This window comes from Myiozetetes cayanensis, unplaced genomic scaffold (assembly GCF_022539395.1).
Source record: "Myiozetetes cayanensis isolate MyiCay16 unplaced genomic scaffold, myiCay2020 scf1, whole genome shotgun sequence".
Taxonomy (NCBI): Eukaryota; Metazoa; Chordata; class Aves; order Passeriformes; family Tyrannidae; genus Myiozetetes; species Myiozetetes cayanensis.
The window spans coordinates 34,604,234-35,668,006 of NW_026086604.1; the positions used below are offsets into that span (position 1 = coordinate 34,604,234).

General features: G+C 38.6%; 7 protein-coding genes and 1 long non-coding RNA gene across 13 annotated transcripts; 4 read left to right on the forward strand and 4 right to left on the reverse strand.

Moving 5' to 3' along the window:
• The first annotated feature begins 66,345 nt into the window (after nt 1–66,345).
• Nucleotides 66,346–791,042, forward strand: LOC126647092 (aspartyl/asparaginyl beta-hydroxylase-like). The gene is made up of 13 exons (XM_050329005.1): nt 66,346–66,421; nt 742,497–742,538; nt 755,170–755,255; nt 757,342–757,428; nt 759,192–759,342; nt 760,396–760,532; nt 765,953–766,051; nt 766,733–766,822; nt 770,262–770,399; nt 776,369–776,504; nt 777,366–777,457; nt 782,240–782,373; nt 786,709–791,042. Exons 1-13 carry the CDS (start codon nt 66,349–66,351, stop codon nt 786,857–786,859), a joined length of 1,416 nt encoding a protein of 471 aa, XP_050184962.1. The 5' UTR covers nt 66,346–66,348; the 3' UTR covers nt 786,860–791,042.
• Nucleotides 72,776–167,971, reverse strand: LOC126647196 (uncharacterized). Of its 2 annotated transcripts, none has more exons than XR_007630526.1 (2): nt 167,413–167,971; nt 72,776–73,360 (listed from the first exon to the last, which is right to left on the reverse strand). It is a non-coding gene; the product is annotated as an uncharacterized LOC126647196 (long non-coding RNA). The 2 variants fall into 2 exon arrangements; XR_007630524.1 differs by lacking the exon at nt 167,413–167,971 and adding an exon at nt 109,841–109,929.
• Nucleotides 190,979–214,178, reverse strand: YTHDF3 (YTH N6-methyladenosine RNA binding protein F3). The gene is made up of 5 exons (XM_050328955.1): nt 213,827–214,178; nt 211,807–211,831; nt 206,565–206,650; nt 203,700–205,292; nt 190,979–191,952 (listed from the first exon to the last, which is right to left on the reverse strand). The coding sequence occupies exons 1-5, from the start codon at nt 213,848–213,850 to the stop codon at nt 191,929–191,931; spliced, it is 1,752 nt and encodes a 583-aa protein (XP_050184912.1). The 5' UTR covers nt 213,851–214,178; the 3' UTR covers nt 190,979–191,928.
• Nucleotides 237,687–256,133, forward strand: TTPA (alpha tocopherol transfer protein). Its single transcript, XM_050329088.1, has 5 exons — nt 237,687–237,930; nt 246,233–246,386; nt 247,459–247,652; nt 251,288–251,398; nt 253,351–256,133. The coding sequence occupies exons 1-5, from the start codon at nt 237,691–237,693 to the stop codon at nt 253,528–253,530; spliced, it is 879 nt and encodes a 292-aa protein (XP_050185045.1). The 5' UTR covers nt 237,687–237,690; the 3' UTR covers nt 253,531–256,133.
• GGH (gamma-glutamyl hydrolase) lies at nt 256,331–271,766 on the forward strand. Its single transcript, XM_050329064.1, has 9 exons — nt 256,331–256,509; nt 257,363–257,477; nt 258,829–258,879; nt 261,788–261,872; nt 264,895–265,033; nt 265,902–266,008; nt 266,106–266,196; nt 267,468–267,605; nt 269,716–271,766. The coding sequence occupies exons 1-9, from the start codon at nt 256,377–256,379 to the stop codon at nt 269,835–269,837; spliced, it is 981 nt and encodes a 326-aa protein (XP_050185021.1). The 5' UTR covers nt 256,331–256,376; the 3' UTR covers nt 269,838–271,766.
• Nucleotides 290,367–620,927, reverse strand: NKAIN3 (sodium/potassium transporting ATPase interacting 3). Of its 2 annotated transcripts, XM_050329112.1 has the most exons (7): nt 620,644–620,927; nt 465,484–465,621; nt 455,745–455,825; nt 375,397–375,594; nt 313,413–313,473; nt 294,945–295,028; nt 290,367–291,377 (listed from the first exon to the last, which is right to left on the reverse strand). In XM_050329112.1, exons 1-7 carry the CDS (start codon nt 620,695–620,697, stop codon nt 291,364–291,366), a joined length of 630 nt encoding a protein of 209 aa, XP_050185069.1. In that variant the 5' UTR covers nt 620,698–620,927; the 3' UTR covers nt 290,367–291,363. The 2 variants fall into 2 exon arrangements, with proteins under 2 accessions (XP_050185069.1, XP_050185079.1); XM_050329122.1 differs by lacking the exon at nt 294,945–295,028 and having other exon boundaries at nt 620,644–620,924.
• LOC126647101 (aspartyl/asparaginyl beta-hydroxylase-like) lies at nt 680,663–739,013 on the forward strand. 4 transcript variants are annotated; one of them, XM_050329017.1, is made up of 17 exons: nt 680,663–680,802; nt 697,643–697,792; nt 698,534–698,578; nt 699,796–699,864; nt 719,925–720,014; nt 721,309–721,383; nt 721,868–722,029; nt 723,656–723,715; nt 725,241–725,297; nt 725,792–725,836; nt 726,587–726,622; nt 729,824–729,862; nt 730,805–730,849; nt 730,961–731,002; nt 731,971–732,021; nt 732,992–733,036; nt 737,152–739,013. In XM_050329017.1, the coding sequence occupies exons 1-17, from the start codon at nt 680,742–680,744 to the stop codon at nt 737,157–737,159; spliced, it is 1,080 nt and encodes a 359-aa protein (XP_050184974.1). In that variant the 5' UTR covers nt 680,663–680,741; the 3' UTR covers nt 737,160–739,013. The 4 variants fall into 4 exon arrangements, with proteins under 4 accessions (XP_050184974.1, XP_050184980.1, XP_050184990.1 ...); XM_050329023.1 differs by having other exon boundaries at nt 731,974–732,021; XM_050329033.1 differs by lacking the exons at nt 719,925–720,014; nt 721,309–721,383; nt 721,868–722,029; ... (8 more) ...; nt 732,992–733,036; nt 737,152–739,013 and adding an exon at nt 705,644–706,719.
• CLVS1 (clavesin 1) lies at nt 791,035–892,692 on the reverse strand. Its single transcript, XM_050329053.1, has 6 exons — nt 892,512–892,692; nt 881,718–882,339; nt 859,235–859,409; nt 810,232–810,342; nt 808,879–809,114; nt 791,035–792,306 (listed from the first exon to the last, which is right to left on the reverse strand). Exons 2-6 carry the CDS (start codon nt 882,104–882,106, stop codon nt 792,219–792,221), a joined length of 999 nt encoding a protein of 332 aa, XP_050185010.1. The 5' UTR covers nt 882,107–882,339; nt 892,512–892,692; the 3' UTR covers nt 791,035–792,218.
• Nucleotides 892,693–1,063,773: the final 171,081 nt, after the last annotated feature.

The window sequence follows — 1,063,773 nt, forward strand, 5'->3', positions numbered from 1 at the left end:
TTTTTAAGTATCAGTGATGCCTAAGGATTCTACAATATATGCTGTTGACTGGGAAATTTAATTGTGCTATGTCGTGTGCAATTGAGAACATATCACACAAAGTTGCTTTGACTGACTGTTAGGTACTTTCTGTTGGTGTTATTATAACCGTGCTAACGTAGTTGTCTTTGTGTTGTACAGAAATGAAGGAGTACAACACGGAGGGTGTTATATATTTAGGGGTTCACAACTGTGTAGTTCGCTTTCATGGTTATTCAACATCTCTCATTCAGACAGACTATACAAGCTTGCAAAAAATCATATATACCCTGCAGACTTTAGTATTTGGTAATGAAAGCCTAGTCTGTTAGCAGAGCTGAGAGTGCTAGTATTTCGTATTCCCCAAAATGTGTTCGCTTGACTTCATGAAAGCCCTATTAAGTGGCATCAAATGAGAATCCAGCTTTGTGTGCACTGTCCCCTGGGAATGTCATGAGTTTGTTACATGAAACCCATAAATCACTTTGATATTATCTGTATCTCTATTATCATAGGAACCATATAGGCTGGTAAAATCTGCTTCTAAATCATGTAGAATCCACTTATTGCTTCTGGGCATTGAGTCAAATATTAAGACTGCACCTCATTCTGCCCTGAAACACTTATTACGTACAGCATGGGAGCATATGCAGCCAGAAGTAGGCCATTATCCATACTTCGATTACTCTTCCATTATATCTTTAGACTGCTATACTGACAAATTTTACTCTTTCTGTTTAAAAACATAAAAAAAGCTGGGGAGCACTTACCACATTTTTACCCTTTGATATTTGAAGATTACACTGAGGCGAGAAGATGAGCAAATAATAAGAAATGCTGCAGTCCGTACAGGAAGACTGAGAACTTTTAAGTGCCTGGACTAAAAGGTGGCAAATACAGTTCATTGATGATAAGAGAAAAATTATGGGTTTTAAACAAACAGTAAAAGCAAGGAAATATTTTCTAATTGTTAAGAAACTGTGCCATGCTGAACATAGGAAAGATTGAACATTGCTGAAAAATAGCATTTTTGTATCCCCGAACCCAGAGTTCAGGCATAAGGATGAATTCCACCAAGATGTGGAGATGAAGCCTCATAAAAAGATGTTACAAATCAAAGGTAAAATCGCAACTGTGTAAGGCACTGAGCCGGAAGCTGAGGGTGTGGCATCATACTAGGCATAGTGTTTCAGGAAAGAGAGCAAAGAATCTGAAGTCTGGGCATCTCATAACGTACACACACACACTGGAGTGCAAAATGGGACTAGAGAATAATTACCAGAGAAAACAGTATGAATTAATTGCACTGAGAAGGAACAAAAGGAAGAATTCTTAATCACACCATTAGGTACCAAGAAGATTGAAAACAAAAGCCTTGGTACTAAAATTCACTTCAGGAATTATTTTTCCCTTAAAAATTCACTGAAGTGTGAAGCACTGCTGAACTTAAGTGGCTACATGATATTCGGAACAAAGGAGACACAGAGAGCTGCATGGGAAGACAAAAAGTCAGGAGCAGAAAACAAAGAGATAGAAAGGAAGGAATAACTGTAATAACATTTTAACACCTAAAGGCAGAAGCAGAAACTGGGAAGAGATAACCAGATAGTGAACATATGCAGAACAAGAGGCAGACTTTTTAGCCAAAGGCATGCAATTTGAATCCTGCTGCAAATTCTAAACAAGTGACTTTATGTACAAAGTGCATTGTGTCCTTAGAAGGTTCTGATAAATGCTCACTGCTTTGAAAATACAGCTATGGGAGTCAGATTAAAAACTTATCAGAGCACCAGATCTGCAGATGTATCCATGCTTCTGACTTTGAATGTCTTGGTATGAACACCCCATCAATTTCTGTGGGTCTGCTTGCCTACTGAAAATAAAATTCGTGGTGCTGGTGCACAGATCTCTAGTTCCAATTGCTGGTTTTGAAAATTGTTGTTCCTGACCTTATTTAAAAGATGAGAGCAATGTTTTCTTACAAAGACCTACCCGCTCATGAATACCTAATAAAAATTGCTGCCATAAAAACCCCTTATTTGACTCAGTGTAAGAGATTAATATTATGTTTAAATCCAGTTTCAAACTGCAGGAGAAATATCTTAATTCTTTGAAAAGTCCAGATGAAAGCCTTTTGTTTAACTTCTTTTGTTCAGTAAGGAACAACTCAAAGTCTGATGTAATTGCACAAACCAAATGTTTTTGGTTCTCAATTCCAGGTTAAAAAAATGTAGCTTAAAGCTTGTTTTGACACAAGTCTAATCAAAAACCATGAAAGACAATAGAAGATCTTTAAAATGCTTTGTAAACAGGCAGGGCTGCTACCCTCTGGGTCCAGCAGTTAAGTTTTTCTCAAACAATTTTTGGCCTTCTGGTCACTAAACAGTTGCACTGAAATCTCTTACATATTTCTGATTTTTTCTTTTCAAACTCTATGTTTTCTAAGACATTCGGAATTAATGAATGAGAGTACCAACTTATTTTTATTACACAGAATCTGTTTCTTGATACTTCAGAATATTTCTCCTCCTTTGGTTACAACTTTTTTTTTTTTCAATGTTGTTCTTAGCAGGGTTGTTTTTTAGTGAAATCACGGGAGATATTAGTCAGATAACAGAACTGGTTTAAAATTTGTGCTGTAAAATATTTCTAATTCTGATCTACAATAATAACAATTATTCTTGTGCTTCAACTTTGGCTGTACTCATTACCACTTACCTTCTCTTCCACTCAAGCATTTTTCACCTTGTTAGACTTTCCTCCTTTAGGCAAAACCTTAGTATATCAAAATACTCTAAGACTTACTATGTAACCTAATGTAACACAGCTTCTGGAGAAGACTGATATTCTTAGCATGAGCTGGGTTATTTTTTATTTGTTTGTTTGCTTGTTTTAACATAGAAAATCAAGCCCACAAGGGCTCATCTTCCAGTGCGTATCCCAAACCATTAATTCAAATACTGCTATTCAGACAAAATGAATTTATTAGGCAGGATTTGTTATAGTCATTACACGTTTTCTTCTGTGGGTTTCGTGTCTCATTGTTTATTCAGTTTCATAAAGAAAAATAACAGTACTTTAGTTTCCAGAGTATAGAGATTTGACTTAGAAGTGGATTCCTTAAATATATTTAATTTGCAGTAACTCTTCATTATTACTGTTAAAATAGCAGGTGTCAAAAATGCCCTGTTCAATGTCATAAAGACTGTTCTGCTGTCTCTTCATTATCTTCTGCTTTTATTTTTGTTCTATATTCATAGAATCACAGAATGGATTGGAAGGGACAACAGCGGGTCATCTGGTCCAACCTCCCTGTTCAAGCAGGGTCACCCCAGAGCACAGTAAATAGGATCACATTCAGGTGGTTCTTGAATATCTCCAGTGAGGAAGACACCACTGCCTCTCTGGGCAGTCTGCTCCAGTGCACGGTGACCTGCACAGTAAAGAAGTTCTTCCTCATGTCCAGGTGGAACTTACCATGCATCAGTTTCTGTCTGTTGCCTCTTCTCCAGTTGGCATCCTCTTGGCATCTCCCCTTTAGATGCTTATATACATTGATGAGGTTCCATCTCCATCATCTCACTGTGACTCTGAACAGGCCCAGATCCCTCAGTTTTTCTTCATAAGAGAGATATTATATTTATATTAATAATATTTCATTCCTAAGTCCTCAAGGCATGCAAAATGCTTTCTGCCCTCCCCTCCCCAAAAAACCCCCACTCACCCTGCTTTCCAGAACAGTCTTTAAATTGTCTAATAGTGTTCTGAAAAGAGGATATAATTAGGAAAAAAAAAAAAAAAAGTCTATTTCTCTGAAAAGAAAGAATTCAAAAAGAAAAGAGGATACACATAGCATTTACAATGGATTGTGTCATTTGCCTGGTGTATCCTTATCTTCTCATGGAGAGAATTCATGAGTGAAAGCAGCTTCTACTGGAATGTCAGTATCAATGTCAGTTCATGGGCTACGACTTCAGCAGAATTTCCTTGTGGTGTTGCTGTAAATAGATTGTGTTGATTAGGCTTGTTGTGCTTTGAATTTTCTGTTGTCTGAGTTAATTACAGGTTGGAAGCATAGCACAAAGTAATGCATGTGAATTACTGAATTAGCTGGAGTTTTATTCTTCTTGAGCCACAAAGCCATAATCTGGTTTACTTTTCAGATGGAGGGATCCTGCAAGGAATACTTACCACATAGTAAGCTATAGCTCCATCTCTGCATGGAAGAGGAGGAGATATGCCTTGATAGTTTTAAAGATGGAGCTCACCTTTAATCACAAATGCTTTGTTGGATCATGGCCAGAGGGTTTGTTCTGCAGATTTAAGCTGCTGCATTCAAAGTGAGACAGGAAACTGCAGAACTTCACAACTGAGAGATCAAAACTCATCCTAAAAGATAACTATGTTTTAATTCATGCCATATGACAGCTTCCTAGTATGATTGTAACATTTTTAGGTTCTGATTGTAACATTCCTAGTATGATTGCTCACATGTGAAATCAAGTTGTTACCACATAAGCACGCAGGAATTTTTTCATCAACTTGGATGGTACAGGCTGATGATCTGTACCAGTTGCTTTAGCTTAAAGATGAAACTTTGGCCAATGATGAGAATAAACTTATGAGTTCATATCCTTGTTTAAAAACTGACCCTAAGAGTTGTTTAGAAAATAAAATTAGAAATAAATAAAATAAAAAAACCCAACAAGACACTTTACGGTATAAACCATAAAGCCAAGGCTGATAATTAGTGTGAGAAGTTATTTTACTATTCTTCTTTCCTTAGTAAGCAATACTTTTGGTTTTGTCTTCATTACACAGCTGATAATACATCAGTTTGGAATATGAAATACCTCTGTGTCAACTCATCCTGAACATTAGAATTTTTTTTATCTGAGTGATCAGTTATTTCTTCTAGGAAGGAAAAAGTTACTTCTTTGAAACTAAGCTCCATACTGCTGTATTAAGCTCCATATTGCTGAACATGGCAAGAATACTTTGGCAACATATTTTTCACAAATGTGAGCTATTCTGCTTAAAAATGTCAGCTCTTGGAACAAGGTAGGTATTCCAGTAAAGCTAATTTCTTTTATTATATATTTATTTTAATTTAACACTTACAGGTTCATTAGCCTCTACAAGCTTTCTCATAACATGAGAGTATCTCCAGTCAAAGCTCTACCCATAGAAAAAATCCAAACTACTGTTTCTAGCTAAGACCTGCCACAAACAAAAGGAGATAAAACAGACTTAAAAATGAGATATAGTTACCTTTCTCTGTCAGGTATTCTTCCAACAATAATTTAAATCAGGTTTATTCCTATCTTAATCTCTTTCTGAATTCTCTCTTATCCTTTTTCTGTTTGTTTGTGGGTTTGCTTCAGCTATGCAGAAAAAGCTTATTCCAATGTGCTTCTGAGAAAATTTCTTTGTTTCTGTAAACTCTGCTCATAGCACCTACACTCCTGTAGTAATCCCTTTTCCTCATGTTTTACAGTTATCATCCCACAGCTTCTGGGAGGAAACTTTTCTTAAACTATGACTGTGTTACCTCTGGAGCTGGTGTTTATAAAGTGAGTCTTGGTTCTAAACTCTCTCCTCCTGTGCATGCACCACTCTATTTACTCAAGCCAGCGTAGTACATGATCCCACCATTCATAGGCCTTACCATCTCTCTCCCTCCTGCTGTGTTATTGTTTAATATAGAATATTCTAAACTTTGTGTGGGGCACACCTTCCTTATTTCAATGCTACAGAAGTAACTAAGACTTCTTTTTTACAGGTGTTCCCTTATAATTTTTCTCTGCCTATATATGTGTTTGATGTAAATTTGTTTTAGAGAACCCAGAGTTTTAGGTTCTGTCTTCTGCATTACTTACTGCTCTTTTTTTTTTGGCTTTTTTTTTTTTTGAGGGGGGGGTGATTTGAGGGGGTGTTTAGTGTGTTAATTAAGAATTACTTAAATTTATTGCAAAAATTTAAGTTCTCCCTCATAATTCTCCAGTGAAACTTAGTGAGCATCTCCAAACAACAGAGCAAGAATCTGTAAGCGGCTCTGGATTTACTTTCTTTTATCTGAATTCTGCTTTAGATTCTGCCATAATTTCTTCTGACCATTTTTATTCCTAATGACATCCTAATTATTTCTTCCATCCTTACATGCCAGAGTTATGATATCAGAGCTTGCATCCTTGGTTTTATTCTTTCTGATATAGTCAGTTACCTCACATTCAAGATATTGCAGTCAAAGAAGAAACTGTTTACGAGTATAGATATTTCCTTTTTGGAATCCTTTTTTTGGACAAGGAATATTTTCCTTGTAAAGTTCTGTTTTTCTGTATGCAGAGGGCATCAAAAAAGAAAATGCTTTTGCTCTACCAAATCTTTCCAAATTTTTTTCCAGGCACAGTCTCTCTTTAGTTTTCACTCTTGTCTTTCTCTTTGCCTTATGCCCCCTCTATGTTATTAATGTTAGAATGCTAACACAAATTTAATAAGAAAATTCAATTAGCAGGAGGTGTATTTATTGGTGAATAAAAATTATTCAGTTGTAAAGAAAGAAGAGGTTCTTTTGCTTGATTTAATCAGTTAAGATACAGGCATACCTTGAAAAACATGTTATCTATGTCATATATATGTTATATATTATCTACTGTATCAAAATCTGATTTATACAGGTGAAAGCATTTTGTTGGTGCTACAAATTCTTCTTGAACCACGTGTTGTTGTGTTTTTTTCTTTCCTGCATGTGGTCATGAATAAAAATAAACCTACAAGCCAAGTACCATCAACTTTGCAATTGGATGTGTTATCTTTATGCAGAATGGTCACATTTAAACTAACTTAACAATTTTAACTAAATATGTTAGCACGGGGGATTTCAGCTTGATCATGGACTTGTACTGTTGTAGAAGTAAGCAATCAAAATAAAAATCACATTCCAAAATATGCCCTCTCTTTAGAAAAGAAAAATTAAATTATTAAAGGCTATTTGTGCAACTGGAAAAGGTTGAGAAAAATTTCAATAATCATTGCTTTCTATTTATCAAGAAAACAATACTTTCATAAACTTAGTGTGAACAAAGACCACTGTGTTAAATCCAGAATAAATAAACTAGCTGAATTCAAAAGGTTCTGCAGTGAGTTATTTCAGTGTAATAGTTTTATGCTGGTCTCTCGACACTCAGGGATTTAGTACTTTGTAAAAGAATTGGCATAGCAATCAGTGAAGTGAATGATGTCATTTCCCAAAAGAACAATGCAGGTTCTCCTTTTCCAGATAGATACTGTATGCTCCACTTTTGTTCTTTATTAAATAGAAATATGTAAACCTCAAGAAGATATTAATTTCAAACTTTCAAGTATAGTTAATACTTGAATTTCATAATTCTAAGGTTAAGTTTTCTCTATGAGTCTGATCTGGCTGAGTAGACAAGGTAAAAAGAACAATTAAACCCCCCCTATAATCTTCTGCCTACTCCAACATTTTGCTTTGGCTTCATTCATCTCTCCCTTTTCATTTACATTTTTCTTTCATTCTGTTTATGACCATTCTGGTTTGCAGGCAGATTCACAGACCTTGCAGCTGTTCTTTGGTTGAAACAATACAGAAAGGTAGCTTTGAAGAATTTTCTTGGTAAATTTCATAATTTTCTCCTTCTCTGAATCACTGTTGACAAAGACAAGATTTAAGATTTAACATTAATTGATCAATTCATCTTATTTGAGGTACAAGAACAATGAAGATACTTCAGATTGTGTTGTCCTGTGTGTTGAATTAAATATTAAATGTAATATCATATACATGTATATAAATATGTGCATGTATATATATATGTGTGTATATATATATAATATGCATATATTTTTATATATATATATATATGTTCTATAGTAAACATATAGTATATATGACCAGATCAGGAATTCAAAGAAGTACTTAACTATTATATCACTTTCAGAGAGTCTCAGAGCAATGTAGCCAAGATCTACAGATGGATGCCAGGTTCATCAGTATTTTTGTATGATCTATACATTCAGATTCAAAATATGTGGTGAAAAGAGATGAATAATTAAATAGCTTCATCGTTACCATAGTACTTGTAATTGGTTTAATTTCATTAATTTATTTGCTGCTAATTTGATTTACTTTAGCTTGTCTTGCTTGGCCTGGATCAATTCCACTGCACATTAGTCTGTGCATCCTAAGATACACTTCCAAGAGCAGTGAGATGAATCATTCTTTGGAGGTAACTGCTTTTTCCTTTAGCTATTGAGGTAGCCAAGACAACTCACTTGAACTAGGTGAAACTCCATTTGCTGCATAAAAGGACCATTGCCCAGCTCCGTAATGCTATCACCTGCTGATCATGAAAACAAAATTTGTATGCTGGGACCAGGTCTGTTCCTAAGCTAAGCATTCATTTCTAGGAAAATTCCTTTCTAGGGTGAATGCATGCATACGTGAAAGTACCTGTATGACATGCCCCCTGGACAAAGGGTAATCACTGCAGAAGTACACCTTTCCTACCAATAAAATAAAGGCTTTATTGAAGCCTGGTGAGGTCCTCAAAAAGACAAAAGCCTTAGCATTTTTCCATATTTTACTTTGAATTTGAAGAAACCCCGGGGAGTGGGGCTCAAACAAATTTGCTGTTGCCCGTACATCCACTCACACGGAAGGGGTGTCAGCTTTGGGTATGTTCCCACTAAATATACGGGTTGGGGACCACTACACTGAGCAAAACATTTTGCAGCTGAAATTGCTTTGGTAGTTGAAGCTGTGTGCATTCAAATACAGAAATACAAGAATGTGGCCACTGTTGATGCTCTTAATTATTCACTAGTGCTTGGTAACATCGTGTGGTCATAAAATAACCACTGATTGCAGGCCTTCCCTCTCTATTCTTTTGCTATATTATGTTATGTATTTGTTATGTTAACAAGTTGTTGACGTGATGGTGAGGAAAGTGTCAGTGATTACATGAAAGGGGAAAATTGCAACATTGAGTATGATAAGTGATGCAAAACTTTAGTTAGATGTTCTGATAGCTTATTGTACCACTCATTTAAATTTCAATTCTCTTTTCTCATGCAGAGCTAGCATTGGCATATTCAATTCATATTTACTGTTAATATAAAATTCTAGGTTTTTACTATGAGATTATTTATTTTAATACAAGAGTTTTCCTTTAGTAATTTATAAAGTGACAAATAGCTACTTGTGAGGTTGAGAACTGGCTTTTGTCTAGAGATAAAGCCAGGGAAATAGAGGAAATTCAGAGGAATAATGCTATGCAGCAACTTAGCATTAGAGCAGGCTAGTTTTCAACTACCCTGTCTTAATTATATATTGAGCTTAGTGTACACTCCTGAACTGTGTTGCTGCTCCCCAAGTAGCAGTAGAGTTTGAAACACCAGCTAGCAAACAGGGACCTCCATTTGGGATTCTAACAGTGTGTGTTCAAGCTGCAGAGGGGTTTTTCCCCTAGATTTCACCCCATATAATTTCTGACCAGAATGTAAATTTCAAAGTTATGATGGTGCCATCTCATTGTTAATGGGAAAATGCCTGTCTGTCAGGCTAACGTGAGGACAAGGGATCAAGCCATCCAAGAGTATCAGTGTTATCCATTTATATCACCATGTCTACGGAACAACATGAGGAAGATGCCTTGTAGGTTCCATTTGGTACCACCTTTGGAAGGACATTACAGGGCAATGGCCCAAGAGGATGGTGAACATATCTGGACTATAAATTACTTAGGGGAAGTTACAACCACACACAGCATTTTGCAAAAGATTTGGAAAGCAAACTACTTTCCCAAGAAGGTTTTCTTTGAGCAAGTGATCTCTGTTTATGGAAAAATAAGTTATGTACTTCATATATTCTTTATAAAATTTTGAGAATTTAGTATCTGTTAGAGGATGGTAAGGTGAACATAATTAGATTTAAACAGGGAAAAGAGATTTTTACTGCTAAATTTTGAGTAATTTTCAAAAGAAAGTAAAGCAAGAAAGTGACTTCATTTTTATTGGAAATATAATTAATTTTTATTATTTATTCTTCATATAATTATACAATACAATACAAAAAACAGTAAAAACTTATTTTAAGTCACACTTTAAATTTTATTTTTAATGGTTGTTCTCTTTATATTTTCCTTTCAAGAAATATTACTGTATAATAAAGCTCCAGGTCTCAACATAAAATTACAACTGAACTATAGTTATTACAGTGAAGCCACTGTAATTATTCTGTAGTTTATTAAAACTATAGTAAATCATTCCTAATAATAGTAAGACTACAGTAATCATATTTAATAATAGCTGCAAGTTGTTATCTCTGTATTTACTATTCTATTATAATAATTACAGTTCAATTATATGGTTTTATTTAATACAAAGCCCAGATTTACCATTGTAATGTTATTCAAGTTTCTTCCTCTACATATTTACTGGAATACAATAAATATAACTTCCAGTTTGAACTATGAAAGCTTCATATTTATTTTTTAAAACTGTCATTAAAAATATTAATAATTAGACAATATAGTTTAAAATTAATGAATTTGGGGACTTTTTTGAATGAAAGAAAAACTCCCTTTTACTGTGGTGCATGCAATTTTTACAATGTGATGAAACTAATTTGTGAGCATGAAAAAGAAAGTAAACTATTTGTTTAAAAATATTTGATACATTTATTTTCTTTAAAATTCTCCAAATATTTATTAAAGAGGCAGACAGGCAAAACTGTCTTTTTTTCTATACTATCTGTGGTAGTAATATAAAAGTTGCACAGTGAAACTGGCCAGAAAACTGGATAGGTTCTGTATGTGTCAATGTGTACATATACAGGAGATTGTACAATTGTATAAGAATTTTGCTGTTCCTGTGCTTTAATGGGGAACAATGCCAATTATTATTTTGAGAGCTGTATGTGTCTCTGTGTTAGGTATTTCAGTTTCACACATTCAGAGTCTCATGACTCTCTGTAAGACCATTTGCTTTTCTCATATTTAGCTTCCATATTCTTACAGTTCTTGCCAAAAGCCCACTGACACTATTTTTGTACATCCCACTTCTTCCTGCATGTTGCCCGTTACAGGTTGTTTTTCGGAATGCATTGAAGCCATCCATAATGACCTGCTCTCTGATAAGACAAAAGCATCTCTCAGTCTATGAGTATCTCTTGAGACTTTCAAATTGGGGATTTAGAGAATAGTTAGTTCATTGCTGTCTCACTAAGTATGATTCATAAGAATGTCCACCCACAACCTGTCTCCCACAGGCCCAGTGGTTAAGCTAGCAGGTCTGTGTAGGTCTTCCCCACTGAGCTTGGAGAGTTAAACCTATAGAAGCAAGAAAGCTTTTAAAATTCCTGGGCTAGAATCAGACTATTTATGATCTCTCTCTTCTGAAGATGGATGAGGTAAACAAGCAAATAAAGATGGAAGAAGTTCACACAAAAGCCTAAGTGCAGGCCATTTCAAACTCATGGGATGAAGGCAAGACCCTTTCTCCAAGCAGGACACAAGTCAGACAGAAATCTATGTTTCCTGAATGTTTTAGTTATGTCAGGAAGAATAAGGTATTTGTTAATGTCTTCTATCTCTTTCACACACACAATGTCACTACGCATCCAGCCTGTGACATACCTTTCTTAGTGTAAAGAGGGAACTTATGCTGTAATGAGAGGAAAAATGGTTTAAGCTTGCCCACCGAAAGAAAACGGGATTTTAAGGTTAATCAGTCACTCTATTAATTAAAGATTTAGCTTTTTAGCTAAGAGTAACAATGACACTATATGGTCAGTATTTAGTATGCAATTGCAATCACCATCACTTCCAGAGAACCTAAATCTGGTAGAAACTAAAGTTCCTGAGTTATCTAGAGTTTAGCAAAATGCATTAACAATAAGTTTCAGAACACCTGCCTCAAACCTCTAACATACACATCTCTGTGAAAATACCTTACCCTTGAAAGAGAAAAGCCTTTTTTTTAATAATTTAATGGGAAAGAAAATGCATAATTTGCTATATAAGAAAATTTCTGGAGGTCTAAGATTTGTGGATGTCTAAAACTATTTGTTAACATGGGAAATAATAAATAAAATAATATGAACTGATACATACATTGAACAAAACAAAAACTGAAATTTATTATGTTTATATCCTGAATTGCCTGTCATTCAAGTTTCTTTAGTTTAAATATTGAGTGGATTTTTTTTTTTTTTTTTTTTTTACTTAGCACAGAAAACACACTTTTTGCATATATCAAATTATGGAAAATTTAGTCAGTAGCTATACATATGGGATAAACAGCTCCTGGTTAGAAATGCATGCACATGCAAAGGTAATCAATGTCAACATGATGGGAAAGAACAAGAAGTGGAGCTGTGGGGAGTTCTGACTCACAAAGAAGCAAGATGAAAATATGGCTATGAACAGTCTGATTAAGACTATGAGAAAGAGTTCACTCTACCATGACAAAAGAAATCACAGGGGAACATGATGCTTGCCAGCACAATGAAATCTAGCAACAGGCAGGAGGTGAAAGTCAAGAACTGATGTATACGAGGGGTCCAAAATAAATTTCATTCAGAAAGCGACAGGAAACTTCCCCCAAGAGGAGACCTTTGTTTTACGTTATCACAGAACAAGCAGAGACACAACTGAAGGGGTTATTGCTGTGTTTGCCAACTGGAGGCCAGTCACTGGAGCAGACTTAACCATTAAACAGGATCCTCCATCCATTGGCAGGCTCTGATGGACCAAATTCTCAAAAAACACCTTGTGATTGTGTGTTCAACCAAGGGTGCAGCTCCACAAGATCAGCCAGCTGTATGGCATAATATTATGATGAAGATGACTTATTTATTAATTAGATAGCAGTAACAGACATAAGCCTCCACACAGACAAAAACTCCTTTTGACATCGGCCTCTAGAAGCACACAGGGTCTCAGAGTGGGCACTGAGGAGCACGGAGCATATAAGAGGCCTCATCAGGATGTGCTAGTTTATAGGACAGATACAAAAGTACAGTTTGTTGCTTTCTGCATGTTTTTTTCCTCTTCTACGTCTGCAGTTGCACATGGGATTGCTCCAGATAAGTCAAAAGCATCCAGTTCCTGCCCATGCCAGCAGCATTAACTTACATGAACTGGAAGCTGTTCCTTATTAAAATGGCAACTCACGAGGAATGCTGAAGGCTGCAATGTATAACCTTGAAGGTACCAGTAGCAGGCAGTGGAGTGGCTGTGCCATGGCATTGTCCTTCCAGCGGACCAAACACACTACTTGAATGGCATTCCTCCCTGCCTGGGCTGCTGTGCCAAAGCACTCATGCTACATTTGGTAGTCGTCCTTTCTGAATTTGGGAAGATCTTGTACACAGGTAAGGTAATGTGTAGTAAGGTAGTGTCCAGGGAACAGAGCAAGCTTAAACTATTTTTCCTCTCATTGTAGCAGAAGTTCCCTGCACCAGTTCTCCGAAAAGCATCTTGAACTAAATGTTCAGGACCTTAAATTACCTCTTAGTTTACTGAATATATTAAAATAATAACAACACTCAACGTGGCACAAAGAATGTAGAGGAAAAAGACTGGGATAACTGGAAATTCCCCTGCCACAAGCATTTCTATTAATGCTCCCCCCCAGACAGTGTCCATCCACATAGACAGCAGAAGGAAGGAAGAAACTGATTTTCCAGCTTCAAAATGACAGAATGTCAGCAATAAATCACATTTCTTGTTGAAAGAAAAAAGAAAAAAGATTTTATAGTGCAGCTTGGGTATCATATTTTCTAGAAAGCTATTGAAAATGTTTTATCGCATCAGTGTTAGCAGCCAAGTCTTTTTACATGAGAATGTAACAACAGCTGTTCTTGGTTAGATGAAGGGTTTATCTAACCCAGGTATCTTGTCTTTAACAGTGGTCATCACAAAATGCCTAGGGAGAAATATAAGAGCAAGACACACAGTAATGCTCTGTGGGTATGTGCTTTCAAGCACCAGAAATCCACAGCTCAGAGACATCCTGACACAGAGGTGTTATCTCTATGTTTAGTAGTCTTTGGTAGGTTTTCTTCTATGAATTAGTCTAACAGCTTTCTGAACCCCTGTCAGCTTTTGGCATTTTAGTACTAAAAAAGCAGTAAAGCAAAGGGAAAACCAGATGTGAAAAACATTTTTATAAAAGGCTCTTCGTTTTAGCAGAGGCAAGAACCAAAAGACTGAGCAACAATGAGAGGCAGCCTCATGTTCAAAACCACAGTTTTGAATTTAACAGTTTGTAAGCTGCCCCAGAGTTCCAGGTCACTGTATAGGATTCCTGAGAACCCAAATCTTCAGGACTGAATCAGCAAACATATAACCATTATTGTAACTGAGTCACCAGCAAGAACAGTGAAAAACCCATAAACACAGCAGGCCAAACTTATTCATTTTGGAAGCAGAGGGATTTATTGAGAAAAACGTTTTTTTTACTGAAATTTCATAACAGAGTGCATTTAAGGTAAATGCACATTTATATGGGCACCAGATTCAATCCTAAGGTTATCATATCTGATAATTGAGTATCTAGGTTCTTGATATTCAACAGCTGTATCACAAACAAAGGCAATTCCCGCCTTCTAAATGAATGTTTTTAAACAACATTGGAGCAAAACTTGTCTTCTACAAAGAGACTACATCAAGCCAAATTCATCCTTCTAGTAAGACTTTGGCCTTCAAAGAAGATAATTAGGAAACATTTACACACAGTTAAATGCTTTCCCACAACTTCTTTGGCATGTGCAGGAATGACCAGAAGAGTCTCCTGATCCATAACGCGTGTTCTAACATCACCATCGGTGCTCAAATATAATATACCTGTAGCATCTAACTGGTTTTTTAAGCAATGCAGAGCTACAAGCAGTTCTAAATGGTCCTGAAATGAATAACACAGAATTATAGTTACCTTTTTACTCAGAAATCAAGTAACCACCAAAATCAACAGCATTCCACAGATTAAAAATACAAGTCTTGTAATGTTGAGCAGCTGCATATGAAGTCACTAGAAATTATTTGCTTTAGAAGAGAGAGTTAGAATCAGACCAGGAGTGTCAGTAAGTATATTTCTTAAATGAGAGTCAAGCAAAGAGAGAAATAAGCCAGCAAACCAAGGGGGACACAGGAAACCCAAATATCCCTATATCGTATTCAAAACAATAAATAATTCAGTTGAGTCCCACTATGTCATTTTCTCAGTGGATTTAGTAATCTCCCATGCAATAACATGCCACAGTACATTTTGATCTGCATCAAAATTAATAGTCAGCCACTTTATGAAATATTATCTTTGTTAGCTTTACCACTAACAAAAATACACTTTCAATTCTTCACATCCACATAGCACATCTATTAAAGCAATCTGGGAAATTAGTTTGAGATAAACTGTACAGCAATTTTATTCATAGCCTCCCTGTATCTCACACTGTTAATCTGCATCACAGCTCACTAAATAGTGCCTAATGTTTATTGCATTTAACTGAATGTATACGATTCTGAGGGTACGCCAGGGACCGATTATCATAATTATACATGTTTCTATGGAAACCCACAAGTCTATCAGTTTTGATTCATTATATTGTTATACCTTCTAGCACTTTCTAATTATTAGGTGCCCATAAAAAAGTCTCAGTCTTGCTGTTACTATAGAAATGAGCTATAGACAGGCCTCAATTGTTAACCCTTGCAGGGTGGGAATGAAAAAAAGGAAGAAACACAGCACTGGAGAGAGAGTATCTGTTTTGATAGGATAAAATATAAACTATTTTAATCTGCAGTCTTAACTTTCTGTAGTGGCTTCACTGAACTTCCCCATTTGTTGGGGAAAAAAAAAAATCCAACTAGGAAAACAGAGGAAAAACATGACTGTTTGCCACACAGTCCTGGATTTGGGATGCTATAGTCGTACTCTGTAAATGCTCCTCAACAAGAGTACAAGATTCCTTTGAAAGACAAAAGTGTCATTAACAGACTAGGAAAAACATTGTAATGTTTGGTCATTAGAAATCTATACAAAGTCTGTTAAACTTAACAGGAATATTTGTGCTCTTCTCACTGGCATTCAGGTTAAACATGGCCTGAAGTGACACTGGTGGTTGAGTGGAAGCTTGGTTTCAGTGCTGGGAAATCACAGGAAGCCAAGATTTCCTCAGGTCACTTCCAATAAGTAAGAATAATCCAGGAAAAAATGAGTTATAATGAAAATAATGAAAACACCTAATTCTGATATGGTTATTTTAGTCTGTTAATACTATTGCTTACTTTGACATATAATAAACACATTTTCCTCCTCTTGCTGTATCTTCTGTCATAGTCCCATGAAATCTGAAAGGGACTGAGTGGTTTCACTGTTTCCCTAACCCTCCTACTATTACAGTTTTCAATTAGAAGTGCCTTTTAATTTAGATCAGCAAAGCTCTCCCAAAGTGACAGCTTGTCGTTCTCACTGCATATCTATTTATTTCGGAAATCAACACACCATTCAATAATCTGAGAACAGACCTCATTGCTATGCTAATAGTATTCAAAAATATGTTGACACCAATTGAAACAAGTAAACTAGGACTAATTCATAAAGTCAATAATAAAAGAGGAAACATTCTTACTTCTTTAGCTGAAATTTTAACTTGCAAGTTTCTGTCTTCTCCGAGAAATGGCCACAGCACAGTTAACACACTCAAATTAGATTTCACCTAATACCTCATTGTTTCTATCTGGAGCTGGTTTTATGGGGTACAGTTAAAAAAAATGGGAAAAAGAAAGAAAGCAGAGAAACAATATCACTGTATATCCATGACATTGTGTGATGGTCATGGCACAGCACTTTTCAGCTCAAAGTTAAATAATTTTTCTTCTGAGTTAGGGGAAAAAGTTGGCAATTTTAAATAAATTCCCATATTTTAAAAAGATCCACATTGTGTATTTAGCTGTAATCTACATATTAAGTTCTAAATCAGACTTCCACAACTTCCAGTCAATTAGAGCTAAATCACATTACATACAACAATGAAAGAGATGTACATTTGCATTTATAAGAACTAGCATCAAAGGAAGTGAACAGAGTGTCATTCTATATAAAGGTCTCAGATTTATACTATATTTTCTAGCACCCTTCTGCTCAACTCTTATTTTACTATTACCATGGAAAAACTAGATTTACTGCTAAACAAGCTAAGCAGTTAAAGAGAAAATTTAATCAGATAATTTTTAAAAATCCACTAATTGGTATATTAATATGCAATTTATAATATGTAATATGTTCAGCTCGATTAAAATAAAAATCAAACAGTGGAGAATATGAATATTTACACAACTTAGCTTTTCAAAATAATATGACAACTCACAGGTCCAGATCCTCAGCTAAGTTCAATGGAATTGTGCCAACCTACACAAGCTGAAGACTTTGCATAATATCTACTTATTCAATTCAGTTGCTCATGACTATGCTGTCTAATTGTTATGAACTACAGGTTACAATAGCATGACTGTGTGTCCAACAGTGTGCTGATGTGGGGAATGAACATGACTGACAGTGTGAACCACTCACACCTCCCAGCAGAGCCACTCTCACCCTCCCAGCAGTCCCATATTTGTAAGCTGATTTGATCATTCATTTCCCGTTTGTTTTAAGGTGAGTAACAGTCCTTCTCAGAATATAAGAATCAATTCTACCTTACAGGTGAAACTGGACCTCCCATGGTGTTCTCAGTGACATTGCCTTTGTGACAGTGTGGCACAGGATTGCTCACAGTATTGCTCTGGACATACAGTCAAGTCCCACTGACCTTTATTTTCAGAGATTATGAGTGCTGGAAATGAGTCTATTAAAATGAATTCAAATGAATGAATTAATAAATCAATCAATTAATGAATTATCTAATTAATTATTAGCTATTAGGTAGTTCATTGTTCAAGAAAATGTCTTTCAGCATTTATCATATACACAGTCTAGGGCTACAGGATTACGTTATATTTGCTACCTGATACATACCTTTCTTAGTACAATGCTAAATATCATTTCATAAGCTGTTGAAAAAGGCTGTACCTAGTTATTTCTGTTCCATCTAAATATCAAATTCTTCTAAGAAACATAAAAGCTTTTCTTGCATTTATGTGAATTAAGAATGCCTAATAGCTGGTACATCTGTGGCACCAAAAAGATGGCTCATGTCATTGCTGTTTAAAGCAGTATTTTTGTGAAATCCCAAATTAAAAGGATTTCCTTGAATCTACATAAAAACTTGTGTTTTATGAGGTTTTTTTGATTGTAAAATATTTCCTATTTACTCAATTAAATAAAAACACCATAAAATCAGGTAGTTAAACCTACAAGAAAAAAGCAAGGGGAAAAATCAAGGGTAGAAAAAAACCTGGATGGATCAGTCGCAAATGTTAGATTATCACAGACACTGAGAATCATACAGAACCACTTGACAGAATACTTACTCATTTTCAAAGATGTTGAGTTTACAGACACAAAGTTTTAAGTTGTTTTTAGAAGTTAACTGAGGCTAGCTAAAGCTACTCACCTGAAATTTCTTTAGCAAGGATTTTTGCTTATGAATATGTATGTTGTTTTGAACAAAGAACTTTACCAACTGCAGGAATATTAGTATGAGCATATTCACATCAGTTCAAGTCTTTAGCTTCAGTAGCTGGTTGAATTGGTTTTGTAGTGTAAACTCCTCAGGGCAGGAATCTTGTCTGCTGCAATGTCAGTACAGACTATGATATGACTTTCCCTCTCCTGCCTTATCAGGTTCATTGAATAGAGTTTTGAAGATCATACAGACCTGTGGTTTTTTGCTTGTTTGTTTTTGTTTATTTCTGATTAGCAGTAGTAGCAGTAGTAGTAGCAGCAGCTGCAGTAGTAGTAGTAGTAGTAGTAGTGATGGTGGTGGTGGTGGTTTTGTCTGGGTAGTTATTAAAAAATGGATTTAGAGAAGCTAGTGTTCAAAAACTATTTTTTCCTTAGTTACATGGATTCAGTTCAGCTGTTATTTTATAGCATTTGTTATTTGAAAGGATTTCGTAATCAAACAAGGGAAAAGTTTAGCTAAAGAGTGACATCCTTTCCAACAAAAAGACTTTTGGATAAGAAATGCTCAGAATTTAATGCTCAAAATTTCACCTTCTCCACAACTGATATGACTGATTAAGTTATTATTCTTTTTTATTTTTCTCTGTACAGCTATTATCTTGACCTGGAGTTTCAGATCATGGAAGTTTTCTTAATATTGATCTCCTAGAGCTTGGCTGAATACCCAATGGTAGCTTCAGTATCTTTGTCAACAAATTCCTTGATTCTGCCAGTTTTTGATAACTCTGAGTTCTCTTCAAATGGCAACACAGAGCAAAAGAAATTCAACCATAAACTGCATGGACTGTAAGTAGGACTTTTAAACCCATGAACACTAAGATTTTCCTAAATATATCAATTATCAAAACACTAGTTTTTATGTAAGTTTATATGAATGGTTTTCCTGGAATATGTTTAACTTTTTTGCTTAAAATTATTCAGTGCATTTGTGCTTGAACCAACATTGGTGGTTGGATAAAAGTGTGAAAATTCATCAGTTGCTGCAGTTTTTTAATGAGATTCAATGCAAAGAGAACAAAATTAAATTCCAAGTTTTCAGTGTTCTTACAGTAACTAAATAAAGACAGGCCATTTATTCATGAATCTTTCATCTCGCTGTAATTGGCAATTGAATCAAGCTGTAATGGCAAGGGCCGTAGTTCTGTGGCAGATTTGTTTGTGTATGTGGAGACCTCTGTGCACGGTGATGTTTGCATGAGGTTAACATTATCCTCTTTTTTTGTGCAGTGTGTTAAAAAAAGATGTTTATCTCTGAACCATGTCTCCCACTTCTGCTACAAGCAAGGAGCCGTAGTCTGAGGACGTCCTGAGGGTTCAAGATGCTCAAATGTCTCACCTGTCTATGTGTGTATAGGGGGGTGACCAGGTGTGGTTAAATTTACTTACACTTACACGATGAATGAAATTTTCAGTTTCAGAACTGTTGGATGTTATTGACCCACACATAATTGCCAAGCATAAAAAGAGGGAGACATATTTGTCATATTAGCGTACAACCCTTGCACTCCAGACTGGATTTCACCTCTGAGCCTTTAAAACTAAAAACATGTTAAAAGTGGAAGACAGTTGAATAATGATTTGTACAGCTGATAAGAGTTACAATCATTATCACCTTAACTGCAAGTTAAACAACCAAAGAAGCCTCAAAACCAAACCTTGAAGAAGAGACAACTACTGTGAACCTAAGACCAAGGGACAGGCACTTGAGAGGTAGATGAATAATGCTCACCAAAAATACTAGCTCTTCTTTCAAGGGGAAGATAGAAATTCTTGCACTCTTTTGTAAGCAGACCAAAGACAGGATGTGCATAGCAGAAGCCTTTGGTAGCTCTAGGTTCATGATGCGTTTCCAATACATGTTACCCTCTTTTGCAGTGGTCACCTGCAGCTGCCCTACTGGCCTTCAGCTTGCTCCCCCACGCCTTTACCACATGCACATTTCCTTGTTTAAGTCTGTTTTTCCCTGAGCTCTTGGTACTCTTTGAGGGTCCAAGGCTAACTGCTCCTTTCTAAGCCCTCCATTGTCTGCCACATACAAAACTCCTTCTCCTACAAGCCCTACAGATCTCCTTCTGCCTTTGTTTCTAGCTGTAAGTCTACTTAACTCATTCTTCCAAGTCTCTCTCCCCGTCTCCCTCTCATGGATTTCTTTCAGTCTGTTCTTTGCTTTAGGCCTCATTCTTGCACAGTGTGGTCTCTGCCTAATCAGCCGTGTGGCTCATTACATTCAGGATCCCTTTGTTATCTGTTTGGGTTTTTGTAAAGTCTCCTGTCACCATGGTATCTTACTGTATTCTCACAACTCTGTCTACTTGCTATTTTTTTGTATATGCATACCTAAGTGCGTATTATAATACTTGGTACAAACAAGCAAGGTTTGCTTGGGATATTTGTTTTTTTCTAGACCCTCCTCGATTTCTTGTGGCTGTATAGATAGAGCTCTGCCATCCACGCATGCATTTTGAGTCTTCATTTCTGTTCTCCTTGTCATCAACATTCATCTGTCCTCATCCAGAAGTTAAGAGAGCATTTAAGAATGAAGGAATTGTAAAACTATTAATTATAGCAGCAGGAAGAATGACAGCATAATTAATAAAGGGGTTCAAGTGAAATATTTAAAATAATTTTTGTTGGATAATTTGGTCTTTGTTGTTTTGACAAAACACTCTACAGGAGTGCCACTTTACCTCGGATTGCTATTATTGCTTCTTACGTGGATTTACTTCTTCTGTACCCGTCCCCTTGCCCTCCCCCACTTGATTCCTTCCTGTTTGCTCTGCAACCATGGCAACTCTTTGCCACTACTGAAGGTTGGACATTTGGCCACTATCATTAGCTCTGCTCCACTGAATCAGCAGTTAAAGTCAGGGAGAGAGGGAAGCTCACATCTGGATGGCGTTCCCTTTTATGCACACGTATGTCTGCTTTACCAAATTCTATAATCCCAGGAAAACCAAAAGGGAAAAGGATCTTTCTCTCTTTCCTTCTCTTTCCTTCCCTTACTCCCATCCCAGAATCTAGAGTATTTGGCTTGTGAAAATTCTTCAGGCTGCTTCAAAATTTAGCAAACAATAGTCAAAAGATAATTGTTTCTTTGGCTTATGTCATTTCTAAGGGGGGGATAAAAGACAACCATTAGCTTAAAAAGGGTCATGTTTCTGAAAGCATCAATGCAACTTTTCACTGAAGGATCTTTAAATAATTTCTATACAATTAACTAAGTCTCACAACACTGCCCTGGAGCTGATGTTATTGTACAGATGGAGAAACTAAAGGAGATTAAGTGACTTGTACATTGTTATGTAAATCTGTGACAGAGCCAGTCACAGAATCCAATATTTTTCTTTAAAGTCATGTGACACTTTATTTACATTTGTAAATTTTACATTTTTCTCCAGGATTTCATTCATAAAGTTCAGTTTTAGATTTTACTGCTCTTCTTTCACTAATTGTCTTCCTATTCAACACAGCACTTAAGCACATACTCCTATTCGAGCATGGAAGTTGGCCTGGTTAAGAGATTTTTGTTCTAGTTATTCCACTAAAACATTTGATCTAAAGACAATTATCTACTTTTCAAACAAAAAAAAAAGCTTTGTCAAAAATTTCCTATGAAACATTAATTTTAATAGATTAACATTCTCAAAGTAAAAAGCAAAAAAATATCTCAGAATGTATATGCAGCTATATTGATCTTTTTTCTCAGCACAAGACAGTCTATCTAGTCAACTCTATTTTTCTTACTTAGGCCTTATGAATCAATAAAGAGCAAAGAGCTCCATTCTATGCTGGTAGCCAAAGGCCAAAATACAACATTGTGTGGCCCTACTGTGTTTGAAGTGAAAAAAAAGTCACTTTCAATATGCAAAATGCTAAGTCAGTAAGAACTGAGGGGCTTGAACATTTTTCAGGTAAAGTGTTCAACACCAAACAGAATTAGAAATAAATGAGCATACAATGCTGTGCTTGTTTGACACATTGTACTATTTGAAGTTTATCACCTAAGGTGCTTTGAATTTCATATTTAGCAAATTCTGGGCTGTACAGTAATGCAGCATGATACTTCTATGCATCCTTCTAAATATTTATTAAAAATTAATTCTCTTATTCAGCTGATTAATTATTAATTATGTTTTCCACTTAACTCTCTTTATGTTACCACTGTTATTCCTACATTGTTCAACTGCCTGACAGAAATTGTTAAAGGTGCTGAGATAATTCCAACCAGTGCAGCAAGTTTCAGAGTAGGGCTACATATATGTAGTTATGAATGTATATATGTATACATATACATGCTTTCATATACATCTCTGTGTGCATATGTCTGAACATAGCAGTAAGAGAGAAAAGTAAAAAAATAAATTGTTTCCTTTTCTTCTCACTGAGTTACAAAAGTCATCAGTGGGATGATGACTCAAAGGGAGAGAGGTCAATATAGAGCTTACTCAGTAACTTGAGATAATTAGGGAATATGTTTTAAGGCTTGTGTAGCTTGCTGTTTCAGGGGGAAGACTTTACTGCAGATTACTTTGATAATCTCTTCAAACGGGTCTTAAAATCTAGTTGAACCCATTCAATTTGAATAATTTATTTGAGACTTATTTTGACATTTTTTCTAAGAACTAGTACATACTTTTCCTTAACAAAATTAACAGAAATCCCTGTGTCTATGATATTTGAAAATATTTGGTTTTCATCCATCAGAGTAACCTCAAGACTTTTTTTTTTTCTTTGATGGTCTGACAGACATCTTTTCTGTTAAAGATCCTAGATAGTAACAGGTCTCTTGCTTTTATATGAGCTATGGGTCATTTTTCATTGAACCTGAAACAAAAGGTAAAGGAAACGTCCAAAGCCCGTCTCAACCAGCTAATGTTGATATGCAGTTTGAGACCATTTCTGGAATGCTGGTCTCAGTACAAGAGAGACATGGACATATTCAAACAACCACAGTAGAAGGCCACAAAGATGATGAAAGGACTGGAGTGCCCCTGATATGAGGAGAAGAGGAGGGAACTGGGCCTGTTCTACTTGGAGAAGAAAAGTCTCACAGGGAATCTTGTCAAGGTCTCTGAATACTTGATTGGAGGCAGTAAAGAAAGTGCAGTCAAACTGTTCTGAGCAGTATCCAGTAAACAGACAAGAGGTCATAGGCATACTGGAATATAAGAAATTCCTTTTGAACATAACTAAAAGGCTTTTTGCAGTGAGAGTGGTTAAATACTGAAAACATTTTCTGTGAGATTATGGAATCTGTCCTCAAAGGCATTCAAAACCTGACTGGACTCAGTCCTGGGCAACTTAGTTGACTTTGCATTGAGCAAGGGGCTGGACCGGATGATGTCCTTTCAATCTCAACCTTGCTGTGATTCCAACAATTTTCTTGTAGGTCAGTGGCTCCAGTAGAAAGTGAGGTTATGTATCACTTCTCAGAAAGAAGTGCACTGTGCTGCACTGACAGAGCACTACATTGGGTGCATTAACAATGAATTGCACGTAGTAGTTTTGAGTTGTTTGTGTCTAAGCCTAAATTCGAATGCACTTTAAAAGTAAGAGTGGCCAGAGAACTGAATGTGGACAAGTTGTCACATATTTTTCATAATCAGCACAAGAAAATACCTGTTGGCAGCTTATTCTGCTGCCATGAATGCAGACCTAGAATCTTGAGTGTCTGGCACCTTGATCTACTCCACTGCCTGCAGTGCCCACAGAATAGCAGTGCCACCACCAATAGCAGACTCATGCAATGTCTGAGCTGCTCCTGTCTATCATAACGTGTCCAATCCTGCCCAAACTGCTTCTCCCTAAAGACCCCTACATCTTGAAAGGACTATTTTGAGAAATCCTACCCCTTTTGATGCAATGGCCTAATTCACAGTAAAACCTTCTATCAAACTCTGTAAATCTCTGTCTCCAGAAAATCAAATCTCTAAAAGCTGATAATGCCCACTCTAAGGACCAACAGGTAATAACAAGGTTAGTGTACCACATTTGCATCTGATTTGCTTCTAGTTTTAAAGGTTGAAAACAGTAGATCCTGCTTTAGGAGGTTCTGTCACAGAAAAAACAGTGACACATTCCTGCATGAATCAGCAAAAGGCTACTTTTTCAGTCTTAATTCAGTGCTTGGTGACAACAACTTATATTTTTCTAGAACAAACACTAGAAATTTCATCTGTCTTGGAAAAGTCTAGTGTCAAAAAGTAAAATTCTTTCTACACTTAACAAAAAAATCCATAAGAAAGTTCATCTAATCTGTTGTGAAATTACTCCACATACCCATACACCGACCCCCAATTACCTAATTTCTATGTTACATATTAAGTTATTTCAATATTTTTGGTAGTTTTTGTTTTCTAAATTTTTTTTTTGCTCTCCTGGAAGCATAATAATACCTAGGAGCAAAATAATAAGTTTTAGTAATAATGAATAAATTAAGAGGATTATTCACTATTGTTTATACATATATTCTCATACAGTGTTCTCTTTTTTCACTGTATCATGACATTGGTGACTCATATTCAGTTTTTGACCCATTATGTCTCCCAGCTCTTTTCTGCACAGCTGAAACCTAGTCTATTGTTTCCTGTCTCATATTCAGTTCATCATGTCTAAGAGAAGATTTATGTATTTCTAGTTACTGAATTGTGTTCAGTTTTTTCCAGATGATTTCTGCAGATCAACTTAACTTCTAATCCCATTCTCTGGCATGATTGTAGCCCCTCCCACAGTAGTGTTCCCTGTAAATTTAATAAGCAAAAGGCTATCTAATGCATCTTCCAGATTAATAATGAAAATGTGGAGTAGTACCAAGCTGCTAAGTACTCAGTATAGCTTTTTCATCAGTTTTGTGTGTATATGGAGCCAAAGGGTTTCAACCAGCATCCTTATGAGATGTTTGTGTGACACAGTATTTATTAAGTCAAGAGCAGTAGTGTCTACTGCTTCTCTGATATCCAGTACACTGTCCAGTACTGTATCAGAGGTGGACTGGTGTGACATGATTTGTCTTTGAACCATTCTGACTGCGTACCTTTTTATGGTCTTTGAGGTGCCTATAAATAATTTTTTTTATTATCCAAGACCGCTTCTCAGAGAGAAGTGAACCTGTTTAGTGTACACTTTCTTGGATCTCTTTTAACTTTGTTGTCATAGTCTTTACATTTGCCCTTCTCTTATTCTTCTGTAATATCCCCTCTGAAAATATTCCAAAGTTTCTTTAGCTACACCTATAGTAGAAATTTCATTAGACCCAGGCATTTGAGAATATTTGTGTTATCTTCATACTTTTCCTAAACTTTTGTCTTATCCTGAGATCTCATAACTTTGCTCGGTGTTAGTAGTACTAACTTCCTGCCTGCTCATAATATTTATGGTGCAGACATAAGCAGAAACAAATTAAGTGTAATAGTTTCAATCTTTCAGTTTCTGTCAAGTAGAGGTCTTAATTTTCCTTGTCTTGCTCTTACTATAACTGCTTTCTTTTTACCTTTCTTGTACCTTGTGAAAAGTTTCTTGGTTTGTCCCTCAACACTTCTGAATTTTTCTTTTTTCTACTATTCTTTCATCTTCATCTGTAGTCACTTGAACTACTTCCTACTTTTTGGATTTTTTATTTTAGATTTTTAGGTCACTGAATTGCTGAGGATTTTACCAGATTGGTCTCTCAATATAGTTCCCACTCTTCCTCTATATTGGAGTAATTAATGTTAATTTCTTTATAGAAAGTTATTTCCTTACAGAATTTATTTACTTTGGTTTTTGTAAGCCTTGTCTTTCTCTAAAACTATTAACATCTCCCTATTTGAAATGCATTATGTTTATATTACAGGGTCATGTCTCTTCTTTCCTTAAAGATCTTGCACTTTTTCACTGCATTTTCTCCACGTTTGTATCTAGTCCTTTTTGAATGATCAGAACCAAATCTGTAACAACCAATTATTCCAGATACCTCTTTTTCCATAACTTGCAGACAAAAAGATATGTAAAAGATACTAAGAAATTTCTGAACCTCATAAGAAACTGCTTGGCTTTTAAGAATAATTATACAATTGAAGGTCACAAGTTAAGACGGTCATCTTCTCCCAAGGAAAGTGCAATAGCCAGTTGCTACCACTGGACTGGTTCCTCAAGAACCCCACCACAACCTGAATTGGTACGGTAATGAATTTCTGAGCATCTATACTTCATGATGAAGATCATAATGGAGATTAAATCGATATTAGCATGTCTGTGGTCTATCACAGCCCCATGAAAAGTTACAAGATATAAATATCGTATGAGGCTAAATATAAATTAATGGGGTTTGTGCTGATAATATAGCAAATATGATACAGATTTTTGTGCAAAATTTAAGTAAAATAAAACAACCAAATTGCACTCCGGAGGCTAGATATAGTAGTGGTATGCTTGGCACTGACTTTAACATAGTAGATAACATTTCCATGTGTAGAGGCAGAGAACAAAGCAAAGCTTGTATTGATAAAAAGTGAATATCAGCAGGCTAAAAAAGACCTCAGCCTCCCATTTGGTAACAACTGGGACCAGGTCAGATACCCTCAAATTCTTCTCCCTTGAGGCATTAAGTAAAGTTGATAATTTTATGGTCTCATGTGTCTGCATATTTTCCTTGGACTTTTTCTAAAGTACTTTGCATAACAACTTCATTTTTCCTGTGTCCCAGTTTAAATGAGACAAGGGTCTTTTGTTGAGGATGGATTAGGAGAAAAAACCCAAACTTCTCTTTCTAAGTAATTATAAATCCAAAATTAAGAGGCTCTGATTGAAAGAAAACAAATTATGGAAAAGGGAAAATAACAGCCCTTTATTAAAAGGTATGTGTGTATTAACAGAAACACGGAAAAAAAAACAAAACCAAAAACCAAGTAAAACAACCAAGCAATACTCCTTTACCCACCAATAATCCCCTTCAAGAATAAAACTGATAAACCGGCAAAAGGAAAATTAAACACTTCAATTTTTGCACCCTTTGGTGCAATTCCAACCACCGTCAGCAGGGGGCACCGTCAGGTCACTGGAGATGCAAAACTTGTAGTGTCCTGTACCATTCACCAGGTGGCGCTGTTGGGTCACTGGAGCTGCAGAACTTGTAATGTCCTATTGTAGTCACCAGGTGGTGTTGTTGGATCACTGGAGGAGCAGAACTTGTAATGTCCAGTGCCCATCACCAGGCGGCGCTGTGAGATCCCTGGTTGCCGCCAGGTGGGTTGGAGAAAGGGGAAAAAGCAACACCCCCCAGGGTACATCAGAGAAAAAACAAACAAAAAAACCCCTCAATTCCCCTTTCTTTCCCACACTGGGAAAAAGGGGGGGGGGGGATGTGAAGGGGGAAGAAAAAAAAGAGCAATAAACCAGAAAGTTCTCCCAGTGGAAGAAAACTCACTAACTTCAGCTGGTCAGGATTCACTTTAAGCAGGGCCTGCAGCCAGCAACAGCTGAGAAGAGAGCAGCAGCAAACTCCCCTCTGACAGGAAGATTAAAAAACAGGCAGCTCTGCAGCTTGCAGCAGGTCCTGAGCCCACCGGCACACACCAGCCTCTCCTCCCCACCTCCTTCCAGCCACACACTAGCCCCCCTCCCCCCCCACTCCTACCCCTTCGTTGTCAAGGAGACTAATCTCTTGGCCATTAGTGGACTGGGTCTATTCTTTTGATCACTTGATGGCCTATACACAGAGCACACATGGCAGGGGGAAGTGGAAGAAAAATTCCTTGCTAAAATCGGAACTATGACATCCTGAATAATGGCATCTGCACAGTCATGTTCTCATTACTTCTTGTTTCACCATTAGGGACCCAAAATACCACTTATTGAATGAAACACCATTTTTCTGTGTTTTCTGTGACACATTCGAGATAGAAGATTTTACTTGTATCTGCTGCTGTATACCACTTTTAGAAGACAAAATAACTGAACAATGCAGTCATTCTCAAACTTTTTGTCAGAGTAGACTTTCGGAGACATTGTAGGTTCTAGTGGACACTAATACATTATTAACTTTACTTTTTGGACTTGAGAAGTCTATTAAAATGCTATGGTCCTGTAAGCCATTCTCTTATTCTTCACAGTCTCACCAATAGCCTGTTAGGATGTCAGTTTGGGACACACAGCTTAGATGGAAAGGGAAGATTAAAAGATATATCTAGCTCCTGACTGAGCTATAGGTATCTTGGAAAATTTAGTCTTAAACTAGCTAACTCTGTAGCTGACTTTCAATAGTGGGAAGCATTAATCCTGGGAAGATCTTGCTGATGCCTCTATGAATAGGGATAGTACAGAACGAATGGGATGTCAGTGCAGGAAAATTAAAGAAAATACTGATTCTGCATTGCATGGAAAGAGAGGCTACTATTCTAAGTTAAAATACAATTTATATTCCTCTCCAGAATGCCTAGCTCTTTCCAGGGTCTGATTTCTCTTCTCTGTTAATTCTTGATAATTTTATACCTCCTTGACAAGAAGCAGAATAGATATCAAACTCCTATGTATTATGCATCTCAGCATTTTTATATTCAAATCCAGATACTGTGTTCTGAATTTCCACTTTTGCTGTATAATTGGGTCATCAGGTTTTCCATTAAAATGCTTAACAGAACATTACAATTAAACTGTAAATCTATTACCTCTTGCCTGAGCATGTTTATAATGTTCCTCTTTAGTATCTTGGATGAAAACATTTTTTTTAAATAAAAGATTAATTAAAAGAATAAGATACGCTTTCTATAGTAATTCACTAAAATAATTTTTAAATGCCATGAACACCATAAAATTAATTAAATTCATCCTGCTACATTTTGAGAAATATACATTAATCCAAAATGGCTATATTTGTACCCTCCTTTGAAATTGGTAGCCATATATTATTCTCAGAGTATTCAAGTTTCTTAATCTAGTTTGGAGTTGACTGACCATTACAATTAATCAGCAGTTCGCTATTTTAAAGTTAAAAACTGGTTAGAAGGCTTTTGTAGGATTTGCATTATGACTAGCAGATATTTTTTTACCTTACAGGGATGATATGTTTGCTGCTGTTGAAAATGTAGGCTATTAAAGGTTGTTATTATTATTAGAAAGGGAGAACACTTAGTTAAACAGCTTTGAAATTCACTGACAAAGTCTGTCCTTTCCCACAAGACGAATGCGTGGACACCTCAGTAGGAGTCTGCCCAAGCCCCCACCGAGTGCCCTGCAGCTGTCCACAGGAAGGTGCTGGGAAAGGAAGAAGCAGATGGCCAGGTACACAATTATTTCAGCCTGGAATATAGCATAATAATCAGCCCATGTAAGAACATCATTAAAGTAGATCTGTTTTGGAGACTGTGAAACCGAGGGTGCAAACCATCTTTCCATCAGTGTGGGTTCCCATCTAAAAAGAGAGAGGCTTTACCAGATGACAAATGTAGACAACAAAGAACACTGGGTTGCACACAACCCCTGAAAAAACTTCAAGTCAAAGGTGAAAAACATGTAGGTTAGAAAAGGCACGTAGACACTTTGTGATCCTATGACGACTTTGAAAAAAGTATGTATTTCACATTATCATTTGTACAACTTACAGCTGCCGTATTCTTACCTATATAAATTGCATAAGTAGACATGTATGTACATGCATACATGTGAATATATGTGTAGACTGCATGCATCTCTGTCCAGACACGTGTGTGCAAGTATGGGAGAGAGAGGACAGTTGTAACAGAAAAAACCAGAAAGGTTTTTTTACTTTGAGTTGTTTATTCTCAGTAGAATAACCATAGAAATAAATGAGAGGTCCATAGTTTTCACAAGATATAAAAATTGATTTTCAAATTTGTGGTAAAGAGATGGGGCAATATTTTACAATCAGATTAAAAGACAGACACTCCACTGGCCCCAAAAGATTCCAAGGAAGATGGGCACTTGTAGGCATTGCCTCAAAATGTGGATATTGAAATACCATAGAGGAAACCAGAAGCACCAACCAGGGCCCCCTCAGTCTGTAAGCTTTTCACACTAGGTATGCAGTTATTGTTTTGTATTATATGTTATCTGAAATTATACAAAAACATTTTGCTAAAAAAGCAGCCACTGTTTTTGTGCTTAACACCAGGATTACAAAATGTGATGTAATGAATTATTCATTTCATTTGACTTAATGCAATAATTTTCCTCCCTATGTAAAGCCTCTGTAAATAGTGCCCTATACTGCTACAGCTTTGAAGAACTTAATACTAGGGGAAAAAACACCTGGCATTAACTGACAGTGAATAAGGATCATTGTCACTTAGAAAAAATATTTTGGCAATTTCATCCTTGATCTTCTGGGTATCCCAGTTTCAAAGAGCATTTGTGAAGTATACAAAATGTATGGACCTTGAAAACAGGAAATAAAGATGGGTGGATTTTAGGCAGTGACATTGAATCCGTCTTTCTGTTGCAAGCCCAGTTGTAATTGGAAAGCAGTTCTGGCTCTTATAAACATTCAGTCAGAGAATTCTGATAAGCTTTCATAATTTACTCAGATCAAACCTTTCTACAAAACTACAAGCCTCAGGACAATGGTCTTGTGAAAATGCATGTTTCTCAGTGTAGTGTTCTTGCCAACTTACATGCTAATTTACTTTCTTGTTAACATGTGAACGAAGAAGATAAAATGAAAAAAGATTTGCCAAACCACAGTGTTTGCTGAAGGATACTCACTTTAATGACTCAAAGTTATCAGAACCAATGTCAGAACTATAAAGAGCAGTCAAAAGACATTTACTGGACCTCACAAAGAAGCTTAGGCTATGCAGTAAAAATAGAGCTCTTCACATTTAAAATGGGACCCTTGGACAATATCTACTGATACCAAATCAAAACATAGGCTTCATTTATGCTGTTAATGGATGACTTCATTTTCCAGTAGTATAATACCAGCACATAAACAAATGAACTATCTTTTTTTTTTTTTTTTTTTTAACATAGTTAGAGGCTGTAGTATATATAAATGGCAATAGAATCTTGAGTCTTTTCAAAGCCTAATTGCTCTTAACACAAGCACAACCTCAAAATAGCAGCAATAGAAAATACAGGAGTGACAGCAAAGAGGAGTGCTTCTATGAAACTCCTATGCTGTTTATGACAAAATCATAACATTGTGTTTCTCTGCTTCACAATTTGCTACATTACTGTAACACTCAGGAGGAGAAAGTTGACAACTCATTCCTGTATTCAGTGTTTGCAACAGTGCACTGCAGTGTCCACTCCACAAAACTACAATAGCATTTTCAAATCAAACTGTCCTCAGGTGGCAGTATTTACTATATATTTTGTTTCCTGCCATTTCTCTGAGATTCCCATTCTTTCCTGCTCTGCAGCAGTCTGGGGAAGCACCAGTTCGGCCATCGTCATTATTATGTACTTTTATTTATTAATCACATTCATGATGTATTTGAGCTACATTCCAATCAAAATTGTGAACTGGCCCAGAAGATGCAGCAGTCATGTCATTTTGTATCAGCAGCTTCTCTTTTATTCCAATACCACTCTGACCTTCAGCAATAGTGTCATGTGCTTCTATAATGGTTCTCATTGCCTCCTTTCTCAAGCGCCGCAGCTCCCTAGAGACTATCTGCATGGGAAGATAACTTTAGGAGCCTCAAGGGGTCTGCTTTCTGTTTGCTCCTATACTGGCTAAAAAACAGTAAAAATCCCATTTGTCCAAAACCAGACTTTTTCCTTTTTTTTTTTTTTTTATTTTATTTTTTTTTAATTCAGGAGCACAGAGCAGCACAGCCTCTGCTTTAAGTTTCTCAGCAAAGCTACTGCCTAATTACTGCCTGCTGAGTAGCGCAGTTAAACACAATCAGTCAGAAAGCCTTAAAGATACAATATCCTTTTTCATGAACTGCCTGCTTGTCAATTCGAAGTCGCCCTCCTGCTTTAAATCAACCAACCACAGAGCTGTTATGAACAGCAACTGATTTTCCATGCAGTGCTGCAAAACAAAATCACACCGTATCCTATTTTTAATGGTCACAGTTTTTCAACTGCATAACAAGAGGTAGCTGGCACTGCTGAGCTGAACCATATCAAAAATGGGTTCAAGTAGAAATAGCACAGAATCCTTGAAGAATACAAGTACAGACCCAATTACAAGTGCATTGTGATGCTCAAAGCCAATTACAGGCAAATAACAGTGGAGCATTGATTCCACCTTCATAGCTGCATTGTAGGTATTGGTTGTTTTTATTTTTTGTTTCTACAAGATGCAATGAAATAGTTTTTAAGGCTCACATCCTAAATATTATTTTATTAATCCACTGTGTATTTACACATAAAGGCTTTTAAAAACAGAAATAGCGAAGGAACACCAGCCTTTGTCAAGTTCACATCAGTGTGGGCAAGTGTAACAACTTTATACTTCTGTAGGTATTTTTCTATTTGAACTTCAGACGCATCGGTATTAGGAACACATACAAGGACACAGCACATAGAAGCACCACCATAACCTTTTAAAGACTTGGCAGAATGTGCAGTTTCTAGCACGCTTGGGACTTTGGATAGGTACGGTTGTTTGCCAGTTCAGACCTGTTCTCATCCACACAGTTAAGCTATAAACCTCTTGGTAACTGGAAATTTTCTATTAACTTGATAATAATTTTAAATATAGTGAGTGGAAAAATTAAAAAATATACTTATATTGATGCACAAAATGCAAAAGGACAGTACACTTTCCACACTTAATACTGTCAGTGTTGCTACGATTTTCAGATGTACTCTGTCAGAGTTGTTTTTGCACCACTCTAGGGATGTTGGTCACTAACAATGTCACAAGCATCAGAACACATTTAAACTTTTTAGCATTTGTCAGCTTAATTTAAATGATCTTAGGAAGAAACTTTTTTTATCTGCGTGAAATGTATTTCTCTTACCATTTGCTCTCACAGTACTATCACAAAGCAGAGTAAAGAGTTTGCCCCCTACAATGGGTACTGTTTACAACATTATTTCCACATCTGTAGTATTGACTGGGGCAGAGGTAGGAGGAAATGGAAAGGGAAAATGTGGAACAGACATTCCACCATCAGACTGAATGGAATAAAATCTGCACTAATGGCTTCAACAGAAGTCACTGAAAGTCCTCTCTTTCACCTTGCATTAGTTGTTCATTATTTCACAAAAATCTGATTTTCTTTTAAGAATAGCCATGTTCTTCAATTTCTTAAATGTATAATGTCAGATTTAGAGATAAAGAAAACGTATTTTTTTCTCCTTAAAATGCAGATTTTTTTATTCTTATATATCTCAACCTCAAATTGATTTTTTTGTTCTCAATCTTTTCTCAATCTCAATCAATCTCAAAAAAACAACTCAAAATACTCAGCCTTGCCTCCATGGTAATATAATATTATGTTAGGAACGGCACCTGTCCAGAACTTCTTAAATATTTCATATAACAACAAACCTAAAGACTCACATAAAATTGTAAAAATAAAATAATATTTACAGTAATTTGTAATCAATGCATTTTTGCATTAATGAATTTTGCATTAAAATAGTTTTAACAGTAGATCTGCCTATATGAGGTACAAAATTCTATGAAATTAGGAGGAAGGGTTTAATGCAAACCACACAAATTTGGAGTACATTCATATATATGCATTAATTGATTATGAAAATTAAACTTTAGAATGGAAAATATGTAATGTGTCATTCATTTTCACGGATCTTGACTGAAATATTTCTGATCTACTACTAAAACTAGCAAAAATAAAGTAAAAACTGTGGATATTACTGCCATATAATCAGCTGGAAGAGTTGTTATCAATGTGCAAGCACAGAACTAATATTAAAACATACGTACAGAAGAAAGTATGGTTTTAGAGGAAAGGCTTGGAAAACTGATGGGTTTCCTTACACATTCACAGAAATGCACTTACAGTAGCATACTAATAAAGAGCAGCAGTAAAGAGTACTGTCTAAAAGACTTGTAATAATCTGATTTTGTGGTTCTGGATCAAAATAACTTTGATTTAAATAGCCATTACTTTTAGAAAGCATTTCAAAGGAATGAAGCATACTATTAATATTAAGAGTATACCTCCTTCCAAGCAAGACTATTTTCCATATTTGCTTAAATTTTTCTCCCTGAGATTTCTAATTTTGCTAAGGGTATATACGATAAGAGGAAATAAACAAGCAACCATCACAAATACGTTTCCAGAAACTTTTCGTAGGATGGTTTTGGACTTTCACAGACCCACTATAAAGGAAGACAGGACAGCCAGAGGGCATCTCCCATCTACTCTGAGACAACAGAGGCAACAGGCAGAATAAAGGGGACAAATGCATTGACCAATCTGTCACTCAGTATGCAACCAGTCTGTATCAGCATGATAGAATAGTTTGAGTTTGAAGAAACCTTTAAAAGCCATGCAGTCCAACCCCCTGCAATGAGCAGGAACACCTTCAACCAGATCAGGTTGCTCAGAGCCCTGCCCCTTGAATGTGTCCAGGAATGGGGCAACATGAGTTTAGGTGGTGCACTTCAGACACTAGGACGATTATGGAGGAAGAGAACAGTTTGGATGACCTATGGTTTGGACCACCTAATAGTTTGGACCATCCTATGTTTTCTGCATGAAATACCACTTTGGAGATCTATGGTTCTTTTGGATACTCATGGGGCTCACACCACCACTGAAGAACAGTTCTCTAGTCATGTGTCTCAAGGGCCAGTTTACCTGCCAGGGAGAACTCATGAGATGTTCTTTCAGACTTCTTCAAACCACAGCTATGGCAACTAATAAAGTCACTGTACTCAAATTCTGAAGAAAAGCTGTCCTGAATTACCCTTCTCCATTTAGAGGTTACCTAAGGATGCCTGAGGCCTATATGAGGATGACAGCTTGATAGAACAATCATTAATTCTCTTAATTGCAATCTCTGTTCCTAAATCAAGACCAGGAAAAAAAAAAGTTATTTCAATCTGTATAAAAACTCTTCAGATTTTGCATTATTGTATTGTCACTTGAGACAAAAACAATGAAAGGCTGACACAAATGTAAAATTTTGCAAAATACCCAATTTTAACTTGTAAAATTATGATTAGATTGCTTTTGAAGTTGCACAGTACTATTTATCAAGGATGAGAGATGTAATTCAGGGCAATGAAGCTCTCTTACCTTCCTTGAATTCTAGTTTAAAGCAAAAACTGCAAGAATCTTCTTGAGCCATGGAGACATGGAGAGGAAATGTGTGACAGAAAGGTTTCAGGAGCACAGGAAGTAATTTTGAATAAAATATTAATGAAAGAATATGATTAAAAATAGGACTATAATATTTTTAAAAAAAAGGAAATAAAAATGCATGCTTTGAAATTGTACAAGAAACTACAGTGATTTCCTAAAAAAAAGGTATTTTGAAGTCTAGAGAGAAAAGAAGATTACCAGGTTCTTTCCTTGCCTAAAATTTACTCTTCAGTCATGCAAGACACTGAGCAATATTTTTCTTATCTGTAAAAGCACTTAAACTGGAGCTTATCCTGAAACATGTGAGAAATCAATAGGAAATGACTATTTAAGTGCTTGAAGGTAAACAACTATTAACGTGAATTGCTAAATAGGACCAAGGTGCTCAGATTTTTGGAGCATAAAGTTTCCATGTTATAACCAGAAAAGTCTTTCCAAAACATTATCCCTAAGTTATAAAAGTAATGGCTTCTGGGATCAAAACAAATGAATACTTGTCTATCAGTTTTCAGAGGTCTCTGCTCTCCCTAGGTAATGCTGTCTGGTGGACCCATGGACAGAGATTCTGAATCCTGGTGTTAGGGAGACCTTGGATGAGTCCTGAGACTCTGAAATAGGTCTGTGAAGTCATTAACCTTCAATCAAGTAATTATACATCTGTAAAAAGAGTGATGAGTCAGGTTTACTTTTGAAATTAGTGAAAACAAGAAAAGTCCAATAGCTGAGTTCAAGGAATCAGAAGTATTACTTCTCCTGATCTTAATTTACAGCAGCTCCTGGAAATGAGATTTGAAAGGTAGCTGCTCATTTCCTCACTCATGCTATGATCATACTGGATCTTGATGGTTGTTTATGACACATTTACTCATCTACACACCATATAGGAAAAATTATGTAATATGGTGGTAATAATTAGCTTTGACTGCAGGCAAACTCCTGAATAGAGGGTTGTATTCATGGCATTAAATAAATGAGGGGAGCTGCAACCTTTTTATAACTTACTGGGGTAATTTTAGTCTTCACAAATAGTTATAGCTATTAAGGAAATATTTCTCATACACTCACTTTCCTCTTCTTACTGTGGGTGTTGGTGCTACTATTTAATTTCAGACAGAGCAGCACACTGATTGCTAGGCACATCAAAGAGGACAACGCATATTGAGATGAGTAAGATTACTGCCATTATCTTAACGACCTGCTTACAAGATGCACAGAGTTGAAATCAAAGGAATAATAAAAAAGTCAGCAATTGCATGTTTGGACTTGTTTTAGGTTTATTTCATGAACAAATGGGGTTCCTGTTTAAAAACACTGAGAAATTAATGACTATATATGTAGATAAATATTTATTTTTCTTTGAGATTTTAAGACTGGAACTTCCTGAAAATCAGATTATTCTATTTCCTACAGCTGAGCCATTCTTCAAAAGAATTCATCAATTGCATTTAGATTTACATGTGAATTGTCATCCTCGGTCAGAGTAAGGTCCACCTGCTATCATATACTATTTGAAAACACTTAGTACTCCAGAGGGAGATTTTAAAATCCTGCAGCAGGCTCATAAAAGTTATCTGCTTCATATTCTAAGTCTTTTCCTAATTAATTACAGAATCAAGACTGCTTTTATCTTAAAGTGTAAAGTTTAACACTCATTACATCCCATGCTTATAGCTAATTAGCCTGACACTGGACTGCTCTACTTATGAAGTTTGATTCCTTTCCTAATTTTGCTGAATTCTTGATCTTTGTAACATCAAGCAGCAATGGGTTTCCCAGTATTCATATGGTGAAAAAAGTACTGTAACTTTCTTTAATTTTAATCTTATTGAATGTTCTCTTGTGTATTAGAATAGAAGCAATGAAATCGCGTTCCACCTCCTCTAACCGTTTGATATTTTATTCACTTTTCTATTTCTTACAGGGTTACAAGTCCATCTGTCAACATCTTTGCTACATCGGTGCTACAGGAAACTGTAGGTCTGAAATTGCAACATCTTCTGTGGAGTTAGTTGTTATGAACGGATATGAGGTTGAGCAGTATAGTCAATGTACATATGTCTCTTCATTCTGTTTTTATAGTTTTAAGAACTCTTTGTAATTCATTTCCACAGAAGGACTCAAGAGCTTCTTGCATCAGGAAACTTCCAACTGCTTTTGCTTTCAGTCCTAGAAACAAGAATATAGAAAACCTATATAACAGCAGCAGAAAGAAAAATAAAACTACCAGAGCATTTAACTGTGGACTGAATTTATGCAGATAATGAAAACTGATGTGGAAGTTCCAAGGTTGAAGATAACTCATATCCTGTTTCACGCACTACTTAGTGGCTCATATAAACAGGCCTCTTCAACTGTAATAACGTTGTCAGTTCAGAAACAATTAATAATATCGCATCCTTTTTCTTGGTCACAACCTGACAGATTAGGGTGGATATAAACCAGAAGTGTTCACAATGTCGCTAAAGGATGTTCACAGCTGTGGTGAATCCTTTGTCTACCATTACTGACTCAAAGGTTGCATTCTTTCTAGAGGACATCAGCTTCCAGGACAATAAACACAGGCTTTCATGAGTTCAATATTCTTTAATGATTTTTTTTTAAACAATGATTTGAAATTGAAAATAAAAATGGAATGTATTGAGTGAATGCTATAGTTACAATAGGTTGCTTTATGCGGGAAGGACTATTAGAAAAATATGAAAGATGAGCCCTTTAGATCCCTTCAGATGTGAATATATCCAGGTGAATAAATGCATTATGATACATGTAATTTCGTACAAAAGGACTATAAAAAAAAATTCCACTGTAGAAAAATGTGACATTTTTTCTAAACACTTCAACTGAAAGAATGTTATACAGGTTTTGCATATGAGCCAAAACTGGAAAGCTCTTGCCAAAAGCTTTCTGGTCTCTTTACTGGCACTGTAATCGCAGTTCCAAGCCTAGAATTCATGTCACTGAATTTTTGATGTGCTGATTTCAGACTGGCCCTATTTCGAGAGGGATGTCTTTTGTGAAACTTTTGAGATAAAACATATGCAGATAAGCCCTTTAGGAAGATGTATTCAGTGGTGGAGTGATCAGTCAACATTCATTTTGTGGCTGGTTACGGTACTAATTTCTGCATTAAGACCAAATTCTTGTTTAAATTCAGTGTTCCAGGCAGTATTCATACACTGACTCACTGAATGTTAAATGAAAGACTAATTTGAAAGCAAATAATAAATCTTCATAAATTTACTCTGATTCTTATTCTACATTCTTATCCCATATTTCCTACCAAATCCTTCCTGGAGCTTTATGGTTTTCTGTTTGTTTAAAAACGTTTCTATACAGAATTTTGTACAATTTGCTGTAGCATGGAGAAGGTATTTAGGTTTCCATTCCTGATGATACTGGTAGCTACCATTCCTGTATCACTAAGTGAGAATATGACTTTAGATTGTGAATGTCTGTGAAAAATAAAATAATTAACCTTTAGTTTATATCCTAAAATGCACTGCCAGTTTATAACCCCAGCTATTTTGGTGGAGTAAAATCATCTTTCTTTAACTTCCTGAGGATGAGAATCCCCAAAACAGCTGCTTAAACCTCTCTCTGAAGGATGATGCGCACATCTCCATTTATGAATCATATTTATTATCTCTGTTAATAGGTTTGATGGTGCCTTGGACTCTCTTATACTGTTTTAAATCCTGTCCATTCTCTTTTTAGACTCAGTTGTGATAAACAGCCAGAGGCAACAATTAGCTATTCAGTCCTTTCATATGCCCTTCCTAACCTGCAAATTCCGTGGACAGTCTGCATGCACTGCAAATTGCAGCCAAGTGGATGCAGTCAAACCAACAGGCAGGAGACAGGAGACGTGCAACTTCCCCAGTACCACCCTGGCAAGCAAGGGCCATTCCTCCTCTTAGCAAAGCGAAGTCTCACGCAGTCTTTTCTATTTACTCCTCTTTGTTCTGTTAAAGGTCATTTCTTTTTACACATGATTTGTTATTCCCCTCTGCATCTAGTATATTTCCTTTAGAAATGACCTATTTATAATCATAATAATGCATTTCGCTTACATATTATTATCCAATAACGGCGTGCTTTGGGGTTTAACAGCACTGCTTCTTTCGCTTCCTGTCCAACAACTACTGAGGCGTATCTCTATATTAAACTGTAACATATACTCCTCTTTAATACCCTGTTGTTTGAGCAGCTTCAGATAAACTGCATACATTACCTGACTTCTTATACATTCAAGGATAATCTCATGAAACCTATGCTGAGTGGAGTGCAGTACCTGCCTGTCGTGGTGGGGAGGAGGGAGAATTTGGAAGAAAGAGGAAGGGGAAGGGGGGAAGGTGTTTGTTTAAGACTGTTTTATTTCTCACTCTCTTAGTTTTATCTTGTTAGTAATAAATTTAAGTTTTATTCCCTATGTTTCATCCTTGTCTATCCTCATGAATTCCTTGCTGTTTTTTTTTTTTTTCTCTCCTCTGCTACTTTGCAGAGGGAGGGTGAGAGAGTAGCTTGGTGGGTATCCTAGTATCTGGCATCTAGCTGGGGTCAAGCCATCATACTACCAGGAAATATAAACCATGGAAAAGTGCTGACTTGATGACATCCTGATTTCAAGATATCATGATTTTAAATATTAGAATTTTCTTCTAAAGAACAACAATGCAATTTGAAAAGAATTCTGGGACCTAAAGCATCTGAAAAGATGTCAGAGAAACTGGTCTTCAAATTTTCTTCCAAAGAAGAGAAAAAATGTTATGTATCCAAAGATGTCTCTGTACTTGCTAGTCTGGTATTTAAAATATTGGTTACTCTATGAGGTATTTGGGTGAAACAGAATATTGTGATGTTTTTTGCTTTTTCTTTCCTAAACCATTTTTCTTGTTTTTATATTTCCAGATAGGGTAAAATTGAAGCCATTGCTCTTGACAGGGAAAGGAGGAAAAGTGAAACTATTTAGAGGACTCTGAGGGGGTACTGAGAGTTGGTAAGGCTTACAAGACTTATATTTTCAGAACACATCATTTAAACATAAGAGAGTACCAAGATTGGTCACTTGGAATGAGCTGTCATTCTTACTCTGTTTGTACCATCAGTTCAGACCAAACATTTAAAGAACCTACAAAAGTAAATCTTTTCCTCTTTCCATTAATTTTTGAAGAATCAACACATTTCACAAGATTTTTCTTTTTGTATTATTGAGCTAACCATATTATAAGTTTCCAAAAAGAACAGTATGCAAATTAAAAAGATACATCTTCATCCTCTTATAGGCATATTTTCTCACTAGATTTATTTCTATCATTAATTAAATGGTTTTACCCACTGCAGATTTTTTTATATCTAATTGTTTCTATACAAGGAGTTAAAAACAAGCAAACAAAAAACATAAAGGCTTTTGAGATACAAAGATTTTATGAAGAACCCACAGGAATAAAAGAGCCATTAAGAGATATTTTACAAGAGTACCATAGAGGATCTAACCAGGATGCTCGAGCAAAAAAATAGATGCCAAATGTATTTAAGTAGAAAGAACATGGACTCTCTAAACTCATTTGCAAGAGACACTAAAGTGTTCTCTGTCCATGCTTCACATAATATAACAAACATATTGGGTACCACTAAGTTCAGAATCCTCTATTCTTCTGCCCCTTAAGGGTGAATAGGCTACTGGTACTTTCATTTATAAAATGTAAAATATTCCCCTCTCCTCGACAGCACAAAATCCACAAATAAGATTTTTGAGGCAAACATAAAGCTCTCCCATTCATGCGTCTTGTACACCTTGTTGGCTCACTATAAAATATTTTCTGAAAATCCCCCCAGTTTTAAACATGCTTATAAACAATTATGATGGTTTTCTTTTGGAGTTGAGATATCTCTGTGTTCCTAAATACATATTTATGTGGATTGGGCTTGCTATCTTCTCGAATCCCAACATTTAAACTCCTTGCAGTCTCAACCATGACATCCTTAGGTTTCAGAAAAAATATAATCAAGTCCATTCCCAGTTGTTGTGCATGTAAACTTGTACATATTTAAAAGCCTGGATCCTTTCAGTAAGATCTAGAACCAATGTTTTGCAAATTCTGCTTCCTATTTTTATTTCCTTTACAGATTTGGAAAAAAAAGGCCTGTCTGTTTTTTTACTTCTCTTGCATGGCCCAGAAGAATAAAAACTGTTTATATTCTTACTTTTTGATCCCCTCATAGTGAAGCTGTAAAAAGATCTGGACCTAGAACCACACTCCTTCTCTAGAAATGTCAAGGAAGGACAAATGAGAAAAGATCTTCCCCTTTCCATATTCATTCTATTTTCCACTCTGTTTCCTCTGGAGTATGTTGTCAAATCATATACTTCCCTTTAGGGACCTGGAAAAAGACTAGTCTGAGCTGCAGTCAAAACCTGCAGTTTTCTGAATTTCTGAGCAACACATTACTGTAAAACTTGCCTTTCTCCAAGTTGTCTCCTAGCTTTTACTTGGACTATTCAGCATCTTCCTCTCCCTTACACATATCTGCTGGGAGGTGCAAAATTTGTTGTGATAGGTCTCCACTTTCAGTCTCTCTGCATTTCTCTCTCTACTCCTACCCAGCCTATTTAGAGAACACAAAGCTTTTTGAATCTTAAGACATAAGACTGAGGCCTATTTTGAAAATAAAACTAAAGTAAATAAAAGTACCTATCTGTCTCCAGAATAAGTTAACAAGGTGTTAATACAGAAACAACAATGGAACACCTGCTGCTTTTCAGAGGATATCTGTCATGTCACCAAACCTAGATGAGGGTAGGAAGTTAATTTCTGAAGGGAATTGTCATTTAGTGGTGTTGGGAAGAAATGGAAGTGTTTGAAAACATTAATTTCATCATTAGTGTAATTTTTGTGTATCGAGATATCCGAACACTAGTGACTTCTTAACGTAGCTATGTCCCTTACAATGAGTTAAAAGTAAACCTCTAGAAGCAGCTCACTAGAAGTCAGAAGTCATCTAGTGCATGTTTCAGAGCTAATTACGATCCATGATATGTTTGTAGATTTTTATGGGACGTTGGGATAAAAATTATGAGCAAAACGGAAATGAAGAAAGGAAGACAGAGATATTTTGCTGTCACTAAGACATTATGCCCATGTATGAGGAAGCAAGACACATTGTCCTACATGCTTCTCCTAAATACCAAGGAACTCATAGAAGCACTTTGCTTCCTTCTACTCTTGGGATAAAATATTTTGCACTTTCAAGGCCAAGAAACAAAGAAGAAATATCTTTATAAAATTACTGAAGTGCCCCAAGTAAAATTTATTTGGTCTCTATAAGTCTTGAGTAACATGAGAATAAATCAATAAAAAGTATATATAATGCAAAACCAAACTAAAAATGCTACCACTTCCTACAAATCTTGCTACAAATATTATTTTGATTTGACTTGGGAGACATACAGATAGATTATCTGATTTTCCTCCAGAACACTCAGATTTCACTTAAAGGTGACTTCTAAAAGAAGCAAAAAATTTTCTAAACAGTCACTCTTCAAAAAATCTTATTAAAAACTATAATTTTAATTACATTTTTAGTTCAACTTGTCCTGCAGGAAAGGAGCTGAATGCCAAACAAGTCCAACTGCTTACATACTTGAAGAGGAAAGGGGCTAAGGAGAAACAAAAATATACTTATCCCTAGCTAAGGAAAAGAGAGCTAAGAGCTGATCAGGCACAGGTTGCTGAATGCATTTATTTGCCTAATAATGATTTTTACTCTGTAATCTGTCTCAGCTCTAGAATGAAGGACAGAAAATAAAGTCCAGAAAATAAAGTTTTCCTTGTGACAAAAAATTAGAACTTCTCAAACAAAATTCTTCCATTTTATTGGCCTTTGTCTTGTTTCCATTGCCTTTATCTCCAGGTTTTAGCTTTTCTGACAAAAATCACTAACTTCAAAAAAATTAACTAAGAAGAGCTGCACTTCCCAAGAGACTGAACTACCAGCTTAAGACATATATGCTAAGATTTGGAATCCTTTACCTTGTGCTTCCTAGCCAGTAAGAATCATAAGAAGCTTAATTATTCCTCCTTTCCTCACTACCTTCAAGTTGTATTGATATTTATTTCAAGTTCTGAAAAATATAAGCAACATTCTACTCATCATTCTTCTTAATAGCTAAAAAAAGTTCCCATATTGCCAGTCAGTCCAGAGGAAATTTCTTTTACTCTTTGAGGGAAAGAGCTCTTGCTGATTCCATCGATAACGTAGGAAGAAACTTATTGCAGAACAATTTGGAAGACCCATTTGTTTTGCAAGGAAAACCTTGCTGTTTCGAGGCCTCCTCAAAAATTTTAAACATACTACATGTAGAATATACAGTTATTGCACTGTACAGGTACAAGATATAGTTCTACATATTAGGTAAGATTTGACACAAATGATGATGACAACTTCATACTCAACCTTCATCACAGGTCTTAATCCAATTACTTCTCTTTTCTACCCATGTTAAGTACATTCAAAGTTTATGGGAATACTTCAAAATGACCAAGAAAGTGAGGAAAGGTTCTTGTACTGCCAAAAAAATTTATAAGACTGCACAAATAAACCAGAGTTGTAAACATAACTCCTCTGTTTGCTTTTAGTACATTCATTATTTAACAGGGCTTTGAAACAAATACTTCTATTGCTGTCTAAACAATTAAATAGTTTTGAAACTTTTTCAGCTTTTTTGTACGATGTAGGTTTATCAGCTGTCTATCCGAGACCCATTAGCTATTTTAAGAGCCTAATTCCCTTAGCATATTTTATGTGTTAGCAGAATGATATATATTACATTTGTAATTAATTCTGAGCTGGCATAATATTAAGAAGAATTCTCTCACATAATAGAGATAATAATTGCAAGACCTTAAATAAGGACATAAGAACCTTATGTAAGTTTTTTTAAACTTCCAAACTAAATGCAGTTATGCTTTTGTTCTATTATTACACTCAAATGACACTGAAAGATTTGTATTAATAAAAAGTAAGAGATTACACAGACAGACATAATATAACATAGTTGTAATTTAAGAATTAACCATTTATTACACATTCCCTTTCAATTCTATGTACATACATAATTAGTTTACAGAGGGATTTATCTGAAAAAAAAGTCTTTGAAGATAAATATTTTTTAATTGATCGTACTTTTAAAGGGGTGCAATGTTTTAAATTAAATTACATTAAATGCTTTTGTGTTTACTCTGCATTAATCCCTATTTTATTTATTGTCATCTTCCCAGCATGGTCTCATCATGGTTGAAGAGGACTGCTAATGCTATTTATATTATGCTGCACTGTCCTCTAATTGACCTTGTTTGTGCAACGGAATGGCTGCCTTTCTCAAGCTGCCAGCTCTTTATTGCTGCATTTTGACCATGCACTAGTGGCTCTTTGTGCTGCTTTTGAGTTCAAGAATCAATACTGCATTCCCCACAGCCAATAAAGGAAGCTGACAGCATGAATTAACTGAGTGTAGCCAGTTGCATGGAGGGCCATTGTCTTTAAGGAAAATCCGGACGATTACAAGCCTCCATTGCTTAGTGGAGATTTTAATGTGAAGCGCAAGGTTGCTGTAATTTAATTTTGGCCTGCTGCTCTGACACACTCCCCTTTGCTACTGCTTCATGGAGTCCAAGCTATTAACGGCTGTAGACCAAAACACACAGGGAGACAAAGGCAAATAGTCACAGTCTCACAGCAGCAGCAGTTACTTCTGATTTAACAGCAATATTTCTTTTGCACTTACTGGAATTGACAGGAACTCCTTTTTTTCTTTTTCCTTCCCAGACTGTTCCCTGTTGAATTCCTACAGGTAAAATAAACTATATGGAAGCAAAATATTTCAACTACAGAACCACAAGGTGTCATGTCCTGAACTGTCACGTAAAGGAAGTTTGAACATGGAACAAAACTGGAAATATATGCAGTGTCCAGGGTTCTCTCCCCTCTAGTCTTACTGAATCATCTAGTAAGGGATGCTACTCAGCCACAGCTACTGCAGTAAAGCGTTGCAAAGAACTATCCACAGAAAAGGCATTTAAAGTAAATGCAAAGTTAACAGTAGGACTTCTGCTGCTAAGAGCAGAAATGAAATGCTTTTTATTAAAAAAAATATAATGGTTTCTATTCAAGATGCTTTGATATTGAAATCTGTACTTTCTTATGACAGACAGTATTGTTGACTCAAATGGATTCAAGCTCAGTTATTTAAGAGGACAATGTGTTATATACAAACCATTTAACTCGAGCTTTTAACTTGTTTTCTCTGTTGACAGTAGTATGAGAGATTGTCTAGGAGGTAATCTTTCTAAAGTAATGCCAGAAAAGTTTCATTCACTTAAAAATTCCACAAAAAATCCAAAGCTTATGATTCCTACTGTCTGTTTACCTTCCACCTAAATGTGTCAGGAATTTACCTGAGATGAAGAGCTGAGGCTAAGCTTGATTTAAAGTGTATCTCTTCTAGACCACAGGCCATGGAAAATAATAGACTGGATTTTCTCTTCTGTCATTATCCGTCTTGGCCATATAAGAGTTAACCACCTAGTCTTCCACAGTCAGTGAAAAGTAGGAAGCATTTCAAGGGGATGAATCACCCCATGCCAAAATAGCAGTTGGAGACAGCTGATGGACTATGATCTGAAGATATCTATTTTTTCTCCACTGACAATAGAGAGAGCATGGACAATTAGCTAAGTTAACTTTTAGAATGGTAAAATGAGGTGAGATAAATCCCAGATTAACTTTTTTAAAGTATGCAGTGTCATAAATAGAATAAATAATAGTCAAGAACTTGGCTAGGTATTTATTTACAGTTACTGACATTCTGTCTGCTGCAAAATTGTGTGAACATCACTACACACAAATAATGTAGAGGTGCACAAAAGGTGGGGCTTACAAAGGCATATTTTCTGTGAAAATGCAAAACCCCAGGGGACCTATTCCATTAGCAAAACCAAGAGGTGGGAACTTACAGAGCTCTGAAAAGAAGGAAGTCATTCTCTTCATCCTTTAGATGGGATCCAAGAGCTGGTCTTATGATTTAATAGATACACATGAATGCTCAGAGTAATTTTCCCTGAATCCTCATATTTAGAGGTCTTTTACTAACTACTTCCCAACTTTTCCATGGCTTCACATCTTCTACTGATGTGCCATAGCTCTTCCTCTCTGAAAACACACCTAAATTACCTTTCAAGAGATCCTTCTTGATAGACCACATTTTTCCCATATTCACAGAGCAGAGGCAAAAGTAATCCTACAATTTTTCCTGATGTGAAAAGTTGAGAAATTACCAACTTCAAACTCAGTTTTTCTGCAGTATAAACATCTTATATAACTATTAGAAAGAACTAAAAAAAAACCTCTATAATTTAAATAATTTGGAGAGATCCACAAGTGATCATTATCCCTTGTGTTGCAAAATGATGAAACTGAAAACTGATGGATCTATGGAGGAAAGGATCAATAGATATAAGTAATAGTTAAGCACCTATAAAGGAAAGTACCAAGGTGTCAATAAATATAAACTAGGCAGACAAGCTGACTCCTGGGGAGGAACTTGATTCTGTACATAGTATGAGCTTGACCCTGCTCCAGCCAGCAGTAATTAAAATGATCTGACTGACACCAGAAGGAGGTGACCTGGACCCTGAATGAGTTTTGAAATACTGCTGTCACCATAGCACCTGAATATTACTGAAGTTGCACGCTGAGAACATTTAAGCACGTTGAACTAGTAGCCAAGTTTGGCACTAAGATGCCCAAATACATTTCCCCCGGACTACAAACAGAGCTACTTTTATGTACTATTGGAGGGCAGAGCAGGGTACAGGCTGTTGAAAAATATCGTCAGTCACAAATGATCAAAAGTTAACTCTATTCAGAGAAGATTATTTTTTCAGGCTAACTTAATAATAAACTTGAAAATGCATTTCAGACCTTGCAAAACTGTTGACAGCTAGGAAGTTTGGAATCGTTAGCAAGACCCAGTTTTCAGGTAGAAAACAAGGGCAGAGCACGTCTATATTTCCTTTGAAAATAATATATTATTAGGATTAAAACTAGCAAATGATATGGAACTAAGGTAAACTTAATTTGCATTCTTCAGTTCAAAAGAAATGTTGCTTTGATACCACTGCAGTATATTTACAGCACATACATGTTCTCCTGGGAATAAATGTTTATTAAAATTCTATTTCTCTCTTCTTTTTGTCTTACTGTATGCTTTTTCCCACAGTCACGTTTTCAGTAGCAAAGCTATTTCAAGTGCACTTTATGGATAAAAACACTGTTGTGATTTAAAAGAAAGAAATTAACATGGAATTTGACAAAACAGCAATTTTATAAATGCCAGTAGTCACCACTAAATTCTGTACATTTGTAACAGGACAGAGACATTTCTCTTTCTGCCACTAATGAAAATCAAACCAATGATTATGTTTGCATGCATCAAATAATACACAGTAACTCAAACTATGTTCATTTTTAAATCATAAGCAAATTAAAACCTGTGTTTTGCAGATGTGTTGATTATTTGTTACTTCTTGAAATCTTTGAAGCTAATATTAGCTAATGGAGCAAAAAATATTCTGTTAATACGTCAAACTTTTTACCTATCTTACAAATATTGATTTTGCTTGAATATGCTAGATACAGTACAGATATGCAAAAACGGGTCTCACCTCAGCTGCTGTGCAGTTTTGGTGAGTACATATAATGCTTAATAGAAAGCTGGAAAGCAATATTGGTACCTGATTACTACATCATCACAAAATTCTTAAATTACCAAGAGTACCAAGAGTACATAAACTGTCAAATTTCTGAAAGTCAATGCAGCTGAATTTTGTGAAATCTGAAGGGAGTGTGGTGAGGTTTTGGTACCCCTGAAGTGGAGCCTTTCCTCAATAAGAAACTGCCTGGAAAAAATATTTTAGAATTTTTGATTGAACTTTTAGATATCTATCTTCAGATCCTAGTAACTGTAATTTGATATCTGATTTGGTTCAAACAACTGTATTAATATTTTTAAATATTCTCTAAAGTGCAAATGAAATAATAATAATTAATAATAATATAATAGTAGTGGTAGTAATAGTAGTGGTAGTAGTAGTAGTAGTAGTAGTAGTAGTAAAAATGCTGGAATCTTCTCCCAGTCAAAAGTTAGGGCTTTATTTCTTTCAGTATATAGATAAAAGTGATTTCTTATTTAATGACTTCTCTGTCAGGGTAGATGGGAAGAACATATTATGCATATCAAACAATGTATTTTCTTAAAAGAATTTATAAGCTTCAGAGATAGGTTACTCATTTCACTCGCTAGCAAAATGGAAGGCAAGGTAGCCATATGGTGTGAGTAATACTTTTACAACAAATTTTAGGAATGGAAAAGAATATCTTATCACATAAAAGCCATGGAGAATTTAGGAAGAGAGAATATGATCAACTCATTTAGAATTTGGAGAACATATGAGGGTTAACATCTCTAATGATAACTGCCACTTGAGCTTTCATAATCAAATGCTTCAATTTTAGGTCTCATCTGAAAGGCAGATCACAGAGAGAATAGTCTGAAACTCTTTAATTGCCTTGTATAACAATACACATTTTTAAGTAAGTGAATGCATTACAGCTTTGACTTTTGTTCTGATCATTTTGTGTTACAAATAGAAGCACACCCATCGTTCTTCTCATCAGTTAGAAATTTTAATGTTGGTGCATAGGATATTCAGTCTGCATAATTCCTTTTCCTCTTAATAGGAAATGTCTGGTTATGCCTTTATACACAGAGAAGAGAATTGAAGCCATTGTCCTTGAAAAGACTGCCTTTGCTTTGGGCAAAAAACTATATCAGTGTGAACTGGCATTTGTGTCCTTTGCAAATTACAAAGCACAAGGTATTTGAAAAAAAGGTGTATCTCAATGGCCATTGTCCACTTCTGACATTTTATGTTAATAAACTGGCCTGCACACAGCTCTTACTTATACCTTGGTGAGTTGCATGAATTGTATTAATATCAGGAGAGTTACTCCAGATGTACACCTACAAAACTGAATTTGACTTTGTGTGGGGATATATAGCTGGTGCTATGTAGTCCTTTTGTCAGAAGTTTTAGAGCCCGTACAGAAGAAATGTTTAGAAGAAAATGAAGCGGTAGGCAATCAAAGGCTGTCCCTTTAAGAGGATGGCAAGTCTAGCAACTTGACACCAATAGCAAAGCTCAGACACGAGTGCTGTTTGTTGACTTTAGCGGTGGAGTGCCACTCACCTTTTTCTGGCTGTTTCCCATGTGCTAACTGAAGATACTGCCTCCTCCTTCCCCGAGATGCTGTGAGATTTAATTAATGGTGTTCTAAAGCACCAGAATCTTAGTGCTGCTGGAATTTGTCCACTGAATACATTTGGTATTTTGAATCAGCCACAAGTATCCTGGTATCCACATTTCTAATATTAAAGGTAACAAATTATTACAGGGAAGGTACCAGGAAGTAACAGTTTTGGGAGTCTGCCACAGAATCTCACTGATTTATAGAGGTATCATGTGCCTTTCCATAGATTTACAATCTTCTCTTCCTTACACTGCTTGCATCCATCTAAATAATGATGGGGAGCATATGGCTTTATTTTTAAACACTGGCACAAATTTCAGTCAAGCAGCTCATAGGTTATAAATCACAGGCTATATCAAGTTCTAGAAGACTGATGACATCAGCAAGCCAAGGACTTCTTTTGGAGGAGCAGAGGGGGGCATGACAACCATGATCCTAGCTGGACCTTTCCTACTGGGAGAAACTTTTCCAAAGGCAGTGTACATCCAAGAGAGCAAGCAATATTCAAAGTATCAGGAGACTTCAAGGGCGTTTTTGGGGAGAGAAAACATATACGATCTTATTGTCTTGTAAGCCAGAAACATAAAGGTCATTGTGATTTCTACCCCAAAGAGCTTCATTCAGATCAGACTGAAACTTTGCAGAGATGGAAAGGTAGAGATAAATTGGGATAGATGCTTGCCTACCAGACTGAAGAGAGAGACACACATTGCAAGAGGGTAAAGTTTTACTTATGATATTCAAAGTACATAAACAATAACAAAATAATACATTAGAGCAACGTTAGAAATAATTCAAGCTTATAAATATAACCTTCACTTCTAAATGCTAACAAAAACTTAATTTCTTTAACAAGCTTTCCATTGTAAAAATGAAACCAAAGCTTCCATTAAAAGATTAGCTTTCCAGGCAACAGACAAAATCTGTAATCTGAAAAGCTCATATTAACAAAGTGTAGTGGTTTCTTGCCTTGTCTAGTCTTCCAGAAACTGTTTTAATATTTTAAAGAAGGCTGTTTCCCTTAATGATAGTGATTTTGGTTTGCATTACATCATGTAGTATTGATTTTTATTTTTTCCCATGACTGTGAGCCAAATTCTGTAATCTTGCCTTGTTATTAAACAAACACTTGTGGACATCCTTCTTGAACTAAAATGTCATGTGGTCATTTGGTTTCTGAGATTTTTAATAATACATTTTAAGCACAGAGTATGTTGGACTGGGGGATTCTTTTGTGCCACTATTTTGTTATTGCCTTTTGAAGCAGAAAAAAGGGTATCAGTATTTAATTGAATATAGGGATCCATGCTTTTGTCCATGAATATGCAAGGCAATGATGCAGAGTCTTGTCTCAGACAGACTAGTGTCAATGCTGTCAAAACCAATGCAGCACCTCCAAATACTGGCAGTGAAATGAAGAGCAGAAAGCTAGGTCAAACACATTTTTCTTGAAGAGTGTACACTTTTCAGGCTTGCCTTTACCCTATGCTATCTTCCATGAGCACCTGGGAAAAAATGAGAGACAATTTCAAAAGCAAAGAAGGCCTTTCTAAGAACACTGTGAAAGAAGTTTCCATGAGCTGCCAGAGTTGCAGAACAACAATAGAAAAACAACAGATGATTTTAAATATTGATTTAGAACTTTAACGCTTGTGATTTGTATCTGAAAATGTGAACTTTCCCTTCTTTAAGTGGAATGAAGGTTAGTAATTCAAGCTATAACTATGACTCTATGTGTACACAATATTGCATTGTATTCAACCACAAAGAACAGGCAGGCTGTTTACTGTACAAATACAATACATAACAACTCTCTGCCTGGAAAGGCTGATTATTTACAGTTTCAGTCTTTCTTCATGTGCTAAATTTTACAGATTTGAATAGTTTCACTGGAAAAAGAAATACCTGCTTCCACCTTTGCCAGATAAGGGCCCAGTTCTATGGATAATATTAAAGTGAGTGGTTACACAATAAGGAGTTAAGAACAGAGCAGGGCTCCAACAGGAAGACACTGCAGCCACAGTAGGTGCATATCAAGTGTTTTATACATCAAACACATGGGATGAAGAGTCTTAAAAAATCAACACGTGCCTATTGCTGCACAGTCTGTGATTTTACATGTTGTACCTGAATACCTGGTTGCACATCTGGATCAGAAAGAAGCAAGTGCAGTCTAAGGAAGAAATCATATACCAGGCAGGATTGAAATTATCTTTGACAGAAGAAAAATATGTAACAGTGATGCAGAACTGTAATTCATGCAACATGACCTAATTATTTTAAAGGAAATGCTAGCAGCATTTTAAAAGCCTGTGGATACACAATTGTTAAAATTTAATGCTGGTGTTTGCATGTATCAAAATTTACGGAAATTTGTGTGGAATTTTCACTCCTATTTCATTCAGGTCTCCTCTGAAATAAGACTGTCACCTCAGTAGGGTTATTCAACTTAATAAAATTTTAAATAAGATAAATAAGTAATGTCAAGTCATAGCTCATTTGCAGGACATCAATCATATATTTCTAACTTGTGGAATAAGATTAAATAAATACAAGGAAGGAAAAAATAGCTCAGGGCCATCAGAATTCAACATTTAAAATTTGTTCTATTAATGTCTTATATGAATACAACGTATTTTCTCAGCCTATAACTGCGAAATAACTTTGCACCCATCCACAGGTGCAACACAATTCAGTGAGATAAACTTTTCAGTGTCTTTTTTAATCTAACAATAGATGAGCAGAAAATATCCAGCATATCACCTTTACTCAAGTTGTTCTCTCTTTGAGATACATTGCTCCCTCAGGCACCTCTCTGCAGAGATGTGCTTCATGATTTGGTTCATCTGAAACCAATGAGAAAGTGGTGTGAAGTGCCAGCTCACCAGGTACTCTCTGACTTGTCCCTGCATGTTCTGCACAGACCTGCAGGCCCTCCCTGCCCTCTGTGGGTGACATATTTCACTGGCTCCAGTGGAAGAGGCAGCATGTCAGAGATATCACCTTACCTGCCTTTCCCCTACCTGTAAACTCCTCTTTGTGAATGTAGAAGGAAGAAAACTTATCTGATAAAGTTTTCACTGTTATGGACAATGTCTCACAAACAAAATCTTACCTTCATGGAAAAGACCTGTAAAGGCACCTGGATAATTGAGAAGCTGCTCAGGCTGGCATAGCAATGGAATTCAACAATGCCTTTCCCCTTTAGCTTTAATGGCTCCTACCCAGCAAACAGAGCTAGGAAAAGAGGGAGGGAAGGAGAGGCCAGGACACCACATTATGCAGTGCTTCTGTTTCAGGTTGTAGAACTATTTTTCACTTCAACCATTTCTGTCACATTTTGAGAGCCCTGTGTGGAACTGGTGACTAGATTTTATGCTCTGAGATAGTTTGCTTCCATCATCCATGCTCTTGCAGCCATCTGAAATGACCAGCACTCCATGGTGCTAAGGACACTGTGTTGTCCGTTGCCTCCACTGGTGACACCTGAAGGATCATGTCCTCCTCTCAGTCTGAAGACAGAATGCCCTGGCAGGATGGAAATGGATGTGACTCCTTGTGTCAAGGCACAGACCAAAGTCAGTGAAGTACCTCTTCTCTGAAAGAGAGAGCAGATAATAAGTAGTAAACATTATTGTGATTTTTTTTTCCTTACCCACATTAATCCAAACACTTCAGCTGGAGAAGATCTCTTCCCAAAATTGCAACACTAATAATATGAGCTGAATATTGAACCACATGCCTACAGCTTGTCAGTGTGCATACCCAGCTCTCCTCTAGCAGCAGAAGCAGTAAACATCATCCAAAAAGCAATGCCATGTCAAACAATGCTACAAGGTTGTATCTCCTCAGAGATGGGAAACGACTTTCGGAGCTTCTCTTTGTTCCCACGCATTAGTGGAAGACCTGAATCTGGCCAAATAATGGCAAACAAAATAGAAAATAATAAACGGAACACGAGGACCTGTCAACTTAGGCCTTAAAATGACATCCTTTTCTGAACTCACCTAGTAGTTGGAATTACTGATGAACTGTACTGATCTGACTTTTTCCATTCAATATCTATGTCTTTTCCATTATTCACCCTTAGGGCTGTATTTAACTAATCTAGAGATTTTTAGTGCTCCTGACAATGAGAGACAGATACCCATGGCTGTAGTCAGTCTTGGTGTAGCAACTGCCCATGAATTCTGTCTCCAACATACAGGTCAGTTAGCATCAGCTTACAGATTTCTGAGCTTTAATTTATTTATTGAGGCCAAATGACTCCAGTATGAGCTGCAGCTATTCAACACTTCTCAAATCAGGTAATTTTATTTAGAAGACTAAAAAAAGGATTCAGTATCTGTGCTTTAGGAGTTGAAGTTTTTGTATGCTGAGAATGAAACTGGCAGCAGTAATTAAGAAAGGCATTTTACTCTTGGTTCCACAGTCTTCTGCTAATCATGCTCAGGTCTGACCTGTACCACACTCCACAGTTGACTCAGTATTTGGAATTTCTTGACGTAACTTTGCCAGATTAAAGCTGATTTCTACTGGTTGTGTGGTGAACATGTTTTTCAAAGGGAGCCAGATTGCATCCATAATGCACTGAGACAGTGCCTGCCATTTGCAGAATGCAATGGGCCATGCTGTCAGTGGCCAGGGTAAGAAGGGCATTAATTGTATGGCAACCACAGGGTGTTGAATCAGTGGCATTGTTGCTTTACCAATGAATTGGTTAAGGAGGAAAGATTGTGGCCCATATTTCCCAAAGCATAGTCTGCCCTTGGTGTTTGCAGCTCTGGAAGAATTGTTGAGTTTAGCAATTTAGTCATGATTAATCCTGCAAGCAAATATATGCAAAGTAGAATTACGGAATCATTTAGGTTGGAAAAGATGTTCAAGATCATCAAGTGCAACCATTAATCTAACACTGTAAAGTTCATCACTAAGCCATGTCCCCAAGTGCTACATCTACATGTCTTTAAATACCTCCAGGGATGATCACCACCATTTTCCTGGGCAGCCTGTTTCAATATGTGGCAGCCACTTCAGTGAAGCAATTTTCCTAATATCCAGCCTAAATCTCACCTGATGCAACTTGAGGCCATTTCTGCTTGTCTTATTTCTTACTACTTGTGAGAAGAGACTGACCCCTACCCTGCTCCAGCCTCCTTTCAGATAGTTGTAAAGAGAGATAAGGTCTCCTCCCAGCCTCCTTTTCTCCAGGCTGAACAACTGCAGGTCCCTCAGCTGCTCCTCATAACACTCCAGCTCCTTCCCCAGCTTCGTTGCCCTTCTCCAGACATGCTTCAGCACCTCAGTGCCTTTCTTGTACTCAGGGGCCCAGAATGATACATAGAATTGGAGGTGAAGCCTCATCAGTAGGTACAGGGGGAGATCACTGCCCTTGTCCTGCTGCCCACACTGCTTCTGATACAGGCCAGGATGCCATTGGCCTTCTTAGCTATCTGGGAACACTGTTGGCTCATGTTTAGCCGGCTGTGAACCAGAACCCCAAGGTCCTTTTTGACTGGGCAGCTTTCCAGCCACTCTACCTCAGGCTCGTAGCATTGAACAGGGTTATTGTGACCCAAGTGCAGGACCTGCATTTGGCCTTGTAGAATCTCATAAAATTAGTCTTGGCCCATCGATCTAGCTTGTCCAGATCCCTCTGTAGAGCCTTCCAGCCCTCCAGTAGATCACAGTCCTACCTGACTTGGTGTCATCTGCAAACTGGCTGAGGGTGCACTCAATCTCATTGTCCAGATCACTGATAAAAATATTAAACAGGACTAGACCCAAGACTGAGCCCCAGGGAACACCACTTGTGATTGGTTGCCAACTTGCCCTTGGAAGGATGTAACTCCACTCACCACCACTCTCTGGGTCCGGCTATCCAGCCAGATTTCACCCAGGAAAAGGTGCATCCTTCCAAGCCATGAGCAGACAGTTTCTCCAGTAGAATCCTGAAAACCCATGTGAAGGGAATCCAAAATACAAACTACAAGCTGGAAACTGTTGGTCTTCTCCTTCACTTCGCTTTTTTTATTCTTGCTATTATGATGTGAAAACAACATAGATGAATCCATTTTAACTGACCTTAAGATTCATTCATCTTTCTGAAAATTATAACACACATTTATGCACACACATTTCAACTAGTTTAAAAATCTTTCCAAATAAAAACTGGAGAGAAAGTACTTTCCTCTTTAAACATTTAGAAGCAGGTTCATTTTTCTTCCCAATTATAGCAACTACACAAAAGAGTAATAAGTCTCAGAAGATTTGTCACAAATCCTCCAAGTCCATGACACCAGTTTCAAAGAAAACCATTGGTTCCCTTCAAAGCAGTAGTCTGCAACTGCCTGATAAAAGGCCACAACCCAGTACAAGGTAATCATTAGGCAGACATTATTATTATTTTGCTAATTAGTCAAAAATCATTGGATTTCCTGTGGCTTCTTCCTGCTGAGCAATCATTTGATCTTGCTTATGTTGACAAACACACAAGTCACCAATTGTGCCTCATTTATCATTCGACAAAGACAATGTTTACTTTTTCTTTTGTGAAGAAGACTAAGAACAAGAAAACAGGCAAGACGATTCAGAATATAATTGTCCTTTCTTTTTGCTTTAACTGATACAGTGACAAAGCCCACCAAATAACAGGATCTGCAGTGAGCTGTAAAGCTGCAGTTCAGATCCTGGGGAGGAGCGTTAATGCAGAATTCCTACAATGAACTTTGTATAAAATAGACTGGAAATATTCCTACTTCAACTGAAATGTAGAGAACTCCATGTTCCCAAAAAAGGACCCCACAACATTCCCCCTGCAACACTGTCTAACTGTCAAAATATGGCTAAATTTAACTGAGAACTCTCGGAGGGGCGAGGAGGGGGGAATTATTTTGTAAAATGTAAAGAGTGAGATAAATTTCTACAGTTCAATTCCCCAAAATTTAATTTAAAAGACATTTCAAAAATCAGCTACATAGGGAGTATTCTTTTAAAGAATGCACAGGAAAATCTGGCATAAGGATATGTATATGTGAAAGTTTATTTATAGTTATTGCTAGTGACGGGTATGAAATTTTTTTGGTCTAGATATTTCTCTTTCAGTAATCTGATCTTTAGGCTGCTCAAACATTGTCAAAAAAAAAAAAAAAACACCACAAAAACACCATTGCAAAGAAAACTGTTATATCAGTTCTTGAATATAAAACCAGGCACTATACTGTTTCTAAGGGAGTTGCAATATGTTTTTAAAAAAATTTTATTTGTTGTTGCATTTCAGAGCATTATTTGTCTTAATTCATTTTATGAATTAGTATTAGCATCGCCCCAGAGAAGAAATAAATAATGGAATTCTGATATGGAGAGAAAAGAATCATGGTAAGCATGAAGGAATAAAAACAAAGCATTTCAAAAGATGTAAAATAGGTGATTTTCTGTATAGATCATTTGGAGGAAGACAGACAGGCAAGTATCTTACTCAGTTTCTATATATGACTTTAAGTAGACAAGGGAAGCTGCTGAATTTATGACATTAACATCTGTGACATCAAGAAAGCTTCTATGTCAACCTTTAATGTCTTTATATCGAGGGGTTTTCCTTACCTAAGGAAAATAAGTAAAAACAAGAACGGGCAGGGATGTGTGTGAAAAATAATGCATTGCATCACTTTTATAGAAAAGGACAAATGTTTCATCATTAAAGATTGTGCAAAAAACAGATTGAAGTGCACCTTCACTATTTGCTTAAACATATATTTTTCTAGGGAGATAATAGTGATTGCTTGACTCTTTTATTTACAGGCAGTTTAAATTACCTCTCAAAAATACAGTTTATAGGCTGAATGATCTCAGCTATTTTGCGAAATTACTGATATGTTCTTTTTATTGCGGCTTACATATCCTGCAGCAACAGTCCTACCATCTCTTCGCAGCTTGCTATACTGCTGCTAGGAATTTAGAAATAGACATACCAGTTTTAAAGAGACTGTATTTTTCCCCTGCTTTAATAAATCAATCTTGTGCGGCAATGTTGGCACTCCTTTAAATGGGTCAGGACAAAGTGTGTCCTTAGTTCACCTCATGCAGCCTGATTGCTGATCACCAATAATTTGATCATCCATGCCACAAGAAATGATTTGGTTCAATAAATGTAAACATGACCAACCACATCCAAAACACATCAAAGTTAAGAGGACTATTCCTGCCCTCTGACTTCCCTGGAGCCAGAGCAGCCTGTCAGAGGACTGCGCCCCCAGCTCAGGACATCCTGTCCTCTCTGCCTTCAGTAGATGATTTGTCAGATGAAAGAATCTGAAGGGCTGAAATTTTAAAAGAGATATGACTACACTCTGACTTTAAACACAAATACAAAAATCTTTCCCAAACAAGATAATTAGGGCTCTGACTAGACAAACTTTAGAGAAATTATAGCCCACTGAGTTCAGCACCCAACCTGCACTGCCAGGATTTCCTCTTTGACTGTTTTTTGTGGTGGGTACTTTTAAAGAATTTGACATTTGCAAGCACATTCCTAATAGTGGTCAGACATTCAGTCCAGGGATGTAAGGATTTTTTTTTTCCTTCAAAATGCATTTAATTAAAGATTGATTTAAACAGAAAAAGTGAGGAAAGCTTGCTCAGTGGCTTTGGTGTTTTCCCTTCTCAGGCAAAGCCAGGCTTGCAGAGATGATGACAGTTAATTTCCCAGCTTCTCCACTGAGCATGTGTGAGAAAGCAGAGCGGAATGAAACGTGCAGACATTATACAGGGGTATTTATTGGCGGACTGGCTTAGTTTATTCTGTCCATCCTTCACACCTTCTGCACATTCACTCCTTGTACACTGGGCTGTATTGGCAAGGTTTGATAAAGCACTTAAGGTCTTTGCTGGTACAGCTGCTCACAGAAACTTAATTTCAACACTGCATAGAAGAGTATATATGTTCTCTTACATTTTTAATTTGCTCAGGCAAGTATTTGGGTTGGAATGGTTTTGTATGCTCAGCCAGGGATACAAAAAGAGTATCATGAGATGGAGTTGAACACCAGTAGTTAAGCAATGCATGACAGACATCAAGTGTTCACCATGACATCAGAGAATAAAAAACTCAGAATTATTTCAGTTTAATAAATATATGCAAAAGGTTAGTTTAAGGAAATAGCAGTTTGCTTGTAAAGACGTTGCTATCTAATTCTTGGAATAAATTATTCATTTCAGATTATTAGCCTAGATGGGAGCAGCGGTAGAGATTGTTTGTTAAAAGGGGAAAAAAGTGCCAAAGAAAAAAGCATTTAAACAAGAACAAAATAGAAATAACTTTTCTGACCCAAACAAAAGTAAAATTTTATAGACTGTGCCTTACCACAAGATTATTCATTTTTATATTTTCCGAGTAATGTCACAAGCTCACTGTTACAAAGACAAAGTGATGACAAAATGCTTATATGTAAGAACTCAGGTTAGAGAAAATGTGTATGAATGTCCCTCTGCTTCTCTTTGCTTTGAAATTCCACATTTCTCCCTTTTGTTTTTGTTTTAGAACCTTACTAACTTTTTAAATCCTTCTTATATTTTCATACATGGGTACTTTGGCAGAGGTAGCTCAGAATGCGGAGAACAGTGGAACACTGAGTTCCTAAAACAGCATAATTATGCATCTTAAATATGATTGAGTTTAAGAACGCCAGAAGGACATGAAAGCTCTGTTTCTATCTTGCTTTACAAAGAATAAAATTAATAGCTTGGATGAATGCAGCATAGCCACAAAAGACAATCAGAGTAAATCTATAATGGGCTAAAATTCAGTGAGAGGAATAAAGGGGTCACAGTGGTTTGAAGGAAATGAGAAATAACTTCAATTCTTTTTTTTTGAAAAATAAAGAAATCTATAATGACCTTTTCTCTTAAAAAGATGTATGTTTACTTTTGTATTACTTTATCTGATATTACTATAGCTGTTTCACTGTCCTTCCTTACATTGCAATGACACACATTTCAAGTACATCATTGCAAACAAAAGAAAATTATTTTATCTATTTATTCCCATCTGCAAGAACAATTTAAACAGAAATACAGGAATTAAGGTAATGGCAAGTAGGATATGGTATTTACCATAGGTGGATCTTTATTCTCCACATAAATTTGTTTCACACCCAGTATCAAGGCATGGGATATCTGGGAGGTCTCAGAGCTTCAAGTGTCACATTTTATTCCTAAAGTGGGACAGAGCTCTTGTCAGGGCCCTTGGCAGCCAGTCAACCATCTGCAACAAGAGTCCAGTGTCAAAATTGCAGCTATCAAACCCCCAGGGAAATCCCTGCCCCGCACCCCAAGGCAGTTTTGTGAAGGGTTTTGATGAGCCTGATTTATCACACACATCCCCAAACAGTAACAGGGGGCACATCTATGGATACTTTAGCTTGTGTGCACCTTCCACATTCTCATGGCCCTGTCTTCACATCATGGGCATTTCTGATCCTGGTTATCCTCACTGGGCGTGATCCTGATCCCCACACACAGACCAACATCCTCTCCCTCAGCCTATCCCCATGGAGGTGCCTCATATCCAGGGCTGGGCCTCCTGGTCCCCTCCTACTGCCCTGTCCCTGGCTGGGATGAAATGGGATGAGCTGCCAGGGCCTGCTCTGCTGCCCTGGGGGGTCCTTACTGCTCCTGAGGGAGACCACAGTGCCCAGAGTGCCCGGGCACACTTGCATTGTAGCAAAAATAAACTCAGCGTGTGTGATTCATGTTGAGGGTTTCAAGGGAGGTGATTCTGCTCCAGTGAGACCCCACATGGAGTGCTGCATCCAGCTGTGGGGCCTCCAACATAAGGATGGGGACCTGTTGGAATGAGTGCAGGGGATGGCCCCAAAGACAATCAGAGGTCTGGAACACCTCTCCTATGAGGGAAGGTTGAGATGGGGTTGTTCTCCAGGAGAACAGGAAGAGGAGAAGAGGAAAGACCTTAGAGCAACCTTCTAGTACCCAAAGGAGGCCTACAAGAGAGCTAGAGAGGGTCTTTTTCAATGTATGTAGTGATAGGACAAGGGGCAATGGTTTTAAACTGAAACGGGGTAGGTTTGGATTATATATTAGGAAGAAATTTGTCCCTATGAGGGAGGTGAAACATTGCAACAGGTTGACCAGAGAAGTTGTGGGTGTCCCACCCCTGGAAGCGTTCAAGGCCGTGTTGGATGGTGCTCTTGAGAAACCTGGCCTAGTGGACAGTGTCCTTGGCCATGACAGGGCGGTCCCTTCCAACCCAACCTATTCTATGACCTTTTGAAATGTCATCTGAAGACACTGCCAGGATGTGCATGAAATGGTAGCCCCTACACTGACAATGCTGTTGGGGCAGCAGGATCTGCAAGTGCCTACAATACTAAACGTAGTTTTCACTGAGTTGGATATGGAACTGGCACTCTACTCAGGCAGAGGTTAACTATCCTTCCTGTCCGTCTTGGAGACTGACAGCTCAGAGGATGCCTTTTGGTAGCCTGCCTCCATTTTCCAGGCTCCCACACTGCCATACTCTGCCTCCCCACCTGTGCCATCAAATCATGTATGGGAAGGGCAGAGCAGACCTCAAATCCACCAAAGGTAGGTGACCACCAGACTCCTTCCTTTCCCCAGCAGCATCTGAGCCACCCGAGCTGGGACTAAGCCTGCACCAGTGCTGTGCAATTGAGGCAGCAGACCACTGTAAATCCTGAGGAATGTGTTTTGCTTGTGCAGTCATGCATCAGAAGAACACCTGCAGCAAAATGGTGTAGCAGAATACCAATGCTGACTGTTGGTCTTTAGTCTCTATTTGAATAACACACTGTGCTCATACTATGCAATGTATTTAGACAAGAAAAAAGTGGTTGTTAGTGACAAGAATTTACAACCTGGTAGAAGTCCATGAGTTGGATGAAATATAGCTTATGGCTCTTTCTCTAGTGCTCTCTCTGACGATTTTTCATCAGAAGTCCAGGATTAGAATTTAATAGAAACGTGAGACATTGTCCATTACACACCAGCTGCAAAGGACCAAAGCACTAAGCAATTGGCACACAGAGGTGTACTCAGGCACAGTACACACAAATGTGCATGTATTTATGTCTCGCATAGAAGACAGTTATTATTATTTAAACAACGGATAAGTTGCTGAAAATTTTGGGTTTTGCTTGTTTGTTTTTATTGTCTCAAAGGGATGTCAGCAGTAAATATGACCTTTAAACTGTGCAGCTGACCTTTATGCAGCTCTTAAGATGGTTGTGGAATTAAGATGGAATTGGACGGGTTGAAAAAGAGCTCTGAGATCATCAAGTCCAACCCTTGATCCACTACTATCATCAGAGAGGTAAAGGATTGGTGTTGAGGCATATAAATGAGATGATTATCTCACGATTATCACTGGGATTTTTCCTTATATACCCTCTTTAATAACTCAAACACAAAAATTTGAAAATTATCCTCTTTCTGTGTTAATGGTGGTATCCATCCAATTAAAACACTTGCTAGATTTCATAAGCAACTACAGCTCCCTCAGTGTTGATATGAAGTGATTTCACCAAAACTGGATCAGCTATAAACAGCAAGGTCATGTCTTGCCAGTGTGAAGAGAATAGTTGTTTCCTCACAAACTTGGATTTACCCTATAATGAGCAGGGAAAAGACAAGATAATAAAAGACAAATATGGCTTAGTTCAATGGGACTGTACACAGAGAGGTAATAAAAGCATATCTGGCAATTTGAATGGTGCTAGATAAAAAAGATCCGCAGATCTGTGATGCCTGGAAGATCTACAATGCCCTGAAGAAACAATAGGTCAAATTGCTAGCAAGTAAAAGGTCAGAATGAAGAAAATCACTGGGAGAAAAAATGCATAAATCTCTCAATTCCATACTTACCTGTGAATTGACTTTTAGGCATATCTTTTCAGTAGACAAAGGGGAATAAGAACAAATCTAGCTCTATATATTATAGATCTTTAACGCAAAACAATATACAAAATACCTGGATAATATGAAAATGAAATCAAATCTGCTTTGCTAATAATAATTTGCTAGTCATTCACCAATGTCAGTGAAGTGTCGTCTTGGACCCAAATAAGTCACACACTTGGGATTTTGTTTATATTTGTTCTTGTTTTTCAGTTGTCTGCATGACTACATAATTTCTTTCATAAACTTTCTAAAACCTATCTTAAAGCAATTTACATTTCTTGAGTGAGGTATGCTATTTGGAAGACTACTAGAATTTTTCTCCCCTCCTAATCTAAATTTATTAATGATAAATGAATGTTCAGTCTGATCTTTGCACCACACTTTTCAACCAGAAATTGGTCTTTTTGGAAACACTGAGATAAGACTATAAATTAGGCTTGTTAAAGAAAAAATCTACACTGGAAAGCTATGAGACTGTTGCTAAAAGTAGACAGACAGGCTTTCCAAATATACCAAGAGAATTGCACAACTGTTTTCTACAGAGAAGCTATGGGATTTGAGTACTTTTTATGCTCTGAAAACTCTGAAAATTTTTTCCATCCCTCTAAGGATGTACCTTATCTTTACCACCTCTCTGAGGAACATCCTATACACAGAGAAAGGGAGAGGCAAGGAAAAATCCACAAACGTTTCCACAAGAGAAAATGTTTTGTGAAAGAGGCTCAATTACCTGTCACCATCTCCTGGTTCTGTTTTTTGAATTCTGAAAGAACTTGCTATACTCTTTACTCTTTCTGTGTCATGTAAATAGGTCACAAGCCTCTTCTATGTGACTCTGGCATAAGCCACAGAGGGAGGTCAAGTCATTTGAGTTTTGAGGTTTGGTCCTAACTCATTAACTTGAACGAAGTCATCTTAAAACTGGTCTCAAGTCCAGCTCCTAATGGGTCAAGATGTCTCATCCTGATCATTTTTGTTGTCTCCAGTTTCTCAGTGGATTAACACTATATAACTGCAAGACCACACAATAACAAAGCTGCTAAGGTCATGCCAGAAGCACAGAAGGAGGCAGACATAGCTGTACAAGGTGATTCACATGGAGGTCAAGACCAAACTCAGGCAATTAGAAAGCAGTAAGCACTTTATATGACCTCTTACTGCAAAGTTGCTTTGTGAGCTACCGGTACCATCTCGCCTGGCCATCCTATTGGGAGTTTGTAAGGAGGTGACTTGCAAATAGGTCTTTCTACAGGGCATTCACATATACCCCCTGTCAGCTCAGAGGCTGACCCAGCTGAAAGGACCTTTAGTATGACACAGCCCCAAATATCCAATGAAATTACGTTAAAATAAGAAACTGGGTCATCTCTGCAGTCATATTCGTATGACAATTGTTATGCACTGAGGTAAGTGTCGTTACAGGAATGGACTATATTCATGAGTAAGTGTTTGAAATTCCCTCCCCAGGAGAGCAGGTGCTTCTCTCTTCTTCTCCCTGGGCCTCTGTTTGGTGTAACACACGCATATACTGAACTATAAAGCCCACCTTTCATGTGATCTGTTCAATTTTCCGATTGACTTAAAATAAAGGTCTTATTGAAGACACTATAAGAGGTTTGAACTCTGTCAGGAATGCCCCCTGTGAGTTCAAATCATATTACTTTGCCCACTAGGCTCATTACAAAAAGCATGTTGAACCTAGGCTTTCTGAATTCACCTGAGAAGTCAAGATTGGACCACAATAAAGAAGGGCAGTGTGGTTCTCTTGATAAGCCCAGGTACAACTCCCTTAATATCCGTCAGGAGTTATTGTGTATCTATAGATAGAAGAATTCTCAAATGTAGTGCCTAAAATTCAGGTGTCTGTATGTCTGTCAACTTTAAACACTACATTAAAAATAGCTTTATGTGTCATGTGTCTAAATTTAAACACCCTAGTTTTAAAGATGAACTTATAAAGAGGGCAACACATATCTAAGAGAAGACAAAAATGCTCACTTAGAGTATTTTTTACTTCTTAGAAATAGTTCTTAATGCATTACAAAAGGCCATGGAAGTATTCTTCCTACCTGCCTATGAATTAGAATATCTAGTAAGAATAACGTTATCAGAATTTAAGGGGGTGATCTTTATTTTCTATTTTAGGTCAATTTAACAAAAACATGTTCTTGATGTGCATAATATCGTAAATAGCACTTCCTGAATTGTTTTCATTAGACAACAGGATTACCAGCAAATGACTTCAATTACAGTCATCACAAAATAAAACAATGTGAAAGCAATAGATTCATCACAGCCTTGCACATTACGTGTGCAAAGAGGCGGGAAACTGCAACCAAATCTGGACAGTGGTACTTTATACCTTTTTTTATATGGTTGAAAATACCTCATAAAGTACTCAGCTAAATCATGGATAATTAGGCTTTGTTGTTTTAATTCAGCATAACCAACACTATTATATCACTTCAGCATAACTGGTCAACTGGCTTTGAATCAGTGCAGAGTCACTGCTTAAAAAATGCAAATGAGAAAGCAATCCCATCATGTGGAGCCAATTCAGAGTATTTTGATTATTATAAGCAGAGTAGATGGAAATATTAAGAAGTGTGAGATTTATCAGGGAACAAAATCAAATCAAATACAGGTCCATCCCTCCATCTGTGGGTGTGTGTCTAGAGAGGAGGGTTGAAAACTCCATTTTTAATATTTCTGTCTCGTAAAAGGAAAGCATGAGCCAAGTACTGATCTCATCTGTATTCTCACATCTTACTGACTCGCTCAAACTCTTCTGCAAAGTTTGCCAACAAAAAGCTGACATGCAAGACAAAACTTTAAGAAAATCAATGCCAAATAATTGCCCAAGCTATAAGAAAGAATAAACTTGCCAGTACATTATGTTCCACCAACATTGCGGAGAGTTGTAAACCTTAAATTCAGGGGAACTAAACAGCACTTATTGTGCATAGTAGACTTTATATAACAGCAGGCAGCACAAATCATTTCTCCACTGCAGTTCAATAGCTAGTCATTCCTTCTCTTCTAAATTCAATTCTGCAGCAGAGCCATGACTTAAATGCTGTGCTGCTGTCAGTTAGTTGGCTGTCCTTTCCTTGGCTGCCAAAGGGGATGCTTAAAAATGAAGCTAATAATAATGGCCAGTCTTCGCGAGCGAAGATCCGGGGAAGGTCTTTCCACCTTCCAGCCTGCGCATTGGATTTTTTTAGGTGAGACACAGTGTGCGCGGAACTGAGCCCACCCTTTAATCCTAAGGTTCATCTGCCGGGGCCAAGCGAGCTTGGACGGTGGCAGCGAGGTCCTTAGGACGTAGGTGGGTTGCCTTTAAGGGCTAACGAGCCCCACCTGCCCGGGAGTGGCCCTGACCGGGAATCGAACCCGGGTCTCCGCGGTGATAGCGCGGCGCCTTTACCACTGGACCACCAGGGGCTCCATAAAAATGAAGCTATTGTCCCAGTAATCAGGCATCTCCTGGTGGGACAGTATATGATAAATTTTTAAGGACATGGCTGCAGCACAAAACATGCTGTACTTTACATCAGACATTGTCACACAGGGATGTGCTTCTTTTTCATCACTTTTAAGATTCAAACATTGTGGGAAGATTAAAAAGTGGACACTATGTCAGAATTATAAGAAACCCAAGGTGTATTTTGTGATGTAACACCATAGGTTTATGGATAATATCAACTATAAATTGCAAGGGATATGGAAAACCTAATTCCTTTAAAACAAGTCTAAAGGTATACTGAATATTGATAGAGTTTATTTATTTGACTGTACTTGCCCTAAAGATATGGATTAGTTTTTACTCTATTCTAGGAAAATTTTAAAAATGACTTATCCAAAGCTAAAAGTCCTCTCATACTTAAGGACAAGCAAAAAGCTATGGTTTGACATGTGTGCATGGTTTAATTGGTATTTCAGGTGCAAGTCTAACACGAGGTAACTTATTCTCAAAGAAAAATGCTGAAAACTATGAAAGACAAAACTCACTTGAAAGTCAGTATCTCTTTCAAGGAATGTTCATTCCAAACATGAAAGCAAGGCCCAGACACTGACTTTCTATCTCCATGAAAGCCAGAGAATCATTAAGAGTGGTTAGGTTCCATAAATATCAGTCCCTCCTCATACTCTTAAAAGCAATTTTACCATAAACCACCTTTTCAAAGAATGTTATTTACCAATAAATAAAACTCTATTGTCAAGATCACCTCAAGCTCAGAAATAAGAGCTGATCAACTTATTCAAGTAAAATGGATCAGGATACAGAAACATAGAGGGTAGTCAGTGCCTTAAATTTAGCCAGTGTTGGAAGAAGCATATTATACCAGATTATGCTGCAAGAGTCCCATGGTATCAGCTCCTGCGAGTTGGTGAATATAACACTTTTCCCCACTTTGGCTTAGAGATAAGGCAGTCCACTAGTCCTATGGTATTATAGGAATATTTACTAAATTTCATTTTCCTGTAGAATGGTTTTCTGAATCATGAGGCACACCTACTGAGACTTTCAAACCACACCTTTAATTCCAAAGCATTTTCTTCTTAGGCCAGCTATTATTGCAGATACATGGTAGTGATGTTGTGGTTCTTGTCTTATTGCTTTATGAAAGTATATTACAATATTTTTCCTAGTAAATTTTTGCTAATAAAATGCTCCTCTTTTTTTTTTTTTCTTTATCATCTAACTTTGGCCCTTGCAGATTGACTGGTCACTTCAGATGGTTGATTTTTTTTTTTTGCTGTCTACAAGCACAAGGCATGACAACTGGAGATTTCATCCACTAAGAGTGATGAATAGCCATTAGGAGCTCATGTGAAACAGCACAGAGTTGTCAGGAAGAGAGTTGTACCTAAAACTGAGCGCTGGTGGTCCAAACTGCTGCTGAAAGACACAGAGGGAAAGGAGAAAACTTTGCTGTGTGGGATAAGAACTATCAGTACTCAAGAGATGCCAGCTTCATCTTCCAGGAGACTCGATACAAGACTCTAGACAGAGAACAACTTAAAACATATACACATGAATATCCTAATTTTCCTCAGAGCATATATGCAAGCATAATTTTACATGGAGAATCAGAAAACTGAGACCTTGAAAATTCTTACTTGAAACAGAAGCAACATTAGGAATAGCTCCACATGTTTAGTGACACTAATCATAACTACATCTGGAAACTTTTAAAACTTTTATTTCGATTTCTATTCAACTTTCAGGTCGACTTTATGGCTCAGTCTCTTCTGACTAATGTTTTCTCATGGTCCTTTCTTGTGGTAACTATATGGAAAGACACTGATTTAATTCTTGACTATTTTCTGATTGCATTATGGTGCTGAAAACTATACTGATAAAAATCTCTGTCCTCTCTTTGGCCACACCATCTGCATGGCAAAAATTTCTTTAAAAAGATTATAGAAGCAAAGATTTTCTCTGCATCAACAAGTAGAAAAATTATTTTGTGATTTTCCTCTATATATTTGCTGCTCTCTGATTAAACCAGTAGATGTATCTTTGAATTCTCACAAGAATACCAAAGAGCTTAATAATGCAGCTACATCTGGGTTATAAAAGACAAAATATTCTTTCAATATGTGCTGAAATAAGTTTCACCACTTCTTCTAGTTACTTCCTACAATTCTTGGCCACCACAAGTTTACAGAGAAACTAGCTTATTCATGCTAATGGTCCAGGACAACTGTGTTGAAAGACATACATCCATTAGGTTAAGCACGAACTAAGACAGGAAGAGAAGAAACTTTTTAATAGACAACCTACCTTTAATAATGAGTCTTTGTAATCAAATAGCAGCATATGAACACTCTTACTGACATTCTAGTTCAACATCTCAAATATGACAGACCAAAGACATAATTTATTAACAGTTGGCAGTCTGGCACTGACTGGGGTCCAACTTTTACTACAGTGTGCTCTGATTTTTTTTTCTTCAGCTTATTTTGACTTCTGAGAAGAGCTTTTTCAATTGCTAGCACACTACTCTAATTCCAGACTTACTCCGAATTGCATATTAAATACACTACATACACAATTCAAAAATATGTTTTAAATATTCCTGTAACAATAGGTAGAAATAAGCAATCTTAGGCAAAGCTTAGTTCTTGTGTCTTAGTTTCCTCTCTCTTAAAAGGACTAGTGTTTTTGTCAGACTTCTCATCGTGTCCAGATAGATTCAGTTTGTAATTCAAATAAAATTATTTTTCAGTAACATTCCTACTCAAATGTTTCAAGATGTTTAACCTTGAGAATTATGGCAACCTACAAGTTTGTCAAAAATAGTTGATAGTGGAATGCTACAATTCCTTTTTTCCCCTACTAAAATTAGTGTTTAAGCAGTATCTCAAAGAGAACAGTAGGATTATTAAGTGAAACGAGTATACAGATGAAAATCCTGAACTAGATAAGGACTGAGACTCTTTATGAATTTACTGCCCTAGCCAAGCAGAAAAGATCAGGTAAACAACCTCTCATGGGACAGGCTGCTATCATGATAGCTCAATATCTCCCCATAAGTGTGGAAGATCCAAAGGACTTTAGAGTTTCAGAAGATTCTCCTTCAGACTAAGAAAATGCTTTTTTTCCTATGAAAGGAGAAGGAGTAAAGATAGAGCTTAAACTATGCAGCAAACAGAAATACAGGAAAGAAAAAGGATAACATTTCTTTCCTTCAGACGCCACATTCTTTCTAAATTAGAGGGTACCAAAAATTCAGTTCCTAAGTCCTGAATTTGCCTTACCACAAATTTACTCACCAAACAGTTCTCAGAGATCCTAGCAGTGCCATGAGTTCTTATATTTTAGCAGTTAAGAATAATAAAGCCAAGTGCAGATGAAATATACATGAGTGATAAATTCTGGATTTTCCACTGTGGAAGCATATTGCTTTTATGACTCAGATCCAGGTTACTTTAAGCCAGGTCATTTCAATTCAGTTTGCAGAAGAAAGACTGTGAAAAAGACTGTTAACCTATTTTTCTATACTGATAGAATTTCTCTGTACTGATAGATGAAATGGCTTTGAATCAACAAGTTTAGGACACTTTGATTTGATTTCTTTTCATTTTACAGGGAGGGAGCAAAGAACATCACCACTGACTTGGAGTGAGGTGGATCAATACAAAACAGTAGGCCAGGTCCATTAAATGTTGGTGGTTCAAATACCTATGCTTGAAATATCAAGGAGCACCACGAGAGTGAATGATACAGTGAACATATAAATTAAAATGCTCTGGTTATATCAAATGGTGGCAAGACATCAGTACTCTCCTCATTCAGTATTTATACTTGATTTGTGTTATCTTTTTTACTGGGTGTACCTTTCAATTGTTTTTTAGTGAGACATATTAAAAAATATTCATGAACACCAAGTAGGTTGAAAACCTCTCTGTAATAAACAGAATTCAGTCTCAGTACCCTCTGAAAATCCCCTTTCAAGTCCGTTAACCATGAAATTTTTTTGGCTGGGGGAGAAAAATTCTTGAGAAAACCATAATAGCTCAACCTGTGCACAGCAAGACTATGCTATCTACTGATGTACAATGAACCTAGGGGATGCTTGGATTAGTCAGTCTTGCTAAAGCCCATTGGTCTTGGTCATCAATGCTTTCTTTCAATTAAAAGTTCCATGTAATCAAAATCCTCCTCAGTGACCCACTGCATAGTGTAGTGCATTGTTCTCTCGGAGGGAACAACTGCTCTCTTACTGTAATGCATTTCCCAACTTGGGAAGCTTGAACAATTACCTGCTTTAATGCAATATATTTTCCCCATCTTCCATCAAAAATATGATGTTCAGAAACATACTTGAATAGTAATTTATTGAATGTTACATCACTACGAATATACCAGATTTAGAAAGCCATTATAGAGGCAGTTCCCAGTGTGGTGACATGGTACAGTGTGAGTGATGCAAGTAAAAAAGTTTCTATCTTAGTACTCAACAAAAATCAGACATAGCTCAGTGAAGTCACACTCTTGCTATCTAAGGCAATATCAAGAATGTGTATGTGCCCAAGTCTCTGTGCTCAGCCGTCCATTCATTTTTCCATCTGTACGCAGCGTATTTACATCAGTGGTGGTTGTACACCCCCAGGAAGTAAGCTCTCCTAAAGTTTGAATAAATCACAAGACTTCAGTCAGAATTGCCATCTATGAGCTAAAAAGCAGATCTCTGTTACTAGTGGAACACAAACTATGCATTAGAAATCTGCACCACAGATAAAGGATCTGCAGTATAGATGGAAGAAGAAGTGCTATCTTCATTAGTTCCATATATCATTTATTTTAAAATATAAACACACTTTATATTTTCACCTGATCAAGTCTTTGAAACTGAGATTTAGGTCTGATAAGTACGCAGTTGTAAGCAAACATACCAACAAATATGTTTTTTTCAGGTATGATTTTTTACAGTAATTGTCTTTTAAAAGCATAGCACACAAAAAAGTATTGTATTTTAGATTTATCTCAAATTTCACATTAATATTGCAAATGAAACCTGGTTTGAACACAATGGAAACATCTACTTCTTGCAGAATAGAGGGATTCAATTATACATATATGAGTGTATAAACACACAAACACGTTGGAAATTTCTCTCATATGCAAAGCTTTCTAATGTGTTTCTTTATGATACACTGTCTTGTGACAAATCAGTGTATACTTACACATTTTGACAGTACAAATGCATGGCCTTAAAGTAGAGATTGTACAAGTAGCAGAGATATTAAGAGGTGGAAAAGATCTCAGCCATCCAGTCCACCTGCCAGATGATACAAGATTACTGCCTGTATCACATTTTCTCATGTCTCCAAGTCCAGCTAAATATCTTTCCACCACATGCTACAGGTTATTACACTTCCTAATGGACATCACTCAAGTTTTAACTTTGCAGCCAGCCAACTTCATCTCCCACTTTGCTCATTTGTGCTACTCAATCTCATCCTGTCTTCAGTAACAGAGAGTCTGTGTCCTTCTTTCTTTTCTTTCTTCTTTTTTCCCCCTCATCCCTGCATCAGTTCCCCTTTCTCTACGGCGTCATTCATGACTTTGTTCATTCCCTTTCAAGTCTTTCACAGCCTGTGCCCTGGCCACCCTGTCATTTTTCATTCAATAAAAGTGCATACTCTGTTTCTTCCAATCAACATGTGGTGATGGTCTTCAGCACCAAATTATTAAATTTTTGAAAGGTTTCCATGCTTTCTCTCTTGCCTGATTCTCCCTCTTTTTAACGCGCTTGGAATGTGCTTCGCACAAACAGAAAATCCTCATAGATTTCCCTCCTTTAAGCACTCTTTTATTGCCAGACTGAAATAAAATGTAGTTGGGAGATGTGCTGCGCTGACTGATATAGTTGCCTAGTGTGCCACTACTGTCTTTATAATACTCTGTTCCCATGTCCCTCTCACCCACACCCCTTTTTGACAACCTATGGCCCATGTTACCTCTTAGCTGTTAAGGATTTCACGGCGAGATCAAATTTTTTGCTGTTTCTCTCACTGGTTTCTGCCGCAGCCCGAGTGGGAAAGGACTGACAGCACTCAGGGGGTTCGCAGTCTGCAGCAGGTTTATTGATGGTACAGGAGGCGTGAGGGCACTTCCTGGCGCTGAGCCGGGAAGATGCTGCCCAGAACAAAGGGCGAACAGGACTTATATAGGGTTAAGGAAGGAAGGGTCTAGAAACTGGGAGGAGTATGTGATTGACATAAGGGGAGAACCAATAGGGGAGTAACAGAGGGAATACATTAACTTTTAACCTATAGGATGATCTGGGGGGTGTGGTGAGACTGCCTTACTGCGGCAAAATCTCACCAATCATAACAGGGGACTGAACAACCAATCAGGGAGGAGAGTTCATGAGGGAAAACTTATAAGGGAATAAAATATGAATTTACAACTGGGGTACAATGGTTTTAACATGCATTAACATTACTAATGGGGGTGAAACAACATTGTCCATGTCAAGCAGGTTCAAAGGTCTGTTCACAGATGTCCATTCCAGTGTGTAAGTCCATAGTTTTAAACTTCATCTTCATTATATCCTTTGTAGATCTGTCTCCACTTGTGGTATAGTCTCTGTTTCTGTTTGGTGCCTTCCACAGGTTTCCTGGTCAGCAACCAAGGCTTCTAGGCACTATGACAACATAAAATAGAAACTAGTTATTAATATCAACTCTCATGTATTTGGAAACTTATTCTTGAGTTCAAGTCATACTTACCATGCACTATATACAAGACAAAATGTCTCATCCCATTGATACCAGTAGGATAAATCTAATCATCTTAAATTATAACTTTCATACCTAAACTAAGGAGGTAAAAGCTCATTAGTTATCTTCTTTTGCTTTTGTTGCCCTTATATCCATTCCTCTAGACCCTTTGAGGGAACTTGCCAATTCTTTTTTGTTCCATATTGACTACATTCGGCCTTCTAACCTGAACACCATTAGTTTAGCTAGAGAAAATCCAGGAGAAAAAATATTAGAAATTGCCAGTAATTTATTGCAACAGGGAACCTTCTCTCCTCCTAGCCTGAAAGAAAATCTAACCAAAGGCATTAATAGCATCATCACTGCTTCCCTCAGAGAAACTGGAAGTGATCACTCTAGTGATAGATGTAAGGGGTTATTTTTATTAGGTCAAGGAAACTTTCACAAAAGAAAGTCTAGCTGGACTAGAGTGTAGGTGTTACTTGGACTTCCCACAAATACTACAATTCACATCAGTTTTGAAGCTGATGGATCAAAAAACCATCTTTCATTCAGGTTAAATATAACTAAAATTGTTGCATGATCTAAGGTATCTGAACCAGAGCGAGTCATTTCCCAAGGTCATGCAGGGAACTGTATTTGAGGAGTATGCAATAACACCAGAGTCAGATTTGAGAAAGGTTATGTGGGCATGTAAAATAGAAGGAAAGCTGGAGAGATGTACAACCATTAAAAAAAGCTTGTGTAAAATCAGCAAGAGATGTTACCAATAACATGGCCTTGATTGGAAAGGCTTATAAAAAACCCTGGAAGAGAGTGCTTTTGGGCAGAGCACTGGGAAGAGCAAGTCTTGAATCATAGAGAAATTATCTCCAGTTGTTATTTCTCCCATGTTTAAAAACCCAGAGCTTCACATGTGGTAACATGTGGCATAGAGATAATGCAGGTAGAATGACCGAGAATGAAGTTCTACTTAGGCAATGTAACTCCCCTGAGATTAAAAGGATCGCGTTAAAATTGAACTAATTTCTTTTTTTTTCTTCTTTTCTTTTTTTCTTTTTTTTTTTCTTTTCATTTTCTTTTCTTTCAGTGAAAGACACTGCACATCACACTCAGCATTGGCCAACCCCTGAGGATGTTGTGAGTGGTGATACTATGTCATATTGCATGCTTTTACAATGCCTAGCACAATGTGGCCCTCAACCCTAAAGGAGGCTTCTAGATACTACCTAAGGATAAATAAATTATAGTAAATTCATGTGAATAATCAGACACATGATTATGTTTTTTCCATCTTAAAAACCTTCACTAAAAAGTATTTTGAACTATTTTCAGATTTTTACTTCTTCCTTTCCTTATAAACAATATCAGAGACCGTCTGGGAGATGCTGCTTGCGCTATCGTATTTCCTGTGATAGCAAGGGAATGCTTTCTTTTCCTGCCCTTCCACAGCCTGTGGCAGAGTGGCTTGTAGTGTTTAGCAGGAAGGGCAAAAAGCGCTTCGAATATGGCTTTCGTTTTTTTAATTATGCACTGCATATTGCCTCGTGCTCGCTTGTCTAAGGATGCAATATGCAGAACCACTATATCATAGTTTCAATATGACACGTTGTGAACCTTCTGGCTTCTAGTCCAGGAGCCAAATGGCATTGTGTATTCCCTCCATTTGGCCTCATTTTCATCTTCCCCTTTTGCACCTGGGCTGACAAGAGGAGCATATGAAGCTTTCTCTGGCTGCTGCATCTTGACCTTGACCTTACAGCTTTATAAAAGGGTACTTGCATGCGCAGGGCTGCTGTTGTCTGCAGCCAAGTTCCACTTTCTTTTGACATTAAGAGAGTAAAAGGCCACGTGATGAAGTCGCTTCGCAGCCCCAACATTTCTGTTCTGCTTTCTCCTTTGCAAATGTTTTTGTACTGACTCTTTTTTTTCCTCAGGTCAGGCTTACAGCATCTTTTTTTTCTCTCTCTGTTGTTCCTATCCCCCTCTCCTTTTCCTACGCACATACAAGCGCGCACACACGCAGCCACACGCGCACAGAGACCCACACACACACAGAGAGGAAAATCTATATGTGTCAGACATTCAGCAAGGGAAAGACAAAGGCACTGAGTTAATTACCCATCATTTACTGCTGCTGAGAAGAACAGATGGTAGCAGGCGATATGTAAATGGCAAGGGGCAGTGAATTATTCGATTTTTTTAGATTAATCGTCGATGACAAAGGAAGTGATTACAAGCTGTGACATTTATACAAATGTATAAAGTACATAATGCTAGAAAAAAAAAGGGCTTAATATTACTATGAGGATGTCAGGCATGTGAACACCATTGTCATAATACAAAGCAACACATTTTGTGAGATCCAAGGATCCGCTTTTCTTTGATTTGCAAACTTTAGTAAGTCCTAGCCTCTGGAAATATATATTTCCCAAAATGAATCCACGTCTGACAATCACAGAAAAAAAAAAAAAGGTTTGAGTGTTTTGCATATTTCCCACAATGCATAAGTCTGCCTAGGCTGAACAGTAGAGCTTACAAGGGATGAAGCTGATGTCGAATCAGTGTGGACTGTAAAATAGAAAAAGGTGCTAATAAAACACATAGGCACGAAATGGAAAATAAAATGAAAGGTGGTGTTTAAGTTGACAGGCCCTCGGTGAGGACAGGAGGGCAAACAGTGAGGTGGAAGTGAAGACAGAAGAGAGTGCTGTTTGTTTACTCTATGTCTGAAAAATAATTGTTTTAGAGACTTTGAAGGTCAGAATGACATAATTTTCAGGCCATGCCTTGGTCTTTTTACAGAAACACCCAAACTGCTCATCTTCAAGGTAGTCTACTGTATTTTCTGCTGTATAAATAATTAATTGGTACATGAGGAAAACAGATGCTTTCTTTTGCAGATCATAGAAACCACTCCATCATCAAAATGTCTTCAATCACCTAATTATTAAATCTATACGGTGCTAATAATACAGATGGGAGCCGAAGCCACTGAGCTGCAAATTTTGTTCCCTTTGAAGCATCCCAGCCTACTGTATTCCTTGTTTGACATCTTGTAGTGAACTACTCTCTGCAACGTCAGCAAGGCAAATAGAGGGGAGAGCTTGGTGGCGAGCTTATTTATCCTCCTCAGAAATACTTTCCAATCAAGCAAAACAAAACATCACCAAAATTACTGTGAAACATTCCACTGTTGTGCATGCTTTGTTGATTACAGAGGGGTGAGGAAGGGACAGAATTACATTATATTAGTCAGCAACACTGGGTAGTACATTTAAATCTAGCAATCCATTTCACATGGATATTTTTTCAGGAATGAAGTGCTGGCTGTACCAATCTGCCCTGGAGAAAGAGAAGGATAAAACACTGCAGCACACCAATATTTCCTGTGTGGTATTATTAGAAGCCAGATACTCAAGCCCCAACAGCTAAGATATTGGTTTCTAAGCTGTTTTTCTTTTTTCTAGATAATACTACCTTTATGAGATGCAATTAATGCAATAATATAGTTTCTACTCTCTTCATTGGTGTATATGCAAGGTTGGTTAGTATATTTGTCTTTCTCTAGGCAAACACAGCTTGGACCCCAAAATAAAAGACATATGGAGTTATTGAAAGAATCAAGATGTATCCATTTCCCCAGACCACAGAGACTAAACTGAAAGTATCCCAAATCAGTTCACATTGCATGCAATGTCATGTTATCTACTTATTTCCTTGAGTTGGGGGGATCATGAGTTAAAGTTGTAACCTGGGTAGGATGACAGGCAGTCATTTCTCTCTTACAAGGCTAGAAAACAGTACAAGATTCCCCTTTCCTGAAAATTAAGAGAAGGAAAACATCCCTCCTGTTGAGGAACAGTGAATGGGACATGACGTAGTAAAAATATCTAGGTAAGTGTCAATGGCTGTATTTCTTAGCCCTCCCCAGACAAGATGAAATGGTTCCAGTGAGAAAATCCTCACTCCCTCCTCCTCCCCCACATCTTTTTTTTTTTTTTTTTTTAAACAAAGGAGAGATGATTTATGACATGGACATAAGCTTATACAGCTTTCTTTTACCTATAGATTCATATTTATGAGATTTTTTAAAAAATCATAGGTAGACCATACATTACTGCACATTTTCCATTGTTATAGTGTTAATGCATTCCAGAGGACAAAAAGCAACATAAAGAGGGAAACATATGTTTTTATTTGGAGAAAATGGCTGAATCTGAATCCACACCATATCTAGCCATCTAATTATACAAATTCCTGCAACACAACAAATTCATGAGGGAAGAGAAACTAAAATATCCATGCATTTCCACTGCTTTGGAGATATTTATTTATGAAAACCACAGGTAGTCATTATTTATAGTCCTGATCTTTTTGTTCTTTTATTTTTTTTACTAAAACAAAGATGAAATTGGAATTGATTTTTTGAGGGACCTTTATACTGAGAGCAGAATCATTTTATATTTTTGCAAGTTGAAGTCTGTATTCATTACTAGGAAAAAATGTAAGAACAACAAGCTAAAGAATTTTCATTTGTGACCCATTTTTATTTTATAGGAAGCTTGTCACTGCATCATTGCATAAAAATGGAATTTAAACTATGCTTGCACAATAAAATAAACTTTATTGCACTCTATTCATACAGATTGAAATTATGCACTGGATATATATTTTTCTTATGCATGTATGTATGTAAACACACATTTATGTAGAGAGGGTTTTTTGCTTGGTTAGCTGAGAGTTCGTGTTTAGGCAAGCGCACCTAATAATCAGAGTCTTCCATTAGGAAGATATGCATATATAATATTTATATGCAGATGTGTATGCTTGCCCTCATGCATCTATAAGCATGTTTGTTAGTACTGTTCTCATTTTTTCTTTTCAGTGCTGTCCACATTAAAATAACTGTGAATTTCATCTGCTGTGCATTATAGAACATATACACTGCAGCCTATTAAACTGTGAAAGCATGAATATGCTGTGAGACTAGAATCTTTTCAGTCCTTGAGAAGTGGATAACAGTAATTAAAAAGTAGAATGTGAAGGCCTATTGTGACAGTGAAGAGGTGAGTCAGGGCATCAAGACCTTGTTTAGTGGAAGAGGTCAGGCACTGGGTAGCAGTTAAACACCCCAAAAAGACACTAGGTTATTTTTCAGTTTACTGCACAGCCTCCTACAGCTGAACCAGTAACATGTTCAGTCTGAAGTGGGATATAATAAAAACCCTAGCTATCTAGGAAAGCAAATATATTCCCTTAAGTAACTTTCATGTATATTGATATGGATTTTCATTTTTTCACTAATAAGTGCGTGTATCTTTGTGTGTTATGCTTAAAAATATACATCATAAGAGCAAATATGTCTAAAAAATATTTGGTAAAGCAGATACAGACACATAATTTAACTTTTGGTTGGTTTTAAATATTGCAGGTCATTTAAAATAATCTCGCTGCTAATATCTTCCTATTCCTAAAACACCTCACAGTGATCTGGACTGTGCCTTTCCGAAAGCAGATAAGCAAGTCAGCCAGCATCAGTATTCCAAAATACCAAAACAAACCAACAACAAAACAGATAGAGTAACACTTAAACGATGTCCCTTTAGGCATTCCTTTCAACTCACTTCGGCTGACTCCACTTTTGTGTAGGTTATAGGATTTACTATAGCAACCTAACCTCCCACTCCAAAAAAAAAGAAAAAAATTCTAGCTCCCCCTTCTTTGTGACTTAAATCAAACCAATAGAGCCCTCTATTGGTAAAACCTCAGATAGCTACAGATGCTTCTGTGGAATAAGGAGGCAGTACTTGTCATAGCCTATGCCATCATGTTCCAGATGAAGTCAATAGCAGATGTTTTTGGACTTAGAATTAGCAAAATGCTCTGAGATAAAAGGTCTGTCTTATTGCCCAAGTACAAATTTTAATTTTTTTCTTAATGTAATAGCTTTACACAAGTGATAACTGTTTAATTTGAGCACAACATCACCACACAAACCTGTAACATGTCTGAGAGCACTTTATTCCATTAAGAACATTTCAGTTTCTGGAAAGGAATATATATATTTCTGCAAATATATTACTTCTATACTAGATTCAATATTTCTATTTTGCTAAGTACAGGATTTTTGACTCAACTCTCAGAAGCTGTTTGGAACATCATCTTCTGTACAGTCCTACAAATTAATTAAGGCCTAAGTTGCATTATAATTAAGGGTCCTAAGGCCAAGTCACCTCAGTAACCTCAAAATGCATGACTATTTTCATTAATAGACAAGAGAGTGTATCAGGAGCAGTGTATCTCTAAAGAAATGTAAGGAGCTAAAACCAGGAAGTCTTTACAGAGGAAGGACTGTTAGAGACTTCAAAGAGATTTTTCTCAGTCCAGACTGCCAATGTTGAAAACAAACTTTGATTAATCCTTATGATTTGGCCCATAACTTCTACCTCACAGCCCAGTTCATGACAAAACTTCTGTTTGTAGCCATGTGGATACAGGTACCTAAAGTGTTGTTGACTTCATAGATCCCTTCTTGGTGCAGGCAGGAGGCAGAAAGAGATTTTGTCGGAAGATAGACTGTAATAAATATCTGAGGTTTTGATAAGGTTACTGTCCATATCTTGGCTTCAACATACTGGGACTTCACAACCCCCTTACCTACGTATGTATTTACATAAAATTATTAAGATTAACTTTGTGATTATAAAGTGGTTGTATTTACTGTTTTATTATTGAGGAAAGTCAATGGCCTATTCAAAGTAGAAAACTATTATTTCTATTTTGCATATGAAGAACCAAAGGAAAAAAACAGATTTAGGCTGCCACCAAAGTGACCTGTGTGTCCTCAACATGGCAAGACCTGTCCTCCAGTCATTGCAAATGGGACCTGGGAGGAGTACAGGTTTTTCCCCAGAGCTTGAATGGAAGGAGGTTGGTGCATACCAAGGACTAACCCAAATATGGATATGAGGTCTGAACATGTCCAGCACACAAGCTAAAAATCTTGGAACCTTCCTGTGTGTCACAGCTGAGATGTAGTCTAAGGTCAAGGTCACAAGGGAAGCCTGTAGCTGATGCAGCTCCTGCAAACAGACAGTGAAGTCTGGTACTTCCAACTGTTTGGCAGCCCACGTGGCCTGTGGCTCCTTCTGCCAGTCCCACATGCACTAGTCTTGTTCTCACTGACTCCCTTTCTGAAAGTCAAGCATCAGTTTTTCCAGCTGTCCTAGAAAGTTGATCTGATTCATGGAAGTAGGGCCTGGACCTGCGCTAGGGATGCACAGGAAATATTAAACCAGCAGCAAACTCATCCATCTTCATGTCTCTGTGAGTCATTTCTTCCTCCTTTCATGTCACTCATGCATCAGTGAGGATATTTTCTCTACCCTTAAGGTTAAACCATGGTCTCTCACCTGTTTTCACCATGTCTGTTGCTTTTACTCTACTTTCTCTGGGCAAGAAGGGGAAAAAAAAGAAATCCTGTATGAACAATTCTAAATGTACAAATTATATACAACCATCTCAGTTGCTCAAAAGGTACAGAAGTTTCTTTTTTTTATTTTTATAGTTTATGAAATCCATTGAGCAGCAAGAATTAAATGTGGAAAGAAATAAAATAAATACATTTAAATGTGCACAAATAATGCCTCCTTTCAAGTTACATTAAGATTGTTGCATTTGCAATGTCTTCCAATAACCTTTTTGCATGACACAAAGATAAACTACTTCTGGAAGGTGCGTGGGAGCCCCTGGGGCCTACCAGAAAAGGTGACACTGTCAAAACATGAGAAGTCCTCCACTGAACAATTTCTGCCCTTGTTACCTAATAATTTATGAACACCCTTGTATGTTCTGCATAACAGGCATCTCTGTAAAACTGTGTGACTCAGTGGGAATTATTTAAATCCTATTTCAGAAAGACAAGGCCCTACCATACTTCTGTCTGAGGGAAAAGGTAGAAGAAGAAGAAGTCCTTGTGAACTATAAGTCAATCTGCTATAACAAATCAATCTACTAATTTGCTTATCAGGTCTTGCAAGCACTGTTTCAGTCAGAGCAGGTTTCTGTACATTTTTCTGGGCATGGGATCTCCTCAATCTGCTTGGCAGTACAGTGGATGCGACCAAAAAGGGAAAGAGAGCAGGAGCCGAACTGATGGGTCTCACTGCATTTTTGCTCTTTCTTTTAGATGCTGTTTATTGATTTTCCTTTCTACATTTGCCAGACAACATAATGGCCTTTAAAACAATTAAAGTCTTGGAGAAATTTTTTTTTTTTTTTTTTAATTCATGAGCACCTCCTATTTAACTAGGTAAAGACGCATAATTCTTAATGGAGAAGCAATGACTTTCTAAAAATGATGTTACTCCACGATTAAACAGGAGAAAATGCCACTGTGTTAAAAACAGCTTGCCTCACACTCCAAAGCTCTTGGTGCTATAAATAGAGGAGGCTGGCAGCCTACAGCTCGCCATCTTCCACTGTGCTGACACGCCGTAGTGCTAGCGAGGGATGCGATTGCTGCGTTCACCTGAGGAGTATTCTGGTGTCTCGTCAGTCTCTACTGAGAAAGAGCTTTCAATTGGCTGATTTCTACTCTGTTAGGAAAATTGCAGCTGCCCTTGTTAAGTCTCTTCCCTTCTTTTTTTGCCCACAGTGGCACAGGTAACAAGTTTAAATGGATAAAATGTGGGTGTGACTACCAGGGATATGAGACAACAATGACATTAATAATTTCATATCTACAGTCTTACAGGGAAAGAAATAACAGGAATAAAAATAAACTAATGCAAACACAACATATAACCCTGGATCTATAATGAACAAGAAAAATAATTTAAAAAATAATTGCAGGACACAACCTTACAGAGGAAGATACTAAAATTATTCTGAAATTGTTCCATTTTGTGTATAACTGATAAAGTTACTGTTTAATCTGTGGAAAAGAAAGGTGACATGAGGCACACACTGCAAGATCGTACTTGCCCCAGGATAAAATGAAAGAAAGGTGTTGCCAGGTCTGCCCCCCCGCCCTCACCCAGAGTATTGTGGAACAAATAAAGGTTGAAACAAGTCACCTGGATAAGATGTGTGCTCAGATCTCACCTCTGTCTGAGTGCAGGAAGGCTCATGCGCTCCAGCAGGCATAACCCTTATGCTCAGACATTGCCAGTAGGGTGCCGAGAACTGGGACTAGGATGGGGACTGTCTGGGAAGATGCATCACTAACCCCCACCAGATATGGGCAGAAAGGTCCTCAGAGCAGAGCGTGCCTACACCTCCTTCTAAGGAAGTCCTGACCCCTGCTATCATTCCATTTGTTTGCAAGGGGTTCCAGTGCTGCCCTGTTGCCCTTCTCTTCCATACACACAACCTGCTGGCATGGGTGTGCTGGTCCCTTTTCTTCTCCCAGGTCAGGAGTATAACCAGCCTCAGAAGGATTAGTCACATCAGTGTCAACGAAATCCAGGAAGAGTCAGAGCTTTGGTGAACAATTTATTGAGAGCAAAAGAAAATTCTCCTTACTAAGTGCAGTGACAGAGCACCGGGCAGAGGCAGCAACTGAGCTGCAGATTTCTTATTTGTGACACAGCAGCAGCAGCGCGACTCAGCCCCTCTGCACCTCCCTACAGTGTTCCCTGTCAGGGTCATGCTGCAAAATATGGCTGCTTGCAAGAGAGGACAGGAGCAGTCAGAAAATCACAATAGAATATAGAATTCCCCCTCGGATCCCAGGCAGTTTATAATTGCCTGTTGGTAGGTAGGTTCTTCCACGGTGTGCATGTTGTTTAAAGGTCAGTGCACATTGCGCTTAAAATTTCAGGGCACATTTGTGTTTTACTGCATGCTTTTTATTTCTCTTAGAAACTAGCACAGGGAGAGTAGAGCTGATTTTAGGCTCTAGGAGCAGTGCCTGCACCGCACATGCTTACTTTTTCTTTTTTTTTTCTCAGGCTGGACAATTTTCATTTCCAGTTTCCCTAAACTTTCGGGAACCTTCAGGTCAGCTTAACTGAGAAGATAATAAGATGGCAATTTTTCCCTGCGACTTTTAATAGTTTAGATTGAAATCAACATTGCTTTAACATGTTAATGTTGTTAATATACTACACTGAGAAGTTGAGAAGAAAAAGTTGAGAAGAACAATGACCAATTCACCTGCCAGCTTAATAGCCTGTTTGGATAAGGCTAAAAGCAAACTGTGGTTTTGACTGTAAGCAGCGATATCCTCAGAGCCACAGATGTTATGACATATTTGTGATCAATAGATGTTGCGAAGCAATGTCATTTTTTTCTGCTTTAACCTCTGGAAGGTGTGTAGCTCCAAAACACTAAAATAAGTCACAATATTCAGAATTACAGCTTCTAAATCCTTTACCTAACATGGCTATAGTGTGAATGCATAAAGCCTAAAATTCAAATAATCAACAAGTAAAACAATCAGAAAAATGACAAATTAAAAGAAATCACAAAGGATAGCCCTGAATCTGAGCTTACAGCAAATACAAATTGAAGTTACCTTGAAGCTTGGAAAGTGTAGCAGCCTGTATTCCCTGTTAAAACAAAACTATTGATATGACTTTATGGCTTACCAAACATTTTGGACAGATCACTCTGGAAACTCTCACCTTCTAATTGTCTATTAAAACTATTCCTATTTAACCACTAACACACTGAGAGCTAAGAATAATTGCAAGAGGAAATGGATATTTATATAAAAATTTTTATTTTAAATAATCTGTTTTCACTGAAGATGAGACAAAAAATCTAACAGAAACACCAATGATTTCCTTGTATTGGCGTTGATGGTCTCCTTTTAAACCACCTTTGCCTTTATTTCCATAAATCTGTCCTTTTTTCCTGCTTCCAGTTCTTCTTCAGAAAACACCACATATTCCAGCATTCTGTAGTTTTTCTACTTCTTCATGAAGAGCACAAACCATTTATCCCCATTAGCTGTCTGTGCAGCTCCCATCAGCAAGGTTTAGACAGACTGAAAGGCTCCAAATCCCATTGCCAATTCGTTAAGTTATCCAGTGCCAACTTCTTTCTGTCTCTAACTTTGCTACTCTGTTTGGTACTAGCCTGTAATTTTATGGCCACATACAGGGCCAGATCTGGAAGAAATAAGAACAAGTAGGTCCACAGAATATAAAGAATATTTATAAAGGTATGATGTGTCAAACTGCTTAGACTATTTTCTGGTACATAAATTGTGTTCTTTTTCTTAGACAGTGTTATGATAAATTAAAGCTATTACTATGTGACTACATATACCACATTCTTATAAAATTCAATTGTCACTTTCCAAGTGATATTTATCTTCTTTTGTTTTATACTGTCAAGGAGACTTAAGCAAAGGCTGCAGTGCTTTAAATTCCAGCTTTTACTTTGGGAAAATACCAGCAAAAAGACAAATAGAGTTCAGTAAGACTGCAGATATAAGTGTCTGGAGCATCCAGGTGAGCTGTGCTGCTCCATCTGCACTCTGCTCTCTGTGCCAAGTTGCTTGGCAGGGGAAAGGAACGGACAGGACCCTGCTGTCCAAGCATTGCAGAAGACATGAATCTTGTCAATTTTGGATTGAATTCCATGCCAGTTATCAAGTAAGCAGCCAGCAAACTGCAGCACACCACACAGCAAAATGTACACCAGCCTTTCTACGCGTCACTGCCTCCCCTGGATGGCACTTGTTAAGGCATTTCCATGGGCTCTCTGTCTCCAGGTACTGCAGAGACCATCACCAATTCAGAAGGCTGAGTGTATTTACACCAGCTGAAACACAAGCCTATGTTTGCATACAGAATATCTTAGAGCAGCTTTGATATGTGATAAGAAATCTCTTTCTCTGGACAACATTATAGGAACTATAAGCTGGTTTCACAAAGGTTCAGATTCTTTGGATTTCTGTTGCTTTAAGGTGCCACACTCTCTTCCAAGAGATTTTATCACTGTACACTTCATGTTAGGCAGAACTGTAGTCATATTCAAAGCATACTGTGGTAGTCAACAGGAAAAAAACCCAAACTAAAATACATATTTGTTTGTTACTAACAAGAATTTTTTTTGTTGGATTAAATTCATATTTGGCAGCTAGCAAAGACGTGTTATTTGCTTTTCTCTTAAAATTCTTCTTTTCAGCATCCTGATTCCCTAAAGTGTCTCCATTTCTTTTCTCCTTTAATTTTCTTATATTCCTTCTTCAGTTTTGTTCTATTCTTCAGCTTATCCACAGCAATTTCTTCCAGTCAAGATATGGATCAATAACTAGAGCCTTTCAAAAGCAGAGAAATGTATTTAAAGGTGGGACAGAGGGGGAGGGGGGGGAGGAGAACAGGTAAAATATCTTGCAGTTGTCATTTACAGATTATATTCATCCAATTTCATCAGCTTGCAATCAATGATCCACAGGTATGAGAGTTTACACATAAGCTTATCTTAATGAGGAGAAAACCAGAGAGCTGAACTGTAACATTTTTACTACCTCTAAAGATGCCTGATTAGAATAGCCCCAAACAACATGGATTCCCTGGGAGTCTCCGTAAGGGGGTGTGTAAAGCTTAGATTTGCTCACAAAGCTGACCAGACAGTTGCACTCCTCCTCTCAGATTAATTTAACTAGATTCTGATGATCTCCAGAGCTGCTATCTAAATGGTCAGGGACTAAGTAATCTAAGTGTCAGTAATCCTACAGCTGGTTCAGAAAGCTGCTCCCTGGAAGCTCAGAAGCAGCAACTGCTGACAACACTTCACCCTTGAGCCTTGGCCTTATCCCTGGCTCCAAATAGGACTCTATGGCTCCTTCATAAAAGAAGCAGTGTCTTCAAGATCTTTTATGACAGTGACCTGGGGTATGTGAGGTCTGTAGTACATGTCCACATTTGAGGAGCTTACCTGCCTGTTGTTTGTTGGCTGAGCTACTGTAATCACTGGTAGATGGCTGTGGGCATACTGTTAGCCCTCCCAGGTGTAAAGTGATGCGACTTAATAGAAGCCTTTCAATTTAAAGTTAATTGAAAGAGGTTCATGCTAAACCATATTATCTCGCAACTGGAACAGGCCAAGAATGGAAAATTACTACAGCTCAGCAGATGGGCAACAACTTAGTAAACCCTCTTAATTTCATTTTGTTCTCAAATCTATCTGGCCCAATGAGTGTCATGACTTCACACAGCAGCTATCTTCCACCAGACCAAGGAAACCTCTGCAGTGGAAAAATTTTTAATGGGTAAAGTTGGACCATTAATGGTTTACCTACCTGCAGTTTGTTCCTACAGGACTCCGGAGTAGCACAATAAGCACACTTATAAAAACACAGTACAACTCCAATTTCTGAAACCAAAGCCTTCCCATGAATCTCAAAACAATGACAAAAACTGATAAGAAAAGCAGACCCCAGACACCACTCCCAGTCCTGTTAAAAAAATTTAGTTTGAGGCCTTGAACACTTGTAGGTTTTTTTTTTCCTAGGAGAACTAGTGACATGATTCAATGAAGAAACATGAGCATTTCTGGGAAAGATCCATTTACTAGCTTTTGGTTGGAGTCTGAAGCTATTTTGTTATGATGCTGCAATGCAAGCAATCATTTAATTCATAGGCTTTTGTCCTGTACTCACATAGAACATCAAAGCAAGCTTAATGTAATTTGAAAGATCATAATCTAAACTAGAAGATTTAAAATGAGGCCCAAGTCGACTATATATCCCAAGAAGATGGAGGAAAGTGTGATCTAATCAGCTGGTTGATTTTTAAAATATTTGTTCAGCATTTTTTCTCCTAATCAAATTTACCAGTAGCAAGGGAATTAAAATAAAAACTGTCTGTACAGATATATATCTTGCTTATCCATATTTTCATGAAAAATGACATTGATAGCAGAGATTTTGTGAAAACCCAAAAGAATATTAAGGGCATTAAAATAATAAAAAAGACCCTACTATCATTATACAAGTACCGAGGTTCCAAAACAACTGTATGAGTCAAATGGTTTTGTTGGCACATAGCCATGTCAGAGCTCCTCCCAGAGGAGAAGACATTCTGACTCAGGGAGCAGTTCAAGGAAAGTCAGGCTTGTTTATGCTGCTCCTGTCTTCCTCAGAGAGAAACTGTGGTGCACTGTTAGGACCATCAGCACAGGATGGGCTGTGAGCCTTCTTCCTACCAACAGTAGACAGATGTGGCTGTTTTGTCCAGTCACTTTCCTCAGTCTGTCACTTTTCCCAGGGACCATGACCATTTGCAGTAGCCTGACGCGAAGGTCACGCAAGGAAATAGAGCTGTGCATTTGAATTTTGTTTTTAATTGGGTCCCATCAGGAACTGCAGAGAGTTTTTTTGTCTGTTAAGTTTGAGTGAGTGAAATCACCCCAGATGAAGCTACATACACAAAACTTGGATTTGATACTGAAAACAGGCACTGGGGAATCCTTCAGATCTTCTGTGCTGCTGGAGAAGTCACATGCAAGCTGGGAAACGCTATTGCTTCTCAACTCCTGGCTGCCCTTTCAGTTCTGGGATAAACACAGGAGAGAAAAAACACAAAGACTTCTCACTGCATTCTTAAAATCCAGACATGCGCTGTATGATAATGCAGTGAGGGGGCAAGATTGACAAGCATGTTTTCAGACAGGAAGCAATGCAGGCTTCAAAGAGCCTACAATATTTTTTTTAATTAATAAGAGATCAGTAGCAGACAATTAAATCATGATCATTCAAAATAGAGAAGATTACTTTGCTTTTTTTCCTGTGCTGTTGCAGAGTCGAGACTTAAATTTGTGAGTTCCTCAAAAAAAAAAAATTCTCTGCACCTTTTCAAATTACTTTGCTTTTAACAGTCACAATTAAGTGACAGTTAAGAAGCAAAGAAAATTTTTTATTTTTCAAAGTTTAAACTTTAGTTATGTGGGAAAAGTTTACATTGTTGGGCTTTATAAGGGTACAGGGAGCTAACACTTCAAAACATATTTTGCTCACTACCTCTAAATATGTAGACTGGCTTATTGACACTCAAATAACTTGATGTCTTTCTCATGTCATATTCAGACAACAGGCAGCTTAGGAAAAAATAACCTAAAAAGTGTAGCTCCAGTTATGTAGTCTGCTTCAGCATATCAGTACTCTTTAAACAGTAATCTATAATATATTCTATCAGTCAAATCAACTCTCTCACCTTTCCCAGGCAGAGGCAAGCTACCTGAATTCCTAAAAAGGAGAGCTTTCACTCATGCTACCTTCAAATAAACAAATTCAGCCAATTCATTTTAATTGCCTTGGAGTGATCAGCTGTGCATCTCAATTCTGAAATGAGGCTTTTCTTCATCACTGGAGTTACATTTTGAGCCACTCTCTTTCTGTGAGGGAGGGGCTGTAAAAGACACTGCCTCTGACCCTGTCTTTCAGCCTGGGAGCTTAGGAACTGCTCTTCTTTCCTCTACACTTTCTTTTTGCCATTCCTGCATCATTTCTGCCTATCACTATCATATTCCTCCATTCTCTGGAGAAAGTAATGCCTTTGCACTTCCATTCTTGCTAATATTTAATAGCAGGACAATCAGGCTACTTTCCCAGGCTTTTGTTGACATACTGCTGCCTTCAATACTCCTCTTGGTCAGACAAAAAAATCTGTGTGTTGCCAGGCTTGTGTTCTTACTTTTAATTCAGGAGTCTTTCATTTTAAAATATGGGTCACACAGGAGTGCTGTCTGTCTCTCAGCATTTCGCAAAGTCATGAGCTCCTCTGCTTTAGCAAAGTGACTGTATCTGCAATGTGCATTAGAAAGGGGTTTATAAAAATAGGGGACTTTTAGATTCCATGCTCATTTCGCTTCGCATTGCCTCAGAAAGTGACATCGGAGAAAATCAGCAGAGATGGCTGTTGACTTCATTACACATCTGTTAATTTCAGAGATACTTGCTGAGAATATTCCTGGTTTTAATTGCCTCCTTTGTTTATATAATTTTGCTCCTTTACCACTTTTACAAATACTAATTAGAAGGTTTGTCCTACACTTTTTTATTTCACTGATCTTTTTAGGGAGGTGGACATACTACCTAGTAACAAATATTTTTTCTGGTGTCCCATTGCCCTAGGGCACAGGACATAGTCACATGTGTGGTCCAGTAGAAAGGTGACTCACATGCTGCATCATTTCTATTCCTCAATTATTTTCCCTCAGGAAGCCTGAGTAAATTCACATGACTTCTTATGTTCCATTCTTAGGATTATTTCTGTGTGTAAAAACATGAGTATCAAGGAGCAGGTTTCTCCTGAATTACCTAATAACCACAACTGTCCCATTTCTTTGCTGTTTCAGTAAGAGAAAAGTAGTAGAGAGAAAAGGGAACTGTGCCAGCTCCAGTAATATTCACAGTAAATGTCTTTTTAAAAAGTACTAAAGTCTGCTGACTGCGGAATTTTTTTAAAAGCCTGCTGTCAGGCTGGCTATGGACAAAGTCCTTCTCACTCTCTCAGATGCACACTCACAGCCCCAGGGGATGAGGTGACTAAGCTTCACCTCTTTAGGCCTCCACTCTTGGATCTGACCTTTACCAGAATCATTTACAGATGGAAAATTAGTCATTTCACTTCTAAAAATGAATAGTATCAATGAAATTTGAAACGTATGTCAGAGTGAAGAGACTAAATATCCTGAAAAGACACATTGTAAGAATGAACATTCTCACAGTAGCTTTTGTACATTGCTTTCTTTATTCTCCTGAAGTGATTAGGATTTTCCGTGTGAGTTTTTCAAGTCTTTCCACTGGGAAACACTAAAAAAATATTTTTCCTGACTCTCAATTTTCCTTTTTAATCTAGAACAGATCCAATTACATGACCTCTGCAACAAGTGGCCTGGCTACTGAAATGTGAACCACTTTGATGGTGGTGAGAAGAACTCAGTAGAGAGTTTTAATAATTGTAATATAAAATGTCATAAAGCAACCATTGCAATTTCCCACTGCAGTTTTTGTACTACACTTTTTGAGTCTAGTTCTTCAGAAAATAAAAAAGCTCTTTGTGATAGGGATTATCTCCATTATAAGGCTTAGCAGTGAAGTAGTTAACCATGTTGATTTCTACAGTGCTATATTTCAGAGTTAACATCCCTCTGAAACAAATAGAGCTGATTATTCTTTTTAGAGCAAATTTTTCTTGTTCTGCAGACTGAGGTATTCTCTACATTAAGAACATTTGCACCATTATAACTACTCTAATTTTAGTCACATCAATCCCACTCCTTGATATAGACAAAGTGTACCTAACCACATCAGATAAAACACTATTTTATGGTTGTTCAGTCTGCTCATATTAGGCATTTTCAAGAAAGAACAATCAAGTCCCATTAGTGCAAAGTTTCCCAAATGGAGAAAGATGATATTGCATCATTTTGCACTAGTTTTACACACACACATAAAAAAAATAAAATTAAAAAAAAAAAAAAAAGATGCTTTTTTTCTCCTAAGGAAAGGGAAGTAATAATACTTTAAAACAAACAAACAAACAAAACAACAACATAAAAACCCCCGCACATAAAATTATGCACCTCCTTGGAGCAGTCCCAGCCCAAGACTCTGAGGAACATAAATTCCTGCTGCAAACAGCTCTCTGTTTCATAGATGTGGGTGCATGGTCAAAGGCTATCTACTTTCAGAGCAAACTACTAATACATCTGACAGTGCAAACCACTGCCTTCCACATCACCAACCTCATGCTAAACAGGCTTATGTTCCCTTGAGAAGGAACAGATATTTTCTGTTTGCATACTACCTAACACAGGAGGGTCAGCTACCACAACATAAATATTTAATCCTAATAACTAGGGAGGTAATATCAAGGGGATGTGTTAACATGATGCCTCTCCAAAGTTCATAGTGAATAAGCAACCACTCTGTTTTCTTTTTTAAGAGGTAACAGAATAGGGGTCAGACTTTCAAAATAAATATAGAATCAGAAGGTGGCCAAAGCCTGGATTTCCATGTCCATTTATGCTGTAGCCAAAGAACCAGATGTTTAGCATAAGGCATAACACGCGACAGTTTCTCCAGTGTAAGGAATCACACAATGAAAAAGGGGCTGGCAGCGGCAGAAATGGGGTTTTGCCTCTCTCTCCCTCCCCTCCCCCTCCCTGGAACACAACATATTTCTATCAGGAACAAAAATAAATAAATCCTCAGTTGTCTTGCTGTGCCCAATTAGTATTCCATCCATGAACTGTCCCATCAGGGAAAAATGCTTTCCTCACACACGTGTTCAGGATAACACTGATGGATCTGAGGGCCTCTCCAAACACAGTGACCATCTGCTAGGCAAAACATAGGGGTCTGACAAGCAGGAGCCATTCAGCCCTGTTGTTGGGCCACATTATTACATATTTGACAAGGGTAATGAGAGGCTGTCATTAACCTTACATGACAGTCTCCACAATGACACACACTAAAGCAAGAACAAAGAGCAGAACTCAGTAAAAAGGCACCTACTTCTCATTTAACCCCGAAATTGTCAGACACCATTATTGCTAATGGAGGCTGGCGGTCCTGGGGTTAATTTCCATCTCAGTGCTCTGCTTGTTCTCTTTTTGAAATGTACTCCTCATATGGTTAAGGAAGCAGTTTTATCAAGGCTATTGGGAAGGCAATGCATTATTTATCATAACACACTGAGATGTAAGAACAGAGAGGGTCTCCTGGAGGAATGAACAAACAGACATATTTCATGAACTCTTCTGACGGTCTGAAAAACTCCACATTTCTGAGCTCAGTCTCTGATATTTAAGGTTATCATTGCCTAAGTGTGTGACATTTCTCTCATCTGCATTTCCTGCCAGGTTTCTGTCAAGCTTAAAATCACAAGACTGTTTTTCCTGGTGACCTTGTCACAGTCACCTGGCTTTATAATCACAGGGAAATCCCACAGAGAAAGTTAATCGGTCGCCTGACTTTTAGTTGAACAGCAGATGTAGGGTGAGACAGCATTTACAATTTCAGGAAATAAAAGGTCATCTGAATATAAAATCTCTGTCTCAGGTGCAATGATATGGGTTACAGTTCTCCAGCAAGTTATGGAGATCTCGTAATAGAGCTGATTGCCACCTCAGCTAGCCAAGGAATACATCTATTTTCATGGTGACCTACGGGCTTAGCCTAGGACAGGGGGCTCTGGGAATAATTGCAAGCACTTGTTCAGATGCTTCGGCATATTAAGGGCAAACGATAGAAGTGAAAGTGAAGATTATATCTCACTGCAGGAGACTCAGAGACGGTACAGCTGGGCGTGAGCTCACAGGAGTCACAAGGTTTGGGAACAGCTCGAGCCAATGAGAAAATAGGACATCAGGTGGTGGGTAGCAGCAGTACAAGGATGCTCAGAGCCACTTGGGGGGAGGGGATGCCATCTCTGTGGAGAAGCTCTCTATAAATAGCATACAAAAAGCAAATCACTTTCTTTCCACACAAAAAAGCAAATGCAGCAGCACGAAGCCAGCCTTCCAGAGACACTGGCTGGGAGAGTGAAAAAGAAACTGTATGAACAAAAGATTAATACTTGCATGGAAAAAGTGGAAGGTAAAAACTGTCATTAGGAGACAAACTATGCAAGAAGTGAGTCCAAGCCAGACTGTATTTTTAATTCTGATGGTGAATCAACAATCACTGAATGCTTACAAGGCTGTTCACTACTAGAAAAAGTAGAATATGTTGTACTAGCGCATTTCAGCTTATTGATTGCTTTTCCAAATTTATTGTGGTGGTCCTTTGCAGAGTTGGATGCCAACTTCATGTGCTATCTTTTCTGCTCTCTCACTGGAGAGTGTTATCCTCCCGAGCCACCCACAGGGGAGTCTGGTGTACAATTAAATGTCTTGTTGCCATTAAATAAAACCTCTTTTGCTATCTAGCCATCCAGAATTCATTTTCCATTAACAGATGCATGATCAAACCATTGTTTTACAGCTACTCTCAAAGAGCTACTGAAAGGAAGACAAAATACACGTGAAACTCAGTTGTGCTTTGAAATGACAAAAATGCCAGTGAAGCGTTTTTCCTTCTTTACTCAGCCTGTCATACAGCTACAGCTATTAGCATTCAGTGAGTAGTGGAACTACACAACCCACTTGGCCCATCTCTTTATCATGGATTAAGGCTAACCAGCTAGTGCTCCTCCCCAAGAGATCTTCTTTCTCAGTTAGCACAGGACTCCATTCATTAATTTCTTCAGTAATTGTGCATGTCAAACCTCTAAGGATGACTGAAGCATTTGTGCTGCAGTACCATCAATATATGGATTGTACACTGCTCTCTGGCTTTCCATCTCTCTCCTTCTCTGCCTCCAGCCCTTACCCACCTCCATCCACTCCTTCTTGTTGTTCACTTAACCCTTAGTCTAAAAAATTCTTGGCTTTAGTTCAAGGCAGAGTAATAGGAAAGTCTACCTTTATCATCTGAGTTTAAATAGACTGGCATGATCTCTAATAATGATTGTAAAACTATATTTTAGGAACTACTGATGGCAGCCTTAAGAAGTATGACTGCTTCTCCTAGCACATACAATGAGAATGAAGTCAAATTGCCCCTGATAAGGATTTGCTAGGCTAAGACTGGTGGAGATACCTCTGCTTAGTTCAGGCTCTGGCCATATGCCTATGGACAAAAGGAGATGGATGTAGTTTGAAAGACAGTAATTTCTTGCTAGTTTTTCTGAATATTTTATGCACTAACCTTACGGTAGACAAAAATTATTTGTGAATGTAGAAATGCCATTGCTCCTAAGGAAATCATCAAATGGAGCACATGCATAATATTCCAATGACTTTTATTCCTGTGGAGAATTTGAAGAGTCTGTGTTATCAAGATCCCCCAGGACAACAAAAAAAGGTTTGATATATCTTTCCTTAAAGGGAATTTTAAAAGGGTTCTTTAACTCTAATTAGCAAATCTACTTGGGAATTCTCAGAAATAGTATTCCATACTCAAAGATGAAGATTACAGAATAATTTTTAAAAAAACCCCAAAGTTGATTTCCTGTTTTAAGAGCAAAATTCAGACTGTGTTAACATAGAGTGAGTTCCCTCAACACATCCAACCTTTAACCTTTTATGAACAGGTCATCACATTTACCTGTAAGAACTATTTCCTTACAAATTCAATTATTTATGGGCCCATTGTCCTTGTGAGGTTATATGAACCTATTACATTTTCATTTAATATTATACTTGGCAATTAAATGCCTATACTATTAACTACAAAAATTTCTCTTCATTTTCTTTTTCTGAAGCTGAGACTAGTTGCTCTTTCACTTCACTATTTTGTCAGCTACCCTATTTTGTATAACTTTTCAAGAGATACATATACTGTGTAAGATTCCTCCTGTATTATGATATTAAGGAAAGATCACCTTTATATAAATAGTGAAACTGTACTGCACTGCACTCACTTAACATTTTCTAAATCTACAGTCCATTTGCTACAAAGCCAGGAAGATAATAATAGAGTGGTTTGGGTTGGAAGGGACCTTAAAAATCATCTAGTTACAACCCCCCTGACATGGGCAGGGACTCATCAGACTAGACCAGGTTGCTCAATAATATCTAATACTGTACTCTAACTGGAAAACAAATGAGGAATACTAATAGAATTATTTTTATCACTTGCCCAAGTCACTGTTACATGCCCAGCCTTGGACCCACAGATCTATTATGTAGATCACCGTGTATGAAATAGATGTGAATGAAAGATTTACAGTACAACCCTGTATTGCTGCTTTCAAAGAAAGAGAAAAATTAAAAAGGAGGGGAAAAAAAAAGAAACAATCATCAACCTGAATTGATGAAATATCTGCTATCCCAGAAAAAAAGGAATCTGCAATCTTTGGAATATAGAACCACATGAAATGGTTCGTATTCTAATCGGGAGAGGGTTCATTCTACATCCTTGTCATATGCTGGTAAGTTGTGCAAGTATAATGTTCTGCCTTTAAATTAGCTGCAAACACTATTACAGTCAGACTAAACTACATTTAATCAGATGCCTGATGAATTATGAATGGGACTACCAAGCAATTGGACCATTAAGCCTTAGATGAGTGTATAACTGCCCCAGATGTTTCACCTAGGGTAAACTCAAGTATTTGTATTTGAACTTTCTAAAAGTTGAAAGACTTAAAAACTAAAATTTTTTAATAGCTTGAGAGACCCCAGGACTGAAAATTTTCTTGCATAAAGCTAAAACAGGAATTGAAGATTTGAAACATGAAAAAAAAAAAAAAGGTGATATATGAAAAAATACACATAATCTCTGACAGAAATAACTTCACTACAATCTGAATAACAGAGTTGCAATGAATTAAGTGAAGCAGGTAGCCACCTGAGCCAGAAGTTTCCTCAGACCACATTTATTAAGGAACATAAATGTTCCTTAGACCACATTTCCACATAAAACTATGAAAAATAGCATCAATTTTGAGCCAGGAAGTTCTAAGACAAGACAATAAAACAGCACAGGGATCCTGCCAGGCACTATTAAAAGATTAGTAAAATAACTCTGTCACTAAAATCATGTGATTTTCATTATCAAAAGAGCTGGCAGCATTCAGTATTCTCAAAGTCAGAGGTAAAATGCCTGATTGACAATGGAAAATTCTGACCTACCACTGTGGTGAACAATGACTGCAATGGGAAGAAACTGATCTCACCATCCCAGTGTCAGGGCAGCGTTTCATGAAAGGCTAGTGTAAGCAGCCTAGAGTCTAAGCTGTATTTCTGTCATTACTCTCACGGCCCACAAAGGACTATTAGCTTTTTATAGCAAGGAGCTACCAGCAGTATTTCTGCTGCATTCAGTTTCTCAGTCTGTGTTGACATAGGGAAGACAGACCTGCATAAGACCTAAGTACACCGAGCTAGGCAAGTCAGTATGGCAGAACTTATTGCCTCTTATGGTCCTAATATATAAGATTCAGACATGCAAATATAAAATAATTAGATGCTGTAGGAGTGCCTGAATTCAAGGCTGTGACGAGGGAAAAACAGGCAGGAGCCCCAGCAATTGACTGGAGAGGAGCTGTGCCTTACTATTAATGAATTCTTTATACTACTACTGGACATTTGTCCTGGAGGAGGAACTTACTGGAGAATTCTTTTATAAATCATATCACTGCAACTGTCCTGGTTCCCACAAGCTATGCTGAAAGCCCTAGAGGAAGGCATCACATCCCCCTTTCACTCTCCATGTGCCTCCTTGTTAGCCCGTCAGTGACTTGTTTCCTTCTTACACAGAGGTCTGCAACATTACACTCCCTTTCCAAACACTTGCTGTGTTTGCAACAGCTCATTGCAGTTTCTCTCAGCATAGTCAGGTGTGTTCTGACTCTTCTGATTCTCAGGAAAGCTCCCTCCGGCTGCACCCTCTCACCGTGCATCAAGGAGGAGGAGACTTTTCATGCCAGTGGCACCTCAGTCAGCAGGACCTGCTGACAATTCTTGGCTCACTGCTATGCTAAAGTCAAGAGTAACAAATAGCTTCTCTTGAGGAGCTATGCCTCTAGCCCAGTAGCAGCCCACAAGGACACTGATACTCCCTGCTCTTTGTGTTGGGAACTCTGTGGGCTGCAGGAATACCTACAGCAACACAAGCCTGCATGAAATTTTTCAGCTCTAGGTAAAAAATCAACAAGCTGATCTGTTGAACTCTGTGGACATTTCATAGGAAATATGCTCTCTGGTGTTGCCTGCCAGATAAAGGTTTTAGCGCATTGTGATCTTTTAGTTACCAAAAGCAGTGGTCTCTATCACAGCTGAAGTATACAGCTGGAAAATATCACAAAGTGATGAAGAATCAGATGGAGGCTAATAAAATGTTCTAAGAATTTCTACATTGCACATACAGGATACAAATGTGTTTGAATTATCAGGGCTCAAGAAGGGGCCCACAGCCTCCTCCTCTGGCATACCACAGAACTAGATAGCTTATTTGTGCCCAGAGTTTTTCCTTTCTAAGAACGATAAAATGCTACAAGGAATCATTCGGTTTCCAATAAATGATGGGGCTTCCAAAGGCAGGTAAGCATCATTTTCTGCTCATGCTCATGTTTCTGATGGAGGTCACTGTCCTCTGTGCTTCGACAACTCTGAAGTCCTGTTGTGGAGTCGCAGGCTGTGCTGGGATAGGTGTCTCTCATCATGAAATCAAGAGAAATACAAAACATGCCTTCTAGAAATCAAGACCAAATCATTGCAGTGGTCAGAGGAAAAATCTCTCTCCCACTTGTTTTGATAACTGTCTTTCAGTCACTAACACTTCCTTTCACTGGCAGATATCTCATTTCTGTTCTGGACACCTACTCATACTGTACTTTCGTTACTAAAGTACTGGTTCTTTATTGATGATATTTACACATCTTCCTGCTCAGGACCACCTCCTGAGAGATGGAGAGGCCCATCCAAGTAGTGACACACCGCACCAGTTGAACAAATCTGTGGCTGTGCTAGTGAAGTACTGTCCACAATTGTTCATATCCTGAGGAAGGCGTGAATGGTTGTGTTGTATTTCCTGTCCAGTCACAAAGAGCAAAGTAACCCTGTACCATCTCAAGATCATAGGTGTGAGCTGCTAAATCTATTCTCTTAAACCTAATGACAATTCACATGTTGAAGTAGTGAGTTATCAGCAGTTCCAATTGCTTTGAAAAAGAGAGCCAGTGTGCTACTTCAACTCTGTCGCTATTTCATAAAAGACTCTAACAATTAGGCAAACAAAGCCTGATCTCTTTGCCAAAAGCCATCTAGTACTGCAGAATAAATGCTGGGACCACAAAGGACCAACAGAGTTTTCAGAAATTTATTTTGCCTCAGGCTTCTTGTAGGAATCTTCTCAATTCAGTACCCTTCCTTCCCTCTTCACCTGACCAGAAAAATCATTCAGAGGATGAGTGTTCAAGGTAATACAGGAATACAGACACCAAAACCAGAATTGGAGTGTTGACACTAAATAATTGCTCTCCAGAAAGGCTCCGCTCAGTTTCATTTTCCCTCATGGGAAAGAGATTTGACTTTGACATTGCATCAGATCTGCCTCTGTGCATCCTCCACAGCCTTCACAAGCCTCCACAGGCCTGAAAGGCTGAGCCCTGGAAGAGTCAGAAAGCTGACATACTGCTCCCCAGACTACCCTTCACAGGGGCTCAGTCCAGCACCCGCTTTCAGAGTTCAGCTAATTTACTCCCAGTTGACTTGCATATAGCAAAGAGTTACCTCTGGGTTCTTTTAAGAAGTGGTACAAGAATGGTGCACACACACCTGCCTGTGTGAAAAGCCCAGGGGCTAGAATGCTGATTCATCACAGGCAAAAGCTGGTCTAAGGGGACAGGACCCATTTCTCAGAAGTTCTCCTAAACTTTGCAGCAGTGAAAGGTAAGAAAGCATTTACCAAAATCATCTTGTTTAAGCTCTGTCATCATTCAGCAGTGAATGTAAAATGCACTGTGACACTCTCTGGCAAGACAAACTCCCTGAGCTCTACTGTATAACTGATTTTGCTTCAAACTGGTTTCTTGGATTACAAGTAGAAATTTTTCTCATGTAAAGAGATAAAGGCAATCTTTCTTTTTAGTAGCTAAACAAATTCTTAGCACACGCAAGAAGGTCTGGTACCCTCATTCCTCAACTTTTATTGTATGTTTGTATGTTCCTTTCTGCCAGTAAAGCCCTGTAAAGAGAAGACGGTTGTAATCAGATCATTGGCTAAAACAACTGATCAATAGCAACTGCATATGCTGCAAAGAGCCTTTAATGGCACTTAATCCCCATTAGGCTGAGCTGGAGGAAGTTGAAGGGGAAACTGCATCACGTTTCAACCATTTATAGCAGCATCCTGGTACTTGAGCAGCTTTCAGGGAATGGGAGCATTTGTTCTGAGGTGCTCTGGGACAATCATCAATAGGATAGGAAACTATTGCATCATTATTATCCAGGAAATGCTTTGGGGACTCTCCAGGAAATGGACTCCAAGGGTTATAATTTTTTAACAAGAGTTTACATTGGGTCAACCAGCAAAGAAGTATCATGTGAAGATTTTTACCCATTGGTAATTAAACATGTCTTGGGATGTATTTGACACTATTTATAAAATCAAAAAGGCCAGTTTTAATAATGTAAGCCACCATGCTATCTTTAGGAACATCTCCTTCCAAATAAACATTATTCATCCTCCTAACGTGTTATAATGCAGCTACATAATGATAGAAGTTTCAACATATTTTTGTTTGCTTCCTCACAAAACCAAACAAAAAATCCACACCAAGTTTTACAGTACACCTGTGGGTAGCTAGAGAACATATTTTTTTGTGTCCCATGCCACTCCTCTGTGCTGAAACAACTCTACATGCCCACCTTTTCAGCCTACACATTTTGTTTTGCAAAGAGAAACGACCAACACTAAAGATAAGGACCTAAAATCTGTATCACCCATTCCACAGACACTAGGTGTTATCACAGGATTCAACATGAATTCATAATGAATCCAGTGTTTAGTTTACATGGTGATCTATCTCACTGACTCTGAGAAACATAAAGCCTTTGAAAACCAAATTAAGTTGCAAGCCACTTAACCTGAACTGTCTGCTGTGGGCAGTAGCCCCTGGGAATGATCAGTTTTGATTCCAGTTGCATTTAATATGGTAAGTGGGAGAAGCTAGATAAGCTTGTCAGGGCTGTGACTGAGATAAAATGTTGAAGAAACTCTGCTCCACAGGCCAGGGTTCCGTGCATCTCTTCCCCCTACGTATACTTGGTATGTATGGAGAGAAACTCAGCAAAGCCTATTTCACTGATGAGATCTAGAGCTGTACTAATTGCAGAGAGAGAGAATTTTTAGGAGCAAGTGGACTCTGAGAACATCTCTGAGTCTTTTGGTGGCTGGGGTAAGTCTAGTGTTAAATGATATCTTTTATAAAATGGCACCTCTAATGCAGGAGCGTTGAGTATTGCTTAAAAATGACAGTATTGAAATAGCAGCTGACTCTCTTGTTCTCAGAGGTCTGAGTTTTGCTCATCTTCAGTGTCTAGAAGAGTGCAGGATATAAAGAGTCAGCTCTGCATCAGTGCAACTCAGCTGGCACTACAGGCGGGAAATCACAGCTGATTGAGCTTACCTTAACTATCATCTATGCTCAAGAGGCCCCACCACTTTCCTGTGAATTGATTTTGCAGCTGGTAGGTTATTTCACTTCACATCTCCAACCAACTTAGAGATATCATCAAACAGGTATCAGCTTTAAGAAGAACGTACATGCTTCTGGTTTCCTTAACAGTTTACAGAAAAGGGCCTAAGACCAGAAAAAATAGCCAGTTCTGTGTTTACTTTTTAGGCATAAAGATGTTAAGTCAGTCTGTGGTGTCAAAGGGTTATATGGTCTGTTAGTGAAATTTGGCCATTGTATCGTGTTTTTCAGACCAATTACACAAATGTGATGCTTAAAAAAAAAGGGACTCCAGAGAGCCATCACTCTAGAGCAACTCTTGTGAAGTCATACAGTTCATTCTTCTGAACTTTCAATTCCTATTAAAGTCTTATAAAGTCAAGGAAAGTACTTTCCAGTGGGCACTCACTACAATGCAGATGAGAAGCACATCCTTTATTGAGCACATTGGCTTTCTTCAGAAACTGAATGATTCAGAAACTGAAGATCTCAGTGCTGCTAAAGCTTATACTGGCAGTTTTACCAGTAAGACTAAATATAGAATTCTGTTGAACTGAGCCTTATTCTTAAGGCTTCTTGTGTGTCATTTAAGCTTCTGATGGCTAAATAAAAGCTGCAGTAATATAAAGAGATTACAGAAAAGCACCAGCCACTGGAACCAAAGAAGTTATCCCATGGTGATGTTTTGCAATTTGCTTCATAGCTGCCTCATGAAGTTCTCTGCCTTCCAAAAGTAATATGTAATTTGTATTCCAGACACATGCTTTCTACTAGCAAATGGGAATAAAGTATAGCAAAATTCTTCAAGAATGCAGATTTTTTTTTTTTAGTGTTTTTCTATTTTGAATCTTCAAAATGACATGTGCTTTGTCAGAGACTTAGGAATCTGGAAGGAGGTTTGCACAGGAGAATGAAATCGTATCTTTGATCCTTCTGTATTCTATCCTCTTCAAAATAAGTACTTGTGCTTGCCTTCTTGCAAAAATCAGTACAATGCCAACTCACTTTTTGACAGTTTTATATAACATCCTGCATTGTGGAAATATTTTGAAAAGTTTATTTTGGTGTTGTATTTCTATTAGGCTAATCAAAACAGTTAGGCATTTTAATAAACATGACTGAATAAAAACACACATCTGTCTGAAAACACCAGTGATCCGCAGTACTGTCTGCAGTTTCACATACCAGGAATTGAAGACAGTTGATAGAGTAATCCTCCAAAAGATAAAAAATAGAAAAAGCCTTTTCAGATAAATAACATATTCCCAATTGTTCAAGCTATTCATGTTAGGGGCTTTATTTGTTTAAATGACATCCTCTGTAGTGTGTGTAGAAGGGATGACTGGAGTCTGTAACAGTATAAAGATACAAACTCCAGTCTTCTAGGCTCAGCTTGAGCTCCTGAGAGTAAGAAATGTCTCTAAAAGCTGGGCTGCAAGGTTGCCTGGTGCTCTTGCAGAGACTGAGACCAGGAAGACAAGCTACCTGTCCACAGGTGGTGAGCACTGTTGAGGATCTGTGTGGCATCAGAGGTGAGGACAGAGGCCTCCTGGATCTTATTCTGAGTTGTCACAAAGCTCCAACCCTACCTCAGTGGTATGACCAGAGCTGGTGATGCATGGCATCACATGGCAGCACTGAGGGAAGCGCCAGGGGTGCCAGTGTGGAACAGAGGTCCCTTTGCTGGACTGATCAGAAGTCCAGGAAGTTTTGCAACTCACTGGGGGCTTGGATGTGGGACACTGTGGAGGCTTCTCTGGTCCTTGTGCTAGAAGCTCCACTGCTCTTGTACATAGGCACCTACAGCACTGTCAGATGAGGTCTGGATCATGCCAAGAGGGCTCTGGGGAGAGGGTCAAGGATAAAGAGATCCTTTTTTGTGCCCTTTGACCTGCTGTAGAAGGAGAACTCAGGGAGGAGTGGATAGATTCCACAATTCTGTGCATCAACAAATGTTTGCTGAGCTGGGGTTGAAAACACAGATTTCAATTTTAGGACACTGGGATCGTCTTTGAAGATCAAGAACTGCCAGGAAAAGACAGGATCGACCTGACCAAGTAGGGAATCTTTGCCAACAAGCTGGCCAACTAGTTGAAGAGAGCTTTAAAGTGAGAGTGAAGAGGATCATGGTGATGTCGTCCCCTGGAAGAGGTGGACTAGTTTGATAAGCAAAGGATGCAGAATGATGTGGAGAAGACTTCTAATCATCAAAACAGGGCCGAAGGGAGTCCACCCTAAGTACACACAGGTAAGGAAGTAACTACAGGGTATGGAGGAAATTCTCATACCTCTTTTTGGGAGATCAGCATGGCTGAGTGTCTCTCTAGAGTGCTGGTAAACTAACACATGCAGGATGAGGAACAAACAGGGAGATTTAGAGGTCTGTGAGCAATTGTAGGATTATACAGGATTACATAGATCTCACTGGAATCATGGAGACGTGGTGAGACAGCTCATATTATTGGAATGATGCTGTGACTGAATAAAGGCCTTTTGGGAAGGACATGCCAGGATGGTGAGGAGTGGAGTTGCCTTGTGCATGGGAGAGGAACAGGAAATCATTAAACTCTGCCTTGGGATGGATGAGGAGCCAGCTGAGAGCTTATGAATTTAGATTAGCAGGCAAATCAACATGGGCAACGTTCTCGTGGCTGTTTGTTACAGAGCCATGATCAAGAAGGAGTATTATGTGAGTGTTTCTTCAGAAAAGTGCTTCATATTTGCAGGCCCTGGTCCTCATGGGAGACTAACCAATTCAGTATCTGCTAAAAAGATAACACAGCAGGGCATAAGCAATATAGAAGGTTTCTGGAGTGTGTTGATAGTAACTTCTTGACACAGGTGATCAAGAAGCCAGTGATGAGGTGTGATCTGCTGAACCTCATAATTACAAGCAGGGAAGAGCTGGTGGGTGATGTGAAGGTCAGGGACAGCTTTCGTTGCTGTGACTGTGGGATGATGGAGTTCAGGATACTGCAAAAACAATTGGAGGGAGGTACCAGAGCAAAATGGGGGCCTACCGTCTGGAAAGTAGGTCTGCAAAGAAAGGCCTTGGAATCCAGGTGGACAACAAGCTGACCATGAGCCAGCAAAGCACCCACGTAGAAAAGGCAGTCAACAGCATCGTGGGCTGCATTAGGGAGGGCTTTGCCAGCATGGTAAGGGAAGTTATTCTTCCTGTCTGCTCAGCACTGATGAAACCACATCTGCCACACTGGGTCCAGTTCTGGGCTCCCCAGCACAAAAGTGACATGGATATAATGAAGAGACTTCAGACAAGGGCTACAGAAATTTATAAGAAAATGCAGCATCTGACATACAAGGAGAGCCTGAAGAAAGGAAGTCTTAGCAGGGGGATCCTAACAATGTGTAAAAGGCCTGATGAAAGGACAAAAGAGGATTAAGCCAAACTCTTCTCAGTGGTACGCAGCGAAGAGACGAGACAACAAGCATAAATTTTAAAAATAAAAACCAAGCTTTTTTTTGGCCACAAGAGTGGTCAAACAGTAGTACAGGTTGCCCAGACAAGTCATAGAGTCCTCATCCTTGGAGATATCCAAAACCCATCTTTGCCATGTTGTAAGAAAACTGGTACAGCTGACCCTGCTTTGAAAAGGGGGGCTGGCCTGTAAAGTCTCCACAGTGCAGTCCAACAAGTCATTCTTTGAGTCATTAGTGTGATGGTCATTAGCCACTTTTTGTCTTTTGGGAGGAAATGTTACAGGGACTGTAACTGTACTGTAGTCACACCTAAACTGACAGACCCAGGAACTCTTCTAGGATCCCAGTTCTGTGTGCATACCCTGGCAAAGGCTTGCGTAAGGAAATGCTCCTGCATTCTCTGCCTTGATTTCTGCTGGAAGGGAGCCACACTGCAGTACAGCCTGGTTCCTGTGAAGTAAATTCTCCCTTGAGCACCTATGATCTAATTTTTCTTCTAAATCAAGAAGTTTTTTAGAGGGTCTTGGTTTGCTTCCCCAGCCCAATATAATCCCCTTGAAAGTCCCAGGTGGAGGGGCAGAAAGAGAAAATTTCGATACAGCTCTTTTTTCATCCCACAGAGAATTTGACAAGGCTGAGAATCTAAGATGAGTCCAACACAGACAGAAAAGCACCAGACTGAAGTACACACAGCAAACAGAAAGCTGACAAGCTGTTGCATTTTGTAGCAGATGCAACTCTAACAGCGTATGTGGCTTCATTCCTGGATATAATGAGTTGCAAACACACACTGGGAATGCTGTTTTTGTTCAAAAAATAACTCGTCAGTTAATATACAATATGTGCACTGTATGAATGTGTGCTTCTATTCCCATAATGCAGTGAGAGATCACAGAGAGGAGCTGTCACACTTTGCTGGACTGATACTGATTATTTTGGCTGTTCATGTCATTGCTGTCTATTTGTCTACTGAAAAATACAGTTAAAAAGCTAATGTTCAGAAATCAAATTAAAGGATGTCTCCTCTACCTCAAGAAATACAGTTCCAGGCTTTTTAAAGGGATGGATATATTCTGCCTGAGTTCGAGCTGGTGGGATGTACTCACATTTTCTGTGCAACAGACTGGAGATGAAGTCATGTATGCACCAAAATGCAGAAAAATTGTTGAACTTCTGTGTACTCAAGCAAGGAAGCAGAAAGAAGAGGGAACAGTGACCACTCATATTGGGAGCTCTAGAATGGATTAAATGTCATCAAGAGGGTATATAGAAAGAAAAGTTCTTCCTTCAAGACAACACAAAAGCAAATTCACTAACGAAACATGAATGTGATAACAGGGCAAATAAACAGCACACTCGGGTAGATATCCAAGCACCTACGTAGTTCTGTTAATTTCATTACACAGCATTAACCTATGAATTACAAGCTCCACAAGCTTTGAAGACAAGATGTTCAAAGCAAATTTAGTTTCTAATATAGAGTACAATGAAATATGAAGGAAGAATTGCTATCAGAAAAAATGTTGGTGAGAAGAATGTCTGAGATATTAAGTATGTATACACTGGAATCAATATCAAAGAGGTAAGAAAATAGCAGATTAGTAAACTGAGAAAAGTGACTTCTTTTTTTTTCCTTCAGTTTGAGGGTCAAGAAGATCACAGGCTGAGCAGCAAGGCTCACTATGTTACAAGTATGTCCTCAGCTGCAGCCTCTATCTCAATGAATAAGAAAATTGTTTGAGGCACTAGCAGTAAAGGGAGACAAGCTGTGATCATAAACTTGTTTTCAGTGTTACCATTAGTGTTCAGATATTGAATTTTTTATTAGTTTTTGTAAGCTAATAATGACAGAATTAGGCTTGCAGTCTTTGACATAGGATGCCGTATTTCTGCTGCCACAACAAATTGCAGAATCATATGCCTGTTCAAGGTGCTGAAAGGATCAAAGTAAGTGCAACTTCCTTGACAGAAGCAACTTTCAAAATCAGCTTCTTAAGGATATACCTCCTACTGAGCCCTTTATTTCAACTACATTTTGCATGTAATTCTGCCAGCTGTCCCATTTTAGAGCTTGCTAGTGGACTCTGAATCAGATTAAGAGGTCTACCCAGTACAGATGAGAAAGATGGAAGAGGAAGAAACTAGGTAAACATTTAAATTCCTGGTCTAGGGCTACTAAAAGATACTGATAGGTCAATGAAAGAAGACAGTTGTGTTTTGCAGCCTAAAGTCTCTGCTGATTCTGAGAGAGGGAAAGGAATAATGGGCTTGATGTGATTGCAGAAGAGAATTTTTTTTTGAACTTGGAAAACTGTTGTTAAGAAGATAAAAAACCCACCACGCTATTGAGGAGTTTACAAGGTGAAGAACTCAAAGTTATGAAATACCTCAATCTATGTCCATGGATAACCTACAACCTGCACAGACACATGTACATTATTAGAGTATATTTAATTATACAACTTTATGTGATAAACACAGCCTATCACGTTCACCTGCAGTACTTCTGCCTCATGAAATTTACTGGACAGGTCATGCCCTAAGGATGCATCAAAGTGAAGGGGACAGTTATGCGAAGGACTCCCATCTCTGTCTGGTTTCTGAGACAGGGACATACGAGGTGAAACAGGATGAAAATTTCCAGAAGGAAAAATGTCTTCCTGATTAAGTCCCTTGACTATCATCTTGATCTCTGATTTTTTTCTCTGTCTAGATCATGGTTTTTCTGTGTGATACTGATCATAGCATTTGTGCAAACTCTTTCTCTGTGATCACTCCTGTTTCATTTTCTGAGTACCCAATCTGAAACAGCAGGAGTGTTGAACTCTAATAATTGTGAAAGTTTGATATGAACTGTGCTCTGAACACATAAAAGGCAGCAGAATGTACTGGAAAAACTAGGCTCTAGTCTTGAAAATTAGCCTCTAAAAATGAATTGATATAGGGCAATTTTGGCTTCAGTTGCAGCGCCTCTGTTGCCAATTTACAAAACTGAGACACCATCCTATTACTTGGCTGTTGTGTTGTATAAATAAATTCATTAATATCTACAAAAAAAGACACAGACATCAGGATCAGATAAAAGACCCTGAAAACGAAATACATTTGTGCTCAGTGTAGCCTTTGGATATTAAGCATTAAATGACATACAGGACCACTCACCAGAAGAGGATGAAGAAAAACTGTTGTGGATTATGTAGATTAATGACTTTATCATAGTACACGCACACATTTAGCAGACACAAGACTGTAAGGTACTTTAGCTCAGGTATTTCCTGACTGTCAAGCTTCACCAGTCTTTTCAAGTAAGATTTTCTTTTTTGTTTAGAGATATTTGTATATCTATAAATTTCTGAAGTTTCTACATGGGCAGTTAAGAGCCAGATATATAAACCCCCAGTACATGGATAAGCATTCGAATCTAAGCCCTTTGAATCTAGAAGGAGAAAAGAATATAAATAATTTTAAAATTCTATATTTTTTTTACTTTTTTTTTTTTTTTTTTTTTAAGTAAATCAAATTCCCAAATTACCGAGATTAAGGGGACATTTAAAAGAGAATTTTTTTAGATTATCAAATGTCAGCTACAGAAAACATGCCCTGGACATGCACAGTTTTTTAAGAGATTATGATCTTTTTTCGTGATACCCTTATCCAGCCTTCCATATCAGAAGAAGTGCTAGTCATGATACAAGAGTCTGTCTACTGTATAGTTCTAAAATATTTCCAAGACAAGGGGTCCAGAAAATAATACAGATTTGCTCTGCTCTATTCGCTTCTCCCTGAAGTCAGGTCAGAGCTTATTTTCAAAGCCTTAAATAGACTACACTAAAATTTATTCTTAAAATAAGTCTTATTTTTAGGTGCCCTTGGCCACTTCTGAATTTTCATGAAAGGAATGACGTATTCATATGCATGGGAACAGCAGATGTCTCAGCAGATACAGATCAGAAGTGCATGTCACTTCAGAAGGCATGCAAAATTCTCTTTTTTTAAACACAACTACCTAAACTTGGTGTGTTTGCATGTCTGCTGTATCATTAACATTTCTGTTAAAAGCAAATGTTTTTGAAAATGTGTAGTTAAACTGCACCAAGAGATGAAATGTGGACTTTGGGAATGGCATGACAACTACACAGCAACAAAGTGTTGAGCATTGTTTCACTACATCAGGACTGAAGAGATCAGACAAAAACAAGAGGGGCTACCACATCCTACCAGAGACCACTCAGAATAGATTTCCTTATATTTGGCCCTCAAGTAACATCACAGTAGCTAGGGAAAGGTTTCAGAGCTGTGATATAAATAAATAAACTGTGAACAAGACCCATTTTTCTCCATCTGAAAAGTAACTCCTCTCAAAAGGGCAACAAATCCTTGCCATTAGATCAAAACCCATATTTGATTAATAGAAAATAAATAAACAAACCAGCATTCTTGATCTGTTTTTCTCTTTTTTTGACTCATTTTTCTATTTACGCCTGACTCTTTTCTTTACAGAGCTTTTTACTTGATATTCTGTTTTCTCTGCTGAAGTTCAGGCATATACAGTACCTGTTTTATTAGTGTCACTTGGCTTTTCATTAGACAAGGAAAATGAGCCTCTACAGCATTCAAGGAAGAGACCAATAAAGATATATTACTGCCACTTCACTCAATAAGAGCAGATGGGTCATAATAGTATGTCTGATACCAGTGCATTTGTAGAGTAATTCTTTCTTATCAGGCAGTTAATGAAATGAATTTCTATCATAGCATCTTTAAAATATAATACTCTCACAACTGTCTTTAAAGACCTATTTTGAAGCAAATATGTTATCTATCAAAGTATTCATTAAAATTAGGTGCAGGCCTACAGGAAGAGAAAGATTGAATCATTGAGGCATCTGGGCCTCTTATTCCTCTAATGTGACCTCATTATATCATAATTTGTTATTGCAGAAATTTAATTTTCTGATGCCATGGAATTATTGAGGGTCTTCCCTTTTCCAGCATTTTTACTCTACCTAATTGTAAACTTCAAGATCATTTGGTATTTGATACTGGTTGGCTCCAAGATTGGATAGGAAACCAATAGCCTGTAAATGAGGAAGCACTTAATGAGGAAAACGTGATGACATCTATTGACTATATTCTGAGATAAAATAAATAAATAACACTTTCACTGGAGATGTCCTCAACTTCTCCTCAATGCATTTGTTAACTCTGTTCAGAGCAGATGCTTCTTTGCTTCAATATCAAGTAAAGAGGGAGGTTCAAGACTAACCATGGCCACGAGCCTACCAGCACTACCACTGAGCATCACTGATCCAAGGGTTATGGAGGAGAAATTCCTTTACATGTAAGCTTGACAGCTGGACTTTGAATATCACAGGACTGACATGACAAACATTCCAGTTAAGATACGCTCCCACAAGAATTCTTCATGCAATTCCAGGGTTCTTCACTTGGACACTCTTCCCTCCCAGTGAAATGTACTGGAAAAGCAAATTACTTTCATGGCACTCTATTAATCCTCCCCAGTTGAGGTATGACACTGGAAGACTTCAGAGTTTCCAGGAATGCATAACCGAAGTTCTACCAGCTATCAGTTCTTTTACGGCAGAAAATCTCAGGTAAACAATGTGATGATGCCTCCCTACAGAGAAGGATCTGTAAATTTTGGATACCCCACAGTTGTTGTATGTGGGACGCAAAAACAAAACACCTGTTAATACACACAGCTCCACATTCAAAGCTATTGCAAACTGGAGTAGAATAGTAAGTACATACCCTCAGTGAACAGTATTCCAATGTTCCTATAGTTTCCCACACCAGTCATAAAATGCACTTCAAGGCTTGATCAAGGTACAGCTTCTCCTCCTGCTCTGAAGTTTGAAAAACCTTGTGCAAGACCAAGTATTAAAGAACTTCCCCTTCAGATTTAAAACAAAGTAGCCTTAACTAAGCAATTTTTAAAAAAAGGAAAAAAAAAAAACCCAACAAAAAAACCCACAAACAAGCAAGTATGAGCAACTGAACTGAGTTCTCTACAGGTACAGCAATATGAAGAATGCATCCAAATTGCATGCAGCTTTGTCATGTACTAATTTACACATATACTTGTGAAGGCCAAAATGAAAAACATTAAGACAGTTCTAAATCAACACAGAGTGGGCTAGCATCAATATTCACATATAAAATTTGGCCACGGTATTCAGCTTCATTTTCTATGAATACATCAAATTTTAATTCTTTAGTGGGTAAATGAAACTACCTTTGTGATGGTGTTCCAGATTACAAAAGATCTTATAATACATTGTGATCTTACAATACAGAGGTTAGCACTTCATGACCTCAACCTACAGAATAATAATTTGGAATGTTCAATTGCTTTAATGTAAAGAAAACAATCTTTTGTTTTCTAGTCTGCAAGTGGAGTACAAGAATTCTAGATGTTAAAAAGAAAAGAACCCAAAAGACATCATATGCATGTAAACTCCCTGATGTTTAAGTGTATTTAAGTAAAACCACTTTTCTTAATTATCTTGTAGTTCAATAATCTAATAATAATTAATTTCAGTAAACCCATAAATATAGCTTAAAACACAAGCTCCATTTTTAATCAGTGAAAACTGCCATTTGTTGAAAAGGTTTCTTGAGTAATAACTTTGCATTCTTATTAGTAATGTGGATTTATAGGAAAATCAAAACTGTATTAATTATACCGTATTCTCATTAGATATTAATAGACTCAGAAACCAAGCATTTTGTGCCTTGCTGACTGAGGTGTAATATTTATATGAGGCTTTGCAGCAGCAGCCAATGTGGCACTTAGTTCTAATGCACCCACTTTAGAGTATTGACTTGGTGCCCCTGGGACACATGAGCTCAAATCCCAGCCGGGAATGCAGATATGCTGCACTGAGCCTCTAGAACAGTGTCTTGGGGGTTCTCATTTCTCATAAGGGGATGAATTTTGTTAATGGATGCAGTTTGTGTTTTGAGACATCAGCTTATGAATGCAGAACATGTGTCTATTCCAAGCAAGGCCGTGGAATTCTTGTGCTTCAGTGGGAGAGAGACCTGAGAAGATGCAGCATCTCAAGGTCAGCAATATGCAGCTCTGTAAGCATAGGCACACACAACCCTTGCACAAAGCTATGAGCTGAAGTAATATCTCATCCTCAGAGCACAGTAACAGGAGTGCTGCTTCTTGCACTGCACACAATGTATTTGCCCGGCTGTTGGGATCCAGTGTTTGGGTTGTTTTTTCGGGGTATAATCTGAGAGCAGAATGACTGATCGATTGCATCTCCATGACAGCAGCTCTTGTAGAGCAACGGCTTAAGTCAGATGTCAGACTTTTGACACTACTTGATCATCAGTGGTTTCTGTAACTTAACAGAGTTTGCTGTTTTTTGATCTAGTTGTTTCGTGGTCCAGATTGTTTATTTTGAAGGCTGCTAGAGATGACTGAAGCTGCCAGACAGATGTTGAACTCCATTAGCATCCATATGAATCATAACTATGCCGGTCTACCCTGTGAACGATTTCTGTACTTACCCCAGCGCCAGGATGCTCCTCTGAGAGAGATGTTGCTCAAAAGGGCCTTTACATGAAACCACTTTCCCTTGAGCACTGATCTGTTGACTGATGCAGAGGAATGTAGAGGGCTCCTAAGAGAAGCATTTGCATGTAGTTTGCCACATCACTACCCCACCATACACGGGGATGGGCACCCATCATATCACTGGTTCTCCCTGCCGTATGCTTTCCATATCTGTGAGTGCTGTCACATGCCTGGTCCACAGTGGCCTTGTGAGATCTCAAAGGAAAGAGAGGTCAAGAATATGACCCAGTCCTTCTGCTAAGCCCAGGAAACTTAAGGAAAAGCAGAGACATTGCTGGAGTGAATTGTTCTGTGGAGCATGAGCCCATTGGAAATTTCCACAGTGACCTTGTGGGCCCATTAGCCCCAACTACAGGCAGAGCCTAATAAACCATGCTCAGATGGAGACTTCAGCTCTCTACCTTACAGTGTCCTAACCCATTAGCAAAGCAGGGAGTGATGCTCCTGTGAAGAGAATTAATTCCTCCCTCCCACAAAGGAAATGGCAGACGTGCCTAGTGACTATTCTTCGTCTCTTTTTAGCTTTTCTAAGTTCATTTTCTTGACTTCACCATCCTCATAAGTGTTTGCAGCTCAAGCTGTGTCATCTGAATATGTCATTAGTCACTGAATAGGCAAGTGAGGAACAGTCAGCTGGGGAGGATTTAGGACTATATAATACTGATCTCTGCCCTCTGTGGATTATAAGCATTTTTCTAAGTGCCTCTAATTTTAATCTCCCAAGCTGTGGCTTGTACAAAAATATATTCAATGGCCTCCTCTCTAGTATAATATCTTTATATTAAGGATTTTCTCTTTCACCTCAGGAAGTCAGCTTTGTGGCAGGCCATCTCATTTAAAACGTAGTGAAACAACAGTGGCATTTTTCTGTGGAAAATTGGAAGTACCACAGGTGATAGTCCAGTTACAAGTGTTGGAGATGGAAAAAATAATTTTGAAACACACTGCTGAAAGTTCAATCTTTTCAGTTAGTGAAAGTAAGTAATTTACTTCTGTCTGCAAGTAATAATTATCTGTATAGAAACCATAGTGATGGAGAAAGACAGCCCAGCAGGGTAAAAGGAGAATAAGAAATCTTTGAATTTTCTGAAAGCCTTCAGAAGAATCAGTAAGCAAATTCTCTGTACCTCCTTCCTCCTTCCTGCCACTGTGCAAACAGGAGAGGAACACAAACGAAAAATTAATAAAAAAATCAATAAAATAAAGCAGACACCTAACAAGCAGACACTTAACTCTCTTGCGATCCAAATAAGACCAGTGGTTAGAGATGGGATTCAGGTGCAAGGAATGGGAAATAGGTAAGGGGACAGAGTCAATGTGGGTTTAATCTTGCTTTCAGGAGAGTCAGACTGTTTTGGGCTTTCTCTGGGGTTATGCCCATGTGAAAACATCAGAGCAGATGTGAATGAGTCAGACCAAATTTTCAGAAGTGTGGATCAAGGGCTTCTACCTAAGTCCTGGCTGAACTTCTGTCCTGATTTGTTCATTTCTGTACTTCTCACTCAGCAAATCACAAAGTGAAGGAGCCTTTTCATAAGCTTCTTGTGCTTGCTGACCTGCAGGTTGAGAAAGTCCAGTGGCTTCTGGTGACCGTCAGGAGTATTCGCACTTCTCTGCTTTGTTGTATGCTAGGACAGATCACTACTTGTGTGATTTCTACCAGGTCCGTGGATGGCTTTAAGGAAGCTTATTTTTAGTGGATAAACATCACATCCTTGTTTTCTTTTCCTTTTTTGTCACTCTCTGCACTAGTTTGGTTATTCAGCAACATGCTCCTTTCAGACTGGGCAGGGACTGTAGTTTCTGAGACTGGAAAGCCAGTAGAGAAGCGAGACATAAGCAGAAGCTTATGGAAAGACCTTTAGAAACAGAGCAAGCATATGAGCACTTCTCAACTATATACTGACTATCTCATATTTTGCCAGTGCTTTCTCCCAAATGTATTATTTTTTCTTACTGTCTGTGAGCAATTTTTCTTCATTAGGCACTCCTATTTTTTAATAAATCATTACATTTTTCTGCATTTACCCATCCTTAGACTTAGAGCTTTCTGTTCAGTGCCTTAATCAAAACATCTTTCACATTGCTGGGGCTTCCTCCATGAATTGTTTCTGATCGGCAGTACAGCTTCATCTGCAGTCAGTGCCCTGAGCACTCTGCCTCCCCTATCAACCGTTTCAGGCAGGACTGAAAACACACCCTATCCGCCTATGATACCCTCTTTATTTCCTTGTTGCAGCCCTTTTCATTTCTCCCTGGCTGTTCTCTGACAGCTGCAGCCCAGGCTCCAATCTGCTGCAGGTGGCTCTTTTTGCCCTTCAGGCTTTCTTCACCATTGTGATGCATTAATGAAGTAGAGCTCCCTGTCAGACTTCATCAGCAGTCTTGTGAAGGCAGAATGAAATCACTTCTATTGACCCACTGGCATATTTATAGGCTCCTTCTTTTTGCTGAGTATGGCAGTTATCACCTTTCCATCCCCATGTTGTGTTTATTCAGCAGAAAGCTAAATCACATCTGTGCACAAGTGGAACATTAATCAGTAAACGTAAGCCACTCATAAAGACTGCTGAACCTATCTAATTACCAGTGCTGGGATAGCTCACAACACCTACCCCTCAGAGGGGTTCACAACCCCATCAATCCACAGGCCTCTAAACAGAGCCCAGCAAGCTCAGAGACTTTTTCAGCTCTCCTCTTCCTTGACTGTCCCCAGAAAGCAGCATTTTAAAGTTTTCCTGGAGTTGTTCCTGATGCTTCTCTTTTTTCCTATAGAAACAACAAACCCACTTCAAAGCAATTTTGTTTCACTTCACTATGGAATTTTTTTCTTTTACTTTATCACTGTTCTCCCCTTTCTTAAATTGCTAAATATCAAACTCAAACACCATTTGTGGTTTTGGGGTTGGAGTTTATTGTATCAGTTCATACTATATTACTAGATGAAGCATAATTCTATATCAGTATGGTTATATTTTCAGTAATGATGCATAAACATCAAAAGCATTTAATAAACTTTGTGTGAAAAGAAGTTATAAGCTGTATGTATACATGTAATGGAAAAAAAAGATGCTGTCTGACAAAGTTTTTATTATTTTCTAATGAGACTACAAATTTGGCTGTCCAAGATATCTCTATGGATAGATATATATTAGCTTCTAAAAAGTTTCTAACACAGTCTTGATTAATTCTGATGAAATTAGTAGCTCTCCATTGGAGTCTCAGTTAACCTCTTTATTTTCTCAAATTTTTATCCACTTCATCTACAACAGATTAAATGAATTAAAAAGTGATAAATCTACAAATCTTTAAATAGGGAAGCATCATCTCCTGGGAATATTTCCAGATTGTAATTTTTTTCTTAGTCCAGTGTTACATTCAACAGTCAAGAGGAAAATCTTGGAGGTAGATTTTGCCAATGGCTTATTTCATCTATATATATTTTAATAACACTGAATCCAAGAGTCAGGATAATAGATGATGTTTATGAGGGAGAAAAGCAGTTCAGAAAAGGACTTCAGGGTCAGAACAATCAACACAGTGTTTCATGGAAGCAAAGGAAGTAAATATGGCCCCTGACTGAGGGATCAAGGGAACATCAGCTGGAGAGTGAGAGCGGTTTTACACTACAGTGACATAATCAGCAAAATCCTCTAACTGGCAATGGCCTCTAAGTTTATATGTGAGAATGTAAAAAGAGACCTCCAAGAATGATTTCAGTAACTAGAGAACCTGATTACTGTGAGAAGATACTCAGTTTAGAGTATAATGTTCAGTAGGAAATATGATCAAATAAGTACTCACAGAGGATGTATATTTCAGATCTAGTAAAGTTATTTAGCTAAGGAGATAAAAATACAGCAAGAGGCTGAGCTTGGTCACTTCTGCTGAATCAATGCAGTGTTAAAATAAGATCTAAGATAAATTTAAAATAAAGCAAAACAAAAATAGAGAAAAGTTACTTATATCTGCATTGGTTTCTCTGTCTCTAATTTAAACCAAGAGAATAAATCCTCCAAAAATAGATGTTGTTTTTCATCCAGAAGTTATTCTATTTGATAGAGAAATCATTTTGTATAATTTTAGGTTATATGATTTTATACCCAAATGGGTAATAACTGAGATCCTTTGGGGGTGGCCTTTTCATACTGAACAATGATCTGTCTTCATGTCCACTAATAGGCCTCACTTGAACTCCTGAAAATTTGACTGATGGTAAAATGGATAATTAAAATTTTAGGGGCTTGCCTAAGCTATTAAAGAAAATTATTAGGCCTGGTAGGAGATGGCTGAGAAATTCATATTCACATCACTAGAATCCAGGTCAAAAGGGATCAGTTGCAAGAATCACGTAAATTGTACACAGTCAGAAATCTAACAAACTCAAATATAGATTATTCAAAAAATTGTTCAATGGATGTGCAGTCTCTTTTAATTTACATGACAGCAGTTTTAAGGAAACCCATGGTTCTAATTGAAGAAATAGAAATACAGAGAAATTCTGTTCAGCAACTTTATTATCTACGTACTGAGATGAACTTTCCGCTCTTTTAATTTGAAGGAAGTCATGAGACCTAGTCCTCATGAACTCTTTCTGGTTAATATATTGTTTCAGTCACATAGACATAGTTTGTTGCCTTTGCTGGGAAGTTTCACTGAACTATAGTTAGAAAACATCAAATCACCATGCTCCATCTGAATGTCCCTCCCAAATAATCACTGCTGGTAATTTAACGTCAGTAGATTATAAGGGTCCTCACCATTAGTGTTTATTTAACAGGTCTTGGTTTTTTTATCCACAGGGAAAAAGAGTGGTCTTGCCCTTGAATGACACTAGTTCAAGTGATTTTCAAGCTTCAGCCCTGTTTGTAAAAAGCTTTAGATATTTCCTTGGAAAGGTAAACTAGAAATCCAAGATAAGCGATAATTTATGGCATCTGAAATCTTTCAAATACAATAGCCTGGTAAGTATGAATTAACCTGACTTTATTGTGAGAAATAAGATTTTTCCAAGAAAAGCCAAAGAAAACTAGAGGATATTCCTCTGGGATCTGAGTACTTAAAAGAAGCTCATCATGTATGAGAAATTGATTATAGTGTGTTGAAACAAAATGAAAGAATCAAACAATGCATATATTTTCAGGGGGAAAACCCAGCAGTTTGCAAGATGACTGTGATCTCAACATTCATGTCCTCTATATAGTATGATACTTTGGCTGCCTGCTCCCACTGGTGAGGGTCTATTGAGCAGTGGAACAGATACAACCTAAGATTATTTACATTTCCTTTCCTAGCAGATAACAGAAGGGAGACTACATGAATGTGTATAAATACAACTATAGAATCAGAATCCTGGAAATGTCTTTGCCATCATATCACTACACAACACAGTCACCACAAAACCAACGAAGACTTTCCTAGAGGTGATGCCAATTAATTCAGCTTTCAAAAAGTGAGGATGTCAGGGAGGCAGAGAAGGCTCCAAATGAAGATATTTTTTAAGATTCCTCATTTCCCCATAGGTCTAAAAATCATAGGACCATAAAATCATTAAGGTTGGGAAAAAAAGCCCTGTAAGATCACCAAGTCCAACTGTTAACCCAACACCATCGTGTTCACCTCTAAACCATATCCCTAAGTACCACATCCGTGCATTTTTGAACACTTCTGCTGATGGTGATTCTACCACTTTCCTGCACATCCTGTTCCAATGCCTGACAACCCTTTTCAGTAAAGAATTTTTTCCTAATATCAAATCTAAACCTCCTGTGGCCCAACTTGATGTCATTTATGCTTTTCCTGTCACCTGTTTACACCTCATTACAATCTCCTTCCAGGTAGTTGTAGAAAGAGATAAGGTCGCCCTAGAGCCTCCTTTTTTGCAGGCTAAACAATCCCAACTCCCTCAGCTGCTCCAGACTCTTCACCAGCTCTGTTGTCCTTCTCTGGACATGCTCCAGCACATCAATGTCTTCCTTGCAGTAAGGTGCCCAAAACTGAACACAGAATTTGAGGTGCAGACTCACCAGTGCTGAGCGCAGGTCTGAGTACAGTGCATGTATCCACAGATGCTACAGTTTTGGTATTGGAAGTAAACCTTCCACTGCATGCTTTCAGAAGACCACTGAAGAGTGGCTGAGACCAGGCACAATTTCCTGGTCTCACAATTCCCAGCTACCAAGACAAGAGTGAATGTACATATGTATATGCGCACATGAGCTCAAGAATTCTTTTGCCCTGGTGCCTCACAGTTTCCAGCATGCACTGGAGCAATGAATTCAACAGTTCCCCTCTTCCCTACATAATTCAAGAGAATTGGAGACTTGGAGTGTTTTCCTTGTTCTCATTTAGTTGTGTTCTCTCTAACTTCCATCTTTAAAAAAAATGCCAAAAAAAAACCCTTTAGCGAGGGCTTGTACTTCTCAAGATTAGGTGACTGAATTTATCTTGTCAACACTCATTTTACCTTCAGTAAAACAAATACGTCTTTAGCAGTACCCTACAGACTCCCTACCCAGTTTGCATGGCCTCAGCTCAGAAGATCTGGTATTCCTCTTGCCCCAGTGACTGCTCTGCCCAGTATATCCCGGTTGATCTCACATGATGCAGCACCCTATTATAGCTCTGTGTCTTTCATGGACTCCTCCAAAGCCTACAAATCCTAACACTTCTATTATTGATATACATACTCCTCATAACATAGGCTCTTCAAGGGGCAGCTTTTCTTCCATGTCTTACAAAGTCAAGCAGCCACTGAGGCAGTGAGGGTTAATGGCATACCAGGCATTTTGACTAAAAGGGGAAATACAATGGAGGTAGAAGGGATGGGAAGAAGACAGAAGAATAGCAAAATCTGACAAATGCTTTTCTCAGCATTATGTCAAACATGTTTACAGAATTGCACAATTAATAAAAAAACCTGCACTAGAGTCCCTAATTACTATTCTACACAGGGCAGAACACTTCTTCATTATCCCTTTTTGAATTGATTGTGTACATCAAACAGTCAAGATATAAATAAAATATGCCTGCATGCATAATACTCTCACATTAAAGCAGAAGGCAATTAACCTATGATTTTTCATTAATTAAATTAAAATAGCCCTCTGAAAAATGTCTCAAATCAAAACAAGTTCCTTACAGAGTATTTTTTTCTTTCCATGATGCACAGAGCCTGCTTGTAAAATCATTGGTCCAATGCAATTACAATAAACCTCCCTAACGTTATCAAAGTCTACCAATTTGCTTCTGTGGCTCAATTGATCAAAGTGTTAATCCCAAATACAATATTGGTTTTATTTTTCCATCTTTAAAATAATATTTACTGATTGTCCACTATTTAACACATTGTTTACATTTTATTTTTGCTAATTATATTGATGTGCTTTACAGAATTACAGTGCATATTGATCTGATCAGAAATTTGGCAAATAAGACTTCGCTCTAGGAGTGGGTTACTTTTCTTTTCTTAAATTTATATAGACAATAATAAACTCGATTAGTGTAAGGTTTTATTAGCACTTAGTGGTTATCTCCAGTTAACTGAGTTTAGTTTATGGTGTCGGAGAGAGGTAAGAGTCAGTCAGCTTCTTGACCCGTAACAAACATATGCTGTTTCAATCATTCTATTCAGATAAATTGAGTTGTACTAAAGACACCTTCAGGTGTCTATTTGCTTTGTGGATTGTGAGGATGTATGATCATAAAACAAAGGGAAGACATGCTTCAGCCAAGAATACTCACTGGACGATAAAAAATGACCAATGCAAAATTGCTGCTTCTAAAGTACATCCATTTCCATTCCTCAGATTTAAGGGACATCTGCCCATAGAGGCTATCAGGGTCACAGATCTGGATGAAAAACATGACTGAGTCTTGGTTTGTTGGTTTTTTTGGTGGTTTTTTGTGATACTTGAGGTTAGAAAATTTCAGATATAGGTATTCATAAATGTTTGATAATAAAAAACTACATGTTTGTTGCCACCTAAAATTAAATCATCACACTTTAGAAATGTTGAATTAGGTGTCTGTCTTAAAAGAGGCAAAAGACATTTTTAACTACAGAATATATGAAGAGTGATGCTACAGCAGCAGTGTTTTTTCTTTAACTCAAAAGTCACTTACCTTTTTAAGAACTCTGTAAATTTTGAATTTACAAGATTTTGGCTCTTCAATAATCATAATAATGACTTGTTATGTTAGCAACATTAAAAACCAGCCTTTGGAATGCCAGCATAATTTCTTTGGTAGAGATAATACATACCAAGGTAGCAGAAGGAGGAAAAGGTCATGTTCCCTTTCCCAAGTGTTACTGAGAGCCTGGAGGCTGTGGACAAAAAAAGAGAGCAGAGGGCACTTCTTCTGGGGAGGGACCCTTGAATGCTCTGGCATTTAAGCAGAATCCAGCACACATGTATTTACAGCACATGTGTGGAAAGTTGTATACTGAATTATAAGAACATAAGGGCAGATATTTTGTTATTTCTGCAGTTTCAGACATCACAAAAGTGAAATGTTTTGCCTGAGGGAAGGGAATCATCTTGGTCCTTTTGTCTTTGTCCATAAAACGGGGACAATATTGACCTCATACAAGTGCTCTGAAAAGACACCTATTAGATTCAAATGTCTTTTTTTCCCAGCTATATGACTTGCTCTAATAAAAGATCTTACTTCTCCCACATATCCTCCCTTGTATTTATTACTGTAGAAGAGTACAATCGACATATGGTTTTCTATTCAAAACCATTTCCTTCCCAGAGTAAAAAATAAATACAAACTCTCACCAGTCTACAGCGGAGGTCCAGTCAGAAAATAGTTCTACTACCCACATGACTAAGGAAGCTATCCTATTTTAAAGCTTGAATTCTTGCACCATTTTTAAAATTAAATTGAAAAAAATCAATGTTTTGGGAAGCACAAGGTGTTAGAATTTGGCCAGAAAACTCTATCAAGCACTGCCTTCCCCATCTAGTTATCAGATATTTTGTCTAATTAATTTAACTCATTCTCCCTTTACAAAAGTCCTACAAGATATTAATTCATTTTTCTTATGGAATACAGCTTCAGCTCCAGAAAATTATGTCTTCATAATTTTATTCCTAACAAGTAAATTGAGTTCTTTTCTTCATCCTAATATTCTCTGGTTTTACTCTTTAGCAGTATGAGCCCACAGTGTCAGAGAAGATCTATAGACCTGTTTCAGGTCCTTGGCTGATGCTTTCATGCATGGCAACTGGGCATTCCTACAGAATATTAAAACTGGTTACATATCTCCATTTCTCAGTCAAAATGCATGTATGAGTCAGAGTAGATTACATTAGAGATTCTACCATATGGGGGAGGGGGGAAAATAGCAGATTACGGAGTACTCTCTTTTTTTCCTTCAACCACCCAGAGTCACGTTACAGCCTCAGCTTCATCTCTGCACCTGTGTTATAAATACCATTAGGCCTGGAAAACTGTGAACAGAAGGGCTGTGCTTATTGCACTTCTGAGGGATTTGGGAAGAAAAAGCTTTTTGTGTTTGTAAACTCTAGGAATTATTTTTTTTAACCTAGACAGGAAAGATTCAAGGGAGGTCGAAATGTAAAGATACATATTTCCATCGCAGATCATCCTTAAAAAAACAAACAAACAAACAAACAAACAACAACAACAACAACAACACACAAGCCAAACAAACAAAACCACCATAAAACCCGATTAAAATGAAAAAAAAGAAAACCTTACAGTAACTTATAAGCAGGACATGGGCTGGGTTAGCATTTTTCTTTCAGTTACCTGGAAGTTGCATTTCACTTCCTGTAACACTTTCCTCCTCCCATCACTTTTTTCTTTCTCTTCAACTACTCATTTCTTTAAAGAAACCAACTTGAGAAATTGTATTTTATACAAGGTTGTGATATGTAAGTATCTTTAAGCAGTGAGGTAAAGCAGTTGAAGGCCAGTGCCTCGGACACCACAGGTGATAAAGAAAGAGCGTGTCATTCTTGTTCAAAGAGAAATGGAGACTTTTGGATTTACTCCAAGCATGTGAACACTGTTGTGTTTTTTGTGGAATATTCGTTAAAAATCTCTATAAATTGCCTCCCAAAAATAGATGTTTTCCCACTTTTATCCCCACTCTTCCAAAAATAAAAGAACTTTTAAAAATGTATTAAAAACGGCACACTGCAAACCAAATGCACACAGGGTAAACTCTTTTTGGCTTCAAAATGCTCCTTCACCAAAGTCTCAGAGGACTTGCATAAATACAGAAAGTGGAATTGCAAACAGCTGTGGTGTCATGGGCTATCACATTCAGTCTGTGATTATCACCTAAACAGACAAACAAAAGAGAAAAGGACACCGTTATCAAATTCCGAATGGAGGAGGGGGGAGAGGGACAGACTCTGCCTGACGTTTTTCCTTAAAAGAGAACCATCACAGCAGCCTCACCCAGAGAAACTCCAGGGCGTGAAACAGTCAGGGTAAGCAGACAAATTGCATTCCAGGGCACTAGCCTGAGATTTTCTTTTTTATGTCACAGCTTCAGATACTTCAAGATGAACTAAACATTTTAGCAAGTTTATGAATTACAGGCAGATAGCTGCACTGCATTTCAAACACTCCTTTTTTGTAGACTGGAAAGAAACAAGGAACATAACGTAGACTGAGGACACTGGTTATGCAGAATTTACTTGGGCATGATTCTGAAGATTTGCCATAAAACACTCCCTATTTTTTCAAGGCCAACAGGAGCCAGGAGAATACGCCTTAAAATAACTGCCACCATAAATCATTTCTATAAGCATGGTGGTAGGGGAAAGCAAGATTGCAAACACATCTAAATAATTTTAAAAATAGTAAATGTATGTAAAAATTACATGAAACAATGTGCTGGATTATCATGAAGGCGTGCCCAAGAGCTCCCTGGATCAAAAACTGACCACAGCATCTGAGAAAGCCACGCATAACTTCTGCTCAATGACAAATTGCTGCTGGCTGGACAGTTACTCATGTAAAGTTTCCATCTACAAGCTCTGTACTGGATTTACTGCTAAAAAACAAATAATGGATCACTGGCATTTCTTCATGCTACCCATTTTGTCATGAGAAGGAGAAGAAAAACATGACAGATATGAAAGTGTTCTAGTATGAATAGCCTGAACACAAACTCCTGTCATCCTGCTACCTGTCAAGAGAGGAGAAAAGAAGTAAACACTAATTTAAGTTAGTTTAAGCTGCCTAAATAAAGAAATAAATAGATATGATTCCACCAAACTGTGCATTTATTAGATCTGTCATCTGAAATCAATGCATTATATGCCTCTGCAGTTTGAGAAAAGCAGAAGTGTGGGATTACAAATTACAAATTCAACTCACGTAATGAAACAGATATATGTGTCTTTTCCACCACGAAGGATTGTGATAGAATTCAAAGCTGTTAAATGAGTTTAATTCTCGTCTCAAGCTCTAAGGATGAAACCCAGTCTGAGTTGAGAGCAGATCTCTTGGAGGATTTGAGTGTTGACTTTCATAACCTGAGTGGTTTGTAGCCTATTCCAGCCCCTGTTAGAGTGCAGTCAGATGATGTTCAATGTATTTACACTGAAATATGGTAGGTCCAAGCTGCAGATATATATCAAGTGGTGTTTTATGCAGCAATGCACCCAGTGTTATCACTCCAGAGTACATAAATGAGAATTAAGACACACAGTGAAGTGCTGACAGTGGTGGAGTATCCCACTGCAGAAAGATCTGCAGCTCACCCTAAACATACAACTTGCATATAAATAACATGGGAATTAAACTAGCCTGCTCTCAGAAGTCAGGCTGGACCCTGTCAGCTTAGCAGTATGGATACATGCTAAAAGGCACAGAGCTCAACATGTATTCCAAGGAGAAAGGAAATTATTCATCCCTTAAACCGCTGCCATGACTTTAAAATCCAGAACTTCACTGGTCATCTCTAAAATAATTTAAGTTACTCTGAGGGTATAATGTAATTTACGTCGAGTAGATTCTCAGGAGGCAAGTAGAGCTTCTGTAGGAGGGGACTGCCATTAGAGTTCAAAGAGAGCAGGCAGCTGACAGCGCACAGTCCTCTTTGGGTAAAGCAAGGCACTGGGAAGAGAGGAACAAACAGCTGAAGGGGAAGACAGTGAAACTGGAAAGCAAACAGACTAGAAACTTTCTCTGTTGTGACAGATCTGCTGCAGGACATTTCTAATTTCGGTCCCCAGCTACTCCTTGCTGCCCCTGCTACCGCTAGAAATTTCCAGGCTTTTGCTGTGCTGCTACAGGACTTTGTGCAACTGCAGCCAAACCTACCACTGTGGTGGGTTTGGGTGGAAGACAGACACTTGTTTTTAACAATCATGCTTGGTTTAACATCAGCTATACATAAGGGGCAAGATTACAAGTCTCAGTACTGAGGTGCACACAGGCAGATTCAGGCCCCAGGCCCCCATTCATTACATGTGCTCTATGACCTGAGCCTAAACACATCCATAGAGCAGAAGCTGCAAGGACTATTTCACTCTATAAGCAGGAATTGGGGTAGCTTTCATGAAAACACTCTTGGCAGATATCAGCCCTCCCCCACTCCTTGACTTTTTTGCATTGTTCTTTACTTTGCCTCACATGTAAATTTAATAAATCATAATACAGGGCCCTGAAAATGCAAATGCCTAAAGGTATTTAAAGTGTACAGTCATTGCTGGTGCCATGGAGGCAGCATAAGATGGGTGTCCTCCCCAGAGAGACTTCCAGCACCTATGTGCTGATTCACACAGACTGTATGGGGGGGGTTCAGGACTTCATTCCCCCAGTTAGGACAGTAACTCTGTGTTCACATAATACCTGCTCCACTCTGCTCTCTGATAAAGGAGCACAGAGTCTTCCAAGGAAGAGAACTGAAGGGTTTGCTCTGCAAAGGACAGGTCCTTGGACAGGAAGGCTGTCCCAGGCTCCTTTTTGTAGCACATTTCAGCTCAGGGTTATTGTTGGGTGAGAATGAACGTGTTCTGTCTCCAGGACTCTAAAACCACATGGGAGGGCCAAGCTGGCTGCTGCCAGTACTGAAGGTGAAAAATTTTGTAGAAATTACCACATAATGGTCTGAACAAGAGTACAGGCTGTGCCCAAGTGCAATGATGTTGCTTGAAGATGCTCTGCATAAGCGACCTTTACAATAGGGGGATAGGGTTGGACTAGATCAATCTGCAGACAGGCTCAGCTCAAAACCAAGCCTACAAAGTGGAAAGAACCTTGATATTTTCCACAGTGACAAGAGTAGGAAGGGATGTACCTGTGCGAGCGTAAGCAGGAGTTATAACTTTGGGAAGACACTAACAGAGCAGAGATAACTGAGGCATGGAAAACAGACATAGTGACCGTGAGTCACTGACACAGAGGCAGTTGTTGTAATGGTGCTTGTAGAAGATAGACACAGAGCGAAATAAAGGCAATCTGAAAAACAAAATTAAGGAATCCTTATCAAAAGCCCACAAAACCCAAAACCAAACGAACAAAAACCAACAACAGCAACAAAACAAACCATGAGAAGATGTGTACTATATCATAGGGCAATCACAGTTTGTAAAGAATCCTCACAAACCTGAGAACTACTGAATAAACATGTTCTGAGAACAGTCAAATTGTTACGTTTTGATTTTTTTTTCTGAGGGGGAGGAAGGGGAGAGGGAAATCCTGTTTTCTCCATAAGATGTTACTTCTATTACACAAATATATGCCTGCTGACCAAGGTCTTTTTTTCCCAATGAAACAGAATTTCTCAGAGAACAAAACACCATTTTCTAACTGGATCTTCATAATATTATCTTCAGGATATTTCCCATGCTTATGTAGGTGTTTCTACAGCAACAACAAAAAAAAATGCAAAATGCCTGTGTTATAAATAATAAGTGCGAATCATACACATTTAATTCCACACTACTGCAATTGTTTAGGGCTTTTTAAAAAACAAACAAACAAAAAACACCAAAACAAACCAACAACCAACAACAAAACTGTATTAACAAATGGCATTAACTGTCACTTCAGATACAAGCACACGTAAGTTTAAGAATTTTCTCACCACCCCATGAAAATGTCACTAGCTCCAGGTGAAACCAGCCTATGGACAGCAGATGCAAATTGCACTGCAGCCCAAGCTTAGGCAGAGAAGTAATGATCAGCATGAAATAGTAAATAATAATGAGAAATTCATTGCTATCAAAGAGGAAAATATCCAGGTATCTGGACATAAGAATGGTTTAAACGTAAGCAAGAAATAAACTAACTTTACCTAGGGTTCAAAGTGCCCAGCTAGTGAAATTAGAGGATTGCTTCCTAACCTCTCACAGTCCGTTCAAAAATTAAGAGTTTGGCAGAATTAAATCCATCAATTGCACACACACACACACACACACACACACACACACACACTTCCTTACCCCTGTTCCATATAGTTCCTTACAACGAGGTCAAATGTAAGATGTCTAGATTGCTTGGACAGAGTCAACAATGATTACTTTACTCTTGGCTACCATTCTTTGAAATTTATCCCTAATCTGGCATGTTGTCTTCATGAAGTCTTTTATGGACATCTGTTGAAATGAATTGAAATATTTTCCAAGGATGCATGTAATGCAGAAGCAACAGTTACAGTGTTAAGATCCTAAATATCTGTCAAAAAGAGAAAGGCCCGGGAACGCCTGTATTAACTGGTGTGATCAGGTCTGATTCAGCCTGGAAAAGGACATTCACAGGTGACAAGGGAGCATTGTAACAAGAAATCAGTAAGGTAGACAGCCAGGGCTACATCTCCATCATGACAGAGTTCATGTACTACAAGGAGTAGGGAATGAACAATGCCCACTTTGCAACATGGACAAGCCTCTATTAAAACAATCTGCAAATTATTCTGTATTTTTCCTACATCTCAATGTTCATTCTTCTGTGTGGAAGAAGGAAACAACTGAGGGTTTACATGCTGTATGCCTTTTGGAAAATATTTTGTGTTTTATGACATTTAAATATAATTTATGACTCATCATGTTGAATATACAAAATGATTTTTCAACTACAACTGTCTTTCCCCCAATTTTTTGAATAAGCTGACTTACCTACCTCTCAGATGAACTAAGCAAAAATTTAGTCTTTCTTAACAGATCCTTAGAAAGACAGCAAATTGACAGAAAAAAAAGAGAGAATGAAACTAGTGTAAGCCAGTCATACATTCTGATACTTGAAATTTATGCTCAACTAACCAACTAACAGTGTTAAATTTCTTCTAAATAGTTGGACATATTTAGCTGCTTCTTTTGTTTGAAAATAATTCACTGAAAGATTCAAAGCTTTGCAGATTTACTTGTCAATAAACATTAATCTGCAAATGGTTCATGGAAGCATCCTGCAGCCAATGGGCGGCTCACAATCTGTTTATTGCTCCTATTGCCTGGTAGCTGTTATCACTGCAACTGCTTTCTCATACAATGACTCCTAAAGAGCTTCAAAAGGCCACCAAACACTTTAATTCAGATAAACATGCAAAGCCACATATCATGTTTGCTTCCCACTAACACCCTTCTGAACACAGATTCACTCAGCAAATATTGATGGAGACAGGAGAGCTGTTTCTGAAGCATTTGCCTAAGGCCAAAAATTTCAGAAGTGACTAATTATTTTGGGTACTACATTTTCAGTGCCTCCCAGACAGACATCTGCAAGGGATCTGTGTACAGAGTGACGGAAATCCTCAATAACTCTGGATCAGACCCTTTGAGAACATCTCCAGGTGGACAGCCAAGAATCAAGGTGTCTTACATCCTTAGGCAGTTTTGAAAATTCTAGTTTATTGTGGGAGTATTTTGTACTTTTTGTGAGTTTTTTTTTGGTTTCGGATTTTTTTGTTGGGATTGGGCTTTTTTTCCTGGCAGAACTTGAGTGTTTTTTCTCAGAGGTCTTCTCTTGGCTTATAAAATTTCCATAACATAAGATTTTAGGTTATCAACTTTCAGTTGCAAATAAATTCAGATAACTCATCTCTGTTTGTTTGTTTGTTTGTTTTTCTTGAGGATAAAAAATTTATGGTAAAAAGGAAAAGAGGGGTAAAAAGGGGACTGTGCATATTAAACGACAGGGCAAACTTTCAAATTGCCATAGATACAACATTTATATCTTTCAAGGTCATGTGTCAAATACAAATGAAATAGTGAACCTTTGCTACTCTGTGGTGTTCCCTGTCAGGCAACCTAGGCATTAGCATCAATACAACAGCTTTGATGAACTGCACTCCTCTGCCCTGCTGCTCTAACCTGGAAGTTAAAAAGGTAGCAATTAAGTTTTCTAAAAAGGTGCAAGAAAACCAGAAAAAAAATGGGGCTAAGGTTTACCAGTATTCTTAGTTGCAGAATAGTTACTTAGTACAAAACCAAAACAACTTAAAATGTGCAGGCGGAAGGTAAATGGCACGGAACAGGGATGTTAATGAAAAGGTTGAATAGGCTGCAGCTACGAGATTCACATCTGCCCCATGAGATACTTCAAGAAAACAAGGTGGGAGTGTAGCTGGTGGGGGGAAACAGTAGAGGTGGAGGAACTGTTATTTACACCCCTATGACGCAGTGCACAGACAAAAAAAATGCATCAAATCTATTCTTTCAAAAGACATGGGACTGCATGAAGAAACTCTCTCCAACTTTGATGATTATGTATTTTATTCTAAACTATGTAACTGCAGTGAAATCACATGGTGGCTTCCAGAAAGGCAACTTATAGTTAACTATATACTGCAAAGGAGGGTGTTATATATTATAATCCAATTTAGGATATGTTATATTGTAGCATTAGAGAACAAAATATCTTAATGCCTCTTTCTCTTCTCCTCTCTCAACATAGCATAAAATGAAGCTATGGGGTAATATTTCTGTTCCATGTGCTTTCCCAGGAAGTATATGTTACTGAAAATGTAACGGGTGACTCCAGAGTTTTATATGTTAGAGTTATATCTTGAAACCAGTCATTTCAGGAAATTATTAAAATTTTCAGCCATTTCACAAAACAGCTCTTTCATTCAGTGAAATAAGATAAAGTTTCACACCTTTGATGAAGTTTGGGAAACTAGTAAGGAGGCATCATGTAAAATTCCTGATACCTTATTACTTGAATTAATCTAAAGAGACAACACATGAGATTATTTTTGTCATTTATTTACTTATAAAGCCATATGGACTTCTATATTTATTTCTGAAATCTTCCAGTCACATACACCACCTGCCAGAAACAAACATCTTCATAACTAAGGGAACTACAAGATCAGTATTATCTCTGTTTTGCTTTTCAGTGTTTTCATCCATCTGAAGAGCGTGCTTTACTAAGAGCCCTGCCTGCAAAGCTGGCACTGCCCAGGCTCCTTCCCGCTGGCCAAGACTCCTGACAAGGACAGAGGGCAGCACATCCGGCAGGATTTTGCAGGCGGTGGTTGGAAAGCTGCCTTAAAAGGGAAGCACCAGTTAGCCCATGGGTACTGGTGGACAGAGAATTTGGTGGATCTGGATGACTCCTTCCTGACAGAGCTTGAGCTGCAGGAACAGGTCTAATCTTTCATTTAGCTGTGCTCCCATTTCACCGCCTAGCACTGTATCAGAAGTGGGGAGCAGCATGACTGCCGGGTACATGGATGCACCAGCCATCAGAACGAGCACTGATTGCAGATTGTGCTGACTCTGGAGGTGGTTGATGATCCCTGATAGTAGAGAAGTTGAGTTATACTCACATTTGGGATTGGTACTGAATGAGACTGCATGCAGTGTGCAGTTTATTACAGACTGATGGGTGATGCTTTTGAGAATGGGACAAAGCGAGTTCCCACTGTACAGTCCCATAAATTATTGCCTACCATCTATGCTAGGAGCATGTGCTTAATATCCCCTTTGGGAGACACCTGGATTTGTGGATATCTTACTTTTCCATGCACCAGGCTAAGTGGAGGCCATGGTAGCTTCAGTTCTAGGATGACTTCAGCAGCAATTTGAGTCCTTTTATCACTCTGCAACACAACACAGATACCAAGTAGGAGAAAAATATTGAAAAACTTGATAGCCCTTTCTGGTGTTCACTCTGAAATAAGGGCTCAGAGAACACAAAATCTGAGAACATGGTCTTGGTACTCATTATATCCTTGAAATTTTCTTAAGATCGAGCTTGTGGACCAATAAAGTCGGCTTGTCCTCTTGATGGGTGTTCATTGCTTATGGTCAGTTTTATACCAACACCATTAGTCAAGGGTGTCGGCACACAAAACGGGAAAATCTGAAGAACTCAGTAGCCTGTCTTGTGAAGTTTGCATATTTAGATGATACATGCTTTATAACAAGAATATGTAGTAATACTTGCTTTTCTGAAAAAATCATACTTCAGTGTTCACGTAGTATATGGGAGATGTTTCTTTAGTCCAATTTTTTTATTAGCTTCTTCTTGTCACCACATCATAGAATTTCACACCTATGGGCAGCAGAGGAAATAAAAAAAACTAAGTAGCAATTCCATAACCAAAGAGAGAAATTATGATGGGAGCATGGGGGGGAAAAAAAAAAAAAAAAAAAGTAGACTGTTCTTTAAAACTTACTCTACAAACAGGTAGTGTTAAAGTCTTCAGTTGAGCTTGGGATATTGTCTTGCCTTTTTGATCTCAGTGATAGCTGCACTGTATCCTTCCCTTGGTATCAAGCATTTCGAGCACTTCTCATACTTGTTGTAAAGTTCTTTCCTGAAGCTGCTTTCAAAATACAGAGTCATCTCTAGCAGTCACTGCAGAACAAGCAAAGGATCCTTATCTATTAACATCCCTTTACACAATATGCCTGTTACTGGGTGAAACAAACAGTCAAATAGTCTAACAGAATATGCAGCACGTCAGGCATTGCTTAGAATGCATGAAACTTTTAGTTATTTTACCAAGTGAGTGACTGAAGGAGTCATTTTGTAAAATGACTGAAAATTTCAGTCATTTCAGGAAATCACTGGTTTGATGATACTACTAACATACCATGTGCTGAAGGGAAAGCTTAGACTGAAGTGGGAAGCAGATCGTGTTCTTCAAACCCCCTCTTGTGGCTGTGGGGAATAGCGCCGTGAAATACCGCATTTTACCGTAATCTTTTGTTTAAAGACTGCGGTGATTGTTGAAAAAGGAAAGATGCATGGGAGTCCTTGTTTTGCAGTGGAGTACATTCTGATGCTTCATATTCTTCCTTGAAAATCTCTGACAAAGGAGGTTTTTTAGGTTTTTTTCTTAAATTCTTAAGCAATAGTACATGGCGTTTGAGCTGGATGTCTCTGCAGAGGTCCAGGACAAAGGAGTTGCCAAAAGGGTTCCATAGGGGTGAATGTACTGGCTATTTTATGTCAGCTGAGACTGTTTAGTTTTAATATAGCTGTATAGGTCTTATATAAAAATACAACCTTCTTTTTTTTTTTTTTTTTTTTTGTGAATGTGTCTAGAGAATACTTTCTTAGCAGCTAGTTAGCAATGAAGAAGCTTTCACAAATGCGGATGAGCAGCTATTCAAATCCAAGCAACTTTGGACAAAAGCTGTATGTAAGGCAAAACTCCTTGTCTTCCTAACTAGGAACCAAATAATTGATCATCTGGTAACATTTGTTGGACTTAAACAATGAGCAGACTTTGTAACTTAAGTCCCGTTGTAAAGGAAGACCAGGGTAAGGAGAGAGGTATGAATGTGATTTACTGTAAAAATTCCTGTTTAATTCCTTAAGTGCTTTAAAAATAGTGATGCAAATGATGGCAGAAATTTTGGTCAATGCCATATGTCTGTGGTGCTGCATTCCTGTAGGAAATGTGCTACTTGTCTTTTGGAAATTGGATGCTGAGGACCCATTTGCAGAAATAGTACCACCCCTTGAGTCCCTGTCAAAAAGATAATGCCAGAAGGAGAGTTAAATCCATCAGATCAGATCATTACTTGATTTGGAGCCACTCCAAACAAGATCAGTTAAGGTATCCTCTGTAGGACTTCATCACAAAAGCCTTTGGACACCATCCAGGTCTGTGATACCTCATTTTGCCAGCATTCCCCTCTTCCCAAATCCCGTATACTTCCTCTCTCTTCCACAATTGTTTCAGGGAATTATTTTTAAATAAAGTTTCAATCCAGTGTAAGTAAACATTTTATTCAACATAACTACAGCTACTCATTTCTGTTTTATCTTTTTTTCATTTATTTTAATTTTGTTTTGACCGTGGTATTAAGGATCAATGGACATATACCTTCTAGCCTGAAAGAATCTGCTGGAAGTCTATTTTATTGTGCATTATATTGTGGCACACTGAAAGACTACACAGATCAACTACAAAAGTACTTCATACCAAAATTTAGAGGAAATATGTCTGATCTAATGAAACAGAAAATTACTGAGCTGTATAATTTAATATGGGCTTACATATAGTGTGAAACACCCTAAGCAGATCATAGTGTTAAGATATAATAAGGAAAAACATTACTTAATCAACAGAAAAGAAATAAAACAATTGGTTGTGCTCTCCTTGGGTTTTCCTCCCTCCCTATATAAGGTGTCCAAAATGCTGACCATAGCTAAGTTCAATATACTTAATTTAATGCATTAGGGAAACAGCTCACTGAGTTTGTCCTACATAGGTCTGTAAAAACTAAACAGAAATGCCTTTACGCATGAAAAATTAGAGAGCCTGTGTTAGGGAAATATTTAAATATTTCATTTTGGAAATGCAATTGTAAAATCAGCTAGAAAACATTATTTTTCCCTAGCCAAAACTGTCCTACTTCATAAAAAAACACAGCATGAACATTTGGGATGCATTCTTTTGACAACAGATACTTCAGCAGAGTGGTTTTACCCATATCTCTATATATTTAAAGACCTCAAGGTTTGGTTCCTGGCTCTGGCACAGTTTTCACAAGTATGTTAGGTCAAAGAGAGGACTTATAACAGTGACTCTGAATCTGCTTGAATGTGTCAGGGTTTGAAACCAGTGAAATTCCACTGTGTTCCACTTCAGTATGTCCTGATGTGCCTCAGCTCCCTAAAAATATCTTTCTGAAAGGCAAAATTTATTGGCTTTGTGAAGCATCCCTTATGCTGTGACAACAGGGAACAGACAGGAGGACAAGGGCAAATGAGGACTGGCCCCAAACTCCTCAGCAGGGCAGGACAAATTGAATTTTTTGCATTCTTTAACTCATGTCATACTCACAGGTAGTAGCACCAACTTCTCAGTGTAGCATCTTTCCTAAATGACCTACGGCATATGCTGGCCCAGGGAAAGACCAGGCAGCCTTCCTGGGAGACAGTAGCAGGCAGAATGGGAGCCTGCCACCTCCTCAGACACCTGGGGCTCAGCAGCCTCTGTCCCAGTCACATCACAGCCCCCTGCAGTCCCTGCTTTCCTCTGGCTGCAGGAGGCTTTGGCCTCACAGAGGGTTATGTGGGTCCTTGAAATGTTTACTTAAACCTTGCCTTGACCAGTGGCATAGGTTTCAGGGCTTTATAATGACAAGGCACAAACTTTCGTGGAACCTGCTATAAACCTGAATGAAACATTACACAACATTAAGCGTTTCCATCCCAACACTTTTAATTAAGCCAACCAGTTCATACTACACATTTATCACCATTAAACTCAGTATTATTTGCTGAAGTGAATGTGGACATGCAGAGGAGTCAGGTATTAGTAATTACTCTTAAAGCGTACTATACATACACAGCTAGTCTATTGATTTCCAATATTTAATATTCCACAGTGACCAGCACAGAGCTAGCTAAACTAATGAAAATACTAGTATATTGTTCTCAGTCCCTTAGCCAAAATTTGAGACTTTTTTTTTTTTACCTAATACTGAAGAAAACTCTATCTCTAATAAATTTATCCAAGTGAGAAACTACTTTCAAAGACCGAAATACTTTGCAGATACATGATGCAAAAACTATGTTTGAAATGTTACTTGTCTACTTTGTTCATGTGCTACTTTTAAAATATATTTTAAGTATTTTGTACCTGCGCTGTATATTTAGTATTTTTGCACTATCAGCTTGCAGAGTGGATGGTTTCATTGTTAGGCTGAGAAATTTTGGGCTGTTTCACCTAGACAAGAAAAGGTTTCTTGGAGACCTCATAATAACCTTCCAGTATCTGAAGGAGGCCTACAAAGAAGCCTGGAAGGGAATCTTCATCAGGAACTGTAGTGATAAAACAAGTGGGAATGGCTTCAAACTGAGAGTAAGTTTAGGTTAGATATTAGGAAAAAAATACTTACTGTGAGGGTGGCAAGGCACTGGAACAGGTTGCTCAGACAATTTTTGGGTGCCCTGAACTCAGCAGTGTTCAAGGCCAGATTGGCCGAGGCTTTGATCTAGCTGGTTTAGTGGGAGGTGTCCCTGCCCGTGGAAGAGGTGGGGGGAACTAGATGATCTTTATGGTCCCTTCCAACCCAAACTATTCTATGATTCTGTTTTGTGGTTGTGTTGTGCTGAGACACACTGTTGTGATCACCCTTCTGCAACAGAAGCATGACAAGTTGGCGCTTCTTTCCTTTTCTTTTGCTTGTTCCATGAATATGCTTCTACTAAGTTAAATTAATTTTATTTCATTTCTCCAAGGTATATAACTGGCAGACTTCTAAATCTCTTGACTTATCAGCTGTGTATTTCTGAAAATAGTTTGCTAGGGAAGGGACCAGACCTTGCCTGTGCTAGTTTTCAAGCTTTATTATTATGGGATTGGACTTCAGCAAGGTAGATTTTTAAAGAGCACTTAATTTGAGTTGGTCCAACAGATACCAACTTTTCCTGTGAATTCCACCATTGGTTTCCACATGAGCAGCTTCTGGTGAAGGTTGAGTACCTTTGAAACTCATCCTTCCACTCAGATGTTTTTCATGTGTTATCTATGACCAGAGGGAGCCAAGCTGTGGGTTCAAGGCCTGTAACCACTGTTCATTTGGTCAAAGACTCCGGCATTGGTAGTAATTACATAATAGACAATAAAAACTGCAATATGGAACAGATTGTAAGAACCAGAAAAACACAGTTTTGACATGTTTAAATACAACTATAACTGTATAAAACCATTCTAGGGCAAGTCATTTCACTAGAAGATACAGTTCCTGGTTTTCTTAACCTTTCCGTAGCAGGAGAAAACAGCCAGCTGAGTTTTTTCATCAAAACAGATTTAGTGAGCTGAGATTTTCCAGTTCTAGGTCTTCTAAAAATTGTATCAAACTGACATTAGTTGTCTATCACATTCACTTACCAAGTAAGATCGTCTTGGCATTTTTTCTGTAGCAACTTACAAAAGTATTTAGTCCAGTTATCATATCTATTTCTTCTAAGTTTTGTTTCTGTCATTTCATTTAAGACGTGACACTAAAGACCCACACTTCCTCAGAAAAATAATGCTTCAAGGTACAAACTGCTTCCTGAAGATCGGCTGTCTTTCAGGCTCTGATGTTACTCCCAGTTGCACCAGCCTTCTGTCCTACCTCCTGCACCTTCAGTAACAGACAACACAGGGAGACTTTGCAAAACATTTGGAAACTAATCATCATGAACTGGATTTGTCTGACCATAAGAAAAATTCTGGAGAGCTACTTGTTTGGCTTCTCAACAGGGAAGCTGAAGAGCTGAAGATGTCCTAAAGAGATCTATTTTTTAAACCTTAGTATGTTTAAAATTCACATTAAAATTAATGAGAATCACTTTGTTCTTACTGTCGATAATTAAGGAATCCAATGCTTTTGAGTGTGAAAACAGTCAAGTCTCAAGCAAAAAGTGACCTTTGCTGCAAAACGAAAATTGGAGACTTTAAAATATTCTCAACCTTTGCTCCTGGCAAAGATCATATTTTACCACACGGGGGTCAATTAAAGAAGTGTGAAAAAGCTTGCAATTTGGCTTTCTACCTAAATTTAACATGTAAAAATTAGTTGTTTTGAATCATGCCAAGATGGTCAAGTTTTTCTTGGGACGTGGAAAACTATGGAAAAAACTTTCAAAAAAATTTTTTTTAAATTTCTCTCTTGACTTTTCTGTCAAGCAACTTTAACAAACTTATCACAAACTTACAAATGGTTTCATCTGACCTGCCCTCACATTTACAGCAGAGAAATCACTCGAGCAAAAGGCATTCATCACCTCTGGGAACAACGTGCACCTTTTTTCCATGCAGCTTTCCTGAACAGTAGTAAGCCATTAACCATATTTGCTGCTTCCTGCATTCAATTACCAAACACAATGCGTTTGCCAGACCAGATTTTCCACATGAAAGTATTCAACATACAGGGTTTGTTTTTTTTTTTTTTTGCAATTCCTGTCTATTCCAACAAATAGTTTTCTTTTCACCTGAGCAAGGAGTGGGGTCCATTATCAACCATGAGAAATTCTATTTCTACATGCTAAATGCAAAAAGCTTGAAGGACCCAAGATCTGTATCCAAATTATAGCTCTCAGAATGATTCTCAAGAGTGCTGAAGTGCAGGTTTTTTCTGTATTTTTAATTTAAAAACAATACCCATATTGTATAATTGTACTCTTGTTTTTTTCAGAGCTACTGTTTCAACAGCAGATGCACTCAAGCAATGACAAATACTTTAAAAACCAACAGGAAAGGTACTTTAATTAATTAATGCACTGTTAGAAGCAGTTTTGGATGCAGAATCTATGGGGGAAGTTTATGAATATTTTGTCTGAACAGTTCTTCTGTTTCCCAACAATTCTGTAAATATTTCAATAGTGTAGCAAAAATGATGCATCCCTGGTGAAAAGTTAAGAGATGGGCAAAGGAAAAAAAAAGTGTTTTCAACCTTTGTACTACTTCTACCCCAAAATAGGAGATGTAGCCCCGGGCCAGGCAACTTCAACCTTGTTAACTGAGCCATGAGCATTCTCCTAGGAATGACTAGAATTCATTGCAGGCTCACCAGAGCCCTGTAATGGATTCAGCATTAGCCTTCAAATGCAAGGGTTGAACTCAAATGGGCCTGCAAAAGGCCTGGGCTGCAAAGCAGGAAAGAACAAAAGCTCAGGATGCAAACTCCTTCTGCTACCTTTAGAAACTGTTTTCTGTTGATTTTTTTTCCTTTCTGCCAGAAAACCACATCTTTCAGGATACATTGCCTTCCTAATTCTAATCAAATGCGATAAATTCTTTTGGGCGAAGGGACATATGACAAGGTTCAATATATAGCTGTGAAATAGTGGTTACATTACTGCTTTTGCACTTTGGTTTGGTGTGATTGGGGTTTTTTTTTGTAGTTTTGTTGTGCTGTTGATGCTGATTTTTTTTTTTTAAAGCCTTCCATTCCTATTTCCTTTTACCCCTCCTGAAAAAGGTTTCCACTTTTCAGTGCCTGGTTTCTGAAATCCAGGGAGGAGTGTAATTTTTTATGATATCTGAGTTTTCTGGAAGGCAATAGAATATTCTCTATTAACCTCTACTGTGTCCATGGTAAAAAACCTTATGGCAGCTCTCCTGTTTTCATTTTCAATCTGCTCTTGCTGGAAGGGATAATCTGCTTAGTCTCTGATGGGAGCCTGGGAGTTTCCATATGACTTCTTGTCCTGCAGGATCTTGGTGTTTTCCTTTCTTACATTTTGCAGGGTCCTGCTGAGAGGATTGCAGAACCCTTATCAAAATCCCCAGTTCTCACCTGCTATGACACAGCACTAAATCATCGCATTTACTTAAATCTATTCTCTGGCACCATTCAGGGACTGCCCTCTGCTCGGTCTCGCACTACCTGAAGCACTTGCTTTTCCTTCTTGCCTTAAACCACTGTGAGAAACTACAGACAACCAGGGAGTTTTCTTTAGGGGGCAAGTTATTAGACATGAATGCTGTAAATATCGGACTCCTAAATCCCTCCTCATTTTTTTAAACACACACATACACCCCCTTCCCCCATATTTAAAAGCATTGCGAGAGGCGGCAGGTCAGCTCTCTTTCAAGGTTATTTGGAAGGTCTTCACTTTCCCTAGTGTCAGCAACCAGGCGTGAATCACAGCCTTCAATGAAGGAAGGGCTGCCTGTTGGCTAAAGCATTACAGAACACTCCTTTCAGAGTCATCCAAAGCACTGTCAATGTCTAATATTAAATCCCAGTGATAAGCAATAGTTGAAATTAAACAACACGAATGTCAAAATCAGTTGGATCTGTACAAAGGCAAACCCAGTGCACTTTGAGAAACACTGAAACAGTAATACCAGGGGAAATCAGTGTGTGAGTTCTCTGACCTCTTTTTTTCCCTCCATTCCTCCCTCACTCTCTTTCTCCTCCATCCCCAAAGGAAGTTAAAGATGCTTTTATAATGTGGATGATAGAGACGACTGATCTGCATAATGAAGCTGAAAACAGCCTGCTTGTGTTGAAGCTCCTCCTCTGCATGTTACATGCCAGCAGAGATTTGCTGTGAAACAGAAGGAGAGCTGCAATGCAGCATTTTCCTCTGGAACTTTGCAGCTGTATTACAGTTTCAAGCACACCACAAAAAGACTTTTGTTTACAGTATTTAAATTCAATTTAAATGGTAGCTGTTAAAAGTAGGCAGATGAATCACTTCACATCCACTAACACTTTAGTGCTCACCCACCCTAAGGCTATTATGCTTAACTGAATTACTTCATGTTCTTCAAAATTACAATTAATTTTCCTATTGTTTTATGGTACCGCCTGCCTCTAATAATTAGTCTTCCTTAATACTTGGCTATTAGCAGTCCTTAATACTCATCTAGAAATAAGATGCCTGGGTGAAAAAACAGACTCATAAAGCAGCTCAAAATACACAAAACCACTAAGTAGGGATGATAAAGGTAGTAACTTCAGAAGGCAGAGAAACTTTAAGGAAAACTTCATATTGAAACCATCTCTTATTTTCCTCAAGCACAACAGCATTAGTTACTAATAAATTTCACAATTCTGCTCTCCAAACTGTACAATGTCATTAGAAGGTCAGTTGGGATGGCAGTATCTTACTTCCAAAAGTCAAAGCTGCAAACATTCAATAGCTCCCATCCTAGGCAGAGAAGTAGCTGCCTTTTCTCCTTCAAGTCCATATTGCTTAAACATTATCTGAGCATAGCAAGGCAGGATGTTGTGAGGTCATTTCCAATATGCTATCCTTCATCCCAAGCCCCAAACCACTATTCCAATTTACTCATGAATCTAAACTCCAAATAACCTGGAAAAAGTTAATGTCTTTGTCCAGCTTCTCCCCTCCTAGCTCCTACACAGAAGTATTAGTTTAATGCACCAACATTTCCTTTACAGTTTCAAAATATACTGCAGTTGCAAGTGAGAAGAATAACAGTGCTGTTAGATTAGTTCCCCCTGGAAATAGTCACCAAACCAGTCAGCATAATTATCAGACTCCAGTGAAGAAAAATCCTGGATATCAGTGAGAGTGATAAAATTCAGCTGATGAAGAACTCTGACTGAGCTCTGGGGGGAAACTATTCCAATACTCTCTTGCTTTTGACATGATATGAAGATAATTCATATAGAAGAATTATATTTGCACAAGGTTAGTAATAAGAAATCTGAAATTGGATTTCTGCTTTTTTTTTTTTTTTAAATAACAACTTCCTACATGCTGGATTTAACCGCTGATTTCAATAAAGCCAGGATTCAACTCTCATTGACTGCAATGCAGCCATTTCTCCCTGAGCCTGAAAAATACTTAGCTTCCCACACATGTACACGCAAACAGAACAAAAGAGCAGAAACTACATACCCACGTGTCTCCTGTAACATCTTATATCAATTGCACCTTACAGAACGACAGCTGCAAGTGTGTTTTGCACCAAGCTTTCACAGTATGTTTGAAGTTATAGCACACAGCATTAAAGCAATTGCAAACAGCTATGACTGTCACAAATGATAGAAGCATCTCCCCCCTTCATCTTTCTCCTGCCATTTTGCTGGTGAAGGCAGTTTTATGATGGGTCCTTATTTGAATGATTATACTCTGATTTTCTGCATCTTCTGTTGCAATCGACTGAAGATCGATCAGTTGTTGATAAGCACTGTGAATGTTAAAATATGTCACTCCAGAAAGAGGGATAGATTTTTCTATTAGCTGTGTACACAGAGCCCAAAATAGCAGACTCCCTCTCCTTGGAAGTACCTACACATTGCTGTACTGCAAATATTGAACAGCAATGAGTTATTTATTGTCTGGTCAAGTCCTCTTACTCCTGAACATCACAAACTCTATTACTTTGCCTGAACTGACCTCTGGTGAAACAAAATTAGTCACTGTTTCCACAAAGACTGTACAGATGTTCAGAGTATGGGATCTTCCTTGATATTTTATTCTTGTGCTGAGTAGAGCACTGAACTGGATAGTCCCTAAATTACTGAGTGCTGAGAAGGTTTAGCAGGGGAAGGATCACTCTTTATGTTCCTATACACTTCCCCGAGTATCTGCTCTCACTTACTGATAGAGACAGAATATTAGGCTAGAAAGAGCTGTAGCCCAACCTGTGTCTTCTGATTATAGTCACAGTTTAAATGCACAGTACAGGTTTCATACCAGAATTTGCAGCTAATTTATGCTGGTCCATGGTAGGAAGAGAATGTACTAGAAATCCCCCTCTCCCCTCACAGACCTTGCACTCACACCACCGGGTAGGGTCTGATGGTAGGGGCATATGTAACCTTTCAAAACTTCCATCAGTCCCACAAACCACATCACAATTAAGGTCAGGTGAAACAACAAATTTCAAAAGTGTGGAAAATTACTCTGGATTTGAGTGTAACCTCTTGGAGCTAGCTGAACTAATATAATAATAATAATGGCCAGTCTTCGCGAGCGAAGATCCGGGGAAGGTCTTTACACCTTCCAGCCTGCGCATTGGATTTTTTAGGTGAGACACAGTGTGCGCGGAACTGAGCCCACCCTTTAATCCTAAGGTTCATCTGCCGGGGCCAAGTGAGCTTGGACGGTGGCAGCGAGGTCCTTAGGACGTAGGTGGGTTGCCTTTAAGGGCTAACGAGCCCCACCTGCCCGGGAGTGGCCCTGACCGGGAATCGAACCCGGGTCTCCGCGGTGATAGCGCGGCACCTTTACCACTAGACCACCAGGGGCTCCAGCTGAACTAATATAGCTGCTGCTCAAATGCTGAGCAACTTTGATTCTGCTCCTTAATTGAAACTATTCAACAAATGTTTTCTGCAACTGTAATTCAGCCAACTGATTGTTTATAATCTTTGCCTGTGACTGCTGTATTCAGTATAGAGAGAGTTCTCTTTTCCTGTACTCATTTACATAGATTCATAGAATCATGGAATCAGCCGGGCTGGGAAAGACCTCTGAGATCATCAAGTCCAATGCTTGATCCACTACCACCACAGTTACTGGACCATGGCACTAAGAGCCACATCCAGTCTCATCTTAAAAACCTTCAGGGACTGAGAATCCACTACTTCCCTGGGCAGGTCATTGCTGATTACCCTCTCTGTAAAGAATTTCTTCCTAATATCCAACCTAAACCTCCCCTGACAGAGCTTGAGCCCATGTCCTCTCGTCTTACTGCTGGTTGCCTGGGAGAAGAGATTGACACCCACCTGGCTACAACCTCCTCTCAGGTAGTTGTAGAGAGTGATGAGGTCACCCCTGAGCCTCTTCTTCTCCGGATTAGACAACCCCAGGTCCCTTAGCTTCTCCTCACAGGACTTGTGCTCAAGTCCCTTCACCAGCCTGGTTGCTCTTCTCTGGACCTGCTCCAGTACATCAATGTCCTTCCTGAACTGAGGGGCCCAGAACTGGACACAGCACTCCAGGTGTGGCCTCACCAGTGCTGAGTACTGGGGAAGAATCACTTCCCTGGTCCTGCTGGCCACACTGTTCCTGATGCAGACCAGGATGCCACTGGCCTTCTTGGTCACCTGGGCACACTGCTGGCTCATGTTCAGCTTCCTGTCAATCTGAGGATCAGCCTTGCAAACAAGGCTATTTTGGTTATCAGAACATTCAGGAGAAAATATTAGAGGGACAAATCCATACTTCCATACTTCACAATTACTTCTCAACTAATTGAACAACATATCCTCAAAATCACCAGTGACCACTGATTTCACATGACCAAGTATTTAAGCCCAACCTAGAACTTTGCCAATTACAGGGCATAATAGCTGGGAAACATTAACACCTTGTGATAACTATAATGTCAGTGATGAGCTATCATTAGTGAAAAATGAAAATTCCCACAGGAAAAAAATCCTTACTTGCCACTGCTTTGGAACTACTTAACATGTACTGCCTCAATATGAGACTTAGAACATGCATTAGTGAACTCCAACCTTGCTGAATACTACAGTCATAAGTTACAGTATAGGGATTTTATTACAGAGGCCCCTATAGTAGCTCTAGATATCATACCCTATAGATAGAGTGTGACCCCAGTGGTAACAAATCATTAAAGAAACCTTCTTTTTCACCTATTTAATCAACTTTGAACCCACAAATTATGTAGGTACTGAAGAATACCAGAAAAACAAAGACATGTGCAATCAAAGTGTTGGATGGCTTTATTAGCATGGTCACAAGACAAAAAAAAACCAAAACACACAAACCAAGTAGTTATTTCATACTCGAATGCTACTTTGCCTTTATTACTTTATGTTGTTGCAATTAAACTGCAGATTACTATTTAATTTCCTTAAATGGGACAGTATTTCACAGAAAATTGTTGTCCTCCTGGATCTCTGTACTCTTCAAGATGTTAGTTCTTCAAAGAGTATTAAATTACCCTGCAGCAATAATTGCTCAGCCTCAGACCTAAGCTGTAAATGGCAGTAAGGGAAGATTCCACCACCACCAACCCCACCACCCAATATTAGTCCCTAGTTTTAATATCTGCATTGCTGATTAGATTTAGGTTTTTGATGGCTTGGTACTACTCGTAATTTGGGTGAACGGAATATGGTTAAGAAGAGGAGGGATGGGGAATATGAGGGAGGAATATGTCCTGATCAAGCAAGAGGCAAATTTAAAAAGTCTTTATTCTACTTGCAGAAAGTTCTGCTAGTTAAACCATATAAAATCAAGTTCTAATCAAGTCAATATAACCTAATACACAGGTATGAAGTCCAGCTCTATAATTTAAGGAAACGGCTTTCTCTGATTAAGTGGTCAACTACCTGGAAAAATATTGACATTGTCAGTAAAATTCTTTGACATGAGATAAGAGAAAATGCCTGTTTTTTTGAAATGAAAATAAATAGCAACCCCTAAACACAGGCAAACATTGCGTAATAGAAAGACAACGTCAATAGAACTGAATGTTCTGACAGGACAATGATACTCTTCTGACAACTTGAGTTTCTTTGTTTCCCTGTGAATTTCTAATGCTTAGTTAAACCAAAGACATCACTGTAAAAGCCTTGTGACTGCCTTAAAATTGTATGTTTCATTTATCTGTGTTAAGGCACAGATGTGCCAGACCTTTAATTCTTCACTCAGAAGGAATAAAGATATCCCTTACTCAGGGCTGCTCCATCACTTAGCCAGAAACAGCCAGTTCTACAGTACAGTACAGGCCAAATAATAATAAAAATTCATGCTTCTAACCCTTCAACAGTCACAAGTTTCAGGATGTAAAAATAACACACTTGAGATGCATTAAATGCTCATTAAAATTAATGAGAATGATGTGATTCTTACAAAAAGTACAGCATTGTCTAGTGAAGGAACTGTTTAGTCTCACAAGTGAACTGAGAGTGTTAAGAAGCCTGGTTGTACCAGATAAAATACATGACAAAGCTGTATAGAAAAATTCACGTGGCCACCTGGAAAAAGAAAATCACATTTCTGTCAGCTCTATTTTACCACAGATTTTGTTACTGTTTCCACATATATTGAGAGCAGTTTTCACCCAGTACTTTGTGATTTCTTTTTCCTCCTGTCGTGCAGCACAGCCTCTCCTCTGTGTTTCATGACCTAATTTTACCTCTTTGCCCTTGAAAGTCTGAATTCATTACCAGGCAAAATAATGGCAAGGAGTAACAAAAGTACCATGCTACAGTTCTCATGGTTAGATGTAGATATTGATAACTTGTGCTCTGCTCCAATTCTGAATAGTATTTAAAGCCCCCAGACCTAAAATCTCGTAAAGTATAGTGCAAGTAAGTTAATTTTTCAAGGGAAAAATTTAAGCTCAAAAGTGGGGGTTCCAGGATTGTGGGAAGCATCTAGAAGGCATAAAGGAGAGTTGAATTAATATTAATTATGTTGACTATAACCAGAGATCCCTAGAAATTGTCTGCAGAATTAATTTTAACTCATAGTTTGGCTAAAGTGAACGCACTGTAAACATGTAAGAACTCTACACAGTCATTCAGACACCCCGTTCCTCACTGACGTTCCTGCTGCAGTTTGAAAAACTATTGCACTAAAACAGCAGGGGAGAGGGTGGAGTTTGGGGTAAAGAGTAGGAGGTGGGGTCTGTCTCTGTTGGTATCAGCGAGGTGCTCTCGGTGTGTGGAGTCTCCCTCTGCTGCCTTCCCCACTGCTTGTCTGGTCTCTCCAGCCTGGGCACTCACCAAGACCAGGTGACCAAGGACTCTCCCTCGACACCAGTACACAGATTGCTTAGTTCATTCAAATGGTGCCATCTCAGACAAGACCTCAAGGTAATAATTAATATAAAAAGCACCAAGTGGACAAGGACAGATTCCATTCAAGTTAATCATTGCTTAACAGGACGAGGATTCACCACAAAGAGTCGTCTCCTAATAAACCATGCCAATATGAGAGAGTCTGGCTGTTTACTGCAGTTCCTTAATGGCAACAAAGCAGTATTAATACAGTCAAGTCCTGTTAATTTGTGGTGCAGTGAGAACCTTAACAATTATTGAAAGGTGTAAAAGAGCAATAATTAATATGGAAAAGAAAAACTAGAAATATAAAAGAAATACATTTTCTGTAGAAAGGATTCAAATGTTTTAGGCATTGCAGTGACATAGCCTGTGTGTTTTACCTAGGGCAGGTCTGCAGTAATTGCAAAATCTCAGACCAGACTGCAGCCAGATTAATCCTCTCCTCTGAGTCACTGAGATGTACTAGAGATTTGTATCCTGAGATGATACCTTGGGACAGTCCCATCGTACAGCTGATGTCAAGTTACCTGATAGCCCAGCAAAAAGGGACCGTCAATAATCAGATCCCTGAAAGAGAAGCAATAGCATTGAAATGATGAAGCACAAAAGAGCTTCAGTAACAACCATTCAGAACATCAGAAAGCCTGAGGAAAATGAGCAGAAAAAAACCCCAACAACAACAAAAAACAACAGCAGCAAGTAAGGCTTGTGCAAAGCTAAATGGAAAATTACTAGATTCAGCAGTTGTCTTACTAGGGTATTAGATTTTATATTAAATTTCAAAAGCTGTATTATCATTCATATCTGGATAAAATTAGGGAAAAATCCAAATGTAAATAAAATAATACTTTTTTATTGCAATCTATATGGGAAGAAAGACTGATACACACTGCTTATTTTCAGTCTTCCTGACATTTCAGTTCCCACTCTCAGTTATCTTAACCCAATGAAAAAAATCAGCTACTTTAAAATGCTGAAGTAGAATATACTAGCTAAATTCTGTATAGGAAAACAGGTCACAGAATGCAATCCCAGCCCACTAAATCTGCTTAACACAGACACGCTCCTTTCCCACTTTGAATCAATACCATGATTTTCAGGAGATATGCAATGTTCTGCTGCTAAATAAATGTCCTTGCATCAGTAATGCTGAGATCCTATTGCTTCAAGAAAGTCCTGAAAGATATATAAGATATGACTTTGCAGGACCAGGGCCAAACTGCCTGAATGGATATAAAACATTAAGTCACATTATATACATAATGAAGACAAATGCATACAATGAAAAATTCTGAAGGAAAAGAAGAATCAATTATTTTCTCTAAGCCCTGCAGTTTTACTATAGATATTCCTATCTTCCCAGAAGAATGCAAATTGACAGTACTTTTTTACCTTGACAGCTTTCCTTAAAATACTTTTTTTTTTTGTTTCAGATTCTAAGGATGAAGTAGAAAAAGGATTGGTTTATGCTTCAGTTTGATTTTTTTTTTTTAATTTCTTACTCCATAATTAACTTTGAAATGAGGAGTTCATGGCAACAGGAGTGAACTCTAAATCATCACAGGGGCATTACATAAGCTTTTAAAACCAATTTTAGAATACATGTTATTACCACATAGTAACAAAAAATTCTCCTTTTTATCAAGGAGCCTGTATACTCCTGTGTACAACATCCACAGTCACACAGGGATGTAAACATCACCATGGTTAACAGTCACATTGCCTAGAAATTATGGCTACAGGTCTAGAACTGGGATTGACCAAAGTCAGAATGCAGAGCAGAACACCTGAATGGGAAATAAAAAGTGCTGCAGGGCAGAAATGGGGTAAATCCTGGGAGCTCTCCTGCAGTCCTGAGATACTCAGTTGTGTGAGGTATGGATGCCAAGCCCAGAGCTTCTTTCTGCAGCCCTTGCACCAGGTAGAGGAGGTTCTCCAATGTGAATGCGTCTTGAGAAACCACCCCTGGATATGTGACCAGAATACAAGGCCCCAGGCTAATAGGTCAGGCTGCCTCTTGCCCATTCATATGTGGAGATGCCTTCATCTGTCAGTTCCATAATTTTGGCTTCCTTGACTCAACAGTGGCCTGCTGTCAATAAATAGAATAGAAAAAAAAACAAAAAAAACCAAAACAAAAAACAACACAAAAAAACCCAAAAAAACCCGCAAGCTAGGCCAGTTAATAGTACAGGTTAAAATATTTATTTGGAAAGAGTCTCCATTAAGCCATGGAGAAACTTGTATATGTACCTTCTATTTTAATCAGGAGCCTTCTGTATATGCCTTATCACCTTCTTCACACCCAGCTACTGCAATTCTGATTTTAGTAATCAATGGGTTATTAGGAAAGACGCATGACAATTCTGCATATGCTTTTCCTTGAGTTATCTGAATTCCCAACTTCAGTATATGGTAACAAGGATGCTCTTGAAGAAGTATATTCTGATACTTCAGCTGCATGAACACAGTACATGCAGTGGCTGCCATTTCTTAAAAGGCGACAAAGGATCCAACCACTTAAAGAAATTAAGTGACAAAGCCTGGGTCTTGTTCAAGCACTAAATGAGGAGCCTGTGGTCTTGCATTTTGTATCTGTCCTGCATAAATAGGGGAGAAGGTCAGAAATGTTGGACTAGGTTCAGTAAAGAAATTAGTATTTGCCTTTATGGTGCCAATAGAAAGAGAAGCACAGCAAAAACACCTCCGGTTCTAACATCATTTTAGGACCACAAATAAAATGAAATACAATGAACATTCTCTAAGTGTTTCTATGGCACACAGACTTTATTTCTGATTTCATCGAGCTTTTAATTCACAGCAGTCACTCTGTTGATAAAATTACCTAGCCTGTGAATACCATTATACTATGAACAAGTGAGTAGTGCTATGTAAATTCAGTCTTTACAAATTATTTCTTAGTCACTGATTGAGAATATGCATCTTTTGCCATGTGGCCCACAAGAGTTAACTAGCCCTCAGTGAAAAAGGCACTAAACAATTCATAGACAGGCATTAACCACACAGGAGCTGACCTACAGGAAGATGATGCACTATCGCAGCTCACAGTAACTTGCTTTCTGACCATGATTTAAAAACCGAGCATCAGAGACAAAGTACCTCTCTGCAGCATTTCCTGGCCGTACTGTTACATAGAAAAAAGGCAATAACCATTCAGGATGTGTATGCCCTTCCTCTTTTCTCCAAATTGCCTCGTAGAAGTTAAGCACAAGACCTGCGTTACAGGAGCAGGTGAATGTGAGGGCAAGAAACACACAATTTGAATACATATTGATACATCCTATTGGTGCTGAGAAACAAACAATAGTTTGATTTGCTGAACATTGTCTATGGGGGAACACTACTAGTGGCCATCTCAGTACTGCTGCAGCATGCTTGGCACTTTGCAAAATCAGAAACAAAAAAATCATGCTCATCCCAGATAAGAATCATCCCATCATTCTCACTTTGCAGTCTCTGAGGGGATCAAATGCAGATGAGAACAGGAGAGATCAAATGCACAAGCAAAATGCTTACCAAGCATTTATAAAAGTGAAAGCAGAGCACATTTAACATCACCTGTCCAAACTTCTTTATCTGTTGGAAAAAAAACCCTACCTACATAGCTGTCACAGTTTCACCCCAGCCGGCAACCAAGCCCCACACAGCCACCCGCTCACTGCCCCACCTGCAGGATCTGAGAGACAATTGGATTGGTAAAAGCTATAAAATTCGTGGGTTGAGATAAAGACAGTTTAATGAGAAAAGCAAAAGCCATGCACACAAGCAAAGAAAAACCAAAGAATTAGTTCACTGCTTCCCATGGGCAGGCAGGTGTTCAGCCATCTCCAGGAGGGCAGGGCCCCACCATGCATAACAGCTACTTGGGAAGACAAATGCCATCACTCCAGATGTCCCTCCCTTCCTCCTTCTTACCACAACTTTAAATACTGAGCATGATGTCATATAATGTGGAATATTCTTTTGTTCGGTTGGAGGCAGCTCTCCCTGCCGTGTCTCTTCCCAAGCTCCCATGCACCTCCAACTTCCTTGCCAGTGTGGTAGTATGAGAAGCAGAAAAGGCCTTGGCTCAGTGTAAGCCCTGCTCAGGAGTAACAACATCTCTACACTACCAACCCTGTGTTCAGCACAAATCCAAAACCTAGCCCCATAATAGCCACTGTGAAGACAATTACTTCCACCCCAGCCCAAACCAGCACAATAGGAATGGATTGAAGGCAGGATTCTGACTTTCAATATGATCATCCCTAAAAATAACAATCGGCACAACCTTTCCCTATTCTGAAGGGAAGATACTTATATCTCACCCAGGTAAGATACCTATTCTTACAGCTACCTAAAACCCCAAATTAGGAGCCCTCTGTCACAAAAGCAGCAACACAGAAGAAAAGGGAGAGCCTGGGCTGTGATATGACATACAGCATGCAGATTCACTTTAATTATCTTTCTACAAATTAGTACCTCTGTCTCTCAGATCTCCTCAACACCACCACTGTCACTGGACTGTAATTTAAGGTGTATCGTTGCTGTTCTGCATGACATTTCTTCTAGATACGAAAAAGGCTGTAGAAAGGAGTCATATCAGACTGCAGCAAAAAAAGAAACAAAAAAACAAAAGTATTTCTTATACTACTTCCTGTGAGTAGTGGTATTATTAATAACAATAATAATGGTAATCATCTTACAGGACATGCATACCTTTATTTATTTAATCTGAATAGTCTACTATGGTTTTCTCAAACCTGTCAATATAGCCAGTTCAATTACTGAAATGCTTTCTGTTAAATTAGAAGCAATGTACTTCTCAAGGAAATCATCTATTATTTTAACTAAAAGGCAAAGAAACGTCTAACCCACAATGCCTTTACAAAATCTTAGAGCTGAACTGTTAGACTGTAAACAGAGCCACGTTAATGGACTCATTCTATAACAAAATACTTAAGATAGCACAGCAACAACAATGGTAGACGCTAAACTGTTTTAATAAAAACACATATTCAAGCCATTCATGAGAAAATGTAAGATATATAAGTGAAATTTCTCTACTTATAAGCATCACAAAAATGTCTTGTGTGGGATTCAAGTATAGTTTATAACCTGCCTCCCCCAAATTCTTACTCTAGAGAGGAGAAGGTCTGATATTTATTGACTCCTGCTATAATATACTACATATTTAAGAGGCAACAATCAATATTTGTCTCACAGTGAGGGGAGAGGAACTTTACTCCTGTTTTATAGAAAGAAAAAAAAAAGTAGAAATCTATAAATCTTTTCAGCACCTAAGAGCCAGTGTGAGAGGTTTCTGTCACTGGTATTAGCCCAAGTTTAGGCCCATTCTAATATATCCTGCTGAATAAAAAGCCAAGGTTAAGGGGGTTTACTGAAACTGTTAATTTTCATTTAGAAGAAGAAAGTGAGTCAATTCCTTGGAGTCTGACCAAATAAGATGACTGTAAGACGGTTCCTGGAAAATGCCTGGGTATAGCAGTACATTGTGGGAGGGAAGACCTGCTCCTAAGACTCTCATTTGTCTCCAAACACTTCATCCTTTTAAACAGCAAATATGAAAACTTAGAAAGGAAAGCTGGAAGAGGCCTCCATGTTTCATCTGGTTTATCCCTTAGCCTGATACTCCTATACTGCTTCAGACAGATGGCTTCCCAATCTCTTACATGCTTCTTACAACAAGTTCTTACAGTTTTTCAAGAAAACTGCTTCCCATACTTGGCTATTCTTACTATTTTTCCTTGAGTCCTAATTGAAGCATTCCTTGCAGTAATTTAAAGTAATTACTTTTTACTTTACTCATACTGGAAAAGCCAATTGGAACACTAACCCACCTCAAACTGCTTTTTAAAAATTATTATTATTATTAATAACAATAACAATAATAATAGTATCATCATAATTTTATTTGAAGACAAAAATCAAAATTATTCCCTGGAGAGCATTTTTTTTACTTCAGTATAGTCATTTTTTTGAGAACATATTATTTGCTTTCCTTTACCTCTATCTTGTCAGGCAACACCTTTTCCAAACAGAGTGACCAAAAATAACAACAGACTGTCCATGTTGCAAGACCACATCTAGCAGACAAGATTTATACATCCCAGCATATTTACATTTTTTTTTTTACAACAGCAGCTTGACTTATGCAATTTGCATCCACTACAACCTGTGGATCCTTTTCTATAGATGAGCTTGTTCTTCCTCTTGTATTTATGCAGCTGATTATACATGGCTAAAAGTAGGGTTTGAAGAAGTGAATTGTATCTTACTTTTTCCCTTAGCTCATTTCAAATTCCAGTTCTCTCCTCTGGGACATTTATAGGTCTTTCCACCTCAGTGTCATCTACAGATTCAATAAACATACTTTTTATTCCATTAGCCATATAATGAATTAAAATGTTCAGCAAATTGAAACTCAAGACAGGAATGAAAGGAGTACCGAAACCAATGCAAAAAACCCAATGTTCTGTCTTGAAAACAAACTACTCTCAGCATAATTTTTCCATGTTTACACCTGCATTAGAGCAGTTTTATTCAGAATGTGAACCTGCAGCTTACTTTTAAATGTCTTGAAAGTCAACATCAGAAGCCTGAATCCTGAAAGCTAGAGTATCTATGGTTTTCTCTCTTCCCAGAATATCTGTCACTTTAACAGAAAGATATTGGACTGATTTGATGTACTTTGTTTCCAACAACTCTTCTTGATTCCATTGCATCTCATTAATTTCTAGGTACTTGCAAATAGGTATATTGTAATTTTCTGTTTGTTTGCTTGTTTATTTTTCCAGGAATTGAAATGACATTGGATTCTAATTCACAAACTCCTTCTTCCTGCCTTTTGAAAACAGAAATCTAATTTGTCCTTTTCCAGTCTTCTAAAACCTCAAATAATATTCACGAGATTTCAAAGGTAACCTTTCACTCTTCAAAATTTGCTTCATCGTGCTTTTTAAGGAGCTTTGGATAAACATTATGTATTTTCAAATTGTATGAATCTGTCTTCTGAATATTCTCTAACCTGTACTTTTTTCAGGTCAGTCAAGTATTTCTGGTTTATCATTCAGTTTTGTTAACTGTATTAATAATCTGAACACTGTCATTTTTTGGTGAGAACTAAAATAAGGAACTTCAGAATTTCAGGCTTCATCACATTTGGTAGGTTTCCCTCTGTTTTGAGCAGTGACAATTTTTTCCTTGACTCTCTTCTTACTAACAACATAATTTCTTGTTATCCTTTACAGCCTATGTAATATGCATCTTTATTTATCGATCTTGCCCTTTTGTCTTTGTACTTGCAGGCAAACTTGACTGTTTTACACTTATGTTTAGCAACTTGATCTGTTTTCTGAATCCACACAGGTCCTTCTTCTGCTCAAGGTCATTTTAGTACTCAGGAGTTGGCCATACTTGCTTTTTTACTCCCTAGCCTCCCTCTACTTTCACTGGTAGCCTTGGAGTAACTTCTTTAAAGGTCTTCTGTCTCTCCTGAGCAACATTTTCTTGAGACTTATTTCTATGAAATCTTAGCAGTCAGTTTTCTGAGTGACTGTGTTCTTCTTGCCTTACTTTTCTAAGTTGCTCCAGGTTGTTTGTACAAGAGTGCATCATAAATCACCAAGAAATATTGACTCATGATTTTGCAAGGCTTTGCTATAATGTTCTGCCAGTGATGAATGTGGCTTTTTTTTTTTTTTTTCCCTATATCTTTCCTGGTTTTGTTTTTTGGGGGGTTCGTGGTTTTGTGGGTTTGGGTTTTTTTTTAGTCAATTCTTTATGCTATACAAAAAAACCCCAGAAATGGTTATGGGCAAGGAAACAGCAGGATAAAGGATCATTTTGGTGAGCATAAACAAGAACCCTCTCTCTCTCTCTTTGCCCACTTTCACAGGCAGGATGCAGTTTAGAAGGAACAGATACTGAAAGGCATAAAAGCAAATTGTAAACATGTCAAGGAAAAGGTACCACATTAGCAGTCACAGCTAGAAATGGACTCATGCAATCAAATATATTCCCTTAGACAACTCATGAATACAGACAGCTCTCAGGTAGTCTGCAACAGTCCCTTTCACGGTGTCATCCATACAGCTACTTGGCAGAGCAAGCAAACACCTCCAACCAACTCAGGCTTTTGGTACAGGCACACAGAAATCCACCCCAGGAATTCTGCAGCATTTCAAGGTCAGTCTCCGTGGCAAGGGCAAGAGATTTCCGCAGCAAACGTTCGTCAATCCTGCGGCTGTAATAACGCGGTGCCATCTGCAGCCCCACACCCCCGAATCCCCTGTCAGCCTGCCGCCGAGTCGGAGGAGCCAGGGCTTTTCGTAATTCCGCGGTCACACGCACGCTGCCCAATTTATTTAACCCTTTCTCAGCACTTTGCTATTGAAACGGTGACAAAACAGCCTAAACGTAGAGAGCTCAGGAGGGAATGTAAAGAGAGCTGAGCAGCAGAGGTGAGTTCTCACTGGTCCAGGCACAGCTGAACACTGGCAGGATGGACTAGGGGCAGGAGGGAGCCGTGCCATATGCTCAGAGCACAAAACGAGCCCCTATTGACGTGGGAGAGGCTGCTGGGTCCCGGGGCCTGCTGAAGCCAACAGCTGACACCAGTTTGTGAGTTGTTACCCCGACAAGCCCATGCTGCCAGGTTCAGGCTCCAGTGGCATATCACAACTGAGGAGAGAAAAGAATACTAGCAGAACAACCAGGTTGTTGGCTCTCTTTCCAATCTCTGGCATTTCTCAAAAAAAAAAAAAAAAAAAAAAAAAAAAAAAAAAAAAAAAAGGCATTTTGTTCTGCTCAAATCTCTCCTGGCTTGTGTTTCCATTACAAATTTTGCATCTCCAGTGACCCGACGGCGCCCCCTGCTGACTGTGGTTGGAACAGCACCAAAGGGTGCAAGAAATTGAACTATTTTCTTTTTGCCGGTTTATTGGTTTTGTTCTTAAAGGGGATTATTGGTGGGTATAGGAGTATTACTTAGTTATTTTACTTGGGTTTTTTTTTTCGTGTTCCTGTTAATACACACATACCTTTTAATAAAGGGCTGTTATTTTCCCTTTTCCATAATTTGTTTTTCCTTCAATCGGAGCCTCTTAATTTTGGATTTATAATTGTTTGGAAAGAGAAGTTTGGGTCTTTTCCTCCTAATTCATCCTCAGCAAAAGACCCTTGTCTCATTTAAACTGGGACAATTATGTATTTTCAAATTGTATGAATCCGTCTTCTGAATATTCTCTAACCTGTACTTTTTTCAGGTCAGTCAAGTATTTCTGGTTTATCATTCAGTTTTGTTAACTGTATTAATAATCTGAACACTGTCATTTTTGGTGAGAACTAAAATAAGGAACTTCAGAATTTCAGGCTTCATCACATTTGGTAGCTTTCTCTCTGTTTTGAGGAGTGACAATTTTTTCCTTGACTCTCTTCTTACTAACAACATAATTTCTTGTTATCCTTTACAGCCTATGTAATATGCATCTTTATTTATCAATCTCGTCCTTTTGTCTTTGTATTTACAGGCAAACTTGACTGTTTTACACTTATGTTTAGCAACTTGATCTGTTTTCTGAATCCACACAGGTCCTTCTTCTGCTCAAGGTCATTTAAGTACTCAGGAGTTGGCCATACTTGCTTTTTTACTCCCTAGCCTCCCTCTACTTTCACTGGTAGCCTTGGAGTAACTTCTTTAAAGGTCTTCTGTCTCTCTTGAGCAACATTTTCTTGAGACTTATTTCTATGAAATCTTAGCAGTCAGTTTTCTGAGTGACTGTGTTCTTCTTGCCTTACTTTTCTAAGTTGCTCCAGGTTGTTTGTACAAGAGTGCATCATAAATCACCAAGAAATATTGACTCATGATTTTGCAAGGCTTTGCTATAATGTTCTGCCAGTGATGAATGTGGCTTTTTTTTTTTTTTTTCCCCTATATCTTTCCTGGTTTTGTTTTTTGGGGGGTTCGTGGTTTTGTGGGTTTGGGTTTTTTTTAGTCAATTCTTTATGCTATACAAAAAAACCCCAGAAATGGTTATGGGCAAGGAAACAGCAGGATAAAGGATCATTTTGGTGAGCATAAACAAGAACCCTCTCTCTCTCTCTTTGCCCACTTTCACAGGCAGGATGCAGTTTAGAAGGAACAGATACTGAAAGGCATAAAAGCAAATTGTAAACATGTCAAGGAAAAGGTATCACATTAGCAGTCGCAGCTAGAAATGGACTCATGCAATCAAATATATTCCCTTAGACAACTCATGAATACAGACAGCTCTCAGGTAGTCTGCAACAGTCCCTTTCACGGTGTCATCCATACAGCTACTTGGCAGAGCAAGCAAACACCTCCAACCAACTCAGGCTTTTGGTACAGGCACACAGAAATCCACCCCAGGAATTCTGCAGCATTTCAAGGTCAGTCTCCGTGGCAAGGGCAAGAGATTTCCGCAGCAAACGTTCGTCAATCCTGCGGCTGTAATAACGCGGTGCCATCTGCAGCCCCACACCCCCCGAATCCCCTGTCAGCTGCCGCCGAGTCGGAGGAGCCAGGGCTTTTCGTAATTCCGCGGTCACACGCACGCTGCCCAATTTATTTAACCCTTTCTCAGCACTTTGCTATTGAAACGGCGACAAAACAGCCTAAACGTAGAGAGCTCAGGAGGGAATGTAAAGAGAGCTGAGCAGCAGAGGTGAGTTCTCACTGGTCCAGGCACAGCTGAACACTGGCAGGATGGACTGGGGGGCAGGAGGGGAGCCGTGCCATATGCTCAGAGCACAAAACGAGCCCCTGTTGACGTGGGAGAGGCTGCTGGGTCCCGGGGCCTGCTGAAGCCAACAGCTGACACCAGTTTGTGAGTTGTTACCCCGACAAGCCCATGCTGCCAGGTTCAGGCTCCAGTGGCATATCACAACTGAGGAGAGAAAAGAATACTAGCAGAACAACCAGGTTGTTGGCTCTCTTTCCAATCTCTGGCATTTCTCAAAAAAAAAAAAAAAAAAAAAAAAAACATTTTGTTCTGCTCAAATCTCCTGGCTTGTGTTTCTAAGCCCTCAAGCAGAGAGAGGCTATCTCACGTTTGTTTCTAGCACGTGCCATCCTGAAACCTGGAGCTGGGAAGTTTGCCCACTTCTCTGCAGACCCTGCAGAGCACAAGAAGCAGCACGTAGGTTTTACATAACCTTAACCCAGAGCACATCCACTCCAGGTTCATAAAGATGAAAGCTATTCCACAACTTGCCACAAGCTGGTGGTGTGAAAATTAGAGGTGGAGGTACAAGGCTAGCATTCAAAGCCACAGCTTAGCTCAGGTTTCCTTACAATTTGTATGGATGCAGAGAGGGATGTGGATGAGGGGTGGGAAGTTTGTCACACAGACAGTTATGAGACACTAAGAAATGGTTCACATCTGGCTTGAGCCAGCAAAAGGCTCAAATTTTCCCATTCTCAGGACATCATCCAAAGGCAGCAAGTCTGTCCAGCTGGCTGGGAACAGTTCTCTGCATCATTCATCGTTCATCGCAGTTTCAATGCTTTTGCACTTGCATCAGCCTGGCAAAATTCAAAAACCTCTGAACTGACATCAGTGTGAGCATGGAAGTGCAGAGGGATAAGCGAGGGAGAGTAGGAAGCCTTGTTGCTCCACAGTTAAGTACTTCTGTCTTCAAAGCATTGCCTTAGGCTTGGCTGGGGCTTTAAATGTGGCCAGATATTTCCAGTCTCACTGCATGGCCAGTTCATTTCAGCTTGCCCACTAAATACACAAACTTTAACAGCATTATTCCACTCTCCAGCCCAAGCATCTCTACCTCTCACTTGGTTTGTCACTGCTACAAAGGAAAACAAGGAAAAGTTTCTTTTAATAAGAGGTCTTAAATATCACAAATTGAATGCCATTCAGGACAAAACTTTTGAAAAAATCAGCTCTGATATAAGACAAGACCTGGCCTAAATGGACACATTTTCATATACCCTAGATTTTCTTCAGTTCCTGAATATTCTTTTCTTTTCAACTTGATGACAGTTCCTGAAATAGCATTTACTGGTAGTAAGTTCTCCTAGATTATCATACCAGCTATCGCAACTGATCAATTTAATTTTGACTGATATGTTAAAGTGATTATAGAAGGACTAGGCTCCTGAATGTAATTGAATTTCAATAGAACTGTGGCACTTAGTTCCTTTCAGTATGTAGAAGATTCCAGACTCTAAGACTAATTATTAAAGCTGCTTAAAAAAAAAAAAAAAAATTGCTACAAAAAATTTCCAAACGACCCCTTTTTTTACTTCAGAAACTGCTCCCAGGTTTACATCATATTTCACCACAAAAACCCCCAAAACACCCAAAAAACCGACCAACCAACCAACCAACCAAAACAAAACAAAACCCACAAAACAAAACCAAAAAACCCCAAACATTCCAAAAGAAAATCATAAGAAACCAGGGAAAGTTTTTATTGAATATGATTTATGAAACATTTTTTAGCGGAACTCATATAGGCCATCAATTTTCACATTTTTGATTAAAAATTCTCACCTATTAATGAAAAATTAACAGATTCCTGCTCTAAATGAATTTAAAGCTAAGACTAAATATTTAATAATTATCATAACATACAGTTCTAGGATTGTAGATGTTTCAGAGCTTTCTTTTTCTATCACATGAGCTAATGCAGATTAACGTGGTTTCTTCAGCACTTAAGAAAATTGAAAATAATTAATCTGTAATGGCAGTGATGGAAAAAGTGTTCAAAATGTCAATAAAAGTGCTGCTTTAACAGTACTTCAAATAGTCTACTTACGCAACTTAAGAGACACATTATCTGCCAGACTACACACTTCTCCATTAAAATCTATGAAAATCTGCAGGTGTTTAATTACCTGCTCTCCCATTGTTCCTTGGCTGCAGCAGGAGTAGTTTGAACACCACGTAAAAATTAATGTACAATTTAACATAACAGTTATGCAGATTAAAACTTTCCCTGGTTTCTATTTCGTATGAAGAGTCTTGCACAGACAAACCATAAGTCGCTTTTCACCAGAAAGAGTTGTTTAATTATTTTCATTATTTTCAAAACATTTCTGACTTACAGAAAGAGTTTTGTTATTGCAATAATCAACATAAGACTATAAAATACCTAGGGAAATACTATGAGGAAAATTATATCTCATGAGAACATGAGTTTAAATCCATGCTCCTTTTTCCCAAAAGAAGGCAACTGTTCAATAAATTCTTAATTCAGGAGATCATTCAAGTTTTCATGGAATTGAAGCATGGTTGAACTTGGAAGGGACTTCTGGAGAGCATCTAGTCCAACCCCTGTGCTTGAGCAGGGCCACGTAGACCCCATTGCTCAGTACTACATCCAGACGACCTTTGAATATCTCCACAGATGGGGAATCCACAACCCCTCTGGACAAACTATTTCAGGGCTTCATCACCCTTACAGTGAAAAAGCATTTCCTGGTGTTCAGAGGGAACTTCCCATGTGCCTCTGGCACTGGACACCACTGAAGAGAGCCTGACTGCATCCCCTTTGCACCTTCCCTTCACATGAGATCCCTCTGAGCCTTGTCTTCTCTAGGCTGAACAGACATCACCCTCTCAGCCTCTCAGCTTTTTCTCATACAGGAGATGCTTAATCATGCTTGTGGTTATTGTTGAACTCTCTCTGGTATGTCCACACCTAGCTTGTACTGGGGCAGCCCAGAGGTGGACCTGGCCTTCCAGATGCAGCCTCACCAGTGCTGAGCAGAGGGGCAGGATCCCCTTTATCTGCTGGCACTGCTTCACCTAATGCAGCCCAGGGCATCATTTGCTTTCTTTGTTGGAAGGGTGCATTTCTGAGTTGTTTTCAACCTGTCTTGCCCACCAGGACCATGTCAAGCTGTCTTTCCAGCAGGGTGGTCCCCAGCATGTACCATTGCATGAGGTTGCTCTTCTGCACACATAGGACTCTGTACTTCCCCTTGTTGAACTTCACAAGGCTCCTGTTGGCACATACCTGCAGCTTGTCAAGGTCCTTCTGGATAGCAGCATGACCCTGTGGCCTACCAGTCAGTTTGGTGTCATCAGCAAATTTGCCGAGGGTACACTCTGCCCCACTGTCCTGACAATTACTGAAGATGTTAAGAGGACTGGATCCAGTATTGATCCCATGGGATCACAGCTAGTCACTGGCCTCCACCTAGACACTGAATCTCTGATCATCACCCTCTGGGCCCAGGTGTTCAGCCAGTTTTCGATGCACTTCACTATCTGCTTATCCAGCCCGTACATCAACAGCTTCTCTATGAGGACCTTACAGGTGATGGTGTCAAAGGCCTCACTGAAGTCCAGGTAGACAACATACACTGCCCTCCCTTCATCTACCAGTCTAGTCACTTTATCACAAAAGTTGATCAAGTTGGAAGTCAGCCATGCTGACTACTCCTGACAATTTTCTGGTACTTAATATGAATGAAAATGGTTTCCAGGATTAGCTGGTCCATCACCTTCCCAGGGATCAAGGTAAGGTTCAGTTTGTAGTTCACTGGGTCTTCCTTCTCATCCATCTTGAAGGGCTTCTGAGTCTCTTCTGATAGAGTTTCAATAATGTCAGAAGGACTCAACAACACAGTTCAATGTTTTTGGCCAAGAACATTTAGTATCCTAGATCTGAACAAAATGCAAAGTCAAGAAATCTGGGATTCCTTCTGGCATTGGCTCAAGATGCAACCAGCTTTTTTGGCAGGCTTCTTAGTTTTCTGTTTCATGCCTCATCCTTTCAAGGTAGACCCACAAAAGGCAGCAAGTATTCAGCTGTCTAGTTCATGAATCCATTAAATATCTTTACACATATACACAAGGTTCCAGAAGGGCATTCCACTACACCTTCATTAACTCTACCCATTGCATGGTCTTTGGTACCACGCTTCACCCAAGATTAACAGTCCAGGATCCACTTCTAGGAGCAGGCATCTGAATTCTTTCCTTACAGAGGAGGCCTCTTCTCTATTTCTAAAGCACTGTAGTGTGAAAAAAACCAGAGAGAAGACAAGCCACATTTTATGGAACAGCTCAGTGGTTAAATATTCAGTTCACAGCTCAGTGATGCTTAGTTGCATTCACTCCTCAGGTTTATATGTTAAATTCAGAGCATTGCTCTCCAAGCCAACAGGGGTTGTGGCATTCTCCACCCTTGCCATTGAAGCTATCCTACACTACAAATGAAGAATTAATTAGCAATAGGACAAAGGAAAGAGGGAGCGTGGATAACAATATGAAATAGTCTCCAGGACTCACCTGGACCTCTCCCAAGGACAGTAATTTTACATGTCACTCAGTGGTCACTTTTAAACACTTTTATCTAATCAAAGTGCCCTAGGATTTTGCAATCTTATGAGATTAGCAAAGCTATCTACTATCTACTTTCATCTCAAGGGAACGGGATGAGATCCCTGTCTAAAGAGATACAGCTCATTTCTGGCAGTCCCAGCTCCTTGATGCAATGGTGAAGAACTATGTTATGTTTCACTTGCCGTGATACTACACATGGTCCCATAGCATCTTGCAACCCCAGTCCCAAAGGTTATATTCTTATGCTCTTCCTGAACCCTTCAAGATAGAGATTGTTGCACCATTTCATCTGCATTGCAGACAGACAGGCAATCTGTACCTTTTATAATCCTTCGTGAAAACAGCTCATCGCTTTCAAAGTATCCTGGAATATATTTTACACTATTATTGCCTCTTTAGATAAAAGAGCACAATTAGACCTTTCACTTAGCAGATATTCCTTATGTGGAATTTACTCTCCAGCTCTCAAGACAGCAATGGCCAACAGAGGCAGATCATGCCAAAACTGTTGCAAAAATTTGAGATGGATGAGAACAACTGCTTTGTTATCCTTGTAGTCGTTCTGATCAAGGTACTTTTTCCCTGTGTAGAGATCACGACATGCCCCATCAGCGCCATTACAGTTAGTGATGCTACCTTTAGTTTTATGCAAGTTATTTATAGCTTTCCACATTAGCGCTTAGGAATTGTAGAAGTTCTACTTTCCTTGTTTCAAGGCAAATTTACGCTTGTTCTGTCTATGCTCCAGACCAAGCAAAGGACAAAAACCCGGAAGCTGTGTAGTCCTATTAGCAGGGGATTGCACATAGGCTAATAAGTTGTGTACAAAAACCTCCAAAAGACAAACCAGATACTCCCCAATTTAGGTTACTACGATATTTTTATTAAGTTTCTGGAGGTGGAAGTCACACGATCTTTGCTGTTTGAGGCTCAATGTCATGCTCTATCCTGAAAAGTGGTAGTCCCAGGCTTCCCCACATGTCTGGCAGCACGTGAATGCTGCATGAGGCAGTAGTAAAAATCTCACAAAGGGAATTTCCTTCCTCTTTTACCTGCTGCTATTCACCACCATCCCTGACCAGCTGAAAAGACATCATTTCATAGGGGGTTACCAGATTTTGCTGATTCTGCTGAAGCAAATTGGCTTATGTAATTTTGATATTTTCACAAAGCTAAAAATACCAAAATAAGGAGTGGAAGGGAAGTGATGAGGGAATCATGTTAAGAGCTTTAAATATATAGAACTAAGAGAGCAATGCTTGTATTTAGTATCTGGAGGAACCTTTCAGAGCATGAGAAAGAAAGAGAGAGACAAAGACTTAAATTCAATTCTTTTCTTTTCCTATTACGCAGGAGTGCAGCATCAACAACCAGCAATTGAGAGGAGAGATACATCATTAAACTTATTTATAGCATTAACTACTTTGCATTCATCCACACAAGTAAAACTGTAAAAAGAAGAAAAAATTATAAAGGGAGTGTGTGGTTCTTTCATTAGCTTGTCTGTAATGTTGGATTGGTCCATAAATTAATGTGTAAAAGAGGACAGAAAAAAAAAAGAATTCAAAGCTTTGCCATTGTAATTATAGCTCTTTAAATATCAAAAGACACAAAGAAAGATTCCTTTTGAAAAGAGCACCGATTCTCTTGGCAAGCCACTATTAAATACTTGCATAAATCTACAGTCTGTATCCTGTAAGTTGAGGTGACATTGCTATCATGGCTTACAGGTCGCTTCACGTGACCATTGGTGCACTTCAGGATTATTTATATATATTATCAGGACACCTTGAATAGATAAGACAACTCCCCTACTGTCAACAGTGAAGGGCTAGGAAGTAGCAACTGAGAAAGCTAGCAAGAAAAAGAGCCTTGATTGAAGGTCACCTAATTGTCTTGGGCTGTTCCAAATACAGAGAAAGTCTCTTTGATACAACTCAGACATTCAGGTGCAGTTTCATCATGGATTTACCAGTGGGTCCTCCATAGCATGTCCCATATGCAAGTACCATGTCACAGCAGCATACCTGTAACTGCACTCCTCTGTCTTCCCCAGATGGTACTTGGCCCCAGAAAGCCACCAAAACTAACAGTCAAAATATAGTAATAAAACATTCCCTATTATGAAGAACAAAGTGGATTGCTAAACACTGCAATTTCTAAATTAGTTGCCACAGAGCTCAGTTCTCACCCACAAATCGCTCCCTCGCAGGCAACCTTTCCTCACAGTCTCCCAGTGAGACTCTGTCTTTCGAAGGGTGCCACAGAGAATGGATCTCATTCTTGACACCTGCCAGGATGAATCAATGTCCTTTGGTCCTATACACTTCACAGATTGCAAGCCCCCTCAGGTACAAGTCCCATATCAGAGCAGCAGCACCAGATATTTTCTAAGAAGACCAAATCCCACATTGCATGGGGTCTCATAGACTAAAATAGTCATGCACTACTCCTGAAATAAGTCAGGGGTAGGCTTTTTACAAAAGTTTATGTGCTGCTCCCACAAGGCTGCTTTGTGAGCATCTAAGGGTGGTGTTTCAGGGGGCTGGCTGTTTCCTTAGGCTGCAGCCTCACAGCTCTCAGGCTGCCCAGAAGTTGCCCTGTTGATGCTCAGTAGTCACAGACAGACCTCACACGGAGTGCAACAGCATTAAGCCTTGGTAATAGCACAGCCTGTCTTCTGATTTAACACTTTCAAAAAAACTCCAAGACATGGCTCATCAAACGCAATAGAATGAGAGTGTGTTTTAGTGAAACACAGTAACTTTTCCACAGCTGCTAGAAACACAAGCCAATGCCCAGAAATGGGCACTTGCAGGACAATTTTTATGAAGCCACTGAACTTGGGTGCTCTCCTCTTCTTAATCCTCAAGCACACAGTGAGAGGGACCATCCTTTCTCACTTCCAGGTATTAATGTTACTTTAAAGGTAATCCAGCTGAAGAGAAGTGTGACTCAGCTGGTCCCCCAGTTGGAACGAACTGGACTACAGGACATCAAAATAGGAATGGACCATCTCAGACTTTGTAACCAGGACATGACAGAAATGTAGACCTCAGAAGCAGTGTGGGGCACACCACAGAGAGCTTCTTCCATTAGCTTATATTGAGATATTGTGGGTGAAACAGCTAATTTCTAAGTGCAATAAACTTACAAAACCAGCTATGCAGTTTGGGCAGTATCTCTGTCAATGGTTCATTATTTGAAGCAAACTGTGATTAAGATTCAGTGGGAAGAAAAGCAGTTGCTATCGCAGATGCCCTAACCATCAAAAACACCCAGTACTTTTTCCACTGGCGTGGCTGCTAGCATGGAAGAAAAAGTTCAAGAGCAGACCCCTGAGATACGTTGTACTGCCTTCTTCTAAGATTGACTTGACACCGCTTAATACAACCTCTACTCATTCTTCTCCATGAGCTAACAAGCCAATTAATTATGAAAGGCAACAGGTTTTGGCCTAAAGCCAAATTACAGTGGTGTCATTAGTCTTTGCTTTGAAGCAAAATCAAGAGTCCTACCTGGATTACATTCTCCGAACTCTTCAGTTCAAGGATACTATGCTGTAGAACTCCAAGAAGGTGCTGACACTTACACACACATCTTAAATAGAAGCCACAATTACAGCCATAATCATCTATATTCGTAAAGGATTTTTCACCTTTATGTGTTCAGAATCTCTTTGTAAAAAGTGTGAGCTCAAACAAATGCCTTTAGCCTGGAGGATGCTTATCCACCAGCAACTCTACTACCCCTAACCACAGCTTGTCCCTGCTCTCAGTACTGCACGCCTCTGAGTGCCTATACCTTAGATTTTGTGCAGATTATACCTACAGACTGCCCACAAATTTAATTTCAAGGAACAGTATTTTTAGAAAACAGCTGAAGGATGTAGATGTGACAAATATTTTGTTTCAGTGAAGATACTTTAAATTAGAATAATACTTATACTAAAAAGCAGATCTATTAGGTATACAATATATGTTTTAAAACTATACACATGCAGGAAAAAAAATCAGTAATTTCTGAAGCAGAGACAATTTCAAGTACAATGGTGTTCCCCTAATGATTTTGCCCAATTAGGCTGCACCTCTACCACAACACTTTAAGGTCTTCCTCCTGAGATATCTTCACTTTCCACCCCATTTCATCACTCAGCATTGCTGTGCTCACCCCTGGAGTCACTCGCTGAATTGCTGAGCAGGCTGGAGAAGCTGCCATGAGCCTCCCTATCCATCAATGCACCATGCATGGCCCAGTGACATGAGTGAGCAAGCAAAAGCAAGTCAAGCAAATTGCTTTATTCATATATTGTAAAGGCTTGGTCTGAATCTCATTCAGTATTATTTATTATGAAGTGCTATACTTTAAGCTAGCAGGATCAATGGCTCATTTTATCAGATTTCTGTATAATGTGAAACAATGGGAATTCACCCTGTGACTTCCGTGTTGCTGCTGTTGCTGTTGCTGCTTCTGATAAAATATTATACAAACATATTAAGGAAACCAATAGAAAACACCTGAGATGTCTATCTATGTTAGTTTTATTACTTCTGGGATCTCAAAAGGCTTAGGAAACATCACTGAACATTGTTTCATACGTACTTGTGAAAGGGTAACGTAATAAAACCAGGTCAAACAACACTGAATATTAAATTTAATGTAAAGTATGTAAAAAAAAGAAATACTGGAGATGTTGGATGAATTATTAATACAGAAGGAACTGTACTTGTGATTGTGGGGTGTTTGGTGAGGATTTTCTGGGGTAGTTTGCTGGTTTTTTAACTGGCACACAAACTCATTTTACATCCAAAGAAAGATGCAATTAATTTTCTTCATTTTTTTTCTGACTAAATTTGGAGCAGCTGAGAGGTTGGTTATTTCTATCTTTAAAAATGGACTTATTATGTTGCCATCTGTTGGCACATGACAGATATAGCATCCCCCAATTCCAGACAGACTCACAAAGATGCAGAAATTTAAAGAGACAGATGTGAGAAATACATGCTCTCATTTGTTTCCAGTGTTCACATCTGTTCTCCTCCAAGATTTTTCATTCATATAAATCTGTCCTCAGAAGCTAGTACCTTGAAATGTTATGGCATTTCTGGTAATCATAAAAATCATATTCTAGTAGAGTTTACTGCATTCCAAAACATCACTGGATTCATAAAAATCTGGTCTCCGTCAACAGGACACAAAGTACATAGCAACGTTACTTGTTTGCTTAACTTCCCTCTCCTTCACAAATCATGAGCAAAAGGGTAGGTGACTCGTGCAACTGTAACAGCACTGCAAGAACACAGTTTCAACAGGTATCTGCAATAATATATGTTTGCACAACACCTACAAAGCAAATTGACATCTCTTTCTAATGGTCACTGTACATTGTTGCCCTGTCCCTGTGGGGGTCACAGAGAGCATGATCCTTCTCCTGCTGGTGTAAGTGACATTTCCTGTCACTGAAATTGTTGCCTACCAATGCAAGCACCTGTTTTCATTTCCAACATTACTCATTTCTTTGTACAGTGCTTTTGACAGGCTGTCTGCTAATGCTTCCATCAACTATCAAGATTTTTCCCTCTCCATGCTTCCCTGTCCCAACCCCTCTACTCACACGGCACCAGCCCCCTGCAGTCCCTTCACCAGCTTGGATAGTATAAGACCTCAGGAGATGAAAAAAACCCACAAAAACAGTCACACGGTCTATTGCTCTTTGTTCTACTACCTTAATTTTCTACACCTGTTACCCATTTTCCTTTGAATTTGAACTTTCCTTATCATTTTCATCCAACTAGGATGAGGAAGTATATAACCTACTCCCTTTATTCTGTTCATGGGAGTAGGGACTAAAGGGTACTTGTGAGACACATACATACGCTTCCACAGGCAAACCTGTACCTCCTTTTTTATTTGTGGATAGGTTTTAATGGTGAATAGAGAAATGATGCTTAAATTCTTATTTTGTCTTGGATACTGTGAACCCTTTTTCACCTTTAATACAATACACCTCCTTCTCTGTAATACACTACATAAAATCTTCCTCAAAATGGCAGAGCCATAAAAAATTAAAAGGTATACTACAAAGCAAACAATATTGGAGCTACGTAAGCATGCTTATTATTCACATGAACAGTTTTTGGTATTTACAGAAAGCATTGACTGTTGCAGTTCACCGGTCCCATGAGCAGTATGTTAAATCATTAAAGTGTGAGCAGTCTTTATTTGTATTGCAATAATATTCTGTATCTCCATCCCAGAACCCCAGTGCACTCAGCGCTTACAAACAACCACCAAGTCACGGTGTGCATCTGAGAATTAATTTTTTCCTTTAAGAACTAATTTAATCTTTGACAACTCCTCATTTTTCTACATATTTTCAATTATTTTGAAGCATAAAATGACCTGCAGGCTACAAAATGGAAGACAGAATTCCCCCATGCGGTTCTTACACGAAACATTGAAATAAGTAGAAAATCTTAACTATTGCATATTCCAGAAAGGCCACTAACCTATATAGCTTTCACAAATCATAAGCAACTACATGCTTGGCTTCAGTTGATAAGAGATAGTTGACAGAAGTAACAATAACCTTCTTAAGTTTCAGATGCCAGTGAGCAGTAGGACCAGTTACTCAATATCCCTTCTGTGGGTTGCCCTCAGCTTAAATCTTGTGGCCACATCAGAGGGCCATGTTTAGTATTGCCATGAGAAGCCAACCCAGGGAATAAAGAAAATATGGCAAAATTAAATAAAATTAAAGCTGTCATGTCTAATATGGAGCTCTCAGAAGCATTTTGTCTCATATTTAATTACACTTAAAAGTAAATTAGATTTATATACTTAACACAATTCAGTCCGAAAATGGGGTTAGGCTAGGATTTATTAGGAGAAATGTGCACTTGCACATTGTTGATCTACAGTTAGCAATGTCTTTTTTCTTGTTCTCTTCCATACTGATAACTCTCTGCAAGACATCCCACTTGAGTCAATTATTTATACAACTACTTGTCACTAAAATTCCTTCTCTGAATAAGTTTTTTTTTTTCAAATTAACTCTAGAGCTCTCAGGAATAACTACACAAGCTAACTTCCTTCACTGAAAATGCTAGCTGTAGTAGAGATTCATATCACCTAAATTTAGTCACCTGACCAAAATCCTACACTGGAAAGTCTAGATGCAGAGGCTAGAGACTAGTAGTTTTAAACTTTTTTACATGGCTAAACCTAAAGAGCCTCTGGGATTTGTTTCCATGTTCTCAAGACCCTAGTCATGACTGGAGACAACCTGCCTCTTTCCCTGCAGCAGCTGGGAAGCCAGCTCCTGACCAGGTGTGGTGAAGCTGAGCTGTTGACTTCAAGAGCTTTTGAGAAACACTTAGTGCACTTACAAACCAAGGTGTTACATAAAAAAAGAATCACCATGATATCAGGCTTCAGCTGCAGTAAAAAGAAGAGCAGAAACAACAACCAAATTTGTGAGTCACCCTATTCTGTCAGTCTTGCATCTCATCCATTAGGCTAGGTATATCAGCAGAGAAATGGTCAATATCCTGAATCCCAAAAAGGCTCAAGTACAAATAAGGTAGTGGGGTACTTGGCACTTGCAAAATGAAAATGGTTCTAGCCTTGCATTTTTATAATTTTTAATTAACATACAAAATCAGTAAACTTGTAGAGTGCAGGTATATTTGGGTTTAGACAGCATTTGAGCAGGGAGTTTCAGTGTGAGACCGAAACACTTACCTTCTGTCATCTGTGTGCTGAAGGGCATGACTCATCAGCAGAGTACACTGTGGAAACAGGCATCCCCCTCCAGCTCTGACCTGAGTGGGAGGAGGCTCTGGAGTCAGAACTGCAGATGGAAGCAAGACCCATATCCACTCACGCAAACAAGGGGTTAACAGCTCATTATATACCCCTCCAATAAAGCCACTTCTGATAAATGCAGAGCGATGCATCCTTAGAAATTAAAAGTTACCAAAACAAATCGATTTCAAATCCTGCATCATGATGCAAACAGCTTTTTTAAAAAACAAATTTACAAATCAGAAAATGTTCACCTGACAATTTGTAAAAGGAAAAACACTTGAAGATGCTCAATGATCCTGTGTCACTAGGGAAGGGCCTTGATGTGAAAAGTACTTCTGTTTATTGCATTAGCATCCATTTTCATTAATACCCAAGATGGTATCATTTCACACATTAGAAAGCAATTGCCAAAAACACGCTTTCAAAAACGTATCAATTGATCAGAAAGTGCTGATGAGATGAATCAACTTATGCAGACCAAGGAGAAATATGTTCATAATCCCCTCGTAGCTGGAAGAGACGGAGTGCACAGCAGCTTGAAACAGCCGTAGCAAAGCCCTTGGGTTTTTTATGGTAACGCTTAACACTCCTACACCACTGCCATCTGCTGGCAAATAGGAGAGTACAGGTTTCAGTCTAAATTAAACTAAGAAAAAAAAAATTAGTAGTGCTTTTAACCATGGAGTGCTAAGGCTGCAAGTAATGCATTTGCAAGGTCCGGGGCTGCAGCAAGGCACTTGTCTTCAACTTGCCACTGGAGACACCACAAGCTTGGAAAGCACATCACCTTATGCCAGCAGCATTGGTAGCAGTAATTAATATTACTGCTCCCTTTTTGAAAGTATTCTCTTTCCTACGAGAAAAATCAAGTCTTAAATGTTTCTTTATTAAAGACAATGAGAAAGCATCCATTGACTATGGTGGGAGCTACAGAAGACATTTAAAAAGCACTGTTGGATAATAGTTTTTAAAATGGTCAATCTATGCAATCAAAACAGGAAACAAAAAGAAAGTGCAATGCAAAGTCAATACGCCATAACATTTTCTTCCTTTTGCTAGTCAGTTTAGGTTTTGCATGAAATCCAGAGGAGTCTTTGGTGACAGGCACAGCAACACATGACACAGACCTCAACAAACCTTCCTGCTAGCTTTTTGAGTGACAAAGTTGCTACATAATTTTCACAAAAAAATTTACAGTGCAGTTTCTTTTTTTATTTTCCCTGGCCAAAGGGTGGATCAGTTGATCAATACAAATTGGAACACCAGCACTGAGCTGTCCTGTGCATTAGTTTGCGATTAACTGATTAGAAGGAAAAACATTCAATTCTGAAAACTCAGGTATCAGCCCCCAAAACTGAGCATCTTTCACAGCTCTAGAAGTGGTTACATTTTTTCAATTAAAAATTAAACTTTGTAGATAGAATAAATTAATAATAGCAGTAACAGCAAACAATTTGCTGCCAACTTGGTAATGTTCTTTTAGAAAAGAACATGGAGTCTGTGATTTTACGAGTCTTCAGAATTTTTCCATAGAACAAGATCATGCCTTAGGAAATTAAAAAAAAAAAAAATCTTTGTTCTGTAATCATCACTCTGTAAACCATAACTCTATAAACTTTAATCTATAAATTGATACATCTACATTATTCATGTTATGACAAGATCTAGCACACTTGGTCATGGAGCATGACTCCTTTCAGCAATAAGACTATATAAGAACCTATAAGGTTTCTAAGATAACAGAAGAAGAAATACAATGAAGTTCACAAATAGAGGATTTCATCCATCAGCTGGCCAGGGAATCATCCTGGCAGCAACGACAAGAAGTTTCTCTGAGCTGCCTATGTGACTCACATCACAGAATGCAGCAAGTTGCCCTCATGCCTTGCCATGGACAGTAGGCACTACTTATGAATGACTCCTTTAAAACAGGCAGCTGTATAAAAGCCAGCTGAACCTCACCTCATGGTGAGGGAAGTACAAAGAGTTGAGCTGCTTCTGGTCAGCGTCAGCCTTTTTGGTCACATCATTTAATAATCCTTTATAAATGCAGAGAGAAGATGAAGATTTTGAAGGAGACTACTGAGATAAGATGGTAGCATAGAAAGAGAATGATGGTATTTGTATGAAAATCAAAAGATAGAAAGAAATTAGCATCTTCAATTACTTCAGAGGAAGAAGTTGGCATAGTCAAAGTGGAAATGGTGGGTAGGCTGGGAAGGAACTGTGAAATGAAGTTTTTGTGCAATGTGCTGAAGAAGTGATAAAGTCTAAGCAATGGCTTGAGGGGAAAAAAGAATCTTGACAAAGTTGAAAACTTTGTCCGGCACATTTGAATAGGGTAAGGCTGTAATTCCTGTGCCAAGTTAGATTATAAAATAACTGACACAGAAAATTAGGAAAAAATATTACCCGTGCAATTGGATTGGAAATACCAGAAAAAGCTGCAACAATTGGCTGTAACACGCAAGAGAGGCAAAGACAATACCCCAAAATAGACTGCCTTTTATAATAAAGTACAGTTTGTTTTCTTTTTATATATTATACATATCCTTTTATATACATGTATGTGTGCATTACGAAATAAAACTTTTGTATTTATATAAATACACAGGCTATAAATGTAGACCATTTGGGGACTTCAGTTAGTGACTGGCCATTCATGAAAAGATATCACAAGAATGGAATGGGGGGCCAAGGATGGGGGTGAGAAAAATGTAGTTTGACACAGAGAGTAAGTTTGCAAGTATAGAAATAATACCAATCTCAAAAAAAATACAACTCAACAACAAAAAAATTACAAACCAAACCAAACAAACAAAAAAAAGGAGAACAGAGGAATCAAAGCTGAAATCAGTCTGGATTTCCAAATACATGTAGTCAAGGTCAGTATTATCACTGTTAAGAACTAGAAATTATCAGGAGCTCGTGAGAATCACTTATGGGGAGCACAAGGGAAAGAAGTAGGATAGGAAATGGCCTAGCACAAAATTGGAACATAACATAACAATGGATAGGACTTCCAGTGATCCTGGAGAAGCAAAAGAGAGGAGGGAAGGGGAAAACCCAGGAGCCGAAAACAACACTGAGAGATGAACAGTTGGAGAATGAGCAAGGGAAACAAAGCATGAAGTCAGTACAGAGTGGGTATATGATGCTAAATTAAATCTGAAGTATTAATTCACATTCAAGTCAGAGGAAAGCATATCTATGGTTTAGTTTTTTGACCTATGATCTAGGCAGTCTCAAGAGATGAAGCCTTCTCTCTGCCTAGGAATTCAGCCTCCAAGATAAAATATTAAATTATGTGTGATATGGAACATAACTAGATAAATGGAGCATCATAGAGAAGTAAACAAGCAATATGGCGTTGAGCACAGATCTTGCAAATGAGACGAAAAATATCAGCATTTTCATTCAGTTTGGATTTGGAATCTATCCTGAATTTGAATTAGGGGTGAACATCAAACGTGAGTGTAGTTAATTATTTAAAGATATGCTTTGGGGGAAAGCCTTGTTTTTCTGCTTTTTTTGTGGCTAACTTTTAATCTTTAAATTTTCTTTTTTATTACACTTTGTTGAATAATATTTTAAGCAGTGCATCCTGTGAAGTTCCCATGAGCTCTAATTTGAATGTGGTAAATAACATGAGTTACAACTCACAAATAGTCTTCCATATTCCAAATATTATAAACTTGAAAGTGCTGGAATACTTTTCCTCCCCCTCCTTTGTGGAGTTTCTTTTTCTTCTTATAACTTTGGGGGACTTCTTTGGTTGTAATGGAAAATACTGTATCTCACTTGTTGTCCACTCAAGCCCCTAAGCTCTATACTTAATAGAAGAACAAGTACAAAACTACATCCTGTATTTTGAAAGTGTAATAAACACTACAAAGGCTTGTCTAGATTAAGTATACTTTTCTCCAATTCCTTATCAGTATCAGAACAAGTATGGACTATTGGTTTATTATCTAACTTTTCATTCAGAGGGATTAGCTCATTCCTCAAACTGTGTGTTGCCATTCCCATTTAAGAAGCAGGCCTAAGACAGTGAAGAAATAATGCCATGGCAAATCTAATGTACAAACTGCATCTCACAACATTTCAGCTTCTACTCTGTCCATTGGAGTACATAACCCAATATTTAATGCAATGCAATTCACTGCATCTCTTCTATCCCACTTTTCAAGAAGTTCTGTTTTACTATTCTAGCAAAAGGTCCTTGGATCAAGTATTTAGAAAGCAGCCATCCTGACTGAATATGATCCATATCCTTTTTCAAGTAATTATTATGAGATATCTACTGCAACAAGTATAACAGCAATAAGTAACATCAGATGCGTGATAAACTCTTCAATAATAACTGGTTTATAATTATTATTTGTAATTAATCAGAGAAAGAAAAAGAATTTCTGAAGGCAAAAAGTATCCTATTGTGCTTGGCCAATGGAAAACCTTCTAACTTAGACGAGAACTTCATCACTACATGTGGTTTTATACCTACAAATGGTAGTAAAATTACCCCACTACAAAAAACCTCAAAATTCTTTGAAGACAGAATGAATCAAATTACTACAAAGTTGGTTGCAAGCAAATATTTCAATGCTGAACTAACAGCACACTCTGGGAGAAGTAAAGAGATTCTAACTTCATGCAACTGTAACTGAGGTAAAATTCAGCCTCCTTTAATAACATTAAAGTTGAAGGATATAAAAGATTACATGGCCTGAGCAATAACCTCTGAAAAATTTAGTTGCAGGCATCAGCAACCTTTGATATCACTGGCACAGAGGAGATCTCAGCCTTTCTGAGAAGCAGCACAGGTCTTCAGGCATCAGTGAAGTATTCTATTTCAGGCATGAAGATCTATCTCCAAGGGCTAACAGCCAGCTGCAGCTCAATATCCACAATCAGCAATCACAGCTTACACACCACAGACTACTTCCATAAGGGACTGTACTCTGGAGTGGACTCATACTTCTATGCATAACACCAAACAACATTATTCTGAATACAGCCACAAGTTGGTTTGCTTGGGTACTTGTTTGGTTGCCTTGTCTTTTTAGCGCCTTACTAATAAACAGTTAAGTTGTCAGAGTTCACAGAGTGACTTCAACCTCATGATCTCATGAGTGTACATCTGCCCACAGGAATAAAAGTGCCAAGAAGATGAGCTGTTTATCTCTGGGCCCCAGTGGCAGAGTACAGCTATGAAGGTCAGACATTACATTTGCAGGAAGTGACAGAGTTTCAGCATTAACTTCATAATTTTAGCAGCTGTAAATGAGAACTATCTAAACATGTGAATGGCAATAAGGAAGGACAACTACATATGGGAAGACGAAGGTCGTTGTAGTGTATAATACTGTGCTGTCATGACAGCTGGAACTTAAGAAGGTCAACTTGTCTCCAAAAAAAAAAAAATCTTAACAAAGTAATTGAAATGGACAGATGTGTCAGAGTGCCCCAGCTTCCATTTGATGCTGTGTCTAGGAATTCAGGATGTCATTATTAGTTTGCAAAAAAGAAAGAATTATATCAACAAAACTACTGAAGTAAAAGAAAGGTTAATTCTACTATATATTGGAAATCTGTATATTAACCTAACAGTTGTTAAAAACAGTAATCCAAATTCCTCAGCTTTTTTTACTCTCCTCATTTTTTATTTCTTTTTTAACTTACATGTTTAAGTTAATTGCAAGTTTCTAAAACCTCAGGTTATTAGATTCTTCCATTTTAGACTCAGGAGTTGTTTCAAATCAACTATTAAAACTCATAAACAATGAATGATGGCCATAATTCTTCTAAGAGGAAGACAGTAACACAGCCAACCTTCCACCAATAAATGGATAATTTGAATGAGTGAGTGGGAGCAAGAATGAAAAACAAACCATAAGGATGGTGTGAAGGTTGTTTTAGTTGTAAGGATTCTCTTATGCCATAAACATACATTAAAATAATATCTAAAAACTTCTTTTACAAACCTCATTCTTATTAACAATAGAAAATTTTAAAAATAAAAACATCAAGGAGATTAGGAACATCTGTAATGACTCATAAAAGGTCCCAGTGACCTTCTGGAAAAATAAAATATGCTTCTTAAATGATACTTTAAGTAAAAAACTGATAATCTCAATTGAAGAATTAGCTGGTATAACAGGATTTGAAATGTAATTATTATACATAATGCAAAGTTTAATTTTGATTCAAACGGGGTCTTAAACCACAGTTTAAAAATTAATATTTCTTTAACCTAAAATCTAATGTCCCCAGACTTTTACACATCCATCTGAATGAACAGCAGTGGAAAATCTGTTAAGGCAGATAAATTGTTGCTATTAGATTTCAGAACGGGAAGTCTTTAAAAAGGAGAGAAGCTTACTGTTCCTTCCTTGCTGTCCAATGCAAAATCCCATCAAATTACAGCTATGGAACTTATTGAATTAGAAAAATGAAGAAACCACTCCTTCTGTTCAGTTCTAAATTTTGATAAGCCTAAATCTCAAGATAAATCTCAAGATATTAGATATTAATTCAATCTTTTAGAATATTCAAAAGAACACATCCATGTTCTGATCTTTCAATTTCACAGGAAATACCCAAATCCAGGTAAAAGACAAGATTGTGGTTTTATTTTTATGTCAGTGTGGGTACTTATAGTACTAGAAGACTCTGTAAATGCCCAGAACCTTGCTTTTAATTGCCTGTGTCTTCTTTACAGAGTTCCACATATACAGATTTTGTCCTGGAAGTGTCATTTTGTTGTTTAGACCAAGAACTAATAGATTCATCAAATCAAGAAGGATTTCTATCATTTCTGTTTAAAGAAAGCAATCATCTTTTGTGGGTACAAAAGCATTGCAGGGTCATTCCCAATAGTACACATCTCATTAATTGTATTGGAAATCTCTTGGCAAGTGTAAATTTCTCCCCTTCCCTAGTGATTTGTTAACACAGATGTCAGAGCTGGACTTCTGGATTATTTTGACTGTACATGACTATTGTCTACTTTAGGATACTTTCACTTGACAATTTCTCAAGTTAATTTAGATACACTCAATACAACAGATACTACAACATACAGTATCATGTTTGGGTTTCTCAGCTGAGTCATATCAGACACCAGCATCAAACCAAGCACTCGGCTTGTATATGCAGCTCTTTTGCAAAGGAGACTGTAAGTCCTACCAGTTCCATAGCATACTAACCTTTTTATTCACTTTTCTTGGGTTCGGGCTGCCACCACTCCAACTAGATACAGGTGTTCTGTAGTTATGTTACTTATCATTTACAACTAAAACCCATTTTGGTTTCTTCCTCCATCACCTTGTATTAATCCTTTGGTTCACACTATATTCAGAAATTGCTTGTTCTCGTTCCAAATGCAAAACTATACAGCTAACCCACAGATAAACCCATGGTCTCGTGGCTACCCATTTAACATTTGATAGAAATCACTCCTGGGTGATCTGGAAAAGTCTAAGATTCCCAGTATCAGAGTACCTGATGTTTCCCTTCATCTCTCTTGCTATTTTCCTACTCCTGACAAGTTTATAACGTAAATTCTGAACTAAATTTATCCTCAAGCCACAAGGACTTAATTTACTACTCTTTTGAGCAGCAGTTTACTCCACAATTAGTGAAATCCAAAGCTGACAGAGGATGCAAACATTCTCTATAAAATAAACCTGACTACAGGTTTATTTTATTATTACAGACTATCTTCTTGCAGATTTTCACCTCAATTAGCAGAAACCAAACAAGTTACGTTATCCCTACTAGAGAGGTGGTTTGATGCACCTCAGAAACTGGCATAAGCAGGACCCTGGCTGCCCAGATTTAGATACAACACATTACAACACCACAAAGGCACAGGTTGCTCTGAGAGCAATCCAGGTACAGGAACTCTCTAAGAAAGACCAGAGACCAGAACTCAGAGAAGGATTAAGACAACACAAATATTACTTAAAAGTTCTCCTCTTTTTACACCATCTCTTTGCAGCAGCAGATACCTCATATCATCTACTGCACAAGGGCTTTCCACAAATCTGGAAGTTGCAAATACCAGATTTGATTTTATAATGCACTTCTAAGAGCTCTCGTTATGTATAAACCCTTTGGTAGCTTAGTTTACCACCTAATTTTCTGTGTTTCAAAACTACTGTCAGCACCAACATACAGGGAGTTGGCCACTGCACGGAAGTGAGAGGGTCAGCAAATGCGTCCCTCTTCATGATACATTTAGTTCTACAGCTGGTATAGCAGCAGCAATGCTTGAAATGCAGCATAAAAACATATCAGGCAGTCTGGCTGCAGTTAGGGCTTCTAGTGTGTCCGTGAAGTCTCACTTCAATATGAGTGTAGTCTCTGGACTCTCATTTTTGTTCGTGTACATGAGAAGTCTGGGTTTGTTAAACTGAGAACATAGGCTTTAGTACCAAGCACATTTTTGTCTTCAGCTAAATCTCTTTGTGCAGATGCCTAACAACCTCCAGTTAAATCTTGTATTATTAAAGAAACACTTAATAAATTGCACTGAACTCCAACAGATCTATATGAAACTCTTGCACCAAAACAATGACTATGAACCATCATTTAAACAACTTAGAAGTTTCCCTTCTTCCTCCCCAAAACTGCAAACCTTTGGTTCCCTTTGATAACAAGATGAATCTGCATTCTCTCTGGCCACACAGGCAAAAAAAAAAGGTACGTTGAGGTCTGTTCCAGCATCTGTATTTGTCAGAAAATATTCAGTGGCTCTAGAAGCTACACCAGAACAATTGCCAAGATAAGCATGATATTAAAATCTCCCCTCAAAGACACAAGGCGTGTTCAAACGTTGAATCAGGATTGCATCTCAGATGTTTTCACAAAACAAACAACCCCCACACCTGTGAACCGAAGAAGAGCTGCTTTATAAGACTGATTGATGTGCATGCAGGATGTAAGTAAATGGGAGTCATCATTAAGAGTATACTTGAAACCCTTACTACTGCTGTCCAAAAACTAGATAATGGGTATTGCATAACAGCAGAGTCTGGATGCAAACTAAATGCAGTAAGCGTGCTAAACACTGCTGCTAATGCAAACATTATCACCTAGCTCTAGTTTACAGGAGCTACGATGCCTGGAGTAATATCTCAACTGGCACTGATCTGCTGTAGGCAGCTAACTTAATCTTCCCACCTCCACTTTCTCCTCCCACACCACAGTTTACGCCACACCTTTTGATTCCGAGACCACATGCCTCAGTGTTTTTGGGGACAGAGTGTAGCACTGCGAGCTATCGCTTTTTCGTTGTGGTTTCTAGCAAGTACCAGGAAGAGTCAGTCATAAGAATTTAAAACTCCTTTTTCTTCTTAGCCAATTGCTGCAGTCTATCTGTTAATAAGACTTTTGAAAATACAGAAACACATTTTGTGCACACAGAGCTCGGTTTTGGGAACTTCTGCTAACATTCTTGCAATGAGCACACAGCTTCAGGCACTGTGCAAACATATGGGAATATACAGACTGATATAAACACAAAACAAAAGAAAGAAATATTAGTAGATGTAAAAAATGAGGCAAGTAATAAATGCAGGTTAAAAATAACAGATTTATAGTACAGATTTTAAGAAACAATACTGCATATTCTAGTGGAGACTTCATGCATTTGACACACTAATGCCATTGCTTGGTGCACAAAGTTGCGTCCCCAGAATTTATTTAGGAAGTTGCCAAGAATGTTTACATAATCAACTATCTGGAGTATCTCAATACCTCAAGAGACATTAGTGTAAAATGTATTGAACTAACTTGGATTTTTTCCCCCAAAATTCTAATTCAGCTAAATGTGGAGGGGAAAAGTATAACTTGAAGTCCTAGGTTTTTCCTTTAAAAGAAAAGCAAACCAATCAAATCTCAATGGCTCCCTCTGCTGTCGTGTTTTAGAAGTTTCATTATATTTGTAATTTTTTTAAAACAGTTTTTTCCTTCCCCAGTCAGTGAATATCTGGTATTTTCACACATCATACAGTGAGTCAGCTCTAAAGAGTCAAAGACACCTTTATCCAAAAGCAAATTCCTCAAAGTACAATAAAATGCCAGCTTATCAACGCTTGAACAGTAGCATCCCTTCATGTTTGCACAACAGCTACACGTAGTATTATGGAAAAGTGTTTATAAATGGTTTATCATCTTTGCAGTCCAGCTGGATGCGAATGTAGAGATAGGGATTTTGACTCTAACAAAGCCAGGCTACTTCGCATGAAGCAACTGTATCTGTAATAAAAAAAAAAAACCTGTAACAAAAAATTTCAGAGCCATGGGAACTGTCCTAGAGACAGAACATGTCTCTGCTGAAAGAAGAGATATTCCACAACCCATTAACCAAGCTGGAGAGTTGTACTGCCTCTGGCAAGCATTTCACATTGCTTTTTGCCAGGGCCAAGAGACAGGTAATGGATATCACCTGGCACAGGTGAGTAGCAAAGCAGCAATACCAGGGTGTCTTGCCACACAGCTGACAAGGATTTGTCTGACCTTTGTCATACCAGTAGGAAGCTTAGCAACAAGTACTCCATTGGGGATCTAACTCCAAGCCGCAGAAGTCAACAGGTCCCTCAAATGAACCCGAGTCAGACTCCAGAATCTGCCCTTGAAGGATAAAGAACTCTGGAGGATGTAATTTATTCCCAGCAATGTACAAAACAGGAAGACAATAAAAATCTGCAGTGCTCAGCATATAGGTGTAAGTTTGAGAGGAAAGTAAAATACCTCAGTGCTTCACTTTCTAGACAGTCTGTGAAAGCCACCTCCCAGGCACATGGTGTGTGGGGGAAGGCAGTCGAAGAGGGTCATCCCCACCAGCCTTTCTCCCCCCTCTTTGGCTGCCCAGCAGAGGCACAATCTGCAAAGTGACATAGTTCCTCCATGCCCCCTGAATGTAGATTTTGTGCCTGAGGTTAATGGAATGATAGCAGAGAATATTTCCACAGTGACAGAATTTTTCTCAATTGCTTCCGTCTTCCTTCCGCTCGGAACCCGATACCTCCCAAACCGGGAGCTATATTTATCCCTCACACACTGCAGTTTTCGATGGTCTCATCATTCTAAATTAAGCGGCTTCTGTCATGCCCAGGACCAGCTGTAACCCTTTCTACTGGATCTCCACATCAGAGTTCTTGGTACATTTGTGCTGCCCTGTCTAAACCAAACAGGTGTACACACTTAAATAGCCAGCGGTCATCTCATTCATCTGGTGGTGAAAGCTGAGACTGCTGGATGTTCCACACTGTACTTCTCTACCTTTCATTCAGTATGCATTCAAACTGGTGGAAGACAGTCTCTCTCCTCAAACTGCCAAGGTATCAAAAAGCAACAGCCTAATTTTGCCTAAAGATTATATTCAGTGCATCTATCCCAATCACCTTCGTCCAGGAAACATACTAAAAACATTTCCACTCTTCCCATACCTTTGTCAGAGCAAATTCACCCTCTAGATTTCAACTGTTGTTTTCTTTTTACTTTTTCCCCTGCATGTTTTTACCACGGTGGTGGGCTAATTCAGCTACAGGAAGAAATTCTATTTTATTTTTTGTAAGGAGATACAAACACTGATTTATTACTAACAACCTATTAGCATGAAATGGCTTTGCTCTCTCATTTCACTGGGCTAGGCTCATGCATAAATTCCACCCATCCAAATATAGACAATACTTCTAATATCCCAAATTTAGTTTGGAGGTAGACCATTATAATCTGACAATAAAATCTGAAAGACCTTTTGAAAAATTTGAAGTGAAATCTGCCCCATAATATTAAAATAGCTCCATATTTCAAATTTTCCATATGCCTTCAGCTTACAATCACAGTTTTTGGCTATAAAAGTCCACATACAATGAATGTAAGACTGGTCTTATGTGCCTAGGTTGCAAGTACAAACTACTTTATCATCTTCTTAAGAGGTAGATACTATATACAAGTATCAATGGCAAAAGCTAACTAGAATGTCCAAAACACATTAAAGCATGATTACTCATAAGGAACCTTGTGCTATCAAATACACAGTTATTACAGAGTGATCTGTATATTAAATACCCTCTAGATTAAATCTTTTTGCACTCATGCTTGTAAGAAGCTGCATCTTTATTTCCTCAAGTTCAGCCCAACCGCTGAATGCTTTCTGGTTTACTGGCATTACTGGTATTACTTTCCTGACTGGTAGGCTTGGAAGGAGCAATTTTCATACAAGAATTGTTGATACTACAGAGCCAAAAAAAAACACCTGGCATACTTAGACCTGCCACTTCAAGATATCTGATGCTGGAAATCAAGGGTTAGAAGAGGAATACAATTAGTTAATGTGAGCAGTGATCAAGATCATTCTCTGTGTTTTTTTAGACAGAAGAGAGAACACAGCCTTCCAAAGCTCCTCTTGCATCTATTCCAGACTCTGCCTACAGAGCTGGAATAATTATCCTGACTTGGGATCAACTAAGTGTCAGAAAGCCTGAAATGAAAGAAGTTTGTGAAACTTATCTTACCATCAGTATTTGCATGCTAAATGAATTTATTCCCTAACCTCTGCTCGGTCAAGGAGAGCCATTACTGACATGAAACCAAGGTATGAAGATTAAAGGATGTTTGCTGTTCCACAGCAAATCTAAAGCACCAAACTCCTGACCCTTCCTTTTCTGTAATGCTGCTAATCCGTGAATTAAGCCAAATCTTCTCATTTCACCCCACTGCAGATGCACCTGCTGTATCAGATGTCTCTTTGTTTGCTCACCTGGTGGATTTGAACTGAACTCCCCAGGTGTGATCCAGCTGTGAGACAGAAGCCTGCAGCAGTCCAGGAGTGCTGCTGAACTGATTAAGTCTGATTGAGAGCAATTCAAGTAGCAAAGCTGAACCCAGAGCTGTGTTGCAGAGGTGGGCACACAGGCAGCAGAGGTGCATAAAAACAGCTGGCAACTACGTGAGCACTTACACAGGTAACAATGACCACAATGTATAAAATGGACTTTTCCTATCCAAGCTGTCACTTTCACAAATAATATACTCACTTAGGTAAAGACATCTTTCTACTGGCATTAAAATAATCTAAGATGTGTAAATTACTTGAAATTCAATCTCTTAAAAAGGCGCTGCCTCTGTAAAGAAGGCTGAATACTCATGTTAAAATCTGTAGAATATAAGAGGGAATATCCAGCAGCATCTCACCCCTACTCTGACAACAGAAATTCCTAGAAGGAAAACCTCAAATCCTAAGCACCTTTTCTTTGTTTCAGAAAGTATTTTCTCAAGTAATCACATTTCAGCTAAAAGCAAAGGATCCAACTTTCACCTGGGAACATGTCTTCCTATGCTAATTCCCACAGGACCCAACATGAGCACGAGGGAAGAAATCAATAGGGAAGAACAAACCCAAACCAGTAACGAACCAAACACCAAGTACATTTTGTCTTTGTACAGGGACAGAAGCACTTGATTCAGTGGGAGTGCAGCACCTGCCCCCATCTAACTCCTATATTTAGTTCTCCTGTAGGTTGCTTTAGTATGCTTCCTCTGGAATACCAAACATATATAAGGATGGAAACTTTGACCAAGTGCACTCCAAGGTAACTAACTGCTTGGTCTGAGGTACTTTCCCAGGGGAAAACAGTGTGAAAAGTGTGGGTAGCCCTTCTGGACACACATAGTAACAGAAACTTTCCACCCACGTTTCTGTCATGTGCAGTACATGCCTAATTTTGCAAAGTGCCATTTTGCTTGTAGAATAACATTCTATTTATCATCTTGATAATTTTTCCTATTTGGTTAAAGTTTCTTTTTAACAGAGAGAATCCGTGCTTTGTCCTTGTGTCCTGAATGGACTTTTTTGTCCCTGACTATCAAGTGAGTCAGGTTGCTACTGCAGATGATGTAACAATCTTTAAAAAAAACTATGTTTTGATACAGAATTTTCCATATTTTAAAGGTTTTCTGAGTCTATTTAAGTTGCATTGAGCTATTTATGTAATCCACAAATCATAAAGCAACTTAAATAATTCAACAAAGTAAAAATCCAGAAAGAGTCTTGATTTAGAAAGTCTCAGCTAGATGGAGGCTAGGTGAGCATGCCAGAGGCATCTTCTGCTTTCCTTGCTCTTACACTGCTCTTCTACTGTTCTCAGTTGGTTGTGGTCAGAGGCAAAATACCAGATTAGTCAGATTTTTTGTCTAACTGGCATATCCATTCTTATTGATTGTAAAACACTTACAAAAAGGGCTGAGTTTAGGTTTCAAAATATTTTCGTAACAAACTTCTTGAACTTGTTAAAACTTAGGAATGAAGTATCTTTTATACTTTCTGGAACTCAATTCAGGCAAAAAATGAAATTCAGTTTTATTTACATATTTCATGTATTTATTTTTAGAATCTTTTTTGAGCACAGTGTTATGAACCCTAAGCCAAAAGAAAATATTTAATTTTTTTCTGCATCCAACATTTTGGTGCATTTCTCTAGTTAGTGGGGTAAAATACTCCTACACAGGGGTTTTTTTGTGTTTATATTCCTACAAGATTTCAACTTGATCTGGATTGCGTATTCATGATATTACTGACCAAGGACTTCGGCCTCATCGTAAGTCTGTGAAGCTCTGTGATTAAGAACTTGGACCCAAACCTTTCTGCAATATCAGAGCATTCCACACAGGTTGTAAGGAGCCTTCAAAATTGGATCCAAATAAGCCAATGAGCCTTTTATTATTAGTGATGTGAGCTAGATGACAGGGGAAGGCTCAAACTGTCTTAAACCTCTCCTGAAAATTTCCGCCGATTTCACATTCAGAGGTATAGTCTCCCTTCAGATTCAGCATTTCTTGTCTTTGAAAAGCTGCACAGAGCTCATCCTTTTTTTTAAATCTTGTTAGCAGATTAGTGGGTAAATTACTTACCAACCTGGATGTTTCCCTCTACTTCTCTCCTCAGGTAGATGTGATTCAAGGTCAAGCTCTTACCTTTGTGTGGAAAGTTGCAACCACCAGAAAACAACAGCCATCCTGGGAGCACGCTCCCATACTTCCAACCCTTCTCTCCTACCAGCATGATGAAATACTTGTACTATAGTTCCTTTCTCACAGCTAAAACTTTGGACTAAAAAAATCCTCAATTAATATCAACAATTTTCTTTCAAGATCCCTTTGCATCCATTTCTACACCTTCTCTATCCTTGGTTCTTCCTGTGCCTCTCCCACTAAATCCTTTTCAGTCTCTAATACTCCTCTACCTTCATGGTCCTTTCCATAGCATTTCCATGTATCCTACCACTACTGACTTAACCCTTTTCCCACTACACACACAAATAAAAAGTATTTGCTGCCAGTACATTCTTCCTTCAACTATCCCTGTTTCCTCAGGGTGTCTTCATGAGAAGCTTTCAAGTCCAGGGACATCCATCTGTGAAGAGTTTAGTTCAGGTGCCTCACCCTTTGTGTGTCCTCCAACTCTCCTGTAGAAAATGTGATTTATTATAATAGGAATATTACATTATCAGTTAAATATAGATGAGTTTATGCCAGCTGATGGTTGACTAGATATAAATGTAAGAACTACTGCATTACATTTGTGCATTCTCGTTGCAGATCTGTTTGTCTAAAAATACCAAGGAGAAATTCGTGTACTACACCATTTGCAGAAATAAACATTTAAAACATCACATCAAGATTATCTTTTACCTGCCAAAATGAGTAACAATTCCTCTTTCTTCGGCAGTATTTTGATGCCAGAATTTACGAAAGATTACCTAGCTTATTTAAATAAATCTTATCACACTGAATGACTTACAAGCACAGCACAGTATGTAGGTATTCTGTTCTGTGCACCTCATCACACCATTATTCTAATGCTTCATTAAATCCTTAATTGCCAATCTGTACTCAGAGGGTGTTTTCTTCTCCCGTTGCTCAGGAAAGGAAAATACTCTGCAGCAGGCATGGTCTCACTTGGGGTCTCTAGTAAGTCTGTTGCCTCAGCAGTACTTTAACTTTTGAGAGCAATTATAGAAACCAGCAACTCCTTTGATCAGAGATCTGACATAGACATAACCTGTTTCAAGTCTCTTTTCACAGGCTCATCTTGAAAAATGAGCTGCATTACCATCCTGGGTCGCCCAGGCAGCAGTGCCTCAGTGCTTCTTTCTGTGCACTCCTCCCTGGGCTGGTAGCTTGTCTCCACGCTCATGAATTTCACAACTAACTGCGCAATTGTCTGCATTACACAAACTTTTCCCTGCATTGTTAATAGGTCTTTCCAAGGGATTTAAAGATGGAGAAGGAGGGAAGGAGAAGTAACTCCCAACCTCAAAAATAAAATAAAATTTGGAACTTTGGTGATCTTAAACCTACAGTTCTGATGATTACTAAGAATAAACAGCTGGGGTTTTTTTCAGTAGGGAGACATTCGAACTGCTTCAGTTATGAAAAGATGACAAAACCAAGCAAAAATACCCCAAAACTTAAGACAAACTTCGCTCCATACTGAACCAACATACAAATGCACAGCAAAACAGTACATCTGGACAGCATTTCCTCGATTTCCTCTTACCTTAGGCTTTGCTGGTGCATTTGCTCCATGCAGTTGGAAACACCACCTAATTCAATCTGTTTATAATTTTCTTGAAAGACCTCCCATTATCCCTCTCACTTGTTTCAACCCAATAAACCAAGAGCTCATTATTCTTTTACATGCCATAGGTACAATTAACTGAATTGCAAGCAACAGGAGAAAAAACATTAAAAGAAGAGAAATAGTCAAGGTGTTCTTTCAAGTGAATTTTCTGTTGCAGAGAAAGCAGGCAGGTTCACAGAATGGGATTTAAGTTTCTCAGTCACAATCTTACTCTTAGATATAAAGAAAGACACTGAGACACTCCATCATGATGTAATGCCGTGGAAAAGCTGTGTTTAACAGAAACTTTTTCAGTCCACCTATGAAGACTTGAACACCATTGAGACAATTTGGCACAGAGAAAACTAACTAGAATTTGCAAGAAAGTTAAGCAGTGAAGTGTTCAAAACACAGCTTGTGTGGGTACACTTCAGTATGTTTTTAATCTCATGTAAAACTTAATCATATTTTCTTGACTTGTCATTTAACCAGTATGAGAATAAAAATTATGCAACTCATCAATATAGTCTGCTCCAAAGGCTGTTACTCTCATAAATAAATTAGTAACTGAGTTACTTCTTCAGATAAGTAACAGTAAGTAAGAATAGAAAAACCACTGACCATGGGATCAGCTGAGTAAGTCCAGTGAATAGCAACAATGACCTGGGGCAAGGGAACAGCCTACTCACTGAACACAACTAACCTTCAAAGCCTTGCAAAATCTACTGCTTATTTAAAGAAAGGGTGAAACAGGGAACCTTTCACTGGAAAGCAAGTTAACTCTAAGACTGTAAACTGATGTAAGGCCAGGAGTAAAATCATAATGTTAAGTGAAAAGCAGAAGAAGAGATATATGAGATAAATAGTGAAAAAAAACTAAGACAAACCAAAAACAATCCCACACAGACGAAATTAGTTCAACTGGACTATGTGATCATACTTAATATTTTGCTCAAAAGACTTTCCAGCATCTGAAAAGCTACACTGAAATGTAAGTGAAGACCCAACTTCAAAACACTCTCTTGGCTGTTTAACATCTTTTCTCTCATACAGTTGAGTTCTCTTCAGCGCTCCAGCATTTCATCTACTTCCCAGGACAAGTATTCCTGTCTCCACCTTTCCCTTTAAGTTTTCAAAAAAATCATCAATACTCACTAGTAACCCAAAGAACAGATAATGATAGTTATTTATTAACATTTAAAATAAGCATAGATTTCGGTAACTAAAAAAATTCTCTGAATTGTTTTGCATGTGGTATTCTTGAAATTAAAGAAGATCAATACAACTGAAAGACCAAGCATTATCATCAAATATGAAGTTGAATGGAATACAGATCAAGTTAATAGCAATTACATTACATTAACTTGAAGAAATTAAATACAGTTTTACACATTTTCTGATGAAGCACCACACCTCACAAGACCCAGTGAAGCATCTCATGAGAACTAAGCTGCAAACCAGTTAAGCAGCTAAAAACAAATTGGCAGCCAATTTAAATTAACAAAAAAAAAAAAAAAAAGAATTTAGTAGCAATGTTTTCCAGGTAACTAGCAGAAGAGGGATAGATATAACATCCAGTGTATTCCAGTCATACATCACAAACATCTGAATTTTAATCAATTTAACAATTCTTTCTTCCAGAAAAAATATTTCAGTCCCTTCATCCTCTATTTTACAAAGCTGCTAATCCAATCTGATGCAAATACTGGCAAGATTCTTGGGTAATATTGAACAGCAGCTGCATATATTAATGCTTGCAAATAAAATTTCAGCTTTTTTTTCTTAGCAGTAGATATACAATTACATTAGATAATGAACGATCCACAACCTTTAATCTGACCCCTTTGCTGAAATGTAATATCTTAGCTCAGACTAAAGCTAAGCCTCCATTTAGCTTGCTCAAATGCTTAGTCTAGAAATTTTTATTCCTGGACTACGTATAAAGCCAGGATTTCTTTTTTTAACATCTGAGGTTCTTTCAGATGTTTGCAGAACAGGAAAGAAAGGATGCATAAATTCTGATTTCAAGATTAAAGTGTAATGCTTCACATAAGAGGGCACAAACCAAGACAGCTTGTTCATTTGACAGTCCATAAGCTCAACTTAAAATACAGTCATCAACCTAGAGTATCTTGCTTCATTTTACATGAATACCCACTTCATTCTCAAGATGCACATAAACTTGTGCAGGCAGATAAAAAGTTATGGTATCTCTGAGTGGATGAAATTCAAAGCAACAACAAAAAAAATTAAGTTTCTCAAGTGTTACAAACTAATTTTACAGGCAAAGGAAGTTAATTCAGTATTAAGATGACAAGTGCAAATGCACATGGGATATGCAAACGGCTTATAAACTCTCACTGTTAACACTTTGGTTATCACTAAAATTCAGAAGAACACCTAAAGTGGACCCTTGTATTTTAACTACTGTATGCCCTTGAAAATTCCAATGAATTACTGTCTGTTTCCACCTTCTGAATGAAAATGCTGAAGAGTTAACTTTAAAAAATGGTATACACCACATGGGAGACTGAATTCATCCCGTTATAAAGCAATACTTCTCTATTTACATTGTGGCAAACAAGCTAAGACAGACTGAGACAAGCTAAACTCAGAAGACTTTCTCTTTCCAGAGAAGGAAATAAGTGAAGTCGGGAACTTTTCTGCAGATTGTGAGAACAGCATCCAAAGCCAGGCTTCTCTAATGGGCATCCAAAGGATACACCTGAGAGACGTAAGAGTGGAATTTTCCCAGAAAAGGTAGGGAAGTGGAAAGGAATGGTTACTTAGATGGGAGCAAGGCATTCTCTGTCTCTTGAATGTTTTATTAAGAATAGGCTTCTGGAGGAAAATATTTGAAGACCCACCTACTTGCACTCTGCTTGCAGTGTGGCAGAACAGTTTCTCATGAAATACATAGGGAAATCGATTGGAGAAGATGTCCAACTGGTTATTGACTTCTGTTTGTTGCATTTTCACTTGTGGGGAAGGACAAGGTCAGAAAAGAACAGATAACACAAACATTATGCATCCCCTTATATTAATAAGCAGCAAGTTTTATTATTAATATTTGGCTTAGACATCCCTGGACACCGACAGTATCATTAATAAGAATTCTTCCGGATTATTATGAGAAAACCGTTGAAAGCCTGGACTGGATACAAATTTAAATTTTTAACTGAAAGGTTCATATTCATCATATTAAAATGCACTTTATTACAATATATAAAGTAGAACAAACAGTATAGAACAGATGTTTTGAGGAAAATATGCCAGCTGTACACTAATATTTTTATATGAGGCCAAACTAATTTACTTAAAATTCCTATAATCTGTAGAGAAATTATTTCTTCTCCCACGCTAAACTACAGTAGATTTGTCAGGCTGAAAATAGAACAAATAAGGATATGAACAGGTTGCTTTTGTGAAAACTTTCAAACATATTTAATAAGATTGAATGGTCGATTCTTGTGCCAAAGAATTCTTCTAAGTTACCATACTTTAATGGTACGCACAAAAAAACCCCCACAAAATTTAAATCTAGGTTTTGCTGCACTTGAATGGAAAAGAACTGCTCTCAATCTCTCTTAATTTATCAGTAAATTGTATGGATCTTCACCTGGTAAAAGGATAAACAAGGATAAACTGAAAATCTTCCTGTATTTCCTTAAAAAAAATGGTAGGAAAAATTAGTACAAATGGCTTTGAAAATACAATAAACCCATTCCTATAGAGTGATTTGTACTCGAATGCCTAGAATTATTCATTTCAAAAACAATGCTGGAGAAATTTCAAAGACTGTCCCCGCTGGATTTTCACTGTACTAGAATCAGTTGAAGTATGTAAACATCTTTTACCAATAATTTTGAAAAATTAAGGTAGTGGCTACTTACAGAATTCAAAAGACTGTTGCTTCAACTCAGTTTCAGCTATAAAAGATGCAGACTTTTTTAGGAATTTCCTAGGATGACCCTGCTTGAGTAGGAAAGTTGGACCAAACGACCTCAGTTCCAACCTTACCCATTCTGTGATTTTGTGAATATATTTCAAGTGTGTAAATTCTCCTATGAAATAAAAAGCAACTTAAAAATAGAACTTGGACTAAAAAGTGCAAAATAATTCAGATGCTTCCTCCTAAGTGCATTATTTGCACTTGACCTCAACACTACCCTTTGTTTGGTGCCACAGACTTTTCTGGAATAAGAATCATTTTGGCAAGGGGTTTTTGCATCTAAATTTTGCAGACATTGAACAAAGAAACTGCCAGAGTACAAAAAAAAACCCCAACACTAAAAACAAACAAAAAAACCACAAAAACAAAAAACCAAAACAAAATAAAACAAAACAAACAAAAAAACCCAAAACACACACAAAAAAATTAAGTCTAGAATAGCAAAATACATGAAGAAGCAAAATTTGTCTAGTTGTGAATACTGACTTTTTCCCAATGTAAGTCCCTCAAAGCAGTGCCAATGTTTTCTTCAAGCCAACAAACTGCACATTCAGCTGTCAGAAAGTCAAATACCAAAAAACCTACGTTAAAGACGTTGATGTTATGAAGCCAAGAGACGCTCAAAGGTGAGCAAAGGTCATACAACTTTAGTTTGTCCCGCTTGTGTTGGTAGGACAAGCCTTTCAGCAATAACTGTCTGTGAGAATCCCCAGGTCTCTTCAAAGCAAAATAAGCAGTCAAAATGGAAAATACTCAGCATTTCCTCCCTCCTCCTTGTGTCTCTAAATGTGTGTGGTAACATTGTATCTCACTTGTACACTACTAAAATCTTAACACTGAAAACAGAATTACTATTTTTTTTTTCCCCTTGGGGAGCTTTTCCCAGTTTTAAACATTCTGTTGCCTCTCTGGCTCATCAACCCACAGGTGTATAGTTATAGTGCAACTAAGCCTATTCAACAGGGGGTACCTGCTTCTGAAAGGACAACTCTCCTTTCCTTACCCTCCCACCCTCTCCCTTCTACACATCTAAAGTCAGAGAGAACTGGGCAACCATTAATCCAGAAGAAAATGGTTTGAACTGGCTCAGTTTGGATCACAGGAAAACAAACGCTGGCACCAAGGAGAAGGCATCAGGAACAGAAAAGGAGTTCCACTGATCCCTCTATTAGCGAGTTAGCAAGCAGCCATTACAACAGCTTCACCGTATTGAAAAATCAGACCAAAAATGGTATTTCTACATTTATTTAAGATATTAAGCACCATTCCTTTTCTTTCTGGAGGAAAAGAACTTGTGCATTAGGAAGCTGAAGGCTAGAAGTTTCACATGTCCATTAACTAATACAGCACTCCACAGCTGATTTTACAATCTTATATACTATTTTTACAGTACTTTATATGCACATAAAATTCCTTTTAATTTCAGCTGCACATACTAAACTCTCAGCAGTCAGCAAATCGGTCACAACATGACTAACACCATCAGCAATCAAACTCTTCTATTTGTAGATTTGCTAACAATCCTGGAACAGCGTAAGAACTGTCACAGCTCTCTAAATGTGATCACCTCCTTCTCACAATCCCGTCTCATTTTCTAAGCTTTCAAAGCCTGCAACAAAGTGATGAACCCACCTTCTACTAAACCTGATTCAATCCAAGAGCAACGCTCATGCTATTAGAATAAAAGAGGCATGGGATAAAGCAGGAAATATTAAGAGAGCCTGCAAAAATATGAATACTGCAGTGGAAGCAAACTAAGGCTGCACATGCAATCAATTCCTGAACGCTTGACTCTAACAGGAGCTTTCTTTTCACTGGAAACTTCTGCGCATTTTCATAAGATAATTTTGTAATAAAGAAGCAAAAACATGCTGACCCCTTGATGGATCATCAGAAGAACTACATTCTTTCGACTCACAACACTGACCTTTGCCACTTCAGCTGATCAATGACAGTTGGAATAACAGGCAGTAATCCATAAATCAGCCAACAGAGGGAAACAAATAGCTATAAAACCTGTTAGCAAGAAATAGATAGGCATGGAAGCAGCAATTTTTGGGCTGAAGCCAAATTTCACAGTAATTGGGCTTGAAACCTTTACCTCCTAATCTCCTCTTACAATATGCACTTTGCTTATCCCTCCTTTATCCCACTTGCTATTTGTTACACATCTACATTTAAGTGGCATTGTTTCTCTGCTCCCAAATATGGGAGTAGCTTCCCTTTTGAGCTTCCAGAAAACTGCCAGTAAAAATTAAAATTTGTCTCTGCTACTCTGAAGTCTTAACAAACATTTCAAATAACAAGCAAGAAGTGTGAACTGAACTTTTTGTGTTCCCAAGTTCATAAGAGTGCAAGGGGGTTAAGAGAGAAAGCAAAAGTTAGCAAAATAGCCTGTATTCAAAACAAACCTTTGCTACTTAAGCTCCAGAACTCTGATTGCCAGAATCTGTAAATTAATGACTTGAAACACAATAAAAGCAACTGTGTTGGACAGTAAGACATGAAACACGTTCAAATAATATGTGCTATTGCTATTTTAAGCTATAACATATCTGACTTCTACATTGCCGTTCTAAAAAGAGAAAGCTATCCCTGGAGTTTGGTACAGGTTGTTCAGTATTTTGTACAGTCAATACACCCGCTTAACAGTTTTTCAATATTCTCTTCTAGCAGACAATGTGTTGCTGTTTGAACTGAAACAGAAGACATATTTTTTAGACGGTAAAAACTAGTATATAACTGCCCAGTTTAATATGTACTCTTAAATTCTTGTTGCATGGTTCTAACAAAAATCATCTTAACATAGTTGTCAACTCCATGGACCAAAGTATTTTTCTCAAAATATTTTCAAATAAGGGGAAAAACACCTGGATGTTGGGACAATGAAATAAAAAAATTTGAGAAACAGAGTATATGCTTGCTAAACAAGAATTATGTTTATTTAGCTAGTGAATCACCTAGAGGAGTAAATTTTCACTTTCATGATAGCAATCTGTCAGGCTTGCAAACACCCAGAAATAGGAATTAAAGATTATTTTAAATGTAGTTATAAAGGTCATAAAAAGTCTGATTTAGACTGAGGTACATTTACTCAAAACTGAGATTCATTGAGTGGTAGCAAACAAACAGTTCCTCAGACAAATGCACTTTTTTCAGTATACATGTTACAGGAAAAAAATAAAGAAATGTGCATTAACTGGTGGTGTCCACCAAGCTGCATATCAATATTCTCTTACACCAAACAGTTTGAAACAAGGGAAATGTCATCCTAATATAATTTCATGTTACGATTCATTTGGCTAAACTGCAGCTTAGAGTTGCTTTGCCATATTAAAAGATTACTACAATAATTTTCACATGAACATTTAGACTTCGAGTTTTACTCCAGGACTAAATATGGCATGATTTGCTTTTAATCTGTTGAATAGCTAAAAACTGACAATTAAAAAAACTACAACAAAGAAAAAATTAAGTTGAAGCAATGTGAATCTCACATCATTGAACCACTTCTAATGGTTAAATGTTAGTATTTAACAAATTCAAAGAGTTAATGAATCCTTGCATTCGTTCGGTCTCCTGTGCCTTAGCTAGGATGCATAAATACAAAAGACAGCAGATACTGGTAAAAGCTTCAGGACAGAAAGTGCTTGACGAAGGTACAGTTCTCAAGTGTGTTTGGTGAGAGAGTATAAGGGCAGATGCACTGATGAGAACCATTACAAGAAGAGTCAATTTCGTGTTAAAGTGTTCAAAGATGTCACCTTAAGCAGAAAAAAGCTTTAATAACGTCTTCTTAGACATATTAGGCATTTCCAGAGTCTACATCATTAGTGTTGTATTCTAGCAGGACATCTCCATATAGTTATTGTTTGTTTCTATTTCTCTCCTGAAAAAAAAACAAAGACAAAAAGAGGAAAATCATATTAATAAACACAGATCAACATTATGTGCTTTCTTCTCATTACAGCAGTTTCATTGCTTGCAATTTATCTAAACTGGGCAACAAGCTCTCAAAAAAAAAGCTTCAATTATTTTCAAGAACATGAAATTATCTAGTTTAAATCAATTCCTTAAAAAGAAACACAGAACTACATATCAACCTAAAAAGCAAGCATGTTCCAGAAAATTGCTATGAAGAAGAAAAGAGTTATAATGTCACTTTTAATTAGGTTACAATTAAATATACTGCACAAAGTGAACTTAGTAAGGAGACCAGGGACCTATAAACAATGCAATCTTCTGCTTGTCAAAAAATGCTCTACTCTCCACACATTATATCCCTGAAAAAATATGCTTTTCACAGGTATCTCCTTCAAAGCCCCACATAATAAAATGTTTCAGAGTATCTAAGATCAAAAGGTAAAGGAACTATTTGGCCCAATACCTTGTCCTCCATACAAAAGCTCAAACGGAAAGAAAAAAAATTTTTTTTTTTTAAAAGGCCATTCATATTTTTTTTAGAAATTACTTTCAATAACAAAATTGAAAATCAGTGAGATAGGAACGGCTACAAGAAAACTCACTTGAACGTGAGCCTGAGCTGCAGCCCAGGCCATACTCACCTACAAAGCCCTCATTGCATTGCAAGATGCCACACTTGGCATTAAGGGTTGAAATACTAATTGCACTGTATCTCTGTCAGGGACTAACAAATCTGTACTCTGTATTACAAGTCTAACAGAATAAATAACACTTTCAGTGCTTTATCATCATCCTCTGTCTTCTGTATTTTGTTCCAAGGTAAACATACACTTAACCATTATGGCCACCTCTAGGTAAAAAATAAAAATGGATCAACAAACTATATCTTGTTGCTTTCATAATATATCTTCTAGCCTGTAAAAAAATGCTATAGCTTGAGCGTAAAAAACTAGACCTTATCTTCCAATAGCATTTTCCATAACACTTCTCTTTATCTGTACAACTGAGCACTTTAAACACATGTATTAATATCTGCATGGAAGAGAGGTAGGTTCCCATTCCCATAGAATAAAAACTACAAAAATACTTCCCCACGTTTTATTATTGCATCACACAGCACATTACAAATGGAACATAAACATAGCAGGGAAAAACAAAATAACCCAGGAGGCATCTGAACAATTATTTCAAAACCACTTGATCCAATACCACGTTGAAACTTCATTATGCTAGAAAGTATTAAGGAAAACTTCAAATTAGCTTATGAACCCACACAGATGCTGCTAAAAAGACACTGTAGTGAAAGAAGAGGATACGAAACATTTATACTAGTTATTACTAGTGATCTAGTCACCTCCAAGAAAAACCAAGTTGCTTCAAGATGAACACCAAAAAAGTAAAGCTTGTTCTTGCTCCCAATAAGCAGCTCATGATCCCAGAAGCTGTGTATCTAAGAGTGGGCATTTGCTAGGGTAGAACTTCCATGTATTTAAAGCACTTGCACTATTCTGCTAGAAATCATTTTTTCCTAGTTCAAAAAGATATGAATAATATTTTCACAGTAGGATACTGTTTTTAAAACATAAGATTTATAGTACCAGTCATTAATTAACACAAACTGTTATGGTAACAATGCACTCTAGGCTGAAAACAGGTGATCAGTGGCCTCATAGCTCACTATGTATGTAAGGCATGCAGAAATAGCCTGCTCATGCACATCTCAGATTATTATTCTAAGTATCAGCAGACTTCAGCTGCAACAACTACACAGCGTTGATAAAACACTACTGTGGTATTCAGTAGAAGCCTATGAAACTGCAATGTTAAAATACTGATGTTTTATATTAAACAATTTTAAATACAACCTGCATAGAACTAAAATCATGGGCTCCTGTTCATCTGCAAGTATTACATATGTAACCACTGAATTCAGTTGTCTAGAAAGACTCTGCATTGCAAACTGACCGACCTGCTGCTTTGTGAAGCCACTGAACTCAAAATCCATTTATAAAAATTCAAAGCAGAAAATGAATGATATCCTGACTACCAGTTTCCAGTTGATGAAATAAAGGATGTGTTGCAAATTTCATGTCCTTTTTGAATTCTACAGAGGAAGAAGGCTTCAAAACATCAGCACACCTTTCCTATAGTCTCAAAATACATACTACTACATTTATATTTAAATACTTAAAGCAGGCATGCAAACCTGACATTTTTTCAATGCAAGTGAACAGTACATTTTTTTTAATACTTGTAATCGGTGACATTTGGTATCTGTACAGCAAAACAGAGAGAAAGAGGACCTGATTTATTCAAACCCCAGGCAGTGGTACTTCCCTCAAAAACTAACACCCCTACAACTCTTAAGTCAGATCATACTCCAAAATCAGTGTTTTCCTGTCTCAAAAAGCATTTTTCTTCTGGTGATTATAGACAAACTAGCAGAAGACTTTATCCCCAGAAGGTTTCCACCACAAGAGCAGAGGAAGTTTCTGGCATAACCCACTGGATTTCCCTACATTTCTCTTTCACCCATTTAATTTCGTTTCTTCTTCTTTGTTCGGCCAAGCGAAACTTTTGTCCCCTCTCTTGCACTACTCCCAGATGAAAAGCTTCTGAATATTTAAGTTCCCTACCAAAGGCTAACTTCACTTCAGAACTCACCAGGGTCAGGTTACTCAGCTTTAAGAGGGCTTTATTACCAGGACATGGAAAGTAAGTACCATTTGAATTAGAACCATGTGGGAACATATGGGTTAGTTAAACATACCTGCCAGCTGCAGACCATGTGCTAAGCAGATTTCACACATGCAAATAACTTTCTACACAAACCAGCAACACCAAGTGAAGGAGAACCTCAAAAAAATGTTTAGGCCACAGAAATGTGCATCAATCCAGTGCAAACTATGGAATTAACTTGGTCTTAACTGTGAGGCTGATTTACTTCCAAAATTTAGTTCTCTGAATTCAGGGCATTAATCAAATGATCCCATGCTGAAAAAGAAGCAGCAATGTAATTTATCCTCAGATGTAATGAAATCCCTATGCTAACAAAATTTCAAAAATCAAAGCCTCAAAAACATTTCCTGGTCTGATTTGAAAAAAAAATACTGAGATGCACACAACACTGACTTTTGGATTTCTTTATCACACAGAAGGTAAACAAAAAAAGCCTCATTTAAGTTGTCATAACGTAAATATAGTCTAATAAGACCAAGAAGAAACTACTACAGTCCTTGGTTGTTGTATATTTTTTTTTCAAAGATCCCACAAACTGAAACTTAAGGGAAGATCTGAAAGGGCATCTTTGGCTGAATTTTTATAGCAGTTGCAAGTGTAAGCATTTCAAGGTACCCATTTTGAAAGCTACCCAGGATTGCAAGGTTGCACAGGCAAATTGCAGAGCTCCCACACAGCATCTCCAGTACTAGCAGCTATACTTGCAAAAGACCACCAGAATTTTGCTAAACCTTTGCCTCTTAGTGCAATGTTTAAAGCGTTCGTGCCTGGAGCTGTCTGCTTTGCACCTCTCCCAGGAGGTAGCATTCTTTCAACAGCTTCAGAAGTTGCTTTACTGCAAACTGTGATTTCATCTTCAACTTAAAAGCCCTGCTCATCTGCAGTGTAAGCTAACATGTCAGACTGCATTCTGTGAAGTGAGGCACAGGCAGTCTTCTCCTCTGCCAACTGCGCTGCGTGGGCAGGAACACCTGGCAGAGCCCGAACAGGCAGCTGTAGAGGTGGTGAGAAGAACCCACAGCAAAGTTCATGCAATCTCATTTACTAATGGCATCAGTCACAATCTGAAAACCATTTCACCCCAGTGTACCAATACAGCTAGGACAGCATAAACATTGACTTTAGTGCTTGAGAACCACAACAAAAAAAGATTACTGAGAAAACTGAAAAATGCCAGAAATCATTTACTCCAATTATGACAAGGATATCATCGGCTCTTAACATAAACAGATTACTGAAACTTTTAAAATTGTGTAAAATATCAGTTCTTTTTAACTTCTCACTCCTGAATTCCAAACTAGAGAGGGTACATCTCTCAACACAGATATTATCTCAGAACCAGATAAAAATATTTAAATGCATTTCTCTGAGAAGCACTTCTGGGAATTCTGGGAAGATAGGAGGGAAGGATCTCTACAATTCTTACACAGACCTAGAAATTTTCCTGAGGAGTTCCCCTCCCTAAACATTCATTATCTTCTATTCCTTAACGCAACATGAAAACCACAAGGCACAAATTAAAAATCAAAGTTAACATACAAAGTTGAATGAGGTTTTACAACTTCAGAGTAGCTCTTTCTCCTGGTAAGTCTTATGAATCATCTGAGACCCTGCTACTGCAGTTCATTTGAACTACAGACATAAGGTTTTCAAGCATATAAATATTAAGAAATTCCAAAAAAGCTACAAGACCTAGACTTCTAATTTATTTATTCTTCCTATTAGTTTTGAAGGTATTTTACTTATTTCAGTCTCTGAAACATACTTAGCAACAGGAAAAAAAATGTGAATAAGTTACAGTAAAAAGGTAAATAACTAAATTTGAGCAGACTCATGCATTGTTAGTAGAATGTAGAGAGACCATATTATTTTATTATGGTAATGATAAAGGCAGTAAGAACTTAATCCACATCTGAAATTCCACAGGGTACAAACTTTCAGAAGGCATAGGTGGAGAACGAAACCCAACTATTTTAAAGACATCATACAATAACACACAAAAAGAAAAGGCTCTGCAGAAATCAAGCTTGAAACCCCTGAGCCATAAAAGCCCTTCCCGTCTTGTTTTCCCAGGCAGATACTTTCAGTGACTGATCAGCTAATTCTAGCTACAAGTAGCAAGTGCTTCCTTGCAGTGGTGTACATCACCACACATTGAAATATTGGACTTTAATTAGCTACAAGACAGCCATTTTACCAAGCTCATTAAAAAGTAAAAACACCCACAAAAAAACCCACCCCACACATAGACCCCCAAGCCTCTTGATCCTCATTGTTTGTTCACAATGCTCACAGTATAACATTGGCTTTTGAAGACTGACAATAGCTTCTCACTAAATCTATATATGACCTCTGTCCCAGCAAAACAAGCAGAAAGATGACTTTGACACCTTTGTTAATTTTTTTCAGATGCCCAAAGCAACAAGAACATATTATTTAATTGCTCTGCTAAGGAATCTATAGTAGTCTTGGAAAGGAAAATGACATTCACTGCAGGGCTTATAAAATACACTGGGGAAGAATTTCTCAGGTAAATTTTCTTTAAGCCTCACCACTCACACTCTTTGCACACATGTGTAACTCAAATTCCAATCTACCATGAGGAAACACGGACTTATTTTACCTTGGTTTCCCATTATATTTTATAGGGAAATGCAATGAACGTGCAAGTTTATGCTTATTTTTTCACAACTGACTATAACCCCTAGGGTACAGAAGCAAAACAACAATTATCTGTCAATATTAACTACACAACCAATCCTCTGAAAAAGATAACACAGAACTGGGCTGAAACAGCTTAGCAACTAATAATTTCAGTAATATCACATTTCAACTAAATGAATATGAAGGTTTAAGCAAATCAATTGATATAAACCAAGCAATCCTAGTTCAGCTGAATCTACAGAACAGCTTTAATAGACACACAAGATCTGTATATTTTAAAGTGCCATTTTTTCCAGGAAAGCACCACCAGCAGTGAGTTCCTGCTAACTAGCCCATCTGCAGTACGAATCAATGAAGCAAGGCTGAAGTACTTTGTGAAGAGACACATAGGTTGAGACTTCCTTGCAATATGTAGGCATATTTCTCCCCTGCTAAGTGCAGGAAAAGCATCACTGTTCTAGTCAAGTTGTTTTTAATAGAGCACTGAAATCTGAGGAGATGTAGCAGGAAGCAGGAGGTTACATCATGAATTTTAAGAACTATTTGTGTATACTAAAGGTTTTGCTTTTGGTCTGGAATAAGAGATTTAGAATTACTCCTTTGCTTTAGAAAAAGGTACAGCTGTCACAGATCCAGCTCAATTCAAGTTCAAAGTCTTGTCTTAGTCAGCTACCTTGATATTTAAAAACATTATAGCATTAGATTCCAAAGAGTGACTGGTCTCTTGAGCATTAAGGTAAACCACCTGGTTGATATTCCTAGCTTTTCCAATAGGGGTCCCTATCTTACAGGAGAAATTGGTCTTTCAAGTCCCAGAGTCAGAGAAATTAAATCCACTCTGTAAAAGACTGTATGCTTGATTTTGCAGGTAGTGATTTCAAACCAAAAAGAAAAATGTGACAAGATCCATACAAGTGTTGCTATGAACTAAGACTGCCTATGAGTTTAACTACATTCCACTTCCTTTATTCAACAGCCCAATACTGCACTTTCCCTCTTGCATCATCCCTAGAGAAAGGCAGGCCACACCACTACTCAAACTCCTACACAGTCACTCTATACAAGACCACATTATAACATCCAGACCTCTCCATACTATACCCACCCTCTAATGAATTCTAAACCCTACCTTGGAACAGAAACAACCGACTACCACATGCACAGAGATCAGGCACATTTGAACTCTCTGTAACGTAAGAACTTGCAGCTCATTTTTAAGTGTTTTGAAAAGACTAAAGATGCAAAAGCAAATGAAAAGTAAGTAAGTACATCATCACTGGAAGGAAATTCTGGAGCAATATGTCCAAAATTATTCTAGCTCCAAATAATCCTCTTCTCCCATGACCAGGGTACATATTCATCTCATGATTATCAAGGGAGAACAAACCATCTCCTGTTTCTACTTTCTCAGCCGTGAGACCTGCAATATCACTTTCAATTATGAAGATGAAACTGTTGGTAAACATGAAGTTCAAGGAAATTGCAAAATAACGTCCCTTGAAACATCATAAAAAGCATACAGGAAATTCATATGTTTCTCAGAAGATATTACATAAAGCTGTTTGAGAGGGTTTCATGTTTATTACATTAACTTCTTTTAGATGTAAATAAATACACAAACTTTTAAATGTTGTCTAGTACAAATACTCAACTGCATTAAAAATTTTGGTCAACTACCTGCTTTCCTTGACTTGTACAAGGGCTGTGCATGTATCTATATCTGATTTCGACATTATAATCTAGTACTTTCTGGCTGGGGGCTAAGGGAAAGAACTGCTTACAGTGCACTCTTAATGGGTATCTTCTCCCTTCTTTCAAGATATTTTAAAGAAATATCAAATGAAGTATAAAGTCAGCAATGTCCTGGAAAGGAAAGGAGTTACACTGCTTAACACGGTAGCCTGATTACGACCTAATTACCAGAGAAACAAAAGTTACATTAGTATCAAAAAGACGGAGGGGAAAAATTACTGCTTTTGAGAGTCAGGAAGTTCTAGATATGTCAGCATTCCTATTACAAGACATAGAGTACAACAGGAAGAAGCTAACATTTTAAATGCTTGTTCATCTGTCATTTAGAAGCTTCCTGAAAAGTAAAAATATTTCAAATGCAAATTAGATAAACAAATATATACTAAATTCTTCTCTCATGAACTAAAATTAATTATTTTTCTGGACTATCACACTAAGAAAAATATCTAAAACATTCTACAGTTACATGAAACCACGGTATTTTTTTTCCAATGTATGGAACAAAAGCAGAATTCTCCATCAAAAAGCACCAAAAGAAGTCCTAGGGTAACAGGTAATTGCAGGTTAATAAACCACCACATGAGGGCAAGGAAGTTGCTGCCTTCCAAAAACTGCATTTTTAATCAGTCATACATAAACATATGAATTTCATTCATATATTTACTGAATATCAGGGGCATAACTAATACTACAGATGGAGGGTCTTCATTTTCTAAAATGTATTCTATTTTCTAAAATGTAATTATGTCCTCTTCAAAGCCATATTTTAAGACTTATCTTCATTTTTTTTAGATCTTATCAATACAACTTCCTGCTGAAAGACAATAAAACATGTTTTTAAGTAATACACATACAAATAGACATATTTACGTCACAAGGCAGCAGTTAACTCAGGACTAAGGGCATTCCAGATTATTTCAATATACATCTGACAGAACTCAGGAAAAACACCACTCATTTCTTTGATCCTTTGGTAAAAGATCACAGCATTTGTATGTTTAAAATAGGCTACTGGAACCAGAACCGTAAGAGAAGTGTGGAACAATTACTGCACAACCTCAACCATAGATACCCTGCCCTGTAGATACCAGGGTCACATCAAACACTGGTAGACACTAGAATTCTAATATTTATGGTTAAAGAGACTATTCATAGTCATTTGTAAGTAACCTTTATCAAATGGCAAAGTTACTGAAGTTTCATGTTAATCAGAGACTATTCCTTGCTTTTTCACAAGTATACTGTCATATTTTAATAAAACATACTGCCAGGTCATATTGGAAATGAATAATTGATCCCCCTGAGTTGTTAAAATTAAACTTTTACAACCAATTTTTTTAGGATAAGTTAGCTGTAATGATGAACAGTTATAAACTAAATTAAATCCCTAAATCATACGCTGTTTACAATGTTTAGATCACTTGCTGTATGGAAGTTTGTTATCACCTATGCAACAACAAAACATTAACTGAACTTCAAGGAACATGGAATTGACTACTGCTGCTTGATGTATTTAATATTTTATTAACAGTAATAAGCACGTTTTTCATGACCAAAACACTGGAAACAAAGTGACTGGCACAGCTGCCAAAGAAAATGAGCACAAACCAAATTTACACTGTTTTACTGGCAGTAGAGAGTGCACATATATTAACACAGCTCCAGAAAAGCCTAAATGGCACTAGGTAATAAAGGATTACTCAATTAACCATAAACCAGACCTTACAATACTAATTGTTGCATTTGAAACTTGAATCATAAAAGAGTATGTTTACAATGTAAAGACAGGTTGCTTGTACATTGTGTGATAAAAGAAGAAACCCAGAGATTTAAAATCAACACTCAGTCATAAGAGAATGATAAAGATGAACTCTTAGTAAATCCCATTAGTTTAATTTGGATTTTCTATACTTTAAGTCCATATTTATTTGCTTAAGGCATACCTCAAATCCATCTACAAAGACAAAACCTGAAACTAACTATACAGTTCTAAAGCAATTTTTCATAATTGGTCATAAAACCAATTTGTATGATGCTGTAAAAGAGCCAATGGCTACTGTGCAAGTATCTTGACAAGTATGTTTTCTCTTAATAGTATAGAGAAAGGTAACTGTTTACAAAGAAATGCAGAGTTCAGTACCTGAGTCACACAGATCCTGTATGCTTTACCAGAAGATATCAAAGGAAACAGCAATGTTCCTTTATTACACAAATATGCATAATCACAGTCATCTCGTTAGAGACCTACTAAATGCTGAAATTAGTACTTTGAATTTTAAGTTTAACATACATAGAAACACTTCCAATAACCTACATTCCCCCTCTCCATTAAATTCTGTGGCTTTCGCCTACTACTGAGTGAACAAAACCACAAATAAAACATAATCTTCCTGAGTTGCTAGGGCATGTCTGAATTATGATTCCTTTGGTAAGTTTCAAAAGTAGATCCTTTTGAAGCACACCAGTATATTTGTACAGTGCCTTAAAACTTTAAAAATTAATAAAATACTGAAACATGAAGGCTATAGAGACAGATTATAACCTTAGTTCTCCTGAAACATTACAAAATCACAATCAATCCCAGAATCATAAAATATCCTGAGTTGGAAGGGACCCACAAGGATCATGGAAGTCCAACTCCTGGCCCTGCACAGAACAGCCCAAGAATCACACCATGTGCCTGACAGCATTGTCCAAACACTTCTTGAACTCTGTCAGGCTTGGTGCTGTGACCACTTCCCTAGGGAGCATGTTCCAGAGCTCAGTTACCCTCTGGATGAAGAACCTTTTCTTTTATCTGACCTAAACCTCCCTTGACACAACTTCAGGCCATTCTTTCAGGTCCTGCCTGGTCAGACTTTAGAAAAGATCAGTGCCTGCCCCTCCACTTCCCCTTGTGAGGAAGCTATACACTGTGGTGCTGAGGTCGCCTCTCAGTCTCCTCCAGGGTGAACAAACCAAGTGATTTCAGTTCCTCTTCACACGGCTTCCCCTCTAGAACCTTTGCCATCTTTGTGGCCCTTCTGGATGCTCTCTAATAGCTTTATGTTTTTCTTATATTGTGGTGCCAAAAACCGCACACAGGACTCGAGGTGGGGCCACACCAGCACAGTCAAGTCCCTTGACCAGCTAACAATGCTGCACTTGATAAAGTTGTACTAAAACCTGAAAAAGTCAAAGTTTGTCCCTTACATTGAATATTAGTTAAGAAGGCAGTCCATCATCCCATAATCAAGTTAACATGGAAGTAACAACACTAATGTAGGGCATTTTCAGTTTTTATTTTAGAAAATAAGAAAATTTTCAAAAGGCATTACACACCCAACTAGGTATTCATCTACCCCCCAAATGACAGAAAACTGCCAACACAACAATTTATTGCAGAGCCATGCAATAAAACTGATTTGGGATAAAACTCATTTTGGATATGCCCGACACTGGTCTGTATACAACGTGTGTTGAAAGATCAGACATGTGCAGAGTGGTGAAACCACTGCAGTACTAGAAACCTAACAGAAGTAATGAAGCTGCGAAGTCAGAATTGTGTCAGCTTCAAGTGAACAAATTCACAACTTCACAGGTCACAAGGCCACTAATTAGCCTAAACCCTAGACTTTTGGGTTTTTTTATTCCATAGGTGGTGTGACAGGATGAACAGAGATCACTACCACCCAACTGCACTGCTACAAATTCCCATTTCTGAATACTTGCATATCATCTAACTGGTTCAACAGCTCCTGAAATGTTTCTAACCATGAGACAAATCATGTACTTACCATTACTGGCAAGTCTGGAAAGAAAGTAAATATAGGAAAAGTAAATGGTGAACACAAGTGTTATGACTAGGGAGAGTACACGCAAGACAAAGTAGACAGGTACTATAAACCAGATTGAATTAAATATCTTTTTGCCTTGTCTAGTTTCCCGAAATACCTTCAAAACTAAAGTTTATCACATTTATCACATGTATACTCTTCTTTGCAGAAATGGAAAGTACACATTACTTTTTTAGGAAATACACTATCAGAAAGGTCCAAAAATGATTTTGACACTGTATAAGTCATCACTGTATTGCTTCTGTGTTTCACAAAAGACAAACTGAATCTAGAGGAAAACCTGCGTTTCACAGTAATCATGCTGTTAACATTTAATTAAAGCAGAATCAAAATGCTTTGTTAAATAAAGTAAGCTGCTTCTGTAATTTTTGGTCCTTTTTATGACATCCAGAAACTGTAAAAATCTGAATTACAAGACTTCAGTTATGGATAATAAAGTCAAATCAGTCTTCACTTAAATTGAAGAAGTAGAACATGTCAGATGTCTGCTTATTCAGGCCTATGTTAGTACTGCAATCAAACACATGCCTGCACTAACAGACAAGTTAAGAGAAACTAAATCTTTTCACTAAGAGCCAGTTTTATCAAGTACAGTCACTTTGGGTAAAAAGCACAACTTTCTGATTCAACACCTGCACACAGAAACTCCAGCTGAATAAAAAACAAGGCTTTCAAAAACATAATAAACAGGAGAGCTACTATAATGACACTGATTTCTTACCCTACGCATGGCTTCCTCCTCCTCTTGACGCTTCTCATAATGTGCAAAGTCATCAAAGATTGAGGTGGTATGCTTGAAAGTAGCAATTATTTTAAGCACTTGCTTGGCTTTTTCTAGGGGTACCTCTTGAGTGTCCCTCGAATTGGTAACCGGTTTGTTGTCATTGTTTTCCAAGCGAATGTGCCGCAGTTGGTTATTGGGAACGTCTTTGACAAAGATCCATTTGACATCAAACTTCCCCTTCCACTTATCCTGAGACCAGACACCAGCATATGCATTGTAGTCCACAACAGACTTCATCTCAGCCACTCCACAAAAGTGTCCACTGCCATTCACACTGAAGAGTAAATAGAGTGGGCCTTTTCCATTCAGAGAACGGTAAGCAGCATCCAAGCGCTTATTACCATGCTCAGTACTACACCAGATAGAGTACTTAATGGAGCGATGAATATCGTCCTCTGAATAACTTTTGATTATAAACACACGTCCGTTCTTCAGATTCCAATCGAAGTCTTTGGGATTGTAGTTGTTTATGGCCTTTAGTTTCTCCAGCACTGGGTGCACTTCCACACCAGAAGGTGAGGAGCTGACAGATACAACACCTAAACCAAAGTTCTCACTACCAGCTCCATTGTTCTGGCTGAAGCCCACACCCCTATTACGAGGAGCTACCCAGCGGTTTTGCAACTGTTGCTGCTGCAACTGGTGAGGCTGGGCCTGCTGCTGAGGTCCTTGTTGCTGCTGTGGTTGCTGTGGCTGAGGCTGCTGTTGAGGCAGTTGGCTTTGCACCAGTGGTGGTGGTTGAATTAATGGCTGAGGCTGCTGGATTATAGTCTGAGGAGGCAGTACTGGTTGAGCTGGGGGTGCTTTTACCACTGACCCTTTGTCATCCCAAGTTCCAATATTCATGTTGTGTTTTATAGGTGGTGGCGGTACAGCAGGGCCCCCAATGCCTACATTACCTTTAGGCTTGAGTTTCGGCTGAGGTTTAGCAGGTTTCCTTGCAATTGCAGCCCATGAGGTTGGTTTAGGTGCTGAACTGCTAACTGGGGGCACGCTGTTAGCTGCAATGCTTGTCATACCTGTACTGCTCAGAGCTGAACCTACAGTTTTTGTTACAGCAGCCGTCATATCTCCACCGATTTTCAGTCCAGTCATGCCTTGCTCAATGCTGCTAATCCCAGGCACCTTGCTCAGAGTATCACTGCCAAATCCAGCCTGTCCATCTGCTATGGCTCTCCCAAGAGAACTAGGTGGATAGCCATAACTGCTGCTGTAAGCAGAGCTCTGCGTTGATTGTCCCTGAGATCCACTTGTCCCCCATGTAGAGAAGTCTGCATTCCCAGGAAAAAAATTAAATCCATGCTGCCCAAGAAATGGAGGGGTATTTCCTAATGCCCCAGGTTGACTAAATACACCATCAGGTATGTAATGGTGTTCACCATTACTCATCTGTCCATAAGTTGTCAAATATGGCATTGGAGGGTCGCCTGCAGTTGACCATGCTGCTTCACCTAAAGAGTATGGAAATCCAATGGATGGAGCATAATAGCTAGGCATATATGGGTCTGACATTGGTGGATAGCTGTTACTCTGCAAGAAAATAAAATAAAAATCAGAAATATTGACAACTACACTCAAAGCAAAATTAATGCACTTGTAACTTCCACAATTCCTCCCAGCATAAAAGATATCTGTCAGATACGACCATTTTTTTTCAAGGGACTGTCTCAAAGCACTAAAGAGCCCCATTTTTTGCAACATACTATCTTTACTTTTAGTTACTAAGCTAGGTTAAAAATGTCTCCATGCCCACAGTCTCAAGAAAATAACTTAAAGTTAGCTTAAAGTACCTTTAAAAAACAAGTCATAACAACTGTACTTTCATAACTAAAGAAAAATAGCTGCAACTATGATTTTAAGTTTTGGTATTCTTAGCTTCTGTCAAATTTCTCACTTCTGTTGGAGACACCGACAGAATATTACAGTGAAATGGATGCAAGGCTGCAATAAAACCATAACATTTCCATGCTATTGAGAAGGGGCATTAAATCAGTACTACACCAGATAAACTCCTAGGAAATGACAGAATTTACTTCTTGAGACATTTGAAGGACTAGCCCATATGACTTCTGATGTTGTTTTGGGGAAAAAAATGCACATTATCATTCTCTAGCTGATGCCTCCTTAATGTTGAATTCTTGTGGGAAAAAAAGTGAAGGAAAGCAAAATTCTCAAAGTTTTTTTAATAATTTGCACTTTTTCACTCTCTCAAGACCTTACAAACTTAACACAATCCATATAAACTTTTGGCTACAGAGGCAACTCACAGCTCTGAAAGTCAAGTCATTAACTTCTTGGCAGAGAAGTTGTACCAAGCTGTAGTAATATTAAGTTTCAATCTATTATGCCATCAGCTGTGAGCTACTTCTACCACCTTCAAAAGAAATCATGTCCAAGCACTTAATATATTCTCAGAGCCAATAAAACTGTTGTTTTGAACTGCATCCAACAGATGATAATTTTGTGGCAAATGTAAGGGGCTGGGTTTTGGTTTGGGGATTGTGTTTTGGTTTTTTGGGTTGTTTTTTCCTCAAGTTTCTTGTACTGCATCTTTTTGAAGCCAGAACACAAGCACAACAGCAGGAGACATCAAAGTATTGCTTTTTAACTGAAGCTGGTCCACAATTCTTAGGAGTACTTTACCTGTGTAAGATATCACATGGTAAGACAAAATACGATATAAAATTGTATTTCAGTGGATATTGAGGCAAGTAAGTAATGCTAAGAAATATCCAAAAATTAGGTCTGGAAGTCAGTTGAACACCAAAATTAACTTCAAGGCAGTAAACAATGTTCACTTACCTGATTTGTCTGACTACTTAGATATGGCTCAAAATCATCATCATTTACTGCATCCTTTTGATGAATCGAACCGTTTTGTACTGAAACTAAAAGTAAATCTGTATTAGTATATTTTCTGGAAGATCCATGCTGCACTTTTAATCTAGGTAACACTTCCTGATCACCTATGCATTGAAATACATATTATTGTCAAGCACACATCCAATTTAAAGAAAACATCTCATTTTACCTATCATCATGATCAGATCTCAGGAGAGGTCTGCAAAGATGGCAACTAGAACAGACTATTCCTGACTATTCTTTCCTGAGATCCATAGACAGAGCAAAAACTACACACACACTTTTATTTGCACAGGCAGTAAATCCAGTGCTTCCAGAAGTACCAGACCAAGTGCAAATGTGCAGACCAACCAGATCTATAGACATATTCAATAGGTTTGGGGAAAGTTGCAACATACAGCTTTCTCCTGCTAGGAGGAAAGACAGTTACCCATCAAGACAACTGTGAAGGGCACCACTATTCAGATATTTAACTCTCTATTTCCTACATAACTGTACTGCCTTAGTGGTATCTCTGAAGCTCTGGGTGGATGAAGCAAGATAGAAACAAGAGCTTAAGTCCCAAAGGATGATTACAAGCCTTTCCCAACATATATGCTACTATATGCTGGAATCTCTTCCTACCTGCTCTTCTTGGTCTCCTATTACCTTTCATTTCATCTAAGGCATTACACCTACCTGGAATTTTCCAGCTGCCTAAATTACTTGAAGTGTCTCTCTACCATCCCCCAGGCTACTATTCAAACAAAGCCACACTGCAGAAATTTCTGCTAAGTTCCACTGTTTCCCATTGTGCAAACCAGAATAAGGATTTAAACCAGCACTTGCAATTATACAACTGGAAGATGAAGATCTCTTCTCCAAAAAAAAAAGTAATTTCTGGTTTTCCAAATGCAACTTTTTTTTTGTGTTATATAACAAAAAGGTTTAGTGAGGGAAAAAAGTTTCAGAATGATCAGTAAGGTGCACTCAGAAACCATGACAGCAGAAGTTACAACAAAACAGCAGATTTTCTGACAGCTTAAGACTCTGAGTTAGGAGCTGACTCTGTGGTTTCCCTCTTTAGCAAGTGCTTCTGAAAAGCATATACAACCATGTAACTAAATCTTCAACTTTGTTGAAATTAGTGTTTAAGAGTCAGGGAGGAGGGGGGTTTCTGCTTCATTGGGTAAAGGGGCGCTGCCACACAAAGCTCACATTGTAAACCAAGTGCTGCCTGGACTAAGTCATTTCAATTTTTTTCACATTTGACTTCAACACCTCTAAAACAAAACTGCCTTCAGTGAACGAAATTAGCTGAAAAAAAATGACAAAGGTATAGATATAATCACAATGAACAATCAAAATCCTGGAAAATTTTATTAACTTCAGACAGCGGTAAAAAGAGGTAAAAATTCATAATTTAACACAGAAGAGAATACAGGTTTTTTTCAAAGCAATTATCTGGGAAGGAAGAAAGCAACTTGTGTTTTGAATACCTTCTTGAAGTTTTAAAACTCAAAACACTTGGCACTTCAGTTATCAGAAACTGGTACAGAGCATTTCTATACTAGTTACAATAAAATATGACCAGCAGTGATGAGCACAATAGGGTCTAGAACTGGACAGAACAATACTCCTAATTAAATACCACATTTAAATTAAAAATTAGGTGTTTGGGGTGCTTTTCCCCCATAAATGAAAAGTTTCAGTTAAGGTCATTAATTATCCTTAATTTACACACAGTGGTAATGTATTAATGAACTGGAACACTGCATTCCTCTTTAGATTTGGCCCAGTTCCACATGGGATGAGCCTCAAAACATTTTGTCCACGTCATGCCCACTTCTTAGACTTCACCAAATAGTACAGATAGCTCAAATACAACTCTGTTATAATGAAAAACATGGGCAGTAGCATCTAAGTTTCTTAAAAGCATGCAACCACAAATAAAGGAATAGACAGCTGTACGACAAGTCTAGTGTCCTATCAAAATTAATCTCATACTGACTGCTAATCTTCATAAAACGTGCAGGTGCTGTGTTTATTGTTTCACAAAGGTCACTGAAGACAGAATTATTTTTTGGTTTGACATTACAACTAACTTGGAATATTCTCGTAAATATATTTTCTTTCTTGCTCATTTTGCTGACAAAATATTTCTACACAGATATTTTTCCTAGTAAACACATACATTTCCCTGTGAAACAGCATCACTAGAAGCATGTTTCTTTGGCTTTTCATTCTAACTTTACCTTATGTGTTAATAGTGAAGAATGTAGCCCACACAGACATTTAACAAGAGCAAATGAATGCCTCATTCCCAAAATCTCATATTAAGTATTCCAACTGAACAGGGTAGTGATGAAAATGCTAACTGAAACTAAGCTACAGATACTAAAAATATCCGTATCAATACAATGATAAAATACCATATACTTCCACAAACACTGTGAAAATATACAATGTAATTAGATATTGGGAAGAAACAACTCATCAAATAAAGGAATATTCTTTTAACTGTTACTGTCCTTGGAATAACCATTTGCAAAATGCATAAATTCTAGCCAAAGGCATAAGAATAACTTTTTCATTAGAAGCTGTCACATCTTAATGTGAAGAATAAATACTAAATGAACAAGTAACATTTCATTGTTGTTTTAAACCTAATAATTACATTTAAGCTTTCTACAAAACAAAAATTTATTATATACAAATAAGAGTAAAAAACAAGTCAGCACCTTCCTATGACAGGTGTGATATGCTGGCACAATAAACAAAAGCGGAAAAAAGGGATTTCCAGGAATGCTTTGTTTCTCCCCACCACTATGCCCCTACAGGACATAATTTGATTGATGTCAGTTCTGATGCTTTATGTCAACTGTACAGTAGTTGACAAGTTGAATAAGAAAACTTTCACGACAGGATGATTTAGTCATTGAAGTCTTTGAAATACCAACATTAATATCCAACATAACAGATGGATAGTACTGTTCTACACACTAAAACGTCAATCCCACAAATTCTGGTCAAGGGAAACAGCACAGTACACCAATTTATCAATTAAAGCATCCAAAACATTTTAATAGACAAAACAAATCAGCTACCGCCCAATATAATTTACAGGTCTAATATTTTTCATTTCAATATGAAATATGCATACATCCCTTTTACTGCTCACTCACATTCTCAGTCTACCAGGCATGTGGACAGCTTCTACCACCCTTTTTAACATCACTACTCTTATGCACAGAACAAACTTCAGATTAGTCTGTTAACTCAGTATTACATCTTCCTTCAAAGCTCCTTTAAGCTGAGACCTACCATGACAACTGAAAGAGACTCTGTTAACATGTGGTCAGGAAGAACTGCTGATACTGACTTAATTTATCCTCTTGAAAAAATCTCTAACCCAAAGCCAACTACTCGTGCTACACTGTGCTACCATTTTCAATCTCACAGACCTTTAATCTAATGCTACATCATAACAGTTTCACTAAGCAGACATTACACAAATAATTTAACAAAGCAGAGATTATTGCTCTGTTCCACTACAGTTTTCACTGAAGTCATATTCTCACCAAGAGAATACATCAGAAGCATTCATTATTTAAAAGGATGCACTCCATAAAAAAATGCAAGTTCAGAAATTCAAAAATCTCTTCCTTACATAGCAAACCGAGAGATGTGTTTTGATTCAAATATTCCACTGCAGTGACAAATTATAGAACACAAAAATATGCTAACATAAATAAGCCAAAGTAGAGCTGACTAGTGCATTTTCACACACTGCAACATAACACCCAAATAGAAATGCTTAATATTTTCACTCCAATTCACATATATATAGTTCAAAAACTACCTGTATGATTCTCTAACAGATGCAACTCAGTAACCTCACTAAAACTGAGAAATAGAAATTCAGTAATTGTTAAGCCACAAATTACTTGCTACAATGAATTTGATTTTTCTTCTCATTTAAGGGTAACATGGAAGGTATACCCACAAACTGCTGCAAAAACATCAAGTAGTTAAAAACTGCAGTTCGGGGGAAAAAAAAATAAAGGTATTAGAATATGAGAGAAAAATTATTCAAGACTGATCAACCTAAGAAGGTCTGAGGAGGTAAACACATGTTCATTTTTCTCTGAATGCAGAGAAATTAAAACAGGCCAAATTCAGCAAGGTCTGGGAGCTCTCATAAGCAATATATGTAACAAGAAACAGATAATCTGCACATAGACTGAATAATAGAATAAGTACATTGTGAATAACATTAAATGACAGCTCACAGAGAACAATTAGATTAGTTCAGATAATGAACAGAGGGGGGCAAAGAGTACCTGAGCTCCAAAAAAAAAAATTGTTTCTTATCTGCATAAGTATAATGAGTATATTAACACACAAAGGTAGCTGTGTGCATGCTATTCTATAGCCCAGTTTGCTGAGCAGCTCAGAATTAAATGGGCCCAAGTGCACTGTTAAGGCAAAAAGAAATTCCAAATGGAATGTTAGTAAGAAAACAAATTTCAAACCAGAAACTAAGATACAATCTGAGATGCTGTTTACAACTGACTTGCCAACAATTTTAGAGAGAAGAATATTAAGTTAGTAGAAATTAGTAGTTCCTTCTTTCCTTGTGGGAAAGAAACCCCATGGAGTACGATATTTAAAAACTAAGATGCTGACAGAAATATGAAAAAAGCAGAAAAAGCAGAAGATCTACAAACACTGATAGAAGATTCTATACTGATGCTAAAATGAAGAAAGACCACAAAAATTTTGAGAATAAGGAAGGTGATGTTATCTGCTCAGATATGAGTAACTAGTCACGTGGTTGCTGTATAGCAAACTAGGGAAGCTATTCAAAATATTCTCCCTCTGATTCTGTTCGCTGCACAGAAAGACCCAAGGTGTACTGGTAAAAGAGATTATACAAGTGTACCACAAAGTCAGCTAAAAAGAAGTAACTATGTTACTGTCCAACTTCTAACAATAAACTTTTGCAAAATAAAACATTTTAAATTGATGCACTTCTGTGCCACAGTAAAAATGCTGGGAAATAACACACAATTTCCTGTCATCCTGCTCTGAAATAAAAGATATAGTACAGCTACTTCTTCCCATGACTGTCTAAAGACACATGATCCTACATAAACAGCAACATTACAGATTTATACAGAAATTTGAGGTATTAACTTACCTTTATTCCCCTGTCCTTTAGGTCTCTGAATGCAGGAAAGTGGGAGGAAAAAAGCAAAACAAGTTCAGTTAGAATCCTTTAATATTAACTTCAGGGTAATTACATTTATTTGCCAATTCAGCCCTTTTAGACTTAAATATCATTTAAAAATATTATTAAAATCATTCTATTATAAAAATCCTGTGACATTATATAAAATATTATAAAATATTACAAAACCAAAACCTGACAGAATTTCACAAAAAGAAAACCATTGGAATAATCTAGTATTTTACAGCATATGAAGCTTAAATGGTGTTGAAAAACTGAAGAAGTGAACTTTGATTGCCCCACACACACCATGAAAAACATAAGCAATAAACATAAAAACAATGCATTGAGTAAAAAAAAAAATTAAATTAGTAGCTTTAATTACTGACAATTCTTGAACTTCATTATGATATGTCATCTTTTAAATTGACTGACTACAATGCCTTGCTTTTTAGATATACAAAGGAATATATACTGATATTGCAGGTTGAACTTCAGGTTGTGCATTCTTCACCTAGGCAATTATGTTGAGAAAATGATACAGCCTGTACGAAGCTTTCACACAATGAAATAATACCTTAAGGGGGATTTTTTTTTTTTTAGGATTAGTCATTACAAAACATTGTTAATCTGTCATGCACTGAGAATCAATGTAACAGTACAAGTTACAGTATCCTTAATTCCTCTACAGCAAGATAAAATCGTTTAGAAAAATAAACATTAGTCCATGAATATCTAATTCATCTTCTCACATATTTTCAACTGAGCACGAGTCTCCAGGTTCCATTTAGTCCCGAAGAGCTCACTATTCAGAGGTTTGAAAGTTTAGGAGGTAACCACCTCCATGTTGCTTTCACGTGTATCTGTCTCAGAGTTAGCAGTACACTGTACAACACTGCTCCCTCTAAATCTGCACTGGTTAGTCACCTCCCTCTCCTACAACCAGAGAACTATCTTTGTAACCTTAAAAATCTCAGCTACCCCGTTTTATAGGATAAATCTAATCCAGACACAAAGGTATGTAAAGACCAAGATACACGGAACTAGAAAAGTTGGGAAGAAGTAGCCTTCGTGGAAGCCAGAACAATCACAAACTAAGAGATCACTGAGCTAGAAATAAGTCTTAAAGGCAACTGTGCTTAAAGAGCATGCACAGAGACCAAAGAAACAAAACATTAAAGGCACGGAGAGAAAATAAAAGGAGGCAGGACACTGCAGGGCCAAAACTTTTGGGGAGTGGCAGAAGCCCACGGAGGTAGCAGACACCAAGACAGAACCGTTTCCAGCCTGAAAGAAAACCCAGCAGAGGCCTAGCGAAGATAAAGAAATAACAAATTCTAAGCTCCGCGAAAGACCAACTTAAAAAAAGTGCCCAACAGCGCAAGGACATAAACTGAGAGCTGGTGGAAGAAGCGGAGGCTGGAGGGAAAGGAGGGAGAAGAGGTGGGTGAGGAAAGTGAAAGGCAGGAAGAGAAAGGATGTGGTAACGAGGAGCCAGAGGGAATTAGGGGTGTGCAGGGGAGAGGAGACGGCGCCGGGCACCGCGGGGAACCTGGCATTGAGGCGCTCCCGGAGCGGGGCGAAGGAGCGGGAGCCCCGGGGGGGGCTTGGCGGGGAGGGCCAGCCCGGGTGGGTCCCGCACAAAGGGGCCGGGCGGCGGCGCGGGCTGAGCGGGCCGACCTGGGCGCCGACGGGCCCTGCGGTCGGGCAGGAGGCGGAGAGGCCCTGGCGGATCCGCGGTTATAAATAGGGCCGGGAAAAGGGCCCGCCATCGCGGCTCCCAGGGACCATCGCTCCCCATGGCGGCGGGGAGGGAAGGAAGCGGGGAGGGAAGGAGGGAGGGAAGAGGCCGCGGACCGCGCCGCCCCGGCGGCGAGGGAAGGTGCAGGTGGCCGCCCTGCCGCCGCCCCCCCCGCCGGCGGTAGCGACGGGCCCGGGAAGAGGGAAAGGCAGGGAGCGGGCAGGCGCCCCTCCGCCCCGCGGCCGCTACCTGGTCGACGCTGGTGGCTGACATTCTTCACGGGGAGCCGCGATCCCCTCGCTCCGCTCCGCCTGGGCCTCGAGTGATTCCGCACGCCGGGGCCGCTCGCTCGCCTCCGCCGCCTCCTCCCCCTGATTGTCGCCGCCGCCGCCGTCGATCGGGTTGCCGCTGGAAGGAGCCGCCGGCCGGACGCAGCGCCGCTTCCCCCCCTCGCTCCGGGCTCCGCTTCCCCACAATGGCGGACGGGCTCCGGCTCCCACTTCCGCTCCGCGCCGCCCTGACCTTCCGCTCCCCCCTCCGCCGGCGGCGCCGCCGACCTTTCCCTTCCCGTCCCCGCCTTCCCCATGTCACGTGGCCCGGGAAGCAGCGCCGCGCGCGCGCGCCCATGGCGCGGGGGGGCGGGGCCGGAGCCCCCGTGGGAGCGCGCGTGCGCGCGGCGGGAACAGGGAGGTGGACTGGGATGGTGGAAGGGGTGGGATCCGCTCCCGCCTCCGACGGGCCGGGAGCGTGCCTGGGGCTCGGGAATGCTCGGAGGCGAGCGAGAACGGCGTGTCCCTGCGCTCCCCCGCGCGTGAGCTGCCGAGCTGCCGGGCCGGGAGCTGTGCCGGGCGGGCGGGAGACGGCGGGGCCGCGGGAGGACCCGGCCTGGCCGCCCTGAGCGGCTGCTGCTGCCCGCCGGAGGCTCGGGCAGCTCCTGCCCACCGTCTTATCCTGGATCACAGAGTGGGTCAGGTTGGAAGGGCGTCATCTGGTCCAACGTCCCTGCTGAGACATGGTGATCCCAGAGACACGGCACAGGACTCTGTCCAGACAGTTCTTGAACATGTCCAGTGAGGGAGACTGTACAACCCCTATGGAAAATCTGTTCCCATGCATGGTCCCCTGCACAGCAAAGAATTTCTTCTTCATACTGAGGTGGAATTTCTGTGCATCAGTTTCTGCCCATTGCGGCTTATCTTATTGGTTGGCACCACCAAGAAGAGCCTGACACTCTCCTGTTAGATATTTATACACACTGATAAGGTCCCGTCTCATTCGTCTCTTTTTGAGGCTGAACATGCTCAGCTCCTTCAACCTTTCCTTGTAAGAGAGATGTTCCAGTCCCTTAATCATCTTTGTTGCCCTCTGCTGGACCCGCTCCAGGAGCTCTGTGTCCCTCCTGTGCTGAGGAGCTCAGAACTGGGCACAGCACTCCAGATGGGTCCTGCTGCTGGCACATGTGGCCCCGCTACCTCTCCCACGGCACCCTGGGGCAGGGCTGTAAGTGGAGTCCAGCTTGGGCTGGAGTCCAGAACCCTGGGTAGCTATGCCCTCCAGCCAGCTGAGCTCATGGATGGCAGGATTACCTGCTCGTAACCCTTATCCTACCACCCGTGCCCATTTTGCTCTACTGCTGGCCAGCGCTTGGAAGTCTGTGCTTCGGCATGAGTTTAGTGGGAGAAAAAACAATGCTTCGTTAAGCGTGGGATTTTTATTTAGCTGCTTTCAGTTCTGTTGTTAATGAATTACACAGGCCTTAATCAGTATAGGGGCTTTCTGTAGCAGCCATCAGTAAAATCCAAGACTGCTTCAACAATGCCACAGGGGAGAATTAAGCATTTATAAACTCAAGTCTGAAAAGATAGCGTTGCAGTTCATATGCTGCTTAGTGTTTGGAGGAGACAATGCCTTAAATCCAACACAATTGTGTAGCTGTCAACGCAGTGGGAAGGGGCATCCCTCAAGACCTTCAGTCCAAGTTCCTTTTGAAACTTTGTATGTGTGTGTTTTTTCTTCACAAAGTAAAGTGGTTTGGTTTGGTTTAGCAATTGCACAATGGGTTCTTGGGAAAGCAACAGTTCTGGATGAAGTCATTTTATAGTTGCAAATAATTTCTTAACATTGTCAAAAAGTAAAATTATACTGGAAGTTACCCAGAGTTGGTGTAGGTGTGGCTTATAGGGTGTTTCTTTATTCCACTGCAGTGAAGTTTGTAATTTTGACAACCATCCATCAAGAAACACCCTGGAGTACAGAGGAAAGCAAGAAGGATGATATAAATCTGGATCTGGAAAATAGGTTCTAAAAGGAAAGATTGAAAGAAATGGCTTTGGTTAGGCCAAGACTGAAAAGAATGAGGCTAGGATATGATAGGAAGAAAGTCATCGAATATTTTTTATGCATTTCAAACAAGACAAAATATCATGGGTTTAAACTGCAGCTGGCAAGGTTAAAGTTGATCTTCTTTTATGACACCTGGATCAAGTAGTTAACCTTTAGTAGATCTGCAAAGCTAACTTTGGATAAGACTCATCTTAAACACTATCCATAAGTAATACTGCACTCCCGCCTCTAGCACCACAGTTTCAAAGGAGGTGGAACCTTTAGATTCAGTCTTTCAAATCATAAATCTTTCCCTTTTTTCCAGTTCTCCTAATTCATAGGCAGCTATGGTATGAGGGGATTTTCACTTCTTGGTGAAGGATTATAGTTTATATACAAAAAATAGAGCTTGAGTAGACAGAACAAAAGTGAGAGTGAGTCAAACAGAGCACAAACACTTTAGTAGAAGGAGTTCCTGCATTAGATAGTCTCCTTACCGATAAGCTAGGCATTCCTTTCTGCCTTCAGTTTGTTGGGGTTTTTTGTTTGTTTTTCTGGCATCTTCTATCCTTATTTCATTTAACCACAGTGAAATAACTCTTCAACTTTGTAATGCATTTTGGTGTGGTGATGATAATGCCTCGAGAACTGTGGGTTCTAGTCTGTTCCTAGTGATTAGAGAATTCAGATTTCAGCATTTCTTAGGTCATGGGGACTTCCAGCCATGAGTACATCCCACAAAGTTACATGCTGAGGGCAGCATTGAAAATTCCAGTTTTGATCTTAGAGACCTAATACTCAACAAGAATCTACCACAGAAGTCCATTTAGAGAATCTGGGCCAGTGAAACATCAGGTTTTAAACCACCTGTTTCATAGCACCTTGCCATTTCTCAAGATTATTTCCTGTGATCTAGGAAATGTGGCTTTTTAACCCTCTAGTTTTGGAATCATAAAATGATATTAAACGACCATGTTTGAAGTGGTTTTGACCCTCCTGATTAGACAAGTCTGGAAAGAATGCAGTCAAGAACTTTGAAAACAGGCATCAGGAAAGGAGAACTCAAATTTATTACTTGTTTAACATATCATTGGTTTTGACCCAAGGCCATTAATTTTATGAGGGTGACAGTTGTTTTATAATATTTGGGGGTTTAAATGTTGTTCTTTTCATAGAAGTACTATATTGCCTTTGGGATAGTGCTGGCCACTACTGACTTAATAACATCTATTTAGTTAAATATGCAATGTAATAGGGAAGAAATAAAAGCACTAGGAATTTTTTATTCGGTTTATAATGGTTGCTGTAATTTGTATGACATAAATTCATTGTGCTGCAAATATTTCCAGTTTTTGATAATGTTGGTGTCTGCACTGTGAAATGATTCTACATTGTTCCTCCTTATCTATACCATTAGGAATGTGGTAGAGTGAAAATTATCCTTAAAGAAAGTGCAAGTTCAGCAGGATTCCAGTCTGCATTGCAAGCTTAGGCTCAAATAAACCTTTTTGATGGGGAATAATGCAAGCCTCTGAGGACTCACTGGAATGCTCTGTGGCAATTAGTTCTGTAATATTATAGTTCAAGTTCCGGTCTTATGTGGCTCTAGAGACTTTGGAAATATATACGGTTCATTTTTCAAAATGCTTTTAGGTCTAGTTTTTATCCCCTCTAATTTTCCATTGTCCGGTAGTTACATTCAGGAACGTTATTTGTGATCTGAGCTGTGATAAATTGATTCCACCACCCTTTGCCATCAGATTATCATATCGAAGATCTGCATCGTCCACGTGTGTGACTTGAAGCATTGGTGCCAGTGGAGCTGTTTCTAAGCCAGTTTGCTTGCAGTTTTCTGAATTGACTTAATTGGGCAGGGAGAGGCAACCAACAGTAACATTCTCGTCAGGACTCCATTTCCTCGAGGTTGTTTGAAGTGCATATCAAACAGACATGTGCTCATGACCCCAGAAAGGTCTTGGAGCCCTTCTAGAAATATATCTCTAGACTACAACAGAGCTCAGGAGGATGACACTTCCCTGTGTTTAACCATGAAATCAATAGGTCCTTATCAAAGTCTTCCCTGTTACATTCAACAAAACCTTTTGGATTTTTCCATTACTGCTTTTAGCATAGTGGTTGTGCCAACTTACTGGCAAGTTTAAAGGGCAAAAGGATGACTGTGTTTACCCTTCTGAGATACCTTTTTCCCTTCAGCTTCACTGGACAAAACCAGGAAAAGAATATACGTACTTTTTAAAAATTAGGAAAACTTTAGGGTAAAAATTTCTTTGAAAGTGATTGAGATTGCGGACGCAAGTCCTGAATTGCTCAGCAAATGCAGTGAAGATTCTTTTCTTAACCATTAAAATGGAAAAAAATACCATGATTTTCTCATACTTCTCTGAGGCTCTCACTGAATTGTAAAAGAGGTGCTTTTTCAAGTCTTGTCTACACATAGAAAGTGCCCCCAAGAACCTTAAAACCTAATATTAGACAACAGACAAACTGTAAATAGCCTCCTGCCTCTGCTTCTCAGTGTAGTCTAACAGCTCAAAAGGATTATGAAAACACTTGTTAAATAAGTTGAAAATAGATGCTACTAGTGTTCTTCTGTTTCTACTGTCTCCAAATATATATATATATATATATAAACATCATTGCATCAAGATCTAGTGTTGGTGATAGACCTTCTCCAAGCAGTAAGCTGGACTAGGTGGCTTTCAGATGTCCCCACTAACCAATATTTTTATTGTTATCTGTGATAGAATCTGTGAATTATTCATGAGACAAAGTCAAAGCTCAGATGTTGGTGACTGCTGATGAACATGCCTTCCAGAATGTCCCAATTATTAGCACATCTCCAGCTGCCCCCTGGTATTAGCTGGAGTCAAGAGTCTGGGATGCCCAACTTCATCTGGCATGAAGGAGCATTGTGTTAATGAAAGTCCTCAAAAAGTGGATATAAATGAGTGAAAAACAGAGCTCAGCTATGGATAAATAAACAGTTTCACTCTGTGTGTGTGAGATTTAATAGTTCTGAGCTATTAAATATAGGCATATATATCATATATAATTTATTCAGTCGTTATTACACAGCTACACGTTCTGCACTCAGTGTGAAATTCAATTGTATGCTGAAGTCCAGGGCAGGTCCTAGATTCCAGCAAGCATTCTTTTCCAAAATTTGAACAGTTCTGAATGTACAGTATCATCTACATAACAGGGATTTTCAAAATATGCAACAGGCATTCTGGAAAGTACACTGATCATGAAAGAGTGATAAAATTACGTGGCATGTTAATGTTGTTGATGCACTTTTTGGGAATGAGGAAGTACAAGCTTGCACTTAGGAAAGAGTTTGAAGGAGATCATTGTATGAAAGGACTGCAAAATTGTAAGATAGACTGTAAATAGTCATAGAACAAAATTATAATTGATGGACAATTAAGTAGGATGTAATAGCTCAAAGCTAACACTGGGACAGAGTTAAGCAGCTAAATTAGTGTATGGTATCTTTAAAAAAGAGATTACTGTGTTTAACCAACAATGATTTCACCTCCTAGATACTTTGATTTTATTTCCCTTGTTATGCAACGTGTTATTTTTGGAGGGCTCCATTATCTGGGAGCATGAGGTAAGACAGAAGCTTTTCACACTGGCAAGCTCTTGTCCAAAGAGATCCTAATGTACGGTATCAGTATATTTGATACCAGTGTGTGCTGTCTATTTGACTCAAGGGAGCATGGAGCCATATTTCAGTAGGCTGGGTCCACAACAATGATTAATTACTGACAGATCTTCTCTGATCAGTTCTTATGAAAGACGGTCTTAAAAATTATATGTGTATACTCTTTATTTCTTCCTACTCTCTGTGAAACCCTCTTGTCCTTCAACCTATTTTTAAATTTAAATTTCATTCATATTTTGTTTAAAACTAATGTCCTTGCTGTGTTTGCTCCTAATGACATAGAGCAATCTCCTTTTTGGTGTACAACGTTGCTCATCATAACTGCACATTTGAGGCTTGGCCCTGCCATTGTCCTGACTGCAGTCTGGAGGGTACACTAACACTGTGCTACAGAAGATTCCCAGTGGACATCATTTGTATAGCTAGGTTACTTCTGGTCTGCATCATACTGCTGTTCAGACTGTACTTTTCCCAGTCCATTAGCAAACAGTGCATGGCCTTTTCCCACCTGTTTCAAATTATTTCATATGCCAGGCCAGAAAAAGCATGGAGCTGTTGTACAGACGCTGCTCAGATACTGCACAGTTTGTCCAAGTATTTTTAGGTGACCTGTAGTAAGAAAAGCTTCTTTAGTTCCATTTAGCCTGTGGCATTTTTACTCCAGCACAGCTGCTTATATGTTTCATTCCTATCTCAAGATCTGCCTTGGATGAGCTGTAGCTAGATATACACAAAATAAGCATTTTAAGAGTCTCACATGGTAACCTTCCTGCCTGAGAATATGCACTGAATGCTATTCTCTAATTTTAACTTTATAATTTTCCTGGTGTTTAAGAGAAAATGTCATGAACTGGGCTCTGTAATTATTTCAAAGAGAAACCATGTGATTCCTACCTCAGACATTAGATGCAAGAATAATCTTTTTAATTAAAATGAAGTTTACTGTATCAAAAAGACCTGGTGTGCATTTGCTGAGATTGTCATCTATTCCACAAATTTGCTTTGGCACTATTTCAGAAAAAAAGGATTAAATAGATTATGGAACGGGTACATGATTTTACCACCAAATTAATGATTTTCTATTCACTATGGTGAAAAATACCTATAAGCCTTTCTGAAGTCATATTCCGCATCTGACTGTGGCATTTTGACTCCTGCACTTTTTGTCTATTTCATTAGATCAGTGAAGCATTTTTACTGCCTGGCTCTTCGTGTCACAGGAGTCCCCTATTTCTCTTTTTTTACCTAAAACCTTTTACTACTTTTGTATTCAGAAATGGCAGAAGATCATCTCCTTTTGCCAGTATTCTGTGTTTTTAATTCTTGCTCAAGAAGTCCTGCAACTTTTCAGTAGAATGAGGGGTTTGGCTCTGCTCCCAGCATCCATACAACGTCCCATTCCATTAATCTGATTTCTGAACTTGGAAAACATTCATCAATTTTATAAGCTTACAAAACTTTCTAAAATCCTTCTATCACTGATGCTTACATTTTTTTCCTAGATGCTTTTTGCTAAGTAGTTAATTAGTGGTTAGATTCAAAAGTTGTATAGCATAATGGAGGTGTTAGCTGCTAACCAGGAGAGGAACTGGAAGGTTATCTCCAGCACTAGCACCAAGCTCGCTTGCTCTGACAGATCCGGAGAGAATTAAAGTAATCCCTCTCCCAAACCCTGTGCCTCTGTCTAGATCTTGATGTCTACAGAGGTATGTCTATGCAAGATGAGTCCTCTGTTAAAGTTCTTAAACCATTTATATAAGGAGAGGATGATGTCAAAATTCATTATTTGAGTGGTGAATGTCTACAACACCCATCTAATCTCTGTTGTGCTCCATAGAATTTACTGAAATTTAAATCAGTGTGATGTTCTTCCTATCAGAAGCAGTATTTTTCAGGTCATACTTTTATATGTTGGGTTATTTCTCCACACTTCTTTTTTCCTCAGAAATGTTGCACTCTTATATTACACCCCCACCAAGTAAGGGTGTAATAAGGCAGTAAGTGAAGAATTGTGTTCCTGAAAGGCATTTGCCTTAGAAGTATCTACAATAATTATTCTTTCTTTCTGGCTGTGTTATGTTCCTCTGCTAAATTATATGCTTATTTTATACATATCATTTTATATTATCACTTATTGCATCATGCATAATTATGTCGATTTTATTGTCACTTTTGTTTACTTAAGAACTGTTTTAATGTTCAGAATGACCATTTTAGAATTAAACTTTTTTACAATGAACTATGGTAAATTTGTTCTTGGATGGCATACTGCATGTATCTCCTTAAAACCATTTACTGTGTGGGGTGCTGAAATCTTGTTAAGATATTCTGACCTGGATACAAGCCAGGGTTTCAGAGTCCTTGGAAGCACTTTTTTGACTGGTCAAAAAGGTTACTAGTTTTCTCTCTGTGTACTTTGAGTGCCATGGTCTCTCACTGAACAAAAAACCAGGAGTAAGGTGTAAGTCCATTCTACCTGAGCAATGCAAGAGGATAAATTCAACCCTGTTATCGGTGTACAGTGTCAGTGGAACTTTGGCCATAGACACAAGGCTGAATTTGACTCTCAAAAATATAGAAGCTGCAGAAGGCAGCCGGTGTTAGTTCTGCGTTGCTAAACCATCACAAGAGTTCACCTTTGCAAGCACAAAATCCAGCCAACCACCCTTTTATCATTGTGATAATAAAAGGAATTAATCACCAAAGGATGATAGAATGTAGTTTATTTTTCTATTTGACTATTCTCTTGACCATAGTATGTGGGAGAAGGAAAACTATGAATCAGAATATCTGATATTTTGTATTCAGTCATGCCTTCCTGTAAAATAGCAAGTTAAATCTAGGCTGTGAGTTTGATGTAAAATGGGTAAAAAATACTTTCAATTTACAAAAGGTAGTACTAAGACATTTCTTTTTCTAAATATAGATTAATTGAATAAATAAATATAAAATACAGCTGATGTAACTAATTATATGATGGAATCAATAATCCATTGGCTGTCATGAATCCGTTTTTATTTTAACAGCCCGTCAAAGAGATATATACAATCCTTTCTATATCCTTATATTTCACTCCAGACATAGAAGCTGTCCATTTTTTTAAGGCTTTTCATTAATCCATGTAATCAAGCGTCTGATCGTCTGCTGGATCAACACCATTAATTCTAGTCCACTCAAAAGTGTCTCCAGGGAAGAGAACTCAGGATTATTTTTTTCTGAGCAGTGGTTTCTGCTTTCAGTTATTTTACTAATTTCTCTTTGCCTGCTGCTGTTTTGATCTTTCCATTTTCTTACTTTTTTGATCAATAACTGCATCTCATAAATGGTCCTGCTGATTCTGGCACAACAATGCTTTCTCTTACTGCTGACACTTCACAGTATTTTTTCTATTTTATATTTTAGTTGCCTGCTCATGGTCATCTTTATTCCCTATTTTTAATAGGATGGTCTACACTGGCTAACTCCCTAATTAGACAAGGCACAAGTACTCAGGTGCTCAAGGTTTGGTGCCAATCCTCAGTCAGGGCAAACTCAGTTTACTTTATGCTGATCACCCATCACTTAAAAGATCTCAATATTTTATTGTTTCCAGTCAGATCTCAGTTTCTCACAACACTCAGTCTGAAGTCTTGCTGAAAAACGCTCTTCATAGGTAATATTTAATGTATGGATTATACGCATGATGCAATACTCAGATCCAATATAGAATTTAAAATAAGTGACCAACTCTCATACTTAAATCAACAAAAAATAATAGAGGTATTAATAAATTTACTGTATTGATTCGTGTTAAATTATTTTTATTTTAGGAGATTGCTGAGATAGGAGGCCTATCAAGTGTCTCTTAGATTAATGTACTACATTTTTTAAATTATATGCTTACATAATTATATAGCTACATTTTACTGACTAGTGAACAGGATTAGAAATGTCTTCTTTGATTAGTTAAATGACGTCTCGGTCTTGTTTTCATTTAAAGGCAGAAGTTAATTTTTCTTTACTTAGGGAATTCTAATCATTAAAGCACATACGTCTCTTAATGTTTTGGGCCTAACAAGTTGGGAAAAGAATGTCCTGTGCTGAAGCTCAGTTTGAGACAAATTTTGTGCATACTCAACAGTATTTTTTCACTTTTTTAATTTTCTATTTTTCAGATCTGTTGTGACTTGCTACTAACAAGCAATCAAATAGCAAGATTTACAGGAGGGAGACTAACAGCTGCCATTCCTACCTTCAAAAGGAAAAAATATTTTGCCAATTGCTTATTTTTTGTAAGTTTTAAATAGATCCACTAGGTGGTGCTTGAAATAAGCTACCCCGGTGTGACTTGCTCATGGCTGCTAAGCCCACCTCAGAAATCCAGGTGTAGCTGGAAGTCATTGTGACTGAGAAATATTAACCTGTACTTAATTAGTCAACACTCTAACAGCAATATTCTGGGCAGCACAAATGAGTTTGCTATCCAAGTGCTTGGGTTCCTCCTTTTCTATTTCAGAAGTAAAACAAGATATTCACCATTACTGGAGATGTACTGCTCTCCATTATAAATTTAAGTTATTCTTCACCTCTGGTACTCTCAGACCTCTGGTACTCTCAGAACAGATAATTTCCCATTAGTGTCTTTGGCATCTGAAGGAAAACTTTATATCCAGACTCAAAGTGATTTAAATAAAGACAAAGCCTGGCACTACCTAATTGCTTCATCAGTCCCAAAAAAAGGTTTAACTTCCAGTAAGGAATAAAAGAAGACTGTAATGGTGTTACTGCATATGGCCACGGGAAGGGGCAGGAAGGCCCCTACGGCCAGTTATGCAGGTATGAATTATGGACACGGTGCCAAATTCCTTGTGGAGTCCCAGGGTTGTTTTCCTGAGTTATTCTTTAGCCATTTGCTGTGTAATCACTCATCCCGATGTAAACCAACTTCTCTGGAGCTTTAAAAGAAGCCCAGCTGCCACAGACTTCTTGGTCAGCTACGCACCAATCAGTTGCCCAGTAATTGCCCCGCCTTTCAATCTGACACTGAAAGCTTCTGGCATAATTATTTGTTCCTGACATTGCTTCTCTATCAAAGAGGGGTTAGTCCTGTCAAACTGCTGCCAAGTGCCCGATGGGAGCTCTGAATCCCACCCAGCTGCTAGGAGAAGCTGTGACACCCTTAGCCCTCAGGCCACCTCCAGGTGCCTCTGCTTTTGTCTTGAGGGTGAAACCAGGCTTCACTCATGTGTTTTTGAGGGAAGTGCCCTTCAGGAGGCATTTCTCTGTTTGCAGTTTTCTTTGCAGATTTCCAGAAGAACAAACGCCTTCAACTCATGGCAAGAAGAGGAGAAGAAGAGGGAGGAAACAGGATGAACTTTTTCCTATCCTTTTTACTTGCCTGTGCTCAGGTGCTCAGGCAGGTGGCTGAGGGCAGCTGCCTGGGCTGTACCCATGCAGTGCTGACTCTTGCACCACCCATTCAAGTCTTGCCTGAGAAGTAGGCTGGCAAAAGTGAGACCTGTGAGACAGTTCTGATTATTGGGACAGGTCTAGAAGGGCTTCAGGTTTGGGACGAGTGAACTGAAGAACTGAAGTGGCAGAGCCCAGTGGGAAAGTCAGGGTAATACTGAGAGCTGGGCAGGAACTGGAAGTGCTGAACTAGCAGCTATTGAAGGTTAGGAAAATCAAAGTAACTCCAGCTGAAATAGTTTAAGAGACACAAGAAAAATTAAGAGTAAGCCAGGCTTCTCTTTTTCACAGAAAAGATGTGTAAAATTACTATTGAGGCAGGGTATGAAGGAGAAGCATGTGTGAATTGCCAATGGAGGAGACTCTAGAGAGTCTATTATAAAAGCCACTAAAGTGTGCACATGTGAACCTGGATAATATAGACTTAGTTGTTGGTAAGTGTACTGCAGACAAATTTAATCTGTCATTTAGGTGTAGTGAAAAGTCTGTTTTGCTCACGGCCAAAGCACAAAGGCTCTTTTTGCCACAAGGTTGGGAAGCAGAGTAAGGTATATGAACTAGGATGATTGTAATGAGAAGCTAGCCTTTCACCTTTAGTATGTCTGTATCAGGCCAGGTATTTTTTGTCTATGAAGAAACAGCCTAAGGATATTAAAGAAAGGATCTTAAAGAAAATAAAGGATTTAGATCACTGGAAAGCTATAGAGAAGAAATTAGTCAGAAACTCAGCATTTTGTGCAAAGGTTATTTATAGGACTTGAAAAAAGAGGCTTAATCATCTGCCTTGCATCTTGGAATAATGCTGATATCCATAATCTGAAGTATGCAAATTAGAAAATATTAGTGCAGCCTTCAATTAGTATGAACTTCATTGTTTAAAGGCCTCCTTCTTCTCTTTTTATTAGTTATTGTAGGTCTGAAATGGATATAAAAGTTTTATATTTATACTACTTTCTTTCTTCAGTTTGTTGTTGCAGCTAAAGTTTAACATCAGTTTTAGTTTTGTAGCTGAGTGTCTTCATTTTTCAAAATACTAAATTGCCAAAAATCAAAGTCTGTCTTCTAAACCAGAAGTCACAGTTGGATAGATCAGGTAGTTGATTTTATTCTTTATTTAGCTCATTTATTAAGTTGGAGGGGGTAATAACCTAGTTATTTTTTTGCTGCTTCTGTTTCATTTTCATGTGAAGAGGCTCGTAAAATCTTTGTTCGTGACCATGTGAGTCTGCCACATAGGCGGGGTGAGAACTGTAGGTGGTCATCTCAGCAGAGAGCCAAGAAAGAAGCCCTTGGCTCTGTGAGCCCTCAAAGTAGATGGGGAGCTACTCCCTGTGCCAGGCTCTGGATAGAGAGTCTTGAAATCTAGATGCAGAAGGAACATGCTCTGATCTCTACACTTTAACATTGCACTTATTGTTATGATCTTTAATGTTATTTGAAAAGAGAGAATTCACTTTCAAGAGCTGAAAATAGGTCACTTTGGTAGGACCTCAGCTGGGAATGGGAAAGAGTTAATTTCTGTTTCACTGGCATAAGGTTGTATATGTTTTCATTTGTTTAAACAAGGGATTTAATAACTATTTCTTGTAAAAAGAACTAAAACCAATTTATTAAGTTTCAGGATCAAAATAAGACTATATGGCTTTTTTTAGTATTTAATGCTAAGATAAGACAAATGATTTTTGATTTCTTCAGTTAGTCTGTAAATTTTGTGATGCAAATTAAATAGAAAAGTTCACATTAAGTAAGGATTTTTTTTCTCCTGCCATGTTGTGAAATTGCTATTAGTTTTAAACCAGGCCTAATTAATTCTTGGTATGAGTCTACGTAACTGAGTGATTTCAGTGTTTTAGAAACATTTTCTGAGGTGACCTGTAAGACAGAAAATGGAAAGTTTACAATGAAGTCAGTCTGAGGACAAAGGTACAGAAATATCCTTTGATTGAAAGCCTGGCCACGCAGTCTTTGCAAAGGGGAAGAGAAGTAAGTTCTTTGCTTTGCTTGCTAAAAGCTAGGGAAATAGCAGGTAAAGATGTCCTGAAAGTGTGGTTTCTGTAGTTTTTCAGCAGGCTCTCTCATAGAATTAAGATGTTAAAGAGAACTAATCATGATGCTTGCTATGAATTAAACACTGAATATGTAAGGAAAACAAAAAAAACAAGCAAACAAAAAACTGGAGTGAATGACTGTTTTTCCAAACAGAAGGAGGTTAGTAACAGACCATACCAGGGAACTGCATTAAGACCATATTACTTTTGTTTGGAAGCAAAACTTTTTACCCACTTAGTCTAAAAATAGGCTAAAACGAGATGGAAATAACTCTGTTAGAAATCAAAGACGAGATATCTTACCCCTTTACAATAGGACAGAGATGACTAATAAGAATTCCAAGGTAGAGTACAGTATGTGCTCTGTTTGTGCTTGTATTGCCTTCAGATACATATCATGTACCATTTAATTCTATGCAATTGGTCATGCTCTTTTAGGATTGTCATATCCACTTCTCACTTCCAAAACATATATCATTGGCAACTAAAATACTAGTATGTCTTCCTGGCTTCCTCTGATGGATGATTAGCCAAGAGTCTCACCTTCACAGCCTAACCCTTTCCTGCCTCCTCCTCACTGCTGTGGCAGATGTAATCTCTCTGGCTGTCATTTTGGCTATGCCTGAACATCTATCAGGTTTCTCTGTACCTTCATCCTTAGATCACACCTCCTTTTAAATAACTCACTTTGTATAATGTGACCAGGATAGAATTCTCTTTGTCTACTCACAAAACTGAAGTTCTCATTCATCTTATGGTTCTGTCATTTCTTGAGACCTCTTTCTGCTCTTGTCAAATTCAGTCTTGCCCTTGTCACACTTACCAACAAGGCTGCTATAAAAATTGCTTTTTGTGCACATCTGAAATTGTTAGCTTTCTGTGTTTTTCCATATACTCTTATTTCTCTGTCACATCAAACCTAAGATGCTTATCCTTAAATCAAACACTTTTTACTGTTTCCTTCTAACCTATGGCATCAGCTTTTCTTTCACTGTGAGTTAGAATTAGGTGCAGGCCACCATCTGCCCTCACTACTGGGAAAAGTTCCACAAAATAAGTCTTTCAGTCCCTCCTTGAAGCTCTTGCCTAGACCATTTGTAGTCTTCTCAAGACCTGGGATGCAGACATGCAATAATTTAGTCTTATTATTTTGACCAGTAATGGTTCCTCTGTTTTCTCATCTTCTGTCTAGCTCTGTCTTTTTATGTCTCTTTTATATGTAGGTGTAGGCTGCTCGAGGCCAGGGACCAACTTGTTCTGCATCTGCACAGAACCTCAGAGAACAGAGTAACCTCAACCATAGCAGTTGTACCATCAATGCATGCATAGTATTCATCTTGCATGTTTTTTTTGAATAACAGATATCTTTCTGGATTAATCACATCATGGAACTACCTTCTCAGTCCTTCTGCACACGTCTTCTATTTAATTTCACAGATATTATACAGAGTTTCCCTGCCAGGACAGCCAAAAGGACATCACAGGGAAGCACTGTTTCAGTGCCTAAGAATAGCTCTGTCCTCTGACTACCTTCATGCACTAAAAGAAGGTAAAACATTGACAGAAGATAGAAATGGCTCTCGTACATTTCCTTCAATGGTGCTGCAATAGAGGCTATCAATATGACTAGTATTGGCAATATAGACAGCATTCTTTTCTAGTTGAATTCACTGAGAAAAACAGTAAAGAAAATCAAGAATAAAAATACCTAATTTGTTTATTAACTTTTCTGAATCAGTGAATACCCAGTGATTACCAACCTGGATTAAAGTTTATGTCTTATTGAAGAACTCAAATATTGTTTCACTTGACAGGCAAGGGTCTAGGTAAGCAGGATTTCCCTGAAGCTAGCAAGAAATGTTGATGCAATATGGTTATTTATTAGCTTTGGTTTTACTTTTAGAGAGATGGGCAAATAATGCCCTAGTGCTTAGAATTTAAATGGGTCAAACTATTTGTACGGCTTAGACTCTGCTCAGTGCCTTTATAAGTTCCTAGAGATAAGCTTCTCAATAGACACAATTTTGAGAAGTCCTTTATCCTCCTTTGGTACTTTGTGCCAATTTAAGCACTTTTGAAAATCAAGCTATTCATTTAGGTTTTGCAGTAAAACTACTCAGAACCATTTCTTTGCAGAAGATATTCCTCATTTAAACTCAAAGCTTTCCCAGAGAACAACCAGTCTGCTTGCACAGAGATCTGCCCAATTTTGATTGAACTGTTTTCTTGAAATGTCTGATGTTGATGGTCTAGTCACTGGAAGTGCAGTACCCAAAGGTCCATCTAACACCTTAAATCCAAATCCAAATATCTTGACTCAGAATCTCTCAGAGGTTTTTGTTTTTATAACATAAAATAAAAGCAAATTTTGTAATCTTGGAATGCAGTAAATGGATGGTTGTCCTCTGTACAGATTTATTCACATCCCTAGCTTAAACTGGTTATTTGAAAAACATTAAAAGGTCTTTGTTCTCAGTTTAAAGAAAGAGCAATTTTAAACTAATTTGTCCTTTTCTGAAAAAGCAACTTCCCTTGGAGAAAAAATACTGATAGTGAGATGTTGGTCCCACTGATGAAATCTACTTTCCCTTTGACTAGGAGAAATTAGTTTTGATAGTGAGGCATACCAGTTTTACTTTAACAATACCAAGCAGACACAGGTATCACATCTGTACTTCTAGTCACTCTGCTCTCTTTCATCTGCAATCCTTCTGGCAAATAGTTACCAGCCAGAATTTGCTCACAGAGAGCATCAGTATGCCTTATCTACCAAGACATATGGCTCTTTGCTGCACACCTTGCATGTAGAAGTAATGCAAACCAAATGAAATCCTGCCTTGACTGTGCCTTTGCAAAATTTTCCTTGGTGGTCTCCTCTGACATACTATGTGTTTTAACTGGCTGTAGAAAATGGGACATCTCTTACCCAATATTTGGTTTTATTTATTTGTCTGGATCAATGTGAAACATTTTTTCAGTGTTGACTATTTGGTGCCAATGTAAACTTTGTTTTCCCCTGACATTTTTACCAATGTGTGAACTAAGGCACCTAATGTTGTAACTTTATATTTTTTAAGATTTTCAGGTATTATCATTGCTCTTATGTAAGCGTTATAAAATTATAGACTCTTCAAAATCAGTGCCAAAACTCCTATCGTCTACCATTTTAAATACAGCAAGTGGGATTAAGGCTACTCCGGTGATACAGCAAATCCTATTAAAGTCATTAGACTTCTAATGTTACTTAAGTTTCTAATTCTCCTTTAATGCGAGTTAAGATGAGGTGCATAAATAAATTTACCGCTCTGGGGCTTAGGAACTTTTGAAAATCCCACCCACCAACATACAATCTACAGATTTTCATGTGATTTAGAGATCTGATTTCTCAAGGAAATAAGTGTGGTTATGTTGCCTGTCCCCCCTCTCTCTCTCTGACCTGTCTCTCTGTTGTAAAACTTTTGAACCTGAGAGCTGATGTTGACTACATTTGACAGAAAGGCAAGAGCCCAAAGGTATTAAGTCATTACAAAGCATAATGATTGGAGAAAGGCAAGCTGCAGCATAATCTCAGCTGTCCTCACTTCTCTCTTGTCCGCACAGTCTTGCAGGTCAGCACACGTATTGGTCACAGCCAGCACAGCACCACTGTCTCTGTCAGGCAGAGGATCTTAGCTCCAGCAACAATCCACACAGAGAAGGCAGTAGACACTATTCTGATGAGGATGGTGAGGGAACTTGAAACACTTGTCCACTGGAAACCGGGCCACATTTCATCATCTAAAACTTGTCACTAGCTAACTTGCCATTGCCAACAGTGAACAGTAACTTCTCAACATAGCTGGAAAAATGCCCCTGAAAACCACACATTTCCTCTGAAATAACAGCAACAGATTTTATTTAAATTGTTCTCTGGACCTTCACAACTTTGCTGTCTTGCAAAGGGCAAAACCATTTAACGTGTTCCAGTGGAGCAGCAGCTGTACTGAAGAACTGACATTGGTGCCTACTCTACAGAAGGTTCTCCAATCTACACTGGCTCTGTGACATGCCACCAGCAGGAGATGCACTATCATCCAGTCATCGTTCACAATGGATATCACTTCTCATCCCCCAGGTTACCTCATCTTGATCACAGGTGATCAGGCAGCAGGACACGTACCGTGTCAGGACAACTGGAAGTCTATCTACAGGCTGTGGCTCTAACTTGACATCTCACACTTGGGCTCTTTTGTAAATGAAATACTGATGCCCAGGCCCATGAAGCTTTATGTCTTCAAGGCAGTAGACAATACTTTTCCATGCTCAATGAAAAGTACATTAGGAAACTCAGTAGAAGTGATTGACTTTCAGCTGGAAACAGAGAAGCTGGTGTTAAATGAAATTAAGTAGTCAATGGCTCATCTTAAAAATTTGTGTTGAGACAGTACCCATTGGAGGCAGCACAGAACAGTTTTTAATCCAGTATGTGGAACAAGAATTAGGATAGAAGAGTAGCTGTTTTCTCACCTACTCAAAAGAGTATTTGTAAAGAATATTTTCTAAAGAGTTTAAGGCAGTGATGTGTCTGTCTGGACTCAAGCAGTTTCTTTTCCTGTAAAGACACAGCATTTATTGATTTTTTTTTAATTATCTAAATCATGACAAGGTTAATTTTTTTCATTTGCTTGGAATAAAAGCCAGTACAATACATTCTTGTCCCCCTTACAAACCTGTTCAGCAGTAGGGATGCGGTCTGGTAAATACCATGTACCAGTGATGGTACATGAGTACATGAAAAGATGTGAGGGCTAAAGTTTTTATTTCAGTTCAAGTGTGATGTAAACAATGCATAGATTGTGCATAGCAGTTTGTTACAGAAGCTTGATTCTAGTCATAGCACCTATGTTTTGGCAGTCCAAAGCTTGTCTAGATGAGAAGATGGACATTGTTTCAAACAGAATGGTGGTTTGGTCACATCTAATTGACTTGATGTATCTTAGAACTGCTTGTTCAGATATCTACTAACAGACTGATTAGCAGCATTATTAAAAAAAAAAAAAAAGTCTGTGTTTCACAACATAAACATATTTTGGAAAAAAAAGAAATTACAATACCGCATTTTCTTCACTGTAATTTTAGATATGGTTTGTTGTCTGTTTATTGTAAGAATTGATCCATACAGCCATATTCTTGTATAGTATTCCAACAGTATCAGTTGTAGCAGACCTCATATTAACACATATGTCAGTGTTTTCCAGAAATAAAAGCTTCTCTTTTCCATATAACTTAGGAAGAATGACTGTGTTGCATGTCTCTCATTCTTTTACAATGTAATATGCTGGATTCCCTTCTATTTAGAAACAGAATGACAGCTGCATAAATTCATCAAGACAGATGATTTATTTAAAGTATAGGTAAAATAAAATTTAAATCCTCATAAAGAAATGTTTGCATTTATCTTGAGGAGGTATATAGAATTACAATAGCCATAAAAATAAAAGAAGAAGAAAATGTGCCAGCTTATCTGGTATGGAAGTGAAAGATAACTATATATGCTTAGTTGTTATATTTCTGCATGCATACATGTTCATGGTGCACTTCGATGTTTGGGTTTTTTTTAATTTTGCAGGTGCCCTTTTCAATATTAAATTTTTATTTACTGGCTTCAGCTTGTAAATGTTTTTACCAATGTCTCAATCTATGTTATTCTCACTTGAAAGCCATGAAGTAGGTCTGACTCTGTTTTACTGTGAATCTTTAAACTTCCAGATTTCTGGAAGGTGAGTGTCTTCAAAGGTTCACAACCTCTGCTGAACAAAGTTTACCATATATAATTAATTCCCTGGAAATTGATTTTTGTAGTGCCATCTTATTTGCCAGACATATATTTTTTTTTCTTTTTTTTTGATATATTCTAGTGCAGAATTCCAGTGCAGGACTCCAAGATAGCCACATCCTGAGAGCACAGACTCAACACCTAACCCCTTACAGGTAAAACTCCATTTAAAATCATCTTTTTAGGCAAAAATTTGAGTCAGGACACTGAACACTGCTTCTGTGCCAGGACTTGCATTTATTACTCTGTGTATCCTGCTATGTAGCCTAAACAGGAATAAAAAGAGAACAGGATGAAGTAGCCGCAGAGTGGGATCAAATGCAGTTCAAGGCAGCAGAGAACCACACCTTGAAACAACACACTTTGAGTACTTGGCATTAAAGGTAAAGGAAAGAGAAACTTGCTACAGCAAATCATAAGCCACAGACTGCTACATTGCAGGCAGAAATCATATGCTGGAATGCACACAGGAAAGAGAAGGCGTGTGATTGCACAAGTATTCACCCTATTGATTCTGCTTGCAGGTTTTGCTCACAGCTTTTCTGTGAGCCCCAGCAACCTGAGTTAGCATCTTTTACCATCTGTATGCTTATACAGTGGAAATGTTGACAAGCTGCAAAAGCAGCAAAAAATTGTGAGCAGAGGTCCCAGGGAGGGACACTATTGCCAGCCAGACCAAACACACTGTCACAGACCGAAGTTGTGAAACACACAGATGCAGGGAATAATGAGAATTTTATTGAAGAGTTGTTGTGTTTGCTAGTTTGAGAGGTTTTTTGGCTCCTCCTCACCACCTCACCAGTTAACAGAGTTAATTTGGATAAATTTCAGCTGGAAATGAGTGATAGGTAGAAAACTGTGAAAGGTGAAAATGAAGGCTGAAGTACTTTATTAAATACACAGCCAATGGGTAAATCCTTCCCCATATGTATGGGCGCAGATTAAATTTAAAGGGGGAAGACATGAGAGTTAAGGAACCTACAAGTCTTTCCTGTCTTTAAACACATACAGCGTGCTGCTTATTCTCACAGCTACAGGACAGACCTGGGTCTACCAAGTACTTATTGCTTCCATAATATGCTCAGACTTCAAGGGCATGTCCATAAATCTGGCAGTAAATAAACAGATGATTCATACTCTTCCTACGGCAAGACAGCAGGATCAAAGTCTTTCTCCTTCATCACTTGCATAGTCCTTGAGTTACTCTGCCAGTTCCTGGCCATGAGTGTTTTTCATTATTTCATCATACACCAAGGATTGCAGTGTCTTACAGAGCAAACTAGATTTAAGTGGAAACTTGGGCTGTGCTTGTACTACACTCCTTTCTTAAAATTTCTTTTATACCCAGATAGTTTTGTAAATAGTCTATTGTGCTGTAAAATTAAAGCCAAGTTCTCTGCCATGTACCTACCACTGTCTGCTGAGATTGCTGAATTATATTATAGAGTAAGACTTTAAAAGGCTATTGCTAAGTCGCTGAGTCACCAATCAATCTTGCCAGACAGTGCATTGTAAGCTTTTGGTCTAGCACAATAGAAAAAGCTTTGACGTAGTTTCAAGCAATGCTATCAGCACCAGTGAGTAGACAGACAACAGGAAGGATGGATCATGGAGAAATTCAGACAAAAATCAGGAAGTATTTACTGCAACCAGACCAGTTACATTTTAGGGTTTCAGTTGCACCGAAACGCTGACAACTTCCCCCCTACTATGCTGAGGCATTCCTACAGTATGGATTCAGAGAAGGGTGACAACCATTATACACCCCTTTCTGCTGTACAAAATGGTCAGCCTTCGGATACAGGTATGAGTTCTCAATTCAGTTTTCTTAGTTTGAAACATTTCTTCCTTCAACAATAATATTCCAATTCTGAAGTATTTTACATGAACAGATTCCTATGACAAACTGGGAGTCCTACTGTTATGACTCTGTTCTGGATTTCACTGGAATCTTGCATTTGTATAGGAGTTTGCTCGTACAGGACTGTTGGTTTGGTGGTTTTTTTTTTTTTTACTTGTACATAATAAATACCAGAGGGATGGATAGTATTTTTTTCATGTACATGCAGTTTCCTCTTTCTCTAGCTAAAAAATGTTTTTTAACTCTTACCAAGTATCTATTTGCCCTGGAATATGTGATAATCTTGAAGAATAAACAAGTATATTTTTTTGGTAGAATGGGGTTGTTTTGTTTTAGCTGGTGTATGCTTCTTTGAATAGAAAAGCCAAGAAGAAAGAGCAAGCCATTTGGCACCCCATAAATCAACTCTCCCAATTATTATCTTGATTTCCTTACTCACATGTCTGCATTTACAGGTTTTAAACATGTGAATCTTAGTAAAAATATCAGAGACCTGAAAATTAAACATTCCATGATGGCTTCCTCTGCACAAGTTTCAGCAAGATATCTAGAACATAATTTATAGAAATGGTGACTACCTTCTGTCACTGGCTGAAATTAATTGTTCAGCACCTATGCAAGTTAAACTCCTAATCTTGATCCTAATGATTATTACCAATGCTATCTTAAATGCACATGCAGGAAAGACAAAGTCCTTCTGTTTACCCATATCATTCACAGAAAGAACATACAACTACTACTGTAGGGTTGAAACTCTAAAACCTTTTAAAATTTTTATAGTGTCCTGTAAAAGAAACGAGCACAGGTACATGCCTATGTTACACTCAGTCTAAAATGGTTGTCTCCATAACTCCGGAGCACTTGCCACAGAAGACCTGTTAAAATATGATGTGAGTTTTACCAGACATAAAGCTTCTACTGAAGGACTGCAAATTCCAGCTATCTGTTAAAAGTCTGTTTGTCACAGGAACATTCTTAAAAAAGGGAACATCAAAGAGCTATTGCCACAATTTCAAGTCTTTGTTGTAACAGTAATCATCCTGGCCCAAGGACACAAACAAGGCAAAGTTTACAAACAGGAATAATTTATTTAGACAGAGCGTTTAGACACTTGAGCTCTCATCCAGATGCAATTAAACAAAAAGAAGTTTTTGCCTACAAGATTCATCTTGCAACAGGTCTTAATTGCTCTGGTGAAGTGTCAAGTATACAACATGTTGGCTCATAATAATAATAATAATTTTAAAAAAGACTTTTAAAAATAAACCTTAAATTTACAGATATTTTTGTAACTCAGTCTTGAGGGAAATCACTGAAACTTCTAATAAAACTAACTTTGTTCAAATAGGACACCAAGATCGCAATCCACATTTTGTAGAAAAGCTAGTTAAAAGCTATGAGCTGCTCAGCTGAGAGATGTAATGAAAAATATCTTTATTTTCCCACCCTTTTTGTTTTCACAAAGTACTTAGTTGTAAAAACACAGAGATGGCAAAACTAAGTGCTCAAAAATCATGGTGTTTAAAGGCCCTATATGACCTTGCTGGGATATTGCTTTGTTTGTTCTGCCACCCGTGGTTGGGTTATACATTTGCATGCCAATTTTTCCCACAGAGGCTCTGTTCTGCTCTATGCAGAAACAACAGGTTTGGGTTTTTTAAACTTGCTGTCAGTGTCACCCATGTTCTGTTCTGTTTCTTCCTATATTTCCAGCTTGCTTTTTCCTCTTGATCTAGGGTATGTTCATACTTCCTCACACCTTCTTGCCACTCTTGGCTGCACACTTGCACATTTCCCAATTTTTTTTTTTAATTTTATTTTATTATTTTTTATTACTTGTTATTACTTTCCTTCAACACTTTTCCCCTCCAAGTTTGTATTCTCCATTCAGTCTCTCAAGTTTCTGGTTTGTTTTGTTTTTTTTGTTTGTTTTTTTTTTGGCCAAAAAAACCCACCCCTCCAACTTTCTACCTATCTACCTTTAGACAGACAGATTTTTTTTTTTTTTTTTATTAATATTTGTAAAGCTGATGGGGATACCTGTAGGCATTTCAGAAGTATGTAGGAGTCCAAGACATGGTTAGATATGATGAAAATGTCAATCAAAACTTATTAAATGTAGCTGTAGAAAGCATGAAAAGGGGAAAGTAATCTGGAACAAAGTTTTGGAAACCTTTTACTAGACCTAAGTATGCCTTATTAGTTGTATGTTAAATGAAATAAGTCTTTTAGCCTCAGTAGGCCAGCAAGGTCTCAAAGGACACTTAATTATAGGAAAAGGTTAAAATAAAAATACTATTAACAGCAATGAACTCTTTGCCTTTGATAACTGAACTCAGCGCTGGGCAGTAAAGTTGGACTAAAGCTGAATTCAATTTCATCCCACTTTCTCCATGCAGAGTGGATATATTTCTATTACTGCATATCCGTGTCAAGGATTAGGTGCTGCAAGACAGTTTTCTGCCAGCACCGATCTCCCGTTTGCACGGCACTTCCCAGCTGCAATGAGGTTGCAGCTTTTTGCCATATAATATCTAAAGATGGGTTATTTCGGCCTAAAAGGCAGGCCACCACCCTTAGCGGGTTCCAGGGGTCCGGGATGACCCTCCTGCTGCGGGCAGCAGCGTCGAGGGGCTCCCAGCCCCGTGGGGCCGCCCCTCGCCTTCCGCAGGGAGCAGTCACAGCTCGCTTTGGGGGCTGTAAGCGAAAAACAGGAGGTGCGCTTAAAGCGTAAAATTCTAAAGTCTGGTCAAGACCATAAAACCGGAAAACCCCCACCCCCAAAAGCCGGGCCGCCGGAGCCAGGCCGGCTGGAGACGCGCACACCTGCCTGCCTCCTGCCTTCCCCTCGGGCCAGGGAGGGTGCTCAGGGGTTAAGCCCAGTCGGGGGCGGAGGCAGCTCTGCCGGGCTCCGCCGCGCCGCGGGTCTCAATGGGGCCGGCGGGGCTGTGCGGGCCGAGCCCCGGGAGCGGGGCGATGTCGCAGGGTCCGCCGGGCGCGGGGCACCCCAATGACCTGCCCGACCACGCTCCGCGGGTGCGCAGCGCCCTGGCCGAGCTGCGGCGGCGGGCGGAGGCAGAGCCCGCACAGCGCTGGCCGCAGCCGCTCTCCGATGCCTTCCTGGTGCGGTTCCTGCGCGCCAGAGACTTCCACATGGACCTGGCCTGGAGGGTAAAGAGCAGCGGTGGCCGCCCGCGGGGCGGAGGGGGAGGAGGGGGAGGTGGCGTCTCCAGGTGCCTGGGGATCCCCCGCGGTGGATGTCACCGGCCTGCCCCGGCCCGGGACGGGGACGGGGGTAGCAGCCGGACGGGGGCTGTCGCTGGGTATTGGGTGGGCGAGTGAGCTCTGCCCTTCTGGGGTCGGCCGAGGCCAGCCGAGGAGTTTCAGGGTGTAACTTAATTGCTTGTCACGCGTGTCTTCGTCTTGGCACAGAATGAATGCGCTGTCTCACATTCAGCGTGGCTGGTTCTGTGCAGTCTCGATGAGGTAACATAAAAGTTGTGGAAAGGGTGGTATAGTCACTCCCGTATGCAGTAAGTGCGGTAAGGTTACAGCTCCGGTTAGGAAACAGTATCCTTGAAAGGACATCCTTGTCATGATTGTCGGGCTCAGGTTACTGGTTACTAGCAGCGATACAACTACTGTAAAAAAAAAAAAAACAAAACCTATGTGTAAAAACTTGTTTACTCTTGGAGTTTAGTCATTTACACCACTCCTTACAGACTTTGGTAAATCATAGTCCTTTCCTGACTCTTTGTATGGTTTTTTGCCGCAGTGCATGCGTATTTTTAATATCCAAAGGTACAGATTTTTACTTTTTTTTTTCTTTTTTTTTTTTTTTTGGTAAGAAAGACTGGCAACCACTAAATTTTGGAACAGAAAGTATTTCCAAATCTTCCCGGGGCAAAAACTGATTCACAGTGTGCCAATTGGAAGCTGTGTTTCTGTGGAATTTGATGTTGTTTACATAGCGTTGCCCAAGAGACTTCACCTATTAGTTTCTGACTTCTCTGTACTGTAGATTTTCCGAGTTTACTCACCATAAGAGAAGATTGTTTGCATACAGATTTATTGCAGCATTGAGGTATCTAAAAAAAGAATGAGGAATTGAATTAGGCCCTTAATCATAAATAGCTTTAAAAATTAGATTTTTGTTCATTTCATTTGACTCATGAGATTTGTGTTACAGCTTTAAACCTTTCCTCCAGCAGAAGAACTAGGGAGTCAATTCAGATTCCTTCAGCTTTAAACCTTTCCTCCAGCAGAAGAACTAGGGAGTCAATTCAGATTCCTTTGGGTACTCATGGATCTTACTTTTGCTTGAAGTTCATGAGATTCTTTTATATCAGAACTGTGCACTGGCAACTGTAGGACCATGCCTTTTTTTTTCTTTCCCAACAAGAGCCATTTTATTTTCCTGTATTCCCTGGTTCCAAAAAGCAGGGCTTAATGAGGACAATATGGACTACTGATTATCCACTCCTAATTGCATTGCAATTGATTGTTACTGGTAATCCTGTAGACAGGATGGCGACACTTCAGAATGTGGCCCATGCACTTCTGCACTTTGATGTGACTAATTGTTAGGTGCGTTGTAGGTAGGTCTAATATTTGAGAGAATCTAAGTTAGGCTTAGAGATGGCATCTATGAAGTAGCAAGTTTCCTATACTCCTCTTGGAATCAGTCCTCTAGACTGGGGACCTGCTTTGAAAAAATTAAGTCTTTTTAGAATCTTTTCTTTTTTTCTGAGTCTCCACAGACTGCTAAATTTCTGAATTTCCACCCTTTCTTTGAATTAAGAGATTCTGATGTCCAAACCAACCTGTGTAAAAATGTTTCTGCCTAGAATTTCAGTTCTCCAAATGCTGTAGCTATTTGTACTTAATGTTCCACATACTAGCTGAAACATTTTTTCTAGAATACTTCTCTTGCAGCATAGGAAGAATAAAGGAAGCATACCTCCCCCCTCCCCTTTGGCCAAAGTTATTGCAATTGGTAGATCAAGGCCCAAGAGAATTATTGTGCAAAAATCTGTGGTGGTCACAAGATGTATATTCATCTAATCCAAGTCAGACTTCATGCAGAGGTTACATTAGTACTTCAGCCTAGAGAGAGCCTTCCTGCCATCAGTCCGGACAGTGGCTGTTCCCTCCCACCCTGGTCTGATGTTGCCTCTTGGTTTGGAATTCAGGTGGATACAGTCCCTTTTTACCCACTGGGCTCCTGTGTACCTACTGCATAGGACTTGTGGAGCAGCTAAGGGATAATCAAAGTTCATGGCCCTGTCAATGCTTTTAAGCAACGGTTGTCCAGCATCTTAGTACGGGCTTATAATCAGCCTTAAATATAAATCAAGAGTCTGGCAACCAACCAGACTGTTTATTGATGGTTAATAATTGACACAGATTTATCTGATGTCTGTTATCAACATTTGGAAATTCTTCAGAAAAGAATAATCAGGTAATTGTGGCAAGACATTCCATTTCTAAATCGTTTATGGTGATTCATTGCAACAGGAATCTTTTACATTTTTCCAGTGGCAGTTCCAGACTTGCTTTTAACTATTGATATATTTATACCTATCATGCTAGAAGAAATAAATTCATACCTAAATATAAATTCATACCTGAGCTGAGCGATGAGTTAATTTGTGCAGATACATGTAACTCCTGTATATACTGTAAACTAAGAAACAGGGCCACAGGTCTCTATTAACTGTGCTAAAGAAAGGAGTTTATATACCCTTTTTTCAATATACCAGCTATGTCTGTATGTTTCATTTTATTGATATCATTAAACCCACTGTTACTTGGGCCCAGAGAGTGCTGGTGAACAGGGCTGCATCTAGTTGGTGGCCAGTCACCAGTGGTGTCTCCCAGGGATCAGTGTTGGGTCCAGTCCTGTTTAGCATCTTTATTGATGAGGGGATTCAGTCCATCATTAGCAAATTTGCTGATGACACCAAGTTGGGAGGAGCGTCGACCTGCTGGAAGGCAGGAGGGCTCTGCAGAGGGACCTGGATAGGCTGGAGAGTTGGGCTGATTCCAATGGGATGAAGTTCAACAAGGCCAAGTGCAAGGTCCTGCACTTTGGCCACAACAACCCCGTGCAGTGTTACAGGCTGGGCACAGAGTGGCTGGAGAGCAGCCAGGCAGAAAGGGATCTGGGGGTGCTGATTGACAGGAAGCTGAACATGAGCCAGCAGTGTGCCGAGGTGACCAAGAAGGCCAATGGCATCCTGGCCTGGATCAGGAATAGTGTGGCCAGCAGAACAAGGGAAGTGATCCTTCCCCTGTACTCTGTGTTGGTGAGGCCAAACCTTGAGTATTGTGTCCAGTTCTGGGCCCCTCAATTCAGCCCCTCAGACACTGAGGTGCTGGAGCGGGTCCAGAGAAGAGCAACCAGGCTGGTGGAGGGACTTGAGCACAAGTCCTGTGAGGAGAGGCTGAAGGAGCTGGGGTTGTTTAGTCTGGAGAAGAGGAGGCTCAGGAGAGACCTCATCACTCTCTACAACTACCTGAAAGGAGGTTGTAGCTGGGTGGGGGTTGGTCTCTTCTCCCAGGCAACCAGCAGCAGGACAAGAGGCTTAAGCTCTGCCAGGGGAGGTTTAGGTTGGATATTAGAAAGAAGTTCTCTACAGAGAGAGTGATCAGGCATTGGAATGGGCTGCCCAGAGAGGTGGTGGATTCACCATCCCTGGAGGTTTTTAAGATGAAGCTGGATGTGGTACTGAGTGCCATGATCTAGTAATCACAGTGGGGTTGGATCAAGGGTTGGACTTGAGGATCTCGGAGGTCTCTTCCAACCCGGTTAATTCTATGATTCTGTGGTTCTATGATTCTATTAGTGTTATGCAAAATCTGGAGAACTAGCATCTCCTTTCCCCCATAAATGTTTTTGCCTAATGCACTTCATTGTGTCCTTGCATTACATCCCATTACTCTTCTATAGGACTGATTTTCAGTGACTTGAGGATACTGCTTTTCTACTTGAAATGGATCATACTCTGGGGAACAGAATGAAAATCTTTAAGTGCAGTAAAAATACAACATTGAAACTCTATGCCCAGAGTTTTCATAACATACTTTGCTTTTATGGCACTGAAAACTCTCTAAATATCTAGGATCCTTTAGGAGTTCTGGTTGATATAAAGGTAAACAGCAAGACTTAGGGTTTGCTCTGCATTTGACTTACAGTGTGTTGTACTGCAAGTAAGTAACTGGGAATAACTGTACTGTCCAAGAAAGATTGTTTTTCATAGTTCCAAACATACTGATGAACCTTAGGCATTGTCTCTGAGGATTTTCACATCACTCAAACACAAATACTAAGTTTAAATCAGTTACTTGGCTGCATTTCTTCCACCAGTACCAATGGATTCCTCAAAAAGGATGGAAGAGCCCTTATTAAGCTCTCTGGGCTGACTGTTGAGGAAGCATAAATCAGTGCTTCCCTTTGCACTAAGCCAAATATCTCAACTTACACGTGCCAATCTTTTCCCAGTGGCAAAGAGGTAATGCATGTGGAACTGAGAAAGTTCTGTATAAAATTATTTTCAATTTTTTCTCTGCATATACCATATGTTTAAATTCTGAGTGTATTTATATACATACATATAAAAAGAAATATAAAATATATATGCACAGAGGTGTGGGTGTATATATATATTTATATATTTATATATATATGTTTATATTCTGAAGTTTAAGCTGTGGTTTTTCCTGCAAAGAATGCTAATAGAATTTTTTTTCCCAAAGCATCGTGCGCGTTGGTACAACTGCTGACAGAGGCTTAATTCTGTCTAACATCCTTGTAATAAATATATAGTTATTAATCAAGAAAAAAAATTAATTTACATATACAGATGCATTGGTTTCTCTAGCAAGCGCATTGTTTTCTAGTTCTCTTGCTTCTAAGCAAAGTACTAAGTTCATTTTTTTTTTTTGTAGCACATGAATTTTGGTTTAATTAGTAACTTTATAATCTCTGATGTTCAGAAATCTGGAACTATCCCCAACAGACATCAGGAAAAAAAAACTCTTAATTAATGCCTAACTCCAGTCTGGAGTTTTTCATCCAGCTTTACCCATTTATCAAGTTATCTTACATCTATTTTCAGATGCTGAGCAGATGCAAAGTAGGTTATTCAGTTTGTAAACACATATAATTATACATTGTGATGTTTTCCTTGTGTTGCAAGTACCTAAGCCATTTTTTATGCTAGATAATGAATGTGCTTGTTTTTCCTGACACTAGGTTGTTCTATTTATATCCAGACTGTTTGTTATACATAAAATTTATGTTCTTCTTGATGTCTTTACTGAAAAAAAGAATTAAATATTTCTCATTAATTTTTGTGTTTAAATAGTATGAGACTAGAAAACCTGTAAGTACCCACTGCTAGTTTTTTAATTCTGTGACATGTTTGAGGATTACTCATTTAAGTAGCTGTGTGTGATCTTAGTATGTCCAGCTCCTAAAAAAAGGATTGTTTACATAAATAAAAATTTACAGAACCTCTCCAAAACTGGTTGTAGATGCTGTGGAAGATTATCTAATGCTAACCTTTACTTCAGCTCTAAATCATTTCAGGTAGTTAGATGAGGTTTTCAAAATCTGAGAAGTCTTCAGCACTTCTTGATTTTCTGGCCAAGTGAAGTATGATTGAAGCTTAAACATGTTATATGTCTGAAAGATGCACCACTTGTTCATGTCATGGAAAGTGTCAGATCAGAAGTATTCCAACTATATATTTACTCCTTAGCGGATGCGCCAGTAAGTAAATTATGTCTCCTATATGATCTTGAGTGTGTCACAAGCTGCAAACACTACTCTCTTTCTTCAAAGGTCCAGAACTTAAATCCTTTTTGTTTCCAACTTGGTAAATGTAAATATTCCTGAAAATGAGAAACTAACTGTACTGACAAGATGGGATTATTTAGGGTATTAAATGACTGTATCATTTTTATTCTCAGCTTAGTTTTGGCAGGCAGCTATTCAAAGGGGTATTTAAAATATGTAATTAAAATATGTAATTGTTAATTACATTCATTAAGTTGTCGTACCAGAGATTTTAGAAGAAAGGTAAGAAATGACAAAGCTACAGATATTTGCCTAGTTGTTTTGTATTGTTGGGTTTGTATTTTGCTGCTTTTTAAGTGTCTGTTATGGAAAAATGTGGACAAGAGCATATGTTGACAGTGCTGTCTGGTTGGCACAAAGCAGCTGGAATTGCTCAAGCAGTGTCCTTTGTAGACAGTCATGCACTAGAAGAGTGAGATAATAAGAGTACCTCATCAAACCTATTTTTGCAATTATAGTGAATTTCCCTTCCACAAATTAACTTACTTTTCCTACTCCCCAACCCACCTTGCCTTTTTCCTTTGCGTGTTAGTTTTTAATTTGGCCTAGGCTAGAACTGATTTAATGCAGTCAAAAGGCTTCTAGTAAAATTCTCATAATGGTTAAATATTTCTTTCTGTGATGTATAATTTAGGATGAGGCTTTTATCCACTTCTTCACTGCCAAATCAAGTCAGATATTAACATGGCAGATGAACTTTTTCATTTTATTTTATACCTAAATACATATTTATTTGTGCTATTTCCATAAAGGATATAGCTAATTTCTGATCAGTATGTCATGTATTTGTAAGTACTGATAAACAATAACATTTTGGAAATAGTTTCCTCATGATAATTCATTTGAGAGACCTTCAAAATCATTCAAGACCTCAATCTGAGCAGAAGAAAAGGTATGTTTTATATAAAATGATACAAGAGGCTTGGAAGTAGAGGAAAGGGTAAGAAATAAGACTAATTAGCTGACATGCTATGAGGTAGAGAATGGTGAGTCTCAGGTCTCCCTCTAAGAGCCTGTAGGTAACCATCAGCATAGCTGATGCTGTGATTTTCCAAGGGATGAAGTCAATTCTACTGAAATTCCTTTGACCATTCTGCCAATGAAATGCTGAAGAAATTTATACTTTTGCATAGATACAAGGAATGTGTAGTTTATTTAAGGTTATGTTCTATTATATTCTATTATTAGTTGTAGCTGACAGCTCTTTTAACTGTAATATTTATATTGCAAAATATGGAGTAATTGATAACAGGATAAAAATTAGTTTCTGTTAGTGCTAATTAAAAGAAATACAAGACTGTTGTTTGATGCTCTCAGTGGCTACCTTTAAGATTTAAACCTACATTTCAGTTTGTTTTGAAATGAGGTGCTGAAAAATTCTGATTCTCTTAGCTCCTTTGAAACTCTTGGGTTAAAACTCTAAGCTGTAGCTATTGAGGAAATTAATATAAAACCTAAATGATTTGCTGTAGCTATCCTTCTGCTCTCCAAATTCACTGCTAGAGAACTTAGCATAAGTGATAGAACAGAGGCAAAATTTAGTTGATGAACTGAGAGGAAACTTTTCAGAAGACAGTCTTGCATATTTTCCTACCTACCTAAGCAAATATCCTAAATAAATTTTAGTTGCAGGGCAGAGCAGTTCATTTTCCCCACCAGCACTTAATTAATATTAAAGGAAAAACAGTAATTAGATTTGGAAATTAGAACTACTGCATCACCAACTTAGTTTTTCATGATCCATCTCTAAGATGACCTTTCACAGAGCTGCCTGTAATTCCTCTACATAGATGTCACCTCACAAAGGAAAGCCTTTAATTGCCTCTTCCTTGGGGTTAGGCCATTACCTTTCAACACACAGCTCTTCCTGTGCCTTAGAAATACTAGTTATGATGCTGCCTTCCAGACTTCGGAACTAGGGTGATAATGTCCCTGATACCAGACAGGATCTCTATTTTAGCCAAACAGGTTCTCATTGTTTCCACTCTGTGGGAGGAAAATTGTGTAATGTGTAATGGACCCACTACTTTGTTATATTCTGCCATTTCAGATGGGTAGGAGGGACTTCAAAAATGTTTTTGGATATACTAATGATTATACCTGTTTCAAATAGTAAACTAGAATTATTGATGACTGTGTGTACAAAATAAGGGAGGGCAGGGGAGAAGGGAGAGGGTATGTGAGTGAAGGAGAATGTTCCTCTATAAGAGTTTTGCACATTTAAATTCAAAAAATCCTGAATGAATCTGATGCAGTGTCAAACTGAATACCCTAAAGTAACCTGAGTGAGAAAACTGCAATTTAGATGCATTTTACATAGAAACTACAAGCTTATTCTACATCCAGTTTTCTCTTCTGATACAAAATGACAACTCCAGTCCATTAACAATTTGACAGGGTTCTAAATTCAACATAGCAATTTACTCACTTGTTTTATCCAGTATAGCAACTTTCTGTTTCTAGGAGTGATTTGCTTAAAGCATACAATGAAATTATAACCAATGTAAAGAGTTAAACTCAACTGCGACCGCATCTGGAAAACATATTTTTAACTGTGCTCTTCATGCAATAGCTGATGCTTAGCTATCATCCACGTTTATTTATTTCCAGTTATTGAAGAATTATCAGAAGTGGAGAACTGAATGCCCAGAAATAAGTGCAGATTTAAAACCATCTTCTGTTCTTGGTCTTTTGCAAGCTGGCTATCATGGAGTCCTTAGATCAAGGGACCCACATGGAAGCAAAGTTCTAATATACAGAATAGGTGAGTGATAAAATTAGCTGGAACTGTGGTGTTTGTTTGTTTGCTTGCTTTGGGGGTGTGTGTGTGTGTGTGTGTGTGTTGTGGGGTTTTTGTTTTGTTTTTGGTTTTTTATATTATCACAATTTCTGCAGAAAATCAAAAATATTTTATAGTTAAAATGGCAGCTGTTGATAAAATTAGATAATATCAGAATGTCTTAACTAGACAGCTAACATATTGGTGCTCTCTGTTGGAAATGCCATTACATTAATATAGTTACTGAGTTACTGAGCTGTGAGGGTTACATCATTTTGCTTATATTACTGGTACAGCTAAAGTTGTACAATTCTCAAGGGAGAATTTAATTTCATGTGGAATTCTTGTCAGTATCCAAAGAAGTCTTAAAGCTTAAAACTTGTAAGATTATGTGGTTATTTGGGTCTGAGTGTCTCAACAATTATTTGTGTTCATGTAAATTTTCAAAGCCATGGGCTAAGACTGTGGTTATTGGTGCAGATGCAGCACAGAGAGGATGGAACAGAAAAAAAGGTGTATACCTAGTCATATATCAATATTCTGATTAGGTATGGATGAGCAGTTGGACGAGTTTTCAGTGTTTACTTGTAGCCAAAGAGCCTTATCTAAAAATTTAGAAAATGTTTGATGCACTCCCAAAAGTCTTTTTAAAACAGATATTGTTGTGAATGTGATATAGTTATATGAATCAATTGGATATAATATAGTTACATGAATGAATTGGGTTTGATGACCTGTATTCTCAGCTAGCATGACTGAGCTGTTTCTGTCAAAACCTTGTGTTGGAGTCTATAGCCATAGGTGGAACATACTACATTAGGTGATATCTATAGCCATCTACCATTAGGTGATACCATCTACTGAAAAAGCACAAAAGATGAGTGACAGAGCAGGCACACAAAGTAACTTATGTACTGGCAAATCAGTTTATTTCAGGGCTTTTAATGTTGCTGGTTAGTTCTTTTTCCCAAGAAGCACATTAGAAGCAGTAGCAAGGAAAACTACAGGTATATGGGGTATTCTCATGGTAATGCAGGGTAATCTATTTACTCTTCAGGACAATGGGATCCCAGTGTATTTACCGTATACGATGTGTTTCGTGTAAGTCTCATCACGTCTGAACTCGTTGTAAAGGAGATTGAGACTCAGCGGAATGGAGTCAAGGCTATCTTTGATCTTCAGGGCTGGCGATTTGCTCATGCATTTCAAATCAGTCCAGCAGTGGCCAAGAAAATCGCTGCTGTTCTCACAGTAAGTACGACCTACTGCTTTATGCAGCTTCATTGCTGTAACTTCCAATTTTTCATTAGTTCTAAGCTGTAGCAAATTTTTATTCTGCAGGCTTTCTCAGTCTCTGCAGCTTTAAGGAACAAAATCCTAAATCCATTAATAGCCATAGGTTGCTCTTGATTTTACTTAAAGTATGTTCTTCGATAGCAGTAAATGCCCCGTAACTTCTGATATCTTATAAGAACTCCACTGACCTGTTACAACACAAGAATTTCATGACTGTAAGAGTAGACGGTTTTAGAAGGGTTGTGCATCTCTTCTTTTCAATTTCTTTGTGCATTAACTCAACATTCAAAGCTTTTATTCCTGAGACTCAGACAATATAATAAATAGCATGCACTGAGTAGTTAAGAGCAAGGCATTACTAACTTGTTACCAGTATCAATGATGCTATACAATCTTCCATTTGCTACCAACAGAATGCATAATGTTTATGTTCTGCTTGCTTTTTGCCCCCAGCATGAGAATTGTTTTGTGCAAATCACTGCTACCTCACTTCCTATTTTTCATAAAAATTCTAGGGACTTTAATTTCTTTAAGGCTTACGTCTTTCTGCCAAATTCAGCTGAATTTCATCTCTAGATTTGAGAGGAAAAAAAAGAATGAAAGAAAAAAGAGGGGGACAGAGAATCGACAGGCAAGCTACAGTGTAGTTCTGTAATCCCATTTTCCTTCAGAAGTTAGGTTGAAAGTCAGATATAATAAAACTGTTAGCCTGTGATGTGGAAATGAGCCAGGGAGAAAATCTCTTGCTCTGATTTGGTAAGGTTCATATCTGAGGTTAAACCAAAGCTTAGTCATTGAACTAATATCATCAGAATTTCAGCTGTTCTTCCTTTTTGGTACCTACTGTAAAACTTCAGTGAAACGGTTACGTATTCAAAACTTTTCACATCTAGAATAAGAACTCTTTGTGTTATACAGTCTTGGGCCAGATCTCATGAAAACAGGACTAGTGAGAGTGTTTCAGTTGATTTCTGGGGTAGTAAACCAATTACTAGTATTTTCTTTAACCTTGAAATAGAGCAGAAAGGGAGTAGAATAGGATTTTCAAGTACATCTATATGTTTCAACCCATTACCTCAAAGCAGGAAATTCTTTGAAAGTGATGTTTCCATCCTGACCTGTTTCAGACCAGTTGGATGTTTTGCAAGCTTCTTACTGTTTATTTAGCTATTGAAAAAAATAATCAAAACTTGTGTGTTTCCAGTGATCTTTTCTAAGATGAGAAAGAATTTAACTTTTTTTTCCCCCTGATTCATCACTTTAACTGGATTCATATATTTCACCAAGAGATTGTCTTAGAGTTATTCACTATCATAGATTCATAGAATCATAGATTCATAGATTCATAGAATCATAGAATATGTGGAGTTGGAAGTGACCCATCAGCATCATCAAGTCCAACTACTGGCCCTACAAGACACCACAAGAATCACATTATGGGCCTGAGAGCATTATCCAAACATTTCTTGAACTCAGACAGGCTTGGTGCTGTGACCACTTCCCTGGGGAGCCTGTTCCAGTGCCCAACCACCCTCTGGGTGAATAACTGTTTCCAATATCTAACCTAAACCTCCCCTGACACAGCTTCATGCCATTTTAATGAGTAATGTCGCTGGTCACCAGAGAGAAGAGATCTGTTCCTGCTCCTCTTCTTCCCCTCACAAGGAAGTTGTAGACTGCAATGAGGTCTCCCCCCAGTCTCCTCCAAACTGAACAGACCAAGTGACCTCAGCCCAGCCGCTTCTCATATGGTTTTTCCTCAAGGCTCTTCAACATCTTCATTGCCCTTCTTTGGATGCTCTCTAATAGCTTGATGTCTTTTTATATTGTGGTACCAAAAACTGCACACAGGACTCAGGGTGAGGCTGCAGCAGTGCAGATTAGAGGAAGACAATCACCTCCTTTGACCAGCTGGTAATGCTGTGCTTAATGCACTCTAGGAAATGCTTAATGCCCCCCAGAATATTCTTACAAGTAAATAAGAAACCTTGGGTTTTAACCCTATGTTTTACTCAGGAAATGTGTCTTGCAAATTACTATCCTGTATGAAGAAACAGAAATTAGTAGAAAGGAAATATGTATTAAGGAATGGAAAACATAGTAAGAAGAATAAGTGACGTTATCTTGAAAAATCTGTTATCCCAGGTAAAACAAAATTGTTTCATGAAAAACGTGATAGTAGACTTTAGGTATATGATAGCACATAATAACATGAAGTAAACCTATAATTGGATAGTTTTTAGATCTTTATCATACATTAAAATCTAAAAGAAGTGGCACTTAAGAAACATGTTGGGTTTGAATTTTTTCATCCTTCGAACTACAGTACTAGAGAGGAGAAATGTTTGTGAGAAGTATGATTTTTGTAAGCAGAAAATGTCTGGTTGCAGAGGTAGTATCTGCTGAGATATGAATGGAAGCTGTATTTTCCCCATTGCACAATGGCAGGTTTTGAGCACTGGCATATTCTCTTTTAAATTTCAAATGTCTGAGACTTTTAAATGAATCTTGAATGCAAGTAGAACTATTTCATATTATAAAGAGTTTATAGCAGATAATTTTTAAAATTTTCATTACAACAGTAATTTTGTTGTAAGGCTGAACTTTTGGCTTGGCCAAATTCCCAGTAATTTCAAGGCTTATCTCTAAATTATAAATATCATCAGCTGTGTTGGAAAGGACCTCTGAGATCATCAGGTCCAACCCTTGATCCAACACCACTGTGGTTACTAGACCATGCACTCAGTGCCACATTCAGTCTCATCTTGAAAAACCTCCAGGGATGCAGAATCCACCACCTCCCTGGGCAGCCCATTTCAATGCCTGATTACCCTCTCTGTAAAGAATTTCTTCCTAATATCTAATCTAAATCTCCCCTGGCAGAGCTTAAGACTGTACCCTCTTGTCTTACTGACAGCTGCCTGGGAAAAGAGACCAACCCACACCTGGCTACAACCTCCTCTCAGGTAGTTGTAGAGAGTGATGAGGTCTCCCCTGAGCCTCCTCTTCTCCAGGCTAAACAAACCCAGCTCCCTCAGCCTCTCCTCATAGGACTTGTAAAATTTATTTAACTTAAAGTTAGTATCTTCAGTAGTTTGTATTTATATATACTTACATGTTATCCTCCAGGTTGTGACTTGCCAGTAAAAACACATGCCTAGATACCTTTTTTGTAAATTAGCATCAGAATCCCTGTTATGAAGAACTGTACTTTAGAGAAAAGGCTGAGCACAAGGTTTGTGTATGTCGGGGGTGGACCAATATTTATTTGCTGTTTGGTGGCAGTTTTCTTTTTTTGTTTTGTTTTGTTTTGGTTTTTGTTTGGGTTTTGTTTGTTTGTTTTTGTTTGTTTGTTTTAATAATCAATCTCTCCTCATACTGATTTTTTTCTTTCTAATGGGAGGAACAAGATATGATTTTTTAAAATGTTGTTGTAGCAGTGTAAATTAAGAACACTCCAAAATGCAGAAATTGGCAAGATCAGGAGGAACAGTTTAACCTATATACTAGGCAGTTTTCACAGGCTTGTCCTTAACAATAGAATCTTTTCAGTAATATTTTTTTATGCTGTTTTTCGTGTATTTTAACAGGATTCCTTTCCACTAAAAGTTCGAGGTATCCACTTGATTAATGAGCCTTTATTCTTCTACCCAGTCTTCGCTCTAATTAAGCCTTTTCTCACTGAAAAAATAAAGGAACGGGTGAGTGCACACAAATATTTCTTTCTGCCAAAAAACCCTTATATGACAACCTGTAGCACTTCCCTTAGTATCTGCTACTCTTGAGCTTTGAAGAGCATAAATCATAGTTGTTTGTTAGTGCCATACTGACCTCCAGAATCTAATTGTAAAGCATTTGCAGTTATCAATAACATGAGAGTTGCAAGTGGTGCTGTTACCACCACTCTAAAGACAAAAACCACCGAGACACAGAGAGGTTTAATAATTTGTTTGAGGTTACAAAGCAATTATTCTGCAGAACTAGAAAAAAATAGGTCTTGGATATCCCAGTACTCTCCCTGTAAATGAGAGAGAAAAAATAGCACTGAACAGTGATGTTATGCTCCAAGTCATGCAGAATTAGTAGAAGACAACTGTTTAGCTCTGAAAGACCCCCAGAGGCATTTATGCATCAAAAATAGGTCAGACTGAAGTTTGAAGTTTTTTTCCAAATAGCTTCTTAGTTGTTTTAAATAGTTATGCAGTTATAAATCTGCAAATCTTCCAAATACAAACCAATTTGTATTTGGATGCAAAAGCATGCCAAGGATTCTGGTTTATTGTAGCATGGGAAGAATATTGGGTTTTTCAGCTGGCATAAAAGTGTTGACAGCAGGACTAAGGTAGAAAATAAGCACCCCTGTCTATTGTTATTCCCATTCTTGAAGCCTCCTTTTCTCAGCACATGGACCTTGTATATTTGCAACAGCCACTGCATTCCAGGACAGTAGATACAGATCTTTCTGGTTAGCTGTAATTTACCAGTCCCCTTTTCCTAGCATCTGTGTGCTATGAGAAAGAGGCAGCCTTGTGCAGTCCCTCACTCTCAAAAGATGATAGAAAGAGGGAGTATGTTCCAGCAGCCTGAAGCCCTGGCCCTCCTTTTCTCACATTAACACCTGTGAAAAAAACCCATGTCACCTGATCCAGTTTTGGGCTAGAACTTTAAAAATGGAAAAGAGGGCAGATGGACAGTAAAGGCCTAAACCAAAACAAACCTGGTATCCTAGCTCATTGAGTGGAACAGAAGCAGATTGTCCTGTCTCTTAGCTTAGAATTACAGGTCTGATCTGAAAAAAAAACCAACCCAAAACAACCCAACTCTAAGGGCCAGTTCCCCATACCTTTACAGAAATAATTACTATTCGCTCACTTATCTTACTTCCTAATGAGGAAGTGTTAAAGACAGCTTTTGAATGTATATCCTTATTGTCTTTGTGTAATAATAATTGCAGAAAATTCTTGTCAAGTGTTAATAAGAGGCCTATAATGAGAAGAAATAAAACTACAATATTACAAGGGTTAAAGTGGTTGAGTGGTCCAGGAACTAATTTCAGTTCGTACTGAAACATAAGGCCTAAAATATAGATCCTTTTGAATATCTTTCTTGACACTTGCCTGAATCTACATACTACATAATGTTGTTTTTAAACATGTTGGTTTTAAACTATCTGGCAGGACCAGATAGTATTGGCTAGGAGCCAGACACTGTCCTTTTCCTGGAAATGACTGAAAGGCAAGTACATGATATCATGATTAAACCAATCTCCAGTCTTCCCCGGTTTAGCCATTGGGATGTTGTGTGTACCTTTGTCTAAGTGTTGCTAAACCAGTCTGAAAAAATGTGTAGTTAGTTTTGGCTCCTGTGCTCATAGCTACATATAATACAGTTCTCAAGTTGTAGTCCATCCTTCAGTCTTCCTCCTATCCTCCTATCTTCCAATCTTCATATACTGAGCAGACAGTTTGAGCACCCATGGGAAAATCACAAGGTACTTCCTTAATTTTTTAAGGAGCTAATTATGAACAAGTACACTTGTTAAGTCAAACCAAGCTGATGGCTTCAGCTCTTGAACAGAATTTGTTTGCTGCCTGTTTTCACTCAGTAGTCTAGCATTCATACCCAAGTAAATACTTTTCATATTTTGTTTTAGGTGTTTATGCATGGAAATAACTACATTCAGAGTCTGACCCAACACTTCCCCACCAGCATTCTCCCACCGGAATATGGGGGGGAGGAAGTCTCCTTTGAAGAGCTGGCTAAAGAATGGACTGACTTTATAATGGCATCTGCAGATTATCTTCAGAGCATTTCTCTGGTTGCGCAGAAATAACCTTATTGCAGTATTATATCAATTCTTTAACAGTGAAAGTGGAAATAAGTTGAATATGAAAACATTCATTTGAACTTCAAATTATTGTGAATGAAACCAGTATATCTTTGCAGGGCACTGAATATTATATTGGCTGCACTTTATACTAACTGGAGTCTATCCGTATGTGTGTCTGAAGAGATTAATGAATTCTACATATTTGTAGTACTGTTTGTAATTGATTAACCTGTATGCCAGAAAGTTGAAGAATGCATTGGATATCAGATTGATACTGCTCCTGTTAAGTCTTTGGAGACAACTAATTTGTAATAATGCAGTCCAGAACCTTACACGTAGCTCTTGTATCTTGGCTTGTCAAGACAACAGGATATAAAATGAAGAACGGAATGTGACTAGGGTAGAGTAGTTTGTTGCAGAAGGGACTGCAGGGCTAATTTACAAGGAGCAAAGAGGCTGCCTTTTGGATTGATTCTCAGGGAAAAGGACTATTTTGTTAGTTTGTGTCAAATTGAAAATTAGTCAGCAATAGTAAGACATTTGTGTTAATCTTTGTGCTGCTTGTGCAGCTTCCCCATTTGTTCTAATTAACACAAAGATGTGTTAACATAAATTTTCTAGTTTTCTAAAGGAAGCTGGGAAAAACACCATATACCTGTTCTTCAAATGACAATATGAATCAGGAGGAGGAACTGGTAAGAGAGCCCAAACAAAGTTGAAAATTTTATTTCAAAGTGATATTGCGTATGGACAATGATAAGCAACTCGGATGATCAGCTTTAATTCTTACTGTAGATTACTACAGAAGTCAAGAGCTTTCAGCTTGTTTGCCTTATCTGTTCGTTTCAGAGGGTGAAGTATGTTACTCTTTGTGGATCTGAACTTTAGAAATACCTGTTAGATATTTAAGGGTGCTTTGAGGTCACTTTGAACCTCAGCATAGGAGATGCTGAGTGTCTTCATTTTATTTTTCCATAGGGGTAATGAAAAAAATCTCTATATACTTACTGGAAACCAGTTTCTGTTTTGTTTTGGTTTTCTAAGGGACATTATTGAGATATGAACACTGATGTAAAAGCTATCACTCTACATAGCAGTATCCTCCTGCAATCCCCAGTATCTAATGATCTAAAGTATTATTTTACTTTTCACTCAGCTTTTTCTTAAAATCTCTGTTAGTACAACAACTGCTAGAGTTCATTTACCCAGTTTTTAACTCTCTTTTGTAATAAGCCAAGAGATCTTTGCATAAGCACTATGTATTTAAGCATTCCATATGAGTCTTCGTATAAATGAATCTGTAACAAATGCTTTGTTTCTCAGGTAGCTATAAGTTATAACTTCAGTTATTTTGGAATCTTTAGGACATTGGGATTCTATATTCATATATGCTTAGGGGAGAGAAATTGTGCTATCCTATTAAATCTGAAATGTCTTATTTTCCATTATAACTAATACTGCATTACTGTGAAAGTCATTGGAAGCTATTTAATAGCTAGAGGAATATCTATGAAAGACACATTAGAGTAATCACTGATTGTAGTTTCTTCTGCTGTGATAAGGTCAGTGCCAGAAATTCTTTAAAAACTGACAAAAGCTTCTTAGGGTTTTTTCTTCCAATTCCCTGATTTTCTCAAGTGTGTTTTTCATTCTTCTCTTTCACAGTATATTTGATATGGAGCCTAAATTTGAATAAACCTTTTCCAGATACTTTTTCATAGGATAATATATTTCATATATCTTTCTTTTTTTTCTCAGATTGAACTATTTTGTGATAAAAGAATCTCCTTTAATAGAGGAGTTTGGTGAACTGCTAATTCTTCTTTATAAGAAAATAAACTAAGTAGTCAGGCATCTGGCAATTGTTCAAGTGTGTATCTGAAGTTCCAAATAATTTGCCAACTGGAGAACTGAAGCTATTGTCTTAATTTTACAGTCCTTCAATTTTAATCCTTGAATGTAAACTGCACAAAGCAATGAGCCATGTTTCAGTGAACAGGAAAATTTAAACTTTTCCCATGAAACCAATCTCTGATTGTTGCTGGTTTATGTAGCAGAGACCTCATTTGATTGCATATGTATGTGCCCATGCATATGTAGCTGGTTTTTAGTTTTTATAATCTTTATTTGGACTACACCAGCTCTGTGGATATAAACTTCTAAATGTCTTGAAAAATATCCTAAATCTGTTGTTAAGTGGTAGCGTGTTTGCATAACACAACAGTTAGAGGTCTGAGTGCAGTTACTTTTCCATAAACTTAATTATTTTTTAATGTTTACATATTATATAGAATGTAGGAACTCTAATTGCACTTGCTGCTAATAGTAATGACACAAGATAATTGTAACATTTGCATAATTAATGGAGGAGGTATTAGTATGATCCATGGTGATGTGGCAGCTTTGAGCAGCAGTAAAAAAAAAACAAAGATCCCTAAGTGTGTTATTCTTCAAAACCATCGGAAGTGCCTCTAAAAAAAGAAAGTTCCTGTTAAACGATGCAAACGTAATTTACTACTGACTGTAAGCATCACGTGATGCTCAATGTTTTTAATTATTTTTTACATGTTGACGCCATTTTAATTAATAAACAATTTCTGCTCGGACTGCCCTCCTGTGTCACTGTTTGGCGGTGCAAGCGTCCCTTTGCCGGGGCGCAGAGAAGGAAGGGACCGAGGGCAGCACCGAGGGCATCACCGAGGGCATCCCTTCGCGCCGCGCCCCTCGGCAGGGCGGGGCGGGGCGGGGCGGCTCTCCGGGACTGCATTTCCCAGGGAGCCGCGGCGCGGGGCCGGGCCGGGAGCCCAGCCCGGAGCCGTTGAGTCCGTTCGGCCGCGGGCGACGTGGCCATGGGGCGCTTCGCAGGGCTCCGTCTCTGTCCGGCCGCCACCCTCCTCGTCCTCCTCCTGGCCGTGCTGCGCTGCGCCGCCGCCTTCGTGCTGCGGGAGCGCTCGGCGGAGCGCAACGACAAACCCATCATCGGTAAGGGGCGGCCGCACCCCGCGCATCCCCGGCCGCGCCGGGCTGCCTCGCAGCCGCCTCGGCGGTGCCGGGGGAGGGAAGCGCCGCCGGTTTCTGGGTGGAGTGAAATGTCTCCCCGAGCGTAGGTTTGGTTGGAGCTGTTGCAAGGAGCGTTAACGCTATATATACATGCTTTCTCTAAAAAAAAAAAAAAATCTTAAAACAACGATGGGCTATTCAAGATGTTATGGTGCTACGCGGGGAAGCCGAGTCTTCGTCAGGTTATCTGTGTTTATGCGGTATCTTGTGAAGAGCCACCGTAATTGATGCCCCGTTGTCTCCGTGCCTGTAATTCCTCCGGGCGCTGCAACCTGACAAATCGGAAATGGGAGTTTAATTAATTAATTAATGAGAGCACAAGTCTTATGAGGAGCGGCTGAGAGAGCTGGGGTTGTTTAGCCTGGAGGAGTCTCAGAGGTGATCTTATCCCTCTCTTCAGTTGCCTAGAAGGAGATTGTAACCAGGTGGGGTCGGTCTCTTCTCCCAGGCAGCTAGAAATAGGACAAGAGGGCACAGTTTTAAGCTGCACTGGGGGTGTTCGGATGGACATTAAGAAGAATTTCTTCACAGAAAGGGTGTTTAGACATAGGAATGGACTGCCCACGGAGGTGGTGGAGTCACTGTCCCTGGAAGTGTTTACGGAAAAACTGGATGTGGCACTTAGTGCCACGGTCTAGCTGACAGTGTGGAGTTCGGTCGAAGGTTGGACTTGACGGTCTCGGAGGTCTTTTCCAACCTAACTGATTCAATGATTCTTCTTTCAGTGTATAATATTTGACATATGCGTAGTGCTAATTTTCTTTTGAACTTTCAGGGATATTGGCACAGGAATGCCACTTTGGTGAGTTCCAGAGCTTTGGAAGATCTTATATTGCAGCTTCATATGTGAAATTTGTGGAATCTGCTGGTGCCCGAGCTGTGCCAATAAGGTAGATTTTTTTATATCCTTAGGAGTGGGTAATAATTGTGTTATGTAAGGGTACCACCTTAGAAACACAGAAAGCAGTTGTGCTGCTTTTCTGAGTGTTTATTGCTCCTCAGAGACTATTGGAAGATGTCAGAATTTGCAGGGAGTCTTTAGAAATCAGAATAAAAGCAGAGTGGACATGTACATTTTAATATTTCTTCTTATCTTAATAGTCTTTGTTTGGAAAGTACTAATTTTTTTTACCTGTAAAATTGCCCTTTGTAGTTTCCATGTTTTTGAAATTAGCTGTTTTAAGTCTACTGTGTAGTGTCTACAAATGCACATATATATCTAGATACACAGATACCTACTATCTCTTGTCACATTCTTTAGCCATAAATTTGAGGAATCAAGGAAGGCTATCAGCACTCCTTTAAAAAACCAAAGTCCCATTCTGTTCAAACTATGGGTCACTAACTCAATGTGTTATATTGTGGTTGTTGGGTAAAAAGTAGCAGACTAAGTAACATAATTGACTATATTCATAGCCAACAACTAGCTATAAAATATTAAGTACACTGAAATTGAATGATAAAATTATAGTTGTCAGAACTTAAAACCTATACTAATACATCTGCAGAAAATCTACACAGTCCAGTAAGAGCACCAGTTAAGTGCCTGAATTAGAAGCCAACTTTCCTCATGTAGCTAGTGTGACTTTCAGAATGTCCAGAAGCTTCATCCATAAATGGATGCTTCTAATTCTGGCAATTAAGTTAGATGCAGCAAAGCTGGATGCTTTGACCTATACCCAGTGTATCAGTTCTGCAGATATGTAGCCGTCTGTGCTATCTGGTTTTGTCTGGGGTAGTGTTAATTCTGATATGAGTCTGTGTGTTGAAGCTGTGCTGAACACAGGGTTGATAATATAGAGACGGGTTTTTTATTGCTGAGCAGTGCTTACACAGAACCTGTGTTTTTCATACTGCCATGCTGGCAAGGAGGTTGGGGGTGCATGGGTGTGACCCAGGGTTTGCAGCTCTGCCCTTCTTGGAGTCAACTGGAAACCGGAGTTGCCGGTCTGGAGGAAGTAATAACCATACCATTCCTGTAAAGGGTCAATTTTTTGAGTGTCTGCAAAAGGGTCTCAGAGTACCTAATCCTGAACTGTACCTGACAGGGCCCTATTTTCAATCTTATGGATTGAGCTGTTTCAAGTGAAGTGATTAATTTGATTGTGTCTATTCTATTCTGTTTAAAGCATGCTTTCTACATATTCTCTGTGGCTGATGCTTCTGTCAATAACAATTATGTTTTTGTGGTTAAATATGTGTATTTCATATGTATTATATAATTATTTTTTTGTGTTTCAGATTAAATCTTACAGATGAAGAATATAACAGAATATTCCATTCTATTAACGGGTAAGTTTTGAACACTGATTTTCTGTTGAAAGACATGATTGTTTCATTTTTGAGCTCTGCTGTATTCCCAAGAACACTGTCTTCCTACTCTTTATAGAGGTTGTGCTGGGCACTGCAGATGTGAAAATATGTTCTGAGAGAGTGCATTATTTCATCCACTATTGGTGCCTTTCCTTCCTTGAGGAACACGTCAGATAATCTGCAACAGTGCCAAGGCTCATCTTGGCATTCTCTTGTACTGGTCTGCAGGCAGGCAAAAGTGGCACCATAATTATTAGCAATTTTGCAAGTGAAATATCCCATTTCCTCCTTGTTATTTTTTCTCTCCTCCTCATTTGAGCTGTCACCTTAATTTTGATGTTTAATAGCACTTGCTTGGTATTTCATCTGTTCCTACCCTTTCCTTAACAGATTTTATTGTGGGCTTAGCGAAGTCAAAACCTTTTATGGTTTTTTGGCTTTATGTTAAAAGTGCACTTTAAAATCAGCTGATACTGCACTCCACAGCCTTAATTGTATGTGAGGCCATAGCATGTGATTGGGCTACTTGTAGTCATGAGGTGAGCATCTTAAACCATGGATATTTTTGGTAAGGTTATGCATGTGCTAGAGTGTTAATCAGCAAGTGTAGAATTTTCAGAATTTAGGCCTTTGGCTGTCCTCAGAGAGCATTGCCCTCGTGTACCACAGCATGCCCTGTGCACTAAACCACTGGGTGTTTGTGGTCTTGTGATATATAACCAAGTATGAGACAGTGACACTTTGTCCCCTGTGGCTAATCATGTTGGAGACAAAATGAATCATTTCATCCCTTTTTTCATGACTACCAGCCTCTCTTTGGTTACCAAAAGGTCTTTTCACCAGTGGGGTCTTCCATTCTTTCTACCTCACTACCTACCTCGATGCAGAATAGGGTGTTAGGCAAGTAGATCCAGTTCCTGTGCCCTTGTGTCTTTGCAGTGACTGTCAGTTGAGTTTGTGCCATGTAGGTGAGTAAGGATGTTCTATATTTCCTCCTGTAGTCCTCCACTGTTACTTAATGGCTTCGACAGTATAACTGTGTGTATAAATAACAAACAGGATCTCTGGAGGGAATTACTTACCTTTTTATGGAAACTCAGAATAAGAAGGAGATACAATGATTTTTCATGTTGCTTCTTTACAGTTGGAAATTTCTTATTATTAAGTGCTACCTTCTTAAAATCATGAAGTTCACTATAGTAGAGACATAATTTTATGAATATAGCAATGGACTCTTGAGGTAGCCTTTGAAATGCTCAGTGTACATCATCAGCTCTAACCAGTTAGAGATACTGGAATACACGTAGTTGCATTTCAATCTGCTTATGACAATCTCAAGCCATTATCATTGCTACTTAATGGGTTATTTCCTTTTTGCATTAGCAAAAATGGCAATCATTTTTCCTAATTAGTATTGACCAGTTTTTGGTTTGAACAAAAGGAACAGGTAGAGTGATTTTTTCACCACTTCCAGGTAAGGATCACCTTATTTGTTTAATTAGATCTCTGAAGAAATCTATAATCTAGCCTGTTTTAAAAATACCTGTAGCTGTATTAATTTTTAGTGTTGACACTGAAGAGTAATCTGATTTATATTTTTGTAAATATTACTTTTCCACATAGGACTTGGTGACTTTTGCATGATCCTGTGTGTTATTCACCTTAAAATAAACGTGGTCACAAGGGTTTAAAAGCACAGTTGCTCTGCAAAGGCTTGGGATCACTTGAAATGTTAGTTGTTTCTAACTGCTTGTTAGTATCTCATTGATATGGGTTGCTGTTTCTAGAGCACAGAAATGCTGAAGAAATCCTTCAACCATTTTGGTAAAAAATCAACAACTAGTGGATATGACTTGAGTAAATCTGAGGTTCTGCAGCAGTAGCATAAGGAGCGCTCACACATCCAGTTCTGTTCTGTGGGCACTGTTGCAGATACAGCCAGAAGAGGCTTCTTTTATTTCATGATACTGTTTTGATGGTATTTGATTACTTTGTGTTATCATGTGTACATGTGATATCTCTGCTAGACTGTACTGAATCTTTTTTTGTGGTATTTGGGTTTGGGAATCCATATGGGGAATTGCTACTGCTGATTATTTTTTGTGGTGGAAAAGGCTTGTGCACTAATTTTTTGAAATGGTTTCTGAGATTGCTATAGGATCCTGTGTGATCAAAGGTTATGGCCAAAAGTACTTTTTTTCCCTTTTTAATAGGAACTTTTTGGTCTGTGTTGTCTGCAATAAGAAGATCACTCTACCAGGGCCACAGTTCTTCTTTACTGAAACTGAATAGGATGAATTAAGATTTGGGCCAGAATTTTAAAGTGGTAGTAAGAGCCAGTTAAGAGTCAGGACAGGACTTGACAGAGTCATGGCATACAACACTTTTGTATACCAGCTGAAATCTGTATGTCTTATGTATTTTCTGTTTATTCTCTTCTATATGTTGCATATGTTCTATATGTGTAGGCTCTTCTATATGGTCACTACTTTGTGATAACAATCATTCTTCAGTGGAAGAACAGTAAGATTTAGGATATGATTCAATTAAAGACTAAACACCTAAACTTAGCTGTCTGCATGTGCACTAGCTGTCCAAAGTCACACCATTAATGGAGTGCTAGTCAGTACAGTCAGAGGAGCCAACAGGGATGTTCAACCTACCTACCCACCAGTATCTGCTCTAGAAAACCTATTTGAATCTCCAGTGACTTTCCTGACTAGATCCCTGCTGTCCATAATGGAAGTACAGATGCCTGTCTGCAGATTTCTGAAACCTAGACCTGAATCCTACCCTTAAAACTGCTGTCAGACATTTCTCTGTGTACATTTTCTGCATTCTGGTTTTATCACTGTTGTTAATCATATTCTTGGATGTTGCCTTTCAGGGTACTTTTTCCAGGAGGTGGTGTGGATCTTAAGACTTCAGAATATGCGAGGGTTGCTAAGATATTTTACCACAAGGCGTTAGAGGTAATTACTGAGGAACAGTCTGTTCTTGTTATTGTCACTGTTCAGAGATCAAAATGACAGGTTCATATTTTTCAGTTTTGCACTGGCATCCAGCTTGTTAACTGTAAGCCTGAAAATAGGTAGCACATTTCTTGCTTCTGCATTGAAAAAAAGTCATTTAACAGCTTATGATTCAGACTTCTGACACCCTCTTCTGCTCAGAAGGGATTGTGGAGAGACTCTCAAACCAATTTGCAGTAACATAACGCTAAGGCCTCCCTTCACATATGTTACAGCAAGTGAAACACCTTTATTCTACCTTATCTCTAAGTAGATTTAAATATATCTGTGGAGGTGCAGATGGTGGATCTACATTAACACCTCATACCGTTTTACCTATTTCTTTGCATTGGTAACTTTGATATAGCAGATTTTTAAAGTAAACACTAGCTTAATGTATAACACACAAAAGAAGTGGGAAGAGCACTTGAGAGGTTATATTAACTATCTCTAAATGTTTATATGATCATTAACTTTATTAAGAAAAGATTGAATTTCTGAGAAAGCTGTTTCTTTTAAAGAACAGCAGGAAGACTCTGAATCCTTATTAAAGATTTAATTCTCTTAGAGCAGAAGAGTTTCAGATACAAAGCACACATTTTGAGGTAAAACTTGCTTTGTGGAAAGGCATGGAGATGCACTGAGCTTTATACACAATCCCTGTGATTTGTTAAGAATCTTCGGTAATCAAATTGAATAAAAACATACCTTTTCTTCCTTTTTTCCTCTTTACCAGCTTTATTTTATTTTCAGCTAACATTGATTAAAATTGTCACAGAAGCCATACTTTGGAAAACTTTGCCCCATTCTAAAGGCAGTTATGAGTAGTGCTTAAACTGTTACTGTGGCAGAAGTGTTCACTGGCAGTGAGGAATTCCTCTTCTACTCTTGCTACCAACTTTCCAACAGCAAGCAAGCAAAGCACAGGCAATGGCATTCACAGGACCAGTCACTGCTGCAACTCAGTAATTAAGTTCCCTTCTCTTCAGTCCCCATGACACCAGTGTTTTTATTCTTTTGCCTGTCTTTATTCATGGTGATTGTTAGTCTGTCGCCTTAAACCTGAGTCTTGCAAGGATTGTCTCACTTTTATGTGAGACAGTTAATCTCATTTGTCTCTTTGGAACTGCTCGCTGTGTGAACTGCAGCCTGTGTCTTGGTATTGAGTACTGGGGCAAGTGTTTCTTGTGGTTTGTTGTACTATTATGAAATTCTATTTACATTTCACGATGATGAACTGAATTGCCTATGTCATTTTATGGTCAGAGAGGCAGGTTTATTAGCTGATGTGTGTACTATCAGTGAATGAAAGGCAGAAAATAATTGTCAGTTCATCATAGATAACTCTTATTAACAAGACAGGGTTTTTCTTTTTCTTTTCTGTTTGATTTTTTGTTTTGATTTTCATCTTTCAAGACTAAATTAGTACTATAAAATATTGGTAGTTTTACTAAGGCAAGGTAAGCTAAGGCTGAATTTTATGTTTTCCTAAAACATGTCAGGTCCTTTTCATTTGCCAGTGTTCACAACGAGAAATTACTTTGATCTGGCTCTGCATTAATATGAATAGAGGATGAAAAATGCTAATCTCCAGTCAAGTCAATAGAATTTTACTAGCTAGGCAAAAACCTAAATGAAATACTGTTTTCCAACTTTTAAATTAGTTTTTAAAATGTCATATCTTGGGTGTTGTTTAGTATATGCTCAGCCTCCGTACTATTGTTTATTTAAAAAGCGGGGGGGGGAACACAAAATCTTTGTGTCATTAGTAATTGCTATTAAACTGTAGCTTATTGTTTGCCTTCAGTGTTTCTAGTCCTCACTTGCAACTCCACTGTCTGTCTTTCACATAAGTCCTGTGCCTAGCTGTACATGACGGGTGGTCATGAAGACTGCAGTACTCTTAGCCTTCTCTCTGTACATGTTCCATGTCTTGCTCTGAGAAGTAGTTCTATGGGTTTTTATTGCCATACTGTCTGAAATGCAATAGGGTAACATTTTTATTCTAAGCCCGTCATTTCAGCTTTCTCAAAAATGGCTTTGAACAGCAGCTCTCCAGGGGCGAACTGTGTGTGTGTGCGTTGTGGTATGCATAACTTAAAAATGTTTAGAATCAAGTTAAGAAAGACTACTCAGATTTCACAAAAACAGGAGTTCTGAAACATGTCCCAGTCTCTAACATGTGCTTACTATCAGGTATAAACCACATAAAAATGCAGATTTCCACTGCATGTATGCAATGTGCTTCGTTAAGTGACAGGAAAAACTACTTGTGTTCTCTTTTTCTTTCTTTTTCTCATTTTTGCCTTTTTCCCTTGTTTTCACACTGATCTGCCAATTTTTGTACTTTTCAAAATGGTTGCCCCTTTTTAATGTTGCTTAAACTCACATTTTCTCTTTCTGGAACACAGGTCCAAACCTGCTAGTTAAACAAATGTATAAGTATGTCACTTAAGAACATAGCTATGTTAGTAGTAGGATTAATGTTTTCCTAATACAGGTGGGTGGGCATGAACATGTGGACATTGCAAAGGTCCTTGCTATGTGATCATAGTGTGCTTCATATAAAAGTATGAATTGCAAGGGATAGGCTTGTTCTCAAAATAGTGACAGCCTCATTTGTGTTCCTTCTAATGATTGTCTTTTTTATGCAAATGTTGCCATTTTGTGCTTTCTCTTTAGGCTTCTCTCAACATTACTTATTTGTAGAACAGAACAGCAAATCAGGATCAGCATTAGGCTGTTTGCTGCTTCAACATGTGTATGTTATCCCTTAACGTTCATATTTTAGGAGAAAAACTAAGGGAATCTGTGCTTATTTCAATAGAATTATTATAATTCCTCTAGTAGTAGTTTGTACTACTGTAATAGTTATACTTCTCACCTACTCAAAAGATAGTGAAAAGAGTAGGAAGTTCTTAACAGTCTTTTTCTCTGTAAACTTTCATTACCTTTTCCTTATGTTTTTACTTTTATTTTGAAGGCTAATGATAATGGAGATTATTTCCCAGTATGGGGAACATGTCTTGGACACGAAGAGCTTACGTATCTCACAAGTGGCGAAGTTTTACTTGTTAATACCAAGACAAATGGTTTTTCGCTCCCTCTGAACTTTACCTCAGGTGAAAAATCCATTACATCTCATGTCTGAGTTTTACTGAGAGGTGGTATATTTTCATGAAAAATATTCAGCGGTAAATGTTTGGGAGGTTTCTGAATATTATCTTGTTAAATTTTTTGTTATTAAGTTGCCTTGATGATTTTTAGAAAGTCAGTACAGCTCTGCCACTTATAAAGCAGAGATGTGAGCACAAGCCATTTGAAACCAACAGCAGTCAGCAAAAACCACAGTTGTGGCTCTTTGAGTCATTTGATAATTTGGACCTACAAAAATAATGTCCATTTAGGGCCCTTTTTGTTACCAGTTGAACAAAATTCACAGATTCAGAACATATCAAACTTGGAGAGCAGGTGATTTAAAGTTTTTCAAATCACATCTTTCCTAATGATGAATATTAACATTACTGTACCATTTGAATCGTACTGAAGTCAGAGAGATCCCTTAAGATAGAGCTGTGGCACTCAGTAACAGTGGTAAAATGTGGCCTCTGTTGATACTTTACTCTTTACTTTATGAGTCGTCCATCTGCAGATCATGGATCATTCACAAGTTCTGTCATTTGTGCTCATTGTGAGTGGAATGGCTGTTGAAATGACCGTCAAATAATGATGCTTATTTTAGTGAGAACTTAGGTAGCAAAATTGGATCCTCTCTGAGTCAAGACAGTGGTAACAGCATATTGGAAATCAGTTGTAGTTATTTCACTGATTTTTCTTGCAGCATATTCTAAAATAAAAAAGTTTTACTACCAAAACCAGTTTTACTTTAATTCAGCATTTTATTAATTGTCTTCTGTTCCGTATTAGTCCATTTGATAGCAGTTTGGGTAATGGACAATATCCTTTTTCCATTTTTTTTCTTTGTAATAGCTGCAAAAGACAGTAGATTGTTCAGGAATTTCCCTGATGACGTATTACACGCGTTTGCTACTGAGCCACTGACATCAAACTTTCATGTATGGAGCCTCTCCATGGAGGTATTTGATCTTTTTATTTCCTGTGTACAAACTAATTTGTTTTGTTAAAACTAGAAATAAATGAGCAAATAACACCTTTCCCCCTTCCTTATCACAGAATTTCACAAATAATGAGAAGCTTCGTAATTTCTATAACGTTCTGACGACTAACACCGATGATGAGGTGGAGTTTATATCTACCATGGAAGGTAGGGAAATTAATTTGCTTTGGAAACTGTCACTGTAACAAACTAGTTCTTTGGAGGTGTTGTGGCACTGATGTTAATTCATATTGCAAATTGTTAGAATAGCAAGATGAGCATCAGCCCTGTCAGTGCTCTGGCTTTGAGGAGCATACTCTGTTTGCAGGGATATTTTATCTTTTGAGTACATAACTGTGAGGCTAATTACTTCTCTCACCCGCTATTCCCCTTCCAAGTATGCTGTTACATTTTAGAACTGGTGTATTTGAGTGCTGTGATGTGAACTGCACAGCCCTTGTCCTGGAGTAGTTTAATGCCTCTGCAGAGCAGCGTGCCTCTGTTGCACCTTGCTTTCCATCTGTCTGCTTAGGCTTGCTAGATGCTCTCTATCTGTTTACTGTATGGGAAGAGCAATTCAGGCTGCTGAGGGAATAGCAACATCCCTCATTACTTTAGTGGCAATACTGGTAATTGCCCTCCTCCAAAAGCCTTTTGCATTACTTGCCTTGTGTTGTCTCTTTTGCACTAGGCTTGCTCAGCACAAGAAACAATTTAGCTCTTCAGGGAGTGCTTTATCTTGATCAGTGCATCACTAACAGCCCTACAGTAAGGCCCAGCTGTCACCAATGGGATTCTTCTGTGTGGCATACTGGCTGTTCTCCAAAAGAGAAGAATAGCACTTTGATCAGCAAACCTGATTAGGCTAATGACAGGCATCATCCGTGCCTGCAAGCGGTTTATCACAGAGCAATCATCAGCTGCTGTGCTGCTATTCTCTGTAAGAAAGTTAAGGAGTGACTCCCCCAACATGTATCAGGCCTGCCCAGAGCAGATGGGAGCTGCTTCTGGATTGACTGGGCCTTAAAGGAGATACTAAGACTTGGATCTCTCCTGTGGAACTGGCATCCTGTGTAGCTGTGAATATTGAATGTTGAGTGATGCTGGCAGCATATAGGAAGTTTTGAGACTTATACACTTGTAACTTTATTTTTAGTGTGTGTATATATATATATAAATTCTGAAATGAATAATCAAAAAAGTGATGTACAAATATTTTCTTGCATGGAACAAGACCCTTCTTCTACAATATGCATTTATTTTCCTTCAGTTCTACTGTGATTTTAACAGCATTCCAACCTGTTGTTTAAGCTTTTGTGAAACTGTTGATAGGTGAGGCATATTTGTAGCTCATCCTTTGAATTTCTTTTGCATTAAGATTAAGCACATAATATTCTTAAGGCACACACCTTGCTTACATGCCTTATTTTTTGTTGTAGCATACAAATACCCAATTTATAGCCTGCAGTGGCATCCAGAGAAAAATCCTTTTGAGTGGAAGCATTCTCCAGGCATTCCACATTCCCCATCTGCTGTAAGAGCAGCATATTATATGGCTGATTTCTTCGTTAATGAAGGTAAAGAGTTTATTATCTGTAAATGTGGGGGGCAGAGTGAAGCATTAGTGAAAATCTTTGAAGACAGCAGACTTCTTTTTCAGCTGTCAAAGTTCAGTACCTCATACAGCTTTCTGAGAAGATGACTGCAAGCTTTATAGGCTTATAAAAAAACAAGGGATACTAGAAATAGAATGGCTTAGTGAAAGTGACATCAAAAGGCCAAGCATTCCACAAACTCTTTTCAATAGACTGGCTCTAAAGCATTGTGCTGTAACTTTCTGCCATTTCAAAACATCACTGTAACATTTTTACCTCCCTTGCACAAATACAATAAAACAAAAAAATACTCCATTCATAATTCCAGAGGTTTCTTCAATTCCAAACTGGCTTACAGTCATTCAATATCTTCTCAATTTTGCTTGCAAAAATGCATGTCATCAGGATTATAAATACTACTTGGCCAGTATATGGATGTGTCGAAGGGGTGCAATATAGTGCCCAACAGTTGTAGACTGTAGACAGCACAAAAAGTTTTTTAATTTTACAGAAGTGCTCATTTGTTTGTTTATACCTTAAGAATCTGAAAGTAATTAGTGCATAACATTTTGATAGTTTATGGCACTTCTTATCTATTTGCTATAAATGAGCAGAATGTAAATACAGGAGTAGTTGAAGGAATCAAACCTTATTCCTTTATTTATCCCTGTTAAACCATTCTGCTGTACTATTTATGAAATTTTCTTACCTGATTGATTTGCACTATGAACATTAAGCTATTTGATTAAGCTATTTGAGTTTGGTCTCTAAACGTGATCTCTAATCAAAAGAGTCACCTAATTGGAGAAAGTAGACTCTGATTTAAAGAAATACATCTTGTGCTGACCTAGTCATTGAGAGTGTAGAAATAAAAGTTGCGATCTGTACAAATTCAAGGCACTTTTTTGCATAAAGCAGTCCCACTCATCTTTGTGAAAAGGTAGCACAACCTTGTAGAATTCCTTGTCAGTATCTGTAATCTTCCTGTATTTTAGGAATTTTGATAGGGTACTTCTGGCCAGGCTGAATTGGGGCTCTGAGCAGCCTGGTCTAGTGGAAGGTGTCTCTGTCTGTGGCAGAGAGGTTGGAACTAGGTGATCTTTAAGGTCCCTTCCACTGGACTAAGACAAAAAGAAAAGGGGAAAAAGGAGAAAATATAGTTTGAGTCTGTTTTTCCTTTTGTTGTTTAATACTAAGATGCAGTGTGTTTTCTAGTTTTGCTCTCTACTTTCCCTGGTATCTCTTCTCACACTGTATTACCAATAGAAGTAAGCTTGCTCAGGCCATTATCCAAGTAAGTGTGGGGAAAAAAAGTGCCAACTCTGCTTGCAAGTCCTGTTAAGACACAATGCATGTGAGTTCTGTTATGTGTTTACACATATGATGAGCTTGCTCATAGTGCCACACAGATGTGTCATTAGCTTTGGGATTTGTTGACCTTCAATTCTATAGAGCGGACTTGCTTCAGCCAGCTGTGTGTGTCTACCCCCTATCTCATCTACCAAATTAAAAGTTATTGGTAAGTTGTTGGCAAGGTAAAGAAGAATAAGCTACTCCTACTGTGTACTTCATATCATAACTTTGTGATGAGTAATTAGTGGTTTTAGCTGATGAAAGGTTGAGTTTCTTCCCTAACTTTGAAAATAAGCCACAGGGTGAAAAATGTAAACTATTCTCAGCTGGCAAAAATACACTCATCTGTGACAAATTAATAACTAAACCATTCTACTGAAATATGATTTTTGCATCCATCCATCATTAATTTTAACTGTGTAGAGTTGCAATGTGATACTTTCAGTGAGCTGATACTCTGATGCATTTATTTCAGTGTTAAAAGTGTAGTAATACTGGTATTTCTGGTATATACTGCCAGTATTTTGTGGATAACTGTTTCTGTACAGTCTTGGCTTTAGATTTTCCCTCTCCAGTAATAAACTATGCTATAAACAGCTTTCTGAAGATGTTTCTTCACTTGGAAGTTACTGTAATTCCATTTGCTGTGATGCTACACAAAATAACTTAGTTTACCAAGACAGATATTGTTGAGGAGGATGACAATAGAGTGATCTGTACTTTTAACAATGTTTTACAGCCCGGAAGAGCCTGCACCATTTCCCCAGTGAAGATGAGGAAACAAAAGAATTGATTTACAATTATGATCCAGTTTATACAGGAACATTTTCTGCATTTCAGCAAACCTATTTTTTTGATTGAGTATCTTGTCAAAGGTGCAGTGTATCTTGTCAAAGGTGCAGTGTTGTTATTTATAAGTGGAATTATTTGCCAGCATTGTGTAATTAAGCTGATATATTGACAGAAAGGCAGAACAGTTTTTCTTTACAATGATTTATTCTGCATTGTTGGAACATTAATATAAAAATTTACATTCAATACCATAATAATCGTCTTGGATCACACCTTATGACAAGCTGCAGAAAAGTGCATTTTTCTTTCCAGGGAAGAGGACTTGATTGTGCTTATAAACTTGGAAGTAATCGCCTTTAGTACAAGGAAAAGCTTTCATATATTTTAAAATATGAGAGTTATCTTTGTAAAATGTTGTGGACTGTGATAGCACTAGACACTTAGATACATTGCTTAGTAAAATCCTGTCCTTTTCAAATGATTTAACAAATGAGACTCTTGGATTTGTCATAAATAAGTGTATGCAACCAATTTCTTGCCAGGGATCTTTTGTCATTTCAAAAATTGGACAAAGTAGTAAGGAGGCCTGATAGCAAAAAGATGTTTTTGCCTAAGAAGCTTGTTAAATCCAATTTGTGAAATTGTTTCTCCTGTACATTCAGCATTGTTTGAGTCCTTGTATCTTGTAAAGCCTTCTTAAATATGAGGATGCTGTGTAAAGTCGGCATTGCAAACATCAAATAAAATAAGTAAGTTTGGAGGTCATAGTTAAGTGCTGATACTACCTTCTGTTCTTTTCAATTCAGATCTATATATCCTCCAAGAACTTGTCTGAGAGTAACTGGAGTCAGCAGCCAGCTATGAGATCAGACATTCATTGCTATGTATTTAAAAGAATGTAAACCTAATTTTTTCTCTAAAGCGTCTGACTTTTCCTGTAGCTGGATAGAATTTTCACTTGGAGTCGAGAGGTGGTTTGCCGTTAACTTGGTAAAGACAGTAGTTTCTTTCTGTCTTGTTGGGTAGCTCGGTGCAGCTAGAATTCAAACAAAAGATGAATGTATGTGAGAAACCTATTTAAAGCAACATAATGTGATAATAGCAGTTGCATGCAATACACTGATACCTTTTTTTCTTTGCTTCGCACTTAGTGAAAATTTTGTTCAGTGGTTTTGTGTGGTGTCCAAAAAGGAACTAAGATGAGACAATCACATATAACTCTCTTCTATAGCACAGCTTCAAAACTCTTGTTAACATCTGTAGGAATTTGGAGTTTATGAAGAATTCAGGTTTATACCTCAGATCTGTTTTGTAGAACCTTATATTCTCAGGTAGCATATCTGAATAAATCTGGTAAGTTTCTCAGGTTTTTCAAATAAAACACTCTCTAACTTATTCTTTATCATGAAGCAACTGCATAAGAGAATGTGAAATGCATCAGTTAAAAAAAACCTGTGAGGAAACTTTAACTGTGACTACCAGAAAAACACTTCCAGGTCATTACAAGCCTAAATATGTGATATTACAGCTTATTTTTACATTTGTCAGATCAGCCATCTTCAGGAAATGTTTATCTTTTTAATACAGGTGACTTAATTATTAAATGACTCCTGAGTAGAACCAAGTGTCAAAAGAGGGTTTATATACAGTGCTCTACAGTTGCATATAAACGTAGCAGCTAGGGTACTTACAAACCAAGCCCATTCTTCTACTTCTTTTTCAGGCTGAGTTCTTTGGAATAGCTCTAAGAATTTGCCTAAGTAAGAAGGGCAGGTTTTAGCCTTAAAATCAGGGATCAGTCTTGCAAGTGAAATCTCTGCTAACAGCAGTGGTAGTAATTAGTTCCTAAGTGTGTAACTATAAGTAATGTTTTGTGTAATATGGCGAGAGCAGTTTATATATTTTGATTTGTATGTATCTTTCCTTTATCTTATAAAGCCCTACTTGATGATATGCATGATTTTTCTATGATAAATGAAATAAACTTTTATTCAAGCAGGTGTGTATTTTTCTTCTCTTTTAGATACCATGGATAAAGTATTAATAGTCATTGTCTTTTTGTTTCCATCTGTGATAGTCACAAGTCAGGAGGCTACAGTAGAGGTTACAAACTGTGTCTGCTTGCTATGGTTACAGCAAGTCAGGGTCAGGATAAGTGAGATCAGTGGCCTGGCACAGGCATACCCACAGCACAGCTCAGGCTGCAACCCAAGCCCAGGGCCTGAGCTTAAATGCACTTAAATGTGGCTGCTGAGCCAAGGGGCAGGAACTTTCAACAAGGCCACCCACAACTCGTTCTCAATACAGCCTTTTCACAGCAGGCCCATCCCAGGAGCAGAGTGTCAGAGCTCACTTGTGCCATGGGCAGCCAAACCCCTATGAAGGTACGAAGAGGCTGCAGGACTGGTGGGACTCTTAGGGCTCTGAAAGATATAAGAAAAGAAACTGCTGTCTGCTGTGTTCAGTGAAATGAAAATTTCTGTCTGTTGCTTATAATACATGGTGTCTTCTATCGTGTTCTCCAGTCAGAAGCAAACTATAGGAACTCAGAATGAGCTAGCAATCACCCAATAGAGGATTTAAAATTTTGTTTTAAAGAAGTTTCATTAGACCTTCTCTCTGCTCTAAGTGATGTACAATATTGTTTTTCATTACTCAGACAGAACTTCTAACATTTTTAGAATTCAAACTAGAGAGAAAAAAAGAAGAGGAGCCTGTGGCCATACTCTCATCTTACTGAGAGTCTGGCTTATGAGCCTAATCAACTTGCTTGCTGCTGTATGGGAAAAACATCCATCGATCAGCAAGGTAACCCCATGTGTCTTGCAGATTATGTTAAATCATCTTTAGGAAGGAAAAGTTTGAAACGGTTTCCTCTGAAGTATTCTGCTTTTCCCACTAGATGGCCTACAAGAACCAGTATTTTATGCAATTCTGTAATCGGGTGTGGTGGTGTCTAAAGTTGAGTAAGATACTCACTGTACTGTGGTATGTAGTTTTGTACCAGGGTATTGGGCATGTGGGGGAAGAATAAGGGAGGAGACAGAATATCACTGGACTCTCTCTGGCACAACTGGGACTATTGGCAGGATTGCATGAGAGAGATTATATGAACGTGGAATTAATTCATCTGGGATTAAGACTTGTTTCCAGTGAGTATTTAAACCTTTCAAGCATTAGCTGGAGGTAACTGAAATGACATCCGTCTTTTCAGGTTGTTGTTCCTCCCTATAGCTACAGAATCTGTCTTAGTTCTATTTTCTATAAATATGAAACTAGCTTATGCAAAAGAGGACAGCTTTAGTTTGCAAGAACTGAGAATTTGATCTCAGAAAACCTTTTCCAAGGAGGCAGGCAAGACCAATTTGAATTCCTTCAGGTAAAGAAAAAATTGTAGGGAAGAAGCATCCTGAAAAGGTACTGTAAGTACTGAATTAAAGAGTAAGAGCTTAACCCACAAGCTTCATTGTGGGGAAAAAAGACCACAAAACAACTCACCCAAACTGCCCTCCCTCTTCGGCTGGCAAGCTGTGCAAAATTTCCCAGCAAGCTAATGAATCCAAAACAGGGATCAGTGTCCAAGCAGGCCATGATCCTCTTCCTACTTCTATGCTGGGTAGTTTATTTTTAGGTTAATTTTTAACCTTTTCCCCTTCAGCATCCGTGCCACCTTATTCATTGCTGTGGATGCTGCTCAGCAAACCAACAGCAAAAGGTGGACTGTACTGGACAGATTTCCATAGAAATTCGTGGCCTATTAGGGATGTGGTGGTGCTTTTCTTGGAACAGCAAGAAAAGTATGGGAAGGGTTTGAACAACCAGGAAGAACAATAAGGAATTATTTCCCAGTTGGGTGTTATCCCTGTATTGCCCTTAGGAGGCAGGGTCCCTGAGGTGAGAGAAAGAGCTGTGTGTGTAGCCAGGTGGCTGAAGACTGCATGCCAGGGCACACTTAAGAGTGTTTGGATTTGAGGTGGGAGGGTGTGCACAAGATTTCACAGTCATTTTTACCACAGTCATTAATTTTTTATTTTATCTGGGGTTGTGTTTTGTTTTGGTCTTTTTTTCTTCTGTGGAGGCCCCGTGTATGTATCTGGTGGTGGTTTTATCAGAAAAGCTATGTGAATTGGCTGGGGTCCAAGACCCATTAAGGTTTCTAAGTGCCTTTTCAAATTATTTTGGTTTGAGTACTTACGTGGAAGACAGATTGACAGATACTGTGAAGTGATTGATTACCTTCCTTTGTTAGCCTTCTTTCCCAGGGCAGACTTCTTCTCTAATCCAGTGCTTATTTATAGGGCAAATAGTGAAGTATATTCCTGCCCGCCCAGGGCCACCTGTTGATAAGGATACTGTTCCAGCTTTCATCACTTCCTCATTATGTTTATATCAGTTTCATAATCAGTATTTAAGAGCCAACTTCCTCTGTTAGTTTTTATATAACCAAAAAATTTTCAAGACCCTTTCATCCAAAAAAAGTTTAGATCATTTAGAAATGGCTGTCATTATTTGGAGGAGCACTTGAACAAGGTATTTACTCCATATTTAAGCAAAAAACTCTCTAATTCTCTGTGATTCTCAGAAATGTAGTGAACAAACATCCCTTGCAACTAAGCTTTCTGAAAATGAAAAGTAAAAAGCAAACAAACAAAAAGGTTAAATGGAGTAAATTCTACAAGTTGTTGTTCTTGATCATCAAAATAATTGGGTTGAGTACTATTAGCCAGTGGGCTGGTTTTGGCTGGAGTAGAGTTAATTCTCTTTACAGTATCTGGTATAGGGCTGTGTTTTGCATTTGTGCTGAACACAGTGTTGATAATTCGGGGATGTCTCTGTTATGACTGAGCAGCGCTCACACAGAGGTAAGGCCCTTAAGGCCCTTTCAGTTTCTCACCCCCCTCCACCAGTAATCAAGCTGGGGGTGCACAAGGAACTGTGAGAGGACATAGCTGGAACAGTTCATCCCAAGTGACCACAGGGATATTCCACTCCATATGGCATCATGCTCAGCATACAGATGTGATGGAAGGAGGAGGAAGGAGAGGACATAGGGAGTTAAGGCCTTTGTCTTCCCAAGTGATTGTTAGCCACGATGGAGCCCAGCTTTTCTAGAGATGACAGAACACCTGCCTGCCTATGAGAAATGGTTATTTAATTTCTTGGGTTGCTATGCTTTCATGCACAGCTTTCACTTTACTTATTAAACTGTCTTTATCTCAGCCCATGAGTTTTCTTGCTTTTTTGCTTCTGATTCTCTCCCCCATCCCTCTGTGGGGGGGAGTGAGTAAGGAGCTGCATGGGACTTTGTTACTGGCTGGGGTTAAATCACAGCTGCTTGTGACTATGTAGCTCCCAAACTGCCTTTGATGGTCTATTTCACTGTGTGCTTCCAATTATATGAGTCCAAGAGCTGATATTGTATGTGTGTAGTTTCTTGCTGTTTCCTGAAGAATAGATCAGCAAAACAGAAAGATTAAAATAGCAATTTTCTATCTAGAAGCACAATAGGAAATTAGATTTTTCCTTGTGACTTCGTGATGCACCAGTATAAACAGGCTATAATGACTTGAATTCAACCTCAGACTGGGAAGTTTGAACTTCACATGCCTATACTTGACTGGCATTTACTCAGCAGTTCTTGCATTAGGCTAACTCCTAAGGGCCTCGTTTTTCAAAAGACGAGACATATTATTGTGACTAATTACTCAATTATTTTTTTATTAGGTACTAATTGTTAATACTATTACTAAATTTTGTTAATAGTAATGCTGTTATTATTGGTGTTATGGAGGGAGGCACAAAGTACAGTGAATAGTTTACACCATTTCTGAGATTTTTACAAAGAGTTCATGGCAGAATGGAAATACTCCAAAGATTTTGGCCAAACCAGTTGTCACTCCAGGTGGAGCTAGTTCTTTGAATCCTTCTAAGCTCCTAAATCCATCAACAGCATTTGGTACTGTAGTACCACTGATGAAGGCCATTTGCAGCCCCTCAAAACAGGTCTAACCATATCTTGTACTTTCAGAAGAAAAGAGATAAACGTGAAATACCTTATTACCTGCTTTGCTTTAATTTGAGGAATCTGTACTAATTGTTTCTCATTAATATTTGCAAGAAGAATCTTAGTCCACCCTTTCAACCAAAAGTATCAGTAAGTCTTTTGCCTCTGGAGTTATACTCACAACACTTTTGTCTCTTAATGCCACTAAGGTGAACACAACTCAATTTTGTCTTACTAGGAACAGAAGCTAGTTCACTCTCCGTCTCTTCCCACTTTGGTTCTTGCAGATTGTACTACTTTGTGGCTCCTTAGGGAGTTTAGTTACTATACCAGAACTTTGAGCCAGCAGTCACTACTTCTTGCTGCAACAGCTGCCATAGTCTTCCCAAATTATTGACTGTTCTACTTCAGGTGCAAACGAGAGAACTGGCTTCATGAATGTAACACTAGATGCTCTGTAGCACTAGATGCTTGAGCAAGCCCGGTAGCTCCCTGCCCAGTGTGTGTCATCTGAAGCTGAAGCTCAAGCCATCCTATCCTGAGCGATGGCTAGACAGCAGTGCTTCAACATAAATGTCTTTCATGTCCTTTTATTCTAACTATCAACACCCTTGCCCTCCCTTAGTTGCATTTACAAGGTTTCCCTAAGAGAGCTGTTCAGAACCTGTGAGTCGTTTTCTCTTTATTTTCCACACCCAGGGAGTCAGAGAGGTGAAATGAATTAATCTGGATTAATCTGTAACTGTTTTAACTGAAAGTGAAACTTGAGTTTAAGGTACGCTGTAGTTTTTAAGCTGTGCTTTAGTGCAATGAGTGGGGAAAAGTTATGGTACAGATAAAATATGTATCTTTATACATCAATTTTATTTTAAGAGAAGTTGAATTGCATCATATCAGCATGGGGAATATCAGTCCAGACAATAACATCTGTCTGAACAGCAGGGCTTGCTGGGCCTCTTTTGTTGTCCCAAATTCCTCACTTAAGTGTTTTGATTGCCGAGTCCAGGCTTCCTCTGCTCCATGGATATCCCTCCCAGCAGTAGACATGCTTCCTTACTGCTTCTCTACAGCTGTGTGGTCCAAGGAAGATGGTGGTGATCACGATAAACCTCCTGGGCACTCACTGCAGCTGAATGCTCATCCGTTCAGTGGCATTGCTAACAAAGCTGGTGTATATTTTGAATTCCTAGACAGCCTATTTGGTTTCTGGCTGATATGAAACAGATCCCTCCTGGCATCTGCTGTCCCTAGGTTGAGGAATTGGAGCATGTTTATACAATACCATTAGGACTAGGATTTACTGTGGGAAGAAAAAAAATTCTATTTAAAACAACAAACAAACAAAAACCCCACAAACAAACAAAACCAAACCAAAACAACAACAAAACCCCCAAACAAAACAAAAACATAAAACCAAACCCCCCAAACCAAACTGTCTTTAAAACAGAGCTTGATTGTCTTGCTCAGTGCTCAGTTACAAGATGGATGACCCCATATGGTAAATGAAGAGACTAGACTGATGTTTTTCTTATGAACTTTGCTGCAGCCTCTAAATCACTACCACACATCATTTTTATTCCTTTAGCACAGCTTTTCTCCTGAAAAGCTAATTAAAAAGAAACATGATCTCATACTTTCATGAGTAGCAGGATTTTTGCTAGTTATCCTATTCTCTCTGTCCTGTAGAACTTATCGATAAATTATCATCTAGATACCAAGACTTCAAAACAGACAAGAAAAATTAAAGAGCTTCATTTCTGCAGTTTGAAATTAGTCTAGAGCACTAAAAAATAAAGGTAATGAAGAATTGGGATGTCTCATCTGCCTGATTAAACATCTAAGAAGATGCATGACTGACACTCCTCTCCAATCTTTATTTATTTGTTTAATATTAAAAAACTCCTCAGATGTGTGTAAGCCATCTGCTGTTCTCAGATTCACCGAGCCTTGGTACATTATACATCTGCAAAGCATTTTCATTTGATGCCATTAACTATGGAAATTTGCAAATGAAAATTTCCATTAGAAAAAGCTGATGATTTCTAGACATTTCTCATTATGACCCAATCTTTCCTGTTTTGTTCTCAACAACTCCATTTTGATCGTAACAGCTAAGATGCAGACTGCTTTGGCAGTCACTGGCCAAGCAACAGTAGCCAGGCTGGGTCCTTCTCAACATGTTTGGGCCACTGAACCTGATTATTTCCTCAGTGTGCTGCAGAAGTCTCCACCTGGAGATGGAACCCTGGCTCAGCCAGAGGACTAAAGAGGAGCCTGGAACCTAGACTGTGGTGTGGTGAGCGTCGTGGTCTAACAGTGCCAGAGTGAGCAGGAAAGCATGGCTGTGTATGAGGAGTTTCAGATGGAGGAGAAAGCTCTGTCTGCTGACATGGATGTCAGACAGCCCAGGGAGTGAGCATCCCAGCCGGCTATAATCTCATCTGCCTGCTTCACAACCCCATTACAACAACAGTAAGCTGAAGTATGCCTTAGCAATGCCTCTTGCTCCTTCTGCAAGGGCAGGGAAAGCCCACAACTCTTCCTGGACAGAAGCATAGTTGCAGGGGGATGTGGGAGGAAGCCCAGCCTGGGTCAGCTTCATCCAGACCTACCACGCAACTGAGGTCGAGCTGCTGTCCTCTCTCTGACTCCGTTTGCCTGCCTAACTGCTGAAAGGTGTTGTTTGTTTGTACAGTAACAAACATGATGGGATTTGCTGGGACAGCTGCTGTAACACAGCAGACATATGGAAATTAGAAGGAATATATCAGTGCCATGAAAGAAACTATCCCTTAGCTCCTGGATGCAAGCTGAAGCAGTTGCAGTCAGTTAACACTGTGTTTCTTCAGGCATTGGACTTCCTGACTGACTCTTGTTCTTGATTTGAACACATACCTGTGGCTTTCAGTCATCCTCCTGCTTGCCAGCTGCAATATCTGAAAGATGTAAATCCCAGCCTTGTGCATGGAGGGGGATAGAATAGCAGTGTTCAGTGGATAGGTACCATTTGACCTTCAGTGCTAATAATCTCCTTTCACCAGCAAAATTCCAGGAGAAGGCCATGCACCAGGGGAATAGTCCTTAACCCTCTGCTTCAGAGAGCCTTCTATGTAGCAGCAAATGCTATGGGCCTCTTCAAGTCCCCTGAGGGAAAAAGTGATGGTGTGGAGGTCCCATTCTAATGAGTGAGGCATAATTTCACCATATGAGGCCCCATCACATCATAGAAATGTCTTTCTCTGAGGAAAGGTGGTAGTTGACCCTCTACCTGTGCACATGACACTGCTCTGCTTCTCCATCCATCAGTCAACACACTTAGATGCGTGGAGGGGAAGTCATGGGTGCCACACAGCAAAGATTTTATTTCACTGAAGAAAAAGGTGTGAATGGAGAATGCAAATTCTCGTTTGTAAAGTACGAAACAAATTTTCAGGTCAATCCCTGTATGACTCAGGCTTCTCTTAAACTGCACCTGCACCAGCACTTTCCATTCACCTTGCAGGAGTAGCAACATGTGGAGCAGAGTGAACTAGACACATCTGAAGAGATCAGTGACCAGTTACAGAAGTTGATGGATGCAAGAGAGCAACTGTGGAGATTATCCAAATGTCTTCCTGGGTCCAGGTCTTGGTTATTAATACTGTCACCAGGGCCAGTTTAAAAGACAGACAACTTCCTATAGCTGTCTGCAGGGTTGCCCAAATAAGCACATGCTATATATCATTAAACATGCTGTGTCCAAGGCATATGTGCCCTGGGGCACTGGACTTAATTTTACTGTACTAACAGTCTGTATATTTATACTGAACAAATCAAGGGTTGTTTGTTTATAGCTGGATCAAAGCTAATACTCACTACAAGCCAAACCACCCAAAAGATTATGAGATTACTGGAGATCTGGGAAAAATCCCAAGTCCTCAGATGATGAATCCAAATGATGCCAAGCAGGTGTAATTTCTGGAAGGGTAGAAGGGACACATCCAGGAGCAAGGACCATGAAGTAGTCCTACACAAGAGATACCCATAAATTAAATCCTGTTTAGCTATATCAGTCTTTGCACTGTTTTTTACAGAACACCTCTTTATTGCAGTGTGGTTTTCGACAAAGTCTTCTTGTCTGCTTTGTTAAACCATTTAGTAAACACTTCTGGGTTTTGTTTGATTTTGCAAAAATAACAACAGCAACCCAACATAGCACTGAGTTTTGTGAGAGCAATAGGACGACATGAGGTGTTAACCCCAGGAGGTATGCAGAGTACTACTGCTCAGTTACTAAACACTGAAGTGCAAGCAAAGTCTGGGGACTGTGTCACAATTCCTCACTGTTTTGTAACTGCCCTAAGTGTTCAGGAGCACTTTTAACTACAATGAAGAGTAGTATGTTTCCACTTCAGTCTTTTAACCTATTCCTAGGACATTTCTGTGGTTTACAGTGTTTTGGCTGTGTGTTGTTTTTTATTTGTTTGTTTGGTTGGTTTTTTAAACATCTCTTACTTTTCCCCTGAGGGAAAAAGAAACATAGATAAAACACAGTCCTGTAAATGGCAATGTGTTATTTTTAGTTCCTGAACTGTGCTATGCTTAGTTAGTTTATGCAGCTGAAAATGAAAAAGACAATCCCATGTCCTACAGCAATATGCATTTATGTATAGCTCCTAATAACTTAAATCCTTCAGTTTATCTGTAAAGGACACCCATTAAAGTTGTGTGTGAAGAAAGCAGGACAATCCTTCATATGTAATCCTCATACTTAAAAAATTACAAATACTTTTTTTGTATAAGTGGGCAACTTCACTGTCAACCTGCACACACCCTTAACATGCCTGAAAATGGGCATCAGAAACCTAAATGCATTGGAGTAATCCCACCCTCTCTGTTGATTTCCTGCATAACTCTCGCTGTTCTGTTGTGTTTGCTTCTCTTATAGCCCAGGGAATAAATCTCTCTGTGACTGGCATATTTTTTCTAAATTGCCTCTCCTCTCTGAATATGTAATATTCCCTTTCTTATGTTTTCTTCTTTGATGCATCTTTCAAAATTCTCATCTCCAGCTGGTGCTTTCTCCCAGTCTGGGCCAGCCTTGCCAGGACTTTGAGTCAGCCTGACTGAAAAGCGTGATGAGGAGTTAGTGACAACGTGACAGCAGCAGAGGGCAAGGGTTGATGCCTAATGCCCTGTCCTGTACTGACTCACACAGAGCCTGAGCAGCTGCTGTGCCCTCCTCTCTGCCAATCACAGCTGTGGGCAGACCTTGGTCCCCCTCTTCAGACTAGACTTGGGGGTATGGAGGGGACGAATGAAGGAATTTGATGCCAGCACAGGTTTGCGATCTGAATGCGGTACATCCTTAGTCCTTTGTCTTTGCAGCCACCTGACGATTCCCATCTGAAGTCAATGGAAATTGAATTGAATCTAGAAAGTGACCTGGGAACTACTAGTAGGGTTTCCATGCAAACACCAAGCTTGTTAGTCAGCAGCTCCACTAAATGAAATAAGGCAAATCTGAGTAATATCCTACTGTCTCTAGGCAAGGGCTACATAGCTATTACTATTCTCACGTCGCAGAGGAGCGTGTTAACAAGGATTAAATATTACTGTGCAAGTCCCACAGTGAGATTCCATGTCACAGCCACAATACAATGTGGGCCATTAGGCTGAGGTCTCACTAAACAGCTCCTTCAGAGAAGTCCCAGAGTGCCTGCTGTTCCCTTAAGTTTCCGTGGCTGATATAGGCTAGCAGCATGCCTTGCAATTTCCTAGCACAAAGAGAAAAGGCCTGCATTTTCTTCTTGGTTTTCCAGTAAGGCTTGGACCTCTGAGCAACAGCTGTGTTAAAGTAAGTAGCCACATCTAGTCAAAAAGTCAAGCTTTCATTCTTCTCCAGGAGGACAAAGACATATCTACACACCATTAATCACTAATGCGTTGGCCCAAGCAGGTTTTCATCAGTCATTTTAAATGTCATTATAGAGGACATAAGTGCTCTCAGAAGATAGCTTTTGGAGTGTATATTCCAGTCAGCTCCAGGAAGTCATCTGTATGTAATTTAGAAGTAGAAATTGTATTTGTTAAAGAGCTCCCACTTTCAACATGCCGCCTAATGTTATGCAAAATTATATGTCACACAGAGCAGACTGAGAGTCATAACAGTTACACTTGATGAACAGAATGAATCTCAAAAGGTAGGAAGCAGTCCTGCAATACATTATTCATGGTTGGCCAAATTAGCCCCAGAAACTGTAACAGGGGAAAAAAGGATAATGTATAGCTTTTTTCACTCTCCAAAGATTCTGACTCCGATGTCACATTTGCTCTGCACATGATCTCCTTGCTTAAGCAATCTATAGAAAGAGTTTTCGGAGTGATTAGATATTTCTGCATTGTAAGTTTAAAAGCTTACAATATTTTAAAACAAAAATACTACTACGACAACAAAACCTTTATTAAATAAAAGTATTTTGTTTTGCTTTAACAATCAATTACTTCTAAACAGGAAATAACTAGTAATTTTTCAGGTGAGACTGGTATTTTAATTTACTTGCATGGCAAGTTATCATTTAAGAATATGAACTTTCTGGCAAGACAGAGAAATGAGGATGATCCCTAAATATATCAGTAATTTTGTGCTGCAGATTAGTGCTCCAACAAGTGCATTTCCTGGACAAGAGGGAGAGAATCCATCCATAGCCCTTCTACACATACAAAACAAAAGTATTTTATTATCTCTGAGTTAGTTTGTATCAAAAAACAGGGCACAGACCCTTTTTCAAACATCTACATTAATAAGAGAATCTGAATATTCAAAATGCAGACAGTGCCTGACTTTCACATTCACTTTTACAATGTTAACCTTTAAGTCTTTTGCTGAGAGATAAAGCAGATAAAGTTTCTCTATCACCTTTCATCATGAAAGACTGTATTAGTCTTTGGAAGAGGAGTTTTAAACTATGCATAGTCATTTCTCATATGTCCTGAATACATCATCTGGTTTGGGAGTTAACCAAGTCATAGAAAAAGCTCCTGTGACCTAACCCGCTCAGGTCCCACTTAAACTTCTCAAGATGCCACTTGAGTGCCTAGTTAATAAATGGGTTTGCCTTAAATATGCTTTTGCTTTGTCCAGGTTTCCTCAGATGCTCAGGAGCTGACCATACTCTGAACTGTCTGAAGCCAAGTATCCTTCATTGAAAGATCAGGAAAGGAAAAACACAGAATTTGTATATTTGCTTCACATTCCTCTGACTTGACTCTGGGTTGGAGTGAGATGCCCAAATTAACAGCTTGATTACCACAAACCCCACATAGGAGCAAGAGAGACACAGTTCACTTCCTCCTGTTCCTTTGCTAATGTCAGGACTGCTAAACTTCAATATTTTGTATAAAAAATGCCTAAGTTTAAGTAGGATGACTCTATTTCTACTCATGCACAAGCCATCTGAGTCTAATCCACTGGTTTTAACAAACATTCTCCATAATGACTTTAGTGTAGCTGAGGCTCTGGCCATCACCTAACTGCCTGTACATGCCAGATCATATCAATTCAGCCAGCTTCCATTTCTAATTCTATGCATAATTCATTCTAATTTAAAAATCTAACCCAATCTTTACTAGTGCGTATTATGAACTCTTGACTCAAGTGAGAATCATATTCTGCTGAGGTTCTGGATTTTTTTTACCTTAAGACTTTTAGGTCATGGTAAAATCCAAGTTTAATCATTAGGTGTACATTATACACATCTATAACTGGAATTGCATGTTAGTTATCCAATTGAAAGTAAATAATATTTACTGTTGTTAAAGAGGCAAAGAAATGATAACTTCCTGGAGTGCATAATACTGTGTGCTTCCAGGTAATGCCAACCTACTGAAACAAGCTCAACATAGGAATGTAGCTCCACAGGAGAAGGTGTTTATGGGCTAGTATCAGGTCAGTATTGGATTATATGTTACGCAGCAATATACTCGCAGTAAAACATCAGATTCAACTGTTAAAAGGAGCTGAGTTTTGCAGTGCTTTGTCTTTATATATAATTCACAAATTTGATCTTAACACTCTGCAATGATTGATCCCGGTGGGACTTCTGACATTTCAGCACTATGTATCAATTACTGAGATGTGCTACTCTTTTTGCTCTGCTATATTTTTGAAACAGCACTGAGTGCAGTGGTGTTTCTGTCACTAACCATGAGGTGGCATAACATGCTCAGCAGAACAGCAGTCAAACCTTGCTTTTAATATTCCTTTGTACATCATATTTCTTGGCATAAAAGGTTTTAATGGTGACAGACTGTGAAACTAGTTGAGCTTATTAGCTACGTTACACTATTACAAAAGCAATGACAAAGATACATATTTGGGTGCTTGTATTTTGTGGTGTTTTTCATTCTAGTGAATAATCTTTTTGAGTGTACTGCTACATGATGATGTTAAAAATAAAAAATCCCTGTTTTTTTAATTTTTTTTTTTTCAGTTTTGCTTTCTGTTACATAGTTCTGACTTCAGTGTGCTGCCTTTTGTAAGTCTGGCTTCTTTCTTTTCTCAAATCTCTTTTTTTCTTTGTAGGGCTAGCCTGTCCAGGCTTCATTTTTCCTTTCGGATCATTGTGATGTCAAGTAGTTTTGATGAGTTGAAAATAGCCGAAAGTCTAATTTCTTACAAACTAGGCAGATTAATAGAAATGTCCTTTAAATCTTATATATATATATTACACGTGTTAGCTACATACCTGAGTTTAATACTTCTCCAAGTATACAGCTTACCTTAGGTAGACCCCTAATTTAGATAATAACATCTTTATCAGAGTGCATGAATTTAAGGAGAGTAGGCTGAGGGAAGACCTCATTGCAGTCTACAACTTCCTTGTGAGGGGAAGAGGCGGGGCAGGCACTGATCTGTTCTCTGTAGTGATCAGTGACAGGACCCAAGGGAGTGGCCTGAAGTTGTGTCAGAGAAGGTTTATATTGGATATTAGAAAGAGGTTCTTCACCCAGAGAGTGGCTGGGCTCTGGAACAGGTTCCTCAGGGAAATAGTCACAGCATCAAGCCTGGTAGAGTTCAAGAATTGTTGGGCAATGCTCCTGGGCACATGATGTGACTCTTGGGGATGCTCCTGTATAGGGCCAGGAGCTGGACTCAAATGATCCTTGTGGGTCCCTTCCAACTCAGCATATTTTGTGATTCTGTGATCACCAAAAGCTCATGAGAACTCATTTCTTGAGATCGGCCTTTTGTATTTTTTAGGGGGTCAGAGAGTTCCAGACATGGCACAGACATGACCACAGCACAGCATAGGTGAGCACTACAGCACAGGGTTGAGGCTTAAATGCAGGTAAATGCAGCCCCTGAGCCTGGCTGGGAAAGGTGTCCAAAGAGCTATTACCCAGCAGGTTGTCGTAGGGTGCAGAGCCCAGGGGTGAGACCTGGCTGTGACAGTCAGACCCTCTTGCTCCTGTCAGAACTTGGGTATCCTCCAGAGCTGCCAGCCAGTGCTGGCACCATGATGGGTCTTGGGGGTGCTCTCATGGGCAGGCAATGATCTTCATAGGTGTTATTCTGGTCTCCAAACACCCAGGGGCACACTCCCTGCAGCATAGCCTCCTCTAAACTTCGGGGAAAACAGACTTATTTGAATTATAAGGCCTTCAGAAACAAAAAAATGACTCTGAATAACCCCCCCCCCCAATATATGTGTGTATATATATATATATATGTATATACATAAGACTGGCATAAAAGGTTCCTGGTTATCACACACCTGAGAGTCTGGGTGCACTTTATAAGCCAGGCAGCTTTATTTGCTAAGAAAAAAAGAAAGAGCAATTGCAGTATGGATTATTTATATCAGACCAAGGTTGTTTAAACAAATTGTTGGCTTGCATTTGCCCCAGAACTTGCTACTCTACCACTCTGGTTCTGGGTACGCAGGTAAAGCAGTGTAAGTACACCATAGTGACATTTTATTGAATAGTATGGGCCAACACAGGGAGTTGATCTGTTTGCTCATGTGTAACATGATTCCAAATATGTCCTGTGCTAGGGGATGCTGTAACCCTTCCTTGTATATGATGCTCTACTAATTGGGCAGGTACTCAATGTTGTGGAAAATGAGAAATTAGATTACTCTTGGAATCACATTCTGCCAACTTAAAATTCGGCTTCAGCAAGTCTGCTTGGCACTGACTTATAGAAATGTTTTGAAAGCCTGGTTACATGTGGCTGGTGTGAAATAAATAGGAAACTGGGACAGAAAGCTTGAAGAACTGATATTAGGTCCTAGGGGGATAAGCAAAATAAGGAGAATCTTTTTTGCATTCCTGGTATTATCGATGCATGGCTGCTGCTTAGTGAGACTATCTTCAGAGTCTGTTGCTGGTTTTGAGAGGCAACAGACCATGCAAGAGCAGCTATTCCACAAAGCTGTCACATCAAGGACTGTGTTATGTGACTGATGAGCAGGTACTCATGTGGAGGCAGGAACTAAATCCAGATGTTTAATTTGCTTAAAATCAAAGAGAATCATTCAAACTATGACTTCTGTGAAGGAAGTGGAAATTATGTCAAGAAACCATCAGTTATCAGCAGATAAGACAGATTATCACCCTGGGGAAAATGGCACAACTTATATGTAGCTGTCAAATAGCAAAGCAGTACAGGCTAGATCTGTGTCTTTAGCTGCTGAATAATTATTTAGAGCCCTGTACAGCCTAGTGTCCCCTCACAGTGAAGCAGAGTGCTGCTGGTAATGCCAGGTGATCAGAGCTGCTCTGACATGCTTAGAGCACACCACCAGCATGAAATGCAGACATAGCTCTAAGGGGCAAATGCTGCAGTAGCAATTTCAATATGAAATATCTTCTTTATGTGCCTATTTTAACAGATCTGAGTTCCTTGATTGTCCATAACACATGTTTTAGTTTGCTTATCAAGCCTCTGCAAACTAATGAATCATTCAGGCTGATCCCCAGTTATAGTTGCAGGGATAATCAGCTCCCCCGACAGAGAGGGGAGAGAGACCACTTCTTTAAGGCTGCATTGATGAGGGCACTCTCCACCTTATGCAACCCTAACCCATCTGACATGGCCTCAGGATGCAATCCAGCCACCCTGCTGTAAAAGCTCTATTCTGGCAGGCAGCAACATGACCCCGTCACTATGTTGGGCAATTTTCTTCTGTCAAAACACTCATAGCAGGTAAGAGATTAACTTATTTGCAAAAAATATCCTGCTGACGTTGAAGCTTTACATGGAAGGAACATTTTCTCAACTTAAAAAGAATTTTTTTCCATGTCTAAAAGAGCTCCCAGGTTGTAATTTGTTATAATTAGACTAGATGAGGCTGATACTGGAAGGAGGCAAACCAATTAGTTTGGAATGTCAATTTTTGTTTGCCACTGTCAAAGTCTGTTAAAAGGACCTTGATGGATTGCTGGGTTGGCTTTTTCAACATGGTAATCCTCATGTGAAAGACAGGCAGGCAGTGTTGAAAAAAAAGGCTGCACCTGCCAACGTGGTGCTTGGAGGTGACAATGGTGTTGTAATGCCTGAGCTGTGGGCAACTGGAGGGAGAGGTGAAACTCAGGGTCCAGGCATGGAGAAGAGACTTTTATGGCAGCTGTGACCAAAGAAAGCCTTTAGTCAAAGTTGTTTGAAAGGGACAATTCATCAGTTGTTTGGGCTAAAATCTGCCATTTTTTAGAGCCAGACTCCAGGCTTTTGAGTGTCCCAATTATGTGTTCTCAGGTTTTAAACAAAAAAAGTTACTCACATGCTAACCAGCAACCATACCCCTAGCTTCCAACTCTAATTATTAATATGTTAAAAATACCATCTTCTTTACAGCGTTGTCTGCAGTACTGAAGACAAGGAGTTATTGGATAAACCCAGACATAATTCCCATGATTTTAAATGGTAGAGCTCTATTATTTATTTTTAAATTATTTATAAAATGTAGCTTAGGTCATATCCTAGCACTAAAAAAACCCTTTCAGCTAATCTAGGCTCTGAACTGTTTCATTTTAGAGAGCACTTTCAGATCAAAATTGAACTTCGAAAAATTTATTTATTTCAAACTTTTGTGTAAGAAATCTCTATGGATATGAAAGAGTCCAACCAATAAGTCCAGAAAATGCAGTATATAATCACTGTATGTCACTGCACCAGGCAAAAACCTCTTCATGTCTTTCTACAGTTTTTGTTTCCAGGTCCTGAAGACATCAGCTGCTCTTTTACGAAACTGGTGGTACCTGGCTCAGTCCTGAGCGAACATGTAGTGCTATATTTCTGTGGTCACATCTCCAGTTTTTCTGTCAGTTAAAGTACTGTGGCAAATCTGATTCTCTGTGAAAAAACTGAATCAAGCAGAAACTTGGGGAAAGGAAAAATATGTCTAAAATTTTGAAGGATAGATTTTCAGCTGCCCTAAATTGTGAGAGTATGACTTACTAATGCCACCAGAACAGTTTGCAGCAACTAATAATCTTCTCTAAAATTTTAAGATTGTCAGCAAATTCTGTTTTGCAGTAAAACCCAGTCATTTCCTGAAATTGCATGTTACAGTAAAGCTTAAGAAAACTATCCGAGTTTATTTAGAAAGTTAACATTTATTCCCTACACAGCTGACTGATCTGGGACTCACCTAACACCTTATTGAAAATATGTTTTATAAAAATAAAGGAACTGCTACTCAAGGCTTCCTACAAAAATGTTAGCCAATATCTTCTACTATATTGGAGGACACAGCAATTAACATTCAAACCCATTTATTATTCTCAAGATATTTTCCCCCTAATATGTACAGGTTGACCGATACTGTTTTGTGTGTCTCAGTCTAGAAAAGAATGACAGTTTCTTTTGGCATCACAGTCTGCCTTTTGGCTGGTTCTAATGAAGACAAATCCCTCCCAATCAGGATTGTTCTGTTCGTTAATTGAGACAGATGGCACACTCACTGTATTGGTAAAGATTCTGAGATTTTAAGTGTATTTGGGATACACTGGATTGCATTCCCCAGCTAAAAAGTGATCAATATTTCAAATGGAAGAGAAGTCAGGTTCTGTCACTGCAAAATTTTTGTGACACGTGCACAGTTCTGAAGGACTTACAGAAAGACAGGGTTTAGACACATTCAGACAAATTTGTAAAACATGGTCCAGCAGACATGTCTGTCTTGGCAGAAAATCAAATACACACTTCCAAAGCTCTGCCAGAACAGAGTGTCGAACCTATGCAATCAAGGAGAATGTGGTCCTCCTTCCTGTTCCTCCCACCTGGTCCTGAGGGCAGCACTGGGTTCCATTGGAGGCCTTTAATCTGCTAGCCCGTAATAATTAATGCAGGGAAATTAATGGTGGAATGTAAAGACCAAAAGGGAACAGTGTCAATTGTGCTAGGTGCTCACATCCTGGTCTGTCTCTGTACTTGAGAAAGTTGAAGCAAGGCAGCTTCTGGAAACTGTCAGACACTGAAAGGGGTTCAGATATTCCCATCTCTGAAGTTCTGGAGCCATCACAACCACAAGATTGAACACACTGGCTAGGTAGACATCACCACTGTTTAAGGCATCATGTAAAAAAGAAAAATAATCTGTTAGGCTAAACAGAAGTAAAATATTACAAAACCAGATAATGTGTGTCCACCCTATCAAAATATTACAGATATAAAGCAATTCTACTGTATCTTTTTCCTGATGTCTCAAAAATTGTATTATTCCTATTAATTTTGTGACATAGTACTTGGGTTTTAGTGCTAAAATGAGGTTTTCAAGATGGGACAAAACCTGGTTCTTTGCAATATTCTAGAATATGAGGGAACATACAAATACATGAGGAGAGATGGCGTCTTCATACAAAGTATCCCTGTTTCTGGCCCACTCTGACTTCACACACACAGTCATACCATTTGAGGTATATCCAGCCCCAGAAATACTAATAAAGGGTTTTTTTCAGTTGCTGTTTCTCATTGTCTTCCTCTTAACACTTCATACTCGGTTTTGGGGAAGGTTAATCCAAGTTCAGATTGTGTTTTCTTTGAAGTTGGTGACACCTTTAACTAGCTGGAAAGCAGGTGGATGCACCACAAGACCCTTGCTGCCTGAAAATGATAGACTCTACTTCCACTGTATTTCTTAGCATCCCAAATAGATTCATATTGGTAAATAACACAGATTTTAGAGGGGAAAGGATCAAGACAAGCTTTCATCTATCTCTCACCTGCTCAGATTTGGCAATACACAATACAACAGAAGACTGCGAATTTAGGATCTAAATGTTTAGATCAGCTGTAGATTACTTAGGGTATTTATGAAGGAACTTGGAGGACCTCTGTTCAGTCTCTGGTGGAGAGGTAAAGAAACACCTATCAGAATGAATGCCCTTCCTGACAGTCCCAACAAAGAAACCATAAAGTGAAAAAAGTGCAAACCGACAAACAGTCCCAAAACCCCAAGGAAGTTTATGCTCAATGCTGAGACACAGAGGTTCTGTAGAGAGACATGACTCTCTGGGGCATACAAATCTACACAGCACTTTATATTGTAATTATGAAGAAAGAAATAAAGTGTTCTTTTAAGAAGACCGCCAGTTCTCCAGAGAAAATAGCTTTGTATATCACTTTATGCTAGTGGTGACAGAATAGAAAACAAAATACCACAGTTACATACATGTTCTTTGTCTAGAAGTATTTACAAATAACTTTACAAATTTTTACACACATTTTCAGTTTTGCTTGTTTACTTTTAAATTAAGAGAAAAATTAGTCCCCAGAGGCTTCTAAGGCTTCAGTTGGTACCTTGTACTGTACATTCATGCTTGGCTTCTTCCTGGGAGAAGGGAGGAAAGGAGTTTAAAAATGTGCAAATCACAGACATCTAAACAGCCCTGGATGTAAAGGTTCCTAGAGATTGACACCCATAGAGTGATCATCCTATTTCTCTTCAAATCAGAGATAGCTTCTGGTGGTGGTTTCAGGGCAAAAGAGACTATGAAAGGAAAAGGAGTAATATTCGAATTGCTATAATTAGGTGAGTACGTTAGTGCTTGAACATCTGGGTAAGAAGAGTCATAGATCAATTCCTACTGCATTCAGCAGTTCAAACAATGGAAGGAGTGGACACTGTGAATTCTAAATACAGCATTGAAATTATCTCTTGTACACTGTTAGGGTCTGACTCCTGATGCATACTTTGGAGTCAAAACTACTGTTAACTTACACAATCTTGACCAGGCACAGTATGATCCTATCAGTCAAAAAATACTGACATTTTTTAGAAAGACACACCCTTCTCCTAGTTTTCACAGGTTGTTTTGTTTTCATGCCTCAACACTAAATGTTGTAAAAATATTGAAATTAAAAAATAAAAAAATTTACAATTTACAAGTGTCCATATAAGTAAATTATTCAGAAATTCAAGATCATCTACAAGGATCTACGAAATAACAACGCTGATAATGACACTGAGCCTGTGGGAAGAACATTCCACATGCCGTGAGGAACGGATGGTGGGTTTCTTCCAGAACGATGAGTCACAAGGTTGGTCTTTTCTTCTAAAATCTGTTTCTTCAGCTACAGCAGCAGAAGTCTCGAGTCCATGTTCATTACTTACTTCGACCTAAAAGCAGGATATATGAATTACTTACAAATGAAAACCTATTCTGTTAATCTCCTAATTTGTGAGCTGTAAATTCAGGCCAGCGGACAGGTTAGTAACTAATGAACAAGTGGATAACTCTCATCTGGTAACTAATTTCCTTAGCTGTGTGACTCACAGATAAGATCCAGAATGAATAATTAGGTACAAAGCAGTAGCTTTGTATTATGCATACCACAAAAGCAAGAAACATTTGGAGAAAAATCCCACAGCTGATGAAACATATCTAAAGCTCACACAATAACAGATTCAGTTTAGCATTATATATTTTAACAGTGTAAGATGCATTTTCACTCAATTGTAAAATTCTGACACGACCTGGTTACAAATTGTGCATTTGAGCTGGACTCATGCTATTTATAGTTCTCACCACAACACACCTGCTGAATCTATGTGTTCTCACCTGACTCTCTGTACACCATGTTTACTTCTGTAATCTTGAAAATCTATGTTGGTCTTTCAGAGCAATTTTAAGATGGGTAAAGTCTCAGGTGAAGATAAAAACAGGACAGGATCACACAGAGTAGTAACCTCTCCGCTGTCACAGTTTCTCATACATTAAATCAGTTCCACGAGCAGAAGTTAGCAGTGTTCTTAGCAATGCCAGGGACATCCCTAACTGCAATTAGGGATTCAGTCTGTTTAGATATGGTTGCCCAAAGCTATAGTGGTTTTATTTTACTATATTATTATTATTACAGTCATCATTATAATTATCATTATATAAATTATATTAGTTTATGACAATATTATTGTGATAGTATATTATTAATGTATTATAATACCATTATTATTAATAATAATCTCTAATGCAAGCCAAAATGCAACTTTTTATTTTTTTCTTCTGGTCTCCGTGCTCCTCTCTTTTCCAATGGCAGTACCTGAAGCAATTCTAAATACTACAGAGTGACCAGACTGTAGATACAGACAAGAAACCACAACAGTCTTCTTTATAGTCCTGGTGCTTTAGTCCCAAACAGAACATGACAATTTTTTTTCCACTCCACTGTTGTCTCCTGCCTTATGCACGTCACAATGGAAACTGCATTGGTTCAGGGTAAAGATCCTGCTTCTTGTCCTGTAGCCTAATGGAGTTACAGGCAGAACAAAGAGCTAACAGGCAAGCTATGATCATTCAAATTTGGATTAAAATTTGTTTCCCATGGGAACAAGTTCAAATTTAACCTCTCAGAGGGCTGAAAAGGAAAACTAATCTTATTCTTGATAATAGTTAGTAATTATCATAGCACTAAGTAGAAATTATACTGAATATGAGTACTTGACAAAAACAGACTGTCTTCCACGTGGTTTGGATGAGACCACAGAGTCTTGTATTTTCAATGGGTGATGCTTAGTTAATTTATGAATGAAATAAGGGAAATAAAAGGGATGAGAAAAAATGGAAATATAGCCAAGCTTTAATCTATAAAATAACATTTATAAAGGTTTTTAATGTATTTTTACAAGCACTATTCATGTTCAATTCTAAGGGAACAGAGATGGAGTTCTGAACAGCCTGGACACCAGAAGTCACATTTCTTAGAGATACTATGGATTCTCAGACTATATATAATTGATATAGATAGCAATTAACTTATCAAGAGAAGTCAAGAAGGGAAATGTGCTGCAGATAGATAAGCATCTGCAAATTTCTGGCACAATACACTGACAAAGATATTTCCAGCAATTTGGTTTTTAATTCAGATTTTGATCACTGATAGTAATTTTCCTCCCAGCTTGGATAAAGATACTTTCTGTATCTTTCAGTACATAAACCCAAAACATCAATAAAGAAGATAACACAATATAGTTTCTCTCCCTGTTTGATACTTCTCGAAGCAATAAAGAAGTCAGAGAGGATCCTTGCAGCTGTACTAGAATACCCACACATGGGAAATGGGAAGATGCCATTTATTCTCCAGTATCAGCTCACCAATATCCCCAAAATCCTTTGAGCTATTTATCAAAAATCTGCTATCAAAGAACAAATTATCAGATGCTGTGTCTTTTCTAGTGCAAAACAAATTGAAATATTTTGCAGGAATGTAAGTTTTCAGTGAATATGTCTTTTATCCTCTTTAATTATAGTAAGTTCTCTAAGAAGGTGCTAAACATTGATTCACTTAATTCTTACAACTAACCTGAATGCAGATTTAGAGATTAAAATCTTTCACGGAGAGGTGTAAATGCTGTAGGTGTGGCTTTCTTGCTCCTGAATACCAGTTTACTTTTTCCTCTAGCAGCTTATTCAGAAGGGTCAAACCTCCTTTTTGCAGTTGTCTTTCCCACAGAAAATGCAGCAAAATTGACATTTAATGAAATATTACTGAAAACCATAGATTTCAGTGTAGAGCATGTACTTGATCAAAAGCCAAAATGTTCATGTGGTAATGTAGTATTTCCTCCTGTTCTAGCACACACCATAATTTTAGGCCTTCATAATCCTATAATATTTAGCTAAATGTTTACTAAATTTTGTCTGTGTTTATTTCTACAAACTGAAAGCTGCATCATAAATAAAATATATTTTTAAAACATGCAAAAATTGATAAAGTCACAAACTTCGGGTGTCAAGTTCCAACTCAAAACAATTGGTTAGCAATTGTCCACTTTAAATTAAAACCCCCAGCACATGCGCACATCCATAAACCAGGAGAAACCTTCAACCCATTTTAATTCTGTTAACTGATAAATAAAATACAGTAAGTCATTAAATCAGTTTCAATTACCTGTACATGGATTTGGTGTTGCATTTAAGATGCATTAAAAGCCCAAAGGTAAATTTAAAGACAGAAAGCAACAGCACAACAACTTCCAACCATATAAGAAGAACTTCCAAATGAACATCTTCTGGTTTACCAATAATAGTTTGCAAAATCATCTACTATGAAGTTACATGAGCTTCTGCCAAAATATATGTATTAGTAATGTCTCCCCATATCTTAATTTATTTCAAATAAAAAGAATAGATATGCATCCAAACTTATTCATTAGGTAGTAGATCAGGAAGAGTCTATGAAAACATGCGATTTTCATGGTGTGAGCAAATAAGTGATGACAAAGAGATAATGAACTTCCAGTGAAACTTGACAGATAGTTAGATTTTAAGCTGACTAGCAGTTTTTCGGCAAACATTTTTCTTTCAGTAGCTAGACAAATGAAAAAGCTTATACTTTTCTATAAATGGGTTAATCTCATTAAGATTCCTGCAGCAGCAGCAGCCATAAACCAGCTCTTTTCTTGCTAAAAAGTCAGCAGGGAACAATTCCATCCTTCACTGAGAGCCTCTCCTTAAGATGAGGCACAACATGGCAGACATGGTGCTATCCACCAATCCTTGCTTTAGTGGGTATGTCATCAATGGCAAAGTGTCCTTACTCAAATGTTTTATGTGGATTAATTTTTAATTAAGTTCTAATTAAAATATAATTAAATTATCAGTAATCTGATGCCAAAATTATTTTAGGAGAAGGTTAGCTTTCAGTTCAGTTAGAAGGATTAATGTAGTCCGTAGGACCAGAACCTTACCTACAGGCTTTACAGGCTTTAACTCAACATGTTCCTGGGGGGGCTGTCGGTAGGAGTATGTGTCAAGTCCGCCTATGAAATCAACTGAAAATACAACAGTTCCAGAAATGAACAAATGGAAATGAAAATATGTCAACTGAAAAAGTAATTACGGACAAATTATGTTTAAAAAAAATAAAATAGTAAGCGCATGCACAAGTTTGCACACAAGAAATAAACCAAGTAGGTAAAGACGCTGTGGAAACTGCTTACAGAAGGCTCTGAGCTCTGTCTTCCTTCCTGTTTAGCCCTGTGACTGACAAGACAGGCTAGCATTTGTTTGACAAGATATACACACTCCTGCCAGTGTGAGGAGCCACTGCAAAGGGGGCGTTCATGGACGTGCAGAGCGAGTAACAGAAACCACCAAGGGGTAATGTAGCTGACTCTCTTTAGGGCAATCTCACCACATACATACATACATACATATATATAATTTTATATATATATATATGTAATATATCTAAAAACATAAATGTATTTCATATTTCCCTTTAACTGCTTTTGAAGAGTTTAGAAATTTAGGTAATGGAAACAGTTCAGCTTGTGAACCTGATTTCACATAAACTCTTGCAGCTCAGTGGACTTTCAGGAATGTTAAGCATCAACAAAAAACACAGGTGTGAGCACTGAGTTAAGAATAAACAGGTGATAACTAAAAACCTGCAGTGTCTTCTCTTCACTCAATGAACTTGTGGGGTCAGGAAGCCTCTTCAGAATCCTTCCACTTTCTCTCAAGATTTCTATGTCAGAAATAATGTGGGGATATCTGCTCTTGAGAAGTATTTAGTTCCTTCTATGGTCATAAGGATTTAAAAATAAGACATTCTAGTCTGAATTTTGTATTTTGTTATTTTGGTAAGATTTTAAGCAGTTTCAAGATTCCACAAGTCCAAGCTATCCCAGAAATTTTAAAAGCAGGTTTTTAAAAGGCTATTGTGTTGATTTTGAAGGGCTTTTTGCAGACCTGCCCAGAGCTGACAAATTCACAGCACATTAGGATCCTTTGTTCACATGGAAAACAACTGCCTTCATTTGTCCTAAACGGAATTTGATACTCATTGTTCTAATTGCTGTATGAGAAATATCTAATAAGAAACTACCTCTTCCCAGTCAACGTGTGCACTAGGTAGACAAAAAAAAGAATGCTCATCCAGGATGAGGGGATGGCAAAATAAGGCTTAGAGACTGAAGGACTGATGAAATACCTATTGGTTTACCAATAATACTTTGCAAAATCATCTATTTGAAGTCATATGAGCTTAATAAAGTGTTCAGATGAGCTGCTCAAACCTATTTAGCCAAGGCTTTCTCTTTCACTACATATATATATAATTAAAATTGAAATTCACCTTAAAACTCATGTGAAGCTAATTCTCAAGGCAAGAAGCTGCTCTATCACACAAGGCAATGGAATGTGCCAGTTTTCATTAAGACTCTATTTTATGGCTGATAGCTCTTTAATATGAAGATTCATCATCAATTATTTGAATTATAAGTTGCTTTTAGTTTTAAAAATTCAGTCTGATTTTACCTGATATTTTCATTGCTTATTATTAGTATACTCCCAGGACTAAGACCACAAATGGTCATTAAACAGAGAAAATTGAATTTTTATTTTCATTAGACACAAAGACATTACTGTGTATATTTCAGTGCAAACTGACATCAAATACTTTAAAACTTTACACTGACTGAACTTTTGGATGCATGCATGCCTCTTTTTAATTGGCCAAAAGTAAACAGCAGCAACATTTTTATAGGTTTTCCAAGGGGTTTAAGGATCATATAAAATAATAGTTTTTGTTTATTTCTGGCCTGGTTAATGGATTATGGATAATTTCTGCCACAGATTCATAGGACTACAATAATTAGCTTCAGAAAATTGCATATGGCTGGCAGCAAAAAAAACCAGGGTTCTATACAGTTCTATAATACTCTGCATTAAATTAAAAAAAACCAAACCCACAACTTGTTAGTAGTAGGGATATTCGGTCACTAAACAATGAACACCCCACGTAGTCCAGTCATTAACTACAGTCATGCAGAGAGAGACTTAAAATCCCAGGGAAAGGATTTTTTTAGCATCCCACAGATAATAGCAGGTTACAGAAGAAGCTGGTTATTTTATCTGCAGCTGGCTGCAAAACATGATCCATATTCCCAGGGAATTGCTCTCTCCTTGTGTCACCTCAGTTTTGTGGTCATGCTGGATGCTTAATGGCCAGTATGAAATGTTCCTTTAGAGCTCCCTACCTGCTGTGCTTGGAAGTGCAAATCGGTGCTGGCTGTCCACTGTGGGCAGTCCATTAAAGTGATGTTCATTCATTCACGGACCATATCAGAGGAACGGTTGTCATAATCTGCCTGAGTGAGAAAAGTGCAATACGCTGCTGGCTGAAGAAAGTGTATCCACTGTCAGCAGTAATTTTGAGGGTTATTCTTTTCTAGACAGATGACATTTTGGTTTGCCTTACTACTATTTGTCCAGTGCATTCACCCATATGCCACTTAAAATTTGCTGTGAAGTTAGCGCAAAAGAATGAGAGCTCTGAAAAAAAATCCTTTCTCCTTTTCCACCCTCTCATCTGGAATTCAGCTTCTCTGGCAATATCCCATTCACCTACTGGCAGGTCCTGTGCAAACAGCTGCCAGAGTCTGTCAACTCATTGGTATACTACTAATTTCTTCTTTCAAACTTGGCAAATTCTAAGTGTGTCTGGAGGTGCGGAGTATGAATAGGGTAGCAATATGCCAATAGCACAATTTTCACTACATCCTGTAGTCTCTTGGTCTGGAATACCTTAGATCCTATTGATGTTTCCTCCCCTTTCTATAAATGACTGTAAGCCCCAAAACTGATAGCTTGAACGCCTGGCATCTCCAGCTATCCCCTTTCCAAGAGAGTGGCAGACTAGCAGCTGCTTGAACTTATGTTTTTATGTACAGATGATTTTCTTAACCCGTGGGGTTCCAAATGCTACTTTGCATTGAAATATTTTCCTTGTACTGAGATTTTTTTTTTTTTTTTTTGAATGGCAATATATCAATGCAATCACATTCATTAAGGAAAGGTATGTAACTGAGGAGGGTGTAACTAACAGGAAAGGAGCCAAAATCAATAAGAAAGAGGAAGCAAAACAGGCAGATTGATGCTAAGTCAGTGCTAGATGCAAAAAGTCCAAACTTTGGACTTTCCAGTGTTTGCACCTGTAGTTTATATAAACTTTCCAGATAAGCACGTTTTTTTCCTAGGGTGTCTACTTTTTTCAGTTGCTTTCTATCCTCAAGAGATACACTGCCCTTACATATTTCACTGCACCACCCAGGCTGACCTAGCTATCTGTCTGGAGCCAATATTACCCATTTTCCCCTCTTCATACTAAGTCTGAACACCTAAGCCTCATGTCATCTCGCAGAAGAATCACACATTCCTGTGCAGTATCCCAGGAATAGCTTCTCATTTATGTAGAGGACTAAGGTAGGTAAAATGTGTGCATGACAATTAAGAAAAGGAGAAGAGCTATCAGTAATCATATGTGGCACTCTGATTGCTGCTCTATCTCTATAAAGAACTGATAGATGGTAATTAGGTTAAAACAGGATAAAGTGGTAGAAAATTACTAGGAGACAACCTTTTACTTAAATTTTTATTACTGAAAGTTAAAAGGGGAATATTTCAATGTTCCACAGCAATTATTAGGATATTTTCACCAGATTTATTTCTTAGTCTTCACCTAGTGAGATAGATCATAACTTTAAAAACTGATCTACTTTGTAACATGTAAATACCACATTTCTCTGCAGGACTGTGCCAAAAGAAGTGTCCTCTCACAAGTTGCCTTAGAAAGGGCACTGACATGGAAATTTTTATTATGGCCTTTGCTACTGAACTCTCTTCTTGTTTGGTCAGTGATGTGATATCCAAGATAACAATATACGATATTCAAAGAGTTTTTATTCTCCAAGGATACAACTGCCCAGTAAGATGAAGGAAGTATGAAGAAAATCTAAGATATTAGGAAGAGAAAATTGCTCAAACCTTTTTAACCCAGACCCTGCAGTCATTCAAAATCTGAAAGTATCTTTCCAAAATCTTCTCCATGCCATGTCTTTGAAAGATATTTACAGCCACACCATCCCATTGCTGAAGTTAAATGACAGGCTGCCTGATTATGGGTTTTTTTTTCTCTTAAAGTAAGCATTTCCCAGTCACTTTCAAGTCATTAAGTACTCCTGGCTATTACACGGTAAAAGTCCCTAGAAGAGTACAGTCATTGCTCATAAGGCCTATGGGAGAAATGTTTATCACAAGTTTATCATTACTAATTTAGTATCAGAAAAAAAACCCAACAACTTTAGGCTGCAGATATGTAGGAATAATTTCCTTAGGCTTTGGCAAACATCTATTTTTCATGATGTTGTTCTATCTGCAAAGTTTAAGTTGATGAGGAGTAGTTTTCTGTTTTGGTTTAAAATGTTATATTGCATGCTCTCCAAATACTTAGCAGCATGGGCATCAAACAACCCATACATCTCAGCAGAGTTGGCTATGACTTACATCATTCTTCAGCAAAGAGGTTCAAACAAAATATATTTCATTTTCTTTGCATAAAGTTCACTATTTTTCATTGTAATGAAAATGCTAACAGGTTAATGAAAATGCTAATATATGGAAGTTGTATTTAAAAATATTTCAAATAGCAAAAGCCTTTTTTTCTGAGGCTTATTTTTAAAGGTGCTGTTGCTAGTCCTAGAATGAGATTTCAAATACAATGAAGCTTAGCCATTTTCCTCCATAGGACCAAAGTAAATTGCAAACAATTCCAATTAAAACTTCCTACATAGTTTTCTTATACAGTGAGAAAAATCTTAGCTCACTTGTTTTCACTAATTACTGCTTTTCCCCTCCTTGGCACACTTTTTGATCTAATCCCTTTTGGTGCAGAATGCTATGTGATTCCCTCTTTCTCTTGCCATTAAAGTTACTATAGCGCCTATGTACAAATTAAACCTGCAAAGAAAAATAAACTACACATAAAAGCTATTAAATGCCCAGAAATTCCATTTATCAGTTACATTCAAACAATACTAAGAGAGAAATATGCCATTGGGTTTTCACACTATATACCCACTCAATTGACTAAAATGGCAGCTCAAATAGTCCCAAGTAAAGATTGTTGTACAGAAGGCTGCAACAGCTTCAATCACACCTCCAGAAACATGATCTTCACAATAAATGTGTCCAAGTTGGCTTCAAAAGAGACAGAACTCTGAATCTGCCTTTTGAAGTTATGCTTTGATCTTTTTTTAGTATTCTGATTCAGGAATACATGAAATGTATTAGCGTGCCTTTATATTACTGCTGAGTTTGATGTCATAAACTGCAGAGTTCTTTCAAAAATGTTTAGTGCAGATGCTTGGATGGATTGGAATTGATCTATTCCACTTACAGTTCATTGCTAGGTCATAAGTTAGGTGTTTTGTTCCTTCAAGTTGTTTTTTTTTTTCCCTATCATTTGAGTACCATGAGGCTCTATTTCTCTCCTGCTGTTCTTTGTACCCATACCAGTATCTTTTGGCTTCAGTTATTTGCCCATATGACCCAATTATTTATTTTTGAGAAAATACTTAAGTATTTCTATCTACCTGGTTATTATACATCTGAGAATATCACATCTGCTGTTTCTAACCTTAACTACAAGTCAGATATTTTGGTATGTGAAATTATTATTCCCTTTATATAATGCCGACCCTGTTCAATGCTAATGAATAATTGAGGATAAAATTCCTACAGCAAAGTATTTACAAGATCAAATACATGACATAAAGCCATGCCTTTTAGAATACATGACATTTGAAGGAAAGAATTCCTATGTGTCAAGGAAAATTCACATCATCCATTCACAACAGAACATTATTTTAAAAAGAAGGTAGCAGGACTGGAGAAATTCTTTTTATCAGTGAGTGATTCTGGATTTTTGTTCCCACCTTCCTCGGGATGAAAGACTGCCCCTGAAACATGCTGCTATCATCCTCTGTGACATGGTAATTGCTTCACGTGTTTGTATCTTTACTTTTCTTATGAAGACTGAATAGGAAGAAGCCAAGGGTGTTCAGGAGAGTGTGTCTGTGTTCATGGAGCAGCACAGGACACAAGCTAAAGAGGCAAGGAGCTGCCAACCTACTCCTCAAGTAGAGGTTGCAGTGGGGAGCAAAATAGACAGGTCTTGGAGATGATAAGAACTTGGGAGGCCAAGCAGAGTGTGCTGCAAGTCAAGAAGCCAGAGACTTGGCTGAGACTCAAATGGGAAGCCCTGTTCTCCAACTGCATAGGCACAAACAATGGAGGAAATTATATAAGTCCCTCCTTTCTGTTCAGCATGATCCAGTAACTTTGAGTTTTTCATTTAAAAAGTGTGTTAGCTTATAATTTAGTTAAATCCGCCTTTTTAAAATTTTGTGTTCTGGTATTTTTGGGAAGTTTTCTGTAAAGGGGACTGTGCACAACCACTTCAAAGGCCTGGCTAACCAAAGCTCTGCCACATTCAGCCCATGTTGCAATTTTTATTGTCATTCCCTTGTAGCCCTTTTTATTTGCTTTAAAATCTGCTTAACATCTCTTCCTGTTAATGTCTTCTCCTGTCAGTCAGGGGAGTCTCCTTCTTCCCTGACCCTTCCTTTCTTTATTAGTAGCTGACTTCTCTGTGATCCATGTAAAGAAGTACCTTGAAACGTGCATTTTTACCTTGAAATATTTGCTATCTTGAACGTGATACAGATGTTATAATGTGTACTTTCAGTAGCCTGAGAGATCAGGTATCAGCTTTTCCAAAATACTAATCTGATGGCATTTTACACTTTATGATATCAAACCCATTAACACTGTTTATCATTGTTTTCCATTTCAGATGATGCTGTTTCCATTTCCTCATGCTCATTCTCATTTATCATCCTGCCTTTGCCCCCATGACCATCAGTGACATCTTGTGTAGAAATCCTGCTTCACCATATGATATACTCTTCTTAGTGTGGGGCATTGTACGCATTCCCTTCCCTGCAATTGCACTGCCCTCACAGCTACCCCTTTCTTAGTGGTGGTCTGCTTCAGTCCTTAAGGAGGCAAACCCCAAGGTTTTCTATCACATATCTTCAAGGGTTTTAGCCTCTTTAAAATCCAAACTAGCTTTTTTCTTTGCTAAGCAGACAATGGAGACTTCCTCTCCTCATCCCAGCAGAAAATCCCACATTCTCCCTCCCAGCACGTAAGCCTGTGGTCCTACTGTGCCTTCTCTGAATCCAAGTCTACAGATAAGAAACAGAAGTGGATAAAAGCCCTCTGTGATCTCCAGATTCTCAGTCTCCTCCTTTCAATCTTTTATCTGTGTGAATGAGCACAAACCAGCAAGCTCTTCTGATTGTTCTTGCCTTTAGTTTCTCAAGATGAGGAAGCCATCAAAATAATCCTTCAGCTGATCAGTGTCATGCCAGCCTTCTCAAGCCTCAGTAAATGCACTGTCAAGTCCTTCTATGCTACCCTTAGTCTGTCCCAGAACACATGATCATCCAGTATCTCAGAGCCATTGTGGATATGTCTGCTAAGTCTACCACTTAATCACGTCCAAATGCATCCATGAGAAATCATTTATGTCTCTCCAAATGAGGATCTCTATTTCACCTCATATTTTTGTTGCTTTTTTCCTGCTCTATCTTCACATTCAACTTACCCATTTCTTAGTATTGCTTTTGACATTACCATCTCTATCACCAAATCAAATTAGCTCCTCAAACCCCCAAAATATATTCTAATAGGACTACATTCTCAGCTTTGAAAATAGTTAAGAATGTGGAGCATTATAAAATGAGAGCTTACAGTGACCAGTGGTCTTTTCATATGTGATGGAGTGAAAAAAAAAATATCACGTGTGCTAGCAAATGGGATGGCTAGGAAAATGTTTTTCTCATTGTTAGAAAGTGGTACCATTTTATATCAGGAGAAAGATGAATGTCTGAAATAGGGCCTGTAACAGGATTACCACTCACTTTGAAGCCACCAATGAATCAATCTGCTAATAAGAAAGAAAGATAATGCAATACTGACCTCATCCATAAAAAAAACCTCTTCCTCAAGAGAGGTGAAGTAAAAAATACACTTTTATGAAAACCTTGTAACTCTCAAATTTCAGTCCTCCAAAATAACAGTGTCATGATTAACGAGCAAAAGAGAAGGAGTAGAAATCAATGCTGAGGAATAAGTCATTATATAAATGGTGAGAGTCACACAGTATTACTTAATTTTGCTGTATCTAACCTGCGATATTGAGAACAGCACAGATGAACTGAGATTATTTTTCTGCTAACAAAGCCAACTGTGTATTTACTGACTCAAGGAAAAAGAATACCAAATGAAGTTTAAAGTGAGTCCATCTATGACCCAAATCACAGAGTATTAGTAAGAGAAAGACTTGTTATGATACAGAGTTAATAAAACACATCAGCAATATAGACTAAATGCAGTAAATATAATGCAGCTTTTTTGAAAAACAGCTTTTCTTTTATTTGACAACCTGGCCAGCCAGCTGGAAAACCATATCACCTATATTTCCTGATTTATTAAGACAACACCTTTTGCTATAAAACTTGCTTCACTTATATACTGAAATAATTAGGGCTATTGAAATCGTACAGCTAGAAAATCTGAAAAGTATCACATACAGACAACAAGTCAAAGTTTACAAACAGGAGGAATTTAGGAAGGTTGAAGGTGTGATGACATCAGAGACATGATCAAGAGAACTAAAGAAGAGGCAAGAATTTTACAGAATAAAGAAAATGTTTAGTAAAAACCCACCTTAATTAGTTTCAATATTTTAATATCTACTCCTTTTTCTTTTTCTTTGTGATTCTTCTAAGAAATCCTTGTGATACTCTTTTTGCAGAGGGTCTTTCTCTTGCTTTGATCTTAGTAATCAATAATAATAATAATCAGTAATCAATAGTTATTCCTTTCTTTTCCAAAAAAAAACACAACTGACAGCTTTTATTGGTGGAGCATGCTGGTTGCCTTTAGATATATGAGATTTTAAAAAATGGGTAAAGTGGTGGATAGTTAAATCTCATAGGAGTTGTTTAGTTTTGCCACATTTCGAGAAAGTAGCCATTACCAAATAAAATTATCTTCAAAATTTACCTGACTATGACCTGAAATTGGTTATTCACTGGCTTGCTCTGCTTAGCCATCTCTTTTTGAATTTACAGTAGCTGTTTTACAAAGTACTTTGAATATTCTCTAAGGCTCTAATGTATGACTACATACACTGGAACTCATTAGATAAAATGGGACCCATATTTTATGATTTTTGTCATGGATACTCCCTTAAAACAAGAAATGAGCAGCTTTGGCTTTTTTAGTATTGAATTTCAAAGCTTAGTGCTGTTTGAATTGTGAATAAACCTTATCTTCAGGAAAATTCAGTGGCAGTCTCTCATCTCAGCTGGTCTTCATGGATCTGTTTAGATTTTGTGTAAGGAAGAACTTCTCTTTCTTCTAGGATAGAACTCACCATCTCTCTCTCAGACCAGGCATGGGCATAAAGAAAAAGGCATTGAAAACTCTGTCTGCCATCCACAAGCCCGTTGAGTCTCTCAGACAGAGTGAGATACATTTAATGGGAAGCTGTGGGAATAGTTGTCTCTATTGCAACTGTTCACAGCTTACTGGATTCCCAGATTTCTTATCAGCATATAACCAAGGCAATTTACAGCCCAGTGTAGGGCCTGACTAATCCTGTGCTGTCCTTGGCTCAGCACACCTCTTTACCACAGGTGTGCATCACCCGCTCCAGGCTTACACTTCCCACACCGAAGCAGCAGTTAACACAAGACAGAGCTCTTAGGCATGGTTTGCTAACTGGGAAATTATCACTCAAGCAGCAGTAACAATGAAACAGATATTACTTAAGCTGAGGCTTAGAAATTAGGATAATTTATCTGCATGGCAGGTAATATTTGAGGGAGATGGCATTTACATGAAAGAGTGGGAGACTGAAAAGTTTCTTTTCAAGCTCCACAAACTAAAACAAACTCAAGGTTGTTGCCATTCAGAAATGAAGAAGTAAGAAGATTGCTACTGGAAGTGGAAAATGGATTTGTAATTTTAGTAGAGAAACTGGATGAAAAGCATGGACAGGAATGGGCACCACTTAGGCCTGTGTGTGATGTCGAGTGGAAAGCTCAAGAGAGCAAGGCTGGATGCTGGAGTAAGATTGATTTAACAATAGATGCAATTTAAGTGAAAAGGCTAAGGTGCTGGCAACTGAGGGTTGGGTTAGCATCCATTTAAAAACAGATTTAATTTAAACAGAAAGGCCAAGGAGGTGGAAGGTGGAGACTAAAACAAAATCAATACTAAATTAGGTAAGTAGAAACTTGAATCAAATGAGCCAGTCAAAAAAAAGGGCCTACTGAGTATTTGGAAGTAGGGAATCAATGCATGTACCTAAGAACTCTTGAGGAACTCTTATTAAATGATATATCCCATAAAGTCAGAATAATAATACCATTTTAGTAAGAATATTATTTATTACAGTAGTAAACCAAAAATTTTTTGAGGAAGGTATGATCCCTAGTTTAAGGAAAACTTTGTGAATATAAATATATTCTTACTTGACATTAATTATCTTCTATCACAAAATTGCAGACTGGTTAGCATTGGAAGGGACTTCTGAAGATCATCTAGTCCAATTCCCTGCTAAAGCAGATTCATCTAGAGCAACCTGCTGTTTCTATCTACAGCAAAGGAGACACCACAGCCACTGCAGGTAGCCTGTTCCAGTGCCCTGTCTCTCTTAAAATAAAGGCTTTTTTTCTTGTATTCAGATGGAATTTCCTATGTTTCAGTTTGTATCCAGTGCCCCTTGTCCTGTCACTGGCAACCATTTAGAAGAGTTTGGCCCTAACATCTTGACACCTGTCCTTACGATAGTTGTATGCATCGATAAGATCTTCTCTCAGTCATCTCTTCTGTCTACAAAGGGCCAGCTGAATCAGCCTTTCATTCTAAGTGAGATGTTCTGGTTCCCTAGTGATCTTTGTAACCCTCTACTGGACCTTCCCCAGTAGTTCCTTTTCTTTCTTGTACTCAGGAGTCCAGAACTTGGGTTGGAAGGAATCTTTAAAGGCCATCTACTCCAACCCCACTGCAATGAGCAGGGGGCAGCTGACACTTCTCTGCACAACCTGCTCCAGCATTTCACCATCCTCACTGTAAAATATTCTTCCATATATCTAGTCTGAATATTCAGAATAAAGGGTAGAAATGCTTAACATTAATTGTATTTGTAAAATAGAAATTGATCAGGTAGTAGTGAACTAGTCTTTAAAACTCTTTAGTTACCAATCTCAAAATCAATTCAAAGTTAAAGGGAGTCTGTAAATACCTATGTTTGAACCAAAGTGTGCATATAAATGATTACATATTCATCCATACAGACATACATATCCATCTACACACATATATACATATATATACACGTATCAAGGCAGGCAAAAATTGTCTAATGATGATATAATACTGTCCTGACACATTTCTGTCTTCAGAGAACCATGTTAGCACTTTCTGAAAATAGTACATAAAATATATTTTGCTTTCAATACAGATATTTCTAAATGCTTTACCTGTACTCCTGAAGTCTCATCTAAATCACTATATATATATATATATATATATGTGTGCATTTCTACAGTCAGAATCCAAAATTGGAGATGGAAGCTAGGAAGCTAGTGATTGCAGCTCTGTAGCTTTTGGTAGCTGAAAGCTCACACAATTCACTGGTATAACAGATATCTTAAAAAAATATTATATTTTACACTGCTAAACTCTCCCTCAACTTTGTATAAAAAAGAATGAGTGGGTAACTGCAACTTGATCAAAATGACCAAGTATCATTTCAGTGTATGAAGCAGAGGAGAATATGTATCACCTACTGAGCTATCTGTAGCACCAGGCAGATGGCTCTGGACATTTGGGTTTTTCTCACCCACATGAGAGCATTTCAAAGCTGTACCACGTATTCACCCCTCCTGCTATGACCTACTAATATTCTGGGGAACATCTGATAATATTTCTTTTTGTTAAAGTGATTGAGGTGATTCTTTCCTACTGAACTTCAGGAAGAAATTTCCGTCTTGTGTTTAAGGAAGAAATTGTGGGAACGCAACAGAGGAACTCTAGCAATTTAAGCAATTTATCCTTTTCCTTAGTGAAAAGTAAATCAGATGCTGGCTTGCGTGGGAATGGCATCTTGACTATTATTTTTATATTTATCTGAGGCAACCCTAAAGTAAGAAATTAATTCTTTACTGAGGATAAGACTAAAATGTTTTACAGAAGTGGTTTAGAAACTCAGGGGGGATTTCTTCAAGTTATTTGATTCACTCCTTAGAGTAAGCTAAGGAGTTCTACCAATAAAAAACTGGAATTAGTTTACACATGTTGTTTAGATGTTGCCATTTTCTCACATTTTTTCTGCACCCTATATGGATAAACCTTTCATGTTGCATTCCACATGAAACGTATGGTACTTTCAAGCAGATAACTTCTGCTGCTGCTAGAAATATTCCACAGCTACTTCTGTTTTCATATATTGCACACCATCTGTTACTTAAAGACAATCCCTTAGCTAAAACAAGATCTTCTGCAACAGTCCATGGAGAATACAACTTGAAATGAAGACTATTTTGTACATTTTGCTAGCAGAACATAAAACCAGACAGTGGTATGGGTTTTGTTTTGGGGTTTTTTGAGTTGTTTTCCAGTGAATGGTTATTCACCTATGGCTTTTAAGCAGAAAGAAAAAGAAGGAGGTATCATGCCTCTGCTGTAATATTTTTGCCACTAACTTTTAATTATATTGTTTAATTGTTTTTATTTTACACCACCTTAGAGGTTTTACCCTTGGTTGTGTGCATTATATCTGTGCACGTTTCTATAGGAACTAGAACAAATACTTGTTCAGGCAATGTATAATAACTTAATATTAAAAAAAAAAGAAATAAATAGAAATTGAAAGAGTATGTAGAGCTAATTTAAATAGTGTGACATCCTTGCAGTATTTCTTCCTTCATTAAATACTTCAGAATTCATTGCATTAGTTCAGTGAAGGAATGAACATGCATTTTCAGTTAATTCACATGTTAAGGCTAATGATAAATAGGAGGACACCAACGGGACTGTAAGACCATACAATGTTGTTAAACCATATAATGTTGTTAAAATAACAGGTTTTATCCTTTATATTTCCAGTATGGAAGAAAGTGTAGTCAAGTATAAGTAGGATAGTAAATAGGTGAGCTTGCATCTAATCAGCTCCAGCTGTAACTTGAGATTTGTTTCCATTAAATGTCTGGTAGGGCTGTTGAGGAAGTCCCCTAGATACTCCTGGTGATATTTCTGGTTGCACTTCAATCTCTCCTTCACTTTGTGGTAGGCATCTGCAAGATGATGACAGCAGCTACTAGTGGGGAACAAGCTGCCCTGAAATGTAGACAGCACCTCAATGCAAGCAGCAGTAGGAACCACCTACCATCAGCCAGGTGTTTTATGAATTACAGAATACATTTGGTTATGAATCCATTACAATTCTGTGCTGCTGGCTGCTGTTTGGAAAATTTTGTAAGTCCTCATTTTAGTGAGGTATTTGGACAGTTATTGCCTGAGGATGTTTGATTCTTGTATTGCCAAATAGAAGTGTAGTGCAGAATCCTCCTTCTTGGTCATCCTCGATATTAATAATTTTATCACAAATTTTTTTTTTTAGAAGGTTAATGGACTCAACAACATGTGTAATTGCAATTGATGTAAAGATAGTAGTAGTAGGTTCCCAAATACTCCTTAGTTAAGGACACTTGTATATTTACATATAAAGGTAATCAAATATATATAATATCAGCTTATTGCTAGTTCTTCATTCACTTTGCAAAAAAATTGCATAGTTAGAAGAAATTTATTATTGCTGGACCTACTCTGTAATTATAAATATTAAATTAAATGTGATAAAAAGTCTTTCTATCTTGTTTGATTACTGCCAACAGATGCTCAGTGGTGTGTATAAATGTAATGCCATATGTCAGAAAAAGCAATGAAGTGTTTTTTCAGTGAAAGCAATAATGTATCCTGCTTTACTTAATATTTGTCTAATGATGGCATATGGAGGGTCATATTGATACCACAGTATGGGGAAACTCATACTTTCTAAAAACAAATTCATCTCCTCTGTCCTGAAAGTACAGCTGAGCTCTAGGTACAACTAGCATAGAGGACATACAAAAGAGAGGGGATTTTTTTATTATTAATTTGTTCCTGTGGCTTTATTTAGGAGATAAATCTTTCCCTCATGGTGAATTGCCTTTATTTTTGCTCATGTATAAAAGAGTTTTAACCTTCCTTGGATAGATTTTTTGGTGTTTCAGGCACATTTTTACAATAATCAAAACTGAAATCAAAATCAAAATTGTAGATTTGTGGCAAAACTTCTCCTCTGATTTCACTGTTATTTCCTTACACAATTTGTATACAACTCAGCTTCCACTCCACAAAATCCCATACAGTATAGAACTATCACTTCTGACATGTGTCAATGCCAGATTTATGAACTAGTATTTAGCAGTAATAGTGCAATCAACTGTTTCTCAGAAAAGTCCAGAAACTATTTAGAAATTTAATAATGATTTTAGCAATGTATTTTGCCTAGTCTCCAGACTCCACTGTATTAAAACCATTCAGTAACTCTGACAAGGTGGAAACAAGTTTCTGAGTTCATTTTTAGGAGAAAATGATTCACAAACAGGATAGTGACAGGCTTTTATGATTACAGATTTCACATATTCTATTCCTTCAAAAGGGCTTATAGAGATTGATAGATCTACAAAGAAAGAAATGAAAAAATGAAGGGAAGAGATATAAATAGACTTTTTCATTAGGATGAATGATGGAAGGTATTAACCCCACTACAGCAGTGTGCCTTTTACATGTCTTTTTATTTTTTTTATTCCTTTTGACCTGCTATCATCTTCTTTCTGCGTCTAAGTTAACTACAGTCTGAAACGTAGGTAAGGTGAGCAATAGCTGGAAATAAATGTTTCCTCAAGCATTATTACTGTTCAGAAAAGTGTCCATCAGCCAAAATGTCAGGGTCAAAATCCATTTAAGCACTGCACAGAGGCTAAGCAGGCAGCTATTATTAATTTTTAAGTCTGCATGATGGGTTTCAGACCAAGAACAGGGGTTAACTTGATGCACTGAATATTGCAGAGTATATTTAATTAAGGAGGCTTTGACTCTCAGATGACTAATTTATTCTGTGAAAACTACTGCAGTATTATGATGGAATAGCTGCATCTACCTAAGAAAAGAATCTGCTGCATCATGTTAAAATGCATAAAATTGCTCTTTAATTGCAGTTTCTTGGACTTTTATCCTTATGTAAACATTGTTTACTTTTAACCTGTTTTGAAGAACTACTGTACTGACATCTTGAATAATTTTCTGTTCATCATGCTACATGACTTTAACCAGAATAAACCATGTTCTTCTCAGATAATAACTAAACCAAACCCTTTTCTCACTGTGCTTTAAACAGACATTTATTTATTTAAAATGTATCTGTGGGATTGCTATGAAGGAGTTAACATTTGTCTCTAATGTATTTATCTATAAGCACAGAGGACTCTAAAACACAAATGGCACTGAGACACATAGTGAAATATTAAAGGGCTGTTTATTTGCTTTTGATTGCATTCAGGATCTTAAAAGGCAATAAAAAAAGTAACAAAACAGAAATTACTTCTCCCCAATGATTGTAAAGTCTCCTAGCTGTATCTATTCCGCTTCTTTGCTCCTCTTTCTCCTTCCTTTGCACACTGCTCTTGCCCCTGCCCCAGGCATCCTCTGCTAACTAAAAAAACCTATTTGCACATGAGTCTGGAAGATTATATGTAAAGGTACAAGTGAAGTGGGAAATTTGCCCATTCCTAACAAAGGACATTGAGCTGAATTACACTATACTTTCCAAGACAAGTGGGATGATTTTCACCTGTAACAGAACACCGAATTACCATTGACAGTTCTGAAAGATAAGCAGAAATTAAATGCAGATTCTTGAGTCCTTCATGGGTAATGGGAACTGGGTTAGTTTTACATACTGGATCACCTTAACACTTGAGGTGTTTTACTGGTTGATAAATATGTCAGCTGTTCTCCATCCTCAGTGATTTAAATTTCCATGGGTATCATATGGCTTGAAACTCTCAAAAGACAGTGATGTGGGCACACCATCAGAGGAAAGTGAATTGGGCCTCTTTCTCTTCTGAAATAGGTTTTTGAAGTGAACAGGGCCCTTGCTTTGACAATAAAACCCTCTTGTGAGGGCCTGAATATAAACCACATATGCTCTTTAGCATGTGACTGTAGTTTCCCTGAACATGTATTACCTGATGGGAGTTGTGTCTTTGTTTCACACATGCATAAAACGGGGTGTGTGAAGCATACTATAAAGGGCTAAATAAAGCCAACAGTAACACAACATATTTGTGTAAAAAGTAAAGAGTCTGTCTTCCCAAGTATAAATGTATTTGTGTTTGAATGTGGGTTCGGTGGTGCACACACTATTTCCCTTTTAAAGGCACTGTAGTTTGTGCTTTCCTCATCAGTCTGCAGGCCTTCCCTAATGCTTCATGTAGCCTTCCTGTTCCAGGAATTTAGTTAGTAACTGTCTCACAAACAAAGTTTCCAGCTATCGGTATGAAACCCTAGCTACTGTCATGACTCAGCCATACCAGAAGGAGTTGCCTCTGCATTTCACTGACCAAAGACTCTGTTTATACATTCCAAATTACACAGCCATTGTGCTGCTTTGCCATCTTCTGCTGATACCAGTTTCTGTGCTACCAGCTTCTGCCCAGCTGTCAGTGTCCAACTTTCCAAAGAAGCATTTTCTAGGCTTTTGCTCCTCAAGACCTACATTTTATGTTGCTTCCCCAAGTGTTCATATTTCTGCTTTACTAGCAGCTATCTTTGTCCAGGCTCTTTGCACCTCTTCACAGCACAGTATGTGCACGACTTGCTTATGACTCCTTCCCACTCAATTTTATCTGAGAATCTCTTTGATATATTTTCTTCCTAATTGAAACCTAAATGAAAGTGTTACGATTTGACACTAATGTCAGTTGCACCATGATGGAGAACTGAACGTTGTACCATTTGTAGCAATGGAAAAGGGGTTTGTTTATGGTCCTTCACACTGTTTTCAATCACACAGTCTGCTTTTCCATCACAGACATGAATTACTTGAATTATGTTTTCAATAAGACTTTCCAGATATTATCAATTGCTTTTCTACAAAATAAATTAATTTTTCCTACTACATTAATTTCACCCACTAGTGCTATTCTCTGAAGAAACAAAGTGACTATGTAAAGATTTATGAATAACAGTTTATTAATAAATATTTGGTTGTGTATTATTTATCCTATAGCCATGAAATGCTATCGACATTTGTTCTTTTTTTTGCCCTAGAGGCAACTATTTTACTGTTTAACTCCTCCTAAATGAGAAGAAATAACTGACATGATCACTTGTTGTCTCTTTTTTAGGTTTGTTCTTGTACTTGCTCCTCTTTGGTCATCCAATATTTTTCCATTCTCACTACTGCTTTTAACAATGTCTATGCTAGTTATGTGTGTATGGTGACATCATTAGGCAATTCTCACAATCTCTATTCACACAACGTCCTACCAAATGGTTCAGCATAGTCAGATTTTTCCATACCTATTTAATGACATTTTGAGAAATATTTTTTCAAAGGTGTGCACATTTTCAAACTTTTGGAAAAATATGAGTATGTATATATAAGAGTCTTATTGATAAAGTCAAGTTAAGAACATGGGCTTAGCATTTAAAATGCATGGTCTGTAAGTGTTGATCAGGTTTACCTAATTATTGATCGGAGTGATACTACACGCTGTAAATGGCTTGATCTGTCATCTCCAGTAACTTTACTGATAAGCTGCCATTTGAAAAACAGGCTAAATGGCTTTGGGAGCTTTGATTCAAATTTAAATGTACATACATAAATACAAATATATATATATGTATATGTAGGCAACGTGGATCACATAATTTTCAGCACTATGACTGGCTCATGCAGCAAGAGGTTCACAAATCTCTATGAAGAAGCCTAGAAAGTGCAATCCTACCTAGATAAGACAGTAGAACCTAAATGAGTACATCTTTGAGCACAACTGGTTGCATACATGAATGCCAGTTTCTGCCATTTTCCAAACTTTGTCCTTTGCCTTGGTAGTCAATGCAAGACTAAGTCTCACCCCAGGCACTGTGGGTCCGGATATGGAGAGGTGTGTATCAGTACTTACAGCTGTCCTCCTCCTCCATGAAAATACTGATCACGTAACAGGCATACACAAATCCAATCAGCTGTAAGAAGGAAGAGGAAAAGCAATCATTAGAACACACTGAACACTTATCAAGCTTTTAGTACAATGATGCAGAAATAAAGCTAGATGCTAAAAATATTTAGTTCCATTTCCTGCATTTGTAAATTTCAGTGCAAATAGTCACAAATATATTAAAGAGATTTCCTCCCTGTTGATCATGTTGCATAGCATATACTTTAAATATAAATAAATATTTTATATTTTAAAATATCTCCCCAGTCCCACTGGGGTCAGTATTGAATACTACTACCAAGTAATACTGGTGGAAAACACCTGCACCTTGACATTCAGCTATTATTTACACTTTTTTGTTTGTTCAACACCTCTTTTCTCACATGAGTTTTCCGACATGAATGTGGGCCCTCTATGCACCTCATATACTTACTAAACAGACAAAATGTTTATTGACTGCTACAGAATTCAGTTATAGCAACGCTTCTATGGAATCCACAAGAGATGTCTTTTTGTGTTGCATAAAGTGTCCTGTGAAGAACTGTTGGAAAAATTTAAGTTGATGTGTGAATTCTCATGATGTAGCTGAACAGTAAAACTGGTTTATGATTCACTGACATCAGGAAACATCAGAAGGCCCTATCAGTAATTCACAATAGCTATGCAAGTAATGCACAGATTAATTTCCCCAAAGGTCAACACCAGCCAAACCATACCATTATTTTAACAGCTGCACCCACAAAAACATCCTCCTCAACCTGGATTTGTGTCACTTGGGCCACCAAGAGGAAGGGATTAGAATCCTTAGGTTGAGGAAATAGAAACCCCACTCATTTGTTATCAATATAGACAAAGTGTTTTCTTATAACCACCACCAAAGAAGAAGAAAATCCCACTGGGCAAGGAAGCCTATTAAACTGCACTGCCTGGACATGCCCATGCCTGAGAAAATACTGTTTGTGCAGCTTTGCACAATTAAAGCTATCTGAAAGCCTTGAAAAGACTCTTCATGAGAGATTTCTATAATAACACAGAGATTAGTTTTAAGAAAACTCCTTTTTCACTGATCCATTCAAAAAATCTAATTAAAACAGTTCTTCTAGGGATGTCACAGATCAACCATCTGAGAAAGAAGTAATTTAATAGTATCTAGACAGGTATAAGCTCATTCAGAAAACAGAAATTATTCCAACCTGCTTTCTGGTGTGGCTGCATGAGGAGCTTTACAAGCAGCTCCAAGAGCCTCTCTGCAGACAAAAAGCTTGTCCACACAAGGGAATTCGGGGAAGTTAAGATGAATTAACTAAAGCTGTGAAATCAATGCACATAAGATAAAGTACATTAAATCCCTGTGTGGCCTTTCCCATTCAGAAATAAAGTGGTCCTAGTTCACTGCAGCTTAATCCTTCTCCAAGGGATTAATCTTCCCATGGAGAATTAAGCTACAGTATGCTGAAGCTGAGTTTGCTGTGAATGAGGGCTGTCACAGCTCTGTGGCACAGCCCTGTCAGAGCTTCCTCTCTGGGGCATTCATGTCACTGGCGTTTTGGGAAAGTGAGTTTAGTCCAACTTTCCTCTTGTTCTGAGCAGACTACAGTATTGGCAGCTTCCTTGACAATTTTTGTGTCCATTCTACTGGGGTGGTATTGCCATAGCCTCTGTCAGGTGAACACTTCTTCGTTATACTGATGCTCTGAGGCAGCCTAATGCAAACCAGCTCTGCAGGAAGGCACTCGCTGGAGATGGCCAGGACTCAGCCATGCCTGAGCATCCCCACCGTGCCTGGTGTGAGGTGGCTGAAACTGGATGGGACCCTCAGACATGGCAAGGCTCAGTGTTTTGCTGCATGTCCACCTTTACTGGCTGAAGACTCTGCATGTGGTTAAGAGAAGTCCAGCCACCTGCTATTAATGATAACGGGATCTTGTGGTTCTGCTGCCCAGCACATCCAGGACCAGCACTGATTTTCAGACTCCTTGACAGATCAAGCATATTTCTTCCCTAAACTTCACAATTTAGAGCCCCTTTCAGGCATGACAACAAAAATAATATGCTATAAAGGCTTCCATGGGATTAAAAGACAAATCATACTTGAGGTATAATGCTTGCGCCACATGAAGGTTACATATAATTAAAAAAATTATTGCATTAGTACCATGAAAACACCAGAACATAGGCTCTGGTGTTCATGATTTTTTATAACAGAATATTATCTGTTTATTTACAATATTTCCTGTTCACCATTTGTGTTGTGCAATTTGACTACATAAGTCACCTGGGTTTGTTTCTTTTCCCTAAACACAGATGAAATATTCTGCAGAGTAAAACTGCTAAATAAATAATGAACACGATAAAATGAATTGTAGTACTACTTGTGGTAAAGTGTTTGTGAAGGAAGAGCTAATATTTAGAATTATTTACTATTTTCCCATAATGTATTTTTTCTTGTTATTAGTATTCGGTTATATATATTCTTGTTATATATATTTTCTTGTTATTAGTATTCTGCATTAACTGAACTTTATTTTTATAAATGCAATTCCTTCTTTATATGTACGTGTGCTCAATATTACATACATACTACATAAAAAATCTCTCTGTGCTTCCAACAAATTTCTCACATATCTAATGTGTTGAACAGGTGGATAAAGCGTAGCAAGACTTCCACTCTAGTGAGTAATAAACCATCTGACACAAAGAACAAAAGTAAAAGTACTTGGAGAGGTCTTCCCTTCAAAAACATGCGAGTGATGACAAGCCTGATTGTTTTAACAGTCCTAACAGCTTACATCTTGCTCTTTCTCTAGACCTTCTCCTTAAAATAAAACTTTTCCCACACTCCTCAATGTTTGAAACAGACTTTGTCTAATCTATGACCTTCTTGCAAAATCAGCAGCCTCTATCTGCTTCTCAGAAATAGATTTCTTTAAATTTCTCAGCATTAGTAGATAAATATTCCTTAGTCACTTAAAAATCATTGCTACCCGTTGTATTTATGGCAAACATTTGTATAAAAGACACGGTTTCCCTCATCTGTTTAGTTATTAATACCAGGAGAAAAAAACCCCCAGTACATTCACCCTCTCAAAATTTCATGGTCATGGAGGGGAAAACAAAGATGAAGTCTCTAACCGTGTCAAGGGATATCATGACCTACCATATTTCAAGAATATCTTTCTACAGTTTAATGTCAGAATTAAGGTTTCTGAAAAAAATAAAGCAACAAGGAGGAAAAAGAGCTCTTTAGCATCAATTGTAAGGTATTGTTGTTCAGAGGTGGACAGCAACCTGTGGCATGGAACTAACAAACAAATAATTATAGTTGGGAAGCTGATATTTACAGCACAATTAACATGAAGTGATAAAGTGGGAATATAGCCTTTGACATGAGACCTGTTTTCAGGTCTTTAAACTAAGTTATAGCCACCACAGTGTGAGTATTTTTAAAAATTAATTGATTAAAACATCTTATTTTGTGTTATTGATGGACTCATTAATAAAGTATTTATTCCAACAAATTACTTTTGCTATCTTGATTAACCCAGCTGCTGTTTAATTAATAGTATTGTACTCATGTGAACCCACGGAGCCAGCATGCTAATTGCCAATCTGCAATGAGCTGACTAATGTGCACTGCCCAGTTTCTTGATATTGGAAATGCTGGTTGTTGGCTCGGCACCAAGTGATAAGACTTAAAAGTGTGTTCCCTGATAACCAAAGAAAATAGGATGCAAATGAGCTGTAAGATACTTAATCTGGTCATCTTGAGTTTCTGTAATCATTCAAAGGGACCAGTGAAGTGGTTGGAACAGGATATCCAAAGCAGCAAAAGTCACTAGCACCTGGAACTATAAACATGAGCCTCTGTTTTGATTCAGAGAGCAATTTAGGTGCCAAGGTGGATTTGTCTTAATGATATTGAGTTCAAAGCCTTGAAACCTTCTAGAATCCCTGCACTGTACAAGACTGGCAATTTTTCCTGGAGAACCCAGTCTAGTTAAGTGTCTCAGAAGAAACTTATCAGTGTTATTCTGCAGAAAATAGGTGGGAAACTGTGAGAAGAAGCTGTTGTCCCCTGCTTTCATCCAGCTACAGAGTGGTCAGGGTACACATCTTTCTCTGGAGAGAATAAACAATACATCAAGGCCAGCTTGGATGGGATTTGAGAAACCTGACCTAGTGAAAGATGTTCCTGCCCACGGCAGGAAAGTTGAACCAGATGATCTTTAAGCTCCCTTCCAACCATTCTGTGATTACATGAAATAGCTGAGTATTTTATAGAATCATAGAATAGATAGAATAGGTAGGAACTGGCCTTCAAGCTGGCCTTGAACACTTTCAGGAATGGGGCAACTGCTTTAGGCAACTGTTCCAGTGCCTCACCACACTCACTGTAGAAAATGTCTTCTTTATCTTAATCTTAATCTCGATCTACACTCTTTCAATTTAAAACTGTTACCCTTTGTCCTCTCACTACAGACCATGGTAAAAAGCCTCTCTTTATCTCTCTTATAAGCCCCCTTTTACATTGAAAGGCCATGGTAAAGTTTAAATACATCCTATTCCCTCAGCCCTCTGATCAATCTCATGGCCCTCCAGATGGAGTCTCTTGAGTATAGAGTACAGGATGAGAATAACCTCCCTCAATTTACTGGCTACACTTCTTGTGATGTAGCCCAGGGAACAGTTGGCTTTCTGGACTGCAAGTGCATTTTGCAGTTAAGCTTGTGATTCATCATGATACCCAAGTTCTTCTCAGCCGGGCTCCTTTCAAGCCATTCATCCCCCAGTCTGCACTGATATTACAGATTGCCCTGGCCCAGGTGCAAGATCTTGCACATGGCCTTGCTGAACTTCATGAGGTTCATATGGGCCCACTCCTTGAGCCTGCCAAGGTCCCTCTGGGTTGCACCTCTTCCCTCAAGAACATCAACAGCACCACTCACCTTGGTGTCATCAGTAAACCTGCTGAGGGTGCACTCAATACTGCTACATCAGTAAAGTAGCACTGGTCACAGTATGGGCCCCTGAGCAACATCACTCGTTACTGGCTTCATTTTGAACATTGAGCCATAACTCTTTGGACACGGCCATACAGTACTTTCAGAACCACCAGAATTTTCATACCAAACCCCTTATTTCTTCAATTACTAACTGATAAATGTTGCTAACATTCTCCAAGTCATAGCAAAGGACAGGCTCACGGTGTCAGAAACAATTGTCACCTAAGCTGTAAGTTGGTAGAGACTTCCGTGTGGAGCGCACGAAGGGATTTCTTATTAGTTGAACATGGCTACACTTATATGATGCTATTATAAAGGCTTTTGATGCATAATTTATATTCTGCTGATATCCTTAGGTAGAAATGAAATAGCAGTAGTTTCTGTTATTTTCCTCCTGTGTAGGAAGTGTAGTCTCTAGAGGACCTAAATGCTTTAGACTAACTAAAATCTTTAGGCTTTAGCTATGGACATCTGCATAAAACATAAAGGCACAGCTTAATAGAAGGGAAATTAGATTATGTAATTGTCCATCATTAGACTGAAAGAAACTATTAAAACATGTAAGAAATTAAAAAAAAATTAGTTATTTGAGCAAATATATGCTGTGACATGTAATTGCTTTAATAAATGAATATTATTTGAATATATCCTATTAAAAATAAGAACCAAACTGAGTATAAAATGTATGTTTACTTGCAAATAACAACAGCTAATGTGGATTAAATTTTGCTTAGGAAAGCAAGGACAAATGCAAAATAAAACTAGAAGTGATGATTTAAATCAAGGCTATTTTCTGCTGGCTGAAATACTTTTTATTAAAATTGATGATTTGGATAATTTTGATTTAAGTCTTTCTGCTTTGCTTTGTCATCATCAGCTGTGGCCTTTAAATATGCACTCACAGTATGAGATTACTTCCTTATCTATCAGCTTCATATACTGCAGTTCCACTGACTCAAAGGAGGTATGGAGTGCATACCAAGTATTGAAGATTACATGAAGCAGTGCCCTAGGCTATCAGGTTAATCTTCAAGATCAGGTGTACAATAGGTCACTTACACTTCTAAGCAACTACACAGAGTTTTGTAGAGATCTCATTAAACAGCATAGAACCATCCAAATAAATGAAATAAACATACTTCTGGCTCTCAGAGGATGTGTGTGACATTGTACGTAAACTAGATTTGGAAGACTTCTCCAATCAAAATGAAAACTGTGCTTCATGTCCTTTCTTGTACACATCCAGTTCAATCAGACTGTCATCTCCCTGAATATGGCATTTTCTTGACATCTTCTTTGCTGGTGACAACTGAAGATCATTATTTATCTCTGTGGTTCTTCAGAAGTATAACTTGGTAAACACAATTCCTTTTTTTTTTTTCTGTAAGATATTTCACTATTACCCAATTTCCCACAAAGACTGAGGGAGTATGAAAGAAGAAACTTCTAAAACTGAACGTTCATGAATAAAAAATGTGTAGGATACAAAGCTTGACAAGGTGTCTTTAAATTTAACTTACAACATTGAAACTGTGTAGCAAGAGTGAATTTACTGAACAAAAAGTTAAAACCATATTAAATCACAAAGTATCCTGACTAGTACTTTCAGAAGGATTTACAAATACAGAGTAATTAATCCTAGCTACCTACTTGACACTAACATTTTTATTACTCTGCAAAGAGGACTGTAAAGCTCTTTTCTTCCATTAAAGACTAGAAAAGCACTAAGTCAGAATGGGAGGTACATAAGGGAAACAGGATATTATCCCAGTATCTCTGTATATGCATGATTCAGAAAGACAGAAATATGGTTAGGATTATCAGGCACAAAGAAATTATAACTCTACATATTTTAAGACAATGACAAAGGAATAAAATCAAGAGTAAAAGTAGTATGTAGTTGTAGCATAATAATAACCATTTACTACTGTAGTTATCCAATCACACAACTGTATATAATTAGGCACTCTGCTTGATTATATACATTTTACTAGAAACACATTGTAAAACTATATCACTATAGACAGTTTCAAAACTGAATGTAATTTTTTGAATTAAAGAACAGACAGTCTCAAAAGTATGGTCACATTTGCCAGAACTAAGCAATGAAATGCACAGTTTTACAGAAGTAGCAGTAGGAGTCTCAGCCTTAAAGTACTTAGAAATCTAAAGCCACGAAAGCAGACAAATAACTGGAAAAATGTCCAGAAAACATAGCAGAATGAGGTGGTAGCAACATCTGAAATACGCAGTATTGTCGTGTTTTTTTTTTTTCTTTTCCTTTCCTTCATCTTCCTAAAATCTATTTGATTGAGTTGAATAAAATTCAGGCTGTAGGGGCATTGTCTACCAATTTAATGAGCACAGTGCAGAGCTGGTCTGATCCTATTGTGCCATTTACAGCTGTAATGGAGAGCTTCTAGAGACTACAATTCTGATAGCCCTTAAAATGTGCTAAGGACTCTAAAAGTGGGTGACAGGAGCTTATAGGTACTTTTTCTTTATATTTATCAGGGAGAAACAAGTGAGCAGATACTATAACAGGTGTCTATTCTTAAAATACATAGAGGTTGCTATTTGGCTAATACAATTCCTCTTGGAGGCCATCTACCTAGTGCTGGGAGTCCAGTAGCATGCTGGAAAAGACTATAGCTGTTAGCTACCATGCTTTTTGAAGTCTTACCCTGTATCTGCTGTTCTCAGATCCTGCTTCCCACAGTGCCTCTTTGTTTTTAAATAAAAAATTCTAGCTGACAGTCTAATTTTCACAGGCCAAGATCAGAAACATTTTTACCTCAACTTGGTCTGGGAATTTATTCTCCAGCAGCATAAACACATAATTACTCCCATTACCCAGTTGACTGGAAAGATTTTACCAGTTATGAGGAGGGACTGACATGTTACATTGCCAAGATTTCACCCACAACACAGTGTGTTCTCTCTCCCTTCTCTCTCTTTAGCTTAGCTATGGGTTATTGTCCCTCCCTTGTTTTTGCCTCAAGGCCTTTAGAAAAAATATAATGTGTTCTGAGATCTGAAAGGTGGAGGATTCAGAACAAAATGTGTAATCCAGTCTCCCATATAATTCTGTAGGTCACAGAATTTCACCTAGATACTCTGTTAGTATAATGTTAATGTCAGAGCATCCCTCACAGACTCCAAGATGAGTTATGTACACAGAAGGGATGTGGGAATCTTTGTCCTTCACTCACAGAAGAGGTTAGAAATAAACCCCAAACACCAACTCTAATTTATTTGATTGTCTATTGTGTGATAGATATCTAAGTGTCCTATTCTGAATGAAATGAAAGTCTCAATAAGTAAAATCACCAAACATAGTATTTAAACCTGACTAGTCAGAACACTGTTTTATCTTGAAATACATTAATTGCTTGTTAATGATTCAAATGGATGCAGTGAAAGTCAAAAGTGTAAAATAAAGCCAACCTTGAAAATTTAAGAACAAAACAATGGAAAGTGAAGCAGATGAAGGTGGTAAGAAGGAAGAGGGAGAGGAAGGAGATCTACAAGCAAGACTTTCTCTGGATCTAGTTTTTCTCCAACGTGTAAAGAAAATAAAAGTTATGCTAAGAATAGGGTCAAAGTTCTCATATTTAGGTTAATAACTAATTAGCTGTTCAGCTAATTAGAAAGAAGGACTTCCTTTGCTTCTGTCAAACTGACTTTGTGTTGTCAGTTTTTATATTTTCTAAATAACCAGTTTTGTTTGCTTTTACCTTAACTTTTCAGTGTTAAAGATAATTTCAGAGCTACTTGTAGATATCACATGATATTTCCCATCTTTTGGTATAAATAAGAAATTCAGGTTTGAGAGTGTCTTGTAACCCAAATTCTTCAAGGTACCCATCAGGTAATGACTTTACTTCCACTAAGTTGCACACAGTACTTTGGAAGCTGGTTATGAAATCAGAAGAAAGAATGAAAGAAATGTCTGCCAGTGACTAGAGTCAATGTAAATCTCTTTGGCATGTGACAAGGTACTTGGGAAGGTTTTTGAATCCCAGAGAGAGGGATTATGCAAGCAGGGGGTATCAAAGCACACTCCTTTCAGAACAGCAGAATATTGCAAAGCTTGGACATTTTTTATGCTAATACTCCTTTTAAAATGCTTTCACTGCTTATACTGCAATTATGAAAGATGTCCTTTGTTGATAGAATGCCAAAAGATATTCCCCCTCCTTATTAGATCGGAATGCACATAATCAGAGTATTATTTCCACTTACTTTTGACAAAAGACAGAGAGAATGTATTTTAAATCCAACGATGCATTGAAATCTGTAAGAATTACTTATTTTCTACTTAATAATTTCTTTCCCTTCATGCACAGTGTAAATAACACATGCATGAAACAATTATATTGCCATGAGGTAGCACCCATTTAAAGACAGACAAACTGTGACATGGAAACAAAAATAACTGGTTCAAGATTTCAGTGAATTATGACAGCCTGATCCCCACTATTCTCTAATCTCCTTTATAGATTACCTTTATAGATACCTCTTAAATACCTTGGTAATAATATCTAAGATTGAGCTCCTCTTAATCCATAAACATGGTTTAAAAATCATATGAAAAAATTGTGAAGTTTTCACTAGCAACAGTTACGCCACAGCAGTAGGCAAGGGAGGTGATTCTCTTTCTCTACTCTGTTCTCATGAGACCCCACGTGGAATGCTGTGCCCAGCTCTGGGACCCCCGACATGAGAGGGACATGGACATGCAGGTGTGAGCCCAGAGGAGGCCGTGAAGATGATCAGAGCCTCTCCTATGAAGACGGGCTGAGACAGTTGAGGCTTTTCAGCCTGGAGGAGAGAAAGGTCCAGGGAGACTCTATAGCACCTTCCACTACCTGAAGGGGGCTACAAGAAAGATGGAGAAGGACTTTTTACAAGTGATAGGACAAAGGGTAATGACTTTAAAATGAAAGAGGGTAGGTGTAGATTAGATATTAGGAAGACATTATTTACTATGAGGGTGGTGAAGCACTGGAACAGGTTGCCCAGAGAAGTTATGGATGCAAGCCTTCAAGGCCAGGCTGGATGGGGCTTTGAGCAACTTCTCTAGTGCAAGGTGTCCCTGCCCATGGCAGGGAGTGTTGAATTCAATTATCTTTAAAGTCCCTTCCAATCCAAACCATTCTACAATTCTATGGTACCTCAGAGATTATTAGAAAAACAAAAAGCCATCATATGAATTAAAGTGGAAAATGCTGTATGAACGAATGAACTGCAAAATAAGAATTTCACCTCTACTCTTATCAGCCTGCTCATATTATTGCCCCTGGTGGAACTCTCTGCAGGGACTTGCAGGAGTGGTTGACATAGAAATGCACCTCAGAAGTAAGCTCCAAAGCCTGAAAGACATGCAGCAGCTTAAACAAGGTACTAATCAAATCACAGGGAAATAAAAACCTTGAATAATAAACAAGAGTTGGTTAAAATTTGTAAGAGTGTAGAAATTAATATGAGGCAACATGGATGAGTGCAGGTTGTCTGAAAACTTTTCTTATAATCTGGTATGCAGGGGGAGATGGAAAGGTAGCATACGGTATTTCTCTCTGTGGGTATTAATTACAAATTATTTTTAGACACTGCATAGTTCAGATTTCTTTTTCTATTACTATTTTGTTCAGTGCATACAAGGAAAATCACAAAAAATTTAATAATTTTGATGTTTTTCTTGGATGTGTGACTATATACTGGAAATTCTCAAAATCTTATCTTCCTTAGAGGACCATAGATCATGAATCTCTCCATTCTTGACAAAGAAAATCTACCTCCATCTTTAAGAATTTAAGAAAAGACAAAAGAAACAAATGGTTTTTGATTCTTTAAAATAAGATATGAAAGAAATAACTTATGTGTCAACCAGACTTTGACATTGTTTTGCCTTTTTTGTGTGCGTTTTGTGTGTCAACAATAGTAGATGACAGATAGAAGAGGTGAAGATAAACTCTTTCTTGATCATCACTTTGTTTTTCCTAATCAATTTCCATCTATCAGGATGTTTAGTAGATGATCCACCCAGTGTTTTCACTTGTGCATGAATATGCCACATTTAAACCACAGAGAAAATGACTCAATTTTGAGCCACAGTTGAACTGGAGTTTCTTGTCTTTGGAAGAAATAACACTATAATCAGAAACATGGCTGGATTTATGTGCTTGGCAGGTAATATAGCAGCCTTTTCACTCAGCCATGACATGCAGACACGTGCAATACAAAGAAGTCTACAATACTAAAGCAGGTCATTTTGAGAACCCTTTTTTTGAGAGTTGATTTTCTTTTACAAATATCCTTCCCACTGCAGTTCTTCGAGCTGGGGACAGCATTGTTTAATTCAATCATGTTTCTAACTGAATGTGCAGATGGAGGTACATAAACACACACACACACACATATCCTTATAATGCTTTGTGAAGTGATCTGCTGTGAGAAAAAAAGACTACCATAAAAGCAGTAATGTTATCAGTTTGCTCAGGTATTCCCAGTTAAACTGTGTGCTAAAAGGCTTTTGTGCTGGATTCCCACTGGGCAGAAAAGCTATCAAGAACTGCAGTGAAGCTTTGCTTTCTATCAGTGCCTGATGAATTTTCAAAGCTGCTTCTCCAGTTATATCTGACCCAGTGTGATCTCTTATACCACATCTCCCTGGTGCAGTTTATTTGGTTGCAGTAGATGGTCCCTGTATATATGTTGTGGCTTCATGTCCTATTCACTCTTGTTTCTTACTGACAGCTTTCACTTTACACATCATTCCACTGCTCCCTTTACCTTCATCTGAGTCTGATTCTGCAACCTGAAGCCAAGGGTGCACCCAAAAGGAGTATTTCTTTTCCAAGGTATCTAAGCTCAGCCTGTAATCAGGCAGCGTGCAAATACACAATCTATACTGGAGTCATTCTAGAAAGGTCTTTCCTCCTATTAGTACAAAACCAGCATAACCATCCCTACATGTCTGGTGATCATGCCCCTACATGTGCTGAGTGTATGGAAGATATTTTCTTGGTTTTCCACAGAGTCAAGTGTCAGGATGTTTTAGCATACAGGGGGCAGATTTGGCCCCAACTCCTACCTTAAGGCTACTCCTGTAAAGAAATGTAAATGCAGCAAGAGAGTCTGCACGTGGCAAAAGTAGTTGCATAAGGAGCAAAAAGCAGAATTTGCTGCACTGAGAATATGTCTTAACCAGAGACAAATTTTAACCAGAACCATGTCTTTGGAATCCCTTACTCTTGCTCACCTAGGCTGAGCTTTTGGTTACAGTATGTAGTTTCTTTCAAAAAGGTCAGATTTAAAGAAATCTAGAATATAGATGATGCTTCTAATTTGGATCTTGTTCTGGCATGAAGAGAGACTCTGAATTACACAGCCTTAGGATGATGAAGTCAGGCAAAGAAAATGCTAGCCAACTTCTCCTCCTTCTCCTTGCATCCAGAACTGGGATGAATCTTTGCCAAGAAATCTCCCTCTGTACATAAGGTACACCAAGACCTTAGGGGTATGTCCTTAGTCTTTGGAAGAAACCTTAGTGCACATGGGGGAGGCTGAAGACATCACCCAAACAGGTAGCTTTGTACATATGGAATATGATTTTAGGCTTCCTGTGCTGTTGGACTGGCTTTCAAATGCTCTTTCTTTGCTTCCTTTGAGGTACAAATAAGTTTACACCTACTAAACCATGCTGTGCTGCACAGAGTAGCTGAATATATATCTGGGAGATTAAACTCTGTGTCATTCTTTCCCCTGCTGATACAATTCCCTCATATTGTGAGCATAAGTAGAGCTGGCTCATTTAAAGGAAAATCAGGTAGGTCTATCTTACTGGCATGTGTCACAGTTCTTTGAAGTGTTAACTTTTACAAAAGATGGTTTACATCAAAAAGAAAATACAGGAAAGGCAGTTTGGCTTCTGTAATAAGCAAATTGGCACAAACCGTAATTATTCAATATGAGGACATTGGGGACAAACATGACAGAATGGTGTAAAATGAAAGATCATGGAAGGGAAAAGCCATGTCCCATGTTAAAGCCCTCTGGGGGATAATTCAGTTGATATAGAACACTTGCACCTCGAAAACATTTGTTTGACCAGATCCCTAACCACAGCTTCTCAATAACTATATGCTGTAATGGAATAAAAGGTGTTTGTCTCTTTATCTTACAGATTAGAATAGAACTCAACTTCAAATGGAAGGGACCTACAACAATTGCCTAGTCCAACTGCCTGACCATTGCATGTCTGATCAAAGGCTAAAGCATATTATTAAGTGACATTGTCCAAATGTCTCTTACACACTGAGAGGCTGAAGACACTGGTCATCTCTCTAGGAAGCCTGTCCCAGTGTTAAAAAATGCTTCCTAATGTCAAGTCTAAACCTCTCCTGGCGCAGTTTTGAACCATTCCTACGTGTTCTTATCACTGGATGCCAGAACTGGAGAAGAGATCAGCACCTCCTGCTCAATTTGCCCTCTCAAGAGGCTGTGGAGAGCAATGAGCCTACTTCTTTCCAAACAAAATGAATGTCCTTAGCTGCTCCTCACAGGATGTGCCTTCCACCCCTCTCACCATGTTTGTTGCCCTCCTCTGGATGCATTCAAGGACATTCGCATCCTTCATAAACTCTGAGGCCCAGAACTGCACACAGTGACTCCATGTGAGCCTTACCAATGCTGAACACAGCAGGATAATCACCTCTTTTGAGAAGCTGGTGATGCTGTGTTTGATGCACTGCAGGATAGGGCTTGCCTTCTTGGCTGCTAGGGCACACTGCTGACTCATACTGAGCCTGCTGCTGACCAGCACAAAAAGTATAAGGATATATAAACTGTGTGTGAATAGATCAGTGTTCACAGTGGGAAAGTTATCTGCAGTGCTCTATACAGAATCATGCTCAGCCCTATGCATTTCAAGTATTCATGAATGATTGGGATTTAGGGTGAGGAACTTATTTAAGATGGGTGACAATCCAAATCAAAAGTCCACTGAAGATGTTGTAGGTGGATCTCATGGCATTGCGTTACCGGGTGATAAAATTAGAGTTGAAATTCTATGTCAGTAAATGCAAAGTAACGTGCATAAGGAAAACAAACTGTAACTACACATATACAGTAATAGGCTCTAAATTTGGTATTAGCTCTTGGGAAACTTGTGAATACTCCATTATAAACATCAGCTCAGTGCTCAGTGGCTGTTAGAAAGGACAATCAAATAGTAGAAAAGCAATAGAAAAGAAAGCAGAACACATCACCATGCTACCATACAAATCCTTTGTGTCCTGCATCCTCAGTGCTGCACATAGTTCTTTCTCCTCATCTCAGAAAGGAGGCAGTTGAATCAGAACAAGTAAGCTGAAGAGAAAGGTGTCAAAGATAATCAAATATATGTGTGGTTTTAGAATAAGGACAGATTAGACAAACTCACCCTTGGAAAGGAGACAGTTGATGAAAGAATCATAGAAAAAATAAAATCATGAATGGTATGGAAAAGATAAATACAAAATAATAAATTTCATTATATAAGGACAACGCAAAATCAAGCCAAATTATCAGATCACAGACTAAGGTGTTACCTTTCATCACAAACTGAAGGAAGGACACTTTCCACACAAATCAGAAATAAACCATAGAACTCCATGTCCAGAACATGCTGGAGAGGTGAGTCCTATACATAGATCAAAAGCTGTTTTTTTTCAGGAAACAAATATTCATCAAAGGCTGTGAAAAACAAGACTTCAGCTGTAAGAGATTTGTCCCAGGAAGTCCCAGGCAACATGGTCAGGAGATGCTAAGCACTCCTAGCTAGCTGCATTAAACATGTCATTTTACTTTTATTTGTATTTGCTAAATTCGTCTGTTAATTACATAGTTGGAAAATTAGAAATATGGTAGTCTAATGCCCACAATGGGAAATAGATTAAAATGTTAACTCTAGGCTTTATGTATACATTATAATTTCAGCCCAAGATTTCTTGAATTGAAATGCATACATTGAAGTATGATTGCATTCATGTTTTGAAATTCACATGAAATTGTTTGGTGAGGTGTGCTGCTTATTTCAGATGAAAGGAAAGACATAATGTAGATACTTCCACCTAAAATTCTGAGAATAGATGTGAGTGATGCTTAGCTATCATGTTAGATTTTTAGGATTACTCTCAGCAGTTCATAACCCAAAATTTCCTTGCAACTTCATGCATTGTGAGAAATACAAACTGTGATCTGAGCCAGGCCAGGAAAACTTTTATTGATTAATTATGAGTAAACTGTCTGTAACAAAATGTCAAAATACTTTCTGTATTTCATTCTGAAGTCAAAAAGTCACACTAGTCAGTCAGCCTTTTCTGTCAAAAAAGAGATTAATACTTAAGAAACAACTGCAGGAAAAAAAAAAGACCTTTCTAATGAAAGGATTGATGTATTATGTTAATTTATAAAAATACCACTTAACTGACTGTGGGACCCATTTTCACAACCATCTCAAAGCTGACATTGGTCTTCCAAGTACTAACTATAACTATGAGCTCTTTGTATTTTTCAGATTTTTAAAAATAGTTTATTCATTTTCAACTTAGTAAATATGTTGAAGGATTTTGACACTATCTCCCATAACATCCTCCTAGGTAAGCTTAGGAGTTGTGGGTTAGATGAATGGACATTGAGGTGGATCAAGAACTGGCTCAGTGGTAGAGCTCAGAGGGTCATGATCAGAGGAGTAAAATCCAGCTGGAGGCCCGTAATCAGCAGCATTCCCCAGGGATCAATACTGGATCCAGTCTTATTTAACTTGTTTATCAATGATCTGGATGAAGGGATAGCATGTACAAGTTTGCTGATGCTACAAAACCACAGTAGTGGCTGATACACCTGAAGGCTGTGCTGCCCTTCAGCAGAACCTTCATAGGCTGGAGAACCAGGCAGAAATAAACTTAATGAGATTCAACAAGGGAAAGTACAGGATCCTGCACCTGGGGAGGAACGACCCCAAGTACTAGCACAGGTTGGGAGCTGACCTACTAGAGAGCTGAAGAGATTGAAGAAGAGAGAAGACGACTGAGAGGAGACCTCATTAATGCATATGAATATCTCAAAGGCGGGTGTCAAGAGGATGGTGCCAGACTCTTTTCAGTGGTGCCCAGTCACAGGACAAGGAGCAATGGCATAAACTAAAACACAAGAAGTTCCAACTCAACATCAGGAAGAACTTCTTTACATTGAAGGTGGCAGAGCACCGGAACAGGCTGCCCAGGGAAGTTGTGGAATCTCCCTCTCTGGAGATATTCAAAACCCACCTGGACGCATTCCTGTGTAACCTGCTCTAGGTGATCCTTCCTTGGCTGAAGGGCTGGACTCCAGAGGTCCCTTCCAACCCTAACAATTCTGTGATTCTCTGAAAAGAACACTGCTTCTGTACACAGCTTTTCGTGAAGCTTGAGTCAGAAACTTAAAAACTGCTAATTTTTGCCCAATTTTAAGATTCTTAAATAAATATTGATATTTTAGAACACTAATTTTGTCTTCTACTGATTTCTCTAAAAATTTGCATCATTGTGGAAAAAAAAGAATATGTCTTATATTCCTTTAGAGGTAAGAAGGGATAAAAGAAAACTTTAAAATTAGCATGTTCTTACTCACTTTCACGCAGAAAGTCCTGTGAAAGGGATGAGATTTCCTTTTGATGTTGTAATGCATAAACTGTATAATATCTTTAAGAAATAATATTGAATGGGGAGACAGCTTGCACTACGGAAACTCTGAACTGCTAGAGAAAACAATTCTGGGAGGAAAACTGTGGAATGAACAGTAAACACCCAGGAACCAGATTGCAGTGACCCCAGGTGGAACGTAGCTCCTAGGGGCAAACAGAAAGAAGTTCAAGAAAGAGATCAGACTTACTGAAAAAACACACACTAAACAAGTCTGAACTTTCCCAAGCAGAAGCAAAGCGAGTGATGGATTTGGCTCAATAACAGTTCTTCTCGATGACCTGCATACAAATTAGCAGAGAAAAAAATAAAATAATACCAGATGTGTGTGGGGACTAACTCAGAAAGGTCATTGATCATTTCCATAAAATAGAAAGCTGAAGAAACTCAGATGCACTAACCCTAGTAAATTCACCTCAAAGCACATAAATGCCTGGCTAAAGGAATCTCAAGCATGTTAGAACATATTTGTCACAATTTGATGAAAACAGGAGAGGCTGAAGATCAGAAAGTCAAAGATTGTACCTATCTCTTCACACAAAGACAGGAAAAAGGAGGGGAAAGAGAGCACATGGAATTGTATCCCTAACTTCATTTATCATAAACTTCTTAAAACAAAGAATCAAATTATTAGTGGGTAAATAAACATACAAGTAGGAAGACAAGGTGTTGAGTAATAGCCAATATGAATTTATCAGAAACTGAATCATGTTAAATTAAGTCTGTTCCTTCTTAGTAGAGATAATGGGCTTTGTGGTTAGGGAAGGAGCATCAGGTGTGATATATCCTGATTTTAGTGAGCATTTTAACACTCCTTGACATTCTTAAAAGCAAACTATGAAAATATTGCTTACACCAAAGTACTGTTGTATAGATTGAATAACTTGCTTGCAAATTGGACTCAGAAAGAAGCTACTCATTGACCTCTGTCAAATTAAGAAACAGCAGTTGATGGGGCTCCATAGAATTCCACCTGGGTCCAGTAGTTTCAGTAGTCTCTGGATAATCTGCAGAGATAGGACTTTCACACTTCCAGATAGAAGCAAATTGTCAGTGGTTGCAAATACTATGGTAAAAAAGATTAGAATTAAAATAATATTGACAAACTGAAAAAGAGTCTGGACTTGAGAATATCATAGTGTTGGGGAAAAGAAACCAGACATCACACTGGGATGAAAAAATGAATTTCAAGGTGAATCAGGAGTGCCCTGGAACACAGCACCAGTATGGCATCGGTTGACAGATTGTATATATTTTGAAGATTTCCCTTCAGCAAAGAGGAGAGCCAATCAGAAGAATTTCAGATGACTATTATAAGGATGGCCAAACTCTGAAAAACATGACCTGTTTGGAAATCTTATGGTAATAAATTACACATACCCTTAAAACTTCTGGACCTGTAAGTCTGCATTTACAGTGTATGGTTAGCTTTCATTGTTCATAGAAAGATGAAGTGCAAAAGGTTTCTTCTGCTGCCACCTAAAACACTTATCAAACAATTTTATTCTAGAAATAATAAGTTGCTGTCAGAGGATAAAAACCTTAACAGAGTTTTCCAAATTCAATTACAACACGAAACAATTACTAATATCAAAATACTCAGGGGTTTTCTCATTAGTATTTTCAAGCAGCATGACAGATTATTTTGAGTGTGTCAATAATGATTCATATTTCTTGTTGAGTCCCCTTTGTAAGAGAGAATCATAAGACAGTTGAACTTTTTTCAGGCCAATATATGAAAAACATGATTAAAGTTGTTAGGAATCTAGACAGGGTATAACCTTGTCTGACAGCTGTAACAAGAGCAGATGAGATGCAAATCAGAATCTGATTGCTTCAGGTTTCATACTGGCTACTATGTGGGCAAGATTCAATTATTATGAAAGAAGTATGACAACCAGGAAATCTGTCCAGAGCTGAAAAGAGAAACAAGTTGTGTGGGAGGGTATTATTCTCTGATGGCAAAGAGATACTATTCAAGATGTGATATTACTTCCCAACAGGTTAAGTGCATCATCAACATGAAATAGTAAATTTCTTCAACATAAAAAAAAAAAAAAAAAAAAAAAAGGAACTAAATTACTGCTGGACCCTGGGCTGTACATGAGAATAACTCTGCAATTCTTTCTAGAAAACACTTTTGAAACATTGAAAGGCAGAGGTACAGATGCCCACACCTATCCAGAAGGTAAAGAGATGCCTAAACATATGCATCTACTATAAATTTAGGAATCATAAAGTACTCTGACAAGCTTCCAAATGCCACATCACAAGGTTGTTACCTTCTAGGTCCAACTTCACACCGCCCTACCATATACAGATATCTTAGGCATTCAAAATAGCCAGCAGAAATCTTGGTGGTATAGGACAATGGCAACAAATGCTTTCATTTAAAAGGCACAGGATGTTTTCCAAACTGGGGAGAATGAAAAAATATGCTGAAAAAATAATACAGAATGAAAATATTTTATAATTACAACATTTCAACACAAAAGCTCATGAAAGCTGTATCTGTCTCAGATTTCTATGGCAGATCAAGAGGTTACACCAGCAAAATAACCATTGTTTTATCTTTTCATCAGAAAATAAAACTGTCATTTTTGCAGTAAACAGCAGGGAATGCAATTTCCTTGCTGTGTTTTGTTCATTTTCTTATTTTGCTTAACTATTTGCCTATGCTATCTGTTTTGTACCTATGTTGTGTCCTATCTGCATTACAGAAGGTGAATAATCCAGACCGGAAGAATTTTCTCTGCTTATTTGTCTCTACAGAACCCTGGGAAATGAGATATTATGATTGGTATTTCTAGTTCCTTTTACTGTTGTAGCATTATATATCTCTAAAATACTTCCTAAATATGTTTGCTTTCTCTGAAACTTCCTGAGATGAGTTGCACAGAAAAACAATCATTATGTTATGGTATATAACAACTATTCCTGATGTAGTTGAATTCCTACCTGTGGGATACAAGTAATTTCAAGAGAGATTTAATGTACCTGAACATCATTTTAGGTACTAAGTTACAATCAGAAAGAGATATAAAAAATACTGTCATATAGGCAGTTAGGTAAGCAACTTTTCTACCATGCATTTCCTTTATTTTTAATAACATTAGCATAATATACCTTTTGTGCCAATCAAGTGCTTTACAGACCAAATTCCATATATTCAAAATATCCTTATTTTTTAAAGTGGTGGACCAGCAAGAATAAAGAACTCTGATAGGTGCAGTGCATAAAAATATAGTATTTTCTCTTAGGTAAGTGACTGCGGTTTTGTCTTCTGTTCAGCTTAAATAGTTTAACATGACTAATATGCAATAGGCATTAACAGCTAGCTTAGCTTACCTTGTTTCCTAAGGGATTTTTTCATGTGCATGATGAAAATTGACAGAAAGGAGATATAGGGAAAGAAGAAATACTAAAATACTAAATACTAAGAAAAGGAAGACATACTAAAAGTGAACTAGAAGCTGTGAGGAGGAAGAGATACTAAAAGTGAACCACAGGTTGTGTAGGAACGAGAACTGGCTAAACCAGAGCAAAGTCCTTCCTTATATTTTCTCATTGCTTTCTTGCAGGAGGCCAGCTGACTCCACAAAGGGCTATGGACATAGAGGTGGATAATCTGCATTTAGTAAGGATTTCAGACTACCTGTTTTCTAATGCTTTTGCCTTGCTTATTTTCCCCTTCAAAGGAGGATCTACTGGAAAGTTATTTATTTATTTTGCATATAGATTTCATTCTTTGGATGTTATGGTTACTGTCTCTGGAGGCAGACCTCAAGGACGCACTCCATCATGGTGCTTAGCAATTTTCTGTCCTCAGCTCTCACAAAGATAACTTGTATTCAGAGCAGCAAGTCAGGATCACAAAAAGAGAGAATTTGGGTTTAGGATTTATTAATCTAGAGCATCCAGCCATCAAAGCTCAGCTAAATTCAAAGAAAAGCACTTATGGAAAACAATTCCTCTATTTTGAAAAGGCATCTCACTCTAGAAGTAGATCAGCTTATCTGCCCTTAGGAGAGGCACACCTGTGGATGCTGGGGACCTCAGTGGAGGACAACAAATCTCAGCTGAATCCAGCTGGAGTCCCCTAGTGACTGATTTATTAACAGAAAAATAGGTGACTATTGTTCAAAATTGTATTCACACGATACGGGAAAAACTTCTGTATTCCTAAAAGACCTGGTAGAAGGTTTACAGGGCCTGACAATAACCTGTTTGAGCTGTTACTTTTCATAGTGTATCTTAAGCAAGCACTCACCTATTGGATAGAGTGGATATGTCGGGCCTGCTAAGATGAATTTGCAAAGCGTCTAAAAACCTGACCAGATATTGCAGCTGAGGCAGCTGAGAGAGAAATAATTTCTTCAGTGAATAAAAGCTGATAGTGGGATAGTATTTATTGGATAAACACAGTAGCATTCAAACATGGGTTTATTAAAACGTTATTTTAATACAGTTTAAGATCAAATGATTCCAGACGGTTAATCTGGAATTCCCGCAGATAGGCCTGTCAGAAATACCGAGAGTTTAATCAGACTTCTAACACACCAGTGGGCTTTGAACAGCCTGGATTCTCAGGAAGAAAAAATCCTTAGGAACAATCATGAAGAGATTAATGAAGATCTCTGAATAATAGGCAGCAGCAGTTATGAGCATCCAGAGAATGCTTGAGTGCACTGAATTCAGGTAGAAAGTAACAGCACATTAAAGCAAAGCAACTGTAGCCAAGAATAATGTGCTTCTAACACAGGGAGCTGTGCTTTTGATTTTCCCTACGTTGATGAAGAATCCTGACTGAGAATTCAAATCTTGAAAAGAAAGGCACATATATAAAGGATTAGCAAATATTTATCTTAACAGTTTGAGCAACACTTATCCTTAGACAAAGACCACACTAATCATTATCTCTTAACATTTGACTAGTGACAGAATATGACAAATGCCTGTCCCTGTTTTGCTATGGGCAGAAGCTGTTCAAGCAAGAATGAGTCTACAGTGGATACTTTGCCACTCCCTTCCTTTCCCAGAAACGTAAAAAATTGTGCTTACTTCTATAAGCACATTGCTATAGAGCTCCTTATATGAGGTACATAGCTACATACTGAGATATTAGTTTAATGGTTATAGAATGATAGAATCATGATTTGGGTATGGATTGGAAGAGACCTTAAAGGTCATCTAGTTCCACCCTGCCTGCCATGGGCAAGGACACCTTCCACTAGACCAGGTTGCTCCAAGCCCCATCCAACCTGGCCTTGAACACTTCCAGGGATGGGGCATCCACAGCTTCTCTGGGCAACCTGTGCCAGTGCCTCACCATCCTCACAGTAAGGAAGCATATGGAAGCATAACTATTAAATTATCACCTCCCTCCATCAGGTGTCACACAAGATTAGGATCAAGACCCATCAGCTTAGATGTTTCCATCAGCAAACAACTTAAACCTTGTCTCAGTTTTTAAAGGTCAGTGTGGACTTAATGGTAGCCTTTCCTCCATAAAGGTATGAGGTTCTCTCTTGAAGTTCCTCTGCCTTGTACCTGAGGGCATCATAAGGCCCTCTGAACTTGATTCTGTAACACCGAGAAAACAACACAAAATAAAGCTGTTGTATTTACAAAGAAGGAATATGTAGACTAACTCTGCTGTGGAACACAATAAGGACTGCACAGTGTCTGACAGGTTTTAAAAGTCAGTACAGTAGTAATTGTGAAACTAAATATCCCTAATTTAATCTGGAAATTATTGACCAGTTGAAGGAATAACTTTTTTTCACTTTTCCATATCCAGGATCTATCAGGACTTTGTATGCACTGTTGGAAATGCTGGATGAAGAATTTCCATATGGCATTTAAAGTAATTTAAATTAAGTTATGAGTTAGTAGATGTTCTCCTCTTCCCCCTTCCCCCCTCTTCCCCCCACTGCCTTCCCCCCACCCCATTTGGATTTTAGGCAAAACACATTCGAGGTGTTTAATTCCAAATCTTATGGGTTTTCCTGGAGCAGGTTGAAAAGAGAAACTCAATGGAGTCTACATCTAGGTTTGACTTTTGCATGGCTTTTCCCAGATAACCCCCTACCTGGCAGTAAATATATGAAATACATTTAGAATCCTGTATTGTTTTTCACTAGTGGATAAAACTTTGAAACTGTTGCCTAGAATTTGGCTCTTAAAGAAACCTCTAAGACTCAATTTGTGAGTTTTAGTAGTCAAATAATGATAACCCATGAACACATTTTAGAGCTTTTATGATAAAGGCACAAAAAGGCCTTAACATTATATTTTAAAAAGTTAGTATTGGAGTTGAATTATAGACTGGTAGAGTAAGAGAAGCCTAATCCTGATCCCATGTCATGTGCTAGCCAACAACCCAAATCTCATGTTGACATAAGCAGGACAGACAAAACTTCTAGGTCTCTAACCCATCCTTACCTGTTTTTCTTGTCTTTACAATACTTCTGATAGGACTTTACATTGAATTTTCAAAGCAAAGTTGAAAACAATTTTATGTCATGACCAATAAACACACTTCAGGTGGTGTTTCTGAGTGGTACTGTGATATAGCAAATAAGAAGCTGTTCTGACATGAAAGAAATTTGGCTTCTTTGCCCAGATTTGCTAAATCGTCCCACTATGCTGTCTATGTTTCACCTGCCACGTCAGTAAAACCAAGTGAAAGAGTGCACCTCTTTCTTAGGCTTGTGTCATCCCACCACCTGAGTCTTTAAAAACATCTGTCACTCTCAGCTAGCCCCTAGAAGTCCTGAAAACCCAGTCTGAGAACAAGTTGCACCCAGGGGCTCTTAACAGCATTTCTGCGGCTTTCAAGAGAGAGATCTGAGGTGGCTCCACACCACTCACCTACTCCTGGCTCCGCAGAGGAAAGTCCTCTCAGTGCAGGAAGCTGAGCCACTGTAATACTGTACTTCTCCACAAGAATGCAAGGGAATAAGGATGCCCCACACGGGTAATATTGGCCAGAATAATTGTATTATTGTATCAAAGTCCCTAATAACAGCATTCAGATGCTACAGACCCACCAAAGCTCTCTTGCCCACTGCTCATTATTTCTGCTGTGGGTATCCCCAGCCTCACAGGGTGATTATAACATGTTCTCTCATTACTGGAGTTTACAACTCCTACGTCAGGTCACAGCCTAATTCTCCCCTAGGTAAAAGTCATCCAGAGCAAAATGAGGGAACCTATGTCATGGCAATTATTGTCTCAATTAGTGACATTATTAATATGGTCTATCAAAAGAACAACTGCACTTTTACTGCATTAACAGGTGGAAATGTTCAATTCTTAATTAACTTTATAGGATAGAAAATTATTAGACTACATCTAGAAAGGTCAAATTAAAGGGTAAGAGAAGAACAGAACTATACTGTAATAAATTCTGTAGCCAGGGAGTCCATTTTAGGTTGTGGAACCCTTTGCAAGGGACAAAAAAGCAAAAAGCCAAAGTGTCTTCACATAGGGAAAATTTTCTGAAGGTGTATGCTATGTTCTTTTAAGAAATCAATACTGCATTTATAGAACAAATCACTTCACAAATGCTAACGTGCAGATGCACTGTTGGCTGTGTCTGCATTTAGAAACTCAGTCATAATTCACAGAAACAGAAAAAGTCTCCCAAAGCTGCTTATTCATTGACTATTTAGCCAGCCGTGCTGCAGGAATTCTTCTGCCTTTCAGACCCTATATCCTTCTATTAATTCTCTGGTTTGCACACCCCTTACTCAAGGAAAGATGATCTGAGGATGATTCACAATATAATGGAGAAGAATGTAAAAATAACTGCTTTTACACAGCACTTGCAAATGGTTGAATAGTGCTGAAACTTCAAAACACAGTACTAGGCAATCTAGGGTTTCCTTTGAAATTCCCAGGCTTCCAATGAAACTTTTTTTTTTCTTGTATCCAAATCACTCTGCTTTTTAACACTCTTCTTGTCCATTATGGTTGAGTTTTTTCCCCTAAGGATTAGCTCATATAGTGTTTATAGAATTAGTGATTGCATCTTCAGAATACCACTAAATAGTGTGCTTGTGTGGAGGAATTAGTCTCAGTCTTTAAAGACTGAAGCTGTTTTCCTTTAGTAAAGCCTGTTTTCATATTTTCAGTCCCCACAGCTTCACTGCAACAGAGCTAAACAATATGGTATTTCACATGCAAACTTAGCCATGGAAATCCAAAACAAAGTCTTCAAGCTTCATGTTTGGGAAAACAGAAGGTCAAATAGTCTGAGGGAGTCTGGGGCAGTTTCCCATATTATTTTGAACTGTTGTATTTCAAAATTAATTTAAATTGGAAACTTACCCTTGTCCAGAGTTTTTGACAGATACTGTTAAATACTTCAGACATGATGGGCAAAATCAGCAAATAATTATATATTTAAGAGGCTTTATGTGTAACTTGTATAGTCTAAAGTCCTTGAAATAGACATTGCCTGCTCTGCTAAGAAGCCTCTAGAGCTGATATGGTGCCAAAGCTGGCTTTCAGACTTTGTGTGGCCTCAGTGAAGTTGGCTGTGAAAGGAGGACTAACAGCCAAGGAACATGCACAAAAAGGAAAGAGCACTTTGGGGTATGGGAATAACACAAGAAACCCCGTGAGAAGGCAGAACTAATTTGAAAGTGAGTAGAATAAGTGCTCTGTACTGATTGCCATGCTCCTGGCAGCAGGCAGATGTACTGAGTGAAGATCTTCTCTCCCTTTATTTATTATTAGGATTATTATTGCTGCTGAAAAGAAATGGTACCTGGAAATTTATCAGAGACTGATGTGCTATTTCCTTTTCAGTATGTGCTGTTAGTATTTAAGCTAAACTACAGTATCACTTAAACTCTCAGCATTTTTGTTTTTTCAGTGGTATTGCAGAATGTATTTTGTATATGGGGTAAAATCTGTACCCAAAGGAAAATAAAAATCCCTTCCTATTTAAACACCAGTGGGAATTTTGGGATTTATTGCACCTGGGCCGGGATTTCATTCACACTCTTAACTTCTTTCTGATTCCTCCTTTTCATTTTGCAAACAACAGTGATGTCTAAAAATAATTTCCCACCTTAACGACTATCTTCCTTGCCTTTCCTTGTTAATTAATTCTGGGTTTTTTTATCTGAGAAAGGAGAAAGAGGAGGGATTTAAAGACTTTGGTTGTAAACCACTTTGCTTTTCAGTATCCAGAGTTTTTAGCAATGGACCCTGAAGTTGCCCAGGCACTTCCATCATCAGCAAGGTGGATTTCTTACCCTGAATCCTCCTTGGTATCTCCTTTCTGCCTGTGGTAAAATCTGCTTGTCTCCTCTCACCTTTGGTACTGGCACTGTTTATGCCCACAGGCTGTAAGATTGATGGTAGAAACACACAGTCATTCGGTTAGAAAAAGACCTCTAAGATCATCAAGTCCAACCATTCACCTAGCGCTTCCAAGTCCACCACTGAACCATGTCCTAAGCACCACAGCTACACATCTGTTAAATATCTCCAGGGATGGTGGCTCAACCACTTCCCTGGGCAGCTTGTTTCAATGTTTGAAAACCCTTTTAGTGAAGAAATTTTTCCTAATAACAATCTTTCAAGATTTCTGAGCTTTTGAAACAGGTGAAGAAATATCTTTAAATTAATAAACAGCAAAGAAAAATATTTAAAGCGTGTCAGCACAAGTACTTCCATCAGTAAAGACAGGGAGTTGATGCATGCTGTGTCAGAACACTCCAAAACTGACTTTTGCACTCTGAAAGCAGATTGGTGGTGCTGTGACCAGAAGGACTGCTCCCACCTGGAAACCCCTGGCGTGTGAAAGGTGAGGGTCTCCCTCTGCACCATACAAGCAGTGATCAGTCATGCAGAGCACTTGTCTTGGATTTTCACTTCTTGTATATTTTTGTTAGTTATGACCCTATCACACTGTTTCTGCAAGGAAAACATCCACTGAATTGAAGCTTTGGATGGACACTCTTTTTCTCTCTTCCCCTCCCCCCCCCAATCCATAGCATATTAACCAATGAAACAGAACAATTTTCTCCCTCACTTCTTTTCATATTCATTATTACTCTGTTGACAGGTTAACCGGTGGCATATAAAACTTAAATACCTTTAGTTGGAATTGATAACTTGCAGAAGGCACACAGAGACTCTGGAAGTCCTTATGTAAAGGCTGCATTATAACTGTCTTTAACTTAACAGAGCTTTACTTTCAAATAAATGACCTATGATCTCAAACAGTCTTCAAATTTCATGTTTTTACCCCTCTACCTTTCTCTCTTTTTCTTTATTAGAGAATGGATTAAAATGACGTTTTCCTATGATACTCTTGCATCTTGATTTTGATTCAGTGTGAAATTTTCCCTGGAAATAAGTGATTATGTTAATTTCCCAACACTTTTTCAGAAAATAAAAATGCTTTCTTAAGTCATGTCTTCATAGATTTGATTGAGAGTCTATTTTCAAGCAGAAGGAAACAGTCACATTCACTTCAGAATTCCCCAGATAAGGCAATATTTGTCCTCCATCTTCTTTAACTCTCCAAATAAATGTACATTTTATAATGTACTTACATCATGATAAGTATTGTGACTACTTTTAATTCAGTAGATTTATGTTTAGACTTATAGAATCATGGAGTCATTTACGTTGGAAAAGACCTTTAAGATCATTGAGTCCGACCACTAACCCAGCACTGCTAAGTCCACCAATAAATAATGTCCCTAAGTGCCGCATCTACACAACTGGTAAATGCCACCAGGGATCATGACTCTACTACAACAATTTAGTATCTCACATGCTCTATGGTTAGAATGGCTATTGTACCTCTCCGCAAGGCAGCACACTTTGCTTCTAGTTTTATGTACAGGATAAAAGCAGTTTGGACATTTTTTTCATCAATAAAGAAAAGGGGGAGACAGCTGCTTAGTTTTACAGCTCATCTCCACTAACATCCTCATTTGTTCTTAGAAGAAGAATAATTTTCTTCCTTCCAATCAGAATCAGTGGTCAAATGGAAAATGTAGATGGCACATAATGAAGTAAATAAGGCACAATGTGAGGGGAAATTTTGTTGGTTAGAGCAGAGGTCTAGGATATAAGAACAATAATAGAGCTCTAAAAATGCCATATGGTGACTAAAAGGTTCAATTTGTTTCAGAAGTGCTGCATTACACTAGATAAAAGACCTTTTATATCAGCTTCTTTATATCTCATCTTTGCAAATCGACGCTACTTTATTCCCTCATTCGTTTACATATTTTTCTGTTGTTAATAGCAAATGAAAGAAAGCTCCAAATTTCTCAAGTTCCATAAAAAGAAATCAGATTTATTCTTCAGACAGTTATAAATGCATGGATAGTCTTAGATCTAGTAAATATATCTATTACACTTTAGCCCTAAACAAATACAATAAAATAGACTGTACAGATGGAGATAAGAGTTATCTATAAAATCAGAATTCAGTAACAGACAACAGATGAGTATGTTAATTAGCTAGACCAGGAAATTTTTCAATTTTAATTGACATAATGTCAGTTTAATGTATACATACCAAAATACATGTTATCTATATTTCAGATTTAGAGAAAATAAGACAAACATGGTCTTAGGAAAGGGAATTAATATCTGCCTACAAAGAAAACAAATTACATTGGGGTGCTAATTATATGCATCCTTTATTTGGCCAAAACAAGCTTTATATCCAAGTAACTGATGTGGTTTAACTCTAGCCAGCAACTAAGTACCATGCAGCCTCTCGCTCACTCCTTGATCTTCCCTGGTGGGGTGGAGAATGGGGAAAAAAGTAAACCTCATAGGCTGAGATAAGGACATGTTAAGAACAGAAACAAAATATAATGTTAATAATACTAATGATAGTAATGAAAAGTAGGGAGCAGAATAAAACCCAAGAGAAAGAAGTGATGCCAAGTACAGTTGCTCACCACCCACTGGCCGATGCCCAGCTAGTCCCTGAGCAGCGATTGGTGGCTCCCAGCCAAGTTGCCCATTGTATATGCTGAGTATGACATTCTAAGGTGTGGAATATCCCTTTGGCCCTTTCAAGTCAGCTGTCCTGGCTGTGCTTCCTCACGGCTTCTTGCACACCTGCTCAGTGGCAGAGCATGAAAAGCCCTTGACTTAGAGTAAGCACCTGCTTAAGCAACAACTAAACCATCAGCAAAACACAGCAAAACTAGCTACTAGGAAGAAAATTCCCTCTATCACAGATGAAAGCAGGACAGCAATTGAATTCTTTGGGTTTTCATTTCTGTACAAATAATAAAAATATACATAAAGCCAACATTTGATATATAGAGCTTGGTTTTAATCTTGCTTAGCATAAATCAAGGGCTGCTCAGCTAACAGCAGTAGAAATACAGCAATGTATGTGTGAAGTGAGAATTAAGACCATATTCTCCTTTTGACATAGTTCTTTTCTTCTGAGATGTAGTATTATGTGCAGCTCTCTCAACAGTAAAGACACTATATTTGACAGGGGGATAAAATGTATTGCCTGGTACACAACAAAAGAACTCACATTAATGCAGAATTGGTGCTTTAGAATAGGGATTGGTTTGCCTTATACTCCTGAAAGACATAGTAAAGAATAATTGCTATGTTCATTAACTATCTTACTTACAGATTTGCTTGTAGTGGTTTAGAAAGCCAGCAACCTGGACTGATCTCGAAAAATCACAGATAGATGTCTCTTTGATACCTTGATAACCAGAAGCAATATTCAGTCCCTTTTGATAGACATGCAGTATCTTTTAACTGAATGCTGGCACTTCTTTACACAGCCAAGCAAAAATCTTGAAAATATACAGAAGTGAAATGAAAACTGACCACAAAAATGTTTTGAGATTGAATTACCCCACTGCAAATCAGTGGGACAAGATATTTATGGCTGTGAAAACGCCATATGAATTTGCACTTACTACTTCAAGTTTTCTTTTAAAAGGAAAAATAAAAAAACTTCTACAACCATAAGAGACTATTATAGGTTGCATTCTGCTAAGGTTTCATTTAGTTTTATTTTCCATAGTGCATACAGGAAATGCATGTCAGTGACCATTAACAGCAATGTATTGCAAGAACATTTAGAAATAAGTGTCAGAAGCCAAAGCACAATAAAAGACAGAGTAGAGCATAAGAGTACAAAGTACTCTATTCTTGAATAACCAATGTTCTTGGAAAAAAAGGTGAGGAATCACTGGACAGACTTTCAGCAGTGAAAGCTGGCCAAAGAAAAATGGAAAGAGGATATGGAAGAGAAGACAAGCAGAATGTCTCTTTCTTTCCCTTTAACCTCTCTCCTTCAGGTTCATTGCTTAAAAAAACCAAACCAAAACAAAAAAACAACAACATCAGTAAAACCTGACTGGTGCTCCAGAAATGCACCAAGTGAAGAATCAAAGAGTGAGCTGTTATGGCCTGGGGAGTATGAGCTTCCCTGCCCCATAAATAAATGAGTGCACAAAGAGTCACGGCGCTATGTATATTTCATGAGAGGAAAGATGGACACCAGAATGTAATAAAAGACTGACATTTTAGAACCAGGAGATCACGTTCTCCTCATAGTTAACTAAAAAAGGAGATAGTGAGAGCACTATATGAGAAATATAGAACAGTGAGAATATATAAAGATTTTTTGCAAAAATGTCATTTTTAGTACTTAAAGATACCTTGATTTGGACTGCTCTGTATCCTTACATGCATCCGATTTCTGAAAAGATTGAAATTTGGCCATTATCCATAATGTGTGAATATAATAAAAAAAGATTAATTTCTACTATATAATTAAAAAAGAAGTGAAAACCTTGCACAATATCCACTCTTATTTTGATAAATTCGGCCCAGTATTTTTAATCACTGATTTACAAGAAAAATATTTGCCTAGAATTTCATTAGGTCTCGATGCTTGCACTCAGTTATGGTAGCTGCCACGTGTTCCTGGGTTTGTATGAGTGAACTATGCCGCACAAAACTGTAATTTCTGACTTTTAATTCTAATTAATAATTAAATTAGTGATTGTTTTGAAATGAAACCATTAACAGTGGCACATGCAGGAACATACTGCAATTCATCTTTTTTGTTCAGGGGGACGTCCAGAGAGTGAAGGTCTGACCAGGTGTAATTAGAAGAGCTGTATTTCCAGTGTGCATTACTGAAGTGTCCTGAGCCATCACCACCCTACCTTGTAATTTCCTGTGTTTACTTTGCAGATGTATAATACATATTACAGGGAGACTCTAGTACCCTCTTACATTGGAAAGGTAACACAAAGGTTCCTGAAGTCAGTAAAAGGTGTAGCATGTTATATCCATTGTTACGGTAAGTGGAAAGTATGGAATGTCAGGAAGCCCACTGAGCATTTTCAAGTGTTCATTTAAACTCTGAACTTTATCTATTATCCCTTTTTTCTAATCAAACAACTTCATGTGTAATTATCTTGATATGCTAAAGGAGAAGGGCTGAACAGAAACAATTAATAATTGCAATGTTTGCTTCATCTGTTAGCAATGGACTTCAACATCCTTCTCTCCCTCACAGTGTCATTTAATTCTTGTTTAAATAGCTCCAATCTTCTTATTTCTTCAGCTGTGACTGTTGGGCCATTTACCATAGTCATGGCTCTCAGTATGATAATGGCTTTGCAATTTTCAGGCACCTGTTTCAGATTTGTTTTCCTTCAAGTTTACTTTACGAATATATTTCTTCTCAAGTTACGATTTAGTATGAACAGAATAATACATCTAGAGGGGAATAAAAGTAACACACACAACTAATTTTAGAGAATTTTTCTGTCAGCTCCTCATCTTCCTAATGTATGCATTTATATGATTCTCCATGTCTCTGCTTTTTGCTTTTGTTGTGCTAAAATACATTTATATTGATTGACCACATTTGAATTGAATAAGCAAATCTTGTGTTGAAAATAAAATCAATCCTGTTTTAATTCTGAACATATAATTTTGTAAGTAGGAAAAAAATATATCCCAATTAAACATGTGCATGAAAGCACACAGATAAAAACACAGACTGATCTTTCAAAATCATGTCCTTTAAATATGTACGTAATAAAAATGAGCCTGGTTTTTTAGAGCCTCTATCAAGTAATGAGAGAAAAGAAAGATACTCAAAATGACCCGCTAAAAAGACAAACTGATTTCCATTTTTCTGTATCTTCATTCTCTATTTATGGTGTCTTAACTCATTTTGCAGCTGTCCTATGCCTACCTCTGGAAACCATATCTTAGGTTTTTAGTAAGAGTTTAGCCTGTCAATTTTTCTCCAGGGCTTTTAAAGTTGCTAATAATTTACATCAGTGGATAAAGATTGCCATTACCATGGAGCCTGGTTAAACAAAATGTTTCTGAATTCTAACTGACCATTTCTAATGAGATGATTATAATTCTGTATTCAGTAGTTTTGCATTCAGTAGGTCCTTTGATAGGCCTAAAGAACTCCTTCATTGTGAGCTTTCCATTTAAAAATCCACATGAAAAATGAAAGCATATTAAGTATAAAAAAACCAGCACTCATCATGAATCAGCTTCAGGTCTACAGGCTGGTCTAATGTCCCTATATGTTCTGGTAAATTTAGCAGCCCAGAAACAATTTTAAGCTTTTTGTTTCTAACTCTTATTTAGTTTTTTCCTCCCATGAGTATTTGGTAACTAGAACTATATAATTCAAGACTATGAACACATTTAAGGATTATTTACATGAGACAAGATTTCTAGGACTGAGTCTTCAGCTCCTCAATCCCATCTTACACCTTCCATTGTTTTGACAGACAGTGTCATCAGATTTATTTCAATACAGCCTGAGACTGGAGCATGCCTGACATACTCTCAGTGATTACAAAAAAAAAAGCATCATCTTCTTTGGCTCTTTCTCTGCAGTCCTGGATTACTCAACTTCTGAGGGAGCTCTGGGACGCATTTTCTGTCTAAACATCTGAAAGACAGTTGCCAGGGTGCTGTTTTGCTAAAGAGGACATAAACCAGTATTCTTCAGGGACAAGAGACCTCCTTACTCTGAAAATAGTCTTTAAACCCAAATTAATTCCTGAACCAAGATTTCTCAGGGTGAACAAGTACAAGATAAAAGCAGTGGTAACTCTTTGTATGTATATTGTGGAGAAACAAAGACCATTTAGCTTGTTACTCAACTAAAATTCAAGAAAATTAAAGAGGGGCTGTCAAGAGAAGCAGCATAGACATTGCTGGCTAAAATAAAACGGGTATTCCATTTTGCCTACACAGGCTACTACCACTTTTTAGCCCTATCCTTGTCAAAACAGACTCTGCATATCCTACTGCTGCAATTCTACTACTTTTCTCTATAGTTCAGGGATAAGATGCATCAAGGTTGAAAGACATGAACACCACATATCCTTTTCTGTGTCCCATATTAGTTCCTTCTTCTCTCATGAGGCTAGCTATTTCATTTCCTCTAAAATAAATGTGTTAGCTCCATTCTCTCTGCTCCACCCTCTATAGCTTCTTACATCTCAGACCCTGTGATCATGACATCAGCTGCATCTTTGTGCCAACTTCATCATCTCAGTGTTACCCATACTGTTACCTCCTTGCTTCTCTACTTGGTGTTCTCATGGTCTCTCCTTGTCCCCTTGTGTTTTCCTTTCATTGTTCATCCCCATCAGCTCCTATAGTCTTTTATAGGCTGTCCACAGTCACAGCACACAAACACATCTCTTTATCCATGGTGTGACTCCCTGAACACGGCACTTTCTCTCTTCCCCTGCCCCAGCCTCTCCTCCTCCTCTTTCTCTCTCTTCCCCCTCCCTGTTTTCAGGAATGTTGACACTTCCAAAAGTAAAACTTCACCTCTTCAATAGAAGATACTTTCATATTCTTTTTTTTCAACTGTATTATCTCAGTTACTTTGATATAAAATATTAAAGTTGGTTTTGATTAGCTTCCCTTTCCTTCCTTTTATGTTCATATCAGTATTCTTGCACACAAACTAATCTTCTTACTTCTCCCCTTATAACAGTTCTAAATTCCTCTGTTCTCCTCCACTCTTATCTAAAACTGTGATATGGCTATGGCTTTATTTTTTCTTTGTGTTTTATCAGAACAACAAATCATCCTATTTTTTTTTAGTCTTCTTGGTACTTCTTATTTCAGAAATGAACTTACAGCTATTTATAGCAACAAAACTTTGTCTGGAAGGACAAAGCATGCTTCCTAAGAATGGAATGAGTAATCTGTCACAGGACGTACACAGAAGTGCAGCAAGGCCACGCTCATTAAAAATGTATGTTAATTCCTTAAGCAATATTTCTCATTGCCTTTCTAACAGAGCCTAAGCCTTTTACTGTTACCTGGGATTTCTCAGAAAATAGATAATAATGAAGTCTTGCAGCAGTGTGATGAATAGAGACTACTAGATCCTTCAGCTCTCTGTGAAGAGAAAATGTCTTTTAGTGGCAGAAAATTGGACCTTTATTCTCTCTGGTGCAGAGGGAGCTTTCAGTTATGCAGTTAAATAAATGGCATGTAGTCCATTTATTCTGTTGGCAGTATCTGTGCAGGCTTTATCCTTGGGAGACTGTTAGTATTATTCCATTTAAGATTAATTGAGCAAGGTTAGGAATTAAATTAATATGATTTCATTAATATTTGAACAACATGTTACAATTGCCTACAAGATTATTTATAGCTTTTTGTGCATCACAATATCATTAATATATAGTCTAAATGAAAAACTTCTATTCCAAATATGCTTGATTTTATTTGAATTAAAATACGTACTGCAAGGTGAATGCACATAATAAATACATTATTAAAATAAATGTATATGTGCATTAGCTAATTATTTAATTCCCTTTTGCCAGGTAGCAGCAGAATGAATCTATATGTGTGACACAATTCCATAAATTAGTAGCACCATAAGTAAATTGACTTTGCTTCACCCCAATAAACAGCCCTAGAAGGTTAAAAAAAAGAATATTTTTACATGCTCAGAAATTCAATTACTCAAGCTGCAAACCTTAGACCTATTTATAAAAAGAAATATGCTATTATTAAGTGAAGTCATAATTTTAGTTTTACTCTATTGGTCCAAATACAGGCAGTGAATTGTGAGTAAAGCTCAGAGAACTCCCTGGATTAGCAACCACCCAGTCCACTCAGCAGCTAATGTTTTATTCAGAGGAAAGATCAGATTAATTTGTTGTTGGTGTATTAAAACAGACACGTAGTTTTCTAAATTATGCACATTATGCTAAAGTAGGAATAGCTACAGACAAAATAGGATAACAAGGAATAGGGTGACAATGTGAGCAGGATCAGGAGCTTGAGAGTCAAGTGGAAAAAAAAAGCATGTCAGCACATTCTGATAATAACAATCTAAACCATACCTTTTATAATGGAAATACTTGGAAAACAATAATGCTGGGAGAGAGTGAGATACAGGTTATAAACCTGGATGTGAATATGTGCTGGGAAACAAAAGATGCCTGTATGATTTTGAGCTGGATACTCATAACCAGTGTGGGCTCGGACACCAAGAGCCCCCTTCTACACAGCACTGATAAAGCCATATCTAGAATCTTCCATCTCAGTATGAGAAAATGCCAATAGAGAGAACATCTGAGGAAAATAAAGAAATATATGCATATGAGAGTTTTCACACACAGAAAGACAAAAATCAGGAAAAATGCCCACTAAGACTCTAGAAATGGAAATATAACACTGAAATCCTGAATTTACATCTCTATACCTGAATGTATGATTTACTTAAAATGTCTTAGTTTTTCAAAACAACAAGAATTTCTCCTTGACAACTTTAAAATAAAGTTACTTCATAAGAAAAAGAAAAACTTATTAACAAGTTGGTTATTTGGCAGATAAACCATTAGGTTCCTTTAATTTTCATTTGGAGCTGCTGGTCATTGCTCATATTCACCACTCTCCATCTGAAAATCAGTGAAGACATGCAGAGAAATTAGGGTTGCCTAGTATTTCTAGACAGTTCTGGTTTCCTCTGATGACTCTTTCTTAAGGACAGTGAGATAGTGAGTTCTTTGGTTTCCCCAAGCATCTTTCTTTGTTAAAGATGAGAGATTTGTTACAACTTATAGCTGTGACCAGAATAAAATGTCAAGATGGTTTTAACCAGGTGTTAGACCAGAGAGCAGTACCTTGGCTTCGTTGGCTTAACGCATTTGTAGATATTGCCTTATTCTTTATCGTTGTTTCTTTTTAGTATTAAAAATAATGTCAGCTAGGCAAAGTTGGACAGTTAGAAAAATTGCTCCTCCCCCCAGAAAAACCCCAGAGAGTCTGATTAAGATCTAGCATTTACAGAACTTAATTTTAATGGCAAATATTGTATGTGCTCTGAAATGGTAGTATCATATATAAATATCTGTTCTTGGATAAATAAAAGAAAATAAACTGCTTAATATCTTCAAAAAGTAAGTGAGTATTACTGATGAAACCAGCAGGTATTTAATTTTATCCTAGACTTCTGGAGATTTTGTTAGTGATACTGAGTTTTGAGCCAAACTAATTAGCTGATCAGAGACCTACCTCTAAAAAAGCCTGAAGCAAGGGTCAGTTAAAACTTTTTTCTAAATCAAATTCTTTTAGATTTTCAAGGCAATTACATTTTGAATTTGATATTTTTGATTGCTCTGATTCCAACAAAGATATTCAATTTGGAAAAAGAAGTTTGTGAGAAATACATGAATGATCTCACAGAAAAAAAATGTTTCATAGAAATAAGAGCGGTATTTTTGAGAATGCAAAGACGTTCAACACTTAGGGGTACCTTTATCCCTGTGATACATGGCGTTTTAGTCAGGCTCTTCACAAAAAACATCCTGCAGACAATACTTTTGTCAGTTTTATTTTGGGCAGCAACCTTTTAAATTCCTCCGCAAGGCTTTGATTGGACTCACCTATGCGCCCACTGAGCTTCTCTTAAGGATTTGTGTAATTATGGTGCTTGCCTGTTTTCTCTCTTAATAACCTCATGCTTACAGTCCTTTACCTTCTGAAGAGAACAGAAGTGAGCAGGGAATGGTGGCTGCCCTTTGGAAAGGATGGCTAGAATGGAAAGTGAGGTAGTAACACGTGACAGCAAATGGAAGCATAGGGAATAGTGGTGGGAAGAGATGCCAAGCAGGCAGGTCAAACCTTGTGCCAGTTGTGGGATAATGAGGAGTGTACCCAGCTGAAACAGGATGCAGTTCAAGCTCATTTGGAATGCACTGTCAAAACATCTCTTGGTGTTAAAGTCAGAGGCTGGACTTCAGAATTTCCTTTGCTTATTTTTTATATTTTTTAGGTGAAATTAATGGGTCTTTTTATCAAATTGACCAAAACAATATTTTTTTTTTAAAGCATGCATAATACAAGTTTATGAAATTTCCACATTTAGCAGCAGATGTTGCTTGTTATACAGTGTATCTATTTCCAAACACATCTGGTGATTATCCAAACAGAATTTTTTTTTTAATTTAATGGCCAGTCTTAGCGAGCGAAGATCCGGGGAAGGTCTTTCCACCTTCCAGCCTGCGCATTGGATTTTTTAGGTGAGACACAGTGTGCGCGGAACTGAGCCCACCCTTTAATCCTAAGGTTCATCTGCCGGGGCCAAGCGAGCTTGGACGGTGGCAGCGAGGTCCTTAGGACGTAGGTGGGTTGCCTTTAAGGGCTAACGAGCCCCACCTGCCCGGGAGTGGCCCTGACCGGGAATCGAACCCGGGTCTCGGCAGTGACAGCGCCGCACCCTTACCACTAGACCACCAGGGGCTCCAAACAGAATTATGCACAATAAAAAATTCTGCTGATTTATTTTAAGTAGGGGAATGCCTTTTTAACATATATTTTTTTCCCCAAAGTAATTTTCCAAACTTATTCTTGAAAAAGTTCTTGCCTAAAATTAAGCTAACAAAATGTAGTAAACTTTAAACTATTTATCATTTAAATAGCATATTAATCAATTGAGTAAAGGCTGTTTTCAAAATAAGATTACACAAAAATTGTTATAAATTTAAGTTCACTCTAAAAGCAAACTACACGTCATAATAATTCTAAAACCTGGTAGTTTAGCTAAAAGTAGGAGGAAGAGTTTGCCAACAAAGCCACATTATGCCCTCCAGCAAAACAAATAATTAAAGAGTGATTATTTACTGTTGTAGAAAAACACAGTCTGAAATTATTTTAGGAAAATAATCTTCTCACTCGTAAATATCTTTCCACAAGCCTAGAATTCCTAAGTAATTGTATTTATATAACTTATACATTTATAAATTTATGAATATATCTATCTTTACTATATATAATATTTATATATTTTTAATTTTACAATTATAATAATATTTCATATTTATTGCTATTCTAAGAGCTCATATCTGTATAATTCAACCACAAAATCAAAGCATAGACAGAAGGAAATACTAGATTTGTTGAGAACATATGTTCTCATTTATATAAACCATTCAGGTTAATAATACTTTTTCCTTTCAATATTTTGGGAGTAGACCACAGTTGCTCCATGAAGCCAACTGGATTAAGCATCGAAATAAAGCCTGAGAAAGGGGGTCAGTTTATAATACCTACAAAAATATTCCTGCAAAATTTGTTTTTCCAAGGCGGACAATATTTATTAATGTAAAGTTGCAATGAAATTAGTGTCTTGTCAAAGCCTTCATTATTGCTTCTTCTTTGCTGAAGATATATATCAACATGCATTTTACATACAGGTTGTATAGCCCTGCAAGTAATTTGAACATAACAAAGCTAAGATACAGGTCAGCAAGGTGCAATGGCCCTCTCGTTTTTTCTGCTTGTAAAAGCATTTTACAATAAGGTAATAAGGCAGAAAAGACCATAAATGTAAGAAAAGTGTCTGCATGAATGTGAATCACACTTCCAGACAGCACCAATATAATGAGAAAAGTTCAAACTGGGATCACTTCTCAGCCTCATTTCAACCTGCAGGTCTTCCTCAGACACTGGTCCACAGGTTCATTTGAAGCATGTGGGTGCTCAATTAGATGTTTTTATGGTGCCTATTAAATTATACAGGGTGTTCTGTGCTCAAGCCTGTGAAGCACTTATTAGCATGGTGTTATAAAGGTGAGCAAGCTTGACTGCAAAAGCAGAAGTTGGGAGGCTTGTGCACATTTTCTGAAATAAGTTGATTTTAATTGCCTGCCACCCTACACACTTAGTGCCGTTGCAATGCCTCATCCTAACACAAAATATCAAAGGCTCCACCAGCTGTGCCCACACTTTTATCTCCCTTTCAGTAACAGCTTCATCAAGAGGACATAGGCCATAGGAGTGCAGGTAACCGAGGAAAAGCTAGCACTCCTTGGCTCAAAGAGACCCTGTAGGAAGACAGGAAGACAGCCAGTCCTCCAGATAATATGATCAGAACAGTTTTGTGCTTGATTGACCAATGGTGCTGCAGCCCTGACGGTATGCTTGACTTTCATATCAGAAATTGCTAGCTTGACTTGATTTCCTTAACTTGCTCACAGCCCTCTGTTGTTGCTTTGCAAGGCTGCTGGAACCTGCTACAAATTTTCAGCAGCGTGGAAGCTGCTCAGAGCTTTCCATTTCATTTGATATTTCTCTCAAGCACTTGTCTTCAAAGGGAACCTCAATTACTTCAAATCAGACTGACAGCTTGCACGGAACTCATCTGTGAGTCCGATGCCTCTGACTCACATCCTGCCTTTGTTCATTATTAACCCTACTGCTACTTGGCTTTTCCTTTAATTTCTACCTGTCTTGCAACTACCTGTAACTCAGCAGTGAGCCAGAGAAGACATCGATCTGTGACTAATACTGTGAGCATGCTGACATACCGTGTGACAAGTGCATGTCAATGCCAGGGAGAGGTCACAGGACTAAACCAGTTATTAACGCAGTACTGGCTGCAAAGCCTAGTGCTGGGAAGGGATGACAGTGGCAGTGCCCTGCTGGTGAAGAAAATCCCACAAGAGACATGCACACAGGAGAGATCATGTTGGCTCTCTGCACATCTGGTGATGTGTTCACTGTACAGTTACTTTATGGATGCTAATGATATCCCTCTGCAGTCAGGTCCTACTGAATTGGCAAAGCATGTCCTCATGGAGCAAGGGCATGAGGTACGAGGCAAACTGCGGTCTGCCTGAAGAAGGAATATTCCTGCTTATAATCCCCAGTGTAATTTGAGGCTTCATTAGACTGGTGCGTAACAAATTTCACACAAATATTTACTGAGGGATGACTAAGGTGGTAGTATTAACATATCTCTTACTGGCTCACAGCTGCTTCTATTCCCATTCCCAGGGTGACCTCTTTAAGAGAAAATCTAACCTTCTGTATATTTCATTTACAGCAAAAGTAATTGAAAAATCATTTTTCCTCTGACTGCTATGTAGAATACGGGGAAATGGCATTTCCTATGATTGCCGCACAACGTTTCTTTTGTATTAAGGAGTCTCTGAATGGAGAAAGGGACTTTTAGTGATTCCCTGAGTGGCAAAATACATATGGAAAGATAACACCTGTTATCAGATCAGCTTCCAGACATGAAGGAGGAATCATGTATCTGGAACCTTGCTTGTTCTTACCAGCTACAGCGTTGGTCTGATTTCTGATTCCTGTGTTTTGTACAGGCTTTGTAGGCTCCTGTGGATAAACTTCACTTGTTCCAGCAGAGAGATGTGACTAAAGGTTAGACTGGCAAGACAGAGGAGGGCCAGACTCAGAGAGGGAAGGTTATTTTATACATGATATAAATGAGACTCAACTCACCATATAGTAGGTGAAGTTTTTGCAAATTTAGTGCGAGTTAGGATGACATCAGTGGTTAAAGTCTGCCTCAGCTACCATGTTTTCTGTTAGGCACCACACCGTAAGAAATATTGGAGAGAATCCAGAGCACAATAACCATGATCACAGGTTGGCAATAGTGACAGAAAGTTATAACTGGAAGAATGAATAACAGCCAATCTAGAGAATAAAATACTATGGTAATCTGCAGGATGTAGGATAGTAGTTTTCAAATAGGTGAAAAAAAATCCAGAGAGATATGTAATATTTTTTTCCCTTGTTCGCCGTATGAAAAAAGGAGGGGGAAATGCTCTTCATTTTTAGTAAAGAATATCTAGGTTGGAAAATATTTCTGTTTTTGAGAATTGTTGCCTAGAAAGGCTGGAAGTGCTGGCGCAGCCAGACTTTGCAGAAAAGATTGTAAGAACAATTATAAAAGAAGGCAAACATCACTTGATCTTGCCTCAGTGAAAAAGAGAGACCTGGTGATCTTTTGAAATACAAAAGAAAAAAATGTCTTTCAGAAAAGACACCAAAGAGCTCTTTGCTGAAAGGTAGCAAGAAAGATAGGAAGGGGTGGTTGTTGCTATTAACTCCAGAGCTAGTACAAGAAATGGCAGCAGGATGAGGAGAGCTACATGGATGGGCTCTGTGCTGGATGCAGAGGCAGCACAGGGCAAACCAAGATGCAGGGCACGCAGATCACAGAAAAAAAGATCAAAAAAAATTGAACAACTCATCTTTTAATACTTCACGTTAGCTCAAAGTAGAGTCCTTATGTGTGGCCACAAGACAATTCCTTCCTTTGCTACTTTTTCTTTTCTGTCTGTTGCCATAAATAGTCCCCTTTTCCTTGAATGTTATCTTTAGCAGCCACACTGGGCGTGGAGAAACAGAAGGATCAAAACAATAAATCCTGTGTAGGACTGAGAAGACAAGTGTTGAGTAATGGTTTGTGTTGCCTGCTTAGGGAAGAAAGAGTTCTAGGTATTCCCATATTTTTTAATACTTGTCCCATTTTGATAAGTTGATGGTAGGAGGGTGGGAGACAAAAGACAATTAAAATCATTTTGATGCCAAAGTGCTCACAAATCAACACTTTAAGCCTTTCATACAATGATATTGATATCACACTGTGCTGGTTGGGCACAAATCTTTTGGGCCTCCAACAATTTGATAGCTCCTCAGACAAGTTTTAGACAGTTTGAAGTCTCCTAGAGGCCCTATCACTTTGTTAACACTCCTCTAACCTCAGAGGCATGAAGGTTTGCTAACAAGAAGGGTAAACCTGTGGTTTTTAAAGCAAGTATAATGGTCATGAAGATGGCATACTGTATCCATTCACAGTAATAACTCATGAAAGAAAACCCATCAATGAAAATAAATCCAAGTTCACCCACAAGAAATCGGAAGTTCTGACACATCTTCATCCCCATAAGAAATATTCCTTTTTTACTCCCTGAGACAATCAAGGGTTTCAGCACTTAATAGCCCTCTTCTCTATTACGGTCATATTCACAATAACTAGAGAACTAGGCTTGAAGAACATGACTGAATAACCCATTTCTGGCTAATAATAATAATTTGTACAATCAAAAAGTTGTGCCTAAAATTTATTTGTGTGGAAGATTTCCTGAATAACTTTCTGTAATAAAAGCACAAAAATCATAGTCTATTCACATAAATTCTGTAAATGAATGTGGCAAAAACCAATTTGCAATTATTGCTGCTACTAGTTAGCCCTTCTAAATATTCTTTCCAATTCGACAGACTCAGTCTGTGAATGCACAATCACAGATACTAATGGTTGGAAAGAACCAGAAAATTCTCTAGCTTAGTACTGTTGTCCTCTCTCTTTGTGATGTACTTCCTAACAAAAATCCCTGCAGAATTTCTACTGTGTCTATGCCTTCCTTTCATGCTTTGTACTTGTCTGGTCTCAAAATCTTCCGTATTGTTTTAAGCACATCTACTCAGCTGAAATTGTGTTAATGAGAGTAGGTTTTTTTATTGCTTACTGAGACTGATGTTTTCTTTGAAGGCTCTTTGCTAATTTAAATCTTTGCCTGGTAGTTAAAAAGCAGAGTACATGCTTGTATGACAGGCATCAGTGTTCTGTCTGCTTCACACCACGTGCCTTGCTTTGGCTTGCTGTAAATCATAACTCACAGACAAGACACTACTAAAACTTGAGTGAACGAATGTTCAGAGAAAATCAAAATGCCAATTAGTAAATGACGGTCAGGTGCAGTGTGTTCTTGCTTATTCAGGATTATAACTTTTAAAATAAATTTGTTTCAGTATCTAAACTAATGGGGGGGAGGGGTGTCACTAAATTATCCAGGAGATCTGTCTAGTCTCTGATTAACACTGACCATGTCTCGTGCCTGTGAGACAGTAGCCCACTGCCAGGCAAACAAAGTGTTAAGAGCAATGACCCACTCTCTCTTAAACAAACTACTTATTTTCAGGTACATATCACTTGAGGAAGTCCAAGCACAGTCCAAGCAACTGCTCATCATAGAAATGAAAATAGCAAAGAATGGGAAAAGATACCTTAGAGTATCGTGTGGTGCATTCTAGGAACCTGGCCACTGCTATGGTGCACCCTTTTTCCATTGCTGTCTTATTTTACCTATGGGCAGATCAGGGGGTTTCTGTTTGCTAAGCACCAGCATTGTGCTTACCTGGACAAGTACAAACAGAATCACTCAACCAACACATTTACCTCAAAGAGTTTGATCTGGGAGGTGCCCATCACCTTCTGAAGATCTCAAATATTTTTTTTAGAATGAGACAGATGAGAGAAAAGTTACCAAAGACATTATAAAGGAAAAAAAAAAAAAAAAGATAGTCTAATTTGCCCCAGATTTTACAGTACATGTCACCTGAGCAGCAACTAGCAATTCTTCTTAGCCTTTGCATGATTTTTTTACTTAAGGAAGAGTCAATAACAATTAATCTTAATATGAACAGGTATGAGATAGCCCAGTGTCAATTACTGTCTACATAAATGCATAGAAGAATAGTTAAGAGAATTGGAGTATTTCAAAATTGGTACTTAATTAGTAATGCTCTTTCACTTGAGTTCAGACACACTAACTGTAGCTAACACTTAACCCAGAAATGTCAGGCTAGATTAGGCATGCACGACAGTTCAGGTAGTGATATGGAAAGGTGCTTAACACTAACTCTGAAGGATGGATCAAAACATATACAAGAAATAGAGCAACTGTTCTTTCATACACTTTGTAAATGTACTGCTTAGAGTCAGTTTATACGTCTTCTCCGAAGAGCACACCTCATGTTAGAAGCCTCTTCATACATTTTTCACTTTTCTGCTTTCCATATGAGTCCTTGCTTATTTTGCCTCCTCACTGTAAACAGCAAGAGATGAGGCAATGCCTTTTGATCACTCCTGGAGGAGCTGCTGTAAGCGACCAATTTGCTGGGCCTTTGCAACTCACCTATGGGGGCCACACCCAAACTCTGAGGGATGAAGCCAGCTCTGCATTAACATAAAATCTTAGAATCATTAAGGTTGGAAAAGACCTTTAAAATCATCGAGTGAAAGCATTGCCCTAGCACTGCCAGGTCCACAACTAAACCATCTCCCTAAGCACCACATTTACATGTTTTTTTCATACACTTCTATGGACAATATTTCCACCACTTCCCCAGGAAGCATGTTCCAATACTTGACCACCCTTGTAATGAATATCTTGTTTCTAATATCCAATCTAATCTAATAATAATAATCATCAGAGAATTCATATGACATGTTTAAGAGAAATTCATGAAACAGGACTCCACCGGATTTCTGTGTAGTCAGAGAGCAGAAATACTGAGGATTCTCCTTCACCTCTTCCTCCCTGCAGACTTCCAACTCCTCTACAACAAGGATCTCCTTTTTTTTTTTTTTTTTTCTAATTGGTGGAGTGAAACATTTTATATCAGTCTCGTTGTCAGAAAAGTTTCAATAGTTGAGCTAAGTTAACTTCTGGTGTTAGCATATCAGCAAAAATATTAGGCAGAATGTTTCAAATTTGGTAGAAGTATATGATCATGGAAAATACTTTGTAAGGCTAGGCAGCCTTAATGACAGCCTTAATGACTAGCAAGCAGTGGAGACCAACAGACACAGAACTGTATAGTCAAACAGGTGGACCCAAGAACCTCATACCCAAGCTACATATATATCAGTTTCTTCTGTTTTGGTTTGGCTTAAGCTTTTAGACTGACTCTGGTCTGATCCCATCAGCTGACTGGCTATTTCAGGATCTCCTCCCATCAGCTGACTGACTGTTTCAGGCTCTCATGCCTCATGTGTCCTCCAGGAGCTACTCTTCCAGTTCACTTTCATGCTGGAGGAATCAAGCACATGTACTTGGAAATGTCTCCCTGCTATGAAAAACAAATATAAATTATATAAATGCGTACTATCAGTACTAAGGATAATATTGCAGGAACTGTAACAAGGTTATCCACCGAATGTTAACCTGTTCCCGTGGTTTCAGCAGAAACTGGAGCTAATGATATTTGCCTCTGTCCAATCTTCAGAGTGGAACATACATGACATGATTGATGAGCAGAAGAGAAATGTCAAAATGGGAACATCAGTGACTTAGCCCTCAGTTCAGAACAACTGACAAATAAAAAAATAGTCCCAAAGTTGACAGGTAAAACTGGGAAGGGAGCAAATGTGTTGCTCAACAAAGAGAATAAATTACAGTCTATTTTATGAAGAAAGGTGAATCATGGCAAGGCCAGTGAGGGAAGGATGAAAATGACTCTCAGTTTAAAGATACTACTAATAAATTTTACTTGAGCATAGACTTGTTCATATGACAGTATCAGAAACCAAATGAATGACCCATAGAGGAACACGGCAATTTGCAGACCTTAAGGCTCACTGAGTTGTCAGCTAACATTCTTAAAGCCACTGTACCTGTAAAAATTCAACCAGTAAAGTCCAATTTGATTCTCATGCCTTTTCTTTTTAAATTAATCTTATTTTTAATTTGTCTCCTTTCCTTTTCACTAGGATTGTTATTCAGTATGAACTACTTATTTAGAAACTTCTAATCCACAGAGCCCAACTGATGCTGCCTCAGGTCAAAGTGCAAAGCAGCTCCTTCCTTACATCCTCTCTAACCTCAACATATGCTGCAAGTATTGGCTTTTAGAATCAGGTGGTCACAGACTAGTTCCTCCCAAAGTTCCTCCCAAAGTCTGTGAGTAACTGTCCAGAGAATAGGCATATGTGATGCAGAGCCACGCTGTTAGATGTACTAAGCAGCAACCAAAACATTAGGTTTTACTTTGAACTAACATGGTGCACATTATGAAATCTCCACATGCTGGAAGAAAGAGTAAATCCTCTGTGGTTTGCTCATAAATATTTATAGGATTATTCAGTCCATTGTGTAGTGAATAACCAAATGCATTATGATGTAAACCAGCCCAGCTTCTGTGTTTATATTGTCTGTCTGACAGAATACAATCACAAAACATGTTTTTCTTTTTCAAATTTCTACTTGAGCTCCTTGAAGCACCTAGAATTTGAGCTTGGCAATGTAGAGCTGTAATTGTCCGGGGATCTGGCATCTTTCAGATTAGAAGTGCATGTATTCTTCAAGGACAAAAGTATATACTGTATAGTTTACATTAACATGAATGTATTCTGTAAGGACAAATCAATATATTATAAATGTACATCCTATATTTTTGCTCGTGATAGGGAATTCTATCACCAAGTAGAGCAAACCCCAAAAAACAACTTAACTGTAGATTCAGAAATACTGTGTTTGTTTTTTATCACTCTGTTTCATGTTGAGAATGAGTTTGGCCCAGGTGTAGGATGTAAATTTCAATTTAACATATTCATAACTGGGGCAATTGGCAAGGTCTGCTGTTTCTGACAGGTGTAAACAGTCAGGTTTAGCCCTAAATTGGTCTTGTCATTTTGTATTTTTTCTGGTTGTTCCCCACTATTCAGTTTATTTGTTGTTGAAAATTCTCTTTTACCAGAAAATCATAATCTGAGACAGGGACTGAAATGCTGATTTCAGCCACAAATTAAAAACTGAAAAATAAGAGATGAAAGCAGTGGGAAAGGGAATCTGTACTGTGCAGATGCCCTTTCATTCTCAAGAGCGTCTGTTTCCTCAAATGAAAGGAAATCTGACAAAAAAAAATAAAAGGGGGCTAATTCACCATGGAAATGTGCAAAACTTTTCAAGGCAAAGTCTTTACATATGCTAAAGGCACAGATGATGTTCCATGTAAAGAATTACTTTTATCTCTATTGTTTTGAATATGTTGGATCATAAGAATGGATGCACTCCAACTGCCACTTCAAAGCCGTACAGATAATCCTACATCCCACTTGCTTTGTTTGCATATTTAATTTTGCTCAAGCAAAAGCCAAATCAAAGCTCATACTTTATTCTCTGAAAAATTTCTGTACAACCTTCCCCAACAGTCCAGCTCATCTGAATGAGGGTGAGTTACAAAGTTTCTAACTCTTTTGAGGATATTTCTATTTACTCTGTCTCTTTCCCTTATTTTACATGATAAAGTGCTTCAATTTCCAGCTGGATGGAAGTCATCAATCTCCACCATGTTCAAAAATTCTTCCTCTGTAGATCAGGGGGCTCCTAATCTGTGGAGCAGGTGTTGGTGTTGAAGCAGGAGCAATCAGGGGAATATAATTGTTTCTGATACATGGGACAGTCATTGTCACTCAGTCTGCAATGCAGGTGTCAACAAAAGCAAGGTCAGACTCCCAGTTGCAGGACATTTTTGCCTTTTCTGGTACCTGAGCCTGAAAAATGGGGCTGAGAGCAGGCAGTCTTTCCCCAGTTTCCTTATAACAAAGCACCTGCAGGCTTTGTGGCCTGCTGTGGTGCCTACAGTGGCTTGCTCAAACGAGAAAAGAAATTGTAAAATTCCCTCATTCAGCGGCAAAACTTTTTCAGGTGACAGGGAGCAGAGAAGTCCAGTGTCTCTTCATCTGCCAGGTTTCTCCATCCCCTCCTTTAAGTCTCATAATTTCTGTTCAGGCTATCAAAGAGACATCAAAAGATACAGCCCCCACGTTGATATCTACTGCCGAAAGACTTTTACCCTCCAGAAAGAGGTCGAGAATATTAATATGAAAGTGAAATAGCTGGTTTTTAAGGGTTTATAGATCAAGAACTTTTCAATGCGATTTCTATTCAGAGCATTTCAAACAGCAAAATATATTCCAGTCAGGAGAGCTTTAAATGAATATACCCCTTTCTCTCATATAACTTGATATGCAGTTAGATATGTAGTTAGAAATAAATATAGCATGGTGATATTCCTTAGGTCTTTCATGAAATCAGGCACCCTACATAGCAAATGTGTGGACCAGAGGGAATAAACCTTTCATTCCCTCTGTAAAATACTACAAAAATTGAGTGTCTGTTTTTTGCAATGGTTGCCCTATGTTCAATAAAGATGCTAGAAAATATGTGAGAATCCTGGAAACTGTAAGGTCTAGGCAATCTCCTCCTTATTCGTTGTTTACTGTACAAATTCTTTATCAATGAGAACCTAGGGACTTATTTTTCACTTGCATCAGCTTTACAACTGTACATTTCCATTTATTTCACTGTAATTATTTCTGGTGAAAATGGTGGTGTGTTTTAGTGGTGTTAGTTTACAATATTTTAATAAAAATGCATGACTCCCCTATGAAAAAGAAAAATCCTGTATTGGCTATTTTCAAGTAGCACCTCTAGACTGAAATTAAAAGACCACCAGTGGCTTTAAAATATTCTTAGCCCAGAGGTATGAGAATCTGCCAATCTCACATCATGAAAAAACAAGCACCTGAGAGATTTCAGTGTTATTGATCTTTTTTTCTGAAGGTCTATGGAGTCCCATCCCTATTGTCTGTGGACAAAATCTACAAATTAGTGAAGTAAGAAGAATTCCTGAAGGGCTTAAAGCCAAAAGCAAACAGCTGACTCTTTCAGGCACTCTATTACAAAAGTAAATTGGACACCACTCATGTTTGGTAGAGGAGCTCAAGAGTGTTTGTATGAAATAACGGACATGGTACAAGGCAGTTATGTTCCTGTAAAATGAAGTATATTTCCTCAGGAATTCCTAGAGGTGAAGTATGAATTCCTGTTAATGTGTAATCTCACAACTGGCCAGTGCAGCCTCCCTGTATAGAACAATGAATACTAGTCAGGTAGTGTGAAAAATGGGGAAAGAGGAGACAGAAAAAGACCAACACAGTCCCAAGCCTTAAACAATTTTTGTAACAGCATTAGGCACAAACACCATGGAAATGTCCCATTTGTGATGGTAACTTACAGAAAGCCCAAGCAAAGAAACTCCACAGCATTCTTGCTTCCATGGGCTACATGGCAGGAGTAAATAAAATGGGCACAATCCCAGCTGTTCCAGGGTATATTGTGTATCTAGCATGGCTTGCACCTCAGCAGCTGTGTCCTCCCCATCCCTCTCCTGGAAGAGACAAACAGGGTGGGCTCGTCTGCCCAGGCTCCTGGGCATAATCCCCGACCTATGCTGTCTCCACCACAGTGGGTAACATGGCCTTTTCAGATTTCAGCACAGCTTTTGACACTGTCTTTCATGGTATCTTTCTGGACAAAATATCCAGCATACTGCTAAATAAACACATCATTCAATGGATGAGAGACTGGCTCACGAGTCAGATGCAAACGGTTATGGTAAATGCAGTTACATCAGACTGGCAACCTGTCAACAGTGAGGTTCTGCAGGGTCAGCATAACTATGACCAGTACACGTCTTAGGCCCAGTTCTCTTCAACCTCTTCATAAACGACTTGGATGCAAGACTTTAAAGTATACTAAGTAAATTTGCTGATGACACTAAATTGGAAGGGGTTGTTTACTCCCATGAAGGCAGAGAGGCCTTACAGAGAGACCTAAACAAGTCAGGGGATTGGGCAATTACCAACCATATGAAGTTTGAAGTGCCAGATTCTGCACTTTGGATGGAGGCAACCTTGGATGTACGTACAGACTGGGGAGTGAGAGGCTGGAAAACAGTGACGTGAAAAGGAACCTGAGGTCCTGGTTGATTGCAAGAGGAATATGAGACAGAAGTGTTCCCTGGAAGCCAGGGAGGGCCAGCTGTGTCCTTGGGTCCATAAAGAAAAGCATCACCAGCCAGTTGAGGGAGGTGACTATCCTGCTCTCCTCTGCACTGGTGCAGACTCACCTTGAGTACTGTGTGCAGTTTAGGGTGGCGCAGTACAAGAAAGTTATAAAGCTATTAGAAATCATCCAAAGAAGAGCTAAGAAAATGGTGAACAGTCTAGATGGGAAGCTGTATGAGGAGTAGCTGAGATTTCTTGGTTTGTTCAGTCTGAAGAAGAAGAAAATTGCGAGATCTAGAGCTTCCTCAAGAGGGGAAGCAGAGTGGTAGGCACTGATCTCTTCTCTCTGGTAACCAGTGATAGGATCCAAGCCTGAAGTTGTGTCAGGGAAGATTTAGGTTGTATATTAAGGAAAGATTCTTCACCCAGAGCATGGGTGGACACTGGAACAGGTTCCCTAGGGAAGTGGTCACAGTCCCAAGCCTGCCAGAGTTCCAGAAGCATTTGGATAATGCTTTCAGGTGCATGATGTGATTCCTGGGGTGGTCCAGTGCAGGGACAGTAGTTGGACTCAATGATCCTTCTGGGTCCTTTCCAACTCAGGGTGATTTATGATTCTATGAAAAACATGATGGTAATGTTCACACACAGTGGGTAATAGAGGGTGATGGTCAAACTCGTTTCCTGGTCTTGTTGGGTGAATAACTATGACCAATACAGAAAGCAGAGCACTGAGGGGAATGGCAAACTGTTTCAGTCTTTTAGGGCTTTCATAATCCGTTTTAGCTGACTGTGGAAAAATGAGCAGATTAAAAATATTCTGAAGTATTTTGTGTTTTTTTGCTTGGAGTCTAGTAACTTGGATCATATTGTAGTCAAGTAAGATTGCTAGAGAGAGTTATGTTATTACTATTACTAATTTAATTACTATATTAATTGTTATTAATTATTAATTATATATAATATATTAATTATATATCCTATATTAAGATAACTACACATTTTACTGTATCAATACAGTATCAGTTTATATTAATATTCTAGCTTGCATTAGAAAAATTTCCACTGTTAGGAAAAGCAGGCAAACTCTGGTACAACAAGGCCTGATTAAAGTCCCATCTTTACATCACTATGTAGGACTTGCACAAGACAATAAAGAAGTTAATGCAAAAAAGTTATAATAGGAAAATTTCTCAAGAAAGTCACCAAATTCAAAATTATATCTATTAAGCTTTCCAGCTGGAAGGACCTGTCCCAGATTGCATATTGATAAGTTATTGTGTTGTATCAATAGTTAAAGCTTGGTAGCATGAGACAGATATGGTCCACATTACCAGTGAACAACATGATGGAACAAATAATAAGACTTTCATTACTGAAGACTGAAATCTGTTTAAATGGTCCACAGTGAGCATACTCTAAAAGTACAAATGAAGAAAAGAGAATTTTCTTTTTCCTTTATAGTTTGGTTTTGGTCAAGAAAGGGAAAAGAAGGATCTATCCAGGAGCTCACTCCTGCTTGCCCAAGTAAAAATTCAGTATCCAGTGAGGGGGAACTTGTCAATTTTTATATTATGCATGTATGTGTGTGAAGATATCAGGTGCATTATAAATTAATAAAAAAGATAAAAATATATTAAAGAAATCACAGGTAAAAATGGAAATGATAATGTTCTTTTAAGAGGCTGTTTAATTACCTACCACTTTTTACTGTCATTCACAATGATTATCAATTAATCTACATAATATTAATTTACATAGGAGGTAATGGAAAATTAAGCTAGGAAAGTTCCACATCACAAGGAACGATTTCTTGAAAGATCTTTACTTATATCATAGATTCAGACAGATCTAGTAGATGTCTTCTGCAACACTTGATTTATTCAATTATCATTTTCAGACTAACATCAGAATTATGGGGCAGCACAATTACTCATAATTTTTGTCCTTCCATGTGAACAATTGTTTCAACTGAAGCCTTCTACATGGAAGAGAAGAAATTAAATTTGCTTTCCAGGCTTCTACTTTAAGATTATTTTGTCCTTTCAGAATAGTTACTGATACCAGATAAAAACTTCCAAACTGAAAGTAATTCATATCAGTCTCCCTTTCAAGACCACTAGCAACCTTACCTATACAGATCATAATCAAACCACTGCAAAGAAATGCCTCAAGCACCCATTCCACTGAATCTGTTCTGAACCTTCTGAGAACACAGAAGTCCTTATAGATACTTATTCCTAGTCTCAACTTCAAACCCGGTCCTTCTCATCTGTGCCTGTTGGTTTTCTTTCCACAACATGAGACTCACTTCTTTGTTCTATAAAAGTTTATTAAAAAGCAAGTGTATTAGGCAACCCTGACAGTCAGTGAAAAATTCAAACCGAAAAGAAGGCAACTTCATCAAGTAATTCTATGTAAATTGCTACTGTGATATTTTAAAGCATCACTTCTTAGGTACTTATCAACATTCATCTTGACTCCACTCATGTATAAACTTTTTACTAGTCTCTCTTGGTATATGGCAGTGTCATCCAAACTCTGCTCTCTGGTACCCCGTGTGAATGAGCCTCCTGGGCTATAATCCCTGCGTGCTTTCCTTCCTCCCCCACAGAGCTACGCATACACCTAATCTGTGAATGAGGAGTGTTGTGGCAGCCGTGTCCTCTGGCAGGCACTGAAGCAGCAGAAGCTCAGTGTCTTTGTCTACACAATGTGTCAGAGGATTTCGCATGAAATGGGCTGTTTCCATGCCCATCACCTTTCATGGGAGAGCTGATAGGAGCTAAGTGAGTGTTTATGGCAAAAGAAGGAACTGCCCCTTAACAAGTCCACCATGCCCTGTTTTCAAACTTGTCACCTATGCAGGTGCCAGGAAAGCACATCCTGTGCTGGACCTCACACCTGCTGGTGGGATTCCCCTGTCTACTTTGAAAAATATAAGGGAAGCACTTAAATTTTTCAACAGTTTCTAAATTACTAGATAGTTAACACAGAACAATCAAAAAAATTAGTAGATTTATTAGAGAATTTGGGACAGAAAGTTTAGATACAAAATCTATGAAGGCAGCATTTACAGAATGTAGGGCTTTTAAAACTTACTCTGCACTGCAATCTTCATATATCAAAATATATTTTCCCAGAAAGCTTGTCTGTTTTTTGTGAGTAGTTCTGAGAGAAGCATATATGCACCTTGACTTCCTTCCTTAGTGAAAATCAAATCATTCTCTCAAAGCTTAAGAAGTATGAGTTGTTTCACTACTTGTTTAGTGAAATGCCTGCTCTGGATATCCCTATTTCCCTAGGACAAAACAGAAAGCACTGTAAATCATCAGGGACCACAGCTGAGAGAAAAAAAAGAATTCTTTCTGTAGTCAGGTCACATTCAGGCAACAAATTTTAATGGAAGAGCTAGGCTGTGGATGCAGTACATGATTAAAAGAAAAATGTCCTGTCAGTTGAAGCGCAGACTGAGATGGGTTTTAATCAGTGAATATTTTTCCCACCTATAAGAAAGTCTGGGCACATGGGTATCAACTACAATATGCAGAAAGAATCATCCTGATGAGTATGAGTGAGCACAGATCTATTGCTGTTAGGCTCAGCAAGGCTCACCTCAGGAAGGCTCACCTCTGGTTTGCCTGTGTCCTTTACACTACATGTGCAGACTAAGGAAGCCAACCCTCCTTAGTAAAATACCTTTTCATAACTTAAAAGCACACCTGCATATAAAAATCAATTAGAGAAATGTGGTTTTTGGAAATTAAAAAAAAAAAAAATGCAGCAAAGTCAAGCCTATCTGGCCAGAGCTATCAATCACCATATGAACTCAGTCTAGAGAAGGAGCTAATTTCCTTGGCTAGTTTATCAACTTTGCAGCTGGAGCAGACCTGATGCAGCACACTGCTGGCAGTGCAGCAAAGCTCTTTGCACTGAATTGCAGCTTGGCAGAAAGGTGCAAATTTGGTTCCACCTTTGGAGTAAACTATCATGTACGGAGGCTGCTGAAAGCTTGGGAGTGTCCTGAGAGACTTGAAGACAACTAGGGAGCAGTGTGCTCCAGCTTTCTGAATTTCCAGGATCTTTGGTGTCCCAGTAGTCTGTCAAACTGTTAAAGGCTTCCAACAATAGCGTCAATAAAATATTCCTAAAGTTCCAAGCAAATACTGCTTCTATTTTTCTTGATGAAAAATATTTGATTTCTGGATTCTCTAAAAAAAAACCCCAATGTTTTGATTGATAATCTTTGTTATACTTTCCACTTTATTCTCTTATAATTTCCAACTACCTAGTGCAGCATTCAGCATTCTGCACAGCTCTAAAGACAGCATGTAGGCACACAGGTTTGCTGAGGCACTTTAACCTGTCTTTACCCATTCCACCATCTCTCCCACTTATTTGCAGGGATGCTGCCTTGTACTGGAATTTGTGACCACCAAGTTTACTGTGCACTGTGCAGCTGCAGTTCCCCGCTCAGTGCCAGGTCAGGCTAATTTGAGAACACTGGAAACGGCACTGAATGAAAGTGTCTACCTGAGAATTACAGTAACTAAGTTGCAGATGTACAGTCTACTACACTGTTTCTGACATGAAATTGGTAATTATGGGAAGAAGTTGAAGGAGGAAAAAAACTACATATTTTTCAGATTCCCTTTATCTCCAGTGTTTCATCATAGTTTGCACTGAAATATTAATGAGGTCCATAAAAATTCGAATTACAAATCGAGTTTTATTTTTACTATAAATATTTTTGTGTAAATAAAAATACTTCAGAATACCTGCCCAGAATTTCATTAACATTTTTGTACAATAAAAAAGTTGTCACAGTAATTTTCACGTAAAATGGAAAACAACTCTATATCATATACCCCAAAATGTCTAAAACAATTAAGTTCTCATATAGATTAACTGACAAGGTGAAGGCACTACTATGTTGCTAGTGCTTGAACTGTTACCTACCTCTTTTTCAAAAATCCACATAATAACAGTTAATGAATAAATGAGCATGCAAACAGCTATATTATCAGCGGTTTCAGTTCCTGTTAAATGAGCTGCTTGGAAAAGCAAACATCCTTGGACTGACAACTGAGATGGAAAACCACAGATTTATCTTGATCTTGTTTCACATAGTTGCTTTATTGACCCAGATTGGTAATTAGGCAAATATACTTGTGTATTTTACTACCTACGCACTACCATGAATAATGAGGTCTAACTAAATCTAACAAGAAAGGACAAGGCCACTTCTAGAATGTTGGTGCAGATCAGTGTCTTACTATTTACCTCATTTTATTTTTTTGTTTACTGGCAAAGTGAAGTGGGCTGAACCAACACTATAAACAGTGGAGGAATTGCACAAGGCATAGATTATGATACAAATACAATGACACAACCACTACAAAGCATAGGTTTGCACAAGCCTCTTTAGCCTCTCTGCAGTCTGCTCCAGAGACTGACAACTCCTCAGTAACATTGCTCAGGCTGAAAAAGTTCTAATTTTCAATAATTTGGTGATCATACTAAACTTACTAATAAATCTGTGAGAAGACAACAGCTCACCTTAACTGTCTATTCACAGACAAGTGTTCTTGGCTATTTTTGGGTTTATTATTATTGTAATGATGATGACAATGATGGTGGTGGTGATGAAAACCAGGCATATGTTTCATACTCTCTTTTGCATGTTGAAGTTAAGCTCTGCAGACAACACAAAGTTAATTTTCCATGCCACTTTGTGCAAATGTTTATTATGGAAAAGAAGATGTTAACTGTTTCCTAAACAAAAAAGGTGAAAAAATTGAAACTAAAATTCAAGAAAAGATGTAATACCTTCAGTACAACTATATTTTACTTATTTAAAATATATCTTACCATTCCTGTAGCCCTTTCAATTACCTCACGCTTTTCTATCACATGCTGATGTTGACCAGCTTTCCTGATCAATCACATGTCACTCAAGGAAGTGGAAAGGAACCTGCCTGAGCACTAGTGTCATCCCCTACAGGGATTTTCTTTGAAGAACAACATGCATTATATGCTTCCTTGCATCCTTTTCTGTCCAATTATAAAAATAACAAGGCCATAACTAATGGGAAAAATGTGGAAATGCACTCCACTGCAGTGCCCTGGAGAAGCCACATTATATATTGATATCATTAGCCCTTTTCTTACATTTAAATGAGTATGAACCAAACTGCAGCTCTGGCTGACTGAAGGGAAGAGCAAAACCTGTTTTGTATCCTCTTTCACAGCAATTCCTGGAACTTTACCAATGGCATAGAGAATCTTAACGTTGGGGATAGAGGAAGAGCCATCCAAATCAAACCAAAAAGGATTCAAACTTATGGGTCAGTAGTAAAAGCTTGATCAATGACCTGAAATGCATTAAGCCACTCCAGGACTGTCCATGACCTTAGCCTCTCTGTAGTTCAGTAGTCACAGTATTTCCCTTGATTAATTATTTACATGAGACTCACAATCTTTATTTTGATGTCTGTTGCACTAAATATGTTTTTTTAATTAAGTTCTATTTTCCTCTGATGAAAAAAGCATTGTCTACCAAATGTCATAGTCCTTTTTCATAATAAATTATCTTTATGACATGGATGATTGTATTATTATGAATTATAAGAATAATGAAAATTCAAAATATTTGAAATCTTTGTACCTGGTTAATTAAAATAAAACCTGCAAATATATGGATGACAAGCCTAAGAATACTAACAATTAGGTTTTTAAAAATGTTAACCATCAATTTACAGCAATCATGATGAATCTTTTGGACAGGTAATGACCATTTTTACAGAAAATGATGTAAGAGCTAGAAATATAACTAATTAATTTTTTTTTTTTAGCATAACATACCTCATGAAGTTCCACAACAGGAAGTGCTAAGTCCTGCACTTTGGGAAGGACAACCCTGTGCACTGAAATGCAATAGAGGCCACCCAGCTGGAAAGCAGTTCAGTGAAAAGAAAAGACTTGGGGTTGTGGTGAACATCAGGTTGAACATGCGTCAGCAATGTGTTCGTGTCTCAAAGAAGGCAAGTGACATCCTGGGCTACAAAGTATTGCCTGCAGATCAAAGGTAGGTGATCCTGCCCATCTGTTCAGCACTGGTGAGGCCACAGCTGCAGGGTTGGGTCCAGGTCTTGAAGGGAAGGTGTAATGAGGATGGAGTCAGGCTCTTCTCAGTGGTGCCCAGTGCCAGGACTAAAGACAATGAGCACAAACTGAAACACTGGAGGTTTCCTCCAGAACAGACAACACTTTTTCAGTCAGAGGGTTATCAAGCCCTGGCACAGGTTGCCCAGAGAGATTGTGGAGTCTCTCTCTTGGACATATTCAAAAGTTGTCTGGGCGCAGTCCTGGAAAGACTGCTCTAGGCTGACCTGCTTGAGTGTGAAGGGCTTGGATCAGATGACTTCCAGAGGTCCATTCCCACCTCAAATATTCTGTGCGATTTTGTGATACAGAGGTTGCAATTTTTTTACTAATGGTAGACATGTCACCGAGCATTCAGACACAAAGCTGTTGCCTCTCTGGGGAAATTGTACAACATTTATAAATTTGTGAGTTGAAAGAAGCACTGAGAAGACATCTTCTCAGGGCATATAGTTTAGCATGTATATTTATACGCTCTTATTGTCTAATACAAGTTCTGGAAGACAGTGAGCTGTTATATGTGGCTTTGTCATCTTTTGCACACAGAATCATAGTTAGATACAGATATTAAAGTTGTTTTCCTCCAACTACTACACAGTGATGTGAACTGCCTCTGCACTCTCACACTGCAGCACCCATACCAGATACATTCCTGTACCAGAGCAAGTGCAACCAGCACTGAATGAAGGCTAAATTCTTTATCTTAGAATTCTTTAATGGTTTTGGCCTCAATGGTCTCTACAGTACCAGAGAAAGAGTTTCAGACTAAAACCATAAGCAGCAGCTCTGTTATTTTTGCTAGTATCTTCATTTCACCATTTAAGCAAAAGACAGAACTTTCTCTCAAGGCCAAATATAAATGAAATTAATTCCGACATTAAATAAAGAACATCTCAGTCCTTGCAGATTTGTGCCCCAAGTTCAAGATGTTTTCAGCTTTGAATTGTCTGCACATCAAGAGAGTACATGTCCAAGAGTGAAAGAGCATTTAGAAACAGCTCAGAAACTGAATACTTATCATTATCCTTATCCTGACAGTCTAGCTACATGTCCCATTCTTCATCTGCAAAGAAGGTGGAAGAACAATAGCCCTTATTATAGGGCTAGAGGTGCTCACATTAGGATCATAGAAGAGTTTAATAGAACAGAACACCCCTGCATGGAAACCAACACCATCTCTATTGGTGCCATAAATGTCGCTGTAACAACTCGATGTCAAGTGAAAATGTACCTTTGTCTACCATATCAAAAAGGTAGGGGATATGTTTCTCTGGCAGAGATTTAAAAAATAATATGTTCTTCTACAACCTTGTGGGTAAATAGACCATCTATCTACTTCCTGCCAAAATCCTGCCTCAGTCCACTTTGAGGAACAAATGTCTGGGAGCATTCCTGGCCCTGGCATGCTGTGACCCATGTCATTACACATGTAAGAGGTTGGCCTGCTCTAGCCACCACTCTCCCCTCACAGTTCCCACTCACAGTTTTAATCAAGTGAACAATCACAGGGATTATTCCCACTGGATGGCTTGAAAGCACCAGCATGATTTGGAGGCTGTGACCATCATCAGAAACATGAGTTGTTCTGACCCTGTTGACCTCAGTATCCAGCTCCCTTGGCATGCTTAATTTATGTGTACAGATGAAGTCATATCCATCTTGCAAGAATATCATGCAGACTCACAGTGACCACACTATCCAGTCACCAATTTGGCTGCCAGGAGTGTTTTTTCCTATACTTGTGATATTACAACTTCATTATATTCTGCAGAAAATAATATATTTTTCTGGCTATGTTTTGTGCTTGGTAGTGTATGTGATAAGCTATTCCCCACTGATAACGTTACCTTAGGCAGGTATGCTTAATGCTTTTTACTTCACTATGGAAAAATTCAATACTCTTAATCTCCCTGTATCACATCTTTGCCTGGATTTACAGTGTAGTGAAAACCAGTCTCCCTTAACTTAAAGAAATGTTTAACATCTTCAACTCCTGATCACTTAAATAGCCACCCAGAATCAGGATGAGATACAAAGTTACTGTTCCACCAATAAAAGATTTTCTTTTAGAAAGAACTATAAAGCAGATACAAAAAGAGCTTTACTGTATTAGAATTAAATAAATGAATGCCAAGCCTATTCTCTGCAGAAGGGTCTAATGTAGTCACAGCTGCAGAATTCTGTGCATATAAAAATCTTTATACCAGTTAAAAAAAAAAAAGTCACCTTTCAAAAATGCTGCTAGTGAGTTATATATCTCGACAGGTATCCAATATTTACCCCTGGAGGGATTTCTTCTTACAGAGGCTCTAATTCCCTACCAAATGGAAGTGTTCACATTCCCAGTCATTTGGACAAGGGTTAGCATGATAAAATGATTTGTTATGCCAATAAAGTTTTTTGTTACACTGTAAAATGGTTTGTTATGTGACTACTGCTATATAAAAATGTTATGAAAATTAAGTAGGTTGTAAGATCCAAAAAGGAATAGGCTGCTTTTGGGACTACCTACTAGGAAAAGGAAAAAAAGAATGATCTTCTGAACTACAGTCCTTCATTACTTCAAAAAGACAACTTAAATGACCTTTTAACTAACAGTTGATATTGGTACCCCAGTTAGGAAAGCAGTTACGTATCCAAAATGGATATGAACTTCCTCAGGTCAACAGTGCTCAGAAAATGGGAGGAAAGTGAAATAAATTTATTAATCTAGGTGGTGACTTCTGTCCTGTGTGACAGTAAATGAAACAAGCCTAAGTTACAATTCAGAATGGAAACTGAAATACAGACTCATGGTATGTTCATTATAACATGTCACAGATGGGATAGCAAGACCAGTGAAACTGGAGGAAAACCTTCCTTTGTGTACAGTATTTTAATTTTAATACTGTGTATATCAGCTAAAACAGTATCTGAAACTGGCAACTATTTAATTCACAGTCATGCCTTATAAGTTCCTGGCACATTTTGAATTTGCAATGAATTGTATCCAGAATGGCAATCAGTCACTCCTTCAGAATGGGAAGGCCAGTTACTTCTTATGATTTATAATTATTACATAATTTCTACACTTTTTGAATTTTAATATTTCTCTTCGTTTGTATATATTAATCAGGTTTATTCTATTGCTATAATGTCAGTATTTATGTTCCTGTCATTTAACCAGAACTCTACTGCACCATTTATTGCAGAAGAAAACAGTTCCTGATTTCAACAACCAGATGTATTTCCACCAAACACTCAATTTGTTCATAATCACAAAAATGCTGGAAAAAAATTTTAAGATAATACATCTTTTCTTATAGAAGTGAGGGAGTATTTAAAATATTTCTGTTCTCCTTTTAAACTAATGACACTTCAATTTCCCTTCTGCAGACTCACTGATGCAGAGTGAACGACACTGCATTGCCAGGAAAAGTTGCTGCAAATGAGGAACTCAAGGGAGAAGCAACCTGCTTTCAGTATCAGGCTCCCCCAAAAGTATGGAAGAAGAATTCAGTTAAATTTCCGCAGATACAGTGTACAAAATTCATCTAGAAGGCACACTTTCACAGAAACTTTATGATTTATATTGGTATACACAGGGCTGGGTTGCAAAACAAGTAATTTTGTCTTCATTGGAAAAGATCCTGACTCAAAATCTTCTCCTGCCTGACTGAAGGGCTGTCAGGAGAAGGCTTGTGTGGGTGCTTGTGAGGTCACTGATGCCTGGGAAGCTGACCAGGAGCAGACACTTTCTTTTATAGGCAGATGTGATATCAGTGATGTGTAAACCAAGTGCACTAATTCAGACCTGGATTTTCAAGTGTAATTTCATTAATCACAGATGTACAAGTTAATCCAAATTTGATTAAAAGTAGTGGCAAAGAAAAAGCACTTGATATCTTACAAAAGGCATGTAGTACTGCAGAGAAATTATCTTGAACTTTTGGACAGTATAACAGATATAAGAACATATACTGATTATTTTTTTCTTTTGAAAGAGAAATGTCCTTATCTTGAAAAAATGCAAAAATTAAAATTTGAAAATAATTTTAAACTAATGAATGAGATTTATTCTGAAGATTCCTTTTACTTTGCAAGTGGTAGTATTTACCAATCAGTTAGTAAAACAGCTTGAAGTACTGAACAGACCAGGAATATCTATCCTTTCTAATTGCTCAGATGTAGTTCTTGACTAGTAGGTGTGGACTGTAGCCTTCATCTCTTTTTCCACTGTCTGACAAGCACTAATAGCCACAGTTAGGATGAGCACTTATGTTCTCAAATCACAAACATTTATGTTCTCAGAATAGGTCTGGGCATCTGGGGTGATCGATCCTATGTGCAATAACTTGGGGTTAGCCTGTTGCAATGTACTACACACAGCTATGTAGAGAAAGAGCTGTCTCCTACCACCTAGGAGATCACACACAGCTCATGGCAAACAACTTGTTAATCACAAGCACAATAGATTGAGGAAAGACTTTGGTTTTTGCTCCCAAAGCAACATATGCCCCAGCACTTCCCTGCATCGCAGGCTTTTTATAACGACTTATAGCATTTTTTGTTTTGGCATTGCAACAATTGTGGACCTTGGAAGCAGAGTAATCTGATAACACAGAGTTCCAAGAAGGAGCAAATAACATGAGAATGTGTACTTTAATTCCTAATATTTCTCTGACCTTTTTCAAATATTACATCCATATCTCACTTTGGGAAGAAACTTAGCCATGTATCATGTAAAATATATTTACATTCAGGGCTGAATAAATGCCATCATTGACTGTGAACTTCAGAGAGATTTAGGCAAATTAACTTTGGTCAAGTCTGCTCTCCTTTGCTGTACACGTCTTAATGAATGAGAGCCAAGAACTCGAGTTAATTTTCACCTGTCCCAGCAGAGGCCAGAATGGGGACTATGCCTATACTGAGGTTGACAAGATATAGGGAAAGAAAAGAGCAGTGCATATGTTAACAACATGTATATAATTCTCTCATTCAAAATACAATCAAAAAATCTGTGCTGCTATACATCAGCTACTACATCCCCCTTCTAGGACACGCAACAGCAGCAGGCTGCATGTGAAAGGACTGACGGGATCCCAGTGCAAAAAGAAACATGAACTTACAGAGAGGAGTATTTGGATAGCACTGTGAATGACCTCTAGGTACTGGAAATCAATGATGCAGCCTGTCACGGAGACGTAGGAGTAATCCTCTAGGACACCAGGGGCAGAAGGACGAACCACCCTTCGTATGCAGCCGGGTCCGTGTTCCCGCCACCAAGAGCGGTGCATTGAGATGTTAAAGGTCATGAGATCCGTTTCCTAGGAGAGGGAGGGAAAAAGTGTGAAAACCTCTGACTTTCTTTACTTTCTTCAAGGTAAAGAAAGGGGAAATAAGAGATCTTTTCCATCATTATAAGGACAACAAGATAACTAATTTGCCTTAACCCTCATGCCAGTAATTTTAGCATGTAAGGAGAATGTTAAAGTGGAGAAAGGAAATTGCAAACATACATTGATTATATTGCAGTTACACAGAGGATTTCCTGCCTGGTAGAACTGTCATGCCAGATACTGTAAAAACACAGTGTATAGCCTATGTTCCCACGGACTTACAGCCTGAAAAGCAAATTTTGTTGTTACTTGACTAGAATGTCACTTAAGGACTAATTTTTTTTTTAACAGGCAACAGAGACAGTTTTACCCCATGGTTCTGGAAACAATCTAAATCAAACTTCAATCGTATTTATTTAAAATATTATCTATAGATCATATCTACTATTTTAAGTAGGACCACAGGCAGCCAGGCTGTTCCAGTTGCTAAAGGTTCAAATGAAAAGATACCTCCATTCAAGCACCCTCCTCTCTTTTCTCCCCTCTGCCCACCATCCATATTACCATCTTCTCGGTTTAGTGAAGAAATCTGCTACTGGGAACAGATCTGGGTTTAAAATAAACGCAATAACTTTTCTTCATTCAAATCATCTTCCTGATCAGATATGGAATCTACTCTGATGGGTACTGGCTGCACTGTGACCCACACAGCATGTATAATGTCTGTGCACTTTAATAAACTTCATCCCACTTCCACTTGGAGTAATGAAAATGGCAAATACACTAGTGTACTAAAATTTTTCTAACAGTTTGTTTATGAAATACAAACAGGAAAATTCACTTGATTAACAATAGGTTAATCTTTAGGTCCTGCTTAGGCAAAATACACTGAAGTTGAACAGATGTCATTTAAATGCAAAAAACCCTCCAAAACAAACCACTACTCCTCACTGGAGATAAATGAGAGTTGAGTTACATCGATAATTAAATAATTAATTCAGATTCATGTTTCCATATTTCCTATTCTCAACTCCAAGGCAGCTGCAAAAAATGTGTGCAAAATTGTCATCCAGATGCCCAAAAAATACCGCTGGCTTACATATATATCCTCTTGTCAGCACTGTCATGACCCTGATTTGCCCTTTGCATCCCACTCCAGAAATCTGTCCTGTCAGTCTGTCTTACTTTCACCCTGACCAAAGGGCTGTTTGGTGCAGATTCCAGTTGCAGAATTGTTCTCTTCTCTTAATTGCCTCTATTCTGGCCTCACCTGAAAACTACCTTCACCCAGTGTATGTTGCTGCTAGTTAGCAGTAAGAAATCTGCCTTTGTAATCTTCTGTTTTACTCTCCATAAGTTTTTTACCCTTTAAATGTAGACTTGCTGGAACATTATCTCCAGTTGATGAGGCATTTCTCTTTTTGCATGTCAATCCTTGATACTAGTTTAGAAAATTTTCAGCTGCAGCCTGAAAACAAGCTGTGAAATCAGATGCTAACAGACACCTCAGTTTAATAAAAATAAAATTTTAAATATGGAGTCATAGGAAACAACTGAGGCTTTCTTTGTACCACAAGACCAGAGATTGCACACTGGTATTAAGTGTTTTTAACAATTGTCAGGTCTAAGAAATGCCAGTTGTCAGGCAGCACACACATATTCACCCTCATGTATTTCAGTAGCTCTTTGTTGAGTAGGAACACAGATTAATGGGTTACTGTATATTAAGTATTGCAAGGTAATGCTTCGTTATTACAGCTGTGGGAATAAATTGTGATGTCCATGGCATTGGTGTCACAGCTTTCTTTGCCTTTGAGAGTTTTTTAATCCCTTTCATATTTTTTTGTCTTTGAGTTTTTATTGTTATACTCTGTTTCAGTGTTTGTGCTTGGCTAGTTCACAGCACACGACACCAAAAAAGGGCAAATTTACATAGAGAAACAGCTTGAAAAATGTTGCTGATGCATTTAAAATGTAAGGATTTGTCATGTGATTAGTAGAAACAGTTTATTAATAAAATTTTTCATTTCCGGAATACTGGTATGTTTGGTTCTTGGAGTGATTAAAACAAAATGCTTCACTTGATGGGCATGTTTAGAGATACTTAACTAGATGGTTATGTTCATATTTCAAGGCTGCTGGATTCAGGTAGAAAGTAAGCAGCAAAAAACCCCAAAGAGATGTCATCACAGCACTTTCTGTTTTTTAAAAAATAAAATATTGTTCCGAAGTTATGAATAAATGTTGTAAGAAGAGATTTTCACAGTTGCTTTTCACTGTGTATATTACATTCTGAGCTGTGAAAGCAGGTAAAAGGAGATAATGATGGTCAAGCAAAGACCAGTTTTAGAAATGCAAACAAAACGGTGCATTAGGTTGACCTCTAAAATACCAATTCACAAAATGGCAACCATAAACTATTCTAGCTGATAAATGTTAAGCTGTCAATCAATAAACGAAAGTCTGACCAAAAAAAAAAATCAATTTTTTTTTTTTTTTGGGCAGCTGAAACATACTCCTCTCTAACTACTTGGAAATTCTTAATGCATAAAGTGAGTCAAATGCACCAGGCATTAAAGAAATTAACCTGTATCTTTATAGTAATTTACAAACAAATAGAAAATTCAAGATTCTTTGGCAGGGTGTACAGGTTTTAATATCAGTGAACTTCTGAGAGTGTTTCAGTATTTGTGAATTCACAGCTTGGGAACCCTGAGAATGGTGGAAAAGCTACTGCCTAAATGGCTCATTTTCAGTCTAAGTTAAGAAAATACATTCAGGTGCTTGAAGTTTTTCAATAGATCATCTGTTAATCTTCCAATGTCACAAGCAAACATGAAGTAAATGTGCAAAATATTTAATCTTCAACAAGTGATGTAATGTAAACTGCTTATTTATTAAAAAAAGTGCTGCTGCTTCACAGCAAGAGACTCAGTTTCAAACTCTGTTCAAAAGAAACCAAGTAGCCTTTCTGACTAATCTAGTTGAGATTCATTTAACAGTTGAAATTTCAATGGAAAATTGCTGTCTTCTGAGCATATATCTTGGTTTTATCTCCATGCATCAGCAGATAAATTATACCTCCTCAGCTGGTAATCTCTCAGACAGATGCCATAAACAAAGAGGGGCAGAACACAGACAACAGGACTTCCAGGAAAATCATGTGGGACTTAGGGAGGTGATACAGGGAAAGGGAAGCCTTGTTTCCTATTCCTTCCTTTATTCAGCCAGCACTAAAGCAATAGTCCAATCTGTGCAAAGTTCACTCCTGAGTATAGGATCAGCTCTGTAATCACACTTCTACTAAGGCAGAGTCCCACTTAACTGTCTATTTAAGCTTTTAAACTATGTATAGGATTTGTGTTGGCTGTCAGCCCAAGGATTAATTTTGATCATTATTGGAAATCATTGCTGTGGCAGGTACTTTCTCTTAGGTGAGATGTAATCCCTGTAAGTCCCAGTAATACTGTTTCTAAGTGCTTGGAGATAATGTTTAATTTCATTATATCTGCTTATTTTCTACATTTGGTTTCAAGTGGACATTTTCTATTGGTCAGGGCTTTGAGCAACCTGATCTGGTAAAAGATGTCCCCACCTGTGGTGGAGAGGCTGTCTAGGTGATCTTTGAAGGTCCCTTCTGACCCAAATAATTCTGTGATTTTCTGCTTCAATCCTTAGGTGGTGAATCTGGATAAATTTTAAGAGATCATAGTATAACACAGTTTATTATAAAACTAAAGAACAATAGCAAGGCTGATGTTCCATTTATTTGTATATACTTTATGCACAGTGTCAACAACAGCAAAACAAAAAATTAATGAGAAATTAAGACTAACTGAAATCACCAGTTTTAAAGAAAAAACAAAAGAAGACATTAAAGCTCTAGGGAAAAAACCCAATGCACCAAGATTACCTTATATACCAAATAGATAATATGCTGTGACATGATTACCATTTTTTTTTCATTGTATGTTTCTGCTTCATGACATGCTATTTTATATTTCTTTCATTCCTTGTTAGTATCTGAAAAGTATAATCTTAGGAAAACTGTAAAAAAACTATAAGTGTTTTGAGTAGGATGGAGGAAAAGCACGTTTTTCCTTCACAAGAAGGCAAGTCATACATTCCATCTCCTCTCACTACTTCTAAACAAACAGGTTTTCAGGGTCTGGGCAGATAATACTGAAGAAGTCCATGGCCATTCCCATTTCCAAACTTAGACATTTGTGTCATTAGCTCCCATATTACCTTGATTGGGATGACTATTTTTGAATATTAACTTTTTTTTTTCCTGTTTATTCTTAATTTAAACTCTTGCCTCAGTGTTACACCGATGGCTTTTATTTACCCCATGAGCTATAGGTCAAAGGTAGCCCACTCAATAATTGTGGCATTCCTGCAAATGGGATAAAACAACGAACCACGCTGATTCCAGGCTGCTTAAGATATAATTCAGTCAATATCTTGACCTCATTATGAGCACTGTGGTGAACAAATGATATGAAGAGCATTCTTAAATTGAAGCTTATAGGTTGACTCTATTAGGACTATTCAGCTGCCTGAACTGGATGTCAGACTAGACATAGCAAATTCACTCCTGTGGTAGCAAACCCAGTGTACACTAAACCAAAGAAAGTATGTAATACACCTAAATTAATTAGCACTTAAAGAGAAAACTTGCAGTAATAAGATCTTCAGACACAGGCTATGCAGAAGCAATCCCAGCGTCATGGCCTGAGAGTGATTGAGAGGTACAGAGGCAAAGTAATTTTGGGTGGTAGAATTAGAGGTTCGTGGTTCCCACTTACTGAGATTAGAGGTTTACAAACAGAGCAAATCCTGTAAACATGACATCAGATCATGACTACAGGAAAAGATTTCCATATCAAGCATAATTACTGTTGGAAAGTTACATTGATTTACTCTATTGTCTTTCCAATCAATCTATACTACAGCACTTCTTATCCATTTGGCTACAGGCCACCCTCAATATGTATAATGTGAAAAAAAAATTGTACAAACGAAGAAGTACTGGCTTCTATTTATATTTCTTTTGTTACTTTTATTCCTTGGGCTATAGATAATGTTATCAGATTTTATCTTATTTTTTAAAAGTGAACACAATAACTTCTGGACATTTATTTGCAAAAGCAGGAAGATGATCTACCTAAATGATTAAAATACTTTTGCTCCATTGTTTAATTTGTCATATGCTCAGGGATCTGTATCCTGTCTTGCAAAACATGCAATATTAAAATTAGATTTACCAAACTTGCTAGCAAAGTGGAATATAGTGGAATGTCTTTAAGAAGCCAGAAGGCAAGAAGTCAACAAGAGAAGCAAACTGCTGTCTTCTTCATGCAGTGTTAGGATTAGTCACAAGAGCAAATCATAAGAAAAAGCAAGGGACTGTTTTCTGAGACTTGTTGCCCATAAAGATGAGATCTGATCTTTGGCAATATTCAGATCCATGCTCAAATCCCAGATCCACACGTTACACCTTAATCTGGTCTGCCTCCCTTTTGTGGCACTTTCTCTGTGTGAGAAAGAGTCCAGAGAAGTTACATGGCATGGTAGAAAAAAGTTCCAAGCCCCAAGGAAAAAACGACGTGAGACAGGGTGATTGGATCAATATGAGTCTTACTTATCACTTGCCATAGGAAGCTCAACACGAACACAAAGAATTCATGACTGCCCAGAAAAGCTGTTTTGCTCCGATGGAGTCTTTGACATGTGATTAAGTTGAGCACTTAGTTTGAAAATTGCTCTCAGCTATTCCCTCTGGATGATCCAGAGGTATGAAACAACACTGATTTGGAGTGATGCCAAACTGTGAGCACTGCTTTGAGTATTGAAGACTGGGAATATGACAAGGGTTTGTACAGGCCAAGGGTCTGTGCAGACTTGTGTGTCTCTCACTCAAGCTGTATCTGATTTTGACTGAAATGAAGAAAGGAGATGAGACTGAAATGTAACTGTAATAGTGAAGAATTAGAAACATCATTGGCGGGCCATATACAGCCCGCAGCACAAATGCTGTAGGAAAACTTCTCAGGGCAGAGAACCATGAAAGGTTAAAAAAGCTTGAAAAGTCTTAGTATACAGCAATGGGAAAATATTACAATTATGGGCCATGAATAATTCTGTCCTACATGTTTATAAACTGAGCATTTGGAAAAGGAGTTTATAACATGAAGCAATTTCAAGTCTGAGTAAAAAAAAAAATTAACCAATTTTTTTAAATTATTTTTTCTTTTCTGTTGTTTTTACGGTGACATCCCTATGGAGTCATGCATACATTTGAAATATCACAAAATTAAAATCTGATGCTAACATACCTTCCCTCAAACATAAGCTATCTCAAACAACTATGGAAAACTCTTCCCACTATTTTGTAATATTTTTATTATTAAAGCAGAGAGGATCAGATTCGTGTGCCTGAGTACCTCACCGTGTTTACAGCCTGTAAGCATTCAACAAATACACTGGTTAGGAAAAATGAGAAAACTCTTGCAATGTTGGTGGAGACTGTATTTCTACAGTTATAATGGACCTGCCTGGCTTGACCACACTAAAGCTATTAATCCTTTTATAGCCCTCTGACTTTTGTACCATGGTTATGCTAACATTAAAAACCTTGCAAAACTGTCCCTTCCTTGGGGTTTTAGTTCTAATGTTACTAGGAAATGCATGCAAATAGGAGACACATTTTGTGCCAAAAGCTCACATAATCCCTTATGAGGAGCAGATGCAATGTAGCCTCTAGACAAAAAAGGATTTAACTTTGTTATTATTCAAATAACCATATTTTGTTCACAGTGGTTAAGAACAAAGACAAAGCATGGGAATAAAAGCATGATCAAGAAAATAATGTCATAACAATAGTGTGGTTAATTTTAATATTTTCCTTAATTTCAGATGTCTCTCTGTCTCAACTATGAGAATACCATAACATCTCTTGCTACATAAGGAGACAAATGCTATGCTGGAAATAAATGCATGAGAGAGTGGGTCCTGAATTTAAGAGTCTGTCCCAGATTCTGATGACATTAAAAAGCACCACAAAAAGACTTTTGAAAACTCACTTGAATGTTGAAATTTCTAACAAGAAAAATAACTCCTTCTTTTGAGACTAGCTAGAAGGCTCCTACCTGCACAAAGGAACAATTTTAAAGATTAATAATCCAGTTTGAGCAACTGCTGTTGTGTTCTCTGCTTTGCTTGCTTGAAGCAAAGCAGTAGTTCATGATATTGCCAACCCTTGTTTTATGGCAAATCTGGTTATGTTTAGCATTTTTGCTAAAGCCTCCATTCCCAGGGACATGAAATTACAATAAGTTGGTCTTGTTACAAGAAAGTGAGCTGAAGAGGAAAGCTTCGAAAATCATGGACCCTACTGCTAGGCACTTTCAGTTTGTGCTGTAATTTCCATTACTTGCTGCTCTTTCTTAAAGCTGGGTTCCTGGAATCTAGATGGGAGAGTTCAGTATCACAAGTTCAGATCAGGGCTATCCAGGACATTTTGTCCCACAGTCCCCCATCTTGGATAATCATGGATCCACCAGGGTATAGGAAAGGACCAACTGTCTTTTAACAGTCTGATCAAGGAGAATGACCTAAGTGAACCCTAAAAGCTTAGAAGAGGTAATAGTGAATACATAATTTTATTGATACATAAATCAAACTGCATGATTTCATGCAGTTTTGTCAGGAGATCCAAATTTTTATTTTAGAGTGTGTGCAAAGGGCAACCAGAAAGATATGCTAATTCACTACATTTTTTGAGTGAACTCCTATACAGCTCACTGAATAAGACTGTCTGTCACTAACAGATTGCCAAGAAGTGAGTGTCTACACTGCTGAAGCCCTTCTGAAGACTCAGAATAAAAAAGGAGACAAGAAACAATAAGCAGTAGGAGTGTATTGAACTGCTAAGGGTCTGTTTTCTTACTGCTTTCATTTTAATGAAGCACAAGATGCTCTCAGAAACATACACTTCCTCATGACACTTTTTATATTTCTTGTCTGTGATATCATGTCATCATATTTTTGCCAGTTCCTCAAGTTTTGTGGTGCTGTTTGCCAATGACCTTGGCTTTAGCAAAGCAATCCTTTTAGCAGATCAATTCTTTTAACACAGGCTTCATTTGCACTTTGCTGGAGCAATGACAGTCTCAAAATGAATTTGATAACTAATTTTTAAACACAAAATACAGTCCCTATAGAAACTTTAAGGTCAGATGATTAAATTCAAAATCCTCCTTTTCCTAGAAGTGAAGTACCAATGATAATAGAAAAGAGAATCTGCTGTAGCTGAACTCAGTTAATATGATTTATTTAATTATTCATTTCACATTGACTACAGGCATTAGTCCACATTTTACATTCCTTGAAACATTTCATGCATTTATATAAATATATAAATATATGCATATGTTGTATTTTGTTTATGTATACATGACATCTATATATTTACATATTTATATTTTTCTGTACAATTTAATGACTCAATAGTGCTTTCCTGAGAACAAGTACCAACTGTGGTAAAAAAAGGCAGCCTTACCAATCTCCTTCAGCAATGCATTGCACTCTGGTCTTAATTTAATTTAATTTAATTTAATTTAATTTAATTTAATTTGCAGCCTAATCCACCTACGAACCTCAATAATTCTCACAGATTTTCACACAAAAGAGAGTTTTGATTTGTTTTCTCCAGTAATTTTGAGATTTTCAGAGAATTATTTCAGCAACAAGGATCTCTTTTTCTTTGACATACCCTCTCTATGGTAAGTCGGCACTTATCATAATCAAACTTATCAAATTCTTTTAATGAGATTAATAAAATGGATCTGACAATATTCAGTAACTTTTGGGTGATTTCCTGTTTGCCATGCCAAAGGAAATCAGTGAGGTGCTAAGTCTAATTATATTTTTTTTTAATTCTGAAGAAATTTCTCACATCAATGTTGTTGAATATGATCCCCAAAAATGTATTTTTAATTCATGAGGTGACTATAAAGGGCTCTGCTAATAACTTCAATTCTACGTGGATTACTTAATGGTCCTGTTAACAGATGTTGTATAAATCTGACCAGTTTAGGAGATTAATAAAGTCACAGAAAAGCCTAACAATCCACTCTTTAAAATCACAGGCTTGTCTGCAATCCTTCATCAAACAATTTTTAATACATTCTGCTCTAATAAATAAGAACAAAATGAGACCACCACAAAGATATACAAGCATATTGATATTTGAAATGACAGTTTCATTTTACTCTCAAATTTGGAATAACATTAACTGACAAAGGGAAGAATGATAAATGATTTATAGATATATATATATAATATAGATATATATAAAAACGAATTTTCAATTTGCCTGAGGAAAAAAATCGAAATATTTTCAATATGAGGCATTTTTCTGCAAGCTGATAAGTATTGACAAAGTTCAGTACACTTTGGAAATCATTAATCTTTAGAATAAATAATAGCAATTACTAATAGAGCTAATACTTTTGCTTTGTAAGTTTTTCTATTTTTGAAAATGTTTTAAAAAACAGTGATAAAAGGATGTCAGTGTTACTCCAGAAGGCAGCTGAAAGCCTGAGAAGTCTACAAAGCTACCGAGTTGATTTTGACAAGCATGTGTGTGCACTGCTTGATTTTAACAAGCATCCCATTGACATAAGGGATCTACACCTATTTGCTGGGCTAGGGCAAGTAAGAAAAGCAGTAAGAAACATCTGAGGAAAAGGACAAAAAGGTATGAACATGTGGTTGTATACTTACTAGCTTAATTGTATACTTCCTGGACATAATACAGAATTTCTTTTCAGTACAGCATGTCCTATTAAGAGTTCTGTAGCACACTGAGGCATAGAGGAAGGTTTTCTTGAACAAATGTGGCATATTTTGCCATAAAACTCTAGTTAGCCTATGAAAATAGTCCACAGGTAAGTGGATGTTAGAATTTCAGGTGTAAATATTTTTGGTTTAAGAATATATTTTTAAAGTTCCTTTCCAGTCTCTGGATGAGGAAGAGGAACATGACGAGGGTAGATGTTATTTACATTTAGTTTATTCCTCACATGTAGACAGCTAATGTCTGTGTGCTTGCACTGGTTTTGAATTGGATAAATTTAATTTCCTTCAGAGTAGCTGGTATGGTGCTTTGTTTTGGAGTTGTGCTGAAAACATGATGATAACACAGGGAAGTTTTCATTATTACTGAGTAGTGCAAATCAAGTTCTTTTCTGCTCCTCATGCCATCCCACCAGCGAGCAGGCTGGGGGTTGGAGTTGCAAGCGGACACAACTGGGGCAGCTGAAGTAGCTGTGTGGTGCTTAGTTGCTGGCAGGAGCAACTAAGTTCCATGACAGTGCTAACTAGCAAAGATAAAGACAAATTCAGTGCTAAGCATGTCTAGGGGAGACAGATATGATAAAGCAGGGAAATTTTAAAATGTGGGGATATTAAGTAGGATGGGACAAAGTTCCCTGCCTTTTATTGCTCCCTGGCCCTGGCGGTCTTCCACACTGCTGCTCTTTCACTAATCACCTGTTCTCCAAGCCACAGGCTGCACAACATTTGTGCTTCTTACAGCACTGCTAAGGGCTGGCTGGATGAGAGGTGATGGGTCAGCTTTAATGGCTTGCTAACTGGGAACAGGCTGCATGCCTGTGGACATCAAAGCAGCACCAGCTCAGGTGAAAGCATCTGTGGGGAAGAACAGAAATCATCCCTGCCCGGGAATGCTGCCTCTCAGCATGGTGTATTTGGATGTTGCTTAACAGGGCTAGGGATCAGGAAACATGATGGCAAAAATCTCACCAAATGCCAGTCCCTCTTCGTACTTCTATATAACTCTCATGTCTTCACATCCATAACACTGCAGGTCTTAATATCCACACGCTTGGTTTTAAATGTGAGTTGCATAGTAGTGATATGGTCAAGCAGACATTGGTACTTAAGATCCTCAGGAACTTCAGACAGCTTTGAATTAGATCCCTTTCAACATAACTGTGGGACAGGGAAGCACACAGCACTAAAACAGGAGTAAATCTGAAATGACAGGATAGCTACAGAGACGTGTCAACATGCACACCTTAAAACAGATACACTGTCACCGCCCTCCACTGAAATTTCCTGCCTGGAATCAGAGTAGATTTTGCCACCTTGATATTTTCTTTTTAAAAAATACAACTACTCATGCAAACACGAGGAGGGCAATAAGTCATTCATATATTGTAACCAGGTATGTTTTTGCATAGCAGACAGACTGTTGTGGAGAAGGAGTACTTAGCTGGGAAACAAGGTAAACAAATACAGAAATCTGATCTTGGTACTTGGTAAAAGTACCTTTCAAAAACTGTAGCTGTTATTTCTGAATTTTTCCAACAAGAAAATGAATATTATACAATAAAGACTTATGACCTAAACATGGGAAATTAAAAGATCCTAATGAATGGAAAATAAACCCCAACCAAACAAAAACCTTCTGAATGTTCATGTTTTGTTGAATTTTAAATGTGTTCAAAATTAAGCAATTTTTCAGCCAAAAATGCACTTCCAAAGTAAAAGTACTAAACCCAGTAATTAAAAGACCATATGTCTCAAGGTTTTTCTCTGAACAAACTGAATTTCTATAAAATGCCTGATTTCTAAGAAAGTAAACAATTTGTTTTACCTGAAATAAAAACCATAAAACCTGACAAGCTTTACAGAAGGATTATGTCTGTTGAATAAATTCTTCAGAGTCCTGTTCATAAAGGAAAAAGGAGAAAACAGCTCTAAACAATGAGGTTTGCTTATGCTCATTTTAAATGCTGTCACAGGCGATTCTTTGGACTCTAGGATTCTTTTCATCTCTAAGAACTTTGTTTGTGTGAATTTTGCTCACTTACGAATGAAAAGAATAAACAAAATCCAAACAAAACAAAAAATTCCTATTAAAACAGCATCAGTAAATCCTATAGAAGTAAAACACATATTGTCAGAGTCAAAGCCTGGTCACAGAGTGGTACCATTTCAGCTAGACTGATGTAATTAAATTGGTATAACTTCCACCAACACAGAAACAATAATAATGTTATAAAGGCATTTTAACCATCTTTCTTATTGCACTGCAGTATGGAAAATAAACCATAACAGGATGAGGAAGTTTTGCAACAAAAAGAACTATAAAGACCCCTGTCTAGTCTATATCATTTCAATGATTTAATTAAAACTAAAATTTATCCTCTAACTTGCTGTTTGGCCTGGTAAACTGTGAGAGTATATTGCAGAGTAAATTACAACCGGCCATTCACTGAAGGTATGACTCAAAGTCCACTAAAGAATTCTTTTGCATATGGTGCTTATAGCCACTTTTAAGGAAATGAGAAAGCCTCTTTGATCTATACCTAACACCTTCACCACATCTACTAAATTCTGATACTGATGTATCAAGTTTCTGCAAACACTAAACCAATGAATGCAGACAAAATGCTCTACTGAGTAAATTGGCATCAAACATACAATGTGTAGACCTGTGTTTCAGGTCAACTGAGCATTTGTAGAACTTTCCTTATGAGAAACATTGGACCTGTCTATCTTAAGTGGCCAGTAACCACAGGTGTAGAAAAATTCAGTATGCTTTTTAGTCTCATCCTATCTGGTTTACATTTGGTTTCCTACAGAAAGAACACTCCTAGCATCTCAGAACACATCAGTGTCTGTTTCTCCATCCCCTGGGGCATTTTAACACCTTTGCAAATGAAGAAAGGTCCCATGTATATTAACTTACCCAAAGATTTCATTAAAATAAGAAACTAGAAAGAGAAGAAGGACCCTAGGGAAAGTTTGTCTTTTTCTGATAAGAGAGAAACCACAAGAGAGACTGATGTCAATGCACAAGCATAGAAAGAGGCATAATAACTTCTGCTGCTCATACAACCACTTACAGTGTATTTTTACAAGGGTTTCAACAATGTGACCGTTGAACATTGTCAGGCAGTGAATTGAATTGATTTTTGGGAGAATCGCCATCAGAACTTGTAAATTGTTATGAAATTATAAAAATACATTATGATACCATTAAAAGGAGAATGAAAGAAAAAAAAATTGCTCCACTGGAATGGAGAGGCACAGATTGACCCTTTCCTGCCTGCTGCATTCAGGCAGGATGTCTAGGGGTAGAGGAAGATCCTGGAGATAGAAGAAGATCCTGAAGGAGCAAGCTAAGTTGAAACAAAACATGCATCTTGCGTCAGGTGAGAGGTTTAAAATCCTAGAAACTGCTCCTGATTGATCAAAGACCATGAGAGGAAGTACATCTCACTGGCCAGTCTTGGTTGTTGCAATAAGAACAAACAGCCAAAAAACATGCTGTCATTGAATTTTATGGATAGAGAAGAACATTTGAAGGTTGGGCTGAGGAAGATTACCAAATACGGTGACATAAGCTGTACTGAAAAGAGGCAAAGGAGCTCCTCAGGTCTCAGCTCTTTTGTATGTATTCCCAATCAAGTGTGTTTGATAGTTCCTATTTCCCTTTTTTATGCTTAAAGACTGATGGGAAAAGTAACAAAAGTCCAGCCTAGGGTTTGGAAGTAAACATAGTTTAAAAAAAAAAAAAAAGAAAAGCAGAAAAGCTGTGAATAGACAATTAGATACAGGTGGTCTAAAGAAGACAGAAAGGGAAACCAGGAAACACACTCCCAAACATGCAAACAGTAGTTGATATTCTTAAGGGTATATGACTTCAACTTTAGATGACAAAGTAAAAAAAAAAGTCATAATAGAAGGAAAAACAAGAAGTTGTGGGTTGGGGAGGCATAAGGCAAAGTCTAAAAAATCCCAGACTGATGGACTGTTGTGACCCAGAGGAACTGATGAATGAGAAAAGAGAGAATGCACACAAGAAAATGGAACTGCTTAGGTCTTATCTTATTGAGCTCTACGTAACAGCAAACACCCTCCCCTGACCAATTTAAAGCAGGAAAGTCATCAAAAGAGAGTTCACAGTTTAACTCTTGTAATACTCGCTTTCAGTATGATTTCTTTCAATTCCTGACCATTACTTTTACATGAAGCCACATGTATTATCCTAAAGAAACCATCTGGGTCTTCTGTGTCATTATATTTTTTTTTAGATTTATGTCTTTCTGTAGCTGTTAATTCAGCAGATATGAATAATTTATTGTTCTATTTTCATAATATATTCTATTTTGCATATTTCGATCTGTACAGAAAACAGCTGCAAAAATTACATGAATCACATTTGGTGAAACGCTGTTTTACTGAACCCAACATATGTTTGTCTGTTGATTCCACTGCAGTTAAATTTCAGCTGCATTACTTCTTCTATCTCTGCTTAAGTTTTCCATATCCTGTGTTGAAAATCTGTCCTTGTCTTCCAGACCCTACTCATCCCTAACTCAGCTGCCATGCAGGATTGGTATTTTTTATCACAATCTTTGCTCCTCTAAATTTTGCCGAAGCCTAGGAACTTTTTTCTGGTGTTTTTTGGTTTTTTTTTTTTTTTTTAAATGTCTGAAGAAGTAAAGAATAAGTGAAAACAACAATTAACTACTAAAAATAACAGTATTTAAAAACATACTCTTCTGTAAATAAATTAGAGAATTTATTTCCTACCACTGGTCCAATATACAAGTGAAATATATATCCATGGGAATTACTGTTCCAGAACATGACATGAGACTGTGGTAGTATGGAACAGTATCTCCTTTCCTAATATATGGAAACTCATCTGGAACACTTGGCTCTTTTTTAAAAAGTTATGAATAGTTACAAGCCCTTCCATATTACATAAACAACAAAGGCAGAGAAAACATAATTCAAAACCAATTCTACAGGGGGAAAAATAAGGTTGTCTCTCTAGGATGTTTCTTTCCCTCACCCTGTTTGATTGGATTCTCTGCTAGAGAAAACGGGCAATGAAATGTATTGATGTCCCTCCACTGAAATGAATGGAGAAAAGAGCATTTAGCCTGCTAAGGAATTTGGTCTTGGGAGTCAGGGAAAAACAGAGGTTAGGCATTGGCATTCCACCAGTTTGGGAAAGCCAATAGTAAAAGAATAAGAAACACCAACAGTCATGAATACTGACAACAACAGTTGAGTAATTAGAGTTTCTGCAGCTGCAACATTCTAGGCATTAATGCCACTGCCATTAATAGAGTAATTATTGAAAGTTTAAAAATCTCCTGTGATGAGGTTTAATGTTGCACATTAGACTATCAGTCAGATAACTACTGTCATCATATTTTACAGTGTTATCTACTGTTGCTAATAATTCCAGGTGTCTGACCCGAAAAATAAAATGATGATAATATTATCTTCTTAATATTTAATCCCTGCCATGTACAGAGAAGTGTTTTTTCCTATTTTTTTGCTTTCAATTTTCAGGATACTAGGGTGGATTCAGAGAAGTATTTTCACTAATTTTTACAGTAAAACTAGTTGAAATTATGAAATGGTAAATATTGCAAATATTTATCCTATTTCAGTATTTGATTTTGTAAACTGTATAAAATGCTAAGTTTGAAATCATGCTCATCATCATCATCATCATCATCATCATGGCTAGGCTTAGCAAATGAAGATTTGAGAAGGGCTCTACCCACGCTTGCTACAAGCACGCTGATGGCTAAAAAGGCCAATGCGAGATAGACAAGTCCGGTTGCAATAGACAAGTCCGGTTGATTTTGTAAACTGTATAAAATGCTAAGTTTGAAATCATGCTAATATTGATTAATTAGTCCAAGGTCATTACAGCCCCGCAGTTTCTAAGGTTCAGTTTTTATGTGCATTTTGGTTGTCTAAGAAGGGGGAAAGTAGCTCAAATTAAGGCCTATGCTTTTGCCAAATCTTGATGTCAGGCTAATTCAGATCAATCTTTTTGTAGCTTCCTATTCCATCAGCTAAAAAAAAATCCTTCTTAATGGAATCTCTTGTCCATAATGCACTTCTCAGGGTTTGGCTTTTATAAACTCTTAGTGTTGCAAACAGATGAGGTAGGTTTATGGCATGAGTCTCCTTGACGGAAATCCTCAATCACTTACCTAAAGCAGGACTATTTAGACTTTCTTTAAAGATATTTTCAAAGAAGTGCAATGAGGAGTGGCATCTGCCCCACCCTCTGCCTGCTTGTTCTGCCTTCCATTCCTCAGAAATATCTAAAAGTAGCACCTGATAGACACCATCTGTACTGACAGGAAAATCAGTAGGATGTCACAAACAAAATGCTGGAGGCAATGTAATCATTAACATCTTCCTCCTCAGCTTAGGCATGATTTTTTTTCCCAGAAGCACAAGGCAATGTAAAATGGATGAGCAGTACCAGCCAGGTAGGGAGATACCATCAGCACTAGCAGCAACCACATAATTATTCCCACTGCATCACTTCTCAGATGTCACAGGAAAAACCTAAATTTCCAGTTTTCTAGTATGTGGCTTGTTGGCCCAGAGTAAAATTGTGCCATAGCAGTGAAAGAGCTCTTTTCTTCTTTAAGAATGGCCACATTTTTCCAAGGAAGGGTAAAAGTATACTGGAAAACAGAGTGTTTGCCTCAGTGCTCTTCTATCAGTTTATCCTCTCAGTCCATCAACCAGTGTCGACTTCAGTGTTGCTAATGATAGTTCAAGAGAGAAAAAAGGGTAAACACAGCCTCTAACCTTGAAAACCTCATTTTATAGTGATTTCCCTGGAAGTTTTCCCAGATTTCACATCTGCCATGGCACGACAGTCTACATTTTAGAAAGCGGGTCTCACTGGAGATGCAGTGAGAACAGCCACACTTACAGTGGTAGGCTGCTTTCCTTGACTTTATTTGAAATATTGTGTCAGCTACTTATCCTTAAAAAAACCAAACACCTAGCTAGTGAGAGAAAGAACAATGTACTCTGTAAAAGCCACAGGTAGGTCACTTTCCAGTTCCCAATATTCCTGTGGCAATACCAGGAGCAGAGAAGATGTAGAAATGTATCCCTGTCACAGACACAGCTTTAACACAATTAAGATGCTTTCTTTTGTTGTCTCAGTTCTGAAATATTTTTAGATGTTTTCCATGCTTCTGTCCTTAAAATTAACACGGAAGTGATAGTTAAGGTCAAGACACAAAAAATACAGTCTCTGACATTGATGCTTTGAATATTTTTTCTATATTACAAATATCAGATTCAGTTTTATACATTCATTCACAGGCTCATGTGTGCTGATAAGGTTATTCAAGACAGCCCAAGGGCTGTGTCTTGAGTCATGTACCTTTTGTCCCTGGTAAAGCTTCAGCATCTCCTATAGTGTTGGACATTATTTTTTTATATGTTTGAGATCTTTCTCATATGCTGGTTCTGTGCTCTACATGGTCCATTAGTCAGCAGTTACATCATATTTTTCATAGGTTTCACTTTAATTTCCTTAAAAGTCTTTCAGAAGACACTTGAATATCTATGTAACTATAAATGCACATAAATCTCATTCTCCACAAGAACACAAAAGAAAAAACTAAAACAAAGAGGAAAAAAAAAGAAAAAGGAAAAAGTAGCTACCATTAGTAGAAGATTAAGAAGAAGGAAAAAAATCAACATCCCTTAATTCTGCTGAAGGAAAACTGATTGCTGATGATACAGACTGGGGGACTAGAAGATTATTTGTTAACTGCTGAAGACTGAATTTTGATATTGGAACCAGGGACAAGAGTTATTACTTGTTAAATCAATTTCACTTAGTTCAGAGGACTGTACAGACAATGAAACTGGGTAGAACAGAAAGAGCTATTTGAATGGATGACTTGGAAGTAAAGTGTGAACTGCTCTTCATACAACTTGTCATAAAAGTGATCAGCTCCTATAATAACTGAGCCTTCTCCAGTACCAATTTGGTACCCAGGGTACCAAATTTAGTGACAACAAGCAAGAAATAAATAGCATTACTGCTAGGGAACAGCCCCACCATCTGACTGAAACTTTGGCTTTCCAATTACTATATATCAAACAAATAACCAATTTTAAAGATTTAAATTAATATTTAAATGGAAGGATGAGCTGACACAGGTTTCCATCATTTTCCCATGATAATAATCTTTTTTTTCTCTATATAAAGAAAATAGAAGAAGATTTTTATGGAGGATAACAAATTCTGGGTCAATTAATAGCAAGGAGAGTGACAAAGAAAGGATCTTAAACATCTTAGAGGCAAGAAAGATAAAAAGAGAATTTTGTCTTTATCAGTTCATTAGTCAAAGCTTATGTTTAATTTTATTAATTCTTACTACTTACTAGATGAATCCAATTTGTAGAGCCATGCAGCCCATTCACCACTTATCTAAAGTATTTCAATGGCACACAGTTGGAGTTTTCTCACAAGGTATTAAAAGGCAACTAATGACTAGACTCTCAGGAGAAGAGATCAATCTCACCTACCTTCAGTAGGTCTAAGGTGTCTAAAAGCTAAGTACCTATTTCACCTGATTGTCTATCCCTCCTGGAAAGAGAGATGTACCTCTAAAGGCCCGTTGTTCCTACAAATGGGTATTTAAAAGTAGTGTGACAGTCCTCTGGAGAATATCTCTCCCTCTTTCTGTTGAGGGTGGAAGGAGCCCACATAATCAATCTAGACTAGTTTGAGATGATTAATCCTCCAAAGCGTTTTGAAATGTAAATCAAGCCTTTAAATCCAGCAGACAGGATCTGCGCTAGATGCATTTACTTAATAAATGTCATTTTTTCCCATCATTTACAAGTACTGATGAGGCTAAAACCATTTATATGTATAAGTTGCTTTCAAATCTTGGAAGACGATGTATAATAAGGTGACTACTTCATATTTTTAAAATAACATGCTGAAAAGTTGAAATATAGTCATTTAAGATGCAGGCAACAGCTTGGCTTTCTTTAAATGCAGTAATCATACCAATAAATTATATTAGTAATTATTAATAATAATATATTCCTTTAATAAACCAGTTCAATCCAAGTTGACATTTCTATATTTTTATTTCAGTGTGAAAAACTAATCCAATTTCCAGCTATAAATAACGCTGTTATGAGCTCTTTGAATCTTGAAAGATGTTGACAAGTAGAGAATAAAGGAGAAGCGAAATAAAATTATTAAGGAACTGAAAAAGCTTTTCCAAGGGCCCAGTAGAGTTGCTGGACAGGCTTAAACATTTTAGGTACCTGATATTCCAAAACAGGGTGATATGTACGTAAACTGGATTCGGACACTTTACAGGAGCCTAATGGGGTCCTAAGAAGAGAGCCAATGGATGTAGCCTGGAGGGCTTCGGTCTCTTCTCCCAGGCAACCAGCAGTAGGGTAAGAGGATAAGGTCTTAAGCTCTGCCAGAGAAGGTTTAGGTTGGATAATAGGAAAAATTTTTTACAGAGAGAGTGATCAGACATTGGAATGGGCTGCCCAGGGAGGTGGTGGATTCACTCTCCCTGGAGGTTTTTAAGATGAGACCAGACGTGGCACTGAGTGCCATGTTCTAGTAACCATGGTGGTGTTGGATCAAGGGTTGGACTTAGGGTTGATTCTATGATTCTATGTTTGGGAGCATGGCAAGGGTAACTTGCTGGGCAGACCCACAAGGTTGCAAGTCCTCCATCCACACTGTTCTCAATAGTAACTACTGAAGATTGCATTAATTTTTTAACCTAATAAACTGGGTAATATGTTTACTGGGAGAGTAAATGCTGAAAAAACCATGAAAATGTCATGTTCTTCAAGCCTCTCCTGTAAGAGAAGTTTTATAATCCACCTTCACACAGAAAGAGCAAAGAGGTCTTACAGACTCTAAATTAAGTGGTATTGTGGTATTGCTGTCCTTCTGTGGAGGTGTCCAAAACATCTCCAATTTTCAACTTAGAGCTAGTCCAAACTGAAATAGCATTAAATTGAACAGCATTAAACTCCAGTTGCTTTCAGACTATTCCACTGGACTGTCATTTCTCTTATCTAACATAATCTCTGTTGCCTTTCATATGTATACTTTACTTCTCCTGGTGTATCAGACATTTTTAGCCTGGAATCTCTACTGTCCCCAGAAGGATTTTCTGGAAGGACAGAATACTTTCTTCATAACTTATATATATTTATATTTGTACCACGTGTAGGAAAATTAAATATAATTTTTTGTGTACTCACAATTTATCAGTATCTCTAAATAACCATTTCATAATTTTTTGATTCCTTCCAAACTACAAAATGTGAAAGGAACCTATGGTCCCTAAGCAGACAGGAGTACAAAAATCAGTGTAGTTCTAGAATGACTTGGCATTTTGTAGCAAGTAACTTATGCTGCATTTATCAAACTTAAAAGAACCTTTCCTCAGGGGTGCATAATCCTTTCTGCTCCTTGCCTTATAATAAACTAGATTTATTGCTAACCTTCTTTTCTGTATAAAATTTTGTAGACCTACTACATGTAGGTTTTAAACCAAATCTGCAAAGATATTGCTTTCCATTTTTTTCCAGAAAGCAGTCTTAATGCTTTAAGGAAGTTGCTTCCTACATTTCCTTTCTGTACAGTTTTCAGGCACAGAAATCACACCATTAATCTCCATAAAAGTGAAAAAACCCAGAAAATTCCAGCAGCCAATATTTTGTGTGCATATTTTAATAGCTGCAGTTACTCTTGCAAGTAGAGTGCCTGAATTCTGCACTTACTGTCAGTTGCAGTATTGTGTTAAATATGAAAGTACAAACCCAAACAATACTCCATGTTTAAGAGTCAGCAATTTTCTCAGTGAACAGAGGGCAGCAGATAATGCTAAGCAATATCATTGACAGTTCACTCAAGTCCAGAGAGGAGTTTGACTTCAAAGAATGTGCTACAGAGAATAAATACGTGATAGAAAAAAATCTCAAATACTCCTTTAAAAATAACATGAATATAGATTATTCAATAATTGTCTACATTTTTTCAAGTAACTGTTCATCACATAGCTTAAACTTTTTAGTCAAATTTGCAGAACAAATAAGGAAAACAATATTATTTTTTTCTAATGAGATGTAATCCTTTTCATATATGTAATTTGAAAGCAAACTGGCTTAGCAAATTTAGGTTATCCAACAGTCAAATAGCAACTTTATTCAGAAATAGTCAGAAATATCTGTGAAACCAAATCAAACAAAATTAATGGTTTCTCTGAACAGCATCCACCCTTATCTGAATATGGAAAGATACAGACATGAATCTGGCAGAATGGCTGCTCTCTTGTAGTAAAAAGTCACATTTTCCTAAGATAATAAGGTTACAACCAATATTTGTCCTCATGGAAAAGGTTGCCGTGGAAGAAAAAATGTTAAGAAAATTAATTATACTAACACACTGAATTATTTTTGCAAAGATGAGAGTTTCAAGAAAGTTAAGAAAAAAGTTCTCATGCATACGTGAAAAAAACGATATGATGTAGGGTTTGTGTAGTCTATTGAATCCAGCTTAAGGGTATGAAATTGAAATGCAATAGCTATGAAATTGCTTGAGATTAAGTGACATATGTGGTCAGAGAAATAGTGTATTTGATTTCCCTACCACATTGGAGTCCAGGCTAAGGAAAAAATCAGAAATAAATGTGGTTCCTTCCTCCTGTGATTTATTAAAAAATATCAAAATCTTAACAGTTTTCCAAATAATTTTTTTGAAATAAAACAAACAAAAAGAATTCTCGGTTCATAACAGTTTGATGTGTTCCACAGTCTTTAATTTGCTGGTTTTTCCTGGCAGAAAGTATCTGCGTTGACCATGTTGTGTTTGGTAAAAAAAGCCCAAATTGAGCTAGTTTTCATAGCACCCCTATGAAAACTAAATCCTTCAATATGTTAATGAATAAAATATGAAAATATCCATTGTGCACTTATATATTACCTCTTTCTTATATATTATATAATAATGGCCAGTCTTCGCGAGCGAAGATCCGGGGAAGGTCTTTACCCCTTTCTTATATATTACCCTGAGGTAGATGGACTGGAGCTTGTCTATGACTATAGTCAGGATGAGAATTTGATCTTCTAGCTACATTTAAAAAAAACTTTGGAAAACCTGCCCTCTGTTGCCTGTCATCAAACTTAACTTTGTACAAAATCCATAAACAATACTGTCTCTTTCTGTGTGGTTGTATTTTGCCTAACCACAAAATACAATACCTGTTCTTAACAAATAACATTTGCAGTACCAGTAGGAATTTTGAAATAGAGAAAAAGCAACTCTGACATCAAACACCGACTGATACATCCTTTATCTCCATATAAATAATGGTGTAACTCCTTTTGGATGGCAAACGACTGAATGCATATACTAGCTGCAAAGATTTGCCAGCAGAGTTGAGTTCTGAGATCCACAAAGTGATGGAAAATGCCATCTTCAAGTAATCAGGTATATTTTGAAGCAACCAGCATCATCTTCATATAATCAAGACTGGCAAAGATGACATTTATGTAAATTACTTTCTAAATGGCTATTGCAATAAGTAACTGCTGAACTAAATTTCAGAGAAATTATGGCTCTAATTTACAGCACTCGGGAAAATTTTCCTTATCTAATTTTTTTCAATGCATCTGTAAACATGAAAAAAACACCTTTTATAATTCTGTGAGAAATGCTTTACACATCCTAAGGAATTAACCATTTCTGCAGAACATCTGTTGGACAGATTTGAAAAAATTCTGGTTTTTGTGACTAATTATCAAGCAACTTGCAGGTTTTAGATCTCATGAAAATGGTGACTTTTAGAATACAGAGGAAAAAAAAGAAAGGATAATTATGTACTGCTAAGGATAGTGTGTTATCAGTTTTTTACAGTATAATTAGGAAGATGTTACATTATTGTATAGAAAAATAAGAGCTGACAGGCAGTGAGGCTGCATAATTAAGACACCACACCAGTGTTGATGTCATATGTAAGGCCAAAGAGCAAATAATTTCCTCTCCCAGAAAGGTTTACTCCCATTGTGCTGTTGTTGCTATGAAATAGGAGTTACGTGTAGTGAGTGACACCAGATTCAGGTGTCATTGGCAAAGCTCTGACTTTTGATACCATTTCGAGCACCTAAGAACATTATGAGGGAAAAATATACCAATTCTTCACAGACAGAATCACATACAGGAAGGGAATGCAAAGTTCTTTTTGAGCACCTCAAACTAGGTCTTAGTTTCTAGCTACCCAAATCTTTATGATGTCTTCCATGACTAAATAATTCCTTGTAATTAGGAGTTATGTTGAAACACTGAAAACATTCTGAAACACTGAAAAATTTGGCAGACAGCTGAAGAAGGTGTGGTTCTAAGCCATTCAGATTCCGTCTCTGTGACTCTGATGTCTCCTAACTTAAAGAAGAAGCCAAAACAAAAATAAAAAAACCCTAAAAAATAATTTCCAAATTAACTTTCTAACTAACCATGGGCACACTTGATTTTTAATTCAAAAAGGCCCACATGATTACCTTGCAACCCATACCCATATCTATCCACAAAACTCTTTCCAGAGCTTTCTAAAAATATAATACCTGCAGTACAAAACACCAAACCCAGCAAAAATATAACTTACTCTGATTTCATCATGGCGCTGATGTCATTGAATGCATAGATCTATTTCAAGAAATTGCCTTGTATCCAGATCCCTTCATCTTGTGCTTTCATGGAAGATTTTCCAAATCAAAATTAGGAGTTTTACAATGCCATGTACGTGCTGTTCCTCTAGAGCACATTTCTTTTTTTCTTTTTTTTTTTTTTTTGGATTTGTTGGGAGTTTATTTAGGCTGTGTTATCAGAGCATTTTTCATTGTGACTGTTAACACAGTTAACATTTTTTACAATATAGTTTTGTACATTTTTCTTTTCTCACAGTTCTTTGGGAAAAACTGTTTGACTCTGGGTTCATACTGGCCAAGAAAGGATCAAAGCTCTGTCCCTCTCATGCCTCCCATCTCTGAAACAGAGATGAAGAATTATAAAGCCAAGAGCAATCTATTTTATTTTATTGTATATATTACGATCTTCCAGCTGGGCTCCTGGCAGGCTCACAGAGTAAACCTCAGCTGGGAGAGATTTGGGGCATCTGTGCCTTATCTCATTTATGTATATTTATACCTGCCAAATGTCATGGTCCCAGTAGCTCTGACCCCTCCTGAAATGCCACCCCTTGCTTGCCATAACAGAAGGATTATTTTCACTTCCCTCTTGTAGCCACTCACTGCTGCTGACGAGGTAGCCAAAATCTGAAACTGTTTCACTGACTCATTCAGACAACTGTTTTCTTTCAGGAACAGCATGAAGCCATTCCAGCTCCCTTTCATAGGAACTGAATTAAGCAATTTGGGAATAGCACAGAGTTTGTCTCCCTGCCTTTCCTGCAAATCCTGCAAAAAATGTCTTCTCTGTTTGCATCTTAAGAGATGAAATGACATACAGACATCACTAAGGTTTGAGGCTAAGTGTGCAAAGCTATATTTGTAGCTCCAATTGAGAAAGCTAAAGCTGTTCTAAAAGTACAGCTAAGTGGGAAAGTGAGGAGGAAGGAGAAAAATAATGGTGAAGAGGAAGAACAGCAATGTCTGCTTCTATTCTCTTCCTTTGTGTTCTGATTCTACATAGTAACAGAATCAAATTAGAAATGATGAAAAATAAATGAGAAATAATACCAGAGCAGAGGAAAATGGATCAAGATAGTGGAAAACTGATGGGATGGGCAGAATGAGGGCTAGAGCTGAAGACAAGGTCATTAGCATAGTAGGAAAGAAGTACACACAAAAAATACAAAGGGGAAAACAAACAAACAAAAAGAGATACGAAGGCAAAGAGAGGTGAGATGGGGAGAGACATCATTACAGATAATCCTGGGAAAGAACACCTGATCATAAAAAAATCTCCCTTATGTCCCATACTCACTGATGAAAAAAGTCCACCTTGAAGCTATACTGACCTTCAAAACCATACATCCTGCCAAGCACAGAATCACTTTTCCATGTTCTCCAATACTTGTTCACCTCTTCACAAAATTACATTACTGAGATGAGCCATTAGCAAAAAGGTACTTAAAATTCATTTGTGAGCACATTAGCTTCTCCTCTGTTCTGTCTTTTCATTAACTCACTGTGCTGCAGACTCTTCCATGGTGTTTTGTGCATGCCTTTATTTTCCCATGCTCAAAAAATTTTAAATAGAGGTCACTTCCTAAGAGCTTTGGAAATAAGATTGAAGAGGAATCGTTAGCAGACTGATCCAAATTTAAGCCTTTAGTGCTACCTTCTTTGATTTACAGCTGTGACATTGTAAAATTGTATTTAATTTTCTTTCTCCCAGATCTTCAACAGCTGAGAAGCACATAAGAAAATGTAAAACCTTTCTTGCAGAGTGCATGTAATGTAATTTGTCTCTGTAACATTTCATGTGTTCACTAATGATCTGGAAGAGAGAGTTTGTTACCAGCAATAAAGTTCAGGTAAGATGTCAAACTAGATGTCTCAAATAGCAGCATAGGAAATGGATTTATGTGCAGCTGGAGAGCTGGGAATAGCTTAGAAGGACACCATATAAGGGAGAGAAGGTGAAAAGGTAAAAAAAAGGTCATTAGAGGGAAATTGATATTGTTACTCTGGATAGAAATGCAACACTGAAGGAAGAATGAAAAGACAGAGATGTTAAGAGGATGCAAATCAGGTAAAGGATAAGGCTCCTGCATGGTGGAGTGGGACTCACAAGTGAGGAGAAGATGACAAAATGGAGGAGGGAAAAGAGACACAGACAGGTTGGGGGGGACGCAGTAGAAAGAGGCAAACACTTCACCTCCCCAGAGCTGTGGGCTTCCCAAAGCGCATTAACCTCTTTACCTGCAAATGGAGTCCTCTTTTTTCCCCTACAAAACTCATGGGCAAAATCTTTCTCCCACTTCAGTTCTGGAGCACCAAGATGTCAACCCACTTTTCCTAGATGCTGTTCTAGTAGTTACAGTGGCAGAGGTCTATGCCAGGGATCAGAAAGCTCAAATCTAAATGACAATCCGTATGTTAATATTATTACACACACATAACTATGCTGAAGAAATATAAAAATGCCCATCATTCAAAAATAAAATTTTTCTTTTGTTTTAGTGAAAAATTGGTACCCAAGAATTTCCTCTGGTTAAAGTAGAAAAAACAATCACAAAATTTAAAAAAAAAAAATTATTCTAAATATTCTGCATTTAGAAACATCAAAACAACCTGGATTAACTTTAATAATTTATTTCCTGTTTCTGTAAACCAGTGTCATATAAGAGAAATACAAAACCTAAAGAAGTAAGCTGGCAAAGCCAGAGGATATACTTTTGGGAATAACCAAAAAGGCTGCCAATTCTTTTCCATCCTGAAGCTGTGGCAATAAAATGACCATTCAACTCCCCAAGCCTCTCTTGTACCTGCAGGTAATTGTCACTGGAGATCTTTCACAGTATGACCCACCATTTAATAAGCCCAAATACCTTCAAGGTTAAATCATCACCCTTTGTCCCATTCCACACTATCTACAGTTGTAAAAAAAAATAAAATCCCAAACCAAACAAAAAACCCAAACCAAAAAAATTTCCAAGCAATTTGGTTTCCTTTCGTACTACTCTCTTGTATCTCAGAGCTGGTGTCCAATTAGTGGCATGGCTGGTTGAGGCTGACAGAGCTCATCTCTTGTGTGATGGATGTAGAGGACAGCTCTTCATTTTCTCACCGACATTTAGAGCAGAGACTACCCAAAACATTGTGAGGAGCCACATCAAAACCAAGAAAAGTGAGGAGACATCATTCACTGTCACCTTCTGGAGGATGGTGATCATTTCTAACAGTTTTCTTTACATCCTCTCTGCTAGTATAGGAGTAAAAAGCAAATAGGAAGGAAGGGAGAGGAAGAAAAAAGGTGTGAAGGCTTTACAGTCGAAGCAGCAGCACAAAGATATGGGAAAGAAATTGAGGGGTAAGCATCTCAGCCCAAAAAGAAGTCTCCTTGAAGAGGAAGGATTCTAGAATAAAATAGAGAATCTCTTTTAAAAATAGAGAATAATATACCATAGATAGAAATATGTGGAAAATAATTATTTAAAGCTATCTATGTTCTGCAGTGCAGAAAGCGAAGAGGTAATATAAAAGATTAGAAAACAAAGGCTAGGTAAGTGTAATAAATTTATTATATAATGTAATTTGTAAGTAAAATGTCAGTCCTTCTTAAAGAGTGTTTCCCTCCCTCCATGAATTTACTCAGTGCAGGTGGGAAGACAGTAGTAGTTTGCAGTCCTTGAGAGGATTTACACACCACTGGACAAGAAGGAGGAGTGAAACAGAAATTAGGCTGCGAAATGCTTTTTTGTAGCATTGCAGAATCTTAGGAAAAACTAATAAAAGAATATCCAAGAAAACTCAGCTTCTAAGATAACTAATTAAAAAAAAAAAAAAAAAAAAGACTGGCTAATGAAGACCTGAGGGCTAAAATATGGAGGTCAAGTTGATAACCATTTATAAATTGAATTACTTGGACTTTTCCTCTGTAATCTGAAATTTAATTATGTTTTAATATGTAACTCTGTGGCCAAGAATCGCATTGCTTCCAGAGAACCAAAGATGGTAGAAGGGCACATCAGATAATAGTTGAAAGTGTATAGAAACCAAAGTCAATCAAAATAAAGGCAGAAAGAACACTAGTATTTGCTTGGCTACAGATGGTTGCTTTAAACCTCACGAAAAATAATTGAAGAAAACAGATCATTACCTATAGATGAAACCCATAATTATTTCAGTTTCTTCTGGCAATATTGCATCTTCAGAGGTAACATAATAATAACAACAGCAATAATAATAATAATTTTGCTAGAAATTACATTGGAAAATCTGTATCTCTGTTGTAGAGCTCAGTGCAGACTCACAGAAAGAATCAATAAAAAAGGAGGCTGCAAATGCACTGGGTTCCACAAGGAATTAGCAGCACCACAGCGTAATTTGTGGCTGCCACAGCAGCAATTGTTTCAGAGACCCAATTCTTGTTTCTTATTCAGCGAACAGAGATGAATTGGATCCAAGGGAAATAAGATTCTCTCTTAAACTAAGATTTTCAAAACTAATAAACCACTCTTTCAGACAAAATAATATCTTTATTGTATATTTTGAGGTCTAGTGCTCATACTCCTTTTTCCAATCTAGGCTGTGTTGGCTGCATCTGATTTAATGCAAATGTGGTTTAAAGCTCTGATTTTAGGCTGTCATCAACTAGAGATGCATCTCAATTACCTCTGGGTACTTTTACACGTGCAGAACACATTCATATGATCACATGCATATTTCAGCAAACGGTTTCTCACATACAGGTGACCTAGAGACTAAAGAGTTTTGTTTGTCTGTTTATTTTTTTAGCTGAAATACACACACATTTAAAATTTTAGATAGAAAGATCTTCACTTTGAATAGTATCCCACACAAGCCTGGCGTGAATTTCATGCTTATCAGAGGAAGATGGTTCCCAGGAAGATAGTTGATTTAGCAAAGTCCTATCAGTTGTGTATAAAATTGTTACTGATCAAGAACATTTCATAGTGACAGTCAGAAGAGGAGTTTGTTACTGCTGGAGTGTGTGCTATGGCACACAACATTGAAATAGGATGCCAAGAAATTCCATCACCTTCCTTCTTATCATGTATGGGTCAGACCTCAGAAGGTTGCAAGAATTTACTTCTGTTTCAGTCCTCATGAAGTACAACGACACTCTTTCTATCAACCTTTTTTTGTGGACAATTTCATTCTGTTGCTACAAAATAATATAATATAGAAGCTTAGCAGGGATACGAAAAATTATGATGAGTAGTGTCACACTATAAATAGCTGTATATATATGCTGTGGTACAAAAAAGTAGTCACAACCTAGTAAAAATTTGCTCTGGGACACATCAGAAGTAGAAGGTATCTTCGAAAAAATAGAAGCACAGTAACAAATGGTGTAAATGAACAGAACTTTTAGTAACAGATGAAATCCAATCCTCCCAAACTCTTTCACTTTGAATGCCAAAATACGCATGGCATAAAATGACTTGAAAAGGGCCAAGTTTAGGTGTGCTATCATATTTTGGAATGACTCAGAACTGCTAGCATAGAAAGGAAAAAGGCAGCTATGATCCACTGGAGAGAATTCCTGAAAAAACAGAGAGGTTCTAACACAGAGCACTGGTCAGGTCACTTATGTTCAGCTCAGACCACCCATGCTCACAAGCTGGAGCAGATGCAAAGATTTACTGGGCTGCCCAAGGGAGACTGGGCAGTACGGAGTGAGGAGACCAGCAGACTGGAGTCTTTAGGCCAAGTAAAATGAAGGCTAAGAGTTGTATGCACTGATCAGGGGGAAAAGGAGAGAGAGGAGAGGAAAATGCCACTGACACCAGCCAGTTTTGTGTGGCCCTTTGATTAGTATTAATTAGGATCGGAAGCCAAAATCTAGGATCTAGAAACTCCCTGGAATACATTCAAACTGAAGGTGCTCAGTGCCTCTGAAAATCAGATCGCTTCCTTGGTACCTTCCTCAAACAGCCCAACGTTAACTTTCAATTCTCACTATGAATAAAGCAAGGCTATTGTTCCTAACACACCTTTGAAGATGCACATATTACACACATCCCAGGTTGCAAAGTTTATCAAATCAGCAAAAGGAACTATTCCAATTATTCAATTTTATGTTACAAATAATGACTTTAGTGATTAACGTATTAAAAAAAAAAAAAAAGTGTTGTTCTGGATGTATGAATTTCCTGAAGGCAATGGGTTCCAGAAACAAATATAGAAATGGAAATCTTCATCCTTTTCATTATGGAAGAAGGACCCATGACAATTCAAATAAAGTTAAAATATATCACTCAGAAGACTTACAGAATATGCAACTGCAGCTTCCCTTGAATGCAGAAACAAGGAGAGACTGAGACACGTTATCTAAAAGTAAAGTACCTAGTGTTTTAATTTGAAATGTCAAAAGGATATGATTTAGAAGGAAGAACTAGGAAAGAATCCATAAACCAGAAAGTATTATTGTTTTGTCCTTTCATGACACTGCTTTTCTCATTCCATTAAAGTATTCAGAATCTTAAGGTTTGGTCTCTATGTTTCATCTAATATGTGGTACTGTCATGAATTCATTTTCAACCTGTGTTTAGTTTAGAAGGGCACTATTCATTTTTGAGTGAAAATCTCCTAGGACAGAATCTTTGTGAAATCATCTGTCTGACATGCTTAGCCTATACAGGAATGAAAAGTGCCTCATAAATTACTTCCAAATCTGTATAGGTTTCCCTCCTATACTTTGCTTTATTAGTTTGAAAAGGGGAGGTGAAGGCAGCTCTGACTTCCCACAGTACAGCTGTTAGCAAATGTAATCCACTGGCCCAACACCTAAACATCCAGCCCAGCAGGATTTAAGACAGCTCCATCCATCATAGTACAGCTCTTTCCATACCACTGTAGCAACCAAAGGGATGCAAAATAATAATTGTTCTAAGCAGTCAAATGAAAGATGACAGTGAAAGCATAATATCAACTCTCTGGACACTTAGCACTTCTTGGAAATACTTCTATTTCTCACTCTGCCTCAAGTTAATTTATTTGCTATTCTTGCAATATTTATTTCTATAGTAGAGACACTAGGGTAAGCACTGCATAGCATGACATACTAAGACTTTCTCATCTGAACAGAGATTACAGTAAAGAAAACAGGGTTAAGAAGGACTGACAGCAAAATAAATGAATACAGGCAGGCAGATCTTGGTTTCTGGTCCACCAGTTGGATGTATAATATTTTTTTTTTTTTATTCATAAGATGAGCTAGGGAAAAAAACAGCAAACAAGTCAAGCCAACCCCATATCATTTCCCTGCAGTTTCCTCACTTAAAGGAAAGTTTAAAATGTTGCTTAAATTAATGCCAGCGAGAACTAGATAATATAATTTTCTATTAAACCTATGTAGTCTTAGAAATAGCAGGGAGGAACATGTACATTTTGTCCTGCAAAAGATCAATTTTACAGAAAACATTCAGAATTTTTATACAAATGAGTTACACAACCCCTGTGAAGGACCTGGAGATTTATTTATAAGCATAGGAAAGCAACCTCTAAAGCTATGATCTGTGGTCACCTGTGGCCTTTGAGCTCATATACTATACTAAAAGGTAATGGAATAAACTAGCTCTGCATGCCTTGAAGGTCTAGTGGAACATGTCTCTGCCCACAGCCGGGGAGGTGTAACTAGATGATCTTTAAGGTCCTTTCCAACCCAAAGCATTCTGTGATTCTATGACTCTAATTACACCACTTTGCCCTGTGGTGCATCGTACTCAGAGAAGGATGATCACAGCAAGATTCATTGAGTTTCAGCATTGTGTTGCTGCTATAGCAATATTTTCTGTTCTCAGGTTAGTTATTTTAAAGCTGACTAGCTAATTGCTGCAGGGAACAACAAAAAGTTCAAGATCTATGAAAAGGCACAGGGAGTCAACACCATATCTTGGTTCAGTTCAAGGATATCAAGATTCTCATCACAATCTCTTTGTATTTCACAGCTATCAGGAATTACTGGCTGCTTTACTAACAAAATATTACAATGACCAATTTAATGACTGACTTAGTAAGCAACCATATGTATACAGAAACAAATAATAAATGATGTCAAAGTATCATGTCACTAAAATATAGGAAAAAACCAGTTTGTACTTTTTTTCTCTTTTGTTTCTTGAATTAACAGTATTTTCTCCATACAAGTCGGAGAGGGTTGGAGACTTCCTTAATGTTGCAGGTTGCTCAGCTTAATCCCATCAATTAGCCAGAGTTTTCACCCCTTTTTCTTCCAGACAGCCTGTTCAGAGGGCTTATAACTTTAGAACTTGACACAGGCACATGCAGAATGAGAACTACCTGCTTATCTAGCTGCTCTGTCCAGTGAATATTTTTTACAGTTTAAAGATCAGCTAAATCACCTTGAAAGTTTTGGAAAGGCAATGCTGAAGTGTTCCTTTTATAACAATCAATCCTTAGGCTTGTTCGTGTACGGTACCTAAAGACCATGAGTCCATTCCATGACTATTTCTTCTGAAAAGTTAAGGATATGCAGAAACACTTTTTCACACTGGTCTGGAATAAACATGGAGAGAAACAATATGACAAAATCATTATTTTTTCACAAGGGCAGCTCAGATATTGTTTCAGAGACGTGCAAAGCAGGTTTTATGAGGAAAGTTTTTCTTTCAAACCTGAGAGGTAGAGTCATAGCAAAGGCAGAACTTATACACACATGAGAAGAACCAGAAATATTAGAGGCCCATTGGTTGCACCTTATGCAGGAGAGATTGTGCAGTTGTGTCTTTGCCCTTCTTCCCCCTCTCATTCCTTCCTTCCTTCCTTCCTTCCTTCCTTCCTTCCTTCATTCATTCATTCAATCACAGAGTCACAGAACTTGTCCAAACCTCACCAGTACAGTTCAGTCTACCCTTAATACTGGAAATGCACACAAAAAAAATAATTTCTGTATAAAATAATTACACAATTCTCCTGAACATGATTCTCTGCCCATCAAGTACTTAAATGTTCTCCATAGTGCTTAATGTTTCCTGATCTTTTCTCAAAAAAATGCAAACAAAAAAGTCCAAACTGGAAGATTAGCAGAACAGCCATAACCTTCCCTAATGGCTTTTTACCGAAGAGAATTTTACACTTTTTTGCAATAAATTATTTTACAACTTATTTACTTACAAATATTTGTGTCTCAACCATTTAACTGGAACTTACTAGAAATAATTCAAATTCAGATAATTCAAACATCAGGTCTGGAAATGATCATCAAAAATAGCTTTATAAAAACAAATTCAATTACCACTTTTACTTACAATAACTGTGAACAGCAGACAAAGTGCTCAAATGTAATCAAATCAGTTTGAGTGGGACTAATCAGTTGCTTTCCCAAGCTGGATGAGAATGATCAACACTTTGGAAACAATTAACATTAACAGATTTCCACGCTGCTACATAACTGGTATTTTAAGTCATTTAAAAAGCCTTACCCAAATGTTAACTAACTTATGCATTAGGCCCTTGCTGCCTTGAACTGACATTTCCCAATCTCACCCTATGGACAGACAGGAGCATTGGCAAACAGCAAAAGCACAGAGGCTTTTGCTCAAATGCATCTAAGCATAACAACTTTCACTTATTCAACCAGAAAAATTCTACCTCTACATGACAAAACGCAAATGTACTGTTGAATTTTTTTGATCAGAAAGCACTAAGCACTGAGAAGATTGTGTGTGATGGCTTTGGGAGGGCACTGCTCCCCATTTTGTCAAGCAGACCATACCACGATATCCTCTTCATATAGAGAAGCTGCTCATGACTGCAGGAAAGAAAATGTGTGCTGTAATGCATCATTAAGTCAAATTAACCCAATCATCCACCTGCTAAATGAACAAAATTAAGGAAAATCTCACTCTCAGCACTTTCATTTGCTCATGATCTGAAATGGACGCATCAATCCAACAGTCCCTTAATCTCACTAGTTAACTTGCTGTTCTTTTATAGCCAAGCAATGTACTTTGCTTCTAATGTTTTAACAAATTTCTTGTGGCCAAATACAAGTTCTTTGTCAAAATAACTGTAGCAGAAAAACTGTGCTTCCTTTGAATGTTTTAGTCTGTTTTCATGGTAAGTGGGATGGGTTTATTTGTAAGATAAATAAATAAATAGATAAATAGAAAACACCAAAAAAATAACTTCAAAAAGAAATATTTAATATCAAAGATGTCACTATAGTACTTTTTACTTTAAGTTTTCTTGTGTTATGCTTCCATCCCATCTGGGCTTGGAGTTCTATCTAAAACTACATTTTTATTTATTTACCTCCTCTTCACAGTGACATGATGCACTGGGAACTCCCAAACTCTGCTAGTTCAGAGTGGGGACTGCTTTTCTTCTTTACCAACACAGCATCACAAAAACAAAAGTACTATCCAAGAGCATTTTTCCCCCCGTGAGACTAGTTAGTGACTGAACATCAAGGGAATGTGTGTGAAATTGCAACACTGCCATTATTAGAAAATAAACTACCACCTACAAAAATTGAATCTGAGTTTAACAAATTGAGGCATCACAGTTTAAGCCCTGCAACAGCATTTTTGTTAATGTGTTCTGACACCAGATAGTTTTATTATTCATATAAACATGGTACCTTTCTTTCTTGGTAATTTATTGTATCAATAGTATACAGTTTTCCTATCCAGTGGAAAAGTATTTTATTTTTTAAAAAAGCAAGGTCTTGCTTAAGAGGAGGGTAGGTGAGAGAAAAATCATGACATAGTGGCTGATATAGGAAAATTTACAAGTAATTTTTCTATTTCTAATTATACTAAATTAAATTAAATCATATTTAGATTTACAAAAATAAAGAAACCTTCTAGTTTATTCGATAAAGTAGACAATCATTTAGAAATACAAACTGGAAAAGTAGAAAGAAATCAGGAATGACTGTGGCTGATCTGACTTCCATTGCATCTGTCAGGTAAATAACTGGGGATTAAAACATTTGAAAAGCTGTGGAAAATATGTATGTATTGTGTTTATTACAGTAAAGAATGAGGAGAAAGGCTTTACACTGGACACTAATTTAGAAGCACTGAAGATCACATTAAAAAGACAAAATTGTTTTTATAAGATGAAATATTTCTTGCGATTCTATTATTAAGCCTTGGGTTTGGTTGTGTGCATGTATATCAATGAGTAGATAAAGAAAAAAAGGCAGTAAGAAAAATGGTAATTTAAAATTACGTGCTAAGATTTCTATTTACCTTTTTCTACATCCTGGTCAGTCTATTTTGTAACTGTTATTGAGGTAGTAAATTCTGATCTTAAAATGTGGGATAACGTGAATACACAAAATATTCTGACTTTTTACCACTATTAGTAATAAGGACATAATGGAAAAACTATCCAGTGAGCATCCCATAACCAGAAATTGAAGAAATGTAAGAGCAATAAATATTTTATTGCTCAATTTCCCGAACAAGAAAGAAACTTCTGTCTTACTATTCAGATAGGATAAAACCATTAAAATAAGAAAAGAGGCTTAAGTGTTAAAAATAATTAATGCAACAACCTACTTCTTTCAGTAATTCTTTAAAAATTTTACACATTTTCAACATTGAAAATTTTGCACATACCTAGTGTTTCCTAGGATGTGTGGAAAAGGCTTTTGAGATCAATGCTGTGGAAATAAAAACTCTACTGTCAAAGAAGCAAGATCCTTTGCCTAAGGTGATTTGCTACGGCACAGGATAGTAGCATAAAATGATGGACTGAAGAGTAACACAAAATCATCACCCTTAATGGCTTGACTGTCATCAGGCAAATAAAAAACCCACCTAAACAATGACGATTCTCTACACACACATAGAAAAAGGCCAGAGAATAAGCATCATCTGCTTTCAAAGCAGCACGCCAATAGCATTTGATGCAATTCAGGGCCATCAAGGACACCATCTGTAGAGCTCTGACCCTGACCCTTTTGAGGAGAGGCAATACATGGAGTCGGTATTCCAGGGGCTGTGAAATCTCTTGCTTCAAGCAACTTTGTAATTCTTGTACTCGAGCTAACCTGGGAACCAGCAGTGCAAGTTAGCCTTTTACTCAGAGCTGTGTCTGCGACTTGATCCAAAGGTGCAACGTGGTGTCACAGACCAGCAAGGTGTACATTCATGCTAGTCTCCAAGAGCTCTCCTTCATGTTAGCTGCTGACAAACACCAAGTACATTTTCTTCTTTCGAAGAGGCTGTACGGGAGTTTGGGAATAACCTTTAAATTGCTTGTATCGCTCAGGCTGAATCCCTACAGGCAATATTTTGTCTACATCAAACCTTTTTCTGCAAGAGCCAAAAGGCTCATCTGAAATTGCACACAGGTATCTAAGACAACACAGACTGATTTCCAAAACTAAAAACACTTAAGAATTGCTTTATATAAAAAACCCAGCTTTCTCTTATTTTTCTTAATGACCAAAGAAAGCTTATGAAGTGTAACTGCTTTTCAGCAAAACACTGAAATGAGGGATCTCCCGAGACAAAAATATTCTTTGAAGAATGTGGTTCCTTTACAGCATCCCCCATTAAGGACAGGATCTTCACCGACGTGGTTGAAACACCAGGATGCATGGGAGCTGCTTTTGAATCTCAGGCAGACAGTGCTTATGAATGTCCAGACACAGTACTTAGAGAAAGGATTCCATGCAATACAATTAAATTGAGAACAGAAAAAAAAGTCCTTGCACATGTGACAGTCAAGTTTGACTGGTAATGGTAAAGAAAAATATAAAAAAATAAATGACAGAACTACCATCAGACAGTAAATACATTAGTTTCTCCACTGGATATCTCAGGTTACTTTGAACCTATCTACCCTTTACTCTCTGCCCCTGACTAAGATATCTGTTATGACATTTGAAGCCCTCCCATAGCTAGACATGATGTGCACTTAAAATTGTTAAACTGAGGAGGAGCTTAAAACTCAGGAGAAAAAAACTAAAAACTTTAAGTGAAAGACCAATACTGGAATACGAGCTTGACCAAGAAGGATTTCAAGTGCCTCCACATTCACAGGACTTATTTTCACATTTTCCTCTAAATACATTTTCCTCTCCCTGTCTCTCTCTCACACATTCATTTTTCTTTCTATTCACAGAAGGCTACAAGCAAGTAAAGTGCCTCTATTACCCAAGTTATTCCCCTTTCAACCAAACAGGAAAAAGCAAGGGAAGAGTGTCTCTGCACTCATCACTCATGAAATACCATGACCTACTCAGGTACTATGATGTGTTTTTTGTACCACATAAGTCTCTAAACAGATACGATTCAAACTACTTGCATCACAACAACATGTAACACACAGAGAATTATCCCTTATAAAATTCATATTACAGTAGGTGAGGATGCTAATCAGCATGTGACATAGGTTGTTACAATATTTTAGTTGATAATTAGGACAGAAGCTGGCAGCTAGAAACCAGCATGGGGCTGAATAATGCTGGATAATACTTAATGCTGGCAGGCAAGGGACACAATGGGCCAGCAGTTCAGATGAAGCTGGGCTTGCAAACATATGCCATGTCCTCCAAAAGGTCACATGCAAGCTGAAGCCACTTCAAACGCAGGTTGTGCATGTGGTAATTGGTGGCAGAAGACACCGATATATCAGTGCACCCAAAATCTGTATGTATTTTTTGAAGATACTATGTAATGCCCTGGAATATACAACATAGATAGAAGTTTTAATTAGTAAATATTAGATTTATAGCTTTGGACAGCTAGAAATTAATTTGTGAACCTGCTACCTGAGGTGTAACATCAGCTGGGTTTCTGTTTTGCAGCTTGCTATATTGCCTTACAATCCTCCTACTGCATTTGTTGGGGCTGAGGAACCCAGCAGGAGGAACAGGGGCAGACATATGTAATAAGGCAAAAATTACCAGACTAAGCTCCAAAAATCTCTACCTTTCAGGTATACTACAGGATAGCAAAACACAATTCCTATATGATAGGCAAACATCTCATCTCACAGATGGATGTACAAGTCACCAGGTCATGCTGGTTTTGTTTTCTCAGTAGTCAAGAGCATGTTAGGAGATCCCTGTGTAAAACATGCCTGAGCAGCAAATAAACCATAGGCCTCTAGCTCTAACAAATAAAGATCACAGAAATTTTCCCAGTTTCACTATCAACTCAGCTGCAGGATGGATGTCATGAAAGAAGACTTTAGAAGGGATGTTGAGCAGCCCAAACATCTGCTTAGGTCTGAGAAAATACGTTGAAAACATCTTCAACATTGAAGATCAAAAATTTTGTCTTTGGGATACCTAGTTCCATTAAAAAATGAAGACTCACAGAATCACTAGGAAAATAGCAATACATCAATATTTCATACAACCCTCTGAAAAACACAGAATCATAGAATAAAAGAATCATAGAAAGGCTTGGGTTCAAAGTGACCTTAAAGATCATCTAGTTCCAAGCCCTTTGCTACGGGCAGGGATGCACCCCGCTAGACCAGGTTGCTCAAGACCACATCCAAACTGGCCTTGAACACCTCCAGGGATGATCAGACACAGTACTCTTATCATAGCAGTAAAATCACAGGCAGTTACAGCAGGTTGTATATACAAATTTCTGAAAAAAAGAGACAATTTTTAAATTTTCATTTTATTAATGGTTTTCTCCTATGAACAATTTTGACTTTCTGGAACAATCTTTAAAAGAAAGTGAAACCTCTTTTATCATGCAAATGTTAATGCAAAAATGTGAACCAAAATTAAACCACAGGTTACACAAAGAAGAAAGAAACATATCAAAGTTGCTCTGCAGAGCTCGCTTCTCCCCAGGGAAATTAAACTTGCAAATGTATTCCTTTTCTTTTCAAACATTTGTTCTTTTTTTCCCCGTTTCTTTTTCTTTTTTTCTTTTGCAGGTGCTGGTGGGAAATCAGGGAAGGTATTCAAATGTAGATTAATTTAAAAATATACATCTGATTGGTTACTGTATTTGCTGTAAGCTTTTACTGACTGCAATTCAAAGGTTCAATTAAGACAATAAGAAGAGGCTAAGATGAGGCTCTTCTAAGAGAGGTCTTTTCTTTCCGTGGAGAGAAAAGATTGTTATTTTAAAAGAAAGGTCTTGTACAGCCAATTCCATTTGTGTAGCTGAGATACAGAAATCTTTATTTTAAAACACTTTCCAATAAATGATGAACAAACACACAAACATACACACAAACACAGAGAAATACTGACCAAGATGCTGCAGATACACATCCAACATCCAGTGTTTAAATCTATGTATTCTGCAAACCTGACACTCATTAAAATCTGGCACCAAGTGATTACAAACATTGGTGAGTATCCAGAAGGATTATTTGCTTTCTTCTTCAATAATATCTGATGCTCACAAGAGAGAGCAGGCGATAATCACTCCATAAAGAAAAAAAAAAAATGGAAGGACACACAAAACAATACAGAGAAGGCACATTTTTTTCTTTCATACACTTTTGCTGAGGTCACTGCCTGCATCTCCTGTGTCTTACTGGAGCCTTTGTTGGGACTGCCAGGTGTGTGTGCAAGCTCCTTAGATTTTCCACAGTGTCCGGGGACAGCAGCACTTTGCTGGAGCTGTGACAGAGCCCCAGTGGGAAGAGCAACTCTCGGACAAATTGTATGTATTGGGCCCATGGCCCAAGATGTGACCAGATCTGGAAGTCATTTCTCCCAAAGCATTCCAGGTCTTCTAGTACTTAATCTGGTGAGTCACTCAGTACAGCACCAGTGCCCTCAGCCTCCTGTCAGAGATTGGGTTACTGCAGTAGATTTACTCAAAGTACTGCCATCACAAGACAGCAGAGGATGACAGGCACAAGTCAGGGTACTCACAAGCACAGCATTTCCAATGTAAAAATCTCCAAAGAAAAAGACATTTTCTGTTTAAACAAGTAACAGGAGCAACTCTGCACATTCAGCTGCAACTGCTCGTCCTTTCTCCGGTGCCTTTTAGCAACCATCTTCACCTAAGAAATCCACCTGAACCAGAAGGCTCTGGAACCAACCATATCAGACAGTAATCGAGCTTCTGACTCCCTTTTGCAGAAGTCTCTTTGCACAAGGAATATGCCTTGGGAACAGACTTTTAAAGTCTCTTCATTTGCTGTAGTGGAGCAGAGCTGGATGGTACAGGAGCCCTGAGAGGTGGAGGTCAGCATCATCTCACCTTGACCCCTGGAGCAGAGGATTGCCTTTACAGCAAAACCCTTCCAGTTGGAGCCACTGCTTAGTGATCCCCTGCTCTGTGCTGGAACTGTGTAGCCCTGAGCATCCTTTCACTGTCTCACTACAGTAACAAAACTACTGAAAATTCACTTCCTAAGTCTCCCCTATGCTGATGAAAAACATAAGACAAGTTAATGTAATCAAAATTCAGGTCTTCAGAGACTGTATGCTTTATCTCCAGCATTACAATTAGAAACTTACATTAGAAGCCAATTAAATTGCTTTATTCTGAGAAGGAAATTAAGAGAATGATGTATTTATAATTTTTATTCTGTTTCCATCAACTTTTATTACTGTGATGTGTTTTGTTTGTTATTGTTCTTAAAATATTTGGTCTTGATGTTTTTTCAGCAGCAAGTTGTTTTTCTATTAGTGTCACTATTTGTTTAAACATTACAAGATATATTCCATGTGCTATCACTGTGAGGAGAAATGTCACTGCTCTCCATTCAGGCATAGTTGTCACCCTGAAGTTTTATTTTCTACTGAATAACATCTGACTATGTTATTTTTCAAATTATTTAGATTCTTTTGTCTTCAGTTCTGCACCAGACTTAAAGTAAGAATAACTGGAGGAACCTTGAAAAAAAAAAAGTTACTTGGGTAAACAATTTCAAGCATTTTTCCATATAATTGCCATTACCACTAGCAAGAATAGCACCCTTTCTTCCACAAAGTCCATTGATTAATTCAGCAAAAACAATTCATAGAGGTTATAAGTATAAAGGCATGCTTTATGCAGCCTAGAAAAACATGAACAAAAATATGAATGCCACATGTCTTTAACACCAGTGTTTGAGTGGTCATCTGTAGTTCCTGACTGAGCTGTTCTTCTACAGCTGTCACCACTGCAGCGTCCACGTCTGAGCTCCTGTCACCAATACCTGCAAAAGAGCTTCTCTGTACACTGTGAGGTACCTGAGTTAAGGGAGATAATTTCCTTTTTTTTCTTCTTATGTTGAAGAATATGATGTATTCTTATACACCTCTATACCGGTAAATGTATATATGTTTTTATATTTTGATACATGCACATGGATATCTATCAATATATACATGCACGTCTGTATCAGAGCCCAAATACAGTGCTATCATGCATATCAGCCAGATGCTATGGTGTAAATATGGATAATGGTGTAAATAGAGTGCTGGAACATTGTAGAAGACAGCAGTATTTGCTGGAAAAGTAAACAGTTACATGCAAAATGTTTTGCATAGAAATTTACGGTGTGTATCTGAAAGACCAAGCCAAGGCTGAGAATGCAAACACAGATCTAATCTCACTGTCTTCTTTCTGTCTTTAAAGGTTTAATCAATTGTTATTCATTTCTTGTTTGTTACATAATTTATGGATTTCTGGCATTCCTGTAGAATACTCTAATTTACACTTGCCACTACTTTTACCTTAGCCATTACATTTTAATGCTACACTTACTTATTTCAGATGAAAAAGAATCATAGAAACCTAGATGCTTCTTAGAAAACATCATAAATTATCAACAAATATAGGTTTTATAACTAACTTTTCAGCTTTAAAATTAAAAAAAATAAAAGTATTACTGATCTTTTCAGGGTATGTAGCTAGTCTCTATGGTGATGAATGGCTTGTGTTTTAATAGGCAGTTTACATAAAAATTACTTGGTGTCTCTGAACAGTAAAATTATTCTAGATGGAGATACTTAGGGTTACTTTAATACATTGGTTTAATACAATTCAGTAGCACTCCTACAGCATGTTTTCATCTAGGGAGGAAAGACTGGGCGATTTTTAATTGCTCAAACCTAGTTTTAATGTAAACTGACTGTGCTCAGCTGCACTTCATGACTCTGAGGCCTCTTACTATGGTGGAACAATAGTATGTGATAATTACTACTTCTGCCAGAGCACAGGGAGTGAAACAATATACTTGATAAAATTCAATGACCTCGAGGCTACACTGTCTGTGGTCTCATATATAAAACTGTAAATGAAGGCGGAATAAGAGCTCATCTTGAAAAAGAAAATGACTTCTGCCTGCAGACGCCTCAGCTAGAGGTATGGCTTGACTGGCAAGGCTTAGAAGGCATGTCCATTTGCAAATGTAGACACAGAAAACAGTGCTAGGCATCCTCATTCCTCTGTCCTGATCTAGACTGGAAATATTTACTTACGGCACCAGTGACAAGTATAATCTTCCTAGAATGTACAACCATTTGGTGGTTGGTCCTCAGCTAAAAAGCACGTAGCCCAGGTACACTTCTAATATACTTCAGTAGTGAGCAGATTAAAACAAAGAAAAATGAGTTTCACAGGAAGAGCAAAAATTGCTGCAATGCATTACTGATTTTAGTGCTTCTTTGCCAGCAAAAGTTAGGGACTACTACTTTAGCAGATATGCTCCTCAGGCAAAATACTTTGTATTATTTGCTTGCTCTGTATTTGGCACATTTCATCACTGAGATCAGTCATCAAGGCATTCAAGAGTGTGCTGGATTTAACAGCAACACAGACATCAGACAGGTATTTAAATGTTTGGCTGAAAGATGGTCTATGTGGAAGGCTCTGGGCAGACTTTGTTGGGGCCTTTCAGTACTTTAAGGGGGCCTATAAGAAAGATGGGGACAGACTTTTTAGCAGTGCTCGTAACATTAGGACACAGGCTAATGATTTTAAACTGAAAGAGGGTAGATTTGGATCAGATATAAGGAAGAAGTTTTTTAGAGTGAGGGTGGTGAAACGCTGGCACAAGTAGCCCAGAGAGGTAGTGGATGTCCCATTTCTGGAAACATTCAAGACTGGGGCTCTGAGCAATCTGATCTAGTGAATGGCATCCCTGCCATGGCAGAAGGGTTTGGAACTAGATAATCTTTAAGGTACCTTCCAAACCAAACCATTCTTTGGTTCTATGAACATGAAAAAAACCAAACCTGCACTTACACCAATTTCCCAGTGACATATCAAACTTCACAGTCATATTGCCATAAGCAAGGCCATCAGATTCAATCAAGTACTAGGCTGTGAGTTTCAGCTGAGATTATCCAAGACCTTCAATATCTGGGATGCTTGGGGTTTTTTCTGCTCCAGAGAAGAACCTGTGCATAATATCAGGCATAAATATTTGTCACACAAGAGCAGACAAAGCGATCATTCACACCCAGTTTCCCAAACTTTGTCCCTCATTCACCACAGTTCAACTGATAAGGTAGATGATCGCACTAAAGCTGCAGGAAAAAAAATTGTCTGTCAGAATTTCTTTTTAATTTTTCTTCAGTCTCAAAATGCACATAGTCGGTAGAAATATAAACAGAAAAATTATGATGATCCATGTAAAACTCACTGTGAAACCTGTTTAAGGCAGTGCAACGGCAGCATAGTAATTTAGGTTTTTCATTGAATCTCTTTTTCTGTTTCTTCAAATGGACACCAATGTTCCTTGAATGAACTCTTTAGCAAACAGAAAAATCGAAGACAGATTTTCTTGAAAAAAAATCCACATTTTCGAATACAAATAGAACAAGGGACATATTCATACTTTATTTCCTATAGAAAGAATAAATAAATTAAAATACTAATGCAGTGATGTGAGCGTCTACTGAGAGTGTATGGTACACTCTTTGGTATCATTCAGCATGGGAACCAAAATCAACTACAACCACAAGCGAGTCCAGCAAGTTTACTCCAGTGTGTTTGAGCCTTGTATGTTACAGGTAGCCCAGCTACTTTTCCTTTTAATTTTTCCAATGACACTAGGGATGAAGTTGACTTAAACTGATAAAATTTACCTAATCTGTGAGCTAAGAAAAGCTATTCTGTCTGTTAGTGCAGCTTTGGAAAAGACAAAGTAGACAATGAGTCTTTTCTTGGAATGGTCATTTGGGGATTCCTGCTTTGTGTCTTTTTTTTGGTTTTAAGTCAAAACATAGCAAAGATCTTGCTTTTCACAAGATGTTCATGGAACAGCAATACAGCATCCATTTATTGGACGAAAAAGCTCCACATTATTAGGGCATCCACTGTTTTCCATAAATGCAGCTCTGAGATCTGCTGTGTATTGGTCAAAAGATTTACAGCAGCCAGTCAGTTAATCTTATTCGTATTTGAATTTTCCAGCAAGTACTCCTGCAAGGCTAAAGATATGTAAAGTAACTTCAAGAAAACAAGCATCTGAATAGCTACATATTACTATGAACTGCTACATATTACACAAACATTGCTTTATCTCCCCTTATGGCCTATAAACCCAGTAATTTTTTCCCTTAAAGATCATAATGGTAATGAACACATCATTTGCTCATTTCCTCACTTTTAAGTTCTCAAAAGAAATGCTTGAAAGGGTTACATTACTTTCTTTTCTAATGCCTTCAGCTACTGAGTTCCACGTGGTTGAAATTATCTTCCATGGACTCAGAACCCCCAAGGAGGCAACAACAGATGAAGCACCATCATTTTACATAAAATGCCCAAATCTGCATATTTTTAAATAACATTAATAACATTATTTTTCAGTTTTCAAAATTACTATGCATGAAAAAAGGTGTAAATTGTAGGAAATACTATTATAAGTAGGAAAGAGAAGGAGTACTTCAGCAAAATAAAAAGACAATCTCATTATTTTGAAGTGACCTGGCTCAGCTTAATTTGTTTGGATGATGGGTACTAATGAAGCTGTCAACATACAGAGTGAAAATTGTCAGATGGAAACTCTTAAAGAAGCCAATAAGCGATTAAGATCACATTCATTCAAGAGTCTAAACCAGGCACAGACTTCACTACTTTGCAAAATTAACTCAAAAACTCATTTTCTCTAGTTTTGATAATTTTGAATGCACAAAAATACAGTGTACCAATTCATCTGCAAATAAAGAAGAGGATAAAATTTTAATCAAGAGATTAGGGACTGGAAAAGAAGCAATAAGAATTAAGGATTAATAAATGAATGATTGACACAGGCTTGGACTTGAAAATCAGTGTGAAAATTTATAGTGTGAAACACATTTTTCAAGTCCTATTACTAGAAAGTCACTAGGAGGTAATCTTTCTAAATCTCCAGGGATGAAGGACAAAGGATGTGCTACATTACTAGCTCCACTTAAGAGATTTTGCTACTTGTGCTTTGATTTTCATCTGAGTTAAAAGCTGGCCATTTCTTGGAGGTAATACTCAAGCCAAGGCATTGACAACCAATTTTAAAATTTAAGTATGAAGTGCAGCTTGCCAATGGCCTTCTAATGTCTCTCACTGGAAGCATGTACACCTAAGTTAATGATCCCATTATTTCATCACTACAAACCAGAAACTTTCCTTATTGCAGCTTCAATACACCTGTTGGCATTGCTCATCTGAGAAACACCTTCTGAACTGGAACATCTCAGCAGGCAACTCTCCTAACAGACTCCGGCACTGATAGTGAAGGCTCCTGAACCTGGATGGCTTTGTCCAGACACAGGAATGTTTGTAAACCTTTAATTTCAGTGCTGCATTACAGTTCATTGGAGCCTTGCAGCTGTCTGTGCGGTAAAAGTGTACGATGGCTGATCTAGGCTATTTCCTTGATATCTGTTTTTGTCAGTGTTTCACGTGGACAGAACTCTACTGCCAGGGCAAAATGAGACACCACCCTGACTCACCTGACATGTACCTTGAGATTCAGTAGTCATAACATACCCTCTTCTTGAAACTCCACTCTTTTCTTTTCTGTAAGTCTGCTTATATTAACCCTATCTGTAACCACTTACTGAGACTTTATCAGTAGTTGAAACACTTATTATATAATTAATATATAAGATATATTGTTATATTTATTATATTAATATGCTATGCTACCACTGCAGCAGAATCTTAATTTAAGTACTGTAACTTGCTCAAAATGCAAGGATTTTTTCCTTATTATTATAGACATTATTAAAGAGGACATCTAGAGATCTGAGACATCTTAAGGCAAATTAATAGTATTAATATCTTACTTTGAAATCTCATTATTTTTCTGGTCTTGATTCTTTACTTCTGATTGTCTGGGTTAGCAACACTTGACCTTACCAATAATTCTGAGATAGTACTGGAATCAATTCTTTTGAAAGATATGAAAAAACAAATTAAAATAAATAATGGGTCTTTCACAATACAGTGACAGCAGCATTGCCAGGCTTAACTTCAAGAAGGCATGCACAGTTGCTTCACACTGCATAACCACATCGTGGAACTACTAAGGGATTATCTCACAAAATATTTCGTATAAAAGCTATTACCTACAGAAATATACTGATTTGGGTAACACACAGAGGCTTCTGATAATAACTTTTTGGGTTTTCTGACCTTGGGTCTCACACAACACCATGTTGTGTGAGCTCTCAAAATTTCTGCCTACTGGGCAGCACCACTACGTGATGCTGAAAGGATTAAGGAATTCAAGATTCTGAAATTTTTAGAATGGGTCTAAAATGCCTTAGAGATAGGTAAACCAGACTCATAGGGGTCTGGTGTCATGAGGGACCCATCAGAAGCCAAGATTATTAGGGCCTCTGTGTTGCCTTTTATGAGGGTATTGATGTGACTCCTCTGTATTTCACAGCATGTACCCAACTTCCTGAGAACAGCATCTCTTCAGGCCAGGATAGCTGTGAAATCTGCAAGAATTGCAGTTGTTCTGGGTTTGTTTTATGTTTTTTTAATATAAAAATTCATAAACCTGGTCCTTTATTTTAAACATTTTTTTGTCTTATAGAATGTCATTTTGCTGAGAAGTTTTATAGTTTCTAATTTCTGTTCTAATCTCTTAATTTTAACAGCTCATTTTCACCACTTTCTGCACAAAGCCTGAGGAGCATTCAACAGTCACCACTAAGACTTGTAGGAAATATATAAAGCTAAGATAAATGTGGTGCAGCTTTGACTTAGTGCGTTAGTGGAAATGATGAGGGATTGTAGCATTTCCATCCATTTCTTATCTCCATTTGTGCCACCATAATTTAAAAAATGCTTTGAAAACCTAGATGCAAAATTGAAGCACGTACGTAGATAGGTTCTGAGCATCTGAGCAAAATGGGTGACAAGATTGAAATGGTTGGATGCCATCCCTCTCCCTGGTTCCTCTGGCTCTTGCAAGGAGAACTGCCAGCAAGGAAAAACACTGATCATGCTTAGCCACTGTGCACAAAGTCACAAAGCACCTCTGGTCTCACTCTTTCTGAGCTCCTTGCTAAACAAGGTCGGAGCGCTGTTAGCAAGGAGAAGAGAAACATTTGGTGTGTAATAAACAGTGCTGTTAATCAAGAAAATCACACGACCCTTGTGTGCAGATGTGCAGGGCTATAAACAAGCCTATGAGAAGTTTTGCTCTTTTTTTGCACCCTCTGGGCTTAGGGGAAAGGAATGACTGCTTATTCTATCAACTCCTGAATGCAAGTTCTCCCAGAGGCGTCCCAGAGATGAGAACAAGGGTTTCAGCCAAAGTCCAGGCTCACGTTGGGGTATTGGGCAGCGGAAAAGGAACGTGCATGCTGTTATCTCTTTTGGGCAGAACCTCTCATAACTAATGCATACCAACAAACATTGCCTTATGTGCAGTCTAGCTTTTGAAATGCTGTGAAGATGCGTAACTAATCACCAAAACAGTGAGGAGGTCGTCTCTTTCCCACTCCCTGAGAAAAGTCAATAGAATAGAATTGTGCTCCAAGACTTATTCAGTCTCATTAAATGCCAGTGTAAATATCCACACTTTTCCCATTTAAAATGCAATTCCAAATTAGTTCAAGCATCAGCAATAATGCCCAAATACACAGAGCTCCAAGTGAGTACTGCTCATAGCATATCTACTAATTTTGCTGTAACTTCTGTACTAATGGTTCATCTAGTCACCAGTTGAGCAGAGAGAAATTGTAAAATTAAACACTGAAAATATAAAAAATATACAGATAATAAACTACTATATTTGTTGGTCATTAATGTTACAATTTGGTTGGTTTTATTCAACGAATCATCTAAGAAATGCTCAAGACAATTCTGATTAATTGGACAATTCTAATTTAATTCCTACAGACTGAGTGCATAATATATGGTGATGGAAAATAACCAAAATATATGGCTGATATTTAATTTTTCAAACCCTACATGAAAATTTGCACCCTTATAGCCTTTGCAAAATGATCTGCTTGTTAATTAGTGAAGTCTATAAGAAGATCTGGAGCTCAGAGAAAACAACTACTTTTTGGCCGAGTTACTAAGTGAAGCTCCAATTACGGAAGGCAGAAGTGACCAAGGTTAGGGGGTCTAGATTGGTATTTTTTGGGTGGTTGGATTTTCTTGTGTGTCCAGCACCAGAAATGTTGTTATGGCTGGGAAAACCAGATTTCTAATTCAAGTAATAATGAATTCTACCACCCACATTAATTTCCCATTCTTTGACAAAGAAGCCAGTAATAAGTGATTGGTTATCTGTCCCATTTATCTGTCCCCATGATAAACGCATCCAACAAAGAATGACACCAAGTTCCCATTTTTAAGTGATTACAGAAATAGGCAAGCTGCTAAAGAAATATTCATATGCACAAACATGCACGTACATGTGTACACAAACAAAACATTTCAAAAAAATACTTATAGCACACAACAACACAATTCTCTCTGTCACTGACACCTACTATTATTTATTCACAGGTTTTTTAAGATGGAAATGAAAGGACTGCTTTTCTAGCATCCATCCTTAGACAACTAAATTTACAGTAGCATAATAGTCACAAAAATAAATCTTTGAGAAATGCTGCTGGTTTAATTCATGATATTATATCATACTGAGAAACCAGTCTCTATCTGAATATTAAGTCAGACTATGTAGTAGTCAAACATCCATTTCTGTGTGTGCAAGTTATACCTTTCTGACAATTCCTGTGCACTTTTTTTTAATTGGTATGATTAACCGTTGGAACTGTCTGATCTTTTTAATCATAACTTAGTAGCTACTGTATCAAGTAAAACTTTAAAAATTTGATTGCCAAGAGCTACTACCCTGTTTACAAATTTTCCAGTGTGGTAATTTTCCAGATAAAGGAAGATGTTGTCAGTCACTTCAAACTACACGGGACCTCATTACTGTGTACAGACATTCCAATTAATCTTGAATACATGCAGTGCCAAGGGAGTAATTAGCAACGATAAATTGCTGCGATTTTTTAAAATAACAATTGCTCCTACAAATCTCATTAACGCTTCATAAACCCCAAAATAGCAAAGTGTATTATTTACTAGTGCTATTTTTAAAGACAGTAGTTCTTTCTGACTTTCACCAGTGAGCAACCTAATTTGCAAAGTTAGTCATTCTAGCAAACTCCTCCATGGAAATCTAAAGCACCTGAGTTTTGCAAAATCAAGCATAAAAACTTATTAAGTGCAAGAATTAAATTTGCTTATGCAATCTTCACTTGGCCTCTTTGTGCACTTGCAGTTTGATATAATCCTCAATTCTGTACACACAGGGTTTCCACCCTCCCCTTAAGAATTTATGTTCTTGATAAGAAAGATTTGCTTAATTAATCACTCTTTCCTTTCATATCTGTTATTTAGTGCATAATCTTTACTGCAAACAATCTACCTTCTCCTACTGGATGTTGGTCAGGGTGACACACTTTAAATTTGCCTCCACAACTTCCTCAGGATATGAAGGGGTATTACCATCCCCATTTTATAGAAGCAAGAACAGTTCCAAAAGATTATGAGCAATACTGGTTGGAATATCTGGCATATTTCCTGCTTTGGAAAGCATCAGCAAAAACATACACTTTGTTTGTGCAGAACTTCTGCCACTGTGTCAAATTAGTAAATCAGAATAAATGAGGAACACGTAACTAAGGATGATTACAATGTTTGTATCAGGAACTCATCTCGCACTGTGCCAGCAACAAAAGGGTAAAGGGAGGTTATTCATCTATCTGGATGTTGATAATAGGTTATCCAGCAAAACAAAAAGATTTGGTGTGAGATGGGAGGATGAGATTGCCACGGAGACATGTGTTTCCATGCAGGAGCCTGTCCATTATAGATGGACAGTCACAACTTCTCCAAGGAGTAATTCCAGGGCAAGGTAAAGCTCTGTGTTCACCTGCATCCAGAACCAACCCTAGAGCTCCAGTGTGGATCACAAAGTTCACAGAGCCAGCTCAAAAACACAGCAGTGGTATTTATTTCCTTGACTGATGTCACAAGCACAGGCACACAAACTTTTCTGGCCAGTGGCAAAAGCAGTGACACCAGAAAGAAGCAGAATAGCAGCACCAGCAGCTTAGAGAAGATGGGCAGCTCTGCCTTAGCCACCTCTGGGTCCCTTGATGGCCATAGTAAAACTCAATAATAACATTACTTGGAGGTGAATGTCCTTACTGAGGTGGGTTTTGGTTTAGAAATGACAAATTGCAATTATAAGAACTGAGGGTTATGACCAGTTGCTTTATACTATTTTGAGGAAAACACACAAGCAGCCTGCCACTCTCTGACTCAAAAGCAGCTCTTGATACCCATCTGTGAAGGTGACCTTACTAAACTGTCATGTGGGTTAAGAGAAGAAGGTCTGATACCATACCTAAGCCAATTTTTTTTCTTTTTTAGTAGAACCATTGCAGTAGCTGGGCACAAAAAGAGTTTTTGGGTAATAGTTGGTGGTTTCAGGCAATGGACACTATTGCACGTCATCCTGTATCATTTCTGCCTGTTCAGTTACCGCTGATCCTGTAGCATCTGTGCTCTCTCAATTTTGTGAAGACTGGCCTAATGAGAGACTGAAGAACACATTTCACTCAATTGCCGAGAGACAAACCAACCCACAAACCAAGAAATTGATTTGAAGCTTTAATCAAAAGAAATGAGAAAAGGCTTCACATAGATGTGTCTATACCACTGGGAGATGATTCTCCTATAATTTCGGATTGCTATAAGACAAATTTTGCAGGCCTCTGCTATTTTCTTTTTTTTTTTTTTTTTTTTCCCTCCTGGGGGCATTTGAAGCCTGGGAAGAGAAAGCTTGAAATCACAGATGGACCTGTTCCTCCATGATAAATTTTGCACAACTGAGTCTCCAGGAAGTCCAGCTGGTACCAGCTGCATTTACAGAAGGCATCCTCCTAAACATGGCAATTAATAGTGTTCCCTTACTCCAAATTTCTGAAGAGACAAGAACAACAGGAAGACCCACAGAAGTACAACTTACAAAGTTTATTAATCAGACTTTAAGAAAAATTATTATATTAGTTATAAGATCATAGAATACCTCAGCTTGAAAGGGACATTAGGGGTCCTCTAGTCCAACATCCTGCTTCTAGCAGGGTCAGCTATCGGATCAGACCAAGTTACTCAGGGCTTTATACTGTTGGGACTTGAAAAAAATCCACTGAAAATTTAAAAGATTCTCATAGTCTTCTATCCCTACAACTTTGAAGTGGGACCCAGTATAGATCATTTAACAGAAAATCTTAACCTCAACACAGGAGTGAATATTACATTTGACAGATGTCTTCCATGTCTAAGATCTGACAGACACGGAGGAATGGGAGGGAGAATAGAAAGAACAACACTCAGAATGCTTTCAGCTATGCCATTTCCTCTTCAACTTTTACTCTCCCAGAATAAAGGAAAATGTCTTTATACAGATTTAGGTTGCTACAGTGTTTGATGCAGTGACTTGCAGTAAAAAGGGTGCTAAAACCAAGAAGACATTTGAAGAAATCAGTCTGTAGGAGCTAAATTTTTAATGCTAATAATGGCTCCAGTTTACAAAGCATAAAGATAAATTCCATACCCAGGAAGTCAGATTTCTTTAAGAAGAGATGCTGAGTAAGCTTAGTGTTGTAGAATACAGGCTGCATTCATTGCCATTAACACATCTTTGCAGCCATGAGATTAAGTGAACAAGGCCTAATCCCAATAATAAAAATTAATCAGAAATCCACTAATGCCTAAGCACATTTCCTTCTGGCTGGTTTGCAGTAAGTAGCTCAATGAGAAACTGCTGCTCAGGAAAACTGAGCTGACACTTTGGGCTACTTAATAATCACAAGACAAAATTGTTAAACACACAGAAATGTTTCTTGAGAGAGCTAATGCACCTGTTTAGCAGAAGCTGAAGGACTTCTTGGGATACATGCCATTTCTGTGAATTTGTTCCAAAATAAGCTAGCCTGTTGCATGCTATCTACTTTTGTTTAACTCTTGGTGTGGATATCAGCATGTAGTAAGTAAATTGACATAATTCATGTATTTTATGCACCTGGGACTTCCACACTGGGTGTTAAGATACAGGGACTAATATAAATCAAAATTTATCTCTGTCCTTCAGAGATCTTCCAGGGTAGCTAAGCCCATAAGACAAAGTTAAATTTAAAACTTACATTAGTGTTAATGATGCAACTTTTTAACACTCTTCTTATTAGTGTCAAAAATTCTCAGATACTCAGCTAGAAGGAAGGTTCCCTGGCCCAAATCCTTCCTTCTTTTGTTATAGAAGTTGATATGAAATACTAACTACTGTCATTAAAATATGAACCCTATGCCCCTACAAAGTCTTTTCTGGGATGGTCTCAGCCTGGCAGGTAAATTTCCCTGCAGGTCATTCCCCTGTGCTTGTAGCAAACTCAATATAAAGGTGTATTAGAAAAATGGTTTACTGTGAGATTAAGAGGTTTTCTAGACTAACTTGAAAATTCTTCTGTTCTTTCTCTCTTAATTCCCTCTTCCTCTGATAGCATTTATTATTAATTGTGACTCATTTTTTTATGCATGGCTTATTACCTAGTTTGAAGGCTATTTAAAAGATACTACAGGGAAAAATATTAGCTTATGTGGTATATCTATTTCACTACCAAATGCAACTTGGACATGTGACCCTTTCATCTAGTCTCCTGATAACCAGGTTCTGTGCTCCAAGCACAAGAATTCATGAAATGAGACTCATAATGACCACAAGAATTATGACTGCAGCTATGTTTCCTCTGAACTGCCTATTGTCTGCACCCATCCTTTCCCTACACCTTAGCCCTATTTCTTTGTCAATCATTTCTTGAATGCACCTCTGGTGGTAGGACATCATCAGAGTCAGGCCCACTGTGGAAGAAGGCAGGTGGTAGGCAACTCTATTAAACATGCATTATCATCCCAGTTTTGAGGCAAAAAGACAATTGACCCACACACTCAGAACAATGTTATTGAATCATCCCTCTTTTAAAAAAGGGAAAGATACTTTTCCTAAGAGCTGTCCAAGTGTGAAAGATTATTTTGCCTTCATAAGGAAGCAGAAGAGGTCAAGTCATACCTGTTCACTGAAAAGGCAAACCATGCTTCACCAGCTTCAACAGTTTTCTTCCTGTCTTCTCATACAACGTCTCCTTTGTGTGCTCTTAATTCATTACCTACAGCATCTATCCAGGAGTGATGTAGAAAATCTTTCTGCCTTCCCTTTCAGCTTTCTTCCCTCTAACAAACGAGACACTAAATGCAATCAGCATCCTTATATATATCTACTAAGTGCTGAAATTATATGTAAGAACCAGCAAATAAAGAAGTGATTGTTGAACCCAGCTTGAGAAAGGAGTCTGCAAGGCATTTAACTGGTGGCATTTAATCTATAACACGAGTGACAGATGTGATCTCCCCCAGTCTTTTCCTCTCTTTTCCATTCATTAGCGTTGAAAGTGCCCTCTCCCTCGGATTCCTCCGAGACAGATCTTACTGACTGAGAGATACACACGAGTGTCTTCCTCTGACATATAGTGCACGTATGCCACAGCATAACCCACCAGCACCAGCCCACTAAATGGATGCTCAATGTCTAGGATGCTTGACTTCCAATATATCTTTTTCAAAGCACACTAAAGCAAGCAGTCCAGTGCAGTAGCAATTCTTTTCTTCAGAAATCTGAGTTTGTATCTGCCCCTAGGAAGATGCCAGCTCCTTTTGAAGGTTTTTATGTAGCATTTGTATGGTGTAAAAGTACAGAATATTTTAAAGTATCCTTTCTTAAGTTTTGCCTTGCTGCAGACAGCCCTGGTGACTGAGGCAGTGCCATATGTGCACTAGTTTAGACCACATGCCCCCTCTCTCCCACATCATGGCTCTGGGCTCTAACCACTTATGACTTAAAAAAAAGCAGACACATCACCATTTTCACTACATTTGTGAATCTAGAACGGGGAAAAAACTCCAAAAAAACCCCAAACTACTGAAATTTTGGGGGATTTTTGGGTCAGTCACTCTTGCTGATTGATGATTTTCAGCTGATGAATCTTTTGTTAGAAAAAACAAACATGAAACTTAGAATTTGCTACAGTAGCCATCTATGTCCATCCAGGGCACAAAATAATTTCTTCTTGATGCTAACCTAAGCTTATCTAGCTGGCATAAGGGTTTGTACAACACACCTCTCACCTACCTGATGCACCTCAGACCTTACCTGATGGGAGCAGCGTACGAGGGCTGCTTCTGCTTCCTGTGTAGCAGCACTACATACCAGAAAATGCTCTTAAAATGTTTACCACACCTTATTCTTGCATCAAACTTAACAAAGTTTTAACACATTAATGCTATATTAGTGCAGTGAATGTATGTATCCATATGGATGCCGTGTTTTACATACATTTTTAATATATTTTTATTTCTAATGTCAGCATTGGGAATGGTGCCAGTTACTGCATTTGAAAAAGGACATTTTAAAAGGCAGCTCTTTAGTTCTCAGCCAGTGCTAAAAGTGACTCCCTCATGGCTGGGCTTTGTTCCAGCAAATTATGATTCTCTGTACCCAGTCACACCTCTATAAGAAGTCTCATATAGGTAGGGATGCTGTCAACAAAACTGAAATAAACAGACTGTTTACTACTTTGACTTTATCTAGCAGTTTGGATAAATAATAATAATTTAAAAAAACCAACAAAGATTTTGAAGGTGAGAAAACTTAAAAAATGAATTGCATAGATAATTGTTCAAACACGTTCAAACAGACCTGTTAAAATTATTTCAATTGGGGTGCTCTGCTCGCTCTTGGAAAATGAAAATATATGTTGTTAGTGACATTTTAGGCTTAATAAACAGAAATAAATTCACACACACACACACCACCATCTTTCTGGTAACAATTTGTAGTGGACAACAAAGGATTCTGAAATATAGTCTTGATGTTAATGACAACTTTAGTTTGTTCCTCCTACACCCTGCAGCTGACCACAGATCTTAGTGCCTTACAGGTTCAGAAAGAACGGAGAGAACATGGTTCAACATGGAATGTGGCCATCTCAGATCTCCAGATCAGAAAAGAAAATTAGAGACACAGGCCTGGACCATTACTCCTTGCGATGTTACAGCAACACATTTGGGTCAAAACTATCAGATTTCAGGTACAGATGCTATTTCATTGGGAAATTTTTAGTTTTCCATTTACTTGGTTTGAAATTCTTAAATCATCCCTGCGTATCTGCTGAGCTGCTTCTCACAGGCATACAAAGCTCTGCCCGTCATAATAAATACTTCATTTTTATAATATTTTATGAGCCACCCTTATTGGAGCAATTAATTGCTCCAAATACTAATTCAATTTATTGTGAAACAGTTATTTTTTTGTAGCATAAATGCTGAAAAAAATGATGACACAGTAGGAAAAACTGTTCTTATATTCCATATTTACCCTTTCCTGAGTGAAGTCAGATATAGAACTATAACCCAGAATGTACTAGATGAAACAATATAACTTTGAGCTATATTTGAAAACAGTGGTTCTAATCATATTTGACCACAGGCAACAGTACTGACACAGAATGAGCAGTAAGCAACATCATCCTTCACTTCCTCTGAAAGTCCAGGTTTTATTTTGATGTTCTTAATTTCCTGTGCCCACAAGCAAAGCTGAAAAGTTTTGTAGGCAGCACATTGTGCCACCCTAGGATAGAGAATGGTGTATTTAATATTTCTCCAACACATCAAAAGATTGCTTATGCTATGTCCTTAACTTGCCAATTCCTCTTTGTTTTTCATTTCTCATCCCAAAAATGATGAGCTATAACTTTCCATATTTCTATTGAGAAAGAAGGCTAAGAATCAGGTGAAAGAATTAAAGTCAAGTACTTGGTGCACTTCATGCAAAGATATGGTTTGTAATTAACAGTCCTATTTCAGTACTGAAAGTACTGAAAAAAAAGTCAATTTTTCCAGGGGGGTTTTTTACAGTTATCTCTGAATACAGAAAAGGAGATTTTTCCTTTAGAGCAATGTAACACTTGAATAGTCTCATAAAACAATATAATCACCCTGGCTCAGTGGTAACGTTACCAGATCTATCTGTAGACCCTTGGTATAGGTAAATTTAAGAACAAATGATACAACTATTACAGGCACCTTTCCCATGGTTGTGAACAACTGCTTATCTGAAAATGGATTCAGATGTTTGCTTTTTTCCTTTTTAAGATGCTCTGTTGGTTCTTTGCTGGAAATAAAGAATTCAGTCTGAGAGAAGTAGTTCAAAACCACCCTTGCTCTTCTTCTGTGCTAGGTGGAATTGTGTCCTGAAATTATAAAGTAGAGATCTTGGGTAAGAGTCTCTGTACAGTTACAATGCTGAAGTGAGAGAAAGAGATAAAAAAGAGACAAGATGATTAAGGGGTTTTCCTAAGAACATAAAAAATACTTAGGATCAAGAGAAGTCCATCATGTCATCCACCAAACCCAAAATTCACAACTGCAAATGATTATGTGGTACATGGATCATAACCTCTGTGTATTTTGTAATATGGCAAAATAAAATAACAGTGTATCACACAATCACATGATACATAATAAATTGATTAGTTTATGAAAGAAATAATATGACAGGACCATTGGTTATTCAAAAGACTGCACCTGGTGACTGAGTAAGTGTCTTTTATGTACACTATTCTTAATCCAGCCCCTTTTACTTGTTAGCTCACAAAACGGAAATAGCTTGAACAGGATGAACCACTGGAAACTACTTGTTCCTGGATTATTTTCTTGTCTGCCCTAAGATATTTGCTTCACTTGGTTGGCCTTGGAAATACGAATTGGATGTGTCTCTCATTGCTCGGGCCACAGTCAGTTGATTCACAAGATTTATAGTGTGTCTGAAAAAGGGAAGAAAATTTTCTGAAAACCCTAGGAAAAAATAATGAAGCAAATACAGAAAGCGTGAAATCTGTAAATATGTATTAAAAATGGTAACAACAATGCCATGGAGACAAAACTTTCAATTATCAAAGTTATTTTGACAGAAAAATATGAGATTTTCTGAAAGTTTTATGAGTTCTACAAACAGTAGAAAGGTTTAAATGTATGGGAAAAAAAGCAATGTAAAATGTACACCAGAAAGGTAGAAATCATTATAGTTAAAATTAGTGTGCAATTTCTGCTATAGGAGTTTTAAAACAATTTAAATCTTAGGCTTTAGGGAGCTTATATGTTCAATTTTTCTTCCTGATCACAATGTTTTTCAGAAAATGTGAGCAAAGTACAGAAATGTATTCTTTAGCTGTTCAAGGAAAGAATAAGGAGCTTATTTCATCACTTGAGTTGGTATATGTAATATTTATTTTTGAATATACCTAAGGTCATAGGCTCTGAAAAATTACTCACAGATTTCACAAAAGCATTTTCTAACAGCTTCCTTTATTCCGAGTATTTCTATCTTTTCCAGTTACCTTGAAGTAACAGTTTCATGCATGTTTCCTAAAGGAAGATCACAATACCACACAAAGAGGAGAAAAAAAGTGTGTAATTTTAAAAAAATGCTTCTTTTGCTTATGTATGTGAACAATTATACCTACTGCATTTGTCTGCATTCACCTCTCCTAGGGGAGATTCAAACCATGCAATAGTTCATGATGTGAAAACATTTTCTGACTTAACACTGTAGAGGGATCACTTATCCTTCTAATAAATCCACTCCTGTTTTCTGACTTATGCTTCTCATTTATTTGCTGTAAATATAATTCACTACAATAAAAGTGTGCTAAAATAAAGCAATACTCATTTTAGTGACCTAATGGATGTAAAAATGAGGGGGTAATGAAAGCTTGCATCACTGAGTGTGAACTGCAAGGGCTGCATACAGCACACAGAATGAGATGTCAACACAGATAGGATTTCATCATTGATTTCTAGTGATAACTTCTCCAGAATTTAAAGAATATCCAAACAAAAGGATATTATTTACTTTTTTAACATGAAGTCACAAACTAATAGAAAATAAAAAGAAATAAATTATTGTCTTCTAATCAAAGGTAAATGGCAAACCAGAAAATTAATTTACACCAAACAGAACTTCTTCCTAACAAAACACTCAATAAGAAGTCTAAGTATATCTTTCATTTGTGTCCTTGCCCCTTCTCCCATATTTTGGCTATGTTCTAATTTTTTTTTTTAACTCTTAAAAATAATAAAGCATCTCTTCCATTGCTCTGGAAAAACACTACACAATCATCAGAGAAAACTGACTGTGTCAAGGAAAGCTGAATCAAAATATCACAACACAATATTTTATGTCTCTCAAAATAAAGTCAGATGTTCAAAATAAAGAAAAAAAAACCCAATACATTTTTTCCCATGTAAGATATTAATGTAATTGTGTAAAAGCACTAGGTTTAACACATCCAGAGAAAACCTGAAATTTTAAAATCAGTGTCTTTCTCTGAAATCTAACACTAAAATGGTTATTGAGCAGAGAATGTGTTTATTCCTCACACCATTATAACTATTTCAGTGATAGATAACTTTGCAAAAGAAAAACAAGCACAAATTTTAACAAGACTGCAGTTAATTGTGCTGGGAAAAAAACTAAGACATCAAAACCTTACTGCTAAAGACTGGCCTAATTAACAGGCCAGTTTCATTACTACAGGTTTTCAAATCTGTGATATTAATTAAGAAACAAAAGGAGACAAATGGCCTGCAAAGAGACATGCCTGCCTTCTGGCCTACAAATGAGCACTCGCAATCTGTGTAATCGATACCAAGAAACTCACTGGAATTAATGCTCAACCTCACAGCTTTCTGCACCAGCTCCTTCATTTACCTGACCTTTCAGGTAAATGTATCTTGTGCTTATCAAATGACTAACTTGCACCTTTCATTACTTTAATCATTGACCTGAAAAAAGTATGTAAATTTCAGCCTTTGTAAGACCACAGTTTGATACATCTGTAATTTCAGTATAGAAAAGGTGTGTTAGTATCTTGATGGCTGGGAAATGGTCAGGCCTTGGGAAAATTATATTTTTCACTCTGCCAGCTTTAGCTGATGCTTAAGTGTACCTCAGAAGAGACTTTACATGTTGTGTGTAACACTTCCTGATATAAAAGACACATTCACTTGGCTTGAATGGCAATAAATGTAAAAGCCATAATTCAAATGGAGATGTGTGAATCAGGAAAGTAGAAGTTCTGTAAGTTTGCTTGACAACCCTCTCCAACACTCCCAGATCCTTTTCCGCCAGGTAGCTTTCCATCCTCTCCGTCCCAAGCCTGTAGCGTTGCACGGGGTTGTTGTGACCCAAGGGCACAACCTGGCACTTTACCTTGTTGAACCTCATACAATTGGGCTTGGCATATCAATCCAGCCTTCCAGATCTTCTCTAGAGCCTTGTTAGAGATGAGGGAGTTTTACTTTCAGACAATCAAACATGTAAAAACCACATCTTTTGTCCACCCTCACGTGGAGTCAACAACTCCCACAATGTCCTGCTTTTCACTCATAATATTCTTTTCCGCTTTCAGAGCAGAACTCCTGAATTCACACAATATGCTCAAAGGTAGCACATGACAAATTACTTAATTCTTTTATTAAAACATATCCTAAAAATTTGCTTGGTCATTTTTGTAGAGATCTTGCAATCTCAGACTACTAAAATTAGGAATATGCTTTTTTCATCTTTTCCAGCAACTTTTTACCTTCTTTGTTCATCAAAAAGCATTTTCCCTAGTGAATTGACCCCAGATGATTCATGCCTCTTAAAGATATTTGACAGAAAAATGCCCAAGCAGCTTATACTTTCCAATACAAAAAATGATGATAAAATTCCAGGGTTGAGAGCACTCAGAGATTCTAGAGGAAGATGTTGCTTGACATACTCAAACAGAAATCCACAGATAGCAGAAAGCAGCTTGTACGAAGCTGAGTTTTCCATAAAGTCACTTGTTCCATTATTGCTCTTCTTATGGAAGGAGATAAAATAAAATCCTCCTTGCATTCACTAAAAAAACCCAAAGCTAAAACAAGTTAAAGAGTCAGAAACTGACAGTAACAAGAAGCTAAAAATTACATGCCCCCATTGTAAAACATCACTTAGATATTCTTTGATAGAGAATGCAATGAGATGCTGCTTGGTTGTTTAATTACATCCAAAAATCCAAGGATCTTCAAACAAGTCAGTAATTACTAAATTTCCACTCATAATTCATTACAGCTTCGATTATATTGTTTTGACATTTTTTTATTCCAAATGGTAATGAAACTAAAAGAAAAAACATTTCTTTGCAGGATTGGTTTTTTGACAGCACATTTTGAAGCTGGGGATTCCAAGTTACTTTAAAAACATACTAAATTCACACTAAAAGTTGACTGCACCTTTCTCAGATCAAAACCAGACACAGTGCATGTATAAACTGAGAAACATAAAAGAATCATCAACTGTATTGTTAGGATACATTTAGCCACAATGCTGCAATTAACTTTTTTAAACCAAGTTCTTCTAAATAAACAGTTTTTAAACAAATTGTTTTTAAGTCAAATATCTATACTTGAGACAGCACAAGAAGTACAGTAGTAATTTAATATTGTTTCATGGTTTTTGCTTTTTTGTGGTGTTATTTGATACTTATAACTATGTGTTTAAATATCTTGTGTTTCTTAATATCAGTTGGCCAAGAACTGCATAGGGCATTGCAAAAGGTGAGATGGAGACCAACAACAAACAGACCAGGGATGGTTACTTGGAGAGACTTGCATTTGTAGAGCATCAGAGAGACAAAGTAAAGGACCTCACACATGAGAACAAAGTATTTAATACTAATTCTAAAATCTGTTGACAAAAATTAATTTGGCAGCCTCCTTTGTTTAAATTCAACACTGGAAACAGAGTTTGATTAAAACAGTTCAAAAGAGCTAGAAATCTGAATGCAGTCACTTTTCAATGAGAAAGTTCTTTTTTTTTTTTTTTTTTTTAAGAGAATCTCATCAAAGGAACTCGTGTTTCTTTGTCATAATTCAAAGTAATGCTTCTGTTATCAGGTCAGTTCTTATGACTGGGAATAACATGTAGCCCATATACATTCCATATTTGAGGTCTGGTAGGTAAAATACTTACTATTGCAGACACAATATAAAGATGCCTTTCAATACCTGTGAAAAAATCAAAAGCTGATGGAAGATTTCACAGGTCACTTGGAACTAGATTACATAATATTGATCTGACTTATGAAATAACTCAGGTAATACCAGAATAATGGACAAACATTAATCTGTATTCAGTGACCACGTCATTTTTTAATTCCTCTGATGAAGTTCTAACATTTTCTATTCTTAATCCTGGAAGTTAAAAAGGGAAAGAAAAACAGTAATTTACTAAAGAACTGTCATCACTTTCCTATTTGAGGAAAACTGAGTGAAATTTGGCATTCAGACAAACCAAAGATGAAAGTAGATACTAATTTGGAGTAGGCTGATTTGAAATGCAAGGAATAGAACAACAATTCTATAACAACTTTAGGCAAAATTTACATTTGCCTTGCTTATCCACAAATGAATGACTGAATTCCCCAGGAGACTGCATAACTCATATTAGCACCCAGTAAAGAGAATTCCTGTACATGAGGCAGCAGATTTAACAACAGCAAAACCCTCTATGACCATTAGCAGTGTGGTCACTGTGTTGTCACAAGGTCTCAACTCAGACTTGACTAACATTCCACCAAAGAAAAGAGAACTACGTGGACTGTACACCCACCTCACAGAAGTTAAAAGAGAGATTTTAATAAAGCAAGCGGGAAAAGGAGCCTTTCTGTGTATATGCATGTATACATTTGGGGCACTGGAACTGAATTATAAATCAAAGATGCATCAGTAAAATGTCATAGCAAGAAAGTGTGCTGTAAAGTTGTGTTTTCTCAATAAATCAGAGACTAGAGAGACTAGAGACTTTTTGCAAGCGAGAAAGTGACTAAAATATTAGCTAGGGACAATTAGATCCCCACATGTTAACTGATATTTTTTTAACACCCTATCTAGCCCGGTATGATGAATAATCCAGATCCCCTCTGAAGCTAGACTTTTACCTCCAGAAGGAAAATTCCATTCATTCTATTTCTCCCCCTAGTTTATAATGAATATTCTAAAGAAATTATTTGTAACGAAGTATCCCAGTATCTACTACTCTCTGTGTTACAACCTTATTGGTTTAGTGTGTTCTTCCTACAAAGTTGTTTGAGCATAACAGGAAAGAGGACTGATTTCTTCCTTGTTATTTGACTTTTTTGCCTGTCTCATCTCTTGCTTCCCTCCCCTCCCCTCCCCCTGTACCCCACCATCAAATACTTCACAAAAACAGAATTCCAAAGGCAACTCCACCTGGCACAACTGAAGAAGGTACTGGAATCCCAGGCTAGCTCTGTAAGTGAATACTAAAACACATGGGTACTAATGCCAACAGAGTACCTATGAAACCTTGAATTCTTTGTCATAATACATCAGGAGTATCTATTAATTCCATATAAACAAACTCAAACCCACTGTCAGTAGCTAAGGTATGTTCCCCAAGATGCCTACCCACTGAAACCTTTCACCAGTTTGGCTGAAGTAATAGGGGTGGCAATGCTTGAGGATCGCCTAGTTTCCTCTCTCAGGATCTTGCCCTTGATTGCGGAAGAAATGTTGGAGATACAGTGTTGATGTTGTGTCAGCACTGCTCAGCAGTAGACACAACACTAGTGTGCTATAAAAACCTTTCTAGCTAACAATGCAAAACACAGCACTGTGACAGCTGCTGTGGGGAAATGAACTCCATCTCAGCCAGACCCAATACACTCCGTTAGTGCATGTCTAAGTGCATGCTTATTTCTGGTTACTAGAGAATGATAATGAAGGTGCCACTTATACTGAAACTGCTCACAGGACATTGAGGAGAAAGTAGTCAAGATAGTGATGAAATATATTCCTTAGGCCAAGTACTGCATGCCTACATGCTATGGAAATTTAACGGGAACTGAGCTGGTAGGAAGACTACCAGTCTAATTGATAACTTAAAAAAAATCCACATTAAATAATAGTGAATATTCCCTCCTCTAGCCCAACATGATATTCTGGAACCCAATAGATCATCTTAGAAACTACTTTGATAAACATCACTTACAGAGAACAGACAAAACAATGAAGCCACAGCATATCACTATACTGCCAGCTATCTGTAGTGCTTACAGTCAGAATTTCTGACACACCTCAGAAGAAACAAGGTATTTTGGAAACACATTACTGTGTTTATTTGATGTAAACTGTCAGCATAGTGCCATACACCACCACAACACATGAATGTCAAAAAATATAATGTATAATTTCCCTTGAAAGTGCTAATTTGCATGCATAGGTACTTCAGCTGCAGTAGGAGGTCTACGTACTCTTCTCTACTGGAGCAGAAATATGGTGCAACCTCGGTGGTATGGAATTCTTTGGTAAACTTTATAACCTCATCCCAAACTCTGTCTGTCAGTAAACGGCTCTTCAGAATGACAGTTTAAATCAAGAAAATGTCACATGTGTATAGTAACAGGTCTAATTTTGTCTGTAAATTGATGCCTGTGGTCTTCAGAAACACAGTAAATTGCTGGTGATTTACAAGGCATCTCACTACAAGGATAACTTGACTTTTGCACATTTAACAAAGCATTCTTAAATTATTCATGCATATCATTCAGTGTTTGAGCAATTTTAAGAGTCATTGATTTCAGGAACCTGAAAACCTGACTTTTTACTAGATAAATATAAATCTTATATTTGAGTTTTGCTTCTCAAACATAAGACTGAAAGTCTATCCTGGTATATTTTAGGACTCACTCATCAATTATAAGTGGCCATTTTTTTTTTTTTCAAACACCCAACAAATACAATTGTTTAGACTGTCTTTGTATAGTGCTTCAGATACCTCAGGGTCACTGGTATCTACAACATGGTGATTCAGAACACTACAGCACCCATGCCCCTTTTAAAAACACTGAAGTCAAAGTTGTCTTCCATAAGCCAAACACCTAAGCAATGGCTCTCTGGAAAGTGAGGGAAAAAAGAAATACAGAGAGGTAAAATGCGCAGCTCAGAGTGAAAAGCAATGGCTTTTGTTGGTGAACGGTGCTTCATGGAAAAAGAGCATCACAGCAAACTATCTTCTACCTTGGTAGATGGATGAGGTGGGACTGTAGATGGGAAGAGGTATGATCTATTTAAGGAAGGACATAGTAGGAGAATTCCTGAATACACACACACCCTGCTGCCCTTCCTAGGGTTGCCACTGAGGCAGAGTCTTCAAAGGAGAAGCTTCATCCTAACCCGTGAGAGGTCTGTGTGAAACCTATGACCTCATCCCTAAAAACACACTGTTGATGTCAAGTTAGCTTTACATCACTGCCCTCAAGGCGTCTTCCTCCTCAGAAAAGGAAACAAAACCCACTCTTTCCTTTATGTTTACTTTGCACACAAGTGGATTGCTTTCATTAAATAAACGACTGAGACAAAATGGTAAAATTTTTGTCTAATCTGTATGATCAGGTTTTCAATGCATTTTTCTTCAGCCATTTCAGTTCATACCATCTCAGCAGAAAGTCAAAAACTTTGAAGTTTTAACAACATTTCACAAAATGAAAATCTACTTCTGTCACCTAAAAATGGTATTTAGACATAGGTATATGGCTGGTATGGTATGGTATTAATAATAATACCATAGGCAGCAAGTATTGTGCAAGTATTGAAATACTATGTTTTGTTTGCAGTACTATGAATAGTTACTATGTAATACCTTTTGTTCATCGTCTTGCAACTTGTAAACCCCTGTGGTTTTTTCATCTACAGTGCAACCTGAATTAAACATCCACATTCAGTGGACTGACAAAATAACCTATTAAGGCAAGTGGAATTACAAGTAAAATGGAGTGATAATTCTGTTAGAAAGAACACAAGCCTGTGAAGTATTAAATCATACTTACTCGATGCACCAACTTATTTTACTGTTGGCAAAACACTTAAATACAGGAACACATTTATATTTCCATGTTAATAAAGGGACTCAAAATGCAAGTACTAAATTTAAAGACAAGCTATGTCAGAAAGATTATTTATTACACTATTCACAATCTTGGTGATGTGATGTAGTAGGTCAGACTGTAATGTCTGTGCCATATAACATAAGAAGGAACATATTGTGCAGTCTTTTTCACACAAACCTAATATTAACACTAATAAACTATTAATTTCTTTGCCCCTGAATCCTTTTTGGGTTCTAAGAATAGCTTTAATACTCAGTAATTTTTATTCTCTTCTATAAGGAGCGTATGTTTTTGAAAACACTCAATGTTTCTTTTCTTTTCAAGCAAACATCTTCCTTAGTTTACTATTTCAGTGCATCTCTGAAATATAACACAAATTTCATACATCTACATATCCTTCTCTGACGTTTTCTGACTCCAATTCCTTGAATTTCTCTCACCTCATGTTATGTACTGGGAGAAGTTACAAAGTAAAAGCACAACAGAATCACGGAAGAGTCGCCACAGTAATATATACAAGATCAATACAAGCAAATGCAGTGTAGATGACTTGAAAAGGCTGTTAAGAGATACTATTATACAATATTGTAGTGTGCATAATATACAAACAGAATAACATAGGTGGACCAATACATCAATATTTATTTAATATATTGTATATCAAATCTTAGCATTTCAACTTTATTGCGCAGGACAAGATTTTTGTACTTGACGAATTCTTAGGGTTTGTCTCAGCTTTTGTTTCCTGAAACTTTACACATGAGAAGTGGAGAGGTCTATGGATCGCCTCTTATTTTAATGCTGATTCTGCAACTACTTAGATGCATAGTAAGCGAGTAATTTTATTGAGTTTAATGAGACTACTCATGCATTTTAAGCTAATTTTGTGTCTGAAGCAGCAGAAAAAAAAAAACATACAGGAATCCAAGTAGTAGGAATACACAATGTAATAGGAAAATAACCACTGTAATTTGCACACAGTACCCATGTGCTTTAGGCTATAGTAACTCACTGGGTGTGTGATGCTCTCATTGTCTTTCTGAAGCAGAGGTTGTGCATATTAAGAACACAGGAAAGACTTCTCAGTGAAGGAAAATACATTTGTTCAGGGAGAATACAGAGAGAATGGTTGTAGAAGATTTAGGTGAATGGCACATGGAGTTTCAGGGGTTAATAAGTTAAGGACTATTCCAGGTTCATAACTCTGATGCTTTGGATGAAGTACAGAGACTGAGATGCAATAAAAAATTATCTCTTTCCCTTCTCGTCCACTGTGATCTTTTTTCTGGTTTCACCTAAAGACAACAACTACACAGTTACTAATGAGAGGTTACAGCAATGTTTCGGTCTGTAGAGGTACTAGACAGCTCCTTCTTTCCTCTATTCTGGCTTCCTTTTTTCATGTGTAACAGTACTCATATACAAGAATTCAATTATGAAAGATTCATCCTTTGTGAACATTTCTGCAGTCAATAGGCGAAAAAAAAAAGCTTTCAGTGTCAGGTAAACAAGCACACATATACACTGATTGTGTCAGTCTGTTCCTCAAAATAAAAAACCAAACAAACAAACTTCAGAATAAAAATCGAGAGAAGTTTTCTGTCAATATAAATTAGAATATATGTAGTAGAGAATTTTTAATGATGAAGAAAAATAAGTTAGGTAGAATCCATGCTAGCAAAGTTAAAGATAGTAAGAAATTGTTCACTAAGCTTATTAGGAACAAAAGAAAACATAGAGATGACCTGGACCCACTAATAGATGTTTACTGTGAATTCTTTAAAGAGGTATAAAAATCAGACACCTTTAATACATGCTTCTGTTCTTTTTGCTTAGTAAAGAACAGAATGAAAAGAGGAAGAAGCACTTTCTAAACCATTAGTCAGAGATCTACCAATTTCTAAATTGTATGCAGTCTTTCGGCCTGGACAACTTGCAATCACACAAAAGCTTTGGATGTTGAGTTCCATGAATGCAAATAGGTTAATTTAAAAAAAAAAATCTCTGGAAATGCATGAGACTGAATAATTTTAAAACCTATATAAGGTTCAAAAATTGCACATTCAAGGACCGTTAATCTAGCTTTAGTCCCAAAGTAAACAGGGAGAAGATGACTTAAAAACAGATGCTTGAAAACCAGCAAAAGCAGCATAATTTATGTCAGTCAATAAAATTTCTTAAGACATTAGGATCTGTTAAACAAACTCGATTTCATTACTTTAAGAGGTTAAAAGTTGAGTTGATAGAAGCAGCTGCAAGAAGATAATATACTTAAACATCTATAAGGCATTCACAAAACATTCTTACTGAAAAAAAAATTGAATGGTAGTACATTTTAATGAACTGAAATTAAATAGATTGAAAACTAGCTAATTAACATAGTTATCAATGGAAAATCATAGATGAATAAGAGTCTTTCTAGCAGGACTCCCTTGAGATTGATGCAAGGTCTGATGTTATTCAACATTTTCATCTGTGATCTAGTACATATAGAATCACTGCTTGTAGTGGATATATTTGCAGATGACACAAAGAGAGGGAGGAGTGTAAATAATGAAAAGGCAGGCAGCTGTACAGGGCCATCTGGACTACTTGGTAAGCTGGGATCAGCAAAACAAAATCTGTTAAGCTATAGGCACAATCAAAATTATATGGCCTGGAGGCAGGAAATGCAAGTCATGACACAGATCTGTAAAATGCATTATAGAAAACAAAATGTTTGGATAAAAGTTAATATGATCCTGGAATACTTAAGCAAGCTGCCTAGTTACACGTGTGAAAAGTGGTCTTACTTAGACATTTAGAAATTAATATCCTAGGATATTGATGGCATTACTTACATCTAGGAACATTTTAAAACTCTCTAACAACCTTTTAAAACCATTTGCTTACTTCATGTATTACAAGCAGGTATGAGTCTCAAGCCTATTTTAAGATGCTTTCAAGGAAAATGATACCACAATATGATTTAAATTTTTTGTAGAAAATTGTAGCTTTAAAACTATAATATAAAGTATATTTTTAACTAATTGGGTAGTCAATTGATTCATAAGAGTAAAATATAAGCAAACTAAACCTAAAATAGATAAAAATATCAAGAAGTTCTAATTAAAAAGTGATTATTAAGAAATTTGTATCACTGTTTTTTCCAAAAGAACTATTTACATAGACTGTGCTAATTTTGCAGGGTACAAAGTGCCTGCATGCCTACAACATTTCACAACAAAAATAGTTACTTCATGTGAAAAACAAGACATAAGGATGGAAGATACCCTGAAGCAAATCATAGCTGCAACTCAGAGTAGACATGAAAATGTTCCTAACAAATCATGAACAACTCTAAAGTTAAACAACATACAAGTGTATTTGAGATGAAGATTTAGTGAAAATCAGTTCCTTGACAGCTGGACACGTGCATAGCTTTTTTTCCTCACTGACTGTAGTCTTTTATCCAACAGTCCACCTTTGAAGCGAAAAAATAAGAAGCTCTTGTGAACACCCTGGTAACAGATAAAGAAACACAATTTAGTCAAGATGAGATGGCTAAAAAGGAAGATAATGTGTTCTGGCAAGTTGGCCAGTAGTTTGGTAATTTCTGATCCAATCAAGGAAAATTACTAAACTGAATGAAATGAAAGCTGAAAAAATTAAAATATCATCTATAATTCACACAAAGTAAGGGTAAAATTAATCAACTGTGTCATATCTGCTGCAAATAAGTAATGTCAGGTTTAGGAATAACACCTATGCCCCTTGCAGCAGAACTAAACAGAGGTTTCAGCAGGAAGTTCAGCGAGTTCAAACTGTCTTAGCATAAAAAATGTCCAGGCCTTCAAACGTCTTTGACATAAACAAGGAAAATCTTCAGCCAAAACTCTCAAATCAAACCCAAGCTCTTGATCTACCAAAAGAGAAAAAAAAAAAAAAAAAAAAAAAAAAAAGAGAGAGAGAGAAAAGAAAAGAAGAAAGAAGCTGCTTCCAAGCATGCAGAACAGTAACACAATAACACAGAACAGTAGTTCTCAGCAGATGGGTGTAATATATTCTCCCCCTTCAATGGAATAGCTCTTCCAAAACAACATCTTAAAGAACTTCTAAAGGCTCTTTAAAGATATAAGCAGAGAGGTAATCTAAGTGTACAGAATGCAATGCTGGTATAACACAATCAGATTACTCATAAGCAGCATTTGCCCTTGGAAGACAGTGTTAATCAAGCACTGCTGCAATCACTGTGATTTCTTTTCCAACATTTCTGCCTTCCCCATTTGACTGAATAGGTCAAGAAGACCCAGCATTATTCCTGGTATAGTAAAGCTACTCTGACAATAAACCTCCTAGCAAAACAAAGGGCAGAAGGGCAGCTAAATCCCCAGTAGGATTCTCTCACTCTTTCCCCATTAATCCAAATGGAAGAAGTCTGCTCAAAGGAATTCTGATACTCATGAATAATTAATTCAGTCACATCAACATGGGCAAGAAATTTCCCTGAAGGACAGCTGAAAAGGAAAAAAAAGAGAGTATAATGATCTAGACAAGGAACAATCCTTCCAATTCCCTTGTGCAATTGAAAAGGAGTTCTCAAAACCCGTTCACCTTACGGAGGTTAAATAAATTATTACATGGAAACCAAATTTAGGAGGTAAACTTGCTCCAGATTCAAACTGCAAAGATTAAGAGACTACTTCCTATGACCTTACAGAATCAAAACCTTCTTGTAATTAAGACAGATTAACACAACACAAACATTAAGCATTCTACAAAAGAAGAAAAGATTGCCAGAACAGACATGTTGAAAATTCATAACCTTCATACCCAAGGTTATGCTATTGAACTAACTAGAAGTTTTTTGTTTGCTGAAGCTTTCAAAAGAAATGAATACCACGAGTAAAGGCAGGGACACTGCCTTTATTGTTCACCAAGAAAGAACCACTCAATAGGAGCTGAAGCACAAAATTTCTTTCTTCCAGATATTCTTTCGAAATATGACAAGGTTTGTAAAAATCAAAGGCAATATTAGAACACCAGACACCAGGATCAAAGTAATTTAAGGTGGATTTTAACTCAGAAAGTTCAAGATTATGCACATCTAATGTGCCAAGACACTAGAAGAGTAAAGAACCAGGAAAACTCTGAGTGGATACAAAGGATCTACATAGTTTCCAAAATCTCCTTCATTGTTAATGTAGATCTATGAAAAATAAATCAAGCTTGTATCTTCCCTTGCTTTTCCTCTAAATTAGAGTTCATGAATCCCAAAGGATGTAAGTAGGGTTGTTTGTACGACATCAAGAGAAGATGAGCAATCACCTGCTTCTTATATTACTTTTCCAAGTCAAAGGTAGGTCCATATTAGCACATCTATCTAAATAATATCTACAGGGGGGTCTGGACAGGCTGGACTGATGGGCTGAGGACAATTTTATGATGTTCAACAAGGCCAAGTGTCAGGTCCTGCCCTTGGCAACAACAACCCCAGGCAGCACTACAGGCTGGGGGCAGAGTGGCTGGAAAGCTACCCAATGGAAAAGGACCTGGGAGTGCTGGTCAACAGCCAAATGAACATGAGCCAGCAGTGTGGACCTGGCAGTGTTAGGTTAATGGTTGAACTTGATGACCTTGGATATCTTTTCCAATCTTAACAATTTAATGATTCCTTGATTATGAAGTCCCATAAGAAGCATGGGGAATACTTAAAACTGATGAGACCATGAGATTCACCATCATAATTTCTGGGAAGAACTGTTTCAGATTCTACTATCACAAACAATAAATCCTCTGTACTTTCATCAAAGTCTCAGACTGTTTCATGTGCAAATTATTACAAAAAACTTACTTAAAATTACATTTGCTTCCTAATAAGCATTGTCTTCAAATGCAATAAAAAAACCCCAGCAAACAGCGTATGAATCAGTGTGAAACTCCTTCTAAAACAGTAAAACTGTTTTCAAACTGGACATCGAGTGCAAATATTTATTTGAAGACTTATGAAATGACAGATTTCCTCATAACTAGGAAGAACTCTTTACTTGGCTAATGTAGGAACTAAAATTCCCAAGAATAAACTACTTGAAAAAAAGCGGTGTATAGAGATTAGCAAAAACCATCAATTTGACCTTAGCAGGCAACAAATAAAGCCTGTACTAGCACTAAAAGAAGTACACTGCCTTACATAAGGGTCAAAATCTGTACACAGCAGTCATTCATCTCAGTATTTAGACAGTTGCTGGACAGACAACAGATGTGGTTGATCCAAGGTCTAAACAAGAATATGATTAAAGAAGTTATCAAAATATCTTTCATTGCAGTTTTTCAGGACATCATGTTTACAAAGACGAAAATCAAATCTCAGCAACAGTCTTCCAATTTCTACAAAAAGGAACAAATTAATCACTACAAAACAGATCCAAATGTCAATAAGTAGATAAAATAATACCCTGAGCAATGAAACCTTAGTTCACCCTTACATGCAGATGAGCGTGTCATATGTGCTTACAGCCAAACCACAACTCAGGGAAATTTCCCTTTCTCAGTACATGAACAATTCAACTTACGTCAGAAACACAAGGTTAGAATAGATGACTAGATGGTTCTTCCTGCCCTTATATTCTCATGTTGCTTATTCTGTATGTTCTTGTTCTGCATGTAAATACCCAGTCATTTTCAAGCTTTGCTGTGTGCTTCAGGCACAGATACACCATAGGTACTCAGGATTTACCCTCTCCACGTCACTAGCCATTGCAGCGAGCATTCCTGAATCACAGGACTGAGTTCAGACTGGGACTGTATTCTCATTTCTTTTTCATATCCAAAGGTGTCTTTGGAGAAATTTTGCAAGCTACTTGAGTTACTTATCTTCTTGTTGTGAGGTTATATTTTAGTGTGGTTTTTTTTCCTTTTTAAAAATTTTAAAGATCCTAGAAATTAGGCCAATGAACTCAAATAAATACGCGTGTGATGTTTTCATTAACAGATTTATCTGTGTAGCTCTCAGCTAACCAGATATGATATACCCATTATTCCCAAAGCCATTTAATATTAATGGATATTAAATGGATTATTAAAAAAAAGCAACAGAGATATCACCTCAGTTATTTAAACCAATGAAGAAGATAGCAGCCTACCCTGCAAATATCATATTAGAATTTAGTATTGAGGGATTATAGAAGAACACCAATTCTGATTGAAAAACTCATTTTAATGGTGCTCATTTTATATAATATAATGAACCACTGTAAATGTCACCTGAAAGGATGTAAAATTCAATTTTTGCACCATCTGGAATGTACTCCTGATTAAGTTGTTCAGTAATGTGATCGTATCACCTAAACAAACTAATCAACATCAGAATGACACATTTTGCAGTTTCAGTGGCATTTATCTGTGTCCCATTTGTTCCACACAATTTTTTTTTTTCCCAGAATGACCTTATGCTCAAATTGTGCCATGAAACTAGCTGAATGTTAATTCTCCTTTCAAGAGTAAGAATGTATTTCATTAAATCTTACATGATGCTACAATAGAGTGAAACAGGGTGAACAACAGATTACTTTTGGAACATGAAATCGAGAACATCAAAATCTCTTCAGCTTAACAATCAGAAAGCCTCTTCAGCTAAAACAGAATCCTTTGAGGCTATTTCAGTGTTGAAAATTTTGAACTGGAGGAATGTGCACTGATTTCATTATTAGAGTACTAACAGATTTACACATTTCTGCTCTTCATTTTCATTTCTTTTCTTTTTTTTTTCTTTTTAAGAGAGCACATATTAAGTCATCTTTTTTAAGTCACCTTTTTTGTCTGAGAAATGTAATTTGCAAATAAAAAGAAAATGCAATTTTCCATAGCTTCATCATTATGAATTCACAGTTCTTAAGTAATTCTTCTCTAACTTTTCATGAAAACAGTTATTGTATTCTATAAAGATACTACCGCACACAGTTTTGGCTCCTGCACGTACCGATGTCAGTCTAACATAACATCAAAAAAAACTATTTGCAAATACCACTGAAAGGCACCCCACCAACATGCTAAATCTATGATTAACAGTACCTAACACCAGCCATGGCCAGATCTATTATTTTGAAGTGCTGAATTGTTGTGTCTCTTCAATATTACACTGCATAACTTCACAGTAAATTGTTTTCCAGGTTTATTGCCAAAGAAATTAAAAATTCAAAAGGTGGCTGTTTGAACAGGACATTATGGAAAAGTATTAAATACAATTGTACATGGAGATTATTTCTTTTTATGGTGAGAGAGCATCAGCATAGGAGGAGTAATTTCAATAAACTTTTTTTTATAAAAAAACCCCAAACTGTTACTTATGAGAGATGGTTCAAAGAATGAGTGAAGGCCAAAGGGGTTAAAAGGATTATGTAATGCAAGCATTAAAACTTATATTGGGTCTGTTTGCCTTTAGATTAGCTTAACTGTACTAAAGTACTATTTCATTAGAATTCCTCCTTTTTCCATGTCAGTGAAGATTCTGGAACAATACTTTTAAAACAATAATTTTTTAAACTCACTGGGAATAATAAGGTTGCGGAAGTAGGAGGAGGTGAAAGGGTCCAAACATAAAAGAAACAAAACCAATCATTTCATCAGGTTTTATTTCTGCAAGTTGAATTTTACTAGGACATACACTAGGAAGAGATTATATTTTACTACTGCTATAAATCCAGTAATTTATAATGTCTAGAAACTGAAGAATGCCTACAGCTACCTCCAGTGTTTTAGCACATCTCAGCTGGTAGGCAGCTGATGGCACCAGATGAAGAAAATGAACATGCAGCAGTGAAGAGAATAAGAAGCTAAGGGGTATGTAGTCCCCCAAGAGAGATGGTGACCAAAAGAAAGTGATGATGAACCAGACGTGTGTAGGAGGAAATTCTCAGGTGAGCTGCACCACGTACAGCAGAGAAGAAATACACTATTTTCACTCTCACTTTGCTAACAATGAAGTCAATGATATGTGTTCAGCTAAAAATCCATCAACAGAATAGAAAGCACATGAGTTTTGCCTGTAATAGAAGTCTAATCTCTACCAGCAGTGAACAGCAATGACAGCATTGCCTCTTACTTGGTGTCACACAGCTGAACACCAAAATCCCACCTGAGAACACCCAAAACCTGCTGTCAGCCTCCTAGGAGAGGAGTCCTATTTTCCATGTCCCTGCACACCTGCTGGGGAGAAAAGCCAGAGACACCTCAAACTCCCCAGATAGAATGATGCTCCTGCTAAAGTGAGTGAGCTCTTGACTTGACTGACATGAGATTTTGAGTCTTCAAGCTGAATTTTTTAAAATTTAAACGCCGCTATCCTAAACCTTCCATGGACACTAACTTGGATTTTTATCTTGACAGAGGTTTGTTTCTATACACAAAAAATGATGTGGCAGAAGAATAATCCAGTAGTAAGTCTTTGTAACAGTTTTAGATGCTATTCAGTGCCCTTATTATAAAAAAGCTTTTCCTGACCTACAACCAAACTTTTGCCACATGTTCAGCAAATTATTTCTTGCTCTTCCTCCCAGTGGATATGAAAAAAATCAGATCACTTTCCTTCACACAAAAGTCACTTACATGTGAGAAGATGTATAATGACCTACCTTCAGTCTTCTACTTAGATTAAGGAAGTCCTTTATTCTCCATCTATTGATTTTCCATGTAGGTTTTATGGATGCTGCCAACTTTGCCCACAAGCTTTTTGGAGTTGGCAATTCCATAGAGATAATTATGATGCTAATTGCACCAAAATAATTGTCTCTGTTTTTTCACTTATATCAGCACAAGTTAATATGAGAATTTTTTTTTTTTTTTTCATATTTTTGGTCTTAAATTCAACCGATGTTTATGCTCTCATTTCACATTTAAAAAAACCCAAAAGAAGCACAAGCCCCAGAATACACCTTTACATCTCTATTAATACAAATTAGCATTGGCTCTGAGCTTAACTTACTCCGTTTGAGATGATTAGATGTAATTGCACCACAATTAAGGATTGACTGACACGCACCAGATGGAATAAATTGGATTTCGGAAGTAGCCAGTATAAAGTCCACATAATTAGCCCTCCTTCTGAGTATATTTTTTTTTTAAAAAAAGACTACTATGTTTCCACTCTCACAGCATTTTAATGAGTAATTTATTAGTTGATTTTATACTCAGAAGAAATAATTAATTTTATCAGAGTTACAGCTCTATCCTCCAACTACGGATCCATGTAATAACTTAGCCTATAGTTCTGTCTCCAGCTTAATAAAGTTGGATGGGAGCCCTACAGACTTTGAACTTCCACTGGAAAAAGTAAAAATTACTAGGAAAAATACATGAAAAATATTGTTTTATTAAATAACATAGGCAAAATTTCCTTTGGCTTCAGGGGAAAGGCTCAAGAAGCTAGTCACAGGGACATTAGAGAGCTCACACTCACCTACATTTAACACAGAAAACTAAGGACCAGGTAATAAACATCAGGAGTAGTTTCCTACTGAATATACAACTGTGTGTCATGCAAATCCTTGGCCAAAAAAACAAAAGTCAGTTGACACAGGGCTCGATTTTGAGAGCTAAACTAAAAGTAGTCCAGAATGAGGCAAGGTTCATGCTGGAGAAGCATGTCATGGAAAAGCCATGTAAAATAAGCAGAAATATCATAGAAAAAGCTGCTTATGTAAGGTATATCAAACAACTAGGAAAGGTGTACACAGTACTAGTATAATGCTATTAATTTACTGAATAAAGATTTTAACACATGGGAAGAAATGCCAGTAATTCACAACAACAGTAGTAAAAAAAATAGTCTATCGAAAAGTATCAGCTGGAAGTGAAAATGATAGACACGAATAAACACAGCTATTTTCATACTGGATCCGAAACACTGGAGGGATATAAACAATAGAATTATTAACTGTACACTTGAAACAAATGAAGTCTCCTTTATACAGGAGTACATAAAAGCATGTATTGTTGGGGATGAAGGGCTGTCTTATACACATTAGAAGTTATCTGGTCAATATTTAAGAACATACAAAACTTCAGAAAAAGAGTTTGTGTTTGTGTCTATATGCTTTAAATTGTCCTTAATCTGGAATATGACAATTTGCACATATTTTCCTTTCAAGACCTAGAATGAGATGCTAACAACTAATGAGCTCATATATGGTTGTAGCAATCTGTCATCCTGTGGTTGAGTATTAAAAGGTCATTTTATATTAACAGCTTTCTTTCTCTCATACAGGATGGTTAACACTAGAAATTATGCTTTTAATTTCATAAAAGTAGTAAATGAAAAAAGGCAGGCAAATTTCATTTTTTGTATGGAAAGTTTTATCAGTGCTAAAATCTGAAAAACCCTAAGTTTACACAAATAAAAAATAAGTGTATGGGTATATTTCTTTTATTTCTGATCAAATACAATTTCATTAAAACTGATAAAAGCATTAAAATTTTATTTGCCCATCTTAACGTAAATGAACAAGAAGCTTGACCTATATGTTGTTTATAAGGTAGTTAAAGAGGAAACCTTTGCTCGTTAGCTTTCTACTGACAACAGCTGGCTGTGGGAGAGCTGTGTTTATTTCTCTTTCATACCCGAGATGACTTGCATCCATATCATCCTTTTCCCAGGAGATTGCCTTAATCACCATACTGTAGCTCTTGGGGGATGCTTCCTCAGAAAGCTCTTCTGTGAGGCCTTCTTTCTTCATATAATAAAATAATACGATATTAATTGGAGCAGGGACTGAGATTCAAGTGAATTCCTTGATGATAAGCCTACAGCCATATACAGTCTTTCAGTTCCCATGTTACCCCTCTCCACCAGCTTCCTCCCCTCAGGTCTTAAAGTTTGGTCCTCCAGATTATTAAAATCAAACTTTAGTGTGAATTTGGGTATACAGATCTGCATAAAAGGCTCTCCCCCCTCTCCCTCAATTACTGGAAAACAAGAAATATGTTTTCAACTAAAAATGCACTTTCCATGTCACTCTGATGAAGAAACATTATTGTTTTCTGAAAGAATGGAAAGGATCAAGTCATATACGTTGTGTTTGACACTGGGAGTGCAGGTGGCAGAAGTTTTCATCATTCTTCATCAAGAAAAAATTAAAGATCTTGGTGTACTAAATCCATAAACTTTAAACTAAATACCAAACTGTTACCTAAAAAAAATAAAATATCAGCTTACCAAGAAAACCTGAACATTATGCATTATAACTGAAGGGAAAATGTTTCAAACTTTCACAGTAAAGAACAGGCCCAAATTACCTATGTCCTTATTCTCATTCAAACTTTCCATTAACTGCAATGGAACTCCTTGGCAGAATTCGGTAAATATTCAAAGCAGATCTTTGGCTCTGCTGCAGGAGTAAGATCTGAGCAAAATTTCAGCAGTTGAGTGTTTGTATTATGACTTTTGAAAAGCTTGTCTGCATTATGTGCATACTCCTTGTGAACACATTGAATTCAAATTACCATTTATCATTGTATCAAGTTATATTTTCTGAACCATCCCTGATTGAAGACCTAATAAACATGCGGGACTCCATCCAACAGATAACTAATTCTGGTCAGAGCAAATACAAACATGAAAGTGCTTATAAACAAACAAACCAACAGAAATCAGTCATCTGCCAGACAGCACCAAAATTTTCCCCTGGTAGTATGCCAACAGAAGTTTAAAATTATAATCATTCTGTATACATTTCAGAAACAAAGCTGCTTTTTTTTTTTTTAATGGAAAAATAGTACAATAGTAAGGAAAAAAAGTGACTATTCCCTACCAAGATTTCAATACGGAATAAACAGCCACCCTTGAAAAGCTCATGATGGTGTTTTATTTCCCAACCACACTAACATACCTTGATAACAGTCTCTTTCTATCACACCTGACAACACAGCAACATATTAATGTCAAGCAACGATGAATTTTTTAAATTAACATCTTGGATAAAATCTGGGTCCCAATTAAATCACATACAAATTGAAAATACCCACGATTTTAGGCATATGGTGCAAAAGGACCTCAGCTTCATCATCTCTAGCACAATTTTCAGAAAGAGCATTAAATGAATCCAAAATTCCACTATTTACTGAACAAGATTCTAGATTCTATCATTACTAACTTGGTGCCAACATTCAGACCTTTGACATAATCTATACAAGAGTAGTCAACTTCCATGGAAATAATTTGGGTCTATCACTTTGTTGAGAAAATACTTTTCAAATGTTGTCATTATCAACCACAAGATAAAAATGCCACAAAAATGTTAAGATCAAGTGAAGTATATACTAAAAAAAGGGAATTTTCTCAGCTGCTGAACAATGTTTTTGCTACTATTTCTCTGCACTGTGATTCATCATATATGTTAAATAAGAAGAGCTAAAAGTGAAACAGAGTTGAAACTGGAAGATGCAGGATTTCAATTCATATCTGCTGATTTATAAACCTCTCAAACTAAGGAGGTGATCAGAATCCTTTGAAATCAATGGAAAAACAACTCAAATTTTCACAGACTCAGAGGGGTCATACTAAAAGTTTTGCTTCACTTCCTAGGCTCTTAGATAAATATACTAGTTATATATAAAATATAACAGTCACTACAAAAAGAGACATGGCCCAACTAAATGAAAAAATACAACCTCTGTGTATCATGAGAATTAACAATTACTTCAGGCATTCATCACTTCCATGTGTTGCTCTTCTGTTCACCTACTAGATTTTTAAATCAGAACATACCATTAGGATCATTTATTTTGGTCCTCTATGAAGTGCACTAATTTCCTCATCAAGCGCATGACTTCTCATAGCTACATCATATTTGGAGGAAAAACAAACTGTTGCAGCTTTTCATTACGAAATTTTATCACCAAAGGAACCTATCACTGAAAGTTTTAATTTTAATGGAATTTCTACTGAGTAAATTAAATTTTATTTCTTATTAAATTAGTTTCACCAGTTTTCTGTTTGTTGTAAGCCAAAAGCTAGGACCTTTAATTCTAGCGAGTATGTAGCTCATAAGTGTTCCACTCTGAACTGAGTGGAGCACGCAAATCACAGAATCACAGAATCACAGAATCACAGAATCACAGAATCACAGAACAGGTAAGGTTGGAAGGGATCACAGTGGGTCGTCTGGTCCTCCCTGCTCAAGCAGGGTCTCCCGAGAGCACATTGCACAGAACTGCATTCTCTAAAAGCACTGCATGAATTAGCAGAGATGTAGTTCGTATCACTAAATCTACAATCAGTAACGGTGACATTCATTCTAGTAAAAATGCCAGGATCAGCATGTACCATGGCATACTCTGCCTGGAATCATTTAAGTATGGTTGTGGTAAACAAAGACTGGTATCATCTATGTCCAACTCGAGGATAAAAACCAGCAGGTGTTGTATGGAACTCACTATAGATACAATGCAAAACATAAACTCTGCTAACATAAGCGCCACCTTGAATGAGAGCACATGTCTCTCGATAATTTCAGTAAACATTTCTACTCTAATCAGAGGTTTGAAGAAGGAATTGGTGACCTAGAGCACTGAGTGCCATGTAAAGGAAAGTTTTATTCAGATGTGACAATAGTAATCCTTTGCCATTCGTTCTTTTTTATAAGGAATTAAAATTTTCACCGTGAGATCAATTTGCTCAACAACTTATTACATTAACCTTCTTAGTAATTTTCTTTAGCTCCTTTCAAAGCAATCTTGGAAATTCGTACTTTTCATATACACACTTGAAAATTCCACCAAAATGACATTGCCTGTTTTTCAACAATCAAAAAGAACCTCAAATTTACAACTGAATACCCTCCCCACCCCTCAGATGATACTTCAGAAGGCAACTGTAATTTAGATTAATTGCATTTATGTACTTCAAACCCTTGGCTACTTACTATCAGCGAGAAGTTCAAACGCTAGAGCTCTTGTTGGAGGAGATCCAAAGATCAAATTGTATGTTCAAACAACCACATTTTTCCTCTGTGGTTCCAGTCTTCTAAAATCTGAGAGTCCTGCTTTTAAAACACCCTCCCATAAACATGAAGAAGGATAAGTGACCTACCTTGGAAAGTCCGCCTACTTCCAAATAGAAGCAGATAATGAAAACATTCCAGGTGACCCACAGGGCAGTCCACACCGTGTACTAAACACAAAGCCAGACGAAAGCAAAAAGACAGAAAAATAAAATGTGAAGATGAAAAGACTTTACAGTGAGCAGATCAATAATAAAAAAACCTGATATCAATAAGCATTGTTCTTCTGGGAACAACCAAGCACAGAGAGTTCAGAAAAGGAGTTCTCCCTACAGAAGTACCCTAAGAAGCACTGGAAATTACAAATCCAATATTCATTGCTGTACTAAATAAATACCAATAAAACATATTTATTCTTTGTAGTTTTAGACTATCCTACTGATATCAATTAAGTCCAAAATGCTGACCTAAACACTGGTTTTGTGGCAACTGTAAGTAATTTTTAAATTATGATTGAGCTCTTTTGAAGGAAATTCCAGAATAACACAGTACTTTAAATAAGCAAACATTGAAATAACATTTAAATATTATAAAGAAAGGCAAAAGGAAAAAAATCTCATCACCAAATAAAACAGAAGATCTATTGATCTGATAATCTGGATTTTTTTCTTTTAAACAAATACAGGTGAAACTGTATTTGACAGTAAAATGCACTTAAATTACAATAAAAATAACTCACTACGTCTCTAGCCCCTCTGCCATGAACCTGATCCTACAAAGCAACCTTAACAGTTGAATGTATCCATATCTCTTCTGAGTTCTCCAATGTCATATTGAACTCATACTCCACCTACAGCATGAATGGGCAAATAATTTGTCTACCTTAACTCAGCTTGACGTCACCTTGACTACTGTGTCCAGTTCTGAGCCCCTCAGTTCAGGAAGGACATTGAGGTGCTGAAGCATGTCCAAAGAAGGGCAATGAGGCTGCTGAAGGGACTGGAGCACAAGTCCTGCGAGGAGTGGCTGAGGGAGCTCGGGTTGCTCAGCCTGGAGAAGAGGAGGCCCAGGGGTGACCTTATCACTGTCTGCAACTACCTGAAAGAAGTTGCAGCCAGGAGGGGTCAGGCTCTTCTCACAGGAAACTAGCAGTGGGATAAGAGGGCATGGTCTTAAGCTGCACCAGGGGAAGTTTAGGTTGGACATGAGGAAGAAGTTCTTTACAGAGAGAGTGATTAGACATTGGAACGGGCCTCCCAGGGAGGTGTTGGAGTCACCAACCCTGAAGGTGTTTTCTAGCAAGAGAGTGGATGTGACACTTAGTGCCATGGTCTAGTAGATGAGGTGGTGTTAGGTCAAAGGTTGGACTCAATGACCTCAGAGGTCTTTTCCAACCTAGTTGATTCTGTGATCTTTGTGTCTTAATTGGCAGCACAATAGACTGGCACTATTTCCTTATAGATGCACTGTTTACTAACATACAACTGTAAACTATTCCCAGTGAACTCTCTGGGCAGTGCACCTCAGAAGCATTTCTGCCTGATGGACCAAGTGCCCACCCAATCACGCTCGAGCTACCTCCTCCTGAAAAAATGCAATGAGCAGCAGCACTGCCACTTTACATTTACATTTACACACTTAAAATCTTCACAGTGAAGAACTGCTGCTAAGAGCCTTTGCAAGTCCAGATGAGGGTTAATATGCTATTGTTTTGCTTCAATGTAATCATTAAAGCTCAACATACTAATCTACATCATGCTGGATCCCATTTGCATTGCACAGGTGCCATCAGTTTGGCCTTCTTGCTCAGTTTTGGGTTTTGTCCCTCTTCCTTCCCCTCCCTGTGATGTATAATGAAAGGTTCAGGTGAAGAGGATTGAATTTTTCCCCACTTTGATTAAGCTCCAATGCATTTCTGTACACCAAACCTGTGAACTTCTTTAATATAATTTCTCCTGAGGTAGGTAGACAGCTGGGAGATGGCTATGGCCTAAGAAGTAGGCAATTAATAAACAAAATAAGAGCAACACTCCTGGGCAGCTTCCTCTGTTTTACTGAGAAGGGCAGTGTGGCAACTGAAGGCTAAGTTATTATAAAATAGACAAAGCTGCCATGGTCTGTGAGCAGTATAATGTCTGCACTATTCATAAGATTAATTTAAAAGAGTACATGACATTTTACTACATTTGTTGGCTTTGTAGTAATTCATTATAAGCTACTGATTTTCCAGCATTTATCCTCAGAATATTATGTGCAGAGTGTTCAAAATTAATGAACTATTCATACAAGCCAGTTGTTTGTAAAAAGCAGAATTGAGACTATTCAGGAGAATTCGCCTTTTTAAGAAAGAATTTTTTATCTGTCCATGAACTAAATCTGTCACCACAACAAAAGGAATCCTGCTTCATCTGCCAGGCCAAGCCAAATCTGTTAATGGCCTCATTCTGTCCCATAGGCACCAATGACAGCTCTGTACTATGCAGGCAAAAACTGTCTGAACATGCTATCCCAGGCCAGGTTATTTTACAGTTTGTTTTTCCAGTTTGTTTTACAGTTATGACTGGTTTGGTTCCTTATCCACTGTGAGGATTTCTGAAAGAGAAGTACAGGTGCAAAGCAGGTGTACACCTTGAAACCCAGCTGCTGTGTATGGAGAGGCTCTTCCTACACGCTCACTGAACCGCAGAAGTCTAAATTTGAGCTCCATTTGCTTTATAAACATAATAATTACCTATTCAGTAATTGGTACTACATAATTTCTTTAAGTAAGAGAGTTATTGTCCACATTTGAAAACACATCTTTTTGGATATTATGCAAGGAGCAGATTTTTTATCTTGCATAGTTCCATAAGCAGTTAGGGAAGACTACATTAAACAAAACGTTATAGTCAACAAAAGCAAGAAAGCAAAATTAGGAATTGTCAGAATTTGGGTTATTTATGCCAATTTAATTTTTCTACTTTGTGGATGTGCAATGCAATGCAAACCTTAATTAAATCACCATAAATATATTCTTATTTTAAAAGATCTTACCTCCCTTAACACATTTTATAAACCGCTAACTCAATACTTCATTTCTCCTTGTCACTCAGACCCTGCTCTGAGGATAGAATATTAATTTCCTCATGAGGTTTACTAAGATGCTCATTGCTGTAATGTGCAGGAGCTGCGCAAACATTAAGTAATTTATTTTATATTATAAGGGAATAATACAGCTCTCAGAATGCAAATGATGTTCTGATACATGCAGAGATTACATTCAGAAGTATTCATACATTATAGACATCCAACTTAAGGTGCTTAAGAGTTCATTTTTCAGAACACTTGAGGTTATACAGTGCTTTATAAACTCTCAGCTCCCTAGGGTTGAGCATGCAGCACTTGTGCAAATCAGACCACAAGGTCTCAAGACAAGAACCCAGAATGCAAGGGGAAAACAAAGAGCATGACAAGTTTGGTTAAAGTGACTCGTTTTGTGTCCAAAAGGATTTCAGTGTTTGAGAGCAGAGATAAATCTCAGCTACATAGCACAGCCTTCACAGCAAAAGCAATCCTTTTATTCTTGCTAGCATGTGCCTCAGTCTTCCCACTGTCTTCTGTTTTCTGCAAATCAAGTTTCTATTCCCTGGCTGCGATCACCAGAAAACCCCCAGATATCTGTCCTTTCTATTGAAAGTGAGGTGACAGTATAGTAAGAATTGGTATACATCTATCCAGTACAGAATTGCAAATATATAAAAGGATCACAGTAAGATTGCACAGAAGGGCTTTAATAAAAATTTTTCTAAATTTTTGAGTGTTTCTTTCTGAAAATTTTGTGATACTTTTTGACCATTACATGTATGTGTGTAGATTTATACGTATTTACCTTCTAGGTTAAAAAAAATATAGCAATATTCCATGATGTGGCATCACACTAACACCTGTTTAAGTCATTAAGAAAGTTTTAACTTTTAGATCCATCATGAACACTTTTTTTTCTAACAGAGAAACAACCCAAATTACCATCCTCTGTATGAAGATCATGCATGCTGACAATTTTGTCTCAGCATGGGAATGTTTAGGGTCTGAAACTTTAGGTCCACACTGATCCTCAGGCTCCATTTCCCTTCCAAGGAACCTCACCTAACCTGTTTCATGACCTGATCTGCCATTCAGCCTCTCCCACTACATGTCCTAAACATTATCCTGTCCATCCTGTTGTGTTTGCTCACTTTTACTACCCCACATCCAGTGATTTCTGCCCCAGTTCTTTTTTACCAGCCACATTCAGTCCCCTCCAGCTCATCTGGTCTCATGCTCAGCATCACAACCTTTACCATATCTGGCATGAAGAAGGAACTTTCCACACAGGTTGAACTGAGAAGAAGAGTTGGGTTTTTTATTTTGCACTCAGTACGATGCACCACCTAAAAAATCACGTGGATGTTTTTGTAGTAGATTCCTTCTAGTGGAAGGACCTAGGACCTGGTAATAATCTTTGCTTATTTCCCCCTTGATGCACTATATCCCTTTTTTTTCCTTTTGCTCTTTTGCACTAAGGATTGTATACTAGGTGGTGTGAGGAAGTATTTGGAGTCTTATAAGTTATGTGGAAAGAGTACTTCTTAAACCTTACAGGTTTAAATGTCTATTAAATTACTGTCAAGCCTAGCAGGTTCCTTTCAGATCCCTTCTCATAATGCCAGCCTCTCTACAACAGTGAGATTCCTATAACTCTTTTGACTTTACATGTCGTATTGAAACCGATGCAGAGATACATTTCATGTATTAGTGAAATACAAACCTTTCTAGAGTTAAATCACTCACATTGGATGGACACAAAGTCACAAAAAGAACTGGTTAAGCAAAAAATGCAAAGGATGACTTCTTAAATTGAAAGGTAAAGAAAAAAGGCAATTTTCTAAGTTTGACTGTTACAAGGATTGGGGGATAAGTTTAGCTGTAATGAGTAAAGTATTTTAAGTGCGTATTTAAATCTGGGGGGCACTAGGGAGAATGCAGTTGACTCAGGGACACTTCAAGGGAAAGGAGCAACTCAGATCATCCCTCCGTAATACCTGGCTGTGCCTCAGAGGCATCAGTACTTGCAGAGCCTTATAAGTACTGGGAAGTGGCATAAATCAACATGATAGAGCAGTAACAACACAGGACTTACCAGGGAGGATATTGAAGGAGTAATTTTGGAAGCCCAAATATTTCATATGTGTTTTCACTGTCTGTGTAACATTTGTTTGAGTACAGTGTAAAGCATCCTGTACAGCATTTCTTGTGCTTTTGTGGTTTTTGGTTTACGCTTCTTTAAGAAAATCTCTCCTGGCTTTTCAACTGTACACATTGCCTATATATCATATTATATTATTTATTGGAATACATTAAGGCAAGTAAAGCAGAGATTTCCACCTTATATTCTGCCTACCTAAGTGTATTAATTTCATCCTTCACTGTTTCACTAACACATTTTTATTCAGGTTTGGGTCTAGTTTGTAAAATTTTAACTGTATGACTCATCATTCAGGAGCCTTTTGAAGTTCCACATCAGAAGTAGAAGAGGGGGAAAATCCCCAGCTTTAACAAGTATCCTGTCATCATCTTTTATCAGTTTTAACAGCCTGGAAATCTTGCTGCTGACAGCAAGTTCTATTAAGAAAGGAAAAGCATGCATAGGGAAATGGATCACACCAGAGCTCTGGAGCTTTGTGACGCAAGTGTAACAACATGGTTAGAGCTGAAATTTAGCTGTTTTTTTCTTCTTTACAAATGTTTGAGCAAGTTTCAAATGAGCTAATATGGGAAAATTAGGAATCAGCTCTGCACTCTTATGTCCCCTGGGAACTTTGCACTGATTTAATTCAGTCAAAAAATATTCAAATACTGAAAGTAGCACATTTTCTTAGTGAAAGAACAAATTGTTCACAAAATTTATCTAAATTACTAATTAATACAAAATGTATTAGAAATAATTATTGGATTTAAACTAATTAGGGCACTGGAAGTCAATGTTGCTGCTCCCTCTTTCTCTGTTTCCTAAGCTCTGAGGACTTGGAATTTTAGTTATGAGCAAGTGAAATTCCAGATTTATTTCAGAATTACCATCCATGTATCTAAAAGACTGTAGACAGACGACATGAGCCACTACCTTAAAGTGCTTTGAATGACAATTGTATTCAATGGAGATGCCTCATGAATCAGCTATTGTATGACGGTTCATACATAGTGGGGTGTTTTTTTTTGGTAGAAAGCTCTCATGACAAATTTTACATCACTCAAACTAATTTCTTTCTTCAGACTTTCAATCTACGATGGCTATGCTTATGCTGCTGTCAAAGAAATGACTGTAGATTATGCAGTCATTAAATGCTAGTGATACAGTAAGTAGCTTGGGTTCCATGGCAGTGGAAGAGGAGTTAGAAGCATGCAGATGCTATTGTGTTTATCAGTTTTTATTACAGCCCTCACTGAATTCCTTGGCTCTGCGTATGTGCAACAAAAGCCTGCTCAACTGTGCCTGCAGAACTAGTCTCATATTTGACTGCAGTATAGATGTCCTTCGAGTTATAGTCCTACATGTATTACAATTATTTACTTACTTTCTTATTCCTTACACATGTTAAAATTTGAGGAGAGAGAACACGACATATGCAGCATAGGATGGCAAAGTGAAAGCTTTTGTGTAACTTCTCTTGTCAGGGAAATCTTCAGGCACAGACTTCATTGCACAGAAGATAGATTAAAAACATTCTTTTGAGATTAAAACAGCGACCCTAGACCTGGTCAGCTTAAGTCAAGATCACCACCAGAGTATGACAGAATATCATGGGGACAACTTGCGCTCACATGTGCCAGATCAATTTTGTGTAGACAGCTTACAGAAGCAAACTGTTTTATCTGACATGATTCACACTTTACTTCAATTTTTTATCTTTGGATAAGATCATCTGCACTAGTAAGGCTGAATTCCAGTGAAGTCTTAAGGAAAAGACAATGGATACTAAGCATACTTTTCTTGAAGTAATTGGTTACTTTTCCAGTGAAATTGGATTAGGCTTAATCTAAATCAGAAGCTTCAGCAACCAGAGTACATAAAACCATTACTCAACCTATTACTTCTGCCAAAGACACAGTACCAAATTCTCAGGACACCAACAACTTACATATCCAGGGGCTTTGACATGGCTGAGGGTGCAGCTATGGACTTGGAAGCCCATGAAGCTTCTCAGTTAAAATTTGGTGCCTAATTCACTAGTGAGAGCTTGGGTAGGACTCTATCTGCATTGTGGTTAATATTGAAATTCAGGACCTTTCCGAAGATTTACATTAAACAGACTTTATACTTGAAGTCAGCAATATAAGTTTACTGCTGTAACAAGTGTTTTCAAAGGGTTTCAGAAGGAGGAAGGTAAGCTATGCCCTTCCTTGGGAGAGTTCCATTCAGATTCCCTTTTGCCTTAGTGAAGACAGCCTGGAGCTGGCATTGGTTAAGGTCTTTACTGTCTGTACCACTGACTCTGTCTGGGGCTTCTGTGGACAGAGGGCAAAGTACTGCTGTGGTTGGGACAGCCCTAGGAAGCACACTTTCTGAGGAGCACGTGATGGGTATAGCCTGGTAGATCCTCAGGCTATACCTCAACAAGCACTTTGAGCTGGTGTAACCCTGCACTGCTGTAGAAAGACCCCTTGCACTTCTCTTCTCTTTTCTTTAGCTACTTGTTCCCGTTTTCCCCCAGCATCTCTTCACTTCTGCTAGAACAAGCAAAACGTGTCAGAGAGCTGACCTACACTTAAATTACCACCAGTAAAGAAAACATTTGCTTTTCAGTTGGATCTGTTCTGGTTTGACAGTTTACCAAGGGGTTGAACTGATGCTTGTGCTGGTGAAAATGAAGGAACCGCACAGGGACTGAAGGAGCAGCTGAGCTAAAGGACTATTGCTTATGCTTGAGGAATCAACTGAATTCAGCCTGAGGGCAAGATGCTAGGCAAGATGCTGAACTGACAAGTTTGTAGCTGGCCACAGCTGAGTATTGCAGCTCCTCCTTTCCCCTCCACCTCCACACGGCCATTCACGACCATGCAGTCCCAATCCCTCCGTTATGTTGGCCCTGGCAACCATTGGGAACCTCGCAGACTGGGTTCAGCTCATCAGTTTAGTGAAAAACTCTCCCACTTTTTACTAGGTTGGTTTTCTGATAGCTTAGGAGTGGAAGTGGCTTAATGAAGGATCCAGTTAATTGCTGTCAGAATTGGTGGGGAAGATATGGAAAAGTATTCAGCCAAGGAAAAGAACACTTGGAACAGGGAGAAATGCAAGCCACCTACTTCTGCTGGTGTTGAGCTGTGAGGCTAGTTCTAGACACCTTGTGTACCTTCACTCTTCAGACTTCAGGATTTGACTCAAACTACTACTACTTCACTGGGAACATTGTGTTAGTAAAAGATAGAAACTGCTCTAAAGCCTTGATCTTCCCAAATAATGAGCATTTGCACCTACTGTAGCTTGAGCTCTTAAATATATGTTTAAAGATTAATCAGAACACAAGTTCAGTTAAATCTGAGAAAAAAGTGTTTTGCTGATAATGAGTTTCTTTCTTTAATTATGAGTTTGCTTAAAAAACCCCCACACTTTAATATAGCCTAAAATGTTCATCTATATTGGAAAAGATATAGAAACAGTCAACATCTGTTGCATTTCATTTGGGAATTAAAGCAGAGCTCGTGTTACTGAACAGCAGTGCTGATCCTGAGGGGTAAGGAATTTTGTAATGTTATACTTTAGACGCATCTCTTACTTAATTTTACAGATGTTTACCCTCACTTGCTTCTTATGCATAAAATGGAGAGCATGAAGCATCAATATGTGGATGCCCAGTTCTCCAACCATAGTTAGAATCTGCTTGTAAGCTTAGCTAATGTGAGTACAACCTTGGGGGCAGTTTTTGTTTACTTTCCCTTTTAAGACATGACAAAGAATTACAATATTCCAGGCTTAATTAGAAAAGATGAAACTTTTTAAGTATTTGTTCAATCAGTTTTCCCCAGTAGACATTTATTTCATTCTTTTCTGAGGAAAAAGAAAGATAACTTCAGCCTTTTAAAATCCATAACTGACAACACAACCGAGATGTTCCAGACACAAGTAATGCCAGGTAAGGCATAATATTTATCCATTCAAGAGAGTGTGGGGGAGGAACAGGGATATTTTTTTTGTTGGCCGTTTTCTTCATGGCTTTGAAAATTCATTTTATTCCTGCTATGTTGAGAACATGGGAAAAACCACTGTGAAGCTCCAAGTTACAAGCATCAGAGACAATTAACAATAATTAAGGGTCAAGACCATAAATACGGGTCTTGACAAAATCACATGTAAGTGAGAAGGAGATTTCTTTGCAACCTATGGTTCGCAGGACCAAAGAAATTTCTACCATCCTTGCTTCTCCCTGTTAAAGAGTTGTAGCTAAATATAACTTGGCCATTACAAATATTTTTTGGTTGATTTGATTGATTTGATTGATTCCACTTGTCTATTGAAGAAATAACCACAATTTGTATTTGATTTCTTCATTTATGCATATTCTACTTGGCTTGTATCATAGTTATAATTTTGACAGCATTTTCTCCAGGTTTCCTATTCTTGATGACTTCTAAAATCTCAGAAAAGCCCATCAGTAGTCCTAAATTTGCAAAAAGACATGGAGACCTCTACAGTTTTTACAGAAATACCATCTGGTGTTTTGACACCAAGAAAATTCTGTTTTGTAATATGACAGGTTTTAAAACCAATTGCCAAAAAAAAAAAAAAAAAAAAAAAAGATAATAAATGAGACTTACCACGACTATATACCGAGGCCTAAACTGGATGGTTCCAAACAAACCCAAAATGACAACTATTATTTGCAGGAAATTGCCAAGGATAGGAGCCCATTGGAAACCAAGGAAGTCAAAGATCTGTCTCTCTAATGCTGCCAGCTGTAAGAAAACACATAAACAGAACATCCGCTTTTTAATTATGGGTGAGACAGAACACTTGACATTTTCTTTTTTGCACCAGACTTCACCAGAGAACAGTATAGCAAAATTCTGAAACTATGGTTCCTGTCTGTAGCCTTTGTCAGCATCATCAGGACACTGATATCTGAAGATAGCTACTAGTCAACATACAGTTCTTCTAATAAAAAAGCACTTTGAAAAAACTTTTAGAAAATATTTTTAAAACCACATATAATACAAAAATACCTCTACAAATCAAATGCAGACAAGTTTTATTTTATTCTTGTATTCTGGAAACTCCAAGGCTTGACAAATTTCATTTAATTAAAAATTTGTCTTAAACAGAAGCTCACCTGGTTGGAGCAAAACTATGCAAACCTTGCTGTTGTTACTGAAATATCACCATGCTCCTTTTCTTCTCCACATCTTTGTTGAAATTTAGTTTCAACTAGACTTGACTGCAAGTTCCTCAATCTATTCCTAAAGGCCCAAAAAAGCAGAGCAGGCTCATAAGAGTCCCAGATGTGGTACCGGGTATGATCCCAGGAGTTCCTAAATGCAGGAATTAGGGAAGACTGCTGCAATCTCACTACCTGAGGCACAGACATAGATTCAGGGAGTGAAAGGTTGTAGAAAATGTTGAAAGACCTCAGACCAAGCTGGTTTAAAACCAACAGCCAAGTGAGCTATCTGTGCTCTACCAAAAGCTGGTAGTTACTTTGGGCAACTTATAGATCAGAAAGAAATAGTGGCAGCCTAATAGCTCTCTTCCCACTGTCCCCATGGCATTTTGGATTTGGATTTAGATGGCTGGGGAAAAGGAGGAAGCTATGAAACATCAACCTTCATCCTTGCATCAGCATGTGGTTCTTAGGTAATTCTGCATTTCTAAACATTAGACAAAAAAGGGAGAAAAAAGCCAGACAATTTTTTTTCTGCAAACACATTTGCTACTCATTTTTGACAATCCAGTCTGTTGTTCCAAATATACAAAATCAACTTTCTCAGCAGCACATTAGTTGAAGTCTAAACTTGGTTCAATATTTTTGCAGCTGTAGCAAGATATTCATAAGCAACTAAAAAGACTCCTACAGAGAAATAACTGAGTTTCTGTGCTTGCTAGAATTTATTAGCATCTAGTTGATTTTACTACATTGTTACAAACCCTAAAATTTACCAAAATATGCACTTAAAATATTTATAACTCAGACAGATGGAGTAAGCATGGCTCTATGAATACCAACCAAAGTATTATCATATGTGGGTATTTTACATAAACCATTTCATTTTACACATAATGATCAGATTCAATCTTTACCTGCAAAATGGGGCTAGGTGTCACTGAGAGTAGAATTCATCTTTTCTGTACAAAAATCCTCCCTTAACCATATTTGAAAACCATTTTCTCTCTGCTGAGGTTAATAAATATGATAAATCTAAACAATGAAATGAACAAAAGTGAATCATCAAGTCGGTGCAGCTGCTCTGCAATCAGTGAAGTGACTTTTATCAGCTAAACAGCTGGCCCAGTATACATAAATGAAAGATTATCATGCAGCAGACAATGTTAATGTGATATTATCCTCTTGGACACATAAGATGTTCCTATCTTTACAGAAATTCTTATCCTTTTTGTCATAGGTAAGGGAGAATCTCAGATGGAACACCACACAAAAATGTCAGGTGAATGTCTTCACCTTGTAGTAGACTCATGACCATCACAATAATGGTCTAGTTGGGACTTCACAAGGGACAGCTCAGAACCATTTGCTTTTCCTGCCACTCTCTACTGAGCTCTCTCAGATGGCCCCACATTTGGGAATAACCTTGCCTGTAACTTCCCTAAACCACAGGATGGTACAAGGGTGCCCCAAATCCCATGTATTTATTAATTTAGTTAATTAGTTATTTACCAAGATGGTAAATAAAGAGTTTTGAAAGCTCTTTGGCACAGGTAGAACTTATAGTTTATGGTCTAACAACAACATACCAAGAGTCCTGTCCTGTATCACATAGGAAGACATTTATGACATCTATGACCAGAGCCAGAGCCTTTTTCATTCCTACCACTACAGACCACCAATTTTCAGAGACAATGTATCTTCATCGTGGAGCCCTGACTTTGCCTAGTGAGCTGAGGATGGAGCTGTCAAATCAGACTAGAATTTGCTTACCAGCCACCTCTGCCCTGCCATTCATTGAAACTCCCCTTTAGCCTAGGTCTTCACCTGCACCAGTAAACTGTGTCCCATCACACTCCCAGCACTGAAGCCAGCTGGCTTAGGACTGCCTCCATTAAAGCATCCTTGGCTCTGAAACAGGGCAGATGTGTGCAAACAACATACCCACTACTCCAAATGATCCCTGGCTATGGGTGAACTGTCTGGGAAGACCACTGGTCACAATAAGCCTGGTTAACCTGATAGAAAACTCTGATGGCTCGCTAGCACCCGTGATGCTACTGCCTGGCTTCTTTCCCAGGCCCATATGAATGTGCTGGTGTAGGGAGCATAGGGTTTGCCCAGAGTGGGTATTCAGAAGATTCACTTCAAACAGGTGGTTCACTGCAAGAGATGAATGCCCTTAGGCATTTTATGTAGCACTGAAACACCTAGAGCTATCTGAAAGACAAAAGCCTGAAGCACAAATATGAATACTGCAGCACAGGTATGAATGAAGCTATTTAGTATGTGTCCCTTCTTAAACTGGCCCTTCAGAGAAATTTTCAGATCCGTGTAGATCAGCACCTTAAATGCCTAAAAGACACAGTACCACAACATAAACAAACACAACCACTGCACTTTGCCAGCAGACCCATGTTAAAAGGCTTATTATTCAGTTCATGTCTATACTGTATCAGACACCATTTGCCTTCATGTGCACCTCCTTGATATCTGCCAATCAAGTTCTGAATAAATCCAGCAGGCAAATTAGGGCTCCCACAAAATAGTACAGTGGCCATAGTATTTCCCAAAGTTGATAGTACACATCTATATATCCACCATAGATACAGTTACACATTCAAAAATAATTAGTATTTCCATGGTTTATTCTGGTAAAGACATCCACCACAACCACAGAGAAATAAGGTTCAATTTCCTCTCCTGCTGCCTACTGAGGTATTTATTCCTCTCCTTCCACTTCCTATCCATTAGGATACCAATAGAGAGAGCTTCTCCTTGAAGCTGTGTCACAGGCAGAAAACAAGAATTTGCATTTAGTGAGTCAAAAAGAGAGCACAAGCAGAAACCTGAGTCTGCTGTCTATTGCTTATGGCACTTATCCAGAATTGGGAGAGCTGCTTGTGTTTCTTGCCTGCAGGGCTCGCTCTTTATTTTTATATACAGTGACAGCATGAAATCAATGAAGGAGCCCTGGAAGCAGGATGCCAAACATACAGTAGCATTCCTTCCCCACTAACAAGTGCTCTCACTATCTGGCTATGCAGTGAGACCTTCCTGCATAGCTAAGGCTCATTTATTTTGCTCTTGTCGCCAACACAGAGTAATTTGTCTCATCCCTAAAGCCCACAGAATACATTAGCAGGGGCTGAGGGGAGAGAGGGGCTGAAATATAAAGAAAATAAAGAGGTGGGAGGCATGTCTATCCTGCTCAAATTGCTACTTTCTTCTAAATTATAACACCTTCTTGCAGGCAGTACAGGTAGAAGTAAAAAAACCTTATAATTCACGATCATGGCAGAGGAAACACATTAAGTTCTGTATTCTTTATACCATGAGCAATATGCACTGAATAGAGAAAACATCTGAGTACTTCTGTTCTTATGTCTGATATTTCACCAAGCAGAGTCCCCAAGCAGCAGTGAAGGCCACAGACTTTTTAGCTCTGTGCAAATAAATAAAAGCAGCCCCTAACAGTCTGTGATTCAGGTAATTCATTGCACAGAACTCATGAGAATAAAGGGAAGGAAACAGGTAGCTGTGCACAATTACAGGCTCATTTTACACACATATGAAAAGCCAGTACTATCTCTGTTTGCACAAAGTCTCAGTAGCCAGCATTGGCCACCAGACTAACCTATGCCACATGGTGCAGTTGGAAAGCAGCAGACACTGTGACAGATGGTTTCACTTGAAGTTATGTGCATGTGAGTACATCGAGATGTTTCACCAAAAACATTTTGATGATTAAGAAGCTGTTTTTCTCAAAGAGAAATTTTTCCACATGAATTTCTGCTTTCATCACCATTTTCAGATTCTTCTGAAAACAGCCAAAAAAACCCGAAACCCTGAAGGCAAAGCGGAGGTTGCCAAAATTATCTGGCTCAACTTCTCCCATTGCTAGAAGATAGATATCAACTTAGAAGGGCAGAGGAGCCTAAGGCTGAAGAAAGGGGGTGTGACTGAGGTCCTCTGGGGATTTACTGTCATACCACTTATCTAACAACTTGGGAGAGGTTGGCACCTCTACTACTCATGATAAGTAAGACAACAAAGTTTGGGAGTGTCCACAATAAATTGCTGTTTGATACTTTTTTTAATGATTACCAAAGAAGTAGAATGAAAACCCAAAAGAGGAGACTTTGGTTTGGGCAACTTAAATACTGGTTTCCAGTTGAGTAAAAAATTTTCATGAGAACTTATAAAAATCTATCAAGGATGATAGGAAATAACATTTCCTTACCATAACAACACTTGGAAAAGGAGACATGATATTTCTTGCTACTGCTGGCAAGGGAGTGCTTTGTTATTTAGTCATCATGATCACCGACAACCTTGCAATGTAAAGTGCAACTCCGGAGATTACGACTAGAAGTAAAACGCTCTAGTGGGGCTTAATGAAGATATGCCACACCTGTCTTGTTCTTTTACCTCTTTATTTTGCTAAGTCTTTCAAACATTCCCCATTTCCCACTTCCTCCAGAGTGCAAGGAGAAAGTACTACGCTGCAAGACAGGACTCCACTAAAGTAACTCAGGTTGAACTTTCTCTCATGGCCATGGCCAGGCCCTCTTGCGTTAAGAGCAGCAAAGAGTTCAGATGAACTAATCTGTCAGAATTTTGATCTTTTCCACCTAGATGGATCAACCAGATGTACAGCACATTTGGAACATCCTGAACAGAAGAAATAGGGCAAACTATAATCTTAATGACCCATATGCAGCTTATAGTAAAGGAATAACAAAATAAAAGGCAGCAATCGGCAATGCTGCATAGGATCTACAGAAACAAATCACCGAGACAGTCCTAGTCAACAGAGAGATCAAAAAACGTTTTTGAAAGCAGGCTTCAACAAGCATGCCCTATGGAGCAAACCCCTTCTTTAAATGCTCATGTTGTATTATACTTCAAAATACATATCAGAAGCTGTCTGAGTGAGGAGACACCACAGCAGAGTTACAAAGTCAACTTTTCAAAATAAGTGTTAAAACTCAATTTTCTCTTCTGTCAGAAACATCAGAGGTAACAGTCATTTTTATATTTTAATGGAAAAGCTTTTATAAATGACGTGTTATTTTGAGATTAATAAATAGATATACATCCCTAACAGAAGAAGTCACTGGATCAAGACAAGGAGTGTTCATATGTAAAAGATCATTTCATACAAGAAAAAAACTAAAAGTGGCTTGATATAAACAGAAGAACAAAAGGTTAATGATATAACTGCAAATTTGGTACCCCATAAATTACTAAATTTACAAAGCTGGGAAGTATAATTTACTCTGCATTTGACATTAAAAAGTTGCTTCAATCTGTCATGTAAAACAATCCCTAGATATTATAACAACTAGAGAAGTATTCACACCAAATCTAACAAACTTGTATTCAAGAAATCTAACAAAAATCATAAAATTAAATACCTATTAACTGCACAGCTGTAAAACTATATAGCTTTGAAACCTTTTTTTTTGAAATAAAAATAATTTAAAAAGCTAGGGGAAAAAAAAGAGAAAAATTATTATGACTCCCAAGATGGACATTGTTCCTGTTTCAAATGGACTCATCTTTAAAAAATGAAAATAGCATTAAAAAAAAAAAAAAAAAAGTGAATCAAAAAATTACAGTCCAGAGCATTCATTTTCTAAATTGAAGTCAAGAATTTGAAACATTTGAATTATTCCTCTAAGACTCGGAGTTGGTCAATGATGTTAATAATTATCACAGGAAAAGTTCCAGGATACAGAGCATCATCCATACTAACTGCTGCATCTAAGAATAAAAGATGTTTTCTCCAAAATTCTCAGCTTCATCTTGTGGTCATAAATTTAACCTATGGCTTTGGGAAGAGTTTCCTGGACATGACGAATCTCTGAGGAGTGTTGTTCCTTTTACTATTACGACTAGTTCCAATGTGCTGTGCTGCATTACAGACATTTCAGCCCAGTTTGGCAGATGCAACTGTCAAAAACTCAACTTGTTCCCAAGCCTCTTCCCGGAAAACCCACCTGGAGCTTTAAGTCCCCTCTGCTCTGAAGCCCCAGGATACCCTTGCTAAGCTCAGCAGTGCACTCACCTTTCCCTCACAACCTATCCCTCACAACCTATCCCTCTATCCCATCCCATCCCATCCCATCCCTCCTCTCCTTCTTACTTTCTTTCCTTTTTTCTTCCTTCATTTTTGCCCACATTGGTGCATGCTCCCAAAAAGCTACACACCAACATAAGGAAGAGGGAAATGGTGGGGCATGAGAGGAGCAGTGGGAGCCTCTTACAGCACTTTGTAGCCAGAACACTCAGCTGACATAGAGAAGACCTTGGATCAAGATGATTTTTAGCACTAGTCACATTTGACTTAGTCTGTCTTCACATTCCAGCACCCTTAGGCATATATTTGGCTTTTTCTTGACAGATGCTCCACTGAGAAAACATTTTTGTAAAACCTTGGGGCAAATGCTCGATGTTCACATCATACTTTTATATTATTTTGGAGAATACTCACTTTTTAATTTAAGGGGAAAAGACATCAAAAAGCTTCCAAACTGCTGGATAAAACCCCAGCATTGGAGAATGAAGATTGACTTACCACATGCTACAATCCAGGAATTCTAATAGAAGACTAACATATGATGAAAGAAGAAGGTTAAAATAAATAAGTAAATAAATAAGTTGCATCAAAGCCCAACTGTTAATGCATAAACTGCTTTTTATACAGATTTTATACTCTTGCTGTGATATCAGAATTTTACTGACAAGCTTGACTTCAGTAAAAAGGAAGATAAGAATAACATGAGAGAAATGCCAGGTTTTCAAAGTAGGGGAGAACTTTTACTTCTGAAGTGGAAGGGTGGTGTCAGATGATCACCCTTGGTGGAAGAACCTGTTCCTCAGCTAAAGATCACAGCCTCATCTGTAACTTACCATCTTTCAATAGAGTTTCATAACCAAAGATGAGTGTAGTCTGTACCATAATGAAACGTTAAAAATTGACATAAATATCTTCTTTATATCTTTGGTGACAGTTAAAGCAATCATCTGACTGGAGAGAAAACTCCCATAGATTTTTAATGATCTGAATTCACTTGTCTAGGTGAAATACTAGCTTTTGGGTGATTTTGGGTGGTAATCCCATATAGCAGCTCACTAAATACATTTATAAGATTATGTGTCATGGAAGTTATTGAATGTCAAGGAAGATTCTGAGTAAATCATTAATATTTATAGTAAGTTCAGTTTAATGGAGCAAAAGAGAAACTGTTAGCTTTCTGACAAGTAATTGTCAAAGAAGAAAAAAACCCTGATGATCTAATATCAAAAGTGCCTTTGCAGTGTTGGTCAGATAGGTAATGGACTGTCACCTGAGTAACTTCAAATAAAATATAAAGAGAATGAAATATATATGCTGAAAGTACTCGATAAAAGAGTACTAGCCAAGATTAGTGAAAACCAAAGCATGGAAACAAAGAAAGAAAGGCAGGTTCAATAAGAAACATCTCCTCTTTTTAAGAGAGTCTGTGCTGCTTTTCAACAATGAATGTTACTCTTATTCAACAGTTCAACTCATATGGAAAATACTCAGAATTAAGTAAAGGTCTTTCTACCATTCTGGTAAGTGCTTTGGTGAATAGGTTCATTGGAGTGTGATGGTAGCAGTAGCATATAATATTGCTGCAGATGTGGTATTTTAGCAAAAGAATAGATGCTTTTCTGAGGAAAAAAAAAGTGTCAGCCATCAATATTTTATGAATAGTTTTTTGATAACTGTTTAAGAAAAAAGGTAGGTAAGCAGTGAGGAGTATGTGTTCAATTATTTTTGGAGGCCAATACACTGTTCTAATATCTCAGAACCAGAAGACCCCACTAAACTAATGGCAAAGAAATTGAACTCATCAGAGAATTTGGACCATAGTAAAATAGGGAGAGCTGGTAAATGTCAGATCTTAAAAATCTACAGATGTAGTTATGCAGATGCTGAAAGGGCTCTCTTCTTTAGTGTATTTTCTCCAAATCTTAACAAATATATTTTTTTTTTTATATCACTATTCAACATTATCAAACAAGCACAAAACACGTAATTCTTAAGGAAAAAAATGTGTGTTTTTTTTTTTCTAATTATGTGTACACCACAGCCTGAAGGAGGCTGTGACCTCGTGGGAGGCCCGTGATGGAGCAGGGTCCTGGCAGGGACCTGATGACCCATGGAGAGAAGAGCCCACATTGGAGCAGGCTGTTTTTGAAGGACTGCACCCCAGGGAAAAGTGAGCCATGTTGCAGCAGTTCATGGAGAACTGTTGCCTGTGGGATGGACTCATGCTGGGGGAGTTCACGAGGGGCAGCTGAAGGACTCCTCTCCCTGAGCAGCAGCAGAAACAACCTGTGATGAACTGACCATAATCCCCATTCCTGTCTCCCTGCACTGCTGCGGGGGGAGGGAGGGGTGGGTGGAAGGTGCTTTTTAGGATTTATTTGACTTCTCATTATCCTGCTCTGATTTTGGTAGATTGTTAAATTTGTTAAATTTAATCAATATCCCCACTTCGAGTCTGTTTCACCAGTGATGGTAATCATGAGTGATCTCCGCCAGTCCTTGTCTCAACTCATGAACCCTTCATTATATCTTCTCTCCTCTCTCCAGCTGCAGAGGGGAATGCCAGAGCAGCTTTGGTGGGTGCCTAGCGTTCAGCCAGGGTCAACCCACTACAGATGTCCAGAAAGCTTTTAAATGATGGATTTGATATGACATTGTTACATACTTTCAACAAACTGAGGCCAAGCCTTCAGTTTTGGCCCTGCAAAACTCACGCAAAGTCAAAAGAAGCCATGAATACACCAAGGCTGGAGGACCTGGCTCAGAAAGCCAACAGTAAATTATTTAAGAATCTCATCAGCATGAAAGGAAGAGTCTGTTAATATTTATTCTGCAGGGTCACCTGACTGCAGTGATATAAAAGGTGGCATCAAACAGTCTCACTTCCCAGCACACTACGGGTGCCAGTGTGATATACCCGGGGCTGACGGCTACATCTGTACCAAAGAGACACTATAAAAATGCAGTTACAGTCTATGGGTAGCAACGATAGGGAAGAAGCCAGCTAGTGTAATAAACCCCCTAGTGCCAACTCGTTACAGCACAGTGATTTAAGATTGAATTTCAACCCTCCAATGAAGCTGTAACTGATCCCAAAACTCTAAAGTCAAGCCCCTTGGCTGGTTGACCTATACAGTCCTGCAAACAGCTGGAATGAACATGCTTCTAATGGCATTTAAGACTCCCTTGGATTTTCACGTAAATGCCAGCACACATACAGCAGAAGACAGTGTAAGAGATGGTTATAGGTTAAAGATCTTTAAAGATTTTCATCTTACTATGAATGACAAAGTCCATGTCAAAAGACACTAGAGCAAAGGGAAAAGCAAATTACAATTTGTCTTCTTTGTAATTATATCAAGCTACATAAGCAGTGGCTTTAATCCAAAAGAAAGCTTTCATTTGCCACACCATTATAACCCTTCATATCTTCAAATAGTAAATTCTCAGCATTGTAAAGTTGAGGCTTTTTCATTTATTTGCACATTTGAACACATCCAGTAAATCTATGTATCTTTGCAGGCTTCCTCAATGCTCAGATTTAAGAAGTGGTGGAGTAAAGTACTTACTGACTTAATAGTGAGAAATGAACATGTGTACTACTAATTTGAATTTCCAGGGCAAAGTAGGTAGGCAAGGTAAGGAGGTAACACATGATGCTAGCACTTGATAACCATGAAGCTGACAGAGCTAGATCCCTCCTAATCCCTGATGATTATGGTATCCAGCCAAAGAGAAGAAAGGAAGGAAAGGAAGGAAGAGGGGAAGGAAGGGGAGGGAAGGGGAAGGGAAGGAAGGGAAGGGGAAGGGAAGGGAAGGAAGGGGAAGGAAGGGAAGGGAAGGGGAAGAGGAGAGGGAGGGAGGAAGGAGGGGAAGGAGGAAGGGAGGGAAGAGGAAGGGGAGAGGAAGGAAGGAAGGGAAGGAAGGGAAGGGAGGGAAGGGAGAGGGAAGGAAGGAAGGGAGAGGAAGGAAGGGAAGGGAAGGGGAAGGGAAGGGAAGGAAGGGAAGGGAAGGAAGGGAAGGAAGGGGAAAGGGAAAGGAGAGAGGAAGGAGGAAGAGGAAAGGAAGGGAAAGGAAGGGAAGAGAAGGGAAGAGGAAGGAAGGAAGAAGGAAAGGAAGGAAGGGAAGGAGAGGGAAAGGAAGGGAAGAGAGAGGAAGGGAAGGAAGGAAAGGAAGAGAGAGAAAGGAAGGAAGGAAAGAGGAAAGGAAAGGAAGAGGAAAGGAGAAAGGAAGGAAGGAAAGGAAAGGAAGGAAAGGAAAGGAAAGGAAAGGAAAGGAAAGGAAAGGAAAGGAAAGGAAAGGAAAGGAAAGGAAAGGAAAGGAAAGGAAAGGAAAGGAAAGGAAGAAAATGCTAGACCATTTGCTGCAGGATCTGTACCCAACCCATTGCCATCATGAAGAGACAGACTGTGAGAGAAGAGAGGCTGAGACAGGTACCCAGACTGCCAGGTGTGAGACAAATTGAAATCCCTATAAGGTAAAGAGGTAAAACAATATTTAGAGCCTCTAGGAGGCGAATGGCATGCTCCTTGTGGCCAAAGAACAACCACATACTCTTATGAAGTACATATCTTTTATGACTTCAAAGCCCTATAAACCCCTGCTGGCTCCAAATGCAGGGTTAGAAGATAGAAACTAAACCAGATGGAGCTCTCCTTCTGTGACTAAGGAAGATACACATTATGAGTTCATAAGGACCTGGACAGGTTGGACATTTAGTTCAAGGTCCAAGTTTAACAAACTGGAATTGTTTGATATTAGTTTTGGCATGAAACATCAAACAGCTCAAAATGATTAATGCCAGATCTTGCAAAACATAAGGTTTCCCACAGGATGGTGCATCTTCTATTAGAGTTTAGTTTGTGGTTCCAAAGAGGCAATGTATCTTCAATCACCAACTCTCTTCACACAAAACAAAGTATTAACCCAAGGCAGCCAAGTAATAAAAATCATGTGCTGGCTGTTACCCCTAATGTGAGGCACAGCACAGAGCCTATTTCCACAGCAGGGAGGAGTTCAGATGTCTGTCTAGATAACTTTTCCATTTTTTTCCCCAGAAAACTTCTCTCCAGTGCCTCTTTCGAGTGCCAGCTATGCAAAAATAGAACAAGAGACTGCATCTGCTTAGATTCCACAGATGCACAAGAGAAAAAAAAGCAGTTTAGCACCACCTTGGAAGTCTGATGACATGTCTAAATAGGCCCCTGCATTGCAGTTCATTCACTTGTTATCAAATGCCAATTTCAAGCACACTAGAAACAATCGCGGATTCTTTGGCGCCGTCATTGCAGTGATAAGATTGTATTGATGTTGCCATTGCATTGACGAGAAAACTCTCCAATACTGGATCATTCCATGTTGTCACATAAAATACAGAAAAATCCCTCTCGGTTTACAGCATAGCAACAATATCCCTCCACCTCCTGAGTTGTTTGGCCAAGAAGAAGGGTTGTGGTGAAGACAGAGAATGCATTTGCTACATTTGCTACTTCCACATGTTGCAAACACTGATTTTTTTTTTTTTTATGAGATGAAAATATATTTAGTGAGTATCAAATTGTTCTGAGTCTCTTCCATGGTCTTCTTTACTGTTGTGTCTTTTTTCTCCCTTCAGAGCTGTGGCTCATCCCGCCAAGCAGCGCAGCTCACTCCTTTGAAACAAGAGAGGTGAGGCTGTTCATAATGTTGTAACTGAGACAGTCAATTTACACTGTTGGGAAGAAGGTAAACTGAAGTACCTGAACCAACTGAACCTAAATCAGCAACATCTAGAGCAGGTGTTCAAGACCATTACTGAAAAATAATAAAGACAAAGCTGCTCTTCATTCTTTCTTCCGTATAATGAAGAACTTTGAATGCTTCTAGCAGTTCTGTTTGCTGTGTGCTGAAATCCTGCAAACTCACAAAACATAATACAGGATCTGGACTGACACATACCAGGTTTAATCTTGTAATTCCTCCAGATCCAGGTAATTGCCTGGACGTATCTCAACAATGTTTATATGTGGAATGCCCTTTGCACAAAATATTTTTTTCCTCTTTCAAGTACCACAGTTCAGTATCAAATATATCATCATGCACCCCAGACACATATACAGCATCCCCTGAGCATCCTCTTGCCAGTTACTATTAAAAAAAAAAGTAGGGCAACTGTTGTATTTTATTTTCTTTTTCTAACATCTTTCACTAAGGGAAAGAAAATGATAGGACTGCAATAGCAGCATGACAAATTATTTTGACCTTGTGCTATCTAAAGTAATTCATCAACAAAATTCATTGTGTGACTAACTCCCAGTAGGAGGCTATATGGGTATTTATGTCTCATTTAGACATATAAGAATATTTTGATTTAAAATAATGGAAAGTCTGAGGTTATTCTCAAACAAAGAAGAAGATAACTGTAGTTAGAGGTGGGTAAGAACATAGCAATATCTTGCTTTAAATCTCTCTCTTACATGTATGCTAATATCTGGCCATTCTCTTGTAGAAATAAACCCCCAATTGGACATTATTTTCTGTGATTTTGTAGCCTCCTCACACAGAATGGAGAATGGAATTCTCATAGTAGATATATACACATATATATAACTACATGTATGGTTTACTAGAAAGTTGTCAACAGAAGCAATTGTTCTGGAAAATAATTGTTATAGAGCTACAGGGGAATAAAAGATGTCTTTTGGATCATCTAAGCCAGTTCCCCAATACCAAAATCAACTCCACTCTCAATTTCTTTTAAGAATTGTTTATGTTCTACTTAGACTGGCTTGGTCCCTCTACCCTTTCTCAGATGCCGCTCCAAAACATCAACATTCAAAGAGTACTTGCTTCACCTTTAATTCATCTGTCCTGAACATGGTGGCCAGAATTCTTCTAGATGTGCAGACAAACTCCCCTACGTTCCTTTTCCAGTGGAAATACCTATTCACATTTCAAATCAAATAAAAACATTTTGACTTCTACTTGGCACTAACTGGTAATTAATAGTTCAGAAGAGAGAGGGATGAATTATGATCTGAATATAAAACAAGTATTTAGGGATGATATCTTTCAGGGTCATTTTGAAACTCTAAGGTATAAATACAGAAGTGCAGAAATTCTTTGTGTGTGATATATTTTGAACTCTTTCATAAAATAAGTGAACAAATTCTTTAATCCTAACTTTTCACTCTGATTTTAACAGAACTTAATTCATCTCTCAGTGGTTTACTTCCATTTGTCTTATTATTTCCATTTAATCCTCCAGATTCTGTTTTTTCCCCATAGCAGTTGACCTGCAGTGTTTTAAAAAAGTTTATCTAGCCTTGTCCTTGCAAACCATAGAAGCAGTAATTATCTCTCTTTACCTTCACAATTCCTGCCACTCTCCACTAGCCCCACTGCTGGTATTTCAGTATGCACAACAAAAAGATGATAGCTAGTGATATTCAGTGGAGCTCTTCATTTATCTCAGCGGTGTTCCCTCTATTTATCCCGATCAGTCAAACCTTTTCCAGCAGCTCTTTTGTCCATTCCTAAGCACAGCCAAGACATACCCATACTTGTCAATTGTCTCTCAAAAGGCTTGGAACAGAACAAACAAGTTAAGGAAAGCAGGGGGTCTACCAGAATGTCACAAAAGACACCAACGCTGTTCAAAGGCTAGAGGTAATTATCCCTAATTATCTAGAGATGCTCAGCAAGACTAGACAGGCAAAAGGGAAGACAGAGACTGATTTGAAGTCATGGAGTATGATAGAATTCCCATGGTACAAGATTTCTCCTTTGGATTTCAGAGTACTGATCCCAAAGATTTGCAAAATTCCCCAAACGTTTGTCAGTTTGTGTTAACGGTACATGTGTAATGTTCCCATACAACTGAGGTAAGAGCACAAGAGACAATTTGTTTTGAAGTATCACACCTCTCTGCTGTGCTTTTCTGAGCTGTAGCACAATAATGTATCATCCAGACAATCCGGACTGCACAGGCTGCATATGGATAACAAAAATGTCGGAGCTAGTGTTCTGTTCAAGATAGACCTCAGCCTGTTTCAGACATAATCCTTACAGTAACTGATGCTGTGCAAGTACTTCCTGGCTATCATCCAAAACTGTGCAAACTGCCCCACAGGAAACATCAAGAGATCGGATAGTTTTACAAAGAGCAATGTTTAAGTTAATGCATAGGTCCTACTTGAGTGCTTGTAGAGCAAAAACGTTTCATGGAATGGTTAAGGGTAGAAGGGACTTGAGGAGGTCACCTGGTCTAATCTCCCTGCTCAAGCAAGGCCACCTAGAGCCATTTCCATAGGACCATTGAAAATCTCCCAGGATGGAGACTCCTCTTTGGGCAACCTGTGTCAGTGTTTGGTCACCCTCACAGTAAAAGTGTTTCCTTTTCCAGTGCCTTTCAGTATATAATTTCTAGTGAATTCAGCAGATGTGCTATGAAAATATTTTCTTTGAGAAAAAACAAGAAACTCAGCATGTTTCTGTCTTCAAAACAGAATCAGGATCAAATTTATGAACTTGAGCAAATTAGTTTTCTTAAGGAGGACAAAAGGAGACAGTAATAAGTAAGAAGTTAGGACAAAATTAGAGTAAAGGCCCTGGAAAATCTGAGGGCAGTCCTACCAGCATCAGAACCTGTAACCCTTGATCTCAGCAGTAATCCCAATGGGGACAATGGGGTTGTTCAGGCTTGTATGAGCTACACGATGATATAAATGAATGAAGGGTAACTGTGCTAAATGACAGAACTGTCAAAAGTCACCCTTGGCTCTATGAGATAAGGGAAGATCTTTATTAAGTGACTGGAATTTCACAGCATTATGCAATTTCCTCTATTAAATCATGATGTTAACTTAAGCAAATTTAAGCAAAATGGAAGTCAGATGAATCAGAACCTGACTAGAGATACTTGCAGTAAAAAAAAATTTAGTACCAACCAATCAATTGATCAGTGAGTTGAACATAAAATAAAGATCAAAAAATAAATGGACCTCAAGTATCTGTAGAGGAAGGCAGTACTGCTGGCTCCGTGGTTGAAAAAAATTACACTTGGGAATCAGAAATCTCCAGCATTTGCTGCCAGAACTATTGGGATTACAGGCCACAGTGAGACTTTTGGAAGATATCATCTAGAGAAATTTCTTATAGAACTATTGAAGGTCATACTAACAGCACATGCAGTTAGAACACTGCAATGCCACTCATGATGCTGGAAAGTCTATCTCTACCAAATTTGACTTTACAAAATTCTATCTACTTCAAGACTTCCAAGAAGTAGTACTATTTATATGATGGTAGATTTTTATCTACTTTTTCCCTGTAGAAGTAGGGTTGTGGTCTTGAAATTTCAGTAGTGTGACATACTTTCATGATTCAGCCCCCCCACCCAAAAAAATAAAAAAAGGGGGGGGAAAGTAATCAGAGTATTCCAAACTCTTACTTGAGCACAAATATTACCAAAAGTGAGAAATTATTGTGACCAAAACTATGACTATCAAATAGGCCTGTTTCATCTTTAATATTTGTGTGAAGGTCTTACTACTGTGAAAGTCATTCTTAAAAGTTAGTGCAAAGAATCTTTGAAAAGAGTGAGAGGATAAAAATGTTATTTGCCTTCCTTTCTTACTCACACTTTATCTACCCAAAATAGACGGATTAAGTACAAAATGTGAAGGGAAGCCTTTAAACCCAGGAAAAAACCTTGCTGCAGACCTTCTGCCTCATTTCATTTTACTGTGCAAGTTGAGAAAGGGAAGACCGTGGCGAGAAAATATAATGCTAGGTGTCATTGTGAATGTAACCACATTAGGCAGTCACATGCTTGTACATCCAGTGGATTTCAGTCACTGTAGGCTTATTTATTCCAGCTTCATCTCCCTGGTGAGAAACACCTGTTTTCAGCAGGGCTAAGCAATCAGTCTATGACAGAGAGTTTTCAGACCCCAGGGAAGGCGTGCTGTAATCTCTTTTCTTATCACTGCTGGAATAGGCATAAAGACAAGGCAAGTCTGCCTTATCTGATGCCATGGCAAGAAATGATAAACATACATTATCTTGCAGGAGCTCCTGAAAATCCACTGTCAGAAGAGAAACCTCTTTAATCCAGCGATTCAGCAGATGGGAGTAATAGGGAGGAAGCTGATACAATGAAAGCCTGCCATATTTCTGCATATGAGGCAATATCCTCATGTCTCTTATGTCTCATCTCTTTTGTAACTTCAGAGTTGGAGAGGATGCAAACATGTTTATTCCTGCTTCTACTTGAGCCGTCACATCTCATTTCATCTTGCCATCTTCTTTGCATATTCACACATCTCCGGGACACACTGCCCACTAAATCCAAGGTCTTCCTTTTACTTCTTCAGGATCAAAGTAGCCCTTGTGTGTCTACAACACACTCTTCTGTAAACTCTTAATCCCAATGATTGCTGCATTTTCGTGCCACCTGGGGTATATCTGGTGTACTAAGTATTTCTAATGGATTCCTAGAACCTGGAGTAAATCATACACACCTTAAGCTGTTGGTGGCTTCCAGGGCTACTGCAACCAAAAGATATGAATAAAATATCAACCTTTATCTTTGTCTTATGACTAGTTACAAAATACAGTGTGAGGCTGTCATCACTACTTTTATTCTCTACTGTAAACTCACGATATTTCTTTCACTATAATGTATTCTTCTACAAAAGTCAGAAAACCACTGTTCCAATTGAAATGCTGTTTGTATTCAGATGAGAACCCGGAAGCACACAAAATATTTATCCAGTAAATAGGCAATTTTCTCTACACTAAAAAGACATGGACAAAATCCAAATTCACTTTTTCAAATGTAATTCAACTTTCTCATGGATTACTTGCTCAAGGTAGTTGACTTCCAGACCTACTCTTAAAAATAACTTTTACTCAAGTGGCCCCAGGAGGCTTTTGATTTTTAAGCACTTCTACATACTCCCATACTCAACCTTCTTATTTCCCCTACCACTGCTAGACAATAAATGCATACAAACCTATTTAATGTTTTAAAAAAAACCAACTCTAAGGTGCTGCAAACAACACAGTTTTCACTTTTAATTTCAAGCTTACTTCTTGGAAAAGAAGAAAACCACACACAAGAGCAGTTATGGCTTTGCACCACAGGCACACCACAGAAAGTGCAGAGAAGCCTGCTGTTCCCTTCTCTGTTTGGTAGTGTGGCTGTACTCTGTTTTAGTTCAATTAGCACTTCCATGGCCTTTTACCAGGCTTCATGTTTTAAAATTCTAAATTTTAACATAATATATACTGTGTACATTAAGATAACTATTAGCTATATTGCCTGTTCTGCAATGAACACCTGTTTAACCAGGTAAGATATCCATCTTCTTCCTATTTTTCTCCACAGTCAAAGCAAATTCATTTCTTAAAAGTGAAGAATGAATAGGAATAATAGGACAGGGATAAGGCACAAGATATGTAGGTTCTCAGTTATACCTTTAATCTTATCTCCATTTTGACTCTCTAATGATCCAACTTTTTTTCTAAATAACATCCATTATTTTTTGCTAAATATAAATTCAGGGTCCTACTTCTGTTTCACAGTATATACCCTAAAGTTCCTTGTGGTTTAAAAACCATGCTTGTTCTGATAAGCTCTTTGTACTACCCACATAAAAGAATTGAATGCAGAGCTATAAAAATGTCCCCAAGTTCAACTGTAAATTAAAGCTGTCACTTCATACTGAAAGCCTAGAGATGCTACATGACTTTAGGAACACACAAGGAACCACCATCTTTCTACCTCCTTTTCTCTTAATAGCCTATGTTTCTGTCTTATTGCAAGCATTTCTCTGGAAATAAAGATCTTCCAGTTTGTTTTTAGTGAGGATTTATTCCCATTACGCAAACACAGGATTACACCACTGGGCCTAGATTTCAATCATAAGTCAGCAAAAAGTGCTGAGTCTGTCTAATGGGAACACTAAAGCATGAGTGTGAATTTTTTACTGTTTGCAAAGTTTATTTAAGTAGATTATGTTGTTGCATTACATTTTCAGTCACCTTCAGTGTTCATTTCCTTTTTTCAATTGTTTTAGAAGTTATCATTTTGCATTCCCCATCCTAAGTTTGTAAGAGGTCTTACAGAAAATAGAAGCCAGTGAAATAAGAATATATAATTTATTCAAAAATGGTTCACTGAAGTCATTCAATTAAGTCTTTGAAAGAGCTGGAAGCAGAACAGACTTCTTTGATTTCTATTTCTAAGCCTTCCTTTACAATATAACCCAAAGTATCTGAATATGGGGGGTTTATTATTAAGGAAGAGCCTTGTAATTAAAACAAAGGAGACACAAAAAAGGATTCTGCCCTTCTCCCCATAAAGCTGCGTATGGTCTGTTTGAGAAGGCTGACATCAGACATGAATTCAAACCATGCATATCCATGCAAATATTCAAACGTGCAGGGAGTTAGCTCTTAATACATATCTGTATAAATTACATATATACATTAACATTTACATTTATACATACACATATGTATACATCAACATATACATATGTGCATATGTATATGTAATTAATTCAGTGTCCCTAACTCTTTGGATACACAAGCAATTGTATAGAACTCATTCTGAAATTCTGGCCCAATCACATATACAGTCTACCTAGATTCAAAATAGTTCCCTTTGCTGTACAGTAGAAACCCTGTGAATGGCATAAGTATGAAAATTTTCATACCATAACAATCAAATAATTTAAACCAAAGGTCTTTCCCCAGGAAAACCACTAAGTTCAGTGAAGCACGTGCATGTGTGAGGAGGTCAGGATTACGTCTGACGTCCTCACAGCAGCATCTGTTCCTGCAGGACCACCCAGACTAATCCACACTGTCTCCCACATCAGCACTGCATCCAGTCATCTGCTATGAATTCTTTACTCCAAGGGAAGAACTTTCATCTCCATCAAGCACTAGGACAAACTAACCTATAGCAGTCAGTTTTCCACAAAATCCAAATCCCAGAAGTAGCCACAGCACCAGGATAAGGAAAAGGTGTGGGTAGGAGATGGGGACCAGCTGTTAAGGGAGCCCCTTCTGACCATAATTACTACATTACAAGCAATGTCCTACACCTGAAGTTGGCTCTGCTGGCAGGGCTTCTTGGCCCTTTATGACATGGTTATTGCAAAGACAATTCCTGCATCAAATACAACTCTTTGGGTATTTGCTATTTTCACTTGTTCAATTTATTTTCCTTCTTGTGTGTTAGTTTACATTTCACATCTACCTGCTTTCGGAAACATTGTAAAGTTGGTTATTGACTCATATTTGATAACATTTAACACTGCCTGCCTAAGAATTAGACTCTTGTGTTTGAAATAAAAAAAAATTTTGAAATCAAGAAGATCTATATACTAAAATAAAAGATTGTCTTTCAGTGAGTAAACTAGGGCACAGCATTAATGTAGCAAAGTAGTTCTTTTCAAAGAACTTAATGTTAAAGTTGTTTTCCACAAACTTCACACTGATGTTCTTTTGAAGAATAAGAATATCCACTTTGACATGCAGAGAAATATTTATTTAAATGGAACAGTCTGATTCTTCAGACACAATGATAACTTGACATAAGGCAATTACTCAAAACTGCCACGTGAACTTTTCCTCAAAGGTGCTTTCTTTGACTCACCAAAAGCAATGTAATTACAAGATAAAGTCTATCTTGGCCAAAAGCATGTCAGACATAATAAGATAGAGTTCTTCTTCCAAGAGACATGATTAATCCATTTTAAAAAGTACTACAATAAAGTAGTTTAGTTCTTTAGTAGATATGTAAAGGTATTAGCTCAGATTCAGGCTGGTTTTTAGAAAGACCCTCAGAACAACAGAACAAGCATGGTATAGCAGTCATAGGAATCTAAATAATTTGGAGGTCTGGGTCTTTTTGGAGACAAGTACAACAGAATTTCAATATTTTTCTTTGTTATTTACCACTTCCTAACCTTTATTATTGTCATTACTGAAATCACTAGCAGCACAGGACCCAAAGCACTTACATAACCATTAGGAATGTAGCCTTTAAACATAATATTCTTATGCAGAAATCCCTGAAGAAGTGGTTACATTCTGAGAACTAGAGTTAATGTATTTTTAGTGTATTTAAGGAATGCCATATAATTTCTATAACACTTTTATTTCTTGATTATTCTTTCATAAATTGCCCAATTAAGCACATTGTTAAGCACCTAATATAAATAATGTTAATAATTTAGTTAAAATTCCTTCTAAATTATTATGCAACATTAGCTATCTTCTGGAACTTCTTTGGTGTTTCAAAATATGGCGAAAGCCAAGATCAAATCCTGAGAGAAGTCCTCATCTAACTCTTTCAAAACCTCTGAATGCAAGATACACATTCTTTTCAAAGTGTCTATCATTTTAATATTTAGTACTAGACATCCTCTCAAAATTATCACAGGATCAAAAAAACGCTTTATCATCATTATCTTTTCAAACACCTCTATCATTTACTTATTTCCTTTTTTCTTCTAAAATGGAGAAGAAACATTAAGAGACCATTTCTGTCATTTCTACATTTTTAAGTAATTTGACTGTCCTATCACTGTTTAAAAAATCTGCATCCTTGTTAACATCCTTTTTATTCCAACCACATTAATACTTATCTCCATGCCCTATTTCAACTCCCACAGTTTTCTTCCTTGCCCTCTTTTGAGGATTTAAGCAATTTTCTGACATACATACATATTTCTCTGCTACATACTGGAATATATATTGATGCCTTCCTAATGCAGTTTCATTTTCCTTTCTATGTATTGAAATGCTAACATTGTTTGCATTAGATTTAGTATTTTCTGTGTTATCCTAAAGCTAAGTGAAGCAGGTTGTCTCTTGTTACTGACCTGCAATTCTTGAGTTTTAAGGGAAAGCAAAAGAAAGACAAATTCTTTCCCAAGGCTCATGATGTACATTCTGTGGTTTAGACAAAAGCCCAGTAAGTCGTATAATGTGACCACTTTATAGCCATTTGTTTTTTTTATATTGTACACTTACTAAACAAAGGATGTGACACTGAAAACTTTCACTCATTTCTAGGTACCGGGTCTTGTTTATCATAATAATAATAATAATGGCCAGTCTTCGCGAGCGAAGATCCGGGGAAGGTCTTTCCACCTTCCAGCCTGCGCATTGGATTTTTTAGGTGAGACACAGTGTGCGCGGAACTGAGCCCACCCTTTAATCCTAAGGTTCATCTGCCGGGGCCAAGCGAGCTTGGACGGTGGCAGCGAGGTCCTCAGGACGTAGGTGGGTTGCCTTTAAGGGCTAACGAGCCCCACCTGCCCGGGAGTGGCCCTGACCGGGAATCGAACCCGGGTCTCCGCAGTGACAGCGCGGCGCCCTTACCACTGGACCACCAGGGGCTCCATGTTTATCATAGAATATCGTAAATTTAGGTCTCTAGACCTTTTTAAGGAATTGACAAAGACTTGTAGAATTGTTTAAATCTATTCTGCTCTATGATTTTATAAAATATCCATGCAAGCAATCTAGTACAAAATTATGAACTACCCAGCTTTGATTTTTCCTCAGTATGATCCTGGTGCATCTCTTGAACTAAACAAAATAAGGAGAAGATGTACCGGGGAAAAAGCTCCCCTTATATACAGCTATTGCTTCCTCTTTCCTTTTAAGGCATCTTCCTTTATTTCCATATTAATGGAATGGCTACATCTGGATACCATACAATAATCACTTGTGAACCAAGCTTTTGGTTTCCACAGACTTCTCTATGCTAGCAGAAATTCTGATCTCATATTTTATTGTAGACCTCATGATATAGCCCTAGGGAAACTACAACAAAATCTCTGCTGAGTATGTGTGTGCAGAAAAGGGTAGGCAGGGTGAATAATAAATAGCTGCCATTAAAAAAAGTCATATTTAACACTAGGAGATGTACAACTATAGGCTTCAGAGCCTATATTTTAAAATTTTACTGCTCTGCTTTTTTGCTGCCATTTCCATGGAAATGCCTTAAAATGCCAAACAATATTTACTAAATATCTGAATCACAGTTTAGAATGGGGACAATAAATGAGTCAAAGGAAACACATTCCAGTCAAAGGTCTTAATTTCATGGGAATTATCCTTCATGTGAAATGAATTATGAAAAAACTACAGCACCTTGGATTTGGTCTAGTATCTGTAAAAATACCACATTTAAAAAAATTGGTCATATCACCATGATATAAGAGAAATCAAAGCCAGTGATGAAAACAAGATAAAACATCTAATCCAGAGACCAAACCTATGTAGAAGTCTGCATAGACCAGTCTCATCTCATTTTCCATCAGGATACAGCAAAACCTCATTTATTTAAAGGTTAAGACAGAGTGTATTTAAGCTAGTAGAATACTTGCTTTTGTTTAAAGATATAAACTCCATCAGCAACAAGGAATTTTATTCCAGCAGGCACCACTAGTGCAGCCCCTGAATTCACATCTGAGTCCCCTGGACTTCAAAATGGATAACAGGTGAAACCTCTTTTGTCAGCTTGGAAGAATTGCCCAGGTGTGATGAGCCCTCAGAACAAAACCGTGCTGAGATGGCAGTATCAAGCAAAATGCACCGAGTTCGCTCCCGACTCCATGGGAGTAAGTCAATACTATTACTTTTCAAAGTATTTCTCCAGTGTTGAAAAGCATATACAGTGTGATGATGAGATGGTGAAGAAAGAGGTAATTAGTCAGTGTCCAGGACTCCTCTGATGACTAAATATTTTGTAGCAGTTGTCACTTAAAAAGTGTCCTGGGTTGTTGCAAATCCTTTTGGCCCCTTCATAGTTGCTCATGCTAACTTTGGCATGTCTATAATTCCCACATAAAAACACTTTTATTAATAAAATTTTAATATTATTAGCAGTCATTATGAGGATTTATTTTATATGAGGCATAGTGCTCAGCATTCCACCCTCCATTACAATTAATTCTTGATTTGTAAACTTGTAGAATTACAACTCTGGTGCTGGTTGAAGAAAAGAATATGGGCATATTAATCTGTTTCCTACAATGGCCCCAAATGAAGATGGTGTTGACAGGATAAAGGATTGGTATTTTGTGGGCTCTGATTTCAGAGAACTTTAAGTCTATGTTAATCTTGATGTGCAATTAATACGTTTTAATTTGACTGTATATACTGTTAACTGGAACAGCTGTTCAATCTGAGCACAGTGTGTGTTCTCTGGGGACCTGTATTCATTTTCAAAATGTCAAGATGTGCTTGGGAGCAAGCGTGGAGCAGTCTCAGCTTCCTATAGAAGAGGGAAAATGCTCTTTAGAATAAAAGAGTATAAATATCACCGTTGTTATGTTGATAGCCTTTAAAAGGAAAGCAAAACAACTTGAAAACCCTCAAGGTCTATTTCGGCAAGCCATGCAAATGGCATCTGTTACAAGGGGATTTTACACTGCTGCAATTACTTCAGGCTGCAGGGGTTAACCAGAAGTTTTGGAGGTTAAACCTAAAGAACCACTCCAGCTGAAGGCTAATTGTGTTTTCTCTTTCAACCTAGTTCTTAAATGACTCCTACTGGGTCGTGTACTTCCAAGAAATTACACTAATCCAGTAAGTATATTTCTCTGTGAAATTACAACGGGGTTTAGATCTGCCTATAATGATTCAGGGACAATATATCCAGTTTTATGGCATGGAGTGACACAAGCTATTACCTACATGAAATTCTTAGCATCTTAACTTTTCAGAACTCACTGTGGAGTTCTACCCCTTTCACATGAAAAAAATCACTGAGTGTTATTCATACTGAGAACGATTCTCATGTATGGGAAAGGATGTTTTATACCATTATGGCATTATAACATAAATATGGTGTAAACACATAGAATTTAGAATCAGTGTTTCTTATGTGTTTTACAAGTGTGAATAAGCTTTATTAACTCCTCACCATAAATAGGGGGAGGGAAGAATAAGGCAATTATGGGCAGCAGTATGGCTCAAACTTCATATGGGTGAAAGGAAAGAAAAATTAAATTTCTGTATGGTTATGGGAGATTCCAAAGATGTAGAAAACAAGTAAGGACTTGCATGCTGTGCATCAAATAAGGAGTAAGTGATAGGAAAGCTCTAGCAGCTAAATGAAGCAGATGAGCAAGAGTATGTTTATGTTAGGTTTTCTGTGCGGATGTTTAGTAGTTTTTACTACAGACAGAGGTAAGCAGATGATTATTATCCCCCAAGAGCAAGAGGAAGCTGGTAAGCAATTATTCTGAACTGTGGTATGAGGCATAATGTCTCCCAGAGCTATTTGTAGGTTGATGTAATTTACATGCCATTGTTTGCTCAACCTTGTGCTTAAAAAACACTGTTTATCCAAGCTAGTATTGATGTGCATGAGCAGTCAGGTCTGAAACCGAACAAGCTTTCCTGTCTCATCATCTCCTTGGTTGCTTTCAGAGATATTCTGTGGCTTTTCTTGTGGAAATGGAAGGTCCTCTCCTTCAAATAAAAACCATTTCTGAAGGACCAGTGTTGCTTCTGGACTGTTGGTGTGGGAGATAAAAACACATGTTCATGCTGACTGTTATGGCACATCAGGAAGGAAAGAAATGGATCAAGACCATACATGGTGATGGAAATGAAACAAAATTGAAAATTGAATTGCATTTCTGAATAGTAACTTCTAGTATTTTTTATGTTTTTCTATTTGAGATACCATAATATTCCCCTGTTCCTGCCAGGATGAAAGCTCTTCTGGGCCCCAGAACTAACAAATAAAAAGGGGTCTGGGTGAGCAAGAATGCACAGATGTAAGTAGGTAGGAGTTCTCTCATGTTTCCAGTAGAAAACCTTGAAAGTTCAGTGGGAATCTCTTGAAATAGTCACACTCTATGATTCTTTTTCATTTCTGTTTTAGCAACATCAGAAAGGTTCTAACCAGCCTTTGAAAATACAAACATTAATGGCACCTGCTCAACAATAGGCAGCTCAACCAAAATCTGTAGTCGGAATGTGTTAATATGACTCTTTGAAATATGTGTGATATGTGAAAAACTGAAGGTAGGAGAGTTTGTATATATAGAGATATCTGTCTATATGTAAATAAATCAATAGGTAAAGATTGTTGCAAAGATGGCACATGAAGCTACCATGAAGACTTCTTTTATATACCTAATGTACATTTTCATTTGGAAATTATTTAGACAAGAAGATATTAATCTATCCTGTGTCATTGTCCTTTAAATTCTCATTTTCTTCTTTACAATTTTTCATAAAATAGAAGCAAAATATAACCATATCCAGACTTTTTCCTCTCTTTAAAAAGCAGGTCTGTTTCTGTGGTCCAATATACAAAATGTGAAATGTCCAGACCTTGCATAAACATAACGACATGTAAATTAACTTAGACCTAGAAGAGATAAGAATGCATTTCATATAAATTATTTCATATTTATTTCTTTCACATAAATTACTGAAGAATTCATACTGGGAGTTAGGTGTTTGGCGAACGTCATCATTTTAGACATTTAGAAATGGTTGTGAGTAAAACTGGAATCAAGGAAATGAGCTCAATTTAATTAGAACAGGTGATCTTGGATGTATACAGGGACAGCCTTACAAGGCATTCAAAGTGAACCCAAGTGTTATGCTCATTTGACCCTCACTGAAATGTCATATACTACTCGTGTCTTTAAAGATAGCCCATATTTCTAAGCCTGCAGAAGCTGAACAGTAAGTCTTCCCCATCTTATGCCTATTCAGAAGCAAACAGCTTTCTACTGTAGCAAAGAAAAGGTCACCCTGATTTTAGCCTATCACTCTGGCAAATCCACTGTAACCCCTTGGAATGCTAAACAGTTAAGTGTGCTTAAAGCGATGTAAATGAGAGAAGAATTAAATCACAGGAGACAGATCCATGCCTGGTGTAAATATCCCAGCTTAGTTAAAGCAATTGTGTGTATGACAATACAGAATGAGCGAGGATTTGCTTATATGTTTCCCCACTGACAAAAAAAAAATAATAATTGTATCTCATATGTATCTTTAGTCTCCACTAAAAAAAAAAAAAAAAATTCTAAAAGAGATTGCTCTTTTAGTTAAGTTTTATTTAGGACAGTAGAAGCTCTAAAGGGAAGCATGTCGAGGCCAAAAGGGTTAGAGGGGAAAGGAAGACTAGGAACTTCTCTCTCTTCAGCATTATTTCTCCTGTTCCTCATAGCTTGAACTATATTCCTCATCTGTTCAGCGATCAAGTGTATTTTTGTAATTATTCCCTCATGTCTGGAGACAACCTGAGAAAAGACCTCGTTGCCTCATTCATTTAAACACACAAAACTCCATCACTAAGGTTGCTTCCTTCAGTTTAACCTGTGGAGTGAAATTAGCCTGCCTACTCAGGTTCTCAGTTTACCAGAAAATCATCTTTTCCCTCTTCTGAGACTCCTGATGAATCTTGCATGAACCACGCCCGTGTTAAATGCCAACAATTTTGTTCATTTTGTGATAACTTTATTATCAGCATGTCTGATTTCCTTTAAGTTCTATGGGTATTACTTGGAATCATCAGTACAAACTTTGCCAAGAGCCTCGCTGTTGCAGCTCATTAGGATTAAAATCCAATTCGGTCTCCTTCCAGTTTCTCAGGGTTGTTATCTTGTAGACTGTCCTGAATGTTAAGTCAAGGAAGTTCTATCTGAAAAATGTCCTAAAGTGTCTACACTGTAAATAATAAGTAACTATTTCAAGCCAGGGGGATGTTCAAAATGTTTGTTTCATTCTAAGATCAACATCTCCTCACAGCAAATCATTCATAGGCGAGATCACTGTCTATTATCCAAGTGAGGAATTGATTAGGTTGTCTCCCATAAAAGCCATGGAGCAAAAGTTATTTACTGAAGTCATCTGAAAAGCAGCACTACTCTATGATCTTAAAACACTTCATGTTTTCTGTGTGCTAGACCATGAACCTTGACTAGGGAACAAAGTTAAAATTTTCTTGTAAACTCTCTTCTTTGTACTCTTGAATAGAAGCACAGTATGAGCAGATACACACACAGAATTTCAAAATGCTTGTCATGACCCTGCTCGTTACAGTCAGATAGCAGAAGAGCCTGAAAATGATCATAAAAATACAGGGTTGGTGTTTTGGAGATGGTCCATAATGATTTAATGCCTGGGGATGCATTCAAGCATCCCGCAGGTGCCTTAGCACCTTAATTGTTAATTTCTACAGGCAACTCTGAAACTTGAGTTCTTGCTCACTAGAAAACATACTAGAGATAGAAAGTTAAGAGATTCCTTTGATTTAGATGTGATTTTCCATTTATAATAAAAAGATTATGACCTGTTTCTCTCACTAATGACACTGTGACAGCTTGATAAAGATGAGTGAAGTCCATATTTAGCAACTTTTTACTCTTTTATTCTGCCTTGAACTAGAGTTTAGAAAATCATCAGAAGTTTCTACCTTTGTGTTCTAAAACATGCTTAATCACTAAATACTGTTCAGTTTCAGCTATGTTCAAATCATGCAAGTTTTGTGGATGGACTTGTTGGAGTCTCATTCAACATATCACTTACATATCATATTTATGGAGTCTATTTGATTGTGCTTCCTTAGTGGTCTGTGCCCTTCCCCAGTTCAAATAATCAGCCATGGTGGTTTTGAGGTATCTTTGAGGGAACTGAACTCCATTTCTCTGCAAAGAGGCAAAGGGAGCAGTTTCTGCACCATGAAATTTCAATTTAACCCTTCAAATAAGGCTTGACTAAGTACTAAAGAAACATGTAAGCTTTGTGCTAACCTTCAAAGAAATGAATTTCATTCTACTAAGATTATCTTTTACTGTGTATCTATATAACTGTAACTCACTGACCAGTGGAAACACCATTTTTAGCAGTTTTCTAGAAAGTGTTGTTAAATATTTTCTTGGGTTTTTTAATAATAATTTGTTACACGACATTATTGCCTTTGTGTTTTGTTTTGTTTTGTTTTTTTAAAGATATTTACTACTGTAATGACCTTTGTAATGAACTATCTTTTCCTGTAACCTTAACAGTTTAATTCAAAGTGCACCTTCCATGCATATGCATCAGAGCATTAGGATAACAGCACTTAACAACTAACATTTTAGTTAAAGTCTGCTGCAACACCATAATTTGACTAATTCTACTTGCAAGAAAACACGTCTTAAATATTTCCATTCAAAATACAAAGCTAATTGACCTTTGTGATTTTTCAGGCTGAGGGAGGCAGATTAGATTCTCTAACTGGATAAATTTTTACTTATATTCAACTTATTAATAGCAATTGAAAAATAGATAATGAATCATGAACATCACAAGAAAAAATATCAAAGAATATTGTAAGATCCATAATTCTGTCTGACTGTAAAAATATGCTACTTTTTCTTCCTCTACTCCTTTCATTTTTCTTGCATTGACAAATATTCATGGTATGGTTAGAAAGAAAAGCTAACCTGACGAAACATATATTGTATTTGTCCTGCGTAACAAGTATTTTTCACAGCCATGATGACACAGTTGTAAAAAATTCTTTTGCTTTTCAAAGATACATGCTGAAAAACTGCAGATGTCAAAATGTCAGTGTAATCAGAAGAGACCAGATAGAAAGCAGGCATATATCCCAGCTACTTGCCTAAGAAACTGCAGCAGAGATCCTTATCACTATTTCAACTGTAGCTGAAATGTATTTCCATAAAGACAAATTGTGGGAGTATCTGTGTGGCACTTAAGTTCTGCTTTAGCATCCTAAGTGAGGCTTATTGCTAGAGCCTCTCCATTTGGGTTATTTTCACCATGAATGCGGCATGCTTTATATAAATCAACACATGGCACTACAGACATCTCAGAGAGGTTTACAGTGATGAGTCTGACAAGAAAATTATTTCTGAAATGAGCTTAAACACTTGAGTAAGGTACTCTGAGTTAAGAATTGCTATTACTATTCTAGTGGCACCCAATGAACACACAAAGGCAGAAAATTACTAGGAATCATTCTGATGGAGCAAACCAGCAGCCATTCTTGCTATTCACACAGCCTGCTTTGTTTTGCCAAGAATGTCTCTCTTGCATGCAAACAAGCTATATGCTATGTGCAATATATATATATATATATATATGCATATACACATACACATATTGGCCAATCACAGCTAAAAAAGTTGTTCCAAAGGAGGCATATACACTAGAAGGTATCACAAACCAACATTGTTATAAGAAGAGCACACCTGTAACACTTTGCACAAATAAACTCTATATTTTATACTTCAGCATAAAATTTTTGATATGATTATCTAAGGAGATGTGTGTAATCACCTTATGCACAAGCAAGGTTCTGTGTCTGTCCTCTGTCTCTTTTTCCCCTTTACTTGCATGGTCTATTTCAACTGCTCATTGAAATATGACACAAGAGCAGAGATCTCAAAGATTCAAAAATCTGGAAGATATTTCAAAGAAATAAGGTAAAAGAGACATCATCTTAAGCAGGAAAAGTCTACAAGGAGTCCCATTTGGTAATACACTACACAGAAATTACATCAAAGCCGACATCAAAATCAGTTAAGTGGATGACAAACCTGAAGACAACTCATCTCCTCCTTCCAGAGCTCATAAACCTCCTTGCAAAGCCTGAAGAAATGGAAATATCCGACTCATGTGGCTCAGTAGCTGCACAAAGATAAGACAGCTGGCTGACCTTGCAGGAGATTGTGCTTATAAAGCTGAGGTTGTTTCTTGATGACACAGAAAACACTGCTGTCTGTGAACTGAGACAACCAGCATCAAACACAGGTGCTGAGAGAAGGATGACTGCAACAAGGGTCACTGGCAGTCTTAGGCCGTTTGAGAGATGGGTTCCATTCTCTGCACCTCTGACTTGAGTTGGGTGTTTTTTCATGTTTTATGCATTATGGAATGCTTCAGTTGTTCTCATGTATAATGTATATGTGACATTATGGTATCCCTACGGAAGTGGAACCTTTCTCCCATCTGTAGGTCTGAAAGTGTTGAGAAAAAAAAAATTAACTAACACATAACCTCTTAAATTAGTATCAGTGAAGCAACAATTCAATATAATAAGGTGAAAGTTCATCATGTGAACCAATAAAGGGGATTTCAAGATCTGTATTTAACTCCAATAATAGGGAGAAGTGACTGTTACATGCAAAGAATAGAGAAGATAAAGATATTTGTTCACTTCAATATCTCTGTTGGCTTCAATTTCACTAGCAGAAAGTCAGCAGCACAGATCAATGAATGGACTAAAATTTCACTTTCACCATGCTGAGTTTTACTGAAAAGAAGCTGTAGAATCTGAAAAATTACTAAGATGTCATATTATATTCAACTCTAAAACTATTAAGTGATTCATACTGTATATTATAATCAGATAGGTACTGAATAATTATCTCTGAAAGATAATGAAGATAATGTGTTTATGTGAATACTAGCATATTGAGATATACATATTAAAATTAAACAGAATGTGGCAGCAGTAACAAACTGGAATAGAAGGCATAATGTTTGACTTGCTAATAGCTTTTTTTAAAAGTCAATTAGCATATTCTAAATACTTTTTTTCAATTTTTTGTTTATTGAGTGCATATTTACTAGTAAATGGAAGGTGCTTTCTTCATGGTTGACAGAACTGTTATTAAGAGCCACATTCAGGACTTTACCACAAAATTGTAATGTTTATTCTGTTTGATGTTTTCCATAAAATCCTCAAAAGATAAAGTTCTGTCATATGCTTATTCCACACAGTGTTCCACAGCACCACAGAAAATATTCTAAGGCAACTCTATATAATTCATCAGAATACATTACACACACCTCAGACTTGCTGATAAACAAGTCTGCTTATACCAGACAGTATCCTTATATTACAGATATTTAGTATTTAAAATATTCTAAAGCTTGATGACCATACCAACAGCTTTCAAAGATGGTAAAAAAGAAATTATTGCAAAATACATGAGATGCCATTTTGCAAAGAAGAAATCAAGAGGAATGGAAATTTTCATCCACTTGTACTGGCTAACCCAGTCATGTCTAAATACAAGAGTGTTCCTCCACTGCCCAGTGTCTGCCCTGGTTGACATCTGACCATGCCAGACAGAAAGCCAGGCAGGTGCCAGCATCCCTTGCCTTCCCTCTTCTCTCTCTCTGCCCCCTCAGGTATGCCCATTCTCATGGGGCCAGGTGACACTCAGAGGGTAGGATAAAGTTCTATTACAAAATTTAGACTAAACTGTGGTTCTACTCTAGCTTTGTCACAGACTTGCTACATTGCTTTAGGCAAGCTCTTAAACCCTAGCACAAGTAGTCCCCAATGAGCTCTGTTACTGGAATAGAAATACCGAGTCAGGCAGCTCAAGAAGGAGCTGTAATATATATGTGTGTATGTGTGTATATATATTTATTCTAGTTAAACAGTCTATTTTAGGGTAAAAAAAATTAGCATAGCTATTTATCTGCCCCAGGTTGCATGATTCCAAAGTTGGAATGAAAGGGGAAAACACACCTTTGTTAAGGACATACACCTCATGACATGGTGGTGTAGGACACAGATGTGTTTGGAGGAAGAAATGGTTTAATAGTATTTCACTAAAACTCTCGGAGTATCTGCTAAGATTACCATCAGTGAGAAATGTAATGATTGTGATGACTGGAGTGACCTTTTTTTTTTAAGAGTACCACTTCAGTACTAAAAGTGTTGTTGGTTGCCATAGCAGTATATGGTACAAGAAAAGTACAACTACAAACACAACCAACCACGAAGGCCTATAACTGGCTGATCAAAAGATGCATATGAACTCTTTTGGGGGTTGCTTAATCTAAAGTGTTGGGACTACCTCCTGCCATTGACGACAATGGGGTACCAAGGTCCGGCATCCTTACACACCGGTCTTAAAATGCCCAAGCCTCATGAGGGCAGATGTAACAGTAGACTGCAGAGGTGTGAAGACGACCCTAAGTGTGAGGCTGCCAAATGTGTTTGACTCTGAGAATACATTTTTGTTCGGATATCACTGTCCTCCTTTCTGAAAATGTGACCGTTTAGATGACCCCCTTTTTCTTGAATACATTTTCCTGTGTCTTCTCCTTCCTTTCTTCCACTTATTATTCTCCCCTCTTCTTCAGCCCTTTACCCTTATCTTTCCCACATGCTGTTAAGCCTGATTTTTAAAGCAAAAAGTAGCCCTACTTAGTGCAGCTTAGGTTTGCAGAGAGAAGGAAACAATCTTTCTTCCATGCTTTCTCTGCTCTTTAGACAGCTAGTGTCGGAAAAGGTTGTTTGGGAGCAGGTGGCTGAATCCTGCCTAAGAGATTCAGAGGGACTGGGTCAAAACATTTTGTGGAAGTCATTATTACATATATCCCCAGCAAAATCAGCAAAGGACCAGGACTCTTCTTACTAGATAGAATGGAAATATTTAAGGGCAAGTTTAAGGATGACAGGTCTTCCTTTCAAGACCAATGAAAGACTCCAAACAGAGTGTGTTTTCAAAATTGGTAGTTTCATTGGAGAAAGAAGGAAAAAATCATTGCTCACCAAGGGAGTATCCTCTGTGAAGTTCCTAATGATGGCAAGGGCAGAAAAGTGAGAGAAGAGCAGGTTCTTTATAAGAAAATGAATTTAGAAAACAAACAAACACATAAGTCAAGGCACTTTAAAAATGTTTAGAGAGAATAGGGGTCAAAGCGTCCCTAATCCTCGTGTGAGATTTCTTAAATTATACTACAAGCAGTCCAACTTTGTTCATAATCTGTACCTACAAAAAAAATCATCCGTAGAAGATGAACAAGCAGACACTTGTCTGTCGTGCCAATTTATATCCCTACACTTAATCCTACCATTCCCCCAAATCATGAATATCAGGCCTGTCATCTATGAAAAAGTGGTCTAGATATTAAAAGAATCTTTACTGAAATATTTACATAACAAAACCCAAAAGTAACCCTGGTAGTAGCAGGCACCAACAGTCACCAGCCAATATCTCTGCAAATGTGCTTTTTCACTCTCTCTCATCTCTTCCTTTTTGAGTGTCTGTCTTTTCTACAGGCCTGATGTTCCCTCACTGGCACTTGCAATGGACTGCCTCTATTCAGATGTCTACTGTCTCAGAGATGTCACCAAAAAATTACTTTTTAGCTGCTGACACATTTGTACCATCTGTGGGAAAAGCAGCAACAATTTGGCACCAGGAACAACAAAGAAGTCACAGTCCTGTCCCTGTGATGTCTTCCAGAAATCCTTGCTCATAAAAATCAGAATAAAAGCAACTTCAGCTTTGTTCTTCCCATTAAGGGAGAATGTAACTTCAGTGGAAATTGTGACTTCATGACTTTAAGACAAGAGGGCATGGTCTGAAGCTCTGCCAGAGGAGGTTTAGGTTGGATATTAGGAAGAAATTCCTTACAGAGAGGGTAATCAGGCATTGGAATGGGCTGCCCAGGGAGGTGGTGGATTCTCCATCCCTGAAGGTATTTAAGAAGAGACTGGATGTGGCACTTAGTGCCATAGTCTAGCAACTGTGGTGGTAGTGGATCAAGGGTTGGACTTGATCTCAGAGGTCCTTTCTAACCCATCTGATTCTATGATTCTATGACTTCCTGTAACTTCATGGAACTTCATGGAAATTGTGAACATAGAAAGATATCTATAGAAAACTGAAGAAAATCTGAGTATATTAATACACATGAAAAAATCTCCACCAAAAATAAAGCCTGTATCAGCATGAGGAAAAAGAATAAGGAAATGGATTGCTATAATATATCTGTATAGTAGAAAGGACAGGACTTTGACTAACTGCACCAGGGACCAACTGGGTCTAGTGAGACCAAATAAATATTTAACAACATTGCCAAAGGTCATGTCCTTATCTGCAGGTTAAATGTGTAAGCTTGTATATTGGGAATGTAAGATTTGGAAACCTGGGAGCTCAAACTGACTCCAGTTGGTCCAGGATTTTACTTGTCAGTGCAGCAGTGTGAGGTGTCATCTTTGCTTAAGTGAGTGCAGACTCCTTGGTGAAACTTACATCCAAACTCTTGAGATTCATTTGGGATTTGATATCTCATACATACTTTTCTAAATTAAGAGACAGCCATTGACCAGAGGTCTCACACCATCTGGTGCTCTTACCCCAGGAATTTCAGGGAAGACAATAAAGTGCAATGCATTTCTTTTGTTTATTTTCTTTAAGCAACATAGTAAGGCCACCTTCAGTTTTGGAGTATGGTGGAAATGGAGCTTTCATCTCTCTGCAAAAAAGTTAATATCAAATGTTAGCAGAGTTCACCAGGGTTTTCAGCACTGAGCGTTACTCAGTCTGACTGAGTTTACTCATACAGGCTCAGCCTGCAAGTCTTAGATGGTAAGCAAGATATATATTCTAAACCACAGATGATACATGTATTTTTCATGCATTCAGAGTTGACTTGGAGTTCAGAAAAACAGGCAAAAAAAATAATTAGTTGAAGTCAAGTAGTGGGCTTAATGGTTACTAAACACATCTTTTTATGAGGTGCCTGCCTCCGTGTTTGTGTCTAGGTAAGCAAATACAGAAAGCGAAAAAAGCATGGAAAAGGATACTGAAAGAAGCGGTAATAAAATCTGGGTGACTACCTCAGGAGAGAAAGCTGGCAGGAACCCAAGAAAGCAGTGAAGAGAAGAAGTAAAACTTGGGAAGAGTAAAGCACTAGAAGGGGAGACAGAATATTTCCCACTGTCCATGAAACCCCTGTACTAAGAGGTAAAGTAGCCTTAGGTTCACTCAGTGGGAGAATAAGCAGTGAGGGAGGAATGAACTATTAGATTTTACAGCATTATTTCTCATGTACGGGGATTCAACAAAGGCTGATCCCAAATATGAGGTTTCACTGTGATCTATCCATAGTGGTCTTCACTACATTACAGAAAATTATGGACTTCATTAATATCCAGAGGAGAAGAGTTACCATAAAAAATAGCTTCCCACACACATAAGTAGCACATGAACCACATTTACACCATGTTATCAGTTATAAGGCACACCACAAAACAATGATTTCCAATGCAGAAAGCTTTTCCTTTTTCAGTCCCATCACAGCATGACAGGATTTGCTACATTAACCTTCAAAAGAGAGGCTGGATTCACTCAGAAAAGAGTGAATACAAGAATATCACTGCAAATCTACTACTTTGCTGCAATTGTCAGGAAGGAGAGACTCAAAAAAATCAAAATGTTTCTTCTTTTTTGTATGCAACCAGATCACAAAAGTATCAGCATACCGCACTCTGAGAGAAAAAGACCAGCTAGGTAAAGAGAGGGGAATATGTTAACATCAAAGTTTATGGAACAGAATATTTATTTACAGTATCCAGAGAATCAACAATCAATGTCTTTTGATTTACAGACAGAGAAAGGTCTGAATACAACATGTAAAGGGTATAAAACCACTTAGCTAGAAGGTCTGAGGTATTTTACAGGATCCTGGTATAACCTATGAGACGAATTTGCTCAACTTACATTTTAGTGGTATATAAGAGGTCTCACTATCACAAAATAAGTGCTCAAATCATAACAAAGTTGTGCACTGGCAGTTCTCTAACAGAGGTTGAGCATTTCTTGACACTTCCTGGGAGTGTGCTATTTACATCCTTACAATCTATAATAATTAAGCTTATCAATGATACATTGAGAAGTTATCTACTTCACCCTTTAAATAGTTTTGTCATTGAACACAGTAGGCATTGTAGAGTAGGATTTTGAACACTTCTGCTCTTGTATTTTGATAGAAAGTGACTTTCTGTGGGAGAACCCCAGATAATAAATCACTGAAGTACTAAATTATGTTGATAGCACATCTGTTTTAACAGTATGCAGTGTCACGTGCTGTACTGCTGAATAAACTGTGCCAATGGAAGAGGTTTCCACATTTGTTTGCATATGTTTGTGTGAATTAAAGGAGCTTTGTACATGTTCGTGTGAATTCAGATTTCATGTTCCAACTTTTTTCTGAAATTGTATCTCTACAAAAAGATCCAAAATCTTAGGAACAAGCATGGCTGGGATAGTGTATAGCAAATTCAAAGAGTCAAGATAGACTTTTTTTTTCTCTCTGTCTCGGTAGCTGAAATCACCAAGAAATCAGGGGAAACCCAGTGATGGGAGTTTAAAAGGAGTATATTATAGATCAGAAATGACATTACAGGAGACAGAGAGGGAAGTAGAAGGAATCCATAAAACAGAGGTATTGGCTAAGAGCAAAAAAGTATTGGTCCTACCGATGACATGTTAAACTTGAACTCATAGAAACCTCTGGTTTATTCTGAACTCTTGGTACTATGTCCTTCCATAACCTTGATCATATCACTTCAACACTTTGCATCTCAGCTCTAGACACATTACATGAGGACCACCACTTTCCTAACTACCCAACAGAAACACTGCCAGGATAATGACAATAATGACTAGATGTGTCTAGACACTCAGAAGGACCCTGCTCCCAAAGTCACAGCCATGGGCAGAATACTAAAACCTGAGAGTGGCACTAAGACAAAAAAAAAAAAAGGTACAGATCTAAGCAGAAGGCACAACAAATTCTGATATAAAAAAAAATTAAACTTGATTTACTCCATCAATCAGTTGCTTTGCAATTATAGTTCTTTGAAAAATGTCAATTTTTTTCCTAAACTATAATAAGTAGCCTCCTAAACCTAATGTTATTTCTTTCATAAGACCATTCTTCAGAACTTAAAAATCTTCTGAGAGTCACCCACACTCAGACAAAGAAGTTGTTTTGTTAGGTTTTGGCAAGAAAGCTCCAGTTTTTCATGTGTAATCAGTCATTAACTCATGTGGAAGCCTTAGAAATCTAACCCCTACCAACCATGAAAAAGAATAACAAGACTGTCTTGTTACCTTCTCATTTTACACAATCACTAAACAAATGAAATGCAGACAATATACTATGTATTCTAACTCTCTGCATGTCATCAACCTAAAATATATGGAAAGGGAATGGGGAAAACTACTAGTACGGCCATTGTGCTGCTAACAGGTTTAAAGGATGTTTGCCAAGAGCATTCCAGACACTGGCTGAGTTTTATCTTAACCATTCACGGAGTCAAATGGGCTGCTGCTGAGAGTGATGCCCCACATTAGTAAATGTTGGTCTTTCTCATCACATAAATCATAAGCTATCTATCTTCCTGATCTTATCAGTCCTCTCAAGATGCCTGAACCATGACAAGAAATAATGAGAGATTAATTAAACTGTTAACCTGTTCTGCAGTACTCAGCATAGGGAGAGGAAAAATAGTCCTCCATGAAGAATGCTGTCACTACACCAGACCTTGGAGAACAAATGCTCTGAATTAGTCCAGGCCTCTACAGAATGCATAGAATTTGCAAGAATGACATTTTAGATAATTTTATGAAAGAGGGTTTAGGCTGCTGTGATTATACCACCATGTTGAAGTGTATAAATGATTACAACTTATAGCCTTAGGCACCTGATAAGTTTCCAGCCCATGCAATATTTTCTAAGAATAAACATAAGCTGCAGCTGGCAGGGACACATGTAAAACAACAAAACAAAGCTACTTGGATATATCAAATACCCTAAAAATCAGACACAGCAATATTGGCTGAGATTGGAAATAAATTATTTCTGTTCCTTGTAAAGAGGAATACTTAAACAAAAAAATGTATAATCTTATCCACTGAGATTCATTACTAGCACAAATACATTTGTGTGTGCAATGGAAGTAATACAGCGAAGTGTGATGTGTAGTAGGAGTAGGAATAGCATATGAAGGGTTTTGAACTAGACTGGAATCATGGAATAAATGCTGCTGGTTTATTTTCATCAAAGGAACCCTAGTTCTAAGTTCTACTCTAAGAGTGCTTCATGACTGAAAGCAAAGTGTAGTCAGAGGAGGCAGTCAGGATATTGCCTTCAGAAGTGCTAACACTAATATTGACACAAAGTTTTCTTTCAGTGAAAAAGAAAGAAGAATAATACATAGTTAATCAGTGGGTTTGTGTTCCAGTAAGAATGAATTAGGTCAGAAAATTCAGAGTTCAATACCACCCACATGAAAATCCTTACTTTCATGGACACAAGTACACTCAGTCTGGCTTCAGTGGGACTATTACTATTTGCCATTTCAACAAAAGCTGAAGCAAAGAAATTAGAATGTGTCTTCACAGCTACATTCATATGCCTCCATTCATGCCTTCAGTTGAGTTACCTGAGCACAAGGTCCTGAAAGACCTGAAAGATGGGTCTTACAAAGCATGCTGATATGTCTACATGAATTTGGCACTACATATCTTTCATGTTTCACCAGTTTTCTATGCCATGACTGTCTGCACTTGACTGGATAAACATGCCCTTTGCTGTCAAAGGGCAATGCTTGGCTAAGTGAATGTTTTAAGATTCATACCTTACGCAGAGCTGAGCACTGTAAAGCCAAGCAAAATGGAGGAGGAATTATGGAGCAAAGAGTACATCATAAATTGGTGACACAAAATAATTATTGCTTCAAAAACTTGATAGTACTAGATATAAATTTCACATATGTAAAAAACCAATCACTTGCATTTACATATTTTTCTATCTCTGTTAAGCCAGAATTCAAAATTTGGTATGAAATCCTGATACCAAATAGCCCCTTGTTATTTGCACATGAGTATCTGAGCAAGGTTCAGGGACCAGACAAAGCTGATATATCCAAAGGAAGCAACATATGAAAAAATCAAAGAAGCTTCCTTACTAGAATACCCACTTCTCATACATCAGTAAGTGTCGCAAGGGAAATGACTTGGGGTTTTCCCATTTGAAAAAGACCTTGAGTCTACACCTTCTTAATTATGAAATGTATTAAGTTTTCAGAAATTACATTATTCTCTAATGCTTCTGTCCATTAATGGAGCACATTCATTGTACTTATTAAGATGGTAAGGAATCATTCAACTGGTGGGAATGAGGGAAAGAAAATTGAAACATTCCCTGCTAAGAAACTAATTTAACAAAAATGACAGGAAGTCAGTGGAACCAAAAAGCAGGAGATGTTAGAATTAGGTCTACTCATTTGAGCCGTATTTGGTCCCATCAACAGAGGCTGCTTTGAATAAAATGACCCTGGTCCTCCTGCTCTCTGTATTTTTCCACAGAATACTCCCTATTCTTTCTACACTCTTCTGACAGAATGCCTGTGCCGCTACTTTGTCCTCTGTAATGTTTTCTGAAACAGGACTGACCCCTTCAACAGTGCTGGTGCTCCTACTGCACTGCCTCAGATGGTTTTAAAATGCTGAAAGTTACACTATGTTATATTCCAGATATATAAATGAATTGTAATCCTTTCAGTCCACCAATGCATATGAAATGCTATCGACCATTCAGGCCTTGGAATGCATATCCTAAAGGCACAGGCACCAAGAACACATGCAGCAGTGCTAGGAGGGAAACACTTCTCAATTTTTGTTTGTTTGTTTGTTTTTTGAGACTTCAAAATGTTCCATATCACTACTGGAAGGACCTGTGTTCATCCCAGCATTTTGGGAAAACCAGGGATGACAAATGCTGTGCTAGTGGTCACTAGCAGCCAGGGAATTAGCCTGGGGTATGAGAGTTGAGACAGCTGATTCAGATTTAAGAATTAAATCTTGCTGTTCTTCATCCAACTGTCCTAACAGAGATAAAATCAAACACATCTGTGGCTGGTACAATAATTTTTTTTTTTTTTTTAATACTTCAAAGTGAAAAAGGTATGATACAAAGGGTAGGCCTAAGTTTTTAGTCTCGAGTATGGGCTTCATACAGAATATGATGTTTGCTTCCCTAGTCCTAGTTCCTGCTCCTGAACATCAGCATCACTCCATCCTAGCTGAATTTTCCAGGCTCCAGCTATTTCTGGGGTCTTGGGTTTCTCTGCTTTTGAGAGAAAAAAAAAAAAGCCCAATTACAGACTACAATATGTTTTCTCTCAAAAGGGAAAACAGAAAGCAAAACAGCACCTACCAAAAGAGAAAGTAATTATAATTCATCACTAGCCATGGTCTGTGGCAAAACAATAAATGGAGATGATTTCCAAGACTAAGTCTGCAACAGATTTAAGTTTCAGAAAGTAGTAAGGTGATTAACTCAGTGTTTCACACTTTTGCTGCCCAAGGTTGCTACTACAGAAGTGAACTCTAAGACTGACTGCATCTATGACACAGTCCCCACCACAGTACAAGGGCACAACTACTAGAGTGATTGTTTTCACAGGATAAGAGAGAGTGGTTGCCCAACAGTCAGCTCAAGCCCCCAGTTTCCAAACTTTTGCTTGTAACTCTTAACCTTTGCACTGCTTTGTTCTTTTTCTGGTATTAACCTGTAGACATATGATTAGAATCAAAACACAGCAGAATAGGGAGAAAGAGAACTGATCTTCCATTCACTGGTTTGCTGTTTTAAATCCAAGAATGACAGCAGCAGTAACTGCTGAGCTGGGGGTATAGGGAATCAGCCCAGGGAGAATAGCATTAGCATGGCTCTAGCGTGCAGGCTGACGGGAGCAGAGGATTCAGACTGTGTGTTTAAGTAGCCAGGGTGTTTGGGGAAGGGAAATCAAGCAGGTGGTGAATAGGAAAGCTGGATCAGTAAGTGGAAAAGAGCTTTCAGGGGAATCATTAGGAGCAGTTGCCTGGCCAGGTCCCATTTAGAAGGAGCAGCTGTGCCAGCCTGATGAGGGGAGGGCATGCTGCTCCACGCCAGATGTGCACAGTGTGAGCACACTGTGTTGGCTGCCGGAGATGGGGAAGAATAAAGACAGAAGCCGTAGGGAGGATGATATGGAGAACGAGGGAAGCAGCTGCCAGGTTACTCCAGGAGCCAGATGCTGTGAACAGAACAGCATGTATCACTGTTGCAACCCTGTGATCTCGGAATTGTTTCTGCCTAGGAGTAAGGGGTTAAATAAATGTCCAGGGGAAAAAAATATTTCAGAGGCTGTAGGTGCTGATTAGGCTGATCCATGCCTCTCTGACTGCTTCCTGCAATCAAGATGAGCTGGTATTTTCTGCTTGAACTACAGCTTAATTTTATCACTGTACAGTAGCTAAGAATTATTTCTTGTCTAGATACTGGTTTAAAACTGCAGTGAAAGATATTAGATTTTGTTCTGTCAACTACCCTATAAAGTCTGATTTTTCTCTCCAGCAGCTCAACTGTAATTCATGAACTCACTCAGAATAGACACATTTGTCTGGCTTCTTCTGAAGCTAAGCTGTGATGAACACCACAGAACCCAGTCAATCAAAACTCTCAAGACAGTGTTCATGCCTTGGGACTATGGACATATATTTTGACTCACTCTCTTGGTGTTATGCATTGCCTCTACTCTGCACTCCCACTTCTTTGACCATCTTTTGCTGAAACTCTTCTAACGTATGGTAGAGACTGTATTTCTGACCATACAGGGAGGTCTGAGCCTTGGTGGGAATACTACATCCCAGCAAAACATTCTGTCTCCTCTCCTTCACAGCAAAACTTCATTATTTCATACTCCCCTTTCTACATTTTTTCATAAGTACCTGTCTTGCCTCATGTTCAGTTTTTGTATCTGTAGAATATTCTTTGTCTGTTTGAGGAGGTCTCAACTTTTTTTAAATCATCAGATTTTTTATATCTAAATTTTTCAAGCAGAATTCTGACACCCCATTCCCCTCTTGTTGCCACTGGCATACAACAGCACAAGCCTCTGAACTGAGCTGAGCTAAACCAGCACTTTCTGTACTTCTACTTACATTGCAATTCATCAAAGGGAGCATATCTGGTTTAGGCAGCTTCTTTCTGCCTGTTCAGAAGTCAGAATACAAATAAATATCTACTTTTATTTCTCCCAAGAGATCTAAGATAACTGCTATAATATATAAAGAAAGTAAGAGCATGTTTTATGCAACAGAAAATTCTATCAGCAACATTGTATGATGAGAAGGACTAGGCAAATAATTCATAGTGATTATATTGTTATAGAAGCTTAATCTGTCTATCGTCTAGGGCACCTATGCCAGGATATTTCCATTCTTTTAAATGTGTACAGTATTCGATGTTTATGCCATTTTTAAATGTTTAAAGGGATCGAAATAGGCAGATGCTAAGACTTCCTGGTTATTATTCATGGATTGAATTATATTGAATTGTAATTGATCACATCGCACACATTTTGAAGCAAAAAGACACATGTACAGAAGTAAAACGTAATCTGCTAAACTGAATACTTTGATGTTTGGGGTTTTTTTTCTAGTCTAGTAAAAAATATAAAAATATATAAATATTTTTTTAATTAAAATGTTTTAAAAACATGCAGGAAAAAACCATTGCAATAAATTTTATTAAGGTCTTTTTTCACTGCCTTAGAGAAATGTCATATTTTTAAAATACTGTGTGTTTATGCAGACTTTAGCACTTAAGTGATGCACACATTTAGATAAAAAGAGGAACAAATATGATTCTTTGCTATATTATTACGATTGTTGTTAATATTGCTGTTATTATTGTTGTTGTTACAACAAACACCTCAGAAAAGGTCTACAATCACCTTGTAATCCAAACTCAGGTCTTCAGCACATTTTCAATTCTGTCTTCTATTTAAATAAAATCAGTTCTTGAGTTTATAGTCCGAATTGCTAACATGAAATAGAAAAGACCAGACTATGGTCCCACTCATGACACCAGAGCAAATAGTCCTTTGTGAGTTTGCTGTCAGAATGAACATCACCATTCACAAACTTCTCAATTTCACATGACTACAACTAAAGTGGTGAGAAATTATGACGGTGGACCATGGGCCACTAGTAAAAGAAAACAGTCTGCTTTTCTAGCCAGTAAGTCCTTCTGTTAAAGTCCCCACAGAAAAGGTTTTTTCTGTAGGACACCAACCATCTCTGACTGTTTTATTGCCTTCATTCCTCCCTCCTACTCCATATATAATTTGAAATAGGTAGTAAGATACTACAAAATGTTTAGTTGAAGTTGAGAGGTGTAACACAGAGCCTTGAATCAAAACCAGAGGACAGGATTCCAAGGTGCAACATTAAGACACTTTAACAGCAGTATCATTATTGATTCATAATTAAAAGATGTTTTTGGAATTCCCAGCATTAGACTAGATTTGAGAAGATCGTCCTCTTTTCCACTGAAATGGGTGTATAGAGTTGTGATATATGGTTATCATATGCTTTTACAGAACTTAGCCTCTACTTAATAATAACTGTAGCTAGCAATTACATTAATTTAACCTGTAAACATGTGATAGATGAAAAGATGTCAAACATATTTGGACAATGCAGCCCTGATATATTAACTTGTTCATAATCCCACAACAAGCATTTAATCAGATGCTTAACTGCATGTAAAGAGCACAAACGCACTCAAATTTTCTTCTTTGCCTTTATTTATGGGTAAAACTTGATCACACAGACTGCAACTCACAAGGAACTTTTTTTGTCAAGATATACACTAAGATCAGCATGATGAACTTATAAGTGTTTTTATGCTTAAAACATTGTTTCAACTCTCACATGCACCACAAAAAGGGGAAGTGCTGCTTGAACTGGGGAACAGGGAGAAGCCACTAGAAGGAAACTGTAAAATCTAAAGTAGAAATAGCACAAACCTTTCTCTACCTTTATTTATCAAGATGAGACGGAAATAGCCTTGTTTCAGAGAAAAGTGTGTATAAAGTGCCTTTACCATCTCATTCCAAATTTAAAGAGGCTTAATATAAAAGCTAACACACTTCGTGAGAATTCCTCCCACTAGAAGAAGATAAAGATGACACAATATTGTAATTGTCTCAGAGCATTCTGCCAATTATGATTTTTAAATAATGTTCTGTTTTGAGAATTTCATACTGCTTTAGTCAAATTGTGATTGATAATATTATTCTGATGGATATCTCCCCCTAAAGAGCAGAGTTTTGCCTGTTTGACCACTGTAACAGATAGAAACAGCTAACTGAGGAGTCTGTGTGAAAGATGCAAGGCAGAAACACAAAACCTGTACTCCAGGCTACGTCATCCAGTACTTGAATTAACAGAAATCCTCAAAATAGCTGCTTCCCATTTTACATGTAATTTATATCTGTTTTCTGAAAATAATCAAAGATTTCAGTGGAATTAACCCCATGACACACTTGAGTCTGACTTGCCAGAACTTAGCTTTTCTTCCGAGTTCTGCCACAAGCCCTTACAAACAGGAGTAGATCAGGAAGCAGCTGAAACATGAAACTCAAAAATAGTGGCATCACACAAAATTCCCTTAACTTTTATTATTTATCAGATTACAGTATACATTCCAAACTCATTTTCTGGAGGTACCTACTTACTATCCACCCTTTACTCTCCTTGGTCATGACATCCTCTGCTACAAAAGACAGCCATGTAACTATACCATGGGAAGTGATGATGTGTCTCATCTCAGTTAAATACAGTGAGATGGTAAATATACACTTTATCTATAAATCTCTTTATACTCAAAATCCTTTGCATTGGCCCAATAAGAACTACAGCAAAAGAGATCCTGAAAACTATTTTTTCAAGCTATCCAAGCCATTGACAAATGGCTTTTTATTTAAGAAGTATCCTAAATACCCATGAGAACTTTGTTTGGAAAATTCTGCAGGAAATGCAAAGATTCAATTAGTTTCCATTTTTCTTCTCATTCTCACCCTTTGCTTAGGAGCTGCCTTGCTAGTTCTCCTCGTTTGAACAGTAATTTAGTACATATGTTTATTCCCTCTTGTATACTTAAAACATTTTATAGTTCTTAATTTCCTAGTTATAAGATTATACCCTCTGATTTCCATGGCTCTCTGCCAAACATAACAGTTCATTCTGTATTATTGAAAACATATGCAGAAGCTTCAGCAAGCTTGATTTCCCTTCTGTCTGTATTTCTCTCACAAATGTTCTTTCTGAACACATTGATGCCTCAGACTTTTTACATTTATTTATTTTCTTCATGGACTCGCTGCAGTCACTAACTACTGTCCCTTGCAATATTAACTGCTTTTAGAAATTGCTCACCAGATATTTTTTAGTAAAGGTGGCAGACTGAACAAAAGTAAATTGTGCAGATGGAGTTCCATGAGCATTCAGCTGCTCTAGGGGTTTTGTGGGCTCACCTAAAGGAGCTGGCTTTGGACTCCTTAGCCTGTTAAAGCCTGTTAAAGGCACTGCAAAAATCTAAGAATTTTCAAACAAGGCAAACTGATGAAACAGCTGTATCTAGCAAAAGCATCTGCTACAGTTATACCCTAACATTGCTCCACTTACACCCAGCAGAAAAGCCATTTGCATTGGGTTTTGCCTTGTGCATCACCTCTGCTAACAAATTCCTGTATCTATTAATGGAGAGATAACACATCATCTAACTCATTCCTATCAGTAACATTTTAAAGATTTCATGCAGTTCACGAAAATCCTTTCTGAAATTGTTCCCACTAGAGTCCTACAGGGCAGACTGCAATTTTGACTCAAAGGACAGTTGAACATATCCTCTGTGCATAGTATCCTAGCCTTTCCACAGAGCCGCTGCCTCCATCTGAATAAACATTTCCTAGTCTGCCTTTTCATTCTGCCCTTGGAGATCTGTAATAGTCCCCTGTGATTGCTCCTATGCCTTTCCTGTGCTTCATTTCAATCAAAGCTGTCTTTGCACTGGTAGCCAAACCACATGTCATTTCATCCTTCCATCAGTGTTCTCCTTTGTCTCTCATATTCCTCTATACCAGGGCTGCAATCCATTTTAAAGTGTCTGCAACCCTGTTAGACTGCACGGGGAGGGAGGGAAGAACATAATGTGCAATCTTGGTGAAAGATAGGAAAAGAAAAGATGAGGAGACAGAGCTAGGAGAAGCCGAAGTTTGAGACTTTCTACTTTTAGAGAGGCAAAGCCCTTACCACCTGCAGAGAAATCTTGCCCATGGGAGGAGGTTCATGCCCCCTGCCCGAGGCAGTCATCGACCTTCCTGCTCTGCTCTGCAGGCCACCACAAAGGCACAGGCATGCTTTCAAACCCTGCCTCACACTAGAAGTAACACTAGTAAGAAAAACTTTCCTGGGGCATGTAATTCAAATGAAATTGAACTCTGCTGGTTATTTTTTCTTTAAACCAGACCTACTAATGGGACATGTTACCATGATGCCTTCACTCCTCCCAGCAGCTACAAGAGGGTCTGAAGAAACATCTGCATTTTCACTGGCCTTGTGGTGATTTGCCCACATTTCTTTTCACAGTTCCTTGCCACGTTCCATTTGTATCTTAAATCTACCTGGCATAAAAGTTCACAGAATACATTTTGTTAACCTAAATAATATCCAGTTAAAACTCTAGGTAATTGACAATTATTTTGTGCAGAGCTAACAATGTGAACTGGTTTGAGCTCCCCATTTCACTGCCACACAACCACTTTTGCTAGGGCACCCTACTCACAGCTGACCTGCAGACACAGCTACCCTACACTTCCAGCCTGGCCATGGTGTCCTGACACAAGCAATGCAGATATGCCTCTTTTAAAGCAACTCACTCTTCTCCTATTGCAAAACATTCTTCATGTGCCATATAGATAAAGTCAAACAGCTAACGAGATAACAGGGAATAAACATCACTTGTGGTCATTTATCAATTTATGACTTTTTTTATTATAACTGGCTTTCACCTGTGATGTGATCAGGATGAGCTTGGTCCTGAGATGTACCCAGAAGGTCTTGACTGTGGCACTCAAGTCCAGCCTCAGCAGCAAGTATCAAAATAAGCACAACAAACATTAAAATTGGATTGCGTTATGCTTTGAAGCAGAGACAGTGTGAAGAAAAAGTGTGTTTTTTATGTTTTATACAGTAATTTTGTTCAGAAAAGAGTCATAAATTGAGTAGGAGTGACTAAAATTAGAGTGTCAGGAAAGACAGCAGCTTATTGCTTGAAGAATTTATACTGTAAACGCTTCAAAGTTATTTGAAATGGCAGCTCTTTGTGAAAATTCGTTTTCCACACTGCATTGCCTTTCTTGGTCAATTTATGAGCATTAGTATACGATTTTTCTCGAAGTGAGCATGGGACAAATGAGGGGAAGTCAGCCAGAGATAATTCTTAGACAAGGTGACCAAAATTAGAAGTGTGTCTACAGACTCTGAGTCTTTATTTCTAGATTGATTTCAATTTCATCAAAAGGTTACAATGACTGGTCTAAATAATAATAATAAAGAAAGGCTTACACAATCACTTTTATTGGAATATCTATTGGTCTGTCAAGCTAATTATCTGACACCACTGTTGCAGTACATTAAATTCTGCATTTACAAGGCACTTATCCTCATTTGCAGATACGTTGATTCCTTGGGAGACTGAACATTCGCTAAACAGCATGCTACCAGGCAACAGGACTTCTGAAGTTCCTACTTCCCAGGCTCCATTTGGCTCTCACTGTATATGTGCTACTCTTTCCCCTGTGCACACCATGCATCCTACGTGTGGAAGGAAAAATGAGCTAACAAGCAGGTGGAGTAAGCCACCTTTCCAAATTGAGGTGCCCTATGATTTCTTGTAAATGCGAATAATGACATTAAACTAAGCCATGTCTGGACCAGTGTAATCCTCTTCTTTGACTAAGCTAACTTTGGATGTTGGTTGGTTTACAATTAGACACAGCCATTGCAAACATGACACTGTTTAAAGTAGTAAAAGCGCCTTGTCATCCCTTGTGCAACAGATAGGGCAAAATCACACAGAGGGATTCACTAAAAAATTTCCAGGTCTCCCCTTTGAACCCACAAGCTCAAGGAACAAGACTGATGAAAGAAAATTGTCTAATAACTTGGTATTTCTGAATCCCATGGCAAAAGGAAGGCCACAAGGAAATGTTCTTCAGGTTACTTGGGTTGGCTTTAAAGTTGCTTTGCACCGATGAAGACTCCTAAAGCTACTTTAAGAGTACTCTGACACAGAGCTGGGAGCTTGGGGCTTCACATATCTCAAGGCACCAGATGCTGTAGTATTCAGATATCTCCAAATTTCTCAACTGCAACATAACCCAGCAATAAGAATCAATTTAATATCAGAGGTTGGACAGGAGGAACTCTAAAATTTGATTTGGCATTTTGCTTTTATAAAATCACACTTTTTCTTTTCACTATTTTTTTTAATGTTTTATAACCCTGCTAAGCTCAGGTACAGGCAGAAATGATGAGCACATAGCTTGCATATAAAATGAATGAGCTTTTCTAATTTTTGCTGATAAAATAAAAACTTTCACCTAAATTAGGTTGAAATACGCATCTATTCTCCTGCATTTATGTGGCTTTATTAAAGTGCCTCTTTGTACTTCAGTGAACAATTACAAATCATTTTCCCAATTTCTTCAGACACTCAGGCATGCCAAGAGCTAATTAACTAGTGTGACAATTGCAAGAAGCAGCAACATAATTCAGTTTTTTAAATGGCTGGAAGGTATTTAATTTGAATAAAAGAGAAATTAAACAGCAGTAGTAATAAATGGTATTGACAGGTAGGGTACACATATCAGAAAGGTCACTAACAAAGTATTTGCAGGTACTTTCAAAAACTCCACTTTGGAGTTGTCAAATTAGGATTAATTGGTTGGAGCTGTTTTATAGACTATTTCACACATTTAATACCTTACAATCTATTGAGGTAATCAGCCATGTGTAAAGAACAAGTTTTGAATCGATTCCCTGATTAAGTAAAATGCAAGGGTCTTTGTATGCAAAATGTTGAATGCTTAATGGAAGATTCATTTGGCACAGTGGAATACTAGTAGGAAAGACCTTTTCAGTATAGTAAATATCAGAACTTCTCAGAATTTGGGCAACTCTTGTCACAGCTCAGAAGCAAATCCTGTTCTTGCTGTGGAAGTCAATTGGGTAATAGTAACTACTAGTCATGTAGACTTTTATTTTGTAACAATCAGTATTATTCTACATCCATTTTTTTTTCTTGTTTAGTTTAAGTTTTCACTGTGTCTTTCAAAATACCAAATATGGGCTCAAATTACTCTTTATCCAGGGCAGTCCACAATTCTTGCTCTCAGTTTGTGACCTCCTAGTATTGTCCTTTCCTTGAGTCAAGTATCTTGTAGAAGTAAAAACAGTTGGATCAAATACCTGATGAACTCAAAAGAAAGAATAGTTCTCCACCAGAGAAGGGACATGTAAACTTAGGAAAAGAAGACCAGTCAGATCTGGGGACCACCATCTCCACCAACATGTGCTGTGAAACCACAGGATCCTCTCTAGACGTCAAGTAGTCTTGAGCAGATAGCAGTAAGTTCTGCCTAAACCTGCTGACTTCTGGGCCCCTCCTCCTCACATCTGTAGTCAAAACTGTGCAAGTGACAAATGAAAACAGATACAGTATAAAAAGACCTAAGAATGTCTTTCTCCATGTTACTTTGTCACTCAATATTTGGTAGAGTGGCCCACTGAGGAGCTCACAGACCAGAATGCAAAGTTCAGTTTTCATCTGAAGATACTTGGAAAACAGGTATTGAGGATGCTAGATCTAGGGGATCAGCCTAACTCTAGCCTAAAGGAACTGATGTCTTCTGTGGTTCAATGAAACAGGACTTACATATTTTTATACATGTAAAAATTTGAATCATGTAAGTATCTGGGATCGTTGCAATTTCTTCCAAATGATAGTCTAGTAATTAATTTTATAAATATATTATTTTTTTTCCTAGCTGCTTCCTTAAAAATGGTTAGAGGTTAAGAATGGCAAGTGCAAATTCATCTGTGAATTAAATAAGATGAGAAGGATTCTTACACACTAGCTCTTGCCAGAAACAGATGGGCTTAATAACAGTATACTCTAGCTGGGCAAACACTTTGCACTCCAGTTCCTATGTAAAGTATCAAACTATTTAAATTCTGTGTTGAATGTTTAAGCACAATATGTTGTCAAACCAATGCTAAAAGAACAATCTTTATATTTCATTGTGATACAAAATCCATACAAATTAATATTAAGAGTCAGATGAATTTTAGCTCAACTGTCCTCGATCAGAACTCCTTGCAACAAGATCAATAAACAAACTACTTCCTTATCTTTTGGGAAGATACTCATTTTGCCATAAACCTCTTGCTTGCTAATCTGGCTGGTAGGTGTCTCCAGGAAATAAGAGCATCAGCTTTGTACCAGCTAGATTTAGTTTCTCAAAAGAATAAGTGATGCAGTTAAAATAAACTTGGAAACATTCTGCATGCTGGAGTAGTAATCATGTGACCAAAATATGTTTCTATGTAGGAGTTTCAAAACATATTTTTCTGGTTTATTTGGATTATTACAAAACAGTACATCCATCATTTTATTTATTAACAAAATGATCACATACTGTTACATAATAACTAGTTTTGTTACTAAACATTTCTCTTTTCCTTTCATGCTGTTAGCATGTTCTTCGCAGCTACTTACTCATCTAGCCATCCTTTGATCTCTAGGCTACAGCTTTTTGTGCTACAAGCAAAAACAAATGCTGTTTACTTCCTGCATGACCAAAATACACAACTTCAGATCTTCATGTATCATAGTTAGCCCCATTTCAACTTAAGACCTTCCCAAGTACAGCTCAACCTGCTCATTAAAAATCATGCAATGCTTGTTTCTTCAAAACAAAATTCAGACTCTGCTGGGAAGTCAAGACATTAAAAGTAATGAAGATTTTTTTAATATATTTTTCAAGAAAGTAAGAGCTGAATTGGTAATTTTTTTTTTTTTGGACAGCTGTCTTTCTTATAATTTGGACTGCATCTAGACAGATCTTGCTTTAGATTTAAATCTTGAGTTCCATCTGCTGCTTTGTTTCCCCATTCAGAAGCAAAAGGCCTGGAATGACAATTGAATAATGGCACACTGGAGTCATTCAGGTTATTAGCTATCCTTTTCCTTCTTAGATGTCAGTTCTTTTTTTCTTTTTTCTTGCCATTTCCTGGTTCATCATATTGGAACTTACCATTAGTTCCTTCTCGATTTTTCAAGACTATGTCTACAAAAGTGTAAAAGAAATACTTATGTATCATGTGGAAATGCCCTCAGAATGAAAATATATAGATATATTCAACCCTGGTGAGAGTCTACTAATACATACTGAATTTTATTGTGAGTTAACTTATTCAACTTTTGAGGAAACAGATTGAAAGAAGAAAAATGTTTTAGGCCCAGGAGAAGTCTCTCCTATTTAGTCTTTTCATTGAGTCTGGAGTGGGATAAGATTACTAATCTATGATGGACTGAAAAGGTACAGCTAAGAGATTGAAAATCATTATCTTGTAAAATTATCCTTTCACTATGTCAGCCATATATTTTGCTTCAGTGGGAACCAAACCTGCAAGAAGAGATTCTCTCAAACACTTTGAAAATAGAACTACTAAGAAAAAAACCCAACATTTAAATTAAAAGGGATAAAATTCATGATGGAAATACTGTAGAGATAAGGCAGGCTTTTCTAGGTTTTCATATTCTGTGAACTTGCCTAATCTCACAAAGTACTGCACAGAAGCATGGAAAATCCCCTATAATTTCCCTAACAATACGATGTACACTTCATAGAACAGACTATTGTTCACCTATTGTAGTAATTGTTTGGTTTCCAATTACACAGCTTGAAAAACATGAAGTCCTTTTGAGAGCATGTAAATTTTATCAGTCAAATGCACCTCATTACTTAATTATAGTTAAGACATTCTAGTAGAATTACATCAGAAATTAATTTTGTCCAAAGTATTATTTATTCAGTGCATTGTTTAGCAAAAGAAAATCAAAATATCAATTAGCTGTTTTGAAGAGAAACAACAAGGAATATAGCAAAGGGTATTCAGACTATTTATTTTTTTTACCTTTGGATGCTAGCCAAATTCCAGAGCTCTCTAAAATGTTTGCATTTCAAGAAGACATTAATGGAGGGGTCTGGCATGTTCAGTGTCACCCTGCTTACCTACAAAGACTATACAAAAACCTGTTACCCTGAGTTCAGTAGGCAATACTTTGCTGGTGGCTTTAGCACTGTTTAATTAAGTGTTCAGCTCAAGAGTGGCCCTTTTAAGTTTCCTTATGCTTATCTAATTCCTTACATGCTTATCTAATTTCGAATGCAACAGCCGCATCAGAGGCACTTCCCAAAATATTTAACAACAAAACGTAATGATGCTTGAACTACCTCTGTATCTGCTGGAGGGACCACACAGCAGGGCACAGATGATCAAGAAGCAGAAAAGGAGAGATGCTATGCTGGACCTTACAGTAGCAAACAAAGAAAAACATGTTAGAGATGTGAAGGCTGGGGACAGTCTTTGCTACAGTGAGCCATGGGACAATGGAGTTCAGGATTGTGAGGGATGAGAACAAAGCAAATAGTAGGATCACCACACTCAGCTTCAGGAGCTGGAAAGCAGTTTAATGGAAAAGTCCTGGAGTTCCTTGTGGGCTGAAGAGGGCAGGGCACTGCCAGCAAGTAATGAGGCGACTAAAGAATTTGGGGCCAGGCTCTTCTCAGTGATGTCCAATGGGAGGACAATATGCAATGAGAACAAATTAAAAATAAATTATATCTGAACTCTGAACACTTTCTTACTGTGAGGGTGGTCAAACACTGGAATGGAATAGGCTATCCAGAGAAGTTGTGGAGTCTCCATCTTTGGACACATTAAAAAGCTGATCAGAAAGTGTCTCAAGCAAACTGCTCTAGTAGATCTTGCTCTGAGCACAGAGTGGAGGGGATGGTAGCTAAATGATCTTCAGACATCCCTTTCAATTTCAAGTGTTGCACAATTCTATGATTTTGGGGGGGAGGGTCTGAATTACTTGGTTTTGTTAATAACCAACAAGCAATTTCATTTTCTGAATATCCTTTAGCTTCTTCTCTTGTCCACACCATGCTTAAAGTTCCCATACCTGGCTTAAGGAGACATCTCTCTTCTTTACATTAGCTTTCCTTATGACTCTTCTGTGCTGCTTACCCTTCTTTTCATTAACTACTCATAATATTCCACCCCCATTTTCATGCCTTCTGCCTGCCTACTAATGACTATATTCTAGCTCCAGAGAACATCTTGATTCTTTAATCTGATTCATATTAAATTATAAGGAAAACACTCCAGAGCAAAGTTTTTATCCGCAGTTCCCTCTCTGCTATTATATCCTTATCTACCATCCTTGCTACAAGCTCTTTCACATAAATTTCCACAAAAATGGAGTAGGTATTCTTCAGCAGCAGAGCACTGGACAACAACAAATTATAATACCCAGAAGGTACCATAGAGCTTTCTATTTTGGAATTTAAAAAAATAAATTAATTTATTTTAAAAAGTAGAAATAGTCAACAAAGTAGTTTGATCACTTTATACCGTCAATGACAAGATGCAGAAATAGATACACAGGACTTTGGTTAAACTGCCCCTTCCTTTTCCATCATTCTAATGCACATTCAGTCTGCCGTGTAATTCTTAATTTTTAGTAAAAAAGCAACAAAAACAGACTTATTATTACAGGCAGACTGTTAACTCATTTCTCATCCTGCCTACTCATCATGCAACTACTAGAAAGAGATTTTCTGATGTTTACAGGATGCAGATTCATCCTACAACCATTAGAGACACCACTGTACCACTTTAAATCCTTTTGAAACTTTTGTTATTTTGTATCTCTCTATTCTCTCACTATTCTTCACAATAAGAACACTTCCTCAATACAGAAGCAGTAAAAATTACTAGTTACAGAGTAAAGAACTCTTCTACAAGATTGAGCCAGCAGAGTTTCTGAGAATTTGGTTAAATAAAAAATTATCAACAAGGAAAGAAAAAAAGTACCCATAAACCTGAAGATAAGATACTTAGAGGACCTTTCTTATTTTTCAGTTAAGTAATATGAAGAAGGTAAAGTGTTGACCTGTCATATCAGAGCAATTATGAAAGTGGGAAATTGCAAAGACATGTGCACACAAAATATCCCCCAACATTTTTGGAGTATTTTCAACCCCTTTTCAAGAAACTTTTATAAGTACTAAAAATGTAACATTTCACTATTAATATGCTTAGATCCACTTTAAACAAGATGAAATAAGTCATAATATCAAGATAAAAAATGAGAGAAAGCTCTTGCATCAACACTTGCCTTCCTTCTATGCTGAGCCTCATGCTGTCAACTAATCTTGCTAATTGATGAAGCTCTCTGAAGAAACCCAGTTCAATAAAGACTGGACAGGAGCAAAGTGATTCACAGAGTAAATATGAATCTACATCACAGTTTTAAAGAACACTTAGACAAGACAAAAGTAAAGTAAAGTAAAGTAAAAACAAGTCACTAATATCATGTCATCAGTCTCAGATCAAGGTGCTGTGCGAAAGGTGCTTTTGTCCACTACTACAAGATGACTGTGACTGTTGAAACGTCATACAAGGAGACCTTATGAGAAACTAGAGGAGAGAGAGAGAGAGAGAGAGAGAAAGAGATACATGTTGTATACACCAAAATAACTACACCTCTGCACACTGGGACATCTTACAAACACTGAAGCCACCAACTCCTCGACAGTAGTACCCTCATATTTCTGTTTTACCTTTTTCCTGCCTGAAATCTAAATTCAGTGAATGGCACATAAAAATGGCAACAATGAACAGGAAAAAAAAACGTGGCTTTATACTGGCAACACTGAATAGACAGAAAAGTAAAGATTAATTGTAACAGTCAAATTCAAGTGCACAGACAGATACATACACAATTATCCAAACTTTTTACAACTGCACTGGTCATAAATGGAGTTAAATAGATGTTGTTTATTTCTGAAGTTCTCATAGAGATATAAACCAAACAAAGGGGACAGAAAATCACTATATGATCAATAGTGAAAATATTGCAGTTACTCAGGTGGTTTCTGGGCGTTTGTGTAACATGGAGAAATAAAAAGATGCTAGTATATGCTATGCAGATTAGCAAAGGGCAAATTTTTATGTTAATAATGAAACAAATCAATTTGAAATATAAGGCAATCTACTAGGTTTTAAATATTTCTTTGCCTTATGTAGATAAACTGTGATTCCTTGATGAAAAGTAAAATTAGTGAAAAATTCTTCCTGCAACCATTGTAGGAATTATAGCTAGAATGAGAAGCAAAGACTTGTTAGGGAGAAGGAGAACGTAATTTTTGAAAAAGAGCACACCTATCTAAGTACTTTACTAAGTCAAATGAAAGAACTCTTGCTCTTCCCTTTCCCTTTTAAAGATAAACATGTAGGTTTATCTTTAGCCAAAAACTGATCTATTTAGTATGAATCTGAATAAGATAATTCAATAAATGTTTATAGTTTAGCTATATATTCACATTGTGCCAAATACCGCAGGACCAAAACTATTTCAATGAAGAATAAATTTTCTTAAGTTATTTTTCAGGAGGAATAACTTTAAGACATGACATGCTGGCAAACAAATCTTCCTAACAAGCTATTGGCATAAAACCCCTGTGATTCTGTCCTAACAACTCACTCCACTATTATTTTGTGTCAAGCTATGCTGCTTTTCTCACTGTAAATAATATCTTATTCATTTCAAGAGGGTTAGATATTCCTCTGAATAGGGCTAATTTTCAGTAACATACAGCTCAATCTGACAAATATGGAAGAATCTGTTCTGAAATAATTATCACATAGGGGGCTATTGATTATAAGATATTGAAATAGGAAAGCACATAACTGGGCATATTGTACCTCATACTCTGGTAAGCGTAAAGATAATGGCAGTTAAATTTCATGACTAAAAATGCCACTTCTTCAAATTTGAAAAACAGGCCAAGAAATGATGTAAAGTTAGTAAACTGTCATGCTCATTCTTATATGCCATATGAAAGAAGCTCAAATGAAAATTTCTTCGCACGAAAACATGTAATTAAATAGGACAGAAAAATAAAACCAGAAAAGCTTCTTCAGAAAAGTATCTAAGCAACCTTTACTTCTTGTTTAAATATTCAGACATTTCTGTGTCAGAGATTAACAACCAGTTCATACTTTAAAAAAAAAAAAAAGGATTCAGAAGAAAACAGCTGCTTTCTCCTCCTCTTCTGCTTGAACTGCATTATTAAATAGAATGAATGAATGAATGAATGTTTTAAATAGAAATTCTCAAGTAGACACAATATGCTTTGATTTGTACCTTCGATAATATCACTGAAGCCAATTAACTCATCTGAGGTTCTGGCTTTTACCTGCAATGTACAAAAAATATGAGATTCAAGTGATCATATAATGAATAAGGGACATCTATTCTGAGCAACGCTGGCTGAAAATGCAGAATTGCTTTTTCACAAAACACTTATGTTTGTTTGGAATTTGTTTTTAATCCCACTTGAACCATTTTTTCCCTCTGAATAATTTTCCAGTGAACTAGAAATTCTGAGAACAGGCTTTTTAAGAAACAAAAGACCATTTGTGTCTGCCTTTCTTTCAGTTCTTACATTAGATCAGATCATATCTCCTCAGATAGTGGAGAAATCAGAAGACAGTAGGCTCTTTAACAGTAGAAAGGATCAAGATGCTAGAAATAGCCATCCCCTCCACCTTCAAATAGGACTAAAATACTAATTTTAACAAGAAATAAAAGATTTTCAGTCTTAATTTAATTTCCCATCAAATTCTACTGATGTCAGTAGAAAATTCTAATCATAGTGGTATTATTCATACAGTCCAACCTCAGTTTTGGTCGGTCAGCAACCCACCACTACAGCTGGAGCCTGTAGGTTTATCAGTCCTCTGCTGACATACATGTGGATGTTAAGGATGCAAAAACTTCAGCTGGAACTTGTCATTCTACCTCCACAATATGAGAGGAACAATATGGATTTACACCAGTTGAGAGTCTGGCCTAGCAGCCAAACCCTCCATGGAAGGGGTGGGAAAGCCTCACCCGTGTAAACCCCTATGCCAAGACAGCCACATCATCATCTCCATGTGTTAACACCTCCATGTGTGCAATCTGGCAGCTGTGCTAAGGGCCTCCCCTGAAGCCATTTCTGGAAAGAAACATGCTGGAACTTTCACTGTGGACCCACAGCAGATTCTGTCAAGTCAAATATTTATCCTTTGACCTTTTGCACTGAAAAGGGTAACTGAAAAAATAACAGCAACAAAAACCTGAGTGTGCACATCCCGACTGTAGCTTCAATATATGACTTCATTAGAAATGCAGAAAATTACCTAAGAAATCCTGGGCCAACTTGCACCATGGTTATTAAGAAAAAAAATCCCAATGGCTGCAAAGAGCTTTCTTTATTAACAATACTTTCTACTGCAAAATCCCTTCCTTCAAGCAGAGTGTTGTTAGTAGTGGCACAGCACATATATTTTGATTCATTTATTGAACCCTTTGCTCTTCTGATTTATTATTAGGAGACTTCCCCAGGTTGGTGGGGCTTACTACAATCCTGTTTAATTCTTCTTCATTTTTCATTATTAGGTCATTACACACTTTAAGCCACTACTTCTTCTGTTTTCTGAACTCCAGGCAACTTAGCCCAAAGGTCCAGCACAGGAAGAGACTGTAGATAAGGAAAATAAAAAGTTACAAAGTTCTAAATATGCTTTGTCTGCGGAGTGGGTAAGTATCACTATATTACTGGACAGTAATACTCTTTTTATTCTGTAGTTTATATACATACCCTCCCATAAATTTCTGTTAGTCAAAGCTTTCAGGCTAGGCTGATGACAGGTGGCAGTCCTAGCATGAGAGGACCACATGCTGTGGACATTAATGAATTTCTTTCAGATCCAAATGGAAGTTTTATAACCTTAGGTTGACTTACTCTCCTCTTCAGTTAAATAAAAGTATTTCAGCTCATACAAACAGCTCAGCAAGATACAGAAACAGCAAGAGCCAAATGAGTGGAGGGATTTCAAGTTTTTCCAAGGTTTGCTTCCAGTCCAACCATTTTCAGTCACTAATTAAGCAATGCAGCAAATCTCTTACTCTGTCTTTTGGAATGCAATGTGCACTATCAAAAAAGCAGGTGAGAAAGGAATATTGGGATGATAAAGTATATTCCAAAGTTTATTTTTACTTCTGTAAGGCACTTCAGCGAACTACAACAAAATTGCAATTCTGACTATAGCTAACAAGCCGTGAATGTTGTCCTAAAAAACTCAGTATAGTGCCACACCTGTGGAATAGAGCATTTTGATGTCTGCAGTGCCTTGTAGGCTTTAGATGTTTTATGTCTTTCCCACTTGTTAATGTTTTCAGTTTAACATGGAAAGAAATCAGAATACAGCAAGTTGCCTAAAGCAGCAGATCATGAGGACAGAAACATCCTTAGCAAACTGTAAGTTTTAGTTGTGAGTCAAATGAACAGCATTTTGGTTTTCCTTCACTCAGCTGGACCTTTTTAAAGCTTCAAACCCATTAACTCAAACCTTAAATGGCAGAAAAGAAACACGATTTCTGCTCATAATAATCTCCTTTATACCATGCCTGAGAAAGGAAAAGGACAAAGTCTGTATAATAAAGTGTTTGGCTCTAAATGACCTGCAATAAATACTGGATATACAGTCTCTCTCATGGTACTAATAATTCACATTTATTGATGACCTCTGGTCTCACAGTGACCGTGATAAAGATGATGATGTGGAAATCTAGACATAAAAAATGTCTGGAAAAACAGAATGCATATCAGAAAGGTAGCACTGTGACAGTCAAAGAGTTTTAGCTTAGTGCAGGACATCAGAGAGCAAGAAAGCATCTATCCACTTTATTTTCTTGTTTTAAGTACCTCACGTTGATTTTTATCATAAGGATAAAAAGAATCCCAGCAGTGACTACAGTAACCCAGACTGGGATTTAAATAAAGAACTTTGAGGTGAAAGATTCCCTTTTTCATTACCAACCATGTGAGCCATAGTCATTTATTCTGCCCTTAAAATAAACCACATTTTCAAAAGTGTGACTTGAAATCTCTTCTCTTTTCCCTCAGTTATGACAAATGGAAAAAACTGCACAACATGTATTTTTACTCTGACTGACAGTTTACACAAATTATTCCTTTATGTCTTTGTAGTTTTATGTTCAATATTTTAAATGCCTGAAATTGCATATAGTCATATTGAATTCCATTAGGATTCCTCAGTCTGTCAGAGTAATAACATATTTGAGTTTTTGAACTCCATACATACTTCATTTAATTTACAATGGTTATGTTAAAAAGTCTATTTTCATCTCCTTTTAAACCAGGTACAGAAGAAATTCTAATTGAGTGACACGAGATCATGAACAATTACTACTTTTCTATCAATATGTAAAGTAGTCTTTCAGGGAGGGCTGCAACACTTGTACTAAAAAAATATGCACCCATCCAAAGGTCTTCCAATAACCTCCCTGGTTCGCATGATAAACCCAGGATTCCCTCTCAACTCAGAGGCCATCCAGGTGGTCCATGCCTTCAATAAAGCCATAGGAGATACTCCCTACTGCCCTAAGAAATAAAGGAAAATGGGACTCTATGGCTTCGAAGGATTGCAGAGAGAAGAGGAACCGAAACTGTACAGTAATGTTTGATAATATGTGTATCAGTAGTAGAATATTGTTTTACTCTTGCTCCCAATGTTAAATAGACATAGTTATACTAGCAAATGGTGAAACAGGTCATTCAGCCCATTTTCACCTATTACTGGATGATACTGCAGTACATACTTACTAGGTCATTTAAAGCTTTTAAGGTCATACACTGCAATCAGTCTGAATGCTGAACTTTCAAGCATCAAGTATCAGAATATACCAGATGCTTTCAGTCAGGAGCTGAAAACCCTATTTTGTAATTTTATCAACAGATGGTTGGCATACATGTTATGAACAACATAGATGTAGGCTTTTCATAATAGGCAAAATATACAGACATAATATATAGACATAACACGCACCAGGAGTAGATCAGAAATTAAAACTGCTATAAATCTGAATTCCTATCAGCATGGAATAGAATATCTGAATTATGCACAATGTGGGGGAAAGGAAAACAGACCAGTGCACATGCACGCACTAAATTACAGGATGAATATCAGAGTCCATCATATTTCATTTTCTACCTCCCCTTCACGAATAAGCCGTCAATGAAATGAGCCCCAACAAGTTTTTCGCCTGCTTTGACAGTTGCTCTTGTTCATTGCACTTTACATATCATTCTGATTTACTGGTCTTTTCACAGCCCATCTCTCTTGAAGAGTAATTTTTCCACAATGCACCAAAGAAGCAAACAAAAAACACATATTAAATTCCTCAGTCTTTGCTGTACATCCTGCCTTCCTGTGTCTTCATTTAGATTTTAAATAGCATAGGTTAAGGATTTCATTTGTCGATTTGTACAGAGCAAACATGCGCAGTGACAATTAAGAAAGACTCAATCATGATGATAATCAGCTCCGTGAGTTAGCAGCCAGAGGCTATTGCTAAGGTCATGATATATAGCACAATATCCATAAGCTCATAGAGAAAATTCATGTTTAAACTCAATAGAAGACAAAGCCAGTCTCAAAATAATTGCTTACAGGGGAAAAAGCAAAGGTTGTACAGAGCAGAAGCTGAGTCTGCTGTGGCAAAGTAGGCACAGGGTACAGCCAGGGCAGGCAGAAGGCTGGCCCTGGGCCTTGAACACAGATGACCTTATCCCACAGGCAACTGTCCTCTCCTCCACTTTTGGCCAGATGCTTGCAAAAATCATTCGTGTGAAGGTGAAGGGATAAAGGTGGGAGAGACCAGAGCCAACGGGAGAGAGTTCATCTTCCTACAGGAGGCTTGGATGTCCACAGGGACAGATACACACCTTCCCCACCAACTCAATATTCCAAATGGATCATGAGGTCAGGAGAAGTGTTTTTCACAGTTTAAGTAGCTGCTCTGCTGTGTATGTGCACCTCGACATTGCTCCCACAGATATCCTTTCAGCTAAAAGTTGCCTGCTGGCAGAATACACCCAGAAAACGTAGCCGTGACCTCCAGCCTCTCCCTGCATGGTACAGTCTCTAGCACTGATGGCCTTGTTCATGCTTATCCACTGATGCCTATATATTTATAATGTTAAAATAAACATCTTTTGATTTTGAACACATGCATAGTACCTTGAACTGATATAGAACTGATAGCTTTTGATCAGCTGAGCTAAGCTGCATGAGGGAATGAGTACCTAATGGAGAGAAAAGGAGAGAAGTGATGAGGAGAGAGATGCTCTGTAAAGGTAATGTATTGGGAACACGGAAACCTACTTTTTATTCGCATGTTTTCTCCCTGGCCCATTGTAGAAATATCATCAAGTCACTGAATCACTTTGCACATCTGAGATAAGTTGTGCTTCTCGGGAACTGGGGAGAGAAAAGATGCACAGGTAGAACAGAATAGCTCTCATGGTGTTGCTGTAACGAGATTTTTCATATCACTGGCAAATAGTCCCAGTAGAAAATACTTTTTACTGTTGGGGCTGAATTATTTATTTTGTTGATGCATGTAAAAGCCACAACTGGGACCTCCTTTGTTCTTTAGTATAAGGCAAAGCATACATATGGAAAGGAAACCACTGCCCCAAGGAGGCGACAATCCATCTGCAATGTTGGGAGTAGCAGATGGAGGCCTCCAAAAACCTGTGGGGCAGCACAAGGTGAGCACAAAGCAATCACAGTTAGTGCCACTGGCTGGGATTACTTCTCACCAGCTGCTAAATCTTCACAGAGGGTTTCTCATTCAAAAATCCATCTATTATTACTAAGTTGGCAAAGTTGACAGGAGATATAACTCTCTCCCTTTGCTCAGGGAGATTGGTATAAAACCCAGCCTATTCCACATGGCCGTTTCATTTCCCTTAGGATTCCCACCAATAAGTATCCAGTGCTTGCTTTCAGAAACATTCTCAAGAAGATATTGTTCCAGAAAGAAATTAATCTGATAAAAACGAAACTCTGTAAAAACATGAATTCCATTTTGTTGAGTTCTTTTCTGGCTGTGTCCACAGCAGGGTTAGAGAAAAATTACCCTGTACTGCTATTATGATAAAAATTAAAATCACTCCTGAACATGAGAATTTGTGTAGCACAGGCTACAGACTATTCAATTAGTCTTCAAGGCCCAAGGGCATGCATTTATGATCAAGTTATTGGTCATAACGGATGGGGTCACCTGTTCCACCTCCTGAACCATGGTGCCTGTCTCATGAGGTTTAATAGTAAAATGAAAATGTCTTGGCTAAAGACGGTGAGAAAGTGAGGTCTCCTACTGTCTTTGGGATGTCAGAGATCCCTGTCCTTGTTTCTAGTTTTAGGCAATATTTAAATTATTGATACAAAAATAACTCTAAATAGTAGAAACTCAAGGAGATGATTCACACTTGCTCCTAGTTCAGTGAGTAAGTGGGTTGGTAGTATTTGAGTCCTGTATTTCCACTATATGTTTTTTCAGCTACACTGCAAGGGGAAAAGGTATGCCTTTTTTTGTAGGAGGCATGCAAGAACCTCTTGGAGAATACTTAACACATTAAAAGTGTCTTTTCATCCGACTCCGACTTTGGTATTAACACATGGTCTAATTTTCAGAAGTATTCAGAAGTGTCATCTACCATTCATATCAATAAGATGTGAACTTGAAATGAAGATAAGGTCACTAGGCTTTTGGCTTTCTTCCGATTGCAGAAAACTATAAGGCTTAGCTTTGCTTTGCCTGGCTGCTTGGTTTGCAGGGGAGGTAGGAGGTTGTGTTTGATTTTGTTGGCATTTTACTAATTACCTGAAGAACAATGAATACTTTTAATCAGCTAGATAGAGTCATAGAAATGTAAAATTTTAAATTTTTAATCTTTTGAGCACTGTTGGTGACCAGTAAATGAGGTACATAAAAATGTTTCTGCAAATAAATAAAAGTAAGTTTTCTCAAATGCTTAAATTGTTACACGTCATTCAGAGAAGGAGTTTCCCACACTTTTCCCTGTTTTTCTACACACTAGAGATCTAACACAACATTCAGTTCAGGGACAAGGAAATAAAAAATACTACTAAAGAACGTATAAATCTGGCAAAAATTTATATGAGCAGAGGAAACTGTCAGTGAAAATGAAAGGTGTTTTTTTCCAGTATTCACAAGCAAGTATAAAATCTCAGGCACCAATATCATTTGAATCTTTCACTGCAACAAGAGAAGAAGTATTGAGTAACACTTTGTCTGTGTAACAGTTTGTTACTAGTCCACATTTTTAATATGAACGCAGTAACTTCTCTAACTGTTTTATAAGGGGTTTTTAACAATATATCTTCCTAAACTTTTTCCTCACTATATACATTTAACCCCGCAGAAGGGAGGGTTTTTGGTTGTTTTGACAATCTTTTTCAAATTTGATAATAATAAAGAAGACTATTAAAAAAAATCATTGACTAAATTCACCTGTTTTTTTTCTTTTTCCAAAGAATATGTATAATTTTACAAATTCTTTTGCAAAACAAAATAGCTTAGTGTACTATTTATGAGAAAATATTAAATTTCTTATATTATTATATTTACATCTTAGTCCTTGCAATGTTATTCACATATTCTATTTATGCTTTTGCATTACTGATTAAAATAATAGTATTGCATCTCCTGACATGAAGACTAATTGCAGTTCTTACATGTTCCAGCAGGGACACATTACTTGACAGAAAAAATAGTATTCACATATAAATGAGTGCCTCTTCATTTTTGAAACATTCCCCATACTTTCATGTTAACTTAGTCAATGTTCATTAATATTTTAATAAATTCAAATTACTCTCCATCCATTCAAAATTTATGAACAATGACTGAGTGCAGCATTTGAAAACTCACTGAATGTATTTCACTGTTTCTATTTATAAAAATATTCATAGATAATGGTTCTGGATACAGTTACCCTCTTCAGCTCTCACTGGGTAAAGGCAATATTTGAAAAAGCATGCTTTTACTGCAGCCTCTGCAGGCACAGATGAAAGTTAGGCTCCATTTCAGTCTGCTGGAATGGTTGCACTTACGGGCATAAAGCAAGAGAGGCTCTCAGTACCAAAGGTGATAGGTACAGACAAAAGGAAGGGCAACCACAAAAAGAGGATAATTCTGAGAATGATTCTAATGAGTTAAATATGCTTTTCTTGTAACTAATTATGTGCAGGTATATGTCCTGTAAGAAGATAGAAGATGAAGTTATCTAATATCAGTCTAAGCATGTTTAAAACTTCAAGAAGGAAGCAGTATTAGCAGTGGGATCAGTATCAGGACACACACTGATAAAGACAACAGGCCTTGCCAAACTTGGCACTGAAGAGCCGTGTTTCACTCATGCCATTTATTTGCTCTTGACACTCCCACCCTCTCGCCTCTTTAGAAGCCTGAAAAGCCCTTCAGCTCTCCATTTTAACATGCCTTCATTCCAATAATTCCAGAAACACTGTCTTCAAATTCTAAATAAATTTAATCAAAACCAGTAGTAGCCTGCCATTAATTTGAGTAAGAACTGATCAGGCCTTTTGACTGGGAGATGCTTGAGGCAAGGACTTAGCATTTCTCCATGTACTAATTGTATAATAATTAATAAAAGTAAATTAGATCAAATATAACTTAGAGAAAACCACTCTCTTGAATTATGGCTGTTGAAACATAGCCAGAGGAGCACTTTCAGGAGCCTGCTTGGCTGTGCAGTGCTGATTTAATTATAATGTTTAGACATGGTCTACTACAGAGATACCTGCTGTAACTTACAAGCTACACTAGACCTAAGATGGATGAGCTGATGTGTTAATAGTCAGAAAGACAGAAATTAATGAATATGGTTTATCTTGTAGAGTCTTGTGTAAATTGTTTCTTTAGTTTGGATCCAAGAAAATTCATTGCTGTGATTTAAGTCTGAAATTCAGATTTTAGACAAATTTTGTCAAAACACATCTCTACACAGTTTTTCTACATTAAAACATTACTGTACATGTAGATTCTCAGTGGTTTGGACACAAAGTCCATTACTCCACCTAATTAATTCATCAAGTACTACAGCCTTTCATCCCTAAAGTTTCTTCCAAGATAAACTCTGGAGATACCGCAAACAGACACAGAATCGACTAATCAAAGTTCAGTGTTACAATCTCATCTTTTTAACGAAATTAAATAAAGGTTGTGCACAGAAAAAAAAAAATCCACTAAGTACTACCTTTAATATATATTATATATTTTTTTCTGGCCTCAGGAAATTTAATCTAAAAAGCAAAACAAATTTTCTTTCCTATAACTGATAAGGTGGGGGTTCTTTTAACTCTCTAATGAAAACAGGCAATCCTGTTTTTGTTTCATAGTGCTTCCCTAAAGTCAAAGATAAACTTCACTCTTATCTTTTCTTTTGTTGTTGCTAGAATAATTGTGTTGTTCATTATATTGCTTGATGTTGCCATCTCAGCTTTCCAGTGCCTGATTTGTTCACTTCATTCTCAAAATTATTAGGCTCTGCAATCCGAAAACGAGATGATTTTCTCATTTAAAAACCAATGTCATCTTTGTGTATTATGGATTTACAGGTCACAGTGCTAATAGATCATGGAAAACAGTAACATGAAAGGTTAAATTATGAAAATGGATTTCACTTGCATAAAAAGGAAACAAGTGATAGCACCATATAAGTAAATATACATCATTACTGCACAAAAATCATAATCAATAGGTGCCCATAAAGCACTTAAGTTACTACCCTCAAGTTTACAGAATGCTGAGAAACAAAATCTGAATGTGTGAATTATGAGACAGAGTGTGCTGGCCATACTCCACTTTCTGAGTGTTCACCCATCCAACTGCACACCAGGTTTACCTCCAACGTGGAAATAATGATGACTATATCTCACCCATCTGTGCATATGGATCCAGGGCCACAGACACAATAAGAACTGCAACCACTGCACCTTTCACCCCAGTGCCTAGTCTGGTACCTGTCTTATGTCTGGGGGACACCACAGGTCAATGTAAAAAAAGATGTGTCTACTGATCCACTTTATCTTTTTTTCAGAGGAGTCTGGAATGGAGGAAAGGAGCCCAGATCCTTTTTTTTTATGAGGTCTTGGCTTCAGACCACCCCTTTAACTTTATCCAGGACACACAATGAGAAAAGCTTCCGGTGCATTATGCACTTCCTATACTTTTCCAGAGGTTGGGTCTATCAGGTCTCCATAAAGCTGTAGCACTATTACATGCCCCAGATGTTCTCTGACCATTTTTTCCCCTATTACTAAATCATGTTGCCAGTTTTTACTTCACACTCTGGTTTCTCAGTACTAGTCCATACTGTAACCTTGCTCACTGAGAAGATCTTGTTCTGCAGGCTGACAACGTCACAACACCGGTTATGCTTCAAATCTGAAGACCTACATAAAGTAAGGAATTAGAATGCTGTTTCTACCATTTTGAGTATTCAGTCCTTTCCACAAACCACAAACAAATAACACACAGTTAAGACATCACTGGTTTTGTTTTGTTTTTGTTTTTGTTTTTGTTTTTTTTTAGTATTGCATGTATCCCAAACTAGCATTTCCCAGGAGGACTTTATATGTGACAACCACTCCTCCAGACATCCTCTGCAATGTTAAAAATAATTAAAAAAAAATCCTTAAACTCTTTCATAAAAAGGTATTTTTTGGGTATAAAAGAGAATTGCTGATAAAATAAACTGGTTTTCTTACATGTCTAAATACAAAACACCAGAAATAACAAGCAATGGTGGGATTGACTTTTACAATGCAATCTTTATGTGATAGTTAAACTTTATTTTCATATGGAATAACGTAACATATAATAGCCTGACAGAATGCCACTTAGCTTTGTCTTTGTAAATGTCCACCACAAATCCTACAGGTAAGTTCCCAAAGCCCAAGGTATTACTAGAGATTAGAGACCAATATCCATGTTGCCTTCACAAGGTATAGGAGCTTGGACACTGCATGTGGGCATTTAAAAAGACAATGCAATAAGAAGGCCAGCACATAGTTATACAAAATTTGGAATGCCAAAAGGTCCGTATCAAGGGGTTCTGCTCTACCATTTCAACCTTCTTCATATAAAGATACCACCACAAATCCTCCTTGCCACTTGAATAAGCAAGCTGATACTCACACAACTGCTGAGAGCTGCTGACTCACAACTAATGCCACAACCATCTCAACTATGAATATGGGCTGATCACAGAGGACTTGCTTTAGGCTGTGGGTGTGCAGGTATGGAAGACACTCAGTCCTTTTTTTGTGGACGAGCTGATGGTGCTCTAACATACCCATTGAGAGCCCATTCAGTTCAAATTATGATTTTTTTCATCAAATGGTGTTAATTTTGTGTCTTATCAGTAAGCTGAACTTAGCTCCTGATGCCAGATAAGGACAATTCTGTGTTGCTCCTACTAGAAATGGGTAGGTTCTGTTCACCTTTGCTTACCTCACCCATCTTGTAGGTCTACGGAACACAACTGGAAAGCAAGGCACCTTCCAACCCAAACCATATACAAATGTCGAGATGGGCAGGGCTAGGAAATTAAAGACAGGAACTTCAAATTGAGAATGATACTTGAAAGTCTCACTTTGGAGCACTTTGATAAATTCTTGTCAAAGGAAAACTTACAAGCAACCAGCGTCCTGCTTATCTGTGCCTCCTCAGAAACTTCAGGAACAGGTCAATCATCTGGAGCTGGTGTTTATCCAAGTTTAGAATTATCCATTCTGTAATTCCAGCAACTGGAAGGATGCACTTTTACAGAAATTAAAGCAATTTTGTCCAAGTTTGCAACGCTCATGCTGCACACTTACATTTTCTTTAAGGGTGCTATTCCCAGATGTGAATTCTGCCCTCCAGAAAGAATCAGAGACAGCATGAAAAGTATAAAGTCTGAAACTATTATGACAAGGTATCAACTATCATGTTAATATGCAGTGCCTGTCATAGATTATTTTAATGCACGAGCCCTTGGGTCACATCAACATCACAGAGCTTTCTGGGTCACCAAATTAAAAGGCATGGTATCATCTTCTTTTGACACAGAAGCAGTTCATTAAAAATATTCATAAAGATATAGGAAAGTAATCTTGGTCAGGCATATACTTTGAAAATTCTTCTTCAAATTCTGCTGTCTGCAGTGGAGACTCAAACAGAGAAGAGTTCTTCTGGGAAGAAAAGACAAACTTCCAAATTAAACTAGACAAAAGTTCTCAGCTGGACACTATTCTCAAAGCACACTCTTTGTGAATGCATAAGTTGCTGACATATCATGTACAGACAATAAATGTTGATTTTTCAGTGGGTTTTTGACCCTACTTCACCTCTGATTTATCATGAGAACAATGTCTGTGGTCTTTCAAGAATGATTAAATTTTCTCTCCAAATACTGCTCTATTCAAAGTGTCAATTTTGATGAATAGTCTGTCAAGTCAGGACACAGTCAAAGAGTTGAAATAAATCTATCATCACATGGTGTTTGTCATTAAGAAAACCATTTGTACTTTCTTGAACATCACATTCATCTGCTTCTATTTGTTACTAAATCTACACAAAAGTATTGGAGTTTCTTGCATTATCTAAGCAAATTACTTTTCAGCTGCAATCAGAAAGGTTATATTTTGCAGAAAAAAATAGATTCACTTTTTTTATAAAAGTTGTTTCAAATATTTTCAAATATCTAAAACAAGATAATTAGAGCTCTAAGCCACTGCTACTGTCAATCTTCACAATAATTGTGAACATTAGCAGAAAATAAATGAGACTTCAGTGTCAAGTTACCTGAATACATAAAATGTCGTAGCTGATTAAAAAAAGACAAACTAGAGAAAAAACAATCACGATAACACAAGCAAATAACAATTTCAAATACAAGACTATGGAGAGGATGATCACAGGCAGATATCTGATACCTTCCAAAATCTTCAGTGTATCCAAAAGGAGAATGTGTACTTGCACATTCAGCTGTTGGATTCTTGGTGCTTACATGGCAGCAGAGGCAAACTCAAGGACTCCAGTACAGTGTGTGCATCATGGCAAGAACTCTAAGGTTAACCAGAGTTTGCACAGAAACTTGCTCTGAATGTGCCTGACGCATCAAAAAGAATAAATGAGGACAGAAGGTATTATTAGAATGTTTATTGAACTATGTTAAATTTGAATTTGTATTGAACTATGACTGTTCTGAGAACAAGTCAGTTTATACCAATCTCGTGTGGTTTTGTCATTCTGTTTCACTTTTCTACATTCTTACTCCTTTTATGTCAGTGACCTTACAATTGAAAACTGACCAAACATTTATATTAGTCCATAGGTACATTCATAGAATTTTAACTTTTTGGCATCTTTAAAAGTGTAAAAAAAGACTAAAGGCACATCTGAAATTATAATTGGATACTCAGAATAGGAAAATTAAATGTCTTTGATTATCCATTCTTTGAGAAGGAAGTTGGCATAGCACCTGAAGTCACTGCTATTCCACAAAAATACATTGCCTGTCTAAGATGTGTTGCCAATACCTTCAAACTGAGAGATAAATGGAGAGAGAGAGACATTGTCCATTCTTCTTGCACCCATTTCTGTTGCTGCTCTCTTTGACAGGTCTACTCCTAAGAAGAAACCTGATAGCATTACAGTTTGCACATGTACTTCATTTAATGTGAGCACTAACTGTAAATCAAAGTCCTTGTTTGTCCTTTGACAAATATTACTTCCATTTTTCTTATGACTATGCTCCAGACACTAGCAGTGGTTTTGTTCAACTAGTTTCTTTGATCTTCTCATAGCTGACACCTATGTAGCTAAGTAGATAGGATAGCCTAGCACTCACCCAGATAGGACTCATAAATTTTGCTGATGATAAACTGCATTGATCCACAACATTTTGTAAGCATCATCTAAATAGCAATATGCAGGAGATCCCGAGCGGTCAAGCATTTTCCTACATTCTTCACAGCTTTTCTTTGGCTAATGTCTGTCCTTCCCTCTCCCAAACATGAAATCTGTTGTACCAGGTGCTGAAACAGGCCACACACCTTCAGAGAGCACTACTACTTAATATTTGAGAGCTTGCATGATGCAACAGTTTACTGGTGCAATTCTAGCAGGCTACTATTGCAGCATATTGCAGTCTCTCTACAACGCTACTGCATGACCTGCCACTTCAAATCACCTTTTTAAATTTATAAAACTGAAAAAGAAATAATACAAGTATCTTACAAACATTTTTTTCACAAATTACTAGTATAAGATCTGAAACAGAACTTTTAAAGTTTTCTTTTTACAGAGATTTTTAAAAGTACTGTTTAAAGCTATTTTTCAGTTTGTCCTCCAGCGTTTGTCCTTTCTGTTCCACCAAGTTGAAAAGCTATTGGGATGCTTGGGCAATTGGATCCATCCCTCAGCTATGATCTTCATCTCATTAGTCACTTTCTCTGAGTGAGGACCATCTCCAAATGGATTTATAAGTATATATCCATTTTCCCTCAGGAATTTCTTTTTATATTCACACTTTCCTGAATACTACCCATGATTCATACATGTGATAATTAATTACAACACAAAGTTTTCACTTTCCTCCCCCAAGGCTATCAGCTGACCCCCAGCTCACTCTAGAAACACAAATATCCCTTGGGCATGTCTAGGCAGAGACATTTCCTGGCTGGGCCACAAACAGAACATGCTTAACTCAATTAATAAGTGAAGCATTTACCTGACTGACTTGCAGACCTCAGCACATAATTCTTACATACTGAGAATGATCCCATGCCAGCATATGAGTAACAGGGAGGAACATCCCAGTTGTTCAATCCTAGCCATGGAGAGACAATCTTAACTACAGTAAGAACCAAAGTTTAAGGAAATAATGATCTTAGGATAAGTGGTGCATTGATAGAAGACCTCTTCCACAACAGTGGCTTGGAGGGAACAAATATCTGTAAGGAAAAAAAAAACTAGAAAAATACCTAAACTTCTGCAAAATCATGAATGGAAATATGTAAGTATTAACTTAGAAATGGTTAGAAAATGGTTGTGCTAGTTAATTATGCCACAGTATGTCTCTGCATCCATATATATTCCTGCCTTGATCCTCTTTCATACACATCAGCAGGAATAGTAACTAAATTTTCGAAAACTTCATTCATGATTCATAACTTCTTTTGCTTGAAGTATTTGAGGCTAGCATCTCTAAACCTGGTCTTCATAATCCAACTGATATTTCCAACAAGGTTAGAGCAATAAATATAAAATTATTTTGCAGCTAGAACGATTTGTCTTTGCTATTAATATGACAAGGAGTGACACTGTCATAGACAGTAAGATTGAGATACAGGAGTGCTGTGTTCTCTTTACTAAAGCCATCTCAAGGCTTTTGAGATAGATAACAAGAGCCTTACCACAAAGGAGAACACCTCATGACCTGGGCAAGGACTGAGTCACTCCTTTTAGGTAAATGATTCTTGGGAAAAGAGAAGAGGGAGAAGCAGCAGGTGTTCAAGGGAACATAAAAATATAGGTGGAACAACTTCTGTCCCTTCCTTCAGCAGAGGATAACACCTCATTCTCCCATTAATTGAAAGTAATGGTAACGCTAGCTGACGATCTGACTTTTCAGGGTTCCTGATTAGATAAAGTAGTCTGTCTGCTTTTCTCCACCATAAGCACTTTGCCTAATTTGCCTCTATTTAGAGGCAGGCCTGTCCTTTATCATCTGATAAAGGAGAACATCCTGATTTCCAGGGCTGCACTGTTGTCATATAACAGAGGCTATGAATCCACCAACCAGAAATGATGCTCTACTCAAATGTAATTTGTGCAAATATGTGGGAACAGGATGAAGCTGTATCATTAGGCAGTTCTATCAGCATCACATTCCATTCATGCACTTTGCAATGAAATAATAACCTCAATATTACTTTGTGGATTGGAAATGCTACCTCTTAAGTTGGGGGCAGTTCACTACTGTCAAAGGTCCAAAGTTGTGCACACAGGTTTTTCACTTCACTTCCTTTGTTCTAACAAAACACTCTAGCAAAGGCAGAAAGTAGGTCATATTAGGTCATGATATGAATAATTTCAAATATTTAACATGCTTCAGGATGGTTTTAAATAGTTATTTTCATGTTCCCCAAGTTTGACTGCTCTGGCTGAAATCTCTCACTTTTTCCACAAAAAAAAAAAAATTTCCATCATTACAGCCTAAGTATTTTTTTCTAGAGAAAACTTTCTCCCCAAATGAGAAATCCTTTCAAGTATTTCAACTGATTATCTGAAACCTAACAGTGAAGTGTGCTCTACAAGCGTGTTAAAAAGGCTGCCAGACAGAGTCTTGAAAAAAATATGGATAAGGAGGAGGGAATGTAAGAAAGAAAACAAAAAGAAGAAATAAGAGTACTGATGCCCTGCATGCTTATTTCTCCAAAGGTAAATAAACAGATATTCAAAACTGTTCAAACTGTTATAGAGACAGTCCTTTCTTTTAAAAGCAACAAAAAGTATTATTCCCCCTTTTACATGCATGGTCTGTTGTTAGCTCTTCTGTCACCATGGAGACTACCATTGCTGTTGCTGCTGATGATGATTTTCTCTAACCGGTCAGCACATGTTTGAATCATCACCTAATATCAACCTGAGTCACCACTAGAGAAGTTTATATTTATCCTGAACAAATGTCTGCCTAGTAAAAGAAATAATTTTGAATTTGTTTTGTTGATTTTTCTATTGTTGTTTGTTTTATATCATATACAAACTGCTATGATTTCACTTTCCTAATTCTCAAGCTAGCACAAATTCCCTGACTGATACAAGTAAAACAAAAAAAAGGGACTGCTGCTGTCACTGCCAGTGGTCCCACCTGTTTTTATTCTTATCTTCCATTTATCAAATAGTATAGAAAAAATTACAGTGACTTAGTGTGGTCAGCTGAAAATACAATGTCTGAAACCCTTCCCCAAAGTAGTACTGACCAGATAGTAAATCTCACTGAGCTTGTATTCAGTTTCTTCCTGATACGAAAATGATACCAAGTACAATGTATTATGTTCCCCAACAAACACTGTCCAATGTATCTACAGATACCTTTAAAAATCAGAAATATGTATTTATTTTCAGGTATTCAATCATACATAAAAATTCAATAAAAATTATTTACATAGTTATTTGGAAATTACTAATATGATCTCAGGAGTAAACTTTCAACACCAGCAGCATGAGAGTTTTTGCTTTTGTAGCAACCTTAACATAGACAATAGTGGCTTTACTCAAAATCTACGGAGTATTTTAGCTATGACATTTGAATAATAAAATAAATTGCGGGGCATTTCTCTTCATTTGAGAACTGGTTTCTTCACAAGAGGAATAAAAGTACAGAACTTCTCTGATGTGATAATGAGAGTGTGAAGGATCATAAAACAGAGAAAGAAAAGTTCTAAAATTTCCTTGCTCAGATTGCACCAAATGAAACTGCTGTGGTCATGAGGAAGAGCAGGCACAATACAGTCTTTTTGGTTATCCTTTCAGATACCCAGCCCTTCATTTCTTCAATCCTGGTTTCTTTCCTGAAACTCATTTCACCTATAGTAGCAAATAAAGGTTTTCATCTATCCTAGAAACACAGGATTTGCCACTGTAACATGGATGACTCTTGACATGGCTCATGTTGCTCACATTTTCATCATATCTTGGCTGGACCATGGCAATGGGACAGATGGTCATGCCGCCCTCAATGCTTAGCAATTGCCAACTAGTAAAGATCACCACAACACATCTCCTCTGCAGAATATGTTAGTATGAGCTAATCAAGCCTTTTTCTTGTTATCTGCTATTGATTTCTGTGGAATTTTGTACCAGCTGCAAGGTCTTGTCTTGTCCCTTCAGGTTTACAAGCTTGTAATACTGCAAGCTGACAACTGTGCTTAATGACAGCATCTGCAGTGGTACAACCAAAGGCTGAGGAGACAAAACTCACCTAGACTAGGAATGTGACTGGAATTTGGAGAAGAATTTTCTGAATAGTTATGAAAAGTAACAGATGTTACTACCTTTTCTTCCCAGAACAGAGGATACTACTGTGACATCACCTTGTCTGAGACATACACAATGTGTACCTTTTAAGGGACATAATCAAAAATCCAAATTAGCAAGTTTCAATCACCACAGCTAGTAAAATGACTGAAATACAATGGTGACCCCTTGCTTCATTCACTGAAGATAAAGAATGTGCTGAGAAAATATATGATGAACATTAGTCCTGTTGGCTATCGAATAGAGCTCAGGTGTTGGTGATGAGCAAAAGTTACAGAGAGTGCTGAACACTCAGCCAAACTTCAAAGAAAAATGCTTAGTTTTTCCACTGAGAGAGCAGAGAAAAAAACATTTTCATTAGCACAGTAGAACAGTGGAAATATGTTCTTGCTTAACCAGGACTTTGAATAACGAGATACCTTTTACTACCCATAGAGTGTATAAAATTTGTCATGAACAGTAGTGCAGAATATTAGCCATTATACTGCACAAATAATGATCTAACCCTGCAGCTTCTTAAGCTGAAGAAATTTGCAGTGCAGACCAAAAAAATCATGCTGATCAAAACTACAAAAACATCATTCCTCTCTCTGGGCTATTTCTGCTTTCAGCCTTGGTACACACATTTGAGGTCTGCAATTGCAAATCTCCCTCCTCCTGAGTATGAATCACTGATTTATTTCAGATCCAATGACCATACTTGTTGCACAGCTATGCAGAAGGGCATTCCTCAGTCTTCCTTCTGTATCCCTTCAAAAGACTATTATCCAAAGGGCTATCATCTGTCTAAACAACACTCTAGAACCTGAAGTGGTTACTCATCTGAAATGTGACTGAAACCTCCTCAGCCTGATAGGATCTGTATCTCACCACTGAACAGCTTGGCGTGACCTGCACATATAGGTTCTTCCTGACATGTAACCCACAACAGTCTCTCTCAAAATAATGCAATTCCTTACTGCACATGGTTCTTCATAACACCTTTTGGAGATCCTTTGTTGTCTCCTGCTCTCAGAAACATACTGGTGGACACTGACTCAAAACAGTACCCAGACCAGAACAATCTGTTAAATTTACAAACAGCACAGTGAACTCCCCATTCTGTCCACTCAAACAGACTCTTTCCACAAGAGTACTCTAACCTGCAGGTGAGAACTGTGTCACAGTGAAACTGTAATAGTGATGTAAAAGTGATATTCAGTGTTGAGAACAGACTGAACATCCCAGCTCAATTCAATACATAATTAAATTAGCATCCCTGACTAGATAAATCTGTTGTTTTTTCTCTTGATCTGTCTCTTACGCATCGATTTGGCAACTGTAGTTAAATTAGTATTTATTCCTGGGCTCACTAGTCTTACCTTCATTCTTTTCTTTGGGCCCTTTAGCTAGGAAAGAAGGAAGCGTATCTATTTATTATACCAATATTGTACCAAAAACAATGAACTCAAACCTTTCTGTGTTCAGGTGAAGATGTACACTAGATTAAAAACTAAGTGTGTTGGATTTTTATAATGACTTAAAGATAGTAATCTACTGAGCTGGATGTGGTATCAGTCTATTAAAAAAACCAGCTCAAACTATATTTCTGTCAGTCTGCATTTTTTTAATCTGTGCTTTCAAAAGAGTAATTGTCCATTACATAAGTAGATTATACAGGCAAAACCTGCACTCAGAAGAGAAAAAATTCATATAAACAACTGTAGATAAATTGTATACACCTTAGTTGTGTAATTTGGGACATTACAGGCCTGACCAGAATCCCAGGCCTTTGAAGTAAGATTCAGTCCGTTCATGAGTCATGGTCAGGTTTTCAACAGATATTCATCTATGTTTGGGTAGGGTCAAGCTTTTGCTTCCGGAGCTGGAGTCTTCAACTACACAAGAAACAAAATCATTAATACAGTGAAGGAAATAGGATTTTCTTATCAAGGTCATCAGCGGAATAATCTTTCAGCATAAAATAATCAGTCTTAAATCTGTGCTTCTAACTGGTTATCAGTTCCAATTACATCAAGTGTTGATGTTTCTAGACTCAGGGAAAACAGTATGTTAGTTTCTGTTTGAAGGCAAACATACTGCATAGATATCAGTCTTCCAGACCTAAGACATGTAATTGAGACCTCATCACCCTTTTCAGTGTCTTTGAGTTTGATCTCCTTTTATGTAAATATTTTATAAAAATACTTTCAGAGGTTTTAACCTACACCAAGCATGATTTCAGATTTTAGATATTTTTTCCTACATTCTTAGTGCCATAACTATTCGAACTTCCTCCCCAACATTTAAATTATATTAAAGATTAATATCACATTCTCCTCAACATCCCAAATCAAGTAAATAACCCATAACAGCTAGCTTATAATCATATTTAAAAGTCTTCTTCCCTGTGCTAATCTCATTCTGAAACATTAAATCTGATTTTTTTTTAATTTGATTTACTCCTCATGGCATACTACATATTTATTCTTTACACTTTGCTGGTTGAATCAAGATTTGTGCAATACTAGTGTATAGTTCTTAAGGTAGTTATGTGGCTTAACTGACAATTATGATTTTTATTTCTCCTTTGCATCACTCCTAGCCCTTTTACTAATTCAGAAAGATTGAAATATCAACATTCTAATGAGAAATTATTGACATAATCAGCATACACATTTGTGACTATCTTTATTCAGTTATGTATGAATAACTAAATAATACATTAAGCTAGAGGAGACTACTGGAACTGCTTTCATTTCTCTACAGATATTTCTGAACATAGCAAGACAAGTCATTGAATACAGGAAGACATTTGCAACTCATAGCTCAGGAATAAAAGAAGTCCTATCCAACAGGTCGTTAGTTACAGTCCATGCTGCTGGCAAATTTAAATGCTTCCATCAAAGCTCACTGCTGACAACACAATGAAGGCTTCATTTTAAAAAACAACAGAGAAACATCAGAAGAATGGTGGGAATGAAAGTACTGGAGGGTCTTCCTAACAACTGTATGACAAGGTTAAAGTCCAGCTGGTTCCTTTATGCAACTCAAATCCAACTGGCTGAATGCAGAGCTAACCCCTCTTCCACCCACTTAATTTGCAGTCACCATTAGTGCTGCCTGGAGTACTGACAGTTCCCAGAGATAGCAGGAAACCTTTACACCACCATTGGTGTCTGCTTCATCCCTTACCATAATGGCATAGAAAACTGAGGTGCATCTTCTTTCAGGAGTACATCTGTACATTAAATGAAATTCAGTGCTAGAGTCACCTTGGAAGTGGAAGCCAAATGCTACTCACACACAGAGCACCAGTAATTACATATGTCTTATTCCTCTCAGGAATCAGTGCCATGACATGCTCATGAAGCAAGGAGATTTTATAAAATCTGGGTTTATGACACAGCAGCACATCAGCTCCATTACCTTGAGGACCGGATCCCAGAGCTACAGTACAACCATAACTGGCCTTTCAGAGAGTGAGGACCGATGTTTCCTACATGACAGAACAGTGTTCTTATTAAAGGCCTGATCTTAAACCAACAGAGAGATTCCCATTGACTTCATGATGAAAGAATTTTCCATCATGCTTTTCATAATCCCACCAACCGTGCAATACAGCTTTGAGCAATATATGAAGTAAATATGCATTACATTTAACATCTTTGAAAATTCATAACCTCTTTTCTGTTTAAAATGGTACAAATGGCTTCTAGAACAGCCTCCCCCACCTCTCGAGCTGATAACTTTGGGGATATACCTGCAGTGCAGAGTAGGTCCTCTCAAAACCATAACATTTGTAATTTTCACTCTCTGGGACACAGAGTTAATTAAAACACTTATCCTGGCAATGGTGACAGTTCACTGACAGCTACACGTGACAGTCAAGCTGAGAAAATCTAAACACAAGATCTGAACATGAAAAAGAAAAACTGAACATAGATGCATAATTTCAATAGGCTAATTCTACATTTTGATTCACTCTCCTGATATCTTATACATGCAGCGTGTCACTCAGATGAAGAGAACTCAGAAAGAAACTAATAACTCATTCAGGCAAAAAATACAGTTAGAGGGGGCTGGGAGGTGTACAAGAAAGAAGTCTGTCATGTCTTTCATTCACTGGTCTTAAATATTTCTCATCCTCTCTGTTAGATTTTCTAGCACAGAAAATCTTTGCATCATTCTTTTTCTTTTCTCTTTGCATACTGTGTATCATTACATCAAAGGTAACTGGGAAAAAAACTCAGCCAAATTTTATATTCAGGCCAAACATATCTTTACAAGACAAGTAAGGTTGAATAGGAATTAAATTGACCCGTTCTTAATAATTTCCAGGTATTTCATATAAACAGCAACACTGTAAAATTAATTTGAAATATTACTTTATTAATTGTTGTCTTTGCATAATCCAGAGTGGATTCTGCACATTTTATATTTTAATTGTAGCTGAGGTGAAGAGTGATTGGATTAGATACAAACTACGTGTAACTGAAATTAATGAATTTGGCTAATGAAATATTTATAAGTGACCTTTCCCTGAATTAATGAAAAAAACCACGTTGTTTTGTTTAAAATATCTTTGATATTTACTGTCTGAGATTAGATTTAAATAATGTCTTTACATAAGAAAGCTCTTACTCCCACAGATTAGCAAAAAAATTAGCAATATTGTAGCTTTCTGCTGCCAGACATATTTAGTGTTTCTTGTCAGGTATGCAAGTGCCGTTCCCAAAAGTTAAAAGTCTTACATAAAATCATTAATGAGCTTGTTTGTATGTGAATAATTTATTCCAGTCTTGGTCCACCCACCAATTCTAGTGACATTTAGATGCAGTCTAGTCTCAGGCATGTTGCCATTAATATTAAAGCAACGAGAAACTAGGACACAGGCTCGTGCTGCCTTAATGATATTCTTATCAAACTGAAGTATGTTACCATTGTTTGAATTAGCAATGCAGAAATGCTAATGAAATTCTCCATGGGTTACAGTTGCATATTCCACTTTGTTAGAACACTGGTGTTATGATGACTACTGTGAAACCCTGGTTGCAAAATAATGACCTAGCAACTTCGCAAACTTTGAAATAACCAGCCTACTTATCTCTACTTAGCCAGATGTGAAACTATATTAAAATAAAATCAGATAGAAAAATACATTAAAACTCTCCCAATGTATTTTAAAATGTTGAGATGACACAAAATGATAGCATTTATTGAAGTCAGAACCCTGCATGTCTTACTCATGCGATTAGCCCCATGCTGTCTGATGGACCATTCGTTTAAGAACAGGGAAAGACATTTGGCCTTTAAGAACTACTCTTTCCCTTCCCCTGCTGCCAGCACTTTCACCTCACCTGGAATGTATAAATGAGAACTAGCATCTGTGAGATACATAAAGTTAATCAGTCTCCTGCTCATCTATGCACAGGTAAAACCCATTTTGCAGTGCTGAGCAATTTTGAGCATGGTACTTCAGGCAAGATGTGGACCTACCAAAAGGTAGTAAGAAGCAAACAGCAAGATTGGTCAAATCTAGAAAACTTGATCCAAAAATTGAGAAACAGTAGGACTCAGTTAAGACTGAAGGGAGACAGGATAACATTCTTCAAATAAATAAAGGGCAGTTGCAAAAAGAAAGGCAATGTTTTAATCTCCCTTCAGTGCTTGAGAACGGAAAGTGAAGTAATGGCCTAAAAAGCAGCAGGGAACAAGCAGAAAAGAATTGAGGGGAAAATACAATTTTCCAGTAGCAAGCACAGTCAAACAATGAAGACGACATTATGAAAGCCTTGTAGAATTACCAACTTTGGATAGTTCTAGAGCACACTAAGCAGATACCTATCAAGAACAGAGTAAGTGTATTGGGTTCTGTATCATATCCAAGAGACAGAGTGGATGGAACCCTGCAATCCCTTCTTATCCTATTTATGATTCTGTAAACTCATGTGGGGTTCTTTTTACAATCCAAGTCTCTATAGCAATCATTTCAAAGACCAACAGTTTGCTTTCCCACAAAGTAGATGAAACTAACAGTGACATTATCACCAACATACACACATCCTGATTCACAGAAGGATACACTTTATATCCAGAATTAGAGCATTAGAGCATATTTGATACTCCCAAGGTTTTACTGAATCAAAAAGTCCTGCACCATTAGCTCTGTATGAGTTAAATTTCAGAGAATGTATGACAGGCAGAAAGGTAAATAAGGAAGTGACAGCTTTCTCCACAGAAGTAAAAACAAACAATAAAATCTGTGCCCTGCCAAATATGTTTCCTAGAAGACTTGATGTTTGCTAATTTAGGAAGCTTGGTCAGAGGGTTAGATGGATTTAACTCTTGGCAAAACATTCTGTGACAACCATTTTGCCATTTGTAAGTTATTAAAGTACTAAGACATATAAATATGAAAGCAAGAAGAACCCTTTTAAAGACTTTTAGTATCCATTTATATACCTCCTGCAGTGTTTATCTCTTCATTTTCGTTTTTTATGCCTTTAATGTGTAGATAATCACTGGTCCAAATATCTCTAAATACAGTGCACTTTAAAAGTGCACATTATCTTTATAATAGGGGATCTCAGATAAACAATTCTTGTCTGGTCTCTAGAGATATAAAGGGAGCTCAGCACAAAAGACTGAAATATAAAGCAGCAGAAGCAAAACAACAAAGAAAATATTATGATCAGCATTTAGATCTATGGCAAAAAAAAGTGCAGTCTTATACGAAGAAATAAAATAAGGAAGAATAAAATAAAAATAAACAATATAATAAAAAATTAAATAAAAATAAAAATAAAAATGAAATATAAAATAAAATAAAAATAAAAACACATCAGCATGTGTTCTGCAGTGAATCTGTCCTTATACTTTATGATTGGGGCTTGCACATGTTCTTCAGCACAGGGAAACTCCAAATCTGAAGCTAGTAAATGGGAGCTTCTACCCTACTTGCCCAATTCCTTGTTTTATTTATCTTTAGAGATGCATTTCACTGTAATATGGGATTTCCCCACTTATAAATATGAAGCTTTTGTTTTCCTCTTTTCCTTGCACTTTCCTGTTCCCTCAGAACAAATAGTGCAGAAGGCAGAAGAAAGACACCTTGCTTAGGGGAAAATGGGAGATCTGCATGCAGAACAATGACAAAATGTGATACAAAATTGAAATTCCTCAGAGGCGTAGAAAAAAAATTATTCTGGGCAAATCACAGCATCTAAATAACAGGGAAGACTGCCAGATTTTGCAGGACCCTGGACCAACTGTGTAGGAACACAGTAAGTCTGGGAACTATGATCCCAGACAGGATTACTGTTACTTTTTAAGTCCTCCAGCTTCTGAGTTGCACCATCAGTAAGCTGAGAGCCCTGAGACCTCTGTAGTGGGAGGTAGGGGTGGGATTTGGAGCTTCCTGCTCCAAAGCCAGAGCTGAACCTATAAGAACCCTCCCTGGAGCTCAAGGCTCTCCCAGATTCCCACCTCCCAGCTCACAGGCAGGAGGTCAAAAGGCTTGAAATCACTGACTCTGAGGCAATACACGTAGCACACCTCCCTGGAAATTAGAAAACTCAGAAGGCTCATGCTTGCATTTTACTGAAAGTTTATAAATGCATGTAAATATTTGGACTTCAATAAACTGGTGCCTTTGAAGACCAAGACTTTGTCAAGAAGTTCTTGCCTGTCTCTAAACATGGTTAACTGTCACAGCAGCAAATAAGTTGCTACTTGAAGTCTTCGCCACTTGCTCACTATCAAAATACAAATGAAATCACAAACCTAACACTTCTCCAATATTACTTTCTCTAGTTGCACAGCCACACTGCAGCAATCACAGGACAGTTAAAATAGCAACAAAGAAAATCAGGATATGTCAGAGTGTTTTATACCCACTGCTTTGACTTTACTTCTAGTTTTCAGCAGCTCATCAGTAGCTTTTAGTATATCATTATTATGCTGAGACAATACAATAATAACTTTATTAAGAAGCATTCCATCTGTATTCTCTGTGTTTGAACAGATACTGACAGCCTGAATAATGCACAACAGTCCTCTTTTTCCCTCTCCTTTATAAATTCATTGCTTGGAAATTCTGCATCCATCAGTGTTGCCATGGTGACAGCCCCACAAGTTCTCCCATGACCTCCCAAGACACTTGGCACCTACCCATAATTCTGCAAAATCTACATCAAAGAGAACTAAAACTAATTACCATATGGATTTGTAATTATTATTTTAGTAATTTAATGTATATTGGAACATAAATGTAGACTGAGATGTAGGCTGAGATAGGCAGGAGGGTGAAGGGATCTGAATTCTACCCTCAGGATGGCTGGACAAGTTTGAGTTTCACAGGTGCTGAGCATTTACAATTCACCACAACTTCAAGTGGAACTCTAAATGCTCCACATTCCTAAAATTCAAATCTTCACTCTATCCTTAACTTTCCATTCCTTCAAAACACAGTCACTTCTGCAAATAATTTTATTGTTTCTATTAAAAATTAAATACACAATTAGACAGTATTACTTTTACCCTTAATAAATCACAGATTGTATAGCAATATAATCCACATATTTGTTATTTTTCAGAAAAGCATAATGTCAGAAATTATTTTATTTCTTTACCAATACTGTACCTGTAAAAAGAAAATGAGAAAACTTGGAAACTTCCTTTGCAAGGCATAGATAATTCTCTTCCTAACTACCTCACCTTTTTCTAATGAATCCTTACTTAATTAAGTCTGTTCTGGGACTAATGCATACCTGAAAGGATAAGCTCTGTTAGATTTTTGTGCCTATGTATAATACACTGGATTTCAGCTGAGCTAAACTGATGAAGTGATAGTATTGTACCTTCCTAGGTGATTTTTAAAGACAGGATTTATAAGGTGGAGAAGAAAAGAAATGTTGAAGATAAGCGAAAATATGCCTGAAAATAAGCATCAAACTCATTCAGCCAGGTCGGAGATAAGCTGTGGATAAGCCTTTTCTGAGCTCCTTAATGGTTGTTAAAGAGCTCTTGTTAAAGAACAGCAATATAAGCAAGCTTAGCATAAGGATTGTATGCATATAAATGTATATACATATATGCATGAAGCAGCTAAGAGAAGCAGGTTTATTGCTATGCCTCCAAATTCATCCTATCAGGATTACCTGAGCTATGGCAGCTCCACAGCTACACTGAGATCTTCCTGTTTTTTCAGAAGTGAAATACTCCAACCCATGAAGGGGGTGAATTTCCTGAAAGCAATCCAGTCTTCTTTCTCCTTCACAGCTGCTGAGTTAAGCAATGGGCCCCCATCAAGATGGCACACTACACCATGCACAAGGTAAGGCCACACACAGCTCTGCATAGCTCTGCACCTCAAAGGATCACACCCTTCCTCTTGTATGCTAGAAGGTAATTTCTGCAGTTACAAAATCCCTCTAGGTCAAAGGGAAGGCTTCAGTACTTGTGACTCAAAAGATGCCTATCCACCTCCTACCAGCAGTGCAAAGTGGCATCTCAGCTTACAGAATGACAGAATCAGAGAATGGGTAAGGTTGGCAGGGACCACTGTGGTGGTAAATAAATTCCTTAAAATTATACTGGAAAATACAGCAGGAGCAAAATACCATTTTATAGGATCTGAATCCAATTACTTTCTTTAATAAAGACAGACCTGTGAGCAGTTTCTACCACTGCCTGTTGTTTAACATCATGGAGTTAATTAGGTCAAACCAATAATCAATCCACTACCATCCTCCCTGTTAGCATCAACAATCTGTGGTTTGTTATGGAAGGCAATATATATGATTTGAAACAAACGCAGTTCACTGAACTAGGAAGGAATATTGTGGCAGCTCAAAAGGAGTCATGGTGTACTGCAGCTGTGTTGAGAGAAGGCTTCAAACCACATCTCTAAACTTGACTAGCATCCTTGCCTAGTTTCCTGATAGTATTCCTGCTGTCACTCAAAAAGATCATGCACTCAGCATGAGCTATCCAGACTTAAGAACTGGTATAGTGAAAGGCTCAGATAAATTACTTCTAAATTTAAGTGAAAGGCGAAAGGATTTAAATTCAAAATCCATATTCAATTCTCCATTACGCTGGTGTAAATCCACAATAACACTGTCAGGAAAGTTATTTCAGACTCATACTTGCTTAACTGTGATGAGAATGCAGTCTTGTCATTTGAATTCAGTTAGAGTCAGATATGGAGCTGTGTGCCTTCTTTTGTTACTAAAGGATTAAACTATGTCAGGCTTTTTACAATTTAGTGCCGTTTCGGATTGCCAACTTAGAACATGATATAAAAAAAATTCAGTGCCTCTCCAGTGCTCTTTCATTTTAATTCAAAATATATGTATTATTCATACGAAAAGTTTAATTGAAGTCCCTGGAATGCAAAGAAGTTACTGACCCCACATATATAAGGCTTAGCCATAACAAGGTATAATAGAAACAGGAAAGCTGTCTACTGCCACAAATGAGAAAGGTGAGTGATCTAGGATTCCAAAATACATGTCAATAAGGATTAGAACCTGCAGCAAAATATAGTCTGTTCACTGTGGGTCCAGCCTGCTCCCCACTGTTTTGCAGATGTTCCAAAAGTATTTCACCAAAAGCAGTGGCCACTAGGATTCATTAGCACAGTGTGGTGCAATGCAACAGACGTATCTGCCATTAATTCAGCAGCAAATGGGTTAAAATCTCCTCCTACCCAGGAGCTTCACTATTCTCAGAAAAAAATATATAACTGAGATAAGCAGCAACCCACCACACCCTCCAGCCTGATGCTACCTATTTCTCATTTGCCAAAGCATCAGTCTATTCAGATAGTTTTGGGAACTGTGATCACACTATTTCATTTTGCTCAGTTCTACCAAGTGCAGCTCACATTCAGCTGTTTCATTTTCTTCTTCTGTGTATTTCCTTTGGCTCTACAATCTCTTCTACAGCTTTCAAGCTGGTAAACCTCTGTGTAGGTCTTTAATGCAAACACAACTTATCTATTACACCTTACCTGTTAGTTCAAGAAAATACCATCACTGAATACGAAATCAGATTTTTTGGGAGCTAAATAGAAACTATGCCATGGTATGTTACTATAAAGAATAGTTATATATTTCCCATTTAATCCTCATCTAACACTTTAAAGACTACAAGCCCACATGAAATATAATAAAGCTCAAATAGGAAGACTATTATGAAAAAAATTGGTCTACACCACTCACCCTGACAAACAGATGCAGCATCTTGACAGCTAGTCACCCTGGGCTTTTTCTCCTGCATCCACCCATGTTTAATGCTGACCTATTAATTTTAGTCACTTGCTGGACTCCATTTAATGGTTCAATGAATATAATCACTGGTACTTTCCTTCGCATAATCAAGAGGCTCAAAAATAACAAAAAGGAAAATAACATTTTTAACTTAATATACCAAAAGTTTTCTGCAAACGTTATGTTTCAACTTTTTCATTATTAATAAAATTTTATCTAAATTATTTTTAAACTCAGCTTTATGCCTTTGAACAGACTTCTGAGTATATTACCTGCTCCCAGCTACACCACATCTCAATTCATATTCAGTCTTTCAAGATGCATATCCTTAATAAGAATAAGGAGCCTAATCCTTTAAGATACTGGGAGACTAAGCCCATCTTATTCAGCCTCTTAGCAGCATACTCAAATTGCACTTTCTCTTTGGAGCCATTCATTCTTTTCAAGGATCAGGTTCTGTTTCCTGAAAGTCTGATGGGTTTAGGACTATAATTAATCCTACAGTACACTGAGCACTAAAATCTACATTGCTTCATAACTCCCACTGCAAAGAAAAAAATAATTTGCTTCAGCCAACCAATTTTATGGGCTTCTAGAAAAATCCTGAATTTATAATGCATATTCTTAATTAATACTTTCAGTATTCAGACAGTTCATACATATTTTTCTTCCACCTGAACAACTATTATTCGTCTGCATAGTCTCTCTTAGCTGAATGCAGGAGAAAAATTATAAAACTCAAGGCAGAAACAAAACTATTACAGCACTTATGAGAGTCAAGGAAGAATAAAATTAAGTGAACTTAAATTTAACATCAAATTCATGGTAAAAAAAGGCCATTCGTTGGCCACTTTACATCTGGTTCAGAAGCTGATGAACAGGCAATTACAGTAAAGCTGCTCAGAACCAGATCCTCAGGTTCTCATCACGAAAACTACAAATCCAGAAATTTTAACTTACCTAGTTGATCAAGCCCTTCCTCTTTGCTAAGATGGCCAAGACTCTTTGAAAGCTCCCTTGGTTTCCATGCTCTTGAATTCACCTTAGGTAATCTGGAAATCCTAAAATCACCAATTTAATTAGAGCTTCTTTTTGCTTCCAGCCTCCCTGTTCTGAAGTTTTGATTCAACTGGAATTTCGCTAAGAGCCAGGAGCCAAGATCCATCCAACACACAAATACTCAGCTTTGCTTTGGTAAGCCTCCACTCTCTGATCTCATAGCAGTAGCCCCCAGGTAAGGGACTGAATGCTGAACACTCCAGGAGACAGCCCTGAAGATCCAAGACAATGAAAAAAACTCCCTATCGGTGGGACAAGAGTTAAATTTAACTGAGATATCATTCCTAATTATTAAAAGGTGAAAGTTAAGTTTTTCCTGATTTGCAAGGGATTATAATTAGGTAATATAATTCAGACTGTGGAAGTTCTTTGGTTGGCAGTCTTGAAGACCAAAGAGCTCCTCACAGGCACAGTGTGGGCACAGGACAGAAATAGGCATGGGAGTTGAAGCATGCAGCGTCACTGACCTGTTTCCACATGTTAGAACCAGACTTAATTTGGAAGAAGCTGGATAAAGACTCCTTGTAGCCTAGCTGATATGGGTCCTCCACTGGCAGAGGACTTGCACTGTGTCTGGCCACTGAGCAGCCATGAGATGACAACATGTTTTAATCACTTTTACAGGAGCTGGACAAGAGCCAGTAATCTACAGATAAAGTGCTACAAGTGACTTAACGTACCCATTAAATATGTCTTATTGTTAGCAGTACTGAAGATTAATGAGGAAAACGAAAAGTGAAAAGATAGCACTGGTAAGTGACAGTTTTACTTAATCAGAGAGCCTCTGGGGCCTGTAGAAGTATGTCAGGGTCACGAGGATTTATTTTCTTCCTCACTTATTTAGACAGATCTGTTTTGCAATGCTGGTATAGAAACTCCCTGTATTTACACTACACAAAAGCTGTATTAGAAGACAAGGGCAAAGGTCTCATACTAATAGCTCTAGCCCATGGCTGCCTGTCACTCTCTGCTCCTCACAGTCTTCCTTGCTGGTTTTGGATTACTGCTGATGCAATTCAGGTACTAAGCTTAGCCAATTCTAAGGGAAGTTGATAGTCTCCCTCTGCAACCAATGGCAACAGGTACATAATATAACATTTCACTTACATTTTGACACCTCACACCTTATATGGAATAAGCTGTACTATATCTAGTACAACTAGATCTCTAATTGCAATGTAGTACATCTAGATCTCTAATTATCCACTGACTGAAGGGTAAGATTTTCTTACTGAAGCACTTCAGCTTAAAAGTAAGAATGAATGAAATTTAGAATATGGTACAATGGATTATCAAGCAGAGACAGCAGATCAGATCCCAGAGCAATGTAAATCCATTAGCTAAGAGTCTGATATTTCAGTCTGTGAAATCACAGTACTTTCTTATTTCATGGTTCTATTAAACTATGCATATGAAACTTTATTCAAATTCCCAGTCTGTGAACATAAGAAACTTCAAATCATTGTGCATTATGATAGAATGTTACAGGCAACATTTAGAACTTTAAAAGTACCTGAATTAAAGGATATTCTTGGAAGTAACTTAAATTTTTCAAGATCACCATTTATACTTAGACTTTCTATGTTTGGTGATCAAGTAAAAAAATCAGAGGTTCTATTTTTTTAAAAAACAAGACATTGCCAACAGAAAGAAATATCAATCCTGGGGGAAAAAAAAATGCAAATATTAGCTACTTGAAAAATAACTCCTACTAAAATTTCATCGGAAGAAATCAGATAATATTTGTGAGGCATGGATAATGCAGATAAGTGCTCTTGAGAATTTCCATGTGGAAATTAATAACCACATATTCAAAAGAACTGAGCATTACTTGCATAAGGGCTCTATTAGCATGCTGCCCTCCATTATGAAGTTGTTGACTATCTGCACATCTAGTGGATCCTTTGTCTCTTACCTAAATTTAATCAGACATGAAGGACACGAGCCCATACTACAGGTCACTGCCTGAAATTCCCCAAGCAACAATGCAAACTACTGAAAGTCAGTGGAAGTAGATGATACTTCCTGCTATAGGAAGGATGAGACCCTACAGAAATAGAGATCAGGATCTGAGTCTTAGCAAAAACATTCACAAGGAATCAAAAATCCCTTACAAAGGAAACTGAAAAATCCCTCATATTTTTCTCAGCATTTAAGCATATGCAATTTGGTTTAACTAACATCACAGAATAGTTCCCTTGGCAGGGCTATTCTATATTCTATATATTGTGCTAGATTAAAAGTATTTCTCTTGATTTCAGGAACAATAAGTAGATTGCTCAAATTGGTGTGACAAAAATTGCAATGACTTTACAAATTTGCAAGTAAGCATTTAGTAAGTGCTCCTGTTCCCCTTTCTTTTAATAAGATGGCATGCAAAAAAAAAAAAAAAGCATTATTCAGGTGTTTTCCACTAGGCACCTAGTATTTAAAGTATCTGCTTTTTGTGGAAAGATAAAGCATATGCAGCAAATTGAGGATATGCACTTACTAATTTGGAAAAATTATACTCATTCATGCCCTAGCTCTATATTCTGAAGGCATTTTTAAGTCATTCTAGGAACTAGAATAGCTCAAAATGAAACTTCTTAACTAGAGCATGTTACACCTGGGAAAAGTGTCTTGATGAGCAAAGCTAGTTGTTAAATTAGGGAAAAAAATCACATTGATTATGGTCATAAGTCCAAGACAAGCTTAATTAAAATCAATGGAGAATTTTCAAGTGAAAAGGAAAAAAAAAGAAAGAGAGAGCAGCAAAGTGTTATCTCTTAATTATGTTATGGAAATTTTCTCTAATTGATACTGTCCCATGTCACTAGAATTGAAGCAACCTACAAATCTCAGCATATAAATATTATTTCACAGTATCAGCCCTGGAGCTTAAGTAAGAGATGGTCCTTTATCCTTTCTGTAATCCCTCCACAGACTTTTACCAGGACTGACAGTCCTGTTCAGCTGTTCAGCTCTTCTTCACTGGCTTTTCTTCTTTTCCTGGAAGCTATGGTTGGTGTTCTAAGACAGAAGGGAAAGCAGGGGCAGAAATTTTATCTATGGCTTTTTCACTGACTTACATGGTCTGCCTGGACTTGGCACTTCTATTTTTGTTTCCAAGTACTGAAGTGTGTATGATTATTCTTAAAATGTTCAAGACATTGCTTAGACAGAGTGCCAAACACTATAGCTGGTGCAAATCTAGATATTTTTAGTTACATGATATCCAAATAGCTTCAAAGTCTTCCACTTTGTCTTTAATCTTGGGGTTTTTTCCCAGCTAGCCGCAAAGGCTCTCAAACGCTGAGCAAGCCAGCATGACTAGAAAGCTATCCAGCACTTCTTGAGGAATGGTAAGGTACCAGAAACAAATGCCTCATGAAGGGCTGGAGATGTGTAAGTGATTTACAGTTCAGAAGAAGAAGGGAAAGCCTTGCACCAATTCCTCTGTGTAAACCCTTTCTGGTCCAATTGTGTGCTGAAGAGAGGCAGCAGGGAGTGAAACATCCCCAGCTTCATCAGGAAGGGTCCCTGGCAGGGCAATGGAGGTTGGAGATGAAACCAGAGTAAAACAGCAGTGTCATGTGAATATTTAGGCAGCTTTGATTCCAGATTGCAAATACATATAGTAACCAAGATTAGAAAATCAAGAAGAGAAACACTGCAGAAATAGACTGTTAGCATTGAAAGCACAAGAAAGTTCTGGAAGAATTCAATCACTGACATTTTGTATAGCACAACACTTCATTTGAGTTGAAATCCTTAAAATGACATGACAAGTAACTCAAAAAAAAGCTACATATCAAGAAACTTTAATAAATTGATGCTACTCAAAGACAAAGGCAAAGAAAGCTTTTATGGTTTTTTTACAAAATCAAATATAAAAACCTGATTGGGATGGAATACTTCCTAATATGAAAATCAGTTCTCAATTAGCACTTTATAGATACTGTTTTGCTTTAACATATAATGCAAAAGAGTTTCTACTTTACATGGTGAATTATGGCTGAATATACCCATTGTGATTTCTTTTATATCATTAGTTTTTCTTAAAAAGATTTGAGTCAAGTGAATAGAGGCAAAGATGCCACACATGTCCTTTCATTCTCCTTATTCTTTTGGAATAATTTGAATTTTAGATACTCCTGAATGGATCTGAGATTACAAAATATATCCTCAGGGAACACCTTTCTCAATCTTTAAATGCCAGTGTAAAGAAATGATACAGGAGAAAAAATTCAGGGTCTTGCATATATTCAAATCCAATGCTATTTTCACATTTTCATTTTCAACCTTCCATAGCATGCTATTTATTCTGGAACATAAAATAAATCCTTGGTCTTTTCCCTTGTTAGGTAAATTGAAAACTAAAATTGCACCTAACACAAGAGATAGCTAAAAAAATGTGTTTTATTAAGAATGGTATTTAACAAAAATAGATGTGCCTTCATGGATTACCTTACCTGTAACCTTTCACTGGAAGCTCTGGTTGTCCTGGAGGCTCTCCTGATTTCTAGGCTTTCTTTCACAGAGTGGGAAGGTTGAAGCCTGAGAGCTGAACAGTTTGGAGAGGTCTCTCTGGTAGAAATCTGCCTAAGGCCAGACCATGCCAAGGGCTTGGAAGTGCCTCTGGAGGCAAGTCCTTCCGTCATGCTGCTCATGACTGGAACCAAAATTCTTCAGCCCTGAAAGGTTGCAGACTTTGAAAACCTATCCGTTCTCATGTTACAGAAGTCCATAAATTCAGAGGGACCAGCCAGAAGGCCCTGAACTGCCATCATATTTGGCTCACCGTAGTTGGTTTTCTCTAATTTTGTGATGCCAGGGCATAAAAGAAGAGACTGGAAGACTGGATAAAAGATTCAAAGATCTCTACAACTCTGGCACCTCTGTAACATTAGTCATCCACAAGCAATTACATCATGAACTTACACAGCAGCCAAACACCACTGAACTACCTATCTTTTTGTTTTTTAAAAAAAATTCATTTAGTATTTAAAAAAAACCAAACAAATCATCTGTCACTGATCTTCTAACTTTTGAATAAATTTGAAGGCCATCAGAAAATAAAGTATAAATGATAGAAAGCAAATACTTTAATTGGTTATTTTTTTAAGTCAAAGAGAAGGAAGATTAATGTCAGATGAAAGTGGATAGCACTTGTGAAAATTTATTACAATGGGACTTGCTTTTGAATAAAACCTAGAAAAAAAGTACTACAAACTGCAAAGGAAAGCGGTGGTCCTTAACACAAAGAAACCAAACAACAGAAAGAGAAGTGCAGGAACCTTCATTACAGGGAGTGTTAGTCTGCATTTGAAGCAATCTTATGAATGGAGAGCATGTAAGATAGAGAATGAGTGTCAATAGAACCCCCAAAGGTCTTGAAAGCACAGTTCTGGGAATGATTATATTTTTTATGTTAAGCGATGAAAAATAAATTTAATCAGTTAGCAAAATGCAGTTTTATTCTATTTGGAGTCATTTTCCAATACATTAACTCTCTCATTAGAATTCAGTTTTGTCTTGCTAAGCAAAAGGAAGCACTTCAACACCTGTGGCATGAAGAATCACCTAGAAGATGCGCTGTGCCCCAAATTACTGCAAATAATTGAATGTAACTTCTGTAACACCAGACAGTACCAAACAGTGACACTTGGAGAGACAAGCTGAGCCTGACTGAGCAAGCAGCCAAGATAATTAGCAGCATCACTCACATGCCAAAAAAAAACCCAAAAAAAACCAAAAACAAAAACAAATGAAACCAAACAAAAAACCCAAACACACCTCTATTTGGAAGTAGTGACTAACTAGCAGGAAAGAAGCAAGTCCAAATTGCCACTACTTTTTTTTCTCCAATCCCTCTTTTTTGCTTCTGTTCCGTATTCTCCCTTGTGGTTGCTCATTCTCAGCAATCTTACAGGGTGAAATTAAATGCAACACTCTGTTCTTCTAATTAATTTTTCAATTTAAGATACTTTGCTCCAGCAGTGCAAAGAGTCATCTATCTACACATCTTAAACATTTATAAATGAAGAGAAATGGGTTCACTCCATCTGCCTCTAATTAAAATGGCTTCACTAGCAAAAATTATGTTATATAGATGGTTTTGCACAACTTGTTTATAAGTCAGTTTCTGTTACACTTCTGTTACACTGTTACAGTATACAATCACCAGTTTCCATTTAAATTACCAGAACACCAGGTCAGGGACTGTCTCAATACAGTTCTGTTCAGTTTTTAATACACCATGACTGTGACTTGCTGAAGCATTGGGATACTTCTGGAACACAAATATATCAGAAAGACAAGAGATTATGAAAAATAGGGACAACTAGGTTAATGCTAATATGCTTTAACAGGAGAGGTAAAAAGGTGGGGAGGGCAGTTTTTCCTGATGTCTATGTTCTAAAACTCATGGGGTTTGCTGTTCTTCGTCTAAGCAGCCAGTTCAGGTAGGAGATGCCATCATTTTACTCAACCACAGATTTTAAAAAAAACCCTGTTCTTCCTATTCTCTGCCCATAAAGAAATACAAAAACACACTCACAGAAAATGTTTGCTACCTCTAAAGACCACATCAGCAACTGTTTACACTGGCTCAGCTGCTATACTGTAACAGTATACTACAGTTATTACAAACTCTTAACAATCTCCTCAAGAACTCCATGCACTGTTTAGAGGAAAAAGCAAGTCACTACCTCTGATCTTGAGGTTTAACAGGTCCATGAAATGAGTTACTGTGATCTAGGACTGCAATCTACAAAGAAAACAAGAAATCAAAGGAAAACAATGGATATAATTATACCTTAACTTAAAACAAACAAACAAACAAAAACAAACCAAAACCCCAACAAAAACAAACAAAAACCAAACAAACAAACAAACAAAACACCAAAAAAAAAACCACAACACTACTTCCAAGCCAAAACACCCCTTAGGCTAAATACAATTTGGGAACAATCTCACTGAGTTTAACTTAATTATGCTAATCATTTAGGTAACTGATTGCAGGAAGAGTATGGCTGGCATCTGTGAAGCAGAGCAAGGAGACAGATGAAAAGCTTGTTTGCCCCTGTGGGACAGGGAGAAAAGAGAGAGGCAATTATTGATTGCAACACAGGACCACTTCGGAGGGGAAAAAGGCATCAGGAAATTGCATGTGACCAAAAATACATTTCTACTAGGGCCATGAATTTTAGGCTTGGCTTTTGAAGGCATTTTACAGATTTCCTGGCAAATGGAGTTTAAGGTGTCTGCCAGTAAGGTAGCTCTGTATTATTTAACTGACTCTGAAAGCAATATAGCAATCATCTGTCTCTTGTGAGGGCTGCTGATTACCTGTTCCAGAACAAACTCTGAGGGCCAAATGAATCCAGACATAGCATAATCTCTTATGTTTTTTCAACCTTTTATTAGGACAAGAGATTTGAGAAAAAGAAAAAAAAATCATAGCTTGTTTCTAGGTTTTATTCAAAAGCAAGTCCCATCGTAATAAATTTTCACAAGTGCTATCCACTTTCATCTGACATTAATCTTCCTTCTCTTTGACTTAAAAAAATAACCAATTAAAGTATTTGGTTTCTATCCAAGTGATCCAGTAATTCCACAGTTTTGTTAAGAGTTAGGAAAATCTTAGTAACATCTTCTGCTGTATGGCTGTTATTCCTAGCTTCACATTTCAATTACTATTGTCCTTCAATCTTGAGGTGCTGTAAGGAAACTTTTCAATATAGTGCCCCAGCACCATGACCTTTCTGCTCTGTTTTTGTCCCTTCAGTGTTCCTGATGAAATCAATGACTGGCATTCACAGAATGTTAGAACCACAAAATGGTTTTGGTTGGAAGTGACCTTTAAGACCATCTAGTTCCAAACCACGTCCCATGGACAAGGACATTTTTCCTTAGACCAGGTTGCCCAAAGTCCCACTAATCTGGCCTTGAACACATCCAGGGATGAAGTATCCCCTTGGGCAGTGTGTTCCAGGGTCTGCCCACCCTCACTGTGAAGAATTTCATCCTGTGTCTAATCTAGCTCTACCCTCTTTGAGTGTAAAATCATTGTCAGTGCAGGCCTTGGTAAAACTCTCTCTTCGTCTGTCCTACAGAAACTGTTCTGGCCAAAGGAAATGGCTCTGTATCATCTTTATGGTTTTACTCCTCTGTTCAAGTACTCCTTTACTTAACTTTATGGTGCAGGACTCTTTGTTGCTTGGATTTTTTATTATATGAAGCAATTTTAAGTATTCAGGATATTAAGAGTCTTCAAGAGCTATTCTGTTCTCCTTAATTGAAAATAAGGTGACAAAAACCTCGGATACGTTTATCACCAGTGAAAAACATTCAGCTATATAACCACTGCCAAAATAGTTTCCTTCAGAACTACACAGCACGTTCATGAATGAGACTGCTACATATTTCTTGTTCTTTTTTTAGTTGGTTGATTGGTTGGTTTTTTCCTGTTCTGAGTTGTAGTCACCCATGAAAAATTAATTCTCTGCCAGATCTGAGTACAGAAGTGAATGTCAAAGAAATATTTTGTCTTTAGGACTTGTGTGATGGCTAAGATCAATCACAGCATACATCTCCCAATGCATTAGTATTCAGATATTTGTATACATACAGATGCACAAAAGTTCTCTCAAAAGTTCACCATAAATAATTCTGCAGCTTGTAATTTTGCATCATCCTCTTGTTGCTCCTTGCTGGCATCCCAGGGCTGTTTGCACCTTAAGTGACTTACATCTCAGAAGTTTTCCTTCTCACAGGTCACTAATCTTTGTGCTAAGAATCAAGAGCCTTTGAGAAAGATACAATTCTATTACATGCACTATAGCCACAGTCTGTGATAGTGAACATTGTCATATGCTGTTCAGAACCTTCCAGGGGTTAGCTGATGCTACCATCACTGACAGCCCAATGCAGGATACTGAAACGGATTTTCTAATCAAGGATAGACTTATGATTTGAGGTTTCTGTGTAGCTAAATATATTTATTTAGAACATTAAACCAGGAAAATTCTTTTGAAATTGATGCCCTGATTCTACAAAACATTGAAATTCTGAAATTGTTCACTCTTAACTATTTCCCTTCAATTTGAAAGGAATTTCTTCAAATATGTTTTAAAAGTTTAAAGACCTTCAGACCTTCCTGTCACTCCAAGGATGTCCTCTCCTTAAACCCTCAGCACCACGACATTACATAGGTTAATTTTTTTAAATTTTATTTTATTTTTATATATATATATATATATGATATTTTATATTTTTACATAGTCCTCATTCTTCTAGGAACTTCCCGTAAGTTCCACATCAGTTCTTTCGTGTTCTAACATATATTCAGAGCCCTGGCTGAGAGGACATTTTACCACTCATTTTAGTACTAGCAGGTATAGTATTTGCAGGTGAACTTTCTTCCTGTACAGTCAGCACCAGGCCAGGTCTGATGGCAGCAAGTGCCTATCGAACTGCAGTGGGTAGGCAGGAGCTATTCATCTAAGCTGGTAGAGGTAGCCTTTGGAAGCCACTTAGCAAGACTCTGGCCCCAGTGGTATCCTGATTCCCACAACTTCGCTTATTAGCTGCACAAGGGCAGTAATAATGTTAAATCTGCAGGATAATATATCTAAGCCTATATCCCTTTACCATTCGCCAATAATCCTCGTTTTACGGGTCAAAGTGCAAAATGGCATTAGAAACTTTCAGAAAGCGGCATGTTCTACCCATTTTTTTCTTTTGACAGCATAGGTATTATTTGTTTTTGACCCCTGAGACTTCTCCAGAGATGCAGAATAATGTAACAGCACTGTGGAGTCTGAACGTGCCCTTCACTTCAGCTGTCAGTTCGGTGAGATAGGAGCAGTGTCACATAGCTAGGGCTAATTAATTTCATTCAGTCTTTTGCAAGGCTCTCAGCTTGCATATAAAACTGTATTGGAGATGATTTTCAGGGATGATATTTGCTTAAAAATGGTTCATCTTATAGCACCAGTTCTTCAAAAACTTATAACCAGTACACTGTTAAACAAAGGTTGTATTTTCAAAATAAAGGGATTCAACCTTCAGGGCTATATTGACAATGCATACCTTAACAGTGCACTTAAAATATACTTTGCAAGCAAACCCTTCACGATACTAAGGATGAGAACGTGGTGGCTGATTTGAATACAGTTTAGAATTCCACTCTGCACACGATAAGGGAATCTATATGTGGTGAAGGACTGTTGTCATTGCTATTTAGAGGACATCACTGTTCAGTTTTGTTATAAAACATGCTGTGTAATCTAAATAAATATCTGTGCATGCTTAGTCTGTTAACGATGCAGAAGAAATGGAGTCAATTGGATTTTCTCCCATGAATACTAGTCAGTGATTTGTGGATTATTGGAGAAGAGGTTATACATAACAGTCTGGCAAGTAGGCTAGACAAACCATTTCTAACGTGTAGTTTTCTTAGAAACTCACACATTATAGCTGTTGTGCCACACCATTGATCAGCTAAACTGCACAGACTGGAGAGAAAGTGTTATTTAAAAGATCAATAAGGGGGAAAAAAATCTCCTCTCAATGTCTTCTAGGAGCAGAGATTAGACCGCCTAGTATTTCAGAGCAGAGATCAACAGGACATAAAATGAGAGGCCATCTATAATGGAAACAAAATTTCAGAGGCAGTGTCAAGAACAAGAGAAACAATCTTCAATATGCAGATAGCTTAAAAGTTTCTCTAAAACAAGCCAAATAGCTGGGCAGACTCAGAAAGAGAGAGTATACTCTAGTAAAAAAAGGCTAAAAGTTAGTAGAATATTGTAGTAGAGAGCAGAACCCTAAAAACCAGGAGTAAACAAATGTTTCCACTACAGAGGTTTCTCTTTTGTCTATTTCTATTGCATTGCAAACAATTTCTAGAGTAGAAGCATCCAGACCTGCTATCATCTGCTCTAGATGACAGGACATCTCCAGCCCTAACTAAGCCCAAGCCAAACCTATCATATGCAGAGTAAGACACAAGCAACCATCTGCCTCTTGCAACAATTAGCAATATCTGCTTTACTAATTTCTCTCTGTTTTCAAATAAATAACTGTAGCGAATAAAGATGAAGTAAAATAAGAGTGAAAAATAATTCTAATCCCACAAATGAGAAAAAAAGATTAAAAAAATGAGAAAATTAAATGTAAAAAGGGCAAATACCTCCATTTATTCTTTCTAAAATTCTTTTCGGTCACAGGGGTCCGTTAAAGGATAATGTGGATGTAAAGGGAGACAAGGAAGAAAAAATTCTGCAAAATACTAAAAGAACTAGAAAGAGTGAAGAAAGAATAGATAAGAAAAGTCATAAGGATGCCCAGGTAAATGAATGAAGAAAGGACAAGTAAGTACAAGAGAAATAAGAGCACCTTCATTCCAAATCTCATTGAAAGTAATGGAATGGTCACCAACAAAGCATCTTCATTCACGGTACTTCTGTGAGTACCTATTTATCCACAGCAAAAATCATTAAGATATCATAGAAAAGAGAAGGGAAACAGTAAAGATTTACACCAGGCTCAAAGGCTGGAGGAGTGTAATATACCTTATCTCTCTAGGTAAGGGATGCCAGCGAAAAGCATTGGTGTAAGAACTCACATTTTCCGCTGATCTCCTCCAGATGCTACGCTACCAGAAGAATTTAAAAGTAGGTATTAGCTGTACTCAGGCACCTGCCTTAAGCTTCACTGGAAAGCAATTTCACAGGAAGGACTTAATCAAAAGCTCCACTGTCCCCATGACTTAGGTACAGTTCCAGATCCACTGGAGAGACATCTGTGACCTTGCTGTTCTGGGTCCACCACCAGGTCTTGCTACATTGCTATATCTCTCCAACAACCATTCTGCTGTTCAAACATTTTTTTAAGCTTTCCCTTTCTAGGGAGAATCCTTAAGGAAGCCTCCTTCTTCATTTTGGGTAGCCAGGCCAAGGGACCAGAGTAATTGCCCTGCACACCCCTGCCAGCCTCCCTATCCATGCAGCAGCACAAGCTACCAACATATCTCGCTCTCACACAGCACCCCTGGGCTGCAGGTTTAAAGTTGAGGTCCTATTTATCACACTGCAGTTTCACAAAGAGCAGCTGGCTGGCAACAATCATCTGGTCAATAGCCATGAGCTCTAAATGAGCCCCATGATTTCATTCAACGGAGCTGAAAGGCAAAAAGGAGACACTGAGTGGCTTTATAGCAAAACAAACCATTTTGCCTTTGTCTCACTAGAGTGCAGTGACACAAGACAGTAAAAAACTCAGTGTACCTTCTACATAGTAGCAGCAGATCTGTTACAGATGTAACAATGTTTGCTTTATTCTTGATAATGAAACAAAATTTAACTCACACCTGGCAGCCCTGCTGGAAATCTCACTGGAAAGAGCAGAAATTAGATGGGTGTACAAGGTCAAAACTGTATTTTTCCTTGCAAAGATGATCTTTCTGCACTCGAAAGCAAGGAGTGAATCGAATATATATAACCATTGAGAAAAGCTGTGAAGGTGCACTTATGTGGCATCAAAAATTCAGGCTGTATTATTCCTATACCTTTTGTGATGAACAAAACTGTATAAACAGGAAAAACTATGTTTACACCAGAAGTTCTGCTAACATAAAATAGATTACCTTCATTTAAAGGAAAAGGACTTTGCCTGCTTACAGTAGCTAGCTCTCTACATTTTATCAGTGACCTCTGAGAACATCTTTGCTTTTCTCTCATTCAGATAAGATACTTTCAACATCCTTAGACATGCTCAACTTTATCTTTCTTACTTAAGAAAACAGTATTCTTCTGAAAGCCATTCGGAAATAAAAACAGAAGGAAGACTTTTCTGATGAGCTAAAACCTGCCAGCATCATTACTCATTAAATGTACAGCTTCTTCAGTGGCATATGGTTATAAACAGGATTAAGATCACAATGGGAAGGAGTTGTAAGAACACAAATAATAGTTCTAAAATGCAGTAGGAGGTGATACATATGTCTAATGGTGAATGGGAAAATGATGAAAAGATGGGGTCAAATGCAAAATCTTATCCCATTAAAATCTGACAAAAAATTGCATATATTTAAGGGTGGGAAAAAGCGTTTTCAAAAAGGCTTGAAAGTGGGGGGAGGGAAGAATTATTCCATCTACACCTTTTTCATCCTTCTTTAAGGACAATAAATAGTTCTGTGTTTGGGGCACTTGCCTAAGATGGAGAAGACAGCAGCACAACCTTCCATTCTGATTAATTCTAGACAGGCCTTTGACAGGACTTCCCTCATCCCAAGAGAACACCTTATCACCCGATTATTTCTGTGTGTACAGTCAAATCAGCCTCTGACTTGCATGAGAAACTGCAGCTTTTATTTGCTGGAAAAAACATAGTTTCAGCAATGCAATCTTCTTATGCCAAAGCAGCCAAACTGGTTACCAAGGCCTATATTCTCTTTGCAAAACTTCATTTCAGATGCCAATGCCTAAGAACAAGTAAGGATCACAAGGGTCAACTGCAGACACAAAAAGCAGTTTCATGCTCCTCAAATGATCTGTAAATTGTTTCTCTTCCCACTTCCGGGCCAAGACTCACAGGCTTCCTCTAGGGTCAGTAAGCCTTGGAATGACCCACTGTTAAGGATACATTTTAACCATCGGATTCTGACTCAGATGCAATGAAAGAATTACACAACTTTTGGTACTGTTCTGCACTCCAGTCCCTCACAGTGTGTACTGATAATGCAACAGCATATAAAGTATGATATCCTTACCAGATATGATTTGATCTTTTTCATATAAGCTAACATGGTTCAACTACCTACTGCTTCTACTCATAGTTCAGATATTGTGGTTTTTACAGTGGAAAAGAGTGAAATTGCCAGGTGTCTGGTAATAATTAAGTATATTTCAATATGCACTGATGTTACCATTCATGATTTTGTACAGGTGACATTTTAATTATCCCTACTGTTGGTGGAGCAGTTTTCTTCAGACATCAGCCATGTACACTCTGCAGAGATAGACAAGACCAAAGGTCGAGTAATAGACAACTGTCAAGTAAATCCTTCTCTTTCTCTGTCTCTTTCTTTTCCACTTATTCGTACTTCAAGTCATGTGGTTTGTGATCAGATTTTGCATAACTCTGCCTTCAAAGTTTAGCTAAAGTCAGAGTGAAAGGAAATTCAAGCTATAGCACTTAAATGAATGCAATTCAATCTGATTTATCAGACAAGACTGTTGAAACACCTCTTGCAAGACAGTAGCTTTTGGCTCAGTCCTCATGTATTTTACAGGAATATCAGTATAACAAATTGACTTACTGAGTCTCCTGATATGACAACTCATTCAATCAAATCTTTCAGACAAAGACGTCTGCAAAGACAAGCATACTACATCAAACTGTGCATTCCACAAACCACGCACAGAAATGTCTGCAAATTTCCAAGTGCACAACTCTATAACCTGATGCTGCCAGAGCAGGGGAGATGTTAAAAAATACAAGATATTAAATAAATAAATACACACAGCTAGTGCCTTGCAATCAAAATTTTTCTTGTAGTCAGGCAGATTCTGTTGATTTCCTGTACAGGTCGAAGAATTATAGTAACCATACATTACTGGCTTCAAGTCTTATGATCAGGAAGCACTTTGCTTGTCAAGCTAGGTAATACATTTTTAATTTGCAACCTCATTTACAAAGGAAAGGCAACATGATATATATTCTGAAGATTATTATCAATATCAACAGAAATCTATCCGTTTTGTAACAGACTCTTGGCAGCTATTCCTTTAAACACACACACATTTGCTACCACTATACCTGATCTTTCCCTCATCACTGAAGCTTGGACAGAAGTACTGTCAGTAAGTGTCTCTGATATTTAAGTCCAGTAAGATACAAATTAAAGTTTACTGTTGATTTGCTCTAATTTGTCGAGCTGTCGCATCATTTGTACATGCATCATTCAGGTTTTAAGCTTCCTCAAGAAGAGACTGCTTCTTTTTCTTTCTATACAACTTCCACAATAAATTGTGTTGCAATAAACACTAATGCCAAATGGACAAGATATTAGCAAAAGTTTTGACCAACTCATTTTTCTGTGCATCGATTACACAGTAAATATTTGTTGAAATTATTCTGTACAATGGAAAGAAGTTACTGTTTTTAAGTTAAGTGCATACTTAATCAGGCAGGCTGTCTTTAGGACAGTCCATGAAGAACAAAATGTTCACTGAACACCAAAAGCCTGCATTAGAATAGCAACAACAGAGAATTTTGAATAAAACCTTGCATGCAAAATGGTATGAAGAATATACGTAGGAAAATATATGCACACATGAACAAAGCACCACAGAACAAAGCCCTTTTCTTTACAGACCCTCAAATGTATTTTAAGAAATGTGCTGTGATTTAGAAAAAAAAATGGACTTAAAAATAGGAATTGAATCCCTTGTGTTCTGTATGAAGGACATTTTGTGGCTAGGATATCAAAACATTAAAAACGTTGAGTATTTAGGACAACAAATAGACAACTCAATTGAAAAACACACTATTGACTCAGGAACAGTTTCTACTGAGATCATATTAAACACCACAGGAGTCAAGATAAAATGAAAAGAATAAACCCTCTGTCTAGTCTTTTTCCTGGGTGGACTTTGGTAAATACTACCATAAGTCAGGCAGAGTCACAGATGTCCAGCTGTGGTGAGGGATGACCACACACCACTTTCAGGGCCTGATCCTGCACCTTGAAGCAACTTTGTAAATGCCCACAAGCAATGTGTCGCCTCCCTCTTTCAAAAGCAACAGTGTTCATGCAGAGAGTTAAGAATATAATGTGGTAAATTTTAAGGTCACATTAAAAGGTTTTAAGCCACTTTGATATTTCAGAAAACAGACTTTATACTCATCCAAAAGATAGTTAAAATCATATCAGTGTGTTCTGTGTGTAAGCTCAGTACCTTGTATATGCTGAGACATAAATTGCCAGATTGTTCAGATTACATTTAATTCAAGCTCCTAGGCAGTACTTTTCTTTAGGACTATAGTATGAGTTGTATTTCATATAAAAATGCCAACACACCAGTAAGGAAGGCAACTCCAGTGGCGTGACTTCAGGCTTGCTAGGTGGATTGCCAGACCTTCAGCACCTTACAGACACTCAGCAGTGAGTCACTTCCCTCCCTGTCACAAACACTGAAGATAAGAGGCAGGCTGTCAGGGTGCTTGGGAGAACTGGCGTCTTATCACCTGTGTTGCCTGCATCTCTGAATTCAGAGTCCTCAGTCTCATTCTGGAACCAGAAATGTCTTTGTCTTTAGCACAAGGTAAGTAAAAAGAAGCCATTTCTAGTGTCCAAAGACAAGAGATAAGTTTTGCACCCAGTGATGGTGCACTTCTTTGGTTCTGCTGTCCTGGAACTATATGCCCTGCATAAGCTCTATCTGCTTTATTGAGGATGGGCACCCAATTAAACCTTCATAAAACTGTAATGAAGGAAGAGATCTTTAAGGTATCTATAATAAAATGTACTTGTCATGGTTGTTTGCCTGCATACTCTGATAATGATTTGAGGACCAGGAAGGACTTTTTTTTCCCGACATTTTCTTCTTTTTTTTTAGTAAAAGCTCTCACATTTCACCTTTAAGGCATTATTGTGAATTTTATCTTGCTAATTGACTGCTCATATGGCAATAATTTTACACCACATCAAGTAATGTTCTAATTTGTTTTAATGCCCTCACTTAATGGGAACAAAATGCAGCATATATATAAATTAACTCCTTATGTATCCAGTATACACAGTTGTCATCTGGTTTTAGGTAAGAAGGGCATGCATATGAGAGAGAGAAATATAGGAGGAATATATGGGCAGGAGAGGATGAGAAAAGCAACATAATAAACTGTCAAACTGAAAAGAATGGCGAGACGCTAATCCAGCAGGCATCAATTCCACATTGTTATGTACGTCATGAGTGCTTTCTGCTGCTTCAGTTGGGCTGAAAAGCAGCAAGATAGAAGTAAGAACCTGATTAAACACATGACTGAGTATACCAGAGATGACAGATTCAGTGAATGTGTTTCTTACTATTTAGATAGGGGAAGCATCTTCAGTTTGTGTGCATGAGTAATAAAGAATCAGGAGTGGTGGAAAAGAAACTGTCAGAGCTGCAACCCTGTGCAGCACAGTGACTGCCTCCACAGCCCCAACTTATTCACAAAATCCATGCAGCACTGAAGGAAAGGGAATTCTCTCTCTGACACATTTCTTCTGCTTTTGTAGGGATCTGACTCTATGCTTGGCTCCATTATACTTCATTAATCAGTAAGTTAAGAATAAAAAAAGCAGTAAAGTACCCATGTAATGAATATTCAATGTTTTCTGTGAAACTTAGAGGTTTAGAACATTTTTGTATTCATTTTCAAAAAAAAAAATTAATCTTGGGCCTTTATATATAATATTCTCCTATAAACGCCATAATAATGAGAATATTTGTCCTTATTTGTCCTACTCATACACACTAAACTATATTAATGACTGGAAATTGAGTGGCATAAATAGAACTCACAGCTGTTTGTATTCTTCTAGGTGGCTCTCAATATTCCCAGAGCTACCATTTGGAAACTATTACTTTTCTGTCACTCACTACTCTCCTCCAGAAGGTCTAATGAACTGTATAGGGCACTTTTCTGTCCTTGAATTAGAAAGAAGATCTAACACCTTTTCAAGAACTGATGTGACTTTAACTGTTGTACCAACTTGACTACACACTTCATGATGTTGGATTTTGAGAGAATTGTGTACATCACTGAGGATACAAAATACTGTGAAAGGATTGAGATAAGCTACAGAGATAAAAAAAGCTGAATTATATTTATTTTTTTTCTAAATCTGCAGAACTATATATGTGTAGATATAACAGTTACAAACTTTGCAAAAAATAGTACTAATAGCACTAAACATGTAAAATATTTAAGCACTAGATATGTAAATAGGTATATATGCAAATTCATAAACACTATTAAATTTCTGCAATATTAATACAAGATAATTTCACGCTACCCGGTGACCTTCAGCTGCTCCTAAAAGTTATTTAGCTAATTTTTTAAACAATGAATATCTCAATGAAAAGATTTAACTAAAATCACATATAAGGAATCATTTTTTCTCATGGACTGTAAATAATAGAAATTTAAGCATGATGATTTTAAGCATTTTTGCATTTACAAAAAAAAAAAAAAAAAAAAACAACAAAAAAACCCCACAAATCTTTAATTTTGAGACAAAAAAAATCTACTTGTAAATGCTCTTCCAAATTTTTCTTGCCTTTAATAGAAGTTATTGTGATAGGTGTAAGACAGCAGAACTGTGTAAAAGATACTCAAACCACAACCAGAATTTTTTCATTTCCTTTGCCTCAGACTTGTCACCAGGAAGTAAGATTACATACACCAAAGACATCCTAGGAGGAATGTATTCTGCTCAAGGACAGTATACACACGATCTATTTCCCCAGGGAGGGGAATTTCCCATGCAGCAATATAAATTAAAAATCTACCCAAAGGGGACCTGCTTCTAAATACTGTACAATTTGATACTGGAAAAAATTCTTCTCTTCTTCTGTATCATGGTACCTCAAGGGCTGGAGGTCTCCCTTTCCTCAGCAAGCTGCTGTTTTCAGAACAGGCCAGCATTAGTTTTCATTCCTTCTCAAAAATGGCAAAAACACCACTGCAACAAATGAGAATTTGTTATACTTTTCTCACACCAACTTGCAACATAGCCCTTTCAGAAAAATATGTAAGTTCCGAGCCCTGGAGACAAAGTAATATGAAGGAAAATTTTCTAGAAACAGTAGCCACGTGGAGTAGTTGGAGGTGTTGGTAGAAAAATCTTTTCGTGACATTCTCCAAAATGCCAGGTTATTCCTTATTGCTTTAATTTAAAAAGTTTTTCTTACTTGAGATGCTGGAAAGTTTTGATTTGTGGGGGATTTGGATTGTGTCCAAAACTTCAAAAACTCAAGTCTGGAGCAGATAGCACACGAATTGTTCTGAAATTTTTGTTGCTATATTTTAAAATTTCTGTAACTTTGTTGCCGTTGTTACTGTAGAGCATGTCCATCCTATAGTCTGTATTTGACAGAAGATCGTATCAAAGCTCTTCTTGACACAGACCTCAGGCAGAGCAGAATACCTTTTGGCAGCAGATGAAGATGGATCAGAAAGTAGGCAGCAGAACATAAAGGCAGTTCAATTTAAACCTGCAAAAATTTAGAAACTGGGATTTCTGGAAACCCATTCAGCACAGTGTAGCATTGTTAAAAATTGCCTTTCTTTTTCAGCCCAGCACAACGTACAGAATGACAGCTCATTCCTGAAAAGCCTAACACACCTAGTCATGAGGTGACGCCGTTGTCAGCAGTAGTTGATTACTTCTTGTAGCATCTTATGAAGGGTTTCATTTTCTTTTAACTGGAGTAGAAAAATGTAGCTCTATTTATGCCTACAGATTTAATGCAGAATGGAGAAGAACGTCTCTGTCCAGCTTACTTTGCACTTTATCAGCCACCACTAAAATGCATTATATAGCTCAAATAATGGTGCACCCTTAACTTGTATGGTACCTCAGCATTTTTAATTATCTCCAGTTTGTATCTAAACATGAAGTACAGCCTAATTACCAAATTACTAACTTGAGGTCTCTGGAGTATAAAAAAAAGCAGCATATTAATTAGTTCCAACAATACACTTTATAAACATCAGAAAGTTCAGCATAATATTACCATCAGAGTATGTGTTATGGTTTGTCTAAGCTTGGAAGTTCTTTGAGTTTGAAAGTTATTTTGCACTGCAATCTTCCATTTAGACTAATTGGAAATGGTTATACTATGAATTGTGCATCCACGGTTTTGCTATCAGCCGCTTCATGCATTTCTCTCCTTTTGTACCCACACAAATCTCTAATTTTCCAAAGTACATATACTTTTGTTTTGGTGGAGATGCTTACCTCTGTAAAGGCACCACAAATGGTGAAGCTTCTATTATTATCGTGGGAGGGTTTGGTGTACCTTCTCTCGATGTTTGGAGTTTTGATCAGATTCCCACAACCTCTCTCCTATTATGTCCTTACTCACCAGGAGTCAGTGTCACCATCATTTTTAAACTACTGTTGAACAGTATGGTCTAAGTGCTGAATGTTCTATCCCTAGTGGACTTTAATACAAGTCACCCAAGGGAGCAACAGCACTTCCACGTAGGGGCCACAGAGGGGATGATGCAGCCCATGAGGGTGGTTCCACTGCTCTCCCCAGCGTTTTCACAACTCTCACCAAATTCTTTCACTTTCTTGTAAAGGGCTATGCCAAAATCATAATGACTCTTCACACATTTTGGCATCCCACTGACTCTCCACAAGCTGGAACAAAAGACAGCAAGGGAGTCCTAAACCTCAGAATAAGACAAGCTAAACCAATGCCTATTTTACAAGTGACATGTGATGATGTCATGAACATGGGTTTTGCACAAACTAGAATGGTAAAAAAAGGTTACCACATACAGAAGAGGTGAAACCAGGAAGCAAACCCAGATCTGAAGGGGAGCAGTCAATAAATGAAATGCTGATATCAGCAGAAGCAACATAGCATAGCTTAACATAGCAAGGAGGCATCTACACCTAGCTTACACAACAATTTCTTCCAAATTTGAGCATTTGTTTCAAGATACGTAAAATAAAAATACAAACAAAAGAAGTAAATGTAAATAAGCAATTCATATTCAACTGCCCTGTAACTTGTAGTTATTTTCCCCAATTATTTCACAACTTAACCTGCCTTGTTCTTGCATATTTATTCCTCAGGCAGGTGCTTATAAAAAATATTTCTATGACCACATTCAGATCTGAATGAGCAACAAAAACATAAAACACTTCCTTTTTTTGACAAATTAGGAGATTTTTCTATGAGTCATACAGTTGGAACAGAATACTCTCTCTAAAAAATCAACTAGTGAAGCTTTCATGAAGACATCTCCTATTAAGAACACACTCCCGGCTGCTTTTGGCTTTGGGAGGATAGAGCTGCAGAATATAGATGAAAAATTAGTTATATGACTTTTCTTATATTTGTAATTCAAGAAAACTCTATTCTAAAGTGACTGGTCCATTTGTGTTTGAAAGTGGTGGTGGCAAAAAGCCAGAAAGAGTCAACAAAAGCACTAGCTTTCTCAAATATAACATCTAAATACCACTTCAGCATGAGGGCAGAAAGAAAAACAAGGTAAACTGCAGAAAGGGATATATTTATAGCAGAAGGAGTCTCATTTGGGAGACTGAATTACATTTGCTTCTTCTAGAATGTGATGGTTTGTGATTGGGGTGAGAGAGTAAGGGTGGAAATTTAGTAAACTTCATAGGTAGGCACATAAATATCTCCTTATTGAACACTCAGAAGTTCTCTTGTCCACACTCAGAGCTTTGAGGGAGACACAGATAAGCAAATGGGACAGATAAAATTAAGTGATTGCAGATAGCACCATAAAGTTTAATTACTGAATTTATCAGATGTGCCAATCAGGAAAAACACAAAAGTTGCTGAAAAGCCCTGGTGTTCAGGCAACTAATCAAACAGCAATGAGAAATCACCATAGTCACCCTTCACAAGTGGCACTATATGTAAATACAAACATAAACACTTTGTGCTCACGTGAGAGAAGAATGCTGACTACAGCATCTACCCAACAGACACAGAAGTGTCGTATATCTCCCTCTCCCTCATGGCCAGAGAGGCATTTTAAATCTAGGGTTATGGGAACAGCTCAGTCCCAAACGGTATCAAGCATGTCCTCATGCTAAGCACTTTACCCACCAAAAATCAATGACCGTCGATAATGAAGTCAGCAAAAATTTTTCTTAAAAAGTGGGAAGGGAAATCACACCAGGTGCTCTACAGCAAGTGGAAGAAATGGACTGTCTTCAAAGGTAGAAGTCCATATTTTATATTTATATTACATTTTCTTTTATGGAAAAGTAAGTATAATAGACACGCTGTGCTTGATCTGCTGGAGAACTGTTCATTAAAAAGAAAAACCCTACATAAAACCAACCAAAACAATAATTCAGCTCTCTCCTGGATTAATATATTTTTGATTTCTGTCTCCAAGGCTACACCGAAATAATTTGGGCCAAACTCCTGCCAATTTCCTGGTACTGAAATCTATTTTCTAATTCATCTAACATAAATTTATAGTGATTCCTAGGCAGTCTGTCACCCCTTCTTAAAAAAGTCACCTGGAATCTCACAGAGAAGCCATTCTGATTTTCTTGACTCACCCATAGTTCCCAGTGGCATTAAGAGTACAGAAATTTAGTTTGGAAAAAATACCAGGGAAATAGACTTGCAACAATGCAAAGTGGAAAACTAAAAAACACTCAGAGGATCCTCCTTTTTAAGCCTGTTCTGCCATTTGACCAGACTGAGATAGCTATTTAATATGTCCACTGGCTTTATCTTCTGATTTTGAATGTCCTCCACTACTGAATTGCATTGAAATTTTGTGCTAATTCCAGAGGAATTTTCTTCTTTACCCGAAAAACAGAACAAATCACAGAATCACATCTAAGTACTCCTAAAATTAAGCCACATTACACTTTACAGACCACAGAAAAGACGTGCTCTTGCAACCTCATTTGTTGATATTTCAATTGAAAGTAACAGCAAATGAATCTGAAGTGCAAACCTAAAACACAGCCACAAAGATGATCATTAGGTCTCCCTTAGGGCAGAAAAAGTAAATTTATATGGTCAAATTAGAATAGGTGATTGTGGGAAAGGTAATTACATTACTAATATCTGCCAAGCTCCCGATAATGCTAATTTGAGACAGGTTACTCAAACACTGGCTTTCTCCATGCTTATAAAGAATAATTGTAAATCTCCTTTGGTCATTTCCATGTCCCATGGGAATAAATTCCTTAAAAGGTCCAGGACAGTTCATGCTAAGACCTCAGACATTAAAGGGCTTGTCAAATGCCTTCAGGGGAATTATTATTGGGAGAGTAGCTGTGATATTTCAGTAAAAAGTACATGACAAGAAAGGAAACAATTGCAGAAGGAAAAATAACAGAGATTTTTGAAAATACTAAATACTCTTGGACGAGTGTTATTTTACAACAGCACAATCCATGGGTTGCATTTACTCAATTTTCAGGAAGGCACAAATCAAGCTCTGCTATTTCATTTAGCTCACTGATGAATCCTAAACGAGGTCTCCAGTCTGTTTTCTAATACGGCTTGCGGTTTCTCTTGACACCTCTGCAGAATGTTCCTTATGAGTAAAGCCAGGAGGATGGGGGAAGGTGGCTCTCCAGCCACTCTCTCCAGACAGGTTGCTGTAGGACTGACTGGCAATGCAAGACAACAGTTGACTCCGGTAATATATTCTTTTCAGGCTCTGTGACAAAGGATGTAGGCAGGCAGTGCCACGCAGGCTGTGGCTGTTGAGATAACCCCTCTTTCGTTGATGAACCAGTTCATCAGTGAAAGAAGAGCTGAATAACTGTGCCACCAGATCATGAAAATGAAAAGCTCTTCAAGTTCCTTTGTTCAGCAGCCTCCCCACTCCAGCATCAGTGAGGAGCCAAGAGCCTGACGCTGTTCAAGGGAGGGGGGATTCACACCACTTCCATGAATATGGAGTGCAAAAGAATGAAAAGCTCTGTTACAAAGGAAGAGCATGAGGATTGCATGGATAACTCACACTCAGGGGAGGTTTTGTCACCTCTGCAATGGATTTTATTAACTGCATAGGCCTCAGTAGCAGAGCCTGATTGAATGAGTGCCTCCATCAGAACAGCAAGAAGTAAGCTAATACTGCTAATACTGTATTTACTGGATTTATAGATTTACTAGATTCCCAGAGAGATTTGTCTTCTTGTTGATAGTACAAAGAATAAGGTGAGCCATCATCTCTTCCTATAGCTTAAATGCCAAACATAACTAAGTATTTTATTGTTCATGTGCTCAGCAAACCTCAAAAATGTTACTCAAGTGCAGAGGAACTGGTTTTCGTAGTCTGCTGACTGGCAGCTTCTGCTGACTTATACACTGGACAGAACAAGGTTGGTTGTTCTGCATTTGTTTATCTAGAAGAGAATGGGTGCCAAGGCATGAACGAACATCGCCTTGCACCCTCCAGGAGGCAAAGGGTTTTCCAATGAGACTGCCAGCTGAATTTCGTAAGAAGAGGAATTCCTTGAACTAAAAAAGATTTGGTGGACTGTGGTTTGTTTAACCATCTTCAAACTTATATGAAGTCCTGGCCAAAAGTAATCATCACTGATTCAAGTCAAGAATATCAGAGAATAAATGTTTCTATTTACTCTACTTATGACATCAAGACACTTTTTTCTTGCTTCTCAGCAAAGACAGAGCAGGTCCTTCTGGGGTTCGGTTTTTCCAACCTTGCCAAATTTATGTAGCTTTCAACCTTTTTTAACTGTATAATTCCGCTGAAATTAGGTGAGATGCCCTCATTTTTACTAGTATTGTTTTATGTTTCTAGAAGGATTTTTCAAACTAATTTTATTCTGATTTATTCAGAAATTGGGGCAGTGCACTGCTGCTTCCTCAAATGTCTGAAAGAAAAGCTGCCTCTATAGTCCAGAACAATCTTGTTGCTTGCTTGTTTTGTTTATGATTATTTAAAATATTTAAGCTTCTTTAGAAATAAAGGAAAACAATGTTTGAAACCATGAGTTCATTAAGCAAACAGACCAGAACTGTACAGAGCTTAGAAGATACTAAACTATCCCACCTGTCACTAGGTTTGAGAATACCACGGAAGATAACACTGAGCTTAGAGAAATGTAATTCAAAAAACTCCATTAGTATAATAATAGGCTTGTCTACTGGCTCTGTTTCCCAGCTACAGTGCATTAAATGTCATTTAACTGTTCCAATAAATTCAAGCTCATGGGGGCAATTGGTAAGCAGGAGAATGGAATAAACTGATATAATAGATGGATCAATAGACAACACAAAGATGTAATGAGCAGTTAATATGCTGAGGATGGAACCAATATGAAAAATCATTATTAAGTTAACTGTTTTGAAATTCTAGCATTCGAAAAATGTTCCTCTGAATTAGTAGCTAATTTATTGTATGCTTCTACAGGTCTTCCGTTACATTTCAAATGAGTTACTCCTACAACTTATTTAGCAAGAGGAATGAAACATTTGCAAACAGAAAGTTGTTCCTGTCAGATGTAAACTTGTTACAAGATCATTAGTGCTGTGCTTTAAAGACAAGCTGAGTATTTCCTGGGATTTTCTGGTTTCCCTGAAAGAACAGAGCACAGCACGAAACTGCCTTGTGTATCATCAATGTCAATACAGCAGGGAGTTTATCAAGAGATGTATATTTTCACAGCTCCCTTTCCTACAAATAAATATTTACAAAGTAAATGTTTTTCGTTGTGTAGTCCAATTTGTTTTCAGACCAGCTAAGCCTGTTAAAAGAAGAATTACCTTCAGCCACGGTGCCTGTAGGCAAACTCACCACACAAAAACCATCCAATGCACCTACAGCCACAGCTGCCAGAGCTCCTTTGCTGGCTGCTGCAGCCTTCAACAGCTGTGGCACAACACTTTCATCAGCAGGGTACTGTCACATGTCACACTGCTCACCTTCATGGCTTCTTCTACTGAGGGAGCAGGCGCTGCACGATGGTTTTAAACCTGCTCTTCTTACACTGCCACCTAGTCTGTCATTTTAAGCCTCCTTACATACTTCCCTGACAAAGGAAGAATTACCTGCTGTTCTTTAGATGAGGGTGAAATCAAACCTTAGAGATATTTATTTGAAGTCAAATAAAACATCCAGCTGCCTTCATCAGAACAGGGCACAGAGTTCCTCACTTCAGAGGCACTGCTCTTGAAAAAGATGCTCCTACTAAAAAATCAAATCATACACCCCACTGAAGGCAGGTATCAAACAGTCACGTGGGCATACTCAGAACCCTGTCTGTTTATTTCTACTTTATTTCTGAAAGATGGTACAGCAAGAAGAGTGATGAGAATGCTAAGAAACTGGAAGTGAATAAAGGTTCCCAGGTACCAAGTCCTTAAGCTTGGATTGGAGAGGAATGCTGGACTGGGCGGTAGTGTCTTCTTTCTACAGCTGATGCAAGGTGTTGCTGTTACATCTCCCATAATGGGACAATTAGGTATTATGAAAATCATTGTGCAAGGGGTTTCTTATGTCCTACAGTGACAACTCTAAAGACAAGAATCTGCCCATTTCCCACCTTTTTTGCTGATCTTGCTCACCGGTGTAGACTGGGAATGCAATCACACTGCCAAGGCTGCTCTGCTTCCCTCCCTGAAGAACAGGTTTGGCCATAACCTGGCCCACAACCTTCCCACTTAGAGGGCTATGCTCATGTTACTATTCCTGATCACGCTGTCTTCATTGCCAGTGAAGGAATCACCAAGGCCATGAATAATCCTTTCCACACATTCTTAAACCCCTACAAACCAGACTTTTTACATTCTGCTATAAATTTCCAAGAGAGAATCGAACTTTGCTTCCAAAAGAATTTGCAAAAACTACAGAAAATTTGCATAGTTCAAAATCAGGGAAAACAACATAGACAAAGCAGCACAAGCACAAATACAGGTTGGGTAGAGAATGGATCGAGAGCAGTTTTGAGGAGAAGAACTTGGGGGTGTGAGTGGACGAGAAGCCTGACATGACCTGGCACCATGTGCTTGCAGTCCAGAAGGCCAACTAGACCCTGGGCTGCATCACAAGAAGCATGGCCAGCAGGTCAAGGGAGGTGATCTTCTATCTCTCCTCAGCCTTTATTTTTACTCAGTGGGTGGTGAGGAACTGGAGCAAGTTGTCAGAGAAGTTGTGGATCCCCATGACTCTAAGTGTTCAAGGCCAAGCTGGATTTGAGAAACCTGGTCTTCTGGAAGGTGGCTCTGCACATGGCAAGAGGGTTGTAACAAGATGATCTTTAAGGTCCCTTCCAACCCAAACTATTCTATGATTCTATAACTTCTGAAAAAAAATTTTTTTTTCAAATAGAACTCAGTTGCTTATTAATTTGTTGGATTCCTCATTTATACATAAGATGCAAGATCTGTAAAGGAAGAGCACTATTTGCACCCTTATTTGCAGTTTGCCTAGCAAAAGTGGGATCCTGATTTTTACAAGGTCCTAAAGATCACTACAAAAATTAAAATAATTCATTAAAGTAAAAACACACTTTCACAGTGACATCAGCTTTTGTGCTTAACTCTTTGCTTTGGGGCACCTACACTAGGAAAAAGATAACAAAAATGGCCTGGCATCTCCATTATGGTTAAGTACTTTTCTCAGTCAGAACTATAATCTGTGAACTAGGTAATTATTTCAGGAAGGTCTTTTTTTTTCCACACATTTGTTCAGTAAATGAACAATGTTAAAATAAGTAGGTTTGAGATTAATTATTTTTCTCAGGAGCCCCAGCAGGATTCACTGGGAGGTCTTTGCAGTGATTTTATTAACTGCTTTGAGGATTTGTGATCTGAATTTACTATCCAGGTGTCCCAGTTTAAATGAGACAAGGGTCTTTTGCTGAGGATGGATTAGGAGGAAAAGACCCAAACTTCTCTTTCTAAGCAATTATAAATCCAAAATTAAGAGGCTCCAATTGAAGGAAAACAAATTATGGAAAAGGGAAAATAACAGCCCTTTATTAAAAGGTATGTGTGTATTAACAGGAACACGGAAAAAAAAAAAAAACAACAGAACAAAAAAACCAAGTAAACCAACCAAGCAATACTCCTATACCCACCAATAATCCCCTTCAAGAACAAAACCGATAAACTGGCACAAGGAAAATAGTTCAATTTCTTGCACCCTTTGGTGCAGTTCCAACCACAGTCAGCAGGGGGCACCGTCGGGTCACTGGAGATGCAAAATTTGTAATGTCCTGTACCATTCACCAGGTGGCGCTGTTGGGTCACTGGAGGTGCAGAATTTGTAGTGTCCTATTGTAGTCACCAGGTGGCGCTGTTGGATCACTGGAGGAGCAGAACTTGTAATGTCCAGTGCCTGTCACCAGGCGGCGCTGTGGGATCCCTAGTGGCCGCCCCGTGGGATGAGGAAAAAAACACCAATACTCTCCAGGTATGTCGGAGGGAAGGAAAAAATCCAGACCAAAACCCCCCAAAAAAACTCGGTTCCCCTTCCCTTCCCACACTGGGAAAGGAGAGAGGGAATGGAGGGGGAAGGGGAAAGGAAAAAAAAAACAGCAATAAAACAGAAAGTTCTCCCAATGGAAGAAAACTCACAAACTTCAGCAGATTAGGATTAGCTTTAAGCAGGGCCTGCAGCCAGCAACAGCTGAGAAGAGAACAGCAGCAAACTCCACTCCGACAGGAAGAAAAGAAGAAACCAGGCAGCTCTGCAGCTTGCAGCAGGTCCTCTCCTCACCAGCACACACACCAGTCACACACCAGCCCCCCACAACTTCTCCCCCTTCATTGTCAAGGAGACTAATCTCGGCCATTAGTGGATGGGCCGATTCCTTTGTTCACCTGATGGCCCATATACAGAGCATACACACACACACACACACACAAGGCAGGGGGAAGGGAAAGAAAAATTCCTTGCTAAAATCAGAACTATGACACCAGGGTTACTGAAATTGTGCAATACAGGTAACCTTCCACAGGTTTTAAACAAAAGAAATGGAACACATGCAAATTTGGCACAAAAGAAGGGAATGACATGCAACTGAGAAGATATGTTTGCCTGGATTTCTCTTTTGTTGAGGCAGAAGCAAAAAAAGTGCCCCCTCTCTGATATTCACATAATCTCTATCTACATTGAGAGGTTTTTATGAGTGTTTCTCTATACTTTCCAACACAGGAAGAGAAAGTTAAACATGGAAACAGCAGGCACATACAGATGGCTTCACTCTATTATCCAATGTAAGCATGTCAGCAGGTGCAGCTTCACATTTCCACTGGTGGGCACATAAACTCTCTTGCCCTTCTCATAAAAATTAGCATATGAAGCACCTAATGATTTTCAAAATGTAATCAGACAGACTGAGTGGCCCAGTCTTAGAGCCAAACTTGGTTCCCATTTCTTTAAGGTATGGTCTGGCTTGTTCTGTGATACAAAGTTTGAATCCTGGTTTCACTACACTTCTTCCAGGAGCCTTGCTGAAATCTGTCTTCTGTCTTAAGAAAAATTACACAAAGCAGTAGCACAGCAGCAGCTATCAGTATTAATCTAAATTAATTCAGTATTGTGATTGCAATTTCTTGAATCTCTTCCATCTGACTGGAATATACTCTTCATTTAACTATCCACAGTAATCTGTTACCCTTCTCTTGAAGCGTTATCCCTGAAATTTAACATGTTGCCCCACTTTCCCATTCTTTTAACAGAAAAATGAAAGTGAACAACAGAAAAATCAATCAACAACTGATAAAGCAAGTCTCTTTCTGCTTGGAAATATCAGCTATAGCACAGGGTGCTACACAACCCACATGAGAGTCATGTTAGAAATGCATCTGAGAGCATGAACAAAGAGACAACTAGGAAAGGCAATAAAATAAGGTGGAACTGTATAAGAAAGAGGCTAATTTAGCATAAAGGGAATATTTACAAAGTTTCATAGCTCATCTTTATGATTGAATTCTGCCACGCTTTTACATTTATCTTAGGAAATGCACACTTTCGCATTACTGAGAGTCAACAATGCATCACAAGTCTCTTTACATAAATCACATGAAGCAGACTTGGCTTAATTCTTCATTCAGGTACAGCATATAAAATTCAGGTTCCATCATGGTGCACTTCTCTGTCTTAAAAAGCTGAGACCTGGAAACCTAGCTTTTTAACAAGTCTGAAGCTACTGATTGATTTTGAACTTTCTCAAAACACAGTCAAATATGTCCAAGTGGCCAAAGCTTTTGATAAAGAAAACTGGACAGAAAGACTGTATTTCACATATCCCTACAGAAAGTCTGTTAGAAGCTGTTGGGTTTTTATTAGAAGGAATATGAGCAGAAAGCATCCCTTTTTTAGTGAATATAGCTTTCCCTATCCCACTGGTAAAATCCAATTTTTCACCCTTGAGCTGTTAATAACTAATAAGAATTCTCATTAAATTTCTGATATACACATCCTTGGGCATTTACTTTCTAAGCAGATAGAAATTCTTGTCTTACAACACAATTATGAATAAACCCACCACAATGCTACTTACTTATCATTTGGGTTTCAATAACAAATAGCTGAACAACAGATTTATCTGAATTTTTCACATGAGGTAAGTAAAGATCAGAGTTAAATAAAAATTAATTTTCATTTACAAATCTCTAATTTGACTTCAATAAAGTCACTTCCCAAAGTGATTTGCTATTGCTAATACAATGCAAAAATTTTTGTTCAGAAAGCAAAAGATGACTAATGACATATTTTACAAAGAAAATTTCTCATCAGCATCCTATACAGCCATAGGTGGACTTCAGGATACTTGTTTATGTTTGCACGCTAGGTTTCAAGATAAATATGTGCAATAGATATTTTACCATTAGTTGTAGCACTTGGTCATGCACAAAGTTCCTCAATTTTTCTGATTGAATAGCCATTGCCCTCAAAGGCCACAGTGAAGCTAATTCAAGGGATTGTTTTAAAACAACAGAAGTTGTTTAAGCTTCTCTGAGTAGTGAAACAGAACTTGAATTTTCATTCAGTGGGCTGGACCAAGGTCAGAGTTTCTTGATGTGTGGCTTATCTTCTACAAATGTTTTATTCCTATACAAACACAACCATTGCACAGATAATTTCACAGATACTCCAGATTATGCTGTTCACTATTTAAAGTGACATGATATATAACTGCATACTTTAAAGTGCACAATGCCAAAAAAACCCTACAATAATGACAAAAACACCTAATTTTCACAGTAGATTACAATATACTGAAAGGGAAACTTGTCAAAAGTATAATTGCTTTACTACACTACATTAGAAAAATATTGATTTGTAGCTGATTAAGAAAAAAGGTTTATAGGGTATACATTTAAAGACAAAATTATAGCAGTCACCAGGTTCTCAAAACAATCTCCTTTCAATTCATCAGTGAAAGCGAAAATGCATGCACATCTACAGATTCCTCATTGGGAAGGTTGGAAAGGTCATGCTTTTGCTTTCTCTTCTTCCTTTGTCTGTAATTCAATCCTCTCCTCCCTTCTCAGACAAAAAGGCAAATTACCTCCTAAAATCACCTTAAAGCCTTGTTTTGTCCCTGTTGTTTAATAGTCACTTCCTTATAAGCCATTTTGTGATGCTCTGTATGAATGCCACTGTATGATATAAATTATCTTGTTTTCATTTGCTGGAGCTCCAAAATAAGTGTAGGGTTCCAAATAACCATGCAAACATGTGTATCAATAAACACTTCCCTTTAAAAAAAAAAATCATTTAATTAGAATATTCTCTTACTTAAAATTGCAGCATTGGATGCACAACTGTAACTGTGAGAGAATGCAAAATTAAAGCATTTCAATCAATACAGAAACATAAACACTAAGCTCCAGGCAAAAGGGTAGCTTATCACATTCCATCTATTATTACAGACTCAGAGGATATTTTTTCCTTTTTTATGTAACTTTCCCTGAAGCTTGATGTCTCTCAATTACAAGCTGCAGTCTTCTCCAAGTCTGCCATAAAGTTGAATGCACAATTTGTAGCATGCAAGTGTATGAAGGAGAAAAGTTATTCATTTCAATATCATCGCTTGATAATACTCTATTCAGAAACACTGAATTAAGCAAGAAGAAATAAAGAAGGAACTGTAAGTGTCAATATCCCATCACGTGCTACATGTTGCCTTATTCAAAATACTGCTTGTAAAAGTATATATTATATTGAAGACATCAGTTATTCGACAAATGTTGCTGAATTCACTTTTATTTTGCAAACAGTAATGCACAACTGACAAACCAGGAACTGATAAAAGAACACTGAAAGGGATTTTATGGGCCATCATATCCAGCCTGTTGCTAATGCACTTTTTCCCTAACTGCTTAAAGACACTTTTTAGCAAATGATAAAATAATGTCTTTCTCTTCCTCGGCTATTTGCAACAGAGTAGCTCTATGATAAAAACAGAAGATCTCAATACCAGTTCCTAAATACAAGGTTTTGCACTTTGCACTTCTAATTTCAGCTCATTTCTCTCCATTCACTCATCCTGTCTCTGATTTGGCAATGCCTCCTGGCTTCATCCATTACCAGATTTCAGAAGTGCTACTTCTTGTGCAATGTAGATGCTAAAACTGGCTCCAAAACCACTCTTCAAGGCACCAGACCTGTATTCTTGCTCTAGAACGACAATTGAACAGCCAAAAAAAGCTGCTGCCCACCTCTGTCACTAGTTCCTACTAAACATACCGTACTTAGGCCTTTAAGAAAGAAAAAACTCCTATGCAAAATCTTCGGGGCTTTAACTGAAGGACAATTTCTATATTCTTTAAAAAGAGTAACACCCCACCCAAACCCCTAGTCTATATTATATGCTTTAGTACTAATTTTTGTTTATTCTATATTGTGAATATCCAAGCCTGAAGCAGCATAATTCCGCAGACATATTATGTCCACATACCCTGAAGCAGAATTCAGGTTTGAAAACTGGACATAATGTTTATGATTTTTCACCCCAACTAATATTCCAATCAGAATCCCCTTAAAATTACACTACCCAGACACTCTTCAGTACATTTTTTATCTTTCCTGTAAACAGGGGTTATCATATTTGTATAGTATAAGTTATTTATTTTAATGAAGAAGCACCTAAAACAAGAGGAGTTTCCACACTGAAGGCATCACTGAAAAAATCAGCAATGATATAGTACCTGCTCCAAGACATTTACCAAAGATAACATACAATGTGTATATATACATATAAGTAACCTGTGGGAAAGGGAAGGTGTGAAAAGAAATAATGATCCTCAGCACAGCTACAAGTCAGTGAAACTAATGGAGATTTTAAATCACCTGCCTTTACAATATATATGGAACACGGGAAACAGCATTGCATTTGTTCAGTTCCCAAGCAAACTAAAATGAATTAGTAATAAATGAGAGTGAAAGCCATCCATTTGGTTTTACTCAGTTAGTGACCCAACCCTGTTGAACATATTAAACTAGAAATCCTGAAAAAGAGCCACAGTTTTGCAGCAATTAAATTGTAAGATCCCTGTAGTAAAAGGCTCACTTGGGTATTTTGATTTCCTTCCAAATACCTAATTTTTTTTTTTACAAAACATATTAAAAAACATGAAGTAGGGGTTGAGTTGGCTGGAAATTAGACCTACACAAATAGGCTATATTTCAAGACTCTTGTGATAACCTTAGCAAATTAGAAGGGAAAAAGATCAACTCACATTAGCAAGCGTGGTATGGCCAGTTTTATTCTGCTGAGACAGAGATAATTCAGCGCTTCTACACATTTCATTTTAATCATCACAGAATTAGTCGTCAAAGATTACAACTGCTTTCAAAGGAAATGTTAAATCAACAACTGGAAAAAATATATTTGAATACATTTTCCCAACAAATACGAATTCACTTTTATTATCAAGCTTTAGCCTGTGGCATCCTTAATATGCATCAAACTATGACGATGTAGAAATTATTCTACTTTAAGTCCTGATTTTGAGTTTATAACCTTCCTGGGAGCGTTTCCTGTATATTACTTGCTGTGTCCTTCCCTTCATCTCTCCCTGAAAGACCCATCAGTGATTGATTGATCCTGTCCTTGTAGCAAGCACAATGTTGTCCTAGTAGCATAACCAAGACTACCAGCCCAGGGCTATTGCTTTTCTAGTGACTCTAACTCATTGAAGATTGGAGGAGGGTAAAGTTCAAGAGGAAAGTGTGAGACTGCAACAGAACAGGAGGCTGACTGCAACCAAGAGCCAGAGAGGGCAGAACGGTCTGTTGAAGACACTGACAGACCCAAACATACTGTCAGGAAGCCAAATGAGGAAGATTTCGTGGCAGACACCTGTCATTTTTCAGTCTCTCTTGTGCTGTGTGTATGACAGAGTGTATATGGCTTAAACTGCCATAAGACCCTTTCAAGGTGAAATAGTTATTCAGCACACCCACAAGCACAGAGCTCTGAAGGGCTATTAATATCCTCTCTAAAGAGGAATTGACTTCTCACCACCCATCTTTGGTCATGCAGCAACCAGTCAGAGCTCCACACGATAGGGAAGTGCAGTATCCCAAAGACAGTTTCCAAATATTCCTCAAATTCAGTTATCTTGAAAGTCAGCCCAATACACAGCCTGGTGAAAGTAGAAAAAAAGCAGAGAAATGACTGTAACAAAGATTTTATAATGATCTTATGTAAATAACCTGATTTCATATTCAAACAGTTCTCTGAGAAAGTAAAATGTAGTGTAAGATTGACAGATTGCAATGTACTCTTAAAGACTGAAGTACTACATGACACTAGAGTGGAAACTAAAATTACAGGTAAGACTACAACACAGAATAAGCACATGGGAAGAACAAAAGCAGCTTGGCACATCTATCACCATCTTTTATTTTATAGTGTCTGTCAGAGAAGAGTGCCAACCTCTGAATCAAGTCCATAAATACTGCCATAATCTCTGACCTTGTCCACGTACACATGAAAAGCTCCATTAACTTGAAAAAACCCCAATGAGTAAAGTCAACTCATCTGTGCCTCCTTGTTGAATGGAACCACCCCAGAACCAGCAAATCATAGACGACTCCTGTCAAGGAGCAAATTACTAAAACTGTTTCCTCAGTTTCTGCTTATATATATACATAAATACTGGAAGCTTTCAAACCCCTGCAGGTAGCTGTCCCTTGTGCAGCAGGGCAGGCACAGAAGGTGGCAGTGAAATGTTATGGTCATGCAAGGAGTACTTGGGTCATTCTCCTGGCACACGCTGTGGGCCACTTGACTGGAACTGAAACTGCAATATAGAAAGCAGATGCACAATCAAAACCTCTTTAAGAACAGACATCCAAATGGATGACATTGAGTTCCAAAACATCAGGCTTAGGCAACCAAAGGGAATAAATATATAACGAGCAAAGCATAAACTGTAAAGGGATGATACACGAGTTCGTCAGTTGACTCGTCCTCATTAAAATGATTTTTTTTTCTAATTTCTAAAAGCTCCTAATTCTTATGAAAATAATGCAAGGGAAAATTAGAAATAAATTTTTAAAAAGTGTCTCAGTTACTGCACAGCATTTTTTCTCTCTTTTAGAAGAAAAGTTTCTATCAGAAAATGTGACTGTTGTCTTAACTATAGCATTTGCTAATAGGTATATTTGTAGGGACAGAAAAAGAACTTCAACCCACCGTAAAGAAAATCCAGCAGATTTGATGTAATCTTGAAGGAAAAGAACTGACTTCAGAATTACTACATGTAACTTTGTTGTGTACCCTTATTACTAAATCAAAGCCCATAAGGAATATTTTATGCAATGCCACACATGTGATCTGTGTGTTTGTGTTCATTCAAGACTACACAGCAGAGAGAACCCATGGCTTCTCAGCAGCAGACAGAGCAAGATATGCAGGCTTCTCAGACAGACACTCACGAACACTATTCTGCTACATTTGAAATTTTTTCAGAATATTAAAAGAGGACAACTTATTTTCACCACTTATTTTTTCCTCCAGTACAGGAATTCTGTCTAAACCAGACTCTTCCTGCAAACAGGTGTGCTTGTAGGGGTGGGGGACTGGCAAATCTATTTTTTTCAGAAGAAATACTTTTCCAGAAAATGTCCCAGCATCCCTAACCATATAGCACCACATCAGATTTGAGTAGTATCCTGAAGAAATAGCAAATAGAGAGAGTGCCTTACTAGGAACTGTGCCTCAGAGTGCTCCATCCCTCCTTATATAGGACAGGAAAACCAACCCACACCACCTTTGACACAGAGGATGCATTGCGCTTCCTTCCTTTCTGTATCAACAGGGTACTGATTCCCTCAGGATATGCTAAAAAGAGTCACATACCTTTTTTTGCAACGTACAAACAAAAGATGTCCAGATTTCTTTGGCCCCAGTGGATGTGCCTAAAGATCAGCTGCAAACAAATGAGACGGTACCGAATCTCACGTTGCACAGCTCACAGTAGTAAATTTCCATTTCATTTAACTTGGACAGCACACACGAGCACACTTGCAGTTTGTCTAGCTGTGCTTCTGTTAACATTAATATCATTTAGCTCATACAAGCCCATGATTTAGTTACTACATGCATTATAATGATGCAGTATTACAGATGCAATTGTAGGACCACAGTTTCAACACTGACTCATGAGAAAGGAATACAGGGATTTCTAAAACAAAATCTACAGCAAATCTGTATTAGATTATTCCACATTTCACCAATTATCATTTTCCTATGAATAAACTCACACAGGAATGAGTTTTCCCCTTGATAGAGTAGACTGAGGTAACAAGAAGTAACCTACTGTGAGAGAAACTGCCTTAAGTTGGTATCAGACAGCAAATGAGATTTCAGTTCTGAGAACACTACCTCTGGATCTTCCAGAAAAAAAAATCCCTGACAGCAAAATTTTTTTGGACAGAAGATGGTTGTGAAATTAGAATACATCTGGTTAGTTTTGGACATGCATATGAAAGAGAAAGCCATCATCATAGCCTTAGTTTTACTTTGTCTTTAATAATTCCTGGAGTTCCCTTGATGACAGATAAGCAAAGGGGAGAAAGAAAAAAAATCATCGTGTGGCTGTAAAATTCAATTTTATAAACTGAATTTTAACTAAGGAGTGCTTCAGGTCATTGGTAGTAACTTCTTTCCAGTAGTAAAAAATTGACTGATGAAGATAAACTGATTTTTTACCATAGAATGGTTTGGTTGGAAGGGACATTTAAAGGCCATCTAGTCCAAGCCTCCTGCAATGAGCAGGAACATCTGCAACTAGATCAGGTTGCTCAAAGCCTCATCAAGCCTGACCTAGAACATTTCCAGGGATGAAGCATCTGCAACCTCTCTGGGCAACCCATGTCAGTGTTTTACCACCCTTACTGTAAAAAATTTCTTCCTTATACCTAGTCTGAATTTGCCCTCTTGTAGTTTAAAACGATTACCCCTTGTCCTATCATAATAAGTTCTCCTTTGAAGTCTGTCCATCCTCTTTAGGTACTAAAAAGCTCCCTGGAGCCTCCACTCCTTTAGGCTGAACTACCGTAACTTTCTCAGACTTTCCTCATAGGAGAGACTGTGCCATCCCTTGGAACATTTCTGTGGCCCTCCTATGGATCCACTCCAACAGGTTCACATCTTTTTTGTACTTTTTCTGTGGTTTTGATTTATTGCTGTCTAAACTGGAAAACAGAACCTCTAATAACAGCTAGGTGAGCGAACCTGGCTTAGATCAAAACATGTGGCTGTGCCAATTAGTGACTAAGTAAACAGCAGCATGAAAAATGGCAACCCTTAATTACAGCCTCAAGTGTAGTGCTGGGCATTCTGTATTTTCTATTTATCCAAATCGAATAGTAAATAGCTTGCCACATGTTTCTCATGTCTCCAAGGACTAATTAAAACTGGCCATCCCTGTTCACAACCACCTGAGTACCGATTAAATCTCCCTGGGTAAACATTGCTTCTAGCCTTCATTCATTGATGCTTTCTCTGTGACCCTTCACTTCTTTTGTGTAGTAGTTCACTATTAAATTTTGCCTGCTAATTCAGTAGAACGGTGCTGAAATGCAGCTGTCCCATCTATTTCAATAAATCAGTAACTTACCTATACAACTGAGCTGTTGAAGTCAACATAAAGAGTCCTGTTGACGATTTCTCTGGAGTTTCCAGGCTCCAAAATGCTTCCTGAAGGGCCATGCCTCCAGTTTGACCTCCCAAACTAACCTTTGAGAGAAGCTGGCCCTAGAGAAGTACCACATTAGTAAGAAACTACAAGGGTATTACCACCCATAGTAATTACTGCTAAGTACCACGACACTACTACTTGCAAAGACAAAAGCAAATTGACGGAGTCATCTTGAGATTGAAAAAAAAAATTTAAAAAATAACAAGCCAGGTTGTTAGACCTGTCTAATTGTATAACAACAAAGAATTTAGATCCAAGGCATCTCATATTATCCTTTCCAGTGCACATTGCTTTGCATGTATTTATAATGAGTCGCTCAGGTTTTCATGACACTTCCATGACACTGAATTCCATTCACTCTTCCCCAAGCCTGAATTAAAAAGCCTACATGATTTACTGATGACTAAATGTGCTGATGACTGCTAGTCTCTCCCTTCTGCCAGCCTACTAGCAAACATTTACAGCAGCACCTCACCCAGAGTAGGAATCCCCTGTTACCATATGGCTGTATCAAATGTCTTCCAGATGCCAAACAGCAATTCCTTATATCTTAAATTTAGTTGATTAGACAAATAGCATTATTAACTATTTCCTCCTGATTAACTGATTTTAATGCTATTGCACAAAAAAAGGGGCATCTAAAGTATAACATATTTTAATAATCCCAGAAGAAGGCAAAAAACCCTAAAAAAACCTACCAATTTAAGCATCTTGAAGAAACATATGAGTAACACAGGGCAGAGGAAAAACCAAAAGTTATTTTCATGTATATAGATCCTTAATGCACATGATAAAGATGAAGTCAGAACCTGCTAGCACCCTGAAAATAAGTGGTTTTCTTTGAGGGACACAAAATCTGGACCATGATGGAAGTCTAATTCATTCCTTTGTACAACAGAAGACAAGGTATTACAGGTAGCATTGGAAGGCTTTTCTTCCTACTGAGTTAGGACGCAGGATTTCACACAAACTATTAGAGTTTCTCTTTTCAAGACAGCAACCAGTCCACTTAGTTTCCCTCACAGTGTGGTTAGCTCCAGCATGCAAGTCTTCATACGCTTTTCCTTTGGACATTAGTGAGATAAGATTAAATTCCACTTTTAAAAACCTAGGGAGTTTGACCACTGGGGATTCATAAAAAGAAGATCTTCACATCGTAGAAAGAAACCCAACAACTGGGGGTAGACATCTTCTTGGAAGAGGCCAGCATGGAGCCATGATAATAAAATAACTGCTGCCTGGAAAGGGGACTCCCTTCTATTTCAGCAGTGGAAATTTATGGAGAATTGTATCTAGACAGCCTAACCTTGAAAGCAGTAAAAATAATTTTTTTTAGAAGAAAAAAATGTGTTGATAAAGGGTCCGCTTAGAAAGGAAGCTGCTTTCCCTTCCACGCAGAAATGGGATGGGTGATAGGAAAGGATGAAGCTCAAAAAGCTGAGTTAAGACTGAAAGACTTCACTGTGAGGCACCGCACTGAGAATGCCACATTGAAAAAAAGATGGAACAGGAAAACAAGAGTTTTATACATACAACACACTAATATCAAGCCTAGAGTAGTTATTATGTTTACACGTAATTACCTGTTCCTGGTTCGAATTCTTTTGTTTGAAAAGTACTATAAAAACCAAATGGCCTGCTTGTAACCCTGCAAAGCATCCTCCATATCATAAAAATCATGCCTATTCAGTAACATCAGTTTTGCCTCTGCTCCAGCTAAGTTGAAGTCATTTAAGCTCCTTGGTTGGAGTGCTTAGACAAATATATAAATATATATTACGTAAATTTAGAACAATATATATTCCATATCCTAAAAACAATATATAATTATTCTGTGTATATTCTAGGTTCAATAAATCAACTGGTTGATTTATTTCAACCAGTATTTGCATATAGAATAAAAGTAGAAATAGTAGCTTGGTACTTCAGGAAACTAAAATGTTTTCTTTTCTAAAGGTTACATGGACGTCTGGTATATATGAATATTCTTCCAACATGAAGCACTAACACTCTGCATGTATTTTAATCTCAACACACATTATTTACTGAAAATTTAAGATAAAATTTCTATTCATAGATAATATTCAGGACATAAAATGCCTATAAACTTTCTACAAAGCTAGAAAAAATGCAAAAAGCTTATTTAACAGTTTCAAACCTGCAAAAATGAAAACTGGAAAAGTCAAACTATTTTGTTTACAGGCTTCTTACATATTCCAAATAATCAGTTTATGCTTGTAACAAGAACAAATAAATTTTTGGCAAATAAAGAAAATCAATTGGACTCTTTCTAACTTAATTGTTGTCCCTCAAAGGGATAAACACAGCTAGTGACAGACAGGGTTTGTTCTTACAGTACTACTTAGATTTACTCTCCATGCATTTCAAATCCAGAGATCAGAAGACAGTGAGATGGAAAACAAAGCTCTTAATCTGTGCTCCAAAGCTGCAAATGTGTTAATATTCATGCTTGCAAGGTAATTACAGTAAGGAGTTCCTTACTGTAGATTTCAAGAAGGAACTTAACCTCTGATAATCATAGAATCATAGAATCAGACAGGTTGGAAAGGACCTCTGAGATCAAGTCCAACCCCTGATCCACTACCACCGTTGTTACTAGACTATGGCACTAAGTGCCACATCCAGTATCTTCCTAAATACCTCCAGGGATGGAGAATCCACCACTTCCCTGGGCAGCCCATTCCAATGCCTGATTAAATGGTGGACTTCAAGACAACAGACAGTATTCCCTTTATTGCCGAAGAACTTAGATATTTCCTGGGTTTAAAATTAAAGTCTTCATATCCACTGTGCTTACAAATACACAAAAATTTCTTATTTTCAGAAAATAAAAAAATTCTTCTATTATTTGATTTTGTTACTTTTACAGAACATAGAGATAAATAATAGTAGAATTTGGTGCCATGCATGCTCTAACCAAATTTAACACAAAACTGTTCTTCATCAAACTTTTATAATTTCAAATTTGTAATACAAACTTCATCCTTAATAAATTTACTTCTCCCCACATCCTTTCTCTAATTTTAAGTCAGAAATTATTCTGTTTACATTTCAGAAACGAGTTGTGATGACAAATGGGCAAAAATCCTTTTTTGCTTTACTGACAGTTCCTATAAATACATACATGCATTGTTATTGCAGATCAATATTAAAACAATTTTGCTCCAGTTTTTTTACTGAATGAAAAAAAATAGTTTCCTCTTTGGTCATTGTATTTGGTCAACTGTATTAATGAAAGCTAAGACAATTTGAGAACACAGAACTGGACTAAGTGGTTTTAGATACCTTTCACAGAGGACTTCAAATAATAACATCTCATGGAATACAGTTTAACAATTAGGATACTAGATGAACCTAAAGAAAACCTGACTAGAAAAGTTTCCTTGGCCAGATATGGAGCTTTCATTCATCAAAATTCTTTTCAAGGGGTTCCCTTTTATATCATTTATCATTACATTACAGTCTGCTAAGGCCACTAACATTGATGTATGGTGTTTAAGACACTGAAAACTTATCATGTGCTACATGATTTACTTCAATTTTTATTTTTTTATATTTATTTTTACTTCAGATTAAACTACCCTGTGATTTTGACCCCATCTATTCATAGCCTATCTATGTTTAAAAATACATATATATGACTCATGCTGCACAAAAATAATTTACTAATGTTTATAAACTACTGCAAATATTTAAAATGTATCCTAAAATCTGAATAGTATCATTTTTGTAATCCCTGTCACCGGGAAAACAAATTGACTACTAAGTTGTTTGAGTATACTTGATCAAACTCAGTTTCAGCAGCCAGCATGAAGTGTTTGGATTCTTGTCTTGCTGATTTCCCATATCTCTCAGATTAAAAGAAAAAGTAGTTACACAATTTACAGGGCATGTTTAACTATACTCTTTGTTAGAACTATTTAACATGAGACTGTTTCTTCTCCTTCATATGTACTGGTTTTTTATTTGCTTTGGGGGTCATTAACAGCTTCTTCAGATTTCTTTCTTCACATTTTTTTTTTTTTCATTTTTAAATGTCATTTGAATATTTAAAAGCACAGAAACATGCATTTCAGCTCAATGAGAAGTTGTTTATCAAAAAAGTGTGATGTCCCATGTCACCTGTAATCCTCCCATGGCTCTTCAGAGATCAAACAGATGACAATTCATCTAAATAGAAGTCAGTTCTCAAAAGATTACAGGTACCTGTGCTAGAAAGAAAGTAATGATTCCCTGAGAGCACCATAATAATCAATAAACCTTTGTCTTGAAAAACATCAGCAGTTTACTTCAGATAAACCACAGGAATTAAGCCAGACAATAATATACACTGGGGTAGCTCAAGTCCATCCACTAGTCACTTAAAAAGCATGAAAAAATAATCCTTAATTTATTTGAATATTTCTTAAGTGTTCTAAAATATACAGATATCTCCATATAAACATACTTTATTATGTAGCAAGGAATTAAAAAGAATCACACACCCAGATGTGCATTCTTACCTGATGGCATGTGTGGGCCACGTGGCTGCTATGAATGATTAAGAAGGTAGTCCAGTTTTGTGCTGCAGCTCTTGGACTATTTAATTCTGCTTTGATGTAAATCTGCTTTTATTTTTAGCTCTTATTTTATGCAACCCATAATTGTTTTAAGTTTACAACAGGAAACACGACTGGAAAGGAACAAATACTTGATGGTCCTACTCTCCACATTCACACTCGTAAGCAAGTAATTTGACATGGAATTTGCTTTTGTATATAAAGCATATAAGAAATTACATAAATAAGTATACCATGGAATTCAGAAAAACAGTTTATGTGGTGTTTTAAGGATTAAGACCTAAACAGTGGGTGTGTTGTACAAGTATGGCTAAGAAAAGAAAGATTTACACCAGGTATATGCATCCTGGTGGGTAGAAAGTAAATTATAGTTTACACTGGGTTTTTTTAAGCCAAGGTGATTTTTTTGATGGAACGATGCAAGGATTTTGGATGTTATGAAAGAGGATTCCAGAAATGACAGGAGAAGAATCAGGGGAAAGTACAAAGACAACAGGACAGTGGTTCTCCAGCAGTACTGGAGAATCACAGGATGAGTCAGGTTGGAAAGAACCACAGTGGGTCATGTGGACCAACGTCCCTGCTCAAGCAGGGTCATCCTAGAGCACATGGCACAGGATTGCATCCTGACAGTTCTTGAATATCTCCATAGAGGGAGACTCCACAACCTCTCAGGGCAATCTGTTCCAGTGCATGGTCACCCACACAGTAAAGTAGTTGTTCCTCATATTTTCCCCTCATATCATACTCCTCATACCTTGGAAGAAGGTCCCAAGATCAGCTTGGTTAGACAGAGAAGTAAAACTACCCACAGTTCTTCTCTCAGATTCTGAACTAGATTTAATTTCAGTGAGGTTTGCACTGCCTTTTCATCGCTGCTACAACATTTCTGTCAATAAAGTTTTTTCTCCCACGAGCATTGTGGAAATATTTAAGGCCAAAATTGATTTCAGTAAACTGGTCTTATGAACTGTTAATCCTGATATAGGACCTATGATCCCCTAAAGATCTGCTGCATTCAAAGGAAACATCTTAAGAATAGGAAACCTGCTAGATCAGCAGTTCTAAGATTACAGACTAAAAGTGCTGTGAGGATTTTGATGCCAAACTCCAAACCTGATAAACTCTGCATTGTTGAGAATAATTAATGACTATTCCCAACATCAGTTGTAAGGACACAGCTGTGTCCTTAGATCTCCCTTGGCACTTTAAAATGTAATTTTTTGCTTTATGCTAAATTTTCTTAAAGAGGGAGAACGTGTTTAATATCTAGTTCATGCCTATATCAATTTGAATCCAGAAACTAAGGGGATCTGAAATAACCTACTTTGGGCACTTCAGAGCTGGATGCTCATACTGGAGCTTTCACACTTTTTAGCAACACTTTTTCAGAGCAGCATCCAGCACTAGATTTTTTAAAGTATCCTGGGTAGTTCCCTGCCTCCTCTCCAGAGCAGTGAGAGCTCTTGCCTAGGTAATGGAAGACAAGTTCAATTCCTTCTTCAGCACTTGAAAAGTCAAACCCATAACTCTAAACACTAGGTTGCCATGTAGTCTGACTCTGATGTTTGTATGAATAGATAAAAGAAAGGGATTAAAAGGGGAATATCTGTTTCATTCATTTTGCTGGGGACAGAGGACATAAAACCTTATTTCAGAGCTTATCAGACCACCCACAGTTTGGGCTCTACTCCAGGCTGACTACTGTATTTTGGGTAATTAATGAAATATATAAGCAGATCCAAAAGCACATCCAGAATCCTTTTCAGTCTTAACAGACTTATTCACAAGTGACAGGATAATGTATCATCATGCAATTCTTGGTATCCCTCCAGCATATAAATGCCTCAGTAAAAGGTGACCACTTGAGCAGGTGCAAGAAGAACCTCCCCAGAAAGACTCTGGCAGTGCTGCCCTAACCAGGGACATCCACTGTCTGAGGAAACTGGGAAGGTCAAACAGTGGTTAATGGGAAAAGAAAAGAACAATGTTGTTCTTCGTCACGTTGCTTTGTCATTCTTGCATGCCCAGTAAAGTTTGATCATCCAGTAAAGAACAGAAATAATCTCATGTGATTTAGGCAACTGATCATGTAGCTCTGATACACAAAACAATCACAATGAGTGGTTTCCAAACAGCCAACATCCACGTAAATTGGGTAATCCTTTATTCTGAATAATGAATAAAGATGTAGGAACTGAGATATCTCTGTGCAGAATTTGCCTCCATCAACTGGAAGAAAATACGTCTAATAAGTAATGTTATCAGCTCTACTGCAAATGGCAGCATCTTCCACACTGCTTACATTAAACTCTCAGGGAGTAAGGTAAATGACATAACTTCTGCTTTAAGTTAGCATTTCCCCATTACAACGGAAAAAAGATCAAACCCTTGTCATTAATCACATCTTTGCTCTTATGCAGCACCATGCCATTACTCCAAGATAGGCTTTCAGTAAGTAATAAAGTACTAACAGGATAATGGCAGTGAAATAGCAAATGAAATCTGTTCTTGCTCACATTTGTTCCACTTCTTTGCACTGATAGTAAAAATACATAAAATGGGATACGGAAGATATCCATATGCAGTGCATTAAAATGAAGAGGAAAAAAACACCCTAGTGGATACCACTTTCTCTCATGCATCATCAACTGCTTTCTGCCAAAGTCATACTAAGCTGCTAAGAAGCAATAAAAAGCTGCAATGGGAGAACTACAGAAGATTCGGAGCATGTAAACATACACCAGCGTAAAAAATAACAGTTCTCATCCACAGAGACATCCTTACTTTCCACCTTCATTTAAGTATTTTCCACATCCTATTGACTGAGAATTTGTATTTAATCAGTGATTGGATGTTCACCCCAAAACATTTCTAACTTCAGCAATCTATGGGTCCAGTAATACACATACCTATTCCAGAGCCTAAACCCTGGCCTGTCAGTCTACAATCCACTCATATATTACATGTCCTAAACTTTTCCAGTAGACTGATGTGAAGGATGCATATGCCCTATGATCTCCTTGCATCCCCATATCCAAATCCAACTGCCTTACCAGGTTTTAGGGAAGTGATCAGTTCAAGAGAAGAGGTCAGTTCTACATTAGTATAACAGGATGAGACCAATTGCAGAGAGACTCCTCCAGGAAGGAATCTGTGCAGAATAACAAGGGACTCGTGGTGGTTGTAGAACATCTCAATCCAATACACTCAAGTCTTCAAATATCCACCACTTCATGGCAAGGAAGTTAAAATTTAACCCCCCTAAAGAAGAATATCCCACCAATACTTGGCATGTGAAAACTACAGTGAGTCACTAAAGCATGTCATACAGAGAGTAACCATTTGGTTATACATTATATACTACAAACTAACAAGAACAAAATGAACACAAAATTCTGCACATGCTAGGTAATGCCTACATGACAGCAAGTAATGGTATGAATCAGAAAGTAAATAAATACATACACATGTATGTGTATGTATTTGCATGTTTATGTTTGGTAGAAAAGAATAAAGCACTAAAGAGAAGAGTGTATTTATCTTATTCATGACTAAAATCAACTTTGGTAAGAAATATGACTAAAATTGCTATTACTCATGAAAAATGTGTATATGAAATAATTCATACTACATCATGGCATTTTCATTAGGATGCAGAAACTTCTGCTCAAAGAGAAGTACAGTACAATATTAAAATTTTAGCCAAATACTAACTCTGCTGTCTTGAGTTCAAACAATTAAAAAGCCTGAAAAATTAGCTTTTGATTTTCAATGTTTTAAATGTTTTTGAAGAAAACTTACAGCAAAAGTAAGAACATGATTTCCTTCTAAGTACTACCTGGGACCATATGCAGAACTTTCAGTCACCAAGAAATAGCCTTAAACTAGCTGATTGCAACACTTGAAAAGAGATGTAATAATATGCAAAATGGTAGGTGTCATATTAATGCAATTAATACAAAAAGATATGATTTATCAGATAAAGACTAGTAATTTCAATTCTTTAGCAAGTGAGCAAAATTTGGCCATGGCTAGAACTTCAAGTGCACAGATGAGGCACTGCTTCCTTTATGTAGTTGTAGATCATATGTAACACTAGTGAAAAATTAATTCAGACACCAAAAAACATTACAAGACGTGATTACAGCCTCCAGATCTTCTCATGTGTTCCACTATTTATCCATTACAGTGAATCTATTCCTATTAGATCTAATGATTATATTTCTGAACCTTCTGTCTTTACTACTTTGAAGCCGATTATGGAAGTACAACATGCAACACCAGCTTTCTCCATTCAACTACTCAGGTAACTTGTCTGCTTGTTTTCAAGATGGTACTAAACAATTAATATCCAAAGTAATAGAGTAACCATGAATGAACCTGCTTTACGGAAAAATAAAAGCAAAAAGTCATTACTGGAAATATCTGGAGTTTTATACCTATCCCAGATGTTCCCTGGAAAATTTGGATTATTTCATAAAAAACAATACTGAAAAATAGTTTGAAAAATAGTTTGCATGTCCTTAACTAAAACAGAAGAAAGCAATGCATAAACTGACAGATTTTGAGGCTGCTTTAGTATCAGCTAGTCACAAAGAAGTAAGGTCTGTAGTGCAAACCTTTTATCTCTACTCTGTCCTTATGTTTGACCAAGTCACACACAGTTAGTTTGAATTTTTTCTCACTAAAGAAAATATATGGTGCATTTGTACTCCTTAGCCTTCCACAATTTCCACAAATGACAATCCATGCTCAGAATTGGCTCCACATAGAGCGAGGAAAACCCAGTTTGCCCAGGGTTTTCTGAGAAGTTTCAGCTTCTTAAATGTACTCAGCAAACTATTTCCTTCCAGCCTTTATTTTGACTTTATTCATAGATCCTAGTTTATCATTTTCTAGTATCACATTTCTCTCACACCTGACCACTCTGGAAACTTCACTAAAATGTAGTGTATAGCTAAGATAAACTCTGTTGTAACTTTTCTATTGTTAATTAACCTCATCATGATTTCCAGTATGAACACTTTTGCTCTATTAGAACTATGTTAGCAGTTGTACAGTTGGTGGTTCAGAAGGCATCAGAAAATGGTCCTTAAAATAATTAGGAATATTTTTTTTGTTCAATTATACATGCATGAACCTCTGCAGATATGTACGCAAACAGAAAAAATAGGGAAAGTATGGTTTTTTTCAAAGGCTATTTAGTGTGATTTTGAAACTTGAGAATTGTGTAAACACTCTGTGTCTTCCAGCCATTTCAGAACTGAGATAAAGTCTTTTGATTAAAAAAAAAAAAAAAAGTGGGAAAACACTGGGCTTCCTGTCAGGGTGATGGGAAAAAAGGCTAAGAAAGGTTTGGTCAGGGTGGATTTTAAAGGGAAAAAGAAGAAACTGTTGTCACCATATATCTCAAACCAGCACCATACTAGTAAGTACAGGCATTTCCACCATGACGAAATAATTGCGGGTCCTGACCCCAGAAGGAACAAAACTTCAGATAAATCATTTCCATCTCTGTCAGCACAAACACCACCTGCACCCAAATGATACCTGAAAATGTTTTCATGAGTTTCTGCCACATTTAAACCATACTTTCTGAACATCTATCGAGCAAGAGTTAGCGCAAATTTTCTATTTAATGCAAGCCAGTGGAAAGAAAAGTCAAGTCAAAGGTTTATGGAAGGAAGAAAAGCTATCTCTTGTAGCATGTAGCTGTCATGAGTTATTTTATGGGATATATGAAACCTAGCAAATCACATTCACATCAAAAAGAAACTACATCCAACACTGACTGAAATACATCCCCTCGCTGTTGCTGCAACCTCAGAGTCTGACCTTCACATTACATTTAATAGGAGACAGAAAGAGTGAGAAACACATATAGTAGAGAATAATCTATGGACCCTCTTAAAAATAAATATTTGCAAGTCCAAATGAAAACATTAAGAAATAAGAGGTGTATGAAAAATTGTTTATGAACTCAAACACACAACAATTGTCTTTTTTCATATACTTATAAATTAATCCCTCTGCAGAAAGAAAAGGAAGACTATGTGAGCATATATCACACAGCATAGGATTCCAACAATTACTTATTTTTTATTTCCATCTATAAATTTGAAAATGCAGTTGCCAGCTATTTTGGAGCCTACTGTAATTTTCCTGCAGACACTGGTCTCCAGACAATTTATGATGAGATTGATACATTAAGCATGAAGTGGTTTCACTATTTAGCCCTAACATCACAATCACAACTTTCTTATTAATCCCTTTCAGTTAAAATACAGTTTTACACTTAAAAAAAGAAAAGCCCCAATAAAATTGGTAAAGCACAATTATTCATAGGTTAAAACCCAGTCTTAGATACACTCTTGCATACATTTAACATCAGCTACATGAATCTCTCGAATTTTGTGCATGCCAATCTCCACAAAATAACAATAAAAAAATGCTGGATTGTTTTTCAGTACAGGTATCTTTTCCCAATACATCTATTTAAAATGCTAAACCTACCCAGAACTAATAGCAGTCAATCCAGTGACAGCTGAAATTCACATTTAGACTTGGCATTCACTATTCTCAAAGATGATGCTCACAGGCTTGTCCTTAAGTATTTGCTGATTGTTTAGGAATTATTGGAGAGAGTTGGAGTAACACAGTCTAAATGGTGCACGTGAATAATGAACCACGATAAACCACACATTGAGGTAGGCAGTAGAAAGCAACCAAAATCTGTGTTTACACCACAGACACAAGCACACACATATACACAGTAACTTCTTTAGCTTTAGTGACATTCTTCCAAAATACTTCTATTTTTCTGTTCCATGTGTGTTCATGTATGTACTCATATTTTTACAGGGATGGCTCAATCTTTTCTGTAATAATGGTTATATCACAGACAGACTTTTGAATAAATTAAAATTTTCACATTAGGTGAAAATTTGAACTTTCAGTTTAAAATAGTCTTCATAAAATTCAAACAAAATTAATTTGACAGTGCTGTTTAATGCTTCCTGGAAGTTTTTGGGCATCTTTGTCTTATTTCTTCTAGGTGCTCTTTTTAGTGTTTAATAGTTTGCATTAAAAAGAAGATTAAAAAGAAAAATATTGAGAGATCTGTCATCAGTGGTTACTAAAAATCCTGCTCCTTTTCTAGGTGTTAAAACATCTGGTTGAACAATGAACTATCAATCATTAATACTGAACTCTCCCACATGGAACACATTTTATTGACAGTTAGAAACAGGTAACAAATAATGTAGTTTCTTCTTAAACCAATGAATTAATGGTGACACTACACAAGTAATGTATAAAGTTTGATCTTTACACCTTACCTTTGCTGATACGGAACCCACCATTATTTTGCATACCTTATATGTTGATATAGTTCATAGACTCTAATCTATAGAAGGTAGAAAACATGAATTTTAGATGCACGTGCTGCAGATACAATATAGTTTCCAAACTGAATAAACTGTGTGACTTAACTTCTCAAAAATTAGCATGAGGTATTACGGAAAAAAACGCTTATGAAAATGTTAAGTGCCAAGACCTTCCCCTGGGAATTTACAGCAGATATGTAAGTCTTAGCATGTTTGCCCCCCATGACATAATGGTATATTATCAGCAATATTCCTGGCAAAATTCCAACCAAGGGGAAGCTCTCTCCTGAAAATTACTTTAGAACACAGTTCTGTGAAGATTTACCAGCAGATAGGCACTAAGCCACCAAGAGAAGACATTCATTATTAATTGTGGGGTTTCAAAAATATTTATTTAGCAACCTAAGGTGAGGAAAAAGCAAATAAATGCATAATACTGAAGATTAATGAAGTCTTAATTGCCACCTGAAACATATTTTTATTTCTCAAAATATTTGGGCTTTTCCACTAGCAATATCGACATTAACCACTCCATTGTTCTAAAACCCCTTCCAAGTTTCTCTATATATGAAATTTCTGGTGGACTGCTAAGGCAGAGCTGTTGAAGAACTTCTTTCCTATAAAAATCTATTTGTAATATCTAGTTCTGAATATCTGCAAGGATGGAGGTACAACTGTCTCTCTCAAAATCTGCAACTCAAAATCTGCTCTAGTGAAGGACAGGATTATAATTCTGCAAGTCTTGTTCACTTTTCTCAGTATTTTGAACTATACAGTCTCATGGTCTATGATTCAATAACAAATGTGATTCGATATGATTCAATATGAAAAATATCCACTCATTAAATGGCGTTGGGCAGCCTAAAGCATGGTCACCCTTGTACACTCCTGCAAATATTGGCAGAACAGTATGGATATGGAAGAAAACTACCTTGAAATCTAAGACTGAGAAAATACATTTCTAAGTCACCGTCAGAAATTCAGGAGAAACTGGCCTTTTATCAAGTTTGTGAGAAACTGTGAGCTCTCCAGAATAAAGATAAAGAAGCAGAGGAGCTGACCCCAGCAGACTTACTTGTTTTATTTAGGATCTGAGCAATAAGGAGTACTCCAGGAACCAATACATCTATCAGAGCTAAGATGATATTAGAAGAGTAAGGCTGGAATGATGCAGCAACAGAAACAAGACTCTCACATGCAAAAGAAGACCTGTACTCCTTTCTCCTGCCGTTGCCTTACTTTCCATCCTTTCAGCTGTTTATTTTATGGCATTATTAGAACTCTTGATAATTACTTTTTAAAGTAACAAAATACATCCATAGACCAAACATTTTTGGCCTAATTCATAATGAACAAAATGTCTTTCTGATAATCAGTGTCCAAATGGTTTGCACAATTTTCTGCTTGCCACTAATGAGATTCTCACTCCTCAAAAATGTACCATTTAATTCACTTTATTTAAAGGAAAAAGAGCTGCTTCATAACTGGAACAGGAAAAGCATAGACAGCTTTCCCACACATATGTTAGAACTGATAGCAATTGATATGTTTCTCACTTTTGCATAGGCAGATACTATCCAGATTACGTGACAAAATTGTGCCATAACTGCCCTGTACTTCTATTAGCTCAAATGAAAACTTCAACACCACAGCTATCTGCTCTAGGATGGCAAAGGCCCTGATGGGGACATGGCTGCAGCAGTAGATAACTGTCTCAGCTAAGTTTATACATTTAAAGAGGTGGTATAACAGCCTGCAGGAAGAGAGAAAATCCTGTTGATATATGTCACATCTACAGCAACAGGCTCCTGTAATGAAGTTATGACGGTGGTGCTAAGACTGCAGACTGCAAATTAGACAAAACCTAAGCAATATGTATTACTACAGAGTTTCTGTTACTAGATCTTTATATCCAACATAATGTTGCAAGTCCTGTGTGGGTTTTACTTCAGCTTGTGCACATTTTCTTTTAGCCAATTCTGAAATCAGGGTCAAAAGCAGACACAAGAGATCATCTGCCTCAAGACAGAATCAACTGTACAAACGATATGTTCCTGATCAAACATCCCTCTAACAGAACCCCTAATGCCCAGGAAATCTGTTTTCATAGAAAAGTAAAGATGGAACAGTGTTTAACCCATATAGTATATATATATTTCATGCAAAAATAATTCCTCAGTGAGACAGAATGGGGATAGATATGCACCATTCAAACCAAAATCATAACCCTTTTCACAAAATTCAGTGACAATATTTCTCTTATTTTTCAAAGGGAGGACAACCAAGCCAGGGCTTTCTTCACCTGCATAAATGGAAAAACACACCTCTATCTGAAAACATCATTAAAACAGGGTTTGTATCTCTTGTTGATACAGGCTGCCCAGGCAAATTGTGGAGTCTCCCTCTTTGAAGACATTCCAAACCCATCTGGACGTGTTCCTGTGTAATATGTTCTACTGACTCTGCCTTGGCAAGGAGGTTGGACAAGATGGTCTCCAGAGGTACTTTCCAACTCTAACAATTCTCTGATTATGTGATATTCCCACTGCACCAGTTCTTACCACTCCTTGAAATAAGAATGAAATTACATATATTTCAAGAATCTTGTCTTACATTTTCAGAAAAGTGACCATTTATTATGTTTTCTTTCCTTCTACCCATATTTCAGCGTGATGCTGTGGAATGTGTTGGTTCCAGCCCTGAGTTACAGGTTTGGCTCACAGCTCTTCCTTTCTTCCAAAAGGTGAAGAATACATAGGTACTCTCTCCTGATAGCTCTGGAAAGGTCTTAGGACAACAGTTCCAGATGCAATAAAGTTTCTTCCCTGTCGAAGTAAAAGGGCTAGATGTGAAGAATTCAGTTAATGCAGTGTTGTGATTGAGATTTTCAACAAATCACAGTCAGGAAAGCCTAAATTTTGTGTCTTACAGCAACTCTAAAAAAGTCCATTTAAGCATCTGAAAAACAAAAAGAACAAACTAAAGGAAAACACAAAAAGCATTGCAGAAAACTGTGTGCAGGGCTGACTACAAAACCTGAAATCAGTGAGAACTATTCCACTGGTTTCCAACTGGTTTTAGGTAGCATCCTTAATTTTTTTTCAATATTAATGAAGGTAATATTGTTTTCTGAACATATCTGTGTTTATGCTAGCCATATCTTCAAATTCCTTACCATCATTCCTCTATGCTTCTTCAAAGGAGACCTAAAAGCCTGTTCTGGAAAGGTCAGAAGTTACAGGACTATCCTGAGTCTTCCCTGTAAAAATAGTCTAAAAACTGTGAGGATCTTTACATTTTCCAAAATAGGACAAGGATAAAGGAGGCAGAGCGGATAGAGACACAAATCCCCTAACGCAGACAATGGTATGAGAAACTACCGGTGATACCATTATTACCTCAAACCCTATTAAGCATTTTATTAAAATGTGGGAGTAAGAAACATTTAGAAATATACATTCATTATCAAAGCAATTTTTTCAAGGAAAAAATTTTTTCAAGGGAGCACTTGCCATCGAGTGCTCAGCTGTTATCTTTTAAACTGATATTCAGCAAGTATAAATGACCATAATTCTGCTGATGTTAATGTATTTAAGGAGGCTAGAGAGCCAGAGAAAGAGAGTTTTGGATAATCTAATAGTAAAAGGAAGGAATAATGATCTCAGATGCACCATCACCACACACCTTGCTGCTCACAAACAGACCAGCATGATAAGGTCAAACTTTCCCAAGGAAAAATCTATATCTGCACTAGGAAAGAGCATGAACACTTCAATCTCAAGGCCCTCTTTTCTGAGAATTTGAAAGCATCAGACAAGACAGGCTTATAAAAGATGACTGGTGATCTTGTGCTTAAGATGGGGGCCTGATTTTTTTTCCCTGGCTTTGTCCCAACTTCCCTGTGGCCTCAAACAAGGTCTACTAGCAGTAATGGCAGTAAAAGGCTGTAAATCCACTTTTGAGCATAGCTGTGGGAAGTACTTCAAAGTTCCCAAAAGATTAAAAAAAATCTTACAAGGAGGACAGAAAAAATAGATCAACTGAGCAAGAAGATTGGTAAAATTCAGTGTCTGTGTTAGGTTTATTACTGGTAAGGTAAGAATGAATCTGGAAATTAAGAGAGCAAAAATTGTGCACTTAAAATTAGACCTACATCAGCTAAATAATAAGGGGAGTTTATTCCACCTGTGTACAGTTTTAAGAAACAGAACTCTGGAAATCAAAATAGCAAGAGATTTGCAGGGGAGTTCTAGAAAGTATGATACAACTTCCAATCTGGTTCCAAGAATCTTCCCCTCTGCAGAGCTTCAGCCACGGGGGCACAAAGGTAAAACCACCCCAGCTGAACCTGGCCATTAGCAGCAGGATGTTACCGTAGCACTCCTGAGATTGATGCATTTACTCTGTCATGATACTCCTCCTCATGGTTACCTTTCACCTAATCCTCAAACCATGCTACAACAGCATTATGCATTAAGGTGGTCTATCCCATTCTGCTGTCTCACACTTTGATAACTCTCCTGTTTTTATACTAATTGGCCTGCGTGTATTTTCCAGAGTTAGTCTGACTGCTTTCTCTATGTTCCAGCTCATCCAGGTACAGGCCAGCTTCTGTCCAGAAGCCTTGTGGATGCATTAGCACTGTACTGTGCCTGAGCTATAGTATTCCCCACAGGCTCATTAACCAAAGCACCACACCATGCTAAGTGACTTCACAGTTCCCAGATGCACACTGCCTTGCCTCAGGCCATCTCAAAGCAGAATGAACAGAAATGTGACTGTCTCCATCAACTTGTGTAAGCAAACACAATCTTAATTCTCTACAGTTCTTTGAACTCTTTATGCATACCAAATAATAATAACTGGTTATAATTATAGGTGAGAGTCTTACATTGCCATACAGCCAGCATTTCTAATGCAAAACTGTTACTGTGTATGGATATGCACTCAAATAAGAAAAAGGAAACTATTTTATAAAAAGTGTATGAAAACTAAAGACATTATTATATAATAAAATGACCTCAAAATCTGATGTATTTTCTTGCTTATCCAGAAATCAGCATATATTAACTTCTGATGTTTGAAAAGCTTTTGCTCCCAACTAATAAAATGAGAGCAGAACAGACCTTGAAACCATCTTAAAGTAATGGAAGATTTAATAAGAAAATAAGATACTCCTAGTCCAGAAAAAATGTGAGCATATTAATAATAGATGACCCAGCACTCCTCAGCATGATGTAGGGATCTGTGAAATGTTACAAAGCTAAATCTCATGCTAGTGAAATGCCGGCTGGTAACACCAATAGAGCCAATATGCGGGAAAGAAATCTTCCCTTGAGGACGTCCAATGGGTGTATTCTCAACCACAACACTTTTCAGATTAGAAGAGGGTACTCATTTTTGCAGGCTTCCTAATGGTATATTACAGTGACTTCATCTAATGGCACTCCCTAATAGTGCCTGTACTTACAGCCCAGTCAGTAACACAGCTGCCTCAGTTACAGCTTGATCCCTCTGGGTAGCGGTGCCAGTGAGTGAGGACATCACTATCTGTAACTCCTGATGTTCTCTGTGGGAGATGAGGTTACTCACTCCAACACAGGAGGTGCTCAATACTTAGCACAGTCAGACTGGTGTGCCTCTGAGAGTTTATGTTCTTTAAGGCCACAGAAATTACCCCTTAAAAGCAGCATAATTTATTGCTTTCGTTTTAGAGGAAGAGAATTGAATGTGAGCTGGCTGCCTTGGAAATTCCTCTTCTGCCTAGATAGTTGGGATTTTCTGTCAGATGTGCTTTTGTCATTCAGAGAAAATGCAACAATTAAAGTTTGCCACCCAAGAGATTAGGATTTCTTATTATTATTTCACTGAATATATTGTAATTTTTTTGACATTTCCAGTTAACAAAAATTAATTGAATAAATGAGTTGACAAAGGTAATATAATAAGAAACCCATGAACTCATGGTTCTTTTGGTCCCAATTAAACAGTGCTTCCATTAGCAAAAACAAACCTCTTCCCTGACTTAAAACTGTCCCTTCCCTGTATGCAGATGGTCAGTTCCAGTATTTTGGAGATACTTGTTTATTTTCTCATTCTCCAGAATGCCCTTAATAGACTGATTCCTGTCTTCCAATAGAGTCTGCATCCAGAGGTGACAACACAAGGGGGAATCCCCAGCTAGCATGCAGTCTGTGCAGGTGTATGTATTTGCAAGTCTCATTCTGAAGGAGAGCTAACTGAGTCCGGATCAACTCAAATCTGTCAACTCCTGAAAACAATCTTTCCGAAAGAGACATTCCTCCTGGAACAGAAAGGGATTTTTATCTTTGCAATGTATTTTAGCACCTTCATAGCACTTTTCAAACAGCACACAATTAAAAAGAAATGTTTTCCAAATTATGAGCCCCCACAAATACGGAGAACTTGCCTATGAAAATGTTAGTATGCTCATAGTCACATGTGGCCAATATAAAAAAAAAAAAAAGGAATTATGGTAACTGCATGCAGAAACTGTTTGCTTTCTTTTCTGACTCCATTACCTGTTTTGGTTTGTAAGTGCTTGAGGCAGATTGTATCTCAGATACACATCCTAGTCCAGAGCAAACTTCAGCTGCAGTGTGCTTCAAATCATCTTTAAAAGTGCAAACTCAGCAGTGGACTTGGGGCATTATTTACTGCAGCTTCTCGACAGATGAATATGCACAGTGAAGCCCCAGCAGTGTTGGAGCACTCCAGTACATCTGGAACATGCACTAGCTATAGTCCAGCCTAGAAATCTAACTACAGTCTAGAAATCCCACAGAAAACTAAGAGATTCACATGGCTAAGAATTTCACTGGTCAGATACACCAACAGAACCAAATATGTAAGAAATCTAAATAATAAATAATTAAATCAGTACATCTAAAATGAAAATACCAGAATCTCAGTTGCTCAGGTTAATCCTGACACTCTTTTGAGCTCAAGGTACTGTAGAAATAGTTCTTCAGCTTTCAGTGCTAGTAAGTATCACATACTGGCTGAACACTGAAACCTGGAACCTCTCATGGACACAAAAACATGCAATTAAACTATTTGATACAAGCTTCTCCCACACTCTTGCTAGATGGTCCAGGTTTGTTAAATGTGGCCAAAAGAGGTTACAGTATAGTATTACTCTCCCACCATCAAACAATCACTTCTTTTCAAAACACAAGGTGTGCTTTATGTCAGCAGATCAGGGTGGATACAGGTTTAGTACCTGTCCCACAACAGAATAAGCAGCCTGGTCCATGTACATATGTGATGGGACTCAGTAGCATCCTGGTGAGGCTGCTCCACATCCTGCATTACCACTGTGCAAGGCACCACAGCACATCTCAGCTGCACAGGCTACAGTTTGAAAGAGTCATCAGAGCATTCAATTGATTACAGTTGTACAGATTAACAGATGTAACTGTTAAAATATACACACACCTTCATGATGTCTAACTCATGGAAAAAAACCATACTAGAGAAATGAAGGGCTTTGTCACTTAATCCAATTTAAATAAACTTTGGCGCTTTGTGGTTCCTTCTGGCACAACTCAGTCAGCTTTGGCTTTCATCAAACTGCTGTGACTAAACTATACATCAGTAATATACAACTTAAAGCCATTCATGGCATCTAATATACTTCAATATATTTTAACTCATCTGTGACATCTGAATGAAGTTTGTATTTATGCTACTGTCATTCATACATCTAATTTGTCATTGTAAATTTTTTTAAAAAGGCACTTTTTTCAGTCCATCCCAACACTCTTATTGCAAGTCCTCTAAGAACTGCATTACAGTAAATGACACTACTAATTCATCTATCCAGTATCACTTGTCCACATTCCCTTCTTTTCTAAACTAACCAGATCTTTTTAGAGTGCTGTGAAACCAACATCACATGAAGAACCACAAATAACTGTGACAAACACTAAAAGAAAACTTCCTTTGTAAAGATGAAAATCACTCAGATAAGAACAACGTACTGTGCCCATTTACAGTAACAAGTAAACTTTAACAGTCTTGACCTCTTCAGGTAACCAGATCTGAATCCTATTATGATAAACAGATGAAGATCAGAATTTGGAAATTGCTCTGAAACAACTGGGATGAGACTTGGGAACAAATCATCTTTCTCCAGAAAAAGAGAGGAGTAGGCCAATGGAAATAGCATATCATTTGACAGCTAGGTATTGGAGCCAAGAGCTCCTGTTGATGAGAACAGAAAGAAGAAGAAGAAGGATGAGGCTGAGCACAAACCTGTGACTTTAACCAACATAAGAATTAACTAGAGTCAGTGGTAACTGGCAAAAATTTCTTCCAAATCTTGGCAGTTTTAAGGCTTCCTGAATGCCCATGTTGATGAGTACACTAAAACAAGTATCTTACAAATGTACAGCTGGCTGATTATAGACTTATTAAACAATGAGTCTTCAGTAGTTCAAGGGACCTCCACGAGAAGACCATCTATCTTCAGCTTTTCTGAGTAGCTCCATCTGCACTAGAGGACAGAGAGGCCTTCCAGGTTTCTATGATGCAAATTATTCAATCAGTAGAAACAGCAAAGTTTCTGTTCCAGTTAAAGTATAAACACACTTACTCCAATGAGGTCTACTTAACTCATGAAATGAATACATATTAGAGAAATCTAACACTCTGCTCACTCTGCAATAGAAAGATTCAGCAAGCTTTTAGCAGGAAAAAAAAATAGCTCACAAGCAGAGGCAAAACTATGTATTTTTGTGATGTTATTCCTGCATTAAAATGCACTACAGTTTCTAGCTTTAGAATTCTTCAGCTTTTTGTTCCTTGATTGTGGAAACTAAACTTATAGAAGGATTTTTCTCTATGCACTCCATTTCAACAGAATCCTGATTCCAAAATGCATTTAGACATGAGCTCTCTTCAGTCCATCTAAGAAACTGCACTTATCTGCCCTTGGGTTTTTGGTTGGGTTTTGTTGGAGGTTTGTTTGTTGATTTTTGTGGGTTTTTTTTTTTTGGGGGGATGTGTTTGTTTCTGGTTTTTGTTTCTGTTTCAGAGGTGGTTTTGTTGTTGTAGGTATGCATCGTATCAGCCAACAAGGATTTGTGTGTCTGTTCATTTTCCCTGTGAAAAACTCAGCTTCAGTTGCATGCTCCTAAGCTCCAGAAGCACTTTGTTTACAGGAGGTTCCATGAACTGGCAACAGGGCAGTGAAGTTGTGGCATTCCCAGGACAACACAGAGTATTCAAGGCTCAACCAAAGGCAAAAACTAAAGTTGGATGAGAAATACTGCCAGTCATTCCAATCTTCCTAGAAAACATCATCATAATGTGAGTTGAGTCCCCTGGTAATTTTTATTCAAAGGGTCTGACACTAACACAGCTACTTTACAATAGAACAGTGAGAAACTGTCCTAGAAGCAATGGTATATTAGAAAAGATAAACAAAAATCTTTTCCTTAATATCTGGTTTTCAGTGAAACCTTGGGCAGGAATTTCTCCCCCACACAGACGCAACTTTCATCTGTCTGCTGAAGAGGGCTTCCACATCCCACTTTTTTTACACTCGTCTAAACACACCTTTCTACACTTTTCATCCCATGCTCCCACATAATCTCCATCACTATAAAAGTATTTCAGTACCTTTCTGCTCATCTCTTAATTATCGTTATTACTACTTAGCTATATCTGTAGCTTCTTTGGTGTGTGTCAAAACCCTCCTTAGGGAAGTTCCATTTGGCTCATTGTCAAACATATACTCTTTATATATATTTATACTTACACTCAGCCAAAATCTCTGTACTGATGAAATTTTTTTTTAAAAAAAGCCACCTATCAACCCTCTTTGGAGAGATGTGTGGAATAACCAATGTGAATATTCAAGAGACTCACTCTCAACAGAAATAATTTGTTTATAATTACCTTCCTTTTGCATTTCATAAAATTTTCACTTTTACTTCTTTGTGATGTTAATTTCTGTAACAGTTATTTGTCTGGCCAAAACTGTATGAAGTTGTCAATGAAATTGTTGTATTAAGCAGAAAACTTTCTTTTCTCTTTTTCTTTTACTGTAATGCTGGCATTCACTAGGTAGAAGGGGTTCACTGTTGCTTTTGCTTGAATCTGTCATTATAAGGAGCCTTTATGCAAAAGAATGACTTTCAGCAACTTTATTGAGAGCTGTAGGGCATTCAACAACTTGTAAGAACAAGTCCCAAATCACCACAGCATTAAAAAATCCATCTGAGCTGAGATTATATGCAAGATATGGCTGTGTTTGAAGAAAGACAAGATGATAAGGAAGTATAGTAAAAAGTAAAAAGTCTAAAATAAAATCTTTTACTACCATTTCATTACCGGGGTCTTAAGCACTCTGTTTGTTCCTGAGATCAGAGAACAGTGATTAAATTCAGCTTACCACTGTCTTTTAGTGGCCTTACCAAAGGCACAGATCTATAGCAAGATTACAAAGATTTCACTGGTCACACACGGAAAAAAAAAAGCCCATGACATACTAAAAACTGACTTAGTGATGCTGGCATGCCTCTGTCAAGGAATTGCAAGTCTCACTAAGCGCAGCAGTGCATGATCTGAAACCTGCTGGCATATCCTTTAGGAAGGTATGCATTAACTGCTCTTGAGAGATGAGAAAAAACTGTTTCACCTTGGACAAATGCAAGCTGCTTCAAGATTCAAAATGAGACACTTTCCATTTGCTGCTGCCTGATTTCTATTTTGACCAACGAAAAAGATGAAATTCCCACAAAATCACTGCAATTAACATTATTTTTCATTTTGATTGAAGTTATAAAGTTTACAAAGGTATCATGTCCAGTATGAGCAAAGGCAGTGCAAAAGTCATTGAGCTATGCTGACAGCACCTGCTAGCACAGAAGATGACCTGAGGGAAACTTGGCCAAAGAGATTGCTTTGGTCTTCACACTGCTATGCCCACCAACCTTCACCCTTCTAAAAGGTGGAAATTGGGACTAATATAGAGATGATATTTTTATACTGATGCTCTAGCAAGACCAGTAACACTTAATATAAGCATTTAATAATTACATTTGCACTCATCTAACTTGCAGTGAATTTCAAAATGTGACCTGGAGTTGAAAAACTCTGTGTCATATTATCAGTTTCCTGAACCAAACAGTCACTTATTACTGATCCTTTGTATTATTCATCTAGAACCAAAAATGTGCACTTCATTTCCCTGTACAGATAAAAATAACAGGCTCTTTGCCCAAAAATGACTGCTTAGCAATTAATTACAAAGCTGAATGAATAAAATATATTTTGCTTCAATATTAATGAGTTTGAAAGATCTGATAAACTGCATTGTATCACAGAATTGTTAGTTGTGAAATTATAAATGACAAGGCCATCACAGGTATTTCTCATTTACTTTAACACTGAAGCTTGACACTAAGAATACTGAATACTAGAATTGCTATTGCCACATCAAGCCTATTTCCACAGTATTATAAATGCAGCAAATTAAGAAACTAATTATTTCAAAACAATTCAAATTGCTATGTAATTTAAATACCCTCCTAATAAAGAACTGAAGGCCCTTATTTCTTTTGCTCTGGTAAGATCATATAATCACAGGATAACCTAAGTTGCAAGGAATCTCTAGAGGTCATCTGGTAAAACCTTTATTCCTAGCAGGCCAAAATCAACATCAGATGAACTTCTTTTAGATGAGATTTTTAAGCTATGTTCAGCTGGATTTGGAATTTATTCAAGGATGGAGTTTCCAAAAGTCCTCTCAAAAACCCAATCAAATGATCTCACTATGATTTTTTTTCCAAGTATTCAATCACAGTTTCCTTCATGTTGCATCCTAGGTCCTCTGTCTCTCCTCTTCACCAAGCACATCCAAAAAGCAAACATCTTTGCGATAACTGTATGGAACGCATTAATTTATTCCAGTCCTAATCAAGTGAAGGACAACACCTTCACTCACTTTACCTGTACAATTATCAGGGCCAATGATTGTTGTGGCTGGTTTGACTCTTTCTTTGGTTACCTAATCAATTAAATTTGTTTATTTATGTGAAAATTAATTTGGATGTCACAGAGGAGCCAAAATGCAACACTTTTATCAAAAAATTAAGGAATCATTTTATTATCACTTATTTGTCAACTTGCCAGATTGGCCCTAAAACTAAACAGGCCACTTTGTACCTATAAGATGCAGGTAAGATACAGATTGAAAACATGATGTAAGATCACCTAGTATTACAAGTTTTTATTTCAGATACAAATGTCACAAAATTAGCAAGATTTAAACAACACCTAATCAACTGCAAGCACAGCTGAGCCCAGATGGTCTCTAAATATAAACATAGAGTTTGTTCAAGTTCTGCAAGTTCTAACCACATTCCATTTAAATCCAGCAAAACTATCCTTCTGAATTCCAATAATTTTCAAAAACACAATATTGGTTTCTTAGTCCCAAGAATTGTGTCTTGAATGCAGCAGGTCTTGAAACTGAAGCAGATCATCAGCATATCTGAATGTTCTTAAAATTGATATTTCCAAAACTTACTGATCTTATAAATAGGGAGAACACCTAAATAATTCACAATTTTCAGTGGATTAACTGCTATTATTATAATTGAAATCTTAACTCTTTTACTTCATCACTGTAAAAATATCCATTAAATGTTTATATGACAATTAGTGTTTATATGACAGTCACAGAGCAGAAGGGAATTGTAGAAAAATAGCCTGCTGTGGTGGATGGAGCCTAAAACTAAGCAAAAGCTGCAAGGGTCCTTCGAGAAATTCACCCAGTTCAGAAATTTCACAGAGCTCTGAAAGTTCATGGTTCCTCAAATTTTGAATTTCTAACTTTGGAATATTGAACTGAAAGAAGTCTTATGTGCAGCTTTGGTAGGAGGGGATTTCACTACTGAACCTGAATTTCTGTTGCATGGAAAGGTTAAACCCTTCAATGCTGATGTGTTGGGAATGTGTTTTACTAGTAGGTAACTCCTGACAATTTTGAAAAAAATAAAACAAAATCACAAAGTGGAAAAAACTTAGTTGATACTCCTTTGTCCCTGCTGAGAGAGATGATAAAAATTATACAGCATAATACATTTTTTAGATTGGGAATATTTAACTCAAGTAGTTCTACTGGACGAAGCACATTACTTCCAATCTTCAGGTTCGCAATGCAATTATACACCCATACAACAACCATATCAGCTTCGTAGGCACAGCCACCAGCAATGGTTACATGTTTGGGGGATGCTATTTTAGTTATCAGAGGAAAACATCTCTGAAAACACCTCAGCTGCTGTAACAGAAAGGGCAACATTCTGCAGGTAGGATGTTCAGGGCTAAAATCCCAAGCTTCCCCTGTCCTTGCTAGTCCAATAGGCACCCGTCATACTTCCCCTTCTCTTACCAGTGGACAGATGCTTCATCTCCAGATCAATGGGCTGGTGATTCTTTTACCAACATAAAAAAGATGCAATTCAAAAGAACCAATTCACTGGTTCAAAGATTTTACTTTCTCAAATTTATCAAATCCCTTGAATCCCTGAGCTGATAACTCAATAACTGGTATATGTCTGTTCTAACATACAAGCACCAAGAGCTAGTTAGTTAGTTAGTTAGTTAGTTAGCACCAATCACAAGTTAGTGTCTAACCCTACAAAGTATTTTAAAATGAGATGAAAATCTGTGCACGGCATATATATCACTTCCCCACATAACTGCCGAAATTTCATGATGTACAGTAACAAATGTTAAATGTTGCCATTCAGTCGAATGGATACAGTCTCCAAACCTAAGGATTTACATACACCAGTATACTTAATGTTAATGTCAATCATAAACATAAATCTCTTGAATATTGAGAAGGATTAGTCTGTTAAAATGACCAACTGCACTCCCCAAACAATCACTAGTACTTACTACATTGCAATCACATTAGTACTAGTCAAACAATCACTAGTCAAAACAGTGTGGTCTGCTGACACTTAAAATATTTGGAAAGTAACAGGTAAAATAGGCCTATTTAACACTAACTATAACTGGATAAACCATACACTTCTAAATCAAGACCTACAAAATGAACACAGTGCAGAGGAGTCCAAGGATAAACACATGAAATGAAATTGTCAAAGCCATAAGGAGACTTAGCCACACACTTTCCATCAACCTTCCCTTCACCACTTTGAAAATCTCATTCACCATCTCTGTTATTTAGAGTTTTTTGTGGTTGTTTATCTGTATTCTTCTAGGTCCCAAAAACTTCCACTTATTCTAAATGTTGAAACAAAATTATCCTGCAATGGTAGTTTCTCAGAAACACATTTTCAAAGCAGCATGAAGGTTTTCACTGTGTGACATATATTAACATCAATTGGACTCACACAGCTAAATCTCACTACAATTCATTGTCAATTTACCCCTTCCAGAATTTAATATTTTTTGAATTTGTTTTATTTTACAAACCTTTTCATCTTACAGTGTTTTATGGCAGAGTTTCATACACTAGCACAGGCATAGTCTATGGTAGCTGCTTTAATTTTCTAGTACAGATGAGGCCAACATCTCAGACTTCTAGTGGCACAAGTAAGAATTATGACTGTAATCCAAAGGATTCATATATCTTTATGATATATTTTCCCAATGTGCACATAGATCCTAATAGTCTAAATGACAGATTTATGCACAAAAAGATATACATACACTTCTGACTTCTTTGCTTGACAATATTGGCAATGGCATATGACAGTGCTTCAGTCAGGAAGAGCAAAACAGTGAAGGATCAAGGGCAGCGGGTGTGGTGGGCAAGATTCATCTCTCGTTACACAAAATTGCCCTGATTTTCAGAAGCAAAATCCACCTGAAGGGATTCAACAAAAACATGTGACTAAAAGCTTTTCCTGAACTTGTACCATTTAGCTTTCCATCTCAATGATTTTTTGCAAAATCCTCTATTACACGTAATGATATGGATTTATGTCTATGAATGAAGTTAGCATTAAATGATAGAAGACTAACTACAGAATGTCCTTGGGATTACTGACTTCAACATTTCAATGTGCTTATTATAAAAAAGTAAAAGCTGTCAGTCAAAAATAATCAATTTCATGGATCAAAATGTAACTGAAAACTGGTATTATTGCCATTTTTATGTCAAAATCCTCTGACAAACAGCGCTGAAAATTACAAAAAAGAAAATCTTCTTGCAGTTAATACACTTAACAGGTTAACATTAGAGAAAAGGTATTTTATTGACTGTCATACAATAACTGTTGTTCTCTTCACTTTTGCCTAGGCTACTTGTTTATACATTGCTGGGATGAATAGGACAAAAGTTTCAAAGAATCAAGAAACTGCACTTTGAGAACACTAAACAATGTACCTTTCTGCAGAACAAGAACCAAATCTTGTAAATGAACATGTCTCCAGAGATTTGGCATTTATACTTCACATCTTACATGAAAAAGAATCTACATGGTACATGCATGCTATAAAAGGTGTTGCCAACTGTGTTTAACAAGATATTTCTTTCTCAGGTGATATCTTAAGGTTAAGCCTCAGGTTAAGCCTGAACTGTTCACAGGCCCTTTTCTGACATGACTAAGGTGAACAACTTCCTTTTCTAAAATATGTGCCTATCTGTCTCCTTTTTTAAAGTTTTTCCTCGAGTCATATAAATCATCAGTACTTCTGAAATTCTACAAATCAGCACTACAAGTGCTTTGGATTTTGTAAGACTTAGTAAAAACATTATCCACAATCACTAATATTTCCTTCAAACTGTCATGAATGGATGCAAAGTAAAATAAATCTCACTTAATTACAGTGATGTCCAGGGATGCAGTTTTGCTGCATACGCTTTATACTCATGACCCCTAAGATGTTAGAAAAAGCTCTAAAACTGCCTGTGGCAACAATATGTACATATATAAACTCAACACTACAACTGCTGGGATCATGGAAAGTATCTGAGCTGTAAGTTCATGTGTGTTGGTTTACGAATGGTATTTCCTAATTTAGTACTCCCATAGAGACTCTCCAAACCACTCTGCCACTGCTCAGCCCCAGCAGGTAGCTGGAGAGGAGAACTGGAGGCACAAAAGGCAAAGATCATGGTCTTGGATAAGAACAATTTACTGGAAACAGCAATGACATAAGAAAACAAACAGTAACAGCGGCAATATTAATAACAAAAGTGTACAAAAGAGAGAGTGTTTCACATGCAAAATGCTCATTGAGCCCAACCTCACAGTGACCACAGCCAGGTTCCCTCCGCTTGGAACTTGGCCCATAGCATCCCGACCAGAAGGAAGCCCTTCTCTCCAGAAGAGAGTCCCTTTCCCCCACTCCTGGCAACAGACATGAGGTGCTATAGGCAATGATGAGGTGATATAGAATAAGGTCCAGGTTCTAGCCATGCCCCCTCCTGGATGCTGCAAAAAATTAACCCTGTCCTGGTCAGAACCAGAACACCATGTGTACTAGATTACTTCTTGGATATAAAAAAAGACTTCTATATTTAAATGACAATAAATTAAAATGTCAACGTTTTCCAAAACAGACATTTATCAGCACCTGAAAGACACAGATATGACCGTGGAACATTATTATAAAACAAGTAAGTTCAGTAGAAAGAACTATGCACTGAAGTAATTTTTGAAAGTTGTTATATCAACTGATAGGCCTTTTATAAAACACGAATCTTTTCCTGAAAGACTTTTTATGCATTTCTCTGCAGATTATGGTGTCTATTCGCACTATTACTTCAATTTTTATAGCCTACCAGTAATTCTACAGAATAGTAAATACAGTTATTATAACCCTCATAACAGGCAGAGAGATATATTTGAAGAAATAGGGTTTGTTTCCCCTCCCGCATGCACTGAAGTAAATCAGGAGCAACTCTTCTGCAGTCATTAGGACAAAAATGATGCAAAACAAGAAATAAATAATCCCAGAAATGTATAAAGAACACTTTCCTCACGCTAAAAGTACAAATCGCAGGCCTCCTCTGTTTTTTGGCAAGATTGTGTCATTGAGGTACTTATAACCACACTTAGCTCATCACACTAAAGCACATCTGAATAAGGTCCAGGTTCGCACTGCAAACAATGGAGACACACCAGTTTGCACAGGCTAAGAACCTGGCACAAAGCCTTGAAAACAAACGAGGATCTTCAAATAAATGCAATATGTACAATCACTTCTAATGTAAACAGAAGCGATTTCAATGTGGTCTGACAGGCAACTAGAAAGATCAGAAAAAGGATGACGAAAACAAAACAAACAAACAAAAAATCCCCACTAACTGCATCCCACTTGTATTCTTTACAGACACACACGCACAAGGAACAGCACTAATTTTAAGAGAGATCATGTGGCAAAATGATGACTCTGACTCACTAGAAAGGAGAAAAATCTTTTAAAACACTCTTGGGACTGGTTACTACTCCTAAAGGAAGAGCATTATTTTATCATCCAGCTAATGAGCCAGAGGAAGGATTATTGTTGTTTGGCGGAGATTTGTCTCAACAACTCTCTTCTCTACAATAAACATGCCAACTTCACTAAACAAAGAGAAGAAGCTGCACCTTTCTGTTATTTCGATTGCGATCTGAGGAATATTTAATCAGAGGAAAGGAACCCCAAGAAAAGTCACGGAAGAGGGTCGGCAGACACCGCTTTTACACAGGTTAAGAAAAACAGAAGAAGAAAGAGGCGGCGAGCGACGCCGGTCCCCGCACCTTCCCAACGCGCCAGCAGAGCCCGGCAGTGCCCGGCCCCACCGCCGCCCCGCGGGCACGGACTGCCGCCCAGGCGGGGGCACCGTGAGTCTCGCTCTTCCCCTCGGCCTCCACTTCGAGCAGACGGGGGAAGCCCCTGCTCAGCACCAGCGGTGAGCAACACCGCCTCGAAGCGACACCAGGGCGGGGGAGCCGCTCTCCCTCCGGCAGGGAGCCCTGACAGCCATCCGTGCTGGGGGCGCCGCGGCACCGGCCGAGCTCGCCGCTCCCCTCCCTGCTCCGGCCGAGGGGCCGCTCTCGCCCCACGCCGCCTCGCACCGCAAAACTTACGGGCCGGGGCTCGGGGCGCGGAGCGGGCGCGCCGTCGGGGCGGCGGGCACGGACAGCTCCGCGGGCAGGTCAGCGCCGCTCCGCGCCCCTGGCGGCCGCGCCCGGGGCGGGGGACAGAGCGCCCGTCCCCTCCCGCCCCCCGCGAAGCCGAAGAGCGCTCCGGCACTCACCAGCTGCAGCGAGCAGAGGAAGATCAGCGTGCAGCGCCCCGTGCAGCAGCCCATGGTGGCAGCCGGAGAGCCGCCGCTGCTCCTCTTCTTCCCTCCCGCGCTGACGCGGCCCCGGAGGCGAGGCGGGGGGCTCACCGCATCCGGACGGAGCGGCCGGGCGTGCGTGTGTCCCCCGCCTCCCGCTGCCTCCCTCCTTTGTGAAGGGTCTTCTCCTGGGCGGCGGGAAGTAGCGCACGGAGGTCGGCGCGGCCCCGGGGATGGGAGCTGGCGGCAGCGGATGGCTCTGCCCGGGTCTGGCTCTCGGGAAGGGGCAGGGGCTGGGGGTGGGCGTGTGCGGACCCGGGCGGGGGTGGGCAGAGGGAACGCGGGCGGGGAGGCGGGGGCGTGCGGGGGAAGGCGGGGGCGTGCGGGCGAGCGGGGGACTGTGCGAGGTGCGAACGGGAGAGGAGCGGAGGCGGCGGCGGGCTCTTCTCAAGCGCCGTGACGGGGGTCCCCGGGAGGGCAGTTTGCAGGGATTTCGGAGACTCCCAGGGCCGGCGGTGCTTGAAGGGGACTCGGCGAGAGGGACGGTGGGCTGCGCGGAGAGCAGCGGCCGGGGCAGCCCGGCGCGGGCCGCTTGTTGCGAGCGCCCGGGGAAAGTTCAGGGGACTTGTCCGGTCGGGGCGGAGAGGGCGGGCAGCGGCGGCCGCAGAGCGACGGGGCGGGACCGAGCCCCGAGCACCCGCCGGGCGCCGGCCCCGGGCCATTGTTCGCTCTCCGCGCTGTGCCGGGGGCGGAGGGCGCTCCTGCGGCGGGGGAAGCAGTCGGGACGCTGGTCCTCAGGGAGTCCCACTGGCAGAGGCTGTGTGCCCGCTCCCACCGGGTGACGGGAGGTACCTCAGGGAGCCCCCTTCACCTCCCGGTCCGCCGGCGGTGACCGTCTGGGTGCCTGAGGGTGACATTCGCGCTGTTTGATTCCTTCACCAGCCGCGCACCGGCGGTGCTGGGGGAAGGGGTTTCCCTCCCTGGTAAGGCCATTGTGTCAGGAAAGCCCGCCGGCTCCTGCTATCCCTGCGGGTGTGAACTGGTAATGGGCTCCGGGGAGAGGGGCTCGGCCCCAGCAGTCACCGCTCTGGACAATGGTAAATCGTAGAGTAGTTCAGGTTGGAAAAGAACTTTAAGATCATCGAGTCCAACCCTTAATCCAGCACTGCCAAATCCACCGTGTACAAGGAGACGGATGAACAAAGAGTGCTCTCTACGGGCCTCTCCGTGGGCAGCTGAGAGAAACGGGATCAGTGGAGATAATGCGGTCCCTACATCGTTATATGCACTTTGGTCATAGACAAGTAATCTTTTGGGGAGGGATAATAAATACAAATATACACACTACATCAACAATATTTTTGTATGTGGATGAGGTGTCAACGACCTTTTTTTTTTTTTTTTTTTTTGCCAACAAAGTATATATAAATTAGATTATTTTTTACAGGCATGTTTACTCACCAGACAGCACTTTTCCTACAGCCTGTTACCAGCTGCTGTTCCACGATACACAGACTTCTGCTACAAAACACTGAAGTTTGCCCTGAGGGAAAAAACAAAACAAAACAACCTTACCTTCTGCAAGGCATTTTAGTGAGATATCTGATTAGTGTCTCTGTGAAATACACAGTATTGCATCCCCAAACTACGTACAGCTCTTCATCTATGCATTAAATGTTAGTGACAACAGTTTAATAATTACAAAGCAACTGCAAAACAGTATTGTGTCAGATTAGATTTGGAAAGCTGCTTTTTTTCTACCACCTCACTTTTAAGTAGGAAAACATTAAGATACTTTTATATACCAAACTGGAGGAACAAAAGAAAGACAGGTAAGAATCAGATTCTGCTCACACAGGATATATATTTGACTACCTATGTATTCGAGAAGCACCAAATACAATCTACATTGCACAATATACAAAACTTCAATAAAGCCACCTGAGATTTATATTTCTATGTACGACTTTTAAGATAAAATTCTGCCTGGGGCTAAAACTTTACTAAAGGCACGTGTTCTGAGAACATACATATTTTGACAGATGAATACTTGAAGATATGAAAGTAAATTGAAAAGGTGATAGTTGCCAAAATACATTGTGCCAGCCTAAGCTGGTAAATTTTACAGATTCTATACAGAGGACTTTATAGTGGCTTCATCTCTCTGGAATTGACTGAAGTATTTAATAAACTACAAGCTCTATTTAGGTAAACCAAACAATACAGAGATTAATAATAAGAATTGCAGGGTGGGTAAGCAACCAGATAAATGAAATTACAAGAGCTAGTGATGAAGAGATTTTACTTGTACTCATCCTATTTAGCCCCTGCTTGTACATCAATGGGATGAGGCCAAAACTCTTTCCCCTCTCTTTCTCCCCAAGCATAGTGCTTTTCTGAGAAGTAGTTACATCCTATGGAATAAGGGGCAGAGGGAAGGGACACAGCACAGGGATATTCCATTCCATATGGCTCATGCTCATCATATAGTGCTGGGGGAAGAAGGAAGAGCGTAACATTAAGAACGATGGTGTTTGTCTTCCCAAGTCACTGTCACATATGATGAAGCCCAGCTTTCCTGGCGACGTCTCAACACCTGTCTGCCCACGGGAAACGGTGAATGAATTCCTTATTTCGTTTTGCTTGTGTGTATGGCTTTTGCTTTCCCTATTAAACTGTCTTTGTCTCAACCCATGAATTTTCTCACTTTTACCCCCTGATTCTCTCCCCCACCACATGGGGGTAGGGAGGCAGGAGTGAGTGTCTTCATGAGGCTGAGTTGCATCTGGAGTTAAACCACAACAACTGAGAGAAGTTTCATAGATGTCTATGAATCTCTACTATTTTTCTGTTTACTTTCTCATGTTTCTGAAGCATTTTGCTATTTATGTCCTCCAGCTAGCCAAAACTGGTCCCCCTTCCCTCCCCTAGAAAAAAAAGGCTGTTGTGTAAAGCAGAATTATTCCTGAGTATAAGGTGCCACAAAGAAAACTAATGTTACCTGCTTTGGGAAGCAGTAAAAAAAAAGTTAATTAACAAGAGAATTACTTCCCTGGGAAGAACTAAACTATTAGAATAACCTTGCCTTACAGCTGAAAGCACTGGGCATAGGAGAGATACAGAAGAAAAAACCTGAGTCAGAAGGAGATTAGAAATGAAATATAGTTATATGAAAGCATAGAATTTCTAGAACATACCAGAATATGCAATATAAGAATAAAATAAAATACAAAGCAAAGAGGAAGGGCTGTATTTACAGATTTATCTACACATGAATTGAGTAGAGAAGCTGATAGTCAAATAACCATTGAAAGTAATTTCCAGCTTTATAATGAAGACAGCTCTAATTCAGGACTGTACATGCCAAGTAGATTAAAAAATGGTGTAAGCTCTAAAAAGTCCTGTGGATTATTTTAACAGCTAACAAGATATGCTGTACAGATGCAAATTTAGTTTGCTTGAAAAAAAAAGTCCTCAAAAGCTTTATGATACATCCATGTACACATGGCCATACCCTGAAATAACTGTAGGTTTCCTCATTCTAGACCATTAGCACATGTGCTTTTAATTTCATGTCATTAAAAGCTTGTGCTTTTAATTTCATTGCATTCACAGCAAAAAACAAAGGCTGTTCACATTTGTAGAAATATAGCATCACAGATATTTATAAGGGGTATTACAGCTGTGCCATAGAGACTTCTAATCCCTGTAGGTTTCTTCCTTGATAGGTTATATTCTTCAGAATAAAAGCTATGAAAATTTTCAAGCTTAAGAACTAAACCCACCAGTAAAATATATCAAGAGGACAAAGTGAAATTCATAATATTTGACTGTCTTTGTAGCTCTCTAATGGCACATACTATTTGTCTAATAAGCCGTTCATTTGTGTGCTTCTGCTAGAGTTTTCCTCAGCCTGCACCAAATTTGTCTGGTCATGGAGCTTCATAAGGAGGAAATTCAGAGGAAATTGCTGATGAAAATATGTGAGAGTGTTAAAGGATAACCCTAATCCTGGAAAGATTTTTGTATTTACTTAATTTAAAACACTGAAAGTAGCCCTTGCTACTGCACGGAAATTAGGTAAACACATTCAGGGTCTGCAGAATCAGAGTTTAAGAACAGATTCCCGTGGCCTCACATTTCACCTTTAATTCTGGCATTTAATGCAGAAAGACTGAGAATCAGAAGCTTTTTAATTATTTTTAAAGCTTTCCCAGAACAAGGGAGGATGCATAGATCAAAATGCACCTCCATAAAGCTATCAACAGGTCGCATTTCAGACAAACATATAGTTGTGACAGCTTAGAAAAACATTCCACTGTGTATTTCCCAAACAATCTCGAAATACCTCAAGCAAACTAGAAACCCCATGAAATTTAATATAGCTTTAAAGACAAATAAGGATTTCAAGATATTATCAGTGTTTTTAGTAAATCCTATTTTCAATTTATCCTTCTGAAGGCAGATACACAATATAATGATCTAATTTTTCATTTCAATGTTAACACCTGCTGCTAGGAAACTATATTCTTCATTAAAATGCAAGTACTTTATGAAATGGAAGTATATGTTCATTGTGAATGACTATTTTCATTTTTAAAATAGTGTTTTAAATTATCAGGCACAATGTGGAGAACCAGGGTGAGGCACAGCCTCTCAGTGGCTTGGCAGCTCCTTGGGGACAGGGGCGGGGGCCAGTCAGGGTCAGAACGAGACATCAACCCACAGGCTGGGCTCATGTCTGGGGAGGCAAGGCTATGGGCCCTGCTGAGACATCACTGGGGCAGGGACTGATGGCTCTTGTGGGGCTAAGATGAAGTCTCGGGCTGTGGGCAGGGTTGGGGGAGCCCCAAGGCGTGGGTCTGGTGACACCCTCAGGGTCCTGACAATATGAAGGCAGTTTTGAAAACATGAGTGTCTTAAGTGCAGAGACCAACTCCCTGTAACTCATTCTGGTTTGTCAGCAATAGACAGACTCCAGCTCAGCTTTGGGTTTGTTTTTTCTGCCTTTAGCTCTTATTTATTTTTTTTTTCTTTTTTTTTCTTTTTTTTTTTTTTGTCATTTTTGGTGTAATGCTTACTACCATGTCCCTAGAACAGCAAGACTAGAATAAAGTGCAAGATGTTTGCAAATGTCTCTCATATTAATTGCAGGAACAAAAAATCTGGTAAATTATAAGGCTTTCTTCTTGCAGGTCAGTAAGTAAGTAATTTTGAACCATTCATTGTACATAAACATTGCTACAATTCTCAAGTTTAATATGGAAAAACTTGACAAGAAAACTGACTTATTTATTTATGTAGAAAAGTCCTTCAAAATGCAAAGCTGAATTATAGCATCTGAAATGAAGTGTGGAAGGATTGTTTTCCTTTGCTCGCTTAGGCTTTGGCATTAAACTTGAAAAGATGGCACTGATACCATCTGTGTTATTCACAACCAAGGATTTTAGATGCTGGGTTGGTCTGAAATACTTGTGACATTTACTGCACTCATGCTCTGCTCAACTTCTGTGACCTGGTGAATGAGATTTTGGATCTGGGAATCAGTGATAAACCATCACATGTCACAGCAGAGGCTTTACCACAGTAGGAAATGTGGGCAGTGCCTCCTGTTCTGGATATGTTCAGAACTCCTACTGAACTCAATGCGAATTTGGGAAGCAATGAACACATTGCTAAGGCCTGAGTAGGGCTGAAAAGGTAGGCCGAGAGGTTGTTCCACACAATTGTTCTAAAGTTTCTGTTGTCGGCAATATTTTTCTCTGAGTAATTCATACTCATTTTCCAGCTATTTTCAGGCATTGAATGTTGGCTTTCCATAAGAAAGGCAAAGCTGACTTGCCTACTTGATGCTTAATAACAAAATTTACTTAAATTATGGTTATTACATTTGTAGTTTTGAAAACTTTCTTTTGTTATGACTATAAAGCTGAAATATTTTACCTCAAGGTTTATTTTATGTACAGTGCAAGGCTGCTGTTTGGATCAAGCCTCTGAATGGAATCTATCCAAGGACACACACTGGGGAAATTTTGGTTCAAGGAAACTGTACCCTGACTGACTGAAATTTTAACCCTCTGAAGCCAGCTGTATTCCTCAAAAAAAGGGTTAAGGAACTACATATGCATCTTATGCAAACTTCGCTGTCTCCATTACTGCCGGGTACAATACAGCGATACACGCTAGTGGAAGATTTGACTACATAAAGATGCCTTACCATTACACAATCCATATGCAGGGTAAACAACTAATGTCTTTTTGTAGAAAGGCATCAGACTTGGTTCTGGCAACAGTGTATTCCTGCTTGTATGACTTAATTGGTGTTTTTATCTAGAAGTATTTTTTACCATGTTAATTTTTTTCTTTTGGTGAGCTCATAGTACAAACAATAACATTCTAGGAAATAATTGTTTCTCCTTTCAGTTTTTCATCAGAACAAATTTCTATTTGCTAAATCAATCTGATTTACTAATTAACATCTGGATCTTATGTACACACTATGCACACACAAAATAATACCACAATTATATTATATTAGCTTTTTAAGGGCTCATCTAATTTTACTCTATACATAATCCTTGAAAATGAGATTTGCATAAAGTAATTTAAAATAGACAGGGCAAACTAGAAGTATATAATTATGTGTCACTCTGAAATAAATACATTTTCAGTTTTCAATTTCCATAGCTGAGTTCATAATTTAACCTCTGAATATCTGAGTTAATAATAAAATGATAGTATTCCACTGTCATATACATGGTTATATGGAATTTACAGACAGGGTCTCCTTTGTTATACTTCCTGGATTACGTGTGGGGTGAATAAACCTTGATCCTTCTCTAGGAGCTGTAGGAAAGGAGGAAGCTGAGAGGCATTCTCCACTCTATCTATTAAACAACTAAAGAGACTTTTTCCCATCAAGATTTCTACTGCTTCCAATGTGGAGAGCTTAGGCTCCGGACCTTAGTTCTCTACATTGTATTGAAATTTGATGCTTGGAATAACCTAAAGTCTGCAACAAAAGTATCTACCTACACTTCAAAGCTAACCTCTTCTTCAGACTTAGTTTGTCTGAGACTAGCCTGTGACATTATTTTTATATATTTTAACAATTCTTCACAGACAGTTCAGAATTATGGGTTGCACAGTGAGGTAAATACACTCCTTCTTGGTTTTCTCTGTCCGTTTCATACACATTGTAGACATATCTCCATAACCTGCTAATTCTGTTGTAGGGTTTATATTGCCAGTACCTAAGCATGCTGTTCGGTGTCCATACGTGCTGGCAATACATGTTACCATTTATAATGGTTTTTAATTCATGTTTGCTAATATTTGTTAGTAGTATAGGGCCACATCCAGGAGTCAAGTGATTACAGAGGAAACACAGTTTGTGTAAAGAAAAATAAACTGAGTCTTCTCCATGACAAAGTAAAGCAGTTAAGTGTAAGAGGATAACAGTAATACATCAGTTAAATGGAAGCTGAATCAGTTCCAGAATCTGATAGGACACACTCTGACTGTTAAATGTAATCATGTATCTATAAACGGATCAAGAAGGTAGTGCTGATGAATTTTTAATTTCAATAACCAATACTATCTGAGAAGCTGTGTAGTAGTTAATTATTTTAATACAGATAATGTGGTCATATGTATTTGCATTCATTTGACATTTATGAAAGTGATGGCACTATGCTTAAAGTTAAATATGTTGTTGGAAGTTTTCACTATTACATCAACCTCTGTTTTTTTTTTTTTTTTTAGAGGGATCTTAAAGGGAAAAAAACCTTCAGTGCCAGGATTCAAAGAAGAATGTGGTAGGCAGTATTTTGATGATGACTCCATGCTGGGAATTAGAAGGACTCCAGCCATCAAAGGAATGAGATTCTTGAACAACTTTCCCAAGGCTACTGGGGCAAACAAATTAAGCCAATTAATTTTTAGATGGAGTTGACAAATTAATGAAGGGAAGTGGATGACATATAGCTATTTGCAATACCAGGACCCTATAGAATACCAGGAAGTCCCTTTGAATTATAGAAAACCATCAAAAATTCTAACACACCAACAGCACAAGGAGTAAACAGAAGGAGATATGTCAGAGACAGAAAAACATCCTGTCAGCCAGGATAGTTCACAAAGGCTCAGGGAGTCATGGATACCTCTAGGCAACAGATCATGCCCTAAGTTAAACAGTCCTCCAGGATACTCAGAAGAAAATGAAGGTAACATTAAGAAACATATTTGAATCATCTCTTGAACAAATAGCAAATTATGACTGGCTCATACTTGAGAAAAATGGCCAACTCAGGAGCAGTGCATAAACTCTAACACACCTGCATAAAGAACTCGTTGAGTAACTCTGAATAATAGAACAGCATAAAAATCAGACTGTTTGCAGATAAATTTCAATAGGAAAAAAAGCAAAAAAATAAAAGGTTTAATTCTCTGAATAAATTCTTTACTGCAAATACTTTTCCCAGCTCTAATGAAGAGAGTTTGCTCTAGGAGCAGAGAGAATAGGGCTGTGATGATAGATGATTGCTTATTCATTTAGAGCTGCAAGGATGTTCTCTTCAAAACCTAATTTTTATCCATTGCTAAATGAAAATTACATCCTTAAGTCATTTGATCTTGCATGAAATGTGAAGTCCAGACAAAAGCCGGGTCAAGCAGACCTTCAAACAACACTGAGGGAAGACAGGACAGATCAGCAGTGGAGGGGCCATTTTCTTCAGTCCTGGGTGACAGGAGAGGGAGCAGTGCAAGTTACCCCTCTCCCTACCCCCATTGCTGCTGCAGCTGCAGCTCGGCCTAAGCCCTTAAGTGTAATTCCAGTTTGACAGCTTGCATGGGTGTGAATATGTTTAAGTAAAAAGAAATCCTGCCAACCTTAGATGAATTAAACAACTGTGGCACTCACTGGGCCAGATTCTCTAATGCACCACAACAAATTTGCAGGGCTGTGACTATCAACTGGAGTCCCAGTTCATTTTTAATACCATAGTTAACAAAGCTGCATACAGATGCAGCAATGACCATAGAAGTTCAAATGTTTCAGCGTTTCTGTCCAAGAGTGCCTTTTGCAGTGGATTTTCATATCAGGTTTTAAAACAGGCGGTCTGAATTGAGAGCCATGGGTGCATTTTCATGTCTAGTAACAGAGTCTGCTATTTATCCTTGAGAAAGTTTTCTGCTGTATTTTGATGTACTCATATAACACTTTAGGGCATAGACTGTGTTCCACTAACTAATCCCTGTTTGTCTCTTAATTAATGTCTCAAAGAATGTTTCCATGCTAAACATATAAAACTAAACTTCAGAACAGTTTTTGTGCTGTTGTTCTAATCAGCTCATACTTCTGCTTTTTTTATCCACTTATTTAAGTAAAGCAGAAAAGGAGTTAAAACTTGAGAGAAAATAACAGTTTGTATAATGTTTCTACAAAAGCCAATGGAACCCAAAATATCTGTGTCTGTCACTTGTTTGCTGAATCAAATATTTCAGAAGAAATGTAATACGTTACTTTTAAATTTTCAAATGTCACTGTTCAATAGAAAATGTCATCTTTTCAGCAGGAACATGGAACTTAACAATATCATAATGAAACTGCAGTGAACTTCTGGATATGAATTTGACCTACCTGTGGTTCATTCTTCATGCCTATGAAGGGTTTTGTTAGCCTCAAGGAACTGGAAGGTAATATGAGCCAGGCAGGGGACACTCAGGGACTCAGCACATGCAGCTCTGTTGGTTTCTGGCTCTGAGGATGCTCTTGTAGTCCAGATGCTCAATACTGAAATCTAAAAGAAATCTATAATTTAAGATTAAATGTGTGGCTGTCATGTATAGATGTTACCAGGTCTGATCAACTCTTTTCTGGAACAAAAAGAACTGTAAGTGGTAAGGGTGAAGCAGCTGTTTAAAGATAACATCTTTCCGTTCAACAGGTTCTGTTCCTCTGGGTAAGGGACTATGCTCATTAGCCTTTCTTTTGCAACAGATTTGAAGCCAAATACCGAAAATTTGGGTGGTGGAATTGTACAAATTTTTTTCATGTCTACACATCCATATTCTTCTTGATTCCAGCAATACCATGCTCTTTTTGACAAGGTGCATCCCCAGAAGTAAAAATAAATAAATAAATAAATAAAAGAAATGGCCCTTGCTTTTTGGTTAAGGAGCAAAGCAATATCTCTGCACATCGAAAGATGTTCTGTTCATATGAAAAAGGAGTTTACATTATGTTAATTCCTCTGAAAAGACAGCTCCGTACATAGTATGTTTTCTCTGTTACATATTGTCAATAAGGATGTTTCAGTTATTGAACAACAATATGATCAAACCAGGAAGAAACCACTGCGTACTCCAAATTAAACTTCAGATGACAAGGGCCAACAAAAACACCTTAATGAACACTTTTAAAAAGACCTCAAGTGAGGACTGAGAGATGAGGAGCAATAAGAACAGAATAATAGAGTCATTTAAAGGGCATTTGAGAACAGGATCACATTTATGGCACATTTCAATGAGAAATGTAAGCCAAGAACAGCAGCCTTGCCCTTCATCTGCCTCTAAATACAAACCACTGCCCTCCCAGTTGCCCTCTACTTTAGGCTGACAAAAGCATTCTCATTACTGAACAACAAAACAGTTTGAATTAATCTGGATTAAAATTAATCATTACTACTTTTTCCTTCAAGTGAACTTTGAAGTGGACCCATTCTCCCATTTAGGTCATTGCTTGGCAGTGCAAATACTTATACTGGCAGCAGGCAGGGAGCAACACAGGGACAAGAGCAAGCATTTGGGAGAAGGGAAAGTGCAGGGCTGTTCTTTTTGGCAGCAATGCTATACTGCTTGCAGAATTGCAGTGTTAAAGCATCCCATCCCAACTGTGTTAGGTTATTTCTGCTTATGCTAACAGAACCAAAGCAGATCAAGTGACACTGAGTAGGAGGCTTGGACAAGGCAATCAAAACCCACACTCTTACAGTGGCTAGGGGGTTCGTTGGTAATGGGATCTCAAGTAGTAAATAGTTTAAAAGCCAATAGTGATGCAGTTATGCCGCTTTTGTGAAGCCAAGTGGAGACCAAATTCAGATTTGTGCTGCAGCTGGTTAGGACTGTGCTGTTGACACAAAGCACCTCTAAAGCCAGGGTAGCCAATTAATGCAGATAACTGGCATAACGTGTCTTATACCATTGCTTTCCTGGCAGCTGGGTATTTATCTGCCTGGAAAGGTAGTGTAGTCAGATCATCCCTGATCTGAGACTCTCTTATCTGTCCCAGGGGCTCTTATTTGTTGGTATAGTCCTGAGTCTATGTATCACATTTAAAATTGCTGGAAGACCAGCAGGTCACCAGGAGTGACTGCCTACACCTGCCTGCTTCTGCACTGAGCAAGGTGTGTGCTCTTTGGCTGCGTGACTTTTCTTTTTCTACAAATATGCCCTCCAACAAAGAAAACCAGGAAAAGTGAATACTTTCCAGTAAAAGAAAGTAATTCTCTTTATTGTTTATGTATACTGGAATACTTGCTAAGTGGTAGCTTAAAACATGTGTTTGATGGAAATGAAAAATTGCTTGTGAGATTTGGAATAGACAGAGCTCTCGATAGGTAACCGGTCATATTACAGTGCATAGAAAGTTCACTTCCTAGGGCTCTCTGGGCAGGGCAAGCTACAAAGCTTGTTAGGGAGCCATTTAAAGCACTTAATTACCTCCTATTTTTCAATGAACTTTCAATGATACTTTCAATAAAGTATCTTTCGCATGATCACAAAGTTACTTCCATTATGCGACAGATGCTTTTCCAGTCAAGTGTACAGGAATTGCCTGCTTGATGGTTCCTCATGTGGTCAGTGGTGGGATGAGATATGAGTTCACCTGAGCCAGTGCCCTGGCAGGAAGCCCACCATGTTGATGAGAGTAATTCTGCTGTGGGGGCACAAGACTGAGAGGGGGTTCACCAAATGGCTCCTGGGATGGTGCACTGACCTGTAGCCTGCTCACACCACTGTTTCCAGGAAAGTGGGAAACAGGAGGAAGGTCTGAGGCTGGTGAACTGTTTTCATTGCTTCTGCAAGTGACCAGCAGTAGGGAAAACTGAGGATTCGTAATGCTGGATGACCTTATTGTCTTAAATAATGTTGGATGATATTAGGAGGATATTTTTTTGAGGCAGCTAAACACTGTGACCTGTAGATCATAAGGACACAGCGTATTACCAGTCCATGGACCTGAGGAGCGTTCTTTACACTTGTAAAATCCTATTGTTGAACTGTCACACTTGGCTAAAAGAATTTACTGGCAAGAACTGATGAAGAAATGTGTTCTGTGTGGGTTTGCTCATACTGATGATGATTCTGGGTTCATGAAATACATAGTTCAAGGTGTTCTTTCTGTAATCAACATGCTGAGGGGAACAATGAAACAGGTGAAATTCTGCTTATCCCCTGTTCTAGCCTTAGAACCAAATTTTGTACTCCAGAAGAAAAACTTGCAATTTCTTTTGTTTGCACAGGTTTTAATCATATCTGTATATGTGAAAACTGTTTGAAATTATTACAAACTTATACTTCTTGATAACCTCAAGTCTGTATTTTCAGGAAAGACACTTTTTTTAAGGCTAAGGACACACATTTCCACCAAAATTCTCTGGATTTAAAATCTACCAACAGCCTTATATAACATTCTTTTTACTTGTTTCTATTCCTTCAGCTTTCCTACTCATCTGTTACAAACAATTAAATCACTGGATTTTTCATTGTTTGAAATAACTGGTTGCATTACCATCTGGAAACAATACATTTTAAGTGCATAATTATGGATGTTTGAAATCCCAGGAACCCAGCTTTATATGCACAGGACTAGGAGGCAGCATGCTCGGAAATGTGTTGTCAGCTGTGTGATGAACAGTTAAGAGGAAAGGAGGAGCAATTCTCCACTACTGCTCTTCTGCCTTCCTGCCACTAGCCTGAGAAAGCTAAATTCAGATTTGACTGCAGAGCAAATGAGAATGTTTTAGACTACTCTCACTTGCACTGAATTTTAATGATTGCAGTGGCACAAGGGGACTCTAGTTGAGCTGTGGCCTTTAAGTCCTCACCCTTTTTAAAGCTCAGTTCTTGTGAGGCTGCAAAACTGACTTTGCATTAGTTTCCAGTAAGTGCAAAGACATGAAGGACATTACACAACAGGACTGTTGAGAATAACAATGTGCATAATAACTTCACAGTGGAAGAAGTTCCAACATACTGAAACAGAAGCAGCAATATAGGATACTGAATGTGTACAAAACCAGCACATCTAAAAGATATGACAATTAGTCAAAGCAGTAGCAATTAGGTAAACTTTGACTAGTCCAAATGTGTAACTCCATCCTCTTTTCTACCTTTCTTTCCTTGCATATCACCTATTTCTCAATGTATTAACTTGCCACAAAGAATTCCAACTGAAAATAATCAGACAGGTCCTCCAACTTCACTAATGACAGCTGCAGGACCAGCTCAGCCTCAGAAATCACATCAGAAGTCATTTACATTGACAAAAAGGTATCAAGCAACACAAAAAAAAACAAAACAAAAAAAAAAAAAGTAGAAGTTCATTACATACAGGCCCAAACACACCATTAAATGTAAATTCTATTTAGCTTTGATTTCATAGAATCTGTATTCCCACTTGTCCACTATCTGTCTGACTTTTTCCCTAGTATTACTTTGCACTGAAAGACATTTAGCTTCTAGTTCTTTCAAGTTATTGTCTGATAGGACACCTATCAGTCAGTTACCCTACTATCAAACTTAGGCACTAGTTGTCTGAGAAGAAAAGCTCAAACCTCTGACCTGCATAAGTGTCTGCTTGCTTGAAAGTACTCCTAAATCAATAAGTTAAAATCCATACAACGAAGTTTACCCACACGCAGTGTATTTGTCCATTTCCAAATCAGTTTAATTCGGGAAAATTAATCCTGTTTCTTCTGTGCACTTTTGTAATACAGATATTGTTTTTATTAGAATTACCCTATGAAATACACATGCAAAAAACAATACATAAAATTTCCTAAAACCCACATGTGGAATTAGCATTTCACACCAGTAATTCCCACTCACACCTCAGTTCTACTTTACCACCAGCCTTGTACAGGTGTGTGAAACTATGCAAAGCTGAGGACAGTTCATTGAAGGCATGTGAGCATAAGCCGTGACCAGGGGGCTCTGATATAGCAAATGTAAAGGGACTAAGATATAAGTATTAAAAAGAAAACAAAGACCATTTTAAAAGAATAGTAAAAAGAAATTCCCATTCCGAATGAGAACAAACAAACAAACATGCACAAACATCTGGTGGAAGGACTAGCTTTAGACTCTTGGGCATTGAGGAAGAGCCTTTCAAACTCCCTGGGACTCTGTATGTTTTATTGTAGGAACACAGATATCCTGCACTGCCCTAAGCCTAGCTAAGGTACTGCTAAAAGTTTTATACAATGCCAGACTTTTCTAAACATTTTGAAATATTTGTATACATTTTCTTAAATAAAGAAATGTCAAAGAAAATCAAATTGGGAGAAACAGTCAAACTGAATACATGAAGTTCTTTTCATCTTTGGAATAAAATAAATGGCATTTATTGGTTCATGATATACTGACTAAGACACACATAAGAAATAATATGATTAAATGGCATTTCAGTTGGTGCATTGTTTATGTATTCAGCTCTGAAGATAACATTCCCAAAGACAATCAATCATTGATTTTAATTTACTTTATTATGCTAAAGAAAAGAGTGAATTAAATGTAGAATGTATTGAGCCTTTCTCTTGTATTCTGTAATAATCCAGATGGAGCATACACATTTTCTATTTAGTGACACTAGCATGATTAAACATTAAGACTTAATGAGTGCAGTACAGCATTTTTTAGGGCTCATTAATAAAGTTAGAGATAGAAAAGATCTATTGGTCATCAAGTTTAGCTCTCTGCTGTGTTTGTGGGTTTATTATACGGTCAATAACCTTGTTTATATACAATATAATTGATTTTGTGAAAGGAACCTTAACTGACTAATCTAAGTGAGATCTTTCTATCTCTAAGTGGCTCAAAATCTAAAATGCATAAGTCCCTCTGCACGGCACAGACTGTATCTGGCGGAGATGGATGAGGAAAGGTGACAGTTGAGAAGAACAATGCAGGAATAATTTATAGAAGAAACAGGTTTAACAAAGGAAGAAGTATATTTGAAAGAGGCAAAAGATAATGTAGCAACAAAAACTAGGAAACTGATTTTAAAACAAAGCATTATACAAGAGAATGCACACAGAGAAGACTGAGAGGTCTCCTAAAGGACTTGTAGTGACTCAACTGGTTTATTAACTTGTTTCAATGCAAGGATGATAAATTACACCAAGCTTTATAGACTTGAACATTGTCTAACTAAAACCAGACAGTGGCTACATTACAGTTCTAACATTGGTACAAGCATTTTCTGGAAGTGCATTTTGAAATGAAAAAAAAATCCCAAACCTAATAGTGGTTCGTGTCTCTCAAAACAACTTCTCCATACAGCGGACTCTCCTATGAGAAGGAGGGTTATTCCAGAAAACCCCACATACATTATCTGCTTTCAAAGCTCTGTAGCTCTGTAGCTAGTCCATCTCATCTTCCCTCCTTAAGACAAAAAAAGTTATAAACAGAAAGACCATGTAGAAGCCTAATAATGCAGTGAATGGTAACACAAAACAGATGAGCAGCAACAATGAAGGACATTACATTTCACCTAGACTATAATTTCTGATAATATTCTTCTGGGTTTAAGGATTAAATGAATTCACATTAGCTATTTTTACATATCTCCATCTTTACCCCCTAATATACATATACTCTCAAGCCTCCAAGACATCCACCATTTTTGTCCCTTGTAACTTGGTACGATGCTTGTCCTGTTTTAAAGACAGTCTTAAATAGTGATGAATAACAATGACGGTATCAGGCTTTATAGCTACAAAAATGGAATATTGAAATTAGAAAGGAAATTTTTTTATCCTCGGTAGCTTTGGATTTACCTGCAAGTACTCTCTGCTTGACATATTTCAGTGAGCTTAGTCCTACCGCCACCTCTAAATTAGAAAGAAGTGTGCTTAGTTCTATAGTTGCTACTCTTTATAGTGTAAAGTTATTGGTACAGTTACTGGAGGTATTCCTACTCATAATGGTTTGTCTCTGGCCCCTACTCTCGGTAACAAAGCTGCATGCAAGCCTAGAGGCAAAGGACTGCAATACTGAGGATGTGCATCTGGGACTGCACTATTTCAAAAGGGGTTGCTTCCCATGTAAATTGTGCACAAGAAAATACAAGTGTAAAAATTGTGTCAAATTGTTATTTTCTTTTCCTATTCGTGAGGGGGACAAATAGCTGGTCCACAGCCAGACTCAAACCTCAAAACTCATTCCAGCTATACCTGAAGTTTCATTTTTAATAAAAAACCCCACAGAACTTGTTGCACACTGCAGTGTCTGCAGTCAGTACGTCACTGCTTCATCAGCAGAAGACAGAAAATTGGCCATTTTTGATTTATAACTAGCTGTGAGCATAGTCTCCTCTTGCAGAGCCGTAGACAATCTGTAAGTGCCCCAGACTGATCACAATTCATTGTACAAGGACAGTTGAGGCATGTTTTATGTGAAACAATCTCTGGAGAAACCTACCTACCTAGCTCCACCAGGAAAAGGTAGGCATACCTTCCGCTTTAATGGCTGCATTGCTTCCTAAAGCTTTGTCTTAACTGGTCCTTGTTGCAGCATCCTAAACATCTGCAGATTGCATTGGGAGTCAACAGAAAATCCCACTGCTGTGCCCTAGTCTTGTCAGAAGGAGACAGAAATACAGCCTACATTTTCTACCCTAGAAACGCTAAGAAGGGGCATGGCATGGGACAGGACATGGTGTGCTCTGGCAATTGTTACATTGTATCTCCTGAAATCATTAAACCTTTTCAAATATTCCTGAGTTTATTATGGGAGTACCAAGGGGCCCTAATCATGTATCAGAGGTCCATTATGAGAGCTGATACACAAACACATTTAATTAAAAGTTGTCAAGACTTGTATGGACAAACAAGAGGGAATTCTTACACTCACAGCTGTTCAAATTTGCCAAACCACATTTTGACAGAAACTAAGTCAGTGTGAGGGAACAGCTGAGAACCAAAAATTATTTCCTGATAAAAATAAGTGGTCCCTCAAGTTGAAATAAAAAAAAACCAACACAAACCCCACAAACAACAACAACAAAACAAATCACCAAAACCACACCAAAAAAACCCCCCAACTCTATGTTTATTTAACTAATGCAGTGAACTAAGTTACATGAATTTAAGAATTCAAAGCAGGTCTGTACGATCTCTGAAAAATCATGTTTATACAGTTTATTTGCAGATTAACTAATTTAATATTTGCATAATTAGTTTCTTATCTTCTCCTCATTGCAAACCATTTTTAGTTTCAGGAAAATTATTTCCCACACAAACATCCTACATTCTTTACTTTCCTGTTTTCAGCAACTTCCTTAAAAGCCAGTTATTTACTTATTCAATTTCCTTTGCCTTTTGCACATGCAGCATCTTGAGTAATGACTTGCAGTTTTCTCTTGGGCAGGTAACAAAATCCTTCTGTAGATTATGGGAGCAATGAAAATCATGACAAGCTGCAGTAAATGCATTATAGTTATTGTTCCATGCTTGGCGGTAGAATTTCAGTACATACGGGCTCATTCTTTCTGTTTAGGTAAATGTACCCAGCATTTAACTAGCAAAATATTTTGTTGATGGGGGACTTTGTTCTCGAATAGTAAAGAGGAACAGTTCTCACTCCTATCCCTGCTACCTAGGAGAAAAATAAGCAGGTGCAGAGAAGAAGAATCAAATCAGGCTGCACTTTAGTGTGCAGTAGTACAGTGGGAATGTAGAAGACTTTGGGAGACCAAAACATGGATTTTTGTTGCTAGTAGCAGCAGCTTTAGCAGCGCTCATTTATTAATATCACCACTGCCAATTTAGAGAGCTAGTAGCATTTGCTATACATAACCCGTGGGGCCTTTCAAGGTGCATTGAAAGAGGAATGAAGAGAATAGGAGGGGGTAGAAATGTTACAGCCAGAGGCAGAACAGCTGTTATGAGAGGGTATAGAGTGCTGTCACTTATTATTCTTAACTTATAAACGAGCCTTCACTCTTACTGGTCTTTGTAGTTATACATAGTTACAAGTGCGGGAAATTATACAAGCAGTTGTGAACGCCCCCTGCCATAGTTCCCGCTATAATAAATTATTTATCATCTCATTATTCAGCCTACAACAATATCAACCATAAATCAGGACTCCACTGTGCTAGCTGCTGTACACACACACACACACAGGTAAAAGTAAAGCCCTCTCCCAGCGTCTTTGCACCTGAGGTAAAATAGCAAATGCTTATTGCCAAGTTGCTTCCTGCAAAGCAGATACACGTTTTGATCAGTGTCTAGAAAGAGGAATTGGCTTTCGTCTCATTTGGCCAGCTTTCAGGTGTGAAGGAGGCATGTAAATAGCTGCACATTGGCATCATGGATCCTGTCTTCACTGGGAAGCTGAAGAAGCAGCTTGGACATCTGGCACAGCTTGGCAGATTGTCACAACACTACAGGAGAGAGCTACTATAGAGAAAGCAAGATATTGCACTGGCTGTGGGAAAGGGTCTGTTTGTCTTTTCCTTTCATACCCAGAAGAAGTCCTGGGGACTTTCCAGGCTGTCTTCTAGTCCACTGACTCCTAAAATGAAAATTTTAAATGGCACTATCTACAAAATATTCACTCATAGGAATGAGGACTAAAACCCTAACACATGCTCAGAAAGTCCAGTGCTATTTTTTTTCTATTTGATCATAATCTATATTCCAAACGTTGGTTAATGATGCCACAAAATTAATTCTGCATTCTTAAAGCATTAAATATGAATCATAAAGCCTTTCAGCATTTACTAAAACCTTCCTTTCTCCTATTCTGACCCCTCAAATACCTAGGAAAGGCTAGTAGGATTAAACACTTCACCGAGTAAGCTTATTAGATTAAGATGGCTTTTTTTAGAAGAGTTTTTTCCAAACAAGGAAAATAGATAATAACAAAATCTGACAAGTTAAATGTGAAAATTCTGTAAGGCAGACCATTAAAAGTCTGAGGAATACTACTCAAAAAGTTCTGAAACTAAAAGTAAAATCCTTTTAAAATACAAAAGGAAAAGGAAGATGACCAGATAGTCTGTAAGACTAGTAGGTGATGAGGGAATAACAGAGCACACAAGACCACAGTAGAAAAGTTAGGTTAATATCTCACATCCCTCTTTGGCTTGCAGGATTCTTCAATATGCAGGAACTCAGGCAGAATCCCACACCAAAACATGATAGAAGGTGCACCACAGTCCTGCCTCAAACTGAAGTGTGAGTAGAACACATTTTTGGTCAGACTGACGCAATGTATAGTAAAAAAAACTCCAGGACCAGTGATAAAGGATCTTAATTGTGAAAAAGAAGCAGAAATAAGCATTGCAGGGCGTAACCTCTCCCTTGAAATTGCCTCAGTGTCAGCAAACAAGATGTGCTTTCAGGAAGTATTCAGGAAACATCAGAGAACTAGTACTGTACTGCACAAAACATTGTAACAGTGAATAGGATCAGTGGGCAGCAGGATAAACCCTGATACTTAGAAACTCTGTTCAAAGACCATGGCCCCATTACGCCAAGTACTGCGAAAGCACAGAGCAGATTGCTTCTAGCCCAAACAAAAAGCAGCAAAAATATGCAAAGACTGCTAAAGAGATACAGTAACACAGGCAGACTTTTGTAGACCTTTCAGTTGGATTTCTGAATGCTTGTATTATGGCTTGTAAGTTAAGTGTTTAACATACACAGGCAAAAAAAGAAACACCAAGGGAAGAAGAATCTAAGGAGACAGGCATTGGTAAGAAAAACATTACATTATTTATGTAGTATCATGATATTTTCATTACATTATTTTCAACACTCCTTTTTTTGAGTGCTTGGGACCTGGTTTACTGCATGTGATTGGGAGCCAATGCTACAACGTATTTGAGAATAGCTGATACGATTTTCATGACACAAAGTAATGTTTAACATATCTGTGCCAGTTCCATGAAGGAGTCAAGGAGAGGTAGGTGAATCTTGTGGATATAACTACTTAGATATCCAGAAGTCGTAAGAACGCCTTGAATAGCTCCAAGAGGAAAAAAAAAAAAAAAAAGCTGCCCTGGGATAAGGGGAAAAGTTTTCATATAGCTAACTGACAAATGAAAGGGAACAGAAAATGGTTATTTTTCACAAAAGAAAGAAGTCTCCAGCGGAGTTTCCATGGAGGACATATACTCAAGCTTATATGATTCATAAATGATCATGAATATCAAAGTGACAAAGTTTAAATCATTCACAAAAGTAAAAATGAAGGCTGACTAAGAGGAGTTGCAGGAGGACTTCTCAATACTGTGCAATAAAATACCAAATGAAATTCAATAAAGACAAACGTGAAGTAATGTCAGGAAAAAAATGAACAATTCTGACTTTATAAAGTGAGTGTAAGGCTCTCAGCTAGCTATTACGCCTCAGAAATGGAATCTCAAGGTTATAGTAAATAGTTCTATAAAAATGTCAACTCAGTGCCTCACAGTGGTAAAAACAAAGACAGGCAAAAATGACCAGTAGTTTGGGAGGCAATAGGAAAGAAAGTGAAAAGATGTAGTGATGCACTAATACAGTAGGTGGTAATCCCAGACCAAAACACAACATGATGGAAATGGACAAGTGGCATCGTTGACAACAGCGATGATGAAAATTAGGCAATAGCTGTCAGTCAAATAAGAATTAAGTCAGCTTGGATTCCTTTAACTGGAAAGACGATAACTGAGAGGACTATGACAGGGATCTACAAAATCATAAGAGGTATAGAGAAGGTGCAAACCACCTACCCGAACTGAGGGGATAGACTTTTGGACATTACATAGTTGAAATTCTTTTTGTAGGACACCATGGATACCGAAAGTTTCCATGGTCCCATCAAGATTAGTTTGTGGAAGACAAATACGTGAAATAAAAATACACCTCTGAATTAGAAAATACCCATGATCCATTTTGAAGGTTGGAAGATCAAGTCCACAACAAATGCTTTACCAGTTAGCAACATAAAACCAATGAATACAATGTTCATCAGATTCATAAGTGGGAGAATTAAAATTAAAATACAAATTTTATTTATCATTAGCTCAAACAATATATAAATTTACTGTATTAACTCATGGCTATAAACTTACAGAGTTAAAAATCTACTGGTTGAAATCTCCATTGAAACAAATGTAATTTCATAAGACCGTCTTAGTTTTGAAGTTGCTTCTATCACTGTTCTGTGTTATAACAAAATTATAGACTTGAATCAACACAACTAATTGAAGAAAAAAGTCAGTGGAGGATATTTAGGTATTTAAAAGTATGAAAACTAGAATTAGAGTCACAGTCATTCTCTGATTGCACTAGGTCTACAATTTCAGTGTAAATGGGAAGAACTGCTTTCATGGGAAACTTTACCATCCAGGATCATCCAAAGTAAAAACAAGTAAGGCTGACATTGGTGTACTGCATATAAACAGGCATGTTCAAACAACTGCCTAAGAGCTGGGTGTGCATTCAGTTTTGCTTCACCCATGACAAAGTCCATTACTCCTGCACTGGGCACAGAACTATACCTGTTGAATAAGAGCTGAAAAAGAGAAAACTACATTTTGCCAACCTATTAGCAGGTACTTGCAAAGACACTGTGAGTAAACTACTCTATCAAGTCTATGGTCCCTCCAGCTGTAGAAGATTTCAACCACTATAAGAATACAAGGTTTTGTTCCACCTATTAGCCAAATAAACACTGAATTTCAATCTTCGTGTCTGCCAATAACTAAACTCATGTATAAGTATGCCTGGGCTCAGAAATAGATTATCATTGAATGATTTTGAAAGTTTAGATGAGAGCAAAGATATAGGAAAGGAAAGAGAAAGTAGTTTACATTGTTTTAGAAAGCCAAGGTTCTAGAGAAGCATTGGTTCGGTGCTGGTCCACAAAGGAAATAAAACAGGCTCTTTAGCAAGACTTTGAGATAAGACTGTTCTATGGAACAGAGAAAAATTCTCCTTCCTGGCACACTGTTTCTGTGTAGCTCTGCAGTCAACATAACATGGAAGGAAGCTTTGCTCTCTGACTTGTATCATGGAAGACAAGGTGCTGCCTTTGCCATACTTCCTTCCAAGGAGGTTCTGGCTACTCCTAAAGGATGATTATCCACAGGGCCTGAAAGAACACAGCAGAGGGTTCTGTGAAGACCAGGTTGTTCTCTGTTTTTAATTTGGTCTTTGTGATGGGTTGGCACCTGGCTGGATGCCAGGTGTCCACCAAAGCTGTTACATCACTCCCCACCTCAGATGGGCAAAGGAGAAAAAATATAACCAAGGACTCAGGGGTTGAGATAAAGGCAGGGAGAGATCACTCATCATCATGGGCAACAACACACTTAACTTGGGAAAATTAATGGAATTTACTATCGGTCAAATCGGAGTAGAATGACAAAAAGTAACACTAAACCTTAAAAACATCTTAAACCCACCCCTCCCTTCTTCCTGTGCTTAACTTTATTCCTGGTTCTCTATCTCCTCCCTACCAGTGGCACAAGGGACAGGGAATGGGGGCTGTGCTCAGTTCATCACACATTGTCTCAGCCACTGCTTCCTCCTCAGGAGCAAGACTTCTTTCCTTGCTCCAGCATGGGGTACCTCTCACAGGAGACAGTCCTCCACAAACTTCTTCAGTATGAGTCCTTCCCATGGTCTACAGTTCTTCTGGAACTGCTCCAATATGGGTCCTTTCCAAGAAGTGCAGTCCTTCAGGAACAGACTGCTTCAGTGCGGGTCCCTCATGGAGTCAGAAGTCCTGCCAGCAAAGCTGCTCCAGCATGGGTTCCTCTCCCCACAGGTGCTGCCAGGAGCCTGCTCCAGCATGAATTTTCCATGGTGTCACAGCCTCCTTCAGGCACCCACCTGCTCCAGTGTGGGTCTCATCAACGGGTTGCAGGTGGATATCTGTTCCACCATAGATGTTGATGGGCTGTAGGGGGACAGCCTGCCTCACCATGGGCTGCAGGAGAATCTCTCTTGTGGTACCTGGAGCACCTCCTCCTTCTTCACTGGCCCTGGGGGTTCTGTAGAGTTGTTTGTCTCACATATCCTCTTTTCTCTCTCTAGCTGCAATTGCTTCTGTGCAGCAATTTCTTTTGCCTTCTTAAATATGTTATCCCAGAGGCATTATCACCATCACCGATGTGCTCAGTCTTGGCTAATGGTAGGTCCATCTTGGAGCCATTTGGCATTGGCTCTGTCAGATGTGGGGGAGGCTTCTGGTACCTTCTCAAAGAAATTGCTCCTCGAGCCCCCTTGCTACCAAAACCTTGCCACACAAACTCAGTGCAGCATTCTAGCTTTGGAAAGGTCAGAAGAGGTGGCCTCAAGACAACAAGGTAAGTGTCCTTACAGGGCAGTGTGGATTCAGTTATTCATGAATGTAGGTTTGAGATAAATAAGCTAGAATGCTGCTACGTTCCAAACCTTTCTTCTCTTTTATTTCAGAAATATCATTGATATAAGATTACAACAACATGTAATACCCAGACATGTATTTCTTTGAAGTGCCAGTGTTCCTGTTACATAATGCTCTAGGATCAGTTTGTGTAAATTTTGCCACAGCATAACTGGGCACAAGAATGTAGGGAGACATCCACAGACTCCTATGACTAGGTGGACAAATGACATCTGGGAGCCTCTGAAATGCCAGACTTCAAGGTCAAAGCAACAGAACAACTACACACAACATACAGTGCCAGCAAAGAAATGACGAATAAATAACAGGTACAAACATGATCAGCAAACATCCTAAGCAAAGTTAAAGGAAGTGTCTGTGGAAAAATTATAAACAGAGAAAAACGAAATCCAAAAATCAGAATATTGTCTTTTAAGTAAAGAAGTCTCGTGTAGAAGTAAGGCAGTGCCAAAATGATCACTCAGAGGAGATGAGTGAGGGGCAGGAGGTGTCAGTTTGCCATCCAGCAGTAGGGTTACATAAAAGTGCTGCTCTGTGCTCTGGGTTTTCTACAATTTTTTATAAACACATATATACCTCATTAAAAAAGACTGTTAAAGACACCAAAATTGGAACACTCTTCTAGGTGCACTTGAGTAGGGAAGGAGAAACAGTAAAAGAGGAAAAAAAAAAGAAAACATTACAATTAATATTTTCTTAAGCCACAATCCTCAGACTCCAAAATGAATGCAATCTGTCCTCCTGTTTCTGCACTTCCTTTTCCTTGATGGTGACTCTACCAAATCACAGGAGAAAGTTAATGGCAAAAAAGATCACCTGTTTCTTCCAACTGGTTTGTTAAGTACCTTAAAAATTAGCAGCTTGGAAACCTTTCAAGCCAGAAGGGAAAATATTCATGTACCCACATCAAAGTGTTTCTAAAGACTGAGCATAGGTAGTTCTGAACATTTCACAGGTGATCAAAACAAATGCATTCCTAGGATGCTACTGCTTACATTATAACAGGCAGTAGGTCAGGGACCACAGACCTGGTTGATCAAACTGAAGCATTAACTTTACAGCTAAATGAGAAGCAAAGAGGGTTCTCTGTGGCGCAAAGAGCAGAAGAAAATGTTAGATGGGAAAATTATTAGTACTATAAGAAGTGGAAAGGGAATCCTGCTAAAAGAGATGAGTTATAGTGAGAAAAAGAGCTATATAGCTTAAAACCTAAATTTTGTTGTTTTCTTAAACTCAGGACACCACCAGGTATTTGTAGATGGAATGATACTGAAACGATCTTTGGAAATATATGTTTACATAAGAATGGTTTGCCCTTGCAAAATTGAACTCCCAAATTCCTCTGAGCAAATATTGTGCCCCAAATGAATCTGAAGATTTAGTTTTCATCCAAGATTGCAAAACTGCTAACTATCAAATTTGCATGTGTTTGGAGTACTGTGCCTCATAGGTCTTTCACATACTGCTTGCTATGCTCTGCAGTGAGGGGAATCTCAACCAAATGCTTTCTTAGGGAGACAACAGCTTCATAGTTAGCAGTGAATTAAAATTTAATATGTTCTGAGAAGGTTTCCTTACTTCTCTTTTCTCTAGCTCTCATTTCCATTGTAAAACTGTAAGTTATGTTCCCACAGCGGTATCCAGCATTCTATACACACAGATGTCCTTTTTGAGTCCTCCCCTCCCTGGAATAAGGATGTCAGCACGCAAAGCCACCACACATTCTTCAGGACTTCACTCTTCAGACATTTTAGAGAATATGAGACAGTGAGAACAATTCACATGTGCTAACTTTGCCTGACTTAATAGCGCAGATCATCCTGTGGTGAAATAGTACAGCATTATGTGCATCAGTACTTATAGGTCTGACCTATGCATTTATCATAGAATCATAGAATTAACTGGGTTGGAAGAGACCTCTGAGATCATCAAGCCCAACCCTTGATCGAACCCCACTGTGATTACTAGATCATGGCACTCAGTACCATATCCAGCCTCATCTTAAAAACCTCCAGTGACAGTGAATCCACCAACTCTCTGAGCAGGCCATTCCAATGCCTGATCACTCTCTCTGTAAAGAACGTCTTTCTAATATCCTACCTAAACCTCCCCTGGCAGAGCTTAAGCCCGTGCCCTCTTGTCCTGTTGCTGATTGCCTGGGAGAAGAGACCAACCCCCACCTGGCTACAACCTCCTTTCAGGTAGCTGTAGAGAGTGATGAGGTCACCCCTGAGCCTCCTCTTCTCCAGACTAAACAACCCCAGTTCCCTCAGCCTCTCCTTATAGGACTTCTATTCAAGTCCCTTCACCAGCCTGGTTGCTCTTCTCTGGACCCGCTCCAGCACCTCAATGTCTTTTCTGAACTGAGGGGCCCAGAACTGAACACAATACTCAAGGTGTGGCCAAGGAAGCAGACATGACAGAACTATATTTATTATCATATTGCTCTCTTCCTTCTTATTATGGAAATAGTCTGGAAGTGTGATAGAAGATGGAAGCCCAATTGACTCAATCTCCTGAATGAGAGACATGCAACAGATTTGTGTTGGCCTGAGTGTTCTTCAGAGACATTTTAATTCATGAATTTAAATGTTTTCACAATCCAAATGTTGAGTTCCAAAATGAGCAGAGTAGTAGTATCAGCCACCAAAAACATAACTGACACTGAAACTGTGCTGATAGATCAAGAAAGAGAGAGAAACAGAGTCAGCTCTTCCGAGACCCTCATGAGAGCATACCATGTTTAGCTCTCATTATGTGCTGCACTGCTGATTTAAATTGCTGGTAAACATTGTTTTCAGAAATCAGAGCTGGTCCCAGACACTACTCCTTAAATAACATTTGATTTTGCTGCATTACTATTATAAGGAGAATTTAACACCTCAGAAAACAGTCTGAAGGTGGTCAGGATGGATCAGCAGAAAGAATCTGATCTGCTCCATTTGGTTTTCCACTCAGCACCGGTTGCAGCAATGATGCTTAGAGTATCAGGTTATTTCTTACAGCTGTTGTACAGATGAGAGTAGGTACCAGAAGCAGCATAAGGAAAATACTACAGATAATGCACTAGTAACAGGCAGAGAGGGCTCTAGAGTGAAATACAGAAATGGATCCAAGCCAAACATTTTGAATCCAAATTGCTCCAAATGTTGTAGGATTTTTGTTCAGACTAAGTGGTTTGAGAAGCACCTGCCCCTAGACAGCTACTAGAAGGAAAACCAAATCATCAGAAAGAAACTGCTCTGTGATGAATTTTGTGCTACTTCCTGGGGGTAGATTCTTATACAGGTGAAAGAAACAGACTGCACAAGGCAGCCAGATCTTGGACTCATTTTCTTTATTGAGGCCCTTGTTTTTCCAAACGCATGAGAGCAGGTGTATAATAGGAGTCCTCTGCTTTGTCACAGGAGAGCTTCAGTGGATTTCAGAAGATTGGAAATCTGGGACAATAAGAATAATTGTGATGGTCAGTAAAGTCCTAGTAGGGCATGACAGGTATAGTAGAGACTGGTGTCCAGTCCCTAGTGGTGTTCCCCAGGGCATAGTATTGGGGCTGGTCCTGTTTGCCATTTTTGTCAATGATCTGGACAAGGGGATCAAGTACACCCTAGGAAAGTTCGCAGACAACACCAGGTTGGGTGGGAGTGTAGATCTGCTGGAGGGTAAGAATGCTCTGCAGAGAGATCTGGGCAGGCTGGATCAGTGGACTGAGGTAAAACATGAGGTTCAACAAGGTGAAGTGTTGGGTCCTACCTCTGGGTCAAAACAACCCCATGCAGCACTACAGGCTTGGGATTGAGTGGTTTGAGACCTGCTCAGTGGAAAGGGACTTGGGGGTGCTGGTTGACAGCCAGATGAACATGAGCCAGCACTGTGCCCAGGTAGCCAAGAAGGCCAATGACATACTGGCATCAGAAATAGTGTGGCCAGCAGGACTAAGGAAATAATTATTTGAGCTAATCAAAGGCAAGAAGCTGGTTGCATTTCGAATCCTGTGTTCAGTTCTGGGCCCCTCACTTCAAAAAGAACACTGAGGTGTTGGAGTGTGTCCAGAGAAGGACAATGAAGCTGGTGAAGGGTCTGGAGCACAAGCCTTATGAGAAGTGGCTGAGGGAGCTGGGGGTGTTTAGCCTGGAGAAGAGAAGGCTCAGGGAGACCTCATTGCTCTCTGTAACTGCCTGAAAGGAGGCTGTAGTGAGGTGGCAGTTGGTTTCTGCTAAGTCTCAAGTGAAAGGACAAAGGAAATGGTCTTAAATTGTACCAGGGGAGGTTCAGATTAGGCATTAGAAAAAAATTTCACTGAAAGAGTGGTTAGGCATTAGAATAACTTGCTCAGGGAAGTGGTGGAGTCACCATCACCACGTTGATGATTGACCTAGATCATTCTGAAGGTCTCTTCCAACCTCGATGATTCTATGAGATGAGAACACCTCTGACATATCTAAAGCACTGTCTGTACAGTTATTGAAAACTGCAGAGCTAGAATCGAAACACTTAGATGCACAGTTCTGTTGTGTGCATTTATTTTTTTGTTCTTCATTGAGATTAGAAAACAGCATAAGAAGGAGAACCAGCAGCTATCAGATATCCCACTTCGTACCCTGCCCTGGCAACTGTGTCACAATTTCCTCCAGCTGAACTGTGGTTTCAGACAGACAGATGGCTTGCAGAATTGCTGTCTTCACCTAGCAAAGGTAGCATGGTCTGCTGAGCTAAGAAAACTACATGATTTTTCTGTTTCTTATGTTGTGGCTGATGGGTCTGCACCAGGGGGAAAAAACCAACCCCAACCCCAACTCAAAGGCACTGAGAAGCCTAGGTTTGGTATCAGTGGCCACTGAAAGCTGCATCATCACTACTAATGCTGCCCTCAGGCTCTCCTTCTCCTTCCTCACTTCAAGCTGCAGCTGTTTAATGCAGCTTCCTGCATTTCTCCTACATGATCTGAAGCAAAATATATTGAACATGCTACTGTTTAAATTATCTGCAAGCATGCAAATCAGCCTGTTGGATACATCCATTATGTATCTTGCATGGAGGAGGACAAAACTAGACAGTGAAAGTTTTATTTTTGCTTTCATATTTGTGAGATGGTGACTCTCACACTTAATATAATCTTTCAATGTTTGGGATGCAGAGCATTGCAAACCAGTGTTCTGTCTAGGTCTGAGTAGGTGTAAGCAAGTGGATAGCTAATATATGCGGGCAGAGCCGAGGTCCAGAACACTAGCCTGACCATTTCTGAACAACTTTGTCTTTTTATTACACATACAACCAGACTTTTGTCTAATGGGCATAACAGTGAGTTTTGATCCCCGAACACAAGACCTGCCACTTGTTACTGGGAAAGCTGTGCTCCATAGAAATTAACTATCTAAACTGTGCTAGTGCAAACACAGTTCACGGACCACAATCATGCCAATCAGCAGTGGGGTGAGACAATCATCAAGAATTTAAAATGTTTTTATTCTGACATAGAAAATTTTTCACCATCAACAGCTCTTTCAGTTTTTTCCATATATCAGACTAGTACAAACCAAAGCAGATGGTTATCAGAGCCCTACAATATTAACATACCTATGAGATCTGCATCCTCTCTTTGCTATCTGTCTCACCTTAGAACAAGGAATATGAAACATATCTCTGTCTGTCCCACCACTGTTCTTCCCATCAAGATAGTGACGGGCGAAAAACTAAAGAAGACCTTCCTTTGTGATACTGAAAACCACAAAACTCATGAAAAAACAGGTGAATGCAATGGAAATGGTGTTGTCCATTGCCTTGTATCCCTCTCGTGTTATCTGGCCTGCACATGCACAGCTGGTGTGGGCTGAGGTGACAGGAATGTCCACGCTGGTGCATTATCCCTTTCCCCCCAGGAAAAACTCAGGCTCTTAAGCTGTCAGAACCTACTTCCTCTGCAGCATTTTAAATGAAACAATTTTTCACTCTCTGAGTCCTTGTAAACAAGTTTTATAGTGGTTTCAACTTGACTCTATTGTGTGTTGCTGGAAAATTGCAAGTGTTTAGGATTTAAACCCTTTTCTCAGAACATCAGGCTGGAAGAACAAATAAAGGCTTTATCTCTAGAAGCTTTCAGAATCTTTCAGAACAAAGTTCTTGCATCTATCAGTATAAACTGGCATGAGACATCTGGTGAACAAATTGCTCATTCAAATAACAAAAGCTCAAATAAAAAATAAGTACAGAATTTTAAAGTTCTCCGTTCCATTCATCTTTCCACCTGCATTGTTCATAACTGGAAACACTTCAAGCACAACCCATATTTTCACATCTGCACTAAGTGCCTAATACAGAGTACACCACTATCAATGCACAAGTTTCTGTACTTCAATAAGCTTTAGATTAGACCATATATGAATAGCTATGTACAGGGAGCCTCCCAGCAAAATATTTGGAAGCTTTGACTTTAAACTTTGCACAATTAATGCACAAAAATCTTTTTGCTACCATCAGGCTACTTCTCCCACCTCTCTCACTGCCCTCCTAATGCATACGTGTGCCATAGAAGTGTTCCCATGAAACTTGTTGCAAAGGAAAGAGTCAGTGACTGTAGGTTCACAGGTGAGTTGAAGGCTCAGCAGGAAGTATGGAGTACTGCATAGTCTCCAGCCAAAATCCAGGAACCAGTTCATTGACTGAATCAAGACAACCAACAAGGGCACAAAGTCTGCTGCACCAAAATCAGTGCAACTCCTATTGACATCGAGCATTTGGACTTAGAGAAGGACATTCTGGCAAGTGTGTTTTCTCGCTTAGTAAGAAAGAATTTTGCTTCCTAACAGAAACACTCTTAGAGTGACATCTAGCGTCAGAAACAAATACCTTACAGACTCAGATGCAACAGACCGAGGAAATAGTAACTAAGTCAGCGGAACTGGAAACTCAAGTAACAAAAATTACAGCGAAATTTTTTAAATATGAAATAACATCTAAAATACATAAAATTCAGGGCGGAAATATTTGTTTTTATAAATAAATCTGTTAAAAGACATACCAGACATCCTCTCTACTCAAACCCACCTCTGACCATATAATTTCTTTGGTCACCTCAATGTATCTTGTTTTCTAGATTCTTCTTATACAGCAACTACCACAGGACAGTCCAGTTTTATGGAGTATTTCAGGTGTCATTGTGGGATGCAAACCATTCCTGCTGTCTTCAAAGGGTACAAAAAGAAACCCCAGTGAAGTTGACTTTTGAGGTCAACACACTGACTTGAACTACTACTGTGTTTGTGTATTTTGGGTTCTCATGAAACAAATTCAAAAAACAAAGATAATACAAGGATTAGGAAACAATGTTCAAAATGTTAAATGCTCTCAAAATCTAGTTAATATCACCTCAAGAAATGTGGGGAATATCTCCAAATAATTTTTCAAGTCAGTAATTCAGTAAAGCTATTAATTCTAAACAGTGATTACAATTGATTAATAATCAAGATCAGGAACCTTTAGGCCTAGATTTACTATAAATATGATTTTCTACCATAATTATGCTGACAAGTTACAGTTTTAACTTGCTGTCTCTGTTTTAAGTTCCATGGCTTTACTGACGCTTAAACTCAGAGGGTAACAGTTGGAAAGAGGACTTCATAACTGTTGGTATCTGATGACAAATTTTTTTGTAAATGCAGGCCAAATACAAAGGGAAGCATAAGTTTAGTGCCAAATTTTTGCAATCTGGAGGCTAATCTGGCAGTCAGGCTTCTGGAAACTGACTGAAGGCTGGATTTCTTGATTTAGCAAATAAGAATTATGTTTTGAGCAGGCACAGTGACATTCACTGCCATCTCCTGGAAGTGCTTCTGAAGTACTGGAACCATTCAGAGCACTGTCAAGGACTTAGCAAAACCACTGATTTGAGGTCAACTCTCTTTCAGAACCAAAACTTCCTCCCAAAATAGAAATTTTCATAAACAAACTTTTAATTTTTATAGAATAAACTTTCCAAAAAAAGATGACTGCAATAGCAAATCCCTGTGTACTTACACGTATCATTACTGAACAACTATACAGAAAGCTTTTATGACAGTAAACTTAAACCAATTTTAAAAAGTTCTTCACAAGGCTGTGAAGTAAGCCAAAACCTCTTATTTAGCTGTAAAAGAAATATACATATTCAATTGTGAAAATTGATATTTTTTTCCCCAAGGCTATCTAATTTGGAAGTGATTTTGAAAAAGGTAGAACTCTGAAAATATTTTTACTGGGTTTAAACTTACACCTGTATGCAAGATGCTGAGAAGAAATTAATTATCTCAATTTATTAGAGAACTGCTCGTAATCAATACGATGTCTACCTCCTTTTTGTAACATATTTCATGGCCAATGCATGGGCAGTGTGGAACACATTTGCTCTTTAATTGTGGTTACAACAGATTCATTCTGCTGCATCACTGCATCACAGTCATCTGTTACCTTCATGAATTTGAAATATTTCTGTGGTTAGTAATGAAATCACAGAGCAGAAAAATAAGATCAAAAATGGTTTGTATTTTCTCCATAAGTTTGTTATAAAGATTGTGAAAGGTAATGCTGACTTGAAAGCTGCCTCTCTCTTAACTATTTCCATGGGCAGCTTCTAACAGAAAGCACAGCCAAAGTAGATTTTGAATGTTTGGATGCAAAGATAGAGCCCAAACAAAGAAACAGCTCAAATTTCACTTCAACATCTACTTCACAGCAAATAGATGGTATTTTAACACAGAACATTTCTTCTGAGAGGTCTTCTTCCTGGTGAAAAGAAGATGATTTTCAAAAAAAAAGGTTCAGTCATAGAAATACCAGATGTGATGGAAGATGTTATTTAGAAATCATATACACACTGGTAGTGCGTAACCACTCACACTGCTTGGTAGGTATGATGACACACACTGAAGCCCTTATTCATGAAGTCAGTTTAACACAAGCTGAAATATTTTCCTAATTTTTTAGATTCACTCATTAAAATCAATGTCAAACCTCTAACTGAGTAAAGATATTCCATCATGCCCCTGAAACATATACTTAGCTGTAAGGGTATGTGTAAATCTAATTAAGTGTTCTTTAAAATCCACAGTGTGGGTAGATAGTTCAACTCAGTGACTTAAATATAAATAAATACTCCTGATGTTCTTTCTGACATAAATATGGCCAGAAAAACAGAATATATATTTCACTTTTTCATGTAGCAATTTCAGAAAATTGTTTATGCAAAAACACCATGTTGAGAAACAGTCTAAAACTTCTATATTTTCAAAATTAAACTTTTAATATTTTAATGGATTGCCAATGTTTTCATCATTTTCATCATTCTTTTCAGATATTCCTCTTCCACAAACCAGACATGCATGAACCATTTTGTCCCTTCTCAAACTGCATTTTTAGTTAATTTACTTTTAAATTAAAAGAGTTACCTAGTTCAGCTGGTGTTTTAAACTGGCATCAGTTTGGCTCTTCAAAATACAGAGATTGATATCAAGAAATTTTAAAACACAGTTGTCAGGAGCAGAAAATTACAAAGCAGACCTAAGAAATAAAACTTTGTCCAGAACTCTAAAGGAAATTGGGCATAAGGGTGACTAATGTCCTAACTAAAAGATGTTGTTAATTTGATAGTAGTAGTTAATTTAGCACTGCTGTGGTGCGATCATACTTCTTAGTTATGATGCTAGGACATTGTTAACATCCTCAATCCAACATACTTTCCCTCTGAAGGGAGGAATTTTGCACTTGTGAAATATTCTTCTGTGAGCGCCACTTTCTCCTCAGTTCTAGAAAAAACCTTGAAACTCCATGAAGCCCAAGGACTAGAAGGATCAGCTTAAATGGAAATGGCAAGGATATTAGCATTCTTTAATTTTTTTTACTCTCTCAAACACATGGATTTATATTGCCTACCACTATCCCACATACAATCAAGCAGTAGTTCAAGAGGAAAGCTCCAGAGAAATTCCAACTACTGCATTTCAGATATGGCTCCTTGTTCCTGGGTGTTCCTGTACACCTGGGCTGACATCACCATAGTTTGGCAGTAATATGATTTTAGTCTATCCCTGCTCAATGAGTCAGATGCTATTTCTTTTTGCACTGTCAAAACTATCATAGCCTTGTGGAATCATAAAATGTGCTGAGTTGGAATAAATCCATCAGGATCATCAACTCCTGGCCCTGCACAGGACACCCCAAGAATCACACTATGGGCCTGAGAGCATTGTCCAAATGTTTATTAACTCAGAGAGGCTTGATGCTGTGACTGTTTCTCTGGGCAGCCTGTTCCAGTGCCCAACCAGCCTCAGGGAGAAAAACATTTTCCTGATATCTAACCCAAGCCTCCCCAATGGAGCTTCATGCTGTTTCCTCAAATTCTGTTACTGGTGACAAGAGTTGAAGAGATCAGTACCTGCCCCTCCACCTCCCCTCACGAGGGTGTTGTAGACTGCAATGAGATCTCCCCTCAGTCTCCTCTTCTCCAGGCTGAACAGACCAAGTGACCTCAGCCCCTCCTCATACTGTTTCCCCTTCAGACCTTTCACTATCTTTGTGACCCTCCTTTGGACACTCTTTAACAGCTTAATATCTTTCTTATATTGTGGTGCCCAAAATTGCACACAATATTCAAGGTGAGGCCACACCAGTGCAGAGTAGAGCAGGACAATCCCCTCCCTCGACCAGCTGGTGATGCCTTGGCTGATGCCTCCAGGACACAGTTGGCTCTCCAGGCTGCTGGGACACTGCTCAACCTTATTCAATTTGCCATCAACCAGGATCTCCAGGTTCCTTTCTGCAGTGCTTCTCTCCAGTCTCTCTCCTGTCCATTCACACAACCAGGTTGCCCTGTTCCAAGTGCAGAATCTGGCAACAAATCACTAACAATTACGTTCTTCCAGGACAGATCAGAAACTATCCATCTGGCTTGCTGATTCACACTTCGGTTGTACAACCCACTTGGGATGTAGACACCAATTTTCGACCTAGGGAAGGATTCAGACAGAATTATCCTGCCCCAGCATTAGTCCCAGGAAAATGTGCCTGATACATGTACAATACTCTGTAGGCTCTGCTCACCAAAATGCCACCAGACTTTTGCTGCATGGCCTGTCAACAAATGCTGTGCTGTACTTTGCCCTTTCCACCTTTTCTATAGCTTCTTTCTTTGAGGCAGGGATTTAAATTCTGAGCTTTGAGAGAAGGTCATGTAACAACCATAAAAAGAGACACTATCTACATGGTACGGGTCTGTGAAAGGATGATCCACAGTTTAACACACAATAACTTACTATGATTATTTGAGATTTTCAAGCTATTACCTAATTTTGGCCCACTTTTGTACAACCAGAATATGCAAAACATATTCAATTCTACACCAGAAGCTTAAATGGGGAAGGAGCATCCCCCTCAGATTTTTAGCTAAAGCCAGCTACCTGTCCTTCACAGAAGCAATTATTCATGAAAGAAAAATTAAATGGATGTTGATTTAGAGTTCACTTAAGCTAATGGTGCGATTGGACATTAATGTGACTAATGGCAGTGGCCCCTCTGGATGAGTTACGTGGTAATAGTGCTCCAGCTGCTTTGGCTTTGCAGAAACCAGTCAGATGGCTGAGAATCACTTTTCTGGTCTTTCTTCAATTAACCTCGGTTGAATGAAATAACAAATTAAAATTATGAGCAGTTCTGAAACTGGGAGGCCGGGGGCAGGTTTGGGGAGGGTATTACTATGTCTGTGTCAGCCATTAAAGGACACTTACAATCTTCTTGGTTATTCAGAATTCAAATAATCACTTACCAGCTTCCCAGGTCTTACACTTAGCATTCAGTCATCTGAAACAAAGGTCTGATTTGGCAATTCTCATTCAGCAAAGGCCACTGGAACAACGTTGATACAAGTTGTGTCATGAACTTGTTACACAAAATAACTATGCCCCAACCCCCTTTGCACTTACTTAGCAGTGTAAATGTTACAAATAAAACCTGCAACACTATTAAATTACAAAGTCATTACATTGTATTTCTAGTATGCTCTTGATTATTTTCTAGCAAAGGCTTTTGAAACAAAACTGCCTATTACTTCTTACTGCCCCATATTTCTGACCAGCGTGTGGGTCCTCAATACTGCAAAGTCTCATTTTCAAAAAGCCTTTGCCCCCAAATGCTTGAGCAAAGACTCCAGGAGTAGAACTTCTTTCCAGGGATTCAAGGAACAATGATATTTGAGCTAAGTTTAAGGTACAATCATTCAGCAATCACTATGGTGCAAGATGCTGATGGGTACAGATGAGCAAGATAAATACTTCACAGGTAACGTAATAGATGTCTAAATAAAACTTTTCAGTGCTACCATATAGGTGAATGTCAAGTAATACTGTGAAATCATTATCTTCTGAAATAAAAATACTTTTTTTTTTTTTTTTTAAATTACTGAAATAATTAGTGGAAATATTCCACTGTAGCTTGGAAAAAATATCTTATTCCCCAACATCTCTTACTGAACTTAAGCCTGAGTATAGTCTGACTATACTTACAAAGGAAATGCTACCTTCATGTTCAGTAGAGCAGTTTTGAAAGAAAAGAGTGTGCATAATGACCGTTTTATCATCTATCCAGAAATATTCATTTGTTTTATACACTGATTCCCTTCCTGATAACAGATGAAAAAGTGGTAATGGAATTATGATAGACCTGAAGAGGTTTTTAGAAATAGAACTAGAGACAGAAACAGTATATGATAAACCTGTAGTGTATTAGAAAATATAAAGTGTTGAGGTTTCCAGTTTTCCCATAAGTGTTGAAAATACTAAAAAAAAAAAAAAAAAAAAATCATGCAAGAATGTAAAATGGAAAAAAATGTTCAGTGGTCTTTTATTCAGACACCTTATCTCACCATAGACAGTTACATAATAATGCAAACAGGAACATACACAAAGAGACTTTCCTGGTTTCCTTCCATTCCTGTTCCACATGAGGTTTGTCTTGCCTCTGGGTTGGGTCTCAAATTTTGAAATCACTGGAGAAAAACTAACTGGTTGTTGGTGCAGAATATTTTCAGATCAGAATTTTCAACACTTTGGTACATTAAACATCATTTCAGACAGATGAAAGTGACAGCAAAATACAATGCAAGGATGAATTAGCTCCACAGCACACTCATTGTGCTAGACTGTTACCTTGGAACATTTCCTGGAGAAAACATCAGCAGAATTGCAGTGAACCAAGCACAGACTGCTTATGAAGCCAGAGTGCTTTTTGGTGGGACCTGCAGCAGTACCTGAAAGTTAAAATTCTCTGGCAGAGCAGAATGTCTTTCCTACTGTTTCATTGAAAGAGAAATAAAGATAAAAGCTCAAAATACATTATAATACACTGAAAGTTGAAATCTAGCATAGAAATTTTTTCCCCATGCTTCAAACTAGGAAATAAGGATCAATACAGAATACATATCCTCCACAATTTGAACAAATGCAGCTTCATGCTGCCACAGCCAAGTGCTAGGACTGTCCTAGTTAGCTAAATTAAAGTAATATTGGAAATGTCTACACTACACTGTAGTCACTTCTCTTGCACGTGCAATAGAAACGTTACATGATAAAGACTGGGGAACAATATTAAACTATACTTGTACTTTTCTGCTCCTTTTTCTAAGTTCCAAGGAGAAGAAAAATAATAAGAAAAACACTCATTAAAGGAGACTAATGAGTAGATCAAAACACTTCCTCTTGTACTCCTGCTGTTCCCTTCCTCATAGCAGTCCTGGACAACGAGAACCCAAATGCCAATTCAAATCAATTTTAATCTAGCTGGCTATGCAGGTCACATCTTATGTAGCAGAAAGCCTGGTCTTGCATTTGCTGAATTAACCTAGAAACAGTTATACTGCATAGCTCAAGCAGCCTGGAATCAGAACATGATGCCCCATCGTTCCTCACCATGCACTTCCTAGACGTTCTTCCACAGACTTGGAGACATGCTGGGGACAATCAGGTATTTAGATACCTATACAACATTGTGCCCAAATGTGCTGAAAGACTGATGAGGAGAGTTCAGATTAAGCCCTTTAAATATCTAAGAGCACTTCATATATGTCATGCAGTTCAGAAATGACTAGCTAGGCAAAGCACGAAGTTTCAGAACCATGCCATTAGCCACCTGAAAGGAAAACAGGAGGAGGTCAGGAAAGATAGAATTGCATGATAACAGAAAAGATTTATTTTCTCGTTTCCTTAGAATACCTGATATAATTGCCCTACTTTCAGTAGGAAATGAAAGAATTGTATTCTGTATTTCCTAGGGAGGTGGAGTGAGGATTGAGGGAAGAGAGTCTCTGCTTCCCCAGAAACATGTATAGTTACTTCCCACCTTTGAGGACCACCTATTGGGTCAAATATCAAACACTCCTGTTTTATTTGGCTAGCTCCCTGCTAGGAAGTTTCCATAGGTAAACCTTCATCTTGAGTAACCTCCCACTGAATAGGACCACCTCCAGTATTCAAATATACATATAGTCCCTGAGATTCTTGCAAAAATGCAGTTGATCTTCACTCACCCACTGACATTTACCATCTCATTTGAAAAATGTTTATGTTCCTGGGGACTAACCATCTTCTATGAGAATAGTAAACAGAATATGCTAATGCATTTCCTGGTACTTCAATATAAACTGCCTATCAGAGCAAGATTCAGCTTTGAGTGTCTGATTTCTTTAGGTATTTTATGTGCCACATTTAACACAGGTCCTACTTTTCTGAAAACCAAAAAAATACACTAAAGTATTTCAGTAATTTTACTCTTGAGATTAATGTGATGGCAGTCAGATAACTTGGAAAGGGCAGTGGATGGAAAAAGGTATATATCTCTCATATCGATTGAGGGAATAGTCCCTTTTTAGAAATAATTCTAACTGCAAGATAAAGACATCAAAAGGGATTTGTTTGATTTCAATAGGAAAGAGCCCAACTCTTTGCCAAGCTGAGAAAATGGAATAGAAAAGACAACCACTCAATTTTTGGATTCTTAAGGAAACCCTTTATCTTTACCTTGAAACTGTAGAAGCTTTTCAAAATATAAAATAAGGCCCATAACTTTCATAAGACAGAGGAATATCACAGAATCACAGAACATTCTGAGTTGGAAGAGACTCACAGGGGTTATCAAGTCCAGCTCTTAAGTCAATGGCCCACACAGGGATTGAACACACAACCTTGGCACTGTGCTGAATGACTGTCATTTTTATTCTTATACATAAAGGCTGAAACATTCACTGGAAGTTTTGGGCAAAACCCAACAAGGGTGACAGGAAGGAGGATGTTAACTGCAGAGACTTCTGGGAGCAGTTTGTGAGGAACTGCCTTGGGAGTAGTTCAGAGTAGACCAAGTCCTGAAAAACTATATTTTGAAAAACTGTCTTGGACCATGTTCAAAAAACACCAGATTTTAGTAAATGCTTCTATTGATTTTACATTATTGAAGCCAGAAAAATAACCTACCTTTGCATGATATCTAATTTACTTGATTTAGGATGTTAATAATTCTGCCTTAAGACCAAAATGAAAATCACAGCAATTCTTCACCCTGGAATTAAACAACTGCAGAGGAATTAATTTTTCCATATCATTTAAATTATTCAAGAACATTAAACCCCACTCTCTTTAAACTGTTAAACTGCTTCACTATTTTCACTAATATGAACTGCTGGTCTCTTGGGGACTACTATTTCAGGGTGCTGACAAAAAGCCAGTAGGAGGCAGTAGAGTCTTAACAGTGGTGAGACTTGGATTGGGGCTTTAATGAGCTTTAGAGAGAGGAGACAATCTCAATGTTGCGTATTTAAACTGGAAGATCAGATGTGCATTCAGGACACTGATGACCACGTGAGTGTTATATTGCACACATTTGTTCATTTGGCATCAACATTAAAATACAACTGGGGTCATAAAATCTGAAACTTTTAGATGGTACTCTTCATATCTCTGTAGCGCCGATTTGTCAGAGCTGAAGATGACAGTCACTGTCCTTACGGCAGTCATATGACCTTCTCTCATGAAGTGAATCTCCATTTGGAGGCATACTGAGACAATTACACCTTTAGTTGTTAATTTAAATCTGCTGGGTTTGCCTACAAAATCACCTACCATGCATTCAATTGCTGGATATTCAACTATAACACAAAATAAATATTACCAAAGAATTAATTACTTTTATCTTTTATTCAATGTTCAGAAACTGTATCCATATGCATTTTAATCTGAAATCTCTTTTAAGAAAATATAATCAAATTCCACATCTGGAAACCAGATTTTTTTTTCCTGTCTCAAATCCCAAACAGAAGAGAACAGAATTCCTCAAATGACTGCTCAGTTCTTTCTGTCATGCTTCACTACTGACCTCTAATGAGCAGTAAGGAAATTGCCTGAAATTCTTAGTACTTTTTGGAGAAGAAATGTGATAATAACACAAGTTCTCCCTAATAAAGGTTTATCCTCTCAAAGTAGGAATGCTTGCAAGAGTTGCTGGGTTAGGTTTCTGTGTTATTCTTCCTAAGAAGCTGCTTTCCAGAGGAACATCTAAGAAAACTGGGAAATGGTATTTTTTAACCACTGTAAACTAGTAAAATTTCAAAGATTCTAGAAGACTGAAGCCAAATCCTCAAACACAGGGCATGACACTCAAAGGCTGGAGTGCTGCTAGAATCAGGTTTGCAAACCTCATGAGAATACAGCGAAACCTGAGTATTTGTGAGAAGCAGCTTTGTAGTATATTGTAAAAATAGCACAGCACTGAAATAGTCTCACACGTCTCCTTTGGTATGTGCTTGACTGATCAGGAATTTTGCTCCTGAGGAATATTGTATACTGTCTCAAGCACATGACATTGAAAACCATATTACACTTTGAAAGTATTTCATAGACTTCAGATGGTTAACATATTTTCATTTTAGTATTTATTTTAAATGCCAATTGTTTACCCCTCATTTTAGTTCACAACATAGTTGATACTATATAATTTGATGGCCTTGTAAAAATATCTGTGTTAAGAGCCCTTGCATTTACAGTCCTTCCATCTTCAGAGAGTCTAATAAGGTTATCATATTTTTGCACTTTGCAATTATCTTTACGAGATACTAGAAGAACCTCCATCGAAGGGTAAAAATAAACCAGAAATATTTACATGTCCCAAGCAACTTCGAGTATCCAGGGACTGAAAATGTCATTTAATTGTGGGCATTAATCCAGGACTCCCACAACCTTTCTTCCAGGGTGCAAGGTACCAGGAGCATTTCACTAGCTGTAGTCTTTTGTGGTCCATCTAATACAAAATTTTTATTTCTAGTGGCTGAGTAATTCAACGCCAGGAAGAGTACAGTATTACTGAAAATTGCTACAAGGTATTTCCTAGATTGCTGACAATAATGACATTCACAGGATTAAAAAAAAAAGTTTTAACAGTTTCAACTGCCATCAAAAAAAAAAAAAAATCAAAGGAGGACATTATATTTCCCAAAATAGACTGGTAATAATTAGTAGAACAAGAAGCTGTTTTTAAGAAGGGACAGGGGAATACCAGAACAAGTGAATGACAGGGTCGGTTGGGTGCTGTGAACTTCCAAAGAAAATATTGTGAAATCAGGGTAAAGCTGTACTCCCACACAGAGAGCTGTGGCCACAGTCCCTTTGGACCCGCAACACACAGCAAGCTTGACCAAAACCAGATGCTGCATTAAAAGCCATTTCACAACAGCTAGGACAGAACAGCTCTGTGTGCCCTTATATTCTGGAGTATACAGGCCTAACAGGGTATTATTTCAGAAGTGCTATTGAGTTTTAACTTCACTATGTCCCTGCATAATAGCTTCCCTCTACTGAGGAGGATGTAGGCAGTTTTAATCTTATGCAGAGGCTGAGAATTGGTAAAAGTCATGGGAACAGCAGCATATTACTTCACCACTGGGAAAAGGACAAACAACACTACAAAACGACACATATTAATGAGCTTCCTGCCTACACAGCACTGAGGCAGACACTGAAGAGTGCTGAATCACTAAGTAGGAACCAGGAGCACTCTTTTCCCCTGATGCTGCCTTTTTAGGAGATGAAAAAGGCCTAGACAGAGATTTTTGTCGGAGCTATCACTGAAATGAATGCTTTCCAGTTAATGCTGCAGCCTTGAACTACATGACCAAAGTAGAACACTGCTGTATTGGTCATGGTGTTACAGCCCCTGTGCTTCAACAGCGAGGCACTACCAACATTTCCTGCAGTGTTTGCTTCACCCCAAGGTGATGGTAGGCTCTTACCTCTCCACTGAACCTGGGCTGGAACTGAGTCACAGCCGTGCTTCTGGAGACAGCTTCAGGAGCTGCCGAGTCTGCAACCTTGTGGCACTCAACAAGAGCTTAAAATGACAGAGAGGGAATCACAGTTTTCCTCAGCTTCAAACTGAGTATTGCTATTGTGTAAAAATCTATTCAGAGAAACTTCAGGAAGTTTTCTAACCCCTACTCTGGATTAGTTTGGCTAGAAAATGAATGAATGGTTTTATGGAATTATAATTGCAAATGTACAACTTTTAAATTTTGAATTATTTGTTTCTCTTCCTTAGAGGCAAAACACATATTCACAGTAGAATACCAGCATGGTTATAATTAATTTCAAAAACTTCAGAATCAAGTGAGAAATATAAACAGAAAAATTAACACAAGTGTTCAATATGTGCAATATAAATATAAATAGGATACAACGAGGATGATAACTTCTACCGCATTTTTGAAAATAACAAAAATTATTTCTGGCCATACTACAAATAACAGCTATGTATGGAGAAAGATATAACTTGTATTAGTGTTTTGCCATTTTCTAAATAGACCATGAAAAAACCCCAACTAATTCTCCTCTTGTTTTTAGAGACTCTTTAATAACAATATAATATTTTTATGTATTTGTCCAAAGCTTCACATTTTGTCAGAAGTAAAGGTGAATATAAAATATTAACCAATCCTAAAAACATTCATATTAATATATCAAAAAAAGCTCTTGATCAATAGTCTTGAGCAAGATAATGTTCCAAAATACATAAAATTTCAACTGTGCTCTTGCCAAAAATGTAAGCAGCACTGTGTAGGTGTCCTAAAATGTAACCACATGCTCAGTTAGATAAATTGGACTTATTTGTTGCCATAGAGCCAAAAGACTTATTCACTAGGTAGTGACTCAGGTCTCAGAAGATGCTTGAATGTAGATAAGATGTTAAAATTCCTTGGAGGGAAAAAAAGCCCAAACAAGCGATAGATTAAACACCATCTTGTGAAAGAAGAAACAGATGAAAGAAGAACTGTGAATGGAAACACAACTTAGAGATTTCGGTACCTGCTCCATGAAGAATACTGTTAAATAACTGTCTGTTATTTATCTTTGTTGCTTTAATCAGATCCAAGCTCAAACTAACTTGTGTTACTAGTTTTGGGAATTGCAACCAGTAATCACATAAAGGAGAGTTTCACTGGGGGACAGAGCTATAGGGTGCAACCTGGGCACTGTCAGCAGTCTCTTATATAGTGGGGTAGCATATCAAATCCCTAGAGAGGCTGTTGCAAAACCCACTCTTCTCTCAATCTGTGACAGATACAAGTCTATTTATGATATATACCATTTCCAAGGTATGAAAACTGGCTTTTCAGTTTACATTTCCATTTAGTAGTTCCTACTACAAATCCCGAAACACTGGCCAAAAGGACTGCCATTATGCACAACAGAAATAAATCTGGAAACATTGCATTGGGGAAAGGGGTGAGTTAATGTTTAATTAACAGGGGTGACAGAACATTCTTAGGATCAAACAAAAATGTAAGACATTCTTCCACTTTGAGAGCCAAAAGTGATCATAAAGACTGACAAATACCTTCCTTTACCAGAGCATCCCCATTGCCAGTCCATGGAGACAGAGCTTCACTCATCTTCATCTCAGATAAAACCTTCTGCCTTCCAATAAGTCTTTTTCTGATCTTTGAATGTAAGCAGCCCAGATCACCAACATCAGGCAAAATGAATCCAAACCTGTTCCTTTTTCTAATCCCAAGGTTGATCAAAAATATTTCCCATGGTTCTTAAGAGAACTATAGAAATCAGTCTTAAGCAGACACCTGAACAGTATCAACATAACATCTCTAGCAACAACAGAAGTCCTCAGGACTCTCTGCTGTGGGGCAAGTTGTGTACACCAGGACCTGGGTATCTGCATCAAGGGTCTGAGTCCCAGAGAGGAGACAACTTGGACACTCCTAGTAAAGAAGCCACTGTCTAAATCTGGACTGAAGCAAAACTGAAATCTCTGTTAAACCTTTATTTGCCCCATCATAATTTTCTTTTCTTGCAAAAGCTTAACTAACAGACAACTAAAAGGAAAGAGCATATCTAACACAAGTGTTAGATAATTTATTCATCTTATTATTTTATTTTGTCCCTCTTAATGTTATGTTATAGCATAAGGGTAATTTGTTGACAGATGAATTACATAAACATTGATTTAAAAAATTCATTTCTCTCATTAAATTGCATTTATCCAATTACCCATTAAAGTGTCTTGTAATGCGAATGCACATTTCTCACATGACATTCCAAAGCGATGAACTGGAAAATGACACCTTGCCAAAACGGCACTTTCATACATCTGATAACAGAGTTGAAAGGCCAAAAAAACCCACAAAAAAAACCCCACCAGAAAAACCACTCACCCAAAGCCAAAATCCAAACCAACCGCAAAACTACCTCCAGCTGTTTATATAAGATGTCTTTAACTCAGACTTTCTCTAGAATAAAGCAATTTTATGTTTCATCAAATGCTGGTAAAACACAAGCCATTTAGTATCCAAAAAGTTACCAGAGGAGCTCTTAAGAGCAGACCAACCAGACTCATCTGGGACTAGTTCAAAGGACACTGAAAACAAACTCCCAAATCACTCTGCACTGATGGGTGCAGGCAGACCTCAACAGGCTTTGACTGTGCTGAGCATGGTGTGGGCCCAGCACTCCACACAGAAATCTAAGAATGATGAGCCAGCTCCAGGCCACAGAGCAACAAAGCTGCATTAGTGCAGCTCTGTGCTCCAGTTATTGTGCAGCAGCAAGAGTCAGAGCTCATTAGCTCAGGAACTGTGCTAAGCTCATTTATACACACAGTGTCTTCAGAACTGAGCTGCTAAGTCTGTGAAATGTTGAGCTGTATTTGTGCATGTACTAGGTCAGACTGCACTTTGTGCCACTTCTCAGCAGGCAGATTCCCCTCTCATCTCAGCCATGGTCTGAGGCAGTGCAAAAGGACTCTCCGATCTAAGCATCACATAGAGAGCTATATCTCAGAAAAGAACCTTACCTTTCATTCCTACGCACACCACACTCACACTTCAAACCTTTCTACTAATACAAAGCATGTGATCACAGCTGACCTTTTTTTCTGCCAGTATGGGTACTCAAAACAGCCTCTCAAAAAAGACTCAGTCTGAAGTATAGTCTCTCAAAAGAGAAGAGACATTTTAAATGAAATGGCTGAGTCAGCAGAGATATGTGCAGGTATTACCATACAGATTACCCATGATGAGTGTCTTTTATAGATCTTCTCACATTCCCCTGAGCAATCTGAATCCATATATGCTTTATTTTGCACAAAACCAGAGATCACTCTTTGGTGCTTAGCTACACCTGCAGTCAGCTGGGAACTGTTCTCATTTATAACAGCCTTCTGAGTATTGCCTACAGGCCGCTTTTACAGTCTAAGCAGCCCCAGATCTCTACGCTGCTGCAACAACCGTCTTCCCAGAGTTCTTCTTTGTTAATAAGGATGCTATGGCTAAATAACACTTAAGAAAGTCTATCCTGTTCCAATTCTATTGAGACTACATCTTCTCTATAACACTACTTTGTCAAATCTTACACAATGATCTGCTTTTTACCTCCAGGTACATAGAGGTCAACTAGGTAATCTGACCTGTGCTTCTGGATTTGAGAAGCTAAACCATCTCCCTGTTCACCTTTTCTTTATTGAGAAATCCTGAGAGGCTTTGTAAGCATGGACACATATATATGCTTGACAGCCAGCTGTTCAGAACACCTCTGGTGACTTTATCTAGATTGTAGGTCAACTACCTTGTTGAAGGCAGAGTCACCTGAATTGTCTTGAGCTGGCCTGCTATATTCTAAAAGCTATATTCTAAAAGCTATATTCTAAAAGCTGTATTCTAAAAAGACAACCACACCTTCACTATCCACATCTACCAGTTAGGCTTTAGCTAAAGGTTTTCTGCATTCCATGGCCAATGAAGCTCTCTCCTTTTCCCAGTCACATTTTTCATTACAGTTTGCTAGTTAGCTTGTTCATTCATCACATTTACCATGTTTTTGCCTTATCAAGCCCCTGGAAAACTGAGAGCTGGTAGTACTTCAGGAAAAGAGGAGTGAGGAAAGAAGGCACATAATAATATTTCCATTAAATGCACACAGTTATGAGCCATACACTCAATAAAAGGAGCAAAATCTACTGTGTAACAGAAGTATGGTCATAACACCATTCCTAATGCTATCAGGTTTACTGAGCTACAATTTAGGCACAAAAGAATTGTGCCCATGGGCCCACTGAGTCTCAGGCTGGCTCTTTTTTCACATCTGTTTCAGTCCAGCAATGTATGTATCACAGAGTTCTGCTTCAGTGTGCTTTGGCATGATTGATTTCTGTGACATAACTCTGTCATTGCTGCCTGGTTTGTAGTGTTCAGGTTTGTGCTGCCTGTCTGGGTAAGAGAAAGCATGAACTCTCTGTCCTGCAGCACAACTACACTTCAGAATACCCTCTCTGTAAATTAGCTCAGTATTACCATCAGGCAACTACAACTCCTCTTACTGAGGCTGACAAGGAAAGTTTCTGCTGTTTCTGGCAGTTTCTGCTGTTCCTGGCAGTTTATGCTGCAGAAACTGCCACTATTATAGTCTGGCCCCACATCAGTCCAAGTCCAAGACTGCAGGATCCCATGGACCAAAAAAGATCCTCCAGACCCATGGATCACATCTTCTGTCCTCAAGATGAAGGCTTCAGAAAAAGAATTACAGACTTGCTCTTGTTTATTCAGAGAGGTTTTCATGGTTTCTTGGACAGAACCATATACTCCAAATGACGGAAAAACTTTGGCTGTAAGGGAACTTTGAATGTTATCCTGTCAAACTTAAATACCATTCTCAATTCACAATTCCCTGCCTGTTAAGCCAGGATGACTTACTAACCCTGAAACAAAGCACAGAATTTGTATTTCTCCTATCATTATTATAAAATATTAACTTAGCAGGAGCATCTAAAGTGGGAGGAAACCAGTATGGTGTGGAACTAGGAATAAATAGCACAATGATTTATGTAAATTATGTTAGACACAGCAGATTGTTCTCCTTTGCCTTTGGTGCCAAACAGCTAATCTTCCCTCCTAGCTCTGATATTTCTGTCCAGAAGGATTAAGCCCATTAATTTACAAACCTCTCATTTAGAGTTCTTTTGGCTATTACAGTTTAAAGTAAGTAAATACTCAACAGGAGCAAATATCAAAAATAAAGACAGTGAAATATCAAGATTTTCTTTCAGTAAAAAGTAATGAGTAGTAGAATCTCTCTGTTAGGGAAGGAGAAGTTATATTTCCAGAAAATTATGAAGTTCCTTATAAAACAAACTTCTGTTTTGTGGAATTAGAAGTAATGAATCACCTTTCTAACTAAAGAACATGCAATTTAACATAAAAGGGATTTATATTAGTAACATTACATTCCCCACAACATGAATATAGCACATACAGACTGTGAGATTTTTTAAGGGGTTGGATGATTAGTCAGCTACTCAAGAACAGTCACTTGCTGAGCCAGCTTAAGGTAATGTGAGCACTCCAGTGTCCCATGTCAGGGCATAACCTGATCACCTACAAAGATTAGAAAGGAATGTTACTCACATGTGTAGTCCTGAAGTAGTTGGCACTACATCAGATCTTGATGCTTGTTTTTTAACCTTTTCCTTGAGTAGAAGCTTATCACCATTTCTAGATTACAGAATCACAACAGAACTGATTCTGTATACTAAATCTTGTTCTCTTATCTTTTTATTGTTATAGGCTTTTCTGGTGAAAAAGATAACAGTTCTATTATACATTATAGTTCAATATGCTGATGACTCCCAAGGTGATTTAATTTACATTAGATGTTTTATTTCCAATTTATTTTAATGGTCCATCAGATGCTGTAAATGAGAATGTTGTACAAAATAAAAATGCATAGATTTACACAAAGGCAAATAAGATCAGCATAATAACATTATTCAAATATATAAACAACATTAAAGACCTTCTTGCTTATAACTTGTGTGCATGTATCTTTACACAATTTAGTCGGATTATGCTTAATAGATAACATGATTTAAAAGCCACCCTTCAATGCTTCAAGGCATCATTGATAATATTTTAAAGATTTCAGTTATAAATAAACAAGATAATAAACACTCCTTAGACCAAATCAGATAAATTCAGTAACAATATAAACAGACCCTCCTACTCCCTGGAGCTTCCATAATGGCACAGGCAACCCCCAGTGAAAATCCAGCTATTCACAGTCACGAAGGTGAGCAGAAGGGCCAGCTTTGCAATCAGTCCAGGAAGCTCAGATATTTTACAGATCTTAGAAGAGAAAAGAAAAAAAAAAAAAATAGGTAAAATACTTCAGCTGCCACTTTCTCTTATTCCTCCATATACTTTGGCAATATATGTGAGCATGGGATGGAAAACATTCCCAGACACACCTTGGGGTATGTGTTTATTTATCTGTATGTCAAAACAAATGCTTTAGTATTACTTTAAAAACTTGTGAAGGTCCATGAGAAAAGGACTTTAATACACAAATATGCATACATATATGCATATAAACTCACACACAAAACCACCATGTACAAATTCTTACATTAAGACTGCACGCAAACTGTGTTTGAACTTGGGTCGTAATATACTGTACAAACTCAAAGATGGTATTTACACGCTGCCTTTGGAATGATGTGAACAAAACAGCTATGGATAGCTAGAGAAAGGAAGGACAATAATTTTAAGGCCATGTTCTGAACAATATCGACAACAAAGCAGATATATCTGCTGTGACAAGTTTACCCTCCTTCTCCTATTTCCTCAATAAGGCATTTAAATCAATTTACAAAGAGGATCTGAAATAAACAAACACCTATAATGCTTTGGAAAAAGAAAGTGACCTCAGCTAACAGGAGAAGAAATTTTGGTAGTGAAAGAAGATGATAATTAAAGCCAAAGAAACATTAAAATAGAATAGGAAGGAGTAGAGTTGAAAAGGAACACTCCCAGATTCCTCCCAACAGGTACAGTGCTACTGATATAACAGGACTAAAGACCAGTGGAAATGCATTGTTTCTTATCAGTAGCAATACTACTACAAAGACAAGATCTCATTCACTGAACAGACAAATAAAGGTGGTTGAGACAGTTTTAGTGTGTCAGATTTTTTGACAATTAACTAGTGTCAGCTCAGTGTCAGCCAGGCAGGTTAACAGTGAAGTAAGCTTATGCATTTAAACTGTATCAGACAGCTTTTGTCTTTATTTAGCAGAAGAGTAACTGCATTTTATAGTAACAGAAAATATTAATTAAACTCAGGCAAGTGGGCAGGGAAGGCCTAAAGGGGGAGCCTGGAGTGGGCTACACTGAAAGTAGAAGTGAAGGTGGCAGCAAAGACACTCACTTTCAAAATGCTAGGAATCATTTAAGCATTTGATCAGTGAAGGCAAAGTCTGTTATGTCTGAAGATACCCCTCCTTCACCACAGGATCCTGGGGTGAAGCAAAATAAAAGTGGGTAGACCCATCTGAAGAATGACACTCCAAGCATACAAAGGAGTTTTTTTGTTTAACGTGATCTCTGTACAGGTTTTCCCCATGGGGCAAGAATGGAATGGTCTTCTAGTAGAGACACAAACATAATTTCCCCTCTCACAGAAATAAATCTTCAGACCCTTATCTGCTTTCACAGAGACTAAGATCCTGCACACTCCTTGATGGGATCCCTCATCCCATTTCTGTCACTGCATTACAGTTGTGCTGCTCTATTATCTTCTTCTGTTCTTCATTAATCACAGTGTAAGTGGTAGCATACTATGAAGAAGAGAAACAGACTTAGCCGGTCCATATCCGGATACTACAGGTGAAGGACCTACACAGTAGGGATTCAAAATGCACTCAGCTCTGCTTGTGGGGCTAACGCACCACCTGTAGGCTGCTTTAATTTGTGACATGAAATTATGCTGAGAAACACTATGGACTTCTGCAGTAGGCAGATGGACTACCTGTCTTGCCTTTTTGCAGTAGCAGTACCCTCCAGCAAGGTCACTGATGGTCACTTATGGTTCTATTTGTCTAATGGAATATTATTTCATAGAATCATAGAATATCCTGAGTTGTAAGGGACCCATAAGGATCATCAAAGTCCAACTCCTTAATCAGCTGCTTATTGATACTTTTCTTTGGATTAACTAAGCCCAGTGCCATCAATCTTCATTTCTTCTCAGCTTTACTGCAGTGAACTTGTCAGATGCCATTTCTTTGGCTTCCACACTCCCTTTAACATCTTAGTATTTTCCTAGTTCAAATAACAACCATCTTTTCCCCAAAATCATGTTGGACACATTGTGTTTGCCAGCATTACGTTGATCTCAGGTGTGGGTGTGTTCTACCTCTTTTCCTAGTTCTTCCATGTCTTCCTCAAGCAGAGCAAGCTCTCAGTGTTAGAAACTCTCTGTCCACACAACGCCCACATTCTGACTTACCCTTAGATATCATAAAATTGTAATTAGGTACAGCTAAATTAATTTAGTAAAGTATATTTGGGGTTAAGCAATTAAAATTTCATGTGGATCATGTTTACCCACTTGAGCACATTACACTCCCTAACTCTGTTCTTGCCACCTCTCCTTGCTTGTCCATTCCCTGCATCCCCACCCTTCTCTGCTTCATCCCAAAGTCCAAATACCTTTCCATTAATAAAACACTTTGTTCCAAATGTACCAGCATGCAAAAGGTTCACAGGCTGTTTTTCTAAATTAACATTAATGTCATTTTAGTTGCCAGTCATGAGTAAAGCAAACAGGCTCTTGAAATAAGATATCTCTTTACAACATTAGGCTCAACACTTCACTAGTTCAGTTAATGTGTTGTGATAGGTGTTGTAGGTTCATATTACTATCTTCCTGTACATCTGCAGTTAAGTCTCATGCGGCAGTGTAGCTGGACCTTCACAACATCACCTTCCACCTACTGGTGACAGACAATGGCACAGTTTTTAAGACAGCTACAAAGAAAGTAGTAGCCTCTTCGTATCAGAAATATAAATAATTCCTTTGTAAATAGAAGTCAGTGGAAATTTTACCACTAAAAATGAATTTGAATTTGCATTAGATAAACACACCGCAAGAACTTTGAGGAAAAAGCATCAGAATTGTATGCCCTTACTCCAGAGGAAGATTTAATGATAGTTTGATCTTAGATTCCACAGGCAAGAACATTCCAAAAAAGGTAACATAATTTGAAGATGACAAACCTATGACTGGAGACTTTACAGAGGTAAATGAGTAAAGTTTACCGAAACCATCAGAGTTACAGTTGGTCTGATCCACCTCTATGTGTCACTTGATACTATCTTGGAGCCAGTGCATGAGCTGTGCTTCTGGATTTCACATAGGAAATGAAGAATCAACAACACAGGCCAGATTCTGTCAATGGCATTAGTCCATTCAGCTGTTTCTCACTCATATTGCTGTAGTAGCTAAGAACAGTAGGAACTCGGCTATCACGTTTAAAGATAGGTTCCTCCTCCCAGCATAGGGAGACATCCTGTAAGTCAGCATAGGGGATCACATACGGACGGCCAAGGAGTACCATGAAACAGTACTATCCTATTACAGTGCACCAGTCCTCACCATCGACCAATTCTTTTTTGCAGGCAAGAGTTTTAAGGTGGAATGTGAAGAAAAAAAGAGAACACGGAAGAAAGTACACCAGTGCTTACTACAAAATGTAACATGTGGGCAAATGAAGTCAGCGTCTTAACTGATGAGAAACAATAACTTTAATCCTGATATGGAAAGTCAGATGTCAGCCAAATGACAGGCATCTGTCAGCTTGTGGAGCTGGGGCCCACTCATGCTCTAAATGCCAGTCTGCTATCTTGACTGTGTAATATACTGAACTTGGCACCCTGCCTCCGTTCAACATAAAGCAAAGGAATGAAAGCTGAAGGCCCTCAAAAATGGAGTAACTTTAGTATGTGTGATGCTAGAAGATTCTCCCTGAACACCTTTTTAATTTTTTTTGAACTTGTTATTTTGAATGTCAGTTTTCCTGGATTTAGTCTTCAACTTAACAAGTTTGACTAATTGGAGGAAAATAGGAGCAGTCCTGAAGTTCAGTCATATGAATTATTAAGAGTGAATGACAACCCTTCAATGCAACTCACTTTTCATAGCCACAAACCAGAAAACCTTTCATTGGGATGATGGCACACTTCCACTACAAAGCAAAGTGCCTCCTCGTAACCTACAGAATACACTATCATGGCCACCACACCCACAAGGTACTCAAATTGTAAGGTGAATTATTACTACCTGCTCCTCAGAGGAAGACACTTGCTTATGCCTGCCAGATGGAACTGACAGCTGGCAAGTCAATGCCCCTCAAAGGCCTTCTGCAAACAGGCTCTTAACAAATGTGTATTCTGGTTTCCTGTTGTCAGCCCATTTAAATCAAACACCTCTGGCTCCTGCTCCCCACCTTAGCTGGCTCTTGGATTTAGCCCTTGTTCCTGCTCGGTTCAGACTGCTTAATGCACATCTCCTTAATATTTTTATTATTTCCATACTTTATCACAGCAAATAGTAATTACATGTATTTAATCAGACATTGCTTCCAGTTTGCTTTCCAACAGACATGCTTTGGCTGTGTTATGTCAAGGAAAAGAAATCATACATTTCTATGTCACAGACTCTTCTTTTGATTGCCAAATATGCATCTCCATCCCCTCACAGGGGAACGAGATTAATAGTATGGCAAGTATATTGCTGTCCTGAATGTTCAGTACAGTCAAGTGTTTTCTTAAGTTAGACTGCACATAAACAAGAGTTAACATGCCTAACTACTTCAAATAAATGAAGCAATTGCTCTTTCAATTTGAAAAGGTTAGGAAAAACTGGGTTTTAGTTGTCATTAAGTACAACCAGGTACAAATCTTACCAGTCCAGTAAAAGTTATTAATAGAAATTTTTGAAACTATTATACTGAAATACACTGAACCCCCCGTCCCCACAAAAATCCCAACAAGCCAAAACAACAAAACAAACAATAAACCTAAGGTTTATTTAAACAAATAGCAAAAGGAACCACTCTTGAATGTGTTCTACTCCAACCAAAGGGAGAGATATACCTGTGAAAAATCAAAGCAGAGCTAGTGGAGTCATACAGCTGGAAAAAAATGTTTGTTTCAGAATGCTCTAAAAATATACAGTTCAAAAAAAGAGAAGTATTCAAATATACTATTTACAGTCATGCCTTAGAAGCTAACCGGACAGAAAGCATTCAGGGGAATGTTCATTATCAGTCTCAAGGGAGTCAAGAAATGCAGTGAGTTTTAGACCAACTCCTCTCAAATCTGTTCCCTTCCTACTCATATCATCATGCTCTAAAGATTAATGAATAAAACACAGAACATTATAACACTAAAAGTCACTCTTCTAATGAATATCGGGTAGTGAGTGTGCTGAGATTCTATGATTAAGCTACATTTCTTCAACTGCCCATGCATCACTGAAACGTGAAATAGGCATAGAAACAAATAGAAATAGTTTGCTTCATGAAAACAGCAACCTTAAGTTATATTTTTTCACCTTGCAAAATGAAGGAGCAGGTGAGGCTCCAGAAGTAGTAGTACTACCTGATATATTTGTCTCTATACTAAGAAGTCCCATCTCTCGGGGGATAATAGGGCAGTAAGTGGATGTGCTTGCCCTGTGCAGAAGTAGTCTCCAGAGGCTGGGAAAAACTCTCAGGAGGTGTGTGAGTTCATACTACAGGTTATGCCCCCTAGAATTACTTCCAACTAAAAAGCATGTCAGAGTTCTAGCTTTTGATCAGTTCTAGTTTACTGAAATATGTCATTTTGAAGAGAATACTACTCGTCTTATTTGTTGCCTTGCCCCTTTACTACAGCTGGGCTAAAACTATTGGCAGGGAATTCCTAAGCAAGTGCTCTGGGCTGAAAAGGCCTCCTACAGGGAAAGCTCAGTTACAGCTATTTTTTTTTAAACAATATTAGCTATTGTTTTTGTATTTTTTGCAGGTGCTTTCAGGTTTTAAATTCTTCTAAATACAGCTAAGTGAATCCTCTCCATTTTATATCTGCAATGACTGATTATGTAAAAGCCTCTCAAGGCTGCAGAACATTTCATATGTTAAATAAACTTGAGTGGTATTTATTTATAACTGAAGATACAAAGTTCACTAGAGAGGACTCAGTTCTTTAATTTGCCAACAGGATGACAAATCAGCAAGTATGTGCTGGCCAGAACATGCCAGCCATTCATCTCTGCACTAACCAGATGTACACATTATCTGAATATCCCACAGGGTTGATCACAATTCTCAGTGGAAGATGGGAGGCTACTGAAGCAGAGTTAAAAGAGAGTTTTGGGAGACAAAGGAAACAATCTCCAGAAATGTAGGCATTCTGTATTCTGCTGTCCCTTGGACAATTGGTTTTCTTTTCTAATGTGGAAAATTCACAAAATTATTTTTTTAGACAGTGTGAAAGTAAAACAAGACTAGTTCAGACATGGCATCTGGGGCAAGCAGTTGTTAGTGGTGGCTGATTTGATTAGAATACTCTGGGTTGATTCTGGAAGCTGATAAGTCACTCATGGTAATGGACTATCCATCAGGACAAACTGATGGAGTACATTGCTATTTCTGTTCATACATTCATATCCTCTAAGTTTAAGAACATCCTAATTTATGACCAATAGAAGTTTTTGTTATTTTAAACAAAGAAACAAAACTCCAGAACATCTGCATTTCTGCAATTCAGATAACTCATTTTGTTTCACTACTTTTGCCCCAGCCTTTACAGAGGCTTTACCAAATGCAGTGGTAGGTTGGAGATCTTACTGATGCTTTTTGCTAAACAATTTAAGTCTCTGGAAAGCAGCAGACTGGAAAGCTGGTAGAAAAGTACCTTTTCCATCTTATTTTTCTTGCTAATTTTATTAACATGTATGATGTCATGTGCTGGAAAAGACTGACTAAGCCTCATTTTCTTGTTGCCACTCTAATGAGGATTGTATTTTCACCCACAGTAATTGAGATAATACTGATCCTGGTTTGTTGTAGTCTTTATCTATAGCCAACCAGTGTTTTGCAGTATTTGAGCTCCACCAGTTGTTCTCAATACATCTGGAAGGTATGACTTCTAGTTTAAATATCTTTCAAGGCTTATCTCTGATGGTACTTCTAAGAATTCATATTAGAAGTAACTGTTACAGGTGTAAAAATGAAGGTTTGCCCTTTTTTTTCTGAGCATCTCATGCTGTAGGAAACAAATCCATACATTCCTCTATTGGTACATAGGGATATGACAAAAGGCCCTCCTAAGATTCCAAATAATCTTCACAGTTTAAACAAAATCTAATCACCAGATGAAGAATCTTGCTCTGAGAAGTTTGATTCATTCTCAGCTGTAATTATTACACTCACAGAGATCAATTTATCTGAATCAGACCTGGCACAATCTGCAGCAAGACCTGTGGAATCCAAGCACCATTGTAACAAATTCCAGACTACTAGGTCATACCACTGATCCAAAGGCCAATTGTTATTTGACTTACTCATTGGGGAGGTCAACATAAATCAGCTGAGAGCAATGAGAACAAGCTTTTGACCTAGACTTAATAATATCGTACAATTTACTCTTAGCAATTTGAAATCAAACTCCACTTCAACCTTAGCTTTGCTTGAACTTGACATGTTTCATCTGGCTCAACTTCTTTGTGCATCTTACATTCAGGACACTTACATACTTCTCAGTGCTCCTCCAGCAAATGACTGCTTTCTATTTGTCAGTATCACCAGCTGATTTAGGAAATGTTCCAGTGTTTATATAAGAATACACAAATCTAAAACTGATGTATATTGCCATAAAAGTACTGTTAAAATAAATAAATAAAGAGAAAATTTCTCCTTATGAACAACCAACTCAACTATACCTCACTTTTCTGTAGATTCAACTAGCTGTAAGTGCAACACCAACACAGACAGTGCAGTTGTTTAGGTTTGGATCACTGAGACACTCTCTACCTTCTCTTTTTTTCCTCTCTTTCCAAAACATCTGCTCTGTGGTTGGTGAATCTTGGCTAACAAATGCAAATGGCTGGATGTTGATTCTCTGTACTGCCTGTAAGCCCATTAGAAACCAGAAAGCTGAGCAGCAGTTCAAGTGTCAACTTGATAACCTGTAAAACTAACAGCAAAACCTGTTCATCACCATCTTTGTTCTATATTTACCCAAGGCACATTTTTGAACACAGCCTGCTGGTGGGAACGCCTTTTCCAACTAGCTGCAAGGTGCATAGTTCACGAAAAAAAATATTATCTGGGCAATAGAAAACCTTAAAATTCTAAATGCCAAAGTTTTCAGTAGAAAGTCTTATACTATCTTAGAGATATCGACATATTATTTTTAATTATATCCTGATAATACCCTACCTGCTCTTTTCAGTGCAAAGTATAAAGTAATAAAATTATTTTCCCTCTCTAGTTGGACAATGTCTTTTCTCCTAATAATTAATTGAAATTGATTTATTTATAATAAATTTATGCAATCGAATGGACAGCTATAAGTCAGTTAGAGTGATCAACATAAGAATACCACCACTTAGGAACATGAACAGAGTAAGACTGAACTCTTTAAGCCTTCTTATAATGTGCAATTCTTTTAGCAATTAGGAAACTAGAGACTGAATCCTCTTTTCATGTAATTATTTCATCGCTGCTTCTGCTTATCATCTTGGACCTTTTTCTTTCTCTCAAATAGCAGAGTCGCTGTGCCTGAATGAATCGGGACAGCAAAACAGCTGTGAGTGCATTAATGCAAAGGTATTTATGGAAATTAAATTCTCAGTAAAAATGTGCATTTATTTTCCAAACATGGCTCATTAATCGGAGTCATTCTTCTAATACAGTGATTTATGATATGTAGCATAATTTAAATTGCTGTAGTCTCAACAAGCAGTCAATTAGGACAGTTTGGAATGAGGGTAAATGTGATTCTTGTCAAGAGAAAGGATTTTTTATTTTCTGTTTTAAAAAGCCTGATCCAAGTGGAAAGACTCCAACTGACCACTGTGTGGTCTGTCTTATATACCTTGCCTTTATGTATAATTTATATTCTGGTTTTAGTTTTTTTCCTGCTTTTCATTTTTTTGTCCTTGCTTTACAAACTTGCTCCTTCTCATTGTTACATTCTTTTTCTGCCCTGTTTCTTTTCCTCCTACAAACAAAGACGATATTTATCTTCCTGTGGTTTCCTGCATACTCTTACAATGTACCAAACATGTAGCTCTAAAACAATTGAGCAGATTAAAAAATGACAAGGCATTGCCATGCGCATTCACCTACCCACACCGTGGGCTTTTCTCTTTGACACCCTTCCTAAAAAAAAGACATTTTGAATACTTACTTCAATTTTCATTATATTTCAAATCAGAAGGGATTGTCATATCATTTGCTGCAACAGTCACCCTGGCAAATTTAAATCAAATTAGGTGTTATTGTCTCTAAAATAACTGATACCAAGCTGTCCCAAGCTTCTTCAGTGGCACAGTGGGGATCACATACTCTGCACCTGAATTGTCCTCAGGTGATTACAGTAGGAAAATCAGGCCTTTTGCTTTCTGCTAAGTTTATCTGAAAGGCTGCTTAGTCCAAAACCACACACGATGACCAGAGTTTAAGTGTGTGATCACTTAAACATATCAGGCAAAACTATAAGAAAAAGATTCTCTGATCAGTAGAAGACAATACCCACTCTTATCCAACATTTTTCTTCAAGTTCACAGGTATCTGTGAGCCAGAAGGAAAAAGTCTTCCTGATGCTATAGGAGATCAACAGAAACCTCCAAATAACAAGATCATGCAGAAGGTTAGTGATGAGCTTAAACATACAATAGTGTATGAGCATTTGCACCTCTGTGTGCATATTTTAATTCTGCAAGAGGAACTTCTTAGACAGAAGAGTATACAAGCAGGTACTGAACACACCAATTACGGAATACTGGACCTGTGTGCCCAAGTAAGCAAAAGTAAGGAATTTTATGGTCCATTTACAAACAAAAATGTTGTTCAGAGTGAAACATTAGCAATATCTGTCTAAGTGTTACTGTTCACCCATTGGCTCCAATGTTATCAACATCTCTTATCAAACTGCCACTTCCCACAGTATAACTTAAGGAAACTCTACCCCACATTGCTAAAAACAGCTGTTGTCTCAATTGACAGTAATTACTGCTTGCAAGAATATAGTCACACAGCTATTTTCTACTAATTATTGTATTTTCAGTAATCCCAGTTACAGATTATAATTGATTTTTTTTTTGCTTTCATTCCTTACATTGTACTTTCTAGTTTGCTAAAATATTAATAATTCATCCTGTTAGCTTTTCCATGATAAATTGTACATGGTCATGAGTATGTCTACTCCTCCCTAGCAGTTTTTGAACTTGTTCAGCAGCTTCAGCCTCATTAAACAAAAGGGGAGCATCTAAAAAACATTATGTACTTACACATCATGTGAAAGTAAAACTTTGGTAGGGTGCCATAATCAAGCAAAAAGTTCAGATACTCAACTGTACTAGATACCAATTAAGTCACGTGAGAGATACCAGGAAGCAGACTTCACTGTTTTTGATGTTCCCAAAAGTAGTTGCTTTTACTTACACTGGCTAAAGTACCTACACTGACATCCTGTTACTTGACTAAGCACTTAAATGCTAATTTCATTTAAAAATACTGATTTATGCTCTTGAGTAAATTACTGTCCCTGGATAGTTTCATTGCATTACTCTGCCCAAAGCACAGTGCCGACTTCTGTTTGGGTAAAAAGGAACCCCTCTCTGCACATCCACTTACAAAGCTCCAATTTGCAAAATTGTTTCTTTTGACCTGAAACATTGTATTTATGGTCAGGACTCAAAGCTGGGTCTGTTTTTCTGTTTCAGGCCTTTATTATTGTGCCAAACTGCATCTTAACCCAGTCTCAATGAGAATCATTGAGTACCAGCAGGCACCCTGAACTCCTGCAAAAGAGGCTTATTTTCTCACAGGCGATTATAAGTATTTTTAAAGCCTCAAAAAGCCTTGTTGGGGAATCCAAAGTCTGATGTGCAGTACTTCAAACCCTTTCACTACAGTGGTTGCAAAGGAGCTCCCTGGAAGGCTTGACAAGCTGTTCCACAGATCAGTCACAGGATGGGTCAGATTGGAAGGGACCACAGTGTGTCATCTGATCCAACCTCCTTACTCAAGCAGGGTCATCCCAGAGTGCATGGCACAGGACTGAAGCCAAACGATTCTGGAATATCTTCAGTGAGGGAGACTCCATAAGCTCTCTGGTGAATCTGTTCCAGTGCTCAGTCACTCACACTGTAAAGAAGTTCTGCCTTGCATTCAGGTGGAACTTCCTGTGCATCAGTTTCTGCCCGTGTCCTCTTGTCCTATAGCCTGGCACCTCTGACAAGAGCCTGGCTCCATTCTCTCGGCACTCCCTAACTCCCCCCTTTAGATATTTATGCACATTAATGATGTTTCCCGCAATTTGGGCGTTTAACTGGATGCAGAGGGTGGTTTAAGACACGCGACTAGATGCTTTGAGTGAAGCCCCCGTAGGAAGGACCACCCCACCCGGCTCATCCACCTCCACCTCCACCTTCCCAACCTTTCCCACCCTCTCCGGCGGGGGCGGCCCCGCCCCCTCGCGGCGCGCGCGCCCGAACCCTCGCGAGAGGCCGCGGCCGCCGCTCGCGCCCGCAGCTGCCACGTTCAAAGGCGCCGGCGGTGGCGCGAGAGCGCGCAGGGCGCGCCACCGCCCTGCCCCTGCCCCGCCCCCTCGCGGCGCCACCGCCAATCGGAGGCGAGCGTCACCCCGCCTTGCTGGCGCGATTGGCTGCGGGAGGGCGGGGGGGGGCGGGGCTGCGCCGCTCGGGGCCGCGCCGCGGTCTGGTGGTGTGGCCGCGGCTCCCGACGCGCTCGCGCTGCCGCCCCGCCCCCTGCGCGGCCCGACGGGAGGTGCGATGGCCTCGCGCAAGAGCTCCAGGGGCGCCGGCGGCAGCCCCAGCCCCGGCTCCAAGAGAGGTGAGCGGCGCCGCTCCGCCGGAGCGAGGCCCTAGCTCTGCGTGGAAGGGGCGGGGGCTCCAGCGGCGGCCGGAGCCGAGGAAGGGGCAGCCGCGGGTGAAGCGCTGGGGGTGCTGCGCCTTTTCCCGCCTCCCCCGCCCTCCCCTCCCCTGCCCTCCTCCGGCGCTGCGGCAGCTGGGGAGGGGGACACGGGCCAATGGCCGAGGTCTGCCCCTCTCATTCCTGCCGCTCCCCATCCAGGGCGTTCACGTGGAGGGAAAACTCGCCGGGCCTGGGCGGCGGGGACGCCCCTCGGAGGCTCCCCAGAGGGGCTGGGGTGAGCGCCGGGCAGGCCTCGGCATCCGTGGGTATCCGTCCCGCAGACCTCTTTCTCTGGGAGGTGGGGGTAGAACCGTGATGCTCTCATCTGAAGTCGATGTTATTCTTGTGTCCAAACGTGGATGTGGAATATCTCCTCAGGCTGACCTAGTTAGCAACGCAGGTCGTTAGATCTAAGTTATTTTATCTGTTGTAGACGGAGTATCTGAGCTGGTGGTTTCTGTAAATACAGAGGCAAGGGGGAATAATCTCGGGAAAACGCGAGTAGAAGATTTTATGAGGCAGCGATCTCCACACACCCCACCCTGCCAGTAAAGAACCCCTTAACAAATCTGACTATTTGTAAACTGCTGCGTGTGCACGATTCAAGTAGGGAAAGTAGCATTTCTAAGCATAGCAGAACATGCATGAAAGAGGAGGTGGTGTATGTATTTCCCAAGTCACTATGCAACCATACACACCTCTCTAGACAGAGAAAGTGCTCTTATCAGACATTGATTTTTACGTGTTGTAGCTTCTTTAGATTTCGAGCTTGTGCACAGAGCTCCAGTGGCGAAATGCAGTGATGATTCAGAAATTATATCTTGTCCCTCTTGGAATATAGCAATAATAAGGAGAACAGTGTTAACTGAAGAAGGAACCATATAGGAATAGTTTACCTATCACATGATGAATTAAGAGGGAAAGATTTTAAATATACTTAAGCTTCAAAGAGTTTAGAGATGATATTGCAATGTTCCTAGAAGAGGTTTTGTTTTTATTTTATTTCTAAGTAGTTTTTCAATGGCTGACTTGTGCTGTATAGTCTGTATTAATTACACTTTTTGCTTGGACTTGAGGTGTTCTGAATATCACCCAGTATTAAGCATGCTGAATATAGATTTTCAATTATAATACATAAAAACACGCATCCCTGGTATAATTTTGAATGCTGAACATGGTACTGTTAATATTAAATATCAGTCTAAAGGTTTGTCAACATCTGAAAAATAAATTTATCAGTAGACTGAATCTCTGAATAAAAAAAGGATTCTATAGGTTTTTGTTTGCAATCTGAGTAAAATGTTATCTCTTTGTATTAAAACATATCTTTAATGGGATGAAGCAGTCTTGGTAACATGTTAGGCACTCCCCTAAGATGTAACCTCTTAAATCTGGACAAACGTTTTGTTAGTTTCAGACACTCCTAGTTAGAATCCCTTGGACAATCATAGCAATTACAGCATGAAGCTGATGCTGTTGTCACGGATGCAGCTGCAGAAAGAGGTAAGGGATGATTATTCCTGTGTGAATAGAGGAACAGCTGGAGGAGCAGAGTCTTCACAGCAGACAAGGGATGTGAAAATGAAATGAGGAAATAATTTTGAGAACGGCGAGACTGTGAAGTCTGAAAACCTCAAGTCTGAGGCAGTTCTTACTTGATAGAAGTATTCACTTTCACAGCAGTTCTTGGGGAGAGGATGTGGCTTCTTGCCAAGGCCTTGCTGACAGCTCTGAAACTATTGAGGCTAACAGCATATCTCAAAATCTGTGCACTCAAGACAATGCCTGCATCTGAATGTAGTAATCTGCTTTTAGGTTTCTGCATCACAAAATATTTACAGTGGTCTTACAAATAGTTTAAGTCCAAAATAGTTCTATCTGTAATTTATATAGATGTTTTCAGATATACTGAAGTACCAGAAGTGGAATCAAATATTTTTTAGAAATAGAACTCTACCTTTTACTCTCAGAAGTTGTATACTAGAAGCTGTCAAATGAGTCCTAATTAAAAAATATCTCTGTATTTAAGTTTTGTACTGCTACTCATGGATGTTTCTTCGAAAATGACATTTACAGAATTGTATGACTCTGCCAGTGATTTTATTTATACTGAAGTGAAAATCAGGGACAAATGTGACAGTTTGGGAATACTTAGAGAGGGAAACGTGTTTGTTATTATGTTTACTGGAAAGTTTGGCTTCTTGTCATTAGTCAACAGAATCCATTGTCAAGATGTGGCCTCTCTAAATCAAGAATATCAGTTTTAAAGAGCTAGATGTTAGATACTTGTTGCAGTATTGCGTGAAGCTGAGTTAAATGAGGGACAGCTTTGGTACAGGAGCAAATGCTTGTCACCTGGTCATGAATTATCTCCCTCAGATTTCATGAGATGTGGAATGTGGAAATATCATGGGCTTTAGCTGGTGCCTGTGTAGAAGCCTTCCAGCAAGAGTGAGGATCAGCAGCCTAGCTACTTTTGAAATACAGATGGCTGAAAACATATGCATTACTTCGTAAGCTAAGCTTGCCTGTAGAAGTGAGAGTACTATTAAGACATTTATCATTATGTTGCTCTGTGTGTGTCTTTTGTCTTATAGTACGTAAGTAGGGACTTAAACATAATTCTTACGGATCATATAGTTGTGCAATAATTGTTGTCTGTTTTCTTTGTGTTTCTAAAGCCAAGTGGGACAGGAGTTCTCCGTTAAGCTAGGGAATATGCAAACCCTGCATTTCCATCACAAGGCATCATCTATATCTACAGACAACTATATTTTATATTAAAATAAACATAATCCTACCTCTGCTAATTCTGTATTGACTTCAGTCTCTATGATGATGAAGAACTTTACTGTTGCTTTGATAAATTTTCTTTAATCTCCACAGTAATTGACTGAGAATCTCCTGACATCCCCTGCTTTTCTCTGCAAGATCCCAAAAGATGTTTCACTTTTTGCTGTTTTAACTGTGTGGTTTCCTTATATGTTCAGATCTATCGCCAAGCTTTTAACTCCTTTTACTCATCTTTTGGACCCTCTAAGATCCTTTAATGCAATTCTCTGAATAATTTTTGGCTTCTCAGCTTTCTTCAGATTTCTTTGGGGTTCTTTTGGTATGCATTCACGTTGATCTGATGTCCTTATCCAAATGCAATTTTATGCTAACATTACTACTTTTTTATTTAACAGTATCACTTCTAGAAAGAAGTCATGCCTGTTAATTTGCAAGAACTTTCGCTTTTTATCTCATCTTTGCTTAAAGACAACTTTGTAATGTACTTTCCCTGGGTGAGGCTCTCCGTTAACTTTTTATTTACCATAAGAGCAGAGAAAGTTCATCATCTAAACAGGTCCCTTTTTACCTGCTGAAGTTTTTATGTTGGCTTTTGGGAACATTGAACTTCACATCAGTGCTTCCAATGCTTGAGGTGGGATTGCTTGTGCATTCTCTGATCTCTCAGAGCTGCCCAGCTGTGCTGTAGGATAACATCTAATTACACTATGGATTCTGTTTAAATATGATGCTTCTATCTATCTAAAAATTCTCTCAAAGAATTCTATCGAATTTTTAATCTAGACTACTGTCCAGTGTCTTTGATTATACTGTCAACTTCACAGTTGTGTAGTGTATAATCTGATTTCTTGTGTCACACTCCATCCATTATTTCCTTCTTTGTGTTAATTGTAATCATTAAGAAGAAGGGTACTAAGGTGTTGGAGGTCATAAGTGAAATGTAAATTTGGGCTGTTCTGAGGGGGCTTAACAAATGTTTTGACTTGTCAAAGTGTTTACTGACCAAAGATGACTTAAGTCCAAGTGTTTGCTGAACTAAAATGAATTCTTATGAATTCAGTTAGTGTCATGCTCAGTACTTTGATTTGGGTATTTTAACCCAAGGTTAAAATGTTTTCTTGTAACATTTTTGGTCTTCAGGAGTATACAGTGGATTGTTATTAATTCTTAGAGTTGCTATAGGTCTGTAGCAGAGAAATGAGAAATACTTTGTGTCTCATTGATGGGAACTTTGTATACTGTTTTAGAAAAGCTCCAGTGATTTCTTCAGCAAGCTTATCCTATTTCCTAGTTTAGTTGCTTACAACTATTTGAAGATCTTGAATTTTTGGCATTAGTGCCAGCTTCTGTTTTTTAAACAATTTGAGAGAAACTGGTGAAAATATGTCTCTGTATTTGGAACAAAATGGATTTTACCAGGAAAGTTGATTGTGACTTGTGAGACAAATCCTAGACATATGATTTTTAATGGCATATGTGTACCTTTTATCTTAAAGCTAACGATAGGTTTCCAAGTATGAGTTGATCATGTCAGGGACAAAGTACCTAAATAACAACTGTGTATGCATACTTCTTTTCTAAGTCTTCAGGAAACCGTAAACCACACTAATGCAAATAGTAAAACTGTGAAAATGCGGACAACCATCTCTTTCTGATTCATGTGTCTCCCTTGTGTCTTGTTCAGCATGGCCTTTCTGGAAAGCGTTCTAATACATTGTAAAATAATCTGCCAAATTAAAAATTGGTAGCAATAGTAAGGATCCAAACATCTGTAATTTAAGTGGTATGTTGCAGGAGACCCACTAGTGAAATTACAGGATTTGCTAGTTTCCTTCCTCTCTGCTCCTTTCTTTTTTCTTTTTTCCCCCCCCTTTTTTAAATGTCCTATACAAAACTTGAGGCAGTATCTCTTCAAAAGAGTCAGTTCTCTTATCTCTGATTAAATGAGTGTGATATAAATAACAATTTTAAAATGGTTAACACTGGTATTCCTCTGCATACATGAGCAGATTTGCATTGGAATAGTGAATCCTTGATATAACAAGGGATTAATTTGTCCAGAATTTGAGTCAGATGAGCTCTAGAAAGACAACTCTGTCATCTCTTACGTTTATCTGAATGAAACTTTCTCTACACTGTTAACTGTTGGAAGATACAGTAACTGACTGCCAAGGTCACTATGCAATGAAAAACAATCAATTTGAACACAGTATATGCTTTTATGACTTATTTTTCCATCTTGTCTGATATTTGGATTTCTTTGCTTTTTCTCAGGGATGTATTATTTTGAGTTTTAAGATTGATAGTTAAGTGTAGTAGGATTGACAAAGAAAGCGTCATAGTTTCCTCTCTATCAGCACTTTTTCTCCTGAAGAATTCTGGAGCACTGGGAGATTCCTCTCCATACTTCCAGAAATGCTGCTGCTTGATAAAGACACCAAGGAAAGTTCTCATGTCTCTTTTGATCCAGTGTGGGCTGAAATCTTGGGCCTGCTCTGTGTTTCCTAATGTGTATTACCTGTATGCAGGAAGTCATTGTGAGCTAAAACATGTTATTCATGGTGCTTCAAATATGGAAGAAACTTGCACTTCATATCTGCAAGGATGTTTGCTTTAACATAGTTTTTAAGCATTTTGCTAAGTGTATAAATGGTCCATGAGGTAACCTTTTCAATAGCCTTTTGAGGATAAGGCTTGTTTAAAATGTTAAGTGGAGAACCTAGAGTATCTCTAGTATTGGGGAGAGTATGTTTTCTCAGATTTTGGCAATTCCTTTGAGAATGCACATGAAGTTTCCCAATCAGAGATCACAGATAGTGTAGGTGCAGGATGTATATTATATTGGGGAATTAAGAATTACTTTTTTTTTTTTTCTATGTATTTCAATGCTGTAGGTCTGCAATCAGCTTCATTAGTTTGAGATTGCTCTGCAGTCTTCCTCTTTTCAATTCCCCTTCCCAGTACCCGAATTATTGGCTGTGCAGGTGCGAGGTGAACCACACAGGGAACTGATAAGCAGAAAACTGATTCTCTTTAATTTTTTCCCCCCAGAGTGCCTTAGTGCACAGCTTCAAGGAAGATCATCTGGGGAGAAGGGAGGAGATGACAATGAGTGGATGGGCATCAGGGTAGGGTGAGGTTGAATCTGAAGTTTTATGTTCGTTCATGCCATCATTCAGCCATGGTGTGAACATAGAAAGGTGAATGGTTTGGTTAGCTATGCTAATGTAATAGCTGGATATATAATTGCTTCAGTAAAGACAACAAAATTTACTAGCAGTAAGAAGGTCTGTGTGTTAAGATTATTTCTAATTACAGGGTGCATAAAGAGGTGAGATTTCAATATTGCTGTCTCTTTAAACTGAAAACCCCTTAACTGATCAGCTGTACGGAGAGAAAGGGTTCATTTTCAGATGGAATCACTTTGAAACATGTAGTAAGAGTTTCTGTGCTAATTCTTATGTTGAATTCTTCATTGTAGAGAACTTGAGCAATGAAGTTCTGATTTGCCTCAAGCGGTTCTTTCCCGATGAAGATCACAACCTGGTAATCTGTGTGACAGCCTGCAGCAATCTTTTTCCTAACTGCATCTGTGAGCTAGCTGTTTGCATGGGAAAGTTTTGAGCTGTGCTTTGAAGTGGAAATCATAATATTATGCATCTTTAAACATACTGGAAATTAAGTGTGCAGATACATATATACTGAATTTGAACATCCTGTAGTATGTGTGGTTCAGCTTTGTTAGAACTTTAAACAAATTTTAGTCTCCTTCATATGGAGTTGCACTATGATTATGCATGTACTTAACCTGGTATAACAAATGCTACCAAGTTGTTTGAAGACTCTTTACGAAGCATTTAATACCTAGGGGCGTTGTAACTATTCAGTAGTGGTTTTCTGGGTGTGCAATTTTGTTTCCTGAGGTTGTTTGATAATCAGCAATTTATTACTAATGCAACAAGTCTGACTTTCTCACTGCTCACATTAGTGGTTTTTTTAAATTTTTAAAATTTTCTTTAGTATTCTTAAAGAAAGGTCATATAGCAGTGTGTAAGTGTAGTGCTATTTCTTTCCATACTACCTAGAGGACACATAATTGCTAGAAGACACAGATTTATCTTTTGAAACCAGAAAGCTGTGAAAACAGCAATTCTTCTGCAACTGAGACCTCCTAACAACATATTTTAGTAACTACTTATAGAATTGAGGTATGAGACACCTAAAAGCGCTTTTGTACTCTGTAAGAGTTGCAGTTGCATAGTACCCATGTGGACTAAGACCTAATTAAATTGACTTAGAATCAGACTTGAAACTTTGATAAATTTTAGGCATTTTAAATATTTTAAAATGTTCTTTTTTTTTTCCATGAGCAGAAACCTGTGAAAAGCAGAATTGGAGGTACTTGCGTGGCAACTAGAGTTTTTCTATTTGAACTCCCTCAAACTATGAGAAAAATTGGAGGAACTGAAAAGACATAATCTGTTTTCTTTATTTTGTGGCTTAATTAGGACCTGTTGCTAAAACAAATTGATGTGACCCACATTACAGGATAGGAAAATGGAACAAGGAAAAAATACCCTGAAATTAATGCCAGAGTGCTATAGAGAGAGATGAGGATTTTCATCCTTATGTAATAGAATCTTTTTTAAAGGTCACCACCACCAAAATTTGCATGTTCCAGGCCCAAGTATTTCTTGTATTTCCTCTCCACATTTACCTTCCCTGAACTCTGCTCTGTCCTAAATACAACCTATTATTTAATTAACCTAGTAATTATGTAGGACTGTTGTCTACATTAAATCACTCAAATGCAAGATAGGTAGATTGTATCATTTTAGATCTTATTTCCAAATGTTCTGTGGGAGAGAGCTGGTTAATCAAAATAGCAGCTACTAAAAATCTTTAAGTAATCTGTACAGTTCAAATCAGTATTAATTTTGTCTACTCGGTATTACGGCTGATACAAAGATGTCATTCCTATAGCAGGAGGCAAAATAAAATTCCTTTTTAAGCATGTAGTCTTAACTTTGAACCTCTTGGCTTGATGTTTAAGTCAAGTAAGGTTATAAGATGCAAGTTTTACATTCAGTTTTGGACTTTAATTCTGTTTTGTGCTTGTACACACATAAAAACAAAACTAGAGGAAAATGTCTGAAGTGTTTGGGAAAAATATAAGAATGTAGGGAGGTACTTTTCCATACAAATCTATTTTGATTAGGTAAATATATAACAAAATATTTTTGTTGTCTTCACAGGACTCCTGGTTTTTTTTTTGTTTTGTTTTTTTTTTCCTGAAGTGCTAACTGTCTAAGCCTGTTATTGTACTATCTTTAAGTTTGTAGAGAAAAGGTTAAAAAAAATGTAATCCAAAGTATTCAGATAGTGATAGATGCATTAAATACTGCTTTACACATATTCCTGTTGATAGTCAGTATTCATTATAAAACTCTTTCAAGTTGTAAACAGTATCATTTGTCATGTAAACTGTGTGCACATCTGTGCATCTGTATGTTTTTTCCTTGAAGAATCCTACTTGAAGAACTACCCAAAAATATTCATCTGAATATCCAAAAATTAAAAGAAAAAGCAAAAACATGGCTTGGACAAAATTTGACTAAGTTTGAAAGTGATCATCTTTCTAGATGCAGCATGCTTAGAAAAGAAACAGGTGCAGATTCAGGATGTTCTCTTATGAATATACATCTCTGTATTAATTTTGTCCTCCTCTGACTTCAGCAGTTATGCTTAGATAAATAAGATTCTAGAAGAAAGTTGTTAACAGCAGCATCTCTTCTGGGGGCAAACAGCTGGTCTCTCCAAACCTCACTGAAAAGTGTGGAGCTGAACACTGCGAGTAGAGTCCACTGTTGTGCTGTATTTAGATCAAGTGCCTTTGACAAGTCTTATGAAACTGTGCAAACTCCTAGGACAGAATTTCTCATTAAGTTTCTCTTTGTCTTTTTTTTGTGACTATTTTTATCTTAGAGAGGAAACCTTCGATTTTTAAAAAAACAAACAAAAACAACCAACCAACAACCCTGAAGCTAGTCATTATTGTGATATTTCTTTTATGAGTAGATTTCTTTTGAATAAATTTTATTACTTTTGTTGGGTACGTGTGTCTTAGAAGAATCATATAAATAGAAAGCAATCAGGATTTTGTTTATAGCCAGAAAAATGTAAATACTGAAGAATAATAAATAAGTAAAAAAACTCACTCTGAGAATGATGCTTGACATCAGTCAGCCAGATGATAATCTTATTCTTGTTTCAGATATTTTTTTCTGAAGAGTAATTAATTCTAATTTAGTAACAAATCACCTTAACTTGCAACTGAAAAACTCCTCTAAATCATTGTGGTGCTTCCTGTGAGTCAGAAAGGTATATCCAGGCTTAAAAGTACTTTGATGTAGCAGCTTATATTCAGAAATGGGCTTTTTGATTATCTCCAGTATTGACCATCTCTTTATAAACTGAATATAAAAAAGGGATAAAACCGATATGTGTCTATTTTACTTGAAGTGTATTTTCAGATAACAGGATCTTAGATCTGATTCTGTGTAAACAGGTGTTATGGTCACAAGAAGGGCTTTAGAGTGGTTTCTTACTTCTATGCAATACTTTGGTAACTGGAGCTCTCACTCAGGACAGAGGAGGAAAAAATATTTAACTCAATTTTCTCAGGGAAGAATAAGTTTGGTTGATTTCCAATTTTGCAGCTGCTGTTTATAGGATATACTTGAATAGAAGTGAGAGTGTATGTTTTAGATTCTTGCTGTTGAAACTGTTCCAATTCAATGTGAAACAGAAGTTCAGCCTGCTGAGAGTGAATGTGAAGATAGGTCAGGTATATCTGGAGTCACCTTTCTTACTTAGAAGGGAGGCAGAAAACTGGGTTTTAGTCTCTGTTCTGCAGAGCTCCTCTCTTACAAATTACTGTTGTGACCAGTTAAGATTTGTGCACAAATAAATAGTTTCGTCTTAAGGGACTAAAATGGCTTTGGTCTTATACCTTTGGATATACTTAAAAAATGTGTTTTAGACCTCTGAAGTTCAAACACTGTTCTCTAGAGGAGAGAACTGAATCTCTGATCTTTCACATCCTGATTAAGTGTGGAATTTGAGGAGATGGTTCAATGGAATCACTTAATCTCTTGAAGGGAGGGGCTTCCTTTCACTAGGGAAGTTCAACAGGGTGCTTATGATACTATAGTTCTTTTACATATTTTGTGATGCATCCTTTTTTTTCCATTTGGTTTTTTTCCCCCTCCAGATGGCCACCCTCAGTATCTCCACAATCAACCTGCTTTGTTGTCTAATCCTGAATTTATGACTTTGCTCTTGTTTTCAGTATTTATGCTCGATTGTAGAGTAGGACATTTTACTGTGAGAAATCTTGTAGGGATTAAAAATTAAGGGCCATAGACATTTATGTGTGGATTGATTATATGTGTAATAAGGAAAAAGTTCCTCAAATACTGATGTACAAATCTGTGAAGTGGGAGCAGGGAACCAAAATTGCATTTCACTTGGTTAATTTTTATTTCAAATTTACATTCTGGTCTTTGTGTTTTCTTTGAACATAGTGCTCTTTCTGTTCCATCCATGTCCCTGTTTCTAATGAGTAAGTTTCTGATTTAGGTTATTGGAGTCCTTTAATTACATGCACAAGTATCTTTATAGCCATGTAGACTAGGATATATAAAGTTCAGACCAGAGATCTAGTTTTTAATATAATAATAATAATAATAATAATTTAAAAAGCCATTCTTTCCTCCTGTAATTTCCATTGAAGTTGTAGTGCTGAAGAAAATTTCTTAGAAACTAAAAGGAAGAATCAATTTCCTATCACAAAGAATTTATATAGAATTTATTAAAAGTAAATCTTTACCTTAAACTTTTGATCTTATATCTAAAGACCCTAGTGCCATGATTGTTTGTAAAACAATAAAAATTTCTGAGTATGGATATTTGTGAAAATTTGAAGTTGGAATATTTCATGAATGATACCATAAGTACTTCAGTAAGAATCCCTGTTCCATCTGCAAAGTAAACAGAGAAAAAAGTCTCTCTTAAAAAAAATGAAATAGAGTTTGTGAAAGCACAGATTTGTCCATTGAAAGTGTATTATTTTACCCTCAGCATAGAATAACACTGAATGAAAAGTGAAGATGAAAATCTGTTTTACCTCAGGATAATAGAGCAGTTATTATGGTGTGGGAACTTCTTGGAACGGAACAGTTCAACACAAGTGCTTATCAAGACTAGATTTTAAGATGAATATCACAAAAAGGGTATGTGTCTATATATACTTATATGATCTCACAGTAGTGCAGGGGGGAAAGCTTATATTTTATTAGAAAAGAGGGAAATAGTATTTTTAATATATTTCTAATTTCTAGTAACCACCTACTTGTGTGCACCCTTCTCTTCAAGAGATAATCCATAAGTGCTTCCATATTACTTCTTAGTGCATTTTTGTGGGAAATAATTATACAAAGTACAAAATCTTACCTCGATGCTTTGAAACCTGACTGTTTGTAATTGACTCTTTTTCCTCTAAACTTCTTTGCTTGCACTTTGTGATCTAGAGGTAGAACAAATGCTGCTAGTCTGGATTGTTGTCAATTATGCTTTTGTAAAATTATGTAAAATACGTGGACTGCATAGTTGTAGCAAAACTAATTTGAAAATAGTTTTAAAATTTTAGAATAGTTATACAAATGAGGTAAGAATAATAATGTTGAGTGTTAGTGGAGCAATTTGAATTACTTCAGAAAGAGCCAACAAACAGTCAGAGCATTTGAACACAGCAGAACAAGACCTTGTAAGAGGTCTTCACTGCTGACTTAGCTATCCCAATCTCAAATTGTATTGTAAATAAATTAAATTTAACCTTTGTCTTTCATAAAACTAATGAAAATTATATTATTTGTATTTTGAACTATAACATTCCAGGAGATACATGTATAACCCGTATTTTTCAAGGTATGTGGTGATGTGTGTTGTTAATGGGGTGTATAATCAGCTATGTGGTTCATCGGTCCATCTTTCTCTTGGGCCATTTTTCTTTTGAAGAGTTTCCCCATTTTAGCTGTAGCCTCCCCTTTCAGGAAGATGTTTGTAATTTCTTGGGAAGACATATTCTTGCAATCAGTTGATTCTTAAATGCCTCAAGATTAAAGCTGTGGGTACTTGGTTAAATGTCAACATACATGTCTTAGTTCAGATTTGGATTGTACATTTGGAATCAATTTCTTGACTGTCTTCACTTGCCTTACTTTTATGCAATATGCTGTTGTACCTGGATGGAATGTGCTCACTTAGGTCTGAGTGAAACGAAGCAAAAACTTATGCAATTATGGGCACTCAGCCAGGTAAGTTCTAGTTCAGACCAGTCTCCCCATGTATTATATGGACTTGAGGTTCTCATCATTAGTTGAGTGCTTTATGAATCTTGTACTAAGATCTGGTGTCTGCAATGCAAGTGCAGCTGAAGTGAAATTGCAACAAATTGCCTAATCCGATGCCTGTCAAAACGCGGTATGGTTTATATGCAATAGACTACATATCGTTGCATGTAAAATTCTTTTCCTTAATAAGCTGTTGATTTCTCCGTATGTTTGGTAACTTCTACTCTTCAAGTTTTCTTTCTGTCTTGCTCTGAATTGCTTGTGCATCAGATAAGTTACAAAAATGTACTAGTCAAGATGTCTTTTTTAAAGCATTTGGTCTGTTTTATGTGTTCAAGTGGTTTTAAAGGTAGTAAACAGATAGATTAGTTATAGAATCAACTGCCTGTAGTTCCTTTACATCCATTTGATAAGTCTTAAACTGGTGCTTTTTCTCACTTTTTTTCTCCCTTGAGCTGTTGGGAATTGCATTTGGCAATTAGTTGCTGGATGTTGAAACCACAGGAGGTGTATGTTGTTTTTCAAAGTAGCTGTAACATTCTTCTGTTCACTTCATCTACCTTATGGCTGTGTTATTTAAAGAAGCGTGGGGGAAGAAGGGCAGAGTGCTAGGTTATAAAGTTTTTATTAGGGTTGCTGTGAGTGAGAAATGAGTTTGTTTCTGATTTCAACCCAAAACGAATAAGCAATAGAAATTTCGCCTGGTTTAATTTTATGGCATGCAGTATATTGCATGCTAGGAAAACAACATTTCCTTTGGCAAAACTATCAGGAACCTTTCTTTGGGTATACTAGAAGCACATACGATGTGCACTAGGGGACAGTTCAGATCCAAAAATTGTTTGACAATTTTGTGTGCGGTTGGTTTCAAGTGATTCTTTTTGACAACTCTAAACTAAGTTATAGAAATTAGTTGTCTCTTTTTTTCTTAAAGTAGTTAGCAAGTTCCAAATGAGCAGTCTCTACTCGGGAAGCCTGGTAGAGGAGTGCCAACATGGAGAAAGTTTCTTGGATGAGGGCCAGCTTGACAAATGCAAGCAGGCAAGCTTTGTGTCCAGACTTGTGTTTCAGCTTATGCACATGGATTTAATGTCGTTAGAGCTCAGGCACTGTGGCATGCTTTGCAGCAAAAATACTACAGTACAATGTGCTCGGTTTCATTTGCTCTTGTTTTTATGTTGGAGGATTAAGGGGAGGGGAAAGGATCAACTACCCAGGATGCTCTGTTTAGAGGAGTAAGTGAATTTGATTGTCGTCAGACCTAGATTGCCATATGAGTTCTCAAAAGCGTTTGGCTCCTGAGGATAGCTGCTCTAAAAATAGATTTAGAGGAGAGGTTTCTCTTGGGTCCAGTTTCGGGTTCCAGCTGAGCTGGCTTTAGAAAACTTGTTTGCTCCTGTTGCAAGACTGGAGTGAGGATAAATTGTTTCTTTTTCTGCCTTTTTTTTTTTTTTTTTGGAGATACTGACACACTCGCTCTGTCTGTGGAAATCGAGCACTAATGTTATGGCTGACGACACAGGTATAATCCTAACCTTTCTTGTGAGCAAATGGAAAGCGTGTACTTGCATATACCGGTTATGTCTGATTTTGTAATCGGCAAAGTAACCGGCTTATTGTCATTTGTTGGTGTTTGCTTGTCAGTTTGCCGTTCCAGTCTGTGTTACAGTCTGCATCTGTTCTCTTGGATTATATGTTCTCTGGACTAGAGGTATTTCATGAGTTTAAGGCAGGTGGTTGATTGTAACATTTTTTGCTTGAGTAGAACATATGTTAACGTAAGAGACATTGTTTTGTCTTCAAATATGTGACTTCAGTGTTATTTTTGGAGTATGCAAAATTGCTAGGTGTCACGAAGGGAAGCTAAAGAAACAGGGGCTTCATACGTTTTTGTCTAGGAGTACTTGATGAGGGAGGAGTGAGGTACAGGATTTTATAGATTTGCCGTTGAGGAATGGAGCGTGCTTTAAGACTTTCTGATGTCTGCATAAAGACATCTGGTGGTGTAAGCACAGGCTTACCAGATATGGCAAGTGACCTACTTTTGACATGGCTGGCAGCATGTGCAGGGAAAGGGCTTGAGTTGAGAATTAACTGTTTGGAATGAGCTCTGAACCAGCTTCAGTGCATGCAGTGTTTTGTTCTGAGCCTGTATGTGGAGTTATTTGTGCAGACCATAGGTACATTCTATGTTACGTAACTTCCATTTATATAAAAGTGTTGCGTGATCATGCTGCCATGGTTGAGTTGTTTTTCAAGAGTTTTGAAAATAATTTTGCTATAAAGTAGGAAGACACAGCATAAAAATGTATCTTTGTGACTGTTGTGAATTATATTTTTATAGCAGAATCTGTTTTTGAGGAATTTGCATGAAACAGTCTTTTGTACTGGAGAAAATATGAACAGCTATGCTCAGTTACTTAAATAAGTTGTCTTTTCTTTCATTTTCCTGTTCTTCTAACAAGTAAAGCTCTTTCCCTCAGAGCAACTAGCAGTAAACAGTAGAAAACAGTGAGATAAATGGGTGTGAAATGCAGTAAGATCCTCTTTCCTATTTGCTATAGAACAAATTTGTAACATGGAATCTTTTAAAATGTTTTTAGCCTTGGGGTTTAATTTTAAATATATATGACGCTTTCATTGACTACCTTGGAACACAGATGTAGTGAAACCCTACTGTTTTATACTATAACTGTTTATTTCTGAATATTAACATTTCCAACTCCAGAATGCTTCAAGGAAATTCATATACAGTTGAGCATATTTCTGAATGTACTGGTGCACGGTGCTTGGTTTTTGTTCTATTTCCAGGCTACCTGTGCATTTCCTACAAGAGAGGTGTTAAAATGAGCTGAGTATATGGACCTTGCACATATTTAATTAGGGGACTCTGCAGTAGCAAGTGATATATGCCTGAGTTGTCTCAATTTCTCTCTGAATATTATTGGACATTTGTGTTTAATGTAGAAAAGAAACTAAACAGTTGGTATTTGATCTTTGAAGGGTGTAGTCTCGATAAAAGAAGTTTTTTCTTCAATAAAATGCTGAACTGAGTAAGAGTTGACATGAGTCAGTGGAGATTTTATTGGTTTGAACTCACTATATAGCACAATGAATATAATAAAAGGGCTGTTTATTACAGCTGTAAACCTGATGGCAAGCAGGGTCTGAAAGGACTTATATATAGTATCTGTTACAGAAATAAGTCAGTTACCAGTCTCTCATTACTTATCTTTCAGACCTACTCCATTTTATTGTAAAAAACAATTGCATTAATATTTAGCTGTTGAGAGTATTTTGTGTCTTTTTCTATGATCAGTGCTGATAAATGCATCAAACATTACTTGCAATTAGTATGAAAAAGTTAACTCCTTATTATATTATCACAATATTCATGACAAAGTTCCTCGAGTCCTTCAAAATATGTAAGAAATAATTTTGCATGAATAACTGGAACTGCATGTGGCTGAACTGGCAAATGTCGGTTCTTAGAACAGAATGAAGTGGAATAGACTGATGGACGTGAAACTGCAGCCAAGTGCCAGCTTTGTAGCAGTAATATCAGGAGGCAGAAGAGCAGACCTTGAGCTTTGGAGAAAGGCCACAGGCATCTTTTTGGTTACATATTTATTTACTATATGTATCCCTCTTTTGAGAAAATGATCCTAAAAAAACAGACCAAGCAATTTATATCATTGCTAGTGGCAAAGCGTCTTTGAAACCTTCTACCCACATCCAGGTAGAGGTCTGTCTTTATCTAGTGGTTTGTTTATAACTTCTGTATTTTTTATATGTATATTTACTTTCCATATGTGCAGTTATTAGTGAAATTGTGATTTGCGTTATGTCTCTGTATCATCCTTTTACTTGTATGTTCCATGGGAGTGGAAGTCTAAAGTTATTTAGCATGGAGTGAATCTGTGTTTGATTCTAAGCTATAGGGAAGATGTTTTTAGTTGGTTAAGTGTCTGTCTGAACTTGGAATCTTACCCTTAATATGGTTCAGATTTTTGAGCTTTCTTAGGCTATTTGAATCGTCACATTGGTTCTTTGAGCTATTTCAAGTACTGCTGAAACTTGATTCAGGAGAAACGCTTCTCTTGTGAAGCTTTTCTGCTGGCCATGGTGTCCTCTGGTGGCAGCCTGGGAACTGCGGGCACAAATGCAAAGCATCTGAAAAATGTTAAGCTCTGTGTAAATACACAAGGAAGGGGGGAGGGGAAAGCAAGGCGGGATTTCTGTCTAAGTTGTAAGACAAATTAGATGGGGGCATTTGGTGTTCGGTTGCTTGTGAGGCTTTTGCTTAGATAATCATCAAACTTCCCACGGTAATCCCCAGCAATATGAAGAGCAAGTAAGGGTGGTGAAGTTTAAAAACAAAAACTGAACAAAACCCTAACAAACCCTACAACAAAAAACCACCAAAAAACTGTTGCTCAAATGTCTTGTATTCTGCATAGTCATAAGAAACAAGTTTTATAATTATATACTCAATAATAATTTAACTTTTACAGCAAATCCATTTTTCCTCCTTGTTTGTCTTATTTTAACAGAGACTAAGCATGGAGGAAGCAAGAATGGAAAGAAAGAAGGCCTCTCTGGAAGCTCATTTTTCACCTGGTTTATGGTAATTGCTTTGCTGGGAGTTTGGACATCAGTGGCAGTTGTCTGGTTTGAACTTGTAGATTATGAAGAAGTTCTAGGTAAGAATTTTAAATCTTAAGATTCTTTTAATAATATTATGATATTCATTAAATGAAGGCCATTTTAAATGTTTAGATAGATGATTTGACTACTGCAGTGTTTACAAATGATCTACGTCATCTACATGATGAGAATAAGCAAAGTATTTCAAAAACTGTGTTTCAATGCTGAACACTGTTATGATGTTAAAACGGGATTCTCATAAGACTGAAAAAGCATCATCCTTCAGCATTTCTTTGTAACATGTATACCGTAGTTCATTTGAGAGGTGAGCTAAATATGCATTGTTTGAATATAACCTGTCAGAGACTTGCAGCAGTGATTGAAATTGAGCAGCTAATGTTATTCCTCCTTTGATGGACTGTGATGCCTGTAGGGTCAGGATAACAAATCAGTCATCCTCTCATGGGTGAGCATTTCAATGGCCTCAGTTTTAAGCTTATAATGGTGATAATGGTATCTCGATATCACAATTTTAAGAGAGTATTGTTAATATAATATTTAAGGGTGCAAATTAATGTCTCCAATTTCAAGATGTATGTCCATAGGTACGGCTATTGTACTTGATGTTGTAGGATTTAACATGCACTATTGCAACTGGTGGTTTTACAAAATTAAGAAATCTGTTGGAATGTGATTTTTTTGATCTGGACCAATTTTTTAAGAGACACTTCTGGTTTGCAACTAAATTGGGTCTAGTGATGCAAATAATGGTTTTTATATTTTTACCACACATGCAGCCAAAGCAAAGGATTTCCGTTATAACTTGTCAGAGGTCCTACAAGGTAGGATATTGGAGAAATAAGCTTGCTTTACAGTCCCTTGGCTGAAAGTTTTGATTTATTTTGTTATGTTTTTAATTTTTTTGAGAATTACTTTTCTTCTATTGTGACATGAAACTCAGTCATTTCTCATCTGTCTCATTCTTCACGGTTTTGAAGATGATACTATTCTTATTTCTAGAGAATTACATTTTTTCACCAGTCTACTGTGTTTAACCATAAACTGACAAAAATACTTTTTAGTGGATTGCTTCCATACAATGTTGATGGATATATTTTTGACCATTCTAGACCCAAGTCTGAATTTTTTCTTCTTTTCTGTTTTCTAATTTTCTAAGTACCATATTAAGAACTATATTTCATTTATTTTGTTATCAATAAAGTTCTGTCTCCGTTTAGAGAATAACGAGTGTAATATATTGTGAAACTACAAGGACACAGAGTTCCTCTACAAACTGTGCAGAGTTTTAATCCTGTTAAAAGTTATGTCTGAATTTTATCAAACCTATAATTACATACATCTCTACTCACTTGATGATCCCAGGACACTTCAAATCCTGGATACCACAATTCTATGCTGAAAATTCTCTTTTAGTAGAAACTGAGTTCTCTTTTGCATATACCTAGGGCTGGTAGAGCTGCAGTTTTAAAACTAAAAGTGATAAATCTGATTTATTAGTCATGTATGAAAGAATGGACAACTTTTTTGGTCTGCATGGAAGGTTAGACAATTGTTGATAAAATTTATGAATGTGTTCTTTTGTCTGGAAGGTGGACTACCTACTTTCTATTAACTTGGCACTAAAAATTTTGTACTTATACATATGTATCTCTTTTCTGAGAATTTAGAATTTCAGGAAGCACGTAATCAGAAAACAAATGCTGATTTTTGTTTTACTGTTTATTTTCTTTCAAACATGTTGAACATTCCCTGTGACCTTAAATTTTATTCTAAGCAAAGCATGTTCATGTCAAGTATGTAATTACAGAACATACAGGAAAAAAACTTGTGTTTGGTTTCAAATCTAGGAGATACGGAAAGGAACTTGAAATATTTGTAGTATTTTCCAGGAAATTTAAAATGTGATTATGAGTACATATAAATTGCTAAACAACTTATGGTAACAATCTAACATTAGCAGTTAGTCACTGCACGTTGAAAACATTGTGCTGGAAACAAATGGCTGAATTGTCTTTTCCTCCTCTCTTTGCATTCCTAGGCAAGCTTGGGATTTATGATGCTGATGGAGATGGAGATTTTGATGTGGAAGATGCTAAAGTATTGCTAGGCAAGTACAAATATGGATGGAGTAATCTATTTAATTCAGTTGATATGTTCAAGTTTGGCTTTTTTTTTTTTTGTATCAGAACAGTATTTCTGTTTTTGTTTTTCTAACTGGATAACTTAAATTGATTTAATTGTGATTTTTTTTACTTAATGCAAGTTGTAGGATTGGATGTGCACCTTATAGTAATTTTTGTTCTTTTTCTGCTAATGTAGCAATGTAAGTGGAAAGCATTTAATTACTTACAGGATGATTTTGAAATTAGGTGTTTACTGCTGTATCGACTGTTGAAAGATGGTGGTGATTATTAGTAAATTTATCAGGTATAGTACCTAGGATGTTTCAAGAGTTAAAACATTATTTATTGTTAGCATTTTAAACCAGGCCCACTTTACAATGACTTTGAACATGCCTTTGTACTTCTTAGATGACTGTTTGTGTATTTTTGTACTGTCTTTCCCCTATTCTGAATTCTCCACAAGTCTGTTCATTTTCTTTGCCCTTCAGAAATAGTACACGACATTGAATTTTTCTTCTTTGACATTGCAACACTGAGTTTAGGCTTCTATTCCTTTTAATTTGTGAGAATGTCTTTCTGCTCACAGTGTATTTTCAAAGGGAAATTTGAATCACTAGACATACTTCATGATATTGATCTTCTACCTACCTTTTAAAGCACTGCCATCTTCCACTTCACAGTCAAGCATTGGATAGGCTATTCTTGCATACCTGATGTTAGAAAGTGTAGTTTTCTTTCATTGTTTTGTTCAAATGTTGACCTATTCTGAGCACACAAACTTGACAAATTAAACAAATGAATAAAACAACAAAAAACCCATCAGAGTAAATAATAGTTTGAGCAGAGGACAAAGTCGAGTGTATCAAAATAATAGAAGTTATCAGTAGTATTTAGGATGTTATGGTTTGCTATTTGAAATTCATACTCCATAAAAGTCAGTTTATCATCAGATTATATTTTCCTACTTATATCTGGAGGAATAAGCGAGTCTTTGGAGAGTGTGTGTTCATTTGTTGAATTCCGTCATGGTTTAAAGAAAACCCATGTAATCAAAATTACTGAACCAGCTTGCAGTGGTGTGAATGTGGGAGGCACTCCAAAGAACTTCCAATAGCCCTGAATGGCTTCAGAGCCACAGATTGAGTATTAATTATTAGGGGTGAATAAGGTAACACTTCATATAGTTATCATCCTAATCTTTCTCTATCTGTTATGTAGTGTATAGAAGGGGGCTATCCATTTCTTGTGGGTCCTGTTGGCTGGATTCAGATTGCAGAGGGTGGTAGCCAGGAACATTCTGCTGCTTTGTTACATCTCTGTTTTATGCAGCTTGATATAGCCGGGAATTCTGCCAGTACATGGAAATGTTTCTATTATAAGCTTGTCTTATCATACATTTAAACCTTATACTTCAAACGTGACATTAAAAGGTCACAGATGAAAATTTATTTTTATTATTTTTGAATAACTACTTAGAAAGGTTATTTAATATCACTTTAAATATAATAATTACTGATTACAATTTCTATAATAGTAATTTCTGATTACAATTTCTGATAATTTCTGCATTACAAAAGAAATTATAAATTTTGAAGTTTCATGACACTGATAAAAGTTATGAATGTAAAAAATATTTTTTCTTATATGAAATAAAAAATGAACACCTCTATGCAGACTGAAATTATTTCTTTGATGCAGAAACTAGAAAATTGGATTCCCATTTAAGGAATTTTCTTTCCAGAGTTAAGTCTTTGTAGTAAAGAAAACTGTATAGTAAGCCTATACAGTAAACGATATAGTAAGCTATATTTTATATTAGGGTAACTTTCTAAGTATTGAACCCATAGCTCCTTCTGTTTATGAGGATTTTATTAGTACATATACTGTGTTTGAAGACCTATTACTTTCTGAGATTCTTCTCTGGGTCAGACTGCCCTAACAACAAGTAGTTTCTCTGCTAAAAAATGAGTTACTGTAGTTTGATGTTTAATGATAGGAATTCATATGCTTTTTTCTTTTCTGTTCTCTAGACATTATGGCACTAGTGGTGTATATTGAAATTGTGGCATGCACAGTGGTTTAATATTCTCTGCTTCCATAACTGTTTAGTTTTCACTACAAATTTCAAGTTTTAATTTCATGTTAAAAGTAAATACCTTTTAGGTTAATTTAATTTTGAGAAATGCATCTCTTAGCATGACTTTATTTTATATTTCGAAGGGTGGTTTAGTAGCTGACTACTTAATAGTTTTCTGTACTACTTGGGCATACCTAAATAGAAGAATTAAAATTCAGTATTTTATTTCTTGTTTGTATAAGGTATGATAGGGCCTTTTCTTTTTATATGTTGGAATCAAAGGAGGTTTGATGATTAAGTTCTCTTCAGATATTTGTGTAATTTTAAAAAGAATGTGCAAGAAGTGTGTTCTTCCCCACTTCCTCCACTCCCCCAGGTAAGAGAAGTGAAAAAAACGCCAAAAAACAAACCTATCAGTTGACCAATCCCAGGTATTTGTGGAGTTAGTATTGTAGCATTTATTAAAAAATATCCACGGTGAAAATTCAAACATGCTAAAGGTTGTCTGACATTATCTTGCAGATTCTGTCTTTTTCGTAGGTATTTGTAAGGTTCTTTTTACTGAATTCCTTTGGTAATGGGAAGAGAGGCTTCATGCTCTGCTGTTTTGAAGACTGCTGTTTTCAGTTCTTCTCTTCCTACCTTTTTGTCTTTTTCATTCTGATTGATCTTCTGATTGAAGGGTGTTAGTCTTCAGAGGACTGTTATACTTATGTACTTGCTTTAACTCAGTACAGAGAAACAGTGTCTTTAGTGCTATCACCAAAAAATGGAAGGTATAGGGAGTACCAAAGTCTTTGTATTATTATTTTTGGAGCCAAGACTTTTTTTTTTTTATACTTCGGTCCTTAATACCCTGAGAAATTCTGCTTAAGTGGGTGCAGTGGTTAGCACAGTTTTGGAACTGCAGCTACAGGAAGCCATCGCTATATTGTTCCTGCATATTTAGTTCAGAGTAGGCCAGCTATGCAGAAAATGGAAAAAACCCACCCTAGTGTAACAGCAAACAAAGGGTAGGAAGCAGTAGAATCCAAGTAAACTAGGTTCTTTTCCCTCAGTTCATCTCTAGTAGAAAAATACGTCTGCAGACAGTCACACCAAGATTGCATGTTCACAAAACTTGTGATGAGGTAATAGGAGTTAAAAAGAATGATTTTTGTGCAGTTCAGCTGTTTAGGATAAGTTTCATTCTCTTCATTTTTCTCACGTTCTACTGTAGCACCTTCAAATATTAAAGGTTTGGTAGTGCGCATTCTCATAAGAGATGCTTGCAGGAGAAGGAAGGCTTCATCTCATTAAATGCATGTAAGCAAGCCCTCTGCTCCATTGCTCGTGGTAGCACTAGTGAAGAGATAAAGACTTTGACACCTTGATCACTTTGGTTGAAATTATGATGTGAAAATTTCTCTTGAAATAAAGTAGTTATTCCCTGTGAGTCTCTGCTTTAGCATAGTGTGGCAACTTTGTTGGGCAGTTCTGGTTTTGTCACCATTTTCAGACACTTGTTAGGATGCTAATGTGAGCTTACTAGCGTGTGTTTTTACTTTGAAAAGCAGTTCTTGATTATGGGGGTGAGTGAAAAATAGTTTGAGTATTAATTAGAAAGGCTGTTAACACACATTCTCCCAATTTCTCTGGTTCCCTTTGGTATCCTAATCTTTTCAAGAAAAATATGCTGCTGTACTCCATTTTATAAAGATAATTGCCCAAGAGTCTTATTCTTGACTTAGTGCAAGAACAGGGACATCTCTATGATTCTGCATGTGCTTAAAGAAATGATATCTTTAGCCTGAGATCTTTTGGGAGTAATGTGGGGCTTTTCGTGGTTTGGGTTTTTACGCCAGATTCTGATAGAATAGAATGACACAAAAATTTATAATTCTGTGTTTGTAACTTAGATTTTTTTTTGTTAGGTTTCCATTCTTAAGTTGAGATTTAATTCTTCAGTAAATATCCTTACTTTGGTTTATGTCTTTATGCCTTGCTTGATCCAAATTTTGAAAACAAGTTAGAATGATGACTGACTACTGTGCATAAAGTTGTTTATAAAATTTAATTTTTATAGAACTAAGCCATGGAAGAAGTTGGAGAGGGATATTTGTAATACCTTGATTGCCTCCTGGATTCAGTCATTTTTAAAGCTTTGGGCTATCCAGTGAAAAGTTAAAGAGCGTGACTGGTCACTCAAGTAGAGGTTCTGGGCATCCAGTTACAAGGATATGGAATATCATGGACTTGGAAGTTTCCTCAGAATTATCATTGATACTTTCACTATGTGCTGTAAGAAAAACGTTTTAAAGAGTGTTAAATGTCTCTGCAGTGAACTTCTCTATCTTGAATGTTTCATTAACCTGCATCTAATATTGCTTTGTAGTCTGCATGTGCAACATGGTCATTTAACTTTGTTTCAACAATCTGTCTTCACCCTTAGCTCACTTTTCTGCTTGTCCTTTTAACACAAAAAAAGGTTTGTTCTGGTTAGAAGTGTGGGAAATTCCTCCCTCTTCAGCTTTAAAGCATACCAGTAATTGACTGTTTGTCATTGCCTGGTCATTCTGTTGTATTTTTCTCAGAATGGAAAAGTTGAAATGTTATTTGATAATAACTGTAAACTAGTCGATTTTAATTTTAAAAAAAACCAACCAACCAACCAACCAAAAAAAACCCAGCAAGGAAACAAAAGCCAAAAACCAACCAAAAACCGCAAAACAAAACCTAAAACAAACCAAACAAAAACAACAACCAAAAAAAGGGAGCGGAAAAAAGCATTATTCATGGCTTATTTGTATTTTACAAATGCCAGTTAGATCAGTAGGTCTTGTAACTAAAATAGCTACTTCTAGTATTAAGGAGTTTAGCAGTGACGAGCTCTTTCTTTGCTGTTCTGGCCATCTCTACTTAAACTCTTTATCCTGCTTTAGATTTTCTGTATAACAAAACATATGCCCTTTCTACTGGTTACCTTTTATTTTTATCTGGTGTTCTGTATATCCTCACGTTTGGAAATAATTCCCGAGGACCAAGTATATCATGTTGAATATGTGTCACAGAAAAAAATAATTGCAAAATATGTTGAAAAACCCAAACAAGCAAACAAACTTCAAAACAGCCCCCCAGCCCCACCACCCCTCAGCAATTAGAATCCTCACTTCTAAGCAAAATCAAAATTCTGCATGGTAGCTTATTATCCTTAACAGTACATTTGTGACAAGTTTGGTTATATACTCCTTACTTTAAAATGTTATTCTCAGCTATGAGTTGCAAGCTCTCAAATTTGAACACGATGGTTTAAAAAATAAAAAAAGGCAAATTGGGTGATTTTGAAGTAGTGGAAGATTACTGTTATAAAAATTGGGTAAAGGTAAATGCTGTTGACAAGAAAACTGAATATAAACGGGTTTGGTTTTAGGACTAGGAAGAACGAAAAGCAAAACCTTTTTTTTTTTTTAGTAAGATTCTGGCATAATGTTTTGCATGTTTATTGCCCAAACTCTAGTCTATACTTGGAAAGATTCAACTTTCTTAACATCTTTCTGTTTCCTAATTAGCATTCCCGTAAAGACTGCTGTCTGTGACATCAGATGTCTTTCACAGATCCTCCTTTTAAAGTTTCCTCTTTCCACCTAACTACTGTCTCTTTTTTCCCCTTCCCTCTCTCTCTCTCTCTTTCCTCTATTCTTGTGTAGGCCTGACCAAAGATGGCAGTAATGAAAATATTGATTCCCTTGAGGAAGTCCTTAATATTTTAGCAGAGGAAAGCTCTGATTGGTTTTATGGCTTTCTCTCATTTCTCTATGATGTATTGACTCCTTTTGAAATACTAGAAGAAGAAGAAAGCGAAGCTGCAGATGATGTTGATGGTACGTCACAGAATGAAGGGGTTCAGGGAAAAAAGACTTGTGTTATTTTGGATTTACAGAACCAGTGACCGAGAGACTAATTTGATTGGCTTTTGAGAATGTCCCTGAAATCATCAGTCTTAATATAACAAGAATTTATGACATTGAGGGGAACCTCCCAGATGGATGCTATAAAGATTGAACTAAAGTCATCCATGCTATGCAGTTTCAATAGTTGAAAGCCTTTCAATGATTTTTCCATTTTTGTGACAGGATGACAAATATTACGTGGCTGTGTAAATATTTAGAATAAAACATGTATCTGTGGCTGTGTAGTTGGTTTCTGTATGTGCTTCAATTTGTGCATTTTATGCACAAAACTTACAAAGCTTAAGTGTAATAACCTCTACTGTTAACACTATAACGTTTGTCTTTCTAGCAAACATTAACTGAAGCATTTTGTAACAGCTTTGATTGTAAAGTATTCTAGCATGACTGCATTCTGTAAATACATATTTATGTTAATCCTTTAATATAGACATGACAATGATAATTCTCTTGTGAAATATAATTTTAATAAATAACTTATTTTGTGATTCACTGATTTCTCAGATAGGTTCTTTTTACTTGTTCAAAGAAAAGCACTTAATTTAGAAGTGCTTGAAAATTCTACAGAAATATTTATTTTTAAGTTAGCTAACATTTGTTGTATTCAGAAGATACTCTGTCATGTGGTTTATTCCCATTGATTTGTCTGTTTTCAAACTAAGTCTTCAATCATTTCTTTAATATAGTAGTCAATCACAAGGGCTGTTCTAAATCTGTTTTAGTTTTTGAAGTGGGCCTTTTATGGAGGTGGGAAGCTGTGATTATGTATTTCTAATGTAATATTGAATATATTAAAGACTAATTGGAAATTAGAACTTAATGTCTTCTATTCCTTGCTAAATTGAAGTATTTAATGCAGTTTTACAAATTTGAATCTTTTTCTTGTGAAACTGTTTTATGACAGTTGTTCCAAAAATATTTTCCATGTATGTGAATTCTGTCTACTGTCATGAAGTTACTGGTGTAGAAAGGGCAGTTTACAATTGTGTTCTGCAGTTTGTATCAGGTATCAAAGGCTGAAATTGAGCTGTCCTTTTAGTACATTAATAATGTATTCAAACAGATTACTACTAAAATTTTGTGAAATTGTTTGTTATTACGCCTACTTTGCTTAAGTTTTCATTGATTTCCTATATGAAGTTGATACTCAAGTTTTAACATTAGTGGTTGCAGGCTGAAATTTTAATCTGTTCTTAAATGAATTTTCAATTACTTTGACATGACAGTTTTAGAGCAATTAAACATGCCTGTTTCAATTAAATCATCTCACTCAGGGTTCTATTCAATCTTTTAAAAGGAATAAAAAAGTTCTAGTGTAAAGCAAGCAAAGTGTTGTGATTTGTTAATGCTGCTGCTCAAGGTTTATGAGTTAAATAGAGTCACAAGAGCATTAGTCACATTTTCTTCCAAATATTTGAGGATTAGGATGTAAAAACATTAACAAGTAAATTTCATGGTTTTTAGAATGAGTTATATGAAGTGTAAGGCAAAGAAAATTAAAATCCCCCAAACATTATAAAAATGAACACTAGTAGTTCTGTGGAAGTTTCTCAGCAAGTGGAAGAAACTTGTAAAATATCTGAGATGTAGGACATAAAGAAGCTTGGGTTGTTTTGTTTGGTTTGTGGTTTTTTGATCTTTTAATTTTAGAAGCAGATTTGAATTAAAATAAGTTTCTTCACTGATACCTTTCAGTGAGAATTAAAAACACTGTCACGGAACATTGATTTCTATTGTAGATGCTTCAGTAGTAGAACTAGATAGCCAAAAAGAGAAGGGAGACATCTACTGTAAGAACTTTATCTAATGAAGTTTATACCAAATAGTTAAAATACATGTTGATAAAGTGGTAAAGCTGCAAGTGAAATAGAGATAAATTGCTTGAACCATGAGAAAGCTGCAGGCACTGAGATAGGTGATCAGTAAACAGTAAATTAATTTGGGATTAAACTTGGGATACAGAGGTGAAATGCAGGCCAGGAAAGTTCTGATTTCATGTCATGCAATTTCCTTTTGATTTTATTAAGTGTGTAGAAGTGTGCTCAAAAACAATTATAGTGGGAATAGAGAATTTGTAGGAGGAGAAGGGATGGGGGTGGGTGAAAAATAGGGTAATTATTAACAGTAAATAACTTTTTAGGAGTGTTTAGTTTCTGGAATATAGGGCTTTTTTCCAGAAGCATTCATTATTGCATGGTGCTGTTCCTCTTGAGTAAACAACTGAACCCTCACTAGTGGTGAATGGAGCTGTCAAAGCTCTCTGCAAGTTTGGAATAGTAGAGTTTGATTTTCATGTGTTAATTGTTGTCATTGCAAGCAGAACTTGGCTAGTAATGGTGGTAGATTAGGGTGAGCCTTCAGTTTTGTATCAGCATGGCAGTTTTTTGTTTGGGTGTTGGTGTTTGGTTTTTTTTTTTTTTTTTAATTTTTAAAGAAGCATTTTAAAAGCAAAAAGGTTAATCTGAGTATGATGTGCAAATAAGCAAAAAAAATGGAACTGTATCTCACATCTTGCTTGTAAGTTCACACAAATTGTTTCAAATTAGTTGAGGAAGTTGAAACCTAAATTTTTAGTTTGATTTGTTGTGCCATTTTCTCGTGTTGGTAAATGTTTGCTATTTTAACTGCCAGTCTTCAAACAAAATACTGCATTAACCTTTGTAGCATAAGCTTTTGCTTGCTTTCTTGTGATACTAATGTAAAGAATTTTATAGGGGAAAAAACCCCATACCCATAGTTCTAAAATGGCTGAGAACTTGTGGAAGTTTTGAACCCCAGACTTCTGTGACCACCTTCAACAGAATTTAATTTGAAAGTAAAAGAGTACTTTATATGACATCACAATGCTCATAATGTATAGAATAACTTATTGAAGAGAGTAACTTAATTACTATAGAATTACTATAGAATAACTTAGAATTGTAGAGAGTGAACAGTAAATTGTTTGCATAGCTGTTGAAATTCTTATTGAAACAACTTTTTTGCTAGTACTTCCCCTCACCACCACTGACTTTCAAAAATTTGCATTATTTGTCTGAATTGACTGGCTACAGAAGAAATCAAGTTTTTATAACAGTTACTGGTATAGGTTACAGTTGGATGGAGGTGTAATAGACTATTCATGGTCAGATGGGAGAGGTAAAACCTCACCTGTATTGTAAATGTGATATAATTAGTGTTTGAGAGCTGGGGAAAGCTGTTGTTTGCAGATCAGTCATTTTGGACAGAAGCGTACTATATTGCCTGTTTGATTTTCACAAGATAAGCAGCTATCATAATGATGGCACAGCAACATGAAATACATTAAATACTGTCTTTCTAATAGTCAGTTAGGATGGGTTTCCCAAGATGAGGCTAATAAAGGCAAAACTTGCTTGTTGGTTTCTTACCTCTGCTCACATAGGATGCAATGCAAGCATCTATGACTTCAGAAAAGAAAAATGCTTTCTACCACGAGAGTGTGATCTGGATTTTTCTCCTAAAATCAGGCAGTTAAATAAACAAGAGGTATTAAAGCAATGTACTGAGAGTGGAATGAAGTTTGGTATTTTGTTGTGGGTTTTCTTTGTGCTAGTTGTATGAATTCAAAAAGCTCTCTTGCATTTGTGAGAGGTAGAGGCTTTATTAAGCCCAGCGCTCTGCAAAACAGGGAATGAGTGGAGTTTAAGGTAAGTGGGTATTAGCTTTCTCTCAGCAAGCCACTTTGGTTAGCTGACAACCTTGTATTTCCAATGTAGCACATTATAAATGCAGAATCATCATAATAATTATATGCAGGTGCATATGCAGCAATGATAGCTTTTTCTGACTTGCAGTTCTTCTGGAGAATGAAAATCAAAAGGAGAGGAAAAATGTTAATAACAGTTTTGGTTTACAGATATGTATTTCCTTTTTTTTTAATACTGCAATTTTAATATCTTTTGCTAATTTTCTGGGTGGTTAAGGAGGTTTTTGATGGGACATCATGAATTAAGGCTAGAGTCTGAACACAAGCCCTGATGTTTAAAGCTTGACACTTTATACCCTGTTATCCAGGCATTGCACAAATTGTGGAAGGATAGCGAGTTCTGTCTGTCAGCTGCTTAGTGCTAACATGGACTGAATGCTTTCTATGGTAAATGCAAAGTAGCCTCTTCCTTTTCACATGTAAGTGGATAAGCCACCTTAATTAGCTTACATTTTTTCACGTGGTGCTGTAGGTTAAAAGGTTTATGTAGGTAGATATGGTGAAATTCATTTATAGTAATATTTTTTTATATGGCAAAGCCTTTTGTCTAGCCAGACTATTAAAGTTTTCAGGATTATTAAATGAATAGAATAGAATTCACATGTGTCAGGCTTCTCAATATACTGTTAAATGTGAGAATGTTATCTGTTAATATCTGTGAAACCGCTCAAAAGGAAAGTGCTTTTATCTATATCTGTTTTGCAATCCTTATCTTTCTGAATAAAAATAGTATTTATATATTTTTCTTTTGATGCTGATTTGTGGAGAATATTCTTGAAGATTTTTATGAGGAAAAATAGAGGAAATCACTGGGTTTTGTTGCATAATAAGAATGCTTTGTGATATTCCTAAGCTTCAAAGAATCAGTTAAGATACCAAGTTGTCTACCTTTAAGCATTATGTGAAAATAACCACTCACCAGAATATCTGATTTTTTAGAATGACTATTTAAAGCAGTTATTTGGAAAATATTGGAAAACTATCCAACTATGTTAACTTTGAAGTCTACTCTTTAAATCACTGACTCCAATAGCCATTTAGCCATTTCTAAAATTCCATAATAACCACATTTGTGGTTGTAAATTCTACTTTTTTATCTTGTGTTGCCACCACTGGACATTTATAATGTGGGACTGAGTGGAAAAAAAGAAGGAACTTTAAAACTGGTGCAAAACAAGTGTAACGACACTTGAATTGGACCTGAGAATAAGAGTCCACAGATTCAACTACATGACTTATAAAATCCTGAACATTGTTTTTTATACCCCAAGACTGTGAGAGCCTAAGTCTTTGCCACAAGTTTACTTAGGTGCCAGATTTTGTCATATGTCCAGGACATTCCTATCTTGAAAAACTTGTGCACCCAACCCTTCAGGCTAACTGGGGCTTACAAATTACTTTCCTGTTCTGTAGTGCCTTGTAGGGACCCAGTCCAGATGGAAATCAAAATACATCAGGATTTCTGTCTTGTGATTATTACATAATAAGATTTTGAAATATGTTATTTTACATACTTTTCCTGTAAATAGGTCTATTAATACATGATTTATGTAATTATGTCATGAATGGGTAATTTGATGAGAACCTTCCTGCTGTTCATTGTATAAAAGCAGATTGAAGCAAATTACTGCTTGTCTGAATATTTAACAAGTGAAATATCACTAATCACTGAACAAGGTGTTTTGTAATCTTTCAACATAGTGCACATACTTTTAATTAAAAAGAATTTGAAATATTTTTATGGTACTTTTTGTCTGTTCTGATCTTTGTAAAATTTTACAGTTTTCCTTGCCAATATATGCTTTGAGAAGTCTATCTTAAATTATCCAGAAATGTTTAAATTTAGTATGAAAAAAAGGGAGAAACTGGAAATTTAAATATGGCTCTGTGCAACTTTGCTGAGTACCTTTTATTGTTTATATTTTCATTGATGCTGTAGTATAACAAAGTTGAAGTCTGTTCTTCCTTTCATATGAACTTCTTCCATGCAGTGCTTAGAAGTAGTAAGACTGAATAATGATTTTAGTTACGTTAGAGCTCTGGTGGTAATCTGTGAGGAAAGAGCCTAAAAAGATTTTCATTCCTAGGTAAGAGTTTTTAAGGAAATAATTAAAAAAATTGTATTTTTACTTGTCTAACCCATTTTTAAAGCCATTTTGGGCATATTGTCAATGCCTGATATTTTGAAAACATGTAATAGAGAAATTAAATGCAAATTGCCTACAGTGACTTTATTTGTTACTTTTTAATTTATTTTTTTTTTTTTTAGTGTAGGATATCAGTTTTGGTTTGGTTTGGTTTTTTGGTGGTGTGTGGGGTTTTTTGGTGGTTTTTTTTGTTTGTTTTTTTGTGTTTTTTTTTTTTTTTTTTCCCCAGAATAAATGTTGATATATAATGACACAGTTTGGGTAGTTATTGTTTTCTAGAAACTGAACCTCCAGGTGGAAACTGAATTCAGTGCAGGGGTTTATATGTCTGAATAAGAAGCCTAATGTTGAGACATGGGAATATCTCTTGTAGTTTAATAAGATTATGTATGTGTTTCAAAATACAAATTTACCGTAACTTTCCAAGTTTTCTTTACTTTCTAGTTGGCTTTTGGGTAGCAATGTGCATGATTTTTGTGGTTAAAATTGTTTTGTTTGTGGGATTTGGGTCCACAGCATCATGATAGTGATAATCCAGTCTCTTTTTATGGTATTAAAAAGATGGAACTAATGATTATTTATATTTTTGGAAAGGCTTTTGCTTTCAGGCCTCTTGTGGAACTATGTATAAAGCACAATCAAGATGCTGAACGCCTTCAGTTTCTGATAGCTACAATGGGGAAAGAGGGCAGCACCTGACTTTGGAGAATAGGGTTTATTTTTTTAATAAAAGTCTTAACAGTCTTAAAAAGTCTGAAGTAATGCAATAAATATTTTAACTGAGATGAAACGGCAACTGCTTTTTGGAATCTGAGCAATACCTTTGTTAAAACACTTTCTATTAGATAAAGAAACAGGTTGTAATTCATTGTAAGAATGTAGTCAATTTATGTAGTCTGCAATACCTAAGTTATTGAAGATCTTTTGAGTTAATATGTTTATAAAATATTTATAACATTTTATAGAAACATAAATTAGTGGGTTTGAGAGAGAGCTGACCAATACCTTGCAGAGCAATCAGCTGGGGTATTGGTCATAATGACATGGCAACTGTCTGGAGAGATCTGAGCTCCAAGGAGTTAAGAAGCATCACAAGTAGCATGCATCTGGTAATGTGGTACTTTTCTTTGATTAATTAATTAGTTTTTCCTATCTGTACTTGTGGTGGTCTTACAACTGAAGGTGCTTTACTCCTAATGAGTTAACATTTGATCTCTCTCCATAGCATTGCAGTGTGCTATGTAAAGTTGACTTTTTACATAGCATGGAAAGTTGGGAAATTTTATGTCAAGTTTGTTGAACATCATGGATATGTTCATAACCTATTTCCATTTTGCAACAAATTAGGTGAGGAGCCAGGAGGGGTAGCCAAGAAAAAAACTAAACTCAAAGGTATTTTTAATGTTCTTTTTCATGTGAAACTTCATGCAGATAATGATGTATGAAATGCATGCGCATTGCAAATACCAATTGCAGGTTATAATGGTTACTAATACCAGCTATGGTTTCTAAGTGTTGTCTAATGGTGCAGCAAACTATTATCCTTGCAGTTTTTCAGTAAGTTTTTTTTATTACTGATTGTAATTTAATGGCAATGCGAGTGCTTTCCTAACTAGAGATTATATTTTGTTTGTGCGCATTTTTTACAACAGTTGTCTTGTTTGGATTGTAAGTAGTTCATGATAATTTCAAATTCTGCATGTTTTTAGTTAAGATTTTCCTCTGTGTGAAATCCTCTTTTAGTTATCTTTCATGAATTCATGGTGCTATTACTGTATTGTAGTTGGGCTAGAGTGCCTTAATTCTGCTTAAGTCTGTACTTAAATACTTTCATTTATTTCTTTCTTATGGAAGGAGAAATTTAGTTCAATAACTTCCCCTTTAATATTATTTGCAGGACTGATTGCAGTGATGATACTTATACATTTTCTAAATCTTAAAGTAGGATAGCTTGCAACCAATTTATGCCATATATTTATTTGTAACTATATTGCTGTATGAACAGGCCATAATGGTCTTAAATGTGTTGAGAGACAAAAAGAGCTAATTAGCCTCAGCAAAACTTGAAGGTATCAGATGTACTTCAGGTACTTATCTTTTTAAGTCTGCTCAGTTATGCTATATCATAGCATGGGACTATGTAAACAACACAGTTTAGTTGTTGAATCACTTGGACTTTAAGGTGTTTTTTCTAGCAGTATGTGAAAAATGCATGCTTACTCATCATACAGACTTTCATGAAAAGGAAAGTGTGTTTACTGAAGGAACCAAGTTGAAATTTTTAGCATTTGTTCCACATGTGCTTGGTATAACTTGGTTGCAAATTGAGTGTTTCCAAGAATGGTAATAAATGTAATTTAGCAATTCCTTCCTGGGTTTTAGATTATTTTTCAATGTTTGATATGAGAATGATGAAGTGACGTAGTTCAAATGTTTTATGTCAGAAAACTTTTGGAAGGAAATATGATGTCATTCCTTTTAGTTGAAGCTATGTGATTGAATTGTTCACTCCACAGAAATGTTACACAGTGGTTAGAGGCAGATGTTACAGAAATCTCATGGACCTGCTTTTTTGCCACAGCAGACTGCAGTTTGTCTCAAAAGCCTGAATAAAAATAGAGCATTTTATATTTAAAAATCATTATTGCTTTTCAATAATGTGGGAGTATTAATTTGAAAATTAAATGCAAATATTGCATAGAGAGATGTAATGGAAAAACCCTTAAATTTTATTGAGTTAAAAATTCCTTATTCTGGAGAATGATGCTGGTATCGACAATTTTTTTCAAAACTGTGGGCAAAATGGAAGTATTGAAAATTAAATATTAAACATATTGAACATAAATTTCAAGGTTTATGTTCTGACTCTTCTTAGGATGTATTATCTACATAGTGTGACACAGCCAAAGTGAATTGAAATAGAGAAAATAAGCACAAGAGACAACTCCAAAAGTAAAACAAACAAAAAAGTGTTACTGATAACTGAAAAACAAAGTTGTAAGAATTAATTTACAATTATTACTTTGATTTCACTGAATATAGTCAAACTTAGTTAACTTTTTTGGAGTTGATTTCATGCACTAGGACATTGCTATTTCTTCTTAATTTTTGTGAACTTATGTTTTATTCTTGCAAAATATGTACATCAGATATATTTTTTAAGTCTTTGCTTAATATGAGGTAGCAGTATCAGTAAAATGTTGCATTATATATTTGTATAATAACACTTTATAACTCTTGCAACTGTCATACTGTTGTCAACGATTCAAATTGTACTGTGATTTTCATGCTCACAGACAAAAGTGGTTTTATCATTCTGCAGAAGTTAGTTAGCAGTAAGATAATAGAGGCATGGTTTTCACTAAATTAATGCTTCATTCAGACGCAGCTGGAATATAAGCTAAGGTTGCTTGCTGGCTGCATGGTGTGAGATATTGCTAAAAGTCAAAACTAATTTGTTTAAATTGCTTAAAGCCTAGAAGTTAATTTTACAAGTTTAAATTGGCATCTAACAAACATTAAATATGAATTTGATCAAAGCTTTAAGATAGTTGTTCATAAGATGTTTTGTGACCTAAGAATGGTTCTCTTATTGAACATTTCCTCTTTTTTAAATGAAAAACTAAAAAGTAAAAGAAGCTATTAAAGAACCACTCAAGAAATTAAGGGAGAAGCAGGAATCCAAGAAGCAGGAAATCAAAGATGAAGAAGAAAAAAAGAAAGCCAGGAAAGATGCTACTGATCGAAAGGACAAGAAAGCTGTTGATATGAATAAATTAAAGAAAGATTCTGACAAGGCAAAAAGGGACAGAGGAAAGGAAAAAGGCTTAGACAAAAATGTAAAATCAAAGGAGACTACAAAAAAATCAACCAGTGAAAAGGATGGTACTATTCAGGTGGGAAAAGACAAAGAAAGAAAAAAGATAGTCAAAAACCAATCCAAGGAAGACAAGAAAGAAAAGAAATAAACAATTGTCATTCTGCTAATGAGGAACAGACTTCAGGAATGAGAAATTCGGCATGCTTATATGAATGTGGTAAAAATGGCAGTAAGAAAATAATGTTTTCTGGAAATAAATGCGAAAAAAGGCTATATAATAATTTTTTGAGAACTATTCAGTATGTACTGGTATGGTAAACACAAAGCAGAAACATCTGCTGTGAGACTCAATTATGTACATATGTTAATGTGCCTGGCTACCAATGTGTATTGAAAATATTCAAATGTCAAATTCACACCAGTTACTTCAAACCTACTCTAAATATGGGTTTGGGGCTTGATGGTTGTTTTGATATTTGGGTTTTTTTTTTTTTAGTCTTCCTTGTTTCCTTGTATTTAGGTACTATTTTCTTGATATGGAGATGAAAGTTTAATATTGTGTTTGAAATGCAAGTTTAAAAGCAATATGAAAAATATTATCTGGACACATATAGAGGAACTCACAGATTAAATATTTCTATTTCACAGAAACAATGAGGAGGAGCATTAATGGACTGTAGTGTCATAGGAACTTATCAAATAAATGTAAATTATTCCCTGCTAAACTTTTTTTCCCTAAGTAAACTGTTTTTTCCCTGAGAAAACTATTTTATACACCATCAAATCCACTTCAGTGTTGGACTTGTTTATGAGACTCCACCATATACTCAAGCAATATGTTGCAGCATTTTTATCTACTGATCCTGTGAAAATGTGTTCTACTTTTCTTCAATCCTCTATTTATTTATTTAATTATTTACTTAGCTCTATTTAGGCTGAAAAACTTGATTCATTGTCACTTTTCAGTTAACTGTGTCCTGATTTTTCTGAGTTTTCCAAGTGCTTAGATAATGAATACTAAAAATTAGGCCACCTACTTCATCATTTATAAGTATTGTTGGATTCCATTTACGCTTAAGAAGTGATATGCTACTACTACTCTGTCCTGGTTGAACTTGTTTAGAGAACAGCTTATATATATTTGCAACTATTATTTTACTCAACACTTTTCAAGTGCATGATACTCCTGTAAGCAAGATCCTGTGTTAGTTTGCTCTTACAGCTTCTGTATTGTTAACATCAAGGAAGGATTTATCCAGCAGTCTCATTAGAATAAATAAAGTTGCAAAACATTCTGCAGAGATATTAGAAATTATTTCAGTATGTTATTGAATCTATACTTGCTTTCAACTTTATTTGGAAATTAATATTTTCTAAATAAACTCGAAAGCAAGTATATTGCAAGCAATTGCACTATATAATTACACAGGAATCAGAACAAAATTTGTAATGAAATTTCAAGATTTGTTCATGTTATACTGCAGTATTAGCTTAAAGAAAACAAAACTAAGGAGAGAAATTGAGAATGAGTAGATGCATATGGATGGTAATGTCAGATTGAGGAAGTCCTGAAGGTTAATTCTGTTTGTGGTTTTGCTAAAATTTTGTGTGTGACAGTTGGCAATACACTTATCCATTCGATACATGTGTCTGTAACATGCCTTGATCCCTAGAGGTATAAGATTATCTGATTTTATTTTTTTAGAGGAAATGAAACATTGTTCAAATAGTTATGAAAATTAGTTTGAGTTAAAGTTATAGAAAATAGTATAGGAGCTTAAAGTTCTAGCTGTGATAATTAACAGAGGTGATATACCAAGGTATTTTCTAAATGTTTATAAATGCATGAAGAGGGAGGGAAGATGTGTGTTGTGAACATTATAGTGTTTAGCAAAAAATATGACAGAATGAAGTTATAATAAATGCATTGTATAATGAGCATTCTCTTTTAGGTTTTGGTGATGATAGATGTATTTATTCAGCTTTGCTCTGATAAGTGTTAAGATGTGTATTTCACCAGAGGAGCATTCTCAAGGATGGTGGCACAGTGGTATAGTGCACATCACTTTATTTTCTCCCCTAATGTAATAGAACTTATAACTCTGTGGGAGTGAAATTTAGAATGAGTTGCTTTTCTGATTAATATATTATTGTATCTATTACCCAAAGTTTATCTGGTTCTAAAAAAGTTCGGTTGTTTTTTTTTTTTCTTTTCAAGGAACATTTTATTTCAGCAGCACTCCAGGCTATAGAGATAGCTACACAATAAAATGATATTTTTGCCCCAGAGATCTGTTGTGTTGTTGTATATCTCTATAACACATTATTGTAATTAAAATTAACACGGCAATTTATCACATAAGCTCAAAAAATGGACCACACAAGCGAAAACTGAGTACAACTTAATTTTAATAAAAATAAGAGAGAAAATAGTATCTTGCAAAAAGTAAATGGCTTAATGTATTTTTTACTCAACAGGAATGAATAGGAATCCATGATAAACATGATAGATATGTATAAAAAGCTTGAAAGTCAAGTTGAGAAATATACAAGCGAAACCAAGAAGTATTCTTGCTAGTCCCTTCTTTCCTGCTAAATACACATAGTGCTTTTCAGCTGTGAAGTACTGACTATCTTTTGAAATACTGTGGTTCCATATATTGTTTACGAAGCAGAGCAGGTTGTTGTCTGCTACTGTAGATGTGGGTTATTGGAGGATATGAAGACTTATATAGAGGGGTTTATGGGTAAGGTCTGTGTGGCTGTTTCTGTGTTTCCAGATTCTGAAGTGTGAGATGGTGGCAAGTATTAAGTAACTGGTTTTGTCTTCATCTAAAGGTGATTGTAGAAAGAAGTAAATTCTTACGCTTGTAGCAATTAATATTCCTGCAGCAAAAGATGAATGTCATAATATTATTTTTTAATATTTTATGGGGTTTTTTTAATAACACAGAAGAAAACTGGCAAAAAATTAAATGCAAATTTTGCGCTTTTTTCCTAGCTTCTGATTTTGACTTCATGATAGTGGAGTTAATCTATGTTACAGTACTTTTGGATACAACTTAACTTATCTTCAGGTTGTTTAAATTTTAATAATGGATTAAGTTAGAATTGATTCTGGTATTCTATTTCCACTACTTGAAAGAAATATGTGTTTTTCTCATGGTGCATAAAATAATATCTCTCTGTTTTACACAAATTTGGGTTGAGACATACTAGTCCTATTTGTATTGAGATATATTTGACTCCATTAGAAACATGGTAATGATCATTGTTATTTCTGTTATTCCACTTAGAAGTTATTTTTACAAGATGGTTAACAGTACAGGAGTGTTCATTATAGTGTTGCCTCTGCTTGACTAAATATTATTTTTCTGTTGTTTTCTGTGTATACAGCTCTTGAAAAACTAGTTGACTTTGGCCAGTGTGTGTGTATGTGTGTTTCTTTAAGATAGTCTTATCATCATTGACCATGGATATAGGATTATAGAAGAATGCAATTTGGAAGGGGCTTCAGGAGATCCTTATTCCAACATCCTGTTCAAAACAGGGTCACTTCAGAGAAATGACCAGGTTACTCTGGCCATTATCCAGTGTAGTCTTTAAAACTTCCAAGCCTCTCTGTGCAGCCTTTTCCACTGATTTCACTTCCTTTGTGTCTGGGGGAGGTGCAGGGTGGATGTGTGTGTGTGTGTATCTTTTTTCTTATGGCCTGTCTGAACCTCTTGTATAAGTCTTCCTTGAACCTTGCTAAAGGAGATTGGAGAGGAGAATTAGCCTAATACCAGTAGATTCTTGAGCTTATGTTGTCTTAAGATGTGGCATAATCTTTCACATCTAAGAGTTACCTTTATCTCTTACCAAGGTGTTGATCATTGCAGTTATTGGTTGCTTTCTTTTCATTTTGTAAAGTTCAAATTAGTTGTTCATAGAAGCTATAAAATTGATCATATGAAACACTTTTTGTCCAAATTGAAAACAGTGAAAAAAATCTGCTGCCTATTTTTCTACTGGATGCTGAATAGATGTTGAGAATACCGTAGTCATTTGTTTAGTTACTTTGAAATAAAGGAAAGTGCTTAAATTTCTGTCTCTTTTTCCCTCCCTCATTGTATTTTTGTCTTCCAAACATATTTGTTTACTGTCTGAATACACTTTAGTTTTTGTATATATCGCTGTATATCAGGACAACCCTGCAATTATGATTGTTTGAATGCAGTTTTGGAGAGTGTAACATCAGTTAATTTAATTGAAACATCTTTCTTAGTTTATAACTGAATCAGATCAAAAGGAGCATAAAGTTAACTTTATAACTGAAAAATGCAGGCCTTAAAGAAAGATCTGTCCCAGCACAGCCAACACCACCTGAGTCTGAGGAGACTGTCCAGGCTGCTGAGACGTCCTATGTCGAATCAGGTAAGGCCTGTAATAAGCCATAGGTGAAACAAAAGACATAATGCTTCATTTGAATGATAATTCTGTCTAGAAGATGCTCTAGTCAAGCCCTTGTGGTTACCATTGTATCTGTATTACATCAGAATAACTTTCTGATGATGTACAGTTGTAGTTTAGATACATTTGCAACTGTATATGCAGTCAAAATAACAACAGATTCTCCCCCTTAAACAAAAAAAAATTCCAAGAACCAACTTCATAACATAATCAAATATTCCCTTTTCCATTAAAACCAATAGTATATCATAAGTACCATAAGTAGAGCTTTTACTGTTAAAAAAACAAAACAATCATTTTAAAAGCCCCATAATATTAGTAAAATGCATCAGTTTTAAGTGGGATTCAAGAAAAATGTTTACATGTCACATTTCATGTATACAATTTGCCTTTTACTATTATTCAGAGAGTACTTGTTTTTCTGCTACTTGAAGTGGCTTATCCTACTTGATATTTATATGAACTTAGCACATAAATGCACAAGTATAGAGAATATGGCCAGTAAAATGGAATATAGTTTTTGTTTTAAGGGACTTGCATTACTTTTTTTTGTTCCCCATAGCCGGTACCATTTTAGGTTTTTATTTGAAAATGCAGCTGTGATCTGATTTTTGTGCTGTAGTGTTTCTGAGTGTTAACTTCAGGACATTTATATGAAAGCAACACTTCATACAAATTCCTGTTATGTTCTGGGCTGGTGTATTAGATGATGATCACTTGTCCCTGAAAACAGTTTGTGATTTCTCCTGGCAATTCATAGCAGAATAAGACCTTGATATCATAACGTTAGTATCTATTTTCCCTGTTTATGAAGTCAACAAAACCCTATTTTTTGCAAGTGGCATTTTATTGTTAAATATGACATGCTACTGCTGCTGCCTAAATTGTAGGAAGGTAATGGATTAAAGTGTTAGTAGAATAATTACTTCGAGGCTTCTTGGTTTGAATAGTTATCTGAAGTTGTTACTGCCCTTGAGAAAAATATATGTGCAGAAAATGCAGTGCAGATAAATTCTTTGAATTCATCTTCAGAACAAAAATGATGCGATTGATGCAATACTTTATATATTTGAGAGTAAGCAAGACAAAATTGTTTTTGTAATTGTGTGAGTCCAGAGGTTCACCAAGTCAGTCTCTAGGGAACTTTATGGAACAGAATAAGAACTTTACAGAGCCTAAGGGCTGTGAGCCTTGAGCTTATGTTCAGACTTTGCCTTTTGCACTTACTTACTTTCACTGTAATTTGTAATCCTTTTAGAGCACAAGACTGCTGATGTAGAATTGGAAGACGAAAGTCAGTCTGTTCTTCATGAAACTCTCCATTCCCAGCCTGGTAATGCATTAACACTTAGAAATCACTGAAGAGTTTATAAATACTGCCACAGGCTAGATGTATCTCAGTCTAGTTTTGGTATGCACTTAAAGTAGTTTTACCTGCACAAAACATTCCAAGCTCATATGTAATTTTCAAGAAAATTCAGAAAGTTCAGTCACCTAATCCTAAAATTGTGACCTCTTACCCAGAGGTGTTTGGCAGCAATAATTCAAATCAGTCAGTTGACAAAAACTTGCTCAGTATACTGTGTGGAGTGAAAGAATGCATAGAACAGAGATGGCCTTTACTGTGGGTAGAGAAGGCCTTGTCAAGGCAGGGCAGATATTTTGGGTTTAGGATGCAGATAAATCGTCTGTCCCCCTCCCCATCTCCTTTGGCGACTTGTTGGAAAACACGAAGAGTGCACTGAAGGCTGAATATTTGCTGGTAATAGAATATACCAAAGAGTATGTATTCACTAACAATCTGCATTATTGATTAGGAGAGAGGCATGAAGATGTAGATGAAAGTATAAGTGACCAGTGGCAAGTGAAGGAAGAAATACATGGAGAAACTTTTGAAGCTCCTACAACAGATGACATGCACAGAGAATTAGAGAATGCAATGCCAGAAGCATATGAGACACCAGACTCAATTCAGAAAGGTATCTGAATGATTAAATACATTTAAAATTAAATTCACAAAAAAAAAACCAGCCAAACAACCCAGACAAATGTAAACGTCTCATTAAAAACTTGACCTGTAATTCCGGCTTAGAATAGAGACGTAGCAAGTATCAACCACAGATAGCATTATTTAGCGAATAAATATCTTTTAAATCAAAGTGGTATACTTTAATGCTCTCTGTTTTAGAATCCAGGTAACTATATATTATTATTTAATTAATGATGTATTAGTTTTCCACCAAATTAATCTATGCTCCAGATATGCATATCTCTCCACGATAGAGGGATGACTGTAATCATATAGAATGGTTGGAAGGGACCTTAAAGATCACCTAGTTCCAACCCCCCTACCATGGGCAGGGACACCTTCCACTACATCAGGTTTCTCAAAAGCCCTTTGCAGCCTGGCCTGGAACACTTACGGGAATGGGGCATCCACAATTTTTCTGGGCAATATGTTCCAGGTGCCTCACCACCCTAGAGTAAGGAATTTTTTATATCAAATCTAAACCTACCCTCTTTTGGGTTAAAGTCTTATCACTACATGCCCTTGTGGGAAGTCCTTCTTCAGGTTTCTTGTCCTTATGGGACTGAAGGTCTTCCATAAGGTCACCCCAGAGCTTTCTGTTCTCGAGGCTGAACCCCAGTTCCCTCAACCTTTTCTCAGAGGAGAGATGTTCCATTTCCAGCCTCTCATCTACCAGCACCCCCAGCTCCTTGGCAGGGCTGCTCTCAGTCTGTCCATTCCCCATCAGTAATACCTGTATGGAGTCTGCTTCTGGACTTCCTGGTTTATTTAACTAATTTTTAAGGATTTATTAACTGAACCTTTTCTAGACAGACTTATTCTCACTCTTCTTTCATTTAAATGTGTCTCCCTAAGAAAATGTTACGCATCGATTATGTTGCAAGTCCTGCAGAGATGAAGACATCATATAAAGAAGATTTTCATGTCTTGCTGCCTTGGGGCTTTGACAGGATGATAAAAATGATAGTAAAAATATTTAAGCAGAATCAGATGATCTAAATCCAAGCTGGGAGAAATGATTTCTTGATGCTTTTTATCTGCCCTACTGGAAATTTTACACATCTCTTAATACATCTCTTTGAAAAACTCGTGTAACAGATGTCATCTAAAAGTTGAAATTGCTGGAAGTACACTGAGATTCTTTCTTCACAACAGAAGTAATTATTTTCATCTGGGTCTATTATACCTCTTTGTTTCTATATCTCCTTTATTCATCTACAGCTTAACTTAAAGTAGGAGACTAGAGAAAATACTCAAATTCCAGTTACTTTATATCTTTGCAATTAAGAAGGCAAAGTAAATATATTCTTCTTGCTTCACATTTACACAAAAATTTCTCTGGAGAGTAATTTTTTTGAGCAAGCATGTATAGAGTTTATTTATATATACACATTCTCAATATTACATAGAAGAATAAAATTTCAAGTATTATATACTATATACATGTCTTGCTGCCATTAAAAGAAATTTGCTTAGAATTTCAGCTTAGAAATTTTACTCCATTCTTACATAGTATCTGTTATAGGGTTTGTGGTATTGTGTATTAATTTAAAAATGTTATGTATTTGTTTTTCAGATGCTGATCTTTTGGCAGATGATCTTGAAGCAGTGGAGTCTGAGCCCTATGAAGTTCCAGGTATCATTTTATTTTTCTAAACTCAGTAATGCCGGTTTTCTGCCTAAGTGTAACAAATTATATGAGAAAGAAAAATAGGAAAGGTTAGACTGGTTTAGAAATATATAATTGTGAATTTTTTTTCTCTAAATATCTTCTTGTTAATGCCGTGGATATTTTTACTTTGAGATTACTATATCATACTTGCTGTTGAAAATCTTTATTAGTGAATGACCAGAATGGAAACTTTGCTTTCATTGCTGCACAAACTTTATATTTACTGTGAGTTTCTGGCTGTTCTGTATGATTGGGATCTGACTAGGCAAGAAACCTGTGGTTTGTATAGTCTAAGAAAGCAAGAATGAGATTTATTGCTTATGTTACTGTCCTCTTACAGTTCGCAATGCTAAGGTTCCTCTAGACTGTTATCCTTGGTATCAGAAGCATCCAGTTTTTAACATTTTCTTCAGGACTGTTTGTTGCTTTGTGTCTGACTCTACTATCAGAGAGTGAGTCAGTGCCAAGGACATCATTCTGAACTATCCTTCTGCTGTATTTCTGCTCACCTTAATACATCTTGAAAACTTTTTGAAATTTTACCTGGACTAATCCAATTAAGCTTATAGTCATCTTCATATTGTGCTTGATATCATGTACAATGGCATTAGCTCATCTTTCCCATTATGTAGAAGCATCAGGTCAATATTACAGTTTCCCTGCGGTCTGATAAGTATTTTCTTCAGGACTCCAACAGTGTTTCTTTATAGTACAAACAGCCTTTTCCATTTACATTAGACATGGATTTATGTTTGGACTAGGCTTCTTGTTTTTGACTCAATGCTAATTCTGGACTTTCAGTCCTGTTTGATGCCAAATGTGACAGAAAAATAGAAAAAAATTTGTTTGATCAACTAACACTGTTTAGTCCCAACTATGTGGGAGATTACTGCTTTCCAGTTACTGGTCTAGAATCCATTCTGTGATGTTAGTTTCTTACCTTCAGCATTTGTCAATGTGTCATACTGAGTATATTAACAGCATTGCAAAGAACTGTAGTCATAGAGGAGAATAATACACATACTTACCTAGGTAGTGAAAAGAAATAAGTTGCTGTAAATCTGTGATGCCACAAGTGAAGTACACTTTTTGCAAGGCCATTTTTCTGGTTCATATCTTGTCTTCTGTGAATCATCGTGAAGTCAGATTCCTGCATGTCAGTTAAGAACATGCCGTAGAATTTTGAAGATAGAAGTTTACATTTTTCATTCATATTAAAAAATATACTGGAGAGTAATTGCTCATATGGATGTAGTTTTCATACAGAGAGTATAACAGAGGACTACAAGAGACAGTGACCCTAGACCTTCCATTAGATTGCCATGTAAAGTTGTGTCAGTTTGTAAAGTTTTAGTTTATCAGTTTTCAACTAAGGAACTACATTTAGCTATTGACAGATGCATTATGGATGCAAGTTAAAACAATCAAATATTAAAAATATTTCCTATTTTTCTTTCAAAATATTTATTTTTTCATATTTAATTTACAGCTTCAGATGATTATGTTGCATCTATGGAGGAGAGAGTAACTGAACCAGAAGCTCCAGGTCTGTAACTTTTTGTTGCTTCAGATGATGATGTAATCTCACATTTTTTTAAATGTGCTACAGAGTAATGTGTCATATTGACTGTTTCATCACAGTTTTATTTTCAAACAGTTGTAAGGTAGTTTCAAGTAAACCTGATTTTTTTTTTACCACTGTGTTATTCACATTTGTGAGCCTAACACTCCATCCACAAATACTTATAATGATATCTTGTTCTGTCAGGAGTCTTGCAGTCTAATCGATGGATTGATTATCCAAGACCTACTTATGTTCTTAATGTTAATCCTAAATACAAATGGGCATGAACTTATTATATTCCTTGTTTTATGGTGTAGCTCCTGGATGTGTTTTACAATTCAGCTGTCACTTTTAAATAAAATATTGTAGTATTAACTCAGTATGTTTAGTTCTGATATTCTTGAGCTAAATATGTGACTTTTTAAGTTCACATGAAAATGGATTAAAATATAAAACGTTAAATGTTTTTATTTAAGGTGACTCTGAGGTAGTGCTAGAGGATGCTATGGAACATTACACAGGTATAGTCCGAAGTCTTATTTCTTTTTACTGAAGTTTCATTGAATTTTGTCCCCAAACCAGACCATCATGTAAAAAACCCACCCAACACTCAAAACACAGGGGCTCATAGATAACATCCGTTCCTTAATAAGTTATTACATCTCTGGTTTTGATTATGTTCTGAAAAAATACTAAGAGCTATATGAGTACTATTTCCTTGTAATGTCACCCAAATGGGCAGAATAATATTTTGAGAGTTGAATTTCCAGGAGAATGGGTATTGGTGTTTTAAATTGTATAGAAGTGTTTCTGTGGATAAAAAAGAATTTAAATATGCCAGAGATGTTGAAATTAGTGTGACGTCAAGAAGAAAGTACTGTCTTTAAATTTTGCTTTAAAAGCAAGCCAGCCATAACAAGTAGATCCCAAAATTGCACTGTAGAAGTTAACTGTGTATAGAAATGATTTAAGAATATTTTGATTCTGAATTATAGGTAATCTGTAGATGGCTTCATGAACTGTATAAGAAAGCCAAGTGATACTGCTTTATCATTTTTAAGTCTATCTTTTGATGCCAGAAAATTACTCCGTTCTTCTCACAGGATCTTTTAGAAATCTTTGCCTTTGAACTCTTATTAACTTTATTACAGTATAAAATACTATACTTTGGAATATCTTTTTTGTTCTGAATAAACTCGACGTTGTATTATTTGTGTGTCTTTATTGTCTTAAAGTTCCATGAATTTTCATATGCATTTTCTTTTAAACAGAGGATATAATGCATGACAATTATAATGAAGATCAAGGTATGACAACTGCTATATTTAGTGAAATTACAGTATCAAAGTCTTTAGTTAATATGCAAGTGAAATTACTTTTTCTTAAAATTTTCTCTGCTGGCACATTACTTTGCAAGTTCTCAGTTAAGGTTCTGGGTTCTGTGTTCAAACCCTCTGTGAGTAAGCAATCAACCAAGTGAATTGATTGATCAAATGGAAGAAGTGTAGAATATACATTAAATTCCCACATTGGTCCTCTGTCATACTTTGTGTGTATGTGGAATAAGAATGTTGAAGACTTTTCATGCCCTTTTTCTTATGAAACCCCAGTCAAGTCAGCTGTGGTTCACTGCATCAGCATAGCTCAGTATTTCCTTTGTGTTCCTTGGAAATTACTCTCATTTAGTTTGATTTGGTTGATGACTTGCTAATGATTGCTGAGAACAAAAAGGAGAAGAACAGTAGTCACAACCTTGAAACAAAAATATGTGGTTGTGATTCCTGCTTTGATGTCCTTCTGGGTACTACCATACTTCAGAATAATTAAGCGTGTCTTTAAAGCATTTTTGTTTATTTCCCATGTTTATGTAATCAGAGCAAAGCATGGGGATTCTTAGCTTCAGGATATTTTGCAAGAGAAAATCTTGAGGCTCATTCTTGGTCATCAGGAGGGAAATTCCGACATCTGTATTTGGAATGGAAGTTAAAATCCCATTGAAAGACTTTCAGTGGCCCAAAGGTGTATTTAGCACATAGTCTGTGTCTTTCGCAGTCTGCAGAAAATAGTTCTTTGCCTCAGTGATGATGCCCTTGACAAAATGTCATGGCATTCATAGAATGGAAAACCAAGAGACCTCTAGTTTTTTTTCCCTGGACTTATTTTTTTACCCACCTTTCCAGGAGATATTTATTTTCCGATCAGTTCCAAGTCAAGAATCACTTCCTCTTGCTTCTCGCACCTAGATATGAAGAAGTGCAACTTCTAATCTTTACTTTTCATGCTTCTTCATATGTAGTCATGACATGGACAGAAAATGCTTCCATGCCCTCTGAAACTGTCATTTATATCAGCTTTTTGAGTAAGTTGATCAGGGAGGTAAATGAAGTAAGTTAATCATCTTTTCATAAAATCAGTTCCAAAACTGTTCCACATTCTTCAGTCTCTTCTGGCACCCCAGCACCATAACAGTGAATTACTCTATTTTGTGAGTAATTTTGTGAGTAATTCATGTGCTTCAGCAAGCACATGAAGTGGTTTCATGTGCTGTTGCCTCTGTGTGCTACACTGAGAATTCTAAATAGCATCAGATAAATCAGATTTTTTTACCCTACTCTTTCTATAGTCTTCCAAATCCTCTGATTAGGATGATAACAAGAATAGGAATTTTTCTCCAAAGGAAATTCTAAGGTAGCACATGACTCAAAAAATTTATTATTCTTGGCTATTAAATTACCAGGCTTCTTTATGCAATAAATTATTCCCACAGTTCAACATAATCTGTGGCAAACTGCTTTTCTCTTGATAAAAATTCACCTTTTCACAACATAATTTTGCCTCCTTTGAAGATGTTCTGGTTGTAGAGAAAGCATCACGCATCCTTTGTACTTCTTGGTGGAATTTCATTTCAGAACTCCAGCCTGGAGCAGTGTAGAAGAAAAAGACCAGTCAGCTGAGCTGCCTTTCTGTGACACAGCGTTTTTTCCTTAGGAGTTCAGTCTGTTGAGTTTCAGGGCATGTTCACGTTCATGTGCTAGACACCATTTTAGCAGTTGTACCCCTTTTCCATCCCTTTTGTCTGTGGGCCCATCTTTCTTGTTCCTTTTCCACACTTTTGGTTGGATTGAAAGGGAAACAGATTTGCTCTGTTTCTAGAGAAAAGCAATTTTAGCACCTGTTTTTTAAAGTCAAAGAAGGGATGGAGGCCATCGTGGAGATCTGAAATTCTTTCTCTCAAGTGTAAAGCTTGTGGTTTTGGCATTGGCTCCAAAACTGCCGTTCACTTCCTCAAGAAGATTCAATTTAAAGCTTGAGAGGCAATTGTGTGTGAAGTCAACGGAAGTGTAAGCTTCTCTATTCTGGAGTCAGTGTATCTTCCCCATCTTTATCAGATGTTTCCCTTTTTCTGGCAAGACCCTCTGATGAAATATTTTCTCCAATTCTGATGATTTCTGGAATTCCCAGAAAGCCGAGGGCAGTGCCAAGAGGATTGTTGGCTAGAGCAGTTCAATTTCTTTTGTGACTCATGCTTTGTATGACTTGTTTTTTAATTCAGTCAAGAACCAGCTCCAGTAGGATCACTGAGGTTATTGCTAATGCTAAAAATTCTGTTGTTGAAATAAGTGTATGATAGCGCACAGAGGAGTGTGTAGATAGATGGATCATATAATTTGGAATAGAAGAATGCAGTTATTGTAAACAACTTTCAGTAGTTTTATGAGGAGTTTGCTACAGTTTGTAGCAATGAACCTGGAGAAAGTAAGCAAGTTTGAGATTTTCATTAGAAATAAAGTGTTCTGGAAGTTTTTTTAAGGATATTCTCTAAGAACTTTTTTCTAAGCAATATATGGAGAGCCACATGACCATTAATACCTTATAAGATGAATCAATATTATAAAGATGTGTGGGGGTTGTTTGTCTGTTTTTTTAAATCTTATGTAATGGACCTTTTGCAGATGAGGGTTAGTACCTGTTAAGATAATGAAATTATCCAAAACACTGAATAAACTTTGAACTTCTTTAGTTCTGAAATTTATAGTGAGTGTATATTGAAAATGCAGACAATGGATAGCATTTTCCTCTATTTTCAGACATTATCTAAAATTAATTATTGAATATTCTTAACCTATTTCTTCAGAATTATGAAAATTAGACTGGCTCTTTACTCAAATATTAAGAATGTAGAAAAATTATAGCAACTGCACATAATGATGGATTTATTGTTGTAATTGATGGATTTATTGTTGTAATTGTTTTCTACATTTCACCTGCGTAGATAGAAAGGCTTGAAATTTCAGCAATATGTTCAAATTAGGGTAGGGGTTTTTTTGTGTAAAATTTCTGGTATAAGCTCCGGAGAAGGTTCATGTATCTATTCAGACCCCAAAGTAGGGAAAATTTTTTTAAGGGCTTTGTCATTAAAGAAATTACCTGGATGCTTAACAACCAAATTTTTAGGATACTTTGTGCATATAAACCACCCAGCAACTTTTTTTTTAATTTTCTTTCAGAACCCAAACATGAAAAGCAGGCTGAGACTCAAGATACAGGTATATACATAATATATATATATAAATATATATATATATATAAATTCATATATATGTGTGTATATGTATATGTATGAGTGGGGTCTGTGTATACTTCCACACACATCCCATCATTTGTATACATTTATATATATGAAACATATTAGAAAATCTTTGTTTCATATGTCAAGTAGAAATATCTCTACAGTAAGTGTTATTAGAATACATATTGTTTTCAAAATCAGAGAAATATTTTAAGTCAGCATAACAATTATTAACTTAATCTTGCTGTATATATATATTGAAATATATAATCGGTGTGACCTTCAGTCATGATAATTGCCAGTTACAGCAAAGGTTTGTTACAGTCTATGATTTTATAAACTTACATTTTTTACTATGAACTGAGACACATTTTAATATGCTGTCCTTAAAGATTCGTCTTTAAGGTCTCAAGTGACACAAAGTGGGGTATCTGAGGCTTTAAATGGACAGTTGGAACACAGTAATTCCTCATAGACAGTCAACCTGCTGCCTGTTGTGATCCTTGCTCAGAACCTTGCAACCAGTGCTTAAAATCATTCAAAATGTAGAGGCTGTCAGTACTAACTCTACTTTGATGCAGAGTTTTGTGGGTGCATTTATCTAATTAGCAGGAGCAATTAAAACATTGTCTTCAGTACTCTCTCTGTGTCCTATATACTTTGTTGTCTTGAAACAGCAACTCAAGTCATCTCAGACAACTGATTGAAAAAAACTACAGCTTTTTAATTTAGAATATAGTAAAGAAATTCTCTAGTGTATTTTTCCCCTCAAATTCATTGAAGTTCCTGTTTGTCAATAGCAGTTTCCTGTTCACAGGTAAACATGTCTATGTGCTAGCTGTGTTCTTTTGTGCTGTGTGTAAATTCCATAAATTGAGGACTTGACTTCATTGCTCTGAATTAAATGTGGTTTTTTTAGCAGTTCATGACCTTCCAGAGGAGCTGAATGAAGCCACAGAGCCAGGTATATATTTTGTAACTGTGATCTTAAAGTCTTTTGATAAAATGTATGTATTTGAAAATCAGACTTTATAAAAGAAGCAAGCTCATTATATACTTTTTCTTTTTATTATAGATAAAATTACTGAAGATTTTGATATTGCTAAAGATGTTTCAGGTATGAGTTTTTGGAGTTTGTGAAAGAAAAAAAATTAGATTTGTTAGTATAATTAAAAATCAAGCAAATGAAAACCAAAGAAGATAAATGTGTATGTAGAATCATCAAACAGTTTGGGTTGGAAAAGACATTTAAGCAGCATGTGGTTCAAACTCCCCACCATGGCCAATGACATCTTTCATTGCATCAGATTGCTCAAAGGTCTGTCCAACCTGACTTGTAACACTTCCAGTGATGGAGCATTTCTACTGCTCTGACCAACCTATTCCACTGTCTCACCACATTGAGAACAAAAAATTTCTTTTTTATGTCTAATCTCAATTTACCCTCTTTCACTTTAAACCATTGCTTCTTGTCCTGTTGCTACAGGCATTGGTAAAAAGTGTCTCTCTGTCTTTCTTACAATATCCCTTGTTGAAAGGCTGCAATAAGGTCTCTCTGCAGCCTTCTCTTCTCCAGGCTGAGCAACCCCACTCTCTCAGCCTGTCTTCCTAGGAGAGGTGCTCCAGCACCTAACCCCAGTGCAGGAACTTGCATCTGGCCTTGTTGGACTTCATGATGTTCTTATGAAGTACTTACTCCATTCCTCAAATTGGAGCTCTATGTTAACTTTCCACAATACCACTCAAAATGATTAAGTTGTAAATTTTTGTGTGCTATATTGGTATCGGGAAGTTTTAAACGACTACTGTGTCAAATGTGATTTAAAGGTTTGTCCTAAGAAGTTAAAAATGTCATTAAGCAAGTTTTTTTCAAACTTGATGTTAATTCAGTCAGCTAGAGCTAAGTGATCTAAGCAGTTTAGTTTGAGCACAGTGTGTGGCATTTGATGTTGTATTTATTTAGATGTTCTATTGGAAAAATTGGAAAAAAACCCAAAACAGCAGTTTCTTTTCCTTCTCATTTGATACCAGTTTGGTTGTGATTGTACTATGTATGACTTTTAACACTTATTTTCTTTGTAACAGTAGAAAGTAAGAAAACAGAAGACAACGTGGCCATTGAACCAAAGGAATCAGGTTTGTATGTTATGTTTTACATGAGTTTGCCACTTAAAAAAAATGAGAATTATAAATATTGTGGAATAGAATTTTATGCTGCACTAAAAATACATTAATAAATTTTCCTGCAGCTGTTTTCTTTTGAGGACAAACATATCTGTGTTGTTGGAATCTATCATCTTGGGTTTTTTAATGACAATATTTTAATGACTTTCAAAGCACTTTCAGTTTTAGAAGTTGAGAGTGCTACCAACTCAGAAAAGTTTACATTGATAAAAATGACCATATTAGGCCATATGATGAATCTGAGGATTTCTTTTATTTGCTCTGTTTTCCACCAACCAACCAGTCAGTAGTGCATACTTGGGAAAGAAAGTATATGTAAGAAATAAAGTAGAATGTTTCCCAAGCTTTGAACTTTATTTATGGGCTTTCCAAGTTGGAGAATGTATTTCCCTCCCTTTGATTCTTCTTATTGTCTACAGCCAGCATCCTGGCTATTGTAAAGGTTTTTTCTGGTGAGCTTGACTGCTTGACTGTGGGCAGCCTTCAGTCTATTAACAGTAATAACACTTACTGATATGTGACATGTCTAATTTAAACATACATATGGAATTAAAAATAATCGAATTTTGAGGTCAACTATTTCACAGTTGCATCTGAGAACATAAGTATATGAATTTTTCTAAGCTCATACTGTAGTAACATGTGAAACTGGGAGATCTGTGCTTTGGGTAGTTTAGTTTCAGAATTTTGAAGTATCATTTTTGAAACTGTACAGTTCTGCAATTTACTCATTGACCTCCTTACATATTAATCTTCCCCTTGGAAAAATTCAGTGGAGGAAGAAATTTACATCCCACTTTCGCAAAGTATTACAGAACAGTCTTGATAGGTCACTGTTTTGAACATAAGTTGAAAAATAAGGCTTTTAAAAATATTTAGGGAGCAGTCCAGTTTGAATTATTTTTACATTTTTGATTTACAGAAATACCTGTTCAAGCTGAGGATTATTCAAATGATGTTCGAGTGGGTAAGTCAATTTTAAATGCTTGGGATTTTTTTCAAAAGAAAAAATGAAGCTCTAGCTACATGGAAATTTATAAATAAATTACTTTGTGGAGAGTCATGAAAGGATATCATCAATGTCAAAGTTGCTTCTTGGTTTTGAAGAGATAATATTTTTGGTGTACTTGATAAATGGTAGCAGTAGTTACTGGGTTATATGAAAGTATTCCAAATAAACTGTTAGTAGCTTTAATTTACAACTTAATTTGTAATTATTTCAGACAGAGCTGGATAGTTTTACTGTTAAGGGAAATACAACAATTTCAGGTCTTGGAATATGTGCCTACTTCGTCTCCAGAGTAACTGATCATGGACAGTGATATTGTTAATTCTTTGCGTGTCAGTCAGATCTATTGGAGTCTGGCTGTGGTACATTCTTGGGGCAATTCTCTGGAAACAGGACTTTTTTTGTAATGCCATTGCATTTTTCTTGACATAATTGATATCAAGAATAAGAGTACTTTCAGTTCTTCCATCTATTTCCTGACAATAATAAACACAGAGTTGACCCAAACCATCTTTAGAGTAGTTCAGTGGCTTCTGAATTTGAAGACTGATTATTGTTACATTTCACTGCTTTTTGGAGTTGATGATTACAAGGTGCTAATTTGTTAGTTGTAACACAGTAGTTGTGCTGAGTGAAACAGAGTTGTATCTCGGGGCAGTAGATCAGAGAAGCTACAATCCAGGAGCACTGACAACTATATTTCTGTTTTGTTCTGATTAGCCTGAGCACCTTTCTGGGTTAGTTAATCTTTGCACTGTGCAGAAGCTCTTATGAGATATGGTGCCCAGAGGGTTCTGGAGTGTTGTTTTTTTTTTTCCCTGTGGAAAAGGAAACTTGTTTTTGGCTCTTGGTTGTGCCAGAAATAGCCAGAGAAGTGAAAAAACATAGGAGACCTTTGTGGTTGCCCAGTACAGATCGAAGGCATGGTTTAGTTAATATTTTAATTTATTTACTGAACCTTAACTGAGGTGATTTGAAATGCTCATATTAGTACGTAACTGTGTTGTCTGTGAGGCCTTTCTAATCTCTTTATAACAACAACCATATGGTGTGTTGAAATGTTTGAAGCCATAAATATCAATTAGTAGATGCCTTATCTAAAATGTTTTGTTTTGTTTCATAATGAATATGGAGTATTCTTAGCCAAAACTTGCAATCAGTATAAGAACAAACAGTAGTTACTTTGACAGCATAGCAAGAAGTTCAGCAAAGGTAGTCTTCGTTTCATTTATTGTGCATTAAGTTGTAAGTGTAGAAGGGGAAATGATGTTTTATCTCAGAAAATGTTGCTGCTTAAAGCTAAAATAACAAAAAGGCCCTTCCTGGACTGTTAGAAGTATTAACAGTAGATAATTCCACTGCACAGTACCAGTTGTATTGATATGAAGATTTTGAGACAGTCTCTTGGCTTACATATACTATTTTAAAATTAAAGTCAGAATGCCAGTGCCAACTTGAAATCTTTAAGTTCTGTTTTTTTGGACCATATTTCTGTCCCTTTTGTACTGTAATTTTTGGCTCAGTCTTGCAGCAGTAAATTAATAGAAAATAATCTTAAGTGTTTTGTACAGTAATGAAGATTTCCAAAATATACCAATAGAATCATAGAATCAGTTCGGTTGGAAAAGATCCTTAGGGTCAACTCCAGCTCTAAACCTAATACTACCAAGTCCACCAGTAAACAATGTCCCTGAATGCCACATCTATGTGTCTTTTAAATACCTCCACGGGCTACACCACTTCCCTGAGTAGCCTGTTCCAGTGCTTAAGCACCCTCCTGGGGAAGATATTTTTCCTCATACCCGATCTAAACTTCCCCTGGCACAACTCGATGCTGTTTCCTCTTAACCATCACTTGTTACTTGGCAGAAGAGACTGACCCCCTGCCTGGCCATGACCTTCTTTCAGGTAGCTGTAGAGAGAGATAAGGTCTTCCCTGACCCTCCTTTTCTCCAGGCTAAACAACCCCGTCTTCCTGAGCCACTCCTCATAGGCTTTGTGCTCCAGGACCGTTCATCAGCTTTGTTACCCTTCTCTGGACATGCTTCAGCACCTCAGTGCTCAGCCCCACTTGTCGTGAGGGGCTCAAAACTTAACATAGGATCGGAGGTGTGGCCTCACCAGTGCTGAGTAGAGAGGGATGATCATTCCTTTAATTGCAGGTGTATTTTCAAATAAGATGATGGAAATGAACCTAGTTGTCCACTCTCCTTTTGTTGTACTGTGATTAAAAGAATCTTTACTGTTTTCAAACACTGTTAGAATGAGAAATAGCATGTTCTACTTTGAAATAGTATGCATTTCTGATCCTTTCAAAAGATCTTTTAGATCTTTTTTTTTTTTTAACCTGTGTTTGTTTCCAAAACTAGTGCAACACTTCTTAAATCACAAGATTACCCTTACTTCTTATTGTTTCTGCACAAAAAGTAGAATTCAAGTAGCATCTCAGAAAACTGAGAAAAGAAACAGAGGACATAAATGACTGTTGACTATGAATAAAAATGAGTATTAAATTATTATTTATTTCTGCTAGTTAAGTATGTTTACCTGCCTTTTTTGTATATGAATCTTTCAGTTTGAAAGCAACATTACTCTCAAATTTTCCTATTAGAGTATGACATTCATGTTTACCAGGGTTTTTTTTTTAATATGTTATTTGTTATGGAGGATTCAGTACAGAGATTTTATTGTCAGAAGTCTTTGTGTTTAAGTATTCAAAACCTAATATTTTCTGTTCTCTCAGTGATAATAATATTGAAGTTCATTGTACTAGAGACAGCCAAGAACTCTCTTCTGAATGAAAAACCTCTTTATACATATATGCTCTCTTTACATATGAAAGATATCTCTATTTATGTAATATACATAACTTCAGGCAATGTACAAGAAATTCAGAAATATCATTATAGAGTCCTTATTCTTCAGTATTACAAATTGATGCAACTGCATTTCAACAGTTTCTGTCAGGTTGGGAGCAGCTGTTTGATCCTTCAGTAAAACATAGGAATTTAGTTGTTTCAGAAAATAAACAGGAGATAGCTCAGAGGCTGAATTTAGCTGTGAGGAACATTCTCACATCAGCAGTGAAGAGACTGAGTGTGGGATTTGAATATGCTGGAGTGCAAGTCAAAAGTTTTTTGCTGACTTCAGGGTATATTAGAAAAAAGAAGTAATACTACTAAAATATGTGTTTGGGTATCTGTAGGTACTGTTTTCCAATTCTCTGAGTTAATTTCTAAAATTATTACTCGTATTCTTTTCTAGATGTAGGCTACTTTAGCTTCAGTTATAATCCACATTTTGTAACTAATGCACTTGAGTGATATGATAGACTAGCTTCAAATATTACTGAATCAGATTTTTTTTTACTAATCCTGTTTTACACTGGCACATAAATTACAGTGGTTGTGATAGAGTGGTTCTGGTTGGATGCATATTTTAGGGGAGACAAATCGCAGGTTTTGGGATACCATTGCTCTCTGTATTATAATTTTGATCTGTCTTGTATGAGTTCAGATTTAAGATATCTCTGGGTTGTCCCACTCCTCCCCTTCACCTTGTATCCCTGACATTTTATAACCCTACATTTATTTTACCAACTGCTGAAATCCCTTGTGTGTAGAGAAGTTTCCACTTTAGAACTTGGACCCTTCCTTATTCCCTGGCTCCTCTTTTCCAATTGTCTCTGACTTTAACAAATAAAACCCAAAACCAAACCAAACCAAAACCAAAACCAAAACAAACAAAAAACCAAACCAAAAAAAAACACCAAATTCCAACAAAACAAAAAAAAATTGTTTTAATGTGTTTGGGACATGGCCTAGATTTCCTTTACAAGGTGATTGAAGTGCCATATGGTAATAAAAAATTTACTGCATAAATAAATATTTCCTACCTTATACGGCAACTTTGTGTATATTCATTACAGTAGCTCCTAGAAATTATAGCTTTTTCAAACTAACTAGTCTGATACAAAGTTGCATTTTTTAGCATTTAAGATATTTTTGTTGTTGTTTTAGAGTGAGTTGTGTTTTGGTTGGTCCTTTAATATAGATTTCCCCTTATTTTTTCAGATACTTAAAGCTTCAAAAGAAAAGTCCCTACATCAGGAGGACCAGCCCTAACCATACGCTACAAAAGGGGAGCAGATGGTTGTAATAGATCTTATGATGTAATTACCCAGCAGTTCAGGGTTTGGGGAATGAACACTAAGATGTTGTAACTGGGTTTTAGCCAACTGTCATTTTAGTAAGCATTTTTAACACTTGGATGTTTAGTTTACATTCCTGTCTGATATTATTTTTTTTCCCTCGGTCAAGTTTAGTGAATTAATTATTTTTTTCTTCTGTGTTTGTGACAGAATTGCAACTTTGAGCTGCATTTCATGTACTGTTTAAGCAATTGTTAATATTCTATTTATAACGTAGCAGCAAGTACATTTTTTCAGATTTTAATATATATCTTTTGTTGTGGATTCATACAGTATGTACAGAGCAGTTTGGTCAAATGAAACATATTATGAATTTTTAAATGTTTTATAACTGCTGATATATCATACAGCCTAGTTGCATTTTATTAAAAACACTAATCAGACACACACTATGCTGTGAAGTTTGACTTATCTCTCTTTGCACTGATGTTATGTCAACAGTTACACTACATGAGTTTCAGGTTATTTTTAAAATAGCCTGATGCAAAGATGCAAAATGTGTGTGTTTAATTTATACTGATAAAAGAGCAGATTATTAAATTACACTTTTCTAAAACCATTTATATGTGAATTAGAATTCTTTATGCCCATTTGATTTATAAAACAAAAATGTCTGGAGACTACATGATAGACTTTCAGAAAGTCAGTAGAGACTGCAACAAAACTGAGTTGCTGGAATCAGGTTGAATTTAGTAAAATTTTTCTGGTTTGCCTCCCAATATAATGATCTTAAAGCTAGATTTAGTTAGCTTTACATGCAGTAAATTATTTAATAAGTCAAGTTTGTATAAATACATGATTTGCAAATTTTATTTAAAAAAAGGAAAAAAACTTCGGAAATTCAACCTTTGGAAAAGTTCAATGTCAAAATTTAAGACCTACAGTTATAAATGCTCTTATAAATGGTACATATGAAATTTAGACTGTGAGTGATTTAGGATTTTAATATAACAGGTGTGGTTTTTACCTGTTCTGTGCTGCTGTTCCACAATTATGGAGACTTATTTTATTCTTTGGTATTTTGCATGTGTTCCTTTTTGGCTCAGGAATAATTGCTGTGATTTTTAGGAAGTTGCCAAGCCTGTTACAGGAGCTTAGGAGAAATAAAGTAACATAAATTTATAAAAAGAAAAGTCAATTTGGTAACCCTAATAGTGGTTGCCTTTGGGTTTACAGGGAGACTTTCAAGTTCTGTGACACTGTTTTGAAGTCAGGTTTCTAGATGCTTAAATTTGTAGTGAAAGGGGCATCGTATATGCTTGCCTTTTTTGGTATTGGGATTTCAGTGAGACTCCACGTGAGTGTTGCATCTGATCAACAAATACAGATGTCCCAAAGTGATTTCTTTAGACTTTTCAGGAAAGCAATAATACTCTTAGACTGTGATGTGTTTTGGGATGGGATGTTCTAGTAAAAATACCTGTGATTGTGAATTGCAGAGCAATAATCTTTACAAAGCCATATTTTGTGAGGAATCTTGGTAATAATTTTAGAATGGTGAATGGAGGACTTTTTATATAACAGTGACAGTCTATTTGTAGAATTATGAGACTGTGAGAGTATATTATGCTGTGATCAAATTTTAAATATTTTGTAACTGGGTATGTGATTTTACGTGCTTCATGTTTACAAAAATATGCCAAGCTGAGCAAGGTCAAGTGGACTATTGAAAAATGTATATTTAATCCATTTTATTGTTTGGCTGCAATAAAACACAGAAGAATATCTTTGTCTTTCTAGTGTCATTATTTATTCCCGAATGTGGTAGATATTAAGTGTAGGGATAATTGAGTCATCCACTAATTAATACTATTTTTTTAAATTATAAATTTGAATATTTAAAAATATATTTGAAAATATTATTTATAAGGAGGAGGAAATATAGCAAGTAAAATTAATTTTATTTCTGACTGGTGTTATGTGAAGGAAACAGACAATACTCTAAGGTCTGTGTCTTCTATAATTGCATTGTGTTTGTCCTTTTGGAGTATTAACATTCTGTGACCGGTTTGACCTGAATTTTTCCCATGACACATAATTTCTGTTTTTAACTTAAAATGGATGAGATAGCATTCTTTAACAAACACAAATATCAGTGGAAAGTATGATATCTACCTTTCATACAGAATATCATGGTTATGGTCCATAGTTAGATCAGAGATCTTGTCAGGTCTGCACAGTTCTCTATTTGAAAGAAAAAATATTCCTCCAACCTTTTCAGTTTTCGAACACCTCCACAGCTTTAATGATCAAATATGTCTGAATATTAGTCTAAGAAAATGTTGAGATTACATTTTTCTTTATTTTTTTCTTTGCATTGCCTCTTGTTATATTTCAGTGAATCTATGAAATCTTGGATTCAGTTGCTCTTTTTTGGAAATCACAGGAAGAAATACCAATTAGCGAAGAGTAGGCTGCTAAGGTGTATTTTAATACTGACAATCTACTACAATTTAAATGACTTTTTAACATTCTCTGGAATTGAAAAAGTATCATATCATGGCACTTCTGTCTAAGACATAAAGAAAATGGCTAAAATTTGATATAGGAAAGATACTGAAAAATTTAATGTTTTTACTGAATATCATTTGTAATTTTACATTTCAGAAGGTATGTGTATGTAAATAAATTGTATTGTACACTTATAGTGTTGATTGAGATTCATGTAAAATCTACAAGGTCTGAAATACATTTTTATTTGTGACTTGTCTCATTGTGACATGCAGTCACAAACATTTAGATGTATAGTAATGTGAAAAATAAATTTATTCTTCATGGTAGAAACCTTGGGAATACCTGGTGCATTTGTTACACAGTGATAGCAGCCCTAGCCTGTAGAGCTTAGCTAAAGCTGTTTTGTTTGTGGTTTTGATGTAGATTTGTTTTGCTGGAAATGGAGAAATTGAATAAAAACTGAGAGGGATTTGAAGAGCTAAGATTAATTTTTGTTTGTTTGTTTGAGCTACAATTGGTTTAAGTTGATGACACAATAGTCTTAAGATTTATTATCATATCCCTGTGTTTGAGACAGCAAATTTTTAAGGCTTTGTCAGAATAGCATAATTAAAACCTTTTGCACCATGGAAGTATCCTAGGGATCAGTGTGGAGGGAAAAAAGCAATATGTGCTGAATATGATACTGAAGTGAATTCTTAGTTAAGTGTGGTGAGAGGTGAGAGAAACAAGATCTTCAGAGTTAACACGATCAAGTTGTCATGAATTTCAAAAGCAGCTACCTAGAAGGAGAAGCTGGAGTATTAAAAGATCATTGGAGAAGCTTTGGTGAAATCAATGGCAGTTAATTTAGCAGAATCCAGACTGAAAAAAGTCTGAGAGAGTTTGGACTGGTTTTAGTGCATAAATAGGTATAGAGAACTGTAGATTATATGTTGCATGAGTCTCAGTAGTAAAGAAATGTGAAGCCAGACAAGAAATGCGAGGTAGGAGCAGGCTTTAGAGTGATGAGATCATACCTTGTTCTTCCTGTGATGGCAAAGAAGTTGCAGAAATAACATGAATGTCCAGGATGTGTGGAAGCAGGTTACTGAGTGATGGAGAATGAAGTAGAAAGAAGAGATGAGGTGAGAATATTGGTGTTGCTGATAAGAGAGAAGATACAGGGAAAATGGGTGGCTAAGTAGCAGGCTGTATCATGGTAATGTGAGCTGATAAAAACAGTAGAAATATGAGTATAAAGACTGGTCTGTGTAAAAGCTATAAATGTAAACTTATCCCATCTGGACCTTCATTATTACTCTTTTTGAAATGCAGTGTTTCTGATGATGTACAGATATACACAACCATTTTATTTATTGTGCATTGTGCACAAAAAAATAGAAGAGTCAGTGTTTTAGGAAGTACTGCACAACACTTCCATTAATATACTGTTATAGTAATAATTATCTCTTAGTATGTAATTGACTCTGTACATCTTTTGTAATTTCTTTCAATTTAATCGAGAATCTAGATTTCATGATGTAATTGAAGGAGTGAATGACTTTCAGCGTGACTGTATTTATTTAATTTAGCATATCATAATCACGTTCATGCTCATTCTGGCTTGCACTGAATGTAAATTAGAGTTGTAGTGATTGTAGTGTCCATACACTTAGTAGCAGAAGTTGTCAATCTGTAGTAAATGGTGAAATTAGAATGTTAAATAATTTGATTTCATGTATGTGCATAACCCAGCTTCTCCATGAAAAAATGAAATGCTTTCCAGTATTTTAAATGGTGTATTTTATTCACATAGTAATGGTTCTGAGCAGTGAGTCTGATAAACAGTGAAGAGTGAATATTCTGACAAAGCATCTCTAAATTACTTAGAAATTTAAGAAAATGACTTATATATATATATGTGTGTATATATATATATATATAGAATACCTCAAAATTAAACAGTATATGTTAGGAAAATAACTAACTAAAAAGCCAGCTGACCTCCCTGTTTAGTGTTCTCTAAGTTTATTAGGAGGAAGTATTGGAAGTTTACTGGGACAAAACTGGAAACAGAATAACAGTGTTAGAACTGTGAAGCAAGATGCTCTATATGTTATAGAGTAAGGCAGGATCAAATAGTGTTTAGAGAGGGGAAAAAGATGTTTATATATCTGTTGCCTTCATGATAGCGCACATACATGATTTAGGTACAGGATGTAGTCTGCCTTTGCTGCAGGCTGTCTTAATGCTTAGTTAACATTTACCTGTGCAGTCAAATGTTTACAAAGCAGCTGTTAAATTACTTTAAGAGTTAAAGAAAACAAAAACTTTCAAGTGCCCAAGCCACTTCTGAAAATGAGAGTTTGGTTCCCAATTGATTTTGTTTTTCACATTTTAATCAAATGTATGTATTAAGCTAGTGTTCTCAGTAGTTTTTAATTAGTTAACAGATCTTCTTTCTTACAATATAGCTTGCACTGTGAGTGGATATCACCAAAATCTACTAAATAGCTAGAGAGGAAGTTCTAGGAAATATTTTGTGATCAAAGCAATAATGTAATATTTGAAGCATCTGCAGGGAAAGACCTCTAAGGTAACTATATAGTTGAGAAAATTATCTATGGTTTCTTTAAAAAATAAAAATGAAATAAAGAAGTCCTGTTTGCTCAAATATGTTTTGAGCATAAATTTTAATTTTCTTGTATCATTTTTTATCATAAACTTTTAACATAGATTTATTTAAATGAAATTATATTTTTAATATTCTAGGGAAAAGTGAAAAAGAAACTGAACAAGACAAAACAGAAAAAGGTAAGTCTGAAAGTAACATTCTGTTCTGAAATTTAAAACCATGCTTTCTGGGAAGATTGATTTAAGCCATGTTAAATAGTAGTGAAGCTTAGCTCCTGTACATGTGACATAGATAAACTGCAGTTGGATAAACATCCAGAGAGCATGTGCTTTTGTAAGTAAACACACAGTTGTTTCCAAGACTGGCATCAATGTATTCCCCTCTTACATGGTCACAGAATAGAACAATAGAATCATTTAGTTCGGAGAAGACCTTTAAAATCATCAAGTCCAACTGTTAACCTAACACTGAACCATATTCCCAAGTAGCACATCTTTTAAATACTACCAAGGCAGCCTGGCAAACCTTTCAGTCAAGGAATTTTTCCTACTATCCTATCTAAACCTCCCCTGGAACAACTTGAGGCTATTGCCTCTTGTTGTGTCATTTGTTATCTGGGGGAAGAGACCAATCGCTATCTTGCTACAGTCTCCTTTCAGGTAGTTACAGAGATCTTTATGATCTCCCCAGAACCTCCTTTTTTTCAGGCTAAGCAATCCCAGCTCCATCAGCTGCTTCTTATAAGACCTGTGCTCCTGAGCCTTCACCAGCTTCATTGCTCTTCTCTGGACACACTCCACACCTCAATGTCTTTCTTGTAGTAGCCCAAAGCACAGGATTCAGATGCAGCCTCACCAGTGCTGAGAACAGGGGGAAGTCACTGCTCTAATCCTGCTGGGCATGGTAGTTCTGATCCAAGCCAGGATGCCACTGGCTTTCTTGCCTACCTGGACACACTGCTGGCTCATGTTCAGCCAGCTGGTGACCAATAACCCTAGGTGCTTTTCCAATGGTCAGCTTTCCAGCCACTCTTCTCCAAGCCTGTAATGTTGCACTGAGTTATGGGGTGGTTGTGACAACTCCTACTGTTTCAAGAGTAAAATGTTCAGTGTCATAGTCTCAGTTTAGGATTCTGCAGGTCATAGTTTCACCAACCTCCTCCAGCATCTGTGGGCAAGAGTCAACCTGGGCTGCCTGGCCCCAGGAGCTACCAACTGTGCTAAGGCTGGAGAGACAGGTGACATTAAAATCAGTCCTTGTCAACTCCCATGTTTACCAAATAAGGGTCTTGGTCTAGCTTAGTTTAGGAAGGAAGATGGAGAGGTGGAATTGATGGAAAAGAAGTGAGGTTTTAGCTAGAGAGCACTGTGAATCTGTTCTCCCTACGATGACATTTGTTCTGGCCCTGTGCATTCCCTGTCACTGCAGGAATATTGCACAGCCTCCTTTGCTGAGGTCATAGTTTGCAGCTGACAATGTGCAGAAACCTCGGGGCCTGTGCCAAGGGATTCGTTGGCTCTTTTTCTTTCCTTTTTTTTTTTTTTTTTTACTGCTCCTTTTTCATTCCTGTTTTCATTTTCTATGTGGAAGTTATTTTGTGTTTGAGTACTTAGGAATAATAATTTTATGATCTTTTGGTGAGGTGTTCTGGTTTTGTATATTGTTTTTTTAAATATAAGTTTCTAGGACCGACAGACTTTTTGTTTAAGTATTATATATGTCACATGTAAGCGTTACATATAAAAAAGTAAAAAACCTCAGAAATCAAGGCAATTATGTCAACATTTCCATTTCTAAAAGGATATAGATTTATCAGGAAATACCTTACTGTATTGGGCTTCTATACTTGATAGTAGAGACCCCCACCATTATGTACTGGTTTTATTAAACTGTTAGAACAGTATAATGAAATTAACATACAATAGCCATCCAGTATAGGTAAAAATAGTAGCTTGTGTAAAAAAAAAAAAGAAAATATTTAAGGATTTAGTATTATGCAACATTATTCATCAGAACTTTGACTTGAAAGTAAGACCAGGTAGATCTACTTTACTTTTGCACCTGAAGTGCTTTGTGGTTTTTCTTTTTAAACAGCAACTAAATAAATGCCATTGGAGATTACAGATTTTTATAAGGTGGAAAAAGGGATGGTTTGGTTTTCCAGGTTAAATTGATAAAATTTTGCACCCAGCAGGGAAAAACAACCCTACATTTTTCTAAGAACTTTGTTTATATTTGAGCTACTTGTGTAGTTTTTCCATACAAGATGAATTTTGTTGAACTGTTTTCATAGTTTGAACTATTTTAAGCTTTCACTTCCAGTAAGAGTCTAGCTATAGATATCCTAGTCAGAGAAAGTGGTATAAAGTACTATTGATTTGGTTTATTTTAAATTACCCTAATAAGATGCAGCAAAAAATTGATGAGAGGAGTATTTTAAAAAATACTGTAGTGACTGGTGTATGTAGAAAACTTGGAAATCTAAAGAACTGGGAGTTTGAATATTCATTTTTGGCTTCAGTTTAGGGTTTGCTTATGATTCTGACAGTGCACAGAGATGTATATGCAAGTCTGCATTATTTTATGTCCAAATATTTAAAAACAGCTCCAAAGAGCCTTCTGTATAGAAAGGATTTACAGCTCTGAGTAGACCTTATATCATCAATATTTTTCACTGTTGTTGTCTTCATACTTTGTTAGCAAAGTGTCTTAATAACTTTGCAAATTTCAGTTTTCAACAAGATTTCATTAAATTTATTAAAAAGTTTCATTGAAAATTCTTTGATATTAGCAAAAACCCCCTCTGAAAATACCTCTAAAGAAACAAAAAATAAAATGAACTTTTTTGTAGCATGCTATTACTTCCAGGTTTCTCTGTCATATATAATGGAGAAGGATTCTTAGTCTTCTTCATAAGAATGTGAAAAGACTTTACACTTGAAGTAAGATGAATATAATTTAAGGGAGATGAATATTTCAGGTGAGTCTGAGAAATAATTCTTTAAAATGTTTCACAACTGGTACAATGCAGGACATACATGCCACAGCCATAAGATGTCTTTCCATATGAGGTGATTTTAGTTGTTTTTGATAACAGGCTAAAAAATTAATTTTAAGTATGGAGCTTCATTTTTCTACTTTGGCTTATACTGGCACATATTAAATATTCATTTATATTGGTGAAGAATGGATATAAGAACTGGAACAATAATTTTCAGCAGTGAATGTGTTTCATGCAATGGACTTCAGCATGGGTAATAACATAAGAATTTTCATTTTTCAAAACTGATAAAACACGACAGTAAAAATGAATGCTATTTGCTTGGAGCACTCAGTTGTGTTTCATCAAGGACAGACGTACACATAAACCAGGCTTAGGACAACGTCATTCTGCAAGTGGCCCTGCAAGTGTCATTTTGATACCACGGTCAGCATTCACCACTGCTTGCTCCAGATACTTACCTTTGCAGAGGATACATAGGATTCCACTGTGGTACCAGGAGAGATCTAACCTGTGTAACCTGAGGAGGCTGAAGTGCTATTCTTCTGACTGAATGTGGGGTTTTGCTGTAGGATGAGTTGTCCCCAAAATTCCATTGAGAGCCTTTACCAGACCTCCACTGTCTAGAGAAAGAGCTTACAGACTTAGCTCACCTCCAGCACTGTCACCTCAAGTTAGATGGGCTGGGTTCACCCATGCAAGCATATTTATAGGAGTATACATAGTACATATTTGATGCAGGCTATAATTAAATATGTATGAGCTGTGTGCAGAATGACCAACATGCAAGTGTAATTCTCAAAGCCCAAAACTGCTGTGTAATGCCATTCTGAACTAAATATACATGGCAATAGGATATTTGTGTGTATTTTTGTATAGAAGGTCAAAGTAGAAATTTCTTTCTGGTCTTATCAAAGGGTTGTTTGAGCCTAGCCTTTGAATGAAGCCCAAGGACTTAATGGTGAAAGAGAGAGGTGGATGGAGGAAATACATGCCAAAAATAAAATGATTCTTCAGTTGTTTCTTACAATCAACATCTAACCAACCAACCAACAATAATTTCATACAGAAAGCCCTGCAGAATACTTTTTACTGCAAGGGAAATTGTTCTGGAATAGCTGCAGCTAAAGATTTATTACAGTCATTAGATTCCAGTTTTATTAGTCCCTAAAATGCCTCAGTTTTTATTGTCTGATTACTTCTCCAGATAAGTTGATTATAGTGCTCTACCAGTACAGTTTAGAAAGATCCTTTAATTATTGTAGTGTTCCTGGCTTTAAATTGTCGAGATGCAGTTACTTGGTTTTATACCTTCTAAGTTACCTTTATGTAAGCCCATAAAACAAGTGGATCACTTACACTCTGTATCTCACATAATGAGCTTCCCAAACAACAGGACAATGACAGGAGTTTTTCATCATCATCAAATTCTCATTCGAGCGCCCACTGAGAGGCAGCACAATTTCCAAAACTAATTTGGGTAATGATATGGGGCTAGTATGAGGAGGTAGGACAATAACCTGAGCAAATTTTGAATTCCAGGTAAAAGTAATCATTCTGCTAATATATATATATGTATGATTTTCAACCTATAACTGAAACTTTGGAATTTGGATCAGGAAGGTCAGAGTGTTGGGAGTGGGGTGGTGAGGGGAATTAGTAAAAGAGAAGGTCACGAAATTACTTGGAAAACAACTACAGACCATGATCATTGGTATCTACTTGTCACTGTCCCACACTCAGAAGTTGTCATCCACAAGTTACCAGGAGCATTATTACTGAATTTGTATCACAGCAGGAATAGGAGGGTGTTTAAGAAACAAAGCCTGTGGCCCTCCTGGAAATTGCTTCCTGAGTTTTTGACAGTTTTGACTGGAGGAGCCTTTTGACTTTTTGACAGGAGGAGCCTTTGCTGGGTGTGGCTGAGGCTGTATCACATAAGGAGGTTTTTAATTCAGATTAGCTTTTAGAGATGGCATAACATGAGGAGATATAACTATATAGTTATAACCTAGATAAATAGTTAAAGCTCTTGTTAAAACTGTATTTAAGACTAAAATCATAGAATTATAGAGTAGTTTGGATTGAAAGGGACCTTTAAAGGCCATCTAGACCAACCCCCTCCAATGAGCAGGGATATCTTCAACTTACCTGCCAGCAGTAAATGCAACATACAGTCAGTGCAGCAGGATTGTTCCAGTGTACTTTTCAATTTGAAAAACTGGGGTACCATGTGTCCTCAAGGTGGCTGTAAAGATCAGGCTTTATTTTGAATCCTTATGCCTTATGAAGGAGTTAACTAAAAGCCAGAGTCCTAACTCCTGTCCGTTTTGCATGCCAGTAGTAGCAGATGTAAGATGGAGGAAGCCACTAGGAATGCTCCCTTAATGTGATAATGACAATATGAACAAATTTATGAGTAAAAAAAAAAAATCTAATTACAGGAACCAAACCACTCTCATGAGGTGGTTTGTTAGATGGGGAGTAGTATCTTTCTATCCTCATGTTTTCTCCCCAAGTCCACAGACAGATTGTAATGACATTGCCTTGCCATTTCTGACGAACTAGAAATTTCATTAGAAGACGTGTTTAACAAGAAATACTTATGCTAATATGTAATATGTACTCTCATACTCTCATAATCACAGACTATTACACAGAGCAGGCTACTGCCCCTGTCAATTAACTATAAATCCTCCAGCATTAGTTTCCAAACATTAAAGCAAGACCATTTATTGTATGTGGAAGGCAATCTTCCTCCCAAAACTCCAAGTTAGACCAACCAGGCTGTCAGTCATTGCTATCAGTGAACAGACTAGGTTCAAAATGTCAGCTCCAGTGCAGGAGGTAAACCTGCCCTCCCACCTCACCACTTTTCCTAGGCTCTGAACATAAGAAATGGAGCAGAGGGCTTAGGAAAAGGAATAGTTAGCACTCAGAGCAAAATAGGGAGGAGGAGAAAAGGGCAGCAGAAATGAGTGAAAAAATGCCTGAGCTGGTTCCAGTTGAGGTGTCTTTCTGGCCATGGCTGCACAGAAGCTGACAAGCTCACTGTTTGCAGTATCCTTCTTCACAACACAGCTGGCTGTTTGTGTCAGAATAAAATCACAGAATTGTAGAATATCTGCTTCCAACTTTTACAAGGCACAGGAGTGAGAGAAGATTTATGTTACAAGTATGAAAGTGCATACTAGTTTTTAAAGATAATCACTTATTGTTCTGGGATTTTTAATAGCAGCATGATATTATCTCCCACTTACTTTGGTCAGAAACAAACCTGTACATGTATTCTTTGATCAGAGGCTCAGAGTATGTCAGCAAGGACAGAGTAGTTCATGCTATGTGCTAAACCTTCCCCATCTTTTAAGTGATCTTTTCAGAAAAAAAAACTAGTTGAAGCCTTTACAGTGTAGAAAATATCTTGACCCACTTAAAAGTAACTTGCTATCTGTTAAAATGCCAAGTGCATGGTGTCTCTTTAGGATAAAAAAAGTCTAATAATCATGAAAGATAATTATGATAGTATTCAATATTTTTGTCTAATTCTGGCCAAAGATATTTATTCTTTTGAGATATCAGGTTGATGGCTAATGAGGCAGGTCATCAGTGTTTTCTCTTTTAGGAGAATGAGGTTTTCCTTAGCCTGAATGATTGTGTTATATTTCAGATGAAAATGTGAAATGGAGAGATTTCACACATACACCCCTTCCCCCTTCTCTGGAGACTAGAGAAAATTAACTTACTCCATTATAGAAGCATTATTAGTAGTTATTTGTGTTATTTCTTTGAGGATTTTTCTGTATTTCTTTGGACTTAGGGTGATATGTAATCAATTTTTTTGCTATGTGCTAGTTATCACTTTTTTTTCTTCCGTGTTGCTTCATGTAATGGGTTCAGATGCACTTTCTACATTAACATAATTGGCTACTTGGCATTTTATACCAATTTCAAAGTTTGTGTTCTGCTCAGTTATACAGGACTATACAGACATTTGGTCATTTGAGGACATTTGTCTAGAAATCCTAAAAAACTTTTAATTCCTTTATTATTCTTTCTTCAGGCAACTTTTTACAATAAAAGCTGTCAAGTAGCAGGAAATATAATTCTGTGTTTAAATCAACATAGAGTTTGCAAGATTTTTAATTTTTTTTTTAATGCTGGACAGTTCCTTAAGATAAAAAGATAGATCTGCTTCAAATGAAGATATACAGAACTTGATTTTTTTAAATGTTATTAACTTGAGTTTTTTACAGAAGAAGCTAATAACAGCAGTGATAATTGAGATTACTTTCTGTCACAACACTGGTTTTAATCACTTATGGCTTTTCTGAAATTATAGCACTGAGATGGAATTTTGCATTGGGAAAATTTTTTGAACTTCAATATCCTGTTGCTGGTGTAGGGCTAGGAGAAATATTGGTCACTGTGATGACTGGCACAGCAAGCTGCTGTGGGGATTTCTTTGATTATTGAGTGAGAGAATGGAAGTTACCTGTGTAATTATAGTATTGTCACTACAGTGCACTACATATAGAAGTAATTTCAGAAATTGTAGAACATAAGAGTAGGTGGGACCCTAAAGCTTACTTTGCTTATTTGGTTGGCTGAAGGCCTTATCAGCTGTGTGCATTGTTCCTGGAAGATGCTTATACGGCTTGTTCTTACAATTTTTCAGTAATTAGAATTCCACAACTGCCCTTAGCAACCTGTTCCACTGTGCTTGCTTAAAGATAGTAGTTCCAGATGTTCAAGCCAAATTTTCTGCTGTTGCAAATTTAAGCCTTCTATTCCTTATCCTGACTATGATGATACAGAAAATAATTTATTCTTTTCATCTCTATAGCTAGTTTTTGCAGAGCAGTACATACCTCTCTTCCACTGGCAAACTCTTCACTACTGCCTTTTTACGCTTCTTTGTTCTTGCTTATTCAGATGTAAATGTTGATTCCCCTCCCCACCCCAGCAATGAAAGACAAAATATTTCTAAACCATTCTTCAAAAGCAAGTTGTTCAATCATGTTTAATCATTTAGTTACTTTTCCTTAATTTTTATGTGATGCTCTTGCTATGTACTCTGAGGAGTACCTAGCATTGCATTCATTATTATTCAAAAAGAAGTTCTCTGTCCTTTGTAGAAAAAAAGATTGCCACTGCTTTTGGTGGTGACAAGGTGTTTTTCAACATAAAACCAAAATATGGCTAGTATTTTAGTTTTCATATGCCAGAACAGGTATATAAAATAGCTATTTCATCATCTCTTATTGGATGACATGGCAGGCTATTAAGTTTATTGCTCATTTAATGTAATACATTATCACCTCATAATATTTTCCTTTTTTTGTTTGTTTGTTTCTTTTAATTTTCTTCTATATCTTAATAAGGGAGATATGAGATTGCTTGTCATCACTGGTAATTGTTTATTCTCCAACACAAGAACTAGCATAGAGCTTCTTATAGGAATACTTCCTAGCTTGCTGCTTTGACAGTGGAAACCCTTTTCTCTAAAGGAGTCTTAAGGAATACTAAGACAGCAGTCCTATCCTTAGGGATAAGCGTATCCTTACATCCAAGGCTATTATCGAAAATCCTCAGTATTCGTCTTGAAATACCATAATATGATACATAAAAGAATTATTACTGTTTTAATACTCAACCTGATTTGGACAGCAAACCATCCTAGGAGTTGTGTGATTGTGCACAACCTCAGTGACGTGGTGAAATCTGCCACTGAAGAAAAATGACATGTTTTTTCCTCTGAAAACAGATGAGTTAACTTCTTTGTAATATTAAATTTAATATATCGGGTCACATCTGCTAAAAGATTATTACACTAGAAGGAGGAAATGGATAATTTATTAAAATATCCCTGCAGGGAGATAGCAGGCTATCTGGTTAATATAGAGGAATGCTTGATGGTTACACTGAAAGCTCCCTAGTGAATACTTTAACATAGGAGTAGAGCGGGAGATGAAAGTGATTGCTCGTTATATAATGTTTACTGTGTTATATTGGTGCCTAGCAGATGAATAATATTTATGTTAACAGCTCCTTTCCAGCTTTTTATATTGATCTCCTGCTGGTCTAGAGATGATATATAATTGTACTGAAAACAGTCAGATAATTCTTCTTCATAATGGAGGGTGGCAAAAAGGTTCTTCCAACACGTCACCCAAGTTGGATATGAAGGGAAAGGTATCACATCTTTGTGACACAGACTTTTAAGATTTTAATTTACTCTTTCTTCGTGAGCTATTTGTCATCTCCTTGTAAATTCAAATGATCAGCAGAAATAGTATCCCACAGACAGTAAGAGCTTCTTCTTGGGTAGGAAAGCTTCTTTCCTTTGCCTCGAAGGAACCTTGCGGTTGCCTTACTTACTGAGTTTAGGACAACCAAGTGACTCTGTCTTTTCATGAATGCTGAAAGCTAAAAAACTGACAAATAGCTGTCCTGTCTTACTGAATATACAGTTCATGTATAATTGACCAGCCTTAGATAAAGGTTTTCATTCATGCTGTAAGAACTGAGAATTGGCATTTTAGTTGGGGTTTACATTATTTCTTGTGTGCATGTAAAGCCTCCTATTTAGAGAACAGAAATGAAACCAGGTGTTTGGTGGTGATGTCCAGCTGGAAGGCCCCCAGATCATGTACTCAGAGGAACTGACATGCCTCAGTTTTCCTGTTAACGACAAAGGACAGTTTCACATGGCAGCTAAGAGCGCAATGAACCTAAAAAGTCCTTCTGGGTTCATCCACACCTGCTGTTGAGAAAGCTAGGCTTTAGAAATAGCAATGGTTGCTTGAAAAACTGAGTTGGCATATTTTTAGAAAAGAAAGAAAACAAAACAAGACAAAACCCAACAAGCCTTTTACGTGTTATGGATTATTCTTCTCAGGCCTAGTGATGTGTAAGAAACTTCTGACCATACCTGTTAGTCACTGTGGACTGAAAGTTTGGGGTGGAGGGATCCTTGCTTTTGTCATGAGAACTGGTTCTGTGAGTTTTACTGGATTCAAGGGGTGGGAACACTTGGAAGAGAGCCAGGGCTGTACTCCTTAATCTTTATCATCATTAACTGCATGAAAATGCAGTAAAGACATTGCTTTCCTATTAAATGGATGATAGTAAGACAGAGCAAGACTGGAATAGGCCACAGATAGGAAAGTATTGCTTTCCAATTTCCTTCCTTCCTTGGGGAAGGAACAACTGACTTTAAAAACATGTATATTATAAAAAAAAACACAAAACAAAGCTCCTCTTTGGTCAGTTTAGTTCCATGATAACTACATTCCCTAAGTGCATTGTTGTGTGTTTCAGTATAAATGCTTGATTTCAAGTCATGGTTTGCAATGAAAACCTGAAGTGTTTAGGGGAGCAAAACCAATATATTAAAGTATGTTATGTGGTGGTTTATCCTGAAAAAGTTGTAAACTCCTATATGTCAGACAGTTTTGGGTTTTTTTTCTTCTTAACTTCTTGGTATCTAATGCAATGAAAGATTTTGGTCCCTTCTATTACAAGAAGGATCAACAAGGATATAATAATCCTAATGCACTGCTGCTTTAGTATCTTACTTTTATAAATATGAATACATTTTTAGATTTAAAGCTTCAAGCAACCTTTGTGAATAAGCAAATGGAATTTGGTAGGATAGCTTGAATTCTGCCTAAATTCTGTTTCCCTCCTGCCTCTGAAAAACAATGGCATCTATTCAACTATGCATACCAATGCTGCAGAAGGGTTTAAAAAGACAATATAAGAAAAACTCTCTCTGCACAGAGCTGTCCAAGTTCAACATTGAATATGACAGTGAAAGTTTCACACCAAAAAGCCCAAAAGTGGTCAAGGGTTTTTATTTTTCATCCCATACAGAAGCAGTTTAGAGTTAGGAATCCTCTAATGATTGGATGGACTTAGTATTGGTTGCGCATTAAGTAAGGCAGTGGTGTTTTCTGGGGTTTAATGTGGATGACATGATTTGTCTGCCTAAGACTGTACATAGGATCAGAGTCTCAGAGACAGTATCATTTAAGGGATCATGAGCACAGCTTCCAGTAGTATGTGGTGGCTCTCGTAATTCCTGAACAATGCACCTGAGGACTTGGGAAGCAGAATAAAACGTAGCTAGTTACAATAACTTGTTATCCAAAATAGTTGCTGTAGCATTGTAGCAGTCTTGTGATGTTAAACTGTTGGATGTTTGGGTTTAGCTTTACCAGTTTACCAGTTACAACATTCCATGTTTAAATGTATACAAAGAAAGAAGTAATTTCATGCTATTAATGACTTATTCTCCATAGAGGGGGAAAAACAGTAATGCATCATTAAAGCAAAAACATGTGCCACTGATTACATATATGTATAACTACTAGTTAATGGTATCAGCCAATGCATATTTCCATACCTATGTCAGAAAAGTCAGAGTCCTTTTTTCCTAATGGAATGCAAAATCAAAGTTAAGCTGTAGCAAATTTGGAGAAAAGCAGTTACCTGCTGCCATATCCTTTCAGTAATGTATTTGCATTTTTTAAACAACTAGTTAAGGGTAGTTTAAGTATTGCATTAAGTATAATTAATGCAACCAAATAAACATTGTTTAAGAGTGAAGTACTATGAAGTAAATAGCTGTTTAAATTAACACCATTTACTTCAATTTGCTTCAAATGCAGTTTACACAATTTACTTCAAGGCTGGTTTGCTACATGCTGCTGCTGCTCTGCTTCTTTGTGATAGCTCACTAAGCTGTAGAAACGTGATCACTTAGAGGTCTTGGTCTGACATTTCAGTGTTGAACTTGAGTTCAACAAGAACTCTCCTCTACTGAGTAACTATGATTTCTATGAACTCTTCTAATCACAGAATGACAGAATGGGTAAGGTTGGAAGGGACCACACTGGATCATCTGGTCCAACCTTCCTGCTCAAGCAGGGTCATCCTAGAGCACATGGCACAGATTTGTATCCAGATGGCACTTGAATATTTCCAGTGAGGGATGCTCTACAGCCTCTCTGGGCAGCCTGTTCCAGTGAATGGTCACTCACACAATAAAAAAGTTCTTCCTCATGTTCAGGTGGAACTTCCTCTGCTCCAGTTTCTGCTATTTGCCTCGTATGCTATTGTTAGGCACCTCTGAGATGAACCTGTCTCCATCCTTCTCTACACCCTCCCTTCAGATACTTCTAGACGTTGATTGATGAGATCCCCTCTCAGTCGTCTCTTCTGAAGGCTGAACAGGCTCAGTTCCCTCAGCCTTTCCTTGTAAGAGAGGTGCTCCCATGCCTTAATCATCTTTGTTGCCCTCCACTGGACCTTCTCCAGGAGCTCCACGTCTCTCTTGTACTGAGGAGCCCAGAACTGGAGACAGGACTTCAGATGCATCCTCACTAATTGCTCCAGGCAAAGAAGTAGACCTATATAGTCACAACTTTTAGAAATTACTAAAATATCCTGGTAATCATGTTTTTTGCAATACCATATAAGTGTGGAAAAATAACAGTTCCCTTTTTTATTTCACATCAACTGAACCATTTGGAAAAAAAAAAATCCTTGACTGTTATGTGATGAAAGATTCTTTATCCAAAAGTTGAGTGCCAAGCCATTCAATTTGAATGACTGAAGTTTGCTTTTCCATATAGGAGGTTTTGACTGTAATAAGTAAGAAATCAGTTTCTCTTCACTGTAATTTGAAACTGCCTTCTTTGGAAATCATGCACTTTACCAACACATTCCCTAGTTGAGTGTTACTCCAGACAATTGCTGTGAAATGCAAAAGAAGTAATGAATTGTATGTTTTTTAAATCTTCTAGCTAAAAAGAAGAAGCCAAAGCTCTTAAACAAGTTTGATAAGACCATTAAAGCTGAATTAGATGCTGCAGAAAAACTACGTAAAAAAGTAAGTTGTAATGTTTCACTCAGGACTGTAGGCAATGGACAAAAATGATAAATTAAAAACTTAGAAAAAGGGAGAATGACTTTTAGATTTTTTTTTGTGAAATTAACTTTTTAAAATTAAATATTCAGTGCATATTTGTCCTTCAAATTTAACTTCTGCTGGATATTTCATTTAAATTTTTTAAAGTCATAAATGTATATCTGTTCATGTATGTTTCCTCACTGTTGACCTTGAAAATATTTAGCTTAACTGCTAAATTTATGCTTAAATTAATCACATGGAACAGGGCTAGTTCTGTCCTATCACTGTTGCCCATTTGAGTACTGAAGTCAGCTCTTAACAGAGAACTTAATATATGTGTGTTACTCTGGATCTCTCAGTAAGTGTCTTGGGAGTGTTAGGTGCAGATCTTTGAAGTAGGTGTTGTATCTGTTGGGATTCTGATGTCCTTTAAATGTCTCTACTCCCATACAGCTGCTTAGAGGACAAAGCAGATGTTCCTGCTTCTCACTTGCTCCTGCAGCGAGACTAACATCAATCAGTCAGTTTGGGTAGTTCTGAATTTAATAACTTGACTATGAAAAGCAAACAAACAAACAAACAAACAAAAAAAACCAGAAAGCAAGCTCTTCAGTCATATCCCTTTATAGGTTCCAATTTTGTTATTTTATTTGAGTATTTCAGAAAGTAAGACCTTTGCAGAGATGTGAGATCCCCTTTCCAGAAGCGAGATGAGATAGCAAAGCAAGACTGTGGCTGTTAGAAATGAGATGCCTTAAGTCTTTAGGATGTAAATCTTGTAAAAACTCTGATATACCTCACTGACAGTCTTAGCACATAAAGAACAACTGCAGGTTTTTGTTGTACCCTGGATTTGAGATGGATGAGCAAGGAGATATACTATTTTCAGCACAGTACAATAAAGACCATTTTAGTCACTGCAGATGAAGGATTATTCTTGGTTTTCAGAATACTATGCCATTTTGACTTTATGCTGCCATCTATGCAGCCCTAGAGTTCTGGTAGGTCTGTGATTGGAGTGGAGGGCTATTAGATAGAGAGTACTAACTTCATGCTGCCACTGCTATTTATCACTAGAAGCCTTCTTTACATGTTAGAATATAAAATCAAAAGGAATTTTCATGCTTATTGTTACTTAAGCAATTGGTTAATCAGAGAAAGACGCAGCAGAAATTTTTGCTGAACCTATAGGGTCAGTTTGCTGAGTCTCTTTTCCTGCCTGGTCTCTTGGTAAGTTATATATAGATAGTCATACATGTCATGTGAGAATCAGCATAAATTTAGTAATAAATTAGACCTGTAATATTTGAAGATAGCAAGGCAGTTGTGTGTAATAGCCCACTCATATTCGTAAAGCTGTAAGAGCTGGAAGTGGCAGCAGAGTCTGTTGCCAAATATTGCCAAGCAGTTCTTAGAAACTCTTTAACAGTGTGGCTGGTTCTTCTCGACTTGCATCCATACTTGCTGGTCAACATCCATCATGAGAATAACATAGTTACATTCGGACTTTATGTGAGGCAGGGAAGGGACACAGAACACATGTGAGGTCTCCAGAGGGACATCATTATGCAAAAGATTTGGAGGAAACAGGCATGCAACCTGGATGAGTCTACAGTGTTTCCCTTGGAAGAACTGTAGTTACGATACTGTTCATCAGGAGAGGTGTGTGGAGAGAAAATTTCCACATATGTCCAGAGCTGTCTTCCTATTCTGTTATATTCATTTTGGAGTTTGTTATTAGCAGCAGAATCTTTACTATTTTATATAGGCAGGTTATTGTCATCTCAGCATTTTGTCCAGTCAGCAAAGGGAAAGTAAGTAAAATAAAAAAAGCTATTAATTTTAACCCTGGAAAGTAGGTAATATTGTTTCATAAATAATGTCAATGAATTTCTCTTAAATAAGAAGGCAATCCTAACAAAAGTATGAGTGAAAACTGTTGATTCAGAGTGCACTGCTTATTTTGTGTTTGTTTTTTAACTGTGGAAACTAATGTCTTATTAGGTCTTTCATCCTCCAGCATTTTTATTAGATGGAATTGCTGATAAATATCTCTACTTTCCAGGGAAAAGTTGAAGAAGCTCTAAGGGCCTTTGAAGCACTAGTGAATCAATATCCACAAAGTCCTCGAGCAAGATATGGGAAAGCACAGGTACTTAAAAAGTAAAAAAAAAAAAAAAAACAAAAAACCAAAACCCAATAAATGTTAAAAAGCTAAAATAAACATTTTTTTTAGCAATAGAGTTATAAACCCCAGTCAGAATTATTTTATAAATTTATGGAGGTTTTCTATGCTGTCTGTCATATTGTATCTCTTTCAGTTCACTATCCTTCCCCAATTATGTTGGCAGCTTTTGTCTAACTTAAGTCTTGTGGAAAGTATTGTAAATAACACAAAAATAAGATATGCCCTGTAGATCTCATAAGAAATGAATGGTAAGAGATAAATCCCAACTAATGGCCCAGTGCAAGAACAACAGGCAGAACTTCGCTGTTGTGTTTCAGGTGTTCCCCTTAAAAAAAAAAAAACCAAAACCAAAAAAAACAACAGAGTACATCATAAAATAAACTCTGCATTCATAATACTTTTGAGCTGTGTTGGGATGTCTCAGAAGAGAATAAACTTTGAATTTTCATAAATAGTAGGATAATCCTATTGCACTAGGAGTAAAAAAGACTCGAATTCATGTTAATCAAGATGAACAAAGTGAAACCCTCACTGTAGGAAGGAATTGTGCTGTTAGATGGTTACTCAGGCACTTGAATTGGAGTCAACCAGTTTTCAGTTGTTTAGTAAGTCATGCTAAATATCCAGAATACTGTCACACAAACACTTGATGCACAGCAAAGCAAATCTCTGTCCTTGAAAAAAGTAAAGTCAAATTTCCTAGTGAATGTACATCAGAAAAAATAATTACTGCTTAAAACTGATTTCTGAAGGTATCTCTGAAGGCTGCTTGATGAACTGTTTGGCTGAGTAACCATATTGCTTGGTGCTTCACATACTCAGTTTCAAAGCAACTCAAGGAAAAAAAATTAAAGGACAGAAGTGCAACAAGATTTCAGGTCCTTGCTGCAGCATATGCAGCAAACACAGTTGAAGCAGTTTCATTTAATGCATATGTGAATTTAAAAAGACTATCAAGAGCTTCTGCACTTGTAGTGCTTACCATGCTCTGCAAATTGACTTCAAAAAGAACATAAGCCAATAAATATAGAAGTATTTGGGAAGAATGCATTAAACACACGAAAATGCACGCATTTATATAAAAAATTTAAAGTAAACCTTTAAAAATTCTGCATTTGAGACATAATCTTACTTTTCCAGCTGTTGAAGCAGATTATGAAAATGCCTTACGACAGGTGAAATCAGTCATAGCTTCTCTAAGGTTCACTGAAGCTGTAATTTCACTGTAGAGAGCTCATATATCCTTTGGTCTGCTTCTGAATTTGATGAGCCAGTTTAAGTTTTGACAGAGGTGTAGGGTAGATATTCTATCAACATATGCAGTTATGTTGATATTCTATCAACAAGGCAATTCCTAATTCATTTTCTAAGAAAGAGTGTAAATAAATTTGTCAGAATAGATGAAAGAAATGTTTGTTGATCTGTGTATTGCTGCAAGAGTGAGGCTTTGTATACAAATGGTCCATAGGCAAAATGTAGCATTTCTTCCATATTATTAAAGAGATTACTTCATGTGTTTTTGAAAGCAGAAGTTATGAATTCTACAAATATTAATCAAAAATCTGTGTTAATGTATGTTTACATTAGGTGCCAGTTTTCTTGTACTTCTGCTTTCAAACAATTTGTAGGAAACAAGAACATTATATAATTCTAATGTGTCTTCCCAGTTATTTTTAAGACTAACGAATTATTATGCGTTCTAATTATGGTTTTGTGATTCTTCCTAGTCTGAAGATGACTTAGCTGAGAAAATGAGAAGCAATGAGATGCTGCAACAAGCTATCAACACCTACGATGAGGTGGTTAGTCTGCCAAATGTCCCTTCAGATCTGATAAAGCTCAGCTTGAAACGAGAAGCAGACAGGCAGCAGTTCCTTGGTAAGTTTTGAGGGTAGTGTAAAAATTGTGGAAGTTATGTGAGCAAGACTTTCAAGAGGTCACTAAGGACTTAAAATGCCAATTCCATTGAATTTTTGGTAGGACTTGTCCTCCTAATATCTGAAATGCTAAAGAAAAAGAGTTATTTAATTTTTTTTCTTGGAAACTGGTGTCTATAATTTGCTTGTAGGATAATAGTGCATGTAGAAAGCTGCAGTAGATGCTACGAGAAGATATGATGAGAAGTGTCAGTTTTTATTGACAAGGAAAGAAGAAAGTCTTCCTTTTCTACTGAAGCTGAAGACAATCAAGAGGAAATTAATGGCATAAGCAGAGTAAACATATTCTGAATAAACTTTCAGTAAACAGAGAAGAGTGGAAGTGAAGTTGGAGATAACATTGGTGTAGATTGTAGGTTTAGATCTCAATTCGTGATATATGAGAAGTGCTGATTAGAATATAAGGCACAATCAACTTTGCAGTAAAGAGTTCTGTTCTCATGGGTTGGATTTTTAATATCAACTTATTTTGTTCTTTCTGTTCCTTTGCAAGACCTCTTCTAGGAAGCTGAGGAACATACTTAATTTTAAGCACATAAGGCATGATAAATTTCCATGATAAGTAATGGAAGTAGAGTAGAACTATTACTTAATGCTAGAAATGCATTTAATTTCTTAATTAAGATTAGGTTTATTATTTTATGTTTACTTAAGTTTGTTGAGTGCTTTGATATCTGTGTACGATAAAGCAATCAAAACTTAAATAATGTTACTGCTGCACTGTAAAGGGTTCTCCACAAGAGGCTACCATAACACTGCATGATGTGCACTTGCAATGATTCCCTGAAATGCTCCTGGTATTGGCTAAACCCCGGTGACAAGGAAGCAGTTGAATGTGCTCCTACCTGCACAAGCTTTTTCAACTTTTCCTTCTTGATTGTTAGTGAAAGTGGAGCACTTGGCTCTGATTTGTGTTTTCTTAGATGTTGTGTAAATGTCTTGCTATTGTTACTCATATCTGCAGTTGTAATTAAGTCTTGTTCAATCAAATCAGGTCGCATGAGGGGTTCCCTGATTACTCTACAGAAATTAGTTCAGCTGTTTCCTGGTGATACTTCATTCAAGAATGACCTTGGTGTTGGTTACCTCTTGATAGGAGATAACAGCAATGCTAAGAAAGTATATGAAGAGGTGAGTTTCCATTCCAGTCAAGTAAAAATATTTGCATTCATATGTTCATTCTAAAGATCGATTGATTTTAACTTTTTTTAGTTGTTAAACATTTCACATGTGAGGTTTTGAATGGTTAACATAGATGCAATTTTTTTCTAATACAATTATATTCTAACTTTAATTCAGATATTCTGGTACTGTTATGCTAAGTCTTTCCTCATTGACAGAGGAATGCAGATTTGTTTCATGTGCTTAATAGTATTTGAAATCGTACGCTTTCTGGTAGCTAGATTTGGAATCTATTGACAACACATGTAGGTGTGTTGTATGTAATGTGTAATATGTAATGCATATATAATCTGCAAGACAAGGAGAGCAGAAGCCAGTCTCTTTACAGGAACAGCATCTCTAACCATGTGATCAAGTAGTTCAGTACTCACACAGCTATTTAACCTTTGCTTTTTCATATTTTTGTTAGCAGCTTAAATTCTGTTTTACTTTCACAATGTTTGCAGTGTGGAAGATTCAGTGCATTTTTATTCTTGTCTTATACTATGGTTATTTGGCTGGGGAAACTTCAGTGCCAGGAAACTTCAGTGCCGCTCTGCTCCTGTGATCTGGAAGCCCTGTTAACATCTGGAAATTGTCTGACAGATGTGGAGCCTGACATCACTGGTAGAGCACATGCTGTCTGCGCCTGACCAGAGAGTCTTGTTGGTCTTGGCACACGTGTTGCAAGGCTTGTTTAGTACAGCTGAGCCTGGTGTGGTAACTGGCTGGTTATGTAGGCTGGAGAGGAGTCAGCATGGTTAGTACCACCTCCTGAGAATAAAGGCCCACTTGTCCATCCCCCACGTCTGGGACTCTGAGGGGATTCTCGTCTCTGGTAGTTTCTCAAAGAGAAGGAGGACTTTCAGCCACATGGATGGAAGCAGGAGCCAAAAGCTAGTAATACCATTTTTTCTCCTCGAGCTCCTCTGGTAGTCTCAGATGTTGCCAGAATAATGTTTGCTTTGCTACTTTTGCTACTTTGTAGGTCCCTCCATAAAACATGGCTGTTCAATAATTTTTGTCCTGCTGTCAACATTTCTCAGAGGATTAGAAATATCAGCTTTTAAAGATAGAATTTATTAAATAAACCTGCAAGGAACTTGAGAAAATAGAGACATATTCCTTTTGGGCAAGATTTTCCTTTGCAGTTATTCAGTGTTTTGCTGCAAACAACTGTTAAAAATTCTCAATATCAATAATCACAGGAATTTTTATACATGGAAGGTCATGAGTTTGCTATATAATTACTTTGATACTGAGTTTTATATACTTCAGAAGAAATGTATAGTGCTCTAAGAACAGATATGTAAAATAAGAACTGGTGTGTTTTTAATATATTGTTTTCCATTCTTCTATGGACTTTATCCAGTGTAATTACACTGTTTTGCAGTTCACTAACCACTGAAATAGGATAGCTCATAGTGGTGTTCTGGTCTTGTAAAAGAACAGAAATACTTTTTTTTTTTTTTTTGAATCATATGGTTTTGTCCATATTCTGGGTATTCCTCAGGCTGAATTCCAACACATTAATATAAATTTGTTGTTGTAACTCAGGATACTAGTGTATCTTAATCCTAAACAAAGGATTTTAAGAAACAATACATAACCAAAGAAACAGGGAGAATCCCATGTGTACCTGCTTTCATTCGTGGTTCTGCTGAAGGCTTCTTACATGATTTTGGGCAGATTTGTTAGGGGCTACCTGGACTGCTCTGGAGTACTTTGCTCAGCTGCTGCAATGCATATTTAGAAAGTGATGGGCATATGACTTTCCTCCTGTAGGCTGCTCAGATCCTCTGCTCAGTTAGTAGAGAGGGAGGCAAACTGTGAATAGTGTTTCCAGGGGCCTCCACAAGACATCTTGCTCTTCCCATGATTTTTGAAAAACTTGGAAGACTTCTGTAGTGTGACTAAATCCTTTTCACTAGTGTAGGACAAATTAATCTTTTGATAGAAAAACGTAAAAGAGCACAGATAAGATCATGAGCTCAGTGCTGCACAGTGGATGCCTCCAGTATTTATGAATTCTGGGTTCTATTTCCCATTGTAAGGACGTTCATACATTTTATTCAAGTGTTCTTTAATGCAGAGGGCATGAGCACTTAGGAAGACAGAGCAGAGTTAAGGACACGTCCTCAAGAGAACATACCCCTTTTTCAACTAAAGTCTCAGCTCTTTGCTGATTCCTCTCTGGTCTCATTCTTTTCTTCATGGTTGCCTGACTTCTTGTCTATGTGGTACTTGTTTCTAATGCTCAGGGAAATCCCCAAGTAGTTAAACACTCTTCTTTGCAGGAGAGGCTAAACTCCAAATTTCCTGGGAATCTGCTAGTTGGGAAAAGGTACCTTTGTTTCTTGCTGTAACATTTCCATCTTCATTCAGTGTTACTTGTCTGTCTTAAGCAGGGACTGAACACATGCAACCAGCTGGACCCTTCACAGGCACCGTTGCCTACATGGGGTCACAGTACCTAATATTTCAGACCATAACTCTCATCATCTCCAAGGAACTGAACAGAAGCCGAAGGAATCCTAGTGGATGAAAGTTTTCTGCTTTTGCTTTACATTTAATAGCCAGTTTACTTATTTTTCCATTCAGTTCTTATTTTTCTTTCTAAACTTGCTAAATCTTAGTAGCTTATTTTAAATGCCTTTAATACATATTCCTTCTTTTGGCTACAGAAGCAATGCATATAAACACTGAGCTTCAGATCAAGAGTTTTTTTTTTTCTTCCAGATGTGGCGTGGTGTAATCTAACTGACTCAAAATACACTTTTCTAGAATACGTTTGCCAGAATTTTTACTGAACCACAGATAGAAAATGGTGTCCAACTGGAGAGAATTTCAGTTTTGCCTCTAATATTAAAGCATTTTCTTTTGAACATTTCACTCAGGGACATGGAAACATAATGTTAAAGGTAGTCCTAGTAGAATTCAGAGCTATTTTTATTTTCAAAGAAAACATAACATTAAAAGTAGTCCTAGTAGAATTTAGACCTATTTTTGTTTTCAGAGATATACAGAATATAAAAAAATACAGCAGAAAATAACTTTTTAGGACCAGTTACTCTACTAACAGCACTTATTCTGCCTGCCATGCCGAGGCACATGTGCATGGCTCAGTGCAGCATTATACAGACATACATAAGCCAGCTCTGAGCTATCTCAGGTACCAAAACCAGAATATCCACATTAACACAGTACTCTCCTTGGCTAATTAGCCATTGATAGCCCCAGAGGTTAATATCTATATTCATGATTAATATTTAATGGGCTGTGAGCAGTTTAGTAAAACTTATTTCTAAACATAATTAATATTGCATGGAGCAACAGCAACAGAGTAATACAATTTACATTAAATACTTCCAGTGTAATTTCTGCTGATTGTATCTCTTCGCTTCTCTTTAGGGGCTCTGAATGTAGATCATTCCTTAATGCAACTCGGCAGAGTTTAAATGAACCATAATACAGAAAATTCTATTCTGTCTTAATTAATCAGATAGCTTTATTCTATAGTTAAAGAAACTGTAACAAAATTATATGGCTAATAAATATTTCTGTCAGTCATTTCATTTCACCCTGCAGGTACAGATTCTTGGATCAAAATAATTATACACAGAATGCTGAAAGACGAAAGGCATAAAATGCATAAGGTGGTAGTGTATTCTTATATTAGGGATCAAGTTCATCCTTACTACAGCACTTTTTGCTAATAATGTCTCATACTATGGACTTCAGATAGATTCTCAAATTGTTTGTTCCCTCATAGTAACTCTTTTCTACCGAAAGAAGTGAAATCATGCTATTTTTAACTCATATCCTTTTAGGCCCACGTTGCTATGATTTTGGTTTTGCTTGGATGTATTTTGTATGTAATAAGGTTTGAGAAAAGAGAGAAGTTGGTCCAGAGAACTTGTTATGGTTTTGCTTGTAGTTGTTTTGATTGAAAAATGAGGTTAGACAGTGACTGGAAAAGGCAGAGGGAAATAATTATGATGTATGAAGGCATTTTATCCATGACATTAGAAATGGATTTAGGCAAGAGAAATTGCTCATCTGTCCATTGTTGTGTATTTAGCAGCTGTCTAGACATTCACTGGGTATCAGCCTCTGTAATTCCACTGACTGCTGGGCTCTTGTGATGATCCTCAGACTGAGGATCTGTCCAGATAAAACTGTCCGCCCTTATTTTAAGGAGAGAAGAAGTGTAAAAACAGATTAACTTGACCATGTGATTGATATCACATAGAGCTACAAATTATATTGAATGCATGTATCATAGAAATTTGGCACTGGAAAGTAGATCAGGACATTCTCCAGTTTTCCCCTTGGCTGAGGTAGACCAAATGCACTTAAATCATCTGACTAGTGTTGGGAGTGCATGTTTCAGAACTCAGGCTGGACAGCTTCACACCTCCTTCCCCTGAAACATTGCCCCATACACTGATCCTTTTCTACAGCTGTCCCTGTACTTACAAACCTTTCCCTTGCACAGTCCCCATGAAATACCAATCTCTGGATATTTGCCAGTGACTTTCTTTTTCTGCAAAATTAAGTGATTTTGTAACTCAGATATTATCTGAATCTTGTTGAGGGTACAAAATCTTTTAGCTTAATGTAGCATGTTTGGTCTTGGTCAAAGAGCGCAGCACACAACTGTACAAGAATAATTTATCCATCAACACCTACTGTTAAAGCATATTGAGTCACTGCTCACCTTCTTTCTCTTGGCCAGGGAAATGCACATTGTTCCAGAGTGTGCTTCAATTTGCCATTGTGCCGAGAATGTCCTTGCTGTTCCAGGGTTTGTATGTCCCCATCATGTGATGCAGGTGTTACTTCACACCTTCTTTTCATTACTTTACAGCTTCTTTCTAAATTGTAGTCACTATGCTTCACATCACAGTATGTTTTCTCTTGCAAAAACTAGTTTGCCGCCAGTAGAAACCCACCTAATTTTAAAATATTTCAGGTATATTTCTATACTACGCTTTCTGTAAGAGTGCTGTAGACTTTTTCAAGAGCAACTGCTTTCCTTCAGATTAGTCAAACCTGGCATAAGTAACTTAAGTGTTAATGAATGGGTTTAATGCTGTAATGTATCATGCTTTACCTCAAGAGAGAGGATGAGAAAGAATGGGCAACTGAAAATTAATTTTTCCTGTTGGAATAATTTTACTTCGAAGACTTCAAAATTTGAATTGTCATAGAGTTCTCTGGACAAGCACAAAAGTGAATGGAACAAAGAAAGTACAGACAAGCCAAGAGGTAACCTGAGTCAGTAATGGAAGCAGATGTCATTGTATCACTAAATAGTAGTGCTTACACAGATTTGTTAATTTGCATAGATCCATACAGGTGTATTTTATTCATTTGTTCTCAAACAGGTTCTAAGTCTGGCTCCAAATGATGGCTTTGCCAAAGTACATTATGGCTTCATCCTGAAGGCAGAAAACAAGATAGCAGAGAGCATACCCTATCTACAGGTACTTTATCACCCACAATAAATGTTTTACCAGAAAAGAGTAAAATTGGAATGTATGAGATGTGTCAAACTAGAAACATGCTAAGTGTGAATCACTGTTTAAGCTACCTGTTGGAGTTATGTTGCTGTATCCCTGCCTGTGAACTGGAACAGGGTTGTACTCCTCAATTCCTAAACATCGAGTATTTGTTTAATTCATGGTTTACCCAAAGTACATGGCTCTGAGCCTCAAGTTGTTTTGAGGTTGGCAGTATGCTGCAAACCTAAGGTTCTTGAAAGATCCAGAGAAGGCTTGCTGTGTATACTTCTGAGTGTTTGAAAAGAAATACTACAAAATAAAACCTTAATTCAGCTTTCTAAAATGCTTGTGCATATGTTTATAGCGTCAGGGACAAATGTCCATCTCTGAATACACCTCTGCCTTGGAGGGATTGAGGGGATAGGCCATGGGACTTGGAAAACTGATGACATTTCTCAGTGACTTTTTAGTGACTTACTGTATTCATTTAGCTTAGCTTAGCTTGCCATGGTGCTTATATTTTCTAGCTAATTTCATAGGCTAGCTAATTGCATAGAATTGACAGCCTATTTACAGCAATCAAATTAACTCTTTTAGAAGTCCCATTAAAGTTTCACTTATACCTTTAATTTTTATTTATTTATTCATTTACTTATTTATTAGGAAGGACTAGAGTCTGGTGACCCTGGCACAGATGATGGACGTTTTTATTTTCATCTGGGTGATGCCTTACAGAGAATGGGAGACAAAGAGGTACATGTTTAACATGTTCTTGCTTTAAAGTCTAAGTCTCTCAGGACTGCAGTGTCCAGAAAAACTTTAATGATGGACTTAATGTTGAAAACATGAGTAGTCCTATTGCAACAACAATCCAACATGTAGAGGTCAAGATGAGCAACAGAAAAAAATCTGTCATTGGTATAACAATACAATCTCTTAGCATCCCTTGCTTTAGAACTAACCTAAAGATTTGAAGCTTGCATGGGGCAGCTTGAATTGGGGGACTAAATATTTGTTAAAAATTTTAATTAATGTATTTTTAGAGTCTGTGTTCTCCTCCTGCCACTTACAGCAAAGATTTTAACGAGAGTTGAAAAAACCCTATATAGAAGTTCTCTCATACTCTGATATAAGAGTATTTTATAAACTTTTCTTTTCCAAAATAACCTTGAGGACCAATGAGTATGTGATAAAAGAAGACATTGAGAGGACTGAATGTGTGGGCTTACTTATGGATTTGATCAATAATTAAATTAGCAAATAGATCAGAAAAGCATCAATTTGTACAACAAATCTGTTACGTGTCCAAGAAAAACAAACATACTCCATTGGAAGCTGTAGGAGTTTCTAGTGTGTTTATTAAAAAACAAATTTTGTTTAAAAGCCAGATTTAAATGTGTGAATTAACACTACTGTCATAGGAGGGGAGCAAAGGGCCTCTTGTCAAGAGTGTTATTAGCAATGAACTTTACTATGGGAATGAATTGAAAAATGACAAAAAAACACTGTTTACGTTCCTAGGTGGGAAACATGAAAATAATAGCATTAAAAAGAGTAGCAGAAATAGCTATGAAAATCACTGCTTTTTAATTACTTATCTAGTAATGTCTGAAATATTAATATCTAAAATACTGTAAAAAATGCTGACCTCTTGAGTATTGTGGTCCAGTCAATAGGTGGTTCTCCAGTATGAACTATAGACAAGTGAGCAATGATGAAGCCTATGTATGTGATCCTTCTCAAGCCCGGTTCATTAAATTAGGGTTTTTTAATAATTTATGGAACTTTCATTACAATACCTAATGCATCTATTAGATCTAAAACATTGAAATGTAACAATACCTGAATTTTAAGCTAGATTGCTTTCCCTGAAATGCTCTTTCAATGAGTTGGGGTTTTTTTGATCTAAATGTTCATTTACAAGTGAGAATTAGTTTGCCTCATTTTACTCAGAAACAAATGCATTTGATCACATAGAGACACACGCACACAGTCTGCTTTCACACTTTCTCTGACTCTGACTCCTCTCAAATCCCTTTATGTTTCCATGGGATATTCTAAGTTGAATGGTTGAGCCTAGGATATCCCACTGTAGTGTTTGACTAAAGATACCACACAGATGTAATTAATGTATGTCATCCCTAACCCCCAGATGTGTTAATGTTTATGGAGTTAATTGTCAAGCCTGCTGAAGAAAAAGTTTAATTAATGACAAATTAACTTCTTGGGATAGAGGAGACTTCTAAATTTATCAGTGGAAAGTCCATTGTTAAGCTAAATTTTTCTCACTGACCTTGCTAGGCTTGATGAATATCAAGGTTTAATCCAGGAAACAAATCAATATTTAAGGAACACGTGAAATTGCTATTGCTGAAGGTTTGTTGAAGGTAGATGTTAATCTATTAGAGCTAAATTAGGAATATGAATATGATCTTGGTAAGTGTTAGGAAAACAGCATTGAGTATGCCTTTTCCAACTAAAATTTGATAAAATGCCTAATTGACTTTAAAAAAAAAAAGTTAAAACTGTGGAAGTTATTATAGAACAAAGCTCTGTTCACACAGAACGTATAAAGCAAGTCTCAAGCAATGTCTGTCCTGGAGAAGATGACACACTGTTGTAACTTTCTTGAATAATACTGTGGTCATTATTTAGTCTTTCCACTACCAAGACCTGCCTGAGAAAAGAAAGGTTCCTCACAGAATCTCAGGAATGGAAAGGATGAGCGAGGCAGCCTAACCCAACTCCATTCTGCCAAAGGCAACCTCCATAGAAAATTTTTCTAATAGATAAATATTTAACAGCATTATCATTGTGATTATAGCTGATGTATCTTGAAGAGCAGCAACATTCATACTCACCAGTCAGTGGCTGAAACAAGTAATTCATCCCCCTTATCATTTGGGTTAACTCCAGGCATTGCAAACGGATGCAGGCAGTCAGCATGAACAACCTATTGATATCCCACTGCTATTACAGCTTACATCTTGGGGAACAGATGTTATAAATCTTAATGCTTCCATTTCAGAGATTTAACCAAGATAACATCAAAATGTAAAGATACACTGTGTGTTACCCATAGGTAACAAATAATATTTTTTTTCACCCATGCACAATTTCACTGAGCTTCTCTAGGGAAAAAGGATGACAGCTTATATATGGTCTGCTGTTATTCTGTTCATCCACAATGCTTTTCTGTACTTCTGATAAATACTGTAAGGCAACACTCTGTTGCAGACTTTCCTCCACACTTCAAGAGAGTTACAAAGATCAGAGTACTACATTTTTTAAAAGCTTGAAGAAAATTTACAGATTCTCAAAGAGAATTTTGGCCTCTTTCTGTTCAAGGTGGGGATTGCTGCCTGCTTCAGTCCCTCTGCTCTGGACTTCTTATCCTCATCTCTCCCTATTTAGCTGTCCTGTTTTCTGGTTTGTTTGGGTTTTTTGTGTTGTCTAGAATGTTGCAGCTGTAGCAGTACTGCCGGGCAGGAGAGAGGCACCTATATGTAACCTTTGCTGTGTGTGGTTTGTCACAGTACTACTCTTGCTGGATCTTTTCTTTCCAAACCTTCCATTTACTTTTGCAGGACCTTGTTTTGCTGCTGCACAGGGGTAAAACAAGCTGTGTCAAGGGAGAGTAAGACAAGCAGAAGTCTAGTATTAGCCTCAGTAGGTTTCTGTCATGTGACTGCTTTAGGTGTGGCAACAAATATTTGAAGAAACTCAAGCGCATTTAGGTATTAGATAATTAAGGAAGAGTTTAGATCCATAAAGTCATCAGTGTTTTCATCATCACAGTATTTCCATTGGCAGCAGAAGGCAGTTGTCTTTAATTCATAGGTAGAGAACTGAAGCAGAGAAAACGAGGTTGACCAAGTTGAGAAACAATTGGATCCCCCAAGTCGAAGGACAGGACCTAAATTACTGACCTATATTTCATATGAATGGTTGTGAGATTATCCTGTTTTGTTAATGTTGGATTGGACAGCCTTGGCCAACTGATCTATTTTGTTATTTGATTTTTTTTCCTTGTTTGTTGTTTTTTTCCTTAAAGTATTCATTAGAACATTTTATTAAAGGAATAACCCCAACATCCAAAGAGAGAGTCTGTTACCTTGACAAAAAGTGTTATATTCTTCCTGTAGGATCTTGGCTGATGTGAATTTGGTTGTTAACAACTACAATCTTTCAGGCATACAAGTGGTATGAACTTGGATACCAAAGAGGTCACTTTGCTTCAGTTTGGCAGCGCTCTCTCTACAACGTCAAGGGACTGAAAGCTCAGCCTTGGTGGACAGCAAAGGAAACTGGTTATACAGAGCTGGTGAAGGTAAAGCTTCTTTATACTTTCATTTTTATTAAAATTACAACTATAAGTTATTAAGCAGAGTAAATGCTAATCTGTAAGGTCTGAACTACTGCCTGTGAGTTCCAGACACCACTGTCAGACTGAGCAGAACTGAGATACTATAAAATGAGCTCAGGCATTTTCAAATTTGAGAATGGTGACAGCATGGCTGAAATTATTGATAAATACAAAATTTGCATGGTAGACAACTGTAACATCTCAAGTGGAAAATGACAGCAAACTTTGGTAATGCCTGGGACACCCACTGTGAATTTTTAATTAGTCAGGAAAGGCTGTGTCTTTTAGCCCTTGTGTAATATTTAGTGACTTTGGAAGCTTTTAATTGCATAAGAGAAACAAGCGTAGATTCTAGTGATGGATTTAACAAAGGATAATAACATAGAATTTAAATTTTTAAAAGGTTTTTTATTTATTTAAAAATAGTTTGAATTTCCAAAATTGCTTGGGTTTTGTTATTTTATCATAATGTTAATAATAATTCCTAAAAAATTAGAAGAGAACTTCTTTTCTCCTGTATGTTTCAATTATTGGCATGTGGTTTAGAAAAATTATTCTGCACAAATAATTAAAAACCACAAATGTTTATTTGCAAGAAACAATTTTATTCAGAATGGTAGTTTCTTTATACTTAGTTACATAGAATGTTAGAAAACCTACTACGGAAGGATGCTTTTATTTTAAAAAAACAGAAGAGGAAGATTGCTCTTTGTTATGGTTTTGATGGCAGCAGAAATAAGACTGGGAAATGTAGATTAAAATACGATTCTCCAGTGTAATCTCAGCAACACAAAGGAGCAATTAACTCTATGGACTAGCTTTTGGGAAGATCTGAAATGGGTCCATATTGAACTAATTCTTGAGGAATGTGTAGGAATAGAAACTTCTTGCCATAAAAGATACAGAGAAACTGGCAAAGTGTAATCATACTTCTGTCAAAAAACCAGAAAATAATACATGTTAATTGATTGATGTTTTAAAGCTACCTGCAGTGTTGCTGAACAGTCTCTTACATATAAACTGTGTAAGTTATCACAAAAGGTAATAATCCCTTCACCCTTAGCGTGAGTCAGCTTTGAAGGGTGAAAGAATTCAATACCTGTTATAAAATGGCCAGAGCTCCACCTTGAAGGGATTTTTTTTTTCACATGAATCAGGCCATATATGAAGGTCTTGGTTTGGTTCAGCATCTTGCATGGCTCCTAGTAGAGCTGCTCAGAAGACTAAGAAGGATATAAATTCACCCCTGACCTCCACAGCACAACTGTCTCTCTGGAATCCAGTAATATCTCTTCAATCCAATCATTTGGTGGTATATGTTTTAGCCATCTTTAGTGGTATATGTTTTATTAGCAGTATGTCACTGAATCTGGATTAAATTGTGGCTTTGAATTTGCTTACATTCACAGTTTAAACACGTAATGTAAGTTAAATGCATCAGGGCAAATACTTGTATTGCTGCGTTTCTCCCATAATTCAAGAAAGTTCTTGAAGTTTTGAAAGAAAGCAGGTTTGATTCTAATAACATAAAATGCTGCAAACAAAAATAGAAGTAGTATTCTCCAGAAAGTGGCAAAAAATTGTTGATAACATTGGGTTTACTGATTTCTGAAATAGTCCAACTTGTGCACATGGTCTAGTTAAAAAATACCCCAACACATTATTTCCCCTTTTCACAGAGCAAAAACCAAGCAACAGTTATTTCCTACTCCTTCATGTCATTACATTCCACTTGGATCTACGTGGGAAATGCTTCCAAACCCTAATGGTAGAATTTAATATGGAAAGCTGCTGTACAAAGCGCTAGAGGTCCTGACTCTCTTTCCGTGTGTTTCACTGCTTGATGTTAAATGAGAGTGAACTGTTTTCAATATCTTGATAGCTTAATAATGCTAACTGAGGATTTATTCATGGCTGAGACAGTGCTAAAGGTGAAATCTCTGGCAGAAATTTGGTTCCTTCCATTAACCAGCACAGCTGTGGTCAGTAGCATCTCATAGCACAGACCTGGCTTGATTTTTTTATAAAGGGTCATGTAGTTTCTTGGGACTCAAAGAAGTCAATCTCATGCTCTATTTACTTTACCATTACCTACTAACCTGGATGTCTCCAGAGGGTTTTGGGTTGTGTTTTTTTTTTAGGGGGGGAAGAGGAGGAAAGTCTGAGAATATCTCAGTAACATTTATCAGGACATGCTAAATCTTGATTAGTGGAACTTGTGCTGAAGGGAAGTGGATCTTTGCATCTCTCTAGCTGCAGTTCATTGGGGTCTAATGTTTTTGTGTAATTTCCTTTAAAGAATAGGAAGAGGCACTTGATTTCTCAGGGAGCAGAAAATATAAACCTTTATATTAGGAAGTGTGTGGCACATGATTTATGTAGTAATGTTCTGCTAATGTTTCTGATGTATAGTATTTCAGGCATTTGGATATGGAGATTCAAGAAAGTATCTTTCTCTTTTGATCTCAGCTGAAAGTAAACCTTACTTTAACCTTTGAAAACCTGTCATTTTCCCTTGGGACTATGAGTTTTTCTCTGCCAGTCTTACTTAGTCATTGCACCTTTTTCTGGTGCCTTTTGTAGAACCTCACTTATAGCATTATTCTATGCTGGTGCTTGTTTAAAAATAATAAAAGAGAGATTTATTGTTAGATCATAGAGACTTTTCACTGGTCTGACATTAATACGTAGGTAATGACTTAAGTAACTTTGTCCTTGCTGCATGTTGTGTCCTTTGACTTTTGGAAAGGACCCAAAGGATGCCTTGACAGTAATTTACTACAGTGAATAGCTGATTGATTAAAGTAGATCTTGTATTGTTGTTTTTTTCTGATGTCTTAGATTTTATTAATTAAAGTGCAGCAGGTAAAGTGCAAAAAGAGAATGAAAGTACTGGCAACAGCACATATCTGTATCATTTTCCATAGATTGACAGGTAGGCCTTAATGGTTTAGCTAGTAATAGCTAAAGATCCATAGTTAAGGGAGAAATTAAATTGAAATGTGCATTCAAAGTGTGGTTGGATTCTTTAACAGAAGCCTTGTGTTGAAAAGGGCAAAGATGATGCATTTAAGTGCTGATGCTTAAGCACTGCGAGTGATTGAATGGGTGCAAGGAATCTATTTTGAAAGGTTTAAAACACTGCCCCTTGCTTGGAGGTCATCAGCATTACCCACTGGAGATGTGGTAATTGTTTGTGAATGCTTTCCTATTCTCTTTTAGTAACAAAGTGAAGTACATTAAGCTCTTCACCATGATTTTATTTTATAGTTCAGTGTATTAAAATGGATGTGTAGTCAGTAGTTACACCTCATGTGAGGGGTAGCAACCTCTTAATCTCTCCCTGTTTCATTTATGACCATGCATTGAAAAGGTTTGACAGCACAGAGTTAAGTATTCTTTCAATGAAATAGTCTCACATAAAAATAAACCAATATTAAGAAATCCCTATTTAAATAAAATCTAAGCTATTGCCAGATGTACAGCAACTGTAAACTTCTATTGTTAGGAGATGTATTTAAAAAGCCATATGGAGGTTTATGGGAATCAGCTGCTGGCAAACAAGTACATATGCTCCCAATGCTGGTTGCCTCCTGATTCTTCACTTGGAATCAGGATATTGCATCAAATATAATATGAATTCTCTGCTCTAATCTGGAGCTTGAATTTGTACACATCATGGAGCGTGAGCACGTTTAAGTCTTTTCTGTAGGTACCAGCTATTGGATCAAGAGCCATAAGTCCAAGTCCTGGACTTAGTCATTATGCTTTAATGGTGTTTTGTGTTCTTACCATTCAAGATATACCTAAGAGTCTGTAAAATCAAGATCAAAGCTGAGTTGTGTTTGAACTCCCCACTTCATTTCTACCTAGGAGTTGCCTGTTGCTCTTTATAAAGCACTATCAGTGTATTTTACAGATAGGGTCCAGGTTTCCAGGAGTACAGAAACCCTATTGATTTCAGGGCAATTTCTGTCTAAAACCATTGAGAAATTAGTTCAAAATCAGTGATATACATCCAAATAACTTTATATCCGAAATGCTGGGGAAGGAGCCTTTAAATGCAAGGACAAACACCTTTACAGGTTAACATTCAGCCTGTTGTACTTGTGAGAGAATAGAAGTGACAATGCAAGACCACCAGTGCTCTTCATGCATCATTTTGTTTGCATTGGGTGAATGCTCCTTCTTACCTTTTTTTGGCTGAGTGAGTAGGAGGAGCTTGAGGAAACACAGAAGCACTTGTAATATCTTTTAAAGTTCTGCAGTTTTGTTGATCTGTATCACTTTAAATTCAGGCTGGTGTGGATGTAAGTTATTGTCTTTCTCTTCTTCAGCCACTGCAAAAACAGGTACTCAAGCTGGTATTTCCTTTTATATGTACCATAGCGCTGAATCAGTAGCAGCACTATTTATCTCTGATTGCCATATTCATCTCTGATTAGGTGAAAATTTTCAGTTTATTTTGTGCCCTGCATTTTGAAGAAGTCAGTTTTCCAAAGATATTAAAAAAATCCCAACACCTGCATTTTTACTTAATGTTAACTGATAAATTAATGTTATGGAAAGCATCAATGAGGGAGAATAAGGTGAACGCATTGGGAAAAATAAGTGTTCTCCCCCTCTTCTGAGGGGTGAGAGAGAAAACAATTTGTTACTAAGAAAAGATTACTGTAATAACAGAAATTAAATCCGTACTTTCATAGGTTTAAGCCTACCTAAAATTGTTCTAGTGGGAGAAAGAAGGTATATTATAGGCAGCATGTTCTAGGCATGGCTTGCCTTTTATGAGCTATCAATATACAACCTATTTTGTCAGATCAACTTGTCTTTTAAGTAAAAAAAACTCAAGTGGAAAGTGCAACTGTTTAATTTAAATGGGGAAGGCTAATAACTATATGGAGCTTTAAGACTAAAACAGGACCAGTTGTATCACCTAGTCTGTTCTGTCTTATACAGACTTTTGAGTTTTACTCAGTTTTACACATCATATGAAGAGTTAGTGTGGGAACATGCCATAGCCTGTTTTAGTGTCAAGTGGATTGAAAATGTCTTACAGAAACGCTTTGTTCAAAACCCCAGAGGAAAAATGGAAACTATTCACCCAATATAAGGTTTAGTGAGAAAATTAAGCAGCTGGAAAATTCAAGTTATTTTTATCCAGATATATTGTTATACTGTGGGGGTTCCATTTATATTGCTGTAGTATTAAAACAACTTATTATTGGTAGAATAAAATATTTTCTACAAGTATAATGTCCTAAGGCAGCGGAGAACAGAAATTCTACTATTTTGTGTGTTTGGTATGTATGAAGTGTAAGGCAGCTTACATGTTCTTAACAGTTGTGCATGTAAATCATCACCTGGCATTTCAAGTTGTATATGATTTTTTCAATAGCATCAGCATGTGCAAGTGAATCTCTGCGAGCCTTTTTGAAGGTTTAAATCATAAATTTCCACTTAAGTGGTGTGTTTACATTTGTCCTCTTTGAACCATAATATTCTGCCAACATCTGGAGTTCCAGGTTGTGTGAGTGGTTTTCTAGTTGCAGGAATGATTCCAGGTCACATGTGCAGCATTTAGGAAGATCAATACAGTTAGCTTGCAACACAAAATAATCAGTTAAAGAGCCCTTAGGCTCATCAAAAAGCAAGTCAAAGTAAGGCCTAGGCTGCAAAGAAGCTGGGGATTGTGGAAATTTTACAATGCCAGTGTAATTGACTCCAAAGAACGCTGTGAAAGTTGTTTTTCCTGCCTGTTCATGTCAGAAGGGAATAGAATATAAAGCAACTTGATAATAATGATGAACACTTGGTTTTAGTGTTTTCAAATTAAAAAAGAAAAAAAGGTTAATAATAGTAGGGAAAAATAAAAATAGTACTAAAGCCAAATACAGTAAGTTCTCAGTGCAGTAACATGGCTCTCACAACAGTCCTTAGAGAAAAACTGGAAGCTCATTCGGGATGAGGGTCTTGCTGTGATGGATAAAAAAAGCAGCCTCTTCCTGCCTGAAGATGAGAACCTACGGGAAAAAGGAGACTGGAGCCAGTTTACCTTATGGCAACAAGGTAAAACATTTTCTGTTTCTTCTCTTAGCTCAGTTTCACTTTCTCAAACTAAGACAGTGTAATGAGGAGTAGCAGTTTTTTCCAGAACTGTTTTTGTAATTGCTGTGTACAGAAGAAGGGAACAAATAGAATAGTGTCTAGACTCCTGTGACAATAAACAGGAGTTCTTTATTCTAATTTGTGTGGTCCCCATGCACTTCTAAGAGTCCCTTGAGTATGTTAAGTGTTAAATAAGTGCACACCTGTCCCAGCAAGGCTGCCAACATTTTGCCTGGTAATGCATAGTACAGCTCAGCCTGAGGGAAGATGACCACATGGGAGAAAACACATCCTTAATACTGTCTTGCCAGCTATGTGAGATCTGTCATTCAGATACTGCATGAGCAAAAGAATATGACTTTGAGAAGCCTGCTGCCCTGCCCCTGAGCTGCGCAGTGGAAGGTCCAACTATGAGAATGACCTTAAATTCTTATAAAACTGCATATGAAAGAGTACCGTAAAATGAAATATTAAAAGCAACTTATATAAAAATGTAATCTGGTATTGAAATGGTATGATACTGGTGGCATTTTTAATCTTTTTTTTTTTCTATGCCGCCTCATTAATGTTTATACTTTTAGAATAATGTTTTTAAAGTGAAAGCCTGGTGTTCACAAATAATTTAAAAGCAAAATATGCAGGCGGCTGTGATATTACAACATGAAACGACTTCAGTTACACAATCTGTAAAATGGTAATAATAGTATTTACCTGTCTTTCAGTGTCAGCTCTTTGACATCTCTGTTGCTCTTTTGCAAAGCAGAAGACAGGGAAGTGTTCATTCATTGCTCTTACCAATGCTCTATCCATTATTTTAACTAGGAAGAAAAAATGAAAATGCTTGTAAAAGTGTTCCAAAAACGTGTGCTTTATTGGAAAGATTCCCGGAAGCTACTGGCTGCAGAAGAGGGCAGGTACCTGGCAAACTTCTTCTTATCTGCAACTCTTAATGCTCGGAGCTGGTGCTTTTGAGGCATAGAGGGATATACATATAGAGGGATGCACAGCTTTGATATGTTTAATGATGATTCAAACACATGATAAATTTAGCAGCAAAAATATGCCCAGTTTTAGCTGTCAGCAAATACCAGGTGAAATATGTCAGCTGAAGTCTTTCTACAGACCCTTCCTTAAGTTGAGCCATTTTACCTTGTGTTTCCTGAGAGCTCCTGGTAGGTAGGTAAGCAGTTATTTTCCATGAGTCAACCAATAAGTAATGACTTAGTAGCCCTCAACCTGAAGTGACCTGGTCTGACTCATAGCTTAACTCTGCTTTGAGCAGGAGATTGCATTACGTCCTTTCTAACCTGAATTTTTTTTCTGAGCTGAACCTAACTTTACATGACTAATTCAGTGATCCAGACTCGAAATGTGATAAACTTCACCTGTTTACCCCAGCCTGGCTGCATTAGACAGGAGAGTCACCTTGTGGAAGCCAAATAGCAGTACTACTGTCACATGCATCTTTCCTAAAGGTAAAGGAAAGAAATCTTACATCCATGAGCTGTGGCTGTAGGTGCCAACAAAGTTTGTTTCAAGTGCCTACACTGACTATTCGGCTATAAGTTAACCTCATTAAATCATGCAGTAGAATTTGTATGGTTTGGCTCAATACAGATGCAGCTGAATGAATGGCCCAACACAGCTGTCATGAGATTCTGTAGGACAGAATTTTTCTCTTTTTTTCCAAGTTATTTTGTCCATAATGACTACGTGAGAGTAACCTTCATGTGCCAAAATTAAGGATGCAAAAACTGGAAAACGCAGTGCTAGCATGATCCTAATTCAGAGCCTTGAGAGCACGTGTTCATCTTTTTCACCAGACTCCTACTTTTGATGTGCAGAACTACACTGGATGGCTACTGTTGTGGGAATGAACAAGGTTATTGTTTCACTGATTTATTACAAAGGCTGATTGTAGGGAATACAACTGATGAGTGAAGTTATCATGGTCAGTGCGGCTAACAACAAGAAAACTTCTCTCTGTGGCATCTGTAGCCAAAATGGATCTGTCCCAGAGAGCAAATTCTCTTTGAGAGCTTACTATTTTGTTAATCATTTCTGGTGCCCTGCATGTTATCACTAGGATATGGTTTGCAGAAACACTGTGTATTCACAGCTATATCTGTAGTCATGTGTTTTGAACATAGAAATGTAAAATAATCTGGAAAGCGATGCTCTGTAAATCTTAAGGTTTACATTCAGTATTAGGGGATGCCTAGGGCAATTTTAATCTTATACTAGCCATGACTCAGATTTTACTGGCAAGTTAAATTTTAAATATCAGCTAATAGAGATGTAGATCTCTATTCACATGCTGAAACACTGGGAAGCAATGGGAACAGACACAATGAAGAAATAAGGAATTCTGTCATAGGTAGACCATTTGGATGCTCTGGATACCTTGTGTAGTGACAAAGCTAAAAGAAATGTAAAATAATCAACTACTTGCTCAGTGCTGCTGAGAGACTGTGTGGAACAATAGCAAATGATCATATTATTTAAAATTATGTAATTCTTCTTAAAAATAGCAGTACACCAAACGTATCAGAGGTAGGTTTATTTCTGGGCATTTTCTGAGTTTTACATTACAACCATGGTAGTTTAGAACTGTTCATCTGTAGCACTTGAGTACAGCAGTACATATATCTATGTACTTGAGTACAACACAGATATAATTCACAGACATATTCAGACTTATTTGCTTGGGCAGATAATGTACGTGAGAGTACTCAATCTGCAGTGCTGGTAGGTTAACATTAAAAAAATTGTTTATCTTGGATATTAGTAACTATCTTGCATAGCCAGTGTTTTGCATTGCATTAGGGTCTGACAGGGCAATTAACACATCATGGTATAGCAGAGGTCGAATTGAAGGATCTGTGTTCACCATAGCCACTGGAGCTTGTCACTTCTGTTAGAAGAAACTGCTGGTAAGCTGAAACCTCAGACACCGAGAATGGCTCTGGCATTAAACACACACTGTCTTCTGCTGACTGTGGATTTCGAGAGCAAGCAAAATTAATCAAAGATTTATCGTAAGATTTATCAAAGTTCATATGTCCCAACTAAATGTGCAGATTTCTCAGTTGAAAAGATGCTTCTTACCACTGTCATGCATTAGTTACACTTACTGTTCATTGAACTGTAGAATGAACCAAAAAGAATGAGGAGAAAAGGGATTTCTGAAGATTTAGTCCAAGCCCTTGCTCAAAACATGATGAGCTAGAGCAGGTTGCTGAGGACTGTGTCCAGTCATGTTTTGAATGCCTCTGAGGATAGAGACTCTACAGTCTCTCTGGGCAACCTGTTCCTAAATACAATAAAAATGTGTTTTCTTATGCTTAAATGGCATATCCTGTATTTCAATCTGTGTCCATTGCCTCTTTGCTTTTCACTGGATACCACTGAGAAGAGCCTGCCCCTGCCTTCTTCACTCCTCTCATCAGGTATTTATATCCATTGATAAGATCTCTCCTTGAATCTTATGTCCTCCAGTCTAAGCAGTCCCAACTGCCTCAGCTTCCCCTTGTATGTTAGATTCTCCAATTCCTAAATCACCTTTTTACCCCTTTATACCCCTTCACTAGACCTGCTCCAGTGTGTCCATGTCTCTCTCACGTTAGACAGCACAGAACTGGATCCAGCACTCAAAGGTCTCACCAGCTCTGAGGGGAAGGATAACCTCCCTCAGCCTACTGCCAGAGCTCTCCATAATGCAGCCCTGGAAGCTCTTTGGGGTCTTTGGTGCAAGGGCACATTTATGGCTCATGTTCAAATTGGACACACCATGAGGGCCCAGCTATGAGGACCCCACAGTCTCTTTCTAGAAAGTTGCTTTCCAGACAATTGTCCACCAGCCTGTATTGGTGCATGGAGTTACACCTCCCCAGTGAAGAACTTTGCACTTGGTTTTGTCGAACATTGTAAGACTCCTGTTTCCTCCTTTTTCCATCCTGCCAAAGTACCTATGAAGGACAGCAAAAAAAATACATTCCTGTCCAATTTTCTATCATCTGCAAACTTGCTGAGGGGAATGCACTCTGTCCCATCTTCTGAGTCATTGGGAAGCTATTAAGTAGTGCTTGGCCCAGTATTGAGCCCTAGGGAACACCTCTGATGAGTGGCCTCTTGTTGGACTTTGTGCCTCTGATCACAACTATTTGAGCCTGGCTTAAATGCCAGTTTCAACCCATTTCACACCTAGATCCTATTTCATCAGTTTGTCGATGAGGATGTTTATGGCAGACAGTGTTCAAGTCTAACTAAAGTTGAGATAAACAATATGCACCAAGCTAGACACCTCACCATAGAAAGCTGGTAAAGTACAATATCCCCTTCATAAACCCATGCTGACTATTGCCAGGCATATTCTTTTCCTTCATGTGTTTGAAAATTGTTTCCAGGATTATCTGCTCCATCACATTCCCAAGGATTGAGGTGAGGCTGACTAAATGGTAATTACTCAGATCATCTTACTTGCCCTTCTTGAATATAGGAACAATTTTTGCTTTCTGCCAGTCCTCAGAGACTTCCACTGGCAGCAATAACCTTTCAAAGTTTGTGTGGATTGCGTATGGATTCACCAAATTGTCCATCTCCCTCAGGTCTCATGCGTGGATCCCATCAGGACCCATGGAATAGGTTGTTGAGTTTGTTTAAATGTTTCCTAACCTGATCCCTCTCCACAGAAGATAACTCATGGGTGCTGCAGACTATTTCACTCAGTTGCCTATGTTCCTGAAAGTCAGTCATACAAGAAAAGATTGAGGCAAAAAAGGCATGTGGTGCCTCAGCATTTTCCATGTCCTTTGTCATTAAATATTCTGCCACATTTAGTACCTGGCCCATTTTTTCTCTAGACTTCCTTTTACTGCTGATGTATTTGTAGAAATCTTTCTTGTTACCCTTCAATTCCATCTCCAGATTCAGCCCCAGGAGACCTTTGACATTCCTACCCTCATCCCTGCACATGCAGAGAGTGTCTCTACAGTCTTCCTGGGTGACATGACCCTGCTTCCTTCTCTTTCATAACTCCTTTTTGTGTTTCAATTTTATCTGGGTTGCCATGCTCTCTGCAAATGGGGATTCTTGAGTTTGGACACGGTACTGCTTATCAGCTGACCTAGACACCTCTTCTCTCATGGGATTTTTCCCAGAAGATCCCTGAATAAAACCAAGTCTGTTTTCCTGAAGCTCCAAGTAATAATTTTGCTTTTTGTGTTTCTCCATCGTCTCATGATCTTGAACTCCATCATCTCATGGTTGCTCCAGTCCAGACTGACAGTGACCTTCACAGACATGTCATCTGAGAGTGGCTGGCCAGTCTGATAAACACAAGCCTTATGTCTCCTCTTGTCCATCCTTCTAAAAGATGAGTCTGTAAGTCTTTCTGATTGTAGATAGAAGATAGTTATTTTCAACTTGAAATATGACTACTGTTTATTTTAAATAAAATACAATTATGTAGTACTACATACAAACATGCTTCTGGATGCACACAAATCCAATGAAACATGGTTTTTTGTAGTATTGAATGCCTTTAGGACATGAGAAAGAGCACTTGTTGCTGAGACTCTAACAAAAGTTTACACTACAGTTTTCACCCATCATTGAGGATGAGACAAAATAAAATCCTGAACTCCCAGCAGCGTGGTTGTGGAATGTGTTGAAAATCTGCCTTTCTCTTCTTGCAGATCAAATATTCTATCATGCACCCTGGGACTCATGTCTGGCCCCACACAGGGCCCACCAATTGCCGGCTGAGGATGCATTTGGGCTTGGTGATACCTAAGGAAGGCTGCAGAATACGCTGTGCCCAGGAAAACAGGTATGGCTGGGGGCCTTTGGTTTGGTTTTTTGTTGTTGTTGGGTTTTCGTTGTTTTTTTTTCCAGTTTCCTCAAGACTGAAAAAGGGATGGGACTACATGTAATTTAAAAAAATAACAGGGTGTTTTATTGGTCATTGTAACCTATCAGTATTTAATTGGGGCTTGTAGGAAAGATAGGGACAGTCTTTATCAGATAGGTTGCAACAGAACAAGGGGTAATTGTTTCAAATTAAAAGAGGGACGATTTAGATTAGATAGAGGGAAGAAGATTTTTGTAGAGAGGATGGTGAGACACTGGAACAGGTTGCCCACAGACATGGTAGACGCTCCATCCCTGGAAACATTCAAGCTGAAGCCTGGAGGGGGCTCTGAGCAACTTGACTGAGTTGAAGATATCCCTGCTAATTGCCGGGAGGTGGATTAGATGACCTTTAAAGCTTCCTTTCAACCCAAACTATTCCATAATTCTATGTTCCTTGTTCAGTACAGCTGTGGTCATTTTAGGTTGTTGGGCCATTTTGAAGTCCCAGCTCTGTAAAATGTAGGGTACAATGCACAAAAACGGTAGGTAAATAACATTTAGTTCTCATAATCAAACATTACTGCCAGGCAACACAACCTTATTTTGACGTGAAGGTGCAGAGTTACAGCCTTATGCAAAAGCCAGTCCGAGATCTCACCTGTAACAGGTGACACCAGAGCTGTGCAGGTGATAGGGAAACTACCCCAAAGTAGCTCAGCACCAGAGCAGAAGAGTATGATCCCTGTGTTACCACTGTGAAGTGTTTCTCACGCCGTCAGGCCTCTAGAAAGTATTTATTTGCATGCTAATGGTGGGGTTTGTAGCCTTTTCAAAAGGGGCTAATAGTTCTGTCAACTTTATGACTTTTCCTTTGTTGTGCAAAACAGACCATGCCATTATGATGCAAATGATAGATCCTAGGTTTTAACCTCTGAAGCTACTTAATCTGGGTGCCTGGAGTTTTTATTGTCCTTAACTGAGCTGCACTTTCAGGCTATTTAGATCAGGCATTTTCAGGCTCGGTTTACTTTAAAAAAAAACAGAAACAAACAAAATAAAATCAGGAAAAAAAATCAAAAACAACAACAACAAAAACCAATAACAAAAAAAACCAACCAAACAGCAACCAAAAAAAACAGCAAACACTGATAATAAAAAACCCCAAACAAACAAAAAAAACCCAAACCAACCGAAAACCCGACTATTCCCCCCAACAAAAACACCAAAATTCAGTTGCCCCAAACAAAAGCAAAACCAAATCCCCCAATCCCTCCCCGAAACACCCCCACCAAATACCTCCCAAAAAAAAGCCTCCCAAAAAAACCACCCCAACCCCCTCAAAAAAAAAACAAACCAGAAAAAACACCCCTCAAAAAATAAAAAAAAACCAAAAACCAAAACAAAAAATGCCAAAGCAAAACAAAAATACAACCCAAAGTCTGCTTGAATTTTTTTACTACATTATAGCATTGCAAGTGGTTGACTCCCACTGACTTGGATAATGTAACTTTATTGCAGTAGCAGCAACTCAGGGTCTGTATAACACAAAACATTTTTGTTACTAGATAAGTAATGTGGTAGCAAAAAAACCCCACATGATGATCATAGCTGAAACCTGCAAAAGGCTGGTTATTAGCACCTTCGAGGCTGACGTCTGTGTGCAAGTCAGTGTGAATTTTTTTACTATCTTATGCTTTCTGGTTTATCTACTCTTGTTTAAATTATTTTTAGATTATCATTTCAGTTGAATTTATCCAATTTCAATTTCCATTTCTCTACAGAACATTGCAGCACAACTGAATAAATTTTAATGCTTTTGCTTTTGTTGAATTAAAAATACTGAAACGAATAGGGAGTATGAATCTACTTTTCACCCTGGTTTTGAAAGAAGAAAGTTGTTTTCTCTGTGAATGGACACAGCTGAATGAGCTTAAGCACTGCATTTCCATCTTTGATGGCATGGCCTTTGTTTCTTTACCATTCTTACTGTTCATAGTGCTTAACTCCCTTTAAGGGCATCCATTCTCTTGAACTCCTTCAGCTACTAAGGAATTCTGTTAAAAAACTTGATTATGTGTTCATTGTAGAGTGGCTTTAGGAAGGAAAGCTTTGACCATTGTTAACTCTGTTTTTCATCCAGTGTCATCTGAAGGGTTATAATCAGGTGTTAAACTTCCTCAAAATTATGAATCCAGGTCTCAGCAGGCTGAAGAAGCATGCCAGCTGAAACTTGATGAAGTTCAACAAAGGCAAATACAGAGCCCTGCAGCTGATTAGAGATCAACACCTTGTTATTGTACTGGCTGGGTGATGACTGCATGGAAAAAGCAGCTTGGCAGGAAAGCGCTTAAGGGTCCTAGGGGCCAAATCGAACATGATTTACAAACTTCCTTTGGCTTGAAGAAGGCTAGCTGTGTACTGGACTGTATTAGTAAGTTTGTAGGAAGCAGTCTGAGGAATGCAACTTTTCCCCCTCTCTTCTCAAGACACTGCCTCTGGAGTATTGTGTCCAGTAGGGACTCTTTAGTACAAAAAAAGTCATTGATAAACTAGAGAGACTCCAGTGGAGGATGAAAAGGTGATTAGGAGACTGGAGAAGCTCAACGAACTGGTTTGGAGTCTGAAAACAAGAAGGCTAAAGAAGAGCCTAGTTACTGTCTTCTGACTTTGCAGAAGGCAGAGCCAGGATCTTTTCAGAGAGGTGCAGTTATAGAATGAGAGGTTGTGGATGCAAGTGACAGTGTGAAGTAAGATAACAGCTACCCCCAAAATGCCAGGCAGTGGAAGGATTTCAGAAAAATTTATTCCAGATTTGGAATGCTAGACTTACAAGGGAAAATTCCTAGCAATGCTTGAACACTGGGCCTGAGGAAGGCACGCCTCTCCGTTCTTCCTAGGCTTTTATCATCGCTGCCTCCCCCCACCCTTCCCTGAACACGGAGACCCATAACATCTGTGAGGGTTTATCTCTGCTCTTCCCAGAGAGCCAGCTTGAAAGCTTCCTCTGGAATGAGGGAGAAAAAAAATATCCAACCATCTTTGAGAAAGATGCTTCTTTCCAGGCAGGAAAGCGTTCCTAAGCGAAACAAGCTCTAGCCTCCTCACTATAAATCTTCCGGAAAGAGTACCTACATTTACAGACAGTGAAGGAAATTTCATCTTGATAGAAGGAAGTTTTCACAGTGAGATTGGTGAAACAAAGGAAGAGATGGTGGAGTGCCTGTGGTTGCAGATATCTCAGGTTCTTCACTAGTGCATTTTTTAATATCTCATCTAAACTCAAAGTTGGATCTAACTTTGCAATGAGCCTTGCTATGAGCCGATGCTTGGACCACATGTCCTTCAAAGTTTCTTCCAACCTACATTATTCTGTAATTCCACACTTCATAAAATTAACAGAAGTATTAATTCTTCTACCAATTAATAACACACTTATACAAAGTCTCTGTTAATTTTTCTAACAGTGGAGGTGCTCAAAACCAAGCCACTCTGAGTAAATTGCATGTATCCCTTTTTGTGCCAAACAAAGGTACTTATACTGGAAAAGCACTACTGTTAGAATTTGGCTCTTCCCTGCTGTAATGAACACTTATACAGGGTATTTACATCTGTTTAGTGATCTGTTCTGCCTAACCAGTACTTGGCAAGCAGAAGGGCTTTGAGTTATGGGATCTCATTCTTCCAGTTCATGTATAACAGTATAGTCAACCCTATGGCATTCCAGCCTTCTTCTCAAGAGAAATCTTTAGGCTTAGTGCTTTGAATGGACTTAAGGCACTTAAGGCACAAGACTGTTAACATTCCAGAAATGTTAAGCATGATGAGGGTCTAATTCTATTGTTCTGATTTTTAGAAAAAGCAAATTGATTTAATGTAATTTCTTTTTGAACCATATGACTATATTACTGGTCATTCCCTCAGCTTCCATCACTTCTGTACATCATTAATGTATCTGATTAGAAAAGAAAAATAGTGGATTATTACACCAGTATTATACCCACTCCCTGCTTAATAAACTTAACTCATTAAAAGTATATAAATAACATATAAGTGTCTGAATGTGTTTGTGGGTATAACTATGCAGAGGGGAAAAGATCTGTCAGTAATACGAATAATCTTTCTGTAGTTTATTTCAATTAAAACTCTGATACTCCAATCTCTTTATATTACATTGTGAAATCTTGACTGTGCAATCTGTACTGCTGAAATCTTTCTCCTATGTCCAAGAGCATCTTCAGAGCTGATATACAGCTTGCCTGCTCCATGGCCCTTCAAATATTACACTAAAGTATGTTCTTTTTTTGTGTTGCAGAGCCTGGGAAGAAGGCAAAGTTCTTATTTTTGATGACTCTTTCGAACATGAAGTATGGCAGGATGCTGAAAATTATCGCCTGATATTCATTGTGGACGTGTGGCACCCTGAGTTAACAGCACAACAGAGACGCACCCTTCCTGCTATTTAAGGGGTTCCTTCTGATATGTGTCATGGAGGAGCTTTAACCCTTTGGAGTATGCAAATGGGATTAATTTATCCAGCATACAAAGTATACAAGTATTTTAGGGATAAGAAAGGATGACATTCTACAATCAGAGAGGACTTGGTTAAAAAAAAAAAAAAAAAGAAAAGAGGAAAAAACTAAAAAAAAAAAGAAACCGTGTTTTGTTTCATACTGATATAGCACTGATGTGTATTGTTTTTCTGGCTGCAAGTTTGAAAATACAAATCTTGTCAGCCAAAAAGCAATAGGTCTGGATTTTCAAACTGAGGAATGTGCAGATGGTTTTGCCATGCCTATATTATGTGTACATAACCAGTCAGTCAGTCATATGCTTGACCATGTTCAGGCATAAGATGTATGATTCTACATCTAGGAAATACTTTCCAGGCTTTTATCTGGGAAACAACATGTAAGATATTTGCAAATGTATGCACACAACCAACTTTGAAAATCAGTATGCAGTTGTAATGTTAGCTGCTTTAGACTTAGAACATGTCCCTATGTTATCACTGTAGATAATGTGAATGGATTATGTGAGTTTTGTACTTTTTTTACCTGAGTAATTGTATTTTTCTAGCTTAATTATGAACAAATCTTCTTTAATTAACCACTATTTTTAAAAAAACCCACTATATATACAAGTATATCTCTAGCTATCAGCAGAAGGAAAACACTATATATGAACATATTTAATTTTTGCTAAGTGTGGCCTTCTTTTACCTTCCTGGAAATGCAGATAGAAACTTGCATAATCAGCTGCTTAGTGAAGCTTTGTTCTTCTAAAACAAAATAGTTCTCTTAGTTAGCAGGCAACCTTCACTTTGACAATGTGATTTTGGAAAGTATTGAGCAAATGTGACATTTGTGGGCTCAGATTGTAAAGTACTTGACAGTTCTTAGGATTATACAGTGAGCTGCTGTTTCTCCTGTCGTTACAAAAGCTTGTGTTGTGATATCCTTTTTCTAATCAGCAACGGTTTGGGGCACCTCTTTCCAGGGACTCCTCCCTGGCTGCTCTTGAGTGGTCATTCAGCAGAAAAAAAAATATATGAAGAATTTTGTGTGCTTTGGGCAGAAGGACAAGGTCTAACTTGAGTTTCCTGACAGAATGTAGAGCAGACAAAGAGCTTTGGGTTATTAACTTGTATTAACTTCTGCTGCCAGCATTCTACAGAGTGCTAAAATGATCCTCTAATTGACCTAATGGTGTTTTCCCTATTTTGAAACGTAGGACATAATGGTGAATTAGTCTGATCCCAGTACTGTTTACACAATGCTCTGTATTTGCCATACAGAATTTACCATATTGAAAAAAGGCCTATTTTCAAGAAAGAGAACTTGCTGGGTGTTTAAGCAGTTGTCAGGTCTTTTGGGTCTGTACTGTTTAATGGGAGATGGAGGGTGCAGGACCCTCCATTATTAACTTCTAAGAACACTAACAGGAGAGAGAGAGACGAGGGATTGTGCTGTTGATGTTTATGTCAGGCTGTGACATACTCACCTGCAACAACAGCTGGGTGAGGGCAGATGTGATGGGATGCTCAGGGCTCGTCCAGAGCAGTGGCATCATTACTGAGCGCTGTGAGAGACAAACACTAAGCAAAGAGACATTGAGGTTACTTTACCTCCACAGCTTTGGCTTTGTTGTCCAAAGGACACTGAACAGTCATCTTATTTGTGTAATACTCAGTGGTTTATTACTGCAGAGACTACATCATTTTACCTAAGTATTGTGACTGAATGCTGCATTTGCTAAAGCAAAATACAGATAAGAGCTTTGCATTCCCATAAACTGAATGCTTTTCAGATTTTGTATTTTACTAGGTAATTAAATTTTGTAATGCCATATAACACATGGTGCTTACACCATAAATGAGTGTAACCAGTTTCTGGAAGTGTGCACTTTAATTTCCTTTTTGAATAGTAAACTGATAAACCCTCTCTGATCAAGAGTCAGTTTTAGACAGCTAAGATAATTAGGTTTTAATGTGTTGTCCATATCAAAAATAATCCTGAGACTATACACCATGTACAAGAAAGTAACAGTTCTCAGTTAATAATAATGAAAAATAAAAATATTTGTAAGTTTCACTCTTTAGAAAATTTAAAGATACTTCTGGAGATCATTAGGAGAATTATGCAAAAGTGGAAAAAAGGTACTCATTATTTGGGAGGATAAAAAGAGTAAAAATGTTTTTTAAATCTCCTGGTAGTTGTTAAATCAGAGGCGCTATTTTATATCTTTGTGATCAAGCAGTATAAATTATAAACTATTTTGTAATTTTCTAAAATGAAGACAGTTTGTAAAGAAAGAAACAAAAACTTTTGAAACAAAAATTGGTGGTTTAGGAATATTTTTATTGATGTTGCATTTTAGTTTCTATAGTTCAGATTAAATGCTAAAGGAGTGGTAAAAATTTTGGAGCTTTATTTATGAAAATCCATGCCATCCTTCAGATCGTTTCTTTGTTCCTTTGAAGGCTCATACTTTATCTTTTCCTATTTCAATTGACAAATTGAGAAAATTGGCATATAGATAAAAGTAATGTACCCAAGCTGTGGGTGTGCTGGAGTAGCACTGTTCATTAGGTTGTGTAGTGATACATTGGCCACTTAAAAATCTTAAGTGCCTTTAATAAGACAAGGTGTACTATGAACAGCTCCTGCAACACTGAAGTGAATCTACTCCATGCCTACAAGGCAGGAAGCTGGGAGCATGTTTTGTTGTTTTGTTAGGTACATTTACTGTATTAGCTATATACATGGGGAAGATATATATAGCAGACTACAGAAATTATGCAGTGAGCAACTGGTATATTATTTTAGGTACTCCTGTTTACCAGCTGGTATTTTATCTTGAAAAAGCTTTTCAGCATTGGAAATGCCAAGGGAAGAAATGAATGGAAATGCTTTTTAAATGGAGATCCATTGCAATTTAATTTTTTTTCGGTTGGGTTTATTTACAGAAGGAAATGGCAGACAAGGGCAATGTAGTCTGTAAGGCAATATGTACTCATCATGGTGATAGGAGGTGGGTTCCATCCTGCCTGTCATTACCTTCTTTGCACAGTCTCTATAAGATCCTACAGTTAAATACAGGCTTCATACAGTTATATACAAGGCATCATATGTATTTATTCATATCACAGTTAAAGAAAAGAAATAATTCTAATCCTTTGCAAGGTTTGATCTTCAAGGGTTAGATTTCAGTGATATTTGCACTTTTGGGCAGAACAAGACCCACTTCAGTGAATGGTGATTGTAACAGGTCATCACAAAGATTCAGTGGCAGTGGGGGTAACAGAGATTAGGTGTTTCTCTCTGTATTAACAGAGAAAAATCACAAACCAAAGTATTTCTTCCTTAATGCTGCAGTATACTAGGCAATGTCTGTGTTTTCTGTCTGTTTGGGCTTTTGCTTTCTGCTTTAAGCAAGTTCTTTTTGACAAATCAAAATGCCTTTGAGTCTCCATGAGCCCAGGCAAGGGAAGGGAGCTGCGTCCTTCTACCACAACTTGACATCCTATAAGATGATAATGTCAGGGGAGTGGGAATGGAAGAAATCCCAAAGATAAATGGGCTCAATCATCTTATATGTTTAATGTTCCTGGAAGCTGCAAGCTTCTGCTTTTTTTTCTAGCGCCTGTGTTGCCTTGCTGGGACCATTGACTGCCTTGAAGACTCACTCTCTATCATGAAGGCTTTGTATCAATAACATGTTGCTGCAGGAGGAGGTTAGTCTGAATGAGGTTGTTCTGTACAAATACTAGTGGGTAAACCCCAGGTGTGTTGATAGGATCTGGCAGGATGTCCTTACTGCCCTGTGCAGGCATAAAATGTTGTTGTAGATAAAGGCAGTATTTTGTTAGTCCTTCTGTTAGAGCTGACCATGTCCACTTGAACTGTATTGTCACTTCAGTGTAACAGTTAGGAATTCAGTGAATGTTCCAGGGGCACGTTAAAAACCCTTGTGCCCACTATCATCTCATTTTGTTTGTATGGTTTACTCTGCTACCTTTGATATGTTGCTGCCAACCACTTGTTCTAGTAAATTGCCAACATATGGCAATATAATTGAAGACTAAAGGTGTGTACAGTGGTTGTAACTGTTTTAGGAAATAAAGTCACTGAACGTGCAATTTGATAATGATTTTTCTTTTATTTCTTTAATCCGGTTTCCATTTCAATGAAGGGATGGTACTCTTTGCAGCTAGAGCAAACAGAAATAACAAACTGATCTTTGGCATTTCAGTTCTTCTATTCTTCAGCATTTCATTCTAGCAGGAGCTTGTACTGAAAAATTCATTAGTTTTCCTTTTCCATTTTAGCCATGGCCTGTATCTGCAATCAGCATACCCTTCTGGCTACACCTTTCCTTGACTGCAGGAGGGAAGGGGGTAAATGGCTCTGCAGAGCTTTCATTTGTTGTTGTGACCTGAACGAAACAATCTGGATTGAACCATTAATCACTGGTGAATGTGTCCAATGGGTCTCCCTTGCATCCCCCCCAGTATCACACGTGCACACACATGCACACGCACATATCTAATAGGCTCCTGAGTTGCCTGTGGAAAAACACATCATTAAAATTAAATAGTTGCATTTCAAATTGTGCGTGTCTGCTGCCCACACAACTCATTCCACTTTAGCTGACGGTTTTATGAGGGCTTCAAAAGTTGAGAACAATTTTTGCTAGATACTGAAATGTGACCCCCCTGTATAAGCAGCATGGATGAGGCAGTCACAAAGTACCATGTTGAATGGCATTATGCTGGCACTGGGTTTTTTTTGTTTTGTTTTGTTTTGTTTCTTTTTTTCAATGCAAAATCCTTCTGTAAAACTGGAGTACTCTGTGAATGCTGATGATTCTGCCCTCTGACCCAGATTACACTTACTGATTACAGTGCAAAGTTTAAATTTGAGATGCTTTTCTTTAAAACTCAACCTTAGCTTCTATAAAATAAGCATCCCTGATGAAGTCTTCAGGAACACTACTGACATACCCTGGTTTGTTTAAACAGAGAATGCGTTTCTGTAATTTCCAATATTTTAATGTCATAAGTCAAAAAAAAAAAAAAAAAAAAAAGAAATTCTTTGTATGTGGACAGATTCCTGTGTCAATAGAAATTTCTCAGTTTTTGTTCAGCGTTGGCTGCACGGACGGATGGCTGGTGACAGTTGTTACTTGGTCAGGAAACATGAAGGACTCGCCATCAAGCAAAACACGTGTGTGCGTGCGTGTGTCTGTGTGTGGTGTGCTCTGTGGGTTTCTGGTACGGTGGAAGTCTGTTCATGGATCTGTGTCTGTTGGGCATGTGGGACCTCAGTCCAGAGCCAGCAGTGGTTGGGTGTTCTCACTTTCTCCTGGGTCTTCGTGTTTCAGCGTGCCAGCTTCCACCACAGACTGGGACCTGAAAGCAAGAAGACACAGATGCTAGCAAGGACTGCTGCAGAAGCACTCACCGCCCTGGTTTTACGATCTTTCTTTGCTTTAGTCCATTTTCATCTTTATGGCTTCCTAATTATTTTCTGTGGAAATCATAAGGAATTTGAGAAACATTCCTTTAAATACAAACAGGGATGTGACTCACTGGAGATCTCAAATGCTTTCAAAATATTTAATGCTTACCTACTGTCCATAATGCTGAATGTGCTCACCAACTTAAAGACCTGACCCCGTGATACCATGAGGTCTGTTGGTGCTTAATGTCTTCCTAGGAAAAACTGCTTGTATGAAGCAAGCTGACTGCTGAAAAGCAGTCACTTGCACAAGTGCTTGCAGGCATGAGTCTCAGCTCATGCTTGTTACAAATCTCAAGAAGTTCAAGTAGACAAATCACATGATGTAGGGGTTTAAGGGGCAGGGCTACCATGAGTTAAGCAAGACCAATAAAGAAGCCAGAGTTAATATGACTATGAGGGAGCTTCTGGTGTGCCCAGTCCTGCAGTTTTTCACCCTGTCTACACCCTTGAAGGAGAACCAGGAGAATCAGGGCTAGTCTGTTTTAAGCTCATTTCTGTCTTCAAAGTGGAAAGCATAACTGAACCTTTGTTATTAGTGGACAAAAATACCCCAACATGTAAAAAAAATGAGTAAACACTAGAGAAAGTAGAACATCATGATTTCTTGCAGTAACAAAAGCTGAATGGGCTTAAAATGGTGGAAAAATTCAGGACTTTCATTTTCTGAGGTCTGTGTGCTCCAATGTTTGCTTGCCTTTTAAAGGAGGATCTGATGAGATTATTGTTACAGAGATTTGTTATCCTCCATTTTCTCTGCTTTGGGCTGGAAGTTGTCTCCTAGCAAGTTTGGAATGGACAATGAGCTTTAGAACAAAATCACTGTGTGATTCAGGAACTTTTAAAAAGGAATTTTTTTTTTTTTTCAAAAGTGAGGGTAGAGTCATCAAGCCCAGCCATTTGCATAGTGCACAGTATCATTTTAAGGAGCCAGTTCTCTCATGGATAGCTTTTTATAATTAGGGGTAGCTCTCACTCCCTACATGATGTGTTTGTGGTTCCCAGTTGTTCATTTAAGCTTTAGCTATTTCACGAGATTAGATGTCACCTCTCTTTTGATAAGAATCCTTAATAAATTGCATCCTTTGGTACTGCAGCACTTGATCAGGATTGAATACCATGACTGTGAATAACTTGTATGATAATTATACTTATGCCTGGAGCTTTCATTAAAGCATAATAAAAATTTTTCATTAAAAAAAAAATCTCCAAAGAAAGATAATAAAAACTGGTTGCTCAATGGAAAGATTTTATGCCAACATTTTCAAAGAAAATTTTGTCTGCCCAAATGTTTTCTCTGCATATTTTTTACAGATATGTGACATGCATAATGTTTATGATTGCATTTTAATGTAGAAAAGCGACTGCTTTGGGACATTATGCAAAATGGCAATTTACGTATTTCTAGTATGTGGCAGTAAAAACTAATCAAATGGCTTCGAAACTGATACAGAATGGATTCAAATCACAACATAAGCAGGTTTTTACTTTCTTTACGGGACTACCAGATTAAATTATTACTAAATAGTACTGGTTAATACTTGTCACCAATGTATTTTTTTCTCTCTGATCCACTTCCCTTCAATGGATGTAAAAAGCTGCATATCCTTTGCAGCATTTGCAAGCACACAGCAGAAAGTTTCTGCTATAAGTCAACTGTGAATAATCTCACAATTTTGCCTTTTGTGATCACAGCTCATCACCCCAGCTTTCATGTCATTACATACACAAAAATTCTTGCATCTAGAACACCAAGATACCAGTTTCTCCTCCATACTGGTACTCAGATTCACACCACCTTGGGAACAATGTAATCCCAAGCTCTGTGTGCAGGTCCTATGCTATTCCTTTTCACAGAGAGACAAAACAGCCAGAGCATCAAGTAGATACAACCCACATGACCTCCAAATTCAAAATGTCAGTTGATGCAAACGCTATGCCCAGCCTTTCTGAATAACGTGAAGAGGGATCCAATTGAGATTTAGTATCTGCTGAAATGTGCAGCAACAATTTCTTTTCCATTTCTGCTAAAAGCTGCTTAGCCTCATATCCTAAAATAAGCAATTTTCACATCTATCTTAAGGGCACAGTCATGGTTTGAACAATCATTGCTATTTTCTGAGACACCACAAGAAAAGGACTTGTGTTTGGATTTCCATTTTCCAAATACATCAGTGGTGAGTTTTTTGCTGAAAATTTCTTTCACTTTTGCTTTTAACTTAATTTTTATGTAGAAAAGCAGAAAATAAGTCAATTCTAAACAGGATTTAAGAATACTCGTTTCATATTCCTAATTTGTGGTAAATATTAAAAATGTAGATGCTTGAAAAAGCATTTTGGCAATATACATCAATGCAGTTCAAAATCCAATGTAATAACTTAGTACAAGATATATGTTTTACTGGCCTAGGACATCCTGGAATATGCATTTTATAACTATACTTTATTTAATGACAGAGAAAAGAAGACTTGTAACAGCTGACTGTTGCAGAAAGCATTTTCAACTGACAGTAACTGTAGAATGATAAAATATTCTGAATTGGAAGAGACCCATCAGATTCATCAAGTCCAACTCCTGGCCCTATGCAGAACACCCCAAGAATCACATCATGTGCCTGAAAGTATTGTCCAAATGCTTCTTGAACTCAGACAGGCTTGGTGCTGTGACCACTTCACTGGAGAGCCTGTTTTAGTACTCAGACACACTGGGTAAAGAACTTTTTCCTGATATCCAACATAAACCTGCCTTGACTCAGCTTCAAGCCATTTCCTTGAGTCCTGTCACTGGTCATGAGAGTGAAGAGATCAGTGCCTGCCCCTCATCTTTGAGAGAGGTTTTGCAAGGACATCAGCTAGCTCTATGAGGATTCCAGGATGAATTCCATCAGGTCCCATAAATTTGTAGGGATCCAGCTGGGGCAGCAGATCCCACACAGTTTCAGGGTCAACTGGGAGTTGATCATTCTCACAGTCATGGTCCTCCAGCTCAGGGCACTTTATCTGCAGTATTTTGTGGCTGTAGAAATTAGTATAAGACAAATACTATTTGGAAGACACGCCCTGAAATGTTGGTTTCATTTTGGTTTTGTGGATCTAGCAGACGTATTCAGTCCATGGAAAGCAGTCACATTCTGGGTATGTGCAAGTTTACACACTATTTAAGGGGAGTTGTGTGCTGACTAGTACTGAACGTAGGACTAAGACTAGTTTTTATTTTAAAAATACTGCTATCTGTTTTAGCTGCATTAACATTTTCTTCAGAGGATTTCGCAAATTACATTGGCCAACTCCTCCTATCAATACATTTTAGTCACTTGTGTTTTGATTTGTCTTACCATCGGACATCTATGGTCACCGTGTGATAAATGACAGAGAGAAATAAACATTCTCAGGGTGCTATTCATCTGACCTATTCTAAGCATATGGTCTACACAGATGATTCACAAGTTACCTACATTCAAGTCCCTGTTCTGATGAGTTCTCATCTGTTAACACCAGAAAGAACAGGTTTCATGACTCATGAGGCAATGTTTCCTACATATCATGGTCTGGACTGCCTCACACCTTCAATATTCATCTTCACTACATTACCTTCAGTACTCACCAGAAATGTGGCACTTGTCCTGTAGAAAAGCAGAAAATAAGTCAATTCTAAACAGGATTTAAGAATACTCATTTCATATTCCTAATTTGTGGTAAATATTAAAAATGTAGATGCTTGAAAAAGCATTTTGGCAATATACATCAATGCAGTTCAAAATCCAATGTAATAACTTAGTACAAGATATATGTTTTACTGGCCTAGAACATCCTGGAATATGCATTTTATAACTATACTTTATTTAATGACAGAGAAAAGAAGACTTGTAACAGCTGACTGTTGCAGAAAGCATTTTCAACTGACAGTAACTGTAGAATGATAAAATATTCTGAATTGGAAGAGACCCATCAGATTCATCAAGTCCAACTCCTGGCCCTATGCAGAACACCCCAAGAATCACATCATGTGCCTGAAAGTATTGTCCAAATGCTTCTTGAACTCAGACAGGCTTGGTGCTGTGACCACTTCACTGGAGAGCCTGTTTTAGTACTCAGACACACTGGGTAAAGAACTTTTTCCTGATATCCAACATAAACCTGCCCTAACTCAGCTTCAACCCATTTCCTTGAGTCCTGTCACTAGTCATGAGAGTGAAGAGATCAGTGCCTGCCCCTCATCTTTGAGAGAGGTTTTGCAAGGACGTCAGCTAGATCTAAGAGGATTCTGGGATGAATTCCATCAGGTCCCATAAATTTGTAGGGATCCAGCTGGGGCAGCAGATCCCACACAATTTCAGGGTCAACTGGGAGTTGATCATTCTCACAGTCATGGTCCTCCAGCTCAGGGCACTTTATCTGCAGTATTTTGTGGCTGTAGAAATTAGTATAAGACAAATACTATTTGGAAGACACACCCTGAAATGTTGGTTTCATTTTGGTTTTGTGGATCTAGCAGACGTATTCAGTCCATGGAAAGCAGTCACATTCTGGGTATGAGCAAGTTTACACACTATTTAAGGGGGGTTGTGTGCTGACTAGTACTGAACATAGGGCTAAGAGTAGTTTTTATTTTAAAAATACTATCTGTTTTAGCTGCATTAACATTTTCTTCAGAGGATTTCGCAAATTACATTGGCCAACTCCTCCTATCAATACATTTTAGTCACTTGTGTTTTGATTTGTCTTACCATCGGACATCTATGGTCACCGTGTGATAAATGACAGAGAGAAATAAACATTCTCAGGGTGCTATTCATCTGACCTATTCTAAGCATATGGTCTACACAGATGATTCACAAGTTACCTACATTCAAGTCCCTGTTCTGATGAGTTCTCATCTGTTAACACCAGAAAGAACAGGTTTCATGACTCATGAGGCAATGTTTCCTACATATCATGGTCTGGACTGCCTCACACCTTCAATATTCATCTTCACTACATTACCTTCAGTACTCACCAGAAATGTGGCACTTGTCCTGTATGAGCCACAACTTTGGAATTATAAATGAGCATAATTGAATTCAAAGACTTCTGGTTTTCCTCCTTTTTCAGCTAAAAATCCTCAGTGACCAGTTTGAAAGAGGCTTGTTTGTGGAGGATCTGGTTGACTTTTAAATTTTAACAAAAGTAAGCAATTGTTTGTATCACACGGATAGGGTCTCTGCCCTAAACTGGAAGACACTGTGCTTGACTTTCTTTAACATGATCCACACAGGAGACTTAGCTCCTGTAGAAGTACGTGATCACAGTGGACTGGGAGCTAAATCTGAAGCAATTAAAGACAAGTCAATGCCCATAGACTTTACTACCCCAGATTCCAAGGCTAGGTAACCTTGCTTAGGAGAGCAAAGTGAAAATGTAAAGAGAAATGAATTCTAAGTCTCACTTCTGAACCCTAGGTAGCATTTGAGTGTGGTCCATTTAAAGCGTCAATCAACCCCCCCATGGTTGTTATACTGTTCAGCAAGAATATTTGGAAATCTGGAAAATCAACAGTACCCAGCTGTTTCTCCAGCAGGCCAGCCATATATTTCAAATGACAGCACTGCATAGGTATGTACATCAATATCTAAGAGAACAGATGGCTTTATGTGTGTGGTCACTTTAATGCAGCTATCTCCAGTTTAGGTCAAAAACCATGTAAGAAGACTGCATGCAGGCTTTCTAGCTGCACTGGTTTCAGGAGGGTCTTGTCAGAGTATAGCTGCTGTCATTCAGCTCACAAGAGTTGATGTCTGTTGGGTATCAGTTTTGTTTCCCATAAAAAGTACAGTACCAAAATCCTGCACTGAGCTAACAGCAACTGCCAGAATATCATGGCATGTTTGTTTGAATAGACATCTTCCAATTCTCTGATCCCCCATTTTAAGCTTTTCACCACAGCAATGCTCTTGTGCTGCAGCCCACAGGAGTGAAGATGTGTTTGTGCTGGCCTTCCTTTCAGGGTGTCTGTGGTGGAAAAAGGAGAGTGGCATGTTTTTTCCCTTAAGTGCAGGAGGCTTCAGGCTCTCAGAGTGACACACTGCAGATCACAGTGTGACTATTTTCTACCTCTCACCTCCCATCTGCTCATTTCCCTCAACTTCCATTCACATTTCACCAGCATCTCAGTGCTTTTCATCTCCCAGTTATTCATTCCCTTTACGGAACATAATAAGTACTTTTTTAAAATCACACCCATGAATGTTTGTATCGACAAGGTCTGAGAGGCATTTCTTTCTCTGCCCTCCTCCCTTCCCATCAGACTGCAGATGGTGGTGCAGCACCTCAGAGTGTGTTCTGCAACACACCTTAAGTGTATGGCTTTATCAGGTGGGAAAAACAAGGCTTACTCCCCGGTATCACAGAGACAATGCAGTGTGAAGTCACAAGTATGAAGTAATTGTGGTGAAAGGTTCTCTTTTGTTATTGAAAGCACTTAAAAATGAAATGCTCCCCAGGTGGTGTGGGCAGATGCCACAAGCCCTGCTTAGCAGTGCACAACCCCAGCACAGGAGCCATGGTACGTGGCTCTCTGCCCAGGCTCATAAGCCCTGATCAAACCTCTTGCCAGTGAAGTCTGCAGCTTCTCCTTGTGCTGGCTCACAACTCTGCATGAAGACAGCAGAGTGCTGTGCTGCAGAGACCTGCCTGGAGTGGCAGCTTTGGTACACCAACCACAGCACTGCAAAGAGATGCAGCAGCACTCATGTCTAGGGGCACAGCTGGGCTGTGAAGTGATCCACTGGCACTGTGAGTCAGGGAGAAAAGCAGCATGAAAACTCTGGCATAATCTTACTGCCAGCCCAGGGCTTAGCCACCAGGACAGTAGTGGCAAGCTGCTGCACTTCCCAAATGAAAGCTGGCTTTGTGACCACTGTGGCAGCAGTGACCACCTTTCTCCCTGATGGTGAGCACACCCTAGGGAAAGATCTCTGAGTAGTGCTTTGGCACCCTGGCTCAGATCTGTGCCTAACTGACTGCACATGGGAAGAAGTCTCTGTAAGTGCACCTGCACTGCTAAAGAGGTGACTGCTGCAGAGTGAAGCCCAGCACCAGACCCCTCGTCCTACCTATGCCCACCAGCGCTCTCCATTCCTTTCCCGACATCTGGCCACAGCTGCTTGTCTCCACTGCACAGCTCACTGCAGGGTGTGCACCAGAGAGGGGTAGGGATGACACTGCACCACATTTGGCTCTAACCATGGCCTGGCCAGCTGAGCACCCAGTCATGACCTGTCCCTTATCCCACAGCACACCCCTGGGGTGCAGTGCATACCCTTTGGCACTTGCTGTAAAAACAGTTCTCTAGTGGGCTTACTGCTCTCAGCTTACTGCAGACAGCCTGAATCATTAAAACAACAGAAATGGTAAAGTATGTGACATAGCACATACAGTCTCATATCTTCAGGCCACTGAGACCCAGAGGGGAGCAAGAGCTAGGCACTATGCAGGGCAAATGCAGCCAGACTCCTCTGGCACAGGCTATCCCTGGGTAATACAGACAGGAATTGCTCTGTGCCACCAACCTGGGAATTAGGATGCACATCTCATTCTTCTTTCATCAGTGTGGACTTGCCCTGTATCTCCTGCTTCTAAGTGCTCTGAGCTTCCATGTCAAGATTTTGCCTAGGTCACATTCCCAAGTCCAGGGCAGGAGAAAGGCATGGATGGGAACTTGGCCTCTTCATTTCCTTTCTCTGCTATAGGCTGTGTCTTCCACATGCTTTTTGTCACATAGAAGGAATAGGAGAACCTGCTTGAGACAGGAGTTCCTGGAAGACCCTTAATTCCCTGGAGTCCAGTATGTCACCTATCAAAAGGTAAGCCTACTAATGGGACCAAATAAAGACAACACTGCAGCTACAAAGACCAATGTACAGCAGATTCAGCAGAGCTACTATAAAATATGTAGAATTTGATATCTAAAAAACAAATTTTGGGCCAGGTAAAGGAAAAATTTCTTCTCGAAATTTATGAATATTCATGAACACACACACATGCACTTGTCATCACCACTCATGCTTTTCCTGATGATAACCATTTCCTTGCTCACCAAGTGCTCTTTTTAGCCCAACAGCTTCCAGTCCCCTTGCTCAGACACTCGAGTCCTTTACTCCTGCCTCATCTCTCAGCCTGCCTTTTTTGCTCACATTACAGCGATTCCAGTTCCAAAAATCTCAGCCAGATTTGCCACTGAATCATAGTCTCTTCACTGCTGTGTGGCAATAACAGGGCAGATGGAGCCCTGAGAGTAGAGGGTATCAGTCTTCCTACTTCCCCATCATACTTCTGAAGTTTCCTGTCCTTAACCAGAACAGCACTATAGCATGAAAGCAACCCTGTAGATGTACTATTTAGGCTGGAAAGTCAAGCACCATCACCGTGTGAAAAGCCAAGATGTAGGCTGTGGGAGCAGCAGTCACTTGGACAGGTGTGTGTTGTGACCCCTGCATTACTCCCTGGCCCGAGGGGCACACACTGTTCTTTCTCAGAGAGCTCTTTCCTCCCTCAGTGCTCAGTGCACACAGTGCTGTGCTGGTAAGTGGCTGTTTATTTTGCTTTCTTGTAGCGGTTCAGCGTGTTGCTCTGTGACACATTTGCTGCACATTAGTCCAAGCCTGCTCTGAAGATAGCCTTTGTTAATTCCATCCTGAGCTTTTCTGTGGAATTCATCAATGCAGCACATGTGTGCCTCTTAAATGCTAATTCATTTACTGCCATAGCATGACTGTGAGAGTTGGTTTTCTTTTAATTTTCATTTTCCTCGTGGAGAGCTGAAGTGCAATGAGATTAGGGTACAAGTATTTCTCTAATATGGGATGTCCATTTCCCAGTGCTGAACGTCTGATTTTGTGGAGTCTTCAGCATTAAATGGCAGCATGCATGTTCAAAGCACATGCTGGGTATTTCTGGAAATTAGACCCCAAAGTCTATAGCTTGGCAGGTTGAAAATAAGCAATGTGCAATCTCACCATCTGTGTGAAGTTTGGTTTAAGCTACTTGCCAGGCTGACACAGGGGCTCAGAGGGACAGTGAGAGCAGGATCTGCTTCTCCAGTGTTGCACCCGACAGCCTGAACCAAAGGATCATTCCTGGTCTCCATCAGCAAGCAAATGCTTGCCCACCAAGTGTGCATCCTAGCCCAGCTGCTTCCAGTCCATTATGCCTGCCTCATCTTTCAGTCTGCCTTGTGGCTTCCATCCTAGTGACCCAAGTTCCCAGTATCCCAGATGGGCTCACTGCTAAATCCTCATCTCTCCAATTCTGCCAAGAGCAGAGAGGATGCAGCCCCGAGCGCAAGGGGTGTCAGTCTTCCAAACCCTGACTCCCTGTCTTGCTATAGAATGGCCTAATGTAGGGACAATAGTGATCACAAGTAAAAGTTGTAATTGCAAAATCCCTCTGCCATGGCCTAGGCAGGAGATGTACATTGCAGGCATGAACCGTCAACCCAAGCTGAACAAGTTTATTTATGTTGGGAGGCCAAGCTAAAGCATGAGGCAATCCTCGGGGCCATTAAATGCTAAAATTAAATATGTTTCTACAGGGCATGTGTGAATTACCCTTTCAAAGGCTTGTAATTCAGCCAGATGTAGGTGGATTTTTCACAGGACAGCAAAACACATAAGCAGTGTAAAACCATTTGTTTTATTAAGTGTCATGTTTCTAATCTAAACTACTAAACTTTTGGCAAATTTATAGCCAGGTGAAGACATAATTTACAATGCAATATTTTAGGCAGACTGAACACCACTGGTTCTGCCATTCCCACCTCCAGCCTGCTTTTGTGCACCCATGCACTGGGAATTGAGTGCTGTAAACAGATGAAACCCATGCTGCCAATGCCCCCAGAGAGCAACTGATTTCCTGCCTTGTCCCAAAGCATCCCCAGCACCAAGCTACCCATTCCTCCTGTCCTTGATTCAGCTGTGGCTTTGCAGCTTGGATCTCCTTGTCTTTTCTCCTGCTTATTCCAGAGGGTGTTCTGAACAATCTCTCCTGCAGCCTCCCTAGGACCTGATAATGTGCCAGATCCACCAATTCCTTTCCATTTCCCTCCAATGTATTAGCAGAATTCTGGTCAAAAGCTATAAAACTGTTCAACAGCTAATAATCTATATTATTAGACAGTGTATACATTACATGATAAGCATGTCCCTGGGACACCTGCTTCACTATCAAGATGAGTCTCATTCAGCATCTCAGCATGGGGGAAGCATTTCTGCAGAAGTATTTAGAAATTCTCCATTGCATGAAATAATTTGTAATAAAATAACAAATGTAAGCCTTTCACCATAGGTTTTGCATATTACAGAGCTATTTTATCACAAGGAGTTTCTTTCTTTTCCTCCAAAACATGTAGAAATGCACCCCAGCTACAAGCAGAGCAACCCAGGTGCCATCCATGGGCAGTGGGAAGTTTTCACACATTTTCATACTGATTTTTATTTGCTGGTATTTTACTACTTCTGCAGTAAATTGGTTCTGACTGTGAACCGGCATAAAACATGACCCATAAAAGCAGAAACATATGGTGAAGGAACATTAAGGTCACACTAAGGATAACAACTAGAAAGGTCTGCCCTGCACAGCCCAGCTGGGCATATGGAGGAACCAGTCTGAATAAATAAAAACCTTACATAAGTTACCCCCATGAATGGCCCCTTTTGGATCTAAAACTGTTCCAGTCGGCATTAGTGTGTACCACTTGTAATACCCTTCCTTCTGGGAGCAGGATCTTGTTTCTGAGAAACAACAATTAGTTTCAGCAGCAAGTTCATTTGAATAGCAGGGCTTTTGAAAATGCACACATCAGGAGGCAATAATGCCAAACCCTAATCTGTACTTTAAAATCCTTTCACTCTAATCCAGGACATAAAAATCCTCATGCTCTAACTCAACAGCACTGAGTTAGAATGCAATGCAATGCATTCTAACAGGCTTTTTTGCTGCATTTTCAAAATGCCTAATATAGGGGCTTTTCATAAGCCTCTAGGAAGGTCATTGAATCTTTAGATGTGCAAGTCCTTTAGAAAACGGCCTCAGATGTACCAGGGGACATTCAGATTAGATATTAGGAAAAATTTCTTCACTGGAGGTGTTGGCAAGTGTTGGAACATGCTGCCTAGGGAAATGGTGAAGATACCATCCCTGAAGGTATTTAAAAAACACGTAAATGTGGGGACAGGGTTTAGTGGTGGACTTGGCAGTGCTGGGTTAATAGTTGGACTTGATGATCTTAAAGATCTTTTCCAACGTGAATGGTTCTATAATTCTATAAGTTTCTACTTCACAGCAGAAAAATGTAATGGTATCTTGATGCACAGATTGTACATTTTCACAACTAGTGTGTTTGGCTCTGCTTTAAAAGTTTTACCCTAACTCTGAATCTGCTGAATCTCTAGTAAGGTTGACTCAGTGATAGCAATGTTTTTGCAACCCCTGTTATCCCAAGAATAATTTTTAACCTCAAATTTTATTAAAGTTAACTTTATTTAAACTTTGTTTAATAAATTTCATTAGGTAGTACAGATTGTTTGGCCAGAAAAAATATGTAGTTGTTAGGTAAAATTTCCTTTCTCTGCAGGGCAATTTTAAATTTCAGTAGGTTTTCAGGTCTGTTTGCACCAGCAGCAAGCTAAAAGCAAGCACTTTTTTGATGCATGGGAGGGCAGAGAAAGAACATTCAGTTTGCAGGCTGTGCTCGGTGCCTGCACAGGGAACAAGCAAAGGCAGAGAACACTCTTTGTCTCTTGGACTGAAGACCCAGTTCAGACATCAAGAAGTGACCCAGATGCAGCTGCAGAAGCAAGAGACAGGGAGGTAACATGCTGCTGCAATTTACTTTTTGCTGCTGGACTTGAGCGTAAGAGCAAGGGTGACATGGGGGGAAAAAGGAAACTCTTCAAAGAACTGAGTTCTTTCACATCTTCCCCAGTCACTGAATCCATCCCTCCAACTAGGGATGCTCACCCACTGCGGTTAGGTACTCAAATAACTACAGGCACGCTTCTCCCACTGTGGCTGGCCAAAAAACTATGCCCTATTGGCACAGTGATATGTGGAGAGCAGTCCCTGACTCTTTAACTGCTAGACTTAGCCACCCACCATAGCTATTCATTAAACTGCACACCCAGATAAAACCTCCAGCTGTTCCTAAAAACAACAGCTCATCAACAAAAGCCAGCGTGAGCGCCTCAGGCAAATGCTTTGCTTTTGTGTGAGCTCCCTGTTGACTAAGGCAACCCAAGGCCCCTTTCTGACCATCAGGGCTCACGGAATATTTAGCCACAGCTGAAAGGGAGGTGATTTTCTTCCGTGTACTCCAAACTGCCTCACCATTTACACTGCTCTCAAATCTCAAAGATCATAAGTGACAGGCTCCTTGTGTGGATGCAGACCCTTCAGAAGAGATGGCCCAAGACAGGGGAAGGGTCTGTTGCCATTGCTGCTCCCAGGACTGCTGAATGGATGTGGCCAAGCTCTTGGATTAAACAAACTTTGCTATTACTGTATCAATGTTGGTTTGCATGTTTACTACCTTGCCCATTTCAGACTTCACTGAGCTGAATCTTAATAAACATATATTCTGAATGGATTTTTGTTATTGTTGCTTCCTCCCCCTCCCCCTGGCCATTAAGACTCATTATGTGGAGTCATCAGCTGTTTTGCTTTGTTTCCCATCTGTTCATACAGTACTTGGGTTCTGAGATAACACTGCAGATGGGAGTGCAATTTCCACTGTTTTGATTTTGCCCCAGTGGGGCTCCATGTGGCCACTGGTGGAAAAATTGCAATGGTTTTGATTAAAGATTTTCCATATTATAGAAACTTGTCAAATCTCAAAATTTTCAAGATTGTATCAGTGACTGGAGTCAGTGGCGGTCTTTTCTAAGAGGATTATCAATCTTTTCTCCATCTACAATGCCTCCATTCTTTGAAATCAACAAGGACTCTTTTTGAGAACAAATCTTGAGCAAGTTCAAGTCACAGGGAAAAACCACCCCTGCTATGGGAAGAAGATAGCATTCTGGTCCCAGAAATTGGAACCTAATGAGACTTTGATAGGCAAGTCTAATCTCCTGTAGCCACTTCACATTAGACTGTTCATATTAGACCTTTCCCTTGTGTATCAATTAGATTGTCATATTGGCATGCTGTTTCAGTCCTCTGATAACTAGCAAACCAACTCCAATTTGCAGCCAAGGTATACTTATAGCTATTTGATACCATGCCTGAGTTGTCCTTTTTCTCAAATACCTATTCTGTCTCCCCAGTTTTTATTCCCTTCAAATCCATTTCAACCTTGGCTCTGAGAGGCTGAACAAAGCACTGTCTTCTATAGCTTCTGGCCGAAAAAGTATGCCCTCCACTCTCCTCAGTCTCCCACAACTCTCAGGTGAACTCTGAGGTGCCCTGATGATGGGAGCCAAAGCAGTGCTGCCATTCCCGAACCCAGCATACAGGCATGTACCTGCTCCAGCTTCAGCCCTTCCCACTGCTGCTTGGTGCGGTGTTTTTCTGGTCTGCATTTTGAGATTTATTTCAATTTTCTGCCTTCAGTTTGGTCTCAGGCATCTTGAAAATGCCCTCTTTCTCCTCCTCATTTGCTAACGTAGATGAAGCGGCTACAACAGTTCCATTCCCTGTCCCTTTTGTTCAAGATCTATAAATCATAACTTGATTTCTCTGATCCCTGCTACTAAAATTTCTGGACACTATATTTGGAGCAGGTTGTGCCCAGGGTGACAACAATCTCTAGTTGTAGAGGATGGCAGCACTTCACTCCACAGGAGCATTTCTCTGTGGTCACAGTGCAAGACAGTTACTGTAGCAGCCCTGAGCTCAAAGATTAAGAATGCTTTCATACAGCACTGGTCCAGTGGCAGCTCGAGCAAGGATGTGCTTGCGTGGCTTTGCATCAGGTGGTCACAGAGTCAAGAGGATCTGCAACTCTGCACCACGTATTGCAGCAGGACAGTGCCATAGAGGGGAACAACCACCGTAGCTCCAGACTTTTGGGCAAATCCACCTCCCATAAGCACTGCTCTCCCCTGCAGCGGATTACTGGGCAGGTAAACCTGCAGCGATACCTGGGAAGTCAGAGAGGAGAGGACCCATAATTGTTCAGCAAGGCTTTTCATCTCTAAATTGCAGGAATCCAAGAAGGCTCAGGTTTTATATATTTACCCCTCTCAGAGGAATATAATTTGCTAAAGAAAAAGTCAGTGACCTTGACCTTTTTTTTTTGTTAAACCCAACATTTCTCCAGACAAACACAAAATTAACATGTTACCTAAAAATGTATGCTGTGAGTGGAGGAGTAGAGGAGAGATTTTCAATGAAACTACAAAATTGCTTTAATAAGGGGAGAAGTGATAGGACAATTGTGAGGGAATTATATTTAAGATGAAGAATAATGTTAGGAGATCACCTATGTCTAGTGTAAACCTCTCTGGAGTAACCAGAAATCTCAGCCATAGCCTGAATTTCTCATTGTCTTAGAGATATATGAACCTAAAGAGGCAAGGAGGGGAGATATATAAAGAGAGGTAATGCTGGTAGAAGTCTGGAGACCTTTTAAGATGCCTTAGATATAAATCTGGTCTAACAAATCTAATAAAGCACACAATCACGTTTTCTGAGCATAGGCTTTTACCTATGCTTAGGCCAAACCATAATTTCAGGAGAAGAAAAATCAAAGCAAATACTCAGAGGGCAAAATCTGTTGAAGCCATGAACTTTTCACCTCTAACAGCAAGTAATGACCACAGGGTGCAAGATCAGATGGTTGACTTAACCGCCGAGTAACAAAATTAGGCTAAAAGTTAGATCTAGTCTGCCCAGAGGCAACATGACAAATTAGATTCATCCACTCCCCATATTTGTATTAATGCACTTTTGTATTAGTGAACAGATTATAAAAGAAGGCTTTGCCTCAAGGCAGGGTTTTTTGGCACTGAACTAATTTTCGAGCCAAGGTTCTTCCCTAAGGGCATGATAAGACCCTCCCTTCTTTGCAGTCAAGGATCCAATCCTCAGTAAAGATTTACCTATGAGCAGTTCTTAACACTTTGGAGCTTAAAAAACCCTACAGATTTCTTTCTATAAAGCTACCTAAAATGTATACTCTTGATATGTGTTTTAATAGCAATGAAATATTGAGTCAGTATTTTTCTAAAATCATTCCGTTTCACTGTCAATATTAAAAAAAAAAAATAAATTAAAATCAGCTCTCTGGGACAGGGTCTGTAAACTCAACCCAGCTCCCAGTCTTGGCTGCCAGTCAGTAGTAAAAATTGCTGACAGTGCAACTGACAATGCAATGGCTGCAGTTCACAGCCCCTCAGTCTTGCGGCCCTGTGAGCCCTTGATGTCGGTCGTGTTTGTGTTTCCTGCACGAGGCCTCACTTTGCAGGCACAGCTGTGTGGCATCCCTCTGACCTGGGAAGGAGCTGTGAATCAAGAATGCATTTCTTTTTCCTCTGAAGATGAAAGACTTTTAAAATTAATTGCATGACATTATGGCTTGTCTGTGTTGTCAGCTTTGATTTTGCTGTGACAAAATGATGGCCGCTCCCTGTCAGAGAGAGTGATGCCGTGCCTGTGAGCACTGCACTCATCAAGTGGCAGCAGCGAGGAAGGCATCACTGCGATCTCCATGGAAAGCAGTTTCACGGAGTGGGATGCCAAGGGTGAGGCGAGCGCAGATGTTACACTCACACAGGGGAGCCGACCTGGCCACCACTCGCTGCAGCTGGTGTTGGCTAAGCCATACCACCCACAACCCTGCGCCAGGTATCCAACTTGCTGACTGCATCCCCGGAATCAGTCCAAATTGCTGAGGGTGATACTCTCCAGAGGTGTTATTTTGAGCATTCAGAGCTAAATGCACAATCACTCCAACTAAAATCAGAGCTCTTAAAAGAACAGCTCTGCAGCTGCCTTTGCAGGGCTTGAAGAAGCCAGCGGGAGCAGAATCAGAGGGAGAACACCAACCCCTTTCCCCTTTAGAGGGCAGTGGTGTTTATCGTACAACAGCCACATTTCTAAGGAGGTAAATCCCTTATCGATAACAACCGGGTCAGCAGCAGCACAGCAGAGGCAAGTAATAGGGACCAGCACTGAAGCAGTGCTGCTGGTTGCACTGCACCGTACAGAACAGCATCTCGCTCTGATATACTTTCTGTGGTGCTCTGTGCAGGGGCTCATTAATTTCCCCTCATTTTCATACTCAGTAATCAGACAAGTAATTACGGTTCCACCGAGAGGCTTCCTTTCTCCCACCACGCCATGAGCACAGTCCAGGGTGAAGTGCTCCTTACCATCAGCGTTTGCCAAGTTACACCTTCTCTTTGAGGCAGATGAGCCCTTTCTGTGAGATTTATGCCAGACCTGTTCAGAGAGCCAAAGAGGAGGTGATTTCAAAGGCAGTACTATACCTTTTCATGGGTTTGGGCGAGGCCTCCCGCTCCAGGTTGGAGGACGCGTGCTTCACGTGCATGGCATTGTAGGAGGTGTGGGTGTACTCGTTTTCGTCGCTGTAGTCGGGACCAAGCAGCGTTCGAGCCCACGTGCCCATGTCGTAGGGAGGAAGAGTCCCCCCGAATTCAGAGGGCAGGCATTCAGGGTGTATTAGCTGGTGAAGGCTGTTCAGGTTGTTGCCGTGAAGAAAGATCTTTAACAAATAATAATAATAATAGTAAAAAAAAAGCTCAAAGTCATCGTCGATTCCTTACTTCATTAAGCACAATAATAGCAGCACTAATGAGGTGTGGAGTGTCATTAGTCGACACTGCAGTTTCAGGTGGGAACTTGTAAAGCCCTCAGGGCTGGCTCAGTGGATGGTGGGGGGGGTGGAGGGAAGAGCGGGTTTTAGCTTTGGGGTGGGCAGCTGAAGAGTTAGCCTGGCACCACAAACACTTCTGAAAACTCTGATTCCCTCACATTTAGCATACGACACTTTTTGAAGTGCCAGATCAGGAGAAGGGGAAGTCAGGAATTATGACTAATTATTGCTACTGTAAGAGGACAGAGGACTGTATGGAGAGCAGTGAAAAGGGTGACAGCAGAGGTTACTGAAAGTAGATGTGAAGAGCAGGCCTTCAGCATCTGAGAGGGCAACCAGCCCTGCAGGACTGACATTTCCCAGGGGTGTACCAGGCTGTGTTGCCACTTTGTGCTGCTTCAGCACCATCTGTCTCTCTAATCCCTCTTTGCTTTCAGGCTGGTTCTAGCCTTGTCCTGCCTAGTCAGACTCAACTCAGGGTGGGCTCTGGGGCATACCTGAGAGATGATCCGGTCATTGGTTGATAGACTGCAGAGAACAAATGGCTAAGATGATTGCCAGACTACAATTCACATGGGTTTCAGTGGAGAATATCTGCCTCCTCTACAGTGTCAGAAAACAGCCTTCAGGCATGGGCGTTTTTTTGTGTAAACAAGTGAGGTACCACCATGTGAAAACAGTTAAGTTCCTGAAGGAATGAAATGGGAATTTTTACTCCAACAAGAAGAGTTGAGCTGAAGTTTCCTTCACTTGCAGGTAACTTCAGCCAGGCCTGATAATCCCTCCACATTGGTGATTCTCTCTATTCCTGGGCATGTCCCACTAAAATGTATCCACACTTTGTTAATGACAACAGATTTCTGGTACTTGGCAGAATTATTGATTTATTCCAGACCATACAGAACCCCTAAGATTTAAAAACAGCAGCAATTCTCTGAGGGAATATGTAAAATGCAGAGAGAAAAAGAAGAGAGCACCCTCCATCACCCAAACCCCATCTAATTACCCTTTTCCTTGTCTTGTCTTTGAGAAACGGTTTGATTAGCGTGTACAGGGCATGGATGTACCAGGGCTGATTGACAAAATGGACTCCTCCAAAACGTGCAGGAAAGCTGTCCTATAGAAAGAAAGAAAAGCAGTTAAGAGATGCAGTGCTTTACTCCTGACCGTCAATAAGATGAAAGTCAAAGGAAGAATCTGTCTCTTTGCATCTGCAAACAAGCACTGGCCTTGCTGGGAGGGGACAGAAGAAAAATAGAAAGAAAAAGAAAAAACAACAAAAACAGAAACGGACTCCTGGCAGACGTTTGTATCAGTTTCCTCTGTTGGCAGAGGCAGTCCCTTCGCCCCTCCACACACTGATGCATCAATTGTCGATGCGATGCCGATGATTTAAAGTCGGGTCTCTAGCCACTTCGCATAACATTTTTTAACTCCATCAGGGCACTGACTGGGCCGGCCTGGGAAGTGAAAGGGGGTTGATAAGCACTGCTTCCTCGAGGGGAAGCTTTCTAATTTCTCATTGTGCAGCGCAAGGCAAGCCCCCGGTTCCCACGCACATCGCTGCTCAGAGCTCACCTTTTCACCCTTCGGCCTCCCTGCCTCCCCCTGCTAAAATCATCATTACAATGGCTGACCTTTCGGGGTGAGCAAGCAGCTTATTACAGGGAGGAGGATGGGTGGGAAATGCTGATGAGTGAAGGTGTAGGGAGAGCGCACCATGACAGCACCATGGAAACTGCTGGAGCCGCGCTCTCTCTCGCTGCCAGACAGAGCTCAAACACCCTCGGCATTAGCATGCAGGTAGCGTCCTGCTGCCGAGGTGTTCCCTACAGCATCCTACCCCGCTCTGCCAGCCTGGCACGCTTAATAGGAGGTTGCTGGCATGTCTTTAAAGGTTATTGTATATTGTGAAGGGTATTTTGTACCTACGATCTTATCTAACAAATGTCAGTCAGGGAAGACCCTAGAATTCTTTTGCATTGCATAAATAATGGGACAACTGCTGTTCCTGTGTGCAAACACGCTTCCAGGAAGAGGAGAGAGGCCCGTCTCTCTGCTGTGAAGGGAGATTCTGATGAAGCTGTCCTCATCCTGTGTGTGCTCCTAACCCCTACAGCTCAGCATGTGAAGCCGAGCATAATCAGGTCTCTTCCTTCAGGGCTTTGGCTCTGGGACTCAGGCAGGTTCCTTCCCCCCCACAATTAGCACAGGGTGTCCTGGGGTTTTCTCTCGCTTTCCTCTGGAGCATCAGAGATTGAGCACAGCTGGTGAGAATACGAGATGGATTTGTGAGACGATATGAAAAATCCCCTTATACACCAGCTTGGTAGAGCTTCTGTGCTGCTTCAAGGTCAATTTTTTCCCCAGATTTAGCTTATGTATGCATCCATCACCTCCTGCCAAGCAGTGCAGATCAGCAGGACTCTCCATGCTTTTTAGCACTGGCCATGGATTGCTGTGGCACTCACCCTAAACCGTATTCAGGTAACATTTGTGAGCAGCCACAGGCATTAAGTGATACCTTTTTCTTTTGCTATACAGTATTTTGCTACACAGCTGCTTCTAACTCAGGTCAGTTGACCTGAATGCATTACAAGTCTCAGTATTGGATGCTCTGTGAAAGACTGTTGGGTAATCAGGCCAGCCTGAAGGAAGACAAGAAGTGCAACATCACAGGTGATCCCATTTTAATTTCTAGTTAACTATGAATTGAGCTTTTAAGACCAAACCTAGTCCGGGATCCTCGGCATAAGAATGGTGTGAACCTGCTAGAGCAAGTCCAGAGAAGAACCACAAAGATGATCAGAGCACCCCTCCTACAAAGACAGGTTGAGAGAGTTGAGTAAAGAAAGGTTAAGAGGACAGATTTAGATTAGATGTTAGGAAGAAATTCTTTTCTCGAGGGATAGTGAAGCAATGGAACAGGTTGCCCAGAGAAATTGTGGATGCCCCATCCCTGAAAGTGTTCAAGGCCGGGTTTGATGGGGTCCTGAGCAACCTGATTTAATGAATGGAATCTCTGTCGATGACCATGATTGGAACTAGATGATCTTTAAGCTTGTTTCCAGCCCAAGCCTTTCTATGATTTTTAGTTTGCCATCACTCAATTTTCATTAGCAGTCTTGGGAATCTAGAAAGGTCCCAGATGACTGGAAGCTGATGAATGTTGTCCTGCTTTTCAAGAAGGGCAAGAAAGAGAACTCTGGAAACTACAGGCCTGTCAGTCTCACTTCAATGCCTGGGAAACTTATGGAGATAATTCTGGGGAGTATTGAAAAGACAACGCAGTCATTGGTCACAGCCAGCACAGCTTCATGAGGGGAAAGTCCTGCTTGTCAAACCTGATTTCCTTTTATGAAAGGCTAACCCGCCCAGTTGATCAAGGGAAGCCAGCTGATGTAATGTTTTGGACTTCAGTAAAGCTTTCAATACAGTCCCTCATAGGATCTTTCTGGACAAACTGTCCAGCATAGAGCTGGATAAACATATCATGCAGGGGGTGAACATATGGGTCAAGAACAGAGGGTAACAGTGAATGGGGTAACATCAGACTGTCACTAGTGGGGTTCTGCAGGGCTCCATATTGGGCCCTGTGCTCTTCAACATCTTCACAAATGACTTGGACACAGGACTGGAATGGATATTAAGCAAGTTTGCAGATGACACAAACCTGGGAGAAGCTGCTGACTCTGTCAAAGGTAGGGAGGCCCTGCAGAGACCTTGACAAATTAGAGGTCTGGGCAATCACCAACCCTATGATGTTCAAAAAGGGGAAGTGCTGGATTCTGCCCCTGGGATGGGGCAACCCTGGAGGTATGTGCAGACTGAGGAATAAGATGTTGGAAAGGGACCTGGGGGTCCTGGTTGATGGCAAGTTGAATATGGGTCAGCAGTGCCCCAGCAGCCAGGAGGGTCAAGCATGTCCTGAGGGGCATCAGGCAAAGCATTACAAGTCGGTCAAGGGAGGGAATTGTCCCAACCTACTCTGCACTGGTAAAGCCTCAAGCTGAATATTGTGTGCAGTTTTGGGTGCCATTATATAAAAAAGACAATAAGCTATTAGAGAGTGTCCAAAGGAGGGCAAAAAAGATGGTGAAGGACCTTGAGTGGAAGCCACATGAGGCGTGGCTGAGGGCACTTGGTTTGTTCAGCCTGTAGAAGAGGAGACAGGGAAACCTTATTGCAGTCCACAACTTCCTCATGAGGGGAAGAAGAGGCATAGACACTGATCTCTTCTATTCATTTATCTATTTATTTATTTGTTTCTTATTAATTCTATATCTGTCAAGCTGGCTGCCATCTCACAAGTTGTATCTCTAAGGAAGAAGTTCTGGACACCTTTGCTCTTTGGGAGTAAATTGTCATAGCTGTTCCCAGGCTGTACTGTAGACGACACAGTCTGGGTCTGAAGAACAAGACAGTAAATGAGAGATGGGAAGCAAGGGAATAACTTTAAGACACAGAGATTTATACTGATCTGAAAAAGAAAAATTGTTTTGCCTTCTCGCTGGAATGCACAAATGATATTAATCACAACCTTCAGTGAGAAATGTCATTTGGACTTCATTTCCAAAGGAGAACGTGATTTTTTTTAGAACATGTTGACCAGCCTTAACAATACTATTTTACCCAGAAAGGTCTAAATACTGAGAACTATAGGAATCAGCCAGAGGTTTAAACTGGCAGTCTGCCTCTGGAAAGGGTCGACTAAGGAGTAGGATGAACTTTCCTATATAGAAAATTAATTTTATACTCCACCCAACCTAGATTGTTGAGTCTATAAACTAGATTCTGTCTGATACATTTGTAGATTAGGCGTTACAGGAAAGCCCATCATATAAAAATTTTATTTAAAGGTAATTGCTTTCTTTTCATTCTTGAAGGTACATCCAAAAATGCACAAAGACCCTTGAAAAGGTAACATGGTGGTCAGGAAAAATAACAAACACCAAAGAACATTTCTTTCTGTGTGTAAGTTTCTGCTAATTTTTTTTTCCTTGCCCTATTAAGCACAATAGGCTCAATTTGACCTTCATCCCTCAGTCCACCTGTATTTGTAAGTCTGTCAATTAGAACAAGGACAAAGACAATTTTTTTTTTTTTTTTTAAGCAAAGAAATTTGATATGGGAATCATCCAGACACTATCTGGAACTGCAACATACTAATTTTGCAGGAGTCCCTAATTAGAGCAGAGCTGTCTTGGAAAGAAAAGCTCCTGTCTGGAGGTCTGCCTTGTGCAGCTCCAGGAAGATGTATGAGACATTTCCCACACCCCACTTAGTGTCTCTGCTGCTTTCCCTGGGGCAAGGTGAAAGTAGCTGAAATTGATTTTCTGCTGGAGAGCTTTTGCTTTTAGGAATTCTCTTTTGATTTCTCGTGGCTTGTGATTCCTTGGGAAGGTGTATTTTATAATGAGGTATATTTTTTGGAGTCTGCTGTGAAGTGGACCATGGGATCATGGAGCCTTTTCTTAACCTGATTCCTTGACAAAAATACCCAGTTCTGAGGATATATTTACATTTTATTTCAGTGATGTAAATGAAATATAGCACATATGAATTGGTCTAATTATTTTTGGGCACTACTCTCTTCTTATCTGAAAACCAGGCTGGACACATTAGCATGCTGCTCAGTGGTGAAATTGCAGTGTGAATAAACACATCCAACCCAGTGCTGATCTAGCTAACTTGCTGCTTCTCAGCAATAGCAGGGAATCATGGAATGGGCCAGGTCGGAAGGGACCACAGTGGGTCACCCAGTCCAAACTCCCTGCTCAAGCAGGGTCATCCCAGAGTACATGGCACAGAATTGCATCTGAGCGGTTCTTGAATATCTCCAGTGAGGGAGACTCCACAACCTCTTGGGGCAACCTGTTCCAGTGTGAGGTCACTTGCACAGTAAAGAAGTTCTTCCTCATGTTCAGGTGGAACTTGCCGTACATCAGTTTCTGCCCATTGCCTCGTTTGGAGAGCCTGACTCCATCCTCTTGACACCTTCCCTTCAGATACTTACATACACTGATGAGGTCATCTCTTCTTAAGGCTAAACAGGCACAGCTCCCTCAGCCTTTCTTTAAGGAATAAGATGCTAGAGAGATGCTCCAGTTCCTTAATCATATTTGTAGCTCTCCGCTGGACCCACTCCAGGAGCCCCATGTTTCTCTTATACTGACAGACTCCAGAACTGGACACAGCACTCCAGATGGAGCCTCACCAGAGCTGGTAAGGGCAGGATCACCTCCCTCAGCCTCTGGCAATGGTCTTCCTAATGTAACCCTGAATACCTTTAGCCTTCTTGGCCACAAGTGCACACTACTGGCTCATGAACAGCTTGCTGTCCACCAGGACCTCGAGGTTCTTCTCTGGAGAGCTGCTTTACAGCAGGTAATCCCCCAGCCAGTATTGATGCCTGGGGTTATTCTTCCTCAGAGGCAGGACCCTGTAGTTGCCTTTGTTGAATTTCAGACTGTTCTTCTCTGCCCATCATTCCAACCTGTTGAGATCCTTCTGAAGGGCTGCACAGCACCCTGGGGTATCAGGCACTCCTCCCAGCTTTGTGTCATCAGCAAACTTGCTGAGGATTCATCTGCCCCTTCATCCAAGTCATTGATGACGAAGTTAAACTGAACCTTGGAGGACGTCACTAGTGGCAGGCTTTCAACTCGACCCTCTGCCACTGATTATGACCCTCTGGGATTTACCATTCAGCCATTTCTCAATCCACTTCACTGTCCACTCATTCAATTCATACTTTAGTGAAAGGACTGCAGATATTTTCTTGGGCAGCTGGCTCACTCCAGAGTTGGACCAGGCCTTTTTCATTGGGACCTGAAGTGAGCTAAAACAAGGAATATATCTAACCGTGATGCAGTGGCACCTTTCTGGCACAGTGTAGGCAAGCCAAGAGAGAGATAATTGTCCGAACACAGGGTTTGAGTTGATTGAATGAAACCAGGGTCATCAATGGGACTTTTCTTTTGCCTAATTTGTCTTTGTTTTACTTTATATATTTGCTTCTTTACTGTTTTCGGTTATTGTCCCCCTTATCATCCCCAAAGAAGAGAAAGAAATGAACACTTGAGTGGCACAGTGGACCTGCCAGAGACATCCCAAATCCACACAGGCCTCAATAAATCTTTTATTTCAGATTGGAGAAGTATCTCCAACCTTGCAGGACAGAGCAAAATTTTACAGAGATCAGTGTTTCCCTTCTCTGTTCAGACCTCCAGTACAGGAAAATTTCTGAACTGAAGTGAGTCTGGGAGTGAAAACTTCTGTTCAATGATGTTCCATTAAATAGCTCGGGAGGGATATCTATGAGGCGATTGAGAAACAATTTTTCTTTATTTCTACCTGTTCTTGCCATCACAACATCTATTTCTTTTGGCATGACTTTGCATAAGAAACCTTTTACTACAGTGTTCTGGACTCCCTAAAAGCTAAAAATCACCATAGTCTTCCAGCATCTTCTCACATCAAAGTGTGTCAGGAAAGCAAAACAATGTTTGGAATACAAAAACTAATAAATCCAACCTGATGCTCAAGGTCGTTCCTTTAAAACTTCAAGAGTTGGTGTCATAGACCAAAGACCTGAGCTCAATATCCCTATTATAGCATCTTTCTAGGTTACAGAACATCTGAATTTTGAGAAATAAGCATTTTTAAAATGCTTTCATTACGTTTACCCTTCGCAAATAGAAAGCACACACCTTGCCATCCCATTGAACTGCAATCTCAACTATACTTGCCAGTTTACTGCAAATCCAAATATAATCCCCCTTGAAAGAAAATAATTTCCCTCAGATTTAGGAAGATATCAGTCATAAATGAAACTGTTTAAAGCAAAAAGGTCATGTAAACTGAGGATAAAACCAGCTTTTTCGTGCCTGTACACTTACATAATCAGTCCCTGTAGTGGATTAAAGCTCCCACAGACCATATTAATAGTTCAGGAAGATTTTATTAATAGTTCAGTCATAGTTTTTCCATGGAGAATTTCTGCTAGTGTGTGATTTTAATGGACTGGTGCAATAAGGGAAGGAGGCTTTCCACTCTCCACCTCTGGATACAACTTCAGCCTCTGAAAGAGTGACTGGTTGGAAGTTGTTGTTCCCTGATTTTATGACTTTGTCAGATATTGGATAGATTGTGTCCATCAAAACCCTGTTCCTGAGCATGTTTAACAGAATTCCATGTAACACCCTAGATATGGACAGAGAGGGCTGTAGAATAGGGCATGCTGGGAGAGAAGGCAAAGTGTCCCCCCATCACTACAGCTTCAGTTCCTAATTTTAATGGAGCTCCTAAGAGCTGGATGTTTAGTTTGGCAGGGGGCAGTGAGAGGCAGCGGTAGGACTGGGAGCCATGAGAACCCTGGGACTGGGCTGCTCCTGCACCTCTGCAAGTGTTCCCTGGGGCTGCAGGAGCCAGGGCTGCTCCCCCTCACCCTCTGCAGTGCCTGCTCTGATCCCAGGCACGTTTCCAATCTCCAGCCTGACAAGTTGCTCATCTTTCCGTTATCTCTTTTTGCTCCCCTGTGTTTTTGAAGAGATGGGAATGCAAAATTAATGTTGCCTGTGGCAATAATTGCAAATCGTTTGCTTCTACCTTGGCATGCCCTCAGAGTACACAGGGCTTGGAAGTAGCTGTAGATTAGGGGAAAAACATTTAAAAAAAAAAAAAGACATTACTGCTAGCAGTGTGGCAGACCTGACCTGCTTGAACATGATTGTAAAAAGAATTCTTGCAATTGTGAGGAATTCACCGATTTTGGGTAAATTGTGACTGTAACTGCTCACACCAAAGTACTCTCTTTTCTTTGAAGCACACAGTAGCAAAGGATTGGAGCAAAATCACAGGAAATCGTGAGTGCTTGGTTTATTTTTACATCGCATGCCCACATATGTAGATGAGGATGCTCTGAAGTACTTCTGTCAGAGAAGTAGAACTGAAAAATGAACACTGGGATGCATTCTCCTAAACATTTTCATTATGTTTGTTATCTCTCCTGCTACACTTGGTAACTTTTAAAATTCAGTAAAGTTGCAGTGGGTTTCTCCCAGTCATTATTGCACACTATTGAGGTCCCACAGAGCATCTGTTCTTGGGTGTTGGCAGATGGCACCAATAAATCAGGTTATAGAACACAGATTTGCTCAGTAAACTTTGATTTGTCCTGATAGAATCATGCTGTCATGTCATCTGGTCTAACAAAATAACTTGTAACCTTGGGGCTAAAGGGGGATTTTTTTCACAACCTTTTTACAAGAAACCCTTTACTGAACCAGCTCAGAATAATTTAGAAACAGAAAATTTCCCAGAAGCAGTGGCTCTGTTGGATTGACACTGTACCCTGATGCTACTTTTTTGCTTGGCATGTGCCCCTGTTCCACACACTTAAGCTACAGACTAAGACTCCCTCCATAAACAAACAAAAAAAAGAGATTAATAAATTATATTGACAGAGAAACAGCGGGTTAATTCAGGGCATTGGTTGAGGACATATGCAGAGTAGAGACAAATTCAAAATGTGATTAAAAAATAGTGCAACAAAAAGCAGTGACACGCTAATTTGGAAGTAGCCCATCCATGTGTGCAACTGAGGTACTGCAGTTTACTCTAGATTAGGTCAAATTAGGTAAGGCCAGATCAGGATGCTTCTGGTGGAGCAGGAAGTGTGACAGTCACTCACTAAGCTAAGGAGGGGTAACTTGGGTCACAGGCAGCATGGGAAGGGACATGAATTAGCTGGAGGCTGTTTTTCAGAGTCAGTTTAGGAACTTGCTATGATCTTTACAGCCAGCTCCAGCAAACCAAGCTAAATTGTCTCCAGCGTCCTGATTTTTGGTGTAAACTGTAGCTCAGGAACATGTTTATATTCAGCTTTCCTAAGTGAGGGTGACTGCAAGATGAGTCGCTTCTATTCCTGTATCTCACTGAATGTGAACATCTGAAATTAGTCGTGGGGGAAGCAAAAAGCAGGAGGAAGATCATCAAAGCTGAAAGTTGGCTTGGGCTTAATTAGAAATGGCAAAATGTGCTGAGCACAGAGCAAACCTAGCCTGGAAACTTACTGGATGAGCACAGGTGCTGCCGGCTGAAGTGTGTGACCTCAGGTCAGCTGGGATACTTCACACTCCCTGAGATACCAAGCCCTTGCCTGACCATGACCTACAAGCTGTGGTTGCTCATTCAAAGTCATCATCACAAGAAAGTCCCTGCCCAAATGTTAGGTTTCTGAGAGAAGTGACCTCCCTCCAATCCTTTCCCTGACACCAGGAGATAAAGCGGCGCTGTTTGTCTCCACTTGAGCAGTTGGTGGCTGTTTGTGGGTGTGAGTTGGTCTCAGTTTTGGGGATGTGATAAAGAAATAGGTTTTAATGCAGAGCCTTCTGATGCAAAGTGCCCAGCAGCAGAATGAGCACCTCCACCAAAGAAAGTAATGGTCAGCATTAAGACAGCTTTAATGAAGGAGCTTCCTAATTCCCTTGCACCTGGAAAAGAATTCATCCAGGAGTGCTTTGTTTGGCATTGATAATTTGACCCCAAAAAATGTTCTATTTTTAATATACGCTTTTTGAAAAAGAATAACTTAGGGGTTTTTTTGAAAATAATTTTTAAAAGTTAAGATTTAAACAAAATTAATTAGTGCTATTAACCACTCTAGCAAAAAACACTGCTGTTTTTCTTAGCTGACCTGATTTGAAATTCTCTCTCCTATCTATTTCTATCTCCATAGTCTGGCCTCGCACCAGTCTTGAAGTGCAGTAGATTTGTGGGACACTGTGGTTGAAAGCACAGGGAGTGAAGGAGTTGAGGCAGAGAACAAGATGACACCGAGGCAAATCCACTAGGGTTTAAAAGGCTGTTGAAAGGAGAGAGCTGAGTGCATGCAAAAAGTCAGTCCTGAAAAGCATAATGTGTAGCACTTTATTTCTTGTCTGGTACTGAGATTTTAAACAAAAAAAAGATGTACAGAGACTGCCTCTTTAGATTTGCATTGTTATGCTGAGAATGCTACATCATGTATGTAAAATATTTATTCAGTATTTTCTTCACATTGCTACTTGCTATATATATATGTGTGTACATATATATATATATATATATATACATGCTCTCTGCTGAAATAGCTCTGTGTCTGAGCGAAGGGCAATGAAGGCCAAACTCCCATGGTGAGGGCAAATGCCCACAGCATTAGTTAAAGTCAGCCGAAGAAAAGCAATTAGAAAGGTCTTGTGGCACTTGCATTTCTTCTCAGGAGACCTACTGACTTTGCAGAGAAGTTTCTCATCTCTGCCTATGGAAGTGCCAAGGTGTTAAACAGAATTCCTACAGTTGCATTACACTTGCTTTGTGATTGAAAGCTGATGATGGGGAAAAGGAGATTTTGTTATTTATAGTGCTAGGCAACCTATTTGGTGCTTAACAGAAGTTGGATCCAGCCTGGCTTGAACAAAGAGTGGAACCATCCTAAAGCTTCTGCTTTCACATTAGAGTGGCATGGAAAGGAGATTATAGCCTAGCACTGTCAGAAGAAAATGATCAAGCCATTTTTTAATTGGCATTTGTTGACAGACTAAAACAAAGTATTTGATAGAAATTATTCCTTTTCCAGTAAATTTCTTTGCATCTAGCAGAAAGTTAGGAAAATCCTTTGTGTTGACTCCTCTGTACAGCTCATTAAACGTATCACAGGGTCCTAATACCCATTTTATCAGGGCTATGTACTGAACAGAAGCTTGATTCTCACCTTATTTCACTAAGGATTTCAAATTTTACCCTAATTTGTTTGAGACTGAAACCTCATTTTAAAATGGAAAGTTTCCCTTCACCTGGCTCTTACAGAACCCCTTTTTAAAAACAATTTCTGTAGTCTCTGTCATCTTTGACAAATTTACTTTGATAAATGTCAGATGGTGAAGATATTTTTTCAATTCTTTATTCTCTTTCAACAGGAGTGTGTGTATGCGTGTGTCTGTGTGTATGAGAAAACCCCATGACATATTTAGTTTTAAAGACAGTCAAAATGCTAAATGCCTCCTCAGTGCTGGAAACCCAGCAATACCAGGCAACTCACGCTGCATTAGATAAACACCTGATAGTAGCAACACCTTTTCTTCATATACAGCCTCTTATTCTTCAGACCAATAGGAGCCTGGGGAAAAAAGCCCCCACCTTATGTTATTTGCTTGATTCAGTCTCTGCGCTTGTTCCAGTCTCTTAGTGAGATTGCTTCCCTTTCTTATCCCTTTATGCTGAAGGGAAAACTGTTTTGTGTATTTGTGTTTCACAAAGTCCCACATAGTCAGAGGACTGATTTGACAGAAGCAGACCAATGTGTCAGTTCTGCAATAAAATATAATCTCTTTGTGTCTACCCTTCTGTGATTTCTTTCTCTACTTTTTTTTTTTTTTTAATAACAGAGCAGTGCCTTAGTAAGGAGAAACCTGAGCATAATTTAATATCCTTGAAATAAGTTTTGAGAAATAAAAAATATGAGTAATACAAAAGATACATATGCAAAGATTTAAAGATACATTGTGGAAAATATATTTTTAGGAAAGCTGTTTTTACAGTGAAAGACAGCATTTCAAGTTTCATGACACGATATTTTTTACAACCTGCATTTAAGAAACAAGTTATGGAGACCATTTTGCAGGGAAAAGCCTTGCACTGTGCAGTATAGGGAACACACTGGTATTTTTCCCCTGTAGTCATAAAAACAGGCATTGCTGTTTTTATAGCACCACCAAAAGCTAAGACTGTCTGATACTCCATTTGCAATTTGTTAAAACTTTTTTGGAGTTATACAAAAATTTCAACAGGGAGCTAGACATGCTTATATGGGAACAATTTTAGAGACTGGGGGTGAGAAATTGATTTGAGAGTATTTCATGGGCTTGGGAGGAAAAAATATTTTCTACACTTGAAAATATTTTTGTGATTACTGGAGGGTGGATATCTAAAACTCAGAGCCTTTGGGGCATGGACACAACCTTTCACATATGGTTTCTCTAGTGCACATGGTTTTACTGACACAGTGAGAATTTGAAGGTCTCTGAGTGCATATGCCCAAAATCATTCAAGGAAGTTTGGAGGTTAAGATGTTTCATTAGATGGACTAGTCATAGTGATACCCTCTTGCCTTAAAATCTATCATGAGTCAAAATCCTTGGAGTTCATTAGCTATGTTTTCCCAACAGAGAGGCTGCAATCCTGACCCACAGGTGGGAGGAGAGCTCTCCCTGCAGTGGTTTCACAGGTGGAGTCAGGGCTCCGTAAAGCGGTACTTTGATACAAGGATTTCTCCTTTTCTAAGTGCGTGACTTTGCCATTTTAATGTTCTTTTTGTGTCATGCTCACCACCTAAAGCAATGCTTGGAAACAGTCAGTGCTGTTCATCACATAATCACTCAGAATCAGGGCTTTTGTCAGTTTGGCAGCATTAAATGCCAGATAAACTCTGTACTTTTTGCTACACAAAATACATGCTTATACTCTCTGCAACAGCTCTCTCATTTCCATAACACAACTTCCCTTCAGTTCACACTTCTTTCTCTTCACTACCTCACTTTACCTCTACTTTACTTGCACTATCACCTTAACTCAAAACAACTTTAAAAGACAGCAGTTGGAAAGTGCTTTCTGCTGTCTGTGCAGGTGCAAGGAAAGCAAAGCACTAACGAGCTCATCTTCCCAGTCTTTCCATCAGCAGCAGCCAAGCATGGATATAAACACCAGGACATAGTTTCAGCCCTTTGCAATCCTGTATATTATCACCCTATCCTACATTCCCTGAACAACAGGAGTTCAAGAGTTATCAGTGAAGTTTACTACCTAAGTAGTGTTTGCACTGCCTATCCAAAAAGGTTATTCCCAATTGCGTGTTCAGGCACCACAGTATCAGTGTGCGAGCTAATGATTCCTCTGTTCTCTGGTTCTACTCCTAAAAAATTGTTCTGATTATTTTCTCTAAAACCAAGAGCATAAAAAAAAAAAAAAGACTTCTCTGAATTTTCTAAAACTACAGCTCACAGAAAGGTGTGACCCCATTTCTGAGCCACCTCAGATTAAAAAGCCATACAAAATCTCATCCTCCTCTTTCTTCTCATATTGGGTTAAAGTCATGCATTGAGTAATGCTACATGAAGCCTTAAATGAATTAGGCTTTTTCCACCCAGAAGACTGGAGTATCCTCTGTCATATCTCTGGATATCATTAGATTTGGTAGGTAGATACAGGGCAGTCTGTACTTTCTTCTTTGAAGGGTTCCTGTTGAGAATTCTTTCCACCTGATGGCAGGCAGCAGCACATCCTCCTTATTAAACTTCCAGCACTGAGTGACAAGGCATTTGCAAATCAGTGTTATTTACCTTGAGTTTAATATGTTGGCCTCTGGCAAATTGAAGAGATATATTTTTTTTTCTGGAGAGGTGGTATATGGTATTGATGAAAAACTGGTGAGGCTGATGGGATTCAAGTGTTGAGATCTGAGGAATGAAGTCTGCCCCATGGTCATTTACTAATGTTTTTTCTTCTGAGGTTTGATACTGGAGCCAATAAAACTTAATGCCTTTATAAATGATCTGAATGATGATAGGGAGCAACAAACCCTCAGAAGCCTTGCTGCTGGTTCTGGTCTGTGGAGTAGAGCTGATAGGCTGGAGGTTGAGTCAGGAGTCCCTATTCAGAGGGATCCAGACAGGATGGAGGGACGACTCCCTGGGAACCCCACAGACAAATACAAAGTGTTTCATCTTCAGAAGATAGGGAAAAGTGGTGGACAAGAGAGGGGAAAAAACAGGGAGGTGGTGGAGTCCCCATCCCTGGAGTTGTTAAAGAAACAACTGAATGTAGCACTAAGTGCTGTGGTCTAGTTGACAAGATGGGGGTCTATCAGAGGTTGAACTCCATGGTCTTGGAGGTCTTTTCCAACCTACATGTTTATATGATTCTGTGATGTTAGAATAATCCCATGCAGTAGGACAGAAGAAGACCTAGGCATCCTGGTGGGCAAGTTGACTATGAGACAGCAGTGTATTCACATGTCAAGAGTGGCCAACTGTGTTATAGGCTGCATTAGCAAGGGCATAAGAAGGGGGTGAGGGAGAGGATCTCCTCACTACCTGTGAGAGAACACATCTGCAGTGCTGTGTCCATTTCTGGGCTTCCTGCTGCAGGAGAGACTTAGATACTAGAGTGAGTCTATCACAAGTTGTCCAGATGACCAGAGGCTGAAGAACATGACACATGAGGAGAGGCTCAGAGAACAGGGTCTGTTCAGCCACAGAAGAGGAGGTTAAGGGGGAATATCACTGCTTCTTCCAAATGATTAATGTGCACCTATGGAGACAACTGCCAGACTTTTCTCAGGGAGAAAAGACAAGGTAATCAACATAAGTTGCAGTTGTGGTGGCGTGCTGGTTTTGACTTGGGTGGCGTTAATTTTCTTCATAGGTGGCTGGTATGGGGCTGTACTTTGCATTTGTGCTGAACACAGTGATGATAATATAGAGATATTTCTGTTACTGCTGAGCAGGGCTTACATGGAGCCAAGGCCTTTTTTTGCTTTTCATACTGCCACGCTTGCTGGTGAAGGGGCTGGGAGTGCATGGGAAGTGGAGAGGAGAAACAGCCAGGACAGGTAAATCCAACTGCCCAAACGGATTTTTCATACCACATGGTGTCATGCTCAGTATATAAAATGGCAGCGAAGAAGAAAGAAGGGAGGGGGACATTTGGTATGATGGTGTTTGTCTTCCCACTCTCTTCAACTACCTGAAGGGAAGTTATAGCCAGGTGGGGGTTGGTCTCTTCTCCCAGGCAACCAACAACAGGACAAGGGGACATGGGCTCAAGCTCTGCCAGGGGAAGTTTAGGTTAGATGTTAGGAAGAAATTCTTTACAGAGAGGGTGATCAGGCATTGGAACGGCCTGCCCAGAGAGGTGGTGGATTCACCATCCCTGGAAGTTTTTAAAAAGAGATTGGACATGGCCCTTAGTGCCATGATATAGTAATTAGAGTTGGATCAGGGGTTGGACTTGATGATCTTGGAGGTCTTTTCCAACCCAATCTATTCTATGAATTCTATGATTCTATTACACATGATGGGATCCCGCCATCTTGGAGATGGCTGCACACCTGCCTGCCCATGGGTAGCAGTGAATTCAATGGTTTGCTTTGTTTGTGTGTGCAGCTTTTGCTTTCCCTGTTAAACTGCCTTTATCTCAGCCCATGAGTCTTCTAGCTTTTACCCTTCTGATTCTCTTCCCAGTGCTGGTGGGGAGAGTGTGAGAGGCTGCACGGTACTTGATTGATGTCTGTGGTTAATCCATGACAGGTGGAAAGCCAAACCACATATAAGGAGAAAGTTTCATGATGGGCAGTCAAACACTGAAAAGCCTTTCCTCAAGAGGCTGTGGAAGCCCCATCTCCAGAGATGCTCATATTGCAGCCAGAAAGACCTGGAACAACCTGATCTAAACCCAAACTTGGTTCTAACTTCAAAGTTTGCCCTGCATTAAGCTATGAATGGGATCTGATCCCTTCCAACCTTAATTATCCCACGATTATATGGTATTTTATATGTGCAGATATGTGTGCATCTGATGTTGTCAGACTGTTCCTGCCCTGTAATTTACTTAGTCTTGTTCTATGCTTATTGTTGACTGATCACTGCTTATTCAGGGCTTCAGGTTACAGTTTCCATTTAAAGCCGAAGCTTTCATCATCTTGAAAATATGTCATAGAATTTATTACAGACAAATGGACAGGAAGCTAAGGCTTATTTATGATATTCTTTGCCACAAAACCTGTATTATGAGCATAAATGACAGCAATAAACAAAAGAAAATAATCTGTCCAGAGCAGAGGAAAATCTATATCACCAACTCCCCGCATTGAACTGTTGTTCCAAGAATGAATGATATCCTTCTTATCAAGAATGTGCCAAGTGAACAGAATTCATCAGAAAAGCTGCATTCCCTATTAATGCAGCTACAGAATTTCACACATGCCCCAATACATATTAATCCCACTTATGTCCATCAACTTAATTAAAACCTCTCCATTACTGAAATCTATAACTGGCACAGAAAGGTATCAGAGCTTAGGAAAGAGTGTTCATTTATGCAGTTCACTGGACAGCTTTCCAGTAGTGCTAGGTTATTTCTGGTAGGAAGTAACAATTTCTGCTGGATATCCAGCAATTTGAAAAACATTTGGGGATTGCAACCAAGGCCAATGTTGGTCTGCAAGCATTAGTGAGAAGTTAATCGCCATGCTGGATGCTTTGCAGATGTTTCATCTGGGTTCTCCACACCCCCCCGGTTTGTTTGGTTGGGGTTTTGTTGTTTGTTTTTGTTTGTTTGTTTGTTTTTCTTTTGTCAATGACACATTTTTATCATGTATGTGCAGTAATCTGCATGTACAGTACACCTTTGCACAGAAATTGAAGATAAGGTCCACTTATAATGCAAAGGTTACACTAGAATATTTCCCCACTTCTATTAGGATCTGGCTGGAAAAGTCAGTTCACCGCTTTTTGATACCATCCTTCTAAAATTTTAAGAACAAACTGTTGACAATTTTTTTGTTTCCTTCCTTGATTCTCTGCTCTAGGCACTATATTGTTTCAATTTTTTAGTTGAAAACAAATCTTACGTGCACTGTGTTGTACAATCTGTGAGGGACTACTCTCTTAAATAGACTCTGTTATTTGAACTGGTTGAGTTGTGAAGGGGTTCAGCTTATGAAAGCCTGTTTAGTGTGAAATCCACCAATGAATGGAGAAAATTCTTCACCCAAGGTGATTATTGAACAACTAATTTTCCCACTGATACACAGCAAGAAAATATCCTAACAGAAAAATAGAGAAGTTAAACAACTTGCCAGCACCAACATTCTTTCAAACCACAGAAGATAACTGGAGTAATTTGCCCAGTACTTCAGTCTGTATCCATAAACCATAAGTGCCACTGGAAAAGTAGCTTAATTTCTGACAGAGAAGTTGTGAAGCACCCTGATTGTTAAAAATATTTTCCCATTAACTTGGGAAGAGAAGGCTAATTATGAAAGATTATTACAGCAATTTGAGCACTACACTCAAGGTAAAGGGAAACATGTCAGATGTTTGTTTTTAGACAGACAATACAATAAAGACGGTGAAAAAAGTGGTTGTGATTTACAGAAAGTTTTAAAAAGTTTTTAAAATTTTGGAATTCGGTTTGTGATAACATCACAGTTATATTCAGAGACTGAATTCATTCCATGGACAGACAATTGTTGACACTAACTGAAAAGGAAACTAAGGAGGCTTCCAGGAAATAAAGGAACTCTCAACAGAGTATAGAATAGAGATGAAAGGGTCAAGATGATCCATGGCTCATCTACCCAGGAAAGTTTCTCTTGTCATAATTCAGGCTACAGTAAGAGAAGCCTTTTGCTCTGGGGAGGCAAATATAATGAAGAAGAACAAGTGAAGGTATTGTGCTTACCGATCATGTAGAAGGCAAGCAAAACATTGAAATATATCATTTGCATACGAATGACCTAAAAATGGCATCTATTGCAATGTCTCTAATGAGAAACTGAAAAGGCAGTAACACTCTGGGAGGCGACCTTATGAAACTGGGTCATCCATATATGCATGATCATTATCTCTTCAGGAAATTATTTCTTCTGAATGCCACTGGGTTGTGCTTGGAGCCAATGGCTTTTGATTGGAAATACGAAATATTTGACAGTGTAAACAGTACTAAGCTACACATAAATTATGTTAGATATGGGGGAAAAGTGTAAAAAATCCTATCTGGAGGCCTCAAGTAACTCAGAAATTCTGACAGAAACTAAACAAACTAAGATGTAAAGTGTAGAGGAATATTCCAGAGAACCCCCAAGGGAATGTTTCCCCTAGCAGACTCCTCACATGGGTGAGCTGTAAGGAAATTTGCACCTGATCAAGCTGCCTGCAGCAGCAGCTTGAGAGAGCTTCTAAGATACATACAGAAAGGGTAGGTCACAACTCGAACTCTATTTAACATTGTGAGGTTACCATGGCACCAGTGGTGCACTGGAGGTCACGTGAACTCTGAAGACAAGATGCCTGTTCTTGTCAGGCAGCTGTCAGAGTCACTTTGGCTTCACAGGTGTCTTGAGACAGATAGAGCAAAGCAGCAAGTCCAGTATGGTTTGTGAAATGATGCTAGCAGTGATAAAGGTGGGAAGCAGTCATGCCAATGTGCAGTGGACTCGTCCTGGATGCAAGTGACACTGCTGCACCAGATGGACACAAGCAGAGGTGGAATAGATTTTCTCATCTGAGGCAGATGAGCTCCAGGATATGCAACAGCAGGAACTGAAGGACCCAGCCATGGCAGAAATGACAGCATGGATATTACAACTGATATCCAAGGATCCATGTGACGTTATGGCACACCTTAGGACTTAACTGAGCCGTGGTAACTGATGGTCTTCAATTTTCTGAATTGCATTAAAAATCAGTGACGGTATGCCTAGGAACGGGAATTGTGGGAAAATAAAGGAAATTGCAAGAGGACCTTAAAATAGCCACTTGGTAATAAATGATTACTGATCCCTTCACCACTTCCATCAATCTAGCTATGATTAGTTTATTACCCCCTCTGTTGCTGGGCTCTCAACTTGGAGTGGAAACATGAAACAGCACTTTCTTTGTGTTTCCTTTAAAAGTGGCAGGGACAGCCTCTTTTCCCTTGCAGGAGATAGGATAAGGTCCCCCCCACTGCTTACAGAAACCAGGTCGGTAGGAAGCAGAAGGAAAAGAAAACAAGAAGAAGGAAGAAGGAGGTAGTAAGTGTGTTCTCCCCAATGGCAGTCTCCCAACAGGATAATTTCTCTGGCTTCAGATCTCCTGATCATAATAGCAAACCATCTGTTCATGGAAAGAGGGCACTTCAAGAAAGGATATCTGGCTTAGTCACCCAGTCACATCACAGCTCTGCAGGGTTTCTTTTATTCTAGTAAAAAGGTTTTAATTTTTAATCCTGTTTCTCCATTCATTCAAAAAAAATTTTGATGTTGCTTTTATAGTTTGACCTGATAATTCTTCTAAAAAAACATAATGAGATAAATAATCAAGCATCCTATGAAAGCATATAGCCAGTAGTACCAGAAACTGCAGTAACAATAAAGTACAACTGCAGTTAAAGTACTATGGAATCAGATACCCTGCAAGACAAAGCATGCATAGACTCTTTGCAATAGGAGCATCATCCATGTTTAATACAAGTGACAACCAGGGATATGCATAACCCTGGTGTTTACAGCAGGGGTGCAGGACTCAGCTCCCTCTGGCAGGTACAGTTCCTCTCCAGGATGCATCCCAAGTTATGGACCTGTGTGGGCTAAGTTCATAGGGCCAGCTCCACCCTGTGTGGCTATATCTGTCCTATGCTCATGGATGCATACACATGTATGTTACACAGTCCTACATTTTCTTTCTGACCTTCCCACTGGCCTCTCCTGGACTCTTTTCTCTGACCTGCCAGTGTGGACAAGTTGGAGGCAGAGGTGCAGGTTAGTGGGACACTATTCTTTCAATGCTCTGCCTTTCCACTCCTCCAAGAAAATCCCTGTCTAGTAGGTAAGGAATATTTGTTTTTGTTATGCTCCAAAGCTTGTCACAAGTATCAGATTCAGACTGCAAATCAGGACCTGATATAATGTTCATGAAGTGAATTTTTAATGCTGTTTTCATGCCTTTTCCCCACCTTTCCCCCCACCTCTCCCCCATTGTTGTCATTCCTCCACACATCCATAGTCCTCTTCTGGCTCAGCTAAGTTTGTTGAAGCAAAATCTGTGACGATATAGTTCCAGTGTGCATTTTGTCTTTCATTTTGATTGACTTCCCATGTGTTTTTGGAGCCACAGGTCAAAGGCTTCATTGTCCCCTGCTGCTTTAAAAAGTATTCTTCTAAATAAATAGTACATACCACAGACATATCTGATTAGCCTAGCAAAACATGAAGCTAGCCATGCCAGCTGGAAGCTGAAGAAATCAGCACCTGCCTTTGCACAGCAATTCTGTGTCATTCTACACACAAAATGAAAAGCCTTGCCTCTGCTGAGACACGGGACAATTTACTATGGAGTGAAACTCAACATGGGAAAAAAACAATTCTGAAAATGCAAGAGAGGTTACAGTCCCATCACTGCTAATAACCTCCTTGAAGCTTTCATCCGTTGTGTTACCTGGTCTTGTGAGGGTCCCTATAACATTATAGATTACCCTTTCCAGGATAGCTTAGCTGAACCTGGTGTATGTGCCCTGAGACACCAAAGGGTATTTATGGTCTACAGCTGTGGAAAACCACGAGATGAAGGGGTGGATACTACTAAGTGCCCATCTGTGGTGCACCTCCAAGAGTACACTCGTGAGGTTTGAGTTACTCAAATGAATTTCTGCAGAACTGGGGTGGTTTAACACTCTCATTTTTCACCTCTCCCAATTATAACATGGTAACATCTAAAGTCTAATTAATTTCTATCTATTCAATCATACGTTTATTCTCTAAATTTTTGAAAGAAAAAATGAAAGAACAACACTCATGTGTTTGAGTTTTTTAGAAGCCAGTAAGCGAACAAAAGTTAACATATAACACTTGTTCATTTTACACACAGAAGTATACACAGTGCTTTCTCTATTTAGAAGAGGACCTGAATATGACACTTGTTAGTGCATGAAGAAGTGAAATTTGCTGTGTATTTTTTTTTCCTGCCTGACGAGTGTCTTGGCTTTATGACAGATTTTAATGCCAGTAGGAACTGTAGCTCCAAAGTACAGTCCCAGCTCCAATGGCTTCAGGTTACAGATTTGTTTGTCAAAACGACAGAGTTCTGAATGACTCTGACGTCAAGGCTCTGACTCTACTGAGCAGAATTAGAAACTTCTCCATCTAATTTCCATCTGATTTTCCACATTAAGCTTTGCTACAGCCTTGTATCTCATTTGTTTATTTTGTATTATATATTAAACCCATGTTTTTTGTGGAACTGGCAGCAAAACAAGAGGGAAGATTTCAGCCATGCAGTTTTGCTGTGCTATTCAGCATTGTATGCCTTGACTCCAGACATACTAAGCAATGGGGCAAGCAAGTAGATGGGTGGAGAGACGGCAGATATGACTGTATTTTAAACATATTGCAGTGGCTGTGCCTACAAGAGCTTCACACGCCCTCCCCTAAAGAACCTGACATTTCTTTTCATACTTTGTGATATCAGACTTTGAGGAAACCCCTGCAATATCAAGGTGGTGTGTTTTGAAAGCTGTCATAGGTTTGGGATGATGAATGATCTGACATTTAAATGGAACTAACACTGAATGCTGACTCCATGTTATCTTGAAGGACTGCATTTATTGGTAGAAGCCCACAAAGGAAAGCTGGCAGTTCACCTTAACGTGAGACCACCAGAGGGAATAATCACCAGGCAAAATGAAAGGGCACCAAACATGCCTGACAGATGAGTCTCATGATGGCTTGACAGCTTGGACATTTGCATGAGAATCTGCTTACCCCTTGCTTTACTTTTCACTGAACAAAAGTGTATGTTGAAAACTCTGCCTTGCTATTTTTGCAGTCCTTACCCCTCTCCATTGACTCAGTAGTCTCATGTGAGGCCTTGTTTTGGAAAGCTTCTCAGGCTACTTTCATCCCTAAAGATGCCTACCAGTTTCTTCTTCCCTCATACTTCCTCCTTTTCTCTTCAAAGAATAAAGATATTCTTCAAAAGACACTTAAAGGTGATAAATGACTCAGGTGCCCTTCGGTTTGGTTCAAAAATGTTACCTGGCATTTTTGTTGTCTGAAAAGTAGAAAATACGAAAGCGGGAAATTCCCCAAGTCCTACAACTGGATCTGAACTTTGCTTCCTTCTCTTCCATCCTTTGACCTTACTTCTTTGTGTTAAGTACTCATGACACCAGTGTAATCTCTGATATCCTTTTTTTGCCTCTAAGTAATTAAAAATGGGGCAAATACTCAGGATCTCAAAGCTTTTCTTGCCTAAATTTGATTTTTGAAACAACTTTTCATAAAAACATAGAAAGGTCCTGCTGAACCAGATCCAGTAAATCCAATATTCTGTGGTTACAGATTGACAGTCAGGAAGTAGTGCAAAAACATTATAAGATTTGATATGTTCCCAGAGTACTCTCACTCTCCAGTTGACAGCTTCCTGTGTTCGCTCTTTTCCTGAAAGGATTTTATGTCTCCAAAGACATCTTTTCTCTAATGACAATTCAGTCATGATTCTCTTAACTATGGATTAAAAAAAAAAAAAAGAATAAACTGAAGTGCTGGGAATTTTGAAGACTCTTAATACCCTAGGAGCTCAGCTTTCCTGCCTGGGAATAGATTGCAAGGTTTAGCTTTCTCCTATCAAAACATTCCTTACTAGAACAGGAGAGAGCCAGTCAGCTGCAATGCTGTCTCAGGTTTGTTATGAGAAAGGTAAGGAGACACCATCAAGATTTCTGTTCCTCTGGTTTTGTCTTTTTAGCAAATTTTATTTTCATTTGCCGTAGTCAGTAGCTAATTACTTGTTTCACTGAAATACTCTTTTGGGATCCCTTGGATCTTGTCGGAGAATTTCCCACTGGAAAAAAATAACCAAAAGCATTTCTTTGGGAGGCATCAAGCCTATTATCCTAGAGCATGAATCAGCATCCTAAATGTTGCAGTACAATGTTCTTCCAGTTTCTCCCCCGTTCACGCCTCAGATCGGGTACCATCCTTTGTGTAACTCAATATGTGCTCCAGGAATATTTCAGTGCTAGCCAGGAAAGTTTTACATGCACTTCTCAAATACTAGTCAATCCTGTGAGAACTCTGCTCTCCCATGCAGGTCTTAAGCATCAAGGCTTAAAAAGCTTGTTAAAAAAACCCAGGATCTTTATGATCACATTGCATATATAATGGGTAGCTTTGCAAGTCATCCTTGAAGCTGAGAGCTGCTGAGCAAATTTTGCAGTGTGACAATGATCCCAGGACACAATGGCAGCAGATCTCCTGGGACTACCTGAGAACCCGATCTGCCTCAGCACTATGGTGTTGAACACTTACAAGTACAAACTGTGACTTTCCAAAACACTTGCTTGTTTTTCATTCGGTTGACATTTCCTTTTTAGATTCGCTTCGAAGCCTGAGGCATGTAGGATTTCTAAGGTGAAAAAGGATTGAATAAAAGGTGATGATTGATTGTAAGAAAATCATTTGCAAGGAAAGTGAAAACAACATGTCAGTTCATCCAGAAGCACTTGCCATTTGAAAGCTCAGCACTTGCCTTTATGTGACATTCTCTCACAGTACTTCTGGGTCTCCTGATATTGCCAACTGTTTAGCAGAACTCAGTATAGAGTAGAAGGTTTAAAAAGGGTACTAAGGCTATTTCAGTTCACCAAAATATGACATATTTAAGAATCCCTTACAATTTGTTGTATACTTGTTATATAGCAGTCTAGAGTGCTAGAGGGAAATGCTGACTCTGAAGAGGTCAGGAGGACAACAGTAACTTCTAGAAGACACCACTTATTCCAGTGCTTTTTATTTTTGTAGCTGTCTTTACTCCTGGGAATGCAATGAAGTGTGTTTTCTAAAAACTCCACGGTGTCAGACCGATAAACACTGTGCAGCTACAGCTACTCAACATACTGTGCAGTACCAAAACAGGTGAAGGTAGAATCAAGCAGTCATTAAAAAAAATATCTCTTCTTGTAAAACAGAATGTTTCATCCATAAAACCTTTGGGTTTAGGTAAAAAACAACTCACAAAATCTACAAAGCTTAATTCAGCCTCCTACTGGTAGCAATTCACTGAAGCTACCCAGAATGCTGGAGGGTTGCACCGCTTAGTTAAAAGCAGCAAAGTAGTATAGTCTCCTCTGCTTACACAGGGTGTATGGACCTCTGCACAACCTTCCTTCAAAATCAAGATATGAATACCCTCACCATAGGTCAACCCTCTGCCTCAAGATTTCTCTCTGTTGCCTGGCCCGCAGGGAGCACTTAAAGACTCCTCTCCCTTGGCCCTTGGAATACCATCTGTTCTGCAAAGTAAACAAGCTCCAGACTGGGAAACCATAGGAAGTCCTCTATAAACACTTAAACATTCTTAAGTGACCATTTAAACATTTAGATAGGTAAACAAGAAATTATTTTGCTGACAACATGACCAAATTGAAACCCTACATCGCTCAGTGAAAGACATCTCCTCTTACATCCAGTGCTACCTAGTTTTTAAAGCTGCAAGATGATACAATTTGGTAAAAATTTGTTTCAGGTAGTAACAGCTGAACCACAACAACAACAAAAACAAAAAAGCATTTCTGTTGGAGGACAATTTCTAGCGATGTCAAGCATTTACTGTTGGAGTCAAAAGTTGTTCAGGAAAGCTGCACAGCTACACTGACATGCCAACATGCTTAAAGTAACGTATGTACTCACATCTCAAGTTGCTCAGGTGCTTGTCACCAGACTGGTTATCCATTTTTCAGACTAGCATTAGCAAGTGGGGCTACAGAGAATCTGTCTGTCTCCACTGTAGAGACAAGACCTATGTGGTCAAAATTTGTTAAGAAAGTAATTAATTTACTGAAGAAACAAAGGATTGATTGAAACTATTTGTATTTATCTGATCATGCATCTTGCAAAAAAAAGAATGAGAAAAAGAATCAAGCAAATGCACAAACTGAGCTGTTTTCAAGTTTTATTTTGAACTCTGATTTTTTGTTTTGATATGTAGCTTCAGTGTGATATTAAAAGGGAGAAAGAAACATTTGTAAATGACATGAAGCTTTTTCAAGTCAATGAATGAACTGGATGTTTTCTGTTTCCGTTTGATCCACAACAATTGCTTTTCCAGCTGTAATACTGGGACAACGACTTAGAAAATCAATTTGTTCATCTCTAGTCATTAAGTGTGTAATGAAGCATTCAGTGTGGTTCATGGCCACATTGAATAAACAACTTATTCAATGTCATTAACATTTTCGGTCTATGAACTCATGAACACCCAATAATATTCCTTGTTGTGCAGCATGGGTAAGCTGCCTACAGTGCAAATTACTGTCCAAATTCAAGATAATATTTTACTTTTATTGAACATTTTAAATATTTCTTTACTTCAGAATCTTAACAAAACAGTCTGGACAAGGTGGCCTAATGATTTACGTGTCTTTTCTGCCAGTGGAGCGCTTGTTGGATTGTTTTGAATCGTACATTAAGTAATGGGGATAAAACAAGTATGACCAGGTATATCAGGAGACAGCATCTGCATCATCCTGCCAGCCATGTGGTTTTGCTGCATTATGTAGATGTCTTCCATATTAAAATGTTGCAGGCATCCTATTGTCATCTTGAGAATGAATTTTAATTAGATATAGTGTAGAATAGTGTTAATAATTAAACTCATGACACATATTTAACCTGAAAAAGGTGATATATACTGCATAAAATTATAATTTGATTTCCAGATCAAATTTTCCCTAATAGCACAAAGGGACTTAAATTGGACCCGTAATCTGTCTAGTCTGGTGTTCTGTGATAAGCTCTCTCAGGTACTGATTTTTGTAATGATACCAAAAATATGGCTATTATTCACACCTGTATAGCTGATATATATTCAAAATCCATCCAGAAACCAGAAACCCTGAGCACAATTCAGGCATATGACTTGAATGCATGTTAGAGGATAAGTGCTGTTCCTGCTGTTTAACACGGAGGAGCTACAGGTTGTGAATTCCTAGTGCTAGGCAGACATGCCTAACTGAACACCTCTGAAATTGGAAAGTAATCCTATTCCTCCTTTTGTTTGGAGTTTTGTAAAATAAAGCATTAAACAAGAGCTGACCCATACAATGTGAGCGTGAATAGAAATTGGATAGAAAACACGTCTTTAAAACTGGTCTGGAAACAGGTGAAAATGAAGCCTGAGAGAAGAAATTGGCAGCAGATTTTTATCCCTGTTTCCCTTATTTCTCTGAGACAGCTATAGCATGGATTGGTCTGAAGTTGAAGTTGTTCCTGGTTGAGTGCTTCCACTTTTGTTTTAATGTCCAGTAGTCCTAACACAGCTTTACTATGTTATCTGGACAAACTAACTTTGAAATCTATTGATAGTCTTAAATTGGTCTAAATTTCCAATCTTTTAGAGTTGTTTGGTTGAATTGACTCGAGCAATCTCATAATAATAACCTTGACTGGAAATAAATGCAAACCTACTCTTAAAAGTCCATCATTCCCTGTTTATGCCAGAAATCACCTGCCCAGACATGTGCAGATATAGGATAAAGTTTTGGTTTTGTAGCAATGTTATCATAAGACTTTGAATTAATCGAGATGGTTATTATCACTTGAAAATTGTACCATCCCCTGTTGAGTTCAATTTCTGGTATAATGAACACATACCTAAACATCTTAATTTTCTTTCTTGTCCTGGGTCTTTCGCTTGAAGTTATTTTGCCTGAGACACTTAATGAATTCTTAATAACTTTACAGTCTGTATTTCACTTAAGACACATGGATCTAAAAATCCTGAGAAAAAATGCAACAGAGGTACCGGTTAAGTAAGTTATTTGAGTATATGTATTTCATAACTCAGCATTCTCAAAGACAGATCAACAAAGAAATTTTTTTCAAACCTTACTAGGAAAAGGATGACACGTGCCTAGGACAGTACCGTATACTTGATATTTAGAAAAATAGTGTGACTTGTAAAAGGAAAGGAAATGAGTCAACAAGATAAGGCTAAGAGTACAGAACTCATGTCTACACCTCATCACAGAGTGCACCCCTTGACTACACATGACCTAATTTAATAAATCTCCTTGATGCAGTGTGGATGTGCCACATCACACCTGAAGCAGTATTACTTCCTTCATATCTTTCTCATTTAGCTCACAACTAGCTCTTAAGTTGATTATCTCAGACACCTTTGCTCCTTCTCCTGCAGTATTGAGAAGCTATACTGTGTACCTCTCCTGACTCAGTCTCCAATTTTAAATGATTTGTTTGTCCCTCCCAGCATCTGAAGTTCCTTTAGCTGTGTCCTGGTGGGAGAAGTGCTGAGCCCTTTCACTCTGCATCATTATTTTCTGAATTAGCGGGCATAGTTTGCTCTGGGTCAGTTCAGTCACCTTCATGCTAGAATAATGGGGATTTTAATTACATGATGTTAAACCATTCTCTGTGATGTAGCCATGTATTGGAAGGTTCATCGTCAATTCAGTAGCCGACTGAGGAAACCTTGGATAATGAGAGTTTATTAACTCAGGTTAATGAGCCTCAGGCAAAAATGAGGGATTTTGCCCAGCTGAAGAGCAGCATTGAACACAAACATGAGCAGAACTCAAGCCTCTCGAGATCTGCCCAGGAAATGACAGAGCATTTGGTAGAAATACCAGTGACTGGATGCTGAAAGCAGAGCATCTGTGTTCTTGAGAGCTACACTTTTTAATCATGTCCTTCAGATCTACAAGGAGAGGCAGTTATCCCAGCAAGTCCACTGGCAAACAGGAAGGATGACTCAGAGAGACAGCAAGCATAATGGGCATCTCTCAAGAAGTGCCCATGACTCTTCCGTCAGGGTCTCTCTGAGGGTGTTCCTTCTGCTGCCCACCCTGGAACTGGTAACATCTGTGCTCCTAGCAATACCCTCCTAGTCTCTGGATCTCACATGCTCTCCTAGGTGCAGAGAAGTGCTAAAAATTTGTGGTACTGGACATACACACCAAGCAATGTGCCTCCCCTGGGAGACAGCTTTTCAATAAAACAATTTTCCCATCACATAAATTCACACAGGTACAAGTTCCCATAGGATGACTCAACACAGACAAGGAAAAGGGAGAAATCCCATGACACCTGAAACAACCATTTACAACTGTACAACTCCCCCTCCACTGCAGTCTCTCATGCACGTCTCCAGCCTTGCTGCTCTACCCAGCCCTGGCAGGACATCAATAGATAAGGTGGTGAAAAACAGCACATCATTGCAGCAGAAAGAACATTTATTTAATTAGAGCTACACATTTTTAATTCATAAAAAAGTTTGTATATGGAATTGCTTTGTGGTTTGGGGTTTTTTTTCTGCACTTTTTAAAATAACTGTAAATGCATTTCAAATAACAATAATATTATTTCAGAAGTGTTTGTTTATTTACAAATTGAAAATAACTGTCATTCACAGCTAGAAGGAAAGACTGGTATTAGCCAAGAGAGGAAAAATGTATGAACTTCAGTGATGTGAATTACTACTCTTTCCTGTAATAAATGCATTACCCATTGAAATCATAAATGAGTACCTGGAGTTCAAAAACACAGTAGCACACAGTAGCAATAGTTTTCTGGATTCACATTTTTGCATCCAGTCCATTATTGCAAAGTCTCAGAAGGGCAAATACTTCAAAATGACTCACTGGGCTGAAATTCTGGGTTATGAAGTCAGCAAAAGGTCTGTCCTTGTTGTCAGTTCAGGGAATTTGTGTACACATTACATGTACTTGTCAGCTCTTGCTGTTGGCAAAATTCAAATGGATACAAATTCTTTAAGCTAGTGCATGGAAGATAAAATGGCCCAAGAGAAAATGACCCTTGATTTTCTGAACTAAAAGAAAATGAAGTTCTTATTTCATATCTTTGCATCTATTGCAAAATATAGCTCATGAATCAAACTATCTTATCTCCTTCCCTATGGGGTATATTATCAATATTCAAAGAAGGAAAAAAGGATTGCCTAAACTATCAAATGCTATGAAGTACCGATAACTTTTGAAATTAAAATAACTGGGAAATGACTAATTGAATTGTATATGGCCTGAAGAAAGTTGTCTGCATATTATTCTTATTATTCTTAGTTCTTATATATGCAAAATTGTAAAACTGTGATTCAATAAAAATACTGACAACTATGCCAAAAATGTGTCTGAGACAGATTTGGCTATGTTTATTGTAAAGTTGACTGTAAAATTTCCACTGTGCTGCTTCTTCAGAAGGAAGAATTTTGCTGTTCTTAAAGTAAGACCTCTACTAAACAAAGATACATAGATACATAGATACACACATAGATACACACATTCATACATAAATAGAAATGGTCTGTAGGTGTTGTCCAAAATTAGAAAATTATTCAGCTGGGAAAAAACCCTAGTTATACAGTTTGTCATACAGTTAATGGCAAACAGAAGATCTACGTGGCCATGGGTAAAACCTTGCCTTCGCAGGAAAGTTCTCATTGCACAATTTTTCCCATAACATTTATGCAAATATCACTATGACAAAAATGCACCAGTGTATTTGTGAAGATGTGCCGCTTTAAGATGACAGCAGATCCCACAGGGCCTTTAGGCTCCTAGTGAGCGTGAACTGAGGGGACTGATCTGCACCTCCTGACAGTCAGGCAGCAATTCCAGTAACACAGAGACAGGTCTGTGAGAATCTCACTGGAGCTGCAGCAGGACATCAGTGCTGGAAGGGACCTCCACAGAGCCACCATCACCTTATGTATACACAGGAATATATGCTTGTTATTTATAAAAATATCCAAACAGACTGGTGTTTGTACCTCAATTAGTGCTGTGAGGAGAGTGGTTACTATTATATACTGTCATCTCGTGAGCTGTGTAGGAGGGTTTAGAAATGCACAGGAGATTAATGTTACATTTGCACTGTAGCCCTCTGGCAGCAGAGCCATGTCTACAAAAGGGGTCTTGCTTTTTACCCCTCACACTACTAACCCACCAGGTAGAAAATGTGATTGCGCTCCAGTGCTGTAAGGCATGTCAGAAACTTTACAAGCCTGTGGCAACCATCTTTTCTGCAGGCTAGGGTATGTGTGTAGGTTTGTAAAGTAATTTTCTAGCTCTTCATGGAAGATTCCAGTAGTGAGTACTGCTGTGAGGGATGGAAGGAGGGAGGAAGGGAGGGAAAGGGACTTTAGAGTTTTGAGTTGGAAGATACAAGGAGCAAAATAAATACTTGTTTGTAACACAGGATTATTACCTAGGCCTAGATTAAAATAGCTGCCCCAGACTTAACATCTTCTGCTGAACTTTAAGAAATGTACCTGCACCATAGGAGTGACAATTCAATTTATAAAATCCAAAGGTAGATAAAGAGCTAAGGGTATTGATTAAACTATTAACCAGTATAGTTTCTACATTTTATGGCTTTAGCTACAATAAACTTATGTCGATTAAAATTTTAACCTATTTGTTATCAGCACTGGAGAAGGCTCCAGACCAGAAGGTGAGAAAAATGAATAATTTAGGAATAGAGAAGCATATTTGTCCAATTATTGTACCATTTGAGATTTCAAAGGGGAAATCCTTTCAATCACATAACGCAAAGGGAAAATATAAGAATATACCATTTCTTTAGTGTCTGCATTACATTAAGTGGCTTATGAAGTTGCGAGCTTTTTAACCCTAAGAGGCTGACCAGTGGAGAGCAGGGTACTGCAGTGGAGAGGCAGACACCCAGTTGTCCTCGGAACTTGTTCTGGAGCTGACACTGCTTTCAACTCCAGTTAGCTAACTCAAAATCCTAGCTCTGACTTTTTTTAAAAAGAACTGTCATGCACGAATACACACAAACTGTACTCAAAAAAATGATGGTTCAGTAAAATATGGTCCTGTGAGCTTTTGGTACTAGAAAGACATTCCCAGAAGTGATGGAGGCCAGGCGGTGCTGAGGACTGTTGCCAGAACAAGTTCTGAGGAGTGAGAAGAAAAGGCCTGACTGTTCATATGGATGCTACCTCCTTAAAATATTGCTGATATTTTCCTTTGGATGTAGTTTTAAGATCCTTCTGGTTTCACATATTGATTGAGAGAGTGATAAAGGGAGGTCAACCTCGCCACTCCCTCTCCTGTTTTAAACAACACTCTTTTACATATTTAGGCCTATCAGCAAGGTGCAAATATAGAACTTGTGAAGTATTATGAATCATTAAAGTTGAATAAATGCTTAATTGCACTTGCAGACCTCTTGTAAGCCACCTGACAAGCACTGGTGGCCCTGGTGATACAGGACAAGGCAGGTTCCTTTGCTGAAGGATACAGGCAGGTGTGTGCTCTCCATCTCAAACCAGGATCATTGCAAGAATTCCTGAGTGATGCACCATAGATATCTCCAAACAACCGCTTCAGTTTTCACCATCCCTTTTGACCTAACAACCTTGGATACCCCTTGTCCATTTCCCAACTGCACCACATCCCACTCCTCTTATCTCTCCAAAAATCCTATTCCTGGTTATTTCTAATTCCACATATCCATCTGGGATCAGAGTTTCACAAAACTTAACAGTGAAAGTGAAGGCTATCCATTATCTTTTCCCCAAAAAGCCATCCAGAGCACCACCCAACTCCAAATCCGCCCAGTTCTTTCAACCTTCTTCTCCAAACCTCCTTCTGCCCAAACCCTCCAACTTCCCCACTCTTCAGTCCCGGTCTCTCCACTGCTATCGCCCACTGTTTTGTGGTCAGGAGCCCCAAACTTTGATCTCATGGCAGTGGTAGCTGCTCAGCTCTCCATTTTCGGATCCTTCACCTTTGCTTGAACCATCTGTCAATATCTGCACTCACTGCAATGAGCTTCCATGGCTCTCTGAGCCCACTTTCCTTACCCACAGGAACTCCTCCCTCACTGCCCCCCCCACACCCCCAGGATATGACTCAGCTATTGCATCTCACAGGGATTTCTAAAACCTAAATACAGGCTGTGGTTCCCAGAAATGTATTTTAAAAGGATACAAGGAACATAAAGTAAGATCTATTTTAGGAAAACCAGATGTACTTAGACCCTTTATTTCCATAATTTTACTCTATAGCTTTATTTGGAACTGCCTTTCTTATAGGATTTGGAAAATGCACATGTAAGTTTTTTCCTTCCCCCTACCCCTTACATCTGACAACAAAGAGAGCATTTTTACCTTTATTTCCCTCTCTTTAGCCCTGTATTTGAAAGGAAGGTGGAGGAGGTGAAAGGGGACTAAGATCCAAAGAATTAGAGGTTACTTGTTGTTCTTTGTAAATAATCGCCATGCCATTGACTGAGTGCCCTGGAGCCCAGCTGCCTGCTGACAGACTGCTGTGTCAGCAAGATTTCTCTTGTTTTGCAGGAGTCTTTAAAATCATCATGGGTGGAATACAAGGCAGAGTACAAAAACTCACTACCAATCCTTGATGGCACACGGTTGCTTTTCAAATTAAAACATATTTTTCTTTTCCTCTCACACCAGAGATGTTACCTTGATAGTGCTTATGTATTCTTCCTTTCTCATGGAGGATGCAGAGTTCTCACTGAACCAATTTTTTTTCCCATTGAGTTCTACCACCGCGAAAAGAATGCAGGTTATTTGATCAATCACTTTATTCAACCTTTTTTCACCTTTGAAAAAGGCACTTCATTCTTCTCCATTTATAGCGCACTGTTTCCTACAAGGCACTGTGAAGATACTCTTTATTAATCCATTCATTGTAATAAAATAGCTGTGTGAGGAGGCACAAGGACCACCTGGATAACAAAACCCTTCTAGGTGCCTCATTTAGACCATTTCCTATTCAAAATCTCCTTGTTTCAGTATAGGAACACGTGTGCTGCCTTGTAAATTATACATGTTAATTTTCCTCCCAGCCTCACATTGCTGCCAGTGTTAAAGAAAGAGGTGAAAAAAAATCCCAGGGTACAACAGAGCTTATAGCAGTAGAAGTAGTCTGTGGGTTTGAAAAGTTAGTAAGTGGAACTGGACAAGTCGGAGTCCTTGTTTTTTAGCCATTCAGAGCTTTAAAGGCTAGAATAAAGCAAGATGAAAATCTAGTCTGGACTATTCCTTAGCAAAAGTTCCTGAATTTTCAGCAAGTGTTTGGCTGCAAACTACACAGTAAGTCCAGCTAGGGATAGCACAGAACTTCAAGAAAGCCTGAAAGCTTTCATCAGCATAGCTGAGATGGTGGAGGATCTGATGACCTCCTAGACAAGATGCTGTAGTGGTTGATAGCACACATCAGTTTTTTCTGGTCAGAACTGGTCTTTCAACAGGAAGAATAAGGCCTCTCTAGTATCACTGGAACAATTTTCTGAATTTATGGTCTCCACATCAAACTGTGCCCATTTTGCAGTGGACAAGATGAAGGTTGTTTTTCCAGCTAAATCAGCAATAGTGTAAGGCTCTTCCTTTTTCACTCATCCCCACTTCATGGGAGTTGAGGAGGTATGCAAGTGGCAGTAAAATAAGGCTTGCTCTTCTGGTCTGATTCTTCAGTGTTAGTGTGAACAAATAGCAACAAAGCACTTCATCCTCAGGGATGTTTCTCTGATTTAAAGAGAAAGAATATGATTTTCTATATATTAACCCTTCACTCCAAGGGGAAAAAACACCCCACATTGTCGCTGAGCAAAAGCAAGCAATGACTGTCTCTGTACATCTTGTACATCACAAAGAGCTGTTTTGACTGTATCCAAAGGAGAAGGGAGGTATTCTTTTGTAATGAACCATTTTAGCTGAAAATAAACAGAATTTCCATGAGTAAACACTTAGATGTGGACTTGGTGAGAAGGGAAGTGTTGGAGCTGTTCACAAGACCTTGCTAAGGGCAATAGATGCATTGTGTCATTTGGCTGAGAGAGGTTGTACCCCAAACCACCACCCCATGGCCATCACAACCATATCCAATGCATCTGTCTCTTCTGTAAGGTCAGCAGAAGCAGCCATGTCCCAAGTGGACCTTGCAAGGGAGTGAGCGCATATGTAAACCTGTTGGGTAGAGACACAGAAGCAGCACTGAAAATAAACCTTGTGATTTTCAAAGACTTCCTTAAAGGCTGAGCTTTAAGTTCCTGTGATATTGGATTAAAGTTCGTCTTTTGTTAAAATAGAAAGAAAAAGGTTCCAGCCTTCGTGGAACCTTCATGGCAGCGGACAAAGTCTTGGAGATGTTAACTGAAAGCACCTCAGAGACTCAAACCAGAGACTACAAATGCAAAGGAAGAGTCTTAATTTTTTTTGTTTGCATTTACATATCTATTTAAAAAATCATGGCATCAAGATGATAAAAGAGAGAAGGATTGTGGGGTTTTTGGATGTTCTCAGAGGGAGACTGTAAGAATACTATGAAGCTGCTGCTCTGACTGACAATTTCTCGCTCGTCTGGAGGAGAAGACCTGCTGAGAGCTTCACATGCACTCCTCAAAAAAACCTAGGTAGAATGCAGGGGCAGCAGCAGGGTTTTGGATGAAACTCTCTCCCCTTTGAGTCCTGTGGTTTGTGCAGAACTCCTACAAAGCTGAAAGGAGCTGGGGAAGACTGTGTGGTTTCCTGTCAGAGCACAGCTAGGGAGTTCAGGGGTCTTTTGCTGTTCCTGTTCTTTGAATGCTGGAGTAACAGTGTTGCAGTCCAATTTTCATCTCACAGACGCAGTCACCACTTCATCTGACCCTAGGGCATGGTGTGTGTGTGTGTGGGGGGGGAGATGACGGAGGAACACGTTCTGTAGTTCTCCTTGCCCTTCCCATCAGCAGTGCTCACTCCAGCATTTCAAGAGAAGAAAGAGACCTTCAGCTCAGCAGCTCCTGCCCACACCCACTTTGGTCGGACCAGCCACCCACCGGGCCTTCACTCTGTCCTCTGTCCTCTGGTGTCACTATCACCAGGATAGTGACAGTGACATTTAGGAACAGGTGATAGATCAGCAGGGATGGCTGACTGCTCCTTGGTTTTGATTCACCAAACTCTGCTGTGGTCATGCTTAGATAAGCACAGGGAGAAATGCCATTAGTTTTCCACCAAATTTCAGAATTTACTAAATTTTTTTTCTAGCATCATGTTTGCTTGAATACATTTATTTTTATCCTTCAGGCAAATATTTCTGCCTCCTGTGAACCTTCTATGTAAATCAATAGAGGCATTTGGCAAGCCATATCAAAACTGCAGCTTTACATATCACTGAAGTGGAAAATAAATGGAAATAATTACTGATGCCTCCCAGTAAAGATTTGTTTCAAAACGAAACATGCAGCTCAGAGGGGTGGGCACAATATATGTCTAATGATTTCCCATTAGCTTACACAGCATTGGCTCAGATATTTTTATTTCATTCCAGGATGTGTTCTTTCCTTCTCTTAGGAGAGATCAGGGAAATGGTGGTTGTTTGCTCATTTAACTATACTGAACAGACTCAAATCTTCACTTATTTGGTATACCTGGAAGATGATATTTGTAGATCCCACCCATATGCTAGAAATTTGAAATTAACTGGTGTTTGAAAGAAAAAGGCATACATTGCCATGCCAGTAACATCACTAACAGTCATCCACTGAACAAACTATATTTTCTATACAGTGGGCTTGATCAATATTCAAAGAGGGCAATGCTAATTTGTTTTCACGTATTTCAGTATAAACCATTAATGCATGGCCTGATGACACTGATTTGCACTGACAAGCAGAGAACCGAGTCCTGCAGTGCCAAGGACTGCTCCGGAGTCATCACCACAGTCCGTTATCCTATTTGTTATGTACAAGGTGAAAATTTAGTACCACTTCTGCTTAGTGCCTTTGGACTCTTGGATAGAACTGTTCTATAACTTTTACCATGAGTAGGCAGTACTTGTGGGAATCACTGAGCACAGAGCAAATCTTCCTGCTTCTGAAGCAGAAGGTGGACATGCAAGCCAGACCAAAACCCCATCTTGGCCCTGTATCCTCTCTCTGGAACAGCTGACCCATGCAGCTGCTGAGGGAAGGAGAGGAACAGGTAAGTGTGTCTCCACTCAATATGGTCATAGTCTTCAGTTATTCTCAGCTTTTAGAGTCAGACATGATTCCCGTGTCCTTCGTCATCCTTGCTGTATTTCTCTTGCAAGTGTCTCTTGCAGTCATGTGGCTTTCACATATCCTTTGAGGTAAGGACTTTCAGGTCTGCAGCACACTGTAGGAAAAGCTGCCTCCTTTCATTTGTTCCAAATCTGGTTGGTTTACTACCTCCTCACCCTTGTACTAGTGACAAGTACTGGTTGCCACTAGTGATAGTGGCAAAGCATCAGCCCAGTGCTCCTCTATTTTTTCACAACAATAGTTCCCAGACTTCAGTTATTACAGCCTCACTGATACCATCAAGCCTGCAGAGAGGGGGTTTGCCATGAATTTGTGTCTAAAGCTTTGCTTCTGCTGCATCTGGATTTTAAACATGACATCAACAGCTGGACTTCTTGGGGGAATCTCATCCCATTTGGAATTGCTATGGCTTCACAAGGCCAAATCTGTTTATTACTCCACTATCTGCAATCTCAGGATATAAAAATATACAGAAAGTTGCATCTTAAAGACCAACTTCACTTTTATTTAATTTGTCTGCATTGTGATTTCACCTTTTGCTGCAGGGTGAAAATGAATGGGTGTTTTTTCAACAGCAGTTTTGTTGTATTCTTACAGTAACTCAGCATGTGCTCATAGTACACAAATTCTGGAATAGTGTCTTAGTATCAAAAGATGTCCATCCTTTCTATCCCTCCACATCACAGTGTTTGCAAAGCTTTTAAACACAGTAAAAGTATTAAATACTATTTAAACTTTGCTTACTCTAGATAGAAAATCTTTGAAGACACAGTACCCTGAAGTTCAGGAAAAAATTATATGAGAAAGAGCAGAACACCATGAAGATGGGAGATGTGGTAACAAAAGAAAAAGTGAAATGGTAAATTTTCTGATATATTTAGCAAAACAAACTTTTCTAAAATTTCTTCTACTACCTCCCAACAGGAAGCTTATCAATGTTTGATGTGTTGCTGCTGAGCTCATTTACATTGTTCTGATGCTGAACTAAAAACAACCAACCAACCAAAAAACAACCAGAAAAACCCAAGATACAGCATTAGCTGTTCTGATTCACAAAATCTCCCATCGTGGCAGTGTAACAACATTCTAGCTTGTAAAGTTCTGTTTTTCATTACTGATTGAAGAAATGCAGGGGAAAAGTTGGCTCATGACTGAAAGCGCAAAAAGGTTGATAAAAAGAAAAAGACAAATAATTTTCAAGTTGGTGGTTTGCTGCATTTAACATGTACAAAAAGCATTTTGAATTGTTTAAAGGATGCAAGGTCTGCTTCACACACAACAACAGTTGAACAGCAAAGAAGTCAGAAGGATTCAAAGTCTTCGCCTATGTCACATCTTCCAAGGTTGTCCCTATTGAGGTGACATATTTCTCAAAAGGATGCAATACACGCAGAAATCAATCAGATGTTTCATCAGTAATAAAATGTTCCTGCCAACAGTTATTTCACATTTCTTTTAGTATGCCAACCAGCCCAGATTCAAAGTCTGCCTTGCAAACACAGCCTCCAGAGCCTGGGGAAAGGTGGCATGACGTTACTCTCTGGGCTTAGGGAGAGGTGGCATGAAGTTGCTCTCTCCTCTCAAACATACAAAACAAAGGAGACAATGATTTTTGCCTGTGGTTACCACAATCACATTTGTAATGCTGGTGACATAATTGAGCATTCACTATGCTGAAATCCTTGATTGCTTGCCCCTGTTTATGCCAGTGGCCAGGACACTTACTGACCAGCCTGGGGCAATTTGAGTAGACCCAGATTTGAGATACTGCTGCTGATGGAAAACTGCAGCCTGAAAACTAACTGCATGGAAGTGCCTTTAATTCAGGTATTTATTTTCAACAGTGTGCATGCCCAATGAAGCACTCTGCTGTTAAAAGCAAATTTCCAAAAACCATGTTCTATATTATTACAGAATTTGTAATATGTAAAATTTCCAATTAAAAAAAAATTCATCAAAGAGGACTAATTTGCAAAAACTTATTTCCAGAATTTTTTTTCTTTCATCTTAAACCTGGCATCTCACAGATGTACTTTGCATTAGCTTCAAAGAAAAGGAATGAACTACTACAAAGGGTTGGGGTTTTTTATGTTTTTTTTCCTATACACACACAAAAAGCTGGGCAATCCTTAGAGTTAGATACCAAATAAATTTACTCAAGCTAATAGCAACATTCACATATTTTGTTAGTTTAACAAACATTCCTGAGCTAATTTGCCTAGAATATCTTTGCAAAACAAACAGGCTCGAAGTGGTGTAAGCAGTCAAAGTAAAATACTTCAAACATTTGAATTAATTTTATCACAGATGCCAGGAATTTACCAGGAAGGTTATTTATATGTTCTCAGGCAATACTGTTCAGGTATAACTTATCTCTGGAACAGAGAAAATCTAAGTTATTTTCATTGTCTTTTAAGACAGTTCAAGTGGAATTAGTTTGCCTTCCTCATTCAACAAACTGGATAAGAGGTCTAGCTCTTTAAATGCTGTTGTTTCAGTTTCAGAGGAGAGAGGCTATAAAACAGGGGTGCTTCATTAAAATACCATAGCTGGTACCTCTCAGAGGCACAGGAAAGGAATATTCACTGAGTAAGTAACACATTATAAATTATAATTGAGATTCAATTCTCCCAGGGAGAAGAGAAGGTAACTTGTCATTTGAAGTGTTGTGAGTTTCTGAGAGTGGACTAGGAGTTTAGGGGGTATAATGATATCATTAAGAAATGCCCTTGCAAAGCAAGCAAAATTATACTGTGCTGTTTCTTGAAAACCGCAGGAACTCTTTATTGTTCTGTCAGCAGCAGTTCAAAGAGCTATGTGACCCCATTAACATTCACTCAGGCATGTATAACAAATTGGAGGAGGGAAATTTCTTGAATAGTTAATTATATTTTGTGTGTTTGAATACCTAACACTGTTAGCCATATGAGCTCAGCACCACAGAATGCACACCTTGCACACCTGCTTTACCTCACAGCTTTACTTGTCTTCTTAATATTTAGAGAAGAAAGGGATATGAAAAGTAGAGAAAGAGCTGGGAGGTTGGGAAGTGGGAAAAGTAGATAATGGCTAGCTGATTTGATGGCTGTGGTTGAACTGCTCTAGTATTCGCAGTCCTTCTTATATGAGCAGCAATTGTTATTAGATGACCAGAAAACCCTCTGAACCCACATATTCATGTCAGGTAGGAATATGTGGGGTTTTACACATAAACTAGAGTCCTGCAGGGTAATAGACGTTATCTCATTTTCAATAATACACAGCTCTTCTTGCCAAACTAGTTATTTATTTCTGAGCAAAAAGTTCTCCAAGAGGCTCTTTCACACATGGTGCCAAATGACTACAGTCTCCATGCTGCAGTGATTGGTGACTCAGCTTAAGCAAAGACAGTGGCCAGCAACAGAAACTGAAGTTTGACTGGTTGGTTTTGAGTGCAAATGTTTGGGGTTTTAGAGCAAGTGTATTGTCTCCAATGTTAGCAGAAAGCCCACTCACATTGATTAATTAAGTCAGAAGCTTTATCTGTAGTGATTAATTAATTTCAGTTACACTACAGATTCAGGAATCCTTATCTCTTCAGGACTGTCCTCTTGCAGCTTTCCTCACACTCAGTAATGAGTTTGATAAATTATATGATAAAGGAAAGGACCATCACAAGGAGGTTAATGTTATCTGTGCTATATGGAGGAGATGATATTTCCTGAGATAATTTTAAATTCAGGTTCTCTGTATTTCTAAAAGTGACACTAAACCAAGTTAGGATTGTCAGTGGGACTCTTCATGAAACTTCACACAAAAGTTAGACAAGGACCCTTTGTAACTACCACAGATGTCCATGTACATAGACATTCCTACTAACCCACCAGAAACTGTCTTTTCCAGACACTGGGTTCATATGCTACTGAGCACACTTACTAATTCAAAGCTGCTTCTAAATAATTTTGGAAAATAGAAGAGTAAGATTTATATTACCTTATAAGCCTAGGCAGGCTTGAACTCTATTTTCAGTTCTGCTGTTGCCCTCTGTAATTCTTACAGAGTGATAAAGTATTTTGCTCATCACATATATATTCATACTTCTGCCTTTCTTCTGCAAACCTGTCAATTTAATGACCTTCTAAGTGTATCTGCTAGTTGAAGAATATTTGCATTGTAATTGTACTTGTGTTAGCTATGTTTTTTCTTAGCTGTATTTTTATTGCATGTAGATTGGAGTTGGTTAGAAAGCCTCCTCTGAAATGGAAATTTTTTTCTTTACACTTTGGCCATGCTTTAAGCTTCTTCTACTGCAAATAATTTGAATCAGTGGGAGTGTGCTCAGAGTGAAAAGCAGAATGCACATTCAAAAGGTCTAATACGTGTCTACCAGAAAGGAATAGAAAACACATCCTGAAATAGTTATAGGAATTTTTGAATTACAAAGCACTATAACTACTGGAAGAATTTCCAATGAAATGCTTTTCTCCTCAGAAAATTCCAATTTGTTGAAATCAAAGCTTAGTGGAGGGCAAGCAGTAGAGATGAGGGGAGAAGGAAGTAGGCTGAACATTTCACTTGATGTTTTCATTTTTCCTTGGAAAACTGGGATGTTTGAGGTTGACATTTTTGCATCCAGGAACCCCCACTATTCAAGAATGCTTGTTTCAGGTGTTAAGTTTTACATAGTGAAGCAGAGGCATAAAAACATTTGGGAACAAATCAGAGTTCTTCAAGATCACTAGGCATATGTTCTAATTGATGTACAAAATTCCTTCCAGAAAGTGCTCAGACATTGAAGGACATTTTCTGCAAGCCTAGAAAAGTCTTACAAAGTGGAAAATCCCTTCCTGACATGGTGTAACAGGGCTGGAATTGCAGCCTCCATCAAGGCAATGGCATAAATTTCATTTGTATCAGTTGAAAAATTTGTAGTCTCTTTTTTCCATGCTGACCATACACATGTTGACCATACAAATGGGTATGATCATACAAAGTCTGAGGAATTTATAAGTTCCTTTTTTGAGGAGGAGATAATAATAATAGATGAGGCTTTAAAGAGAATTACTGTGTGTGGTAGAAAACTCCTGTTTTTCTGCACATAGTCAAGTCAAACAACAAGCAGGCAAATGTTTCTCAAAATCATTGCCTTTCTGCAGAATTTTAGAGTGCTGGTGACTGCAGCACTTTGTTAAAAACTTGCATTAGAAATTATTGCCTTGCTTATAGAAGCAGAGTGAACACAGAATCCTGCCAAGAGCTCTCTCCTGCACTGAGCTGAGCTCTTCCACAGCAGCATCAGGGACACACAGCCAGTTCCACTGATGCAGCACATCCTTGAAGACGTGTGCTAAAGAGAGGACTGTGAACAGGAGGTTTAAGGGGGCAACTGATCTTATACTGTCACAGTTGTTTTCCCTGGGAACATGAATTTCAGTCCTGCAGTTGTTAGTGAAGAATATGAGTCCTCTCCTAGAGAGAACAAAGTTCTTATCTACCTGTGCTCAGGGGATAATCCATGTCACATGTCTCAGTGTACAGTCATATCAGAGTGACAAATCCTCCTCTTGCTCTGACTCCGTCTCCCTATCCACATGTGCCTCCATCGCCACCACACATCTCAAACAAAATAGTACCTGTTCCACCTCTGCTGGCACATAGCTCTCAATGAAACGTCACTACTCCTGTACCTTTTGATGTAGTCGTGTATATGCAAGCCCTTTTATATTTTTGCATAATCAATGTATATATTCTCACAGCAAGAAGTTATCTGTAGTAAACACTCTCTTCAGGATACATTCACTCAGTTTCCATGCCAAAAAGGAAAAAGTTTTTGGAGTTGTAAAAGAAGTTGAACAGATATTACAGATGCATCACTCCTGAAATTTTACGAAATTAATGAGGACAGGGATAATGTAAATTAATGCATGTTTACATTTTACGAGAGGAAGAAAGGTTCAACATGCAACATGATCTATTTATGCATATGTTGGTGGGAAGGTTCAAGCATGACTGGTGTTAGCTCTAGCTGCCTTTTTGCTGTCTACCAGTAAAAACACAACTACCTTCTGTTCTAAGCAGACTTAGTGCAATAAACTTTCACATTTCCTTGCCAGGACTGAAAGAATATTTTTTCTTTTCTAGTGTTTTCTAATGCTTCTATCAGCAACTTGATGAGATCTTTATTAAAACATAATAACTGGCATTAAAAAGGACTTTCCACTTAACATATCCACATTGCAGCTTATCCTTTACTCACAGCCAGAAGGCCCAAAGCATCCAAGTGGTAAACATGGCAGGGCTGATCAATTCTACTAAGCAGTTAATTCCAGTTTGCAAGTGACAAATGTGAGTCTACAGGCTACTATGATTTTTTTTTTTCCCCCTTGTTCCAGAGATGATATGGACACAATGAGCATAGGCCTTCTTTTGCAGAGAGCAAAACCTGTTTATCTACCTGTTTTTTAAATATAAAATGAGTCAATCCCTTTTCTTGTCTCCTTTAATTTCAAAGGCACCCTCACTGACAGCTCAGAAGGTACTCATTCTACATATCACAACAGCTGTTGGAGACAGATAGCATGAGCATTTCTGGAATGATTCAAACTGACCTTCTTTCAATGGATACTAAAAGCTCATGTTAGCTGTAACTTCACGTTCAGCCATCCAACACAGGCCTCTAATATGAAGCACATTGTAATATTGAGGAAGGTAGCTAGGTAAACAGATTTGGGAACTTTTGAGGCAGCCTTTAACGCAAAAAAAAAAAAAAAAAGGTATGTTTTTTATGTGTACATATTGCTAGTTATTTCATTCAAATACCTATGTAAATATGCAGACTGACATCTCATACAAGCAGTGGATTTGAAATAAAGAAAGTTTTTTTGCTACATATGTTCAGGAAGCAGAATATCTAATTGCATCCTACATCATCTGCTAAATTCTGATCTGTAGCCATTTTCCAGTCACTGAAGATCATTAGAACTTGAAACTCTGTTTTTAGAAACAGTTCAACCATTCTTAGTAGGAAGAGATCTATATTTTCTTTGCAGACCAGATTCGTAGGTCCCATTCTATAGGTTAACCCACATTTGTATAGCTCATCTTGCCTCTATGCACATAAGCCTGAGTTACTAGTAGGTCTTCCAGAGTTATTAGCAGGGACTCCTGTTTGAGAAGTTACAGCATGCCTTTTGGACACATCAACACACTCTGATTATGACACAGGAACAAACATCCTGCTTTTATATTCTGAGGAAGTTGCCTGTCCTCTGGTAGGACACAACTAAAGGACCAGTTATCCATCTTCAAGGACCCAGCCTAGAATATTCCTTTTTCTTCAGTTTCCCTATCCTGGGAAAGATAATGACAAGACTCTTGCATAAAATCCAAAATCTAAACATTTCCTTAATTTTTTTAAGTCTTTAAAATCTGGATATAATGAAGGAAAACCAGTCTGCCTTCAAGTAAGTTTCTTTCTAGCAGGAGAAAGGAAAGAAGATGGATTCTCAGCTGCCACAGTTCAGTATTACTCTGCAGATGAGCACAGAGCCCCAGCCAGTTACACTGTCCCAGCAACTGGTCTCAGCTCTGTGTTCACTCTTATCTTCCAGATTTTCAACTTGAAAAACTGAGAATCAGCCAAACAATTTAATGAGTGACTAATTTTGCATCTGCAGTCAGTTGCCCAGAGATAAACAGCTTTAGAATATACATTGAGGGGCTTTTTGTATTAGGTACTAAGGTTTTTTTGGCTTGTCCTTGTCCAAGCCAGTTTATACATGTGCCTATAAATGGTTTTGCTTGCCTGTCTTATGTCACTGAGGATTTTATCTGTTCTGACTTTGGTAGGCAATGACAGAGAGCTCTGTCTTTCTGTTAATAGGACCAGTTATATATACCAGTTGAGACATAATAGCATCATAGGATACTTACAGCATAGGCAGATTTATCCCCACACTACAGATTTCTGAAGAAAGGCTGAGCTATAATGAGTCTTTTTAGAGTGTTCTTCAGTTTATGATGATGTGGATTCTCACTGACTTTAGATTTTCAAGTAACAGCAGTATTATGTTCAGAAACTTTTTGGAAAGAGTAGTTGCATCTTGTACTTACTACTCAAGACGTCTTATAGCTCACATCCTTCACCTGACTCATAAAGAGTTCAACTAGAAGTACTTAATCAGCAAAGAGATCACATTTATCTTGAGTTTCAGAGTACAAATTGTTTTGAACAAGGAAAGAAGAGTCAGTTCCTTGCTCCAGGGTCTGAGCTGGTGAAGGAAACATGAAGTTTGCCAGGTAGAAAGTTTGGTAAAGTCTCCAGATGCATGAGGGCTGCCTGGGCTCTGTTCACATTCCCAGTTTGACCATAACAAATATTAGGTTATGCCCACTAATCCAGGTCATGTTGACCTGAAATACTGTTTCATTACCTCAGCTTGATTTCAAATTTCAAAAAGCAAGAGATTCTAACAGTGAAGACAGAAATGAAGTGTTTCTTACCACTTATAATGAAATGGAATATTAAGTATTTTGATTTCCAGATGAAAATTATTGAAACAAACATTTTCGCAGATTTTTTTTTCCTAGATAAATTTGGAAACATATTTTCACAATAATAATTCTATTCCAAAACATTGTTCCAGAGAAAAAATGTTTTTCACATGAAAACTTTTATCAGCTTCAAAAGCTCATATTTTTTTACTAAGGTTTGGAAAAACAAACATACAAAAAAATTACAGCTTTGACATAATATTGAATTGCATGTTTTCCTTTAAGGTCTACATTCTATTTTGAATTTTGAGCACATTTGGTATTATAGCTCCTCCTTCTGAAGCTCAACATGAAAAATATTTGATTGTATAAGACAGTGTCAAAAGACAAGTAATTTGCTGCTACAATTTAACTGACAGTAAGTTTCTCGATCCTACATAATTACAGTAGAAGGAAATTTTATAAAAAGACTTTAAATCTATTGCTCATATAAAGGCAGAAAAAGCTTTGTATATTTCTAAACAGGATGAATATTCCATAATCTGGCATCTCATTCCAGATTTTGAAGTGGGATTATCTCCAGTAATGTCTAAACAAACCTGTTACCTTGATTATCTGACTTGATCTCAACATCAGAGCTATTCTGGACAAATGTACCTTGAACAATTTCTTGAGACAAGCTTATTCAAGTTTCCCGTATTTGAAGATTTTTTTCGGAAGATTTTTATCTATACCAGTATCTGATTACAGTGTTCTTAAGTCAAGCATCATCGATTTCCTTTCATTTTCCTCTCCTCCCAGAAATACCATCTTCAAATTTTTGCTGGCTTATGATAAACTGAAGATAATTTAACAACAACAACAACAAATGAAATGGATCTCCTAATGTACTTTGTTGGTCAAATCTTCTGTCAAACTATTACTAGTGAAAATCTGGGGACAAATTCCTGTTTGCAGATCTTGGTTGTTCCCTGTTGTTACTGCTATTTGCTGTAATGATCGTGACATCTGAATCAAAGCCTTATTGAACCCTAAAGATCACTCCTGCAGTGATTCATCACTGTCACAAAGTAGGCAGAGGGCTTCTTTTTTAAGAGTCACTGTCATCACTTATGAGTAGAACTGCATGTGACAGAACTATCAGAGAAAGAAAGAATACAGGAAATAACCATTCACTCTTCTTGTTGTTTCAGTACCTTGAGACAGCCTTGGGGCAAGTTAATCTTTATGTCAGGCAATACTAGGTACATTGGATTGCAAACCTGATCTTCAGGTCAGTTTTGAATCCAGCTTGCTGATTTGTGTCATAAGCCACTCAGCTGCATCTTAGTAGTAGACCATGGCCTTCTGGCTTGGTTTTCACCAAACAAATGGCAGGCAAGGTCAGACCTGCTGTATTGAAGGTTTTGGAGTATTTCTGGCTGCTATTAAAGCAGCTGTTGCATTTCAATTCAGAGTACTAGCTGGGGGAATTTCTAAATTGCTATGTGCATGCATGAGGAAAAATGTACACAAACTGCAATGCATTGCTGTGGTGTTGGATAAATCAGAAGCAGTCTTTCTCTGTACTCACAGGTAGAAGCATCCTAAAATCAAAAGTCCTGTCTGGAGGCGTTAAATAAAAAAAATAATAATAAAAAAAAAGACTGGACTTCACAGGACACACAGCCTATACACTGTAACACTTCCCATGATTATTAGAAATTTTCAAATGCAGTGGTTAGTAGCAAATATCCTGCATACTAGGAAGTGACCACTTCTTATATGCTTTACCTGCTTCATGATTGCAACATGGGCTTCTTACCTTTGCTGTTGAACTCTGATGCTTATAAACTGCTATGCAAAATGACAAAAGATTAGTCTCTGGTTAACTTAAGCCATACTTAAATTTTGTCTACTATCCCAGGATAATTACAAGCTCAGCATTACACACAGAGAACTATAACTTCACAGATGAAGAAAACAGGGGAAAAAATATGCTGTGAAAGGGAAAAGTGGTTCACATTAAAAGAATAAGTATTAGAAGTCAAAACTCACCAAGTTATTGGCAATATAGACTGGTTTTACACACATCTCTTTACTGCATCTTTCCATCCACATGACAATCTTGTGTTCAATGTGTTAAAACTCAAAAGATCAGTAAGGACTAGGAAAGAGCATGGCATGAGCTCAAAGCATACAGTAGCAACTGTCTTGTGATAAAACATTAAAGCTTGTTAATCAGAGATGGTTTAGTCACTAAGAACACATTCATCCTTGCACTGCTGTGACATAATGAGCATTACCATACTGTAAAAATAATTGTTTAGCATCTGAACTACTGTAGTTTAAAGTGGAGACATAAGGCTGTTTTTAGGTCATTAAATAACATAACTGAGAAACAGAGTAGGTGCCCTCTTGAGTTATAATGACCAGACAGAAATCCATACAGAACAAGGAGTAGTATTGAGCAAAATGTGCATTCAGGTGTGTGGTGATGTCAGTCCTACTTCATTTTTCTAAGTATTTGCAGACTTTACAGTATTTGGAACGGATCAGCCTATGTAATAGCAATATATTAATTTCCGCAGCCAGGTTCATTAGATTTGACTAGTGTTTGTTTTACAACACAGGATGAATTAACATATGTATGTGTGTAATGCCTGTTGTCAGCACTTAAAGATGAACCATTGCAGCAGCAACTTGTGGAAAAATACATTAAATACAAACACCAAAAAAAATATTTTACACTAGGATGGCAATAGTTCATTTAAAATAATATTAGAACAAAGTCTCAGTGAAAGTACTTCAACAGCAATGAAGAGCCAAAAAATCCTAAAACTAAAAGGTCCCCACCATCACTGTTTGCTAAATATGAGCTTTATGAGCATGAATGACTTGTTTCTAAGCCTGGTAAATTGGAGTGCAGCATTCACAACTCCTACAACTTGTCAAGCCAGTGGTTAGTTCAGTCTAGGACATGTTGTCCCAGTTTGTACTTTTAAAGAGAGTTATATTTCTAGTAATCATGGAGAAGACAACAGTAACTTGACTTTAAATAAGAAAGGAAATGCCCACACAGGCACAAGAAAGGCAGTCTCCTTAAATTGCCCAGCACAGGATATAAGACTAATGACACAATCTTAAGATCAGCTTTGGTACTCCTAGGATTCCATACTTCCAGAAACATATTGTTGCCAACATCTGCAAATAAACTGTAGGCAGTCAACCTGGCGGTGCCATGGCCAGAAATCAGACGGGGTGAAGGCTGGATTGGTCTCCTACCAACTAGATGGAAAAGCAAAATTTGGACAGGCACAAGGACAACTTGCTAAAATTTGATTTCCTTTTGGATATTACTTGGCTTTACCTTCCTTCTGACTAGAGGGGTTGTTTTGAACCAGAGAATGAAGTGATAATATCAGCAGGAGAAGATAAGGTATTGTCCTAAGGACTAATTGCACAGCTTGACTTTATAATTTGTTAGAATAGATGAAAATTCCTCACAAAGGGGAACACAGGCTTAAAACTGATGGCAGATTTTTCTACCTCATTTTTGAATAATAACATGAAGTAGAGACAATCATGATCTAATCGTAGATGATTTATTAGTAAAAAAATTAGTTGATCAAACTGTTCTTTCTGTTAAATAGGTTAAAGTTAAAATAAACACACCATGGAAAATTATTCTTGAGGTATTTATGACTGCAGAATATCTAGTAAGTACATAAAATAAAATTAAAACTCACTGACTTCTAATCTCTCTTTTTAAATATGTAGCTATGTGAACATGTGGTCCTTGGCAACCTGGTATAAGATTGAGGTCAGCCCTGCTTTGAGCAGGGGGTCAGACAAAGTGATCTCCAGAGCTCCTTATAACCTAAATAGTCCTTGACTTCTATCAAATGCCCTCAATTAATAAGGTTATGTCAGACTACTTTTAGACCTAAAAATCCATCTCAGGTCTAACAGCAGGGATGGGCTCAGACTTTAGTGGAAAGGACTGAAGTCCTTTCTGAACACCACAGTTTATCCTCATCCTCAGGTTGCCCTGCCAGGGCCCAGCTGCCTTGTCCTTTCCACCTAACCCTGTAACAGCACATGGTTTTAGATTGCTCCTATTTATCTGCAAGCACCAAGTGGACGTGCAGCCCCTGAACAGTCTGAACCATAATGTAACAGGATACTGTGTGACAAATAAAGGTAGTCAGAATTAGGGCACAGCAGGGAGACTGTCCTCCCTCTTCTTCATTTCCCTCCAACTCAAATGCATCCATGTGAACACAACAGCACACTTGGCATCTACTGAGGGAGCTGCTCTCTTCTCCTGACACCCTCCCTCTGCACACATATGTGCTTGCATGTGGACTGCACTCTCCAGAAGGCAGACACCACTGGCTTTTAATTCCCCCCAAATTCTCTGGTAGATTAAACCTCAGATCTCTAACCCTCCTTCTTTTAATACTGTGTTAAATAACACACATATTAGTTACACTGATTTACAGCTGAAATAGAAGTGAAAGACAGAAAAAATGAGATGTTCGAAAATCAATCTTCGCTTCAAGTAGATGGGACATTAAAGCATTCTGGATTATTTTCTATACCCTTCACTTTGCCCAGTGCCTGATGAGGCAAAAATCACTGTCTGTAGCAATAAAAGTTGCAAGTACTTGTGTTACCCTCCACTTACCTGTAACCCTTCAATGGCCAGTTTGAGGATAGATGGTGTAAGCTTGGAGGCTTGCTTGAAAGAGAAGTTGCTCCAGTCTATAATTAGAATGAAGCCATTTATCTGAAGCTCCTGATCTTCGATGAGCACTTCTAAGGAAAGTAGAATAGCTCGAAGGATATCTATGAAGGAGTTCCTAAAGCCAAAGCAGAAAAAAAAAATCAATGGTTGCAGTTATCTTCAGACTTCAAGATACTCAGCTTTGCTGTGGATGTGGCATGAGCAAGGTACAAGGATTCATTCTGGTAGATTTCTTCTGAAAAGAGAGTTGTTTCAGAGGTGTCATTAAACAAGCTCCTGCTCTAACACTCACATTCCCCTCCTCAGTGTCATAAATCTTCCTCACTGGTGGATAAAATAAACACTGAATGAGATCTCCTCAATTCTTCTGGCATTCTTTACAACAGATGTTAGCTAAGCTACACTGGCAAGCTATTTGTCTGTGGTGAAATGAAATCAGTTCAAGGTATCAGTTTAAGTCCTTGTTCGTTTGGATATACTTTACCATTTTTGTTTGTTTGTCTCCCTTCTTTTCAGGAAAGGAAATAAATCAGTACAATAAAAGTATAAAAGATACAGTTATGACTAAGTTCTGTGCCTTCCTGTTTGAGTGGAGGGAATAATCCAAGCTGTGCACAATAAAGTTTGACTGTTTCCTTATTTCTGCAAACCAAATGCAACATGAAAAATGGTTGCACCCACTTAAAATGGGAACTCTTTATTAATTATCAGCTACAATAAGCTGGCTGCAGGGCTTTCCTCGACTCTGGGAGAATAATTAAAAACCTTGGAGACCCTGAAGGATATTGCAAATAACAGAGAAGAAAATGTTGAAATGTTTTCTTTAATGTGCAAGTCTGTATTGGGAAGCCTGAGCTACTCTCTACTTCCACCTCATGCATTTTACAAAAGAGTTGAACACTTTAATGACTTAGGTCCATATTTATACCTCATACCTGAGGTATAAAACCACCTGAATCATGTGGTTCTTCTCATCTGTCCTTCCCTTTAGGATGATTTACAACAATAGATTCTTTTAGAGAGCAACAAATAAAGAAAGCTTCAGAAAGTACAGCTTAACTTTGTCTAAAATGAAATTGTAACACACTGTTAGTCCAATCTGCTTTACCTCTTCATAATTCTCAAGTTTTGATGAGGCCTGAGGTGTCTTACAGGGAAGGTTCACACCATGTTTCTGCTGTTTTCTTTACTTTAAAATAAGTTCTCTAAGTCCTCAAGAGCGTTGCTTCAAATTCTGCCTGAGATAAAAAACCTGTGTGCAGCTAAAATGAGCTTCTCTGCCATCAAGACCTCTACCCCTGAATACCATCAACACATGTTTCAGAAGAAAATGGTGAAGTGTTTTCTTATTCTTGCTCTTTTCTCTCAGCATGTTTTGATTGGAAATGTATGTTCTTTCTCTAAAGACCTGATCCCTTGAAAAAGTTACTTATGAAATCTACCTTTCTGCAAAAGTTAGAAGCTTTTCTGAAGTATAATTGTTGAGACAATAAATAGAGCTTAAAGATATTTAATTTTGTTGCTCCTGGGTACCAAATCACCCCTCCCTCATTTACAGTTACAGGGCAACCTTGACCTTTTCAAATCCTATGGGGAAATTTTGTTAAACAGAAAAACTGAAGAAGTATTTCCTTCAATGTAAGGAAATGTAAGCAATGTAAGGTGAAGGCATACTGATTGCACTGGCACCTGACATTTATTTTTAGTCTAAATTTATTTTGAAAAACTCTGGCATACTACCTATGGGCCAGCTGAAACAAATGATGTTTTTCAAGCAGCAGCATCAGATGACTACATTTACAAAGGTGAAAAAAGCAAATATACCCCTGGACCTATCTACTTAATATATCCTACACTACTCCAGCATCCTTCTTCAAGGTGCTCAGCCTCACATAAGAACTGTCCCATGGAAGCTCCCAGAGGTGTGCAGTGGCTTCAAAACCATGCTCACACACATTCCAAACTTCTTTTCACTCTTGTTGGCATCAGTGCAGAATAATATCATCATCCTTGGATGGGCTTTATGGCTACATTGGGGAAGATGGAATAATCCTGACTTCAATTTAACCCCACAGCTGTGAACCTTAGAATGAACTTGTTTGTTATCACCAAAGGTATGAAACCAGAGACCCACTGTGATAAGATTTCATCCTTTATTTATGGGAAAGAAATTTTCTTAAGAGTACATTCAAACTTATATTTTTCATCCTGCTATCTCTAATGTTTTTAACGTCTGTGTAATTGTTTCAGTAGGGCTGTCTAGGAATGGTACATACAAAGCGTCTTCTGCAATCCACCTAAATTCTAAATAGCAATTAAATATTTGAGTGCAAAATCTTCCCCTTGGACTCTGTGTTGAGAAATCCCAGTCTTTGCTTGTGTGTCTACATAAATTGCCAGTTTATCAATCAATTACTCACCTGTATTTCCCTGTATTTTAGGTAGAAATTATTTACCTGGAAGATATGACACCCTGTTTTCTTAGTTTGCAATTAATCTGTCTCTCTTCCTGCCTACATCCCTCCCCTCTCTATGTATTTGCACTTTTAAGACATGGTGTAGGAAATAACTCACTGTGAACACAAAGCTGTTTTTCAGATGAGTACAGGGAGGCATGAAAGCAGCATACAAGTCCTCCAGGTGGTTTATTTGCAGACACACTGTTTTGTGAATACAGAGACTGGATAGAAATCAGACAGAGTGCCACTTGAGGCTGAAGCCCTCTGCTCCCTAATCTTTGGGCTTTGAGACAAATCGTTCAGCTGTGTGACTGATTTGCATCCAAATAATTTTCTACGCATGAACACAGAACCACTTGCTATTAGTCCATCTCTTTTATTCCTTTGCTTAATGTTCCCTTCCCTCCTTCAATCCCCTTCCTCACCAGTTTAACCCTCTCACACAGAAAAAAAAAAAAGTGAAATAAACTACTATTACACAAAAGGAAATGTATAAGGTCCTGTAAGGATTCAGCATGGAGCTTACTGAAGTGAGCCACTAATGAGTTACAAAAGATTTGCACAAGCCTCAGAAAGACAAAAAGGAAGAGGGAGGGAGAGTGCCTATCTGCAGTGGCTGAATGGAAAGGTACCACAAAAGAGGCTCTTCAAATACCCTTTGGAAAATGGGAAGTTAGCCCAACAGAAGCTAGTGATAAGGAACAATAATGTAAAACAAAAATGAAGATGGTTTAGCTGAGGGATTTGGTGGGGAGATTAGCCAAAGGCATAACATGAAAATAAATAAGAAGAAATTACTTAATTATAAGAGGTGTAAGCAGGCTGTGAGAGAAGCAAAAGGCTCAGTGGAGTACCGGGGTGCAATGGGAACAATTAAAGAGGATAAAGACATTGCAGGAAAATTAAATGATCTATTTGCATGTATCCACCACCAGCCATTTTGAAGAGATATATGCATAATGAAGCTGAGGGACTGTTGGAAAATAAGGGGTCAAATAAGACACACTGAAAGAAAGTGATACATTCTGGAGGAGATAGCATCAGTAAAGGCTTTTGACATTACTCTTTCTGAACAGTTAAGCACCAGCTCTGTTTTATGCATGCTAGTGAAATTAATTGGATTATTCAGACAGTTAAAAGTATGAACGTACAGAAGTACTGGCAGCTGAAGCCATTAAGATTGTCTGGTAGTAAGCAAAAACAAACTGCCACTGCAAATCCCAAGTGTCCCACGAGACAGCAGGCTAACAAAGTTTGGACCAGTGCCGTTATCTTGGCAGTTGCAGAGAACTCATCTTGACATCCCTAAGTTAGTATGCAGTAGGAGCCTCTCTCCTCTAATACTTAAAAGGTGGAAAAATCTCAATAACATTTAGTGAACTGCAAACACGGCATAGATAAAAATCTGGTAAGAGAGCACATCTCACTTTGTTCCCTTCCCACATAAAAAAAATCACCAACAGAGAGCAAAAATGCACACACAATTTCTAAGTGGGGAGAGCTGGCACTGCCCTGCAAGGAGGATTCCCACTGGGAGTAAAGCACAGAAGAGGAAGCAGAAAGAAGGACCAGAAAAATATCTTCAGATTGCCCCAAATTATTTGAGCTAATCAAAGGCAAGAAGCTGGCTGCATTTCGAATTCTGTAGTCAGTTTTGGGCCCCTCACTACAAGAAGGTTGTTGAGGTGCTGGAGCATGTCCAGAGAAGGCGAATGGAGCTGGTGAAGGGGCTGGAGCACAAGTCTTGTGAGGAATGGCTGAGGGAGCTGGAGGTGTTTAACCTGGAGTGAAGGAGGCTCAAGTACAACCTCACTGCTCTCCACAACCTGTCTGAAAGGAGGTTGTGGAGAGGTAGGGATCAGTCTCTTCTATCATGTAACAAGTGATAGAACAAGAGGAAATGGCCTTAATTTTTTCCAGGGGAGGTTTTGATTAGTTATTATGAAAAATCTTTTCACTGAAAGGGTTGCCAAGCACTGGAAAAGGCTACACAGAGAAATGGTTGGGTCACTGTCCCTAAAGACGTGTAAGGATGTGTAGATGTGGCACTTAGGGACATGATTTAGTGGTGGACTTGACAGTGCTTGGTTAATGGTTGGACTCAATGTTCTTAAATGCCTTTCCCAAACCTAAATGATTCTATTATTCTATGAAAAGCTTAGAAAGAGAGTCATGAGCAACACAGCAGATCAATGCAGATGGAGGAAGGAGAACCTGGGAAGAATCATTTCTAATTGTTTCCACACACAGCAAGGTATGTTATTCATGGAAAAATGCTTGGAATACAGTCAGCATTGGTTTTTGAAAAAGTGTTCATAAATCATGTAAAGTAATTTATTTGAGTAGATTTAATTCTCCTTTCTGCTCATGAAGTATTGAAAAGAAAGCCCCAACTTCCATTAATGTGTTCTTGGAAAAATATCTAGGTTTTCTTAATGCATGTATTTATTTCAGAAAATTAAACCTCGTCTCTGCTGAAATAAGTACTGGAAATTACTAACATACAGTCCTTGGGGATTCATGTCTTGATTCAAACTTATGATCATGAGTAACCACCTTAACTCTCTGGTATCAGAGGGAAATGGCAACCTCTGCAAGACCTGATCTCCACAGCTTATGACCTTTTGGTGAGGAAGTGACCTTCACATGAACCATACACAATGCAGGGTGGCCCTTGGCTAAAGAATAACCAAGAAGAGTAAGTTCAAAATGAAGAATCATGAATAAACATGGTGACTCACTTGACTAATCCTGCACTGGAGAAGATGAACAGCTGAACAGAAGAGCTCTCAGATGACTCATACACTGAAAAAGGCTTGTTTGTCTCATCCGTCTGAGGTCTGAACAGCACATATATGAGCAGAATTGTCTGCAATTCACTGAGGAAATGAGTTGCATTCATAGAAAATGTTCACAAAAAATATTTTGATCTATCATGTGACTTCCTTCATAGAATAATTTAAAGCCATTTAAACTTGTTAGCTGCAAAAAATATTAATAATTCACCAGCATTCAAACTAGAAAAATTATTGCACAACAATATGAGCTTTTTTTCCTATTTTGTAAGGTACCAACACCTTCTTTGTCATGCCCAAGTTAAATTACATATTTTTTTTTTATTTCTCTGTCAAACCAAGATACATGCACAAAAAACTCCGACTAAGTAAAACACAGGTTACATTATGTTAATGTCAGAACTCCAAATTATTGTTCTGTCACATCCAGTGTAGCTATCTTTGGTTGTTCCAGTATGTCAGCTTCAAACAGGCATCTCTCCTGCTTTGTAAAGAAAATATAGCAAGTTTTTCCCCACAGCATCTGTGTCATTCTAGAAATAAAATTCACAAGCAACTTTACATCCAGGACAACAGACTGGATAGATAACTGTACTGATTTTTTTCTTCAGAAGTGCTTAGTCCAAAAATGTGTTGGATACAAAGAATAGCATAGACTGAGACCTGAACTGTATTTAACATAAGAAATGCATGGCTTAGTTTAGAACTGAACAAAGGCTATCTACAGACAGATATATGTCTGGGTTTGGATTTCTACTTGGAATGAGCTGGAAGCTTCTGCTGTTTCCCATGAAAGGGAAATGTACAAACCCGAAGAAAAAAACTGCATCTTTCTTTTTCTTTCAGTGTGCAAAAATTGCCTCTCAGTGACAATCTTAAAGATATAAAAATTTTCTCCTTGTTATGTTTCTGATGGAGGTTCTTCCATATAAAAGTATTATGAGGGGGTTTTTTGCTTTCACTTTCCACTTCAGTTGAACTCCATAGCAACCAATAGCCCACAAATTACATACTCTACAGTCAAGTCTGTGTTATGAATCTCCTCCTACGCGCACTCATTCATATTGTGGGCACCCTTACTAAATGAATACTTTTTCCCTGATGTTAATGTGACTAAACAAGGACCCTTTCTTATGTGTAATTTGGCTGACAGGGACCTTTGCAGCCCCTGTGCTTAGGAAGGGAGAGTGCAGGTGGTGGGGCTTTTCACACCTATGGGCCAACTTCCACCAGAGTGGAAGGAGAAGTTGGCATCTGTTCTTCCCTGCTGCTGAGAGGAAAGGCTGGAATTCAATTTCAGGTGCAATAAGGTTGTTCCTCTTGTTGTGGTATTGTTTTATTCCTTCAGGAGTTAAGTATTTCTGAGATACACACTGCTGGTTTTCTCACCTTTTTAGTACCCAGAGCCAACTCCTCATGCTTGCACACTGTGCAAATTTCTCTGTTGAGAAGGAATAAGTGACAATCACAGTCAGTGTGTTAAGATATTGTGGAAATTATTAAACACCCTATGTTTCACCTCCTAAGTGCAATCAATAAATCAGTTTGACAAAGCCACTGCCATAATTTGCCTCACTGGTCCCAAATGCAATGTCCCTTGCAAGGAGCACAGGGAAGATGGGCAAAGAGTTCATTCCAGCATGAGCACAGTCAGGGAGTGCCTGGTGGTATCAGGTTAGCGGTCTCCACTGTTTGAAATTTAGGAGATGACACGTGGGAACAGTCAGTCACAGCTCAGGATACTGCTCAAGAGGTATCTTTTAATCTCCTATCGTGATCTCACCAGTGTTTTGATACAGCTCCCTTAAAGCACAGCTGTACTAATAATGAGGAAAATGGATAGCTGGTACATGAATGGCTATAGTTAGAAGCATTAGGATTGATGAATTCTGTTGTTTACTTTATTCTGTCTGCTTGCATGGCCTTTTCTTATTCCCTCTTGGCGCTGCAATCCATCCTTGCATCACACTAAGCTATTTGCTCAATTTCTTGCACCATTGCATTCCACAAGTTAATTTTTCATTATAGAAAGGGGAAGGATTTTCTTTTGAACATTATGAAGCTACTGTTTAATCACTGAAAGCAATTATACAGCTCTTTTGCTTTGTTATTGGAAGGTACAAATGGTACCACCGAGTCATTCTCCCTGGTATCATGTTTTCTCTATGTGATTCCTCTATGTTTCCTCTAGCTAGATCTCCAGTGCATCTTCAACACCTTTCCATTTTAAATAGCCCTGGACTTTTTGTTCTCTCCTGAAGTAATCACTTCACTTGTTCGTAATACTAATGAATTCCTTTCATGGCTCTTCTTTTTTTTTATCAGATAGTTATATTTTTTACATCCTCTTCTTTTTGAAATAATACAGTGTAAAGTGAATTTCATATTCAAGGTGAGTTAGGAATGTCATCATACATAAAATAATGTTATCTTTTCCTATTTATTCTCCATCTCATTCCTAATGCAGCCTAACACTTAATTAACTTTTCTGACCACCACCGAACAATAAGTACACTTCTTAATTGTGCTGTCCATAATGACCTGATGTTTTTCTTAAAAGGTTAAAAGTAATTGAAAACCCAGATGAAAGTGCACAGAGTTAAGAAAGGATAATGAATCTGCATACAAGATGTGGTCATGTATTAAAATCCAACACGTTCTTAGACTTTGCACAATAATGCTGCTTTTCTAGGTCATTCTAGAGTTTTCCACAATTTTTCCTAATCCTCACTAACCTACACAACTTTCCATTTACTTTTTGTCACACCACTGTTTGCCTCATCTGTCTCTGCCAAAAGAATATTACTACTGGGCATTATAATAACATAATTTTGTCACTTACAAATCCTACTCTCTGCCTAAAGTATCAGGACCCCTTTTACATGCAAGGCAAAAGTTCAGCTTAAATTTATTAACTTTTCTTAAAATACAACATTCACAGGAAGATTTTTTATTAGCTAACTAAATGTCATATTTACATATTTTATTCTGAAGAGTTACAACAAAATTGTCTAATTGTCCCTTTGCTTGCAGTCATTCTTACAACAGACTGCAGCGATGGCTAAATCAAATAGTAAAGTTAAAATCAAATAACTGCTCACCAATGCATATATTCTGAGAGAGCTGTGTTCAGAATGACAAAAGTCATATTATTGTTTGATGATATTTAAACAGCACCTGGTTTCTCGCGTAGCAATCATCAATCCAGAAAGCTCAGAAAAATTGTGGTTTAATTATAATAATGTAGAGGATGATACAAAAATGATGATTTTATGAAAAAGCCTGAAGAGGCTCAGTGGTCCCTATGCCTGTCTTGTGGAGGGCATATTAGGGTTTTGCTAAAAGACAAGAGCAGACTGATGAAGCCATGTGGGCTGTCATCACCCAAGGTAAATAATCAAAGCTGAATCTCTTCAGAGAACTTCAGTAAAAGATTATCAAGACATGACAAGAAGTGGCAAAAGTATAAATGCAAGTATATCTTAGTAAACATCTAAAATGGCTGTTAAGTCAGACAGTTATGTGCTTATGCCTGTACTTAAATATGGGCAGGGAAAGTAACAGACATTAAAAATACGTACAGAAGTGATGTCAATCAACAAAAGGTTAATAAATTGTTTTAGATGGAGTCCTTCAGGGCCCATAAATTTAGACATGAAAATACTATAATAATTTCTTAAAAGAAAATGAAAAAAGTATGCCAAGGATTATATATCAAAGAGGTTTCCCACTGGAACAATAGGTAACTTGGATATAGTTGACAAGATGGAGGAATCTGATATTATTGATGTAGAATTAATCTTTTGGGAACTCAAAACAGATGCAATGAAGATTCATAAGACAACAATCTAGAAAAAATTACTTGCATGTCTGTTCAGAAACAATGATGAAGAAAATTTGCTACAATGATTCAGCTGAGCAGAAGGACCAGAAAAAAATTGATACTGCGTAGATTTATGAAATAAAGGCTATTAAAAGTGTATCGAATCATGGTGCTGCCAGCCACAAAGAAACCACTTTGCAGTTACTCTGAAAATCTTATACATAAACCTCAAGAAAAATGAGCAGTTTTCACCCTAGCATCTTTTGAGTGGATCATATTTTATGCAACTTCATTGAAGAAAGTGAGGAGTGAATAGCACTACACAGTCCCCCCAAGAAAGCAGATTTTTTTTTCTTCCCCCCCAAAAATCCACTGAAAGTGTAAATGAGCCATATCTGTAGAAGTCATATCTGTAGAAGCCTTCAGATTTTACAGAACCTTTAACAAGATAAAACTAGGTTGTGATCCAATGATCAATGAAGAGTCTGGTCAAATGTTACCACTGCAATTAGAAAAAGGTATGCCTTGTTACTCACATTCTCCAGGTCTGTCTCTCATGTGAACGACAGCTGACAGAAGTTGCTTTGGGAGATCCATGGGCACATGACTTCCCAGCATGTCAATCAACAAAAAACTGATAACTGAATGAACTTTATAAATAGCTAGTAGAAAATGAAAGTTACGTACAGACAACATCAGTTTGAACCATACCACATTATAGTAGAAACCCTAGGAATTTAAATCTATAGGCAGCATGAATGACAACTACTATAATAGCTCCAGTGAGTGAGGCAATGGCTCCTCTTGAAGAGGAATTACTGAATACAGAAATCAACTATCATCAGCATTATACTACATGGTGTTACCAGCCTTTTACTAAGTGTATCTTTGAGTGGATGGCAGCAACGGAGCAAACCTAAAGCCTAAAGCAAGACAAAAATCTTTTTCTGTGTATTTTACTACCACTTATGCAGAACTGGTTGGGTAAGAGGAAGGAGAAAAATGTTCAGATCCTGAGATGGCTACAACCACCTGAAGCTTTGCAAGTGAGGAAGTAAGCTTTCCCGGGAACCATTCTAGACATTTGCACATTCCCAGGATGTGCAAGATTTCTTTGACAAAAACAGTAATTTGGAATGGGTTGGGTTTTTTGGTTTTTTTTTTTTTTTTTTTTTTGGCCTTCAAATTGCAGATTAGGATTTTTGAGAGAACTGAAGGACAAAGAGAAAAGATGTAGGCCCAGACTGACTCCCCTGAAATTTTTCCAAAGCAGCAATATGAACAAAATAATGTGATGGGCTCAGCTCATTTAGAAATACAACAGTGTGTAGACTGTCTTTCTCAAAGCAGATGATGCAATTATGGAACAAAAATATTAAAGTGCAGGCTGCAAATTTTAAATTAGAAACTGCCAGGGTTACAGTTGTTTTCAAAATACCCCCCCATGCAGAGTCAGTGCACAAAAAAGGTTAGAATTTTTAAAGTATTATTTTAAAGTATGATTTTAGATAATCACTGAGAGAAAAATTAAGCATATAATAAAACTCTAAGACCAGTATTCACAAATTTTGAGTACTTCAATTTATGTGAATGTAGTGACTTGGTACATTTCTCCATTAAATTAAAAAAAAATTAAAAAATAAAAGAAGAAGAAGAAGAAAAAAGGAACTACCAAGTGATTAATCAATGCTTTACTTATATTTCATTATGTGGATTTGAAACATTAAATTTCTGAAATAAACTCTACCTTTTAACTTAAGATTTCTAATTCCACGTTCTAGCAGCATGAAGGTTTTTCTTGGATGTGATGGTGCAGATCTTTGTGTAACATACTGACAGCTACAGCTCAACTGTTTGAGATCCCAAAGGCAGCAGAAATATGGACTTGTATGGACTATATGGTAATGAAGAAAGGAAGCCCAGCCTGGTATCCCTTACTCCCCTGAAGTCAGTACAATTTCGTGGTACATGCCAGCAGTGTGGTCCTTACCTTGGAATAATAATATTATGTAATTATTTTGACAGACCATCAAATTTTCTCAGGAATTTCCAGTGAAAAAAACAATCTAAGTGGTTTATAAACTATTAAAGTCAGATGTGCTGAAAATAGAAATTCATATGAATTGCAGTGTTAGGGATTTGGAAATAAAAGTTACATTAATTTCTTATTACAGAAATTATCAACAACCTCCTAAATCACTCTAACCTCTATACAACAGAGTATATTTATATGCGAGGATGTTTAGTCTCTGCCTTCTGGCATCTACTGTTTCATGGTTTGCTGTTTCTGGAGGAAAGACTTGCATTTTAAGTTTCTAAACAACTGGAAACTGTACAATGATAATGTAATTGTTTATACTCTTCTATTTCTGTTTGTATTGCTTTTTATTATGAAGCTAATATAATTAATTCAAAATAGTTTTTCACCCTTCTAATAAAAATTTTCACATAGTCAATACAGAGAATCACTGAAGAAATTTGATTAATTAAAGTCACTGCTCTGTACCACTAATTCAATTATAAATAATTGCTCATGGAGCAGCATATGTAAGAATTAAGCTGAGAAAATAACAGAAAAAGAAATTGGTGCCTTTGAACACAGTGATGTCTCAACACACCCGATGTATTTGGAGGAGGCAGCTCTGGAACCAGATAACTGGAACAATAAAGATACAGATAGCAGGGGGGCCCTATTTTGTCAAAAGTCAGTCAAATAGAGGTAGAAAAAGGATCAGCAGACACTGCCACAGCAAGCATAGCTACACGGCCTTGAGAAAAATGTCAGAAGGAAAACTTGAGTATTACAGTCAAAAGTGGAAGTCTTGAACAAATAAATCACTCCTCCTTTTTACTTCCTCTTATTTTCTGGACAACAGTCATATCCAGTCATTGGTGCAAGTTTGTTTACAAAGAAACACCTAATTTTTTTCATCAATTTCTTCCCATAAAAAACCCTAACCAAACCTAACCCAGACTTTATAAAACCAGAAAACTTTTAACTTTTTAAAAGTTTTTATCTTTTAAGTTTTTTGAAAGTAGTAAATCTACTGCTCAGGAGATGGCATTGGAGATGTTTGCACCCTTACAGGGAAGATATGGCCTTTAGAAGATTTAATATATAAAAGTTGTAATTTGGTATCATGGGAAGACTTTTTAAAATTGCTGGGTTTGCTATTACTACAGTGGGTGTTCCTTTTTCTGTATGTTATTGTCTCACAGTTTAGACTATACTGAAAGGAGAAAACTGGGCAGGGAGTGTCCACTCCCATAGATCTCAACTCAATCTTAGGACACATTTGTTGCAACAGCAGAATTAACTTGCTTAAAAGCAACTGTGGTACATAGTTCTCTATTCTAGCCAATGTTTCGACTTCACAAAAACATTAGTAAAAAAGCCTTGTGGCAGTATCAAAGAAAAACTACAAATAATTGTGTCTTTGCAAAGTGAATTCCAGTATGCTGCACTTTGTTTCTCTCCACAAAAACACATTTCAGGCTCTCTGGGATTTTTCCCCCTGATCTGACAGAACTCTTCACCACTCCTTTTCCTTGCATTACACTGACTTAGCTTTGATTAGTATTTTACAACAGAGTTTAGCAGTCAAATAAATGCACTGGTTTCATTTCTGCATGAGAAGTATATAAAGCCATAAGGTGCTTAAGCAAATATCTGATGCAAAGCATATCAACGGTCTCGTTGCAGATGAGGAATGCCTCAGTTACCTATATCTTAATCATTGCAAAATATTTTCTAATATTTGGAAATCTAATTCCATTTTAAGATGGAGGATAATTTTGATTTTATTCTGTACATCCACTTTTTACTACCACCTTTTTTTAAGGTAAACTTTTGCATATAGGAAGATTCATATCCCACCTCTTATTATCCTCAACTTGTATTATTACATTGTCATATTTTCCAGACTTCTTGTTTTGTTATTCTTTACTTAGCTCAGACTTGTCTCTTGTGCTAGTAATTAGATTACAGGTCAGTTGAAATGAGTAAAAGTAAATAACTGCTGGTGTCCTGCAGATAATATTCCTGTAACACAGCTCTGAGTCTTTGCTTCCTCAGTGGTATTACCTTACTGTATCATTCTATTTGTAGTCCACCTTTTACCCCTAAATCCTTTTGTGTCCAGTCAGTATTTTCTCCATTAATTGACCATAAATACCGTATTTAACAAATCAAGAGGTGAGAAAATCCCAGTAGAGACAAATGTGTCAGCCAGGACACAAACCAGTAAAGGCAGATGTGTCCGATGTCTCACAAGTCTCCTTGGCTTTTAAAATGGAGTCTACATCAGATATGCCTCTTTTGAAGTAAATCCCCAAATGATTCTGAATTACTTTTAAATGAGTAATAAAAAATATTCTCTGAAAGAAAGTGAATGCACCTGTACCCGCATGTACACTTTAGCAGCCAAAAATAATGAGATACTGGAAAAAGAAAAGGCACTCATTGGCAACTACAGCGTACACAAATTGCCATTTCCCCCAGACTTGCAAAGCTCTTCTATTCAAACAGAACTGAAGGTTTTATCAGAGTAAAAGTGAATGTAAAATTTGCACTAGCCAGCTAGAAGTGGCTTATATGTAAATGACAACCAAGGAAATGGAAAGATTTCCCACCACCTCTCCCTAGGTCAGAGTTTATTCCTCCTCCTTTTTTATCTTAGTTTTCAAATTAATATTGTAGTGCATTTGGAAGCAGGTTTTTCCAGCAGTTTCTTTCTCTTTCAATATAAATCACATTTCTTCTTTTGTACCTATAGAACAGATAGGTAGGATTAGCCCTGGGAAAGCAAAGCAATGTACACTTATTCAGAAACCTCACAAAGTGAGAACAGCTTAGAGGATCACAGGTCCAAGGTAATAGGAGAGGATGAAGATGCCTTAGATAAGGTTGTCACCCTGTGATGTGGATTTTCCTGGTTAGAAATACCTATGCAAAAGCAGTTCTGCATGCTAACACATACCCTAGCACTCTGAAGGGGTGTAGGCAGAACATGTACTCTGTAGATTGATCTGTGCATATTTAATTCACATGACTGGCATCTCTTGGATTTGTCGTGAAAGGCAGCCAGGAGGAATTAAAGAGTGAAACATTTAGCCCTGGCAAGGGGAGCACATGTTCCCGATCACACCACAGCAGTGTCCTTGTCTTATTACCCCTTTTTTCACCTGTGTTACTTTATTTATATCTGAATGAGCAGAATCGAGTTCATCTACTGACATGGTATAAAACCAGAGGAGTTGAAACTGTGGCTTTGTGGAAGGGAGTACAGGACTATCTGTAGGAAAGAAGAAGGAAGACATGGGAATGGTTTGTAACTGGAACAAAATGAAGAAAAACATACTGGTTTAAAAAGACTTTAAAAAGTCTTGAGCTTCCTGCTTTATTAATTGAGACCATCAGGGATTGGTAAAGTATGTGAGAGTATGTGTTTTGTAAAGTACACTTGACAGTGGTTCTATGGGATCAGACCAAAGGTTCCTTCTTGCCAGTATCAGGTCCCTACTAAGGGGTTTAATACACAGTAGGTTGGCAAAGTTAAAATGGAAAACATATGAATTTGCCACTGAAAAACAAATATATCTTCTTATGTATGTTTGTATGGTAGTCAATAGCTTACACTTCCAATCAAATCCTGAATTTTGACTGGCTAAAGATGTATTGAGGGATATTATATAAATAATCCATACACACTTTTCCAATAGATTGTTATTGATCCTATAGTGTTATAACATTACCTGATGCTGTGATTTATATTGCACATGTGAAAGAAAACTGGCACCACATGTATTAATGTACTCACAGGCGTGCCATCTGCTGTGTTTCTGCAATGGGAAAGTGGAAGAGATACCTTCTCTCTAAAAGGAAAAAGATAACTGCATATTGTCTTTCTATTATAAATGAATCTTTACTGATGTGAGTTTGCTCAGCATGTGCAGTTTTCATAAGGCAGTTACATAGGAAATAGTTCCAGCAAGAGGTTAACTGGCTTGCTTTGCCCTCTGTCCCTGTTACAAATGGACCCTCCAGGAAGTTTCCAGAGCTGAGATTATCATGCTCTGTGAACAAAGGATAGTTGTTTTTTACTGCCTCTGTGGTTGCTGTACTTATTAAAAATAAAGGCTGTGAGAAGGCAATCAGAATTTAAGTCCAAAATTTCCTTTTTCTTAAGAACTGATTCCATTTTCTTGTCTTTAGGAATCAAATCTCCAGTCATGGCATATTAATTATGATGTTCCAACTGTTTTAGTGGTTTATCCATGGCAAAGGAGGCAAAATATCTTGTACAGAAGACCTTTAACAATTCAGATTTTTGTCTAGTTTATGAAAATGGCTTTACTCCTCCATCCTTTCCCCTGGGCTCCATCTCTAAATTTTTAGAAGCGTGTGACAGATGGGTGGTTGTACCACTTCTTTTCTCACATCATCAAGAGCATCCCAGAGATACATGGTCAGGGCACTTTCACCAGTGCATCCACAGGACCAGCCTTGTGTCCTTCATCCTCCGGCCTCACCATGGCAGACAAGCACCCTGAAGCAGGGTGGCTGTGGTGGCAGAATATACCCCAATGTGCTGTCTCCATGGAGCTGAGCACCTTCCACACCATACACGTCCTGTCCAAATTCACAGTTTGCTGTACCTCCTGTGGCATCACCCAGTCTGCAAATGACACCAGTTCCTAAGCATCCCCTGTGCTGCTCTGAAGGGGCTGAAAGGGGAGGATGCTTACTACCTGCCAGGGTTTGGTGAAAAAACCAGATATTTTAATGTAAATTGCAACTGATACAAGGCTCAGGGTTCAGAAGAAAGAGCCTAAAATAAAACATGGACTGGGGAAATAATATATCAAGAAAGTATTAAACTTTTAAAATTTCAAATATATTTAAAGATTTCAGCTCAGTATCTCCACTTTTTTCTTTTGCTTCTACTGCATGCAGCCTATTAAATAGCTGGCCAGAGAGTTACATTTTTCTCCTTCCCTTACTCCTTGCAGTCTGTTCCTGCTGCAATGCCTGAGTTTATCTTAGCTGCTTTTAATTAGGTCGGCAACTTAGAAACTGATTAGAATATTAGATATTTAGAAAACTTGATTTAGGAAGTGCTCCAAGAAAAAAGTTTTCTGGTCTATTCCTACAAAGCCTCACCTCAAAAAGCTGCTATATATAAGAGCATTCATTCATGGTTTCCAGCTGTTTCCAAGGTTCAGAAGGACAAGGAGCCAAGTGGGATGTCATATTGTTTGGCTTCCTACTTCTCTGTCAGTGCAGCTCTGTTTTGATGTTCTTTTGCAAAACCCATCTCTGAGGATAACATATAGAGCTCACGTAGGAGTATTCTTTTAGGGACAAATGCTATCACAACTGTATGCAGTTTCTCTTTTCTGACACCCAGACATAAACTCTCACACAAAATTTGTGTCTTTTAAGACAGTCTGGGACGAAAGGCAGGGGATGAGTATGTGTGCATATGTGTTTGCTGAGTATGTGTGTTTGATTGTATTTTTCTTAATCAAGTGTCCTCCTTTCCATTTATAAAGCTTGGGGATTGGATTTGGTTTCTTTTCTCCCCAGGACGAAGGTGGCATAGAGCCATTTTCCAGTCTGCTCTTCATTTTCCTGTATTATCCCCCAGGCTGTCTCCAGCAACTGTGTTTCTCACCTAGAGGCATTGTCCTTCACAGATCTTCAGTCAGCCCTCAACCCTCAGCCCGACACCATCCGGTGACCTCCTCTTCCCTCTCAGTATGTGTTTGATTGCCATACCCCTCCCCATGGATTTTTTTTCTTTTCAGTCCAACTTCTCTCGCCATTCAACATATGCTTCATAACTTTCCCAGCTGTTGTTTTTCTTTCTCTTTTTCAGACATTTTCTCTCTCTTCCTGGATTCCTTTCTCAGCCCTACCCAGGACTCTCATTTGGGTATGTCATCCTTCTGCCATTCATATGGGCTATAACTGCCTTCCCAAATACAGCTTCCATAACAAATGGTGCTAATTTAATTAGGTTGCTGCCCACAAGCAAATTAAGACATTTCAAGACAGAGCTCCTTTTCGTCTTCCTTGTCCAACATTTAATTTGCACATCTGTTACTCCTTGAAATGAGTATTCTACTTATGCTATGCTGCCTTCCTCTACTACCCTGAATTCAGCTACCATTTCATAATAGCTCAGTAATGTAATATAATTTTTTTTAAAATTTTCTAGGCTATTTATTGTTCAATGCAATAGTTTCTTGCGATGTCAGTCTGCATTGCTGGAAGCATCTCCCAACACAGAATGGTTACTTACTGACCAAACCCAAAGACTTGATGTGTAAAAATCATTCTGGTATTGGGGATGGCTCTACTTCAGCTGTATTCTCTCATAATAAACAGCTATGAGGCTGAGTTACTGCCACAGTTTACCTTTGACTATAAATCAGTCCAAACAGATGTTCATTCCTTCATATTCTATTAAACATCTGAGATTATGTTTGAAATATATTGGAATAATCAGCACTTGAGACATATTCATTTATACCAACAGGATCTGGTGATGATAATATCCTTATAATTACACCACTATGAGCATTCTCAACAAGGACATATTTTTTTCTACTAAACTCCTTTAAAATATTTATAGCTCTTGGTTTACCACTATATCAGAGTATTTCCTTTCCCTTTAGCCTATTTAATACACTTTCCTACAGAATGTTAAGTGTCTATCATTTGAGATTCCTTGGTTAATAAAAACCAGTTTATGGCTAGCAGTTGACTTGAGATAATATGTTGTACACAAAGCAGCAGTTTTTTCCATCTGACTTACAGAATCTTTGGAGCTATGTGATAGCTTCTAAGGCACAGACATGAAGACAGAAATTAATTACCATTTTACTGCAAAAGACTATGGGCAACCTTCTGCCCTCTACTCTTAAGACCCTATTTGCAGGGGATTGTGACTGGAGAGAGTCCTTCTCCTGGATCTCTACACAGAAATAAATTTTACTTTGGCTGAACGATCTTGAAGGAAATATTTTTACTTGGAAGATTAATGAACACCTTGTGCTGAATTACTTGTTCACCCAAAGTTCCATCTTCTCGGAGTATAAGCAGCATGTTCTTGAAGGCAGTAGCCCATGTAGGAACAGCTGCGGTAGTTGGTGAAGGCTTTCCTCAATCCAACTGCTGAAAAGGCACTTTTATCTGACTTCTTTAAAAGCTTCAATTTCACTAGAGGTGCATTTGAGGACTGAGGGCCTAGATTTGGTGAGACTGATGAAATGAAAAAGTGTGAGAAAGAGTAATTGTAATCCAGCACATGGAACATTGGTTTTTACGTAAAATCCTGGTTCACATCTCATCAAAACTGTATGTGTACACATGTTTATGTTAAAACCTGGGATTTTTTATGATGCAAATTATTTAATCAAAAACATTTATGACATGGTTAGTTTGACATTTTTATCTGTCTTTATTACTCCCCAATTTGCATTTAAAAATAAGGTACTCTCTAAGAAATGGTCTAAGTCTTTGTGGGTTTCACTGAGTTCACACCTTTGATCTTCTGATCAAAGAGAAAAATGGCCCTCCCCTGTACTGGTGTACAGTAATATAGCTCAAAATTTTTCCTTTCCCTTGCTATGGAACTTTTCTGATCTCTTTCTTTTCTATCCATCTGCTCATTTTCACTTATTCAATACCTCTGAAGTTTTCTGTTCTGTGTCTATCATATGTGAATAACATTAACTAACAGATCCAAAATATACTATGCAGGACCTAGAGAGAGAGAAAGTGATGACATCAACACTAAGAAACCTGTCTAAAAACCAGCAAAACTGAACAAATGCAGTACATGCTAAATTAATGGAACTCTGGCACCCAGTAAACTTTGCAGATATCACAAAACCCTTTCAGTATAATTGATGAGGAGAACAGGTTTAGCTCTGCAGAAGAGCGTGAATCACATGCTAGACTGTGCCCACATTATGGGTGAGAATGTATGACACATTTACCAGTGGCATTTATATTTCAGAAAACAGTGACTTGAAAGCAAATTTGAGCTGAACATGAGCTCAAAATGTGATAGAGAACTAAGAACACAGTGAAGTCTTAATCTAAAAGGAGAGAACTACCGAACAGAAGAGATAGTATTACCCCATGATGAGTTATTAATGAAAATTTTTATTCAGTTCACCCATCTGCACAATATCAACTGCACTAAAATGACAGGAACAATCCAGAAAAGAATGATGAAGAGTATTAGCAACCTGGAAAATCTTCCTAATTCTGTGAGTAAAGAAGTTAAAACTATTTAAGCTCTGACACATTCAGCTAGTGGATTACTTTGCAGAACATTATCTTTGCTGTGCTCGCTGCCCACAAGTATATTCTTTACCTTGTGGACAACACCAAGGTTGTTTTGTCCTAGAGGAAAATGGAGTTAGCTGTTTTACATTCACAAGGTTAAAGGTGAACACAAGAACCTCTGCTGCAGAGTAGCTAATGTACTATCTCCTTGTTGCCTGACAGCAACTTACCCTACAGTGCCGCATCCTCAGTGAATTCAAAAGTAGGTTAGATATGACGTGGTCAAGACACAAAAGTACCAACATGAGAAGCTGTCATATTTTTGTGGTCTATTTAAACTAACACAATCCAGCAGCTGGAAGCTGAAGCTGGAAACATTGAGACTGGAAATTAAAACCTAGTTTTCTAAAGATGCTAGATCAATCAGTTACGTTCTTGAGGCTAAAATTGCAAATGTTTCTAAAGGCTCATATAGAAATTTTATCTTTGATGCAGGGAATACCTTAGAAACATCTTGAATCTGATTTGTCCAAGCAGTCACATTGCACACATTTCCTTTTAAAATCACATTTCGTTTTAAAAATCAATATATTTATAAGCACAGAAAGTTTCAAGTTGCTTCTGCCTCCTTGACATGGGACCCCAACAGTAACCGTATCCGCAGGAGCATAAATGAATGTCCCAGAATGTCTGGGCTGAAAATCAATTTATGGATTATATCTATGCTGATTTTAAAAGAACCTTTATAAATTATTATTTCTTTATAAATCACCCTTATAAATTAGGATTTGATCATAAACAAAGAGAAGGCCCAGCCAGTGGCAAATGAGATTAAAGTTAGAAAAGGCACGCTGAAGGTTGAGCTCTTACTCTTGAAGTCAACATCATGGCTGATTCCATTAGCATTCAGCTGAAATGAGAGCTTGTGAACATCTTGCCATCACTGAAGACACATCTATAGGGGGTTGCCCAAGATACACATCTGTAAGTGTACACAATGCCTGTTTGAAGTTTTTTTGTGACAGATAGGTTTCTTCTGGTCAATAACCTGCTTCGGTGCTGCTTAATAGGATATTGCACTCACCATTTCCTTCTCTTAACAGCTTTCCTCTTGTTGATGCCTTTAGACAGTAAGAAAGGAAGAGGAAATCCATTTACTTACAGCTGAAATCCTGTCCAAAATCCCTGTTGCACTTTGAGCGCTACAAAAGCCCACAAAAAGACCCACTTCTTGTCATCTGAATCCACAGAAGAGATGAGTTTCAGTGACTGAGCTGAGGTAAAATTTTTACATGATTTTTAATTTCACCGAGGAGTCTTAAGAAAGTACATCCCATCCTATTTGCCTTGGCTTTCCTTCTTTGAAGGTTAAAATTATATTTTCAGAATCATGCAGGGTCACTTCTGGGTTTGCACATACAGACATCCAAACACGCATACACACGTACATTAATGCATATTAAAGGACTTGCAGAAAATTTGAGTCCAAATCTGACAGGAATCATTGCTCTGTCAAAAATCTCACTGCAGGAGCCTTAAACAGCAGCACTCTCAGCTTTCCAAGTGTAGGACTTGATGTACAAGGTTAATCACAAAGATTCATTTTGTTGAGGGATGAGAAACCCAAAGCTGGCTCTACATAATACCTAAATCCCTTAATTCAACCAGCAGAGCCACAGTGCTTCTGTCCTCTAAAGTTGATACATTCTATTAATTCAAGATAACTGTGCATTCAGCTTTCTTTTCAGGTCAATTGCTAGAGGAAGAGTTTTGCAGTTGGAAGGAAGGAAAACTCACAGTTCCAAAAGACAGGAGATTAACTGCTGGCCCCTTTGTAGTTAATAGAACTTTTATTACTGCCTTCAGTGCAGGATTTCACCAAATACGTTTGATTATCTAGAGTTACATTTCTGTATCCTTTTCTATACATTTATTTGCATGCAAATGAAAACCAGAAACACATATGAACTCTGCTTTCACGTGCAGATGAAAGGTTTTCCCTGAAAACAACTAACATGAAAAATTGCAGGCATATGTGTATTGTTCTCTAATAATTTCTACAATGTAAATTCAAAGCTCCAATCTATTGACTCCTAAAGATAAGACACCTTCACGGAAAACTTCAGATCACGCCACGACAAAATCCTTCCTGGAACTCATCAGAACAGATACTCAAAACCTGAATCTGAATTTTGTTCTTTAGCATGACTTCTATAAAAAAATCAGCAAAACACATGGTAACCCTACAGCTGATGACACTTCTCCATCTCACCATGAAGGCAGGGAAAATGGAATGGAATGACTTGTGAAGAAGAGGACAATGTGAACATGATATTCCTGGACCAGTCCCTTTTCTCTGTATCACTTCAAATACATGGTGAAAGCTGACTAATCACATTAACATTTAGGGACATCATTTTATAATAATGGCTGGGAGATGTCTTTGTTCATACCATTCCATTAAAGAAATGACCTGAACAGAAAATACACTTTGCATGAATCTCCCATTTATAAGAATAACATCATACAGTAATCAGAGTGTGCAGAAATTACAACGCAGCTTGTGGAAATAGAGCACGGGTTGTAATTCTTGAAATGGTTCAAGCAAACAAACATGAAAAAACAAACAAAAAAGATCCATTATGAAGTCTGAAGGCAGAACAAATATGGTCAGTTTCTTCTGCATCAGAAGAGCTATGAGAACATCCATGTGCTTTGAGACATTTGCTTTCTGTCAACCTGTTTGGCCAGTCTACGATATTGCTGAAACAATTGTATAATAGATATTAATAAATTTATAGCAGAAGACATTATCTGGCTAAAAAAATGGAAATATTTATTTAAAAAAACAACCAACATGAGCTACCTATGTCCTAAAAATGGTGAATAACAGGTGATCAGATGAGATGAAAGTTATAGTAAAATGGATATATGATTACGGACTCTTTTACTGAAAATGGCTTTGCTGTTTCAAGTATGGTCACAAACATTCTGTTACGAGTGTGAGTGTATGTAAAAAGATAAGGACACTATCTACATTTACCTACTCTGATCCCAGTTGGCTGCAAAAAGCAGAAGAATCTTCCTGCCACAGTGGTCGCGATTTTCCAGTACTCCTGGGAACCCATCTGTCAGAGCCCGTTTGATTCCTGGATCATCGGCCTTGAAGTTTTTGAACATTTCCAGGTTTAACTGGCGGTACTGGAAGTACTGAGCCAGCAGTCTGAAGGCCTCAGTTTGGTGAAACTTTCTGGCTCGGAGAAATCTCAAGATGAAGGCATCATCTGTACGTAAAAACCCAATGTCAGGCCTCGTGATAATCATGTCCCTGACTTGCTGGATATCCTGATGCAGAATGTCTGGGTTTTCATTCAGTTCCAGGCGGGCTTTCTCTATAGTCTCTGGACTAAGTCCAGCTTGTAAATGGGTCATCTCTGCAAAAAACTCTTTTCCAAATCCTTAAATTCAGATGCTTTAGTAGAGGTGCTGATCCCATTCAACTGATGGTCCACTGTGAGCGTGAGCCATTCAGATGCTTTTTCCCATCAAGCTGATATTTAACAAACAAAAGCAAAGGGCTTTTCCTATTCTTGCAGAAAGAGTAACAGGCAGTTCACATGTAGGATAATCCATCCAAAGGAAAGTGTTGTTTATTCCATCACTTACTAAAAGAAAAAGAAAACAAATAAAATACTAAATACTTAGATAACGCTTGCAGGAATGCATTTTTGAATTTAGATAGACATAAAATTTCCTTGTGTGCTTTATAGGTATGAGGATTCCAGTCAATATCAGAATGAGTGCATTTAAGAGTAAGGCAGTCACTAACATCTTGAATGTATGTATTTAGGCTTTCAGAAAAGTAATGTGATTTATTGACAAATAATACTAAGCTGTATCAACTTACTATTCGAATACACTTTGCAATGTTGTCTTACAGAAGTGTGGGAGTTGAAGCATCCCATAACTTTAAGCCAGGAATGACAAAAGCAAAAATAACAGTAAGTTTTTTCCACTCCTAACAGGAACAACATTTCAGCTTCATAAAGACTCAGATTTACCCTCATCATACTAAGTAGAACAACTGTTTGATTTGGTTTTATCAACTGTACTATCAATTTGTAGCTTTCCTTGAATTAAACACTAAGCTGACTGTAAAACTGATTTTTAAAAAATCCCAAACTCCATCAACATCGGGAATAATTTCTACTTTGTATAAACTCACTGAAGATATTTCCCATTGAGACTTAATACATCTTCATGGGAAACTCTACATGAACAAGGTATTTGATGTATCTAATCAGACAGGGCTGGTGTTTTAGTTGAAAAAAGATGTATTTTATACCAAATATTTTTTTCAGTATATTGTAGCTTTCCTGCATACCTTGTTCTGAATCTTATTTTCATTTCTGTACTATACCTAGAATTTGTTTTTACAAGTGATAGAAGAAAAGCTACTTATTTTGTTATGTATGAACAAAACGGTACAGTGCATCTCCTACATTTCAGTGACATAATTAAGCAAGAGGTTGTCATCAAAGTCTGTGTAGTTACACTTGTGTGAGATAAGATCAAGGTCTGTCCCAATGTGATATGTGTGTGAAGAAAGATCAAGACCCATACAATTTTTCAGCCATCACAGAAACAGACAAGCAAATACCCCCTGCCTCCACCGCTTAACTGATCTCTCTTTCTAATTTCTGAAAAACTGGTTTTAAAAATTAAAAGGGAATCCCTCAGTGAAAGACATACTTTTTGTATTTGAAGAAAGCTGTTTGGAATGTTATGAATTATTTATAGCAAAACAATCATTTCACTCAGTTTCACTCCCCTGGGTTCAGCATTCTCAGATCAAAAAAAGGGGAGAACAGGAGTCAAAGTATTTTTTGGTCCAGGGTTTGCTCCAGGTTACATTGCAGGACCTGGAAGTCAATCCACAAAAGGGATGCCTCAGTTCCCTGTGTTGTGACCTTGCATGTTATTGATAAAAACTACGTTTTAGATGCCGCAGCTGCAGTCCCAGGATGAGATCCCAGAATTTGAATATAGAGAGTTTCTGCATATTTGCTTAAAGGACATTTGTGGTGGAAGATAAGCTTTTCATTTAACAGCAATGTGAATTGGACTTTTTTGTAGGTAACACAAAGGAGAGTTTATTAAGCATCCTCTTTCTGTATTCACTGTGGAACTGGAACTGAAAAGAGCTACCTGCAGGGCAGAGTATCTGGTGATTGATCAGCCTGGGAAAACTTCAGGAAAGGCAGAGCTGGGAGAATAGAAGGCTTTCACAAGGCACTACAGAGTGCAAATGACTCAAGGGAAAAAAGTCCTCAGGTTTTGAGGGCTAATTTATGGGTGCAGGTTATTCAATTCTGAAAGAAATAAGAGCTGTATTAAAGGTAGATTCCTCATATAGAAATAAACTAACAGCTATTTGCTTTGCTCTTGCCTTCATTAGACCAAATTAGAATAACTCCTATCGTATCAACTGAATTCCACTGATGTAAAATTGCAGTAGACCATAGGGAAACCAAACCAATATTTTGTGACTGAGATCTCAAATTAATGGTGACACTAGCATTTTCTCGCACAAATCATGGTTTTAGTTACAATTGCCTCCATGAGCTAGTTAGGGGAGCTTAGGTGTGATACTGTCATTGGGGGAGTGTGGTACAAGGATTTCCCCTCCTTAGTTTAAACAGCAAATGGTAGAGTAAGGAAACTTTGTGCTAAAGGATGCTCAGCAGAAGAGTGGAAGCAAGAAGCTTATCTGGGGTCTGCATTAGCTCTGGCTCAGGGCTAAGTATGAATTACAACACTTTTAGCACTCCTGTGGCTTAGAATCTCAAAATAATAGAATCACAGAATGTTTTTGTTGAAAGGGACCTTTGAAAATCATCTGGTCCAACCTCCCTGTCATAAGCAGGGACATTGTTCACTAATCAGGTTGTTCAAAATCCCATTCAACTTGGTCTTGAACTCTTCCAAGGACTGAACATTTGCAATTTCTCTGGGCAACTTATTCTATAGTCTCACCATCACTATCACAAAAGAATTCTTCTTTATATTCAATGTGAACCTGTCCTTTTTCAATTTCAAAATGTTAGCCCTTGTCCTATTACTACAGGCCCTACTAAAAAGTCTCTGACCATCTTTCTTTTAAGCCCCTTTTAGATACTTGAAGGTTGCTGTAAGGTCTCCCTGAAGCTTTCTCTTCTTCAGGCTGAACAACCCCAACTCTCTCAGCCTGTCTTCACAGGAGAGGTGCTCCAGCCCTCTGATCATTTTTGTGGCCCTTCTCTGGACCTGTTTTAAAATGTGCAAGGACTAGTGGGAGATAACTGTGTCACACACACAACCCCCAGTGGATTCATCCATTTTCTAGGAGTTTATGGGGAGTAAAACTGTTCTTTTTCTGACTCCCATCTCCACCAAGATATTTTCTTCAGAAATAAGGCAAATTCTTGAAAGGTCAACTGCAGTCTACTCCAGAAGAAAAATGAGATTTGATCAAGGAGATCAAATCTGGCCCTTCTTATTGGATCCCCAAGTATTTAATGTCAAAATGGATGCTACTTAATTTCATTAAAGTTGCATACCATTTTTAACTAATTTAAATGCCCAGGATTATCCCAAGGTGAGGGAGATACAGTCCTTTCCTGTCCGATGTTGTTGCTGAAAAAGCAACTTACAAATACTCAGCCTAACAAAAAATATATTTTTAAATGCATTTCAGAGTTTTCTGATAGTGAGCTGAGCTATAACCATGGATTACAGTTATCCATAGATTATCCTGATTATCAGCCCGAACAGACTGCACTGAAATATTTTAGTGGTGTGAAGTTATATATTGCAAAATAATCTAAAATATGTGCTAAAAATGTTGTCGCTATTTTAATCAGAGTACAAATCATGAGGTTAGTAATCCACTCTAACACCACTGCCTTCAAGGAGCCTGATATACATCAATGGATGAGCTGTACTCCCACTACTAACCTTGACAATAAATTTAATGCTCCATAGCTAGCCAGTTTAATTGTCACTGCACTTTCTCAAATGGCACTGATTTATTCTGATTCCCAAGGTATAACAGACCATTTTCACCCCCTCCCACCCATGGCAATTTCTCCTTCTCTTCCAGTGTTGTGTGCAGCTCTCATCCATCTGCCAATTTTTCAGATGTTTACATCTTTGTTCAGTTTGGTTCAGGGTTGGTTTATCTTCCAAATGAAGATGCTGGCTTTTTTCTCCCACCTTGAATATTGTTGCTGTATGTTGGCACACTAGACTGTTTGTTATAGTCTCAACAGCTGTTTTTCTATCTTATGATTCTTTGTTCCCAAAGGACTATTTGCTCTCCTAATGTCTTTTTACAGCCACTTACAATAAATCATCCCTCCAAAGGAACAAAACCCAGCTTAAAAAAAAAAAAAAAGAAAAAAAAAATTACAGAGATTTGAAACACAGCATACTTATACCCAAAAAGGAGGGAAATTTCCACCAAAACTGTAGTGTCACATACCATTTTGGTTTATTCATTTCCAATCCAAACAAGAGAATGGCAAGGGACAGAGAGTGGTTTCAGGATGAGTAGCAAACTGAAAGTGGGATACAGTTTTTAGACAAGCAGCTTATATTTTTCATGATAAAAAAATTAGTTAATAATAAAATGTATAGTAATACTATACAAACAAAAATGAAAATTACATATTATGGAAGATCTTAATATGCTTTACTGCTCTCTCTTCAATGACAGTTTCTGGATCAGCATTCAATCCCTATTTGCTCTGCATCCCCTGGAAGATTGGGCAAAACCTGTTCTCAATGATGATGGCATTTGTCTAGATCATTTTGTTCCTTCCCACTTAGCTGTTCCTGCAATATCACTTAGGTTTTTTTGAGCACTTCATGTCCATTTGGCCCTTCCCCATCCAATTCAGTTCCAGAAAGATTTTACTTGTCTCTGTGTCTACCAAGTGTTTTTCATTCAGTCCAAAGCTATATGGAGTGTGAAATTTCATTACCATGGTTTTCAAATGGAGAAGGAACTAGTGTTTGATCCTCACCTGGTATCAGGAGGCATCACTGCTAAGGTTTGGCTCATTATATAATTCCTAACTGCTAGCATTCATACAGATATTAGCTGCTAAAATCATGCCAGAGAGGAAGGGAGTGGGTAGGAAGGGAGGAAAAGTGGTAATCTAGAATGATTTCATCTCAGAGAGTGGGTGTCATCTCATTAAATTGCTTTTTGAAAAATATTTTGATGTTAACTGTGGAAAACCTTTTGGGGCTATGTTCTGCTTAACAGGGGTTGTTTCATAAGGACTGGGTAGGATGAATCCATACCTGTACCTATAGGAATGGTTCCTATGGCACTTTGTGGCCTTGGGGTACCTTAGTAGGAACCTGCTCTGGAAATGGAGTGGTGAGACATAGAATGGGAACTACCCCAGCTCCGTGAACTAATTTCAAAGGAGCAATGAGAAAAACTGATTCTCTCTTGTCCTTGATGGCAAGATCATGGCATCTTCCACAGATTGTGGGGAGAAGCACAACCCTGAGTGATTTGCCTGAGGTCATGGAGGACACATTTCACATAGCTGGGAACAGATCATATGTCCCCTGGGCCACAAGCTTACACATTAATATCTGGGCAATCTTTCCTTTCTATGCATAATGCTCTGCATCATAAGAAAAATGTGAAGCCATGTTGCAGACAGGGACATAGAGAGTTGACAGCAATGTTTCCAGTGTCCCCAGTGTAATCATCTTAGGCCTCAAAGGCATAATCAGGACTCCCAAAGTGTACCATTTCTTTAGATTTTGCAAAGACCAACCTCCCTATGGGGCTTTCCAACAGGACTATCTCATATCCCAAGTCCAATAGCCTGGCTGCTGCTCACATTATTATAGAATCACAGAAAGGCTGACATTGGAAAGAACTTCTGGAGTATATCTGGTCCAACCCCCTGCTCAAGCAGGGCCTCCTAGAGCTGGTTCCCCAGGACTCTGTCCAGACAGCTTTTGAGTATCTCCAAGGAAGGAGACTCCACAGCCTTCCTGGGTGACTTCTGCCAGTGCTGTCACTCTCACAGTAAAAAAGTGTTTCCTGAAGCTCATGGCAAACCTCTCATGTTTCAGTTTGTGCCCTTTGTCTCTGGACCTGTGTTGGACAACATTGAAAGGAGTCTGACTCTATCCTCTTTGCATCTTCTCTTCAGGTATTTGTATGAACTAATGAGATCCCCCTGAGCCAGTTCTTCTCCAGGCTGGACAGTCACAGCTCTCTCAGCCTTTCTTCATGTGAGCAACACTCCAGTCCGTTCATCATCCTCCTAACCCTTTGTCAGACTTTATCCCATATGTCCATGTCTCTCTTGTACTGAGGAGCCCAGAATGGGATACAATACTGCAGGTGTGGCCTCCACCACTTCTCTTTAGCCCTTCCCTAAGGGTCTAGATTGTCTCAGTAAACATAAATGAGTTCAATATTGCAAGTCTTTCTTCTCCAGCTACTGATGCTCCTGTAAACCTTCACTAGGGAATTGTTGCTCCTCTTCAATATGAAAATAGTGAACGTTTGTTACTGTAGTGGCTGTGAAGGGAATTTCATGGTTTCTCACACTTTCCCAGGATAGAACGCCCCAGCTCAGGTACAAAAACCTAACATTTCCTTTAGTTCAGTAAAAACAACACATCATTCATTCCTATTCCCCTCATACTACAATCTTCTTCTTAGTCTGAGTCAGTTGCAGATTACCCTCAGGCCACATCTAAATGTCCAGAGCTGGTAATTTAGCCATGGCACAGCACAAAGCCTGGCAGCAACTCCTGATCTTTGCTGCTCTCTGCACAGTGTATAGGGCAGGCAAATTTGCAATTGCAACCAACCTGCAGTTGTCCTGCTGTTTCTACAAGCTGCCAGACATGAGGAGAGACTGACAAGGTTATCTAACAAACATACAATAAAAAAATTCCATCTTTATCTTATGACCTAAAATGAGCAAAACTTATTGCCTACCTGAATATTAAGGAAGAGGACCACATGCCAAGGAGCAGAACTTAACTCACAAATAAAAAATTTAAACAAAATACCCCGTGAACTTGAAGAGATTGGTTCAACTTTTCTCCAAGTCATAGTTTTTAAGTATTCACCAATCACAGACAAACTGTAACTCCCTATGGGAACGTGAGGACCTGTGGCATGCCCCAGAAACAGCAGTCTATGAGGGACTTCCATGGCAGCCATGAACTACTGCAAGCACCTCCATGAAAAAAAGCATCCTGACCACTATGGGACAGAGGTCACTTCTCCAATAATATAGAAACTTCCTGCAGTTAAAATTATCAGCAATACGCAAAACATGAATTCTGACCCCCAAGCCTCATAATTAAACTACCTGCAGAAATCTGACAGCATGCAATCATAATACTGATGTCTGAAAATCCCCAAATGCAGTAGAAATTATGTTACAACATCTGCACAAAGATATATAGGAGAAGAAACAAGATGTTTGATATTACATTTTTAATAACATGAAGTTTATCTAATTTCGCAGTTCTTTTGCTTCATGTTTTGAAAAATTAGGTTCCTTTAAAAAATATGAAATGCAATGGTGGTGTGTGAGTGTTAACTTTCTTCTGCTTTATATATTATGCCAAAGAAAGGCATCTGTGGCATTCCATGGGGTGGCAGTAGGGGGAAAGAAGGGAAGGAGAGACAGTCAGGGACAGAAAGGAAGTAAGGAAGGCAGGAGGAAAGGAGGGAGGCAAGGAAGGAAAGGAGGGAAGGAAGAAAGGAGGAAGGTTAGAGAGGAGAGAGGGAGGGATTCTGCACTCAGGAATTCATGCAATCCTCCTACTTGTTTTTGGGTTTTTTTCTCTCATTCCTAATGAAGTCTGATCACAAGCCAAAGTTCTGCACATAGGTACTTCTCCGAAAGTTGTAGAAATAAAGATTAACATAATTTGATAATACCTTGTGGGTTTGTTTTATCAGTGGAGGAACATATCAGATTGAAGGAGTTTATAAATACTATTGAAGGAAAAAACCCAAACCAAACAAACCAAAACACCACTAAACTGTTTGGAAATTCTCGGAGCAAATCCACAGAGGAAAAGGAATTGTAACTCATGTGCCAAAAAGCACGTGAACTTTGTCTCAGTGAATTTCCAACTCTATGAAAGACTAATGTTGTTTCTTTTTTATTTCTTTTGTTAGTTTGTTTTAACTAGTAGGACCCAAGTGTCATATCTTGTTTGTGCATGTGTCAGAGACACACTACAGTACCAGGCTGCGAGAGAAAATAAAACTCACTTGCCAAGCAGCAGCACAATTGCTTCAGTAATTGCATAGTTCAGTAAACAATTGCATGAGTTTACAGTCTTAGTTTAAAGGAAATATTCTCCATCCTTTTATGAGGCTGATCATTTGTATTTCAACTGACATGGTCCTCTGTTGGAATATGAGGAGGTTGCTGTTAAATGTGTCAGTGAAATGACCTCTGTGTTCAAAGCACACAGAGCTGAAGTGCTTTGACCCAGTGCTATGGGGTGGATTCTGCATTGCTGAACTCAATTACACTGCTCACACTGCTACTCAGCAGTACTCAGGGCTACTCACAGCATCTGGTCTCTGCAGCAGCTTTCAAGTTATATATGATGATTAAATAAATTAAGGTTTTTAGAAAAAGTTACAATATCTTTCATTGTCTTGCCTTACAAAAGTCTAATTTTTAGAAAATGCTCAATAGCTTTTAGAGCTGGATGAGTCAACAGAATTTTTAAAATAATTGGCATCATTTGATAACAGATATATGACAATACAAGCTGCCTCTGCAAACTTCAAGGTGGGATAGATTGAATATGAGGAAAAGCTCTATAAGGTTATCTGAGTTATCATTATATGAAAAAGCAAACCAGTAGCTTCCCTATGCAGTGCATGGCATAATACTGTTACATAATATGTCATGTAGATGTTGGCATTGTATTAACTTTTAGTACTGGAGAAAATCCATGTTATCATCTGATTACTCAGAAAACACATGAAAGCAGCCTTTCCGTAATTTAATTTTTCCTTTCAAATAGGATCCAGTCACTGTTTAGTGATGGACAAGGAGTAGCCATCTGCTCCTTAACTTCATTATTCCCAGAGCTTGTTAAAACTGAGGAATCAGCATTTTGAAAAGGGGAAGCTCCCTTTCTCCTATGACCTTCCTCACCCTCTCAGGATTAAACCATTGCAAACAGAATTAAAGTCAGGCCAGTAGCACACATGGGGTTTCTCCAGCTGTTAGTTGCTTTGCATTTATTTTTATGCATGAAGCCTTGTCTGAACATCCTCACTTCTTGCAGAGACACAGCTCAATTCTTTACTTCCTGCAACAGAGGATCCAAAGGCTAGGTGTGATTCACCTCACTTCTTCCCTGCACCCATTATTCATCACTGTTTGCCATTGGGAAGGCAATACACTTGACTGACCTAGCACATTCCCCCCTCCCTTTAATCCCTCTTCCCTCTTTGGGCTGAGTACACCTAGTCAAAACAGGCATCAATTTGCTAAGGAGCAAACAGGTATCTGCTGCTGTTTGGTAAACTTCTGTATGTCAACACTTGGCTGGAGTCCTTGCTTCATTAACTTAAATCCCAGTTTTAACCCTTTCCTCTACATCCCTCTCACCTCTCTCCTGCTCTCATATTGGATCTGGACTTTCCCTTCCAAGTTGTGTTCCCTTTCTTCCTCAGCTCCTGGGCTGCTGAGCTGATTTTTCAGTCCCATAACCCTTTCAGGAAGGACTGGGGCTGGTGATGGAGAAGGAAGACAGGAGGAAAAGAAAAGGCAGGAAAGTGAGGAATGTGGGGAAATGGGCAGAGAAGAAAAGAGGCAAGGGAACAGGGCAGGGAGGAGAGTAGACAGGGAAGGCAGAAAATGGGAAGGCAGGAAGAAGAGAATCAGAGAAGCAGGGCAAGGAGGACTGGAGGCAAAAGAGCCAGGATAGATAGCAGGCTGGAAGCAGGAAAAAGGGCAGGAAGGCAAGGGAGGTAGGGGAAGCAGAAAAGGAAGGGGGAGGTAAGAGAAGTAGAGCAGGCAGGGCAAAGAAGAGAGGCAGGGAGAAGGGGAAGGAGGCACGGAGGCAGAGAGCAGAGGGAGGCAGAGAGCAGACAGATAGGACAGGCAGGAGAGACAGCCAGGGGAGGCAGGAGGCAGGGTAAGGAGGTAGGGAGGGAGCAGGCCAGCTAAGATGCAGAGGAGGCAGGGAACAGGGCCGGAAGGGAGCAGGGAGTCAGGGCAGGCATGAGGTAAGCAGTGGAGGCAGGGGACACAGCGACAGGGAAGGCAGCGAGCAGGGGAAGGAGGCAGGCAGGGCAAACAGAACAAGCAGGAGGCAAGGAAACAGAGGCAGGAGAGATAGGTTGGGAGGCGGGAGGTAGATCAGACAGGGAGCAGGGCAGGCAGGAGGCAGCAGGCACAGAGTAGGGTGGGGAGGAGGCAGGGAACAGGGCAGGCAGAAGAGAGCAGGGGAGGCTGGGCAGGCAGGATGCAGCCGGCAGGAGGCAGGGAGCAGGGCAGGCAGGAGGCAGGGAGCAGGGCAGGCAGGAGGGAGCAGGGGAGGCTGGGCAGGCAGGACGCAGCCGGCAGGAGGCAGGGAGCAGGGCAGGCAGGAGGCAGGGAGCAGGGCAGGCAGGAGGCCGGGAAGGGAGCGGCCCCCTCCCGCCGCCGGAGCTGTCCGCCCGGCGGTGCTGAATCTCCGCACCCCGGGCGCGGAGGGGCGGGGGGCGCCGGGAGCGATCAGAGCCTCCCTGCGCAACCCCAGAGAAGGCAAATCCAAATACCTGCACAGCGCCGGCAGCTGCCGTGGGGCGGCGGGGGGCTGCGTGGGGTGGGTTTTTCCCCCTGTAGATGTCCTTGCTGCTGAGATGGGTGTGCGAGAAAGATCTCCCGGCTCCCGGGTTCCGGCTCAGATCTCTCTAGAAAACTGAATGAGCGAGCGCCAGCTCCACGGGGCTGTGATTTTTTTTTTTTTTTTTTTTTTGGTAGGAGGCGTGTGCGCCAAAGCTTGGGTCCTTCCACTGCCGTCCCCCTGGGTCCTAAGCCCTCCTGCCGCCCGCCCGGCTGCCTCCCGGCACTCCCGGCGCCCCTGGGATGCGGGCTAAGTGCTCCGTGCCGCCGCGGGAGCGGTGGGAAGGGGCTGCTGGCGGCCGGGAGGGCTCAGCACCGCGGGCTTCTACCCAGCGGCGTGGGCTTCACAGCCTTTTTTTCTAGCATCGCCCCTTTCACAGCGAAAGTCGCGCAGAGCACAGCGTCCTGCGGCATTTACAGCAGCCACGGAAAAAGAGTGATCTTAATGGACCACGTATTATCGACCACGGGCTGCTTTAATGAACATGGCAGCCTGGGTTTATAAGAGAAGTTTCGTCTGGGTCAGACTGCAGAGACATCTAGCTCAGGGTGCTGTCAACAGCAGTATCCACAGGAAATGTCTGGTGAAGAATGCGAAAACAGGACAATCTTCACCCCTGCACTCTCTCAACCCCTCTCCCAAGTACTTCAAGTTCAGGAATTTTCCCAGCAATGTAGTACCTGTGTTTTTCAAATGAATTTGTACTTTTTGAGAACAGTGTCTCCTTAAATACTCATAAATTTCTAGAACATCCTTCCATAATGTCCTTTGACTAGGCAATCTACTTATTTCACAAACTATCACCTGTCTTTCATTATAGGGATCTATAGGCTTTTGATAGTGGTGTAGAAAGGACAGAAGAAGGGAACTTCTTTTATTAAATTAGGTCCTGAAAATCACTTTCTGTACAAGCCTCGTAAGACCTGTATTAAACCGCACTTGGGAGACTTTGGGTGACGTAATGACCTTGGCAACCAAATTCACACCCATCCGCTTTTATCAACACACTAAGCCCAACTAAATGTGCGTTTCTTCTTTTGTTACCCCTGTACATTGTGGAATAAAATTTCTCTGAAGTGGTGGATGAAAGTCAGCTGATTGTCCTGGTTTATTTGCTTTGGGCATCTCTCTTGAGTCAGTTACTGAAGGATCTTATACAGCAAAGAATTAGGTGATAAATGATAAAGATAAGGAGCAACTTCTACATGAGAAATGTAAACAGAGTAGGATTCTTTGGCATGGAAAAAAAAAGGTGAGTAAGTATAGATAAAACAGTGATATGAGTGGGTTTTTTTGTCATTCATAACATTTCATAATAGTGATCAGCATGAGGAAGATAAATTGGAACAATATCTCAGTATTATTTCCAGTTTTAGGAGTAGGAAAAATGGAATCCACTAGGGGCTAGCTTTGATTCAAACAAAAGGACATACTTCTTCACAAAATATTTAGTGAAGCTGTAAAACTCATTTCCAAAGGAATTCACGCTTCAGAAAATTGTAGGACATATTTATGGAAGAAAAAAACATTAAGGGCTTTTAAACATGAAGTCATGACCTCTGGCTCTGGAAGTCCTTGTTCCACAAATTGCTGAAGGCTGGGGTAATATTTATATGATTATATACGATTATATCCTTGCCCTGTTCTTATTCTTTACCTTAGCCATCCACTGCTGATCCCTGCTGGAGATAGGCATTGAGCTCGATGGACCTTTGCTCTGACCCAGTATTGACTTCTCTTATATTCTTACATATAAAGTAGACTTTGAGAATGTGAATGCAACAGGATCCATTTTGGTTTTACTTTCCCTTGAAAGTGGAATATCCAGTGGTTTCATTCTATTTCAAAGAGTGTATGTCCAGACAGTCACTTTCTTTTTAGAGGAAACACCCCAGTGTTAGTGAGCAAAGGCAAAACGAATCTGTGGGGAAGATGACTTGTGCTTTTAGAATGATTTCCTTGCACAACCATTAATTTAACCCAAGCATGTGTGAAACTGGAATATGAGGTATTTGCATCATGTGACCCAACCACATTGACTGGAAGACAAGAAGCAGCATCTCAAAGCAGAGAGCTCAAAACCCTCACAAGAGCATTTGTCCCACCACTTGATATAAAAGTATTTCTAGCCCCGGGGAAGTCAATACTCAGTTATTAAGTAGTCTCATTAGATCATTATTTTCTGCATAGAGATCAGTTTGGAGATAAAAGAACAAGCACTGTGTTTTCATAATCCTCTTGCAAGCTTCCACTCTTGCACAGATGATAAAGATTAATGTACTAGCTACTGTAACTATGCAGTACTTCCCTGGGAATTGTTAATAATATTAAGTGGAATGAACATGACTCTATAAACCAACTGCCTCAGGCAGTTAAATGAGTTGCCAAATTTGATGTATGCCTAATATTTGGGGATTTAATATTTTTATTTGGTTTAATTGGTGTATTTTTTTCCTTCTGTAGTGTTCCTGTTAAGTGACCACTGCTTGCTGATCCACTGGATGATTGATGTGTTGCACAGTCCTAGGGTAGAAGCATGTCTCTAAACATATTACAGCAGGGCCTTATATTGATCCCACTGCAAATATTCTCATGTTACATTCTCATGACCACTTTATCACTTCTTCATCCCTTCCTTTCTGCAAAGTCTGCTCTGTACTCTGAGAGCATACTTCAAGTCATCTCATTCTTTGCATTGTCCCAGTCATTACACTTCAACTGAAGTTATGACCTCAGAAACAAGAGTGTTGAAGGTATAAACTCTGAGTTTCATAAAAGTACGCCTGGGACATTAGAAACCTCCTTGCTGATGTGCACAGACTGGAGCTTCATCTCTTTCTCATTTGCAGGGTTGAATACATAGAGCTAAGGGGAGAAAAATGTGCCTGTAATCACAATTTGTTACTGAAGGCATTAGAACTGACTGAACACATGGAGAGACCAGATCAGTTTGGAAGGTGAGGATGTTTTATACAGCCTTTTCTGAAAGTAAAACAGAATTTTAATATTAAATTTATTCTAACCTGACCTTCCCTGTTGCCACACGTATTGTTTTTCTATTTTAACAAAGAGCAGAGAGATCACAAAGACCACAAACTTGGGAAGAGAATGTATATTTTCACCACCAGCAGAAGGTATCCATGTTCCTGAACTATCAAGGAAGCCATGGAAGGTCAGAGTGGCTGGTTGCTCCATAGTCTAGGTATGATATATAGTTCCTACTCTCTTTGCAGCAAAATATTTTGTCTTCACTCAGTGAAATGCACAGACTCTTGCAGTATTTTTGACTTTGAAGTGCTACGAAGTAGGGGCTAGTTTGAACACTTTTGCATCTCTCATAGTGCTCTCTCATTCATACAAAGCACAAAACCACTGAATTATTTTAATTCATCACATCAGGAATGGAATTTTTTTAATAGTAAAAAACCAATTCCAAATAAGTGGAAAACTGCTCTCCCTCTGCCTTAAGACTGAAACAGAGTTGTATATCTATACAACATGTAAATATATTGAACTTCAGTATTTTAGAGGGTTAGGGTATGTGAATGCTGTGCATATATATTGCTTGAGCAGAAAGGTTGGACCAGATAACCCCACCAGTTGTCCTTTCTAACATTATTCATTCTGTGGTTCTGTTATATAAGGAGAGGGACAGATCTTTGATGCAATTCAGTATATATCTAGTGTCATTAAATTTCTAAGTGTGATTTCTCCAATATTTAAAATGTTCTTTACAGAGTGTGAACAGGGAATTTTAGAAATAATATCGTATAGGATGTTCTTGTATCTTTAAATTTTCTTTTGTGAACAATTTGCTGCAAGTTTCTAAAATTAACAGTCAATTTTAATAATTAATTGGGAGCTCAATCTTTTTCTCTAATCTACAATTACCATCTGGTTTTATTTCCTTTGAAAGTAACTGCATTGAAAGCCCCAGTAGATTAAAAAATAATAATTCTAAAACAGCTTAGACCCAATAAATCACTATTCTTAAGGGAGAAGTAACTCTTAGATCACAGTTCAGTGGGATTCATGTTATAAATCCTCCCAGGTTTCCTGAACCTTTAAAATATTTAAAAATTTATACCAAAGAATGCAAAACATATGCAAATTGATTGTTCGTATGATTTATTTAATGAGAAAGGTCCAGTTTTGCCATTTTTACTCTTGATGTAGAGAATTCATTCTTTTGCTGAGTTCACATACAATCACCACTTATGCCACTCTTAGAATAATGTGTAACTGGGACACAAGGAGAGTTTTGGCCTTGAGCATGTAGGGGGGTGAAGTTGGAATGTTCCAATTCCATGGGAATTGCAGGAGCTGGAGAGAAGATCCAGCATAGAGCTGGAGGTCAGCAGCAGAATTCAGGTAAAGGCAAACTCTCAGAACTGCAATCCACAATTTTCCCCCTCAGCTCCTACTTAACTCTGAAATGGCCTAATTCCCATTGCTACCTTATTTTGGGATTGTGGAGCTCATGGTGCAGACCCAGGCCGAGTATCTTGGTTCCAGTGATCAATAAACATTCAAAAACTGCAAGTGAATATGAGTCAGCAGTGCCTTGGCAGCCAGGAGGACCAACCACGTCCTGGGGGGCATCAGGCAAAGCATCACCAGCCGGTCAAGGGAGGGGATTGTCCTGCTCTGCTCTGCACCGGTGCGGCCTCACCTTGAATACTGTGTGCAGTTTTGGGCACCACAATATAAGAAAGATATTAAGCTATTAAAGAGTGTCCAAAGAAGGGCCATGAGGATGGTGAAGGGCTTTGAGGAGAAGCTGTATGAGGAGCAGCTGAGGTCACTTAGTCTGCTCAGACAGGAAAAGAGGAGACGGAGAGGAGACCTCATCTCTGTCTAAAATTTCCTTATGAGGGGAAGAGGGGCAGGCACTGATCTGTTCTCTGTGTTGACCATTGACAGGACCCGACAGAATGATCCGAAGTTGTGTCAGGAGAGGTTTAGGTTGGATATTAGAGAAAGGTTCTTCACTCCAAGGGTGGTTGGGCACTGGAACAGGTTCCCCAGGGAAGTGGTCACAGCACCAAACCTGGCAGAGTTCAAGAAGCATTCAAGAAGTGTCTCTCTGACATTTGCATGTTGGAAATGTTGACTTTAGGCTCAGATGTGCTGTTAAAGTCAGGCACAGATTTGGCCTCATGTCTTTAGTCAGTTTAATTTGGCAGCACTAACTGTGGTGACTTTAGTGAGACAACTGATTTAAATCACTTGGGGACCTGCTCCTATTGAGTTCAATTACTTACAAAGTCAGTGCTACTCTGTCTAAACAATAACGGCACTGTCTTGCTAATCCATTAAGTGTCCTTTTGCAGAGGGAAATAAATTGTGAGATGTCATGTTTTGCATAGCTAGTACCTAAATGATATGACCTTTAAAAAATAGCATGGCAAAACTTTGCCATGCTGCCTAAGAAGGTGAATATCAGAGCTAATGTTCTTCCTGATTCAAAGGTAAGACAACCTAAGGTAGGCTGGAATGACAAGAAAAGCTTCCAGAGAGGTAAGTGTTCCAAAAAGATAAATGAGTCCATCAAGGTTTTGGATGGCTGTTGAAGAACTAATTCAGAAAAATTCCCTTGGGAAAAACTTGGCTGCTTTCTGGTGCCTTACTACATTGGGATCAGTTTGCACATGACCAACACCTCAGTCTGAATTCTATCACACTGATCTCAGATAAGATTTGTTAAAAGCTTGAAATACATAAGCTGTTAAATGTCAATTCTCCAGTGCGTTAACTTCGGGGTTCCTGAACTTTCCGAAGTCTGTTGTATATTTTCCTTTTTGTATAATAATTGCAACTTGCTCCTATGCATTCATCCATGGTAGCTTTAACAGTTGAGCTCAAAATACAAGAATGTAACTTGTGAAGTGACAAAAAAAGATTTTGCAAGTTGGTAGTTGGATTGGAATAGTTAAAGATCAGGGGAATAATAGGATACTCATCTGATTGCTTAGTTTGTTATGTGATGATTTATTTCTGAAATAGTTTAAAATGAATGATGTACATAAATGCACACAGCTTTGGATGGCAATAACATAAATCAGCAACAGTAATAATGACTGTGAGATCTTGCATATGTAAACAAGCATATGTGCAATATAAATTCAGTTATCTCAGTGTCACTGAAGATATAGAATAATTTCGTATTTGTGACTCTGAATAACTGCAGAAATTTTTGTTCAAGATACAGACAGACGGAGAACAAATTCTTGTTCTGGATAGCTGAAATCTGTTTGCTGAAAACTGAAATATATGAATGTATATCCATACATTTACAAAAATAGAGGCAAGAACAATGGATGCAAACCTCAACATATATAAATCAACATCACTCTGCTGACTGTGCTGGAGGAGTGCTAATTTACACTAACCAGCACAGGGGTAAGTCTGTGTATATAAAGCAACTATTACACCTGTCACCAGTCTGACGTTCTACGTTGCCACTTCATACAGGAGTGTAAAGGATGCAACTATCTGCTGAAACTACTCTAGAGAACAGTTTTATTCTTCCTGGGAAGCAGGGTGTAAACAGTATCAATGTCATCTTGCAAACACTGGGTATGTTTTAATGTCATGTTGGAGCCGTGGCATAATCCATCTAGAATATATACCCAACAGTGGGGCATACTGCAATCATGTACTTTTTAACAGGCAGGAGGCTTTTTGCTTGTCATAGCTGGTGAGCCCCCAGGGAGGTGAGGCTCCTGTCGTCCTGGTTCCTGATATATGCTGATTCAGTCATTAAAATGTGCATTCATCTTTCTTCTCCCAAGACTTAGCTGTGCACAGCAGGTTTAACTAAATTGCCAATAAGAAAGCCTCTTAAATCATCTGCAATTCTGACTGGCAGCCTCACAAGCAGATGCAGCAACCAATCTTGAGGCAAACAGAGTCTGTTCAGCAGCAGCTTTGCACTTCTGTGTGTAGTAGCTAGTTGGGTTTTTTTAACCATTAATGGGCAAGTACATCGAAGACAGAGGGAGGAGGGGCAGAGGAAGAATGAGAAAAATGGTTGGGAAGGAAAAGGTGAGACTGTCAGAAAATTCTCATTACCTTGTCTGCAGTGGTACCCTCTCTGCAGCTGTAGGATAAAAGGAACAACCCCTTCTCTTAAGTGTCCCTAGCTTCGAGGTGTGGAGAACTGTTAATCAGCTTGTTCTCATGCAGTAGGGATCTGCAGGAGGGCTGGCTGGAGAAGTGCCAAGAACTGCCACTTCATCCTGAGAAATCTCCTCCCTTTGGCTGAGATTTTAATGGCTTTGGGACATATCTGTCTGTGTGTGTGTGTTTCTGTATGTGTGTGTCTTTGTATGCTTGTACGAGAGAGAGAGAAAATGTGTTCTCTTGTCACTCTTCCGCATCTCACGTACATTACTGCAAATACCTTTTTTTTCCTATGTGTACACATGAAAGGTGGTTTCAGTAACCACCAGTTTACAAAAGTGCTGGAAAGATCTGGTTCTGGCAGCAAGCTCTCATTGTCAGGCATTGTTGGAATCTATCACGGCTGCCTGATCATCTCTGGAGAGGCATAAAATCCCAGAAACTCTTTAATCAGGTGTTCAAGCTCAGCTATTGCCTAACTAGCTGGGCACAATTAGTCTTGCTTCCCTTCTAGTAAAAGGTCAAGGTTTAACTACAGGCTGTGATTTTCTACAGAAAACTGTATCTGGCCCTCCTTGATACAGGACTTACGATCAATCTCATGAAGGCATGTGGGGTTTGCTCCATGCTAATGCTAAGGTTAAATTATTGGTCTGTTACTCTTCCTATAGTGTGGTGCACATTATGCCTGCATTGGACAAAAGCCTAGAAACTGTCATTAAATTGGATTGACTCTCTCCATGTACTGGACATCTCGTTGCAGAACAGAGGCTGGCTGAGTCCTGACGGAGACCTGTAGCACCCTTCAGGAGGTGTCAAGTACTCTGCATGGGTGAATAAACAGATGATGGGTGAATAACCAGATGATGGAGTGGCTCTATGTGAGTGTCTGTGTGTGACAGAGTCGCAGTTTCTCTCCTCTCACATGTATCTTTGTCCTATGAAACTGCAGTATGTGAAGAGATGGCAAGTATCTACTTGTCCCAGATGTTATTGAAAACCATGTGCTGCTTAGCATCTCTGAAAAGCTACAGACCAGTGTAAAACCTGAGGAAAAAACAGTAGAGCATGTAGAATTCAAAATGTATATTAAAAAGTCCCTCTCTGAATTCCAAACTAATCCCCATAATTACATATGATTGTGAGATCTGGAAAACATGGGAAAAAAAAAAAGGAAATTAAATGTCTTCAAAAAGAGATGCTTAGGGACTTGAGATGGAGGGACTTTGTTGTAAGAGTTATACACTGCCAGACAGTAACTTGTCTCTGGCAGTATCAGAAGGAAGAGAGGTACTTTAGAACTCCAAAGAAATCACTCTAAACCACTAGGAGGGAGACATCTGGTGTAAAACATGATCCCAAAAGAGACCTTACAACAAATGTTTGTCAGTATAACCAGTGTCCTGGTGAATGAAAGCACCAATAACTGATGATACTTAGACTAATCTTTTCACTCCGAAGATGGTGAAAAAGAGACAAAATAATTTTTCCACTGTTTGTGGAGAAAATATTTCCACACACTGGATATTAGCACCATGTGTCTGATTGCACAATTTAGTTTGCTCAATTTTAATCCAACAGACAAAGGTTCATCATATACCATGGCAGATCACAGGATCACGGAATCAGTTGGGTTTGAACCTCTGAGATCATCAAGTCCAACTTCTGACTGATCACCACATCAACTAGACGTAGCACCAAGTGCCATGTCCAGTACTTTCTTGAACATCTTCAGAGATGGTGACTCCCCCACCTCCCTCGGGCAATCTGTTCCAGTGCTTAACAAACCATTCCATGAAGAAATTCTTTCTGATGCCCAACCTGAACCTCCCCTGGCACAGCTTGTTGCTATGTCTTCTCATCCTCTCACTAGTTGCCTGGGACAAGAGATGAGCCCCCACTTTGCTACAACCTCCTCTGAAGTAATTGTTAGAGTGATAAGGTCTCCCTTGAGCTTCCTTTGCTCCAGGCAAAGCGACTCCAGTTCCCTCAGCCGCTCTTCATAAGACTTTTGCTCCAGACCCTTCACCAGTTCTGTTGCCCTTCTCTGCACACGTTCCAACACCTCAATGTCTTTCTCGTGGTGAGGAGCCCAGAAGTGGACACAGAATTTGAGGTGTGGCCTCACCAGTGCTGAGTACAGAGGGAAAATCCTTTGGAGATCACTGTAAAGGATGCAGAAAGTACAAAACAGCTCCAGTAATTTCAGTATATTTTCTACAATGAAAGTTCTGTGCCAAGTTTTCTTTAAAAAAAAAATCACTGTCACACAGAACTTGAATTAAAAAAGGATTTTTTCCATAAAGAATTGATAACTTCTCAAAAATTAGCACATTCCTTAACAAGTAGTAGATTTAAACCAAGAAGTTGGTGCTTTGATGTCGCAGAACAAATTAGAGACTGAGGGTTTTTTCTGGGACCATTTTGGAAAAGAATATGAATAGAGGATGCTAAAGAATTTGAGCTCCATTTTAAAGCGAGTTTATTTTCCTCCATAATTTCACAGCTAAATCTCTCTTTTTGTTAGTTACAAAGCTCTTTTTCTTGTCCACCTATGTTTATTTGATTTTCACCCTGTTTGGTTGTTGTGTTTTGTTTTGGTTTTTTTGCTTAATATTGCCCTTTTCGGGGACAAGATAGCTACAAATACCAGTGCTTATCTATAGAGAGCGATCAAGTTTCTAGCTTCTTTAAGCCAAGAAAATTATCTCTGGGAGGATATGTCTCTGTTGTATTATGGGCTTGCACTGTCTGGGGCCTGTGAATCCATCAGGTAGGGCATAGCACCGTGCAGGAAACCTGTCCAGACCCACAGGCATGATAGGAACGTTTATGTGACTGTATTGACTGTATTTACAGAGAAGAAAATTCCTATCTTCAGCTTTAAGAAAATCCCAGTAGCTGATTTGACATCTATTCTCATTTGAAACTGTCCATTTCAAATAAAGAAAACAGATGATATTTCACATGACTTTTGATTAATGTATTGCACAGTAACACAAACACAACTCTAACTATACCAGAGAGGTATTTTCCAGCTGTGGTACTTGCTTTTTCATGACCACACTATACTGGTGGCTTACAATCCTCCTGCAATCAGCAAGTGCCCAGGGTCTCCCTCCTTCTCTGTCATTTTCATTTGAAACTCCCAATTTGCAGAAGTTCATGTTATAAGCTTGTTAAGTGAATGACTTTGTACATTATGCAATTAAATTTCATCCCATTTCTAATACTCTAGTCTCAAGGTCATTTAGTTTTTCCTGTATGATATTACAGTCTCCCTCTCTGTTGAGCTTTGTGTCATCACCAAACTTCATCAGTACATGCCAGCTTCTTATCCCAGGGTCATTAATGAAGATGTTAAATAATCAATCCCAAATGTTTAAGGCTTTCCACTAGTGGCAGTTCTTTCCAGACTAATTATTGTTTCTTTTCTTTTGCTGATTCTGAACTCATATTTCTTGCTTCTTTCTTCATATAACCTCTATAAATAATAATTTCCTGTAAGGTGTTGGTACCTAGCTGCAGTACGGATAGATGAGATTTAGTTTTGGGTTTAGTGGTTTTTTTCCTGTGTTTTACACAGATTTAATCATCCTTGGTAGAATAATCATCTGATCAAACTATTACTCCTAAGTCTGTATTATATTTTGTCCTGGTTTTTACTTAATTTCCTGCTTTTAAATATTCAATATCTGTGCTAATCATACATCTAATTCAGATTATATACTTGATTCTGGATTCTTTACTTCTCACTTTCATATATATGGGTAGGGTGCTTGCTCTGTTCTAGTCAGATGATACTCCTCCACGATCCATTAAATTTCTGATTTTGTTTTTCAAATTTCAGTGTGTAAATCACCTAGTTTCTCAAAAAAGCATATTGAGCCTTCTTACACCCAGATGTGGTCATTTCTGTCTCTGTACATTCATGTCCATTAGACATTTGTGTTCTTCATCCCATCAGTGTTGTCTTTCTTACTGAAAAATGAGGTCAAGTATTAGTTTGGATCTGGAGCCATATCGCTATTATGTTTCATTATTATGTTTCCTTCTTCATTACACAGTGGACATTCTTCCTTATTTATTTGCATGACTAGATTTTCACTAGTTGTTTTCATTTGATTTGCAAAATCTAATTTTTTTTAAATCCATTTGTACACGTCGTGCTTTGTTGTTTAGAAAAAGCGTGGATTACAGTACTTTGCCAGCTGCAAATGGTGTACAGTGCTTCTCTCCATAGTTACCTCTGGTACACTTTCTCCATCACCTTTTATAATTAATCCTCAGTGAGACTGATGGTCTGCATCACCTTGTTCATGCAGCTGGAACTACAAAGGTGTATGAACTCCTGCTCTCAGAACTGTTGTGGCTGCCCTCGGTTCCCTTTGTATCAGTCTTCCTGTGGCTTCCAGAGGGGGACAGAGTGAGCAAGAATTAAATCAGCCAAAACCTTTTCAAATGTGCACTGGCACGCCTGAGATTTGTGAAGTCTACCCCAGAGTCAACATCTTCTCTCTGCTGTTCTTGGTACTAAGATACTTAGCACAGGCACATCACCACAGGGCATGAGAACATGTTATGTACAACAGCTACTACATTAAGTATTTGGAAACTGCTGAAAGAACCCATTGGTGTGACACATTTGAGGGAACAAAATTAAATCCCTGGTTTGTATTCAAGGCTCAGAGGGATGGCTGAACATATGCCATGAACATATAAAGTTACCACCTCTCAGCAGAGAAACCCTAACATATGGGATATGAATATACTCACAACTAATTTAGCCTGTTTCCTCTGACTTTAAAGTTCAATGGAAGAACAACACTTCACAGATGAAGAGCTATGAGAATCCACAAATGACCTCCACAAATGATTCCAATCTCCTGCTAACTTGTCATAGCCTGACGGAGTATGTGAGTCTTCAGTGTAGTTTCTGTTAATTCAGTGCCTGTTGTTACTACTTCTAATACTAAAAGGAGAATCCTAAAGTGCTGACACCTCAGACCTGGGATTGAGCAGCTCTGTATCTTATTCCTACCTATCTCACATATCTCCTGAATGACAGTGAAAAGAAAATCATTACTCTGATTTCCTTACACTTCCTGCTCTGTAGACTGAGAATAGCAATGGTAGCCTAGAGCATGGAGCTTACATAGGTCTTAATTCTTTAAACAGGGCTAATGTGATTTCTGAATCATGAAAAGGTGTAAAGAAAGTTCAAAATATTATAATGGCAAATAAGCTACACATCTTTGAGGATTCAATATGTAACTTTTTTTGAAACCCAGCATTTTAATTTTTAAATAACAATTTTTCTTAAGCGAATGCTTTCGTGTCTTATAATAGTCAGAAGTGACACTACAAAACAAGAGTTTGATACAGAGCCAAGATAATTTCTATTGCTTTAAACTGAAATGAGAATTTCTGAGCCTTGAAGCATGACAGCCATTCAAGAGTCTATTTTTCTGGCTTTGAAATCTGAGTTGTACTTAGCTATGGGATCTGACAAGTTTCTGCTGCCTTATATCATCCCTGCTCACCTGGCAGCACAGAAGAAAGTGTCTCAAACTAATGCTGTCAAGCTAAAGCTCCACTGAGAGGACAGTGATGAATGTCAGTTTAAGTCTATTGAGCTTTTGTTGGGTGGGCAATGGATAAAGGCTAGATATACAAAGCAACAAGAATTATATATTGAAATGAAATGTAGTCTATTTATTTTAGTCTACTGCATATAGTCTAATTCTTTGTGTAGTCAAAATGAGGTTTCTTGACTAAATAGTGACCTTTCTTAAATCAGCTCTTCCTACAAGCCCATATACCCCTGAGGTTTTTCTCTCCTTGAATTACTGGCCCTGGTAGACAATGCCATACTTCTGCTAGGAGGAATATGGTCTTGGGAAAATAATAACAATTCTACAAGAAAATAATCATTCTTTGACATATATACCCCTATGCTCCACTGTCTGTTTCTAGTGATTAATCTCCAGCTATGCATGAAGACTCAGTGTATCATTCCTTAGGTGAATGAATTTCAACCTCAAGATGAGCACAATGAGTGATTTTTAAACACTTTTAATGCTGCCAAATCAAATAAAAATTCCTCCAGAACAAGGCTGCTCTTTGATGCCCCTTGAAAGATATTTTCATGATGTCAAGTAGGTTGTGGATCAATACTGTTGTACTCTGCGGGAATATTTTAGCTCATCACATGGGGCAATTATCCATGAAAACAAACACAAAATCAGCAATCACTGGCCAACTGAACATGTGTTAATTGGAAGTGCAAATGCTCTAAAACAATCAACAGCACCAATCCTTAGATAATCACTGCGTTTGTGTTTCCTTCTTGTTGTGGATACCTCTTTGTTTTAGACGAAGCTAGGATGCAGGGTTTTATTCCCTACTTCCAGCTTTGAAGCATTGCTCAATGCCATGTGCTACAAGACACAGCATTTCCTCTAGATCTCATCAGTCTCTTTCTGGCAGTGCCACAGCTGCCACTGTGTTTCAGCTCGCTCTTGTTGTCTGTACCCACTCTGCCTGGAAACCTGAGGGACTGCACCCTATGAATGCCAGCTGTTGGATATTGTGACAGAATACCCTAAAAAAAAAAAAATGAGAAAGGGAGGAGGCTGTTTCATTAAAGCAGCCTGATACCACCAATTTTTTCATTGTGTTATGATAATATATCTTTTAAATGATAAAACCTGCTGTATTGCAAAGCAAGGAGAAAGGCTTCCCAACTGCACGAAAGGAAATTAGCTAGACACAACCCCAAATACCTGCTTCCTGCAAAGGTGAGAGGAAAAGAGAGGTTAAATTCTGGAAATGCTTACAGTATCAGAGATAACTACCCTTTACTGCCACATTTATTGTGAGAAGAGGTAGTCAAGCCAGCTGATCTGTCAGAAGGATGAAACAGTCACAGATGACAGAATCTGGCTGGATGGGGTGGATCTGCCACTTTTCTAGTGTGGAATATGTCTAACAGATTTTTGGCATTAAATCTGCTAAAACACATACTGGAAAGGTACACCCTATTAACCTGAACTGGTGTTTATCGTGTAACCAAGATGTGATTAGGGACTTAAGGGGCAGAGAAGCTCTGCTCTCTGGCTTCTGGCTCTGGATCACTGAGTTCTGAGTAGGACCTCCCCTGGTGTCAGGGTTTTGAGAATACTCCTCCATCTTTGCAGGAGCCTAATTGACTGACTCCAAAGTCAGCTTTCTCACTAATAAGAACTATCATGAAGAAAACTGGAAGCAATGTTCAGCTCACAAAGCTTTCCCTTGGGAGCTGCTTTCAACTTGCAGATCACAGACTCACTTGACTTCCCATCTTGATCCTGGACCAGCCTGAATACAGTGGACTATCTGGGCATTCACTGGACTAACACTGACACTGGTCACTGTCCCTGGACCTGATCCTGACCCTGACTGGCTAAACTTCCTGACTTCTTTTTGGGGAGGTCACATACCCTGCCTGCCTTGCCGTCACCCTCTGTTCCTAGCTCCCTGTCCGTTGCAGAACAGCTTGTCCTTGCTGCTCCGTAACATCTGGAAAATGTAAACCCGCATTCCTTTTTACAGCAAATAGATGTCCAGAAGACAGTTCGTGGGTATAAATATATACCAAAGCATCCCAGATGTCACAATCTAAGTCTCTGTGGATGATTCATGAGAACAGCAGTGCAGCAGAGTATCATAGACTCACAAAAGCATTGTCTGGGAAGGACTTCTGCAGATGTCTAGTCCAGTCTCTTGTTCAAAGTGCTAAGATCATGTCAAATCAGCTGTGGCTTTGTCCATCTCAGTTTTTAAAAGATCCAGGAATGAAGAATGACTGTACAACCTTTTCAGCAATACATTACTCTCTTTCTTCTCTTAACCTCCACCTCCCAAGGTGTATTTTGTGATCACTTATGGTTGCAATTGGCATAATAGCTAAATTTCCCAAGTTCCCCTGAAATTCTTCCAGTCCCTCATTTCTGGAGTCACTTAAGTCCTTCTGCTACAAAATTTTGAGTTCTCCTCTGGGCCACGTCAATACTCTCTATTGTCCTGGACACTTCACTGTTAGTTTGGCATTTGTTTCTTTTTTTACTATTTTTATTATAATTTTAAAAAGGTTCACAGGCTGATCATTTCTTTTAAAATATACTTGGAAAAGGAGACATCCACAGTACATTTATACCTCTCCAGCAGGAGAGTGTGGACTGCATATACTAGGCTACAATACCACAACACATGAAAAGATCCATCATACTGGGTACCTGGTGGAGGCCTGAGCTGGGTACAGAGATGGGCATAGCCCTGGCCATAACACTAACTGGATTCTCCTTTGATTGATCTAAGCATCATCCCACTCATGGTTTTATTTAGGAGCTACCCAGTTGTTCCCCTCCAGAACATATTCCAGGACAAATCTAGTGTGCATGCTGTGCTGCTGATCAGGGAAATGGGACCCTGGAGTGAAACAATGAGTAATCCAAGCTGACGGGCTAGTGACCTGTTGGCCCTTAGATAAAGAGCTCATTATTGATGCTGTTAACACAGGGGAAAGAGTGATCCAAATCTTCTTAAGTGTTTCCACTAGATGGACAGTCTGTCAGGGAGCAAGACATCTTGATTGACATCTCCTGGTGAGTGAAAAGACTGCATTGGCCAAGTGTCACTTGTATTTCTGTCATGTGACACTTCAGGCATACTTTGCCAATTTGTCATTCCAGTATTTAGCTCAAATACTCCATTAAACATTTAGTTAAAGAAATACCATAACGCTGATTATTCTTTTGAAATCAGATGGGATAAGAGAACTGCAGAGTTTGCTTTTGATGAGGGCTTGTTGTAGAATGGTATGGCTGAGTTTTGGAGCACAGGAAAAATAGTGAAAGGGAAAAACAGTGGAAGTGTTCCTGTATAGTATTTCTCATGTAAAAATTTGGAGTAGAGCTCTCCATGCTACTTTCTTCCTGAAAAGTTTGTGACAGATTTTGATAATGCAGAGATGGCTTTTGCTGAAATGTAGGACCTTATCAACATACCTGAAGAACCTGATGAGGGACTCTCAAGTCAGTTATCAAGCTTACAACTGCTTTTTCAGGAGGAGACTCCACTGCTTTGGAGAATACCAGGCAAACCACTCTTAGGGGGCTAGTGGCAATCCTTATCAAACTCTAGGTTCTGGCAGCACTGAATATCAAACCAGCACTGAATACCAAACAGCAAGTGTGGAAGGGGAAGAGAAAAAAATGCTACTGCAGAAACACAGTATGGAGTGCTTCAGACTATGACAGTCAGACTGTTGCTAAGAGTGAGAAACTGTTAAAAATCTTATATAATAGGCATTTACAAATAATATTATCACTGGGTTTCCCAAATGTAGGCTGTGTTCCTTTCAGACAAGCACATTCAGTTTCTACCTTATTTTTTGCACTCAGTGAATCATAAATACTGACTCAGAGAGACGGGAAGTGCTTGATAGCTGTTTCTCTTCTGCATTTGGAATAAAGCAGGTACATTTTTCCATCCAATATGATATGCTAGATAAAGGACACGTCTGTGACAAAGAAGGATAAGGAAGCTGCTAAGGAAGCCTAGGTAATGTAAATTAAAGAGGCAGTGGGTGAGGATCTTTCTGAGCACACTAATGGTTAAACAACTTGAATAACATAGCAGTACACAAGATGGAAGGATTGTTAATCAAATCCTCGTATTTAAAAGGGGTTTGAAGACTTTAGCATCTATAATTTGGTTAGCCTAACATTACCAGCATGCAAAACAATGGATGTACAGAAATGCACAGCAGTATTTAATAAAAAAAAAAAATAAAGAAAACTACATCACAGTAAAAGCCTTAAAAGATTATCTTCTTTTTTTTTTTTTCCTGAAACCAAAATAAAACAAAACAAAAAGAGATTCACTGATTGATAAGGGTTCTGTGTCTCAGGGCATGGATTTAATGTCACATTACATCTTGACTAAAACTTTAAACCCTGAGAATAAGGTTCTCTCTTGTGATGCACCACTACCCCTCCTTTAGGAAGTCTTTAGGAGACTTCTCTTAGAACATATCTACTCTTTCTGTCTGGCCTTCAGGAAAGTATAGTGATGAATAAAAACACCTTTAACAATAATGTACACCTTACTATTCTATCCATGAAAGAAGATGAAAAATTAAGGTAGAGCTATGCAGGTTATTGTGAAAGACTGCTATTCAGCTCAGCTCAGCTCAGTTCAGCAGTGTCTGCACTGACAACGTTCTGCTTGCACTCCTGTGTATTTGAATTTACTACCTGTATTTATCAAACAAGTCTTTGTTTATATGTCAACAGAGCTGGAATCTTGCCTCAGGATTATTTTATTTTATTGCTGTAACACCTGGTACAGGACATAAAGATTCTTATAAATGATAAATTTGTGTAAACAGTGCAGCTCATTTAAGTCTCCAAAATGGAGATAAGAAATCATCTGTGGATTCTACAGACCCTTAAGATCCGGTGATGGTTTTGAAAGTTGGCTGGTCTCTCTGTAGGTACTGTCTTGTTTTGGAAGTCTGAATGGATAAAACGTGAGGTTTCAGATGGAGGCTGCTCAGTCAAGTGCCCTCACAATTCACTTTAAAAACAGTGACTGAATTCTGCATTTCTCAGACATCTGGGGAATCATCCAATTAAGACATACTCATTAGGGCCTCTTAAGATCCAATGCAGTGAGGGACAAACAGGGATGTGCTGATATGATCTATTAGATCATTTTAAGATCTATTCTTGGAAGAACATGCCTCCCTATAAAAAATACGTGAGGAGAATTTGACAACGTGTTCACAAAGGGAACAGCATGTTCTGAAATTAAACTGGGCTATAAGCTTTGAGCTCAGAAATCTCCTATGAGGTGCCACTAAAAACAGCTGCAGGATCAGTCAGTGCAGTGTCATCTGATCAAATGAACTATAGGACATGAACACAGAGAAAGCTGGATCAGATAAGCAGCCTGCTTTGGGCTGCTTCCCTCTGTTACAAAAATATATGCTTCATCCCACTACTTTCCTGACATTGTCACAGAAACAACAAATAAATGGATTGGACAAAGAAGAAATACTTTGTTCCCTTCCCGTCTGCCTCAAAAGGCTTTGCTTTGTTAAGAACAGAACACACACATTAATGTGCTGCTCCCCACCTGATGCCTGGTCCAACACCCTTATTCATAGCAGTCAAAGAGCAGCTGCATCTGCCTGTATCTGCTGTGTATATCACTGTTGATAACATTTCAGATGGCTGTGTTGGCAAATACTGGGTTGAATAAACCTAACGGTCAGGGTGATGTGATAATTGATGTGCAATTCAGAATATTCAAACATATACACCTTAGCAGCAGCCATGATGGAAAGGTGTGCACCCTAGCTACAGAAATAAACACAATGATTAGGTGGAACTACTCTACCTCTGTCTTAAATATAGGAAAATCAAACCTAAGTCTGATGGGAAGCAGACTAGAAATTTCTATCTTATATTAAACATATAGGCATGTTAGCACCTTATTAACTGCCACAGGTCTATTCTCTCTATTCTCAGTTTTCTTCTATGTTAAACCTTGTCAGTAAAATATAGTATGAGCAGCTTGCTTCCAGTTTGGGTTAACTAACACTAAATTCTCTGTAGGAAATAGTCACAACTATTTCATTACATAGTTTTATTTATTTCATAATAGTTAAATAACCAGCTGCTTGTTCAATATGGTGCAAACTTGCATAACCCCCAGAAAAGCACTGACTAGGGGTGTGTATCACTGTGCATACAAAACCAGACGTCAGCTGAGACACTAAAAACTGAGGACACACTTAAGTTGAGATAAATTACAACCCTCTGAATGCTACTTTTCAGTCCTCAGTCACCATAAATGATAACCAAAGAGCAAGTGCTATCAATCTTTCAACTGCTACAATAGGAAATGTTCTGGTATGTTGTGCTAAAATATCATTGTGCAGGACTGTTTTCAACACAGTGTGTTATTACTGGTATCCTCACAGCCAGGGACAATTGGGAAAAGAAAAGGCTTACCACAGGCTGCTCCAAAGAACTTGCCAATTGCTTTTAATAGCAGTGAACACCCTGTTCCCCGGGTTTCAGAGTGCCTGCTATGAACAGTTTCCCAGGACAAGGCACAAACCCTTAAGGCACATTACCTTGTATCAACTGTACAAGAAGAACTGAATATAGAAATGAGGTTTAAAAAACAACTTTTCTTTACCTTTGTTAATCTGCTTATGTTGAGAGACATCAGTTTTGTTCTTTTCTATAAAACTGCTTAGTAGAACTTGATTTCTTGCAAGCATTAAACCAAATTGACTTCATCATGCAAGCTCTTTGGGATGATGGAAATAATTTCAAAATAAACACAAGCAAATGAGAAAAGAGGAACCTGAATACTTCAGGTCAATTCTTTTCTGTATTGTTCCAGTTTTACACTTGTGGCTGACTGATTTGATCACAAATCTGTAGTGAATGGTAACAGAAAGGTGGGAATGTCTGTTCCATTTTCTCACACCGGTTACTTGCAGAACCTTTATGTTTAAAGAAAAAGGGAGACATATTACCTTATGTTACCACAGCAACGTTTATCACTCATTATAGAAATCATTCAGCCATTAATTATTATGGAAAGATCATTTTTATGGTGAGGTTATTAGAAACAGTAATTGAAGCATGCCTTATGTCATAAATTTAGTACATCGTAAATGAGTAGCCATATATATTAACATTTAAAAGAATCATGCTACTTTGCAGTAATACAGGAGGTGCAGGACAGGTTCAGTGGATTGATGGAGAACTGGGAAGAGTTCATACTTGAGGCAAAGGCCACTTTTCCCAGTCAGCCAATAATCCACAGGAAGAACCCTATGCCAAGATTTAAAAAGGCACAAGAAAGGCTTTACTTTTGGGTAAGTGGATCTTGCATCTTGAACACATTGAAGAACAGATACATGCTGTCAGATAAAGATGCCATTAATTTTCTGTGTTTTTACATTTGTGTTCTGTTGGATAGAGCTGGCTGAATACTAGCTGATGTTTAAGGCACCTACATACTAAGTTCAAATATTTTTACTATTTTGGAAAGAAGAATATATGTTTGCTTAAAGGTTATAAAGCATCAGAGTGAGACTCAATAACTATTTTTGATCCCGAGTTCATTTGTGATGCTCTGTAGATTGGTTCTGTGAGTTCATTGCTAAACATCTTCAGAATGAGGATCAATAAATGCAGAAAGAGAAATTAACAAGAATCGCTCATTATTTAAATTAACAAAATTTTACAATCGATAGAAAATTGAATATAAAGTAAATAACCAGATAAGATTAAAGCAGAGAAATTCAGTTTCAATGAATGCAATTACCTATGTCAAAGTTCTTCTGAAATCAATGGCAAGTTTTGGAACAGTATTGTATGAATAGAGCTTTATAGCAAATACTGTAATCCCCATTGATCACTTTTGTTTCAAAACGATCCTAGCAAATGCTGAAAAGATCTATGGTAGAATAATACAGAAGTTAATGCTATGAGGAGGACTAGGCACATTTTAAAAGGAAAAGCTACAACTGAAAGAGTCAATGTGCTAAGTGTATGAAATAATAAAAGATAACATGAAAAACAGATGTTTGAACCTGGTTTGTCCTATAGATTATGACAAAGACAAGAAAAATCCATCCTGAAAGGCAACAGACATAAAATAGTGCAAGTTCTCCATTTTCTACCTTTTACAGTTAATTTATGTGGATGTTGCCACAGGATTCCACTGAAGAAAATAGCCTAGTAAATTCCTGAAAAGACCAGCATCTGCACCTCAGCCCTAGATGGCCATGGGATAAGAACTATGACTCCTCATGCTTTGAGGTATCAAACCAGGGCCAGCTGGATCATGAGGGAAAAGTTCTTTCATGGCCCAATAGAGAAGGGAGAAGAAGCACTACAGTCGAAGGGCAGATGTTACAACAGAAGAACTGCTGCTTTGTAATGGTATCACAGCTTTTGTCAGTGGTTTTACAAATTTGGAGGATAGGATTTGGTATTTACTGAGAAATGTTATATTAAAATGTCAGCATGCATGTCATGCCTCCTTAATGCTTGTGATTCATATTCCTATAAATGACTAGAATGATGGGAATATTTTTAGCTTTTTATTTATCTCAAGCAGTAGAACAACTGAACGGCACTGAGGATTTTGCACTGAAATCAAGTTAGCTATGTATCACAAGTTAAATTATAAATTTATCTTTTAATGTAAAAGCAAAAACTATTTTAAAACAGATTGTTGGTTAGTAGTTAAAAAGAAGATGAGGTCTCGATTATTCTAAATTATATTCTCACTCTGAGTCAGAACTCTTGTGTGAATTCAGACAACTTATTTAACTTCTATGCGTCTAAACTTCCCTACACCTGCAAAATGGATCTGCGTAACGAAGATGCTGCTGAATCATTAGGTGCATTCTGTGTTCCAGACATGAAAACTTTACGGAAATGCAAGATGTTATTACTGAGCTTTGTTCTGAGCTCCTATAAATGAGTCAGATTCCTCTAGCTGTCATCCCACATCAAATAAATGTAATTATATAGTGACATCATAGCTAGGGATATTTATCTGAGTGAAATTCTAGAGAGCTGTTGCCTGGTATCCCAGATACAGCTCAGCATACTTACCCAGGTTTATAGTGGGAGTTACGTTGGACTGTTCCCTTATGCACTGTTTGTTTGGGTTTTATTCTACATATCTCTTTCTTAATATTTCTCTCTTGGTTCATCTAGCAAGAGTTCTCAGGGATCACCTGGCCAGTCACTGTTTTCACACAGTAAACAGCACAAAAATGAGTTACTGCTTTCATGTTGCATGAAGTAGTGCCATGGATGCCAGCTGAACTCAGGTCAGGAGCTGCATGCCTACACTGTCTCCCCTTTCCCATCAATAGCCAATGCAGCTCCTTAATAGTGAGGGATATTATCTGAGTGCTGATGATTTTATCAGTGTACATCACACAAAGGTGTTCTGCAACATGTCTGCTCCCAATTACAAAAAATGGAGTTGAAATAATAATCCTTGGTGCTACTTGGTAGATTTGATTATGCCATGCCTTTTGCACCCATGCTGGCTCTTTTTCTCCTTAAACAGAAATCTTCGCCTGCCTCCTTACAGGGGCTGGATGATGATGGAGGGTGCATTTGGGCAAGGAGGAGGAATCTCACAAGTCTTGGTATTACAGCTGGAAGCCAATTCACTTCTAGCTGGCCAGGCTTGCTGCAGGCTCAAGGATGGGTTGAAGGTTGCATGCAAGAGATAATCAGAATAAATGCTCCGAGCAACAGTACCATGAGGAACAGATTGTGTAGAAAGTATAAACACAGGGACACTTCAGGCAATGTGCATGGTGACTTGATGTCTGCAACTACAGATCACCGTGGTATTCTCTGTTAGCAATGCCACCTCTTGGTGTCCTGGATCAGATCTAGGAGAAAGATCTTTCCCACAACAGATGAAAGAAATAATAAAAATGCACTTAAAAAAACACAGATATGAGAGCTTCTTCCTGTTTTTGGTGAATGTTATGATCCAAGGAGTACTGTCTTTTTATTGCTAGGTTCTTCTTTTCATGTCTGAAAAAATGAACCAATCACCCCTGTGAGCATCAACATACTGAGAGTTGTAGATGCCCTACTACAATTTGTGAAAGAATTTCAAAATTTTGGTTCCAGTATCTTGTGCAAGCTCCAGGGTTGATGGGCATGGAATTGCACCTAGCACAACAGTTATAATATAGGAATTCCAGCACAACATCCTTGTTCAACATGGTTCAACCTCAGCAGCTGAACAGTGCAGCTACTCAGAGGAAAATAGTTCAGATTTTCATAAATCACTTGCTCAAATGCTGAGAGAGCTGGAAATGTTGTTGGTGATATGAAGTGGACAGTGGAGCAGATTCCCTCATCTATTTCACACAGTTGATAAACACTGATGCCCTTCAGTCTCTCTCCAGCTGGCCCAGCTTCAGATGACTAGCACAGTAATGAAAGCCTCCATATCCTCTTAGCAGTTCTTGGGCCATCCATAGTTCATCGAAGAAATGCCTGCTCTGAGCTGAGATGGATGGCTTCCTCCGTAATGAAAACAGAGTGAGAAGCAAGGATGCATGAGGAAGACCTGCTTCTAGCTCATCCCTATACAGGAGGAATGATACTTCCAGGGAGAGAGATTTTTGTTAAGTATCTGGTACCTTTGTTTCATGTAACAAAGGAAAGACAAATGGTAACACATTCATAATTCTAGCACCACTTCTGACATAATAGGACAAAATGGTGCCTGAGGATTCCTGTGTATCAAGCAGATGGGCCATCCATTATTTTCCTTCAGGTCAGGGGTCATCCTAAAATGAGAGTCAGCAATCATTTTTCGGGGTATAACAAAACCATTTTTTTGCCTGCTTCTTAATCCCAGAAAGCACTACTGTCCTCTACTTTTGTCCACATACATTATCATTTTTGTCTATTATCTGCATCCCCAGAGACCTAATAGTCTTTTCTTCAGTGTAGCTTGATCTGGAGCAGCTGTAAGCTTTGCTGCAGGCAGTGTCTGGCAACTGCTTGCCTCTTGGTCAGTGTCAGTTCCCTGGGGGAGGGCAGGCATTCATTTCATTATTAAAGCATGGAAAAAAATCCTATATTCATTTAGATCCAGAATAAATACGTAATATTTGGAACAAAGGGCCCATGTTCCAGTCCAGCTGGCAGTGCTTTTGCCATTGCCATTCTTCAAGGCCAGCTCCTGCTTAACGCATGCATTAAGGTCATTTATTTAAAAATAATGGAATGTACCGCAAAAGCCTTTTTTTCCTCTGTCAGTCTAAATTTCACCTTCCAGCATCTCTCATTGATCCTCAAGCACTAAGAGCTTGTGTTGAACATCCCTTTTGTAAAAATACAGATTGTTCAATTACAGTACTTGGGAGAAGACAGCAATAGCTAAGAACAAGCTCAATGGTGTTTTGTTGTTGTTTTTTTTCAGAAACAGGTCTGAGTCTTACTTCTTCATATAATACTCTTATTCAGGTGTTAGGTGAGTGCAAATTTAGTCTATAAATTATCTGCTCCATTACTAGGTTAAAAAGAGATATCTATAAAACTGCAGGACATCCAAGTACTTCACATGATTACTCAAGGTAAGATGGTGCCCTTCAAAACTATTCATGTGCTTTCACTGCAGTTCTCTGGCACAGCTGTTTATGTTCCCTTCTAGTTCAGGCATGGAAGAAATGGGCTCTGGACCAGCTGGCTCCTCGTTTTTTTAAAGAAGAAGCTAACCCTGAAAAGGTACAGTATCATAGAGGATTAGGATGAAATCTTGACCCTGTTGACATTAATGGATATGATAATTTACTTCAACAGGACAAGAAGAACCTACATGGTAATACACATCTAGTTTTTCAGTCAGATTGTCTTCTTAGTGGTCTCCAAGGTGAGTGACCATACAGAGGCTCTGTCCATCAAACACTATGCTGACAAGTCAACCAAAATTAAAGTGAAAGGCATTTCAAGAGTAAAATCAAACATCTGCACATCCTTTGATACCAACTTCCAAAAATTTAGGCTGAGTTTTGTCTAAGCAACGGTAGCAACTAAAAGCTAAGCTGAATGAATTCTAAGTTACCATGTCCACAGGGTGATTTATCCCTCCGTAGTGGGATTAACTTTATCCCTATTGTAACTTATGTTGAAATGAAAACACATCTGACTTTTTACTTTTTTTTAGCTGGTTAATGTTAAGTTGACTTTTGAATTCAGTTTTTTAGCTCTTTACAGACACCTTGTGAAATAAACTAATCCTGTTATAGGAAGGTAGGAAGTTTTGCTTACCCTACCCTTCTTTATGTAATCTTTTTGGTAACACAACCAGTAATGTGTGGAAAAAAATCTGATGAAAATATTTACTGATGTGTCTTTTAAAATTTGTATCATGGACATTTTGTGTAACTAGTAATTTTCCTTTATTTTCAGACATGTAAGACATTGTCATAAGCAGAACCAATAGCAAACATGTTGTTTAAAGGTTGCAAAAGAGAGAACTTTGCTGTCTGTGTGCTAGGTATTCTCCATCATATAGGGATCCTCTCTTTTCTAACCATTTTCTTGTAAGTTGCGAAGAGCTGGGGATTGAGAAGAGGAAAGTGTGGAAAGGACAAGAAAGTATCTTGAGGATCCTTCTGTGAAACCTCCAGCAGCTTTCCTGTTCCTTGCTGCCATCTTCCACATCACATGGTGGCCTTGAATACACTTTTTTAATCACTTTTGAGTTAAATTTTTCTTTGAGTTTGGAATAAGGGAATAAGACTGGTTTTTAGTGCTCTGGAAAGATAAAAAGGAAAATAGTATGTTTTCTGTCATACCATGTCATAAAATTAACAAAGATTCTCCAATCTTTTTATTATTTGAATAACATTGACTAGTCCTAAAGATAGCAATAGGAGTTTTAGTAATTTTTTACTGGAGTTGGCTTTTAAAGACAGCCACTAATTGAGAGCTTCATAGTGTAACTTCCAGATGTTCCCCAAAAAATTAAGTTCCCATCCTGTTACTTTTGAAAACATGCAGTCTCAGTTACCTAAATCAACTTTGTGATCCTACTTTGTGGCTTATGAAAATGGATTTTTCTGCTATTCAGGGGCTTTTAATTTTTCTTTTTATGTGTTTATTTATGATGACACATTCTCCTGAATGTGTCATCATAAATAAACAAATTAGGATTTGTTTATCATAAATCATAAGATTCTCTTATGAGAATCTTTAGGATTCTCAGAAGAGAATCTTATGAGATTCTCTCATAAATTGAAGATTTATGAGAGAATAAAGATTCTCTTGTATCTAATATAGCTGGTCAGTTCGAATGTCCTGCAATGGCAGAGGTGTAATTTAAGTTTGTACCCCTCAAAGACAGGTTCTAAACCCTTTTGAAGACATTTTCCAGGCAGACACTTCAAGCTGTAAGGTGAAGATAACTATTTGGAGGAACTGAGACCAGGCTTGCCATCTCTTCATCATGTACATCTGGTTTTTTCCCTCAATGCACAGTCTTCACTCTAATTACTGTTAATAGGTCCTGGTTGTTCAGTCTAAGGAAGTCTGAATTAGCTGCTGTTCACTCAGCAGAGATGAAGATGTTTGTGACTAAATAAAACTCTGTATGCCTAGCACACAACACTAATTGGACTGGCACCTTGACAATATTGAAAGGGCATGGAGTGGGGAGAGCAATTTTGTCTTTCTTTTGTACAGTCCACATGAAGGTCAAGAAGACTTGCAGCTGCTTTACGTTGGGAACCATAAGAGTGGCTTCCTTTTTGCTTCTGTTCGTCTCTTCCCCTCCCTTTCATCTTCTACTTTCAACAGCAAAACATGGAAAAACACCCAAAACCAAACAAACCAGGAAAGGAGGATTGGAAAGGAAACCTTTCAATGGCCTTAACTTCTGTGCATTATGCTCCTGGGGGAAATAAAGCTCATCCCAAATAGCTCCAGCCCTGAAGACAGGTGATGTTGTATGTGAGTTCTTGCTTCTGCCAACTCAGTTTCAGAGTTCAGGCACATACATATCTGGGTTACAGCCAGAGGGTGTCTTGGCAGAGATATAGTGGTTATTAGGGTGGGCAGTTGTAACAGTAGTGCCCTATTCTAAATCAATCATGTGCCTATGCCCTAATTTAAAGTGATATTTAAACCTTGTTTGGGTATTTGTTTCAATTTCATCTTAGCTTTTTTTATCTTTCATTTTATCTTGAATGTCTCATATGTCACCTTAAGAGTATGTTCACCAGCTCCATGCAAAGCCTCCTGAAGACCCATTGTCTCACTGCCAGCTCTGAGGACTGTCCTGAAGGTTACATCTCTCACCAAGTCCCTAATGAGGCACAACGTGCTGGCAGAGGTGGCTGTTGCAGGGTTTCCTTGATCCTGACTGGCAGCACCCACTTAAACTGGCCAGGGACATACAGGTCTGTGTGTGCTGGGAAATGGTAAAGAGTCAGGACATAGGCTCAAGCTGTGTCAGTGTTAACCTGTACTGTTTAATAGGATTCTCCCTGCCACAAATGGCTTTGGCTCATGAGAACTGTGGTCTTCACACAATGCTGAAATGCTTCAAAATGTGGCACAGACCATGGGATACTCCATATTTGTATACAGATGAAGATTCCCTGCAGTTTCCCTGTTTTAGGTTTGGGGTGGAAGAAGGAGGGTGAGCTACATAGTTATGACCTGTACACTTGTTTTCAGGGTCAGAAAAAGTCTCTTGGCACTGTTCAGCTTAATATGGACCATGTCTCAGGATGGGAACAGGAAATCCAGAGAATAGCTTGGAAAGGACTTGAAAGTTCATCTGCTTCCAACTCCCCTGCAATAGGCAGGGATGCCACCCACTAGACTGAGTTGTTTAAAGCCACAAACAAAGCAGCCAACTTAAACTCTCTAGTCAACTATATATTTCACAAGGGGGACTGAAAAGTTAGTCTTTCTCCTTTCTACCTTCTCACAGCCCAAAGTCACCTGCAGTTCATAGTCTTGTAAATAGCCAGAGACCTCTCAACCATCTGCATTCCTCTGCTGGCTCTACCAGCTCAGAGAGACCCAGGCTGCGGTCAGCTCTAGGCTGTCTTTATTTGTTTCTGAAAGATTTAAAACCCGATGTTTTGCTTGGAGCAACATTGCAATAGGGAGTTATTTTAATATTTTATCTGAAATAAAACCAACCAAAGCACTACTTTGAAATGTAGAAGTTATCACAAGCAAGCCTAAGTCAACCGCTCTGTTAACGAGACCTTTTTTTAATTAGAGATTTTTTTCCAAACACCATAACGCTGTGTTTTTAGTTGTATGTATACATTGCACTCAAATGCTCAAATAAAAGTATTTCTCACAAATGAAAATATCAATCTCTGTGCTGCACAGTGAACAGGTACTAGAATATAATCTGATGTGAACACATGCTAATGATGCATGGGCCTATTGTGTACATTACCATATTCAAGTAACTGGATCTTTTTGCCTAAATTTACCTGGAATCTTATTGCTCTTATTTTGTTTCTCTGCGAAATGATTAAACTGCATGATTTAGGCTATGGTATCTGGAAAAGAAGCAAATACACCACGTGCCTGCAATTTTGACATCCATGTATACTCCCAGAGCTGGCATCTGCAACAAGAAACATTGTGGAGAAAAGGGCAAATTTGTAAGTATTGACATGCCATGATTCTGTAACTACTTTTGTAGTACCTGACCAAATTCTTCAAGTAGTCAGTGACCTTATGGAAAAATAATGTAATTCAGAGCAGGCATTACATGCTACATTTGGTCAACACTGCTTACCCTTGGTGAAACCCTTCCAATGGCCACGTGACTGTGGACATCAGGGGTTTAGCCCTACCTCTTTATCAGACCAAAGCACACAGAAGACTCTTACCCACTCATCTGCCCTGGCTTTCACATGAAGAAGTGCTCAGTAAATGGTCTGGAAGAAACTGGAGGTTCAAACTCCAACCAGGACTGTGATGTGGTCGCTTTGAGGAGGACAGAATGAGCATGCATTTCCAACATTGCAACTAGATGTAATCTTTCAACTCATCCAGAAAGTCAGGATCCCTATTACTGCATGATTTTAGATTTTTTTCCTGTTCTAACACATTTTTAAGTAGAAATTGTCACATGTATGGTAATGCCTATGGCAACATATTACTTTAGGTCATTTATGTTAGAAAGGACCTGCAAGTACTGAGGAACACCTGAAAGCAATAACGTCTAAAGACAAGCTGAAGAAAGATGCAATCAGCACATAGGTCTTACCTGTACTCTTCTGTACTCTTCTGAGTACATGCTCTGGGTTTTGTCACAAAGATAAGAAATTTCTGCCTGTTTTCTGGCTACCAAGTGCCAATTCCCTGAACTGCTAAAGGCTAACCCACCAGCTCCATGTTCCTTCCCACCAGCTATCTGTACAAAACACCACTAGGAAAATGATGTTTTCATGCTACAGAAATCAGCAAACCAGAACTAAAGAAAGGCACAGCTGCTGCCTTGAGAAGCCTCTGCCTGAACTCCAGTCAGAGCACTCGTCTTAGCCACAGGCTGCAGAGCAAAGCAGAAGCAACAAAAGTGAATTGCTCAAGGGAGTGCAAAAGTTTGAACATGAGGCAAATGAAGCATGAAAAATGAAGCAGTGAACCAAACAATTATTCACCACTACAAGAAAATCCATTAAAGAAAAACAAAGCCATTTACAATAGTGCAGCTGAGGGAGGTAGAGATGAAAGCATGAAAAACAATCCCCCCTGAAAAGCTATCTTGAAATTCTTGGAGTAAGGAAGAAACGTAGAAGAGGAATGGAGGGGGAGAAAGGGTGGGGGAAGGTAAAAATCAAAATGCAAATTAGCAAGCTTCATTAGTGGATTCATTCCAAAACATGTGAGGAAAAGACTAAACAAGAGCTACTGCCTTTCTGGGCATGGTGCCACCACATCACATATGAGGAATCTCAGATGATTGAAGTAGAATACCAAATGATCATGGAAATGGTAAAGTGAATGGTAAAAAAAGGGGGTTTTCCTCCTCTAATCATATTCAAGATATTGTACATTCCTCACTGTGTAGTTTTGTGATGGTTTCACTGACAATAATTAAGGTCAGTTTGTTGTGGTATTCTGTTACTAAGTAAAATTTTGAATATGCTAATTTTGCCAAGTGGCTTTTTCAGAAAAGAAGTTGCTGTCTAGTGCATGGCAGCAGGACTACTGAAGATAGTTATAGGCACATCCACTTTTCCATAGTGTCTCCTGTTGAGTACCAGTATTGATGGATTAAATCTTACAGACTTTTTTTCCCCCACATGATAGTCACACACAAAAAGATGCTTAGGGCAATCCAGTCACCATTCCATGTACCATCAATCAGGGTAAGAGACTCAGGGTAATGTACACAGTGACACCAAAATCATGCATGTAGCACATTCTGGGATGCCACATTGTGCAGTAAAAAGGGTAAAGGAAAAAACCTGTCTATAATCCCTGGGTACATATAGTATCACCGGTCTAAATATTACCAAGTATCCATTATGTATTAATAAGCATGAGCTTGCTTCAGATTCCAGGAGGTCTACATTTTATGCCTATTACATTTATTGAGTCCTTTTGATTTCCAAACACACTTAATCATAATTTGAAACTTTGCTGTCTGACAGGGAGAGAGAGAATATTTTCTCTATGTCTAAAATGGTACCTAAAGCACAATTGTGTGGATCCAGGAGCTGGGGCTTTTTCTATAATCCCACGCAATGTGGGGTTACCCCACTTGCAAAAAATGGCAACAGTAAACAACATATAGGCTACTGTATTGGGAAGCTGGATATTTATCCCTATTGCAGAACAGTGCTGTAGGGATCACAGCAGGGATTCCAACTGCTTGCAGCATACTATATCTAAAAAGGGAGAGGGCAGGCTTTAAATACAACATGGGAGATTTAGAGGTGAAAAGTATGGTTTGGATTCATTTCCCTGAAGAAACATTCCATTTTCTAAAGTTTGGGAAAAGCCAGATTGCATAAGTAGCACTAGGCTAGGCTGTTTGCAAGGGTTAAATACTATTAGTTGCTATTAATGTTAGCCTAAGATTAATACATGTGAAAGCACAATCTATATTTGGAGCCATCTACCAGTTAAAAAATAATTTAAAATTTGATTTGAACATGGGACTTCACCACCTCCCTACTAACAGAGGCAACATAACTTACCTAAAACATTCTAAACTCAGTTAAGGAAACAGATTAGAAAGATCTGAAATGCATTAAGCACTCAGACATTTTAACATCTTTTTAAAAATAGAGGTTTTAGTTTTGTCATTACTGATGCAATTCTACTCAGACTCGTTCTCCTTTTTTTATTCTCTTTAGATGTCACACATGCTGCTTTTATTCAGGATGCTTCTTCTGCAAGCCCTATCAGCCTCTTTCTCTGATACACTGCCAGTGTTCATCGTTTTCATATTAGGAAACATGGTCAGTGTTGCTGACCACAGGCAAATTCTGTAGCATATCTATGCAGAATATTTTTTTTAGGATTCCTTGTCATTTTTGGCTCCAGATTCCTGACACAGTTACTGAGGCATCCCTGGAGCAGACAAGAGTGCAAAAAGTGCCATGGTGGATGAGACACATGGTCCATCTAGCACAGCATCCTGTTTGCAACAGAGAAAAGCCTCTCTACTTACAAAGAAGTGTCTGTGTCTTTGGAGGAGCCTTTGACTAACTGAATACATCCTCATCCAAGTATATCTTAACTTGGATACAGGAGACTTCGCTCCCTCATTCTTTCTGTGATGTTAATTTAAATATTTCTTAGAATCATAACGATGTGAAAAGCTTAAAAAAAAAATTTCAAAGCTGGTTCAGGAGGCCCTGACACACTGAGCATGTGTCACGTGCCAGCATACCCTACAAATGACCCCACTGGGCTCTGACCCTTCGGAGTTCTGCAAAGAATAAGTCTGCTTTTGTCTTCTCTCTAATTACATTAGAAGTAGGGAAAAAAGGCAGACTACCAGTGTCAAGAACATGAGGTTTTAGAACTCCTACCAATGAAACAATTTTTGTCTTAGACTGTAGAAAGTGGACAAACTTTATCAAGGTCAGAAATACCAGGTGCTGCCAGACGGGCTTCAACCTCTTCAGCTCAGACTGAACAAAGCTGCTGGGTTTAAGCTGCTCCTGGTGCTCTCCTAGCAGGGATGCTCCATATATTTAAAGTCAGATTCTGACTGAAATTACAGCCTTTTCATGTACAAATATCTTGCTTTTTTTCTTAATTCTTTTCAATACTGTTTATTTCGTAGGGGAATAGGATTACATTCACCTGGCTTTGTTTCCAAAACTACTTGAGGATAAGGGTCACAATGAATGATGGTTATTACATACTCCATATCCTCTGTACTAGAAAAATGGTGTTGACACTGATAATTGTACCTGGCTATGAAGATTTATCTATGTCCTACAGCTAATAGTAATTTCTAGAATTTAGCTCACTAGGGGAACATGAATAGTTACATATAGTCAAAGTTTCAATTATTCTTATATTTGTTACAGGGCTGCTTTCTTTATTATATTGGTAGATGCTCAGATGCTCTTACCTGATGACACTTGCTAACAAGTCCAACAAATATAAATATTTACATTAGATATCATGCTTACTTAACACATTTGGATTCCAAAATTAATTTATGCATATGACATTGCTCATGGAATATTGCTTAGATTTCCAGATGTATTAAGGCAGCACAGGTCAAATTACTTGCTATTTTTAAGGTAAAAATCAATTCACTTGACTAAAGTCCAGCATATCTGCATTATTATTGATTTCTTTTAAGGCACAGCCCCATGGACTATTTAGGAATGAGGTTCAATATTTATTTCAATAATATTTAATCAGCTGATTTTTACTGAACTGGTTGAATGATGTTACATTCTTTCATATGTCCTGAGAGACAGTGCATTAGGAATATCACTTTGTTTCTAAACCTGAAAGGATTTGCACATTATGCAACACAAAAAAGGGAGCCCATGAGACTTATAATTTGTATATACCCCTTTGAAATATTGACAGTTTTGAATATAGTAGTGGCATTTGTTTTTAGAAATTATGATGTAAGAAAATTCACTGTATATTAATGAATTGCAAGGTTGTACAGAATTCCCTGAGCTGAATGTCTGGCCCACAAAAACAATACTAGAAGAGGAACTCCAGAACCTACAACAGAAGGAACCCAAACTGTGAGAAGTTCAAATCTAATACAACAGAGCTTGTTCTGCCCTTCTCTGTCAAGGCAGAGAAGCTTGTTCTGCCCTTCTCTGCCCTTCTCAGGTAAGAGGTATTTCTGATTTGGGAAACAAGCAGCCAGCTCAGCGTGCTGCTGAGGGGTCTGCCTGCATGTGGCTGCACAAGTGTGTCCTCATGTGTGACTAAATAGCACCACAATTTGCTTGGCTTTTGGCTAAGTATTTGCTTGATCAAGGATGCAAGGGGACCTGTATATCCTTATTGCCACCTCCTAAATCCAGAGCTGGGTACAGAAGTACCCATGGTGATGCCTGCTGTGTTGCATCATCATTCACAGTAAATGAAGTGTGAAGGAGGAGACTCTAGGAAGGACATGGAGTATTTTGTGGATCAGCAAAGCACAAGTGTTGCTGAGCTGGGATGGGCTTCAGAACTGTGCTAGTGATTGAAGAAGAATGAGTGTAGAATGCCCGAGAATTTTCTTTCCCATATAATCTTGTTTTGAAAAGAAATGGGTTCCTTAGATTCCAGACCCTCATATTTAGGCCAATACAGGTATAGAGGATTTCTGATGTAGAGTTCAGAAAGGAAAAACAGGCTATTTTCTTACACTCCACTCATATAGTCCTGGCAACATGACTTTCAAGTCATTCTTTTCTCATTGAAAAAAGAAATTCAACTCCAATACATATATCCCTACGGATTACTATGTCTTAAGAAGGAAACTACTTCCTTGCCTCCTCCTCCCAAGTTGAGGACCTCTTTAATTTCAGTTCAGCAGGTGATGCCTCCAGAGCTCTCCCATTGTTGTAGCAGAGAAAAGCTTTATGCCTTTACACAAATCCTTCCTTATCCTATTCTGCCAAAGGACCACAAAGGTAAGGTGACAGAACATAGTCTCTAGCAGAATTTAGAACTTGTTAGTGTGTACCTAAGGGTTGCTATATTTCCTTAACAACCTAAAAACTTTAAAATGCTCTGAAAGGGATTTTCCTGCCTTTTTCAGATAGGTGCTCTCTTTCCCTGGCTTTTCAGGGGTCTGTCCTCTGTCCCCAGCTTCTTTTCAACATAGTAACTAAGGACAAAGTCTCAGTGCTTAAAATCCAATTATATTGGATATATTGGATATAAATTAAATACCTGTTATCAAATATATTAGTTCACATATTCAAGAGGGTTGAAAGAGACTCAGATTTTTCTTCATAGTTGAGAGAAAACTGCTTATCTGTAAGGGTTAGCATATATTTAAGCAAAGTCAATTTACCCAGTTGTCCCAAGTTTGTAGGAAAAAACCCAACACAAAACAACAAGCCAAAATTGAAACAAATATAAATGGGTTTCAACCAGAACAGCAACTCATAGAATCATAGAGTCATCTAGGTTGGAAAAGATGTCTAAGATTATACAGTCCAACTCTTAACTGTTAACTCATATTTAAAAAAACTTCCACAGTGAGGGACTAAGTAACCCCCAGAAACTTCATTCAAGATAGCTTGTTACTGGAGAGCAAATCAGAAGTATTAAAATCAGGAGCCAAAAGTGACCAGCTCATTCCTTAACAAAATAAAAATCAATATCTTCAATTATCAAAAAAAGAAAGATGAGTTCATGGCACTAGCGCTAACATGAAACTCGATATAAAAGTCCTAACACTGTGAAATACCAGTGAAAGCAAGCAAACACAGCCACCTCAAAAACCTTCTGAATTTATGGAAGATGATAGAAACATAAGGTCTGATGTCTGACTTCCTGGAGCCAAAGGCAAGCATGTAAAGGTGAATTTCCTTCTGTCATCTCCTTGAGAAAGGTGGGAAGTGTGGGGGCTGTAGGTGGAGCATAGAACATGGACCGTTCTCTGTTCTCTTTTCAGTAAATTAAGTATGTGCAGGTTTGGGTTGTTTTAGTTGTTTTCAGCTTATGCTGAAGATATTAAATATATTTATTTAGCATTTTATAAACAACAGCCTGGTAGAAAAACCTGAGTTCATTCCCATATTGGGGACTGATTGGTGGCAGGTACTGCCATGGTCAGGGCAGACCAGCCAGTCTATCCTTTCTTCAGCACGTGCTACAGTCAGTCACTGAGAGTCTGACCTCACACTTGTCTTTCTTAGAGAATCACAGAGCTGAAAGTTATCTGTACTTGGGTTTATCGTTTGAAACAAAGCCAAAACTGAGGCAGCAGAATCTAATCTTTCAAACATGACCTTATTCCACTCTTGTAGTTCAAAGGGTTTAAAATTAAAGCTCTCCATTTAGATCACCTTTACTCCAAAGTAATTTTCATTCTTCTCTGGAGTTCAGTGCCCTTAATAATTCAGTCTAGCTAGCAACCCACAAAAACCAGAGTCATACCTTTAATCCATGATGCTGCCTTTCTTAGAAAAAAACTACTACTAAAAAAATCCAACAGATTCTCAATCCTGGATTTTCAGAGGTATTTCAATATCTAGCTAGCCAGCATTCCAGTGCCATTCTGGTACTTAAATTATCTTTTAAGGTCTCTAGTATTACTTCAGTTGAACCTTGTACTGTTTTCTCTATGTGTGTGTTGCTTTGCAAAAGATGAAAACATTACCTATAGTATCTCTAGACCCACAGATCCTGTATCTTGTAAATCTCTAGACCTATAGATCCAAGAATATATTCTAAATACTTTTCTAATTTTTATTCTAAATATCTTGAAAGCTTATATTTTTTATCCTGAATGTACTTTTCCTAAATAAAATATTACAAAAAAAGAACTATTAATCTTTGTTGATTGCAGACTCCTGAGGGCTACTAGAGCACCACACCCAGGACCCTCAAACTGAACTGGAAAGCAGAGCTGGTAAGCACAATTCTCAACCCTGTTATTCATTGGAATTAGCTGGTTCACCTAAATCAACCTGATTATTTTAACCAACTTCCAACAGGCTTTGAAGGGCAGCCAGGCCGAAGAAAGGGCATTTTCCAGGTTTCTTCAGCTTGTCGAGTGACTTGAAGTAGTATGAGCTCAGTGGCTAAATCCTTTCAGCTTGTAACGCTCGGGGCCTGGATGCCTTCACCAAGGATGCCATACTGTCTGGGTCTCTGCATTCACAGCCATTCCCTGTTCTAATATTGGAGGTCCTGGTGGGTCTGAAGGCCTGACAGCTCCGTACTGAATCCCTCCTTTGCCCCCTTGCAGGAGAAGAATGGGTGGGTGAGGATACCTTTTATCCACCCACAGTTCTGCTGGTGAGACACTGAAATGACTAGGACCACACAGTTTCCAACAGGAGCTTCTGAACTGCCTGGTTATATTTCACTCATAGAAGTGGTTGAGATCCCAGTGCACACATTTTAATTTGGAAAAGACAGGTTCCTGTCTTTCCAGAAGGAAATGTCCTGGCATTTCTAGTCTGAGAACCGTTTTGAATTTTCATATTCATTTCTACTTCCAGACAATAAAACTGCCTCCTGGTCACCTTCACATGTGACTTTTTTTTGAAGTTCACCCTTCAGCTCTGCTTGATATCATAATACCATTAGTGCTAATGAGCTCTCCAGCAAACATTGCATTGTTGCTCCCTTACCTACTTACTTTGAGAGGAATAAAGGACAGAAGATGCTGTGGCTGTTAATTCAGAGCCCTGCATTCACTTACATTTTTACTTTATCTCTATTCACTGTAAATTCCTTTCACACTCTGCAGTGTGAAGAACACATTATCAGTTTTTCACTGATCTCAGTTTCTCAGGTGTTTATCACTGCATGTGTTGTAAAATCAGCATCTGTGTATGCATGTGGCCAGGCTTAGCAGCTGCTTTTACAGGATAAGCTGTGATGTATTCTGTATGTGAAATCAGATTAAACCCCAAATCTATCAAACATTTTATTTTAAAGAAAGGCAATGATGCCATTTGCAGAAAACATATTTCTTTATTAACAGTTTCACAGCATGCTCCCCAGGTCCAAATTTTCTGGATCTGGTATTACAATTCATTCGTTCACTCTAAGAGAAACACTCATTCATTTTGTATTATGCCTGCTATATATAATACTATGCTACTACACAAAACTGCTACTGCCTGCAGCTCTCCAGCTGTCAGGGAAAAAGAACCATTCTGGCAGGGCAGTCTGTCCTGGACAGACCATCCTGGAGACTTGCATTAGTGTCACACTCTGCAGAAGACTCTTCCTAACTTTCAGATCTCTGGTCAAATCTGAAGAAGAGCAGTCAAATGGCAGTGTTTGTTCTCTGGCAAAGATCCCATGGAAATCAGAGGAGTACCCCTCCACAAAAGCACAATCAGTATTTGCTGTCTCCACTGGTGCTAGAGAGAATGGCTCCAAAGAAGAATTAGGGCCCCCAAACCCCTACCCTAAGTGGAAAGCAAAAGGCAAGCCCTCCATAAAACCAGCAGATGGTAAGAGGGAGTTAATAATGAGTGGTGTCACTAGCAGCAGTTGCAGCTCATCAGCTGCCACAGCATTATTGAGTGTTTGCTGTGGAGTGTCAGTGTGGGGGTGAGCCCTCCTGAAAAGAGCCATCAGATCCCTGCAGGTCAGACTGTGCCTCCTACAGCTGCGCCCCAAATATAGACCCCCACAAGACAGGTCTTGCAAAATTTTCCTCCCTTGTCCTCCCTGGCTACTTATAGATCAGTGACTGTTGTTCCAGGGTTTCTGTAACCTCTGACAAGATTCAAAAAATGTAGTATAAACTTTAACCTGGCAAGTGGGGAAGAAAATGCTGCTGGGACCTGGGGTAAGAGTGAAATGATAATTTCAAACATGTGCAAGAGCAAAGAAGATAATAAATACATCTAAATGGGAAAAGGAAAACTTGAAGAAAGAGGAGTGATTCCCCAGCCTCTGTGCAGACGACTAACACTGGAGAACAGGACTGAAGTATAAAGCCTAAAAGAATTACTATCTGGAGTTCTGTCAAGATTGTCCCCTCAGGCTTTTCCTGGGTCTTTCTCTCTACAGCTTGTAAAATGACATCAACAAAGGAAAGGACAAAATACATCAAGACATATTTCGCTATCTACACCCTTCCTTTCTTATCTTAAGCTGCACAGGAAAAGTGAATTGTTATATCTTAATAGGATTTAAGCTATAAGATTTCAAGTCATCTGTTCTTTCTCTAATTCCTACTGAATGGTCAGTTCCTGACAATGCTGTTAGGTAGATTTTTCACAAGTCCTCAGCATTGGCCTAATTCTTCTCTTGTTCAATTAATTGGAAAGATTCATGCTAAAAATAAGAAGTTGTACAAAGCGCTTGTACCAGGGACCAATATGAAGCCTGGTATGAAGGGTAGGTCACCCTGTCTCTACTTCAGTCACTTTCTTTCTCTAACAGGTCTGAAACACATTCTGACACAGCATGCAGAGCTACATCTGACCCTTCAGGGTATAGCTAAACCCATGGTTCATGGCAGCTATACTGTCACAGGTAACTCCATTGCATTTTCTATATATGTTTACAGCAAGATATTACAGAAAAATTGGGGAAGTTGATCTGGGTGATTCCATAGAAGACAGGAATCTTGGGGACCAGTCATATGTGATCCAAGTTACCACAGGCAGCAGGACAGAGGTGTGGTTGCTGTTGTCAGGCTAAACTCTAGACCCACCACTGAGTTACCTGATCAGTGTTCACTGCTGCCGCAGCTGACAGCGCTTTGTCTGCCGCTGAACTGGACTATTGATCCCTGGGATCCAGTGAGGTTCGGAAAGAAGACCTCACAGACTCTGCTGGGCTTATTCAGACCATTTTTTTTTCTCTTGGGAAGCAAGAGAAGGTAGTTGTTTTTGTCTGGTTGGTTGGCTGGGTTTTTTTGTGTTTTGTTTTGTTGAGGTTTCTTTGTTCTCCTCCTATTGTCCAAGTTATATCCAGATTCAGCAGCTTGGAAACTTCTGTGTTACTTCTGGTTTAGAAACAATTTTGTCGGCAAATCCTGCCAGCCCCAGGAGCACTGACCTGCCTATGGGTGCAATCAGAGTGAGCCCACAGCACCGAATCACTCACGAAACATCTTTTCAAAAGCAGAGGCAGTGAAAGATATGGTCCTGGGGCAACTGGAAGGGGTTTAAAATCTCAAAAGAGAAAGCTGTGGGTAGGTCAAATTGAATTACTATGAACATTGAACATTGAATTTTTATTTACATCTATTTATTTACATCTGTTTTCTTCTCTTGTAGTTAGCTGTTTAGTTTTCCTGGGAAGTTTTCATTTTGGCATGAAAGCTTAGAGTGGTGCCAGAATTTGATAGTGTACCCTTACTCTGACTATATTGATCTGCCCAGGGGCATAGATATTCACATGCACTGGCAAGCAAAATTCCTCACTTCTGCACACAGACACCAAGCTACGTATGAAAACCTGCTGGTTTTGAGATTGAATTTTCTGCTCAACAAAAACGAATGCCAGGGCTAATCTGTATGCAAAGCTCCAGACCAGAGGCACTAACCACTGGTGTGGTGGGATGTGAACATATCCTTTAGTGCAAGGCCCCCCAGCCAGAGCCCTACCAGGGAGGAAATGAACCCAAAGTAACCAGCTGTTCCCTTCACAACCAGAGAAGACTGTGCAATATGCAACATAATTACCTGCAAACACAACTTTTGGTCAAAAATCTTCCAAAAATATCTGATAGATCCAAGGTTCAAACATTTGCCTGTTTTTAGTGTTCACGTGTTTTCAGTCAGGGATGAATACTCTAAATTTAAGGCCTGGGGACAATTTACACAGACAGGCTCTGCTTGTCTCCTGGTCCGTCCCTTCTTTCAGATATTCCCTAGAAGATCTAAGATATTCTTCTGTTTATGGTATGTCAAGAGTTAATAATCCACTCATAAAGGTTGTAGAGAAGAAGCCATTTATAAAAAATGGTTCATATGTGTGGCTACGGCCTTTTTCAGAGACCTATTTCACTGCATAAATATGACACATCACCAATCAGATGGAACAGAATTGAAAGAGGGAATTTTTTCACCTTGTTTTTTCTAAAAATACTATTGCTTTTCATAATGGCTTCCTCACTATTTAGTTTTCCAGTGCTGTGTTTTCATCATAAAATCCCTTAAAGGACTGCTAAGAAAAAGAAATACCTCTTTTAGCCTGTCTTCCTCGAAAGTGAAATTTAAGAGGTCCTGTTATCTCTCTGTCCTTTGCCCTCCTAAAGACTGTCGAAACTCTTGAGTAGTTTCAAGCCAATTTAAAAGAAGGGTAGGAGTCTCAAATATATTTATGTTCTCACAAGCTTTGTGAAAGCAGCTGAGAAAAAGCAGGACAAATTAGTGCTATCATGTCAGTGAAGGAAAAGTTGCAAATTTGTAACTCTAGCTGTTAAGAGCAGATTCAAAAAGAAACGTACGAAAAGGCAAAGCTTTAGTGAGAGCTAACACCCTACCTCACAGAGGATAATTTAACTGTACAAGTCCCTTGTTTATGCAAACTTAGCTTAATATCAACTAAAATAACTCAAGGATAATTGTGAGAAATATTCTGGCTGCCTGCCATGGGTCCTAGTGCAAGGCTTCACACTGGCATTTTATGGGAGAAAATTGAATGACCTGGGAAACCTAATTGACCCAAAGCATGAAGAGATTTTTAGTGCTCTGCATGCAACCATGAGTTGAGCAAGAAGGGAAGGGGGAAAAGGGCTCTCACCACTGCACTGGTGTTGCTTGAGTCCACCTTACCCACAGACCCTCTGCACTACCCTGGCTATAAAGCTCCCCACTGCATCCAGGAATCGCTGCAACGGCTGTCCTCATTCCAGCACATTGGACAGCCACTGCAGCCAACAGGAGGATCTGTTCTCAGTGCATACACAATGCTGTGGTCCTAAAGATAAACCCACTCCCTGTAGTTTGGCCCCAGCAGAAAACAACAGCCACATAAGGTGTCCACTGTGGACCTAACCACTGTCGTGCTGCAGCAGCACAGTAGGGTTGTGCATCCCCACCCATCTCTGTCCTGGATGGTCGCCTGCATTGGGCAACTGAAGCAGTCTACTGGAGGATCTGTCAGAGCTCTAGGCAGTGATGTGAGGAACCATTCAGTGAAGAGCCTTGTTTTAGCTGCCCTTAATTCCTCCCCCCACCTCCACCTTGCTCCTGGTCTTTTCTTGAAGCATAGTGAGTCAGCAATGCCTTCCTGACCCAGCTGAGATGAAGTAGTGCAAGCGACCTTGGATGTGCTGATACTAGCAGGAAGAATAATCATCAGCATCATAGCTCAAGGGCATCCAAATCCTAGTATGTGACTCAAATGCAGAAATCAGACAGATTTAAAATGATATCTTTTTTAAAGTGCATTTGCAAACTTTGTCCCTTTCTGTGACTTTTGTTTGCTTTCTGTACTTTTTTTTAAGGGCTAGTTCTTGCTTACACCATTGAATCATCCTTATCATGCTGGGTGATTCTAATATAGCTGCTCATGCTCCATCTTCACTTTTCTCCACCCAGCAAAAGATGCTGTGATTTTATTCACACTTTCTGACCTTGGTTTGGATGCATCAGATGTCTCTTCAAAAACATTTAGCAGGGACCCAAATCATCATGTTTTTCTTGTGCTTTGCAGTCCTTGGTTGTGTTTTAAGAGCAGAATCTAATGCCACTCAAAAACATCGGCATCCAACTGCCCTTTTAGGATGTGAAATCTGAAAAATACTTCTTGGTTGCCTAGCACCTGTGTTTCTGTCAAAGATGTTTATTGCTGCTAGACATGGAGAACTCCAAATTTAGAGGGTGACAAACAGATGCCACAAAAGACCTGCATACTGTGGTGACTGGGGCTGCAGTGCCAAATGCTTAGGTAGTCATCTCAGGTGCAAAATTACAGAGCTGAGCTAATTACATAGCCAGAAATCCTGAAAAATGAGTGTAGGAGGATTCAGCGTTAAATCACCTAAATCATATCCAAGCCCTAATAGTCACATGGTCATAGTAATTCTTGCAGACGAAAATTGATAGGAATCCTCAGGTCTGGTCTCACAGCCCACAAAGGAAGAACCAGATTTGATGGAAGACCTTTTTGCATAAGTAGTTTCGAATATAATGGGTTTGCCAGATACTGGGACATCATGGGTCAAAAGGACACTTATTTTCAACTTCCTCTTTTGCCTTCAGATATCTGTTGTCTCTGTTCTCCTAAGCAAATGGTCTCATCACCAGACTATATAACACATTTGTGAATGCAACCCTCTGTCTTTCAGTTGGAGTTCTACTAATGTGAACAGCATAAATAATAAGCTTTCTGCTGGAACTGGAGTCAATGGAAATACTCCCCAGTCTAGAGGTTAAAGCATTCAGTTGGGAAGGAGAAGTCCTAGGTGTGTGGCCCTGCTCCAGTGAATATTAGCATATTGTACACAAAATACACTACTGTTGCCAAGAAAAAAGTAGGAAGCATGACTTTCTGGGTGGACTACACTCTGCCAGTTTGATTGAGTACCTACAGGAATGAGGGATTTGAGAAGACCAAGTCTCCTCCTCAGGTAGGCTTTGAACTTCAGGCATTCTAACCTCTTCAGACAAGCTTACCAACTGCTGAAAGATGGCTTTACTGCTGTTATGCATTGGTGTCATGGGTTTGCTCTGGGTCAATTTTCTCTTATCCCCCACACAATTGCTATAAGTTGAGAGAAGGTTTATGCAGAAAAAAGAGACCTGATTGGGGAGAATAATATTAGGATTTATTACTAGCAAGATAAAAATTAAAGAACTATATCTACAACAATTCTAATTAGGCAAAAATGCTATGTATTTACAGAAATACCTCTCCCCCCTTTGTATCAGTTCAGGAGGAGAAGTAGTATCTTTCTCTCTTTCCGGAGCTCCAGGTCTTTTAAATAACTTTGCAGCACTCCAAAGTTCTTCTTCTGTTATCTCTAGGACGACAACTCTGATTCGTTGCAGCTGGAACTGTTTCTTTTTCTCTCTCTCTTCTAGGTCAGCCTCAGGGCTGGGCCTACCCGCCTCCTGGGCTAAGACCGGAGCCTGGGGGGTTACCCAGGCCCTGGGGGGTCTTCCATGGACTGCAAAGGAATACTTGTCTACCATGGATCTTCACCACTGAGTCACAGGGGATAATGGCTTTTGAGTCCACCTGTTTCCTGTGGGGTCCCTTCCCATGAAGAACAGTCCTTGATAGACCCCTCCAACGTGGGTTCATCCCTCGGACAACAGGTCTTCCATTCTCTGCTGTCTCTCTGAGTCACAAATTCAGCTGCACCAGCACCGATCTCTCACCGAGATACCCAGGCCTACCCAAGCTGTTCTGCTCCAGCGGAGGTCTCTCTGAGAGAGAGAGAGAGAGAGAGAGAGAGAGAGAGAGAGAGAGAGAGAGAGGAGAGAGGAGTTCCCCCTCTTCGCAGCTTTTTCTCTTCTTTCCGGCTACCAGCTTTGACCTTGAAGGCCCATTATCACTGCCTGGAATTTCTTCTATAGCAGTCTTGTCCAGGCAGTCAGTCCTTCTCTAAAGTTTTTTTTTTCTCCACTGTGTTACATGAGAGAAGGGGGGCTTCAGTGCCACACCTGCCCCCAGCCCAGGGCCAGGGGAGGAGGGGGGCCCTGGCCTACTTGGGGCCTGCCGCCTCTCTACATGGCTACCAATTTCAACTGTGCGACCACCTTCTCTTCCATTTTCTTAGATATGTAATTGGCAGAGGCATTACTAAAACTTTTGATTGGCCTTTTCTCCGGAAATCCACCTGGAGAAAACTATTTTCAGCCCCAGCGGCAGGGGTGGTCAGTAAACCCATGACAATTGGTTACTTACCCTGCAACTACCTAGGGTCAGTCAGGGTGCCAAAATCTCCCTAGGCTTTTTCCTAAGTTCAGCATTGTGCAGAAACCTTTTCCATTTAGATTCCATCAGACTCCAAATACTGTTTCCTGAGAGATGCAATCAGTTCCCAGAATCCTTTCTATGGTGCATAAGCCATTGCCTATCATCAACCAATGATTCACTAGCCTTTTTAAAAATAACAGCATTAACAATAACAGCAATTTAACACAGTCCATTCAGATTTTCATCCCAAGAAATGAGTCATACAATCAATACCAAATCCTTACTAGTGGACGTAGTGAATTTCAGAAAGATTTGTAAATTAGTAGACCAACAGTAATTCAACTCATTTGTAAGCATATGGAAATTTTAAGAATTTCTACTTATGAGATGCAAAACATCCAATGGATGTCAACCAGCAGAATAGATTCAGAGCTTTAACCAGATTAAAGTGATTAAAAACAGGAAAGGGAAGTATTTGCAATGACTGTTTTAATTCACTGGGCAATGTATATCCATGGTAAACTACTATTGTTATAATGTACATCCTCTTCTGGGATTCCTGTAGCAAACAAGTTAGGAAGATCACCCCTGTTCTTTCTGGGAAAAAACAACAGAAAAAGTTGTGTGTGTACTGAACTCAAGGCAATAAAGGAGTTGTGAGAGAAGGCAGCTTTTTAAGAGCTCTTTGCGAGCAGATGTGACACTGTGGTCTGGGGAGAAGTTCTTTGTCACTCTGTATGAGTTGAAGTAAGAGGCTGAATGAGCAGCCATCCACTTCCTGGGAACATGTCCAGAGCAAATGTTATCATTTCTGTTAAAGCAAAAGTAGTACCTGCAGCAGCACAATAAAACATTATTATTCTTATTGTACAACTGTAGTTTGACAGATCACTTTCTAATATGTCCTGACTGAGGTGTTTGCCCAGCTAGCAGCTCAGCTGCATATTCCAGGCAGCAAAGCTGAAGGAGACAGAAGATTTACCAGCTTAGGTGTTATTCAGAGCTGTTGGAAGTCATTAGTCACCTCCACATGGTAAAATCAGAGGTGAGTTCCTGCAACTAACACGTCAGTGGAGTGAGACAGCAAATCCTCTCTGACTCATCAAGGGCAGTTTATAGGGTTTTTACTTTTCAAACAGGGTTGATCACCACACCAGGGAAGGAGCCTCCTGACTGAAAATGGTTATTCAGCAAGAAGGCCTATTGCAGTTATTGAAATACATGAGGGATGCATTGCCTATTACCCAGAGAGCCAGCATCATGGGGGTAATGCTTTCAAAGCACATTGTTTGCTAGTAATGTTTGGCAGCAAAAATTGGTAGAAAAACATAGCCAGTAATGGCAAGATGTTCGTTCACAGAAACCCTGTAACACCTCCTTCAGGGACTAGAGGTGAGCATCTGGGGGAAACTTTCTGGGTCTTCACAAAACACCAGAAACCCACATAAGCATAAAGCATGCAGGAGAACATAAAAAGGGCATCCCCAGGCTGGTCACCCAGTGGAGGAGACTCAGCATTTGTTAATGGGAAAGACTTACCCATGCAGCACAAAGTTACTTATGCCTTCACACGTTTTCTAATGAACACATACCTCCCAGAGATAGGCCTAGTTTCTGAAGATATCAAATGCTGTACAATTGTGTAATCCTCTTCCCATACCTGTGGTCCTAGTTCCCATTAATGTCAGTGCAAACAGCAATACAAAACCTCCAGGTTCAGAAAAGCGCTGCACAAGGTGAGTAATGAGTACCTGTAGCATTTTATAAACTTAAGGATTATGACACCAGATTGGAAGGCCTCTTTCCCACTGACTTTCATAACTTGTGTGAAACTTTCCACATGTACCAGGATGCTGCAGTTTCCCTTTTTTTATGTTTTGTGTTAAGAATTTGTACACACTTAGAGTTTGTATTTTTAAAGACCAAGGCTTGCCCCATATGAGCAGATATAAAGATCTTCAGAGGAATATATCCTGTACAAAGATTTGGTTAGATTGTCCCTTCCCTACCTTCTTGTAAGAAGCTGTATATTTGATAAATCAGTTATCCTGGATGCTGAACATGACCTGTTCCATGATTCTCTAGGCATACTGAGTTTTTTCCTCTTTTAATTCTCATATACTGCAATATTTGCTGATGCCTTTAAATACCTTTTCTGACTAAAATACTGAATAATCTAGAGTTACCTCGCACTTGCCATTTCTTCCTCCTTGGATTTTGTGATTTTGAACATGGTATTTCAAAAACTGTTCAGGATACAAAAATTAATTTTAGCGATTGCTTTTCTCCTTTTCCTGCTACAATGGACAACATTTATTCTTTTTTTAAATGGCATCAGAATTCCAGTCTAATCTTGTCTCAAACATGCTCTCTGGACATATACTGAGCCCTGAGAAGAAAGCATTGTCCTGGATGACTTATGTTTCAGAAGAGTTCATTGATTTGGGTATTGATATTATTTCTTTGTTGTCTTTCTTCACTGATGGCAAACCTTGCATCTCACCTTGCTGGGGCCCAGAGAGTTGGCCACTGGTGCTGTGCACCTCATAGACTGTCAGCCAGAGGACAGTTCAACAACTACCTTGTGTTTCAGCCTCATGGAGAGCTCCAACTCTTGGGGACAAGAGGTTAATTGGAACAGATTGTCGTGGTTTTGCCCACCAGCCCATCTCTGGGGCTGAGGATGGTTTTGTCCAGGTAATTTCCGGACAAAAAACCAATCAAAAGTTCAGTGACGCCTTTGCTAATTACATCTTTAAGAAAACGGAAGAGAAGGTTGTGGCGCAGTTGAAATTAGGAACAGCAGCCATGTAGGAGGGTAGCGGGCCCGAGGAGGGGCAAGGCCCCCTCCTCCCCGGCTTGGGCCGGGGGGGGCAGGTGCAGCACTGAAGCCTCCCTTCTCTCTTGTGAGAGAGTGAAGAAAAAAAAAAGTTTAAAAGATGAACTGCTTAGACGAGAAACCGCTGCAGAAGAATTCCAGCCATGAGATAACACGACTTCAAGGTCGAAGCTGGCAGCTGAAGCTGCAACAGGAGAGAGAAGAAAAGTTCGAAGGGGGGAGAGCTGCTTTTTTCTCCCTTCCGCTCTCCTTCCCTTCAGCAGGGTAAAGACTGAAAAATAAAACCCTGCCACCTGTAGAAGTTTGCTGGGGTGAAGAGACCCCCCATGCGGCTCACAGAGGAGCTTGTGGATGCATCAGAGATTTGTGACTTTAACAGAGAAAGCCTTATGCTGGAGTAAAAGCGGCTCAGATGAGGCAGAGTCCTGTTAAAGACTTTGTGACCTTCGAAGGGATCGATGCTTATGCTGGAGCGAGACGGCTCAGATAAGTTTGGGATCTCAGTGAGAGATCCATGCTGCTGCTGTTGAAGATTTATGACCCTGACGGGTATTAGAACCTACGCTGGAACACAAAACGGTTCAGGTAGGGATGTTGGGATCCATGTGTGGGATCCGTGCTGCTGGTGCTAGAGAGAACCTACGCTGGAGCAGAAAATGGCTCAGGTGGGATATTGGGATCCGAGTAAGGGATCCAGACTAGACCCATGCCGAGAAGTCAATCAAGGACTGTTCTCCCATGGGGAGGGACCTCCATAGGGAAACAGGGGTGAACTCTTAAACCATTATCCCCTGTAACCCTGTGGAAGAAGATCCATAGTAAGCAAGTGTCCCCTTGCAAGTCTATGGAAGGAGACCCTTCAGGACCTGGGTAACCCTCAGCCTTCGGTTTTAACCCAGGAGGGGGGTAGGCCCAGCCCTGGAGGCCAACACAGAATAAGAGAGAAATAAAGAAGTTCCAACTGCGACGAAAGTGCTGCAGAGTTACTAGAGAGAGAGAGAGAGAGAGAGAGCTGGAATTCCAAGAACAGAAAAGGACTGCTTCTCCTCCTTGGATTGATATAAAGGGAGGTGGGGGGAGAAGTATCTTCTGTAAATACATAATACCTTTTACTTAAGTAGATATAATTCTTTAGTTTTAGTTTGTTAATAATAAATACTCATACTTTTTTTAATTCAGTCTCTTTTTGTCTGCATAAACCTTCTCTCAACTAATAGTAATTGTATGTGGGGGTATAAAAGTAAATTGAGCCAGGACAAAACCACGACACAGATGTTATTTCAGAAATTGCATGATGCCCAGAAATCACATCTTTTCCTCTCTAAGCCTTTTCAGTGGTGTTGGACTGCATGATCTCTCTTGTTTTTCTCACACTGGGCTTCTTTTCATCTTTTGAATCACTCCAAACAATGGCAATCTTTACAAATACAACAAGACCTCCTCTTTATATCAGGCATTCTTCCCTCTAGGGATGCAAGCAATCTGAGCTGAAGCAAGAAGTAATTAAGGCCATTTTTAAAAGCTGTGTGTTTCCCCCTTTATAGCTCTAGCAGAATTTTTGTCTAATTTATACTTTGCTGCTGTGTTTGTGCTCTCTGCTGGTTTTGACCTCTTCCTTTGAAAGATGCTTCTATAACTTCAAAGAGGTCTCAGATTTGCTTTAAGTGTCCCCAAAAGGATTGATGTAAAAACTTTTTGACTTCAGACCATTCTGCTTCTCTCAGAGTAGGAAACAAACAGAGACTTCCTCATATCTTTGAAAATCTGCTCTTTGCTGGTTTGAAAGGATGCAGTAGAAGCACCTCTGAGATTACAAGCACAATTATGTCCCAGTACTACTTCTGTTAGTGGGAATGAGCAAAAAAAATGTTAAGGGAGTCCCCTCCTCCCAGTGAATCACATCCCTGAGCTCATTATTATGAACAGCAGATAGAGAGGTAAGAGATGGAAACTAAATCTGAAATCATAAACTCATTAACAGACATCTATGGCCATCTCCCACATGGCCATGAATGTGGGCCATCAGGTATTTGTGAATAACTGTTGAGATCTGAAGTGTACCATAGGGAAAACAAACATTTCTTCACTGAATATTCCTTCTCAGAAGCTTCACGGTGAAGTTTAAGTTATATGAAGTAGCAGATGTAAGCAAAGGAACAGAGCTGAGAAATATTTGTGGTCTGCCGCTCTTAGGACAAGGCTTAGGTGTTGGCCAAACTGGCAGTAAACTGCAACTATTACAGAGCATGTTTTGTGTGACCTCTTCCACTCCTGTAGGCATCAATTGAGCTTTGGGTTTACATGACACTGGAAAGTCAAAGCTACGGTACAACCTGGATAAAACCAGAGGAGTTTCCTCTGTTGTTTGTCACAAACTCACAACCAGTGTGTGAGTGTACCTTGCCACCACATCTCCTTCAGATATTCCACAGGTGTCTGTATTACACCATGGTTTATCTCCAGGCAGCTCTGAAAGTAAAATATCAGATGAAGAGGAGGCTTCCTGTAGTTATTTAAAGGGGAACTCTGGAAGGATTTTAAATGGAGTCAAACAGAATACACGTACTACCAAATTCTGGATTTAAACTGTGTCATTACTGGTATATTTTAGGGTTGCCTTTTACAGATGTGATCAACACTCAGACTAACAACATTTTTGAATCCTCTGCTGCTTAAGACTTACATCTGTGGGTTTCAAAACACTGTAAAATTATTGCATTATTGGACAGAAAGGAAGGCCACTTCTGTGGTCCGCAGATGCTTCAGCATGGTCAGTGTTCCTGTGAGTGACCGCTTGTGCCTTGGTGTATCTTCACAAGCTTCATTGAGATAGGTACTATGCACAGCCCAGAACTTTATTGACACAAGAACTTAGTGGACTCCAGAGGATGATGGCTGATTGCAGTGGAAGTCTAAAGCATTTGAAGAGTAAATTACTGCACACTGTCTGAAAGGATCTGTTGGTGGTCACAGTGGACGGGTTGACCCCAACAGCCAAACATCACTATGTGGATGGAAAGATGGTTATGCCAGACCCTGTGTCCCTAGAAGCATTCTGTGGTCTAAGGAATTCTGAAGGGGCAATTGGTTCCAAAACAAAACTGCAAAACCCACAGTAACACAATTTCACAGCTGAGCAAAGTGCAGTAACACTGAGGCCTCCTTCTCACAAGTTAGCTGCAAAATACCTGATTGTTCTTGCAGCTATATTAAGTCTGGAAGAGATGTCAAGACATAATTCTTGTTTACCTGGTGCAACAATGAAAAGAAAAACTATCCATAGAGAAAATAGTCCTTTCAGAATAGCTCGCAACTAGAAATGGCATTTGAAATCACTTCTGAATGCCCTTGCTATGTATCATGAGGAAGCTTCCCAGTTGAAGCAACATCTCGTGTATTGTGTCGAGGGGAAAAAAGGTGGATATTGAGTATGGACATAAATTATACTGAGTGCACTGGAAAAAGTTGTTTTGAGTTTATGGGATGACTTTAAATCTGCTAGTCATTCTGTAATTTCAAAAGTTTTCAAGAATTTTAATATGGCCCTCAAAAAATTACAGTGCAAGAAGAATTTGAATTTTTTGAAGACTATGTGAGGTTTGCTTTAGAGAGAGATAAAAATAAAACCAGAAAATAAAGCTTGAGAGGTCATGTAGTCCAAACCTTATGTCTTAAGGCAGCGCCAGCTTTTTCATTTTCTCATGAACCGACTCTTCCTATGTGAAATTATCTTCATGTCTAGAAATCTTTCCTACTGTTACACTGCCTTTCTCTTGCTGCAAGATCATGTATCACACATCCTGCTCACTGCAGACAAGGACATCAGATTATCATCATCATCATCATCATCATCATCATCTTCACTGGAATACTTAGTATACTGGAAGAGTGTTATCATTAGCCCCTACAATTTACTTCTTCCCTCAGTCCTTTCAATTGTTCCCATAGGTCATGAGTTATAATTATTATTCCTATTATTACAAAGAAGGCCTTGGTGAGCTTTGGGGACATGTCTCTCTCAAAGAAACCAAAATACAGCAGTGTCCTCGTTCTGCAAACCAGAGCTTAGGACCTCAGTCACATGCAACCTGGCCCATAGAAGACCATGCAGTCATAGGGGCTTTCTAAAGAGAGAAACCTAAAAGTTTTGAATACAGGGAAGGAAGCTAGGAGCAGAAAGCTGAAACAACTGTTCCTGTGTTTTGGGCAACAAGACCTCATTCTGTGCCCTGTCTGCATGGCAAGATTACATGGCAGAAAATGCCATTGTCGGCTGCACGTGGTAGAAATAACCAACAGTGTGTAACAGCTGTTTAGACTGAGAGAAGGTAACAATAATAAATTATTTAACTAATATTTGTAACTAAAAAATTATATGCTTTTTATTCCTATGCTATTCTAGCCAAGGATATGTCTCCCAGTCCAGGTTGCTTTCTGCCAGGCTCTGTTGTCATGATGCTAAGTGATGTGAAAGATTTGCCTTTCCTCAATATTAAACAAAATCATGAGGTAGCATTTCTTTAGTGTAATATGTGGTGGCATCTCCCTCTGGTAATATGATTTATTATCCCCACTCTACATTTCACAGAATGATACATGTGGGCAAGTATCTTTAATGAAAAGTGATGCCTGGGAAAATGTTTCTCCAGAATAAATAGCATAAGAAACAGCTGCTGACTACTCCACGCCTACAGTGATGCACACATTTCTCCAACACCCAGTGAAGCATGGAGTTATGTTTTCCTTACGTAAATTGAACTGAGATTTAGTGTTTTTCAAGATCCAGTGATACTTAATAACCATTTCTCACATACAGAATGAGAAATCTGAAGGCAGAGTTCCTTGATATCAGATTATCAGTGGTGCTTCTATTTGTTTATATATGTTTAGGCAAGAAGAGATCAAAGAGCATTGTCATAACACAAATCAGTTGGTGATGCCAAGTTTTGTTGCTGGTCCCTGCAATTATTTGCTTAAAGGCTTTGAAGATACCCTTTTATATCTCAATATATGAGTACAGTTTTCTGTACAGGAGTGGAGGTGTTATTTTTTTTCATATTTCTGATTTCTAAAAGAGTGTAATCTACCAAATCTGTACTGAAATTCAGTGCAAAATTACCAACTGATGGAGGGACTGGATCTGGAGAGTCCATCTCAATCCTTCATTTGTGTGCAGATGCCATAGGCCTATCCCACCAACTGCATACTGACATACATGAATCCCTGCTAAATTTCCCACTAAAACATGAAACCAGTTTCCCTCAGTGTAAGGTGAAATGTAGCCTGGTGTCCTGTGAGAGTGTAAGAGGTGAATATCACAGCCATTAAACCTACAGAGTTCAACTACAGCTATTGAATAAAGCAGTGAGACTCAAAGACCCAACATCAAAACTCCCATAGACCAATAAGAAGTTTGTCCCTCTTTAGAGAGATACATTTTTTGATTGTATCCTGGTTTTCTCTTCCAAGTTGGGAAATCCCTTCACTGGAGTCTCTTCTATTCAACTTGGTATATGTGCTCAGCAAACATGCGTTTAATTAAACAGAATGAAGAATGAGAGAAAAACACCCTTTTTACCCCAATAGAATATTCCTCCCATTTACAATATATATTCCCATTTGTTTTTCCTTGAGGACTATGTTGATCCATCTATTACAGGCAATCATTTGAGTTCTGAAGCCCTATTGCTGGCATGAGTAAGGTCTGCCAGATGTCTGGACATCAGCTTCTACATGCTTTTGCTTTTCTTTAAAATGAGTGAAGTTGAATTTCTTCAACACAAAATTTAAACCTAAAATTCTTTTATGGTGTGTACTAAGCAAGGACGAGTTTTCGTGCTTCTGTTCAAAACTGGGACGATGCAATTAGAGAAATTTATTCTCATAAATTTTGTGCCAAGTGAAATGACTCTCGTTGGTGTCGTGCACACGGTGAAGCATCTTGTTTCTAGGTACAATATGTAAAAAAGTTTCTCCTTTCTAACAGGAATTTTTTAACTCTTGCAAGATGAGATGGAAAACCCTTTGGCATACACTGAGAACAGGATATAGAATTTTTTTTTATCTGAACAAATATATGTATCTGAATTCCTTTAAATTAAGTGATCCAATTTGGTGCATTTTTATTGAAATTATATGATACAACTAAGTGCAAACTCCCTTCATTACAGACATAATAAGACATAAATGTCTTGAGCCTCATCCACATTTTTGTTAGAAGGAACAACAGTTGTATGTTTTCTTTTTAAAAATCTTACTGATATTATTCTTAGAATGTAAAACCGAACACTATGTAAGTAATAGGTTGGGGCTTTTTCCTCTACAAACATAAACATGAGGGAAAATTTCTTTGCTGAATGAAAGCAAAGGATGTCTCTGCTGGAGGATATTTGATTTTCTTTCTCTAGAATGGTTCCCAACCTCAATATCATTTATCATTGCATCATTGTACTGAACACATGGAGACAACATTAAGGTTATTTAAAATGGATTGTATGTTTAGTATTTGTGCATGGTTGTTACAGCAGCTTTTGTTTATGTAGGGTTATTAGCTGCACATTCCATTTACTCTGCAGTGCCATAAAGTAGATACTTCCTTTCCTCCAGTGTTTTCCTGGTCTCCAGTCAGAATTCCCACACTGAAGGTATTGTAGCAGGTTTTTCCTGATCATTAAGTGAATATATAGAGGGTGATTTCTGCTGTATGGAGACTTTATTCATCTTATGGGAAAGGTAATGCATATAATACTAATATATGAATGCAATGCAGTATCTAAAGATATATACCCCCAGGAGGCAATTTATCTGAAGGGCCATTTTTCTGCTGTTCATTCATTTGTGTGAATATGGTATTCCCAGACTGAAAATGAAGCAAATGAAGAGACTTCCCTGGTGCAAAGTGATGGATGATGATTTTGTTGCTACTGTCAAGAGATGCATTAGACTAGGTTTCTTATTCTGAAAATGCTAGATGAAAAGGGATTAATTTCATGACCATTTGGGAGACCGAATTTCCATTCTTAATTATAAAATAATGCCCTATTATAATTTTCTCTGAGGTACCTTGATGATTGAAGCTGAGTTACTTGACTCAGGGACACAAAGAGGTTCCAGAAGGCCCAAAGGTAAAACTTGAGGCACGTGATTTACATAGCAGGATGTAAAATACTACAAAATTCCAAGCTCCTTTCACAACAGGAACCAAAGTCAGACTGCATCCCTGGGCACTTCCCTGCCTGTCCTGGTAAGAATGGATTTTTGAAAAAGAGCTTCATGTTGGGAATTAAAAAGTGAGTGCTGTGATCCAAAAATGTGATTCACCAGAGAAACTATGGAACAAAAATTCTCATGTCTTTCTTTAATGTGTGACCCTGTATTTTTCCATGCCTGACTTATGTTTTTATATGGAATATTTTGTATAAAACATCACTGCGTTTTTTCTACCCAGGACAACCAGTATGTGTTGTTAATCTGTTAACCCTTTGCTCAGAAAAGAGCGGGTCAAAGCTCTCTGAAATTAGGCAAGACATCAATGATGGGACTTAACTGATTAATTACAATATCATTTTAGAGACACAAAGACATCCTCTATGTTCTCCTGTTGTAGCCGTAGCAGGTTACAGACCCATGGGCCTAGTGCTATCCCTGCCAGGACTCTGAGGATTTAAAATGAAATAAGACATGCCCATTTGAACACAACTGAGTCCAGTTCTTATAGAGATAGTGAGAAGTTTGAGCCAGGGGGTGTGTTTAAGGGGGGAAAGTTCAGCTCTTTGGCATTGTCATCCCATGTCACTGCATTGGCATCATCAAAAACAAGCTCAGCCTCTGTGATATTCCCTGGTGAGAAGCACTGGTGAGATCTAAGGCTGTGCCTCATAAACGTGTCATGACTGACAGCTATTTTGTGGTTTTGTGGTTTGGGTTTTTTTCATTGACATTAGTTTGTATAATAAGAGTGCCTAAACGGTAAGTGACAGTTATGTTGATTTTAGAAGGAGTAAATTATAATGACTTATCGTGCTGAGTTTCTGTCTAATGTAATATGATGCTATGCAAGGATTACCCAATGGTTATTAAACGCATGCACAGTTCTGAATTTTCATGAAACTAATGGATATGGCTACACTTCCCTGAGAGCCTGTGATGGATGAGGTCAGGTTTCACTAATGTTCTCTGATGCATGATGCTACATTTGTTTAATATAAACTAATCCATGTCAAGGAGTATGCTTGACTCTTTTTGATATATGAGATTGTGTTTTTCTTTTTTGGGCATAATGGGAATACACAGACACCTTTTTTAGTTGTGCAGTCACAAATGATGCTGTATTTCTCTGTGCTCAGAGAAACTCATTCTCATGCTTCTCTATGTAATGAGTTATAGGGGTTTTGTACTACAATAAAACCCAGCTACATAAATTAATAGCTGTCAGGAAAAAAAGGTGTTGCTCCATCATTTGTATCAGTAACATCAACTCACAGGTAACATCTTCTGTCAAGTATGATAGGCTCATGGAGGCCTAAGTATTACAGGGGGGAATCATTTTATTAACCATTTTGGTACACATTAACAGTTTTCTTGGATATTCAAAAATTTCATATTTCTTCTTAGGTTAGGAGGAGGCTGTACCAACACATAGCAGGTACTCTCTGCAATCCTCAGTCTTATCTTTGTCATTTAGGAAGTTTTACATTATTAAACAAATATTGATTCAGTTTATATCACAGAAAAAAAAATTGCACATTACTGATTTTAGACAAATAGAAAACTAATGGCAATAAGCTGCATTATTTTTTCTTGTCTCAGACTTAAATGACTTCTTCAAAGTTCAGTTTTTTTGGTCAACTTCTGTTAAGGAACTGAAGATTCAAACATCATTTGGCATCAGAGAAATCCAGTTCTATGTGTTTCTTTTCAAATAAAGGAACAAGTGGCACCTTTTACACACACAAGGGCATTTTAACTCAGTTTCAGCTGTTGTGACCTGTACTCTATGGGTCTGCCAATAGTTCCAGAATAATGGAACTTTTCTCAGAAAACTGAGGAAAAGTGATTAAATGTTCAGTAGTCTGAAACCATTTCAGTATCTGGGCAATATGCTGGATCTTACTGTTGTTAGGGTTTGTTACGGATTTAGTCTACAGTAAGCGCTTTTGAATAAATTTTTGTGGTTACAACTCCAGTTGTAACCAGTTACAACAGGTCTCTGTTTCTCAGGACCTCAGTCTTGCCACCATCTGATGGTCTGACTCAGCCTTTTGACTAGGTAGCTGTGGAAGCCCTGCCCCCATAAGACTTCCATTCAGACACCTCTCTGCAGTGGATACTGAGGACAGACTTTACACACATCTCCACATTTCTGCTGCTAGATCTCTTTCGACTGGGTATTTCAGGCTGACCAAAATTTAAAATAATGGTAGATAGTTTTTCATGTCAGTCAATAAAAATCCTCTGAGCTCAAAAAATGGTGCACAAAGTAGATCCTCATATCTATTTTTCCAGCTGCCTCAGCCTTATAAGAGATTGTATTTCTTTGGATTCTGGTAACTTCTGTTCCCTGGGAACTCAAGTGAGGGAGATGCCCATACTGTGCAATACAGTGGATACCAAAGTTATCTAAGCTTGTGTAACATAAGCTAGTTCTGGAAGAGTAAGCAATTCAGTCGTGTGGATATCACATGCCTAAATAATACTGCTGTGGGCTGGTTAACATCAAATGAGATGGAAAACACAGTTAAAACAGCTCTACTGCTTCCAGGCCCATGTCAGTACCTCTTTCCAGTGTTGCATCATGTCATGCTAGTGTGGCAGCAGGTACAAAGTTGCCTCAGGTGCCTCTGCACAAAATTCATGCTGGATATATTTCTCTTTCCCATCTTTGCATGAGACACCACTGATGATACTCATCACTATAAAGTTACTCAATTCTATAATTATATATTTTGGGATGAAGTATAATTTCAGTTGGTTGTTCTTACCAGTTCTTCAGAAAATCCAAACCTCATAGAACATACAGTGTGAAAAATAACTGTGTCTCTCACTTTATCTTGGAGAGGCACAAATCTAAATTACCATTTTTAATGTAAATATGGGACATTAGAGAAACACAGCCTCTTTGAACCTGGAAAAGAATTCACATGATTTTAAGCATAGCAGTCAGTCAGTTGCAGTTCTTTTCAGCCAGGAAATCACTGTCATGATATCACTGGCATTACTTTAGGCTTTGCATCACTATGACTATTAATTAATTTCATAACTCAACAACCTCAAGCTCACACAATTGTGCTACATACCGAAGTTCTCTTACCAGCCCTGTTCTGCATTTAGAAGGATGTGAAGCAACCTCTGTGTATGTTTCTACATCTCATCTCCCTTTTTATGGGGCATTTTGGCATTTGCCATTTTTGGTATGGAAGAAACCCAAGTTCCAGCATTGTTCTCAGGGGAGGCAGGTGTGATGTATCACCTCACATTAGGGAAATCCAGTTTCCTGTAGTAGCTTTAAATCAAGTAATCCAGGTATAAAATGATTCATGAAAGAGAGCTTTCCTAGAACAAACAGCTCCATGAAGGAGAGTTTTACTGATTAAGTCTGATGGATGATGTTCTGGTTTTTATGTCTATGGTGTTATGTGAGAACCAGTGTTGTGAAAGAAAAAGGTGCAGCAGGATGGGCTTCTTAACAGACAGTGATGAATGTGATTTCTTCCATATTATATGAATTGTAGAGGAAATTTTATTGCTGTGAAAGAATTCAGGTGTGGTTTGGTTGTTTTTTTTCTCATACAAAGAGCTTTGTCAAGCTACCTTTCTTCAGTTTGAAAAGCACACACGAGGTCAGAACAAAGTAACTACCAGTATCTGATGCTGTTTTGTCCCAGAACATATGATGGTGTGTGCTGTTAACACACTTATCAGGACACAATTCGAACTTCTCGGCGCAGCGGAGCAGCGCGGGAGGGGCCGCGCCGCCGGCCCTGCAGCATCCCGGCAGCGGCTGCTCCATTCTCCCGGCTGTGCTGACCTCTGCTGGCACTTCCCCGAGGCGCGACGTTTTCCCTTTGTCGCTCATTTTCAAGCCTCTTGCATCACATTAATGCAGTGATGCTTTTCTTTCACGAATCCGCTCAGGTTTTCCTAACGCATTCGGTCCGCCATGCAATGAAGCGATGAACTCAATGTCTGTTGACGGCGTGGTCTGAGAGGCAGAAGCACAGCCTGAAGTTGTGCTTTTCATCATTTTTCTGCTTCTCAGTTGTGGAATAAAAGCAAACTTCCTGCTCTTCTTTTTCCTAAAAGCCATCATTGGACGTGCTATGTATGTGACACCTCGAGGCAGGGAAGCAGGGCTTGGGTTCTCTTGTGAGCCAGGCCCTCCCTCCTGACACTTACCTCCATTTCTATTCAAAGTATACTATTTTACTCTAGTTTTAATTTTGAAATCTATGTTTGCAGTTTAATGACTTGATCATCTGTGTAGACTGCTGTGCTATCACATTCTCTAGACTTCTTTAGTTATTGTATTCAAATAGTACAACTTTTGCAAGGGTATGTAATGATAGGATGAGGGGGAATGAATAGACTTAGACTGAAAGAGGGTAGGTATGGATGGTGAGGCACTGGAACAGGTTGCCACATAAGCTGTGGGTGCTCCATCCCTGAAAGTGTTCAAAGCCATATTGGATGGGGTTTTGAGTAACCCGATCTAGTGGAAGGTTTCTCTGCCTGTGGCCAGAATGTTGGAACTGGATGATCTTTAACGCCCCTTCCAACCCAAACCATTCTATGATTCTATGGTTCTATGATATCCCTTCCAATTCCTAACAGAGCAGCTTCAGTTGACCAGCTTCAATGTTCACATGTTCAAAATAACAAGATTTATCCCAGGCTCCTGTCTGGCAAAATAATACAAAGCTCTGCATAGACACATTCAGCATGTTAGGCATTTTCCAAGTTCCATTTTCAATTTGATTCATGCCATTTTTTATTCAAAATGCTCAAAGCACTGCCTTTCGATGTCTGAAAAACATCTCCTGATACTTCACTGAAAATTCTGGATGTGTAAGGCTCAGGTGAAGCCTGAGCAAGGACTGCAGCTTAAACACCAGAAAAACTTTCACACCTCTATATAAACCCAGTTTATGAGTGTGTGTTGTCTCACGTCTCTTATGAGTAAGACTATTTCATGGGGTATGACTCAGTGTTTTGGATACAGGTCCTGTAGGTGCCTCCTGTGAAACCAAACTCAGTTCTTTCCTTTACTTGGGAAACAGGAATCATTGTCCTCCTTCAGAATTCAGTGAGGAGCTGGATGCCAGGTCTCTGCACCTTTTCTGCCAAGGTTGTCCGGAGGTGCAATGAAGAATTGAGGATTCACTGTGCAAAACAAAGCAGTCTCTTGTAATCTAGTGGTTATCCATTAGGCAGTGCTTACACTTTTTAATGAATTTACTGCTTCAAGATTTGACCTCTAATTAACATCATTGTCCAGTGCTGTTGCCTTTGAGTGTTCTGTTTTATTTTTGGATATTCTCTTTGGGCCTCTTGCTTCACAAGGAAACATGGAGCATTATTAGCATGTGTTAGTTTTTTTTTAAAAAAAAAAAAAAAAAAAGAAAATTCCTTAATTTTTTTCATTTTGGTCATTAATGATAGGAAAAATTAAAATTGCAATCCAAACACTAATAATAATTTAAAAACATTTGTTCCTAATTTATAACTTTGTCTTTTGACAGTACAATTGCTCTTTCATTTCAGTTTCTCTAAAAGAATAATCTTACTCCCCATCCCTTGGTTTAAGTGGCCATCTCTTCATTCATTTATTATCTGAGTAAGGAGAAGGTTGAATCAATTAATTAAAGGTTCACAGATGAACACTGAGCAAGGTAATAGTTGGTTAAATGTTGCTTTCAATGTAGAACTGAGACTTATAAATTCAAAAGTTGGTGTTTTCTTTTTACAAAAACAACATTGAGGCTGAAAAACAATTCTCTTTTGGTAGTACCCTTACTCTGTATCAAATGGAAGAGCTGCAATAAAAATCATGTCTGGAACTTCACTTTTGAGGCTTGCCTGTTAAAACATGATACCATCACAGGCTTCTGCTTTTGTACTTGCAATTTAGTGGAAGGGTAAGTTAGGGGTAAGAAAGAAGAAAACTTCTGAAGGGTTAATTAATGCCTGTATAACAAATCTTAGGTACACTATGTGCTAAGGTTTTATTACAGCAGCTTAGTGTGCACTTAGCAAGGTCCAGGACTGGAAAATGGTCACAAGCCAGGTCCTTCACAGATTTCCAGTTAGAGACTTTACTAGATCTTGAGAAATTTTGTCTGCTAAGAGTAATTTAAACTAAGGAGGACACTGCTGTCAGACAGTGCTGAACAACTAAGGAAAATATTGACACTTGGTAGGATGGGGAAAAGAAATGGGGTGCACCCTCCTTGATCGTAGAGCTGGAGGAATGAAGTTTCAAGCAAGAGATGAGATGGAAAACTTCTTCAAAAAATGGAACACAACTTTGATCACTATGCTCAACGGAATGCTTGAAGACTAGAAATGTATACAGAAAAAGACCAGAAAGCAACTGAGAGGAGTATCTTGAGCAGTTCTTTCCCAGAAGGGCTTCCAAAGGGACAAATCCTCAATATCTTCCTAAAGATTTAATTGGATTTAAATCTCTCCTATATTATGCACTTGATCTCAAGCAACAGCAGTTTACATTTAAAACTAAAACATTCTCTATTTCTTTACAGTCTGAATGCAGAAAATTACTTCAGCTGCCACTGAAATGCAAAGCTATGTTCTTGAAATTTTGTTTTGAAGCTTGTGTTATTCTCTTTAAAAAATTATGATTATGGCTACTCAATTTAATGGTATATGATTTCAATTTTCTTTTGTATAGTCATCAGGAGCTAAATAGGGTATGTACCTGAATCCATTGGCCCTAATCACAGAAGACTGAGCATGGAGACTGATCACACTCTAAAACTGTGTGTAAATATTATTTCTGTATTTTTGGATGGGCCAAGCTTATATTTAGCTAGTAACGTTCATCAACAAGTCATGATACACACTAAAAGCAAGAATGATCTTTACGCTCATTTGCTTTCTGGAATTAGAGAGGAAATTATTTTTCATGGCTCAGTAAAGGTAGTAATAATTACTGACAGGTTTATAACAATTCACAGAGAAGGTGTTTGCTGGTGGTTGATTGTCAAATGCAGGAGCGCAAGCAAATGAACTGAATCAGAATAGTGATTCCCGTGTTGCTTCTAAGAAATTTGAAAACAGAGAAAATGGCAAGGTGACTGTTGAGAAAGGAACAAAAAAGTGCCTTAAAATCAAATGAGTTTGGAAAACATCTTGAGGAGTGACTGTTCTGACTCAAGACAGGATCACACATTCAACTGTTCCTGACACATGTCCATCTTACCTGTTTCTATAAGAAGTTCAGTGATGCATACTCCATGACCAGGAAACTTACTCCTTGGCTTCAGCAAAATAAAGGTTTCCCTAAAATCTAACTTAAACCTTCCTAACTATATTCAGGCACTCTACTTCTCCTTAACCTTCCTTTGAGAGGAAGGTTTACTTTCTTTTTTTTTTGCACCAATATTTTACATTTTCAAAACTTCTATGATGTCCTGTCTCCTTTCTTTCCTACCACTCATCATCTTCACTTCTTTAGGCTATCAGTCTCACCTCACATTGTCTTCCATGTCTCACAGAATTCTGACCATTCTTGTTGCTCTTCTCTGAGCTTCCTCCAGTTACCCCAGCTCTCTCTTGAAGTGTGATACTTGAATCTGGACACAGCTGAGGTCTTAATACAAAAAAAAAAAATCATAGATCCTACATCCTGGAGATTTCTCTCTAGTTTGTAGTGTATATTTGCCTTTCCTTTGATAACATGCCAATGCTAAATCACAGTCAGCTCACAAACCCCCACACCCTTTTCTGGAGCACTGATTCTTAACCAATCAAGGTTAAAATATCCGATCTTACTCTATACCTGTCTTTTAAATTAATTCAGTCTAAATGCAGTATTTTGCATGTTTTTCTTTTCTATTGCTTTTATTCTGTTTTCACCTCTGTTTTCCAAAATGACAAATTTTCCAGTCATTTTCTTTCTTCCCTAAGTGCTTCTCATCATAATATTATCTGAAAACTTAAACCCCAACATATTATTCCTTATGGATCATCCAAACTACTAAGGAAAATATTGAATAATACCATGCCCTCGCAGAACTGAAGTTTATATACCCTTGGATTTTTCCAGGGAATTGATCAGTTAACTAAATTGTAAACACTGAGTTTTCTGGGCAATGTTGTATCTGTTCTATACAACTTGCATTTAAATCTTGTTTTCTTAAAATTATATGAGAATCAAAGCCCAAAATTTTGCTAAAATCACTGTATATGACAGCACTCTCACTTATTTATAAGACCTAGTGTCTCACAACGAAGTAAATGAGGTGGGTTTGATATGATTAGCTAATATTAATGTGGGTTGTTGTGTACTGTTCTTTATTCTTCTTCTAATGTTCCAAGCACTAATAAATATTCTAATTGTTCCAGTATTTGTAAGGAAGTCAAAATTAGGCAAATGGATATCTTTTTCTCATTTTTTAAAGCTGTGTTTTGTGGTGTTATAACATCATAGCCATCTTCACAAACTCCCAAGAGTCGTAATTGAGAATGCCCTAGGTCAGCTCAATAGTTACTCTCCAGTATGCAGCTCACAGGCCTCTAGTTTGAAAAACACCCAGGTCTCTACCCACTCTGCCCTAGTATTGCTTAGTTATCTGTATACAGCAACATGGTAGAAAATCTTGTGTTACCTATTTTCAAAATTTCATCATACAATCTCAGTCATATAAAAGTTTCCCACAGTACTGATAGCATTACGGATTCTCTTCCAGTTAAAAAAACAATGAAAAACTTGGTTTGGAAAGGATTACTTTTATTTGTGTCCATTGATTTCAGTCTGTTTCAAGAGATGTATATAACTTCACAACTGTAAAGAGAATAACTACTAGTCTGCCTGTTTTCATTGGATTAACAAAACTGTATTAAGAATATTTCAGAATTTTATGTGTAAGCTTCAATCTAGTATTCCAAACTTCTATAACCTCAATTGCATCAGATATTTTGAATCAGATTTCCTCAGCTGCAAGAAGGTATAGAATTACTAGAGCTAATTTTCTTAACTCCAAAAACAAGGATATGCAGATTCCTGTTGCTCAAGATAACTGTCTCCACATCCTGCAGATGTGTGCTGGGTTGACCTTGGCTGGATGCCAGGTGCCCACCAAAGCCACTCATCACTCCCTTCCTCAGACAGACAGGGGAGAGAAACTACAAAAAAACCCTCATGGGTTGAGATAAAGACAGGGAGAAATCACTCACAAATTACCATCATGGACAAAACTCCCTTCTTAAATGTGTTATACCAGAGGTGCTGTCACTGTCACTGTTGGGGTGGATTTGGCTAGTGGCAGGTCTGTCTTGGAGCCATCTGGTATTGGCTCTGTTGAACACAAGGGGAAGCTTTTGGCAGCTTCTCACAGAAGCCAGCCCAGTGGACCCCCACTGCTACCTGTCCTGCCAGGTAGGTCCGTGGTTTGAGGGTGTGGGATCTTTGGCTGCCTGGGACAGGGACCCCTGGGCAGGGCTGTGATGGGCTCTGGTGCCTGTGGCATTGCAGGGGAAGAGTCACAGTAGGGGTGCTTATCAGGGGCTCCAGGAGGCAGTGCTGTCCCAGCATGGCCTGAGCCAGCAGTGAGTGTACACACGAGGGAGAGGCTGGGTTGGACGAGGGCTGGGACAAAAACACAGAACCCTGGTGGGTTCTCACCTTGCACAGAGGGTCCAGCCACCTGCCAGCAGCCCATCCCTTCTCCTACATGCCTCTAACTCCCTACAACTCCCATCCCTGCTCCCCTGCCACCAGCTCCCTTCCTTCCAGCCCCACGTGACCCCTTCTGTCCTTCCTCCTGTAGGCTGTGGCTGCCCAAGTGTTCTTCATTCTGGCACAAAGCATCATCCAGTGTCCATGGATGGCTGATGATGAGCTGGATGAGGTCACATGCTAGTGCATGCAGCAGCATGAGATGGTGAGCCAGGAGATGACTGATGTGCTGAAGGAGCTGGAGCAGAATTGCATGGCCTAGGGATGCCTGCCCTTCACTGCCACGTTGCAGTGGCAATGCTGGGCCATTGCTGTAGCCCTTACTCTGCTCTTTGGGCTGTGGTTGTAGCTCCGATTTTTGATAAATCACTTCCATGAGCACATGTAGAACACAGGCTCTGGGTCCAAATTCATTCAGGACCAGGTGGACAACCCACTGCGTGCATTCCAATGATTTACCAGGAATGATTTCACACCACAAATGCAGGCAGCCATCAGGGTGATCAGAGCCATCAGCATTTGGAGTTCTTATATGGATGATGCTGTCTACCACTTGCTTGTGCCCCTGAAGCCTCCCTGTGGGCACACTTTTCACCTGGAGCCAAGCACTGCAGGGGAGCTAACAGTGAAGAGCTCATTTCCCTGTATGGAGCTGGTTTGTACCTCCAGGAGATAACAAATGCTGTGCTTCCTCCACCACCATGAAGAGAAGCAGAGGAGAAACTATCATCCCAGACTCCCACGCACCCTCTGCATCAGCTCTAGTGTGGGCTCTTCATAGGGTCACAAGTCCTGCCAGGAACCTGCACCAGTGTGGGCTTCCCACAGGGTCACAGCCTCCTTTGGGCACATCCACCCACTCTGGTGTGGGGTCATCCATGGGCTGGAGGTGGATCTCTTCTCTACCATGGACCTCTATGGGCCGCAGGGGGATGGCCTGCCTCACCATGGTCTTTACCACAGACTACAGGGTAATCTCTGCTCTGGTGCCTGGAGCACCTCCTCCCCCTCCTTCTTCACTGACCTGGGGGTCTGCAGGGTTGTTTGATATTTTCTCACTCCTCTTTCTGGCTGCTGTTGCACACCACTTTTTTTCCCCTCTTCTTAAACACATAATTCCAGATGAACTACCACTATCACTGATGGGCTCGGCCCTGACCAGCGAAGGGTCCATCCTGGAGCCAGATGGCATTGGCTCTGTTGGACACAGGGGAAGCTTCCAGTAGCTTCTCATGGAATTCACCCCTGTAGTGTTGCCCATTACCCCTCCCAACCCATCAGCCTTCCCGAGAACCCCAATACAAATGAAAGGGTTATAGCACATTTTCAAGTTTCTACTACAGACTATGCATATTAGGTAGAGATTTCCCCGATGCTGTTGTTAAAGACAATGAAGATATGATTTATACTTCGAAAGCCTGAATGCTCTATGGAAATACATGCCTCTATCCATGGGGCAGCATTTTTGAACACTTAGACCATAACAACTGGACCATTCTGATCATGTATATACTGATGCTTAGGGGAGAAATACTAAAAGCTGATCAGAATTGCTGCCACACATGCGACTTCAGATCACATCTTTATTGTGAAAGGCCAATACTGTGAAGGACTGAGATCAGGTTTGGAGTGTCTCCTGCCTCACTGCTGAGAGGGGCCAGTCTGCTCCAGAGCCACCAGCACCTGTGTGGTGCGTGACGTGCTTTCAGCCTCATATGGCCCTGAGTTGTATCTGTGACTTTCGGTAGGAGGGAGTCAGTTCAAAGCGCTAAACTGTTCTTTTAGGATGTTCTCATGTCCTGGGGAGACACACATGAATGTCCTGAGGCCAATTCTTCTGAAAGTATCCAGCTGCCACCTCAGCTGGGAGCTCAGAGGGCAGGTATGAAATCCCACCCATCTCCATATGCCCTAGAGTATGGGTTGCTATCTGCCTGCACCCCAGAATGGTGAGGAGGGAAGGCTGGCTTAGACCCAACCTTGTCCCTGCAGGTTCAAGCTGGAGTTGTCCCTGGAGAATGAAGAGCTCAGATCTTCCCTGAGAGGCACTGACAAAGAGACCATGCATGTGCCTTCCTTCTGCAAGGGCAGAGGAGTCCAGCACAAACCAGCACACTCCCTTCCCCATCCTACATGGGATGAGATGCTGTTGAGTCAATAAAAACCAGACCATTTTGCTCAATGACCATTTCAATTTTGCAAAGCTGTTGGTGGTGCTGCAACATGCCAAAGAGTTTGTCACTGAGCTCTGCATATACATGAGAGCTGGCTTCATTCCTGCCTGCCCCCTGGGAATCTTAACTAAGGCGACCTTAAATGCCTTAAATACCAGCTCAGAGCTCAGGCACCATCTGGAAACAATGATCTGGTAGAAGCCAAGGTGCTGATGCACCGAATTAACACAGGTCCCAGGTGCTGACATGTTACTTCCTGCCCTCCCCTAGCCTTGTTGTGTCCCACACGTGGATTTCAGCAGCAGTGACACTGCAGTCTCAGGGGCTAGGGACTGCTGCGCTAGCGTGTTCACTGCAGCTGGAGCTGGGTGACAAGTGGTCAAGATTCGAAAAGGATGTTGTTTTCTTTGTCTACAATAAATCAATAAGTTTCTCCAAAATTTTTCAATTTGTAAGTCCTTTTCAACATATCCCTTGCTCTCAGCAGTTTTCTTATCTTTGTTCTTAGACTATAGGTTTCCTCCTTTAGTCCCTCTTCTGTTTCATTCAAATCTAAGATATTTTCATTATTTTTGCCTTGCATTTGTTTATTGTAGTCTATTCCATTTCATTTTTCCCTAACTTTTTCTCTGGTTTCATCTTAGTTTTCCCCTCCTCCTCTCCAACACCATATTTACATTTCTCTTTCAATGCCCACTTTCTATAGCCCTCTTCAGATAATCCCTGGACACATTCTCCAACCCCCATATCAATCCTTTTTCTTTTTCTACTTATAACCTTTTGTCCTTTTACTGTTTTTTTCCCTTCCAATGCACATTTTCTCCCCCTTCTCACATCCAGATGTTTTTCCCTCTCTATTTCCAGCTGCGTGAATAAATGACTTTTTTGTTTGTTTCAAGGAAGTTAGGTCAATCCTGAACAAAAGTACTCACATTTTCAGGATATCAAAACAATGTAAATTATCATTTTGGTTTAATATTTTTAAAAGAATAAACTGAAAAATTGATTATTTTGATCTTTGAGGTATTTCTAGTAAATAATAGTTGAAGTAAATTTGTAAATGTTGAAGTGACTGAAAAAAAAGTCAAAGCATTTAGGATTTGGGGGTGGAGGTGAGGGCATGGCAAGTAGCTTGTCATTTCTTTTTTGACAGGAGTAAGGGGAGGATTACTATCCAAAACAACTCAGGTAGCTCTCACTACACATTCAAAGTGGTTTTATTTTAATTAAAACTAATGTTTTAGGAGCAAAACAAATTTGGCTGATAAATTTATTCTAGCCCTAATTTCCATTTCCTTCTTTTTCCCTGTCCAGAATGGTGAGGTGCAGAGAGCATGGAGGCACAGTGCACTTTTTAGCTGAAATTTGGATCTTGTTTTAAAAAAAAAAAAAAAAAAAAAGAATTGATCTCTTCCCAAGCAGGGAGCATCAGCTCTACTTCCTTGTGTTTCCCACTCCTTAGCTTCCTGGGACAGCAATTAAAATAGATCCTAGGTGGCTTAAAAATCTTGAATCACATCAAAAGCACAGAAGCTTCATACTATCAACAGCAGTTTCTTAAAAGGGGTGCAAATAATGTTTCTTGCAAATGTTCTCCTGCACCTCAGGAGACAGCATTAGTCCCAGATGAAGACTGCAAAGTGAAAAACATCGACTGAGAACAGCAATATGATTTCTAGTGATTTGGATGGGTGTTACATCTGGGTACCTGGGAGAAGAATCCAACACAGACATGGCCCCAAATGCCGTGTTTTTCTGTGCATTGTGCCTAGATCACAATCAGCAAAAAGATTTTGTGGGAGAGGAGGGGAAGAAGAGGAAGCTGCCAATGAGAGGATATTCTTCGCTCATAAATCCCAATGCATTGAAACACAGATTAGACCCCTGCTTCCTTTTTAACCATCCCCTGCCTAGAGTCACTGAATCCTGAAATTTGCTGAACTGTTCAGCTCATGTCTGCCCTGAAGTAATGAATTGGCAGGCCTGTTTCTAACAGTGATTAATGAAGCTTTTCGGAGGCAACCCATTATTTGATCCAAAGTTAAAACAGTGGTTCATCATTAATCACTACAGGACATAGGCTCACAGATTCATAATTCTCAGCAAGCCCATTTCATTAAGGGTCCCTCTCTTTCTTTTGTTAACCCAAGGCTCCCCTGTATCCCCACCCCTCATGGACGCCTTCCCAGCACTCCATTTCCAGGTCTGCTCAAAGGAAAATTCACATGTTTTTCAGACTCTGCAGCCTCTCAAAACTACAAAATCTTCTTTTAGATCTCAAAAATTCCTCTTCCCACAGAAAAATGTATCTGATTATCAAATATGAGCCAACATTGGCACCCAGTGGCTGAACAGATTAATCACAGATACATATTCCCCTGAGCCCACCTTTTCTATTCTTCAAAGACAGGTTTTCCCCTGGGATATATGTGATACTCTTACACAGCCTTCCATCTCTAGGCCTTGTAGGCACGGCTGTGAACTAGTTATGCTGAGAGAAGGAAAATGCAGGTTGTGGCTGGTCCTCCCCTCTGCCAGGGTCCATCAAAATCACTCCACAGAAGTCACAAGGTGGGACTAACATCAAAGTGCACACGGTGAGGAGCCTGGCCCCCAGAAGGCTACAGCACACACACAGCATTATTTGGCACTCAGCAGACATAGTGGGTCTGCTCCTGCAGGTATCTTGGAGAAGGGTTTAGAGAAGGGCTGCACCTGAGTTTGTGACTGCTGCCCTCCCCGCCCCGCTGAGCTGCAAGACATTCATAATGGTACAAGTGGTCTTAGGAAAAGTCATATTGAGCCTTTTATCTCTAAAGCATCTTCCTAAACTTGCCAATGACTTGACCTGGGGCATTGTGTGGGTTGACTTTGGCTGGATGCCAGGTACCCACCCAGCCACCCTATCATCCCCCTCCTCAGCTGGGCAGGGCAAGGTAGGCAGAAAATAAGATAGAGAAAAACTCTTGGGTCAAGATTAATAAAGTTTAATAAAGCAAAAGCAAAGGCTATGCACAGAAGCAAAGGAAAACAAAATATTTATTCTCTACTTCCAGTCAGCAGGTGATGCTCAGATACTTCCTGAGAAATAAGGCTTCAGTACATGTAGCAGTTGCTCTGGAAGACAAATACCTTACACATCCCGAAGTTCTGATGAGATCAGTGATCAGGTAGTTTCTGCTTCCTGTCTGAATTCTCTCCTTCCTTCCTCGAATTTCTTTGTTGAAGGATCAGCTTCTTGAACAAACTTTTCCTCTTCTTCCTCCGCTTCTAATGGATGATATGGACCCATTGTTTTCTTTGTCAGCTGTTTCTTTTCCACTCTGGGGGCAGTGACTGTAGTTGTTGTCTGGATCTCTGTCTCAACCACAGCCCTCTGAGAGTACTGAACTGTGGCTCAATAGGCACAGACCAGGCACCAGAGCAGTGATGGAAACTGGTTTTCATTGGGATGGGGAAGGCACTCTTCAGTCAGGTGGCATGCCAATTTGTCAGGATTGCTTGCCTGTTCAGATGTAAAGTCCTAGGCTATGAGAGGTGACAACTATACTGGAAACCTGCCCAAATCCTTTCACATGCCCTGTCACCCAGGGATGTCTTGCTTCAGGACACATTTCATTATCACCTGACCCAAAAATTGTCCTCTCTTACACCAGAACTACACCAGATTCCACAAACCACATACTATGCTACATTGATAACTAGCAGTATTAAAGTACTCATAAGGATGAACAAGAATCTTGGGTACTCTACCTCTTCCTCTTAGCTTTTATATCTGGAATATCTCTTTGGTCAGTTTGGGTCACCTGGCCTGGCTGTATCCCATCTCAAGATCTTGTCCACCCCCAGCCTACAGATGAGGGTAGAATGTTGAAGAGATAGCCTTGGTGCTGTGTGAGCACTGCTCATCAGTAGACAAAACACTGGTGTGTTATCAACACCCTTCTAGCTACCAAGAGGAAGAGTAGTGCTGTGAGGGCTGCTATCAGGCAGCAATGCTTTGCCACAGCCCCCAAACATACCGAGAGTACCTAATCCTTGGCTCTAGTCACACTGAAAGCAGCAGCAACATCAGAAAAAGGGGATCCAATACCTTCCAAGTTGTTTCAAAATCAGAAGACAAAGGGTAGAAAAGAACTTTCCAATAACTTTGTGAAAGCATTTAGTTCTGGCAAAGCTGAAACATTTATTTAACAAAGAGAAAACTGGTTCGCTGATTTAATGTAAAAAACACTAAGGCATGATATTAAAATGCTTTAATACATACAGGGTATACACCTGATATTCAGCAATTCAATAGAATAATATGGTAAGTTAACTTATATAGGAATGTAACATGAAATTAAAATATATACATTTCAAATAAATCCTTTTTTGTCCTTTAGGAATAGACAACTTGGCTTGATCCCATCAGAGGAAAAGCTGTGAAATATTCCTTTAGTCCTTTTAGCCAGAACCAACTTCTCCAGTCATCAGTTTGAAAATGTTTCATCAGCTTTAATCATAATGTCTCTAATCAGATGTAAAAATTAAGGCACAGAGGAGTAAACAGCTTTTTGTTCAAGTCTACACAGAAAGCTATTTGAAGAATCATGAACCGTTTTCCCTATAGGACAGTGCTCCTTCCAGCACTTATTATGACCATGTCCATACAACTGTAGTGTTAATTAATGAGAAGCTATATTCAGGTTTTCAAACAGTGCTTCACTGTAGCTTAACCCATTTGAGAATCCGTCTTTTCATTCCTTCCCTGTTACATTTACCTCCAACCCATTAAGCAACATTATAGACATGGAAGAGAGCAAGGTGCTAATGCCTTTCATTGGAAATGCAGATGCTGCATGGGATTGAAAACAGTACCTGAACACAGATGTTCATTGGCTTACAAAATTGGCACCTGAACATCAAAAGGAAAAAGGTATTTCATTATTAACATCCTAAGATAGTAATAAAATTTTTTTATTATAAAATATCATCATGAAGAACTTATCACAAATAAAATTAAAGTTCTGTATGATGAAAAGTCACATTAATTTTCCTTTCAGTCTGAGAAACTTGCTTCTCAGCAAGCACTTTTTGTACTGCAACCAAGGCTGTAAGTAGAACAGCAAGAACTATCAAGATGCTTCCTAAACCTGCTCCCTGATCACACTCAGTAAGGATGCTGAGATCATTATCAGTTTTAAAAAGAAAATAACTAGCATAATATAAAATAATATCTGTTAATCCTGCCCATGGCCTAGCAGCTTTCCCGGAGCTGTGTTAAGAGTTTGACCTCAGAGAATAGTGACCCAGTGTCCCACCAGACCAGAAGTGCTCCCACCGGGTGAGGTCCAAGTTGTCGACTGGGGCTGGCCCTGCAGGAATCCCAGGAATGTGCTGGTTATGACCGCTCAGTGGGGTGCTGCTTTCTGTGCATAACCTTCTGCCTCCCTGAGACATCATCCCTCCCAGGACAGTAGTGTGTGATGTCGAGCAGTTGGGTGCAAACGATTACTTGCAGTCAGACATCTGCAGGCAGAGCTTAGGCAGGAGGCTCTGTGTGTATAAGTCTGCCTACGGGCATTCACTTAAGGAAACATTACTGCTCTGCTGAGGTGCTCCAGAAGACCAAAACTTAGCCTTCGAAACAACAAAAGGGGCTGCTGTGAGCACAGGCTCTCTTCACCTCAGCCCCCTCCTGGGAAGGCTGATTTTTAGCATGCAGCTACGTGGTCCTCCACACCTCTTCAGCCCTTGCTCGCTGGCTCAGCCTTTGGGAACCCCACGTTATCAGCAGCCATGGTAGTGTTAATGTGATATTGGCAGCCACTCACCAGGAAATTGCACAGCACTCCAAAACATGGAAAGTTCCCAAACTCTGCCTTTTTTATTGCTAGTGATTTGGCACAGAGTCTGCTCAGCCACTGCAGGCTGAGATGTTAGCCACACCTCAAGGACACAGCTCTGTGGCTCAGCATTGCCTGGATATGTGTTTGGAAGAGGTTCCTTCCTTTATGCTTCACAAGCTTACAGAAGACAGGGGAAAGATTTTCTCCCTCCTCCTCTGCCTCCCCTCCTCATCCCAGCCCTGATCCCTCTGTTTTCACAAGCGTTGCTCATAAATGAATTGGGAATACTCGGTGGGAATATATTCTCTGTAAATAGTTTCTTCTTCTGTCTGCTTCCTCTGTGCAGCCAGGAATGCGGGATTTATGAAGTCAGAAAAGCTTGTTCAAAAGAATCCTGTCTCTTTAGCCCTAGGAGTTAAGATATTCAGCTGGGCTGAGCAGATCTCAGTCCTGTCCCCTTGACATTTATGCAATCTACACTAGATAATGAAGTAAAATTAGACATGGTCTGAAGACCACCTACTCGCCTGCCACCCACTTTACCCATCCACCCATTACTGATGTATGGGTCTGAGCTTTCTTCCTGTTCCCAGCTGGCCCTGCCCTGCAGAATCTGGCAGCAGGAGTGGGAGCAATGCCGCATCCCTGTGCTAGCCCAGGTGGGGTTTTGCTTCCTGGCAGAGCCTTCCCCAAACATCACAGGTTTCCCTCAGCACACGATCTGGCTTCACCTAATTTGTGGCCCTGCTACAAGACTCCACAGACAAACAAAGAAGTTGTGACAACTTGAGAAGTTACTCCGAGTTCACTGTCAGATGCTCGACCATCACATTACTGGTCCTGTGGCAGAGACTACATGATGCTGATGGACTTGTCCTGCTTTGCCAGAGAGCCCTTCAGAAGGCATCAGGGAGGCAGGCTGCAAAGAGTAAATTAAGCCTCTTTGTTTTAATCAGCTCTGACAGAGTTGAAGGGAGCAGCTTTCCGTGGTTTCCTGCAGGTTTCTTTCCTTTAGGTGGCGGTATGTGTTTGCAGCTCCCCGCAGCACTGCCTGCGCTCCCAGCCCTGCGCCCAGCATTCTCACCCGGTGTTCAACCAGCGCTGGGTTAATTTTCCAGAAAATCCTGCGCAAGCAATTAAAATGTTAATGTTGTGAGGGAAATGCCTCCGTTGAAGTAAACTCATTCGAGAGTCGGTTGTGCTCAGTGGAAGGGGAACAGTCTATTGATTTTGAACAAGGTCATATCTCATCAGACTTACCACCTGGATTATTTTTGTTTGCACTGATCAGCAACCGAGTCCTTGGTTTTCCAGCGAGTTTGAAATCACCTTAATGAAGTAGAAATTTTGGAGGGGGGCAGGTGGAGGGTATGGTTTCCTTCCCAAGAATTTTCTTTATTACAGAAATGTGCTCCTCACCTGTTTATCTCTGACCACCTGCTCACCTCTGTGTTTGTTAACCTTATTTCACTAAAGCAGCAATAACTGATGCAAAACTCTCAGTTCAGGCAGCTGCCAAATGAATTCACACCTTACGCTGGGATTTGTGCTGCAGCCAGCCAGCAGTGCCTTCCCTCAGTAGGATGGGAAAGCCTCGAAGTGGAATTAAATCTTAGAAAACAACAAATTCAGCAGTGACATTTGCATGGGCATAGGGTAGTTCTGCATTGTACTTTATTTATAGAAGAAAGGACTATACAGAAAGAAAGTTGTCCACTTTTTTATAGCAATCTCTGCTGATGGAGGCTGCATTAGAATAACTAAACCATTAAGACGGGGTATGCTCAGTGAGAGCATTCTGGTATTTCATTATGAGCAAGAGACACCTGGGAACAGAGAAGCAGAAGCACCTAAAGTCTCATTTCATTTGCAGATTCCTTGTGGTCTCTGCCCAGAGCTTGTAGTCTCTTCTCCCCAAGCCAAAGGTCTTACAATGCTCTCTTTTCATGAATGTGGTCACAATGGAAAAGGTGGATGTGTTTTTTCATCGTATCTAAAATAGGTTATGCTATTTCTAGTGATATAGGCTATGACTCTCTAACCCAAATGCTAGGGTATTTGCATGCTTAATTCACAAGCCTAATTGCCATAATTGCACATGCTCATTAGGCAATTTTGTGTGCAAATGCTGAGTTAGGCACATAACTAGGCATAGTCTTTGCAGTGTGATTTGGTTCAACACTCGTGGAAAATTTGTGAACAAATTAGACATGCAATTGAATGCACATTTTCTACACTAAGAAGTTGGGCAGGGCCTGGCACCAGGCAGACTGCAGTCTAAATGGATGAGCAGAAGGTACTCCCCTGGTGAATCCTGGTGTAAGATTGAGTCCTTCATCCAGAGAAAAAGTCAGATCCGAAATGTCCTTCACACTGTCCAAAGATACACACCTTCCTTTCAGGTTGAGCTAGAATACTGGAAAGTAAAGCAATTTTAAGATTCATCTAAGGAAAAAAACTAAACCAAAACAAAAAACCAAAAACATCAATGACAATCATGAAGCTCTAATTTTATGATCTGATTGCTGAGGATGAGTAGATACAGAGCCTCCCTGTCAGAAAGGAGACAAAGCCAGCCTGTCTTTTCCTATATTCCCACAGAAGACACAACAGTGAGTAACTAAAGTAGCTCAGTGTTAGCAATAAAGGATACTAGCACAGCTTTAAACCAGCACAGCTGATTTGAGTTAGAGCCCGCTTGTGCAAGCATGACTACAAGAAAGCCCAACTTTCATGGTCTAATGTTAGTAATTTCTCTCTCTCACTAAAGATATATGTTCTTTTAAGAAAAACTATGGAGGAAAATCCCCCAAAAGTAAGAATTCAAGGCACTGAAAGATTGAGTTATGGTTTGTTTAATCCTTCGATTTTATCCTTCCCGAGCCAGTCTGCAAACTCTCTTGCTCTGAATTTATGACAAGCAGGACTAAAGGGACTGTCTATAGATTAACATTGACATTTCCTTTGTGCATTAATCCTTTGAATCTCATTTACCATACATTGCTGCTGAATGACATAAAAATGATCATTTTTTTATTACTGAGTAGATTATGATGAGGCACATTTCACCGCCATTCAGAAAAATATTGAACGAAAGTCAGAGCTGTCTTTTTACTTTTGCCTGTACGGTGGCAATGTGAGGGACTGCCTTCTGGAGAAAAACAAAGTGCAGGTCTGTCCTGCAAATTCCCATGAGCCAAAAGCACAGGATGCCACAAGGTCAAGGAAACTACTTGGGCTGTAACACTACTGCAGCAATGAGTCCTTCACATGGAGACTTTCACAACTGGGACATCCTCAGCTTGCCAGGGCTGCACAGAGGCAGTCCTCCTTGCCCAGGACAGAGGATGAAGTTCTGTCATCTAACATGGCTCATTACCAAAACTGTTTTGGTAGAAAGCACGTTTGTTATGTGTAGGTACACACCATTGCACTTTCCCACCCACCGTAAGACTTCCTTGCCACCAACAGCATAGCCTGACTTGTGCAGTTCCAGAGGAAAGAAAAGTTGTGATGGTCCTGTCTCTTGTAAACTGCAGATTTGCATTAAGTTTCTTTAGGTTTAAAAATATGAAGAAGCTTAAGTTGACATAGTATAAGAATACATACATTACAGATACAGATATAGAATCACAGAATGGTTTGTGCTGGAAGATCAATGGTTTGTGCTGGAAGCACACCAATTTGAAGAGTTCAGCCGACAGCACTCCTGTCATCCCCACCTCACGGTCTTCCCCACACGAAAGGATATTTCGAACTCATAGGAGTTCAGAGAAGATATATACTGGCATGAATGAACTGTAGTGTGGAGCTGGAAACCAAAGCAGAGGGATACCAAAGAGACTGAGGGATGCAGGGCTGCTGAAGTCCTCTTTGTCACCAAAATTACAACGTCATGATGGAGAGGAGAGGGGAAGGGAAGGGAGAGGAGGGAAGGGGAGGGAAGGGGAGGGGAGAGGCTGCAGTCATCATGTGAGCAAACACAATGGATCTCTCTTCACCCAGAGCCCAGCAGATCCTTCTGGTGCTGCTGTTCAACATTTTGTCCTGCAGAATCTTTAAATGCACACAGTTACTCTGATATTACATGGAGCTGACTGGCAACCTCCTTGTGTTCAAAGGTTTGAATGTAGCATGGAAAAATATATACAAAAAATTGTAACTGCCTGGGAGAGGTAGGCAGGAAGGAGGGAGACAGGAAAACAAGGGTGAGAGAAGGGAGATAATATGTCTGTATAATATTGCATACTCCTATGGTACTAGCAAACATTGATGTTAAGATTCCATGGTTTATTAATATAAAATCTTCAACTGAAAAAAAAAAAAAAACAAAAAAACCAAAAAAACAACAACCCTAAACCACACAGAACATATATAACTTGATACTGTACAGAAAATGAATGTGAACAGGAGAAAAAAACACCCAAATGAGAACTCAGGAGCTAAATACCCCATCGTGCTTTATAGTGCATACAGCAGAGTGAGCCTAAGAAATATTCCTTAGGCTATAAAATTACACAAAGGATTAGAGTGTCCCATTTTTCTTTTTAATTTAAAGAAAATAGCCAGAGCCATTGAAGAGAGGGAATTGACCTCTTTGGGTCTCTCACTTTCTGAGAGATGTTTCTGGTCAATCAAGCCTGCACATCATTCCTGGAAGAATGACCACAACTTCCATGCTTCTGGCCTCTACCCTGGAAGCCATTGCTTATATTTCCATTATCCCACTGTACATTGGACCTGACCACAGCCTTCATCAATAGTGAAAGGTCAGAAGTCTACCAAACTTAGATATTGGCATATAATCTCCAATAAATTAGACACAGAAATGTCAAAATCTATATTCCTCAATGATAGGACATGTCATGCCCCCTTTTGGCTTTTTTTCAAGGGGTTACATTTACTTTGGTCTGTGCAGCTTTACAATCCATCCATTTTACAAACAATTAAAATAATATAGCATTGATTTTATTTTTTTTTTTTAAACACCATATCTTGAAGGAGTGCAGAGCGTGAATGTCCCCTTCCCATATAACATCGCATGTAATACTTTTCTGGAGTGGGGACCACAGTCTCAGAGCATTCCTGCTTGTAGGCATGCCCTGTTTTCCTAACACTGGGAATAGGAACAGACAACAGGCTCCTGCTTCGGCACAAAGAAACACTGCAAAGCCAAAAGCTGTGCCCAAGCTGCTCAGAGATTCGGCTATGCCCAAGATGAGTGGGGAGGCATTTCCTTGTGCTGGCTGTGCCTCAGGTTATAAATCATTTCCATTTCCCTTTGCTAAGGGTTTTTTTTTTTTCTCTTTCTCATGGGGAAGATAAGCTCCCCTGCAAGGATGGCACAGCTCAATAAGAAAAAAGCCTCCCTCCAAATCCTCCGGGATCCTGGGCATGCTGAGGGCTGCACTTAGCCTCGGCTCTCAGAACAACGAGGGTGCTTCAGAGCCAAGGCTGCGCCTAGCTAGGGGCGGAGGCAATTATCCACCAGGAAATACGAGGGGGGAGACACCCACACACACAGCGACAATGCAGGGCCTGATCTCCAGAAGTGCTGAACACTTGTGAGGCAGTGAACACCTCCGGCACTCTATGCCTGGAGTTAAGAGCATTCGGCACTTTAGGAGAGTTGCTAAGCATCCCCAGGAATCCGAAGATGGGGCTTTCTGTGTATGGGTTTTTACCTGCGGTTGGAACCTCAGTTACTGTGAGATCCCTTTACACCTAATTAAGATATATCAGGAAGAAATACACAAAGATGCATAATTTACCCGTGCTCTTCGACTGATTTAAGTGTACCCCCGTAGGGAACTACACCCATTTAACTAAAATCAAGTTAGAAATCAATTTAGTTACATTAGTGCATTTTCGGTATGGAATAGTCCTTAATTTGAATGGGAATAAAGACCCACTATGGGCCGATTGATTCTGTTAGGTGAAAGAAAAGCTTTTATTCTCAATACAGCTAAAAAGAAAATCAGTTTCAGAATGCTACAGAATATTATATATGGGAAACACGAGGATCTGTGCATATAGGCTTGCGTTTTTTCACACAGCTCAGAACACCTTCATTCCTTCTGTGATTTCAGGCATTCCCACACAAAGTTAGCCCAGAAAACCCTGAAAAGGGGGGCAGTTTACCTTCCAAGAACCATGGGGGTTTACTTTCAGTGGTAGAATATGTGGGGGGTCAGAAAGGTCTTTCTAATTTAATGTATAAGCTCAGGAGACACGGGAGAAAGGAAAAGCCTGCCCTCCAGGAGCATGCAGGGGGGAAATGACGTACACTGGCAGGGAAAGTAGTCAGAATAAGAAATCCCACCTCAGTTTGCTTGTCCTCAAGCAGGGACAAGGATTGATCATGGTATTGCACGGAGGAGGGAGAGAGAAGATCTCCTGTTTGCATCCAGTGGGACCTGGCAGGGAGCTGGCACCACGGGTGGAACAGCTTGAACTGCACGTGTTCCCATAAGGAGGATTGAAATGTCCCTTCAGTTGGCTCACCTTCCTCTGAGGCACAGATCATTCAGTGGGGGCTGGTGGGTGCACTGGTGGAGCCTGGAGACACCAGCTGTTCCTGAGGGCCTGTTTGCAGCCACCTCTGGCTAACACAACTGTGGCTCCCATCTGCTGTCCAATGCAGACCCCACAGCAGTTGTGCTCCATGGGATTCCCATTTGACCCCATTACCTTCCCACATCTCTGTGAGTGAGGGAGAGATCAGGCGAGGGAGAGGGAACAGAAATTAGGGGTTTTCCAGCAATAATGGCCTGCCCATTCCAGTTACTTAATTTTCACTACTGTAATTTCTTAGACCTCTGAGGACCACTTGCTAATCTTGCCCCCACTATCCAGCTCTTGACCTTCAAACACAGTCCCAGGAACAATGTTATAAAAGATACATGAAGTAAGACTCTAGGTGGCACTTCAGGCTGCATAACTGTGACCTTGTCTATCGAGACATGAAGCATTTAAATCATAGGTTTAATCAGGTAATCCTTTAGGCAATCAGGATGATCAGCAAAAGTGTGTTAGCACTGTGTAGTCCCTGCAGCAACTTCCAGTATATCTTTCTGGTGTAGCCAGACCTGTAGTTTGTTCCACTTCACAGGCAGAAATCAAGAGAAATCTCACTCAAGAAAATGAAATTACTCACTGGAATAAATCAGAAACAGGCCCATGAATCTCTTACAGGACCAAAAGTTTGTCACCTAAGCAGAAGTAAGAAACTTAAATACATGTGTAAGCTTAAAATACTAGAGGTGAGTGCTATAGCAAAGACAATTCAGCAAAACACTGCACCAGTCCAACACCTGCTGAAGGGATGCATAGGCTGTATATTTTATTTTTATTAAAGTATTACTATTAAAGTATTGCACTGTCTATTTTCTGTGTTTCATCAGTACAGAGCTAGTAATTTTTACTTTTCTCCCCAGTGACTAGTCAGTGGATATCTTGGACATGTGTTTGCTTGACAGTTTACTAAGAATGGAGAAACAGAGCAGCAGTGAAGCATGCTCCAGCATGCTTTTTGGAATCAGGGCCCAAATAGCAATGCGTTTCTCAGTGGACATCTGAAGGTGCTGTTCCATGCCACAATTATCTAATGGCAAAGCTGCCAGAGAGGGATTCTGCCTTTTCTCACCCACAGCTACTTGTTACTCTCCCACCTCCTTCCCATTTATCACTCCTAAGTGAGCTGATACCCTCTAAACTAAATCAGTGAAATGCCTGGTATTAGCAAAACCAGAAAAACCCTGCTGGTCTGTTTTAGACCAGAACACCAGAACACCAGAACACCAGAAATAGCTGCCTTAACGTACCTACGGCAAGGGACAGGAAACTGCCGCAGGGAAAGGAGTAGAGAGGGAACTGGGAAGGACAAGGACCTTTACCAACTGTTTTCTTCCTACAGAAACACTAGTGACTAGTGACTAGTACCCAGCTGTCTGTACTAACTGGACCAAAAAAACCCCTTGTCTGCTTCTTCCTAGCTTCTCTTCACTGGATCTGTATTAGACTAGTTCACAATTTGGCATCAAGAAATCCCACAGACTGCCTGAAAAAGCGTACACAAGACATGCAGGTCTCCCTGTGCATGAGATCTTCTCCTCTGCTGCATCACGACTCCACACCCTCAAATGCAACACCCTCAAATGCAACCTTTGCCTCTCCACCCTTCCCATGCCTCATGCAAAGCCCCCGGGAGCATTCATGTACCTGGAGGGGAAAGCCTTTTGCCTCTGGGCTTCGCTAGCAAGCAGCAAACCTGGAGCAGCTGCTCCAGGAGGATTGTAACACCTTCTCACTGGGCCAATCCTTGCCCACTGGCTGATGAACAGGCAGTATCCAGTTGGCAACCACAGGGGACTGAAGAGCCTTGTGGAGGGAGAAAAGCAAAAACAGTAAAAAAGGGGAACTCAGACCAACTTGTTGAGGATTTATTAAATGGGATCAAGGCTTGACAAATGCTTTTTTCTTTCACAGTGAAACTAGTAGACCCAACACAGAGTGATTCCCACAACAAACTTTTCTCTATTGTCTTCTAGGGAGAAGCAGCTTAACCTGCCAAAGTTGACAATGCCATGCACAGGTTAGATATTTCCAGCTACACAGAAGTATGATATAGAGAGTGGAGGCAGAACAAAGGGGTGCCATATTAGTTTTTCCTCCAGTTCTCTCCCTCTCCACCTGAGCCTAGCTTGCCACTGCTCCAAGAAGCATTCAATAGTCACGGAATTGGGCAAAGGGAACATCACTTTCAGCAAAGGGAACATCAATCAGTCCTGCCCTCCCCACCCTAGCCTCTCTGTTTCAACAGCATCATAACATTTCACCATTATTTTATTGCTCATTACTCTCAGTTTATTGCCCTCACAGTTTAACCTCATTATACCCCCAAGGATGAAGTAAAGTCTTACTTCACCCTTTGAGCAAAGCTATGGACAAACTTCATGGCAGTCTCAGTAGGTATTTTGGCCCTCAACTCCCAGTGAGGGTCAGGAAGGCTGGTGCTGAGTAACACTGATGTGTGTACTGTGTGATCTGTTTGTGGTCCTACAGACTGTGTGCACAGACCTGGTACTTTCTCACAATGGAGTCCCAGCACCTTGGGGTCCCTTGGCCAGGTTCCTTTCAGAGAGGAGGAGCCCAAGGGGATGCAATGTCACTGCTGTCACTCTGCCCACCTGGGAAGCAAGGCAGCCAGAGCAAACAACACTGATGCAGGCTGAAGGAAAAGGGGCAAGAGGCTCACAGGAGGGGCCCGCGAGGTCACCCTTAGCATCCTAACTACTGCACTGAGGCCACCAAGGGAGTACCAGACCAGTGCCCAGCTGATGAGACAGCCTGGCACTGCACACTATGCCCAACACTGAGAGTGGGGAGATGTTATTCTGGGGAAGAGGGGGAGAAACACAGACTGAACGTGGCAGGTACAAGACAATATATGTAGGACTGAAACCTGCTTCACAGTGTTGGGCTGGTGCAATACTCACCTGTGAACTCCCACTCCTACCTTTGGTATCCACAGAACAGCTCTTCCTTTACATCACTTATTGCTACCATCTCTTTGAGCCTGAATGATAAACTCAAGTGACTTTTTTTTATGCTTGTTTTTATATATATGGAAGATGTAATCTAAAAAACCAGGGTTTTCTGTCCTCTGGGCCAGCTTTGGACAGTCCTGTCATAATGAGGGACACAATAAATGTCAGTTTGTCTTAGAAGACACTCGTCAGGGATTTAGGTTCACCATCTGCAAACAGTATTATCTCCAGTGCCATAATCAGCCTGCAGGAGGAGTGGGTTCCTAGGACCTTTGGCATTTTGAGTGAAGTAAAGTTACACAATTAAACTTCAGTTAGGAAATATCCATAACGTACCAACAGGGGAGAGCAGCTAAGAGCATTACCGGCTGTCAGCACCTGGGAAACTAAATTGAATGGCCAGAGCACTGAGATATGAAAACTGGAGGAAAAATCACATGTGCCTACTTTCTTTACGGCTGCAATGTCATAGGTCATATGTTGTGCTAACCTGTAAGAAATAATAGGAACTTGGAGATAAAATATAGCTCCAAATGTGAACTGGGGCATGGCATAGAAGAAGTTAAGCAAGGACAAACAGATTACTAGTACTCTGAAGTATAAAATCACTGTCTCAGAGACTGCTCTCTCTACTCCTAGCAGCTTCATAAACTAAACCAGCTGTTTCAAATAATGCTCTTAGATTTTTAAAGTCGTCTATTTCCTTGGCTGTAAACAGAAATACAATTTCTTTAAACTAAAACTACTCTCCCATGTAAATGTGGGTGGTTGGTTTTTTTTTTTAAATTGAATTAGCAACATATGTAACGACAGCCTCTTGGGGATGTGTGATGCTTATACACAAACTCCTGAAAAAATTGTATTGCTCTTACAAATTTATCACTCCCTTCCTGAATATCACATTATTTGGGCAATGCAATGAAAAACAGAAAACAAAGAAGCAATAACTAAAATTGTTTGGATGCACTTTATGTGTGACAAGCTGTGGCCTCACATACAGGAAATGAGATCCCTTAGTCCAGGTTTATTAACTGGGGATAAGCAGCAGGGGTGGGCTCAACCGGTACTGGAGGAGGAAGAGGATGAATGCATTGAAGCACCTGCTGACTGAGAGACTGTGGAGCCGTAATCACCTCCTCACTCCCCCATGCAATCGAGCTATTTGTGTTCCCCAACAGCAGAAGATGTAGGACAGCCACTATCACATGCATAGTGGGGATTTATCATCACTGTATGGCATCAACAGCCTGATTTGGAAGGTCAGTGCAGGACACTGAGGTTTGGCACCATCCAGCAAGAGGGGCTGGGAAAAATACAAGGGCAGGTTTAGGGAAGGGTAGTAGTAGCAGAGAAGAGGCTGGTAGGAGCCTAGTGTGGTGTGAATTAAGAGCCTAGCTAAAAGCAGGAATCGTTCACACTTTTCAGAAAGCTTTATGAGCAGTGCTAATGAAATAGCAACACCCAAAACACTTTTGTTCCTATTCACTTTTCTAAGGCATCCATTTGAACAGCAGTTCCTGTCTCAGGGTGTTCCTGCAGAGCAATGGGCAGAGCATGCTTGTGGCCCAAGAGGAGCATAGTGACACCCTCACAGTGTCACTTGCCAGCAGCAAGTACCAGCCTGTTTAATGAGGCCCTCCATCACTCCCTGCCCTGCTGACTGCACACTGTGGGTGGCACTGGCATGGATGTCTTTCACCAAAATGCTTGCTTATCAGGGAGGTGCACCCATTTGTAACTTCGCTTGCCTGGCTGTGTAGGTGCCTCTGGCCACGTGCTGTATTGAGGAGGAGGAAATGCCAACAGCTGCAATGGAGCCTTCAAGGGAATGCTGACTTACCTCCATCCAGAGGTCACAAGAAGCACCCAGAAGTCTCCCTCAGTGACCTGCAGCAGATGGGGAAATGTAAGCAACAGACACAATACCTCCCCAGCCTGCCATCGCTTTGAAATGCCATGGCCTTGCACAACACTGCTAAAACAAATACAGCAATTAAAAACCTCTGTGCAATGAGTCTGGTTCTCCAAACAGACAAATGTGCGGCAGAGCAGTGGCAATGCCAAGTGTTGCCTGGTAATCCGTTTTCTCCAAGCTACGTAATGGTCACATCCATAAAGAAGTAGTAGAGGAAAGGGAGGGAAACACAGGAAATCCATTACTGCCATAAAGGGAAGGAAACGGAACAGGAGCCTGCACCCAAATCTGGGTCCTCCTGGATTCCTGACCTCCTGCCAGGGTAAGATATTAAAAACCAATACCAGGGGTGGAGCAGCGGTAACCACGTCAATGACTCATTCCCTTGTGAAAAGCAGAGCCACCCAGACAACTGGCACAGCGCCTCATGTGTGCGTGGCCTCGGAGAGCTCGCCCTGTCACGTAAGCAGCTGGTACACTTCCTGAGATGAGCAAAAAATGCAGATAATTTAGCCTGGCTACCTGAGCCTTATCCCTATTACAGTATCGTAGAAATGGAAATGGAGTCACCCTGATGAGACTTCTGATCCCCAAAAAAACATGTAGTACTATGTGAAATATCTGGGAAATGAAAGTCCGGATGGGAAGAAATTAGGAGTTTCTCTTTGGGCTGTTTAAAATCACAGCTGACCTTGTTATTTGGTGCTCAAGCAGAAGGAGAGAGAACTCTGAGACAGGGCAACATTCAGGCTTTCTCTTTCCCCCTGCCTATCCTGCTGTCACCCATACCCAATTCTGGTCATGTGCTGCTTTCTCACAGTCTCCACACAATCCCACCCTTGTGCTCCCAACTCGGGGACGAGGAAGCTGTTTATCACAGCATTCCGTTTGTCACATTCATTTCAGATGATGATAATACCCAGTTGCAAGTAGGACGTTTTACATCATCAAATATTGCAGCCATTCTTCTCCAGATGGGGAAATGAAGGCTTAGAGGGTAAAAAAGCTTTCCTTTGGCCACCTAGTTAGCCACTGATCTCCCAAGTTCCAGTGCAGAATTAAACATCACTCCCTAGGCTTGCTTTTAAATTCAGCTTACCAGTATATCCCTGTGAAGTCTCCATATGAGAATTGTGCCTAACAACTGCACCTAAAGCTGTATTTTTGTTGCAGGAGAAGGTGTGGGGTTAGGGCAGCTCATGCCTTGGTACTGTAGTCGATCATTCAAAAATTTGTGTGCTTTCAGCATTTGGCTAATCAAATTTCAGCAGAGTGCACATAGTGCTGTATCCAATCTGTCTGTTTGTAAAACTTGACAAATTTTTGGCATCAGCAGTAAAGAAGCCCATGCACCACCATCTTCCCAACACTGGAAACTGCACAGTCTGATTGGTGCAGCTTGCCTTCCTGTGCCTCACCTCACGTTTCTCGAGGAAAAAGTTTTACCTGTAACTACATCTTGGAACACCAGTGGGGGAAGGTCTTCAGTGTGATAGGCTATATCCTTCCTGCACATCTTTTCTTTCTCCTCCGTTCCTCCATCCACTACTGCTAGCCATAGGCAATGCCATAAGGATGCATCTTGACATTGAATGTTATAGGGCCTGATATTAGAGACACAGTACCTTCAGAGTTCAAGGTTGGCTTGCTATGTGATTTGTTTGCTTTTGAACCTTCTTAAAACCACAGGTAGGAATTTTAATAGCTTTCACAACTGCCTGCCTGTGATGGGGGAAGACCCAAAGTGAGTGAAGGCCTGGTATGACTGTGCTTCACTCCCAGGTAAAATTAAAAAAGCTTCCTGAAAGTAGATGAGGATTTTGTATTTGAAACAGCACAGGTGCCAAGATGAGCTATTGTTTAATTTTGGTGGCACCCAGTAGTTTGGTGTGTCCTCTGTCTAACACTTGTCAGAATGGTGCAGTTTAAGAGGGCTTCCGTAGAAAGTCCCTTCCGACTTTGCTCCAGGCTCATAGGAATAGAGCCCATCCATACCTCATATCATCACTTCTTTTTCTCCCAAGTTCCACAAGTGCTCACGAGGTCCAAGTGGCACGTTTAACCTGCACTTCAGAGCTCCTGCACTTGAACTGAATGTTGACATGCTCTGAGTGTCCAGGGTCAGATGCTGCAGTTTGTTGCAATATTATTATTACTGTAGGTAGGACAATTATTAGTATTTAACTATGACTTTATTTTCTTGGTTCTTCATAGAAACAAACAAGAGTGTGATCTATGGCAGTTTCCATTTCAATGTCTCTGCAGCTCTACTGCAGAATGCCATCATCCACACCTCTGATCCCTGTGAGTCCTGTTAGCGCATCTTGTTGGCAGCAGAAGTATTCTTCCACTGCGGGTTTGATCCAAAACAGCATATTCCACCATCTGCAGCTACCTGCTGGTGTCCAAGATGTAGTGAGGTGGTTGCTTTCTTTGTCCAATAGCATTCGCCAATATTTATCTTTGGCATCAAAGCGCTGAGGCTATTTTTGCTTCTGCCAAGTCGGGTTAACGTGTCTTTTGTTACAGGCGCTTGGTAATGAGCAGTTTGTCGTACTCTGATGAGGTCGCTCAGGCTTATGTGAGTGAAGCATTTGCTCCTGTAGAGGTTGGCCCCCAGGTCAGCACCCGGCTGGGGGTGCAGAACCTGCAGCGCTGGCACCATCTCTCTCCATGCACTTTAGAAGCTGCTGCTTCTCCTTCGCCCTTGGTGCAGTGGTTACACAGGTGCCATCCTGGCTGAATCACTGTCTCTATTTCAAGGTGAAATATGCCTGGAAGACATCCCAGTCCTTTGAAAATACCTCAATAACCTTTCAGCAGTGCTAGCTGCAGAAGCAGCCCAGAGCAATGCCTACTCTGACTCTCCATGGGCCAGCTTTTCTGCTTTGCCTGTGTGGGTCTCACCACAGCTATTCCACCTCACCTCATCTGCACGTTATTTGCTATTAATTATTTTTCTTCTACCGGGTATCTTACTCTGGAGGTTATTCCTTCCCTTTTTACTTGTTTTCTTGCAAAAATACTTCTTTTTTTTCCTTCCTTCCACCTCCAAAATACAAGCAGTAGAAGCACTCCATCTACTCTGTGGCTGTGAATTGGTGTGCACTTGCCTCCTACATAGCCACATCTCTCCCAATACCTGGATGAGCTCTTCAAGCACCTTCACATAAGTTATTGCTTCTTTCAAGCATATCACAAATTCCTTTATATATATATATATATGATCTGTTAACAAAAGAATCAGCCAGTGTCTTTGGAGGCAGTATTCTGATCTTTGCATGCCTTAGATTCAATTACACTTATTGAAGAGATTTTTAACTTATGTTTTATTTAGCAAAGAGGAAAGGTTACAGCCTCCTGTGATTTTTTTTCTAGATGTCACATGAGTCCTCCTGATGTGCCTGAAAGTCACTGCAGTATGTCCACAACTGCTACTGGCATGGTTATTATTGGTTTTGTTTCTCTCCCTTTTCACTTCATTTTCCTACTATGATCCAAAAAGAATCCAGTTGATAAATTTATCCCTTTTCATATCTATCTTCCAAATATCAGAATCTTGGTAATGCTCTTCCTTCCTCCTTTCTACCCCTTTTCCTTGTAAATAAGCATGATCACAGCCTTCACTTCTGATTACACGGGTAGAGGAAGCAGATCACCTCTGAAATCATGCTCTCCAAGAAAAGGAGATGAAAAGGCCTAACGAGCAAAAATGACCTGGAAAAAAGAAAATGGAGGAACCGAGGATTGCTGCCAGCAGCTCTGCTGAGGACCCAGTCTGCTTGCCAGCAATTGAGAAGCTGCTCGCAATTGTAGGTGACTAAACCTGGGGCACTGTTTCAATGTCTGCCAAAATCAACAGTAGGCCAGAAGATGCCACGTAATGACTACTGGACTTGTCTTCCAGTCCTTCTGACTGGCCAGTTCCCAATCCTGTGCCTCAGTTTCCTATTTCTGGAACGGGAAGAGCTGCTATATTTTTGTTGCAGAAAACGGAACAGCCTTTTTATGTATGCCAGGAAATTAGCAAACACAGCAGTGGGAAGGGATCACTAGAACAGATCGTAAAGATGAAATAGCTTAACTAAATGTTTCTTCCTCCAAATGCCTTATGCGTGGCCAAGGCTGGAGGTCAGCAGAAACAAAGGAAAAAGTCCCCTTCCCACAGAAAGTACAAAGCACTCAAACCATTTGCATCTTATCAATAAGTGCAAACAAATGATAGAGAAACAGGTCCAGTTCCTGTACAGTAACATTTGCCTCCTCCCTTTCCTTACAGGAGAATGTAAAGCTTGTGAACAGGAACAGTTCACAGGGATGGCCTAGACACTGAACCCCAGAGCCTGGCCTGGACTCCATCTGGGGGGGCAGGCAACCTCTTCCCCTTTCTTGCTGGTCACCACGACCTTTATTGGACGTGTACAAGTACGTGTAGATCCCTATTTATCAAACTGTTAAGAACAGCTTTGTTTAGGCCTACTTTGATGAATTAATGCTTAGGACATTAAAGACTATAACTATATAGAAAAGAACATAAACTGACACATATTTAGCAGTCTAAGCAGGTTTAACTGTACAACATGACCTTTTGTTTCTGCAGAGAGATGTTTGTTTCTATCTCCAGATGTTTAAAAACTAACTTTGTTTACTGCATTCAGAATTGTTTCTTTCACCCCCATGCCTGTACATAAGGAGCAGCAGGACCACAGGGCACCCTGCCGCATTTACAGTTCACACAAGGCCACGTATGACCTCCACCTTAAGACACTCATGACCAGATGTGGCTGCAAATGGGGCTGTGTTGGCTTCACTACACACAGGTATGGATCTTTGGCCAGATCCAAGGAGAACAAATCACGGACCAAAGCCTTTCTCCAAGGTACTGTACAAACACTGGAAAGGAAGAGTACCTTGAGCTTAAAGAACAGGTAGGAGACATAAACCAAGAATGCTAAAGAGGATTCAATAACATTAATATTACTTAGATATTTCCACATGCTGTTCTATAAATAAAGGCTCTCAACCAGCCTGGAATCAAAAAATGCACCTAGGGAAGATGAACCAAAGAATAGGCAAGGGGTAGTAAAGAAGAATGTGTATTTTATCTTCCAGAGTGGAGATTCTTCTTTTTACCACAGAACAAGATCAAACTGGTTTAATCACAGAAGATAAACACCAGGCTGAAAAGCAGATCTAGCCTGCCTAGAAAGAGGGCAATCATTTAAGTACACCAAGTTACCGTGTTTGTAATAAAGTAGTTTTATTTAGGATGATAAAAGACAGGCAGTGCCCCAAAGGCATGGTTCCTCTGAAACTCAATCTGTGCTCCAGTTCAAGCTTACAGGTGCAATGAGCCTCTTGCTTCTACATAGTGAATGAAGTTTGGGCAACAATTGGCCATCACAGACTCACTGCTATTGCATTTTCTTGGCATTTTGAAACATTCAATATTTGGATTAATTTCTTTCTATTAAGTCTATAAGACCATAATATTTATTTCTTTCATTCACTAGGTGTTTCACTTCAGCTGTTATATTTAATCATTAACCTTTTCAGTAAACTCCTTTTAAAATCAGTTGCTTACAGAACTTTGGATTGGTTTTGTGGAGCTGGTACCTTGAACTGTGGTAGATCACAACTCAAATCAGAGGTCAGTACAGGCAACCAGGGTTGCTTCCAGAAAAATTAATTTGCAGCATTTTGTGAGCAGGACAGAGCAGAAGAAGAGCAAAGATGAAATGCAGACGTTTACAATGACACACACATTAATGAGAGACAAGATTCTAGGAATACCTTTCACAATATTTCTTCTTATGAAGAAATTAAAATCTTCTTAATATATTTTTTCTCTCCCACTCTCCGGAATGGTTACTATCACAGATACTTTCTTAAGAAGGTTTATATTTGACAGCACATTTCCAGGACAAAGCCTTTGGCCCCACTTACCCAGGCATCTGCATATGTGCATTAGTCACAAGCAACTCAGCAGTATTCCTCACATGTAGAAAGTTATATTTAGCTATTTTTTTTAATGCAGTTTTTCTCAGGTTTAAGTTATTTTAGACCAGATGGATTTAAAACTCTGATGTTTTGACGATGGGAAACTATTTCCTCCCAGCGAAAGAAATGCTACTGATGGACATTCTTCCTCCATCTTCTTTATGAGAGTATTTTCTATCATAGAATCATAGAACCAGCTGGGTTGGAAAAGACCTCCGAGATCATCAAGTCCAACCCCTGATCCAACACTGCCGTGGTTACTAGACCATTGCACTAAGTGCCACATCCAGTCTCTATGATTCCTCAGACACATATCTTTTGCATAATTGAGGTTGACTTAGTAGAAAAGATCATAATCTCTCATTAAGCAGCATAGACCATGTATAAAGACAACATACTTACAGAAAGAGAGAAAATAGTGTGTTGCTACCATTGCCATCAGAGAAAATTATTACCTTTACCCCTGGTCCCATTTTGGATTTAGTTTCTAATCCTTTTAACAGGCTTTCCCAAATCCTGAGTAGTTTAAACTATTATTTAATATATTCTTTGCTAGAAAGATTTTCTGCCTGTGTCTGTGTCTCTCTATGTACATTATAATATGTATGCACATACACATAATATTATTATTCCCTTAGCAGCAATTAAGCTGTATAATCCACCTCAAAGATATTTACAACAATTTAAACTACCCTGAATCAAGGAGTTTAGAGGATTAGAGATGAGATTTAAGCAGTTACTGAGAGGATAAATTTTACAGTCCCTGTGCACTGCAACACTGTTTGACTTTAAGGCCAGAGAATGGAGGGTTTGGGAGTGACTGAAACACAGAAAGACATGAATCAAAAGTTGAATATGAATCAAAAGGCTAAAATGGTTGGTTGAAATCTTTTAACTTCCATGTTTAGAGGAGAGTAGACAGCTGGCTCTGAGCAAGTTTATCCAAAGTCCCTACAATCTCCCTCCCTTGGTAATTTGAGGACAGTCAATGAGTGTGTGTGTGTACTCCCTCACTGTCTCCAGACCCCTGCGTGTCTGTGGTGTGAGAAGGCACAGAAGGTGGCTAAAGCTGAAAGCTCTGTGATCTTCAGTAACACAGGGCATGCTCTGGGACAGTGGGCATAAACTAGCACTGAAAATTCAAGCCACTCTGGATTTATCAAAGCAAAAGAGTATCCAAACATAAAAAAATGGCTATGCTGAAGAAGGATAGAAATCACAGACCACTGTTGTTTGATTTTTCTGGTGTCTGCATACTGAACCAGCACACCAAAATTGCTTCATGTTTATGGGTGCACCCTGATGTGTATTTTTATCAACACATTTATGTACCTGGAGTACTGTGTCGAGTTCTGGGCCCCTCAGTTCAGGAAGGACATTGAGGTGCTGGAGCAGGTCCAGAAAAGAGCAACCAGGCTGGTGAAGGAACTTGAACACAGGTCCTATGAGGAGAGGCTGAGGGAGCTGGGGTTGTTTAGCCTGGAGAAGAGGAGGCTCAGAGGAGACCTCATCACTCTCTACAACTACCTGAGAGGAGGTTGTAACCAGGTGGGGGTTGCTCTCTTCTCCCAGGCAGCTATCAGCAAGACAAGAGGGCATGGTCTCAAGCTCTGCCAGGGGATGTTTAGGTTGGATATTAGGAAGAAATTCTTTACAGAGAGGGTAATCAGGCATTGGAATGGGCTGTCCAGGGAGGTGGTGGATTCTCCATCCCTGGAGGTATTTAAGATGAGACTGGATGCAGCACTTAGTGCCATGGTCTAGTAACTGTTGTGGTAGCGGATCAAGGGTTGGACTTGATCATCTTGGAGGTCCTTTCCAACTCATCTGATTCTATGATTCTATGATTCTGTGATTCTATGTTTCTATGATGCTGTGCTTTTCAGTCTCAGACTCCTCAGCTGAAATAACATTTGGCTGAAAGTGTCTTTGAAGAAAAACTCAAACAATGTGTTCATCTCTTACACAATCCCTGGGGCTCTTTCCTCCAGACTACCTTGACAATGGAGCAAGAGTAAACTCTGATACTGACCCTCTTCTGTATGTAACACCTGAGATACTTCCTATTTTCCTCTATCTCTGCCAGTGAGAAGCTACCACTAAAAGTGAAAAATGGAGAAAAATTAGTGTTGCCACCTGGTGAACTAACAGTGTACTTCCTACATAATTCCCCAATAAATTCCTCTTATTAGTTCCAAAAGGTTTTTTTTCCCACAAATTTATGTATTCATGGGTAGTATCTTGTATACAAAAATGCCTCAAACTTCCTGTCACACCTCAGGTGTCAGCTCATATTATGCGCTGCAAAAGCAGAGGGGGAAGTGGAGCTATTGAGGGAGTAGACTTTCCAAGCCTCCAGTCTCCCAGGTGTGACTTTGCCCAGCACCCAAGGGCAGCCTTACCAGCAGTCCACAGAGCAACCCCAAGAAGCTGTGGTCCTGCTCCCTTCCCCGTGCAAGGCTCTGGCAAGCTTGAAAGCAGCAAAAACATATCCTCTGCCAATCAATTTTGCTTTGGTAATGAGAACAGGAGGCAACTCCTTTCCGAATGTATGTTTCCTTCCTTTCCTAAGAAACTTCTTCTAAGATATCTATGTTTGCTGCTTACTAGAAGGAAGGGAGAAATAACAAAATGTGTGTGAAAGATGTGGCTGGAGATGCCAAGCACAAAGAAGCCCTGCAGCATGAGTGTCGTGTCATGTATTTATATCAGCTTCACTTCCTGGAGATCCACACTTGGTCATGAGTGGCACAAGCTCTCTGTGGTCTTCAAATGCAGAGAAGAAATGGTCATTACAATTTCTCCTTTTGAGTCTGGCTACTTTGCTTAATAAAGAGATTCGTTAAGGGGAATGGCCTATTCGCAAAGCTTGTAAAAGTTCTAACTGTGTTTGTGGTGCTTTTTTTCTCTTAAAAAACATAAATTATTTCAAACTACCTTTAAGTGCCTGTAGCAGTGCCATGGGACAGTGAACTGCCATGTTCACATGCCAGAAGGAGAAACAATCTTTTGGATACGGCGGTGGGTTTCATGACAAAAGAGCTCATAAGGTTATTGCATTTGCTGGGAAGTGGAGACAGAAATTACAAAAATCGTGATAAATAGCTTGTCATAGCCCAACTACAAACTTCACCTGCCGACATGGTTTAGTGGGCAGATGCTAATACCACCCTCGGGAGGAAGAAGGAAACCAGCGCTGGGACAGGAAGGGGTTAGGCAAGATTTAAGTGAGTGTACAGGAAGCAATAAAGGTTGTGGAGATTTAGCTCGAGTCTGGTGAGTGTTTGATTGAATCCTTGGTTAGGGAACAAACTTGACAACATTATCTGTTTTTGCTGTAGGAACAACTGTTCGCTTGTCTAAATCCTGCCCTCAGCACTGATATATATCAGCCTTCAATTTACTCTCACTTCCATTTGAATCACAGTATGAATCAAGCACATCCCCCTTGCTCCTATGCAGATGGTGTGCAGAGAAGACTATGCAGTTTGTTTTAATGATTTTTAATTATTTTTTTTTATATTTTAATTAGGTCTGATGTGTCCTTCCATTTCCTGCCTAGGGTAAGTTTAACATAGGTGGTGTCTTCCAGGGAAGGGCAGGCGATTTGGGTGAAACCTCAAAGCTGCCCGAACACGCCGTGCTCATCACTGCCAAACTGAGCCCGCGTTTTGCAAGCCCAAGTTTGGCAGGCAGAAATGCCAACAGGACCAGCCCCGGGAAGGGCTCTAGGAGCTCAGCCCTGGCTGCCAGCAGGGGAGCCAGGCCAGCCGCCTCTCAGCACCCGAGCCAGCGTCAGGTGCCAGAGCGGATCAGATCAGAGGTCCAGCTTGCCTGAAATCCTGCCTCTCCTGATCGCCAGGAACACATGCAGAAGAACTCCCCCTGCAAAGGACAAATGCATGTCCAAAAACATGTTCCGCAGTCCAGTTTCTCTGCAAGAGGGAAGTACTCATTGTCACAAGCCGTGAAGCAGAGATCTGAGTTATTAAAATTGTATTACATTAAATTATGAGTTAATAGATTAACTTTTACCCCAGATAGTTTAACTGCAGATGTAGGCAGTATTGATTACAATGTCTAACATTTGTTAATTCTGCTGAGCTTTTTACCTCAGTATTTTCTCAAGGCCATGGCAGAGACACTGTGTTAAAAATGCATTTGCTGTTTTAGATTTAAACCTGTTGCTTTTATTTCCAAATCTCTCTCCGATATTTATTACAAAGGAGGGTACACAGTAGTGACCACATGACCCCTTGGTACCATCTGTTATATTATATACTGCAGTGACAACTCTTACTTGCCACCTTCCACTACTGAATTGTCCATATCTTCATCTCAAAGTGTTTCCACACCTTTTCATCAAAGGTTTTGTTACTCTTCTATGGACGTAAAAATATGTCAGCCATATAATCTTTTATGAGGTGAAGCTACCCCTACCTAAAAACAGCATTCTAGCTGAGAACATGCCATTGATCTTTCCATAAAAAGGCATTGTAATTCTCGCAGCACTACCCTTTATGCCTCCCTTAATAGGAGGATAACCTGATTCTGGGAACCTATTCTCGGAGAGCGGCTAGACGGAAAGAGGTTCAGGTTCTCTGAATTGACCAGAACTTTTTACGATGCAGCACAGCCCAAAGCTGCATCTCTCAGCGAGGTCACCTTTGCTATGCACTCACCCAAGGTACAGACCCACTATCTGTACCCTGCTTGATGTGAATTTCAGTTGCCACGCACGGCCTTTGCTTGCCTGCCCAAAATAAAACACATTGTTGGCCGACCATTGTCCCCCGTGCTGTGTAGGTGGCCACAGTGCAGGAACAAGCAATAGCAGCAGTTCCAGGGGGCCAGGGGCAAAGGTGGAGGTTATGACCTCTTGTGTATCATTAGGCAATTAGCCGGGGCCCTCTCTAACCTCTCAAAACAGAAGGCCCTGGGCAAACTGTCCTCCCCTTACCAACCAGGCTTGACTGTCCTCTATCCATAGCCATGCTGAAAATTTTGACACTCTCTTGGATATTCTTCAGTTCTGCATATGTACAACATTATTACATGCTTTTCTATCTTGCATCTTGCTAATTTGCAAGATTATGAGGCACTAGAAGGAGACCATATTCCAAGAATATCATAGATCAGGAGGTAAGAGACACTCTCAGAGCCACCATAGAGACAGGCTGGGTATTTACAGGTTTTGTCCAAGGCACTGTCCCATCTCAGGATCCTGCTATCTGTATCTAAAATGAAATGTTTTTACCCAAAAGGGCTTAGAAAACGGTAGCCAGAACCATGTGTGAAATGAGAAGATACAGAAGGGAAAGATTAAGGATTTAGACATAATTGAACCTAGCCAACTCAGCTAAGCAGACCCCAATGAGATAATTCCTGACTCCCTTGAAAATCTACTCAGATTTGGTCATAATAAAACAGGCAAATCTCAAAGGCTTTTTCCTATTTTTCCTTCTCTTCATATTTGCAAACTCAGCTGAAGAAGCTATGTGGCCAGGTATGCTCGGCACATTTCTGACTGTACATTAAAAGGTTAGATGGTCTGATTACACTATTTCTGAGACTGTGGGGCTTTCTTCTAGTGTAATTGACACCAATGTCCTCTGCAAGAGACAGTGAAAACAAAGGAAAGGGAGGATAAAAGGAAAGATGAAGGAAGGAAAGAGGAGTCAGTCTGACAGAAGAGAAGAAATCAGAACACCAGATGTATGCTCCATGTATAGCATTTTATTAGATTACCCAATAAGCAATGGTGCAATTTTGTGTATAAGACAGTACAGGCCTTTCCCTCTCAAGGCTGTGGCAAGAGAGAGAAAAAATGGTCTTGTTGTTAAGGTAGTGACACAGAATTCAGGAGATCTGGCTCCCATTCCTGGCTCTGACACAAACCTTGTGTAAATCACTTAATCTCTCTGTGCCTCTGTTTCCCATCTGTGAAACAGAGATAACACATCCTTTTTCTCACCCCAGTCTTTCTTGTCTATTTAGATTATCTGCTTTCCTGGGCAAGGAAAGCTTCTTACTGCATGGGTTTGGGTTTTCAGTTTGTTTGTCCTCAGTGCTTTTTGCTGAATCTTTTAAGACCAGAGGGAACCACGGTGATCATCTGGACATGAACCCTTATACAAGACAAGTCCTGTGAGCTCCCAGAATTAATTCCTGTTTCAGCAGCTGAGACTGACAAAAGAATAGACTTAAGGAGAAACACACACACACACATATATACATTCACACACACATACATATATTTCTCCTACTATATGTAATGTAAAAAAAAAAAAAAAATGTAGTTCTTGATAAGCAACTATCAGTGACCTTCACCGATAAAAGCTGGTGTTTTATTCCTTGCTTAATTTTGTCACTAATTGAACAACATTTCCAGAACTGGCTATTATCTTTGCTGAACTCAAGAGCTCTCTCTGATCAATGTGTATATAATAATAATAATAATAATAATAATGGCCAGTCTTCACGAGTGAAGATCCGGGGAAGGTCTTTCCACCTTCCAGCCTGCGCATTGGATTTTTTAGGTGAGACACAGTGTGCGCGGAACTGAGCCCACCCTTTAATCCTAAGGTTCATCTGCCGGGGCCAAGCGAGCTTGGACGGTGGCAGCGAGGTCCTTAGGACGTAGGTGGGTTGCCTTTAAGGGCTAACGAGCCCCACCTGCCCGGGAGTGGCCCTGACCGGGAATCGAACCCGGGTCTCCGCGGTGATAGCGCGGCGCCTTTACCACTAGACCACCAGGGGCTCCAATGTGTATATACTTATGGTGGAACTTCTTTTTCCTAACTTTTACTATGGATGTAATCTAACCTACTTGCCCAGTGATGGAAGCACCTGAATACAGGAATTCACCCAAAGACCTTGGATATCTACCTTGCAATAGGAAAAATTGTCCTCTGAAGGGGTCTGTATTGACTGTGCATGGACCTTGCATAAACTTATCCATCTTTGTACCCTTAGGATAATTTTGATAATTTGGTATCCCCTATGCTTCTTCTTGACATAATTTTCTTTGCAGAATTTATACTTGAGGTTCATTTCACTTCATGATGAGAGCACATTTGTGATTGTAACTTGACTTCAGCGGTGATTGTTGTTCCTGTTAATGTGTATTCAGCTCCCCTTTTCTCCATCATCACCATACACCAATAAACGGTGAGATCCAGGGAGATAAGTAGATTTAATACATTTTCAAGTGAGGAAAGAATTCTACTTTGAGTTTTTCTAATCTGGACAAGCTCTAACCACAGAGTAATTGAATAAAAGACCTTTTACTGTGGTCATGTGTTAAAGAAAGGCTACATCTGCTTTTGCATTTTGTACACAGACTGATCCTTGAAGTGTGCCACAAGCACACTCCTTGGATCAAGCTCTGTACGGGAAACAGGCAGACAAATGTATAGTTATGACATTGATACTGAACCGCTCAACCCTGTCAGGATTGAGGTGTCTTCTGGGAGTGCACAAAAGCAGAACCTCAGTTGCCTTGGAAACTTCTCCAGCTGAAAACCAAGGAGATTAAGGCAGTTCTGGGCACTCACTAGGCTGAGCTTTCAGGATTGCCATTTTAGATTCAGATGCCTAAACTCCTCCTAACTTCTCTCTTAAACCACTGTTTGCAGAGCTAGCCTCTATTTGAATAATCAAAATGTCAAGCTGCACAAACATCTCACAGGTTGCTAAATCTATTGCATCAAAACTGTAAATCACCCCATTTGAAAACTGATTTTAAATGATATCAAGTTAGTTTCACCAGAACCATCCTGACTGTCTTTAATTATATCACCTTCTTCTAATTCCTTATTACTCAAGCACCCTATCAGCCATTCCATTATTTTGCCTGGGATCGAAGGCAAGCTGACAGGCCTATAATTACTTGGGTCACTGCATTTACCTTTTTTAAATATTGGTACAACATTAGCTTTCTTGTAGTCCTCTGGAACATCCCCAGTGCTCTATGGCTTGTTAAAAATCAAAATTAATGGCCTGTAGTGCTCCTTTGCTATCGATCTTAAAATCTTGGATGTAAATTATCCAGATCCACTAATTTTAATGTATCTAACTTTAATATCTGCTGTTTAACACATTCTCTTAGTTACTGCTAGAATGAAAAGCATTCCATCATCATTCTGTCCTGAATCATCTGGCTTTTCCCCAAATACTGAATAGAAGTATTGATTGAACATTTCTGCCCTTTCTTGGTTATTATCGAGAATTCTACCAGCTAATAAATGGATTAATACCATATCTAGGACAGGTTTTATACCTGAAATCCTGTGAAATCCTGTACATTTTCTTTTGTTCTCTTTAGGGATTTCTACTCATACCTTCTTCTTCCCTCCTGAATTTTCTACCACTTTTGCTTTCAAGGTGTTTGCTATATGCTCCCTTTCTCATTTTCCAGCTTACACATTTGTTCCCCTGGTTTAGGGACTCGTAGCAGATCTCTGTTGTATGAAACTGACCCTTTGGAAGGCAACATATATGTTTTTGTGTCCATTAAACTGAAAGTAGGATTAAGGACCTATCTTCACCTTTCTTCATGCAAAGTGTTTCGAAACTTGGCTTCATACACAAGTCCATTGTATCCAAGTACACGTTTCCCTGTATTCTTGGAATTAACAATTATTTTGTTAAGTGAATCAATCAGTATTTAGCCTGTGATCCAAAAATTCAGCTGATGAATGCTGTTTAAGAATTTTCTGACACTACAGGAAGAAATGAAGTGAAACTAGGCTCTTCCTAAAACTTCAGGCATGTATTGCTGACACATGTAATAGTCTCTTGGAATCAAAAGCAGCAGATCATCTTTCTGCTTCCACTGAGGAGACTCACACCCTCCTCTTGCAAAGTCTCAGGATTCTTCTACAAAGTGACCAACGAACCTACAAGAACTTCGTACAACATGGGACATGTGCCATGCAGATGAGCAGCTTTGATCTGATGTAATAATGAACAGTGATGCTTGCCTAGACATTGTTCATTTTTTTAAACACTTCACAGGAAACGATAGATGGCATTTGTTTGCTTAATCCAGTACCTGAGACAAAATGAGCATTACAATTCGTTGTGAGCTGGGAGAAAAGGCGGACTTACTAGGGTAAATTACCAAATCCTGTGTTGGACTTTGGGTAGATCCCTTAATGTCTTTATTATGTAAGTACTTTAATAACCTTTACCTATGTTGTATATCAACCAGATACTAAAATGGAATCAAACCATATCGCTCCCTTCAAGTCAACATTGCCTCAGTCATTCACACTGCTGAGACACAGCACTATCTTCATGAAATAAGGCTGATTTTTTGCATAATCAGCCTACTGAATGACTGAGTGCTGTATGCTTCCACTGAAAGAAACCAGCACTTTGTCCTGCTAGTACCTATAGTTATGATGAAAGGTGTCATTTCTTTCTCATCCTTAAAGCTACAAAAGCTGAGGTAGAATGTATGAGAGTACACCCCACTAGCAAAGGGGCTGACAGCTGAAGAAGACAAGGTTCTAACAACTGCAAAAAAAATTCAAAAGTGAAAATGAAATAGCACTACTTCAGAGGAGTTCAGAGTAAGAGAGAAAGCTCCACCCTTGGCCTATCCAGACATATGAAGAAAGTACAGGGATTTCCAAAGTATGACTGATCTCACCATCTTCAACATTGCAAAAGCAAATCCCAGAGCAAGCTTATTGTGGAGATGAAAATAGTCACTGTGTAAGTAGCTGAAACTAATAAATCTGAAACAAAGCAGCATCATTCATAATAAAATAAAATATCAAAACTAATTTACACTTCTAGAATAGCACTATGAATACTAATTAAGCTGCAGAAACTCTCCAGTGGCTCACAACTATACAAACAAAACCTCAGCCCCACTGAACTTAAAGGGTGTATTCATCCATACCCTTATACAAAGAGCAAAACAAACTTCTACTGACAAGACTTTGTTGTTTAAAATGATGAACATATACAGGGAAGAACAAGTCTGACATTCCAGAGAGGCATTAGGGCATGCCCAGTTGTTTCAAGATGCAAAACTGTGGCCTTATCAGAAAACTCTTCAAGACAGAGAGATTTCTTCCTTAACCACTTTGAAAGATGCCAGTACATTGAAGCTGCGGTCATTTCTGAAAACGAACGAAGAACAGGTTAAAGCACAGATTAAGCAAATAAAGACTAGGAATCACAGCTTCCTAATGTTCAAGAAACTTCTTTAACAAGCAAGTGCTGGAAGGAAAAGGTTGGTAGCTTCCCTGATTTTACAGCTGAGGGACCTGCAAGTGCTGACAGTCGTACATCTGTTTTGCCTGCCTTCTGATGGACAGGAATCAACTCCAGTCCAGGAGCTCTGCAGGCACAAGTCCAAGATAATAATCTCAAAGTGGCACAGCTGTGGTTCTCGATCAGTTCAAGTGTGTTTTGCACTCATGATCAGCAGCAAGACCCTACAGCCAAGGGGACTTCTGAGTAATCTGAGTTCCCAGCTGTGGCAATAACCAAATCATCAAAGGTTGATAAAGTCAGTATTGCCTAGTTGCCTTGGTAACCAGACATATGCCCAGATCTGTTCCCTTTGGTAACAGAGAAGGGAGAGAAGTCATCACTACTTTCCTCCTATGAAGGGTTCCCAGAGCTCCATGAACTATGCAGAATGAGTCTTGCAGGTTCTGGAGAGATTAACATTTCAGTGTGTGACTTGTGTAATCAGAACTTTGGTTACAAACTTGTAATATAAGAGGCAGGATTTGGTTGTTTGGGTTTAGCACCACAATAATGCAGCTGCTCCAGTGCTAGTCCACAAGTGGCCACCTCAGAGTGTGGATGAAGGAGACGTGTGATTACCTGCACCCATCAGAGTAGATGAAGCTGAATGACTCAAAAGCAGATGTCAGATTAGAACCACATATATCTGTCTCACAGACATATTCTTTAACCACCAGCCACTTCCCAGAAAATGTGCTGGGATAAAATGCTTAAACTGTATTCTTAGAATGTGGGGAGGGGGGGAGGGGAAAAAAAAAGGTTACTCTATTTTAAGAGAAACCTCAGTTTTTCAGTTCAGCTGAAGGACTCTACCAAGGCTCAAATAAACCCCAGGTTTAAACAACTCTCATCCAGTTTGACCAGCAGTATCTGAATAAATGTAGACCGATAATCCCTTCTCCAGGTTCAAATATTACCTTGCATAAGTGCACTGTCTTGCACTTATTTCTCATTCATCTGAAAACTACATCTGTTAAACTACCCAAATCAGAGAAACATGACACGTGCATAGAAAGAAAGGGTCCAAGAAATCAGTCCTACAGCTGCTGCAAGCACTTAAACATTTCAACAGTGTTTATAAATGTATGCCAAACTGGAATATTTCTCTCATAATATTATGATTAGTATAGCAAAGAACTCCAATTTAAAAAATAATTGTGTAGCATCACTCGTAAAGGAATATTATGCCAAGAAGATTTGCCCTAATGTTTTGGTCCAAAGATTTCTCAGTTATGACAGTAGAAATCCAAATACTGATATTAGCCTAATTTCTCTGATGTTATCTAACTGAGAGATACCGTAACATTCCTCTGTCACAAATCATCATCAAGACACTTTTCAGAAATTACAGTAATGTGGCTGGCTCTCTCCTTTTTAAATGAAATTCATCATGACTAGGAGCGTTAGAGGTGTAAAATGAGAAGCAATTCTTTAAAATCCCTATTGACATCTAAAATAAGAACATCTTCATAAGACTTCCAGCAATACCCTAACATATGTAATTAAAAAGAAAGGTAAAAAAAACAAAACAAAAAAACAAAAAAAAAACAAAAAACCCAAACCAAACCAAAACAAAAACAAACAAAAAACCAACCAACCAAACAAAAAAACCCCAAAAAACAACAACAACAACAACAAAAACACGAAACAAAAAAAACCAAACTAGATTAAGTGAAAAGCAAAGGCAAAATATTCTCCTGATGAAAAAAAAAATGATATATCAATAATTCCAACAGAGAAAACAAATCCAGATTTAGGAGGACTGAGAAGAGGAACTTTACTTATATTGCTTGGGGGATATAAGGATGACAAGTAGAATACATACCTCAATATCTCCGATACCAAAGACTTTGCTGCCCACTGCTCAAAAGGCAATCTCCAGTTCACTACTCTAGGTATGCTCTGCAGGCTGACATTTCCGATGTTTCAGGAAACATCTTCCAAATATAAAGTAGTAGGTGACAGAAAGTACAAATTATTTGAGCTTTCATTTGAAAATCAACAAAATGCAGACCCAGAAGTTCTGTTGAATTTCTAAATATTTTCTAACCTCACTAATTCCTCATCAGACTCAAAGACGAAAGATTACCAACAGTCGAGCTGAACAAGAATGATCTCAGTGCTATGCAATAGGGATTCAGCATACTCTCTCCTTGAGGTTGATTTACAGCTGGTCATCTTTGCTTTAATGTCCTAGAAGTCTTTCCTACATAATATATGTTATCAAGATCGAGTAAATTACAAAAGAAGCATCATGCATAATTCTAATTCTCTTCTCACAACAGGATGTTTATTTCCTGTTTCAAGATAGTAAAAAGGATATCCAGTTATCATATTACAGCAATTTACAAAAAATGCCTGTAGGCAGGAAGTTCACGAAGAGTGAAACTGGCTCATAACTAGGTTAGCACATGTGAATGGACACTGAAATGTAAATTTATCTGGTAAAAAAAAAAGGAAAAGAAAAAAAGGAACATCAGCAGATACACCCAGGTATTTAATGAACCAAAGGTCACAGTGGCAAGATTAGTGCCTAGAACAGGAGGTCCCTGGTTGGGGCTGGAACATCCAGGCACCCATTGTGAAACTAATTACAATAAAGCTAAGCCAGTCTTTTAAATAAATAACTCTTTGTGTCCTAAGGAATAAAAGAGAAACAACCTCATCTTTCAGTCTCTGACTTTTCATCAGCCCCTTTGGGCAGAACTGGATCCTCACTCTGACCTCCTGCAGATGCCCACGGACATGCCTGACACTGTGTGAGATCAGGGTTTGGCCTCTGGTGGACTTCAAGTAAAGTTATGTGCTTGCAGATAAAATTCAGACTTGCACAGAGACCGGAAACTTACAGAAAACATAAGCCCTAGGGAGAATGGAATGGTCTGAAAACATTGTATACAGTCTTCAGAAGATGCAACCTGACTGCTTGATCTTTGAAAGTGGGGTGGCATTCAGGGAAATGTTCTTATGCTTAAATATCCTGTTCCCTTTGAAAGGTCCAATGTGGAGGAGTGGTGGGTGCTCAAAGCATGCCATGACTGCTCTATGCATAGCAACTCACCTCAGATAGAGGTCCAACAATGCTAAACTCCAGTGTGTGGAAACCCAGAACCAGAGCCAACACCATCATCTCTGTAGTTTCTTCTCCCCTCACCTTCATCCCCGGGTGTCTCCAGAGGGAAGGCCTGGGCCTTGCTGACAGTCAGTGTCAGGGACTGCTGCAGTACCAGGTAGGGTGCTCCTCAGGACTTCAGTAATGTGTGTGGGTGGTGTGAGCAGCCACCTGCAGTCCTGCCTCCTCTCTTACCAGGTTCTGCCCTGGACAAAGCAGCACTTCCTCACTGACAGCACAGATAAAGAAAAATATCATCAGGAAAAGAAATTCCTCAAACTTCAAGTCCACATGCAAAAGAATCCTCAATCAGTTGTGTGAAGGAAGGATGGTCTGGTGAACTGTAGGCATACATGTAGTTTGAAGGTGCAGTGCAACATCATAGATACTGTTAATTAGAAGAGCAGTCAGTCTCTGAACTCTGAGGTCCTTTTTCATTTAACTTCATGAAACCCACTTGGCATGTGGCTCACTGAGTAGGATACCTGCCATTCTAATGATTACACCACGACCCTCAACATTTCCACAGATGTTCTCCAGGAACACATGCTTGGGAAACTACAGAGGAATGTTTAGCAGGTATGGACAAATCCTTAAATATAATTTACTAGAACTGGGGATGCATCCATATTTCGATAGGATGAATTAAACACAGAGCCAAATGTCACAAAAACAATCTCATCCTTTTCAGAAGTTGATCCTCAGCTGTTATCAACTGAGAAAACTACACCATTTGGCAAAGAGGCACCTCAGACCCAGCTGGGTATCTGACTGAAAGATTGCAACATATTAGGTACAAGTCAGAGAATCAGAGGTAAATTCCTCTCACTGCAAGTGGTGTAAACCTGGATTGCTACCACTGTGCTTTAAAGGACTTGGTATTTGATCTTGTTCTTTTTCATGAATTCACCTTAGAAGCCCATCAGGCATAGTCAGTTCTTTTGTCTTTGCTATGCTGCTACTGCTGTAATTAATCGTTTTCCAACCACCCTATTGGCAATTTCCCTAATGCACACCTCCTCCCTCTCTGTCTCCCACTCCCTCTCTATGTCTCTCTCCTCCAATTCCTCTCTGCTGTGCACTTCCTCCCTCCCCAGCCTTTTGGGAGCACATCATTTTTCAGTTAGCCTGTGAGCCAGATTGTCTTTAAACTCGTCTTATCTAGACACAGAAGCCTTTTACTCAGATGTATCTGTGCCCTGAATATGGGTTTCGTTACTGAAATGGTAATATAAATTAAACCTAGGATTCACATTAACATTAGTACTAATACTAATACTAATACATTAGTACTAGTACTAGTACACTTGACAGTGTGGGTGTAAGTAAAATCTTGTTAACACACTTCGACTTCTGACCAGAGGAGAACATGCTGTTATTTTAAATAATCTGTAATTTTTTTCTATCAAAAAAAGTCTTACAGAAAATAACTAATTTTGAGTCACATGAATCATTTGATCCTACAAATCATTCCTTAATACATTTTTAACTATCAAATTGAAGCTTATTTCAAAGCAAAATAATTTCAAGCAAATGAAAAGGTGAGGGGTTTTCTTTCTAGAGAATACTGAGATTAAAATTCTGACCAGTATAACAAAATCAGCATCTGAAATGTAGTTGTAGTTAACAACAACAGGTAGATTCAATTAGAAAAACCTCTTCCAAATATTCCCCCTAGCAGCTAGGGGGAAAACAGTCCTTCAGTTCTGAGTTACTTTTATCATGTACTGTAGGCAAAGCAAGGCCTGGATGCTTTTGCCTGGACTGGTGGGTCAGTGAACTCCTGTGAGGGAAGTGAGAGTGGCCAAGCAACCCCTGCTCACCCGTCTTGTGCTCTCATAGGTGCTGGAGTCTGGGGGACTTGCCTACCACTTGCCCTTGCCCATCACACCTTTTGCTTCTATTAACATTTGCCTTCCCCGTATAACAATGGCTGTGTTTGTGCAACCCACCCGGTTACACCATCTACTGATTATGTGATTCTTCACAAAAATAAAAAGTCAGGAAGTTTACAACTAAAAATTTCAATAAATTCTCATAATAATAATAGCAAATAGACAGATTGATATGTGTACTACAGCACTTCCCCAAATTGCTTTTTTTCCCTTACAAAGCAACCCTCTTGCTGCCTGACACAGCTTCTGTGATGACAGGTGCACTCTCTGATTGCTTCTATCAGGCCTGTGAGATATCTAACTCCTCATTTTCCTGGAGGAAGCCCCTCATCCCTTCTTGATCCATGTGTCATGCCATGCACTGCGTGTCCTAATAGTACAAATAACATTAGAGACACTGGGGTGGAAGTGCAGAGGCAGCACATCTGATCCACACAGGTGCACATTCCCTGGACACTGAGGTGAGTGCAACTACTTCTTCCCACGTGCTCCTTCATCCACATCCATCTTAAGAAGCCAACAGAAAATGTGGTCACTGGGACACTTGACAGACACTCCATTGCTATTCAGATTACTGTGAGATGACAGAGTTCTTCATGACCAGACAGGTTAACTCCACAAGACCTTATACCCGACTTTCTGTAACCAGTTGGTATATACCATATGGATATTGATGGTTGTCCAAAGACTGGATAATGGCCAAGTAGTATTTTCTTAACTTTCAGTTCTCACATGCAGAGTCAGACAACGAATATATTCCTGCCACTGATGTTACCACAATCTGGGTCTTTTAGTTCTTCAGTGGTAAACATGATTTTGGTGGGAAAAGAAGCAATAATAGACCTCATGCTCTTCTCTTACCACATACATCACTGGCATCTGGTTTGACAATGATAGTACAGCCAGCAGTGGATTTGGAAGAGTGTGGCATACATTGCAGACTATGATGGAAATCTGCCTCAGAATTTCCTGAGGGTGTCAGGTCTGAAGTGTCCTAGTACTGAACTCTTTACACAGTATCTTGGAGGTCTGTCCCACCCAGATCCATAGGACAGGCCTTTTTGAGACAATTTGTCCTTGTGCTTCTGTTCTGCTGTCAGTGGTTGGAGCATAAGGACTCTCTGAAACTGTCATGGCTGCAGTCAGACATTCCCAAGAATTAAAGGTCTGCTTCAGCTTTCCAGAAGTCTAAGTACTATGACAGCATAGCCATCACTAAACAGGAGAATTATAGCAGAGTGGGCACATGCAAGCAAACTTAAATGTCCAGACCCAGGTAAATGCTGTGGTAAAGGGTCATTGATGCTTTTCCTGCCTTCTATTTGCCTCTAACCTGCTTTCCATGTTTCACTCATTTACTGGTTGTGCCCCTCTTTTCAAATTAATTTTTGCAAAGTGTTGACTTGTTACACTGAACGGATTTTTTTCTGAGCCTTTCAGGGAGATGCAGGAACTGCCTTCATTCAGCTTGTTCTACAATCTTATCCATAACCTCTTTCTAACAGGTGTTCAACACATCCCAACAGGATACATTTATCCTGAAGCTTCCTTGCTGCTTCAAACAAAACCTCATATTCCCTCTGCCTTCCCTTTCTCCTTCCTTTGATCCATCCCTTTTTAAGCTTTGTTTGTGCTATTAATAATCGAGAGTTCAGCGCTGTCAGCACATTCAACACAGCAGAGAACAAAGGGCAGAAAACAGCCCCACCCAAAATGAGTTTACAGGCTAATGAAGGCAAACAAAACCCTCCACTTGACAGGCTGCACAGGGTGGCAGACTGAATGGTAACTCTTGAGCTAGGAAGGGGGGGGGGCTGTCCTTCAGAAAACACATTTTTAAGTGGACGAGAGCCTGCTTATTATTATTTCACAAAAGAAAAGAGTTTAAGGGAAAAGTTCCTGAAAGTGAAAATGAAAGCCTGATGAAGCAATTTTTGGGCAAAGGGATGCCAGACAGATGGAGACAGGGAGATGGGTGGGTGCAGAACGTAAGTGAGGAGAGATATGCGGCTTAAATAGCTAATCAGTAAGAGGGCAAAGGCACCCAGACACCCTGCGAAGACACTCTCATAAAGAACCGGGGACAGATGGAGCCAGAGCTGTGCAGAGCCTTTGAAGGAGCAGATAAGCAGGTTGAATTTAATAGGGGAATGTGAGAGGTTGTAATTGAAGAGCTCAGGACACTGAGGATCATTAAGAATTTGCAAGGAGAATTGAGCACTGCATGAGGTGCTTGGAAAATCTCTGTATTTGAAGGTTTTAAGGACAAGTTAGATAAACATCTGTTGGGAATGTTGTAGATGTGGCTGATCCTGCCCTGGGGCAAGTGATGGGCCCGATGACCTCTTGAGCTCCCTTCCCTTTTCTATGTGGGTGTGGTAGGCCAGGAAGATAATTTGCCAGATGGTAAACACATTTTTGCCCAGATTGAAGCTGAATAAGGAGTGGTGATTTGAGAGAGGAGGGGATCCCAGGCTGCACAACTATGCAAGGTATCACATGAAAGCTGGAAAGGAGGAGAAAGAATTAGGTTACCACACAGTCTTTTCTGCTGAGCGTCAGCCAAGTGTATCAATGGGAGGGGAATGAAAGAAAGAGGAGATGAAAAACGGGTCAAAGATTGCAAGTGTAAATTCAGTTGTGTTCAATATGATGAAATTGTTCCTATGAAAACTATTGTATCATTGAATGCCACTGTGTGTTCGCTCACAAGGCCATAAGTATGTCTTTCCCAGACTAGCTATAATAGAGATCTTCAGGTCTCTACTCTAAACAGACAATACCAAGGGGGTCAGCAGAAGCAAGGAGAAGCACTCTACTCCAGCTAGTCTGCAGGTGAAGTAGAAAGGAAAGAAGAGTCAGTGGTAAAACAAAGAAATCAGGTCCCAGCACACACACAGAGAAGACACTGAGATGGCAGCAAGAGAGGTTTTAAGGTATGGAACAAAAAGATATGCCTTTGTAATGGGAAGACCCTCTATTGGCAAGACCAACTGTACTAAAGTGAGCTGAATGAAATTTTTGGTTTAAAAGAGAACTCAGTGTTGCAGAGAAAATATTTTCTATGTTCTTAAATGGCTCTAAGGAAGCTCAAAGACTGCATCCAGAGTGAGGAGGGAACTGAGGTAGTGAAAAGACATGGAGGCTTTATGACTTTATTAACCTTACCTAAATTCACATGGTTCCTGTATTATTTAGAAAAGATGAGTCAAGTTTCAGACTCTAGCAAACTGTGTGTGGGTGTGCATATGCAGAGATTTTTTTTACCTGCTGCTATCATGTGTCCTTGAAGAAATAAAATATAAACCAGATGAAAACTGATATTCCTTCAGTGGGATATAATGACACATAACAAATACTGAGAAGAACTGGGCAGAGAAAGTACCAGTTCCAGAGCTAAAGTATTAGACTGAGGATTCCCTCCTGGTGTCAGGTATGGGGTTTGCTTTTGAAATGCACGGAAGGTACTCAAAGCCAGGAACAGGGTTTAGTGTGATTTCAGTCATGGACCTCCAGAGTCTGGGCACTGTCATAACTATCTTGTGAGAGTCCAGTCATATCACTTTGCCAAGAAGGCCAAGCAACTCATACTGGTAATAGAGAAGGAGGAAAATAAAAGAAAAAATAGAATACAGTCAATATAAAGCTGAATTTGAGCTGATGAGTACATCATAGCAATGACAGAGCAATGGAGGAGGACTAGAAACAGAATGGCTGGGCAGTGGATCAAGGACAAGGAGAGGGCCATGTGAGCTATCAGCAAGGACAGGGGAATGGGTTGCCAAGGGAATTACCAAGGGATGAAAACAAGAACAGGCTGAAGACAGAACCAAAATAACAAAGAGTCACTGAATGACTGGTCATAAAGGGAAGGCTGAGAAGGGGGGAAGCACACTCAAAGATAGCTGAGGTGAGAATAATCAATGAGAAATTGATTATTTGAGTTATCATCGGTGACTCGGTAGTCACAGACAGATTGGGGAAGATGAAAATAGCAAGAAGGTGTGGCAGCAGCCAGAAAAGGTCATGTTGACCTCGATAAACACCTTGTTAATTGATGAAGGTGCCTCATTTCAGCCCCATAGCAGAGTATTGGATGGAAGACTCAAGGGAAGTCAAGTGTTGGCAGTAGGAAACACTTTCACAAAGTTTGAAGTCAAAGGTAGAAGTTGCTGAGAAAGACAAAGTCTAGATTAGATCTTGAAAGAGGAGATGAGGGGTGGGTCAGATAACAGAGGGAAAAGAAATTTAAATGTTGGGAAAGTAAAGTGTCTGTGACCTGGAAGATACAGATGAACTCAACACTTTCAGGTCTTTGATCATGCCTATGTGTGCTATCTTTTAGCATTTCCAAAACTGAAAACATCCTCACTCTAAGTTATGGCAGACCTGTGCAGACTGGTGAACTAATGACAAGACAACTCAGGGCTGTCACTACTGAAAAAAGGCTTCTGGCTCAACCAGACAGTCACAGCAGACCTCTGCTGCTAGAGCACAAGTACCATTTAGGTGCCCAGATTCCACATTCCATATAACTTCAAATACCCAAAGTCCATCCAGAGTGGGTTTGAAACTGCAGGAAAATCATGTCTCTGCTTCTATGTCAGTATCTTTTGTTACTCGGGAAGAATCACAGCTTTATCACAGTGACTCACCACCCGTACCTGGATGTTATTTCAGCTAGTTTGTCTGCCTCCATTTTGCCCAGCAGTAGGTATAATACAGTGCTAATCTCACTGAAAACCACTAGGAACTCTCACACAGAGCTAAAAATCACAGATCTCACTCTTCCATACAGCAACAGCAAATTTGCTATCCTCTATGTGTGTGTGTGTATATATATATGTATATATATATGCGTGAATCACAAATGATCTATCATCATTAATTCATTAGATATTCATTGTAATTACCCTGCTTGTGATGAATTAATTTGGTATTAATTTAGATGTCACATGTACAGTACTTTTGCAAGGATTGCCATATGATTCAACCTTAATTAATCTATCTCTGAAGCAAAATGCTAACAATCAATTCACATTACTGGGATGCTTAGGCTGTCGGCAGGAGCACGTTTATTATGATTATTATTATTTATGGACACAAGGAAGAAGACATTACAATATTTGCAATCATCTATACTTTCCATACAGTTGGGTATTTTAGTCCCAACATAGCTATATATCTGCGTGGCCTTGCTTAAATGATTTGTCTAATCGATTTGTGAATGTCCTTATCTTTAAAGATGTCACCTTGTATTTACAATCATTGGCAGGTCATTATCCATAAAGATATCTCAACTAATTTTTTTCTTCAGTAATGAATCTTATTACTTATCCACCGCACACCAAATCTCTTTTCACTCTCTTATGGTTCTTTTTGGGGGTGGAGGAATTTATAAGAACATATCAAAGGTTTAAAAACAATCCATGAGACATTTGTATTCCAGAATGAGACTTATGTAAATAATGAAGTGACACTCAATTTAGAGAAGGCTTTATTACTAAAGAAGGAAATCTTATTTTAATCACATCTCAATTCAGTTGAACTCCAATTCAGTTTTCTCAGTGCTGGAGTAAGAACACCAAGTGCAAACATTGATTACTGTAAGATATACAGAAGCATCAAATAAGAACAAGCAATATTTCTGTTTAAATGCACCCTGTCCTTCACCACAAGAAAGCACAAAAGCTATCAAACTGGAAGTACTTTTAGAATGGGTAAGAACTATGAACTCTATTTAAATTAAATGTAAATAACTAAAACCAAAGTAAAGCTGCAATACATAAGGAATGTACTGTAGAAAACAATGAGATATGGAATTTCTGCTACTTATAGACTTCCATATTATTCTTACAATGATTTTGGATACATCATTATTCCTTGTAGCCCGCTTGGTACTTCAATTTCCAAATCCTGGGAATGGTATATTTATGCCTGCTGAGCTCTTTTTTCCTAAGTTTTGTTTTCATTTTCCTCTGATGCAATGTTGCATTTTGTGTAGAGGCAGTGAATAGCTTATTGCAAAATAGAGGATTAATATTAATGTACACTCTTAACAGCTTTTATCAGGAATATGGTGTGAGCCTCCTTGAAAGATTTTTTTTTGTCCTTTTCTTGGGGTATGACAGTATGATGTATATGATCTATCATGCTCATTTCCTTCACGCATTCTTAGCCCTACTGGAGCAGCCTCAGAGTGATGGTAATCTTATGAAAACTCAAAATGATTTGTTTATTACTGAAGGTTTATTTAAGGCTGTCACCATGACCTATATCCATTAGTAACCTCAAGAATTCTTAAAGGGACACCGGTCCCATTACCTGCTATTTTCAGCTGTACTCCATGATAGCAGAAAGCTAAGGCTGTTGCTTCTAAGAGCTTTTGATAAATTATATTGCTATCCTTCCCTCCCCATCAACCTTCTATGTTCAATAGATCTTTTGCCTGGAAAAATGTTTAATCCCTCCCATATCACTCAAGCAGCACATATAAGGGCATTGAAAGAAGGGAAATGAGGTAGCTACATCCGTGTATTCCAGTGTATTGGCTTTCAGCAATTTGACTCTACAGGAAAATTGTTTTGAATAAAAAAGAGCAGAAGCCCAGATTCACTCAGAGGACACAATGACCTAGTTCATCACCAAAATCCTCTACGTACACGGCCTTTGCATTTACAAGTATACATCCTAACTCTCTTAAGGACAAGTCATCTAAGGTACCCCCCTTCTTCCAAGAGGGCTTCACAGCCACAAGAAAAGACCCTGTCCTGCCTCCCTTAGTTGGCCTGCAAGGCCCAAAGCATGGTCACAAAATGGCTTTGTGCAGCAGAGGCGGAAGATAAAATGGCACAGTTCCTCACCATCTCTAGGCTTCACATTTAGTACCCTAATTGTCATACACAAAAGTATAAATATTTTCTCACACTCTTTTGAAGAATTACATTCCTTTTTCCCAGATGAAGTCCTATGTTATGATTCCTCACCACTGCAGTCAGTCCTGTCAAAGACATTACACTTTGCATTTCACTTACATTCAGATGGGAGCCAGGGTTACATCCTGACTAGCTGCTACATGATCCTTCTGGCATACCTTTAGGCTGAATGACTGTTCCAGTTCATAACATCTGAGGTGCAAGTAAGGCAACAGCTTAAGTTTTTGGCAGTAAAGGGCAGGCATCAACCTCAGAGAGGACCTGTGGCCCTGAGTTCTGGGTAGGGAGAGGTGGCCATCCCCTGCGTGAGCGCAATCAGTAGCTATTTAGGATCTTCTCTAAGGATGGGCTTACTTTATAACATATCACAGCTATATTATATGTAACTGTATTTCAACAAAGTGATGTGGCTGCCACCTGCCCTCTGCTAAGTATTTACACCACTCAGGGAGGAACAGACTTGGATTTAGGCTCCTTTCAGCCTGAGATGCATTAAACCCATGTTCCAAGAAAAAAACCCGCCCACCAGACTGTGACAAGACAAAGTCTATCTCAAGCCTGCAGCACAGGAACAGCAGGGTTTTCTCCTTGCACTGAGGCAGGTGTTATGTTTCCAGAAAGAAACCCCAGTTATATACTCACAGGACCAGAGGATGACTCAAAAGGGGACCTGAGGAAGTGTCTCATCTCAGCTGTGAGATCAGAATAGGCCACCTGACCTCTTTTGCCTCAAGATACATCCATCATCTCTTGTCCTCCTGACATGTGCCTCTTTGAAGAGCCTGGCTGTGTCTCCTCAAAGACATCCTCACAGTTACTGGCAGGCTTCTAGGAAAGCCAGGGTTTTGCTCCTTATGTCCTGACTCAGTCCACAGCAGTCAGGGTCCTCTGAAGCAACCCCACATCCTTCAGTCTATCTCGTGAGGTAAGAGCTCCAAACCCCAACTATCTTAGTAGCCCTCGTAGCTTGCTCTCTTTGGTTGGTTTCTTTCTTGTACTGAGGGGCCTGAAACTGGATGTGGTATTTCAGGTGCCACCTAAGGAACACTGAGCAAAAGGGATAATCACTCCCCACCCTGTACTGGCCGTGATGCTGCTAACACAGTCCAGATACCATCAGCCTTCTTTCCAGGTGGAGCACACTGCAGTCTCAGCCTCACATTTAGCTTGCTGTCAGCCATGGCTCTCAGGTCCTTCTCAGCAGAGCTGCTCCCCAGCTGGAGTATCCACAGCTTGTATCACTGCATGGTGATCCAGGTGCAGGATTTGGTGTTTGTCCTTATTGAATTTCATAAGGCTTCCTGTTAGTCCATTCCTCCAGCCTGTCTATGTCTCCCTGGATGGTGACCCTTCCCTCAAGCAGATCAGTGGGTCTCTATTCCCGCCCCCTCCCCTGCCCCCCTCTTTTGGTGTAATTTGAAAATGTGACAAGAACCTCCTCCAGGTCCTTGATAAAGATGTGAGTCACTGTCCCTAAAAGTGCTCAAAAAACACATAGAGACATGGTTTAGTGATGGACTTGGCTATATTGGGCTAATGGTTGGACTCAATGATTTTTGAAGCCTTTTCCAACCTTAGTGATTCTATGATTCTATGAGTCCCAGATCACTGTTGTTCTTCACTTGTTACCAACCTCCAGATAATGTACAATCCTTTAGCCTCCACCTTCAGAGCCTGACCATCCAACCCAGTTGAGTGCTACAACCACTGTGTGGTTTGTGTTCCCACCAGTGTTGCATACACAACTGCACAGTGACTCAACTTTGAAACAAAGAATAAAAAACTGGAAAGTGCTGTCACACCAGGTATGCCATGGTGTGGTTTCTATTATACCCTTCTAATCCTCAGGCCTCATAAAACTGATGAGAGCTTTCTAGCCATGCCCTAGTGGTAGGAAATTATAAAGATGGGCACCACCAAAGGTAGTCATAGTCTTAGGCACACCTAGCTTTTCATGATTCTCCATAAATGACTCCTAAATGGAATGCACAGACCCATCTGTCTTAAATCTGTACCAGCCTGAAGCTTCATGCTGCAGGTGATCATCTCCCCTGAATAAACATTTCTGAGCACATGGGAAAATCAGAAACTGTCCACTCTAATATAAGGCAAAATGTACTGGCATTTTCCATAGATTCACGCCTACAGCTTCCTGTTCAGTATGCTTGCTGTTTTCTGTATTTCCTACTCTCAGGCATATAATTCTTCGGCACTAGATAAGGGAATCTGTCATCTAACCTGGATTATGAATTTCCCGAGATGATAGCCCATAAAAGAGCAAAGGTTTACTGTATGAGTTTACCTTGTGAATATAGTACAAAATTGAAGGATTTAACTCCATAATCCAGACTATCTCAATTAGCACATATGCTTTTCCTGACTGGCTAAATCAACATATTTCCCTCAGTGATATCATCTCCTGCGACAATGTCTTTTCCATCTGAAATTGCCCAGTTTATTTTACCTTATTTTGGACCTGGCTATGTTGAGCTCTTCATAAAATCTCCTGAGGAATGAAAGAAGTGCTATTACATTATAGTTAACTTCCTAGGTTGGGAGAAAACAAAAACTGTCTTCTCTTGTCTTCTTCTTGCAGGGTGAGAAAAAGATTTGTTGCTCTCTTGGAAGCTGACATCACACAGTGTAACTCTTTACCTTTGAGTCCTGGTATAAGGGTTGAGATCACAGGCTTGAATCATCCCTTTGCTTGGTTTGTGAAGTTGTATGTGTCATACAAGACAGGCATGAACAGGCTGCGACACAAAGTCAAACCCCAGAGTCAGGCTGTTAAGCTGTACATAAAGAAAGTCCCAAGACACCTAAAAATGTGGTGAATAAAACCTCTTCTCAGACCCAGATGAGGACTGAAAGCTACAGATGGGATTCATAGTCCTGTAAATCCACACAGGGTTCAAATTATCTAAAAAGTGCCCTGAATACTCAGGCCTGGTGACACTGGGAAGGGGGAAAGAAGTTCTCTACTACATTCTCTAGTAACAGGATTTGAAAAGCTGTTTTACATAAAACAAGACTAGAATAAATTCAGCAGAAAGCTTCGTGTGCAAGGAGCCTTAAGAGCTCTGAACTGAGGACTGGAGGAAATGACCTTAAACTGAGACAGGGGAGATTCAGATTAGATATTAGAAAAAAATTTTTCACTGTTAGCATGGTTCAGGCATTGGAAAGACAGGTTGCCCAGAGTGGTGGTAAAGTCACCACCTCAGGAGGTGTTCAAGAGGCAACTGGATCTGGCACTGGGTGATGTGGTTTAGGGTTTAGGTGTTACAGTGGTAGTGCTGTGTGGATGATTGGACTTGACGATCTTAAACAACTCTTCCAACCTTGATAACTTTATGATTCTGTGAATATCACCCACACATGATATTCAAATTCAAAACATGGCTCTGCATCCAAGTTGCAGGCCTCACAAAGCCAAAGTGTCTCCTAGGAAGATGTCCACCCTATAATTCATCTTAGCTGGTCAGCTAGTGAAAAAATACAAACCCAGTAATTTGAAGGATCAAGGTACCTGACACTAATTTCCCTAAGAGTTAGGAACGCCCACAATGTGAATTAAGGGCCAAGCTTCAAAGCTTTTGTGTTAGCCTATAAAATGGAGCTGTTTGCAAAATCCAAGGTGATAATTAAAACAAAATCATTTAGACAACATTTTTATTCCAATCTTTTGTTTGTATTGAGACAAAACAATACAGGCTCATGTAACATGCTCATAAGGTGCATCGATGGAGTACATAATTGAAACTAGTCCCTACAAATGTTTAAATGTGCCAAAGATATCAACAAATAATGAGATGAGGAGTTACTTTCAAATAAATTATTATTTCAGTCATTCCAAATTCAGGATTCAAGGGTACAAAGACAAAAATGAGGATTCCTGTATGCAGTGTCTTCACAATCTCCATTCTGTCTGATTTTATAATAGTATAATAGGGCATAATAGTCCATATGGTGGAAGATGATTTTTAAAGTTTGCGGACTTCACCCTTGAAGTGTTGGGAAACATGTTTTCTTTAGCAGCAAGGCAAGTTGAGGCATCATTTGAAATTCTTACTGGGTAAGGAAACTTAGACTCACTTTTAGCTCTAAGAAAGCAGCCCTTCTTTGGACACTACAATTCCAGTCACAGCAAATGGCCCACAGGGGCCATCTGTTGCTCTGTTGAAATGCTTGAACAAGAGGGTGAAAGAAAAGGAGATAGCTGATAAATTAGAGCTCTCCTGAAACATCTATGTGCATAAATGTTACATCTAAAATAGCTTAGTGCTGTCAAAGGAGGATAAGCAACTCTTCTGGTACGGCTCAGGGGAGCATGGATGGAAACTTCTAATGGAGTGCCATGTTTCGGAGAAAATTTAAAGTCCAGATAGGTTGTTATGAGTGCTACATAGAGCTGTGTGCCTTTTGAATATCTTTCTATAAGCTGTGACTTAGCTCAGCTGCAAATTGCTCCCGTAGATGAAGAAATCACAGTGTGAAATCGTATGCCTGGTGCTATGCAGGAGGTCAGACCAGATGAACGTTAACAGCCCTTCTGGCCTAAGAATCTATGGAGTCTATCAAATCTTGCAGGAGGTAGTGTCTATGCAGACAAGAAACATAAAAATCACCTACTTAGTTATGGTAACACTTTATGTCAAACAGGAATCTAAAATTAAATCGTGTGAATTAGTCAGAGGTCATTTTTTATTTGCTGAAGTGCATATATATATATGTATATATATAAGCAGATGGCAGAGGTAAATTAAACTGATCTCCAGATTCAATCACACATCAGTTTTGTCCAAACTATAGAGATTATTCTTTCCAAACCCTGTATATTTATATATTTTGGAACAAAACTCAAAATAAACACCAGCGTTGGTGGGTACTTTCACAGAAGGGCCTTTCCAAACCACCAGCATCTGCCTCTAAACAACTAACTGGCTTGCTCATAACCGAAATGCACACAAGAAAGATTGGCATCTGCTAATGAAAGTATTGCTTCCCGGCTATGTTGGGTAAACATCAGTTTGATTAAACCATTTGGGGGTTTAATAAAGAGGAATGGGTGCTGCGGAAAGACCACAGAAGTGGCTGGATTCCCCGTCAGGTGCAAGATATATGAATATACACGTGTGGGTGTGGGTGTGTGTTTGTGTGTGTATGGACTCTCTAAGTGCATGTTTTTGGCTGCCGTGCGAAGGGGGCAGCGCCGGGGCCGCTCCGGGGGAGGCGGGTCCCTGGTGCTGGTGGCAGCGGGATGCTCGGAGCGGGGACAGGTCGGGTTCCCCCTCCCTATGCCCGTGCCCCAAACCCGTCCGTCCGGGCAGAAAGCGGGTCGGCAGCCGGTAGATGGAGCACAAGGCCAGAAACCGGGCTGGGGAACGCGCTGGGGGAGGGAAGGGGGGCTGAAAATCTGCCCGGTGTTTCGATTCATAAAACGCATAAATCCTCCGAGATTAATAATAACAGGAAAAAGCAGTGACGAGGTGAAAAATACTCGAAGCCTCAGCACCCACGCGATGACCGCCGGTCTTTAGCCTGGAACACATGTTTGGACGGGACTTCCGTAGCGAGGTTGCGGAGATTCGTGCGCTTTCTGCTTGTTCCCGTCTCGGTTTCTCTCACCTTCGTGGCCCCGGGAAAAGTGTGTTCCCATCGCCGCCCTGCAGCTTAAAAGTACAGCGTGCGATGAATGCTGCTTGGTGGTGTAAGACCAACCGTGCATTGTCAGTGTAGCAGCTTATAAAGTCGGAGAAGCAGAAGAGTTCCGGTTTTTTTCAAGAGCGTTAAAAAAAAAAAAAAAAAAAAAAAAAAAGGCAAGCCATTTTCAGGAACCTTAAAAAAAAAAGTTTTTAGACAAATGGCCCACAGGCAGAGATAAAGCCCTGGATTTCAAGGTCCTATAACTCTCGCAGAAGCTTCATCATCATTGTCACAGCTGACGTACAACATTGATTTTTGTGTTATTATCCAGACCAGCCAGGACATAATGTGTGAACATCTACCATCTATTTTTCCACTGGCTTTTATTTCTAATGTGCCCCAGACTCTGAGCAAATGTGAATCCGAGCCCCTTAGTTCAGTCAAATTTATTATCCTTAAGGGATGGGGACCAAAATCACAATTGTAAGTGCTCCCTCCACTCACACACGCATGCACGCACACACACACTAGATGTGCTGTCTGTGCACCACTCCCCTATTGTTTTCACTGTAACTGATTTTGGCACCAGCTCTTTAGCACTTTGGAAGGGCCTTCATTAGCACTGGGACACTGTCCAAAAGGAATCCAGAAAAATCAACACATGGCTGCTCTTGTTCTCATGATAAATGACAGCTTTGGCTGAAAAACAACAACAGTAAGGAAGCAAAACAAAACCCAAAAAGCAACAAGGGTAGCCATAATGTGAATAGGAGAAGTCAGACATGACTAACTCAGCCTGGATGGGGGAACGGGGTTGGCTGGGAGGGGGCAGGGGATTCCTCCCTCGGTACTGTATTAAAAAAATGGTTTGGCCTTTACACCGACATGGAGGGTTCCTTCCTGGAGGGGAGAGATGCAGGGTAGTGGGAAAAGGCTAGGACCAGACCACACCACTTTGATGACATGAAGCAAATGGCACCAGCACAGCGCATTACAGAAAATAAAATGTCTGCCATCCTCATGAGTATGAAGAGGGATCCACAAAGGGGGATCCATGTCCCTTATATAAAGCAGAGCTTACAAATGCAGAGAATGTATTAGGCTGCTGTATTAACCCATTTATTCCCCAATGACTGTGTTTACACTCAAATCCTGAAGTGCTTACTCAGGCAAAACTCCCAGTTGACCTAGTCCTGAAGGCTTTAATCAGGAAGTATGCCCAGTGACTTCAATGGGAGCTTTGTCTCAATAACTATTCAGGATATGGCCCATAGGGATCTTGAAACTAGAACTAATTGAATTTTTTGCACGACATGCCTTTTCACTTGAAAAGAACAGTTTTTATCCAAAAACAATTCTTCACAAAGTGCATCAGTCATTTTTCTTTATTATTGGATACTTTCTATCATATTTTATCAGAATGCTCTCAAACTTTTTACTCTGCACAGTTAAAAAAATAAAAAAAAATCCAAATCCTTGTGGACATCTTTACTCTTTCGCCAAGAAAAAAATAATAAGAAAATAGTTTTGATACAATACTGGTGAAAACTGTGGAAAATTTGCTTACAAAGATTTTGTTGTTGCTATAAATTCATTCCTTACATTTTGATTTCTTCCATTAGGAATTATGATATGAGTGAATACACAAGTTTGGATATGCAGTTATCTTTAATCATCACAAACAATTTTTGAACCTATTTTGGAACTTCTAAAAAGGAAACAAATGTCAGCCCCGACATGCAAAGTTTTCAATACACTTAAGCATATAAGATATGGGGAGTCCTTCAAGTTGCAAAAAATTCAACAAATATTTTAGAAGAGGATGACATTCTGAATGGAAGACAGATGCAAGAAGAAGCACCATAAAGAACTTTTTGAGGTAAATATCCCCAAATCTGTGAAAAGATATACAAACCCATCACAACTGTGACAAAATTCTCCTGGAACTACCTAAAATGTGGGGTTTGTGCCTTTATTTTAAAGTCTGAGAATAACCTGCTTTTCCAGAAATGTGTTTCAGGGACTGGAGTCTTATCCAAGAGAGTTTTAAAATACATTTTGAACTTACGGTTTCAAATGAGAACATCTATTGAATTTCATTGGGGAAAAAACCTACAACATTTATCAAGGTGAAAATCTGCTGTAAATAAACCAAAGCAACATTTTCCAAAGATCATCCTTGATCTTTGCACGCCACATGTCTCATCCAAACTTGGCATATATCAGATGGCTGGTCAACAGTGACCCATGAGAATACACACAAGACCCTCACACATCAGCTGCATTACAACTTGTTCATTACCACACACAGCATCCCACATTGATCATGAATATATATAATTAGAAAACAGGCTGTACACTGATGAGGAGTTTGGAAATTGTCCTGCTTGAAATTCACATGAGAAGTACATTCCTGATAGATGTTTGGGCTGTTGACTTAATATGGTTAAAAGCTAATTGGAACTTGCAACTGGATCTCTATTAATTCAAAAATATTTAGAGACAAGTCCTACAAACTGATGTCGATTTTGCTACAGGGCCAAAGGCCTGATGAGGTTTGCTGAGAGATCCCCTCTGGTCTCTGAATTTAAATCAAGATTGCAGGCCTTTGTTCTGAAACAACATGAAATAGTACACCTCAGTGTTTTCAGACAAGCTTCACGTAAAACTAGATCTTTACAAGAGAGCTACAATTCAAACAAAAATTTAGGGACACTAGTAGATTAGTGCTGATCCTTCCCTGTATCTCCCTTGTGAAGCTAAATCACTGGGAACAATCAGCTGAGCGACTTCTAAATTCCCCTTCACACCCACCCAATTAAACTTTTATCATATGGGTTGATCCCGCGATATAAAACACAAGTGTGTCTTAATGCAATTTGAAGTCACAGGCAGCCTTCTGGGAGAAGGGCAGATGCCTGATGTACCTTAAGCTGATGTATTGGATGCTGTTTTTCCTGCTTTATGCCATTAGTACACTTGTTCACCATCTCCCCTACCACATTGCCATCAGGGAGATCTAAGCTTGGCAGCAGGCTGGGATCCCTGCCTCTAAGCTGAAAGAGGTTGAGCTATTTGCAGAAATAATGCTTTCCAGACGTACTAAACAGCACTCATCTTTCCAGATGGAGGGGCATTAGTGTTGCTTCCAGCCATCTCTTCACCTTCTGGTGTACTTGCCACTCCTCCCGTATGCACCATGAGCCTTATGCTTCAGATACCTCTCCTGCATGCTGAGAAACTCTTCGAGCTGCCTGCACCTTGCAGCCCTGGAGCCAGCTGGAGGAGGGATATAGCCCATCCCACTCTAGCCTGGGACTCCTATCTGATAGGAACTGGGGGTTCTGAAAGGAGCCAAACCTTCGGGGACCCTTTTATTCTCCCATGATCTGTATTTCTACTTAAAGGATTTGAAAAAGAGAGGATTTGGGAGGTAGAAGATCTGATGAATACAAGTGCCGATAGCAGCTATGCTAAAGGGGGGGGGGGGGACAAAGAGAGAGAGAGAGAGAGAGAGAAAGTCAGCAATGAAGAGGTAACAGCCTCATTGCTAAACTGGAGCTTTTAATGGTCCCACAAGACCTGCAGACTGTCTGGTCCAACGACTAAGGGCTAAGAGCCAAGCCTTGAGCATGCAGATCTTGGATCTGTGGCACACCAGGCTACAACCCTGACGAGGTCATCTGAATCACATGAATGCTTCAAGTTAAACAACTGAAAAAAAATTTATTTTTTCTTTCTTTTTTTTCCTTTTTTTTGTTCTGCATGTGAATCCCCAGTGGAAGAAATCCACCGAACAAGCATGTTGATTTTGGCAAAGACACACACAGTCACTCTGTTCTAAAGATGAGCTGACACGTGCAGATTCACAGATTAGCCATTTCTAAAGGTTAATTAAATATTGCCATTGTTTTCCAAGCTATTAATGTATGTTATTCTATTTTTCTCTGTTAAAGAACATCTGGGTTTTGGAGTTAAAAAATGTGCAACCCTTCATCCCCCTTCGAAAAAGGTCTTAAAAAGCACACACGGAGTGTCTCCTTTAAAAATATGGCATGACCATCTTCAGAGTCACATTACAAAGTTGAGAAAAAAAAATCTTTGAAAAAATATTGGGAAAAATGTTCTTCCATAGATCAAAACATTTGATGTGCATTCTTGTCTGCCGAGCGTGTCTCAGAACCAGCTCACACACAGTAAATGAGCTGTAGGAGAGGCTCCTCGTATTAGTCAGCCCTTCGTTATTTGCTGAAGTTACTGAAAGTGATTACACTCAGATATGTTCCTGCTCCATCCTTTGGTGCCAGGATGTATGACAGCCAGTTTTGTTTACAGTGCCTGCACTGCTGAGTAAATTTAGTGGATCTGCACAGCTTTCCTTATCCCTGTCCTCTGTCCCTCCTCAGCAGTTTGGATTCAGATTATGAGCAGACTTGAGGTGAAAGAAAGAATGAGTAGGATTAAGAGAATGGAGGTGTACAAACCCTGATTTGGTAGAGTTTTCTTGGCAGGGATGTAAATGACTACAAGATCAGTCTTACCCAAGTGATCAGGCTTGGCAGCAGGAGCAAAGGAATGCTAAATTTTGCTTGGAGTTTTACTCTGCTGTTCCTGTGATCCCTGAGACAAACCAGATTCATTCCTTGCACCAAACCTCCATCATTACATCTCCACGCCCAGGTGCTGCTAGGCAGTCTGAAAAAACACTAAGATAACATTTGTGTTCTCTTTGCACAGATAAGAACAACTACTTAGGATGCACATAAAAAACAGGAATCCAATCCAGTGTCTCCTGTGCCTCCATTTACTCTCTGTCAAGCAGTGACTGTCACATACAGGTAACTCTCAGGTGTTTTAGGAAGTTTAAATAACTAGTGCAAAATAGTGCTTGGAAATTCTTAGTTGTAAGGAACACAGAAGCATAAAGTGTTGTTCTAACAATGAGAATGTGAGTCTTCATATTCCATGGATATTCTTCATCAACATCGTATATAAGCTTCAGCTTATGCTCTCTGTACTAATCAAAGTCCCATGCAAATCCTGAAGAAGAAATTCACCATCCCTGATGCTGATTCTGGCCCCAACTGCATTTAGGTCCCAGTCATCAGCTAGAGTATAGTTCTGACAATTTAGTGGCAATAGATGAACTAAACCTGCTGATGATACAAGTCACAGACCAGTGATGGTCTAACACACATCCTTCTGCATGAGTTCATCACCTTTGTGGCCAAAATCCCTTTCTCATCTCCTTTCTAGAATAGCAAGCTGTGGTAGATCTCTATTTCCCTAATTGTACTAGCAAGAGATGAAGGGAGCCCTGGGTGGCCTCCTGCATCTCCCTATAAGGCATCAAGGGCCAGAAAAGAAGGGGCATAGAACTGATGGTGGTACGTAAGTCTGGCTTGGAGCAAGACCAAACTTTTACAGTGTGCCTACAGTATCCTATCATTCAGTGAACACAGCTATCTGTACTCTGTATCCCCACGTTGGTCTCTCTAGCCTACTGCCCAGTGCTATTATATCCAGCCCTTCCTGATCCTGCTGGGATCACAACAGTCCGATGAAATAGGAGTGACTCTGTTATTTATTTCTGTCATGTTCTGCTTGGAAGGTTTGATGATTCCTCCTACTAGGCATTTTACTAGTCGACAAAATAGTTATCCATATTGCAGTGCTTGTTCTGACCTGTGAGTTAGCAAACAATAAATCTTAATTACACTTAAATGCTAGAAATCTGCAATGAATGAGGCCACATTAGTCAGTTGTGAATTGGTCCTGACTCCTGCCTCTGCTTTGGCTGGAGATGCAGCTGCAGGAATACATAAATTAGTTTTTGATTTGTTTGTGCAAGTACAATCAGTTGTGGTTGTTCCTTAAGAGCATTTCTAGTATTAGTGGGCTTACTGGCATTCATCCTATTAACATCTCTGATGCAGGTGCCATCTGGAAAGTTTTATTTTAAAAGACTTTTAGTATTGTACTTAGGTTAATAAGAAAGCGTTATTTTTAAATATCGCAGCAGTTTTCCAGAGTGCAGCTCAGTCTCATGACATCTGCTCAGTGGATACTTGTTACCTTTGGGTTTATTGAAAGAAACCTTCTGAATAACCTTTTTGTTAGCAATCTGCTTTATAGGCCCTGCAATGGAATAGTGTTGGAGTGCAAATGGAGTTGCTAGCAGAGGGGATTTTCTATGCTGTAACAAGCTCTTTGGTATTCCAGCACTTATATGTCATAACATTCAATAAAATCACTGAGACCTCCTCCTCATTTCTCTCTTTGTGAGATTCTGCCATCTTTATTCAAGAACTGGAGCTCAGTTGACAGCCGAGCCCTGCTCAGGGGATGTGGTGCAGTTCCCACTTTGGAAACAGGGGTCTGGGGAAGATTTCCCTGCTGTGGCACATGCAGCTCTATCAAGTACTATTTTAAACACTGCAATGAGGCTAATCTTAATTGACTGCTCCTACTGTTCAGGAGCATTGACAAATTACACCGGCTAAGTAATGGCTCATTCGCAATAAATTAAAGAAATCACCCACTCCATTTCCAAATTTCACCCATTCCAATATTTAGTGTTCAATGGGAAAATGATTCGATGGAAATCCTGTTGGTGAACAAAAGGGTTTCCGTTATTTTGAGCAAAGTGGGTCCCATTGCCAGAAAAAAAAAACTTGCCCTTCATGGAATTCACCTTTAGTAGTAGCTGACAGACCATAGCTGGTAACCCAAACTAGCTATTTAGCAACTGCCATCAACTTAAACCAGAGTAGAAACTGTTTTTATAAAAGGATCAGCTGAAGCTCAGGCTCCTGTTTGGTAGTATCATACTCACTGTATTAAGCCAAATTTTGCAGAATAAAGAAAAAGAAAATTGCAAACATAAATCAAAGTGAAAGAATTAAAATTGTGTTTTCCTGTAAAACAGTGGTATAAGAACTGTAGAGTGTCACTCTGAAGACTTAGTCAGGGCCAAAACCTCTGACTGGGTTAATTCTGGTGTGGTTCTGCAGGTGTCAAAACAGCAAAGGTGTAAATAGAGGCTGAGCTGATTCACAACCCTAAATATTATACAGTTCAGTGTACTCTTTACTCTGCCGTAAGGCCTGGATCTCTTTAAATATAGTTGAGTAAAAATAAAGAAATATTATTCTCAGAAGCTGTTGCAGCTCTTCTGTAAGCACTACGAAAATGCAGTCATTCTAGTTGAATGAGCTGGAAACTCCAGATTTGTGAGTGTTCCCAGCATACAAACTGCAGAAATCAGACAGAATTTTAGGAGGCTCCTAAAGGTTCACTACCTTTACTAAAATAGTAAATAACCCAGGAGTCATCAGGTTGACAGAGCACCAAAATAATCAGTTCTTCTTCAGTTTCAGTTAAAGAACACAGACTGAAGTAATAAAAAATTATGTTTGGGAGTGATAATCAATAGTTTTCTGGACAAACCTTGGATTTAGGTTCATTTCTAAAGTAGGTAAAGTTGAGTTAGCCTTGGGAGAAAGGATCTCACCAGTCAGCTGACACCAGAGTGATGCTGTCATTTTTTCACACAGGTCTTTTCTTCTGGTGTCGTATCTGACTTTAAAGGAATAGTATACATGATAGAGTTTACAGAAAAAGCTTAGAAGAGAGAGTTGAGATCAGCCTTGTGGTTTAGATGATAGCTGCTAGAAAGATGGACTTCAAAGTGAGGTAACCAACAAGTGATATAAGAAATATTCCAAGAGATATTTTCTAAGTCTTGGGAACATTTATTCTGCATGTAAAGCCAGAATTTTGTCTCTGGCCACTGGGCAAAAGCACTCAGAAAAGATCAAGTATAATTAAATAAGCAGGTGGAATGTACAAATCAGTTCAAACCAAGATGAACAAAGACAGCTTGTTTTAAATACAGAGAAATACCTTTGGTAGTAAGGTCAGATAAGTCAGTTTAGGACTGCGAATAAAGAAAATTTGCTCCACTTGGACAAATATATTTCCTCCCGTGTTTTTCCACACTGTGTCAGGATTCCTGCAGATGTAGGGACCCATATCTCTAAGTGCTACTCAGCCAACTAACAGCAGTGTCGTCAGGTGCAGTGACTCTAGGTCTGGACAGAGTATCTGGCTGCAGGGCTGTGAGATCAGGTCCAGGCAGTCCAGGAGCTGGATCAGAGGCTGATGACCATCTGTACTAAGTCTGTCAGCCAAAACTGTCTTGGCCAGTACAGAGCTGGAGAATGATCATGTCTTTGTCTCTTTTTGATCTTTCAAATTACCCTGAGATTCAGGGGAGCTACTGGAAAGGCATGATACAGGGCTCAGAAGGAGAAAAACAAATCCAATATCAATCCTGGACCTATGCCTCTTCAGAGCAGAAGCTCCAGTTCTTTGAGGCAAGCAGGTATGTTCTGGAGTCTTTCCACTGTTGCTTCCATATACAAAGTCTGTATTTACTACTTAGGGACTGCCTTCTCAGGAGGATCCTGCATTTTTTTTCAGGCTCCTGGAAATGAAGGACCATTTGGATTCATCCACGTGGATGTCATCCAGATCTGACTGTGAAGCCTTCATGGAGATGTTCTCTCGTAACAGAAATCTGTCTCAACTCTGTGAAGAGTCATCCTCCTGAGGTCTGAGATCAGAATGCCTTTCAGTCCACTTCTATATCTCCCACCTTCAAGAAATTTGTATGCAATTTCATAACATAGTTCCTGAGCCAAAGTTCTCTGACTACAAAGGGGATTAAAAAAATAGTGGCAAAATGTTAGTGATACATCTGTGATTAAATTCCTTATCAAGGAGAAGCTTTCCTATGTCTTTTTATGTTCAAGCCACCAAGCCAGTTCAACAAGATGTGGCATCAAGAGTTTCCTGTCTATCCGATGTCTTATCTAAGAAAACACTGACTTGACTCAGAGCTAATGAGGTTGCAGACTAAATCCATAAGGCAAATTCATATATATTAGGCTGGCATGAGATCTAATAATGGGGTGTTGGAGTAATTTTGATACCCACAGGAACAGAAGCACTTGTAATAAAGGAAATCTGCCAACAAGGAACTAAGATTTTACTGATCTGGAGTTAGTCATTAGCCCCATAGGCTGAGAAAGAATTAGCAACAGCTAATAGGATGCAGAGAGGTGTGCATATTTATATGATCTGAATGCCATTCTTGGTTGGGTACCTGCCACTCCTGGGAATTTTATAAAGATATTTTTGTTTATGAGGGGACCAAATAGCAGGATTTAGCGCATACAATTTTTTTACCCGCCTCCAATCTTCTCTGCTCTTTCTTTTTTCTTCTTCTCTCAGTTAAGAATTGACAAATCTGGCACTCAGTACAAACAGCAGATGGGACAATCTCTGGTATTTGTTTCAATGCTGCCAATAGTCATTGAGGGCAAGGAAACTAAGCAAGAGCCACAAACACACCTGCCCTTACTTTACTCTTGATTAGCTACACAGAGAAGTACACAGCCCAGAGGTGCTGCTGTTCTGAATAATCCGCACTTGGATATAAACAGCATAAGTGAGATCCACTCTCCTACAGATCTGAAAAGCAACAGTATCCTTACAGCTGTTCCTCAAGCTTCCTGGAGGAGGAGAGGTGCGAGGAGAGGTGAGAGGGACAAGTTCTGACCTGCTCCAGGAACAGGGACTGAAGGCAGTTCACAAGGAGATTGACAAGGAAATGTAGAAAGAGGGAAGGAACAAATGGGTGTATTTCCAAATGCAGAGCTGCTTCTGCTGAAAGCAAATCCATTAGCAAGGTCCTTTGAAGAAAATGTGTAGGTAAGAATCGTTAACCACTCCTGTGAGATAAAGAATTGACATTGAATATTTACTTGACATAAAATGTGTTCCTATATACCTGGCATTGTAAAGCAAGCCTAGGACTCCAGTTCACTTTTTATCTTCCAGTGTTATTCCCTTCTTTCTTATGCTCACCCAGCTGTGGGGAAGAAAAAAAAAAAAAAAAGAAAAAAAAATAAGAAAAAACAACCCAAACCACTCTATTAATGGAAAACAACTTTACTCCAGTGGAACAAAGAAATGTGCACTGTTCCTGAATTTAGCTCCAAGGGACTGAAGAATGCAGGTAATTCCCATCTGTTTGACACCCATTTAAGTTTCTTTTAGTCTAGGTGTCACAGTGGTGACACCACATTGACCATCACTCTGGCACCACTTCTGAGCTGTTCTCTGTGAACTAATGGTGGTATTTGATACAAAATCAAATGATAATAACCTCACTTAGAGTGAGCCAGTACCATCTAACTCTACCAGAAGCATGCCCAAAGTCACAGGCTCTGACTGCAGATCCCAGTGATCCTACTGAGTGCTTTTGAGTGGCAGCTTGAGTCCCCACCATATCTTCAAACTGCAAGTCTGTAGGCACATCTCTGGGCATGGCTGAATGCTGAGATTCAAATATCAGGTAGGCACTTGGTCATAGCAGACTGTCCACAAGACAGTTATGAAGATAGCAGGTGGATAGGGTACAGCATGGGCCATATTTATGGCACCCCATATATGTTTTTCACAGTCCTCTGAAACCAGTCCAAAGGAAGACCATCAGTGTTCATCTGAAAGTGTTTAGTTAGCACTAAGTCTCAGTTTATTTTAGCCCTTCATCTGCAAATCTGCTACAGCACACCACTTAAAACACCTTTTTTCCTTTGCAGCTTTTTTTCCCTAGGCTGACCTCGAGATGTGTAGATAGGGGGAATGGTGGCAGAGGAACAACGCTGCACTTATCCGCTTCCTGCTGCTGACAGGCCTGCATGGGTTTACCTAAGTCTTGACCCCTATCTCTCCTGCACAGCTGCCCCAGCAGATGCTGTGCCCATCGTGGAGATGTGCTACTCATCAAGATAAAAGGAATAAGAAGCTATCTCAAAGCACTTAGGTATGATTAAATAAAGGAGGCCATTTCCTGTGCTGCTAATCTGGTGCCTTTCAAAATCACTAACTTCACTTTTTTTTTTAAAGTTACCATCTTTTAATTCTCCTGGGTCTCCTCTATAGTTCTCCTCCTCCTTCCTGGGAAGAGGTGATACACTTCATGATATGACAGTGGCTCACAGGGCTGATTAAACTGAACTCTGTGCAACACAAACAGCAATTTTTCATGTACAAAATGAAAGAATTGTACTGCTCTCTCTTTTGAGTTTTGTCTGGGTCAGGATACCCAATTAACCTGCAGGCTCTTGTACTGGCAGCTACCTGCTCTTCACTTTGAAATCAAGTCACTCTCCTGTTTTGGGAGCTCTGCTGCTCTGGAAGTCTTCCTGTCCTTTAATATGATAGAACAAAGCAGAAGCATCTACTGTGAAAAAGTGAAAAAAACCAGACTCATTCAATATGGCCTCTTACTTTTTGTTTGAGTATTACATTCTAAAGTTCAATAACATCTTAACTGCCTGGCCACTAAGAGAGAAGGTATTTTAGGACTCTAATATCTGATGAGTATGTACGAAGTCAAGTAAGTCTCTAGGTTGTCTCTAGATTGTATCTTCCCACTCACAAGAAATCCAAGGTTTAGACTTTGCAACCTTCACACACATTTGGGGATTTTGAAACTCAATCAGATTACATACCTTGCTGGGCTTTCCTCATCAGGTATCAGATGATACATAAAATTTCCCATGGAAAGCTCTAATGTTTGGTAGTCCTCCTTTTTTTAATCAAAAATCTCAAAATTTGTATAGTTATCAACATGAGAGCATGTGAGAATGAAGCACTGAGTGTGACTAAGCTGACTGTCACCTGCAATATCCCTGCAAAATGGCCATGGGCCGTTTGAGGAAGGGTTATGCATAGACAGCAAAGCCCAGTCTGTTCTAGGCACGATACAGCCCCAAAGCTACAACCATGGGGCTTGACACTTGAAGTGCAACATATGTCTGACTACAGTGAAGTCATCCCTTGCCTTTACTTTGTAGTGCTGATCTGTGAACGTGTCTGCTGAGCAAAGCCATAGGCAAAAAAAGGGTTGGATGTACCTGACAAAGTGTCAGATGCAGGGAGCATGAGCTGCACAGAGTGCAGTCCATATCTCCATCTCAGCCTAGATGGGAATGTGACAGCCATAGCTTGTTAGAGCCCATCTTTACTGTGCCCTGCTTAGGGTCACCACTAGTATGTGGGTAATAAAAATCTACAGAAAACAATATGTAAATAATACTTCTCTGTTACAAAGTTTAGCACAGGGCTAAGTTGTTTACACACTGAGCCTGACTTTCCTTTTCATATGCCATCTTTTACATTTGTGCAAAAAAGGATGGTAAACCACCACCAAGTCAGCATGGTAATAAAAGGTGCTTGAAAATGGAGATTGAAGTTGCTGGTTCACTATGCCTTTCAATGTGTTATTCTTTTCTATAAATACTTTTCCATAAATACAGACATTTAGTGAGAGCTAATGTATGATTTGAAGATGGAGATCTGGAAAACAATGGAACAGCAAAACCAGTGTTCTTTACTCTTCCTCAGTCAGAATCTACTCAGTGTGATTTCAAAATATGTACACTGCTTTGGAGTGGACTTTTTTGCCCCAACTTTAAAATTCACACATGCGCCACAGATTGTAAGGCTGTGCCATACCTTAAAATGCAGTTGTATGTATGAGAATGCCCTGCACTGGCTACGTGGAGGCTGATTGCTAAATCTCCCAGAAACCTTAGCTTTTTTGCAGCCCAGAGCTTCTCATCATTAGAATTCCCCAGGTTTCCACCTCCTTCCTCAACAGCCATCTGGCCTGTCCACACTCCAGCTGCAGTCAGACATCCCTCACCACTTACACCTGATCTTTTGACTCTACGCACCTGAAACAATTCTCACTCAATCTATCAAGGAATATACATTTAGGCAATCAGGGATGCTCTTCCAAAAGCTATAAACAAATTGCCCAGCTTAAAATCACCAGTCTCTTTCTATGATATCCCAGGTACTGTTAAAATGGAGGGAAAGATTTATTTGAGGAAGGAAATCCAAGTACATTTCAATACCACGGTGCATCCTGATGGAATAATGTTTGTAAAAGCTTGTACTTCTCTGACAGTTGTTCTTTTGATACTTGATGCTTGCTGTCAGGATATTTTCATGGAATCATAGAATGACTCAGATTAGAAAAGACCTCCAAGATCATCAAGTCTAACTTTTGACCGAACACCACCAGGTCTACGAAACCATAGCACTAAGTGCCATGTCCAGTCATTTCTTGAACGCACCCAGGGATGATGACTCCACCAATTCCCTGGGAAGCCCATTGCAATGCTTAACCCTTGTTTTGATGGGCAACTCCACTGTCACCTCCTGCTAGTTAGCAGATCAAAGTTTAGCATGCGAAGGAAGGTGGTGTCTACTGAGAAGGGCACTGTGGAAAGGGAGAGCAGCAGGAGGAGTGCTCACATGGCCATCACAGAGTGTTGCAGACTGTCACTGAATAGTGGTGGGATGTAAGACTGGGAGAAGAAGCTGCTGTGCTTTGAGCCTACCTTGTCTCAAAGCTTAAGGTCCTTATAACATACACCTTTTTTTTTCCCCTTCTGTTTTCCATACCGAAAGGTGTGCTGGATTATTTTCAGTACTTCGTGCACAAAACATTTGAGAAGAAAACACACCAAACCTCTTTTTTTCTGACACAAGCCTTTTTAAACCCTTCCAAACAGCAGTCTTTTGTTGGTTTATATCTTGAATAGGTTAGAACGAGCTGTTCTATATTAGCAAGAAACCTGTACAGGACATACGCCAGCATGATTACAAGAGATAAGTAAACCTCAAAAAGCCCAAGATCTGGTTGGGTTTCCATGAAGCTGAACCTCTGGGGATCATTTCTTCCTGTTGGAGGATCTGGTTTTGAAAACAACAAGAACAGGGAGTATTGTTTTTAATGTTATTTTCTGCTCCTGGGTTTAGGCCAAATTTGAGATTAGAGAGGTGCTCAATTACTTTAATGAAAAAATGAAACAGTTTTGCAGCCTGGAAATATATTTGCTTGTGGTTTGTTTCCCATACTCAATTTTTATTTTATCATTAAATATGGTCGCCAACCTTTAGATGTCTGTTGATTGGTACACATCAGAGCTCACCAAATCAAGAAAATCTGACTTTTTATACTACTTTTGTCACTGCCCCAGCAGCCACAGAAACACATTGTCTGTTAATATTTTTTTTTTAGTCTTTTTTTCCCATTTCTCATTAGAGGCTAGAGTCTGTTCTTAATTCCTGTCAGACTGTCATTGACTTCCATGGAGCAACTCCAGATTTACAGAGGTCATCATTAAGAGCTGTTATATTACCAACCTTATAGCAATAATTTCATTAAGAATAGTTTTGCTGTTGTAACTCCTCAGTGTTTTTTCCAGTCAAGTAAAACAAACCATAAAGGAGATTTCTTCACTGGTCAGCCTGGAGAGCCTGCATCTGCCTCTCAGATCTTTCCCCTCTCCACCTTCCTGTGCCTGGTCCCCCCTCACCAGTACCCTCTCACACACACACTGTTTTATAGTAACGGAGTCAGTGGAAAACATAGAGTTCAGCACTATAGAAGTGGAAACAGAAAGCAGCCATGGGCAATTAACCAGGGCTGTGACTGCTTATGTTTGGTTCCTGCTTCCATTTCTGTTTCCATGGAAATGGACATCAGATCATTGGAAAGAAAGTAAATTTTCTACTTCTCCTCACCTTCATATCAGCCAGGCTATACAATCCAAATAAATCTAAACTTATCTAATTAAATGTGAATTTAGAAATCTTTTCATTTCATTGAAATAAATTGACAAAAACATCATTGCTTTTGAAGCACTCAGATGCTGTTGGCTGTCCTTTGGGAAAGGAGTAGGTAAGTTTGCCCACCCCTTTTTGTTTTGTAAGGTATGGAAACATGCAAACATCCATCTTACCCCTTCCTCTATGCTCTTGCCTGCCCATTAATATTGTTGTGCTGAACAGTACTCATCACTTGCCCATTAGGGGTCATTTAAGCATAAATGACCCCCTTTACAGAGACTGTGTGGGTTAAAGACCTCTTCTTTGTCTGGCTGCTAAAGCTTTGAGGTTCATTTGTATTGCAGAGCAGCTGCATAAAAAAAGGTTCAAGCCCACCTTTAAAGGTCATATGGTCTCAGAGGAGGAGCTTTGACCTAGAAGGGTTTCCCAGGTGAAAAGCTCAGGGTTTGGGAACAAAGAAAAAAAAAAAGTGTTTTTCAAGCTTTCACATTCCTGTGGTCGACTTAGAAAGAAAAGACTTGTGTCTTTTGTAAATAAACATAAGAGAGACTGAGCACTTAATTTCTCCTCTAGAGGTGAAGATGATCTGCAAGTCTGCCAGACCTGTCGAGGAGTAACAATACTTTTCAGTTTGGCTTCTGACACAACAGATCAGTCACACAAAATCTCGAGGTCCAGCTTCAACAGAAATGTCCCATGTCATGAGTCCATATTTGTCCAGAAGTAGCAATTGCCTTTACTGGTCAGACAGTGAAGGCACAGCTTGGAACAACCAGCTAGTCTTACCAGTGGGCATTACCCACCATAAGATGCTTCATACTTTTTTTCCCAAAGAAGCCCCCTAATTTTGTTAAACCCAAGGAACTAATAAAAACTCACTGACAAAATAGAAAAAAATAGTCACTCTGCTTGAATTGGCATCGTGCTTTGCAATTTGTAGTGATTGAAAGTATAGATATCATTAATGTATTAATGCAAACTCAGTGTCAATGAATGGCTTGACTTCCAGTGAGGTTCATTTCACATCAGGAACTGGGGAAAGTTGGCTTTTCCAGCATCTACCAAAGTGTTAATTTCTGGAGTCTAGTAACAAGAACAGTAAGAAAGCAAGCAATCAAAGTGGATCTATACTGGATGGTAGATTTAAACCGTTTAATTACTGTAGCTGTAGCTGGTTATTGCTAATGCATGGATCACAAAAGCTTCGCTCCTGCAGAAATCAGTCATGTGAGGGAGATCAGGAATTACAGATACTTCACCAGTGTGAGGGATTTGCTCTGGTTCTTTTAAGTGATTTCCTCCAGTGACAAAAGCCTCGTGCCTGGTACTAATGCACAATATGTAACAAATTTACTTTAAAGAAAAGTGGGTTGTAACCTAATCACAGCCAGTCCTAAAATATACTCCTTTAAATAGCTCATATCAAACCACTCAGTCATGATGTAGGGGTTTTTTAAAATTTAAATCCATCTCTGTTAGATGCAATTTTGTCAGATACTAGTATGTCTCGGGGAAGGGGAGAAAGCTAGATGATGGGTAACTACATGCAGTCAATGGTATAAAGTCTGATTTTTCCTCTCTAACCAAAAGGAAAACTTCAAACTCTTTATCAGCTATAATCACAATCATTACTGTTGCTATCACAAACACAGTCTCCAAGACCAAGATGTCTGTATGAGTTTCTTTCCCCAGAAGGCATTGCACATGCATTTAAAACTTCAAGCAAACACTCAAGCCATTGAAGCTGTTATGATCACCCACAGAAGAACATGGATGGGGATCTAACTTCACAGCACTGGAGTCACTCATAAAGAATTGGAAAATTAGAACATTACAGAATGTATGGAGAGCCTTTTAAGTATTACTTTGGTTTGCACAGAAATACATGCACAGGGCAGGGAGCAGGGGGCAAAATATTTGAGGGGCAAAATAAAAGAAAAAATAGCTGGGATTGTGGATTGAAGGTCTAGTTTACAGTAGTAGGTTTGCACTGACAGGACTTCCTAGGGGTGATGTAATATATGCTGATTAATAAGTAGGTACAGATCATATTTATTCAACAATTCTAATAAAGCTATGCAAGACAAATCATACTTTTCTGACAAAAGTGCATCTATAGTTTAGCTTTTATTTCAATAGTTAAAGAAAGGATAATACCTTTAATTGCTGTTACGATTAAGCCCCTAGTTTAGATCCTGTCTGTCATTTTGCAGAATAGATCCCCAGAGACCCTTCTGCTATTGGTTTTGTTCATATCTTAGGAGAGTTTTTTTCAAGTAATAAGAAAGATTTAAAGTGGATGTCTCTTAAAGGATAATAAATACCTGGAGAAGAATGAGGAAATACATTAAAGCTGAATCACTGTTGTGTCACACCAATTTTCCCCTTTTACTCCTGAGATTCTACTGAAATCAATGAAGTTACAGTTACTTAAAGCTGTAGGATTATATTAGTGAATCAGGTACATCGCATTGCAATAAACAACTAGAACTTGCTGGCAGACTTGCTTGGAATCAAATATGTCCCCTTAAATTTCACACTATTTTCACAATCTTGTAGCAGCAAAGCAAAACAAGAAGTTCACTGTGCAGTCAGAATAAAATCTTTATTCTCTGGCCTAAGTATTTAGCCAATACAGTATCACAGAAACATTGATTTCTGTTCCCAGCCTAGGAATCCTCCTGATAGTTTCATACAGAACCAAAGACCCAACACAATCTCTTCTTTTATGGCTAAGAAAATGCTGGGAGAATCGTTGTCCCTGGGAAAGATTTCTCTGATGGACGAGGAAGGACTGTTCATTAGTGTCATGAATGATGCTGCCTCTTTTTTATGCAACTTGCATTCACTGATGCTGGCACTGTCAGAGCCTCCAACTGTGTGCACAATTCAGTTCATCGAACAAGGCAGCATCCTTTCCAGATACACTCAACGTGCGGTATTATGGTTGGGAAATTCATTCCTCAGAAGAGAAACACGAATTATTTCTCTCTCTCTCAAAAATAAATAAAAAAAAAAAGGCACAGTCTGTGCCTTCTTTTTCCATGTTATTAGAGAGATTATCAGGAAAAAATAAACACAGCAGTTGCTCAAGGTCCCATACAAACAAAACATGGGCTGCAGGCCACTCCACACACAGTGCTGAGCCGTTGCTCTTATTTACTTGTAAGATGCAAAATAACACATTTTTCAATTATTTTTTTAATAATTATTCAGTGCTGACAGAGCAATTTTGCAAAATTTTAAGCACAAAAAACAGCCCCAAATGTTCTCAGTTCTAAGTACACTCCGTTGTCAGCTCCTCCAGCTCAGCCATTTCCTTTCAGTGTATTTAGTGTGGCAGCGAAACGTCAATTTGTCTGCAGGGAATGGCTGCCTCTCACTGATGCTGAACGTAGGTAGAGGCCAGTCCCACGCTCCTGAGTCACCTGCAGAGCTCAAGGTGCATGAACAAATTACATCTGGTCCCTAAGCATCAAGGACCAGATCCAAAAAACGGAGGTACAACACGTGTCTCTGTGTGTGCCTTGGTGCTTGCCATACGAGAGAGCCTGGAGCTAACGGCAGGGAAGCAGATACATCTACTCTGAGAAGCAGAGAGCCCTGCAGAGATAATAGCTCACATCCCAGGAGCTGGGTAGGTGCTTTACATCAGTAATGCTGACAGAGGGCAAAAAGCCCAGTCTTCTCCCAAGGGCTGAGGGGGTGCCCTCCCAGCACAGTGCCCAGCTCCCGTTCAGCCAAGAATCCGCTGTTCACAGCAGGCAGGGTTTGGGGGTGTGCTTGTTTCTGTACCCCTTCAACCTCACCTCCTCCAGCAGACAGGGGAAATACACAGCTGTGGCTTAGGCTTTTTGAGATAGCAGCATTTGGCCCTGATCCACAGAACTTCATGCTTGCACTTTAAAAGCATCAGACTGAGCAAGGAGCCTTTAATGCCCACCTCTAGGAAAACCCTGAAGATGTGGCATTGGAGTAAAATTAAAATCCCTCTCCTCTCCAGAGTTTATTTATTTTACTCTATTTTCTCACTTTGGATGCTTTTTTTTTGAAAGATGCCTCTTTCCAGCAGAACTGGACAGTGTCACAGAGGGTGCTCAGAAAAAGAGCCTATGTCACTGAAATCCTCCATCTCTTGCAACTATTGAATAGTACCACCCAAAGTATTTTGTCCCCTCTTCTACCTGAACTCTGTGGAGAGCTCTCAGTCACTCTGTTGATAAGGTATTTGAGGTGGAAAAACCACCCTTCCCTTCTCTTCTCTTTACAAAGCAGTCACGCTTTATAGGAAATATATATATATATATATATTTGTTGGATAAAATAGACAAACCGTGGGAAGAAAGGAAAAAAACCTTTGACCTAATGGCCAAAGAAGGACCAGATCTGGCAGAGCACAGCAGGAGGGTTCGAAGCGTCCTTGTGGGACTGAGCCCTGCAACAAGATAAGTGGATGAACACACTGTTCATGGTTTCTAATCCGACTTAAATGTCAGATAAGTACCCCACTGCACAGCCCGGTCAAGGCAGAAGCACTGGTTAGGCATGCTCCAAAATGGCATTAGATGCCTCGGGAACTTTAATAGCAAAGATTGAAACACTTGCACAATCTCAGTGCCTGTAAGACCAGGTGGAATCTGAACATGGCTTTTAGGGAACTTAACACTCAGGTCCCTAATTTCCTTCCAGTTATGTTTATCATGCCTAATTTTCCCTCTTCTGTCTGATGCAAGATGGTGGTACACCTGGGGTGCAGAGCTTACAAGGAGCCACGTTCCCCAGTTTTTTCTCACAGGGAGTCCAGCTGAAATGAGGAGGAATCTCTGATAAACCACCCCAAATCACCTGATAAGGACTTCTTTGGGTCCTTTGACAAACAAACAAACAAACAAACAATCCAGTGAACATACACATAACCCACGGGACACAGGACCAAAGAGTGGACTGGAATGAGGAACATCAATTTTTCCATTATCAGCCATCAAAGTAAAGGGAAGTGAATAAATTTTGTGCCTGAAATATTTGGAAACCTTTCCAAGCTAGATATAAAATGCAATTATTTATTACTTCAGGAAATACTGTAACATCAAGCAGTGACCCCAGGTTGGTGTCAATGCTTACCCTACAGGATTGCCATTCAGAAAGCTTTATGGTTACCACATAAAGTTTAATCAGTGCATTAAAAATAAATTAAAGATTTGCTAATTGTAATGTAATTAGCTTAATTTAATTACACCGCTCAGTGACTGAGAATTTTATTGTTATTGTGAGATCTTTTCTCATTTGGGGCCTGAAGTTAAGTGGCACAGTATTGACAACCATTTCCTCCTTTAATATTCAGCTTCAGGAACGGGCTGAAATTTTTACCTAAATCTTGCAATTTATCACAATCAGTATCACCACAAATTACAGAAAGCATCCAGTAACATGATAACTTCTAAATGAAGTGTCTGTAACCAGGGCAGTAGCAGCCTCGGCTGTTAATTTGTCATATTTCATAGCCAGCCTGACACCCTGTCCAATTTGCTTGTAAGTTTTATCACAAAGACAGCTACGAGAGCTGCCTCTGACTCTTAACAGGATGGAGATGGACAGAAATTCAGCAGCAGCAGCTTGGCTCTTCAGGTTCCCAGGTTTTGTATACAATGCGGATGCAAAATAAGGAGATATTTGTTTTCTCTATTAAAATCCCTCCCTTTTCTCCCCTCCTCACTTCCTCATTAAGACAACTAAATTTTTTTCTTTAAGACTCCCTGCTGACCATAATCCAATGATTAACATAATTTATTAGCAGTTACAGGAGTTAAAAGAAATAAGAGGGATATCAGTACTTGGGGAGCATCATTACCTATCTTACACAGGCTCTCAATTTCAATCCAAAGGATGTCATCCTCTCAAAATGACCTGCAAGTTTTTCCTTTTGGGAAGAACTTGTGCAGTACTGTAAAAATGACCATGAATATCCCTTCAGGAAATTGGTCTCTCTTCTCCTTTTATCTTCCAGATACTCTGAGGCCCTCAATCAATTTGCATTGATTTAAGCAACATCATTCAATACATATTATCAATCTAATCTGAGGGGAATTGAGTGAAGAGTAGGTCTTCCTTCCTGTTCCTGACATGTCAAGAACAACAGCACAAGACACTAAAAAACCCAAAAAAGGGCTTTTAATGTCCAACAGGTGTCAAAAGATGGCTGGACTTACAAAATGCAAGAAATCACATTTTCATTTGTCTGCCACTTTATAATCGGGTTGGCCAACTTGGAGAGCAGAGTTTGGATGGATTTTGTGGATAGTACTGGATCCAGGATCATTTTTTAAGACCCCAGTCTGGGTGCACACAGCACCAACTGCTTCCTACAAAATCAGAGTATAACCAATACCAGTCTGACACCCTCGGGTTTTTATGCATAATGAAAAATAAGACTCTCCTTGAGGTAGGAGATATTATTCTCCCTTCTACACTTGCTGCATCAGGTGAGCCTGAATATCTGCCCTTCTCATCCTGTTGATGGCTGTCCATCTCCTGCTGTTGGGTTGTGGACTCCACCAGAACACTTAGAAGACAGGCTTTGCAGAGCTAACCTCTCCAGCCTCCAAGTGGTTTTGCAGATCTGTCCCTTATTACGCCAATAACTAAGAGAGAGAATGAGTAGGAAATTAGGAGAGAGCATTCCAGTCTTTACCACTGAGCCTCCAGAGAGGCTATAAAACCTCTGATACTGTCAGGGAGTCAAGGATAAACAGAGAGCTTGTGGTGCCTGCTGTTAATAGGAGGAATTTGAGAATGGGGACTGTCCAAGCACACTGAGACTAAAGGAGACAGAATAATGAGAGCACAGAGAAGAATGAGATAGGGTAGAAACTGATCAAGAAAAGCCACAACTGTAGAAATAGCAGAAAGAAGACAAAATTGTAGACAAATTTTCAAGTTTGAAGGAGCTTATTCGAACCAAGTGACCATATGTCAGTCTCCTGAGGTTTTGCCTTTCATGTTGAACTCCTAGCCCACTGATTCTGTGGGATGCAGTCTTCAGCACACAGCTACCACTGTGAGTGAGTCATTTGGTACAGTTCCTGTGGCAAGAATCCCAAATGTGTCAGGCCTGGACTAAAAAGCAAGATAGAGAATGAATACACCTGAAGGCACATTTGGCACTTTAATTCTGAGCAGATATCACTTCTAATTATAGCCAGCCTTATGCCAGCTTACTACCGTTCAAGCGCTTGTGGGTTCGCACATTGAGTGCCAGATTTAATCCATTCAAGGTAAAGCGCAAGAGAACCAATTGCATTTTGCATGCCTTCTACCTGAATGATTTGCTTTGTTGTTCCCAATTTGCAGTTTGACTGGAAGATTTGCACCCCTCTGGTTAGTTCTGGTTGGTTTCTCTGCAGCCACGGGGGCATATTTTTCAGCTGAATGAAGCCCAGCTGGCAGGCTCAATTTGCCCCACCAATGAGTCATATCTTTCTCTAATTTCACCTGCATGAGAGAATTGCAGCTTCCTCTCCTAATTCTCGAGTTCAAAATTCTTCCTGCAAAGAGAATGTTTGAGCCCACCCCAGCACAGGGAGCAGTAACCCTGCTTGCCTGGAAGTCAGTGGCAAAACCGAAGAGACAGCCACTAGTGAACATTACTTAAATAGTAAGCTCAGTTAAGGGAAGCCTTTCCCGATCTGATCCTGTATCAGATTTTGATTTTACATGGTGCCTAGTGCTTCACAAAATCCAGTGCTCAGCACTCCACAAGGACATGTTGTTTTCCAGTATGATTTAGAGCCTGGAGCAGAGGGAGGGTTTAATACAATCATGCATCAGTTTTCTTTCCAAACAGCACTGTGAAACGCAGAACAGAAGGAGGATTGCCTCTTCACCCCCTAAATCCACTTAAGCTTGGATTATGAGCCATATTCACCCAATTTTTGCTAGGAGCTTAAGGCAGCACCATGCTGCTCTTGGTCTGTGGGATGCTGGGAAGCTGGGGCAGGACTCAGGAAGCTCCAAACTTCCCCAAGTGAAACGGCCACATTCTTTGGGGCTCAAACAGCATAGGTCTGAGTTCAGCCATGCTTTAGGTCTAAGATGGAAACGGATGAAGTGCACACAGAGCAAGCAGAAAGAGGTTCTTTTAATAACTAGTAGCTTTCAGAGCATGTGTTTTTTAGCAGCTCTGCTACATTGAGTTGACAAAGAAATAAAAGGGAACACTTCCCCACACACAAATCTCTATTGAGCCAAATATGGATCTTGTTTCAATATAGGGAACAACTAGCACTGATGCTGTCAAACAAAGCCTTCTGGAATTATTTTACAAGGTCTATTTTCCACCCTTATGTCTCTTTCCCTTCCTGATACTACATAGAGACAGAGAAAGGGAGGAAGGAGTGAAAAGGAGAAGAGGGGAGGGGAGGGGAGAGGAGAGGAGAGGAGAGGAGGGGAAGGGAGAGGAGGGGAGGGGAGGGGAGAAAAGAAAAAAAAAGAAAAGAAAAGAAAAAGAAGAAGAAAAAAAAGAGCATGGCTACTGGTAGACTGTGTGAAACCTCCACATACATCACCTGCTCTGAGCATTGTCCTTCCTGTACCCATCCCTGATGAGCTGGTTCAGTTGTGCAACCTCTGTCCTGGTTTCTCTCTTTCCCCCATGAGGATGGCCTTTCCAAGAAGTAACTGCACACACACACACCTGGCACTGTGAGATAGGGAGCCTCACCATGGATACCGGCCCCCCATTCCCAGTCTGATCTGTGCTCCTGGGATTTGTGCAACTGTCTCCAGGATGCTGTAAACTCCAGATGTGCCTTACCTACTGCCTGGAGACACCATGTGCAAATGCTGCTTACAACTGTTATTCTGTACTCACACACATACACACAAACACTGGCTATGCAAATCAAGCTTTGAGAAATGAAATAAAGCAAAATGTTAATCTTAATCTTCCCTTTAATATCCTACCCCATGCCAGATAAGAGCAGCTGTGTTCACACAATGTGTCCAACTGGACATGATAAATAGCCTGGGAGAAAAGAAAAATACACACACACACACACACACACACACACAAATATATATGTGCATACACACATGTTGTAAGGAATTTAAAATATGTTTGTTAGCAGAAGCGGTGGCCTCCAGCTCACAGCTTCCTTGATTAAGAGAAGGGTTGATTAGAAATAAAAATGGCTTGCCAAGGTTGGAATCGTACACAAAATCCTAGAGTAAATATCTGCAAGGGTAGCCCAAAGGGTTAACCTTACCAAAGCACAAACACTGGCTCTCCTCCTGTTACAGTGTAAATGCTGATTGGAAGGAAGAGATCATTCTAGGTCAGTATGTCCTTTATATTGTGAATAGCTTGACAGGGGCTAATAAACTCCCTGCCTATGGCACTGATAATTTATTATATATTCCTAGGCATCACATGCAATTTTTTATTTAAACATGTATAGTTGGTTGGTTTGCTATTAGAGAGGTGAAGCAGGACAATCTGGGTCAAGAAACAAGCTTAAGCCCAAGGATGCAGAAGGCTCTGCTCTCCTAGACTTAACCTATGGTGGAGAATAGCATCCTGGTTGCTGCTCCCTGCTCTGCTGCTGGAACTTTGCATGGCAGATGGGAATTGCCTGTAGTGAACTGCAGGTCAGCACAGCCAACTTCTTGTACAGGGATCTGATGGGTGACACATGTGCACTCTCTCATGCTGCAAAGCAATCCCAGCTGACTTCTGAGGAATCTCGTGAATCGAGATTGTAATTTTTAATTGTAAATCTAACATTTCAGGAGTGGCCGCTCCCCCGCGGCCCACTGCTGAGGGAGCCATGCCCCAGAGCAGCCTGTCTCGCTCCTGCCTGCAACATGCTGCATTTCACACTGATGAGGTAATTCCACTGCAGATGAGGTAACCCTGCAAGTTGCCCACAAGCTAGAAGAGGTTACCATATGATCGCTCCTGTAAACACGCAGCCCTGTCCCCCCGGACGATGGTGACAGCTGTGCTCTGCCGACGCCCCGCGACGCCCAACTGGAGGGCAGCAGCGGCTCCCGGGAGCCCCTGGCCTGCAGGGACTTCGCGCCTCAGGGAAAGCAGCCAGTTCCTTGCAGTGCCACACACTGCTCACAGACGTGCTGGGCAGTGCTTGGCTTTCCACCACTCTGACGGGGGAGCCTGTTTTTCTGGCACCCCTGCAGCCAGGTTCATCGTTCAGATGGCTCTTCGTCTTCCCGCAACAGGGTTTCTGAATGCATGTGCCCTCTCATACCCTGGTAAGGTGGATCATCTCTTCAGCAAGGGCTGGGGAACGACTTCCTCCTGTGGCTGCAGGCGTTAGACGTGGGGGAAATCCCTCCTTCCCTTGCCTAGAGGGTGCAGGGGAAGTGAGGGGCAAGGGTGCTGCAGGGCAGCAGAGTAGGGAGCTGCCAGGGCAGTCCCCACTGGTTTGGTGTGCAAATGCTGGCACTCCGTGTGAGTGCACTTCACACAGCTGCTGTTCCTAGAAAGTCCCCTAATTTGCAAGAAGCACAAAAAGTGACTTTTTTGATTAAGGAGCACTGATGACTGCACCCTTCTCCTGCCTGCGAGTGTATGCACCAGGGGATCTGCAGGCCTCTTCTTGCCCAGCAGGCAAAAAGCTTAAATCAAAGCCCCCAAGCCCAGACACTTTGTCTTCAGGGTCTGGAATCATTTCCATTTACAGTACAGCATAGCCTAGGACCCCTACTAGCTCTACTGTGATAAGTATTCCTGGTGCTGATCCCTACCAGGGTGCTGGGCAAAGCAGACTTGAGTGATGAACCTGTGAGAATGAGGAGGAATTCACAGAGAAAAGAGAGCAGGACACAGGCTTGTCAACTCCCTGAGCCCAGAGCCACCTGCAGCCTGCTCAATGCCAGGAACTCTCAAAGCCTCCTTGTGACTTACGGGATACCTGGGATCAAATCATACCACAGCTCCAACTACATGTGCCTGCATGGACTCTACTTAACCACAAAAACTGTGTTTGAGAAGGTTGTTTTAGCAAACTTCCTCTCAGCAGTGGCAGTCACTGATCTGGAAATCTTTTCTGGGTAGACCTCAACCTGAACTGCATGTGACAAGTGACCCAGGAGGACCCCGAGGGCTAACATGTCATTAGATTTGGGAAAGCAGCTAGGGTGAACATCTCCTGCCCTGTTCCTAGGTTACAAAGCTCAGATCTCCTGGTCTGGCCAGTCTGGAAGAGGTCTAACCAAGCACCCCTGCTAAGTAAGGCACCAAGGTGCCAAGCACCCAGAGGAAGCTGTTCCACTCAGCCCTGGGGATATAAAGATCAAAGAGCTCCTGGCAAAGGGGGAAGGCTTTCCATCACCTTCTGGTGAATTACTATGAGCAAGCCCTGGAGGAAGTCTTGTCTCTCCTTCCCCTACCTCCCGGAACAACTGCTTACATAAGGAACAGGTCAAAAGGAATGGCTGATTTAATTGGAGTATATGAAGGGACACAAATCCATTACTGCTGGAGATGAGCTCACCTCACTACGCAAGAGCTGAGGTCAGGATTCTTCCCCTTACCCTGAGCTCACAAGACTGCCAAAGGGACAGACTTCTCCTGCAGTCTGCCCAGAGGGGATTCAAAAAAGCAAGGGGAGAAGTGAGGCCACATCATTTTCTTGTCCCTCCTGGCTTGGAGAACCAGCAGTCTCTGCACAAGAAAACCTGCATCAGGGCCCCGAGGAACTGTGCAGCAGGACATATGTTGGACTCCAGACACTGCAGCTAGATTTTTAAAAGATGTGGCTAATTTTATAAGCTCTAGTGGTTGCTGTCATGCATAATGAGGTACAGTTAATCATTTCTCTGCCTCATGCTGTAGCTGGATCATCTGTGCAGGCTCTTTTATAGGGAAATGCAAGATGTGTCAGGTTTTACCCCTCCCTCTCTCGGAATGGGTGCTGGTCACTGTTCAGTGGAACACCAAGCCTGGCAGTGTCATGACCACCCTCCACCTCACAGGGGTCTGTAACCAGCAGGTGGCAGGGGCCTAGAGCATGCCTGTCGTGACAGACCCTAGCCTTTTGTCTGCATGCCACCTACACTTTTCAGACATGCTCTGGTTTAGAGGGCAACAGACAGCCACATCAAGGCAGTCTGGGTAAATTGAGCAGTCCCAGAATGTGTGTGAGCAGCTCAGGTGGAATTCACCTCTCTGACCCCTGCCCGCAGTGTAAATGTTGCCATCCAAGATTATCACTTCCCTTCACAGTTTGGGGGGAACAAGCAGGCCTCTTGTGGGCACAGCCACCTCTGAGATGATTACAGCCCCAGATGAATCACCCTTCAAAGGTGCCATTTCCTCTTTGGTGGCCTTAAAGGATCTCTAAGGTCTTGGACCTCAGATAGCTTGGACCTGTCCCCGGAAAAAGCCATGTGTTCAGTCAGACCAGTTCCACCCTTTGAACCTGCTTAGCACCAGGCTGGCACTCCCAGCCCATGTGTTGCAGGTCCTCAGCCCCAGGACACAGATCCCAAACCTCTGCTGCCCTGCCTCGGGACACAGCTTCCCCTCGGAAGGCCCGATTATTACAGGTGCCGTAACACCGGCATGTCAGGAACTGATGGAGGTCCAGCAGGCAAAGAGTTAAGAGAGCCAGGGCTTGTTGCTATCCAGGAGCCCAGGCTACCTCACCTCCCAGGATAACCATCAGCCAGACCTTTCTCAAGCCTTTTTTGGCAGGCTGTGTTGTCAGAAAACCACCTGTTACTTGGGAGAGATTCAAATGCATAATGAATTAAAAAAGCATATTGTGTGTTACTATCTAACCCCCAGACAGATGTGTTATTTAAGTGTGGTTGTGATCTGTGCTGTTAATTTTAAACAACATATGATCAAAGATCATGTCTGGCTTTGTGCTTTGCTTCCTTTCAGGTTCTGGCTTGTGTGTCCATGCCAGACAGTTGTGGTTTCTGTCATATGGCAGGAAAAGCTTATTTTACATGCTGCCTAAATTTATATTTTATTGCACATTAAAACAGCCCATCAGAATTAAGTTATCACATTGTTTATAATGGTAAGTGAATCACAGCTGTGGAAAAGAAAGCACTACACAAAGGGATTTTTTAGGAACACCTACTCCCTACACTCAGGACTTTCAGCCATTTTAAAGACAGCAGCAGACCGAAGAGCAGACTGAAATATATAAACCACATCACCGCTCCTGTGGGAAGGCTGGAAACTGTTGAAAATGGCAGTCCTGCCAACCAATCAGTCCAAAAACACCAGCCAGGCCCTCGGCAGACAGGGGGACACACTTAACAGATCATGAGATTTTTTAAAAAATAATGCAGTTGGGGTTCTTTTTATTTCCTCCTTGGCCTGAGTTTTCAGGCTTTGCTACCCAGCTAGAATAGCTAGGCATCTGCCCTGGACGAATAGGTAAGTAAACAAACTGACTCAAAAAAAAAAAAAAAAAAAAAAAGAAAGAGCAGCCCCGTGTGATTGCTCGGCTCTAGGAGATGAGGCTTTAACTTAGAGGCAGTGTGTGTTTCAAGAGGTTGGGTAAAACTACAGTCTGGCAGACTCAGAGTGGTAGAGGGGCAAATCTTCTCTTGATGGATGTCTAACTACACTGCTTTCCAAAAAATCCACACTGTTTAGCGCAGATGTAAAGCACGGCAAAAAAAAAAAAATCATTCTTGCTGATTCACTGTGCAGAATAGGTATTTCACCACTGTAGCATTTGAGGATACAGAGAGAATCTCAGTTCAGACTTTCCAGATAAATCTGAGAAGTGAGATTCATCATAAGAGAACTGAAAGTGAGTGAAGTGGTTTGACATTAGTAAACGTGGAGCCAGACTCAGCCCTTATCTGCACTGAGGTAAGGGCTGCTGCCATAGCAAGAGCACAAGGACAGGGAACAAGCAGATGTTGCCGGTTGCCCACCTCTGAAATGTGTTGGGGCTTTAGCCCTCCTTTTTCTAAGACAAGGTAAGCAAACCTTCTGCCAGGCTGCAGGCAGCTGCCGGGCTTTGACCATCCTGCTGGGGAGGTAATTATCCTCTGACTAAACACACAAATTACTCAGCCCCTTTACAGGAATCAGTCATCTCTTCCACCCAGGTGTGCCAGGAGGGCTGCTGTAAGTGCCAAGGGCATTCTGCCCCTGCTCTACCCAGCCCAGGGAATTCAATCCAGATTCCTTTCCCAGTCTTTTCATCTACTAAGAAACTATTCTCTCCTTGTTGCTGGGTTTCAGCTCTGCCCACTTCAGGTGTGGAGGAGGCTTCACAGTCCTCCGACACCAGTGTGCTCCCAATCCCACACAGAGCAGATCCATGAGCTGGGCTAGCCCCTGGCTGCCACTGTCTCTGAGAGAGGCAGGCCAGCCCTGGATCTCAGCTTCACAGAAACAAATAAAGGGAAAAGACATGAACTCTCCCCCTCTGAGGCTGTATTGAGACACACACCACTGTGGCTCTAGCCCAGCCAGCCTTCAGCTGTGGTGCTACTACTCTCCAGCCATTTGGCAGAGGTACCACCCGTCCTCCCTGCTGGGGAAAAACGTTGCCCTAAAACCTCTCCATGGAGGGGACCCAGAGAAGAGCTATCTGTGATACATCTGTGAAGGCTGTCCCCACCTCTGGGAGCTGGGCTAAAATGCTGTGTGAAGGCTCAGAGGTGAAGCAGTGAGCATGGGTTAAAGGGATCGCACTGTGCTGCTTTAACATATAATAATCCAGCTCTGGGCTGCTACTGTTAGAAAACCTGAAAACACCCTCGCACACACGCAGTACTGAGCAGGAGAGTATGAGTGGTAAGATGGGATTGTTTGAGAGAAGAGACTAGAGATGAGAAGAGGATTTTAAAGAGCACAAACTCATTTCATATGGCTGAGTGCTGGCGACACTAGGAGAAATTCAATGGATTATGTTGCACCGGAGGTCAGAATATAATTGTCCCTTCTGGCCTTTAAAACCCGTGAATGTATAGACGAACCTTGAAATGACCAGATTCCTCAGGAATTTGATTCCTGGAGTTTATTTATTTATTTTCTTACCAGCTGCCAGACACAGCATGCTCCTAGACAAATAAGGAGGTGGTAGCTATGGTGGTGAGTATATCAGTAGCGCTAATCTCTTGCAGGGTTTACTGGTAGAATTTCTATCTCCCTCAGAGGAGACAAGGTTAAGGGATATAAGACAGTTTCATCTTAAAAAACTAAACAGCACAGTTCTACTTCAGAAGTCAACAGATGCAGGGGAGAACTTAGCAGCTTAGTGCACGAATATTCTCCTAGAAAAATTTTTTTTTAAACAGAACTCCCAACCCCCATATTAAATAGCTCTCTGTTGTCCTAGCAAAGAACCAAAGAGCTAAAGATAGCTCCACTAATTGCTGCTTCCCTTTGTCCCTTAGCTCTAGAGATTCCCATCTTCTATATTATTACTTCATCATTTTAATTGTGCAAGAAGCTTTTCACAGTATTAATTAGAATAAAATAATAATAATGTAAAATATAAACAGTTATTAGTATATAGGTAGCATCATTTTTAGAGCAGGTACTTTGCAAAAGACTATTAACCAACATTTCTGTCTGCCCATGCTCATGATGGGCAGCCTCGTTCTGCAAACTGGGGACCCATCCTGTGACCTGCACTCACATCAGGGAGCTGCACCCTGGAAATACATTGCTGTCTCCTGAGACATGCATTGAAGAAAGAAAAGTAAGAATAGGGGGCTGTTTCAGCACTAAAACAGGAAGAGAAAGCCCAGAAAGTTTAAGGTGACTAACAGCCACTGTTGTCTCCTCCACACCGCTGGAGGTACAGGACACAATCTACTCTATAACTGATATCCACATGGGGAGGCAACTTGCAAATATCTACCCTCTGATACTAGGCACATACATTCAAGCAGACCAATTTACCCGTGTCATTCATTTGCACCTTTCAACTTAATGATACCTTACAGGGAAGAAAAATTCAAATTAAAAATTGAAGCTCTTAATATATCTTTGAAAATGATAAAGGAACAAGATTAAGACCAATAGGAGGCCACTAATCTTGGCATACTTCTGACCTTGTACCCTTTAAATCATTGTAATACCTTGTTCAAATTCAAACATAAATAGGATTTTTTTATGAGGGACTTAGTGCTCCTGCTGCATCAAAAGCCATATTACATTTTACAATTCCTAGAGCTGAGAATACTCATTCCCAAAATAGAAGACCTCCTCACCAGATGATAGTAACGCCGATGACAAAATAATGTTACATTGAAAAATACGTCTGTAGAAAGTGAAATAGAAAAGCAGAAGAACAACTTTTCTCTTACACTTTCTGGAAGGGGTTTGCAAGGAAGTAGAATGCATTTTACAGTTTTGTAGCAGAGATACAGTATACTGCAAAGTAACCATGTCCTCTCCCTTTGACTGCTTCTCCCTTCTTGGCAACTAGCTGCAACTTACATATATGTGACAAGCATCAGCCACAGACAGGAAGAAAGAGGGAACTGCTCCCAACCAACTAACTGCATCTTTAAATTTCTCTCCCCCCTGCCCTCCATTATGTCTGTCTGCCTGTCTCTGTGAAAGCCTGTTTCCCTGGAGGGGAGGAGGGGACCCAAGCAAACCCTGAAGTAATCCCAAATTTCCTTGGTAGGGGGGGAAAAAAAAAAAATCTATTCTCCAGAGATCAAACCTTCAGTGAATCATTTTCCACTGCTCTGACATGTCAAATACTCCAGTGATTCACCAGTCATGGATCTCTGATTCACCTGCAGTAAACAGGGCTGATTGCTTCCCAGAAGCACTGTGGTTTGCATCGCTCTTTAAAGGCTCCACTTCCTCCATGCAGCTTCTCACCTGCCTGCCACACCCCCCTGCCATGGCCGCCCTGCCACAGCAGCAGCCAGGGCAGTGACAAGGAGCAAAAAGATCAGGCTACTGGTTTGAGATCAAAGGGCCAAGAGGGAAGACAGTCTTGGGTAAATGAACAGTGAGAGAAGTCAGAAGGGCTCATGAATCCCTTGTTCCTGTTTAAGTCTGAAAACGGGAAGGACAGGAAAGAAGGGATGGGAGGAGTTTGGTATTTATTTGTGGCTCTCATTGGGTTCATCTCCCTGCCAGCACAGGACGCAGTTTCTCCAAGAGGGAGTACCAGAAATAGAACTGACATTACATCTAATGAGCTTTTTGGTGGCATATTCATTAAGCTTGTAGAAAGGGTAAAGAAATGCAGGAAGCTCAGTCTTGGAAAGGCTCCAACTGGACCCCTTTGACTCATTAAAGGAAGGAGTAAAATGAGCCATGCCTCAGGGCAATCGTTAAAGGATAAGCAGGAAAGCAGGAAAGGGTCAATTCATTAAGGACTGGGGGACCCCAGCAGTCTCTGGCTGGGTAGTGTGAGGATGGGGCCATGGGATGGCTGGGGCCATGGGATAGAGCCCAGCATCAGGGATGCCCACTCGCCTTTGGCATGCTGGTGGAGCCACTGAATCTTTGTTCTGGCGTGAGCCCCAAAAGGCAGCAATGAGGGGACCTCAGATAGCCCTTGCTCCCCACAATTGTCATGAGTTTCCCATCCACCTCCAACACCAGCGTTCCTGTCTCCATCTCTGACTTGGACTGGTCTTCCTGCCTGCCAAGGGGAGGGGGAACGGGGGAAAAGTCACACAGACCCTCCTGAGCCTTGCAGGGGCAGGGGAAGGGAGGGGGAGGCAAACTCAATTGTGCAGCTTTGCGGGGGGCCTCAGATTTTCTCAAACCAGTCACGCCAGCTGCAGCCCAGCCATGATGAGAAAGGAGAGGAGACAGTGCGACAACGGCTTCTACAACCCCGAGGGAGGAGGAGTAGGAGGAGGAACAGGAGGCCCAGGCTGCTAAACTGACACCAGGCAAAAGTTGGCCACGTTTTCCCCCAGCCACGGAGGAATAGCACAGGCAAGTCAGATGTGACCATGCTACAGGAGCCAGGAGAAAATAAAAACAAGTGACAGCTGACTCTTGAGGACTTCTGTAGGGGTGGGGGAAAGAGAGGGCGAGGAGGGAGGGAGAGACCTACAAATATGGGGGGAAGGGCAGAGCACAGCCCAGGAGCCTTCTGCAGCAGCAGATGGAGAGGGAAGCTACCGCTGATTCCTGCAGAGTCAGGGAAGGAGAGAGACAGCATTGCACTGAGGTGATCACATGAATAGGGAATGAAGGCACAGAACAAAGAGGTTTTGGGGAGAGGGAGTGGGAGTCCTTTGCAGGACCCCCAGAGCCAGAGCATCCCAACACAGTGCCCTGGGGTGTGCAGTAGGGGGCAAACCTGCGTGGGGGTTTAGGCACAGCCAGCTGAGGCTGCTGGAGGACAGAGACAGTGCAACAGAGGACGGATAAAGGAGACAGTGCAGTTACTAAGGAGTGAAGGCTCAGTAAGACCCCACGGAAGAACTAATTTCTCGGACTAGGACACAAGCACATGGTAGGAAGGAAAGTCTAAATTCCCTTGCTCTGGGCACAGGAGCTTCCTCAAATCTGCTGCAGGATGAAGCTGCAGAGGCTGTGAACAGTGCAGCCTGTCTTTCTGCTAGTCCTGAGGTCCCCGATGTGCCTGTGATGATTGTTATGACAGTCATTCTCGCTGTGATTGGCACCTCCCGGTTAGATCAAGGTCACTGTTAGAACACATCTTTTCATTAAAATGGCCGAGAGCCTTCCAATGACCACAGGCCACGGCTAATTAAGGGAGGACCCAACGCCCCCACAGGAGTCGGTAATCAGGGCAGATGCTGAGCCACCCACCCCAAGGGGAGCCAGAGGAGCAATCCTGCCCCCAGAACCCTTGCATGCAGGGAGGACATACTCACTCCCGGCATGCCAGGCCACCCACCTTCCTCACTGCTGTCACACCAGAGCAATAACATCACCTCCTCTCATGCAGCTCATGAGAGGCACAACAGCATCCTGGGCACCTGGGAACAGCCCTTGTGTCTGGCTAGGTCATGGAAAGGAGAAGGACGGATGACAACAAGGCTTCTTACAGAGTGCAATCAGGTGAACATCTGAGGGACAAAGATGCATAAGCAAGCCTTTGGTTTGAAGAAAATCCTTTTACAAAAATGTCTAAATGTGACCACATTTTTGTAATAATTAATTCCTTGAGACTGGCTCTGTGCAGGACTTAGGAAACATGACAAAGTCCTCTTAGGAAAGGACACTGTGAGAATAGATCCATGCCACTTGCATAAATTATCAGATCAAACCCTGACACAGGTGGAATACAATACACTGACCAAAGAATTCTTGCTATCAAACACTAAGATGAAGCCATGCACTGCCTGAGATTCTACACGTATTTTGCATAGTACCTTCTCATGGTCTTAGTTTGGTTAAACAACATGTCTATAAAAGTCAATTTCTTCTTCCCAAAAAAAAAAAAAAAAATCTTTCTTGAAAATTGAGGAAAGCAGTTTTATTCCAAAGGCTACTGGTGTCTCAAACTTGTTTAACAGCACTTCTGTCCAGGTCTTTTCATAGGCCTCTCTTATTTATTTTCCCATCACTGAATGATAAAGCAAGAGTTCCTCATCACAGAAAAATGGGCCTCTAGGCTGTCTCCATACTGCCACAAATGTCATCCGTTTACTTTTGCCATCAAGCTAGTGTCTCAAAGGCACACTGTCCGGTGTTCTCATGCAGACAAACTCTTCCCAGTTCAACACCATTTGCACCTTACAGAGGGGTTATGCTAATCTCAAGAGAGCTATGCAAGATTCCTGCAGTCCAGTTCCATGTAAGTTTGCTTATTGATGTGCTTTCCTCTATTTTGGCAAAATGTTTTCATTTTGTGTCCACCTCAAAATGAAAAGTCTTTGGAATTATTGCAGTGTCCAGGTGCACCTCCCTTGTTTTTCGTCTCTGTAGGCCCTGCTGACCTTCCGTCTAGAGATAAGAGGACCAGTACTGGAATCTAGCAATACAAATGATGGTATATAGGATAGGAAAAGGGGCAGCGGCTTTAAACTGAAAGAGGGCAAGTTTAGATTAGATATTAGGACAAAAATTCTCTACTGTGAGGGTGGTGAGACACTGGAACAGGGTGCCCAGAGAAGCTGTGGATGCCCTATCCCTGGAAGTGTTCAAGCCCAGGTTGGATGGGTCTTTGAGCAACCCAGTCTATATTCTAACCCGGTCTGGTGGAAGGTGCCCCTGCCCATGGCAGAGTTTGAAACTGGATGATCTTTAAGGCCCATTCCAATGCAAACCATTCTGTGATTCTATGACAGCTCATGTTTTTGGCCCAGTGAATGCGGGAAAGAAGTTTGACTCCCTAAACTTGTTCTGATATACCAGACACCTTCAGTGGCTTCCTGGCAGAGGAGGAGAGGGAAACTCAATCCCCCATCCCCTTTAGTTTGTTCTCAGGCTAAACAAATGCTTCTTGGCCTTCTCATTAGTTTCTTCTTTTACTACTGTGGTTTACAAGTTACATATACCTGAAAACAGTTTTGTAAAATATCCAGTCCAGCTAGAGCCTGGCCTTAGCAGACATTTCTTTGCACAAGGTAATTTAATAATGACAATAGTGATGTTTAATTTTGACTATGATTGTGAGAGAAGGGCAAAAGACCCAGCAGGTACTTACTGCCTTGCACATGAAATGTGTTTTCCAATGCAACTTTTTAAAAATTGTGTTTTAAAGAATCTTTTTTTTTTTTTTAATTGCTGTGGAAAAAGGTAAACCATATGTAATTTAGTCAGCATTTCACTCTGAGCTGTAACTGCCTAATCCAGGCCAGGACTTCAAGAAATCCATTACAGTGACACCAGGCACCCACTGTGAGAGTCAGTCTGGGAGCTAGACAGCTAGGAAAAACCACAGCTTTGGTCTGTGTCCAGCAGCCTAAATAAAAAGTTTCCTTTCCATGCTTTGCATTCATCACAAAAGAGCGCTAGCTATCTCTTTTATACAGTAAATATGCACCACCACAGAAACACACCACATTAAAGTCACTCTCGTAAAAGCTTGAGCACAGGATGTTAAAAATGAGGTATTGTAATTATGTTGTCTCAGATGAATTTCTCCTTTTTAATGACTCACGGTATTCACACAGAAATGTCAATCCCAAGCACAAAAAGAGCATGTGTTGTTTTCTCTCCACCTCAGTAAAGCATCATAGATTTGGCTACAGAGAAAATTATTTAGGTACAAATATATATGTTTACATATATAACTGGATTTATGGAATTGTGATTGTTTATTTAGTTTTTTGCACTATTTGCACTTCGATGATGCCCAGTGTTCTTTTCACAAAGGTGGAGATGCTAAAACTGAGATTTTGCTGTTATTCATGAGACTTGTTAGGGCTTAAGTAAAGCATCAAATGTTATGAGTTCATGATGAGTTGCAAAAACCGCCAACACTACTAACTGCTTACAAGATAAATGATATATACTAAGCCAGCAAAAAAAATATACCTTGAAAACACAACTCACCTGAAACACCTCTGTGTTAATATTACCAGGAATTGAACAGTATGTCCTGACTTCAGTATTTACAATTCTTTTCTAATAGCTCCTATCCACTCAGTCTTTGTGATGTTGTTTAAAAAAGAGAGAAAGAGACAAAATCAAGCACTGAAGTTCAGCACTCTCAGAGGGGAATACTGTGGGGAGTAGTGAATTTTGAGCGGTGCTAATTCCCATGCTGCTAATTGGACAGAGGCCATTTCCTGCACGCTAAAGTCAAACAGGACAGCAGCATATGGGCTTTCAGAGAGAGAGCTGAGTCTTTGCAAGAAAACACTAAAAAAAAAAAGCACCCTAGAAGCCCCACAGAATATTGGTGATTGCAGATAAATTACAGACAAGTTACAGACTTTAAAGCTATTCACATAGATGCTGCTCATATTGCTTCTGGGAGAACTGCGCCTTTGAAAAGATGGTGCTTGTTCCCTGGGGATATGCCATTTTCAGTGCCCAAAATTCTCCTTTGGCCCTAGTGTTAAAGGGGATAAGGTTTGGTTTGTTTTCTTTATTAATTTTTAATTATTTTTTACTTTATCTGAATTTCTTATAGGTTTCAGTGGCAGGATGACATCCTCATTGGTAAGCTTTTCTGAGAGCAGCCAGTGTAGCTCTCACAGGCCTGAAGGAGGGCTGCAAGTTCTGTAATGCCACAGAGAGGACAGACCTGCCCTACAAGACTGAAAGTCTTAGCAGTCCACATCAGTCAGCACAGTCTTTTATTCAGCTGTGTCACAATTAACCAAACCAAACATTTATCATGAGTGGAAACCATATCCAAGTATCAAACATTACCAGCTCTTCTTTCAACGTGCCAAATCCAAGCACAAAAGCCTTCCAAAATGAGTCTGGGACAGGTATAGGAAGGTCGTGCTTCAGAGATGTGACAGAGCTAGGATTCTAAGGGTGAGAAGGATGCTCTTGGAGGAGATGCTGATTGGCTCACTTCCCTGTATTTTCCTGCAAAGAAATGGGTGTAGGACAGGGCCAAAACCAGGGCACTAACAGAGCATCATTCTGATCCATTGTGGCAAGGATGATGATGGTCCAAAAGAGTTGATTTTCTTCTATTAGTGACTAATCAAAGATGCCTCTTTTACTTTGTTTGACAGTTTATTCTCCCCACAGCAATCTCTCCTACACAACACCGTGCAAAAAACAGTTGCACAGAAGGTGCTGCACAGGGACCAAGCATTGCAAATTTCAGCTGCCAGAGTGGGTGGTTTATAAAAACAACCATGGAAAGCCACAGGGACACAAGGGTTCTTGTGATGGAGTCGGTCATAACGGGCAGCACAAGCAGCAGCATCCCCATTAGAGGAGCAAACCTGCTGCATCTCCACCCAGCTTCTGCTTGCAGCCGCAGCTGCCGGCTGACCGCCTGTTTAGCTGCTGCTGGGGCTCCCTCCGTAGCTGTCACACCTGCTCTGCCCTCCCTCGGAAAGCTGCCAGAGGAGAGAGCAGACAAAGGACGATCCGCACAGCTGGAGCTGCTGGAAGCTGCACGCTACCCGAGTTAGCATAGTGCTTGCCCAACACCCCCCTTCTGTAGGAAGCCTCTTTCCTACTGTCCTCCGAGTTCGGCTCTTCAAGCTCCCTCGTTCTTATCCCTTGCCATCGTTTTTAAGCCATTACTGCAGAATTCCTTTGTGTTTTTCAGTGTTATTATCACCGCTTCTCACTGATTTAGCCACCGCAGACAATATGTCTTCATTGTTGGCTGTGTCCATGAAGCCCACTTAGGTGGCCTGCCTTGGTGCCAGCACTCGCTTGAATGGCCCAGGGCAGTAGGGCCCCTCTGGAGCACACGGGCACCAGAGCAGCAGAGGAGGGGTTAATAAGGGGTTTAATACCAAGAGGCCACACAGCAAAGCCCAAGTTAGGGCCAGCTGCACCCCTCCCCCCCGCCCTTCATCCTGCTGCAGCAGCCCTGGCAGGGATGCAGCACTCAAGTGCTTCTTTCCCCACTTCCCTCCTGCCCCACTTGTGTGATGTAAAGCAATCCTTTTGTTTCCTCTTTAAGACATTAGCCTCAGGGGCCATTACAGGGAAAAAGGTAGCTGGGGCTCTTTTATCTGAAGGAATCCATTAGGAGGGGGGGGTCTTTTCCTTCCTCCATGCCCACGGAGCAGCTCCTGCTTTTTCACTGCTCCAGGGACATCTCACTGCTCCGGGGCCACCTCCTCCCTGCTCCATTGCCATCTATTCCCTGTTCCAGGGACATAACATCGCTGCTCCAAGGACATCTCCTCACTGCACCATGGCCACTTCCTTGCAGCTCATGGCCAGCTTCTCAATCCACTCCAAAAATGGGTCAAACGCAGTGTCACCATGCAGAAAGCATGAGTCTGCTGTTCAGAGCCTCCCCACCCCCCCACCCCGGGAAGTGAAATGAAAAGGAGGACATGTTTTTAAATACACCCCAGTGTAACAGATTGGCTTTCTCTTTGCTGACATTTTGGGTGACTGAGGGGTATTTAGTATTCTGGCATGTCTTTGTGGCTACAGAAAGCAGAAACTCATTCTTGCTCTGTTTATCCTTGCACTGAAAGCAACAGTCCCTGTGCATTTGCAAACCTCCAGGACCTGAGTCTTTAAATAAAACCCCAGATATTATAACACTCTTAATAAACCTGAAACCACTGAAATAATAATAATAAAGAAATTTTAAAAAATTATGACAGGGAAAATAATTGGGTAGTGGGGGGGGGGAGGGGCTCTTTTTGAGCATACCCTCTGAGCTTCCCCAAATCATGAATCACAGAACAAACATTTGTTCTGTACAGTGCATGCCACCAAGACCCACAAGGACCTATCTTAGGCTAATATAAATTGCCTGAGTTCCAGTAAGACATTAACAGCAGATATCCCTGCTCATGCTCCAACCTCACCGGAGACCAAGCAGCCGTGGTCAGCCCAGAGCCAAACCAAGCACGCCAGCCCAACTGGGTGTATTTACCCAGGCTTGGTGTTAACTGCTAACACCATTACGTGGTTTTACCGCAGATAGGAGCTGGCTTGCACATCAGTGATTCAGAAGACAAGCAGGGCGAGGACACCAAAATAATCCTAGCTAAATCCAGTATTCAGCACAAAAGATGCAGATTAGGGTAGAAAAGGTGCCAGCATGATTCGCTTCTGTCTAGGTTTTGAGATACAGGATGCTTTTGAAAGCCCTTACTCAGCACCTGCTTGCATCCGTGCATGGGGAAGCACCTCTGGAAGCCTCCCCCACAGCCACAGTCACGATGGCACCACTGAGTAGTCAAAAATAGAGGGAACAAATGAAAGCAGCTGCTGGAGACATGGTAGGAACATGTCTCTGAGCAGAAATACATGTGAACCCGTAGCTGGAGCTGGTGTGAGCAGTAGCATTACCATATCACCTTGTCAAAATCACCAGGGATAGAAATGCAGTGGGCTAAGGGCAGGGGTTCCTCCCTGAGCCCTCCCTGTCCAGTCTTGCATTTCCCTGCCTTGCATTATGGCTCCAGGAGGGAGGTGGAGGTGTGAGGGAAGGAAGTAAGAACAGGCTTCCCTATCTATTGTGGTTTCTTTATAAAATGTGGGGTCCTGGGGAAAAGCCACAGGGGGGGATCCACACTCTGCTCTTCAAAGATCAATGGTTGTGCATGCCTTAAAGCCATATGCTCGAACTCCAAAATATTTTGAGTTCACCCAGTACCAAGAGAATAAAAAATAAATGTAGGAAGACTCCTGCCAGGAAGCACACATGGGAAGGCCAGTGTCTCTGCCGCTGCCCATTCTGACAGGTCTCCCTCTGCTCTCTCGTAAACATCCTCCTCACATGCCATATGTCACACATACCCTCCCTGGACCCGCCAACACAATTATGCTGGGTCTCGGCACGGCCAGGGGACAACATCACTTTCCCGTCAGTTCTGCGCTGTTGTCGGTGGCTGGGGAGACAACTGACCCCCAGCTACTTCTGTCACAGCCAGCGGAAAATGGGAGCAGGGTTGAGTCCAGTTGCTTGAGGCAAGACAAGCGGAAACACAAAGGTAGCAGAAACAGCACTGGCGTGAAAAATATTTAAACATATATGATATTGCAGAAGCGACCTCCTTTGCTGTGATGATCCTACTTCAGCACAGGCTAGTGCCACAAAAAAGAGTGAAGATGTGTGGTGCTGCTGGTAAGGTAGCACTTGAGCAGTGACCTAGGCAGTCCCTCCTGTAGGGCTCAGGCACCAGGATGCTCAGCTAGGGCCTGGTGTCCTACACTTTCCCATCTGCAAAGTGCCTACACCTATCTAAGTGAATTTGCACTGGGAGAGAATCTTATTGTGTGTGTCCACTTTGTATTAGGGTTTTTTACTTAGGGAGAAGATTCAGGAAAGGGTGATTTGTTTCAGGGGGAGGTGGGTGGCCTGCACACACCCTACCTGCAGCAGTGGCCTGGTGGGAAGCTGGGTCTGGGGATCGTGCAAGCCACGGGGCAGATCCTGAGCAGGTCTGGAGGTGCCTGCAAAGATGTGTTAAAAGCAGCCTGATTTCCAAGCCTGGGCGGATTTCCTCCAAGGAAGGAGAGTGACTAGCAAGCCCATAGCTGCCCATTAATGAGACACTCAGGCTACATATTTTTCAGCGCTGTGGTGCCTGCCCCTCAGCTCTTCAGGGTGCCGTGGCTGAGCCTGACGCTGCTACTGCCATTAAGTGGGTGTCTGCTGGCATGGCAGAAACTCACCAACTGGCTCTCAGGAAGCCACATCTGGTGCTGGAGGTAGTGCAGGTGTCTTGCTCATGCTAGGCTGATGTTCCCAGTAGGGCTGGAGAACAAGTAGATGTTTATAGCCTCCAGTCAGGGAGGATTGCTGCTCAGGCCTGCCCGGGGTACTTCTGCACAGCACTGTGCTCAGCCGTGTATGTGCTCCTTGATCCATGCAAGTCAGGCCAATAAGAGCCAGGGAGAACTACAAGGGGTCACATTTTGAAGACAGTTAATAGAAATAAAACCGGTTATCTTTAGAAGAATTGCAAACAAGGCTTGTCTTTCTCTACCTGGAGAGTTACTGCCAACACTGAGAAACTGTCCTAATAAAGAGCTCCCAAGAAACAGTGGAGAGATGTGATGGAAACCCCACCGTTTGAGATGTGATTGACTGGACAAAACATTGAAAATATGACGGTTCCAAAGCTGCCAGAAAAATACATCAGAGCTGATCTCATCTATGACAAGTGTATTATGTACTTATGGATGGATCTATACAAACCCCCACATCTGACCCAGGGTCACAGGCATAAAACAGTGGGAGTCACTATAAACACACTTATAATTGTTTAGGAATTTCTTCTCTTCTTCCATTCATTAAAGAAAATCATTTTGTTTCCCTTTTCACTTCTTTACTCAGCAAGAACTTGAACCTCAGATGATTAAAGTTTGCAGAACTTTGTGGAGTTTGGATCAGACTTTAAAATTCGAACCACTTACTGGCAGGAATCTGCTCTGCCAAGATGTGTAGAAAATGTAATCCTTATCCTTGGGAATTGCTTCAATAATTCAGTGGTGTGCAAACAATAAACAACACTAAGGGTGATGTTTCTGGCAGTCCTTGTAGCCTCACAAGCAGGATTTATGCCAGGTGCCTGTTATGCATTGCTGTCACAGTTCTGTTGCTTCATGTGCAATTATACTCGATCTTGGGAAGGTGCACCTGGCATTTTTGCCGAGCACTGTTCTGTGCAGAGGCCATACAACTTGAGGATGATGCTGTGTGAAGAGACAGAGGAGCTTTTTCATGTGCTCCCTGCCCCAGTTAAAAGCATTTCCTGGGGCAGAGGCCAGACATGCTGGGAAGAAGTGCTCAGGCAGCCCACTTAGCTTGCCAGTGGACTAGTGTATCTTGGCAAATAGACAATAACTAACACCCAGAATTTGTTTAACCCGGGGTGTTTTAACCTGTTTGGTGTCAGCTCTAGAGTATGGCCATAGATGCTCCCAACCCTCATGAGAACATCATGCTCTTTCTTCTGTGGTGCCCTCAGGTGTAAGTGCCCTGGGCTGAGGTGACCTGCAAAAGGCAGGTGGGCTTTCCCCAGCCCCTTTTTGGCCCCTTCACCCTTGTACTCACAGAGGAAGAAGAGTTGATGCCAGCCCAATCTTCAGGCACTGCAGTGGCTGGGGCTGGACTGCCTTGACCTAGGCTTCATGTCATTCATCTCTCCTCCCCTGGGAAATGGCTCTCTGAGGCCTCAGACATCTGCTGCTGCTTACCCAGGCTGCAATGCTGATTATCGGTGCTGGCACTGGTTCAAGAACATACTATAATATTTTATTGTGCCAGTGCTGCTTTTCTGAAATCTACCCCACAGGCCAGGAGGATGGGTGGATAGGAAGTCCTCCACATCTCTGTGTTATAGGGGGGCCTCCCATCCCAGAAGTTGTTGCAGCCTAAAGTGCCAGCCTCCAACTAGAAAGGCACCTTGCTTGCACTTGGAAAGTGGCTGTGTGAGTGGAACATATCACAATAGAATGGGGAGAGGATGTTTTCCTTGGCTTGGCTGGGGAGGGTAGAAACCCTCCTGACAGGCAGGAAAGTAGACAGGGAAGGGAGAAGATAGGAAAAGCAGGAAGGCAACATCAGCAGGCAAACAGCGTAATGGAGGGCACCTGTTGGAATAATTCCAGGAAAGTTCCCAGTTATTCAGGGAGTCAAGAATATGTTGAGTCAAAGTGTACTAAGAAATAAATCTGGTGGGCAGAGTAGGAGATGCCTGCATCTACATTGCCCTCAGAAATACTTTGGATACTGTCTCACAGCTATTGCCCTGAAAGGCCAAGAAACTCATTTCAAATTGCTGTATGATCCCCGGGACAGCGGAGCACTCAGCCAGGAGTGATTTGTCAGCAGGCAGACAGGGAATGGCTATAACAGGAGCAACAGACCCCTCCCTAATTAAAGAGGGGAGATTTTTCCCAGCAGAGTCTTGACAGGTCCCCCAAACAACCCAACAGCACACCACTGAGGCTGACTCAGTCCACAGCCTCCCATCCCTCATTCACACACCTTTGAGACAGAGCCCTCAGCTTTTGTGGGTGTTGCTTCAGCCCTGACCAGGTAAAACCAGAGGGGCACATTAGATGGAGTTGTAAAGCCTGTTGCTGGGAGCAAAGCTGCTGCATCCGTGAGAAGGTGAAAGAAGATTGGGGCTATGACAGCTCACCCCGTGAACACCACTGCAAACACCACACCAGAGGATCAAGATCTCCTTTAGATGGTTTCCCAAGGCTTTACAGCTCAGCTATAAAACTGTACACTGGGACAAAAGTTAGCAGCATGAGAACAAAGTTGTTGCATCATTTTTCCTCTGCATATTTGCCTCAGCCGTTTCTCAGCCCTCACCCTGCTGAAGAAGAGTTAATGGGCTCTCAGCTGGAGAGATTACAATTGAGCATTGCATAGCCAAAAAACCTACATGTGGAAGGAGAGGTGGAGAAGAATCTGGTGCAGGATTAGCATTGCTGAGCTGTCTGGTGCCCCTGGGATTGCTCCGCACTGAAAAAAAGACAATAAATAATAGTGACTAATGGTGGTAGCATCATGCCCTTTGCAGAAGGCTCTGTGAAAGATGCCAGAGGGATACACAGGGAATAGGCTTCTGCAGGCAGGATGGTGTTTTTGGGGTGCCCAGGTGGTGGCCAGCTCTATACTCTGTGGGAAGGCACCACCTCCTCCCAAGGAAGCAGATTAATGCCTCCCCTCCCTTCATTCCTCCCTACTTCCCACCCGCTCCTTGCACCGCCTTAGTGGCCACCGGAGAGGGAGCCTGGGGGGCACCCAGTGGTGCAGGGACACAGGTGCCTGTCACCTGCTCCCAGCTCCAGCTGGGATAGAGGAGAATAGAAGCTAGCCGTCTGGTCTGCCTCACTGGAAATGAGTTTCTAAAACCACAGATATTTGCAAGGCAGATCAGCTGAAGTCCTTGACATTGCTTGAAATCTTTTCTTTTTTTTTTTTTTCTTTTTTTAAATAAGAAGAAGAAGAAAAGGAAGATGAACTGCATTGCAGTCCAGGTGGGAAGCAGCAGGAGAGCAGCAAACTGTGGTGGCAGGAGAGGGGCCGACTTGCAGAGGCCACGTGGTGACATCACCACAGCAGTTCATACCTGTGACATCCCCTGAGCTGCAGGGTCCTCACCACCCCAAAAGTTGCATCACTCCAGACGGTGCCTAGGCGCAGGGGCAAGCAGGGCTTCCTATCCCTAAGATCCATGGCAGGCTTGGAAACCACCTTCCTGGTGCCTCCTTTGGCCTTCTGCTTTTCCCTGTCCAACTTCAGCTCCTTTCCCTTGAAATCGAGTTAAGGGAGGCCTGGGCTTTTCCTTTTACACAGATGAGGTGGGGGGTGCTGCGGGGGAGGGGTTGCTATAATTGGATCACTCACTGTGTGACTAATCACAGCACCGGTAACCACAGTGACTGTGGTTTTAACCTTACTTGGCCATTCCCAAACCACACGGATGACCCAGCCGTCTGTGGCAGGGCAGGCAGCCGTGGTGTGGGGCTGGAGGCACACACCCCACACCCCTCACTGCCACCCTGCATGTGGGTGGGTCAGGGCAATAGCATCTTGGTGCTGGTTCTTTTCCCATCTCTGTGCTCGTGGCCTCCTGGACCGGTGTGTGTAGGGTGGGAGCATGGCCACAGACCAGGCAGGACTAGTAGCTCTTGGTGGAGACGGGTGTCTGTGATGGAGCACCCCCCTCCTCCCAATGCCTCTCGATTGGAGTTTGGACTGTGGCTGAGGACTTGAGATAAGACTATTGTCTAATCATCTTAAGTCTGAGGAGGAGTAATCAAGGCTCAGGAAAGAAAAACATATCTGTGTTAAGACTCAGCCCTAGATGGGCTCAGGAGGTGGTGGAGGAGAGGAGTTTCGGGTGTGTGATGGTGAAATCTCCACATCAAACCAAAAGAGCAATCCCCTGCCCCCACTCCCTTACCCCAAGAAGACCATGCACACACTGGACATTCACATGAGAGGCAGCTGAGAAGAGGTCATAAAACACCAAAGACCCCCAAAGCACCCCCTAATTCATTCCTGAGGCCTTCCACCACCAGAGGATTGCATGTGATCCAAGTGAGGCAAGAAATCTGTTACAAGAGACTGCAAAGTTCACCCCACAGGGGGAGGTGCTGGGCATCTGCATAATCGATCAGACTCGATGTTTTTTTGGGAAACCTTCACCACCAAGAAGACCAGAAGAACTGGACTGACAGGATGCAGCCAGGTTACACGGAAGGTGATATGTTTTCTATTTTAATCTCTCTCTGTCACTCTCTTCTAGCCCCACCCTCCTTTTCCCTATTTCTTTCTCTCTCTCTCTTTCTGTCTCACATTTACCATTAAATAAACCCCACACTGTTGACTTTGGCATTTGGTCTCATTTGTACCTTAATTTGGGCAGAGGGATTTCTAATAATTTTAATGAACGGATTATAACAGCTTCAGCAAAAATCCAGATCCAACATTGCTGCATTCCCCTGATGAAGGGCTCAGGCTTGACCCAGTGGACAAACCCATGGAGCTCTGCACATCCATGTCTGGATGTGACTGGTGGTACCTGTGCTCACTGCAGAGGTGGCATCTGACTGCCCACAACTTGCCTTGGTGCATCTATTTCTGGCAAAGGAGTAGCTACTAGATTATGGATGGTAGATCAGATTAAGTTTTGATTCTTATGCATTTGAGTAATAACAATCCTTAAAACACATGATTAACCTCCTTACCTTTAATCAGCCAAATGCTGGGTGCCTTGGCAGTCCCGCTTTTACCGGGTGACCTGGCGAACCTGAACGTGGTTCAGGGAAGCAGTGCATGGGCTGCCACCACTGCTGTTCATCAGGAAGCTGCACTGCAGCAATGTGTGCCAGGGCATTCACCTTTCTCTGTAACAAATTCAGGGCTGCAAGGTGAGGCTGGGGAACACCCACCTGCCCTGTGCAAACACAGCCACCCAGGAAAGCCAGGCGGCCGCTGCCCCTGTCGCTTATTTTGAGCCCAGAGTTCAGTTTCTCGAAAGGAGGACGGAAGGAAGCAACAAATGGGAAGGAAACAGGCCTGCTTGTGAAATCCAAAACTGGATCGGTAAGAAAAACATCATAAATTATGGATCCCCTGGAGCCGCCAGCAGCCTGTCATTGTGCATGATCTGTCTCCATTGTACTTTTCTGTGTGGTGAAACTGTTGTAAACTAACACAGGGCGAGCATTTTCTGCCGAGGATCACTGCCCACTGTTAGAAGAGCCCTCTGCCTTCCAGCACAAACAGGCCATTGCAAACCAAATGTTTCGTGTAACCGATAGCGGCCCCAGCGGATAGGCAAGCCCTTGAAGAGGGTGAAGGGGAATGAGGGTTTCAGCTGATCCTGCTCACTGGAGCTTAGCACCGGTGGATGCGCCAGCTGCAAGGACGGGGACGAGCAGCCTGGGCCAGCACAAGGCCGCTCATTGTTCCCCAGTATGCTGCTGGAAAAGACAACCGGATTAGGGGAGATGAGCGGCAGTGCTGCAGTGCAGGACACCCTTACTGGGGAGCCAAGGGGGCTATGTCCCAGCCTTCAGCTCCCTGTTCCTGGGAATGGTGGGGGGGGCACATCCACAGTATGGTCCGCCCAGAGCAGCAGGGGTTTTGAGTTGTGGAAAGGGGGATTTTCAGCCCCCCAGCTGCACCAGCCTGTCTTGGATACCAGATGCAAGTGGGCAGGGGGAGGAGGGGAATGGGAGCAGAGAACGAACTCAAGGTCAAACAGCGAGGGGAGGGGGAGGAAAAGGAGGTGGCGGGGAGGAGAGGAAGGGTGTCCCCCACGCGGGTGGAGAATCTCTCTTTATCCAACCTCCTTCCCCCCCTTCTCGCACGCCAACCACAGAGGCAGCCTCTCATCAGGATATTTATGAACACATGCACAAATGGGAGGCTGAGTGGAGGCAAAAAAAACCCCCCACCACCAACCACCCAACCCTATTTTGCTCATTCTCTTTCTTCAAAGAGCAGATGTGCTGTGGCCTGCAAAGCGAGAAGGACACTCCCTTGCTGTTAGCTAATTTAGGCTGACATGTTAGGGTTTTGCGGTTCAAAACAAGAAGTTTAGTAATCAGCCACTAACACTAACCAACACCTCTCACACAACTGCCTGCACAAGGTTTGAGCATCCTTAAAAGTAATGGGAGGAAAAGAAAAATCCCTTTTTCAACCTTTTGCAGCAAAAAAAAAGGCAAAAGGCTCAGCAGCATAAGACAGTACCATGGTAGTGCCGGCAAGCCCCTGGCCGCAGGAGCCAATCCAGCAGCCCACTTTCACTGGAGCCCAGGGAGTAAATGAACAGTAACGGCGAGGAAAAGGCTGTCGCCCTGGTGCTAACCAGATGAGTGCCTCCCTCCCCCCCACTCTGATTCAAAGAAATAAGTCTTTCTCTCAGGTTTATATAATTTTAAGAGGTCTTGTTTCTCCTTTTAAACCACTCTCTTGCTTATTTTCTCTATTTCTGGCCGTGGTTCAGCGGCTCATCAGAAGGTGGGCTAGTCCCTCATTGAAGATTCAAATGCACTTCTGTGCCAAATTGACCTGCTGTTATCCCCCCTTTCAGCTACTGTAACCAACACCACACAAACAATGAATTATGAGATTAGAGTTACAGAAAAATGGCCTCATTCTGCAGATGTTGTGTCTGGAACCGGCTGCTGCGGCCTCGTGTTTGTTGTGTCATCTTCCTCACTTCCCCCCCTCCTCCTCCTCCTCACAGCCCCACCTTCACCGGGTGATGATGCTTGCCAGGGACCCTGTTATGCAAAGAGTTAATTAGCCTCTTCCAACCCTGACACACACACAGACGCCCTCCCTCCCCCCAAGAAAAAGAAGGAAAAAGAGGGGATATGAATGAGAGAGAAAATCACATTATAAGAGAATAGCTATTGTATATACAGACAAGCAAATAATTGAACTGGAATTAAAAAAAAAAAAAAAAGCCACAGTGGAATTATTTTAAGATATTGGAGTTTCACGCGGGAGCTTCATGGTGGCGACAGCGTGATGCTGCTGAGGCCAGAGGGGGCACACAGAGTTCCTTTGTTGTTTGTGTGTGCTGGGAGAGGCATGGGGGTGCCTCTGTGTGTGTGTGTGTTTGTTTGTGAGTGTGCACATGCGTGTGCATGTGCTGGAGCCCACACACTGCCATCAGCTACTCGTTGCCACAGCAGCTGGTACCTGTGGACTAAAAGCCCCACCACGCACCTTGGCAGCATCAGGATGCAGCCTCCAAAGTACATTTGCTAACTGAGGAGTTTCAGGGTGCTGAGACTTGGTTTTTGGGTTTTTTTCCCCACAGTGGATCCAAATTTTGAGTTTAAAAAGTGGTGCTTTAAAGTAGATTTGCGGACAAGAAAATATAACAAATTAATAAGCTACTTTAAACTCTTGATGCTGCTGAGAGTTTTGCTGTTGACTTCAGCTGGGTAAGGAATTTGCCCAGGAAGCCAGTGACTGATGTGGATTGAGCCTGGCAGATACACTTCATCACTCTTGTTTTTCCCACTATGCATGGATTACACAGTTCAATAATTATATCTTATGTGCAATTTTTAATGCACATTAGGGAGCGATGAATGGAAATAAAAGCTTTCTGCATGCTGAAGGGCCAAAGCTGTGCTCTTGGTTAGCGGTGGGACAGGTTTGTTTCAAGGGAGTAATTGATTTGAAAAAAAACTGCAACTCTAAGTTGAAGTTATTTGCCAGTTTCATCATATTTCTGGGGAATAGTTTGACAAATAAAACAAAAATTCACCAGCATTTTATTTGGGGTTTTCAAATGAAAGTAAAATTTTCAAAATGAAAATACAAAATTCTTTCTTTGAAAATGATGTTTCACTTTGGAAATTAATTATGTTTAAGGAATTCAGAAGGCAAAATAAAATTAAATGGTCTTCTTTGGAGTGAAATTAATCTTTAATTATTTCCTCTGTTGCTGAGCGTTTTTTCCCAGGTTAATGAAACCTTTTTTTTGGTTGTCGTTAAATTTATGTCAGAGAGAGAGATGGATGTTCCCAGCCTGTATGGCTCTCTCCCCCACTGCAGAAGGAGGAGAAATTGCTGGGAAAGGTAATTGTCTACATGGTGACAATAACTCTCTGTTCTTAAGAATGCAGCCAGGTATCCCCGTGAAACCACAGGTCGGGCACCATGGAAGTGGAACAAATGCAGTGCTGACCAGGAGAGGGAGGAGGTCCACCAAGCCTCATCCTCTGCCTGGTACCCAACTTGGGGGTCCCAGCCTACATGGAATATCCTCTCTCCTTTTCAGAAAGAGCCTGGAGGTCATCTTGCACCAAAAAGCTGGGAGTTTCTCTGTCCATTCATCCCATTCATTCCATGCCTCCAAGAGCAGGTGGCTTCTTGCCCCAGAGTCGGGCAGTCCCATGTCATCCAGAGAAGTCACAAGTGTCTCTCTGAATTGCTTCAGGTTGCATCCATCCTTCCGCTGCCCCCCACGGGCACTCACTCTGGCACACTGCAGTGCTACCGTGTGCCTTTTTAGTAACTGGGGCTGCCGTGGCACTCCAGAGGACGAGAAAGCACAAGACAGAAACGGGAAAGCGGCTGCGAGAAGAAGCCCCATGGAGATGCTGCATCTGCTCCCTCTCTTTCTTTTTTTGCTGGTATTTTAATCTCTCAGCTAAAACGAACAGCAAGTTGCAGAATTTGACTTGATCTTTTGTGTTTTCTGCAAATTCTCAGCCTACCATCACATCCTGTTGTGCTTCAGGCAGTGTGTAATTCCAGGCTTCGCTTAACATCAGTCTGCGCAGGCAGGAGCTCTAGGTAGGCTCCAGCACATTAAAACCATTTAGCATTCCTTGAGGAGAAAGACACTTTTATGAGATGCTGCAGTCCTGTTAGAGAGCAGGTTTGTGATTCTCTTCTCCCTTTGTCTCTGGTCTCAACTTCTTAATAGAGCATCAGTTCCCTTTCCATCCTATGCTTTTCCCCTTTGTCTTTACTTCCATGGTTTTTAAGGCAAACTCACATTGACATTCTTATCCCAGTCCCGTGCTGGTAAGACAGGTTATAAACATCAGTCTCCCTATTAGCAAATTCAAATAACAATATGACAAAGCAACAGTTGATAAATATCAATTATTAAGACCCAATAGTGACAGAAAAGGACGTAAGACTTCAGTAGCATGGGTTCTTTATGATCCGTTTAGTTATTTTGTCTGTGTTCTCCTGTGTCATTGAGAGGTTTTGCATCCTCCAGTCCACTTGCCCTGGACATTTTATGCTTGTGTATTTTGATAGAGTCTGAAATGATGCTCAGAGGCACTCCAGGAGAAGAAGATGGGGAGATGAAAAATTAGGAAGGTGCTCAGGAAATAAATATGTGCATATCTGTATGCTAGCTACTCCCCAGCCTATTTATCTGGTCTTGCCATGTCTATACAGAAAGACTTACTTCAGTTTTCTTAGAACTTGGGTTGTTCCAAAGGGATTTGCAAGGTTATGCTATGACTGAACAAAATCTGTTCAGCTTTATTTGGAATATTCAGGTCAAATGTTTTCATTTGGTTAACCCCCCCCCCCATAAGAATCAAAAAGGAGACTGGATTTCTGGTTGCATTCCTGCCTTTTTCCCTCCCCTATCCCATCAAACAACAACAAGAAGTTATTCATGAGGAAAGCTCAAGCAAGAAAACCTAGAATTAATTTGAGAAAGTTACATAGAACAACAAAAAAGGTCTTGTATGGGAAATTACATTAATCTGAGTGCTCAAATTCATGTTAATCACAATCCCCATGCTAACAAGCCACCATTTGGTGGTTCTCTCAGCAGTACCCACTGATGGGCTGGGGGGGTCACTCCCAGCAAGGAGACAGTTGTCATAGCAAGTGTTCCAGCTGAACAGTGCCAGGTCTGCTGTGCCATCACCTCAACTCCATCCACTTTGCGCTGTAGCCATTTCCCTTCGCATTGGTGATATATGAGCATACAGGCACCTGACAGCATCCACTGCTTGATTTTAAAATCTTTTTTTTTATTATTATTTTTTTATTTGCATTTGAGTTACAGCTTTAACCTTTGCAGTAGAATCTTTTTTTAACCCTTCTCAGAATCACCCCATGGCTCACACATGACATCTCTGCTGTTTGGTATTCTGTCTCTTTCTTGCTACCCATATGCATTTTAATCTCTCACTGCTCATATTGTCCTCATATAGATGCCGTACCAAACTCCTCCCCATCAACTACAGCAGTGAACACCTGTTCTCACATCATTAACTTCATGCACTTAAATTCTTCCAGAATATCACTCCTGTCCTGTAGCACTGCTGCATGTTGAACCCTGATGGCTAATCCATGGAATCTTCAAAACGGCTTCAAGGATGTAAAATGAAGGATTCTCCACCCAGATTCACTTGCTGGTTCCCAACTGTCCCATCTTAATTTGTAATATACATGCTTGTCTGCTTGGGAATAGGTTTATTAAGCATCTGGGGTTAAAAAAGTCCCAGTTTATCCATCCATTATTCTTCCAGCTCAACTAGTGGTAAATCAACAGCCTTAATAAAGTGTTGCATTTTCCAAATGAACAAAAACCGCTCCAGGACTCCTGGAAGACAGCACGAGTATCTTTCTATAGCTCCATGCAGCCAGCATCAACTTCATCACTTTCAATCCTCCCAGGTTTTTTTCACTTGGATGGCAATTTGCCCAGGAACACCTTGATGTGCAGGCTGGTGCTTGCTGTCCCTCACCCCACGTATCTGCTTCCTGTCAGCAGCAGTATAGCAGCGATCCTGGGGCCAGCCCCATCCCTCCCTCCCTCCTCTTTCCTGAGCCTTCCCCAGGAGGTGCCGTGTGGGCTTTCCCCACGTGATGGGGAGCAGCTGCACTCCTGCTCAGCCTCCCCTCGCTCCCCCCTTGTTGCAGCTGCAGCCCATCCTGGCTACAAAGGACAAGGAGCTAACTTTTTGTGGCATATGCTGTTACAGTCGGCTTTGCTGCATCTTTTGTCTGGATTTGTTGTCTTCAAAATAGCTGAAGCCCCTTTGCTTTCTCAGCATTCACTGAGCCTGAGCATTCACTGAGCCAATGCATTAGTATTTTGTCTCTGCAAGCACTCATGGCTGCTGTGAATGTGGCCAGGAGTTGTTAGACCTGGAACATCACAGCACCCTCTTCCCTTCTCTTGCAGCACAGACAAACTGTGCTTCATGCTCAGAGACTTGCCCTCAGTCAGCCACCTACTTGTCTGTCAGGGCATCCCATCCCATCCCATCCCATCCCATCCCATCCCATCCCATCCCATCCCATCCCATCCCATCCCATTCCATCCCATCCCCAGGTCATCACCTGGGGCTCACACTTTTACCTTCACTGCACCGGGGTCCCTGTTCAGCCTCCAGAATGACATGATGGTTAGTGACCTGAGACTCTTCCCTTCCCATCATCTCCCTGGCCTTTGCAGTGCTGCAAAGACTCCAAGGCTAGCAAAAGCAAACCTTCTTCCCATCCTTCTCCTGTCTGCACTGTTCCCTGGAAGGTGTAGGAAGACTAATTCAAGAATTATTTAGGAATGACAGATATACCTTCTTCACAGCCTGATGGGCAGGGAGGTTTCCCAATGGCATGAAGGGCACCTTTACAAACAGAAGTGGTGCTGGCAGCCCTCTGTCACATTCAACAGCATTTGTGCTTACCAGGAGTTTGGGTATTTGGGTGCCACGGCACGCACAAGGTACCCTGAGAGCAGCATGCCAGCTGAGTTGTGCACATGGGAGGTTTGAAAAGATTCCACTGCCATAAAACTCCCTGTGACTTCTTGTGAGATTATCTGGGAATGTGATGCCAAACTTTTCTTTGCTCTAAAGTATTTTTTAGAGTAAATAGAAAAATATCGTCTTTTTGTAAACGTATGCAGTATTCCAAAATAAAACTATTGCTTTTCTCAAATCTCTCTCTAAAGCCAGAGGGGGTGGGAAGGCTTCCTTACACCCACAGACAAATGCGGCTCGTGCGTAGGAAAAGAGAGACTTTACAAAATAACACCAAAACACCTCATGTGGTGTTGTCACATATGAGAATACAAACACAGCTTTGGTGCAAAACTGTTTTATGCCAGGGAGTCTGGAAGTAGCTGGTGTAGATAAATGAGTTTCAGAGGCAGTTAAGTATGTGCATATTAGGTGAGAAGTCTCACGCTCAGGAGAGCCTTACAGCACTGTTACACATGTTAGCAGCTGCAAAAATCACGAATGTGCATTTAAAAACAGGAATTGGAGGAAATGATGGCGTTTTTTCTTCAGCACGCCTAGAGAAAATGAAGCGTTTTTCACACAAACTCTTCACGATACCTCGTTTATTCTGCATACCCTGTGCATGATACCGGTCTTATTAACCTCTGCCTCCTGCACTCACCCATCAAGTACAATAAAATGGCTCCTCTGATGTCCTTGGTCTGCAGGGAGTTTCCAGAAATGGCATCTGTGCTGACATTGAAATAATCTGCAGTCTGAGGCAAGTATGCAAGTTATTGACGAGGCTGCCTGGCAGTGGCGGTCAGCTCTGTGAACTGCTCCATTCTTGTTTACTTAAAATCCTTTTCCTTCCTCTCTTTATTTGAGAACACAGTATGGCATGCCACAATGCTACCTAATAGCAGTCCCACACACAGAAGGGCTGGCCAGGGACTGTGGCCCGATATTCACGGAGTCACAGAGGATTCAGTGCTCTCTGCTGCTTTGGCAGAAGCTGTGGGTTTTCACTGCCGCTGAAAATCCACTTTCTGCTCTTGGTCTCCTGGCATCAGTCCCACAGCAGGGTCACAGCGAGAGCAGATTATACCCACCACATGACAGGAGTCAATTCCTACTGACTCCAGGTAGCCGGCACTGCCACTGTTTCAATCAGTGTGCTGGTAATTAAAAATTGGTCAAGATCCAGCCACTTCCACCTGATACATTGGGTGAAAGCATCTGCGTGAGATGGACAAAGGGGTCCTGAGGCACAGATGGCTTCTCCTAGACCTCACACTGCCTATGTAGGGAGCTGGAGCCCTGTGGATGCTGTGCACAGCTCAGCCTGTTTTCCTTCTAGCAGCCTGCAGGGCAGGAATGAGCTCCCAAAAAATGCATACCAGGAACTGTGCCACA

What these genes read in the sequence shown, in the direction of transcription:
- LOC126647092 (XM_050329005.1), top strand. Translation starts at nt 66,349, where the DNA reads ATGGCCAGTCTTCGCGAGCGAAGATCCGGGGAAGGTCTTTCCACCTTC. An exon ending in CTAAGAAAGTATATGAAGAG is followed by an intron (nt 760,533 to 765,952) that starts GTGAGTTTCCAT and finishes GTTCTCAAACAG; the next exon opens with GTTCTAAGTCTGGCTCCAAA. An exon ending in AGAGAATGGGAGACAAAGAG is followed by an intron (nt 766,823 to 770,261) that starts GTACATGTTTAA and finishes ACAATCTTTCAG; the next exon opens with GCATACAAGTGGTATGAACT.
- YTHDF3 (XM_050328955.1), bottom strand. Translation starts at nt 213,850, where the DNA reads ATGTCAGCCACCAGCGTCGACCAG. An exon ending in CAGCCACCAGCGTCGACCAG is followed by an intron (nt 211,832 to 213,826) that starts GTAGCGGCCGCG and finishes TCCTGCATTCAG; the next exon opens with AGACCTAAAGGACAGGGGAA. An exon ending in TAAGTAGTCAGACAAATCAG is followed by an intron (nt 205,293 to 206,564) that starts GTAAGTGAACAT and finishes ATTTTCTTGCAG; the next exon opens with AGTAACAGCTATCCACCAAT.
- TTPA (XM_050329088.1), top strand. Translation starts at nt 237,691, where the DNA reads ATGGGGCCGGCGGGGCTGTGCGGGCCGAGCCCCGGGAGCGGGGCGATG. An exon ending in ACATGGACCTGGCCTGGAGG is followed by an intron (nt 237,931 to 246,232) that starts GTAAAGAGCAGC and finishes ATTTATTTCCAG; the next exon opens with TTATTGAAGAATTATCAGAA. An exon ending in AGTTCTAATATACAGAATAG is followed by an intron (nt 246,387 to 247,458) that starts GTGAGTGATAAA and finishes TTTACTCTTCAG; the next exon opens with GACAATGGGATCCCAGTGTA.
- GGH (XM_050329064.1), top strand. Translation starts at nt 256,377, where the DNA reads ATGGGGCGCTTCGCAGGGCTCCGTCTCTGTCCGGCCGCCACCCTCCTC. An exon ending in CAACGACAAACCCATCATCG is followed by an intron (nt 256,510 to 257,362) that starts GTAAGGGGCGGC and finishes TTGAACTTTCAG; the next exon opens with GGATATTGGCACAGGAATGC. An exon ending in GTTTATATCTACCATGGAAG is followed by an intron (nt 266,197 to 267,467) that starts GTAGGGAAATTA and finishes TTTTTGTTGTAG; the next exon opens with CATACAAATACCCAATTTAT.
- NKAIN3 (XM_050329112.1), bottom strand. Translation starts at nt 620,697, where the DNA reads ATGGGCTGCTGCACGGGGCGCTGCACGCTGATCTTCCTCTGCTCGCTG. An exon ending in GGCCTCGGTATATAGTCGTG is followed by an intron (nt 455,826 to 465,483) that starts GTAAGTCTCATT and finishes CTTTGTGTTTAG; the next exon opens with TACACGGTGTGGACTGCCCT. An exon ending in AAGTAGGCGGACTTTCCAAG is followed by an intron (nt 375,595 to 455,744) that starts GTAGGTCACTTA and finishes TCCCTCTCCTAG; the next exon opens with GAAACGGATCTCATGACCTT.
- LOC126647101 (XM_050329017.1), top strand. Translation starts at nt 680,742, where the DNA reads ATGGCCTCGCGCAAGAGCTCCAGGGGCGCCGGCGGCAGCCCCAGCCCC. An exon ending in AACTGAACCAGAAGCTCCAG is followed by an intron (nt 725,298 to 725,791) that starts GTCTGTAACTTT and finishes TTTTTATTTAAG; the next exon opens with GTGACTCTGAGGTAGTGCTA. An exon ending in TGCTATGGAACATTACACAG is followed by an intron (nt 725,837 to 726,586) that starts GTATAGTCCGAA and finishes TCTTTTAAACAG; the next exon opens with AGGATATAATGCATGACAAT.
- CLVS1 (XM_050329053.1), bottom strand. Translation starts at nt 882,106, where the DNA reads ATGACCCATTTACAAGCTGGACTTAGTCCAGAGACTATAGAGAAAGCC. An exon ending in GCCAACTGGGATCAGAGTAG is followed by an intron (nt 859,410 to 881,717) that starts GTAAATGTAGAT and finishes CTTTGGCTTTAG; the next exon opens with GAACTCCTTCATAGATATCC. An exon ending in TGGCCATTGAAGGGTTACAG is followed by an intron (nt 810,343 to 859,234) that starts GTAAGTGGAGGG and finishes TTCTTTCTATAG; the next exon opens with GACAGCTTTCCTGCACGTTT.